Source organism: Perognathus longimembris, chromosome 6 (assembly GCF_023159225.1).
Source record: "Perognathus longimembris pacificus isolate PPM17 chromosome 6, ASM2315922v1, whole genome shotgun sequence".
In the NCBI taxonomy this organism is placed as follows: Eukaryota; Metazoa; Chordata; class Mammalia; order Rodentia; family Heteromyidae; genus Perognathus; species Perognathus longimembris.
The window spans coordinates 6,990,616-8,102,884 of record NC_063166.1 but is presented as its reverse complement, the minus strand read 5'-3'; the positions used below and the strand labels follow the sequence as shown (position 1 = coordinate 8,102,884).

The window sequence follows — 1,112,269 nt, the reverse complement described above, 5'->3', positions numbered from 1 at the left end:
GTTACCCCAGCCACACGGCAGCCTTTCCTGCCCAAGCCCCACCCCCTGAGGGAGTGCAGTGAAAGCCCTCCGCAGAGATTCTACTCAGAGGCCTTTTTTCCTCTGGTGGAAAAATTCAGCCACATTCCCTCCTGGAGCCCTGGCCTCCGCTGCCCCTTTCGGCTCATGCGCACTGGGGCTCTGTCGTTTTCTGTCTACAAGCAACCTCCACACACACACCGCCCCTCCCCACAACCACTGTTCCCACGACTCTGTCCAGGCTGCAAGGGGCCTCCTGGCGTAGGCGGGGCTGCAACCATACAAACCTCCGCTAACCCCACCGAAAAGGGTGGGGGGGGGGGGATAAAGGCCCAGGAGGAGATGGCAGGAAAAGTGGTCTATCCCGGATCACAGAGCCCTGAGTACCAACATTCCTTTAGAGGTCTTGGTTTGGGCTGGTCCTGGGACTTGAACTCAGAACCTGGGTGCTATCCCTTAGCTTTTGCACTCAAGGCCGGTGCTCTAACACATGAGCCACACCTCCACTTCTGGCTTTTTTTTGGTGGTGAACTGGAGATAGGAGTCTCACAGACTTGCCTTCAAATCTTCATCTCCAGGATCTCAGCCTCCTGAGTAGCTAAGATCGCAGGCCTGAGCCAGCAGCCGCTGGACTGTTGTACAAGAACCAAGCAGAGAGATGGACAGGGAGTAACTCTGTCCTCTCTCTCTCTTCCTCCCTCCCTCCCTCTCCACACCAGGGTGGTGGGCCCAACCCCCATAACCAGGAGTGATGGAATGAACAAGCTTCAAGATTTCCGATTCGCAGCAATTTAGACAGGCAGTCATCAGAGGGACGGTCCGGAAAGACACAAGAGAACAAACACCCCCTCCCGTCTCCCACTCTCAAGCCCCCCAAGGAGAAGAAGCTGTCCTCAGGGAAAAAAAAAGGGGGGGAGGAATGAAAAGACCAAGTGATTCTTAAATATTTTCCTTCTTTGTAGTCATTCTGTGAGGAGGGGGAGAGGGGCGAGGGAGGCTGGCAGGGGTGGGGTGGGGTGGGGGGGCAGAAGGGGTTTAATAGGCTCTGGTGACAGCACAGTGTCCACATTGGGAAAAGATTAATGACGAAAATTAATCGCCTGACCTTTCTTTCCAGGAGCTGGAGGTGAGGCGGGCCATTAAAGCCTCTTATGTTGTAATTAACGTTGGAGGGGAGAGGAGAGCTGCCTTCAGAATGGATGTGATCATTTAATTAGGCTTAGGCATGAGTGCCACAACAGGTCTGGAGAAGTCATAATTTAACTAGAGCTTTAAATTACACAGGCAGAGTGGCGGATGGCAGAGTTTGACAGCAGGACAGCCTACCGCGGGCTCGGGGAAAACAATTCAATAAACACCCCGAGTGAGCGAGCAAGCGGGCGAGCGGGGGCCCCGAGCGCGCCTGCGCCAGAGCGGGAGACACAGACACAACCGGCAGAGAGGTCAGAGTTGACATCCACGGGGGGGGGGGGGCGGAAAGGTAGCAAAATCAGGCACGAGAGGGAGACTCATGAGACACCCCGCCCCACCCCCATCGCCAGCCGCACGTGTGTTTTCTAGGGCGAGTGCCCTTGAACACCCCAGTCCGGGTGCAGGGAGGGCTCTGCAAACCCATTCCTCCAGAAAGCCCAGAAAGCAGGGGATCTAGGGGCTCGCGTGTCTTTGTAGTCTTGGGGGGGGGGCCACCGTCCCCCACCAGCTCCACGCGAGAGAGCTCAGTGGGGAGGAATCACCTTCCTCTCCTGCCCTGGAGAGTCTGGGGGTGCTCCCCGTGTCAAGTGTCACACCTGCGATTTAGGGGACGTGGCCCTGAGCCCTTGGGGCGTCTGGAGCCAAGCTCAGCAGCGCGGGTGGGCACGCTGGGGTCGGTGCCCGGCAGAGGAAGTTCAAGGCCAGAGCCCTGAGGTTCGCAGAAGGTGGGGGGGGGGGTTCGGCCGCCTTCTGGGCGCCAGAGCCCTGGTGTTGCTCAACCTGGGGGGATTAGTCACTTGGCGTGATCTTCAGGACCGTCGGAAAAATGAACCAAGCGTGTTGGTGTAGGGGGGAGGTCAGGGGAGGCTGCCACTGTGGGCACCCCCCACCCCCCCTGGGAGAGGGAAGGAGGGTGGAGATCGGAAGGAAATGCGAGCTGCGGGGATGAAAAACCAGGGGGCTTTTGATCAGGTGTCGCTGCCCAAGAGCAGAGCGGTCAGGGTGGAGCGTGGGACCCCCCGGGAGGGCCCCGGGTGCCTTCTCTGTGGACAGATGCTGGCCACTGTGGGGACTTCCTAGGCCCCAGGGGACGGTGATGGCCTTTCTGTCCCCTCCCCTCCCAGTCCACGAAGCTATGGGCTGGAGAGGATGTTTGGAGTAAGGAAAGAGGAGAGGTGGATGATGGGGTTGCAGCCCAAGAGAGGATGGACGGGGCCCCAACTGCCAGCTCTTCACGTCTAACAAGCAACAATCACCTCAAGGTCACCCCCACCTCAGGGTCGCCCCCGCCGTGTGGGTTGTCAGAAGAGAGTTAAGACTGGGGGAAGACAAATACCCTCCCACCCCTCTTCCTGCCATTCATGACCCCCTACCCAGATGGCAGAGCCACAAAACCTGACCCCTGCCCCTCCCCCACAGGAAACCGGGAGCCACCAAATGGCCACCCGAGGACACTTTTTAAACCCAGAGCAGGGCAGAGGTTTTCCATGTTAACTATACATCCACCATTTCTCCAAGTGAGTGAGTTTTCTTCTCCATTGGAGCTTCGTCCCAATCACCCGGGTCCGCTGATTGATTAATTGACTGACTGATTGCATAATGGGCCTCTTTGGTCTCTTCTTGCAGCTCAGGAGTCTGTCCTAAGAATGTCCAGCCCGCACTGGGGATTACGGAGGAGCCATGTCCTAGAGTTGGCAGAGGAGCATGGGGGAAGAGGTGCAGAGGGAGACAGGCTCCTTGCTTAGACCCAGGAGGCCTGAAGTCATGTCTTGGGTTTTCCTGGACTGGCTTTGCTGTGTGATGATGCATAAGGCTCAAAAGCCCAGATAAGAGCTGCTGAGGCCCTGAATTAAGTCACATGGTGCTGCCTGGCACTGAGAGCCACATGGAGAGGGAGGGAGGGAGAGAAGGAGGGAGGAAGTGGGAAGTAGGGGTGAACTGGGAGGCAAGAAGTAGAGAGAGCGGAATAGAGCAGAGTAGCAGGGGAAGGGAACTAGGCGCTTCTTGGCGGGACAGCACAACCCCTGCTCATAGCTCTCCCTGTATTTCATGTGTGTGTGTACGTGCCTGCCAGTACTGGGGCATGAACTCAGGGCCTGGGTGCTGTCTCTTAGCTTTTTTATTCAAGTTGGCCACACGTCCACTCTGGGTTTATTTATGCTGGTTAAGTGGAAACAATCAGTCTCTCAAAGCTTTCCTGCCCAGGTTGGACTTGAACTGTGATCCTAGAACTGTGATCTTCAGACCTCAGCCTCCTGAGTAGCTGGGATTACAGGCATGAGCCGCCAACACCTGCTATGGCTCCTTCTCTTTCCCCAGAAAGGTTACCTGGTATCCCAAGGTGTTGACTACCTATGGCTAAGCAGTGGATACCGAAGGAGCGGCCTTTGGGCTGCTGCCTCCTAGGAAAGGAACATTCTCCCTGGCCCTTTGGGTCTTCCCAGTCTGTCTGAATAAAATCTACTTTGGTAAAACTCAAGTGCCCTGAGTACTCTCCTCTCCCCTCCCCTGCCCTCCCTTCTCCTCCCCTCCCCTTCTCCCTTCCTCAACCACATCTTTGTTTCCAGGGCTGGGAAGGCAGGGCTGGCCTGTTAGGGTCCACCTGTTACCCTGGAGTGCCTCGGATGGTGGGGGTGGGGGGTGGGGGGTGAGGGGACCACCCAGTACAGATTTGTTGACTTAAGTCTTGCCTACTACATTGGCACACACAGAAGGCCTTCCCCTGTGTCTGGCTTTAGCTTTTCCTGCCACTGCTAATGAATGTTTCCTTCTCTGACCAGACTGGAGTTCAGTGTTTCTGGAATGTTCCCCCCACAATACCCTTTGGCAAAAGTCAAACCATCCTCTTGGAACCCCAATAGGAGAGCCAGGCTGGGAAGTACTGGGCCTCCCTGTGCTGGTGTCCTGTCCCCTTGTAGTCAGGCCACGACACCATGACCACAGACGGATGAATCCACCCAGAATGCCAGGAGGAACCCACAAAAGACCATCTTCCCTCGGGAAAAGGAATCGCAGTCAGGGGCCTGCCCGGTGGATCTGGGGGGAGGAGCCCGGGCAGGGAAAGGGAGAAGAGGGTCTGCCCTGCGTGAACAGCCCCTGTGCCACTGGCCTGTTGGTTTTGCTGTCTGTTTGTTGGAAGGGGGGAGCGAGAGAGAAGAACATGGAAACAACCTTAAAATAACCTCCGCCATGCCATTGTCTAGGCACGGTCTGAGTGGGCATTTGGGTCTAGTTTGTGGGGTTGGCAGATTTTTGTTGTTGCTAAGAGGCAGATTCTACCCTGTTTCTTTGTGTCTGTCTGTCTGTCTGTCTGTCTGTCCCCATGAACACTCAGGGCTCTTTTCCTGTCTTTGCTCCAGTTGGCTCCTCCATACGCTTTTGGGTAAGCTGGCTCTGCTTCCAGACACTACTAGGAATAAATAATCCCATGGCTTGACTTAGAATATAGGACCCTAAGGGGACATTGCTACTGTATAACTTCTTTTTAAGTTTTATTTTTTAAAAAATGTTGGTGCTGAGGTTTGAACTCAGAGCCTGGGTGCTGTCCCTTAGCTTTTTCACTCCAGGCTGATACTCTACCACTGGAGCCACAGTTCTACATCTGGTGTTTTGGTGGTTAATTAGATTAAGAGTTTCATAGGCTTTCCTGCCCAGGCTGGCCTCAAGCCGTGATCCTCAGATCCCAGCCTCCTGAGCCGCTGGAATTACAGAATTCTGGAGTCACTGACACCAGGCCAGATGTCTTCACTCTTGCTGGGCAGGTGCTCATTGCTCCTCGCTCCTGTCCAACTACAAACGTCTAGATTGGGCCTGCCTGAAACTCGATTTGCAAATTACACTTTCAAAAAAGTTAGATCTCCTGTAGCAAGGCACACAGGAGCTGTTACTGATTCCTTTTTGTTTATTCATTCATTCAGCAGGCATGAATCTGTAGAGGTAAAGGCCTAAGGACTGCTCGGTCTGGTGGAAGCCCCCCAAGGGTCAGCAAGTGCATGGAGCTGGGCAGAGGGAGCCTGTCCTGGGGCAGGGAACCAGAGGGCAGCCAAAGAATCTTCCAAGGAGAGGTGACACAGTCAGCTGGGGTTTTGTTCTCTTTTGTCCCTCCACAGCTAGCCCTTCCTATCCGCCCCCCCACCCCTACTTTTCACAGGCTGATGTAGATTGGAGAAGCCCGGAAGGCTCTGGCACTGAATAAGGCTGGAGGTAGCAAACTGTAGTGAAGGTTAGCAAGTCGGAGGGATGGAGGATGCTAGGCTTTGTGGCGCTGAGTGGACTGGTTTGTCTGGAACTCAGTTACTGCAAATGGAGCTGGAGAGATAGATGGATGAAAACCTGTTTGGCCATAACCTTGGAATGGCATTAGTCAGCCATCACCCAGGATTGGGGCCTACTAAACCACATGGAGCCTCCACAGTTTACAACAGGCCATTGTTTCCTCACTCGCAGTCTTTGGGTTGGGCTCAAGACTACTCCATTTTTCTCCTGGAGTCAGTAAAGTGACCACAGGAGCTTTAGAGACCAGGCCAAGAAACACAAGCAGCTTAATTCCATGCTTTGGTCATTGCCATGGACACGCATGCCCATTGGCCAAAGCAAGTCACCTGACCCACACCTCCCATCATGGCGGCAGAGATAGCTAAGGGTGTAGCTGTAGAATCCCATCCCTAGGAGAGAAGAATTGGTGCCAGGGACCCGCTCCATGTCTGCTGCTCTGCCGTGGCCTGCACTTGGGTCACATGAGCAGCTGTTATTCCCTGTTCTCAAAGCCTTCCACAGATGCCTCCCTTCCCAAGCTCTCAAGCCTCAGGGGATACTGCGGTCCCACTTTTCAGAGGAGGAAAGGAGACTTTAAAGAGCAATGTTGCAGCTGGCCACGGGTGACTCACTTCTGTAATCCTAGCAGCTCACTTTGGCCGGAAAGTGTGTGACTCTTATCTCCAATTACCCAGCAAGGAGGTGGAAGGGGCGCTGTGGCTCAAGTGGTAGAGCACTAGCTTTGAGCAAAGAAAGCTCAGGGACAGTGCCCAGGCCTTGAGTTCAAGCCCCAGTACCGGCACACACCACACACACACACACACACACACACACACACACACACACACACACACACACTAATAATAATAATAATAATGTGGCCCAACCAGGTAACACAGTTGCGGGGAGACTCAGCCAGCTTGCTTTCCTCCTCAGCTGGTTTAGCCAGATGAGTCTGCTGAGGTGCACTGGGTTGGGGGGAAGAGGGGTGCTGCTGATGGCTGACGGCAGGGAGATGAAACAGAGGCCCAAACTAGGCTGGTGGCAGAGAGAAAGGAGACAGAGATCCAAGCCTTGCTCTGTTTTTGCCTCTTCTTCTTTTATTGCGGTGTGGCGTGCGTGCGCATGCGTGCCAGACCTGGGGCTTGGACTCAGGACCTGGGTGTGGGCCTTTCCCTTTTTTGCTCCAGCCTGGCACTCTACCACTTGAGCCTTGACTACAGCCACCTATTCCTGTTCTAATTGCTATTTTTCCCTCCACATTAATGTGGGGGTTCATGAGGGGGGGATTTTTTGGTCAGTCTTGCCCATTGGTGCAATGTAAGAAACCAGTGCTTGCTTGCTTGCTTTTTTCTGTTTGTTTTTTGTTGTTGTTGGTGGTGGTGGTGGTCATGGAGTTTGAACTCAGGGCCTAGGCACCGTCCCTGTGCTCTTTTGCTCAAGGCTAGCACTCTACCATTTTGAGCCACAGCGCCACTTCTGGTGTTTCAATAGCTAATTAGAGGGCTGGGAATATGGCCTAGTGGGTAGAGTGCTTGCCTCATATACATGAAACCCTGGGTTCAATTCCTCAGCACCACATATATAGAAAAGGCCAGAAGAGGCGCTGTGGCTCAAGTGGCAGAGTGCTAGCCTTGAGCAAAAAGGAAGCCAGGGACAGTGCTCAGGCCCTGAGTCCAAGGCCCAGGACTAGCAAAAAAAAAAAAAAAAAAGACTCTCACAGGGACTTTTCTGCCTGGGCTGGCTTTGAACCACGATCCTCAGATCTCAGCCTCCACAGCATCTAGGCTTACAGCACCTGGCGGGACCAGCTCTGTAGAAAGCTACAGAGCGAGCAAGTCAAACATTGTATTGAGTGAATAAATGTGGGCTGAGTATGAAGACTTCGGAGTGACAGTCCCAACTGAAAGATGGGGACAGGGTTTCTCCCCTCCAACCTCACGTGACTGGAAGTCAGAGGCTAAGCACAGTTCAGGACCTCCCATGTTGAGAGGCTCCACCCCCCACCACCCCCATCCCGCCCCCCCCCAGAAAGCTGCTCCTGAACTCAGCTGTCAAAGGACGCTTTGGGACACAAAAAGCCCTTCTTGATTAAAGTAGTGCTTTCATTGGAGTGAATGGGGTCAGAGGTCAAGATGGAGCTAGCCTGGATTTTAAAAATGAATCTTGACCCCTACCTCACAGCATACACAGAAATCAACTCCAGATGGATTGTGGGTGCCCGAGTGAACAATCTGACAGTCAGGGCTTTCTAGAAGAAAAGAGAGAATACAAAGAGTACTTAAAACATGAGGGTGAAATCGCTAAGTTAGCCAACATTACAATTAAGAACTTCTAGGCGTGGCGCTGGTGGCTCACGCCTGTGAGCCTTGCTACTCAGGAGGTTGAGATCTGAGGTTTGCGACTCAAGGCCAGCCGGCACAGACAAATTTATGTAAGACTTTTATTTCTTTTTTTTAAATTTAATTTATTTATTAATTGAACACAAATTTTTTTTGACAAAGTGTTGTGCAAAAAGGGTACAGTTACATAGTAGGGCAGTGTGTACATTTCTTGTGATATCTTATGCCCTGTTTTTCTTTCCCTTCTCTAGGTCAGGTAGACATATATACAATACACAATGTATCAACAACATATACGGTAGCCACGTGGCCAAGCCCAAGAAAATTCGCCTAGGGCTTTAAGTGTAATGTCAATATTAGACAATATGTCGACAGTAAGACTTTTATTTCTAATTAACTACCAAGAAGCTGAAAGTAGAGGTATGACTCACAGGGCAGAACTAAGTTCAGGCCTCAGTCTTGGTGCACATCCCAACACACACACAAAGCTTTTTTAAAGGGAGTGAAAGACTGTCCATAGAACAGGAGAAGGCATTTGTAAGATCTGACTAGCAGCTGGGCGCCGGTGGTTTGCACCTGTAATCCTAGCAACTCAGAAGGCTGAGATCTGAGGATCAAGGTTCAAAGCCTGCCCAGGCAGGAAAGATTATGGGACTCTTCTCTCTAATCAACCATCAAAAAGCTGGAAGTAGAGCTGTGGCTTAAAGTGGTAAAACACCAGCCTTGGGCAAAAAAAAAGCTCAGAACACCACCCAGGCTCTGAGTTCAAATCTTAGTACTGGCAAAAAAAAAAAAAAGGAGGCGGGGATACTCAAATAATGCAATTCTCTAGAAAGGCAAAACCAAAGTCCAGCAAAATAACAGACAAGGAAGCAGGGATGAGATCATTTCAAGGAGAAAAGAGTGGACAAATGAAGCGAAGAGAGAGAGGATGCAGTCAAGAATCCAATGTCTAGCCTACAAAATTAAGCAGAGTGAGGGAAGGGGGGAGGTTCAGAGGGGTGGGTGAGAATATTGAAAGGGGTGACGTTGATCAAGATGTTATATTCATAAACTGCTTTGTTCAGTGGCAACTCCTTTGCACAACTACATAAGGATAATAAATATAAAAATGAAAAGAAGAACATATTGCACAATTTAAACCTGAGAGAGAGAGAAAGAGAGAGAGAGAGAGAGAGAGAGAGTATATCTAATGAACATAAGGTCAGGATCACAACCTGTTCAGAGGCTGAAGGCTGAAAGTAAATAGAAAAACATGTATGGAGTTGGATGTTAACAGCAAAACATCTGTGAAGGCTGGAGAAGGCCGGGGGTGTAGCCGCAGGCAGGCGTGCCTGTGTGTGGGCGGGTGTGTATGTGTGAACTCACACTAGTGTACCAGTGTCTGGCTGGGCCTGTGTGAAGGCCATGTGCGTGGCAGGGCTGGGGTGGGGGAGGGTTCTATTAGCAGAAAGTGATCAATGTGAAAGCACCTCACGGGGTGGGTGAGCGCACAGCAAATATTTGTCCAATTGAATTGAAATCCTGAGGAGGGTGCTCATGGGAGATGTCAAGGTCAAAGGGGAGGTGTCAAGGTCAACCCCCTGTGGACGGCACCCACTGAGTCCTGGGGCAGTCCTCTGGGTGACTGTCCCCCTCCACTGGCTGAACAACCCGGCGGTGTTTTCCCTGCCTGGGCTGAGGCAGCCAGTGAGGGCGCCGCGCTCATCCCCATGAGCAGAGACGAGAGAGGACCTGGCTGTTTCTTTTCTTTGGTTTTGTTTTGTTTTGCCAGTCCTGGGGCTTGAACTCAGGTCCTGAGCACTATCCCTGGCTTCCTTTTGCTCAAGGCTAGCACTCTACCACTTGAGCCACAGCGCCATTTCCTGCTTTTTCTATATATGTGGTGCTGGGGAATCGAACCCAGGGCTTCACGTATACGAGGCAAGCTCTCTACCGCTAGGCTGTTTCTTTTGTGACAACTCGAGGATGTCAATTGCATCCAAGTATCCCAAGCCTTGTTTATCCCAACCTGGACAGACAAGTTAATAGGGCTGAGCTCAGCCCCTTCCTCTCCCCATACCCCAGTTTGTTTCCTCGGCTGGCCAAGGGGAATAAACCATTGCCACCCAGAGGGTATGTCTGGGGAAGGGAGCTGCTACAGAGTGAATGCGCAGATAGTGTTGGCCATGGCTATAAACACGTTTTCACGTGAAGCGCCACCATGACCGATCCCAGCCCCTCAGGTAAGAAAAGCGAGGCCCAAGGTCGCAGGAAGGACAGGAGCTGAAAGAAGCACAGATGTTCTTGTTCCCAGCAGAGCCTCTCTGACTTCCGGATGACCTCTGACCTTGGCTGCTGCGTTCGTGAAGATGGTTTGGAGGCGCAGAGAGAGGGCCACCCTGAATCCCATCCTCCAGGAGTAGGGTGGTAATAACTATGGAGGGATAGCTACTGCCATGCCCAGAGAATGGAGACCTCGGGGTGGGGGGCGGGGGCAGGTACCAGCTGGGACTGTGGAGCAGATCTTGGTAGAGCCCCTCAGCCCCTCCGTCCTCATCTTCCGGAAAGGAGGCCCTTTCTCCTCCTCACACGCACATCTTCCCAAGAAGCCCGGACTTAGCATCTTCCAAAGCCTGAGAACCAGGCCAGGACACAAAGAGAATTTTTTCCTTTTTTTTTTTTTTTTTTGGGGGGGGGGGTGGATGTCAGTCGTGGGGCTTGAACTCAGGGCCTGGTCACTGTCCCTGAGCTTTTTTTGCTCAAGGCTTGTAAGCCACAGCGCCATGCCACTTCCGGTTTTCTGGTGGTTCGATGGAGATGAGAGCCGCACGAACTTTCCTGCCCAGGCTGGCTTCCAACCTCAGTCCTCAGATCTCAGCCTCCTGAGTAGCTAGGATGACAGGCGTGAGCCACCAGCGCCCGGCTACGAAGAGAAACCTTGGGCCTTGAACTGACCCCCAACCCTCTCCACTCCCCGCCATGGCCTTTCCAAGGCCTTCTCCATCCTCTTCCCCAGCCGGTCTGTCTCCTCGACTGTCACATAAACCAGGAGCCCACAAACACCCACGACACCACGCCTCCTCCCCGGAGGTCCAAGGCCTTAAAACTTAATAGTCTTTCAAACGCTGTAACGCTAGAGGGGACTTTTATGGACTCAGCAGGGTTAATATTATAAGGGGGCTCCAGCCCCCTCCAATAGGCTGCTCACAGCCAGAGGTCCCTGCACACACGTTTCAGGGGGCCCCACTCACAACGAAGACCACCAGCTCCCCACTCCCCGTAGCTGGGCCCAGTCCTCTGCGTCACACAGGGCAGTTGGAGAAGAGTTTGGGGCCCAGGGGCCTGGCTGGGCCCCCACTATCCAGGCCTGGCTCAGGAAAACAGGGGCTGGGGGAGGGGCCAGGGAAAATGTCTTGCTGACTAATGAGCGGGCAATTGAAAGCTCCACCGCGTGTGAATGGGGAACAGATGGGGAGGGAAGGGAATTCCTGTGGCCTGGCCTGGCCCCTGAGGTGTGGGCACTGGGAGGGAGAAAGTGAGAGAAGAAAGCGGAGGGAGGAAGGCGGGGGAGGGGTGTGCTTGTGGGGTGCAGGGGGGGACACCTGGCTCTCACCCACAGGTGGACAGAGTTCTGCAATCCAGGTACTGGGCCGCAGCTCAGCGGCAGGCTGGGAAAGGTCCTTACGACACCCTCATTTTCAATTCTCTTTTGTTTTGTTTTGTTTTGTTGTGTTGTGCTTGTGCTGGTCCCAGGGCTTGAACTCAGGGCCTGGGCTCTGTCCCTGAACTTTCTTTTGCTCAAAGCAGTCTACCACTTGAGCCACAGCTTTACTTCCTGCTTCTTCTGGTGCATAGCTGGAGAGAGGAGTCTCATGGTCTCTCCTGCCGGGGCTGGCTTCAAATGGTGATCCTCAGATCTCAGCCTCCTGAGTAGCTCGGATTATAGTATGGGTGAGAATCTCGGGTACTCGGCTTCAATTCTCTTATGGGATCCGGATTCTCTTTCTTCCTTCTTTCTTCCACTTTGGGTGTCTCCTTGCCTGTTCTGTTCCCTTCCCCTCCTCCCTGATCTCTTTTCTCAGCCCCCCCGCCTTCCCCGTCCTCAAGTTTGGCACAGTCTGGAAGACCAGAAATCGGCTTTTGCCCAGGTAGTGTATGAGCAGTCTGCAAACTAAAACACACAACACTAAATAAAGGTCGTGGTTGATTTGTCAACACACACACTTAGCCCAGATACACACACATGCACTCCAGACATGCCTGCAAACAAACTTATACTCACCCAGACATGTGTGTGCAAACACAGATACGCTCACCCCAGACACGCATGTCCTTGCACACCAGGCACGTGTGCACACACACACATTTTCTTCATTAGCTTCTCTAATACTGTCTCTTTTTTCTCCCTCGTCTTGAGTTCACTGTTGTTTTTTGTGTCTTTTCCATCCTCCCCCTCCACTTCCCCTCAATTTATTCCAGCTGTGAAAACCTTTTTCCCCTCTCCTCTGTCACCCTGGCAGATAGGTGAGTGGCAGGCGGGGGAATCCACTCGGCAGCCACTGTGGGTAATCGATGTCAGATGTGGAGCTGGCCTCCAGCCCAGCTCCAAGCGGGGCTCCCGCGCCCCTGAGTGTAAGAGCGGCCGAGGCCCAGGCCAGGGGCTGGTGGAATCAGGAGCTGGGCTCAGAGGATGACATGAGTAGGGAGGACAGGAAGTGGGGCTGGGGGAAAGAGGAGGCTAGGTGCAGAGGATAAGACCTCAGGGCCCCCGGTTTCAAGGCCTAAGCCTCTCTGACAGGTTAGCTTGGAAGTGAGACTGGGATAAGAAACCCAAGACCCAGAGCTGTCCTGGGAGTAGGGTCTTCCCTTGCCCCCTTGTGCCAGAACTGGGACTTGAACTCAGGGCCTCAGCGTTGTCGCTTACCACATAAGCCTCATCTCCACTTCCAGCTTTGGGGAGGTTAATTGAAGAGAAGACTCGTCTGGACTTGGATGCCCAAGCTGGCTTCAAGTTGAGATCCTCAGATCCCAGCCTCCTGAGAAGGTAGGATTATAAGTGTGAGCCACTGGGCGCCAGCTCTGTCAGCCATTTTATTCCTAGAAGAAAAGGGTTTAGGGGCTGGGAATATGGCCTAGTGGCAAGAGTGCTTGCCTCCCATACGTGAAGCCCTGTGTTCCATTCCCCAGCACCACATACATACAGAAGGCCAGAGTGGCGCTGTGGCTCAAGTGGCAGAGTGCTAGCCTTGAGCGGGAAGAAGCCAGGGACAGTGCTCAGGTCCTGAGTCCAAGGCCCAGGACTGGCAAAAAAAAAAAAAAAAAGACGTGCCAGCAGCATCTGAACTCAGGCCATGCGACTCCACCAACCCCATCAGGCTGCCAGAAGGGACTAAAATGTTAAAAAGGTTAGTTCTAGAAGGAAATGAGTCCACAACACTTCCTTTCGTTAAAAAAAAAAGGCGGGGGGGGGGGGGGAATCAAAGTCTCTAGAGCTGGGTGTGGTGGCTCCTGTCTGTAATCCTGCCTACTGAGGGATCACAGTTTGAAACCAGCCTGGGCAGGAAAGTCCACGAGACCCTTATCTCCCAGTGAATCAGGACAAAGCTGGAAGTGGAGGTGTGGTTCAAGTAGCAGAGTGCCAACATGCTCAAAACTCTAAATTCAGGCCCCAGTGCCAATGCTAGACAAACAGTCAGAGAGATGACAACAAACGTATCCTTTCTCTTCGTGACTGAGGTTGTAGTCACCCTGAAGGGCCCATCGGAAGTTCAGGCCTCGCCTGCAGCAGTCATCCATGTGAATGGGGGCGGGGGTGCGTGTGCTGAGGAGGAGGTCCGTGTGCGGGTGTGGCCAGTGGATCTAGAAGCAGCCGAGACTGTGGGAGCTCACTGGTACCCGGGGCCCCACCCCACCACCCTTGGATAGATGGCATCTGTCTTCCGCTTTATGAAACTCACACCACGCTTCAGCCCTGCACTTGCAAACAGCTTAATAAGCATTTGGAAGAGATGGGGGGGGATGCAGAGACTGGAATTTCAGGGGGTTACCAAGACACGGACAGGAAGGGGAGAAGGTCCCAGGAGGGAGTCAGGTGACCCGGTCAATGGGAGCAGGAGGATTGAGTTTCACAAAGTACTTGGGGCCCCAGAGCAAGGGACACCCCCCCCCCAGCCTTTGGTGTCAGCCCTTTGCCCCCACCACCAGTCATCTTCAAGGGGGCACTGTGAAGGCAAGGGCAAGGAGAAGAGACGGGCCAGGAAGGGGGGCGGAGGATCCATTTCCGTCACCAGGGTGTTCCCAATTGCCAAGGACAGAGAGAGACAGGGAAACCAGAGGCCAGCCTCCCTCCCAGTGGGAGAGGGCAGCCCCCAACCTGCTCTCCCCCTTCTGAACTTCTGCAAATCCTGGAGCCACTTGGCCTCCCTTAATGACATCTCCCCCCTTGCGTGGGCTGGCCCAGGCTTCTTTCACCAACTCCTAGGCTAGTGAAAGCCACACTGGTAGCTTGAACTTGATGGTGGAAGGAATATTGACAGCCCCGGTAGGTACATAAAAATAGATCCCCCACAAAGACTGGCGGGGGTGGGGGGTGGGGGGAGTCCTTCTGGATAGTGAAGATGAGATCATACGTCTCTGGGTTCCAATCACAGCTCCACCATTTATTGACTACTTTGTGAAGGGCTGGGTGTGTGGCACTTGACTGTAATTCCAGCTCCTCAGGAGACAGGGGTAGGAAGATCACAGTCCCACATCAACCTAGGCAAAAGCAGGAGACAAGGGGCTGGGAATGTGGCCTAGTGGTAGAGTGCTGCTTGCCTCCCATACATGAAGCCCTGGGTTCGATTCCTCAGCACCACATATATCGAAAAAGCCAGAAGTGACGCTGTGGCTCAAGAGGTAGAGTGCTAGCCTTGAGCAAAAAGAAGCCAGGGACAGTACTCAGGCCCTGAGTTCAAGCCCCAGGATGTATAAAAAGAAAGGATGCTTCACAGGTCTGCAAATGTAGCTCCTTCTCTGGTATCTGTTAGTGCTAAAAACAAAACAAAACAAAAAACCTTGTAATTGGGTAATTACCACCGCCTATTACCACAGGGTTATTCCCATTTTACATATGGGGAAATTGGGGTTCAGATAGATGTTAGGTCCTGAAGTCAAAGACAGTCAAGACACTGAAGACAGCGGTAGGATTTGAACCCAGCACCACCTAGCTTCCACAGCCCAGCTAGCTCTCTCACTGAGATGCCATTGGACTTCTTCAACTTGGGGTTTGGAGATCACGCTGGCAAGAGTGGTCCCTGCTTTTGTGCTCTCCGCACCGGCTCAGGAACAGAAGTTCAACCCCAAGATGGCTTCTCAGAGCTCAGCCCCCTGCCCATCACCACCCACCAGCCTGTGCCCTCGTGTGTCCCTTGCAGAGGCCGGGGGCCACCTTACCAAGTCAGACACCACTTCCACAGGCGCTTTCGGTCACCTCGTTCCCAAGATGCTCTCTTCCTGTGGGCCATTTTCCTGTCTCTGACAATGTCTCCCTGCCCAGCCACCCGCATCTCTACCCCAGACTCCCCCCCACCCCCCACCTTCTTGGGACTCTCCTTCCAGCCTCCTCTCCCCACCCCTGCTTCCTGCCACCTTCGCTTTCTCAGCTCTCCCCACCCCCTCTCCTCTGGCTTGTTTGCCTCTTGGTGTCTCAACCTTGGGCTTTCTGTGTCATGGTTCCATTTCCCTCCAGCTGCCTTTGTCTGTCCTGAGGTCCGTCTGTTTCTCTGTCTCTGTCATTAGCAGGGTGTCTGTGTGTCCTGTCTCTGTGTGTGTCTCTTGCCAACATCCTGAGCTGTAGAGTGTGTGTGTGTCTGGTATGTGTCATGTGCCTGTCTGTCTGTCCTTGGCTCTATGTATCTGTCTTCATGGATGTGTATGTGTGTCTGTCTGTCTGTCATTGGCTCTGTGTATCTGTCTTCATGGCTGTGTATGTGTGTGTGTGTGTCTGTCTGTCCTTTGCTCTGTGTATCTGTCTTCATGGCCGTGTGTCTGTCTGTCTGTCTGTCTGCACGGCCGTCTGTCTCTCCAGGTCTCTCCAGCAGCTCCGGGTTTGTCAGGGCTGCACTCTGGAGGCTCCCAGAGGAGACCCCCCACTTCCCCCTCCCAAAGTTCACCGCCTTGTCAAACGGAGCTAATCTCCTGCGGGCGGAGAAAGCCTGGCTCCCGCTGGGGGGTGGGGCAGGGGGAGCGGGCGGGCTCCGGGCTGCAGCCTGAAAACACCCCGGCCCATAATACCCCTTTTGTTCTAGGCTGGTGGGAGGGGGTGGGCGGTGGAATGAAAGAAGGGGGATATGAAAGGAGCAGGTGAAAGACATGTGTCTTCAGCCGCCACAGATAAGCGCTCACCCCCTTCTAATCTGACTGAGGCCTATTATCTTCCCGCCACAGTCATTACTATTAATATTAAACACCCCCCAGCCCAGCTTGAAAACAACTTGAAGACACTGACTCCCGGTTCCCGGGAAGACTCTGCCTGGACCGGCTTCCCGGTGCTCGCCAGCCCAGCGTCCCCAGACCCCGAGGCCCTTGAACTTCCCAGTGACCTCCCCACGCCTCCAGCCCCACTCAGCATCCTCTCTGGTCAGAGCCTTGTTCCCTCTCTCCTGGATCCCCATCTCAGCATTCTTTCTGGAGACTTCTCTGACCCTAGCCCTCTTCTCTCCCCTCCTCGGTATAACCTGGGATGGGAGACGGAGCTCATAGCTCGGCTGGAGGATGGCCATCCATTTCCAAATCCACTTGCAGCCTGTGTGGCCCTGGCTTGGACTTTAGTCCTCGGAGTCTCCCATTTTCCACCTTTAAAATGGAGCCGCTAGGACAGTGGAGGGTTGCTGAAGGGTTATACAGTGGCCAAATGAAGGGGATCTAGTATGAGCCTGACGCTTTCAGGGTTCCATAAACATACAGGTAACTGTCATCAGTAGGAACAAAAGCACCCGGCAGCACCCCTGTAATCCTACTACACCGAAGACTGAGATCTGAGGACCAGGGTTCAAAGCCAGCCTGAGCAAGAAAGTCAGTTAGACTTTTATCTCCAATTAACCACCAGAAAACTGGAAGTGGAGCTGTGGCTCAAAGTGGTAGAGCTCTAGCTTTGAGTGAAAGAGCTCAGGGACAGTGCCCAGGCCCTGAGTTCAAGCCCCATGACCAACAACAACCAGAAAAAAAAGGGGGGGGAAGGGGAGCTGGAAATAAAGGTTTGGCTCAAGTGGTAGAGTGCCAGGCTTGAGTGAGAAAGCTAAACAAGAGTGTGGGGCCCTGAGTTCAAGTCCCAGTACCAGCACAACACACACACACACACACACACACAGAGCTTTCCACTGGTGGTCTCTGAATTCTAAGCATTCACAAGGTACGGTAACTAGAGACATACAAATAGCTAAAGCAGCAAGAGAAGAGAAGCTGGTAAAAAGAGCTCTGGGAAAATGACACAATGAACTCTTTCTAGATGGATGGCATCACACCAACAAGGGATTAACTGGCAGTTAATTCAGTAGCTACGAGTTGGCAAAATGAGTTGTTGCCATGCCCATGATCATGCCCAAAGATCTGCAGGGCTTCTACCAAGATCAATAAAGCTTTTGCCTGGGCCTTTGTGGGCGCCTGTCCCAGCCCTGTGGCCCTAGATGGTCACTGCTGGGCTGGGGAATCTGCAGGCGGGGAGAGGAAGGACTGAGGGTTACAAAGTCCCGGCCTGCTGCAAGTCCAAAGCTTCTCTTCTGTTGTTCTGGTTCTGTTTGAGAGACAGAGTCTTGCCATGTAGCCTAGGCTGGCCGGCCTCGGTCTCGTAACCCTCCTGCCTCAGCCTCCTGAGTGCTGAGATTACAGGCGTGTACCGGCATACCTGGCTAAGTCTAAAGCTTTTTGACATCTTAGGTTTGGTTTTATGTTGCTGTTATTTTATGGGGTGTACTTTGTTTTGCTTTGTTCTTGCGGTGATGGGGATTGAACCTAGGTCCTCATACATATTAGGTAAGTGCTTTACCAACGGAGCCACATTTCCAACCCTGGTATCTTGTCTATTTATCTGAGAACTTTGGAATTTTTTTATAACATGCCTAGTTATGTTTTTTTAATAATATTTTTAAATGTTCTCTTTAAAACCTCCCTCCCCCCTCCAAAAAAAAAAATCTCCCATGAAAAGGTCTATTAGCTTATTCGATTGCTTCCCCTGCCTCTTTTGCTCGCTAGCTGCGGGTAGCTGTGTGACTGTGGGCAAGTTGCTTAGCTTCTCCAGGCTTCCGTGTCCTCCTTTTCCAAACAGGTATGAGGATGTGAACTCACGCACAGCAAGTGCTTAGAAGTCTTTCTGGCACATAGTGTGTAGTGTCTAGTGTTTGCCCGGTAGCCTTGTCTACTTTTGATGATTCCTTCATAGAATGGTGGCTTCCCCATTCTGTGGAATTCTATGGGGCTGCTGATCACAGTTCCTCACAGTTCCTCCTCTGACCTGAGCGGTGGTGAGGTAGGGCATGAGTCCAGTTAGCCAATCATCACACACCATTTTCCTAGCCACCTGATTTTCCCAAGAAATGAGCACAGGACCCAAACTAGGCCAATAGAAGTCTTCCCGTAGGGTTTTATAGACGGAGGGTGTTTTGGGGGTGGGAGGTGTGTCTCGGGTGGTAGAGTGCCAGCCACTGAGCAAAAGCAAGCTTCAGAAGGTGTTGGGCGTCGCAAGTGCTCTCTTTCCTCTACATATGAGGATGGCCTGCCCACTTCTCCCAACCCCGGACATCCGGACTTCCTCCTTCCCACTCCCCCACTGTGGATCAGGGGAGGCTCAGCCACAATAGGAAAACAACAACAACAAAATGGCACTGCCCACTGCCATGCACCAAAACACAGGGTCCAGACATGGCTACCGTCTAGGGGAGAAAATGCAAGAGGGAAACATGATAGTATCTTTTGAGAAAAGGCAGTCCTTAAACTTCACCTCACCCCTAAGCATACACACACAACACACACTCCCGTCCTTCCTGCTTGTGTCAGTCAACAAACCCCTTCCTTTTCCTTAAACTCATTGGCAGTAGAGTCCTGTCACTTGCCCCCTAGACATTGGCTCCTGGCCCACTCAGTTCTACTCCCAACCTATGACAGACAGAAGGCTCAAGGGCCACTGGTCTGTAGGATTGGGGAAGGCTCTCATTATCTATGGGACGGGGGCAGGTGTTCCCTCTCCTACCCGGAGCCTTCTGAATCCCCCCATCCCAGACCACCAGCAGAGGGAGATGGGGAACCAATCCCAGCAAGCTCTTTGCTATCTTCCAGGAAGCATAACTGTGCTACCTGCTTCGAGCACAGCGTAGAGGGGTCTTTCCTGAGATACTCTACATAGCAGCAACTCCAGGCTGATTCATTTTGTCCTGTGATAGAGAAAGCTGAGCCATTGGTCCTGCCTCTCTCCACACCTTCAGAGGCTCAACTCAACCTTCTCTTGGATGTCCCTCTCTCCCTTTGAATAGAAGCCTCCGGCTTGCCGTGTGGACCTTGAACTACAAGCTCCAAGTCTAGACAGACTGCCCAGAAACCAGTCCTGGCTGTTTGGATTTTTTTGTTTTGTTTTTTACTAGCTGTGTGACTCTGGGCAAATTGCTTATCGTCTCTGTACTTCTATTTCTTCTTTAAAATGACAATAAGAATGCATTCATAGAACATATACGAAGTGCTGGGCACTGGTAGCTCACACCTGTAATCCTAGCTATTCAGAAGGCTGAGATCTGAGGATAGCAGTTCAAAGCCAGGAAAGTCTGATATTTTTTTTTTCTAGTCCTGGGGCTTCAACTCAGGGCCTGAGCACTGTCCCTGGCTTCTTTGTTGCTCAAGGCTAGCACTCTGCCACTTGAGCCACAGCGCCACTTCTGGCCATTTTCTGTGTATGTGGTACTGGGGAATCGAACCCAGGGCTTCATGTATATAAGGCAAGCACTCTTGCCACAAGGCCATATCCCTAGCCCCCCGAGAGAGTCTTATCTTCAATTAAACACCACAAAACTGGAAGTGGTACTGTGGCTCAAGTGGTAGAGTGCTGTATAGAGAGTGTTCAATAAACATCGACCACTATTGTTATATGCCAATGCTCTGTGTGTGTGTGTACGTGTGTGTACGTGTGTGTACAGCCTCCTTCCACCATCTAAGTAGGAGTTCCTTGAAGACAGGAAATGTATCATGTTCATCTTTGAAAGGGGCTTCAAAATTCTTGGCAAAAGACAGCAAGCATAGCCAAGTGCCAGGGACTCATGCCTGTAACCCTAGGGCACAGGGAGGCTGAGCTCTGAGGATTATGGTTCAAAGCCAACCTGAGAAGCCAAGTTCCTCTAAGACTCTTATTTCTAATGAACCACCAAAAAGCCAGACATGAAGCTGTAGCTCGAGTGATAGAGTGCTAGTCGTCAGAGTTCAAGCCCTAGGATTGGCAAAAAACAAAAACAAAAACAGGATGCTCACATTACTATGTGTTGAATAAATGAATGAAGGGCCAGCTGAACACTGAGCCTTTTAATCCCCAATCCTGTCCTTTGGTCCCCCGGGCGCGCCTCCCGTGGGCATTAGCTCTCCCCTAACCCGGCGTGGGAGGGAGGCCTGTCGGGCGCTGCAGGGGTGTTGCTGAAGAGTAAGAGTTCAAGACCTCCATCCACCCAGCCCACTGTGACACAGACAGGGGCGTCACCCCCCCCCCCGTACCCCCATTGTACTGATGAACAAACTGAGACTTGGGCTGGTTCCTAAGTTCACACTCGGCTAGGTAAGCGGCCTGGCTACGGCTGAGGCTTCTCCACGGGCCACGGGGCAGAGGCTGCTCCTCGTCCTCTTTGGGCTGGGCCCCTCAGGGGAGCAGAAGGTGGAAGCAGAGGCTCGGGTCATCCCCCACGCCCGTCACGTCGCCTGCATTGAGGGCCGCACCTCCCATCTGTCTCGGTATTTGTGCAGCTCAGGTGAGGAAGAGGAAGGGAAAGCCAGGAGTCCAGAAGTGAAGGTGACTCCTCGGCACAATGGCCCATTGTGCCCCCCACTTCCCGCCCCCTCGCCGCCACGCCCAGCACACAGCGTCCTGTTTCCCTGCCCCCGGGACCTGGCCCCGGCTCAGGTGCCACTCCAGCGGGGCCCACGCACAGGCCTTGCCAATCCCTCTGCCCACGAGGCCTGGCAGCCATGCACCTCCTTGGGGACGCCCCCAGCCTTTGTCCTGCCCTTGCTCCCTCGCCCCCCAGTCCAATGCCTCCTCCAGCCTTGCAGCACAGTCCTAGGCACCCAGTCCCTGTTCTGGAAATGGCTCCTGATGACCAGTGGGTCTCTGATGACAATAATTACCCCACCCCGACCCCCAGTGGGGACGTGGTCCTCTGGAAAGAGATCTTCTAGCCTCAGACGCAGCGGGAGGGGCTTCCAGGAAGATGGCCAAGAGGAGCCAGAGGGGACACTATTGAGGAAAGTCACAGGCAGGTGGAGAGAGGGAAGCAGAAAGCCCCAGCTCCAGAGAAGCAGGCTTCAGCAGGGGAGGGGGGGGAGGGAAGGGGAGGGCCCAGTGGAAAGGACAAGCAGGACGCCACACAGGCTTCCGGAAGGAGTCTGGAGTCTGGCCAGTCCAATCATTTTACCTACAGAGAGTCCAAGGATGAGAGAAGGGACAGGTCTTGCCCAAAGACACACAGCAAGTCTAGGCTCAACCCAAATCAGAGTCATAGAATGTTGGCACTGAGCCAGAGGGTATTTCTGGGCTTCATCCTAAAGTGAAAAGAAAAGAAAAAAAAAAACATCAGGAGGGCTGAGAATGTGGCCTAGCGGTAGAGTGCTCACCTCCTATATATGAAGCCCTGGGTTCGATTCCTCAGCACCACATATATAGAAAAAGCCAGAAGTGGTTCTGTGGCTTAAGAACTAGAGTGCTATCCTGGAGCAAAAAGAAGCCAGGGACAGTGCTCAGGCCCTGAGTTCAAGCCCCAGGACTGGCAAAAAAAAAAAAAAAAGAAGAAGAAAAAAAAGGTAAAAAAACATGGGGAGTGGGCGCAGTAAGTCCTGCCTAGCCTTGCTTCCAGAGATGTGGAAATATTTTATTTTATTGCCAGAAGCTAGAGGCTCACGCCTATGATCCTAGCACTCAGGAGGCTGAGATCTAAGGACTGAGATTTGAAGCCAACTCAGGCAGAAAAATGTACAAGACAGCTTCTCCAAAGAACCAGCCAAAAAAAGAAGAAGCTAGACTGAAAGTGTGGCTCAAGTGCACTCAAATAGCATCAGCCACAAGTAGAAAGAGCCAACACACAGAACAAATATTTTATTGCTATCATATAATATTTATCATTTTATTTATAATATAATAATTTTATTTACTTGTTATATTTATAATATTAATACATTAACATTTTCAGTGTTAGGAATTGAACTCAGAGCCTTTTGCATGATGGGAAAGTACTCTAAACCTGAGCTACATTCTCAGACTTTTTTTGTGGGTTTTTGTTTTGAGACAGTCTTACTCTAAAGCTCAGGCTGTCCTCTCGCTCTCAATGCCTTTGGCTTTGCCTCCTGAGTTCTGGGATTCCAGATGAGCACCATCATGCCAGAGTTCCCAGGAGCTGCTCGAAGTGATTCCCTTGGGCCTTATTTTCTGCCTTGTCCTCGAATTAATTGTTGACAGCCATACACTTAGCCTATAATCTGAGCTACCTAGGGGGCTGAGGTTGGGAGGATTATCAAATGAGGCCAATAGCTGGGGACAGTGGTGATCATCTCCCATCCCAGCTACAGAGAGAAAACAAACAAACAACAACAACAAAAACAAAAACAATATTTTGATGCAGGCAGACAAAGAGTGAGGATTGCAAGTCAAAGCCAGCCCAGGCAGAAAAATTCACTAGACTCCATCTCCAAAATAACTAGGCAAGAAATCTGGGCTGCAGGAACGAGCAAACAGCAAGTTTGAGGCCCTGGGCTCAAACCTTGGTATTAGAACAGAAAAGTACAAAAAAAAGGGGGGGGGCTAGAGGGTTGGATCAGTAATACAGTACCTTCCTAGCAAGCAAGAAGCCCTGAACTCAAACCCCAGTAAAGTTAAAAAAAAAAAATTAAATAATTTTTGTAAAGAATTCGTGGTTGACATGTCTGTGTCCCTTCCAAGTCTCAAGAGTGGCTTTTCCACTCTCCTGAGGCCCCAGCCTAGTCCAGCGCCTGGCCCATGACAGGTGCTCAGTGACTTTTGAAGGAATGAGTTAGCCAAGGAACACAAACAGAAAATAAGGCCCAGTAGAGGCTTCTGCCCCGAGGGAGGGGCAGGAAAAGTGCTTCCCGCTTCCCTCTCCTGAGCCTAGCACACTGCCCAGCATATATAAGGGGCCTATAAATGTCTGTGAGAACAAAAGCAGGCCACACAGAAGGTTTTCCCTGGGGCTCTGAAAGGTGAGCTCAGGAGGTTTGGGACTGCACCGATCCCGTTCCCCCGAGAAGTCTGAAGCCTTTTGCAGGCCTTCAAGAGAGCCTGCAGGGGACTGGGCTCCAGGGGGCTGGAGGCCTGTGCGGTCTCGGCCCCACTGGCTCAGTGAACTCGCGTGAGCTGCTGGAAGCTCTTCTCCAGCCTCTTCTGCCAGCAGGTGCCTGAGGTCAACGCCAAACCCCTTCCCGGGTCCGGGGCAGGGCCTGCTAACCCCAGCAACAAGGGACCAGGACGATGCTTAGTCCCCGAAGTTGAGAGGAGCCTGGAGGCTGAGAGATGGACGGGGAGTTGAGGTGAGAGCCAGGAGGCCTCTGGAGAGGGGCAGAGGGAGGGGAAGAGTGCTGAGGAAGTCTGCACTTGAGGCCAAGCCCTGCCTCTGGCACCAGCCCCATTGGGCCAGGGTCCCAGGGATTTATTGACTAATCCTCCAATGATACACTGCCCCTGATTTATTCTTTCTCCTTTGGCCTTGCACTGTCTCTGGATGCAGCAGCGCCTCCACCTGGGGAGGAGGGGGGGGGGGAGGAGAATGGAGGCTCCGGCTGCTGTCCAGTTTCCAAGCCACCAGACAGTGCCAGGTAGGTGGCCAGCAGCCCCTGGTCAGCTGGAGTCAACAATCAAGGGCTCAAGAGCTGGTGTTTGGACCAGACACAAAGCTATTGCTCCCAGGAGTCTGGGGGAGGGGGCAGAAGGGGGGAGGAGGCCATGCAGTCAAGGAAGTGGGCCTCAGGGTGCTGGGGCAGGGGGCAGGACAAGGGGCGGAGGGGGGAAGGAGTCCCTGATCCCCACGTGGGCGAGGGGAAAGGGAGTTTGTAAAGTTCCTTTCTTCTTTGATGGTCTCTCCTCCGCCCCCCCCCACCCCCATCTGAGGGCTCAGGGGCCCGTGGGAGGAGCTGAAGACTGAAGAGTGGGGGGCAGGGGCAGCGCCCACCCTTGGCCAGTGACACTTAATTCCTGGGCTGGCCGGCGCGGGCGCTTGAAAGTGGCTAAATTAGCAAAACAGAAGTCAACTGTGGATTGCTTCATTGGTGGATTAAGTGTGATAAATGGAGGGTTTGTTCGCTCTCCGGTCCAGATGTTGTGTCTAAGTGAGGTGTGTGTTTTTTTGTAAAGTTTTTTTACATTCTTGGCTCAAGGCCCATATATATTTTGGATTCTGCTGGGAGTATATAATATCATTGGAAAATGATGCGGTCTGCTAACCTTTTAAATAACATTTCCTCCCTCCTCTATTTTCTAATAGTTTGTTTTTCTTTCCATGTTTGCCTTTTATTGGGGGAAATTTTTTTTGGAAATTAATGAGGCTCAAGTTTTGGAGACCAAAATAAAAAAAGTGGGGGGGGGAGGTGGAGGGGTGCGGGGTGTGGAACGAGGCTGGGCGGGGGGCAGGGCCGCGACTTCTAGAGTGGCCCGGGTTGGATTTTTTTTTTTTGCCTTTTTCGATTTGTCGGGTGGCGGCTGCCCGCGGCGTGGCGGCGGGGCTGCGGGGAGGCGCGCGTGGGCACCGCGCCCGGCGCCCGCCTCCGGGAAGAACCTGCCGCTCCCCCCCGCCGCGGGCCCGCCGGCGGGAGGGAGGGGGGGCGGTGGGGGGCGCCTCCTTCCTGAGCGAAACCTACGGAATCCGGCAGGAATTCGGGCCTCCCAGATTTAAGAAAACAAACAAAGGAAAGATTGTCAGAGAGGGGCCGCCAAGAGCTGCCCGCGCCCGCGGCCCCGCGCGCTCACCCCGGGCCGCCCCGGCCTCCTCCCGCGGGGGCGGGCCGCCAGGCTGGGGGGCTCCCCCGGGGTGGTCCCCGATGGGCTTCCCTGCCTGGGGCCTCGCCTAAGCGGTCATCCTGCAGTCCCGGGGCGCGGGGGGGGGGGGGACGGTGAAGAAGCCCCAGGGTGTATGGCAAAAGGGGGTGTCTCCGTGGGAGAGAGGTCACTTGGGGGGCCCCTTTGCCTGTGGGGGTATTCCCATGCAGAGCATCCCAGGGGAACCCCCACACTTCCAAGCTCTGGGGTGTGTGGGGGGTGGAGGGGGGGAGTCTCGACGCCTCGGGTTCGTTTGGGGACGGGGGTCCCCCACCCCCACCCCGCCAGGCTGGGCCTAGGTCACCGCGCGGGCGGACCTGGCGTCACCGGGAACACCTGGGGGCAGAGGCCCGGAACACCAGGGGCGGCGGCCGGGGGCGTCCCCGGGCCCCGGGGGGGGGTGGCCGGGAGCTCCGCTCGGGTGGGTGGGTGCGGATCTGGGTGTCGCTCTTGGTGCCTCTCTCCCTCGCTCCGGGTTCGGTGCCCTCCTCCATCTGACTTCGGCCAGCTCTTCCTCCCTTCCGGTATCCTTTTACGCGTCTGCTCTTACGTGGCCCGGGTCGTCCGTCCGTCTGCCCGCCCGTCTGTCTGTCTCTCTTCCCACCCGCCCCCATTCCCCCCAGTCTCCGCCCTCCGTGCGCTCCCGAGGCCGCCCCGCGGGCGGGCGCGGGGCCAAGGCCGCCCCGGGCAGGGCCTGGCTGGCGTTGACAGAGCCTCGCGCCCGCGGCCCAATTAGCGCGCGGCGCGCAGGACGCGGCATCTGGAATTGCGCGGCGCTCACGGCCAAGGCCGATTGTTTAGTCTGCGCGGCGGGGCGGGCGGCCCGCGCGGTGGCCCCACATCTGGAGCCGCGGCCAGACGGCCCTGCTGGCGGCCGGCCGGGGTGCGTGTGCATTTTTAACTCTGGGATTTGCTGACAAGTTAAGAAGTCAGAAAGTCAGCGGCGGCGGCGGCGGCGGCGGGAGGGGGGGGCGGGGTGGGGGGGGGAGGGCTGGCGAGGCGCGCGGGGCTGGGGAGGGGCCGGCGCGGCGGAGACTCGCTGCGGGGGGGGCGTGGGGGGGGGCAGGGGCACCCGATCTGAGCCCGCGGGGCTCGGCTGCCCAGCGCCCCGCGGGGAGGGGGGGCCCCTGGCCGGCCTTCCCGGATTGCTTCCCTCCCCCGCCTTGATCCTCCACTTCTTCCTCCTCTCCATTAATGAAGCGGCTGAATTATCCCGAAATCCCGCTCCCCCGACCCACGCGGGCCAGCGCTCCCTGGAGCCGGACCTCGAAGGAGGATGGATGCCTGGCAATCCCAGGACTCCCACGCTCGGCAGGAAGCACCCAGGGGGACGGGGGAGGGCCGCCGGCTTGGCTGAGCTGGGGGCCCCCGCAGTTAGGCTGCAGAGCTGGAACCCGCGGCCAGCTCTCTTGACCCTTCTTAAGCAGGCCCTTGGCATGGCGCCTGGTCCCTTTGGGGCTGGTCCAATGGTTCGCACATGGACACGGTTCCTTCCCATTCTTGCAAATGTGCCTTCGCCCTGGAAGCCATTCATGGAACCAGGATCTTGTGCAGGCCGCGGGTCAGGCCTGCAGAATACCGCTGGAAACAAGACAGGCTTGTGTGTGGCAGGCAGAGCTTACATTTGCATAGAGAAGATAGAGACCTGGGGGAGGAACAGACCGAGAGTCAACAAACCATCCCAAGTAACAAACTGTTGCTCACGGATTCACAAAGTTACAAAGTGTTGAAGCACAGAAACAAAATAGCTAATGCTTTTTGAGCCATTATTTCCCTGCCTCCTTTACTGATACTTTTTGTTTGTATTAGCTTATCGACTCCTCTATCTTAATGAGGCATTTGTGTGTTTCTATTTTGCAGGTCTGTGGTTAGATGCCTTGTTCAAGGTCTCACAGGTGCATGGGTAGTAGAGCTCCGGTGAAGAGTCAACCTTGCCTTCAAAATCAGGGCTTTTTCTTCCAACTTCTAGCTGTAAGGGCTTGGAGGAGAATGTCTCAGTTGTGCAAAACGGTGTAACTGGCATCCAAGTGGTAAAATCTCCTTCTAGCTCTCAAACCAGAACATCTGAGTTGGGGGTGGTGGTGGCAGGGCTTGAATTCAAGGCCTTGCACTTGCTTGGTTGGTACTCTACCACTTGAACCATATCTCTAGCCAGGCTTTTTTGGCTGGGTAACTGGAGACAGAGTCTAAAGGACTTTTCTGCCCACACTGACTTTGAACCTAGGTCCTCAGATCTCAGCCTCCTGAGTAGCTAGGATTATAGGTGTGAGCCACGGGTACCCAGCTATCAGTCCTTTCCTACCTTCGTTCCTTCCTTCCTTCCTTCCTTCCTTCCTTTCTCTTTTCCATCCTTCCTTCCTGCCTTTCTTCCTTCCTTTCTATATCTATTTTATGTGTTTAGCTCTTGTTAATCTTCAGTTTGGAGACATACATGATTTTTATTTCCACATCTAAAATGTACCAATATGTCCAAGGTTCACCCAGGTTGCAGTCTGCCCTACCTCAGCCTTCTGAGGGCTGAGATTATAGACATGTACCACCAAGCTGGGCTTCGTTTGCGTGTGCTGGTACAGAACTTGAACTCAGAGCCTGGGCACTGTGTCTCAGTCTTTTCACTCAAGACTACCACTTTACTACTTGCGCCAAAAAAAAATCACTTCCATTTTTTTGGCAGTTAATTAGAAATAAAGGCCTCATGGACTTTCTTACCCAAGTTGGCTTCAAATAGAGATCCTCAGATCTCAGATTCCTGAGTGCTGGGATCACGTGGGGGGGGGGGGGCAGTGCCCAGCTTTTAATTTGAAAGTTAAGCTCCTTGTCCCAGCACTGTTTCTCAGCTCGTCCTTTTCTCTCCAGAGCTGGGCAGGTTTGGGTTTCTTTGTTTCCTTCTGATGTCCATGGAATGAGACCTCATGGCCACCGTTCTCAGGGACTAGTGACCATGCCGGCCTTAGCAATGCTTCCCCAGACAACACCACGGGGCTGCGCATCCAGCGTCCTGTGAGCCAGCCTGCTTTTCTGGTTGTGCAACCAGACAGACCTAGTTTATTCACACACACACACACGCGTGCATACACACACACACACACACACACACACAGAGGGGCCTGATGTGTGAGCAACAGGTTGCTTCCGCTCTCTGGACTTCAAACTTCTCTCCTTGGAGATAGAAGAGTTGGACTACAGCAAATCTGCTTTTCTTGGGTCACAGATGCCTTTGACATTTTACTGGAAGCTTCTGGTCAGTTATTTCAAACAGGTCAAGCGTTCCACGTACTCGCCCACTCAGTGTTACATATATTTCCAAAAGATTTAGAAACTCCTAACGCTTACCCCTGGGGCCACTAAGGATTGTGGGTGTGTGTGTCTGTGTCTGTCTGTCTGTCTGTGTGTATGAGAAGGGGTGGTTGTAGGGCCTGAGCTCGGGGCCTCTCACTCTCATTTGGCTTTTTTTTTTGTGTGCAAGGCTTGGCACTCTAACCCACTTTGGGCTGGTTAATTGGAGGTAAGAGCTTTGTGAAATGCAGCCGTGGTTCTCACTGGACACTATGTAGAAAATAAACTCTACAACTTGTGTGTGGATATGGGAAGGAAAAAGTGGAAGAGAGCGAGGGGAAGGGTGACACTGTCCAAAACAAAATGTCCTCCTCACCTGACTAGGTAACTATAACCCTTCTGTACATCACCTTTATAATAACTTTTTTTTTTATGTAGAGAGTTTTGTGGACTTTGCTACCTGGGCTGGCTTTGAACCTCCATCCCCAGATCTTGGGTCTCCTGAGCAGCTAGGATTACAGGCGTGAGCCCCCAGCACCTGGCCACACTAGGGATTCTAAGACAGTCAACTTAGGGATTTCTGTACTAAATGACTGCTACACTCATTTGCTACTTCCCCCCTTCCCTCCCCCTTCCTTCCCCCAGCTTCTGGCCATGGTACCCAGGGAGGTTGGGGAAGGCTCCCTGGAGAAGGCGAGGTTGTGCTTGCGCTCCAAGGACAAGGGAGACTTCCATGGGATGAATGGGATGGATGGAAAGTTCTAGATAGAACTGAAGAACTTGGAATGCAACCGTGAAGACTTGGGTCTGGCTGGCCAGGAGTACGTGCGTGCGTGTCTTGGGGCACGTTGGGAGCACACTGGGGAGGTGTAGCTATCAGCTAGGGGGCGGGGCCTCGGCCTTGCCCTCTGGCCTATGTCAGAAAAGACACACCAGAGCAGAGACAGACAGACAGACAGCCTGGCCAGCAGAGTCCTGCTCAGGTGGGCAGGGGGAGGGGTAGAGTATTCCCACCTGGCCTGATCCGGGCCCCCCCCCCCATTTTATTCCTGGCCCAGGCTGGTCTCAATCATCCCCCATCTCCAAGTCGTAAACCCACGTAGAAAGCAACCATTTCCATTTAAAGCTCTGCTGAGGAGGGCGGGGAGGAGGGCGGGGAGGAGGGCCTGCGGGCCATCTGGGCCCTTGTTTGGCAATGTTTGTGCTCACAACAAACCTGATAGACAGAGATTTACCACCGTTTTCATTAGCTGGAGTTGGGTTGGGTCGCTGTGCATCTCTACCAGGGCCCCCTCCCCACCTCCACCCCCCCACACTGCAGAGTTAGAGTTATGGGGGGGGGGCTCAGAGAGCTGAGAGAGCGGGCAGAGCAAGAGCGGGGAGAGCGGGCAGAGCAAGGTATCAGCGTGGACAGGCTGGGGAAGGGAGCCAAATGTACGTGAGAGGGGAGGGGGCCCAGGCAGCTCTAGGGAAGAAGGGGGGGTGGGGAGAGCGGGCTTCTCTGTGCCTGCAGGTCTTGGGAAGCGATTGAAAGGTACCTTCAGCAACCCCCCTCAAAGACTCACCTCTGGTAGTCATCTAGCACATTCCACAATCATAGGCGCTCTCAGCACACCGTGGGCGGCACCACAGCACTGGGCCAAAGGTCAGGATCCATAGATGAAGAGTCTGAGGGGGGGACTTGAACTCGGAGCCTGGGCGCTGTCTCTGAGCTCTTTTGCTCAAGGCTAGTGCTCTACCACTTGGAGCCACAGCGCCACTTCCAGTTTGTTGTTGTTGTTTGGAGTCGTTGATTGGAGACAAGAATCTCATGGGGACAGTTCTGCTGGGGCTGGCTTCAAACCGTGATCCTGAGATCTCAGGTGGAGGCAGTCCCATTTAACAGACATTCATGTAGCATTCCTTGTGTGGTAGACACAGAGCTTTAGATGTCTGATTTCACCTTCAAGATGGCGTGTGTGTGTGTGTGTGTGTGTGTGTGTGTACATGCCTGCCTGCCAGTGCTAGAGCTTGAATCCAGGGCCTTATGCTCTTGCTTGGCTTTTTTATTCAAGTCTGGCTCTCTACCACTTGAGCTATACTTTTACCTCTGTTTTGGGTTTTTGTTTTAGGTTGGGGGGATTTTTTTGCTGGGAGGTAAGAGTCTCACTTTTGAAAAATTAAGGAGGAGGTAACAAGTTGGATAAGAAATGTACTCACTGCCTTACGTATGAAACTGTAACCCCTCTGTACATCACTTTGACAATAAATAAATAAATTTCTTAAAAAGTCTCACTTTCCTGTCCAAGCTGGCTTTGAACCATGATCCTTAGATCTCAGTCTCCTGAGTAGCTAGGATAACAGGCAGGATCCACAGGTGTCTAAATCCCTTCCTCCCTCCATCCCTCCCTCTCTCCCTCTCTCCCCTCCCTCCCTCCTTCCCTCCCTCCCTCTCTTTCTCTCCCTTCTTCCCTGTCTACCTGCTGGCCTGCCTACCTTCTTCATTTCTTCCTTCCTGTACTGGAGACTGAAACCTCAGAAATCTTTCTCTCTCTCTTTTTTTTTTTTTTTTTTTTGGTAAGTTGCAGGGCTTGAACTCATAGCCTGGACACTGTCCCTGAGCTTTTTTGCTCAAGACTAGTACTCCACCGCTTTGAGGCACTGGTGCCTGGCCCTTACAAGTCTTAGACAGGCAATCTATCACTGAGATCTCCCTTCTTCTTCTTCTTCTTCTTCTTCTTTTTTTTTTTTTTTTTTTTTTTTGTCAGTCATGGGGCTTGAATTCTCAGCCTGGGCCCTGTCCCTGAGCTCTTCAGCTCAAGGCTAGCACTCTACCACTTGATCCACAGTGCCACTTCTGGTTTTCTGGTGGTTAATTGGAGATAAGAGTCTCATGGTCTTTCCTGCCCAGGCTGGCTTTGAATCGCGATCCTCAGATCTCAGCCTCCTGAGTAGCTAGGATTATAGGCATAAGCCACGGCGCCCGACTCCTTCACTTTTTTTTTTGAGACAGGTGGTAGCTTAGGCTGGTCTTAAACTTGCTGTGTGTCCCAGGCTAGACCCAACCTCTTGCTCCTCCTGTGCCTTCCTTGTTAGTATGTGGATTACACCTGGCTGAGGTCTTGTCGTCCTTCTGTCTTATCAGGAGGTGTCAGATGCATAGAGGAACAGGCTGGCAGTTCATCCTCCAGAGCTCAGCTGGGCTGGGAACCCCCAGGGTCTGCAGGATCTGCACCCAGAGACACAGAGTGGGCTGATTGTCCCTAGCTCTGACCACACGGTGCAGAGACCTTTGCGCCCAGTCCAGCCTCCCCCCCTGGGGCCACAGAGAGTCCACAATTCTCTATCAGGCTGGGATCAGAATCTCTTTCCAGTTGGATGGAAATTACCAAAGCCCAGGGGCCCAGGGTAGGGGTGACACGGAGAGTGTACAGGCAAATAAGATATAATCCGGGCCCTTGGGAGTTTTCCATTCACCCCTCTTAGATCATGCTAAAGTACAAATGGAGTCCCACATTCCATATGTCTAAATATTTAAAAGTTATAAATCAAGCTCACAAACTGTTAAATAAAATCCATTCTATTCTCCTGGGGGCTGACAGATATCCCTTCTAAAGATCTGAGGAGCCAGGTTTGAATTTAGATGGCTCAGGCTCCTCCCCTCCAACAAAGGGACTCAATGCAAGAGAAACGTGTCTCTCAGCCCCTAGCCACCTCCCTTCCACTCTCTCTTCCCCAGCCAAAAACTACGGAGGGCTTCGGGGAGCCCCCACCACCTGCATATATATATATATTGAAGAAGGGGGGTGGGTGGGGAGGAAGCTCGCAGACAGCATCCAGGCCTTGAGTTCAAGATCCAGCACTGCTGTACGTGCACATGAGCGTGCATACACACACACAACCCCAGCCGAGGTCCTATCTGCCCCCAGAGGTCAGAGGTCGGAGGCCTACAGAGGGCTTGCACGGGGCCGGCTCGGGCTTTGGGTGTGGTTCTAGGCCATTTTGGATAGGGAATTCCAGCCTCAGCCTCGGTGGGTTCTGTGTGCTAGAAGGAGGCCAGAGGAGGCCCTAGGGCAGAGTCCCTTTTCTAAAGGCGTTGGAACTGTGTGTGGGTCACCCTTTGTCCTTGTGCCTCTTCTTCTTGGTGCCAATACTGGGGCTTGAACTCAGGGTCTGGCACTATCCCTTAGCATTTTACTCAAGGCCAGCACTCTACCACATGAACCACAGCTCTGCTTTGGGCTTTTTTTTTTTTTTTTTTTTTTTTTGCGTTTATTGGAGATAATTCTCTTACAGATTTCCCTCATCAGGTTGGCTTTGAGCCATGGTCCTCAGATGTTAACCTTCTGCAGAACTAAGGTTATAGGGTCTCTTTCTGCTTTCTAACTCCTTATCCCATCAACCAGGGGCCCAACTAGTTCTTGGGGGTCAGTGGGGCCCTCCCATACCACTTCCTGTATGCCGTATTCTGACCCTGCTACACTACCCTGCCCCCAGTCTTTTTTCCCCCCCTTGGTGGTACCAGGGTTTGAACTCATTTCCTAAGCAAGTATTCTACTCTGAGAGCTATATCTTCAGCCTTTGTGCTCAGTCCAAAGTAAAAGTTATGGTTTGGGTTTCATTTTTCTTTTTGTTTTTGAGATGGGGTCTCACTTTTTGCCCAGGCCAGCTTGGACTATGCCGTGTTCCCGTTTATTCTCATGCATACCTGGGGTGACCATTGCATGCCATCACACTGAGCTTTAAATTGCCTGAGATAGAGTCTCAAGAACTTTTGGGTTTGAGGCCCCTGCTGGCCTCAAACTACAATCTTTCCTGCCTCAGCCTCTCAAGGAGCTGGGGTTGCAAGTGTGAGCTACCACAGCTGGCAGGCTTGCTTTGCCAGTCCTAGGGCTTGGGACTCAGGGCCTGAGCACTGTCCCTGGCTTCTTTTTTGCTCAAGGCTAGCACTCTGCCACTTGAGCCACAGCGCCACTTCTGGCTTTTTCTGATCATGTGGTGCTGAGGAATCGAACCCCGGGGCCTCATGCATGCAAGGCCAGCACTCTACCTCGAAGCCACATTCCCAGCCCCTGGCAGGCTTTCTTTAACACTGTTTGCCTGTCAAACCTCTAGCCATGCTTCCTTCTAATAGCTCTCCCCAGGCCCATGAGAGGCTCATACACTCGATCTACACTGCTTCCACCTACAAGCCAGACACTGCTCAGACCACAAGCACCACTGTCTCCCACCTGGAGTGTTCTAGTTTCTTCCAACTAGTTCCCCAGATTCCACTTCTGTTCCTTCTTCCAGAAGCCAAAGTGAGTCTTTTAAAACATCTTTGCTCATGTTGTTCCCTGCTTGGCCTCACCAATGGCGCCCATCCTGCTCTGGAACCCCAAGATCTCCACCCCCCCCCCCAGGACTCCAGCACTGTTCATGAACTGCTCCCTCCCCCATCCTCTGACTCCTCCTCTCATTCTACTCTAGTCACACTGACCTTCTTGCTACTACTCCTTGAACACATAGGTACCCGCGCCTGCCTCAGGACCTTGGCACAAGCTGTTCTCTCTCATTATTCAGGTTTCTGGTCACAGGTCTAAATCATGAAAAGCATCCTTTGCTTGGTAGGGTGCACAGCTAGCTAGCTGCCCACGGATGCCTTTGTTTGGATAATGGAGGAGCAGAGGGCAGGAGGAAGGAACAGAGGTGCGTGCCAAGGGCACAGGGCAGATGGAGCTCCTGAGGCAAAGGCCAGAAGGAAAGTCTGATCCTATAGGTTATTGTGATTCCAAGTCCTACAGCCTGGCACTGATGGCTCACACCTGGAATCCTAGCTACTCCAGGAAGCTGAGACCTGAGCATTGTGGTCCAAAGCCAGCCAAGGCGGGAAAAGTTTGGGAATCTCTTATCTCCAAGGAAAGGCAGAAGTGGAGGTGTGGTTCAAGTGGTAGAGGGCCAGCCATGAATAATAAAAGCTAAGGGACAGCACCCAGGCTCTGGTTCAAGTCCCAGTACCAACACACAGACAGACAGACAGACAGACAGACAGACAGACGCGGGAGAGAGAGAGTCCTACAGCAGGGAGAGTTAGTGAATTAGGAAGACAGGAAGAGATGAAGACTTAGAGATGGTAAAGGCTCTTCTTCCCCAGTCAACGAGATCTCCAGAGGCAAAGCTTCACCTTCAAAGTTAGCCCAACACGCTGGTCTCAGGTCCTTGGCTTAGCCACTTACTGACCCTTGGTTTTGGACACATCAGTTCCTACCTCCCTGAGGATGCTGGGTTTGGGAAAAGAGTTAGAGAGAGAGGTGAGGGGTTCTCTGGGGATGGGCAGGGGAGGGGCAGGGATTACTGGGACCCCGCCCACCCACCAAGGCCCTGGTTTGGCAAAGCCTCTCACGGGGGCTTTGGTCCCCCAGGAAGGCCAGGGAAAGGCGGCAGAGTGTCTGGGGCCTCTCTCCCCTGCCCCCCACCCCAGGCTTTCCTCGGGGTCGGTTAGAACCTGAAGTGGCTTTTAAGCAATTAGACTGAGCATTGGACACTTGCAAATTTAATCGTTTCAACAGCCCTTGAAGGCTCGAAGACTGAGCTCTCAAAATGCCAGAGAAGAGGGAAAGCAGTGGGGGTGGGGAATGCCCAGGCCCCAGCCCCCCACCCCACCCCGCACTTCCTGCTGTCTTCTTGGCAGCCCTGGGGGGAGGGCCAGTTGGAGGCTGAGAGGCCCTCCCTCCTTGTGTCCCCATCCCCTTGCCTTCCTTCAGGTCACCCAGTACCTGTGTCACCCAGCACCCTCCTGGCAGGGTGGATGAAAGCCAGGGCTAACCAGGGTGCTGATGTCCACTGAGTCACAAAGCAGCTCCCTGTCACCCCCAGAAATCAGGATGTCAGTCTCTTACTAACAACTCACCCTCCTGGAAGCTGGGTGGGTCAGGGAGGAAAGACCTCAGCTGAGCAGAGGAGGGGGACAATGCTGAGAGGGGAGATCTGGGGACTGTACCACAGGCCAGGTGACACTGGAGCTGAGTCAGCATGGAGGGTGCCTGATGCATTCTGGGAATGACCATGCGCACTGACGTGCGAGGGTAGAGGACCCAGTCACACGCAGACTCCGTTTCGGGCACCTGGCCTTGCTCAGCGAGCTTCATTTGTGTTCTCCTAGCGTTGGTAATGCCCCTGAGATACTTGGGGACCCTTTAGGGGACAAGGAGAAGAGTGGAGTGGGCAGAGTCCAGGCCCCTGTCTTCAACGGGAGCTTCATTGCTTCCCTGTCTTCTATTGTGGATATCCTTGTTAATGAAGATTATTGCTGGATGCCAGTGGTTCACGCCCGTCATCCTAGCTACTCGGGAGGCTGAGATCTGAGGATCACAGTTTGAAACCAGCCTGAGCAGAAAAGACTGTGAGACTCTCACCTCCAATAAATGACTCTGAAAAAGCCGGAAGTGGAAGTGGTGCTGTGGCTCAAGTAGCAGAGTGCTAGCCTTGAACACAAAGAGGCTCGGGGACAGTGCCCAGGGTTCAAGCCCCAGGATGGGCAAAAAAACAAAAAACAAAAAACAAAAACCAGCTTGGGGCTGGGGATATGGCCTAGTGGCAAGAGTGCTTGCCTCGTATACATGAGGCCCTGGGTTCGATTCCCCAGCACCACATATACAGAAAATGGCCAGAAGTGGCGCTGTGGCTCAAGTGGCAGAGTGCTAGCCTTGAGCAAAAAGAAGCCAGGGACAGTGCTCAGGCCCTGAGTCCAAGGCCCAGGACTGGCCAAAAAAAAAAAAAAAAAAACAGCTAATCAAAAGCCAGGTGAGTGGCTCCCATCTGTAATCTGAGATGGGGAGGACACAGATTTGGGACTTGCCCCAGGAGAGTGAGTGAGACTCCCACCTCAATCCATATGCTCGGTTTGGTTATGCATGCCTGTCATCCCAGCTACATCAAGCCCAGCAAAAAAACACCAGCCCCCATGGGTTACACCATTTCTCCATCCCTTGATTCCTGTCTCGTCACAGCCTTTTCTCTGCTGAGAAGGACAGCACCCAGATGGCCAGTGGCCCCCTTTGGAAATTGCCCCCTGAGCTCCCATGTCCTGGGTGACCTCCTCACTAGCTTAGCTTCCCTGGGGAGTTCTCAGCCCCCAGTGACCAAACCAGAATAGATGGATGGGTGGCCACCCCTGGGGCTCCCACACTGAAGCATCTCCTTTGTTGATCTAGCAGCGTGGCCCGGAGCCCAGTGGAGATGTCCTAGAGAGGGCCAGGCCTCCCCACCATCAAAGAACGCCCGGACCATCAGGGGCCGATGCCCAAATGCACTTTTCCCTTGAATGGGTCATTCTGGAAGCTGTTATCGGTCTTGTTTACCTTGGTGGGAAGGAAATATCTTAAAACAAGGGCTGCTAAGGAGGAAGGAAAGGTTTGGGGAACCGGATGTCACTAGTTGAAGCACCTACATTATCCTAGCCTGTACTTCCTCCACCTCCCCTGATCCCTTCCCTCCTGCCCCCCCCCTCCCTGCCTCCAGTCCTCCCCAGTCCTGAGCTGGGGTGCTGGCAGGTGCTTTCAGGGGGAAGGAGAAGGCATTTGGCCTGCGGGAAGGGGGTGATGGGAGGGGGTGCCAGTCTGTGCCATCCCCAGGGGTGTGGCCCCCGAGAATGTACACAAGGAGCAGGGAGTGGCTTCCGGCCTGAGCTTTGAGCCCAGTGGGAGTAGAAATTCCTACCTGCCCTCCTTCCACCTGCCATCCTGCAAGTCACAAACAAACAAGGCCGACCAGTCCCTGACATCTGTCATGGGGGCCCCTGCCAGGGTCTCTGCTCCGGAAGTTCCCAAGAGAGGCCAGCTCCAGCCATTGGCCCCCAGGCCCCCAGGCCAGCCCACTTCCTGGCCCTCCCAGGGCTCTCTCAGGCTTGTAGGTGGAGAGGTCCCACCCCATTAACCTTATTCCAAGGTTTTCCTCAATGGGCACAGATGTAGAGAGAAGGAGGCGCTCTGATGCACACCAGCACTTGAGTGGCCAAGGCAGGAGAATCATGAGTTCCAGGCAAGAACAAATAAGCAGGCACGAGTGGCTCACACGCCAGCCATCCTAGCCACGGCGAGGGAGGGCGGGCTGAGACCTGAGGATTGGGCTTCCAAGCCAGCCTAGGTAGGAAAGTCTGGGAGACTCTTATCTCCAATAAGCTACCAAAATAGCCAGAAGTGGAGCCCTGGCCTCCCAACAGGCCCGGGGTCATTGCAGGGGTGTTGGGGCCTGCGTTTCGCCTCCGAGGTGCTCAGGACATGGCCTGGACACTTTGGAAGGTGAGCTACACAAGACAACACGTGCACTCATCTGGGACCCTCCACTCCCAGCACGAAGTCGGTGCTGACTAAGCCCAGGAGACCTGCAGACAAGTAGCCTTAGTCATGTGACCGTCCCTGCCCCTCCCCCCTGGCCCCACACCCCTGGGAGAGCCCCACTCCCGATGGGTGGGGTGTGGGGGGGGGGGTAGAGGTTCTGCAGCCCAAAGGCCTTTTGTCCAAAGTTCAAAGGAGCCCTACCTCCTCAGACTGGGCCCTAACTGCCCCCCTACCCCCCTGCCAGGCCCACAGGGTGGTGGTCCCTGCCACACCCCGCCTGCCACAGCCTCTAGGAGCCAGTGACAAGAACCAAACCTCCCCAGCCTCTCCTTCCTCCCCCTTTCCTGCTTTTATTATTTTCTTTTCCATAAAGATTAGTCTCTGCTGCTGCTCTATCAAGGCCCAGAGGATAAACATGTAGTCCAGAGGCAGAGAAACCCCAGGCCCCAAGGCCCCCGCCACCCCACTCCCCCCAACATAAACCCAGGGCTTTTAAGGCAGGAATGGTTTTCAGTAAATCTCTCCTATCAGCAGAAACCTTTGAAAGAGTTTGTTTAAAGGCCAGGGAGATAAACAGCCAGGAGAAGTGTTTGTTTAAGATGTATGTTCTGTGTGGCCACTCTGGGGCCCGGATTTACATCTGTGGGGTGGGGAGCCACTGAGAGGCCAGGGCAGGGGGCACTTCTGGGCATGGACTGGAAGCCGGGCAGGGGCCTGGTCCCCCAGGGAAGAAGGTAAGCTGTGCCCCCCCCCCCCCCCAGCTAGAAGGCACTACAGGAAAAGAAGGAATTCACACTCCCATACATACACACCTTGCATCTTGCATCCATAGGAAGGACTGGTGGGTGGGGTACATGCAGAAGCCCCCCAGGAACACCCCTTCTCCCTGCCTCAGTCACACACATGCTTGAGCCAGTGCCCAGTGGCTCACGCCTGCCATCTTAGCTCCTCGGGAGGCTGAGATGTGAGGATCGTGGTTTGAAGCCAGCAGGGGAAGGAAAGTCCACAAGACCCTTCTCTCCAAGTTAACTACCTAGAACTAGCTGGAAATGGAGCTTTGGCCCAAATGGCAGAGCACCAGCCTTGAGCAAAACAAAAAGAAAAGAACAAAGCTAGGGGACAGGCCCTGAGTTCAAGTTCCAGGAAAGGCATACACGTGTACACACACACACACACACACACACACACACACACACACACACTCCTTCCATTTGGCAAATAACTCCCGAGCACCCGCTTCATGCTGGGAGCTGCTGGAGGTGCCCTGGCCCCAGTAAGGAGCAGCACTAAGCCTCTCCCTGGACAGCCGGTCCTGCCGGGGGTGACCTGCAGCCAGTGAAGGAAACAGCAGGGCACAGGACCCGGTGCCATGGCGGGCCTGGAGAAGGAGATGCAGTCTATGAGGCAAGGAGGGGGGAAGGGGGCTTCAGGAAGAACCTCCAGGCAGGGCAAATGCCTGGAGCCCTGGGGCAAATGTGAAAGTGGGGTGCCAGCCCTGGGGTTGGCACCCATCCTGTGGTCAGTATAGAAACCTTGCTGTGTGGACCTGACCAGTGACTTAATGCTTCCTACGTCTGGGGGGGAAGGAGGAGGGGGGGCTTCCTTTCTAGTGTGGGGATGATAGATGCTCCTCCGTGCTGGCCAGACAGACAGTGGGTGTTTGAGGAGAAGGGGGATGGCAACCAGCAGATAAGTCAGGACCTCATCCCTGGACAAAGTCGAGATTTGTGCCTGAGGCTCTACCAGGAAGTCAGAAAAGTCAGAACAACAGATTTTCCCTCACACTCCGGAGGACTTTACAGGGGTCAGTACTGTTGAACACAGGAAGGGACTTTAGAGACGCTGAACTCCACGCTGGGTAGAAGGGGAACAGAGCCCAGAATTGGGGGGTGGGGGGCTCCTAGCCTCTGGTTTTCAGCAGCCCATCCAGATGTGAGATGTGAGCATTTACTTCCATTCCTTCCCAGGCTCCAAAGTCCAGCAGGATTTTCTCCAATACTTCATGAAAATGTGCCTGGCCTGTGTCCTGTCACGTGACAGGCCAGGCAGGCCTGGGAGATAAGTCTATGCTGAATTTGAGATTGCCCCATATTCTGTGAGTCCAGGTGAGGTTAACAGCATCCCAGACAGGTTCCTGAAAAAGAAGGAGGGGCTGGGAAGGTGGCTTAGTAGTAGACTGCTTGCCTAGCAAGCATGAAGCCCTGGGTTCGATTCCTCAACACCACATACACAGAAAAAGCCAGAAGTGGTGCTGTGGCTCAAATGGTAGAGCACTAGCCTTGAGAAAAAGGAAGCCAGGGACAGTGCTCAAGCCCTGAGTTCAAGCCCCAGGATGTATAAAAAGAAAGAAAAAAGGAAGGAAGGAAAGGAAGGGAGAAAGGGAGGAAGGGAGGGAGGGAGGGAGGGAGGGAGGGAGGGAGGGAGGGAGGGAAGGAAGGAAGGAAAAAGAGCTAGAGTGGCTCAGAGGTAGAGCCTAGCAAGTATGAAGCCCTAAATTCAAACACTAGTATTGCCCCATAAGAAAGAGATGGGCTTTAGCTCAGACCCTAGACCATGGCTGGGGGATTTAAAGAGATCCCCCTCTTCACGGAGCAGATGGAGAGCCCCGCATCTCTGAGCTTCTTCTCCCTGCCCCACGGAAGCCTTGCCAAGGAGAACACGCACGCCTGGCAGCTGTAAGCCGGCACTTTTCTTTTCAAAGCCTGTATCTCCTTTGCCGCCTCCTTTCTCCCCCCATTCCCCCCCCCCCCAAAAAAGGAGGATGCCCTTCTGTTGAGTACACAGCCTATAATTTTGCTGTCAAATCTCAGCCAGGAGGTCAGTGTTGTGACTGCTTGTGTAAGGATCGCTCCCTTAAGGGTAATTACACTAAATTCCTCTCTGAAGGACAGCTCTTGCTGGATGGAGTACAACAGCACCCCGCATCCCCAGTCATGGAAATGCAGGGCTTCTGAGCCTGGGGCTGGCCCTTTGGCACCCGAGACCCTTCAAGGCCACGCTCACTACTCAGAGGTGAGATGGCACACTGGCAGCTGTGACAAAACCCAGGCCACCGCACTCGGTGGCCAAGTAGCAAGGGAAAGGGGGTCACTCTGGGGAAACTGGGGCTCTGTGTGGTCCAGCAGGAACTGGTTACTGTCAGGAGACTCTACCTGGGCCAGCCACACCCTGAGCCAGGAAAACAAGTAACAGGCTTCTGCTAGTGTCCGCATTGGGTGTTCCAAGTCGCTCATTCCTTTGTTTAACCAATCGGCTTTGAATGTTCATCTCTCCTCCCCACCCCCCCAGCCCCGCCCCACTCTACCAGAGGGACTCAAGATAGGGCAGAGCAGGAAGGAGTTGTAAGGCTCGCCCAGGCACCGGTGGTCACATCTGCAATCCTAGCTACTCGGGAGGCTGGGATCTGACGATCAAAATCCAAAGCCAGGAAGGAAAGCCTGCGTGACTCCTACCTCCAATCAGTGAACAAACAACCAAAGAGCGGGAAGTGGAGCTTTGACTCAAGTGGTAAAGCAGCTCAGGGACAGTGGCCAGGCTCTGAGTTCAAGCCCTAGGACAGGCAGAAAACAAAACAAAACAAAACAGAGCATTCATATAAAAGGTGAAGTCCTACCCAAGGTTCTCTCATCTCCAGTTCCCATCAGGGAGCCATACCCCTCTCTCTCTCTTTTCTCTCTTTCCCTCCCCCCCTTTTCTCTCAGGTCCCCCGGATGGCAGAAATAGCCATGACCTTTCTAGGTCTAACACCTGTACCTCCACTCTTTCAATCCAGCAGACTTGGGGAGTCACTCACCCACAACAAACAGTTAAAAGGAAGAAAGCAGGTCTGGCGATATCAATGCACTCTTGATAACAATAAACTCTGCTTTTAATTTATGCTAATGTGTAGGGCTGTGGTGACAGTAAGAACTAAATTACAGAGTGGCTTTCGAGCCGGTAATTATCCCTCCATTTTTCACTGCTCGGGAAGATGGACACACAATTATGCTCTCTTGCTGTATATTAATACAGATTCTTGACATCTTCAGCAGACCTGGAGCTGTCATCGAGCTTTTTGTCTCCTTTAATTGAAAATTAATGGTTACTGGGTTGCCACGGAAACAGAGGCCACGGACGCCAATGGCGCTCACGTCTCACCGAGGGGCTGGCGGCATCGGGAGTCCGGAATGACCTTGAAAGTTAAAAGAAAAAAAAAAACTTAAAAAAGAAAGGGGAGGAGAGGACAGGAGGGTAGAGGAGTGTGGGTCAGAGCCGAGAGAGAGGCAGGGACAGTGGGGGAAAGGAAGAAGAGAAACGGGGGAAGAGGGAGAAGAAAAGAAGAGATAACAAAAAAAGAAATTCTCAGGAGACTGGAACATGGACGAGACACTTTGAGAAGAAAAAAATGAAGTTACTAAGTTTTGCTCCTCAATTTTTGCTCTCTCTCTCTCTCATACACACACACACACACACACACACACACACACACACACACGGAGCCAGGCATTGGTGGTTCACATCCGTAATCCTAGCTACTCAGGAGGCTAAGATCTGAGGATAAAGGTTCAAAGCCAGCCCAAGCAGGAAAATCCATGAGATTCTTATCTACAATTAGCCAAGAAAAGAAAAAAAAAATCCAAAAGTGGAGCTGTGACTCGAGTGGTAGAACATGAAGACTGGAGCAAAAAAAATAAACAAGTAAATAAAAGCTGAAAAAGAGTGTCCGGGTCCTGAATTCAAACCCCAATAGCAGCAGAAGAAAACATACAATCAAATAGAAGAGCCATGGGAAGCACGGGGGAGCTGGACCCCCAACTCCAGAATCCGCGCATCTTGGAATCCTGAGGCGATGAGTAAGAAATGAAAAATCTGCCTCCCACTAATTGGGGGACCCCACGAGGAAGACGAGACCACTCCTTGATCCCATGGGGTAGGGACAGGGATGAGGGGCACCGGGCACACTGCAGAGGGCCAAGGGGGCTGTGTCTCGGAGGTGGGGACCCCAGAAAGGGCTGTGCATGAGGATCTGGGGAGCTACCGCAAGGCTGCTCTTCCCCCCTCTTCCCCCCCTCCCCCCAACTGCACAAAAAGACTCAAGAGTCAGAGCCGCAGGACAAAGTCCGGGCAAGGGAGGCCTGGGTTGGTTTGCCCAGGAAGATAAGAGATGAAGGAGGCGGTGACCTAGGAATGGCTGATGGCGCTGGGCTTAGCAAGGTTGAAGGGCTCACTATGAGGGTGGGAGGGGCTCCCTGAGCATTCCAGAAGGAAAGATGAGCTCCTGTCTCATCATCCAGAACTTGCTGGATCCAACCATTCCTGAAAGCGTGCAGGGAATCAAGGCCAAGCTAGACTTGGGGATCACAAAGATGAATCAGAGGTGGACCCTGCATAGAAAAGGTCAAAAGTAGGGATGGGGAAAGATAGACAGACAGGAATAATTTCAGAGTTAGCTGTCTCCTCAAAGAAGTTTCTATAAAGATACCCACTGCAGGTGTTGCTTGTAACAACAACAACAACAATAAATCTAGAAACAGCCTGGACAGCCAACAACTAGAAATTGATTTAAAAAAAGAATGAGGGGCTGGGGATATAGCCTAGTGGCAAGAGTGCCTGCCTCGGATACACGAGGCCCTAGGTTCGATTCCCCAGCACCACATATACAGAAAACGGCCAGAAGCGGCGCTGTGGCTCAGGTGGCAGAGTGCTAGCCTTGAGCGGGAAGAAGCCAGGGACAGTGCTCAGGCCCTGAGTCCAAGGCCCAGGACTGGCCAAAAAAAAAAAAAAATAAAATAAAATAAAATAAAATAAAATAAAATAAAAAAAGAATGAAATGCCTTATAATAGATTTTAAAGATTAAAACTGCCCAGTCATTTAAAAATATATTGAAGAGTAATATTTAATGACTTCAGGAAGGTCTGTAATGGTCAGATTTTATTTTATTTTTTTCTTTTGTCAGTTCTAGGGCTTGAACTCAGGGCCTGGGAGCTGTCCCAGAGCTGCTTTTGCTCAAGGATAGCGCTCTACCATTTGAGCCACAGCTCCACTTCCAGCTCTTTTGGTAGTTTATTGGAGATAAGTGTCTCATGGACTTTTCTGCCCAAGTTGGCTTTGAACCGTGATCCTCGGATCTCTGCCTCCTGAGTAGCCAGGAATATATAAGCATGAGCAACTGGTGCCCAACTTGGTGGTCAGTTTTATAAAAAGAAAAAAATCTGGTTATAAGCTGGGGGTATATCTCAAGTGATAGAACACCAGCCTACCAAGCTTAACCCCTTGAGTTCAAAACTCCAGTATCAGCCAGACAGTAGACACTAATGGCTCACATCTGTGTGTGTGTTTGTGTGTGTGTGTGTGTGTGTGTGTGTGTGTGAACAACTGGAAATCTAGAAGATACACTAAAGTCTCATGGTAGTTTTTCTGGGTGGAAAGAGTAGGGCCAATCTTCATTTTCCCTTTTCTCTCTTTTCTATGTTTTCTATAACAAATGTGCCTTTGATTAATGAGAAAAGAGAAAAGGTGATTTTTACATTAACTTTTCTGGAAACCAGCCCTCTAAGAGATAAAAAAATTCCCAGTGATGATTCTCTTCATGTTTCTGGTTTTCCCCAGAAACCAAAACAAAACTTGGCCAGACTTTCCCTAATTGCCAAGACCCCTTCCCCCATTTCCAAACCTTTATCCCAAGACCCCACCCACCCCAGCCTCCCAGCTGGGGTATTCAGAGGGGGATGAGGGCTCCAGACCCCAGAAGGCCTTCCAGACAGCAGGTGAGCAGCTCAGGGGACCGGGAGATGGGAACCATGCTTTGCTCCTAGACCCATCTTTTGGTTGGTTTGCTTGATTGCTTGTGCTGGGGCTTAAACTCAGGGTCTTGCATTCTTGTTTGGCTTTTAAAATTTTTTTTCTCAAGGCTGGCTCTCTACCACTTGAGCCACAACTCTACTTCCAGCTTTCTGCTGGTTAATTAGAGATAAAAGTCACACACACACACACACACACACACACACACACACACACACGTCTTGCTTTGAACTTTGATCCTCAGATCTCAGCCTCCTGAGTAGCTAGGATTACAGGGTGAGCCCCCAGCACCTGGGCCCATCTTGAAGTCGGTGTGGCTGCTTTAGCCCGCATGTTTGCATTTGGCTGTGGACCGTCAGCTCCCTGAGGCCAGGTGTGGGGTTCATCCAGCAGGACACAGCACCTCTCTTCTGTGCTCAGAGAGGCTCTTGGGGGCAGCCCATCCTTTCTACCTCACTTCCCACCAATTTTTTTGGTAGAAGTACTAGGGTTTGAACTCAGGACTTCCCATCGACCAGACAGGTATTCTCATACTTGAGTCCATACCTCAAGTTCTTTGGGCTTTTTATTTTTTTCAGATACGGTCCTACTTCCAAGTCCCACCTAGGTGGGAGGACAGAAGCATACCAGCACGCCCAGCTTTTGATGGGCCCAAGTGGGGATTTAGATAGAGAGAGCTTGTCTCCCCAAGCTGGCCTTGAACCTCAATCTTCCCTATCTCCCTGTCTTCTGAATAGCTAGGACCATAAGCAGGAACCACCCTGTCTGATTTGTTTGGTTTAGAGACAGGGTCTCCCTCTGTAGTCCCGGCTGGCTGCAGACTTGAGATCTACCAGCCTCTGCCTCTGGGGTCCCGGGTTTGCAGGCGAACAGCGTTGTGCCTGGCTTCCCGAGTCATATTCACCAGCAACACACCAGTGATGACAGGAATGTGAAGCTCACCGGGGACCGGTGCTCTGGAGGACCCAGGAGTCAGGAGCTACTTGGCTGGGCTTCGGTGGCATTTTGGTGGTGAAAAGGGTTGGGTGATTGGTCTTGCTCACAGATGGGGAGAATGGGGTTCATTCTCTTTCTGAAGGTGTATCGCCTCTACTTCCTTGGCCTAGAGTCTCTCTCAGGGAGGCCTGGCCTCCTCTGCGCCCTCTTCCATGCCCCTCTTCCTCTCTTCTCCGGTTTTTGCCTCCTGCCTCACCCCTGCCCACTTCCCTCCCCACCCTCTTTCCCAGGGTGAGAACAAACAAGAAGACAAACCCAGCTGCAGGGATGGATGCGGAGAACCTGCCTTCACTCTCGGCTTCCCTGATCCCGACCTTAATCCCCGCTCAGCCTCCTGTCAGCTGCCGTTCTGAGCTGACATTGCTGCAGGCGTCTTCTCCGCAGCCCTTCCTCAGATCTCCCTCCTCTGGGGACTTCTAAAGAGGAGCCCGAGGTTTCTCTGTTACAGCCTGCTTCACTGGCTGCCCTCAAGCAAAGCCCGGGCTCCGGGGGGAACGCTAGGAGGAGGGATGGGGGGGGGGGGCACAGTGCCAGGCCTGCCTGACGTTTTGGAGGAAGAGAAGAACGGAGGTGGTTGGATTCCAGAGGCTTTCAGACCTGGGGCAGGGGTCTTCTCAAAGTAGCCGGGCCTTGCTGAGTTTAGAGGTCGGAGAGTCAGAGGAGAAACGGAGCCCAGGCTTGCTTGAGCGCTAGCCATGGGGAAAGGCTGGGGTCTGTGTGTTTCTGAATGTGCAGGAGATCAGAATTCAGCAGGGGCTGCTGAGGGCTGCACTGAGCTGTGTAGAAGAAAATGCACACCTGCCAGAGGCTGGGAAAGGGATCCCCAATACCAAACGCAGCTCATAGCTGTGTGGCGTCCGGCTGTTGGCTTTCCTGAGGCGGGAAGGGGCAGATGACAACTTGCCTTGCAGGATCAGTGAATGTGATGGTAGGATCACGCACGGTCATAGCAAGCCGCTGTCCCCAGGGACTCAGGGATTCAGTTTCAAGGATCCATCTGGGGTTGGAGCAGAACCCCACAAAGATGCTTACAGTCCCTATGTGAGACTCAAACTCAGCCTGTAGCCTGAGTGTGAATCCAGGTGTGCAGGTGCAGCTGGGCCCACACCCCCCCTGTAGCGAGCTCCACCTGAGTCTGGCTAAGGGGGTGTGGATGCAGAAGACTTCTGAAACCCACGGAGGGAAAGAGACAGAGAGAGAGAAAGAGATACAGAGAAAGGCAGGCAGGCAGAGACCTGCAAATCAGAGTCTGGAATTCCTTCCTTTGTCTTTCCAATAACATTCCTGCTTGAGAGGCTGGGAATGTGGCCCTGTGGTAGAGTGCTCGCTTTGTATACATGAGGCCCTGGGTTCGATTCCTCAGCACCACATACACAGAAAAAGCCAGAAGTGGCGCTGTGGCTCAAGTGGCAGAGTGCTAGCCTTGAGCACAAAGAAGCCAGGGACAGTGCTCAGGCCCTGAGTTCAAGCTCTGTGATAGACAAAATCAAAACACACTAGCTTCTCTCATTGCCAGGCTACAAAGCCTTAGACACCACGCTAGACCTCGATGATCCTCTGTGTCTGCACACTGGGAATATTACTGCCTGTCAGTGCGGGGAGTCCCTGAAACAGGATGCGCCGCCCAACAGATGACCCAAGGCCTGCAGAACATCCAGTTGACTAAGACGTGCTGACTCAGGGTGGAGCGGCTCTGTCTGTGTGAGCATTTCCAGACAATAAATAGAAAGTTGCAGTACTGTAGGCTCAAAAAATGGACATGGGGGGGGGGCTGGGAATATGGCCAAGTGGTAGAGTGCTTGCCCTGGGTTCGATTCCTCAGCACCACATATATAGAAAAAGCCAGAAGTGGCACTGTGACTCAAGTGGTAGAGTGCTAGCCTTGAGCAAAATCCAAGCAGCCAGGGACAGTGCTCAGGCCCTGAGTTCAAGGCCTAGCACTGGCAAAAAAAAAAAAAAAGGTATGGATGCAAATGGCAAAGCAGCAAGTCAAAATGTCATCATAGTCTCTTGGTATCGTAGAGATGTTGACAAATTCCCTCCTTCCTTCTTTCCTTTCTCCTCTCTTCTTTGTCACTCCCTTCTTCCCTCCTTTCCTTCCAAACCAATTCTACTTTCTTCTGACCAATTGATTTCTATTCTGGAGAAGTCATAGTCTCTCCAGACCTGACCACCATACTTCCCAATCAGCTGCATGGGTGATGGGGGACGAGAGGGGAGGGAAAGGGAGGGGAGGCCAGGCCTCCAGGGCCCACTTAGGGTCCTGTTGTCTTTGGGAAATCACTGCTTTTGAAATTCCCAGGCACGGAGTTCCCCAGCCTCATTCCTAATACCCTGGCCCCACTCTAGGAGAGGGAGCCTGGGACTCGGCCTCCACAAACTCTGTGGGAATGTAGCACCCATTCAATTTGAAAATGATCTTCTGCTTTATCTGTCTTGCACTGGGAGACGGTTGCATAGTCTCCTGTTCCTCAGCTAGTGTTCCAAGTTCCTTTTTCTTTTCTCGTGTGTGTGTGTGTGTGTGTGTGTGTGTGTGTGTGTGTGTGTGTGTTGATACTGAGGATTGAACTCAGGGGCCTGAGCACTGCCCCTTAGTTTCTTCACTCAAACTGGTACTCTACCACTTGAGCCACACTCCGCTGCCAGCTTTTTGCTGGTTAATTGGGGATAAGAATCTTATGGGCTTTTCCTGCCTGGGCTAGATTCAGTGATCCTTGGATCTCATCCTCCTGAGTAGCTAAGATTACAGCTGTGAACCACCAGCACCCACCTTTAGTTCTTTTATAGGAAAAAATATCCTTTGCCCCCCCCGCTTCAATGCCCCCCCAAACCCCTAGCACAACAGGTGCAGACTAACTAGGAAGCCCCTGGTTCAACTGCCTCCTCTCAGGGAGTCCTAGCCTCAGGCTGTCTGGCTCTTAAACCAAGCCCATCTGTTTGAGGAGTTTCAGAGGCAGCTGGGAGGGGCCCCCGCCTCAGTTTCTTCCACATTCGTAAGAGTGGGAGAACCCCATTTTGAGACATCCTTGAGCCATGCATCTGTCTGTCCTGGGAGGGGGGGAGGGTAGCCAGGCAGGGTTGGGGGGGTCAAGGAGGCAGAGAGGCAGGGAGACAAAGGTAGCCAAGGAAGAGACTGCTGGGAGCTAGATCCTGAAACTCCCATGGGTGTGAGATCAGAAACCCAAACCTGGGGGCCCCTTACCCCACCCCTCCAGCCACCGTCCGGAAAAAATAAACGATTTCCTGCAAGCAGCTCTGAAACAGTCTGTGAGTGTGCAGTGACACATGTTACATAAATAGAAGCCGCAGAGGGGAAAAGCCTGTTTTCTCTTTCATTATTTATCACTCTCTAACCATCTCCAGCTGGGCGAGTAAACAGGCGCTTTGGCCCTTAATGAGGAACAGACGTGGGGCCAGAGGGAGTGTGAGAGAGGCGTGTGTGTGTCAGTCAGTCTGTCTATCTGTCTGTCTGCCTGCCTGCCTGTCCCTGATAGGGAAGAGTGGGAATCTGAGAAAGAAGGAAAGCTTTGTGGAGGGGTCACCTGGTTGCAGAAGGCAAGCCGTGGCCACCACAGGTGAGCGGGTGGCCCTGCTAAGTGGGGGGTCCCGGGGAAAGGGGGGCCCCCCCGTGCAGCCAGGCTGAGCACTGGTTGGAGGTGGGGGGGGGATCGGCAAGCTGGAAGGGAGGAGTCAGCAAGGGAGACTGTGTGGGTGGGAGGGGATGTGTAAGGTTGCATATGTGTGGGGGCTCGGAGGGTGACCTTCCCAGGGTGGCCTCTGGGTGTGGCCGTGGGGGTGGGGCCCGGAGCCCATGCAAGGCTGAGTTCAGTAGGACGGGGAGGCTGCGGGCGGTGGGTCCGCCTCTCGAAGCATATCTGGGTGTGCACGACTTTGTCACTGTGAGCCGGGAGCCTGGCACCTGTGCATCGCTGTGGGATTAGGCTTTCGGCCTGTACACTGCGGTGGGCATGGGCGGCAGAAGTGCACTTGTGTTCGCTACCCCTACGAAAGGAAGTCCGAATGCCAGTACCTCAGAACACCATCTAACTTAGAAAAGGGATCATCGCAAATGTGATCAATTAAAAGTTGCTAGAAGTGGCACTGTGGCTCAAGTGGTAGAACACTAGCCTTGAGCACAGAGGCTCAGGGACAGCATCCAGGCCCTCAGTTCAAGTCCTGAGACTGAGAAAAAAAAAAAAAACAAACACAAAACCTCACATATGGACTGGGAATGTGGCTCAGTTGGTAGAGTGCTTGCCTAGCATGCATGAAGCCCTGGGTTCGATTCCTCAGCACCACATATATAGAAAAAGCCAGAAGTGGCGCTGTGGCTCACGCGGTAGAGTGCTAGCCTTGAGCAAAAAGAAGCCAGGGACAGTGCCCAGGCCCTGAGTTCAAGCCCCAGGACTGGCACACACACAAAAAAAAGGGAGATTTAGTACTGGAGTAGGACACCCCTGATGTAACGGCCCTATGGGGCTGACAGAATACATGTAAGGACATGGAAGTGGGTAGAGAAGGCCGGGGGAGGACGCTTCAGAGACAGAATTGAAGTTCAGCATCTCCAGGCCAGGGGGGCAGCCCCTGGGGCTACCCAGGCGCTGGGAGGGAAGACAGGACAGATCCTGCCCCACAGGCCTCGAGGAGGTCCCACTGTGTGGAACTTGGCTAGAGTGATCCCGTGTGTGTGTGTGTGTGTGTGTGTGAGTGAATATGTCATGGGGATGAACGTTATGAAAGCTTGGGTGTACAAATAAACAGGGGGGCGGGTAAAATTTGGGTGGTGTGTGGCTATGGAAGGCTGTGAATATGTATGTGTGCCAGTACTGAGGCTTGAACTCAGAGCCTGGGCTCTGTCCTTGTAGGTTTTTTTCTTCTTTGCTCAAGCCTGGCCCTCTACCAAGTTTTTTTTGTTTGTTTGTTTTTGTGCCAGTCCTGAAGCTTGAACTCAGAGCCTAGACACCGTTGCTGAATTCTACCACTTGAGCTACAGCCTTACTTCTGATTTTTTTTTGGGGGGGGGGAATGAATTGGAGGTAAGAATCTCCCAGATTTTCCTTCCCAGGCTAGCTTTGATCTGTGACCCTCAGATCTCATGAGTAGCGTGGATTACAGGCATGAGCCACCAGTGCCAGACCACTTCAGCTTTTTTGCAGGTTAATGAAAATAGAGGGGCTGGGGATATAGCCTAGTGGCAAGAGTGCCTGCCTCGGATACACGAGGCCCTAGGTTCGATTCCCCAGCACCACATATACAGAAAACGGCCAGAAGCGGTGCTGTGGCTCAAGTGGCAGAGTGCTAGCCTTGAGCGGGAAGAAGCCAGGGACAGTGCTCAGGCCCTGAGTCCAAGGCCCAGGACTGGCCAAAAAAAGAAAATAGAGTCTCACAGACTTTCCTGCCCAGATTGACGCTGAACCTCTACCCTCAGATCTCGGCCTCCTGGGTAGCTAGGATTACAAGCATGAGCTACCAGCACCCAGCAATACATATATGTTCTATGTACCAGCACGTACATACACATTCAGAATCTATGTATCATCATTCTGGAAAGAAAGCCAGCCTCCATCCTTCATGCATAGCTGCCTCTGCTCAGGCCTAAGGCCCTCCTTTGACCTGGGGCATGCTGCCTGAGGCCAGGTCAGCCTTGGAGGAGGGCTGCCCCCACCTGGCCCCCAGCCTAGCCAGTAGAAGGGCTCCAGAGACACAGATGAGGTCCAGCCTGAAGGCTGGAGGCACTGGGGTGAAGGGTCAATTTTTGTGGTGCTGGGTAGTCTTGCCTGAAGCCCTGATTTCTTTTTTAGCTTCAGGCTACTGTGCTGATTTCCTGTCCTGCGTGAGCACCTAGAAGGGAGCCGGGCCTGTGCTCAGAGATGGCCGAAGCCAGCTGCTCTGGGCTCCGGTGTGGATGAGCCCCGTTGCTCTCCACCGCTGGATGACACAGAAGACGCAGCCTCGCTCACATCAGCCTGGGCCCAGCCTCTGCCGTCCAACCAGGGAACACCACAATTATTCAATTAATCAAAAAAAAAAGTATACATTCCAAGTCTGAGACTCTGAACCAGCCACTTGGGAAGGACACGGCCATCTTTGCCCTGCCTGCTTCATAGGCTGTCAGTATTAAAGGGCCCAATGAACAGGAACTTGTCTTATAAAGCAATGTCTAATTAACTGTCTGCCACAGCCTCACTCTGACAATGGCACTCACAAGCGCAGCCCTGTGCTCTAAGACCCAGGGTGTCTGTGCCATCTCCATCATTAGAGTGCTTTTCCATTTGCTTTCCAGCTCTGCACAGCCTCTTGACTTCAGTCTGTGATGGCTGGATTTACGAGGGGTCTACACACTGTGGCTCTAAGCAAGTTCCTGCTTTCTTTCTGTGTCATCTATGCCCTGAGAATATGTTTTGGTTTTGTCTCTTTTATAATGTTGGGGATCGAACCCAAGGTCTCCCATATGTAGGCAAGTGCTTTAACCACTGAATTATATCCCCAGACCAAGAACAATTTAATTAAGTGTGTGTGCGTGCGCGCGCGCTGGCTCTGTGGCTTGATCTCAGGACTTGGGCGCTGTCTCTGAGGTGTTTTGCTCAAAGCTAGCACTCTACCATATGAGCCACAGCGCCACTCCCAGTTTTTAGACGGTTGCAGATTGCAGATCAGTTTCATGGACTTTCCTGCTTGAGCTGGCCTCCAACTGAGATCCTCAGATCTCAGCCTCCTGAGTAGCTAGGATTACAGGTGTGAGCCATGGGCAGCTGGCTTGTTTTTTGTTTTGTTTTGTTTTGTTTTTAATACAAGGCTGGCACTCTACCCTATTCGTGCCACAACCCTATTTCCAAGGATGGGTTTAATAGATGAAAATTTGCCATTAGTATGATGACAGTAAGCATTATCTTTGAATTCAATTAAACAACAGGTTACCCCTTGCCACATACTGCATTCTTCTCATCACTCTTACAAAAGAACAACTCAATTATTATTGTAATTTCATCAATAAAAGTCCCATGAAAATTTGTTTTCTCTTTTATTTCTATAAATCCTTACATAATACCCCAGATTTTGCCTTGGCCTACAAAACCTAAAATAATTATTATCTGTACCTATTTTTTTTTTTAAAAAAAAAAGAAAAAGCCAGGCACTGGTGGCTCATGTCTGTATTCCTAGCTACTTAGCAGGCTGAGATCTGAGGATTGAAGTTCAAAGCCAGCTGGGATAGACAAATCCAAGAGATTTTTTCCTGATTTTGGGGCTGGGTGCTGTCCCTGAGCTCGTCTTGCCCAAGGCTAGTACTCTACTACTTTGAGCTACAGCGTTACTTCCGGGTTTTCTGGTGGTTAATTGCAGTTAAGAAGCTCATGTATAAGGCATGTGTTCACTGCCTTATTATGTAACTGTACCCCCTTTGCACAAAATAAAACTTGGCAATAAAATTTAATAGTAATAATAATAATAAAAGAATCTCAGCAATTTCCCTGCCTAGGCTGCCTTTAAACCACTACCCTCAGATCTCAGCCTCCTGAGCAGCTAGGATTACAGGTGTGAGCCACCAGTGCCTGGCTCCAAGAGATTCTGAACTCTAAGTAGCCAGCAAAATGCTGGAAGTGGAGCTGTGGCTCAGATGGTAGAGCACCAGCTTGGAGCAAAATAAGCCAAGCATGAGCATAAGGACCTGAGTACAGGCCTCAGTACTGGTGCACATATGCGCACACACACACGTGCGCACACATACGCTGCTATTTTCTCTGCCTCTATTAACTAGTATGTGTGTGTGTGTGTGTGTGTGTGTGTTGCAGTTTGAAACTAGGGCCTCACAATCGCTAGGCAGGTGCTTTACCACTTGTAGCATACCCCCAGCCCTTCAACACTGCAACTTAGCACTAAAAATAGCCATAGTTGGGGTATAAACCAATGATATGGCTGTGTTCCACCCCAGCTTTACAGAAACAAGTGGTAGGCAGGATTTGGCCATAAGAGTGCCAACCTCTGAAGCAGAACACTGCAAGCCACTGGCCGCTTTGGAGAGAGGCAAGAAAATCCTCAGTGAAGTCCAGATAAACCAGTGTTTGCTTGAACAATTCACAGGACTGGATTGAGCAAGGTGCGAGTCTGAAACTGATGGGATGACTTACAAGGAAGCCCACCCAGAGAAAGGCAGAGGTAAGAAATAGAAAGGACCTAGGGGCAGCCTTGTTAGCGGCTGGACCACACATTATCTGCATCGAGCTCTACCCCTGGATTTTTCAGTTCCAGGAGCAAATCAATTTCCATTGTTATTTAAACCTGTTTGAAGTAAATCTTCTGATACTTGCACTGGTAGAAGAGTACAAAGGCGTGTTTAATTCAACGTTCAGGGAAGACTTGCGAAAGGAGGTGCTATCTCACCTGGCCCTTAGAGTCCACAATGAACACAAACGGGAGAAGACTTGTTACCGGAAAGGAAGCCCAGCAATGGAAAGGAGCACAGCTCATGCTCCTTTCCCAGGAGCCAGAGACAGAACTGGAGTTACAAGAAAGGGCTCCTTGCTGGGCGCCAGTGGCCCAGAGGCTGAGATCTGAGAATCGGTGGTTCAAAGCCAGCCCAGGCAGGAAAGTCCCTGAGATCCTTATCTCCAATGGATCACCAAAAATCTAGAAGTTGGAGCTGTGGCTCAAGTCATAGAGCGCCAGCCTTGAGTGAAAAAGCTAAGGGACACCATCGAGGCTCTAGGTTCAAGCACTGGTACTGGCACCAAAAACGAAAAAAGGACTCTATGCCCTGTGCACCATACCAAGGTACTTAAGTTCAGAATGGGTCTTGGGAAGGGCATGATATGTTCAGGTTAGTCCTTCATTTATGTTGTTGTCGTCCTGAAAATCAAGCCTGTGACCTTTGGTGTGCTAAGTACCAGGTTCTAGAGGTTGGCACTGTAGATCGAAAGTTGTTGGTTTGTTTTGAGACAAGGTCTTGTTAGGTGGCTTTAGCTGATCACAAACTCACAAGTGCTGGCATTACAGGCATGAGCCACTATGCCCAACCTGGAATCTTGTGGGATGGCAGTGGTTTCTAAAGTGGGTGGGTGGTATTGGAGAGTACAAAGGTGGGGCTTGCTTCACATGAAGATGATGACTTGGGTTGGAGATGCGTTGAGTATATGCTACCTCCAGAGGCCCACAGGCATGCATGTGAGTTCAAAGCCCAAGGCAAGATGGTACTAGCCACCACCAGCTCACAGATGGGCATTAAACCATGAGAGCCCAGGCACTGGTGGCGCACGCCTGTAATCTTAGCTACTCAAGAGGCTGAGATCTGGGCACCGTGATTTGAAGCCAGCCTGGGCAACAAATCCAAGAGTTTTGTTTTTTTTTTAAAATCTTTAATTGACCACTGAAGTGCAGGAAGTAGAGACATAGCTCAAGTGGCAGAATGCCAGCCTTGAGCAAAAAAAAAAAAGCGCCAAGCAAGAACACAAGGCCTTAAGTTTGCCAGAAGAATTTTGTTTGGGGTGGGGGGTGGGGGCGGGAGGTCTGGCCATAGAAATACTCTTGGCTCCAGCCAGGGCCACCTGGCAGTGCTGGTCAGTCCACTTGCATGCAGCTCCCCAGCAGGGCAGGGGGCTGGCAGAGCAGCACCCAGCTTCATGGCCTTGTACACAGCTGGGTTTTGTTTTTCCTTTTTGTGTCAAGTCCTGGGGCTTGAACTCAGGGCCTGAACACTGTCTCTTAGCTTTTTCTTTCTTTTGCTTTTGGGTTTTTTTTTGGCCTGTCCTGGGCCTTGGACTCCGGGCCTGAGCACTGTCCCTGGCTTCTTTTTGCTCAAGGCTAGCACTCTACCACTTGAGCCACAGCGCCACTTCTGGCCATTTTCTACATATGTGGTGCTGGGGAATCGAACCCAGGGCTTCATGTATACGAGGCGAACACTCTTGCCACTAGGCCATATTCCCAGCCTCTGTCCCTTAGCTTTTTTCACTCAAGGCTAGTGCTCTACCACTTAAGCCACAGCTCAACTTCCAGCTTTCTGGTGTTTCATTGGACATGGTGTGTCACAGAAGCCGGGCACTGGTGGCTCACGCCTATAATCCTAGCTACTTGGGAGGATGAGATCTGAGGATCACGGTTCAAAGCCAGTCTGGGCAGGAAAGTCCCTGAGACTCTTATCTCCAATTAACCACCAGGAAACCGGAAGTGGTGCTGTGGCAAGTGGCAGAACACTAGCCTTGAGCTGAAGAGCTTACGGACAGCACCCAGGCCCAGAGTTCAAGCCCCAAAACAGTCCAAAAAAAAAAAAAAAAAGTGTTACAGACTTTCCCACCCCGGGCTGTGGCTTGGAACTACGATGCTCAGATTTCAGCCTCCTGAATAGCGAGGGTTACAGGTGTGAGCCACCATGCACAGGTGTTTTGAGATACAGTGCACACAGCTTCCAGAATCACAGTGGGATCACATTCATTCCTATTGCCCCTCCGAGTGGAAACTTGGGTGTTTTCTCTGAATTGGCTGTCTACCCCTCCAGTTTCCCTGTCTCTACTGGCATTTCTGGGACTACTTCCTAAACGCACTACATATAATTGAATTCTTCTCCCTTCTTCTACTGCTGGGGGCATCTGACCTAAGACAAAGAAAACCTCATGATGTTCTCTCCAGGCCTAATGCTCATCTTTGTGAGTGGATCGGGCCAGCCTGCTTCCAGGGACCCATCTCTACGCAAGATCGTGAGATGTGAAGTCAAGCCCCTGCCTGTAACACCAACTACCTAAAGGAGAAAACGGGAGGACTGCTGTTCCAAGTCCCCCACGGGGGACGGGGAAGGAATTCAAGAGGCGCTTTTTCAGCCAGTAAAAATGTCCATCCACATGCTCTATGCAGGAATTGTACGTAGGATCACAGCCCACGTCAGCCCTGGCATAACTATAACACCTTTTTAAAAAAAATTTTTTTGGACAAAAAACTAAAACCAAAAGGGCTGGGGGGATAACTGAAGTGGTAGAGCATGCACTTAGCAAAGGCAAGGCCCTGGTGACTCACGCCTATAATCCTAGCTACTCAGGAAGCTAGATCTGAGGGTGGCAGTTCAAAGCCAGCCCAGGCAGAGAAATCTGAGAGGTTTTTTTTTTGGCCAGTCCTGGGGCTTGAACTCAGGGCCTGAGCATTGTCTCTGATCTCCTTTTTGCTCGAGGCTAGTGCTCTACCACTTGAGCCACAGCGCCACTTCTGGCTTTTTCTGTGTATGTCATGCTGAGGAATCGAACCCAGGGCTTCATGCATACTCTACCACTAAGCCACATTCCCAGCCCTGAAAGATTCTCATCTGCAAGTAACCAGCAAAAAGCGGAAACTGTGACTCAAGTGGCAGAGTGCTAGTGAATGGAAACCCCAAGTCAGGGCTGGGGGAGTCCTGAGCAAAAAGCTCCTGGACAGTGCTTAGGCTCTGAATCCAAGTTCCAGGACCAACACACACACACACACACACACACACACACACACATACGCAGACCAGCCAGTGCTGGTAGCTCACACCTAATAATCCCAGCTAATCAACTAATCAGGTAGTGATCTGAGGATTGCAGTTCAAAGCCAGCCTGGGCAGGAATGTCCATGAGACACCTATCTCTAATAAATTATCAAAAAAGCCAGATGTGAGCCAGGCTCCAGTGGCTTACCCCTATAATCCTAGCTACTCAGGAAGCTGAGATCTGAGGATCTTAGTTCAAAGCCAACCTGGGCAGGAAAGTCCGTGAGATTCTCATCTCCAATTAACCACCAGAAAACCACAAGTGGCGCTGTGGCTCAAGTGGTGTAGAGCGCTAGCCTTGAGCGGAAGAGCTCAGGAACAGCGCCCAGCCCCAGAGTCCAAGCCCCAGGATTGGCACACACCAAAAAAAGAAAAAGCAGACCAACTTCAACTTCTCTCCTAGGCCTCAGGTTCTCAGCAAGAGATATTCCACATTTGAACTCTTTCCTGGAATGGGGATGTCGCTTTGCCTACCGTGTATGAGACCCTGGCTTCAATCCCCAGCACCACAAGTAAACCTTTTTCTTTTCTCTCACCTCTACCCTTTAGAAGAGGCTGCTGTATAATGGAAAGGCTTCCAGCCCGCCAGCCAGTTTCATTTTCTCCTAGGTTGTTCTATCTCCTGCCTTGTAGCTTCTCACCCAGTCTTTCCATCCACAATCGGCTCCGGATCATTTCTTCCTGACTACTGGCCAGTGCCCCACTGGGAAGCACAGAGGGTTGAAGAGCCGAGAAATCCTCCCTGCTTCAAGCCAGCATCCACGTGAACCACGGGTTCCTCACTTCATGTGTGTGTGTGTATGCCAGTGCTGGGCTTGAACTCGGGGCCTCATGCTCTCACTTGGCTTTTCCCAGCTTTCTGCTGGTTAAGTGGAGATAAGAATCTCTTGGATTCTTGGAGTCACTGGCACCCAGCCAGCTTTTTTCTTGCAAGCAATAAAGACTTAGGTTATTGCATTTCTTCTAGCCATCCCAAGTTGTTACCCACAAGGCCCCAATGTCCCCAACAGTAAGGGGTTAGTTTTGTTTGTTTAACTGTGCTGTGGAATATCAAGTCATAATCAAATAACATGAAATCAGCAAACATTCACTGTACACCTACTATATGCCAAGGGCACTAAACTGGCACAATGGGAAATCCCAAACGACTAGAACCCAGGGCTGCTAACCTTAGGACTTTATTATCTAATTGGAGAAAAGTCACATAAAAAGCTAAGCAATTAACAATACAATGTGTTCAAAGTTACTAGGTGCTTCTGAAATAAAAGCTAGCCAACAATGCATTACAACATCAATGACCAGAATCCCAAAGAGGGGAGGGGAAAGAGGTGGGTGTGGCCAAGGCAATCAGGAAATAGCTCCAGGAGGTAGATCCCTTTAAAGCTGGTACTGAGAACCCCACCCATCTCCTCATTCCTCACCGCCCATCCCTGCCAGACCCTCACACAACCGAAGAAACAGGTCAAGCCTCTTGTTTGGAGATTCAGGCTAGAAAATGGCAGAATTTAAATCCAAGAGCCTTCACAAAGGAGGAAAATGTGGGATGGAGAAGTAAAATAGTACAGAGCTGAGTGCCTGTAGTCCCAGCACTCCCGAGACTGAGAAAATGGATCATTTGAACCCAGGCGTTCTTAGTCTGGCCAATGTAGTGAGACCCCCATGAAAAGGGAAGGAAGGAAGGATAAGGGAGCCAAAGGCTAGTGGCTCTTACCTGTAATTCTAGGTATTTGGGAGGCTAAGATCTGAAAATCAAGGTTCAAAGCCAGCCCAGGAGAGAGAGAGAGAGAGAGAGAGAGAGAGAGAGAGAGAGAGAGAGAGAGAGAGAGAGTGTAGTTTAGTGGAGGTAAGAGTCTCACAGACTTTCTTTCCAGGGCTGGCTTCGAACTATGATCCTCAGATCTCAGCCTCCAGAGTAGCTAGGATTACAGGCATGCACCACCCACACCCGGCTCAATTAACCACCAGAAAACTGGAAGTGTTGCTGTGGCTCAAAGTAGTAGAATGCTAGCCTTCAGCAAAAAAGCTTAGAGACAATGCCCAGGCCCTGAGTTCAAGCCCCACAAATGACCCAAAAAAAAAAAAAAAAAAAGGGTGTCACAGACTTTGCTGCCCAGGCTGGCTTCGAATTGCAATTTCAGCCTCCTGAGTAGCTAGGATTAGAGGGAGGAGATTCCACGTCTCTCCAAGAGTCCATTACTCAGAGACAGTCTAAAACAAAAAGATGGATTTATTGGGGAAGCAAAAAGCAACCTGACTGGCCAGGGACACAGTGCAGACTCGGGCGCTGACACTGTGACCCCAAGCAGTCCTTAAACTGGGGTTTATAAGGGTAAAAGTGTAGCACAGATGTAGGAGGTTGACACTGGGGGTAGAGCAAGCAACAAACAAGTTAAGCAAGCCATTTACAGAGGCAGAATTTTGGGGTCAGGTTGACCTAATAATCAATATGGAGTCAGCTCTACTCCCCCCAACATTTCCTATCTACAACAGCCTGAGCCACTGGCGCCCAACTCTGAAAGACTCCAATTAACCAGCAAAAAGCTGGAAGTGGAAGCGTGGCTCAAGTGGTAGATTCCCTAGCCTTCAGAAAAAAAAGCTAAGGGAGAGCATGAGGCCGAGCCCAAGCTCCAGAACCTGCAAAAGAAATAAAGAAAAAGAGGGGAGAAGAGAGAGGGAGGGAAGGAGGAAGGAAAAAGGAGAGGGTTCTTTGTTCCTTGGCCTTTCCTGCCCTGTGCACCCCCCCTCCCTTCCCCATCAATGACAGGGGAGGGTCAGGTGCCAGCCAGGCCTGCACTCCTGCTTATCCCTAGGAAGGGGCTACTCTCCCAGCACACAGAAATCCCAGCAGAGGGATCTTGTGTGACCCAATGCCTCTGTGTTCTAATCGATGGGAAATTGCACACTTACTGTTCATTTCTTCATCTTTCATTCTGATTTTTCCACCAGCCAACCCCCAAGTCCCCGTGTCCACAATGCTGAACAAAACCAAGTGATTTCAGAGGGGTCTGCGCACATCTTCCAGGGCCTAGGCACCTGGCCAGCCTGCTAGGCCAACTGCATCTTGTCCTGTCCAGAGACTCACTACATGGTCCTCTACTCAAGCCAATATGGTAAAACCCCCGGGGGGGGGAGCAGCCCCCCCTCTAACAAGGGAGGAGTCTAAAGAGTGCCTTGAAGGCTCTTGGCACAGTTCATTAAGATATCAGCCCTTAATGAAATATTTCTTTGTTTAAATCGTCATTTATCTTGGGGAACAGGGGCCTTTGTGGAAAAGGAAGAGCCTGTCCCTTCCAATCCCTCCCCCATCTCCACGGGAGCATCGACTCTGGGTCAGTCTGAGTTGGAGAAACTGAAAAGCAGGGGAGATGAGGAGGGAAGATTGCAGAGAGGAGCGATGGGGTGGAGAAAAGGGAAATTCTTATTTAAGCAGGAGGCGAATTGGTGTGTGGGGGAGGGCGGGGGGGCACAAGCTGGTCTATTGGAGTAAGATCACTGTCAAACATCAATGCACTTTTTTTTCCTTTCTGTTGTGGGGCTTGAACTCAGAGCCTGGGCACTGTCACTGAGCTCTTTGCCTCAGGGCTGGCATTCTGCCACTTTTGAGCCGCAGCTCCACTTCTGGCTTTTGAATGGTTAAATGGAGAAGAGGGCCTTTTCTGCCTGGGCTGGCTTTGAACAACCATGATTCTCAGGTCTCAGCCTCCGGAGTAGCTAGGATTACAGGTGTGAGCCACCAGTGTCTGGCTCAATGCACCCTTAACTGTTCATCAAGGAAGGAAGCCAGTGCTAGGGGCTCACGCCTGTAATCCTAGCTACTGAGGAGGCTGAGATCTGGGATTGATTATGGTTTGAAGCCATTCTATGCAGGGAAGTCCATGAGACTTATTTCCACTAAACTACTAAAAAAACCTGAAAGTGGAGCTGTGGCTAACACACACACACACACACACACACACACACACACACACACACACACATTACCTAGAGATACAGGTAACAAACCTGAATACATCTCAACAACACGAAGTGGAATAAAACACAAGTAAAGCCTAGCAGCTCACACCTATAATCCTAGCACCCCAGAGTCTAAGGCAGAAGGGTCACAAATTCAAGGTCAACTTCAGCTACACAGCAAAACAAAAACAAAAATAAACTACAGTGAAATCATAGCCTAAAGATATACTTTGTTTAATTTTATTTATCCCTTACCTGCCCCTCAGGCCTCATGGACGCAGGCAAGTTCTCTACCACTGAGCTACCTCTTGGCCATTTCTGAAACTTTTGTGAAGGATAAAGGGGCAGAAAGAGGCAGGGATAGAGAAGGGCCTCAACTTTATTAGTGAGGATTTTAAATTTGTTTATTTTAAGCAGAAAGGTACTCAAACCCTAAGTATACATTCAGTTCAGGCTGGGTGTTAGTGGCTGTAATCCTAGTTACTGAAGAGGCTGAGAATCATGGTTCAAAGCCAGCCCAGGCAGTAAAGTTACTGAAGGCTGGCATTTTATCACTTAAGCTTTACCTTCCAGCCTTTTAGTGGTTAATTGGAGATAAGAGCCTCTAGGAGTTGTTTCCTGGACAGACTTCAAACCTCCATCCTCAGATCTCGGCCTCCGGAGCAGCTAGGATTATAAGCATGAGTGCCTGGCAGAAGACCCGTCTATTTGTTTTATTTTATTTATGTGGTACCGAGGAACTGACCCCAGGGCGGCATGCATGCTAGGCAAGCATTCTACCACTAAGCCACATTCCCAGTCCCAAGACCCATCTATTGCTAGTGCCAATTTTAAATGGATGGTATAGGACTGGACAGCAAACAGCACAACATGGTAGTCTGTGCCTTGTGACGAACATACATAATGATTACCTTTCTGTTGGCCTTTACTTAGGAATGTGGTTATTTTGCTACATTCATTAATCAAGTGCTACTCCTTAAATAACTGGGGGAAAAAACTTTTTGAGAAGGGGGCAAAAATTCAAGATTCAAGCAGTCAGGTGAATGGAAACATAAAATATTGGGACATTGGGACTAGGAGACGTGTTCGGGTTCCCATGTACACATGAATCATCAGCACTTCTCCCTCTCCCAAGGTGTCTTGATTAGTCAACTTCAAGCCTTCAACAGGGAGTCAGAAGGCCCTGGGGAAGGGCATCTATCTATTCCTGAGCACAGAGACCTGAGCGTGAGCCCTTAAGTCCCTGCCTCTAGCTCTGCGGTTGGCAGCAAGTTACTTGACCTCCATGAGCCTCATCTATAAAATGAAAAGAGCCACCATAGGCAGAGCAATGACGCTTAGGATGTTAGTCAAGGGCCTGGGACAAAGGCAGGCATTTAGCAAGTAGTTAGAACTTCTTTCTTTTTTTTGGGGGGGGGGGGGAGCCAGTCCTGGGGCTTGGACTCAGGGCCTGAGCACTGTCCTTGGCTTCTTTTTGCTCAAGGCTAGCACTCTGCCACTTGAGCCACAGCGCCACTTCTGGCCATTTTCTGTATATGTGGTGCTGGGGAATTGAACCCAGGGCCTCATGAATACGAGGTAGGTACTCTAGCCACTAGGCCATATCCCCAGCCCCTAGAACTAACTTCTTACCTTCTCTTTTTCTTTCTCTCTCTCTTTCTTTCTTTCACTTAAACTTAGGATCTCACAATCTCACTTCTCTTCCCCCCCCTTTTTGAGTGCATGTGCTTTTTTTTGGTATGTATGTGTGTTTATGTGTGTGTATGTGTAGGTACTGGGGCTTGAACTCCCGTCCCTGAGCCCTTGTACTCAAGGCTAGCTCTCTACCACTTCAGTCACAGCACCATTTTTTATTTTTTTTTTTACTTTTTGTGGTTAATTGGAGATAAGAGACTCACAGATTTTTCCTACCCAGGCTGGAAAAGATTAAACCAAGATCCGGAGATCTCAGCCTCCCAAGTAGCTAGGATTATAGGTGTGAGTCACCTGGCTTAATTTCTGCTTGGCCTTTTTTAGCAGCAGGTTGGTGATCTGTCACTTGGGCCACATTTCTACTTCCAGCTGTAATTCTCAGATTTCAGCCTCCTAAGTAGCTGATTTGCAGCTTTTTTTTTTTTTGCCAGTCCTGGGGCTTGAACTCAGGGCCTGAGCACTGTCCCTGGCTTCTTTTTGCTCAAGGTTAGCACTCTACCATTTGAGCCACAGCACCACTTCCGGCTTTTTCTATATAATATGTGGTGGTGAGGAATTGAACCCAGGGCTTCATGTATAGGAGGCAAGCGCTCTACCACCAGACCACATTCCCAGCTCCTGATCTGCAGCTTTCTGAGGCCAATATTCTATGTTTTAAAGTGGGAAAATGGATTCACAAAAGAAAAATGAAACATTTATGTGAAACCCTAGAAGACCTGGCCCTTAAGCCTTTTCTGCTCTCCTTCCAAGCACTCAAGGATACGCATTCTCCAGATGCCGTGGGTGAGGAAACTGAGGCACAGACTAGGAAATGGCAGCAGGAGCTGAAGTTCAGCAGGAGGCTGTCTGTCTCACTCCCAGGCTCCTAACCTTGGCCTTTCTAGTAGTGCCAGGTGGCCGGCTTTGACTCCATTGTTTGAGCCTCTGCTGTACCTGGTTCTGCATTCTGAGATGGAACAAGGCCGGTTGCTCCCAGTCAGGGTCAAGGATTCCTCTCTGGAAGCTCCCAGATCTCTTGCAGGAGGTGGAAGTGCTCTGGATTGGCTTCTGGCCTCACCGGGTCTGCATTCTTCTTTGGAAGGAGCTTGGTTTTCCTCATTGAACACCCTTAGCGAGGACAGGACAAGTGTTTTGATCCCCTTGGGCTTTCCACTGTGACTCCAGCGCTCTAGGGGACTGAGCGGGACTGTCTCTGTGCAGACTGTCTGCACCCTGTCATGTCCACCAAGCTGGCTTTCTTCAGGGGTGGCTTCCGGGCCTCACCTAAGCCGATCTGGTTGGAATCCTGGGCGCAGATGAGAGCTGTCTCCTCTGTAAAATGGAGGTAATAGAACTACTAGCTTCCTAGGGTTCATGTGCAGGTGAAGAAAGCTAATGTGCCTGGCATGAGGTGCCACTTCACACTTCAGCTGTCACTTGATTCTCAGTGCTATGGCTACATGGAAAGGGGGCCACTGTGATATCCAAATGAATGGTATGGATCCGCAGATGTGATAGGATAAGTGTTCAGCACCCCTGAGGCCCTGGGTGCCATCCCCAGCAGCCCAAATTAACAACAGAACTAAAGAAGAGCCCACTCCCAACTCACAGTTACACGTCAGGAAAGCTACAGCAGGACCTAGGTGTGCCTGTCTCAAGAGCCGGGCTTGTGCAGGCCTCACATTTACAGCTACATGGCTCTCACAGAAAAAGGACAGACAGCAACCCCAGGGGAGGCTCCTCTCTGAGGCCCCTTTCTCCCACCCCACCCGGACATCCACCCTCCCAGGCAATTAGGCACAGACTTAGCCCAGCCCAGGGCAGGGGGGCATCACCTGCCTCAGGTGACTTGCAGCCCAGAAGGCCTTCAAAGCCAAGGCCTTCCGACCCCCCCCCCCAAATCTGGGTGTTCCCTTAGTGTTCACAGTGGGGCAGGAGGGTTGCTATGGACCCCTGAGGTGGCCCTATTCACTTATGAGGGGTAGGGAGGGAAGGAAAGAGGGAGAGGCAGGGAAGGGAAGAAGAGGGAGGGGAGGGGAGGGGAGGGAGACGGCGAGAACAGGATTCGCCCAGCGGTCCTCAGCAGCCAGCCCCATCTTGGTCTGCTACCGATCGCGGGCCTTTCCTCGCCGGACTTCCCCCCCCCCCCAACCCCAATCCGCGGCGTTGCCAGCACAATCCGCTCCCCACCCCGTCCCCCGCCCCAGACTCCCGGGGCAGGGGCGCTAGTCAGAGTCGGCGGCGGAGTTTCAGTTTACAATCGGTAACCCATCTGTAATTTGTCCCGGTAATCGCCAGATCACAACTTTTCCGTCACTTTACCCGCGTGGAGCGGACCGAGCTCTCACGGGTTTTCGGAGTTCTCTGCGGGGAAAGTCCCCATGGCAGGTGAAGGGGGGGCAGAGGGGGGTGTGACGGAGCACAAAGCCCAGGGGGAACCTCCCCGCCCCCACCGCCGCTGCGGGAAGCCCACCCACAGCCCCCACGCAGCGGGGGGTCGCGAGGAGGCCAGGCCGCCCCCCCCCCGCGCCCGGACGCCGGCTCCGGACTCCGGCTGGTGCGGGGGGGTGGGGGGGGAGAGGCCCTGGCCACTCCCCGCCCCGGGCGCAGCCCGCCGGGAAGCAGCGAACCGTGTGGGAGCAGGACTCCGCCATTCCTCCAGACTCCCGGGGATGCAAACCTCGCCAGGAGACTCGTCCCGGGTCCAGGGCGAGCGTCTGAGGTCTCCCCGCCGCCCCCCGCGCGCGGATCGGCGGCCCGGCGGCCGCCCCCCGCCCCCCCCCACCCCCGGCCCCAGCGCCGCCGGTTTCCCTCCGGTGAAGTTCGGTGCACGTGGTGTCCCCGGGCCGGCGGGGTGGAAGCGGCCGCGCCGGCTCTCGGCGAATTACGGTAGCCCGAGAAGTTGGTTCTGCCCTCCCTCGGCGGCTCGCTCGCTCCCTCCCTCCTCCCCTCCCCTCCCCTCCCCGGCGCTCCGCGCGCTCCCTCCCTCCCTCCCTCCTCCCCCGCCCGCCCGCCCGCCCGCCCCGCCCGCGCGCCGCGCGCTCGCAGCCACTCGCCGCCCGGGCTCAGTCGCAGCCCCTCGGAGTCCGGAGCCGGCCGCCGCAGCGGGCCGGACAGTGCGGCCGGTGGCCGGAACCGAGCCCCCAGCCCGCGGAGAGGGCGCGGCGCAGGCGGCGGCGGCGGCGGCGGCGGGTTGGGGAGGAGCCCGGGCCGGAACCAGGGCTGGGCCGGGGGCGGGGACGCCGGGGTCCCGGAGCCTGGGAGCCGTAGCGAGCGGAGGAACGTCGCGGGCGGACCGGGGGGAAGGAGGACCGGAGCCCCCGGGCGGCTCAGCCGAGCGACTCCCAAAGTGCGATGCCCCGGCGGGACTGAGGCGCGCGGCGGGCGGCGCGGCGCGGCGCGCGTGGAGGACGCCCGGGAGCGGCGCGGAGCGCAGCGGCAGCCCCGGCGGGCGGCGGCGGGCCCGGGCTGCGCCCCGAGCGCGCCCCATGCCCCGCGCGGGCTGACGGGCCGGAGCCCGCACGGAGCGGCCGGGCGGGACAGGTAGGTGGCGGGGCCGGGCCCGGGGACGCGACCCGGGGGGGGGGGGCTGGCCGGGCGGCGGACCCCCCCCCCCCCGGGCTCGCCCGCTCGTCCCCCCGCTCCCCGGCTTACTTTGTGTTTGCAAACTGCCCGCCGAGACGCGCCGGGCGCCGAGAGGAGCACTTTGTTCCACCCGGGCCGGCCGCGGTCCCCGGATCCCCGGGGCGCCGCGAGACCCCGCCCCCTGGCCCGGGCCCCCGCGGACCGGGGCTGCCTGGGGAACAGGTGGGGCCGCGGCGCGGCGGCGCGAGTGGGGCCCGCGGAAGGCGTCGGGGGGGGGGGGGCGGCGCGCGGAGACGCCACCGAGGCCCGGCCCGCCCCGGGAGCCCAGGCTCCGCCCCTCCGGGCCTCGCCCCCCGGAATGGGGTGTCTGGGGGGCGCGACCCCCTCTCCCCCCCCCCACCGCCCCGAGCCAGACAAAGAATACTTCCCGGACTTTCCCGAGCTGGGGAGGGAGGTGCCGCGCCGGGGGCCTCCGGCTCCGGTCCGCGTGGGCGCCCCCGACCCGCCCCGGGGGCGGCGGGGACCCGGGGCGCCCGGGGCCCGGCGGGCACGGCCTCGGCGAGGTCGCGCCTCGGAAGTGCCGGACCGCGGCACCCTCTCTCCGGAACCCGTCCCTCAGCCTGGAGACGGAGCGGAAAACTTCCTGGGAACTTGAGGAGAGCGTCTGGAAATGGCCCCCGTGATTGCTTTTTTTTTTCCCCTCTTTTCTCCCCCGATTCGTTTTCCGTGCGTGCGCCGGAGCCGTGGGGTGGTGGGGGGCTGACCCGGGCGACGCCTCGATGCGCCTCACTCGGGGACACCTCCCGCCGTGGTGGAAGTGGGGGCCCCGCGGGGTCAGAGGTCATCGGAGAAGAGGGTCCCGGCAGCACCCCGTCCGTCCGGGCCGGCCGCCCCGGGACAGCCCCGCCGCCCGCCCCCGGCCCCTCGGCCCCTCCCGCGCCGCGCCAGCCTCACGCTCCGCCTCAGCGCCACACAAACTTCCTTGGTGGTGCGGCCGCAGAGCCGGTGGCGCTCACAGGCGGGGTGCACTGAAGGGACTTGGGGGGTCGCGGCCGCCCGAGGGAGGGAGCCACCGCTCGTGTGATTTCGCGGGATGCGAATTCTTAGGCAGAGGCCCTGACGGCGGCGGATTGCTTCTCTCCCCTAACTGTGGCGGCCTTGGGGGCACCGGGCCCCCAGACTCTTCTAGGTTGTGAGGAGGAGGTTTGGGGGAGGGGGGTCCTGACCTCAGAGCTGCGCCCACTCCTCCCTTTGCACCCCGGACTCTCGGAGCCAGCTCTTGGGGGGGGGGGCGCCGGTTTTCTTGCGCATTCTGCGCCGTGCCTGGGATTTAAGGCACCTGGGGGCGTCGAGCACCACCGCACTTGGGGTCCCCTCGCTGGCTGACCAGAGCTGGAGATGAGGAGATGGGAGCCGGGGCCTGGAGGAGCACACCCGGGTCCCAAGCCACCGCTCAGCGGGGCGCATGAGAAAGCCCAGGAGCGTTTTGGCCCATGCGGGATTTTACATGAACTTCGCCCTGTTTCACAAATCAGTTTAGGTCTAGAATTGGGGGGGGGGGGGGTCCCAGGGAGTGTGGCGTGGGGGGGGGGCAACTGCTGTGGTTCCACGAAGGCCTTCTCCCTAAGCAAGAAGGGGCAGCAGGACGATGGATCTGGCGCTTTTTACCCCCATCTCTCAGAGAGCCAAGAGCAGGAAGGAGTTGTTGGCTCCTTGTCCCCCATGCCTTCGGGTCTCTAGAAGCTGTACTTGGCAGAGCGAGGAGGAGCTGCTCAAAAGGGAGCCGTGGAACTCAAGCAACCTCTGCCTACCCCTCTCGGAAAACACCTGTGGGGAAGTTGGCAGGCCTTTTTTTTTTTTTTTTTTTTTCTCTTTCTTTCTTGACTTGATTATGATTAGCTTGGTCTTGCTCGGAGGGTTTGGGGGCCTGTCACCTAGTGGGTGGAGGGAGGGCACCAGTGCCTAGAGTTTGCATGCTCCCATGTTACCTTTAGTTCCTAAAGGTTTTCTAAAGACTGTGTTGGAGCCTCTGCCTGCCTGGGGTCCGGTCTGTGTAGCCGCTTTGCTTCCCTCCTCCTCCCCTCTGCCGTTGGCTGGAAATGTCCCTTCTTGGCTGTGTGCAGGTAGGGCTCCCGGCTCTGGAATGTGCTGTCCTGCTGGGCCAGTCCTCCAAACACACCTCTTCCTTGGGTGGGGGAAGCAGAATGGCTTCCGTGGTGGTGGTGGTGGGGGGGGGTGCTTCAGTAATTGCCCAAAGGTTGGCTGAGTCTTTACTCTGTTGGGGCAGGTCCTGGGGTACCTGAAGGATACTGAAAGAACCTGAAGGTTGGGGTCTGCCCTCTGGACTTCAGTGTTGGGATACAAGAGGGGTTGGGGAGACAAGGCCTCTGTTTCACAGGGGGGCTTGTGGAGTTCCAGGGGAGGTGAAGGCTGTCTCCCCAGTTGCCCTAAGTCCCTACATCTTAACCCTTCCGTTGCCCACTGTCCTCCTGGCGGTTCCGGGGGGAGGGGGGGTTGCCGTCCCTCCAGCTGGCCACAGTGCATCCACGCAGCAGGCACACAGTCTTTTCCATTCGTGGGAACTGGTATTTCCTTCCTTCCACCCAGGGGCTCTCCTCAGCCCCCCCCCCCCCCCCCCCCGCATCTCACACCCTCCTGGCTTCCCTAGGCCTTCGGCAGCCAAAGGGACTATTTTGTCCAGATTCTGCTGCTTTTCTCCGTTGGCTGGAAATGGCTTTCTAAGACTTGGTTCCATAGCTCTGGACTCCAGGCGGAGGACTGGGACCTCCCCAGGGCAAGGCCGTGTGTCGGAGTGGAAAAGGCTTTGGAACTTGGCAATAGAGATGCGACTCGGGGGAACTTAATTAAGCTCCAGGAACCTCAATTTTCTTAGGATGGGAAAGTAGGCCAGTGATACCCAGGTGGAGAGTCAGCTTGGGAGTTGAATGAGAGGTAAAGTTCCTAGCATCCTGCCTGGCTAGGGGAGTGCCCATCCAGGGATTTTTCCCCCCCTTCTTTTAATTAGTTTACCAGCACTGCCAGGCCACTTATTGGGCTGGATACTAGAAATACTGGAGTATTAACCTTCATTTTATAGGGTGGAAAATGAAGTCAGAGAGAAGAGGTGACTGTGTCTGAGGTTACACAGCTCTTTGCAGCAGAGCTAGGACTAAATTGTGGGGTTCCTGACCCAGTATAACCAGTAGGGCTTGAATCTCTGCTATAGGCGAGGGAGAGCAGTAGGGTTAGAGGGGCTACTAGCCCCCTTTACCATGCCCCGTCCCCCAATTCTTTTTCCTGTCTCTCTTCCAGTTTGAGTGACCCCCTTCTCTGACACCTGGGCGACAGGTTACCTTCCTGTCTTGAGGAAGGATCTGGGTGTAGAACCTGGGTCTCTCATACACACCCTGGAGTGCCCCCTCTAGGGCAAAGCCGGAGCAGAAGAGGAAAAAATGACTGCTCCTCCCTTCTCTCCAAAAAAGTGTGTTTGAAAACCACCGCCCTCGCATCCTTTTGGAGACGAAAAGCAACTTCTTCCCTTGCGCCTGAAGTTGTTGGCAGCTCGGTGCCGCATTGCCTTCCAGATTCTCTGTGGACTGCACACCTTCGCTCACTGGGAGTTCTGGCTTCCTAGCCGCTGATCACCTAGCTGGGGGTCACAATGGAAGCTTGCGCCTCTGCCCTCCAGACATTGTGGCCTCTCCTCTCTGTTGCCAAGCCTTGACTCAAGGCCCACTGCTGAGTTGGAAAAAAAAAAAAAAAGAGTCCAGGCACAAAAGGTAGAGTCTGCATCGGACCAGACTGAGCCAGTGGCTCCCTTGCCTCAATCCCAGGACGACCCCTGCCCAGGGGGTCTTTTCTCCACAGACTCTGCCCCCCAGGTGAGGCCCTGCACTCACAGTACCTGGGCCTGTACCTGGAACCCCAGCTTTTCTCTCCACCCTCTGGGCCCTTCTGTACAACTGGCCCTCTTCCATGAGTGGAATCCATTGATCGTACAAGAGATGCTTCTGACACTTCAGGCCTGGCTGTCGTGTTAACGGCCGGGGAATGAATGGTGGGTTTCCCCAGACAGTAGCAGAGTATGAGAACAAAGATCTTCTGGCGTGGACCAACATTGACAAAAGTGGTAGGAGCAGAAGTGACCTAGATTGGTTTTAATTTTCCTTGTGCTACTGGCGGTTGAACTCAGAATCACATGCATGCCCCAGAATTTCTGAATGGCAGGACTGGGAGGGTGATGGCCACTGCAGGACAGGGGGACTTGGGGAATGGAGACCAGGGCTCCTAGAACTACAAAACTGTGGAGTGCTCATGGTGTAGAGAGACTCAGAGATGAGATGAAGTCAAAGTTGGTTTGCGGCTGGGAATGTGGCTTAATGGTACAGTACTTACCTAGTGTACATGAAGCCTTGGGCTCGATTCCTCAGTACTGCATAGACAGAAAAGGCTGGAAGTGGTGCTGTGACTCAAGTGGTAGAGCACTAGCCTTGAGCAAAAGAGCTCAGGGACAGCATCCAGGCCCTGAGTTCAAGCCCCATCACCAACAGAGAGATAGAGAAAGAAAGAGAAGATGGGTGCTTCCTCTGGCTTTTGGGGAGCAAAGCATGAGCTAGAGATGCTCAAGAATTGGGCTGAATTGAGGGCTCAGCATTAGTCCCGTGGGAGATTTCCCTTTCTGGAAGCCAATGGGATTTCCCCAAAGAGCCAGGCTTCCGGGCCCTCTCTTATCTCAGGGTACGCCCTTTGGGAGTTCTGGGTTGCTCCTGTTCTGCCGCCTCCAGCCCCCTGGTGTCAGAGACGGCCTGCAGCTCCTGGGTTTGTGGCCCTCTTCAGAGCACTGAGAAAACGATGACAGCTTGGGTCACTGTGACAGACCCTCGCCTAGGGGTGAAAGCTGTCAGCTCCTGAAGTAGGATGTCCCAGGCACACAGAGGGCTTGCCTGTCCCTGCGCCTAAGCTTTGCGTTCCGGAGTGATGAGATGGGCCTCCTGGGTTCTAAACAGGATCCAGACGAAGGGGCTGCTTAGTCCGCGGGCTTCCGGCTTTCCGCCGTACAGTTGGCCAGCACCTGCCGTTGCCTTGGCTCCTCACCCGAGCAGGCACATCTTCTTTGTTTCTACTGCTTCTGCAGGTCCTTCCTGAAAGGGGAGCTCTGGGGCTCAGGGCAGGGGACCCCGACACCCCAGCTAGTCTCCTTGCCAATTAAGCAGCCCAGCCTGATTAAAAGGGGGTGCTACCCGCCCCCTCCCGCCTGATCCCCATCGACGAGATTTCCCTTCATCAAAATCTCACATCCTCCAGAAATTAATTTGATGCCTCTTGTTATCAATTAATTGAATCTCGTTGGGAGAGAGCTCGGGTGAGGCGGGCTGCAGCTTGGCCCTTCTACGTCGCCATTCCCTCCCCCCCCCCCCGCCCCAGGACAGCCCCCCCCATTTCTCTTTTTCTGCCTTGCTTTCAATTTTCAGACATTTTCTAAAATAAAACCGCTGCTGTGGCTCTCTTTACCCAGTTTGGCTTGTCAGATGCCTTGGGCTGGGTTCCCTCTGGGTGCTAGGCAGGGAGGCTTCCTTTCCCCTGGGCTGTTTCATCTTTCCTTAAATAAACAAAATCTCACCCTTTGGGAATTTGGCCCTGACCCTGACACACGTGCTCTGGGGGCTATTGGTGAGAAACTCACCCGTGGGGGAGTGGGGGAGAGGAGTGGGGACGGCCCGAACCCTAGCTAGGGGAAGGGAGACACAGGAGGACCAAAGTAGGGACCTCTGGACATCGTACCCCATCCCTTCTAGGAGTCATTTGTGATCTGTTGCCCCTGCTAGAGCTGTCCGTTAAATGTAGGGCCAAGAACATAGCTGTGGGACCTCCTGGCTTCCCAGCCCCCATGAGGCATCTGCACGAACTAGCCGTTCACATGTTCAAGGACACTTGAGAGTCCTAGCTCTGGAAAGAAGGTTCTAGAAAACATCCATCCAATAGCCTAGAGAGACCGGTTGAGATGCTTATTACTCTCATAGGTGTGCATGTGTGTGCATCTGTGCACATGCTGTCAGTATTGGGGGTTGAACTCAGTGGAGCACGGTCCCTTAGCCTTTTCACACTTGAGCCACAGCTCTGCATTTGGCGTTTTGCTGGCTCATTGGAGATGAGTCTCATGCCCGTCCCTTCCAGAGCTGGCCTCAACCTGTGATCCTTAGTTAGATCTCGGCCTTCTGCACAGCTAGGATTATAGGTGTCAGTCACCAGTGCCCAACTGCAAAATAGTCTTTAGAAAAAAAATAAATCTAGGGGACGGCTGGGAATATGGCCTAGTGGTAGAGTGCTTGCCTTGTATACATGAAGCCCCAGGTTCGATTCCTTAGCACCACATATATACAGAAAAGGCCAGAAGTGGTGCTGTGGCTCAAGTGGTAGAGTTCTAGCCCTTGAGTGAAAAGAAGCCAGGGACAGTGCCCAGGCCCCGTGTGCAAGCTCTAGGACTGGGGGGGGAAAAAAAATCTAGGGGAGCTGGGACTATGGCTTACCGGTAGAGTGCTTGCCTAGCATGCATGAAGCCCAGAGTTCCATTCCTCAGCACCACACACACACACACACACACACACACACACACATATATATATATATATATATGTGGCTAGAAGTGGTGCTGTGTTTCAAGTTGGCAAAGTGCTAGCCTTGAGCAAAAATAAGCCAGGGTCAGTGCTCAGGCCCTGAGTTCAAGCCCCAGGACTGGCAAGGAAGGAAGGAAGGATAGAAGGAAAGGAGGACAGGCCTGTGTCTCTCTCCTTTGCCCACTGAGCCCTTGGATGAAAGGTTTTCCTGCTGTCTCCTCCAAAACGTACTCTTTGTGTACATTTTGTTGGGAAACAGTGTTTTCCCCCCTTAAAAATAGCATCACAAGTAGGTCCTGGCCCACTGGGCACCCTCCTGGACCTCACTGTCAGGAGAGAGGTGGACGGTTAGGAAGTCTGTGCATATCTGAGTTTGGCTGTGTTTTGGATGCTTCTGAATGGATGGATGCCCAAGATCTCTGGAAATGCCACACCTAGAAATCTGGAAGAACAAGGGGCATGTTAAGGCCCCACAGGAGACCCTGGTACCAAAGGTCCTACCAGAACCAGGCTCCAGATGGACACTCAGGCTCTGAATGCATTGCCCCTACCCTTCTAACCAGCAGGCCCCCCAGTAAGACGTCACTATTTAATTAGCCGGCTCTGATTAGCCAAACTTGGCGTTAGGCTCCCCTTGCCCTCATCTTTCCCAGCTCCAAATCAATGGCTTTGATATGCTAATTAGGGAGTAATTTAATTTCAAAAGGCCGCAATTAACAAGGGTGTTGTGGACATGCTGTAGTTAAGCGGGAGTAATCTAATTTGCATTAGTAACAAGCAGGGACTAATTAGAAGCTTAATTAGACACTTAGATGGCTCTTATGTTTACTTTCTTAATGAGATGGAGTGGGATCTTTGGTTTATGCTTGTTCTCTCTCTTTTTTTTCCCCTCTTTATTGTTAATTCTTCCTTTTGGTCGTGGGTAGTAGGGAGGTGTACTGAACCAGGCTTCCTAGCCAGGGCCTAGTGGAAGTATTTGGGGCTAAAGCCAGTAAAGGGGTGAACTGGAAAGAGGTAGTGAGGGGGGCTCAGATCCTCAGAAATTCCGGGGTGAAGCTGGTCCTACGTCCTTGCCACCTCTGAGGGAAGTTGCGCAGCGACTTAGCAGCCCCGTGACCTTGTCCAGTCACTTGGCACCCGTGGGCCGAAGTGGGTGCTGGAGTGTGGCGGAGAGCAGAGGGGCCAGGTATGGGAAAGAGGGATGTTTTTAAGAGTGAAATACTGAGCCAGGCACCAGTGGTCACACCTGTAACCCTAGCTACTCAGGAGGCTGAGAATCTCGGTCCAAAGCCAGAGAAGTCCATGAGACTCTTACCTCCAGTTAATCACTCAAAAACGGGAAGTGGAACTGTGGCTCAAAGTGGTAGAGGGCTAGTCTTGAGCAGAAGAGCTCAGGGACAGAGCCTAGACTCTTGAGTTCAAGCCCCAGGACCAACAATAAAAAGGAAATACTCTAAGCCTGGTGCTGGTGGTTCGTGCCTGTAATCATAGCTACTCGGGAAGCTGAGAACTGAGAATCTCAGTGTGAGGGGCGGGGGAACAAGAAAGAAAAGTCTGAGACTTTTATCTTCAGTTAGCCAGTGAAAGCCACAAGTGGAGTTGTGGTTCAAGTGGTGGAGTATCTACAAGTGCAAGGTCCTGAATTCAAATTCCTGTATCACTAAAAAATACAAGAATAAACCTGTTGCCTGGAAATGCTATGATTGTAAGCAGATAAATAGAAAAACTTAATGTACCGACCCTGACTCCAGTTTCACTGTGTGTGTGAATGGAACCCAGTGTTCCGTGAGCACGCTACCACTTTGCTTGGCCATTTTGCATTTTAGGTGTTTAGATGAAAAAAGGCAGCGAAAGTGGATTGACTGTTGACTAGAAGGGGTTATCCCAAAAGGCTAGGACTCTGGGATTAGGGGCACTTTGTTTTTCTTTCTTAATTTATCATTATTTTCGTGCTGTTTAGTTAGTTGGTGAAATGACTCTTCTGGGGCTTGAACTCATGGCCTCCTGCTCTTGCTTAGCTTTTTCTGCTCAAGGCTGATGTTCTGCCACTTGAGCCACAGCTCCACTTTTGGCTTTTTTGCTAGTTAATTGGAGATAAGAGTCTCTTCAGATTTGTCTTCCAGGCTAGCTTTGAACCAGGATCCTCAGTTCTTGGCCTCCTTAAGTATCTAGGATGATGGGCGCAAGCCACCAGTGCCTGACTTATTTATGTATTTTTTTTTTTGGTGGGGGAGGGGAGAAGGATAGAGTCCCCCTCTGGGGCCTACACTGGCCTTGACCTGTGTTCCTCCTGCCTCGATTCCTGAGTAGTAAGTTTGCAGGCATGTGCTACTACATCCAGTTTATACATCCCTTCCCCCACCCATCACATGTCTGTCATTTTAAGGATCCGAAAATGAAATTCCCTGGAACTGGGGAGGGAACTTGGCACAGATGACTGTGAACAGTGAAAGCTGTGTCACAACCTTTTAGGTGAGCGTGTCCTCGCTCTGTCACGCGTACCCACCTCCCATACAGAGGGCCCCCCTAGCCCTGAAGCTGGGTGCTGGGGCTTCCAGTGGTCCCTGGAGTTGGGGCAGGTGCCTCCTAGGGTGTCATTCATGGAGAACTGTGGCCCAGTCCCCAGGGAGAGGTAGAAGTGAGGAGAGAAAGAAGCTGGAATGCCAGCCTCTGGCCTGCCCAAGGAAGAGAGAGCCCCGGGGACTTGGAGGTCAAGGAGTGGTTGCTTTGTGCTGGAAGGGGCCTTGCACACAGGGGCAAGTGCTCTGTCCTGGGGCTGTGTCCCCGGCACCACGGTGGCATCTAACTCCTAGGTCTTGCCTTGTTTTTCCCCAGTCCTGAACCAAGGCCAGGAAGAAAGGGATAATAGGATGAGTTTTTCCAACGCAGCTTGTAGCAGGACGTCTGCACTCAAAAAGTAGGTATTCTCCTTGGGCCATCTTTTTCATGCCATGTGTGTCTTTTTTGGTATTAAGCATTCCCCCATGACACCCCACCCCCCACCGCCCGTTACAGATGAGGAAACCAAGGCCTAGACTGGTGACATCACTGGCCAATGTCCACGAGGTAAATCAGAGGGTAGGGAAGGGCATTAGCTGCTACACCCACCTGGTAGCCTGAGCCAGTGGGTGGGGGGGAGGTCAGAGCCGCAGGAAGTGGAGAAGGCAGCCCCTGGGCCTAGGCCTTGAGAGGAACCCCCAGTTACACATACACAAGCTAGGAGGACAAGATCGAATATCAGGGTGGCTAGGTAGTGAGGTATAGAAAGAGAAAGGGGGAAATAAGTAAGGTATGGTTCATGCTGTGTTCTGTGGCGTGCCCTGGGTGTTTATGTATAACCTAGGAAGTGTATCCATTTCAAAGACTTGTAGCATTGCTAAGTCTGAAAAGACAGTTTACAGAAAGACAGGGGAGCTCTGTATTTGTCACATGAGGGCCTTTGATCATGCTGAACCCCTGTACTCAGTATCCACTTTGCCTAAATTCCAGATAGCTTTTCCTCAAAGCCAAGTGTCCCCCTCACTTATTTCCTGTGTTGGCAGTGGATAGAATTGATTTTATTTGAGCTTCGCTGCTTCTGTTGCCTTCTTTTTTATTCTTTGCCTCGCCTGGACTTGAGCTCATAGAGGCCTGGCTGATGTCTTGTTTAGGTTTATAGACAGAGCCACACACCTTATGGTATATGATGAAGTTAGCTGGAGACCAACTTTCATATTCACATAGCAAAGAGGGAAGGGGCGGGACCTCCATCTCTTCCTTGCTCTGAGTCCCTCACACGTAGCTCTGAAGGACACAGACTTCTGAAGGACACAGTCTAGTTCTCCCATCAACTAGGGGCCACGTATTGCTAGATCCTTACTGCCTAGCTCCTTTGGCTCCAAGTGCCTGGTGGGTTGTTTGTTGGTGTTGTTGGCTTCATGTATGTATGTATGTATGTATGTATGTATGTATGTATGTATGTATGTATTTAGTGCTAGTACTGGGGCTTGAACTCTGGGCTCTGTCCCTGAGCTTTTTTTTGCTCAAGGCCAGTGCTCTACTGCTTGAGTCACAACTCCACTTCTGGCTCTTTTTGGAAGTTAATTGGAGATAAGAATGTCACGTTAACTTTCCCATCTGATCTGGCTTCAAACTAGCATCTTTAGATTTCAGCCTGCAGCTTAGCTAAGATTACAGGCTTTAGCAGTCTGTGTGAATTTTTTTTTTTTTTTTTTGCTTAAGGCTAGCCCTCTACCACTTGGCCACAGCTCCACTTCCAGCTTTGTGCTGGCTAAGAGATGAGAGTCCTATGGAATTTCCTGCCCAGGCTAGCTTTGAACCTCAGTCTTCTGAGTCGCTAGGATTACAGGTGTGAAGCAGCCCCCTCCTAAATGCAAGTTGAATGAATGAATGGCCTTTGGAAATCCTTCATCCTGTTTTGGCTGCCAGCAAACTTGTTCTGCTCATCATTGGAACCAAGTGCCTCTGAAAAGCAGTTCCACATCCTGTGGGAACTTGTTAGAAATGCAAATTTTGTCAAGCCCACTGCAGACCTATTGAATTAGAAGCTGGGAGTGGGGCCCCGGTTACTAGCTCTCCTAGGTGATAGTCACAGGCCTCAAGTTTGTGATCTCTTGCTGGGATTACAGGCGTGACCCTCCCCCGCCCCATAATCCCAGTCTTGGCCCTGAGTACAGATGACCTGTGGTCACGTCCCCATCACCCCCATCCCTGCGCTGTCTTGGGGTGCTGTCCCCTCTCCAGTTGCTTACGCAGCTCATGCCCCCCCCCACAGTGGGCACAGGAGCCGCCCCACCCCCTCCCCCCTTCCCTCTGGGATAGACTCCGGGCATCCATCAGCCTGTTAATTGCACTAATTAGAGATCGCGGAGGTGTTAATTGGAAAACCCTGGTATTGTGCCTGTTTGAGGAAGAAAACGTCAATAAAAATTAATTGATGAGTTGGCAGGGCAGGCGGCACGGGTTCGCAGCGAGGCGAAGGGTGTCTGGGCAAATGTTACGACTCAGATTAAGCGATTGTTAATTAAAAAGCTATGGTAATTAATACTCCCCACGCCATATGGGTCCGCGAAAAGGCACAAAAGGTTCCCCCACGTGTGGGGCTCCCAGACTTTTTTTCCCCTCCCTCCCCAAAGCACCCTAGGCCTTGGGTCACCCACTTCTGGACAGGGCCGGGACAGGAGGCACCACAGCTTTGGGGCCGTCTGCTGGGGGGGGGGGGATCCCCCTGGCAGAGTATCCCACCCCACCCCCCAGAGGCAACTGTGGCTTTGACCCGGCTTCCTTCCAGCTAGGCCCTGGCTTTGGGGAGTCCTGGAAAGACCTCTGGTGTCCTGTCCTTGTTCCGTGAAGGAAGACAAAGCAGCGCGGGGAGTTGGGAGAGGGGCAGTGACTTGCCCAAGGCCTTGTATAGCTGGGTTTTGAAAACAGGTGGTCTAATCTCAGAGCTTCTGCCCTGGGCTGCAGGTGTGCCCCGGAGCTCCTCCCTGGGAAAGGGGGGAGAGGGGGAGGAGCGAGGTTCAGAAGGGTAGGGAATGTGTGGGGAAGGTTGGAAGAGGGCAGGAAGGGACTGCCTTGGTGATGGCTCTGGTGGCTCCTTGCTGGACTAGGAAGTTTTGCTCCTGCAGCTCCCAAAGAGACCTTCAAACAACCTTTCTGAGTAGAGAAGGGAAACTGAGGCTCAGAGACTGGGAAAGCAGCGTTTCACGGTTGATTGTGGCTGAGCGTAGGCCCTGGCCTTTTCTCCTGACAGTCTGGCTCCCGACCCCCACGTGCACACTTCAGTTCCTATGGGGGGGGCAGGCACTAGCACCGGGTCTCACCCAGTGCTGTTGCCACACCCTGTGGGGCGGTGGGTGGGAGGCTGTGGTGGTAGGTGCGGTTGGTCCAGGGCCGAAGCGAGGATGCCCAGTGCCTGCCGTACAGGTTGGAGGGGGGGGGGGTGTTGGTGGGTGGGCAGGAGCATGAAAGGAAGTCTCTGGGTGTGTGTCAGCAGGGCGAAGGCCCCGCCCCAGGAAAGGGCAGAGCATGCCACACAGGAATTAATGCCATTCATACACCCTGCGGAAATGACTTTTCAAAATGCATATAATCTCAAGCATGCAAATGAGAGGCTTGCTTCACCCTGTTTAATATGAATGATCAGCCCTTGAATAGCTATTATTACACGCCACATTGCAGCAATTATGTTGTTCTCTGGGTGTCTCTCCGTGCCCCCTCCCCAGTGAAAAGACAGGGAAGAGAAAGACACCTCTATTTGCATCTTCCTGGCCTTTATTCTCCCTTTCTCAAACTTGCTGTCTGATCTAAACTTTCTGGTGTGTCCCTGTGAATGTTGGAAGGAACCAGTCGTCTCCTTCACCCCAGGGAAATCACTGCGGGATTCTCGGGGGTGGGGTAGGGGGGTGGGGGGGGGCTTTCTCCAGTGTGTGCTCACACCCCTGAGGCTCTGCTCTTTGTCCCCTGGGGCCCAGGACTTTCAGATCTCTGAGCTGCCACACTGGGCTTCAGTGCCGGCAGCTGCTCTGCTCTCCCACCCCCATCGGGGCCGGGATTGGGGGGAAAAGGGAGATCAGTGTGGGCCCCTGCTGCCTTCCCCTCCCCCCTCCCCTGCAGCCAGGGCCCAGGCCTGAGTGGGGAAGGCATTCCTCCAGGCTCCCGGGTGGGTGGGTGCAGCCAAGGGGGCTGGAGCCCTGTGCTGTCGGGGGTGGAGGATGGCGCCCGCCCCATCCATCATTTGGCAGCTACTAGCCCTGGGGCCGACGTGGCCATTAAGGCCTGAGACCAAGTGCTCAATCTCTTCCGAACCGTCACCCCCATCCTGGCCCAGCAGCCGAGGGAACGCGGGGGGGGGGGGAGCGCCGCGGGGCACTGGGACCCCCGGCAGGCCACACGGATCCACGGAGGGACTGGAGCCTCGGTGGGGCTCCCTAGGGATGCGTCCGTGCCCTCTTGCCCTCTGACCTCCCCTCTCACCCCAGGGCTGCTTCTCACCTCTCTGCTTTCAGCAGGGATAAAAACAGCAAGTGGCCCAGTGTAGTAAGGGAAAGGGGTGAATTTGTGGGTAAGGTGGGGGGCACTCTTGGGGGTGAGCTATCCTCCAGAGCGAGAAAGGGAATCAGTCCCCTGTCTTCCTGCTGTTCCCCAGATCTATTACCAGAGATCCTCATCCGCCTATTGGGTTGTTAGAGGGTCTTCCTGAACCAAGAAAGAACATGGACCACCTTTCCTGGGCCTTGCTGGATGCTTTTATCTAGGCCAAGTCATTAACCTCTCTGAACAGGGTCTCTGTTACGGGGCTCGAGGCGGGTGGGGGGGGAAATTCCACGTCCCTCTAAGAGTCCACCACTCAGAGACAGTCTCAAGCAAGAAGATGGGTTTATTGGGGAGCATTAAGCCACCGACCAGCCAGGAACTACGCCCCCTACCCGTCCTCGAGCTGGGGTTTATCAAGGCAAAAGCATGGCACTGATGTAGGAAGTAGAGCAAATAACAAACAAGTTAAGCCATTTGCAGAAGCAGAATTTTGGGGTTAGGTTGACCTGATAACCAAGATGGAGTCAGCTCTATTCCCCCCAACATTTCCTACCATGTTTCCCTAGTCAAGATGGAGTCAGCTCTGCAAGTCTCCACCCTTAATTATGATGAAGTTAGGTGGAAAAGGGGCTGATTGGGGCTTATTCTTCCAGGGACCTTGTATGCCCGTTCTACTTACTCCTCAAAGGACTAAGAGGTCCCGAATACATCATTCACACACAGTGGACGCCAACCTCCTCCTGTCGAATTGGAATCCACGTGCCCCTCAAGGGGTTACAGTTATCGCTCTGTGGACTCTGAGAATTTGGGGACAGTTTTTCTTCGGTGTCCTTAACCTTTTCCCCCATGCTGCCTCTAGGCTCGCTTTGTAGCTCAAGCTGGCCTCAGATTCAAAGTCCTCTCGCCAAACCCTCCCTCCCAAGTGCTAGAGTATTGGCATGACAGGTGTGAACTACTTGCTCCTCTTTATTTCGTCTGTGTGCACAAACCCGCGGGGTGGGATGGTGGGCTTCCATGACTGATGTAGGCCGGCCCATCCCAGTCGCACTCTTAGTGTAGAAGTGCCTAGGTGTGTGTGTGTGTGTGTGTGTGAGTGTGATCACCAAGCTATACCACCAACATCCGTTTTTCTATCTTTAAGGTAGGTGAGGTAGAACCTCTCTGCCTTCGTGCGTGGGAATGGTGGGCCAGCACTACTAAGTAGTAGTTTTGAGTGTCCGCTTGGGGCAGGATGCTGGCCTAAGGGTAGGGGAGAATAGGGGAAGCGGGCCTAGGGCCACTGCTGCCTCCAGTTGGGGACTGGGCGGGACCAATGGCAGCTGCCTTAACTATCACTTGTTGATTAGGGGTTGTCCTGAGTAAACAGGCCCTACCCTGTACCCTGAGGGGACTCTGGATCGAGTGTGGAGTCCACCCCGTGGGTGGGGGGGGAGGGCAGCCTTCTGGGGAAGATCCCAGCCATTAGACCTCCATTTCTCACCCTGACCTAGAGGGTGAGGCCAGAACTGGGTTAGGACCCCCACATAGGCTGGGACTAGAGCTCCTGTGGCTAGGAGACACCCCCCCCCGCCCGCCTCCCTCTAGGAAACGGAGGGGGTACCAGGTCTGGCGGTGGTGCTGGCTGTGCGGTGGGGCAGAGCCTGCTGGTCCCGTCCAGCCTGCAGCCTCAGCCCCTTCCTCTCCTCCCCCCTGTCTCCTCTCCAGGTCCCGCTAGAACGACATGATGGTGGAATCCGCCTCGGAGACAATCAGGTCTGCTCCGGCTGGTCAGAACGGCGTGGGCAGCCTCTCTGGGCAGGCCGACGGCGGGGCCGGGGCCGCGGGCACAGCCGCCGGCGGCGCGGGCAGGGATGGTGCGGGCCGGGACGCAGCCAGCAGCGCCGACAGCAACGGAGAGATGAGCCCCGCCGAGCTCCTGCACTTCCAGCAGCAACAGGTAGGAGATGGCGCCCTCCCCCCCCCATCCCTCCCGCGGCTCTCTCCTCCCTTCCCGGACTCCTCCCACCCCTCCCAACCTCCTAGGCTTCTCTACTCCCATCATTCCGGAGGATGCTCTCCCTCCAGAGCCTGGGGGTAGTGCTGTCAGTGTGAGAGAGGAACAGCACTTGGGGGGGGGGGTGTCTGAGTTCATGGAGCTTGGGAGAGCCCCAAAAGTACCCTAAGAAAAGGCGGGCACCTGGGCAGCAGGCTGAGAGTCTGATGGGGGGGGGGGCGAGGGCAGCGCATGTACATAGGATTTATCATTTTTTTTTCCCTTTTGAGTGTAGAAGTGGGGCTTGAACTCAGGGACTAGGACAGACCTGCAGCACTCTACCAATAGAGCCGCATCTCCCCTTCTTGCTGGTTAATTGAACAGTGTTAACTGGAGATAAGGCTTTTCCACCCTGACTGGCTTGGATCTCAGCCCACAGAGTAGCTAGGATTACAGGTGTGAGCCACTGGGCGCCCACAGGTATCTTTATTTGACTAGTAAAATAGTCTCTGCCTCCCAGTACTCCAGGATCCCTGATCTGAGCCCAGAAGATTATACTTGCTGGAGAGAGAAAAAGGGAGGGCAGAGCAGCTGAGACAGGACGGAGGAAGGGAAGGAGGCAAAGGCAGGCCTCATTTTAGGTTTACTGGAAGCTCCTCTGTGTTCCGTCAGCCTTATCCGGAAGCACAGGGTTCAGGAGTTCCAGACTGGCCTCTGGGAAAAGCACTAGTGCTAGGGTGGAGAGCCTGGTTGGGAGGTAACTGAAGGGGGGCCCCTGGGTCCCAGCCCCACCCAGAGTCGGGGTGGGGGGGACCGGGCTTGACAAGTTGAAGAGAACCGGCCCAGCCAGCTCTCTCTTGGTTGGGATGCTTGTCTTTGATTTTCTCCTCTGATCACAGCTTGGTAGCTGGGGGGCTCTTCTGGGAGGGTAGAAAAGCAGGATCTTGTATCCTCCTCCCTCCCCGTGTCTCCACTCCCGCCCAGCTGTGTACCCAGTGCCTTCTTCTCCCCCGACCCCAGAGGGCCGTGTCACCCCCAACGGGGGTGTGCTCGCTCTCTGCGGCTCAGTGGGCACTAAGACAGAGATGAAGAACCCCTAGACTGAATACCTGTTGGTCCCATACCAGCTGTGGCACCAAGCCCTGGGCCTCAGCCCTTGCCTAGCTGGTGCTGTAGGGAGTCCAGCTGACTCCATCTTGACTAGAGAGACATGGTAGGAAATGTTGGGGGGAGTAGAGCTGACTCTCATCTTGATTATTAGGTCAACTCGACCCCAAAATTCTGTCTCTGTAAATGGCTTGCTTAACTTGTTGGTTGCTTGCTCTACCCCCTGCGTCAACCCCCTACATCTGTGCTACGCTTTTATCCTTTTACCCTTATAAACCCAGGCTTGAGGACTGTTAGTGTCAGCTCCCGAGTCTGCACTGTGCCCCTGGCCGGTCAGCCCGCTTTTCACCGTCACAGTTTCAGCTCCCGAGTCTGCGCTGCGTCCCTGGCCGGTCAGTTCGCTTTTTGCTTCCCCAATAAATCCATCTTTTTGCTTGAGACTGTCTCTGAGTGGTGGACTCTTGCAGGGACGTGGAATCTCCTCCCTCGAACCCCGCAACAGCTAGCTAGGGGACTGAAGTGTACTGGGTTATTAGGATTCCATGTTGCGAGACTCTTTACTACTTTTTCCCCTTGCGCCAGTACTGTGGCTGGAACTCAGGGCCTCACCGTCTTTCTTGCTTGGCTTTTTCACTCAAGGCTGTTGTTTGACCACTGGAGCTATTTAGACTTCTTCCAGCTTTTTTTTGGTAGTTAATTGAAGATAAGGGTCTCGTGGGCTTTTCTGCCCAGGCTGCCTTTGAGCTGTGATCCTTATTAGATGGTAGCCTCCTGAGTAGCTAGAATTACAGAGCTGAGTCACCAGTGCCCAGTCTGACTTGTCGGATGTGTCTGTGAACAGAATCAAGAACTTTCACTGCATCTTGCTAACTGGGAGACTAGAGCCAGGGGCCTGGATCCTTTCCCTAGGGCCGAAGGAAGGTCCTTGGGAGTTGGTGGGTCATCTCTCAAGCTTCCAGAAGTGGAATCCCCAGGGAAAGAGGCCCACTGAATCGGTGTAGTCTCCTGGGGACACGAGTCCTACCTTTACCCAAGAACTATGAAAAGGTTCAGATGTGTCAGAGGGAAGGCAGGGAGGAGATAGCAAAACTGGAAAGTTGTTTCTTTTAACAATGACTAAAATGGAGCCTGACCACAGTTCTCTGGGTAAGTGAGGAGATGTTTTTGGGGTGAGGAGAGATGGAACTGTCTGTACTGATCGGGTTTCTTGGTTCTGCGTTTACATATGAACCATGTCTTCCCATCTGCAGCCCACGTTCCAGTTATTCCTGTTTGTTTTGGGGAATATCCCAAGGTCCTGGAAAATCCTGTATCAGTTTCACAAATAAACTGGGGTGGGGATTTAGAGGCAGGCAAGAGGGCTGTTTTATCCATTTGGGCTCACGATGGGCGTAGCGCCTGGAGCCAAGGAAAATATTTGAGACTTAAAAAAAAATTTTTTTTTGTTGTTGGCTTCAAACTATGAAAAAGAACTCCACAAAATTAAAATTACAAAAATTTCAAATAGTCTGTGGGCCATCCTTCTACCTCCCACCCCCTGGTATTTGAATGAAGTTTTTAAGGGAGCTTTAGAAGCACTTGCTAGTTAGTGCCCCAGTGATATTTGGACACTTACTTGTAGGGAAAAAAACATATGCAAAAGAGAGCCTGGTTCCTTTTTTATTTCAGCCCCAACCAGGAAGCCCTTAGAAGACCCCTTTCGTGTTCATTAAATAGCCTCGCCATCTCAGTGGAGGCCTGGTGAATATCGTTACGTCCAAGTTCAGCCAAGTTCAGCCATCGACACCGATTGGTTCAGGTGGTGTAAAGGCTAGACCCCGGGGCTTCACCCACAGGGCACTGTGCCCTACAGGACCTGGACTGACCCAGAGGTTCTCATATGGAGTTGGTGCTATATAGATGTGAGTTGGTGCTTGAAAGTTTTCTTCAAACAGAAAAGAAAGCAACCCTATGTCAAGCACCAGTCTTATCCTAGCTTCTCAGGAGGCTGAGATTTCAGCGCTGAGGTTTACAGCCAGTGTGGGCAAGAAAAGTCCATAGGAATCTTATCTCTAATTCCCTCCCCCAAAAGGCAGAAGTAGAGATATGGCTCATATGGTAAAGTGCCAGGCTTGAGCAAAAGGCTGAGGGACCAGGTTTAAGCCTCAGTATTAGCACAAACATGCGTGTGTGTGTGTGTGCATGTGCATGTGCCCATATACACCCACACATCCCCCCCCCCCCCCATTAAACCCTTTGGCCTGGGTGTGTAGCTCATTTAGTAGAGCACTTTCTTAGCAAACACCAGGCTCAGAATTCAATCCCAGGTACTGCAAAAATAAAATATAAAAGAGACTTCTTCCTCCAGCCTCTTCCTTTTACAAGTAAATATTTTTTTTAAAGCCGGGCGCCAGTGGCTCACGCCTGTAATCCTAGCTACTTGGGAGGCTGAGATCTGAGGATCACCATTCAAAGCCAGCCTGGGCAGGAAAGTCTGTGGGATTCTTATCTCCAATTAACCATGAAAAAGCCAGAAGTGGAGCTGTGGCGCAAAGTGGTAGTGTGCTGGCCTTGAGTGAAAATGCTCAGGGACAGACAGCACCCAAGTCCTGAGTTTAAGCCCCGTGACTGACAAAACAACAACAATCAAAAAATCAAAACCAGGCTGGCAATATGGCCTAGGGGCAAGAGCGCTTGCCTCGCACACATGAAGCCCTGGGTTCGATTCCCCAGCACCACATATATAGAAAACGGCCAGAAGTGGCGCTGTGGCTCAAGTGGCAGAGTGCTATCCTTGAGCAAAAAGAAGCCAGAGACAGTGCTCAGGCCCTGAGTCCAAGGCCCAGGACTGCCCCACCCCCCGCCCCAAATCAAAACCAAAAAGCCAGGTGCCATGGCAGAGTACCTGTCCTCCTAAGGTGATGGAGAGTTAGAAGCCGTGGACCCAGCACTTTGGTCCTATCCTTCTCAGGCCTCCCTGGGGGTCTCCAAGCCCTTTCTCCTTTCATTTCTGTTGGTCTGTTCCAGGTAAACAAACCCTGGAAAAAGCAGTCTTGGCCTTCACCAAGAGGATACAGGGACAGGGCAAGTCAAAAGTCAGGCTGGTGGATGACCAGGCTGGAGGTGACCCCAGCTCAGCAGCCCGGCCAGGTCTAGCTAGGCCCAGAGCGGGTCCCTGGCTGGCTGCTCTACTGCAGTGTTCCCAGCACCCTGACTGATAAGTGACCATTCACTGGGGAATGGAGCCCCCAGCCTGTTCCTGGGGCTTTCTCCAAGTGTGCAGTCTGATGCTGGGGGAGACCCTGCCATGCGATGAGAGGTTGGTGGGAGTTGTGGGCCTCAGAGGACTCGGTCCCTCAGCAGGTGGGTGCTGATTCTGGACTTGGCCACGCGCCGAGGGGGCCAGCTGGACTTGCAGCCCTCTGCTGCTGTCCCGGTGACACTGGGTGTCTCCATGTCCTCTCTCTCCAAGGCAACTGTCTCCTACCCAGCTGGCCCTCTTCTGCCCTCTTGCCCCACACCACTGCTGTTTTCTTAGAAAGTGGCGTGTGTGTGTGTGTGTGTGTGTGTGTGTGTGTGTGTGTGTGTGTGTGTGTACACACGGGTGCTAGGGCTTAAGCTCAGGTCCTGGACTCTGTCCCTTCGTTTTTTCTAAAGCTCAGGGCTAGCATTCTGCCACTTGAGCCTCAGCTCCACTTAGGGCTTTTTGGTGGTTCATTTGGAAATAAGAGTCTCACAGACTTTCCTGCCTGGGCTGGCTTCAAACCATGATCCTCAGATCTCAGCCTTCTGAGTAACAATCCTGAGTGCCAACGCACCGCTTTTGGTTTTATCTTCATCTGGTGTCACCTATGCGAAAATGTTCCCCACGTGTATGGAGTGCCCGAGGACCCTAGAAATACCCTTTGGGCTTGCTAATGGAGGACAAGGAGGGCGAGGAAAAGTGTCTGCCGGGTTTTTGGAAGTGGAGGGGTCTGGAAAGGTTTTAAAAGACCCAAGCTGGAGGAGGGGGAGCTGAGCCCAGGATGGGGGCCGGCAGAGCGGCTGGCGGCTACTGAAAGGCATCCTGGGCCTCTGGAGTTCCAATTCCCATTGTCGGTGGGTTGCAGGGGTGACAGGTCAGGGAGGGTCACCGCAGAGTTGCCTAGTGTCTGGAAACTCCCACTGAAGTTGCCATGGCAACCAGGCCAAATCCCACCCCGTCCACATCCTGTGAGGGGATTCAAAAGGGTTTTGGAAGGGAGGGGTTCTGCACATTAATGGGCTTTTAACTCACCCCCTCCAAAGAAATAGGGGGGGGTGTCAAGTGGGGGAGGGGAAAAGAAGAAAGACTTTTCTCCTTCACTTGGCCCTCCTCCGTCCAGACTAGGGGGATCCGGTGGTGGGAAGGAAGGTTCCAGAGGGAAATCCCCCGCCCCTCCATGGTCAACAGTTATCTGCCAGCTTCTGGACTCCCAGCTTCAGGACATGCCCAAGCTTTGCCCTTTTATCTCTGCTCCTACACTCCTGGCTCCTCCTGGTCCATCTGGACACCAGGCCCCTCCCTCCTGGGGTGGAGGGAGAGGTAGGGCCTTGATCACTTCACCTCCTTTCAAGTCCACACCAGCTGCTGGGACGTCTTAGAAGCCAGCACTTGTGCTTGGAAATGGGTGGAGGAGGGCAGGCCAGAGGGAGGGGGGGAGGGCTGTAGCCACTCCTTCTTTGTCCCCCTCATACATGACTACATTAAAAGCCGCTGGAAGAATTCCCTGGTCTTTAATCGTAGCTACTTAGGAGTCTGAGATCTGAGGGTCATGATATGAAGCCAGCCCAGGCAGGAAAGTCCCTGAGACTCCAAGTAACCAGTAAAAAGCTGGAAATGAAGCTGTGGCTCAAGTAGTGGAGTACTGACCTTAAGTGAGCAAATAAGCTTGGAGAAAACACGCAGCAGATCCCAAGTTCAAGACCAGGGAGAGAGGATAATCGGCCCAGGCCTAGGGAGTCGGGGGCACACATCTGTCTAGACCTCAGTTTCCTCAGTAGGGCTCCCGACAAGAAGCCTAGCATGGAAGGCTGATTCCCCTCTCCACCCCAGTCTCCTTTTCATGGTGAATTCTAGAACTTTGGGGCTTAAGGGAGAATCTGGAGAAGGCAGGTGGCCTTATCTTCTGAGAAGAAGGACTTGGGATGAGGGTTGAAGTGGGGAGGGCTGCACCCCAACTTTCTAGAGGGAGCTGCTTTTTCTTCTGGGGGTGGGGGCATGGGAAAGAACCTGCATGCACCCTACTAAAGACCACACCACTCACCAACACCCTGCAGAGGTGGCTGGGGTCGGGGAGGATTGGCTCCCAGGCCTGCTCTGGCAGAATTCAAGAGGGAGGACGGCCACTGTCACCCCTCAGATGATGCTATCCCTTCCAGGCACCGAACCCCAGCCCTGTCAAGCTGGCCGAGGTGCTGGCTGGGAGTCCCGAGGCGGTCACCGAGGTGTGAAGCCCATCCCCGGGGAGAGAGGAGGCCCAGCCAGTGGTCAGGCTCCTTGTCCCGGGACCTGCTTCCTGGGGACAGTGCTCAGGGATGGAGGAGGGTCCAGAGACCGCTCCTGTGTGCCCACGCGGACTGCCCGCGTCTGCGCCGTGCGTCGCCGGCTTTCATTTTAATAGCTCTAATTTGAGAATGTGCCCGTGTCATTTTTATGAGGTTGGTGTTAAAAAAAAAAAATTTTACTGCCTTTTCCAAAAAGCTTTTTCAAAAAAAAAAAAAAATCGAAGGTGGGGGGAATATAGAATCACTTCCGAGTTTCATGATCTCTCGCCTGTAGTCTCTTGTGTGATTTTCCTTTCTTTTTTCTTCATGTGCCTTAGCTAGAGGACAAAGTCTAGCTGGTCAAGAACTTGTGTTCCTCTAGGTCAGTGCCCGCCGTGGTCCTGGTCCCTGACCTCTGACCTCTGGTCCCATCTTCCTGTATTCCCTCCCCCCCCTCCCACCCTCTGCTCCCTGAGGAGTTCAGTTTTGAGGGACGGGTGTTTAGTTCAAGTAAAGGAATAGTTATTAGACACCTGCTGTTTTCTAGCAGGGAATTAGGTATCCACCTTTAAAGATTAATTAATCACTTTCTCTTCAAAGTCTTCCAGTGACTTCCCCCACCCCCACCCCGTGATATAGAATGCAATAAATCATTGTACTGCATATAATCCCAGGACTTAAGAGGCTGAGTCAGGATTGCAAGTTCAAGACCCGCCTGGTCTATGTAGTGAAACTCTATCTTTCTATGTTTTTTTTTTAATTTTTTATTATCAAACTGATGTACAGAGAGGTTACAGTTTCATATGTTAGGCATTGGATACATTTCTTGTACTGTTTGTTACCTCGTCCCTCATTCCCTCCTCCCCCTCCCCCTTCTTTCTATGTTCTTATTTGATGTAATACCTGCATACCTCTAGGGCTGCTCTCTTTTACTACACTGACCTTTATCATTTGTCCTTTTTGTGTGTGTGTGGTCAGTTCTGGGACTTGAACTCAGGACCTGGGTGCTGTCCCTGAGCTCTTTTTGCTCAGGGCTAGTGCTCTACCATTGTGAGCCACAATTCCACTTCAGGGTTTCTAGTAGTTAACTGGAGTTTCCTTTCCTGCCTGGGTTGGCTTCGAACTTCAGTCCTCAGATGGCAGACTCCTGAGTATCTAGGATTATAGGAGTAAGCATTAGTGTCTGTTTTATTTTGTTTTGTTTTTCTGATAGGTTCTTGCTATATAATCCAGGATGGCCTCAAACTCCCCATCTGCCTGTGTCCACTACTGAGGCCTAGGGTGACAGGCGTGTGTCACTTCAGTTGGCTGTCCTTTGAGTTTATGACGCACCTCTTCCTTTTTCCCACCTTGAGGCCTTTGTACCATCCGTTTCCCCCACTTTGAATTGTCCCCCTTGGGAAAAAGGCTCTTCTTGCCTCAGAGAGGCCTTTCCTGGCCCATACCCTCGGTGGCCCATCCTGTACATACGGCTTACACAGAATGTGGGTTTGCTGGGTCTTAGTGTTGTGCGTCTGCTGAGTAGAATGTAAGCCCTTCACCGCTGGGAAGGCAGGAAAAGTACCTGGTCCTCCCTGGCCACTCCTCGGATTATTGGCCCATGAATAGTAAGTGACCCTGGGCCCTGGAGTAAGGTGACAGGCTCTCCTGGGAATACTTCCCAGGTTTGAGATGGGTGAGGGAGCCAGTACCCCGTGACACCCCTAATCCTCCTGGTCAAACCCCAGTGCAAATTAATTCTCAGGACAGTGTAGATGAAACTGGATCCTGCTTCAGTCAAAATTCCCAAGAGAGACACCCACGTGCACACAAAAAAATTGGAATGTGGTTTGTTTTGGCTGATCCAAATGAAACAGCCTGGCAGCACACTTCGTTGGTTGATGCCCACAGCCCCTAATTCCTCCTCCAGCAGAAATGTGGGGTGTGGCCTCTCCCCCTACCCATCTCCCTCACTGCTGCAGCTCTGCGCCCCTCCGCCCCAGTGTCCTAGCTGGCTTGCTGGGTCCTGGATGCCATCCGTCATAAGCCATTTGTTCCTAATTGTGGAGATCCTGCTAATGACTTCTGAATGGGGTGGGGGAAGGGAGTTCAGCTCCATTAAGGAGACTGGGAGGCATGGGCTGGAAAAGGGTTGCGTTAGCAGGGTCTTCTGGCTCGAGACAGAGTGATAATAGTTAAAGTGGTGTCACGGGGCCAGGTCCTGCAGGTCGGTAGGTGCTGTGTGTGAAGGCTCTGTGTGGTACACGTTGTGCCTTGTAGGGATGCCCTCTGAAGGAAGGGTGGGCTTGCTCCAGCATTACAAAGGAAAAATCTGAAGCTCAAACCCAGCGCCAGTGGCTCTGAGAGGATTGTAGCTCAAAGCCAGGCCACTCTGACTAACCAGCAAAAAGCCGGAAGTAGAACCGTGGCTCACATGGTAGAGCACCATCCCTAAGCGATCAAGTGCTGAAGCCCTGAGTTCAAGCCTCAGTCCTAGCACACACACTCACACCTGAGGCTCAACAGGCTGAGATGACTTACCTGAGGCCACCCATGGTCAGGGAGCCACGATGACCTGGGCTCTGAAATCGACAGTACTGTACCCCCACCCCTAAAGGAAAACTCCGCCTTGTCCTCAAACCACAGCACAGGATATGGTTTTCAGTCCACAACATGGGAGAAAGAAAAGGAAGCGTAAGGGCCAGTGGCTTCCAGGTTTCCACGCTCTCCTCATCCTCCCTCCACTCCTCCCCTCCCCCGAGCGTTCCCTCTGTTTCTGCAAGCTTTCCCAGGCTGGGAATGGGTGGCAACACTGGAGGCAGGCGGAGAGTGGGGCGGGAAGCAGCATCTGTAGCCCTGGGCCATCTGAGCAGAGGCATTCAGACCCCAAGCTCCTGTGGGTTGGCACAGCAGGGTGGTCTTTAGGTGTTGGGTGGTTCTGGGTCTCACACTGGGTCCAGGCCAGGCTGTAAGTACATTACAGGTCAGGACGCTGATGTCCAAGGTCAGCTTCCCATCTCCCTCCAGACCAGGCCTTGAGGTGATGAGTTGGCCGTGAGTGAATGAAGGAAAGAAGGAGAGACGGAAGGGCCTTGGAGGTGAAGATTCCCCAATTTTCCAGGGGCCTCTGTAGGCTTTTCTAGCCTTTTCCTACTACAACCCAGTGCAGCTCAACTTTGTGCCTGCCCTGGCTGTCGTTTCAAATCCCACCGTCCACCCCCTCTCCCTTCAGCTCTGGCTTGCTGTCACTGCAAACGCACCCTTCTCCCGACTTCTCCACTTGGGTGATTGGGCTCTTCAGAACTCCCAGAGCCCCTTCCTTCCTCCAGGAGGCCGTTCAGACCTCACCGCCCCAGCAGAGGAAAGCGTTCCTGGGCCTGGCGTGGGGCTCCCCTGCCCACCACTGTCACGGTCTCCGTAGTCCTCTGCCCCAGCACCTGAGCCCCTGGGGCTCTCGTATCTGGTTTAAGGAGGGCGGGGGGGGGGGGGGACCCTGGGCAAGGTGGGAGGAGGGGGAAGGGACCTTCGGTGGGGGGTAGGTCTGGAGGGGAAGGCCTGTCACAGGGAGGAATGAGACTGCAAGGCCCTGTCATTTTTTTCCCCCTGTAAATCTTGTAATTTCATGCTCCAGGGGACCACAACGTAAAAGAGTCGGTGAGGGTGAATTTAGCTCCCCTGGCTACTTTCCTCTGCCCCAGAGATGGAGCTGGGCTCTCCCCCAATTTCCCCTCTAAGCACCCCCCCCCACCCTGCCGCCACCGCCGCTTCTCCACCCCACCAGGGATGGCCATCTTCCCATCCTGACCAGTGTCCCCTTTGAGTCAGCAGGGCTGGCCAGCTGTAAGGCTGTTGCCCCCTGATATCCGGCCCCTACACCTCTCCATGCTATATCCTGGGCACCTGCCCCTTGGCTTCTATCACCCCAAGGCTGGCGCTCTGCCACTTGAGCCATAGCTCCACTTCCGGCCTTTTGGTAGCTCGTTGGAGATAAACGAGTTTTAGGGACTTTGCCGCTTGGCCTTTACTGTTCAGGCACTGGTGTTGAACTGCCGTCTTCAGAGCTCAGCTTCCTGAGTAGCTGGGATTACAGGTGTGAGCCCCGGCTGCCCTAGATCTTGTTTGTTTGATCATCCACTTTGCACTCATTGCCCTCATTGAACCCTCGGGGTGAGTGAGTCCCCGGGGGCTGTGACTTCCACAGACCCGGCCCCTGGGCCTTCTGCTGCCCTCTGCTTTCCCCGGGTGCTGGGTCCCCCGCTGACGCAGCCCCTGTCTTGCAGGCTCTCCAGGTGGCCCGCCAGTTCCTGCTACAGCAGGCCTCCAGCCTGAGCTCCCCCGGGAACAATGACAGCAAGCAGCCAGCCTCTGCCCTGCAGGTGAGGAGGGTGTGCCTGCCGCCATGCTGGCTGAGGCTGGGGGGGGGGGGGCGCGGGCGGGCACAGAGTGGGCAACTTTGCCCAGGAAGAAGTCTTGTCACTGCAGGCGTGTGGGTGGAGACGCGTCCACTTCAGGCCTTGGTCACTGCTGCCTCCTTTGTCTTTGTAGTCACTGTCTCTGGACCTCCTTTGCTGGGCCTCTCCACCCGGCCTCTCCACCTGGGGGTCTGTCCCAGGGCGGGGGGGGGGGGGCACTCTGCCCTGTCACCGTGCGTCCGTCTGTCCCGGAGTCTCCGCCCCTCTCTTGGCAGCCTCCCCTTCCCCCCCCCATCTCTCAACCACCGACTCTCCCAGTCTCTCCTCGTTTCCCGTCTCTGCTGTCTCTCTCCATCTCTCTTGTTTTCCTTTGTACAATCTGCCCTTTTTTCCCCCTTCTCCCTTCCCCCCAGCCTGCTGGCCCATCTGGCCGGTGGGGGGGGGAGGAGGGAGGGAGGAGGGGAAGCCAGGCCTTCTGTTTACCTTTTGTGACACAAAGAACTTGGGAGAATTGAAGTCTGAGTCTGGTTGGGTCACTACTAGGGCAGCCATTCCCCTCCCCCTCTGCCCAGCAGAGGAGCCCCCTCCCCCCCCAGCAGCAGGGACGGCCGGGGACTGGGGAGAGGATTAAACCAGGCTTTGAAAGGAAGTTTATCTAAGGGAGGAAGAGAGAGCACTGTACTGAGCTGATCCTGAGCCTTCTGGGGGCTGAAGGGGGCCAGAGGAGAGCAGGGGATGTGAGGAAGGGAAGGCAAATATAGGATCTCCAACCCCCCCACCCCCAAAAAAGAGCCCACTCCTGGGGAAAATTCCAGGGCTTCGACCAAGTATCTGTTCAAATATCTGTTTCATTTTTTTAAATTGAATGTATATTCAGAAAGAGCTTGGGAAAGTTCGAGGTGTCCAAGGCACAGTATGTAAGCGATCTCCATGGCTGGGGAAGAGGGGTGCGGCTGGGCAGGGGTGCGGAGAGGAGGGGAGCCTGCACCGTGTCCTCACACACTCAGATGTCAGGACTGGGTTTGCTTGGAGGAGAGACACTCCCGCTTTCCCCACAGTCATCAGTTCATTCAGCAGACCTTGCCAAGCATTTCTTTTTATACCCACGGCTGACGTGTATGGACTGTTCTCCTAGAGATGGGCCCCGAGCTCTTAACGCACCGTGCCATTTGCCCTCCCCACCCGTGGGAGAGGTGCTATCATTCCGCCATCCTGCAGATGAAGACGGTGAGGCCCGGAGGTTATGCTGTCCAAAGTCAGTCACTCCCTTCAGTGAGGACAGACCCTAGAGTGAATCCAGACACCTTGCTCTAGAACTCACACTCAACAGCCCCACCACTTCTGCCTCTGTCTTGCACCCACAGCGACCCAGGTTCCCTGGAGCTGGGAGCCCTAGAAACAGAGCTTTCCCGTGGGCTTCGGGCAAGGAAGACAGGGCTGGGCTTCTCACCTGAGTAAAAGTGCTTGCTTTCTGTTAGGAGGTTGGTGGTGTCTTTCCTAGGGCTCCACCCGGGCCCCTCTGCTCCCTAACAGCATGGCCTGCCCCTCACTTCCCCAGCCTTCTCCACTCGTCAGGGGGTGGGGGGGGCAGCTTCAGGTGGCCTTCCAAACCATATTAAGGCTCCAGCTCCAGCGTGGGGAGATTGCCTGGTATGGTCAGGCCTGAACCCTAGGTAGAGAGAAAGCCAATCACAGAAAGGGGTACAGGTAGCTGGGAGTTCTGGGGAGGAGACCAGCTACATGGCATTTCTGGAAGCTTTTTGTTATTGTTGTTGCTTGTTTTTTAATGTCCTACTGCTTTCTTGCTATAACTACCCTGAATCAATCAGTCTGAGAACTGGTTCCCTCCCTCCTTCCCTGCTTTTCCTCCTTCCCTCCCTTCCTCCCTTCCACTTCCTTTCCATTTTCCCTTGAATTAAGGCCTGGGCAGTGTCCCAGAGATTTTTTTGCTCAAGGCTAGCCATAGCTCCACTTTAGCCCCGCCACCCCCACCCCCACCGCCCCGGGTCATGGGCCTCAGGGCTTGGGCGCTGTCCCTGAGCTCTTTTGCTCAAGGCTAGCCCTCTACCACTTTGTGGAAGAGCACAGCCTCCGATTTCCTGGTGGTTAATTGGAGATAAGAGTCTCACAGACTTTCCTGCCCTGCTTGGCTCTGAACCCTGATTCTCAGATCTCAACTTCCTGGTAGGTAGGACTATAGGCACGAGCCGCTGGCACCTGGCTCACTTCAGGCTTTTTTTGGTAGTTAGCGAGAGCCTCACCAACGCCCCTGCCTTGTCTGGCTTCAAACCTTGATCCTCAGATCTCAGCTTCCTGAGTGGCTAGGATGACAGGTGTGAGCCACTGGTGCCTGGCCAGTCTGAGATTTTCATTCTGGTCATTTGCAAGGGAGTCAACCCAAACCGTCCTCCATCCTGATCTTGCCATACTGCTCCCCACTTGCCCAGGGACCCCAGACTTACGAAGTTATGTTTGAGTCCTCCATTCTGGCACCAAATTGCTTCCACCCTGACCTGCACTCCCCAATGAACTTCCTCTGTCAGATACTGTCCCCGTCCCCTCTAGCACCCTGTGATTATGGTAGGTAGAGGAGCTGGGGCCTGAGCAGAGTTGCTAGGGGGCTGGATCAGCTGCCGGCTTTCAACCCAGTTCCCCCAGCCAGGGAAGCTCCTGGCTGCTCTCCAGATGGGGCCTCCTGGGGCCCCCGCTGAGCTTACCAGCTGGCAGGTGCCTGTGCTGACATGTCCCAGCCTGGTGAGTCCACAGGGACTTGGTTCTCAGAGCCCCAGGGGGCACAGTGGTGGGTGCCTGTACCCAGCCACGCCCTGACACTTCTCGGTCCCATCAGGCCCCCTGCAGGCCAGCACACCTGAGAAGCCCATCCGGCTCTCCTAGGGGCCTCTGCAGCCGGCCTAGCAGGAGCCCCTGAGCCAGGGAGGCCGTCTGAGGCCTTCTATTTCTGTGCCTCTCAGGTGGAAAGCCCCGGAGCAGGCCAGGCCTTGTGTGTGTGTGTGCCGCTGCCGGTGACTCACCGTCCCAGTGCCTGGGGAGCTGCCCTGGGCTGTCTGTCCATCCTGCCTGTCATTTCTACTTCAGTTCTCTCTGCCCTAGGAGCGAGTGGCCTGGCACTTTGGGCCTGAGCAACCCCGGCTGTGCGGCACCCTTCCCTCCCCCCCCCCCCCCCCCCCGCCGCTTCTGCCGTCCCTCTGGGCACAGAACGGGTTATTGAGCCAGCGGTCATTCATGAAGTGGTAGTGATCACGGCACCACCTCACAGGGTGAGCCGCGTGCCCCGCACCTGCTCGGTGCTCCGCATCCTCGTCTGCCACCAGAAGGTGGGCAAGGTGAGGCGTGGTGGCTTCAAGGAGCCTGACTCCGGAAGCCAGGGCTTGGCACTCGCCACCGCAGCCACCCTGAGCGGAGAAGGCAGGGAAGGACAGGCCTTGTGTTGGACGCTTCCTGCCTAGGGACAGGCAGCCCTTCCATCCAGTCGTCTCTGGACGGGAGAACTTCAGAATCGTTCGGGAATGACGGTACAAAGAAGGCAATTGCAACACCGCCACCCCCTTTCCTCTCCACTGGGCTGGTTTACCCATTTCCAGACTTGCCTTTTTGTCTGGGCTTGGTCCCATGGGAACCTAACTTGTCCCTACCCAGGACAAGCTCCTGCGAGCATAGTCATCCTCCCGTGAGCCTCCTGATCTCTGCCTCCCCAGCACCTGGGATTATAGGCATGAGCCACTGCACTAGCTCCATCTTACCTAACAAGGTGACACATTTCATTATCAAATGAACCAAACGCCGCGGCACAAGGAACTGTCCTTCTGATAACGTTCATATTCGAAGATAGGAAACACTTGGCAAGACACTGGAAGGTATTCTTAGCTGCTCGCTCTGAGAAAGGGGAAAATGAGTTTGTAAGTTAAGTTTGACACAGTGTATGGTTGCAACTTTTGAAAATCACCTCGATATGCTTTACCTCTGGGTCTGTGGTTGAGAAGTAGTGTAGACTGGAAATAACCTAGAGCCATAGGCTTCGCAGACCTGGACTTAAGTCCCAGCCCCGCCACTTCTAAGCACATGTGTGTCCTCTCTGGTTTGCTCCTGGGTAGAAAGGGGCTGTAAGGAACAAACCCGGAAGAGCTCTCCAACCTGACTCACCTCCCCTCCCTGCTTACGGGTCCCTGGCAGGAGCCTTCCTTTCTATCACATGGTATTCCTGTGGCTAAAAGCTAGTGGCCACACCTCTCAGAGACCTGGGGAAAAGCTCAGGAGAGGTGCCCGGCCACCGGTTCGGCAGGGGGGCCAGCAGTGGGACTTCCCCGGTGTGCCTGAGTCCCCTGTTTGCTCAGAGGCTGCCTGGAGATTTCCTCTGCTGTGGTTTACAGGATGCCCCTTCAGGGATTGGGAAGGGAGCCAACTCCTCCCCCAGCCGCCAGGTAGGGCTGGGGCTCTGGGAAGGGTCGAAGACAAGTTCCTGCAGGACTTCCTGACTGGGCTGTCCCCAGACCCCTCCTTCCCACCCCAGCACCTGCAGAGAAGCTGTGCTCCCATCCGGGAGGGGAAGGCCTTTCCGTTTAGGGAGCACATACTTAGTGAAGAGCACCCAGTGTGTGCCAGGTTTAGGGGTGAGAGGTTAGCGTCGTGGGCATGTAGAGTTCCTGCAGTGATGATGGGGTGGCAGGTAGCCCCCCCCCCCCGTCAGAACACCTGTTCTGTGCAACGAGGAGCGAGGACAGTGTGGCTGATTAGACCATTCTGGTGGTGACTGCGAGCCTGAGGGGCGCAGGGTGAAGCTCCTGCTTTCCCGGGAGCCTCTCGCCTGTGTTGGACCCCAGGCCAGGAGGTGTAAAGCTGGTCTCCCTTCCGTGTCCCCCGTGCGCCCTCTGGGAGCCAGCCTGTGCTCTGTGGCTGGATGAGGACACCTCCCTCTCCCCCGCCGCCGCTCACCCCTCCCTCTGTGAACGTTTCCTTGCACGCTTCGCCAAATGTTGGTACCAGGGCTTGAACACAGGGCCTTGTGGTCTAGCTTGGCTGCTTTTTTTTTTTTTCTTTCAACTCAAGGCTAGCATTCTACCACCTGAACCACACCTCTCCTTCCAGCATTTCACCTACTGAATGAAACAGAAAAGACCTGGCTGCCCCAGTTGGCTTTGAACTGTGATCCTCAGATCTCAGCCTGCCGAATAGCTAGGATTATAGGCGTGGGACACCGGCACCCCGGCACTAGCTGGGCCACTTGTAAAAAGCTTCCTGTGGTTTGCCCACCTTGCCTGGGGGTGTGTGTGTCTCAGGACAGACTGAGCAGAGCTGGGAATATCTGGTGTGCCCCTCCCTCACGCTGAATGAAAAACCCTCACCCTCAGAAGCATGGCTTCCACTAGCCGGATGTCACAAGGGTCTAATTTTCCTGCACAGAGGACGGCCTACCCCCCCTCTTCCCCCCACCAGCCCAGTCAGGTGTCCAGAGAGACTGTAGGTGGCTGTAGGTGTCAGGGCCAGTGTGCAAACCCAGACGATCTCACTGGAGCCGTCCCACCGCCCTGCGTGGGGCCCCAGGCTGCACCTGGCACTAACGGGGGAAATCCTGCAGGTGCCCGTGTCAGTGGCCATGATGTCGCAGCAGATGCTTACCCCCCAGCAGATGCAGCAGATCCTGTCGCCCCCACAGCTGCAGGCCCTGCTCCAGCAGCAACAGGCCCTCATGCTCCAGCAGGTGAGTTTGGCCACAGGATAGCGGGTTTCCCCCGGCTTGTCTGGCCTCTGGCCTCCCTCTCTACCGCCAGCTTGCTCGAGGGCTCAGGCTGTGATGGAAACCAGAGAGACTGCCCAGGCTGGATCGGTCCGCATTCCTTCACAGCAGCTGGGGGAGGCCAAAGGTCCCACCTGCCTCTCAGCAGCTCTCCCTGCCAGGTCCCCTCCCTGTGTGCTGGCCCCGTGTCCAGCTCTCGGGCTCAGGAAAGGCAAAGTACTGGAACATGGAAGCCCCTTGCCCCTGCCACCTGCTCAGGAGATCCACCGAGAAGTTGGAGGGGTCAGAGCGGAGGACTTACATCCCCCTCCCCCTCCTGGGGATCGCAGGCCCTAGCAGGCCAAGTTTTCTCTGGAACCCCTGAAACCTGCCCTGCCCACAGGACTCTGGGCAGAACCTTTGCAGCCAGCAGTCCCTATGGCTCACCGCCCCCTTGTTCCTCCAGCTGCAGGAATATTACAAGAAGCAGCAAGAGCAGCTCCACCTACAGCTCCTCACCCAGCAGCAGGCTGGGAAGCAGCAGCCCAAAGAGGTGAGCAGTTGTTAGCAGCCTCCAGGCCCGAGTCCTGGGTGACCCTCAAAGCTCCCCTCCCCGACACCTGTAGCCCAGGCCCCGCTTGGACACGCGCTGCCGTCGGAAGGGGTCAGCCCTGTGGGAATAGACAAGCCAGGAAAACGCTGGAGGGAAGGAGCTGAGGGGCTGACAGTGGAGGTTACTCGCACGCCACCTTTTTTTTCCCTTTCTCTCCTTGTCTGGAGCGGTCTCTGCACACGCGCACGCGTGTTACGCATCTGAGAGTGGCGTTCTATGCTCGTGTCCAGCTGCCTAGGGTCCTGCCATCCCGCGGCCCACCCCTGTTGGTGACCCAGCCCCTGGGCAGAAACCCAAGCTTCTTTCGTGTGTGTGTGTGTGTGTGTGTGTGTGTGTGTGTGTGTGTATACATACATACCGTATGCTTGAACTTAGCTTTTTCACTCGAGGCTAATGCTTCACCACTTGAACCACAGCTCCACGTCGGGTTTTTTGGTAGTTGAGAGTCTTACCGACTTTCCTGCCAGGGCTGGCTAGGAACTGTGACCCTTGAAGCTCAGTCTTCTGAGTAATTAGAATTGCAGGTATGAACTACGGCGCCCAGCCACCACCAACATCCACAGCCCCATCCCCTCAGCCACCCCTGGAGTCTTGCGAATGCTACGCATCTTCAGTCTCTGTTGGCTTAGCCTCCTGTTTCCTTCTTTAGTAGCCGGGCCCCCACCTCCAAGGGTGGGCGGGCAGGCGGGCAGGCAGCGAGCACCTTGGCTCTCAGGACTCCAGCACCCGCTGACAGCCTGCTTGTCAGCGTGTGTAAAGAACTGAAAGGGGGAGGGGGAGGGGCCCAGCCGAGCACAGCAGCAGAAGCCATGTGGTTCTTCCTCTCTCCCCCCCCCCCAAGCTGGCTGAGGCTGGCCAAGTCCCATTCACCTGAGTCTCTGTGTCCAAAAAGCAAGACAGGATGGGATCTGGGGTTTGGGGGAGCGTGGGGAGAGAACCTCTCCCCACCCCCCCGCCATGGAGGGGGCTCTGGGCCTGTGGGAAGGATGCCCTGCAGGCAGAAGTGATCCCCAGATCTGACAGGGCTCATCGATCATGGTGATAGGACGAGCTCCCCCCCCCCCCCAGATGCACAGCTGTAGCTCGGGAGCAGCGGAGGAGGGAGGGGGAGGAAGGAGGGCTTCGTGCTGCGCGTCTGGGTCTGGCTGTGTGTGTTTGTGCGCGCGCGCGTGCGTGCATGCGTGCATGCGTGTGTTTACTGTGAGGAGGCATGCAGCCCTATGGAAGCTGGGCTGGGAGCAGAGAAGCTGCAGCTGCCGACGCCACCACGGCAGCTCCGGGGGCTGACAGGCCCTGGGAGGGGGTGGCAGCAGCGTGGGGGCCAGATGGCACGGCCGAGGCCAACGGCGCCCCTCTCTGCCCACCCCCTCGGGGCCCCTCCCAGGCGCTGGGGAACAAGCAGCTGGCCTTCCAGCAGCAGCTCCTCCAGATACAACAGTTACAGCAGCAGCACTTGCTCAACCTGCAGCGGCAGGGGCTGGTCAGCCTGCAGCCCAGCCAAGCCTCGGGGCCCCTCCAGACTCTCCCGCAAGGTGAGCCCGCCCCGCCCCCAGCCCCCCAGCCCTCCCTGAGCCCCCTGAGCCCGGCGGGAGGCGGGAGGCGGGCCGTGCGCGGGCCTGGGCCCTGCCAGCCTCCCCGTCTCTCTCCCACCCACAGCAGCCGTGTGCCCGACGGATCTGCCCCAGCTGTGGAAGGGCGAGGGCGCCCCCGGGCAGCCCGCCGAGGACAGCGTCAGGCAGGAGGGGCTGGACCTCGCCGGCACGGCTGCCACCGCTACCTCGTTCGCCAGTCCCCCCAAGGTCTCCCCACCCCTCTCCCACCACCCCCTGCCCAACGGACAACCTACTGTGCTCACATCGCGGAGAGACAGGTAGAGTGGGTGGGGGTGGGGCGGGCCGGGGAGGCGGCCACCTGCCCCCCCTTCCCCCCCCCCAGCTGGACTCTTGGGGAAGAGCTGCCGCGCTGGGGTGGGGGGAGGGGGAGAGGCCCTGAAGTTGGCCCTGTCTCCCAGAGCATCAGAAAGCTCCACCGCAGAGCTAGGCCCAGGGCTACTGGGGACATGGGGGTCTCTAAGCCCAGCTCCCTCCTGCCCCCCCCAGCTCCTCCCACGAGGAGACCCCCGGCTCCCACCCCCTCTACGGACACGGAGAGTGCAAATGGCCAGGCTGCGAGACCCTGTGTGAAGACCTGGGCCAGTTCATCAAGTAAGTGTGGCCCGGCCCCTCCGCAGCCCGCCACCAAGCTCGCCCCTTCTGGGACCCTCGAAGGGACCCTCGGTCACCAGCTGGCCTGTGTCTTCCCTGCGGGGGGTCTGGTTCTTCTCTGGCCTCCATAAGCTCCCCGGCGCTCCCCTCCCTCTCTGTCCCTCCCCCCCTGCCCCCCGCCCCGGCTGGCAGCCTGCCATCCCTACCCAGACAAGGGGGAGTCTGGGGCGGCGGGGCGGGGGGGGGGTGAGCTCTTCTCCACCCAGCACCCTCCCCACAGCCGGGAGAAGGAGGGCTGTGGACAGGCAGGGCGGGAGGCCGACAGGCGGTGGCAGCAGGCGGCCAGCTGCCACCGCAGTGCCAGGCTGTCACTGACTGATTAACTCTGCTGTCTCCCGGACCCATGCAGCATCAGGGTCAAACAAATTGTTTTCACGCTTCGTCGGAGGTTTACTTAATTAGTTCATTTGCAATTAGATCTCTCTGTAGCTGAGTTTTAGCAAAGACATCAAAGGAGCCTGACTAGAAGGCTTCCTCCTTTGCCCTGTGTTTTTTTTTTTGTTGTTGTTGTTGTTGTTTTTTTCCCTCCCCCACCCCTCTCTTTGTATCTCTTGGTCTGTCTGCTTTGCAGGCCAAAGGCGAGTGGGATTGGAGGATGGGTTGGGAGGGGAAGCGGGAGAACCCAGACCCATTCTCTCCCCCCCCCCCCCCCGCCTCTTCCCCTCCCCTCCAAGACACCTCAACACCGAGCATGCGTTGGATGACCGGAGCACGGCCCAGTGCCGCGTGCAGATGCAGGTGGTCCAGCAGCTGGAGATCCAGGTGTGGCCCCAAGGGGCAGCCGGAGGGGCGGGGAGGTGCACAGTGGCGGGGCCTCCACAGTCTCGAGGGAGTGTCCTGTGCTAAGTCCTACCTAATTGCCTTGGCGAGAGGAGGGGTGAGGACAGCGGAATTCCGAGGGTGAACCAAGGTGGGGGCATATCTATACAAGCACAACTAGGACTGGCTCGCGCCCGCAGTCCTAGCTCTTAAGGGAGCGGAGGTCTGAGGATTGAGATTTGAAGCCAGCCCTGGCAGACAAAGCCGAAAGATTCCTTATTTCCAATTAACCAGCCAAAGGCCACAAGTGGAGCTATGGCTCGAGTGGTAGAGCATTATTAGTCTTGAGTGGAAAAGCCAAGCAACGTTATTGCTGAATTCAAGGCCCAGCACAAAAAAAAAGTAAGTTGAAAATGAACAGGAAGGCCAGGCAGCTGCTTAGTGCTGCACTATGTCACGTACCTGAATATCCCAAGGGATCCTCGAAGCAGCCTCGGGTGGCCACATCTTGATCGTGAATCCCACTTTATATACCGAGAGCAACAGAAGCCTTTCTGGTGGTTGCTGTGCTTGGAACCTAGGCCCCCTGGCTCACGTGTTGAAGCTGTAGGGCACAGAGTACTCAGGAGGTGACATGGGGACAGTCCAGCAAGCAGCCAGTCAGCTAGGCACAGCCAACCCTCCCAGGAGGGGGTCGCAGCGGATGCTCCATCGAATTAATTAATTACCTTGTTGGTCGATTTACTTTTATACTGGGGCTTAAACTCGGTCTGAGCACTGTCCCTCGGGTTTTGTTCTTGTTTTTGTTTTCCTCAAAACTTGTGCTCTATCACTTGAGCAACAACTCTGCTTCTCCGCTTTTGGATACTTCATTGGGGAGAAGGGTCTTGAGTTTCCTGCCCTGGGCTGGCCTCAAAGCACGATCCTCCGATCTCAGCCTCCTGGGCGGCTCCCATGACAGGCTTGAGCCTGAGCAAGTGACTCACTAAGTCTGCCAGGGTCCTCCCGTCCTCCTGCGCCGTGGGGCCCGGCACTCACCCTGGCCCCTCCGCCTCCCCGCAGCTCGCCAAGGAGAGTGAGCGGCTACAGGCCATGATGGCGCACCTGCACATGCGGCCCTCGGAGCCCAAGCCCTTCAGCCAGCCCGTGAGTGACTCTCCTGCCCTCCCCCCTCCGGAACCCCCCCACATCGTTCACAGCTGAACCCAGTCCCCGGCTCCTCCTCATTCCCCAAGGTGACCGTCTCTTCAGACCCATTCCCAGATGGCCTCGTGCACCCCCCAACCTCGGCTGCTGCCCCTGTCACCCCCCTGCGGCCCCCTGGCCTGGGCTCTGCCTCCCTGCACAGCGGGGGCCCGGCCCGCAGGAGAAGCAGTGACAAGTTCTGCTCTCCCATCTCCTCAGGTAAGGCTGAGCTCGGGGAGCGGGGAGGGGCGTCCCCCCACCCCACCCCACGCCGGGCCTCATCATCCCTGCCTGTCTCCCCCAGAGCTGGCCCAGAATCACGAGTTCTACAAGAACGCCGACGTCAGGCCCCCCTTCACCTACGCCTCCCTCATCCGCCAGGTAAGCTCGGAGGCCGCGCCCTGACCCCCGAACCCTGACCCCCGGGAGGGGCCAGAGGGCCCCGCCCTCTCCGCCTGGCCTCCTGCAGATCTGCTGCTCACACGCGCGTACGAACTAGATCTGTCAGGCATCTCTCGTGCCCGTGTGCACACTCCTGTGATGAGCACTCAGGCTGCCTGTCTTTCTCTCTGTCCTTGGGAAGTCAGGGCCCAAGCCGAAGGGAAGGAATGGATGCAGGGTCTCTGCTCTTTTCTCACCCACAGGCCATTCTGGAAACTCCGGACAGGCAGCTGACCCTGAATGAGATCTATAACTGGTTCACCAGGATGTTCGCCTACTTCCGCAGAAACACTGCCACCTGGAAGGTGAGGCTCGTGCCCTGGCACCCGAGGCCCACCAGGGGGCCGGGGTGTGGCTCAAGCCACTAGAGGGCTAGTGAGACGTTCTGAGTTCAAACTCTAGTACTACCCTCTCCCAGAGAAAGAAAATGCATAGCTCGTCTAGCAGCAGGACCAAGGCCTGGCTCCGATCTCAGCAGGAGCTGGGGAGTGGTCCACGGCTCTTTTTTCTTTCTTTCTTTCTTTCTTTTTTGAGGTAAGAACTCATGTTGCCCAAGCTGGCCTTGATCCCCTGGGTTCAAGAGAGGATCCTCAGAAGGATCCGGCCTCAGCCTCGCAAGTAGCTGGAATTACAGGCAGGAGAAGAGAATTGAGTGTGTGGTGTGGTGTGGTATGGTGTTATGAATTGAACCTAAGGCTTTATGCATGTGAAGCAGGCATTCTACAATGGAGTGAGCTACCTTCCCAGGCCCTACCTGTCTTTAATGGCCCTGGTACCCAGCTTTAGACTACTTTCCTCCTCCCCCCCCCACCCCTTTTTTTGGAGCTGGTTCTAAAGCTTGAACTCGGGGCCTGGGTGCTGTCCTGGGGTTGTTTTGGGTGTTTTTTTGTGTTTGTTTGTTTTTTGCTCAAGGTGAGCACTGTACCACTTAAACCACAGCTCTACTTCCAGCTTTTTGGTGGTTCATTAGCGATGAGTCTCACAGACTTTTCCTGGCCAGGCTGGCTTTGAACCATGATCCTCAGAGCTCAGCCTCCTGGTGATTAGCAAGGATTACAGACCTGAGCTACCAGCGCCCCATTCTGCTACCGCCTTGATGGAAACAAGTCCTTCTCTTTTCTAGGTGGCTCTGCTCTAGGCCACAGACTCCAGCCCCGGGAGAGAGAGAGGGCCTGGCTCTGAGTCCACGTGTCCATCCGGAGGGGGCTGGCAGGGCGTGCAGGCCTGCGTGGGGGCTGGTGCTGAAACACAAACACAGCCACTCACACATCCCACAGCTCTGCCACCGGTGGCAGGGAGATAATTGTTTCTATCCAATTAGCCATTTTAACACCTTCAGTCATTAAGAGTTTCCCTGAGAGACCAGAGGAATGCAAGAGGGGAACCCCGAAAAATGGGACACCAGAGATAGGAGCTGGGGTGCTAACCAAGATGGGTGTGTGTGTGTGTGTGTGTGTGTGTGTGTGTGTGTGTGTGTCAGTGTCACCTGAGGGCGTCCCCATCTCTAAACCTTTCTGGGAATCCCTGTCTTTCGAGTCCCCCTGCTGGCCAGTTTGGAAACTGCACTTAAGCTCAGTTCCCCTGCTTGGGGGGGAGCGCATTTCAACAAGTGTTACTGTAAGCCTCCGTCCCCACAGTGCCCAGGGCAAGGAGGGGTCCGCGTGGCCCCAGCCGCCTCTGCCCTGGAGTGTGCAACTGAAGGGCTCTGCTCCACAATCTTCCAGGTCCCTATGCCTAGCTCCAAAAGCCTGGGGAGAGAGACTAGGTCGCTGGGGCAGCTGCTCTGATTGGCTACGAGTGATGTCATTCCCTACCAACCACAGTCTGTCCCTCTTTCTGAGCCAGCCTGGCCTTCTTGGGGCCACCAGGGCGGATCTCCAGCCTTCAGGCGAGATCAGACACCAGGCTTTTAGGAATGGTAGTCCTGGGCTGGGAATGTGGCTTAGCGGTAGAGTGCTTGCCTTGCGTGCAAAAGCCCTGGGTTCGATTCCTCAGCTCCACATAAATAGAAAAAGCCAGAAGTGGCGCTGTGGCTCAAGTGGCAGAGTGCTAGCCTTGAGCAAAAAGAAGCCAGGGACAGTGCTCAGGCACTGAGTTCAAGCCCCAGGACTGGCAAAACAAAAAGAAAGAAAAGAAAAGACACGGTAGTCCTGTACAGACCAATGACTCCCGTAATGATCTAATGTTAATCCTTCCCCTCTTTGGGGGTGGCATGTAGAGCTGCATTTGCATCCAATAGCCCCCTTCTTTAGGAGGGGGTACCTTTCTGTCTTCTCTGTGTCTCCTCTTGCAATCAAGAGCTGATGTTGGTGACATCTTTAACCTCTGCTGGAGACAGGCCGCCCACATCTGCTCCTCTCTTGCCTTCATCTCCATCTCTTCCCCGGCTACTGGAGCCCCTGTGAGCAGCCAGCCAGGCTGGAGGGAGTCATTGCCCAGGGGCCTTCCAGTAAGCAGTGCTCTGCTGCCGAGGCCTTCCACGGCAGACTAGGCTTTGTCTATGCCTGGGGTCCACGTTGACTTTCAGGGGGAGTTGTGGATTGATGGATGATTGGTTTGAACTCAGGGCCTTGAGTTCATTTGGCCAGCTTTAGCCTCCTGAGGAGCTCCGATTCTAGAGGTGCGGCCCCAGCTCTGGGCTCAAGGGTTTTTGTTGTCTTTTTCAGTGTTTAAAGCCAGACTTCGCTTGGGTTCCTTGTGCCGTGTTCTCTGTCTGTCTGCAGTTTCCCTCTGGCCTCCCCGGTCCACCACTCCCCTGCCCTGTGTTTGTGGGCTTCCTCTCCCCCCACGCCAAGGTGCCATTTGCTTCAGAGTGGGCGGAAGGGACAGGAGTGGGCGTGGGCCTGGCCAGCTGCTGCCGGTCCGGGGACGGAGCTGCCATCTGCCCGGCCCGTGTCCCCTCCCGGGGCCCGTGTTGTGGGCCCGTCCTTTTGTTTACGCAGCCCCCGCCAGACCCCTTAAATTGCCGCTAATGTTTTAGCGTAACGAATTAGTCTCCCATCACGAATCAGGCTTCGAAATGAGGGAAAAAAGCCCCGGTGAGGCCATCCTCGGAAATTGGGGTCATTCTCATTTGCAAAGCGGAGGATCGGAGCCCCGTAATGCGGGCAAATTTATTCCGAGGCAGGAGCCCAGCGTGATTAGGCCCTTTGTAATTATCGCTCCGTGAGATTCCACTCCAGCCGCCGCCTCCCTCGTGGATTAGCAAGCGAGTCGGAAAAATACACAGGATTTAATTAGAGGCAAATTAAAATTGGTAATGAAATCGGGCCAGTTGCAAGTGGCAAGAGTTGGAAGGGAGCGAGGGAGAGGGGGTCTCCAGGGGCACCGGCTGCCCGCCCTGCCCGCTTTCTTCCCCGTTTAGAAATGTAAAGAGGAGATGAGGATTGGGGGGGGGCGGGGGTGGACAGACAGAGGACAGAGGACAGAGACGAAGGCAGGGATGGCGATGATGGTGACATCGGAGGCTGGGGTGGGGGACGGGAAATCTGAGGACAGAGTGCAGGGCAGGAGCAGGAGGGGGGTTAGGGCCCTAGTCTGAGCTGTCCGTGGGGAGCTGCGGCCAGCCAGCGTCCCCTCACCCAAGTGACCTGCAAGCCAGATGACCTCAATCCCCGAATTTACCTTGCCGGGAGGAGAGGAGAAGAACAAGGCGACAGATTCTCCCCGCCTTCCGTCTGGCTTCTCTCCCGTCTCTTCTCTTGCCTTCTCTTCTTTTTCTGTCCTCCCCCTCCCTCTCCCTCTCTCTCTCCGTCCTGCCTGTAGCTATTCACCCGCTCCTTCCCAGTTAGCAGGTGGTTTAGTTCTACAAGTGCGCGTCAGGCAGTAGCTCCCGTCCGTGGCTCTCTGACTCGCGGGGACGGTCGGAGATTGCCGTGAAGGTCACGAGCTCCTTCCAACCTGTCAGACTCGGAAGGCAGCGCCGCACGCGCCTGCGATCCGCGAGCTGTCCCGGGCTCTCTGAGATGCCAGCTCCCGGATACCATCTTAGCATCGGCGGCTCTGAGTCACAGCCACGCGTGTCTTTGATCCGCGATGACAGGGAAAGTAATCGCTGCCGCCTAGATGTCATTTAGTTGGCAAACAGCATCTTCTGAAGTGCGGCAGGGAAAGAGGGGGCCCCGTTAGTGAAGTGGGCTGCCAGGGAGAGAAAGTGGGGCCCCCTGGTGGCGGGGCGGGAGGGGAGGGGCCTGGGCAGGTGGGACTGCGCGAGGGCCCGGCGTGCACTGAGTGGAGAGCGGGCCCGGTGGCCGCTTCTGAGCTCCTGTCCGCTGCTCTCCCAGAATGCCGTGCGCCACAACCTCAGCCTGCACAAGTGCTTCGTCCGCGTGGAGAACGTCAAGGGTGCCGTGTGGACTGTGGATGAACGCGAGTATCAGAAGCGGAGACCCCCAAAGATGACTGGGTATGGCCCCCCCCATGTCTCCCCGCTTGTGTCTTCTGTCCCTGCTTTTTCGTGTGTGTGTGCACGTGCACGTGCGCGTGCGTGTGTGTGTGCGCGCACGCCCGTGCCCACACTGGGACTTGAACTGCGGACCCGAGTGCTCTCCCCTGGCATTGTCGCTGAAGGCTGGCACTCTACAGCTTGAGCCGCAGCTCCGCCTCCGGCTTTTTGCTTGTTATTCGGACATGAGAGCCTCACAGACTTTGCTGCCCAGCTGGTTTGGGAACACGGTGCTCGGATCTCGGCCTCCCGAGCAGCTAGGATGACAGGCGCGGGCCACCGGCACCTGGCTGCCCTGACCTCCTCTGATCAAGAGAAGGAGCTGAGGGGCTGGGGATATGGCCCAGTGGCAAGAGCGCTTGCCTCGAATACATGAAGCCCTGGGTTCGATTCCCCAGCACCACATATACAGAAAACGGCCAGAAGTGGCGCTGTGGCTCAAGTGGCCGAGTGCTAGCCTTGAGCAAAAAGAAGCCAGGGACAGTGCTCAGGCCCTGAGTCCAAGCCCCAGGACCCTGGAACCACAGAGGCAGAGCCGGGCCGTGGCTGAGGGCCTGCTGCCCACTAGGGCCCACACTTGCCTGCGTCCCCTGAGCCCACCTCTCATACCTGCCCTCCATTCTTCACGGGGGGGGGGGGGGGGCAACCAGTCCAGCAGGTGTGGGATGTGAACAGACTGGGAAGCCGAGGCGTGGGGCGGGCCGCAGAGCCAGCAGGTGCCACGGCCCCCCGCGAAGGGCCCGCGCTCCCCGAGGGACCTGGTCGGACCGAGGAGCGAGGACCCTGCTCTCGACTCCCAGGCTGACGGGCACGCAGCGCCCGCCCGACCCCGCCCGGAGTTGGGGAGCGCCCGAGCTGAAGCCCCCCCCCCTCTCCCCAGGAGCCCCACCCTGGTGAAGAACATGATCTCCGGGCTCAGTTATGGAGCACTTAACGCCAGCTACCAGGTGACTGCCCCCCTCTCTGGTGTGACCTGAAGCCCGCCTCCCTGCAGAGGGTTCTTGGAGGCCAGGCCCACGGGAAGCCCGGGCTGCGCCCCGAGGCTGCGGCCGGCCGGCGTAGCCGCGGTGTCTCCCGGGTGAGGGTGCCCGGGCCAGGCGCCCGGAAAGCAGGGAGGTCAGAGCTCCGGCCTCACACTAGGAGGGGCCAACACGCCAAAGGCCGAGATGGGTGCGCACGCCGGAGGGGCGGGGCACGTGCCTGCTTCCTCCAGCTGCTGATCCCCCCCCCCCCCCCTCGCCCCAGGCCGCCCTGGCCGAGAGCAGCTTCCCACTGCTCAGCAGCCCCGGCATGCTGAACCCCGGCTCGGCCAGCAGCCTCCTGCCCCTCAGCCAGGACGACGCCGGCGCCCCCGGGGAGCCTCTGCCCAGCAACGGCAGCAGCAGCCCTCCCCGCCTCTCCCCTCCACAGTACAGGTGAGCACCCGGCACCGAGCCCCCCTCCCGTCCTCCCCCTGCCTGCCTACCTCCCAGGGGTCAGAGGGGACGAGAGGACCCGCACCCACGCACGCACGCCGCCCCCTCCACCACCACCCCCCCGCGCAGCCACCAGGTGCAGGTGAAGGAGGAGCCCGCCGAGGCGGAGGAGGAGCAGCGGCGGCCCGGGGCGTCCTTGGTGCCCCCCACCCCCGGCATCGTGGGACCCCCCGAAGACAGGGACCTGGAGGAGGAGCTGCCGGGAGAGGAGCTGTCCTAAAGGGTCTGGAGAGGTGGGCAGGGCGGGGGTGAGACCCCCCAGCTGCCCAGCCCCCAGGCCCACCCACCCCCTCGACAGCCCCTCCGACCTCAAGGCACTTCCAGGACTCGGGCGGCGGTGGCCTGAGCCAGCAGCTCCCAAGACGACCCGACCGACAGACGCGGGGACACGGGACCCCTGGGCTGGGACCGGTAGAGGACACGGAGGGCCCGGCCCTCTCCAACTTTCCCCTACCCCTGGAAACCGCCTCCCCCAACCACCAGCAGCAGGGCCCTCCTCCCCACCAGCGCCCCCGACAGGCCCCTCGGGGCCATGGAGACCCGCAGGCGGGGCCGAGTCACCTCACTCCCCGCCCTCCCCCGGCCCAGAGGCCCCCACCCCTCCTCTGTGCTCCCCCAGCCCCGTCCCCCCCACCCCCCACCCCCCGTCTTTTCTGTACTGTGAAGATTTGCTCTGTAACCCTAACGACCCTGGGCCCCGGGGTGGGGCATGGACATTCAGACCAGCCCCTGGGCCGCGGGGGGGGGGGGGGGCGCCCCGTGCTCCCGGCAGGCTCCCTGCCCCTCACTGGCCGCCGGGGGGCTTGGCAGGTGGGGCCAGTTTCCCGTGCAGCCTGACTCTAGAAACGGTCACCGGTCACTGTGGCACAGGGGGCAGCCAGGCCGCACCCCAGCCTCGCCCCAGGACTGGCTGGGGGTCCCCCCACCGCAGTCCTTATGCCCCCCTCCAGCCCCCTTTCCCACCCCACACCCCCAGTTAAAATGGATGACCAAAGACCTTTCTTATGCCGGAAGCAAAAACCAAAACTTTTTGTTGGCTTTTTCCTTTGTCGCCTACTGAACCCCTCCTGCCCCTCCCCGGCCAGGTCCCCCCACTTAACTTATTGTTTTAAACCAAAGTTTACAGTGTCTGTTGGTGGCAAGACCCTCCCCCCACCCCTCCTCTGTCCCACCCCAGCACCCTGGGACTCGCCAGAGGCGGGGGGGGGGGCGCTCCCCCCTCCCTTCCCTCTGCCCTCGCCCTGCCTGGGAACCGAGGGAGGAGACAGAGCCCCAGCTCCTGACTCTGGGCTGCTTCTGGGGGCTCCCAGACCCCTCTCTTTAGGACCAAGTCCCCCATCCCGCTGGGAGCATGGATTCTAGCCAAAGCTGGAAATAGGAGACTCCACCGACCCCCTATGGGGGAACCCCAAACCAAAACCAAGGACTAGGTGTGGGGGGGGGCGCCCTGAGCCCCCTGCCAGGCCTTTGGCCGAGAAGACTTCTTGGATCTTTCCCGGGCAAACCCCGTACCCTGCACAAGACCCCCTCCTGCGAGGCAGGGGCCCCCATGTACTCCCACCCGTGTTCCATCCGACCTGCACAGAAATATTAAACGTCCTCTATTTACTGGGCCCTGTGTGTGTCGCCAAGCAGGGGGAGGGGGGCTGGGGACGCCCGTGGGAGGCCCGACCCCGTGGACAGCTCCCCGGCCGCCCCAGCTTCTGGCTTCCGTTCCTCCTGGTTTCCGCCCGAGTGTGGGCACCAGGGTGGCTGCGGGGATGTCACCGGGCCCGAGTGCCCTTCTGGGCCATCCTCCGTGTCTCCAGAGGGCACGGGGGGGGGGGACACGCTGGCACCGAGGCGGGGGCGCTGGTGCCCCGTGGCTCCGGCGACTGCGAGTTGGGACGGACACTGTCGACGTGTATGCCAGTACTGGGGCTTGAACTCCGGGCCTGGGCGCTGTTTCTCGGCTTTTTTGCTCAAGAGTGTGCTCTACCACTCGGGCTACAGCTCCACTTCCGGCTCCTTTGGTACTTCATTGGATTTTGCTGCCTGAGCTGGCCTCGAACCTTAGTCCTCAGGTCTCGGCCTCCTGAGTAGCCAGGGTTCCAGCTGTGAGCCTCGGGTACTTGGCTAGGAAAGGCGCTTCTCGAATGCACTCTGGACTCCGGGCCGTCAGGAGGAGGAGGTAGTCCTCGATGTGGATAGGGAAGGCCTCACCCTGCTTCCCCACCGGCTGCCGGGACCCTCCCCCCCTCCCCCAGGGTGCTCAGACCAATGGATCCCTTCCCACCCTCCGGCGGCCCCATCCCCAGCCTCCCTGCTCTTCCCACCCTCGTCCTCGGTGGTGACCTCCCTGTCCCGTCCTGGCACCCCAAGCAGGGCAGGGTCCCCTCCTCTTGGGGCCTCAGGGGTCTCCGCCCACTGGCAGTGATGCTCTACCCTCTGCCCCACCCCCCGAGCCCTGGAGAAGCAGGGGCTTTGGCTGCGGATGCTCCCCAGTGCAGGCGTTCTTGTGGGGGGGGGTTGGGGGGGGTGAGATCCGTCTGGAGGCTGCAGCTGGGCCACCTCTGCGTGTGTGGACTGCCACCATTTTCCTACTGATCTGCCAGGTGGTTGGAGCCCTGTTACCTTCCAAGGGAGAGGCGGCTCCTCCCCCCACCCCCTTCCTCCCGGAAGTCCTGCGCGCTGTCCGGCTGCACAGACACTGAGGCCACCACGTGTGACCATCACAGCGTTGGCTGCTGGGACGGGGAAGCTAACTCTAGAACCTGTTCCCAGGCTAGCAAGGGTGGGGGGGAATCCTCCCAGCTGGACGTTTTGAGGGCAGGATGCGTGGCCCCCTGGGCGCTGTGTGGGGCGGGGACCCACCTTGCCGTTCAGAAGGACCTAGAAGCCTTCCCCGGTTCTGTCACTACCTTGCTACCCTTGTCCAACACCACCACCTAGTGTCCAGCAGAGGGCGCTTCAGACAAAGCAGACCTGCGAACACCTGGACTGGAGACCAGACAGCTACCGGTGAGCAGGCCCAGCCCAGGCTGGAAAGGTCACCGTGTGCCCTTGGGGCCTTCCCAGACCCAGCTTGAGACCGGGAAGCACCCCAATAGAAAATGGAGAAGGCAAGGGGGCGGGAGGAAGCGCGTAGGGGGTTGGGGCAGAGAAGAGAGATCCGCCGCCGCGACTGGGGTCTTGTGTTGTCTTATCGGAGCCTGGAGCACGCTTCGTAGCCCACGCTGGTCTCCAGTGTGTCACGCTCCCGCCCTAGCCCCGCCGCCCAAGCTGGGATTACAGGTGTGCACCGCCACGCCTGGCTGCCACTATTTTTAACAGTAATTATCAGCAGCGAGTGAGCTTTTATTGTACGCCAGGCTGTCTTGGAGACGCTTTGCGCTTCATTGTGCCTCTGAGTTCGACGCTGTGATTATCCCCAGTTCTCACGTGTGGGAACACACGCGGGGTCAAAGGGCAGCAGCGCACCGGGCAGGTTTGCATGGGGAAGGGGGGAAGGGTGCTCAGTGCTTAGTCCTGCCTTCCCTCCTCCCCCACCCACTGTTTCTTTGGAGATGCCTGGTGGGGAAACTGAGGCACCCAGGACCTCAGAGCCAAGAATTAGGCCATGGCTCCCAAGTTCCTCAGCTACTGTTCATCCTTAGGTAGAATGAGGTGAGGGGAGTATGCGGGGGGGGGGGGGGGCTTGCAGAGGAGCGAGGGCCATGAGCACTGAGCACTAGGGAATTCTGGGAGTTCTCAGTAAAGAATACCAGGCCATGCCGGGCGCCAGTGGCTCACGCCTGCAATCCCAGCTACCCAGGAGGCTGAGACCTGAGGATCACGGTTCAAAACCAGCCAGGATAAGAACGTCCGTGAGAGTCACCAGGACGCTGGAAATAGAGCTGTGGCTCAAGGTGGTAGAGTGCTTGCCTTGAGTTAAAGAGCTCAGTGCCCAGATGCTGAGTTCGAGCCCCAGAACCAGCATCTGCGTGCGCGCACGCGCACACACACACACACACACACACACACACACACACACACACCAGCAAAACCAAATACGTAAAGAAATGAAATAATGAAGAGGAAGAAGTCCGGCGCCCGCTTTTAATCTAAGCAACCCTTGATACAGAAGCCACCTCGAATCCTTCGGAGCGCCTGAATTATTTAAAGCGCTCCTGATGAAAATTGTCATTAATATGGTGACAAGGAAGGCAGCGGCAGCGGGAGGCATAAAAATAGACAAATCCTGAAGTAGCACTGTGAGGCCGATCACGCACACGTTCACGCTGGAGTGAGGACACGTGGCAAGTGCGGGGCGGGGTGAGGAAGGGGAGCACGCGGTCCTCCGTCCTGTCCTCAGAGGACAGAAGGCGGGGAGGGGAACTGGGAAAAAAAAAAAAAAAAAAACGGTGGATTTTTCCAGGCGCCAGTGGCTCACGCCTGTCACCCTAGAAACTCGGGAGGCTGAGGTCTGAGGATGGAGGCTCAAAGCCAGCCCGGGCAGACAAATCCATCTGCAAGGAACCACCCAAAAGCCGGGAGGGAAGGTGTGGCTCAAGTGGTAGGGGAGCAGCCATGAGTGAAAATGCTAAAGGACAGGCCCTGGGTTCGAGCCCTGGGACAGGCACAAGGGGGGAGGGGGGCAGAAAAGCAGAAGGAGATGACCAGTTCCGGAGGCCCAACATCTGATGGAGCTATGGAAAGAGAAAGATCCAGGTGGAGGGGTAGGAGGATCTGGAGTCCAAGGTTGAGGCCAGTCTGGGGGACATAGCAAGAACCTGTGGGGAAAGAGGAAGAGGTGGAAGGAAGAAAGGGAGGGAGGAGAAGGGAAGAAGGGGGGAGAAGAGAGGGCAAGGACGAATTCAAGAGCCTACCCCACAATTGATAAACATGAGTTTCCAAAGGGAATAGGTCAAAGAAGCCAAAACGTTCTCTCGCCACAGAACGCCATCACAGAACTTCAGAACCTTACAGTCAGAGTGCAGACCTTAGAAACTTCCAGAGAAAAACCCAAGGCACGTACAAAGATGACGACGGAATAGCACGGGCTTGCTCAACCACGCTGTGGGAGACAATAAGGGAGCCTTGCCTTTAACTTGGACGTTCAAAGGGAAAATTAATTCCAGCCTAAAATTGTACCTGGGCAAGCTATTAATTACATGCTGGGGGGATGGGGGGCATGCGGAGACCGGCAAATTCTCAAACCCCAGCTGCCACTCATGGCTTTTCCCAGGGAGAGGGTGGAGGGTGTGTCCTGCACCCAGGAGCCGTGGGCAGCTGGGGGTCAAGGTAAGGAAGAGGTCAGGGGACCCCATTCTAGGAGCAGAGTCGCCAGGAAGTTCTTCCTAAGATGAAATGTCATGCAAAGCGCTGGAGCTTGCTGCAGTGACTGTGTTCCCCTGGGGCTGAGTCAGTCACTTGCATGAATACAACGAAGCCAGCTGCTGATGGCTCTCCCCGGTAATCCCAGCGACTCAGGAGGCTGAGGATCACGGTTCAAAGCCAGCCCAGGTAGGAAAGTCCGTGAGACAGTTATCTCAGGAAAAGCCAGAAGCGGGGCAGTGGCTCAAGTGGTAGGGCAAAAGAAGCTCAGAGACAGCGCCCAGGCCCTGAGTTCAAGCCCCAGATCTTACACACACACACACACACACACACACACACACACACACCTAAGAGAGGCCAGGTGCCGTAGCTGCGGTAGTAACTCCTCGGTTGCTGAGTCAGCGAGACCCCATCTCAATCAATCTGCTGGGTGTGGTGGTGTGCACCTGTGATCCCAGCGACACAGGGACTTGGTTGGTCTACTCCAGGCTGAGCAAAAATGAGAGCTTCTACATCATAAAAACGCAAAAAAACAGCTGGGAGTATGGCTCACGTGGTGGGGTGTCCGCCTAGGAAGCTTGAGGTGTTGAATGCAAATCCCTTGAGGTGTTGAACTCAAACCCAGTATAACCAAAGGAGGGGGAAAGAGGGAGAATTCACTCTAAAGAGAAAACTACTGAACGAAAAGCAATAATAACAACACCTAGTGCTGATCACATCTACGTGAGAGGGTGACTCAGGCCCCGCGGTGGAGGCTGGCAGGCAAGGACGAGGAGAAAGCCACACCAGAAGGGCGGAGGGCGGGGACCGAACCTGCGTGCCACAGGGTGACACCTTAACGGGCATCTAAATTGAAAAGCTTAGAAACAGCAACACAGCTGGGCACCAGGGCCTCACAACAACTCAGAAGGCTGTGATCCTGAGAATTGAGGTTCAAAGCCAGCCTGGGCGGGAGGAAAAAAAAGTATTCAAGACTCCGTCTACAAAACCACCTGCAAAAAACTGGCTTGGTGGCATGGTTCAAGTGGGAGAATGTCAGCCGAGCAAGCAAGACAAACAAGTGCCAGGTTCCAAGTTGACAGACCCTAGTAACCAACAAGGAAGGATGGGAGGGAGGGAGGGAGGGAGGGAGGGAGGGAGGGAGGGAGGGAGGGAGGGAGGGAATAAAGAAAATAGAGCAGAGAAAGCCATCTAGGAGAAGCAATCCATGACATCACTGTAATTGTGCAACACTGCCCAAGCTGAGAGACAGGAAGTGGCCACATGGCCACCAGGGACCTGCAGTGGGGTAGCCACCCCCACCCCCGAGGCCCCACAGGAGCAAGAGTTTAAGAACACACCACGGCTATGATCCTACGACCAAGAAGCTGCTCCTACTACCACCAAACCTTCCTCTATAGCCAGGGGGCTCTGGAATGGGCCATGGAATCTCCCTGGGGGGCTCCAGGAACATTTCTCACTTCCACCCCTTACCTGGGCGTGAAAGCAGCTTATCAAAAGAGCGAGGAAGCAGCACCTGCCTTGTTTCCACCTTCCAGACCCTGCTAAATACACTGCTGTCCAGTGGGAAGGGCTTTTCATTTGCATCCCTGTTGCAAAGGATTTTGGGAAGTGTCAGCTTTCTGACATCTCTCAACAGATGTAGCCTGGAAGTCCAGGTTGAGGCCTTCCAGATTCCACCATGTCATCCATTTCCTCTTTCCCTCCAATCCAGAAACTTCCTGTCCTCTTCCAGGCCCCCAAAGGAATATCACCTCATGCAAATGGGAGCCTGAAAGGATTTGTGGGAGTGGCGTGCTTTCTAATCGAGTGGGTACTGGGCAGCTGGCCACATGGGGCACCAGGCCTATTGGACCCTTTGGGATCTAGTGGAGTTTAGCCCAAAGGTGGGGGTAAGGGGGAGCAGGCTGCTATTCAGGTTGGCTTGCATCAAAGGAACCCCTGACCACAGGAATTTTCTTCTAGGAGCTCTTGGGATTTGCCTAGATGCAGGACCTATTGTCTATCCCAGCCACCAATTGTTCTCTGATACCTGCCCTTCTCCAGCTGTGACACGGACGGGCTTGGCCAAGGTGACGCTCAGAGCCTTGGTTTCCTCATCTGAAAGAGCCTTGGTTTCCTCATCTGAAAAACGGAGCTAAAAGCCACAGCCACAGGGCTGTCGTGAGGACCCTGTTGATGGCATGCGGACACCTCGTATATGTTTCAGTTGTTCTCGGCTATGTAAAAACACTCCAAAATTAGAGTTAGGTCAAGCAACAGCTACGGCCCGGCTGGGAAGTCCTTCTGCTCCCTATGCTATGGGCTAGGGCCGTTCATTTTAGCTGGAGTGGCGGAAATGAATGAGTGGGGGCTGTCTGGATCTCGCCAGCAGGATGTGTGCCGACTCCACACAGGGCCCAGAGAACCATGGCTTCCTAAAGCCTGGCCGGGAACTGCTCAGCCCAGAATGTCTGCTGCTGCTTGACGCAAATCAGAGGAGGCTGAGATCGGAAATGTGGACATCTTGAGATTTGAAGAGCTGAGATTTGAAGCCAGCCTGGGCAGAAAAGTCTGTAAGAATCCTTCTCCAATTAATGCCAGACTGGAGGTAGGGCTCAAGGGGCAGAGCCCCAGCTGTAAGCAAGAAAGATGAATGAGAGAGGGAGACCCTGAGGTTAAGCCCTGGTCCTGGCACGTGTGTGTGACACACACACACACACACACACACACACACACACACACGAGTTCCAATTCCAAAATCACCCCCAAAATTGAAAGGGAAAACAGCCCCCATCTTTCAGGAATGAGAGTTGCCAGGGGCCCCTTTGGCAATGTTGTACCCAGCATATAGAGTTAGAAAAATGGTAGGTAGGTGGGGATGATGGATGTTTCTCTCAGCCAATCAGATTAGTGCCCGCCTTCTTGGCATCTGAATCCCTCCCTGCAGTGTTTCCTGGACCACAGGGTCTGTGTTACTGAAGACCTGGAGGCTCTCTGGTGGGCTTTAGGCAGGGTGAGAATTAACTTTACCTTCACAGCATGAGTTCTTCTGATTCCATCAAAGAGAACTGTGTAACCCTTCTCCAACTGGTCTCCATGCCTGTCTCTGGCTCTGAACCAACAGCGCCCAGCAGGCAACAGTAACCTGGTTAGCCGGTTATCTTGCTTTGTCGCTACTGTGCTGAGTTATAGGATTGCTAGGTGACACTGGCTTCCATTCCAAGGGCGACAGGGAGGAGGCTGAAGAAAAGAACCGCCTTGACAGATGGCTCAGAACTACCAGCTTCACAGCTCCAGACTTCCAGCTCTTTCCCTGCCAACCTCCCCTTTATGCCTCCAGCATGTCACCATGGTTAGCCTGTCCTCTCCACTCCACTGAACTTTTCAACTCTCCATTCTACTCCCCACACAAGTCCTTTGACATCTTTATAGATTTCTTCCAGAAACGTCTCCTTAGCCCCTTCCCCAGTGTCTTCCTCCCAAGTAGTGGGATACAGGAGGAAGCAGCTAGGTCCTAGGGCCCGATCACCGGGGTGGGGTCCTGGCTCCATTACCTATTCCATGCACCCCACTTGTCACATTTGTAGCCCAGGGCAAGAGTGCAAAAGAGACCCTTTGAATCTGTATCTTCAGCGGTCAAAATTATAAATAGAAAGCTGGATTGGAGGCCTGGCTCAGGTAGTAGAGATCCAGCCAATGAGCAAAAAGCAAGCATCAGATAGTGAGCTTGAGTCCCAGTCTTGGAGAAATAAATAGATAAATAAATAAAATCTGGGTGCCAGTGGCTCACATCTGTCAACCTTGTTGTAGGGGAAGGCTGAGATAAGGAGAAACACAGTTCCAGACTAATCAAGGCAGAAAAGTCCAGGAGACTCCAACTCAACAGAAAAAGCTGAGCATGGGGTACACATCTATCACCCAGAAAAAACAGGAAGGAAAAAATAGGACAATCATGGGGCAGGGGCCGTGGTGCAGCCCTAGAGCACTTGCCCAGAAACCACAAAAGCCCAAGTTCAAACCCACATACCACCCAAACAAAAAACAAACAAAACACAAGAAGTGCCAGGCATGGCGGCTTATGCCTGCAATCATAGCTCTTCAAGAGGCAGTGAATGGGTAGATCACAGTTTGAGTAAAAAGTTAATGAGTCCCCTTCTCCTCTCAACCAATAAAAATCTAGGTGTGTTCATGCACATAAGCGATTCCAGCTATGTGGGAAGCAGAAATAGTATCACAGGCTGGCTTGGGCATAAATGTAAAGCCTTCTTCAAAAAGTAAGTAAAGGGCTTGAGAATGTGGCTTAGCGGTAGAGTGCTTGCCTAGCATGCATGAATCCCTGGGTTCGATTCCTCAGCACCACATACACAGAAAGAGCCAGAAGTGGCGCTGTGGATCAAGGGGTAGAACTCTAGCCTTGAGCACAGAGAGGCTCAGGGACAGAGCCCAGGCCCTGAGTTCAAGCCCCAGGACTGGGGGTGGGGGGAGGAAGTAAAACAAAAAGGGATGAGGGCATGGCTTAAGGGCTAAAGCATCTACCCAGCAAGCTGGAGGCTCTGAACACAAATCACACTCTCACCCAAAAGAAAGTGCCACACATTGAGCTTACAGCCAGGTACCAGTGGCGCACACCTGTAATCCTAGCCTCCTAGGAGGATGAAATCTGAGGATCATAGTTTGAAGCCAGCCTGGGTAGCCAACTCTAAGAGCCTCTTATCCCCGTTAACCAGCGACCAGCCAGAAGTGGCTTCAGTGGTAGTGCCACCAGCCTTACGCATAAAAGCTAAAGGGTAAGGCAAGGCTCTGAGTTCAAGCCCCAGTACACACACACACACACACACACACACACACACACACACACACACACACAGCTAACAACCCCTCTGTACAATGTATTCCAGTCTCCTTGTCTGACAAATCCACCCCTGCAGGAGAGGGAACTTGTGCTGGACATTGACCGCCTATGTCCATCAGAGCACATGAGCCCCTGTGGGCAGAAGCGGACGCTCTGTGTGCTCACCGGAGAGCTACGAGGCAGGTAGAGCAGGCACACGGTGGGGGGGGGAGGGGGGTACACCGCTGAGGAGGAGGAGTCCACAAGCTGTCCTTTTCCTTCTTGCAGAAGATGAGAAAGACGCTAAGATTTTCCTGCTGAAGAACTGCGCCGCCTCGAGTTGGCCGGCTCTCCTCTCTAAGTTAAATTATGCTGATTTTAAATGTGGAGGAGAATGACAAGCTAGACACTGGCGGCTCACACCTATTATCCTAGCTGCTCAGGAGGCTGAGATCGGAGGGTCGTGCTTGGAAACCAGGCCTGGGCAGGAAAGTCCGTGAGACTCTTATCTCCAATGAACCACCAGAAAACAAACTGGAAGTGGCGCTGTGGCTCAGGTGGTAGAGCACAAGCCTCGAGCTGAAGAGCTCAGGGACAGCGCCCAGACCCAGAGGTCAGGCCCCAGGACCAACAACAACAGTTTTTTTTAATTAAAAACATAAAAAATAAGTTATTAATTTTACATTTAAAGCTTAAATGCTTCATATTATAATCACCAAAATGAGAACAACAAATTATAATTGATAAGAACCAACTGATTATTTGTGCATGAATACCACACTATCATTTTATGAGTCTTAATATCAGTTAATATTAGTCCTCTTCCTATTTTGTACTTCTTTTCTGTTTATATGTTTTAAAAAAGTTTTCAACTACCTTAATTTTTGATAAGATATTTTCACTATGTATGAATTTTTTTTGTTTGTGAGAATTTACCTGTGAATCCCAGGCTAACCTCAAATCTCAGTGATCTCCAGATTACTGGAATTATAGGCTTACATTACCACACCCAGCCCTTTTGCAGCCCTTTTAGTAAATCGGCCTCCTCATTGTCTTATGACTTGCATACTTTCCCATGAAAAATATGCTGTCATTCTCTTCCTTTGTTACTCTGTGTGGTTTTTTGGTTCATTTGTCTGTTTTGTTATACTCACTGACTTTCAATAGTTTTTGTTGTGTCTTCATGTGATTTTTTTCTTGTTCCTTTTGCCTATATTCATTGAGTCCCTTGAATACTGCTAATTTAGTTTATGTTAAATTTGGAAAACATAAACTATTATTTCTTTTTTCTTTCTTTGTGCCAGTCCTAGGGCTTGAACTCAGGATCTGGGTGCTGTTCCTGAGCTTCTTTTGCTCAAGGCTAGTGCTCTACCACTTGAGCCACAGCGCCACTTCTAGCTTTTTTAAGTACTATAGTTTATTGGCGATGAGAGTCTCACAGACTTTTCTGCCCCGGCTGGCTCAGAACCTCGATCCTCAGATCTCAGCTTCCTGAGTAGCTAGGATAATAGGTGTGAGCCACCAGCACCCAGCTTAGTTATTTAAAAAACAACATCAACAACAAACCCTTTATTATTAAGGCGATATACAAGAGTACATTTCAGGCTGGGAATATGGCCTAGTGGCAAGAGTGTTTGCCTCGTATACATGAAGCCCTGGGTTCGATTCCCCAGCACCACATATATAGAAAACGGCCAGAAGTGGCACTGTGGCTCAAGTGGCAGAGTGCTAGCCTTGAGCAGAAAAGTCCAAGGCCCAGGACTGGCCAAATAAATAAATAAATAAATAAAAGAGTACATTTCTTTTTGGACAATGTCACCCCTTCCCTCGCTCTCTCCCCTCCCATCCCCCCACCCACCCATTTTATAGTTCATTTTCCACATCATGCTCAGTGGGTACCATTGCTGCATTTATTCACCATATCCCTCCATTTCTGTGCCTCCCTTTACCTTCCCAGAGACAGCTAAATGAACAAACAAGACAAAAAGAAAAGAAAGCAAAAGCAGCAACCAAGAGTTCGTTTTAGATATTGCATTTAAATTTTTTATTTTTGTTTGTGGGCTTGCTTGAGCAGGGTGCCGCGACGTAGCCAAGGCTAGTCTTGAACTTGAGTTACTCCTGCCTCAGCCCCTTTAGGGTTAGGATTAAAGGCGTAGGCTCTCTCATACCGGTCATAGTGGATTTTGTCAAGTGCGTTTTGGGGGCATCGATGAAAGTGGTTTTTATGATTTCTATTCTTTAGTTTGGTTGTGAAAGTTGGATGACTTTAAAACATGAAGTCAACACTTTGTATTTCTGAGATAAATCACTTGTTCATTATATGTTATCACATATACCCACCTGTCAATTTGCTAACATTTTGTTGAGAAGTTTTATGTCTATGACTGTAAAGGGTATAGCTATGCAGTTTGATTGGATGCTGAACACGTGACCCGTTCCATTGTTTGGTGCTTGGTTCTGTTGAATTTCTGTAAGTCATGTTGAGTTTGGGTCTGGTACCTATAGAAAAAGAAATATTTTGGTTTTTTTTGCCAGTCCTGGGCCTTGGACTCAGGGCCTGAGCACTGTCCCTGGCTTCCTTCTGCTCAAGGCTAGCACTCTACCACTTGAGCCACAGCGCCACTTCTGGTTGTGGGTTTTTTTTTTCTATATATGTGGTGCTGGGGAATCGAACCCAGGGCTTCATGTATACGAGGCAAGCACTCTTGCCACTAGGCCATATTCCCAGCCCAGAAAAAGAAATATTTTGGAATCACTTAACATTCTTGCCAGTGGATTTGTTAGGTTGGGTATGGAATGAGCTGTTAGTCTAGGGTTTATGTAGCCCTCAACTCAGGAGGGGGAGAGCCCTTCTGAGGACTGCACCAGCACGGATGATGAGGTCCTTCCGCCCTGCCTGCTGGGACCACGGGCCATTTCCTGTAAGCTCCTGGCATTTTTTTTTTTGCCCACTATGCTGCTTTTCCTGTCTTTCTGCTTTTGCAAATCAGCTCTCAGATGCCATTGCAGGACTTTCACGACAGGTTCAGCTCCCTCCTTTCTGGTTCTCTGCCCTGAAGAAAATTCTAGCTCCTTGGCCTCTTGAACTCTAAATCTGTCCTCTCCATCAGTTAGACGCCCAGGCTGTTTGGATGCCACACCCCTGTGCCAACTGGAAACCGCCTCGGGCGAGGGAGATAATGATGGGGCTCGGCGCCTTTGCTTCCCTTTCCTCGGAGATTGACGTCCTCAGTCGCCTCTGCCCAAAGTCCAAACAGCTTTCGTTTCTATCATTTCTCTGGAGTCCTAGGTTTGTTTTTTGTGGGTTGTTGTTTTTTTCTTTCTATCTAAGGGGTAGCCTGGGCACGACTCCTAACTCAAGGCTAGCCTTCGACCTCTACAGCCACAACTCCACTTGTGGCTTTTTAGGTGGTTAACTGGAGATCAGAGTGGCAGGGACTTTCCTGTCTGTGTCGCTTGGACTGGGCAGATCTCAGCCTCCTGGGCAGGGGATTACAGGTGTGGGCCACCAGCACGCCCAGATCTTCATTTCTTTTTCTTTTCTCTTTCTTTCTTCCTCCCTTTCTTCCTTTGCTTTTTTTCGGTTGGTCGTGGGGCTTGAACTCAGGGCCTGGGCGCTGTCCCTGAGCTCTGTCACTCTACCACTTGGAGCCACAGTGCCACTTCCAGTTTTCTGGTGGTTCATTGGAGATAAGAGTCTCAGGGACTTTCCTGCCCAGGCTGGCTTTGAACCCCGATCCTCAGATCTCAGCCTCCTGTGTAGCTAGGATGACAGGCGTGAGTCACCGGCACCCAGCTTCTCATTTTTCAATCTTCTTTTCCTCTCTCTCTCTCTCTCTCTCTCCATCTTTTTCCCCTTCAGAATAAATCACGCTCCTGTCTACTGCTCTGTAAACACAAAAACAGAACCCTCCCCCCTCCTCCCTCCTCTGGCTGCCAAAGGTCCTGAAAGAGGGCTCTGTGCGCGCCCGCCCTCCCTCCCTCCCCACGGCCCTCACTGCGCAGGCTCAGGCGTGGTCTCCGCTGAGGGGCCTCCAGACAGCCGAGCCCCCCCCCAGCCCCCCACTCCCCTGGAGAGCGCGAGGTTGCATCAATCCCCTTCTTAGGGCTCCCTGGCTTCCCCCCCCCCCCCATGGCCTTTCCTCCTGGACCCCCAGGGGGGCCTTGACAGCCGGGGACCCGACGCCATGCCGGGCGCCTTCGCTCCGTTCTCCTCATTTTCTTTTCTTTCTTCTTCCTTTTCTCTTTCTTGCTTTTCTGTTTTGTTTTTTCTTGTCCGGCAGTGCGAGGCTTGAACCCAGGCCTTGGCCTGGCCAGGCAGGCGCTTTTCCACGAGAGCCATCAAGCCCCTGCCTTTAAAAATGATTCCACCTGCCAGGGCTTGTGGCTCCGCCTGCAAGCCGAGCCAGTCGGGAGACTGAGGCGTGAGGATCACGGTTCAAAGCCAGTTTTGATAGACAAATCGGAGAGATGCTTATTTCCAATTAACCAGCCAAAAGCCAGCAGTGGAGGGAGGCGTGGTTCAAGAAGTAGAGCATCAGCCTTGAGCAAAAAAAAAAGAAAAGACAAAGAGCCGGCGCCGGTGGCTCACCCCTGCGATCCTAGCTACTCAGGAGGCTGAGATCTGAGGATCGGGGTTCAAAGCCAGCCCAGGCAGGAAAAGTCCCTGAGACTCTTATCTCCAATGAACCACCAGAAAACCGGAAGTGGCGCCTTGACTCAAGTGGTAGAGCGCTAGCCTTGAGCTGAAGAGCTCAGGGACAGCACCTAGGCCTGGAGTTCAAACAGGCAAGAGCTCAAGTTCAAGCCCAGTATGTGCCAAAACAATAATAATTGAATAATTTCAAGGTATAAATTAAACAACGATGTTAATTCCTTGAAGTTTATTACTTATCCACTTGTAGCACTCAGGATGAGGATGGTGCGCTCTCAGGATGAACCGGCACAAGGTTTCACAAAGCCCAGACAAAGGCCGGGCCGGGAGCTGGCAGGTTCCCAGCCATGCGGTTCTGGTTGGTGCTGGTGGCGTCAAGGCCTGAACTTGCAGGGAACCTGGGCTCGGGCTCCATTTCTGCCACCAGCCCGTGCTTGTCCATGCATGCCTTTGTTTCCCAACGCCGCTGTTAATTACCATGACGTCAGGGGCTTTGAACCACCAGCTTTGTTACAGTACGCCTCTTACGTCAGAGGTTCGACTCCGGCTGACACCAGGCTAGCCCCAGGTGTCGGCTGGGCTGTGTCTGGGGCCTGTTGGGAGGGAAGGTCAGGTCTTAACTCATGCTGCTGTGTGTCTGACCGTCTGTCATCCTCTGTGCTCTCTCTGATCACAGCCAGGAAGGTTTCCCTTTTCAGATTGTTTTTGGTCAGAACTAGAATTTGAACTCGGGACCTTGTGCTTACTCCATTTATTTGCATGGCTGGTGCTCTACCAGCTTCAGCCAGGCCTCCAGCCTGACTTACAGGTGGCTATTGTGGAGATGGAGTCTCCCAGACTTCTCTCCCTGGGCTGGCTTTGAACCACACTCTTCATTACTCTGCCTGCTCCAGAAGCTCAGCGAAACATGTTTTCCGTGTCTCGTCATCTTGATCACAGGAAAGGGATTTGTAGAGGCGACTGCAGGCCCGGAACTCCTCACAGTACTCCATATTTCTTTTATTTTTAAATAATTGTATTGTTGCTACTAAGGTATCATACAGAGGGGTTACCATCTCATCCGTCAGGTAATGAGGACATTTCTTTTTCTGGACAATGGGAGCCCTTCCTTGCCGTTCCCTCAGTTTCCCTGTGCCCTCCCTGCCTCCGAGTTACACAGGTCATCCCCACCCACGTCGCGCGTACTGAAAAGCGTGGCCGCATTTGCTTACTCTTCCTCCCTCCTTTCCACTCCCCACTTTCCTTCACCCAGAAGGAACAAAAATGTAAAAACAAATACCAACACCAGCAACAAAAACTGAAAGAAAAAGACCATGTTTCCATTCCCTGGAGTTTGTTTCAATAGATAGTAAGAACCTGGTATTTCCTAACTTACTCCACGTTCACCAAAGCCTCGTGAGGCTCTTTGCATGCAGCGACTTCCTTCTACGTGGTACAGTCGGGTACAGGAGTACAGGAAGGGCTCTCTGCATAGAACCAGACGCCATGGCCCCGCCAGTAGGCAAGGTCAGTGAAGGTCAGCAATAACCACAAATTCTGGCCATTAAGAATTCCACTTCACCTCTGGGTGCCTTCTCTTCAGAACTCATAATCCTTGTCCAAGCCTCAGACAGATTCCACAGAGGAGCGGCCTGGTGTCCCGTAATACACATGATCAGCGTCTCACAAATCTTTCAAGGTCATCACAAGCAAAAAGAAATCTAAGAAAATATCACTTTCAGGCTGGGAATATGGCCTGCGGTAGAGAGCTTGCCTGGCATACATGAAGCCCTGGGTTCGATTCCTCAGCTCCACATATATAGAAAAATCCAGAAGTGGCGCTGTGGCTCAAGTTCTAGCCTTTTTTGTTTGTTTGTTTGTTTGTTTGTTTGTTTTGCCAGTCCTGGGGCTTGAACTCAGGGCCTGAGCACTGTCCCTGGCTTCTTTTTGCTCAAGGATAGCACTCTGCCACTTGAGCCACAGCGCCACTTGGGGCTTTTTCTATGTATGTGGTGCTGAGGAATCGAACCCAGGGCTTCATGTATACAAAGTGAACACTTTTACCAGTAGGCCACATTCCTATCAAGTACTAGCCTTGAGCAAAAAGAAGGCAGGGACAGTGCTCAGGCTTTAAGTTCAAGCCCCACAACTGGCAAAAAAAAAAAAAAAAAGAAAGAAAGAGTGAGGAAAGAAGAAAGAAAGAAAGAGAAAAGAAAGAAAGAAAGAAAGAAAAGAAGAAAGGAAGGAAGGAAGGAAGGAAATATTACTTTCGAGAACAGTCTACGAACGCTGGGCACTGATGGCATACACCTGTCATCTTAGCTACTCAGAAGGCTGAGATCTGGAGGCAGAAAAGTCCACAAGATTCCATCTCCAAAACAACCAGCAAAAAAGTAGGCCTGGAGGACTGGGAATATGGCCTAGTGACAAGAGTGCTTGCCTCCTACACATGAAACTCTCGGTTCGATTCCCCAGCACCACATATATGGAAAACGGCCAGAAGGGGCGCTGTGGCTCAAGTGGCAGAGTGCTAGCCTTGAGCAAAAAAGAAGCCAGGGACAGTGCTCAGGCCCTGAGTCCAAGGCCCAGGACTGGAAAAAAAAAAAAAAAAAAGTAGGCCTGGAGGTATGGTTCTAGTGTACAACCTCAGTACAGCAAGTGAGCTGAACCCACTCGAGGTCCTGAGTTCAAACCCAGCACTGCTACCCACGGCCGCCTGCCCCCCAAAAAGAGGAGTCTAAGGGTACTTGATAATGAATTCTAAGGCACCCTGGGTGGGGTCCTGACACAGAAAGGCTATGAGGGTAGAAGTCAGGAGATCTGAATTATATTAGTAATAATGTATCCGTATTGGTTTACTAATTGTAACAAGTTGAAATCCTACAAGATAGCTACTACAGGCAGGGCTCAGTGGGAAGAGTACTTGAGGTCCTGAGTTCAAACCCCGGTATTGCCCCCTAGGAAAACAAACTGCGAAATAGAAGCTATTGCTATCTTTTTTTCTTTTTTTTTTTTTTCTTTTTTTGGCCAGTCCTGGGCCTTGGACTCAGGGCCTGAGCACTGTCCCTGGCTTCTTTTTGCTCAAGGCTAGCACCCTGCCACTTGAGCCACAGTGCCACTTCTGGCCGTTTTCTGTATATGTGGTGCTGGGGAATCGAACCCAGGGCCTCATGTATACGAGGCAAGCTCTCTTGCCACTAGGCCATATCCCCAGCCCCAAGCTATTGCTATCTTGACCAAAAACAAAACAAAAAGGACTGAGGCAGAAGGAGGTAGGTAGTTCATTCAATGGAACGGTGGGGCCAGGGCTCAAATCCAGACCTGCTGGCTACTAAGTCTGCCAGGGCTCTGAGCTGTGCTTTAAAGCTACACTGGACTCCTTCCTCACCACCAAGGTGTCTGCCTCCACCAGCCCGTGGGGCCTTCCGCACCGTCGGGGCATTTTCTGTTGTCACGTCATGGGTAGAGACAGGTGATGGCGTAAACATTCCAGTGTCCGCAGGACGGGACTGACCCCCCCCCGCGGCCCCCCCAACTGTCCTGCCCTGACACGCCACTGGTACAAAGGCTGAGAAAGCCTAAGACTTGACTTTTCTAGAACTTTCTCCCATTCTTCTCATAAACACAAGATCCCAGGCATGCAACCACATGTGTGAGGGTTTGGTTGGGGAAATCTGGTCACCATAAGTGTAGCAGGGACTGCGGTGGAGTGCTCCACCCGGGGAGCCAAGGCCTTGGCCATCCTCCCGGCCCCGCGAGTCTCCAGATGCCCTGACCTCCAGCCTGGTTCTCCTGGCAGACCTAGGCGATGCCCTATTTCCTAGGGCAGCAGGAAGCCGCCAGCCCCAAAGAGGTCGCGGCTGACTCAGCCCTGGTTGGCCTCAGCTCCCATCTGGAAACATGAAAGAGCTGTCCTTGTCACGGCGGGGAGGCGTGGCGGGGAACGGGCAGCTCCCTGCTTGAGGCTGGCCAGCCAGACAAGTCATGGCTGGGTTTGTCCAGGCAAGTCCCGGCTCTCTGGACCTGGGTTTCCTCCATGGGCGAAAGACAGAGATCATTCACCCCATTTGAGAGAGAATCGGGTTGTCAAGGACAACATAGCCATAAGCACTGACTCAGCACCAGGCTTGGGTACAGAAAGTGGAATGTGCCACACAGCACCCTGGCCTGGTGGAGAGACAGAAACACACTAGAAAACCATGCGTCTAAGCCGAGCGCCGGTGGCTCACACCTGTCATCCTAGCTACTCAGGAGGCTGAGATCTGACCATCAAGGTTCAAAGCCAGCCTGTGCTGGAAGGTCCCTGAGACTCTCATCTCCAGCGAACCACCAGAGAACTGGAAGTGGCTCTGCGGCTCAAAGTGGAAGAGCGCTAGGCTTGAGCAAGAGAGCTCAGGGACAGAGCCTAGGCCCCGAGTTCAAGCCCCACATGAAATAAAGAAAAGAAAATAAATACCTTCTCCCAGAACTAGAATGGTTTTCCATTTTCCCCACTGAACACTGATTGAGACCAGTGACAATGAATGATAAACAAGGAAACTTTTTGCTTATTATTATAGCAAAGATGAAAGTGGAAATGAGGCCCCAAGCCCAAAAGCCTGGCAGCTTTCCCTGGGAGAATCTGACATTGTCTCGGTCCCAACGGCTCCACTGCTTCAGGACAGATTTTCCCACCCACCCAGAGCCATGGGCATCTTCAGAGACCCCCATCTCTCCCCTGACTCCATCACTTTCCCCAGACTCCCATCCCCCAAACCCACTGTATTCTCTCCGCTCTAAGAGAGTGCTTGCCAAGTATGTTCTTGTCCTCTGATTCTACTTGTTCTCTACCCTTTCTATTTATTTTATTTTGCTTATTCTTGTCCATCCTGTCTGTTCTCAAGGGCTGCTAGGCCAGGAGCAGGACCACAGAGGGGCCTCCTTTCCGCCAGCGTCTCTCCCTAGAGCCAAATAGCATGTCCCTGCCTGGAGGGCCACCTTCCAGCAGCTCCGCAGATGGAGATCTAGAATCGCCTGTGGGGCTCTCAGGAGTCCCCAATCTCCCAATCTCAGACTGGAAATGTGTTTACTCAAGGGGCAAGATTTTGGAGAAGGCACCCACAGCTTTTGGTAAATGGCCAAAGAAAATAGGGGACACCGAAAAATGGATGGCCAGGAAGTTGGGCAAGGCTGCCCTTTAGGCAGAATGTTGCGTTATGATCTCCACAGTGGGGTTGGAGAAGAACTCTCTGTTAGAGTCACTTCTTCTGCCTATAGCTGCGCTCCTTTTGTGCCTACTTTTTGTCTGACTTAGTCGCTTTTCTACTCTAGTACACATTTATTGTACACGTTATTATTAGCACAATGGCACGTATAGATAGTTTATAAGTAAATCTTATTGATGATGCACATTAGTATTGATATTCAACGCGCGCGCGGTGTGTGTGTGTGTGTGTGTGTGTGTGTGTGTGTGTGTGTCAGTACTGGAGCTTGAACTCAAGGCCTGGGTACTGTCCTTTAGCTTCTTTACTCAAGGGTGGTGCTCTGCCACTTGAGCCAAAACTCTGCTTCCAGTTTTTTCGGTGGTTAATTGGAGATAAGAGTCTCATAGACATTTGGGCCAAGGCCACCTGTAAACCAGGATCTTCAGGGCTCTGACTCCTGAGTATCTAGGATTACAGGTGTGCCTTCACCAGCCCCTGGCCTGATATTCAATTTTTATTTTGTTTATTTGTTTTTTTTGTGTGTTTTTTTTTGGCCAGTCCTGGGCTTGGACTCTGGGCCTGAGCACTGTCCCTGGCTTCTTTTTGCTCAAGGCTAGCACTCTGCCACTTGAGCCACAGCACCACTTCTGGCCGTTTTCTGTATATGTGGTGCTAGGGAATCGAACCCAGGGCCTCATGTATATGAGGCAGGCACTCTTGCCACTAGGCCATATCCCCAGCCCTATTTGTTTTGTTTTTTGTTGCCAGTCCTGGGGTGTGGACTCAGGGCCTGAGCACTGTCCCTGGCTTCTTTTTGCTCAAGGCTAGTACTCTGCCACTTGAGCCACAGCACCACTTCTGGCCTTTTTTCTATATATGTGGTGCTGGGGAATCGAACCCAGGGCTTCATGTATACGAGGCAAGCACTCTTGCCACTAGGCCATATTCCCAGCCCCTGATATTCAATTTTTAAAAACTGATCTAGGCAGTCTGTCAAAATAGTTTGGAGGAAGATACCTGTATACCAACATTCACTACAGCCTCATTCACAAGAGCCCCAAAGGTGGACATAACCCGTGTCCATCAGCAGAGGAATGGGTAAACAAAGCATGTCATATCTACTCAATGAATGTTAGTCAACCCTAAAGGGAAAGGCATCGGACACCTGCTACCACATGAGCAAATGTTAAAAACTGAGAAACACAGGTATTTCAGTTCACAGATGGGAAATGTCTAGAATACGCCACTCATAGACACAAAAAGTATACTAGAGGCTGGAAGGAGAGGTGGATGGAGAATGTCATAGGTTGAATTATGTCAATCTCATCCCCCCATATACATATATATAATACATATACATACATACATATGTGTGTATGTGTATATACTTGTGTGTGTGTGTGTGTGCTCAAGCCCTAACTCCCAGTACTTCAGAATGTGACCTAATTTGGAAATAGAGTTTTCGCAGATCTGACCAGGCTAACATGAGATCCTTTAAGCTGAGCCCCAGATCTAGTGACTGGTGTGCCTTTATAAGAAGAGGCAATGTGAACACTGACTAGGCTCTGCCTAGAGGGGAGATAATGTGAAGACACAGAAGATGGGCCTGTGGCTGAAGAGACATGGCCACAAGCCAAGGACTGCTGGCAAACGTGAGAAGGTCCTGAAGCAAAGAGGGATTCTGGCCCAGAGCAGCTCTGGTCTGTCCCAGAACACTGTTCCATGGAGCTCCCAAACTCCAAGGCAACAAACGGCCTGTGCTTCTCTTCCTCACAGTCCTTGGTACTTCACCTTGGCAGTCCTGAGAGGATCAGGTGGGTAGCCATTGCTTCGTAGCACAAAATTTCTGTTGAGGAAAAGGTCTGGAACACAGTTGTGTTAGTTGACAACATTGAGAGTAGAATAATCTCCACTAGGGTGGACTCTTAGAAATTATTATTATTGCTGGGCGTTGGTGGCTTGTGCCTGTCATCCTAGCTACTCAGGAAGCTGAGATCTGAGGATCACAGTTTGAAGCCAGCTTGGGCAGAAAAGTCTGTAAAACTCTTATCTCCAACGAGCTAGCAAAAGGCCAGAAGTACACGTGTGGCTGGAGTGGTAGAGCACCAACCTTGAGTGGAAAAAGCCACACAAGGAGAAGCTCTGAATTCAAGCCCTAGTACTGTCGCACGCATACGTGTGTGCGTACACACACACATACACACACACACCATATGCTTTCTAAATGGGCCAGAAACCCAGACCACCATGTCACCAGGAAAGACACGTAGATGGCTGATGAGGATATGCAGAGATGTTCAACCTCATACATCATTATGAAAATAGAAATTAAAACAATGAGCCATAACTATTAGAAGAGTGGAAAATCCCGAACACCCACCCTAGGCATGTTGGCAAGGATTTGACTCGGTGGGTCACTCCCCGGTAGGTGAGGAAGCCGGATGGGGCGGGACATGGTTTGGTGCTACCTTATAAAACCAAAAATACTCTTACCGATGACCTAGCTATCATGCCCACTGGTATTTACCCAAGTGTCTGGAAACTTCTGTCCACACAAAATCCTGTACAACAATGTGGATAGCAGCCTCATTCATAATCGCCAAAATCTGGAAGCAACCAAGATGTCCTTCGGGAATGAAGGAGGACTGTGGTGCATTCAGACAGTGGAGTGAAGACATGGAAGGACATGGAAGAACTTGAAATACTCACGGGTAAGTGAGAGAAGCCAGCCTGGAAAAGGGTGTCAACTATATGGTATTCTGGGTGTGGAGGTGGGGGGGGGAACTATGGAGACATTAAAAGGCCAGTGGGTGTCAGAGGTCAGGGGTCAGAGGGAGGGAGGGATGAATAGGTGGAGTAAAGCAATGAAACTCTTCTGTAGGATGCTATAAAGGCGTGCATACTTAGCCCTGGTCAGAGTCGGCAGAACTCCAGACTGAATGGGGAGCTGGGCCCCAGTGCTTGGTACTCATTACCCTAGTTCCTCAGGAAGCCCACAGCTGCAGAGCAAAGCTTAAAACAAGCCTGGGCGAACAAAGTCAAGAGACCCCTAGCTCTAGCCAGCAAAAAGCCAGAAGTGGGGTGTGGCTCAAGTGGTAGAGAACTAGCTTTGGGGGGGGGGAGAAAGAAAAAGCTCAAGGACAGTGCCCAGGGCCTGAGTTCAAGTCCCAGGACTGCACACACACACACACACACACACACACGGGCTTCTATCTCCACCGTTGAGCTTGCCGAACCTTACAAACCCAGCATAGCTGTGTAGCCAGCCTGCAAGATTGAACCGAGCAGACTTTCATTTGGGGTCCGATTGGGGTGGGGGGGCTTCTCCCCGGTTGAACTGAGCCCGAGGAACTCGCGGCCCGCGGTGGTGGCCGCGGGGACCGGGAAGGACCGGCGGGCTGCCCGGGAGGGGGCGAGGCCCAGCCCACAGGCCCAGGTAAGCCAGGTCAGCCGGGAAGAATGCAGGAGCCGCCAAGCCCCGGTGCGGGCGCGTCCCGGTGACTCAGCCCGTGCCAGGAAGGGGAGTGCACCCCAGCTCTCCGTGGGGGCCCCCAGACAGCAGCCTCATCCTGGCCGCCTCCGGGGCACCCGGCCCAGCCCCCCCCCCCCGCCCCAGCAGCCAGGCCCCCGGGGCGGGACCCTCTCTGTGTCCCGCTCGCCAGGCCGCTCCCGGGGGAGTCAGAGCCACCCAGCCCCCGCGCGGGACGCAGCCGCGAGATGCCCGGGGCCCACGCGGGTCCCGCCCCCGACGGCGCCTAGAGGACGTGCGGGCGCGGTGAGTGGCGAGCCGAGGGCGGGACGGGCGGGACCCTCGCAGACCCCCGGCTCCTTCCCAGCCGGGCGAGGGCGGGGGGGGGGGGGGCGTCCCCGCAATTGGCTCTCCCGGGCCCTGGAGACCCGGCGCGGGGCTGCCTTGGAGCGGGGGGCGGGGGGGGGAGGGGGGCCGCGCGCCTCGCCCCTCCCCGGGCCCGCCCACCCCAGCGGGCTGGCCCTCCCGGGGTCCCCGCACCCCTCCGACGGCCTCCGCGGACGCTCGGACTCCCGACGCGCCGCGCCCGCCCGCCCCTTCCGCAGGCCCCGCGTCCCGCGGGGGGCTCGGGGTTCCAGGCGGCAGCCCGGCGGGGGTCCTGGCAGACGTCCCCACGTCCAGCCGGTGGGTGGCCGGGGGCGCGGGGCGCGGGGGGGGGGGATGGACGCCCGGGGCTGCGAGGAAGCCGGGGAGGCGCTGGTCAGACTCGCGGGGGGACCGAGTCTCGCGGGCGGGGCTCCAGATCGCCGAGCCCCGACCCCAGCACCCACCGCGCGCCCCCCGGGGGAGGCCGAGAGGAGGGGCGAAGGGCGCCCCAGGACCTGGGTCGCTCCCCAATTCGGGACAGCGAGGCGTGGGGGGGGGGAAGGGAAGGGGTGTGGTTGTTCAGCCAGCTGGTCCGAGGTAGTTGTTCTCTCTCTCTCCCTCCCTCCCTCCCTCCCTCCTTCCCTCCCCCCCCCCTCCTGCTTTTCTACAAACTTTGTACAAACTTTAGGACGGAATTCCGCACACAGCCCCTCGTGCAGCCCGCGGCGCTCTGGGGCTCGGGAGGCGGAGATTTGGGGGAGACCGGGGCCCCCAGCTCCGCGCGCAAGGAGGAAACGCGCCGAGCCGGCTTCCTGTGGGGGCTCCGGCGTCGGACGCCCCGAGGACAGACGTGTCCGGCCCCGGCAGCCCGGAGCCCCCGCGCGGGGGAGGGGACATGGGGGGCGGGGACGGGGTGGGCCAGGGCGGAGGGGAGGGGAGAAGCCGGCCGGGGAGGAGCGAGGGGCTGGAGCGGGAGAAGGAAGAAGAAGGAAGGGGCGACCGGTGGGTGCAAGCTGGCGCGGGGATGGAAGGAACGAGCGAGTGAGAGGGGAGGGGAGGGGCGCACGGAGTGGGGGGGGGGCACCCCGCGTGGTGTTGGCGGCCGGGGGCGCATGGCGAGGCCCCCCACGGTGATCGCGGCCCGGGGTGCACGGGAGAGGGGACCCCGCGCATTGATCGCGGCCGGGGCGCATGGCAAGGCCCACCCCCACGGTGATCGCGCCAGGGCGCATGGCGAGGGAGCCCCCCACGGTGATCGAGACCGGGGTGCACGGGAGGGGGGACCCCGCGCGGTGTTCGCAGCCCGGGCGCATGGCGAGGGCCACCCCCACGGATATCGGGGCCGGGATGCATGAAGAGGGGACCCCGCTCAGTGATCATGGCCGGAGCTCACGGCGAGGGGGCCCCCCACGGTGATCGCGGCCGGGGAGCCCGGGGCCCCCGGCTGGGCCGGGACAGTGCGCGGCTCTCCCGAGCGAGCTAGCGAGCGGTGTGCGGAGCGGCCGCGCTGGAGCACCCCCTCCCTGTCCCCCACTCCCCTACAGACCCGGGAGAGGTGGGGCCCCTCTGGCTGAGCCCTGTTTCCCATAGGTCCCGGGCCGATGTTCCAGGTGAGCAGTCCGCCCCCCTCTCTCTGCGACGCGCCCCATGGAGCCCCCAGCGCCGCTCCGGACCCAGGTAGGATGGGAATGGACACTGGAAGGGGGCGTCGAAGAGGAGCTGTGAGTGCTCCCCTCCCTCCCTCAGACGCCAGAGCTGGAGAGTTGGGGGGGGGGGGCGTGGGGGGAACGGCGCGCCAGGGTCTGGGGACTCGTCCAAGGAGAGTGGAGGGCCGGGGTGAGGAGGCCGAAACAGAGGCAGAGGCCGAGCCAAGTTGGCTGCAGCTTCCCCACCAGACACCACAAGCTCACACACACTGCAGTGTCTGTCCCGGCTTCTGCCCGGTGTGTAAATATTTATGGGGGCCTGAGGCAGGGCGAGGGGGGTCTGAGTCTCCTCCTCATCCCCCGCCCCCCCAGCCAGAGTCTAGCACTTCCCAAAACGCTTTACAGCTACAGGACCCAGCCCTTCCCCACCTCCTCCACATGTTCTCCTGTGGTGGTCTCACTTGTAGCATGCACACGTGTGCACGCGCACACACACACTACTGAGTGTCCATAACCTACTAAAAGCCCCCCCCCTTTCTAACCTACCCTGATTCGCTTAGTAGCCGCTGATTCTCTTAGTAGCCGCTGATTCTCTTAGTAGCCGGGAAATGTCCGCCACTTGAGGGGCCCAGAGCCAGCTGTGGCCCCCACACCCCCCTTCCCTCAGTGAACAGAACCTCAGGGGAGCTTCCTGAGGTCATCAGGGTCCCAGCTAAGTCAGGCGCATGAGGAACTTGTTCAAGGGTGGGGTAAGCCCCAGTCTCCTGACTGTAACCCCTTGTGTAGCTTGGTCTGGTGCTGTCTCCCCCCCACCCCCACCCAGCCTGCCTCTTCCCCTGCCTCCCCTCTGAATGAACAGGGAAAACCTCTTCTCCTCTCGCCTTCCCTTCCAGGCCTCAACCTCCCCCGGCCCCACCGTGGGCTTGTCTGTTAGAGGGTCTCAGGGACCTGTCCGCCTGGTGTGGGGGGCTGGAGGTCTCTGAACCCACAGTGGAGACAGAGTGAGCGGGCTGGGTAGTCTTTGTGTCTGGGAAGCTTCTCTGTCTCTCTTGGACTCTCTCCCACTTTTCCAAGCTTTCTTCCTCCCTTTATCCTTTTTTTCTCAGCTCCCTCCACTACCTCCTTCCAAGATCCCCTCCCTGGCTTGATCTGCCCGCCCTGCGTCAGTGGAGGGGGCAACGTGTACTCCTGGGCAGGGCCGGGGGTCCAGAGGGAGCCCCTGGGAAAGCCAAGGCCAGGGGCTGTAACCTGAGCCCCTCCCCTCCCCGCGTCCCGGGAAGCCCCCTCCCCAGCCCCGCCTGGGCCAGACAATGCGGCTTTCATCACACCAGGCCCCGCGCTGCCTAGGGAGAAAGAGCCTGCTGCCCAGGAAGCTCAAACCGCAGAGACCCAGCCAAAGCCCCACAGACGCCTGAATCGGAGACCACAATCCCCACGCGCCATGTGTGCGCACAGCGCGGCCAGGCTGTAACACGGCCCTCCCTTCCTGGGGTGGGGTGGGGGCAAGGGGTGGGGGCTGCTGGCAAGACAGCCTGGGAGCAGGTTGCCCTCTCCCTTAGCTACCCAAGGTGCACTAGGGCACAAGGGGACTCAAGGAAGATGGTCAAGCCCCCCCACCCCCAAACCCTTGGTTCCCCCCCCCCCCCGCAGCCTCCTCCCCACCCATCCCCAAGAGTCCTAAGAGCCTGGCTCCCCAAATCCACAAGCAGATTTCTGCCCTGGCACAGGGACACCACATTCCTGCGCATGCATGGTTCTAAATTGAATTTCCTGGGGAATTGGAGCCTCTGGACCTAAAATAAAACAAAGCAGGCCCAGCCTAACCCGCCGCTCAGGTCCTCTGCAGTCTTCAGCTGGTTGGCTAGTGAGTGGCCCTTCGATTCACAGTCACAGCATCTGCACCAAAGGAGTCCAGCTGCCCCGCCTTCCTAAAGTCCCTCTGCTCATTTCTTTTTCTTTTTGCCAGTCCTGCGGCTTGAACTCAGGGCCTGAGCACTGTCCCTGGCTTCTTTTTGCTCAAGGCTAGCACTCTACCACTTGAGCCACAGCGCCACTTCTGGCTTTTTCTGTGTATGTGGTGCTGAGGAATCGAACACAGGGCTTCATGCATGCTAGGCAAGCGCTCAACCGCTAGGCCACATTCTGGTCCTGCCCCTCCGCTCTGGATCCTCAGTCCTCTGGCCCAGGCTTTCTCAGCTCTAGCGCCCAGTGCTCACCCCACACCAGGCATATTTGATGTTCATCTCCACAGGGGTTCCGAATGAATTTTTTTTTTGCCAGTCCTGGGCCTTGAACTCAGGGCCTGAGCACTGTCCCTGGCTTCTTTTTGCTCAAGGCTAGCACTCTGCCATTTGAGCCACAGCGCCACTTCTGGCCATTTTCTGTATATGTGGTGCTGGGGAATTGAACCCAGGGCTTCATGTATACGAGGCGAGCACTCTTGCCACTAGGCCATATTCCCAGCCCTCCAAATGAATTCTTACTATGGAGAGGGGGGCTCAGTCATCACAGGAGCTAAGTCCTTTGTGGGTGCAGGTGTGCTGGTACTGGGGCTTGAACTCAGGGCCTGGGCACTGTCCTTTAGCTTTTTCACTCAAAGGCTGGAGCTCTACCACTTGAACCACCACTTGACTTCCATCTTTTTTATTTGTTTATTTATTTATGGTGGTTAATTAGAGATGAACGGCTCATAGACTTTTCTTCCCTCGCTGGCTTCAAACCGCGATCCTCCACTCTCAGCCTCCTGCACAGCTAGGATCGCAGGATGAGTCACTGGTGCCCGGATCACTACCAAGTTCTTTTTTTTTTTTTGGCCAGTCCTGGGGCTTGAACTCAGGGCCTGAGCACTGTCCCTGGCTTCTTTTTGCTCAAGGCTAGCACTCTGCCACTTGAGCCACAGCGCCCCTTCTGGCCATTTTCTGTATATGTGGTGCTGGGGAATCGAACCTAGGGCCTCATGTATACGAGGCAAGCACTCTTGCCACTAGGCCATATCCCCAGCCCCACTACCAAGTTCTAACGTGCACGTGGACGCTGAGTTCCTGGCGGCTGAGCCACTCAAAGGAGGCGCAGATGGCACCCGGGTCTAGGAAGGTGAAAGAGACGGGCTTCTGGGGGGGGGGGGACAGGAAGGCAGGGAAGAGGGTCAAGATGAATAGAATAACTTCAGGAAGAGGGTCAGAAGGCATGGCAATGGCCCAGGAGTATGGACAGGCCAGCCTGCCTGGACCACACGGTGTCTGTCCATTGGACATGTCCATGGAGAATCGTGCTCACCAGAAGACATCCTTATCTTTGCTCTCTAGATAGGGTGACAGTCAAGGGGGCGGATGAGGGGGCCACTCAGACCCATTGTCCACCACAGAGGAGGCTGGGCTTGAAGGCCCAGGCCCTGGAATCCCAGAACCTGAGCACTGGCCAGGCTTGGGGTGAGCCTTTCCCACCTGGAGGAGAGGCGCCTGTTTCTTCCTGGCCCGGGACCACCCCTCAAGCTGGTGGAGAGCAGGCCGGGAGCCTCAGCGGTTCTGCCTTTTCCTGCTGGGCTCATAGACTTACCCATGACCCTTCCACTCCCTTCTGGGGCTGGCTGGCTGGCTTTCCAGAAGTCAGGGCGTGGACTAGAACCTTCTCCCATGGAGTCTTTATGCACGACCCATCCACGCAGAAGCCCCTTTTAGCTTTTGCTGGCCCCCTGTTACCTTCAGGGGACCCCCCCAGAGCTGCCCTGCACCAGGCTGGTGCTCTGTCCTGCTCACAGAAGGAAGAATGGGAGTGGGCTACTGGTGGCTCACACCTGTCATCCTAACTACTCAGAAGGCCGAAACCTAAAGATTGTGGTTCGAAGCCAGCCCTGGCAGACTAATCTGAGGGACTCTTACCTCCAGGTCACCAGCAAAGCACTTGGAAGTGGAGGTGAGGCACAAGGGGTAGAGCACCAGGATGGAGGGAGAAAGCTAACGGACAGTTCCCAGGCCCCGAGTTCACGCCCTCGTTCTGGCACAGAGGGGGTGGTTGGGGCCTTTGGCCTCTCTGTCCACGGCTGGCCTGGCTTTTGTGCCCCCAGGAGGCTCTGTTTCTGCATCGGTGTCTCTTTTCCAGCCTTCCTGCTGCTCCTCCCTTCCCGCTCTACCACCTGGACTGGCTCGGGCCCCACTGCGGTCCCCTTTCCTGCCCTCGGCGTCCCGGGGCGACGCTGCTGCCCCTCAGAGTCCGCGTCAGGACTCCCCGGCTCAGCTTCCTTCCCTTCCAGCCCTCGGCATCACCCCCAGAAGGGCAGGTGTGCCGCAGCCCTGGCCTCCCGGGCCTTGGGGCCTTGGGGCGGGTGCGCTGTAGTTTTCCGTCTCCTCCGGGTTCAGCGGCGTGGGTGACCCGGGAGAGGAGGGTGAGGCGGGGTGAGGAGGATGGAGATGAGGACTTCGGGGGCCCAAAGCCTTCCTTCTCACCTTCCTTCCTCCAACCCTGGGCACCAAGGGAGCAGAGTCCTGGCTCTGTCTCTACAGCCCGGGGTACCCCACTGACCTGGGGTGGGGGACATGTCAGGGGACGCTTGGCGGGTGCCCATCAGGCCTGGGCCTTTCCATTCCACCCAATGGCGCCTGCTCTCCCCGTACCCCAGGGTCTTGGTTCTGGCTACTCGGGCCCAAATTCCTTTTGGGGGCTAGAGGCATGGCTCAGCAGTAGAGCGCCTGCCTAGCAAGCTTGAGGCCCTGGATTCAAACCCCAGGACCACCCAAAAGAGAGTCCCCTTCTTTCTTTACTGATTATTATCTGACTCAGGGAGGGGCTGCCTTCCCCTAGGCTGGGCTAGGTGCTGGGCTTTTGTACTTCCTCAGTTTCTCTCCCCTCACCCCCCCCCCACCGTGTGTGTGTGTGTGTGTGTGTGTGTGTGTGTGTGTGTGTAATTAATTGGAGATAACAGTCTCATAGACTTTTGTGGCTTCCAACCACAATCCTCAGCCTTTTTTCTTTCTTTTTGCCAGTCCTGGGGTTTGAACTCAGGGCCTGAGCACTGTCCTTGGCTTCCTTTTGCTCAAGGCTAGCACTCTACCACTGGAGCCACAGCGCCACTTCTGGCTTTTTCTATACATGTGGTGCTGAAGAATCGAACCCAGGGCTTCATGTATGCGCGGCGAGCACTCTACCGCAAGGCTGTATTCCCAGCCCTTCCTCAGCCTTCCGAGTAGCTGGAGTTACAGGTGTGAGCCACCAGCACCCGCCTGGCTATTTCAGGGTTTGTTTTTTTAATTTTTTTCTGTCAGTTGTGGGGCTTGAACTCGGGGCCTGGGCTCCGTCCCTGAGCTTTTCTTGCTCAAGGCTCGTCTCTACCACTTTGAGCCACAGCGCCATTTCTGTACTTCTTCAGTTTCAGCAGGTGCCCCTAACTGTAATGCTTTGGGTTTTATTTGTGTATTTTTTTTATTTTTCTGGAATAATTTTTTTCTTTTTTTAATAATTTATTTATTAATTAAACAAAGATTTTTGACAAGGTGTTGTGCACAAGGGGTACAGTTACATAATAGGGCAGTGTGTACATTTCTTGTGATATCTTACACCCTGTTTTTCTTTCCCTTCCCTAGGTCAGGTAGACATATATACAATACACAGTGTACCAAAATCATATACAGTAGCCACGTGGCCTACACCAAAGAAAATTCGCCTAGGGCTTTAAATGTAATGTGGACATTAGACAATATGTCAACAATAGTCTTATATGAACGTACATATATAGCTTTTGAGCTATTGTGATCCACTGAGCTGTCTATTTTTGACCTTTATATGTTGAGTAGTTGTTTGGTTTTAGTTACATAATGTAGGGTCGCTGACCCAAACCTGTGGGAAATACCATTTGACAAGAAGTTTTTGGTTTCCCAGACCTGGTCTCTACTGTCTCCCCGTCACCCCATCTTAACAGTCATATATCAGGGAGATCATGCCCCTTTGTTTTCTGTGTTCTAGGCTTGTCTCGCTCAACATTATTTGTTCAAGTTCTGACCATTTCCCTGCGAATAACAATATTTCACCATTCCTAATCGCTATGTAGTATTCCATTGTGTATAGGTACCACATTTTTTGGATCCATTCATCTGTGGAGGGGCATTTGGGTTGTTTCCATATTTTGGCTATTGTGAATTGTGCAGCGATAAACATGGAAGTGCAGATGTCTTTTTGATATCTTGGGACCTGTTGTTCAGGATAGATGCCTAGGAGTGGTATGGCTGGGTCATAGGGTAGGTCTATGCTGAGCTTTTTGAAAACCTCCATACTGTTCTCCAAAGTTGTTGTACTAATTTGCACTCCCACCAACAATGGAGAAGGGTTCCTCTTTCCCCGCATCCCCTCCAGCATTTGTTGTTGCCTGAGTTCAGAGTCTAGGCCATTCTAACTGGGGTGAGGTGGTATCTCAGGGTTGTTTTTATTTGCATTTCCTTTACTACCAGGGATGTTGAGCATTTCCTCATGTGTTTCTTTGCCATTTTTATATCTTCTCTTGTGAAGTCTCTCTTTAGCTCCTTTGTCCATTTCCTAATTGATTTACTGTTATTTGTGTATTTTGAGCCAGGTTCTTGCTATGTAGCCCAGGCTGCCTTTGAACTTGGCATCAGCCTCCTGAGTACTGGGATTCCAGGCAGACATGTTACACACACACACACACACACACACACACACACACACACACACACCCCTGGCAGCCTGCTGTCCCCTCAGTGGGTGTGACAGCCACACCCGGCCCCGCCTGACAGAGAGCCTGGCTTGTCTTTCTTGTTCCCATCCACCCTGGGCTCGTATAGATTAACAGGAGTTAATAAGTATTAAAACAAGTAGTGCGGGTCGGGAGGCCGGGCTCGCCCGCTCCTTGCTCGGGGCTTCCACTACACAGGAGAACCGCACGCCAGGTCCCTTCCACTACTCCACAGGAGAACCGCACGCCAGGTCCCTTCCACTACTCCACAGGAGAACCGCACGCCAGGTCCCTTCCACTACTCCACAGGAGAACCGCACGCCAGGTCAGAGCCGAGGGCCTGGAGCTGGACGGACCTTTGCTCGCTGGAAGCTCCACCAGCCCGAGCTCCAGCCCAGGCCACCAGCTCTGCTTGCCTCTCCCCCACATGCCAAGCCTGGGGCCGGCCCGGAGCCATCACCACCAGGGGGCCCTCAGGGCAGAGGGGGACCCCGAGTCCCACTGGGAAGGGCCCCTCCGCCCTGCCCAGCTCCGGTCTCCAGGCAGGGCCTGTGGTGTGCCTTGGGGGAGCCCAAGCTCGCTCACCCAGCGCGCTGGAGCACCCTCTCACCCGCGGGGGCCTCCTAGCCACGATGGAGCTGCCACACAACCCTCCTTAAGGTCTCACCCGGGGCGGGGGGGGGGGGCGGGGGGGGACCGGATCAGCCCCTAAGGCCGGCAAGACCCTCCTTTGCCTCCCTGTCTCTGTGTGAGTGGGTCTGCCCCCTGTGGGAGGCTCCGTCCCCACCCCCATGACCTTTGCTCTCTCCGTCTCCCCAAGTCTGTATCTCCCAGCCCAGGGGGGAGGGCCGCGCAGCACAGCCCCTCCCCCAGTGGCACGGGGCCCTGATGACCCCAGCGACCCCGGCGTCACCCTCCGGCTCCCCAAGCCCTGTGACTGGGGCTGCTGTGGGCGCCCTGACCTCTCCCATCTGCCTCCTTCCTCCACCTTCCATCCTCCATCCTCTCTTCTCCCAAGACCGGGGGCCCTGGTGTCGCCGCGTGGGGACTTGTGGTTGGAAGGTGGCTCCATTTCTGCCATCCGCCCACCCTGCCTGAGCCCCTGTAATTACTCGTGGCTGCGGTTGTGCAGGCCCCGGGCCGGGCCGTCTCCTGCCGTCCTTCCCGGCCGCCCCTCCCGGCTCCTCACCGCCGGCCATCGTCCCCTCTCTGACCCAGTTTCTTCACCCCGCGGTGTCCCTCTCCCTCTCTCTGCCTCTCCATCGCTGATGTACAGGCTAGTGTGGCGTGTGCCGGGCCGCCACCGTCCTGCCTGTCGCCGGGTCGTGTCTCATCTCCCATCTGCCTCTCTCTCTCTCGGCCTGGCTCTGTCTCCATCACTGACCCGCTGTCTGCTCTCTGCTTCCCTGTTTCTGCCCCCCCTCCCCACTTTATGCTGCTGTCTGTGTCCCCTGCTCCTGACACCACCGTGTGTACTCACACGTGCACACACGCACGCACACACGCACCCCTTGGCTCGGGCCTGGGTCGAGGTTGTGCTTTGCGTTTGGGGGCTTGGTACCAGGACCGGGAGGAGAGCTGCTGACGTCGTCTGCTTGGTCCCCAGTGCAGTCCGCGCCCCTCCTGCCCGGGCTGGAGGTAGTCACCGGATCGGAGGTGGAGGAGGAGGAGGAGGAGGAGGAGGCGACACCCCCCATGCCCCGAGGCCGTGGCCCCGGGGCTCCCCAGCCGCCGGACAGCACTGACCTCCTCCCCACGGAAGCTGTGACGAGTAAGTGGGGGGCCCCGGGGCTGGGCACGCAGGCATGGCCCCCGGGAAAGCAGCAGGCCGGACCGCCCGCTGGCCTGGCGCCCGAGGCGCACGCCCTTAATCTCGGTTCCTCTCCAGAGGCTGAGATCTGAGGATTACAGTTCAAAGCCAGACCGGGCAGGAAAGGCCCTGAGATTGCAATCCCCAAGGAGCCGTGAAAAAGCCAGAAGGGGAGCTGTGGCTCACGCGGCAGAGCTTCCGCCTTGGGTGGAAAAGCTCAGAGGCAATGGAAGGCCCTGAGTTCAAGCTCTAGGACCAGCGCACGCATGCGCACACACACGCACTGCAGCAAATACCTAATGGTTGCCCCATTTTGCCCAGAGCCTTGGGCGGTGGGGGTTTGGACAGTGGGATTGTGCGATTATTGGGCCCTAGGGAGGGGAGGGGTGGGGGTGTGGCTTAGCGTGAGCTCATGGGGGAGGGGAGGGGCACCCTTACCTCCTATGGAAAGCTGGGTTGCTGGGTGGGGCAGGAGATGGAGCCAGGTGCAGCCCCAATCCTCAGCGCACCCACGGTGAGCCGGAAGGAGAGAAGCCGGCTGCCCCTCCCCCTGACTCCGGAGGAGAAAGAGGAAAACTTCCCATTCATTCCCAAGCCTATCTGGAGATCTCCAGAGCCGTCCTGGGAGGGGAGACTTCTAGGGCCCGTTTTGTTGGTTGTTTTTTACTGTTTGTTTGTTGTGGTACTGGGGTTTTGCCTGTGGGCCTTGCCTTGCGAGGCAGGCACCCCACCACTGGAGTCACACCCCACATCTGGAAGAGGACTTTACCTGCCGACTCCCTGGCCTGGAGTGAGTTCCCATGATCTCCTGTCAGCCTGTAGTAAGCGATAGGGTGGCTATTGCCAGGGCTACTGGACTGATGAGGAAACTGAGTCACGGAAGGGCTGGGCCGGAGCTGGGCACTGAGGTCTCCGGCTCAGGGCTCTTTGCTCATGTCTCCCTGCAAGTCCGCTTCTGCATCCTGCTAGCCCTGGCCTCCCCACCCCCCCACCCACCACACCCCCCGCAGGAGGTCAGCGCCCGGGCCGGGAGGAGGGGGACAGACACTCTTGTGTCTGTGGCCCTGCGTGTTTGCTCTGTGACTCAGCCACCCCACAGCCAAGGCCACCGGCCAGCCCCGTCTGCACCCCCAGGGCCCGCAGGCTCCCGCCGCTGGCCGAGGTGCCCATGTCCAGGCAGCAGGGCAAGGGCTCTGCCCAGTCGCCTCGGCGGGGCCAGGATGATTCAGGCCTGGCCATTCCCCTGGCCTTGCCCCTGTTTACAGGGTACAAGCCGCAGCCACACCTCCCCCCAAGCACGGAGCCCCCCGCAGAGCCGCGTCTCCACACCCCCATCCCTCCCCGCTGCAGCCCCTCCTGCCTCTGCTTCCTAGCTGTGAGGCCTTTGGCGAGTCTGACCCGCGTGGACCTCAGTTCTCTCATCGGAGCCCAGGACAGCTCAGCCAAGGCCCTCGGAGGAGGGAGGAGCTCACGCACGCGTCTCAGTGCTCCACCCGGCCCCAAACCACTTCCGGCGTGGGGGCTGCTGGGGGGGGGGGGAGGAGTCCCTGGGTGCCCAGCCTCCTCCCCTCCCCGGCCTCTCTGCCCTCTACCCCCAGCTGGTAGTGTCTACCTCTTGGTAGAGCTTGGGCAACTTACTGTCCCTTCCAGGACTCAGTTTCCCCCATCAGGAAAAGAGCAGTACTGAGCTGCTGGGTGCTGGTGGCTCATCATACCTGTAAATCCTAGCAACTCAGGAGGCTGAGACCTGAGACTCAAAGTTCAAAGCCAGCCCGGACAGGAAAGTCTGGGAGACTCATAGCTCCAATGAACCACCAGAAAACCAGAAGTGGGGCTGTAGGTCAACGTGGTGGAGCGCTGGCCTTGAGCGAAAGAGTTCAGGAACAGCGCCCAGGCCCCGAGTTCAAGCCCTAGGACAGACGAAACGAAAGCTAAGGGACAGAGCCCAGGCCCCGAGTTCAAGCCCCAGGCCCTGCCCAGCATCTTCCCCTGGGCCCTGCACCTTCCCCTCCTTCAGAACTGAAGCCCACCAGGCCAGCCGGGATGGAGTCGGGGAGCCCTGCCCTGGGTGTGAGGGGGTCCCCAAGGCTCTCAGAATGGGGATTCACACCAGCCCCCCACTGCCAAGAAGGGGTGGGAAGTGTGGGGGAGCCCCAAGTTCAGCTCCCTTATACCCCACTGGCACAGCACAGCGCAGCAGGGTGGAGGCTGAGCGCTCACTCACGGGGGGAGGGGGGGAGTGGGAGGGGTGAGAGCAAGAGAGGGAAGGGCTGCTGCGAGGAGCCCCTGAAAGCACAGCCCGGGGAGCCGCTCCAAACAGATGTTTCCAATAAATCACCCTGCACCGAGGGCAAAAACAGCTGCGGGCCTGGCCCAGGCCGAGGCGCAGGTTAACTGCTTCACTGCATCCCTCCCTGCCTGGCCTTTGCCAGCCCAGCCCCACCCTGCCCCCCCTCCCCCCCCCCCCCCCCCGGCTCCGGGAGCCCGGAAGGTGGGCCCTGTGCGCTCCATATTCCTTTACTGCTTGCTCTCTAGAGCAAGCACGGAACCTGGGTTCCAGGCCCGCTGCTCTTTGACTAGCCACTTCTGCCCTCAGAGCCTCAGTTTCCCCCATCGGCAGGAGGCAAGTCTGGCCAGGTGACTCGTGATGCGTCTAAGAAGGAAGCAGGCAGGGTTAAAGCTGAGCTGGGGGGACCTCACGCTCCCCAGCCCTCCCTCCCATCAGTTTTTCTTCTCGCTTCTCCAGGCCAGCCTCAGGGGAACCCCTTGGGCTGCACCCCATTACTGCCCAACGGCTCCAGCCACCCCTCGGAACTGAGCGGCGCGGGGCAGGTGGGCAATGGGGCACTGGGTGGTGCCAAGGCCCACCGGAAGCTGCAGACGCACCCCTCGCTGGCCAGCCAGAGCAGCAAGAGAAGCAAACACAGCACCAAGTCGGCTGCCTCCCAGATCCCCCTCCAGGCGCAGGAAGGTAAGCCAGCACCCCCATTCCCCAACCCCGAAGGCTGACCCTCAGCCAGCAGCAGCAGGGGGCTGGGCAGACAGGGCTGAGCCTCCCTCTCCCCCCGGCCCCCCAGCCCTAGTGTATCCCCATCACTGCCCTGAGCCAGCAGCCTGGGTTCCATGAAGCGCTCTGTGAAATTGAGACACAGCTGTGTTCTCAAGGAGACTTTAGCCCTCCCCCCCCCCCCACTTACTTGGGTTTGAACTCAGGGCCTAACACTTGCTAGGCAAGTGTTCTACTGAGCCATTCCACTGAGGGGGCCCATGCGTGTGCAGGTTATTTTTGTTTTGTTTTTGCTTTTTTGCCAGTCCTGGGGCTTGAACTCAGGGCCTGAGCACTGTCCCTGGCTTCTTTTTGCTCAAGGCTAGCACTCTACCTCTTGAGCCACCAGCGCCACTTCTGTCTTTTTCTATATATGTGGTGCTGAGGAATCGAACCCAGGGCTTCATGTATACGAGGCAAGCACTCTACCACTAGGCCACCTTCCCACATTCCTTGATCCACCTGTTTTAAGCTTCCCCTTGTAGCTGAGGTGACAGCCACGTTCCACCGATCCCCAGCTTCTCCCATTGACAATGGAGTCTTCTGAACTTTTCTTCCTGAGCTGGCCTGGAACTTGGATCCTCCTCAACCTCAGCCTCCCTCTTAGCTTAGAATGACTAGAATGAGCCACTGTGCCCAGCTATGAGTTGAAAGAGAGGGTCTTAAAGATTTTATTGTTTGCCGAGCGTTGGCTTCAAACTACAACCTCCCATTCTCAGCCTCCCAAAATAGCGAAGTCTGCGGGCATGAGCTACCAGCACCCAGCTCCATACTGTGGTTTTTTTCCTTGTTGTTTTGTTCTTGTTTGTTTGTTTTTGATGCTTGTCCTGGGACTTGAACTCCGGGCCTGGGCACTGTCCCTGAGCTTCTTTTGCTTAAGGATAGCATTCCACCACTTGAGCCACAGCGCCACTTCCAGCTTTTTTTTAGTATTTTATTGGAGGTTAAGAGTCTCGCTGACTTTCCTGCCTGGGCTGGCTTTGAACCGTGATCCTCCTGATCTCAGCCTCTTGAGTAGCTAGGATTCCAGATGTGAGCCACCGGTGCCCGGCGGGGTGTTTGTTAAATAAATAACTGAAGGCAGGTCAGGAGCAGAGACTCCCCGTGTAGACTGTCTGGGCTCCCAAGCTCACCGTGATGCGGTTCCCTTGCTCGCAGCCTCCCGGCATTGCCTGACCGCAAACGGCTTTGTGGAGCTGTGGGGGCTGAATGCCGCAGGGGTGGCCGGCAGCGCGCGTGGGGCTCCGGTGCGGGGGGGGGGGGGGGGTCCCTGAGCCCGGCTGTCTGTCCCCTGCCCTGCGGGTGCGGTGTAGATTGCTGCGTCCACTGCATCCTGTCCTGCCTGTTCTGTGAGTTCCTGACGCTCTGCCACCTGGTGCTGGACTGCGCCACCTGCGGCTCGTGCAGCTCGGAGGACTCGTGCCTCTGCTGCTGCTGCTGCGGCTCGGGCGAGTGCGCCGACTGCGACCTGCCCTGCGACCTGGACTGCGGCATCCTGGACGCCTGCTGCGAGTCGGCCGACTGCCTGGAGATCTGCATGGAGTGCTGCGGCCTCTGCTTCTCCTCCTGACGCCCGCCCGGCCGGCCTGCCCTCCTCGCTGGGCCCGCTGGGCTGCGGAACACTGTGAAAGCCGGGGCACGGGGCGCGCCCCTACCTCGCGTTCCCCGGCCCTCTCCCTGCTGCCCCAGCTTGGAGGACAGAAAATGTGAAAAAAAGACAACTATCCCTGGTCGGGCCACGCCCCCGCGGCCACGCCCCCTGATGGCCACGCCCCCGCGGGCCACGCCCCCCGCAGCAGCTTTCCTAGGCTCTAGTGGGGGGGCCTTGAGAAAGAGAGGACAGGCCTGGGGGGGGGACAGCATGGTGAAGACTGGAAGGGAGTGCGGGTGGGGGGGGGGATAGAGGGAGGGCTTGGTGTTCTGTTTTTTTAATGCTGTAAATAAAGATATTTGTCCATCTCTGCTTTCCTTGCGATTCAAAGCACACATGTGGGGCAAAGGCCACCTTGCCCCCCGGGGTGGCCCCCTCTTCTGCCTTCTGTACCCCCAGAAGGCTGCTCTGCCCTTGATCCTCCCCCCACCCCCTCTGCCCATCCAGGGGAAGGGGGAGCCCCGAGGGGGAAGGGGGAGCTTGGCATGGCTTGGATGAACAGCAGATGTGTTCCGGCTTTGATCCGTTCATCTCCTGCTGTCTGTCTTGGGCTTCTCCACACCCTTTCCCCAACTCAGTGGCAGGGGGAGGAGAGGGCACGCAGCCCAACCCCCACCTGGGGGACAGTGATGGTCTGGGGGTGGGGGGTCATGCTCCCAGTCTCCCCTTGCCCGGGGTCTGGGGGAGAAGGAAGCAGGGCGGGACTGGGGCAGAGGGGGCTCCGAGTCCAGTGCTCTTTGTGTGTCAAGAGAAAGGCCAGATTGACTGGAAGAGTATTTCACTAGAGAACGGGGACCGGCAGGATGCCCCCCACACCCTGGATAGTGGAGACACCATGAGGTCCGGAGGGAGGAGGTCGATGCCCCATGGTAGGGAACTTGGGGTACACGTCATTATCAGTGGGGCTGCTCCGAGACACAGCGGCCCCCAGTGAGTGGTTCAGTGGGGAAGGAAAGAGGAGGGCAGGAGGGAGGGAGGACCGGCTGGAAATCCAAGCCCTCTTCAGGCCCTGGGGGCCTCCATCAACCCGAGCCACGGGCCTCACACTGTCCTCCTGGTTTTCCGACATCTGGAACCACAGGACACTTTGGAAGCAGACAGGAAGGGGTCCCTGGGGTCCCACAGTCGAGTCTGGAACTCAGGTATCCGTGTGTGTTCATGTGTTTCTAGTTTTATTCAGTTGTCCACCCGGGGAGGCCTCCATGCAGATGCCCCCCACACACACCGGATTAAGTCCTCCACCCAGTTACCTGGGTAACGGGCATACCTGGAGGCAGTGACCCCCCCTTCCCAGAGGTCACATCTGGTGGAGACTTAACCCGGTGGGGGGCATCTGCACGGATGGGCCTCCAGGGTGGGCCTCACAATTACATGTCCAAAGTCCAAGAAGGTTCAAAGTGCAAATGATGCATATCGAAGCATTTCCACATTTCCTTTGTCAGTCGTGGGGCTTGAACTCTGGGCCCGGGCACTGTTCAGCTCAAGCATGGCGCCCTACCACTGAGCCACAGCGCCACTTCCGGTTTCCTGGTGGTTAATTGGAGATCAGAGTTTCATGGGCTTTTCCTGCCCAGGCTGGCTTTGAAGCGCGGTCCTCCGATCTCAGCCTCCTGAGGAGCTAGGATCGGCTCCCTGCCTTTCCTTTCTCTTCTCTCAGCTCGGATGCCCAGGAGATGCCCGGAGCTCCCTGCCGGCGGGGCGCAGAGCCGGTGGAGTCTCCGTGGCCCCTGAGCGTCAGCTCTGCTCGCATCCCCTCCTAGCGATGGGACCACAAGCCTGCAGGGACCTATCTTTTTGCCTGAGCAAGGTATCCCGGTAGAATATTCTGGAACGTGGCCTTGCTGGTCCCATGCGTGCGTGCATCTGTGACCGGGACAGGGCCGTCCACGTGAGAATCTGCCCCCGCGGCACGTGGAGCCTGGGAATGCCCACCTCTCCCTCTGCCCGGGCCCCTCCTCCTCCGCAGGCTGGGGGCTGAGGGTTCTGGACGGGGCCAGGAGGGCCAGAGGGAGGGGCGCGGGGGGGGGCGCGGCTCCAGGGGGGCAGGAAGCCCCTCGCGGCCTCCCTCTCCGTGGCTAGCTGGCCCTGGCAGGAAGAGGCGCCTGCAATCCAAACACGGACTTCCTGCCTTCCGCCTCGGGCTGTTTTCTTTAGGACAGTGGCTGAAACCTGAGACCCTGGACACTCAGTGGGGGCAGGGCGCGGGAGGAAGTGAGCCAGCCCCTCCGCAAGCACGCACACACACACGCACGCACACGCACGTGCACACGCACACGCGCACCTCCCATACATTCACGTACACGCACACTTCTTCATGCATTCTCTCCATACCAGTACTCACATTCCAATCACATGGCCACCAGCTGTGCACGCGCGCGTGCACACACACACACCCCCCACATGTGCACACGCACATCTAGACACTCACACACTGTACATTTCAGAGCCGGAGCTGGGCTGCAGCACCCAGTGCCCAGTCCCCCTTCCTCCCGTGCTGTCCCCTGCTCCACGCTCCTCTCGCCTAGGTGGCCCTTGGCCCTGCTGGGAATCTGGTGCCCGTTTTCTAGATGCCACCCACCATCCAGCCCAGACGGCCGTCGAAGGAAAGGCCAGGGCAGGGCCGGCTGGGTTATGGCATCAGCAGGCAGTGCTCAGCCCGGTTGCCTGGCCCCAGGGACCAGGCCCTTCGCTCTCTGGGCGTCCGTTTCCCGTGTGCCCACCGGTGCCTAGGAGATTTCTTCAGCAGCCCTGAAGACTGAACCGAGGGCCTCACGTGGGCGAGGCACGGGCTCCACGGGCTGCGTCATGCCCGCAGGTCTTTTGGGTTGGATTTTGCTGTGTGCTGATTTGGGGGGACTTGGCCTCAGGGCCCGGGTGCCGTCCTTTAGCCTCTTCCCTGTGGCTAGCGCTCTACCGCTGGACACCCAGCTTCACGTCCTGCTTTTTGCTGGCTAATTGGAGATGAGATCGGAACCTCCATCCCCAGATCTCATCCTCCTGAGTAGCTAGGTTGGCAGTCACGAGCCACCCCGAGAGAGGCTGCCACAGAGGCAGGGCGTCCTCGGAGCCTCTCCTTGGCATTCCCGGTCCTCCTACCCGGAGCTGGGCACACTGAGCTTCGGGACACAGCCCCGACCCCGGCGCTGCCGGGATGGGGCAGCTCTGAGCACCGGCCTCCTGCTCCGTCCCGTTCCCAGGCCTGGCCAGCTCCCAAGGAGAAGAGTGGGCAGTGGGGGGTGCGGTGGGGGGGCAGGGGCGGCTCCCTGGGGGCTCCGAGCACTGCCACAGACCTGGGGGGGGGGCTGGGCAGAGACCAGGTGGTTTGCATTCTAACTGGGAATGCAGGGTGGTCCCCGTGCAGAGTGGGGACACAGGGGACAGAGCTGGCCCCCGGGGGGCGTCTGCGCTGCTGCTCTTTTCTGGGCTCTGGGGTTCCTGGGACAGGAGAGTGCTCTGCAATGGCCCCCGTGGTCACAGCCCAGGCAGTAGCTTCGTGGCTTTCTCCTGGCCCCATCGCCACCCCTCTATCCACATCTGGGTAATAACCAGGCGGGGAGAAGGGTGGGAAGAGGAAGTGTATCCAAACATTGCCCACCTGCCATCCACTCAGGGGCCCTATAGTAAAGGCCAGGGGAGGACTCTGATTGGCCCCGCCTGCCCTACGGCTCATTTCTGGGCCAATCACTGGACCAGGGGTGGGGGCTGTGATTGGCTAGGTCCAAGCCAGTGGCCAGGGAAGGTAGGTTGCTTGACTGTTCTCAGCAGAGCCGTGTAGCCGTGGGGGAAGAGCTCCTCAGAGAGGTTGGGGTGCTCGCGCTGTTACAAAAAAGGGGGCTGACAGATTAAAAGCACGGAAGTCACTGTAGGGCGCTGCTGTCACTGGGGAGTGCACTACAGGTGCCGGGTAGATGAGCCAGGCTGGAAATTTCCATGGGACACAGCTCCGGGTATGTGGCTAGGAAGCGTCAGGGAGGCTGGCCTCCACCTTGGAGGTTGGGATGGAGAGGGAGGCTCCTTCTCAGAGGCTCCAGACAGGTTGGAAATAAGAGTAAAAGGCAAATCCAGGTGCTTGTCACCCTCGCCACTTAGGAGGCTGAGATCTGAGGATCCCCGTTTGAGGCCAGTGCAGGCAGGAAAGTCTGAGAGGCTCTCATCTCCAATGAGCCACCAAAAAGCCAGAAGGATCCATGAGACTCAACGTGGTAGAGCGCTAGCCTTGAGCAAAAAGAAGCCAGAGAGAACAAACACGTCTAACTCAAGTGAGTTGACTCCCATCTCAGTGGGTGGGACTTCCCCATCTCAGTGGGTGGGACTTCCCCCAGGTGTTTGCCTTGCTAGTGCCAGGGTAGCAGGGATCCCCGAGGGTGGAGGGTTGTTACAGGAGGTCCCCACAATTCCTTCCAACCCAGACCTTCTAAGCCCCCCACCCTGACAAGGACAAGGGTGAACGTGGAGGGAAGGGAAGGGAGATGAAGACAAGGAGGCCAAGAGAAAGCCTGGCAGGCAGGCCTGTGGGCATTTGACCTTTGGTCCTTTCCAAGGTCACCGGGGCCCGGAGGCCCTCCCTCGGAGTCTCTGCCGAGCTGGGCAGCTCAGCCTTAATTAGGGGCCCGGCTAATGGCTCGGAAGATTGGCCAGTTCCAGGGACGCTGATAGATAGAGACCTAGGCGAGATTTATTTCTAATTATCTCATTTGTCTCCCCCCATTACTCTTTATGGCTGGGATTTATGGGACCATTAGGGGGGCCCGGCCAGGCCAGGGTGAGTGCCAGCCTTGAGACGCTTCATAATAATAACAATAATAACGCACACCCGGCCAGATTGATGGAGGATTTGCCTCCTTGCCCTCCTCATCCCTGTCCTTGGGTCCCCGGAGACCTGCTGCCCTTGCGTCTCTGTCCCAGGATCCTGGTCCTTGGCCACCTGTGGGGACTCGGCCACACCACCCTAGGCCTCTCTTATTAGCCCTTCTCTGGCGCCAGTAGCTGGGTAGCCACAAGTGGATCCAATTCAGCTCAAGAGGGGACAAAAGGGCTCCAGTGGCTCACCTTTGCCATCCCAGCTACTCAGAAGGCTCCCAGAGGCAAGTGTGAAACAAGAATACAAGTTCAAGTCCTATTGGAGCTGAACAACTGGTGACTCACGCTTGTAATCCCAGCTTCTCGTGAGGCTGAGATCTGAGGATCACAGTTCAAAGCCGGCCCCGGGAAGGAAAGCCTAGGAGACTCTTATCTCCAATCAACCACCAGAAAGCTAGAAGTTGCCCGGGGCTGGTAGCTCACGCCTGTAATCCTAGCTCCTTAGGAGGCCGAGATCTGAGGATCACAGTTCGAAGCCGGCCTGGGCAGAAAAGTCCCCATGAAACTCTTATCTCCAATGAACCATGCAAAAACTGGGAATGAAGCTGTGGATCGAGTGGTAGGGCACTAGCCTTGAGCACAAAGAGGCTCAGGCATGAGTTCAAACCCCACGACTGACCTTAAAAAAAGAAACCTAAGTAAAGCTGGGGCTCGGGACGGGAAGGAAAGGCAGCCCCAAAAGCAGGTGTGATCAGTGGGTCACCACGGAGCTCAGTCCAATGGGACGTGTCCCTCCCAGGGGCCTGTAGCAGTAAGTGACCTGGGGGGGGGGGGCGTTCCCAGGGGAGCCCATCCACTTCCTGGTCCTCAGCCTGCCTGGCTGCTGAGAAAGCTCTCAGCGACATCGGTGCTCCTCCCCCAGAGGACCGAGGGCCACCGGTCACCCGCAAGGAGGTGCTGAACCAGTCCCACCGCCACGCTGGCCCTGCGCAGGCACCAGGGCGCGCAGCAGTCACCATGGCCTCCTCTGCTTGCGTAACTCAGCGCCCTTCCAGAACCTTCCATGGCAACCCTCCCCGAAGGCTGCGGAGAAGCCCAGCTCGGGAGGGCTGCGGTTGCCCACGCTTCCGCTGCAGGCCACGTCCCGAGCCTCTCACGCCACCACGGGGGCTGGAAATCTGTGCGTCTCCTCCCGGGAAACCTGCTGGAGGGAGCCAGGTACCGAGCGACATGCCTGCCACCCAAGGGAGGAGGAGCTCAGGGGGTCACAGTTCAAGACCAAACCGCAAACAGAGGGGGGGAAAGAAAAACGGAGCAAGGGCTCATGCAGAGATTCCTTCAAGCAGCCTCCCGGAAGCTGCTGGAACGTCGGCTAACTTCCCACCGGTCACAGTCAGCTTCGAAGGAGGTGCGAATGGAGTCGTCCTTCCTCGTGACAGTATGCTCGGCCAACATTTCTATGTGGGTGTGGGTGGGGGGGATACTGGGGCTTGAACTCAGGAACTGGACACTGTCCTTAGCTTTGGCTGCTCAAGGCTGGGGCTCTACCACTCCAGCCATAACATCACTTGGGGCTTTCTGCAGGGCAACCGCAGAGGCACCATCATGTCAGATTTTCCTCCGGCAGCTGAGCTCACACAGATCCTCAGAGCTCAGCCTCCTGAGTAGCCAGGGTTACAGGCGTGAGCCACCGGCAAAGTTTCCACCATCATGGAGACGCGGAGAAGGCCGCGAGGAGAGGGCCATTCCCTCTCCCTCTTTCTAACTGACCCGGCCAGTTAGAACCGCAGACCCAGCTCCAGAGCAAGAACCATGATTGGTTTAAGCCAGCATGGTGGTCTTCCGCCCCTTGCCAGTGATTGGCCTTGGGACGGTCACGTGACACTATCCTGGCCAATGGCACACGAGGGACATTCTCATTCTGCTCTCAGTGTGGTCCACACATAAACTGGGACTATGAAGTGTACACATCTAAGAGGGTAAGACGACTCCCCAAATACTCCCGAGTAGGAAGAAAAACCGTGTCTGGATAGGGTGTGTTAACTCACACCTGTAATCCCAGCACATCTTAGAAGGTAAATAGCAGGAGGACCAAGGTTCAAGGCCAGGCCAGGCACAAAGTTCACAAGACCCTATGTCCACGCACAAGCCGGGCATGGCAGTGCACCTGCCATCCTTCCGCCTTACCAGAAGACAGGACGATGGTCCTCTAAGGCTGGCTGTGCAAAACAGCAAGACTGCCTGAAAAGTAACCTAGAGCAAAAGGGGCTGGAGGGGTGGCCTCAGTGACGGAGCACTGGCCTAGCCAGCACAGGAGCCTGAGTTCAAATCCCAGTACCCCCAAGAAGGAAGAAGGAAGAAGGCAATGTTTGTTTTTCGTCACATCTGTGCAACTGCCTTCAGCCAGCCTGGAACCTCCCTACCTCTGCACTTTCTGTTATCACACTGACTGCTTTAATTGGGTTTTCTGTTATTCGTAGCCAAAGCCAGCTGACTGGTCTGGGCATTGATTCTCCGGGAGAGGAAAGGACGGCTTGTCATCCAGTCTCCTCTGCCGCTGAGGAATCCACCGAGCTCCACACCTGCCAGGCTAGTGACAGAAATCCGCTGCAAACTAGCTTAAGCCCAAAAAGGAAGTGCTCGGCTCTCAGAGCTGGGAGCGGCACGCTGGTGTTGGGGGATGAGAGCTGGAGCTTCTGCCTCCCGAGATCAGGTGGGGAGTTGGGGGGTCAGGGCTGCCAGGACTTGCCCTCCTTCCCTCTGCCTCAGACACTCCATTGCGGGCTGACAGCGGAACCAGAGGCACCAATGACCTCCGGAGCAAAGTGGGCAGCGGGGCACTGGTGGCTCACGCCTGTCACCCTGGCTACTCTGGAGGCTGAGATCTGAGGATCACAGTTGCAAGGCAGCCCAGGCAGGAAAGGCTGGGAGACTCTTATCTCCACCAAACTACCAAAAAAAAAGCCAGGGGGCTGGGAAGGTGGCTTAGCAGTAGAGCGCTTGCCTAGCGTGCGTGAAGCCCTGGGTTCGATTCCTCAGCACCACATACACAGAAAAAGCTGGAAGTGGAGCTGTGGCTCAAGTGGCACTCTCTCTCTCTCTCTCTCTCTCTCTCTCTCTCTCTCTCTCTCTCTCTCTCTGAAGGTGTACTAGAGAAGCAAAATCACAATGTCCCTGTATCCTTACAGTGTTGGCCTGTGGTTTCTGGGTGCATGGAGCAGGGGGAGGTGGAGACACACTTGCTGGGGGCAGGGGGCTGGGGCGTGGGGTGGGGGAATGTGTGACTGTACCACCCGGATTACTTTCTGGGCAAAGCTCTCCCCCCCCCCCACCCCAGCAGAGCAAAACTTAAATGTTATGATCACATAATTCTTCCCCCAGTTTCTTGCTGGTGGAATTACTGGCCAATAATTATCTAGCAAATTAAAGAATCTACCAGGACCCCAATTAGGCACCTGAGGACATAATTGGTCCCTAATTAGAAAACGTTGTCAAACGGGAACAATTATCTCCGTTTCCTTCGCCCCTTCCTCCCGCCAAATCCCTTGGCTTCTCCTCCCCCACTGGCCTCTCGTGCTCCCCCTGCTGGGGGAGGGCAGAGTGGCACCTCCGTGCCCACCACCTAGACCAGACTTTGTCTTCTAGCTCTTTCTCTGGACCCAGGCCGGGCTCTGACATCCATGGTGTCAGAAATGACCGCCGAGCCACACCCAGGAGGATGCCCTTGAGAGATCCCATCCACACCCAGGGAGAGCTTCCACTGTCAAGAGCCCAGAATGGCCTTCCTGCCCACTCGAGCGGGGGGGGGGGGGGGGGCGGGGGGGAAACGCCAGAGGCATCGCCTCTATCTGCTTTGTTTTCCGGGTTTCTCTGAACTTGGGGGCGTTGCTTCTGAGCCAAGGGGTCAGGGAGCGGATGTTTGGATCTGCAAGTGTGGAGAAGTGGAAAGGCTCAGAAACGAGGGCGGGAGGTCCAAGGTGGCATCTTGCGTGGTGTGGCCCGTCATTGGGGTGGGTGGAGACCCTGATCCCTGACGCCCCACGAGGGCTGTGGCCTTCAGCTAGGACCGGGGGCTGAGGGCAGAGGGGGCAGGTGGGATCCGTGCTGAGCCGACCCTGACGGCGGCCAGGAGGTGGAGGCCGGAGCTCAGTCCCACCTGGAGCCTCGGCCCCCAGAGCTGACCAGATGCACTTCAAAGTCCACCGGCCGAGTAGCAGCCGTCCTTCATTTTCCAGAAATTTCCAGCAGGAGGGTCTTTCAGGCTTGTCTGAAGAGGGGACTAATTAAGCCTGAATTGACACAGCACTAATTAACTTCTTAATTACATGGAACCACATGATTAGCCACGCAGCAGACACTAATTGTTCATTAGGAAGCGGCGTCCCTTCCCCCTCCCCTTCCCCAGGCCCCAGCAGCCGAGGCACCTGTGGGGACCAAGGCCGCCAGCCAGCCACAGTGCCTGGCACTGCCCTGGCCTGGAGCCAGCTGCCCTTCCAGAAGGATCATGCCAGCGCAGACGCCACCAAGGAGCTCCAAAGGAATATGCGTCTGGTTTTCCTTTGGTCCATTGTGGGGCTTGAACTCAAGGCCTAGACGCTGTCCCGGCGCTCTTTTGCTCAAGGCGAGCGCCCTAGCACTTTGAGCCACAGCTCCGCTTCCGGTTCTCGGGTGGGTCACTGGAGAGGACAGTCTCTCGGGAACGTTTCTGTCCCGGCCGGCTTCTAAGTGCGATCCTCGAGTCGCAGCCTCCGGAGCAGCTGGGATGACAGGCGTGAGCTAAACTTGATTTGCCAGTGGCTGATAGTTTCTGCCTCGATGGTTTGTGCCCTCCCCATTGTAAGTGGGGGAGCAGCTGTACTAATGACTTCTACCACGGCGGGGGGGGGGGGGGCCCAGGCTGCCTCAATCTGCCTCCCTCAAGCCCCCTCCCCACCCAGCCAGGGCTGCAGACTCTACTCTACGGCCCTGGTGGGATTTGAGGGGCGACTCAGCTGGGCGTGGAAGAGGAGGCCCTAGCTTGGAAAGTTGGCATCCCCAGCCCCCTACACGGCCAGCTTTCCCTCTGGCCTGTCCTGGCCCCCTGAGGGAGGGGAGCCCCCCCCCCCCCCAGCAATGACCCGCTCCCCTTCCCAGAGGATCTTTCTCCCCAGCCACCCGGCCAGGCCCTGACTCGTTGAGCCCTCCCTGTGGAGATACACGGATGATCCCACGTGACAGAGGGGGAAACTGAGGCAGGGGTAAGCACCGCCAAGAAGCGACGGAGTTGGCCCAGAACTCAGGCAGCCAAATGCCCGCATCCGTGCTTTGGAGCCCTACCGCCATGCTTAGGATGGACCCATGCGGTGGGTGGGGCAGGATACGGGGCCACCTCGGGCCGGGGACCCCGCGAGGTGTCTGCCGCCACCCGTGCCGTGGCATAGGTGCCTCACGTGCGCCGCGTGTGCGGTCACGTGTGCAAGGGCTCGCAGGGCAGCGGTGCACAAGTGTGTGTGCAAACGTGTTGCCCTCCTTTGTGGGGCAGTGTCAGGTGTCCTGCTGCTTTAACAACAGTGAGGGCAGGGGGGGGGGGTTCTGTCCCCGCCAGAAAGAGAGCGAGAAGCAAACAAAAGAACGAGAGGCGAAGGCGCCGGGCAGGGGCCGCTCGGGGCTTCTCCACGACGCTCTGCACACGAGGGAGCCTCCCGTGATCTGAGAGCACGCGTGTGACCGTACACGTGTGTGTACACGTCAGTGTGCGTGTGCCCGGTACCCTAGGTGGACTTTTGCAGTTTATCTGTGTGTGGTGGGGGTGTGCACAGAGGATATCTGTGAGCAGTATGTGACAAACACCCGGGCGTGCACGCGCGCGCGTGTGTGTGTGTGTGCGCGCGCGCGCGCAGGACGGTGCAGGAGGCAAGGTAGGGGTGGAAAGAAAACAGACCTGAATTCCAGCCCTGCCTCTGTCCCTCCCCAGCAATGGGATCTGGGCCCCGATGCTGGATGTTTCTGCAACATCAAATGAAAAAAAAAAAAATGTTACCTGCGGGCGGGTGCTGGTGACTCAGAAAGACTCTGCGAGCTGAGGACTGCGGTTCAAAGCCAGCCTGGGCTCTGAAGGCCTGTGAGATGCTCGTGGCCAATTCACCGTCCCCAGGCTGGACGCGGAGCCGCGGGTCGGGGGGTGGAGGGCCCGCCTTGCAGCGCGGGGTCCTGAGTTCATGATCCCCTTCCCTGACCAAAGCAGAGGCGCCGAGGCCAGGGCTGCATGGGGCACTTGCGGCCGTGTGCGCAGTAGGTGTGCAAGCCACACAGGGCAAGCACGCAGAGCTGCCAGTGTGTCCACAGGAGGTTCTGGGGAGAGGGGGCGTGCCCAGGCTGTGGGGGTGAGAATGGGGGGGAGCTGGGGGGGGGTCCACAGCAGCTTCACGAGGCGTGTGAGCCTCTTACATGCGGTGTTTGGGGGGGGGGACTCATTCTAGGTGGGGCTGGAAGTGGAGATGCCTGGCTGGAAGGGGGGGGCGAGGGGGAGGGGGGAGGGCTATCTCTGGCTGTCAGTCCTGCTGCGGATGGAGGGGGCGCCCCCCTCTGATGGTGATTGAGCCCCTGCTCTCCCACCAGGCCTGCCAAAATACATGGAGACAGGGTGTAATTACCGGCACTTACCGTGGCCATTACCCCCCTCGCAGCCGCGCGTGACACACGACCCGTCAGAGCGGCGTGCGCGCCATTAAGGGGCCTCATTAGCATCCCGGCTCAGAAGCAAAATTACCCTCGCTGCTCATTTCAAGATGTCATCAATTTTAATTTAGGGCCCAAAGATAGTACAATGGGAAGGCCCTCCCCGGCCTTCGCTGGAGGAGAGGAGCGGGTGGGGGAGGGGTGGGGAGGGCGGGGGGGGCGGGGGAGGGGGCATCCAGGCCGGTGAGGGATGGAGGCAGGCAGTGGGGAAGGGCAGAATGCGCAGAGATGGGAGGAAAATAGCCATTGCCTCCCCCAAAATGGCCCCGAGGCAGGGTCTCCGCCCACACTCACTGGAGAAGGGGAGAATCACCAGGGACCCGAGGGGGGACCGGAGGCTCACCACCTCTTGAGTCATATGGAGGTTAGATGGTTCTAGAAAGGCTCCTCTGACTTGAGGAGGTACGTTTTGCCATCTCTATTACAGGTGAGGAAACTGAGGCCCAGGGAGGCCTCAGAGAGGCACAGCCCACTTTTATTATTTTATTTTACTTATTCAGTATTTGTGTGTGTGTGTGTGTGTGTGTGTGTGTGTGTGACACAATCTCACTATGTAGCCTGGGCTGGCCTCAAACCCTCCTACCTCAGCCTCCTGAGTGCTGGGTGACGGGCAGGCTCCCCAAGATGGGCACCGGAGCCCGTCTGTGTCCTTCAGCTGCTCCCAGCCTTCCTGGGTTCAACAAGGATGGCATGCCGGGCACCCGCAGGGCTCATCCCTGTGTCCTGGGCCTGGACCTCTCCCTGCTCCCCCTCACAGGCTGCTCCCCTCCGGCCAGCCTACTCTAGGGCCCCTCAGCTCAAGGTCACCTGTGCCTGTGTCCCCTGCCCGTCTCTGCTGGCGCCAGCCACGGTCACGGAGGTTTGTCCAGTGAATGCAGGGCTCGGGATGGGAACAAAGGAAGCAGCGGGTGAAAGCGCCTCTCCTGAGCCCCGGCCGGGTCCCTCCTGGGGCTCCGCTGGGCCTGCGACCAATAGCCTGGGGCGTTTGAATATTCTGGGGTGAACCAGGGTAGCTCACACCCTGAACTAGCTGTTTCCCCCAGCAGGATTTGGTGGGGGGGGGGGACCCCACCATCAGTCCTCTGGTCAGTGGGAGGGTTGTTGTCCCGGGCCTGGCTCGTGGGCAGGTGGGTGGGGCCCCTCTCTTCTAGATATTTCCAGTAGGCTATCGCGATCCCTGCGGGAGCCGTAGGGCCTCAGTTTCCCCGCTTGTAAAGGAGGCCACAGCCCACATCTTGGTTCTCTGGGCCCCTGTGGTGTGAGGCTTGGTGACAAGGCAGTGGGCGGTGGTGGAGGGGCCGGGCCTGGGGGGCTCAGGCCACGCAATCACCACGTCGGCCACAGCCCGCATGGCCGCGGGGGAGAGGGGAGCCGACGGCCGCACCCCGGCCCCTGACGGCGTCCGCACGGCGGCGGCACGCAGAAGACAGATCGCTCCTTTAATCACTCTGGAAAAGAACCCCAAGCCGATATAATATTATAATTAATTAATTCACTAAAAAGGTATTAAATTCCTCTCCCCCCTGTGGATATTATCTGAATTCATTGACCTTTAGAAAAATCACCCTCTAATTGTAACCAGGTCCGAAAGCATTTGCAGCCTGTCCCTTTTACATTAATAATATCTTCCCGGACCCGGCTCTGGCTGCTTAAATATTGTATAAATTCCACTGCCCCCTCAGAAAAAGAGAGAGCAAAGAAAAAAGATGAGCTGGAGGAGACGGGGAGGAGGATGGAAGCTGGGGGGGGTGGGGCTGGGGGCCGGGGAGCCGGGGGTGGACAGGAGCCTTCTCTCGAGCTGCTCTTCTGACCTGGTGGGGGAGGGGAGGGCAGGGCAGGAGGCACAGGTTGGAAGAACATCGGAGTGTGTGTGTGTGTGTGTGTGTGTGTGTGTGTGTGTCCATGTCTCAGACTCTCTTCTTAAATAGTATAGGAAGAATGGAAGAATCTGACTTAAAAGAGGAGGCTGTGAAGCTTGGCACCGGAGGCCCACGGCTGTAATCCTAGCTACTCAGGAGGCTGAGAGCTGAGGGGATCGCAGTTCAAAGCCAGCCCAGGCAGGAAAGTCTGTGAGACTCTTCAGTTAACCACCAGAAAGCCAGAGTGTGGCTCATGTGGTAGGACACCAGTCCTGAGCAAAAGAGCTCAGGGACAGCTCGCTGCAGGCCCAAGTCCAGCACACACCACACACACACACACACACACACACACACACACACACACACACACACACACACAGAGGAGGCAGCAATGTAGTGCCAAACATGTCTTCTCCTGCCTAACCAGGTTCCCTGTGCAAGACCCCATGCCATTTGTGCCCCCAGGACTCAGGGGCACCCCCATGAAGAGCCTGGACGGGCCACTCCTGCCTTAGTAAGCATTCTCCCATGGAGGTGCTGCCCACTGCACCGACTGCGGAGACGGAGAATTCGTTCTTATTTAACACGCGTCAGCCCTACCCAAGGCGATGATGCCACAGACCAGTCCCAGACAGCTCCCTTCCCAGTAGCCTGTTGGCGTGCAGGAGACGGCACTAGGGTGGGCCTTAGCCAAATGCTAGTTCCCCGGGCAGAGTGGCAGCCACCCAGGCAGACAGCCCGGAATGGGGAGCCCGCTTCCTCCCGGCCGGGGCCTGACCTCGGGCGCCCCCCTGTGGACAGAACCCCACTCACACCCGCACTCTGCACTGTCATCCAGACCCGCCGGGCAGACAGTTAGGGGAGGCAGGGGCAACCCTCCACCCCACTGAGCCTATCACCAAGGTGAAAGGGAGGCCAAGAAGGGCAGCAAGAATCCCTCGCTGCAGAGATCGGGGACACCCGACCCCTCCGCACTGCCCAGGCCGGGATGGGCAGGAATCCTGCCAGCCAGGGCTTGCCCTAGGCGGACTCAGGGGACGGGCTTCCCAGGCAGGGGGCTGGGACCAGGCTCAGGCTCTACAAGGTCATCCAGGACTCCATCTGACCTTGACATTAATCCCGCAGCCTCAGCCTAGCAGGCCAGCCCAGTACCATGGCACCCACGGCACGTCTAATTCCTCCAGCGGCGATTCCATCTTCCGCTCTGCGCAGACAATCGCCCTCTTCGCCATTTTCATCCCAAGAATCATTTTTTTAAATCATTAGACCTCTTTAGCCTCTCGAGGTCCGATAGAAGGGGGAGCCATTTTGGTCTCCCCTGGCAGAAACTTGAACGTCGGGAGGGACGTGGGCCAAGCTGAGAGATCTTCTCCCCTTCCTGCTAGTGAACTGGGGCTCAGCCGCCACCCGGCCCCTGCAGCCCCAAACCCATTTGCCCATCCTGAGAGGAATCCCAGCCTCCCGGAACCTTGGAGGCAGCGATCTGTTCCGTTCTCACTGCCCTGCCCTTGACTCCCACCATATCCTGTGCACCAATCTCCTTCAAACTAGAGGGGGGGCCTCCCCCAAACCCAAAGCCCAGCCCAGCCATCCGGGAAGCCTGTCCTGCCCCAGGCCCCCAGTGGGAGAGGCGGGCCACCACACCCAGCTCGGGTGGGTATCTCCAGAAGGGAAAGAAGTCACTGGAACCGGGCAGGGGGCCATCTGGCCACGGTGCCCCAGGGGAGCTGCTCAGGCGGCCCCCACCCCACATCAACCTCCCTCTCTCAGGCCCAGCGGCAGGCATGAACCAGTGTGACTACAGCGCCATCTTGTGGCTTCAAGGAGACACCACGCCCCCCCCAAGCCAACATCCTCCAACTAAGGCTGCTTCTCTAAGGACAGTGCTGGAGAATTGGGGTTCCTCCTCTGTACCCCCTCCCAATCCTCCTCAATGAACATCTGGAGCCCGAGCCCAGGAAGGGGCTCACGGGTGATCTACCCAGTGCCAGCCCACTGCAGACACAGGACAAGCAGGTACAAAGCACAGTGTTTACTAAAGGCACAAAGTGGGGGGTCAGAGGGGAGCTGCTCTTCTGCAGAGGTCCCGGTCCCGCACTCAACCCCAACCCAAATCCCTCACACCACCCAGGGGAGAGCTGTTAGCACCAAAGGGGGGCGGGGGGAGTACCAGGCGGGGGGCAGGCTTGGTGTCACCCTTGGAAGGCAAGCCTGGGCACCTCCAGACCAGCTGTCCGCGAGGGCGCTTCTGAAACCCCTTGTGGAAGGGGCTCAGGCGCCGAAGATGGGCTCTCCCAGCCTGCCCCAGCCCCCCACTTCCCTGTCATTTCACCTCCTGAAGTTGGGGCTGCAAGCCAGTTCCCAGCCAGCCCCACGGACAGGGTGACCCCCGAGGGGGCGCGGAGCCCGGGGCTGCCAGAAGGCAGGAAGAAGATGGCTACTTCACACACGGGTGCAGCCGGGAGGGAGGGAGGGAGGGAGGGGGTGCCCGGCCCTCCCGCCCCCCCCCAGGTCCACTGGGCCCCGGCGGAGGGGGGGGGGGGGGCCTGCGTCACAGCACGTCCCCCTCCTCCATGCTGAAGCTGCTCCGGCGGCTGCTGGCTTTGGAGGCCTCGGGCGACATGGTGGAGAAGAGGGGGTCGGAGGCCAGCGGGAGCAGCGAGTCGTCCAGGAGCATGAGGTCCAGATCTTTCTTGGACAGGCTGGGGAAGGGGGAGCTGCGCTCGGGCCCCAGGGGGTCGGGGTAGGCCGCGGGCCCCTCGTCGCCCCCACCCCCGAAGCCCAGGCTGTGGCTGAAGTCCAGGTGAGGAAATGGGGACTCGGGCTGGGCTGGCGGGGGCAGCGGGGCCTGCGGGGGCAGGGCCGGCGGCGGCTCGGGGACGTCGGCCCCCAGCATCGGCGTGTCCCCCGGGCCCTCTTCGCCGGGTAGCTCCTGCTTCACCACCTGCTGGGCCAGCTCGGCCATGTTCATCCCGGACGGGGAGGTGGTGGGAAGGCCGTGCACTCTGGCCTGCATCTCCAGCTCCTGCGGGGGGGCGGGGGGGGGGATGGACCACTAGGTCACCATGGCACCCGGCCACCCCACCGCCCCCTCCCCCAGCCGCTCCCCGCGTGAGCCCCCGACCACAGAAGTGTCGGCTGAAGAGGGCAGCGGTGTCTAGACCAGCACCACCCCACGCTGCTGCAAGTCTCGACTCATCGGAGGCCATGAAACCACCCAAGTGGCTGGCCCGAGCTCGCTCTCGGGGCTCTGACTGGAGCCAGACTTGCCTAGACTAGGTCGGGACAGGAACCACCAAAAGCACGGCCGCTAGGAAGGGCGACTTCTTGGCGAGGCTTCCGTCGTTCACCCTGAGCATGCCCGTGTGTGCTGGATTTTAATGTCCATTATATTCCCCACCACGAGAAACAGACGCTGAAAAGCCACGGTCCAACCGTCTGAACTCAGGGCCTGAAAGGTGTCCCCTAGCGTTTTTGCTCCACTAAGCGAGTGCTTCACCACTTGAGCCACAGGTGCACTGCTGGCTTTTTGGTAGTCAATTAAAGAGGCTCAGAGACTTTCCTGCTGGGGTTGGCTTTGAACCGTGATCCTCAGATCTTAGCGTTTTGAATAGTTAGAATTATAGGCCACAGGCCTCCCAATCTCCCTTTTGACCAAGGCTGGTACTTTACCCCTGGAGCCAACACACACCTCTATTTCCTACGTTTTGCTGACTAAATGTAAGTAAGGGTCTCTTGAATGTATCTGCCTGGGCTGACTCTGAAACTCGGTCCTCAGATTGCAGCCTCCTGAGTAGCAGGATTATAGGTGTGTGTCACAGGCCTGGCTCCAATCTTTTTTTTTTTGGCAGTCATGGGCTGTCTCTGGGCTTTTTCACTCCAGGCTAGGCTATAGCCTAGGCTATAGCTATACCACTTTGAGCCACAGCTACACTTCTGGTTTTCTGGTGATTAATTGGAGAAAAAAGACTTTTTCCTGCGGGGCTGCCTTTGAACCATGTATTTGAAAATACATGAGCTCAGCTTCCTGAGTAGCTAGGATTGCAGGCGTGAGCCACCAGCACCGGCTCTAATCATTCTTTCTTTCTTTCTTTCTTTTTTTTTGCCAGTCCTGGGGCTTGGACTCAGGGCCTGAGCACTGTCCCTGGCTTCTTTTTGCTCAAGGCTAGCACTCTGCCACTTGAGCCACAGCGCCACTTTTGGCTTTTTCTATATATGTGGTGCTGAGGAATCGAACCCAGGGCTTCATGTATGCAAGGTGAGCACTCTACCACTAGGTCACGCTTCCAGCCCCTCCAATCATTCTTGTACAGAAGACTAGCCAAGGGGATGGGAGTATGCAGACGCAGAGCCAGGGCCTGAACCTCCGGCCAGTGTGCTGGGCCTCCCAACCCCTGGCTCTTTACTTTGCCCCGTGGTAATTCCCCATTCCCACTGCCTCCCACAAAACCCATCCAGCTCTCTATGTCCAGGCACCTAGGAGCTTTGTGTCCTCCTGCCCCCCGAGGTCCAGGGCAACAGGGGCTTGGCACTGGCAAGAAGTGACACGTGACCTGGGGCGTCTGCTCTGAATGTGCCCGCCACATGAGCTCGGGCTGCAGAATGAGGCTCCAGAGCAGAATCCGCAGCCGGTAGGTGTCGCTTCAAGGGAGCCTAACGCCCTGACTGGGGCACCTCCCTTCCTCCTGGCCCAGGCCCAGGCCCAGAGCTCCCGGGAAGTTCAAGTTCAGGGCCAGACCTGGATGCGTAGCCAGAGCTGCTTGTTGGTCATCTCCAGGCGCCGAGAATGGTTCTCGAGCTCGCGGGACTTCTGCAGGTCCTTCTGCATCCTCCGGATGTAATCCACCGAGGCCTTCAGGATGGTGCCTTTGTTCCAGCGCACGTCCCTGCCATCGCGCCCACCCCAAGTCAGAGCTGGGTGTCCCCGGGGGTGGGGAGGGGGGCTGCTCCTCCAGCCTGGCCACCGCTCCTAGCCCTGGCCGAGGAGGCTGCTCCCAGACCACGGCCCACCTGAACCCTCAGAACCAAGCCAGCGAGGGCAACTCCTGGCCAAGGCCTCTCCTGCCTCTCGTCCCTCCTGCTCCACCTTCCTCGCCCTCCCTCCGGGCAGTGCCTCCCCCAGGAAGCCTCCCTACACCACAGCCTTGGCTTGCCCCGCTACGAAGCTCGCAGGTCCTGCCTGAGCTCCCCTGAGTTAGCCCAGGGAGAGCCCTCTCCTCTCCACCCGATGACAAGCTCCAGGAAGCAATGCTAGGGCTGGGAATGTGGCCTAGTGGTAGAGTGCTAGCCTCGCACACAAGAAGCCCTGGGTTCGATTCCTCAGCGCCACATATATAGAAAAAGCCGGAAGTGGCCCTGGTGGCTCAAGTGGCAGAGTGCTAGCCTTGAGCAAAAAGAAGCCAGGGACAGTGCTCAGGCCCTGAGTTCGAGCCCCAGGACTGGCAAAAACAAAAAAGCAACCAAAAGCAACCCTGGCAACCAAATGGGGCTGGGGGCCGATGCTCCCTTCCGGCCGCTCCCCCCCCCCCCCCCCCCCCACCAGGCCGCTCCCTGCCCCACGCAGATCTGCTCACAAGTCATTGGCCTTGGGGATCAGCATTCCCAACTCCTTGATGCGGTCATTGATGTTGAACCTCCGCCTCCTCTCAACTGCAGGCAATGGATTCCAGAGGGGGTGGTTAGAAGGGTGGGAACCGGCCCTGGAGAAACTTCACGGGGGGGGGGGGGGGGGGGCCGGTGGGGGATTGTCCCAGGGCTGTGGCTTAGACGAGGCCCTTCTGAGAGGTAAAGGGTGGGGAGTGAGGAAGCCGCAGTCAGCAGCAGGTGGTGATCACAGTCAATGAATCAATAAGCAGGGAATTTCAGAACCACCCCCACCCCCACGTAGAAAGAACCAGAGGGAAGAGAAAGGAGTCAAGGAGTCACCATCCTCCCCAGGGAGTCCCGCTGGGGCAGACCAGGGGGGGCCAATCTAGGAGTGGGGGTGGGGCGTTCCTAGCCAGCCCAGGTGAGCTGGGGCGGGGAATGGCAGGACTCACTCAAGTTGTGATTGTCTTTCTTCTGCCGCTCCTTGGCCAGGGCCCGGCTCTCAGCATCTAGGGGCCAGGGAAGAAGGTGAGAGGGGCAAGGTGGGGGGGGCGGGAGGGAAGGGCCGATGGAGCGGGGAGGGCCGCTGTACCTGTGAGCTCTCGCTTCTGGGTCAGGTCTGCGGGGCAGGAGCTGCTGGTGACGCCCACCAGGGAGGCTGTGACCTGGGGGTCGCTGCTGTACACGTTCAGGTGGCTGCTGGACAGGGGCAGCTGTGGGGGGAGTGGCGGGGGTGGGGCTCCATGAGAGGGGCTCCCCTTCCTGGGGGGAGCTCTCTCCCCGGCCCATCGTCCCAGGAGCAGGGATTCCAAGGGCTGAGGCAGCTCAGAGTGAGCCCCACGAGGCCCTACCCCTCGGAGAGAGCCAGCAGAAAGCCCCAGGGAGGGGCTTAATCTGTTCTGAAGTTTCTGGAAGGCTCCCTGCAGGGCAAGGAACTCCACTGAGTGGGAGAGGAGAGGTGAGGCTGGGCGAAGCTCTCAGAAGATAACACACACACACACACACACACACACACACACACACACACACACACACACACACACACACACACACACACACACACACACACACACACACACACACACACACACACACACACACACACACACACACACACACACACACACACACACACACACACACACACACAGGCCTATACACCCCCAATGCACTAGAGAAGAGCCAAAGGGACCAGAACCACGGCGTAGCCCCCGCCCCCTCCTCCCTTGGCTCCCATCCTAGCTGCAGGTTTGGACCGAGCTGGTCCAGGCCAGCTTCTGCTAAGTCACTTAGTCTGGACCAGCTCCCACCGAGCCGAGCGACTGGCAATGTCACCAGAGCTGAGGAGGCTGAGGACTGACAGTGAAGTTGCCTGGGGTGGCATGGTGGGGGACCAGGCTGGAGGCCCAGGAAGCAGGGAGAACCAAGTTAAAGGGCCTGGGAGGGGGGCAGGAATGGGGGCTCACACCGTGCGGGTCAATCCTGGCTGCTCTGGAGTCAGAGATCAGGAGGCGGGGGGGGGGGGGGGGGGGGGGGGGCGTGGTTTGGTTATCCCCAGCCAGCAGGAAGAAACCTGCTGATCTCAACCAATCAAAGAAGGTGGGCTGCAGCCGGAAGCGTAAATAGGGGGATCACAGTCCAGGCCAGCTGAGACCTAAACGTGAGACCTTTCTACAAAAACATCTAAAGGCAAAAAGGGCTGGAAGCAGGCACCAGTGTTACCGTCCGGCCTAGAAGCATGCAAAGTAACTGGGAAAAGAGCAAGCAAGCCCAGGGGCTTCTCAAGGTCATCCCTGAAACCACCATCACGTTCCCCAAACCTGGTCCTTCCCCCCTGCCAGGGGGGACCCTGGGGCCACCTGCCCTACACTGCTAAAGGGAGGAGTCCTACGGCTGGGACAAGGCCCACTGCTGGGCTTGGAGCAGGGGAGCCACACGTCCCCAGGGGGACTTCCTGTGGCCTCGCCATCCCTCCCCTAGGAGACGCTGGAAACAGCCCAGCCGCCCCTCTTCCCTGTGCCGGCTGCTCTGAAGCCCCATGAGGAAACACAGGTGGAAAACATCCTTAATTCATAACTTGCGTGTGCGTGTGTGTGTGCGTGCACGCGTGTATGAGTGTGCATGTGCACCCACAGCAATCCTGGGGCTTTATCTCAGAGCGGGGAGCTAAGCTTCTTGGTACCCAAGGATAGAGCTCCCCCACTTGCGCCTCAGCTCCACTTCCAGCTTTTTTGGGTGATTGGTGATTCTGAATGGGGGGTGGGGGGACGGCTGTCCCTGCCAAGACGCCAGTTCTCAGGTGAGCTCTTGGCAAGTCCAGCCGCCGCGGGGCCGCGGGGGGTCTGGGCGCTGGCGGGTCCCCTGGGTGCCCGGCTGGAGTACCGTATTGGGCATCTGCATCTCGGGGTTGATGTAGCCCAGCACGTTGTCCAGCCGCATGATGTTGTCGATGACGTCGTCGAACTGGAAAGAGAGGAGTCCATCTGCCCAGGGCCGCCCCCACCTGACGGGCCAGCTCCTCGCCGGGGAGGAGACAGGCGCTGTCCAGCTCCTCCGGCGGAGCCGGGGGGGGGGGGGGGCGGTCCAGGTCCTCCCCGGGGCCTCCCCAGCCGGAACCACGACACACCTTCCACTCCACCCGCGCCAGTGAGCCCGGCTTCCCCGTGGGAACACAGGCGAGGATGCCCCCTCAGCCCGGGCTCCCCACGTACGGGCCCCGAGGACGCACCCCGGCTTCTCTAGGCAGAGCCCCTGCCCCCCTGGGGCTGCGGGGGCGCCGGCCCGCTCACCTCCTTCTCGGGGTTGGAGCTGATGTGCAGCATGGCCATGGGGCTGTTGGGGGCGCTGTTGCCGGCGGAGGTGGACAGCACGTGTCCCGCCCGCACCCCGGGGGAGGCGGCGGGCGGGGGCTTCGGGGAGCCTTGCGCGGGGCTGATGGGGGCGGCGAACTTGTTCCCATAGGTGTCGGACAGGTACTCGCGCACCTTCTGGTGCTGGGACTGCTGCAGGTGGTAGGAGGTGGGGTTCTCCAGGTAGGACTGCACCTGAGGGGAGAGGCGGGAGGAGAGGTGGGCGGCTGAGGCCGGAGGGGGGGCGGGGGCGGGAAAGGGGGGGGGCCCTACCTTCAGCACCTCTCCCGGCACAGGGGGCGGCGACTGGAAGTGGACGGGGGTGTTGATGGCCGGCGTGGGCGGCCCTCCCAGCGGCTGCTGCTGCTGCTGCTGCTGCATGTAGTGCATGACCGCCTGCTGCTGCATGCGCTCCCGCTGCTCCTCCTGCTGCGCCTGCTCCCGCATGAGCTGCATGCGCAGCCCGATGCGCGACGCCATGGCCGCCCGGGGCGCCGGCTCCCTGGGGACGGGGAGAGGCGGGTCTGTGAGCGCCTGACCCGGGAGGGAGAGCCTCCGGCCCGGGCCGCCCAGCCAGGCCGGACCCAAAGATCCCGTCTTCATTCGCCGCGGCTGACCACCTGCCAAACCTGCAGTCCACCCGGCCTCGGAGTCACTCTGTCTGTCTGTCTGTCTGTCCGTCACACCCGCGTCATCACCCTACCAGATCCCGTTGCTGCTACATAGTCCAGTGGTCACCCCTGCTGTCCCTCCCCAGCCCAGCCTTAGCCACACCTCCCTCCCCAGACCTCTCCCACCCTCCCCAACACATTCTAGAAACACCCAGCCCAGTCCCTGACCTGCTCCCTGCCTAGAACTCTCTGTGGCTCCTACTTCCTTCAGAGTGAAACCTAAAGCCCATACCATAGCCCCAAAGGCCCGCTAAGGCCTGCTGCCACCTCCTCCCCCTCAGGTACCAGCCTCCCCCCACCCCCCACTTCTCCCAGTCTCCGCTCAGCTCTAGGCTGTGTTCTAGCCACACCTCCACCCTCTGCAATTCCTCAAGCACCCGGGGCATGCTCCCACCCCAGGGCCTTTGCACCGGCTGCTCCCTCCTGGAATGTGGTTTCTCAGATACCATCAAGGCTCACCCCTTCACCTCCAAGGCTCCAATGCCACCTTATAGTCAGGCTCTATGATCACTCCACTAGAACCATCAAAACTGCCGCCACCACCAAGCCCCTCTCCTCTATCCTCCCCCCACCCAATCACTTACTGCCCTCTAACAGACAGGGCATTTTCCCTCCCATTCATTGTAAGGGCTTCCCAAGCCAGGAATGCGATCTTCCCCGGGGCAGGCTTTTGTCTGTTGTTTACCTTCTGGCCTCTAGCAACTAGGACTTAGTACATGCTAAGGCACTGAGTAAAAAGAAGCAGCATTATTTGGGACTGGGAGTGTGGCTTAGCGGTAGAGCGCTCGCCTAGCATGCATGAAGCCCTGGGTTGATTCCTCAGTATCCCATAAACAGAAAAAACAGGAAGTGGCGCTGAGGCTCAAGTGGTAGAGTGCTAGCCTTGAGCAAAAAGCAGCTCAGGGACAGTGCTCAGGCCCTGAGTTCAAGCCCCACGACACTGTAGTCCCTAAGCTCCAGAAAGCATTCTACCAAGCCCAACATCACTGACCCCCGAGGGAAGGGCAGGTGTGGCCCTGGAGCTTAGATGGGGAGGGAGGAGGGGTGAGTCACTGGAAGGCCTGCAGCTGGGCTGCCCGTCCCCAGCAGCCCAGTGGCCCTGGGCCAGTCCCTTCTTCCATAGCCTGGGCCTCCATTGCACTATGCCCGGGGCCAGGCCGAGGCTCTGGGAGAGGTGCCTGGGGGTGGGGGGGGGGACTGCAGGGGTTTGGCAAGAGCAGCACAACCTTGATGAAGCGAGGCTGGCGGGGGGGGGGGGGCAGACGTGGGGACATGGGGACGTGAACAGAGGGACGCTGTAGAGCTGCGGCCCGGCTTTCCTCTGTGAGCCTGGGCGACTGTCTCCCAGAGCTTTCGTTTCCACACCCGGAAAGCCGGCGTGGGAAGGCTGGGGCAATGGCGTGTCTCGCACAGGGCGCACGCCGCTGGTGGCTGAGCACAGGATGGCAGCGTGGGCTCGGCCCGTGGAACCCAGAGGCCGGCGCTGAGCCCCGAGGCCCCGGAAGGCGCTCGGCGCTGCGGGAGGGACGCGGGAAGTGCGGGAAACCGAGGCGGGCACTGGAGCGCCGGTGGCCAGCATCTGTGTGGACAGGAAGTGCGGGTGGGACTCGGTGGCCCAGGAGGCAGCCGGTCACCAGCCCACACCGGGGTCGGCAGGGCTTCCACAGGGGACTGGGGGGGGGGCATGTTGATGGAGGCGCAACCGCAGGACCCCCATTCTGGCTCCTCTCACAATCCAGGTGACCTTCCTAGGCAGCAGGAAAGCCACAGCCTCTGAAGGTCATACAATGTTTTAAAATAAAAGAAAGGAAACGGTCCTGAGCCGGTGGAGGGGCCTCAGCCCCCAGCAGATGCCCCCCCCACCCCCCCCCAGGCGGCAGTGCCAGCTGCAGCTCCCGCAGCCCCCGGGACCCCCACGGCCCCGGCACACACTGGCCTACAGACGCGGGGCTGACCAGCTGCAGCCGGCCATGAACCCCGGCAGCCAGGCGGCCCCCGGGCCCCCTACCCCACCCCAGGACAAGAGAAGGGGGGAAGGGGCCTGGCCGTGCCAGCCCTCTCAGGGAGGGCTGGGGAGAAGGAGGCCCTTGTTTCCTGACAAAGGGTGGCCAGCTGTCCGGGAATGGTGCTGGGCCCTGCGTGGCGTGGGCCTGGCAGCGCCGCCTCGGCGGCCTGGTCTGTACAATGGACTCGGGAGTGCGGCCCTCCGGGGGTGGAGGGCACGGAACTGAATGTGCACAGCCAGGGAGGGACGCACGGCGGTGGCGGGCAGAGCGTGGGCTCAGTCTCCAAGCTCCTCACGTCTCACCAGGAGCAAAAGGGGGGGGGTCCTCCGTGCTCAGGCTGCCCCCCTCGCTGAAGGGACTTCATTAGCACCCTTGGGAACATGGGGCAGACCCACAACGAGTTTCTCCCTTACCCCCACCCCCAAGCCCTACTTGCAGAGAGTGGCCCCACCACTCATCGGCCCCGGGCCCACAGCGGCTCCCTGCCATCCATCGCTCACCAACCAGGCCCTCCCGGCCCAATGCCTCGCCAAAGCAGAGCTGAAGCTCAGCCACTGCCAACTGAGGCTCCCAGGCCCACGGGCCCAGCCTGCACGGGCCCCGCTGGGTGACCTGGGAAAGTCACTAGACCTCTCTGGGCTTCCCTTTGCTGCTCTTTACAATGGAGCCTTCCAGAGGCACAGGGAATGTGGGACTAACCTTGCAGGCCACCGGTCACTCAATAATGGGGGGCAGGGGTGGTCCTGGTCCTCTTTGGTTCCTGGTTCCCTAGAGGTCATTTATACCCAAGTATGAACAAACTGGCCAGACGCTTTGCTTTATAAAGGATGTGGGTGAGGAGGGGAAGTGAAGGACCAGGGAAAATCACTGGACTCCATGACCAAGGAAGGAAGAAAGAGCCGGGCACCAGTGGCTCACGCCTGTCATTTTATCTGCTCAGGAGGCTGAGACCTGAAGACCGCAGATCAAAGCCAGCCTTCCCTGGCAGGAAGGTCTCATGAGCCTCAATTACCCACCCGCAAGCCAGAGTGAACATGGGCTGAAGGGGTAGAGCAGCAGCCTTGAATGAAAAAGCTAAGGGACAGTGCCCAGGCACGCGCGCGTGCACGCGCGCACACACACACATACACACACACACATTGGGGAAGAAAACTGGAAACCCTCACAGGCCACTGTCAGGCTCCACTCCTGCTCACAGGCCCGGTGAGTGTCCATATGTTGGTTGAAGGTCATCCACGAGAATGTTCCCAGCAGGCCAGTGCACAGGAGCCCAAACTGGACACTACCCAAATGTCCACCGAAGAAGGACGGCTAAGGAAGGTATGGCACAGCCCCCAAGAAATGTCGCTGCACAGTGACAGGGCTGGGCACGCTTATCCACAGCAGAGGGCTCCCTCGTGTCTTCAGAGAAGCCAGACAGAAGAATGCCCAGAATATAATCTAATCTATGTATCGGATGCTCAGAAAAAGGCCAGGCCCAGCTACAGTGTTAGAAGCCAGAATCCAGGTCAGCCCCGGGGAGTAGCTGGGACTTAGGGCCTGGGGGCCAGGAATGTTCTATAATTTGTTGCAGGTGTTGCTGACACAGGAGTATCTTGTTTATGATCTTTTGTCCAGCTGCTACTTACAACTGTTTCACTTTTTAGAACTCAAGAACGAAGGCAGACATTAAACAGTTTAAAAGAAGAGGTAAGCAAATCGCCCAACCCCCGCACCCAATGTCCCCAGTCCAGCCACGATGTAGAATGCCGTGGGGTCCACCCAGGTGCCGGTGGCTCCCGTCGACACGCCCAGCTAGTCAAGAGGCTGAGAGATGCGGACCCAGATTTAAAGCCGGCTGGGGCAGACAAATCAGAGACTCTTATCTACCATTAACCAGCCAAAAGCTGGAACTGGAGACATGGTTCAAGTGGCAGAGGGCCAGCTCAAGAGGAAAAACACTCGCCAGAGTGCAAGGCCCTGAGTTCAAGCCCTAGTATCAGCACAAACGAAAGGCATCCATGTATGTAATGATATACTCCACATTATGTACTGACAGATTAAAAAACAGGCTCAATGTCTGGCAATCATGGAATGCCGGGTTCATGATAAACGCACAATGTCGCAAGACAGAAAAAGCAGGATGTAAATTTCTATATGAAAACTGCTCACCACCATGTAAAAATAGGATGAGTGGTGTGTGTGTGTTTGGATCTTACGGAACAGTGTTCCTGTTCACATGACCTGGCACTTGAGCCATGCTTCCAGCTCCGCTTTTTGCTGGTGATTCTGGCGATTAGGGTCTCGTGGGCTTTTTTTTGCCCTGGCTGGCTTCCAACTACGACCCTCTGGACCTCAGTCTCCCAAGCAGCTCGGATGACAACAGCGCGCACCGAGCGAAAGCGCCCGGCTTCGTTCTTCTATGATTTCCACTGAGAGCCGAAGCTTAGTCACTACCGAGTACCGAGCGCCAGGTACTGTTAACTTGTTTTCGCAGTTCCGTGACAGGAGCACCATTGCTGTCCTGGCCTCACAGATGAGGACACAGTCACAGAGGGGCTGTTTGTTACTCACTAAAAGTCACACAGCCTAACAACTGGAAGCTAAAGACGAGGTGCTGGCTGTCTGGTCCTAACCCGGGTGCTGGGAGTCTGGCTATATGTAATCCTGCACTTGGACCAACGGGTTAGGACATCTGATTTTAGGGAGTCCCTTGAAGAAGTCCCCAGCCATCACAGGGTCTCAGCAGCTGATCTCTTTCATCCAGCCCAGGGCCTGGAGGGGACGCAGGGCGATGGGACCGTCTGAAATCCCCGAATAAGAAAACACTGCCCTTCCTCAACGGGCAGATAATTTCCTGTATTCCCAGACAAGCGCATGGTCTGGCGGCTGGAACAACAAAGCTCGCGGGCGCCGCGCCGGGCCGCCTGTTTAAACCATTTGTGACGTCGGTGCCTCCGTGGTTGGAAGGTGCTGTCTTCTAATGGCGCTGCTTACAAACCTTCCATTGTGCGGCCTCCTGGGGAAATCAACGGACGCTAGCGGAAGGCCTGGAGGGGGGTGGGGACGGGGCGGAACCCGTGACCCCCTTGGCCTCCCAGCCTTTGAGTCCCAGGTTTGGGGGTTCTTCTGTCTTCTCTGAAGCTCTCTGACAGCAGAGGTGACATGACCTCATGACCTGGGAGACAGCAACGATGGTCCACTCAGTCCCTGTGCCGCAGGACAACGACACGGTGTCCCCCGGGCAGTCACAGCTCCCTCGTGGAGTGAGGAGTGCCACCCGAATCCCAGGGGCAGCAGTCCGGCCCGGTCCCCGTCTCCCCATCAGTAGTCAGCGGGGCCACGTCTCCCTCAGAGCTGTCGCGCCCTCAGTGTGGAGGCTGGGAGAGTGTGGGCATGGGGGGGGCCCCGTCCAGGCCCACCAGGGACACCCCACGCAGGCCCCTCTCAAGTTCCCTCTGGAAACAGAGCCCCATGTAGGCTCCCTGCAGCCTGAGGCAGGCAGCTCTTTCCTGGGCCAGGACGGGGCCCGATGCCGAGCCACCTTCCTTCCTCTGCGTCCAAGCGCCCCCCCCCCCCGGCTCTCCGTCTACTCACACGTCCAGCTCTGCCTGTGGCCACTCCTCCTTATCCTCACTTCCCCGACACCTACCAGGCTCCCCAGAGACAAGGAAGTTTCCAGAAAAGACACCTTTCTTCTCTGGACCCTCCAGACTTCCCAAGCCACCTGTGGTCGGAGGACAACCTGCCAACGCTCCAAGAACCCACCGTGCGCCCCCGCCGAATACACGTTAGGCCTCGTGCTTCCCTCCCGCATCCCGTGGCCACCCTAGGGGCCCCAGGGCAACCGTGGCAGGCGAGGAGACGCTAAGTGTCCTGTCTGAGGTCACGCCACAAGAACACAGTGAAGAGGGACTGGAGCCCAGGTCACTCCTGTGCCATGGTCAGAGAGAGCGAGACAGGGGACCACAGGGAAGATCTCCCCAGTGACACCCCCCCCTTGAGCCCTATGGAGGGTCCCCAGAAAGGCCGGAGTACCCTCCAACCTCCCAGATGCCTCCAGACAGAGGCTGACCACACCTACAGACACTTGAACAGCCAAGAAAACCCATGCCCAGGACCCACTGAGGCAGCTACGCAGGCCCTGGGAGAATTCTATCAAGCTGTCTCTCTCTCTCTCTCTCTCTCTCTCTCTCTCTCTCTCTCTCTCTCTCACACATACACACACACACACACATAGATCACAGATCTACTCAGGACCAGAGTGATAGGAAGGCAGAGGTGGGGTCCAGCCCAGAGGTAGCTCCTTGAAAGAGAAAGGGTCTTAAGGGCGAGGGACTCAAGTTCCACATTCATGAGAGAGAGTAGCTAAGTGGCCACAGGCCAGGCCAGCTGGCGACTAGCATCCCCTCCAGGAAGACAAGGCCCAAGATTCCCCCTTATTGGGCCACTTTGGGCTACTGTGGATTTGGAGTGACAGCTGGGACCTTCTGGAGTAAGTCAGCTTTGTAAGGACTCCCTCAGCCCCAAAGCCAGAGCAGGGTTGGACTAAGTGCCCTGAGCAAGACCCCTCTGCGCTGTGTGATCTCAGGGAAGTCCCGCCTCCTATGGGCCCTGGGTGTCTAGTAAGAAAAGCCCAAGGAAGGCTCTGAGGCCCGGTCAAGTATGACAAGGTTGAGCTGGGAGGAGACTTTTCCCCATCCCTTCTCAACGCTCTACAACTCCTCTCCAGAGCTATGGCCTTCAGGGACCAGCCTGCACCTCGGCCTCTCATCCCATCTGTGTGGGTCTGAGTGGAAGATGGGGTGTGGGGGGGAGGCATACAAAGAGCCAGGCCTGCCCCTTCCTCCAGCACCAGGCCCAAGCCTCCCCACACCTGCCCCGCTGAGCTAGCTCCCAGCAGCCCTCAGGAGCCCCACACCCAGGCCACCCTGCCCCAGGCTGAGGTTGGCAGGCTCCCACACACTCGGGCAGTGCCTGGCTCTGACCCTGCTCCCGAGAGCCGGCAGCCCCCATCCCTGGCCCAGCCGTTCCAGGCCCTCGGAGGCCGCCAAGCCTGGCTCTAAGAGCACTTCAGCAGCACCCAGACTCCATTAAATAAATCAACCCCTGGAGGAGAGAAGCAGACCGGAAAGAGGGAACACAAGAGCGAGCGGTGACCACGGTAGGAAGTCCCAAAGGCTGGCCGATGACTCCAGAGTGCAGAGCTAGGTGTTAATCATTCTGAGGACTAACCGGGCATCAGGCACTGTTCTGATGTGACATGGACTGCTGACTTGATCCTGCGGCCACGCCACTCACCTACGAAAGGTACAGACTTACCCTCCGCATTCCAGAGGGGGCAGGTGAGGTACCGACAGGGTGAAAATGTGCCCAGGGTCACACAGCTGCCAGGGGGTGCACCGAGCGCGCCTGGTCTCAGGATCTGCACATGCGCATCAGAATGCAGGCACCCCTGCCGGCAGTCTGGAAAGGCCCTGAGGAGGGCGTGACGGAGATTTTAAACTGAGCAGTTGGGGGCAGGATACCAGCCCAATGCAGCTGCCCGCTCCAGAACTGCTCTCCATCCAGTCCCTGGTGGAGGTACTGGGATTTGAACTCAGGACCTCTCAATCTCCATTTGGTCCCTTTTTTTCCCCCCACAAAAGCCTTGTCCTGCTGAAGGACGTCAACCCACCCCTACCGCCCCCCCCATTGTCCCCTCCGTACAGCTATGCGGACAGCTGCCTGCTCCACAGCTGGCTGAGGCGGCCTCTGAGTTCAGAGGAGCATGACTTAGCCTCTTACGCACTGTGACAGTGGGCAGGTACCTCAGTTTCCCCATCTGTACAACAGACGGCAGCTCTGCCACCCTCCTCCAAGCAGGGTAGGAGGTGGGATGTGATACGCCTGGCCCGGGGACACTCCACGGTGACCTGGCACCGCCCCAAGGAGGCCGAGGCAGCTTGCAGAGCTCGCCCCGGGACATCTGTAGGCACAGCAAAAGAGGCTTCACTCTCTGCCTTCTGGTTGCAAGAGTAACAAGAGGGAGGAGAGAGTGAGTCCCGGGCCTGGGAGAACAGGCAGGGCGCTGTAAGCCCCACAGTGAGCTCTGGCAATCAGCCCTGACTCTCAGACCCAGGGGTCAAGGTGGAGGCCAGGGGAGGGCCTAGAAGCCGAGATGTTACCAGTGCCAGACGGATAGCATGAGACACATCTCACACACACAACACATTCATCACACACACACATACGAGACACAACTCACACACACGAGACACATTCATCACACACACACACTCAAGACACTCATCCCCCCCCCCAAGACACATTCATCCCCCACACAACACGTTCATCACTCACGCACATAGACACACACAGAGGCTCACAGGCTCACTTCGTCACATACACACCCAGGCCCATGTCACACACAGGACTTGCCTCCTGAAGAACAGCTCCAGCAGGCAGCAGCGGGCCACATAGAGAACAGAGGGGGTCTGGGGTGGCTGGCTCCCTCCGGCAGACCGGGGAGCCCACCCTTTGCTCCCCACCCGCCTCCATGGCAGACCAACAAGAATTCCAAGTCACGCTCCCCTGAGATTTTAATTGGTCGCCCGCGCGCTGGCCCTGCTTCCCTAGGACACCGACAGACACCAGGGCAGGATGCAGCGCGGTGCTCTGCCTCGGGGTCCCCTGAGCAGCGGCCACACACTGGGGGCTGGGATGGTCTCCAGGCCCACACTTCCACTGAACGACGGCAATGCAGGGGTCTGGTCCACCCTGTCCATGGACAAGTGGCAGCCCTTACCTCCAATGTCCCCATCTCCAGCTCAGAAACTCACCTCCTTCACCACCGCGGGCTGCGGGGGGCCCCCAGCTCCCGTGGGAAACGGCACCCTAGCCTTACGCAAAGTACGAGGCAGAACCCCAAGCAGGCCGAGCAGGCCTGAGAAAGAGTTATTGGTCAGGGGAGTCCACTGGGGCTGTCAGAGAGTATGTGATTTCACAGATTCTGGAAAGGCCCTCAACCCCAAAATAACTCCTTCCGGATCCGGAAATCCCTCCCAGCCCTCTGAGATCCACAGCTCGGAGCAGCTCCCACCTGAAGCCCTTGTCAGCTCACTCCCTGGGAGAGACAGCTGGCAGCCAGCCTGTGAGTGGTGAAAGATGGGCAGGGGGAGTGGTGCCAGGGCCAGAAGCCTGTGCTGGGAGCCCGCCATGATGGCCAGGGCCACCCTGCTGCCAGCTCCCACCAGGAGGGGGCGCTCTGACCACCGGCACCTACCCAGGGCTGGCCCAGGAGAAGCCCGCGCGCCTCTCAGCCCGGCAGGAGGTCTGCAGGGGATTCTCAGCAATCCCCTCCACACACATGCCAGGGAAACCAAGTCTCATCCCAACCATCCTCTTGAGAAAGCCAGAGGAGCTCTGAGAGCCGGGGAGGTGGAGGGACAGGAGGGGGAATTAACCAGGTTCCAAAATAGCACAGTTGGTTCTGCCTCACTTCACCGGGCGCAATGTCTGGCAGCTTCTGCTTTCGATCTGACTCACGCCTGGTGGAGGCAGGACGGGGCGGCCAGTGGCCCAGAACTCCTCACCCGGAGGCCGTTTTCCTCTCACTCCATGCTCCTACCGGGCTGGACCTCCTCCCCTGCCCTGTCTAGAGCGGATCTGGAAAAAGTAGGGGCTTCCTTACCTTGCCTGGGGGGCAGGCTAGCCCATCGTGGGCCCCCCTGTGATATCAACTGAAAGACCCACAATCCAGCCGCGCTGCTGACCTGCCTGGGAGCCCTGTCAGCCATCAGCCAGGGGAGTCTAAAGCCCGCCACTGTTTCCCTCGCGAGGAGTGGCCCCACCAGCGGAGGGGCGCCCAGAACCCAGACACTGCCACCGTGCTCTGTCCTCGAGCCCCAGGGGAGCCCCGTGCCCTGACCAGGGCTGAGCGGGCAGCGTGGCTGTGCCTGTTGGGTGAGGGTAGGGCGGCCGTAGCTCAGCTCCCCTGTAATTATCTTTATCTCCTGTCTCTCTCCCGCCAGGCTGTGGGGCTCTAGCTGCTTCGCTTTCCCCCTCGGGGCTTAGAGGGCAGCCTGAGAAAGCCCCAGTGCTGGGCGCAGCACCGCCTTGCCCTCCTCTGTGGACGGAAGACGCTTCCAGTCAAAAGCAAGACAGGAACGGGAAGCCTTACCTTCCGACCCCGCGCTCACCCCTCCACCCGGGCCAGCCCTCCCTCCGGCACCCCGGCCAGGAGCGGACTACAGGCAGGCCTGCAAGTGGCCGCTGTGTATTCTGCCTACTGGATAGAGTGAGGCTGCCCAAGGAAGCAGGGGAGATGGGCAGAGGCCATGAGGCGGGCCAGTACCCCAAACCCACTCTGGACTGTTTCCTGGCTAGGCCCGCAGGTGGTTGGTAGAGAGCAGAGGCTGGGTGGCCTGTCCAGCGAGTCCAGGCCCAGTCCCGTCCCCACCCTGGCTCCTGTCCTTGCTGGGGGCTTCCCCCGAACACCCCTTTTCTAATAACTCTCAAGTGCTGGCAGGGACAGAGGGGTGACCTTGCAAAAAAAGCAATGCCCTAACACCCAGTGAATGCCACCTGTTCCAATGGACACGCGGGGGAGGGCACGAGAAAGCTCAGGTCCTGACTAATGGGCACATGCGTCCACAGGGAAGGGAGAGGCAGGGCAGCGGGAGGAAGAAAAGGAAGTCGGAAGGTCGCTGCAAGCAGCGTTAGGATGCTGTCCGGGGAGGGGGTGCAGGCTGCCACCCTGCGCCCGCCAGCGTGCCCGCACCCCCTCTCAGGAAAGGATGGGGCACGGGGGGTACCCGGTCTGCCGAGGCCTGCACAGGGCCAGCCAGAGTGTGGCAGGGGGCAAGCACCACGTTTCTACACAAAGGGGATCCTGACAGTGTCCTGTTTTGGATTCGAGACCTCTAGAAGACTGTGCTTGAGCATCTGCTGGATATGACAGCCCTGGGGGTGGTAAGTGGGGCAGCAAGCCCTGAGGCATAGACAGGAGGGGCTGTGGGGGGGCAAAACCTATGCTTGGGCTGACTGAGTCCAGAAGATGTTAGACCCCTGGCCACATCCCCTGGGTTGCCTGAGCCCTGCTCACCTGAGCACTTTCTACCTGCCAGCAACCACCTGTGCACCAATGGCGCTGCCTCCCATGTCCCGGCGAAGACCCGGATCCCTCCACTGGGAAACTAGACGATGCTCCGCAAGGCCCCCCGTGAGACGGGCGAGGCGCAGTCACAGGAGTCACCCGCTGCCAAAGAGGCGTTCGACAAACGTGCCAGTCCTGGGGCTTTACACTCAGGGCCTGGGTGCTGTCCCTTAGCTCTTTTGCTCAAGGCTGGCACTTTATCACTTGGACCACAGCTCCACTTCCGGCTTTTTGCGGGGTAGTAGGTGGATTTTCCCTGTTCAGGCTGGCTTAGAACCACGATCCTCAGATCTCAGCCTCCCGAGTGGCCGGGCACGCGAGCCACAGGTGTCCGGGTGTAAAGAGGCGTGTTAGCAGCCTTCCCCCCTCCCTGGTCCTCACAAGCCTGCCTCTTTCAGGTGCTCCCCAGGGCAACCTCCAGAATGAGCCATCTGCAGCCACACGCTCCGTCAGCCGACAAGCCCAAGGAAGCAGCTCTGACCTGAAATTGAGCAGCTAGCTCTGAACCTTAGACAGAAAGGCAGAGGACCAGGCGCCGGAAGCCCCGTGGAGAGGCCCAGAGGAAGAGCCAGTGGGTGCAGGAGACTGGTGGAGCTGGACGCACCATGAGTGTGCCTGGAACTCCGCCGCCCTGGGAAGGCAAGACTGCTCCCAGAAGCAGCGGCGGGAGGGCGGCGTTGTGAGCAGTGTGCAGGAACCTCCACGCTGTGTGTGGCTTGTGCCAACAGGATTGGAAGCCCACACGGCCTCTCCCCCCCCCCCCCCCGCCCCGCCTCGGGCAGCCTGCCGCTAGGGTAGAATTCAGGCTCCAGAACCTCGGCGTGCTCTCATTTGACAACACAGCTGTGGTTTCACTCTCAGAAGGAGCGGGCCGCTGAGAGAGGCCGTTTCAGTCAACATTAGAGCATATGTTCCGAAGCAAGTACCACTGAGTCTTGAACCTGTTACTTATTAACTATGTGACCTTCACTCATTTTCTGAGTTCACGGGGTCTCCGGTATCTTCACCTGCCAAGTGAGAATGAGGTTGGTCCTGGAGCGATCTTACAAAGCATCTCATCTAGTGCACGGCACAGGATAGGTGCTCAATAAGTACTTGAGGGCTGAGTAGGATGAATGGAGGCTGGATGAACGAATAGATAGATGATGGATGAATAACAGATGGATGGATGAATGGATGGGGGGTGGATGGATGGGTAGATGGATGAACGGATAGAGGATGGATGGATGTAACAGATGAATGGATGGACAGATGGATGAATATAACGGATGGGTGGGTGGGTGAGTGGATGAATACACAGATGGATGGATGAATGGACGGATGATGGATGGACAGATGGAAATAATGGGTGGGTACACGCACAGCGATATGGATGGCTGGCTGAAGGGAGAAGGAAGAGCCACGACAGTGGTCTGTATTCTGGTTCCTATCTGGCTCAGAAACCCATCCCTCTAAACATACAAGCAAGATCCTACCACTCCTTCATTTACTGATCTGTACTTTCACTCAGCAGGACGACACATGGGAAGTACGCGGGCTATGTTAGAACAGGGCAGGGTCCTCCAGGCCCTGGCACCGTGGCCCCAGTTCCCACGTGGTCACGCCATGACTGCCTGCTCGCCTCAAGAAGCCCTTGGGAGAGTGGGTCAGAAGCCAGGCAGAGGAAGCCAAGGATGGAGTGTGGGAACTTGAGGGGGATCTTTCTCATGCTCCATAACCCCCGGCTCCCCACTGTCCTCTTGAGAAGGCCTTTGAGATGTCCAAGACCCCGCTCCCCACACAAGCCCCAGATGCACCAGTGGGGCTCCTCACTCTCACCCCAACTCACTCTGGTCCGCTAGAGGCTCCCACTTCTCCCCCAGACTGTCCCGCCTCTTCATTTCTTGAAACCTTGCTCCAGGGCCTCCTCCTCCTCCTCCAGGCAGCCCACCTGGCCCTCACCCCTTCTCTGATTGCCACCTCAGGGTAATGACTTCGTCTCCAGGCTTCAAGCCAGGATCTGTGGCCAGTGTGCTCACCTCGCACGCATGCACGAGGCTCTAAATTCAATTTCCAACGCGACGGGAGGAAGAGGGCAGCCTCTGTCCTAGTCTGAAAAGTCCCATCACCGGTATCTTCCATTGGACCTGTGTGGCGTACCCAGAACGGCCCTGGCCACTAAACCCTTTGGGAGCTCATCACCATTTGTCCAGAAGGGATTCTAAGAGCTTTGCGTATTCGTTCACGGGACTTTCCACACCATGGGGATCTAGGATATTAATTAGTGTACTCATTTTGCAAATGAGAAACTGAGGCACTGAGAAGTTTCTCTGGTTTTCTAGCTAGCTTGTGAGGTCCCCACCACAGGGTTTGCTTTCTTGGTACCCCCCCCAGGCAGCGTCCAGGTAAGGGGGCACTCAGGGTGACCCCTTTGGGCTCTGGGCCTACTATGACCTCTTCGGTGGCCTCAGGCCAAGCTGTGTGGACTGGATGGAAGGAGAAGCATGAATGAGAAAGATGAGCTCGATTGGGCATGCCGGAGTGGAGCTCCAGAGCGGTACAGAGGAGCCAACTGGAACTGGTGTCGGTGGCTCCTAACTACTCAGGAGGCTGAGATCTGCAGTATCACAGTTCAAGGCCAGCTAACCCAGAAAAGTCTGACTCTATCTGCAAAATAACTAGCAAAAAGTAGGAGTGGAAGCATAGCTCAAACAGTAGAGCACCAGCTAAGCAAGCCAGCCAAGAAAGTGTAAGCCCTGAGCTGAAACCTTGGTATTGCCTGAAGGAGGAAGAGAAAGAAGAGAAGTAGGAAGTAGGAGGCAGAGGAGGAGGTGGACAGACTTGGTGTCCCCTTCCATCTTGCCACCTGTCCCCATGGCCCAGTCCTGGCATTTCACAATCCCGTGGCCACTGCAGAATGCCTTGTCCCTTTGCTAAGGGCTGGTGTGGTGCTGAAAGAGGGAGCCAGGCTTCATGCCCAAATGGGCAGGGAGCAAAGAGGGTGGGCAGGGGAAGTGAGGGGAGGGGACTTTAGCTCCACCCAGCCCCAAGGAATAGGGGTCCATGGAGTGAGTCCAGACGGGAAAGTGGGAAGTGGGTCAGACCCACAAGGGTCACGTCCGGGGACCCTCACCTTGTCTGTGGGCATGGACACAAGGCAGGGACAGAGGGCCCCCTCCCCAGCTTGGAGCTGTTCTGTGGCAGCCCCCCCTCGGCCCTCGGCCTCAGAGGCCCCTCCAGGCTGGAAACCTGAGTAGGTGGGGCAGCTCAGGCCAGACTCTCAGAATAGAAATGTCAAGAGCTGTACTCCCCCGCTTCTAGTGGGGCTCGGGCCAGTGAAGGGGGCTCTCCTGGCAGTTTGTGGTGCTCAGGAAGGGGTCCAGGCCAAGTCCTGGCGATACCTCACCTTATATCCCTATCTCTTCTCAGAAGGCACAGGGCCTATATGGTGCAGGTGGAGGGAAACTGAGGCAGGACCCCCCCCCAACCTTGGAGAACTGCTCTGGCTGCCTAGTCAGCAGCAGCATTCTTGAACACAAACCACCTCATTTTGCACAAGTATTCAGGGTTCCAGACCTACTGTTCCAGGGTCTCCTTCCACTCAGGACACACATACTTCCCAGAAGGAACCCAAGCAGGACGCCGGTGAGCAGCAGGGTAAGTGGTTCAGAGCACTGGCTCTGGGTTCAGGTGGCCTGGGTTCCAATGCCAGCAAGCTGTGGGGCCCTAGCGAAGCTCCTGCTGCCCCCTCCCCACGCCCGTGAGTGGCGGCCTCGCCGCTCTCCTCTCCCACAGCTCCCAAAATGGTCCTGGCCACTCCTCAGGCCTCTCCTCTAACTGCCAGTCCCTCCTCCCTCCCCCCTCCTCCCCCTCTGGGGGCTCAGGCTCACTGCTGTTGATAGAGCCGGTGCCAGCTCCGAGGTGGGCACAGGGCCCAGGCACACAATGGGGCTGTGTGTGCAGCCTGCGTTACCCTGGAGCGGAGTTGGGCAGGCTGGCATCTGGGCTCTGGCCAAGAATTCATGTCTCAGGAGAGGGCCTCCTCCCCCCCCGCCCCCCCCCCCGTCAGCACAGCGGGTCCAGGGTGGGCAAGCGCCACCCTGACCCTCCCATCCTGGGGACTCTGTCCACTGGCTGGGCTGCTCCCTCGGGAGGGATTTGGGGCCCATTGTGCAATCTGGGGTTGCAGCGTCCCTGGTGGCTGGGGGGGGGGGGGGGAAGCACCGGCCGCAGGCACAGAAGGGGTAAGAGTGGCTGCACGCGCACGCGCTCCCCATCGCTCTCCTCCGGCTGTAACTTGCAGACTCTGGGCTCTTCACGGGTTTTCCAGACCCCAGACTTCCCGGCCACCCTGGCCTGTGCCAGGGACCCTGGGGTGGCCGGGGCATTGCCGGGGACTCCGTGTGGGGAATGAGTCACCTGCTGGCTACCGCCGGATGCCAGGCGGGGCTGCCCCCCCCCCCATCCCTGGCACACCATCGCGGGCTGGAAGACCACTTAGCTGGTATCGGGTGCTGACCGCAGGCCCCACCGTGGGCCTCAGTGGCCACTTCCTCTGAGATGGGGGTGGCCTGGTCCCGGGATCTGGGGGGAGCTGACCTCCCTCGGGTCCCCACAGTGCCTCCTTTAATTACAGGCAGGGAAGCCCACCCCTCTGAAATGTCCCAAGAGGGGCATCGGGTGGCAGGGTCGGGGAGGAGCAGGGGTGAGCAGGGAGGAGGGAGGTGGCCAGGTGGAAGGGTCCACCTGCTACACTGGGGTTCCATTCTCTTCCTAGCCCAGGGAGCCCCCACCATGAAGCTCCCAGCCCTTGCCACCCCCCACGGGCCCTGGACACACACCTTCCCTCAGACCAGGCAGCGCCATGCCAAGTGCACCCATGGGCGGCTGCCCGCCCTCTCTGAAGGTCACACACAAAGTCTCAGGGGCGGCCCAGCCCCCGTGGACACAGCCCGATGGCCACCCGCCCTCCAGGGCCTCAGACCCCATCTCCCAGGTCCAGCAGCCGCACCGGGGCGGCCCCCTGGCTCGGAGCGCCGAGGACCCCACCGAGGTCTCCCGTGAGCGAGTCTGTCTGTGGGTGCATGCTTGTGGGGGGGCGTGTACCACACCCACCTCCCCACACCCCTGTGCCCTCCTCTTCAGGAAAAGCAAACAGACTGAGGCTGGGGAAGAACTGCTGACCCTGCGGCCTCCTGTGCTGGGACAGCCAGCCTCCAATCCCAAGGGGGCAGCCAGGGCCAAGCTCAAAGATGTACCCCAGAGCAACGCCCCCCCAAGCCCAACGCTGAGGGGCCTGGCACCGAGTCCAAGGAACTCAGTGCATGTCAGACCACAGTCGGTGCCTCCCCGAGTGGGTGGCAGGGAGAGCACAGAACGGATGAAGGGGCCCAGGAAGTCACCCACGAGAGAGGCCCCGGCAGACAAAACACACGTGGAACCCCAACAGGAGGATAAAGAGACTTTGTGGGGACAAAGACATGCCAGCCACCCGGCCCCCAGATTGTCACCACGGCACTTCCTGGAGTCCTCAGGTATTCTCTAGCTTGCGTGCATATACGTTTATATATGTATATGTGTACATGTGCATACACGTGCATATATGTAGATGTGCACATGCATACACCTAACACACACATTGTGCCAGTCCTGGGGCTTGAACTCAGGCTATTGTCCCTGAGCTTTTGTGCTCAAGGCTGGCTCTCTACCACTTGAGCCACCGCGCCAGATGTTTTGGTGGTTAATCAGAGATGAAGAGTCTCATGGACTTTCCTGTTCAGGCTGGCTTTGAACCCCGATCCTCAGATCTCAGCCTCCTGAAGAGCTGGGATTCTAGGAGTGAGCCACTGGTGCCTGACGGCTTGGCTTGCCTATAGCAACAGAAGTGCAGAGACAGCAGGTGAGGGGCGGCCACAGCCCAGTGGAAGGACGGCTACACCCTTATCCTTCAAACTCCAGGACAAACTGCTCGGCTGTGATGGGGGCTTTGCTGCTGTTGTTTCTGTGCCCATGTAGGGGCTTGAATTCAGAGCCTGGGCTCTCTCCTTCTGTCCCTTAGCTTTTTGCTCAAGGCTGGAGCTCAACTACTTGAGCCACAACTCCACTTCTGACTTTCAGTGTGTAAATAGAGATAAGAGACTCATGGACTTTCCTTTCCTGCCCGGGCTGTCGCTGAATTTCAATCTTCAGCTCTTGGCCGCTGGAGTAGCCAGGATTACAGGTGTGAGCTACTGGCATCTAATTTATTTTCCATTTTTTGAGACAAGGTCTCACTGGCTAGCTTAGGCCAGCCTCCATCTCGTGACTGCCTACCCCAGTCTCCCAAGTGCTGGGCTTACAGGTGTGTGCCATTACATTCAGCCCAAGCTGTTCTTAACAACTATCAAGGTATTGGGAAAGAAACACTGTAAGGGCCCATTCCCAAAATGCCCCATGGATTCAGATCCTACCATGCACCTGGCACTGGACAAAATGTTCCTGGTTCACATGGTTCCCTGTGGCCTGAGTATTACAATCCCTGTCTTGCACATCAAGACATGGATAAGCAGAAAGATTAAGTGACCCAACACCTGCAAGCGGCGCAGCCAGATTCCCACACACCTGTACCTGTGACCCCAAGAATGGTGCAGCAGGGACACCCTCAAGGTGCCAGGGTACCTCGCTTCCTCTGGGCCTCGCCCAGGACCACCACCCTCCCTGCTCATCCCAAGCCAGACGGGCCTCACACACAGCAACAATGCCTCCCTCCCCACGCAGAGCGCTTCCATCGAAACCGGCACCCCTGGTCTTAATCCTCACAGCACAGACCCGCAAACAGGCACAGAGAGGTGGATGGACTAACTGCCAAGGTCACACAGCTTAAAGGTGCCACCACCCCCCAAAAAAAACCTCGCAGCAAAACAGGACTGGATCTTAGACGGTCTAGTTACAGAGCCTGACTGTGTAACCTCTGGGTTATGCCACAATCTCTACCCCCTCTATACTCTCTGCTGGCTGTCACAAGTGTTCTAGCTCGGGGCTTACTTCCCCTCTCTGCAGAGGTCAGAGGCCCCCAGGACACTCGAGAGCTGTCAAGAGGCAGCCTGTCACCTGTGGCCCACTCTGTCCACCTGTAGAGTCACCCTGGTCCACCCACAGAGCTGGAGCTGGATTAGCCAGCGGGAGAGCAGGCAAGAGGCAAGCATGAACAGGACGCCTACTGCATGCCCCGCGTCCAGTCACGGCAGGTGCAGGAAGAAGACGGTCCCCGCTCTCCCTGCCCAAGGGGTCGCCCCTGCCAACCCCTCCCCCTCCGGCACGGGCAGTGCCAGATGCTCACAACCCTTAGAAACAGGGCTAAAAATAGACTCCATAATGAGTCAGTGCTAAGAATAACGAGGCCAAACAGCCCACTGCCAGGAGGCCCTGCCGCCTCCCACCTCCCCACCCAGCCTAGCCACCTCCTGGCCTTGCCTTGGAGCCCCTCACATGGGCTAGAGAGGTATAACAGACACCCCAACACCAGCCAGGAACCAAACCCTCTGTGCCCGTGCTAGACCCCCCATAGGAGTGCCGACACTGCAAGGACCAGCTGTTCAAGAAAGCTGACCAAGTATGGTAACACGGTCTTAGATCCTGAGCGGCTTGGGAGGCAGAGGTTGGAGGAGGAGGATTTGAGGCTATCCTGGCAAAGTTAACATGGGGCCTTATCGGAAAAATGAACTAAAAGCCAAAAGAACTAGGAGCATAGAGCAAGTGATAGAATGTTTGCCCCGCGAGTGTGACGTCCTGAGTTCAATCCCCAGCACTGCCAAAGACAGAAGGGGATAGAAAGAAAGAGAAGGGGGGAGAGGGAGAAAGGGAGGTAAACTGAGGCACCAAGACACAAGCTCCTCCCCCGCTGTAATGCCATCTCCCAGGCAGGGCAGGGGAGCCATGGCACCTTGTCAGGTAGAACGGCCCCTCCAGGGGTGAGGTGAGTGGAGACCGGAGAGGACACCACACGGGGCCAGCCCACCGCCAGGGCTCCCCAGGCCTGAGGGCCTGCGCATCTGGTGCCCAGGCACTTCCCACCAGCCCACAAAGACAGGACAGGGCTCCAGTAGGCCGGCAGCGGGGAGTCTGAGGCCCAGGAAGGCCTGGCTTCCTCTCCCAGCCATGCCCAGTGGGAGGGGCTCAGGGCAGAGCAGCACACACAGAGCTGGGGCTGCGGAGCCCAGGAAGGAGGAAGAGGAGGGCCCAGACCCCAGCCGCTCAGGGTGGAGGGGGATGAGTGCGGTCCGCTGGCCTGTGCCTGCGTATATGGAACTAGAGCGGTGAAGCCTGCTGAAATTGCTTTCAGGAAGGAGAGGGGGAGGGGAGAGAGATGGAGGGGGTGTTTTGTTGTTGGTTTTTTGATGGCGTGCATTGTATATATGTATGCGAATGTCACAGTGAAACCCTCCCTTTGTATCTCCAGTGTATGTGAATAGAAAGATCGTCATTAAGAAACAGAAAGATGGGGTTTTAAACAGCAGACTTCTGTGCCATGGTTCTATCCTGAGCATGTATTATAGAATATTAGCATAGCAGAGGCTCTGGTAAGTCTAGCAGCAAAGAAAGCCAATTTGTTCACACACACACACACACACACACACACACACGCCTAGGGCATGCTAGGTACATTGCTGTCTCACTGAGCTACACTTCAGCCTTCATTTCTTTTTAAGGTAGTTGTTGGCTCAAGCCTACCTATCCAGGAGGCTGAGATCTGGAAGACCAAAGTTTGAGGCCAGCCCAGGCAGGAGAGTCCACAAAATTTCATCTTTAAAATAACCAGAAAAAGGGGCTGGGAACATGGCCTAGTGGTAGACTGCTTGCCTTGCATACATGAAGCCCTGGGTTCGATTCCTCAGCACCACATATGTAGAAAAAGCCAGAAGTAGCACTGTGGCTGAAGTGGTAGAGTGCTAGTAGCCGTGAGCAAAAAGAAGCCAGGAACAGTGCTCAGGCCTGAGTTCAAGCCCTAGGACTGGCAAAAAAGCAAAAATCCAGGCTGGAGGCATGGTTTAAACAGTAGAAGGAAGGCTAGCCTAACAAACAAGCACGAAGCCCAGAGTTCAAGTCCCAATGCTGCTGAAAAGTTTTTTGCAAATATACAACAGTACTTAGTCCAGTGTCCCCTTACTACCCGTGACCTTCCGTTAGTGACCACATCCATTCAAGTGTGGAACTCACACCCCAGCATGCTCTGTGCTCAGCAGGCTAGGAGCCACCCACAGATTTCCTGGAAACTGGCCCCGGGCAATCAGTCCTAGGGCACGGTCCCTCCCCCTGGAGACACAGACCCCAGGAGCTCCTGGGGGGGTTCAGTACAGGGTGGGGGTCCAGAGGCTGCTAGTTCCCAGACCCACACAGACCTGTTCTCAGCTCTGGGACCCTAACCAGATCTCTTCCACATAAAGACAGGGGCACGGCCGGCTGGCAAGCCACAGCTACCAGCCACGGCCTCTCCCTAGGGCCTCCCAATACCCTAGGCTGTGGGGTGGGGGTGGGGGCTCTCCAAGCAGGCAGCCGACAGCCCCGTGATCTGCCCCAGCCCTCCCGTCTGGCATTGACGATCATAACCCACCTAGGGCTCCCATACTTCCTGCACCCGCTCTTTCTTTTAAATGATTTTCTTGCTGGTATGGAGGCTTGAATGTCGGGTCTTGCTCTCACTTGGCTTTTCTACTCAGGGCTGGTGTTTCCACCCACTTGAGCCATACCTCTACTTCTGGCATTTTGGCTGGTTAATTAGAGGATTTCACAAACTCTTCTGTCCAGGCTGGCTTTGAACTACAATCCTCCGGCCTCGGCCCCCTAAATGGCTGGGATAACAAGTGACGGTACCATCTCCTGCACTGGTTTACACGCATGGGTCGCCGATGGCACCACCAGCAAGTGGGCATCACCCACTGCTTGGGGCGTGGGTGCCCACATTACAGATGGACACCCTAAGGCCTGGACAGGGCCAAGCGCTGGCTTCTGGCTCTGCAGCAAGGCTCGAGAGCCGAGGGCCGGGCCACAGGCCAGGCCCACCGGAGTCAGCTGGGTCAGGGACTCCTCCAGGCCAGGGCAAGAGGAAGAGAGGGTTGCAACACAGATAGAGCCCAATGGCGAGGGCAGGTTTGTGAGCCTGAATCCTCCTCTCCCTGCCCACCCCCTCCCCCAGCCCTCCACAAATGCCCTGTGGACGTCACCACCCAAGCCTCTGCTCTAACGCACAGGGGCACCTCCTGCCGGCCCTGGCCCTGGTGCCCTCTACGAGCACCAACCATCCATGCCAGGCAATGCCTCCTCTCACCAGCCCCTCCCCCCCTCCCGCATCACCATCACCAGGAAACCCTCCCGGACCATCCCCGCCCTCTGCCTCCACTGAACCAGACCTGGCAACTACCAATAACACTATATGACCCACCTGGGTATTTTCTCTTCTATTCAATTTTTTAAAAAGGTTGCCCGGAGCTGGCAGAGCCGGTAGCTCACGCCTGTAATCCTAGCTACTCAGGAGGCTGAGATCTGAGGATCTCAAATTCAGGAAGTCTGTGAGACTCTTATCCCCAACTAACCACCAGAAAACCAGAAGTGGTGCTGTGGCTCAAAGTGGTAGAGCTCTAGCTTTGAGCTAAAGGGCTCAAGGACAGCGCCCAGGCCCAGAATTCAAGCCCCACGACTGACCAAAAAAAAAAAAAAAAGGTTGGAAGTCACGCATTGATGGCTCACATCTGTAATCCCAGCTCCCCAAGAGGCTGAGGTCTGAGAATCAAGGTTCAAAACCAGCCCAGGCGGGCTGGGGATATAGCCTAGTGGCAAGAGTGCCTGCCTCGGATACACGAGGCCCTAGGTTCGATTCCCCAGCACCACATATACAGAAAACGGCCAGAAGCGGCGCTGTGGCTCAAGTGGCAGAGTGCTAGCCTTGAGCGGGAAGAAGCCAGGGACAGTGCTCAGGCCCTGAGTCCAAGGCCCACGACTGGCCAAAAAAAAAAAAAAAAAAAAAAAAACCAGCCCAGGCAGTAAGACTCCTTTTCTCCAATTAACCAGCAAAGGCTGAAAGTAGAGATGTGACTCAAGTGGTAGAGCACCAGTATGGCAGGAAGGAGCCAAGCAAGAACTCAAGGCCCTGACTTCGAGCTCTAGTACCGGCACACACACATACAAATGTGGCTCATGAAGACCTGCTACGCTGATTTCATGACCAGATCAGGGTCCAGTGAGTCGGCCTGACCCTCAAGGACATCTGCCAAACTCAGGGCAGCCAAATCCCCTGCCCAGCCCATAATGCTCCCTGCGACAGGCACCTGTTAATGTCACCTGCTTGCCAAATACTCAGAGCCAGGCCTGTGGGAGGCGTCTGGCACGGTGGGTCAACCCATCCTCCCTCCCCGGCACTGGGGCACAGGAGCGGGGGAGGGGGGACGTCAGATACAGCTAACCTCATTTGTGGGCCATACAAGCTCCAACACGGGGCAGCCATGATGAGAAGCATCTGTGTGTCTCACTATGTAGCGTATGATTTCTCAGGTAGGAGACTGAGGCTGGGAGTCACTCAGAGAACTCAGAGCCAGGCCTGCCTGAACTTCAAGACAGCATGCTCACAACCCCGGCCCTGCGCTCTCCAGTCCGGCAACTGCTCCCACTGCGTGGCATCTGTGGTGACAAGTGCATACCACTGCATCAGCTTTTTGTTTGTTTGTTTAATTGGTTGAGATGGGGTATGAATAACTTGTTTTTTTTCCCTTTCTTTCTTGTGTGTTCCAGCACTGGGGCTTAATTGAGCTCAGGGACTTGGGCTCTTGGCTCGGTTGTTTTTCACCCACAGCTGGCACCCTACCACTTCAGCCATGCCTCCGATTGTGGCATTTTGCTGGTGGATGGGAGATAGGAGTTTTGGGGATCTGTCTGCCGGCTCTGGTTTCTAACCTCAGTTCTCGGATGTCGACCTCCTGAGGAGCTGGGGGTTAGAGGTGCGAGCCGTGGAAGCCCAGTTCGATGAGCGTGTTTGCCGAGGTGAACCTCCAACCTCGGTCCTTCACCTCAAGTAGCTGGGATGACAGGTGTGCTCCACCGCACCCCACTCATGTGAACACTACCGACGTCAACTCGCTTTACAGACGAGGATCCCGAGCCACACTATAGACAAGCTACACGGCCGAGTCCGGTAGTCTGGGCTCCACACGAAGCGTATCATCAGAACTTCAACGTGAGTCTGAGGAGAGGGGGAGGCTGAGGCATGAGCCTAGCCAGACTTCTGATTTCCCTGTGCTTCCCCCACCACCCCATGCTTCTCTCCGAGCCTGGGCCTGGCCTTGCCCCTGGGCCTCCTGCACCCAGCCCTGCTCTGCTTCAGTGGCTCCCTTCCCCACCTGACATCACTCGCCCCCACTCCCCCACGTCCCCCGCACCCCAAGCCGCTTCACCTGCACTTGCTCACACACGTGCACACACACGCACACACACAGGTATGCATGCACAGTGCCCAGCAAGAGGGCAGACCCTGAAAGGAGGCCCCTGTACCCAGCTCTGCCGGGGGGGAGGGAGCCCTGGGCCAGGCCTCCACCAACCCTGGCCATTTCCTCATTTTCCCCAGTGCTGTTTTTTTCACCCAGCCCCTGCACCTCGGCCGCAGAGGAAGTTGCACAATCTCCTGGGAGCTGCAAATGTGGCGGAGGATTACTCAGAGCACAGAGAGGGAGGGAGGGGGCCTCACAGACAGACAGACAGACACACACACACACACACACACACAGCCAACCTGCTCCGATCTCACCAGCCGGGAGCAGCTCCAGGCCCCAGGCCTCTCAGCTCCGCCTCAGCCCGACCTCCAGAGCCCCAGGCCCTGACGGGGAGAGTGGCAGAAATTGCCAAGGAGTCTGCATCTCACCGGGCCGGGGCAGGCCACCCCTCACCCAGGTCCTTCCCAGCACCCGCCGTCCCCACTGGCTCTGGCCTTGGGCCTCCGCACCCATCGCACAGTGTTTCTGTAATCTCCTTGAAACGAGAAACCCGTCTGCCCCTGCGGCTCACGCCTGTCATCCCGGCTGCTCGGGAGAAGGCTGAGATCTGAGGACTGAGGTTCTAAGCCAGCCCGGGCAGCAAAGTCCATGAGCCGCTTCACTCTAATTGACCATCAAAAAGTCAGAAGTGGGGCTGTGGCTCAAGTGGCAGAGCCTTGAACAAAAGAGCTAAGGGGCAGTGCTCGGGCCCCAGGACACGCAAGGAAAATGTCACGCAAGAGACCAAATGTCATCCCCGCGCCAAGCTCTGGAGAGAACCCCGCCCCCCACCATGCTCAGACACCCGTGGGAAAGCGTTCCGGCTACGCATGAGATCTCCATGAGTCCTTCACCATCCACAGCCTGATGGTCCCGTGGGGTAGGAGGACCCCCATCTTTGCAGGCAAATACTCCAGAGCAGGCGGGCTCCAAGTTGTGGGCACGTTGTTCAGTGCAGGAAGGAGGAGGGAGAGGGGGTTAGCCAGGCCTCACTCCTAGAGCTGAAGAAAGAGGCCAAGGGGAAGGAGGAATGAACAGGAGGTCAGAGAGGCCCAGCAAGGATGGGCCCAGGCTTGGCCTCCAGGAGCCGGGCGAGCGGAGAAGCCCCCACACTGCCCTCAGGCCCCGACCTGCCCCAGGGCCTCAGATAAGGACTGTGATAAGCACCTCTTATCACCCCCACAACCTTGGACTCCCATCCAGCTCAGGACAAAGTCAGCAGTGGCTTCCCCCAGGGCCCCCCGGGTTCCTGGAGAGCCCCTCAATTCTGTAGCCCTCGTCGAAAGTCTGAGGGCCTCAGGGCGACTCCCTACAGCTGTCAGAGGGGAGGACCCAGGCAGAGACCCGGCCAGCTCATCAGCTGATGCCACCAGCGCGGCGCAGACAGCTGTGGTCAGGGAGGAGGAAGCCCTGCTGCCCTGCTACACAGTGGCCATGCGCCCCCCCCACCCCCACTCCGTCCCCTGGACCCAGCCTCACCCTCGTGAAGGGGAGAGGCAGCAACCTTGCTAACCCATTTTGCAGACGAGGAGACTGAGGCTCAAAGCCTGCCTCTTGCCCTAAGTTAGTTTTCCACCTCCGTTGCACTGTCACCACGGCCTAGGGGTGTGTGGGGGGGTCCTGTGCGCTCTATGATATCGGCAGCTTCAGCCAACGCCATCAGAAGATGCCAAGTGTCCTGTGGGGTGGCCCTTCACTCCCAGGGGAGAGTTGCTGCTCTAACGGCCTGGCAGCTGGAGGCCAGCGCTCTATTACAGACGGCTACATCCAGACTCACTTGGCAGCTGCACATGCAGAAGGCTCCTCCCTCCCCTGTGCTGAGGTGGGGATGGGGGTTGGGGAGGGCCTTCTGGGGGCTCCACACCTCAGGGAAGAGGCTGCTCCCCTGGTAGGCACTGTCTGTCACCCTTCCACGCCCAAACCACACGCCAGTCCCTTGGCAGCATTCCAGTGGTCTCTTGATTCTCTTGATGGTAGATGCCCATCGGTAAGACGTTTTGGGGCACCCCTAATATAAGCCTCTTTCCTCCAGAATTGCTTATACAGCCACCCCTTGGCATTCCTCGGGGAATGGCTGCAAGACTCTCCCTGGGTACTAAAATCTATAGATGTGTGAATCCCTTCTAGAAAGTGTATGGTGTTTGCATAAAATCATAGACTTTAAATGACCTCCAGGTCCCCTAAGGCAAGGTTAGCATGGTGTGAACAGTAGTTACACTGTATTGTTGAGGGAATAATGAAATGAAAAGCCTGGCTGGTGCCAGTGCTGGTGGCTCGCGCCTGTCATCCTAGGCACTCAGAAGGCTGAGATCTGAGGATCATGGTTCAAAGCCAGCCCAGGCAGGAAGGCCCGTACGACTGGTATCTCCAATTAACCACCAAAAGCCAGAAGTGGAGCTGTGGCTCAAATGGTAGAGTCAAGAGAAAGATAGGAAGGAAGGAAGGAAGGAAGGAAGGAAGGAAGGAAGGAAGGAAGGAAGGTTGATTGGCCATTCATTTTCTTCCAAGTATTTTCAATAGATGCAGACAGAGTCAATGGCGTATGCCACCATTTGACTACATGATGCGTGTTAGTGAACATACAAAAATAGACCCTCACAGAAGAGGAGCCACATGTCTGTAATCTGAGCTACTCAAGAGCTGAGTTGGAGAATCACGTCCCATGCCTGCTGGAGCAGGAAGTTCTTGGAAGCTCATCTCAATCAAGAGCTGGGTGGTCATCCTAGCTACACAGAAAGCACAGGTCAAGGATTGCAATCCAGGCAAAAATCAAGACCCTATCTCAGATCTAAAAGGGCCAGAGGTATGACTCAAGGAGTAGAGCACCTGCCTAGCTACTGTGAAGTTCAAATCCCAGCACCGCCACAAGAAAAAGATGACAACGGCAATGTAAATTACACCCATGGGGAGACACAGCTACACACCGAAAGCATGGCAGAAATCAGTCTAACAACACCTAGGACTGACAGGATACCGGACAAGAGGATTCACGACAAGCCACCAGGGAGGACTGGTACAACCACTTAAAACACTGACGGACACCAGGGGCAGGCATCTACCACCCATATTCCTACCTACTCAAGAGGCTGAGATACGAAGGATCTCAGTTCAAAGCCAGCCTGGGCAGAAAAGTTAAGACTCTATCTCCAAATACCCAGCAGAATGCTGGAAGAGAGAGGCATGGCTCTGGTGGTAGAGTACCAGCCAAGAACAAGAAAGCTGTGTTCAAGCCCTGGTTGTTACACATACACGAATGGGAAGAGACACTGAAGAAATGTATGTATTAAAGTACCAGGAAGCTCATGCAAGGATCTTCTTGCAACAACATCGCCCCTACTAGTCATAAAAGAAGCTGGGTGCCAGTGGCTCATACTTGTAACCCTAGCTATTCAGGAGGGTAAGATCTGAGGATTACAGTTCAAAGCAACCCCATCAGGAAAAGTTTGTGAGACTCTTATCCCCAACTAACACCAAACAAACAAACCAACCCAAGGCTGGGGATATGGCCTAGTGGCAAGAGTGCCTGCCTCATATACATGAGGCCCTGGGTTCGATTCCCCAGCACCACATATACAGAAAATGGCCAGAAGGGGCGCAGTGGCTCAAGTGGCAGAGTGCTAGCCTTGAGCAAAAAGAAGCCAGGGACAGTGCTCAGGCCCTGAGTCCAAGCCCCAGGACTGGCAAAAAAAAAAAAACCAAAACCATAAGTAGAGCTATGGCTCAAGTGGTAGAGCCCTGGCCTTAAACACAAAAGCCAAGGGACAGTGCCTAGGCCCTGAGTTCAAGCCCAAGGACAGTCACAAGAGAAAGGAAGGGAGGAAGGGAGGGAGGGAAGAAGGGAGGGACTGGGTGCGCCCATGGCTATATAATCTAGATTATATAATATAATCCTAGCTACTCAGGAGGCTGAGATCTGAGGATTATGGTTCAAAGCCAGCCAGAGCAAGGAAGATCTTGACATTCTTATCTCCAGTTAGCAAGCAAAAAAGCCAGAAGTGGGGCTGTGGCTCAAGTGGTAGAGCGCCATCCTTGAGTGGGAAAAGCTAAGGGACAGTGCTCAGGTCCTGAGTTCAAGCCTTAGTGCTGACACAAAAGCAAGCAAGCAAGCAAGCAAGGACAGGCAGGATGGGCAGGATGGAGAGAAGGGGAGAAGGAGGGAGGAAGGAGAGAAGGAGGGAAGGAAAGAGGGAGGGAGAACAGAGCAGGAGAGGCAGGTGCTATGGAAACAACGGAGGGGGAGGCAGGGCTGGGGGAGAGTGCTGGAGGGGAGGGGCGTCCATAACTCCCACCAAGGCCCCAGGGCTTCCAAGCAGCGGGTGGACGGCTAGGGGCCTCCCCTTACCCTTATAAGCCTCTAGAACTTCTAGAAAGGCTCTAGAGCCAGCTGCAGTGGCTGAGAGCCCCCAAGGAACAATGCAGGCCCCCTTTCTGGGTCTGTGGGGGGCACACCCCACTAGTCAAGCTCTCCAGGCTGGCAAGAGGTGAACAGAAGCCGGCGCTGGTGGCTCACGCCCGTGATCCTAGCTACTCAGCTACTGAGATCCGAGGACCAAGGTTCGAAGCCAGCCAGGGCACAGAGGTCCCCATGAGACTCTTAATTCCAGTTAACCACTCAAAAACCAGAAGTGGCACTGTGGCTCAAGTGGTACCTTGAGCATAAAGAGGTACTGGGACAGCTCCCAGGCCCTGAGTTCAAGTCCTATAACGGACAGGAGGAGGGGGGGGAGGAGGAGGAGGAGGGGGGAGGAGGAGGAGGAAGAGGAGGAGGAGGAGGAGGAGGAGGAGGAGGTGGAGGAGGAGGAGAAGGAGGAGGAGGAAAAAAGAAGTGAACAGAAGGCATGCTCTTCAGGGCCATGGCTGTGTTCACTTAGTACCTGCTGCCCCCCCTTCTCTCTCTGAGGTCTGAATCCCTGTTGGGAGCCCTGTTCTACTTCCCACCTCCCTGAACCCTACAAGGGGCTGAGCAGGTGTTGTCCCCAAACCAATTATAAACAAGGCAGAGGACAGGCTGTCGCTTCCCATAGCAAACAAACAGGACCCCTGCCCCCACAGACCCGTGGGCAGCGCTGGGGGAGGGAGGGGGTGCAGGCTGAGCCCCAAGGCAGTGGAGGTGTGGCCGAGCTCAGGACGCTGGCAGCCGGGGGCGAGGCCCCAAGCATTAGATGAAGAAGCACCTGTAGGGTAGACACCATGGGTAAAGCATCCTTTATGTCCTCATAAATATGACTCCGACAGCAATCCAATACCTGCCTTCCTGGGCACGTCATAGGGACTTAGTTTGCCTACATGGATCCACTCCACCAAGACTTACTATGCGGCCTGTGTATTCACGGCTGTCTTCCAGATACTGGGGGTGGGGGTGGGGGTGGGGATCCCAGCCAGGGAACCTGGCAGCTGGAAGGCAAAGGCCTTACAGAAGAGGGGCCCAGAGAGGGCTGTGGCCTGTGAGTTTCTAGGCAGCGCATCGCCGGGAATTCCTGGGGTGTTCTTCCTATCCTCACACCCAGCTTTGGGACCTCCACTCTACAGGAACCAACAAGGTGGCTTGGCTTGTCCCCGACTGAGCTGGGCAAGGCACGGGTGTGGCCAGCCCTCCTTTTCCTCCTCCTTAGGCTCACACATAAGACAGGGGCTGGGACAGCTCAGTATACAGTGCTTGCCTAGCATGCACCTAACAGCACTAAGTGGGGAAAAAAAGAAGACAGACAGAAAGTGTCCAGATGACCAGCCTTAGCTTCTGCCTCTCAGCTGCCCTCTGATCTCAGCCGCAGTAAATCATTTCCTGTGGGCAAAGATAAGTCTCAGACCGCCCCCCCCCCCTTATCACTGGGATTTGATTTCCGCCCTCGGTGACGTCACAGCCCTGGGCGGGGCAGGGAGGCCAGCTCTAACCCAGTCTGCAGCCCTCTCCGGGAGCTCCCTCTGCCCGTTTCCGTTTCCTCACTGGAATAGGAGATGAGGAAATGAGTTACAAGAGTTAAACATGGGCTGGGAAAGTGGCCTAGTGGTAGAGTGCTTGCCTCAAATACAGGAAGCCCTGGGTTCCATTCCTCAGCACCATGTATATGGGAAAAGCCAGAAGCGGCGCTGTGGCTCAAGAGGTAGAGTGCTAGCCTTGAGCACAAAGAAGCCAGGGACAGTGCTCAGGCTGTGTCCAAGCCCCAGGAGTGGCAAAAAAAAAAAAAGAAAATTAAAGATGTGTTATTCCAAATGTGTTGTGCATCAATGAACTTGGACTTCACTCTTAGGAAGCTACTACTTTTATTTCTTTTTTGTGGTACTGGGATGTGAACTTAGGGCCTTGCACTTGCCAGACAGGTGCTCTACCACTTGAGCCACACTTCCAACCCCTTTTGCCTTTTTGTTTTGCCAATCCTGGGGACTGAATTCAGGGTCTGAGCACTGTCCCTGACCTTCTTTTTGCTCAAGGCTAGCACTCTACCACTTGAGCCACGGTGCCATTTCCAGCTTTTTCTGTTTCTGTGGTACGGAGGAATCGAACCCAGGGCTTCGTGCATGCTAGGCAAGCACTCTACCACGAGGCCACCTTCCCAGCCTCCCTTTTTGCTTTTGTTATTTCTCAAATAAGGTCTCCATGTTGCCTGGCCTGGACCATGACCTTCCTGTGTGCGCTTCCCACAGAGCTATCTAGCTGCATGCCGCTGTGCTTAGCTTCCAATTAGTTGAGACGGGATATCTGTGGTGAACTTTTTGCCTGGGCTGACCTAGAATCATGACCCACTCACCCCCATCTCCACCTCCAAGTAGCTAGGATTACAGGCATAAGCCACCGGCCCTGCCTCTACTCTGTACTTTTAAAGTGTAGAAACGGAGGCACGCTGGAGCTAAGCATGGTTATACCGTGTGGTAAGTGGCAGGGCTAGTCCCACAGCATCCACTCAACCTGACGGGGTGACTCCTGGCTCAGTGCTTGGTACAGAGAGGCTGTGGGTTTATCCCAAGAAACTGCCCACTCCGCTCTGTGGATCCCAGCTGTCCTCCTGCCCACGCCCTTCCCTTTCTGAGGGCTGCCAGCCCTCCTGGACCTCGGGCAGAGCACTGCAGGTTTGCTCTGGAGGGGACACCGAAGGTGGCTGGGCTCCGCGGGAACCTCAGGCCCAGCAGACAGTGTGGGGTCCCCACAGCCTTTCCCCCACGTCTGGTGAAGCGTGGGCCCACTGAGGGCGTCCCTGTCCCGAGGGCTAATGGGTGTGAAGTCCAGGGCACAAAACTGGGCTGGGAAGACATGGGGGGTGGGGGGGGTGGGAATGCCCCCTTCTCTTTGCTAAGCAGCTGGGGAGCTCCTCCAGAACGGAGCCCCCCCCCCCACCAGGCAGGCAGATGTCCCCAAGGAAGGGCCCTTTGTTCACCAAGGTCAGAGGCTCCACCAGGAGGCAGGAAACCCCACCTAAGCAAAAGAAAGGTGTCCTCCCCACCCCGACCTCCCACCTTTCCAAAGAGAATGCCTGGAGAATCATGAGGTGGATTCTTTAGGGATTAAGAACCTGGACTTTGGAGTTGGTTGGTTGGACCTGGGTTAAACCCCAATCCTGCCACTTGCAGGCTCTGTGATTTTCAGACACGCTCTTGGCTTCTCTGAGTCTGTATACTGGAAGCAGTAATTCCTACATCAAAGGGTTAACACACAATACATGTCTGTTTATTAGACGTGATACTGTTAAAAGGACGCTTGCACAGGGAAGCATCTACACAGAGGGTCCCCCATTCCCATAAACACCTGACCACCCCAACGAACCGCCCTGACCAGGCCTGGGCCCTGCTCCGCCCTCCCTCCTCACCGGAGCCCACAGGTGGAGGGGTGGGTCCCGGCCCCGCCCCCCCCCCCCCAGGCCCTGCACGCAGGCTCCCAGCAGAGGAGGGGGAGGCTTCTGGCAGCTCGGCCGACCTGAACTCTCTCCCTGCCCCCCATCACCGGAGGCCAACCCGATTTCCACTGTCATCTCCAGAGCAGCCCCAAGCCGGGCCCCAAGTGCTGACTGCCCTCCATCCCCAGGACAAAGGCCCAACCTGGCTTTCCTGCCAGCTGCGGTCAGGGGAAACCCCGGCAGCCTGCAGAAACCCCGCTGATTTGGAAAAGGAACAGCTTCCACCAGGGGGGTGGCTGGGCCACTCCCTGTGGGGGCAGGTGCTAAGTAACTCCATAAACCCCCAGCGCCTGGCAATTACAACCATTAACAGCACCCCCTCCCCTCCGCGGGGCGCGTGGCCCGAAGCCAGACCCTCAAAGGACGGCTCCGCGGGAGGGGTGGAGTCCCCCTCCCACCTACTTCCCACCCTGGAAACCGGCGGGGGGGCGGGGGGGCAAGATGCCGGGGGGCGTGGGCACTCCACCAGCGGCTGCGTGAGCTCCGGCCTGCCCAGGCCCACCCCTGGCTCTAAGTCACCAGGCCCAGCGGGGGGCTCCTCTGGGGGCCCCACGGGGTCGTTCCCTGCACCTGCTCCATGGGACCTGGAACCAACGGGGCTGGCTCCGCACCCCTCACATCTGAGTGACACCCCGCTGCCACAGGCAGTGTGCGCTCTAGAAGCCTCTCGGGTTCCCCCCTGGGAAGTCTTGTCATCCCAAACAGCCCGGCCCTTCCTTACCCCCCACTACCCCCATCCCCTCCCGGGAGGCCGGCAGAAGGAAGGCGAGGGGAGATGCGATCTTCCTCCAAGGCTGGGGAAACCGAGGCAGGCTAAACGCACAATCTCTGACTTTCCCTTCGGCTGCCTTTCCTGGCCTGCCAGTAAGTACTGCTGGCTCGGCGTCCCCGGACTGGGCGCCGTCGGCGGGCAGGGGCCGGGGGCTGGCTCCCGGCGGGCCTGGCAGCCTGTCTGGAGGGAACAGGCCCCGGAGCCCAGCGTCCGCGTTCCGATCTGACAGCCTCGGCACCTGGCTGCCCTAGAGGAAACCGGAGCCCGGCCTCCGCCGCACCCCCAATCGCCCCAAAGGGGTGCCAAGTCTGGGCCGGCGGAATCTGGGCCAGGGCGGGCGCAGGGGCCCGAGGCCACGTCCCAGCGGCCTGGTCCCCTTCCCGGCTCGCCTGAGCACCCCCGCTCGGGGCTGGGGCGGGAGGGAAAGGGCCGACGCTCCCCGCGGGGACCGCAGGGCCGGGCAGCGCCGGGCCGGGCCGGGCCGGGCCGAGGGGCGGGCGGGGGCCAGGGCTCGGCCGGCGCGGGCGCGGGCGCGGACGCAGACGAGCCCCGCCCGGCGCCCTCCCGCCCTCCGCCCTCCCGCCCTCCCTCCCGGGGCGCGAGGCCGGGCGCCCGGGCGGCTGCGGCGCGAACCTGCTCGCGCAGCCCGGAGCCGCTCGGGGCGGCCGTGCGTGAAGCCAGCCCCGGCTCCGGAAAGGGTCGAGGGGCGGGGACCCGGGTGGGTGGCACCGGCCGGGTCCCTCGGCGGAGGCGCCGAGCCGCCGACTGGGTGGGGGGGGGAGTGTCGGCGCCGGGTGCGGGGCGGGCAGCTCGGGGCTGGACGGCCGCGACGCGGGGACGGGGCGCGCGTCTTCCCGGGTTCGAGCCCCACACGGGCGGGGAGCGAGCGCGGGGTGCGGCGGGGCTGGGGTCTCCTGGGGTCACGGAGTCACGCAAGGCGGGAAAAGAATACCGAGGTGGCGGTGGTCGGCGCGGGGACGGCGGCTTCCCGGGGCGCGGGGGAGGGCGGGCGGGCAGGAAGGGAGGGCGGGCGCCCCCCCACCCCGCCGCCGCAGCCCGGCCCCCGGGGCGGGGCGCCGCCCGGCCCTCCCACTCCCCCGCCGCCGCCGCGGCCGGACCCCGCACACCTCCCCGGCCTCCGACCCCCGCCCCCGCCGCGCGGCGCCGCGCCCGGGCGCCCCACAAACTTTCCAAGTTCACCGCCCGCCCCGCCGGCTCGCGGGCCCGCCAGGCCCGAGCGCGCCCGGCGCCTCCCGCCCGGTTATATAAGGTCGCCGGGAAGCCGCCCCCGGCCCGGGCCGAGGGAGGGGCGAGGGGCTCCGGGCCGCGCCGCGCCCGCCCGCCCGCCCGCCCGCCACGCTCCGCGCGCCCGCCCCGCGCCCGCCCGCCCGCACCCCCCACCCGCCCACCTGTCCCGGGACCCGGGCGACGCAAGCCGAGGCGGCCTGGGGCGGGGGTCCCCGGCTCCCCGCCCCGCTCGCTCCCGGCCCCCCGGGCCCGCTCACCTCCGCCCTGAAGGTCAATCTGTCCGCCGCCGGCGCCTGCAGGTTCCGGCAACTTGTCCCAAGTTGGGGTGCCCGGACCCGCGAGCCGTGCTCACCGCCCGCTCCCGGGCTCCTCGGGCTGCGCGCCACCGGGGAGGCCCGCCCCCGTCCGCACTTCCCGCCGCCGTCCGCGTCGACGCCGCTCCCTGCGTCCCGCCCGTAGCAGCCGCCTCTGCTGTCACCGAGCCCCGCGCCCGGCACCCGGGCTCCGGCTGTCACTCAGCGCCCACTTCCCGCCGCGCCCGGCAGAGGGCAGCACCGGCCCCCACCCCCACCCGCGGCCGACTCCGCCCCGCGGTCCGCCCCGCCTCCGCCCGCCTGCCGCGGCGCCCGCTGGGAAGCGTAGTCCTTACTTGAAGTCCCGCTAGGCACGACGGGACTCGTAGTCCTGCGTCTTCTGACCGAGGTCCGCGGGAACTTGTCTTTGGGCTTGGAACTCTTGTTCACTTCTGTCTCTTTTTCAGATTTTCTTTCTCCTTTCCGCCACTATGTTACATCTTGTGACCTGCCTGACCCTCAAGAAGGAGCCTATAGATAGGCAGGCTGTTTTTCTAGGAATCTGGGAAAGGTGTCCCAGATGGTGGTGTGTGGTTGCCATAGAAATACTCTTGGGATGCAGGACTTGGTTCTAGCTCTTCTGCCTCTACTGCTAGGAGAGGCGAGACTGAGATCAGCCAGGAGCCTGCCCCTGCCCCTGGAGGTCGCCATTTTCATTCCCTCCTCAGCCAGAGCTGGCTGGTCAGGCTTTTTCTGATCTACTTTTGTGTCAGCTTCCCTGTTAGAGTGAAGGATGCTAAACCATCATTCTTTGCTTTCTCTCCTTTTCCCCCTTTCATCATCTCTTCCTCCTCCTTCTTTCCTCTTCTTTCTCTTCCTCCTTTTCTCCCTCTTTTTCTCCTTCTCCTTGTGACCTCCTCTTCCTTCTCCACCTCTCCTCTTTCTCCTCTTCCTCTCTATATTTCCTCCTCCTCCTCTTCCTTTTCCTTCTCACACCATGTTAGTTCATATTTCTGAAGGTTTTGCTGGGCGTCTCCTATAGGGACAGACTTCTAATGAAAGGGTTAGAGCAAGGGGACTTGATTTCCATGTAACTCAAGTAAATCCCCCTCTTGTCCATATTTGAGGTCATCCCTCCTTCACATACAAGTCCTGGAACACACGTAGGAATTTGGACAATATCCATCAATGTAAGCCTGACATCTGTAGCTCATGCCTGTAATTGTCCATACTCAGGAAGCTAAGATCCAGAGGTTTGATGCTTGAACCTAGCCAGGACAGAAAAATTTGAGAGACTCCATCTCCAAATTCAACAGCAAAAAGTCATGCTGGATACACTGATCAAGTGGTAGAGTGCCAGCCAAGCAAGCAAGCTAAAGAAGAGGGAGGGCCTAAGTCCAAACCACCAAAAAACAAAGAAAAGGAAAAAAGAAAGTCAGTATAACTCAGCCTTGGCTCTTGGAAGCCCTTCTAGAAATAGCTCTGGCAGCACCCACCTCCTGAAGGACCCATGTTGCAAATGCACATGGGCATCTGGCATCCTCCAGAAGATTCCAGCACACTTAGACAGCTGCAGACATGCTTCCAGCCCACCCCTCACACTGTGAGTGGTTATGTATGGGGTCTCTGTCAGGGGGTGGTTCCAGGGAAGTTTGCTGGTGTGGGTCAGCAGAGTATTTCTCCTTGTTAAGAGTTGAATCCTTGCCAGGTGCCGGTGGCTCACATCTGTAATTCTAACTACTCAGGAGACTGAGATCTGAGGATCACGGTTTGTAACCAGCCCAGGCAGGAAAGTCTGTGAGATTTATCTCCACAAAAAACTATACCCCCCCCCAAAAAAAAGCTGTAGCTCAAGTGATAGAGCACTAGCCTTAAGAAAAAAAAAAAGGCTCAGGAACAGCACCCAGGCCAAGAGTTCAAGCCCCAAGACCAGAATAAAGTTAGACTCTTTACAAAGAAATACACATAAGTCAATGATTCATGCCTGTAACCCTAGCTACTCAGGAAGTGGAGACCTGAGGATCGTGATTCAAAGCCAGACCAGGCAGGAAAGTCCATGAGACTCTTGTCTCCGATTTACCGCCAAGATACCAGAAGTGGGAGCTGTGGCCTAGTGGTAGAGCACCAGCCTTGAGGTGTAGGGGTCACCCCCAAACCCAGCCTCCGGCACTGATTCTCTTAGCATCTCAGTGACCCACCAGGAAACCTTGGGATCACTCCAGTGGGCCAGAGGCAGATCTGCCCTGACTGTTGCTTTCCCCTTCCCTGAGACCAGGAACACCCTCCAGGCCCACCCCCACCCCCAACGGTGTCACACAAGCGCACAACAAGCCGGCTGATGTGAAGGTCTATTTATTGTTAGAGAAAGCCTTGGATCCAGAGAGGAAGGGCAGAGGGAACGGTTCATGAGGTGGTGGGGGGAGCGGGGAGGAGGAAGGGCGCCCAGGTGTCCAGGCAGGAAGTCTAGACGGCGGTGGCAAAGCCCACCCTGTTGTTGGCCAGGTCGAAGATGGAATAGTAGGACCTGAGGAAGACATCTCCGAGGATCCAAAAGGGCTGGCCATCCGAGGAGGTGAGGTCGATGGTCTGGATGCCCACGGTGCAGAAGCCATCCTCCTGCTCCGCAAAGAAAGGAATTTCAGCCCTGGCTCAACCATTCCACTCCGGCCAGAGCAGGGCATGATGGGAAGAATTCTCCAGGCCATCACCCCGGCTCCAGCGGCTCTGTGTGGGGTTACCTCTCCACATCCCCCCCCACCCCACCCCACCGTGCTCCTGATTTGCAGCCTGGTCAGTCTATTCATTTAGCCTTGGAGCCAGACCAAATTGCATGCTAACTTCAGCTTCATCCTCCCTAGCTGTGTGGCCTTCGGTCAGTTATCCAACCTCTCTGATCCTCCACGTCTTCACTCACTCAGAGGCTACAAATGAGGGTCTCCCTCACATCAGAGGCTGTGACGTCGAAGCACGTTGCCCAGCCCTCATCTGCCCTCCATGAAGAGCTCGGTTTCCCTCCCCTCTAATAATAACAATAATCATTGGTAATGGACGATGCTCTGGTGCCAACACGTCAGTGCTGTGATGAATTGGCACAGCACAGGGCGAGAAGGCGGAGCCTCGCCCGGGGCTCCAGCCCTGGAGACTCCGCCCACCGGGGCCAGGACTTACTTCTATGATGTAGGCGGAGGGCTGCAGAGGAAACTCCACACCATTGATGAGGAACTTGAGGGTGGGCAGGCTCCCGACGTTGTTGCAGTTCACCAAATACTGCAGAGAAGAACAGGGCCTCCTGAGCCCGCCACCCCGGCACCCAGGCCACAGGCCGAAGCCCCTAGCTGGGCGCCTGTGCACTAGGGGGCTCAGCTTCCAGGGAAATCCTGTGCAGATTTCCCTAGCATTCTACAGTGGACGCCCATAAACCTCTAGCCATACCTAACAGGCAGCGTGCATTTGGGGGAGACCCAGAAATCTTCCCAACCCGGCTGGACTCACTGCCCTCTCGGCAAGTAGCTGTGTGTGTGTGTACACGCGTACACGCGCGTGCTAGGGGTTAAACCCAGGGCCTGCCTCACGCTGGGCGAGTGCTTAACCTCTATTTCTGAAAATGCACCCCATTCCCCCCAGCTTTTTTTTTTTCTTTTTGCTCGAGGCTGGTGCTCTACAGCCTTGAGCCACAGCTCCACTTGTGGCTTTTTTTTTTTTTTTTGCCATCAGAAGTCTCATGGACTGTTCTGCTCCAGCTGGCTTTGAACCACAATCCTTGTATCTCAGCCTCCTAAGTACCTAGGATTACAGGCGTGAGCCGCCATCTTTTGAAAGCACATCGATGTAGAGACAAAGTAGCCCTGTTGGTCCCCCAGAGTTCGCAGGAAGGGGTTCATCGGGCCAACCTTTCCTCTGGGCTCAGACGGAGGGCAGTCGGGGAGCAGGGCCCAGCATAGATAAAAGGGTGTCCCTTGTCACTCGCTTGCTTTGCTTCACTTTCCTTCCATCTCTCTGAGCAATGGTAGCTGGGAAGAAATTCCTGCCTGACCTCTCCGCCTCCGGGCCTCAGCCTGCCCGGGCCCCGGGCCTCTTCTTCCATTGCCTCGGGAAGCTAGAAGCCTGGAGACCCGGCGTTTAGATAGTGTCACCTTCCCAGGAAGAACTCACAGCCGCCCCTGGGCTGGCCTCCCCGGGGAAGGGGGACACCCACGCCGCACGCACCTCTCCGTACTCGCTCTCCTGGGCACCTATGGCTGCCATGAGCGTGCTCAGGTAATTCTTGGGGACGGTGAGCAGAGAGGTGCCTGTGTCCACGATGCCTTGGCAGCCCTGGGAGCACCAGCCAGACGCCTGGTCCCCAACAAAGAACCTGGGGGGGGGGCGGGGGGAATGGCAGCCTCAACCCTGTGAGTCCAGACTAGCCAAGGGTGGGCGTCCCGGCCCCAGAGACATAGCCACCGTGCAGAGGGTTTGTATCCTGAGCAAGGTAAGGACCAGGGACCCCCCCGCCCCGACCACCCCAAGACCTCCCCAAGCCCTCCAGGTGGCCATGGAACCCATTTCTAGGAAGTTCCAAGGAAGGTCACTGTGTCCGCGCGTGTGTGAGGCGGGGTGCCCATCCTAGGGAGGAGCACACCCCCCCACCCCCCTCCCTGCGACTCACTCCTCAAGGTCAATCTGCCAGTAGAGTTCCCGCGTGACGGGGGCCCAGTAGATGTCCCCCGTGTACAGGCTCTCGTCCACACCCCCAAAGATGACCGCTCCTCCGTCAGAGCCCTCCTTGCTGTGGAGACAACGGGGAGGGTAAGCCAGGACTCTCAGAAAGGGGAAGGGCTTCTGAAGCCTGGGCACGGGCCTGTGTCCCCTCCCACTGGGACTTCCTGTCTAGGCCTCCCAGAATTCCTAGCTCCCGGGGCTCCCCGATGCGGCCCACAGAGCCAGCCTCTGGGCGAGCTGCTAGCAGGGGTCCACTCCTCGAGCTCCGGGAGAACGGGCCACCAGGAGCCCCACTCCAACCCAACGTGTCACTGTTCTGCTGGAGGAGAGGGAAAGACTCCCCAGGTCTGTTCCAGAAGCTTCCCCTGCAGGGAGCTGGGATGCTGGGCTTGGGGAGGGGGGCGGATTCCAGGGGTTCCATGAAGAATGAGTGTCCACAGAGGCACAGGACGGTACTGAATGTCAGGTTGAGGCGGTAAAGCCGCACCGGTAGATGTAAGCCGTCCCTGGAAGGCGGCTAACGGAAGAGCCGCCTTCTAGATCTGCCTCCGGTGCTTTCTGGAAGGCTTACACTGGAGTCAGTAGTGAGCCTAGACCGGAAGACTCCAGGACCGGCCAGAACAATAGATCAAAGCCGATGAAGCAATAGATTATAATCCAAAGAGGTACACTCAGTAGACAATGGCATTTGGAGCTGTGAGCTCACTGGGGTCAAGGGTAGGAGTCACCCCGAGAAGTTTGGAGAATTCAAGCAGCCACACTCAAAGGGCAGCTGGAAGCAAAGAATGCAAAGCAAACTCAGGGTAGACTGGGGGCAGACACTGTGATGGGGTGGTGGTAGGATCCAGAAAGACCTGGAGCCACAACCCTGCTCAGGCTCCTCCAATCCTGAAAGCCTTGAACTCTCAGATGGGGGGTGGGGTGGGATGAAAGTCAGGGCTCACCTGCCCAGGTAGACGCTGAAGAGGGGGTTGGAAAGGGCGCCCTCCTGCAGCATGCCCTGCAAGGCGGTGGTGGCACCTCCAGCAGCCAGGCCAGGGTAGGCCAGACCCATGATGCCATCGAACTTTGCGTAGACAAAGGTGTAACCTGGCTCATTCTCACTCAGGCCGAACTCCTGGTTGGGGACCTGGATGTTCTGGACCTGGAGGGAGGACAAGAAAGAGGAGGTGACAAGTGTGTAACTGCAATGTCTCCCCAGACCTTGGTCCAAAGAGATTCCCCCCAGGCTCTGTCCTTCAGCCTCCTCCCTTAGACCCCTCCCCCTTTCCACAGGCCTTGCAAGTGCTTTCTAGGTGGCCTTCCCATTGGTCTTCCCTAACTGTCAATCACAGCCTCCCCACCCAATCCCCTCTCTTCTCCCAGGCTCTAAGCTCCTAAAGGGAAAAGGCCAGGTCCTACTGGTTCGTTATGGTGTCCCCAGTCCCCAGCCACAGAATGGGCCTCAGCAAGTGTCAGAGCCACGCGTGGATGAAACTCTACTGCGCCGACATCCTGTCCAGGATTCAGGGGCTGCCTCTCAGCCCCCCTCCGCCCTTCCCGCCCATCCTGGGGTGGGAAGGCTGTGCTCACGGTCATAGTGTCATAGCCGAAGAAGCCAGTGAGGCTGCCGGTGCCGTACTGCAGGGAGAAGGTCTGTCCGCTGGTGGTGTAGGTGGAGGACTGGCTGGGGTTGAAGCGGGGGTGGGTGGCTGCAGAGGGGGCACAAAGAGGTTAGGGTGTAGGCCCGGACCATCTGGCCCTTCGGCCTGCAGGGCTTCCTGCCTCGGTCTCTCCCTGAGCCCCTGCTCCCTGCCAGGGGGAAGGATGACAGAGCCGGTGGCCTGGACTGCCGGTCTGTGTCCCCAGAGGAGCCCTGGATGGCAGACGCGTCAGTGACGACTCAGACAGTGAGGATTAAACGGACCCTGAAGGGACACCTGTAATCCTAGCTGCTCAGGAGACTGAGATCTGAGCAGCCCTGTTCAAATGCAGCCCAGGCCAGAAAGTCAGGAAGACTCTTCTCTCTAATTAATCACTCCCCCCCCCCCCAAAAAAAAGTTGGAAATGGAGCTGTGACTCTGTGGTAGAGCACCAAAGCTCAAGGACAGTGTGTAGGCACTGAGTTCAAGCCCCAGGCAGGCCTGGTGCGCGCACACGCACGCACACATACACGCATGCCTCCAGACTTCCTCTCAAGTAGTGGAATGGGATAGAATGACACAGGGTTGAGGAGGGTGGGAACTCTTCACCAGAGAAGGAATGAAGTGATCAGAATAGGGTCGAGGGGCGTAAGATGGAGATGGACGACCTAGGCGGGCACACCTCCCATCTTCTTTCCTCTGGCTTGGTGAGCCCACGTGACCATACCTGTGCTTCATTCTCTCGCGAAGCGATTGTCCCCCAGGACCCTGGGCGACGCCAGTGCCCCGCTCTGCCCGCCAACCCTCCTCGCCCAACCCCGTACTCACTGCACGCCTCGCTCTGGCAGTAGATAGAGGGCACCCAGAGGTTAGAGGAGCCCGTGTCGAAAAGGACCAGGAAGTTCTGGGGTGGAGTGCCGATGCTGATCTCGCCAAAGTAAGCAGCCTGGGGGGTCACAGGGCAGGCTCTTAGCTCCGGAGGGAGCCAGGAGCCTATGGGAAGAATGGCAAAGAGGGCAGCACCTGCCCTCCAGCCCGTACCACAAACTGGAACCCAAGTCATCCTCCCATCCATAGCCCTTCGGTCTGGACCACCACAAAGCTCTCGTGGGCTCCCACTGGCCGCTGGTCAGGAGGAGAGGCCCCCCACCACCTGCGGGCGGGACTTGGAGCAGGCCTTAGCTCGGGACAGCAGAGCCAGGGGCTCTGGTAGCAGGAGCAGGGACACCCCGCGAGTGTCGGGACTCACGTTCATGTAGGACACCGGCTCAAAGAGCACGCTGAAGTCATCGAAGTTGTTGATGCGGTACTTGCGGGCAGGGTCGTACTTGTGAGTCTTCAGGAACTCGCCCAGTAAGCCCTTGTCCTTCAGGGTCTCTCGGATCGTCTTAAGCCTTTTCAGGGGGACTCTGCCGAGGGGTATGTGTGTGTCTTCCACGTGTCCTTTTCTAGGATTTCTCTGTCTCTGACTCATCTGTCTCTGTCCTTGTCTCTGTCTCTCCATCTTTCTTTTCCTTTCCTCATGCTGTTAAACCTTATCCCAATGCTTGCTCCAAAGTTTAAAAAAAAAAATTAGCCAAGCGCCTGTAGCTCACACACTTGGAATCCTAGCTACTCAGGAGGCTGAGATCTGAGGATCAAGGTTGAAGCCAGCTGGGGTAGAAAAACCTTCAAGATTTAATCTCCAATGAACTAGCAAAGAAGTTGGGCTAGAGGTATGGTTCAACTGGTAGAGTGTCAGCTGTAAGGAAAAAAGAGCTGAGGAAAAGTGCAAGTCCCTGAGTTCAAGGAACAGTACTGGCGCACACACACAACACACACATACACACACACACACACACACACACACACGGAAGAAGAGAAGGAGGGAGGGAGGAAACAGTGAACGTCTCTGGCACTTGCCATCTTCTCAGGCTACGGCCCTCCGCTTTCAAATAGCTCTGAAATTCCTTCCCAAGAAATGAGAGAGACTCCAGGCACCACTATTTACAGACATCCATGCATTTGTTAAAAAGATTTCACAGCGGGCTAGGGATATAGCCTAGTGGCAAGAGTGCCTGCCTCGGATACACGAGGCCCTAGGTTCGATTCCCCAGCACCACATATACAAAAAACGGCCAGAAGTGGCGCTGTGGCTCAAGTGGCAGAGTGCTAGCCTTGAGCGGGAAGAAGCCAGGGACAGTGCTCAGGCCCTGAGTCCAAGGCCCAGGACTGGCCAAAAAAAAAAAAAAAGATTTCACAGAAGGCAACGTTCACCCCAAAGAGAGGCCCCCCTGTGGTGGCCCTCGGCCTCCGGTATTACAGAGCATGGAGTGGTAAAGGGGACAGTAGGCATCTGGCTGTACAGTTAACCATATGGACCAGAGGCCACCACCGCGCTGCTTCTCGTGACGTCAGGCCCACAGGGAAGGCCGCCAGGGAGCAATGGAGTTGGAACTTATGAATCATGATTTCTGCCTATATCATCTCTTGGCCATCTTCCTCCCAGAACGGCTGGCCACCATTGTCCAGGCTTCGCCAAGGAGTCCACCCAGGCTTTGTTCTAGGATCTCAAATGCCTGCGTCTCTTACCTCTTTCCCTATCTTCATTCCCATTCATGAGGACCTTATGTTCTCCAGAAATTCTCTGCCAAACCCTTTCACGTGAGCTATGGAGCGAGAGATTTGCTTCATACCGACTCCCTGTACCAAGTTTGGATATTAGAAAACATTTCTGAGGGAAGCCAGCTCTTCCCCTAAGATATTCCCATCATACCCTGGGGTCTTGTTTCTAACATGGGCACCGATATCCGTGGATGCTCCCACCACAGCAGAGCACAAGCATTGCCTGTAACACATGCCCACCCAACCATGTACTTCGAAATCCTCTCTATAGTATGTGCAGTACCTAACACAGCCCCCATGCTTTGTAAAGAATCCTTCTACAGCATTGTATTTTGTCTAATGACAAGAAAAAAATCTGTAAAGGGGCAGTATATGTACAATTTCTTTCTGAGTGAGTCTAACCCACAGTTAGTTGAAATTGTGGATGTAGAATTGGACTTGCAAATGGCCGACTCTACTCTCACAATGCAGTGGCTGGTAGTGTGCCTGGCTGGTTTCCTCCTCGTGTCCTCTAAGCCAATGCCACGTGTACCAGCATGGGTTTTCTCCTGGTAACTCACGGTACAGAGAGACTGTACATTTACTGCCGTTTCCGCGAATGCAATTTTGGCATCTGCCAGTCCATTGGGGGAGAGGGGCCTTCAGGGAACTTTTAGAAAAGATTGCCTTCCTTTTGCTGGCATTCAACCCCCTGAGCCCCACTTCCAGACTTTTTGCTAGCTATTTGGAGATAAGAGTCTCACAGACTGTCCTGCCCAGGCTAACTTCGAACCACAGTCCTCAGCTCCCAGCCCCTTGAGTAGCTGGGATTACAGGCATGAGCCCCCGGTGCCTGGCAAGATTGTTCCTTTCTGTAGGAACTTGCCATTCTAGCCACCCAAACCCAACGCCATCTTCATCCCAGGAGGGGACCAGATGGTGCCAGACTGGAAGGCAGCGTTGGTTCTCTTCTGAGTCCTACCGAACACCCGTGGAGGAAACTTTCCTTTCGCCTAGCAGAAATTCCTACCTAGAGACCGACCGAGCAGCCTCCAACCCAGCCGTGCCCTGTTGGGCTCCAGCCGGACATCAGACTCACCTGAACACGGACGCCTCCAGGAGCGGGAGGCAGAGCAGAGCTACCACCATCCACTTCATGCTGCCGATTTCCTAGCTGCCCAGGGAGGAAAATCCACTCCGAGTTCACCAGTGCGGTGGAGTGAAGTCCTGAGTCCACCGCCTCCTTTTATAGGCCAGGATCAAGGCCGGCCCCTGCGTCCCGGCCCAGAGCAAGCATGACCCCAAGCCAGGGTGTCCTTTGGGCGCCATGTATCAATTGTTTCTGTATGTTTTTCCCTCTGGAGAATGGCCACACCGGACTTTTCATCTTATTGACTTTTCAATTTAAAGCAGCAGAGGCCAGGAGGGTACCGGCGATAAGAGAGAACAAACTTGCTTCAAGATGGAGCAACCGAGATTACCGCTGTCTGGTCCAGGAACCTGAGGCATGATGTGGGTATTTTGGGGTGAGAGCCAGGGGGAAAAAAAAAAAAAAAGGGTAGAGCCAGAGTAAGGGGTGTGGGACCTACAGGCAGGATTTCTCAACCTGGGTGTTAATGACATTGAGAACAAATACGTCTTTGTCCCGGGTACCGTAGGGCGCGTAACAGGATTCATAGCTGCTACCCGCTCACTGGTTGCCAGTAGCGGGCCCTCAGTTGGAACAGCTAAAAATGTCCCCCAGGAGGCACAAATTCCTTGAGGGCCTCTGGTCTGAAGGTGATGTGCTTTTGGAGGTTCAACTCGAGCCCTTGGGAGATGGAGTTTGCGGGTGTCTGGGGGACCCGTAACTTAGATTGGTGGTTATAATCAGGGTGGGTTTATTTTATGTTTGTTTTGTTAGTCCTGGGGCTTGAACTCAGAGCCATGACACGGATCTTAAGCCTTTTCAGCTCAAGTCTGGCTCTGCTACTTGAGCCATGGCTCCACTTCCAGCTTTCTTGGTACTTAGTTGGAGATAAGTATCTCATGGGCCTTCCTGCCCAGGCTGGCTTTGAACAGAGCGCCTCCGATCGCAGCCTCCTGGGAAGTTAGGGTTACAGGCGTGAGCCACAGGCACCGGGCACCACGGTGTCTGATGAGCAGTGATAATGGGAGCAAAATTGGTGGTGATAGCTAGATGCTGGTGGCTGAAGCCCATAGTCCTAGCACCCAGGAGGCTGAGATCCAAGGATCAAGGTTCAAATCCAGCCTGGGCTGGAAAGTCCGTGAGACACTTATCTCCAATTAAGCACCCCCCCCCCCCAAAAAAAAGCTGGAAGTGGCAGGGCTCTGGTGGCTCATGCCACTGTCTTTAATTCTAAAACGCCTCTGTCTCTGCCATCACCGTGGCCTAAGCTTTGCCTGCCTTGTTCCTGTCCCCCCGTCCCCCCCCCCCCAGGATGACCTATCCTGTCTCTCAGTCCCTCATCTGTACCCTCACCTCTATCCCCCCTCCCACTCCAGAGACCAGCTTCCTGTGGCCTGAAGTGGCGTGGACCTGGGCAGCCAACCAGGTCTGAGAAAGCTCTCCATTTGGGGGGGTGGGGTGGGGTGAATGGAAAAAGTGCCTCGCATTCACAGTCGGAGCCCCAAACAGATTTATCAGACCCTTGGGCCCCAGGCCGGAGGCCAGCGCCGGCTCTGCCAAAGCTGACCGCATCCAGCCAGGGGGGATTTTCCACTCCGGCCCTCACCGCCCACCGCTCAGCCCCCTCCCCCCTCCGCCCTCTATCCTGTGATGAGGGGCCCGACACAGGGCAATCCCTGCCGGAAGGTCTCACAGCTAGCGCAGACATATGGGAATCTGGGGGTGACAGTACATATTCCTCAGGGCTAGGGAACCCCCAGATTTAGAAGAGCAGGAGAAGGAAAGCTATAGAATCCTTGCATCGTGCTGAAATCTGTGACATCCCCAAAGCCTTCTGAAGTCCTCTGGACTTCCCAGCCTGGCCCTTCAAGGTTCAAGGGCTTTCCTGATCTGTCAGGGCCTGGCAGTCCCAGCCCTGCTAGGCCTCCCCCCTGCCCGGCTGCCCCACCCCACAATAGGGCATTTCCATTTGTGTGTGCCTATGCTAGGATTTGAACTCAGGGCCTCACACTCCCGGCTTGCCTTTCTTTTAAGGCAGGTGCTCTACCATTTGAGCCCTACTTCCACTTTCCCACTTCTGGCTTTTGGTTTTTTTGTTTTTTTGTTTTTTGTTTTTTTGGCCAGTCCTGGGCCTTGGACTCAGGGCCTGAGCACTGTCCCTGGCTTGTTTTTGCTCAAGGCTAGCACTCTGCCACCTGAGCCACAGCGCCACTTCTGGCCATTTTCTGTATATGTGGTGCTGGGGAATTGAACCTAGGACCTCCTGTATACGAGGCGAGCACTCTTGCCACTAGGCCATATCCCCAGCCCCACTTCTGGCTTTTGGATGGTTAATTGGAGATGAGTCTCAAGAACTTTGGTGCCTGGTTGGCCTTGAACTGTGATCCTCTAGATCCTGAGTAGCTGATTACCGGAGTGAGCCGCCAGCACCTCCATTAGAAAGCCCACTTCTCTATGTAAGGGATCTGCAGAGCCTGGGAACACTTTATTAGTCATCCAGGGCGATTCCCTACTGAATTCACGAGCTGCCCAAAGCTCACTGGCTTGGGTTCAAGTTCATCTTCTGGCCCTACACCCTGCCTGCCCAGCTGGTGCCCCTGATGCTGGGTCTCAAGTTGGCTAGGATGGGTTTCCAGTTTTCTGTGGGTGTATTTTTTCTTCTTCAAAGACTAGAAGCCCTCATCAACTCCCCTGTGGCTAATTAAATCAAATCTAAGCTTGCCACATCCAGTCTGGTCCTGACTAGAGCTCCTAAGCTCACCTCCCACTACCAACCTACTCACGTTCCTGGCTTCCTTCCCGCGGGGGGGGGGGGGGGGCGGGGGGAGGGGGAGGGAGGGGGTGCTATTCTGTTCTCCCACTTTCATGCCTGTCCCTTGTCATTCAAGACCCTGCACAAATGCCACAGACTCTCCCTCTCTGTGCTCACCCACCCTGAAAACAACCCGTATGGTGCAGAACTTTGAATTTCTTCCCCTTTACGCTATTTATTGCGTGTCATCTTATACCAAGGTCACTTGCCCCAAATCCTACAGCTGGTAATGCAAAAAAAAAAAAAAGAAGTCTCTCCCTGAATATGGCTCCCTCAACACCACGAAGACGCACAGGCTCCAGAGTCTCGGTGTCTTTAGAAGAATGACAGGGACATCACATAAATACTCTCACTGCTCCTCCTTCACCAGGGCAGACATCACTAATCGAGCATGTTGCTCTTTCCCACAGTCATCAGATAGGGCCTTAGCATCCTTCCAGTGTTCCAGACAGATTTTCCCCAATGTATAACGAAAATTCCCGTGTGTGTGTGTGTGTGTGCGTGCACATTGATACGAGGGTTTGAACTCAGAGCCCCACGCTCTCACTTGTTTGTGTGTTTGTTTTTTAAGTGGGCTCAAGGATTCTCACTTGGCTTGTGTGCTCGTGACTGGTGTTCTGCCACTTGAGCCACGCCTCTATTCCAGCATTCTTGCTGGTTATTTGGAGACGGAGTCTCCCAAGCTTTTCTACCCGGGCTAGCTTCAAACCATGATCCTCTGATGTCAACCTTCTGCAGGCATGAGCCACCTGTGCCCAGTTTTTAGTTCTAGAGGCTGAATTTTACTTAAAAATCACTTTTTTCTAAAAAATCAAGGGGGGCTTGGGGGATATTGCTTAACAGTAAGAGTGTTTGCAGCCCCGAGTTTGATCCCCAGCACTGAGAGAAAAACAGAGAAGTTTAAAAAAAAAAAAAACAATTGAGGCAACTTGAAACGACAACTGTTTACACCTTTCTAAATGATCTTCTGGCCCTTATTACACACTTCAGATTTCAGCGTGGCTGCAATCAGTGTGTGAACGTGGCTCTGTTCTTCTCTTATCACACCGGCTTAGGCACAGACACATTCACCCACGTACATTTCAATGCATTAAGATAGGCCTCCTGCTTATCGCCCGTGCTGGCCGTGTAGCGCTCTGTCATGGTGGCGGTGGGGACCCCGCGGGCCCGTCCATCTGGGCCCTTTCCAGTTTCCCACTGCTATCAAGAGTACCTCGGCTGACAAACTAAAACGCACCCAAAGCAGTGGGGCAGTGAGCTGTCCACAGCCACCTGCATTCAAGCCAAAGCGAAAGAGGCTTTGTGTGTGTGGGGGGGGGGGGGGAGTGGGGAGGGGGTCCTGGAGCTTGAACTCAGAGCCTGAGTGCTGTCCCTAAGCTTTGGGTCATTCTACCACTTAAAGCCACAGCTCCACTTGTGGTTGTTACGGTGTTTAATTTGAGATATGAGTCTCATACGCTTTCCTGCTCCGGCTGGTTTCAAATTTGGATCCCCCTCAGATCTCAGCCTCCTGAATAGCTAGGATTCTAGGCGTGAGCCCCAGCACGCAGCTAAAATGGATCGCTATTTCCTCTTGTCTCTGAGTTAACCTCCCCTTGTTCATAGGTGGTGCTTGCCTGGCTAGCTTTGGTGGGGAAGTAGATGCACAGAACAACCAGCTACAAGGAGCAGGGAGATGTCAAGTGGTAGAGCGCGAGCCTTGAGCACAGAGAGGCTCAGGGACAGAGCCCAGGCCCTGAGTTCAAGCCCCAGGACCGGCCAAAAAAAAAAAGAAAGAAAGAAAGGAAAGAAATACTCTTATGCTGAGTGTTGTGGTTCACGCCTGTAATCCTATACTCAGCAGGCTGAGATCTGAGGCTAGGGGTTCGATGCCAAGGGAGGCAGGAAAGTCCATGGCCTACAACTGACAAAGAGAAGAAAGAGAGAGAGAGAGAGAGAGAGAGAAGGAAGGAAGGAAAGGAAATCCTCCTATAATTCTTCCTTTGTATCATTCCTGTCCCCCTCCCCCATGCTCTCTCTCCCTCTCTCAGTCTCTCTCTTCCTCTCTCTGTCTGTCTGTGTCTCTGTCTCTCTCTGAGATAGCATCTCTCGGTATGGCACAATGCGGGCCTCAAATGTCAGAACTCCTTCCTCTGGCTCCCGGGTGCGGGGATTACAGGCGTTTCCCGCCACGCCCCGTTGCCTCTGGCTTTCTCTGTGTTCACTGATTGAAAGTCCACTGCTTGGACCCCCGTGGGTCAGGCAGCCACACCTGAGCGGGTCACCCGGGACCGGCCGGCTGCCCCAGCGAGGGGCATTGTGGGAAGTGGGGAGGGAGGACTCCGGAAGAAGTCAGGGCTGTTTGCGTGGACAACGTCAGAGACGTCCGCATCGCTTTAGCGGCCTAGCAGCCGCCTTCCCTCACCCCACTGCGTCCGCGGACGCATGCGCTGTGTGACCTGGCTCGAGGCGGTCAGTCTACACTGGGATTGCATCTTGGCCTCTCTGAGCCCCAGTGTGCTTGTCTCTGAACTGGGGTAACAACTTCGGCCCCGACGCATTGCTGATTCCATCAGGACACAGTGGGGACAACCGCGAGGATCTTGGCTTAGCGTGGCCTCGCCACCGGCCGGGTCTGACTCTCTCTACCTTGGGTGGAGGCCGAAGCCCGATGAGAAGACAAAAAGACCTCTGTGGCTCGCAGTATCCTTGCTCTGCGTTCTGCTGACAGCCGGCCGGGCTGCCCTGTGCTTCTTCCTCGATGCGTTTATGTGTCCAGACGTCACAGCTAGAGTTTTATTAAAGGCACATCTCTAAAAGAAGGGCTAAGCCGGGCCCCGGTGGCTCACAGCGGTCATCCTAGCTACTCAGGAGGCTGAGATTTGAGGATCGCAGTTCCAAGCCAGCCCAGACAGTGTGAGAGACTCTTCAGTGCATCACCAAAAAGCCAGACGTGAAGCTGTGGCTCAATGGTAGAGCTCTAGCCTAGAGTAAAAGAGGTCAGGGACATTGCACAGGCCCAGAGTTCAAGCTCCAGGACCAACAAGAACAACAACAAAAGATGGAGCCCCAAGGGCTGGGGATGTGGCCTAGTGGTAGAGTGCTTGCCTAGCACGCATGAAGCCCTGGGTTCGATTCCCCAGCACCACATACACAGAAAAATCCAGAAGTGGCGCTGTGGCTCAAGAGGTAGAGCGCTAGCCTTGAGCAAAAGAAGCCAGGGGCAGTGCTCAGGCCCTGAGTTCAAGCCCTAGGACTGGCAAAAAAAAAAAAAAGTTGGAGTCCAAGCAAGCAAGATTGCCCTTGGCCTGGACGAGCAGAAGAGAGCACTGGGGGAAGCGTGCAGGGATGGTGGGGTGGGCAAGGGAATCTTGGTGCCTTTGCCATTACATAGCCGGGTGCAGGTGCCCTGGCCTGGCAGAGGCCGTGCTCCAGAGGCCCGCCTGGGTCCCCGTCCCCGGCTCCCCAGTCGCACAGGTCCCCCGCCTTTTTGAACATGAACCTTCCCGCTCTGCTTGGGAGCTGCCGACAGGAACCAGGGCCTAGGAGGGCTTGGGCAGCTGCGGCCTGCCGGAGGGCAAAGCCCACAACGACAAGGGACCCCCCCCCCCCAGCAGCTTGGCCCCTTGAGCACCTTGAGCCAAAGGATGGAAGGGCCCACCCCCCTCCCCCCTCCCCCTCCCTTGCATTGATTTGATTTGTTGAGATGGGGGTCTCTCTAGATAGCCCAGGCTGGCCCCTGATTCTCCATCCTCCTATCTCTGCCTCCCCCCACCCCCAAGGCTCTAGACCTAACCAGAAGGTTCTGGAACCTGTGCCCTCAGGAGACCCTGCAGAGCTGGCACGGGGAGAGGGCGGGCTGGGCTGAGTGTGGGGGTTGGGTGGCAGGGAGGGGAGGGTCTTATGTCAAGTCGGCTTATCAAAGAAGCAGAGAGTCTAATCGCCAGAGGCTGGATAAGGAGCAGGATTCCAGCCTGTTCTCCAAGTCCCAAACCAAACACTGATAAGGAGGTCCTGGGCCTGGGCCCCGCCTCCTCGGGCTCTCCCGCCCCGGGGGGCGTGGTCACAGGCCGGCGCTGGGGAGCCCAGGTGGCTGTGCCTGGGCTGGGGTTCGGGGAGAGGTGCGGGTGTCTGTAACCAGCAGGGCACAGTCTGCCAAGGCCCGTCCTGCGTCCAAGGAAGCTCCCCTACGGCTGGCCGCACCTCCTCGGCTTTTCCTGGAACCCATGGGGGGGGCACATTCTGCCGCGGGGCCTTTGCACTTGCTTCGCACCTTGCTTAGCACGCCCTTCCCTCAGCTAGGGCTCAGCCCTGGCTTGCCTTCAAATCTCCGCTCCAGGGTCACCTCCCTAGAGAGGCTTTGTTGGGCAAGCACCCCCCCCCCCCCGCCCCCCCCCGCCCCTCCTCACAAGCAACCCCACGACCCCCTATGCCTTTTCTTCAAGGTTCTTTCCGGAACTTAATTTGTCAATCGGAGATGGGCTGCTTTATCTTTCTCCTCCTAGAAGGCCACACATCTGAGGGCGGGGCGTTATCTGTCCCCATCACCGCTGGGTGCCCAGTGTGAGTCACAGCTCTGTCCTTACTCGCCGGAGGAGCGGCCTGTGAGGCCCTGAGCCGCACATCTGGCCCCACATCTGGCCCCGGAGATCCCGCTCAGGTCCTCATCCCGCCCTTCCACCCACCCCCACAGAGGAGCCCCCTCCACCTGCCCGCCCGCCCCAATCTCTGCAGGTACCAACTACCCACAGGGCCCTTCGTGTGCATTTTTTCCCCTGGGACTGATCCCAGCAGTCTGATTACTTATCATCCGCGTTCCTAGGTTCAGAGAGGTGACTCGGCCTGCCCGAAGTCACACAGCGGTCAAACGGCACACCAGGCCCTCCCCCTGTTCTAGAACCTTGTTTTCTGCGGGTCTCTTTTCTCCCGTGAGCTGAGTAATAAGCCTTGGGGAGTTTGAGCCCCGCCACCCCGATTTGCTATCTGGGCCGCACTGCGTGGACTGTTTACTTGGGGAAATCAAGGCCCCTATCCTTGTGTGTGAACGTGGTGCCCCTTCGCCCGTGTATCAAGGCACTGATAGGGCGCTGGGTAAAGAGAGACAAGCGGCCTCCAAGAACACCTGGTACCTCCCCCGCCCGCCCCGTCCAGGCCCGGCCTCCGCGGCCGCCATTGGCACGTGCAGGCGAGATCTAATCACGTCGCAGCCCTGGCTTCTCCCCCACCTCACTCGGCCCAGATCCCTCGGGCCCAGAGGGGATCCACGCCCCGCTTGAGGGGGGCCGCAGGGAAGCGGGGCACGCAGGGAGGGCTGAGCCAGCAGCTCTGCTCCTGGCAGCGTTGGGGCCCAGAAACTGGGCACCGAGGGCCCCTCATAAGGTGGAGGAGCCCACCTTAGGATCAGGACCCGAGCTGACAGGATGCTGCCGTCCAGCGAGGACCCTTTGCCGAGGGAGGGGGGCACCTTAGCCCCTAAGTGACCAGCGAGGGAGCCGTAGGTGTCAAATAGCCACGCGGGGTCACCGAGGCTCCAGGTCCGCACACCAGCACGGGGACCGCGGCTTCTGAGCCGGTGGGCGCCGAGGGATTCGTGCAGACCAGGGAACCATCTTTGCAGTATGGGGGGGTTTTGAACTCAGGGCCTTGCGCTCGCTAGGCCAGCGCTCTGCCACTCGAGCCGAGCCTTTTCTGCCTCCACTATTTCTTCAGGTGGAATCCGGCCTCTTTGCTTTTGGCTTCTGGAGCCTGGGACTGCGGCCCTCCCACTTCCACCCCCTGAGGAGCCGGGGTGAACGGCGGGTAAGCGCTGCCAGGCCCGGGGGAGAAGGCAGATGGGCGCAGGCCCCTCTCACCACCCCAGCCAGCGCTGAGGACCAAGCCTGGGACCAAGCAGGTCCCCCTGGTCGGTCCCCAACTCCTCAACTCAGGCTTGGAGTGGGTGCCGGCTGGATCCCCACACGCAGGGGTGGGGCCCCCCCAGTCTGCAGCTCACCTGCGGGCAGGCTGGGGTGGGGGGGACACACGCCGGGCACCCAGCCTCCCCACAAGCCACTAATTAACTCCTGGCCCGAGGGAGGCGGTGGCTCCGCTCCCAGCCCACTTCCTCTTCTGCTGCGGGTGATAGCAGCCGGCCAGCCCAAAGGCCTGACAGATAAATGGGGGGGGGGGGGGCTGCGGAGGAAGCCGCCGGCTGTTTATACCCTGCTGCAGAGCTGTCATTACCCGGGGTGGGCTCGGGAGGGCCTCTCCTGGTCTGACCTGAAATGTCACTGGCAGACAGGATGCCAGAGCCCGGCCTTTCCGGAGGGAAGCCCCCGGGGCTGGGCAGGGCCCCCAGTTCTAAAGAAGACAGGGAGCACTTAGCACAGCCAGCTGATGCAGGTGATCCGGCCAGGCTCCACCCAGGTCGCCCCCTCCCCGCCCCCTGGGCGTCCTCCCTTCCCCCCAGGAAAGCTGTGCCTCACACGCTGCCCTCCTTTGCTGGAGGAAAATTCCTGCACGACGGCAGCGGGGGACCCGGTGGGGATGGACGGCCACACCGGGCAGGGAGGCAACTCCCTTGTGCTGCCTGCTCCACACACAGGACTGGGGATGCGGCCGAGCGGCAGAGCACTTGCCTTAGCATACAGGAAGCCCTGGGTTCGATTCCTCAGCACGACATACACAGAAAAAAGCCGGAAGTGGCGCTGTGGCCTTGAGCAAAAAGAAGCTCAGGGACAGTGCTCAGGACCCGAGTTCAAGCCCCGGGACTGGCACACACACACACACACACAAAGACATGCCCACTAAAGCAATAATTGCTCTGGGGTGCGTATGTGAGCACACACCTGCTAGCATACCCCTCATGGGTCTGTGGCCTGAGAGTGAGGAGAACTCTCCTCCCAGAGAGTTCACCAAGAGCAGCCAAGAGCCTGACGCGGGCGTGTGGGGAACAACGGTGCTTCTGTCTGATTGATTTATTTCCATAGAGTCTTATTCTATAGCCACGGCGGGTCTTGAACTTGGTGTGGAGCTCAGACTGGCCTCCAACTTGTGATCTTCTTGCCTTATAGCCTCCTGTGTGCTAGGCTCCGGGTACCGGCCGCCATGCCTGGTTAACTGGGCTCTTTCTCTCTCTTTCTCCCTCTCTGTGTCTTTGTGTGCTGTCAGTAGGGCTTGAGCTCAGAGCCTAGGAGCCACAGCTCCACTTCCAGCTTTTTATTTATTTATTTTTGGTCAGTCATGGGACTTGAACTCAGGGCATAGGCGCTGTCCTTAGGCTCTTTTTGCTGAAGGCTAGCACTCTACCACTTTGACCCACAGCGCCACCTCTAGTTTCCTGGTCACCGGTGATGTGGAAGGGCTGGCTTTGAACTGTGATCCTCAGATTTGAGTCTCCTGGATAGCTAGGATTACAGGTGCGAGCCACCAGTGCCTGGCTGGGACCATAGCTCTTTAGATGAGCCACGCAGGGACTTGCCTAAGAGAGGAGGGGGCTTCTAGTCAGAACTTAGGCTAGGCCCGAGCCCCTGTGGAAGCCCTGCGGGCCCCAGGGATGAGGCAGAGGCGGCGGCAGGCTCCTGGGGCAGATCTCTGAGCAAGTGTCACAGCGAGAGGAGGTAGGTCCTAGTTACACATTACGTTGTTTTCCTTCTGCTACTTTGGTCTCTCAGTAATGTCCAGTTTAAAGCTTCTGGCCTGGACTCTGCCCTGCTGAAGCTGCAGAGAGCTTACCATCCACCTCGGGGCCAAGGTATGAAAATAGAAACACGCCCCTCCCCCCTCCCTCCTCCTCCCCCACCCTCCCCACTCATAGGGGATCCAGCGAATGGAATGCTCCCCATGTCCCCTAGTTCACTGCCGGGCTCACAGTCCTGACTCCAGGACTCCAGCCACCCAGTCATTTCCCCCCTTCCCTCCCCGCTCCTCCCACCCCCATCCTTTTTCCTTTGCTTCTTGTGCAGTGCTGGGATTGTAAAGTCAGGCTTGCTAGGCAGGCCCTCGACGGCTTGGGCCACTTCCCTAGCCTCGTCATTTTACTCTCTGCATCCGTCTCGGAGAACTCTGAAGTTCTGGGCCACAACTTCTCGGGAGGGTTGATAAAGAAGTGATCACAGATCCGTGGACAGAGCCGCAATTGCCAGGTCCCGGTGGATCCGGCCGACAATCCGAGCGAGGCAACCGGAAGCCAGCCAGGCGGGGCATCGCCCCCTCCAAACCCCCTCCAACCACCGCCGGGATCCCGGGACCGGCTCCGCGGCGGCTCAGGCGGCAGAGCGCTAGCTTGGGGCACAAACGCTCAGGGGTGTTGCCCGGGTCCCGAGTTCAAGCCCGGGGACCAGTGTGCGCCCGCCCCGGCCGCCCGGGAGGCAGGGCCCGCGGGGATCGGGTCGAAAGCCCAGACCTCACGGGATTCCACCGGAAGATCGCAGCCCCGGAGCCTGAATTTAAAAATAATTTTATTAATAATAAATATGTTAAATTACATTTAAAACAATAAATAGAAAAATAAACTGATAAATAAAATCAACAGGTACAAAATGTCTCAAAATCCCAACCAAAACAAAAACAACAACAACACCACAACAGAAACACTCAGACGCGGCGGCGAGGCCACGGACAGCCCGGAGGCCCGGGGAGGCGGGCGGGGAGGGCGCGGGGCGCAGGTGGGGCCGGGCCTCCCCTCCCCTGCCCTCCCCCTCGAGCCCGGGCGGCATGGGGGGGCGGGGGGGGCTCGGGCGGCGTCGGGGCCGGGCCGGGGCTCACAGCGGCAGGTCGGTGCTGTTGTGGCGCGTCTTGCGGGCCGTGCCGTCGTCGCGGGGCAGCGCCCGCTGCAGGCTGGACATGGCGGCCGTCTTCTTGAGGTCGATCACGGCGTAGGAGTCGGAGCTGCGGGCCGGGTGCGGGGCGGCGGCGTCGGTGGTGGCGGACGCGGCGCCCCCCCAGCCCTTGAGCTCCACCTGGATGTAGTTGAGCTGGCGCGGGGGCTCGGGCCCCGGCCGTCGGAAGTCGAAGTTGAAGATGCGCGGGGAGGCGCGGAGGCGGCGGGCGGCGAGGGGCGCGGGGAGGCCGAGGCTGCGCGCGGCGCCGGCGCGCGGCCGCTGCAGGGGCGTCTGGTCCTCGTCGCCGGCGTCGCCGTCGGGGCCGCCGTTGGAGGAGGGCGTGAGGCCGTCCCCGCAGTCCGCGTCGTCGGGGCCGGGGCCGGGCGCCGGCCGCGCGCCCCCCTCCCACAGCGGCGGCAGGTTCTCGTAGTGCAGCGGGCGCCGGGGCGCCAGGCCCGCCAGGCCCGCCAGGCCCGCGCCCGGCCCGCGCCGCAGCGCCAGCGCCCCGCCCGCGCCCGCCCCGCCCACGTTCTCGTAGGCGCACGGGGGCCGCGCCGGGCACTCGGACGCGCCCTCGTTGTTGTTGTCGTGGACGGCCGGGTCCCGCGGGCCGGGGCGGAGGCCCTGGCACTTCCCGTGCTGCGCGGCCAGGCCGGGGCCCAGCACGAACTTCACGCGGCCCGGCTGCAGGAAGACCTGGGGGTCGCGGCGGTCGGGGCCCGGCGGCGGCGGGAGGAAGGGCGCGCGGGCGGCGGGCAGGGGCTGCAGGCAGCGGCTCCGGCCGGGGGCCTCCTCGCCGCCCGGCGTGTTCACGTAGGTGTGGGACTGCGGGGGGGGGGGGGGGGGGGAGGAGGGGTGAGCTGGCCTCCCGGGGCCGTCGGGGGACGCGGGGGGGGGGGGAGGAGGGGTGAGCTGGCCTCCCGGGGCCGTCGGGGGACGCGGGGGGGGGGGGTGAACCCCGCCGGGCCTCACCTGCTCGTCGGGGGCGATGAGCGCGTGCGTGGACTCCTCCCCGAGCGAGGGGTGCCGGGCGGCGGGGCAGCCGGGGAAGCCGTTGGAGAAGCTGGAGACGGAGTAGCCTAGGGCTGGGCGCGGGGAGGCGGGGGTGAGGGGCCTCCGCCCCGCGGCCAGGGGGCGCTCGCGGGCTCCCTCCCCCCCTCGAACCCGGGGCCCTGGACCTCCCTCTCCCCGCCCGAGGCCGCGTCCACCAGCTCCCCGCCCGCCTGTGCCCCCCCCCCACCCCCGCGGAGACGCAGGCACCGGGAAGGCGGCAAGGAGCTGCAGCCCGCGGTTTCCGTGGAAACGCACCGCCTCCCGACCGCGAGTGGACACTCGGGCCTACGACTCCACGCCCGGCCCGGGCCGCACGGGCCCTGCGCAGCGCGGCTACCCATGGGGAGCCCCCCCCCCCGCCCCAGGGCGCGCGCTCCCGGCCCTGGGGCCCAGGGGCGGGCACAGGGTGGGGGGCTCCTCACCACTGGGCTGCTGGGGGGTCCGTGGGAGGTCAAACCCAGGCGGGTGGCTGTTGCGCGTGATGATGACGGGCTCCTCCATCACGTTGATGCTGTTGCACTGCATCAGGTCCTGCAGCAGGTTGAAGATCTCCTCGGCCCGGGAGCACTTGAACGCGAAGATGCCTGGAGGAGGGCGGGGGGGGGGGGGGGAGGGGAGAGGCCCTCGGTGCCCGGCCCGAGGCCGCCTGCTCCCACCCCCGCCACACTCCGTCACCTCAAGACCTGCAGGGCAACCCAGCTCCCCCGAGGAGCCGCCATTTCCCTAAGCACGCGAGCCTAGTGGTGAAGAGGAACAGCTCTCACATTAGATGCCTCCGTCATCCTCTTCCCATCACCCCCAGGTCCCCCCAAAACAAGCTCAAGCCAGGCGGGGGCAGCAACGCAGGGCCTGCCCCCCGCCCCACGGCTCCGCTCCCGCGCAGGGTGGAGGACGAGATGGGCGGAGCGGTGGGTAGCTGTGGCCAGGCCGTCCCGGGGCTCCCGCAACGCCCCAGCGTTACCCCCCGGGGGGTGGGTAACACCCTCGGGGACCCCGGGCGGTGCTGCTGCCTCAGAGGTGGGGTGCGCTCCGCAGACCCGCGCGGGCGGAGCATCCTGATGGACGGGCCCACACCACCCAGCCCCTGACCTCGGGGGACCGAGAGGGAGGGAGACCTGGTGTCCTGCCTCCCCCGCGCCCTGTCCTCCATTAGGCACCAAGTCCAGGGAGCAAGACGGGGGGGTGGGGGGGCGAGGGGCTCAGCAAGAAAAAGCTTTGTTCCTACTGGGGGGCAAGCGGGTCCCTGAGACCGTTAGCTACAGAGGAAAGAGCCATTTCCTGTTGCGAGGCACGCGTGGCCGGGAAGTATGACCTCCTGCCCATGGCGACACAACCCGTGTCCCCCCACAGGGGCCCGGCTGGAGCCACGTGCCCGTGGCGGCTCGCGCCTGTCGTCCCAGCGACTCAGGAGGCTGAGATCTGAGGGTCGCGGGTTCAAAGCCAGCCAGGCAGGAAAGTTCCTGAGACTCCGCATCTCCCATGAAGCACCAGAAAACCGGGAGCGGCGCTGAGGCTCAAGCGGTGGAGCGCCAGCCTTGCGCTCCAGCGCCCAGGGGACCGCGCCGCGGCCCAGAGTTCAAGCCCCGCGAGAGACAGAAAACTGCAAGTACAGGCTTGGCTGCGGTGGCGGAGCTTGAGTGGAGAAGCTGAGCGGGAGCGCGGGGCTGTGAGGCTCAACCCCAGCAGCGCGCGCTCGGCCGCCCTGGGCCTGGGGCCCCACCGCGCGCGGCCGGGGCCCTCCCCTCGCTGGGTGGCGTCTGCTGGGGGGGGGGGGAGGGCCGGGTCCCCCCCCCCCCCGCGGGGCCTCACCTTGGCCTGTCTGACAGCGGCGGCCGCTCTCGAAGGAGAAGAGGTTGGCGTCGTAGCCGTAGCGCCGCAGGCACAGGTAGGGCCAGCGGATGTCGTCGCGCTGCGGCATGTGCAGCACCAGCTCGCTCTGCGTCAGCTCCATCACCCCCGCGCCCAGCTCCAGGCCCTCGTCGTCCACGTTCGTCACCTGTAGGGCAGGCGGTGAGCGGGAGGCCGCTCCCCCGGGGTTAGGGCAGGGAGGCTGGGCAGACCCCTCCCGCGTGGGCCTTCGTGGGCCGCCCTAGGGCAGGCGGTGACACGACCCGATGGCTCAGTGACCTCGCGGGGCCCACGGCTTCACAGCTAGCGGTCAGATGTCGGTGAGGAAGGGGTTCGGCCCTAAATTCAAATCCTGAAGCCCCCTAGGAAAGTCAGGCCCAAGGCAGGACAAAAAAAACACACGGCTTTCCTCTCCCTAGCCTTAGCGCGCCCTCTGCTGGACGGCGGGAGGAATGCCATAGGCCCCTGTGCCACGGCAAGGCAGGGAGGTGGTGTTGGGGGGGCTCACCGGTCCCGGGGGGCTCACCGGTCCCCGGGACCTGGGCCGGCCTTCAAGCCAGCAGGGAGGGACACCTCATACAGCGCTTGCCGAGCGCCAGGCACCTTGGAAAACACTGCATGCCGGGCGCCAGTGGCTCGGGCTCATATTTCTAGCTGCTCAGGGGGCTGAAATCTGGGAATCGCAGTTTGGAGCAAGTTTGGGCAGACAAATCTTTGAGACTCTATCTCCAGTTAGCCATCAAGAAGCTGGGAAGGTGGCTAAGCGGTAGAGTGCTCGCCTCGCATGCATGAAGCCCTGGGTTCGATTCCTCAGCACCACATACACAGAGAAAGCCAGAAGTGGCGCTGTGGCTCAAGAGGTAGAGTGCATATCAAAAGCAGCAAACACTGGGTGCTGGTGGCTCCCACGCTCAGGTTGGAGGCTCGAGGTCTAGAGGCAGCCCGGGCAGGAAAGCCTGGGAGCCTCTTCTCTCCCATCAACCAGCAAGAAGGCGGAAGTAGAACACGGCCCAGTGATGAGAGGCCAGCCTAGAGTGAAGAGGCTAAGGGACGGCATCTGGGCCCTGAGTTCAAGCCCAGTACCACCCAGGACCAATCCACTGATTCATCAGCTGACACGTAGAGGGATAGGTAAGAGACAGAAACGACAGCGGCCTAGGCCTGTTTCCCCCCGCCCTGTGGAGGCCGCGCGCCCGGGGGGCTTCCGTCCCCGGCAGGATTTCACGTCCCACAGGGGCTGAGGCAGCCTGGTGGTGCGGTGCCTGAGCCCAGGAGGCCACCGGGCACGGAAGGGAGGGTGGGGCTCGGGGTACCTTGAACTTGGTGGGGTGGTTGTCTGAGAGGCCGTCTCTGTTCAGGCAGCTACAGCAGCTCCCCATGGCGTCAGAGCAGCCAGGCGGCCCTGGGGGAACGGGCGGCAAGCAGGTCACTAGCACCCAGGGCACTACGCCCCGGGGACAAGCATCCCGCCAAGGGAGCGCGACACAGGGAGCTTCCAGGAGGAGGAGGTGACATTCCACCTGGACCTTGGAAGCAGTCGGGGTGTGACCCGTGGGAAGGAAGAAGGCTGGGCCGGGGGAAGCATGGGCCTCGGGCGTCGGCACCAGACCCTCTTCCAGAGTCGTCAGGGGCTGTCTTGGGGGAATCTCAGATACTCTGGCCCATACCTTTTTCCCTTGTCTTTTCTCTTTTTTTTTTTTTTTTGTCAGTTGTGGGGCTTGAACTCTGGGCCTGGGCACTGTCCCTGTGCTCTTCGGCTCAAGACTAGAGCTCTACCACTTGAGCCACAGCGCCACTTCTGGCTTTTTCTGTGTATGTGGTGCTGAGGAATCGAACCCAGGGCTTCACGCATGCTAGGCAAGCGCTCTACCGCTAAGCCACCTTCCCAGTCGCTGTTCTGGCTTTTTCTGAGTAGTTTCTATTGGAGATTAGAGTCTCACAGACAAGGACTGGGGATGTGGCTCAGTGGTAGAGCGCCTAGCATGCATGAAAGCCTGGGCTCAAATCCTCAGCACCACATACACAGAAGAAGCTGGAAGGGGCACTGTGGCTCAAGTGGTAAAGTGCTACTCTTGAGCAAAAGAAGCGCAGGCTCTGAGTTCAAGCCCCAGGACTGGTTAAAAAAAAAAGTCTCACAGACTTTCCTGCCTGGGCTGGCTTCGAACAATAATCCTCAGATCTCAGCCTGCTGAGTAGCCAGGATTACAGGCGTGAACCATCAGCACCCTGGACAAAATTTCTCTCTTTGATGTTCTCTTTGGATGAATTGTTCTATCGTGATCATAAAGACATGTTTAAAAGACCTAAAATCCAAAATAGTGTAATCTTGATTGGGCATTTCTTCACTTAGAAGCAAAGCTGGGGAAAGAGTTCAGCAGTACAATGTATGCTTTGCATGCATAGGGCTTCGGGGTTGAGTGTCAGTACTGCAACAAAAACAAAGACAGAATGCTGGGTGTCTCATTGGCCAAAAGAGAGACCAGAAAACAACCTGGCTTTTCCTCCCAGGGTTTTGGCATTTGTATTCTATATATTCGGCATCACAGCAGTCAGGGAACAAGAAACCCATGGCACAATCAGCAGGTTCTGTCACAGTGGAAATCCAACCCGGGCCTCACACTTGCCAGACAAGCATTCCACCACTGAACTACATCTCCCGCCTTCAAGTGGAGTTTGAAGGGGTTACAAGGTGCTTAAGAAATGAGGTGGTGAGGTTCCTTATCCTTCCAGACTTGAGCTACTTGTGCTAGGCCTGGAACAATCCCCTGACTGACTTGAACCCTCCACGGCTCCTGATTCCATAGCTCTTACCTCACCCAGGCCATTGGGGGGCTGCCCACGGGAGGGACATGGGGAAGGCCTCCCACTTCAGTCCCTCTGTTCTTGCCCGGGTGTCATGGCAGACCGTCTGCAGAGACGTCACCTGGATCCGTCTGGTGGGCACTTGGGGTTCACCTAGCATAGGAGAACAGAGACCACAGATTCACGAGACTGTCTCCCATCCTGTTAATAAGACTGACTTGCGGCCAGTACACCCCACCTGGATGTCTGTCCAGGTCCTAAAGAGTCCAGAACACCAGTGAAAAGAGCAAGAGACAGCCAGGCACCGTGATTCACGCCTGTAATCCTAGCTACTCAGGAGGCTGAGAGCTGAGGATTGCAGTTCAAAGCCAGCCAGGGAAGGAAAGTCCATGAGACTCTTACCTTCAATTAGCCACCAGAAAACAGAAAATGGTGTTGTGGATCAAAGTAATAAAGCACTAGCCTTGAGTGAAAGGGCTCAGGGACAGCACCTAGGCCCTGAGTTCAAGCCCCATGACCAACAAAAACAAAACAACAGTAGAAAGGGACCAAAAATCCCGAGCTCTAGAGGCTATGAAAGGGAAAAACTCCACTAGCACCACTGCGTTTCATGTCTGAGAGTCTGATTTCCCAAGTCATCTTCTGATCTCCCTCAGAATCGTTACAAGCAACACCCCAACAGCTCACATATGCAGAGAACGTCACTTCTACACAGAGCTTTCACAAAAGAGCACGAGTTAAAAAATAAAAAGCCAGGTGCTGGTGGTTCATGCCTCTGAGTATCTCTGTTCAAAGCCAGCCAGGGCAGCCTGAACTAATCTCCAATTCACCATCAAGAAGGCAGACGAAAGGTGTGCGCCAGCCCTAAGCGAAAAAGCTAAGCAAGAGTCCAGGCTCTAAACTCAAGCCCCAGTCCCAGCATAAAGATGCCCCAACTGGAGGCATAGCTCAGTTGCTACAGTGACAAGGGCAAGTAAGCAAGCTCCGAGTTCCAACCCTGGTATCAGCAAACAGGCAGGCCAGCAAACAAACAGAAAAGAAAGAACACTGTGATGTGTTGCAAACACTATGGGCATAAGGTTCAAGAAACTAGTATTCACGTCTGTTTTGCTGTTGCTGGAATATGACTCCATCAAATCCACTCCTCAGCCCGCCTCCCAATTCCTTCCCTCTCAAGGGAAACACCTGTAAACCACTGGGCCTCCTAGCTGAAGTACGTTCTGGGGATAAGTGTGCCAAAGCAACACCAGCACGGCAGTTCCTTTCCCAGGACAGCTCCTCGGTCTCACATTCGTTAGCTGGGCCCACTTTCTCTACCCCCAAGCTCCAAGGGGTGCCGTGGGTAACATGTCAGTAAAGTACAACAGGAGGGGCAGCTGAGCGCCAGCTCCCCAAGCCAAGCAGCCAGAATCCTGGAGACTCCCGAAACCCCAGCTTCTTGCTTTGGAAGAACCGGTGCCCCCGTCCTCCTCCCCGCCCCCCCCCCACCCCCCCAGCCTCTGGGTCTGGAAGGAAGGCGCAGACTGAAGACAGGCTGGGGAGGGAGGGGGTGCCACGCGGGGGAAGGGCTTGTGCTCTTCCTGTCCGCACCCCTTTTTCTTTACCATACTCAACCTGTCACTAGATAACTGGGGGGGGGGGGGCCGGGACATCCCCCCTCCCCCGGGCCGGACGTGGGCGGGGCGGGCAGGGCAGGGGCTGGATGGGGCTCTGGGGTTGGACATGTGGGGCAGCCTCGGGACGTGGGGACGACTCCTGGATCTGGAGGCTGGTGGGGGGGGAGGGGGTCCGGGGGCTCCGAGGACGGAGGCGGATCTGGGCGCGTCCGGGAGCGGGGGGGGGAGGGTCCGTGGGGGGAGGGGAGCGGTGGGCTCCGGGCGGCGGAGGCCGATCGGCTCGCGGGGCTGTCGGGGAATCTCCAAACCCTCCCCGTCCCCGCCCCGCGGCGCCCAGACTCACATCGCCCCGCGGCCCGGGCGGCGCCGGGCCCCCCGCTCCCGGGTCCCGCTGCAGCCGCCGCCGCCGCCGCCCGCCCGCCCGGAGCTCAGGCCTCCCCGTCCCGCCCTGCACCCGTGGGGTCGGAGGTCACCGGCAGCACCAACGAGACGCTGCGGGCGGGCGGCGGACCCGAGCGGGGGCGACCGGCGCGCAGCCTAGAAGGTCCCTTTGGAGGACTATGCGGGCGGGAGCGGCGAGCATGCGCAGACGCCAGAGGGCGCTCCGGGCCGGCGACCGGGAAGCCTGGGGGCGGGGCGTGGGCGTGTGGGCGTGGCCCCAGGTGGGCGGGGCCGCCAGGGGCGGGGCCTCGACGGAGTGGGCGTTTAGGGACCACGGCGAAGGCGTCCCTAGAGCGGGAAGGGACCCTGGAGACCCGGAGCCGGGCGGGGCTGGGGATGCCGGGGGAGGGCTACGGAGAGGGGGCGTGGTCGGGGAGTCCTCGGGGATCACGGCAAGGGGGCTGACGCGCGGCTGGGGGCCTGGGGACCCGGGACCCATCCTCTAGCCCGCGGCCCCGGGCGCCTGTCCGTCGGCTCCCGCTGGCCGGGCTGGGGCCGGGGGGTGGGGGGGAGGTGAGGGAGGTCGCGCCGTCGGGGCGGGGCTCCGCCGGTCGGTCGGTCCGGGGCTGCGGCGACGCGGGCGCGCGGTGACGGTGAGACCCAAGCCCAAATCCCCAACTAGCGGACTCCAGGACGACCCCGCGCAGACCCCGGGAAACTTTGGGGGGATCTGGCCAGAAGGCGCTTGGAGGGATGGGACACTCCCCCCACCCCTCGTGAAATTTCCTGGGAAACCTTCCCGCCCCCCGGCCCCCAGCGCCCCCCCGGGTGGGTGTGGGCTTGGCGAGGTCGCGCCCTCCAACTAGTGAGCACCCCCGCCGAGGGGAGGGGCGGAGGGGAGAGGGATCCTGGGGTTAGGGGAGGAAGGGGGATGGGCAGGGAGCTGACTTGTAATTGTTTCTTTGTCCCACAGTTGCCTGCGAGCTCGCGCTAACGTGGAGCAGGGTACAAACCCCTCTAGATAAGGCCTCCCATGCTCCCCTCTTCCTAATGTTGCCTGGAGCGAGGAGAAATGGCCACCCCGGGCCCTGAGTGTGGACAGCCCGCCCTGGCCACCTTCCACAGGAAATCTGACCTGAGAGACAGAACAGGAAGGAAACAGGTGCGCGTGGGGCCAGGAAGGAGGGCAAGGTGGCACCGGACATTTGAAAGGTGGGGCGTGCTGCTGAGTAGAGTTTAGGGCTGGAAAGTATGTCATGAGTCCAAACCTGAGCCCAACCGCAAAGCTAGGTCTTCCAGGGCCCAGGGCTTGGCCCCCCCTGTGCCTAACTGCCAGCCCATGTCCATCCCAGCCTACTTCCTCCTCTTAGTGTTCTGGTGTGATCGTGGGCATGCTAATTAAGCAAAAAAAAATTCACCTATAAAATGGAGTAAGGATTATTGTGAGGATGAGCTCCATGACCGACAATTCTAGAGCAATCTCTGGCACAGTAAACATAAAAGTTTACACTGGTTAGTTTTTCTCCCACGGTGTGTGTGTGTCTAACCAGAGCTGGGGAGGGGGAGTTCTGTCTGGTTTCATCTCTGTTCTCCCCCTCCCCAACTAGCCTGTGAGCTCGAGGCAGGGCCCATTCCCTCTCTACCTCAGTAGTCACTCCCCACCTCCAAGATGCCTTGCTTGTATCAGGACTGGTGCAGAGGAAGGCCAAGGGACTGAGCTTATCCAGTGAAACTGCTGCTCTAGAGCTGCTGAGAACAGTCAAAAGTGGAGGTGGCCTCGAGTGATGGCGAGCCAGCCTTGAGCAGAAAAGCTAAGCAAAGGCAGGAGGCCCTAAGTTCAAGCCCTAGTACTGGCACAAAAACACACCCCCCCAAAAAAAAAAGTGGCTGAGGATGAGACTCAGTGCTATGCTGCTTGCCTAGCTTGCTCTGCTCAAGGCCCTGTGTTCAACCAAGGAAGAAAAAAGGGAAAAAGGAGAGGGAGAGAGGGAGAGAGAGAGAGAGGGATAGAGGAATTGTTGGTATAGATAGCACAATGTTTTCTGACCATTGAGAAGCTCATTAGACTACAGGAGGAACTGGGCAGCAAAGGGAACCCTCAGGTGCAAAATCTCGGAGTGCTGTTTACTCTGTACCAGAAACTGTTCTAGAATTTCACCAAATATGGTCTGTCCTCCCAATAGTCCTTCTAGAGGTCCGAATGGAGAGCTAGAAAGTTTGAGAGAGTCCTGGTGAGGTGGCCCATTAACCAGGTCCAATAGTCTGTAGCTGGAAAACTGGGGGTGGGGGGGGCGGAGGGGGAATGGCGAGGAGGCTCCGGGGTGACGGGCACCCTGGGAGCTCAAGCTAGAAAGCCAAAACGCCACCTCCTCTCACTGTGGGCCTTGTCACGCACTCCCAGTCTAGGGGAGACCCCAGAGTCTGAACTTCAGAAACTCAGGAGCTGAGAGGCCTGGCTTGGCACTCTGCCACTCATTTGCGTGTGAGGGTTGGTGGATCACACACACACACACACACACACACACACACACACACACGTGCTTGCTGACCTGTGCTCCAGCCGCGTGCGAGTGAGGACCGTGTGGTACCTGAGCCTCATGGGCTGGCAGATCCGGCGCAGCTGTGTCTGGAAAGCGCTTAGCACTGCCTCGCTCACCTCCTTATTGTTTTGGGGGTAGACTTCGTCACCATCGTTCATGCTGAACCCTGAACTCTCAGCGCCCCATCAAGAGGATAGTCCCCTCGCCAGGGGGCAAGGACCACCGGCCAACTCCGGAGCCGAGTCAGGCGAGGTGCCAGAGGAGGACTCCAGGGATAGCTCTGCTCAGGTAGACACCTCTGCCTTCCTGAGAACCACACACTCGCTTTCCCTTTCTACCGAGGTCGTCTGCTTTATTTCCAGTACTGAACATTGAACGCACCGTCGTATACACGCTGGACAAGAGCCCTTTTTTGGGCTTTGTTTTTGAGACAAGGGTTTTGCTATCTAGCTCGGGCTGGCTTTGAACTTTCCATCCCTCTTCCTTGGCCCTCCTGAAGCCTGTAGGCACTGGATACCATGCCTGGCTATGGCTCAACTTCTTGGGGCCCTTTTCTGTCTTCAGGATTCCTGTCTCTACACTCTCCTCATGACATGGGGACTTGACTTTCAACTCCTTGACATAAATATACATTACCTTCCTAAAAGCTCTTTGTCGTCAAAACAAATCCAAAGAAGTAAGGGAGGCCGCCCCAAGTAGGAGGAAAGCCACGTGGGGGTTCCCCCAAGGCAACCCCCAGTCGCAGCAGGGGGTCTGCTGGCGTAGTGAAGAGCTGCAGGGGATATCCTCATCTGCACATGGCTGCCAGCTTTGCTCTAGATCTGGGAGGTGGTAACGAGGAGGCAGGAAAGGAAGGCAAGACTCTTCCTGTCTGTGTCTCTCCTCAGGCTCCTGCAGTCCTAAGCTTGGGCCCACCGCCCCTGGACACCAAGCAGACCTCCAGCTGGCCTGGACTCCAGCCCCTCCTACAGCAGCTCCCGCCACAGGACACTGACGTGGGTCTCCCCTCTTCCTCCGCCTTCTCCCTTGCTCTTTTCACCTCCCACCCTGTCCTTGCTTCACCGTTTACTGTAGGAAGACCCTTGGTCCAAATGCCAGGGGACATGGCGAAGGCCCAGCTCTGCCCACTAAGCTGGGAGCAGCCCTTCCTTTCAGCTTGAGTTTTCACATCTACATAATGGGCGCCGGAACATCCGCTCTGCCTACCACAATGCTTAGTTCGAGAGCAAATGAGAAAATGGACATGAACAGCTGTTGAAACCAGTAATGGAATGGACAAATGGAGAGAGCATGGTCCTTTAGTATTTATTGAGGCCCTACACGTGCCAGCCTAAAGGCTTACAATTCCATTGGGGAGGCTAGACAGGAGTATAGGAGGTAAGAAGAGAAAATACAAGAATAGGACATGATGCTGGCTCTCGTTCATTGGGGACCAGCACCTAGGTATATGTGACAATGCTTAGTGAGGCTTAGGGTTGTCCCATCCTGGATGGTGACAATTTTGTTGTTGTTGGTTGTGGGGCTTGAACTCAGGGCCTGAGCACTGTCCCTGAGCTGCTTTTGCTCAAGGCTAGCACTCTGCCACTGGAGACAGCACCACTTCGGGCTTCTTCTGTGTATGTGGTGCTGAGGAATTGAGCCCAGGGCTTCATGCATGCTAGGCAAGCGCTCTACCGCTAACCACATTCCCAGTCTCACCACTTCCAATTTTTGAGTGGTTAATTGGAGAAAAGTCTCATGGGGACTTTTTTTGAAGCCTGGGCTGGCTTCAAACCGTGATCCTCAGATCTCAGCCTCCTGAGTAGCTAGGATTACCAGTGCCCAGCTGGTGGTTATGACTTCTGAGGGCACTAAGGAAAACTAGGTGCTTGCTTGTCTTCTTTTTCCCTCTCCTCTTACTGCATACATACTGTTAGCTCTTGAAGTTGTACAACCTCTCTCAGTAGCTAAGCCTTCTAGAACCTTCCAGATCTATCTGTTCTAACTTTGAGTGCTGGCATGTCGTGTCTGCAGGAGCGTTATTGCCTGGCCCTTGGGGAAGAGGAGCTGGCTGAGCTGCGGCTTTTCTCTGCCCAGCGGAAGCAGAAGGCCTTGGGACAAGGGGTGGCCTGCCTGCTGTCTCCTGAACTTGAAGGACACACCTGTGAGAAGGTATGTTGAACTCCCCTCCCTAATTCTTCACTTTCTCCACCCCTTGTCATCTTATTTCTGACTCCTGGGACTCTAATGAAGAAATAGGCTTTCGGGATTGGTGATTTGGCCAGTGTTAGAGACAAAGGAAAACCCAGTCTGAGTTCTTGGTGGAGGCAGCAGTAGCAGTGTGCTTGTCAGGGCACGAGGTATCCGTTAGGCTGGGGTTGCTGGGCGAGAGCCAGAGGAGAACCTAGGAGGATGGTTGGGACTCTGACCAGCTCAGTGCTTCTGCCCGCCAGTGCAGGGAGCAGCTGAAGCCAGGAGAGTATGGAGTGTTTGCAGTCCGGGCAGGCAGGCAGCGCTGCTGGCATCCGCCTTGCTTTGCCTGCCAGACCTGCGGCCAGGCCTTGATAAACCTCATCTACTTCTACCACGATGGGCATGTCTACTGTGGGCGTCACCATGCTGAGCTGCTGCGGCCCCGCTGCCCAGCGTGTGACCAGGTAAACACTCAAGAGAGGGGTTGGGCGGAGGGTGTTCCTGTGCATGGTCCCCGCCCTCCTGAGATTCAACTCCTCTCAGTACTGCAGAGTGGAGAGCTAGAGCCCAGTTTCCCAACCTCTCCCCTCACATGTTTTTGGACTCGGACATTTCTCTTGGATAAATATTCATCTCAATATGCAAGTGGTCAACGCTGTGCCCGATGGTGCTAGAAAGACCCTTAATATCAACAATACTAAGCTCTGGATGGGGAGTCCGGGAGGCTGTGACACTTGCTAGCTGGTCCTAGCCTCCTAGCTAAGCCAATCCGCCTTCACCGTGTCCCAGAGCGACGGAGAGCGGATGGGAATGTGTGGGCATGCTTCAGTTAGCCGGCGTGAGGCGTGGTTATCGGATGAGTGAGTGAGTTAATAAACGAACGCGCCTTTCCCTCTCCCTGGCCCAGCTCATCTTCTCCCGGCACTGCACCGAGGCAGAGGGGCAGCGCTGGCACGAGAACCACTTCTGCTGCCAGGACTGCGCCGGGCCCCTGGGCGGGGGCCGCTATGCCCTCCCGGGGGGCAGCCCCTGCTGTCCCAGCTGCTTCGCCAGCCGCTACTCGGACGCAGCCCCGAGCCCGGCGGGGCCCCTGGAAGGGCGAGTGTCCCTAGGTGAGGGAAGAGAAGGTACAGACCAAACCGGGAGCTGAAGACACCTTAGGCTGGGCCAAGATGGGGCTTCTCCCGGGCAGCCCCCCCCCAGCCCCCGCCCCAATCCCACACGGTCTCCTCCCCGCGGCAGCTCCCCGTCCTCCCACCGCGCCCCCCCCCCCCCAACCCCAAGCAAGCATGAAGGCCCGCAGCTCTCACCGCGCGTTCCTGGCCGGAAGCGCTCCGAAGGCCTCCCGCACCCACCCCGCGCTGCGATCGGTCGGAGCTGCGGCGCCGGACTTGCTCCCGGGCGGGGCCCGGCTGCCACTGGCGAGCGAGGGCGGGGCGGGGCGGGGCGGGCGCGTGCGGGGCGGCGCGGGAGGCCGTGCCCGGCCCGGGCTGCCCTCAGCCGCACGCGCTGCCACGCTAGCGCGGGGCCCGGGCGCTGAGGGGGGCGTCTGACCCCGCCAGGACCTGCGGGGACGGGAACCCGCGGCCGCGCCTCGGAGGACGCCACCGGCTCCCGAGCGGCTGCAACGCAGGGCGTGCGGGAGCCCGACCCCGCGGCGGAGCCCCGCGACCCCGCCGAGGGCGCCCCCTGCCCCACCTGCTCCTCCTCCTCCTCCTCCTCCGACTCGGAACCCGAAGGCTTTTTCTTCGGCCAGCGTCTGCCCGGGCCGGGGCCGACCCCGGGCCGCCGGCGGGCGGAGGACGGCGACCCCTCTCGGAAGCGCTGCGCCGTGTGCTAGCGGCGGCGGCGGCCCCGGGGCGGGCGGCGGGCGGCGGGGCCGGGGAGTGCGCGCGGCGGAGCGGGCTGTGCGCCCCGGCGAGCCCCGCGGCCGGCCGGCCGCCCTCAGGGCGCTCAGCACCGCGCGCCCAGGGACTTCGTGGAGACTGTGTTGGGGAGCCCTGCTCCCCAGAGCTGCGCCTCCCCGCAGAGCGAGCCCCCGACCCCCTCCCCCCCGGACCTTGCTCCGGAACGAATGAACCAAGTGCTCCGCACCAGTGGCCGCGATCGGCCGCGGAACCGGAACCAGGTGGCGCGGGCCCTCCCCTCCCCAGGGCGCTGCCCCTAGCCGGACGCCGGAAGTGCCGGACCGGAAGTTGCGCCATCCCCGGCCCTGGAGGTGCCGGGCCAGCGCGGAGCTGTTGAGCGCTGCTGCTATGGCTTCCACCGGGGTGGCCGTCAGCGCTGCCGGTCCGGCTAACGAAGCCCCCGAGATTCCAGACAACGTGGGAGACTGGCTCCGGGGCGTCTACCGCTTCGCCACCGATAGGAATGACTTCCGGAGGTAACCGAGCCCGGGCCGGGCCCTACGGCCCCGTGAGCCCGGCCCGCGTTCGCCCGGCCCGGAGGGGCGGCCGCGTCCCTGGGGATTGGGACCTGTCACGTGGCCGTCTTCGTAGAATGTCGCGTTCACCGGGGACCGGGGGAAAGGGAGGCACGAACACGCAGACAGGCCTCTCGGTCCTAGGGGAATGGTTGGCTGGTCTTTGCCGTTGATCCCGCTCTCCTTAGGCGCAGAAGTGACCTCCACATTCCCCCGTGGGTGTTGAACCGCGTCCCCTGTAGCCACTTAGCAACGCCTCGGTGACTGTAGGTGGGGATACACGGGACCGCAGTTTTGACGAAATACGTTTGCTCTCTATCTAGGAACTTGATCCTCAATTTGGGACTCTTTGCTGCGGGAGTTTGGCTGGCCAGGAACTTGAGTGACATTGATCTGATGGCACCGCAGCCGGGAGTATAATAACCAAGTAGGTAAGCCCCCCACCACCGCTGTAAGTTAGGAGTTCTGGTGGCCGAAAGCAGCAGCAGTGATTTGTACCAACTACTCAGAATATGCAAGACAACACAAAATCCTTGGCAGTTGATAGTTGTGCATTTGTAGAAGTTCAAGGGTTTAAATGTGATTTCATTCCTAATTTTCCTATTCTTAACCCTTTCTAATGCCACCTGTTATTTGATTGCAGACAATCGGAATTCCTGTGCTGTACCCAAACTTTCCAAAACAGAGTATCATTTATGACCACTACAAGATAATGCTTGTTGGCCGCCGAAGTTCCTCCTGCCTTGTCTAATACTGAAGTGTTGTCTTGGTTCTGTGAAAGTTATGTACATAGTTGAGATGTTTCTGCAGGGAGATGATCTTTGCTCATGTCCTAAGGAATTAAGAATGGTGTTATAGCGAATATTTGAAATAAAGACTGTACACAGAGACAGCTCTTTTATTCTTTTATTAAGAAACTTCTGCTTACAAAAACAAGGTGTAAAAAGTCAAGATTTACAAAAATCATAAAAACATGATTTATATTTCATACTTGACAGGAACAAGCCCCCAAACATGGAATGTAAGAGGTGGTTTTCCTCATTGTGAAAGAAATGGAAACTGCAACCACCCACTACACATTGAGGCTCACATTACATGAAGCTTATTCTTAGGAATTTCCATTGTTGAGCCATTTGGTGTTGCATAGCATTTTAGTGCACCAGGTGGGTTTTCCAGGCACCTGGGAAGCATTGTTGTTGGAACATAGGAGGTTTGGTGGCAGAATGAGGGCAGGTGTGTCACGTGGAGGCAAGGGGTAGCAAGCCTTGGCAGTGGGCACAGTGACACCGCTGAGCAGCCACTTGCTCCCTTCACAGGGGACTTGATGGGTGTCCATCCTAAAATTCATGCTAGTGTCACTGTCAGGGGTTCTTTGGAAGTGGAAAATGTAAAGAACTGGCATGAAAAGACTAGGTGGCCATAGAGAGGTGGAGCTGGAGATAGGTCCTTCCGGTATTCTTTTCTAGTGGATGTACTCTCCTAGATATTTGTTGATGTGTCACGTCTCCCGTGAGCCTGGCATGGGATTAAGGGACCCGAGAGAAAGGCGGGTCAGTACTAGGCCACCTTGGTGTAAGTGTTAGAAATGCTGCCTCTAGCACTAAAGGCAAACGGTGTAACAGCCTACCTTGATCTTTCTGGCATAAATCTTTACTAAAGCTGTTTGAGGGCTGGAGGTATAGTTCAGTGGCGCAACATGTGCTTTGTATGCAGGAGGACCTGGGTTTGATCCCTAGCACCAAAAAAAAAAAGCTATATGAGAACTTTTTTCTACATTAAAAAAAAAAGTTCCTAGGCTCTTGTGAACATTCATCAGATATAGCCTACCTGATGGGAACGCACTGTAAGCATGTGTGGATAGAGGCCTGGAGGCAGACTTGATAATGAGGACAAGACCCTTTCCAGTTTATACTGGGACACAGATGCTCTGAGAAGTATATGTTGTACTGATGATTAAGATGGGAGAGATTCATGAACCTGAGAGGGAAGCTTGGGTTTGAACCCCCCCCCCCGCCCCCCGCACACACAGGGGTGACTAAGAGGAAAATCTTAAGCCATAGTAGCATAGATGCAGAGTCCCATCAGACCTATATCAAGACCTACTAAGGTTAAAAAAATATATACCAGTACCTCCTTTCTCTTCTTTGTAAGAACGCGCCCCTAGATCCTTAACGTTTACTAGTTGTGCTCACATTTGAGAACACTTCTCTGATCAAAATTTCCAAAGGTGAAAATCAAAACCCAGCAAAATTCTTGCAGCTTTCCAAAGCACAATTAATTCAGAATTTAATGTTTAGCTTCAAGTAACCGTGTTTACAACTTGATTGGCTTTCAAAACTATAATGCTGGTTGCAGGAATGTTCATTATTCACAGTGGTAAGAATTTAGTCAACAAAGCTACCAAGTCTACAAGTCGCAGATATTTTGAGGAACAATCATTAGAATGACAGGGCTGGCTTCTATCACTGGCAACCGCATATTTCCCAAGGGAAGTGAACTATAGATCTTGTCGTTATTCAGCACTAGTATTTACTGCTCCTCCAGTCTTTTAATTGGATCTTATTCTTCCTCAAGCACTCTAGGCAAGCACTCTGCCACTGGGCAGCACTAGATGGCCTGAGCATAAAAAGTATGTCTGAAAAAATGACTCCTTTTATCATAGCTACAGTTGCTCTGGTGTCACTAGAACATGTGGAGGTTGAACAAGTACACAGTAACTAAAAGTCTAGCCCTAGCCAAGAGAACGTCCTATACATAAGATATAAATTCAGTCCTATTTCCCAAGGCATGTTTCAGCTTTAGGCTGAGATCTGGGGGCCGAGGTTCAGAGCCAGCCTGCGCAGACAAATCTGAGAGACTCTTATCTACAGTTATACAGCAAAATGCTAGAAGTGGTGTGGCTGAAGTGGTAGAGCACCAGTCCTAAGTGCGAAATCTGAGAACATGAGTTCAGGACCCAGTACTGGCATGGGGGGAAAAATGAACCACTAGAAAGATGAATACTTAGCTGGTCAAAAACTAAGTGGACTGGGCTGGGAATGCGGCTTGCCTCGCATGCATGAAGCTCTGGGCTGGATTCCTCGGTATCACAATCAGAAAAAGCCCAAAGTGGTGCTGTGGCTCAAGTGGCAGAGTGCTAGCCTTGAGCAAAAGAAGCCCAGGGACAGTGCCCAGGCCCTGAGTTCAAACCCCAGGACTGGCAAACAAACAAAAACCTAAGTGGCCATGGGAAGTTTTAACCTCACAGATAGAACTCTTCACCTAATTAGTCCAATTAACTAGGCTGAGGGACCCAGTTATGGAGTGTGCTTTGAATGGTGAGCATTTAAACATTCTCCAGTGAAATCTCATGAACTCAGCAGAAACCGTAGGTTGGAGTAAAAGTAACAGGCTGGGAAGAGCCCAGCGTACTCAGCCCATGGTAGTCGGCCCGTCCCCTGTGCAGGTTAGTCCACAGGCTCACATGCAAGGGGTTGTTTTCTACACTGCTTCTGGGTGCTTTGTACAAAAGAATCTGAGCACCAGTGAGCGCACCATTTCGGGAGGAACCATTTTTGTTTCATCTCCACCAGTTTGCCCAGCATCAGTCATGGTTTTGATAAGGACTAGTAAAACCTTTTCTGACCATTGTGCTCTCCCAACCAACTGGAAAACCGACCCTTCCACTCACACGCTGTAACCAGAGAGGGACGCAGTACACATGTAGGAAGAGCCATTTGGACTTTCCCTGCCCAACAAGGCCAGAGTGAACATTAGTGGCATACATACAAGAAGTGGCAAACGACAATGGCAAATCTAGTCAGTCACCTGGTGAAACATCACGGATACAAGCAGTTCAGACGCTACAAGAAGATTTAGAACTTGCTGGTAAGAACAATCTGCATTCATACACAAGATATGAAATGCTTTTAAGAAACGTGACACCAAATGTCCTTTAAACACTACAGAGATCCACTTGCCATTTGAAACGGCAAGGGATCCTTTCCCTTAATCTTTTTCATGCAAACCATAATTGAGTACAAGGCACCAAATTTTATGAATTGTATAAAATTAGTTCACAAAGCTTTATCAGTAAGTAATACAAACTCCCTCTCCCTCCACCCCCTACCCCGCCCCTCCCATTCCCCAACCAACTTTTCACTGCACCTCCGAGGACCTCTCCCGGCTTACGGTTTGCGAGCCAGCCAGCCCGCCCCAGTGGTTCTCGCACCTGGATGGAGCTGTACGCCCAGCCAGAGTAGGGAGCTCATACAATCATTGACTCTAGAAGCCTTGCCATTAGGAACAAAAATAAACTCTGCTATTGAGTCCATAGGACACATTAACACTTCTACAGCTTTCAATTTTGTTCATGACATTTTTAAGAGACATTTGGAAATTCTTTCCAGCGTGGCACTGCCTCCCGTTCCCAATCTCAGCCCAAGAGGGGCTAGCTCAAAGCTGGCAAGAGGTGGGCCCACCATTTAGTAAGACCTTCCGTTCCTGGCCACCGAGGGCCTTCCTAAGTATTTCTGCACTAGTGTGGGTAGTCTGAGGCAAACACAGGTTTAAGGGTCAGGCTAGACTGAGGTAAGAAATCTTTGAGGGCCAGGGTGCATTCATCTCGGCTGCCTACAGAAGCAAGTAAACAGGCCAGCCAACTACGAAGGGTTCCTTGAAGACTCAACTACTTGCCTGGGAGAGAAGCAGCTGCACGAAGATGGCAGGAGATCGAGGGCATGACTAGGCAGCAGCAGCTCAACCTCCACCTGTCCTGATTCTCTGCTCTGCAGAACATTCCAGTCAGTGAGAAAATGTGTGAAAAATGAAAGGCAGAGGGACTGTCCTTCCTCACAACCCTTGACGTGGAGAGCTCTTTGTCATAAGACTGTCCCTAAACAGTGCCTTCCTGCGTGTCCAGTGCTGTCTCCAACTCATTTTAAGTAATTTTATTAATTTGATACATGGCTAGGTGAAATTAAGCGTTTCTTTTGATTTCACAAAATCCCTAATCTGCTTAATAATGATAGAATTTGGTACAAAAGTTTTGAAAATTAAAATTGAAGATCATTTCATTTTTGTGTTTTTAGTGGAAGTACTTCCCTCTGGACAGGAGAGATGAAGCAGATGCTGTATTAGTTCTTCTCTATCTTAAAGTTCTCTTTCTAGAGTAGTAAACATAGATTCCAGATGAGGTGCCATTCTATTTCCTTTTTGCTCTCCATTTTTTGTTTTAGTTCTCCCTTTTCAGATAAGGTCTCACTGTGTAACTCAGGCTGACCTTGAACTCACAATCTTTCTCCCAAGTGCTTGGATTACAAGTGTGTGCCCCCACTCCCAGGTTGTTTATTGTTAATGGCTTTCCAACTGCCTTAGAAAGTGAGCATCTGTTATGGCAGCCTAGAAATGTAGACCTCAGGGGCACAGCTTTGTCTCAGAGGCTCTGGCAGCGTGAGCTGCTGGGACACTTTAAAACAATGTCCAGGAGGGTACGCCCAGGCAAAGCTTACACAAGAAGCCTGCAGTAGACAATATAAATCTAACAGCATACAAATGCCATACGCTCTCGCTTCCAAATAAAAGCTAAATATAGAAACCTCACAGTGTTGGAAAAAGCAAGTTCAATTAAAAATAGAATCACTCCTTCCTGATCAGGGTGAGCCACTTTCTGTCTGGGTCTCTTCTTGTCTCAGTGCTTCCTGGCAGGTCCTAGGGGAGAGTTCATCGCAAATGAGAGCGACAGCAAATGCTACAGGTGTGCCTGGGAAATGCGGCTCATTCAAACTGCTAACGCTAGAGCCCTCCTCCTGCTGCCCTGCCCTTCCTGCGTCCACTCTACCCAGACTCTTCCACAGCCACTCCCTTCTACCTGTGTTCAAGACTGACCGTAAGTTCAGTGAGCCTGCACGGGGAGAGCATGGGGCCCACCGCGGTAGGCCAGGCTTTGCCCTCCCTGGCACTGTGGCACGGCGGGGCGGTGCCGATGGGAGGAAGGGCTTGTTCGGGCATCATTTCATTTCGAAATGGACCCAGTCAAGGACTGGAGTAAAGGGCAGGGCTCTCTTGCTAACTTTCGTGATGGACTGAGGACAGGTAGGTAAAGCCACAGTAGAGTGGCAGACTGGGAAGGGAACAGGCCAGGGCCTTCAGCAATAGTGGGGCACATAGGAGTGGAGTCCACGCGGGGCACAGGCCCGTGCGAGCACCAACGTTCTAGCTCTCTGGGTGCAGGAGAGAAGCTGCATGCCACAGCAAGGGGAGAACAGGCAGCAGACATTCAGAGACGCCCTCCACCCTCACTGCACCTTGAGAAAGCCTCAGACTAGCTGAAAGCAAAGCACAAGCTTGCCCTAGACCTGAACCAGCCAGGGCCTTTGGCTCAGCACACAGTGAAGAACACGTTCAAGTCTGCTTCCTCATACGAACTGTCCCTGTGCTGAAAGGAAGTGTGGAATGGTTAGATGACAGCACGGCTAGGGAGGGCACTCACTACCCATGGAACCTCCATGCCTCTCAGTCTACTCTCAGTCTACGACTGCCTTCTGAAAAGGAAGCAGGCAAGTCTTCACCCTCCCCTGTCACCTGGGGGCCATCCCATCCGCAAGCTGCCGGCCAGAGCCCCTCTTGGCAGGCTCTGTCCAGCACTTACATGGAGAGCATCTTCTGGTGCTGAGAGGTCCTGACTAGCAGGGGCCTCATGTAAGGGACAGAGGGCAGGGACACTCTCCTGGCTGCCTTCCACCCAGATCCTCATCATATCCAGAGCAAGGATGCATGTCTTCACAGAAGTTACTCCTTTTGGTGTTTTATGAAAGGAGGGAATTTCCAAATGCATTCAACACAAAGTGACTACAAATTTTCTGACAGGACAGGAATCACCTTCTACTCTAGACCCAGTGAGGCAAACCTAGTCATCTGCTCCTGCAGTAAGCCTTACTTTCTGTGAGAGGAAAGGTGTGTGGACATCAATAAGAGTCAAAGCAAGTCAGTCTTTGATACTCCTCCCAGTCAGGGGAATGTCTGTGGTCTGCCTCCATCCTTGTTGCTGGACTGCACCTGAGCTTGGAGTTGGGGTTCTGAGAGTCTTGCATTTCCCTGCACTGTTCTTTGAGTGTAAAAAAGAATGTAGGCCTGGGTTTTGCACACTTCCTCCACACTGCATACATTCAGCTTTGAGTCATTGCAGTGAACCCAAAAACCTAGGAAACCAAAGGAGAGAAAGAGAGAAAATAACTACCCAATTTATATTTCTAGTCAGCTGCAGAACCAGGAGATGAAGGGAAAGAGGAGAACAGGAGAGAGCTGCCCTGTGATCACTGGTGGAGGGAAGGGACAAGTGAAGAAAACCGGCTTCCTCCTAACCACTGGCTTTCACCCCACCAAACCTGACCACAAAGACTGCTTACAGTATCCATTCAGTGTGATTTCCACCCTTACGGTACTGGCCTTTTTATTATCCCTCAGAACTGCCACAAAGGCAGCCAGGACATGGGGGACGGTGACATGGGGAGAGGTGGAGAAAATAGGAACTGGGGAAGAGGAAACGGAAACTAGAGAGTAACAGGCAACTGTTGGCTGCCCCTGGGGCACTGCTGGAGGTTCACCCTGCTGCCCATCTACCTTAAGGAAGGAGCTGGGAGCTGCACCCTGGGCAAGGGCTGTACACTCCCCTGGCAGGACCCCGGTCAGGACACAGAAAGGGCTCTGTAATGTCCTCAGCTTTATGGCAAGCAAGGCTAGTGAGATTTGCAGCCTACCTTGGTGAGGTCATGCAAAACTGAGGAAGCTGAGGGTACAGAAGTACACAACCACGGGGGATGGGAAAATGATTAATAACCAGCACTGCTGGCAACACTACACTAACCTCTAACATTGAGGGGCACAGATCTAATAAGCATGGTACCTGGGCCAGTTCCTTGTAATTTTTAGAACCCCCTTATGTGGTTATATCCTAAACTGGAAAGCAACTTTCCTAATTCTTTCCACTGGATCTGAATGTATCTAACTTCCCTCTAAGTGACCCAGGGCATAGAAATAAAAGGAAAGCATAAAATGTGAATACGTCAACCCTTTTCCTGTCCCCCACCCCACAGAGCAAAGCGCACGCACCTCCCTCTGTGTTGTAGCAATAGGCTGTGTAGTGTCCTGAGCCAAACCCTTTCCCGTGATGCATGACCACCGCGGAGAGATCATAGGCAAAGGTCTCTTTGTCAAGAGAGGAGAGCATGTCCCTGCAGCAGTAAGGTTCCATGGTTAATACCTGGTCAAAGGCGACATGGACCCCAATCTTCTCTCGATGATTACGGCCAGACCACCTAGGACATGACAGAAACATCTTACTAGTGAAGACTGGTGAGCAAAGGGAGAGTTAGGTAAAATAGGCAACCAAGTAAATGCAACCTTTCTTTTTTTTTTTTTTTTTTGCCAGTCTTGGGCCTTGGACTCAGGGCCTGAGCACTGTCCCTGGCTTCTTTTTGCTCAAGGCTAGCACTCTGCCACTTGAGCCACTGCGCCACTTCTGGCCATTTTCTACATATGTGGTGCTGGGGAATTGAACCCAGACCTTCATGTATATGAGGCAAGCACTCTTGCCACTAGGCCATATTCCCAGCCCCTAAATGCAACCTTTCAACTCTGGTTTCCCCATCAATAAAATGGTAATAATCAATACCCAGTGTACTTTGCTGTGAATATTCTATAAAATATTTGAACCTAGAAATCTGTAAGCCAGCAATCCATTTATATTATTGCCTGCCACCTTCTCACAAATCAACTGGTGCTTCATCCTAAAGAAGAATCAACATAGCCAAAGCCCAGCTAGAAGAGCTTGAGGCGCAGACACCAGTACGGGCCAGATAGTGAGACAGGGCCACAGAGCCAAGACCAGTGCGCTGGCTCTAGGACCAGCTTGCCTGTTCATCCACGTGAACCATTCAGTCTCCACGGAAAGTTCCAGGTCTTACGGAACAGGTTTCTCCCCACACACAAGAGAAGACTTTGTTCCCGCCAAGCCTTGGCGGCAGCTACTCCCTCGGTGCACAGCCACCTGCAAGTCCCGCACGAGCTCACCTGAATCTCTTAAGGTGCAGCCGGAGGACCTGAGGTAGTCTGTAGATCATTAACTGCTTCCTAGCTTCACTCAGAACAAGGGGTTTGGGGTTGGATTTTCGTCGCTTGCCTGTATGGTTTGAGAAGGCATAAGACACACGTTGTGAGGAGTCTCATTTTTGACAGAAACAGTGACTTGCCACAATATACATTCTCTTCTTTTTCTTTCTTTTTTTTTTTTTTTTTTGGCAGTCGTGGGGCTTGAACTCTGGGCCTGGGCGCTGTCCCTGAGCTCTTTTCATCTCAAGGCTAGCGTTCTACCACTTGAGTCACAGCACAACTTCTGGTTTTCTGGTGGTTACTTGGAGATAAGAGACTCAAGGACTTTCCTACCCAGGCTGGCTTTGAACTGTGAGCCTCCTGAGTAGTTAGGATTACAGATATGAGCCACCACTGCCCAGCTATATTCTCTTTACTTCTCAACATTTATTTTTTTTTGTTGCAAAACCAGGAGTCAAACTCCGTACATGACACTGACTTCTCTATAAATGGAGCCATGCCTGCAACCCCATTTCTCAACATGTAAAACTCACTGGTGGGTGAGGAGCTGGGAATGTGGCTTAGTGGTGGAGCGCTTGCCTAACAGGAATGAAGCCCTTGGTTCGATTCCTCAGTACCACATAAATAAAAAAGCCAGAAGTGACACAAGTGGTAGAGCACTAGCTTTGGGCAAAAAGCAGTTCAGGGACAGTGCTCAGGCTTTGTGTTTAAGCCCCAGGACTGGGGGGTGGGAGTGGGAGAACATCCCTTTGCTTTTCTCACAGTTTCCTTGAATTTTTCCCGGACCATGAGGTAACCTCGAGTGAGAATAGAAGCCCTGCACTATGACAGGACAGTAAAACAGAAGGAGTCAGGGCCCCTGAAGAGCATGCAGTGACCCACCCATCCCTGAATGCCCTCCAGACTTCTACTTAACAGAAAAACACAAGTGTACCTCACTCACTCTAGCCCACTGAAACAAGCAACCAATCGAATCTTCATATATTTACTGCCAATTGTTTTCTATGAACAGGGGGTTGTTGGTATGGGATCAGGTTGGTGCACTCCAGATGTCTTGATTTACTGATGGGTGGGTAGTGGATGGTTACTGCAACAGTGAGCCTTTGGAGCAAACTGGGCCAGGGTTTTATGTCAGTATAGATTCCACTGAAATTGTGAGGTACTGTGCTATCATTTATAAACCTTTGTGGGTTTTTTTGTTTTTTGTGTTGTTGTCTTTTTTGCCAGTCCTGGGCCTTGGACTCAGGGCCTGAGCACTGTCCCTGGCTTCTTTTGCTCAAGTCTAGCACTCTACCACTTGAGCCACAGTGCCACTTCTGGCTTTTTCTGTGTATGTGGTGCTAAGGAATTGAACCCAGGGCTTCATGCATGCTAGGCGAGCACTCTACCCCTAAGCCTCATTCCCAGCCCCACTTTGTGTTTTCACTACATAGGACTAACTCTATTTCCTGTTCCCAGCCATGGCATGCTAAGTGATAAGTTATTCAAAAATCTGAACCTCAGTTCCTTTCACCAGTAAATGGGGAGTAATGCACATTTTCAGTACTCAGGACAAAAGGACAGTGAGAAGGGGCTGCACTAACAAGGAGATTGAAAGAATAGGAACAAAGTAGATCATTTCCATGTATGAAATTAGAACAGTGAAATATATTGAAATTGATTTAGGAGGTGGATAAAACAAGAAAGGGGGGGTGACACCGACTGGACTATATAGTATATGTGTATAGAAATATCACAGTTCCCCCTCCATAATTAATGTATGCTAATTAAAGGAACAAAATATATTAACAAATTTCAGCATGATTTGCATGTGGCATATACAAACGTTTAGAAAAGAGACCTTGCTGGTTCTGTTTTTATGCCATACTTGGTTACTACTTGGACATGCAGGGCAAGGCTGGTAGCCCAACCAAGGGCACTCAGTTCAGCACAGAACCCGTGTTTCTAGAGGAAAATGCAGCGAGCTGTCCATGGCTTGCGCCTGTCATCCTGGCTGCTCAGGAGGGTGAGATCTGAGGATCACAGTTTGGAGCCACCCAAGGCTGAAAGTCTGTGAGACTCTCATCTCCAATTAATCACCAAAAGGCTGGAAGTGGAGTCTTGAAGAAGAAAGCTCAGGGACAACACCCACACTATGTTCAAGTCACAGAACTGGAACAAAAAAGAAGGGGAGGGGGACTGAGTTTCTAATTTTTCAGCAACTAAACACCGCCATCACAAGCCTCTATAAGCACTTACTGACAATCAAAGAGGTAAATGGATAAGAATATAAAATTAGTGGTCCACTGAGATGCCTGCTCATTGAACCATTGCTATCATGATCACGATGTATGATGGATTTGGCCTCTGATTCTAAGTCTCTTCTGATGATTTGTCACAGCTTCTGTGACAACAGAAGGTAGAGGTGCCACTGCTCATAGCAGAGTGCATCGGGAGTGTGCAGCCAGCATGCAGTCCGAACCTGGGGCAAAAGGAACATTAGAGAGGTGTCTGGCTCTGTTTTCCATCCTCAGATTTCTGAAAATCACTTCAGCTGTTTGGGAACCTGGCAGTGACTGCCACACCCAGCAGAGGGAGTGTGCGAGCCAAGATGAAAACAATGTAGAATCTGGGCTTTGTTTCCCTTAAATGAAATTCACAAAGGAAACGAGATTACTGGTTCAATTGAGATTGATCAGTCCTGGCATGCTTTAATTAGGGTGGACACAGACGTAGAAGACAGACTTTCCAAAACATCACAAGCAATAGATCCGTGCAGCACCCCTCCGCCCCCGCCAGCTTTCCTTCTTTGCCATTATTTGCATCTGCTTAAAGAAATCCTGAGGAATTGGCACAAACCCAAAAAGAGTTATTTCTTGCCAATTTTGTCATATCAATGAATAGCAGAACGGTTAATATCTTTTTGTTCCTTGCAAGAGAAAAGCTTTATGAATTACTATTAAACAATAGACTTGGATTAAACAATAGACAGGTGGCTCACACCTGTAATCCTAGCTACTCAGGAAGCTGGGATCTGAAGATAGCTGTTTGAAGCCAGCCCAGGCAGGAAAGTCTGTGAGACTCCTATCTCCAATAAGTTACTTAGAAAAAGTTGGAAGTGGCACTGTGGCTCAAGTGGTGGAGTGCTAGTCTTGAGCACAAAGAGGCTCGGGAACAGTGCCTAAGCATTGAGATCAAGCTCCAGGCCAAATATATATATATATGCTCTAATAAAACAATTTTTAATTTGTTTTATTTTTGTTGCCAGTCCTGGGGCGTGGACTCAAGGCCTGAGCACTGTCCCTGGCTTCTTTTTGCTCAAGGCTAGCACTCTACCTCTTGAGCCACAATGCCACTTCCCACTTTTTTTTTTCTATATATGTGGTGCTGAGGACTCAAACCCAGGGCTTCAGGTATATGAGGCGAGCACTTTACCACTAGGCCATATTCCCAGCCCCTAATAAAACAAATTTTCTCTTTTTTCTTTTTGCTGGTTATTTTAGAAGATGTCTATTGAATCCCCCCCCCGCCCCTTACTGGCCTTTAACTGTAAGCCTCCAGCTCTTTCCTGAATAGCTAGGAATACAGATAAGAATTACCATCCCCAGAGTTACTCCAACTTAACTCATCTTGGTATCTCAAAATGGAATAGGACAGGTAAATTTATAGTTAGCCAAGTGTAACATTTTAATTTTGTGCATGCGTGTGTGTGTGTGTGTGTGTGCGCGCACGCGCCAGTAGTAGGGCCTCAAGAACAGCACTCTACCACTTGAGCCACAGCTCCACTTCCAGCTTTTTGGTATTTTAAGTCTCACGGACTTTCCTGAACCTTGATCCTCAGGTCTTATTCCTGAGTAGTTAGGATTACAGGTATGAGCCACTTGTACCTGGCCAATATTTCAATTTTTAAGATGGCAAAATGAGGGGCTGGGGATATGGCCTAGTGGCAAGAGAGCTTGCCTTGTATACATGAGGCCCTGGGTTCAATTCCCCAAAACCACATATACAGAAAACGGCCAGAAGTGGTGCTGTGGCTCAAGTGGCAGAGTGCTAGCCTTGAGCAAAAGGAAGCCAGGGACAGTGCTCAGGCCCTGAGTCCAAGGCCCAGGACTGGCCAAAAAAAAAAAAAAAAAAGATGGCAAAATGATATAAAGCATGACTATTGTCCTAATTCTTCAAAGAATAGGATGAGTGCAAAATATACTTTTTAATGTGCAAAATATACTTTAAAATGTTAATGTATTAAGATTTTTTTTTTTTTTTTGGCTGTGAGCCAGTGCATCACACCTGTATCTTAGCTACTCAGGAGGCTGAGATCTGAGGATAGCAGTTCAAAGCCAGCCTTGGCAGGAAAGTCCATGAGACTCTTATCTCCAACTAACCATAAGAAAACCGAAAGTGGCCCTGTGGCTCAAATAGTAGAGCACTAGCCTTGAGGTTGTGGGGCTTGAACTGTGGGCCTGGGTGCTGTCCCTGAGCTCTTTAGCTCAAGGCTAGCTAGCACTTTACCATTTGAGCCAAAGCACTACTTCTGTTTCTTTGCTTATGTGGTGTTGAGGAATCAAACCTAAGGCTTCATGCATGCTAGGCAAGCACTCTGCCACTAAGCCACATTCCCAGCCTAATTTTATGTCTTTAGTTTTCAAATGTTTGTATGCCATAAAAACTAAGTATGTGCTTTTACATTTTTTGCCCTGCATTTCTTCTGAGCAGACTGGGTTAGCAGAAGCACCAAGTGACTACATTGTAGCACAGTCCTTGTATACCTCATGTTGCCCTGTGAAGTTAAGCACTAATATTCGCAACCTTCCCAAAATAAAGAGTGACGTGGGTCAGGAGCGGACAAAGCAGCTCCAACTCCAACCCTCCTTTATTTTGTGATGGTGGGGTGGACTCGGACTTTAATGTAATAAGCATGGTGCCTAACAGCGTTCTACCACTGAGCTACAATCTGAGACCTAGATCTTTGTTTTTAAAACAGGGAGTCTATATTAATTATTTTCAGAAAATGGGAGACAAAGCCTTTAAATGAGTTTAGAGCACCTTCAAATGACATTCCAGTTGCCACCCGCCTCCTCTGCCCAGTTCTCCACCCAGCACTTACTGTTACACTGGTCACAAGCGTAGATTCTCCCTTCTAGCGCCTCTGTCTCCGTGAACTTGGCCAGCATCTCAGTGAGCAGGCACTCTGTCTGATTCAGCGGGACAAACCCTTTTTCTATACAGTGATAGCGTTCAGGGAATTCCAGGGACAGATCCCAAAAGGGCTCAATGGTATTGGATTTGTAATTGCATGATATACATGTAACCTAGAATGAAAAGTTTGTTTTGCACATTATCTATATTTTCCATATTTCACACATATAGTTTTGCTTACTTTATGTAAGACATAGAACTTTACCAAAATTAAGTGTATAATTAAAAAAAAACATAGTATTGCTAGGTTTCAGTGGTTCATACTTCTAATACTAGCCACTCAGGAGGCTGAGATCTGAGGATCTCAGTTAAAAGCCAGCCTGGGCAGGAAAACCTGTGAGACTCTTATCTCCAATTAACCACCAAAAAAAGCCAGAAATGGAGGTGTGGTTCAAGAGGTAGAGCACTAGCTTTGAACATAAAAGCTCAGAAACAGTGTGCTCAGTCAGACCCTGAGTTCAAGAAGGCTGAAATCTGGAAGATTATGGTTTGAAGCCAGCGTGGACAAGAAAGTCTTTGTGACTCCATCTCCAAAACAACTGACAGAACATGAGTTGGAGGCATAGTTCAAATGCCAGAGCTCCAGCTAAGTAAGCAAAGCTGAGTACCAGGTCCTGAGTTCAAAGCCTGGTATCAGAAAAAAAAATACTCTTTAAAGAACTAGAGCTGTATTAAAATGTGATACACATTCTAACCATGTGATATTAGAAAAACCACAGAGAAAACATTGCACCCATCACTTTCTCTCAAAGTATGCTCTCTACTGAAGGCTGCAGCAGTACAGACTGCAGGTGAGGGTGGCAGCGTGGTTGGGGGCAGTTTTGCTTCTCTCAACTACCCCATAACTCGGCCCTTCCATGCAGCCAACTTGCCTGTTTGCCCTTGCTTCTTGCAGCACCATACCTCACATTTACAACTCTCCCAGATGTACTTCCCATGCTTGAAAAAGAAATTAATAAAGCATCAATAAACTTTCTCTTCCCAACCTACCCATCAATCTTTCAAAACTATAAAAGCCAAGGCATGAAAATGCAAAATCTCAGTGTCTTCAAAGCTTCCTGCCCCTACTTTTGTGTGTGTGTGTGTGTGTGTGGCCTGAGCACTGTCCCCGGCTTCCATTTGCTCAAGGCTAGCACTCTACCACTTGAGCCACAGTGCCACTTCTGGCCTTTTCTGTATATGTGATGTTGAGGAATCGAACGCAGTGCTTCATGCATGCTAGGCAAGCCCTCTACCACGTAGCCACATTACCAGCTATGCCCCCACTTTTTAAATCTATATAAAAAAAATTCTTTCCTCCTGTTTTCACTGGCTCTGCCTAGGTCACTTTTGGTCACAGATCCAGGAAAGGGGGGGGGGCATAGGAAGGAGGCTTGCTTAGACCTCTGGCAGGCTAGACAGTCACTGGCTTCTCCTGTGGGTGATGGAAAAGAATGGTTGCTATCTACTATGGAGTCAAGGTTACGGGCAAATTCGGTTCAGTTTCCTAAAAGTGACTAAAGGATGGGGGATGGAACAGTGAGTATACAACCAGAATATTGGGTTATCCATTATTTCATTCGCTGAAAATACCATGTTATGGCCAGTGAAACAAAAAAATCTGTCAAGTTCATCAACAAGGCCATCGCAGTGTATGGTACAATGGTCATTCTCAAATATGCATAATCCTTTCCTCCTATACATGAAGCCCTGGGTTCAATTCCTCAGCACCACATATATAGAAAACGGCCAGAAGTGGCGCTGTGGCTCAAGTGGCAGAGTGCTAGCCTTGAGCAAAAGGAAGCCAGGGACAGTGCTCAGGCCCTGAGTCCAAGGCCCAGGACTGGCAAAAAAAAAAAACAAAACAAAAAAACATATGCATAATCCCAGAAAATGTTGGCCATACTCATTATCCCGGGATGTGGGGAGCCATTCACAGGAAGTCAGGCTTCCTCCAAGCCTCGCTGGTTGTGCTGGGCAGAGCCCGGGCTGGGGTGGGCGTACACTTACCTGACTGAGCAGCTGCCCATGAAATATGGTGTTCACCACCTTTAAGACCTGTTTGGTGAGCTTCCTCTGGGAGAAGGGGATGAGGATCCGGCGCGTGGAGCCCTCGGACTCGAGCTCCTGCTGTACTTTGTGAAGCAACTCGCAGAGGAATTCCTGCGCGTCCTGCTGGTCGTAGCCCCGGAAGGCGGGGATGAGGCTCCACACGGAGTGGAGCATGGCAAAGGGCGACACCAGGGCCCACTTCCCGGACCACATGACTCGGAAGAGGGTGTGCAGTTCGTGGCAGAGGGAAATGTGTTTGGAGCTGGGCTCCTTGTTCTGGATGAGCTCCAGGCTCCTGCTGAGGGAGGCGCCCCCGTGCCAGCCGAGGCCCTCGACGCGGTCGCTCCGGGCCGACAGCTGGGTGGCGGAGCCGGCGGGCCGGCCCGGGAGCGGGGCCTGGCCGTTGACGGCCTGGGGGAAGAGGTGCTCGGTGGTGGAGGGGTCGAGGTTCAGGAAGCACTCCCGGAACTTCTGGAGGTGGCTGAGCACCTGCAGGATGGAGTTCATGTAGCAGGTGTTGCCCAGGTTGCGCAGGCCGGTGACGCCGGGCGCCACGGTGGGCTGGCGGCGCGGCTTGAGCGGGCCGGGGGCGGCGCGGCGGGCGGCGGCCAGGGCGGCGGGCGCGGGGGCCGGCGGGCCCGCGGCGGGGCGGGGCGCCAGCAGCAGCAGGCGCGCGCTCTTGCGCGGGGGCGCGCTGGTCAGCTCCTCCAGCAGCCGCCGCCGCTTCACCTCCCGCCGCCGCTGCCGCGCCGCCTCCTTCTTGCGCTCCAGGGCCTCCTCCTGCCGCCGCCGCTCCAGCTGCGCCCGGCCCCGCGAGCTGCGGGCGAACCACAGCCGCAGCGTCTTGGCCAGCAGGCGCTGGCGCCGGTACCACAGCGCCGTGAGCATCTGCGGCTGCCCCCGGGGCGCGCTCGGCGGCGGCGGGGCCGCGTCCTCGCCCGCGGCCGCGGAGCGCAGCGTCCGCCCGCGCCCGGCCCGGTCCTGCTGGCCCCGCACGGCCAGGAGCGAGCTCCGGAGCAGCTTCAGGTCCCCCTCGGGGTTGTCATTGAGCACGTAGTCCTTGCACAGGTAGCAGAACACGTAGAGGTCCCGGACCTCCATGGCCAGCGGGTGCCCGGTGTCCTGGAAGTGCCGGAGCGCGTGGTCCTCCATGTAGCGGCCGCACGCCACGTGCGCGCACTTGAGGCACGCCCACACGGACTCGGTGGTGGCGCACGCCAGGCAGCGCCACTTCTGCGGGTTCAGGATGGAGTGGTCCTGGGCGAGCCGTAACCGCCCCGCATGTTTGCATCTATCCATGTCTCGAGCAGTCGCCGCGCTCTTAACCTGGCACAGCGCCCCCCCCCCAAAAGGAAAAGAATTCTTTAAGCAAGAGAGCTTCCCACCGAGGGGGTGGTTGCAGTGAGCATTCCAACTTAAGATCCATGCGTTTTCAATTCAAACTCGGTTCCTCTGAAAGTGGAAACTGTATCACAGTCCCCCTTGCGAGCTGAGAGGGCCACACACAAAAAGGCAAACTCAAGTTGGGTACAATGTATTTCAAAGCAGAAATGGAGCATCAGGTACAGATACAGAAAGCCGCCTATAAATCTCACTTCTGTTGAGCCTCACTTTAAGTAACATATGTGTCCCTCTGGGGGGAAAAATACATCTTGTGGAGTAGGTGGGGTAATTGTCACTTTCTTTAGTAAAAGGATAGGTCAGAAAAGAATGAAATCTGCCCCAGTGCAGTAGTGTGCCTATAATCCCAGCTATGCAAGAGGCAGAGATTGGGAGGATCCTGGTTTGAGACTAGTCTTGACAAAAAGTCGGCGACCCCACCACCAACTCAATAAGCCGACTGTAGTGGTTGTGCTCTTGTCATTCCAACTGCACAGGAAGCATAAATAGCACTACTCCCCAGTGTCAACTCAAGGCCCTATCCCTAAAGTAAACGAATGCAAAAACCTACATTTTCAACAGGGCATGGCTCAAATGGTAGAGCACTTGCCCAGAAAGGGCCTGGACTCAACCTACCAGAATGACTATATGGAAGCCAACCACAAAGGCAAAATGAAAAAAGGAATGAATCTGCTAGATGATGTACATGAAAATGTTTTGTAAACAGTGGTAACACTTTTTCCTTTCTAGCATTACTTTTTCAGTGTTGGTCCTAAGAAAAACCTAGTGGTCAACGCGTCCAGGGGAATGAAACTAGATGACTATTTTACAGTAAACCTTTTTATTCTGGATCCCCATAACCCAAATCCCCATACCAGAAATATAAACACACATACACACTCTCTCTCTCTCTCTCTTGCGCACACACACAGTAGGACCAAAGTAGAGATCTTTTCCTCTTTAATTTGCTCTGCAGATGGCTGAGGATAGGTCCCTAGATAAGAAACCCTCGAACCACACAAAGGAAAATCTGTAGACAGATTACCTTCAGTCAAATTAGATCATGACATTCATTTGGCTACTTTTATTTTGCCAGTCCTGGGGCTTGGGACTGAGGACACTGTCCCTGGCTTCTTTCTTTTTTTTTTTTTTCTCAAGGCTAGCACTCTACCCCTTGAGCCACAAAGCCACTTCCAGCTTTTTCTGTTTATGTGGTGCTGAGGCATCGAACCCAGGGCTTCATGTATGCTAGGCAAGTGCTCTACTACTAAGCCAAATTTCCATTTTGTTAAGGGCTTAATTTCTACTAAAGTTTTCTAATTATTATTATCCTAGTTACTGTAAATTCACACTAATTTTCCCTAAATATTCTTTAAAACATTTCTCAGGATATATCATTTACTCATTTTCTTTTCTTTTCTTTTTTTTTTTTGGCCAGTCCTGGGCCTTGGACTCAGGTCCTGAGCACTGTCCCTGGCTTCTTTTTGCTCAAGGCTAGCACTCCGCCACTTGAGCCACAGCGTCGCTTCTGGCCATTTTCTGTATATGTGGTGCTGGGGAATCGAACCTAGGGCCTCGTGTATCCGAGGCAGGCACTCTTGCCACTAGGCTATATCCCCAGCCCCCATTTACCCATTTTCTAACTAGAAATAATCTCTTTCATAGAGGAAATTGTGTTTTGTATTTGTTTTTTTTTCTCTTATAAGGCCAACACCCATAAACTCTCAGCTCTTAGTTATCAAAAAGTATTATCAGGGGCTGGGAATATGGCCTAGTGGCAAGAGAACTTGCCTTGTATACATGAAGCCCTGGGTTCGATTCCTCAGCACCACATATATAGAAAATGGCCAGAAGTGGCACTGTGGCTTAAGTGGCAGAGTGCTAGCCTTGAGCAAAAGGAAGCCAGGGACAGTGCTCAAGCCCTGAGTTCAAGGCCCAGGACTGGCAAAAAAAAAAAGTATCAGAATTATGCTCCTAGGAGCTAGGGATATAGCTTTAGTATAACACTTGAGCCAACCTTCAACAGACAAACAAGCAAACAAACATTACCCTCCCACACAATATGGTATATAACCTTCTTTGTTTATATTCTTAGGGCACAACCAAGTCACAATATATACATGAACAGGATGAAAGGAGCTAGCGATGATGGCTCACACCTGTAATCCTAGCTACTTGGGAGGCTAAGATCAGGAGGACCACAGCTCAAGACCAGTCTAAGCCCCACCCCCAAAAAATCTTGGACAATCCCCCTCTCAATAACTGGGCAATTCTTGTTTCTCAGTATTTTAAAATTAATGTAGTCATCAATCACTTAGAATAGTCTACTTCCTACTCCAGTCCTGATGAGAGGTCCAAAATCTCCGTTTCCAACAAACTCTACATGTGAGTCATCTTTTCCTCCTCCTCCTCTTTTTCCTCTTCCTCCTTCTTCATACTAGGGTTTGAACTCATGGCCTTGCATTTGCAAGGAAGGTGCTCCACCACTTGAGCTATTTTACCAGTTACTATTTGCATTGCTCATGTTCAAAGATAGGGTCTTGCTTCTGCCCAGGTGTACCTGGAATGCAAGCCTCCTATTTGTGCTTCCCTGCTTAATTGGGATGACAGGTGTGTACTTGTTACAATACCCAGCCATTGGTCAAGATGAAGTTTTGAGAACTTTCTTCCTCACTCCCCCTAGCTAACTTTGTTTTTGCTTTTGTTTTTTGCCAGTCCTGGGCCTTGGACTCAGGGCCTGAGCACTGTCCCTGGCTTCTTTTTGCTCAAGACTAGCACTCTACCACTTGAGCCACAGCGCCACTTCTGGCCGTTTTCTATATATGTGGTGCTGGGGAATCGAACCCAGGGCTTCATGTGTGTGAAGCAAGCACTCTTGCCACTAGGCCATATTCCCAGCCCCCCCTAGCTAACTTTGAACTGGGCTCCCCTATTCTCTGTCTCCCAAGTAGCTAGGATTACAGACTTGAGCCATCACGCCCAGCCTACCAGTGAGTCTTTTTCAATTAAACTCCTAAAACTATTGCCTTAATGCAGTAAATTAGACAAGGAAGAATTTTATTTCTCCAGTTCTTCTACTCAGTCCAACACTGTCCAATAGTACTTTCTACATTGATGGAATATTCCCTATCTGAGCTGTCTAGTACTGCAGGAACTACTTACATGTGGTTACCAATCAATTTGCAAGCAATTAAGTTTTCTCATTTTAATTAATTTAAATAGTGACATGTGACTAGCAGCTACAGTTTTTTTGTTTTGTTTTGTTTTGTTTTTGGGCCAGTCCTGGGGCTTGGACTCAGGGCCTGAGCACTGTCCCTGGCTTCTTCTTGCTCAAGGCTAGCACTCTGCCACTTGAGCCACAGCGCCACTTCTGGCCATTTTCTGTATATGTGGTGCTGGGGAATCGAACCTAGGGCCTCATGTATACGAGGCAAGCACTCTTGCCACTAGGCCATATCCCCAGCCCCGCAGCTACAGTTTTAAGATGGCACAGACTAAAACACATAAGAGCATACTATGTTTAGCTCACTCTGTTCTGAAATATCCTCTCCTTTGAAAGATTCAGTACTTGTTAAATCGTATCTGATTAGCCTTCTATTCTAACTCAAAACACAAAGCCTGGCAAATCCCCATTTTTGCCTTGATGTGTCTTCCAGAATTTAATCATAACCAAGATCTTATTCTATGAAATATAGCACAGCTTTAGATCCTGCAGAGAGGGAGTGGTTTGGTAGTCAGGAATACAGTGATGCAATCTCAAAACACTTCCTTACAAATCAACTATTACTAGGGGGGGGGGGGGAATCCAGAAAAACCAAAAGCCAAAATGAAAAATTAAAAAACCATTCCACACCCTTTCTGTAGAGACCTGTCAAATGGAAAGGGAACTATGGAACTTCTTTCCTCTGATTTCCTCTTCTGATCTATAAAGCTACTGATCATGCACATCCTTTCCTGGACAGCCCTTTTCCCATTGCAAAGCTGTCATGGTGACTCATCAGACATGCTGTCATGGTGCTCACCATATGGTGGAGCAAATCCATTCAGGAAAACACAGGGCTCCTTTGCACCTCCAATGAGCTAAGCTAGACAGAGCTAAACTAGACTAGCTTTCTAGAAGAAAACAATATCTGATCAGGAAATAGACACCCCCCCCCAAAAAAAAAGAAGTGACACATAGCCAGGTGCCAGTGGCTCATACCTGTAATCCTACTCAGGAGGCTGAGATCTGAGGATCACTGTTTGAAGCCAACCCCAGGCAGGAAAGTCCATGAGACTCTTATCTCCAATAAACTATCCAATAAGTTGGAAGTGGCACTGTGGCTCAAGTGGTAGAGTTCTAGCCTAGAGCTGAAGAGCTTAGAGACAGACAGCGCCCAAGCCCAGGGTTCAAGCCCCACAATTGACCAAAAAAAAAAAAAAAAGTCTTTTAGGGCTGGGAGTAGCTCAAGAGGAAGTAAGGAAAAGGCCCTGAGTTCAAACCCCATACCATGAGAAAAAAGAAAATCCAAAAAAAATAGAAAGAAAGATAAAGAAAATCAACTGTAACTACATTTCTATTTCCTCTAATATTTTTCTCAATTCTTAACTAAGCATTGTGGAATAATCCTACTTGGTCTTGGTCTTAGTCTTGGTGAGACTGATTTCTTTTGATGACCTTCTCCAGATTGTTGCACACAATTTACCTACAAAACTGCCTGCATATTTCTGTCTTTTGAGGCATGGAGCCACTTTAATCAGTCCATAGCAAAATTCGTGACCTCCATTTTTTCACACCTTGGCTCTGTCTTCATTAATCATGTAGATGGAAATAAATTCATCTTATACTTTTCTAAGTTGCTCTGCAGTCTCAGCAAACAGAATAACAATTACTTTTTTTTTTCAGGTCTGAGATGGTGACTTGTACTTATTAGTACCTAAACTTTCGTTCATTGGCTTACACTCTACCAACTAAGCCATGCTTCCAACCCCCAAAAATTACTTTTAGAAATCCAAAGTTGGGGGAGGGGGGAAGGAGGGAGGAGGTAACAAACAATACAGGAAATGTACCCAAGGCCTAACGTATTAAACTGTAACCTCTCTGTACATCACTTTGACAATAAACAAGAAAAAAATAATAATAAATTTAAAAAAAGAAGTGTGGAGAAAAAAATCCAAGTTTTGCTTTTTTGCCTCCAGTCAGATTGCAGGTACTCCTTGTCCATGCGATGTTTGATTTAGTAATCACATAATGTAATACTTTATTCATAAACACCAATCAACAGATTATTATTTCCCAGCTGGGACTTTGGAACTTTTCTCATAGAAATAATGGTATGAACAAAGTCCTCATGATGAGACTACTGGACAGGCATGTGTTCCTAATGTGTGAAGACCACCAGTACTACATGATGGGAGCCATCTAGCACATAGATTTCCTCTGAGAAGATGAATTCAGACTTGCAGCTAGAGATGCCAAGAGCTGTATTGCCAGCTGCAGTGCAAGCGGGGAGCAGGGAGCCTGCCTCCTCCCAGTCTCTCCATACGGTTGAAGCAGGCTTGCCACACATGGCCCTTTGTATGGAAGACACATCTATACATTAGAGACTGCCTGTGGAGAAAAAAGGGAACAATTTCTGTGACTAGAAAAGAAATCTGACTAGAATTTACAAATGGATCCTCAGGACCAGATGCCGATGTTGGTTATTTCAGCGGTTGTCCTAAGAAATGAGAGCCTGTCTCCAGATGTCCTGCTGCTCAAGGCCAGCCACACCTTCAGGCCCCTGTCTTCCCCATGGCAATGCAAACCTGCAGGACAGAGACGCCCCCATACTTTGAAGGAATGGAGCCAGGCCTCATTTAAATCAAAAGATTTTCCTTGATGGGCTCACACCTGTAATCCTAGGTGCTTGGGAGACTGAGATCTGAGGATCATAGTTCAAAGCCAGTTCTGGCAGAAAAGTCCATGAGATTCTTATCTCCAATTAACTACTCAAAAAATGGAGCTATGGCTCAAGTAGTAGAGCAGTAGCCTTCAGCAAAAGAGCTCAGGGAGAGTGGCCAGGCCCTGAGTTCAAGCCCAGGACTCACACACAAGAAAGAAAAGAACGAAGAAGGAAGAAAGGGAGGGAGGGAGGGAGGGAAGGAGGAAGGGAGGGAGGGAGGGAGGAAGGAAGGAAGTTGGGCACTGGTAGCTCATGACTGTAATCCTAGCTACTCAGGAGGCTAAGATCTGAGGATCGAGGTTCAAAGCCAGCCCAGCAGGAAAGTTCCCATGAGACTCTTAACTCCAATGAACCACCAGAAAACTGGAAGTGGTACTGTGGCTCTGTGGATGAGAACTAGTCTGGAGCTGAAAAGCTCAGGGACAGTGCCCAGGCCCAGAGTTCAAGCCCCACGACTGACCAAAAAAAGATCTTCCTTTCCTTTGTGGAACAGCTGCAAACATTATTTTAGTCTACTGATCAGTAAAACTTCTCAAGCTTGAGCCAACCCCTCTGAAGGAGTGGGTCTGTATGTGTTAGGAGATGGTACAAAGAATCAGCTAGATGGTGAGGAGGCTTACATCCATGTACTCCCTAATGCTCTGAAAGGAGCTGAATCTAACCAAAGTACTAGCTGAGAGTACAGGCCCCAGACCTGGTAAAACAAAAACAAAAACAAAAACAAAAACAAGATGTTAAAGGCAAATCCACTGCATCAGAAAATGTAGCCCAGTTAAAGAAGCAAAATCAGTCTCTGCTCGGGCTCTGGTGGGGCTGTGCCTATTGAATACTTATAGGTCCACCAGAATGTGCTGCGTGGCAAAAATATAAAAGGGGCCTTCTTTCAAATAAGGCCGAGGAGGCGTTTCAAAGACATGAACTGTGCATGAACCCTCATCTCTTGTATAAGGATAAAGCCGAAGTACTTCTGGGAGCTGAGCTGCGGTAAGCAGGCAGAAGAGGTGAGAGGACCGGGCCCTAATGATGCAAGACTAAAGCAAGCTCACAACAAAGAATGTCATTGCACACCCGGGCAATGTGTGTGCGCCTCATACCGTGTAAGTGCCACTAACCCTAGCAACCATACCAAAGCCAGCCCTGAGAGAGACGTGTGAGTGGCTGTCTGCAGGTCTGAGGACCTCCTCCCCAAAAAACGGATCCAAGTGACCCAGAACAACCTGGGAGAGCCAGAGAGAATAGGACTGTTAACCTACGTCTGACCACAGAGGATCCCCTGAAATAATTAGGCAGAGCTCTTTCCACACAGCTGAGGGAACAGGGCTCCAAAGTAGGAAAAAAACAAAACAAAACAGCGACTGCAGCCTGGTGATAGGACATAGAGCCCGGTACTACCAGTCACTGAAGCCACGCCCAGGCTCCTTCCTGTGCACATACTCCTGTGCAGCAAACCAAAATTGGTTTTCATGTAGCTTGCCTTTGGGGAGAGAATGCAATAACCACCAAACTGAAGTACCAGTCTGCTTAGCAGTTTTCCACTGTAAATGTATTTTCATTTTGATGATCTTGACCACACAAGTCAGCTCCCAAGAAAACCAGCTGTCATAGCTTGTTCTAAAAAAAAAAAGAAAAAAAATGAGGTTCTGAACCTTCAGAGTTAAGGTCCAGACCCTGGTTATAACTTTATCAGGGTAATGCCACATGGGAGGGCTTGGGGAGAAGCTAGCTCACTGCATCTCCAGGGATAGGTAGTTCCACATTTAAGATCCCTCAAGCAGGGGCTGGGAATATGGCCTCGTGGCAAGAGTGCTTGCCTCATATACATGAAGCCCTGGATTCGATTCCCCAGCACCACACATACAGAAAATGGCCAGAAGTGGCGCTGTGGCTCAAGAGGTTGAGTCCTAGCCTTGAGCACAAAAAAGCCAGGGACAGTGCTCAGGCCCTGAGTCAGGGCTGGCTTTGAACTTCGATCCTCAGATCTCAGCCTCCTGAGTAGCTAAGATTACAGGTGTGAACCACCAACACCCAGCTGGAGATGGGGTCTTGAAGATTTTTCTGCCTAGGCTGACTGTGAACTGTGCTCCTCTAGTTCTCAGCCCCTGAGTAGCTAAGATTACAGGTATAAACCACCTGAGCTCTGCCTTTCCTTTGGTTATACTATCCTTCCCTGTTTGGCTGTTACACTAACTTCCAAGATCTGGTATATGGAGCTTTCTCTATTTAGCTCTTTTTGAAGTTGCTCACTTGTTAAGAGTGTGCCTGTTCCACGATGGAGCTTACTTGTAACGCTCTCTTCCAAGCCTTCTGAAGGGTTGCTTCAGTGCCTGATTGCTATAAATAAGTTCACAGCAGGATGCAAGACTTCTCTCCGAAATCACAGGTGTCCACACCAGAGGAAGATGTATGGAGGTAATCCAGTGCTTACTCCAACCCCTTCAGAAATTTCATGATGGAGTACTCTGGTGCTCTCTGTTCAGGCTGACTGAATGAGAGAATGGCCGGCACCTCCCCCCCAGGACGACCTACACTATCACTGTAGAGGACTGCCATCACTTTTGAAGTAAATGAATCATTCCAACTCCTCTGGGCTTTGAACTCATAATTAACAGTAACCACTATTTCAAATAAAAACTTAATAGTCCACAACTACCATCTTCAATGGCTGTCCACATGAAGAAGTCCAAGTTTCGCTTTCTTTAAGAGTATGTCAAACAATCTGACCCCCAGCTAGTCTCTACTGCTATCTCCCATCCTTTCTTTGCACGCTTGCCATCCTGGTGCCAAGAAACTAAAGACCTTCCCTGGGCATCTTTTACTCATGTTAGCTACAGGTCTTGACATGTAATCCTCGGTGGAGCTCCTTCACTTTGATGGGAAACTGAACTGTTTTGCACTACACAAGAGACAATTATCTTCTGAAACTCCATGAATTGCTCATTAGTTAGAAAGAGTTGGCTTTCCTGACAGCTCCCACCAGTGGTGTGCTGCTTGCAAGGACAGATAACAGGAAAACTGAGGATGCTATTTTTAATGGCTCCCAAGGTGACACCTTTAAACAAAGTTAGTTTCTTCCAACTAGACACTCATGTTAGTATGAGGCTGTGTTGTTCAAAGACCCCAGATTCCAGAAAGGGGCCTTTTTGGCAGCAAGCATGTTAACCTTAGAAATCAATTTAGTCACTAAATGTTGTCTGAGAGCACACCTACGATGTACCAACCACCACACCTTAGCATAGAAATCAGTCCACCACAGGATTTCAACTAAGTAAAATCACTACAATAAATACAATTCAGTTATTCCTTTAATTCTTTTGTGATTGAAGATTTTGTGATACTTATAGCTACTTTTTCTGTCCCTTTTCATTGTTCTTTTGTGGGGGTGCCCATGACTTCAATTCTAGTCCATGATGAACTCTAGGACTCACATCCTCGCTACATAGGAGGCTAAGAAATGGAGGATCATGGTTTGAAGCCAGCCCAGAGAGAAAAGTCCTTGAGACTATATCCCAACTAACCAGCAAAAAGCTGGGCTTCCAGCATGGTTCAAATTGGTAAAGCACTAGCTGTAGCCAGCAGCCAGCAAGCCAAGTAAGAAAGAGCACAAGGCGCTAATTGAAGCCACAGTAATTCTAGTTCAGGAAAAATTCTTTGTAGAATTTCTGTTTTATAAAATCTTTATAGAAGTAAATTTGTTTTGGTATTCATTAAATAAATTTGTCCCTTAATTCTCATAAGTGAAATAAATGATGAATAATTTGAAGCAGTATTTATTAGTTTGGTTTTTTTCCCAGTTGAACTTGCTTACAGGACTGACACTCTACAAGTTAAGCAATGTGTCCCACCCTGCTTTTTACTGGTTACTCTGGAGATAGAGTTTAATGAACTTTTCTGCCCAGGCTAGCCTCTGGATACTAGCTTCCTTCCTGAGTAGCTAAGATTACAGGCAAGAGAAGAGCTATTTGAACCTGGCTAATAATGTAAGAGTTATAATACATGGTAAGACATTAAAACACTGACCTTTAATGTTGTTCCAATGATGTTTTCCATACTAACAATGTTTCAAAAGTGACTCCAGGGGGCTGGGAATATGGCCTAGTAAAAAATGTGCTCGCTTTGTATACATGAAGCCCTGGGTTCGATTCCTCAGCACCACATATATTGAAAAATGCCAGAAGTGGCGCTGTGGTTCAAGTGGCAGAGTGCTAGCCTTGAGCAAAAAAAAGCCAGGGACAGTACTCAGGCTCTGAGTTCAAGCCTCAGGACTGGAAAGAAAATCCAAAACCAAACAAAAGTGACTCCAGTTTCAAACTCCAAAAGAAGTGCAAAAAAAAAAAATCCATATGTAACATCTTTTCTCTCACTAGTTCTCCTTGGCAAAGGAATTTTCTTCTGGCTGCCACATGTCATAGATGAGAATCTGGACTCCAAAACGACAGAAGTGGACAGCTTTATCCTATATGAGTGTAAGGGAAATATAGGAAAACCGCCAGGTTTCCATACTCTAAATGGGTTCAAGTGATGAGGAGTGGGCTGACAGTCTACCTGGAAAACCCATTATTAGCCTCAGCCCAGACAATTACGTGTTTAATTTCAAATGCATTACACTTAGATTACCTATTGACTGAATATCCTAAGTTAGCAGCATGGTAGACTTTAGGTATGGATGCTTTGTTTATTTGTTTTGTTTTTGTTACTAGTCCTGAGGCATGGACTCAGGGCCTGAGCACTGTCCCTAGCTTCTTTTTTGCTCAAGGCTAGCACTCTACCTCTTGAGCCACAGCGCCCCTTCTGGCTTTTTTTTTCTATATATGTGGTGCTGAAGAATCGAACCCAGGGCTTCATGTATAGGAGGTGAGCACTCTACCACTAGGCTATATTCCCAGCCCCTAGGTATGGACTCTTTACACTCATCATCGTGTAACTGACTGGGAGCTACAGCTCAATGCCACTATCTAGCATGAGCACTGCCCTGCATAACACTAGACCAGAAAACATCACTATTCAAAGTTTAAGGTATGGTTTCTATTAATGTGTATTGTTTGGAATCACTATAAATTATAGTAAAAAAAACCCACAAGTTGAACCATATTGGAGAGTATCTGTACTTGGTTATGTGTAAGAAACAGAAAGGAAACAAATGTGATGGAAAAATGGGGAGATGGTAGCAAAGAAAGAAGGAAAGTATTGGTAATTCTTGGGAAGATGCATCATTCTAAGCCCAAACATGAATAAAGCCTTCTGTCTGGGACTCTACCTACCATCACATAAGTAGTGCTTATGTTAGGAAACAGTTCATTATGAGGCTTCTGTATCTTTTTTTTTTTTCTGGTCCTGGGGCTTGAACTCATCAGGGCCTGAGCTCTGTCCCTGGGTCTGTGTTCAAGGCTAGCACTCTACCACTTGAGCCACAGCATCACTTCCAGTAGTTTATGGGAGCTAAGAGTCTCACAGATTTTTCCTGCCCAGGCTGGCTTCAAATCATAATCCTCAGCTTTCAGCCTCCTGAGTAGCTAGGATTACAGGTGTAAGCCACCAGCACCCCATTAGAGGCTTCTCTGTATCTTACATTTTACAAAGTATTTCCTAGAATGGCAAAGGCTCAATAATGCCGTTTGGGTGGGTGGATAAGTAGCTGGGAAGATGACAGGGTACACATTAACATGCAAGGCAGCTTTAGCCAATTTAAAGGAATGTTCATACCATTAACATTCCCATTACAGAATTCTGAGATGCAGTCATGAAAGACAACTTGATTGCAATTTAGTTTTGCTAGGTTAGTCAAGAATGGAAAATGAAAGTCACTGGATGTGAACACAACTATTGTTTTAAGAACTAAAGAATGCAAGCTAAGGAAAGGTGGGTAAAGGAAGTTTGCCTAACAACAAAACCAAGTAGGTAAGAAGGAAGTTAACAGCAGAAGGGAAAGTAAACTGGGAGGCACTTGGGAAAAGAAGGTATTTCTTTTGGCTCATACATAACACTAGAAGTCTTACTTCATGAAACAGTACTCAAAAGCCTTGAAATAAGACACCTGACCAGTAAATATGAAGTCTGCCACATTAAAAATATGCAAAGAAGCCCTGGGTTCAATTCCTCAGCACCACATATATAGACAAAAACAGAAGTGGTGCTGTGATTCAGTGGTATAGTGCTAGCCTTGAGCAAAAAGAAGCCAGAGACAGTGCTCAGGCCCTGAGTTTAAGCCCCAGGACTGGCAAAAAAAAAAAAAAAAGAAAAAAATGTGCAAAGACACTCCATTCCTTGGTCTTCCCATTTCCATGAGTGGCTCCATTGCTCACTTGGAAATGGAAAGTTCTGCCTCATCCACTTTAAGTGGAAAAATAATTTCCACCCGATCTCACCCAAACTCCTTTCTCCCATAACTGCTTTTAAGAAGCTTATTACCATCAAGAGAAGCTTATTTTTCATTTGGTTCAGCTTATAACATCCTACTCTGAGCTCCTATTGCATAGTTACTAATTATTGGCACTTTTGTACCAATATCTTTGTAGTTTGTTATTTGGTACTTTCAATTTATAAATTTGTCTCCTCAGTCAGAAAAGAAGTTCTTTCAGGGAAGCTACTATTTCTTTATATCTCTAATGTCAAGGACAATGCTTCAAAATGAAAAGGCAATAGGAGTCACTTCAGAGGGTGGTGGTAGACTAGGGAGCTGTATACAGGCCCTTCCCGATAGAGACATAGAGAAGGCAGGGGCTATGCCTTCTTCTGCTCCATTACCAGGGCCAATGGAATTCCAACTGCTATTCAAATTATTTACTGAGCAAATAAATGAGTAGAAGAGGGTGTAGACGCTTTTCATAAAAGGGAACAGTATGAACAAAGATCAGAGGATAATAGGAAACTTAGTGTGTTGACAACAATGTATGGACCAGAATACAACTGTGAAAATTCTAAAGAACAGCTAAGAAACTATGGCACTGAGCCCATTATAAAACCAAAATGAGTACAGGAAAACTCACAGTATTTGGCAAGCCTGTTCATGTCACTACCCCTACACAACACAGTAGACAGCAACGGGAAGAAATATCTCCATCACTGGATTTCCTCCCTCTGGGCAAAAACAACTACATGGACTGATTCTGTAAAGTCTGGTGGCTGCCTGAGGGACTGGTTTCTATTCCACCTGTCTTGGAGAAATGAAAAGACATCAGAGTGTGGAAGCACTACAAACAGAAGAGAGCAGTGCCTTAGCATCAGAGTATTTTAGGCACCCATCCTGGGGGACAAGTGAACAGAAAGCGTTTGAGATGTCAAGTAATTTGAAAGTCAGAAGTAGAAGCAAGCCAGGCGCTGGTGGCTCACACCTGTAATCCTAGCTACTCAGGAGGCTGACATATCTAAAGCACTCAAACTCATAGAAACAGAAAGTAAAATGGGGGTTGCCAGGTGCTCAGTAGTGAGGGACGGGAGAGTTGATTAATGGATTTAGGGCCTAATGGGATTTAGATCTGCAAAATGAAAAAGTTCAGAGGAGCTATGTCACAACAACGCACAGATTCCCACTCACAGAGGATGCTGTCACTTGGAAGGTCATTGGGCTCCAAGGAAATTTATTCTGACCCCAAATGGAATCTAATCCCAGAGCCAAATGAAAGAGTTCCCTAACCACTAATCTTCAGAACAAGCTCACTAGCTTGGGTGAGAATCTTATGTTTTGTTCTCGGGAAAGGCAGACACTTTATTAAGAGATTATATCTCTCCAACATTCTTGGTATTAAAGTTCTTTCTCTTATGGTGAAGATAGCAGATTGTAGTAGGTGTGTGTATGAGGGAGACAGAAACAGAGACAGAAAGATAAAGAGAGAACGTGCACGTTTAAAAGGTCTCTGAAATCAAAGACATTTGGGAATCATTTCAGATCAAGTACTCTTTGAACAAAGCCTGGGGAACCTCTTTGTCTTACAGTTTTATGCTTCTTAGCATCATGGTTGAAAGGATAGGCCAAGCTTCCCAGGTTGGAATTCTAGCTCTCTCCTTATTAGCTGCACATGACTGGCAAGTGATTTCTCTGGATCACTCTCCTCATCTATAAAGTGCCAATACTATTTCCACTACATAGGGTTACTGTAAGAATTAAGTTAGTAGCTATGAAATATATATATATATATATATATATATATATATATATATATATTGCCAGTCCTGGAGCTTGAACTCAGGGCCTGAGCACTATCCCTGGCTTCTTTTTGCTCAAGGCTAGCACTCTACCACTTGAGCCACAGGGCCACTTCCGGCTTTTTCTATATATGTGGTGCTGCGGAATCGAACCCAGGGTTTCATGTATACGAGGCAAGCACTTTACCACTAGGCCATATTCCCAGCCCCGCTATGAAATATTTAATGCCTGGTATACAATTAAAGCTCAAGAAACGAGTTACTACACAGCGACCCTTCGACTTGTTCCAGATCCTAAGATGACAGGGCTGACACTGTGGCTAACTTGCTCCCTGCGGAGATCCTTGCAGCACACCCCCACACACTTCCTTTGCCATGGCCAAACATTACAAAGGGAATTTCTGGGCAAATTATTATTCTAAGCTCTTATGTGTTCTCTTCAAATAAAACCCAACTGCTTAGTTCCACACAAACTAATAGTGTTATTTAAATGCTATACTTTTAAGCTATCTTCTTCCCCAACTCGTTTTTGCTAACACAATTGGAAACTTGATACACTGAAGGCTTTAAGAACGTATATGAATAAGCCATGACACTTTAGCAGCCTCTCTCTGAAGCATGCTTTCTGGAGTTCTCTGCTTTGCATTCCCAAGTAGCTGCTGCGTGGTAAACTGAACAGAGATAAATCAAGCAGAATTTGCAAAAGAAACACTTTGAAGACACACTACAGTGCAACTTCAAATGGTACAGCACCACTGGGGACTCAGAGAATCACAGTGGCAGATAAACCTAGGGGGCCTTGGTGAGCACCTGGAGCCATTTCTCTCTGAAAAGAGGATGGCAGGTGTAAATGATGCCAGGTTTGGTACTTAGAATCTGCAGGCAGAAATCACAGCCAGGGTGTACAGCTGGTGGGGATCTGGGGCTCAACAGCAAATGCTGGTCAGTGACTGTCATCTTCAATACAATGGACCAGGTGTGGCTCTCTACATCTGCATTCTTCAACTGGTTATTTATCTTAGTGCTAAAGTGACAGGTGGCCTCAAGGCACACTTATCCATCTGCCTAAAAAATAAAAATGGAGAGAATCATACACAAAGGGAAAACATACAAAGGGCTTTATAAAATTTGTATTGAGCCATCTGATGTGTAATCTCCTTTCAACATTCCGTACATCTGTATAAAATGGCTCTTGAAACCTAAGAGTCCTAGTTAGAAAGGGAAATTCTTAAGAAGTTTGAAAGTTTTGTTTTTCACCCTGAGTAGCATGGGGACCGTGCAGTTTGGGAGAAGCTGACCTTGCACTTGATCAGGTAGGTCCTAGAAGTCTAAGTCAGCCTGTGAGGGCTTTTGATGGATGGTTGATCGGTTTTTGTATTGGTACTGGGGTACTCAAGGCCTTGGTGCTCTCAGCTTTCTACCTCAAGGCTGGTGCCCTACCACTTCCACTTAGCCACAGTTCACTTTTGGCTTTCGTGTGTGTGTGTGTGTGTGTGTGTGTGTGTGTGTGTGTGTGTTTAATTAGATCAGAGTCTCATGCATTTTCCTGCCGAGGCTGTCTTCGAACCACAATCCTCAGATCCTAGCCTTCTGAGTAGCTAGTATTACAGGCATGAGACATAGGTGCCTGGCTGCATGGTTCTGTCGGGCAGTGGTCAGTGGCCCAGCAGATGCCACATGGCTGACACATGTCAACCAAACAGGAGAGAAGGGCATGTGCAAGAGCTAGAGGTCATCTTGCATGTCTTTTCTACATGAGTTGAGATTACTCTGGAAATTGGCAGTCTGAATAATTTTGGATCTTAGGTATTTCCAATATTATGAAACTCTAAGTGGTCTTGTTTAAATCCTTCAAAGAATGTTGATGGTTGATTTTTTTCTTTTCTTCTTCTTCTTCTTCTTTTTTTTCCTTTCTGGGGCTTGAACTCTGGGCATAGGCTTTGTCCCTGAGCTTCTTTAGCTCAAGGTTGGCACTCTACCATTTGAGCTATGGTGACACTTCCAGCTTTTTCTGAGTAGTTTATTGGAATAAGTGTCTCACAGACTTTCCTACTTGGGCTGGGTTTGAACTGTGATCCTCAGATCTCAGCCTCCTGAGTAGCTAGGTTGACAGGTGTGGGCCATCAGTGCCCAGCAGCTGATTGCTTTTAAGTAGGCAATCAAGCTGGATGGATTCAAAGTTTCAACTAACCTTCAATGGGTATAATTTAAATAGGTTTCACATTAAAAGCTTTGTAGAGGAGCTGGGGATATGGCCTAGTGGCAAGAGTGCTTGCCTCGTGAGGCCCTGGGTTCGATTCCCCAGCACCACATATACACAAAATGGCCAGAAGGGGCGCTGTGGCTCAAGTGGCAGAGTGCTAGCCTTGAGCAAGAAGAAGCCAGGGACAGTGCTCAGGCCCTAGCCAGGGACAGTGCTCAGGCCCTGAGTCCAAGCCCCAGGACTGGCCAAAAAAAATAAATAAAAATAAAAGCTTTGTAGAGCTCTCTGGATCTGACTGGCATGAGCACTACCAAGTGGCCACTTTAGGACTTCAATAATTATCTGGCTCTTAGTTGAATTCTAGGTTTTCTGAGATTGCTGTTTAAGATCAAATCTATGTATATGCAAGGTTTATGGGTGGACCACTGAAGCCACACTTCCAGTTGTGGCTTTTTGCTAGTTAATTGGGAGATAGGAGTCTCTTGGATTTGTTTACCTGAACTGGCTTCAAACCTCTATCCTCAGATTTCAGGGTCATGAGTAGCTAGAATTACAGGTGCCAAGCTTAATTTTAATTATAAATTGGACATTAAAAAATAAATTCCGGGGCTGGGAATATGGCCTAGTGGCAAGAGTGTTTGCCTCATATACATGAAGCCCTGGGTTCGATTCCCCAGCACCACATATATAGAAAACAGCCAGAAGTGGTGCTGTGGCTCAAGGGGCAGAGTGCTAGCCTTGAGCAAAAAGAAGCCAGGGACAGTGCTCAGGCCCTGAGTCCAAGCCCAGGACTGGCCAATAAACAAACAAACAAATAAATAAATAAATTCCGGGGATGGGAATATGGTTTAGTGGTAGAGTGCGTGCCTAGCATGCACAAAGCCCTGGGTTCGATTCCTTAGTGCTACATATACATAAAAAGCTGGAAGTGGTGCTGTGGCCCAAGTGGTAGAGTGCTAGCCTTGAGCAAAAGAAGCCCAGGAACAGTGCCCATGCCCTAAGTTCAAGTCCCAGGACTGGCAAAAAAAAAAAAAAAAGTCGTATATGTTTAATCTATTTGCCTTCTGTTATATAGTTGTTTTCCCTTGGTTAGTACAGTCTAGAGGATACTGGGAAGGAATGGGGAGGGCATTCAGAGACCTATAAGCAAAGTTTTTCTCAGAAAGATGAGTCTGATGCACTTGGAAGGGCTGAAGCACAGCTCAGTAGTAGAACATGTGCTTAGCATTCACGAAGCCCTAGGTTCCATCCCCAGCATAGGAAGGAGGGAAAGGAGGCAAGAAGGAAGAGAGTGGGGGGGGAGAAGAAAGAAGGGAAGGAGGCAGGGAAGGTAGGGATAGAGGAAAGGAAGTATTATACACATCAGGCAGATGAAAAGAGCATAGATTTAGATTGTCTCCTCTTCTTGTGAAGTTGGCGCACCTTAGCCTACCCTTTGAGTTTTCCATGGTATCCTATAGCTTTCTTCAGACTCAATTATTATAGCATACCTAACTATAGTTCTTGTTTTTTTTAATCTATCTAAATTGACTTTAAAAAACAAACAAACAAACAGGGTCTCACTATGTTTGAGGTTTGCTTCAAACTCTGAGTGCTGGGATTACTGGGTGCCCCACCATACCAGGCTCTGATTCAGCTTTGAAGTTCTAGAGGCTTGGGGATAATGACCATGTCACTATTACCTGTGTGACCCAGGCACCACACAGAGACGTACATAGCTTGCCTGTAAGTGAAGATTCCGGGATGGATGAATCTCCCGAAACCACGTGGAGTACAGATGCAGAGTTATAATAGCCTCGCTCTCAGCAGAAGCAGCTGCTGTACTATTCAACTCCAGTAATACCAACCAGGAATTTAGCAGCCATCTTAAAGCTTGAGGAAAAGAACAAAATGGAAACCGTGCGTATGTAGTTGTGGCATGTGTCAGGGAGCAATTTCCAGTGTTCCCCGTGCTGTCCACATCCAGCCCCACAGGGCCATCCCATCCCTCAGGCATCCTCCTCGTGGCTCTCAACACTCAAATCTGCCCCTAATTAGAGGCAACCATACACAAGGAAACCCCACTTTGTGGTAAGAGGTTTCCCCTTCATAATGGATATAATCAATATTACCTCTTCCCCAAGGTTGTCATAAAAATATTTCCATGATAATAGGATCTAAGCCTACCTGCCCCAGCTGCTTTATTCTCTGAAAGGAAGTCTCAGAGTTCACATTCTCAGCTCACTGTATTCTCTCAGTGATCAAGACTTCTTCACTACCTTCCATTCTTAGTGATTCTTCCTTACAAGCATGGCTCCATTTCTCACTCTCACATTATTACAATGACTAGGGGGAGTGGCACTATGGTTCAAGTGGTAGAGTGTTAGCCTTGAACACAAAGAGGCTCAGGGAGAGTGTCCAGGCCCTGAGTTCAAGCCCCACAATCAACACCCCGCTCCCCCCCCGCCCCCCCCCCCCCGGCCCATGAAACTACAAGGATTAAGAAGTCCTTACATGCTCAGACCCTCTTGTCTCTCTGATCTCAGCTTCCAACACTGTCCCCCTTCCTGGATTCCTCTTCAATTACACTGGCTACCTGACTGCACCTCCAGCCCCCCGCCCCCCGCAGGAGTTCTCTCTTCTTAACACAGCCCAATTCTGCTTCATCTGCTCAGAATGGCCTGTTTCCTCACAGTGCATGCTCGGATGTGATGGATCCTGTGAAGCCTTCGCTGGCCACTCTGTAAAATTGTTCCCCACTGCCCACTCCTATAACCCACATCCCACTTTGACCTCCTCCCTGACAGTTACTGCCTGAACACAACACATATTTACTTATTCATATGCCATTGCTCCCCACAGACTAGGAAGGTGGGGACTTCTGTCTGGTTTAGTCACTGCTTTATCTCAAATGCCTACAGCAGGACTTAAGAGATAACAGGGAATCTGTGGCCATTTCCTGCCCCACCACCTGCACATCCTCGCATGCCCATGCACATGCACGCTCACGCGCACGCACAAACGCACAGTCTCTCATGGTCCCGTCTTGCACACTTCTCTAGTCTACACCTTTTTCCTTATGCCACGTCTGCGCTCCAGTTAGACATGGGTTATTTTGGGTTCCCCTGTGGAACTGCTCTCTCTTTCTCTGGGCTTCCTCCCATCTCCCTGGCCACCCACTCCTTTGTAGCTTTACTCTGCCTTATCCTTCACATTAACACACGGTTTTGCTCTCCGAAGCCTCAGTTATCCGCATGAATAACTGGCTCAGCGATCTTCCTTCACACCTGACTAGCATCACAAGGTCACTAACAGCTTCACCCTGCGTCGCAATGTCTGTGCCATTCACCGCACTTCCTCTCTTCACAGAGCACTGTATCGTCTTCCACTGTCATGAGGACAGCAGTATAGGACAATGAGACGCTCTGGGACAGAGAACCACAGTCACAAAATGTTTATTGAAGCAGATTCTTATAATTGTTTAAATTTATTATTAATTATGGATCTCTTATGTGCTTAGTTTATAAAACTTCATCGCAGTTATGTATACAGCAACAGGAAAAAATCAGAACACTTAGCCAGTAGAGACTGAGTCTCTATGTGGCTCAGACTGGTCTGTGATTTCTAGATTTAAGTGATTCTCCTACCTCAGTTTCTCTAGTAGCTGGGACTAAAGATACTTGCCACTGAACCCAGCTTGAAGGAATTAAAAAACAATTGCTGTTGTTCTAAAGGTGATGTACAGGCTGGGAGTGTGGCTTAGTGGTAGAGTGCTTGCCTAGCTTGCATGAAGCCCTAAGTTCGATTCCTCAGTACCACATACACAGAAAAAGCTGGAAGTGGAGCTGTGGCTCAAGTGGTAGAGTGCTAGCCTTGAGCAAAAGAAGTTCAGGGACAGTGCCAGGCCCTGAGTTCAAGCCCCGGGACTGGCAAAAAAAAAAAAAAAAAAAAAAAGGTGATGTACAAAGGGGTTACAGTTACCTAAGTCAGGTAAAGAATACATTTCTTTTTCTTTTTGGTCAGTCATGGGGCTTGAACTCAGGGCCTGGGAGCTGTCCCTGAGCTCTTTTGCTCAAGGCTCACAGACTTTCCTGCCTGGGCTGGCTTTGAACCGGGACATTCACATTGCAGTCTTCTGAGTAGCTAGGATTCCAGGCATAAGCCACCAGCACCCAGCCATTGTCTTTTAGACAATGTCACCTTTTCCTTACTCTCTCTCGGTTTCAGTTTTTCCCTCCCATCCCACCCCCAAGTTGTACAGCAGTGAGGACCACTGCTGCATTTGTTCACCCTTTGTCCCTCCATTTCTGTGGCCCCCTTGTCCTCCCAAAGACAGATAAATGAACAAACAAGACAAAAAGAAAACCAAACAGCAACAAAGAAAAAACAACCTCTTGTTTTCACTTTGCTTGAAGGGATTTAAAGACAATTCTTAGTATGTTGCAAAGCCCCAGAATATGTTAAAGCTTGTACTCTTCAGCAAAACAGGACAATGCATACATGTGTACCTTCTTTCCTTGAAACACTAGTAAAACCACAATAAAGGAGTGAAATGGAGGAATGGAAATCACAAGAAACAAATGCAGGCTAGATTGCAAATGCTGCCTACACCACAGTAAAATACACAAGAAACAAGCTTGCTAGAACTTCAAAATTCAAAAAGGCTCAGGAACTGGAGGGCTCACATTACAAACCTCTGGAGGCCTGAAGGTGAGTTAATGTGTGAGACCAAAAAGAAGAAGAGTTCGGATGTCTTCAATTCCCCCTCCTCAGCCATGAACAGGCAGAAGACCTAGGTAGGACACTCTGGTCTTAGGTACACCAGGTTCAGGTGAGACTGGAGCTCCTGCCAGGTAGCAATGCTGACTCGGCAATCGTCATTTGATTTTCTTTCCTCCCACACCTTCCATGAAAGAAAGGCTCAAAATTTTAAACCTGCTACTAAGAGGTCTTAAGATTAAAATGATCTGTATTCACTACCTTATGTTTGTAACTGTAACCCCTCTATATCATCAAGACAATAAAATTAAAAATTTTTTTAAGTAAAGAGGATCTTTATAGAAAATTTTTGGTAATTCACATTTTGAATGTTAGTTTTTTCATTAATATTCTAATGGTGTTCCCAACTGCCTGCACTTGGAAATGAGTGAAGTTAGTGAGTGGTAAGACAGGAGGCTGATGGCTGATTAGTTAACCTTCAAGTCATTATTAGGTGATTCGAACTAATGAGCCAAGTAATTCCCTTCCTTTATAAAAGTCTCTTTAAAGAAATCACAGGCAAAGAAAATCTCACACATAGAAGAACATTTGTTTTCAAATAGTAAAATAAAAACATTTAGAATAAAAACTATAATTAAAATTTAAAATCAGTTGGTAGTTAATTTTTACTTAAGTTAAATTTCTTTACAAAATCCTTTACAATTTTGAAAATAAGATTAAGCCAATCAAAACAAGAATAGAATGCCGAATAGCTGGGGACCAGTGACTCATGCCTGTAGTCTGAGCTACTCAGGAGGATAAAATCTGAGGATTGTAGTTTGAAGCTCGCCAGGGTAAGAAGTCCCTAAAGTCCTTCCTCCCTTCCTCCCTTCCTCCCTTCCTCCCTCCCTCCCTCCCTCCCTCCTTTCCTTCCTTCCTTCCTTCCTTCCTTCCTTTCCCAGTCCTGGGCCTTGGATTCAGAGCCGGAGCACTGTCCCTGGCTTCTTTTTGCTCAAGGCTAGCACTCTACCACTTGAGCCACAAACCACTTCTGGCTTTTTCTATATATGTGGTGATGAGGAATCAAACCCAGGGCTTCACGTATATAAGGCGAGCACTTTACCACTAGGCCATATTCCCAGCCCCAAGTCCCTAAGATTCTTATCTCCAATTAACCAGCATAAAGCTGGACGTGGAGGTATATAGCTCAAGTGGCAGAGCAACATCCTTGAGTGGATAAAAGCTAAGGTTCAGCTCCCAGGCCCTGAGGTCAAGTCTCAGTACCAACATACACACATACAAACACACACATACACACACACAATTATAAATAGACCCAGCTTCATTGCTATATTGACATTACATTTAAGACATGAAAAATGCTAAATCTTTTGGTACCTCCCTCTTAAAAATCAAAATTTGCTGGGCCCTCGTGGCTCTTGCCTATAATTCTAACCACACAGGCAGGCAAGCCCAAGGGCCAACGCGCCCGCGCGTGTGTACGGGCACGTACACATGTGCACACACACACACAGACACAGATAAAAAATGTCAAGCCATTCTTGGCACTCAGTAAGTGAGAGACACAGCAAAGGTTAAGCTCCACCATGGCTGTCAACCCACTTCCCCAGTAGAGGGCGCTGCATCCAGGGCAACAGGAGCAATGGCTGGAAGAATTTTTTTGCTTTGTTCACTGCTTTTTAAAAATCATTATTTTTGTTGCCAGTCCCAGGGCTTGAACTCAGGGCCTGAGCACTGTCCCTGGCTTCTTTTTGCTCAAGGCTAGCATTCTATCACTTGAGCCACAGCACCACTTTCGGCTTTTTCTATATATGTGGTGCTGAGGAATCGAACCCAGGGCTTCATGTATGCGAGGAAAGCACTCTACCACTAGGCCATATTCCCAGCCCTCCACTGCCTTGTTTTTTAACCCCTTGTACAACATGGCAGTTAACAATGTAAGGTAAAAGGCTATCTCAGGAGCTATGACTCAAGTGGTACCAGGCCTTCCTAGCAAGTACAAGGCCCTGAGTTCAAACCCTATCACTACCCTCCCTCCCCCCCACCAAAACAAACAAACAAACAAACCCAGCAACAACAACGGTCCAGGAAAGTGCTTTTCAAATTTGGAAGGAAACCACATAAAAACATTGGGCTTGGGGACTGGAAATATGTCCTAGTGGCAAGAGTGCTTGCCTCATATACATGAAGCCCTGGGTTCAATTCCCCAGCACCACATGTATAGAAAACAGCCAGAAGTGGCGCTGTGGCTCAAGTGGCAGAGTGCTAGCCTTGAGCAAAAATAAACCAGGGACAGTGCTCAGGCCCTGAGTCTAAGGCCCAGGACTGGCAAAAAACAAAAACAACCAACCATTGGGCTTGGATACCTATAAGCTGACTTTGTAGCTCACACTGGGGTGACAGGAATGTCCTGATGTAGAAAGAAACCACAGCATATCTAGTGAGATTGGCCATATTTTATTTTATTTTATTTTATTTTTTTTTGGCCAGTCCTGGGCCTTGGACTCAGGGCCTGAGCACCATCCCTGGCTTCTTCCCGCTCAAGGCTAGCACTCCGCCACTTGAGCCACAGCGCGGCTTCTGGCCGTTTTCCGTATATGTGGTGCTGGGGAATCGAACCTAGGGCCTCGTGTATCCGAGGCAGGCACTCTTGCCACTAGGCTATATCCCCAGCCCCTTAGATTGGCCATATTTTAAATACTCAAAACAAAATTGTTTTATGCCAGTCTCAGGGACTTGAACTCAGGACCTGGGCACTGTCCCTGAGCTCTTTTGCTCAAGGCTACTGCTCTACCACTTGAGCCACAGCTCCACTTAAGGCTTTTTGGTGGTCAACTGGAACTAAGAGTCTTACAGACCTTCCTGCTCAAGCTGGCTTTGAACTGTGATCCTCAGGTCTCAGCCTCCTGAGTAGCTATAGCTAGGATTACAGGTGTGAACCACTGCTGCCCAGCAAGAATCTTTTTAATGTCCAAAGTTAATTAAGAAGAAGTTGTATTCTCCTGCCTGCTTCTAGTCACTTCTACATTATGTAGCCCTAGGAAAAGTCACTGCCTATGCCAGAGCAAGCGAGAGTGGGAGAAGCAAGTAACATTTTAGTATTGTGATGAAAATAGTTTGGGCCTCATCAGCTCCTGAAAGTCTCCATGGTCCCTGATCAGCTCTCTAAGATAGGGCTTTCAATGACATGCTTGCTGAGAGCCATAACGGATAAGCATTCAGAAGGGATTCTCAAACAAGAGAAGGAAGGTGGGAGAAAAAAGGAGGAAAGATAGAGAAAACATGCCTGAAGGAAAGCCAAGACATTTTTATCAGTATGGTTGCTACTTTAAATATCACTCTCTTTGTCCTTTAATGTGTAGTTCAACAGAAAGCGAATTGCTATTTGAAGAAAAGCCAGGGTTTCTCTCTGACAAGACAGGCCCCAGAACAAAACCTACATACTAAGACTCCATCTAGTCCATGTGTAAGTGTCAGCTGTTAATGCACATTTACTTTTTAGACCATCACTTATAAGTGACATTCTAATTATAAGACCCATAAGTCACCTTTCTCCTGGCTTTTCTTCTCTTGTACAACTTTCTGCTGACTGTCATTCAATATTATTTAACAGGACAAAAGAGCTATTTCCCACTACCAATCAGTTCCTGCTGCCCCACTGCTGAGCCTTTCAGGCTACCTGTTTCTATGAATAGCAGCTAAAGGGTAATCTACACCTTAGCACACTCTAATCCCTTCTAAACAGATGTTGTTCTTGAGCTACTTCAGGTGATTCCTAACACTACAAACTGTTTGTAATGAAGCAAAACAGCTACATTCAAGCATGGTCAAGAAAAAAGAACTATTCATGAATAACCATCCCACATTAACACTTTCCCCATAGTTAAGAAGATATATGATTTCAAATATTCCGCCCAAAAGCAAGCAAAACAAATTGGTTATGGTGATTTGTCCAGGAAATATTACACATTTTTATTTCTTACTTAAATTCACACTCCTTAACAAGCCTTTTAGGTGATTAGTTCCCTGGTCAACAGCCCAAGCTTAAGTTTCAATCCTGAAGCTGTTACTTGGAATGCAACTTTGGGCACAATTGTTTGATCTGTACCTCACTTTTCACAGCTTTAAAATGAAGACAAAGTAGGAGCTGGTAGCTCACATTTATAATCTTAGCCACTCAGGATGCTGAGATATGAGAATCTGTGTTCAAAGCCAGCTCAGGTCGACAAATCCATGATACTTTTATCCTCAATCAACCAAAAAAACCTGGAAGTGGAGAGCAGAGCACTAAGCCTGAGCAGAAAAAGCTGAACAAGAGCACGAGAGCTGACATTCAAGGTCCAGTATTGGCAAAAGAAGAAGAAAGGGGGGAGGAAAAGAAGGGGGGGAGAAAGAAAGAAAGAGAGAAAGAAAGAAAGGAAGGAAGGAAGGAAGGAAGGAAGGAAGGAAGGAAGGAAGGAAGGTTGATAGTGATCTAGAAATAAGAACTATGGGTCCTGCTTTGACAGATACTGTTACCGGGGTGAATGAAACGATTGAAGATAGTTGCTTATTTATACATACACCTTAAGGTATGAAGTTAAGTATACAGACTCTATTCTCATGGTCTAGGAGCATATACAGAGAGAAATGAAGTTTGTAGCCAAAATGAAAACCATCCCAAGACATTCTTAGCCACCAGGGTTAACCTTACCCAGAGATAGTTTAACTCTTGGAGTGTGTGAGAGAAACATCTAACTGGGCTGGGAGCTAGTGGCTCATACCTGTAAGACCAGCTACTTAGGAGGCTGAGATCTGAGGATTGCCGTTTGAAGCCAGCCTGGGCAGAAAAGTCCATAAAGACTCTTTATCTCCAGTTAATTACCAAAAAAGCCAGAAGTGGAACTGTGGCTCAAGTGGTAGAATGCTAGCCTTGAGCAAAAAGCTCAGGGACAGTGCCCAAGACCTGAGGTCCAGCCCCAGGAATGGGGACAAAAAAAGAAAAGAAAAGAAAAGAAGGAAGGAAGGAAGGAAGGAAGGAAGGAAGGAAGGCAGGCTAATTGCTAACTGGTATACATATGAAAATCACAGTTAATACTTACTGAATATTTACTATGTTCCAGGGATTATTTCAAGTTTTTTTTTAATGTAGATTAATTCTCAACCACACTAAAATACTTTTTTTTTTTTTTTTGGCCAGTCCTGGGGCTTGGACTCAGTGCCTGAGCACTGTCCCTGGCTTCTTTTTGCTACCACTTGAGCCACAGCGCCACCTCTGGCCTTTTCTACATATGCGGTGCTGAGGAATTGAACCCAGGGCTTCATGTATATGAGGCAAGCACTCTTGCCACTAGGCCATATTCCCAGCCCCTAAAATAGAGATTTTATTTTCTCCATGCTAAAGCTGAGACATTGAGACACACACAGAGACTGATTTTCCCAAATCTCAAGTAGTGACTGGCCAAAAACAGTCTATCTCTAAAGCCCCTGTGTATCACCACAAGGCAAAGAAGGCTGCAGAAATGCATAGCATACACTTAAGAGACCCTGGGAAGGGACCAATATTTAGTTAGAGAACTTTGATATTTGATTTTCCTTTTTACAATAAGAATATGTGGACCTCTAAAATTCAAAGCTTTTTATTGGGTTTTTCCTGAAATTCTATTCAATATCCATCATACACACATCTGTACCTGCCCAAATGAGCAAGACCTCATGCTGAGCCTAATATCACAGCAGCTGATGGTATTTGGAGAAAGAGAAGGAGTAGACAATTACTCCTGCCAACTCAGGGGACAGGCCCAGCTGCTATTGAGCCCCCAGTAAACTTCTTTTAGTATGTGAGCTGCTCTCCAGATTTTATTTTAATTTCAAATATGGCGATTACCCATCCCCCACCCCTTAGTTATTTCATGGTATTGAAATTTTTACAAGGCTAATAGAATCAGGGAACAAAAATTCAAAAAAGGTATAGGATAAAGGTTGTGACTGACAGATCTCTTACTCTGATAGGATTCTAATTATAAAGATTGTCCATACATGATGCTATTGTGAACAATTTACATTAATGAAGCTTTATTATAGTTTCTCTCTTACCCACTAAGTTTTTTCCATCTTCTTCCATTTATTTCACAATCACTGGTTATGTTTCTTCTTATCTATTACCTAAAAAGGGAAAAAATCTGTAAGCACGTGCTGATATATGGTATGAAAAAGCAATTTAATGAATCTTATTCATAAATTCAATAAAGGATCAGTATATTACAATTCAGTGACCTCTCTATAAGTACTCAAAACTGACAGGAAAGAGTGGAGGGAAAAAAACCAAGTGTGACTTTTGTTCTTAGCTAAGAGCAATAAAAGATTTAGTTATTTATAAATAAGTCATAAGTGCAAGTATTAATGGTTTACTCACTAAAAAAATATGTCTGCATTTGTTTCAGGTTTTAAAGATCATATGTTATCTTTGCCTATAACCTAGAAATGTCAGAAGCAAAATCATTGTAACAAAAATATTGGAGTATGGAAAACTAAAATTGCTTTTGCATAAGTAAAAAACTGACCACTTTTAGAGGGGACTCTTCTGTGCTAATTGGGTTCATGACCTTTAGCAAGCAGCATGCTTCCTTAAAAGCAGTACATTTTCTATACACAAGGACATTACATTAGTTGAAGATAGCTAGAGTTTATGATCTGGATAATTTACACACACAATCAGTTTTTAGATTTGTGACACTATATTCCAGATTTAATAAAGCTTGAGATTGGTATGTGTGGCTGCCTTATAACATGGCGGCAAATTCACTATTTTGTCTTCCCAATGACAAACACAAGAATTCCTCTTTGAAGAGACTTTCTTTGTGAAGTCTGTTCCCTCAGTATGGGCCCCCCACCTCTCATGTCCAGTCCCCTTGGCGTGGGTGGTTCCCTGCAGAATGGCTGTCAAGATCCCAGAATGCTTGTCAAGAAAGGGAAATTGCTGTGCACTAGACAAGGGGAAGAATTTGTTGTTTTATCTCTGAAAAGAACCAGGAGAAGAATGACGAGGAGAGGGAAAGGGAGAGAAGAAAAGAAGACTTGGCATAATGGAGCGAAGCTGGGATTAGGTGGGGGTGAAGCGCTCAGGTCAACGCAGGGCTGGAAACATTTTAAGAATAGAGCTCCTTACTAGGAAAGTGGCCTGCATTCATCCAAAGCAAGCCTCACCCCACCTCCATTTTGCCCCCTCTCCTTGGATAGGTATATAGAATCTACAACTGCCCTGCATGAACAGGGCCTTTCTGAAAACCAGAGAAGCCAAGTTTCCACAGGTAGATGCACCAAGATAACACAAGAAAGCATAGGCCCAAGAGTCTGAGGAGATTGCAAGACCACAAAACTCAAGAAACACAGGTACTTTTCACCGATTTTAGGTTGAGCCGTTTAAGGTACACTTCTTCAGGAAAGCTGATACTCCATGATTAGGTAGTCTCACACCCATAAAATATCCCTCTTTCCTACCCAGAATGACTCACCTTTCAATGTAAGGACAAAAAAAAAAATAGCTTACTGTTAAAAACCAATCTATTTTGCATGTTCCCCAAAAGTTGAATCTGTTCTAAGTGCCAGTGGCTCATGCCTATAACTCTAGTTACTCAAGAGGCTGAAATCTGAAGATCCCAGTTCTGTGAGACATTTATCTCCAATTAAGCAGCACAAAGCCAGAGAGAGAGGTATGCTCACATGGTAGAGGGCCACCTTGAGCAAAAAAACTGAAAGGAGCTTTCTTGCTCTCAGGTGGTGCTCTACCAATTTGAGCCATGCCTTCAGTCTAGCTTTTTTGCTAACCAGCAATTAACCAATTGAGCTGTAGTATCATAAAATTTCTGTCCAGGCTAGCTTTCAACTGTGACCCTCCAGCTCTCAGGCTTCTGAGAAGCTAGTATTATAGGCATGAACTACCAGTGCCCAGCCAGTGGATTTTTGAGATGTTTCACTATGTAGTCAGGCTAGCCTTGAACTCCCATTTCTCCTCTCTCCACCTCCTGAGTCCTAGGATGAAAGCAAAGGTTTTAAATCTTTGTTGTGGTGGGAAGACATACTTGTATTGAAACATTCCAGGGATTCTGGGGCAAGCTAGGATAAAAGAGATCAACCAGGTAGAATTCAAAGAATTCTAAAATGTTTGGTAGTCCTTTTAGTTAAATGACATCTAGTCTTAACTGACAGCTTAACAAGGACTAAAAGGCATAAATCTTAGCTAATTGAGAATTCTTTCTTGTCAAAAAATAAAATGACCCAAGACCACTGGCTTAATATGGTTATATTCTCTCTAATCATCCAAGATAAGTGCAAACAAAAGCAATACCAAATCCTATTTAGTTTGAAAGGCAGCTGTGTCAGCCACAATCACCCTCCATACCACACACATCAGTTTCTTTTTCATTACTCTGCTTAAAGCTAATCCTACTTTTTACAGGCTCTGCATATAAACATTATTAATTGGTAGAGTTTTATTTGCCAGCATACATTCAAGCCATTTTTAAGAAATTCTGTCATCAAGCACTTCTTTTAAACACTTTATGATTTTGTCAGCATAGAGCAGCAACCTCAATAAAGAGAGGGCAATTATGGACATCTATTATACTTCTACTGCATACCACATGCCATGCTATTGGAGGTACACGGTTGCTCAGTGACTTGTCACTAAGGATGTATGTCAATGGTATTTTACAGATGAAGAATGAAGGGCTGCATTGGTTAGTAAATGACTAGCCCAGAATCACCAGGACACAGGAGCACCTAAGCCCAAGAAGTGTGCTTTGAGTTGGTGCTGTTTCAGTAACCCTACATCAATATTAAGCAACACTAACTTTATTCAAGCAGGTGCTATTTTGTGCTGGTGCTGGTGATTGAACTCAGGGCCTCATGGTCTTGCTTGGCTTTTTCTGCTCAAGGCTGATGCCCTAGTACTTGAGCCATACCTCTGCTTCCAGCTTTTTGCTGATTAACTGGAAATACAAGATTCTCAGATCTGTCTTCCTGGGATTGTTTGAGCCTCAATCATCAGACCTCAGCCTCCTAAGCAGCTAGGATGACAGGAGTAAGCCCATCAGTGCCCAGCTATTCAAGCAGTTCTTCCCCTGTGTAAAACTGAGTTGGCAGTCTTGTTTGTCAATTCTACAATTAGAGATGCGACGTTAAATATTCAAAGAAAATCAGCTCTAAAAAAGGATTTCTCCAAACAAGATTTCTTTAGAAACAAGGAAAAGAGATGTCTGAGCAGGGGGTGATACCTGCAATCTCAGTGCTGGGAGGTCCGAGGAAGGAGGACTGTGACTTAGACAAGCAAGGGTTAAAAAGTGAGCTATGAGGGCTGGGAATGTGGCTTGAGGACCGCTTGCCTAGCACACACAAGGCCCTGGGTTCAATTCCTCAGCACCGCATACACAGAAAAAGCTGGAAGTAGCGCTGTGGTTCAAGTGGTAGAGTGCCAGTCTTAAGCAAAAGAAGCTCAGGGACAGTGCCCAGATGCTGAGTTAAAGCCCAAGGACTGGAAAAAAAAGAAAAAGTGAGCTATGAAGCAGGGTGCCAATGGCTCATGCCTGTAATCTTACTGGGGAGGCTGAGATATGAGGTTCATGGTTCAAAGCCAGCTGGGGCAGGAAACTCTGAGAGACTCATCTCCAATTAGCCACCAGAAAAGCCAGAAATGGAGCTGTGGCTCAAATGGTAGAGTGCCAGCCATAATAAGCAAGCAAGCTGACTGCAAGTGTGACGTTAAATTCAAGTCTTAGTGTCATCATGCACAACACACACATAAACCCCTTACTGGTCATTGTAGCTTGAATATGCAGTGTTCCCCACAGGCTCATGCTCTAAAAGGTTGGCCCTTGGGTAGTAACGCTATTTTGTAAGGTCTGGAGACTTTAGGAGGCAGTGCCTAGCTAGAGGAAGTAAATCACGGGAGGCATAATCTCTGCAGGCTACACCTGATCTCCAGTCCCTTCCTGTCCACCATGAGGTGAGCCTCCTGCTCCATTCGCTCCCACTGCCACAGTGTTCAGCCTCATCATGGGCTTAGAGACGTCACAACCAAGAACTATAAGCTGTAATCTCTGAGATTACGAATCAAAAGTCCCCCCTTCCAGTTTTTATTCCCAGCTCCTATGCTCATAGTGCCACGAATGCAGTGAGAAGAATTAAGCCATAAAGCTAAAGAAAGGTGGGGGGGGGACTGGAAACAATCTAGGAGTACAAGAAGTAATATTAAGCAAATATGGCCAGGCACTGGTGACTCAAACCTGTAATCATAATTACTCAGGAGGCTGAAATTTGAAAATCATGGCTCAAAGCCAGTCTGGGCAAAGAAAAGTCTGCGAGACTCTTTATCTCCAATTAACCAGCAAAAAGTTGGAAGTGGAAGTGCAGCCCAAGTGGTAGAGTGCTAGCCTTGAGTGAAAAAGTTAAGTGAGAGTTTCGGGCCTTGGACACACACACACACACAGTAGCAAATGTTTATTAAAGCTAATAAAATATGATTTTTGACTACATAAAAATCAAGCAATTTGACCAGGATTTTGGCCTAGTTAGTAGTAGAGTGCCTCCTTAGCATACATGAAGCCCTGGGTTCCATTCCTTGGTACCACATACACAGACAAAGCTGGATGGCAGTGCCCAGGCCCTGAGTTCAAGCCCCAGGACTGACAAAAAAAATAAAAAAAAAATCAAGCACTTTGTATTCAATAAAGAACATTATAGCTGGGTATTGGTGGCTCACCTGTAACCCTAGCTACTCAGGAGGCTGAGATCTAAGGATCGTGGTTCGAAACCAGCCTAGGCTGGCTATATACACACATACATACATATATACACACACATATATATATAATTGTAATTATGCAGTTACACATATTATTTCTAGTTCATGTAGTTCAACAATATATGGGAAACAAAGAATATGAAGAGGCACCTCACAGAAGGGAAGGGCTAACTAAATTATGAAGAAAAACTCAGTTATATATGTAGATATATATGGTACATTAATGTGAACATGTACAAAGATGTTGCTGGCAGCATTGTTTATGGTAGCCTAGGTAGCCATCACTATGGGAATAAATGCACCATGGAATACTATGCTGCAGTTAGGACCAATTAGCTAAATCTACATTCAGCATAAACACATCTTAAAATGGTACTGAGTACAGAGTAAAAACTAGGATAAAGCCAGGTACCGGTGGCTCATGCCTATAATTCTAGCTACTCAGGAGGCTGAAATCTAGGTATGGTTCAAAGCAAGCCCGGGCAGGAAAGACCAAGAGACTTTTAAAAAACTTTTTTATTTTTTATTTTATTTTATTTTATTTTATTTTATTTTTTGCCAAGTCCTGTAGCTTGGACTCAGGGCCTGAGCACTGTCCCTGGCTTCTTTTTGCTCAGGGCTATCACTCTACCACTTGAGCCACTTCTGGCTTTTTCTATATGTGTAGTACCGAGGAATTAACCCAAGGCTTCATGTATGCCAGGCAAGCACTCTACCACTCTTGGGGAATCCCCAAGAGGCTCTTATCTCCAGTAACCACCAGAAAACCAGAAGTGGTGCTATTGTTCAAAGTGGTAGCGTGCTAGCTTTGAACAAAAGAGCTCAGAGACAGTGCCCAGGCCTTGAGTTCAAGTCCCACAAAAACAACAACCACCACAACAAACCACCAGAATAAGATCTACAGTGTTCTTTTGTTAGAAATCTAGTCAAATTCTGCAACAGTGTAGTATAATGAGCTATTTTGTTACTAAAGATATACATATACATTGCTAAATATTTTACAAAGATGTGAGTAGAATCACAAGGACAAACAGAAAACACTTTTGATTTGTACATACCTTAATTTATTCAATAAAGACTTGGTGAATGGGGCTGGGAATACGGCCTAGTGGTAGAGCGCTTGCCTTGCATACATGAAGCCCCGGGTTCAATTCCTCAGCACAACATATATAGAAAAAGCCAGAAATGGCGCTGGGGCTCAAGTGGTAGAGTGCTAGCCTTGAGCGGGAAGAAGCCAGGGACAGTGCTCAGGCCCTGAGTTCAAGACCCAGGACTGGACAAAAAAAATTGGATGGACACACAATATTAAGCCATCACATCCAGCTTTTTATTGGCTGAGAAGGGAAGGTCTCACTAACTGTTTTTACTTGGATTGTTCTAAAATTGCCATCCTCCTGACCTCAGCTTCCCAAGTAGCTAGGATTACAGATGTGATCTACTGTGCCTGGCTTATATGTGTGTATATGTGTATGTGTGTGTATACTAAATATTAAACCAGGGGTCTTGATGTATTCTAAAACAAGTACTCTACCACTGAGCTACATTCACAGTTCTACAATTTTTTTCTTCAAATAGAAATATACTTTAAGTTCTTAAAAAGACAAGTCTGGACACAAATGACCTCTAAAACTCTACATAAATGATACATCTCAATCCAGAGCTAAGACTCATGGCTTTAAATGGTGAAACCATTATGTTCTGAAGGAGATTTTTTTTCTCTATTTTCCCATTTAATCTCCATCCCCAAAGAAATTTCAACTGCTCAGGAACCTTCTCACCAGATTTCTGTTTTCTAGGCAATTCAAAAGCAGACTGCCAGCTGCCAATGTAGGTGTTGTAGCAACTATACTCATTATGCCATACTGCTAACAAAAACTGATTAACAATTTCAGTATAACGTGATCTATCTACCCCTCAACCTCTGAGCACAGAATATGACAAAATTTCAGATACATCCTTATCTCCCTTTCTTCTGTTTGTTGTTGTTGTTGTTATTGGGATAGGGTCTCACTATCAGGTTAGCCTTGAATTTACAATGCTCCTCCTTTCTTAACCTCTAGAGTGCTGGGATTGCAAGCATGTACATCACACTGGCATCCTTTTTGTTTTGTTTTTTTCCAGTCCTGGGGCTTGAACTCAGGGCCTGAGCACTGTCCCTGGCTTCTTTTTGCTCAAGGCTAGCACTCTACCACTTGAGCCACGGCACCACTTCCAGCTTTTTCTATATATGTGTTGCTGAGGAATCGAACCCACGGCTTCATGAATACGAGGCGAGCACTTTACCACTAGGCCACATTCCCAGTCCCCACACTGGCATCCTATCACATACACTTTTTAATGAAATTGCACAAATTCCAAACATTAACTAGTAAGCATGACTGAATTTAATCCTTACAACCACCCAATGGTCTAGGTACTAATATCATCTCATTTGACAGATGGCTTTTCAAGTCAAATGCGGATCTTTATCACTGCCTTTACAATCTCCACTGACTGACATCAGCTTCCACTATATATATGCCCACATTCTGAATTTCAGTCCCATTCTGGTCTGATTCCAAACTTTACCAATGTAGCTCAGAGGAATGGAACACCAAGCTTGTACCTCCCTTCATGAAAAACATTCAATTAACCCATTCTCATAAGCTTGTTAAAATTAAAAACCAGGCTGGAATGGTAGTGTGATAGAATAGTAGTGGCAGAGTGCTTGCCGAGCATGCATGAAGCCCTGGGTTTGACTTCTAAGTACCACATAAACAGAAAAAGCCAGAAGTGGTGCTGTGGCCCAAGTAGTAGAGTGCTAGCCTTGAGCCAAAAAAGAAGAAGAAGAAAAAAAAGCAGCTCAGGAACAGTGCCCAGGCCCTGAGTAAATAACTAATTAATTAATTAATTAAACATCAAGCCAGGCACCAGTAAGTATTTCATACCTATAAATTCAAGCTACTCAGGAGACTAATATTTAGAAGATTATGGCTCAAAGCCAGCTCATGTAGAAAAATCCAAGAGATTTCATCTCCAATATGACCATCAAAAACCTGGCTAGAGGTATGTTTCAAGTGGCTGAACAAGCAAGTTGAATAAGCAAGCTGATTAATTATGAGGACCTGAGCTCAAACCTAGATACTAGCAATAAACAAACACTAAGCAGAGTTATACAGAGTAAAAAGTGAACACCTCTCCTCAAAAAGGAAACACTTCAATCCTGGTCTTTACATTTCATAGAAATAGAAATATTTTTTATTGTCCTAAAGGAGCTCTTTCAAAAAAAAAAAAAAAGTAACTTAGCTAGGTGTTGGTGGCTCACGCCTGTAATCCTAACTAACTCAGGAAGCTGAGATCTGAGGATCTGAGGATCACAGTTTCCAGCAGTTTCCAGGCTGGGCAGGAAAGTCTGAGCGACTCATCTCCAATTAATTACCAAAACAGCTGGAAGTGAAGGTTTGGCTTAAGCGGTAGAGTACCAACCTTGAGCTAAAAGGCTCAAGGACAGTGCTCAGGCCCCTAGTTCAAGTCCCAGGACTGGTATACACAAAGGAAAGTAACTTAATAAGGGTTATCTTTCCACATGAGCTGAAAGAGAGCTACAGACTCTCAACTACTAATACATTGTTTATCTGACCTCTTCCTGACAAACATGGTATTTTTTGCCCCAAAAAACAATTCTATGAAGAGACCATTGTATTTACTATTGTTATTCAAGTATATAAATATATTTGTTAGATATATTTTGGTATGTGTTTGAAATGGATATACACCCTTAAATTCCAACAGGCATACCAAATTTACCTCCAAGAAAGTTTACATTCCTGCCACGGATACAGGAAATTTTTTATTTATTTTTATTTTTTGCCAGTCCTGGGCCTTGGACTCAGGGCCTTAGCCCTGTCCTTGGCTTCTTTTTGCTCAAGGCTAGCACTCTGCCACCTTGAGCCACAGCGCCACTTCTGGCCGTTTTCTATATATGTGGTACTGGGGAATAGAACCCAGGGCTTCATGTATACGAGGCAGGCACTCTTGCCACTAGGCCATATTCCCAGCCCACAATAGAAGAAATTTTAAACTGTTCCACATCATTACTGAGTATCATTAACTTTTTTCCCCCCAGTCCTGAGGCTTGAACTCAGAAGTTGAGAACTGTCCCTGAGCTATTTTGCTCAAGTATAGTACTCTACCACTTGAGTCACAGCTCTACTACCAGCTTTTTTGTAGTTTACTGGAGGTAAGAGTCTCACTGACTTCCCAGGCTGGCTTTGAACCATGATCCTCAGAATGCAGCCTCTGAATAGCTAGGAGTACGGGTGTGAGCCACTGGCATCCACCAATGTCATTAACTTTTTTTTCCTTTATTGCGTCATTAACTTTTAAGTCACTGTCAAGCTGATTGATTAAAAGGTGATAATTACAGGCTTAATTGTATATTTATTTAAAAAGGATTATTGAATTTACAGCTTAGGTAGATTTTCAATTTATTAGTAGTTGTAGGCTAAGTTGAACTTCCTATGTAGAAAAAAATCCAAGTATCACATTAATAGTGTACTGGGAAGATAGATAATATTTAACCAATCTTGGGATTTCAGCATGGATATCCAATGAAGCCCACCCCCCCCACACACAAATCTGTCTGCAAAATTACCTCTCACTTGAGATGCACTATTACAAGATATGCCATATGTTTTCAGAAATTTTAAGAATTTATTTAGGGGGCTGGGGATATGGCCTAGTGGCAAGAGTGCTTGCCTCGTATACATGAGGCCCTGGGTTCAATTCCCCACACCACATATACAGAAAAAAACGGCCAGAAGTGGCACTGTGGCTCAAGTGGCAGAGTGCTAGCCTTGAGCAAAAAGAAGCCAGGGACAGTGCTCAGGCCCTAAGTCCAAGCCCCAGGACTGGCCAAAAAAAAAGAATTTATTTAGGCCAGTGGCTCATGCCTATAACTCTAGCTACCCAGGAGGCTGAGATCTGAGAACTGCTGTTCAAAGCCAGCCCAGGCAGGAAAGTCCATGCAACTTACCTCCAATAAACCACCAAAAAAAAAAAAAAAAAGAAAAGAAAAAAAAGGCAGAAATGGAGCTGTGGTATATGGCATAGCAAAAAAGTTCAGGGATAGTACCCAGGCCCTGAGTTCAAGCCCTAGGATTGGCACCTAAATATATAAATAAGCAAAGTAAATAAATAATTCAGTACTATAGTATTATATGTACTTTCTCATTTTTATTTATAACATTCTATGTCAATTCACTTTGAAGATATTTTACTTTTCTATATGTAGTGTCATTAGCCTGACTGTTGACCTCCTCTAGATGTTATAAAGTCAAAGGTGCAATTAGTGTCTAGCCATGAGCACCCAATAAAATCAAGATATAGGGCTGGGGATATAGCCTAGTGGCAAGAGTGCCTGCCTCGGATACACGAGGCCCTAGGTTCGATTCCCCAGCACCACATATACAGAAAACGGCCAGAAGTGGCGCTGTGGCTCAAGTGGCAGAGTGCTAGTCTTGAGCGGGAAGAAGCCAGGGACAGTGCTCAGGCCCTGAGTCCAAGGCCCAGGACTGGCCAAAAAAAAAAAAAAAAAGATATAGATGACTGCACTAGAACATACAAAAGGGAGAGCAAGAGAATTTAGTGCCAGCAATGGCCATCCAGAGGGATGCTGTAGATATGTTTATTTATAAACACAAAGCACTAATATGCCCCACAGACTCTATGAATGCATATACAAATGAGATGGCCTCCATTCAAAAACATAGCTTTGCTGTCAAGAGCTCAATGCTTATGATTACAATGCTAATACTAATGGTGCTGAACTGAGCTATTCACACATTTTCTTTCCCCATTTTCTTTGTGGCTACCTTCAGGTAACTATTTTTATCAAGGAGACTCTAATTAAGCTCAAAGAAGGGCTTTGACCTTATTATCCTGATGAATAGTAGCCATAACTACAAAAATAAGTACTACAAATTGGCACTCTAGGAAGGCTTTCGCTCAAAACTAATCAATCAATAAGCCGCTATGTCTAGCCTTTGCTTAATTTTTAACAAAAATTTATATTCACAAAAGACACTGATCTTTATGATGATTTCAGAAGTCTTTGTGCTTTCATTAATGCCCATGTTCTCATGATAGACCCTGCATGCCTTCTGTCCCTACGGCAGAGACTAATGAAAGAGAAAGAAGTCACCCCGATGTGACAAAATGCTGAAATGAAGCTATACATTATTTCTGGTCTCTCTCTGCTGTCTTTTGAAATAGCTGCCGCCAAGGTAGGGCCAGTCCTTCCTTCTGGAAATAAGAGCCTAGAAGGAACGTATCCTCCCACTCACTAGCCACAGCACTGCCTCCCTCCCTCCCCACCCCCCCTCCAAACTACTAGCCCAGCCAGGGAAGCCCTCACTCACTGCAGAGTGGCTTCTAAAGACAATGCCTGGTATCTCCCCATTCTGATCAGGGGAGGAAGCTGTGAAGACCAGCTCCCTGGGCTCTAAGCTAGGCCACCAGACTGCCCTTCTAATCCTCCCCAAATCCAGCTACACTGGTGGGGTGGGGGTGGGGACAGAACAGAAAAAGCAAACTGAATGGAGTGTGGTTGCTTTGGGTTAGAGAAGGGCCAGCATTCCTATATTTGAAGAAGGGTAAAGATATACACACGAGTCTTTAAAAACACAACGCAGAAATGGATTTTATTCCTGATCCTTCTGATGTCTAACCAACATCTGCTCCTAATCACTCGCCAGCCCTAACTGCACGGAAGGCATGGAGTAGCAGTGAGGCTGGGAGAGATGCTACCAGAGTGTAAATTACTAATTAGCTCAAAGGAAGACAAAGAGAGAAAATACCTGTCACAGAATGTTGTTTACAACTTGACATATAATAAAAACAGCCCTGAACATTTCAGAAGAGTGCTTTACTTCCCAGACTTCTATTAACATGTGAATGGAAAAGGAACCGTATTATAGTCTTTAAAAACTGCCCATGTCTCAGTAGCAATAATACATGACTAGAAACAATGCCTTCCAAATAATTTGTAATTTTCCCATCCTTATGAAAGGGAAGTGTTTTTAATTATTACAATCAGCTTTACTAAGGAGCTATATTTCATAGCTCTGATAATGGTTTAAGGGGAGGGGGATGAAAAGCAGCCCACAAGCACCATATTTTACATTTGTCAGAATACAGCTTAATAGTCTTCTCACATAAATTGGACAGCCCTTTCTGCAGGTTACACCTTTACCAAATGGATGAGCCATCATTTTCATGAAGATTAGCAGTGACTGGAGGTGAGGAGGGACTCAGTTAATTTCCTTAAATGACAACAATTGAGAAGACTTAAAATTTAGGTTTATTTCAGGGTGAGGTAATAGAATGGCCTTTCTATTGATCCTCTCACCATAAAGCAAAGCTATTTGTATTAATCCCAACCAGTATCCTGAAGCTTTGTACTTTTATCATTTCCAGCTCCTAGACATGGACTTATCTTCAAAATCTGCATTTCACCTTCACATTTCTCTGTCATGGTGTCCAAAGGCCCTGTATAGCTCCTGTTTCTCATACAGCCATTACCAGAAGTCACCAATGGCTACCATACTGTGAAGACACACCATAGCTCATAACAGGAAGATTTCCTAGAGAGAGGAACTCCTTAGAGAGAGGTACTGGACAACACAAGTTTTGCTGATGAAAGGGGCTATAAGCGTGTCAGTCACGTGTGAAAGAATCTTTCTCAAATTATACTGCAGTAAACAAACCAAACAACCACAAAATCTGCTCTAAATCCAATCTTGACAATCCTTTAAATGCTATGACTAAAATCAAATATTCACCAAACTGCCTGATATACAGGACTCAAGACACTGTTAAAATGGAGGCCGTCATATGGATCTTGTTTTACTTGTTTTAAAAATACTCATATGAAGGGCTGGGAATGTGGCTTAGCAGTAGAGCGCTTGCTTAGCATGCATGAAGCCCTGGTTCGATTCCTCAGCACCACATATATAGAAAAGGCCAGAGTGGCGTTGTGGCTCAAGTTGGCAGACTGCTAGCCTTGAACAAAAAGAAACCAGGGACAGTGCTCAGGCCCTGAGTTCAAGCCGCGGGACTGGCAAAAAAAAAAAAAAATCTCATGAGAGAAAATGCTAAAGGAAATGAGGCAAAGTAAAAACAAATGGTGATTTTAGAGTAAGGGTAAACAAAAGTTTCTTTCTTTTCTTTATTTTTTAGTAGTGGGGTTTGAACTCAAAGCCTTGTGCTCAGGCTGGCACTCTCTACTTGAGCCATGCCTCCAGCCCTGCTTTTTGATGGTTATTTTGAAGATGGAATCTAACAAACTTTTCTGCCCTGGCTGGCCTCAAATAGTGATCCTCCAGATCTCAGCATAAACAAAATTTAAGCTGAGAATGAGCATATGCTCGTGGATATCTGTGCTAAAATCTAAATTTCATTTTTTTCCTCAAACAGTAATAATCTTTCAATTGCAGAACTGTTAGAATATACAAACACAGGGCCTTTTCCTACCTGAAAAAAAGTGGACAGGAAATGTGCAATTCAATAAGGCATTTTTAAATTTGGAGTTGTTTTGATTCATAAATACAATTTTGAAGGAAAAAAAATAGAAGCAGGTAATAATCAGAGAATTACACATACACATGATATTTTTCCCAGATTCCCCACTTACAAAGGACAGAAGGAAAGGTTAAGAACAGAGCCATGGTGACAATTTAAGGGTTGGCAAACAAGACCCATTAAGAAGTGAACTAAACCAGCAGCGATGAACCTGCGGAAGAGCATACCCAGGATGACCACAAGAGTCGAGTGGAGGGAACACACAGCCGAGGTGTTGCCAGCAAAAGGCCAAGGTCACAATCATATCCCCACCACTTGGGGGAACTGCAATGAAGGGGTTGTGGTAGAGCTCAGTTGCAGAGTATGTTTAGCGTGTACAGACCCTGAGTTCAGTCCTCAGTACCAAAAATAAAGATTAAATGTATCACTGGGTTAACATTTAACAACAACAACCAAAACAGTAGTTGTATGAAAAGAATATCAACTACCAAACAAGTCACTACAGAAATGTCCAAGTGTAATTGGGGAGAACACTCGATTTCATCCCATGTAATATGAGAACAGTAACAGCACCTACCTGAGAGGATTGCTGGGAGAATAAATGAGTTACAACTGGCAAAACACTCACCACAGGGACTGGCACTAAAGCAATGTATGCCAACTAGCTACTAGTATTAAATTTATGAAGAACTAAGATTATAAAAATTACAGTAAGCAGACTTTTTAAAACCAAAGCTTGAGAATAGGGCAAGAGAAAACACATACAAATATAGCATGAAATGTAGGCTACACAGAAGACAGACCCTCCTGAGAGAAATAAGTACATGCTGGAGGAGATTATCTCCAAAGGCTACCACTTAAGATTAATAAGAACAGGATAAATGTTGAGGTCCTTTCAAAGTCTCTTCCCATCCAAAGATTCTACAATTAACCAGAGCACATTTAATTATGTACAGCCTACTCATTCAAATTTCAAAATCTAAATTAAAAAAAAATTTTTGCTGAGTAATTAAGATTATAACCAAAATAAGCCTGCCATAGGTGGCTCATATCTGTAAACCTAGCTATTCAGGAGGCTAAGATCTGAGGATCACAGTTCAAAGCCAGCCTGGGCAGTTAAGTCCGTGAGACTCTTATCTCCAATTAACTACCAGAAAACCAGAAGCAAAGCTGTGGCTCAAAGTGGTAGAGTTGGGCTAGTGTTGGGCAGAAAAGCTCAAGGACAGTGCCTAGGCCCTGAATTCAAGCCCCATAACTGACAACAACAAAAAAGATAACCAAAATAAAGTTGAGTAAAATTCTACTTAACGGGCTGGGGATATGGCCTAGTGGCAAGAGTGCTTGCCCCGTATACATGAGGCCCTGGGTTCAATTCCCCAGCACCACATATATAGAAAATGGCCAGGGGGCTGGGGATATAGCCTAGTGGCAAGAGTGCCTGCCTCGGATACACGAGGCCCTAGGTTCGACTCCCCAGCACCACATATGCAGAAAACGGCCAGAAGCGGCGCTGTGGCTCAAGTGGCAGAGTGCTAGCCTTGAGCGGGAAGAAGCCAGGGACAGTGCTCAGGCCCTGAGTCCAAGGCCCAGGACTGGCCAAAAAAAAAAAAAAAAAAAAAAAAAAATTCTACTTAACAAGAGAAATTTTAAATTTTAGAATCTTTACTGATAAATAGTATTATCTGAACTAAAAGATCATCCATTGCCAGTTCGAGAAATATCAACTGAGGGCTGAGAATATGACCTAGCGGTAGAGTACTTGCCTCGCATACATAAAGCCTTGAGTTTAATTCCTCAGCACCACATATTCAGAAAAAGCCAGAAGTGGTGCTGTGGCTCAAGTGGTAGAGTGCTGGCCTTGAGCAAAAAATCCAGGGACAGTGCTCAGGCCCTGAGTCCAAGGCCCAGGACTGGCAAAAAAAAAAAAAAAAAAAAAAAAAGAAAGAAAGAAAGAAAGAAATATATCAACTGAGCCTGTGGCTCATGCCTGTAATCCTAGCTACTCAGGAGACTGAGATCAGAGGATCAAGGTTGGAAGCCATCTGGGGCAGCAAAGTCCATGAGACTCTTATCTCCATTTAACCAGCAGAAAATGGGGAAGTGGTGCTGTGGCTCAAGTGGCAGAGCTGTAGCCTTGAGCTGAAGAGCTGAGGGACAGCGCTCAGGCCCAGAGTTCAAACCCCACAAAATAAATAAATAAATAAATAAATAAATAAATAAACACCCCCCCCCCCAACACACAATTCAAAGGTAGCAAGGCTATGTCACAGAAACAAAATAAAAACAAAAGAGCCAAAGGCCTCACTTAATGGTAGAGCACTTGCCTAGAATATGTGAGGCCCAGGGTTCATTCCCCAGTACAAAAAAAAACTTCACATTTTTTGGTAAGCAAATATTACACAATTTTTGGCACCATCAAATGCAGAGTAAACATTCATAATCTTAGCTAAATGTAAATGCTTCAGCATAAAAATCATTAAGACAAAATACTAAGAAAAAATAACAAATGTTATTCCCAAATCCTTATATTGCAAATTCCTTTCTTCCTTTTAATTTCCAAGTGTCTTAGAAGTCAAAAGCTTCTAATGTTAATATGGTTTTCTTTATTTCCAATCATATACTATGGGAGACAGTGGAGCTGTCCAAGACAGCTTGCAAAATTATCTTGAAGAGAACTTTTTACATAAAAATTACTCATAAATTCACTCTCTAACCTAAAATAAGCTCACTAGTCTACAATCTTCCACAACTTTACAATTCTCCCCTTATTCCATTCTGTAAAACTGGTGAGCTACCTACTACAGTATGAAATGTCCCACACAATGCTAAAGGCAGCTGAAAACTCTGATTTAAATCTCTTTTCCTCAGTGAACTTCGCTGGTTGGTTATTTGCCTTTTTTTGGCATGAGTTCTCCATATTCTCCAGCCACTGAAAACAATTAAGCAAAACCCTAGAAGGTTCACAGACAGATTCCCGTCTGTATCCCAACCACAGTGTACCCTCCCCACCGAAAGTGAAAATGCCGGAGGATAGGGCTCCCGGGCCAGCACTTGTCAGGTACCACAGGGGTTCCAAGACCAAACCAGCACATTACACAGGCACACCGTAAATCATCGTCACAACACCAGAGACATCCAGGGGTTTGGTGCATCCAGACCGACACTGTATCCTTCACACAAGAACAAAATCAAACCAAAATGGGTTTCACCGTTTTGAAAGCGGACCTGAAAGTGGAATTCAAAGCAATGAAAGGTGTTAGTGGATTCAAGATTCCTCGAAGGCAGAAAGGGCTTTCTGGAATTTCCTACTTTTAGGGACAAAAGAACTCACAATTTCAACACACAATTCTCCCAACAAAGGATTCCTTTCCTACCCTCCCACCTCAGCCCTCACTTTCCCGTCCTCACCCCTTTCACTCACCACGGCTCCTCGGGCACCCGGGGCCCCTGCACTGGACCTCCGCTACCGCACCGGCGCCCTGACCCACGCAGACCCGAGCATCTCGTGGGCCGGACGCACGTTCGGCTACCCCCGTTCTGCGTCCATCCGGACAGCCCCAGCTCCCCTCCCCGTCCCCACTCCCCGTCCCACCCTTCAGATCCCGGGGTCCATCCCTTCCTGCCCGCAGCCCGGTCCTTTTCACCTCACTAGTTTCTACCCCAGTATCGGTGTGGAGCCCCTCCTACGAACACGAACGCCCCGTTTCCCGGCCCCGGATCGCCATCACTTCTCCAGCCCTCACTCCGTGGGCTCCTTTCAGCCTTTCTGGTCCCAGAACTGCCCCACGAACGCCCATGCCTCTCACCTCCCGCTCCCCGGGCCCTTCCTCCGAGCCATTTCCGACTCCCCCGGGCTCGGGTCCCGCGTCCCGGGCGCCCCTCCCAGCTCCCCGGGACCCACACCCATCCTCACCGCTCCCGGAGGCGCCGGTCTCCCACCCCGGCGGCGGTGCCGGCCCGCGCGCCCGCCCCGCACTAGTTCTCACCCTCGTCACGTCTGGCTCCCGGCCGCCCGCTCCCCGGCTCCCCACGACGACCCCGGCTCTGCCTCCCCGCCCCGCACCGCCAACTCTCACCCGACCCCCGCGAAGCCCCGCTTTCACCCCGACCCCCCGGACCCAGGATCCCAGCCCGCGTCCGTCCCGGACCCTCGCCGCCTCCCGTGCCCGGCTTCCTCGACGCCCGCCCGGCTGCGACCCCCTCACTCTCCGCTCCCCGGCTTCCAGCCCTTTCTCCTCGTGACGCCCCGCATCTCGCTCTCCGCCCGGGCCCTCGAGCCTCCCTTCCCCGGCTCCCCTCAGCGTTTCCCCTCCGAGCCCAGTCGTCGCCCACCCCGCCAAAACACGGCGCGGGCGCCGGGCCCCCGGGCCCCCGCCCCCGGCCCCCGGCCGCCGACCCCGCCCGCGCGCCCCCGGCCCGCCGGCGCCCGGCCCCGCCCCCTGCGCCGCGCCTCCCGCCCGCCCGCCAGGCGCGCGCCGCCTTTGTCGCCCCTCACCCGGTGCGAGGGGATTTTGCTTCTTTAAGGGGAGGGCCAGCGTGCCGGGGACTCCCGTCCCCGCCTCCGGCCGCGCAGGGCGCTCCCCGGCCGCCGCGGCCCCCGGCCCCCGGCCCGCCACCCTCGGAGCTGCCCCAGCGCTGCCCCCCCGCCCCAGCCCTCCGCCCCCTTCCCCGGCCCCCCTCTATTTACCGCCATCATCAGCACGCGCGAGCTGTCACCAGGGCGCGAGACAACCGGGCGCGGCCACGCCCCCTGCACGCCCATTGGTCCGCCTGCAGGAGCCCCGCCCCCGGGCCCGCCCCCTGGGCCCCGCATTGCGCCAACGTCGCGGCGCTGGGCCGCGACCGGGGCACCCGCGCCCTCTCCGCGGGTTCGCGCCGCCGCGGGCGCAAAGTTTAGGGTCCGCCGCGAACGCGCTGCCGACTCGAGCGGGGCGGTCAGGGGCGGCGGCGAACACCGGCGCTGAGGACCGAAGTTTGGTAGAAGCACCGGAGGGTAAACAGGGTTTACAGACAAAGAGGCTCTTAAGGTACCGAGGCCGGGCCGACCCCTCCTCACCCAAGGGCCCGGGACCCTCCCGGGGCCCCCTCCGCCCCCTTCTCCATCCCCGGAACCGCACGGGAATTGTACGTGAGTTCCCCGTGCTCTTCGGCTCGCCGCCAGCCTCTCCCTTCCCCACGGCCCGGGCTAGGGTTTTGTTCTGTGGGCTTCCCTGTCGCTCCGGACGGAGGCCGCCTCCCAGCCCCGGGGTTTCCGGACGCGGCGGCTCCCCGAGGAGCGCTCACGTGCTTCGCTTTTGCCACCCGAGACCCCGGCGGGATCCCGAGGTCCCAGTCCCGAAGTCCCCGGGAAGCAGAGCCGGGGAGGCGGCCCCGGGGACTTGCAGAGCACTGGACGGACACCATCCGGGAAGTGGCCAGCTTTACAAAAGGCTCCTTTCCTAAGCGGTCTCTCGGGCGACTGGCCCTGAATTAATTTATGAGCGGGTGGAGTGTGCTGTAGCACCCCAAGTAAGACAAATGCTGCTCCCATCTGGCTAAGGCAGGTAAAGACTTCACTTTAATAATAATAATACTAATAGTATTTAAAGAAACTGGTAAAACGAACTAAAAATGCATAATCAGCAACAGTGGTTCAAAGCTTCACATATGTAGACATAAAATAGGGGGGAAAGATGCCTAAGAACCAGAGAGAAAAGGGAAACAATACCTGATTGAAAAGATTTCCAAAGGCAGCTGGACGTGTACATTTTTAAGAGGTTACACAGAAAGCAGAGTGGTATGGTTTGGTCAGGATTGGTTCTTTGGTTCAAGAGTTGCCTTAGATTCCTCCATTGCAAGAATTTAGTCCTCCCTTTGCCATAACGTTTTAAAAATTCTAAGGGATTCCTGCATTGTAATAACTCCTTAGTCATCTTCCTTCTCCTTTGCTCCCTAGTCTCCCAAAAAGTCCAGAAAAACACAAAAATCCAGGCTGTCTTCCTCAATATTAGTCCCCTACAAAGTGCCTGAGAGGACTGACAGCAAAGCCATTCAGGGGAAAAGATTCTTGGTTTCGTAAGCACGTTATTAGATCTGTGGTTCTCAACAGCCTGCGTGGGAATCCCTAAGGACCCCTGAGACCCTCTAGGGGGTCCTGAGATCAAAGCTAATTTTCTAGCACTGAGAGTTATTTCCCTTTGTGGATGTCCTGACTTTTGCACTGATGACACAAAAGTACCAGTGGATAAAACTGCTGCTGTTTTGCACAAATCAAGGCAACCAGCCAGCCTCCCCAGCCACTGGGAAACTGTACCACTGTTTCACTTGGTTAAACAGTAAACATTATTTGCTCTAAATATGTTTTAAATGCTATTCCGAGAAAAGGATGGATGGATGCCCACGTGCATGCATAAAGCACTTCCAAGTACACCATTTGTCTTGGGGATAGATAAAGCATGTGGGCAGTTGTTTTGAGCGTGGAGCTAGATTAACAGCCTTCCCCATGGAAGACCATTTTTATTTGAAAGAATGGCTAACAGACAACGGTGATTACTGAGTATCTGGCAGACATTTTCTTCAAAATAAAATTGAGACTGAAGCTTTCAAGCAAAATAATGTTTAAAAACTTGCATTTGCCACATTGAGCATAATAGCTTCCTAATGTTTTCTTAATAAGACCAGTAGTGATATTAACAATTATGATTTTATATTGCTTAATGAGTGTGTCAACATTTAGATCTCTAGTATTATCTAAATGACTAAATGACATGATGCTAAGAAATCACATATCAACAAAACACAGTATGCATAACAAACCACTGAGTACTAGTATAAGAATATGGAGAACCAGATGCAGGTGGCTCACTCCTGTAATCCTAGCTACACTCAGGAGACTGAGATCTGAGGATCACAGTTCAAAGCCAGCCTGGGAAGAAAAGTCCCCTTGAGACTCTTATCTCCAATTAACCATTTAAAAACTGGAAGTGGAGCTGTGAAAAAGTAGTAGGTGGGGGGGGGGGGAGGGCTGGGAATATGGCCTAGTGGCAAGAGTGCTTGCCTCTCCTACACATGAAGCTCTCGGTTCAATTCCCCAGTACCACATATATGGAAAAGGGCCAGAAGGGGCGCTGTGGCTCAGGTGGCAGAGTGCTAGCCTTGAGCGGGAAGAAGCCAGGGACAGTGCTCAGGCCCTGAGTCCAAGGCCCAGGATTGGCCAAAAAAAAAAGTAGTAGAGGGGCTAGGAATATGGCCTAGTGGTAGAGTGCTCGCCTTGCATACATGAAGCCCTGGGTTCCATTCCTCAGCACCACATATATAGAAAAAGCCAAAAGTGGAGCTGTGGCTCAAGTGGTAGAGTGCTAGCCTTGAGCGGGAAGAAGCCAGGGACAGTGCTCAGGCCCTGAGTCCAAGGCCCAGGACTGGCAAAAAAAAAAAAAAAAAAAAAAAGAAACCCCAAAGTAGTAGAGTGCTAGCCTTGAGCAAAAGACCTCAGAGATAGTGCCCAGGCCTTGAGTTCAAGCCTCACAAGCAACCAAAAAAAAAAAAAAAAAAGAATATGGAAAGTTTGGGATTCCACAATGCAACTGACATTTATGAGCTATACTATAAAGGAAATCTGAAGCCAGGTGCCAGTGGCTCATGCCTGTAATCCAACCTATTTAGGAGATTGAGATCTGAGGATCCTGGTTTGAAGCCAGCTGGGCAAGGAAGCCCATGAGACTTCCAGTTAAACACCAAAAAAAAAAAAAAAAAAAAAAGGCCAAAAGTGGTATGAGCTGTGGTTCAAGTGATAAAGCACAAGCATTGAGCAAATGAAGTTGAGGGACACAACCCAGGCTTGAGTTCAAGCTCTAGGATGAACACACACACACAAAAGAGATGGGGGAAGAGACAGAAGAAAGTGAGGCTGATACATGTGAAGAAATGAAGTTGTTGGGGTTTTTTTTGTTCAATTTTTGCCAGTCCTGGGGCTTGAACTCAGGGCCTGAGCACTGTCCCTAACTTCTTTGTGTTCAAGGCTAGCACTCTACCACTTGAGCCACAGCGCCACTTCTGGCATTTTCTATATATGTGGTGCTGAGGAATCAAACCCATGGCTTCATGTATGTGAGGCAAGCACTCTATATTCCCAGCCCTCCCTAGAAAGTAAATTTTTAAAAATGTATTTCCATATTCGAGAGATGGTCCAAAGGACTCCTGTACAATAATTTCTCTGGATTCTATGATGACATTATTTATTAGTAAAAAGTACTCCTAGGTCTGGGAATGTGGCTTAGTGGTACAGTGCTTGCCTAGCATGCATGAAGCCCTGGGTTGGATTCCTCAGTATCACATAAATAGGAAAAGCGGCAAGTGGCACTGTGGCTCAAGTGGTAGAGTCTTAGCCTTTAGTAAAAGAAGCTGAGGGCTAGTTTCCCAGTCCCTGACTTCAAGCCCCAGGCTGGCAAAAAAAAGAAAAGGGGGGGGAACTCTGGCTGGGCACCTATGGCTTATGTCTGTCTTCCTAATTACTCAGGAGGCTAAGATCCCACTGCTCAAAGCCAGCCCAGGAAAGTCCATGAGCAAAGTCTCTCTTGTCTCCATTTAGCTAGCAAAATGACAGAAATACAGAAATAGAGGTATAGCTCAGGTGGTAGAGCCTTGAGAGAGAAAGCTAAGGGGCAGCTCCCAGGCCCTGCGTTCAAATACCAGTACCAGCACAAATCAATCAAATGTGGTAAGGTACACACACGGAGTCCCAGTTACTCTAGTCAGAGGTAGGTTTGTAGTCTGAGGCTGAGCAGTCTGGGCAAAAGCAAGAACCTACCTAAAAACCACCACAGTAAAAAAGGCTGACAGTGCGAGGCACCAGTGGTTCAATACTTATAATCTGTATTTAAGTCCCAGTACAGGTATTATGATGTGCATGCACCCACACCCCTGCAGTATAGTCACACCCCAGCATGAACTAACAAATTCCCTAAGCACAATGCAGTCTCCACAACCTGGGAGGGAAAGGACAGGTGAATTTTGTTGTGGTTTGTCTCAGAGATAGTAAGAAATATAAAGGAATTCCCTAGCCAAGGGCACAAAAAACTGCATGGCCTCCGGAAAGGATGGTGTAAGATCAGAGTGCTGTAAAGGCTGACTTGGGAATGCGCTACCCAAAGGCAGAAACTCATCTGGAGAGCGCACCTTCAAGAAGGCCTCATAGAGCATTAGACACCAAACCCCCCAGGAGAGGCTCCAACTTATAATTATACAGTGGGCTCAACCTTCCCACGTGCCCAGTGGGACCTGCATAACTGACAGCATGTATAGAGTAACTGATGAGGCAAGGCAGGGCGTGGCAAGGGAAAGGCACTGCAGGGAATCAAGGGTCATGCATCTGTATCTACTATGAAGGCCAAATGTCTAGATGACTAGCCTTTTGGTTTCCTACGTACTATACAATCCATCAGTCCATCCACATGTCTGTTACTGTGGTGCTGGGGATTGAACCTGGACAAGCTTATAGACAAGCACTCTACCGCTTGAGCTACATCCACAGCCCTAGCACCTGTATTTGTTTTTTTTTTCCACATATTTTGCTTCTGTATGTGTGTGTGTGTATAATAAAGGTGATGTTTAGAAGGGTTACATAACTCGGGTAAACTACTCTATTTCTTTTTGGACAATACATTCCTTCTCTCACTGTGCAAGCACTTATATTTTTTAAGTTTCAGTTTTTGAGATGTGGAATACATGCATAGGTAGAACCTTTATCTTCTTCCTTTTTTTTGGGGGGGGAGGGTGTTGCTGGTACTGGGGCTTGAACTCACGGTGTCATACTCTGTTTTCTTGCTCACAGCTGGTGCAACTTGAGCAACACCTCCAGCCCAACTTAGGTGGAAATTTTAACCATTCCCCTTGCTCTCCAGAAACTAGAGAGAAAATTTTCAGTAGCCACTTCAACCAGGGAGAAGGAAGGTGTCAGCTTCTAGGTATTTCTCCCGGCTATGCCTGGCATCCATAGATCAGGGAGAAAATGGGGTTGCTTGGCGTTCAATACCAGAGGGAAGCCAGCAGGAGGCAGCAAGGGGACAGGGATAGAGAATCAAGCATCCCAAGGAAAAGGGGAAAGCATGGCTACAACAGGAATAGGTAGGTCTGTGGGTGCAAGAAACAGACAAGATGAGAATAGTGGCCCCTCCTAGCCTTCACCTTCCACCTCAGATTATGCCATTTGCGTGTGTCATCCGGCCATAAACTAACAGAAATCCCCCCATCATCTCTGCATCCTGAGTAACTGAGATTACAGGAGTACACCACAATTAGAAGATGGGTGTTTTATTGTTTATAAGTGGTATCTAAAACATCTCAATTTTTAAAAAGCAAGCAACAACAAAAGCAGGAGGAACCAAGAATAAAAAACACAAATGTGGGCTGGGAATGTGGCCTAGTGGTAGAGTGCTTGCCTGGCATGCATGAAGCCCTGGGTTCGATTCCTCAGTACCAAAGAAATAGAAAAAGCAGAAGTGGTGCTGTGGCTCAAGTGGTAGAGTGCTAGCCTTGAGCAAAAGCAGCTCAAGAACAGTGCCCCAGGTCCTAAGTAAAAGCCTCACTGGCAAAAAAAAAGAAAAAGAAAAAAGAAAAAACCACACAAATGTCCTAAAGTTGGGAAGACAAACTGAGCTTCCTGTTAGCCAAAGCTACAGAGGAAACATGACCAGTACATAACTCCTGTTGCAGAAACTCATGTTGTCCTATACTATGATGGTTACAATGTTCCTAATGCCATCTCTGTATTTCAGATGTTAGCCTGGCTGAACATTATGCAGTAGGAATGGGGGCAGCCAGCAAGGCAGGCCCAACAAGTAGCTCCAAAACTATGAGCCCTGGTGAGCTAAGTGTGGGTCAGTGTTCTGACCCTACATTCTGAGTGCTTAGAGGCCTCAATGCTAAGATGTGGGCAAGGGGTACAGACCAGTCCTTACCAAGCTAATTCCTCAACAAATGCCTTTATAACAGGTAGTGACTCCAAAGAGCGTTATTCCTGGGCAAGTCCAGAGTTCCACATAGCCCACATGCTACTAATTGGAGCCAGCATTCACATCTTTCTTCATCTTTTAGCCGCGGAAGCATTTGCATTTTAACTGGGCCATAGACTACTCATATTAGAAGCTTCACATTCCAGCAACCTCTGCCTTCATTCTTCCTTTCTTCCCCGTGGAACATGGACATGGAGCCAGTGAGTCTGCTGGAATCCTGTGGGTAAGGACAATGTTGGGGGAGGGGGGATGAACAGTAAGACATGTGGACAGCTGGTTCTTGATGAACCTGTAAAATTAAACCTGCCCAGGAGCCACCTGATTCCCTCTGAACTATTAGGGAGAGCAGATGAATTTTACCTAGGAGCAGCTCCGGTCTTTGGTTCAGATTCAGCAGTTAGCCTGTGGCTTCATGTAAGTCACAATGGAAGCAGAAATGTCAGAAAGACAATTCAAAGGACCCAGGCAACATCTTAAGAGGGTCAGTTCACAAAGGACTTCAGCCAACAGTGGGAAGCCACCCCTGGACAAGTGGCAGACAGGTCCTTGAGCGGAGGAGGGGCTTCAGTAGAAAATAGCCCACAAAAATATCATAGAATGATCACTGGAAGCCGAGGCCAAGTCTTCAAGCTGAGGACATAGTTTTTTCGCTCCACTGCGAGGCCAGGACACCGCTGTCCTACCTTTTCCTCCGGCAGCAGGAAAGATCCACGTATCTCCATTCTTCATAATTACTACTCCTCAGAACAGGCCAAATCCAGGAAGGCATAAGGTAAAACATATGTTGGTGGAGGAACTGCATGTGGGAAATGGGAGGAGAGTCCGGGGTCCTGGAACAAACCCCATAGCTGGGAAGCAAAAGGAGAGCAGTCTCCATGTCTGCAAACCCTGGGTTTGCGGGGACCAAACCCAGTGGTGCAGCACCTGCTCCTCTTGGGCAGTACCCCTAGTAAGAGGTCAGTCACTGCTGCCGGTCACTAACGAACCCCAGCCACAGGCACCTGCTGCTGCTTGCGGATCTTGTTGAAGAGTTCCATGTACTGGACCATGGTATCCGCTGGGCCATAGACTCCATCATGTCTGTTCCCAAACACCGCAGGGGCTGCTGGTGTGTGGCTGCCTAGAAAACTCTGGAGGAACTCGAGCAGCAGGCTCCAGCAGTCGCTTGCCACCACACAGGGGCCATATTCCACCTGGGACCAAAAGCACAGAGAGCGAGAGGAAGAGTGTGGGAAAGGACAGCCAAAGACATACACCTCCTATAGAGTGCTGGTCTGCAGGAAATGCTCAAACACACACCAGGGACTGCATGTACCCAGCACCTTCCCACTGCAACTCCAATATTCTCATCCTGGAGCTGTGTGAACCCGCTGCCCTGCCCACAAGCTCCAGAGGCGGACAAAGGCTCCTTCAGATTATCCCCACTGTGCAGAGTGGCAACTCACAGAGCGCTCAAGAAAAGTCTGACAGCAAGGGGAAAATACGGAGGGTAGGAAATGGGTGAGGGGATAAGTACCAAGCAGAGTGAACACACACTTTTTTTTTTTTTGGTGCTGGTCCTGAGGCTTGAACTCTGGGCCTGGGCGCTGTCCTTGAGCTCTTCAGCTCGGGGCTAGCACTTCACCACTTGAGCCACAGTGCCACTTCATTTTCTGGTGGTTCATTGGAGAAAAAGAATCTCATGGGTTTACGGGCTTTCCAGCCTGGGCTGGCTTTGAACTGTCATTTTCAGATCTCAGCCTCCCGAGCAGCTAGGATTACAGGTGCGAGCCACTGCCACCTGGCTTCCCTGAGCTTTTTCACTCAAGGGTATTATTGCTCTACCACTTAAAGCCACAGAACCACTTCCCGTTTTCTGGTGGTTACTTGATGATAAGAGCCTGGGCTTGGGGAGGGGAGAAGGTGGGAGAAAAATGAGGGAGGAGGTAACAAGTTTGATAACAAATGTACACAATGCCTAACATATGAAACTGTAACTCCTCTGTGCATCACTTTGACAACAAATAAATTTAAAAATGTAATAATGAAAAAAAATTCTCCTGGACTTTCCTGACTGGCTTCAAATCACAAACCTCAGATCTCAGCCTCCTGAACAGCTAGGCATGAGTCACTGGCACCTGGCAGATACGCTTCTTCAAGACCAAACATCACTCCCAGTGTAGACCTAGACCTAGGCTCTGTGCTGACCCTAAGAAATTCCAGCCAGTGTGGCAAGAGCCATGGGCTGCGGTAGAGGTCAAAGGGCAGCTATCACAACTTTTCTCATAACCTTCGGGGAGGGGGACAATTTCTCTACAAGGAGAAATAAGAGAACACCTGTGTGTGTGTCTATACGTACACTAGAAGGTTGGAAATGTGAGGACTTGGTGGGTTCCCAAGAGGGGGTCGGGGTTCAGTAAGCCAAGGACTAACACAGGCTAACTAGGATTAGGAAATCTTAGCCCTGGAGGCTAGGCAGAAAGGCCCACTAGGACCCCTTTTCCACTTGGAATTCTTCCCAGACGCTCTTTCCCCAGTGTCTCTTTACAAAATAATGTATACATACATATATTCTGTTTATATTTGCTCTTTTAGATTTCTGTTTTTGAGACAAGGTCTCCTTAGGTAGCCCAGGCTGGCCTTGAACTTACAGTTCTCCAGCCTCCTCCCTCAGAGTGCTAAGATTACAGGTGTACACCATACACCTGGGCTCAGGCCTCTACTAAACACTGCTCCTCCAGGAAGCCTCACAGCACGAGTGATGCTCTCACCAGCTCCAATCCCCACAACCAACTGCCTCTTTTATGATGTTTCTTGGACTAACTTTAAAAATAGTTGTGTTGGCTGGGGATATGGCCTAGTGGCAAGAGAGCTTGCCTCCCATACATGAAGTCCTAGGTTCGATTCCCCAGCACCACATATACAGAAAACGGCCAGAAGGGGCGCTGTGGCTCAAGTGGCAGAGTGCTAGCCTTGAGCAAAAAGAAGCCAGGGACAGTGCTCAGGCCCTGAGTCCAAGGCCCAGGACTGGCAATCAATCAATCAATCAATCAATCAATCAATAAAGCTTTCTAAAAAAAAAAGTTGTGTTTGGGGTTGGGAATATGGCCTAATGGCAAGAGTGCTTGCCTTCCTACACATGAAGCTCTCGGTTCGATTCCCCAGCACCACATATATGGAAAACGGCCAGAAGGGGCGCTGTGGCTCTCAGGTGGCAGAGTGCTAGCCTTGAGTGGGAAGAAGCCAGGGACAGTGCTCAGGCCCTGAGTCCAAGGCCCAGGACTGGCCAAAAAAAAAAAAAAAAAAAAAAAAAAATAGTTGTGTTTATTTTCCTCTTATTAAATGGAAATTTTTAAAGAGCCCTTCAAGTGTGTGCGTGTGTGGTTTTAATCTCACATGGTGCTGCACATATGATAGGACTTTCACTGCTCCCAAGGCCAGCGATCACATTTCCTCTGTCATTTTTACTGTGTGCGTTGTTAGACGCAAAGATAAAGGTATGGCATATGCAAACCCTTGTCGGCCATGAACATGTGTGTGAAAAGGAGAGGTATGTGTTTGCCCCACAATTCTGGAGACTTTTTTAAAAAAACTAAGGAAAGCCATGTGACAGAGGATTGAGAGCCCATCTCCCAGACATTGGTCCCGTGTGTGCTAGTCCCTGGGGGAGCATGCAGGTCCATCTGCACCGGAACTTCTCTGCTCCCTTGACTCTCCCTTCCCTAAGCCATCATCCTAAGCTTTCTATTTGCTGTGAACCTACCTGCTTCCCTCTCCCTCCCTGGGAGATGATTCAGGGAATCCCAGATGCCCAGTGCTGGCAGCACGCCTTGCTCCCAACTCCCCCAGGGTCTTACCTCCACAGAGATGCCCCGGGCGCTGGGCCCCATTGCGACCGTGCCCACCTTCACCAGGAAGTCACAGTACTGGTACCGTGTGCCCCGGGTCTCAATCTTGCTGGCCTTGGCGCTCTGAAAGAAGCCCTTGAGCTTCACCATGAGCACATCAAAGTTGGTGTCGGCGACCAGGCAAGGGCCGTTCTCAAAGAGGGCAAAGCAGCTCAGGGGGCACTCGGAGTTGTGCATCACGTACATCAGCTTCCCAGCCTGACCTGCAAGGGACAGGCGTCCTACTCACCATCAGGACTTTTGTCAACGTAGGGTAGAAGCAAGTGCACAGAACAAGGCCAGAGGGCAATCTAGCATTGTCTTCTCAGTTTGGGAAGAGAGGTCCCCTAAAAAGGATAGCCTTTTCCAGAAAGGAAGAGAGAGAGGGGAGCAGCAGGCCAGGCTGCACTGGCTAAAAATCAACCCTACAGGAAAAGGGGGAGAGGGAAGAAGCTGAGAGTTGACAGATGCTTCATTGGGATGACACAGCTCACATAGACTCCGTACAGTCCTTGACATATTATGGTAATTATTCAATAAGTAAAAATAAGGGGTGGAAATGGAACTCAGGGACAGAGCACTTACTGCCCATGAGTAAGGTCCTGAGTCCCACCCCCAACATCTCGGGGGGAAAATAAAACAACAGCATTTTGGCATTTCCCTATCTACCCTGTCTAATTCCTTCATTTACACCTAGGAAACGTCTCACAGCTCGGGAAAGGGAGTCTGTGACCATGAGGCTGGAGCAGTGTATCACAGCCCAGTTGTGTTAAGTCTTGCCTGCCAGGTCTTAAAGAGGTTACCACCTCATTTTGAAGGCAAAAGTGAACTCCTAGAAAATTTTAAGAAGTCTGGCTGACCTGGGAAGCAAGCAATACACTACAGCAGAGAAAAATCAGGACCTAGGATCTAAAGCTGTGGTTTCAAGCATCAGCTGATTTTTTTTTTTTGGCTGCTGAGTTTTCCCATGCATTTGCTTTTATTATTTTTTCATTTAATGTGCAGTGCTGGGCAAGGAAACTAGAGTAGTGTATGCAAGCTATGGAGAAGGAAGGCTCTGCCACACAGAAGGAGGGTGACATTCTAGCAGAGTAAGACTAGAGCAATGGAAAGAGGAAGAGACGCAGAAGCAGGAACAGGGGGACTGCCCTATGCTAACACGGGGCCCTGGAAAACGGCAGGCTCTGCACAGAATCTCCAGCCTGCATCGTTCATGCCAGCTGCCGATACATACCTCCAAGCTTCATGCAGCAGAGAGCTTGCTTACCAAGCATGAAATCCTGAATTCAAACTCCAGTATTGCCAAAAAATAGTTCAAATCTTAGCTGGATGCCAGTGGCTCATGCCTGTAATCCTAACTACTCAGGAAACTGAGAGTCGAGGACCACAGTTCAAAGCCACCCAAGGTAGGAAAGTACGAGACTCTTATCTCCAATTAACCACAAAAACAGCTAGAAGTAGAGATAACATTGAGAGCACCAAAGTGCCAGTTTCTTTTTGCTCACTCTACCACTTGAGCCACAGTGCCACTTCTGGCTTTTTCTATATATGTGGTGCCAAGGAATTGAACCCAGGGCTTCATGTATATGAGGGTAAGCACTCTACCACTAGGCCATATTCCCAGACCCATGTGCTGGAGGTTTTTTGTAGGGCTTTTTTCTGTCTGTGTTTTTTGTTTGTTTTTTGGGGTGCTGGTCCTGAGCTTTTATGCTCAAGGCTAGTGCTCTACCAATTTGAGCCACAACACCATTTCTGGTTTTTTGTTAGTTAATTGGAGATAAGAGTCTCATGAAAATTCTCCTCCACAGGCTGGCTTTGAACCATGATCCTCAGACCACAGCATCCTGAGTAGCTAGGACTAGAGGCGTGAGCAACCAGTGCCTGGCAGAAATTTCTTTTAATCTTAACAGTTCATATTTGCATAATTGTGTAAAGCAACTAGAACCAGAATTTCTCTTATTTTTTTCCTCTGTCAGTACTAGTGTTTTGCACTTGCTAGCCATACCCCTAGCACTGCGTTTTGTTCTTTTTTGTCTTCTCTTTTAATCAGATCTCAGCCTCCTAAGTAGCTAGGATTACAGGCATGAGCCACTAGTACCTGGCACTTTCCAACCTTATTATAGAAGACTTACAGAGATGAATGAGAAAACTAATTTCTTGGTGACAAGGGCTTGAAGCTGGATCTTCAGATCCCAATGTACTTCCCCCCAAATAGCACCTTGCTATTATTATGTAACAAACTCATGCAGAAGTTCTAAATGTTTCCCATGTGTTGACTTATATGTAAGTACTATATGTCTTTTTTTCTTTTTGTTGCAGTCCTGGAGCTTGAACTCAGAGCCTGAGCACTGTCCATGAGCTCTCGTGCTTAAGGCTACTGCTCTACCACTTAAACCACAGCTCCATTTTGTTTTGTTTTTTTTTTTTGGCCAGTCCTGGGCCTTGGCCTCAGGGCCTGAGCACTGTCCCTGGCTTCTTTTTGCTCAAGGCTAGCCCTCTGCCACTTGAGCCACAGCGCCCCTTCTGGCCATTTTCTGTATATATGGTGCTGGGGAATCGAACCCAGGGCTTCATGTATACGAGGCAAGCACTCTTGCCACTAGGCCATATTCCCAGCCCCTTGGTTTTTTTTTTTGCTTGTTAAATGCAGATAAGAATCTCACGAGCTAGGGATGTGGCCTAGTGGCAAGAGTGTTTGCCTCGTATACATGAAGCCCTGGGTTCAATTCCCCAGCACCACATATACAGAAAACGGCCCTAAGTGGTGCTGTGGCTCAAGTGGCAGAGTGCTAGCCTTGAGCAAAAAGAAGCCAGGAACAATGCTCGGGCCCTGAGTCCAAGGCCCAGGACTGGCAAAAAAATAAAATAAAATAGGGCTGGAGATATAGCCTAGTGGCAAGAGTGCTTGCCTCGTATACATGAGGCCCTGGGTTCAATTCCCCAGCACCACATATACAGAAAACGGCCAGAAGTGGCACTGTGGCTCATGTGGCAGAGTGCTAGCCTTGAGCAAAACAGAAGCCAGGGACAGTGCTCAGGCCCTGAGTCCAAGGCCCAGGACTGGCAAAATAAAATAAAATAAAATAAAATAAAGAATCTCACGAACTTTCCTGGCCAGTCTGGCTTTGAACCTTGAGCCTCAGATCATAGCCTCCTGAGTAGCTAGGATTATAGGCATGAGCAACCGGTGCCAGCTATATGTCTATATTATAGGTGAGACGACAACACCAGGAAAAATCTAGAAATAGATATGTCAAACAGTTTCAAAAAGAATTTATACAGGGGTTGGAAGAATGGAAATCCCAAATAGAATAATGAAGCGAAACAAACAGTACTAACACGGGCCGGGCTCCTGTGGCTCAAGCCTGAAATTCTAGCTACTCAGGAGACTAAGATCTGAGGATCATAGTTCTAAGCCAGCCCAGACAGGAAAGTCCATGAGACTCTTATCTCCAAATAACCATCAGAAAACCTAAAGTGGCACTGTGACTTTAAGTGGGACAGTACCCAGGCCATGAGCTCAAGCCCAATAACAGACAAAAAACAAAAAATGGAACATAGGAATCCCTGCCACCCCTAGGGCTGGAAAGAGAAAGAAAAGGTGTACTGTTATCAGATCCAGGGATGAAGATGCCTAGCAAGAGTCAGAAACAGAGACTGGTCAAAGCTAGACACAGTCCAAAGCAGGGGAGGAATACTATGGTCTTCCTTTCTCCCATCCTCTAATCCCCCACCCACCCCAGTGCTTTCCAATAACCATAGGTAACCACAAGAGGGCTTGGAAAATGTAGTTTTCAGGGGAAGTGCAGAAAACGAAAACATAAGGATATTTCTGGATGTATGTAACATCTGGTTCTGGTGATGGTATCAGGAGGGAATGTCCAAACTGATTAACAACACGGAGACATTAAGTTCAGGAATGGTAGATCTTGCCTATAATCCTAGCTACCCAGTAGGTAGAAAACTCTACTGTTCCAGGGCACTCCAGGCAAAAGTGATTGAGATTCTATTTCAAAAACAAAAGCCAGGGGCTGGGAATATGGCCTAGTGGCAAGAGAGCTTGTCTCACATACATGAAGCCCTGGGTTCGATTCCCCAGCACCACATATACAGAAAACGGCCAGAAGTGGAGCTGTGGCTCAAGTGGCAGAGTGCTAGCCTTGAGCAAAAAGAAGCCAGGGACAGTGCTCAGGCCCTGAGTTCAAGCACCAGGACTGAATAAATAAAAAGGCTAGTGAGTGGCTTAAGGGGTAGAGCATTCACAAAGCATATCAGAAGTCCTCTGTTCAATCCCAGTACCACCACCATCTCCAAGAGAAAGAAAGGAGGAGGGAGAAAAGAGGTATCCATTAATTCATTAAATGTGTATGATTTACAGTTGTGTGTAATGGCACTCACTTTACACTCCAGTACTCAGGAAATGGAGATAGGAAGATCTAAAGTTAGAGGTTAACCAAGGCTATATAATGATGTTAAAGGCAGAGTGAGCTACGCAGTGAAATTCTGTCCCAAAACACCTCAAGTATAACAAGTGGCAGAAGTGTCTGTCTGGGGTTGGGAATATGGCCTAGTGGCAAGAGCACTTGCCTCCTACACATGAAGCTCTCGGTTCAATTCCCCAGCACCACACATATGGAAAACGGCCAGAGGGGGCGCTGTGGCATAGGTGGCAGAGTGCTAGCCTTGAGCGGGAAGAAGCCAGGGACAGTGCTCAGGCCCTGAGTCCAAGCCCCAAGACTGACAACAAAAACAAAACACAACAAAAATGCATGAATTCAGAAATGTCCTACCACGTATTTGAGAATACTAATACTGTCCTAAGCAGAAAAGCAGACATACAAATGGAACTCCAAGCCAGGTTCCAGTCAGCCCCCAGAGCCACCTACTGACCTTGACTGCCCAGAGTGGCAGCAGCTGTATGGTAAGTCTCACAATCCACACAAAATGTTCCTTGCTTTTCTGCCCCAAGCATCTCCAGTTTCCGGGTGAGGAGCTCCACTGTCTGCTGGACACTCTTGCCCTCAGCCACAGGCATCTGGGAAACACTGAAAAGAAGAGCACAAGGTTAACAGGTCCACCCATACACTGGCTAAGGTACTTGCTCTCCCACAAAATGACAGCTCAGCAGGTCCAGAAGTTACCTTAGGCAACACTGTGATCCCACCCCTTAAACCCAAAAAACAGAGGCTGAATATTTCCCACTGAGGCAATACACATCCTACCACACCAAGTGAGTATTGGCAGGTGGACCGACATTCATGTGAAGATGCTAAGTGGCCCACAGGCTGAGCTCCAAATGATGTGGGGTTAGTGAGAAAGGGATTCCTTTGTAATGCTTTCAATTCTACATTCAGATGTCAAGAAGGAGAAAGTTGGAAGTTTGAGGCTAGCTCTTATTCTTACTCACTCTTTGAACTTGAGCTGTACCTGTAATCCTACTCAGGAGGCTGCAATCTGAGGATCACAGTTCAAAGCCAGCCCAGGCAGGAAAGGCAGTGAGACTCATGTCCAATTAATCACCAGAAAACTGGAAGTGGCGCTGTGGCTCAAAGTGGTAGAGCTCTAGCCTTGAGCTAAAGAACTCAGGGACAGCGCCTAGGCCAGAGTTCAAGTCCCATGACTAACCAAAAAAAAAATAATAATAATAATAATTTTTAACAGAACAAAAAATTACTTCCATTGGGGCTAGGAATATGGCTTAGCGGTAAAGTGCTTACCTAGCATGCAGGAAGCCCTGGGTTCAATTCCTCAGCACCACACAAACAGAAAAAGCTGGAAGTGGCGCTGTGGCTCAAAGTGGTAGAGCTCTAGCCTTGAGCAAAAAGAAGCCAGGACAGTGCCCAGGTCCTGAGTCCAGGCCCCAGGACTGGCAAAACAACAACAACTTCCAGTCTTTCCACTTAGAGCGGCAGGTTAATGACTGCCAAGCACCGACTACGTGCTGCAAGGTGTCCTAATACGTTCAGATGAATTAAGTCTTCAAATCTTACGAGCAACCTCTCCCTTTATCCCTTCTCTCCACACACCCTTGTCTATCCCCTTCCCTTCAAATGAACAAATTAGAACCAGGCTGCTCTAAGTGCATGTACTGACCCCTAAGAAGGAACCAGCAAAAATGTAAAAAAATTAAAGAGAAAACAAAAAACACCCTGTATCCCCACGGTCTACCCCTCGCCCCCTCTACTCCGGTCTACAGGTGAGTCCTAGCCCGGAGGTCATCTTTCCAGCCACGTCCCCCTCACTATAAATACTAGGGACACAGGGGTAGAATGATGTACCAGGATAAACGGCCGGAGGTGCCGCGGCACTGAGGGGCTCCTGGGAGAAGACCCTCGCCCCGCCGCCTCCCGGGGGCGTGTCCCCAAGGAGCAGGGCCTGGAGAGGCCGCGGCCCGCTCAAGCTCCGCTCGCAGGCACCACGCGGAGCCGTCGGACCGCTCCGCTCCAGGGGGACGGCGGACCTTGGTCCACTCACGGGACACTCCGGGCTCCGACGCCCCTACACGACCTCCAGCGCCGCCCGACAGAAGCCCCGGCCGTCTTACCACGTGACTCCCATGGCGTCGGCTCGGGAAGAAGGCAGAACCACCCCGCGGGACGCAGAACTCGCCAACGACCCACAACTGGAGAGCGCGGGTAGAAACCGTGGTGCCCGGAGAACACACCGGAAATACGTAAACTCTAAGCGCCCGGGAGCGGCGCCCACAAGAACGGGGCGTGTCCGGTCGCTCCTGTGATGACGACTTCGTTACGTCACATCACGGGCTCCGCCCCCGTTCGACAGGGCACCTAGGTCCAGATTTGTGGAACTCGGAGGACGTGCCAGCCGCTGCCACCACTTAGAGAAGCCGACTTGACAAGTAATGCGCTTATTTGGGAGTTCCGGGAGGCCCGCTTCTCCACGCCCAGGAGCTTCGAAGGGCGGGGCGGCGCGTGCTGCGCTTCCGGCCTCCCGACGCTAGGCGGCGCTGTGGTCTCGACCGGGACCTCTTGAGCACGCGAGGTCACCGCGCAAGCGCACTGTGGGCTTTTTTTGCCATTTCCCACCCCCCCCCCCAACCCCGACCCCACGTGTGAACCATCTCCGCCGCTTTTTCGGGAGAAAAAAACAACAAATGCCCAAATCCAAAGCGGCCCGAGGGGCCGCGAATCCGGAGAAGCATGCGCCCTTGGCCGAGCAGATCCTGGCCGGGGAGGCGGTGCGGGCCGGGGCCCGGGAGAAGCGTCGAGGTCGCGGGGCCGAGGAGGAGGAAGAGTACGTGGGGCCCCGGCTGACCCGCCGGATTTTGCAGCAAGCCCGGCAGCAGCAGGAGGAGCTCGAGGCGGAGCATGGAGCCGGGGAGCGGCCGGCCGGGCCGCGGGAGCGCGCCACGCGGCTGGGTGAGTGCCGGGCCGGGCGCCCGGGGGCTCACGCCCGCCGTCCTAGCTACGCGGTTCGGAAGCCAGGCAGGGCAGGAAAGACCATGCGGCTCTGCCTCCAATTAACCACCCCAAAGCTGGGAATGGAGCTGTGGCCCCGGCGGTAGAGCGCCAGCCGTGAGGACGCAAGAGGAGTGTCTTGTGCTCTTTCCCTTACAATTCCAAAGGATCCCCCGGACGGAGCGCTTTGCACCCGGCTGGGAATTTGGATGGCCTGGGTACGTTAACAGACAGGTGTCTGACTGTATGCACAACCAGAGGTGTCGCCGAGAAGAGACACAAATAGAACAATACACTCTGAGATAAACCGCCATATTCCTGGCTATGATAGCCTTCGTCTCACAAACCAGGATCAGACTTCCGGATTTTTTTTTTCTTTTTGGTTGGTCGTGGAGCTTGAACTCGGGGCCCGGGCGCTGACCCTGAGCTCTTCAGCTCCACGCTATCGCTCTACCACTTTGAGCCACAGCACCACTTCCGGTTTTGTGGTGATTAATTGGAGGTAAGAGTCTCACTGACTTCCCTGGGTTGGCTTTGAACCCTGATCCTCAGATCTCAGCCTCCAGAGTAGCTAGGATTACAGGCCTGAGCCACCAGCACTCTAGCTAGATTCTTTGACCTTCAAGCTGAAACTCAGAAAGAGAATGTGAGTGGAGGGAAATGGAGAAGGGAAACTAAGCTGGAAAGGACACAGGACCAGATAGAGAAAAGTGAAGCCAGCCTAGAGAGCCTCAGAGGCTGAATGGTGGGGCTTGGATTCCAACTGGCCAAAATTGTAAATGAATGTTTAAAAAAAAAAAAAGCCTAATTTCCTTCTGTTAGTAGGGTTTGAACCCAGGACCTCACACTTGGTAGACAAGCACTTTGCCAGGAGAACTGTGTTCCAGCCCCTCTTTGTTTTATTTTTCAGAGAGGATCTTGAACTTTTTATCTGGGATCAGTCTCCTACCTTGAGCATCCTACCTACGCTTCCATTGGTGGCATATGCCACCACCTGTATTGAGATGGGGGTCTCACTGATTTTTTGCCCAGGCTGGCCTCAAACTGTGGTCCTCCCAATCTCCACCTTTCAAGTACCTTATGGGTGTGCCAGCCCCCCCCCCCCCCCCGCACATTTGGCCACTTCTGGCTTTTCATACCCAACAGATGCTCATAACCAGTCCAGAGCTGTTAACCTAGGTCTGGGACACACTCCTCTTGCACTCAGACTGCGCATTCATGGCCTAATTGGTTTCCACACATCTTCTTAGTGCCTGTGCTACTACTCTCTGGCTCCGGATCCAGACCATCGGGCTGTGGGCAGATCAGCATTTCTATGCATCGTTGTCCCCTCTGGAAGTTGGTATCATGATGGCTGCAGATAGTGAGTTATGGAGGTGGCACGTGCGATACAGCACAGTTCCCACTGCACAGCTGAGGGCGGTGTCATGGTCCCATTATTTGTTACCACTGCTGTCTCATGGTTTCATAGGCTCCATTTTGCTTCTCAAACAAGACTGCAAGCTCCTGGGGGCAGAAAGATACTATGTGGCCATCATTTTCTTTGTGCACATCTGTATCTATCATGCTGCATAGTCAAAAGTTAAATTAAATGTGGAAAATGTGCTATGCAACTTGTACGTAGGGGTGGGAAGGGGAAACGGGAAAATAAAGGAAAGTCAAGTCCACTTGTACTCATCTGATGGTAGCCCCTCCGTACACACCTTAATCCTATTTAAAAAATTGGGAGGGCTTGGAATGTGGCTTCATGGTAGAGTGCTTGCCTAGCATGCACTAAGTGCTAGGTTTTGATTCCTCAGTACCTCATAAACAGAAAAGGCCAGAAATGGCGCTGTGGCTCAAGTGGTATGGTGCTAGCCTTGAGTAAAGAAGCTCAGGGATAATACCCAGACCCTAAGTTCAAGCTCCACAACCAACAACAAAACAATTTAAATTGACCCATAAGCCTTTGTCTCGCTCCTAGCTGCGCTCACCTTTCATCTTCCCTCCTCCAGGGCCGGGATTGCCACAGGATGGATCAGACGATGAGGATGAGGAATGGCCCACCCTGGAAAAGGCAGCCAAAATGTCTGGGATGAGCCACCAAGCCGAGGTGGTTGTGGACCCTGAGGACGAACGTGCCATAGAAATGTTCATGAACAAGAACCCTCCAGTCAGGTAGGGCTGGGAATGCAGCCAGTGTCCTTGACCACCTCCCTCTCGTCACCTTCGCAGAGGGCCTGAGCATTGCTCCGAGTAGGGCACCACACGGGCCAGATTGGACCCTCCCGTCCTCCAGAGGAAGGACCCAAGCTTTCTAGAGAAACAGTTCTAGTTCAAGACTATCCTGGACAAAAAGTTATCGAGACTCCCTGTGGTCGGTATTGGAGTATACGCCTGTGACCCCAGCTACTCCGGAAGCATAAGTAGAAGAGCCAGAGTTTTGAGAGGGGCCTTCACGAAGGATTAGAAGCATAACTCGGATGGTAGTGTGCCTGCCTCTTGAGCACAGGGTCTTGAGTTCAAACCCTAGGAGCGCCAAGAAGAGCTTTACATCCCTTCCTCCCCCTACCCCCACCCTGAGCTCTTAGCTCTGTGAGCCTGTGTTCCCAAGTCCACGTAAGGGGAATAAAAACACCTCCTATGTGGTCACATACATGTCACACAATTACATAATGCAATGTCTGGGAGGTCCTGAACTGGGTGTCGCCCAGCACTTATATTTACTGTTCTTGAAATGCTGGGAATTGAACCTGGATCTCAGTAGTGCTGAGCAGATACTGAGCAGCCCCCCCAGCCTGGGGAAGGGGGGTGTGGTTCAGTGCATTTTAGTAGCCTCTGACCACAGCCCAAAGCGGTGGCGGTTCTTCACTGTATGGTGGGACTGTTGCGCATCCTGTTGAAAGAGCTGAGGAGACTGTAACTGCTCTTAGGAGTGCTGCGGCAGGTTTTAATGAAATCGGAACCCTGGCACCCTAGAGAGGGCAGAGTGGAGGCCTGGGATTGGCATGCCCCCCTCTGCACGCGGTGGGTCTATCTGTACTTGGCATCCCCTGCCTATTTGCTTTGGACTAGCAGTTCCAAGCAGTGCCTCTACGTCTACCTGTGCGATCCTTCGGTGAGCCACGGGAGGGGGCAACGCTCGAGGGAAACTGGACGTGTGCGCAGGGCCTGAGGTAGAACAGGGAGGGCGAAAGCCATGGTTCAGAGCTGAGCAAGCTGGCTTCCGGACCTCTTGCCCTCCGCAGCCATTTGTGGTGGGTGGGTGGACATGGCGGGCTGAGGCCCCACCTCTCGTGAGAGCTCCCAAGGGACAGTGACCACTGCCCTCCTTCCTGCTTCTCCCCCTCCCCCCCAGGCGAACCCTGGCTGACATCATCATGGAGAAACTGACGGAGAAGCAGACGGAGGTGGAGACGGTCATGTCGGAGGTGTCGGGCTTCCCCATGCCGCAGCTGGACCCCCGGGTCCTGGAGGTCTACAGAGGGGTCCGAGAGGTACATGCTGAGAGGGCAGCGAAGGCGACACACCCGTCCAGGGGTGGCGGGCTCGTGCCCAGGACATTGGTGCCCAGGACCCGTGTCAGATGGAGTGTGATGGCAGGGGAGGAAGGAGGCAGACTGTGGGTTCAGATGCGTGCTCTGCCTCCAGGGCCCTCGGGCAAGACACTGGGCTCTGACCCTCTAAAGAGAGAGGATCGTCACCCCCACGCTGCAGACCCAGGATGGTGGCTGGTGGGGGGGGTGGCCAGGGTGCCTGAGCCTGCCCCCCTCCCCGTGTGCAGGTGCTGTCTAAGTATCGCAGCGGGAAGCTGCCCAAGGCTTTCAAGATCATCCCTGCGCTCTCCAACTGGGAGCAAATCCTCTACGTCACGGAGCCCGAGGCCTGGACTGCGGCCGCCATGTACCAAGCCACCAGGTAGCAAAACTGGCGCCTAGACCCAGTTGGCAACACCCTCAGGGAGCCTCTAGGGCAGAGCGACAGCTGTTGGGACCTTCAGAGTGGCCTCAGAAGTGCATGGCTCTCCAGCAGGCTCAAGCCCCTCGTGACAGCAGAGTTGAGGGGAGCCATGATGGGGGGTGGGCAGGGGCAGCGGAGGAGTAATAAGACTTGGCCAGGGAGCACAGAACTTACCTAGCACACAAGACCCTGGGTCTTAGACTCTTTATTTGTTTGGTTTTTGTTGCCAGTCCTGGGCTTGAACTCAGGGCCTGAGCACTGTCCCTGGCTTCTTTTTGCTCAAGGCTAGCACTCTGCCACTTGAGCCACGGTGCCACTTCCAGCTTTTTCTATATATGTGGTGCTGGGGAATCGAACCCAGAGCTTCATGTATACCAGGCGAGCGCTTTACCACTGGGCCATATTCCCAGCCCCGGTCTTAGACTCTAACATTTGAAGTGTGTGTGCTTCGCAGAGAGCCATCACCCTATTTGGGGTACGTCTTGTTGCCTCTGCTCTACTTCTCTAAGCTGACCTGTGTGGCAGGCACTCCGCTCCCACAACTCCTCCCTCCCTGTCTTCGGGGAAACGCCTGCGCCCTCCCTCCGCAGTGAGAGTTGAGGTTCCAGGTGTGACTTGGGAACTCCCACCCCACCAGGATCTTTGCCTCTAACCTGAAGGAACGCATGGCGCAGCGCTTCTACAACCTCGTCCTGCTTCCTCGGGTGCGGGATGACATCGCCGAATACAAGCGCCTCAACTTCCACCTCTACATGGCCCTCAAGAAGGCCCTGTTCAAGCCGGGAGCCTGGTTCAAAGGTGAGAACCCAGAGGCAGGGCAGAGAGGAGGGCCTGGGCACAGCGGGTGAGCGAGGCACGTGTAACGTGGGAGGGGATGGCTGTCTCTTGGGCAGCGTTCCCAGGATGGTCTCTGGGGTGGCTGGGGTGCCTCCTGCTGGACCCCCTTGCCTCTCAGCCCAGACTAAGGGTGACTGCTCTGTGGCCCTGCCCAGGAATCCTGATCCCACTGTGCGAGTCGGGCACGTGCACCCTGCGGGAAGCCATCATCGTGGGAAGCGTCCTCACCAAGTGCTCCATCCCGGTCCTGCACTCCAGGTCAGCCACCTGGGGGTGGCGGTGAGGGCTTGGCTGCCAGGACTTGGGCAGGGGGGACAGAGGAGGGGGAAGGCGTGGATGCCCTGCGTTCGTGGTTTCGGTCAGTAGGGCGTTACCACACCGCAGAACACGATCCCACGGCCTAGCATGTGGTGCGTGCGAGTGAGTGGGTGGGGACCCGGGAGAAAGGCAGAGGTGTGGAGAGGGAGGCTGGCATTCAGGAGGATGGGAAGGTTGCCTGGCTGGGGAGACGGGGAACTCAACGCCTGTGCCCCTTCCTGCCAGCGCGGCCATGCTGAAGATCGCCGAGATGGAGTACAGCGGTGCCAACAGCATCTTCCTGCGGCTGCTGCTGGACAAGAAGTACGCACTGCCCTACCGCGTGCTGGACGCCCTGGTCTTCCACTTCCTGGGCTTCCGGACGGAGACGCGCCAGCTCCCAGTGCTCTGGCACCAGTGCCTCCTGACATTGGCCCAGCGCTACAAGGCGGACCTGGCCTCCGACCAGAAAGAGGCCCTCCTAGAACTGCTCCGGCTGCAGCCCCACCCACAGCTGTCGCCCGAGATCAGGCGCGAGCTTCAGGGCGCTGTCCCCCGAGATGTGGAGGACGCCCCCGTCACCATGGACTGAGAAGGGTCATTGTCCTGGTCCAGGTGGCACCGGGGAACACCAGGTGGCCAGGGATGACACTAGCTCTGGGGTTCATGACAAGGTCCTGGGGGCGTCTGTGGCTCTAGGCCTGGGCAGGGAGACCTGGGCCCGGCTGGCTCCCGTGCCCTCAGCCGCCTCTCTGCCATGTGGCTGGCCCCCTGTAGGCCTTGTCCCTGCTCACTTGTGGGACCGGACTCAGGCTCTGCACTTGCTGAGGCTCGAGCCTGGCCACTGGGATGCAGATTAAAGCAAAGGCAGGTATTTATTGAACCTCTGTGCCTTGGTGCAGTCCTGGAGCCTTTCTGCTTCCTCGGGCTGGAGTTGGGAGTTACCTTCCCATTCTTATCTCAGGAGCCACCCTCCCACCCACCCCACCCCTAGAGCTCTGTGTTTCTCCAGGCTACTTCCTAGCATTTGGGTGACCCCCCTCCCCCCCCAAGGCTACCTGGGCAGAGCGCCCGCCTGCCTGCAAAGGACACAAGTGGTTGGGATGGACGGAGGCTGCGGAACTGCTGTGGGAAAGGTCTGCCCCAGCTCCACGACAGACAGGAAGTAGGAGCGGGGATCTGGGTTCCCACCAAGCAGGTCTCTTCCTAGCTTTTTGCCCAGTGAGGGGCAGACTGGCCAGATGCTATTAGAAGGACAGTCACAACATCAGAAGTTCAGTGCCGTTCCCTACCTGCTGTTTCCTGTGGCTGTCTTGTCAATACCACACCACTATAGGCCTTGAGGATTTATTTCAACCCACTTGGGGATTAAAAAAGAAATTTGTCAGTCCTGGACCTTGAACTCAGGGCCTGAGCACCGTCCCTGGCTTCTTTTTTCTCAAGGCTAGCACTCTGCCACTTGAGCCACAGGGACACTTCTGGCCTTTTCTGTATATGTGATGCTGGGGAATTGAACCCAGGACTTCATGTACACAAGGCAAGCACTCTTGCCACTATGCCATATCACTTTTAATTGTTTTCACATCTGGTTAGATATAACAGGTACTGGCAAACTACCCAACCCGAACCAAGCCAAATACCCTCCACCCAAGCACTCAGCCCATTTCCTGTGGAGTGCAGCTCCACTTCCGCCCTGCAGGGGACCAGGCTGTCCTACCACGCCTGGCGGGCTGCATCTTGTGCTTCACACCCCTTTGCATAGCCTTATGAGCTCTGCCATGCAGTTTCCACAGCGCTCAGCACTAGTGATTTTTAGGAACACCTAAGTCAAGCACAAAGCCCAACCTACGAGGGCCGAGACCATCTGGCCCTCTCCATTAGGGGCTCAGATACGGGACTGCTGTCTCCTCACCCATGGCCTCTAGAAACAGACTAAAACCATGGAGTCGCAGAAGCCAGAGCCAGTTTTATTCCAGAATTTTTATTAAGGCAGCATGATGGTCCTGGGCCACCAGCTGGAACCTTGTGGCCTTAGGAAAGACCCGTGTTGATGGGGCTTGCCTGTCTCCAGATGGGAGCTCGGTCGCCTCCAGGGTACCCTGTGTCCTCCCACTAGAGGGTGGGGCAGAGGGCCAGAGGGAGAGGGCATGGCCCCACCCCAGGCTGTAGCAGCTCCTGGGCCACAAAGATCCTCTAGCTGGTAGCAGAAGGAAGGGAATCAGCAACCACCAGGGTTACTACCACATACGGGGTACAGGCCCCACTGTACCCTTACAGTTGTACTCAACGCAGTTAATAAATTAAAATGACCTCATCCTTCAGCACCAAACCCTCGATCACAAGCTGAGCGGAAAGCAAAGAGGGATCTGCTTGTTGGTTCTCACCCTTGGACCAAGGCCTAGGCCCTTCCCTCTAGGAGCAGCCAGGAGCACGGATTATCTACGGGGCCTCCAAATTGCTGAGGGAAGTCATCTCAACCAAGTTCCCCCTCAGATCAGGATGCTTGAAGGACCCCAATCCAAATGCAAGAACCCTAGGAGGGGCAACACCTTTGGAAGGCACTGGGGGGCATTTTGGCAGTTAAGAACATGAGAGCCCCATAAGGGGAGTGGGGTTCCAACGGGAATGCTGGTGCGTGGATTTTATCTGTTCGATTCTGTCTGACCAGCCAGGCCCAGGTGCATTCAGAGTCAAGGCGAGAGCTGAGCTGGCCGGGGTAGGTGGGAGAGAGGCTGGCTGGCCACGCGAGCAGCATGGCCACCCAGACCCCTTAGTGCACTGCGGGGGGGAGGCAGGACCTGGCCCCTCGGGCTTTGTGAGGGGGGAGGAAGAGCCCCCTCTAGCTTCGAATGTGGCGTGGACTGTTCTGGAAGCAGGGAGGGGATGGCAGCGGCCCCTCCTCTGCTTGTGGCCACTGGAGGGGGCCTGTCGTGGGCTACAGGTGGATGGCAGTGACATCTGTGGGTGTGCTGGTCTGGCTGGGCCCCTGGCTGCTGGAGCCGCGGGGGGCTTTGGGGGCCGGGCTGGGGGTGGGCTGGGCAGCTTCCCTGAGGCTCTCCCTCAGCGCAGCTTCAATCTGCTCCTGGCAGGCCCGCAGGCAGTCCTGGGAAAGAGAGGACAGTGACGAGTGGCAGCAAGTGCAGGGAACGGATGCCCGGCCACCGGGCACGCGGGAAGGCCACAGCCCACGATCTGTCTCCAGTTCTCAGAAACTAGCAAGAGGATGTGGCCAGAGGGTGCGCAGCCAGCCCTACATCTAACACCGAAGCCCCACCCTTAGCACGGCACACCCCTTGGCAAGAAGGGGGGCCTGCAACACCAAGGCAGGAGTTACAGATGGACAGAAAACAGGCCAGGGTGTGAAAAAGCAGGAGCTGGGCCGAGGTGAGTGGTGCCTCCCTCTAGTGGAGGCTCAGGGAATAGCAAAGGGCAGCCCCACAACTCACCACTTCAGTGCCTGTAATGCCGGCCAGCAGCTCCGTGAGCTCATCCCCAGACATGGAGCTGGCACCCAGGCCTTGCACGGCCGCCCCGATGCTGCCGGTCGCGATCATGGATGGCGGGTACATGGCGAAAGTGTAATCTTGGGAAGCAGAGGGAACCATGAGACAAGGAAACCTTAACGCTAGAGGGTGAAGGGGGTGGGGGAGTAGGGAATAGAAGAGCGCAGGGGCATTCTGGGAAACCCCAGCAAGGCAAAGGAGAAAAGCCAGAAAGGGCTTCTTTCCTAGAGACGATCAGGTTGTGTTGTGGTTTGTTTTCAGGGCTCTTGTGGCGCTGGTGGTCCGACGCAGGGCTTCATGTTTCTAGGCAAGGTCTCTACCACTAAGCTATATACCCCAAGCACAAGCTGGGGGTGAAGAGCGAAATGTCCATGCAGAGTGGACTAACCCAGGGACTAGAGGACGCGGGAGGCCAAACAGCTTGTGACCTTGGGCAAATCTCTCCTCACTGGGTAACCCTGACTGTTGAAAATCGAGACACAAAAAGGGCACTACTTTCACAAATGAGTTTTGGGAATACAGTGAATCTCCTAAATATTTCCATCCTTCTGAATCTTTGGATGCTTCCAATTTGAGGTGGGGGGGGGGGGGGGGGAAAGCATGTGCAGGGCTCTTACCTGTAGCGCATAGTGCCAAAAAAGTCTGCGCATGCTTTTTGACCAAGGCCTGCCGGTCCGTGGGCAGAGAGAGTCGGTGCAGAATCAGAGCCAGGAAATCATGTGCTATCACAGCAGCCAGGTCCCACTTGAGCTTCCCCAGGACCAGCACCTCCCACTCCTGGGGGTGGAGGAGGGAGGTAGAGTCAGTGCTGGTGAGTACAGTGCCCCCTGGGAAGGGAGCCCATGGTCAAACTCTGGGAGCTCAAGACCCCGGTTCAGGGACCAGCATGTGGAATCAGCTCAGGGCACAGAAGGGCTGAGGACATTTGCTTTGATGGCTTTACAATGTGCCCGGACCACATGAATTAGCTCCCCTTTCAATCCTTTCAGCAACCCAAGAACTTGAGAAAGGAGCTATCACTGCTAGCCTCCCTCCCCCCCACACCTCTTCAATTCTACAGAGGCTGCTCCAGTGACACAACCTCAGAGGTTCCTCAAAGGGGAGGTTGCCCAACCCAACCCACATCCCCTCAGTGGCACCTCGGGTGGATCCTGGGGTGGCGCACCCCACCCTACTCTAGCTAGAACCCATTGTGTCTGCTGCCCCTAGGCTCAGGAGAGGGAGACAGAGGGGTCACGTGACCCGCGAAGGCCAAAGCTGTGTCTCCATTTGTTTGCCCACCAAGCCTACATGTCAATACTGGGTCTGGGAGGTAGAACGGAACCCCACCCCTGGTCTATCCAGTCTGGGGTTCCCAGACCTGGCTCCATTTCCGAGTTGCACACATGAGGATTTCTACATTGTTTTATCTCAGGAAGGAACTCGGGGGGGTTGACTATTGAGGCAGGAATGGCAGCCCCACCCAAACTCTTCCAGCTCCTGCAGCCAGGGCTGTGCCCCTCAGCCCTTCCCTTCCACCTAGGTGTCAGCCCCAAGTTTGCAGGAACGGCCCGAGAGGGTGCTAGAAGTAAGGCAGACAAGGGAGGCCTCTGCTCCTAGAGTTGGGCAAGATACCCAGCCTGGAGGGAAGGCCATGAAGACATTTGCCTAAGGGCTCCGGCTGTGGGAGGCTGGGGTCCTGGTGTGTTCCGATGGCTCCCTTCCCCTGGATTCAGAGGACCCCTGGAAATGCCAGCCTTGCTGGGACACGCCGCACTAGCAGGCGTGGGCGCTGGCTAAGCGGCCTGCATCCTGGCTGAGTGCAGTGCTGAAGCAGAACCTTTCCCTCCTTCCCGGGGCCCCAACCTTCAGGGCTGCAGGAGGCTTTCCCCTGGCGTTCTCGCTCCGACTTCCCTCCCAAACGAGTCTGACCTTATAGGAAGTTGTCTGCACTCCACCCCCAGCTCAGGCAGGCAGGCAGGGAAGAGGAGCACTTTCTGACTCCTCTGACCTCCCCCCAATCCTTACACAAAGAAGTCCCTTTTTACCTCCACCCCCAGCCCCTCGAAAAACATCTTGCTCCCCGGCCTTGGAAACCAGCTCCACCTTCAGACTTGCCCCATCGTTCCCGAGAGCGGTGGGACCTCCCAGAATCCCAGCTCCGGCCTCCTGTTCCCATCCCTGAGAGCTACTTGGCAGGAAGAGGAATCCAGTTCCCCGACTCGCGGCAGTCAGGGGCCCCAGTACCCTCGCTTCCCCGCCAGCCAATCACAGCCGCCGTCTCGCTGCCCTCCTCCCGGGGACTTGGGGCCCAGAAACTCCTCGCAGGGTCAGGAGAAGTCTCGGCTGGCCTGGCAGCCCAGCAAGGTGAAGGGAGGTGCCAACTCACCCACTCTCTCCCTGAGGCCCCAAAGGAGGTGATGTTCAGGCCCCTAAATGCCTGCCCCCACTTCCCCAGGCAGGGTAAAGCCTGGAAGGAGCGGCCCAACCCAAGTTCCCAGCAAGAGGCCCCAGGAGCCACTTCCCAAACCACAGAGTGCCAGCAGCTCCCCACAGGGTTATGAAAGCCGGGACAGGAGGGGCGGGCCAGGGGAGGGGGCATCATTATCACGTCGGAAGCAGCTGCGGCTCAGGGCTCAGGGCCTCGCTCTCTCCCATCCAGCTTTTGGCGAGGAGGGAAAGGGACAGACTTCTCCTCCACAGGCCCAAAACAGCTGCCGCACTTTTTCAGAAGGAAGACGAGGGAGGGAGGATTAGGAAGACACCCTGTCTCTTGGGAATCGAAGGGGCGCAGGAAAGAAAGGCGGGCGGGCTGAGACACCTTAGCAAGCCTTCGATGAGGGCAATGAGGGCCTGGCTTTCATCCACTCGGGGAGGCTATTTTCTCTCACCAAGTCCACATGGGGGAAAAAGACTCAACCGAGGCAGCCCCTGCCCCCACGTGGAGCACATTCTACTCCCCCACTCCAGTGGGGGGGGGTGCGCAGGCATGCCCCAGGGCTGCCAATAAATAACTCCTAGTGCCTATGGAAGCCCAGAGGCAAAGCACTGGGGTAGAGACCAGTAGTTCCCTCGTTGGCCTTGTTGCTATCTGGGGGAAAGACCAGGAAAGCGGTGGCAGCTCCTGAGGTCAGACCAAGGTTTACTTAAGTTCAGGCCTGCAGCCGGAGCCCCAACCATTACACCACATTGTCCCATCTTTGTGGGACTCCAGTTCTTCCCTTCCCCCCCCTACAAAAAAGCCCCACCCATGACTGACCCACCCTTTGGGGGGGGGCAGGACACCTCTGAGGCCAGGGACAGATGTGTTGGGTTGGGGGGGGGGGGGGTTACACACGCACCCGCAACTGCCAAGCAGCCACAGCTTGGTCAGTGTAGAGGCACAGCTTCTCGATGGTCAGGGGCGCGGTCTCCCGCAGCTTGGAGGCCAGCAACAGGCAGACCGAGCCCAGGAGCTGCAACTGCGCCTTGCGGGTAGGGACGCAGGATAGGTACCGATCCAGGTAGTTCATGGCCAGGGGGAAGACTTCCTCCTCGCAGCGCTGCTCCTCGCACACCTGGGGTGGCACAAAAGTCACTGCCAGGGCTGGGGTCGGGCAACACAGCGCGGGATGGGGGGGGGTGAAGGAGGGGACGCAGGGGGAGGGGGGATGAAGCGCCTAAGTGGAAGTGCAGATGAGCTATTTGCAGTTTGAGAGGAGGCTGCGCCCCCGCCACTTCCTCTGTGTGCCCACCCTCCCCAACAGGGTGGGGGCCACAGCGCCCTTCCTCACCAAGATTCCAGGCCCCCTCCCCCACGGCGAGAAGGGGGGAGCTGGGGGGTCACCGCGGGAGCCTGGGACCTCTCCCCGATTCCCACCACCCGCGGTGCACACCCCGAAGGGGAGGGAGGGGACCCCTGCCCAGGGGTCCCCTCCCGGCTTCTTCCTGCCGGCGGGAGCCGTGCGTGGGCCACCCTAGCCGGCTTCCCGGCCAGAACCCCCATGAACGAACACACACACAGGAACCAGCTCGCACACACGCACACACAGGAACCACCACATGCGCGCGCACATGCGCACACAGGAACCAGCACACGCATACACACAGGAACGCGTGCACACGCAGGAACCAGCACACTCGCACGCTTAAGAACCAGCACAGGTGCACGCGCACGCACACACAGGAACCAGCACACGCGCATGCACACGCACCAGCACACCCACAGGAACCAGCACACGCGCACGCACACGCGCACCGGAACGAGCCCGGGCGGGGGCGGTCGAGCCCGGGTTTCCGCGCCGCGCCGCTCCGGGGCCGCGGTGGGGGAGGGCGCCGGGGCCGCGGGGGAGCCCGAGGGGAGCCGGTGGCCCTTGCCCCGCTTTCCCAGCCCGGAGAGCGGCGGAGTGCGGGCGCCCAGTGACCCGCCGTCACCGTCCGCGGGAGCCGGTCAGGACGGGGGCGGGCGGGGGGGGGAGGGAAGTGGGGGACACGGGGGCAGCTGGATGGCGCGCCCAAGGGCCAGGCCCGGAGGGTCTGAGCCGTCGGGTGACCCCGCAGCGTGGCGGGGCCCACGCTGTCCCCGCGGGGGGCCCCGGGGAGGGGAGGGCGGTCGGCGGGGGAGAAGCGGGTCGCGTCCCCGCGTACCTCCAGCATCCAATATGCCAGCATCTTCCGCATCTGCGGCTTGATCTCCTTCTGCACGCACTGGAAGTAGGAGGCCCGGGGCACGTAGCGCTCCTCCAGGCGGAGCAGGCTCTGCAGGACACGCTGGTCCCCGAGCAGCCGCGGGTCGGGCCCGGCCCGGGGCGCGTGCCGGGTGCCCTCGCAGCACAGCAACTCCATACTTGGGGCCGAGCGCGAATCAGGAGAGGAGATCGGGAAGGCGGGCGGGCGGGCGGGCGCGGGGCGCGGGGCGCGGGGCGGGAGAGCGCGCGGCGCGGGCCGGGAGAGCGCGGGGTGCGGGCGGGTCTGGCGCCGGCGCTGGCACTGTGCGGAGAAGCCCCGGCCCGCCCGCCACCCGCGCGCGCGCCGCTTCCCTGACAGGCGCCCCGCCCCTCGCGACGATGTAGCAACCGTGGAATGCTCGGACGTCGCGACGTCCCGGGGGCGGGGCCCGCGGCGCCGGCGGAAAGGCCTGGCGGGCGCCCGCCCCGCCCCCCGCGGGGCCCCATTGGTCCGCGGGGCCGGGGCCTGCGGGCTTCCGGGCCCTCCCGCCCGGGCTCTGGGCAGAGAACCTTCTGGGCGGGCGCCCCGCCCCGCCCCCCCCCCCGGGCCCTCCCATTTTGCTTCTGGGACTCCAGGCTCCCAGAAAGGAACTTTGCGCAAAGGTCATTCATTCATTCATTCATTCTTCCATTCATGTATTCCCGAGCCCACTTCACCCGCGGCGCACGGTGGGGAAGGGAGACACTGTGGGTTCATTGCTTTATTTTACAGATGAGGAACCCAAATATTGCCAAGGCTCCTGGAAAGCGGGCCCTTTTGTTCCCATCTTGTATTTCTTCATTTCTCCTTAAAGCGACTGCATGGCCTAGGGACTGCCTGCCAAAAAAAAAAAAAAAACCCAACAACAACAACAACAACAAAAAACACTTCTGAGGCTTGCGTGCACTTTAGCTAGATTCCTGTGTGCTTTTCAGTCTGAGCAGCCAGGGTCTAAATCAACATGTCAGCAACCAGATCACCAAGACCATGTTGATTGTGAGGCCTTAAGTTTCTGTTGGGGCAAAACCTGAGCGCTGTGGCTAGATACTTCCTGAAGGAAATTCTTGTGCAGACTCTGTAAGACCTACCAATTATCATGTCTCCCACCTCTCAAACTCTGGGTTACTTTGTAGTTCCCATTCAGCTCCACATTCCTGGACTACGCATGACCCAGAAGCAGACCACAAACATGTAGAAATGTTGCAAAGCAGAGGCGGCTCTCCTAACAGATTCCTGGTGCCCTCAAAGGTAGAGGCCACCAAGGAAGTAACTAGGAAAACACTGCATATAGAAGATGCAGGATCTGTACCAACCACGTGCAAGAAATTTTTTATAATAAGCGTTATGACATTATTCTGACAGTACAGAGGTTTAAATTCTGGGCCTTGTACTTGCTAGCCAACTGCTCTACCACTTGTTAGACACCACCACCTCAGCTGTATAATAAACTTTATTACAGTTTTCATATGCTGAAAATATCCTTTTGTACTGTAGAGGATGTAAAGGAAAACGTGAAAATTCACCATCTTGACGTGACTCATTAAGATGTGGATGGTTGGAGCCCGGTGCTGGTGGCTCCTACATAGCTTTCTTAGGAGAGGGTGGTGTATGACAACCGAAGTTTAAAGCCAGCCTGGGGAGGGAAGTCCACAAGACTCTTAACCGCGATTTAACAAGCAAAAAAGCTCAAAGTAGAGCTGTGGCTCAAGTGGTAAAGCACTAGCCTTAAGCAAAAAGAAGCTCAGGGACCGGACCCAGGCCGTGAGTTCAAGCCCCAGGAAGTGGCACAATAGAAAAAAAAAGTTGATGATTGGAAGTAGAGGTGTGGGTCAAGTGGTAGAGATCCAAATAAGGGCTTGATGTCTGCATATGCACTAGTGCAGGCACAGATGTACGTGTGTGCGTGTGCGCACACACACGGTGGTTATGTTTCTACTTCTTTTCTGTGAATAGCCAGGTTTTCATGGTATCACAAAACTAAAAAAAATACTGTGGACTTTTGTATGTCATTTAATACTCTATGACATTTTTTGTCAGTCCTGGAACTTGAACTCGGTGCCTGGGTACTGACCCTGAGCTCCATTTGCTCAAGGAGAGCACTGTACCATTTGAGCCACAGAGTCACTTTTGACTTTTTCTGTAATTAATTGGAGAGAAGACTCTCAAAAACTGTCCTGTCCATGTTGGCTTTGAAGAGCAATCCTCAGATCTCAGCCCCCTGAGTAGCTAGGATTCTATGATGTCTTTTTAATGGCTGTATAGTACATACCATTGGGTGAATGCATCATAATGTATTTTACCAAACTTGTATTCCAGTTCTTCCCTATTAGAAAAAAATAATTTAAAACATTTTTGTGGTAATAGTGCAATGCATACTCATGATTATTCTAGAAGTGAATTCATTTCTAGAAATGGAATTTCTCAATCTAAGGTTATGAAACACTCGTAGCCTTTTGATTCAGTACTTAAAAAAAAACAAAGATCTTTATAGTCAGCATATAGCTACGTACAGTGGAGGTTTCATTGAGGATTTTTCCATACATACAACGATAACTCTGTCGGCCTCACCCTCTGTGCCTGTTTTAATCCTCTGTGCCTTTTTAAAACAATTTCAAAGTTGATTCAAACAGTTATTACAGATTTTTCCTGCTGAAAGGCCTAACCAACCCATTTCACCAACACTAAATCTTTAATTTTAGTTTATTTGCAACATGGGGATTAAACCCAGGACCTCCTGAATGCTAGGCAAGCACTCTACTGCTTAGCTACACTCTCTAGAGCTAGAGAAAAACTTGGGGTGTTTGTTCTATGGCTTGAACTCAGGGCCTAGGCACTGTTCTGGCTCAAGGATACTGCTACCACTTGAACCACAGCTCCACTTATGGCTTTTTTTTTTTTTTTTTTGGTAGTTTATTGGAGATAAGACGAGTAGGACTTCCCTGTCTGAGCTGGCTATGAACTGCTACCCCAGATTTCAGCCTCCTGAGTAGGTAGGAGTAGCTAGGATTACAGGTGAAAGCTACCAGCACTGGCCAGCCCTAAATATGTTAAGTGTAAATCTCTACCTCTGTTTATTAAGGCGTACTCCAGCTCCACTGCTCCCAAATGATCAGAGGTTTCCCCTGCTCTTTACCTCTTGTGCTTCCGGCTATAATCACAGCTCTCTGCTCTGGAATTTTTTATTATGCCACCTCCTTTTGGACATTCTCAGCCACAGACTTTCCCGTGCTTTTACCTAACAAACCTCATCCATGAATCTGTGGTAGAACAACTGGCTAGCAGGTATCAGGCTGTGAGTTCAGTCCCCACCAACACACACACACACACACACACACACACACACACACACACACACACACACACACACACACCCCTCAATATTATTTCAATAGCCAGGTGCTAATGGCTCAGACATGTAATCCTGGCTACTCAGGAGGCTGAGATCTGAAGCACAAGGTTCAAAGCCAGCCTAGGAAGACTCTTATTATCTCCACTTAACCAGCGAAAAGCAGGAAGTAAACGTGTGGCTTAAGTGCGAAAGCACCCAACTTCAGTGAGCAAAAGCCAAGAGCATGAGACCCTGAGTTCAAGCCCCATCACTGGCACTGGTTGGTAAATACACACACACACACACACACACACACACACACACACACACACACACGGTAACCAAGAGTTTATATGGTGAGGAACTTCAGAGCAAGTGCATTCAATTGGAAAAAGTTACTGAATAAAATGGTAAATGAGAGGAAGGCTGGAATGGAATGTCTCCGGCCAGAGGGGCAGCCCCGAGCACCAAGGACGCCATGCTTCCTACCTCCTCCCACTGTGCCTTCGCTTTACCCCTGAAATGTTTCCCGTGTGAGAAATGGAAAGGGTGACAGGTGAGGCTCATCACGGTCCATTCTGTGACTCAGTTACCTTCAGGCCCAAGGAGATGACAGGTAGGTGACCAAAGGTGAGCGTAGCTCTGGATCTGGGTCCGGCTGCTTTCAGCTCAGACTCCCCTCCATTTATGACTTTGAGGAAATTACTGGAAGCTTTCCTGTCTGTGTTTCCTTTGTCCAGTCAGGACACTAACATCAGCTTTACCTTTCTCAGCCAGGCAGCATGGAGTATAGCTGTAATACCATCACTCCAGAGGTGGAGGCAAGAAGAAGGGAAAATGTATTTGTTTATTTGGTTTGTTTTTGTTGCCAGTCCTGGGGTGTGGACACAGGACCTGAGCACTGTCCCTGGCTTCTTTTTGCTCAAGGCTAGCGCTCTACCACTTGAGCCACAGTGCCACTTCTTCTGGCTTTTATCTATATATGTGGTACTGAGGAATTGAACCCAGGGCTTCATGTATACGAGGTGAGCACTCTACCACTAGGCCATATTCCCAGCTCCCAGAAGGGAAAGTTTAATTAAGGCCAGTCCCCTAGCAAAAAGTTAGTAAGCCCCTGCCTTAAAAATAAAATATCAAGCTGGTACCAGGGGCTCATACCTATAATCCTAACTACACTGGAGGCTGAGATCTGAAGATGATGATTCGAAGCCAGGGTAGACAGGAAGGTCAATGAGACTTTTAAGCTACTGAAAAACCAAAAATGGAGCTCAAGTGGTAAAGAGAGCCAGCCTGAGTAAAAAAGCACCCAGGTTCATGCCACAGTGCTGGCACTAAGTAAATAATCAATGGTAATATACTGTAATTCCATTACATTTAGGAAAATAAATTAGTATATTATTTTCTTTTTTAAAAAATCAGTATTTTTCATAACACTAACAGACTGGGGCAGGGCATCCTATGATTAACCTCAATAAGTGCCAGGAAAGCATCTGACCAAAGTCAATATCCATTCAGAATAAGTTTTAAAAAAAAATTCTTGGCAAAGCAGGGAAAGATGAGAAGTTCCTCCGTCATACATGAGGCCTCTAGTAAAACCCTACAGCAAACATCTTAATGATGACACATCAAAAGAAAAGCAGGCAAAGCACCAAACATGCCAAGCTAGTTGGCAGAACTTCCAGGGCCTTCCCAAAGTCTGGGAAAGACCATGCTGTGCTAGGTCCTCCCTCCAGGGCCAGCCCAACCAGTCCTTCCTGCAACTAGCAAGACCACCTCTTCCCAGTGTCCTAAAAGGAGGCCATGTCTTCCCCCCCCCCACCCCCAACTTGAAACCATTCCCTCCTCAGCATCCTCTGACTTTAAAGCCTGGTACCATCTTGCATTTCTTCCTTTCTTTGATTCTGTCTGCTACCTGCTGCAACAAAACCATTCCTTCCAAGTCCCAGCTATTCACCGAGCAAGCTTGAAAGCGAGTGCTCAAAACTTATCCAAGTAACCCTCTGAGAAATCTCAGAGCATGCCCTAAATTGGTCCTCTGGAAACCTAAAATGTAATTGAAGCCTTCAGCAGGGTGCTGGGTGGCTTATGCTTATAATCCTAGCTTACTCAAGAGGCTGAGATATGAGAATCGTGGTCCAAAGCCAGCCCTGGCAGGAAAGTTCCTGCAGTGGGGCTGTGGTTCAAGTGGTAGAGCTCTAGTCTTGAGCAAAAAAGTTCTGGAGCAGTGCCCAGGTCCTGAGTTCAAGCCCTAGGATTGGCACTAAAAAACAAAACAAAAACCTCAGGAGTGTTGCTCAGCCTTGAGCAAAGAGGCCAAAGGACAGGACAAGAACCTGAGTTGAAACCTGAGCAAAAATAAATCTAAAAAACAACAACTGAAGTCCTGTATAGTCCATCATTCATATATAATGTAGGAATATACAACACTTTTATATATGCTATAATATATAACATGTGACATACAATACATATCATATATAATATATATGATCCAAAGAAAGATACACACACATTTTGGATTCTGGTCTACAATATAACCCTAATTCTTACAATACACAAATAATCAATTCAATTATTTCTTATGACTAAATAAGAGTGAACTTGGGCTGGGAATGTGGCTTAGTGGTAGAGTGCTCGCCTAGCATGCATGAAGCCCTGGGTTCCATTCCTCAGTACCACATACACTGAAAAAGCTGGAAGTGGTGCTGTGGCTCAAGTGGTCATGTGGAAGCCTTGAGCACAGAGAGGCTCAGGGACAGAGCCCAGGCCCTGAGTTCAAGCCCCAGGACTGGCAAAAAAAAAAAAAAAAAAAAAAAAAAGTGAACTGCAGAGAAGGTATCTGTATCATTGGATTGGGTGGATATTTCAGCAAGCCTTTTCAGACCCTCCCTTAAAAGGCTGGGCCACACAGCTATTGCAAAAGGCTCTAGGTCTCAGCTATACCAGGCAGCTCCAGAAGCACAGCGTGGCCCAAGGCTATCTCGTTAATCTCTCACCCACTCTCCTTTCATCTCCAATCCAAGGACCCCGCTTATCAGGTGAAACTTAAAAGTCAACAAGCCTTGCTTTTAAAGTTCTTCCAGAAGCCTCAGCCATCTCAGCTCAGTTTATCTCATCCTCGCTCACCTCAGGGCCTTTTCACAGACAGCAGGCAATCAGCGCCTTTCCCAACATCCAGCCCCCACCTCAAAGCTGGGCCCACCGCTTCTACCTTGGCCCAGGATTGTAGCATTACAGGTTGAAGATCCTGGACCGGAAGTTTCCTGGTTGTGCCAAACTATCCTCATTGGGAAAAAATACATCAACTATCATCCTGGGTTCCGTACAGAAATCCTCTTTTCCTTGCCAGGTGGGAAAGCCCCGGAGGTAGTTTGAATAGCAAAGCTGGAAGTTCTTGGCATAAAGATTGTTCCCTATTTCCAGGGTCTCCCCCCCCCCCACCAACTTGATTTTCTGCCCTTCGTATTTCCAAAATCCAGTTGAAGACTCCTCCTAAATGGAGCTCAAGTTTTCATTTTCAAACTAGTCATTAATGTACTAAGCCACTAGTCATTAGTCCTTAAAAGCAAAAAAAAATAAAATGCATTTTAAGAAAAGATCCTGCCAAACACTAGTGGTTCACACTTGTAATCCTAGCTATCCAAGAGGCTGATCTGAGGACCTCGGTTCTAAGCCAGCCTGGGCAGGAAAGTCCTTGAGAGTCTTATCTCCAATTAACCTCCAGAAAACTGGAAGTGGTGCTGTGGCTCAGGTGGTCGAGCGCTGGCCTTGAGCTGAAGAGCTCAGGGACAGCGCCCAGGCCCAGAGTTCAAGCCCCAGGACCAGCACCTCCTCCCCCCGCCTCCCCCCAAAAGTATATATCCATCCTTTCCCCTTACTATCTAGCCTAGTCCAATGACTCACTTGGAAGAGACTGTATCATTCCCCTAGGCATTCTACAGCCCAGTCTTTACTGACACTATCAACTGGAGATGCTCCTGGAGCGAGGAATACCACAAGAAAGGCACACCTTGTATCTCTTTCTCCTTCCCTCCCTCCCTCTTTTTCTTTTTGATAAGGGGGTCTCATTAGGGGAGGCTTCACTACTGTTTCCAGGCTGGCCTTGAACTCCTAAACTCAAAAGATTCCCCCTGCTCAAGATCAAAGCACACAACACACCTGGCTCAGTTATATGTGTGTGTGTGTGTACACACTTGCGTGGCACTGGTTCTAGGAGTTGAAATCAGAGTCTCCTGCTATTGTTTGGCTCTTTCCACTCATGGCTAGTACTTTACCACTTGAACCTCATCTTCACTTCTGACTTTTTTTGCTGGCTAACTGGAGATGAGTCTCCCAGTTTTCTCTGTGTGGGCTGGCTTTGAACCTTGATCTTCAGGTCTCAGTCTCCTAAGTAGCTAGGATTATAGGTGTGAGCCACCAGCACCTGGCTCCAACTAGTTCTTTTATCTGAGGGAGAATGCATTGTCCTCCAGGAATTAAGATAGTCTCTGTTTTCCTTCTTAATAATTTACCCTCACAATTTATTTTTTTTTTTTGATGCAATCTCCGTTTGTAGCTCAAACTGTCCTCCCACATAAAGATCTAACTGCTTCTGCCTCCCTCAGTGCTGGGATTACGGGCCTGTGCCACCACACCCAGCTTCTACTTCATTCTTTAATTGAATAGTTTGTGGGTTTTGACTCATAATGTGCCCAGAAATTTCCCTGAAATCAGAAACTGAATTTTCTCCTTTTAGTATCCAGGTACATTTACAAGACATTTCAGTTACTATGTTATGTGCTGGCATAATTTTTTAAAGTATTTTTTATTAGCAAGCTGTACAAGAGGGATTTCATTGGGACATTTCCATACATGCATACAACATACCCCCATCGCTCTGTCACTATCCCTTATCCTCCCTGTTCTCAGGAAGCTGAAATCTGAGGATCCTGATTTGAAGCCAGTTTGGCAGGAAAGTCCCGAGGATCTTATCAGCAATTAACCATCAGGAAAAAAAAAAAAGAAAGAAAGAAAGAAAACAAAAGCCAGGGCTGGGAATGTGGCTTAGTGGTAGAGTATTTACCTAGCATGCATGAAGCCCTGGGTTCGATTCCTCAGCACCACATAAACAGAAAAAGCTGGAAACTGTGCTGTGGCTCAAGTGGTAGAATGCTAGCCTTGAGCAAATAAGCTTAGGGACAGTGCTCAGGCCCTGAGTTCAAGTCCTAGTAATTGCATGCATGCTCTCTCTCTCTTGCACGCGCGTGCACGCACACACACACAAATGACTGTAAAGGGGATGGATGGATGATGGATGGGCGTCTAGACAGATGGAGAGGTAGATGAATGGCAAGTGGGTGGGTAGATGGATATGTAGATGAATGGGTAGGTAAGTGGGTGAGTAGGTGGATTGGTGGGTAGATAGATGGGCCTGTGGATGGATGGATGGACGGAGAGCCTGTAGATGGACGGACAGTTGGATAAATGGATGGATGGAAATGTAGATAGATGGGTAGATGGATGGGTAGGTGGACTAACAGAAGAATCAAACAAAGGAGAAATCAGGAAGCAATTCAGGAGTCAGAGCAAATGATACTCATTCCTTAAAATATGCCCTGGCATATGGGTAAGGCAGGGGCCAACGTCACGTACCATCACTTGACTTGCTCATCCAGGCCTTTGCTAGAGTGATGAGCCCCCAAGTGTGTGCCCTTTGGGTCAAATTTCCTGGAGAATAATGGGGGCAAGTCAGAAGGCCCACCCTGAAAGCCTTTCCTTTCTGCAGCAGGAGGCTGGACACATGGCAGGGAAGGATGGCCATAAGGCCATGTAGGCAAGCCCGGGCTAACCAGACACACCTGATTTCTGGACAGATACCCCAGGCCAGTCAACACCCGCTTCTCCCAGACAGGGCCTATCAGGTGCTTCAGCAAAGCTTTGCGAAACACAATCTTCCTCCCTTCCTCCTCCCCACTCACCCTCCTCCCGGTGGACTCTTCCTCCAGTGCCTCTAGATTTAGCCAAAACTCAGTCTACTCTGCTACCCACCCCCACCCTCTCTTTGCTTCCGCAAGCCTCAACTGTCATTCTCCAACTCCAATCTTCATCCCAAACTCTCGGCCTACACTGCTCCCTTCCCAAATTGGAATGACTTCCATTGTAAAGGCCCATCTCTTCTTACCTAACTCTGAGCTGCTCAGTCACCCCAGCCCAAATCAGCAACCTCATTCTTCCTCAGTCCTCCCGAAGCCCACAGCCTCTACTTCAACCCGCAGGGAAGTCATGTCTCTAGCACTTTCCAAAACGTGTCTGGAATCTGCTGGTCTCCCCACTGGATGCAGAGGTGCTGCTACCTGATGCTGGTGCTCCACCCAACCCCCACTCTAACAACCTTGCAAATTTGCCAGGAATGTACGTAAGCCGTGCGTGCGTGTGCGCACGTGTGTGTGTGTGTGCGCGCACACACGTGTGCGCTGGTTCTGGGGTTTGAACTCAGGGCCTGGGTGCTAAGCTTTTCCCCTCAAAATTGACTATGTCTTGAACCACATCTCTACTTCCGGCTTTTCTTCTGGCTAATTGTAGATAAGAGCCTCCGGCACGTTCCTGCCTAGGCTCTCTTCAAACTCAATCCCTGGATCGCAGCCTCTGGAGTAGCTAGGATTACAGGTTACAGGCCTGAGCCACCAGCCCAGCTCCACCTCTCTAGAGGCTCCAGGGCCTCCAGGAACACAGCACTCAGACACCACCTGCAAAGAGCCTCTGCTCAGCTGACATCTGAAGGAAGGGGTGAGGTAAGGTCTGGGGGCTGCCCGAAGAGGCCATCCTGATGACTGGCCAATACCAGGAATGTGCCTTGGCCAGGTCACTCAGTCTCAGCCTGCTGTCTGCATCTGCCTAAAGACCCAACACAATGCCACGGTGTGGAATGAAAGCCACAGAAACACGCAGAAAGACAGAGCCACAAGTGAACCTGAACCCCGGGCTCCCAGAGGGGCTCTCCCTGAGAAGCCAAACTTCAATGCAAGGGAGAGGTGAAGGGCAGCCCAAGAGAGAGGAGTGAGAGGCCCAGGGGCTGGGCAGGAAGCTTGGGCCTAAGGGAGAATTCAACAAATCTTGAATTGAGGCTGGGTGTGGTTGGACAGTCAGCTCAACTGGGTTGAGCAAGGAAGGATGTTCACTAGCTTTAGACCAGCCTCAACTACATAGTGAGACCCTCTCTCCAAACAGTCTTAGGTCCAGGCTGGGATGTGAACTCCAACCTCCATTACTCCTCATTTTGTATGTGCGTTGGTCCTAGGACTCAACTCAGGGCCTGGATGTTGTTGTCTCTGAGCTTTTCTTGTTCAATATGAGCACTCTACCACTTGAGCCACAGCACCACTTCCGGCTTTTTTCGGGGCGATTAAGTGGAGACAAGTCTCTTGGACTAGATTGCCTTTGCTGGCTTTGAACCCCGATCCTCACATCTCAGCGTCTCGGAGTAGCTGGGAATACAGGCTTGACCACCAGTGCTTGCTCTTCCCCATCGTTCTGGGTAACTTGAAGAACAAGGACGTCCCGGGGCAGGATGGAAAGTGGAATGCAGGAAACAAGTACTTTTAAGTGTCAGGCGGAGAAAAAGGGCCTCGAAAGAGGGAGTTAACTTGGAGGTCACAAGGGAGGCTATTAGCTGAATGGATACCCCCTCCCGGGCCCCTCACAAGCAGGGAATTGGAAGTGCAGCTCAGGCCCACCCCAAGACACCACCTTCCCTTAGATATGCTAACTGAGGCCCAGGGGCCGAGGAAGGAGGCTTTCTCTGCCTCAGAGCTTTTGCATATCTTTGCACTGAAGCATTCTGGGTCCATTTTAGTTTACATACGACTATCTTAATTTCAATTTCTGGGAAGTTTCCCCCAGGCTGACTTTCTGCTGTGTGGGGTACACTAAAGGAGGCACAGTTAAGATTCTCAGTGTGATTCAAAAAGAGGCTTCTCTGTGGGACCTGGACAAGTGATTTACACTTTAGTGTTCTTTTATTAAAAAATTAGTCATGGAGCTTGAATTTGGGGCCTGGGTGCTGTCCTGGAGTTCTTTGGCTCAAGGCTAGCTCATTACCACTTTTGAGCCACAGGGCCACTTCCAGTTTTCCGCCCAGGTGATTGTCAGATCTCAGGCTCCTGAGTAGCTGGGATTACAGGGGTGAGCCACCTGAGGTGGGGAGGGTAAGACAGGCATCTTCAAGTTTGCAGTAAGTTTATTCTTATGACATTTACTGCTCCATCTCCTGTCCAGATCACCTAGTAAGCTTATGAAGAATTCTGTCAGAGCGGTGCACTGATGGCTCTCACCTGTAACCTTTAGCTACTCAGAAGGGTGACATTTGGACGACTGAAGTTTGAGGTCAGGTCAGTTCAAAGGTTCCATAAAATAAAATGGCAAAATACCAACTGGAAGTGTGGCTCAAGTGGTATAGCACCAGCTGTGAGCCAGTAAGCTGAAGGAGAGTTTTAGGCCTGGAGAGCTCAAGTACCAGTACCAGCACCACAAAAAGAAGGAAGGAAGGAAGAGAGGGAGGGAGAGAGGGCGGAGAGGAGGAGGAGGGGGAGAGTAAGGCAAGGAGGAGGAAGAAGAAGAAAGAAGAAAAACTTCTCCTACATTCTCAGGACCAGAAATCTGAATCTGTGGGCGTAAGCCCAGGTCCAATTTGTTCTGATTCTGAAACTCATGCAGAGTTGAAGGTCCTACAGGAATTGCACTTCTCTTCATGGTGAATTCCTCGCACTCATCAGCAAGCTCTCTCTTCTACCCCACAAGAGGCCTGCCCCCGCCCCCCCAATCCTAGACTGGATGTAATTATTCCCAAATCAACAATCTATTGAGTCAAACCTCTTCATCCATGACAATAATCTCATTTTCAGAGGGCAACCCAAGCTTTCTAATTTATTAATTTATTCACCCATTTTGCAGTTGCTCCCTAACCCCTCACAGCGTAAATAATCGAGAATTCAAAAAAAAAAAAAAAAAAAGTCTAGGGAAAAAGAAACTGGAGGAGATGAAATAAGTCCCGCAGAAGTCCACCCTAGTCTCCCCCGGGCATTAAAAACTGCTCCATAATTAATAATAACGACAGTTACATTGCACTATGTTGTGTTTGCATCCTTCTTTTTTAGTTCTGTTGGGTATCTTATATTTATTACTCTTAATTTATAAATATATATTTATTTTTTGTGTTGATACTGTGGGACTCAGGGACTGGGTGTTATCCCTTAGCTGTTGTCTCAAAGCTGGAGCTCTACCACTTGAGCCATAGCTCCACTTCTGGCTTTTTGGGCGGCTAATTGGAGGTAAGAGTCTTACAGACTTTCCTGCCTGGGCTGGCTTTGAACCTCGATCCTCAGATCTCAGCCTCCTGAGTAGCTATGGTTGCAGGAATGAGCCTTCAGGTACTTGGTACTCACTTGGGCCTTAAATCCTGACCCTGGACCCGAGTATATGGGTTTGAATTGTACCTTCCTCTACTACTAGCTGTGTGATCTTCACAAGTCACAGTCACTTTATCTCTCTGTTCCTGAGTTTCCTCATCTGTAAAGTGAGAACAGAAACAAAGTTGAAGATTTACATAATTCCTGGATATAAAGCACTTAGATCAGGTGCTCTTTTATCTCCAATTAGCCAGCCCCCAAAACAAACAAACAAAAAAAAGAGCTTGGTGCTGGTGTCTCACACCTGTAATCCTGGCTACTCAGGAGACTGAGATCTGAAGATCTCATCAAGGTTCAAAGCCAGCGTGTGTGTGTGTGTGTGTGTGTGTGTGTGTGTGTGTGTGTGTGTGTGTGTGTGTGTGTGTAGTGGGGGGGTCCAAATCCTTGAGATCCCCAATTAACCACCAGAAAACCAGAAATGGGACACGATTCTCGTGGTAGAGCACTAGCCTTGAGAAGAGCTCAGAGACAGTGCTCAAGCCCTGAGATCTTCAAGCCCTATGATTGAAAAAAAAGAAACAAAGAAAGAAAACAGAAGAGAGGTGTGGCTCAAGTAGTAGAGTACCAGCCTTGAGTGAAAAAGCTATGAGAGAAAGCAAGGCCCTGAGTTCAAGCCCTTGTACTGGCACAAAATAAAAATAAAAATAAAAAATTCCCAAGCAAAGGAGATGAGGGCTGGGCAGGCCACGAGCCTGGAGTCCAGCATTCTGGAGGAAGGAAGATGAAGCAGCCCAAGAACCAATGAGAAAGTAGGAAGAAGAGGAGGTCAGTCTCAGAGAAGCAGGACTGTGGGATTCAGCGGACCACTGGCCCGATCCACTTCCTGGATTTCCTGGCAGAGAACCGAATGACATGAAAGGGACATTCTTTCAGAAAGAGAACACATTTTTGAGGCTTTTTAATTTTTTGCCCCTCATCTCTGATTTCAGACCCATGATGTCTTCGCTGAGTCACAGAGACCAACTAGAAAGGGAGGAGAGGGGGAGGGGTGGGCGTCATCCCCAGTCCCAGGAAGCCCAGGCATCCAAGCTGGCCAGGTCCCCTGGCCTCTAGGCACGGTGGCTCCCTGCCCTGGTGGGTGAGCCATCATACTGCTCCCCCTGTGCCCTGTTAGGAAGAGATAGGGACAAAGCTGGGTACCAGTGGCTCACGCCTGTCATCCTGACTACTTAAGAGGCTGAGATCTGAGGATCGCAGTTCAAAGCCAGCCTAGGCAGGAATGTCTATAATAGGCTGCTAACTTCCAATGAAGCACCATAAAGTGGAGATGTGGCTCAAGTGGGAGAACATCAGCTTCACTTAGCTAAGTCAGAGTGCGTAGTAGCCCTGAGTTCAAGCTTGAGTACCAGCACACACACACACACACAGACCCTGCTGAGAAGGGGCTCACTCCATTTTAACAAATGCTTGAGTGAAACACCTCCAAGTCACTCACCAACACTGAGTGCTTGGGAATCTGAAATCCCTGGATTTGATTCCTCATGGAGGAGCCGGAGCAAGGGACTGGGTCTCAGTTTCTCCATCTGTACAATGGAGTTGTTCCCATGAGCCCAAAAGCCAGAGGCAAAAGCCAGGTGATTGAAGGCGGGCAAAGCACTTGGAGTGCACATTCCACAGATGGCAGCTCCTGTGTGCCTGGCACGGGGAGAGGCTGGCAACCTGCGAGCACGTGCTGTCCTCTGGGCGGGAAAACAGAGCTAATGAATCAACAGAATGCTGACCCCTTGGGAAGAGGCCAGACCTCAAGGCCACCGGCACAGAGAATGAGCTCCAGGCAGCCAGCTGGAGCAGAGTACAACCGGAAGTTCCTGCAGCAGTTCTGGTGGGGCTGGAGAGCCCTCACTTCTACCAGATAGGAAGATCATAAGGAGGTGACGTGAAGCTGCCCCCACACGAGAGTGTGTGTGTGTGTGTGTGTGTGTGTGTGTGTGTGTGTGTGTGTGTGTGTGTGTTGTATGCTGGTACCAGGGTTTGAAATCAGGGCTTTGTACTCCCTCTTTGGCTTTTTCCACTCAAGGCTGGTGCTCTACTACTTGAGCCACACCTCCACTTCCGGCTTTTTGCTGGTTAAATGGAATAAGTATTTTATACAGACTTTTCTGCCTGGGCTGGCTCCTAGCCATAATCTTCAGATCTCAAGCCTCCTGACTAACTAGGATTACAGATGTGAGCCAACATCTCTTGGAACCCATCCTTTTTTAAAATTTTTGGTCCTGGGGCTTGAACTCAGTGCCTGGGCACTGTGTCTGAGCTTCTTTTGCTCAAGGCTAGCACTCTACCACTTGAGCCACAGTGCCACTTCCGGCTTTTTCTGTGTATGTGGTACTGAGGAATTGAGCCCAGGACTTCATGCATGCTAGGCAAGCACTCTACCACTAAGCCACATTCCCAGCCTGCAGGAGATTTCTTTCTTTTTTTTTTTTTGGCCAGTCCTGGGCCTTGGGCTCAGAGCCTGAGCACCGTCCCTGGCTTCTTCCTGCTCAAGGCTAGCACTCTGCCACCTGAGCCACAGCGCCCCTTCTGGCCGTTTTCCATATATGTGGTGCTGGGGAATCGAACCGAGAGCTTCATGTGTAGGAGGCAAAAACTCTTGCCACTAGGCCATATTCCCAGCCCCCACCCGTTTTTCTAGTATTCCTTTTATCCATCTTAGGTCAGCCAGTGTTCCGGTGACTTACAGGACCAGTTAACTGTGCAACAACCCCAATGGCTTCCCAGCCCCCAGGGTCAAAGTCTCAGCCACGACCTACAGGTTCCCATACTCTTCTTGCTGGTCCCAAGCCTTTGCTTTGCCACACTGAATCCTTCGGAATTCTTTCAATGTTTTCTCATCTTGTATTTTGTAATGAATTCCCTGTGAATGGTGGGAGATAAGGAGAAAGGAGCTTAATTGTCCATCCTTCACTAATATAAACCAGCTTCCTAGAGTGTACACCAGCAGAATACAAGCTGTAGGCAACAAGATTAGGATTTCCTGCTGATTTGACACAAAATGCTGATATCAAGGAAGATAATATTTAGCTGACAGCACAAACAGGGTGTGAAGTGTCACCAAATCTAGGATTGTGGGGGGAGAAGCCACTGCACCAGAAAATAGAATGAAATGCCCCCAAATCTTATGGCACATATATATAAGAAATTTAGAGGGAGAGGTGTCCCTAAATCTGACAATCTCAAGTTTGCTGGTTGAGATAGGATCTCTGGAGCATTTTTTCTTGGCTGGCCTTGAGTTTTGACCTTTCAGATCTCAGCCTCTTGAGCAGCTACAATTACAGGCATGGATCACTACTCCAAGCTTTGTTTTATTGGCACAAGGTCTCCTTAATATAATCCAAGATGGCCTAAACTGAAGATCCTCCTGCCTCTGTCTCCCAGGTGCTGGGATTATAGGTAAACACTAACAAATCCAGCCTAAAATACACTTTTCCTACATAATCAATAATAATAGTCATTATATATATCTCAATTATATATATATATATAATTAATTATGCCAGAGAATTACTGTTGGCTTGTGTGTATGCTAGTCCTAGGGCTCGAACTCAGGGCCTGAGCACTGTCCCTGATTTCTTTTTGCTCAAAGCTAGCACTCTTAACACTTGAGTCACAGCACCACGTCTGGCTTTTTCTATATATGTGGTGCTGAGGAATTAAACCCAGGGCTTCATGTATCTGAGGCAAGCACTCTACCACTAGGCCATATTCCCAGCCCCTGTCCCTGAGCTTTTATGTTCAAGGCTAGCACTCTACTACTAGAGCCTCCACTCCACTTCCAGTTTTTGTTGTTGTTGTTGTTGTTTTTGCCAGTCCTGGGACTTAAACTCGGGGCCTGAGCACTGTCCCCGAACTCTTTTTTCTCAATGTTAGCACTCTACCACTTGAGCTACAGCACCATTTCCGGCTTTTTCTGTTTATGTGATGCTGAGGAACTGAATCCAAGGCTTCACAAATGCTAGGCTCTACCACTGAGCCACATTCCCAGCACTCCACTTCCAGTTTTTTGCTGTTGAGTCACCATCACCCAGCTTCCAGACTCTTATCACCAATTAACCAGCAAAAAGCAAGAAGCAGACATGTAGCTCAAGTGGCAGAGCGCCAGCCTTGAGCTGAAAAAGCTAATGAAGAGTGAGAGGCCCAGTACTGGCACACAATAGTTAGAAGGAGATACTTCTGGGGCTGAGCCAGTGCACATGTCATTTAGGTTACAGAAGTCATGGTCTCTGCTTAGGATCTACCATGAAGGCTGTTTCAAGGGGCTCATCTGACACAGATGTGGGATTTAGACAGCCTTGACTCTGAACTCCAATTCCTCAGGCTCTTGTTTATGCCCTTGCTTTTGCAAGTCCCGAGCCTCTGTAAGCCTTTTCCTCATCTTTAAAACATGTATTGCCAGGGCTGGGAATATGGCCTGGTGGTAAAGTGCTCGCCTCATATACATGAAGCCCTGGGTTCGATTCCTCAGCACCACATACATAGAGAAAGCCGGAAGTGGTGCTGTGGCTCAAGCGGTAGAGTGCTAGCCCTGAGCAAAAAGAAGCCAGGGACAGTGCTCAGGCCCTGAGTCCCAAGCCTCAGGACTGGCAAAAAACAAAACAAACAAACAAAACATGCATTGCCAGACACCAGTGGCTTATGCCTATAAACCCAGCTACTCAGGAGGCTGAGATCTGAAGATCATGGTTCAAAGACAGACAGGTCTGGGAACTCCATGCGACTCGTATTTCCAATTAGCCACCAAAAGCTGGAAGTGATGCTGTGGCTTAGGTGGTAGAGTGCTTATACCCTTGACAAAAGCTCAGGGACAGTGCCCAGGCCCTGAGTTCAAGCCCTAGGACTGAACAACAACAAACCCCACATACATTCCCATCACATGGAGTAGTGACACTAAGAGTGATGGGGCGTGGACCATGTTCCCTGGCAAGACCTCAGGAAGGTCACAGTGGTGACCAGCCTTCCAGTCTGTTTTGGATATGCAAAGCAAAATGCTCCAGGGGATCCTTCCAAAGGAGACTGAATTCTGAGACAAGGGACAGGGACCTGGGGTGGAGAGACGGTGGGACTCCAGATGGCTCTGCATGGCTGACGGTCTTCGGGTCCCTCCCTTCCCCTTGTATACCTGAGCAACAGCAGTGAGAACTCGGACCTGCAAAATGCTGGAGAAAATGCTACCATTTCCAAATTAGGAATTGTAGAGGGCTTACATAACCCCTGCAAATCTTCTCTCCCAGCAGGCAATGCCAAATTGCCCCTGGAAAGCCAAGGGTCTGCTCCCTGGCCTCCATCCAGGGCACCATCCCTAATCAGAATTTCATTCATTGAACTGGGTGCCTCCAATTCTTCTAGGCTCAGAGAGCTCAGCTCATCTACCCTAAAACCCTTAAAAAACCACATGCTAAACCTAACCAACTTCCTACCCCTTCCCTCACCATCTCTTCTTTTTAAAAAAGAAATTATAATCGTTAAAAAAATAGAAACAACCAAAGTGTATAACCATAGAAAACCTTTTTTTTTTTTTTTTTTTTTTTCCAGTCCTGGGCCTTGGACTCAGGGCCTGAGCACTGTCCCTGGCTTCTTTTTGCTCAAGGTTAGCACTCTACCACTTGAGCCACAGCGCCACTTCTGGTTGTTTTCTATATATGTGGTGCTGGGGAACCGAACCCAGGGCTTCATGTATACGAGGCAAGCACTCTTGCCACTAGGCCATATTCCCAGCCTAGGAAACCCATTTTTTAAAGTATTACTTCAAAATGGAATGCTTTCCTACTGGCACCCTGTACCGTCGAAGAAGATTGTTCTCTATTGTTTAGACTACTGTTGTATAATAGTATATATTATGATTTAATATTAGTAGGAAGCCACAGTGGCTTGTGCCTATAAATCTAGCTACTCTGGAGGCTGAGATATGAGAATCCTGGTTTGAAGCTAGTCAGGGCAGGAAAGTCCCTGAGAATCTTATATTCAATAAACCACCCAAAAAGACAAAAGTAGAGCTGTGGCTCAAGTGGTAGAGTGCCAGATTAAGCAAAAAAAACTAAGATAGCAGGTAGACCCTGAGGTCATGACCCAGTATAGGTGCCAACACATGTGCATGTGTGCACACACACACACATATGCACATGCACATACACGGAAACCACAGGGCTGAAAGAGCAGCTTAGTAGGAGAGTGCGGGAATAAAAGGTCTCAGCACCCAAACTCAATGAATGATTGAATGAATGAATGAAAATAACCATGAATACAGATTACAATCCTAGAGTTGGACTTGTCTGATTCTGAGATCCTCTGGACACTACCCATGTGACCTTGATGAATCTCTCTCTGCCTTAGCTGTTTATCAGGAAAATGAAAATAGTAATCAAAGAGCTCTGATCCCAGAGTCTGACTTCCTGTGGGGTGTGTGTGTTCGCTGGAGAACAAATCCAGGGCCTCCCACATGTTAGACAAGCACTCCACCACTTGGCTATATCCACACTCCAGACCTGGTTTAAATTCTGCTTCTGTCACATCCTAACTGTGGTCCAATCTTCCTTCCTTCCTTCCTTCCTTCCTTCCTCCTTCTGTCCTTCCCTCCCTCCCTCCCTTCATCCCTCCCTCCCTCCTTCCTTCTTTCACTTATTTTTGGTGCCAGTCCTGGAGCTTTAACTTAGAGCCTGGGTGCTGTCCCTGTCCCTGTTTTTTTTTTTTTTTTTTTTTTTTTTGCATAAGGCTAGCACTCTACCACTCGAGCCACAGCTCTACTTCTGGCTTTTTGTTTCTTTGTTTAATTGGAGAAAAGTCTCATGCATGTCTCTGCCGGATCCTCTGAGTAGCTAGGATTACAGGCGCCAGCCAACTGCACCTGGCTCACCTGTCCAATGGCATAGACAGTGAGTTTGGCCTTCTGTTTGTTTCTCTCTCTCTCTCTCTCTCTCTCTCTCTCTCTCTCTCTCTCTCTCTCTCTCTCTCTCTCTCTCTCTCTTTTGCCAGTCCTGGGGCTTGAACTCAGGGCCTGAGCACTGTCCCTGGCTTCTTTTTGCTCAAGGCTAGCACTCTGCCACTTGAGCCACAGCGCCACTTCTGGCTTTTTCTATATATGTGGTGCTGGGGAATCGAACCCAGGGCTCATGTATGCGAGGCAAGCACTCTTGCCACTAGGCCATATCCCCAGCCCCATTTCCCTGTTTTTGTTCCTGTAAACAGGATATACTACCCAAGGATTTGGGGGTAACAGTGGAAGGTAGAGCAATGCCCAGCATACTTCATATGACACTGTCACAAATGCACCCATACCCTATCTCTAACCACCCCCCATGCTTTCTAAATCTAGAAGCATGTGCAGGTCACCTCGCAAAGACACACCTGTTGTGCTGCAGATGGGCAAGCTGGTGAGGCAGCTAGCTCAGGTAGGCTCGGTGGCAGGCTATGCTTAAGCGGGCACTGGCAGGGGTCTTTGGGGCTGCTGGGGGCTCACTGTAGAGGAAAATCAACAAGCAGAGCTCAGCAGTTGAGCAAGCCATGCATCCATCAGCCACATGGGACACTCACTGATCTTCTGGGGTCCCGATGGGGGGCTCCCAAGTGCCCATGTTCCTATTCAACAACCGCTCAGCTGGGGCGGGGTCATGGGCAGGCAGCCACCTGGTGAACCACAGCATGGTTCAGCTCCCATCTCAGCTCTTCCTCTGGGTAACCTCAGGCACTATTATCAAATTAATGCTAAAAGGAGTATGGGCGGAGTGGGGAGCTGGTCAGACAGCGCTTGATATCTAAGCCTAATATCAATATCTGCTTACAATAGAATTAGGGTCATTCACATATTATTATATATTACTATTATTTGTTTATATATTATATTACTCTTTTTGGAGAGTTTATACAGCTGGGTGAATGTGACTCATAGCTAAAATCCCAGCTACTCAGGAAGCTGAGATCTGAGGATCATGGTTTGAAGCCAACGCAGGCGGTAAGGAGACTCTTATCTCCAATTCATCAACAAAAACACCAAAAGTGGAGCTGTGGCTCAAATGGTAGAGTGCTGGCCTTGAGCAAAACAGCTCAGAGACAGCACCCAGGCCTTGAGTTGAAGCCCCAATACTGGCAAAACAACAACAAAAAGTAAGATAAGAATAAATGGCTAAGCATTATATGGATGTACATTATATAATGATCATGTATATACAAATTCTTTCCTTTTTCTTTTGGTGCTAGTCTTGGGGCTTGAACTCAGGACCTGGGTGCTGCCCCTTAGCTTTATCCCAAGGCTGGCAATCTACCACTTGATCCACCACTCCCCTTCTGACTTTTTACTGGTTAACTGCAGATAAGAGTCTCAGGAATTTTCTTACTGGAGTTAGCTTTGAGCCATGATCTTCAGATCTCAGCTTCCTGAGTAGCTGGGATTACTGACGTGAGCCAAAAGCACCCAGCTGTATATAGGGAAACTGAGGCTCTGAGGAGTTGTAATCACAGAACTGTCTTTTGATCTGGGTGCCGGTGGCTCACACTGGTAATCCTAAGGAGGCTGAGATCCAAGGATTGTGGTTCAAAGACAGCCTGGGCAGGAATGTCTATGAGCCTCTTATTACCAATTAACCACCAGAACACCGGAAGTGGCACTGTGGCTCAAGTGGCAGAGTGCTAGCCTTGAGTGTACAAGCCCAAGGAGCGCCCAGACCCTGAGTTCAAGCCCCATGACTGACAAAATAAAACAAAACAAAACCAACCGTTTTATTGTTTATGAAGGAGCTCTGACTCCAGGCACCTAAGGATGGCAGACTCCCTCAGCTCCAGGCATGGCCCAGAGCGCTCATTAACACCCACTTGCTAATTTAAATGTGAGATGCTTGAGGGGGCAGCAGGCCCTGAAGCAACTGCCTTGCTGCCCGGAAGGAACCTGTGGAGACCTGTATCACAAGAGGTCTACACCTGTCCGTCATCTCTACTAAAGCTCATGTGAGCAGATGATGCCCTGGAAGGAGGGGCCCAGCCAGGGGCCCTGAAATGAGCCTCCCAGAACCCTCTTCAGCCTAACCCAATTCTTCGCTTTTCTCTTATCTACCACCCTCGTTCCCAGATATTTAGCTTTTCTCTATCTACCACCCTCGTTCCCAGAAATTTACATTTTATTTTGTTTTATTTATTTATTTATTTTTATTTTTTTTTTTTTTGCCAGTCCTGGGGCTTGGACTCAGGGCCTGAGCACTGTCCCTGGCTTCTTCTTGCTCAAGGCTAGCACTCGGCCACTTGAGCCACAGCGCCACTTCTGGCCGTTTTCTATATATGTGGTGCTGGGGAATCGAACCCAGGGCTTCATGTATACGAGGCAAGCACTCTTGCCACTAGGCCATATCCCCAGCCCAGAAATTTACATTTTAAAGACCAATAAAATTTCCCCTCAAATTTTTGACACCAAAAATGTAAAGTTGTTGCTAAGTAAGATGTTAGGGAAAGAACCTAAAGTGTCTCTCTTATACATACATATGTGTGTGTACGTGCTCATAAAATAAAATAAAAAAAAACTCTAAATACCAACTCTTACAAAGGGTAACACTTTAGGGGCTGGGGATTTAGCTCAGCGGAAGAGCGCCTTCCTCAGCTCCGGAAAAACAACAACAACTATGAAAGACAAAGGGTAACACTTTGTTTTTGTTGCTTGTGGGGCTTGAACTCAGAGCCTAGGTGCTGTCCCTGAGATTTGTGCTCAAGGCTAGTACTTTATCCCCTTCTTGTGCGTTTAGTGGAGATCAGACTCCCATGGACTTTCCTGCCTAGGTTGGCGTCAAACCCCAGTCCTCAGACCTCAGCCACCCAGCTGAGATTTGAAGTTGAACATTCAAAGCCAGCCTGGGCAGGAAAGTCCATGAGACTCTTACTTCCAGTTAACCACTAGCAAACCAGAAGTGCTGTGGCTCAACTAGCAGAGTGCTAGCTTTGAGTAAAAGAAGCTCTGGGATAGCACTTTGGCCCTGAGTTCAAGCCCCAGCACAGGCAACAATAACAATAACAAAAAAGAGAAAGAAAAAACTTGAATCTGTACTGTATCTAAAAAGTTTTCGCAGCAGTTTTCTCACAGTCACTTTTCCTGCTGCCATTACGTAGCGTGTGTCAGTGTAAAATTAAGCTCTGGTAGTATTAGTTATTGCTCAAAACTTTCTACTGGCCTTCCCCAGGCCTATCAAATAAATGTTCACTCCTGAGCGTGGTGTCCAAGGCCCTCTATCACCCGGGCCTGGTGTTTCCTTCTCCCTTCCACGCCACATTCCTACCTGATGCAGTCACCATTGCCTGAGCCTTTCCTGTCCTTTCCCACCCGCAACACGTGCCTGCAACACGTGTTCTTGATTTTGGAGGACACATGCAGTTTGGACTGGCCCAAGCTTGAAGGGAATTCTGATTTCCTCCCTCACCTTTTTCTGCCCACTTCCCAAAGGCCAAGTCCCCAAGATCATTCATCCTACAACAACAACAAAACCTAGCATCTTTTTAATTTTATTTTTTAAGGTACTGGTGATTGAACCCAACACCTCATGGGTTAAGTACCCCCCTACCACCAACCTTCCCCTCAGCCCTCGCCACAGGTGATTTAATGTCTTCCCAGGCTTGAGAATCAGAACAATGCTAGACTTCCCCAGGGCTCCTCACTCAGGTCTCTGCTCTTCATGTCTGAATAACCCAATGAAAATGGCCAGGTGCAAGTGTTCACATCTGTAATCCCAGCTACTCAGGAGGCTGAGATCTGAGGATTGCAGGTCAAAGCCAGTTCAGGCAGGAAAGTCCAAAGGACTCTTTTCTCCAATTAATCATCATAAGGCTGTGGTTCAAGTGGGAGAGTGCTAGCCTTGAGCAAAAGCAGCTCAGAGACAGTGCTCAGGCCTTGAGTTCAAACTCTAGGACTGGCACACACACACACACACACACACACACACACACACAAAAGAAATTACTGTGGCTTGTCATAGGTTTTGGGAAACTTTTATCAAAGGGTTTAAATAGTCTACGGCCATACCACCCCGATCTCGTCAAAGGGTGTAAATATATTCAAATCAGAGAAGGTGCTTGGAAAAGCCCCCAAGTGTGCAGTGCAGCAGTCATTTCTATAGAATGTGTCTGGGGAAAGCAAGCAGGGGAAACTTTCACTTCTTGGTATATATACTTCTGTACAATTAATTGAACAATGAGTATGTGCTCCTTTCAGAATCCACCCCACCTACAGTGCTCGCTCTCTCATCTCTCCCTCTCCCCTCTCCCCCATTCTGATTCTTTTGAGGACCAGGCCTTTTTTTTTTTTTGTCATGGGGCTTGAACTCAGGGCCTGGGCACTGTCCCTTAAGCTTCTTTTTGCTCAAGGCTAGCACTCCACCACTTGAGCCACAGCACCACTTCCAGCTTTTTCTGTTTATGCGGTAGTGAGGAATGAAACCCAGGGCTTTATGCATGCTAGGCAAGCACTCTACCACTAAGCCACCTTCCCAGCCCACCACTTCCGAGTTTTGAGTGGTTAATTGGAGAATAGAGTCTCACAGACTTTTCTGCCAGGGCTGGCTTTGAACCATGATCCTCAGATCTCAGCCTCTTGAGCAGCTAGGATTACAGGTGTGAGCCACTGGTGCCCGGCACACTCAATCTTTTGCCAAAGAATCCTGTATCTCCTAAAAACAAAATTAACCATTAAAAAAAACCCTTAAAAATAGAAAACACCAACTCCAGGTGGGCTCATTCACTGGTGAGTTCTACTAAATATTTTAAAAAGTACCTATCATCAATATTTTTTTTACAATCTTTTTTTAGAAAATAGCAGCAGGGGGAATACTTCCTCACTCACTCTGAGGTCAGCAGCCCCCTAACACCTGACAGAAAAGATTACAAGAAAACAAGCCCAGTAGCACCTATCACCACGGATGCAAAAATCCTAAACAAAACAGAAGCAAAACTATACGAGCCAAGTGGCGTTCATAGTGAATAAAACCATTCTCACGATACTAGCCCTGTGGTGCTTGTCCCAAGACCGGTTCAACATGTGAAAATCATGTGATACAGTCCACATCAAGGTGCTTAGGAAGAAAAGCCACACGATCTTATCACGCGATGCTGAAAAAGCATCTCACACCTATTCGTGATGCAAACTAGGAATGGAGGCCATCTTCCTCAACATGGCAAGAAGCACCTGCAAGCTGTGGCCACTGGCTCATGCCTGGAATCCCAACTACTAGGGAGGCTGAGGTCTGAGGATCAAGATGTGAATCCAGAACCTCAAAGTGGGCCTCTGGCTCAAGCGGTAGAGCTCCCAGGCCCTGTTTCTGGTTTTCGTTTTCTAGTTTTTATTACAAAGGTGATATACAGAGGGATTACCATTTCATAAGTCAGGGATGACCATGTCACCCCTTCCCTTGCTCTCTCCCAGTTTTCCCCCTCCTGTCCCCACCCACAAGCTGTGTAGTTCACTTTCAGCAGTGTCTAGTGAGTACCACTGCTGCATTCGTTCCCCCTTTCTCCTTTCATTTCTGTGCTCTTCTTACACTCCCAAAGGCAGGTAAAAGAATAAATAAGACAAAAAAGAAAAGGGAAAAAAAACTCATTTCCTGGAGCTCATTTCAATAAACATTATTTTATATGATCAGAGGTACATAGCCATTGCGTCTTTGTGTTCCTAAAAATATCATCCTTTGATCTTGGTTCTGTTTTTTTTTTTTTTTTTAACTTTCCTAAGGCCTATGCTTGATTTATCATTGGGATTTATTTATTTGTTTTTTATTCTAAGACTGGGGACTCAAACCCAGTACCTGACACTTTCACTCACTTGCTGGTCCTCTACCACCTGAGCCACATCTCTGACCATATTAATTTAGGATGTTTAATCTCTTTTAATATATGATAATATTTAAGTTACACATATATGTTGTTTTAGTGGCATCTTACGAACTTGTTTGCCTTTTCTTTTAGGTTGCTGGTACTGCAGCTTGAATTCAGGGACTGAGCATTGTCCCTTAGATTATAGATAAGCTCAAGGCTAGTGTTCTACCTTGAGCCACAGTCCCACTGCTGGCTTTTTGCTGGTCAACTGGAGATATGAGTCTCATAGTCTTTCCAGCCTGGGCTGGCTTTGAACTGCAACAGGCGTGAATCACTGTCGCCCAGGCATCAACTTGTTTTCTTCAGTGAAGCTTCAAATTTGAAAATGAACAGGTCTTAAAAAGTCTACAGTTCTATAAGTACTGACAATTCCAAAAGCCTTAGTTACCCATGTATCCTCCAAGAGATCCAAGTTCAGGACAATTCTGGAAAGTTCCATGGGGGCCCATTTTGGACCCATCTGCCCTTCACCTCCCGAGCTAACCACAGTAGAATGAGGGTGGAACTTCAAACAGAATCACTCAGAAGGCTCTCCCTCGTGTCTGGCCCCTCTCGCTCGCGGTGCGTGGCATCCGTGTGTTCACTGCGTGCTGTGGATGGTCTGACTGTCCGTCTGGCCCCGCTCCTGTGCATGGGCATCTGGACTCAGGCTTGGGCTGTTCGCATCTGGGAAGATTTCTGTACAAATCTGTGGTGTATGCAGATGTCATTTCTGTGAAGCCACCAGGAGTGCAATGGTTGAGACGTACATTGGAATCTCATGAGTCTTACTTTAAACCTAGAGGCAGGGTCTCTGTGTCTCCTTGCCATTCCCGTCCCAGCCTGGTACCACCCAAACTCAAGCCAAGTCTCCTGCCTCTCAGCCTACCGAACCACGGAGGCAAACACGTGTCCCCTGAGTCTAGACGTTCAAAGTGAACCTGAGCAACACCGCAAGACTCAGTCTCATTAAAAATGCCTCCCTCCAACAGAATCCCAAGAAAGTAAAAAGGAAGAAGAAAATAAAAGTAGAAATTAGGGTTAAGGGACTAGCTCAAAGGCAAAAGGCCGTGTCTGCGAAGCATTAGGTTCAAATCCTGGCACTGCCGCAAAAATCATCATCATCAAGCCAGGAGCTGTGGCTCACACCTGTAACTCTACCTGTTTAAAAGGCTGAGGGCTGGGAATGTGGCTTAGTGGTAGAGTGCCTAGCATGCATGAAATCCTGGGTTCAATTCCTCAGTACCACGTAAGCAGAAAAATTCAGAAGTGGTGCTGTTACTCAAGTGGTAAAGTGCTAGTCTTGAGCAAACGAAGCTCAGGGGGACTGCCCAGGCCCTGGGGTCAAAGTGCCAGGCCTGGGAAAATAAATAAATAAATAAATAAATGGATGGATGGATGGCTGAGACCTAGAGTATCTTGGTTTGAAACCAGTCTGAGCAGGAACGTCTGTGAGACTCCATTTTAAATTAACCAGCCAAAAGCTGGGCAGGTGGCATGGCTCAAGTGGTAGAGCACCAGTCATGAGTAAGAAAGTTGAACAAGCTCAAAGCCCCAAATTCAAGCCCTAGGACTGGAAAAAGTAATAATAAGAAGAACAACAACAATGAAAGGGAAAGGAAATTACCAAAACAACTCAAAAAGAGAAAAACTTACATTGTCCTATACACTGAATAACCATACATTTTGTTATTTGAATCAGGACATCTTTGAAACTGAATGGTGTGCTAGAAACAAATATCCCAGGAAAAAGTCACAACCTGGCTCTAGCCCAGGCCAATCAGTTTGGATAATTGCTTTACGTATGGCTAGAAACAGAAATTTAATCAGTGTTTTTTGTTTGTTTGTTTCGCCTGTTCTAGGGCTTGAACACAGGGCCTGGGCGCTGTCCCTGAGCCTTTCTGTGCTCAAGCTAGTGCTTACACTTGAGCCACAGTGCCACTTCAGCTTCTTCTGTTTATGTGGCACTGAGGAATGGAACCCAGGGCTTCATGCAAGCACTCTACCACTAAGTCACATTCTCAACCACAAGCAGTGATTTTTTTGTTGTTGTTTTTTTGTTTTATTGCCAGTCCTGAGGCTTGGACTCAGGGCCTGAGCACTGTCCCTGGCCTCTTTTTGCTCAAGGCTAGCACTCTGCCACTTGAGCCACAGTGCAACTTCTGGCTATTTTCTATATATGTGGTACTGAGGAATCGAACTCAGGGCTTCATGTATATGAGGCAAGCACTCTTGCCACTAGGCCATATTCCCAGCCCGCAAGAAACTCTTATCTCCAATAAACCAACAACAACAAAAAGCTGGAAAAGGATGTGTGGCTCAAATGGTAGAGCATCAGCCTTGAATGGAAAAAGCTAGATAAAGCAAAGGAAAGGAGGCTGGATGTCAGGATGGGCAGGGGGATACTGTCAGGGTGGTGAAGGCTGAGATCAAGGGAAGGCACGATCAGGGCCTTCAGTCAATCAAGGACTAGGGCTGAGGGAAGATCAATGAAGTGACCTTCCGGGGGACAGCTTTGACAGACTAGCAGGAGGCAGAGCTCAAATGCAGGGAGCTCAATGGTGAATGAATAAACAGCAAATAATTGGAAAACACCCAAAAGCCTAAGAATCAGGGTCTGGCTAAGCAACCACAGCCCCATTCATAGAAGGAATCATGCTGTGTCCATACATAGCCAGCATTACAAAATAAGGTGACGTAAAACATTTTCAGACACAAAATGGCATTTGTGCAGATTACAATTATGAAAGGCCAAGTGTGTGTTTCCAGAAGCAGACAGGGTTGGACAGGATCAAGGCTCATGGTTGCTGCTTTAACCTCTCTAGTTTTCTGTATTCGAAGGTTGGCCATAAACTGTCAACTCTATGAAAGGCAGGTGCTGATGGCTCACTCCTGTAATCCTAGCTATTCAGGCGGCAGGGATCCGGCGGATCACGATTCAAAGCCAGCCCAGACAGAAAAGTGTGCCGGACTCCATCTTCAAAATAACCAACCCAGTAAGAAGCAGGGATGGGGGGCATGACTCACGTGGTGGAGCACCAGCCTAGCAAGTTTTGAGTTTAAAAATATGCATGTCTCTTTAAATTAAAATGAGTCACTCTTGAAGAAATAAAGACCCCCCCCCCCCCAAGCCAGCCGCTGGTGGCTCACACCTGTAATCGCAGCTACTCAGGAGGCTGAGATCTGAGGATCGCAGTTGGAAGCCAGTCCAGGCAGAAAGTCCCTGTGAGACTCTTAGCTCCAATAAACTACTCAGAAAAGCCACAAGTGGCACTGTGGCTCGGGTGGTAGAGTGCTAGCTAGTCTTGAGCACAAAGAAGCTCAAGGACAGCACCTAAGCCCTGAGTTCAAATTCCAGGACTAGCAAAAAAAGAAAAAGAAAAAGAAAGAAATGGAGACTGCAAATGAAAGCTTCTCAGTGGAGAATCATGACAATGACAGAAAGGAATGAGGGAAGACAGCAGAGCAACTGGAGGGGCGTGAAATCTCAAGGCAGCAGGGCAGGCTGAGAAGGAAGGGGAAGAGAGACAGGCTGAGCCGTTTCCTCTCCTTTTTTTTTTTTTAGGTCTGAGATCAGAAGCTGACACCAGTACCTGGTGCTTTTGCTCACTGGCTAGTGCTCTACCAATGAGCTATTTCTCCAGCCCCAATGGTTTCTTATTTGTAGGGCTGAGTCTTGAACTGAGTCTATCACTGAGCTACATCCCCAGCCCATTTTCCTTTACTGACTACATTATTACCTCTTCTGTCTGTGTGAGTGCACGCTGGTTTGGAGGGAGGGGAGCTTGAACTCAGGGCCAAGGCCCTGTCCTTTAGCTTTTTTGTTTTTCCTCAAGGCTAGAGCACTACCATTTGAGCCAAAGCCCCACTTCCAGCTGGTTGGTGGTTAACTGGAGATAAGAATCTCCTTTCTGGGCTCAGGTGGCTTATGCCTAATCCTAGCTACTCAGGAGGCTGAGATCTGAGGTTCATGGTTCAATGCCAGCCCGGGCAGGAAACTTCCTGAGACTGATTTCCAATAAACTACTCCAAAACAAAAAACCAGAAGTGGTGCTGTGGCTCAAGGGGTAGAGTGCCGGTCTTGAACAAAAGCAGCTCAGGGACAGTGCCCGGGCCCAGAGTTAAAGCCCCCCGCTCCCCATCCCAAATCTCGTGGACTTTTCTGCCCAGCCTGGCTTTGAACCATAGTCCTCTGATCTTAGCCTCCTGAGTAGCTCACAGGTGTGAGCCAGATTACAGGCATAAATCAGGACTCCAGGAGTGAGCCACCACAGCCCAGCTCTCCTGTTTTGTTTTGTACAGTTCTGGGGATCAAACCTGGGCCTTGTAGATATTAGCCCAGTGCTGTGTCCCTGAGCTGTACTGAGCTCCATCAGTGATCAGCTGAATTCTCCCTACCTCACTTTGAGGAAGGCGGTCTGTAAAGGGCCCTCTGGTATTTTATCTACCTGCATATAAATTCTTATGTACACACTCCATTTCCATCTTAGCCATTTGTTTTCACAACAGCAGGAGCTCTACCTTCAGTTGAACAAGTTCTCTCTGCAGGGTAGCACAGAAGACTCCTCTCAAACTACCATGCCACACACCACACGACACCACACCATACTATACCACACCACGCCATGTCACACTACACCACACCATACTACACCATACCACGTCACACTATACCACACCACACCATACTACACCACACCACACCACACCATACTACACCACACCACACCACACCATACTACACCACACCACACTATACCACACCACACCATACTACACCACACCACACCATACCACACCACACCACACCATACTACACCACACCACACCACACCATACTACACCACACCACATCACACTATACCACACCACACCATACCACACCACACCACACCACACCATACTACACCACACCACATACTACACCACACCACATCACACTACCACATCACACTATACCACACCACACCATACCACACCACACCACACCATACTACACCACACCACACCACACCATACTACACCACACCACATCACACTATACCACATCACACTATACCACATCACACTATACCACACCACACCATACCACACCACACCACACCATACTACACCACACCACACCACACCATACTACACCACACCACACCACACCACACCACACCATACTACACCACACCACACCATACACCACACCACATCACACTATACCACACCACACCATACTACACCACACCACGCCATGTCACACTACACCACACCATACTACACCACACCACGTCACACTATACCACACCACACCATGTCACACCACACCATACTGCATCACATCACACCATGTCACACCATACTACACCACACCACACTACACTACACCACACCGTGTCACACTATACCACACCACACCATACTACACCATACCACACCACACCATGTCACAATATACCACGCCACACCATACTACACCACACCACACCATACTACATCACCACACTATACCACACCATACCACACCACACCACACCATGTCACACTATACCACACCATACCATACTGTATCACACCACACCATGACATACTACAACACTCCATACCACACCACAACATACCATATCATACCACAACACTCCACACCACACCATACCACCCCACCCCACAAAATGCCACACCACACATCATACCACACCACACCATGCCATACTACACCACACACCATACCACACCACACCACGCCACACCATGCCACGCCACACCACACCATACCACACCACAGCAGCTATAACCTCATCCCTGGTGTTCTACAGAATATAATAGAGAACAATCTTTCCCTCCTGTTGACTCTTGGGGAGCTGGGCCAGGGATGGGGTACACAGTGAGGGTCCGCCCAAGTGCCCTGATGCCTGGGTAAGAACCACAAGTGGCTTCTTTCTCATCCTCCAGTTGGCCCTAGGCCTAGAATCATGGCACCCCAGTACAGACCCCACCCCAGCAGCAGAGGCCTCCACGGGGAACAAACTAGAAATGGAAGTACAGGCTGCACCCCAGGCCCCAGGAATAGGCTCTCTGGGGGTGTAGACAGGCGCAACTCGAGCACCTTTGTTCTAGAATGTGGATCTCATCTGACTCCCAAGTTCATTCCCTCAGGAGACAGAGTGGACCCAGAAAGAATGCTTAGGCAACTTCAGGGTCGGCCTTTAGTGCACCCCAAGGCTGCAGGTGAAGTCGGGGGAGCTCACTCCCACCTCACCCATCCCCTCGGAAGGCAGCAGGAAAGGAGAGTGGCAGGGGTGGGGGGGTGGGAAGCTCAAGCAGTCCACCTTCCTGTCCCCATGTCCCCAGCCCTGGGCGCTGTCCTCTCAGGGTGGAGGACAGAGCCGGGGAGTTTTTGATTGGGGGGGGGGGAGAGGAAATGGGATGTGGCTTCATGTGGCTGAGGGAGGGCAACCATGTCCTCATTTCACCCAGCTGCTCGGCCTGCACCTGTTCTGCCTCACCGGCCCCGCCCCGCCCAGGCGGCCCCTTCCCCGCCGGCTAACCGACAGGAAAACGGAGTGATTTCAGGTGAGACAGCTGCCTCCATGGCGGGGGGGGGGGGGCAACTGCTGACTCCGTCGCCGAGGCTCTCAGGGCCTGCCACTTGAGCCACGGTGCCACGTCTGGCTTTTTCTCAGTCCTTTATTGGAGATGAGAGCCTCATGGACTTTTCTGCCCAGGCTAGTTTCCAATTGGGATCCTCAGATGTCCGGCTCCTGAGTAGCTAGGACCACAGGTAAGAGCCTCCAGCGCCGGGCTTCATGCTCGAAGCACTCAGAGATGGCTTTAAGTAGGAATTCACAATCTTTGAAGCATCATTGAGATGTATGGGCTGGGTGTTGTTTTATTCGAGGTGGGGTTTCCCAATGTATTCCCCAACTAGTCTCAACTCTTTGAGCGGAAGTGATCACCTTGGCTCAGCCTCTCAAGCAGCAAGAACCCCAGGTGCAGAGCTAGCATTTATGCATCAGATAGACCCGGGGTTTCTCCACCCAAAAGTTATGATTCATGAGGTTGGGCCCAAGCCTGTGTAAGAACTGACACTGCCTGGGAGGTACTGGCACCCTGGGGTCCTCCTGGAGAAATCAGGTTTGGTATAAGGTTCATCGTTTCACTAGTTGCTCTGGTGGGAAGGGAAGAAGCAGTGAGAACAAAGAGAAGCCTTCGCCACCCCAGAGCTGAGGACACAGTATGAACCCTAGGGGGACATCACCAAGCCCCAGGTGCCTCAGGGTAAACAGAGGCAGGGAGGGCCAAGACCAGGGAGGGGATTAAAGACCTAGAGAATCTTAAAGGACCCACTAGCCCATGTAGTATTTTTAATTTTTGGTGTCATTTCCTGGGGCTTGAACTCAGGGCCTGGACACTGTCCCAGAGCTTTTGTGCTCAAGGCTAACACTCTACCACTTGTGTTACAACTCTACTTCTGACTTTTTAGTGATTAATTGGAAAGAAGCTTCTCACAGACTTTCCTGCCTAGCTGGCCTCAAACCATGATCCTCAGATCTCAGCCTCCTGAGCAGCTAGGATTATAGGTGTGAGCCCCTGACACTTGGCCTCAGCAAATTTGTTTTTCATTTAAGATTTTGCTCAAGGGGCTGGGGATATGGCCTAGTGGCAAGAGTGCTTGCCTTGTATACATGAGGCCCTGGGTTCGATTCCCCAGCACCACATATACAGAAAACGGCCAGAAGTGGCGCTGTGGCTCAAGTGGCAGAGTGGAAGCCAGGGACAGTGCTCAGGCCCTAAGTTCAAGGCCCAGGACTGGCCAAAAAAAAAAAAAGATTTTGTTCAAAAGTACTTTGCTTATTCTTCAAAATGTGAATGTTTAGGGCTGGGGATATGGCCTAGTGGCAAGAGTGCCTGCCTCATATACATGAGGCCCTGGGTTCGATTCCCCAGCACCACATATACAGAAAATGGCCAGAAGTGGCGCTGTGGCTCAAGTGGCAGAGTGCTAGCCTTGAGCAAAAAAGAAGCCAGGGACAGTGCTCAGGCCCAGAGTCCAAGCCCCAGGACTGGCCAAAAAAAAATAAATAAATAAAAATAAAATGTGAATGTTTAGTTACTAAGGTTGCTGAGATCTGAGGATCTCAGTTCAATGCCAACAGGGTCAGACAAATCTGAGAGACTCTAATCTCCAATTAACCAGCAAAAAGCCAGAAGTGGAGGTTTGGGGAGCTGGGACTAGGGCCTAGTGGTAGAGTGCTTGCCTCACATATATGAAGCCCTGGGTTCAATTCCTCAGCACCACATATAAAGAAAAAGCTAGAAGTGGTGCTGTGGCTCAAGAGGTAGAGTGCTAGCCTTGAGCAAAAAGAAGCCAGGGACAGTGCTCAGGTCCTAAGTTCAAGCCCCAGGCCTGGCAAAAAAAAAAAAGTATAATATGAAATTTCATACACTGTACATTATTTGCAGCAAACACTTTTCTCTCATATATAAATAAATAGCATGAAAACTGGCTGTATCATTTTTAAAATTTTTATTTTGTCCGAGACAAGGACTGTAACTCCCTATCTGACTCTTGCTTTTGTTCACTGGCTGGCACTCTACCACCTGAACCACGCTTCCTACACTGTATGTATCATTTACTGTCCTGATAAAGGCCCTGGTCCAGCTGCTCAGTGGAAACGCGTGCATGTACAGGTTGATTTCGAGGAAGCATGCTCTATTATCTCCTGGTGGATCCGCACAGGGAGCCAGGATCGGAGCCAGTACGCACAGCTAGGGGAACCAGCCCTGCCCAGTGAGAGGGTGCACGGTGGGGCGGGGCCACAGCCGAGGGGCGGGGTCGCCATTTATGACCCGACTTTGCCCTAGGTGCTTGATACACATTATCTCATTAATTCCGGTAACCTCCCTGTTTTTATAAGGTGGGTATTTAATTGACAAATAAGATCATTATATATTTAGAATATACCTGTTTTAAGAATAGACACTGTGAAATGGTTAATTTAACTATTCATCGAGCTAATTAACACACCTTAGTTCACATGTTTATTTTTTGTGGTGAGAACATTTTAAATCGTATGTTGTTTTTTCAGTTAAGTTTTTTTTTTTAATGGTTCTGAGGTTTGAATTCAATGCTTTGGACTTTGCAGGCCAGGGTGGCTTTTTTTGAACTGCAATCCTCTAGATCTCAGCCTCCTAAGTAGCTAGGATTGCTACAGGCATGAGCCACTGCTGCCTGGCTTACTCCCAGCAATATCTGAATAAGCTATACACACGTTGCACACTTGGTCTCTAGGATTTATTCCTCCTATTTAGTTCAAATTCTCTATCATGCGACTCACATATAAGCATGTTTTCAAACCTATGTCACATGTGAGGAAACTGAGTCTGGGGGCGGGGTGGTTCAGTCTGTTGCAAGAGTTCAAGTGCACTTATCTCTCTTCCCCCTGGATCATGAGAATGAGGTCAGTTCCTACCCAGGGGCCGCTGGGAGCTACTCCACAAGAGAACGGATTGGAGCACGTACTCCATGCTTGGCCCGCGTCAGCTATGGCTACTATTCTTGGCTCCGGGGTTTGCATTTGTCCAACCTGCTGACTTAGTGAGAGAAGGAACGAGGCTGATCCTGCCTGATGCCTTCAGGAAGTGTCAGAGGAACCAAAGGGACACAAAGGACTGGCCACACGTGTGTCACCAGGCAGGGGAGCGCAGGAGCCGCCCTGGCAGCCCCAAGGGGCGAGGTCTGTTTCTCTTCCTCAGCCTGGCTCTCCCTGGCGGGGCACCTGCTCCTGTCCTGCACCTCTGTCCTTCCACCGCGCCTGGGGTCCCCTGCCTCAGCTGTCAGCCTAATCAGGGCCCCACAGCCTCTCCAGCAGGGAGTGGGCGCCCCTGGCACTGGGGGGGGGGGCCTGGGAGGGCCCCTGATAAACAGCTGCAGTCCTTGTTCGCAGGATCTGTCATCTTGGAAGGAAAGGCAGAAACACACTGGGCAAAGGCTGATAAGGAGCCACATTGTTGCTATCCTCCAGCCCCTGTATCAGGGAGCTCCCGCTTGTCCTCTGAGATCAGGGTGCAGGAGTCTAGCCCCCACAAAGCCTTCCTTCACTGCACCCCACCACCCAGTCCCTGAAGCTTCTGCTACACCCAGCTCAGGATCATTACATGAAGATAACTCTGGTCATGTGTTTGGGGTCCAGGGGGAGAGAGGCCTGGGAGCTCCAGGAGGCAGGCAGTTTGTCTCCTGGATCCAGCACAAAACTGAGAAACTACTGGTGGAAAAATTATGCACTGATTGGGCAACCTGCAGGTGGAATACTATACAAGCATTAAACCTATATGCCAAGCTGGGTGCTGGTGGCTCACGCCTGTAATCCCAGCTACCCAGGAGGCTGAGATCTGAGGATTGTGGTTTGAAGCCAGGCTGGGCAGAAAAGTCCCTGAGACTCTGATCTCCAACAAACTACTCAAAAAAAAAAAAAAAAAAAACTGGGGGTGGCGCTGTATCTCAAACACTAGAGCGCTAGCCTCGAGCGTGAAGAGGCTCAGGGACAGCGCCCAGCCCCTGAGTTCAAGCCTCAGAACAGGAAAAAAAAATCTTTATGCCACTGGGTGCTTGTGGCTCATGCCTGTAATCTTAGCTTACTCAGGAGGTTGAGAATCTGAGGATCACAGTTCGAAGCCAGCCAGGGCAGCAATGTCTGTGAGACTCTTTAATTAACCAGCAGAAAGCTGGAAGTGGAGCTGTGGCTCAAGTGTTAAGCGTACTAGCTTTGAGCCAAAAAAAAAAAAAAAAAAAAAGCTCAGGGACAGGGACAAAAAAGCTCAGGCTCTGAGTTAAAGCCCTTGAACCTGGATACTCGTTTCCTCTCCCCCCCCCAACACACACATTCACACAATCTATATAATGCTAGGTGCTAGTGGCTCACACCTAGGATCACAGTTTGAAGCCAACCTGGCAAAAAAGACTTTGAGGCTCCATCTCCAATCAAACAATAAAAATGCCAAAATGGAGGCATGGCTTCCATGGTAAGAGTGCCAGCTATGAGCAAGAATGCAAAGGGAGAGCAAGAGATCCTGAGTTTAAGGCCTGTTATTGGAACCAATCCCCTGCCAATATATTGACATATGGAGTAGAGCATAAAGATTTGGTATTTTAATTGTTGGTTTTGGTTTTTCCCCCGTTGGTGGTGGGGCTTGACCTCCGGGCCTGGGTGCTGTCCCTGAGCTCTGCAGCTCAAGACTCAACACTACCATTTGAGCTACAGCGCCACTTCTGGTTTTCTGGTGGTTATTTGAAGATAAGAGTCTCATGGACTTTCCAACTTGGGCTGACTTCAAACCAGGATCCTCAGATCTCAGCCTCCTGAGTAGCTAGGATTACAGATGTGAGCCACTGGCTTCCAGCCTTTGATGGGACTTTTAACTCCAATTAAACACCGAAAGGCTGGAAGCCCAGGCCCTGAGTTCAAGCTCCAGTACCAGCGCCATGCACGCACACAGATGCATGCATGAGTGCATGTGCAAACACACATACACACACACATTAATAATGAAAAGGGTGGAGATAGAAGAGCAAATGGAAAATGAAAAGCAATCGTTTGCTACCACTTCCTCTGGGGCTGGGTCACAGTTTTAACGGTGTGTGTAACATATACTGCCTGGCACACGCACACCCACCCAAACACACGAGTAGCTATTTATTTCCTCTATGAGAGGCAAATAAAGATCAGACCAAAACAGGCTCCCCCAAACCGCTGGGGGGGTCTTCCCCAGGTGTCGATGCTGCCCTTGGCCTAGAGAAGTCACAGGCGGTTGCCTGCTTCTGTCAGCCTCCGTCTCTTCATGCACGTGTGGGTTGGGCTCACCGGGGAGGCCCTGTGCACAGAAAGGAAGCAGGAGAGGGGGGCAGGGCAAGGCTTCCTCATCCTTCCTCCAGCACAGCCCGGGGCAGCACTGCACACCCGCCATCCCACTGGCGGCTGCGAGCAGTTCACAGGTAGCCCGCCACGGTGGCTCACGCCTGCAATCCTAGCGACTGAGGAGGCTCAGAGCTGACCGTCACACTCTGAAGTCAGCCAGGCTAAAAAGTCAATGAGAGTTTTGCTTCCAGTTAACCAGCAACAAGCTAGAAGTGGAGGTGTGACTCAAGTGGTAGAGCTCCAGGACCGAATGGAAAGAGAACAGGAGGCCCCGGGTTCAAGCTCAACACTAGCACACACAAAAACAAACAAACCCCAATAGGTTTGAAGACCTGAGACCACGAAACCCCTAGTCTCACCAGCCATGCACCCCTGAGCAAATTGCCTAGCTTCTCCCTGCCCTACTTTGCTCAGTGTGTGTGCACGCACATGCGTACCTAGGGCTTGAACTCAGGGCCTGGGTGCGGTCTCTGAGTTTTTGTGCTCAAGACTAACACTCCCACTTGAGCCACAACTCCACTTTTGTAGCTAATTGGAGATGAATCCCATGAACTTTCCTGCCGAGGCTAGCTTTGAACCACAATCCTCAGATCTCAGTCTCCTATGTAGCTAAGATTACAGGCATGCGACACGGGTGCCTGACTCCTAGGTCCTTTATGAAACCTAGGTAAGAGTCATCGTTAGCCTCGAGCACTAGCTGTACGACTGGCACACAGTAGGTGCTCACTTAATTAACCACAGCTATTGTTACCATGGAGGCGTTTTGGGACATAGCTAGAGAAAAGACCTCAACACCTTCAGCCTCCCCCGTGGACAGCAGCCAGGACAGGAAACTGTGGCAATACAGAGGAAGAGAGGTGACGCCAGGGAGGGGAGAGAAGAGCAGGCTCAGGGATGCCCGCACTGGGGTGGGAGGGTGGCGGACACAGCTGTGGCATCTATCAGCTGCCTGCAGCCGATAGTTCCTGTGTGCCCATCTCATGCCAGTCCCCACCCTGCCACGTTTCCCGCCACCACCACCGCCACAGCCCTGTTGTCACCCTGTCAGCTGCTGCTTCTTGCCCCATCTTCCTGCCCCTGAGGAGGCAGACAGGAGGCTGGGATCTAAAGAGTGGGGGACAGGGGTGCAGGCTCAGGAGACAGGGAGCCTGTGGGAGGTCTCCAGCAAGGGAGGGCTGTCACCTTGTTTCTCTGCTTGTGCGCACGCACAGTAGGGAGGAAAGGGCTGGCAGGGCCGGGGCCCGCATGGCTTCTGTCCTCGTCTGTTAGTTCTCACGCAGGCTCCCGTGTTCCGAGGGGCCGCCTGACTTCATGCGTGGTCACCGCCATCTTGAAATCCTTGATCTTATATATTGATTTGTTCCAGTACTGGGGCTTGAACTCAGGGCCTTGCGCTCTCACTTACTTCTTTTGCTCAAGGCTGGTGCTCTACCCATTAGAGCCACAGCTCCACTTCCGGCTTTTGGTTGATTGATGGGAGATAAGCCCATCCTGGATTTGTATGCCCTAGGCTGGCTTTGAATCCTGACGCTCAGACATCCTGCATAGCTAGGATGAGAGGTCACGGTGCCACCTGCCTCTCGGTGAAGCCTTAACTTTTACACACAGGGCCTTGCAAATTGACCACTCCAACCTTCTTTCCCCAGCAATCCCAGGCTCTGCCTCAACTTCCCCACATTCACCAGTGTCCCGTTCCCAGGCCTTCCTGGCTGGCCCAGGGGAAGAGTATGAGGGTGGCCCAGCCTAGCAGGTGGAGGCTAGCCCCAGAAGAGGCCCCTCTTCACCCACCTCCGGCCACCTGTCCTGAGTCCTCAGGCCTTCCAAACAGCTGGAGAGCCCCCAGCCTCTGGAGAAGGGGGGCTGGCGTGGGAAGGCGGCTCTGCGGTGGCCTGAGCCAAGGCTGGAGGGGAGCCCCATCACTGAGGGGGGACGCTGAGAGCGCGGTGAGGGCGGGGTGCTGGGAAGAAGGGAAATTGGGGGTGGGATGAGAGAAGGAATGTTGCTCTGTTCCTGGGGCGCAGCTGTTTATTCCAATCTCCCTGTCAGCTGCTGCAGCTCTTATCTTGGGATTCAACCCAGACTCCACCTCCTCCTCTGTTGCTGAGCTGGGGAGGCAGATCTGGGGAGGACTTCCTGTTCTCACTGTCTTAGTCTCCCCAACCTCTCCCTTTCCAGGCTGCTAAAAGAGACAAAGGGAACGTCTGCCCTCCTTGGTCCTTCACAGTGCCCCTCCACACATGATCAGGGCTTGCATGACAAGTGTTCTGTCACTTGCTCCCAGCCATAGCAACCGCAGGACAGTGAGGTGAGTATGTGTGTGTTGGTGCTAAGACTTGAACTCAGGACCAGAGCGCTGCCCCTTACTTAGTTTTTTCACTCAAGGCTGGTGCTCTACCACCTGAGCCACATCTCTACTCAGGCTTTTCTATGACCTCCAGATTCTGCTCTGGGATTTGCTGGACCCCTGATGGCCATCGAAGTGGCCACCAAAGTAGTGAGATTGGTTTTCTATAAACAAATTCATGGGAACGTAAGTCAAAACATGATTTTAGGCTGGGAATATGGCCTAGTGGCAAGAGTGCTTGCCTCACATACATGAAGCCCTGAGTTCGATTCCCCAGCACCACATATATAGAAAATGGCCAGGAGTAGCACTGTGGCTCAAGTGGCAGAGTGCTAGCCTTGAGCAAAAAGAAGCTAGGGACAGTGCTCAGGCCCTGAGTCCAAGCCCAGGACTGGCAAAACAAAACAAAACAAAACATGCTTTTATTTTTCTTTTTGTGCTGGTCCTGGAGCTTGAACTCAAGAGCCCTGAGCTTTTCTGCTCAAGGCTAGCACTCTACCATTTGAACCATAGCTCTTCCTCCAACTTTTTGCTGGTTAACTGGACATAAGCAACCCAAGCTGGCATCCAACTGTGATCCTCAGATCTCAGCTTCTTGAGTAGCTAGCTAGGATCATAAGTTCAAGGTCAGCTAGGGCTGGACAGCAAGTTCCAGGAAAACTGGGGCTATATAGAACCCTGTCTCAAAAATAACCCTAAATAACAATAAAAACTGCACTCACAATAACAAAAGGAAGCATTGTTTAGGGAACTACTTGTTTGGTTTACTTGTATTTATTCTTTTATTTAGTTATTTTTGGGGGGCCAGTCCTGGGGCTTGAACTCAGGGCCTGGGTGCTGTCCCTGAGCTTCTTCTGCTCTACCACTTGAGCTACAGAAAAACTTCCTGCTTTTTCTGCTTATGTGGTACTGAGGAATCGAACCCAGGGCTTCATGCATGCTAGGCAAGCACTCTACCACTAAGCCTCCTTCCCAGCCTGCCATTGGTTTGTTTTGAAGTACTGGGGAGTTCAAACTAGGGCCTAGCAAGCCCTCTACCACTTGAGCCATGCCCCCACAGCCCTTTTTGCTTTACATTTACAGTAAGTATGTATCTTATGTGCGTGGATTAAAATGGGTTAAAGTAAAAAAAGTTTTTTTCAAGTGTTGAAAACATGATTATAATTAAGCTCAAGTTACTTGACACTAAAAACTGAAAATGTAGCTCCTGGATTAAAAAAAAAATTATTCCCAAATCTTTAGTACCTAGAAAAATATCCTTTCTTGCCAAGAGAAAAGTAAATTTTAAGATCCACTTATGATTTCTTTCCCATCTCTCTCCATCCTTTACTTAATAATGCTTGGTGGTCCCTGAAAGCTTTTCCTCAATAGTTTGAGAGTGTCTCCAGTCACCACGCTGAAAAAGCTCCCTGGTTGTCCTGGATTCCCGTGGCTCACTAGTAAGTGAACCTCACTCACCAACTCAAGCACACAGCCAGAGGGGAGAGGCGGTGCAGGCAGCACACACAGCAGGCCGCATACTTCATTGAGGAAGTATGCATGGTGCCTCCCGGGGGAAGCAGAGAGCTCTTCCTGCCCGCCCCCCCCCCCCCCACCAGTGCCTTACGTTCCCTCGCTTCTACCTTCAAAACATTTTGCCATGTTATTCCTTATTTCCACTGGTGTCCCCCAAGTTCTAAGCCTTTTCATAATAATATTAGGTATTGCTTCTTCCTGGCCAGTTATTATTGTTACTTCCCTGGAGATCTTCTAATAGCTTGAGCCTGTCACTTCCTTGCTCGAGAGCCTTCAAGGGCACCCTGTTACCTACCAAATAAAAGTCCAAATTCCCCTACTCAGCTTCTTCACCCGGTCTCCATTCTTTCCACCTTTGTGTCTCACTAGAGACGTAAGTCCCTCCCTCCCCCTCTCTCACTTCGTTTTGGATCATGGGGCTTGAACTCTGGGCCTGGGCACTGTCCCTGAGCTCTTCAGCTGAAAGTTAGAGCTCTACTATTTTGAGCCACAGTACCACTTCCAGTTTTCTGGTGGTTAATTAGAGATAAGAGTCTCATGGACTTTCTTGCCCGGGCTGGCTTTGAACCCCGATCCTCAGATCTCAGCCTCCTGAGTAGCTAGGATTAGAGGTGGGAGCCACTGGTAGCTAGTGCATGAGTCTTATCTCCAATCAATCACCTCCCCAAATCCAGAAATGGAGCTGTGTCTCAAGCAGTATCACGCTATCCTTGAGTAAAAAGGTTCAGGGACAGTGCCTAGGCCCTGAGTTTAAGCCCCAGGATTGGCACAAAATAAATATAAATAATAAATAAATACCAAGGCTGAGACTGTAGCTTAGTAGTGGAGCATATACTTGTCTAAGATGCAGGCTCTGCCGTTCTAGAAACCATAGTGAGTATAGAAGCAGCCAGTAATCTCAGATGCAGAAAAATTGCAAGAAATTAGCCTAATATGGTATAGAAATAAGGATAGAAAATATCAGTTATTACTTGTGTTGGCTGTGGGGCACTGTCCTCTTTCACTGAAGGCCAGCGCTCCACCACCTTGAGCCACCGCGCCACGTGCGGTTTTATGGTGGTTAATGAGAGAGAAGAGCCTCACGGGCTTTCCCGCCCAGGCTGGCTTTGAACCCCGACGATCCTCAGATCTCGGCCTCCTGCGTGGCCAGGAGGACAGGCCGGAGCCACGGACGTCTCGGCTTCGGACGACTTCCTGGGAGGAAACTTCAGTTACTGCACAGGTCACTCCTTCCTTCCGCATCGCCACGGTGCTGTCCCTCAGACCTTTCCGGCGGCCCTTTAACCGCCAAGAGCGTGCCGACGCAATTCCTGAACGTGCGCACGCACGTGTGAACGCGCTCACGCGACGTGCTCACGTGACGCGCTCGGGCAACGCGCTCGCATGAGGCGCTCACGTCACAGGCTCATGCAACGTGCTCAAGTGGCGCGCTCCCGTAACGAACGTGCCCACGTAACGTGCTCCCGTAATGTGCTCCCGTAACATCACGGGCGGGGACGGCAGTCATCCACGGAACCTACACGGCTAGTCACACCAAGTGGTCCCTGGTCCCAGGCTCGGCGGCCGGCGGCCTTGGAGGAGGAAGGCTGCTCAACGCGTGCCCTGGGTTGTCTCAACAACGGCAGGGTACCTCAACTCCCCAGCTTAACCCGCGGCTCCAGAGTTGGACTTGGGGCTGTGGCACTGGTGCTACCCCCACCCAAGATTTCTTCAGGGGACAGCGAGGGAAAGAAGATGAGCACGGGAGGGGGAGCCCAAGGAAAATCTTGCTTGTATCATCACTGCAGTTGGCTGGCTGTGGTTGGGCTGATTCATTCAGGACTCCCCAGATCAGTCAGCACCCCTGCCCCACCTAGAAAAGCTCACCACCCACTCCTGCTTCCGAGGTCCCGGGTGACCCCTGACCTACCTGCTGGCTCTGGACTGAGCAGTCTTTGCTCCCCCTTTCCTTTCCCACCCATCTGGCTCGGTTTAATGGACAATCCTGATTGTCCTGAGGACTATAGGATGCTCCGGAATGCTGGGGGGACTTAGCTCCAAAAGAACCAGCAAAAAGCTAGGCTAGACGCCTGACTCACATGGTAGGGCACCCACCTAGCAAGCAAGCTGAGTGAATGCAAGGAATGTCTTGATTTCAATCCCAAGTACAGAGAGACACACAGAGAGAGAGAAAAACATGAGAACAGAGGAAGGGGGAAAAGAACCAAGTAAGCAAGCTCACAAGGTTCCTATGAGAAGAAACTGAGTTAATAGAGATTTCTTCTAAATGTACTTATTTCTAAGTGATGTGTAGCAAATGAATGCACTTACAAACCAGGGAAATGTTGGCAAAGACTTGCTATGCTATATCAGCAATGTATTTGCTGAGGCCTCAGAGGAAGCGCACCAAAGATGACTTGCAGCAGCTGTCAGGGGAAAGGAAGGAGCAGGAGAGAAGACAGACTGAGGACCACCCAGAGGCCAAGCCCAAGTCTCAAGTCCTTTGTTGTTTCTTTTCTTTTGTGTGTGTGTCAGTCATGGGGCTTGAACTCAGGGCCTCGGTACTGTACTTGACTTCTTTTGCCCAACACTAGCACTCTACTAATTTGAGCCACAGTGCCACATCTGGTTTTCTGGTGGCTAAAGAGTCTCACAGCCTTTCCTGTCTGGGCTGGCTTTGAACTGTGGTCCTCAGATCTCAGCCTCCTGAGTAGCTAGGATTACAAGCGTGAGCCACCAGCATTCAGCCTGTAGAGTTCTGACTCAGTTCTGAATCTGAGGCTGGGCCCCAGGCTGAAACTGTCTTGTTGGAAATCAGGAGATCTGGGAGAAGAAAACAGCTCATTTTGGAGGTAGAAGCCACATCAAGAAGCATCCCAGGTACCAGCCCACAGGGAGGAGGGAGGAAGTTAAGGAAGAGGAAGGAAGGAAGGAAGGCAGGCTGGTTTATTCTGGGAGAGAGAGGGGAGAGTGGAGGATGAGGAAGGGAGAGACCGAGAGGAAACTAGTATGGTCTGTCTCCTGGTCTGCACACTGCCTGTGGTGAGAACAGATCCCACATTTGAAGAGACTGCAAGTCTGTGGGCCTGTAGTAGCCTCTGCTTAGCAAGAGGCTGGAAGGAAGAAGGCAGCCATGAATCTGAGGAGGAGCCTGCCACCCTCTTCCTCCATCACCCCTCCCCTGGGTCTAAGTCACAGTAGATTCTAAGCTCCCAGGCTCAGTGAGCTTAGCAAACTGCAATCTTTGAGATTCTGTGAGTGATGCTCTTCGGGGCCAAGCAGACCCCAGAAAGGGGGCCCCAGGTGCCCCATCCTCCCTCCCCGCTGGCCAGTCCTCTTCCCCCTCCAGCTGCAGGCCAAGTTGGAGCTGAAGGTCTACAGCTGTCAGAGGCCCCTGCCCCGAATTCCTTTCCCAGAACTCAGGGAGCCCAGGGGAGGGGCCGGGAGGAGCTGCCTGGAGGGAGCGTGACTTGGAGCAGAAACACTGGGGCCAGAACTGGGAGTTCCTGCGACTGACTGCCCTGACTTTCAAGGATTCTATCCAACCGACTCACCACCAGCACTTGCGGGTCTATTTTTATTCTAGAAGAAACCGGGGAGAAATGGAGCCATAGGCGTCAGAGTAAGGACCAAAAGGAGAGCTCTTTCAACAGCACACACTCAGTACCCACCCAAAGCAGCACAGACTGGGAGACAATTAATTATGGCAGTGTGAGGAGAATGTTGGGGTGTCACTCTTTGTGTATGTGTGTGTACGCCAGCCCTGGGCCTTGAGCTCAGTTTTATTGTTTTTTGCCAGTCCTGGGGCTTGAACTCAGGGCCTGAGCACTGTTCCCTGGCTTCTTTTTGCTCAAGGCTAGCACTCTGCCACTTAAGCCACAGCGCCACTTCTGGCTTTTTTCTATATACGTGGTGCTGAGGAGTCGAACCCAGGGCTTCATGTATAAGAGACGAGCACTTTACCACTAGGCCATATTACCAGCCCACTTGAGCTCAGTTTTTAACTGTGGTCCCTGAGCTCTTTTTTTTCCCCCTCAAGGGTGGTGTGCTGTACTACTTGAACCACAGCTCCATTTCCAGCTTTTTGGTGGTTAATTGGAGAGAAAAGTCTCATGGACTCTCCTGACCTGGGCTAGTTTCAAAACATGATCCTCAGTCTCAGCCTCCTAAGTAGCTAGGATTACAGACATAAGCCACCAGCACCTGGCTTCTATATATTACTAAGTTCCTCAAACTACTAGTTACGGCCTCTTTCTCCAGGCCTACCCTCCATGCGAGCTACGACCACTGGACTTGAGACGAATTCTTAGTTTTTGCTTATTCTGCAGGCCACTGGCCCTGTTTTGTATTTTTATTTTTGGTGGGGGGGGGGGGCTTTGTCAGTTGTAGGACTTGAACTCAGGGCCTGGGTGCTATCCCTGAGCCTCTTTGTGCTCAAGGCTAACACTCTACCACCTGAGCCACAGTCACACTTCTGGTTTTTGAGTGGCTAATTGGAGAGAAGAGGGGACTTTTCTGCCTGGCCTGGCTTGGGCCCAGTTCTTTTCTAAGAGCCTGAGGGGCAAAATCAGATAAGGGTCAACGAAAGAGAAAGTAACATCACTTTCTTCTGGGGTCTTTCTAGAGACATCCTTGAGCTTCTTGGTCAAGCTGCTGTGGAACTTCTGAGTCGTGTACCCCCCCCCCATTTTGTTGGTCATGGGGCTTGAACTCCGGGCCTGGGCGCTGTCTCAACTTTCTCGCTCAAGGCTAGTGCTCTACCACTTTGAGCCCCAGTGCCATTTCCAGTTTTCTGGTCATTAATTGGACATAAAGAGTCTCACTGCCTTTCCTGCCTGGGCTGGCTTTGAACTGTGATCCTCCAGTCTCAGCTTCCTGAGTAGCTAGGATTACGGGTGTGAGCCACAGGCTCTGGGCCATGAGTCCCCTTTTGAAGGGCAGGAAAGATTGCTGCACACCAGGGAGCCCAAGGTGCCCACCACACTTTCCTTGCTTTCTGCTTCAGGATAAATGGGTCTTTCTATCCCAAGGGCAAAGGAAGGTCAACAAGGAAAGAGTGGGGGTGGGAGGGGTCCCTGCCTTCAGGAAATGAGTAGAGGCCTGTTTATTACTAAGAGCACATTTTACGGAGGCTCAATTGGCTCAAAAACTGCTCTCTGGGTCCTGGTGTGTACACAGCTGGGAATGGGGTGGGGATTGAGGTCCCAGGAAACCAGCTGGCGCATGAAGGACCAGGTGGCGTCCTTCACCCCCAAGTAGGGCCCCTGCCGCAGATGTCCTGGGCAACAGCGCCCCCTCGTGGACAGATTGGGACTACCACAGGATGACCAAGGACGGCAGCTGGATTGGGCGGCATCCAAGAGGAAGGGGCTCTGAGGTCTCCCTCTTAGCGCACACACTGCTGCAGACGGCCCTAGGTAGCACTCACCCCTCCAGGCTGATTAGACATTATTTGTTTTTTCTGGCCCTGGGATTTGAACTCAGGGCCTCTTGTTGGCTGCTAGTCTGTTGCTAGTCTGCCACTCTGCCACCTGAGCTACCCAGGCCTACACATTATTTGTTAGAAAGTGCTAATGCTTTTTAGAAACATGCTTTCAGATTTCTACTCTCTTCTTAAGTGTGTGTGTGTGTGCACTGGAACTAGGATCTGAACTCAGGGCTTCGATGGTGTCGCTTGGCTCTTTTTGCTCAAGGCTGGTGCTCTACCACCTGAGCCACAGTCCTACTTTGGCTTTCTGCTGGTTCATTGGAGATAACAGTCTCGTGGACTTTTCTGCTTGGGGCTGGCTGTGAACCGTGATCCTCAGATCTCAGCCTCCCACACAGCTACAACTACAGGGCTGAGCCACTGGTGCCCTAGTTTCTCCCAAATATTTGACTACAACTTCCCCCCATTCCCCTTCTGCATTCTTAAATGTGCAAAAGCTCTGAGGTGCAGGAGCGTTCGGTGAAAAGGAGACTTTCTGGAACTCGCTTCTTTCTGTGGGTGGGGTGGAGGGTATCTAGACCACCCAGCAGTACCTCAACTGGCCTCTACAGTCCTAATACACTGGGGGGTTTTAAAATTTAAATGTCTTTGTGGGCAAGATAAAAACACACCTACTGCTCACAGGGAAAAGGAAACTTGGCAGGGGCCCCAGAACTTTCCCCGCCCCCAGCTCTCTTTAAACTTCCTCTTGTGGTTTCTCAAGAGTACAACCTGTTCTTCCCAGAGAAGGAAGGAGATGGGGCACAGGGGCTACTGTGGGATGGGGGCACACCCCACCCCAGGAACAGGGGTGGATACATGGACAGTGCTGGATTTGCACACCGGGTGCCCTGCTCCCTCCCTCTAGCCTCCACTGCATGCACTCACACACACCTTGCTCAAGGATCGGTGCTGGAGGTGGGGTGTTTTATATGTGCGCCAGTGCTGAGGCTCAAATTCAGGGCCTGAGCACTGATCTTTCATTTTTTCACTGGTGCTCTACCACTTGAACCATAGCTCCACTTCAGATTTGTGTGGGGTTAACTGGAGATAAGAATCTCATGGACTTTCTTGCCTGGGCTGGCTTTGAACCATGATCCCCAGATCTCAGCCTCCTGAGTAGCTAGGGTTTCAGGCAGATTACCGGCCACTTGGCTGGTGAGCACCTTAAACTTGCTCGGACTAGTAGACCATCTTCCTGACCCAGCTCCCCAGCAGGAAGCCGCCTCTTAGAAGCCTAGAATGTGAGCTCTCTGCTAATCGTACAAGATGCAGGAAACTGGTATTTCCCACATCCTTGGATTCCAATGCCTCACTCACAGTTATGTTTGAGATGGCCTTTGTTGTGTCTAACCTTGGTTTGTTTTTCTTGGCTCATTTATATTCCCTTCTTCCTGGTGAGTCTTGCATGGACACACACACACACACACACACACACACACACACACACACACACCGCCCTCAAGAAAGGACACCAGCTCTGTGCAGTTCTCACAGCCTTGAGCAGACCTGCTATATCTCTCTGTACTCAAATTCCACCAACACTCCTGTATCCCCCAAAACACAGGGCTTGTAGACCATGGGCTCCCCTCAGGAAACTGCCTAAGCCCTTGGCTCAAGGGCACATTCTTCTTTTTTTGGCCAGTCCTGGGGCTTGGACTTAGGGCCTGGGCACTGTCCCTGGCTTCTTTTTGCTCAAGGCTAGCACTCACCATTTGAGCCACAGTGCTACTTTCAACTTTTTCTGTTTATGTGGTGCTGAGGAATTGAACCTAGGGCTTCATGCATGCTAGGCAAGCACTCTACCACTAGGCCACATCCTCAGTCCCTCAAGGGCACAGTCTATGTGATCAGAGAGGCAAGCTGTTCTGGAGGTTAAAAATAGGGCCAGTGGCTCACACCTATAATCCTAGCTACTCTAGAGGCTGAGACCTGAGGACTGTGGTTTGAAGCGAGCCTGGGAGGAAAGTCTGAGAGACTCATCTCCAATTAATCAGTATCCATCTCTCCTTCCTCTTTACCAGTCTACGCTGCTGTGGAAACAGTCTTACTGAGAAGCTCAACTGGGCATGAAAACTCTTTAATGGTCTCCCATAGGCCTTAGCCAGACAGCTAGCAGAGCCTCTCACATTGAATATGGTTTAGGTCCCAGCTCTGCCAATAATGTCCTATTCCCTCCTTAGGAAGTTACTTATCCTGTAGGGGGGGAGCTCTCTCCCCCACCCCCGCCATAAATGATGTGAGACCACAGGGTGCCCAGGAGGTGATACAGAGCATTCACTGAGCAGAACACCTGACTTGCCACAGATCTGTCACCCAGCATTCCCAGGAAGGGGAAGGTTTGGGACCATGGAGGCCATGGGCTCAAGAATCAAGAACTAAGCACATTCCCTTCTGGAATGATCTGGAATGCCTTCAGTTTCAAGTCACAGGGACAGAAGCTCTATTTGTGCCTGCCACAATGGCCCCAATCTAGCAAAGCATGGCTGCAGCAGTTACATGAACTCCCAAACTGTGACAAGGGATGGAAGCGCAGAAGAATCTGCTGCCAGAAGCAACAGTCATACATACCACTGGCACTAAAGGACTGGGATTGGGGGCTGGCAGAGGGAACAAGGCTTGTGGAAGGAAATAGCTCCAGAATCGAGGATGGGAGTGGGTGTCCATCACGGGCTTGGAGCGTGGACTGTCACTTTAACCCCAGCTGGCAGTTCCTAGGCGCTTGGGAATCAGTCCAGCAATTTGTCTTTCCCAGAATTCACCCTGTCCATTCCCATCTCTTCTTCACGATCAGACAGCCAATGGGAGAGATCAGAAGTAGTAGCGGAGTAGCCAGTGGATCCCACAGCTGGGGTTCAGCCCAGATGTAGGGAATAAACGCCCCCAAACACTTCCCACTAACGTCTCTACCCAGGGAACCACTGATACTCAAGAAGAATTCCGTGCGAATATCCTTTTCTGGCCGAAGCCTCTCCAGCCAGAGCCCTAGGCGCCTGTCTCTGTGGTGACCACAGGAGCACAGGTCGGTTTGGCAAAGTGCAAAGGAATGCTGCACCCTTAACCACAGCAGCCGACTTCAGCTACTCCTCCCGTCCACAGCAGACCAGACACACACACAGGAGGCTCAGACCAGGACCACCATCACGAGAGCACAACGGCCACCACGGATGACAACGCTGACTGAGCCCAGGGCTCTGGCCTCTCCCTCGGCCAGAGTCCCCCTGGCTCCCCAGACACTTGCGCACCAAGCCGCGCCGGCCCCTGGGGCCAAGGTGTAGAGCCAAACCCCCTAGGCTTCCTGGTCCGCTAGGGAGGAAGGCTGTGCACACAAACATTCAGAGCCTTGGGGGGCGTCTCGGCCCCTCAACTTGGAACAAAATAGCTCACTCTGAGAGCAAGTGAGGCGAGTGAGCTTCAGGGGTGATCAGGGATGTAAGGAGGGCGCGGCGGCCCTCTGAACCCACCCACTCCCGACTCCCCGTGTCCAGCCTAGGCTTGCAGTAAAATCGAGAAAGGGGGGGGCGATGCCGCCAGTCCCCAGGCCTACCTCCGGGCAGGTGAGTCCCCGAACACCGACGTGGTCTCCCACTGCCAGGACTGCGGTCTTAGGGTGGGAGGGTGGCGGTGACCAGCGGCCGCGGGGAGGGGCCTGAACCCCATCTCCAGGCTCCCAAGCGGGGGCCGCCCCCCCGCAGGCGCGGCGTGTTTACAAAGTCAGCGCCGCGGAGCCCGAGCCCCAGGCTGGGCAGGAAGTGGGGGGTGAGAGGGCGGGGGAGGCGCGGGGGGGGGGGAGACTGGGTGCTCCGCTGGGGTCCGGTGCCCGCCCCTCCCAAGTCCCCCCCCTAGTTCTCCACCCTCATCCGTCCCCCCCCCCGTGTGGTTCCCACCCCCTTCGGCCTGCAGCCCCCGCCCTCTTCCCCCCCCTCGTGCGGCTCCCACCCCTCCGCGGCCTGCAGCCCCCGCCCCCCCTCCCGAGCGCGGCTCCCACCCCTCGGCCTGCAGCCCCCGCCCCCGAGCGCGGCTCCCACCCCCTCCGCGGCCTGCAGCCCACCCCACCCCCGACCCCAGGTGAGGGCTGGGGGTCGCGGGCGTCAGGTGTGCGCTGCGGGCGGCCGCGGCCGGGGTCGGGCGCACCCGCCGCCCAGGAAGTAAACAACAACACGGGCGTGATAGAACTTACTACGCGTCAGGAGCCTCGGCTGTCTGTCATCAGGAGGGGAAACTGAGGCACGGCACGGCTGGGTACCGCGTCAAGAGTCCTACAGCTGGCGCGTCCCGGGAGCGAGGCGGGCCGGGGGCCAAGCCCCCTCCCCCGCCCCTGCAGGTGGAGGGCGGGACCCCTCGGAAGACGCGGACCGAGGGGTGGGCTAGGCTGCGCGTCCAGGGGGACACGGACGCGGGCCATCCGCGGTGGAGTGAGGAGAGTGGAGGCTCCGGGGCGCCCCCCAGTTATCCGCCCACAGGGCCAAGCCCCCGGCGCAGAGCGAGCTCGCCCGGACGCGGCTCCGCCAGGTGGGGCTCCGACCCCGACCCCGCCGGGCCTTCGGGAGCCTGCGCCGCCTCAAAAGAGGTTTACACCCGAGAAGCCCACGGCGCCTTTTCCAGGCTCGCAAGCCAAAAACCACTTGGCTGACAAAAGGTCACGTGAGCGGAGGGACTTCGGAGGTCCAGTCATCCACGCCCCTGGGCTTCGGAAACGCTGTGGGGACCGTGCGCCCCGCCCACCGCCACGGCCCCGCCCTCCCCCGGCAAACCACGCCCCCGAGCGCCCCGCTCGCCTTGGCCGTGGCTCCGCCCCTCGACTACAAGTCCCATCTGCCCCCGTGCTCGCTCACATCACGCCAGGGGAAGATGGCCGACACGGCGGCCGGGGCCAGTGGCTCCGGAACGGTAAGGGCTGGAGGCACGAGACCAAAAGGGAGGGAGCTTGGGCATGGCCTAGACAACAAGCTCGTACCCACAAATCGAGGCCCGCCGTGAGCCCCGAGTGCAGACGGGCCCTTCCGGCCCCACGCCTGCCCCTCCCCATTCCCCAGGGACTTGGAGGCGGCCTCCTAAGTTGAGAGACCCGTGACTTGATTGGCTCGTTTCCGGTAGAAGGTGGGAACCCGGAACACCTTCTGATTGGTTGAGACGGAACGTTTTTGCCCTCTCATTGGCCACCCAGAGTTGGGAGGGATTCCTGTTTCAAAACACTTGGCTTCGCCGTATTTCCGTGCTGCTTACCTTTGCCTGAGTCTCTCCGAAATCGTGTGGTGTAAACTGCTTTAATTTCCCTTGTTAATGAAATGATACAGAGATAGGAGGTAAAGGAGATCTTGCGGGCTGGTGTTTTTTTTCCTGGAAAATAAATATATTAGGTCAGTTTCATCACGCATGTTGTGTATTCTGATAATCTGCTAACCTAGAAAGTGAAAAAACAAAATACCCTCCCATTTATCCCGTTGGAACGCTTTGCATCCGCAGATGGGTTGTCTACTTAGAGCATTCTGGGTGCTCAGTGATTACTCAGATGGCCAGGTTCTCCAACTCTATACCATTAAACAGGGACTACAAAGAGAATTTAGTCAAAAAGCTTTTTGCTTGCCATTGATGATGTGTGAATTACTTGATCACATCCTGCCCTATGGTTGAAAGTCTTCTCTTTTTATGGGCTGCTGATTCGCAGAGATCAGGAAGTAAACAGTCCACCAACCCTGCAGATAACTACCACCTGGCTCGGAGAAGAACCTTGCAAGTGGTTGTGAGCTCCCTGCTGACAGAGGCTGGGTTTGAAAGTGCAGAGAAAGCATCTGTGGAAACCTTGACAGAAATGCTGCAGAGCTGTGAGTAACAAGACACATTAGGCCTTCTTGTCACTGCCAGCAGCTGTGCCCTAGGTTGCCATGCTGTTAGAGATGACTGAAAGGTGGACAGGGGGCAAGCATGGTGCAGTTTCTTACAGGCTTAGAATAAAATAAGATCTGGAGGTAAATCATCGCTCTGCTGTTTGATAACTTCTGAATTTCACATTCCTTGTTTGTGAAATAGAATAATTGTTGGGGGGTGTGTGTGTGTCCATATTGGGGCATGAAAGTTCCTTGAGTTCTTGCTTACCTTTTTCACTCAAGGCTGGCATTCTACCACTTGAGCCACAATTCCATTTCCAACTTTTTGAGGGTTAATTGTAGATAAGAATCTCTTAAACTTTCTTACCTAGGCTGACTTCAAACGTTGACCCTCAGATTTCAGCCTACTGAATAGCTAAGATTATAGGCATGAATCACCTGAGCCCAACTCCCTAGCTAGCCTTGAACCACGATCCTCCTGATCTCTGCCTCTCAAGTGGCTAGGATGACAGGCATGAGCCAGCAAAGCCCAGGCTCCACCTCTGGACTGTTTGGGTAGTCCTACTGCCAACAGAGGTAAATTTGCTTGAGTCCTTGCTTTCAGTTTATTTGGGTGTCGACTCTGAATGGAATTGCTGGCCATTGTATGGTTAACTTTTGAGAACTATGAGTTAAGACCCTGGGGCTGGGGATATGGCCTAGTGGCAAGAATGCTTGCCTCGTATAAATGAGGCCCTGGGTTCGAATCCCCAGCACCACATATACAGAAAATGGCCAGAAGTAGCGCTGTGGCTCAGGTGGCAGAGTGCTAGCTTTGAGCAAGAAGAAGCCAGGGACAGTGCTCAGACCCTGAGTCCAAGGCCCAGGACTGGCAAAAAAAAAAAAAGACCCTATGCCTTTGATCCCTCCACAGATATCTCAGAAATTGGGAGGAGCGCCAAGTCTTACTGTGAACACACTGCCAGGACCCAGCCTACACTGTCAGATATCGTGGTCACACTGGTTGAGATGGGTAAGTTCACCTCCAGGGTCTACTTCTTCCATTCAGCCAAGAAAGGGAGGAGTTCTGGGTCAGTCTTGCCTGCTCATTGTTCTTGGGACTCTCACAGTTCTTTTGATCTGCTTTTAGTACGAGAGATCCCAGGAAACAGTTCCTCTGAACCCCTTTGAGAGACTTCCCAACTCTGTTAGGATGTGGTAGGGATTAACCTTCCAGGGGTTCATCTGTTTCTCTCCCTTTCCACATTTCAATATCCAGTGGTCTTGGCAGTGATTTGCTGTCTTGTTTCTTAGGCTTCAATGTAGACACCCTCCCTGCTTATGCAAAGCGCTCTCAGAGGATGGTCATCACTGCCCGTAAGTGTCCCCTCACCCAGTGGCCTTTAAAAAGAGTATGAGCAGGGGCTGGGAAGGTGGCTTAGTGGTAGAGTGTTTGCCTAGCATGCAGGAAGCCCTGGGTCCGATTCCTCAGTGCCACTTACACATAAAAAGCCAGAAGTGGTAGAGTGCTAGCCTTCAGCAAAAAGAAACTCAGGGACACAGGCTGGGAATGTGGCTTAGTGGTAAAGTGCTTGCCTAGCATGCATGAAGTCCTGGATTCGATTCTTCATCACCACAAAAACAGAAAAAGCCGGAAGTGGCGCTGTGGCTCAAGTGATAGAGTGCTAGCCTTGAGCAGAAGGAAGCCAGGGACAGTGCTCAGGCCTTGAGTCTAAGCCCCAGGAATGGCAAAAAAGAATATTAGCCGCCATCCAACCTCTTGTTTGTCAGCATGCTCTTTTCAGCCCTGACCAGAAGCCACCCTCCTATCCGCCTAAGAGCCTAGATTATTGTAGATGGGGATATTAATCAAGGTCTCACAAGGTCACAGGCAGGGTTCCTCAGCAGAGCTGGGACTTGTGGGGAGTGACCACCTCAGATCCTTGTGTCACTGAAGGGCTTTTATTGATGGAAGCATAAAGTTCCTACTTTTTAGAAAATTGTGGTCCAGAGAGAAAAGGAGCATTTGGTAATCTGTAGAAACCAGGACCTTGGTGGAGTAACCAGCTATGATTCCGTTGCAGCTCCAGTGACTAATCAGCCGGTGACTCCCAAAGCCCTCACAGCAGGGCAGAACCGCCCCCACCCACCGCACATCCCAAGCCACTTTCCTGAGTTTCCTGACCCCCATACCTACATCAAAACCCCGGTGAGTGATGGAGCTGCCCTGGGGACAGCCTATTGCTCACACTCGTGTCCTGAAAAGTCTTTTTTTGTCGGTCATGGGGTTAGAACTTGGGGCCTGGGTACTGTCTGTGAACTCTGGTGCTCAAGGCTAGCACTCTACCTATTTGAGCCACAGCGCTACTTCTGGTTTTCTCGTGGTTAATTGGAGATAAAAGTCTCAACAAACTTTCCTGCCCAGGCTGGCTTTGAACCTCGAACCTCAGGTCTCAGCCTCCTGATCTCATCCTCCTGAGTAGCTAGGATTATAGGTATGAGCCACCAGCACCCAAGCTAATAATGTAATGTTTCAAGTAGCTCCTTTAAAACCCATCTGGGCAAGCCTATAGGCTCAGGCCTATAATCCTAGCTACTTAGGAGCTGGAGCTCTGGAAATCATGGTTCAAAGCCAGCCCTGGCAGACAAATCAAGACTCTGTATGGCTCAAAGGGTAGGGCACCAACTATGAGCCAAACAGCTGAGTGAGAGCTGGAGGTCCTGCGTTGGAGCCCCAGTACAGGCACATACACTCTGCAGCCCTTCAGAGGTCCTGGCTGTACATAACGGGGGCAGCCATGTCAGTGGGTGGAAGGCTCTAGCAACAGCAAGGCAAGAGCCCCAAGGGGATCAGGGTGCCTCGGCTCACTAGGCTCACCTTAGTGTCTTCACTCCTCTCTCTAGACCTACCGTGAGCCTGTGTCCGACTACCAGGTCCTGCGGGAGAAGGCTGCGTCTCAGAGGCGAGATGTGGAGCGGGCGCTCACCCGCTTCATGGCCAAGACAGGCGAGACCCAGAGCCTTTTCAGGGATGACGTCAGCACCTTCCCGTGTAAGCACGCCCTGCCTTCACACCATCTTCCCTTTCTCTTGGCTGCATAGGGAGAGATGGCTAAGCCTCTGGCTTTCTCTTGGATGCACTTAGTCTTCAGTTTCCTGCCTCCTTTGCCCAGGTCTTAAGTCCTTTCTCCTGTCCCCGAGTGATGGTTGTAAAACAGAAATCACCAGCTGAGATGGGGTGCTGCAGGCACTTGGAGTTTAGGTTGCCTGGAGAGTAGCTGAGCCCTCCTCGGATAGGATGGCTCGGGTGAGAGGCATGCTGGGATCTGGGGCCGGTTGCCCATCGCAATGACCTTGCACACACAGGTCATCTTTTATTTAACTGCATCGCAGCAGAATTTGGTGGTGCTGACCAAATTGTTTGTTTCTATAAGCGGCCACGGGTTCTGAGCTTAGAGGGCACCCAGGGAGATTGGTTTGGGGTTGGTTCATTTAGCAACCTCTTACAAAATGTCTGTTGGGCGCCCAGTGCTGGGAGAATAGTGGGTAGGAGTCACCAAGGGCCAGATCCTTGTGCACCATTTTCCTTAGGTCCTTGTATTTGATCCTCCAGAGCCCTGGGAGTTAGAACCTGCCTGCAACCTTTGCAGGGAAATGAAATAACTAGCTAGAGGTCAGCTGTTAATAGGTAGCATTCACACCTGCTTTTGGTTGTCCGGCCACATTAAAAATAATATTTAAATGCTTATTTATTTAGAAATTGGGGCCTGAGCCTGGCACTGGCGGCTCATGCCTGTAATCCTAGCTACTCAGGAGGCTGAGGTCTGAAAGGATTCTGGTTCAAAGCCAGCTGGGTAGAAAAGTTCATGAGACTCTTAACTCCAACTAATCAATAAAAAGCCAAAAGTGGAGGTGTGCCTCAAATGGTAGAGCACCATCACTGAGTGAAAAAGCTAAAGGAGAGCACAGACCCTGAGTTCAAGCCTGAGAATCTGCAGAGAGAAAGAGAGAGAGAGAGAGAAAGATTAGAATATTACTATGTTCTGATTTGGCCTCAAACAACTTTGGGCCCATGTGATCTCCCGCCTCGGCCCACTGAGCAGCTGGGACTGTGAGTGGGTTTCTTCTCATTCTCACTGAACGGAAGCTTCCATTTGCCCTCTCTTAATCCTTAGGGAATGTACTTACACACAGTTGTTTGTTGGTTTTTGTTTTTTTTTTTCGGTTATGGGGCTTGAACTCAGGGCCTGGGCTTTATCCCTGGGCCTCTCTGTGCTCAAGGCTAGCATATTACCACTTGAGCCACAGTGCCACTTCCAGCTTGTTCTGTGTATGTGGTGTTGAGGAATCAAATCCAAGGCTTCATGCATGCTAGGCAAGCACTCTACCACTAAACCATGTTCCCAGCCTACATGTACCATTCTTTTTTTTTTTTAAGTTTAGTTTTTTTATTTAAAGTCCCGGTAATGTAGAATTAACATCAATATGCTGCTTGGTCCTTTATTAAAAATTCCCATGGGATAACCAACACAGATGTTCAATACGACATCATATATTTGCTGCATTTTACAACTCTATTAATTGGCCATATGGAAAGGTGTTTCTTGGGTATGATTTTTTTTTTTTGCTTACATTTCACATTTTAATTTTGGAGAAAAACTGCTAGCATTAGTTTTTAAATTTTCAACATAATCAGGGGGGCTGGGAATATGGCCTAGTGGCAAGAGTGCTTGCCTCCTATACATAAGGCCCTAGGTTCAATTCCCCAGCACCACATATACAGAAAACGGCCAGAAGTGGCGCTGTGGCTCAAGTGGCAGAGTGCTAGCCTTGAGCAAAAAGAAGCCAGGGACAGTGCTCAAGCCCTGAGTCCAAGCCCCAGGACTGGCCAAAAAAAAAAAAAAAAAATCAACATAATCAGGGACTGAGAAATGTTGATCTCACGCTAGGGTGCCTGAGAAGACGACTTGGGGCATACTGACTTGTTTCACGCTTTGTAGGATCTTGGCCACAGCAAGCAACTGTGGTACATGCACCGTTCTTAAGTTTGGCTTTTGGACCTAAATCCTTTCAGTTGGAGAAATGAGGCTTGACGCAGAAGATCCCCAAACCAGTGCCCCGTTGGGCTTCTGTAGCCCCCATTTCCTCTGAGTTCCGTTGTCCTGGCTAGAAGGGGGCACTGATGTCTGCTTGCCTGAGTTCGAGTCTCTCTCTGCTATTCCCCTGTGCCCTCTGGGCCTCCGCTTCCTGCTGTTGCATGTGATGGGAGGAGCGAGGATGACAGGGCAGGGGGCAGAGCCACAGGCGGGTCTGAGCCATGGTGAAAGGGGGCCCGTGTGGCCTCTGGGTGCTGCTGGCGGGTGGTCCCGAGGCTCCAGGCAGCGGCGAGGACTGTGACGTGGAGCCGCGCCTCTCTCCCACCCAGTGATCGCAGCCAGGCCTTTCACCATCCCCTACCTGACGGCCCTCCTCCCCTCTGAGCTGGAGATGCAGCAGATGGAAGAGACCGACTCCTCCGAGCAGGATGAGCAGACGGACACGGAGAACCTGGCTCTTCACGTCAACACGGTGGGTTCCCCCTCTGCCTGCCCTGGAGTACACCAAAGCTCAGCCCCTCTGCCCCTCCCTCTAGGAATTGGACATTTTCTGCCCCGGGCCCCTGGCGGGATGTTAGATGCTTCCATGATGGGCCCAGGAAGACCCGTCACCTGGCAGCCCAGGGCATGGCATGAGGTAAGTCCGCTGGACATGACCTGGCCGCCTGAGGACCCCTGAGTTCTGAGAGCACAGCAAAGAGAAGAAGGCCTTGCCCCTTGGAGCCAGACTGGCCTGGCTTCCAATCCAAGCTGTGCCTGGATTAGTAGATGATTGAGTCACAAACCACTGAGCCTGCATCAGCACAAGTAGGAATAAAATAGAGTGCCAGCCTGCAGGGGAGAGGGGCCCTTCAAAGCGAAGAGCCTAACGATAGCCACAGCCTCTCCATCTTATTAGCGCTGTCAGGACGGGGCTGGAAATACAATTGCATGTTTCAGAATTGGGGATGTGCTGAGAGAGACACGGTGGCAGCTCCTCCTGTGCTGGGCCCTGCCCACCCCGCCCGCCACGGAGCCGCCACTCAGGCTCTCGGGGACCCCTCGGGACTCGCTGCCCTTTCCCCTGTGGCTGTACACATCTTGGGCCATGGCTCCACTCCACATGACGAGCACCTCCCCTCCTTCCTCGCAGCTTCATAGCACTCCACTGGGCGGATGTCATAATTAGTCCCCTGTGGACATGTAGGTGGTTTCCTGTCTGCAATGACAGATAGCATTATGGTGGATTAAGTGATGCTTTAAATTATTCTTTCCGTGGTGATAACCATGCCTCTCAAGGACTGTTCTAAGCTGTACTTTTTTTTTCCCCCTGCCAGTCCTGGAGCTTGAACTCAGGGCCTGAGCACTGTCCCTGAGCTTCTTTTGCTCAAGGCTGGCACTCTACCACTTGAGCCACAGTGCCACTTCCAGCTTTTTTTTTTGTTTATGTGGTACTGAGGAATCAAACCCAGGGCTTCATGCATGCTAGGCAAGCATCTAAGCCACATTCCAGCTCTAGGCTGTACTTCTTTTGAACCTAATTCTAGTTTTTCCATGTACTTAAACATGAAGGAATGGTTCATGTTAAATTAGTGTACAATCAAATTTTACTCTTGTACATCTGAACTGTCTGCCTGGTGCAGACAGTATATATACATACATATACACACACATATATATGTACATACATACATACTTTGACTCTTTTAGGAAAAATGCACAAATTATTCCACAAGCATTTATTCAGCACCCAAAAAATAGGTGTTGTGGCTGCATGGGATAAAATTGTGATGAACACACAGCAAACCTCTGCCTTTTAGGAACCTGTGTTTGGCAGTGGGAGAAAGAAATTAAGCATAACGTGTGCCATCATTATGCAAAGAACCCGAGGTTGGGCCCAGGGTGAGGATGCAGATTTGGTTTAAAGCCAGGGCCCAGGGCTGAATCTGAGCAGAAATTGAAGGAAGCAGGCGGGGAGGGACGCATGCGCAGATCTGGGGAGGTGTCTGTGCAAGGCTGTGACCGAGGAAGGAGAGGCTGCTGGGGCCTTGTCGGCCGCTTTCTGAGCTGGATGAGCTTAGGCGTTTCTGAGCTTGTGAAAGCATCGCTGAGAGGGAGACTGGTGAGGGAATCTAGGCAAGAAATGGCGGTGGAAGTGGCTAGATGTCCTGCTGGTGTCCTGCCAGACGAGTGGCGGTCAGAAGGAAAAGCAGGCAGGACCGCCGAGTTTGTTGGCATCGGAACAGTGGTGTTGCCATCACCCGAGATCAATGCCAGGGACCGAGAGAGGAGCTGGTCAGGTCCCAGGGGACACTGAGGCATGTTAGGAATACCTAGTGAAGCCAGGAGAGGCGAGGAGGAGATAGATGGGGAGCCAGGAGACGGGATAGGTTTGTTGGCCCTGGTGGATGCTGTGTAAGTCCCGCCTCTGCATGCCAAGGAACCCCTCCCAGGCCCTCGGCCGCCAAAGTCCTTCATCAGCTGGGTGTTTCACTTTTTTTTCTTTTTTTTTTTTTTTTCCCATCCAAGACCAGGACTCAAACTTGCTATCTGATGCTTTAATGCTCATTGGCAGGCGCCCTGCCTTCAGCCTTGGATGCTTGACTTCTGTCTGTTCCCTTCCCTGTCTCAGGGCTGCAGGTCCTTGGGGTGGGGGGGGGGAGGGGCTTTCCTCAAGTGCTGCATGGGGGAGAAGCCGAGCTGTTTACTTCTGTGGGACCCCAGGGTTTGGTTTGATGTTCCTCCAGCTGGGTGCCGCTTGCTGCTGCTATGCTGTCGTTGTTTCGTGTGTCTGTGTGTATGTTGGCTAACTAGAGATGAGAGTCTTACAGATTTTCCTGCCCACGCTGGCTTCGAATCTTGATCTTTAGATCTGTCTTCTGAGTAGCTAGGATTATAGGCATGAGCCACTGGTGCCCAGCTTGCTGCTATCTCAAAGAACATGAAAACAGAAGAATATAAAAGTAAGAATAGAAGAACCAAACACTCAGACTCCTGGGACAATTTTCAGATTTTCAACCCATTACCTTTTCTTACATGTCCATATAGAGTGGTGACTTAAAAAAAAAATGATTGGGGTGGGGGGGACTGAGAATGTGGCTTAGTGGTAGAGTGCTTGCCTAGCATGCATGAAGCCCTGAGTTCGATTCCTCAACACTACATAAACAGAAAAAGCTGAAAGTGGCACTGTGGCTCAAGTGGTAGAGTGCTATCCTGGAGCAAAAGAAGCCAGGGACAGTGCTCAGGCCCTGAGTTCAAGCCCCAGAACTGGCAAAAAAAAAAAAAAAATTGGGACCCTACACCAATTATATATAAATATTTCTCCAAAATCACATTTTCCTAAAAATAGAAACAATAACAACAACGAAAACCCCACCAGTTGCTGGTTCACGGATCACACGTCGGTATCTGCAGACTGTTCTGCCCTGCTGGATTTCCCAGGGATATATTGTTGGTACCTTGTTGCAAGTACTTGAAATTAGCGACCCACTGTGGCTTTTGTTAGTTTGGGTCTAAGCAATGCCTTCTGCATGTGATTTGTCTCCCTGGTCCTCCCTTCTTTTTCTCTCCACTGGGCTGGAATCCATTCATCTCTGTCCCTCCCTGGTCTGTATCTTTTGAAGGCTGCATATCTCGCCTGCCCAAGAGCCTGAGCACTCCGCCACGTGCTTCCCTTTGTCAAAGCGGATAGTCCCAGCTTCCCAGCTACTCCTTGTAGTCCTTGCCTGGGCCTCGTGGCATCTGGGGTGGAGAAAAGAACACTGGAAAGAAGGTGGCTTTCGATGTCAATGAATGAGCACGAAGGGCAGTTCCTAGGAGCATGATCTCTTGCCTTATGCTCCCGGTGTTTTGCTTTATTTCGGCTTTTGCTCAAAGGATGATTCCGGAGCTGAGAAGGAGAACACTTCTGTCCTGCAGCAGAACTCCTCCCTGTCAGGCGGCCGGAACGGGGAGGAGAGCATCATTGATAACCCCTATCTGCGGCCCGTGAAGAAGCCCAAGATCCGCCGGAAGAAGTGAGTTGGAGGCCAGGGCCCAGCGCCTGCCCCCGGCCAGCCTGTGTGCTCTGGGGAGCGCATGCTCCCTGTGCCTCTCCATACCCAGCTCGCAGGGGCGCCTCGTCCTGCTGGGCGTTGTGCGGCCCAGGGGCGGGCCTCGCCCAGCCCTGGGGCCAGCCCATCACACCCCCTCCATGCTTCTCTTCTTTCTAGGTCCCTGTCCTGAGCTGCAAAAGAAGCTGGCCTGTGAGGGCAGCGGACGCCACCCTGGTGGGAGAGGGGAGAAGAGAGGGAGACCTCCGCATGTGGAGCCGGGGCCGCAGGGTGCGCTCCAGCGGGATTTTATAGCAAGCCTCCTGTCGCCATGAACTGTTGGGGGAGTGGAGCTGAGGCGCTAGAGCGCCAGCCTGGAGTGAAAAAGCCAAGGGACAGCACCCAGGCCTTGAGTTCGAGCCTTAGTACCAGAACCCTCCCCCCCCCCCCCAAAAGAAGTATATTTCCTGGATCTTTGGGCCAAGGAGGAAATGACGTTTTCTTAACCAGGCCACGCTGCTGCATGCCAGGGTACAGGGCTGCTGGGGACTCCATTTTTATCACAGGACTTGATTTCTTTGTAGCCCCGAGGACCAGGGGAGGCGGCAAGGAGAGGAAGCATTCTTTGCCGCTTTGCTTGTTTTCACGTGTCTTTGCCCAGTGCATTTTGGGCTCATGGATCCTTTGTTAGCTCACGAATCATTGATCAACCCAGAACCTCCTGATTTCTCCTCTGGATCATGTGGGATGCTCAGCGGGCACCTGGCAGACGTCAGCAGGTGCCATGAGCAGATGCACTAACGTGTAGGACAGTGCTATGGCAGGGCCACGCTGATTGCCTGACCAGCATTGGATAAGAGCTGCTCCAAGCGGGGCCACCATGAGATTTATCATCTGTTGCCCCCTGGGCCCAGTGACCTGCCCCACCTAGGCAAGGAGCCAGGCTGGGGGATTGATCACTTGACACTGTGACTTGACGGAGGAGCCCTGGATTTGAAGCAACAGGGAAAGGACATGGAATGGGGGTGGGGGGAGTGGGGTGTTGGGAGCTGGACGCGGCCTTGATTGGGAAAGTGGAGGAACCCCACTGGTGTGCTGGAGGCCAGGGTGGATGGAAGCCACAGTCCCCATCTGCTGGCGGAAGAGGACTCGAGCCTGTAGCCCAAGCCCAGGAGTTCCCCTCAGAAGCAGAGCTGAGTCTCTTTAACCTCCTCACCTCCTGGGAGAGGCGACTACTTCCTCCAGGACCCCAGCATACCAGGAAGCACATTTCTAAGGAAGGACTGGCAAGCTGCTCTTTTGCTGGGATGAGAAGGAAGGAATTCATTGAGTAGCACCGAGGGAGGAAAGTCCAGTGACCCCTGCAAGCTGACAGAAGGCAGATTGCTTCCTGAATTGGATTTTTTTTTTTAAATCAGTTGTAGGGGTGAGCTCAGGGCCTGGGTGCTGTTCCTGAGCTCTTTTTGCTCTAGGTCAGGGCTCTAGCCACAGCACTGCTTTCAGCTTTCTGGTGGTTCCTTGGAGGTAAGAGTCTCTCAGACCTTCCTGCCCAAGCTGATTTTGAACCACGATCCTCAGATGTCAGCCTCCTGAGTAGCTGGGATTAGAGGCGTGAGCCACTAGCGCCCAGCTTTTTTTTTTTTTAAATAGGATATGAACTCGGGACCTGGAGCTTGGTAGGCAGGTTCTCTACCGCTGAGTCAGGCTTTAAGCCTCCTGGGCAGGAATTTGAAGGTCCATAAACTTTACTTGAACCCCCCTCCTCCGGAAGCCATCTCCTACTCTTCTACTCCCATGGTGGCTTTGGATCATGGAGAAACTTGGTGTCTTGGTAGGCGCCTGGCTCCTGTGGTCCCTCAGAGCTGCTCATCAGGAACTGAAGAGCAGATGATCGTGACAAAACTGGATTTCCCAACTTTGGACCAAACAGGAGCTTGTCGTGGCCTGAAAGTCAGGCTTGAAAGCCGCTAGACTGGCCTTTTGTCCAGGGTCGTGATTGCTCTTGGGGTTCTGTGGTCTGGTCAGATGGAATACAGTCCCAGCCCCAGCCTTGACCCATCTGGGCCTGCTGTCCCTCTACAGCCGGGAGAAGTCCCAGTCAAGGCCAGCACCCTTCAAGTGTGGTGCTGGGATGAGGGACCTGGAAAGCGGGGCTGCACTCTGATTGTGTTCCAGATGAGAGGCACCGGGACACACACACACACACACACACACACACACACACACACACACACACACACACGACGTGAAAGACACGCCACTGCTGCTGTTGCAATGAAAACTTCTGAGTCTCCAAATATAGGTAGAAATGTCTATTTTTTTACACTGAGGGAATTCTTGCAGGTAAGAAGTAATCAGCAGAACTAGATTAAAAGTGTGATGTATGAGAGACCCATCATAAAAATTCATAATAAAAAAAAACTTGGTAAATGAACAACTACAAGCTTTGGACTGATTTGTCTTCAAAATGATCGCCATGTGTAAAGCTGCCTGTCGGGGCTGGGGATATAGCCTAGTGGCAAGAGTGCCTGCCTCGGATACACGAGGCCCTAGGTTCGATTCCCCAGCACCACATATACAGAAAACGGCCAGAAGCGGCGCTGTGGCTCAAGTGGCAGAGTGCTAGCCTTGAGCGGGAAGAAGCCAGGGACAGTGCTCAGGCCCTGAGTCCAAGGCCCAGGACTGGCCAAAAAAAAAAAAAAAAAGCTGCCTGTCGATGAAGTCCATTTAGCCCTTCGGTTGAACTGAGTCCTCCGGGAGCTTGATCAAACACAGGAGATGATCAAACACAAAAGCGGCAAGTATGCGAAGCCATTGTACAGCCCTCAGCGGCAGCGCCTGGCAGCTTGCAGTCGGGTTTCATGATTTCCCTCCTTCCCTTTTCTGCATCCTGGACTAGTTTTCTTCTTTTCCTTCCTGTGCTGAGGAACCAGGGCTGCAGGCTTTGTGCATATTGAGTTTGTGAGCAGGTGTGAACAGTTGCTCTCTACCACTTAGCTACATCTTACACCTTGCAGGTTTTGGGGGTTCATTTTGTTTTTAGCAAATCCCACTTTTGCATTGCTTAATCAACAAATGTGGCAGTATGCCTCTCTCATCTTTAAATTTTACTTTTGAGAACATTACAGATTCACGGATGTTGTAGAAGGTTGTACAGGGAGGGGCCTGTGTGTCTCATCCAACATCCGACCTCCCCGTGACAGTCTTTTTTTTTTTTTTTTCCAGTCCTGGGGCTTGAACTCAGGGCTTGGGCACTGTCCCCGAGCTTTAGCTCAAGGCTAGCACTCAACCACTTGAGCCACAGCGCCACTCCTGGCTTTTCCTGTGTATGTGGTGCTGAGCTTGATGCATGCTGGGCAAGCACTCTACCACTAAGCCACACTCCCAGCCCCCGGTGACAGTCTTCATTCATGGTGGAATACCAAAGCAAGCACTTGGCACAATCCCCTGAGCTCACTCACTGTGTGTGTGTGTGTACACAGATTCCTGTAACTACCATCAGACATAACAGTTGTGTATCACCACAACTTTCCCTCAAGCTGCTCCCCCCCCACACCCCGCTCCGGCTTTCTAGTAGTCAGCCACATGTCCGGCCCTGAGAGACTTTCTCCCCCCCCCCCCCCCACCTGCTCTTGGGGCATGAACTCAGAGCCTGGGTACTGTCTCTGAGCTTTTGTGCTCAACTAGTGCCCTGCCACTTGATCCACAGCACCACTTCCGGTTCTCTGGTGGAGAGTCTCACAGACCTTCCTGCCAGGATTGGCTTCAAACTGTGATCCTCAAACCACAGCTTCCTGATAGAATTACAGGTCTGAGACAGTGGTGCCGGCTGGGCTTTCTCTTGTGACTCACATCCAAGTCTCTCTCCTTTCTCATCCCTAACTTCTACCAGTTGCTGCCTTGCTCTCCAGCTCTGGACTCTTATTTAAAGAACATCATATAAGGCTGGGAATGTGGCTTAGTGGTAGAGTACTTGCCTAGCATGCATGAAGCCCTGGGTTTGATTCCTCAGTACCACATACACAGAAAAGGCAGGAAGAGGTAGAGTACTAGTGTTGAGCAAAAGAAACTCAGGGACAGTGCTCAGGACCTGAGCTCAAGCCCCAGGACTGGCCAAAAAAAAAAAAAAATCATAAGCAAAATTGTAAGGTACATAAATGTTTTCAGAGGTTTTTTTCCCCCTCCACACAATTAACTTGAACTGCAGAGGTCCTTATGTCAATAGTTCATTTTTTTTTTTTTAATCTAAAGGTGATGTACAAGAGTTTTTGTTTTATTTTGTTGGTCGTGGGGCTTAAATTCTGGGCCTGGGCACCATCTCTGAGCTCTTCACCTCAAGGCCGGTGCTCTACCACTTTGATGCACAGTGCCACTTCCGGTTTTCTGATGGCTAATTGGAGAGAAGAGTCTCACGGACTTCCCTGCTTAGGCTGGCTTTGAACCTCAATCCTCAGATCTCAGCCTCCTGAGTAGCTAGGTTGACAGGCGTGAGCCATGGATGCATGGCAAGTTCCTATGGCTCCAGGCGGTGGGTGCGCCGCAGCCGTCCACACCGCTGGCATTGGCTGCTCCCAGCTTGGGGCTGTGATGACGGACCAGCTGCGGACACGCGTGTCTAGGTTTTCATCTCTGCACTTGTGTCCCGTGCTAGCTGCATTAGCAGGGAAAGGAGCCCTTTTGTCCTCAGCCCCCGCAGGACTGGAGGTTAGCTGCATGGTTTATTTTAGCCAAGCTGCAAGGAAAGCTGAGCGGCTCAGAATGTAGGTAGCATTTGGGTGCTTTTTCACTGAGGGAAGAACGGCTTGATCTGTGGGACAACTGGTAATCTGCTATGCCTGCCTGAGTTGGCATCATCAGCTCCCACAGCGAGACCCGGTGTTCCTTGAGAGTCGGGGCCTAGGGGGGGTCTAGCCCAGCTTCCGCCTCTGACATGTGACCCAGCTGGCCATCCCTGCCTCCTTCAAGGTGGTTCTGTTGGCTTCCATGACTCTTAGTGCTGTCTGATCTTGCTGTGCTAGACGCATGGCTGGCTCGTTCCTCGCCGGCTCTGACCTCTACCTCAGCAGGCATGGAGGGGCTGAGTGCTCGCTCCATCTCACCCAAGACGGCTCCTGCGCTACTGTTCCCTTTCAGCCATCACCTCCCAGGACTTGCCATCCGCACCTCGAATACCATTACAGGCTGTGGAGGGGTGGCAGGCAGGATATAAGCAAGGACTTCCTGCCTTAAGAGCACAAGGCTTCGTACAGATCTGGGGATCTGCACTTGACACCCTGCCTGGCCTTCAGCCCCGAGGCCTCTCCCCAGACCACATCCCTGCCTCCTCCAGTGACGGCTTCCGCACTCATTGAGCTTCTGCTCCTGGGGTGCTGATGCGGAAGCTGGGTCACGGGGGACGAGGCCTTAGCGTCTGAGTGGAGCCAGACAGCTCTCAGTAGACACAGAATGTCTGATGGTGAGGTTAGGGCCCCGGAAGCAACGAGGTAGTGCACGTGGGGTATGTGGGAACCTCAGGAAGGTTTCATAAGGAGATCCCCTCCACAGATGAGGATGAAATACAGGAGAACCACAAGGTCAGGGTCGAACCCGTGCTAGTAGCAGATATTTCCAGAACCCTCTGGGAGAAGAGGCAGTGTGAGAGCAAGGGCTACATTGTGACAGGGGCTGTTGCAGAAATGCATGCTGGGAGAAGGAACAGGTAGTGTTTTTCTCCAAGGTAGAAATGTACCTATGGGGCTGGGGATATAGCCTAGTGGCAAGAGTGCCTGCCTCGGATACACGAGGCCCTAGGTTCGATTCCCCAGCACCACATATACAGAAAACGGCCAGAAGCGGCGCTGTGGCTCAAGTGGCAGAGTGCTAGCCATGAGCGCGAAGAAGCCAGGGACAGTGCTCAGGCCCTGAGTCCAAGGCCCAGGACTGGCCAAAAAAAAAAAAAAAAAAAAAAAAATGTACCTATGCCTGGATCCCAAGAGGAGGCTGGTAGATGAGATCTGGGGGCTCAGGGGCCACCACTATACTCAGAGCCTCTTGGCTTGATGGGCTCAAAGGGAGATGGGTACCCAGGGAGGGGCGATGGTGAACTTGAGTGTGAACTTGACGTGGAGGGGGCTACGGGAGCCATGACTTCTCAAACAGTTCACACACACACACACAGGTTGGCATTTGCCAATCCCAATCATGACTCGTCAGTGGGATTGCCCTGAAACTGGGGAGCTTGGGCCCCAGGGAGCTACCTGCCGGGTGTAGCCTGAGCCCCATACCAAGGCAGAGGGAGGAAACCCAAGCCCAGAACACCTGGAGGCCGCCCTTCCCCTGGGAGGCAGCTGCGGTCGTCAGGGAGACAGAGGAACACACAGGAACCCAACCACGAGAAAGGGAGGTGGCTGGCTGTCAATAGAGGGGAGCCCCGTGTGGGTGGGGTTACCCAGGGGCTGGAAGAGGTGAGTAAGCGGGAGGAAGGAAGGAGGACAGGAGGGTGGGGCACAATCCCCACCAGTCACTGGGCGGCCTGCTCCCTCCTGGAGGATGGCTCTCCAGGCCTGCCTGGTGTCGCCCGAGCCAGGCTGGAGAGCTGCTCTCCATGCCTCTGGTCCTCAGCTTGGACCCAGCTAGGTAGGAGCTGGGGTGTTTCTGCCAGCTCTGAGTCAGGGTTGTCCCAGGAAAGGGGGGCTGGAGATAGTGGTCATGGCCAGGATTTTCTCTGGCCAGTCTTTCCGGTGGGGGTCTCCCCATTCTTTGCCAGGCAGGCTGGGCAATGCTGGGCTCCAGAGGCCTTTGCTTGGTTGGTTTGTTGACATGAGGGCTACGTGATTCAGGCTAGCCCCCAACTCCTGATGCTCTGCCTCGGCTGCCCATGTGCTGGGATTACGGGTGTGCGTCACCACACGGGCTTCCAGTCGCCTTTCTGTGGTGCTAAGAATGGGATGTAAGGCTTGGCCTGTGTGAAGCAAATGCCACCATTGAACTTGTGAACCGGTCAAGAGCCTAGAGACTGTTAGCAGTAGCTTTGGGGGTACAAGAGGAACTGTCTGAGCCTTGTGATTAGCCACAGTGGACCCCAAAATTCTGATCTGTTGCTTTAAGTCTTTTTATTTTTTTGCCAGTCCTGGGGCTTGAGCACTGTCCCTGAGCTTCTTTTTGCTCAAGGCTAGCACTCTACCACTTGAGCCACAGCGCCACTTCTAGCTTTTGTTGTTTTTGTGGTGCTGAGGAATCAAACCCAGGGCTTCGTGCATGCCAGACAAGCCCTCTACCACTAAGCCACATTCCCAGCCCCTCCTGGGGTCTTTATTATCCATTCACTCATGAATTCTCTTTAGCCGCTGATAGCAGGCTTGCCAATCTTCTGTTTTACCCAGGCTCCTACTGAAACAAGTGCCTAATTCTCTGAGCGCCAACCAACATTGCCCAGCTGCAGTGAGGAGCAGCTGGCCAGAGGGAAAAGACTTTACATGGACCACCTCACCCCTGGAAACAAAATTAAGGTATCACCCCCTGCCCACACCCCACTCTTGGTGCTTACCATTGACCTCATCTCTACTTTATGACTTTTTATTCACTTGTTTGTCAAAGAAGTATTTATTTATTTAATTTTGAGTAATCTATGTACACAGTGTAAAAATCTAAAAGACAGAGAGATCTAGAGAACTCAGTATGTCCCCCCTCCTCCTGGTCTCAAGTTCTGGGAGAGGTTGGACGCTGTTAATGTGTTTCCATCTGTAGAATCCTTGTTGTTCAGCATCCAATTACAAACACTTGTATTTATTTATGCTGTGTGTATGTGTCTGTGTGTGTGCCTATCTTGGGCCTTGAACTCAAGGCCTGGGTGCTGTCCCTGAGCTTTTGTGCTCAAGGCTAATGCTATACCACTTTGAGCCACAGCTCCACTTCCAGCCTCCCCGCCCCCCCCCCCACCCCACCGGTAGTTAATTGGAGACATGAGTTGCATAGACTTTCCTGCCCAGGCTGGCTTCAAACTGTGATTCTCAGATCTCGGCCACCTGAGTAGCTAGGATTACAGGTGTGAGCCACTGGCACCTGGCTGTGCTTGTATTTTTTTAAAAATTAATTTTCCTTTCTATAGGGTTTTTGTGCTTGTATTTTTATGCCATGGTCGTGTATAAAGGTGCTATGCTTGCTAGGAAGCTGGTCAGGAAGTGCTGGTCAGCAATAAAGAGCTTCTCTGTGTCTCACGGCTGTTGCATGCGGGTGCTGCCCTCTTATTTACCCGCCCCCGGGGACGGACACCGAGCTGTTCTCAGCCTTCACTTCTTTCCTGCACGGATGCCATGCACAGCGCGTTCAGGAGTCCTCAGCTAGATAGGGAGCCGGTTCTCCATGTAAGCACCAGCTCACAGCACGCCCAGTGCCCCTTCCTCGTGTCCTGGGATCTGTTGAGCTTTGCCAGTCTGATAGATAGAAAAAGGAATCTTATTGTGGTTTCTCTTTGAGTGTGCACGTGTGCATTTGCACGCCAGTACTGGGGCTTGCTCAAGGCTATCGCTCTACGCTTGTATAGAGCTCTACATCTTGCTGTTTTTGTCGTTTATTGGAAATGAGTCCCACGGACTTTCCTGTTGGGCTGGCTTTGAACCACGGTCCTTAGATTTCAGCCTTCTAAGTAGCTAGGAATACAGACACGGACCACTGGCACCTGATTCATTGAGCGCCTTGCTTTTCCTTTATGGCAACAGACAGTTGTGTGTGCAAGTGTTGAATGGGGACCCAGTCGCCGTGTGGCGTGTGTGATAGTGCCAGGGATGTTCTTGGGGCTTCTGGCACCCCAGAGGAGGGTGTACAGATGATTTCTGGGTGGGACTTGAGGAAGAGCGTTCCAGGGCTGGTGAACACTGAGCTGGACCCAGATTCGAACTGACCAAGTCAGATGAGTGAATGAGTAAGGCTAAGCAAGAGCTCAGTGCCCTGAGTTCAAGTCCAGGGCATACTCTCTCTGTGTGTGTCTCTCTCACTGGCCAGTCTGGGTTACATATATGCCAGAGCATAGCCAGCCAGAAAGCAACCCCGCAGACACTGAGTTCGTCTTGGTCTTGCTGGAGAAATCCATTTCTGCTGTCTCTGAGCAACCCAGTGTATAACCCTTTGCTCTAGACACCTGGATGGATGGAGGCTGCAGCTACTGCCATTTGCAGTTGCCCTCTGCAGGGAGTACATCGATGTAGCCTTCCTTGTTCCAGAAGGGGGGAAAAAAAAAAGCCTGTTTTCCCACACTGCAGCCAACACCATGTGTATTCATCACTTGCCAATCTGATAAGTGAGAACTGGCATTTCGGAGCTATGATGGCGGAGGCGCGCTTTCCCATGGTGTGGTTCTGAAGTGCAAGGGCCCAGTCCTCAGCCCTGTGAAGGACAGCTGGGCGCCAGTCAGTGTAGGGCTGGCTGTAAGCCCATCCTGCCATCTAGCGGTTGTTACAGGCGTGCAGGGCTGTCTCTAATCTTGGGGGCAGCTTTAAGTGGGAGGTGTTGCTATCATGTCCAGAGGAAACTAAGAGTCAGTGAGCATTGCTTAAAGACAGTTTGTTATGCCCAGCCTTCGGCCCCGTTCCCTCCTCTCGAGGGGTTTGGAGAGAGAACCCTATGGGTCAGGAGAGAAGTCTGGGCCAGGCTTAGAAGGGCTCAGCAGCTCCCATAGCACCCAGTGCTTGGCTCCCAGAACGGAGCCCAACCAGTGCCCTGTTCCAACCCGGGAGCACCAGTCATCAGTCCACAGCCTCAGAGCTGGGGGCCAGTCCAAACTGGCTTGTTTATTTCCCAAGCCAAGGGAGACCCTGCCCCCCACCCACCCCAGATCACTCTCTGGCTAGGCATCCCGCACCCCGCTCCTCAAGCCTGGACATAGTGGATAAATGAGTCAGCAGTGCACAGGGGAAATGCATCTACACTTACAGAGCCAGTGCTAGCATGTGGGTGGAGCGTGTGGTTTCTAGACACAGGTCACAGGTAAGCAGACCCTGCCCCATCGGGGTGTCCGGCCTTGACCACCTGGGCCACCTACTCCCGTACTTCCTTCTTCTGAACTGCCTTACCTACTGCCCCAATGGCCCAGCACCGGAGTGGTGCCATGAAGCATGAAGGGCCAACATCTTGCTCCCAAAGGGAGATACCTCTTGGCTGCCCCCTACTGGCTTGAGGTGTGCCAATCCCCTGCCTTTCATTTTTTCCTTTCCTTTTCTTTCTCTGTGTGTCTTGTCCTAGGGCTCCAACTCGGGGCCTGGGGCACATTCTCTGAGCTTTTTTGGCCAAGGCTAGTGCTCTACCACTCGAGCCACAGCTTCACTGCCCTGCCCTTCCTTCTTATCCAGGGAGCCCTCCTCCTTCACAGAAATGTGACGGTCACTGACTGCAGGTGGCCAGGCCAGGCCAAGGGACTGGGTCCGCTATGTTTGTTTCTGGCAACCACATTCGTGCAAACCAAGGTACGGCGTGCACACCCTCACACACAGTCTAATTCACTAGGAAGCAGACATGACCTTAGTGGGCTGGGACAAAGCACACACGGTCCAGGGTCTTCCAGGGTCTTCCAGCGTCTTGGCTACATGCTTTAAGGCCTCAATAAAAGTGATGTGTGGTACTGGAGTCAGGAGTAAGAGCTCCCCAAATCATACAGGCCAGGTAAAAGCTGGAAGTGGAGCTATGACTCAAATGGTAGAGCGTCAACCTTGCATAAAAAGCCAAGGGAGAGCTTGAAGCCCTGAGTTCAAGTCCCAGAACCAGAAAATAAATATCACAGGGAGCCGGGCGCCAGTGGCTAACACCTGTAATCCTAGCTACTCAGGAGGATGAGATCTAAGGATTGCAGTTCAAAGCCGGCCCAGCAGGCACCAGAAAACCAGAAGTGGCACTGTGGGTCAAGTGGTAGAGCACTAACCTTAAGCTGAAACCTCAGGAACAGTGTGTAGGCCCAGAGTTCAAGCCCCACAACCGACACCCCCCCCAACCCCCTCCCCTACACACATGGAAAACTGGCAATTACAGGGCCTCTGGTGTCAGGGCCCAGATCACATGGCTTTCGGGCCTGAAAAGAAAAACAGCTCTCAAGTCTATCTCCATCCCAGACACTCTCTAGGCTCTAGACGGGAAGTCACCCCTGGCACATTGGCATCCAGGGCCCACCTCATTCCCAGGCATCGCCTCTTAGTGGCATCTGGGGGCGCCTCGAGAGACCAGCCTATAGTGCGGGCACCCGCCGGAACGCAAGCACAGCTGCCCATCACCCCTGACTTACTGCTCGGTAGGCCCTGCTTGTAAAACTGCTTCCAGTGAATCCTGCTAAAGCCCACAGTACTGGAGGACAGAGAATAAGGTTCCTCCTCTCCCTCCTCTCCCCACCCCCCCAACTTCCCACAATGCACAGCAGCACTGGTGCTTTGGGAAACAGAAGCCTGCTCCGTCCTCCCTAGGTGACTACCTTCCATCTGTCTGTCTGTCTTGGGGGAACAAAGAATCCTCCGTGTCTAACGCCTGCCGTGAACCTCCCACCCCCCATGAAACAAGGGCCCGGCAGATCCACCGGCAGATCCCTCGGAGCGGGGCGGAGAGCCGGGGCTCAGGAGGTGGCTTTCCGGCGGGCCCCGGTGTAGGCGTAGGAGATGGGGTGGCGGGTCCCAGGCCGCACGGTGAACGTGTTCACGGGGCTTCCGTAGTGGCCGCTGCCATGGGGTGACCTGGAAGGGGCAAGCAGTGAGGTCGGCTGCGGTGACCCCGAACCCTGCCCATCTCCGCCCTGGGGTCTCCAGCCCCCCACCCAGGGGCGCCTGAGCCCCTTCCGCCCAGCCCTCTGCAAGCCTGGGCCTGGAAGCCCCTCTTGGTGGGTGGGCATCCCTCCACCCGAGGACCCCCCCAGGGGGGAGGGCAGGGGGGGGAGGGCGGGCAGCAGGGGGGGCCCTCCCCGCTCACCTGCCCGCCGGAGGGGCGAGGCTGCAGTCCCCGCCGCCGCCGCCGGGGGGCGCCGCGGCCCTGGGCTCCGCCGCCGCCCGGCCGCCGCCCTCCAGGGAGGCGCGGCGCGCGTGGAGGCCGCCGGGGCGCGCGCGGCCCGCGGAGTTGACGCGCCGCATCTCGGGGCCTCCGGGCTGGGGCCCGAAGCAGTTGGGGGAGCTGAGGCTGCGCCCCGTGGCGCCGCGGGGCGTCCCGGGGTGCCGCTGGGGCTCCCCGACGTACAGGCGCTTCTTGATGAGGGAGCGCCCGGCGCCCGGGAAGCGCTCCAGGCCCCCGGGCGCGGGGAAGCGGGAGAAGCCGGGCGCCGGCGGCGGGGCCAGGTCCAGGGGCCGCCCCGCCTCCGGGAAGCTGCTGCTGGGGGGCGATCGCCGGCGGCCCAGGGGCTGGGGGGCCGGGGCGGGGGGCTCGGGGTCGTTGCTGAACTCGGGGGGCGGGGGGATGAGCTCGAAGCCGAGCTCCTCCGGCTCCTCCCGCTTGTAGGCAGGGGAAGGGGGCGACGAGAAGGACTTGGGGAGGCCGCCGGCGGCGGGGGCGGATCTGGCCCAGGCCGCGGGCTCCCCGTTCGTCCACCTGGGCCGGTGGCTCGGCTCGGTGCCCCCCGGGTCTCTTCCTGGCCGGGACGCCCACGGCCTGGGGGCCGCCGGCAGCTTGGAGTCCTTCTCAGCCTCGAGGGGTGACTTGGGGACCACCGTGAAGGAGTTGGGGCGCCCGGCGTTGTAAATGATGCTGTCGGAGCCGGCGGCCTCCGGCGGGCTGCTGTGGCCCCGGAGACTCCCGGGCAGCGACCGTCCCAGGGCGGAGGCCCCAGGCCGCCCCTTCTGAGCCCTCTGCCTGGCTGCCAGGAGCAGGGCCATGGGCGAGCCCCGCTCCACCACCTCGCCCGTCACGGGGTGTCTGAGGAGCGGGTCCGCAGGCTGGGCCGGGGGCCGGGGTTTGGCTGGCAGACCCCGAGCTTCCTTCCCCTCCACGGGCCCCTCTGCTGCCGCTTCTCCGCGGGCCAGCGTGGGCATCACCACGGCCACCTCTCTGCTGGGGCTGTGGTGGCTGCGGTGGGGCTTGTAGAGGAACGGGACTTCTCGGCTGGCGGACAGCCTTGATGGGAGGGCCAGGCCTGCTCCCGGGGCGGGCAGGTTCCCAGCCTCGGATCCAGGCTCTTCCACCTGCGTCTGGGAGGGCACTACTCCTTTTTGAGATGCCAGCTTCTCCTGCTGCTCACTCGGGGTGAAATCCTCTCCTGGGGATGATGTGATGGGCAGAGCTGTAGCTGTGGATGATGCAGTAGGCCCAGGTGTGGTCTCGGGTGGTGTGGAAGACCCAGGTGTGGTCTCGGGTAGTATGGAGGGTCCAGGTGTGGTCTTGGGTGGTGTGGAGGGCCCAGGTGTGGTCTCGGGTAGTATGGAGGGTCCAGGTGTGGTCTCGGGTGGTGTTGAAGGCCCAGGTGTGGTCTTGGGTGATGTGGAAGGCCCAGGTGTGGTCTCAGATGGTGTGGAAGGCCCAGGTGTGGTCTCGGGTGGTGTTGAAGGCCCAGGTGTGGTCTTGGGTGGTGTTGAAGGCCCAGGTGTGGTCTCAGGTGATGTGGAAGACCCAGGTGTGGTCTCGGGTGGTGTGGCTGGCCCAAGTGTGGTCTTGGGTGGTGTGGAGGGCCCAGGTGTGGTCTCAGGTGGTGTGGCTGGCCCAGGTGTGGTCTTGGGTGGTGTGGAGGGCCCAGGTGTGGTCTCAGGTGGTGTGGCTGGCCCAGGTGTGGTCTTGGGTGGTGTGGCTGGCCCAGGTGTGGTCTTGGGTGGTGTGGCTGGCCCAGGTGTGCTCTTGAGTTGTGTGGAGGGCCCAGGTGTGGTCTCAGGTGGTGTGGAGGGCCCAGGTGTGGTCTTGGGTGGTGTGGAGGGCCCAGGTGTGGTCTTGGGTGGTGTGGCTGGCCCAGGTGTGGTCTCAGGTGATGTGGCTGGTACAAGAGTGGTCTTGGTCCCGGGTGGTGTAGTAGGCCCAGGTGAGGTCTTACATGGTGTAGAAGGCCCAGATGTGGTCTTGGATGGTGTGCCTGGCACAGCTGTGGCTTTGGGCAGAAGGGTAATAGGCAGAGGTGGTGAGTTCTTGGCCGCGGGCTTGGTCCCATTTTCAAAGGTTCTTGCCCCATCTGGCCGAGGTTTGGGAGGCAGAGGGCCTCCCTTGGGTTTGGCTTCTTTCTCGGAGGCGAGCCGGGCCTCCAGCTCATCCCTGATCTGCCGCACGCTGGGGGCCGGCGGGTCCTGGGGCGCGTAGTCCACAGGGGGCAGGGCCGGGCTGCTGGCGGCCCCCGTCTTCCGGGGCAGGCCGGGGGAAGCCGGCTCCTCGGGGGGCCTGTGGCCCTTCCTGCCGCCCTTGTCCTGAGACGGCACGTTGGGGCCTGGCCGGGGAGCGAGGGGCCTGTCCTCTCTCCTGGAGCCGCAGAGGTAGGCGGCCAGCTCGCTGCGCAGCTTTGCCATCTGGCTGGGGTCGCGCCAGTCCACGGGCTCGGGCGAGGCCCGGTCCTCCGGGCCGGGGGGCTTGGGTTTGGGGATGGGTTTGAGCGCAGGTGAGCTGGATTTGGAGCTTTTCACGAGCCCAAGAGACGGAGGGGCCGCCTGCCCGGCAGAGGGCAATGGAGGAGCAGCAGGGGGAAGAGGGGGTGCGGGAGGAGGAAGTGGGGGTGCGGGAGGGGGCAGGGGAGGGGCTGGAGGGGGGGTTGCAGCTCCCTCATTTGCCTTGCTGAGCCCTGGGCTCTGGGGGGCCTGGGCCCCGGGCTCCTTGGGGAGGTGGGGCTCAGGGACCCTGTCTGGGTACACCTGGGACGCAGGGCGGACGTGGAAGCTGGGGGGCAGGGGGAGGCGGCTGGGGGGCTTCCTGAGGGCCCCCTCTTCCTCCGGGGAGGCTCCCTGGGTGGGGATGGAGGAGGTCCGGACTGGAGTGGGGGGCGGCACTTTGAACGAGCGGGGGAAGGTGCGGTGGGGGTCCCCGCCTGCGGCCAGGGGGCTCCTGGGCGGGCTGGCTCTGGGGGCCTCGGGCTGCCCGCCGCTCAGCGCCACCTCCGATTTCCACTTGGGGACCCCCTCAGGGGGAAAGAGCCGGATCCCCAAGGTGTGGGGAGACGCTGGGGCTGGCGACGAGGGCGGAGAGGGATCTAGGAAAGCCAGTGGCGGGGCCGGGGGGATGAAGTCGGGCGGGGTGGGCGTGGATGGGGGGGACAGGGCGTCCAGGACCGGGGGCGGGGGCGGGGCCGTGCTGGGCGGCGTGGGGGGCTCCAGCAGCAGGGGGGGAGGCGGGGGAGCCGCGAAAGGGGGAGGTGGGGGTGGGGACTCCCCTGGGGAGGGTGAAGGGTCCTGGGGTGGCCCCGGGGCAGGGCCCGGAGGGGGTGGGGGGATGGGAGGGTCGGGGCCATACTGCCCAGGCCTCAGGTCACCCACGGAGCTGTAGAGCCGAAGGTTGCCGTTCACCAGCGAACTGGGCCCTGCAAGGAGAGAGAGGCAGGCATTGACCAGGGATGGGGGGGGATGGGGGAGGAGTGGGGGTGGGGGGGAGGCCCCTCCCCATGGAGGCCTCTACTGAGTGAATATCACAGGGCCGGGCGGTGGGGGGGGGCAGACGGGCACCACATTGACTCAGTAGGCCCCAGTAGGCCCACCAGGGAACCGGGGCGGGGAGTGGGGAATCCCCTGGAGCAGAGCAGGGAGTGGCTCCCCACAAACAGCTTCCCCCCCACTCTCTCAGTTCAAAGCCAGGCGGGATAGAAAAGTCCCTAAGACTCTTATCTCCAATTAACCACCAGAAAGCCAGAAGTGGAAGTGTGGCAGAGTGCCAGCCTTGAACACAAAAGCCAAGTGAGAGCATGAGGCCCTGAGTTCAAGCCCCAGTACCAGGCTTTGAAAAAGAGAGAGAGGCACCCACACCCCAGTCCTCGGGGGCCTGGCAGAGCCTGGAAACCGGGAAGGTGTGCCACCCAAGCTCCGCCCTGGGACACCTGACTGCGAGCCCCCGCAGAGGTCGGGCTCCAGACTGGGAGTGGGGGTAGCTGAGCAAAGGAAACCAAAAAACCCAGACAGTGATCCAGGTGGACCTCGGCAAACTCAGCCTTGAAGAGGACCGTAAGGCTCACAAGGGACATAATGCGTTAGTAAATGATTGCAGCAATAGGTCATAAATAAGAAGGCCTAGTCCCAAAGGCGACCTTGGAGGAGAGGGAAGGGGGGGGGGGGCAGGGGCATTCCAGGCAGGAGGGGGAGGGGGAAGGGAAGACAGGGGAAGTCACTGGCCAGGTTGGTTTGTTTGCTAGTCCTGTGGCTTGAACTCAGAGACTGGATGCTGTCTCTGAGCTTTTGTGCTCAATGCTAGAACTCTACCACTTGAGTCACAGCTCCGCTTCCGATTATTTGCTGGTTAATTGGAGATCAAATAAAAAGTCTCATGGACTTTCCTGTGTTCTGCCCAGGCTGGCTTTGAACTGCAGCCCTCAGATCTCCGCCTCCTCAGTAGCTAGGATTACAGGCGTGAGGCACCAGCGTTGGCCGGCTCACCGTGGTGTGACACAGAACGAGCTCCGCCCCATCCAGCACCACAGTTTCCAAGGTCACTAGAGGGTGCAGCGGTGTGGGCGCGTGGTGGGGCAGAGCCAGTGTAGAGCGAGCTGGGAGTTGAAGCCAGATGTGTCTGACTGCAGAGTCCCTGGATGCTCAGGCCTGGTCCCTTCACCATCCTCCCCCGCCTCCTTCCTTCCGGCCCTCCTTCGTGTCCACGCCACTGCTGCCACCTGCCACAACCAGTGGCCAAACAGCCCCAGGTCTCCGGCTTCACACCAGCTGGGAGCTGGAGCCGGTGCTTGGCTTTTGAATCCAGGGCCCGAGGAAGAAGGAAAGACAAGACATACCAGCCCCGAGCCCCAGTCCCCTTACCTGTCACGTCTTTGTCTGCAAAGGCTTCTGGGACAGAGGGGGTGGGCACAGCAAGCCCATGATTCTCCTGGGCATTCTGAAAGGAACCAGAGAGCCATCAGGCGACAGGGAAAGGTGGACAGGTCACTCACTCTGCGGTGACAGGGTGGTGGTGCGACCTTGTGAAAGGGTCACATTTTTAAAGGTAAATATTTTATGGTCTGCGCTTTGGGGACGAGGGTCGAACTCAGGGTCTTGCACTCTGTTTTTCTCATGGCTGACGCTCTACCACTTGAGCCACAGCTCCACTTGTGGCTTTTCACTGGTTTACTGGAGATTAGAGTCTCATGGACTTTTCCGCCTCAAACTGGCTTGGAGTTGTGATCCTCAGATCTCAGCCTCGTGAGTAGCTAGGATTACAGGCGTGAGCCACTGGCACCTAGTTATCTTCTCCATTCTTGCTACTTAGTCAACTCTATTTTAGCAAATACAGAATCACTGTTCCCAGGGGATACCAGGTTAACGTCCTGTAAATGTCCACTCACATTTTTGTCAAGTAATCAATACGTGCTCTCGCGTGTTTCTATCTAAAGACAAAGAATACAGGGATGAGGAGGAGAGCACTAGCTAGAAAAGAGCGCAGTGACAGCTGAAACAAGAAGGTTTATGAGCCAGACTGTAAGGGTGGTGGGCTCCTATGATGGGAGCATTTGGGAGACGGAGGCAGGAAGATTGGCAGTTTGAGTGCAGCTTGGGATACAAAGCGAAACCCTGTCTCAAAAGGAAAACAAAACCCAACCAGACTCAGTGGCTCATGCCTGTAATCTCAGCTACTCATGAGGCAGAGGTAGGAGGATCAAAAGACTAAGGTAGGGCAGGGAGTGTGGCTTAGTGGTAGAGTACTTGCCTGGCATGCACGAAACCCTGGGTTCAATTCTTCAGCACCACATACACAGAAAAAGCCAGAAGGGGCGCTGTGGCTCAAGTGGTAGAGTGCTAGCCTTGAGCAAAAAGAAGCCAGGGACAGTGCTCAGGCCCTGAGTTCAAGCCTCAGGACTGGCAAAAAAAAAAAAAGACTAAAGCAAGCTTGGGCAATATTATCTTTATTAAAAAGTGGTAAGTGCTTGCACCTTGGTTCTGTGTTTAATCCCAAATAAACAAAGGGGGGGGGGAGTATGTGTGAGGGTGAGGGGAAGATGCCCTATTTTGTTTTTTTACCTCAGCTGGAAATGTATGCTTTAGGCCATTCAACGTTTCTACGCATGTCTGAGAATGAACAAGAAACGGTCAAGAGTCCCTGGCGTTACCAACAAATTTGAGCCACTAAGCAAATATAGAATCTGCAAATACAGAGGATCAACTGTGTCTGAATTCCGTCTCAATCCCAAACCAAACCAAACCCAAAGGAAGCCCCTGCCCCTCCCCGGGGCATCCCCAGGCTAGAGCTCAGCCCCCTCCCTCCCCACCAGACCTCACCTAACTTTTAGTTTTCATCAGGAATTTGTAGACAAACAGGTAAGAATGTGAGAAGGGGAAAAGTGTGGGCCCTTCTGACCTCTGAACAAACCAGGGCGTATTGACACAGCTGTGGATTTGTACTCACTATTTTACATTCGCTGTTTTTTTTTTTCCAAACACATATTTCCATAAGTCAACAGAGTGCGTGCACCTGTTGTTGTATGAGTGGCAGGCATTTTAGGGCTGCCCTTTATTGCCCTCTGTCATTCTAGCATGACCACCTGCCCCTCTGCCCCCCTCCAGGAGGCCCCCATTCACCCCCGAGGCTGCGCTGGGTCCCTCCTCCTACCATTTATAATAGCAGCAATGCTTTCTGTGCTGTGTTCTCAGGAACATTACTTCCATCACTGCTCTATGAAAAACAGCCATGCTGGGCTCTAATCCTAACTACTTAGGAGGCGGGGATTGGGAGGATTTCGGTTTGAGGCCAGCTTGGGTAGAAAAACTCCTGAGACCCCTCCCCTCTTCCACCCCTAGCGGGGTGTGGTGGCACACGGCTGCCATCCCAGCATGGAGGGATCGCTGCTCAGCGGTGACCTGGGCAGAAGGGAGACCCTGTCCTCAGATGACCAGCCCAAGGCAGATCTGGAGGCGTGGCTCAGCAGCGAGCACCTGCCTCCCCCACACGGCGAGACTCAGAGCTCAAACTTCAGTGCCACCAAAGGGCTACCTGTACTTACTCATTAACCAAGTGGGGAAACAGAGAGTTGCAGGAACGTTTGGAAGGTTATCGAAAGTCACACAGTCCAGCACTACCTACCAAAGTCTACGAAGCTCTCACTCCTGGGTACTTTGTCCCCCCTAAAACCTCTCATCCACTGACTTAGGTCTGTGATCCTAGCGACTAAGAAGGCTGAGATCTGAGGATTGCGGTTTGAGGCCAGCCTCGGCAGGAAAGAGTGTGAGACTCATCCCCAATGAACCACCAAAAAGTTGGGAGTAGAGCTATGAATCAAGGGGCAGAGCACCAGCCTTGAGAAAAAAACAGAAAGCTCAGGGTCAGAGCCCAGGCCCTGAGGTCCGCCGCAGGACCACAACGCGCACACACAAAACCACCTTCTCGCCCTTCCCGAGGACTAGCTCGCGCCTCCGGGGTGGAGAACACAGGGTGAAGGCTGAGGAGATTGGCCTGTTAGCTTCCAGCTGCAGGACTGACTTAACCTTCCTGTGCCTCCGCTGCCTTCCCTGTGAACTGATAATTACAGGGTGCACACTGTGTGTGTCTACAGAAATATCACAATGGAAGCCCCTCATGTGGCACATGTATGTTAACTCAAAAAGCAACAACAAAAACGTATCGAGGGCCAAGGGTATGACTCAAGTGGTCGAGCACCCCCCTGGCAAGGGAGAGGCCCTGAGTGAAAACCAATGTTCCCCATCTTGGGAAGACGCAAGGACTAAATTATGTAACACACAGAAAGCACCTCGCTCCCAGCATGCTGTGAATGCCCAGTAAATGTCAGCCGCTGTTGTTCTAGGGGTGTCCCTGCTGTCTGACCCAGCCACCCACAGCCCAGCCCCACACCGGGGGCTCCATACCCAGGGTGCCACCTTGGCTCTCTTCTTGAAGCCCCGGGATCTAGCAGGTGCTACGGAACCCCACAGCTAGACAGAGCACAGCCAGGACATGTCGGGGGCAGGTGGCATTAACCCACTGGGTTCGAGGACAAGAGAGATTCAAGGTAGATCTTACAAAACTATTTATGTGACTCTGGGCTATGAACAGTTATCTTCTCCGAATTCCTTTGGAAATCTCTTCTTCCCTTTCATAAACAGTTTGGGAGCTGGAATGTTTGGTTTTTGTGCTGCTCCAGGGGCTTGAACTTAAGGCCTGGAGCTTTCCAAGGCCGGCACTCCACTACTTGAGCCACACCCCCAACTCGTGACTTTTCACTAGTTCCTTGGGGGTAAGAGTCTCTCAGAGTTGTCTGCCTGGTCTGGCTAGGCATTGTCACGTTCAGCTCTCAGCCTCGTGATGGCTGGGATTACAGGCGTGAGCCACTAGCGTGGAGCTATCATCTAGGTTTTCTTCTGTCATCTTGGTTTCTTTTCCTACCACGGAATCGTTGAAGTGGCCAAAAATACACTCGTTCTTCACATTTCCCAAACACAGTGATTCGGGTCCAGAGGCCAGAATGGGACCCTGGTCCCTCAGTTTTGCCATAGTGCACCCCTACTGTGTGCCTGCGCTGTGTGGGGGCATCCCCTTGGTCACCCCAACCCCAGGGCAAGCCGGGGCGAATCACTGAAACCCATTCCCCCCCCCCCCCCCCCCGCAGGTGAACCGGAGAAGCCATCCCTCAGGTACTAGGCAGCAGAGCTGTCTTGAGGAGAGCTTATCTGTGGTGTGAGCTGAGATAACACCTCAGGAAATCCGCGCTGCTAAAGAGCTTATCTCTGGCTCTCTCCCTCCGTGTGTGAAAACAACCTGTGACCCACTTGTGGAAGCCCAACCCTTTGCCACCCTACAAGTGCCTCCCATTCCCGCACCCCCTTCTGATGTTCCCTGTGTGCTGGAAGTGGCACTTGAACCCAGGGCCTCATGCTCTCGCCCAGCCTTTTCACTTAGGGCGGGTGCTCTCCCATTTGACCCATGCCTCCCTTCTGGCTTTCTGCTGATTAACTGGAGATAAGATGGATTTGTCTGCCCAGGCTGGCTTCACGCTACAACTCTCAAACCTCAGCCTGCTGAGAAGCCAGGAGGACAGGCGTGAGCCACGGGCCTCCCGACGTTGTCAGTTTGGAGACAGGGTCTGTCTTGCAGCCCAGGCTAGGCTCAAACTCAAGACCGTCCCCAGTGATCTAAAAGTGCTCTGTACACACCCCGCTACAGCATGGAGGTCCAGCTCGTGAGCCGACTGTGACGGCTCAGGCAGCGCGCTGGCTCTTGCGTCCCTCCTTCCGCACAAAGGGTCCTGGGTGGCCCCAGCACCCGCGGCAATGCTGTGGTGCTAGCCTCCAGTGTTGATAGCTCAAGAACAGTGCCTCGGCCTGGAGTTCAAGCCCCAGTACCCGCATACACACAGAAAAAAGAGGCCAGGGCTGGGTGCTGGTGGCCACGCCGGTAATCCTAGTGACTCAAGAGGCTGAGATCTGAAGACCTTGGTTCAAAGCCAGCCAAGGCTAGAAAGTCTGTGAGACTTTTCTCCAGTTAACCCCCAGAAAACCACAAGTAGAACTGTGGCTCAGTGATGGAGTGCTAACCTTGAGCTAAAGAGCTCAGGGACAGCATCCATGCCCTGAGTTCAAGCCCCGCAACTGACTAAAAAAAAAAAAGAGGTCAGGGAGACTTTGAATGTGTACACACGTTAGATGTCAGCGCCTACACGGAGTTCATTTCTCTGTGTGTTCCACAGCCCCTACGGCATTACCATTAATTGCAGTTGGCAATGGTAGGTTCCTAACAAATACAAGACACCATTCCGAGTCCCTCACTGTGGCAACCCCGCGAGTCTTCATAGTAATCCTAGGGAGAGGTCAGATTATTTTACAGAGGACACAGAGAGGGGACCCACATTGCCCAAGGTCACCCAGCTAGCAAGTGGCAGGACAGACACTGGGCGGCCAGGGCCTGCCCCCTGCGGCGACAGTGGTCGCCCTTCCTTTCCCCAGGGTAGAAGTCACTCCCGTGCAGTGCGTGACCTCGTCTGCTGCCCAGCCTGGCCTGCGAGGGTCGGCATGCTCTCAGCCTGGGTTTGTTCCTGGCATAGAGTGGACAGTTCGGTGTTTGCTGAATGAATCAATTCCTGGGTGAGAATGAATGGTAAGAGGGAAGACAGACAGACAGACAGACAGACAGAAAACCTGTGCTCCGGGGCCAGCTCAGCCGGCGATGAATGTGGAACAGTTACTTCTGGCCTCAGTTTCCTGCTCCTTCTGTAAACTTGGAGTTCTCTGAATCCAGGTCTTAGGGTCATCTATGCTGACCCTCCTGTGACTTGCTCATCTGCCCACCTGGGTGGTGACCGGGATGTACCTGGACCCTCTGGGGCCACCGCTTGGTGACAGGGCATTGGGACGGCTTGCTGTCATGGCTTCTAGGTCACTGTCTAACTCCAAGGAGGCAAAAGGGGACGTGAGACAGGAGGAGGAGGAAGCGTGGGAAGGGAGAGATCTAGAAACTGCTTTCCTAGGAGCAGAAGGCCAGGCAGGTGGAATTGGGCTGGAGGTCACGGCTGGCCTCCCACGTGGGCAGTCCCTGAGGAGCTGGCCACGCTCACCCTGGGAAATGACAAACCTAGGTGCCGGGGCGCTGCCTGCGGGCTGGCGTGGGCCTGTCAGCACAGGGCAGAGGGTGTGGCCCTGGGAGGGCAAACCAACCAATGAACGGTGAAGTCAAGGGGCATGCAAATGAGCCTCCAGCCCGTGCTGGCCCGGCCAGCCACACCCTGCACTAGTACCCAGGTGCCCTTGCTCAATGCCTGGGGCAGAGTCCAGTCCTGGCCCTACCAGTTGGGAAACCACGAAACTGGGCTCAGCACTTCCTTGTCCCCACGCCCAGCACCACCCAGAAGCTCAGGGGTGCCCAGGCCAGCAGCCCAGCTCAGCACACCATGTGGCCCAGTTACACCGAAAAGCTCCCGGCACCGATGAGCCAATCACGAGGAAGCAGAGGCAGAGAGAGGCACCATCCCGAAACCGTGTTTATTTCCCTCTTGTACTCATCTCTGGTTCCTAGATCCGAACCATCAACTTCTCTTCATTCATCATTTGAAGGAAAAACAAACAAACAACCCATATAATTAGAGAGCCCCTGGCCCTGAGTTCAAGCCCCAGTACTGGCAGATGCCCATGCACGAGGCCAGGGTGGGCACTCGGGAGCTCCCTGGCCTCTGGATTACCAGCGTTTCGAGGCGGAAGAGAAGGGAGAGGAGGAGGAGGAAGGGGAAGGATGCTTTCGGATAATGACTCTCCTTGGTTGTTTTGGGGGGTGGGGTGGGTGGAGCTGATCCAGGTGCTCGCCCCTGCTGCCCTCCTGGTGCCCTGGGCCACGCATCCTCATGCCTGGGATTCCTCAGAGCCCAGCCCCCGGGGCGGGCCACCAGGGGCTGGGCCGCTGGGCATTTGCCAGCAAGGAGTCTTAGTCACCCTTCATGCCATGGGCGCCTCCTCACTAGGCTCCTTCTAGAGCCTGCCAGGGGGCAGCCCCGGGGGCGGGGGCGGAGCCCCTGGGAGCTCCTCCAGGTGCCCACTCCCCATCCCCGGCTGAGGAGGGGGGCTGCTGGGGAGGGAGAGTGGATGGGGAATCAGAGGAACCACGTTGGACTTCATCACCAAGGCCTCCAAGGTGCTGGGTCCTGCGCTACGGAAGGCCCAGCTCTGGCTCTTCCTGCAGGGCGAGTCAGCGGGTCCCAGGCCCCCCGAGCCCAGGCCTCACTCGAAAGTTCCATGCCTCGATCCCGAGTCCACTTCCCGGGCCTCTGACAGGGCGGGAGCTCACCCACGGGGGCAGGGGGTGGGGGGGCAGATGGGACGTGTGGGTAAGGACAAAGTTCAGGCCCTCACCGTGAGTGAGGGGCTGGGTGGGTAAGGATGGGAAATGGATGGCTACATGGGGGCGGGGCTCGGAATTCTCACTAAAGGTCTTTTATTTTTGCCAGTCCTGGGACTTGAACTCTGGGCCTGCACACTGTCCCTGAGCTTCTTTTTGCTCCAGGCTAGCACTCTACCACTTGAGCCACAGCACCACTTTCAGCTTTTTCTGTTTATGTGGTGATGAGGAATTGAATCCAGGGCTTCATGTATACGAGGCAAGCACTCTACCACTAGGCCATATTCCCAGCCCACTGAAAGTATTATGTTTTGGTCTGTTGTAGAGCTTGAACCCTGGGCCTGGGTGCTGTCCCTGAGCTCTTCAGCTCAAGGCTAGCACTCTATCACTTTGAGCCACAGCGCCACTTCCAGTTTTCTGGTAGTTCGTTGGAGATGAGAGTCTCATGGACTTTTCCTGCCCAAGCTGGCTTTGAACCTCGATCCTCAGATTTCAGCCGCCTGAGTAGCTAGGATGATAGGTGCGAGGCCTGCACCTGGCCTCACTGAAGGTCTTTAGCACCCACCGGTCCCCCAGTCTGCACACAGTCAAAGCCACCGAGGCCTGCTTTGACCCCACCCCTAAAGGAGCATGGGCCTCAATTAGGAGCTGGGCTCCCATGGTGGGTGGGCTAGGGCTGCAGCCAGCCCAGCTGTTTCTTGAGCTCCTGGGTAGCAGAGAGCTGGAGGGCGGGCCTCCCTGAAGCCCGGGGCTCCCTTCCCTGGCAAAGCCAGGCTTGTCTGACTAACAGGGTGTGGGGTGCGGTGATCAGCCCCGGGCACCCCAGGGGACCTGTCCAGCCAGTTTCCCCATGCTTTCCACATGGGCATTTAAGTTTTAATTCTGCACATGCATCACCCGGTGGAGGGTGGATGCAGATGGGGGGGATGGGGGTAGCCTGAGAAAAGTCCAACGTTTCACGGAAGGACGGAAGGATGGGCTCAGCTCTGGGAAGCAGAGGGCGGGCTGTGGCTTGAGCCTTGGAAGGAAGGTAAAAAGGTGGTTCCTCCCTCAGCCGGGGCCGGGGGCCCGGGGACAGGACTGGCCTGCTCCGGCCTCTGCTGTGTGGCCTGAGCAGCCAGGCTGTCTTGGGTCATGCTGATGACCCTGAGTTCCACGCACGTGTGGAGTTCCTCAGTAAGGTCTCAGTGCTCCCCTGGCCTCCCCCGCAGGAAGGTGGGGTGAATTTCAGAGAATTGCCCAACATCCCATTTTGTGTGTGTTGGGGAGGGGGAGGGTGTTGAGGCAGGAATTCGGGGCCTTGCACTGTCATTTGGCTTTCTCACTCGAGGTTTGCGGTCTACCACTTGAGCTGTGCCTCCAGGGCGGCATTTTGCTGGTTCCTCGGAGATGAGGGGCTTTCAGATTGGCTTCAGGCCTCAATCCTGAGATTCTAGCCTTCTGAGTAGCTGAGCTTACAGAGGTGTGAGTCACTGCAGCCGGGCCAGGGAGTCCGTCACTTTACCACAGAAACTCCACTGGGGCCACCCGAGGAGCTCAGAATAACCTCTAGAGGAGAAGGGCCCGCCCTCACCATCTCCAAACCCAGAGCCGGAGCACCCGGCAAGGCGAGGATCACGCCCAGGTCCCTGGTCCCCGGTCCCCGGTCCCACCCCAGGCACCGAGGTCCCAACACCCCGCCCTTCCCAACACTGGCTTTTGTCTGTAGAGACCTGGGACAGACCTAACATTTCTTAGCTCTCCACATCTGCTCAGAGAGAGGAAGCTCCAGTCCAGGGCGGGGTGGAAGCACCATACATCTTGCTCCTCCTCTCAACCCCACCCTCCGTTGGCCGGTAGAGGGCACTGACTGTGAGGGTCTATTCACAGCTCTCAGACCCCGCCTAGGCCGGTTACCGGCCTCCCCTGCCCCGGGACAGCCTCGCCTCTGAATGTGGGAGGAGGAGGACAGGGAGGGGGGGAGGCCTGGCTGGCTAGGAAGGGCTGGGACATGGGCCCAAACTCACATGGGGCAGGGGGACAGAGTGCGCATGTGCAAGCGCAGAAGAAGGGCTCCGCCCCACCACACGTGCGCACACACACACACGTATGCGCACACACAGAGACGCAGTCCAGTCCTCCCACTTTGCCCCCGTCTCCCACCCCTGCTGGAAGCAAGTGCGTGTGAAGCCAGGCCCAGAACCCAAGGCAAAGCCCAGGGTCAAAGCTGATCGAGTCTCCCCATCCGAGAGCAGGTGGTAGAAGATGCTGGAGTTACTAGCACCCCGTAACCTAAAGCGGAAACAGAACTGTCTTTGGGAGGGGCCCCTGGGCCAAGGATTCCTAATTTCAAGGCACTGTGAGGGACTTCCAGAAGAGTCTTTTGTTGAAACTCTAAACAGAACTGTAAGTGTGGCCTGTCATCTCTCTGTGGCATCAAAGAATGCGTTCAAAAGAAGCAAGATGGTGGCTCACGCTTGCTACTCAGGAGGCAGAGCAGGTTCAAAGCCAGCCAGAGCGGGGAATTCCATGAGACTCTTCTCTCCAGTTAACCGGCAACATGTCCAAAGTGAAGCCGGGTGCTGGTGGCTCACGCCTGCGATCCTAGCTCCTCAGGAGGCTGAGATCCGAGCATCCGGGTTGCATCTCCAATTAAGCGCCCAAAAAAGCCAGAAGTAGAGCAGTGGTTCAAGTGGTAGAGCACTAGCCTTGAGCAGAAAAGCTCAGAGACAGCGCACAGACCCTGAGTTCAAGCCCTGTACTAACATGGCGGGGGGGGGGGGGGGGGCTGGCTGGTGGACGGAGACTCCAATGAGAGGGAAGCCTGAATACACTCAGACCCTGAAGGCTGGCTGGGGGCTCAAGTCCCACCTCTGCCGGGAGTCATTTCCCTCCCTTCATGTCATTGCCTCCAGGTACAAAACTGGAATTACTGAGAGTGGCAGCGTTGTTGTGGTACTCAACCCAACCACATGCTGGCCCTGGTCACATGACCATGCCACTGGATGGGAGGGGCTGGGCAAGCGGTTCCACCAGTCTTTCCTAGATCAGTCAGAAGGAATGGGACTGTCCCCTTTCCCAGCACCGTCCCTGCCTCTATAGAGCGAGGCTCCTGGGACTCCTTGGGGCCTTGGCTCTCCTTTTACACTGCGTTCATCCTCTCAGGAGGATAGAGGTAAGCTAGAGGAGGGAGAAGCCTCCATCTCGGACTAGCCCTGGGGCTCACCCAGAAGGGCTGTTCCCAGGCCTGCCTGTGGTTTACTCAGACCTGGCCTAAAGCAAAGGGGACCAAGCCAGCAGAAGGGACCTAAAGTAGGTGGATAGGTAGGGGAAGATTCAGGAGGGTGCAGATCAGAGAGCACCTCACTAACCCTTTAGAGACTGGTTCTTAAGAGTGGTCCAGATCAGGGAGGGAACAAGTCAGCAAGAGCCAGCCAAAGGGCAGCCGCCATCTCTACCCCTGGAGAACATTCCTACTTTAACAAGCAGAACAGATGTAGGTGAGCTGGCTCAGGCGCACACCACCGTGTGTGTGTGTGTGCGTGCGTGCGTGCGTGCGTGTGTGTGTGTGTGTGTGTGTGTGTGTAGGAGTGGTGAGGGGAGAGGATGGAATTCACTTCCAGAAACACAGCAAGTCAAAAGGATTTCATCAGCTGGGCACCAGTGGCTCACGCCTATAAATCTAGCTACTTTACTCGGCAGGCTGAGATCTGGAAGATAGTGGTTCAAAGCCAGCCTGAGCAGAAAAGTATTTGAGACTCCATCTCCAGAATAACCACCGAAAGGCAAGGCTGGAGGTATGGCTAAATTGGTAGATGGAGTAAGTAGGCAGAGCCTGTCATGTGGGGCTTTGAGTTCAAGTCGTGGTACCAGAAGAAAAAGAAAAAAAAGATTCTTATCTGCACTATGAACATAATGTCTCCTATCGGTGCTTTATGCATCTCTGGAAACAAAGGCAAAGGCTGACTGCACACCTTTACAGTGGTGGTGGTGCTTTCTGTATAATGTCCGTGAGTTGCTCTTCTAAAGTGAATGACTTGGAGTCATGTGCCCCGAGGTCTGTGCGCTGGCCTCGGAATGAACGCAACTGGTGAGGTCAGACCCCGTCTCGGCTGGAATCTTGGAGTCTGGCTAGTAGATTTGGACAAACCAGGGAAATACTGGCGATAGACAACTGGTTGTACCGGGCAGTACCGGGAGAGAATGTACGAGTACCTGGGGCCAGGACGTGACAGGCTACGGAACCTTACCAAGCCCCTGAGAGCCCAGACCCGAGACATGGGGACACGGGGCCTCTGGTGACAGACCTGCCTCCAACAGGCCCCTCATCTGAGAGACAGGAATGGAACGGACAAAGCCAGCCACCGGCCCAAAGCAGCCATTGAACACTCGAGACGTCACTGGCTGGAGGCAGGGTGTACCGTAGATCTAATGTGTCATTAATTTTTTTGGCGGCACTAGCGTTAGAACAGAGAGCCTCACGGCTGCAAGGCAGGTGCTGTACTGTTGAGCCATGCCTCCAGCTGCTGACATATTTTTTTGCAGTGCTTGCTAGGCAGCATCTCTACCCTGAGCGTCCCAGGGGGAAGCATCTAAACCTTCTAACACAGCATGGATGGGGGTGGGGGGAGTTTGCTAATGGGGCCACTGACAACACGGGGGGGTGGGCGGGGGGAGGCCCTGAGGGGTAAACTGTTTCCTGAGGTCTCCCTCCAAGACTCCTGGGATTCTCAGGCGCCCAGCAGCCACGTCTTACCTGCTACTCACCATTTACCTATTTCTTCTGACTTCTGATGACTCATCTAGAACATTCTAAAGTACGCATGACCTTTGCATTCTGCTTCTATGAGACAGCACTCTTGTGTGGATTGTCTCAGAAAAAAAACACAGGAAACTCTCCACGTAGTAGGCAGAGAAGTCACAGAGGCAGGAGTTTTGGAGTCTCTTTCCACTCACCAAAGAACACAAGCCCAACCATGGACTCTCCAAGAGCTACTGGTGTCCTGTCACTTCGGACTCATATCTCAAGTGCTCTTAAGAGTCACTGCCATATATATATATATGTCCCACGAGACAGCGCAGGTGTCACCTCCTCCAAGAAGCCCTCCTTGACCACCACTTGCAGGCCAGGCCTGGCCTGTCTACTCACCAGAGGAAGGAAGGTCAGCAGGGGCCGGACTCTGGGCCGAGCTTTCAGGGTGGCTGTTCCCGACTCACTCACCGTGTCAAAGCGATGATCTCCCAAATAGATGCCGTCTGGAGGACACAAGTTTGGAGACACCGTGATCAGAGGCAGAGCCTGGGCCCCAGGAGCTCGGTGTGCCCTAAGGCCCAAGTCGGGGAACCCGGCCCCGAGGCTGCCGGTCACGGGCTGAGGCCCTCAAACACAACACCAGCCCGTAGGTGCTGTGGGGGGACTCAGGGGAATGGTTCCTTCCAGTATTCCGGGGACTCTCAGCCCCCCAGCAGCCCTCTCCCCGCTCCCCCCACCCTCACTGATCTGAGGATTCCTCCCCTAGGGGCCTCAGAGGCCGGGCCAAGGCCCCGGGCAAGGCTTATCTCAGACAGGAAAGAGAACAAGCAGCCTTTCCTCTTCTCTCTGGAGGGTTGGAATTTCAAATCGGGAGCGAGCGACAGCCAAAACCACCTGCTTGTCCCTCACAGCCCAGGCCCCGTCTCCTGGATCCCTCCAGCTGACCCGCTCCCCAACCCCGAACCGCTCCTGGGGCGTGCCTGCCTTGCTCTGATCCCTGAGGGACCGAGCCGAAGGGACAGGACAGCGGCTCCGAGCCAGGCGCGGGCGGCTCAGGAGGTTGAGACCTGAAGATCGTGATTTGAAGCCAGATGGGGCAGACCAATCTGAGAGACTCATCTCCAATTAACCAGTTAAAAAAAAAAATCCAGAAGTGAAGGTGTGGCTCAAGTGGCAAAGCGAAGCAAGAGTTCCAGGCTCTTAGTTTAATCCCGGCACAAAAGCCCAGCTCCGCCACTGGCTGGCTATGTTGCTCCACCTCTGGCAGTGATGATGGCTAAGAAGATAGCTGTGACTAGCATGTACCAGTGCTGGACAAACGTGTTTCCTTCATCTGGGAAAATGGGCCCCCAAGCACGCTGTGGTCTGGGCTTTCTTCAGGAGGGAGGAGGGAGGAGCCAGGCCCATTTTCTCAAGTCTCCCTCCTGACCCCCGACACTCCCCTCCCAGGCCGGTACTGCCACCTTAGCGCCAGGGTTCTCCGGGGCCCCAGCTATGTAGGTCAGCAGCAAAGAGGACTTTTGTCCATTTACCAGGTGTGTGGTGGCACTTTGCTCCTGCTCCGTAGCCAAAGAGGAAAGAGAAAAGTCAGAATCGCAACTAACCAGAAAGCGGTTACCTGGAACACTGAACAGACAGGAATTTCTCTTCTCCTGTGCCCGACTTCAGGAGGAAATTACGAGAAGGCCAGACAAGTAACTCACAAGAGCCTGGGCTGGTTGGGAGGTCAGAATGTGTCCAGTTCCAGTTCTACCTACTGAGAGCCACTGCCGCCCGTGACGGCGGAGGATTTGGATGTAACTGGCAGGAAGTTGGCAGGAACCATCAACACCAGCCATCTCTCTAAAGGAACCCAAACGCCAGGCGATGCCCGCTCCCGGAAGCCCCGGCTCCCAGCACCGCCCTGCCCTGTGCACTCAGAGCAAACACCATTCCCCAGCTGGCACTGCCAGGTTCTGGGCCCGGGCCGAGACTGGCCGGGCCATCCATGGGGGAGGGGGGGAAAGATACGGATGTGGCCCAAGCAGAAACCACAGAGCAAAGAGGACCAACCAAAAGCCCGCCGGCCCCTCTGCGCTTCCGAGAGCCCCAGGGGGTGCGGTGAGCCGGAGCCGTGTGACTGGGGAGCCTGGCACCCGGGCGCGCGCTCTGATCATCTCGTTTCATCTCTGCACTGGCGCCGAGCTCCTTCCTGCCCTGACGTCATCCAAACACGCGTGGCCGCGAGGATGGTATGGCCTGCGACCAAGTAAGCTGAGACTCGAACAGAAATAAGAAGAGGTAAAACCCCACTGAGCGCTTTTACGAGGCTGCCCGCTGCTCTGATTACCCTACGTAGTATTAATTCATTTAATTTGCAAAATGGCTCCGTGCAAATTGTTTCGTAGATGAGGAAACTGAGGCCCGAGGAGGTCCGGTAACTTTCCTGCCGGGAGTGCTGAAGCTAGGGGTCTTCCTGAAGGGTCTGACCTCTGAACCATGCCCCCAGCAGAGGGAGGCCTCAGAATCCCTCCATGTACCTGACCTGACCTGGCAGGGATGGGAAGGGCCGGGGCGCTGTCTGGGGGTGAGGGAGGCTTGGCTGCGGCCCAGGGGTGGTGCTAGGGAGCGGCAGGAAGATGAAGCAGCTTGCCCAAAGCCACACCGCGGTCAGGACGGGGGTCAGGACAGAGCCGCAGCTCTGGGCCGTGACCATCTGATCCCCAAACGGGCCAAGTGGGCGCTCTAGTCTGTTCTAACCACCTCCCCAAGATTCCATGACTCGGGCCCCAACTCCAGGCACTGTTGTGTTGGTTGCTCTGTGGTTACTGGCAGTGGAGGATACAATCGTGCTCTGGAGTGATGGAGACAGACAGGAGGCCGGGTAGCGCCTCTCCCCCATGGAAAATGCAGTTTGCTTTCCCTGGGCTCAGGTGTGGCTGGAGTCCAGTGTGAGTGACCAGACAACGTGATCAGGACTCAGTGCCTTTGTCGGCTTAGGTGGTAGGAGGGGGCTGCCACCCAGGGAATGGTGGCTGCCTCTGGGAGCTGGAAAATGGAGAAGATATGCCCTCCCCTGGGGCCTCCAGAAAGGAACAGAAGGCGCACCTTCAGTTTAGCCCTGTGTACGGCTTCTAGCCTATAGAATTCTACAACAATGAAAGTCGGTGCTGGTGGCTCACACCTATAGCGCTGTGGCTCAAGTGGTAGAGTGCTAGCCTTGAGCAAAAAGAAGCCAGGGACAGTGCTCAGGCCTGAGTTCAAGCCCCACGATTGGCAAACAAAAAACAAAGAGCTCAGGCTCAGAGTTCAAGCCCCATGACTGACAAAAAAAAATATTATACAATGAAAAAATATACATTAAATTATGCAGCTATTTTTAAGCAAAATAAAAAGGAAAGGAAAAAAAAAAAAAGAACTATGGTTAGGCCAGAAAGTTTGTGCCAGGCCCTTGGCTCAGGTCCCGCTGGGTCGAGGTGCACCATCCGGCAGACATGTGTGGCCTCCACCACGAACCTGGTCCTTCAAGGGCTCAAGGTCATGCTGGGGCTTTCCCAGCCTCAAGGTCAAGGACCAAAACTAAACTGAAAGTCAGCAGAGTCCAAGCTTGGGGAGTTTCCTCGGAACCCTTGCTGGGTGGCGGCTGCTGGAAATGGGCAGTCCCGGGAGAGAGCCAGTGCCCGCCGCAGGCCAGGCATCGGGAGGGCCGGCAACTTCCGGTGCCTCAAGCGAGGCAGGGGGGAGAGGAGGTGGAGTGGGTGGCAGGATAGGGGCTGGAAAGTCCCCTCAGCCCTGGGTTCCAGGAGGACCGGGCCCTGCCATGGCCTGAGGGGGGTGGGGGCTGACCCTGCCTGGAGCTAGGAGGAGGTCCAGGCGGAGGCTTTTCCCCCAGTCGGAAACCAGGGACGGCGAGGTGAGGTGAGGCAAGGCAGGCAGGCTCCCGCCGGGTCAGGGCTACAGATTTACAACGGAACTCAGGTTCCTGTCCCCGCTGCTCACTCAGCCGTGGGGTCCCGGGAGCATTTCTAGATCTCTCTGAGCCTGTGTCTTCCTCTCTATAAGTGTGAACTGATGGTCCCTACTGGATGGACTGGCATGCGGCTGAATGAGGGCACGGCTGATGTGTGCACAGTGCCTAGAAGATAGTGTGTTCTCAGTGATTGAGTGGGGTGGTTGGTAGTTGTCGTCATCATCATCGTCATCATCATCATCATCATCATCACCACCTCTAACTACCACCACCATCATCTCTCTGCCCCGCCTTCCTTCCCTCCACCAAGAACTGGGTTGGAGGTGGCTCAAGCTTACAATCCGAGTGACTCGGGAGGCAGCTAGAATAGACAAATCTAAGAGTCTTCTCTCCAATTAACCAGCAAAAACCCCTCCAAGTGGAGGCATGGCACAAGCTGTAGAGCCCCAGCTGAGTGAGAGCCCCAGGCCCTGAGTTCAGGGGCCAGGACCAGCACAAGCCTTGAGCTGGAGTCAGGTCCTGTGGCTTGTTCCCACGAGGTCAGGGCCACCGGGGCTGCAACACTGCCCTTTGCAAGTAGGGGGCCTCTGGAGTGGGGACCCAAGTCCTAACGCACGGGGGGAGGGCTCTGGGGGCCGCTCCTTTGACGTGCATACGAGGTTCTAGCACAAGCTTGCAGTGCCTTAGCCCCGGCCAGCAGCGCTCGCGGCTGTCCTCAGAGCCCGCGGGGCTGCACCTCCGGCCTGGGGCGGGTGGGATGTGTGTGTGTTACGCAGGAGTTGCTCTGGAAAAGCTGAAGATGAGCTGGGCTCCTGCCTGTAACCCCACAGGGGGTCACAGCGAGAAGCCAGCCAGGCCAAGACTCTTATCTCCTATTAAGCAGCAAAAAGACGAGAGTGAAGTGGTGAAGTGTTAGGACGCCAGCCTTGAGTGAATAAGCTAGGCAAGGGTGCAGAGCACTGAGCTCCAGCCCTGCCCCCCCCCCCTGAATCAAGTCAAGCTACCTGACTCTAGATCCGCCCTCCCTCTGGTCCCAGCATGGCTTTCCGTGGTGTTGGGATGGAGTAATGGCTTGGGTCCCCACGTTTCTAGGAGCCCCCAAATGACCTCAGGAGTCCTGGCCACAGCAGTGGGTTCCAGGGGCTTAAGAGGGGAGGGGCCTCGGTTGAGGTGTTCATTGCCTTGATCCAGGGTGACTCAGAACCTTGAACAGACTCCTTCCTTGGGCTTTTCACTCAAGGCCAGCACTCCACCACTTGAGCCATAGTTCCACTTAGGGCTTTTTGCTGCTTCATTGGAGATAAGAGGCTCATAGTCTTTCCACCCTGGGCTGGCTCTGAACCGCCATCCTAAGATCTTCCTCTCCTGAGTAGCTGGGATTATTGGCACGAGCCACCTACTGGGGTACTGTAAGAGGAGGCCCAGTCTCCAGGAAGGGAGCCACCTCCTGCTTTGGGAAGCAGCAGGGGAGACCCATGTGAATGCAACCCACAAATGACATTAATGAGGCCCTTTCCTTGCTAATTAGCAGGTTCACATGACAAACCTGAAAAGACTAGTTTGTCCCAGCAAGCCCCAGCAGGCCTGGCCGGAGTGAGGACTATGGAGGCCTTTGTCCCAGGGCAGAGGGGAAGCTGGAGGCTGGGCTGGGGTGCAGGGGCAGCAGGGACACAGCAGAGGAGAAGGGGACAAAGGGACAGAGCCCTGGGGTGGCAGCTCTGTGGACCCCATAGGGGGACTGAGGGCTCAGCCCAGCAAACAGGGCCTCCAACCTCAATGTCCAGCCCAGTGGGATGACTATACCTGGAATTTGCTAGAAACACAACTGCCCTTGTTCCGAGTCTACCGAATCAGGATGGGCGTCTCACAAGACCCCAGATGACTGGCTTTTTCCAGTCTCAGTGGCCCTCCAGCACACGGACAGAGCCATTCAAGGACTCTGGGCCCTTCATGCATTCACTCACTGTAGATGGTAAGGGCCGGTTTCTAGCCAAGGGCCCGGTTCAGAAAATGGTTAACAATAAAGGGCTGGTGGGGAAGGCTCATGGTGGAGCACTTGCCTAGCCTGACTGAGATCTGGGTTCCATTCCCACTATCGACCCTACCCCCCCCCAAAAAAAAAGATATTGGTATTGATTAGCCAGAGAGAAAGGACATACCTATTGGCTGGGAATGTGGCCTAGCAGTAGAGCGCTTGCCTCGTATACATGAGGCCCTGGGTTCAATTCCCCAGCACCACATATATAGAAAATGGCCAGAAGTGGCGCTGTGGCTCAAGTGGCAGAGTGCTAGCCTTGAGCAAAGAGAAGCCAGGGACAGTGCTCAGGCCCTGAGTTCAAGCCCCAGGACTGGCAAAAAAAAAAAAAAAAAAAAAAAAGCCTATGGATGTCTTCAGGGGGAAGGAGGGCTGCTTTGCAGAGTTGAGCTACGAGAGAGAGGTGCTCACATAATGGGGCCCTGGATAGAAGCACGTGGGTGCACACAGACCTTCCAGGGGGCCTTTCTTCCAAGCCAGGCGCTGGTGGCTCACGCCTGTAATCCTAGCTCCTCAGGAGGCTGAGATCTCAGGACTGGGGATCAAAGCCAGCTGGACAGGGAAGTCTGCGAGACTCTTACCTCCAATGAACCCCCAGAAAACCAGAAGTGGTGCTGGGGATCAAAGTGGAGAATCTCAGGGACAGTACCTAGGTCCTGAGTTCAAGCGCCAGGACTACCACCAAAAAAAAAAAAAAAAAAAGTCTCCTTCCCACCCCACCCCTGCAAACCACAAGGCTGCTTTCACCAAAGCTGGAACTAGCTAGGCTCTGGCTGGAGAAAGGGGTTCCCCTAGGGCAGGGGGTAGGGTGGTACATGGCTCCCTACCCTTTAGGGGGTCCTGAAGCACAAAGTCTGGACCCCCCCCCCCCCCAGGGAATGTGGTGCTTTCTAGATAAGGCCACATTCCAGGGCCTTTCCTACCTGTGGCTGGCCCTGCAAGGATTGGGAGGGCAGAGCCAGCAGTGCCCCGCCCAGCAGAAGGAAATCACTCCCGAGGGGTTTCAAACCCTCTGCTAGGGAGAACTGCCTGGGAACGGGATTCAACAACACACAAAAAGCCGGCGCCCGGGCCAGCAAATGTGACTTGGGTGTCTGAGATGAGACGGAGATTTGAAAAAATTTCCCAAGTGAAGCAGAGACGGCAGAGAATGGAGTCCCCAGACAAGGCATCCAGTGGCTGGGTAAGGGAAGGGGGGTTCGGGGGGGAGATAAAGAACCTCCCTCATTTAATCGGAGGCAAGGGAGGAGTCCAAGGCAAGGCCAGCTTTGTCTCTTATCGGAGATTTGCAGAAGAAAAAAAAAAAATCCACAGCTCAGCTTTCTCAAACACCCAAAGAAAATTGCCAGGCCCTTGAAGAAAAGACCCCTGTGCGGGCTGGGGGCGGGCAGAGGCTCCGTGAGGATTGCAGCGGCATTCAAAGACCGGAGAGCCAAGAAAAATCCCCCCCACCGCTACCTGCACACGACGGGCTGCGCTTACTCTTCTGCACGCCCCGCCACCCTCGTGCTCACAGATTGTGTTCCTGGCAGGCAGTTACTCCTCAGGTCCCTTCCACACTCCCAGCCCGATTTCCCCCTGCCTCTACAGCGTGTTCTCCAAGAGCTGGGGACCACTGCAGCCCTACCCCATACCAGAGAATGTCACAGACTCGGGCATGGAACCCGAAACCCTGAGGTGGCCTCCTCATTCCTGCTTCCTCTGGTGCACACAACTTGCAAAAGGAAAGGCCACTGGAGCAGTCAGGGACAGAAAGAGCTCAAAGTTGGGAGTGAGCTGGGCGAGGTGACGCATGCCTGTAGTCCCTGCTACTCAGGAGGCCGAGCTGGGATGATCGCTCCAGCCCAGGCAGTGATACTTTAGGCAGTCCCTCAGGAAGTCTGGACAGTACTCACATTGAAGAAAACTGAGGCCCAGAGAGTAACCGTATAATCGACAGAAACAGAACCCCAAGTTAATGTGGGCATAGTCATACCATCTCAGAAAGCCCAATGCCGGTCACGTCCCCCTTTAACTTAAGCATAGCAAGGAGGAAGGCCCCCGCTACACAGACACCCTGAGGAACACCCCAGAACACGGGTGAGCCAACTTGCTGGGTGTGTGCAGGTTCCCACCCCCTCCATGTGCGGACCCAGCCAGGCTGAGTCAGCTGGAGGCCAGGCCCTGCCCTGGGGCCCCGGAGGAGCTGTGTCCAGGGCAGCCCCACCCAGACTGGTGACAGGGCACCCCAAGGTCTGCTACCTACCAACACCTTCTCAGTCAGGGCAAAATGGCCAGAGAGGCAGACTGAGGAAGGAAGCACCCCACCTCCACCCCAGATTCTTCCAAAGTGAATTCAGCAAGCTGGCTAAAAGCAGGGTCCCTCCTGGGTTCAGACACTGGCTGTACCTCACAAACATACTGGCTTAACAGAAGTATTCTCAAATTAGCTCATGATAGCTAGACAACTCTAAAAGTCTACTGTACACCCAGGAAGATCCTACTTCCACCAGTAAATCTGTGATCTCTAGCCTGCTATAACCTCTCTGTGCCTCAGTCTCCTATCTGTCAAACAAGAATGCTAACAATAGTGCCTGCAGCTGAAGTCGCGGCTGACGCCTGTAATCCTAGCTACTCAAAAGGGTGAGATCTGAGGAGATCCTGGTGTGGAGCCAGCCTGGGCAGAAAATTCCTTGAGACTCTATATACAATTAACCAGCAAAAAAAAGAAACAAAAACCACAGCTGGAGGCGTGGCTCAAGTGATGGAGCCTCAGGAGAGAGGAAGCAAATCCAGTGAGAACTTGAGGCCTTGAGTCTAAGCCCTACAACCAGCACCACCATCATCCCTGAATTTATACGAAGAGCCAACAAATTAACCCAAAGCTTTTATAGGAAGCCATCTGTAAACACTGCGATGCAATGTCTTCCTCATTCAGGCCAGGGAGTGTGTGCCCCTCTCACAAGTGAGGCCTACTGGTACTTGGTATCTGTAAGCTCCAATGCCAAGCCTCCACCTTGCCCTACTCTTCCGTGCCTTTGCGTCTCCCATTGCTCTGCCAGGAGTGCCCTCTCCTCTCACTCAGATGCTAATTTCTGTGGGGCCTGTCACCCTAGCTACTCAAGAGGCTGAGATCTAAGGATTGCAGTTTGAAGCCAGCCCCATGAGGAAAGTACATGAAACTCATACCTCCAATAAACTACCAAAAAAAAAAAAAAAAAGTGGAGCTGTTGCTCAAGTGGTAGGAAGCCAGGCTTGAGTGAAAAAAAAAACTAAAGGACAGCACCCAGGCCCTGAGTTCAACCCCAGTACTGGCACCAAGCAATCAATCAATACTAGTATACCCCCTCAAGCCATCTCTTTTTCCCCTCACATATTTAAAAATTGTTACAACAAAGGCTCAGAAAGACCCAAATGAGCCAGTGTTGGTGGCTCATGCCAGTATTCCCTAGCTACTCAGGAGGCTGAGGTCTGAGGATCGTGGTTCAAAGCCACCAGAAAACCAGAAGCCGTACTGTGACTCAAGTGGTAGAGTACTAGCCTTGAGGAAAAACAGCTCCTGAGTTCAAGCCCCATGACTGACCCTGCCCCCCCCAAAAAAATAAGCCATTGGTTAGCCCTAGTCACCCACTGATCCAGGGACAGATGATATTTCATGTACCTTGCTCTTAACTGGGGCCCTGGGGGCTGAGGCAGAGTCCACAGCAGAGACTGACCATCCTTTGTGGTCAGCATGGTGACTAGAAAGGCCAATCAGGACAGATGAGGGTGAAGGCAGTGACCCTTCTCATCTCTACCCCCTGGGTGTCCCCTAGTTATTGGGGTACAAACTGCAGGGCCATGTGGGATGAGAGGCCGGCCTGGGTTGGTTGCTGCAGAGAGGCCTCCTTGGCCTCCACCAGTCCACTCCCGGCTTCTCCCTGAGCCCACGACCTAGCCGACCCGGCAAGGCCCGTGTCCCCGGGAAACGGCGGGATCAAGCAGGCTTGGTAACCAGCGGGCAGTGGCGGCTCCCGGTGACTTTTCTCACCTATGCACAGCCAAAGGCACGGGCAGGCAGGACAGCAGCGCCTGTCGGCGCAGCTTGGGGAATGGAGGAAGAGGAAAAGCCCAGGGGTGACCCCCGCCCCCATCCCTACATCTGACTCAGAGAAAATGCCGACCTGGGGCGGGGTGGGGGAGACACTGCCAACCTCGGGAAGCCCTTTCTGGCCACAGGAACAAACAGGCTCCACCAGGGAGAGAGAATGAGGCTCTGGGGCCCGCAGGTGGGGACCGCAGAGCCCGCCCATCGCGGGGGTTGGGGGGTAGAGGAGGGGACCCCTGCATCTCTGCCTCTCTTGGCCATGGGGGTCCCTCCCTGCTCCTCGGCTCTCCCGGGCCCCCCCGCCGGCTGCGGGCCTGTCCCCTCTCCCCTCCGTGGGTGCGCAGGTCCCGGCTAGTCCCGTCCCCTGGCCGGCGCCCGCCTTCCCCGCACCCCGGACCCCCGAGGGCGGCGGCACCCCGCGGCACACTCACCCAAGCGCCGGGCCCCCTCCTCCGGAGCCTCCTGGGTGAAGATCCAGGGCGGGTTGGTGGCGTAGAGGGACGCGGCGGCGGGGTGGCCATGCTTCTTCCCGAAGAGTTTGCTGAAGGTGCCCTGCACCGTCGTCTGGTTCTTCTTCATGTCGCAGGCCGCGCGGGCACCGGGGAAGGAGCGTCCCGCCCTCGCCCTGCCCGGCCCGGGACGCAGCCCTGCACCACCGTCCCCGGGGGCCCTACCGCGCCATGCTCCCCGCGCGCCCCGCACGCGCGCCGGGACGCCGCAGCCGCGAGCGCCGCTCGCCGGGAAGTGCGAGCTACCTGCCCAGGTGAGAGCCCAGGTGAGAGCCCAAGCCCCGCCGCCCCGCCCCGCCCCGCCCCGCCGCGCCGCCCAACTCCCCGGGCCGCATTCCTTCCCGCGCCTCTACAACAGGCCATTGTTGGCCGCGCAGGTAGGCTGGGGACTTCGCCCGGCCCGCCGCCCGCGCCCCGCCCCGGGACGGAGGCCCCGCCCCCAGGTGTCCGGCCGGCCCCGCCCACGGCGCCTCTGGCCCCTCGAGCCCCGCCCCCAGGCGGCCGGCCGGCCCCGCCCCCTGCTCCTCTGTGCCCCCTCCCACCGAGCCCCGCCCCCAGGTGCCCGCCCGCCCCTGGCCCCGCCCCCTGCGCCCGGGACAACTCCAGCTCCCGAAGGTGCTCCACCAGCAGGCCAGTGAGGACCTTCCAGAAGCAACTCTGGGACAGGCAAAGCATCTCGTGGCCCCCAAAATGCGGGGCACAAGGTGTCCACGAACACAAGAACACATGGCAAGGTAATAAAAGAGCAACTGGACTGGGCACCCGTGGCTCACGCCTGTAATCCTAGTGACTCAGGAGGCTGAGATCTGAGAATCACGGTTCAAAGCCAGCCTGGGCCGGAAAATCTATGAGACTCAGTATCCCTGATAAACTGCTCAGAAAAAGCTAGCTTTGAGGGGAAAGGCTGAGGTAGACGCCCTGAGTTCAAGTCATAGCACTACCAAAAATAAAAAGACACCAGAGCCCAGATATACCATGACACCTAGATATCATCACAACCTATCCAAGTGTTCTGCACACGCAGGACCAGGACAGGAAGGACAGGATGCTCCCATCCCAGAAAACTCCAAGCCTCTTAGACCCAGCATCTGACACAGCAAAATCAAGCAACTCCATTCATGTGCAACTTTCACTACAGAGCTAGTAGTTTTTTCTTCTTCTAAATAATACTAAGATTTGAACAGAGGGCCTCTACTTTACCAGGCAAGTATTCTGACACTTCAGCTACACTCCCAGATCTGTTCTTGTTTGTTTTTCAAATTGGGTCTTGACAGAGACCAACCACCAACCTCGATCCTACGTACACCTCCCTCTAAGCAAAGATACAGATTTGCTCTATCACTCAGTTTATTGGTTGAAATGAGGTCTTGCTTTTCCCCCTCCAGGTGGGCCTCAAACCTAGATCTTCCTAATCTCTGCTTCCTGGGATTATAGTTCTGAGCCACCTACTTGGCCCCCTCATAGCTAATATTCTTGAGAAACACAGTGCGCTCAGCTCTGGGCTGCGAGGGAGCCAGAGGAATCGAAGACCTGGTCCTTCTGTGCCAGGTGATGCAGCCTATTTGGAGATAAAAGAGCAGGAACAAGGCAGAGGCTATGTGCAGGAATTAGGATGGTGAAGCCGGGAACTAATAGTAGGGAGGGAGGTCACCAAGAGATAATTGGTCAAAACAAAACAGTGGTTCATACCTGTAATCCTAGCTACTCAAGTAGCTGAGATTAGAAGACTGAGGGTCAAAGCCACTCCTGACAGGGAAATCTGTAAGACTTAACCAATTAAGCATTACAAATCTCAAGTGGAGTGTGGCTCAAGTGGTAGGGCACCCGCCTCGAGTGAAAAAGCTGAGACAGTGCCTAGGTCCTGAGTTCAAATACTAGTATGGGTGTGCACGCACATGCACACACACACATACACACAGCTGTACAAATGAATCAGCTGACTATCCAATTTTCTGTTAGATGAAGTGATTAACTGCTAAGCAAGCTGTGTGTGAAGGGCCGGAGGAGAGACTGGGTGTGTACTGTCTTATTGGCTTATGTTTGGCACAGAGCAACTTTGGGAAGATATATTAAAAAAAAAAAAACCTAGGAGGTTTTTTGTTTGTGTCCTTGCTTTTTAAATTAAGATTTGACATAAGAGATTTGCACTTGCTTTGGCTTGCTTGCTCAGCTGGACTGCTTAGTGGGTGCTGTTATCACTTGAGCCATGCCTCTGGCCCAGCTTTTTGCTAGTTATTTTTTTTATATAATCTCACTTATACAAAATTTATAAACAATAAGGCAAAACTAGCCAGTATTGCTGGTTATTGGAGCTGGAATCTCAGACTTTTCTGCCTGAGCTGGTCTCAAACCACTATCCTTCAGATCTCAGCCTCTTCCGGTAGCTAGGATTACAAGTGTAATCCACTAGGGACCAACTCTAGTAGAAGTGTGGCTTAGTGGTAGAGTGCTTGCCTAGCATGCATGAAGCCTTGGATTCAATTCCTCAGTACCACAGACACAGAAAAAGCTGGAAGTGGCGCTGTGGCTCAAGTGACAGAGCAAACGAAGCTCAGGGACAGTGCCCAGACCCTGAATTTAAGCCCCAGGATCGGGGGGGGGGGGAGGAATGTTGGGGGGAGTTTGGCAATCGGAAGGAACAGGATGAGATAGACATATTTCACTGGCTTTTACAATTTTTTTTCAAATCAAATGTGTGTCCTATTCAAAAGTGAGGCCAGGTGCAGCAGCTCATACTTATAATCCCTTCTACTCGGGAAGTGGAGGTCAGGAGGATTGTGGTTTGAGGACAGGCCACACAAAAAGTTCAGTAGACACTATCCGGTGAATAATAGACGGGCCTGGTAGCAGGCACCTGTCATCCCAGCTACTTGGGAAGCGTAAATAGGAAGATCCCAGTCTAAGGAGGCCTAGACATAAATTCAAGACCCTATTCAAAGACAAACTGAAGAAAAAGGGAGTTGGGGGTGTGACTCGAGTAGCCGAGTAACAGCCTAGCAAGCACAAGGCCTAAAGACAAGTACTCAGAAGGTTTTCATCTGGAACGGCTCAGGTGGTAAAGGGCCAGCTGTTGTGGTGTATGTACACTAACACCTGAGAGTCTCTAGCCTTGAGCCAGTGCCTCCCAGAATGCTCCAGGGATTCCTGAGCAGACAGAGGCTGGACAGGAAACAACTGTGTTTGTGTTGAGGATGGAGCCCAGGGTCTCTGCTTGCTAGGCAGTGACCCACTGAGCCACAGCCTCTAGCTGCTGCGTTTGAAGGATGTTCATCTAACAGCTGCACGAAGGCTGAGGGGCTTGGGGATACCACCTGATTGATTTGAGAGGGAATGCGAGCTAGGACTGGAGCACGGCCATTGGCCTGGAGGGTGGCATCTTAGGAAGAAAGGACAGGCTGGGTAACGGCTGGCCTATAGGAGAATTGCACCGTGTCCCTTTCTCCCAGTGTAGCAGGGAAGGAATAGCAATAGCTGCTTCTGAGGTTGTTTGGAAGACCAAATTATAAAGTGCCCAGCCCTGGACTGGCACTCAGGGGACACCTCTAAGTATTGACTTATTTTCTGGTACTTGGGTTTGAACACAGGGCTCATAGTTGCTTGGCTGGTGCTCTACCACTTAAGCCATGCCTCCAGCCCGTATTTTTTTCTCTTGCTGGTTGGTTTGGAGATGGGAGTCTTGAAGACGTTCCTGTCCAGGTTGCCCTCCACAGTGATCCTCAAGTGTGAGCCACAAGCGCCTGCCTGGTCCCCTAGCATTTGGGGTGTCTTAGTTGGGCATGGAGTGTGTTAGGGACCAGGGGGACTCCGGGGCACCGGAGGACTTTGGGGCTGCCGTCTGGGTGTTGGGGCATCGCTCACTTGACCCCCCATTTCATTGCCTTTTGACCTGGTAGGCTGGGAGGTGAGCTGCCCCCCACCCCACCCCCATGCCCAGGTGGTGGCTTGCCAGCATGAGGCCGAGTGCCCAGGGCAGAGTCGCGGTTGATTTTGTCCAGCTCAGCACGGTGTGTTGTCACTGCTCAGCCCAAAGGCCAGTCATCTAATCCCGCCACGAAGGAAGCCGACAAATGACAGGCTCCCCGCCCGCGCGCAGCAGACAGAGCCGAGGGCTATGGTCGCATCAGCGGGGTGCTCACTCTGGGCCCTGCCCGGCGGTGAGGACTCCTGCCAGGCTCTGCCACCGGCCGGAAGTGGAGGTCGCAGCCTCCACCAGGCCTTTCAGTTTGGGGATCTCTCCTCCACCAAAGCCAGGAGAGTTGATTTGACTTAGAGAGGGGACAGGACGGGAATGGAAAGGGGTGGGGAGACATCATCAGAGAACCTGACCCCCAGGGGGTCTCTACTGCCACCTGCCTGCCTCTTGGGGGAAGGTCAGAATTCAAGTCATTCCAGCACCCCAAGCCAGGTGCTCCCAAGCCAGCTCCTTCTTCCTTTCCTTTCCTTCCTGACTTGTGCATGCTCTCTCTTGCACGCTCTCTCTCTCTCTCTCTCCCTCCCTCTCCCCCCTCCCACCCCACCTCCTCTTCTAGCATTTTTTTGCTGTTGTTGGTGGTGGTGGGGCTTGAACTCAGAGAAGGGGGGAGGTAACGGCCTCCAGGTGTGCCAGTTACCCAGGTAATGTAGGTACTGGGCGCAGACGTAAACAGGTGGGGGGGCATCTGCATGGAGCCCTCCTGGGGGTGGACCTTATACTGCGTAGCTAAAATGACTACCACCTGGTCATGCACATTTTACTCAATAGATTATGAGAAAAAAAAATTGTCTAACAAGTTTAGTGAGACCCTGAGCTAAATCCCCAGCAACAGCAAACATGTCCCTGGGCTTGGCCACAGTTCCTTACGGCCCCAGACCCCAGAGCTGAGGCCGGAGGGTTACGTGAGCCCTGGAGTTCCAGACCAGCCTGGTCAACACGGAGGACGCAGGTCCCACCTCAAAATGAAATGCAGGCAGCCCCCGAGGCTCACGCCTACAATCCTAGCCACGCAGGAGGCTGAGAGTTGAGAATCACGGTTCGGAGCCAGCCTGTGCGGGGAAGTCCATGAGACTCATTTGCAATTACCAGCAAAAAGCTGAAAGTAAACGTTCAGGCGGTTCAGGCGGTGCCAGTCGTGAGCGAAAAAGCTGAGGGACAGTGTCCAAGCCCCAAGTTCAAGCCCCAGTCCCGGAGCCTGCATGTAGTATTGTTGCAAAGCTGGTTTTCAGGGGCAGGGAGTTGGGGGCACCTGGGGGGGGGGTCCCCCAGGGAGCTGAGAGGTCAGATGTGGGTGGTCCATGCGGACCCTGAGGAGTCCGAAGCAAGGAAGGAGACGCTTCCCCAGCCACACAGACAGCTCTTCAGAAGCAGCTGGGCAGGATAAAATCTCCAGAACAGCTCCGAGTAACGAAAGTCAACAAGAGAACAAGATCTAAAATATACAATACCACTTATGTAAATGAAAACTACCTGCGCACAAAACAACAGTATCTATGTAGCAAGAACACAAGAGCGAGCAGATACTCATTAAGTCCACAGGGACGGCTGCCTCTGGCTACGAAGGTGTTGAGTGGAGTTGGAGACTGGAGATAAAGGAGAAAATAAATGAATAGATGTGAGCGGAAGCCGTCGCGGAACCATGATAATCACACACCACAAAGCAGGAGAAAGAACAGCTCAGCCTTCTGCGCTTGAGCTACAACAAAGGACAAATAAAGATCAGAGAGTTGAGGCAGAATGTCCAGGTCACTCAAGTAAAGAGGGTTAGCGAGAACATCCACCGAAGCGGGCCTACTTAGAGCCCAGCAAGAGCCAGGTGCTTGCAACCGTCTGCCTAACATTGTTGGAGCTCAGAGGGCCAGCGGGGCGGAGGGGGGTAGGGAGTCCTCCCCGGGCTTCCCAAACGCTCCCTGTGAGGTGTGGACGTGAAATGAGTCACGCTTGAGGAGGCGCGGGGAGGTCAGAAGTGAGGCCTCCCCCAGGCCTGAAGCAGCCAAGTCTACAGTGCAGAGTAGTGTCAGCGTAACTCAACCCTGGCACCCACCCAGCCGCGGCTACTGCTCACCATAAGCCATCGGGGAGAGAACAAGTGTCTTGTGCCACTCACACAGCTGACAAGTGGCAGAGGTGGGATCTGAACCCAGGCAGAGAAGGTCCAGAGGTCAGAATGTGTGTGTGTGTGTGTGCGCACGTGCGCGCGTGCATGTGTGTGTACTGAGACTTACGCTCAGGACTTGTCAAGCTTGGCTTTGTCACTCAAGGCTAGCACTCTACCACTTGAGCCACATCTCCACTTCAAGCTGTTTGCTGGTTAATTGGAGATGAGTTTCACTGACTTATTTTAATCAGTCATAGGGCTTGAACTCAAGGCCTGGGCACTGTCCTTGAGCTTTTTGTTGTTGTTCAAGTCTAGCATTCTACCACTTTGAGCCACAGCACCACTTCCAGTTTTCGAGGCGAGCACTTTACCACTAGGCCATATTCCCAGCCCCACACTTCCAGTTTTCTTGTGGTTAATTGGAGATAAGAGTCTCATCAGGGGCTGGGGATATGGCCTAGTGGCAAGAGAGCTTGCCTCGTATACATGAGGCCCTGGGTTCGATTCCCCAGCACCACATATACAGAAAACGGCCAGAAGTGGCGCTGTGGCTCAAGTGGCAGAGTGCTAGCCTTGAGCAAAAAGAAGCCAGAGACAGTGCTCAGGCCCTGAGTCCAAGGCCCAGGACTGGCCAAAAAAAAAAAAAAAAAAAAAAGGAGTCTCATCAACTGGGGCTGGGAATATGGCCTAGTGGCAAGAGTGCTTGCTTCATATACTTGAAGCTCTAGGTTTCGATTCCTCAGCACCACATATATAGAAAACGGCCAGAAGTGGCACTGTGGCTCAAGTGGCAGAGCAAAAAGAAGCCAGAGCAAAAAGAAGCCAGGGACAGTACTCAGGCCCTGAGTTCAAGCCCCAGGACTGCCAAAAAGAAGAAAAAAAAAAGAGTCTCACCAACTTCCATGCCTGGGCTGGCTTTGAACCATGACCCTCAGATTTCAGTCTCCTGAGTAGCTAAGATTGCAGGTGTGAACCACTGGCACCTGGCTCTCACTGACTTTTCTGCCCCAGCTGGCTCCAATCTCAGCTTCTTCAGTAGCATGAGCCACGAGCACCTGGCCTTTCCTTTTTCTTTTTTTCTTTTTTTCTTTTTTTTTCTGTGCTGGGATCAAACTTAGGGCCTTGAACCCCAGTCCTATCTCAGCCTTTAAGCTATTTACATATGAAATAGGATAGCTGTGGCCATTCTAGCCAGGCCTTGCTAAGATTTTCCCAGTCACTGCCTCCTGGAGTTCTACGGCTCAGAAGGCAGGGCCCGGCTCGGAATGCAGCTCCCAGGCCTCGGGACATAACAGGAACCCTGCACCTCCGAGCTGCCCCTTCCCAGCTGGAGGAAGCCAACATCTTCAAGTATGGATTAGGAGTCTGGGGCCCAGAGCGGGCGGCAGGGTTGCAGGTCACAGGGGTTGTGCTGGCTGCCAGCCCAGCACCTTTCCCCTGAGACAAAGTCTGACATGTGTTGAATTGGGGCTCCTGTCCCCCAAACCCTTGCCAGCCTCCTGGACTCTTGCCAGAAGCCCGGAGTGGAGGCAGGAGAGAGACCTCATTGCCCCCCCCCCCCCAGCTGGAGGCCAACCTCTTCCTTCCAGCCTCCTCAGAAATTGCCATAGAGATGTGACATCTAGGCCCGCCTGGCCGCATAAGCCACAAACACCTCATCCTCCAATCCACCCGCCCCCCCCATGTCTACCCTGTCACCAACAGTCAGTGCTGATGAGTGCCAGGAAGGAAATGAATGAGGCCAGGCCCAGCCGAGCCAGTGAGACAGGGCAGAGGGCTCCGGCTGGCTCTGCCTCTGCATTCCTGGCCCGGCCTCACCACCCTTGGTAACCCCAGGAAGAATCCAGCCTCCATCACTCCCACCTGTGGGGTTTCTGACCTTGTGGCAAGTGCCACCCGTGTAGGTGTGGAGTTGGGAAGTCAGGGCCCAAGGGCAGTGCTGGCCTAGGTTTTGAAGATGAGGACAGGGCGCCCATTCAGCCATCTACCTACAAAACTTACCCCCCTGACACACACACACACACACACATAACAGCAGCTAACACTTACAGCACTTACTCTGTGCTGGGTGCTGTCTTTGTTGTTGTTGGTGGTGGTGGTCATGGGGCTTGAACTCCGGGCCTGGGCGCTGTCCCTGAGCTCTTTCACTGAAGGCTAGCGCTCTACCACTTTAAGCCACAGAGCCACTTCTGGTTTTCTGGTGATTCACTGGAGATCAGAATCTCAAGGACTTTCCTGGCTGGACTGGCTTTGAACTATGATCCTCAGATCTCAGCCTCTTGAGTAGCTAGGATGACAGACGGAAGCCACCAGCGCCCAGCTGGACAGGGCCTTAAATGCTTTTCCCAGCCCTGTTAGGTAGAGGGACCCACTTCACAGATGAAGGAACAAGCAGAGAGAGCCAATCAATTTGCCCACAGTCACAGTCTAGTAAAAGGCTAGAGCGGGAGTGCCCTTTCAAGCAGCCTCGCTCCTGGAACTGCCCCCTGCCCTCCATACAATGATCATCAACCACCACCCACCACCCATCCTCTTACTAGCCAGATGGCTGTCCATCTACCCATCCCTCCCTCCATCCATTTCCTCACTCCTGTTCCATACAGTTCAGGAGAGGGATGAGCATGTGCCATGACTGAGATCTGAGGATCATGGTTCAAAGCCAGCCTGGGTTCCTTTAACCAGAACAAAGCTGGAAGTGGAGGCATAACTCAACTGGTAGAGCTGCTAGCCTTGAGGACAAAGGGTCAGGGACAGCACCCAGGCCCCCAGTTCAAGTCCTAAGATCGGCATACACATACAAAAAAAAAAAATGGCTCAGAAAGCTAGCTATTGCATAAAGGAAAGCTCACAGGAGGGAGATGGAGCGGTAGAGGTGAGTGGGGCGAGCTCAGGAGAGCCAGTCCTCCCTCCATCTGCCCACCCTCAGGGCCTGCCACAGCCCATGTTCATCCACCCAGTGGGTGGCCAGGCCCATGGGATGGGAGCAGGGAGGAGCTGGCTAGGCCTGGCGCTGCTCTCTGCCAGGGCCTTTTTGTTTCTTTTTGCCAGTCCTGGGGCTTGAACTCAGGGCCTGAGCACTGTCCCTGGCTTCTTTTTTACTCAAGGCTCACACTCTACTTGAGCCACAGCGCCACTTTCAGCTTTTTCTGTATATGTGGTACTGAGGAATCGAACCCAGGGCTTCATGTATGCTAGGCAAGCGCTCTAACCACTAAGCCACATTCCCAGCCCTGCCAGTGCCTTGTTTGGTGTGCCAGGCTTGAACTCAGGGCCTCGTGCTTTCGCTTGGCTGTTTTAGCTCAAAGCTGGCTCTCTAAGCTGCATCTCCACTCCTGGCCTGGTTAATTGGAGATAGTCGCACAGACTTTCCTGCCTGGGCTGGCTTCCAACCCTGGTCCTTAGATCTCAGCCTCCAGAGTAGCTAGGAAGATAGGTGTAATCCACCAGCGCCTGGTTCCGCCAGTGACTTCTTATGATATGTTGGGAGCCCGAAGAGACATTAGAATTTCTGGAGGTACCTGGCTAGTTTGGATGATTTTTTTCCCCAATTGTCCTATAGTGTGCACACTCTAAGTAAATGCCGCGTGAGCCAATGTCAAGGCTTCTAGGCCCTTCCAGGCCTGGAAGTGTCGTCATTTCCCAACCTGGCCCCCAAGTCTGTTTAGGAAGATAGAGGGGGTTGTGTTGTAAAGAGACATCACAATGCCCTCCCCCAACCCTGGCCTTAACACGCCCAGAACCCACCCCTGAGCCCCATACCACCAGAACTTCCACCTTACCATCCAGGGAGGCCCAGGCCAAGTATGTTCAAGGTAAGGTGGCGTCGCAGGGCTGGAGCCAGGCAGCCAGGGCCCTACGACGTGGAACTGGGCAGGAAGGAGGACGAAGGCCCCAGCCAGCCTCACTGAGGCCTCTTACAAAGGCTGCGGTGCTGGGCCCTTGCCTGACACATTCTCTTGCTGGCCACCGTCACTGCCTGTGTCCTTGAGGCGAGGAGGGGGGCTACCGTCCAGCGCTGTCTGGCCCCTCCGTGCTCGCCTCGGGCAGCGTGCCTCCTGCTCTGCCCTGCAGAGCACTGGCCCACATCCGGGCACTCACCTGGAATAGCGCAGGAGGCCCTCTGGGTAACTCTATGGGGGGGGGGGTCGGGGGGGGGGGGGAAACGGAGGCACAGAGGGTTATCATTTACCCAGAGATCCAGCAGCTAGCCAGGGGAAGTTGGCATTTTGATCCGGAGCTGAATCCAGACCCCAAGTTAGCCAGCCTCACCAGGAAGCGGAGTGCGTGGCCGCTACCATCCCCACAGCCCACCCGCAGGCGGCCTCCTCATCCCCACTTCCCACAGGAAGCTTAGGGGTGCAGCCTGGCCTGGAAGGGCGGGGCGGCCGGATCGATGGCAGGGTGGGGCTCATTCTACTGCCCCAGGTGCTAGGGGCCCAGTCGCCCCGCCCAGGGGCTGCTAACACAAGGCTTCCCACTAGAGAGAAGTCACTTGTTTTGTTTCCTTTTGTGCCAGTCCTGGGGCTTGAACACAGGGCCTGGACGCTATCCTGAGGACTAGCACTCTACCACTTGAGCCACAGCTTCATTGCAGCTCTTTGGTGGTTCACCGGAGATAGTCTCCTGGACGTTTCTGCCCAGCCTGGGGTCCTCAGAGGGTGATCCTCAGATCCCGGCCTCCTGAGTAGCTGGGCTGGCAGGCGCGAGTCACCAGCGCCTGGCTGTGCCCTTCTTGTTTTCTTCTTCCTCGTGCTTCTCTTCCACCCCCCTCAGTGGACGCCCCGCAGCTCCATGTCCCGGGAGGGGCCGAGGGGCCCATGTGTGGCAGTCACAGCAGCAAGTGACAGAGGTCCCAGGGCAGGGGACCCCGGCCAGGAGCTGGGCTGCGGTGCAGCGGGTAGGCCAGTGCTGGAATCAGCCTCCTGCCTGAATCCTGGGGCTTGACAGCCATGTCACAAACAGTGTGATCTCAGACGGATGCTTTGATTTCTTTGCGCCTCAGGGTCTTCTCTGAAATCATCTGCAGCCCTCAGGAGGTGTTGCATTACTGAGTGGCTGGGGCCTGGAAATTAGTGTGTGTGTGTGATCATTGTCTTTCCCTTGTTGGGGCATCTGGGCAGTTTCCCCAACCATTCTGCAGCTTCTGCCTCTTTTCACTCTTATCACTGGGCTCCTAGGCTAGGACAAAGGATGGAGGTGGTCGGATCCCAGGCTATGCCTTGGGACTGGGGAAAGACAAACATTAGGACCCAGGGTGTCAAACCAAAGGGGAGGCTAGGCACAGAACACACACTTGTAACCCCAGCTAGTTGGGAGGCAGAGGTAGGGCGATCTTGATTCAAGTGTAGATAGGGAAAGTTAACAAGATTTTATCTAACAGCAAAAGGGAAAGGACGAAGGGCTTGGCTCAAGTGGAAGAGCTCGCCGAGCAAGTGTGAGGCCCTGAGTTCTAGCCTCAGTAACTGCCAAACAAAAACAAGAAGCAGCGGGAAGTCACAACATACCTGCGTGACTCTCAGTGTGACAACCTTGTTTCTCCCAGCAAGGCTGCTCAGTGCGTGACAGGCCAGTTAACTCCTGAGATGAGGTATGGAGGAGGAAAGTTTTTCTTGTCTTTTCTTCCTTTTGGTGCCAGTCATGAGGCTTGAAGTCAGGGCCTGGGTGCTGTCCCTGAGCTTTTCTGCTCAAGGCTGTGCTTTGCCCTTGAGCCACAGCTCCACTTCTGGCTTTTTGGTGTTTAATTGGAGATAAGGGTCTCATGGACTTCCCTGCCCAGACCTGGCCTCGAACCAGGGCCCTCAAATCTCAACCTCCTGAATAGCTAGGAAGACAGGGATGAGCCACCAGCACCAGGCAAGGAAGGCATCTTTATCCCAAATGCTAGCTCACCAAAGAGGCAGAGGACTCTTGTCCCACGCCCACCTCGTTGGAAGGCTCATTATGGAATGGATTATGTGGGAGGTTGGTTGGTAGATGTCCCCGGGGGGGGGGAGGGGTTGGTAATCAAACTGGCTAGGACTTTCCCGCAGCAGGTGGCTCAGAGGATGGATGCATGGGACCTTCATCACCTCAGTGGCTTTCTAGATCTGCAACTGTTTTTTTTGTATGTGTATATATATCAGTACTGGAGCTCGAACTCAGGGCTTCATGATCTTGCTTGGCTTTTTCACTCATGGCTGGCACTCTACCACTTGAGCTATGCCTTCACTCCCGCATTTGGCTAGTTGATCGGAGATAGGGTTTGTGGATTTTCTGTCTGGGCTAGCTTTGAACCATTATCCTCTAGGTCTCAGCCTTCTGAGTAGCTAAGATTACAGGAATGAGCCACAGGCATCCCAGAATCCTAAAACAAATCTTTTCTTTTTTTCCAGTCCTGGGGCTTGAACTCAGGGCCTGGGAACTATCCCTGAGCTTCTTTTTGCTCAATGCTAGCCCCCTACCACTTGAGCTACAGCACCACTTCCAGCCTTTTCTGTGTATGTGGTGCTGAGGAATCGAACCCAGGGCTTCATGCATGCAAGGCAAGCACTCTACCGTTAAAACGCCCGGGGACAGGGCCCAGGCCCTGAGTTCAAGCTTCCAGACTAGCACAAAAAGAGAAGTAAATGAAGAAGAGGAAGAGGAATAATGGTGGAGTCAGTAGATGTCAGTACCGTGGGGTCATTGTGGGGATGGGGTCTCTAGAAGTGGGCAGACCCAGTGCACAATCTTGCAGGGAAGGTGGGGGGGGAGATGGGGAGTGGTGGGCAGGGGGTGGGTTTGGTAACAATGTGGATGTTCTGAAATGGAATGGGGCTGGCTGGTCAGCAGATGAGCTGTCCTCTCCGGAATCCAGAGGAGTTGAACTGGATTCTATCTATTGAACACTCCTGAAATGTCTTGGGTTGAAGTAAAAGGTGGAGAATTTGAGAGGCTGGTAAAATCAAGGGTAAGAAAATGGATGAAGAGGCCTGGGGATGTGGCTTAGTGGTAGAGCACTTGCCTAGCATGCATGAGGCCCTGGATTTGATTCCTCAGCACCACATAGAAAAAGCTGGAAGTGGCGCTGGGACTCAAGTGGTAGAGTGCTAGTCTTGAGCCAAAGAAGCTCAGGGACAGTGCCCAGGCCCTGAGTTCAGTTCCCAGGACTGGATTAAAACATATATATATATGAAGAGCTGGGTGCTGGTGGCTCACACGTGTAATCCTAGCTACTCAGAAAGCTGAGATCTGTGGATTCAGGTTGAAAGCCAGCCTGGGTAGGAAACACTGTGAGACTCTTAGCTCTAGTCAGCAAGAAGCTAGAAGTGGAGCAGTGGCTCAAGTGGTAGAGCACTAGCCTTGGGTGAAAAAACCAGGCAAGAGCACATGGACCTGAGTGCAGGCTCCAGTACTGGCACAAAAAAGTCGGGCACCTGTGACTCACACCTGTAATCTTAGCCTCTCAGGAGGTTGAAAGCTGAGGATCATGGTTCCAAGCCAGCCCAGGCATGAAAGACCATGAGACTCTTACCTCCAATGAACCACCAGAAAACCAGAAGTGGGGTTGTGACTCAAAGTGGCAGAGCACTAGCCTTGAGCAAAAAGAGCTCGGGAACAGTGCCCAGCCCCTGAATTCAAGCCCCTTGACTGACCAAAAAAAAGGGGGGGCTGGCACCAAACCAGTGTGGCCAGAACACAGGATGAGTAGGGAGCTGGAGAGCATCCTATATTCTAGCTGGGGGACTTTGGCTTTTACTTTCTAAGTAGTGAACAAAAGAGGCTTTAAGAACAATCCAGCAACGTGGCCTATAAATACCGAAGCATGAGTCTGGGGCAGTAGGAGCTCAGACTAGGTGGGTACAAAACTGGGGAGCAGAGGGACTGGCTAGGAAGCTAAGCTAAGGGGGCAGGGGAGAGGCCAGACCGGTGGCCTGGGGAAGAGGGGGGTCCCTGTGGGGGCCAGTTCCGGCCTCTGTGAGCTGGCAGGTGCATCTGGCCAGTAGGTGAGGGTCTGCAGCAGGGTCAGGCCAGGGGCTATGAAGGCCCCACCCTGTCCAACTCTACCCTCCTCTTTCCCTCCCTCCTCAGGACTCCCAGAAACCCTCAGGCCGGGACCAATGTCCAAAGGCAGCATCATCGGGCCGGAAGCTGAAGCCCATGCCCTCCCCGCTGCCGCGCGCATGGATGCAGGACCGCCAGCAGTGCCTGGCCGCGGCCTACGTGCCGGTCGTGGTGGACCCTCGGGGGCAGAACCCGGACAAGCTCAGGTTCCATTTCTACACCTCCCAGTACTCCAACTCCCTGAACCCCTTCTACACACTGCAGAAGCCCACCTGCGGCTACCTGTACCGCAGGGACACTGACCACACCCGCAAGCGCTTCGACGTACCGCCTGCCAACCTGGTCTTGTGGCGCACCTAGGCCCAGACCAGCAGGAAGCCTCTGACCCTCACCCTCACCCCATGACCTCGGCCCTAGCGGGGCCCTCTGTCACAAGGGCCTCCTGGAATAGCAGCATCTCTCTTGGCTAGCCAGCTGTGCCAGGCCTCCCTGCCAACCACCGCAACAGGTGTCTCCCCAGAAGCAATTAAACTTTCTTCTTTGTTTTCTTGGCATCTGAATGGCGGGGGCCGCAGGTGGGTACGCTGAAGCCAGGAGATGCGGCTCAGCGTGTTTGTGCCCAGAGGAGCTTGCAGCCTTCTGGCTTTTTAAGAGTGGCCCCCACCTCCTCCCCCCAAGATCACGCAGCCTGGTTCTCAGCCCATGCTGAGGACTTCATTCCCGCTACTCAGGCCTGGGAACCCCTCCGAAGATTCATCAACGGACCAGGACCCCGGGCTCTGGGGGTCCGCATATCCCAGGGTGGAGTAGTCACCGTAAAATGGGGAGCTTTGGGGAGCAATTGCCATCTTCTAAAGAGGGTCCCCAGTTCTTTGTGACATGGCCTCCCTGTCTGTGGTTGGCACTGAGGGGCTCTCTGGCTCAAAAGAGCCCACTCCAGGACTCACGGGTCAAGCGTTATGGAGGAAAGCAGAACGCCAGTGGCTCCATGTCTGTCATCCTAGCTACTCAGGAGGCTGAGATCTGAGGATCACAGTTCAAAGCCAGCCCAGGCTGGGAAGACTCTGAGACTCTCATCCCCAACAAACCACCAGAAACTGCAAGTGGCACTATGGCTCCAGGTGGTAGAGCGCTAGCCTTGAGCAGAAAGAGCTCAGAACAGCACTCCTGCCCCAAGGTCAAGTCCCATGACCAGGGAAAAAAGAGTCAGAGAGGAAGGGGTGTGGAGGCAGAGGCTGATAGGCCTGAGGGAGCCCCGATCGCGGGGTGACTCCATGCAGTTCTGGAGTCAGTGCAGAGTAAAACTTGACTGTGCCAGTGTCTTCCCAACTCCAACGGCTTTAGCAATTTCATGAAACTGGAAGTGATGAGAAAATTGACACCACAGAAATGGCATGTACCTCCAAATGGTTCACATCTGGCCAGAGAGCCAGTCAATGTCACCGGCCCCCTTGAGCACACGTGGCCCCTCTCATTCTTGGAATCACAATTCATACTGGGACTAGCCACAGCATTGCTGGCTCATGATTTTACCTGCACAGGAAGCTGAGATCAGAGGATCACAGTTTGGAATCAGCCTGGGTAGAAAAGTCCTTGAGAGGCTGGGAATGTGGCTTAGTGGTACAGTGCTTGCCTAGCAGGCATGAAGCCCTGGATTCGATTCCTCAGCACCACATAAGCAGAAAAAGCTGGAAGTGGCGCTGTGGCTCAAATGGTGGAGCGCTAGCCTTGGGCAAAAGCAGCTCAGGGGCAGAGCCTAGGCCCTGAGTTCAAGCCCCAGGACTGGCAGATCTCAGCCTCTTGAGTAGCTAGGATTATAGGCGTGAGCCACCAGCGCCCAGCAACATTGTGAATACTGATCTCTTCCCTCTGGTAACGTGGCTACCGCTTTTCTCGCTGCTGCCCAGCATTTTAGTAACTTCTTGTCTGTTGTCCTCTTTACCTCTGTGGACTCTTAGCTTTCTTGAAGAGGAAATGCATTTACTGCCATTTTAGTGGGATTTTGAGAAGTGGAGATAAAGACACATTACCTGTCTCTGTCTAATCAGAGTTTATTCATTCGTTAAGTCAGTCTCCCTCCAGTGCTGTTAACCTAGTACTTAAGATACAAAGATGCAGACAGGAAACATCTCCATCTCCCAAGGGCCTGTATGTGGGGTGCAGCCAGGGCCCACCGCCAGTTCTCAACTCCCCCAGCAGAGCCACCACCCCAACCTTGGGGAGCATGTGCACCCCCTCAGGCCAACCTTGGTGGTGCAGTCAAAGGATTCTGTTCAAAGAAGCTGGTGATGGATGATTGCTCTGCTCAGTCCATTGCTACCTTCAAAAAGATCACCAAGGGCTGGGAATGTGGCCTAAGGGTAGAGCGCTTGCCTAGCATGCAGGAAGCCCTGGGTTCGATTCCTCAGCACCACATAGATAGAAAAAAGCCAGAAGTGGTGCTGTGGCTCAAGTGGTAGAGTGCTAGCCTTGAGCAAAAAGAAGGCAGGGACAGTGCTCAGGCCCCGAGTCCAAGCCCCAGGACTGCAAAAGTTAGAATAATAATTGGGGGGGGGGCGGAGATCACTGAGGAGCATTTGATGAGAGGACTAGAAAGTGGGAAATGGGAATAGTTGGGGAAACAGCCATGTACCCCCAAACCTGAAACAAGAGGGATACGGTTGTCATTCTTGCTGGGTTCAGTGAAGGAGCTGGCAAAGTGAAGCCGCGAGGGCTGGGGCTGAAGGCAGGGTAAACCACCCCCCACTTCAACTCCAGACTCGGGGGGGGGGGCGGGCAGCACTGAACAGGTGAGGACAAGGCATAGCCACGCTTCTCTGCTGCTGTCTCCAGCCTTCCTGTCATGCCGAGTATTAGATGAGCTTGGCTGGGAGCCAGAAGGCAAGGTGAGCCAATCCATGGGGACCGGTTTCAGGAGCGGGGAGGGGGGCGGGGGGTGTCTCTTGGAGGCCTGCCTCCTGAGGCTCAGCTGGCTGCATGAGAAATGTATGGAACAGAATCACCAGCTCCTGGCTATGTATGATATGAGGTGTTGGGGTACTACAGAAATGAATAGAACAATGGCCGGCTGGCAAGACAGCTGCTTGAAATTTTGAAAGGGATTGTCATGTCTCGTTACCCCACCCTCACAACCTAAGGTGACCCCAGTGATTCCACCTCCTGTCATCCATCCCCTTCTGGTTCCGCCCCTCCCTTGGAGTGTGGGTAAGGCCTGTGGCTGGCAGTGAACCCACAGAACGTGGTGGGGGCTATGGGTCACCACATCCTTGAGTAAGCCGGGTTCTATAACCCGGTAGGATGGAGGAGACTCGTGGACGGCTTGAGGAAATGCTCAGGCAGGCTGCGGACACCCAGGCCGCCACAAGTTGTGGTGGCCTCTAGAGATCACAAGCTCGCTGACTTTCCAGTGTCCTCCAGACATCAGCAAAGAGTGGGGGGCCTCGGCCCCACAGCTGTGAGGAAGGAAATGCTGCCCGCAGCTCAAATGGGTGGAGGTGGGCTCTTCCCCAGTGGAGCTTCCAGATGAAAACACAGCTCCGTGGTGCAGAGAGCAGCGTGGGAGACTGCGAGGAATGTGCGTGGCCTCAACTGCTGACCTCCTGGCGATTTGTGACGCTGCAAAGGAAACGAACACAACACCCTGGCGCACTGTCAGTGTTGTTGAATGGGGAGATGAGAATCAGGAAGCCTCCGCCCCCCATGGTCTAGAGAGCCTGACCAAAGCCGGGAGGCCCCAATCCTTGTTCACCCCAGGTCCACCCTTCAGGCAGAATAGAAGCAATACAGCCCTGTTTGGTTTCTTTATTCAACATAACTATCCTCTGTGAATGCCTGTGTTCATTCTGAATCACCAAAAAGTTCAGAAGTTAGCCAGGCACCAGTGGCTCACGCCTGTCATCCTGGCTACTCAGGAGGCTGAGATCGGAGGATTGCGGGTTCGAAGCCAACCTGAGCAGGAGAGTCCGTGAGACTCTAATCTCCAATTAACCACCAGAAAACTAGAAATAGAGCTGTGGGTCAAAGTGGTAGAGTGCTAGCCTTGAGCTCAAAAGCTCAGGGACAGCACCCAAGCCCTGAGTTGGAGCCCTACAACCAATCAAAAAAAAAAAAAAAAAGTTCTCCCCTTGAGTCAATTGCAGTGGCTCAGGATTGTAATCCCAGCAACTCGGGAGTCTGAGATCTGAGGATTATGGTTCAAAGCCAGCCCAGACAGAAAAGTCCCTGAGATTCTTCTAATCCAGTTAACCAACAGAACACGAACTGGAGCTGTGGCTCAAGCGGTAGAACACCAGTCGAGTGGAAAAAACCAAGCGAGAGCATGAGGCCCTGACTTCAAACCTCAGTACCCCACCAAGAAGAAGAAAAAAAAAGGCAGCAGAGGGAATACTTGTTCCGGGAGCTTTTCAGGAACGACTGGGAGTACCTGTGCTTGCATTCTTACACCCTTACACACCCAGGACACCGGGAACACCACCAGTGCCCCCCACCCCCTGCCCTGCAGAAGGTGTCAGATTCACAGTCAGATGAGGCCTCTCCATCCCTCTGGTCAGAAAGGAAGGAAGATGTGTGTGTGTGTGTGTGTGTGTGTGTGTGTGTGTGTGTGTGTGTGTGTGTGTGTAAGATTCCAGAACATCATGAACCTATCCCAAATAGGATAAGAAGGTCACAGAGGTCACAGAATTGGAGGGGCTCCTGCCCCCACACCCCAAGCCCCACCCCGGGGCTGGATAAGAAGGGATTAGGAGGCTGCCAGCTGGGGAAGGAAATCCTCTGGCCTCCCGCTCTGCGCTGGGCTGTAATCGGGGCTCTGCCACCCTGAACTTACTCCATTTCTGCTCCTCCTGGCGCAGTCTCTGCTGGCTGCAAGGATTCGGGGGGTGACATTTACCACCGGGCCCCTGGCTCGTGTGGGGACCGCCCCCATCCTCTCTCTGCCCACCCTCTCGTGACAGTACATCGGATTCTGTGAGAGAGAGAGAGAGAGAGAGGCAGGCCCGTTTTCAGGCCTAGTCTCCATCGGGGAAGAAAGGTAGCAGGAAGAGGGACGGGGCAGACTGGACCATGGGCAACGTGATGGAGGGGAAGTCGGTGGAGGAGCTGAGCAGCACCGAGTGCCACCAGTGGTACAAGAAGTTCATGGTGGAGTGCCCCTCGGGCCAGCTCACCCTCTACGAGTTCCGCCAGTTCTTCGGCCTCAAGAACCTCAGCCCCTCGGCCAGCCAGTACGTGGAGCAGATGTTCGAGACTTTTGACTTCAACAAGGTGGGCCGGGCCTAGGAGGCTGGGGATGGGATGTGGGGGGGCCCCCCAGGAGATGCTTCTGGAAGCTTGAGCAGCCTGGGGAGAGAGACCTGAAGTGTCCGGAGACAGCCACTCGGTTCATACGCTGGTTCCTCCATTGGACACGAAGAATGTGATCCAGGCAGAGTTTGATTTCTCTGAGCGCAGACGCCCTTGCTCGTTCCGTGGGAGGAGACGGCGAGGGCGTCAGGTTGGCAGGGTGATGGGCCGAGTCCATAGCGTCCTCCGCCTGGCTACGTGCCGTGGGGCACTACTGCGAGCCAGGGCCTCCATCCTTGCTGGCGCTGGGTGCGGCGCTGACGCAAGGACCACAGGCCCCACAGGGCCCCCCGAGTGGGCGCACGGCCTTGTGGGCCTGGCTCACCTGGGGCTGTCCCCAAACACCCAGTGACCTCACTCAGCCCACCTCTTCTCCAGGGAGTCTGATGGTCCCTGTGGAGGTCAAGTTGAAGGTCAACTTGCATGCATCCCTGAGTAACTGCCCTGGGCAAGGGCAGCTGGCGGAAGTGGCCATTGTGGCCTTATGACGTTATCAGTACAGGGCTGGGAAGGTGGCTTAGCGGTAGAGTGCTTGCCTAGCATACAGGAAGCCCTGGGTTCGATTCCTCTGCACCACGTAAACTGAAAAAAAAAAGAAAAAAAAGCTGGTAGGGATGCTGTGGTTCAAGTGATAGAGTGCTGGCCTTGAGCATGAAGGAGTCAGGGACAGAGCTCAGGCCCCAGGACTGGCAAAAAAAAAAGAAAAAAAGAAAGAAATGATCAGTACAAGTGGACAGGCCACAGCGGACAGGCGGAGGGCAGGCTGTCCTGTCATCTACCAAACGATTTGGAGACCTCATGGAGTTCAAGGGCCAGATGTTTCCCAGCTCTGTATGGACAGGCCAAGGGAGTTTCGGACCCCAGTTTTCTCCCTCTGTCCCCTCTTGGGCCTCAACTTCTCTGGGTGGATTGGTCAAGGAGATTGGTTCGTGTTTGTTGCAATCTTCCCTTTATTTGGGATAAATCATCCAGTGAGGTGATGGTAGCTCGTAACGTGGTCGAGAGGATGCCTGGCACGTGCCCACTGCAGGCACAGTGAGGTCCCCCCAGTGCCGTCCAGGGGTCCAGACACCAACGTGGGGGCAGGGTGAGGGACACTGCTCCCTGGCTATTTAAAACCCCTGAGCACGGGGTTATGGGGCCAAAGCGGATTAAGGGCTTTGAGCGACAGCCCAAAGGGCAATGGCCTGGTGGCGGAGGGCTCTCTGCAGGGGCCCGGACAGCAGCAGGCTCCTCACTTCTAGTTTCCTTGCGCGCCAAGAGAGCCTGTGGGTCCCCACACGCCCACAGAAAGCCCTCTGGCATTCACAGAGGCGCCACAGGAAGGGCAGCCATGTGCCCTGTAGTTTGGTCACCTGAATCTCGGGCCATCTCTTCCAGGTTTGTCACATGCAGACCCGATCTTTTCCTTTCCACCGGAAGTAAATCAAGCTCCCCACCTCTCCCCGCCCCCCCCCCCCCGGCCTCCTCCACACTCTGCCCACTTCCCCAGAACCGCCACGCTCCCACTTTTCCTGACTGGGAGTCTCAGCTCGCGTTCTCTTCACTACCATCTGCCCTGAGGTCCTGGTTTCAACCCCATTTTGAGCAGGGCCTGACCCCACATTCCACATTTCTGAGCCTCTATTCTTCTTCTCCTATTTGTGCCTGCACTGGGCTTGAACTCATGTCTTGGGCACTGTCTCTTGGCTTTTTTCTGTTAAGGCTGGCACTCTAACCATGTGAGTCATGCCTTTGGTTTGATGTTTTGCTGGTTAATTGGACATTACAATCTCACAGACCTACTGCCTTGAGCTTGGAACCATGATCCTCAGACCTCAGCCTTCTGAGTAGCTAGGATTACAATGGCACCCAGCAAGGTCAAAAGCTCCAAAAGTTGGGCTGGGGATATGGCCTAGTGGGTAGAGTGCTTGCCTTGTATAGATGAAGCCCTGGGTTCGAGTCCTCAACACCAAATATACAGAAAACGGCCAGAAGTGGTGCTGTGGCTCAAGTGGCAGAGTGCTAGCCTTGAGCAAAGAGAAGCCAGGGACAGTGCTCAGGTCCTGAGTCCAAGGCCCAGGACTGGCCAAAAAGAAAAACAAAAACTTCAAAAGTAGACCCAGTTAGCGCCCATCTCCAATCATCTGTGGATCTGTGGATCTGCTGATCTGCCCTTCCTCCTTCTCCCTCTTCACACCCCCCTCTCCCTCCAGCCCTCCCCCCCCACCCCCCCCACAGGAAGGGCTCCAACTGAAACACAGGAGAGCAGTGAGTGACAGCTAAAAACAAAGAGAAAGCCCGTGGCCATTCACACCCAGCGCATGTTGGGAGAGGTGGGCCAGGCAGGGCTCCCAGGAAGAGGGGGGACCCAGCTGGCCTCCCCCACCCCTCACCCGGGAGTGCCTGCCTCCCTCCCTCAGCACCTGGAGTTCTTTTGTCAGGAGTGTGGGGGGGGGGCGGGGAGGGTCCCGGGTGGACTGCGGGGCGGGACTTGGGTGGCAGTGGGCGGGGCCACGGGGCTCGCGCTGCGGTGGGCGGGGCCGACGAGGGCGGGGCCTGGGCGGTCTGGGCACCGCCCCCTCACGTGGCCACGCCCCTTGCCCAGGACGGCTACATCGACTTCATGGAGTACGTGGCGGCGCTCAGCCTGGTCCTCAAAGGGAAGGTGGAACAGAAGCTGCGCTGGTATTTCAAGCTCTACGACGTGGACGGCAACGGCTGCATCGACCGAGATGAGCTACTCACCATCATCCAGGTAACTCCAGGAGCGGAGGGCGGGCCCGGGACCTGGGACAATGCCCCGAGCTGCTGTCCAGATGGGACTTGGGATGAGGGAGCTGGTGACAGGCCCGACTCCCCACAACATCATGATCGGAACCCTGTCACCGGCCCTCTGTGCCTTGGGTTTGCTCATTGGCACCAGGAGACCCGAGAAGCCCCACTTGTGTGGGGGGCTTAAACTCAGAGCCTCGAGCTCGACCACCCCTGGAGCCACATCTCCACTCCCAACACGACTTTCCTGTCCAGGCTGCCTTTGAACTTGGATCCTCTGATCCCAGCTTCCCGAGTAGCTAGGATGCTGGGCCCGAGCTCCTGGTGCCCAGGGAAGCCCCGAGTCCTACAAGCGGCCGTTGCCTGCTGCCAGGACTCCATGACCTCCGCTTTGCCCTCCTCGCTGCCCTTAGGAGGCAGACAAACTGTCACTCCCCTCGCTTCCCCCACCAAGGCAGAGTTCGGATGGTCCCACTTCCTCGCTCTTCTTCCCCCCAGGCCATTCGAACCATTAACCCCTGGAGCGACCTGAGCATGAGCGCCGAGGAGTTCACAGACACTGTGTTTGCCAAGATAGACATCAATGGGGATGGTGAGGGGGCAAGGAGGGGCTCAGGGGGGCCGGGGGGCTCAGGGGGCTCTGGGGGGGGGCTCAGCCAGTGAGAAGTCAGGGGGGAGAAGGCCAGGAGGAGAGCGGAGGGGAGGGAAGGGGAGAGAAGAGGAAGGAAGAGGAGAGGAGAGGCATGAAGACCCAGGCCCTGCTCAACCCCTCTACCCACCTCTGCCCCAGCTGCAGAATTGGCTTCTAGAGGTTTCTGGATTGGACTTTGGGCTCAGGATCCTCTGCCTACCAGCCTAGGCCTTTTGTCTAACTCTGGGCTCCGCACCAGTGAACAGGGTCCTCCTCCCAGTGAAAAGCGTCCTCCCTCCAGTGAACAGAGTCCTCCCTCCAGTGAACAGAGTCCTCCCTCCCAGTGAGCAGGGTCCTCCCTCCAGCGAGCAGGGTCCCAGTGACGCCTTCCTGTGCTGCAGGGGAGCTGTCTCTCGAGGAGTTCATGGAGGGCGTCCAGAAGGACCAGATGCTGCTGGACACGCTCACTCGGAGCCTGGACCTCACGCGGATCGTGCGCCGGCTCCAGAACGGGGAGCAGGACGAGGCGGGGGCCGGCGCGGGCGCCGGGGCGGGGCAGGCGGCCGGCTGAGCGGGGCGGCTCCGGGTTGGGAGATGGGGCCTCGGGGTGCCTGGCGCCCTGCTCGTCTTCATGTATAGAATCTGCGAATCCCAGTCCCTGCTGGCCTTGGTGGGTGCGGGTGGCCGCTGAGAAGCAGACGAGGGTTGGGGAGCGGAGACGGGCCGCGCGTGGGCTCCGCTGCCTGGGGGACACCACTCAGCACCCCTCTTCCCTCAGGCGCCTCCTTTGCCCCCCCCCTGGCACCCGGCCCAGCGTTTCCCAGCTTCCTCCTGGACTTTGCCAGCCCCTGCCCTGCTAGGCATGGAAACCCCGAGGGCCTTCCTGGGCCCCCAAGGGGATCCCACAAATCACTGGCCGCCCCTTCAGCCCTGGCACTGCCGTCAGTCCTCTCAGGACCCCAGCTGTCCTTGTGTGGTGTGCGAAACTCATTCCTCCAACAAGCATTTCCTGAGCACCTGTTGTGTACTAAGACTAGACATTAGCTGTAGAGAAGGCGGTTTCCGTCCTCAAGGACTCCCACGCCAGTGGGAGACACACAGACCAGCGTCATTCGGATCAAATGTGCTGAGAAGAATGTCGGGCTCCTGAGAAGCAGCAGCACAATTTGAAAGAGGGGGGCACATGGAGATGAGGGGGCGCTGGCTGGCTTCTCTGGGATACACACACACACACACACACACACACACACACACACACGCATGTGGACCATGAGGTAAGCAGGAACACTTTTATTAATAAGTGATCGGTGGCCCATACGTTCATACTTTACCAAATTTAAAACAGTAAAGGCCACTGTGTCCATTTTAGGGGGTACCTCTTAGGGTTCATTAGGAGAAAAACCCACAGATCCTCCAAGATGTATAGAGTTAGGTGCTGGTGGCTCACCCCTGTAACCTCAGCTACCCGGGAGGCTGAGATCGGAGGATCTCTGTTTGAAGCCAGTGCAGGCAGAAAAGTCCCTTATCTCCATTTAATCAGCAAAATGCCAGAAGTAGAGGTATGGTTCAAGTGGGAGAGCGCCAGCTTTGAGCGGAAAAAAACCCAAGCAAGAACAAGAGGCCCTGAGTTCAAGTCCCAGTACACACCACACACACACACACACACACACACACACACACACACACACACGCAGAGTAGAATCATAGCAAGGGGACAAGATGGGACATTTGAATAACTGCGTGACTCTGAATCACGAGTAAGGACTGGTTGTGGGGGGTGTGCACGCATGCGCGGCTTCAGACATTCTGTCAGGCTTTGCTCGAGCTCGGCCTGGGCCAGATAGTGAAAGAAAAGAGGGAGGCAAGGCAGAGGTCTCGTTTACCCACAGAAACTCGGATTCTTTCTAGAAGAGACTGCACAAGTCCTTCACACCTCCCATCCTTCGTGGCCCCAGCTCGCTGCACAAGACCTGACCACCCCTGGACTGACCGAAACCCCCCCTGCTGCAGTGACCCCCGGCAGCGGTTGAGATGTTGCCCGCCTGGACTTCAGGCCTCGCCCACTCAGACAGCCACCCCTCCGCGGGGGACTGAGCAGCTCTGCAGGGAACCCCTTCCCCGAGGGGAGGCCCAGGCTGAGCAGCTGTGGCCTGGTTCCTCCAGAGGGGAGAGACACTGGGGCCACCCTGGACGGGGAGGTCAGCTGGGGCCTGAGCGGCGGAGATGGGAGAGGGGCGGGTGGCGCTGTGGGCAGCCTGGGAGAGAAAGGCGCTGAGGTTCCTGCTTCCTCTCCCTGGGTGCCTCGTGGGGACTCCGGAGGGTGGATGGGAGAATCTGGAGCGCGTTCCTCCTCCTCCTCACCTTCACCGTGTGGGCCAGGTCTGTGTCCCAGGCGAGACAGTATTAATAGGCTTTGGGGGGTAGGAGCAGTCCTAGGGCTTGAACTCAGGGCCTAGGCTCTGTCCCTGAGTTTCTTTGCTCAAAGCTAGCAGTGCTTTACCACTTGAACCACAGCCCCACTTCTGGATTTGGGGGGTAGTTTCAGTGGAGATAAGAGTCTCATGGGATTGTAACTCCATTGGCCACCTGCATGAGACCTGGCATCCTCTGTCAGTGTTGTAACCTCATTGGCTACCTGCGTGTGGCAAGCTTGGACCATGTAGTGTTTGCCTGAGCGTGGCCCGGGGTGCGGGGTCCCAGCTCCCGGGTCTGGGCCGTGACCCTGGCCGGTCAGTATACTTTTTACTTCCCCAATAAATCCATCTTTTTACTTGAAAAAAAAAAAAAAAGACTCTCATGGATTTTTCTGCCTCAGCTGGCTTTGAACTGAGAGCAGCTAGGATTCCAGGCGTGCACCGCCAGCGCCCAGCCGAACACCGATTTCTTTGTTTTCTTTTCCTCCGGTACTAGGGTCTGAACCCAGGGCCTCACAGCTCTCATTTGCCTTGTCCTGCTTAAGGTTGGCCCCCACTACCCACGGAGTCACCGCTCCGCTTCTAGCTTTGTGGTGACTCATGGAAGCCAAGAGTCTCACGGACGTTCTGGAGAGCCGACTCCGAACCACGATGCTCGCATCCCAGCCTCCTGAGCCCGGTGCCACCGCCAGCACGCGGCTCTACAGGGCGTCTGGAAGTTCTTCCAGGAGCCTCACATGGGCAACCACACTTAGAAAGCCTTGGGCTTCTTGGCTTTATTCTTTTTAGTATGGTAACATAAAAAAAAATACCTAATTCAAGCTAAAGCAGTGTCCCCATCCTGTAGAGCTGTGAGCTTGTGGCAGGCACGGGAGCCGCGCTCTCAGCCCTGAGCTCACGGCTGGGGAGGGTGGAAGGTCACGGAAGGGTGGCGGATGAAGAAGAGTGGGGCCGGGGGGGGGGGTCCAGTAGAGTGACAGCAGGGGGTGGGGGCCAGCACTGGGCATTGAGATCACGGCCTGTTCATGTAGTCCTGCCCCCCCCCCCCCCCCGGAGCCAAGAGCCTAGAGCCTCTTCATACCCAGAAGTCATTGCGGGTCCCTCCCTGGCGGACCGGAGGGGGCCGCGCCGGGCTGGGAGAACCCGGGCAGTCTGGAGCAGCCCTGGGAGGGGCACGGACGTCCGCCAGGCGCCAGACTGCTCAAAACATGGCACTTCTCCTCCTCTGCTGGGTGATCCAGCCGCCGGGGTTCACGTCCATCTGCAGCATCTTCATCACCCACTTGTCACGCCGGGCGCCTTCAATGAACTCGTTCAGAGAGAGCTGGCCTGGGCAGGGTGGGAGAGAGGGCCACGGTGGAGCGGGCAGGGGTGGGGTGGAGGGTGCGTCCCCTCCCGGGGGAATCGGCTGCCACCTTAGGTCCTAAGCTCTCAGGTTCTCCAGGAGCCTCCTGGAATCTATGACCATTATTTACTATTATTGTTTTCCCGGCGGTGCTGGGGTTTGAACTCAGGTTCTCTCTGCTCCGGCCCCACGTGCTTGGTCATTTTTCAGGTAAGGTCTCTCATATTTGCCCAGGGTCGGCCTCAGACCAGGGTCCCCCCCCCCCCCCCCCCGCCCCGATGCCTTAGTACTCTGGATTCCAGGTGTGAGCCACCGCTCCCGGCGGGGGAGGGGCTTTGTCCCCCTGGGCCCAGGGCAGCTATGAAAGGCAGGGTGGCCGGGCGGTCCTGGGGGCTCTTCTTCCGTTCCAGGACGGGGCTCCCTGGAGGAGAGCCACCCCTCCGACGCCGGTTCTCACACGCGACCCCCCTGCTCCTCTCAGTCCCTCTGTGACTCCTGCTTCCCAGACCTGGAAACCCAGCAGGCTGAGAGGCTGAGCACGGAAGCCAGGCCGGCCAGGCTCCTGTTCTTTGTCCCTGCTTGCCCGACCTCCATCCGCCATCTCCTGGGGCTCAAACGCGAGGCCTTGAGCTCTCGCTTAGCCTTTTGCTTAAGGCTGGTGCTCTACCTCTTGAGCCGCGCCTCCTCTGTCTGATTTTTTTTTTTTCTGGTTCATTGGAGATAAGAGTCTCAGGAACTTTCCTGCCCGGGCTGGCTTTGAACCGCCATCCTCAGATCACAGCCTCCTGAGGGGCTAGGATCTCGGGCATGAGGTAAAGCTCCCAGAGGGGTCTTAATCCCCTCCACAGGCTCCTGTGGCCAGTCCCCGGGTGGGAGTCTCCCTGGGGCCCCCCCCCCCCTCACCGTCTCCATTCTCATCCACCAGCAGGAAGATCCTGTCCACCACCTCCTCGGGCGTGAGCAGCTGGCCCTGCTGCCCCAGCTCCGGCTCCACCCGGCAGGCTTTCTTCAGCTTGTAAATGGCCTGCGGGAGAAGACCGGGCTGTGGGGACCAGACCCTGCGTGCTGCACCTCCGCCCCAGGGACCCAGACCCCCCAGTGCCACCCCCCGCCACGGGCCCCCCACACTCAGATCCCAGTGCAAAGCCACCCGTCCTCACTCAGTGGCCCGTTCCACCCTGGGGACTTCCCGCCTCCCCCCACCCGGTGCCATTGCCCTTGGGTGCAGCCGTGGTCCCCAGGGAGAGGGCAGATGCGGGGGAGGGAGAACGAGTCTGTGCCCCGTGTCAGGTGGATGTGGGGAGGGCGGGGTGTGGACTGGAGCGGGAAAGCTGGCCTCCCCTGCCCTGTGTCCGCACCAGCAAGAGGATACGAAGGCGTCGAGGTGTTGCAGAAGTGCAGGAAAGCCCGCCTGAATGCTCCCTCAACACAGAGACGCCATCTTTTTCATCTCCCTCCCTTCTTGTTTCTGCCAGTCCTGGGGCTTGAACTCTGGGCCTGGGCGCTGTCCCTGAGCTCTTGAGCTCAAGTCTAGAGCTCTACCACTTGAGTCATGGTGCTACTTTCAGTTTTCGGGTGGTTAATTAGAGATAAGAGCCTCTTGGACTTTCCTGCCTGGGCTGGCTTTGAACCGTGATCCTCAGATCTCAGCCTCTTGAGTAGCTAGGATGACAGGCGTGAGCCACCGGTGCCAGGCAAATCATTTCCTTTCTTATCTTTCCCTTGGGTTTTGCCTTATTTGTTAGACAGCATCTCTTGTTTTGGGGATTGTGTTTCTCCTTTTCACCCTTCATACATAGCTGGCCTGGTAGGAACACACTACCAGCTATTGGATAATATGGGGGTCTAATTAAATTTTTATTAGGCTGGACTTGAGCCTTGATCCTATAATCTCTACCTCCCGTGTAAGTTACAGGTGTGCCTGGCCTTATTTTCTAGTATTTCTCTGCAAGCTCAGATTTAGGATATCCCCCATGCCTTGCTATGTGTCATGTAATCATAATTTTTCAATGCAAGATATACTGTGTATATCTGTGTATATGCATGTGTGATTATTCTTATTATTATTACTGCCAGTTCTAGGGCTTGAACTCTGGGCCTGGGCACCGTCTCTGAGCCTCTTTTGCTCAAGGCCAGCACTCTACCACTTGAGCCCCAATGCCCCTTCTGGCCAGTCTCTATATATGTGGTGCTGGGGAATCGAACCCAAGGCTTCATGTATAGGAGGCGAGCACTCTGCCACTAGGCCATATTCCCAGCCCCGCGATGACTATTGCTTTGTGTCAGGGACTATTGTGTTGCCTAGCTTTTCACTTATCTTCCTGTCCTTGAGGCCCAGCTTTGCTCCAGTAGGGTCCATTTTCTCTTCCCCTCACCCCCCCCTCCTGGGGTTCCCGGCTGGCTCTGAGTCATGGCCGCCCTCTGAGCTCCGCTCAGGGGCCGCCTAGACGCTGACCTCCACGATGTCCAGGAGCTCCAGACGGTCGATGCAGCCATTGCGGTCCTTGTCGTAGATCTTGAAGGTCCACTTCAGCTTGTGCTCCAGGGTGCCCCTCAGCACCAGGTTCAGGGCCGCCACGTACTCCAGGAAGTCGATGGTGTTGTCCTGCATTGGCCGTGGGCGCCGCTGAGAATCCCCCTTCTCCCGGGGCCTCAGGTCCCCCGGCCTCCGTGAACTCCCTGCGCATGCTCTTCCCCACCCGGCCTCTCATCCTCCTCCAGACTCAGCTCCAGGGCCTCCTCCCCCGGGAAGCCCGCCTTCCGGGACCGCTCAGGCCAGTCTGGTTCTCTCTTCCCTGCTCTAACACCGGGCACGGCTGCGGCACAGCACACAGCCCTGGGAATGCATGGCGGCCCAGGAGGGCTCCGCACGCTTGCGTTTCTTCTCCACAGTGCTGCTTACCCACACTTGCACAAAGACGGAATCTCGTCCTACTGCCCTGATGCGGATTTGCTTACTTTCCTTGGGATGTCTTTATTTGGGGGGCGGGGGTTGGGTTGGGCATGGTGGCAAATGTCTATAACCCCTGCAGGTGGCCCGCTGACACGGGAGGATGACGAGTGAAAGGCCAGCCTCGGCTATTCAGTGAGCTTTTTCTCTCAAAATGAACATATTTTACCTAACCACCGTTCACCCCGGCCCCATGGCAAGCCAGAAGGGCTTGCACATCTGTAACTAGCATGCAGAGGGTACAGCAGGAAGATCTTGAGTTCAAGGCCAGCGGGGGCTACATCTCAAGACCCTGCGTCAAAACAAACGAATACATGAAACCCTTCTCAGGTAGGCGCGCTTGCTTGGCTTGGAGTCAAGATCCCTGGGGATGTGCCCCTGGGGCAAATCCGTTTTCCGTCTGTGCCCTGGGTTTTGATGCCGTTCCATTTAGAATGCGAGAAGCTGGCTGCTGCCTTCCAGGGCGGCGGGGGGCCTCGGCCAGGGCAGGGGCTGGCTCTGAGCCCAGGGCAGCTCTCGCCTGACACTGCTGAGGGCAACGTCCTGGCTGGGCCTGGCCGGCATTCCCACGGACTCTCGTGGAGGGCGAGGCTGTGCGGGCCGAGGCAGGGGTGTGAGGCCAGCCTCCATGGCGGGATGGGTGCGCTCCCCACCCAGAGCTGGCTAGCTGAATAACCGGGGAGGTTTCACCGCGTGAAATGTTCAATCGCATGTGCTCACCGCATCGAATCTCCTTAGCCACGCGTGCTAGTGGAGGGCTCAAGGGTTTGAGCGATTTCATGCAATCCTCCATGACATGAAGAGTTGCAAAAGACTTTCACAGCCTCAGGTTGGACCCCCCTCTCGCCCCCAGCACAGGGGGGGACCTGACCAGAACCCCAGCAAGGGCGGGGGGGGGGAGAGGAGAGCTGAACTGCAGGGAGGGAAGGGAGGGAGAAGAGGGCAGAGAGGGGAGGGACAGGGTGATGGGGGAGGAGGGAGATAGGAAGGGCCGCGTGGACTGGCCACCGCCCCCCTCCCCGGTCCTCACCCCGTTCTTGTCGAAGGCTCGGAACATGCCCTCCACATACTGGGTGGCCTCCTCGTTGCCCGTGACCTTGAAGAAGCGCTTGAACTCGTGCATGAAGAGCGTGCCGCTGGGGCACTCCACCACGAACTTCTTGTACCACTCCTGCAGCTCGGCCACGTCCATCTCTCCAGCCGCCTCCGTCTCCTCCCAGCTGAACTGCTGCCCCATCGCGGCCCACGGCGTCGGGGAGCAGGGCTCTTCCTCCCTCGTCTGTCCTTGCTGTGAGCAGGATCCTGTCATCTCCTGGGCTTGTGAATGGGATTGGCAGGGAAGAGGCTGGGGTGGGGGCCGGGGGGCAGGGAGGCGGATGTGCTAAGCCACTGTAAAACCATTAGAAGATTCCCCGCCCCGGCTGACCTCGGTCTGCTAAGCTGCCCTGGCTCTTCGGATGGAGACCACGCTCCGGAGAGACCCATCTAGGAGACCCAGAGACACAAGTCACAAAGGAAAGGAGACCAAGTGCCCGCCCCTAGGACAGAACGTGCTGGAACCCAGTCTCGGCCAGCCTGCTTCGTTCCCAGCGCTGTGGGCCGCCTCCTTACAAACACACCTGATTTTCATTTTCCAGGTTAAAATGAAAATGCCTCGCCCCAACCCTCCACCCGAGGGCGAGACCTGCCTTTCTCCCATCTCCTCCAGCCTAAAACAGACTTGAAGGCGGTTACACTAAAGATCACGCAAAGCCACGTGCCAGTGGCTCACACCTGCAATCCTAGATACGCAGGAGGCTCAGAGCTGAGGATCACGTTTTGAAGCCAGTCTGGGGAGGAAAATGCATGAGACTCTTATCTCCAATGAACCCCCTAAAAACCAGAAGCAGGGCTGTGGCTCAAGTGGCAGAGTGCTGCTAGCCTTGAGCAAAGAAAAATAAGCTTAGGGACAGTTGCCCAGGTCTGAGTTCAAGCCCCAGTACTGCTGGGGTGAGCACAGACACGCGCACACACACACACACACACACACACACACACACACTCTCTCTCTCTCTCTCTCTTTTACTTGGAATCAATTATACATTTTCATGCATATTTTAATGTAATATTAAGACGAGCCCTTCAGGTAGTCGGAAGACCTAGAGCAGTAATTTTTCTGGAAGGATTGAGGGGCAGCAGTTAGGCTGGAGGTGGCACCGCCCCTCCCCCCTCCCACCGCATGTGCATGGCGGCTTGTTCTGGGCATTTCCAGACCTGACCTCATCATCTCTCAACACTCCCTGCTTTCCACCCCGCCCCACAGTCTCTCCAAGCTCTTCTCATCTTGCTCTTCATTTCTGAGTAACCATCTCCTCTGTCACTCGAGGATGACAGCCTTTCTCCCACATCCCTTAAGGTCCAGAGAAGGGAATGGCCAGTGTGCAGGTTGTATAGGAGCTGCCATGTCATTTAGTACCTGATGGGACAGACCCAGCTGCTTCTTCTACCGTTCTTGTCAGTCACCCATATTGATCGTTCTATATAACCTTTTCCTCTTCTGTCAAAAAAACAGTCCTAAGCCGGCCCCAGTGGCTGACGCCTATAATCCTAACCGCTCAGGAGGCTGAGATCTGACGATCACAGTTTGAAGCCAGCCAGTGCAGGTAAGTCTGTGGGAGTCTTATCTCTATTAAGCATCACAAAAGCCTGAAGTGGAGCTATGGTTCAAGCGGTAGAGCGCTAGCCTTGAGCAAAAAAGCTCAGGAAAAGTGTGCAGGTCCTGAGTTCAAACCTCAGGGCCAGCACACATGCACGTGCACGTGCACGCACACAGGAGCGTGCACTCACACACACACACACACACACACACACACATGCAAATGCCAGTCCTTGACCAGGCACCTGTGCTGATGCCTGGAACCCTAGCTACCCAGGAGTCCGGATCTGAGTGTTGCGGTACAGAGGTGTGCCCCCCTGCACCCAGCCCCTGGTTGACATGAACTCTTGAGAACTTTCACGCCTCATCTCCACATCCCAAGTAGGTAGGATTATAGGCTTGAGCCACCGTACGTGTCTTCCCTCTTTTTTTGTGCTAGTGCAGGGGTTTGAACTCAGGACGGCACACTCACTGAGCTTTCTTGCTCACAAGTGGACAGTCGGCACTGCACCATTTGGCCACACCTCTAGTCCCTGTCCTGCCCCCAATGATGGAGCTGGTCTTGTTATGTTGCCCAGGCTGTCCTCAAACTCCCAGGCTCAGGATTCTCCCAGCTTGGCCTCCTGGGTGCTTGGGACCATGGGATTAGAACTGTGGACACTCCCCCCCCGCGATGGCCTTGGTGCTCCCTGCGCCCTGTGGTGGGGTGTGAGCTCTCCATCCCCGCCCAGCTCTTACTGCTAGCTGAAAGGAGGCAACACTGGGCAGTGATGAAGACAGCCCGTGCTCCAGTTCTATGAATGAAATACAACTTGATTCGGCCTGGCTGAGGAATCTAGAATGTGATTGGTTTTTCAAGTGGGTCAGTCGCCCATGACCTGCCCTATAGATGCTGCTGAGCTAGGAGGAAGTTAAATATATATCGCTTTAGAGGATTACAAATCCGTGGACAGAAGTGATCGTCTGGAGTAACAATAGCAAGGACTTAGGAGGGAGGGTGAGGCACTGAGCTGGGATTTGCAGAGCCCCGGGGAGTGGGCAGTCGCCTCCTCCTGGGGCCTGGCTCTGTAAACTGAGACAGGCCGCCGGTTCACTGAGCTCATCGGGCCTGGCGTGAAGCCCTGCTGTCTGCTGTGTCCATGTCAGAGCCCTTGGCGCCCAGCGGGACACACTTGGCTGGGCCCGGCTGTCCATGCTACTATCTGGCCCAGCACAACGGCACTGTTACCCCTTCGGTAGTCCCCCCAGTCAGTGGCTCTGTTCCCAGGGGTTACAGGAGGTTTTGCTAAAGTGAAAAGGAAGCACTCAGACTTCAGGTGTACGTGTTCTACATTTGAGCTCCTCAGATCTTTGTTAAGAAGGCTGTCCCTGTCACGAACCCGAACTCGGGGCCTCATGCTTGCTAGGCAGGCACTCTACAACTTGAGCCACACTCCAGCCTTTTTGGCTTTATTTTTATTTCTTTATTGCCAGTGTGGGACTTAGACTCAGAGCCTGGACACTGTCCCTGGCTTCTTTGAGCCATAGCGCCACTTCTGGCCTTTTCTGTGTGATACTGAGGAATCGAACCCAGGGCTTCATGCATGCTAGGCAAGCACTCGACAGCTAAGCCACATTCCCAGCCCCTGTTGCTTTAGTTTTTAAATTTTACTTATTTGGTGCGCCCCACATTTGCCAGTCCTAGGGCTTGAACTCAGGATCTGAGCAGTGTCCCTGGCTTCTTTTTGCTCAAGGCTAGCACTCTGCCACTTGAGCCACAGTACCACTTCTGGCCATTTTCTATATATGTGGTGCTGGGGAATCGAACCCAGGGCTTCATGTATACGAGGCAAGCTCTCCTGCCACTAGGCCATATTCCCAGTCCTCTATTCCCTTTTTGAAGCACAGACTTCTGTACGGAGGCTTGCTGTCATCACTCCGATGTAGCCTGTGGTGGTCCAAAGGTTTCTTTGAGAAATTTCAAAATCTAAAAAAACGCCCACAGAAAATACTTCAAATACCCACTTTTCCAATGTACATTAAAATCAGGAGAAACTAACAATTGCACAGGAGCAAAAAATAAAAACATCATATATATACACATACACATTTGACTACTGGCTCAGAGTATTCAAAATAGTTTCTTAAAATCAAGACTGAAAGAAATGACATGTATGCAAGAATAGATACAACGTTTTGTTCGCTGCAGTCAGACTGCCTTTAAAGTTCCAAGCGGCCCCGGGGCCCGGGCGGGGGATGGGCGGTGCAGTGGCTGTGGCCGGCTCCGCTGAGAGGCACAGGGGCCCAGTGCGTGGCAGAGCCGGGCTGGGAGTCTTGCGCATTACGGCTTGCTTTCTTCTGTCTCCTCTGGCACTGTTTCCCAGATTGGCTTTTTGATGTGTTCTGGTAACTGTTCTAACCGTGTCTAAAAAGAGAAACACAGAGAAGCTATAACATGCTACGGACGTAAATGAACTTGGGCTGTGAATTGTAATTTCTGATTTGTTAAGTCCTCCAGACTTGGTCTATTTCCTCCCATTCACACTTGCCATTTGGTTATTTATTTTTTTGCATGTTGTCGCTAGGGCTTAAACTCAGGGCTTGGGTACTGTTCCCGAGGTTCTCTTGTTCAAGGCTAGTGCTCTACCACTTCTGGCTTTTGGGGTAATTTATTGGAGGTAAGAATCTCATGAACTTTCCTGCCCTGGCCAATTTCAGACCTTGATCCTCAGACATCAGCCTTCTGAGAGCTAGGATTACAGGCGTGAGCCACCAGTGCCTGGCTCTTTTACGGTTTTGAAATGGGGAGAAGAATCTTGATGGTATGTGTACATGCACACACACACACACACACACACACACACACACACACACACACACACACACTAAGGGGGTCAGCAAGGATTCAGGCTGCAGGATCAGGACTCTGTGGCACAGGGAGGGGAGGGGAGCCCCCCCCCCCGCCCCCCGCAAGGGGTGGTAGAGGCCAGGAGCAGGCAGCAAAACCCAGACAGTCGGGACAGCCTCCAAAGAGGGGCGCTCAAGCATACCTTTGTTACTTCCATGGCCACCCCTTCAGGTAAGTTTCGCTGAATGTATTCCAGGTAGACATCGGCTGTGCATCCAGTGAGACGTTCTAACTAAAAGACCAACAAGAAAATAGTCATACCACGCCGATAAAGCAGAAATCTTGCTGCCCTCCCCTCCTTTGGCCAGTTCTGGGGCTTGAACCTCTGGGCCAGGGTGCTGTACTTGAACTCCTTTTGCTCAAGGCCAGTGCTCTACCACTTGAGCCATAGGCAGCACTTCCAGCCTTTTCTGTGATTTATTGGAGGAAAGAGTCTTATGGACTTTTCTGCCCGGGCTGGTTTAGAACCTTGATCCTCAGATCTCAGCTTCCCGAGTAGCTAGGGTTACAGGCGTGAGCCATTGGTGCCTAGCAGAAATCTTTTAAAAAAAAATAGATTTAAAATTTTTGGTAAAAAGTGGCAGAGCCTGTTCTAAGAAACCTTACCCAGAATCTCAACTACAAAAAGCCTTGGTTCTCCAGCTGACCTGGAGGAGAAACCATGCAGAAGCCGCTCCCTCCCAGATGTGCCTACATCAGAGCCAGCGTGCCACAAACACAGCTGGCTAGCTGGACACCAAAGCACACTGGTAAAGTTTTCACAGAACAGCTCACACGAAAGGAAACAACAAGATTTGATTACTAGACAAAATTAATGATTGTTTATATGTTCCCTGGTAAGATGGTTGTCAGATATGGGGAGATAAAATTCTGAATGTTTCTTTTTCTTTTAAGACTATGTCTGAGCTGTGTGGTGGCACAATGCCTGTAATCTCAGAACTTGGGAGGCTGAGGCAGAAAAATTGTTCAAGGACAGCCTAGGCGATATAGCGATCCTCTAGCTCAAAAATAAAAAATCCATATTAGGTTTTTATTTCAAGAATGCCTGAACAAGCAGGGCGCTGGTGGCTCACAGAATGCTGAGATCGGAGGATTGTGGTTCAAAGTCAGCCCGGGCAGCAAAGGTGTGAGACTTATCTCCAGTTAACTACCAGAAAACTTGAAGTGGTGCTGTGGCTCAAGGTGGTAGAGCATTAGCCTTGAACTTAAGAGCTCAGGGACCACGCCCAGGCCCAGAGTTCAAGCCTCATGACTGATTCCCCTGCTCCCGCAAAAAAGGTCTGAACAAGTTGGGCAGTGACACAAGCCCCCACAACTGACAAAAAAAACCTAAAAGCTGGAACAATGGAAATAAACATACCTCCAAACATCTATAAAGTGTTCGCATCTCATACTGAACTCTGTGCTTCTTGAAAATATGCACTGACTTGAGAACAGTAAATCGCTCTATTTTCCTTGGAGGCTCATGTCTGAAATCAATGTTAAATGATGCTAAAAATCTGAGTCAGTGATAGCAAAGCGCGATCCCACAATCTTCTAGGTTAGACTCACATTCAATTACAGGCATTAAGTGCCATTTGCTGACTCCCGCTCGTCGGGACTGTCATTTGTAACCACTGCTGTCACAAAACGCAGGCCAAAACAAACACTGCCGTCAGCCAATATGAACCCTCCCCAGAGCCCAAACTGAGCACTGGCATGCAATTGTGCATGGGCTCGGCGTTTTTCCACCCTCACTAACCAAACGTGCCGCCTGTGAGGAGTGGCCGCATGTGATGAGACGCCTGTGATGTCTGCCGTGTGTGTTGTTGGAAGAAAATTTGGATACAACGATCATTACAAAACTATAGTCTGTCTTGGCAAAGGGTGTAGCCTTGTGGTTTTGTTAGGAAGCCAGACACAGCCCCAGTAGGCCCGCTCGGGCAGGAGCAGGTGACAACGGAGGAGCGGCGGGGCTTTTCCCTGGAGGACTGCAAAGCCTGGCGGAGCTCGCCTCAGATCTGCGCAGACTCAACAGTGCTGCACGGGCCAAAGCTCATCAAATGGCAAGGGTCAAAAAAAGAGTGTGCATTCTGGAAGTGGCACTGTGGCTCAAAGTGGTAGAGCACCAGCTTTGAGCTGAAGAGCTCAGGGACAGTGCCCAGGCCCAGAGCTCAAGCCCCACGACTGACCAAAATAAGTGTGTGTGTTCACCTGCCTACTTCCCTGAGGCGTAGAGACCCCAGATACAGAGGCTGCTTGGGTCTTGTGGTGCGAATCCAATTTCTAGAAAGGATCTCTTGCATTTTCCTTGTTTATCACTAATATTTAAAGATTCTAATCCAGTGGAAGGGATGAGACATCTTAGGAAAACATGGTGAACTCCACATCAACCCATCACAACTGATCTCATTCTGTGAGCTCTGATCTTCCCAGAAAGCTACCCGTTTCCCACTTCGTCATAATACAGCAATTAGAAAAGGTTACACTTACACTTTAATAGAAATACCAAGTTCTTTAGCAGCAAGCACAGCGAAATATTCATAACTGTCCAATACAGCCTTATCATGGCCTTTTACTAAAATTGACAGGCGTTTATATAAGGTGTCTGGTTCATCAGAAACAGTGATCTAAAAATCAAAGAGAAATTTTGGCAATGATTCCTCTAATAGTTATAAGTAACTATTTTAACACATTGTTGTTGCCTAGACAACTTAAGACTTCAGTAGAAATGCTGCAAAATGTCTTCTTTTTAACCCACACAGCCATGCACACATCAGGGCAATCTACAAAATCACTAGTAGAGTGCTCCAGCTGAATAATTATGGACTCCAGCTTCATAGTGAGAAAGGTCTATTAACACAAGCACTGTGGTCAGAAGACCTCCACTGAGAATTAAGGACGATGGGTGAGTCTTTATCATTCCATCGCCCTCTCGTTCCCACATACACGAAAGAGTAACCCTATGCTACAGCTCATAGCTTTCTGTACAGAAACAAGTCGGGAGGGATGAATTAAAGTGCTTATAAACTGGTAAACATCATCATTCTCACACAAAGTTGAGTTCTTTCATTCATCTTTTTTTATGAGGCTTTATTCATGTCTTCTACCTGTCTTAGCATATAAATTACATCTAATTAAAATGTTATGACTCCTGATTGTACCTATAACTTCTACCTCTTCCACCCTAACACCTAAAGACCTTAGAAATAATGGGGTTGACATATCTGACTTTCTTCCAAGAGGTGAATTATCTTCATTCCATTCACCAATTAAGCCCAGTAAATTATATTACTAATCCAATGATTCAGGGCTAAACTACTTTGTCCGTGAAGAGATCTACTTAGTAACCAGGAAGTCAGTCATTTACTCTCAATTACTCCAAACAGGGGTGCTGGAAAGACAGAATATACTGAGATCCTATGTTAAAATTTGGGGGATAGTGAACAGGAGTTCAAAGACGATGTGTTCTAGTCAATTCCTGTAGTTTAGGGTGTTTTGTTTCGTGTGTGTGCTGGACTTTGTGCCTGCCAGGAAGTGCTCTAGACTCCCGGGCTCCTCACTGAGTTTTAAAGACACTGTGAATTTGTTCTAAATATTAAGAATCTGGAGGTTTCCCATAAAAATCTTCGTATCAGTTTAACTTGAAGGACTGAAGTACTCTAGCACCCCTAGGTCTGATTTCTCCTAAGGGTGACAAGTAGCTAAAGGGCAGTGTGGCACGGTAACCATCCTGCCCACTCTTCTTCTTTTTTTTTTTTGGCCAGTCCTGGGCCTTGGACTCAGGGCCTGAGCACTGTCCCTGGCTTCTTCCCGCTCAAGGCTAGCACTCTGCCACTTGAGCCACAGCGCCGCTTCTGGCCGTTTTCTGTATATGTGGTGCTGGGGAATTGAACCTAGGGCCTCGTGTATCCGAGGCAGGCACTCTTGCCACTAGGCTATATCCCCAGCCCCCTGCCCACTCTTCTTACAAGCTTGCCCTAACTGGTATCTGAGTTGGAGACCAGCAGTCGTAAGTACTATCATGGAAAAGAAAGAGACACAGAGGCACATGTATATAACACACCATTCTGGTATCCTTGCACGAGAGTAAAATGATTACATATAGATGAATGTCCAGGACTCATACAAGGCTGTAAAAGAGGGTTTCTTCTGCAGACGGAATGAAGAATTTGGAATTTGTAAGGATTTTTAAAATTACAAGCCAGGACTGGGCTAATAGGATCCGTGCTGCTGTAAGGTCCCACATCGAGGTCTAGAGTCCCATAATTTGTGCTAATATTCCTTCTCTCTGTGAGCAACAAAGCACTGTCGAGCCCAGACTTAATACGTGAATATACTTGAAAGCTATAAGGTATTTTTTCTACAATGTAACGCCAAGAATTCTGCATCATTAATTAATGATCACAAAGCTGCCATTATGCTAAGCTAAAAGCAAGAGACCGCTCATTCCCACAGTTGTTTGTGGCAAAATATTTATTCTCTTAAAACTTACTTTGAGTACCTGAAGCGCCCAGGACATATGGAAGATGCACACTGTGCATCTGCTGGTATTTCTGAACAACATTTCAAAAAAGCGTTTGGGAAACAAGCCCAAAGGAAATATTTAGAAGTCGTGGCTAATGTATCTCCCTAAGAGACAGGGAATACATACCGCAGGCTTGGTCAACTCCTTTGGAACATCAATGTGTAGGTTTGAATACTGCACCCACTTCACATTGCTACTGCCATTATATGTGGACGGGAACAGAGAGGGAAAAAAGAAAAACTACTAAGTAACGCAGCAAAAACCCACTTTCTACTTCAGTGAACACAGACAGCTGTATACTTACAGAGGAAAGCCACAGTTTCTGGTTGTACTGCTTGTAAAACTGTTTGCAGAAAAACTCCCTCCTAAGCCCTTAAAAAAAGCAGAGGACATGTATTAGAACAAAAATTGATTACTAAACCACTCATAGTTTCCACTGAAAGAAAAAAAATAAGGATAAACGATGCTTCAAGTAAAAATAAAAATTCATTATTTCAGATGAACACGGTAAGTTAACTAAATTTAAGAATAAGTTGAGAATGAAAAAGCACTGTCAAATACCAGATTCTCAATCCTTACATTAAAAAAATCTATTAATTAAACATGCAGTTATTTAGAAAAATCATGTGTGCCTTTTATTTTCCCATTTTTTTTCAGGAGAATTGTACTTTAATACTTACTTTGCCCGAACACTTTTAAGTAATAAAAATATCATGTGGCTGCATAATTTAAACTATTAATGGAGTAAGTACCTTTTTGGCTGGGATAATTAGCTTAAATAAAGAACAGTACGTGATGGAATGTATATCCATCTTACTACTATGCCACATACTACACTCTAGCACAGCCAAATCCTTTCTTGTGTGCGCCCCCTGGTGGGACTGGACTTTTTAAAGGAATTGCAAATGGCACTACAGATAGGTAGTTTTGGCATTTACCTACTTTTCCTTTAAGCTTTTTGAGATTTATAAGTGTAACATAACAAGTGTACACACAAGAGAATCCTTAAAAATGATCCTTTCTGTGAAAGAATCAGGTTTGGTGTTCAGTTACCTCAGACAAGTTGGGAGACCTTCCATCTTTAAAGAAAGAAAACTCCAGTTCCCCAGCTTTAGGATTTGCTCTTTGCCACTGCAAACCCACTGCTCTTGACTACAAAATGTGTCCATTATTGTATTTGATATATTCAAGCAAAAAACACCCGGTTCACCATTTCTCTATGAAATAATGTTGGAGAATACCCAAAAGCAATTGCATCTAATGGACTTTACACTGAACTTTATACTGAAGACTCATTCATTATATTGAATAATTTGGTGGATTAGTGGTTTTCTATTTGTAAAGGGCTATAAGTTGTGCAACATGCATATTCTTAAAACTGTAAAAACAATACAATGAAGATTAAAACGGATTAGCACAAGTCAAGCTTAATTGAAAGACCTGAAGGTCGCTAACACACACACGTACATATATATTTTTTGCCAGTCCTGGGGCTTGAGCTCAGGGCTTGGGCACTGTCCCTGGCTTCTTTTTGCTCCAGGCTAGCACTCTGCCACTTGAGCCACAGCGCCACTTCTGTCTTTTCTGTGTATGTGGTGCTGAGGAATCGAACCCAGGGCTTCATATATGTGAGGCAAGCCCGAGTATTATTTTTAAACGAGTATTTTTTTTTAAAAGATTCTGTTTTAGGACTGGGTATGTAGCTTAGTGGTAGAGAGCTTCTGCCTGGTATGCCCAAGGTCTTGGGTTCAATCCTACCACCAGGGCCAAAAAAAAAAAAAAGATCCTGTTTTAATTTTCTAAAAATTAAACACAAGATAGATGAAATTCAGACTCAGACACACACACACTAAAATATTTTGAATTCCTCATCCTCCAAAGGGAAGCCAATCTGGAACGCTACGCTTCCTGGAGGAGGAGGACTTCCGCCGCCACTCAGTCCTCCGTCCGCAGCGATGTCCCGGATGTGGGGAAAGCTTTGCTTCCTGGAGGAGGAGGACTTCCGCCCCTCGCGCCTTTGGCTGCCGCGAAGGTCGGGAGGAAATCTCCACCTAGTTCCGTCTCGTGCGGGCTCAGCCCCGAGCTGCTGGTCTTTGGGAGAGGGGATCTGGAACATTCCAGTCCCAACACGCCACCCATTCTCCCGGCCCTAGCGCTTTGTCCTGCCTGCCTTTATGTTTAGCGCCCCCCCCCCGCCCCCGTGAGGGCCGGCCCCCTTCCTCCATCCCCCAGCCGGCCCCAGGTGAGTAGTCAATGCCGGGTGCCGACGAGACGCAGCACCGAGCTTGCCCTTCGCCTCCCCCAAGCGGCCCCTCACCTGCCACAGGTGCCGGGACGCAGCCCCCAGGGCTGCGCGCGCCGCCATCTTGCCGCCCCGCCCTCCCGCAACCGCTTCCGGGGGCGCGGCGACGTCACCGGAAGGCGGAGTTGGCGGAGAGAGCGTCGCCTCGGGTTCCGGCACGGGAACGGCCATAGAGACGTGAGTCCTCCTCCTGCGGAGTGAACGGCCCGGCCCGGCGGGAACCAAGCCGCCTGGGCCCCGTCGGTGTCTTCTCCGGCATATTGTGGCTCTCATTTGCTGGAGACGGACATAGCGAGGCGGGCTTGTGGGGGCGGCGGTGGGGGGGGAGGGAAATGCCCCTCACCCACCTTGACCTCACGGAGACAGGCCGTGTTCTCCTTCCCTTCCCTTTCTTTTCCACTCGGGTTGGAGTCGTCGTGCCCCGGCTCCCTCGTGTGTCTGTGCCCTTCTGACCTTCCTCGGGCATGTACTCGAGCAGGCGAGGAGGATTTACCACAGCCGCCTTTACGAGCCAGAGGTCCTGTTGCCTGGGTGTGAATGGCCATCATAACTGAATCCCAAGTTCAGTGGCTTATAACTGCACCTGTCGAGGCAAACCTGCTCTCCCTTCGTGCCAAGTTTTATTTCCCTGAAGTGCTTTCGCAATTTAATACAATGGAAACCTTTTTTTTTTTAACCTTCCTAGAATACATTCATAGACCGAGGGTCCGTGGGATTCAGAATTGACTTTAGGTAATCCTAAAACTTGAGGTCTCTGTCTCTTTTCTCAGACACACACACACACACAGTGGGGGAACTGGATCAGCTTCCATACTCTCGCCCTCCATTTGTTCTTTCTAGATATTGATTTCCTCAGAGGGAGGGAATCATGTAGAGGCATCTTTGCCCTCTGCCCCATGGAGAGTGTTGATTAGTGCCTAGTACAAGGTGGTTCACAAGGAGTGACTGAGAATGAATCCGTAATAGGAAAAAGTCTTCACATTATGCAACTAGAAGCAGACTTTAAATTTACAACACTGCACAAATATAGTTTCCAGAATAGCTATCTTACTTGATAGAGGATTGTCTAAAATAATGACTAAACTTAAAAGTTAATAAACAAAACGAAACAAAAACCAGGGCTGGGAATATGGCCTAGTGGCAAGAGTGCTTGCCTCATATACATGAAGCCCTGGGTTCGATTCCCCAGCACCACATATATAGAAAATGGCCAGAAGTGGTACTGTGGCTCAAGTGGCAGAGTGCTAACCTTGAGCAAAAAGAAGCTAAGGACAGTGCTCAGCCCCTGAGTACAAGCCCCAGGACTGGCAAAAAAACAAAAAACAAACCCCCAAAGCACCTCAAAGATGAAAGCTTTCACCAAAAATAGCTGCTCAGGAAGCTGAGATCTGAGGATTATAGTGCAAAGCCAGCCCAGGAAAGAAAGGCCCTTATCTCCAATTAACCACCAGAAAACTGGAAGTGGAGCTGTTACTCAAGTGGTTAAGGCACTAGCCTTGAGCTGAAGAGTTGAGTCAGCTGCCAGCCCTTGAGTTCAAGGCCCATGACTGACAAAACAAAACAAAAAAATCCAGAATTTTAGATTTCTTCTCGAGTTTGCTACTGGCTGCTAAAAGGACAATGCACATTAAAATTTGGAAACCTAAGACTTGAGATGCAAGTATATCAGGGAGGATGGGGATATTGCAGAGGATTTATGATAAGGCTCCTTGGTAATACAGAGCCGCAACGATACATTGGGGCACTACTGCTTCAGGAGGCTCATCCACTGCATGAGAATGCTCAAAGTCTAAGGTGAGCAAGACCTCACCTCTCAACCAATGAAAAGCTGGTGCGGTGGTGCATAGGTGTCATCCCAGTTACATGAGAAGCACGGGCATAAGTGTGAGACCTTATTAAGAAATTAATGTGGCTTAGCGGTAGGGTGCTTGCCTAGCATGCACAAAAGCCTGGCTTCGAAAACTCAGCACCATATAAACAGAAAAAGCCAGAAGTGGCTCAAGAGATAAGAGTTCTAGCCTTGAGCAAAAAGAAGCCAGGGACAGTGCTCAGACCCTGAGTTCAAGCCCCAGGACTGGCAAAAAATAAAAATAATGAGAATTGGAAGTGTGGCTCAAGTGGTAGAGCCCTTGCCTGGCAAGTGCAAGACTAAGTTCAAATCCCAGAACTGTTACAAACAAAAGCAAACAAGAACAGCAACAAAAAACCCTCTGTCCTAGCTTCTTACCATGAGGACCCTTCACTGAGAAAGATTATCAGCTGGCCTTTATTCCCCTGGCCTACAAAATCCACCCTCAGGCAAAAATGAGCATCCATCCAGCATTGAAGTCATTCCGGTGGCTAGAAATAAGGAATATCTAAGCCAAATAAAACTCAAAAGGATATTTTATTTTCAGAGCAGCTGATGCAATATTGAATCAGGTTTTTCACAAATAAATATGACAGTGCACATTTGGTTACATGAATGCCCGCCCATGTGTAGGAACTGTAATGACTTGGGAGAGGCTAATGAGTGGAATCTAATATTCACCTGGTTCTCCTCCTGACAAAACACTGTGGTCACTTCAAACAACCTTCCTAACATTCAGGACAGGAAACAACCTAGAATGCCCCAGTTTTGGTGTTTTTTTTTTTTTTTTTTATTTAAGGAATGCCCCCACAAACCTATAAAACATCTTTATTTGTTACATAGGATGTTTAAATAGAACTTTGCTTCCAGGCTTCCAACTTTTTTTTTTAACCCCCCCCCCCCCCCCGTAAAATAAGACTTTTGGTTCATCTTAACAAAAACTGACCTAGGAAGAAACATTTTTAGCAAAATGTTATTATAAAATTCACTAGAAAATACTGTCCTCTTTTTTTTTTTGCCAAAATGTTACATAAAATCCTTATTAAAAATACACACCTTACAAAAGAAAAATTAAGAATATGTTATACATAGTGCTTTGATATGGACCAAGGAACCTCCATTCCGTTAAAATACAGTTAAGCACAATTAGATATTGTGATGTCAACTTATAATAGTGCAAACCTGAATAAATTACATCCTGATACGGAAGGCATGCAAATCACTGGCTAATAGAACATAACAAAGCCAGAACAGGAAGCAAATCACAACCACTATTTAAAAATGTTTGCTTTTTTTTTATTAATTACATTTTTTTCAAAAATACTTTTTTCTTTACAATAGAACTCCTAGAAAATATTTACAACCTTCCTCTAATAAAATATAACAGCAGTTAAATATATTTGAAAATAAGATGGGCTTTTCCATAAAATATATGTTAACTTTTTTTTATATACAAGCTTTCTCAGAGAGGTCTAAATTCACTCATGAAAACCATTGGATAGTAAACAGTAACCGTGTTGAAGACATTAACCTTTAGAAAGAAAACTTCTGTGGGGTGGGGTAGGGGCAGTGTTAAACACAACATGGACATGCAGGCCGAGTCCTTTCAGAAAAAAATAAAAGTGCAAAGTTTGACTACGAAGTCAACGCTTTGAGTTGATAGTAAAGAAACATGAGTGCAGGTATTTGAACTGTCTCACAAAGGAGGAGTTCTTTGGTTATTTCAAGTCAGAAACGAATGCTATACTGCATGGAAAATTAAGATTCAATTGTGCATATATATTTTTTTATCTTATTTTTTTTGCTGTGGCAATTCCGTTTATTTCTAATGTGTAAAGCTGGAACAGCCGGGCAAACGGTCTGCAAACAGGAGGGATACATTTGCTCCCCAGAGATGACAGAGCCAGGGTGGCTCGTGGAAGGAAGCAGTGACAGCCGGGATGTGGCTGGGGAGTGCGTCTGTGGCCACTCCGCTCCGAAGCCAGTGTGCAGCTCCCTCACAACTTCTTAGAGACAACCCAGGAGAGGGCAGATGAAGGGCACCTCCACGACACCGCGAAAGACATGATGGAAATGAAGCGTCATGCTTTCCTACTGTTGAAGGCTTTCCTGAGATTCAGAAAGCTCTGGCTGTGCGGGGCCACCGCTGGTTGTCCCAGCGGCATGCTACGTGCGTGCTGATAGCACGGACTGGAGAGGACGCTCACCTCCCCCTCACCTCTGCTTAGATTCTTTCATTATAAGGTCTAGCTGTTCATGTGCCAGCATGAGAGCCACACTTACCTGGAGCTGGGGTCTAATGAGGGAGCGGGAGGCCTGCACACCTGCCCCGGAGGTCACGCAGCCGCACTAGCACTGAGGGGGAGTTAAGAGGATCAGGGTCTTCTGGCAGAGGCTGGATCCTGCTCTGACAGTGGGATGGCTTAGTCTGACTCAGCCTGGGCCAGGACAGATTTATTGCCTTCAAGTCCCAACAACAACCTTGCTCAGAGGGGCAGGAGGAGGCAGAGCAGAGCCTCGGGAAGCCGTCTGCAGTGTGGAAACGCTTGGAATGCACACACTGAAACTAAAGCGCATCCGAAACCAGTTGTGTTGGCTGTCCACGCCCGCTTTCCCTTGGATTTGCTTTCGCTTATGGGTCAGAGAATCCTATAGCTCAGGGCCGGCCTCTAGATAACCGTTAGTCCAGTGGATGCGTCAGCCACATCCCAGCAAGAGGCTTCACAGTGCGTGAGAGCGGCACCAAGGAAGCCGGGAACACCACTGACCACGAGCCACGTCGCGGGAAACGTGGGCTCTTAGGACAGATACTAGGAAAACCAAACCAAACCAAAAGAACACTTCCTGGCAGGTTAGGGCAGGATAAAAATAATTCTTGGTGGCAAACATGGCCCAAGGGCCCAACATGAATAGAGTAGCCTGCTTCACACAAACACATGCACACACACACACACACACGCGCACACACACACAGCAAACGTCGGGACAGAATGTGATGAGGGTGGTTGACATGCGAAAGCCATGGAGCGTGAAGGTCAGGTTCATTTCCTTCCTAGAAATGAGAACGTAGCCCGGATGAAACACCTCTTAAAGATAGTTGTGCCAATTATTTATTCCCCCCTAGCCCCCCCCGTAAAAACAATTTAAAAAGATAAAAGGAAAAGGAACTGGATTTAGTTTTCTTCTTCTCTAAACCTGAATAAAATGACCACTTTTTAAACAGGTAGTTTAAAAGGGTTACAAAATCAAGCAGGCAGTCCAGGTTTCCTGATTGACGAAGATGGCGGCCGTGGAGTCTCAGTGTCTGTCGGTGACCTTCAGGCTCTATAGTTCGGCGTCACCCTGAAGTAGAACCGAGTCTTGGTCATCCAAGAGCAGGTCGGTGTCCACGACCTCAGCCTCTTCCATGACACCGCCTAACTGCTGGACAACGTCATCGTCCAGGACATCCACGTCCTTGATGGGTTTCATGAGACCCAGCTGGTCCAGGGGCAGCAGCCCCGGCGCCCCCACTGGGCCCGTAGTCCTCTCAATCGTGGCTGCCATTTCGGCGGCAAAAGCTGCCTTTTGAGCTTTCTGCCTCTGCTGCTCCTCCTGCTGCCTGTGCGTTTTCATGTGTGCATTTCGGCTTTTGATCTTGAAGAAGACCCTAAAACCAAAAAAAAAAACAAAAAACAAAAGGAGACCTGAGTTTTTGGAAATCCCACTGCTCTAAAGGGAATGAGGGTGCTTTGGGGACAGTCTGATGACTTGGTCAAAGATCCTTACAAGAGGGAGTGAGGACAGGCAGATACTGCCTGTGTCAGGCTTCCTTCACAGAGCAATGGAGGAGGCCTTCCTGCATCTGATGCCATAGCCCCTTCTTTCCCATCAGCCTTTGCTTCTTCCCTTCACTGATCTCCCCTCTCCATGGAGAATCCTCACTTCTGCCACCCAGCCATTGTCCAACACCTATTATCCACCCCTGTTGTGCAGTCCGAGTTCTCAAAGCATCTGCCCTCCACCCACTTGGTGCATCTCCTCTCCGTCACCCCTTCCAGTGTGACTCGCGTGCCCTCTACATCCTTCCCAAGGGCACAAGTCACCGCCGGGGGGCGGGGGAGCAACCCAGAAACCTCTGTCTTCTGTGCTTATTGTGCCTGCCTGCTGAGCCACATCCACTGGTCCTTGTCACTGGGGACCGTGGTATTAGCATCGTTTTCTACTGATGGCCACAGAGCTGCCTCCAGAAAACATCTGGCAATGTGTGGAGACATTCCAGTGGCCATAATAGAGGACGCATCCTAGCCTCAAAGGAGAGCCAAGGATGCTGCTAAATAAATCTGCCTGGCAGCACAGCCCCCTTCCCCAAATGAGAGATTAGAGGCAAAATGTCTACCCTGTTAAGGAACCTGAGATAGAAAGAGACTGTATTTTTTATGCCAGGGAATCTGCCAGCTATGGGCAGTTTCAGCCCCAGCCTGGTCTCTCTCTAAGTTAAGTTTCACTGGAAGGCAGCCACATCTTGGTTGGCAGCTTTTGTGAGATAGTGGGTTGGTTGAATGGTTGAGACAACAATATTGGCAAAACCTAACTATGAAGAGAGGGGTGGCATAAATATAATATTCACTCCCAATCATAAATGAAAATAACACAGCTGATTTCTAAGACTTGAGTCAAACAAAGTTGATGGAACCAATATGGATATATTGAAAACTGCCTGATGGAGTCAGTATGAGTTCAGCAGCTAAAAGCAGCAACCTGGGAACCTTGGTCCAAGGTTTATTTATTTTTGCCATGCTGAGGATGGAACCCAGGTCCTTGTGCATGTAGGCAAGTACGTGACCACCGAGCCGCACCCCACACCCTGTATGTACCTACATATTCCTCCTCTGTGAAACACCAAGAAATAGTCCTATTTCCCATATATATATATATATATATTTTTTATTTATTTTTTTTTTTTTTGGCCAGTCCTGGGCCTTGGACTCAGGGCCTGAGCACTGTCCCTGGCTTCTTCCCGCTCAAGGCTAGCACTCTGCCACTTGACCCACAGCGCCGCTTCTGGCCATTTTCTGTATATGTGGTGCTGGGGAATCGAACCTAGGGCCTCGTGTATCCGAGGCAGGCACTCTTGCCACTAGGCTATATCCCCAGCCCCTTTCCCATATATTTTAACGGGACTTCTGGTAGAAAAAAATAAAGATCCCAAGTAACATCAAAACAGTCCAAGGAAACTAACCCTTGTCACTGGAAGAAAACCTAACGGAGGTTGAGCTTCCTTTACTATTTGACACCAGAATGCTTTCAGACTTTGGAATATCTGCATATGCATAATAACGCTTCTTGGGGATGGGGCCTGTCAAAACATGGACTTCATTTATGTTTCATCTATATCTTTTCTACATGGTCTGAGGGTAACTTTATACAGTAATTTAAAATCACTGTGTGCGGGAAGCGAGGTTTCATCCCTTGTCACTTTCCTCTTGTGGACAGGGGCCTGGCGGTGGATCTTGGGGAATTCTGCATTTTCAGGTGAGGTGGCTCAGTCTGCGGGGAGTTTGCTTCAAGGCGTGCTTTGTCTCCCTCTGGTGGAGCCTTGAGTTGCAGCCTGGTTGAGGGGCCAGCTCTGGCTCCTTTCAAAGGAAACTGCCAAGACCCTGAAAACCTCCAAACTCCCTCTCCGGGAGGGCAGCTGAGCTCAGGGCAGTTCCAATAGGACTCGGGCCTAGTGATCAGCAGGGGGCTCTCTTCTTCCAGGGAGACAGTGATGGGGGACCACTGGGAGGTGATGTCACCACGTCCAGGCACTGCAGGGATGCGGAGCAAAGGTAGACACCACCACCCAAACCCCTGTTCTGGCAGAGAAAAGAACACTCTGGTGGGGTGAGTGTCCCCCAGATGGAGGCAGATTTACTTGGAGGTAGCAGGGCCTGGCAGCTAAGAGAACAAGGATGGAAGAGTGTTCGTATACTGAGTCTCACTCGACCTAATCTTTGCATGCTTCCGTTTCTGCTTAAAGAGAAGCTACTGACAGTACTTGCCACGCAAGGTGCTGTGGCTCACACCTACAATCCTAGCACTTAGGAGGCCGAGGTGTGAGGGTCAAAGTTCAAAGCCAGCCAGGACAGGAAAGTCTTTGAGACTTTTATTTGCAATTAACCAGCAAAAAGCTAGAAGTGAAAGTCTGACTCAAGTGATAGATTGCCAGTCTTGAGTGAAAAAGCTAATGGAGAGTCAGAGGCCCTAAGTTCAAGCCCCAGGACTGATGTGTGTATATGTGTGCAAGCATACACACACACGTGCAAAGCACTTGTTGAAGAGGGCTATTCTGGAGTAAATGCATCAGTATGTGTAAAAGAGCTGCAAGTGAGCAGCACGGATCTGCTCAACGCAGCTAAGACTGACATGGTCTCTGAGGCTGTGAGGCCCGCTGGCCTCGCTCATGGAACTAGGGACTTCCACGGGCAGCCATGGCTGGCGTCCCTCCAGTAACACCTGCGGTACATGTGAGGAGCGCAGGTTGTGCGAGAGGAGCGCATGGAGACGTCTTGCAGGTGCCATGCATGAGCAGGTGACAATCTCAAGTCAGGGAATTCTGTGGAAGGGAAGCACGCATCTTCCCAGTTCGGTTTTTCTTCCTTAAGTGCTCAGTTAATAATGTGAGCTGTTCTCACTGCTAAATCTTGTCAGAGTGCCCCCTTCCATGTTGTTTAAAACTATATCTAAAAGGACAGTGATGACAGATGGGTTTCATCTCATGAATCAACTCTAAGCAATTGGAGGTGCCAGGCTTGCAGAGTTATGATAAAAAGGAGTTGCAGCTTCATCTTGATGTGCTAGCAAAGAGCGGTCATCGATTAGTGATGTCTGCCCTGGGCACTAGTGTGAGCAGTAGTAGTAGTAGGGGTGCCATATTTGGGGGGCAGTTCTGCTGCAGAGAGCTTCTGCTTAGGTACTTTATGGCCACTCTCAAATTCTCGGTATGCGGAGTGGCAGTTATGAATATGGGAATTGGACGTTTTTATTTAAAGCTGCTTTTTGGCAAAGAGTGGGATTTTGGTAGTAGACAGTCACTCTCTGAAGACGCCCGTCCCTCCGGGTTCTAGAACCTCAGAATGGCCGTGTTCTGCCTCAGGGGGAAAGTCCTGTTTACAGCCTCAGGAGGGGTCTGAGAACCTAGATTCTCTGGCTGAAGAACCCCCTGAGCGGTCACCCGGGGATCCCGTCGTCAGACCCTGGCTCACGTCTACCTACTTGCCACACTCCTTGCAGGGGAAGATGGTGGTGGGGTCCGTCTCGCCGCTGGTGGTGCTGTGGGAGGGCGAGCTCTTCACGGAGCAGTACCCGCTCTGGGCCCCACCAGGCTTCTGCTTCCCAGCGGGGCCAGCGCTTCGAGCCTTGGTCACCTGGTTGGTGCCACCGTGGATGCGGGCGTGGCCGTTGAGAGCCTGGCGAGAGCTGAAGACCTGAGGAAGAAAGGGAGTGACATGACATCTACAGTCCTGAAAAGGAAATTAGGGCTGTTAGTGACTCATGGTGAACACAGGCGATACACGCAACAACGTCTAATTCAGGCGCACGGCTGTTTATATACCGCAGGGGCCTAGCCACAGACAGGAACGCGCAGATGCCACAACCACAAATGCTATGAACGTTCTCATTGCTACTTGAGGACACGCAGTTACCAGGCACTGTCTCGGGGACAAAATGAGCGTCCCTGAGTCCAGGGACTCTGCGTCTGGCTCCTGCTGTCGTAACTAACAGAGGGGCTGAGGGGCCATTTGCCTTCTGCACATTTTTTCTTTCCTGCCTGCAAAATCAGGGGGTTACACCAGCTTTCCAACTCTTTTTGTTTGTTTTAAAGCTGAAAACGAATTTCTTCCTTCCCTCCTTATTAAGCAAATTTAGTCTTACTCCAACTTCAAGTTAAAAAAGAGACGGTCTGACTGAAACATAAACAGTAGCCAGAATTCAGCCAGTTTGATGGCTCCACCTCTCTCCCAGGAAGCCCTGGGGCCCCAGGAACACGTGTTGAAGACACGAGTTAGGTGCCTTGACTTATCTAGCCCCTTGGCATGGATAGCCCGAATCAGTAGGTTTTAATTTAATCAGTCACCAGTCAATCAATAAATTTGGTACTGGGGCCATGCCTCTACTTGCTACTGTTTGCTGGCTAAATGGAGATAAAGGTCTCATGGACTTTTCTGCCCGGGCTGTCTTCAAAATGGATTCCTCACACCTTCGCCTCCTGAGGAGCTAGGATTACAGGCGTGACCTGGTGCAGGGGGTTTCTACAGGACTGGCCTCGCATGCCAGGGAGCGCTGCGCCTGAGCTGCTAGGCGGGCCAGCGGGCAACCACGGAGTCACATGGGAAAGATCCTCAAACCTTCACACAAAAGAGAAGGAGCTCGGCAGTGTTTCAAACACCGCCGCAAAGCAAGGTTGCTTAGGCAGCCTTCGCATGGCGGACGTTTACGTCTGCATGAGTCTTTCCCTATTTATTTATTGACTTTTGGTGACTCCACTTTTGAATGACAGATTTTGGAAGCACATGGGCTCCTGTGTCCACTTTGCATGTAAATATAAATTAGCAGGTACACAGTGAAGTGCAGTGGTGAAAAATAGCAGATGGAGTAGTTATTGGTAGCCAAGATTCGAAATTTATAAATAGATCAGGTTGCCAAACGCTCTTAGTGACATACATATGTTGTTAATGAGACAACGTGCTTGATCATCTAAACACTATATAAAATCAACCACAGTGAGGATATCTCAGGAATAAAAGTTGTTCCCATGTTCACATCTCCTGCTGGAATTTCAGAGGTGGGCCACAGCTAGGACCATGACTCTCGGCTGTGGGCTGCCCTGTGCTCTACAGTACGTCAAAAAGTGTCTGATTCATCAGATACCAGGGGAATCTTCTCAGCCTGACCGGGCATCTCCACACACGGGGCCAGCATTCTTGGTGGGAGAGAACAGATTACCCCAGTGCAGAACTGCTGTGCTAAGGAATATAATGCAATGCACACCCCTGAATTCCAAGAGCCCCTGTTTGATAAGTTTAGGGGCTGCTTTGTATTCAGTTTGTGAGCTTTGTTTATAAGTCACACGGGGGGGGGGGAACCCAATCTATCATGGATTTAGCAATTTCTAGTCTTCATTGTTAGGCAAGGAATAAAAGCAGTATGCTTTTCTCCCTCTGAATTTGCAAAGTGATTGAGACTATTTATCTTGCTCAGCATTTCTGATTGGGCAAAGTCAAAGATTGACTTTCCACTCAGTTAAAAAAAAAAGTACTGCACATTACAACTATGAATGGAGGAAACATCCAATTTCTAAACAAATTCACCCAGAAATGCTGTCATTTAAATTCACATCTTAATCATTCCTCCGCTGAAGCTCCTACGGCACATGGCACAGGAACGCGGACCGGGCCAGGCCATTAAACACCCGAGACAGAAACACGCTACCAATTTCTATGGCCTCTTGAAGGTGAATGCAAAATGTATACATCTTGTTTCTTTTATTTTAAAGCTTTCTCATTTTTTTCCCTCCAATGTAAAACAAATGAATTTCTGCTTTAGGATATAAATATTTTAAAGCTTGTTGCTTTCTTCATCTAAATGACCCATTCAATGAGATTCAATAAATAGCATTCAGTACAGTCCTATATTAGACAAGCAGATAAGAACGCTAATTTGAAACAATGGGATTCTTATGTAGGAGGCAGCATTCTTTTTAGTGCTAGGGATTGAACCCAGGACTATATGCCTGCTAGACAGGAACAATAGCACCAAGCTCTAGCTCCAGCTCCCAGGAACAGCATTTTTCTGTGGGGGTAATACCTCTAGTACCCATCTACACCTGGTTTTAAGAGACATAATTTGGGACAAGTTGGGGACAGGCAGACTACTGAGAGACCACAGTTTTGTTTTGTTTTTGGCCAGTCCTGGGGCGTGACCACTTGAGCCACAGCACCACTTCTGGCTTTTTCTGTTTATGTGGTGCTGAGGAATTGAACCCAGGCCTTTGTGCATGCTAGGCAAGCACTCTGCCACTAAGCCACCTTCCCAGCCAGAGACCACAGTTCTTTACAAGGCACACAGAGCCTTGGACTAGGCCGTGCAGACTCTGGAAGGCCTTCTTCAGTCCTGAAGCTATGGTTGCACAGCTTTCAGGCTTGTTTACATGATTAGTTTGCTTAGTAAATCTGTCCGCCTCCACAGAGTACAGAGACAAACAGTTAGCTAAATGTTTGTAACAAAGTTCTCAAATGTCAAATTAGTGACATTTGAATTAGTAACACTTTCTAGAATAGGATATGCAAAGCCTTGTCGACAGCAAGGCTGCCAGCTGTGGTAATTATGTTGTAAAGGGAGGTCTGGCTCACAGGGCCTCACCTCCCAACAGCTGGAATTACAGGTGTGCGGCCACACCCGACTCTGGGGATCTTGCCTACGCGTTAGCACGCGGCATCAGGCTTGGGCTGTACGTACACTATTGGCCCAATGACTAAGGAAACGATGGCTAGGGAGCGACCTCTGGCAACCACCCACTGTTGCAGGTGCTCCCTTAGGCGCATGCGCCATCCCAGCCGCGGGGCCCTCAGTAGCCCCAGAGACCCAGACAAGAGACACTTACAGCCCCACAGTTGGGCATCTCACAGATGAAGGAGCCCGAGGGCTGGCCGAGGGCCTGCAGGGCCGGCCCCTCCGTGGCAGGCGGGACAGGCGCTGGTGGGGGCTCCGGGGACTTGGGCACTTCACTCTCCTCCTCTTTGGGTGATTTCCTATCTTCTTCCAGGTCCTCCTCCTCCTCCTCCACCTCTTCTTCCTCTTCACTCGTCTAGTGGTAAGAAAAGCAAGGACAGCTTTAGGCGAACAGAAGCCACAGGCTAGAGCTCGGGGAAGGTTGGCTCTGGGAAACTGAGGGAACCTGTGGGTCCAGGCCCTGAAAGGACAGTCCCTGGAGGCCTGGATGATGATGATGATGATGACGACGATGGTGGTGGTGGTGGTGGTGATGATGGTGATGTGTGTGTGCGTGTGTGCCAGTACTGGGGCTTGAACTCAGGGCTCGTACTCTCAGCTTTTTTTTTTTTTTTCTCAAATTTTTATTATCAAACTGACGTACAGAGAGGTTACAGTATCATACGTTGGGCATTGGATACATTTCTTGTACTGTTTGTTGCCTTGTCCCTCATGCCCCCCTCCCTCCCCCCTCTCAGCTTTTTAAATTCAAGGATGGTACTTTGCCACTTGAGCCACAGCTCCACTTCTGGCTTTTGGCTGGTTAATTGGAGGCAAGTCTTCTAGACTTTGCTGCCCTGGCTGGCTTCAAACCAAGATCCTCAGATCTCTGCCTCCTGTGTAGCTAGGATTACAGGCATGTGCCACCGCACTTGGTGCCTAGAATTCGGCATTCAAGGAAGTCTCCCTGTTTGTACCCTCATTCCTTATACAGAGATATGCGAAGCCAGAGAGGAGATATTTCTGTGTATGAAAATTCTTCACCATTTTTTGATAGTACTGGATGTGACAAGTGATTACAACCTGAAGACTGCCCTGTTCCCAAGCAGAGTTTGAGCTGGATAGGGCAGCTAGAGGAGCTTCAAAGACTGCAAACACTGTGGCCACCTCCTGATCGTCCCCAGGCTAGGGACCCAGAATGATTAGATTTTCAGGTCTTTTATTTTAATTTTTTGTTCTGGTTCTGGGGCTTGAACTCAGGGCCTGGGCGCTGTCCCTGAGCTTTCGTGCTAAAGGCCAGCGCTCTACCACATGAACGACAGCACCACTTCAGGCTTTTTGCGTTTAGTCGGAGGTGAGACTCTCATGATCTTTCCTGCCTGGGCTGGCTTTGAACCAGGATCCTCAGGAGTAGTTAGGATTACAGGCGTGAGCCACAGGCTCCCGCTGGCTTACAGGCATGTATAGTATACTTCTATGCAAGATTCTTGACTTGCCCTTCTGCGGAACCCATGTGTAGTTGAGCACTCGGCTCTGCCGTCAGCAACAGAATAGAAAGGAGAGAAGATGGAGGAGAAATGGTGCTTTATTTTATTTTATTTTTTTAATGTATGATGGTCTTTATTTACAATTTTACTGGCAAAATTATTATTATTATTATTATTTTTGCCAGTCCTGGGGCTTGGACTCATGGCCTGAGCACTGTCCCTGGCTTGTTTTTGCTCAAGGCTAGCACTCTGCCACTTGAGCCACAGCGCCACTTCGGGCCTTTTCTATATATGTGGTGCTAGGGAATCGAACCCAGGGCTTCATGTATACAAGGCAAGCACTCTTACCACTAGGCCATATTCCCAGCCCCCCTTTTATTTTAGTCGGAGTTTTTTTTTCTGACCACAGGCTCAGAGAAAGCTATGTATTCTGTGGTTCAGTTTTTTTCTCTTTCCAAAGGCTTATAGAAAAAGGATCCTGAGCTGGGAACTAGTGGTTCACACCCATAATCCTAACTATATAGGAGGCTGAGATTGGAGAATCACAGTTCAAAGCCAGCCTGGGCAGAAAAGTGTAGGAGACTCATCTCCAATTAATCAGCAAAAAAAGCTGGAAGTGGAGGTGTTGGCTTAGGTGGCACAGCACCAGCCTTAAGCAAAAAAGCCAAATGAGAATAGAAGGCCCTAAGTTCAAGACCCAGTACTGGCACAAAACAAAACACCATGAATAATTACCTTCTCAGCTAGTCTGTGGCAAATTAAGTATGAAGTCTCTGCCCTTCTCAAGGTTCATAAAATGGCAGTGTGATTAATCGTGATTATTAATTAATCATGATTATTGTACTGGAAGACTTCAGTAGGTGCCCTGGCTGGGCTGGAATACAGGGTTGAGAAGGCCTTTGTCCTACCTCTTGTGTAACAACCACTTAATTCTGTCTGTCCATCCTTATGGCGCGGGGTGAGGGCTGCCCGGGTTGAGAAGCAAGGAAAGGCGATTCTATCTTACAGTCTCTTCAGCTTCTATTTTACAGTCTACAGAGCACTATCACGTTTCCATTGTCATGGAATAGGCTGTCAACCAGCCTTCTGTTCCACAAGCGAGACGTGGAAGGAAATGTCCACGGCCTCGGCTCCTGACAGCCCATTTGTCTCTGCCAGCCTCTCTTTGCACACAGGCGGGCTTCGGTGTGCATTTCTCCGGGGCCAGGCCACTCTGGGTCAGCCAATGATTCTTAGAGCCCAGGGCAAGAATTTTCCAAGGGGGGAAATTGTGGGGGTTTTTCTGAGAGTAGTGGAACTTTCTTTGGGATCTAGAAACCACAAGCTTTCTCTCTCTAGTTTGGATTTGGGGGAGGTAGGGGAAGGTGGGGGAGAGAGAGGCATTTAACATTATCAGTACTGTTTATAGGTAGTGCCCCATATATGCATATTTGAGATGCTGTATTAATAAGATGTATTTAAGACATAGACTTCAGTTCTAGTAGATTAATTAAGAATTCTAGGCTGGGGATATAGCCTAGTGGCAAGAGTGCCTGCCTCGGATACACGAGGCCCTAGGTTCGATTCCCCAGCACCACATATACAGAAAACGGCCAGAAGCGGCGCTGTGGCTCAAGTGGCAGAGTGCTAGCCTTGAGCAAAAAGAAGCCAGGGACAGTGCTCAGGCCCTGAGTCCAAGGCCCAGGACTGGCCAAAAAAAAAAAAAAATTATCTACAAAATGTATCTACAAGAATTCTAATCATGATTATGATACTGGAAGACTTCAATGAACTCTGATGTAGGCTACTACCCTCCCTCCCTCCCTCCCTCCCTCCCTCCCTCCCTCCCTGTTTTGCTGGTGCTGGGACTTGAAATCTGGGCCTGGGCATTGTTCCTGAGGATCTTTCCTAGCACTCTACTCAAGCCACTTCTGGGCTTTTTCTGTGATTAACTGGCAATAAGACTCTCAAGAACTTTCCTGCCCCGACTGGCTTTGAACCGCGATCCTCAGATCTCAGCCTCCTGAGTAGCTAGGATTACAGGCGTGAGCCACCAATGACCTGGTTCAAGAATATTTTCTTTCTTGCTCATATTCACCTCTGGGGACAGGTGACACTCCCCCCACCCCTAAAGCTTGTGGTGTGTAATGGGGAGACGGCGCTGAGGAAGGGGGGAGATGCACTTGGAAGAAGACACAGGTGAGGCCCTGTGTTGATCACTAGCTGCTGGCCTAGGCAGCCATATTGCTACTAGGACGACTGAGCGTCACCACTGGAAGGAACTCGCTCAGCCTCCTGCTTAGTTAGCATCCTGAGTAGCGTCTGTCCGTGCGATCTGCCCTCCTCCCCCTGTGCCACCAGTGCCCAGTTCCCAAAACTTTTTTTCTTTTTTGCCAGCCTTAGGGTCTGAACGCAGGGCCTAGATTCTGTCCCTGACCTTCTCTTGCTCAAAGCTAGCAGTCTACCATTTGAGGGACAGCGCCACTTCTGGCCTTTTCTATTTATGTGACTCTGAGGAATCGAACGCAGGACTTCATGCATGCTAGGCCAGCACTCTACCCCCCAGCCTTCCCCAATACTCTTTTTTTTGGTCAGTTATAGGGCTTGAACTCTGGGCCTGGTGCTGTCCCTGTCCAGCTCAAAGCTAGTGCTTTACCACTTGAGCCACAGCACCACTTCTGGTTTGCTGGTGGTTAATTCGTGATAAGAGTCTCATGGACTTTCCTGCCAGAGCTGGCTTTGAACCGTGATCCTCAGATCTCAGCCTCCTGAGTAGCTAGGATTATAGGTACGAGCCACTGGCGCCCAGCCCCAATACATTTTTTTTTTTTGCCAGTCCTGGGCCTTGAACTCAGGGCCTGAGCACTGTCCCTGGCTTCTTTTTGCTCAAAGCTAGCACTCTGCCACTTGAGTCACAGCGCCACTTCTGGCCATTTTCTGTATATGTGGTGCTGGGGAATCGAACCTAGGGCCTCATGTATACGAGGCAAGCACTCTTGCCACTAGGCCATATCCCCAGCCCCGGTGCTGGGGAATCGAACCCAGAGCTTCAAGTATACGAGGCAAGTGCTCTTGCCACTAGGCCATATCCCCAGCCCCAATAGATCGTTTTTTTTTTTTTTTTTTTTGCCAGTTCTGGGCCTTGGACTCAGGGCCTGAACACTGTCCCTGGCTTCTTCTTGCTCAAGGCTAGCACTCTGCCACTTGAGCCACAGTGCCACTTCTGGCCATTTTCTGTATATGTGGTGCTTGGGGAATCGAACCCAGGGCCTCGTGTATACAAGCACTCTTGCCACTAGGCCATATTCCCAGCCCCCCCAATACATTTTTATAGAATCGTTTATGACATAAGCCCAGGCCTCTTGCTAAAATAGAACATAAATAGGTTGTTTTCGCTTAGATGGTCTCATCCAGTACAAATCCATCATCTTCCAAAATCAGGTTCAGGGAAAACCACTTTACATCAAAAGCTGAGGGTTTTCCACCTTTCTTTGTACAAGTGAGACTTTATAAGCTTACGTATTAAATGTAGTTCATTTAAGATGAACTACACAGTTGGGCGCCAGTGGCTCACACCTGTAATCCTAGCTACTCAGAAGGCTGAGATCTGAGGACTGTGGGTCAATGCCAGCCTGGCTAGGAAAGTCCATGAGACTTTTATCTCCAGTTAACCTGCAAAAAGGCCAGAAGTGGATGTAGGTTCACATGGTAGAGAGCCAGCTTTGAGTGAAAAAGCTCAAGGGACCGCACCCCAGCCCTGAGCTCAAGCCTCAGTACCTGCACAAAAATTCATTAAGTAGTAATAATAAAAAATTAGCTACAGAGTGACTTTTAATGACAATGGCATTCGTTTCATGGTCCTTATTATAATCACAGCTTTCTTACAATGCCATTCTTTGGCTGAAAAAAATTCAAAAGCCATTTCTGTAGCCATAAAATTAGACTGGTTTCCACTGTCCTGTGATTATGTAAGCCTCAGGAATTTAGACGTGTTTTATTTCAACTGGCAAATCTAGATGAGTTGACAAAATGATTTATCATCCAACCATATGGCTCACCAAAGTGACTAAGAGATACAAAGATAGAGGACCAAAATCTTAACGTGCAGAACTCTGTAGCAACAAGTTAGCCATTTTATGATATATTGTGAAATACATTTACTAAGATTCCGAGATGCGTGGAAAGTGGGTAGAGGCTGTAGGTGCCCAAACCTTGAATGGTATCTTGAGGAGGATATTTTTATTGCTCAGAAAAGAAAGTACAGTTCACACCCAGACAAACTGTGGCATTAAATACATTCAACAACCCCAAACTGACTCCAAAGATACAAACTTAAGTGTTCCAGTCACAATGGTAACAACAATTTATTGAATACATGGTATGAATCATACATAGTTCTAGTTCTCATCACTATATGTTAATTTCCTTCCTTTCTTTTTATTCTTTTGGTATCAGTACTGTTGTTTTTTTTAAGTTTTTAAATCAGTACTGGGTTTTGAACTCAGGGCCCTGATCCCTGTCCCTGTCGTTTCCACCCCCCCCCCCCCATCCCTTGCTCAAGACTGGCTCCACCACTCAACCCATACAGATTTCCATTTCCAGCATTTTGCCAGTTAACTGGAGATTGGGGTCTTACAGATTTTCTTTTCCTTTTCTTTTTTTGGCGGTCCTGGAGCTTGAACTCAGGGCCTGAGCTCTGTCCCTGAGCCTCTCTGTGCTCACGGCTAGCACTCTACCACTTGAGCCAACAGTGCCACTTCTGGCCTTTTCTGGTACTAAGGAATCGAACCCAGGGCTTCATGCATGCTAGGCAAGTAGTCTACCACTAAGCCACATTCCCACCCTCTTGCAGATTTTCCTACCCCACGTGGCTTTGAATTGTATTTGCATCACAGGGTGAGCCACCTGTGTTCAGTCATAAATTTCTTTTAAAAATAAATGGGAGATTGGCCAGAGAAGCAGCATTCTTTTTTTTTTTTTTTTTTTTTTGGCCAGTCCTGGGGCTTGGACTCAGGGCCTGAGCACTGTCCCTGGCTTCCTTTTTGCTCAAGGCTAGCACTCTACCACTTGAGCCACAGCACCACTTCTGGCAGTTTTCTGTATATGTGGTGCTGGGGAACTGAACCCAGGGCTTCATGTATATGAGGCAAGCACTCTTGCCACTAGGCCATATCCCCAGCCCGCCCCCCCTTTCTTTTTGGCCAGTCCTGGGCCTTGGACTCAGGGCCTGAGCACTGTCCCTGGCTTCTTCCCGCTCAAGGCTAGCACTCTGCCACTTGAGCCACAGCGCCACTTCTGGCCATTTTCCATATATGTGGTGCTGGGGAATGGAACCGAGAGCTAAATGTGTAGGAGGCAAGCACTCTTGCCACTAGGCCATATTCCCAGCCCTAGAAGCAGCATTCTTAAAGTGACATTGCGGATAAAGAAGCTGAGATATGAAACTTGGCCTTTCTGAATTTGAAATCTCAGTCTCCTTCCCTCCTGGTGCTGCAGCAATGTCGGCAGTGAACTCTGGTCATCTCTCGGCCCCGGCCATGGGAACGAGTGGCTTGTGTGTGGCATGGACCGCTTCCACAGACTGCGCCTCACTACTGCGCCCCACTCGGGGGGAAGGGGGAGCCCTATCTCTTCCATGACACACACTTGGGCCACACATGATGAGGAACGCTGCTCTAGCATCCTGGGCAGCCCAGAGGGCAACGCGCAGGACCACATCCTAGCACTGTGCTTTCTGTGCCGTCCTCTGACCCCCCATTTCTGCCAGTCTTCCCGCGCCCAGAAGACCGTGGCCACAGTGCCCAGGGGAGCTGGGAGCCACCGTGGGGGCCTTGAGTCAAGATGTTCCTGTTTTTGTGGGTCTGAGTCATCTCTCACATATGAGCTCGTGAATGACAGCGTGCGGCCGCTCCGGCCTTAGGAAAGTGTTAAGTGTTCTCTTGCTCTCTCCGCCATCTTGGAGCCTGGAGGCCTGCTGGGAACAGGACTTGGAAAAGGCGGGACGTCCGGAAGGCCGTGGCGCAAGGCCGGCTCTGCTGGCTCTAAGTGCGGGAACCAAAGGGAGCGCACGGCTCTCCTTAAAACTGAAGGGGTTTACGCCCGAGTGATGCCGCTTTCCTAGGGCAGGGGATGTGATTATGCAGACAAAGCAAAAAACTACACAGTGGCTCCTGGTGGTGAACCCGACAAAACCAGAGAAATCTGGGGAGAGGTAACTCCTGCTCACAGAAACAGTGGCATGGTCTGTGCCAAACTCCAAAGCAACCTTCCCGCTAAGGCCATCGGACACAGAGTCTGCGTGATGCTGTCCCCCGCCAGAACTGAATCTAGTGAAAGTTAAATAAAGGAAACCTGTGCTCTTGTTTAAAAAAAAAAAAGTGTTCACTCATTTCCATGAGCATATATTGAGTACAGTGTGGTACTGCTCTAGTCACTGCCTTTGGCCCTTGGTAACACCCAAGAGACAGCACGTGACCTCTGATTTTACCTCCTTTCGAAAACACAGAATGGACATAGCCCAGAACATTCCAGAATTCAAAGGATTTTCCTTATTTTTTCTAGTACTGAGGCTTGAACTCAGGGCCTCCTGCTCTTGCTCAGCCTTTCCCTGTCAAGGTCGGCACTCTGTTTACTGATAAAGCAAGGAGTGAGGTCCTAGGTCTCCCAAGACCAACATGATTTCTTTTACTTTGTGTGGACATGTGCTGGTACTGCGACTTGAATTTAGGCCGCGGATATTTTTCCTGAACTTTTTCTACTCTAGGTGCTTTACCACTTGAACCACACCTCCATTTTTGACTTTTTGCTGATTAATTGGAGATACAAGTCTTTCGATTGCCTGGACTGGCTACAAATTGGGATCCTCAGATCTCAGTATTCTGAGTAACTAGGATTACAGGCGTGAGCCACCATTCCTGGCCTGGCCTTCATCTTAATATGCAAATGACTATAGCCTGTCTGTAAGCAAGCTGCGATACCACGGCTGGACTCACCCACACATGGTTCCCCAGTTCCTCAATACCTAAGTATTCCCGGGGCTCTTATTTTTTTGTTTGCTTGTTTTTGTTTGGCCAGTCCTGGGCCTTGGACTCAGGGCCTGAGCACTGTCCCTGGCTTCTTTTTGCTCAAGGCTAGCACTCTGCCACTTGAGCCACAGCGCCACTTCTGGCCATTTTCTACGTATGTGGTGCTGGGGAATCGAACCCAGGGCTTCATGTATACGAGGCGAACACTCTTGCCACTAGGCCATATCCCCAGCCCTCCCGGGGCTCTTTATCTTTCGGAGGCATGTTCTGTCCTAAGGCCAGTAGTATCTGTGACATGGAGGGAACAGGAAGGAAGATTCCAGTAGGCCAGGACAATGGTCACCTTGTTTCTCTACACAAGCCACCCACCCTGCAACCTGTAACCACACTGGGAGAGGCCTTCCTTCTCCCTATACTGTACCACGACTGTGGCGCAGGGCCTCCGTCCAGCTCTGTGCTGCCTCGAGCAAAGTGAAAACCATACCAGTCACTTCCTAGCCTGCGGTGCCGGGGGCCAGCACAAGCGCTGACTTAGTAGCTGGACTCACCATGCAGTCCTCGATGACCTCCACCAGCCGTGTCCTGTGCTTCCTCCCTAGCCGCATTATCTTCTTCCAGGTATAGTAGTATTCCACGCACTGAGCCACCGTCTTGGACTTCACCTGCCAGAAGAGCACACTCACCATCAGCTTTGTGGAATACTTAATTATAGGTGGTAATCAACAGATTTCTACAGCTAGTTTCTAAAAAAAAATAAAAAGGTGATTTGTATGCATATATGGAAATACTACAATAAAATCCTCTAATAAATATTGGTGGGGGAAAAAATCCACTTGGAGTACAATGAAAATCCTCCTCTTCCCAAATCTATTCCTATGTCCACTCCCGCCACACAAGAAGCCCCTTCTATGAATTAATTACATCCTTGGGTATCGTTCCAGAAATCTGTGTGTGCCTGAACCAGGACAGAGACTCAGGGCTTCACGGGGCCTTGCTCTCTGGGTTGGCTTACTTGCTCATGGCTGCTGCTCTACTACTTAATTCATGCTTTTACTATAGCGTTTTGCTGGTTAATTAGCCATAAGAGCCTCACAAATTAAGCCCAATGCCAGTGGCTCACGATTGTAATCCCAGCTGCTCGGCAGAAAGCCCCTGAGTCTCTTCTAGACTCACAATCAGCTACAACAGTTGCAGTAAGCAAGCTTTATGGAGTATTTAATTATAGGTTATCAAATACTAAAAAAAGCAAAAAAAAAAATGGAGCCGTGGCTCAAGTGGTAGAATGCTAGCCCTGAGCACAAAAGCTCAGTGGCAGCATCCAAGCCTCGAGTTCAAGCCAGAGGACTGGCACATACACAAGTCTTTGAGCCACAGTGCCGCTTCCAGTTTTCTGGTAGTTAGTTGGACTAAGAGTCTCACGGGCTTTCCTGCCCAGGCTGGTTTTGAACCAACTGCGATCCTCCAATCTCAGCCTCTCGAGTAGCTCGGATTACAGGTGTTTGCCACCGGCGCCCAGCTCCGTACTCACTTTTTTAAGCCCACAAACAAGGCGCATAAAAGTAATGAATGTGCTTGAGTGGACCCGGTTCGCCTATTTGTTGACTTGTAAAGTCAACTTATGAACACATTTCTTATAATAGATTAGGAATACAAGACGTAAGTTAGGATGGCAAAACCAAGCCTTCCCGTTTACCCTCGAAAGGGAAAGGTACCTTATTTGAGCTGCTTGGGCCCAGATGCTCTCCTAGTTGGATATCCCTAATCTAAACGTTTGTAACGTGAAATGCTCGCAGATCCATGGAGGAGTTCGCATGTTAGCTTACAGGATTAGAGATGCTCAGTCTGTGTACATACTACAAAGTCAAAACACTTCTTTATTTAACCCTTGCCTCTCCATGCCCAAGGAGAGACACCGTGGGTCTTCTGGGGGGAAGTGGGCCACCTGTGTGGTGAGAGCAGAGCCTTCCGGAAGTCCTGCCCTCGTCTATCACCTGCCCCCCAGTCACCCCAGTCCTGCAACAACTGCCAGCAGTTACCACAAGGGGGAAAAACAGCCTTTCTGCTTTGGTGCCAGGCCTGGGATTTACTGAGGATCTGGGCGCTGTCTCTGAGCTTTTGTGCCCTAGGCTAGCCCACTGGAGTTCCACTTCCAGCTTTTCGGTAGTTAGGTGGAGATAAGAGTCTTATGGGTAAGCCTGTGCCAGAGGCTCAAGCCTGTAATCCTAGCTACTCAGGAGTCTGAGATCTGAGGGTCGTGGTTCAAAGCCAGCCTGAGACTCTTATCTTATGTCCCTGAGATTCTTATCTCCAATTAACCACCAGAAAACAGGAAGTAGCACTGTGGTTCAAGTGGTAGAGTGTTAGCCTTGAGCTGAAGAGCTCAGGGACAGCTCCCAGGCTGAGAGTTCAAGCCCTAGGACAGACAAAAAAAGTCTCCTGGGCTTTCTTGCCCAGGCTGGCTCAGATCTCACGATTGCCTGTAATCCTCAGATCTCAGCCTCCTGAGTAGCTAAGGATCACAGGCATAAGCTACTGGTGCCAGGTGAGGAAGACAGACATTTTGTAAGGATGGTTAAAAACCAGAAATCAGCAATTTCAAAGAACATATTTATGTGTACAATCTCAAATGACTAAGAGGGAAAAGCTTGCTTACCATTTTCTGTACAAAAATAAAGTCTTTGCTGTAAGTGGCTAGTGCTTTATTGAACATTTTTCTTTCTAGGGAGGTCCACTTGTCCGATCCTACAACAAAACACAAACTTCATAAGAATAGCCCATGGTTATTTTCATGTTTAGTTGCTGGTTTGTTTAGTTAAGGTAAAAATACAGGGCTGGGAATATGGCCTAGTGGCAAGAGTGCTTGCCTCCTACACATGAAGCTCTCGGTTCGATTCCCCAGCACCACATATATGGAAAACGGCCAGAAGGGGCACTGTGGCTCAGGTGGCAGAGCGCTAGCCTTGAGCGGGAAGAAGCCAGGGACGGTGCTCAGGCCCTGAGTCCAAGGCCCAGGACTGGCCAAAAAAAAAAGGTAAAAATACAAGCTTCTGGCAAGCAATGCAAGACATATCAAACACCTGTTGGAAAAAAAAAAAGCCAGGTATGGTGGTTCACACCTGTAATCCCCGCACTCAAGAGGGAGAGGAGGGCCAGGCACCGGTGTTCATACCTGTAAGCTTAGCTACTCAGGAGGCTCAGATCTGAGGATTCCAGTTCAAAACCAGCCTGGGCAAGAGTGTCTCGGTGAGACTCTTATCTTCAACTAACTACCAGAAAACTGGGAAGTAGAGCTGTGGCTCAAAGTGGTAGAGCTCTAGCCTTGGGCAAGAGAGCTCAGAGACAGTGCCCAGACCCTGAGTTCAAGTCCCAGAACCAACAACAGTAACAAAAAAGTGGGGGGGGGGGAGGGTAGGTTGAGGTCAGCCTCAGCTACATCATGAGACTCTGTTTGAAAAAACAAAACGCCAATTTAATGTTAGCCATGGACTAAAATCTCAACTATGTCCTAAATCTTGGGGCCAGTTACTCAACCTAAGACTGATTTTTGTTACCTATGGGCAGTAATAGTTCTATAGTCATCTCTACTTCTTCCATCTCAGTTAAAAAAGAAAACCCTTGGGCGTGGCCACGTGGCTACTGTATATGTTTTTTTTTCTTTTTTTCTTTCTTTGCCAGTCCTGGGGCTTGGACTCAGGGCCTGAGCACTGTCCCTGGCTTCTCTTTGCTCAAGGCCAGCACTCTACCACTTGAGCCACAGCGCTCCTTCTGGCCATTTTCTGTATATGTGGTGCTGGGGAATTGAACCCAGGGCCTCATGTATAGGAGGCAAGCACTCTTGCCACTAGGCCATATCCCCAGCCTGTAAAGGTTCTTGATACATTGTATATTGTATATATGTCTACCTGACCTAGAGAAGGGATGGAAAAACAGGGCGTAAGATATCACAAGAAATGTACACACTGCCCTACTATGTAACTGTACCCTTTTTGCACAACACCTTGTCAAAAAAATTTGTGTTCAATTAATAAATAAATTAAATTAAAAAAAAGAAAACAACCCTCGATCACTAGGCAATATCAAGTGTACGGTGAGTCATATTCCAGTTTCTAGGTGACATGATCATATTCATATTGTTATACTCCTATAGCATGCTCTCCTCAGCTCCCTCGCCCTCATAGGGGGAAAGATGAGTCCAAACGGGGCCCAAAGGAGGAACACCACACTCAGGGTAGAGTTGTAAAGGACCCATGGGAGGAGACCAAAGGGAATTCTAGGAGAGGAAGTAGCAGGCACAAAGTCCCACACACGTGAGATAATGTCCTTCATTCATTCATTCATTCAACGGATGCTGGTGAGACATCTACTACAAGGAAGACGACAGGCAGGAGCGATTGCCTACCCCTGGGCTGAATTCTTAAGCCTGAAACAGATGACACCCGAGAGCCCTCTTGTTAAAGGTCACCCCGGGGGGTCATTTAGCCCTTAGGTGTCTGCTAGTGAAGCCAGGTGGAATGGCCTTCTGCATGACTCCAGGCAAATCCAGGTGACTTCCGGGGCTGCTCCCTCGGCTGGGGCGGGAGGACGACGGCTAGCATCCCAGGGCCTGACAGCATTTGGTCCTAAGCAGGTGCTCGGTGGATGCTCTGTATCCCGGCCGTCCCCTTGGACCGGGACCTTCACCAGCCCCGAGCTGCGTGCGGGACTCCCAGCGGCCGGGGGGGCCTTGTCAAGGCCGCCTCCTCCTTGGCTGTTTCCTCAGTGCCACCCCACACTCCTCCGGCATCCAGTGGGATCCCTGAGCCCCAGGCTCGGCCCTTACACTCTGCGTCTTGGACTGAGTCCAGGAGGAAAGGCAAACCCACGGCCTGGCCCGGCGGCAGTCCCTGTGTGGAAAGGATCCCGCTGCCCACTCAGCAGGCACGCAGGGCTGGGGGCTGACATTCCCCCCCAGACCTATTTGTTCTACCTGGGGATTCCTGCCCATTGGGCTATTATCAGCGGGGGTCCCTAACAAGCTGATTAAGACTAATGACAAAGAGCCTAATTAACTGGATGAAGCGGCTCCTGGAACAGTAGCCAGAGGAAAACCCCCGCCCCAGCGCTGGTTGCCAGGTAACAGGCTCTGGACTGTGGCTAATCTGGGGGCAATCTACAGTGAGCGGGGGCAATTAAAAAGAGATGAGGAGCCGGCAGTGAGTTTGGGCACAGTACCCTTGAGAGGGCCTTTCTGTTTCTCTTTCAGGACTTGAAAAACATGTACTGATGTTATTTTCATAGTAATTACAGAAAGATAGGGTCATGAGAGAAAAAGGAGTTTTTCCTTTATGTAAGATTTTTCATTTCCACCATAGGTGATGGCGGAATAATTGTTTTTAGGAGCACAGGGGAAGTCAGGCTACCAGTTCTGCCAGCAAGCAAAAGAAAGGGAAACTTGATCTGAATCCATACTTTGAATCTATAAACTAAACATTTTCTTTCACATATGCCAAATTAGGCCAAGGAACAGCCTGACTTATTCAAGGATTTATTATTACATGTGGTTTGAACCAGCATGGCTTAAAAAAAAAAAGAATTTTTTTTAAATCAAAAGAAATTTAAAAACCATTTTAAATTTCCATGCACTCAGTGTTTCCCTGTTCTTTCCACACCCCCAATACTGAGACTTGAACTCATAGCCTCTTGCTGTTCCTTAGCTTTTATGGTCAAGGCTGATTCCCTACCACTTGAACCACACCTCCACTTCCAGCTTTCTTGCGCTGGGTAGAGATAAGAGTTTCATGGTCCCCTCCCCCCCCAGACTGACTTCAAACCTTGGTCCTTACATCTCAGCCTCTTGAGTGGCTAGGAGTACAGGTTTGAACAACCAGTGTCCAGCCTTCCTTATTTTTCATTTTGTAAAACTCTGCATATCCCCACTAGGGAAGGGAGAAGTTCCAACAAACTGACATTCACTATGCTACACATTTATGGAGTGAAGACTGTTAGAAAGGGTTTAGTTGACACACCTGAGGGACAGCGGGAGGAATGACATTGATTGAGAGACACTGTATCCCTAAGTTATATTTTGTGTTTTGTTTTGTTTTTGTTGCCAGTCCTGGGGCTTGAACTCAGGGCCTGAGCACTGTCCCTGGCTTCTTTCTGCTCAAGGCTAGCACTCTACCACTAGAGCCACAGTACCACTTCCGGCTTTTTTCTATATATGTGGTGCTGAGGAATTGAACCCAGGGCTTCATGTATACAAGGCAAGCACTTTACCACTAGGCCATATTCCCAGCCCCCCTAAGTTATATTTTGAATTGAAACTCCTTTGTACTACTTAAAGATAATAATGATTATAAATTCTCTAAAAAAAAAAATCTGTTTCCCTTCAAAGCAAATGGTACCCCAAAAGTCAGATCAAGATGAATGTGCTTAACGGAAGGGTAAGTGAGAAGATTAGATCTGTTGAAAGGTGGCATCTTTAGTGGAAGCTGGCTGCAGTGATGGGAAAATAAATCGAGCAGCCACAGAACAGTCTGGAGGCTTTTCCTCCTCAGGACTGGACCTGTGGACCCCAACGGTCTATCGCCTGTTTCCTCTAACATTCCTCCATTCTACGCCATCTTGAGAAGGGCTGATGCAAGCTGTCTAACCGCAGCCAGGGGCCGCCCTGCCCTGCCCAACTCCCCCCTTCACAATGCAGGTGGGAGCCCCACATGGGCGGCGGGGTCACCGTGCACCCCGGTGGGAGCGGAGAGCTGGGAGCCCGGCGGAAGATCCGGACCGGGCCTCGTGTGGCGCGAGCAGCCCCGAGTCCGGGCCAGTGGTCTCTCCTGCTAGCCCCTCCTCCGCCCAGGCACGTCACTTCCGGGCCGTTTTCCCCCCTTTGCATCAGAATTACACAGGATGAAAGGAAAGGCCATGAGTAAAAGTAAGGGACTGCTTTTCATAGATAATCTTTGTGTCCTCCAAGCGTCTAGCCTCTTTTCCTGAGCCTCATCTTGCTGCCTCTTCCTCTCCGCATGCACGGCACAGAGAGCCCTAGATCTTAATTCCTTGTCTAGAAAACTAGCACAGCTCCGAGGCAAGGAGTTGATAATGGGTGATGCCAGCCACAGCCTCAGAGCTGGAAAACAAAGACGTTCCAGGAGATTGTTCTGGTAAGGCTGGAAATGAGGCAGCAGCCTTGCCGAGGAGAAGTACACGGGCCATGGCGCCGAGATCAAGCAGGAGACCAGCCGCACTGACACCCGGGGAAGGGAGGTGGTGGCTGGTGGCGGAGCCATGACCGGTGGACTGGGTTGCCTCTCCAGTGGCTTGGAAAGGAGCTGTTCATGACAAGGGGTTGGGTGAGACCTCCACAGAGACCAGTGACGGCCTGTTCATAATTCTAGAAGATTCTATGGGGCCTGGTTTGCAATCACTTCCTAGAGAAGGCTGGTGACTAGTAGACAGGGGATGCTACCCCTTCATGTCTCCAGGGCTGAAATGATTCCACAAAGTAAGAACCCTTCTTGGTGTGCCTGTAGGGGAACAGCAGGGGAAAGACAGGGGATCTGCTAGGAACTCCACAACCCCAACTGCCGGAGTTGAGAACATTCTAGCTTCAAAGTTCTTGGTAGTATTTTGGTGGCTTTGTTTGGTATTGCTTAGGGGTTCCTAGCCTATAGCTTTCTAGGCTTTTTATTTTTTTAAAGGCATGACACACATAAAGAAGTCATGGACGTTAGATCTAAACTGACAACACATATTAAAACATATGTGGGGGCATATGCATATATAACCAAACATATGAACGAAAGCATGCTATTCACTGGCGGATTCCCATGGCGTAAGTCCTCTGAACAACTAACTTACAGTTTAACAAGATGAATACCAGGAAGCTGGAATGTCTGTTTTGGGGGAGGTGGGGGGGGGGCAGAGGAATGGAGAGAGGAAGGGCAGGTGAGTGCTGTCGTAACTTTCCATGTCCACGTGTGGAACTGGAGCCAAGTTACCTGAAGGGATGGGGGGAGACTGATGGGAGGGGTAGCGTTTAAAAAGATAATTAAGAAAGATTAGCTTGCCACGCGGGGCAGAGGGCAGCAGCCCCTCACCGCTAGGCTGGGGAAGCTCCAGTGAGCCCCGCCCCCAGCCCCGCCCCCAGCCCACCCACAGCGCAAAGCATCTCGGGACCCGGCTCCAGGAGGTTGGACAGCCTGTCAAGGTTTAATGGGTGGCAGATGACGCTGGGAATTAAAAGAAGTCAGAATGGTTTCCATGGCAGATTAGCAAGAACTCCCACATCGTTCTACCCACACAAGCAGGAAACGATGGAGATATTATTAAGAAACTGGCTCTATTAGGCCACCGGCTACAAGAAAGATGTATTTTTCTTTTCTTTTCTTTTTTTTGGTGTCAGTCCTGGGGCTCGAACTCAGGGCCAAGGCGCTGTTCCTGACCTTTTAAGCTTGAGGACATCGCTCTTTCGCTTGACCCACAGCTCCACGTTCGTAGGATGGCTTCTCATCCCATGTGTTCTTGTTGGGCTCGCCTCTTCCCAGTGGCCGCTGGAAGTAGCCCACAGGAAGGACGCCCTGGACTTACTGGGCTTCCAGAGTAGCTCGGAGGCCTTTCTAAACGTGATGGTGGGTGGTAAGTCGGCTCGCGAGAGGGGAGGAGGGTGCTGTGTTAGGCCAAAGGCGGCACTTGGGTACCCATGAAGACGCCCTCACCGGAGGCTGTGTCTGACTGCCAGGGCCAAGGACTGGAAGGAGTGTCACTAGATCCACACACCCAGTACCCATCAAAGCAGGCTCGGCACCAAAGGTACCTTCACCTGACTAGCATTGAGGGGCCACGGAGAACTCCGCGCCTCTCAAATAGAGAGCCGGGGCAGGGTTGTGGAAAGCACAGAATGCACAAGTTTCCCCAGTTGGAAGTGGACTCTGACTTCATGTTGCCTTTTTTAAGGCTCCCCAATCTGTTTCCTTCTCTCTTCATACTTCCTGCTCCATTCAGATCACAAAGGTGCCTTGGTGCCTTGCACTTCCCTCTTATGGGTGGTGCTATCATTAATCCACACACTCACCAGACCCTGCACGTATGAAGCCTTTCTCCTACCAGTATAGTGGCCCATTGTTTAGTGACTGCTTCCTCCTCAGCTTCTAGGCTGCACGCGGTAGAGCTACGTTTGTCATAGCCACTGTTACACCTGAGGATTTTACACAATCCCTTGTACACAGTAAGCGCTTAAATAATTGTCCAATAAATAACAATAGCTAGCAGACGTGTCAGGCACTGGGTTACGTGTGTGACCGCTCACGTTCACAAACGCTACAGGGGGGTAGAATGGGAGCCCTATCTTAGGGCGAAAAGCATCAAGCTTTCAGAAAGCCAAGGGACTTGCCAAGGAGTGGGGCAAGACCGGAAGCCAGGTCACCTCTACCGGTTCCAAAGCCACTGCCACTACAACTCTGGCACGCCCACTCGGGACAGGGGCACGCACTGCGCGTGCTGGGCCAGCAGACGCAAGGCCGCTGCCACCCCCAGCTGTGCCCCACGCCTGGCAATGCCAAGGAGTGATCCAGACAGAACAGGTGTTCTCTGTTAGTAAAAAGACGGCCAAACATGAGAACTGGGCAGAGGCAAAGGGGCAGAGGGCGCCCGGCAACCTACCGGCATAGTGGTAATTTGCTAAAGGATGGCATTTTAACCTGACTGGTTTCTGCAGCAGCAGCATTTCCAGAGTAGCCTGTGGATGCAGAGGAGAGAAAAGGTGAGAGTCAGTCATCGGTGCGCATGTCCTTGGGAGACTAGCTACAGTCAGGGGTTAAAGGGTTAGTCTACAGAGCCCAGGCCCGGGGGTACCGGGAAGGAAACCAGTGGGAGATAACCTTCACTGGGGTTTCCTTCCTGTTCAGTACCAACAAGACTTGTCATTCTGACACCTGCTCCAGCCCAGGCCCGAAGCCCCTTGGCCCTGATGTAGAAGGCACTGGTGTCAGAAATGGGCGGGACTTCCTGAGTGGAGGGCGACTCCTCTGGGTCTCAGGAAGGAGCAGAGACTGGTACAGTTTTACAGGAAAGCCCGTGTCTCATTAGCCTTGGGAATGAATGGCATATTTGTGGGAAGTAAACTACAGGGTGGGTGTCCTTCCAGGAAGCCTCAGCCAGGTAAACCTCTCCCAATCTGCCTCCTTGGTTGTCTCAGCTTGTTGTTTTGGTGCCAATCCTGGGTCTTGAGCTCAGGGCCTAGCTGCTGTCCCTGAGCTTTGTGCTCAAGGCCAACACGCTCACACTTAAGCCCTAGCTCTACTTTCAGCTTTTTTGATAGTTAATTGGAGATAAGAGTCTGCTTGGGTTGGCTTCAAATTTCATTCCTCAAATGAGGAAGGTTTAGTAGGTTAGTAGTTTGATTCCTCAGCACCACTTAAACAGAAAAGGCTGGAAGTGGCGCTATGGCTCAAGTGGCAGAGTGCTAGCCTTGAGCAAAAAGAAGCCAGGGACAGTGCTCAGGCCCTGAGTCCAAGCCCCAGGACTGGCAAAAAAACAAAGAAATGGTGTAGGCAGAGTGGAGCAGTGGGTGGTTTACAGAAGAGGAAGATTGACAAGCAAACAACTCTTGTTTATATGTATGTATAATATATAATATATACACACATAGATACATATACCTTTATTGATTGATTGATTGATTGTCCTGGGAACTGCCCCTGAACTCTTCAGCTCAAGGCTAGCGCTCTATCACTTGGAGCCACAGAACCACTTCTGGTTTTCTGGTGGTTCACTGGAGATAAGTCTCACAGGCTTTCCTGTCTGGGCCGGCTTTGAACCGCAATCTTCAGATCTCAGCCTCCTGAGTAGCTAAGATTACAGGTACTTGGATTTTTTCTTTGCAGAAGACTAGCTTTCTACCACTTAAACCACACCTTCACTCGCTCTTTGATAGTTGATTGGAGATAAGAGTCTCATGGACTTTTCTACCGTAGCTGGCATTGAACTGCGATCCTCAGATCTCAGCCTCTTAAGAAGGTAGCATGACAGGCACAAGCCATGGGCCAAGCTCAAGGCTTCCTTTTCTAGATTTCTTACCATCACATCACCTTTGGCCTCGAAGAGAGAGTGCAAAGCAAGTTCAGAATTGGTCCCGCCACCCGGCACTGCACTTGAACAGCACAAATTCAGAAGACTCTCCACTGTGGACAAGAGATTGTATCAGAGAGAGCTTTGTGTCACCACGAAACACACCAGGAAACCGGACCCCGCAGTCCCTGGGGACAGCCAGCATGGCTGCCTAGCTCCTCCCCTGTGCCAGTACCTCATTGGTGGAGGTCCTGGTTTCCCATGGTTCCCAGGGGCAGCCAGCATGGCCGCCTAGCTCCTCCCCTGTGCCAGTACCTCGTTGGTGGAGGTCCTGGTTTTCCAGCTCTGGCCAAGGCTTCCACACCAGCGTGGCCTTGTGTGTGTCCTGGGCGAGGGAAGAGGTGTCCCGCAGTTCAGGGATCTCAGCTTGGAATCTCAAGCCAATGTTGATCCGTCTTGAAGGATAAGAAACAAAGAAGTGTGGTCATTAATTTGATGGGTTCGGCTGAAGGGATCTATCAAGAACTTTTGCCTGGGGCTGGGAATGTGGCCTAGTGGTAGAGTGCTTGCCTAGCATGCATGAGGCCCTGGGATCCATTCCTCAGTACCACATACACAGAAAAAGCCAGAAGTGGTGCTGTGGCTCAAGTGGTGGAGCGCTAGCCTTGAGCAAAAAGAAGGAGAGGGCTCACGCCCTGAGCAAAAAGGAAAGAAAAGCAAGAGAGAAAAGGAAAGAGAGCAGGGACTCGTGTTGAGCCAGATTATATGGGCAAAAGAAGGAGGTATGGCCAGGTGGATTGTAGGTGACCCCAGAGGAGGAGGTAACAGCCTCCAGGTGTGCCAGTGACCTAGGTAACTCAGATACTGGGCATAGACTTAAACAGGTGGGGCATCTGCATGGAGCCCTCCCGGGGGTGGATCTTACAGAAAGGCTAACTTGATACAAATCACCAAGCAACAAAATGGCATAAGAAATCAGTTACACCAGCTATCCATCCGTTCATCCATCTGGCACTATGTTAGCCTCTTCTTTGTGCTTATCTAGAAAAGAACCACTTTTCTCTTCCATAATGCATAACATGCTCTTAGCTGTAACCTGCAACGGTTTCATTGCCTGTCCTCAACTGAGATGCAAAATATTAAATGGGGAATTCTAGAATTAAAATGACTCAGAAACGTGAAATTGCCTTCCATTCTGAGTAGTACGATGAACTCTTGGGCTACGGGGCAGTGGCCTGCTTGGGCTGGAAGGTTCCTTTGTTCCAGTGTCCACACTGTACGCGCCACCCACCTCGGGGCACTCCATAGCTACGCCATCAGACAGACCATGCAGGAACTGCAGGCTAGCCTACTGGGCATGTCAGGCCTCTGTGGGAGGTCTTGGAGCACAGGTAAGGTGGGGCTCTATTGTACACCCACCGCTCACACGAAGTTCAAGCACATGACTAGCCTGTCTGGATGAAAGGACAAGAATTGGCCAGAAGAGGGCTGGGGGAAGCAAGGACATTCAGAAAGCCTCAGTGTCACTGGAGATGAAAAGCAGGTGGGTCCAGCAGGCTGGCCTGCGGGGCCAAGACAGGGAGGCTTGGTGCCCAGAATTCAGGCTTTCACCCTTGTACTATGAATTTAGTCTTTGGCAAAGACCTTGAAATAGTGGCAACAGCACTCAAGAAATAACCAAGAGTCTAAGTTTCTCCAGCTTCTTTCTCTTTGTGCTGGTCCTGGGGCTTGAGTCCGGGGCCTGGGCGCAGTCCCTGAGCGTTTTTGATCAAGGCTAGCCTCTCTTTCACTAGAGCCACAGCTTCACTTCCCACTTTCTGGTGGTTCATCAGACATAAGAGCCTCAGGGAATTTCCTGCCCTCGCTGGCTCCAAACCACGATCCTTAGATCTCAGCCTCTTGAAGAGTCAGGATTACAGGTGTGTGCTACTGGCACTTGGCAGTTTCTCCGAATGCTCTGTGGCTACCGACTACTTGAATACTGACTTCTCAAAGCTCCTGATCTCTTTTCTCAGCTGAGCTTCTATTCTAAAGAACAATCGACTTTTGCTTACGGTTCCACATCCACAGTCTGCTCTCCAGGGCCTGGGGTGATGGTCACACCACTGCCATCAATGCTGTCTGAAACACAAAGAACAGAGGTCAGTAGCCAATAGGGTCAGCTAAACCCACATGAGCCACTCACAAGGCCACTGGCAGCCCCCACAGAGCGGGTGGAGGGGGGGCTAAGTGGCTGAGCACTACCCATTTATTTCACACAGGTTGAGGAGCACCTCTATCGGGCTTACGTATTCAAAGGCAATTATTCTTGCTCCATGAAAGTATTCTGGTTGTATCTTATGATTTGATCTTTTCTTTCTCTTTCTACCTTTTTTTTTGGGGGGGGGGGTCGGGGGTTGAACTTGGGGCCTGGGTGCTGTCCCTGAGCTCTTTTTGCTCAAGGCTCTACCACTTTGAGCCACAGCGTTTTCTGGTGGCTAACTGGAGAGAGGAGTCTCACAGACTTTCCTGGCCAGGCTGGCTTTGAACTGTGATCCTCAGAGCTCAGCCTTATGAGTAGCTAGGATGACAGGCGTGAGTCACGAGCACGCGGTATCCATCTTCCTTTCTTTCTCTCCTTTTCTCTTTCTTTCCTTCTTTCTCCCTCTCTTTCTTCTACTTTGAGATAGGGGTTTTGCTACATCCCCTGGCTGGTCTCAAACTCTAGATCCTCCCATCCTTAGTCTCCCAAGTCGCCAGGACGACGGCATGGTGCTACCTCATGGGCCTTTTTGCATGCTTTTAAAAAAATACAGCGTGCTATTTAAAAACCAAACCAGGTGTGAGTGCGCTCGCATGTAATACATGATCCACGGCCACGGCCACGGCCCGGACCCCCTTCCCAGCCACTCCCTGGGAGGCGAAGGCCGCGCACTGACCGCAGGGCCTATCCTCACTGTTGTGGGGGGGGGGTGGGGTCACCGGGAGCCCCCCCCCCCGGCCCTGCACCCGGGGCTCGGACTCACTGGAGCGGCAGAGCAGCACGCGCGGGGTGGGCGTGAGCGGCGTGAGCGGCAGCGGCGGGTGGGCGCCCGCGTGGCCGGCGAGGCCGGCGTGGCCCGCGGCCAGCACGCTGCTGAAGAGCCCGGAGCCCTGGCGCGCGGGGCTGAGCATGGGCGGCGGCGTGTAGGGCGGCGGCTCGCGGCCCGGCTCGGCCGGCAGGGCGTCCCCCGGCGCCCGCGGGGAGCGCAGCTGGCTCTGGAACAGCGTGGCGCCCGACGGCGCGGGCGGCGGCGGGATGAACAGCGGCTCGGGGCGGTGGCGGAACCGCTTCTTGTCCGGGGGCGGCGCGCGGGGGCTCCTCGGCCTTGACGGCGCCGGGCGGGGGCTTCCGGGCGGGGTCCTGCGGGAGGGGGGCGGGGGTCACTGGGGGGGGGCCCTCCGGACGCCCCACTTCCGGGGCCGACCGCGGGCCACGGCAGGGGGGGGCCCAAACCGGGGACTCCAGGAGGACCCGGGGAAGGAAGAGCTGGACGCCACATCCAGGGCCCTGTCCACGGGCCCAGCCCCACACGGGCCTCCCTCCTCCTGCTGGCCTGGCCTGCTGCTGAGTGCTCCTCCCCCCCCCCTCCTCCTCCCCCCCCCCCCCCCTGCCCGGGCCTCTATCTGCTATGGCCACCTGGCCCAGCAGAGGAAGCTCGGGCTGACGGGAAACTCTGCCCACACGGACACAGACACAAGTCGGTGAACAGATGCCGTGGATCGACACGCTGGGCACACACCACAGCCACACAGAACCAGCGTCAGTCCAGAGAAGAGGGGGCCTGGCACGGGGTGGGGGAGGCGCCGGAGGCCAGGGCGGCTCCCACCCAGGGCGGCTCCCACGGCGGGCGGCAAGGCTGGCGATGGTCCCGGGACACAGGGCCTGCCACCGTGGGACCCTCAGCTTTGAGCGGCACCTCCACGGAGCATGGCAAGCTCGACCTGAGCCACCTGCTTTTTGTCTTTTTTTGTTGGTCATGGGGCTTGAACTCTGGGCCTGGGTGCTGTCTCTGAGCTCTTCAGCCTCAAAGCTAGCGCTCTACCCATTGAGCCACAGCGCTACTTCTGGTTTTCTGAGTGGTTTATTGGAGATAAGAGCCACATGGACTTTTCTGCCCCAGCTGGCTTTGAACCTTGATCCTCAGATCTCAGCCTCCTGAGTAGCTAGGATGACAGGAGTGAGCCCCCGCTGCCCGGCTCCAAACTGCTTTTTTTTTTGGCCAGTCCTGGGCCTTGGACTCAGGGCCTGAGCACTGTCCCTGGCTTCTTCCCGCTCAAGGCTAGCACTCTGCCACTTGAGCCACAGCGCCGCTTCTGGCCATTTTCTGTATATGTGGTGCTGGGGAATCGAACCTAGGGCCTCGTGTATCCGAGGCAGGCACTCTTGCCACTAGGCTATATCCCCAGCCCCTCCAAACTGCTTTTGATTCACTGGAGATCAGAGTCTCATGGACTTTCCTGGCCTCAGATGACAATCCTCAGGTCACAGCCTCCTGAGAAGCTATAATGATGAGTTACTGGTGCCCAGCTGGGCTGTCCTTCTCCCCTTCTGTCTTGTTACTCCAGCTCCATACCAGGAACTCTAAATCAGAGCCTTCAGGAAAGGCTCTGAATGACCTGGGCCAGAGAAACCACTCAGAATGGGGCTTGGAACCGCCAGTGCCCGGCTCTAGATTTCTTCCTTATCTTCCTTACATCCATCCTGCACGACTGAACCCTCAAGCCTCTCGCGTTCCCAGTAGTCATCTATTCTCTTAGGGACAAAGAGGACCTCACGCACTATTCTGAGGACAAGAACAGGTCTGACAGAGCTAGCCTCCAGTCACAAATTCCCCAGGGCGGGAAGAGGGAGAGAGGAGAGAAGGGATTTGAGAAACAGAAGGAGAATGGACCAGTGACAAGCACCAATCACTTTGCCTTCCTGAGATTGGGGATGGCGTGCTGTCATTGGAATGATTAGCAACGTTGAACGGATTACCTTCTCCATACTTGAATAACTGCTAGGACTGTAGCGCTGACAGTCCGCTCACTTAGCATCTCTCTTTAAACCTGGCGACATTCCGAGAATGGAGCCCATGGCTCGGGTGAATGGGCAAATGGCAGATGGCCACAGGGGCTCATCTCCAAGAGGGAGGCCCAGCCACGTCCTAACCGTCCCCATCTCCACGGAAAGCAAAGCGATGTCCCCAGCCCGGGTGGGGGGTGGGGTGGGGGGGGCAGAGCAGCAACTCACAGCGGGAGCGCAGGGGGCAGCCCCCGGGGGGGAGCGGGGCGGCGACAGTGCCATCCTCACGAGCACGGGCATCTGGTCGTCGGCCGTCGAGCTGGCTGGCTTGTCTCTGGCAGAGGGGGTGGCAGCGCCGCCGGTGGTGAAGCCCTGCGGGCTGGGCTTGGGTGGGAGAAGCTTGACAGGGACAGACACGGGCATGACGATGGGCGTGAGGCTTTCGGCCTCGGGAGCGAGCGGCGGCGGTGGCGGAGGCGGAGGCGGCTGGACCTTCTCTCCTTCCTCCTACGCAGACAATAGAGGCTTTGATCCCGGCCTGGAGCTGACAGCAGCTCTCCCTCAACAGTGCTAGGACCCAGGGCACGGGTGACACACAAGCAAGGCTGGGCGCCATCCGCCCGCGGCTCCAGGAGGAGCAAGGCCTTGCTGGCCCCCAAGGTCAGGTTCTCTCTCACAACACGTTGATATGCCATCACTGCATACTAACATAGCAAAAAATTGGAGACGGGTTTTGCACTGCTTATCAAGAACATGGCTCGGACTTGCCTGCAGTCAGAATAAAAATGTGTGCTCTTATACAAGCGTCTTGAAACCCTCTTGGCCTGAGTTGATTATGACTGAGGCTAAGGAGACCATGCTGAACATTAGAATCTGCTATGGGTGTTGTTTTGGGTGATCGAGTCTTGCTGTGTAGCCCAGAATGGCCTCAGACAGGCAATCCTCCAGCCTTAGCCGCCGGAGTGCTGGGATTTATGGGCACCACCACCATCCCTGCCATACAACGTGCTAATTAAGAAAAAAAATGAAAGTCATAGTTCTTTTAGCTGGTATGGTCAGGACATAGAGAGATCTAGGTGGCCCAAAACTTTAATAGAGAATGAATCCCATGAAATCAACATTAGTCAAAGGATTCTGGGGGCTGGGAATGTAGCCTAGTGGTAGAGTGCTCGCCTCGTATACATGAGGCCCTGGGTTGGATTCTTCAGCACCCCACAGGTAGAAAAGGCCAGAGGTGGCGCTGTGGATCAAGTGGTAGAGTGCTAGCCTTGAGCAAAAAGAAGCCAGGGACAGCAGCCAGGGACAGTGCCCAGGTCCTGAGTTCAAGCCCAGGACTGGCAAAAAAAAGCACCCCAAAACAAAACAAAGGATTCTGGGAAAATGCTTTGCTCAAACTGAGAAATGTATAGATTATTTGTCACCCAGAAAATCCAGAAGGTATTTTAGGATCTTTGGATGTTAGAGCTAAACACCACTGCACTGAAGCTGAAAATGCTGACTGGGGGCCTGATGGCTAGCAGTGAGCACTGATATTGAGAGTGTGTGTGTGTGTGTGTGTGTGTGTGTGTGTGTGTGTGGTGTGTGGTGTGCACGTTGGTACTGGGGCTTGAACTCAGGGCCTGGGCACTGTCTCTGAGAGTTTTTGCTCAAGTCAGGCCATTCTACCACTTTAAGCCACATCTGTACTTCCAGTTTTCTGATGGTTCAGTAGAGATAAAGAATGTCATGGACTTCCCTGCCCAGGCTGGCTTCGAACCATGATCCTCCGATCTCAGCCTCCTGAGCAGCTAGGGATTACAGGCGTGAGCCACTAGCACCCAGCTCTGGCTGCTAGTTTTTGGAGGCCCAAGTGGCCATACTGTTGGGTGCTTCAAAGCAGCACAAATTCAAAGTCACACTGCACACTTTCGTGTTTTCTTTTGTTGCCTTCTCCGGCAGGCGGAGGCTGGAGTTCCCTAGAAGGATCTCTAGCAGTGTCCTTTCCGGAAACGCCAGGGAGATGGGAGCTGAGGGACCCAGCCGGCTGCTGGCGTCCAAACTCAGGCCCTGTGACGTGGGGCCACGGGGGGGGGGGAGGGGGCTCCCATCCCTCTGTCTGACACAGTGTGTGGGGGCAGCGAAGCAAAGCAAGCACACGGACTGGAAGAGCGGGGCCTGGCTTCGGCTCACCTGTTTGAGGCTCGGGGAGGCCCGCATTCCTCCGTGGGAGCGCATGTGGCCGTTGAGGGCGGGGAGGCTCTTGAACTCCTTCAGGCAGATGGAGCAGGTCAGCTTGGTCTTGGCATCAAACGCCTCTCCAAACACTCCTTTGGGCTGGCCACTGCCCAGGGGGAGGGCCACAGGGAGGGAGGGAGAGCACACACAGGTGAGGGAAGGGGCAACGGCCACGGACCACCCCACCCCACGCTCGTCCTCCCTCCTCCAGTGCTTCTCTGGCTATGTCCCTTCACACCTTCTAGAAAACGAAGCCCAATGTGCAGGTGGAAGTGAGACCCCGGGAGGGGGGGACGGGGACATGGTCCCAGCACTAGAATGCCAGCCTACCGTGTACAAAGCCCCGCGTTCAAATCGAAATACTTTCAGTGACACCACAGTAGCAAACGCCAGGCTCAGAGGGGAGGAAGGGCTTTTGTTTGGTGCTGGTACTGGGCTTGGACTCAGAGCATCCGGCTTCCCTTGGGCTTTTCTGTCTTGCTCAAGGATGGGGCTCTACTCACTTATTTGAGCCACAGCTCCACTCCCAGCTTTTGGATGATTAATTGGAGATAAGAGTCTCCTGGACTTTTCTACCTGGACCTGCTTGGAACCGAGGCATTCCGACCTGAGCCTTTTGAGGAGCAAGGATCACAGGTACAAACCAGCAGGGCCTCGCTGGGAAGGGCGTTCTTAAAGCCAGACAACAGCCAGCAGACATCTTTCTTCCCCCCACAGTTGCAGGCTCCGGGTTCAGTCCCGAAGCCGAGCTCTGTGCCTGGCACACAGTAAGTGCTCAATCAATGCTCACTGACTGACCACGGGAAGAACATGGCCTTTGGAGTCCATTTCCCGACGACACCCCACTTGACGTATAAACTGAAGATCCCGAGCCTCCCGCTTGTTGTTTCTAAAATGAGGGCCGTCATGCGGCCTCTCTGACTTATTTTACTACACACGGTCACAGAGTGTGGTAGACGTTCCCCAACACAACTGCAGCTCTGACCCAGGAAAGCCCTCCTACCTGGACTCCGGGGACCCCGCCTGGGCTCTCCCATCAGGCAGGTGCATCTAACGGGGACACGGAAGGAAACAAGAAAGGAAACACACGTGTGAAGAGGGAGAACCAATCTCCAGTGGCAAGAACCCTGGGGTTGACCCTTCTAGAACGTTCCTGCTCATAATGATCTTGCTCATGTCTGTTCGTCTAGGCCTCATTTCTTTTTTCTTTTTTGCCAGTCCTGGGCTTGGACTCAGGGCCTGAGCACTGTCCCTGGCTTCTTCGCTTTGCTCAAGGCTAGCATTCTGCCACTTGAGCCACAGCGCCACTTCTGGCCATTTTCTGTATATGTGGTGCTGGGGAATTGAACCCAGGGCCTCATGTATACGAGGCAAGCACTCTTGCCACTAGGCCATATCCCCAGCCCACTTTCAGCCTTTTCTGTTTATGTGGTGCTGAGGAATCAAACCCAGGGCTTCATGTATACAAGGCAAGCACTCTACCACTAGGCCATATTCCCAGCCCACTGGGCTCAAACTCTTTTGGTCAGTTGTGGCATTTGAACTCAGGGCCTAGCTGCTGTCTCCGAGCTTTTCAGCTCAAGGCTAGCACTCACTCTACTACTTGAGCCACAGTGTCACTTCTGGCCTTTTTTGTGTATGTGGTGCTGAGGAATCGAACCTAGGGCTTCATGCATGGTAGGCAAGCGCTCTTCCGCTGAGCCACCTTCCCAAAACATGGGTTTTGATACTCACACCAGGCTCTGCCTTATTTCTGGGTGGGAGCCCAGGCAAAAACAAAGTGGAGGAGCAAGTTCACCCTTGACCTTCAACAACCTCCATTGGAGATTTCTCTCCACTCAATTAGTTCCTCCCTTCTAAAGTCCTTGTCATCAAATAAATGCAGCAGTGGGAATATGCCAAGGCAGGAACAGTTCCCCCCCACCACACACACAGTAGGCTCTTTTATGGTCAAAATACTTTGGAAGAACTAATCAATGATTAATAACTATAGTGGGCACTAGTGGCTCAAGAGGCTGAGACCTGAGGGTCCCAGTTTGAAGCCAACCTGGACAGGAAGGTCTGGAATTCTTATCTCCAGGAAACTACCAGAAAAGCTGGGAGTGAAGCTGTGGCTGAATGGTCAAGCTCTACCCTTGAGCAAAAAAAAGCTCAGAGGCAGAGCCCAGGCCCTGAGTTCAAGCCCCAGAACTGGCATTATAAAAAAGGGGGGTGGGGGCCTGGGAATGTGGCTTAGTGGTGGAGTGCTTGCCTAGCATGCATGAAGCCCTGGGTTTGATTCCTCAGTACCCCATAAACAGAAAAAGCCAGAAGTGGCGCTGTGGTTCAAGTGGTAGGATGCTAGCCTTGAGCAAAAGGAAGACAGGAACAGTGCTCAGGCCCTGAGTTCAAGCCCCAGGACTGGCAAAGAAAGAAAGAAAAAGATTAATAACCACAGCCCCCGAGGCTCAATCTGGCCTGTAGACATATTTAATTTGATAGACCTAAAAAAGTCTGCTTTCATCTGAGAACCCGAGCTCTGTACCTGATGATTTTGTTCACTGGCTAGCCCTCCACCAACTGCACACTTCCCCCTACCCCTTGCTAGAGTGTTTTTCTACAACTCTGAATGACACAGGGTGCTTGCTTTCCAATCTTACTTAGCCTCTACCACTCCTTATCGTCTCCTATCCTGCCAGACCATTTTATTTTTGCCAGGTTTTCATGTCCACAACTGGACGCAGCACCCTGTTTGGAAGAGTCACGCTGCACACTGCTGGATCATAGGAGATCCTGCAGTGGGAAAACACTGTTTGCTTTTTTTTTTTTGGCCAGTCCTGGGGCTTGGACTCAGGGCCTGAGCACTGTCCCTGGCTTCTTCTTGCTCAGGGCTAGCACTCTGCCACTTGAGCCACAGCGCCACTTCTGGCCGTTTTCTGTATATGTGGTGCTGGGGAATCGAACCTAGGGCCTCATGTATACGAGGCAAGCTCTCTACCCACTAGGCCATATCCCCAGCCCTGTCTGCTTTTTTTTTTTTTTTTTTTTTTTTTTAATCATCGTTGGTGCCTATACTGGTGCTTGAACTAAAAGCTCAAGGCTAGGGTTCTACCACTTGAGCTACAGCTCCACTTCCAACTTTAGGGGTGCTTCATAGGAGTCTCACAGGTTTTCCTGTCTGGGCTGGCTTCAAATTATGCTCTCAGCTAGGACGACAGGCGCCGAGTGCCTGTGCCTGTCTCCAAATATACGTAGAGAAGCCCTCGCTTCTCCAGTGGCGTCTGCTCATGCCCTGCACACCATGCTTTGGGAGATTCTGTCCTAAGAATGCTACAGGAGGATCGACTCCACATCGCACAGCATTTTGGCCCCCTCTCCTTCGTGAGATCGCGAGCGCTGCGGATAAAGGCCGCCATCACAAGCAAAGGCCTGCCGCAGGGCCGGGCCCACCTGTCCTACCCACGCTGGACGAGGGGCCTGTCGGGTACCTGGGGCCACAGGGCGCTGGGCGACGGCTGCTGAGGCGCAGGCCCCATGTTGTTGAGGTGGACCCCCCCGGGGGACAGCAGGGGCCGATGGGGGAGCGCGCTGCTGACCCGACTCAGGTCCGAGCTCGCCGGGTCTCCCATTCCTGTCTCCGGGGGCCCCAGGTCCCCGTGGGAACTCAGCAGGGCTGGGGTCTGCCGATCGATGCAATAGGCCTTCAGCTGCCCGTCCTCCCGCGGCGGCGGCGGCGGCGGCGGCTGGGGCTGGGGCGGGTGGCTGTGCTGGTAGAGCGGGTGGCTGTAGGGCTGCTGGGGCTCCTGGTAGTAGTACTGAGGCACGGAGCCCAGCTGGATCAGCTGGACCGCATGCGCCTGCTCGGGGCTGTACTGATGAGGGTCTCTGTGGTAGGACGGGGGCTGCAGGTGCACCGGCGGCGGCGGCTGCTCCTGCAAGTGCTGCTGCATCCGGGCTGGGGTTGGTAATACTGAGGTATCTGCATGGGGCCCTGCCGCGGGGGCAGGGGCAGCGGCGTCTGCTGCGGAGGCGGAGGCTGGGGAGGGCGGGTCTGGGGCGGCTGCTGGGGCGGCTGCTGCATTTCCTGCATGGAGACCCGCTGCTGCGCGGCGTGCTGCTGGGGGAAGTACTGGGGCTGCTGCACCGGGGGCAGGTGCTGGGCCAGCACCTGCGGGGCCTGCAGCGGCGCGGCGGGCACCGGCTGCTGGTAGTCGTAGTACAGGTGCCCTTGGGCGGCGTGCTGCCCCACCTGCAGAGCCGGCTTGGACAGCCCGGCGGGGAAGCCGGGGTGGGGCTGCTGGCCCGCCTGCGGGTAGCGGGAGGGGAGGGCGGAGGTGGGGGGCTCCAGGGGCTTCTGGGACAGCAGCTGGCGGAGGGCACTGTCGGGCGCCCCGTCCATCACCGCCGACTGCGTGTGCAGCACCTGCGCCATGTTGTTGACCTGAATCCGCAGGTTCTGGTTGGCAAACACCTGGGTGAAGGAATCCAGCTTGTGTAAGACGCCGCTGGTGAGCTTCTGGGTCCGGATCTCACTGGCCTGGGAGTAGGTGTATTGGTAGGCGTCGGTGGGCTCCACCTGGGCCGGTGCCCCCACATCATATTGGAGTTGGTCAGGTTGCCGCGGAGTTGGACGTGGTTTCCAGGCCCCGCGTGGCCTCCCCAGCCGCCCTGCCTCGAGGTATCCATTTGGCCAAGGTTTTTGGAGCCGATGGGCAAGCTCAGCCCATCCCGAGTGTCTTGAGGGAAGTGGGGGGAGAGGGGGGAGGCCTGGGGGGGCTCCAGGCCACCCCCGGCCGCCGCGTTCCCATAGCCGTGGTTCAGCCCGCCGTGGACGCCCAGCGGCGGCTGTTGGTAGAAAAGGTTCTCACCGCCGTGGGCCACGTGGTTGGTCTTGTACAGCTGCTGGTCCCCCATCGCGGTGTCGGCCTTGCTCGTGACTGTCCAGCCACAAAAGCATAAAACACAAAGGTCACTGAAGCAACCCCCCCCCCCGAAAGATGGAGACCCTGAGAAGCTGAGTCCAAGAGTTCACACTACTCCATGGTGGACGTGTCTGCAAGGGGGGCTGGAGGCAGGGGCTTCTGTCGGCCTGGGCCACTCATGTGCAGAGCAGGGGGGACATCCTCACCCGAGACGAGCAACCCCCCAAACACCACCGCGGGGAGGAGACGCTGTTCACACCTGCGAGACAAGATGCAAAGGAAAGGACGCGTTCACTCGGAGAGTGGAAGACGAGAGGTTTCAACAGGGCGGTGGGGGCGGGGGTTGGGGGCCCGGGGCTCACGCTTGGAACCCCGGCTACTCGAGAGGCTGAGAGCTGAAAGATCACAGTTCAAGATTCCAACTCCAAGACAAGCAGCAAAAAGCAGGGCTGGAGGCATGGCCCAAGGGGTAGAGCACTAGCGTGAGCAAGCAAACTGAACAGGAGGCCCTGAGTGCAAACCCCAATACTGGCTCAAAAAAAAAGAAAACAAGTCATCGAGGACCACCCTCCTCACAGTAGGACTCATTAGGATTTCCTTTCTATGTGTACCAATCATTTCTCCAAATTAAAAAAAGATCTATATTGTTGACCAATTGCATGCTATTAATAATTGTACTGATAACCCAAACCTAGAGAAAATTTTAATGCTTTTTTTTTATGATTTCAGGAAATTAAAAAGTTTCCACTATATATATATACATACACACATCTATAAAGTTGTTATAGTGTAGGGACACAAATGAAAGCATTTTAAGCATAAACATATATCACGCATATTACATGAAGGCAAAATTCCCTGGGGAAATGAGACAGAAATAAAACTTCAAGGAGAAGGGACAGGGAGTATTGCAGAAGAGAGCGTTCGTGTGTTTTTAAGATGCTGGGGACGGAGTGGCCACGGTGTTTAGATTCCACTGGGTAAACTTGAAACAGTGATGTCATCGTTTTACTTAAAAATAGCAATGTTTACAATACACTGGAAGTCACATCTGCAAAGAGATAATAATATTAATAATAAAAAGTAAACTTAAACGTGGGCGAAGGGGTAGAGAGTTTTACTCCATCATCTCTTAGGGTGGATTTTTCAGTAGAACCTAAAGTGCAGCTGGGCACTGGAGGCTTCTGTGCAAAAGCAGGGGTGGGGGGGTGGGAGAGTAGAGGGTGGGGGGCTTGGGGGGTGGGTGCTGAGCTGCGGAAGCAGGGAGACCGATTCCTCCCACTCCTCAGAAGGTGGTCCCGCTGGGCCTGTTATGCCAGCTACTTGGGAGGCTGAGCTTGGAGGATTGCGATTTGAGGCCAGCTTGTGCAAAGCGTTTGTGAGGCTCTGTCAGTGGAAGAAGCTTGGCTTGGTGGTGCAGGGTTGTTACATTAGCTATGGCAGGAGCATCTCAATCCTGGGCAAAAACTGAGGCCCTGTTAGAAAAAGAACGAAAGTAAAAAGGGCTAGAGTCATAACTTAAGTGGTAGAGCACCTGTCTAGCAAATGACAAGTACTGAGTTCTAACCCTAGCACCACCAAAAATGAAAAGGTAGTCTGGAATGCGGAAGCCAGATGGGCAGGAACGTCCTCTGAGACGCTTATCTCCAAGAATTGGTGAAAAGCCACAAGCAGAGGCGTGGCTCAAGTGGCAAAGCACCAGCCTTGAGCAGAAAGAGCTAAAAGACTGTGCCCAGGCTCTGAGTTCAAGTCCCAGTGTATACACACACACACACACACACACACACACACACACACACACACACACAGCCTGCAAGAGGGACGACGGTCCTAAGGCCATCCTTTGAAAGAGACATTGGGAGAGGAAGTTGATGTTGGCTGGGGTCTTGGCCAGGCTTGTTTGCTTACAATTCAGAAGGGGTGACACCCCGATCCTGCCAGACCACTGCTGGTTTGAGGAACAAATATCAAAGACTGTTAGATGCTTAGCTATCCAACTTCCCAAATGCCTTTCTTGGCTCCTAGTCTAGACCTGCCTTCCTCTGGGGTTTCAGGGGGGTCTGCCAAGAAGCTTCAACTCCATCCCGCTGGGGCTTTTCCTCCCAGCTCTTCTCCACCAGGAAGCAGAGGCCAAGGGCATTTCTCCAAGATGGGGGCTCATGGCACGTGGTTCCCTTTGAAGCCATGTTGTCATGCTAAATGCTTTCTGGTTAGTCTCCTCCATAAAGCAGGCGGGGGGGTCTTCCAAGCCAGTAAACTGATGACCACACAGCCCTGTTCAGCCAAAGACGGCAGTGGGCGCCCCCCTGCCTGTCCCCTAGCCCAGTGTCTGGTGGGTCTTCTCTTCTTCCTTTCCTTCCCCTTCCTTTCCTCCCCTCCCTCCCTCCCTCCCTCCCTCCCTCCCTCCGTGGGAGGAACCTCCAGGCCCCCTTTGAGTCTCCAGGGCCCTGAGCTTCTCCACCCTCCTGGTCCCATTGCTCTGCAAGTCCTAGGAAGCAGAGTAAGGACCCGGCTCCCAGCCCAGGAGTCGGCAGAGAGGGCGCCGGGGAGTCTGCCTTCCCAGCTCTCCACTGGGAACTTATGGGTATGGAGGCCCCTGGGCCTCACTGCCACCTCCCTCTTGCCCCTGGACTGCAGTCCCTCAGGAGAGACGGACGTCCTCGCTGTCTCCCACGGGGACTGCCCTGTGCCACGTCTTCCCTGTCTCCTGGGTGGCACAGCACACACGGACAGGGCAGTCAGGGCGGCTGCAATCCAGGGCCGCTTCCTGGGGGAGGCGATCAGGATCTGAACAGGTCCACATGACAGATTCTCAGGCCCGTTTTCCAAACTTCCCTCCCTGGTGGGTCACAAGGACCAGAGTGAGATTAGTGACACCGGCACCGACTATGAACAGGGGGTGCTTTAAGGGGTCGTGGAGCAGAAGACAGACTCTCTGGGCTTTGGTTCTGCTCACTCTGTGTGACCCTGGCTCTGGACCTCCGCCATGCTTTTTATATAACCTCAATAACTGAAGTACGGCTTTCCTAGAAGAAACCAGAGTCAAAGCCATACACTTGGTGCCTCGTCTTTTATTGACCTGCATAAACTGGAATTTGGGGTCTTGCAGGCAATTGGTATTTGCAGTGCAGACCTGAGAATTACTCAAGGGACAAATGCACGCGTCTCAGAGACCATCCTGAGTGGTCCCTACTCTCTTCCGGGAACACAGTGGCAGGGAACCAAGAAACAAAGCAAAGCAGGGAGGCAGCTGAGTGCGGTGGGTCACGTCTATCGTGCCAGCTATGTAGGAGGTACAGATCGAGGATGGATGTTGGAGGCCAGCCCAGGTATAAAACCTCAACAATGGCATGCCAGTCACCCTAGAGATACTGGGAAGTTCACGTAGGAAGATCTTAGACAGGCCAGACTGGGCATGGAGACACTACCTTGGAAATAGCCAATGGAAAAAGGGGCAGGGAGTGGAGCATGGCTCAAGTGGTTAATCACCTGCCTCGCAAGCATGAAGCCCTGAGTTCATTCCCGGGAACGGGCTGCTAAGCACTTCCAGTATGAAGAGCAGCTCTGTGAGAGCAACACAGGGCATGTTCCAACAGCCACGGGGATTACTGCCCTCTCCATCAGCACTGTTCCAAGCAGTGACCACTCACAGACACCAGAGGAAACTCACAACCCGTCCTCTGGCATCTTTGAACACCAGGCTGGGGTGGGGGGGTGGCGCATGGCATGGATGAGGACCTCGGCAGCCTGCCTGGTCCCTCCCTCAATCACCTGGCGACAGAGTGATTGACAGGGATTCAGCCCACAGGTCTACAGAAAGAAGACAGGACTGGTAGGGGCCATGAGCTCTGAGGTGAGTCTGAAACAGCCCAGGGCAGTCAATTCTCAACTGCAAGGAGACCGGCAAGCTCAGGCAATAACCACTCTGTGCGCTGACAAGCAGCAGGTAGGGATTCTTGTCCTTATGAATCGACGGGGCCCCCGTGGCTCCGAGACAAACATCTGTGCTCAGCCTGCCCTCTGTAGTCTTCCTTTTCTTTGGTAGGTAGTGGGGCTTGAACTCAGGGCCTGGACATTGTCCTTGAGCTCATTCACTCAAGGCTAGTGCTCTACCACTTTGAGCCACAGCTCCACTTCCTGTCTTCTAGGGGTTAATTGGAGGTAAGAGTCTATCATAGACTTTCCTGCTGGGATTGGCTTTGAACCTCAACCCTCAGATCTCAGCCTCCTGAGTACCTAGGATGACAAGGGCGAGCCACCAGTTCCCAGCCCTCTGTATTCTTTCACACGGACTCACCCCAACGGCTTGCTGTGCTAGGACTTTGCCGTGGAAGATGAAAACCCACCACCCCCCTCGGGGGTGCTGAGCTTCCATCTGCAGGAGAGGGGCTTCCCGGGAGCCAGAGCGGGGCCACCGGCTACTCCCGGCTCTGCAGGGTGGGCGTCGGAGCATGGGGCGCGCCTGCGGGGAGGCGGAGCTCTCTGGTGGAGCGGAGCGTTCTAGGACCCACAGGAAGGATCTCCTGCCCCTGAGGACTTGGGGAGGGAGAACTTCTGAATCAGCACTGGGACTGAAGCCAAAGACAGGATCTCCATCATGAAGCTGGCCTGGGTAGAGCCGGGCAGGGCAGGGCAGGGCAGGGCCGGGCAGGGCAGGGCAAATGGGAGATTTCCCTCAGGCTGTACCCTGAAAGCCCCAGGGGGTATGGGAGATTAAGGACTCTGGCAGGGTGATTTGGGTTCCCTAAGCCCCACCTGTAGCCTCAGAGTGAATTATTAATGTAAGAAAACACAAACCAAGCCCTCCAGGGCTCCACTGCTATTACTTAAAAACCACACCCAACATCCTGGGAGCCCAGCTGCCAAGACAGCTGTCTTAGGCCGAGCCGCCAAGGCCTCCTCCTTCCGGAGGCTACAGTGGAGAAGGGCACAGTGGACATCCACACCCTGTGCAGCCCACGTGCTGGGATAAGCATGGGGCCCCCTCCCCCCCAGACCTCAGCATCCCAGGATTGCTGCTGGGGTAAGGGCTCGGTTAAAAACGGACCAGCAGGCTTTCTTCAAAGACCTCCCCATTATATTATAGTCACGGTCACGCAGGGCCCCAGAGTCGAGAGCGGTGTCTCCCATCTTTCTGGAAGGCAGCTCAGCCGTGCCTTTCAGCCAGGAAGCAGTTCACAGACGGCCCAGGGGACCACAGCCCATGACGTCAGGGCCACACCGGGACACTGCGTAAACAGCGGCAGCCAGTGACACAGAGCCACATCCTGGGCAATGCCACAGCCCCAGGGCTCCGAAGCCCCTTTTGGCTCAGAGTTGGGGCATGTGGGCTGGAGCCCTTCCCAGGGACACTTCCCAAGGAGTCGGGGGGTGGCGAGCGCCCGCCTCGTGCCGCTCCAGCCTCAGCCTAGCGGCTGCCCCCATCAGCTCTGGACATCGGCCGCTCCAGGCTCAGCCTAGCGGCTGCCCCCATCAGCTCTGGACATCTGGCTGTCCTAGGCAAAGTCTCCTCTCCCCTCAGTGCGCCATGGAGGCTGGCCTTCCCCAGCAGTGGGCAAGTCACTGGCGGGGCCACAGCCAGCTGGCTCTTGGTGGCTACTTAGGCTCCCAGGACCCTTGCAGGCCAAGGGAACAGTGGGGTGGGGTACCCTAGAAGGGCCAATTGTGAGGGCTGCTGAGGGCAGCGAGTCTTAATGTACACTGGATCCAAGATGAGGACTAACCAGCCGGGCGCCCGTGGATCCCGCCCGCGATCTAGCTACTTCGGAAGCCGAGGGAGGAGGAGTGAGGTTCCAGGCGAGTCCGGAGTCTCTTCTCTCCAGCTAGCCACCCAAACGCCACAAGTGGAGGCATGGCTGCAGCGGTGGACCTCCAGTCTTAAGCCAAAACGCTAAGCAAGCGCTTGAGCCAACTGTAGATCACTCCTCACGGGCAACCAAAACCAAAGCAAACCAGCACCACCACCAAAAGAGCGCGGAGAAGCCCTCCATGTTGTCACTGACTGAAGTATCTAGGAATTGAGGTCACCAGAAGCAGGACTCCCCTTCTTCCTCCTCTGAGGTTCCTGCCAGGCGGGCAGTGATGGGGATCGAGGTGGGCTTGTGGCCAGGGAGAGGCCTGGGGGACTCGGTGTGTGTGTGTGTGTGTGTGTGTGTGTGTGTGTGTGTGTGTGTGTGTGTGTGTGTGTGTGTCTCAGTTCCCTCCCCACCCCACCCCTGAAGAGGCCTGGGACTCGGGGTGTGTGTGTGTGTGTGTGTGTGTGTGTGTGTGTGTGTGTGTGTGTCAGTACCCTCCCCACCCCTGAAAAGCCCGAGTCTGAGATGACTTGCTCAAGGCTGCTATCCTGTGGGTCACTGCCCCCCATTATCTCATGCACCCAGTTTCTTGCCAAAACAACTTCCTTCTGCCGCTGAAGTAATGGTGCCCCAGGGCCCCCTGCGGCTCCGATGGGACTGGACACGGGGCCTGGAGCCTGGCAGAGGCCAGGAGAGACCCAGGCCCGCGCGCGCAGTGAGGCAGCTCAGGGATGGAGCGTCACTTCCCCCAGGGAACACGGAGTTTGCTCGACACCAGTGGAGCGCAGAGGAAACCAGTCTCCCCGGCGCGCAGCCCCAAATCCTCCCACCCTGTGTGTGCTTGGCTTCCGGCGGGACATTGAGGCAGTGGAGGGGCAGGCGGATCCTTCAAGATCAGCAGTAACGTTCTAGAACACACCGGCATTCTAGACAGCACGGGCATCGGCCATGTTAACGGTCTGCTTGTGTTTCAAAGATGAGGAAATGAAGATTGGGGGAGTGAACTTCTATGACAGAGGGCAGGTCCCCAAGCCTCAGATGCCCGAGGAGGAGGCACCCTGATAGCTGATGCGCCCCGTTCACTGGGTGTAGATCTGATGGGACTGCACTGCGTCCTTTCGCCTCTCACCTTGACCTCAACAGCCGGACCAACAACAGCAGCTCATGACTGCACCTGTGACATTTAGTCATGAACTTGGAGTTGGGAGAATATGAGATACTCTACAAACAAGAGGGAGGGAGGGAGGGAGGGAGGGAAGGAGGGAGGGAGGGAGGGAGGGAGGGAGGGAGGGAGGGAGGGAGGGGAGAAGGGAGGGAAGAAGGGAAGGAGGGAGGAAAGGAAGGAAGGAAGGAAGAAAGGAAGGAAGGAAGGAAGGAAGGAAGGAAGGAAGGAAGGAAGGAAGGAAGGAGAAACCAAGGGGATAGGGAAGGGGAAAGTTCAGGAAAGTTCTAGACTGATAAGGCTAAGCTCTAGTTATCTCAGTACTTTTTCTCCTTGTCAGAACATCTCACTAGAAAGAAATGGCTCACATGGAAGCCCCAGAGCACGCAAAGGGCAGGGTTCAAACCTCATCTTGCTCTGGCCAGGTGAGGAGCCCTTGAGGCCCACCACGCACGCGCAAAAGGTGCCTGGTGCGGGCGGGGCAGCCTGGCTCTGGGTGGGGTTTCTATTGTTTGGCTTTGAGTGAAACAGTTCCACTTAGACCCAATGACTCAGTCCTGATGGGTTTGGTTTGATTACTTGTTTCCTAGGCAACCTTCAGCCCTCCCTCTGTTTCAATAAACAGAATGGAGTGGACATGTGGGGGGTGGGGGCACCCCAGCAGCCCGGGAGCCTCTAGTAGGGATCTACCGCCACCGTGCTCTTCCAGCCCCTCTGAAAGCCCCAGGCCCCAGGGCATCATGGGAAGGCCCAATGGCACCACCAGGCAGAAGACAATCTCACTAGTGGCTCACGTTCTGCGGGTAACTTCTGGGGTGTGTGAGCCTCCACGAATCAGTGCAATGCAGGGAATATACAAGAGGGAACCCGAATGAGGTCAAGGGGTTCTCTGGGGTCCAGCTCTCAAGTCCCCAGGAGAGGAAAAGGGCATGTCTCAAGTGGTAGAGTGATGGGCCCTGGGTTCAATCCCCAGTAAGGCAAAGAGGAGGCAGGGAAGGAAAGAAGGGAGGGATGGAAGGAAGGGAGGAAAGAAGGAAGGGAAAGAGGGATGGAAGACAGGGAGTAAGAGAAGGGAAGGAAAGAAACGGGGAGGGAAGGAAGGAGAGAGGGAAGGAAAGGGGGAGGGAGTAAGGGAAAGAAGGGAAGAAAAGGAAAGGGAAATAAGGAGGGTGGAATGGAGAGAGGGAGGGAAGGAAGAGGGGAAGAGGAGAAGGGAGGAAAAGGAAGGAAGGAAGAGGGAGGGAGGGAGGGAGGCTGTGCTGTCAAGCTCCGGGGAGGAAGGGCGGTCTGGGGGTCTAACATGCTGGCAAGACTCAACCAAGGGAGGCAGAGCCTGGGTGCCCAGCCCAGGTCATGGGGCCTCCAAGGAGCCTGCACATGCGCACCAGAACAAGGCCAGAGCCAGAGCACACAAGAAGGCATCACTGAGGAGCAAAGAAACAAAGTATCTGTTTGAGTTCCATAGATAAAAATGTCCCTGCTGCCCCTGACTAGCTAGCTCCCCCAGTCTTCTGGCAGCGCTGGGTTTTCCGCCTTAATCCAGGTCTCCCACTCTGCTCTTGGTCTAAGACCTCACGGCTATCTATCTCCACCTACGGGGAGCGCCAACACTCTCAGCCAACACTTTCAGCTGGGTTCTTTTTGGTTTTTTGGGTGTTTTGTGTGTTTTTTTTTTTGCCAGTCCTGGGGCTTGAACTCAGGGCCTGAGCACTGTCCCTGGCTTCTTTTTGCTCAAGGCTAGCACTCTGCCACTTGAGCCACAGCGCCACTTCCGGCTTTTCCTGTGTATGTGGTGCTGAGGAATCGAACCCAGGGCTTCATGCATGCAAGGCAAGCACTCTGCCACTAGGCCATATTCCCGGCCCCCTCCGCCAGGTTCTTCTAAGCCCACTTCCCCTGCCAGCCTCCCAGCCCCCACTCATAGCTGTGAATTCAGGAAATGTCACACCCCCCCCCCCCACCGCCAAGATAACTGACAACAAACAAGCAAGGAGGAGGTGGCCCTGTGACCTTGCTGGGCAAATGACTTCCCTCTGCACCTCGGACTCCACTTCAGCAGAAGGAGCAGAGGCGCCCACAGAGCTCCAAAGGCTCCTGGCACCTGGGACCTCACGCAACCAGCCAAGGTGTCCAGAGGGAGGGCTTCCTACGTGATAACTGAGGGGGCCTCGACGGGAGGAGGAAGCTACATGCAACACACCTGTGCCTTATTCTGACTTTGTCCCACCACTATCTGGGAGAGGACGGAGCTGGAGCTGGAGCTGGAAGATGGTTTGGGTTGACTTAAGCCCTAGGTAGAATGTTGTAATTAGTAGGTCAGGTACGTTGGCCAAGGCCTGTAATCCTACCTACGGGGGAAGTGGAGATAGGAGATCCTGGTCCAAGATCAGCCTGGGCAAAAGCACGAGACCCTGCCTAAATAGCAAACAAAAAGCAAGAGGCCCAGGGGTGCGGCTGGCTCAAGGCCTGGAAATGTATATATTTACACATGCATATTCATCGCACACCTTTGTAAAATCAAGTATATGGCGACAATAAGGGTTACTATCATAGCTTTCAAAGGGAGACCACTGAACAGTGCGGAACTGCTGGCCCGTCTCCACAGCGGCGTTTAGTGACTCAGCTGGCAACGTGTTCTCATGGGTTTGGTATGATCGTAAGAACACTGGAGCCTTTGCCTGAGGCACCCCGGTCTCTCCACCCACCACCACCCCGGCACCCCAGACTCTTGAGGTGATCCCAGGCGGGATGCGCCCCGGTTCCTGGTTCTAACAACGACCTCCACGTATGCACCTAGGCCAGGCTTGTACATGATGAGAACTGGCCATGGAAGACATCAGCCCACCTGGGGGCTTCCCCTTACAAGCCAGTGGGGGTGCTAGGCAATCCGTGCAGGGCACCCAGCTCAGAGCAGCGAGGGCGAAGGTGGGGCAGGAAGAGTGACTCACGGCCGGTGAGCGGCTGTTGGTAGACTTTGAGGTTTGCTGCTGGGGTTGGGCCTTGGAGCCCAGAGCACGCAGTGCACGGCCACAGGGCTGGCTCGAGAAGTCCCGCCCTATTCCATCGCCTCCTCCCCTAGCCGCTTCAGCCCCACAAAATATCCAAGCGCCATGTGCAAGACAAGTGCTGGGGGGGGGGTGGGGGGCAGGGGAGGGCTCCAAGGCCTTTTTTGGTACTCACAGATGACACGTCTAGAGAAAAGTGTCCATCAATTCCTGGTCTACACAGGTGAGGTGGTGGTCCAGACACCACAAGTAGGAGAGAGAGACCAGCTGGACACTCACGCAGGCTCAGGAATCTGGAGACGCCCGGCCAAGCCTAAGCGCAGGCCTCTCAGACTCTGTGTGTGCATGGGCATGCACAGGGATGTGTATGGATGTGCATGGATGGGCAGGTTCTAGGACTCGAACTCGGGGCCTCTTGCTCTTACTTGGCTTTTTCACTGGTCTACTGACATGAGCTTTACCTCCAGTTCTGCATTTTTGCTGGCTAACTGGAGATAAGAGTTTCTAGGGGTTTTCTGCCGGGGCCAGCTTCAAACCACAATCCTTAGATCTCAGCTTCCTGAGCAGCTAGGAATACAGGCGCGAGCCACGGCTGCGGGGCTTTTGCGGGGCTTTGGATATGGCTCTTCCGAGAGGGCTGAAGGAGGCCATCTGGGGCTCGAATACTCGCTCTCCTCGAACCTCGGACTCCATCATGATGAGCATGGCCACAATTCACGAAGCTCCTTTCCAGCCGCCTCACTGACCTGCCCCACTGAGCCGGCACGAGCTCCCCTCCTCTCCCGCCTCCTCCAGGGAGCCTGCCCGGACCCGGCCACTCTGCAAGGCCAGCTTCCTTAGGAAGACGCTCTGGCTTTTATGTGGGTAGGAGATCTTTCTTTTGAAAAAATAATAAATAGACTAACATTTAGAGAACTTGGAGGTTCATTAGAATTTGGTACTTAAAACCAAACCAAGCCAAACCACCACTGGCCTCCGGTGTGGAATCACTATCAGCGGCAGTGCTGAGAGAAGAGCCGTTGCCTGATAGCTATCAGATCAGGATGTGACCCTGATACAAATCTGGGGGTAGGGGGTGAGGGAAACACTGTTCCACGCCAGCGACGCGAATCGAAGCCAATGGGCACTGACGAGCCTGCGTCCCTGCCTGGTCACGGAGGGACCTGTGTCCCTGGGCAGCTGGGCCCTGTGCACCAGGGACAACCCAAGGGAGACCGCCACCGTGAGTAGCACCTGCAGCCTCTTTGTGGCCGTGCGCAGGGTCCAGATGCAGGGGGTGGGGGGAGGGGAGGGAAGAGGAACATCTGTCCCAACAGAACCTCTGGTTTCTATCCTCTGCAAGCAGCGGCCAACTGTGCTCTGTTTGTAACCAATTCTTAAAAATGAATTAATTTCGTTGTCGGTTGTGGGGCTTGAACTCTGGGCCTGGGTGCTGTCCCTGAGCTCTTCAGCTCAAGGCTCTACTACTTTGAGCCTCAGCTCCACTTCCCATTTTCTGGTGGTTCGTTGGAGATAAAGCGTCTCATGGCCTTTCTTTCCTGCCCAGGCTGGCTTTGAACTGTGATTCCCAGATCTGAGCCTCCTGAGTAGCTAGGATTACAAGTGTGAGCCACCAGCCCAGCTGCAATCAGATATTTTTACCTCGCTTGTTCTTTTCTTTAAATTAAATTTTATTGACAAGATGATGCACAGAGGGGGTATAGTTGCATAATAAGGTAGTGAGTACATTTCTTGTCTTATTTGTTATACCCTCCCTCATTTTTCTTTCCCTTCCCTAGTTCAGATAAGTATATATACAATATCCAGTGTACCAAAATCATATACAGTGACCACAGTCGTTTGTTCTTGAGAAGCCTCTCATTTAGTAGCCCAGGCTAGCCTTGAACCTCTAAGCTCTAGGGATCCTCCTGCCTCAGCTGCTAGAGTAGCTGGGACTACAGGTGTGTGCCACGGTACCCAGCTCCTCGTTGAGAGCATGTAGCAGGAAGGCTGGGTGTCTCATGCTCACTAGACTCCCGCCTCCATTTTCACCAGGTTTCACACAACAGCGGTGTCATGCGGGGCTCTGGCCTCCGAGAGATGGGTTCCCAGCCACAGGAACACGGTGACAAGGGCTTATGACCATGCCCATCATCTCTGTCCTCACCTCAGCTATGTCTACCCTCCCTGGGTGACAGTGGGGGAAACTGAGACTCAGGGGAAAGTGCCAGAGCTGCGGTAGAGCTCAGCTCTTTCTCTTTCGGCAGAACCTGTGTGTGTGCGCCCGCGAGCTCTCCTCCATGAAAGGCCCAGGGCAGGAAGGGCAGGGTGGGCAGCGACGAAGGGGCGCAGGGCAGGGGAGAGTGGGAGGAGGGGGAGGGGAGGCCGGGAGGAGACGCACGCAGGAGCTGGCTTGGGCCCGGAGCCCTCGGCAGAGTGAGAACAAAGCGAGCGGCTGCGGGGACCACCGGTGAAGCAACGGGCCGGGCCACCACAGAGGAGAAGCCATTTCCTCCCTCAAGGAAGATAAACACAGACCCACAAACAAGTCTGACAAAGCGGGCCGGCTATTTAAAGCATGCTGCTAGAAACCGAGATCCTTTGTGACCATCAAGCTATGTCCAAAATAGTCCAAGGCTGCCCGGGGAGAGGGAAGGTGAGAAAGGGGGCCGGAGAGGTAACTACTCGGTTCCAGTGTTCTCTCTGCTGAACCTATGACAGTGGCCAGTTACACACCTTCTCCTGGGACTTGGGGTACAATCTTCTGGGAAAGATTAATGAGAGGAAATAGGATGTACTTTCTTGCAATATGGCAGAACAGATAGCTTCTCAGTCTTTCTAGTGAAAACAACCGATGTGCTGGGTAAAACGTGTAAATCTTAAGATGATGGCTGGGTGTGGTAGCCCAAGTCTGTAATCCCAGCTATTTGGGAGGCAGAGATAGAAGGACTACAGTCCAAAGCCAACAGGGCCAAGTTAGTGAGATCCTACTGAAATAAATTAACTAAAAGCAAAAAAAGCGCCGAGGGAGTGGTTATCAAGCCCCAATACCTGCTCCCCCCCAAAACAACAAAAATGCTATCTCTATATTGCAATGGTACACATAGATTTTTCAAAGACCAAAGTCAAATGAAGAGCAGGGACCTGGGAGGTTGGCTTTTGCTCTGGGGATCCCTGCAGAATCTGAGGTTCTGAATTTTTCAGTGGGAGCTGTCCAAGCTTTAAAGCCAAGGAGGCCCCAGAAATGGGGCTCCCAAGGGCTCCACCACTGAGAATGAGCAGCATCTGTAGAAGGAACACTTCCCCTTGGCCTAAGGCAGGAGTGGAGGAAGCGAGGAGGGAAGAGAAAATCTCTTCTGAAAATTTGTAACTATAAGCTTGGCTTTAGTCTGAATTGTGTTACTTGTATGACCAGAAAAGCCATAAATAAAGAATTAATTCAAAGCCCAGGGCTGCTGGCTCACACCTATAATCCCAGATACTCAGGAGGCTGAGATCTGAGGATTGTGGTTCAAAGCTAGCCTGGACAGCAAAGTCTTTGAGACTCTTATCTCTAACTAACCACCAAAAGCAGGAAGTAGAACTGTGGCTTAAAGTGGTAGTGCATTAATCTTGAAAAAGAAGCTCAGGGGCCATGCCCAGGCCCTGAGTTCAACCCCTGATCCAGCACCAAAAAGAAAAAAAGAGAGAGAGAGAGAGAATTAATTCAAATTGATTTTCAGTTACTAGTCTCCTTACAGCTACCAGAAGCAAATGCAAATGAAGTCGGAAAATCCAACTTCAGCCTACACCTCAACTAATTCTTGAAAAATTTCTAAGGAGAGCTGGTGGCTCACGCCTATAATCTCAGCTCAGGAGGTTGAGACCTGAGGATCAGGGTTGGAAGCCAGCCCAGGCAGGAAAGTCCATGAGACTCTGATCTCCAATAAACTACTGGGGGGAAAAAAAGCCAAAAGTGGAGCCGTGGCTCAAGTGGTAGAGTGCAGGCCCCATGAAAAAGAACACCAGGAATAGCACCCAGACCCTGAGTTCAAGCTTTAAGACAGACAGACAGATAGATACACACACACACACACGTGTGTGCGTGTGCACATGCGCATGCTACAAGGAGAAGCAGCAGCTGACGAGGTGCACTACACAGCAGTCAGCAGAAACAACAGAAGACAGAACCAGACCCTCATAGACGCCCAACACTGGAACCCAGACAAGAGAAGACACAATTGCCAATAAGCTAATCCACTATTAAAAAAACAAAATTCTTCAAATATGAGCAAGAAACCAGAGAACCAGAGAAATATCACCAAGGAGATTTGAAAAATAAGATACCAGTACTTCTAGAAATGACCAAGAAAGGAAGTTCACTTCCTCCAAAGGAGGAGGGGGCTCAATGGCTGGATCACACAGCATTGAAGACACAGAACCAATTAGCTACCCAGAAGACAGACTTGAGGGAATTCTCCACATCTCAGCCCAGAGAGACAAAGATGGAAAATATAAAACAAGGGTCACAAGACACAACAGTCTATAGATCTCACTTAAGTCAACTGAGGTTCCAGAAGGAGAGAGAGAATGGGGAAGTGGTAACACCCAGAGAAATCAAGGGTGAGAACTTCCCAGAACAGTTGAAAGATACGAATCTCTAGTTCTAGGAATCCCAATAAACCTAAGCAGAACAAAGACAGAAATTTACATTTAGACACATAAATTATTATATGTCTATGTGTCTATTATTATGATATTGCAGGTTAACATATATATCACATACAGTATTATATATTATGTGTGTTTGCACTTATATATGCATATCATATGTATTGCATATTATACACACACACACACACACACACACATTTAGGGAGATGCTGGGGATTGAACTCAGGGCCTTGCATTTGTTAGGCAGGTGCTCTCTTACTTAAACCACATCTCCAGCTCTGCAAACAATAGTTTTAAATGTAGCTAGAGAGAGATTTAGCCCCAGGACAAGCAACTGGATTGAAAACCACCACCTTTACTGCGTGACTCCCCATCAGAAGCCATGGTACAATGACACCAGGACAAAATACCCAGGAAAGGCACGGTCTAAAGCCAAGAGCAGCCGGGCACTGGTGCCACACACCTGTAATCTCAGCTACTCAGGAGGCTGAGATCTGAGGATCTAGGTTGGAAGCCAGCCTGGGTAAAGAAGTCTAGGAGACTCCTATCTCCAATTAACCACCTAAAATCCAGAAATGGAGCTGTGGCTCAAAATGGTAGAGTGTTAACCTTGAGCAAAAAAAGCCCCAGTACTGGCACCAACCAACCATCAATACTAGTTCCCTCTCAATCCATCTCTTTTTTGTTCTTCATACATTTCAGAATTCTTAGAGCAAAGGTTCAGAAAGAGTCGAATGGGCTGGGGGCTGGAGGCTCACCCCTGTAAACCTAGCTACTCAGGAGGCTGAGATCTGAAGATTGAGGTTTGAAGCCAACCCTGGAAGGAGAGTCTGTGAGACTCTTATCTCCAATTAACCACCAGAAAACCAGAAAGAGAGCTGTGGCTCAAAGTGGTAGAGTGCTAGCCTTGAGCAAAAAAGCACAAGAACAGTGCCCAAGCTTTGAGTTCAAGTACCAGGACTGGCACACACGCACACAACACCAGCAAAAAATAAAACACCAAGGCAGAAAAATCCAGATAGCTTGCCGCCACTGACAGGCCTTGACTGAAGGATATATGGCTGGAGGAAAATGACCCCAGGTTCATGAAAGAAAGGGAGAAAAAGTCTTGATAAGTGTGCATGTCAATCTAAATAAACACTGCAGAGATCTATAAGGCAGAGAAAAGTAGGATCCAATGAAAACACACTGGAGAAGGACAGGAGGTGAGTCGGGAGAGGTCGAGCTTAGAACTGATCCAGTCTATGCTTCAGGATTGTTTGGAAGGAGGGGAAAGACACTGGTTAATTTTAGACTTTAAGTAGGCCTGTTAAAATAGCTGGGGTACATAACTGGGAGAACACAGCCAACACGTGCACATTCTAAATGGGAGGCTGAAGAGCAGAGAGCACGAGCTCACTTTAATGTGAAAGAAAGCCCTTGAAAGACCCATCATACAAATAAAGCTCACCCCTCAATCAAAAATGCAATCATTTCATTCTCTCTTTTCTTCTTTCTCCTCTCCTCTATTTCCCTCAACTCCCTTCTATCTCCTCTTCCTTCTCTCCTGTTCCTCCTCTCCTCCTCCTCCTCCTCTTCCTCCTCCTCCTCCCTCTCCTCCTCCTCCTCCTCCCCCCCCCCCCCCCTCTCTCTCTCTCGATAACAGACAATCAGGAACGGCTGTAGTATGGATGTTTTCCACAGCATAAGAAACGAAGCCAAGGTCCACGGTCAGCTATGAAAACCAGCCTCCAGTCACTACCGAATACACACGTAAGCGCGCGTGCAGGAAAACCAAAGTTGAAAAGAGAAAGAAACCCCGGAGGCCTGGTGTGCCTGGTGGAGGGAAGCGGAGCTCACCGTGGCCGGGGCGGCGGGCGGCGGGCCGGGGGCCGGGCGCGGGGCTCCTGGGCCGGCTGGTCATGCTCTCATGCTGCGCGGCAGGCGGGAAGAGAAGACCCGGCTCTGAAGGAAAAAGGAGAAGGAAAGGTCACTTCCTCATCGCCTCTCCTAGCGCAGTAGCACGAAGCGCACAGGGCCAGGGGGGGTTCCCCAGGATGCCGTCACCCCCCCTTTTTTTTTTGGATTGGGGGTACCAGCATATGCATTTGATAGGCAGTCCCAAAACGCTATGGTATGTCCCGGAGGGCCTGACGAACGAGAGCGCCAAGATGAGTTGGATGCAACCTCTGCCTTCCAAATGAACTGAGAGAGGCAGAAGGGGAGTCAGAGAGCGTGAGAGAGAAACAATGAGAGACACAGAGACAGAGACAGAGATAGAAAGACAGACAGACAGAGAGACAGTGAGACAGAGATAAGAGACAAGGAGTGAGAGACACAGAGACAGAGAGATAGAAAAAGGGAGAGAGAAGGGGAGACGGAGAGAGAATTTGGTTTCAGGACAACAGAGTTTGGTAGGTGCTTTGCTTGCCCCAAACGTACCCAGCATTCTGTGCCTGCCCCCAGGAGCTGCCCCCTCACAAGTGGCACGGGCCCCCACTTCTCAGATGATTTCTGATGAAGGACCAAGTGTTGTTTTGGCTTTCTGATTTCTAAATCATCACAGAACAAACCTTTCCCTGACTTAGGTAGTCGTCTCTATTTGCAAATGGGGAGAAGCCCGGGGTTCCTCCCCATAGGTTAATACTGCGAAAATGATTTTTGTTTTAAATATTCCGAAATCGTTTGTCTGCAAAAACCAGTTTTAAAAAAGGAAAAAAGTCTGGGCTGGGAATATGGCCTAGTGACAAGAGTGCTTGCCTTATATGCATGAAGCCCTGGGTTCGATTCCTCAGCACCACATATATAGAAAAAGCCAGAAGTGGTACTGTGGCTCAAGTGGCAGAGTGCTAGCCTTGAGCAAAAAGAAGCCAGGGTCAGTGCTCAGGCCCTGAGTCCAAGCCTCAGGATTGGCAAAAAAAGCGGGGGGGGGGGGGGGGGGAGTCATCCTCTACAAACTGCCTGAAGGCCCGGGGGACCTTCTAGTCATCCATCTGAATGTTCAGAGAAAGTGCTCCTTGCTTTCATGTCTCAGCTTCTAAGTAGTTCTTATTTATTTCTTTTTGTGCCCTGACTGGGGCTTGAACTCATGGCTTGGACACTGCCTCTGAGTTCTTTCACCCAAGGCTAGCGCTCTACCACTTTGGGCCACAGCCCTCCAAATTTTTCTTTCCATTGTGCAAACAGTGGGAAAAGACTGGTTTTTCAAGCTTTTTATATATGGGGACAACCCCCCTCCTATGCGCTCCCCTTCTTTTGATACTGTACCCCACTCCACCCCATCGAGACTGAGAAAGAGTACTCTGTGCAGTGGAGGAGGAGGTCCCACTCAGTCCACTGACCCGTGTGCACCAGCTCGGCCCAGACCTTCTGCGGCAGGACACGTGGACTCATGGGGGCCTGTAGTGCTCTCTCTCTCTCTCTCTCTCTCTCTCTCGCTCTCTCTGCCTCCCAGCTCCAGCGAGCTTCTCTCTGAGGCTCCTGAACAAGGCCCTTTTCTTCCTTGGGGCCTTTGCACATGCCAGTCTCTTTCCCCCCCGAGACTGTTTCCCCAGCTCTCCCCTCCTTCATATCTGATCCTTGTTCAGGTTCTAACTTCCAGGAAGCCGCTGTAACTCAGGAGCTGGTCTCCCTGCTTCAGCCTGAAAGCCATAATGAGGACATGGGTGCTGTCTGGTTCCCCCCCACCCCCCATGGTCTGGCATAGCAAGCACTTCTCTGTCCCTGTTACAGATCAGAGTTGTTCAAGGCCCTTTCAAACACAGGCTGGGGGCACTGGCGGCTCACGCCTGACATCCTGGCTACTTTGAAGGCTGAGATCTGAGGATCCAGGTTCAAAGCCAGCCAGGGCCAACAAATCTGAGAGACTTTTTTTTTTTTTTAATTTACCAGTCCTGGGGCTTGGGATGCAGGACCTGAGCACTTTGCCCAAGGCTAGCTCTACCTCTTGAGCCACAGCGCTGCTTAAGGCGTTTTCGGTTTATGTGGTGCCGAGGAATCGAACCCAGGGCTTCATGCAAAGCATGCTAGGCTGAGATCGCCTTTGCCCCAAGCTCAAGCCCCAGTACTGGCACAAAACAAATAACAAAACCAACACTGGACTCCACCGCAGTGCTGCTGAAAAGCATCTAAAGCTGCCTGGCTAAGGAAGAGGTGGGGTTTCATCCTGAGCATGCGCACCAGGGCTCCAGGGAGACTTGTCCAGGGAGACTGGGAGGCTCGCTGCCTTGGGCCTGTGCATACAATGTATCACTGAAAACCTTCTTTTCCATCCTGGAGATTAAAGTGGAAGAAACTCCGGGAGAGGGAAACAAAATGCTCATTGTTACACAGGAATCCTAATCCTTTCTTCCCAAGTCCTCCAGAAGGCCACCAGCCCCGACATCCCCTTCCCCTCCATCCGCTCGCCCTCACCACGCTCATCTCCATCACGCTGGGTCCGGAGACGATGTATCCCTGAAATACAATTAAATACCGGAAGTAAAAACGTCTATCATTTATGAAATCAAAGCAAGCCCAGCTCTAGTATACGGTAGGACGGAAACCTTCCCATTAAACGTTATGCCAACAGGAGGGTTCGAGACCAGCTGATGACAGGACAAGTCTCCCAGGCCAGCCCTGACTGGACAGGCCAAGGCCCTTCACACAACGGGCCATGCGGCAAAGGGGTGACCATCTGTGCTGAGCTGGCCTTCCCAAGACCAGCCAAGAGCAGGTGTGCGCTCCTACTCTGCCCGCCTCCCTGAAGGGGGGACAGGGGGCTCTGCTTCTAAGTATACAGCCCCAAGGAACTGAAGACAGGAACTTGAACACCCACTGGGTCGTAAGTGTTCCTAGAAGCATTAGTTACCACAGGTGGAAAGGACTCGGTGTCTACTGATTGGTAGAGGTATAACAAATATGGTATATACACACCAGAATATTATCCAGCCACAAAAAGGGATTTAATAATGGTATGCTGTAAACATGGAGGAGGAACCTCAAACACATTGAATCAAGGGAAAGATGGCAAAACATAGGAAACTTCTAGAACAGGCAAGTCCACGAAAGGAGATAAGCGAACATCTGGGGTTGGGGAAGGGAGCATGGAACTGTTTAATGGGTCTGGGGATGGTTTCTCAAGTAATGAAAAGACTTGGAACCCAAAGGCCATTGGGGTATCTATAGGATCATTTGAGGCCCCTATACAATGATCAACACAGGAAGATGAGCTGTGGGCAGCTGACAAGCACGCAGGACTGTCCCATCTGATCCCACGATGGTTTCTAGGGGTTGATACTGTCCAAGAGCCAGGCATTCTCCACTCCTGAGCAAGAGGACCACAGCTTCATTTTATTTCATCTCAACTTTAGAAAAACAAAGGAGGCCTCTAGGGCCCCACCGGCAGAGCTGGTCCAGCGTGGACACTGGTATCTTAAAAAGAAGATCCTGGGGCATCTGGGATGAGTGGACCCAGACACGGGGCGGATTTGCACCCAAGATGCCTTTCCTTCAGACGAGCCAGTAACCCTCTCTCTAAGGTCCGTCGGGAAGGAAACCCGCCACATAGTTCAAACAGAGAAGAGTTTACTGGGGGAAGAGCAAATTGCCAGCCCACACAAGATGGAGGCGCAGGGAGACAGAGGGGAAGGGAAGAGAAAAAGAGAAGAAAGAGAGAAAGGGAGCAAGAGAGAGTAAGAGAGATAAGGAGAGAGAGTGGGGACCGTGTGGAGCCAGATTATATAGGGAAAGGCAGGAGATCTGGCCAGGTGGATTGGAGGTGACCTCAGAGAAGGGGGAGGTCACGGCCTCCAGGTGTGCCAGTGACCCAGGTAACACAGGTACTGCGTGCAGACTTGGACTTGTCAGCCGTCCTGAGATTGAGAGACCCTGCCTGAGAGGGATCCAGAAAACACACAGAGCCAGGCGCGGCGCTCCGGCCTGTAATCCCAGCTGCTCGGGAGGCTGAGATCTGAAGGTTGCAGTTTGAAGCCAGGCCGGGCAGGAAAGCCCCACCATTTGGAGGCTGGAACGCAGACCTGGGTGCTGTCCCTGAACTTCTTCTGCTCAAGGCCACAGCCCCACAGCCCGCTTCTTGGGTGATTAATGGGAGGCGAGGGCCTCACGGACGTACCCGCCAGGGGAATTTGGAATGCGACACGATCCGCCCGAGACCTTGTGGGGGAGCACCAGGGCGTACCCCCAATTACATGCCTTGCCCCCCTCCCTCCGGGCGCAGGGCCTTCTCGGGGCTCTTCCAGGGTGGGTGGGCCCCGATGTTCATCCGGGGAAGGGCGCTGTCCCAGCCCAGGAGAGCCGGGGAGTGTCTGGAGGAGCCGCGGAGCCTTCCCTTCTGTGTGTGTGTTGGGGGGGTGGCACGGGTCACAAGGATGGAGACTGTCACCTGCTGTCCCCGGTCCTGGGTATTCTCCCTAGGGAAAGGGGAGCAGGAGCCCCTGGCTCACCTGAGACCATGGCCGAGCGGATGTGGGGTGTCCCTGCCCTCCACACCCGGGGAGCGGGCATGGTGCCCACGGTCACCCTCGCGCAGGGCGGCTGCGCCCTCTCTCCTAGCCCCCCCTCTGGGGAGCAGCCACTACGAGGCGCCGTGAAGGAACGGGAGTCTGGGGAGAGGCCCCGGCCCGCCCCCCTCCCCCCCACGCCTGGGGGTGGGGCGGGGAAGGGAAGCAGCAGGGCCTTCTTCCAGCGTTTACACCAACACAGAAGCCCGAAAGAGGACTGGAGTGGACCCCCAACTCCTGCCCCCCGAGATCACCTGGGGCTCCCCAATACCTCTTCTGGGCCTCCCAAGCAATGTCTCCCGGAGCGGGCCCCAGCTCTGAGTCATCTCGACAGAGAGGAGAGCTTGCAAAAATAACTCGGGAAGGAGGCTCTCCTATTCTTCCCGTTCACGACGCAGGGAGGAGAGAGGCAGGGCAGGAAGCAGGGGAGGAAAGCGCTTCCAGAAGGGGGCTCACCCTTCTCTCTCAATTACGTAAGCAGAGAGAGGGTCTCCACGGTGCCGGCCGCGCCCCTCCTCCCCCCTGTGCCGCTCACCGCCACCACCATGGGGACACATCGCTAAGGTGCTCTCCTGGGATGTCTGCCCCAGAACAGAGTTAGGTCCAAGAGCCCCTGCAGAGCCCCGGGTGGCATCTGGGGCGGGCAGCATTGGCTAGCTCCCTCCTCCACGGCACATGTGGTAGGGCTTGCTTAAAAGATCTAGGCCTAAAAGACAACCTAAAGCAAGAAGGGCTGGAGGCATGGCTCGGTGGGAGAGCCCCTGACTGTCAAATACAAGGTCCTGCGTTCAAACCCCAGTACTGCCCCCAAAACGAAACAAAACCCCCCAAACCCAGAACAACAACAAAACAGTTGTGGTCCTATTCAAGGTTCTGCAGGCTTTCTAAGAGAAGTGCTCTAACTCCCTTCCTCTCTGGTTTCTAGAGGGTGATCTTCAGCTTTGGAGGCTGAGAGCTAGAGGATCGGGGTTCGAAGCCAGACTAGGCAGGGAAGCAAATCCACGAGACTCTGATCTCCAATTAACCACTAAAAAGCTGGAAGCAGAGCTGTGGCTCAAGTAGCAGAGCACCAGCCTTGAGCAGCAAAGATAAGGGAGAGCAACCAGGCCCGGAGTTCATGTCCCGGGTACCGGCCCACGTGCGTGTGTGTACACACACACTCACACACACACACACGTAAAAGCTGAGATGCAAAGTGGGAGATCAGATGGAGGACTGTGGTTAGAGAACAAGAAACATGACAGCAAGCATCTTACAGATACAGGAAATGAACCAGGGGCGCTCTAAGTGATGACGTAGCTGTACTGTGCGTATTATGATGACAGGGCAGGGGCGGCACCAGGGGGATGCGTGAGCTACGATGGCATCCATCCCACAGGAAGCCAGCTGATAATCCCTAACACAGGAGTCAAATGAAATGCGGTACTTAAGACACGGAGGGAAATGACAGAAGCAGCACTGAATAAACCTCTTCTGAACCTCCCCAATATGCTGTGCAAGAAAGGGAACAGACCAATTTGCATTCATCTGTTTCAACGCAAAAACAGACGCCCAGGCTGGGAAGGTGGCTCAGTGGCAGGGTGTTCGGTTCGCGTGCATGAAGCCCTGGGTTCCATTCCTCAGCACCACATACACAGAAATCGAAATGGCCAGAAGGGGCACTGTGGCTCAAGTGGTAGAGCGCTAGCCTTGAGCAGAGAGAGGCTCAGAGACAGTGCCCAGGCCCTGAGTTCAAGTCCTAGTACTGGCAAAAAGAAGAAAAAGAAAACACAGCATGGGAGCAGGGCTATTATGGCCCAGAATCTGGAGGGCTGGGGCGGGCGACGGCAAGGCTCACTCCTTGCTCCTCTGGGCACCTCCTGCCCAGCATGCTCAGGAGATAAAGCAGCCCAGTGAGTCTCAGTCCCAGGGGGTCAGCCCCCACCCCCTCCCACCCCCCCCAAGGCCACACAACATAAAGGAGGGCAAGCGGGGGGGGGGGGGGGAGAAGGAGGGAATAATGGAGAATTAGCAGGAATAGTCTCACTTTTCATGGATGAGACCAAACATACATCTGCCCAAGAGATAGAATTCTGACCTTCTCAAGTTTAATAGCAGAATTAAGAAACATCTAGACTATCACTGGCGGGAATAAATGGGTGACTGGCAGACATAGGCCCTGTCATAGAAGAAAAGAAAGACAAACGAGAACCCCAGTCCAGGATAGCTCACGCCCATAATCCTAGCTGCTCAGCCTGAGATCTCAGGATCGAGGTTGAAAGCCAGCCCAGGAAGGAAAGTACAGGACACCCTTTCACTAGTCAGCAAAAAACCGGAAGTAGAGGTGTGGCTCAAGTGGTAGAGTACCAAAAAAGTGAAGATAACACCCAGGTCAGAAGAAGAAAAAGAAGGTAGAAAGAAGGGTGTGGAGGAGGGGGGGGGGGGAGGAGGAGGTGGAAGGAGGTGGGGGAGGTGGAAGAGGAGGAGGTGGAAGGAGGTGGTGGTGGTGTAGGAGGGGGAGGAGGAAGAGGAGGAGGAGGAGGAGGAGGAGGAGGAGGAGGAGGAGGAGGAGGAGGAGGAGGAGGAAACCACCATATAGCAGTAGCAAGAATCCCATCAACTTGACAATGGGGGAAGTGAGACTAAGCCCCAGGGAGAAGAGCATGCCCTAGTGTGGTTAGCCTCCCACGAATGTGCTATCAGTCCCCAAGCCCAAGCCGGGGGAGCACTCTCTGAGGGGCAGAGGGGTTGTGCCAGGAGGACGGAGGTGCAGGCTGCTGGCCAGGCCGGGGCAGCACAAGGCAGAGCTCACCAGGCTCAGGGTACCGTCAAGCTCTGCTGATCACCAGACGCGTCTGAGGCAACAGGGAAAGGACAGGGGTGGGATGCGCTTAGCATCTGTGGAGCCAAAGTCAGAGAGAGAAGGTGGGAAATGGGTGCGAGATTCACTCCTAGTAGGTGCTTTATATCAGCAAAGGAAGAAGGGGACGGCGAGAAAGGACGTAAGGTAAGCCTCTAACTCATCTTTATTTCCTGTGTGCCGATACTAGGTCCTGAAGTCGGGGCCTTGAGCTCTGACTTGGCTCTTTCTGTTCACAGCTGCAACTCTGTTCAAGGCTGCTGTCCCAGGGCTCAACTACCTGAGCCAAGCGTCCACTTCTGGCTTTTCTGCTGGTTAAGAAATCTCCTGCAGGCTGGGAATGTGGCTTAGTGGTACAGTACTCACCTAGCATGCATGAAGCCCTGGGTTCAATTCCTCAGCACCACATAAACAGAAAAAGCCAGAAGCGGTGCTGTGGCTCAAGTGGTAGAGTGCTAGCCTTGAAGCTCAGGGACAGTGCCTAGGTCCTGAGTTCAAGCCCCAGGACAAAGGAAGGAAGGAAGGAAAGAAGGAAGGAAGGAAGGAAAGGAGGAAGGAAGGAAGGAAGGAAGGAAGGAAGGAAGGAAGGAAGGAAGGAAGGAAGGAAGGAAGGAAGGAAGGAAGGAAGGAAGGAAGGAAATCTCCAGGGCTGGGTGCCGGTAGCTGGCTCACGTCTATTATTCTGGCTACTCAGGAGACTGAGATCTGAGGATCATGGTTTGAAGCCAGCCTGGGCAGAAAAGTACGGGAGATCCTTTATTTATTTTTTTAATTTTCAAGGGCAGATCAGACATTATTTGTCCATTTTTTGTTGTTGTTTTTTCCAGTCCGGGGCTTGAGAGTCAGGGCCTGAGCACTGTCCCTGGCTTCTTTTTATCAAGGCTTGGACTCTACCTCTTGAGCCACAGCGCCACTTCTGGCCTTTTCTATTTATGTCATACTGAGGAATCGAACCCAGGGCTTCATGCATGCTAGGTACCATTAAGCCACATTCCCAGCCCTGGGAGACTTATCTCCAATAAACTACTCAGAAAAAACTAAAAGTGGTATTGGGGCTAAAGTGGTAGAGTGCTAGTCTTAAGTACAGAGGGGCTCAGGGACAGTGCCCAGGTCCCGAGTTCAAGCCCCAGGACTAGCAAAAAAACAAAACAAGAAAAAAAAAAAAAAAGAAAACCCCCAGACTTGTCTGCCTGGGCTGGCTTTGAACAGAGATTGTCATATCTCAGCCTGCTAAGGAGCTGGGACTATAGGTGTGAACCACCAGCACCCAGCCCTCTCCTCTTTAAGACTCAGCCCCAAGGTCATATCTAGGAAGTTGTTCCTGTCTAAAGCTCGCCTTCCCTTGCCAGTGAAATAATAAGCAAGCCTGGAACGCTCCACCCATCTCCTGCTTCCTCCCTGGAATGAGGGAATGCCTTGCATGCAAGAAAGCAGTTACCACCATACCCCCAATGCCAGCACAACACTGAGCCCACAATCAGCACTCAAAACTAAGTACTATGCTGGCTGGATGGCAGGGACCACCGGGGTCTGTCACAGGAGGGTAGGCAGCGATGGCAATTGATTGAAAGAAATCAAACCAATAGACTCTGAAGCCCAGATGCTTCCCAGAGCGAGCAGACCTCCTGTCTGCCTTTCTTGGAAAGTGAGAGTAGAGACCATAATTGCTTGAGCACTCTGTAAATACTCCCAGCTTGTGAGGGCATGTTTGGTTACTAACAGATCATGCGACAAATGAGACACAGGAAACAAACGATGAATGATAGAGAAGGGGTGGAGCCCCGGGCAAGCGCCAGAGACTGATGGAGGGAGACGCCATCAGACACGTGGGCTTGCCCTAACAGCTCCAGGACCTCCTTTTTCGTACTTCATTAGAGGAGGACACCAAGTGAGAATCTTTTTTCCCACCCCAGCCCCAACATAGCATCTATTTCCATGGCCTTGTTTCTAGCTAATAATCTTGGCAAAAAAAAATAAAAAAAAAGAAAGAAAGAAAAGGAAAGAAAACCAAACAGAACTGTTGCAAGGATTCCAGAATAACAGCAGCTGTTGGAAGGAGACGGCCAGGCGGAGAGCCCAATAATGAATAAGAGCTACTTCCTTCCAAAGGTATCAGTAGCAGATGGGAGATTTTGAATGGTCACCTGCCCAAACAACACACGTCACCACTTCCAATCAGATGAGGCTGCTGTCTTGGATACCGTAATCTGATTGGCCAGTGAGACAAGGCTTATATCCATACATTTAGCTAGATTTCCTAAAACGCATAAGAATCCCTTGAAGCTAGACAATGACTGTAAGTAAGAAGAGGAGGTGGAGTCGCATCAACTTAGGATGGCGGGAAGAGGGGGGCAGTGGTTCATTCTCCACCTTTCCATCCTCCAGGCAGGGACACGGCACCTGCAGCACCCTGCATCCACACCTGCTTTGCGTGTCCCAAAGGGATGGCACACACATATCCCACAAGAACGGACCGAGCTGGCTGGCTGGGGCAGGTCCCTCTGTCTACCCTTGACAGATGAGAAGAAAGCATGGCTGCCAGGGTAAGCGCCCAGCTTGGGGGCCACAGGGAGAGAGGTCATTGCCAAAGGCCAGTCTTCAACGTGGGAAGGCCAAGTACTTAGAGCATGTGAAATGCAGAGATGGGTCTCGGGGCCATGCACCACATTGCCCGGCTCCCAGGATGGGTTTCTCTCTCAGAGTTATTACCGTGAAGATCATTTGCATCCAGTCAGACGCATCAAGGTCTATAGCACTGCTGGATACAGAGTTGGCTCTCTGTGTAACAGTACTGAGTACTAATAAGTACTGTGGTTGTAAGCGACATGAACAACACAGAATGAGATAAAATGACAGAGAATGGATGTGGGAAAGACCTTGCTGAGAATGCAACAGTGGAGCAAGACCTAAGACACACACACACACACACACACACACACACACACACACACACACACGTGTCTATTCAGCCATGCGCCATGCTGAGTCTGGGGAAGAGCAGGGCAGTTAGGGCCCAATGTAAACCAACAGCAAAGGCTTGTGAGGGACCTGAACTTGGCGCGTCTGAGGTCCAAGAGGATGTAGCACCTTTGTGATTTGCTACAATCTACCTTATTACCGTTTGGGGATCCAATTGCCATCTCTAAGTGTGAGGGGGGGGAAATGTAGCTTACCTAGCTGAACAGTGACTCTGGTGCTATCAGAATCTTTTTTTTTTTTTTTTTTTTTGCCAGTCCTGGGCCTTGGACTCAGGTCCTGAGCACTGTCCCTGGCTTCTTTTTTGCTCAAGGCTAGCACTCTGCCACTTGAGCCACAGCGCCACTTCTAGCCATTTTCTGTATATGTGGTGCTGAGGAATCGAACCCAGGGCCTCATGTATACGAGGCAAGCACTCTTGCCACTAGGCCATATTACCAGCCCTATCAGAATCTTAAGTTTATCTCAAAAAAGCATAGACTCTGCTTTCTGAATGTTTAAAAAGAAAAAAGTTACAGCATTATTCATATATTTCAAAAAGTGAACCAGACACTGGTGGCTCAAGCCTGTAAGCCTAGCTACTCCAGAGGCTGAGGTCTGAGGATCATGGTTTGAAGCCAAACCCAGGCAGAAAAGTCTACTCGAGCCTTATCTCCAGTTAAGCATTAAAAAACAAAAAACAGGGCTGGGAATATGGCCTAGTGGCAAGAGTGCTTGCCTCCCATACATGAAGTCCTGGGTTCAATTCCCCAGCACCACATACATAGAAAATGGCCAGAAGTGGTGCTGTGGCTCAAGTGGCAGAGTGCTAGCCTTGAGCAAAAAGAAGCCAGGGACAGTGCTCAGGCCCTGAGTCCAAGCCCAGGACTGGAAAACAAAAACAAAAACAAAAACAAAACCCAAAAACAGAAGTGCAACTGTGGCCTAAGTGAAAGAGCGCTAACCTCAAGCATAAAAGCTCAGGGACAGCAACAGCAAGCACCCAGGCGTTCCAGTCCCAGAACACACACACACACACACACACACACACACACACACACACACACACACACACACACACACACACAGAGTGATCTGACTTTCTAGGCCCTGGGTCACTGGAGAGAAGGAGGCTCGAAGTCACATGAACTGGAGATCCCAGCTCACCCTGAGCAATAGCAACTGGAAACCATTTACCAACGCCGCCTCCCCCGCCCCCGCCCGCCCCGTGGGCCTCCACCCACCGTGGACATCCTTCCTGGCAAACCTGAACAGAAAGCATATCTGGAAGAGCTGGGAGGAAAGTCCTGAAGGGGAGGAGTTGGAGGAGGAGGCCACTGCACAGAGCGGCGCGGACTTGGGTCATCCGAGGCCACTGTCACCAGACAATGTCATTGAAGCCATCATCACAGGCGTCAGACCTAACCCAGGTCCCCTGGTCCTCGAGGCTGTGGGTCCCTGTGTACCCCTCCTCCTCACGCCATCTTGGGCTCAGGCTGTCAGGTGGCCAGGAGTGGACCCACTCCTCTTCACCAGCGGCGTGGCTCCTGTGGTCTCAACGGCCAACATGGGCCACCAGGGCCACTCAGCGTGTGCGGGGGCAGACAGCCCCCACGGGCCCAGCGAGAACTCCAGGAAATGGAGAGATCCCACGATTTAGGTACTTCCAGAAGCGCACCACGAAAGCAAACGGGATGAATACATCTGGCTGTTTGAAATAGATTCAGCCTATGTGTAAATAAATTAAAAAGGCATATGTAAAATTGTCAATAAATGGAGAATGTAATTTTCCATGTGTATATGTATATCTTTCATATACAAACAGGGTGTCTTACGCCTGCTTTATGGGATTTCATACCCATAGGAGAATGTGTGTTTTGGGGAGCTTAAATTGACATCAGGGCAAGAGCTTACTTATTTATTTATTTATTTATTTATTTATTTATTTATTTATTTATTTATTTATGCCAGTCCTGGGGCTTGAACTCGGGGCCTGGGCACTGAGCACTGTCCCTGAACTTCTTTTGCTCAAGGCTAGCACTCTGCCACTTGAGCCACCGCGCCACTTCTGGCTTTTTCTGTGTATGTGGTGCTGAGGAATCGAACCCAGGGCTTCATGCATGCTAGGCAAGCGCTGTACCGCTGAGCCACCTTCCCAGCTCCACAATCCTCTTCTTGAGAAGTGAACTGGACATCTAAGCAGAAGCCGCCGCCCTCCCGGGCCCTGGTTTGCAGAATCCCTGTGTGGTAGCTGGGTCGCTCCACCAGGTCCCAGGCCCCTTCCCTGCACAGACCTGCAGCAGCCAAGGCGGTGCCAGCAGCGGCCTGAGAGAAACAAGCCTTCAGGTTCTGAACGGAATGCAGGGCCCAGGGGGCCCTCGCCATGACAAATGGGACGAGGGACGGAGAGAAAGCACAAAGGCCCAAGGCGGAGGCCCTGACTCCAGCCTCCGTGGGAGCCTCCGAGGACCACGTGGGCCCCTCTGGTGCTTACTTATTACTTAACTCACAGAGGAAATTGCTCCACCGACACCCATCAACGGATACCAAGACGCTAAGAGCAAAAGCAGTGACCAGCCCCAACCGCCACCACCCAGGCCCCGGCCAGAAGAAAGGGAAAACGGCAAGGATGAAAGAGAAAATAAAAGTACACACACACACACACACACACACACACACACAGACTGTTCAAGGTGAGCTGTCAAAACCACTGAGAACCTCTGCACACACATGTATAAATATACATTTGTGTTTGTATAATAGATATGTATGTACACCTACATATTTTTATGCATATTCACATGTGTATATTTTTTCTCTTAAGACCAGGTGAGCTGTCAGCTAGGATCATGGAAAACCTCTGCATATACATGCATGTGTTTGTATAATATATATGGTATGCACGTCTATAGATACTTTATGCATATTCACATGTGCATGTGTGTAGGTATATGTTCATATATACATGCATATGATTCTATTTCTGTGGAACTCCTGGTGGGATAAAAATGGAAATCTAAGGGCTGGGGATATGGCCTTGTGGCAAGAGTGCTTGCCTCGCATACGTGAAGCCCTGGGTTCAATTCCCCAGCACCACATATACAGAAAATGGCCAGAAGTGGCGCTGTGGATCAAGTGGTAGAGTGCTAGCCTTGAGCAAAAAGGAGCTAGGGACAGTGCTCAGGCCCTGAGTTCAAGGCCCAGGACTGCCCCCCCCCCCAAAAAGGAAATCTTTGGGGCTGGGAATATGGCCTAGTGACAAGAGTGCTCGCCTCAGATACATGAAGCCCTGGGTTTGATTCCCCAGCACCACATATATAGAAAATGGCCAGGAGGGGCGCTGTGGTTAAAGTGGTAGAGTGGTAGCCTTGAGCAAAAAGAAGCCAGAGACAGTGCTCAGGCCCTGAGTCCAAGGCCCAGGACTGGCAAAAAAAATAAAATAAAAATAAATAAAATAAAACCAAGTAAAGCGAGGTGCCAGTGGCTCACACCTGCAAACCGAGCTACTCAGGAGGCAGAGGTTGAACCAGTGCCACTCCCAACACCAACTCATGACCCAAAAGCCAAAAGTGAAGCTCTGGCTCAAGTGGTAGAATGCTCACAAAAGCTCAGGGACAACACCCAGGCCCTGATTTCAAGCTCCAGGACCAGCACCAAAGCAAAAAAAAAAAAACCCCACAAGAAATAAAATAAAAACAACTCTGGGATGGCAGGTGGAAGCCACCATCTTGAGGTCTGTGAGTGGCGGGGTTGTGGCTAAAGGGAGGAAGCCCACGCGAGTCACCGCGGAATCCTGCCGAAAGCCTGCCGCCTCAGACCCCCGACTTCTTGCGCCATTCGCTACCCCTTTCCAAAGTGCAAAAGCCGCTGCCGTCCCCCGTCTGTATTGTCGATAATGATAGCACCTAACCCTATGAGACGGGCCCATCTCGCTCGTCAAATCCCACCAGGAGAAAGAGCTGCCTGGACGGGCGAGGCGTGGCGACGTCTCCATCCGTTAGTGACCGATCTTTCTGGAGTCCCAGAGGAGGAACCCACATCTGGGCCTGTGCGTGATGGGGGCCACTGTCTGGGATGGAAAGCTGGGAGCTGGGGCTGACCCCACTTAATGGGAACGAGGACGTGAGCTCAGAGACCCCACCCAGGCAAGGGCCACCATCTGCCTCAGGCCCAGAGGTGCCGGAGTCCCACGCGAGGCGGATGTGAGAGCCCCACCAGGCCCCGTCCGCTCGCCATCCCCACCAGTGAGGTGACGGGGCTTGCGTGGCCAGGTCTCTTCTACCTTTGGGGGTCCTCACATCCACCATGGCCTGAGGGTGACACATGAGGTCAGGACTGACTGCTGGCGTGTTAACCGGCTGGAAGACGTGCAGGCCAGACACGCGGCTGACACCTCTGTGACTTCTGCATGGCCCAAGTATTTGTGGGGTTGGCTGTGGGGATTCAAGTGGAGAAAAGCAGGAGGGGAGCACCAGACATCACTTGGGAAAGGCGCAAAGGTGGCCCACGTGATGCTGCTTTGCCCCCTCCCATTTCCCCTTTTCTCGCCTTCCCTCTCTCCCTCTTCTCTCTTCTCTTTCTTTGTTGCCTTTTTTGGCCAGCCTTGGGGTTTGAATTCCGGCCCTCATGCTTGTTCAGCTGGTGCGTCACCGCTTGAGCCATGCTTCCAGCCTGTGTGATTTTTTTTTGCTAGTGAACTGGAGATGGACTTTTCTGCCCAGGCTGGCCTTGAACTGCAGTCCTCTAGTTCTCAGCCTCCTGCGTGGTTAGGATGGCGAGTGGGAGCTTCCCACACCCAGTCGCCCCTGCCCTGTTGTTCGCGCTCCCCGTGGCAGCCTACCCGGACCTCTTCCAGCGTCCCTGCCACCGTGTAGCCAGCCCTTGGCACTAACCCACCGTGACACAGGAACAGAGCCCACACGAGACTCTAGCACACCCGAAGAGCAGGGACTCCGTGCACGGCCCACACTCTGGAACTTCCCAGGAGCATCTGCTCTGGGTGGTGATGAGTCAACATGTGTTTATTTTTTATTTATACTTTTTCACAACAGGTCTGTGGCAGACAGTTGGTTGGAGAACCCACGGCCATTCCCAGGCCTGCCGCTGCGCTCTGCTGGAAAAGCTAAGCTCCCTCGCCTGGCCCTTCTTGCAACCAACGGTGACCATAAGCCCACGCCAGGACTGAGGAGACAAGGAGCACCAAGACAAAAAGGCAAAACACTACGGCGGGCACAGCACACGGAGAAGCTGGGCGCCAGTGGCTCATGCCTATAATTCCAGCTACTCAGGAGGCTGAGAGCTAAGGATCTCAATTTGAAGCCAGCCCAGGCAGGAAAGTCTCCAATGAACCACCAAAAAAGCCAGACGCGGAGCTGTGGCTGAAGTGGTAAAATGCTAGCAGACAAGCTCAGGGACAGCACCCAGGCCCTGAAAACACACACACACACACACACACACACACACACACACACACACACACAGTACACTGAGAAGACTTACACATTCTTGAGGTCAGTGTTGAACTGCAGATCAATTACCAGAAAACCACTGCCGGCACCCAAACTTCCTGCAACCATTTCTCAGGTGGCATTTGGCCCATTTTCTGTTACTTCTGGCCCTCCATCATCTCCACCAAGTTTCTGCACCACCCCTGAAGCTCGACTTTGCCTTCTTTCCCTATTCCTCTCCTCCAACCCCATTCACAACAGAGGCCCGGGCCAGGGGACCAGCCCCTACTTGTAGCAATGCTTGGTCCTCAGGTAGTAAGTACCTAAACCCACACTTCTCAGGCAGTTGCAAAAGGTGGAGGAACCAATCCCACTGCAAGGTTTCTCTACTTCTTGGATGACCGTTAGAATCTAATAAAAGCACACAAGGCTATTTCTATTTCTTCAAATGTATTTATGTTCCACAATTCCTGAATTTCCTAGCAGGTATGGAAGCTCAGCCAAACCCATTGAGACTGACTCATCACCACAGGCAGAAGGCCTGGAACAAGTAGCGAGTTCTTAGAACAGTTGTGTAAACAGAATCCACTCGTGAATCAGCCCAGGGCTCTTCCCAGCGAAGACTAATGGAACGCAAACCCCACCTGGCTGAGCCCTGCAACCGGCAGTAGCTCATCACGTGCACGATGGAGGAGAGATGTATATTTTAGTCTTCAAGAAGATTAAACCACGTAACCAACTCTCAAAGGCACTCGTGTTCCCCAGGAGCTGGCGGCTCACGCCTGTAATCCTAGCTTCTCAGGAAGCTGAGATCTGAGGATGGTGATTTGAAATCGACCCAAGCAGACAAATTCTCAAGACACCTCCAATTCACAAGGACAAAAGCTGGGAGTGAAAGGGTGGCTCAAGTGGTAGAGCACCAATGTTGCGCAAAACACCTGAGCAAGAGCACCAGGCCCTGAGCTCAAGCCTCAGTAACACACACACACACACACACACACACACACACACACACACACACACCCCAACACATTTTTCTGCAACAATCCACGTTTTGTCCTCTTTAATAGTGCCAAGTGCCACAGCCAAGGACTGTGTCCCTCTGACCCCGTACCCACCTCACAACTAAGTCTGACACCATCTCTAAAACAAGAGCAACCAAGTGAAAATTCGAAATCACGTGCTAAATGACATTCACAAACCACCCCCCCCCCTTTACCTGAACAAGCTATAGAAGTGAGTCATAGTTTCAGGGCTCCTTCATTTCAAGAATGGTTTGTAATTCTTTTGTGACTCAGATACAACATCCCATTCCTGTTCTAGTCACGAAGAGTGTGGAGTGACAGCTTCGTGGCGTGGATAAGCACCCCAAGATGAGCCTTGCGGGTGGCACAGGGGGAGGAGGGCAGACCGCACGGACAGACGCTCCTCAGGATGCTAACTAAGCAGGCGGGCGAGCGAGTTCCTTCCAGTGGTGACGCTCAGTCGTCCTAGTAGCAATATGGCTGCCTAGGCCAGCAGCTAGTGATCAACACAGGGCCTCACCTGTGTCTTCTTCCAAGTGCATCTCCCTGCTTCCTCAGTGCCGTCTCCCCATTACACACCACAAGCTTTAGGGGTGGGGGGAGTGTCACCTGTCCCCAGAGGTGAATATGAGCAGGAAAGAAAATATTCTTGAGCCAGGTCATTGGTGGCTCATGCCTGTCATCCTAGCTACTCAGGAGGCTGAGATCTGAGGATCGCGGTTCAAAGCCAGCCCAGGTAGGAAAGTCCATGAGACGCTTGTTTCCAATTAACCACCAAAAGGCCAGAAGTGGAACTGTGGTTCAAGTAGTAGAGCACCAACCTTGAATGATTAAGCAAATGAGGGCTTAAGACCCAGTTCAAGTGCCAGGAACAGTACAGAAAAAAAAAAAAAAAGTTCCTATCAGACCTGATTTAAATGAACAATCTCACAGGATTTTCCTGATTGCTATTTTTCTAGAACTTTCTCTGACCAGTTCACCTTACTTATTCATAGCACTCCAGTTGATGGGGTTTTAAGGAGTCATCTTTGTGTACCCAATGCTCACCCCTGGTTTGACAATTCTCTAGAGCCCTGTCAGTTACAGGGAGCCCCTCAGTTCTAAGGGTTCCCAACCTGTCCCTCCCTCCCCCCGAGGAGTTCAGAGTCTAGTCTCAGCCTTCCCTCACTTCCTTCCGGATTGAGGTGTGCTGGTTTTCACAGCCTCAGTTACCAGCAGAGCACAGAGTGGGAAACAACAACAACAGCAACATAACCGTAAACCCAAAGCTCTGGGCTGGAGCCTTGCTTGGTCTGACCTCAAGCTTGTTGCTTCACTTCTCTGAGGCTCTGGTTTTCTCACCTATAAATTAACACTTGCCTGTGAAAGGCCAGGGGCCTTTCAAGAATTACAAACAGTACAGGATGTTTTTGTGCCCACAAAAAATTCTCTGAACTGGCCCATTATAAATAAAGAGCTTTCCCATTCCCTTAGTGAAAATACTCTAAAAACATGTTGCACTCTGAGACCGTGTGAGTTTGTAACCAACTACAAATAGCGGGCAGAATGCGTGTGTGTATTTGCTCAGTTTTCATCTGTCCTTTTGTTTGTTTGTTTGTTTGTTTCAGTTTTATTTGGCTTTTTGTGATCGTAAAACAAATCTGGCCTTGTACATGTCTCCCATATGATTACAAAACTTAACATTTTTATTGATCTATTTATTTTGGCGTTACTGGGGCTTGAACTGGGGGCTTCGTGCTGTCTTTGGCAGGCATTCTACCAACGGAGTCAAATCTCCAGTCCAGCTTGTGGCTGGTTATTTGAAGTCAGAATCTTGGAGACTTTTGCTCAGGCTGGCTTTGAAGCACGAGCCTGCAGATCTCGGTCTAATGAGTAGCCAGGATTACAGGCACGAGCTGCCTTGAACGGTCTGAACCACGGTAAGGCCCCAGGTCTAACCCTAAGCCGAGTCTCGCACGTGACTCCATCTAAAGTCACGGGCCCCACACTGTGACTAGTGGAAATAGGAACAATGACTGGTCCTGAAGGGCTAAGTTCCTACAATCCACTTATGTGACGAGAGGAAAACAAGAGATGGCCCCATCTTGGACGCGATGGGGGTGGGAGCCAGAACTTTCTGTTGTAAGAAGGACTGTTCAGGAGTGTGCAACAGCAAGTCACACTCAGACACTCTCCTCCCACAACCCCAGGCTTCGGGAATCATTAGTACAGCTATCGGCTCGGCCTAACGAAATGTGCAATCTCCTGAACACATCATTAGTGAAGTCACTTTAATTAATTAAACAAATTAATTAAGTGCAAGGATACGTAAGGCGACCGTATTCCAGGAATTGTATCCAATTCTTGTATTCTGCGTGGGTCTGCTGGGCTCCTACGGAGAGTTGCCCGCCTCAGCGGAATAGGGCAACAAAGCTCAGGGCGCTGGGCTCCGGGGCTCACGCCTGTCATCCTAACTACTCAGGAGGCTGAGATCTGAGGATCAGGGTTCAACACCGACCCAGACAGCGGAGAGGGGAGGGGAAAAGGGGGAAGAGGACAATGCTTACATCCGAACGACCACTGAACCAGTACATACGGGGTAAAGAGCCAAGTGTGCAAAGCAGATCTTCAGCAGAAGGAACATCAGAACTGGAACAAGTAGGGCTTCCCAGGCAGGATGGAGATAAACTCCAGAAGAAAATATTCATGGGGGATGGTTTTCTAGGGTAGGGAGAACCAAGCTACTAGTGAACGGAACAGGTTTCTAGACGGCATGCCTCATGAACTTGAGGCAGTCTAGGCCTTGCTAATAGTGACCTTCACAAACGTAAGTTACATTCCAGGGCAATGATGGGCAGCGAATGAAGAGTACAAGTCCATGTGTGTGTTCTCTCGTGTGTTCTCTCTCTCTCTCCTTGACTCCTCTTTTCTCAACCAATACAAAGTCCAAGCTGATCCAAACTCAAGTTGCCTAATTCAGAGGAAGAGAAACTGAATGACCTGTAACAATCTCCAAATTAACAACTGGAAATTGCCTACAACAGTTTTACTATAATAATATTCATGAAGTATAGGCAGAAAGGCCACCTTTGGTCTGATGATACACTGGTTGGTCAATAACAAGTTAACAACTACTGACTGTTTCCTGAAGAACACAAAGCATTGAAGGAATGAAAAGGAGAGAGCATTGGGAAGGACCAGTGGTAGGAAGGCAGAATACGGCAATAGGAAATGCACAGGTCACAGAGTTCCACCATGGAAAAGGGTTGGGTGAGCTGATTCCACAGAAAGCTTCACTTCCCTATCCATGAACACGGGCTACCTCCCTCGCCGGTCCCTTCAGATCATGCAAGATTACACAGACCTAAATATCAGGGATCCAGATGGCTCTGTAGAGTGCAGGGCAACTTCCCTCTCCAGCTTCATTAAACGACTCTGCCTTCTTCTCTAGCAGTCCCTCAATCGCTCACTAAGTTTGTCCCATTCCTCCTGCACAGGAGAGCACTGGATCCAAGTCCAGACTTAATCCTGGACCCTTTGGCTGACCCAAAGAAGCCCCATTCCACCTCCTCTCTCTCACTGGATGAGATCACCAAAACATGCAGCCCCAGAAAGTGAAGGTCTGCCATCTTGGGGGCAAAGGAAGAGATCACACTTCTGAGAAAGAAACCAACATCTGAGGCCCCGATGAATTCCCACCGCATGCCACATTCTCTCCCTAGATTGCTCATAAGCCAATACATTTTCTTCTGCTGCTTAAGAACAAACAGAATGGTTTCAGGGGCTGGGGATATGGCCTAGTGGCAAGAGGGCTTGCCTCATATACATGAAGCCCTGGGTTCAATTCCTCAGCACTACATATATAGAAAATGGCCAGAAGTGGTGCTGTGGCTCAAGTGGTAGAGTGCTAGCCTTGAGCAAAAAGAAGCCAGGGACAGTGCTCAGGTCCTGAGTTCAAGCCCCAGGGCAGGCAAAAAAAAAAAATGGTTTCTATCACCTAGAGAGACTAAGAGGGGGAAAAAAAAACCCACAGTTCAAGAACTGCCTTGAGGGCTAGGGATATGGCCTAGTGGCAAGAGTGCTTGCCTCTTATACATGAGGCCCTGGGTTCAATTCCCCAGCACCACATATACAGAAAATGGCCTGAAGTGGCGCTGTGGCTCAAGTGGCAGAGTGCTAGCCTTGAGCAAAAAGAAGCCAGGGACAGTGCTCAGGCCCTGAGTCCAAGCCCCAGGACTGGCCACAAAAAAAAAAAAAAAAAAAAAGAACTGCCATGACCTTGTATAGCTCCTCATCAAAGTCCCCATCAGTCCCTACGGAGACTTACTGAAGGAGGTAGAGATGGTAAGAAGCTTGCCAAGGGACAAAAAGAAGAAAAGCAATTATACGCAATCAAATAAGTGACTTCTGGGTCTGCCTTGATTTACTTCCTGTCTCGTAGGACAGTGAGGGTCATGGGGACGGAAGAAGCAGGAAAAGACACAACAAGGAATTGGAAAATGAGGGTTTCTCTCTGAGCCTTACTTCAACATGAACTCTCCAAATATTAACTGATTCCCTTTTATGGTAACCCCTGAAGAACTCACAGCAGCCACCCCAGTATCCCACTGGTTTATTTTATATCGTCAAAAATTACTCAAGGCTTGCAGTCCCCAGCTCATGTTCAAATTAGGTTTGCTGGAAATCTAATTTGGGAGGAATAATTTAATTTGGGGACTACAATTAAAAGTGGTGTAGTATTTGTGTTTTAAAGGAAAACCACATTAGATTCATCTAATCTTATTAGGTGAATATCATATTTAGATCACATTATATCTGGGACAGATAGAGACTGGAGTGATTTCTTACCTAAATCACTCAAGAGACCAATGGGGGGGGAGGGAGTCACCTTCCTTCCCCTGCTCCCTGCCCACCCACTCAGCATAAACTGAGGTAGCAGTGAATGCCCAAAAGAATTCTCAGTCACGTAGAAGGATCCTTCACCATTTGCAGCTCTGGTAAACTGAGGTCTTCAATGGACAAGTGACTTATTCTGAGTCATAGTCAATGGCAGAGCTGAGACTACACCCCAATCCCCGTTTCCCAGTGTCTGGTAGGGACCCTATGTATCCTCCAATCCCCCCGCCTCTCCTCAGCTTCCAGGCAAGGAAGAGTGAAGAGCAGGACTCGCCATGGAAAGCTTAGCCGCGTGCCCCAAATCCCTCTGTCAAGTCCATTTTCTTGATGACTGCTTTAAACCAACCCCCTCACTCAGATCCTGACAATTCACGTGAAGACCATTCAAAACAGATGAGGTGGGTCCGAAAGCCCAGTTCGCTTTGCTGTGGAAAATGCTAGGAGTCCCAGGAGAAGTGTGATCGGGGACGAGTTGTGGCTCTGATGTCACATCAGGGTTCCCACAACAGACTTTCATCCAAGAAAATTAGGTTAAGAAGTGAAATCAGGGAAAGAAGAAGCTGGATAACAATATTTGCTACATATGACAAGTTAATTCACACTGCAGACGCGCCCTGATAAGTGGTTGGGAGAGGGAAGACAGAACATTGAGGAATAAAAATGAGAAAAGACCCAAAGAAATAAATTTACACACACACACACACACACACAAAGAGATTACTGATAACCTCATAAAGAAAAAAAAAGCTCAAACTCATTAGTAAGCAAAGCTTGCAAATTCAAACAATACAGTTTTTTCAACAATCAAATTGGCAAAGCCTAAACAGCCATTAATGCCCAAGATAGTAAAGAGTGCTCTGAAATTAGAATCCCTACACTACACATGAGAGTTTAAATTGGCCCACAGATCTGAAGGGCCATCTGTTGATATGTATCAGTTGCCTTAATACTGAGTAAGAGAGAGGCACAAAGATTTATGCACATGGACATGTAGAGCAGTGATATCCATAGTAATAACAATCTAGACAAATCTAATGTACTAGAATAGAAAAAATGTTTAAATAAACATTACATCAACATAAAGAATAAAACATACATTAAAATTCAGTTTTGAAAAAAAGACTTAAGAGACGGAAAAGGGTTTACAAAATGACGCTAAATTTCAAAATACTAGCTAAATAATTCCACTTCATATATATGTATATGTATGTGATTATATATATATAATCACAGACATTACAAATGCAGAATCTGTTATCAGATTCAGCTAATGGTCCCGCAAATATCATGTTTCTCTTTCCTGAGCGTAGGCTGCTCAATGAGAAGCAGCTGCTCAGCCATGAACTACATTTCCCAGAATCCCTCGTATCTAGTTGGTACCACGTGGCTACGCAGACCAGGGAATTATGGGCCGAAATGAGGCTAGGATAGCTGGGAAGTGGGTGTCTCTTTATGTGCTCCCTTCCCCCTTCGGCTAAGTATATTCAGAGGTGGCCAAGGTCCTAGGAAATGGGAGGACCATCAATGGAAGGAGTCTGTAGCACTGAATCACTCAGTGAGAGCGCCAATGCGAATACCTACACTGGACTGCAAAAGAGACAGAACATTGTTATGTCATGTCATGTTATGTTATGTTATGTTATGTTATGTTATGTTATGTTATGTTATGACCTAGAGTTTCTGCAGCTAGTTCTTTTTTTATTTTCTTTTTTGGTCTGTTGTGGGGCTTGTTGAACTTGAGGCGGGAGCGCTGTCCCTCAGCTTTTTCCTTCAAGGCTAGCACTCTCCTGCTTTGAGTCACAGCTCCATTTCTGGTTTTCTAATGGTTAAGTGGAGGTAAGAGTCTCATGGACTTTCCTGCCTGAGCTGGTTTCAAATCACAATCCTGAGATCTCAGCCTCCTGAGTAGTTAGTTAGGATTACAGGTGTGAGGACCAGGGCCCCGCTTCTCCGCAGCTAGTTTTACCTGCACAAATACACACAGAAAAAGCATTGGAAGGAAGACTACCAAACTTTAAGGGATGTTTTCTATATCACAGTCACTGTACAGGTAAAATAAAAATTTTAGTTATATTTTGATTATCTCTTAAGTATTTGTACAAAGGAGTTAGAATTCAACATGTCAGCTGTGAATTCAATGCATCTTGATTCATAACCTCCCCTTTCATCATTCCCCCATCTCTCCTAACACCAACCATCCGCTCAAGTACCGGTAACATTTAACAACAGTATTCTTTTTCTAGCACAACATGTCTTATTAGATACCTAAAAAACTTACTGAAAATGGAAAAGCAGATGGTTTAACTGGAGCATATAGTGCAATCTGTTAGTAAGGATTAAAATTCACAGGAAAAAAAAACAATCTGGATTTGTAACTTTTAGAATGACCTACTGAAATTCTACAGGCTAAGGACATGGTGCATTGGCACAGAGCTTACCTGGTATAAATAAGGCCCTCGGTTTGAACCCGAGCATCATCATCATAATAGAAGAAGAAGAAGAAGAAGAAGAAGAAATGAAACAATTGTAGTTAAGTGCTTGTTCAAAAAAGTGGCTCACAGTTGCACAAAACAATGAATGAAGCTGGTGGCTCACACCTGTAGTCCTAATTACTCAGGAGGCTGAGATCTAAGGATTGCTGTTTTAATGTCCATGAGATCTAGTTCTCTGCCCCCAAACAGTGTCAGACTTCACATTGATGTTTTCATCTGCTAATTTTTCTAAAGAAACCTAAAGCCATCCCAAGGAGTTTAAAAAAAAAATTCTAAATTTTCATATCTTTTTTTCTTTTTGCCAGTCCTGAGCTTGAAGTCAGGGCCTGGGCTTCTTTTTGCTCAAGGCTAGCACTCTACTACTTGAGCCACTACTGGCCTTTTCTGTTTATGTGGTGCTAAGGAGTTGAACCCAGGATTTCCTGCATGCTAGGCAAGCACTCCTCAGACACTGAATGAATTGGGTACACTTTGGGAATGAATAAGATCTACTGCCTACTTTTACTTAATCAATTGGTCTGAGGCTTCTGAACATGGCGGTCCCCTGGGCCGGTCCTGCCTCTTGGGGACACGGTCGTCCTGCTGATGGTGGACACCCACATACCTTATTGTCGAAATCTACACTAGAATCTTATCTGTGATTTCCACATTGCTTAAGTGACACTGGTGTAGAGACTCTCTTAGGGGACTGGCCAGCTTTGATAATGGGGTCATGTTTGCTTGAGCAAACAATCTGGAAGCTTTCCACCTTTTTTTTTTTCCAAAGCTCGGAACAGTTTATATAGCACAGAAATGATCTGTTCCTTGGAATTTTAAAGGAATCTTCAAAAAAATTCTTCATTTGGTAAAATATTCTGCCTGGCATGGGATGGTAGGGGGTTGTGTGGATGTGTGCATGTGAACATTATCATGTTTGTACTTGCTTTAAGTGATATGTAAGATACTGCTCACTCATTTACTGCCTTTCTTTCCCCCATGAAAGGGGATCCAAGATGATCAAGTGTTAAATGCCAGCCAGGCGCCGGTGGCCTGAGCCTGTAATCCTAGCTACCCAAGAGGCTGAGATCTGAGGATCTGAGGCTGCAAAGTCCATGAGATTATCTCCCATTTCCACGCCAGAGCTGGAAGTAGACCTGTGGCTCAGGTGTTAAGGGTGTTAACCTTTAGCAAAACAGCTCAGAGACAGTGCCAAGGCCCAGAGTTCAAGCCTCAAGACAAGCGTGCATGTACACACACACACACACACACACACACACACACACACACACACACCCCATATCCCAAGCACTGGGTTCAAGAGTCTCCCTCTCCAAGTCACATAAAGGAGGCTGTGGCAGGTGGTCAGGAGGTGTACCCCTGGATGTTGTACCCCTTCATCAAAGCTCGCCAATCCAAGCACAGCTGGGAGAGCACAGCCCCCATCCCAACAGCTTTAGAACTGAGCACAGAGCTCAACCACAGACCAGTGCCTCAGACCGGCCTCTAACTATGGAAACAGTTCATCCAGCCACTCAGGAAAGCACGACGAGATGCGCTTGGTTTAGAAAACCCAAGTCAACTGGGAAGGCTGAGGCGAAGAGGACTGCGAGTTGGAGGCTAGCCTGGGCGACATTAGTGAATCTTTTTCTCCAAAAGCATACACAAAAAGGAAATCAGCGCCACGAGGGGCGCTGGTCCATATGCGGGTACCGAACTGAGAACAAAGAAAAATCCAGGAGCAGTATTCAGTCATGACAGACAATGGATTTTTCAACTGAGAATACAGTAACAAATATTGTTATATAATTTTTTTTCTAGGAGTGTACTGATTTGGAACTATGTGCTATTTCAATGTTTCCTTATGTTTAAATTCTAATAACAAAAAAAAAACTCCAGTAAAAAAAAAAATCCATAAGCTCTAAAATTTTTAGTACATTTATTTACCTAATCAGTGACCGCTAATATATTTGTTGCACCAAGTTAATTTCTGAGATTAAACATGGACATAAACACATAAAGGTGACAATGTTTTGAGATATATGACGCTAATAAAGGTAACATTTATTGGACCAGCCACTGGGCTAAAACATTTTATTGGATTACTTCAGTTAATCCTTAAAGCAGACTTACAAAGTAGGCGCCATTCTTATTCCTACTTTATAGATAATGGTTATAAATGAGGGACCTCATTACTGTAATTTAATAAATTCTGACCCAGAATTTGAGTTCAGTGTTTACTCTGGCTATAAAAAGGTTGAATAAACAAATTAGAAATTGCAGAGGATTGTGGAAGGCACGGTCAACCCATGAGATCGCTTGTTCTATGACATTCTGGAAGGCAGAGGCCAGCACGAGCTGCTCAGGGGAGGTTCTGCCTCAAACGACCAGGTAGATTTCAGTACTTTAAAGCTGGGTGTGCCAGGCAGCTCATGTCTGTAATCCTAACCACTCAGGGGCCAGCCTGGGCAGGAAAGGCTGTGAGACTCTTATCTCCAATTAACTACCAGAAAACCAGAAGTGGCAGTGAAGTTCGAGCGCAAGAGCGCTAGCCTTGAACAAAAGAGTTCAGGGACCACACCCAGGCCTCGAGTTCAAGCCCCACAACTGACAAAAACTTTAAAAAAAAAAACACACAAACCAATAAATAAAGCCAGGTGCTGGTTGTGCTAGCCGCTCAGGAGGCTGAGGTCTGAGGATCAGAGTTGATAGCCAACCCCAACAGCCACACCAGAGACTCTTATTGCCAAATAACCAGCCAAAAGGTGCAAGCAGAAGTGTGGTTCAAGTGGTAGAGCACCAACTCTGAGAGTAAAAGGCTCAGTGACAATATGAGACCACAGTTTAAGCCACAGTTTAAGCGTGTGTGCCAGCACGCACACACACACACACACACATTCATATACACAACCACTTTAAAATGTACACTTTTATTAAGTGTCATCTCTACTCATGCGGTCCCCAAGTTGTCCACATGAAGAAAATTCAACCCAGTTTGTACAAACGATACAGCACGGTAGATGTCAACTGGTATTCAGAGAAGCCATTCCTCTCACACCCCCAAAATGCTTAGCACTTTATGGACCCCCTTCTTCCCCAGAGCCTGGCGCAGAAGCGAGACCCAAGGACGGACGGACCCCGAAACCGGTAAGCAAAGAGAGATGAACCCGGATGGCTTAGGACACCTGGCCTGCGGTCCATCCCATCCCTGCCCCTTACAAACGCCTGAGTTCGTTCACCCCTTGTGCTGCTGGAGACTCTCTGGGTGCCGCTTTCTGGAATGCATGTCCCCGGACAGGCCCAATGGACAAAGGAGAAGAGGAGCGTCTCCGGTCTGAATGCCTGTGTTCTCTCACCATGCACCTGTTGAAATGCTTCCCCCTGCCCTCCCCCCCCCACCTCAGGGCGACTTCTCTGGGCATCTGTGTATGTCAGGCCCAGAGCCGCTCTCCTGCCGTTCCTGGGCTTTTCCCCCACACCACAGAGATGACCACGTGACTCCTTGGTCATAAACTATGGTGACAACAAGAATTCCAAACGGGGGGTGGGGGGGGAAGAGGGGACTGGTGCCCAGAGGGCAGAACAATAGCACTAAAGCCTTGAGTTCAAGTCCTGGCCCTGCGGGGGGGGGGGGGGAGGCACCATGAGAACTACCTGTTTAGGTTATGATGGTCCTGCTTGAGTGTCTTCCTCCTTCAGAATCTTCCAGAACCAGGGCCTGTCAGAGTGATCCAAACAACACATTCAGGGTAGGAGGTAGCAATCAGGGAGAAGTCAGAGCTCTGCGGAACGCCACAGCTGAGGGGCCCTGGGGGGAGGGGGTGGGGAGAGACCCCCACCCCAGCTGATATCAAAGAAAGCTCCTGGAGGCCGGAGAGGGGTGAGTGGAAAAAGATATAAACTCCTCTTTCTCTAGAAATTCAAGCCTTAAACGCAAGCCTTCATGGCTCCCTTCTTCTCCCATCCGCATTGAATCCCCTAGCAAATGGCGCCCAAGACCTAACCCCGCTCTCTCAGAACAGAAGCTACTGGAACACAGCGTGGACGCACACAGCTTTACTTACGATGAAGCCCCTCATCTAACATGGCCGGTGCCCCCTGCCCCCGGGAGGGGCAGAGCCAGACACCTGCCCGCGTATGAGGGCAGGAGAAGGGGATCTTCATGTGAGGCCCACAGGAAGTTGAGGGCCCCAGGCACAGGGAGGGGGGGTCTCTAGACAGGAAGGGGCGTGTCCTCGCTGAGCCTGGCTGCAGATGGAGGCCCGGGATGGGAGGCCGGGGATGGGAGGCCCGTGGGGAGCAGCTCCCTGTGTAAAGGAAGCCAGCAGCCAGGGCCCAGAAGAAAGGTGTTCCCCAAACTGAAACCGAGGACCCCCCCCAATAGCCTTGAGTTTGCCATCCGGCAGCTGTTCAACCTGGGGCTGCTCACTGAACCTCTCTGAGTGCAACTGTGCATGCACTGAGGTGAGTGGTAAACAAAACAAGCCGTGTATAAAGACACCCCGTGCAGGGCCCGGTGCGTTACATAAGGGGCCTACTTAATGCTACTCCCTCCCTCCCTCCCTCTCTCCCTCCCTCCTCCCAGCCTCAGGCCTCAGGCTCCCTCCGCTCTCACTAATAGAAACAAGCCCAGAAGCTCCAGAACCTTCCCCAGCCAGAAGGTTTGCAAAGCAGGGTAACAAGAGCCCCCCCCCCCCCGACGCCGCCCCCCCCCCCCGGCTGCTGATGACAATGCGCTTGGGGATTGTACAGCTTTCCAAATACACACACTCGCTGGGCCTCGGAGCACCCCCAAATGGGGAGCTGGTGACCAATTTAGAAAAGAATGCACACGCATTGCAAAAAGATGGGAGTCCAGCCCTTCCGGGGGGCCTCCGGGTGGAGGCCGGGGGTGTGGCCAGCCCACATGCCAATGCACCTCTTTCCCTCCCTCTCCCAGGATGCTCCCTGGCCCGTGCTCCGCCCAGGCAGGGGAGGGATCTGTGCCAGGCGGTATGGAGATGCTCTGGGTGCCCAAAGCCAGCCCAGGCAAGCATCATCGGGGCTCTGGGTGGTTTTGGGGTGTGGCATCACTTGGGGGGGGGGGAGGGGACCTTTAGCACAGAAAGGGGAAGTGACCTGTGGAGGTCCCAGCAAACTCCGGCCTCCTCCCTCAGCTTGTTGCCTGGCCAGTATGTTTCCCTGGGCGCCTGTGGCTCAGTGGAGGAGTCCTTTGACTGCAAGCTGCCATGTTCTTCTCAGAAATGCCATCGGGCTGTGTGTGCGCTCATTCCTACCGGTCCTGCCAGTGCAGGCTCTGGAAATTCAGCACATTCTTTTCTTTTTTCTTTTTCTTTGTGTTCTCTCTCTCTCTCTCTCTCTCTCTCTCTCTCTCTCTCTTCTCTCTCTCTCTCTCTCTCTCTCTGGTGCTGGTCCTGGGCCTTGAACTCAAGAGCCTGAGCACTGTCCCTGACTTCTTTTGCTCAAGGCCAGCACTCTACCACTTGGGTCACAGAGCCCCTTCTAGCTTGCTGAGGAATTGAACCCAAGGCTTCATGCATGCTAGGCAAACGCTCTAGCGCTGAGCCACATTTCCAGCCTGCTTTTGGTTTTTGACCAAGGCTAGCACTCTACCACTTGCGCCAGTCCCACTTATGACATTTTTTGATGGTTAATTAGAGATAAGAGTCTCCATGGGGCTGGGAATACAGCCTAGTGGCAAAGTGCTTGCCTCGTATACGTGAAGCCCTGGGTTTGATTCCCCAGCACCACATGTATAGAAAACGGCCAGAAGGGGCGCTGTGGCTCAAGTGGCAGAGTGCTAGCCTTGAGCAAAAAGAAGCCAGGGACAGTGCTCAGGCCCTGAGTCCAAGGCCCAGGACTGGCAGGAAAAAAAAAAAAAAAGAGTCTCCTAGACTTTTCCTGCCCAGACTGGCTTTGAACCCTGATCCTCAGATCTCATTCTCCTCACTAGCTAGGTGACGTGAGCCCCCAGTGCCTAACTTAGCTGATTTATTTTCTTTTCCTTCTTTTTGTTGTTCCAAGACTGGGACTTGAACCTGACCCTCTCACTCGTTTGTTAGCGCCCTACCAGTGGTAGCCGACTTACTTCTAAGTGCAAGTGAGTGGGACCGAGGACCAGGCCGCACGGATGACTCCGCCCTCAGAACTCAGTCTCCCCCCATCTGTGGATGGGCCTGTTTCGGGATAATGTGCGTGAAGGAAATGTGTCCATGAAGACTTGGTAATAACGACCAACGCCCTTCACACACACTATTACCCCTCCCCACCCACCGTTATCTTAGATTCCCCCCCCCCCCCCCGCCCGCCCCCGCAGCAGAGTCAGAACCCTGATTCCAACCCTCCTGGGAGGTCAGGCCTACAGTAAACCGGGTTTCACCAGTCACCCCATTTGATACCTCTCACAGTGGCTCCCCACCCCCTGCCCAAATGAGGCTCTTAAAAAAAAAAAAAAAAAAAAAAAAAAGACTCATTTAGGAAGAGCCCAAACCCCGAACTTCAATGGTAAAGATAAAACAGCACCAAGGCGCTTTAAAACCCCTCCCACTCCATGAAGAATGGAGATGGGATAAACCTCCCCAGGCTGGACCTCCTAATTTGGATCTTGGGGTATACATAGTTCTTGGAGAAAAAGCAAACACTTGCAGGAAGATCTTCGAGTTCAGGGTTTCAGTGTCCGCTGTACAGAAATGGCCTGGGGCCTCCACTCCGCGTTTCACAGAACCAAGAGACAAAAAAAGATTCAAACACATGCTTTCAACTGGGTCAACAACTTAGTTGAGGTTTTAGGACATTTATGACCCTGATTTATGGATGGAAGACCCTGGTAGTGGATCATGGGCCAATGGAATGAGGGAGAGATTCTCAGTAAGGCCAGAAGGGAGGGAGAAGACTTGAAGGTATGTAAGATGTTGACAAGGCTCATGCATGGTATGTGAAAGAAGTAAATTATATAACACAATCCATGGGACTACATGTGCTACTATAAGCTGAAATAAAGCTGGGGAGATGGCCCAAACTATGGCTTTGCTGGAAGAAATGTCCTAGGCTACACACAAGTGCACACACACACACACACACACACACACGTACAATCTGACGCATGCAGTCAGTGGGGTTCTGGTTTTTCAGGGTAGTTTCGTTTGATTTTTTTTTTTAAGTGGCTTGGTGACTTTAATGGGCATCTAAGATTGTGAGCCTGAAAACAGAGATCTTAAAAAAAAAAAAAAAAAAAGAAGGAAAGCTAAGGGTGTAACTCAGTGGCAGAGCACTTGGCTGGAATGCACAAAGCTCTGGGTTTGCACCACAGTAACATAAAAATAGAAAGATGATAGATGAAGCTGGGTACCAGTGGCTCACATCTGTAATTCTAGCTACTCAGGAAGATGAGATCTGAGGACCACGGTTCAAAGCCAGACGAGGCAGGAAAAGAGTCTCATGGATTTTTCTGCCCAGGCTGGTTTTTTGTTTTTTTTTTTGCCAGTCCTGGGCCTTGGACTCAGGGCCTGAGCACCGTCCCTGGCTTCTTCCCGCTCAAGGCTAGCACTCTGCCACTTGAGCCACAGCGCCACTTCTGGCCATTTTCTGTATATGTGGTGCTGGGGAATCGAACCTAGGGCCTCGTGTATCCGAGGCAGGCACTCTTGCCACTAGGCTATATCCCCAGCCCCGCCCAGGCTGGTTTTGAACTCCGATCTTCAGATCTCAGTCCCTGAGTAGTTAGGATTACAGGCGTGAGCCACTACTGCCCAGGCTTAAGGGAAATTTGAAAGAACTTTGAAACTTGAAATTTACCCAAACACATCCTTTCGTCATGCTTTTGTAGACCGTGTGTGTGTGTGTTTGTGGCACTGGGGATCGAACCGAGGACCTCCTGAGTGCCGGGCAGGGTCTCCATCGCTGATCTATAACCGCAGCCCACTGGAGACGTCAGAGGGCCGCAGCTCCTCTCAGAAGAAAGCCCGGGACAATGTTGGCTCTTCAAGTAGGTTCTGCGGTCTGGCCTGAGGCATGTCCATCTACTCAGAGGCCCTCCTGCTGGATTGGGATTTGGGCTGAGGTACAGCCCAGCCTCCCTCCCCTGGACACTTGAGCAGACTGTGTTCCTGTCTTCCTCTCTTCCGCCACTGAATTATTCTGTACTTTGCAAAAACTCATCACAGCTGGCCTTCGTGCGGGAATGGCTTCCCTCTGGCTGGCCCCTGGGTCTTGTACCGTCCCAGGCATCTGCTTCCAACTCCTTAAGTAACTCGACTCAAGGCTCTTCACTGAATCCTTCTGGGGGAGCCAAGAGTTCTGAGAAAACACAGGACCCCAGGTCTGAGTTAGGAAAGTCGGAGTCGTGGCAGGGTGCCAATGACTCACAGGTTACACTAGCAACTGGGGAGGCTGAGATCAGCAGGACCACAGTTCCAGGCCAGGCCTGGCCAAAGAGGCCCAAGAGACTCCATTCTCGTGGAAGAAGCTGGGCGTGGTGGTATGCACCTGTCTTCAGAACTGTGACGAGATGCCCAAATGCGTGGATCATGCCCCAGGCAGGAAGTGAGGCCCTATCCCCAAAACAGCCAACACAAAAAAAGGGCTGCAGGCATGTCTTAGTGGTGTACCTCAAAAGCATAAGACCCTGAGGGAGGGAGGGAGGGAGGGAGGGAGGGAGGGAGGGAGGGAGGGAGGGAGGGAGGGAAGGAAGGAAGGAAGGAAGGAAGGAAGGAAGGAAGGAAGGAAGGAAGGAAGGAAGGAAGGAAGGAAGGACTACCAGCCATTCTGGAGACACAACCGCTTACAGCAGCTGGGCGGCACCCGAGGCGGGGTGAAAAGTCACCTGCACTGTCTGGCAAAGAAGAGCCAGGGAGGCGGGAGTGGCCAGGCAAGGCCTCCTGGAGGAAGTGAGATCTGAGTGGGGTCTCCAAAGTCAGGTTCAACTGGGTCAAGTGGGGAGGAAGTGAGAAGGCTATCCCAGGTGGGGGGGTGGGCCCCTGCACGGGGGGGGGGGGTGGCTGAGCCCCTGACAAAGTGAGAGGGTGAAAAGGCTCGTTCAGGAGTCAGACTGGATTGCTCCGAGCACCCATGCTTCTTCCTTAGCTGTGGGACTGGGCAAATGACAACCCCATCTGGGCAAGCAGCGTGACAATGGCTCCCGCCACAGGGTCTGCTGTAGAGCCCTAAAGAGAACACGGGTTCAGGCTGGAGGACAAGGCTCCTGCACCCCTGAGCTGTACGCCATCCCTGCTCCTGTCAAAACTACCCAGTGCCCGCCTGCCAACATGCAGGCCGTGCTCCTCTTCTATTTTCATTTATTTTTTAAAATTTAATTTTGTCAAGTGACGTACAGAGGGGTTAGAGTTACAGACGTAAGGTAGTGAGGACATTTCCTGTCAAACTTGTTACCCTTCTCTCATCTTTCTCCCACTTTCCTTCCTCCCCGATCCCTGCCTCCATGTTGTATAGTTAATTCCCAACATATTGTCTTCTCAATTTTTTTTTTTTTTGGTCTGTCATGGGCTTGAACTCAGGGCCTGGGCGCTGTCCCCTGAGCTCTTTCACTCAAGGCTAGCCCTCTACTACTTTGAGCCACAGTGCCACTTCCGGTTTTTGAGAGATTAATTGGTGATAAGAGTCTCACAGGGACTTTCTTGCTTGGGCTGGCTTTGTTTTTTTTTTTTTTTTTTTTTTTTGGCCAGTCCTGGGCCTTGGACCCGTCAGGGCCTGATCACTGTCCCTGGCTTCTTCCCGTTCAAGGCTAGCACTCTGCCACTTGAGCCACAGCGCCGCTTCTGGCCGTTTTCTGTATATGTGGTGCTGGGGAATCGAACCTAGGGCCTCGTGTATCCGAGGCAGGCACTCTTGCCACTAGGCTATATCCCCAGCCCCGCTTGGGCTGGCTTTGAACCATGACCCTCAGACCTCAGCTTCCTGAGGAGCTAGGATGACAGGCGTGAGCCATCAGTGCCCAGCTTGTTGGGCTTGTTTTTGTTTTCTGAGACAATGTCTCGCTATATCACCCAACCTGGCCTTGAACTCTCACTGGCAGCATCCCAAGTCTTGGGCTACCATACCTGGCTCACACTTGCTTTTCTCTAACAACTGCAAAAGCACTTGCTGGGCTAAGTGCTCAATGGAAGAGCACTTGCTTAGCATGCAAGGGGCCTGGCTTTGATCCCCAGCATCTAAAAATGTTAAAAAGCATTTATTAAGCGCAGACTGTGACCAGATAGTAGACAGCCAAAGATACTTCAGATGAAGCTCTTAGAGGTTGCACCAAAGGGCGTGAGAGAAGGCTAAACCCGGCCAATCTAGACTACCAAAGAATGGTAAAGCCGGGCTGGGGATATGGCCTAGTGGCAAGAGTGCTTGCCTCGTATACATGAAGCCCTGGGTTCGATTCCCCAGCACCACGTATACAGAAAACGGCCAGAAGTGGCGCTGTGTCTCAAGTGGCAGAGTGCTAGCCTTGAGCAAAAGGAAGCCAGGGACAGTGCTCAGGCCCTGAGTTCAAGGCCCAGGACTGGCCAAAAAAAAAAAAAAGAATGGTAAAGCCGGTGCCAGTGGCTCACACCTGAAATCCTAGCTACTCAGGAGGCTGAGATCTCAGAATCGTGGTTTGAAGCCAGCCTGGGCAGAAAAGTCCCCACGAGACTCATATCTCCAATGAACCACCAGAAAACTGGTGACTCCAAGTTGGTAGAATGCTAGCTTTGAGCAAAAAAGAAAAAATTAAAAAAAAAAAAAGCTCAGGGACAGTGTCCAGGCCTGAGTTCAAGCCCCAGGATGGGCAAAAAATAAGAATGGGAAGTTTGAACTACACACTGGATCGTGTTTGTTGTTGTTGTTGTTCCAAGACCAGGACTCAAACTCAATACCTGACACTTTGGCTGGCTGGCTAGCGCTCTAAACACAGCTCCACGGGGCCCGGCGAGGGGCGGCTCTACAGGGGAGCCCCACACACTCACCAAGAAAGAGGAGCCTGACAGGGGCTTCCTCCAGCCCCCCAAAGTCAATGTGCCTCGCCTCCCCAAAACATTAAAGGTCCAGGAGCAAGAGGCCACTCGGGCTGCCCTGAAGGGGCCGGCTCAGCCGTCTCTTGGGCGTGGCCCCTGCAGAGTTCCTGCCGCGCTGAGAGCAGGAGGAAACCCTCCCCGCTCGCCTGCCCTCACTTAGAATTCTGGATCCGCGAGTTTCTAAGCTGATCCGCTGCAAATGCGGAGAGAGGCTAAGTCTTAGCAGCCAAGGAGCCACTTAGTATGCGGGTTCCACTGAGATCCAGAAAACAGGCTTTGTGTGCGGGATGCTGGGGGCAGAACTGGGACTGGAAGGGACTTGGGGGGGGGGGGAGGAAAGGGGAAGGGGGGGAGTAGAAGCAATCCTGCACTGATTCACCTTTACCACCTCGCCCAGGGATGAAGGACAGTGGGCTTCATGGGGGGCAGGGGTGTCAATCATGGGGCCTGAACTTATTAGGGCCTGGGCGCTGTCCCTAAGCTCTTTTTCTCAAGGCTGGCGCTCTACCACTTTGAGCCACAGCGCCACTTCCGGTTTTCTGGTGGTTCATTGTAGACTTTCCTTCCTGGGGCTGGCTTTGAACCGTGATTGTTAGATCTCAGCCTCCTGAATAGCTAGGATTACAGGCGTGAATCACCTGTGCCGGGCTATGGCCAGCCCTTTGAAGACTCCGACCCCCCCACCCCAACTCATTTTTAAGAAGTGGAGGAATAATTTAATCTCTTCAATCGCAGAAGCCTTTTAGTAATAGTCTCAAGGTGACACCGCGATCAACATTACCTGTTTTCATCATTCCAAAGAAAACCCAGGAGCCACGAGAAGTCGCTTTCCATTCCTGCCTTCCCTGACAACCGCTTTCTCTCTTGACAGATCCGCTCGTCCCGGCCATCTCCAAGAAACGGAATCATACACATGGCTTCTGTTTTCCGCTCACCATTTGCAGGATGGACTGGAACCAAGCTCATTTTCATGGCAGGATAATTCCATCACATAGCTATATCACGTTTTGTTTATGTATCAGAGATTTCTTGTGTATGTGCCAGTCCTGAGACTTGCACTCAAGACTTGGGCGCTGTCCCTGAACTTTTTTGCTCAGGACTAGCACTCTACCACTGGAGCCACAATTCTACTTCTGGCTTTCTGCTGTTCATTGGAGTTTAGAGCCTTATGGGCTTTCCAGTTCAGGCTGGCTTCAAAGCATGATCCTCAGATCTCGGCCTCCTGAGTAGCTAGGATGACAGGCGTGAGCCACTGGCTCCCAGCTCATCAGTGATCTCTTAAGAGGAAAAGCAAATGATGCTCTCAAAGAAAAGTTCCTCTAGTAACCTTTGGGCAACTGCGATAGCAGACACATCCTCCCTCATCCTTTCTTCCTACAGCCATGGACACGGAACACCCCCCTGCCCCCCTCCCCACCCCTGGTGACTTTCCAAATACAGGAGCCAGGACCAGCAGCCCTGAATCACACAGGGTATGTCAGAACAACTCAATGCCTTTGTGGGGAACTAGGAATGAGCCTGAAAATGTGTCTTACACATCTCCAGGCCCTGGAAGCATGACAAGGAAGCAGCTTGGCAGAGCTGGCTTCATACACACGCGACCTGCGGAGCCTCTCAGGGCTCCCGGTTTGACTGCATGTGTCACTGTTTTCATCATCATGTTCTAACAAGGGGCCCCACAAATCATGAAGCTGGCCGAAGCAAAAGGCCAGAGTGGGCCAAGCAGGAGTGGACTGACAGGCCCACAGTTCCCTGGGGGTGGGGAGGGGGGGAATGACGGACAGCAATGGGGGAGGGGCCTCAGGTCTACAGCGATACAGAAAACCCAGCTTCCAAATCACCTGAGCCCACACCTTCCTACCAGGGCCACCATGCACGGATAAGGAGTCCCAGAAGCAGGCGAACGCGCTACAGCTCACGTGATCACTGGAGGTGACGAAGCTCAGACAAACAGACTCAGACTGAAACTCCTTTCATCTTGTGATCACTTACAGGCTAAGCCAAGAAGTAACGGGGGAGAAAAACCCACATGAACTAAGGCAACCAGCACTGAGAAAACTCTGCAAACCTTTAACGGTCAACCTTTATTTACAACGAATCCAGGAAGTCAAATATGCATCAAAGAGCCAGGCTCACGGTTATAATTCTAGTCATTCAGGAGGCTGCGCTCTCGGGATCCAGGTTCAAAGCCAGCCCAGGCAGAGAAATCTATGAGACATTCTTACCACCAAAAAGCTGGAAGTAGAGGTGTGGCTTAAGTGGTAGCGGGCCAGCCTTGAGCAAGGGAAAAAAAGCAAATCTAGAGCACAGGCCCTAAATTTAAACCTCAGTATTCACGTGTGTGCACATGTGCATAATAAACACACACACACACACACACACACACACACACACGTGTTACACCCAAATCCTGGTGACTGATCCAAAGAAAGCCATGGATCTACAATGCAGACATCACAGGCTGTCAGTACCAGAAGGGACCCCCAAAACAACCCAGCTCAGTGGTCCTTGTCCTTTGAGGCCAAGCCTCTCAGAACCTATTTGCCCCCCCTCCCCCAGCCAAGGGATAGGACCAGAACCTGGGGTCTACATTCACAAAGCAGAAGACACGGCCTGCTTCCTCCACGCGTCCGTCATTTGCCAAAGGGCCAGCGGCTCCAGCGTAGGGCTCGGCGCTTTGCTAGGTCCTTTTGACTTTCATGCCAGGCACCCAGGAGCTGCCCTCAATCCGCCACCCCACGGAGATCCACGCAAACGTCCACTGCAAAGCCATGCAGCTCCTGACCCCAGGGCCTCCTGTCCTGCAGTGCACACTGGACAGACCCAACTGGGCAAACACCAGAGCCCGAATTCCTGGGAACTCCGTTTCGGTGTCTCCTTCCTCCCTTTCTGTTCTTTGAACAAAGAAGACACCTGGCACTTAAGAATGTACGAGGCACGGATACACGAGGCCCTAGGTTCAATTCCCCAGCACCACATATACAGAAAAACGGCCAGAAGCGGCGCTGTGGCTCAAGTGGCAGAGTGCTAGCCTTGAGCGGAAGAAGCCAGGGACAGTGCTCAGGCCCTGAGTCCAAGGCCCAGGACTGGCCAAAAAAAAAAAAAGAAAGAATGTACGAGGCACGCTGTAACTACTGAGGTACCAGAGAACCGTTTCGGTGTTTACATTCTAAAGGGAGAAGACAAAGAAAGAGTTAAATATATGATATACACCATGTTGGGAGATGATAAATGCTCTGGAGAAAAATAAAGCAGGATAAGAGAGATGGAGAAGGGATGGGAAGGATGGCCAGGTTAGGGGGGCTCTGAAGGAGGTAGAGGAGTGAGCTACCCAGATATGTGGGGGAGGTATTTCAGGCAAAAGGATCGGCAAGTGCAAAGGCCCTGAGGTAAGAATGTCAAGCACGGGTCAACAGCATAGGAGTGGCGTGAGGATTGAGGAGGAGAGCGGCAGGCTGGAGCTGGAGGGAGTGGGTGGGGGGAAGGGGAGTCTACAGCAAGCCCTTGGGCACCCTTAGGAGAGGACCAGATTCAGGAGCCGGGCCTTCAGCTCAGCTTGGGTGCTAGCTAATGCCCTCTGTATTGATTGCTCTCCTCTTGTGACTCAGCAGAAGGCAGGGAACAGTGGTCCTGTTTCTGAAGCTCCCAAACAAATGCCTCACACCCCCCCACCAAACAAATTCTCTCACTCACCCAAAGGTACAGCTCCCTTGGGAGAGAGAGCCAACCGAAGAAACAGGGACGTCAATCCTGCCACCCCAGGGGACCGGAACTCCCTGGGGACAGGCTTGATGTATACACTCCCCACCAGGGTAACTACCTCGGGTGGCAGGGATGGGGACGGAGGCCACCCCAGCCGCCAGGAGGGGCATCCGAAAGGGTCCCGCTGCCCTCCCCCGGACCCTGGGCGCTGGCACAGCTCAGCAAATGGTTCCCACGGAACTGCAAAGGAGGGGCACGAAGGCTTCCATGGCTGGTGCCGCTGACATTATCGTCATCACCACTATCATCATCACCGCCGTCACCATCACCACCACCACCACCATCGCCACCAAACAGCATCGATATCACCACAACGATCACCGCCGCTGCCACCACCATCAGTTATCATCATCCACATCATCCACATTATCACAATCACCTCCATCATCGTCACCATGGGTATCACGATGCTGCAACACTGTCTTCCCTACCGCTTAGCCATGCTAATGCCACTGCCTCTTGAAAACCAGGCACGGAGACTGCCCACAGCCTGTCTAGGAAGAGAGCAGACAGTGCATCCAGGAATGGCCCTTGGCCACGCCCCTCCTGGCCACGCCCCCTCCTGGCCACGCCCCCTCCTGGCCATCCCTCCTTCTTGTCAGCCATGGGGAAATCCTTGGGTATTTCTGTGGATTCCTCTGAAGCTCCTCTGGTTGAATGTGGAAGGCCGGCGAATGATAGCACTCTGATCACCACTGGGGAACTGGGGTGCTAAGACTCAGGTGGGGCCCCTTAAGGCCCCACGCTCCCAGCAGCGAGAAGGGCATTCTTTCAGGAGCCTCAGATTAGACAGCTCCTGCCCACGGGTGTCTAGAGTATCCTTAGCAAAATGCTGACCAGAGACACGATATGCAATGAGTTAATTAATTAGAAATGATCAACATAAATACGCCGAAAAGGAGGAAGGTAGGAGGAGTAGGCTAGAAAAGCCAGAACACACGGTGTAGACTTCTTTTTCCGTACAAGTGGCCATTCAGCTCCAATTCTCCTTGTGACTTCCCTCAGCCTCCAACACCTTTCAGGTTGGCTCATCTCCCCGGAAGCCGCCACGTCTCACTGTGACACACGAGTGTCCCCAATGCCCAGAACCCAAAGCTGTCAGTGACGGGCTGAAGCTGACTTTTTTCAGGTTAACACCTACTTCCTGTTTTACCTTGGGGGTATTCTGTGTAGGACTCAGTGGGCATTTTCGGGGTGACGCGGGAGTCTCTGCACTGCGGGGTACCATCTGACCTCCACCACCCCCCTTCCTGCCAGCAGCCTTCTTTCTCCTCTCTCCCTACCCCCCAATGTGACAACCCAGGAGATCTCCACTGCTTGAAGTTTACATTAAAAACAACAACAACAACAAATCTATGTGAAGCATGGAATGGAAAACATAACTGACAGACCGTTGAAGACCGAGTGTACCTACTTTTCCTGATGTTTCAGACCACGTGAATTTGAAAAGTGCCAGTGTAACTGTCATGTTTGGTTCCAGTGAGTCCACGTGAACCTGATGTTCAGTGGCCTGGAGCCCCGCGCACCCTTCCTCTCCCTGCCCACCTGCCTCCTGGTTGGCGGGGTCTGAAAGCCAGAAAGTTCCAGAATTGAGGGCGCTAGCAAGTCTCTGAGGAAGCAGCGGCCACACCCATAGAACGCAGCGGCTTCCACAGCTGGGTGGGGGGGCGAGGGGGAGGACCCTCAGCCGTGGCACTCCGCAGTCCCTGATCGAAGCCTGCCTCCGAGAGCACAGTGCCAAGCGCAGAAACCAGCCAGACGCCGAGTGGGAAAGACTCCCCGACAGAAACACGGGCAGAGGACGACTAGCAAAGAAAATGAATGTCGAGCTTGTGAAGAAAAAGATGCTCCACCACACTCATGAAAGAAATGCAAAGGGAAACAAGCCTAGACACCCACTGCCACCCATGAGTTTGGCGATGGTGGAAACCTAGGGTAACTCACTGGTGCTCGGGGTGAGGACATGTCATTACGGACGGGACACCTTGGGAGGAAAATCCCTTCGCGTGTCCATCAATGCCACACACGTGTGCGCTCTGCTTTCACCAGTCACTCTGCCTCTAGTGTCTTCTACAGCGCTACTGCGACATATGCAAAATGGCATGCGTACCGGGCTATTCTCAGCACTGAGCAAACACTGGAACGAACCTCAGTATCTTCCATTGGGGGTTGCTTTAATCACATTTCTCTAGCTTTGGAACAAATTTCATGGTATACAGAAGGGTAAAACAAGCAAGCCACAGATGACATAAACTGAGCCAACTGTGTTACAATATCATGAACCTGGGTGCTGGTGACTCATGCCTGGAATCTCAGCTACTCAGGAGGATCAGTTCTGAGGATCCCGGTTCAAAGCCAGCTTGGGCAGCACAGTCCATAAGACTCCTCTCTCCAATTAGCCACATAAAGCTGGAAGTGGAGCTGCAGCTCAAGTGGTAGAGCTCCAGCCTTGAAAAAGCTAAAGCACAATGTCTAGCCTTCAGTTCAAGCCCCAGTACCAGCACACACACATGTGCACACACATAAACAAAAGCATACGTTCATATATGCAATTATATGCACAGGTAATCTTTGCAGATACCCTTACAAGATAATAGTAGTAGTTACCTCCAGAGAGGAGAGTTGGACAGGGCATGAAGCAGGAAGATTATTTGCCCCACTTCAGAGACTAGGTAACATGCAAATATTATACCCTGTGTAGTTACTAACTATTCAACTGATCAGCCAAACGCAAGCAAGCAAATAGGAAATTAAATCATTACTCCTGTTCTTTTGTCATCTGTGTGCAGACATGCAACAGAGGCCAATTTTCACATTAAGCTCTGTTTTCACAAGTATCTACACTTTAGCAGTTCAAATGTCCCAGAATTCTTCATTCAAAAGTAGGAACATCACTACAGCCAAAAGAAACTCACCCATTTCCTTCCTCAAGAAGTTCTTTTTCAAAGCAGGGTGTCAGTGGCTCAGGCCTAGAACCCTAGCTACTCAGGAGGCTAAGATCTGAGGGCCAAGGTTTGAAGCCCCACCAAGCAGAAAGTATCTCTAATTAACCATCAAAAATCCAGATGTGGACAAATGGTAGAACACCAACCTTGAGCAAAAAAGCTAAGGGACAGTGCCCAGGCCCTGCGTTCAAGCCCCAATACTGGCACTTAAAAAAAAAAAAAAAAAAAGGATAGCTGGGAATATGGCCTAGTGGTTGAGTGCTTGCCTCGTATACGTGAAGCCCTGGGTTTGATTCCCCAGCACCACATACATAGAAAACGGCCAGAAGGGGCGCTGTGGCTCAAGTGGCAGAGTGCTAGCCTTGAGCAAAAAGAAGCCAGGGACAGTGCTCAGGCCCTGAGTTCAAGCCCCAGGACTGGTAATACATACATACATACATACATACATACATACATACATACATAAAAATAAAAGGTGCACTGCCACTGGACACCAGCAGCTCACACCTATAATCCTAGCTACTCAGGAGGCTGAGATCTGCGGATCATGGTTCAAAGCTAGTCAGGCAGGAAGGTCCATGAGACTCATAGTGCTAATAAATTAATCAGAAAAGGCCAGATGTGGCGCTGTGGCTCAAGGGGTCAAGTGCCAGCCTTGAGCACAAGGAGGCTTAGTCAGGGACAGCATCCAGAGTTCAAACACCAAGACTGGCAAAAGAAAAAAAGCACTGTCAATCATCAGCAGGGGCGGGGGACACCCCCAATACTCTTAGTAACTCCCCGAAGCACTGTCACCAGGGATTCAGCCTCACTACAGGACCCAGACCCGAAACCTCCAAGGAGTGGCAGGAACTCATGGTGCCCAACCCAGGGTCCCCCTGGAAGCTCTGCCCGCGGCTCCGTTTTAATGGCTTATTCCTCAAAGGTGCTGCCAACGTCACTGTTAAACCTACCCCCCCCCCCACTGCCGCTTCACCATAAAATAACTCTTCCAGCTGAAGCTGTAAATCAGCATTTGTCAAGTTCTAAATTGGGCTACAGCAATATTTATTCATCAAAGGATAAATCTTCCCCTCACCGTCATAAAACTGCCTAATAATTTAATATGCTATCATTCTTACCTGAAACGTGTCAAATAGTGCCCTGAACGAGGTTATGTGGGTTAGAGTTGGCTGCGGTTAAGTCTATGGTTTATTAAACAGTTCATATTTTTTAATTCTCTCTGGGAGGGGAGATGGTATCCAAAACATAGCCTATACAGAACAGTAGCTTTGAAGACTCCCAAGCATCTGGTTTGGGGTAGATAAAGAAAAGCAGATTCGCTACAGAATGACTCCTTCAATGCCTCATAGAGATGATTTTAAAAAAAGAAAAAAGCTCAAGCACCAGTAGCAGCTCATACCTGTAATCCTAGCTACTCAGGAGGCTGAGATCTGAGGATTGTGGTTCAAAGCCAGCCCAAGCAGTAAAGTCTGTGAGACTTTTGTCTCCAATTAGACGATCTCCACACACACCCCCCCCCCCGAAAAAAAAGCCCGAAGTGGAGCTGTAGCTGAAGTGGTAGAGCGCTAGCCTTGAGCAAGAGAAGCGTAAGGACAGTGCTTAGGCTCTAAGTTCAAGCCCCAGCATCGGCACAGAAAGAAAGGAAAAGAAAAAAGGAGCAACAGAACAAGACAGCGAAGTGATGGAAGGAAAGGCCGAAGGTGCACGGAACTGAAATGATTCCACCTCGAGGAAGAAGCCATCTTCTAGAACCTTCACAAGTGCCTGGAGGAGTAAGCTCTCCAGACTTCGCGGGCACATGGGAGCAGGTGTTCACACTTCCCACAGTGAGGAACAGATGTGCAACATCTTAGATCAACATTTCCAGTCTTGGCAGTGACACGTGGGGCGGACAGCACTTGACGGCGGGTCATTTTCCAATGTAGAGAAAGCTGTTTTCCAATGGCCCTGGTATCTGGCCACTTGTACACACATCATGCCCAGCAAAGATCTACCCCCAGCCCAAATCACGCTCATGCAGGAATCTCAGTGGTTGTTTTTTTAAGTCAGTCATGAGGCTTAAACTCAGGGTCTGGGCGCTGTCCCTGAGCTCTTCTGCTCAAGGCTAGCGCCCTACCACTTTGAGCCACAGCGCCACTTCCAGCTTTTGAGTGCTTAACTGGAGATAAGAGACACTTTCCTGCCTGGGCTGGCATTGAACCTCAATCCACAGATCTCAGCCTCCTGAGCAGCCAGGATGCCAGGCGTGAGCCACTGGGAACCTTTAGCTCTGAAGCAGGTAAGGTGGGAGCCATGCCCCGGCATCAATCAGATCAAAGGCAAGGCGGAAGGGAGACGCCAGGTTTGGTGCGCACCTGACCAACCTGCCCCGCTAGAGTCTAGAGTCTGCCTGAGGGCCCAGGAGATCCGGCAGCCTTGGCCTACTCTCCTCCAGCCTCCAAGCTGCAGCTCCTTCTCTCCCTTCCCACCCTCCCCTCCTCCCCCACCTACTTCATCTTTCACTGTGAAGTTACCACCACCTCCAGTTCCTTCACCTTGTCCGCAACCTTGTGGTTTATTCTGACACAAGAACATGCTGGCACACGGGTGGTTAATGGCAAGGTGGGTTTCTGAGCCACAGACACTATTAATTTCATGTTCAAAAATGCACTCTGTGTGTGGGTGGCAGGGAGGGAGGGAAGGAGGGAGGGAGGACCAAGCCCTCCCCACTGACCTTCTTACAGTACTTAAGTAATCAGAGACAGAGAATTGCTTTTTAATTCACGTTCACGTCCAGGGCTGTATTTCCACCAGGACACACCAAGCTGCTACTAGGCATTACCGGCTCCACCCAGGAGCTAGCTGCCCAGCCTTCCAGGCCTCAAACACAATCGAGAGAACCCTGGCTGGATGTGAATAAATAAATGTCTGTTGTAAGTATCACCTTTGATTTGATTGGAGAGTTTGAAAAAGGAAAAGAAAACCCTAACTTTATGAAGGCAGCAGCAGGCGCTGCTTTAGAATTCTTTTTCATCGATGTATAGGAGTTCATCAAGAAGGTCGGTAGTGTCCAACTCTCTCCCCCGCCCCCCGAAGCGGGCAGTAGAATCTGTGTGTGGCCACCTCGGTGTCAAGTCCACACGCTGACCACACTGACCACAGCTCCGTCACGAACACCAATTTCCTCTGTCTTTTTCCCTCCAGGTTGGTGCTCATCACTCCTCTGAATTCTCGAAGCGTTAAAATCAAATCTGAAATGCAGCCACGCACCGCAGTGTCTGCGTGTAGTCCCAGCTCCTAGGAGGAGGATCTTAGTCTAAGACCAGCCTGGGCAAAAGCATGAGATCCTATTTGACAAACCAACTAAAAGTAAAGAGGGCTTGAGGGTATGGCCTACATGGTAGAGCACCTGCTTAGGTAGTGTGAGGGCCTGAGTTCAAATCCCAGTACCAACCAACACAGTGATCCCTACACAGTGGACTGAACTACAGCTAAGCACAAGAGCCAAAGCAGGACTCTGTATGAGGTACTTCCTTCTCTGGGACCAGGCTGCTCTTTAAATGAGAAGCTAGCTAGCTACCTCAACTAGTGATCCTTCTCCTGCTAGGCTATGACTCGGGCCTGGCTGGGGGTAATGGCATTCTTAGCAGAAGGTCCTTTCCACAGAACCTCCACAACGGAGATGAGCTCTGTGTGTGTGTGTGTGTGTGTGTGTGTGTGTGGTTTTTGTGCCCATGGCTGGTACTCTACCACTTGAGCCACAGCTCTACTTCTGGCTTTTTTGGGGGAAGAATTGGAGCCTTTCCTGCCCTGGCTGGCTTTAAACTTCCACCCTCAGACCTCAGCCTCCAGAGAAGCTAGGATTCCAGGTGTGAGCCACCGATGCCTAGTTTCTCTTGTTTCTTTAACTTATCAGCAGGAAAATCAAGAAACTGAGGCCGAGGGGCCAGAGCTCCACTTTCCCTCTTGTACTGGTATCTAAGGCAGATTCTTACAGAACTTTCCCTGGTCCTTACGTAAGAAGAGCAGGAGGAAGTGAGCCACAGGGACTAGTGACATTTACATGGGGGACTTTTGCCCAGGTGGGGGCGGGGGTACGTTTCCACATTCTCCCGCTCTCTCCACCAGGCGTCTGACTGAGGAGGAGAACCGTCTAGAACTACAAAAGCCTTTACCTGCACAACGGAAGAGAGCAACATGATTCTAAAAAGGAAAAAAATGTAAAAGGTCATGCGTGCTCTGAGCGCAGCCTGTGAGCGTCCTCACTTCCTCTGTGTGTGTGTGTGTGTGTGTGTGTGTGAGAGAGAGAGAGAGAGAGAGAGAGAGAGAGAGAGAGTTGGGCCTTAGGGCCTGGGTGCTGTCCCTGTGCTTTTTAGCTCAGGACTTAGTGCTCTACCACTTGAGCCACAGCTCCAATTCCAGCTTTTGGCTGGGTAATCGTAGAGAAGAGTCTCAAGGTCTTTCCTGTCCAGGCTGGCTTCGAACCCTGATCCTCGGATCTCAGCCTCCTAAGTAGCTAGGACTTCAGGCGCACGCCTCGGCCGCCAGCTCAGTTGGTATTTGCTGAAGCCTTGCAGCACGCTGGTGGCACGATGTGGTTTGGGCGGGGGAGGGGGGCCTCACGGGAAGCCAGGATGAGACTTGGTACTGTTCTGAGCCACGGGACTGTACGAAAGCCAGAAATCACAACCACCTGACTGCCAGGAAAGTACACCCCAAGTTCACTGCCTCCTGTCCGCAGTGGGGGTGCTGGGAAAACCTTTCTAGGTAAGACTTTGTAGGGAGCATCCTGTGTGGGCAAGAGCCCCTTCACCACCAGCTAAGAGCGGGTGGCTTTGAACCGGGAGCCAAGGACAAGAACGACACGGCACCCACAGACTGAGGCACACCTGGTGAGGAGTCGCAGTCCAGATCTGGTTCCTCAGAGGGCTCCAGCTCATCCCCCAGCCCAGCCCGGCCCGGCCACCGCCACGCTCTGCGAACGGGACCCAGCGAATCTCCAGCTTAGAATAAGGGTGTGAGCGAGAAGGGACACGATTTGGCCACTGACCTCCAGTTACACAGAGGTCCCCTGAGAATGAGGCCTGGGGCTTCTTAACATCTTCCCAAATAAGCCTAAGGTAGATGCTCAATAAATGCTACTCAGCCACCCTGGGCACAGAGCACGAGAGGAGGGGAGGGTGGTCCGAAAATACTGTTAGATACCAGAAGCTTCCATCGTCTACCAAGTCTGTTTGGGGGGGGGGGGGGCAGTTCAAGCAGCCTGTCTTCTCAGTCCCTCTGGTTGCTGACTGCCTCAGGTTAGGGCTGTCTTTCACCTAGGCTGTGCCTGACCCTAGCTTTCAGCACATCGGCCCCGACTCTCTAGTCAAGAGATAAAGAAATCAAACCCGGGAGTCAGGATGGTGTTGCTCAAGGTGCAGGCCTGAGAGCGGAAGGCGGGGCTGTCCACGCTCCTATAAACGTGGTCTGGGTGGCTTGGGGAGCCACCCAGCCTGCGACTGCGTGGGTCATGAGACACTGAACTCCAAGAAGCCACTGGCCCTGACGTCTCCTGGTTCTAGAGCAGCATGTTGCTCTTACCACCATAAGACAACCAAGTGGCCAGGCCCCAGAGGCTCACGCCTGTAATCTTAGCACTCAGGAAGCTGAGATCTAAGGATCCCAGTTCAAAGCCAGCCCAGGCGGGAAAACCCATTATCTCCAATTAACCACCAAAAAGCCTGAAGAGGAGCCGTGACTCAAGTGATAGCGTGCTAGCCTGGAACATACCAGGATGGGCACCAAAACAATAAATTAATTGGATTTTCATAGTTGAAACGACTGTGCAGACTATGGAAAACAAACTGTTGGGAAGACACTGTTCTGAGTGAGAGTAAGGGGTTCAAGCCTCCTCTACCACTGCGGTAACCCCAAAGAGCTGAGCAGAGTCTCCCAAAACTCCATCTCCCCTACACACATGTGCATAGGCAGACACAGCCCAGCAGAATCCGCCTGCCCCCGGCTCCAGCCGGCCAACCCCAACCTCAGGCCTGACAGGGACAAGGGGCAGGGGGCTCAGCAGAGAACACCAGAATGACATGGGTATCCCGTGGGGTCACACAGCTTCCCAGGGGTCCCCTAAACCTGACTGTGGGCATCCGCCAATTCTAAAACATCAATATTGTAGCCAAGAAGGAAACAAGTTCAGAAACGATGTGTAGGGTCCCCGAGCCAGCACGTGTTTGGGGTTCAGATAGTCAAACCAAAAGAACTGTGGATGGCGGACGCTGGTGGCTCACGCCTGTCATCCTAGCTACTCAGGAGGCTGAGATCTACGGATCACAGCTCAAAGCCAGCCTGGGCAGAGAGGTCTCCACGAGACTCTTATCTCCAACTAACTACCGAAAGAGCCAGAAATGGCTCAAGTGGTAGAACACTGGTCTTGAGCACGAAAGCTCAGAGCCAATATGTAGGCCCAGAGTTCAAGCTGGCACATATACATACAAATACAAACTGTCTATGGAGGATTAGGAGGGGCTGCCCAGTCTCTGGCCTTGCCCATTACAAATGCAAATGCTAATGATACTAATAATACAACTAATTACAATCCAATGCAACTTATCTCCATGTACACTCAGGCTGAAAGTGGAACACACCACTGGTCCCGATTTGCAAATAGAAAAAAAAAATCTAAATATTTAATCATTTAAAAAAATTATTTTTGAAAAAGAGAAAAGAAACAAAAAATCCTTTGCTCTGTGTTCAACCCTCATTCAGTGAGAAGTAAAAATAAAAAAGCAAACCTTCCCCCAACACATTGTGCTTTAATGAAAGCACCAAGCCGATCTTCACTCCCACCCACCCGGCCCACTTCGTTTAAATTTAGGCAGCCACCAGGCGAACTGTACCCGACCACGTGCTCTGAAAATAAAAATCTTCATCTGGAACCCCAGCACCTGGCCCAGAGAGCACAGGCCAGGCCGGGCCAGCAAGGCCGGGCAGACAGCGACCCCGGGGAGCCTTGCGGGTCAGCGCTACGGCCAGGCTCAGGCCTCCGTGGGGCCTTGTGGGTAGCCAGCAGGGCCTGTCAGGCTCAGGCCTCCGTGGGGCCTTGTGGGTAGCCAGCAGGGCCTGTCAGGCTCAGGCCTCCGTGGGGCCTTGTGGGTAGCCAGCAGGGCCTGTCAGGCTCAGGCCTCCGTGGGGCCTTGTGGGTAGCCAGCAGGGCCTGTCAGGCTCAGGCCTCCGTGGGGCCTTGTGGGTAGCCAGCAGGGCCTGTCTGGGTCTCTGCCACCCCAGAGCAGCCAACTGAAGGGCCCATCAAGGGCCGATACAAATGGGGCTCCTGGGGACCTGGCGTTTAGAGGGGCAGAGTGACAGGCAAAGCCCCGCCCCCCCCAACCCAGACAGAGAATGAATGGCAACCAAGCTACAAGCTGGTGTCCGTGCGGCGGAGACCAGGAGGTGCCCAAGGCTCTCACTCTGGAGAATTTGGCTTCGTATTTGGCAAAGGCAGGGGAATAAGGTTGAGCCTACACCGGAGCTTTAGAGAAGAGAGGTTTTATCCGCATGATGTGGCTACAGGACTCAGCTAATCCTGAGTCCCTACTTCATTCTTTGTCCCCCAACAACTGACTTTGCTATGTGGGATCTGGCCAGAGAAGAGGGATGTTCCTGCCTAGTAGAACTCTCCCCAGTTTTCTAGAGACCCGTGTGAGAGAATGGCGGCCTGCACACTAGGCCATTTCTCTCCCAGCAGCCTCCTTTGAGGCGTCTCAGGGGCCCGCCACTGTCTTGCTCACACACAAGGAGGTCAGCACTCACCTTTTCATGCCCAAGCCACGGGATGCAGGCAGGCTGGGACTATGGCCTAGTGGTAAAGTGCTCGCCTCGTATCCACAAAGCCCTGGGTTCGATTCCTCAGCACCACATATATAGAAAAAGCCAGAAGTGGCGCTGTGGCTCAAGTGGCAGAGTGCTAGCCTTGAGCAAAAAGAAGCCAGGGACAGTGCTCAGGCCCTGAGTTCAAGCCTCAAGACCAGCACACACACACACACACACACACACACACACACACACACACACAAAAGAGTGAGATAAGCCTATCACAACACTTTACAAAACTATCCAGCCTAGATCCCCAAGGTGGGGGCATTATTGCGAATAATTGCTGAGCCCCCTGGTCTGCAAAGTGAATGGCAGAGGATGGAATTTATTCAATAGTTCCCACAAGGAGACCTGTGAACACTTTCTCTCTGGAGCCTGGAGTGACAGGAGGAGAAATCTAAGTTCCCCAAGAGCTAGAAGGTCCCAGTTGTTGGAAACACAGGATGAGCACAGGGCCTTCGGGGGGCCTCCTTCTGTTCCTCAGGCCCCCCACAGCGGGAGTTGTGGCCCTTACCCACAAGTCCCTTGGGCCATCCCTATAGATACTGTAGACCACAGAAGTACCCTAGGAAGAGGATTCTCGTGTGTGTGTGTGTGTGTGTGTGTGTGTGTGTGTGTGTGTCTTTCTCTCTCAGTGGTATTTGAGTGTACACATGGGGCTTTGTAGGTACTCTGCCACTTTAACCATGCCTGCCCTTTTCCCTTAGTTATTTTGAGAACAGGGCCTCACATTCCTGCCCGACCCCCGCCCCCCCACACCTCCGGAGTAGCTGGGATGACAGGCGCACACGGCACTGAACCAGGCTCAATTTTTTTTATTTTACTTTGTTTAAGCACCAGAATCACAGACCCCAATATAGCGAACACAGATTTTAAAAAAAGACAAGATGCTGTTGGATTCTAAGATTAACTGATCTGCAGTCCTGGAATGATCTTGCAAACTAAAATTATACTGCACTGGCGGGGAGGAGAAGGGGCGAGGAGGAAGGAGGGGAATGGTGACAAGAAGTGAGCGTCTAACAGGAGCAGGACCTCCTGGAACTGCACTCATGGGGTATCAAAACTATGTTTACTCGAAACACTGTCAGGAGCTGGGAATGTGGCTCAGTGGTAGAGTGCTTGCCTAGCATGCATGAAGCCCTGGGTTCAATTCCTTAGTACCACATAAACTGAAAAAGCCAGAAGTGGCGCTGTGGGCCAAGTGGTAAAGCAAAAAGAAGCTCAGAGACAGTGCTTAAGGCCCTGAGTCCAGGCCCCAGGACTGGCAAAGAAACAAACAACAACAACAATAAAAAAAAAAATCCAGAGGCTCAAATAACAGGACAGAGGCACCGTAGAGCTGGACTCTAGTACTGCACTAGTAGAGCAGGCACTTAGTACCTGCAGGTGCATGGTTCCAAGGAGACCGCAACATGCAACAGAGGAAAAACCACACATACCTGGGATGCAGAGTTCACTACCGTTCTGAGCGTATTTTGTTGTTTTTTTTTTGTTTTGTTTTTTTTGTTTTTTTTTTTTTTTTTGGCCAGTCCTGGGCCTTGGACTCAGGGCCTGAGTACTGTCCCTGGCTTCTTCCCGCTCAAGGCTAGCACTCTGCCACTTGAGCCACAGCGCCGCTTCTGGCCATTTTCTGTATATGTGGTGCTGGGGAATCGAACCTAGGGCCTCCTGTATCCGAGGCAGGCACTCTTGCCACTAGGCTATATCCCCAGCCCCTCTGAGCGTATTTTGATTCCTTTTTTTTTTCATGCCGCCACCCAACTTCCACCAAAGACAAGGCCACCTTTCAACAAATGGGATGTTTCACTTGATCACTTCAGTGGAGCACGTTTACTCTGACCTTGTTTTGGGGACGTGCCTTGTTTGGGGGGAGGCATGTTACAGAAACCTCAGCAGATCACGACCACACGATGACACGAACAGAGCCCATTCGCTGGGCTGTGTAATGCACGGCAGGAATCTCAATGTCTGTTTTTGAAATTTGTTATTTTCAACCATACTTGAAATTTACAAACAAGGCGCACTTTGTGTATTTCCAAGTATCCAATAGGATTCAAACACCCCACCTACATCCTGAACGGTATTCACCTCCCTGACTGAGCTCTCAGTTTTGTTTCGGTTGTTGTTGTTTTGTTTTTCTTGCCAGTCCTGGGATTTGAACTCAGGGCCTGGGCAATGTCCCCAAGCTTTTTTGCTCAAGGCTGGAACTCTACCACTTGAGCCGCAACTCAACTTTTTGGAAGTATATTTGAGATAAGAATCTTGCAGACTTTTTTTTGTTTTGTTTTTGGCCAGTCCTGGGCCTTGGACTCAAGGCCTGAGCACTGTCCCTGGCTTCTTTTTGCTCAAAGCTAGTACTGCGCCACTTCTGGCCATTTTCTATATATGTGGTGCTGGGGTATCGAACCCAGGGCTTCATGTATTCGAGGCAAGCACTCTACCGCTAAGCCATATTCCCAGCCCCTCTTGCAGACTTTTCTATGTGGGGTGGCGTCTTTCTATTCTCAAATCCTCACATCTCGGCCTCCTGAATCACTAGGATTACAGACGTGAGCCAGCATGCCCAGTTTCAGCTCTAAGTTTTAAAAATATCTCCTAGCATATTGGGTCCAAACTTCCCAAAGTTCAATCGATTGCCTTAATAAAAAAAAAAGAAAAAAGAGGTGTCACCCTCTAATTGAGACTTGGCTCCCCACTTTACTAACTCGAATTGTTCCTCCTTTCAGATTTCACAGGACGGCATTGCTTTATCTGACAACAAGTCTGTTCCATCAAACAGAAGGAAATTCAGCCGATTCCGCCAGCCCAAAAGCTTGTCTCCACTACATTCACTAACCACATGCTCAAGCAAGGCACGTTACTGACCAGTTTGGGAAGGTCATAGGTCAAATACACCTGCTCCTTGGGGAAATAACATATACCATGGTGTGACACACCAGCCTAACAGCAGAATGGCAGAGAAGGGAGGGCTAGAGGGCCCCCCAGAAAACATGACCAAAATGCCTCTAGTCCATCTACCCAGCGGCTCTCTGAAGAGAGAGGGTCCATCTGCCTCACCCCTACCTTTTGTTTGCCAGTCCTGGGTCTTGAACTCTGGGCCTTGGCTCTGTCCCTGAACTGCTTCTGCTCAACGTGAAAGCGCTCTACCATTTGACCACAGCGCCAATTCTGGCTTTTGTGGGTGGTTTATTGCAGATAAGAGTCTCGTGGGGTTTCCTGCCCAGGCTGGCTTTGAACGACGATCCTCAGATCTCAGCCTCCTGAGTAGCCGGGATGGACAGAAGTGAGCCACGGGTGCCCAGCTTTTTCCCTCCATTTTCAATAGCATCAATTAGTTGTGCAAAGTGATTTCATGGACACAATATACCCCTCCCTCCCCCCGTCCCTCCCGAAATCTCAACAAACCTTACTATTCCATTTTCACACATGCACACATGTGCGTGTAGTATTTCAGCCAGAGTCACACACCTCTATTTGTCCTCTCCCTCCCACTAACACCCTCACCCCAAACAAGGCACATTTTCACATTCCTGATCTCCGTATTTTTTGTGTACGCTCATCTTCACCATGGTAGTTCACACACGCATGCTCAGTAGGGTTTGATTGAGGTTAAAACGAAGAAACCGTTTCACCAGCACTTCCACCGGTCAGAAGGCAGCTGGACAGAACCACCTGAATCCTCTTTGAGAGTGGGAGTGACAAGTTAGCATCCACTACCCACCCCCCCTCCCAGGAGAGAATGATAAAGTGGTAGTTCTGGAAGAAAAGGAGCCCTGTAGTTAGGGTCCTGAGTTCAAATTCCAGCTCTAGCACTCGCTAGCTGTATGCCCTTGACTAGACAACACAAGCTAGTTGCGTAAGTGGGGGTAAGACACTGGAAGTATCGCCTCCCCCCCTCTGGTTGTGAGGCTTGAACTCCGGGCCTGGGCACTGTCCCAGAGCTTTTTTCACTCGAGGCTAGAGCTCTACCGCGTTAAGCCACAGCACCACTTCCAGTTTCCTGGTGGTTAATTGGAGGTAGGAGTCTCACAGACTATTTTCCGCCTGGACTGGCCTTGAACCTCCATCCTCAGAGCTCAGCCTCCTGTGTAGCTAGGATGGCAGGTATGAACCACCAGTGCCCAGCCATCCCTCTCTTAACACCACCCTTCCATCTCCAACACCAACCCTAAAGTGAGGCAGGTCATAGCATTTTGCACTATCACCCACGGGGGTGCAGGTTGGAGCCCACTGTGGTTTTGACACTTTGGACCAGAGTGTTTTAGCCGTCAGAGTCCTTCAGATTTTGAATATTTGCATAGACATCATCAGTTGAACATTCCTGATCTGAAAACCTAATATCTAAAATCAATATTTTTTTAAAAAATTTTCTTGTAGTACTGGGATTAGAACTCAGGGCCTTCCAGCTGCTGGGCAGGCACTCTGCCACAGAAGTGCTTTTCAGATAGGATCATGTCCTCCCATCTCTATCCTGCCTATCCAGGAAGGCAGGCATGCACCATGACACCTGGTCATAACAATTATTATTATTAATTATCATTATTATTCAGCTTTAAAAGGTAGGAAATTCTATCCCTTGTGGCAACCTAGATGAGCCTAGAGGACATTATGCTAAATACAGGAAGCCAAGCACACAAAGACAAATGGCCCGGGGCCTCACTTATATGAAGCAGTCCTGACTTAGCGGAGCTGCATGTGCACAAGAACCAGCCTCAGCCCCTGGCGGGGGGGCCTCGATTTCCCCTGCACTGCCCCCCCCCCCCACATCAGACCTCAGACTCGGCCCAATGAAGGGAAGAAGGAGTTCACAAAGAAAATGTTCTGTGTGCGCCAGGGTCCACTTTTATTTTTCTAGATGGTTTGTTTTTTGTGTAGTAGGTTATTTGGAGACCTTAAAAAAAAAAAAAAAGTCCAGAGAAAGAGAAATGAAACAGAAGGTAGAATTTTTTTTTTAAACTAAAACAAGAATGAGAAGGAAATAGATACTGGTATAGGCTTCTCATTACACCAAGAGTCAAATCTTAGTAATCAGCCCGTGCTATGATTTCCACTGGGGACCCAGGAAGGAACTACAGGTCTGGCTACAACGAAACTCTACCGCCCAGCAGGCCCGGCCCCCCTTACCGAATGGAGGTGTGGCCCGGCTCAGGTAGCCAACTGCATGGAAGGAGGGAAAGGGACACTTCTGAAATGGGGCACCCAAGACCCGAAGCCCATCCACAACTGTAAAGGAACCCAGTTATTCCGAGTGGCTTCAACACTGGGTTCCTGGCAAATGCAAGCTCAATATAGCTGTCTTAAAAACAGCACCGGTGGCTCATGCCTGTCATCCTAGCTACTCAGGAGGATGAGACCTGAGGATCCCAGTTCAAGGTCAGCCCAGTCAGGAAAGTCCGTGAGATTCTGATCTCCAATGAAACACCAAAAAGCCAGAAGTAGAGGTAAGGCTCACGTGGTAGAGAGCCAGCACCAGCTTTGAGTGGTAAAGTTGAGGGACAGAATCTTAGCCTAGTTCAAGCCCCAGGACCAGCGCGCACACACACACACACACACACACACACACGAAAGACAAATCGACAAGTCTGTGGCTTTGAAGCACTGTTTTTAGTGTCCTAAAATCAGGAAACAAAAAATGAGTCCCTTTTACAAAATGAACGAATTGATTAATTGCTTACATGCATACACATACACACACACACACACACACACACCCCACAAGGGATCCTCACCCAGGACCTCAGAACCACAGGGGACACAGAAGTGTTGCACGCCACTCCTGCAGAGGCCCGAGTCTGCCGGGCACACGAAAGCTTTACAGTAAACGCTGACGCATCCGGGGCCGCCGCCGTGGGTCCCGCGGTGTGAGGAGCCCAAGTTTGCTCCATCCACATGAAAGACGGGCGGGGAGCCTGACTCAAACCGAGACCCCCGTGCCCCCTGCTCGGCAGCCGGCCCAGACTCAAACTGTAACCGCCCGGCTCCTGGGGCCTGGGGGGGGAGGGGGGTGATGGGTGTAACACACACACACACACACACACACACACACACACACACACACACACACACACACACACGGTCAGCCATCAGCCTGTCTCCCCGGGCCGCCCCTTCTTCAACATGTCCCATGCCTGAGAGGGAAGGAGGGAGGGAGGGACACACAACGCTGGGCACATGGCTAGTGTTCTGCCGGGCTCCGCTGTCCACCTGCTTCTTCCTGCCCTCCCCGCCCCCCCCCCCCCATCTTCTCCCGGCCCATCCACATCCGGGGCTCCACAGAACATCTGTGTGCAGATGGCGCCTGCCTCCAGCCAGGCCGTTCTCCTGACCCACGCGGGAAACTTCCGCCTGCAGCTGCGGCCCAAGTCCCAGAGTCAGCTCCACTCCCCCCCACCCCCATCTTGACTGCCTTTGTCGGCGGCACCCGAATCACGGCACAATAAGTTTGGGGGTCACTGGCCACACACCCGGGGCACTGCCCAATCACCCCAGCCCACAGGAACCAGCGCCCTCCTGGACGGCTGCGATAGCCCACCCTGGGGTGTCCATTCCCCTACAAGGGGTTCCTCCTTCCTCCCCTGTGTACCCCCAAACCCAGCCATGAGCAGAAAGGTGCCTCCAGTCCCACGGTGACCCCATACACTGCCCCCACCCCGAGGCCTCCGGTGAGTCACAGCCTTTGCTAGGGCAGGAGGCCCCACCCAGCCTCTCTCCCCGTCCTCCCTCCTCCCTGCTGGGAACACTCCCTCCGCCTCCCCTTTGCCTCTCTGGGCTGGATAAACTCCACCGAGCCGGACAGAATAACTCGGATAGCTCTGCGACCCCCCGGGGGACCCCGGGTTGTATCTGGAATGCACAAATTCAGGGAAACGTCGGCAAAAAGCATCCGAAAGAATTATTAAGTCATCCACACAACAGAGAGGTGATCCGATTTGACCTTGAGGAAACCGGGGGCTTGAGTTCAAGGTCACCAGAAGAGGAGGTCAACTCTTGAATTGATTAGGCCTTCACATATCCCAGGGCCCCAAGCATTGGGTGGGGGGGGGGGGGTCCTTCTCTTCGCCTTCTCCCTTGTCTACAAACCAGACTTCTCGAAAGGTCCGAATCATGGTAAGTCTGGATCTGCTCAACAGGATGTTCTTTTCAAGTCTCTGGCTTTCCCTCTGGGATCCTCTCACTTAAGTCTGAAGGGCACAAACTTCTTTGCTTAAACTTTGCGGGCAGGGCTACAGGCCCTTCTCAAGGCCACCGGCCATGGTTCTGTGGGTTACCTATTTCGGGGGCGGGGGGGGGAGATCTGTTTCTCCCTCGGTTGCATGTGGAAGAGAACCTGTCCAAACCCCAGAGCAGCATTCTGCAGACCAGGCTTCCGGAAGCCAAGAACTCCTCTCATCTAATTTGTGGGTGTCACCATCACCTCCACTTGGGCTGGAGAACCACAAGGCCACGCAATGACTCAGATCCAGCCTTGTGTGGACGCGCGCCCCACCCCCCAGGACAGTCTCTCTGCCGCAACATGGTGCCCTGGCATCCATTTCTTACTATCAGAATTCTGCAGTACCTAGCGTAGGAATTTGTGTGTGTGTGTTATTGGGGGGAGAAGGAAATAATCAAAAGCATGGGGCACCAGCGAGGGCTCACACCTGTCATCCTAGCTACTCAGGAAGCTGAGCTCTGAGGACTGCAGTTTGAAGCCAGCCTAGGCAAAAAATAAAAAAGTTATGACCCTCTTATCTCCAATTAACCAGCAAAAAGACAGAAGCAGCGGTGTGGCTCAAGTGGCAGAACATAGCCGTGAGAAGAAAAAGTTAACCATAAGCACAAGACCTAAGTTCAAGCCCCAGTACTAACATAAAAGAAACTTTTTAACACATCTAGAACTTACGTATGATGCGAGACCTAAAGCTAAGTTCACTTTATGTCCATGGTTAGTTTTTACCAAGAGCCAATGACTGTAATATCATTTCTTTCCCTATTACTGCCAACTGTGCCATCTGCTTTATCTTAACACTACCATTTTAATAACTCCTGCTTACTTGCCTAGTCTGCTGATATTAAAGGGCTTTCAAAGTTGCCTGTCTCACACCTGTAATCTTATCTACTCAGGAGGCTGAGCTCCAAGGATCACGGTTCAAAGCCAGCCTGAGCAGAAAAGTCCATGAGATGCTTATCTCCAACTAACCAGCAAAAAAGCCAAAAGTGGAGCTGTGGCTCAAATGGTAGAGCACAAGCCTTAAGTGAAAAAGCTTAGAAACAGCCCTCGAACCCTAGGATTCACATACACACACACATACACACACACACAACTTTCAAAGTGTGCTTGTGGCTCACACCTGTAATTCCAGCTACTTGAGAGGCTAAAGAGAGGATCATGATTTTGACGCCAGCCTAGGTAGGAAAGTTTGAGAGACCCCATCTCGATCCGTGGCGGGACACAGTGGCATACGCCTGTCATCCCAAGCTACACGGGAGGCTAAGATTGGTGAGATCACAGTACCAGACCATGCTGGCAGAAAAGTCCAAAACGCTCCCTCCAAGGAGGGAAGCTAGGCAGGGTGGTGTGCACCTGCATGGACTCTCTCTCCGTTCAGATGTGAGTCAGGCAGGCAGTGAGACTCTATGCTAAAAAAAAAAAAAAATAAGGAGTGAAAACAGGACTGGAGGTATGGCTCCCCAATACTGTGCCAGCCAAACACGCAGGGGGCTCTGGGTTCAAAACTCAAGTACTACCAAAAAGGCACTCTCAAAGCGTCCTGCCCTTGGATTGCACATCGTGTTTTCCTGATTATTCCCACTATGATTTTTTTCTTTTTTGGGGGGTCAATCGTGAGTCTTGAACTCTGGGCCTGGGCGCTGTCTCTGAGCACTCTACCACCTGACCGCAGTGCCACTTTTTTTTTTTCTTGTCATGCTTTATGAAGGATTTTGCTGGCATCTTCACTTCCAGGGCATAAAAATCGGGACACAAAAACTCGGTACAGCAGTGAGCTATTCATACGTCAGCTTCTGTGTGAAGTAGCCAGAGAGGACTTGGTAACTTTCAATAGAAATTGTGTCATTTGTACATGGTGGTATTTTTATTGCTTCCTTCCCTATACCAATCCTTCTGGTTTCTTTTGGTTCCTATATTGTTATGACATGCGTCTGTTAAACTTTGTGAAATAAAAGTTAGACAAGGGACATTTTGGTTTAGTTCCTATTTTCCAAAGCATGCTGCTACTATTTCTGCAGTTCATTATCTACCCGCTCCCAATAAAGCTTGCCACAAGCTCAGACAAGCAGGACTATGTCATGTTCAAGACTAAATCCCCTGACTCACTAATTTTTAATTTTAGGACGCTTCATAGGTAATTATTTCTCAGGGTTTTTTTCCCCCTCATCACCAGAGACAAAGTACATTCATCATCAAACACTTTGCACTAAATGCTGGCATCCCAACCTTTTCAGGTCTTTATCTATTAATATGAGTCTCTTGTGTCCAACAAACTTTCATTTCTGGGATAAGCCTTGTCTGGTAGTTTTTCTTTTTTGTTTTGTTTTTTTGCCAGTCCTGGGGCTTGCACTCAGGGCCTGAGCACTGTCCCTGGCTTCTTCCCGCTCAAGGCTAGCACTCTGCCACTTGAGCCACAGCGCCACTTCTGGCCGTTTTCTATATATGTGGTGCTGGGGAATCGAACCCAGGGCTTCATGTATACGAGGCAAGCTCTCTTGCCACTAGGCCATATCCCCAACCCCTTGTCTAGTAGTTTTTCAAAACCTCCTTTTACTTAGCCAAAGGGTCAAGAGGCAATTCAATACCCACTTGTGCATACTGGAGCTTGAACTCAGGGCCTGGGCATTCACTGTCCCTCAGTTTTTGTTTGTTTTTTCCCACTCAAAGCTGGTACTTTACCACTTGAGCCACAGCTCCATTTATAGCTTTTGACTGGTTCATTGGGAGACAAGAGTTTCTCATATTTGTCCATCTGGGATGGCTTTGAACCTCCATCCTCAACTCTCAGCCTCCTGAGTAGCTAAAATTACAGGCATGAGTCAATGGCGTCTGACTTTAAAGACTTTGTTTTCTGTGGTTGCTTCATTTCAAAGCATATAGAAAAACTGTAGAAAGATTCATTTTTCAGGCGCTTCTTAGGCAAAATTCATCGGGAACATGACGAACCTTCAAGCCTCTCCCATGACGCCTGCCTAACCTCCAACCCCTTCTGAGGTACAAGCGTTTGGGGCTCCCTCCTCAGGCCACCTAGGACACCCCTCCTTTCCATCATCAGCACCCGTCTCAGGACAGTTCCCTGGGGACAGAGGCCTGGGGACATCACCCCGAGCCCCACAGCGTGTGGCTGACTGGTTCTTGCTCACTGAGCATTTCCGGAGCCGTCCGGTCGTTCGTGTGTTATCTATCCCATTGATGGTTTGGGAGGGTGGGGGGTTTTGTGTGAAATTGCCCTGTCGTTTTTCTTCCGGGATCAGCAGGGCACGGGGGATGGACAATCGGCCCAGATGCAAGCACACACAAAGCTGGCGGTGGCACGGAGATCAGACCTCGGGCCCCGGGGGACACCGGCAGACCCCAGCTGCGGCTTGGACTCACAGAGACTTCTGGGAAGGGGGGCATCCCTGATGCCATGAATGACCCCCACAAGTGGCCAAAACCCTGTGACGGGGGAAGCCAGGGCAGGTGACTCTCCGCCACACAGGCCGCCTTCACCAGGCAAGGCTCGAAGCCCCGGGAAGAGCGCTGGTGATGCTGGCTGCTGATCCGCCGCACGTACTGGACACCAGCTAGGCGCCTCCAGCCTCCCTCCAAAGACACCTGCTGTTCCCATGTGCCAAGGAACCAAGGCCCAGAGAGGTTAAGTAATATGCCCAGTCACTCAGCCAGCAAGGGGCTGAGCTGGGATCCGCACACGCTGCTATCCCTGACAGAGGGCCAAGCAGGTTAGCAGAACAGGAACCAACCCAGAGCCTCTTAGGAGAACTGAGACTTCAAGAAGGAAACTAGACACAGGAACGAGGTAGGAGCCCTGAATCCTGGCCAGAAAGGATGAGTCTCTGCTTCCTCAGACCAGACAGGGCTGGGGGCGTGGCCTAGGGCAGGGGGGAGGGGCTGTGGTGGGGGCCGCGCCTGGGGCGGGGGCAGGGCTGAGCTGGAGGAAGTCATCATCACGAAGCTGCAAGCTTGGCCTTGCCTGGCGGGCCCCTCTCCAAGGTCCCACTGCAAGGTCCACCCCCAGGAGGGCTCCGTGCAGATGCCCCCACCTGTTTAAGTCTGCGCACAGTACCTGAGTTACCTAGGTCACTGGCACACCTGGAGGCCATGACCTCCCCCTTCTCTGAGCTCACCTCCAATCCACCTGGCCAGTTCTCCCACCCTTCCCTATGTCATCCGGCTACACACGGTCCCCACTCTCTCTCCTTTTCTCTCTTACTCTCTCTGGCTCTTTTCTCTTTTTCCCTTCTTCCTTCCCCCGTCTCCCTATGCCTCAGTCTTGGGTGGGCTGGCAGTTTGCTTTCCCCCCAATCAACTCCTGAACCACGTGGTGGGTTTCCTTTCTGGCAAACCTAACACCCACTACCATGGGAAACACCAGCTGAGCTTAGAAACAGATGCTGGCACATGGAGAATCTTGGCCTCGGGCTTCCTTACCTGTCGGCGACCAGGCGTGGACCAGATGGCTTCTGTGGGTACTGTGGATACTCATTTATCAAGTCTTGCTTTTCATTTTGCGGGGAGAGGGAATCTTGGGTTTTGAATTTGGAACCTTGTGACAAACACTCTATCACTTGAACCATCCCTCCAGCCTTTCTTGCTTTAGTTTGTGTCTCAGACATGGTTTTGCCCTTTTTTGTGGCTGACCTTGAGCCATGATCTTCCCATCTCTACTTCCTGCACAACTGGGATTACAGGGGTATGCTACCATGCTTTACCCAACAGCACCATTTAAGTAGGGTGTCCTGTGGGCTACAGACACACAACCACACAGGCCAAGGAAAAATGAATCAGGGCACATCCTATTTGAGGAAAGAGAACATCTTCTCCCCTTGAGGAAACCATGAGCTTAAGGTTAAGCCAGCTAAATACTCAGCTAGACCAGGAGATGCTGAACAGCAATGAGTCCATGGTGGTCACTCACCTAACCAGATACGCCTGAAGAAATCCTACAGACATACATCTTCTTCTCCCGCAGACCTTCTGCAAAGGATGTGGTCCCCAGTGAAGCTGAAACAGATGATGAGGAGACTCGAGCACTGCTCTTCCACTACCTTAAAGGAAACTGGTATGCCTTTTTTCTTCTGGAATGTTCTAGAGCTAGAACCCAGGGCCTTGCACACATATAGCAAGTGCTCTAATACTGAGCCACACCCCTGGCCCCCCTGGTATGTCTTTTATTGTTGCAGTATTTGGAGGGATAGGTTCCCTAAGATGGGTGCTGGGCCCGTGGTCCTCTGTCAGAGAAGCAAAGGAAGGGCAAGATTCATTTCCTCCGTTTTATCACTCCCTCATCTGCAGCTGGCAAAACATAGCATCCGAGGCCTCCCTCCTATGCGGTGGGCTGAGGAGCAACGCTGCACTTGTATTGGTGTGAATCCATGAAGAAAAAAAAGAAAAGAAAAAGTAAAGAAGATGCCAGGTGCTGGTGGCGCAAGCCTGTCATCCTAGCTACTCAGAAGGCTGAGATCTGAGAAGTCAGCCTGGGCAGCCAAGTCGGAAGGGCTCTCATCTCCAGTGAGCCCCCCAAAAGCCAGACGTGGAGCTGTGGCTCAAGTGGTAGAGTGCTAACCTTGTGCAAAAAAAAGTAAGAAGCAGCATCCATGTCCTGAGTTCAAGCCCCAGTACGTACACACACACACACACACACACACACACACACACACATCCACACACTATATTTTATATCATGACCCAACTCACATTCACAAATCTGCACAACTAAAACCAGATACTGCACTGTGTTTGACATTGTCACAATCCACTAGGTTGACTTATGGAGCCCTTTATGATCCTAACAAACGAGGATTTATTTAACCCTTTTGTTACTGAGGGATATTTATGTTGATGATTTCACCCTATCACAACTGTGTCCCATAAACATGTGCTAAGAGTGTGTCTTGTTTTGTTTTATTTATTTTTTGCCAGTCCTGGGCCTTGGATTCAGGGCCTGAGCACTGTCCCTGGCTTCTTTTTAACTCAAGGCGCTATAGCACCCTGCCACTTGAGCCACAGCGCCAGTTCTGGCCGTTTTCTATATATGTGGTGCTGGGGAATCGAACCCAGGTCTTCATGTATACAAGTCAAGCACTCTTGCCACTAGGCCATATTCCCAGCAGCCTCGAAGGGTGTTTTTGCTAAGAGTGGAACTGTTGGCTCTAAGGAATGGGGATTTATCATTCAGATGAACACCACAGATCACCTTTCAACCCAGTGACATCTGCCACCGCTTACCAACAGCTGAGCAAATTTGTTTTCCTGTACATGTGCACCAAATCAGTATATTAACAAATGCTTCCATCTTTTCCGATCTGATCGGTTATATAGCACCCTGTTACTACACAGTCTCATCTGCATTTTTTTAAATTATAAGATAGCTTGTTCTTCTCCTCCGTTCAAGAACCATTTACCATTTGCCCTTTTCCCCTGTGAATTCAGGTGCATGGTCTTTGCTCAATTTTCAATTAAGTTAATGACCCTTTTTTCTTGATTTCTAAGAGCTCTTTGCTTGTTAAGAAAATTAATTTCTTTTATCTTATGGGTTGCAAATACTTTTTCCTCTCAGATTATCAAGTACCTTTTGATTTCTGTTTATGGCGTTTAGCTCTCACAGTAATTCTCATTTTCATGTTGTCAAATTTCTCAATCTTTTTGCTTTTTTAAAGGCTTTTAGACACACCAGACTTAGGTCTCTATATTGAGATAATGGAAATTTTCTAGTATTTTAATACTTTCATTTAAAAAAATTTAAATCTTTAGTCTATCTTTGATAGAGTTATTTTGGTCTAAACCACAGATTAGTGACCTTGCTCATTTTTTTTTTCCTACTAGTTAGCTACCTGGTTGTGAAGACCCTGCATTTCCTCAGGTATCTGGATATTGCCTATCCTAAAAATCACACACACACACACACACACACACACACACACACACACACACATTTCAGAGCTCTCCTTTTCTATTACTTGTCCAGCCAATCAGTATCTCAATTATTCTAGACTATAAAATGCCTACCATCCTTTAGAGCTGAACCCCTCCTCCCATTTCCCCCCCATACTTTTAATGCATGCGAATTTTTCCACATGAACCTAGAATTGGCTTTCTCCTCTCAAAATAATCCTACTGCTGATTTTATTGTCATCGCATTTTAAATGTATAGGAAAAGAGACATTTTTATAACCTACATTAGCCAAACCTACATTACCTTTCTGAGTCTTTTATGTCCTAGGCTTGCATAGATGTTCCATATAATTGTATTGTTAACTTATAACTAGATATTTTATCCCTTTTGTTACTTATAGAATTGAGATTTCTTTTTTCTCCCGTTGTGTTGTCTGGCTGGGTATTTATGTGAGAGAATTATTAACTTTTGTGCATTAATACACACCTAACAACCTTACTTCTGATTTGTCTTTTAATTTAGCCTCCTACCTCTATTTTTTTTTTTTTTTGCCAGTCCTGGGGCTTGAACTGGGCACTGTCCCTGAGCTTCTTTTGCTCAAGGCTAGCACTCTACCCCTTGAGTTAACAGCTCCACTTCTGGCTTTTTTGGCACTCTACTGGAGATAAGAATTTCAAGGACTTTCCTGCCCAAGTTGGCTTCGAACTGTGATCCCCAGATCTCAGCCCCCTGAGGAGTTAGAATCGCTGGCAGGAGCCACCCGTGCCCGGTTTCCTCCTACTATTTTTCTTTTATTCTTCCTACCCTTTTTTCTACTATCTAATTATACCAATGGATCCCTGTAAAACAGGTTAATTATGGTGCTTAATTGTGCTTTTAATGAGCATGCAATCCACTGTTCACCATGTAAATATTAAGAAAAACTTTGGCCACTGGCTTGACCAAAATGTACTTTCGCAAGTAGAAAAAGTACCTAATGATTCCTATAAAAGTTCTCATTAGGGGCTGGGAATATGGCCTAGCGATAAAGTGCTCGCCTCATATACATGAAGCCCTGGGTTGAATTCCTCAGCACCACATATATAGAAAAAGCCAGAAGTGGTGCTTGGCTCATGTGGTGGAGCGCTAGCCCCTTGAACACAAAAGCAAAGGGACAGAGCTCAGGCTCTGAGTTCAAGCCCCACGACCAGCACACACACACAAAGTTGTCATTAGAAACAGATTCTTTATCTTTAACAGACCATTTCAACATCTTATTCTTCTCTTTAGATCCTTTAATACGGTGACTATTTATTCATAGAAATCCTAAAATTACCCCCATTCTGAAACCAGTGACCACAGGGTTCCTTCAGTGGGCTGCTGGGCCCTGTTGGCTAATTAGATGATTAGAATTTTCATCTCAGTATTCAAAACGGAGGCCATTCTATAGTTTCTGGTGCCCACGCTGTGCTTTTATCACCTTTTGTTACAATTGCTTCATAAAAAGAATCTTAAGTACTCTTTCTCTGATGCAGGACAATTTCAATAGCATCGGAATCACCTGTATCTTAATAGTTGGAATAAAAAAAAAATTTCCCTGTGAAGCCATCTGGTCCTAGGACCGTCGGAAGGCACGGGGCTGTCGTAACGGCCTGGTAGCTTCCGTCCATGGTAATTGGTCCCTCTGCTCTGCATTCTATTCTGGTGTCTTTTTTTTTTTAATTATTATTTTACTTTTATCTTAAAAAGAAAAACACAATTACTTTTATGTGACATGAATGATTTCCAAACAGATAAGAGCCTTCCAGCTTCCCTTGAAGAAGCCAACCTAACCTGCACCCCGAATCCTCCTAGCAGGATGCTCGGCTGAGGCCTGAGCCCTGCAGCCTGGCTCCTCCTGCCTCACCCATCCTACCGCCTGATTCGCATACACACGGAGGACCTGGATTGCAACAAAGCAGAGCCTGGCCCAGCTCTCTGCCCTGACGCAACCAGCTCACCCTTCTGTAGCCAAACGCCCAAGTCCCTCCACCACCCCGGAGCCGGTACCCAGGCTTCTTTACTTGGGAGCCCTCCTCAGCCCCTCTCCATCTCTAAAGCATCTCCCAGCATGCACCCTGCTCCCCTCCCAAGACTCTGTCTTCTGACAGTCGGGACGGAAGAATGCACAGGCGCCATCTGAATGAAGGAACTATCAGGACCTGCCCACGACAACCACAAGCCTCCAGTGTGAAGGCCAGGCTGCCCAGGCTCTCGAGAGTGCAGAGGAGAGCGCTCCAATATGGAGAGAAGCACGTCCGGGGGGCTGAAGGGGCCTGACCGGGGAAGGGCGGAGGGAACCGATGAGCCTGCGGTCCACAGGCCTTAGAGCCTCACTGACAGGTGTGGACCAACCCTGGACAGGAGGGAAAGGGAGCCACGGGGGCCGACAGGAAGGCAGGGGTGTCTGGGCCACGCCCCCCATGTTCTAGGATGCCAGACTTGCATTCAAAGAAATGACTGGCCTTGCCAAGAACTCGGGTGAGCTGGGGGGCGCCTAAACCACAACCCTGTGCTGATGCCACAAGTGAGGTGGAGAAACACACACACACACACACACACACACACACACACACAGGCTCTAATGACAGCCCAGCAACTGGCATCCTCCTGCTGTATTTTTCGTGACACAATAAAAACCACCCGGCCACCCTTTCCTAACCCCAGGGGACTCAGTGCTGGCCCCCTCGCCTCTCCACACCCAAGGGCCTCAGACTACGTGAAGGTCAGGGCAGAAAGGCAGATTTCCACTCCCCAGCCCCAGATTCTGCGTTTCTTCCTAGACAGCTCCCAGTGAGGCCCGACGCAGCTCATCTGACGCAGCTCATCCACTGGAACCTGCTGGTCTCAGGACCACATTTTGGGCAGCCAAGGGCTCGACAATTTGGAGGCTCCGAGAAAACTGTGCGGGGAATCTACTCCTATAGCCTGGTCTGGTGGAGGCAGGTCAGTGCCAGCCATTAGTAAGTGGAGAGTACCCCCCAGTAGTTCACAAGTACTCCCTAATTGCTTTGCTGTCCCCTCTCACAGCAACCCTCTGCCAGATCTTTCAAGTGCTGATGCCACTAATCAAGTCATAAAGCCTTAAAGCATCATATAATTAGCCTTGATAACTGAGCATAAAACAAACCTGGAATGAGCATTCATTCACTTTGCCTCCTGGCACAGGCCCGTAGCCAAGCTCCCCTGTAGGTCATAGGTCAAGGGAGAACTCATTTACCCAGTGTGAGTTCCACATGTGGATGCCCCACCCCACCCCCACCAAGGGCGTTTACCACCCCTTCTGGAAATGGAGGTGACCAGTCACAGCCCCCGGCAGCTACGTTCCTGTCCCCATCTCTTAGAAAGCTATCTTCTCCCCTTAGGGTCAAGGAAACCATGGCTCAATTCCACAGTCAGATGGTGTGTGTTTGGAGCTGCACGCCTCTGCCTATGGGGATAAGACAGATGGTTCGTGGACAGCGCAACCACCACAAAGCATGTTCAAGCCACTCACTGGTGCTCTTGCCTGTAATCCTAGCTGCTCAGGAAACTGAGATCTGAGGATTGTGCTTGGAGACCAGCCTGTGCAAAAAAAGGTCCATGAGACATTCTTATCTCCAGCGAGCCAGCAAAAAGCTAGACGTGGGGGTATAGCTCAAGTGGTGGAGTGACATTGGGCGGGGGGGGAGCCAATGAGAGCCCAAGGCCCGGAATTCAAAGCCCAGTACCAACACACACACATACACACACTCACACTCACACTCACACACATACACAGCATGTTCAAAAGCAGAACCAGCGCACATCTTTACGTGACCCACAAAATTAAACCACACATGCCAACTCATCAGGAAATCAAATGGCTAATGCATTCGCAAACTCAGCAACCTCCCCGAACTTGAGGGGTGGGGGCGGAGGAGACATGTCAACCCATGTTCCACGTGGTCACCACGTGGCAGATCACAAGCGGCCTGGAAAACTCCTATACCTATGGCCTAACCACGTTATAAAGCCTCAAGTATTCCATTAGCATAGCTAGGATACACGACTACAACTAGTGACACAACCCAGAATAGGCCATGGGTGGACACATGGGTAAGCACACGATCTGCTGGGGTAAGCACTCGGGCAGAGGGACTGACAAAGCACCCTGTGAGGACAAAGAATCAACACACCTTCCAGAGGCTATTGGTAAGTCACTCAATCCACACTGCAAATTGTGTGTGTGTGTGTGTGTACACACCAGTACTGGGTCTTGACCTCTAGGCCTGGGCACCATTCCTGAACTTTTGCGCTCAAGGCTGGCACTCTACCATTTGATCCACAGCTCCACTTCCAGCTTTTTTGGTGGCTAACTGGAAGTGAGCGTCTCACAGTTTATTCGTCCAGGGCTGGCCCTGAATCCCCATCCTCAGATCTCAGGCTACTAAGTGGCCAGGAATAGAGGTATGAACCACAGACACTGGGCCACACACTTTGATTTTTAATGCTAGCGCCAGCATGCAGGTCCCCCAATTACCAAACGGAGGTGCTTTCAACTAAGCCACACTCCCCTCACCTGTTACTTCTTCACACGCAGCACCTTCTTTCTCTAGGGCAAGCCACGTGTTTGAACCTATCTGAGAAGGCAAAGCCACGTGCTGGTGGCTCGCGCCTGTCATCCTAGCTACTCAAGAGGCTGAGATCTGAGGATTTCGATTCAAAGCCAGCCTGGGCAGGAAAGCTCATGAGCTTCTTGTCTCAATTAACCACCAGAAAACCAGAAGTGTCTCTGTGGCTCAAATGGTAGAGCGCTAGCCTTGAACTACAAAGAGCTCAGGGACAGCAACCAGGCCCTGAGTTCAAGCCCTACAACCAACAACAAAAAGAAGGTAAGGCAAAAACAAGTCTCATCTCCTCGGCAGGATTCTTGCCTAAAAGGAAGGGGTCCCGTGGGTAGCTTGCTAAGATCCTTTCGAGTTTTAAACAGTACTGGTGGAAAGTTCTTCTTACAGTTGGAGGGAAGACAGCCCCTGCCCCTCCTACCACAGCCTGCCTCGTCTTGTTCTGCCCAGGGAGGGAGGATGGGCTTGTCCAGGAAACAGATAAGAAGCCGCAGTCAGAGAGGAACCTGCCCACCAATGGTCTCCCCCAGGCCGCCCGGAGCTTCCTGGGCCCACACAAGAGGAGGAACAGCCAGCCCCAGCTGCCTCTCCAAAGCCTGCCAGGAAGAATTCTTCATCAAAGTTGGGGGGGGGGGGTTGGTTGTTGTTGTTGTATTGCAGTATTATGTGGTTTAAAAAGCAAGAATGATACAGAAAATGAATCCATGTCCATCAGAGAAAAAAAAATCAAAAGCACATTTTAATCTTTAATCGCTTGGGTAAGTCATAAAATGGATGTAGATTTCTTACCAAAAAAAAAAAAAGTATCATCAAGAGCTTCTTTTTTTTTTTTTTTTTTGGCCAGTCCTGGGCCTTGGACTCAGGGCCTGAGCACTGTCCCTGGCTTCTTCCCGCTCAAGGCTAGCACTCTGCCACTTGAGCCACAGCGAAGAGCTTCTTAAAAGACCCCTGGTAAACAGACCTAAACCTATGGATGACGAAAACAGCATTTCAATGGAAGAGTAAAGAAACCCAAGAGGTTGAAGAAAACTTCCGGCAACTGCCCTGGGCTCTGTCACCTGCGAACCGGACCAGTCTCCCACGGGACGTGGCTCCGTGTCCCTGGCCGGTGGCCACCCAGTGTCCACTAAAACACTCCCCGCTTCTTCAGCCCTTTTCAAGATATCCAGGACCATGCAGCTTGTGTGTGTGTGTGTGTGTGTGTGTGTGTGTGTGTGTGTGTGTGAAAGAGAGAGAGAGCAGTTCTTCCTGTCTGTGATAGTTTGGGGGGGTTTGTGTTATTTTTTGTTTCTACTGCGTATGTGTGTGTGTGTTTGAACTCAGAGCCTAGGCACTGTCCCTGAGCTCTTTTGCTCAAGGCTAGCACTCTACCCATTTTGAACCACAGCACCACTTCCAGCTTTTTCTGAGTAGTTCACTGGAGATAAGAGTCTCACAGACTTTCCTGCTCGGGTTGGCTTTGAACCATAATCCTCAGATCTTAAGGCTTCTGAGTAGTCAAGATTATAGGTGTGAGCCACCAGCAACTGGTTCTTAGATTCTTTTGCTCAAGGCTAGTGCTCTACCACTGGAGCCCGGAGCTCTAATTCTGGCGGCTTTTTTTTTTCTTCATTTTTTGGGTGTTTTTTTTTTGGGGGTGGGCAATTATAGAAGCTAAGAGTTTCATGGACTTTCCTGCCCAGGCTGGTTTTGAAATTTGATCCTCAGACCTCAGCTCCTCGAATACCTAGGATTATAGCACCACCAGCACAGGCCTGGGTCATTTTTACATGTGCAAGCTTGCATACCGTCTACCTAGGTTCAATTCCAGCATCCATTTCTCACATACTCCCTGACCCTAGAAAAGTCACTTCCCCTCTTTGAACTTGAACTTGCTTCAGAGGGTTGTTGTGAGGTTTTTTGGTCTGTTTTTTTAACATAGAGCACTGATGGCTCACACCACTGGTGCCTGAGATCTGAGGACGGCGGTTCAAAATCAGCCTGGGCAGAAACGTCCACGAGGCTCGTATCTCCAATGAACTACCAAAAAAGCCCGAAGTGGAGCTGTAGGTAGTTCAAGCACAAACACTAAGGGACAGTGCGCAAGGCCCTGAGTTCAAGCCCCAGTTCCAGCACCAAAAAAAAAAAAAAGAGGGAAAGTGAGTCTCAGTATGCAAATGTGAGCTGAAATCTACAAGGAAAGAGCTCCCCTCCCCTCTTAGTCATCTCAGAACCCGGCTGCCTGCCCACATGGGGGCCACAGGCAGGAGGCCTCCTAGCCCCGCCCTCTCCGAGCAGCCTTCACTGGGAGGGAGGACGGGAGGGAGGACGAGGGGGAATCGCACACCTGGGCAGCCACCCGGCGCTCCGGAGCTGAGATCTGCTAGCACCACTCACTCCGCCGGGCAGGAAGCATGGTTTCCCATATCCTATCTGTTCTTGTGGTTGTTACAAATGCATTTGTGGTAATTAAAAAAAAAAAAAAAAAGCGCACACACATACACCCAGTGTCAGTACTCTGATGGGTAACATTCTGTAATCTGGGTTAAAAAAAAAAAAAAAGTTTCCAAAGCAATGGCCAAAAGAAAAGTCTCCTCTCCCTTCTGACTCTTGCCTCCGGCCTCACGAGAGGCCTCATCGCCGATTCCATCGCCGATTTATTCCAGAGGCGCGCGCAGGGGTGGCCTCACCACCTCACTAGAAAACCTGGGCCCCCGAGTGAGGTACCTTGGAGTTCTGGTTGGCTTTGATGAACTTAAAATGTGTTTAAAGAAAAAAAAAAAAAAAGAGCCAAGTGTAACAGCTCACATCTGTAAGTGTGACAGCTCACATCTGTAATCCCTGCCACTAGCAGGGCTGAGATTGGAAGAACGGGGGTTCGAGACCACTGGGCAAAAAGTTCTCGCAGCTCCCATCTCAACCAACAGCTGGATCCGGTGATATATACTCGTGATCCCAGCCATACGGGAACTATAACTATGAAGATCATGACCTGACTTATGTACCTGTCACACCTCTGTACATCACCTTTGTCATAACAATAAAAACGTTAAGAAATAAAAAGAGGACCATGGTCCAGACCAGCCTGTGCAAAAAGCAAGACTCTACTACTCAAAACAATAATGAGGATGATCATAATCATCATCATCATGATAATGAAAACAAAATACAAAAACAAAAACAAAACAGGCTGGAGTGGTAGAATACAAATATAAGGCCCGATTTCCAGAACTCCAGCACCAAAGGATTCAAAGAAAAAGCAAGTCAGGGTCCTGCTTGCTTGGGGCTTGCATCCACACTGCAGGCGGAGCCCGCCCTGGCAGAAGTCACTGGTTGCATGTTGCAGCCAGACACAAACCCAGCTGACCTCCATGCATTCGCCCACTCTCCACCCCAGGGGCATCGGGGTGCCTCGTGTCTTGGGCTACGAATGCTACTACCCAGCATGCTTAGCACGCACCTCCTGGAGCCGACACAAACAAGTGTCCCTTGGTCGTTATGTACACGAGAGTGGAAAGGCCAGGACACCCGGCACCCTACCCCGCCCCGGAAGCCCAGGGAGCCCAGAGGACTCTCTCCAGGGCCTGCAAGAGCTACAGGGGCCTGTCCCCCAGAAAGGAAGACAACAGAAGCCCCTCCCTCCCCCCAGGATCTGTAGTTCTCCAATTCCTAATGAAATCAGAGAGAGAGAGAGAGAGAGAGAGAGAGAGAGAGAGAGATCCTCTCCCCCACAGAATTCCTTCATGTCCCTCCGGGAACACATCATGGGCTTACACTCAGCCTGTCTTTGACACCATAGATAGCAAGCTGGGTGACGGAACCAGGGGTGTCGCTGGGTAATGACCCCCAATGGTGTTGGGGAGCCCTGGCCTGATTTTAGTAGAAGCTTGGACTCGTGGGTCAGGGTGGGTCAGGGTTTGGCCTCTGCGGCTGAGGAATCCTGGGGGCAGAAGCCACGAAGTAATGAGGTAGAACCTCCATGTTGGCCCGAAGAAAGGGCCAGCCAGGTGCCTATCGCTCACGCCTGAAAATCCTAGCCACTGGCTTGCAAAACATTGTTGTCACTCCGCAGGTGTCAAGGAGACAACCCTGGTGCTTTGCCCAAATTGGCAACGGAGGGGTGGAGGCTCTGCAGAAAAACCAGGGCTCTCCAACCCTGAAACGGTTTGTTTTGCTCCCCACCCACACGCTTTTTACTGCAATTAGAAAGAAACATCCAACTCTCCAAGAGGCTTGACCTCCAACCTCCCCTTGACACCCACAAGAAATACTATGTAGCCATGAACATTATGCAGGCCAGGCCCAGTGGAAAGAGACAAGTGGAATTACTTGAGTGGGCGATAAAAAGAAACAAAAAGTGATACTTGCATACCAAATTGTAAGTGCACACCCACCCCTGCCCACACAAATGGGCAATAGAAATAGAATGAAGTGCTCGAAAGAACTTTCTTCCAAAAAGTTACTTCACATCTTCAGTGCAGCCCCTCCCCACCCCCCCAAAAAAAATAAAGCTAAAGGTTAACTACTTTAAACAAATAGTGCTTTAAAGCATAGCAAGAATTAAGGTTCTATGAAGGTCTCAATCATGTAGCTCCCCCTCAATGGAGGGGCCTGGCAATTGGGACCCACCACTGGCCTTCCCGTGCAAATGAAGTTGGTAGCTGGGTCCCAGTGGCTCAAGCCTGGAATCCTAGCTACTCCAGAGGCTGAGAGCTGAGGAAAGACTAACTTATTGTTGGTCATCGAGCTTAAACTCTGGGCCTGGGCACTGTCTCTGTGATCTTCAACTCAAGGCTAGCACTCAACCCTTGAGCCACAGTGCCACTTGCCGTTTTCTGATGGTTACTTGGGGATAAGAGTCTCATAGACTTTCTTGTCTGGGCTGGCTCTGGGCTGGCTTTGAACTGCAATCCTCAGATCTCAGACTCCTGAGTAGCTGGGATTACAGATGTGAGCCACCAAAAAGCCAGAAGTAGATCTGTGACTCCAGTGGTAGAGTGCCAGTCTTTTGAGCAAAAAAGCTAAGGGACAGCATCCAGGCCCTGAGTTCAAATTCCGTGATAGGCACAAAGAAAACAGCTTGCCCGGAGTGCTCAGCCAGGCACAGAGACAACAACTGCTCTTCCGCTTGAAGGAAAGCGTAGGAAAGCGTTGGGACTTTAGAACAACGCATAGCCCACAAAGCTAGAAATATCTGAGTGAGCCCTTCTCAGAAAGTTTGCCAATTCTTCCCGCTTAGCCTGACATACTGCACATGATAAATAACACAAATCGGATTCATAAATTCAGTGGATAGACTCCTTGTATATCTTGAACAGCTAGGTACATTATTAGGTTTATTTGTTTTAAAGAAATTTAAACCGAGGTAATCTAGCGGAACCTTAATTATGCCTAAGCAGATGAGGGATGCATTCGCTTTCCTCCCTGGTGGAGACAAATTACACGCAAGTCGCCTGTTCTCTGAAGCCACACGACTGTGTTCTGTAGCCAGTGGCTAGGCGACTGAGAAGGCCCGGCGCACCGAGAAGGCGCGGAGTCTGCGCGCAGCCTCATCTTCTTCACAACTAACGCTATAGGCCCAGAGCCAACCAGCGAGCCTTCAGCTCGTTTTAATTCCTGTGTCATTTCTGGTGCGGTGTGTGCCCCCAGTAAACCATGGCAGGAGCCATTATTCTCCTCTTCACTTATCAGGGCATCTGCAGCTTTAATGGAACTCGTGGTTTTCCTTCTGCACATTTGCCTTCCCCAGGTTGGGCAATGGTGGGGGGGGGAGGGGGGCGTAGCTGTCTGCAGCCTGCTAAGCCCCCACCACAGAAGACAGAGGAGAGAGGAAATGAAAGGAGGCGAAACTCAAAAATCAGTTGGCATTGATACCCAGCGGATGAGATGCAAAGATTGGGGCTCAAGATGGATAGAGGGGGAAACCCCAGCTCTTTAGGGTGGAGGCTCTCTCGTGGGGTACCCCTCTATCAGGATCCCACATCACCCACCATTACACGTTGAAAGTGCACCACTAGCCAGGCGCGGGCTCTAATCTCGGCTACTCGGGAGGCTGAGATCTAAGGATTGAGCTCAAAGCCAGCTGGGGCCAGAAGAAAGTCCATGACACGCTTAGCTCCAATTCAACACCAAAGTGCTCGAAGCGACACTGTGGCCCAAGTGGTAGAGTGCTAGCCTTGAGCAAAACAGCTCAGGGACAGTGCCCAGACCATGAGGCGCTGCCCAGAGCTCACACCTGTTTTTCCTAGCTGCTCAGGAGGCTGAAATCCCGGGATCACAGCAGACACATGCAAGAGACTCTTAGCTCCAATTAACCGGCAGCAAAAAGCTGGAAGTGGAGGCGCAGCTCAGGGAATAGAGCCAGCATGAGCAAGGAATTAAAAAACAATGAAGAGTGTGAGGCCTGAGTTCAAGTCCCAGGACCAGCACATCAAAGGGGGAAGGCTGAGCCCTTTCCTCAGCAGCTCCCTCCTTCCCTCCCCCACCCCCACCCCAGTGCTCCCACAGAGAGGGAAGTACAGCCCAGTGAGACTGCGGGCCTGCTGGGGCCCCGCCCTGCTCTTCTGAAAGTGTCCCCAGTTCTCCAAGCCCTAAAAAGCTCACGGTACACAGCAGTCACTGCATACTGACCGGACCACCTTCCCGATTCCCCCTACAACCCCAGCCCCCCCCCCCCCGCCCCCGTGGAGCTGTTCACTGCTTGTCTCTCCCCCGGGGCTGCTCTGCTCAGTGAGCAGGGGGCAGGGCCTCCTCCCTCCTGGCTGACTCCGGCCACCCCTGCCCAGCAAGGCCTGGAACCACCGCCCACCGCTCCCTCACCAGACACATGACAGCCAGGGAGAAAGGGGCGGGCTGCGGGGCCCAGGGGAGGCAGCCCCCCCCCCCCCCGCCATGGCCGCCTCCTCTTGCTCTCTTTCCCCGGGGCCTTAGCTCTGTCAGATTTTGAAGTCTAATGAGTTTTGTTTCATAACAGTCTTAAATGAACTGGAAGAGGGAAGGGGATGACAATGATAAAAATCTTAATTAAAAAAGAAATTCCTACAGGCAAAAGAGATTTTTCCCGATCCTAAGGCGTGATGCAAAGTGTCTAGAGCTGGGGGCCCTGCCCAGCCGCCTCCACACGCATCCACAAAGCCCCTACTGCGCGCTGGCAGGCTTCAGACCACAGCGGATGCGCCTAGCACCCTGGTGCACAGACTAGCAGTAAAGATAAGAATACAAGGGCGGGGAACGTGGCTTAGTGGTAGAGTGCTGCTTCGCATTCATGAATCCCTGGGTACCACGTTAAAAAAAATAATTGAAAAAGAAGACAAGTTCGCAGGTTAAAGTGTTGGGGGGGGGGGGGGGGATTTAGAATAGAGAGAAGGCAAAGACTCAAGTAGAAGACCGGCTGTAGCCAGGGCCTGGTGGCTCATGCCTGTAATCCCAGCTACTTAGGAGGCTGAGATCTGAGGATCACAGTCTGAAGCCAGCGGGGGTAGGAAAGTCTGTGAGACTCTCCAATCAACCAGCCCCAAAGCGGGAAAGTTTAAATGTGGTTCAAGAGCACCAGCCTTGAGCAAAAGAAGCTAGGGACAGGCCCAGGCATTGAGTTCAAGGTCCAATACCAGCAAAAGGGGGCAGGGGGGTGGGGGGAGACAACAGCAATGACGAGGCACAGTAGTAAGTAGAGACTAGGTGGTAAGTAGAGACTAAAAGCCCTGTGGAGACAGAAGGCGTGAGTAGAGACTTGCAAGAGGAGACAGATCAGCAACGCAGGTGAGTATTGAGGCTCTGGAAGAGCTATGCAAACAGAGAAGGCTGACTGTGCAAAGGCCCTGAGGTAGGAACAATCCAGGAACATCAAGGAGGCAGGAGTGGCTCTAGAGATGGAAGTAAAGCTACAGCAGACAGTGCCACAAGGCAAAGTGAGGGCGAGGTTCCCAGACTTCAAGGTTGCCTGGACTTCTACTTTCACCGCCTCTGTGAGCTTGGGGGAGGGGGGGGGGTCCCTTCTGTTCTCTGTCACCTCATCATTCCTTCTGGAAACCTCTCAAAGCCATCTACCACAAAGCATTCTTGGAGTTACCATCACCATTCAAGAAACTCAAACAGCCCAAAGAAAGCCAGCAGCTGCCACACCGAAGGCACAAATCAAGGGGACCCTCCTGTGTCTCCTTCCAAGACGAAAGGAACAGAATCTCCGTCTATTATGAGCCATGAAGGCGTAGCAAATATTCAGAAATAACCAAAGATAAAGGAGAGTCCTTTTATTCAGCAATTTTTTTTTTCCTTGAGACAGTCAAAAAACTGAAAGCCTGTTTTCAGAAAACAAAGTTGATTTGATCAAGAGACAGTGCATCTTAAAATGCAGGCTAGCTAAGAGCTACATAATTAGCAGTCAATAGGAGAAAGGAAAGGGGGCGTGGGGAGGGCAAGGAGGTGGGTAGGAAGGGGGATGACAGGAATGGGAACCAGGAAAGGGTAGAAAAAACTGAGAGCAGCAGGTGGAGGAGAACAAGCCTTCTTCTACACCCCGCAGATTCAAGACCCAAAGCATCAGCCCTTAATCATTTCAACCCAGTGCCCTACGACGGCCCTGATTCCCTGATTAGGAGGGAAGCTCTCTATTTACATGCCTGTAGTATTTTTTTTCTTTTGAGATAGGAATCTTACTACCTCACCCAGGCTGGCCTTGAACTCACGATCCTTCTGGCCTCCAGTTCCCAAGCACTGAATACAGCTCTGTGTCCTTAAGTGACAAAACCAGAGGAAGTGTGGAAAGACAAGGTTGAAATGATTCCTACGCTCTCTACCATAAAGGCCTGGCCCGGCCAGTGCCGGCCAGCCCCGCCAGGGGTGAAAGCAGAAATTCCTTGCCATGACCCCATACCAAGTGCAGCACGAGCTCCCGGATAACCTTACATGGGCAAGGTGTAATGTGAGCCTCCTCATCGAAGCCCCAGTGCTAACAGCGATGCCTGTCTACGACACCTACTTCCCTAAGTTGTCCCCACGTCCATCCCTCAGAGGATAAAGCAACAGCAAAAACAAGTCCGGTGCTGCTGGCTCACATCTGTAATCCTAGCTAATCAGGAGATCTGAGGATCATGGTTCGAAGCCAGCCCGGGCAGAAAAAAAGTCTGTGAGACTCTTATCACTAATGAATCATCAGAACACCAAAGTGGATGGCCAGGCACCAGTGGCTCACGCCTGTCATCCTAGCTACTCAGGAGGCTGAGATCTGAGGATTTTGGTTCAAAGCCAGCCTGAGCAGCAAAGTCCATGAGACTCTTATCTCCAATGAACCACCAGAAAACTGGAAGTGGCGCTGTGGCTCAAGTGGTAGAGCACTAGCCTTGAGCAAAAGAGCTCAGAGACAGTGCCCAGGCCCTGAGTTCAAGCCCCACAATTGGGGAGGGGGGTGGAGTCCAACCAAGAGGTTAGTAGAGAAACCCTACAAGAAGTAAAAAGGAAACCATGATAAATTAGAACAAGTATCTTAAAATGATAGCACTTAAAAGCACAGGGTCCAAATCCAGAGTCAGCTCCGTTCTGAGACTGCAGGCTGTGTGAGGGGGACGGGCTCACCCCCCAACCCCATGCCTCAGATTCCTCTTCCTCATCATTGTATGCCCACGAGGTCTCAGGAGAACGGAAACCAACATCACTCAGCAGGTAGAAGAATATCTGGGGTACTGCACACATGTGAATGTTTCTGAGAGACACAGATAAAGGGCTTGCTCAGGAAGCTCCAAGGCCCTGAGTTCAAGCCCCAGTACTGCTATAAACAAATAACCATATTTAAAATAAACAAAGACAAATACAACAACGGTGCTCACGAGATACCATGTAGAAAGTGAACTATACAACTTACAGGTGGGGACAGGAGGGAATTACTGGGAGAGAGCAGGGGAAGGGATGTCATTGTCCAAAATGAAACGTACTCAATTCACATAACCTATGCTACTGTGTCCTCCGCACATCACCTTTATGATAACAATCTTTAAAATTACAATTAAAAAGGGCTGGGAATATGGCCTAGTGACAAGAGTGCTTGCCTCGTATACATGAAACCCTGGGTTCAATTTCCTGGCACCACATATACAGAAAACGGCCAGAAGTGGCGCTGTGGCTCAAGTGGCCGAGTGCTAGCCTTGAGCAAAAAGAAGCCAGGGACAGTGCTCAGGCCCTGAGTCCAAGGCCCAGGACTGGCAAATAAATAAATAATAAAAAAATAAATTTAAAAATTTACAATAAGCGGGCTGGGGATATAGCCTAGTGGCAAGAGTGCCTGCCTCGGATACACGAGGCCCTAGGTTCGATTCCCCAGCACCACATATACAGAAAACGGCCAGAAGCGGCGCTGTGGCTCAAGTGGCAGAGTGCTAGCCTTGAGCGGGAAGAAGCCAGGGACAGTGCTCAGGCCCTGAGTCCAAGGCCCAGGACTGGCCAAAAAAAAAAAAAAAAAAAATTACAATAAGGGCTGGGAATATGGCCTAGTGGCAAGAGTGCTTGCCTCGTATACATGAGGCCATGGGTTCAATTCCCCAGCACCACATATACAGAAAACGGCCAGAAGTGGTGCTGTGGCTCAAGTGGCCAAGTGCTAGCCTTGAGCAAAAAGAAGCCAGGGACAGTGCTCAGGCCCTGAGTCCAAGGCCCAAGACTAGCCCCCCCGCAAAAAAAAAAAAAATTTACAATAAAAAAACTTTCTGAGCCATGCGAGAGAGAAATGGTAAGTAGTTTGGGGGGGGGGGGGTTGGACAGTACACAGAAACAATCATTACTGACTGAAATTTTCATTTCTGAATCTTTTCTGTCCTATACCTAGAAATTTATGAATAAAGCAAGAGTATTTCCTGCTGAATTATTGCTAATAGCAAATGATGGGAAATGATCTCAGTATCTACCAAGAGGAAAATGGCTGAGTAGATGAGAAACATCATCAAAGGGGGTTTGGGCTGGGCACAATAGCTCAGGTATGTAATCCCAGCTACCTGAGAGGCAGAGATTGAGGGGTCAGACTGGACAAAAAGGTTAGCAAGACTCTATCTCAACCGATGACTGGACATGGTGGCGCTTCTCATCATCTCCAGCAACCCTTGGCCAGCCCTTGAAAACAACCAAAAAGTGGGCTGAAGGTATGGTTCCCACGTAGAGAGCTTGCTCAGCAAGCTTGAGGCCCTGAGTACAAACCCTGGTACTGCCAAAAAAGGGAGAGGCTACAAATACTTGAAAGTTAAATTAAGTAATACAAGTGCACACACAAATTTCACTTTCAGTTATTATGACCCCGCTGATAGGAAACTAACTGGCTCTGTACAGAACAGCTACAACATGGAGATAAAATATACTAGTAAGCTGGGCACCAGAAACTCATGTCTGCAATCCTAGCTACTCAGGAAGCTGAGATCTAAGGATCATGGTTCAAAACCAGCCTGGGCAGGAAAGTCCATGAGACTCTCATCTCCAATTAAACCACCAAAAAGCTGAAAGTAGAAGAGAACTAACCTTGAGCACAAAAGCTCATGCCCTGAGTTCAAGACCCAGGATTGGCACTAAATAAACGCGCACATAGGCACATACACACAGGTGTGTGTGTGCGTGTGTGTGTGTGTGATTGCAGGGTGGAAGGACAAGGCAGGTAAGACCTCAGGACAAGTCCTTCGGGAAGGGTGAGCACTGTGAAGTGAGCAGTCGGCACCTCAGGCCACTTGCCACGTTGGCGTAGAGATCCACAGGGACACAGAACAGCAAGCCGAAGCTGACGGAGCTTCCTCCTCGGACTGAAGATGAGAGAGCAGCGTTCAGAGCTCTGCTGACACCCACGATCTGAGAGCCCCAAGATCGCACTGAAAAGGAGCCACCCGGATGTGAGCCTGGACGTGGACAAACTGTCTTCCTTGAAGACACCTGCTGGCAAGGAGGCCACGAGGAGGCAGGGCCGAACCCACGGCTCCAAGGGGAGAGAAGCAGCTTCTACACGACGGTGATTGGGCACTTCCACCACAGCACACAAATGAAACAGAAATGTGGGCTACTAGGGAAGAGGGACCCTAATAAAACCCCTACAAAATAAACGTGGGTCTGGCGCCCGTGGCTCATGCCTGTCATCCAGCTACTCAGAAGGCTGAGATCTGAGGATCGTAGTTCAAAGCCAGCCCAGACAGTCAAGTCCGTGAGACTCTTATGTCTAATTAACCACCAGAAAAACTCGAAGTGGTACTGTGGCTCAAAGTGGTAGAGCTCTAACCTTGAGCTGAAAACCTTGGGGACAGCACCCAGGCCTAGAGTTTAAGCCCCATGACCCCCCCCACACACACACACAAATTAAAATATTAAAATTAAAAAAATAAAGATGGATCAGAAACAGATCAGCCTTAACGGCTTCAAAGTCATCCAACATCCTAAACCTCTTGGCATTTTCTAGCATGCAAGCAAACTTCTGTGACATGACAGGACTGAATCAAGAGAAAAAGAAATTACATTAATAAAGCAAACCTCAAAGTAGATCTAAATACTGGGGTTACCAGACAGAACATTAAAACAACCACAGTTTTTATGCTCAAGATAACACAGGACATTTTAAGAGAATTTCAATGCAAATAACTGGAATCTTTAATTATTTTAAACAATTCCTTTGAGTGAAATAAAATAACTGAAATTAAGAATTGAAGATGAATTTGACAACAGGAAGGAACTGAAAAAAAATGACTGGCTCCTATGAGGAGAGAGGCCAATAGAAAAAGATATTCATACTGAAACACAGACAGGAGCTTCCGAGATTGATGAGCTCCAGAAAAGGTCTAATGAATTCATAACAGTCTGAGAAGGAAAAGACAGAGATAAAGGGGGCAAAGCAATATGTGACCAAAAAGTCCCCAAAAGGCTCTAAAACCAACCCCCAAACTCTAAGCTATGGTTTCTAAAACCTCTCCAAATTCTAGGAGGGCTACATAGATGGGGGGAAGGGAGGGAGGGAGGGAGGGAGGGAGGGAGGGAGGAAGGAGAGAGGAGGGGAGGGGAAGGAGAGAAGAGAAGAGAAGAGAAGAGAAGAGAAGAGAAGAGAAGAGAAGAGAAGAGAAGAGAAGAGAAGAGAAGAGAGAGAAGGCCAGGCAAGGAAGAAAAAGATCAATTTTCACCATTACACCGACAGATAACAGAAATGAAGAAAGCAGAAGAAACAGAATGACATCAGGAAGGACTGAGAAGGGGTGAGCTGTGAAATGTTCTGCATGGGTTTCACTCACCTCCTCCAGGCCCCAAGCGGGTGGACCTGACCCTCTCAAGAAAAGTGAAAGTTTGGCAAGAGAAAAGTGACTTTCCCAAGGTCACTGAGCTCTAGGGGAGAACCTCCACTACCAGCCCTACCCCAAAGATCCTCACACCCCCCTAAGCACCCCCCCCAACCAGAGGAGACCCACCCGCACGGTGCCCAGGTCTTAGCCCACATCCTGCCAGGGCCTTCAAATCTCCCCGGCCACAGAGAGCACGTCACTAGCCAATGCTTGAAAGACAACACAGCCCCATGCTCATCGCCCTCGATCAACAGAGCGGGTGATCATGTGCAGAGTTAGTCCTCGGTTTGTACACAAGCTCCGCAACTTAGCCCCTGAGCCTCAGTTTCCCCAAACATCAAGTAGGCAGCCGCCCCCACCCACCTGCTCCTTACAATGTAAGAAGAGAAAGTGGTTAAGTTATCTGCACAAGGCTGGACACCCAACAAGCTCTCTAAAATAGTAGCTACCTCTATTAACCGGATCTGAACCCCTAATTCTGACACCCCAGGGATATGCAAATTCACGAGCCCCTAGCCAGGCTATTCTCTGGGATGCAAGAGATAAAAATCCAATCCCTGACTCGCGGTGTATTGCCAAAATTCTCCTTTGAGTTCCCAAGAGAAGAATTTATTTTAATTTTCTCTAACTTGAAAAATTACACAGTTCTTCCTGCATTTTTTGGTGGGGGGGGGAGGTGGGGTGAAATCACAAAATCCAACCAGCAGCTTTAAAAAAAGAAAAAAAAAGGTAACCTGAATTGGAGAAAGGCAGGCAATGGCAGCTTGGGGGGAGTGAAGGCAATTCCCCTGAGTTTCTGCTATTATTGAATACCCCAACTCTCAATGCAGCCTGGCCACCCCCTCCTCTGCCCCCTCCTCCGCCCCCTCCTCCACCCCCTCCTCCACCCCCTCCTCCACCCCCTCCTCCACCCCCTCCTCCACGTGGGCTGAGCTCTGTTAATGAGAACCCGTGCAAGCTCTGCCTACATTACCACAACAATGATGTCCCTGTTGTATTTTTACATGCCTGCTGCTTTATCGTAGCAGAAGTAGACATATATTTTCAATAAATCCCTTCTCCTCTGGCCCCTCCCAGCTCTCCCCGGAAATGTTGTTCCTCGGCCCTCCCCTACCCCCACCCCCACCCCCCACAATCCCAACCCTGTAGCACAATGAGTTCCACTAATCAAAACAGAAAGAAAAAGAAAAATGGAAAAATCACAGCTGCTGCAAAACAGCATCGGCTACAAGTCAAAGCCCTTCACGTTTTACTGCAAGCAGCATCGCTGCCCTCCCCCCCCCCAGCACCCCCTCTCTTCTCAGAAATCTTACGCAGAGTTGCTCCGAGGGGAAGAAGGAGGGTAGGTGGGTGAAGAAATCTAATATTCCCTCTCTTTCCTATTTTGACTAAGCCAGCACAGACAGAAATATAGATAAGGCCTTGAATAACTGATTTAACAAAATGTCACTTATTAAAAGGGATGGGGGATGGGACGTCATTTGCATTGGAGAGCTCAGCTAAAGCGCCCGGGCTTAAGGCTGCAAAGATGAGGGAAATATGGGGGAAAGGAAATATTTCTCTGGGCTGGGCTGCCTCGGCAGCTGCAAGGTCTGGGCCCGGTAGAGAGAGGCCTAGATTTCTCCCTCCAACAAAACTAAAGGGGAGAAACGGAGAGACAAGGGGAAAAAAAAATTAAACCAGCTGATTCTTACATAAGGAAGCATTTTTTTTTTAACCAGCAGCAAGGCTCTGTCTGGCTAAATGCTCGGGCTCCAAAAATGAAAGGAGCCCCAATTGTGCCTTCTTCCCGGTCAGCCCACAAGATGCTCATGGTAGCCTGACAAGGATAGTTCCAGAAGCCAAGGGCAGCAGAGACCCAAGGCCCTCCATCGCCAGACACCCTACAACCTTGAACCCCCAGGGTAGGCCCAGGCCCAGGAAGGCACCAGAAGCATCCAGAATGTCTGCTGGCTCCCCAAGATGCTCAGATCCTTCAAAAAGCTCACCCACTCAGGCTCCCCTTGAAAAGCCCTAGCTTACACACATCACCCAATTAAGAAAGCAAAAAGGCACAGCCAACCCCAAGAGCGAAGAAGCCATCTCATTATTCTATCCTTGGGTTGAATATGAAGGGAGTTCGTTAGCTCCCAAGGTAAAATGACAAACAGAAGAACTCCGATTACTTCCCGATGAACCCTCCTTGGGTAGCAACGCTGTCTTGTTCTTTTCCTTTTTCTTTATATAAAACCTTGCAAAGGAGTTAGATTGCACATCGAACGAGGGGGCCTCACAGCGGTCTCCGTGATGACACGGGGTTTCTTCGGAGAAAGCCTCCTGTGCCTTGGCCCCTTGAGTCTCCAATGCTTGAGCCAATCCTAGCCAGCCATTTCTGGTGCCAGCCTTCCAACCCTCACAGGCGGTTCACTACCGGGATGGCACAGCATTTAACCCCGAGCAGAAGGTGGAGAAAAGGAGACGACAAACAGTAGGAAGAGGACCCGGTAAACTGTGAAGAGAGGCAGAGGAAGTGGATGGCCAGATTTTCTACGGGCAAAGGAGATGGGCTGGAGATGGAGTCCCCTCCCCATGTCTGTTCCATGCCTCTTGCAGTTTGCAAAGCACTTTCCATACGTGGCGTGACTCGAAGGGGGAGGCGACAGATGACGGCACCCTCCTGGTACAGATGTGAGACCTGCTCACGGGCTGACTTACCCGGAGCCTCTGCCCCATCCTCGATGCCCTCCTCGCCCACCCGCTCCCCAAGAAGACCCCATGGCTGAAGGCTGCTCAAGTCTAGCCCAGCCTAGGAGACACTTTCATGAAAGGCAGCCTGTACAACACGCAGCTCTTTGCCTTTATTGTATTGCTTTCTAAGATTCTTGCTCAAGACACGTGACACAGTGTGTCCACCAACTTCTGAATAGGACCAAAAAAAAAAAATCTTAAAAACTCACAGGTGTCTTTTTCCAATCATAGTTAGCAGATAAATCTAATGTGAGGCCCAAATTACATCAGGTGAAGACACTTCTTTCCATCATGTGGCTGAAGGCAGTCCTAACATTGAGAAAATGATAGTACTATATCTTTCTTTTCCTTTTTTTTTTTTTTTTTTTTTTGGCCAGTCCTGGGCCTGAGCACTGTCCCTGGCTTCTTTTTTGCTCAAGGCTAACACTCTACCACTTGAGCCACAGCACCACTGTTTATGCAGAGCTGATGAACCGAACCCAGGGCTTTGTACATACTAGGCAAGCACTCTACCACTAAGCCACATTCCCAGCTTGATAGTACAATTTCTAATGTAGTCTGTTTGCGTGCCAATCCTAGGGCTTGAACTCGGGGGCCTGGGCATTCTCCAAGCTTTTTAGCTCCAGGCTTGTGCTCTCCCGCTCGAACACAGACTCCTCTTAAGGCTCTTGTGATGGTTAATTGGAGATAAGAGTCTCCTAGAGTTTCCTGTCTGGGCTGGCTTCAAGCCACCATCTTCAGATCTCAGCCTCCTGAGTAGATAGGATTACAGGCCTGAGCAACTGGAACCGGCTCTAATGCGGTCTTAATCCTTGAAGTCTCTTGGCTGGCATCAAGCCCTGAGTCTAAATCCCTTCCCAAGGCTGGTGCAGCCTCCACCTGGGGGCTGGAGGTAGCGAGGGCTCCCTTGCCTGCCCAATCCTGGCATGCACTCTTGTAAGCTGGTCCCTCTAGGCAGACTTTACCCACAGCTCTCTCATCTGACTCCGCCTACTCTGGATCAATCACCCTCTCTCCACCGGCCCTCCCCCCCAAATCACAAACATGCTACCCCTTCCCAAAACAAGTTTCTTTTTGCACATGTTCTTCTGGGTCCCAATTTCCCTGCCACTCCATCATGATCACATTCTACCAAGAAGTTGGCTGCACATGCTGCTCCTCATCTCACAATCCCTCATCCAAGCCTTCTCCAATCTTGCTGCTACTCCATCCCCCATCGTTCTCTCATTCACTCTGCCTCCCAAAGGTACCAATGGAGTCCACTTTGCCAAACTCAATGGTATAAAGTATGTGTGTGTGTGTGTGTGTGTGCGCGCGCTCACAGGTACAGGGGTGTGAACTCGGGACCTCATGGTCTTGCTTAGCATTTTGGTTCAAAGATGGTGCTCTACCACTTGAGCCACACCCTCACTTCTACCTTTTTGCTGGTTAGTTGGAGATCAAGAGTCTCTCAATTCCCTTTGTCTGCCTGGGCTGCTTTCAAACCGTGATCCTCAGATCTTAGCCTCCTGAGCAGCTAGGATTACAGGCATGGACCACCAAATAAGGCTCCAAAGGTGTCTTTTCTATCTTGCCAACTTAGGAAACATGGAACACACACCATCCTCCATACGAGTTTCTCCCTTCTTCTCTACCCCTCCCCCCTCCAGATTATCTCATCCACACCTTGATAACATCTCGCTGATGGCACCAATATTTTTACCTCTTGCCTGGCTGCTTCCTTTGGCCCTGGGCACGCCATCCTGAGTCTCACAGACATCCCATGGTGGTAGTACTCACACAGAACCACCTTGACTGTGTCCCTCCCTCCCTGGTGCTCCCGCATCTCAGGAGGTGGTACCAACACCTGCCCAAGTGCCCAAGCCAGGAACTTCAGTTTCCCTGTGTCCCTCCTCCCCATCCTCACCCCAACCAAAGCCAGCTGCAACCCTGCAGCCCCCTTCCCCGGCCCTTCTCCAGACGCCTCTGCCACCTCGCCTGCTCCAAATCCCCTGCCCATACCGAGCCTCCAACTCAGCCTCACACCAAGAGCTCCAGCACTCCACTCAAGCCCCCAGGCCTTTTGCCTTTAGCTTGCTTTCCACATAGAAGCTTGTAAGTTTTTGCCCACACCAGCCTGGGATAGAGATCTTCCTATCTCTGCCTCCTAAGTATATGAGATTAAAGGAGGGTACCACCACCCCTGGCCTTCCAAATGCTGTTTCTTTCTTTTGAATTTTCTTTCTCTTTTTTTTTTTCTATTTATCCATGCTTCTTTAGTAGCAAACAAATTCTACCAAGGAGTTCCATAGTGATGTACTTTGATCCACTTAAACCCTTTACTCTTCGATAAATCCCTTCTCTCCTTTAATAGTTTCCAGTGGAGTTGTCTTGGGTTTTGTGCTGCTCTTGCACTCTCCCTTATCTTTTTCCCTCAAGGACGGTGCTGTACCATTTGAGCCACAGCTTCACTTCCAGTTTTTTGGTGGTTCCTAAGAAGGAAGAGAGTCATGGGCTTTCCTGCCAAGCTGGCTTCCAACTGTGATCCTCAGATTCCAGAGTAAGCGGGCGGCGAGAACCAGGCTTTAGTGGGTTTTGTTATGCTAGCTTCATTCCAACGGCTTCTTTACCAGGCCCTCCACACTACACCTGCCCGGTGCACCCTCTCCTCTATGGAAGCAATCTGCTTTAAGGGTGAGTCAGGCTGTTGCCCTTATTTCCAGCTCCAACCTTCCAGTAGCCTCCCATTACAATAGAAAAGAAATCCAAACCTTCCTGAGGCCACTGAGTTCTCAGCCCACTGGGTTCCTGGGGCTGCCCTGGGCCCCTCCCCCTCACTCCCCAGCCCAGGTGCCTCCTTTAGCTCCTCCCCCACCTGACCCACTGTCTCCTCCCACCCTTAATCCTCATGGAAGGGGGTGTTGTTCCTTTTGTGATTTCATCAGGACATTTATCACTGTTTACAGGGGAGCGATTTCTTTCTGCCCCTAGACTGTACGTTGGGGAGGGCATATGGATAGAAAGGGATGTTTATGAGTCTTGTAACACAGTGCCTGGCAGTAAGTAGTTGCTCAATGCATGAATGAATACATCAGACCCCCTTTTAGAGGACTAAATACTAGGGATTGAATTTAAGGCCTCAGACTTGCTAGGCAGGCACTCTACCACTTGAGTCATGCATCCAGCCCTTCTTGCTTTAGGTATTTGTTCAGTCAGGCTATTAAGTTTTTGCCCAAGTAGACGTAGATCCCAATCCTTGTACTTATGCTTCCCTATGAGGGGCACAGGTGAGCGACCACATCCGGCTTTCTCATGTTGTAATTGAGATGGGGGTCTAGCTCCTTGCTAGGATCACAGACATGAGCCAGGATTATAGATATGAACTACTGCACCTGACCAAAGGCTGCTCATGAAGGAACATACCGTGATCTCATTGTGACCCCAGAGGTAGCACAGCCACTTAGGCAAAGAGATTTCTCTCCACTACCAAAAAAAAAAATTATGTAACTAAACCAATAGTCCAAGAGCTCAACATAGTCCATGCCATTCCGTTTATTGTCTTCTATGAGGAAAAAACCCAAACCATCCATTTCCTCGTCCGAATTACTAAATGCAAATTACTGCACGTAGCTACTCTAACAAGCTGAAATCCATGGAAAGTATCATAGGCTTTTTTTGTTGTGACTATTCTTTAACTCAAAAGAAAAGATTTACTAAGAGAGCCACAGGGCAATTCATTTTATGAAGACTATAAAAGAGATCTGAGGATCACAGTTCGAGGCCAGCCCAGGCAGGAAACTCTGTGAGACTCTTATCTCCAATTAACCACCAAAAAGACAGAAACAGAAATAATAGGTCAAATGGTAGAACTTGGGCTGGGAATATGGCCTAGTGGTAGAGTGCGTGCCTCAAATGATAGAACTCTAGCCACGGGCCAAAAAACTAAATAAAGGATAGCACCCAGGCTCCAAGTTCAAGCCCCAGGACCAGCACAAATCCTGTAGAAGCATCAATCAAAATGTACTTATTCCGGGAGTGGTGACTGACTCCTTTATTTCATTGGTTGTCTTCAACATCCAAATCCAGAACTAGTCTTAATCCACAAGATCCCAGCAGATTCCAGCCCTCTGCCCTCGCCCAGATCACATAGCTGTTTAATTTTTATCAGTACCAGGATCTGAACTCAGGGCCTTGAGCTTGCTCACCTTGCTTGGTTGGCTCCCTCCCACCTGAGCCATGTCTCCAGCCTAGCTCTTTGCTATTTAATTGGAGATGGACTCTCCTGGAGTTTTCTCCCAGATTGGTTTTCAATTGCAATCCTCCAGATTCTAGCCTTCTGAGTAGCTAGAAGTATACACGTTAGCCACCGGTGCACAGCTAGTCATACAGTTTTATGAGGTCAGGGAATAAAATGAACTGAATTCCATTACCCTTGGAGCAGGACAGTCAACGACTGCTTACACGGCCTGGGGGGGGGGGGGGGTCTAAGCCACTTCCGTGGATCCTTTTCATGTCAATGTTGAAAATCAACAAAACATCCCAAAATGCCCACAGTGAAACATACTGTACCCTGGAAGTGCCAACTACGGTATCATGATTAAGAACCTCAGGACTCCTATTCAGACAAACACCCAACGGTCCACCTGTGAATTCTCCACAGTAAGTGGACAAGGCCACACAGGGCTTTTGGGGTCCCCTTTCTCTTCCCCCCAAAGTTACCTGCTACCTGGAGATAAGAGGTCCATTGACCAAGGATGTCAGCAGTGTATCTGCTGGCTGCAGAGCAACTTCTAAGAGGAGCTGAAATTATTTTTTTATGCCTGGGATTGTTTTCTCCCCCTCTCTACTTTCCTATTGTAATTGGCCAATTTTTGTCAAAGTCAGTAGGAGACGTTCCTTAGTAAGTCCTTGTATCTGATGATCAAGAGACTTTTCTGGAATGTCAAAGGACAAATCCACTTTCTCCACAAGAAGGACAAAAGCAGAAGTTCATCCACTCCCCCGAGTCCATGAAGCAATTGGGCCGTTGGGCCAGGAAGATACTAACTCTCAAGATCTCTGGGGCCTCACCACACATCATTTCCGAGCCAGAAGGGAATTCAGGGATCCAACCATGCATTTTTAAATTTTAAGGGAAAAAAAAAAACAGTCCAAAGCCAGGGATACTGGTGGCTCACGTCCGTAAATCCCAGCTACTCAGGAGGCTGAGATCTGAGGATTGCAGTTTGCAGCCAGCCCAGGCAGGAAAGTCTGAGAGAGTCTACAAAACAATCCAAAAAGCCAGAAGTGAATCTGTGGCTCAAGTGGTAGAGTACCTAGCTTTGAGCAAAAGAAGACCAGAGAGACAGGGCCCAGGCCCCGAGTTCAAGCCCCAAGACCTGCACACCCTCCCCCGCCCCCCCAAAAAAAGCCTTTTTATGTCTACAAATTGGTACCCTCCCTGATTTTTCTAACTGGGACAGTTTCCATCTGTCTTTAGTTACCAAACCACCTTTAAAAAAAAAATTCCTCATTAAGCCTGTACTGGCAGCTCAAGCCTGTGCTCCTAGCTATTTAGGAGGCCGAGATCTTAGGATCATGGTTTGAAGCCAGTCCTGGCAGGCAAGTGCGTGAGACTCTTAGTTCCAATTAACCACCAAACAAGCCAGAAGTAGTGTGGCTCAAGAGGTAGAGTAGCTATCCTTGGGCAAAAGAGCCCTGGCCTGAGTTCAAGTCCCACCATAGGGGGGAAAAAAAGCTCATTACTTTACAAATACTGTAAATTTGAGCCAGTGACTAAACCCAAGGCAATTTTATCACTTCCTGATTAACCAACTTTACGTAGGATCCTTATGCCTTCCCAAAACAAAACCAAGACTTTTTGATATTATGATCCATTTACCCATCAATGTAGAAGGCGAGGAAAAGTATAAATATGCTTTGCCTTTGTGCCCACATATTTTATTATATAAGCAGCAAAGAACATCAATCTGTCCCTTTCTCCTACAACCTAAGCTCCAAACTCAACAAAACCAAAAGCCCACATGGATAAGAGGAGGCAAAATTGAGTACTTGCTACCCAGTTCACAGAGCTGTTTTCACAGCAAGCTCATAAATTCTACATAGTACTATCACACGTCCGAAGCCTGCTTACCAAGCAGTGAAAGACCCATGTTCACTATGAACCTGCAAAATTAATCATTGCAATGCTTAGAGATGAGAAGGGAAAGGTTCTTTTTTTTTTTTTTTATGTCAAGCTGACTTCTAAACAATCCCTTGGCAAAAATGGACATGCCTACCAGGGCAGGGCCCAAAGAGGCGTGTCACTCCCAGTATCAATTCCTATAAATCAAATCACCACATATTTTTTTAAAAGAATGAATAATGATTCATGGGCTTTCAAATTTTTATTACCTCAAGAGCATTCTCAGTAGAAAAGGGAAAAAAAAGCAACTGTAACTTGATTAATGGCCAAAGCAAGACAATAAAATAAATCTCATAAATATAAGAGGAAGGAAAAAAAAAAAAAACCTGAGGGGGGAAAAAAAAACCTGAATGACTGCTCTTGGCTTTGAGATTAAGAATATAAATAATTCCACCATGGGGTCAACAAATACAAAGATTTTTCTTTACCTTCCCTTTGTACATACCAACCAAAATTTCCAATGGGTCCAAATAATAACAAATTTATTTAGCGGACACTTTACTTTGGACTATTTAATAAATGGCACTAATATTTAATTCCCATCGACTCAGCCCTCAAACTGCCGAATATCAAACCCTCAAATCTTGAAATCTGATGGCAGGAAAGAAAAGAAAAAAAAAAGTACTGTCCATAAATATCATAGAGAGTTTTGTTTTTCTTTTCTTTAATCCATTTTCCCCCTGCTAGAACTAAGGGGAGGGGTGCAGAATTGGAGGAGGCTTACTCAACTTCCATTAACCACCCTGGCGGCCAGTTCTACCCACCATCCCTGGACTGGACTCTCTGGTGCTCAAATTACCCTGGTAAAGTGAAACTCCCAGAACCATCAAGGTGCCTGACAGCCAAGACCTGCAGCTCTCTCCTGCAAAACCCCAGAAGGCAGAGAGCCAAGAAAGCAGAAGCAAGGAGAGGCTAACACTGCTGGTTAACTACTTAAGTGCTGAGTTCTCTGGCTTGTTCCCTTTGGGCATGAAAAATCCAAGTGTGTCACACAGCTCCTCTGCAAGAAGGCTGGAGCTGTCTGGGACAGCTTGACTCCTTCTCTCCCGGCTCCTGCCTCGTTGGCACCACCTCTCCGGAGACCTCCTGGGCCAGGCCCGGCCCGCCCATTGCTACTCCTGACTTGCATGCCCTGCACACACCGACAGCCCAGGCCACGCTGGTAGCAAGCCCTTCAACGCATTCACTTGCCATAGCAGCGTTGTGTCTGGCTAAGAGTTTCCGCGAAGCTGGTGCTGGCAGCCGGGTGGAGGGCACCCCCAGGAGCCCAAGGGGGTTTGCTTTCTAACCGAGGATGGCAGGCGCACATGCTGGGGCCCGGGGACTGTCGGTCGGCCAGGTGTCCTTGGGCTTCCACACCTCGGAAGAGTGCTTGGGTTGGGTTGTAATATCTCATTCTTTAAGACCACCAAGCAGCAACTTCCCACTCTTTCAAAGAGAAGTTGGAAGAGCCAAGGGTGGGTGGGGGGGAGGGAGGGAGGGAGGCGAGTTCACCTCCTTCCACGCATGCTTCTCTCACCTGGGTGGCCACTGTAACTTCAGGGGGGCACCCAGCCCCCACAGAGCCCGCAGACGCAAACACATAACACATATGCATCATGTCAAGAAAAGATTTTTTTAAAAAATGCACATCCCCAGGGTCCTGCGGTTTCTTGGCTGGAAGAATGAACGCTTTGTAACATCACCACCTTCCCCAGCGAACGCACCCGCACCATCACCATCATCACCCCCGGAGGGCCGGGGTGGCCCATGGCGGCGCCCCCCCTCCCCCCTCCCCCTCCCCCTAGGCGGGGATGCTGGGCCGACCTGGGGGGAACCCGGGGAAGCAGGGCAGCAGGGCCAAGGCCCGGCTTCCGAAGAGGAAAGTAGAAGGGGCGGCCGGGGGGGTGGGGGGGACTTGTCCTCTGCCCCCCTCCTCCCCGCCCCACCCCCACCCTCCCCACCGAGCAACCCCCAGAGCCAACTCATTGCTTTGCTTTTTTTTTTTTTTTAAATGAAACTTAATAAGCCTTCTGCCTACCTTGGCTGTTTCTGCAACAAGTGCATGGGCAATCCGAGCAGACCAGCCTCCGCTTGGGGGGTGTCGGTGTCGTCGCGGGGGGCGAGCAGCGCTGATGGAGTAATTTCAACATTAATTTATGTCAGCCGCCTTCTCAGCAGCGCTACTCACTTACAGTACTGTCCTCAGCCTGTAAACAAATATCGCTCCGCCAGGAAACATACTCCCCAGATACGAGCCCCTCTCCCCAGCAGGGAGCCTGGGCCCTCGACGCCCTCACACCCCCCCCTACACACCCACACCCCAAAGATACCGTGCGCCCCCCCCCCCGCACAGGCGCACTCCCAGAGGCAAGCTCAGGATCCCCCCAAAGCACCCACCTTGCCACCTCCACCACCACCACCCCAGCAAGAAACTTACTCGGTCGGTCGACGCCTCCACCCGCCCTCCAGGAAATCTACTCTCCATATGCATTCAGCCTCCCCGCAGGAAATCTGGTCCCCCCTCCCCCTTCGACATACATGCACCCCCCCTCCCTCCCTCTCCCCCTCCCCACGCGCCCTCCCCGGCCTGAAACTTACTCGCCAGCCAGCCGGCGTGCAGGCTCCTCAACCCAATCCTGGAAACTTAGTCCTGGCTGGCTACGGCGCCCCTCCGCCCTGCAGCCCGCCAGCCCCCTTCCCCGGCCCGGCTCCCCGGCCTGCCGCCCTCCGCCGCCGCCGCCGCCGCCGCCGCCGCCGGCAACTCCAAACTCTCCGCATCCAGCCGCTCGCCCTCCCCGGTGGAAATTCGCAGGGCCGGGCTGCGCGCGTGCACCCACCCTCCCCGCCAGGAAACTTACTCCCGTCTGCACGCACCGCCTCCCGGCCATCGCTCCGAGGGAAGGGGTGTGCGCGCAGGGGGGACGGGAACACGGATGGGCCGCTCGCCCCTCCCCTGGCCGCAGCCCACTCGGGCCCGCGCCGCGCCAACCTGGCCTTACCTTGTGCGCGGCTCCCCCACGCTCGCCCCCGCCCCCCCCAGCCCCCCGATCCGCTCCCCGGCACCCCCCCCTCCCTCACCCTTTACCCACCCCTAGCAACCGTTCCCAAGCTCCTCTCGGCCTTTAAAAAAAAAAAAAAACCAGGATGCAAATTCCTCCCCTGTCAGCAAATCGACTGTCAAATTATTTTCTTGCAAAAGGAGAAAGGCGGGGTGTTGGGGTGGGGGGGGGGGGATGAACAGGAGGAGAGGGGGGGAAAAAAAGAGGGGGAGGCGGGGGAGGGGCGCGGGGCGGGGAGGGGAGGGGCGGGAGGGGAGCCGTATCCCTCCGCAGAGCCCGGGCGGCCGCGGGCGGGGAAGCAGGAAGTAAGGTGTCGGGCGCCCGGGCGGCCCCGCCGGCTGGGGTCCCGCCGGGGGCCCCCCGCCCGCGCCCCCCGACCCCGGGGCGCCGCGCTCCGCCGGGCGGCCGGGGCCTCGGCGCATTGTTCGCTGCGGGCCCGGCGGGGGCACGGCCGGCGGGCTTGGCGCGCTCGGCGAGGGCGGGCGGCCGCACCTTTTGTCGGCGGGAGGAGGCTGGGGCCGCCGGCCGAGCTGCGGCCCCGCGCGCGCGGGGGGACCTGGCAGCCCCGGGGTGCTGCGGGCTCTGCGGCGTGGCCGGGAACTCGAGCCCCGGGCCGGGCCGGGCCGGGCTGGCTTCCTGCGTGGCCGTCCCGGCTCTCGCAGCGCTCGGGACCCGGGGGTCTGGTTTATGTACAGATGTGCGGAGCTGCCGCGGTCCCGGCGGGGAGCGGGGCCGGGCCGGGGGGCCTGGGGCTCGGGGGAAGGGGCCGGGGGGCGGGGAGGGGGCTCCATCTGCGCGGCGCCGCGGGCCGGGGAGGGAGGGCGGGCGCCCTGGAGAGGGGCCGGCGGCGGAGGGCGGGTGGGCGCCGGGGGAGGGGGCGCGGGCGCGGGTGCGGGTGCGGCGCCCGCCCCTCCTCGCGCGCCATGACTGTGGAACGTGGTGCCGGGAGGAGGCCGGCCGCCGGGGGCCGCCCGCCCCGGGGCTGCTCGGCCTCGGTGCGGAAACCCGAGCTCGCGGCGCTCGCTCCGCGCGCTGTCCCCGCCTCCTCCTCTGCGGGGGAAACCGCGGCACCCAGATCGCGACCCGCGGCGCTGGGGCGGGGGGGGGGGGGCAGGGCGCGGGCTGCCAGGCGCCGGGCCCCGGGTTCAAACCCGGGCAGCCCGGCCCAGGGGGGCGGGGCGGCGCGGGAAACCGGGCCGGTGCGGGGGGGGGGGGCGCAGCCTGACGATCGGTCCAGGTGTGGGGAACCTAACCAGTGACCCCCAACATTTCGCGGGTCTTCTGGCCCGGGGAAATGTAAAGCAAATGTGGTTCCGCTAAACAGACCGCCCCCTCCCCTCGCGCTGGGTTCGAGGCCTTGGTCGCGGGAAGGGCTCGTGGTGGTTCTGTGTGTTGTTGCGTGCGGGGGGGGGGGCGCTGCGCCCCGTTTTCCAGTGCGCCCCCCCACCCATCAGTGCGCCCTGCGGACCCCCGCCGCTGCCCCCTCACCCCCACTCGGGCTCTGGGTGTGGACGGGGCGGGGAAGGCTGTATGGGCGCTTAAAGCATGAGGTCATGGGCGGAGGAGGCGGCGGCCCAAAGCGGCCGAGGTTTTCGTGTTTTGGAGGGGTAACGGTTCTCCATCGTTCCGTAATGAGAAATGCTCCCGCCTAGTTCTGCAAATCCCGGGGCATCTGGACCACAGAGCTCTCTTCTTCGCCCCCCCCCCCCACAAAAAAGAGGGGGGAGGACTCTGGGCAATTTCGCTCATTGGGCGTATGGCGGGCGTCCATCCCCCTGCCTAGCCCAGGGCCTGGGTGGTGGTGGCGGCGGCGGCCGGCCGGGGACGCTTCGGAGGCTCAGCCCCACCTCAATCCTCGGTCATCTGATTGCTCCCCGCGAAGGCCTCCTGGTCCGTCCCCACTCCTACCCCCACCCTACTTCTTCCCAGGCCAGAGGGGTCTTAGCAATCTGCAGCCCTCGCCCTCTCCTTCCAACCAACCTGGAGGCCCGTCACCAGGGCCCTTAGAATAAAGCCTGGGTCCTCGGTGCCTTCTTTGTTTAGAGAGTGGGGATCCTGGACCCCTTTCCCTGCCCACCATCTCTTACCAACTCCAGCTACGAACTCCGAGAGGCCCCGGGAATGACACCCTCGTCTCTCACTCACGGAGGGTGGGGGGCAGAAGGGGGAAAACCTGACCTGGGAGCCGGGCTGCGGTGCAGTAGAAGAGCAACAGCCCAGGCTTGAGTGCCACTACGGGGGGCCTCGGCGGGGGGCGCGCATTTGAGACCCGGGGAAAGCACATATTCCAGAAACCTCTACCCTTCCACCCAGCCCCACACCCAGACCAGCTAAGGCAGGTGAAACCTTTGGCTCCACAGCTCCTCCCTGGGGCCGTTAGAGAACCAGAGCAGATAAGGAAAGTAAGTAAAGTGCTCCAGGGTAAATGCAGAAATTGACCTCCCAGGCCTTAGAGCTCCTGAACCGGAAATGGGGCAGAAGATTTGAGATCTGGTTCTGGACCTATTGTTACCACCCAGCCCAGGGCAGCCAGTCTCCTCCCTCTCGGTGCATCCCTACATAGCCATCTAGCTAAATGGTTAGTGATGCGGGAGGGATCTGAGCTCCAGCAAGTGACTTAAGAAAGCTCACTTGGTTCAGTTTCTTTGTCTGAAAATGGAACTGGATTGGTGGCCCACGGCTGAGTGTCCTGCTAATGTGAAGTTTACATGAGTTAATATTATAAAACCTGAGAAGAGCTAGCCAGGCAAGATCTTGATTATCTGAATGGAGTTGCATGCTATATCCTCCCCCACTTCCCAAGTCCCCAGAGCCTTAACTGATTCAAGCAAAAAGTATCTACAAACCCAAAAGCATGTGTAAATGCAAATCAAGACTACATTTGGCCAATGAGATCAACCCTTACTTAATGGGTGAGTAATTGAACTCTCCCAGTCTGGCTTGGGGAATTTTAGAATAAGAGTCAGAGGGAAGATGGATGATATTAAAGTATTACCTCACACCTTTGAAATCTGAGTTGGACTGAGAAAGTCCCAACCCCGGTGCAAAGTCTGCCCTCGGTAACGGTGAAGGAAGACCCCTTAGGTCCTGATAGGGGAGCTTGAATTCAGGGCCTCACACTCAGCTTTCTGACGCCGAGCTGGTGCTCTATCACTTGAACTCTGCCTCTTATCCAGCTTTTTGCTATTTTATTGTGAAGATGGAGGCTTACAGTCTTTTTCTGCCCAGGCTGGCTTCTAACATATCCTCCAAGTCTCTGCCTCCAGAGTAGCTAGGCGTATAGGCGTGAGCCACGACCACCTGACCTAAAACACTTTTTTTTTTTTTTGGCCAGTCCTGCGGCTTGGACTCAGGGCCTGAGCACTGTCCCTGGCTTCTTTTTGCTCAAGGCTAGCACTCTGCCACTTGAGCCACAGCGCCACTTCTGGCCGTTTTCTGTATATGTGGTACTGGGGAATCGAACCCAGGGCCTCACGTATATGACGCAGGCACTCTTGCCACTAGGCCATATCCCCAGCCCCTTAAAACACTTTTTAAAAGATAATTTTAAATAAGCTTAATACTGTCACGTGGTTCCAAAGTCACGTGGCCAGCAAAGCATTTCTCTCCCTGCCCCGTCATTTCCCTCTCTGCCTGCTGTCTTGTTAACGATTGGAGCCATGTTAACTGCTTTCCAGCTGAAGCTCTCAAGGTCTCCTTGGACACTTTCATGCTTCATATCCAAAGCTCCTGTGTGCACTCCAGGCAGAGCCACAACCCTACTCCCTACTCTTCCCACCCCTTCCTACTCCGCCCCAAACAGGCTGTAGTAACTGTGATGGACCAGGGCGGAGCATGGTACTTTACTCTTGTAATCCTAGCTATTCAAGAGGTAGAGGGACGTAGGAAGATCACAGTCGAGGCCTCAAGACTCTAAAAAACAACAAAACACCACTAAAGCAGGCATCTAGCTACTCAGGAAGCTGAGGTCTAAGGATCCAGGTTCAAAGCCAACCAGGGCAGGAAAGTCCCTGAGCCTCTTATCTCCAATTAATCCCCGCCCCCCCCCCAAAAAAAAGCCAAAAGTAGAGCTGTAGCTCAAGTAGTAGAGCACTAGAAGCTAAAGAAGCTCAGGGACAGAACCCAGGACCTGAGTTCAGACTGCAGGACCAGCACACACACACACACAGCTCAAGGCTCAAGGCACAGTTAAGGCTCAAGTGGTTGTATATCCATTTGAGGCCCTGAGTTCAAAGCTTGCTACTGAGAAAAAAAAAAATGAGCCAGCTGAGTTAGTGACACAAATGATCAAAACTTTATCTGCAGTAAAATTCAGCATCTATTGAACACTTTGTAGGTGCCTGACTGTGCTACACATTAAAAATGCATTTTTATTTGAATTTAATCAGCTCCCATATCATCATCATTATCCTCATTTTACAGATGCAGACAGGAATGGAGGCTCCAAGAAATTATATAACTCACATCAATTTGCAACCAGGCCAACCTGAACCCAAATCCACTCCCTTCAATACCTTCCTGGCCCCTTTCAACCATCCACACTGTCCAGAATGCCGTTAGATTTCCCAAGAGAGAGACCACTTCTTATGCTACATGGGTTATTTACCTATCTCAGGAACAAATAAGTACTGAATGGAAATGGAAATGTGACCAATTCATAGCCAGAAGAAATGTTTTCGGGCCAGTGGGCATTCTTTCTGTAGTGTGCTAAGGGTAATTTTTCTGGATCGAAACAGCTGGGATTATTTTTAATCTATGACCCATTTGGAAAGGAAAGTATGTCCTCAGAGAGAAAATTCACATTTTGGAAAAAATATAAGACAATATGTTTTGTAATTCTTAAAAGATGTGACATCTTCCAGATAATTCTTTTTATTTTATTTTTTTTTTTGGGGGGGGAGCTGGAGGGAGTGCTGGGCTTGAACTCAGGGCCTGCACTGTCCCTGAGCTTCTTTTGTTCAAGGCTAGCACTCTGTCACTTAAGCCACAGCGCCACTTTTGGCTTTTCTTGTTTATGTGGTACTGAGGAATCGAACCTAGGGCTTCATGTGTGCTAGGCAAGTACTCTACCACTAAGCCACAGTCCCACCTTAATTTTTTCGTCTTATGTATATGAAAGGTAGAGCATTTTAAGTGCTAGGGACATTGATGGATAGAGTGAAAGAGCATGGTTGAAGATACCACACCTGCATCTGCTTGCCCAGTGATGCAGGCGGAAGCCTGAAAAGGCGACAGGACCAAAGGAAGGGGCGTAGATCTGGGTGTGACCAGAGCCTCTTGCTACGGGAGAAGGCACAGGCGTTGGTGGCAAGGAAAAGCCTGGAAACACAGGGCTGTAGGATCTTAAACCCTCACTTCTTGGCTGTCCTTGAGTCTGTAACAACCAAAGCAATGAAAATAAATGTTTATGGAACTGTTGTTTTAAAACCAATAAAGCAGGATAATATAGTGTCACTCCCATCAACTCCAGCTCTGCAGAATGGTGTTGAGAGAGTTGGCTTTACTCAAGACTGGAGGCCCAACTGGGCTGTGTTTAGTAATATGAAGAGATTGCTATCTGCATCTCAGGCAAGTTTCTAGCCAGGGAGAAAATGGGTTCCAAGTTATGAAGAGGTTTTCAGTTTAAGTCATAGTTTTTGTAAATGCAGGTTATTTAGTAGATTCTCTCTATGCACTACAGGAAAAAAAAACACCATCAACTAGTTTAAATCACTACTAAAAAAAAATGCTTATATGCCAAAGGTAAAACTAGCAGTTTGGGGCTGGGAAGGTAGCCTCGTGGTAGAGTGCTTGCCTAGCATGCCTGAAGTCCTGGGTTTGATTCCTCAGCACCACATACACAGAAAAAGCCGGAAGTGGCGATGTGGCTCAAGTGGTAGAGCGCACGCATATTGAATTTAGGACCTTGCACCCTGGTTTGGCTCTTTCATTCATGATTGGTGCTCTACTACTTGAGCCACTGCTCTACTTCCTTTATTTTTTTGCTGATTAGCTGGAGATAAGAATCTTAAGGTCTTTCCTGCTCAGACTGACTTTGGTCCCTGGTGCTTGGATCTCAGCCCCCTGAGTAGTTATCTGCCAGCACCTTGATCTTGGACTTCTAGGTTCCAGATTGTAAGAAATAAATTTCTGTTCTCTTGTTTTCTTTTTGTCAGTCATGGGGCTTAAAACTCGGGGCCTGGGCGCTATCCCTGAGTTTTTGTGCTCAAGACTAGTGTTCTACCACTTTGAGTCACAGCTCTACTTCTGGTTTTCTGGTGGTTCATTGGAGGAAATAAGAGTCTCACAGACTTTCCAGTTTGGGTTGGCCTCAAATAGTGATCCTCAGATCTCAGCCTCGTGGGTAGCTAGGATTACAGGTGTGAGCTGCAAGTGTACAGCTAAATTTCTATTCTTTATAAATTATCTCCAGCTGGGGCTGGGAATATGGCCTAGTGGCAAGAGTGCTTGCCTTCTATACATGAGGCCCTGGGTTCGATTCCCCAGCACCACATATACAGAAAACGGCCAGAAGTGGCGCTGTGGCTCAAGTGGTAGAGTGCTAGCCTTGAGCAAAAAGAAGCCAGGGACAGTGCTCAGGCCCTGAGTTCAAGGCCCAGGACTGGCCAAAAAAATAAATAAGTAAATAATCTCCAGCTTTACTGGGAGGTTCTGTACACACCATGGGCTTTAAAAAAAAAAAAAAAAAAGCTGCCTCCAGTAAGACCCAAATCATAGTGGAACCAAAAGGAAAATGAATCCTACAAAGGCAATTTACAAATGAAACAAACAAAGTCTTATAAGCTAGGCTCTGGTGACTCATGCATGTAATTCTAACTACTCAGGAAACCCAAGAATCATGGTTTGAAGCTAGCCAGGACAGAAAAGTTTATGAGATTCCATCTCCAAAAATACCCAGCAAAAAGCTGGTGGTAGGACTAGGAATGTGGCTTAGTGGTAGAGTGCTTGCTTAGCGAGCATGAAGCCCTGGGTTCAATTCCTCAGTACCACATAAATAGAAAAAGCCAGAAGTGATGCTGTGGCTCTAGTGGTAGAGTGCTAGCCTTGAGCAAAAGAAGCTCAGGGACAGTGTGTAGGCCCTGAGTTCAAGCCCTAGGACTGGCGAAAAAAAGGCTGGTTGTAGAGCCACAAGCAAACCAAGCCAGCTTGTGATCCTGAGCTCAAAACTGATACTAGGAAAAAAAGGAATCTTCTGAAACCTGCAAAAGGTTTGTAGTTCGTGCTTTTCTGAAGGGAAAAGCAAATTGCACACCCAGGTGAAGAGTCTGGGGCTTTTTGTTGTTGTTCGTTGTGTTTTTGTTTTGTTTTTTTGTTAGTCATGGGGCTTGAACTCTGGGCCTACTCAAGGCTGGTGCTCTACCCCACTGCCACATCCGGTTTTCTAGTGACTAACTGGAGCTAAGAGTCTCATGGACTTTTTTTTACCAGGCTTTGAACCAATATCCTTATATCTCAGCCTCCTGAGTAGCTAGGATTACAGGCATACGCCATCAGCTGGAGTCTGTTTTTAAACTTGGCATAGAAGAGGTTATTCACACATAACCTTATGGTAACTACCCTCTCTCTGATGGTTCTTCCTTTAAAAAATATCAGATAGATTTTGTCTTCAGATCCAAAATATCATTGCTAGCAATATATTCTTTATAAGTGATCTTGAACAAAAGCCATTTGAAAGCCCTGGGCTGTTTGTTGTAATGGAATTTTCCTCATGTGAAAAAATAAGCACTGCTGTTATATTATTAATGGTGTTTCATCCCTTTTTCCACCTCGTTGACAGTTTTAGTATCATGTTGGTACGATTTATTCTACTCAGTGATTAGAATACTTCTGTGTCACATTTCCATCTTCTTTCTCTAAATTGCAAGTGTTTGTAGTCTTGCTGTGTTAGTCTAACATTTAATGAGATTTGAACTAGTTAGCTTTGTATTTGATGAGATGAAGCCCAGACTTTCCAGGGTCTCTGTCCCCAGTCTCTATGTTGGGGAGGTCCTGGTTATTTGGGCAAATGGATGGTTCTTCTCAGCAGTAAAAATGAGCAAATTATGTGAAGCCACCCATACCTCAAAAAAAAAAAAAAAAGCAAAGAGTGACCTCTATTTGACCTTGAAGAGGAAAGTTCCCTAACAGACAAAACAAGCTGGGAGCCAGAGAGAAGGAAAAGAAGATTGCTTACTTTCTGGTTGCTTTGTTTAAACCATCCTCCTCTCTGGTTTATAATCCTTTATGAGAACATAGTAGGAAGGAGCAATTTAAGGTCTGTTTAGATCAGGGATGAGAGGTGAACTAAACAATTAATATTTAGGAAAGGGAATCTATAGGCCTCTTTTCTCCCAAATTTGTGACTAATCGCCTTGGACTGTGGACTTAAAAGCGTCCCCTGTACTTATTTCTCTTACTGTTGTTGTATACACATTGGTCACAATAAAATTAAGGCAAGTCATTGGAGTGAATCTTGCAATCATTTCTACCATGTAAATCGAGGACAGAATGTGGAAGCCTCAGTTCCCAGAACTGGAAGGTGAATTCAGAACTCACATTGTATCCCAGCAAAGAATCACTTGTGCCTTGGATGATTTATAAAACTCAATCAGTATAGGCCAGACCCAGCGGCTCACATCTGTTAGAAGTGGGAAGTTAGAGATCAGGAGGACTGTGGTTCTAGGTCAGCCCAGGCATAAAGTTAGTGAGACCTCATCTCAACAAACATGCTCAGAGTGGTGGCTCACAGAAACTGTAGAGAAGAAGATTGATTTCAGACCAGCACTGGCCCGAGAGACATAAGACCCTTTCTCTGGAAAAATAAACCAATGCAAAAAAAGAGCTAGGAGAGCCTGGTGGTGGTAGCTCACGCCTGTAATCCCAGCTACTCAGGAGGCTGGGTTCTGAGGATGAAGGTTCCAAGCCAGCCCAGGCAGCAAAGTCCGTGAGACTCTTATCTCCAATTAACTACTCAAAAAACCAGAAGTGGAGCTGTGGCTCAGAGTGCTAGCTTTGAGCAAAAGAGCTCAGGGACAGTGCCCAGGCCTTGAGTTCAATCCCCACGACCAACAGAAGAAGAAGAAAAAAAGTACTAGGATCTGAATTCAAACCCCAGTACTGCTGCCTCTCAAAAAAAAAAAATCAGGCACTATTCCTCCTTTCTAGGCTATGATTCCATTACATCCCGGTTCAATGACAGGTTGAACTGCTAATCCTTCGCAAGGCTGGACTGCACAGTTCAGCTGCTGGGTTTCCATGCAAGTTGCTTCCTTTTCTGAGATGTTCTCCCCATTTCCATGATTATGAATCCTATCTGCCTCAAAGGGAGTTCAAATCCTGGCTCTTTCTGTCCTTCCCACGTTGCACTGGCCCCTTCTTCTTCTCCTCCAAACTGCCTTGCTTGGCCCTCCCCCAAATACTATTGTCTTTCCAAGCCTTCGTGTTGTTTCCCAGGTTCATTTTAACTTCCTATTGCAGACATACAAGCTGTCAACACCCAACAATTCGGGCTGGGGATATGGCCTAGTGGTAGAGTGCTGGTCTCATATACATGAAGCCCTAGGTTCAATTCCCCAGCACCACATATACAGAAAATGGCCAGAAGTGGCACTGTGGCTCAAGTGGCAGAGTGCTAGCCTTGAGCAAAAAGAAGGCAGGGACAGTGCTCAGGCCCTGAATCCAAGCCCCAGGACTGGCCAAAAAAAAAAGTAAGAAGACTAATCGCATCTTAAAGTAATTCACCCTTCATGCCATTTCCTTAAGTCTTTTCCCTTTATTCTGTCATTTATTCCTGACTTGCCAACAGTACCTAGGTTTTTTTTTTTTTTTTTTTTTGCCAGTCCTGGGCCTTGGACTCAGGGCCTGAGCACTGTCCCTGGCTTCTTCCCGCTCAAGGCTAGCACTCTGCCACTTGAGCCACAGCGCCGCTTCTGGCCGTTTTCTGTATATGTGGTGCTGGGGAATCGAACCTAGGGCCTCGTGTATCCGAGGCAGGCGCTCTTGCCACTAGGCTATATCCCCAGCCCATGTACCTAGGTTTTTTATTTTCCATACTGTTTAATGTAATTTACAAGCTATTCTGACTCTCAGAGGAGAAAAAAATCTGAAGTCAGAAATCAACCACATAAAAATTACATTTCCACCCCCCCAAAAAAATTACATTTCCTGGAGTTGGAGGCATGGCAAGGTTGGTAGAGCGCTAGCCAGTGAGCAAAAGCCAGAGGTACTAAGTTTGAGTCCCAGTCTCACAATAAATAAATAAATACATTTCCTAACTTCTCTTGCTGAATATGTTAACGCAACCAGACGCTGATCCAGAACAGTGAGAGAAATGTTTTCTGGTACTTCCAAGAAGATTACTGATGTGTGTGTGTGTGTGTGTGTGTGTGTGTGTATGTGTGTGTGTGTGTGTGTGTGTGTGTGTGTAGATTCAGGGGAAGGTAAACCCCTTTTGGCATCCCTCTTCCTGCTGTCTGAGGTGAAGATGGGACAGTGAGAGCTAAGAGAGCTGTCTTGGACCACAAAAAAACCTTCAAGATGGAAGCCCCTGGCTAAGGATAATGGAGACGAAAATCAAAGGAAGGCACAATTCAGGACTTTGTGAAGCTGTTATTCCATCCCTGGACCATCTCCTATAGACTTCTTTTCTGTAAAGGAATAAACCCTTTATGTTTAAATCACTGCAGTTTCATGCACACAATGTTAAGGTCAGATCAGCTTTTTAAATCATTGTATCTCCAGCAGTGCCCAGCACAGGACGTGATAAATTCTCCAAGAGCTCATTGAGTAAAACTTGAAATATTTTCCTTCTGACCCATACCAGTTCTCATGGTGGTAAATAATAGAATTGCTCTCTTTAAAAAAAATCAGGGGGCTGGGGATATAGCCTAGTGGCAAGAGTGCCTGCCTCGGATACACGAGGCCCTAGGTTCGATTCCCCAGCACCACATATACAGAAAACGGCCAGAAGCGGCGCTGTGGCTCAAGTGGCAGAGTGCTAGCTAGCCTTGAGCGGGAAGAAGCCAGGGACAGTGCTCAGGCCCTGAGTCCAAGGCCCAGGACTGGCAAAAAAAAAAAAAAAAAAAAAAAAATCAGGGCTGGGAATATGGCCTAGTGGCAAGAGAGCTTGCCTTGTATATATGAAGCCCTGGGTTCCATTCCTTAGCACCACATATGTAGAAAATGGCCAGAGGTGGCGCTGTGGCTCAAGTGGTAGAGTGCTAGCCTTGGCAAAAAAGAAGCCAGGGACAGTGCTCAGGCCCTGAGTCCAAGGCCCAGGACTGGCAAAAACAAAACAAAACAAAAAAACAACTAAAGCCATGAGAACCTATTGAACAAAATAATGACAGAAAACTTCTCCAACCTTGAGAGTGTCATCTGTATGACAGAGGCTTCTAGAACTTGAAGCAGGAAGCATGAGAAAAGAAATATCCCTAGCACATTAGAATGAAAACACTAAATAGACAGGAAAAGAAAGAATATCAAAAGCTATAAAAGAGAGGAGACAAGTAACTTACAATGGGAAGCCCAATATAATAACAGCAGAGTTCCCAACACAGGCATTAAATACAAGGTAAGGAAAAAATGCAATTCAAGGTCTCAAAGACATCAGACCACCTAGGCTACTTTATTCAGTGAAGCTATCCATCAGAATTGACAGAGAAATAAAAACCTATCCAATCTTCTCCCTGCCCCTGGGGCTTGAACTCAGGGCTTGGACACTGTCCCTAAGATTATTTTGCTCAAGGCTAGCACTCTACCACTGGAGCCACAGCACCACTTCTGGCTTTTTCTCACCGACTTTTCTGCCCAGGCTGACTCAAACCCTGGTCCTCAGATCCCAGCCTCTTGAGTAACTAGGATTACAGGTGTAAGCCACCGGTGCAGGGTGACATTTACTCTTTCAATTCTTCATCATGTCATCCATGAAGTCAGTCAGAGGAGAAAATTCAGATGAACATTCTCTTTTATGCTAGTTTCTTGGGACTGACATTTTTATAAGCATTAAACTAATAAATGACGAAAGCCTTGGAAAATTTTAGACACTTAAATCTTCTGAGCATTTTTCAGGAAATAGGCTTTAAATGGGGGAAGAAAAAATGTAAATCTGCTGCAAGATGGGGAACCGTCTTAAATGAACATAACTGTTTTATTTTTAAATTAAAAAAATCTCCTTAAAAAGTACATAGTTAGGGGGTTCCCCCCATTTTGATCCCACAGTCCACTGGAAAATGTGACTTGTGGCGCAGACCAGGCAAAGAGGATGGTCAGAACAAGTGGCTTTTCCAACCACTTTCTTGTTTATGTGGTTTTCCTGATGGTCACATCCTGTGGGATGAAAGGGGGGGGTGGCAAGCTGGCCACCAGTTTCAGCCTCTAGTTCTCCTCAGTGGAGAGTCTGTCACCGCCACCAGTAGACTGGTGGCTCACACCTGTAATCTTCGCTACTCAGGAGGCTGAGATCTGAGCACTGGGAGTTGAAGCCAGTGTGGGCAGATGAATTTGAGAGACTTTTATGTTCAGTTAAACAGAAAACAAGCGGGAGGTGGAGCTGTTGACCAAGTAGTAGAGAGTGAGCCTTGAGCTAAATAGTTAAGAAAGAAAACCCAGACCCATGGGCTGGGAATATGTCCTAGTGGCAAGAGCGCTTGCCTCGTATACTTGAAGCCCTGGGTTCGATTCCCCAGCACCACATATACAGAAAATGGCCAGACGTGGCCCTGTGACTCAAGTGGCAGAGTGCTAGCCTTGAGCAAAAAGAAGCCAGGGACAGTGCTCAGGCCCTGAGTCCAAGGCCCAGGACTGGCAAAAAAAAAAGAAAACCCAGACCCAGAGTTCAAGCCCCAGTACAGGCACCAGGAAAAAAAAAAAAAAAAAAGATTAATTCTTGGGCAGGGCAGGGCAGTGGGAGTAAAAAGACTCCAGCAGCACCGACCCGATTTTACGAATGTGGGTTCCACTCACTTGCATGCACTTTCTCGTTCCTCTGCCTTTGGGGATCTACATTCTGAAAGATGACCCAGTCATCGTTGGGCTCCTTCCCTTCACGATTTAAACCCTTAATGTAAAAGAGAATTAAGCAAGAGGATTAAGAATGCTCAAACAGGATTCATTACTGAATTATTAAAAATTAAGCTCTAGCTTAAAATAACATAGGAGGAGATGAGAAGAACTAGGAAGGGAACACAAAACCTCCTCCAGGGGATCAAAGTGCAGCGAGAAGTCACTGGCGGACTGAACACCAAGCCAAATCTCTGTATTCAGACACAATGCACGTCATCTTTTTTGTTTATTTTATTGCCAGTCCTGGGGCTTGAACTCAGGGCCTGAGCACTGTCCCCGGCTTCTTTTTGCTCAAGGCTAGCACTCTACCACTTGAGTCACAGCGCCACTTCTGGCTTTTTCTATGTATGTGGTGCTGAGGAATCGAACCCAGGGCTTCATGTATGCTAGGCAAGCACTCTACCACAAGGCCAAGTTCCCAGCCCTCTTTGTATCTTTCTTTATATTTTATTTTATTTTAGTGTGTGTGTGTGTGTGATTTCCTGATGCTGAACCGTTAGGGCTAACACGGGGAAAGCCTAGGTCAAATCAGAACATGGTAGTCATGTCAGTTGTCAGGCTTCATCTTCACGCTCTACGATGCTAATTCCAGGGTTCTATGTGGGAGAGAACAAGTTCATGTTCAGGGAATACTTCTAGTCTCCTGGTGGAGCCGTAGTGGACGCCATTCATTCATGGGATGACGGGCAATTTGCCTATGTGGAACTGCTCTAAGAGGCCTCGGGGTGCAGTGGGGGTCACATGAGAGGGGTTGGTTGGAGACGAACGTGGGTGCTTGAAGGAGACTTAAAAACTGGGCAGGTTTGTATGGGATGGGGTTCCCCATGGGGCATGAGCAAGTGCAGAGAAGCAGAAAGCTCTGACGGGAAGAGGGGAGTTGAACCTGCCCCTCAGGTCCAATGAATAATGAGGGGCCCTAGGCTGTGCATGAGGGAAGGCCCAGGGGATGGACAGCGCCACACCCGGACGTGCGTGGGACATCTACCAGAGCCCCATGTGACGTTCACATGCGTGACCCATGCAGGATGGAGAAAGCGACCTAAGAGGCTCCTCCCCACCCCACCCCCCAGCACGCCCAGACCCTGGGAACATCGCACAACCCGGCTTTCTCTTTCTCTGTAGGCTGCCAGAATCTCAGAGCTACATTTAGTGCCCAATCTCAAAGACCAGTTCCTATTTATCCATTCTACTTCCCTTAATTAGGCATTGTTCTTTCATATCCTGAAAGATCTTAGTTTGCATTTCTTTAACAAAATCTTGCCAGAATAGTAGAAGACAGGGAGCTGTGGCTCGAAGTGCCAGCCTTGAGCGGAAAAGCTAAGAAAGAGCACCGCACACGGGGTCTGAGTGAAGTCCCATGACCAGCAGACACAAGAAGAAGTAGTACTGCCTCTGGTCTTTGTGTGGATGGCAGTCCCCGCTACCTCCATGCTGAGCATTTTCTCAGCACCAAGGCCTCTTCTTCCCCAAGCCTTTCATTCAGTCCCCCTAGTGGCCAGAGGTGTTTCTGCAGCCTTTATTAGCTGTTTTGGGCTCTTGATATCAAGGTCTAGTCCTATTTTAGTTAATTTACCAACAGACTGAGGAGCTGAGGATTCCAGTTTGAAGCCAACGCAAGCAGGAAAATCTATGAGACTCTTATGTCCAATTAACCAGCAAAAATCTGGAAGTAGAGATGCGGCTCAAACGGTAGAACACCAGCTTTGAGTGAAAAAGTTAAGGGACAGGGCCAAAGTCTTGAGTTCAAGTCCCAGTACTGTCTCACACACACACACACACACACACACACACACACTTCAAAACCTCCCCTGTGCTATAGACTTGGATAATTGTCACAGTCACCTAGTCACCTAGTTCTTCCTATCTGGTGATGAAGTTAAATTTCCAAAGACAGCAATTTCCATTTGCAGACATAGCCAGAAGTTTTTCACTCATAATATATTGGACTCTTTCTAGGACCTTCCATGCAATGTTTTCTCAGGCAGTAAATAAGCTGAGACACACCATTAGGTCTTGAACTAAACCAATATATACCATCTTCACCGTTAACCCGAGCCAGTGACTGCTGTTGATGAGCTCATGGTCCCTCTGACTCAAAGAGAGCTCCACATTTCTCCTGTGGAAAAGCTGCTCTCCAACCCCAGCAGAGACCACAGAAAGAAGTCTGGGGACAAGTCGGAGGGCTTTGACTACAGGACGAGTAGACCTACCTTTCATTTTGCACTATTTTCTCTTGCTTGTCTTGTGTTTGGTTGAAGGAAAACATAGCCTGGTGAACTAAATTCTTGTCCAAACAACACAATTAACTTCCTCCTCCTCCTTTTCCTTTTCCTTCTCCTCCTTTTTCCGGCTCCCTGAAGCTTCTAGAAAGTAAATTTTATACATCTTCATTCCATAGTACTTTTGTGCCTGCTGAGACCACAACTTCACAAAGCTGGCAACAGGTGAGTTTGTGCGGAGGTATCCTCATTGCAAGCTTGGACTTGATTTGGAGAAGATGCACGGCCATTCAGGGCCAAGCACTGGACAATATAATTTTTTTTAATTCCTGGCCAGAGAATTCCAATACTGTTAAGCTTTTCAAAAGCGCAAGAGACAAGTTGGGTGCCAGTGGTTCATACCTGTAATCCTAGCTATTCAAGAGGCTGAGATCTGAGGATTGTGGTTCAAAGTCAGCCCGGGCAGGAGAAAGTCTATGACTCTTATCTCCAATAAACTACTCAGAAAACCCAAAGTGGTGCTGTGGCTCAAGTGGTAGACTGCTAGCCTTGAGCAAATGAAGCTCAGGAACAGTGCCCAGGCCTAGCGCTCAAGCCCCAGGACCAGAAAAAAAAAAAAAGTACAAGAGTCAAAGCAAGCTTGCAGACACATTTTTATAAAACTAGTATTACATTGATACCAGAATCTGAAAAATGCCACATTAGAAAGAAAATCACAGGGGCTGGGAATATGGCCTAGTGGCAAGAATGCTTGCCTCCTATACATGAAGCTCTGTGTTCGATTCCCCAGCACCACATATATGGAAAACGGCCAGAAGTGGCGCTGTGGCTCAAATGGCAGAGTGCTAGCCTTGAGCAAAAAAAGAAGCCAGGGACAGTGCTCAGGCCCTGAGTCCAAGGCCCAGGCCTGGCAAAAAAGAAAAAAGAAAGAAAGAATGAAAAGAAAATCACAGACAAATGTGACTCATGAATGTAGACTTTTTTTTTAGTCTATCGGGTATTAATGGCACCTGCCTGTCACCTGAGCTATGTGAAAGGCTGGGATTGAGAGGATCATGGCTCCAGGTTAGCCCATCATATACTTTTTTCAACCAAGAGCTGGGTGAGGTGGCACGTGGATATCATCATTACTACACGGGGGGCTGAGATTAGGAGGATCATAGTTCTACATCATGTGGTCTGGGAATCCAGCTGCCAGCACTGGGGTGAGGGAGTCATCGGCTTTGCCAGTGAGCTCATTGCTACCCTGCACACTAGGAGGGGTAGGAAAGGGAAGCTCTGAATCCTAGCTGGCTCACTGGCAAACACGCCCTAGGAAGAAGTACTTTCAGACACTCATGGCACCACTACATGTTCACTGTAGTAATAATCACATTGAAAAAGTATTCAAGGCAACCTAGTACATTTATTAACGACCACTCGTAAAGTTTTTAAAAAATGTGCTAGTCCCGGGGCTTGAACTCAGGGCCTGAGTGCTGTCCCTGAGCTTTTGTGCTCAAGGCTAACATTCTACCAATTGAACCACAGCTCCACTTCCAGTTTTTTTGGTGTTTAATTGGAGCTAAGGTTCTCATGAACTTCCCTGCCTGGGGCTGGCTTCAAAGGATGATCCTCAGATCTCAGCCTCCTGAGTAGCTAGGATTATAGTTGTGAGCTACCAGCGCCTGGCATGCTCAATTTTCTTACTCACAGTTGGTACTCTGTCAATTGAGACATGCCTCCAGTTCAGCATTTTGCTGGTTAACTGAAGGAGTCTCTCAGACCTTTCTGTCTATGCTGGCTTGGAACCAGGATTTCAGCATCCCAAGATATATCTGGACATGCAAACATGAACACACAGACTTGTATATATTCTTTATAGAAAGACTTTCCCACAGCTAAGAATGTGGCCTAGTGGTAGAGTGCTTGCCTAGCATGCATGAAGCCTTGCGTTAAATTCCTCAGCACCACATAAACAGAAAATGGCCAGAAGTGGCGCTGTGGTTCAAGTGGTAGAGCTCTAGTCTTGAGCAAAAGAAGCTCAGGGACAGTGTCCAGGCCCTGAGTTCAAGCTCAGGATGGCAAAAAGAAAAAACAGACATTTCTCAAGCCCTACATTTAATGATTAGGAAATGATGCTGATGGGTAGAGCGATTTTAGATTGCCTTAGGGTCGCCAATAAAATAAATGACCATTCACTTAAATTTGAATTTCAGAGAGGAGAGAACAAGACAATTTTCACTACGTTCCATGTAATAGTTGAGACACACAATGAAAAAGTATTCAAGCCATCTGGCAGTGGCTCAAGCCTGTAATCCTATCTACTCAGGAGGCTGGATATGATTGTTGTTCAAATCTAGCACAGGCAGGAAAGTCCGTAAGACACATCTCCAATTAACTACCAGAAATACAGTGGAGATGTGGCTCAAGTGATAGAACACCAACCTTAAATGGAAAAGCCTAAAAGATAGCTCCCAGGCCCTGGGTGCAAGACAGCGCGCGCGCGCACACACACACACACACACACACACACACACAGAGCATTCATTATTTCTTTTCTTTTTTTTTTTGGCCAGTCCTGGGCCTTGGACTCAGGGCCTGAGCACTGTCCCTGGCTTCTTCCCGCTCAAGGCTAGCACTCCGCCACTTGAGCCACAGCGCCGCTTCTGGCCGTTTTCTGTATATGTGGTGCTGGGGAATCGAACCTAGGGCCTTGTGTATCCGAGGCAGGCACTCTTGCCACTAGGCTATATCCTCAGCCCCTCATTATTTCTGAAATTCAGATTTAACTGAGTATCCTTATTTGTACTTCCTAAATCTGACAACCCTATTTTTAGTTAGTTTGCTTTCATTTAGCCAGCAATTACCCTGCAATCCTTCATATTTAATAAAGCATAGTTTCAATAAGTGGCTTAATTCAGTACTGAAGTTATTTCTTGTAACAGTGACATATTAATTAGAGGTAATTCAACTGTGCCTGAAGCCCTGTTTTCCACTAATTTTTAAAAAAATTCAGTAGGAAGTCTATCAATTATGAGGAAAATTTAGGGACACTCCAAGGTACAGTCTGACTGTACTTTGAATCCCAGAGGAATTCACTAAGGACTAAGCTTTAGTTCCTCAAGTCCCCTTGCACTAAAAAAGCAGGCTTGGATATGGACAGCCACATTGCTGACTGGAGTTGGCAGCCCTACATCCAGGTATTAGATGACTGGAAAGACATTAGAATTTGTATAGGGTCTGAGCCATCTGTAGCTTGGAAGTCTGTGAGGGTGTGTGGGACTTGAACTCAGGGCCTGGGTGCAGCCCTTGAACTCTTTGTGCCCAAGGCTAGTGCCTAGTGCTCTACCACTTTGAGCCATAGATCCTCCTCAGGTTCTTGAGTGGCTAATTGAAGATAAGACTCTCACTGAGCTGCCCGGGCTGGCTTTGAACCTTGATCCTCAGATCTCAGCCTCCTGAGTAGTTAGGATAACAGGCCTGGGCCACCAGCACTGGCTTCATGTGTTTCTGATCCTCAGGCTGAGATGGGCTTAAAGCACATGCAAACTCCATTGTTTGTTTTTTACGATGGTCTTAGAGCGTGAACTCAGGTCCTGAGGCACTGTTCCAGAGCTTTTGTACTAAAGACTACTTACTGATCTACCACTGGAGCTACAGCTCCACTTCTGGGTTTTTGGTGGCTAATTGGAGATGAATTTCACAGACTTTCCTGCGCACACTGACTCTGAGTCGTGATCCTCAAATCTCAGTCTCCTGAGTGGCTAAGATTAGGTGTTGTGAAAGAAAACCATCCCTGCACTGTGGAAGTCAGCCCTGCACCGGAGCGCCCCCTGCAGACACCTTACGTCATTGCAGAAAAGGTGTGTTTGACCACCTCTGCCCAGTTGGTTGCTCTACATCTCTGCCAGTCATTTCTGAAAAGGCCCCGGGGTTGAAGACTTCTTACACCCTACCTGGAGGAGTCTATCTGGAGAGGAGAATGCGAGCCTGATCCTAGTGAACTGGAGAAGAGGTAGTATTGGAGATATAACCGGACACTCATGTATTACAATTCTTGGGCAGTGGTTAATGTTTAGACCACTGGGCCAGGCTGCAGGCTTTTTGCCTGCTTGGGGAAAATGCTGTAGATCCAACTGACCGGCAGTTCTGATAGAATCAAGCTCCAGCTTCCTCGTATGAATGCTTTAGTTTCGGGGTAAGAATTCCACGGAACAGACCCATATATGCTCTACGAAGATGAGGGAGGCAGGCATGTGGACCATGAACACACTGATCTGAAGGGACAAACACTGCCTGGTCACAGGCATGGGTCCAAGATATTTATTTGACAGCTCACATACTATGTTGTGAGGTTTGCCTTTCTCTGCCCTAACCATGCTGGAACAAGAATGATTATATTTCACTGTTGCTCATTTTATCAGGGCCCTAAGTATGTTCTCAGGACAATTCATGCTTAATTCAATAAGAGCATCCATTTAGGAATCAAATCTTAGGAGACTCTGCAGAATATAGCATTCCTGATTCCTTAGCATCAGCTTCGGAAATGAATTTCACAGCCAGTGTGACTCAAGAGTGGGTTATAAGACTGTGTTATGCCTAAGTCCTGAGAAGACCACCAAGAAGACCAGTGAGAGCCAGACATTCCGAAATGCAAAAGCAAGGCTTTATGCAGGCGAGCTGCAACTCAGGCCTCGTCCTACACTCCAACACAGTGGAGGTTAGGAGGAAGCCCCGAGCTGCGATTGCACAGAGCTTATAAAGGCAAAAAAACAAAGTTACAGCAATCAGGTGTTCAAGCAAGATTAGGACACGGGTACAAATCTGATTGGCTCAGGGCTCTTTGAGGCATTCCAGGGGCAGTTAAGAGTTTTTGACCAGCTGGGCCCTAATAAGCTTGTCCTGGGTTTGCTCACAGGGCCTGCTTATCTCAGGTTCTAGTGGTAAAGTGGGGCCTGAATTCAAAATGGCTTTAGTCTGGCTCTTCAGCTGGGTGCCAGTGGCTCACGCCTGTAATCCTAGCTACTCAGGAGACTGACATCTGAGGATGGCGGTTCAAAGTCAGCCTGGGCAGGAAAGTCTGTGAGACTCTTTATCTCCATTCAACCACCAGAAAACTGGAAGTGGAGCTGTGGTTCAAGTGGTACTGTGCAAGCCTTGAGCTGAAGAGCTCAGTACAGTGCCCAGGCCCAGAGGTTCAAGCCCCACGACCCCCTCCTCATCCTAACCCCCCCCCCCCACAAGCCAAGAAGAGGGAATCTGGATGTTGTTTACCTTTCCCTTGGTTAGTAGTAAACGGTGAGGGTATGATGGTTCATGCACCATTCGGATGACAGGAATAGAACAGCATTCATTCATTCTTTTGATATGTACTTCAAGGTCTACCGTGAGTGTTGGGGCACTGTTTTTTGATCTTGGGGAGCAAAAACGAACAATAAGGGTTGTAAGACAAAAAACAAACAACAACAAACCCCTTCATTTCCCTCATGATCTTGCTCTTTCCTAGCTTGCGAGAGCAGGCGGACTACAACTCCCGTGATGCTCTCCCGGCTCACCCTACTAGGGCGCCACCACTCGGCCGGCCGAGGACTACAACACCCAGACTGCTCTGCTCCCGCTCCAGGGTGTTGGTGCCCCTCTCCCGGCGTGGGACGCGGTAGTGGCCAGCGAGAGTGCCAGGCCTGGGCGGCTCCGTGTCCTTCGCCGGGTCAGGGACGAGGCAGTGACTGGACTTCTGGGCACCGAGCCCGAGCGCGCGCGCACCGGCGTCCGGCGTCCCAGCTGCCGGTTCGCGGCCCTCTGCGCTCCTTCTCGAGCTCCTCCCGCGGCCGCCCGGACGGCCCCGGGGACTTGACGGGCCGGGGGGCTGAGGTGACGGCGCGGCCTCGGGGGCCGGAGCCAGGCTGCGGCCCTCGGACGGCGCCCGCGGCGGTGGCGCCGGGGCCGGAGGAGGGGGAGGAGGGGGAGGAGGAGGAGGAGGAGGAGGAGGAGGGAAGATGGCGTCGGAGCTGGAGCCCGAGGTGCAGGCCATCGACCACAGTTTGCTGGAATGTTCCGCTGAGGAGACCGCGGGGGTGAGTGAGTGCCGGCGCGGGGCCGGCGCCGGGGCCGGGGCCGGGGGGTGTCCGGTCCTCCGAGGCCGCGCCCCGAGGGAGGAACCGACTCCTGGAAAGCCCAGAGCGGCCGGGCCCTGACTGGCACGCACAGCGGCGGAGGCCGCCGCGCCGGCCCGTCGCTCCCGGAGCCGCGCGGGGTTGCAGCCGCCTCTAGTCCCCGTCCCCCCGACCGCCGAGCGAACCCTCCGCGCTCCCATTATCCCGCTTTCCCCCGCGCGCTCCGGGCGTCCCCGCACATGCGCCCTTGACCTCTGGAGCCGGCGGTGCGGGAGCCGGGGGAGCGGACGATGCCTGGGGCACGGCTCCCCGCGCTGCTACCTCCCGGATCCCGCGTCCAGGGACCGTTGGAGCGGCGTCTCCGCTGGCTAGCAAAGCATGTCACCGCAAGCGAGCCTCAACTTTGTTGGTGGGACCACCCCCAAAAGCACCGAGGAGTCCGACAGCGCGTCCCCTCATTTCCCCATCCGTCTAGGGCGTGCTTTTGCTGTTGTGTTTGTTCGTTTTTTGCGCCGATTTCGTTAGTGGACCACGTTGATACATGTCTAGAAAGAAGTGTCTCGGCGCGCTTACTGAGCCTGAAAATGTAAGAGTGCAACCTGGGATAGTGAAAAAGAATTATAATCTTTCTAGGAGTCGGGCTAAGTTGGAAGGAAAACAGACGTTATGTAACTTTGAGCGAGCAGCTTTGGTTCAAAGCCGTAGCAGAAGCCATTGAGCCCCAGACTTAAGCCGTGGAAACTTCCTAAGTGTCCTGGGAATCTTCTAGTGTCAGTGGCAGAGAGCCTCCTCACTTTAACAGACGTGAAGGCAGCTTTCCCCAGTAAGGACAGGGACCTCAGTAGGGCATTGTACACCGTGATTATGAATGGACCCGAACAGCCCGAGCCCTACCGCTAAGGCCTTCAGTTTATAAAGTCTGCGCCCTCTCAAACACATCTGGAACGAGAGACCAAATGTGCAACGAAAGAGACCAACTTGCTTTTTTTAAAATCTTAAATCTTTTTTTTATTTTTCCATGTATGTTCTTAGTATTGCACAACTCGGGGATTCTCAGCCCCAGTCTGCCTTCCATTTGTCAAATAAATTTGAAAAAGAAAATGAAAGTGGTATTGAGCAAGAAACAGGAAAATAGTAACAGCTGTTTTTAAATTTGTTTTTTTTTGTTTTTTGTTTGCTATCCATGTGTCTTCTAATTTGATATCTGTTTGCCTCAAAGTAATGTTTTTATTCTCCAATGTTGTGTCTGTCCTGGGGTTGCATCTTGCATTACCCTCATTTGCACAGTGCAAGTAATCAAGTGAGTAGAGCATCTTCAGGTTATTGAAGTTTCAGTGGTAAACCAGTTATAAATAGATTCAGTGGCTTCTGTGCTGGAGGACATTGCTTTTGGTTCTTGTACACTGAAATTTTCCAGCAGATGTAGTGGGGGGAAACTAAGGGAAAGGGAACACAACATTATCCATTCGAACTTACTTAAGATCGCAATCTGAGCTACTTTTTGCTCAACTTTTTTTTCCTTCCCCATATTAGGTCTCAAACTCACTTGGCCATTTTGCTCATGGCTAGCAGTCCACCACTTGAGCTACAACTCTGCTTTCAGCTTTTTGCTGGTTAACTGGAGATAAGAGTGTCTTGGGTTTGTCTGCCCAGGCCGGCTTGGAATCTTGATCTTCAGATCTCAGCCTCCTGAATAATTAGCATTAGAGGCATGAGCCATTGGTACTTGCTCTGTTTACTTTTAAATGGATTTCTCAACAAATATAAAAGCATAAACTGAAGGTCAACTTCTCTTCCAAATAAAAGATACAAATCACTCCAATATTCTTCCAGCTATATAATCTAACCTGACATTACCCATGTATATCTATCTGATTTCCAAAACTGTTTCACTTTGGGCTCTAGCATAGTCCTTTATTATAAGTGAAAGTTTTAGAGGTAAATAAGAAAAAAACCATTATTGCAGTTTACTTATTTTATTTTTCATTTTTTGCTACTCCTGGGGCATACAGCACCACTTTTGAGTGGCTTTTTTTTTTTTTTTTTTTTTGAGATAGACTCATGGGGGACTTTTCTGCCCTGGCTGACTTCAAACCACAATCCTCAGATCTCAGCCTCCTGAGTAGCTAAGATTACAGGTGTGAGCCACTGGCACGCAATTTATTGCAGGATTTAGACCTCTGTAATTGGACTGTTTTAGGACCACTTCCATGCAAAAAATACAGTGAGCATTGCTGTTAGCACACTTTACACACTTTTTTTTTTTTTTTTTTTGCCAGTCCTGGGCTTGAATTCAGGGCTTGAGCACTGTCCCTGGCTTCTTTTTGCTCAAGGATAGCACTCTACCACTTGAGCCACAGCGCCACTTCTGGCTTTTTCCATATATATGGTGCTGAGGAATCGAACCCAGGGCTTGCTTCATGTATAAGAGGCTAGCACTCTACCACTAGGCCATATTCCCAACCCACTTTATACACTTTTATCAGGAGGAAAATCACTTTATTGTCTTAATCATTCTGACTAAAATGCCTTTCATAGAAAAGCATCAAAGCCCAAGACTTGTTATTAATTGGGAGTTTAGGGTATTACTCTAGCCCTCAGTCCTCTTTTTCATGGTAGATTGATTAAAGTTAGATTTTCTCAATGCTTCTTGATTGGTCATATTTTTTGCCACATGTTGCTTATATTACATTCCAATGGGTGGTTATCATTCAGGAAGCATATATATTGGCTTTCCACAAGTATAAAAGAAATGCTTTTGCATACTTGTAAACCTAGAGGATTGTGTTGTAGAAGCTTGTCCTACATATCAAGACATTATTTCAGAAAAAGAAAAAAAAAGAAATGTTTTAGGTAGTTTTAGATCTATATTGGCTTTAAAATTTTTGAGTTTAATAAACTCAACTTAGTGTTTTTTAGTATTTTCATAGTGTTGTATAACTGTTACCACAATCAATTTTAGAGAATTTCTTTTATCATCTAAAAGGAATGGTACATCTAATCATAATCCCTGTCCATGTTCTCTTAAACTCCCCAATTCAAAGCAACTGCTAGTTTTATTTTCTGTCTCTATAGACTTGTCTGTTGTGAACATTTCATATAAGTGGAATCATGCAATATGTAGTCTTTTGTGACTGGTTTATTTAGCTGCTTTCAATGTTCATCCACTCATCCATATTGTAGGATGTATCAATACTTCATTATTTTTCTTTTTTGCTAAATGTTAATTCCGCTGTGTGGGTATACTAAGTTTTACCCATTCATTAATTGATAAATACTTGAGTTGTGTCCATGTCTTGGATATATGAACATTTGTGTACAAATCTTTTTGCTTGGACACTTGATTCTCTTGACTGTAAACCTAGGAATGGAATTGCTGGGTCATATGTTAATGACTCTTTTGAGGAACTGCCAGACTGTTTTCCAAAGTGGCTGCATCATTTTATATTCCTAAGCAGTGTATGAGGTTCTAATTTCTCCATATCCTTGCCAGCACTTGTCCGTGCTTTTGATTAGAGGCATTCTGTAGGGTGTAAAGTGCTTTCTCATGATTTCGATTTGCATTTCCCTCATGACTCATGATGTTACATCTTTTGCTGTGCTTATTGCCCACTTGTGTGTCCTCTTTGCTCATTTTTCAATTGAGCTTTTGTTTTTTATTGCTGAGTTTCCTTAGTAATTATTTTTGTTGTAAACACTCTATGCAACTCTTAATATAATTTGCCAAACATTTTCTTAATATAGTTCTCTAAACTCCATTGAACACTAGTGAGTGCTATTTTCTGATTAGGTTGCATCTTGCTTAGCCTTATTTTAAATCAGAACAAGTGTTAAATAATTTTACTTGGCTACAGAATATTAATTAGATGCAGTGATAAAAAGACTAACCCCTAGTATTCTTTCATTTTTGTGTTTATGGCACTTCTTTTTGTCCCAAAGCTTAAATTCAGCACTTGATGAACAGAAAGCTCCTGGAGACATTGTCATAACATGTTTACCTCAGTAGAATGAGTTGACAGTTTCTTTACTTCCCTTTTGGAGGCTAAAAGATAGTAACTACACTTTACTCATGCACTCAGATGAGACTGGTATGTGAAATAAGGACAAATTAACATGGAGCCAAATTAGAATCTCAGTAATTTTTCATGTTGAAAAATTTCACACTCAGCATATGTTAGAACTAATGTGAACAGTTTGATAATAAAAATTTGAAGAAAAAAAAAAACTAATGTGAAAAGCTATATACTTCTTTTGAGAAGTATGTGAGTCTTATCCTGAAAGGTAGTCATACATTTTTCTGGCCTTTTATTTGAAATAGGTAAGCTTAATCAGGCTTGAGTGCCTGTAATGGGGCCTAAGTCTATGAGATGGAGTTTAAGTTTTTTTTGTTTTTGTTTTTGTTTTTGTTTTTGCCAGTCCTGGGCCTTGGACTCACTGTCCCTGGCTTCCTTTTTGCTCAAGGCTAGCACTCTGCCACTTGAGCCACAGCGCCACTTCTGGCCGTTTTCTGTATATGTGGTGCTGGGGAATCGAACCCAGGGCCTCATGTATACGAGGCAAGCTCTCTTGCCACTAGGCCATATCCCCAGACCCTGGAGTTTAAATTTTTATGTAATAGTATTAAACTTTTTTTTTTTTGCATCAGCACTTGTGTATGCAAAGCAAGCACTCTACTACTAAACTACAGCTCCAGTAGTAAACTTCTTACATCTTTCTTACTAGATTTTTAAATTTTGCTAATAATTTATAATAATATAGTGAAATGATAATTCGTGTAATAATACATTTTATGTAAGGTGATTGATTTCTTTTACTTAACTAGAAGTTGGCTCTGCTTCCAAATAATTTTAATGGAGAAGGCTTATGAACAAACTTGGCCTGTATATTATAGAAGCCACCTAAGTACACAATTTATTTTAGAAGGCACTTTATTCTCTCTGGACTAAAATTCTGCAAAGTGTGGTTTGAGGAGAAATGAGAACATGAAATTTAAGGAAGACAATACTTTTTAAGTAAAACCTTTTATTGTGTTGTAAGTTAAAATTGTCTGACTTTGTTCAGACATACTGATGAATTTTTCATTGATACGGAATAAATTATGTCAGGCACTAGTGGCTCAAGCTTGTAATCCCAGTTTTCAAGAGGCTGAGATCTGGAGGATCATGGGTCAAAGCTAGACCAGACAGAAACGTTGAAAAGACTCTCCAAAGTAATCAGCAAAAAGCAGGGGTGAAGACGTGACTTAAGTGGTAGAGTGCCAGCCAAGTGAACAAGCCAAGTTAGCTCGAGGCACTGAGGTCAAACACGTTTAACTGTGTTAAAAGGCTTTAAATTTGCTTCTTGATGACTCTTTGCCTTCTATTGTTTTTCTTTAAAAAAAAACAACAAACAAAAAACCCTTGTCCTTTTTATAATTACTGAACTTTTAAAGTATATATGTCCATATGTGTTTGCTCCTATGTGCATAAAATTCTGATTTGCAGAAACTTTGTGAAGGGAGAGCATACATAAAATCTTTTGTTTCCTAGGAAATGATGCTGTTTTAAACAGTATTATCTAGCTTCCTACTTAAAGCAGACACAGAAGTAATTGTTTAGAAGATAGTTTCACCTCAACTATAAAAGTGTATTGTTCTCATTTACAAGCTTCTGTCCAGTTCCTGAACTTAAATAAAAAAAATTTAGTCATTTAGAGAGTTCTTAAACATGAAACTGATTGGGAAGTTTATGCCACCTCATGAATATTTAAATTGAAGATCTAGAAGGAACATCTTTAGTTTTAGAAGGAACATCTTTGGCTGAAGATTGCAGTAACAGGATGAAATGCTCAGTGCTCACTTTGACTTCTGATACTGAACATCATTTGAACATAGGTTTTTATTTAGCAAGAATGTGCTTGGAATTTAGATAACTAAATAGTAGATGTATGAATTGTGTTAATAGTTCAGTTAACTGCATTTCAGACGCGATCGGGCATGGTCAGGGTGGTATGGCTGTAGACTAGTTAACTGCATTTCAGAGGTAAGTCATTTATTTTACATTTTCTGACATCAGATTTTTTTCTCCTCAGAGTCAAAATAGCTTGTAAATTCCACTAAACAGTATGGAAAATAAAAACCTAGGTACTGTTGGCAAGTCAGGAATTAATGACAAAATAAAGGGAAAAGACGTAAGGAAATGGTATGAAGGGTGAATTACCTTAAGATGTAGTTAGTTTTCTTTCTTTCTTTTTTTTTTGGCCAGTCCTGGGCCTTGGACTCAGGGCCTGAGCACTGTCCCTGGCTTCTTTTTGCTCAAGGCTAGCACTCTGCCACTTGAGCCACAGCGCCACTTCTGGCCGTTTTCTGTATATGTGGTGCTGGGGAATTGATTGAACCCAGGGTTTCACGTATATGAGGCAAGCACTCTTGCCACTAGGCCATATCCCCAGCCCAAGTTTTCTTTTCTTTCTTGCAAGTCCTGGAGTTTGAACTCAGGGCCTGGGCACTGTCCCTGGCTTCTTTTTGTTCAAGTCTAGCACTCTGCCACTTGAGCCACAGCACCCACTTCTGGCTTTTTCTGTGTATGTGGTGCTGAGGAATCGAACCCAGGGCTTCATGCATGCTTGGTGAGCACTCTACCACTAAGCCACATTCATAGCCAATATGGTTAGTTTTTAGAGATTAATTAATATGGGAACCATGCTACAGGCCTGGGTTTCCCTTTTTCTGCTCTTATTTAAGTCATATGGTAAAGCTTTTTGGGAAGTCAGTATTATGTGACTGTAAGTATTCACTTACCAGTTTTACTAAATGCTCATGAGGCCATGGTCTGTTTTAAAACTAGGGGAATGGAGCAGGGCTGAGTAAACATTTTATAGGAAATGAAACAAATTGAGATCTGAAGAATAATTAGAAAAATAGCTTTGTAAAGCAGAGAGAAATGGTCAGACAGGGCTGATGAAGATTGAAGATAGGATGCAGACGGGGGACTTTGTAAGCCATGACAGTGGACTTGACTTGCTTAAGTACAATGGAAAGCAGATTGACATAATCAAAATAGTATTTTACAAAAATTACTCTGGTGGGCTGGGAATATGGCCTAGTGGTGGAGTGCTTGTCTCGCATACCTGAAGCCCTGGGTTCGATTCCTTAGCACCACATATATAGAAAAAGCCAGAAGTGGTGCTGTGGCTCAGTGGTAGAGTGCTAACCTTGGGCAAAAGGAAGCCAGGGACAGTGCTCAGGCCCTGAGTTCAAGCCCCAGAACTGGAAAAAAAAATTTACTCTGGTGAGGGCTGAGAATATGGCTTAGCGATAGAGTGCTCACCTTGCATGCATGAAGCCCTGGGTTCGATTCCTCAGCACCACATAAACAGAAAAAGCTGGAAGTGGCGCTGTGGCTCAAGAGGTAGAGTGCTAGCTTTGAGCAAAAAGGAAGCCAGGGTCAGTGCTCAGACCCTGAGTCCAAGCCCAGGACTGGCAAAAAATAAAATAAAACAAAAATTACTCTGGTGAGGTTAGAAAACAAAGTGCAAGCCGGACGAGGTGGCTTATACTTACATTACTAGCTACTAGGGAGGCAGAGTTTGGGAGGATTGAACATTAAGGCCAATTCGGGCAAAAAGTATCCTTAATAAAAGTCTGGACACCGTGTTTGCTTGTTATTCCTATCTATGTGGAAGCATAACTAGGAGCATTTCAGTTCAGGCCTGGTAAGTATAATTTGAGACCCTGTTGGAAAAAGCAAAAGGCTGGGACATCGTTCAAGTGTGTCAAGCACTTGCCTTGCTTATCAAGTGGTGTAAGGCGGGCTGGGGATATAGCCTAGTGGCAAGAGTGCCTGCCTCGGATACACGAGGCCCTAGGTTCGATTCCCCAGCACCACATATACAGAAAACGGCCAGAAGCGGTTCTGTGGCTCAAGTGGCGGAGCGGGAAGAAGCCAGGGACAGTGCTCAGGCCCTGAGTCCAAGGCCCAGGACTGGCCAAAAAAAAAGTGGTGTAAGGCCCTGAGTTCAGTCCCCAGTACTGAAAAAACAAAAACAACAAACCAGATTGCAGAGAGGCAAGCTAGTGGGGATCCCAGTTAGGATTTTATTGGACTACTAGTGATGAGGGTGAGATTTGAACCAGGTTAGTGGTGGTGGCAGCTTCAGAGAAAAAAATTGGGGGCTTCAGGAATTATTTAGAAGTCTTAATGAGACATGATGGATTGGATATAGAGTGAGGAAGAAGGAAGATTTCCAGGGCTTTCTGGTTGGATCCCAAGATAGATGCTAAAATAGGGAAATAGGAAGAATAACAACCGATTTTGGTGGGGGAGGGGAGACCATGACTTGAATTTTGGGTATATTGATTGGTGCCTGTGTGATATCTTAAATATACAGGTAATTAAATGCCAGAGTTTTAGGGAACAGAAATGTGGCTTTTTGTTTGCTCTTAGTGGGGAGAAGAAAGGTGAAAGGGCATATTAGTCAGGAGATAAAAAAGGTATAACTCATCGGAAAGACTTTTGGGCCAGCTGTCTGTGTATAATCACTGAGAAATACTGCTAGTATATTGGCTAATAATGTTCACTTTATACTCTTATAGGCAAAGTTGCATGAGAATCCCTATCACGAGCAGAATAACACTGGACCATAGCATTAGAAGGAAGTTAGATGAGCTTACAGCTCATTAGTCCTCCCTCCCTCCCTCCCTTCCTTCCCCTCCCTTCCTCCCTCCCTCCCTTCCTTCCCTCCTTCCTTCTTTCCTTTTCTTCTTCTTTTTTTTGTTTTGTTGCTGATTTATGTGTGTGTGTGTGTGTGTGTGTATGTACATGAGCGCGCACACACACCAGTTCTGAGGTTAAACTCAGGGCCTAGGTACTGTCCTTGAGGTTTTCTGTTTGTTTTTTGCTCACAGCCAGCACTCTGCCACTTGAGCTACAACTCCACTTCCAGATTTTTGGTGTTTAATTGGAGCTAAGAGTCTCACAAACCTTGGATGCTGGTGGCTCACTCCTGTGATCCTAGCTACTCAGGAGGCTGAGATCTGAGGATTGCAGTTTGAAGCCAGCCTAGGCAGGAAAGTTTGTGAGACTCTTATCTCCAGTTAAACATTCAAAAGACTTGGAAGTAAAGTTATGGTATGGCTCAAGTGGTAGAGTGTTATACTTGACTGAAAAAGCTTAGGGACAGCACCTAAGCACTGAGTTCTGGCCCCAGTACCAGCACCAAAAAAAAAAAAGGAATCTCACAGAATTTAACCAGAATTTGAGGCTTTTAACCTCAATCCTCAGATCTCAGCCTCCCGAGTAGCTAGGTGTACAGGTATACATTACCATTTTATCCATGCTTTAAAGTAGAATTGAAAATTTTTACTTTAGTACTTACATACCAAATACTTGGCATTTGAATAGATTCTGATATACAATGATATTATAAAAAATGTTTCTTGTTTATCATTATATTTAGACCTAAGAGAAAGTTGAGCATAATTTTTCAAATTAAGTTTATTGACATTACTTTAAACTGTCTTTTCTTTCTCTCTATTTTTTTTTTTTTAAAGAAATGGCTGCAAGCAAGTGACCTCACCAAAGCAGTATATCAACATTTAGCACACTATGTACCCAAAATCTACTGCAGGGGTCCCAACCCATTTCCCCAGAAAGAAGACATGCTGGCACAACATGTTTTGTTGGGACCAGTGGAATGGTACCTTTGTGGCGAAGATCCTGCCTTTGCATTTCCAAAATTTGAACAAGCAAACAAACCTTCTCATCTCTGTGGTCGTGTGTTTAAAGTAGGAGAGCCTACATACTCTTGCAGGTATGCCATTTTTTTCTAGAGATTCCTTTTTTGACCTCTTATTTTTTTTCCCTGAAAGCTTAATTTTATTTATGAAATAGAAAATAAACATTTGAAAGTCTTCACCACAGATAACATACTGTTTAACAAATAATTGTAAAGTGAGCAATTGTGGAATGATTTTCCAGATGAAGAATTGGATTGTCATCAGCATTTCAGAGCCTGCGGTATGCTTTCTTCCTCTCTTATAATGAACTGCCACCTTGAACTCACAGTGCTCACCTTCTTGCCGTCCTTAATTGTCCTCAAATGATGCTTTTTGATCAAATGGCCCACATTTGGCTAGTGGGGGTCCATCATAATAGCTTCTTTGTGCTTTTCATTAGCTTTGAAGGCTTCTTCCCTTGCTGGTATAGTGCAATATCTACAGCTCTCTTTGTATTATACTTGCTCTGGCCCGTATGTACAGTCATCATTTCTCCAAGGAGTTTTCTCTTCATTGGGAATGATAGAAATTAAGGTCTGAAAAAAAAAAAAAAGAAATTAAGGTCTGTACCTATTACTACTAGGAAGACTTTGTTTTGAAAAAAAAATCTTCCTACGTGATAATTGCATAAAGAGAAAAGGAAAGTTAAATGCATTATCCCCCCCCTTTTTTTATATCCCCTTTTTGACTCTCCATTATTATTTCCCAGAACTAATCATTGTTAACATTTTTTTATGTGTCCTTCCAGAGGTTTTCTGTGTGCATATTATATAGGTCCATACACAGGACTACCGGAAGGGGCTGGGAATATAGCCTAGTGGTAAAGTGCTTGCCTTTTATACATGAAGCCCTGGATTCGATTCCTCAGCACCACATATGTAGAAAAAGCCAGAAATGGTGCTGTGGCTCAAGTGGTAGAGTGAGCCTTGAGCAAAAATTAAGCCAGGGACAGTGCTCAGACCCTGAGTTCAAGCCCCAGGACTGGCAAAAAAAAAAAAAAAGGATAAAAAAAATACAGGACTACCTTAAACATGCATACATACAAAGGAGAATATATTACATATACAGAGCTAAATTTTATTCTCCATTTAGCAGAAGTTTGTCATCTTTCCATTCCTTTAGCTAGCTAATAACCCATTGTGTGAATCAACTATTGATACAAAACATTGTTTGTTTGTTTGTGCTTGTCCTGGGGCTTAAAAAGGCCTGGGCACTGTGTCTAAAGTTTTTTGCTTAAAGCTAGCACTCTACCACTTGAACCACAGCTTGTTGCCACTTTTTTTTTTTTTTTTTTTTTTTTACTTCTTTTTTTTTTTGGCCAGTCCTGGGCCTTGGACTCAGGGGGCCTGAGCACTGTCCCTGGCTTTTCCTGCTCAAGGCTACCACTCCGCCACTTGAGCCACAGCGCCGCTTCTGGCCATTTTCTGTATATGTGGTGCTGGGGAATTGAACCTAGGGCCTCGTGTATCGGAGGCAGGCACTTTTGCCACTAGGCTATATCCCCAGCCCCACTTTTTTTTTTGTAGTTAATTGGAAATAAGAGTTTAACAAACTTTCCTGCCAGAGCTGACTTATGAACCACTTTTCTCAGATCTCAGCCTCCTGAGTAGCTAAAGTTACAGGCATGAGCTCTTGGTACCCGGCTGCATTGTTTAATTTTTTTAAATTGTGTTCACGCCTGGAACCCAGTAAACCAGCAAAAATCTGAAAGTAGAGCTGTATGTGGTTCTAGTGACAGAGCACCAAAAACTAGAGCAAAAAAACTAAGGGAAAGCACTTAGGCCTTGAGTTCCAGCCCCAGTACTGGTACCAAAACAAACAAAAGAACATTATTATGTAAAATTTAGGGAATTTGGTTAAGGCCTCTGGGTATACCTGGTAGTCTTTTATTTTTAAAGCTAGATCTAGGCTGTTTTTAAGTGCTATTATCAGAATTCCTTTTGTCTATTACTGATGTTTAGAGCTATAGTAGATCTAATTGAGCTTCATAATTTACAGATAAGAAGCTGAAGCCCGGGGCTGGGGATATGGCCTAGTGGCAAGAGAGCTTGCCTCGTATACATGAGGCCCTGGGTTCAATTCCCCAGCACCACATACACAGAAAATGGCCAGAAGTGGCGCTGTGGCTCAAGTGGCAGAGTGCTAGCCTTGAGCAAAAGGAAGCCAGGAACAACAGTGCTCAGGCCCTGAGTTCAAGGCCCAGGACTGGCCAAAAAAAAAAAAAAAAGAAGCTGAAGCCCAATTTTTCTACAATGTCCTTTTATTTTCTTCTTTAATAATACCACTATTCCACCACTTCTAAGATGGGTTTCACATTAAAATATTCTGTTGTGAAATAATAGTTATCTTACAACACTGACTTTTTTTTCTTTTACTTCACAGAGACTGTGCAGTTGATCCAACTTGTGTTTTATGTATGGAGTGCTTTTTGGGAAGTATCCACAGAGATCATCGGTACAGGGTTAGTAGCATCCAAATAACAGCCATTATTGAATTTTATGCTAGAGATTTTTCTTTTTAAAAAAAAACCTCAAAGATTGAACACTAAAATAGAGAAAGAATGGTTATAGAAGAAATGTGTTATTTGCAAAATATAGCACAGTGGTAGGATGCTCTCTAGCATTCCTTGGGTTCTATTGTCAGTACCACAACAGAGGCATACAGTACAATTAAGAGAGGGCCCAGCTCTAGCATATAAGACTCCCATCTAAAACACTGTCCTGTTTCTCTACTGGAACTTGAAGGTAGAATATGAAAATTTAGAGGTTAGGGAACAATTGTTTGGTGGAACTCTCTACAATGATTACAAAATGGTACAGGATTATTGCTATGTTGCTTATAATTCAGGAGTCCTACTGGATCAGAGCATTTCTTCCCATTTGTTTTTTTTCTATCCTACCCAAGTACTGATGACAATGAAGTAAAACACACAGTTGGGCCTCTTATATTCTTGCAGGTGTCTTTATTTTCATATATTGCTAAGGGAATCTCAGTTTCTTTCTTTTTTGCCAGTCCTGGGGCTTGGACTCAGGGCCTGAGCACTATCCCTGGCTTCTCTTTGCTCAAGGGTAGCACTCTACCACTTTGAGCTACAGCTCTACTTCTGGTTTTCTGGTAGTTAGTTGGAGATAAAAATCTCATGGACTTTCTTATGCAGGCTGGCTTCAAACAGCAGTCCTCGGCCTCCTTAGTAGCTAGGATTACAGGAATGAGCCACTAGTGTCTGGAGGTGAAGATTTTTCAATGACCAGGCCTTCTGCTTTTATATTTCCTGAACCCCTAGTACTTATTCTTTCAAAGAGTAGATTTTTAGCACGTGATAAGAAAAATGAAGCATTTCCTTGAATCTGTTATTTTCTATTATAGCATCACTACCTGCTAACATACACAGCAACATTATGTCAATTTTGCAAAAAATCCACCAGGAAAACCCTGTGGTCCTTATGACTTTTCTGATTAAGAAAACCAGTAGATGGACATGGCTTTTTTAAAAAATAGCTGTAGTTTACTTCAAAGTAATTCATTTTGAAATTACTTAGATTTCAAAATGTAAACAGCCTACAGGCTTATTTTAAATAAGCTTTAAAGCACTTTGAGGTTTGACATTTTCTTTTTGTCCCTCCAGAGAAGTGAAATACGTAAGCAGTGTTACTTCCTTGAGCCTGATAACTCTTGTTTATTTATTATCTAATAGACTTCAGTAAGCCACTATTGACAAGGTGCTTTATAATTTTTTTTCTCAAGATGACAACATCAGGAGGTGGAGGCTTCTGTGACTGTGGTGATACTGAAGCATGGAAAGAGGGTCCATTCTGTCAAAAGCATGAAACGCACACTTCTGAAATTGAGGAGGAAGAGGTAAGAAAGTTTTCACAAAGTGTTTTTGTTTTTTTTGGCAGTCCTGGGGCTTGAACTTAGGGCATGGGCACTGTCTCTGGCTTCTTTTTGCTCAAGGCTAGCACTCACCATTTGAGCCACAGTGCTACTTTCAACTTTTTCTGTTAAGTGGTACTGAGTGTACAACTGCTTAAAGATAATAAAACTGGCCAGGTGCAGGTGTCTTATACCTGTAATCCTAGCTACTCAGGAGACTGATATCTGAAGATAACAATTCAAAGCCAGCCTGGGCAAGAAAGTCTGTGAGACCCTTATCTCCAATTAACCACAAGAAAACAAAGTGGCAATGTGGCTCGATTTGTAGAGCACTAGCCTTGAGCTGAAAAGCTGCCCAGGCCCAGAGCTCAAGCCCCATGACTAACAAAAGAAAAATAAATAAATAAAAAATTTAAGAACTTTAATGGAAGTATTGACCACTGTTCCCATAATGTTGGCCCATAACTGCTTTCCTAGTTTGAGAAATAAAACTAGTTAGCTAAGTAAATATAGTGTATAGGCTTAAGATAAAGCATTAAGATTAAAAGCTATATAAAATGGTTTTCCAGCTTTGACTGAAAGATAAAGTGGTAAACATACATTTACATTAATACCATTTTTGCATTTAGGGCTTTGTTTACTATTTCACTCTTGTAAAAGCTCCCCATTAACATACATGAGCATTTTACTCCGGCTGAGTGACAGTAAATGCATGAGTGGGTCTTATAATGTGACTTCTCTTTGAAGTGGTCAAAATCACATAATCTCATAAAATTAAATATTGCTTGTCCACACTTAGAAAATATTTCTTGTTTATTCTACAAATGTAGGATTAGGATATAAAGCTAGAAAGATGGTTTAGTGATATATTTTATAGATCCTAGAATACTATTCAAAAATGTTTTGATTTATTCATCAGACATCAGGGTGCCATCAAATATTTTAGTTCAGTTGATTCAAAATTGAGGTTCCTCTGAACAAAACATTTTAGTAAGTTTAATTTAGGAGGTTGTTATATAGTGGATTAAATTGAGAATTGAAGCTGATAGACTCTTCTCTACGGTGCTTTCAGAGGACTGGGTAGAATGGGTAAATAAAAAATTAATGTGTACTTAAGGTTTCATTCTTATTTTTCTATTGTTTAGGATCCTCTTGTGCATTTATCAGAAGATGTGATAGCAAGAACTTACAACATCTTTGCTATTGTGTTTCGGTATGCAGTAGACATATTAACCTGGGAAAAAGAAAGTGAATTGCCTGCCGATTTAGAGATGGTGTAAGTATAGCTCATGTATTCTTTGGGTATATGGAACTCTTAACTTTCATAAAGCTAGAAATTGGACATTTGTTTATTGTTTTTAGGTGAGCAGTAACTTTAAAGTTGCTCTTAATTGGATGGTTTGTAGCTCTACTTTGGGCTTTTTGGTGGTTATTTGTAGGTAAAAAATGTCTCACAGGGCTGGGAATATGGCCTAGTGGCAAGAGTGCTTGCCTCTTATATATGAAGCTCTGAGTTTGATTCCTCAGCACCACATATATAGAAAAGGCCAGAAGTGGCGTTGTGGCTCAAGTGGCAGAGTACTATCCCTGAGCAAAGAAGAAGCCAGGGACAGTACTCAGGCCCTGAGTCCAAGCCCTAAGACTGGCCAGAAAAAAAAAAGTCTCACAGACTTTGCTGCTTGGGCTGGCTTCAAACCATGATCCTCAGATGTTAGTCTCCTGAGTGGTTAGGATTACAAGTGTGAGCCACTGGTGTCCAGCTGCAGCCATATTTTATACTATGTTATGACTATACTTGCATTTATACAGAGATAAGCAGTTTCTTCTGATATGGTAAACTGATAAGTAACTATGATTCTGCTTTTATGTGTGTGATACTAGATACGAACTCATTAAGACCTTGCACTTAGTATGCAAGCACTATACCTCCCACTTGAATATCCCCAGAATTGTGTTTATTCTTTGTTTCCTTTATCCTATATTAGGGAATAAGTTCTTTGATATAAGTAAGTATGAGGCTTGATTAAATTCTCAACCTTTTTTTTTTTTGTCATTCATGAGGCTTAAACTCAGGGCCTGGATGTTATACCTGAGTTTTTTCTGTTCAAGGCTACCATTCTACCTACCACTTTGAGCCATAGCTCCACTTCCAGTTTTCTAATGGTTATTTGGAGATAAGAGTTTCATGGTCTTTCCTGCTTGGGCTGACTTCAAACCACAATCCTCAGGTCTCAGCCTCCTGAGTAACTAGGATTGCAGATTTGAGCCATAGCACCTTGCACAAACAACAGTTTTACCATTTTGATTTTCATTGTAGAATTCATTTAGCACTGTGCCACAATGCTCATTTCCAGTGACAGCTAGTCCTGACTTTAGGTCCTACATTATTTCTCCAGCACTTCTCTGAACTCCAAGACTCATGAAACCGTGATCTGTATTCTGCTGTTGTTAATAAAAGCCTGTTCACATAGAGTTGTTTCAGTATCTGCTTTCTCCACTAGACTATAGCTGTAATATAGGTTCCCACTATAGGTAGCACATTCTGTGAAACAAAGTATGCTATTGAAAATTTTTGGTTGGTGGTTGGGAATGTATCTTAGTGGTAGAGCGCTTGCCAAGTATGCATGAAGCCCTGGGTTTGATTCCTTAGTACCACATACACAGAAAAGGCAGGAAGTGGTGCTGTGGCTCAAGTGGTAGAGTGCTAGCCTTGAGCAAAAGAAGTTCAAGGACAGTGTTTAGGCCCTGAGTTCAAGCCCCGACACTGGCAAAAAAAAACCCAAAACCCAAAAACCCCAAACAAAAATGTTTTGGTGGGGGTCAGTATGAGATTCGAACTGACAAAGTGAATTCATATTAACCTGGAAAAAAGTGCATAGATAACTGAATACATGTTTAATGTTTTGTCCCCCAGAGAACAGAGTGACACCTACTATTGCATGTTGTTTAATGATGAAGTTCACACTTATGAGCAAGTTATTTATACTCTTCAGAAAGCTGTGAACTGTACACAGAAGGAAGCCATTGGCTTCGCAACTACAGTAGATCGAGACGTAAGTGATTTTGTAGTATCACATAACACATTGAATGTGTTTGCTTTTTTTGTTATTTGTTTTGTTGGTCATGGGGCCTGGGCACTGGACCTGAGCTCTTTTACTCAAGGCCACCACTCTACCACTTTGAGCTAGAGCTCCATTTCTGTTTTTTGTTTGTTTTTTTCCAGTGTTTTTTTGGGGCCAAGAGTCTCTTAGACTTTTCTGCCTGAGCTGGCTTTGAACTGTGATCCTTGGTTCTCAGTCTCCTGAGTAGCTAGGATTATAGGTGTAAGCCTTACACATTGAATGTTCATTACAATCAATTTTCCCAGAAAATCAACTTAAAGGTTTATATGTTTAGGTAATTAGCTTTAATTTCATTTAAATATTAGCCCAAATACATATTGGTATAGCTATAAGGTACAGCTAGATAAAAAGCGTAAAAAAATACATAGTTATCTGTTTCCTACACAGTGATAAAGTTACTGAAAAAAAATTACTGACGCCTACTGAAATAAACATCATCTTGTTCAAAGAATAGTACTTACTAATGGCTTGAAAAAGTTCGGATGACTTGAAAAGAAAACTTTATTCTTCATTGATGTGGTAAATAGTAAAAATTGATTAGAGCTCAGTGTGGTGGCCCATTCTTTTAATCCCAGACTTGGGAGGCTAAGGCAGGAGGTTCCTAGGTTCAAGGCCAGCCTGAGTCATGTTAGTGAAGTGCTGTTGCAAGATAGAAGATAAAATTGACTGAAGTTTTGTTTTCAAATTTCAAAATTCTGATATAAATGTTTATCAATATTAAATAGAATATTTGAATATCTTTTCAGGGGCGTAGGTCTGTTCGATATGGAGATTTTCAGTATTGTGAACAAGCAAAATCAGTAATTGTGGTAAGTTAAGTCATGTGTATATTATCTTAAAACTCGTTCCATGTTTTACCATTTGTGGAGCATTTTTATGTCTGCATGAATATAGAACTGATATCAACTAAAACCATGTTGAAAGATGTTATATATATTGCCTTATTTTAATTTCTTAAGATGGATGATAGAAAAATGAATATTTAACATTATCTATTCTGTCTTCTTATTTTGCCATCAGAAAAGTCTGAAAGATCTTTTGCCTTTTGTTTTGTTAATAAGATTTCACACTACCGGGGCTGGGAATATGGCCTAGTGGCAAGAGTGCTTGCCTCCAACACATGAAGCTCTCGGTTCGAATCCCCAGCACCACATATATGGAAAACGGCCAGAAGGGGCGCTGTGGCTCAGGTGGCAGAGTGCTAGCCTTGAGCGGGAAGAAGCCAAGGAACAGTGCTCAGGCCCTGAGTCCAAGGCCCAGGATTGACCAAAAAAAAAAAAATGTTATAAAGATTTCACACTACCTCTTAGGAATTAAATTGGCCTCCAGTGTCAATGTTAGAACTAAAGGCAAGATGTTTCTTGTTATATTATGGCAAAACACACTGCATTATAGTATTTTCTTCTCATTTTTCTTTTTTTGTCGGTCATGTGGCTTGACATCAGGGCCTGAGCTTCAACCCTGAGCTTCTTTTGCCCAAGGCTACCTCTACTATGAATATAGTTCAATATATTGGCAAATATATTTAAGTATACAGATGTGCTTACACTGTACCTTATTTTGTTATTTTATTTTTTATTTTATTTATTTATTTATTTTTGCCAGTCCTGGGGCTTGGACTCAGGGCCTGAGCACTGTCCCTGGCTTCTTCTTGCTCAAGGCTAGCACTCTGCCACTTGAGCCACAGCGCCACTTCTGGCCATTTTCTGTATATGTGGTGCTGGGGAATCGAACCTAGGGCCTCGTGTATCCGAGGCAGGCACTCTTGCCACTAGGCCATATCCCCAGCCCCTTATTTTGTTATTTTAAATTAATAGTACAGACGTCCCTGGCTTGTTTTTTTCTTAATTCCTTAGAGATAACTATTTAAACTAGCTCACTTATTTTATTTTTTTGCATGCTACATAATAAATATCTGTTAACATTGTATGCGTTGGTGAAAGACATTAAAATCATATAAAAAGATCATACTGAATGTATTAATTATACCCAGACTTGCCTTTTCAGTGTTTGTCGGTTTTTCTATATTGATAGTTGTTGCTGTGGTAATTCATTTTTCTTAACCATTGTAAAAAAATTATTTCATAGGTAATTACACCAAAAATTTCCCATTCTCCTATTGATAGATAGTGGGATATTTGCAGTTGTTTGCTGTAACAGATATTTCTGCTATAGAGTAATTTTTTGTCAAGTTTTAAAATTTCTGACAATTTGATGTGTATAAAGTTGTTAAATTTTCATTAAACATCTGCTAAATTTTGATTTCCTTAATTTTCTTTCTTTCTTTCTTTTTTTTTTGGTGTGTTTTTGAGATAGAATCTCGGTATACAGACAATACTGACATCCTCTTGCGTCGGCCTAGCAGTGCTGGAATTACAGGCCTGTACCATCATGCCTGATTCTGAGTATCTTCCTGAATATACTCAGTAACACAACAGTAACTGTTCTGTGGTCATGTAAAAGGAGCCCTGGGTTCGATTCCTCCTTACCACATAAACAGAAAAAGCCAGAAGCAATGCAGTGACTCAAGTGGTTGCCTTAAGCAAAAGAGGCTCAGGGACAGTGCCCCGAGTTCAGCCCCAGGATTGGCACAAAAAAAAGAAAAAGATATGCCCATTTGCTGGAAATAAATACTGAAGTATTTAGGAGTAAAAGGCCATGGTGCATATATAATGATGCTTGCTTTGTTTAAAGAGAGAGAGTATGTATGTATGTACAGATGTATAGATAATGTGCAAATACTAAAGCAATTGGGATAACAGCGGATGGACTTAGACAAATAATGAGAGTACATGAATACCTCCCTCTCTTTCTCTCTCTCTCTCTCTCTCTCTTTTGTTTCTAGGGCTTGAACTCAGGACCTAGGTGCTGCCCCTGACCTTTTTTTTTTTTTTTTTTTTTTTTTTTTGCTCAAGGCTTATATTCTAACATTTGAGCCATAGCTCTATTTACAGATTTTTGGTAGTTAGAGATAACAGTCTGATAGATGTTTCTACATAGACTGGCTTCAAACTTTAATCCTCAGATCTCAGCCTCCTGAGTAGCTAGTACAGGTACAAGCCACCAGCACCTGGCTTGGATATATGTTCTCTTAAGTTGGAATTCTTTCCAGATTAAAAAAATTAAGTATTCATAAAAGTGCAAACTGGTGGCTAACATCTGTAATCCCAGTTCCTCAAGAGGCTGATATCGAAAGGATGGCAGTCTGAAGTCAGCTTGGGTAAAAAGTTTGTGAAACCTTTTTTCATCCAATAGCTGAGTGCAGTGGTACATGCCTGTCATCCCAGCTATGGCAAGAAGCATAAAATAGAAGAAAAGCTAGAGTATTAAAAATTACCAGTGCAAAAAAAGTCTGGAGGTCCTAGTAGTAGAGGACTTGCCTAACAAAGCAAAAGGCCTTTAGTCCAAACCCCAGTATAGCTACCCAAAAAAGAAAGTTTTCCTAAGATACTGAGCTTTGAATTAAGCTCTGATGTTCAAAGGTACCCCTGAATGGGACTGGTAATAATTCAAGACTGTTATTTTCAGAAAAATGAGAATGTAAGGTTTAAGGGCAATACTGTTTTAATGATTTTGTTATGTTTTTTATTTTGCGCTTGTTATTTCATATCCTTATGTTCAGTAATATCTTCTATTTTAAAAATACCCTTGTATTTATAATGCTTGGTGGTGTTGGTATAGGAATGAATAGACGTGTTAGTGATAATAGAATAGACTCCAGAGAAAGTTCCTCCTGTACAGAAAATGTAGATGGCTTCAAAAGAGAGTACTTCTTAGCCATGACAAGAGCCCCAGGTAGTAAAAAAATAAATATGAATGTAAATACAATATACATTTATACATATATTTATATAAATATACTGCGTAGTACATAGCATATTACAATATATTAATTTATATTATGTTAATATGTGTTATGTAATATGTAGTATGTTTAACTATATAGTTGTTTATATAAATATAAAATGATATTAGCAATTATAGGAAACAATATGGCAATTCCTCAAAATTTTAACCATAGTTACCGTATAAAAGGTTTTCAAATGAGTTGAAAAGCAGAACCTCAGAGAAATTTGTATAATCCAAGTGTCTGTTGACAGATGTGTATAGAGGCAAAATGCAATATATATGTAGAATATTTTTCAGCATTGAAGTTGAGAGCAGTGCTACAAGTAAGTGCATTACCCTTAGATGTAGACTAAGAGCTATAAGCAAGTAATAATGACAGTAATGATAACAAATACACCTATGCAATGAAATTAGTTACTTAAATGTATACCTATGTTAAAACAGTAGCTGATATGAAATGGTAACCCTTCTGTACAACACCTTGATAATAACAATAAAATTATATTTTAGCCCGGCGCCAGTGGCTCACACCCATTGTCCTAACTACTTAGGAGGCTGAGATCTGAGTATCACAATTTGAAGCCAGCCTGGGCAGAAAAGTTCCCATGAGATTCTTTTACCTCCAATTAACGACTTAAAAACCAGAAGTGGTACTGTGGCTCAAGAGTTAGAGCGCCAGCCTTGAGCACAAAGAGGCTGAGGGAAGCCCCATAATCACCAAAAAAAGTAATAATAAGATAGAAAGCAAGCCTGAGCATCTAAACCATTTATGAGTTGGTATGAGGGGCTAATAATACATGAGCAAAGTTTCAGATGACTCAGAAGTGGTGCGTTACCACTTTATATGAGTCCTAAGATTCCTTCTAGAAAATAAGGATTAAGTCAAGTAAGGCAAACCTTTAGAGTGGTACTTTTATTAAACATATACTCGAAAATCCCCCTATGGTGACGGCGTGTTTATAGTAAGTAAAACATTAACTTGTTTCTGCAATAAAATAGCCTTTTTAAGTTAGTTTTTTCTTCTTGCCATTTCTTTTTAAGAGAAATACCAGTAGACAAACAAAGCCACTCAAGGTCCAAGTTATGCATTCGTCTCTTGTTGCACATCAGAATTTTGGTTTGAAAGTTCTGTCTTGGCTTGGAAATATTATTGGATATTCAGGTAGGTTTATAATAGCTTGTGGTTTTTGATTATCAAAAAATGATCTATCATACAAACTTGCAAAACCGTTTTTGGAAAAATATAAAATAAGATTATCTCTTTCATTTCATATTTTAATATTAAAACTATTTTAGAATATTTTTATGCATATAAGAATGGAACACCTGTGTTTATCTGATTTTGTTCCACAGGGTTTTTGAAATATGTACACAAGAATTCTCTGTTCATATAATGCAGGAAACATTTGATTAAACTTATAAACAACTTTATATGTTAATGCAGTATAAATCTCAATTATTGACCCAAGAACCTTTTATTCCTGATGGAGCATTCTGTGGAATTCTTTAACCATTAACTTCATTATCTAGATAATGCTCTTGAATTAAAACCTAATGTTGAGCAATTTAAATTATAGTACACTAATGTTGCTACTTTGGGGTGGCTTAGTGGGTTTTTTGTTTTGTTTTGGTTGTTGTTGTTGTTTGTGGGGTTTTTACCAGTCTTGGGCCTTGGACTCAGGGCCTGAGCACTGTCCCTGGCTTCTTTTTGCTCACTCTGCCACTTGAGCCACAAAGCCACTTCCGGCTTTTTCTATATATGTGGTGCTGAGGAATCGAACCCAGGGCTTCATGTATACAAGGCAAGCACTTTACCACTAGGCCACATTCCCAGCCCCTTAGTGTTTTGTTCCCCCCGGCCCTGAACACTGAAGCTGGGCACTATTTTTGAGCTCCTTCTGCTCAAGGCTTGCACTTTCCTACTTGAGCCACAGCGCCACTTCCAGCTTTTTTATGATTAATTGGAGATAAAAGTGTCACAAACTTTCCTGCTTAGGCTGGCTGTGATCCTCAGATCTCAGCCTCCTGAGAAGCTAGGATTATAGGCGTGAGCCACCAGCACCTGGCAGTACTTTTGTTTTTAACCATTACAACTTTTGGTTACCAATGCCTTCCAACTCTGGAAATGTGTATATTGGAAGTGACTGATTTGTGTGGGTGTGTGCATATGTGTATGTGTTGCACTTGTACAATCTACAAATTAGATAATTTAAAATAACTAGCAATATAATTATGAACTCAAAAGTTAAAACTACAAATTGGATATGTAACACTGGAGGGTAAATTAAGGATAGACTTTCCATCGTGTTATTTTTTAAGAACATTTTAATACTATGTAAGGATTAGTCTTTAGCCCTTTATATGGTAGATTTTTATTAAAGTTCCATTTTTACTATATTTTACATGCTTGAAGTAGACTAAAGCCAGTTATTTAAATTATAAAGTATAGGATAAAGCAATGTTAGAAGTTTTGGCTATTGTTTATTCTCATGTTTGAAGAGCCTTTTGAAAGTTTAGACGGTGAAAGAAGTTGTCTTAGAGTCTCTCATGTGGCAGATCCACACTGAATTTTCATTTGATGAATAAAAAACATTCTCTTTAGCATTAATAAAATATTCTGGCATATATTATAGAGGTCATGCACCTTTAAAATATTAGCATAATTTTGTATTTTACCTTCCTTAAAATATGGTGTATACAACAATTTTGCTCTAGTGTGCTTCAATTAGCACAAGTACTATAAGAACAATATTGTTTTGGTAGATTTTTCCCTTGAATTAAATTTATTAAAACATAAAAAGTCATTGCTTTTCTAGTAGACATTTTACAAATAGGAGTTGTCAAAAGGTTGGAATAAGAGTTTCATGTATTGTTGAAATGGGAATTTTTGTCCTTTTTGTGAAAACAATACATCCACTTCCTGTAAATAAATTTTACCATCATTAAAACATGTAAAATTCCAAGGGGTCCAGTTGAATATGTAATAAAATGTAATTTTGTTTTACTATTTGAAATTTCTCTCATGATTACTGAATATCCTGCTTAAAGATGGCCTCCGCCGGATTTTATGTCAAGTTGGATTACAAGAAGGGCATGATGGTGAAAACTCCTCTCTGGTGGATAGACTGATGCTTAGCGACTCCAAATTATGGAAAGGTGAATCTCATAACTACTCTTTTTTTTTTTTTGCCAGTCCTGGGCCTTGGACTCAGGGCCCGAGCACTGTCCCTGGCTTCTCTTTGCTCAAGGCTAGCATTCTGCCACTTGAGCCACAGTGCCCCTTCTGGCCATTTTCTATATATGTGGTGCTGGGGAATTGAACCCAGGGCCTTAGGTATATGAGGCAAGCACTCTTGCCACTAGGCCATATTCCCAGCCCTCATAACTACTCTTAAAGTACAGGGTTGGGATATAAAATTGTTTCTCACTTGGGAAGGTATTTAATATATTTGCTCCTTTTCAAATTAGCATTGCAGGCTGAGGAGTAGGTTCAGAAAAATTGTAACAAAGAAAAAGAAAGAACCATCCCTTTAAAGGGTTGGAGGCATGGCTTAGGTAGCAGAGTGCCAGCCAATGATCTAAAATTCTGATCTTTTCCTAAAGGTGCCAGGAGTGTGTATCATCAGTTGTTCATGAGCAGCCTCCTTATGGATTTGAAATACAAGAAACTATTTGCTGTTCGATTTGCAAAAGTAAGTGTTTTCTCAGTTTTCAAGATTAACAATAGAAGTACATATGAATTACCTATAACCTGTGATTGTATCTAGGCTTCACACTGTTAGCTTCTAATATGTCAGTGCATTGATTTTAAATTCCTAGAAATTTCATAAATAATCTTTGTATCTTTACTGTTAGAATAAAGTTATAGAAGTGAAATTTTATCATTTCCCATAAGGATATACATATCTATCTGTGCAGGCTTTATTATAGGACTTGATAAATAGTTAAATCTGTGCCATTATGAATCAAAACCATTGATTCTGTTAAATAAAGTTCATGTGAGGAAATGGCAGTCTTAGTTGAAACGACATGTTCATTGGATATGATTAGGAATCAAGGACTCCAGGTGATTGACTTAAGTTCTTCTAACAGCATACAATTAAGCTAATCACTTATTCTTTGTATTCTGTGAATTAGGCATTCTTAACCAAAGAAGCATGTAAGAATCATTGGGAGAGCTTTATCAAAATACCTGTTGTGTTCTATTCTCAAATGTGCTGAAGCTTCACCCAGTGGGGCCCAAACCTACATGCTTTGCAGGAGTCAGCACACGATCCTGATGTGCATCTAGAAGTGAGGAGAGTTTGGCTTCCTGATGGACAGCGTGATGCTGCTAGGGGTTGCCCCCTAGTGTACAATGACACCCTAGCATTTTAGTAGCTGTTTATTCCTTATTCACGCTTCTAAGCCGCCGTTGTGCCCGCATTCAATTCAATATTTGCACAGGATTTCACAAATCCCACTGTGAATGAAGATTTGTACAAGATTTAATTAGTAGAGATCATGCTCAGAGCTGTGTTTCCCTGTTACATTCTGCAGCACTTTCTTTTCATAGTACTCCTTAAGCATTTGGTTGATGTGGATTAGAGGTGAATTTACCCCTTGTTGTTTAGAATTACCAGCATTTGCAGAGGGATTTTATGGAGGATGATCACGAGCGAGCAGTGTCGGTGACTGCTCTGTCTGTCCAGTTCTTCACCGCACCTACTCTGGTGAGTAGTGCTTGCCTTTCCTTTGTAACTGATAGCTGGCACTCCTTGCCTTGTTTTTGCCTTCTTAATAGAACTATGAGCGTTTGCAGAGTGATTATGTGACAGATGACCACGACAGAGAGTTTTCAGTCGCAGATCTCTCGGTTCAGATATTCACAGTTCCTTCTCTTGTAAGTACTGAAAGACTGGAACTTTGTCTTCCATTCACAGAAGTAAAGCTTTAAAGTAATAGAGAAGAGCTGTATCTTCCTGAGAAAGGTAATAATTTACTAATAGCTCATCAAACATCACACATCTTCAACCACACTAGAACATATCCTTGAATATTGAAGAAATTATGGGGAGAACTCCTGTACATTTTGTTTAACTTTTTCTTATTTTCTCATAATACTCTTTGAAACTTTTTTTTTTATTAGCATACATTAGTTGTACAAGTGGGGTTTCATTGTGCCATTTCCACACGTGTCTCAGTCAGCCTCACCCCTCTGTCACTCTCACGCCTCTCCTCTCTTAAGACAATTTCAGTGCATTTCATTGTTTTGTTTTCATATTTCCAGTAAACTAAGTGGACCATATTCATCCTCCTTTACCTCTTGACCCTCTTGGACCCCCACTTCTGCCAACTTGTTTTACTTTACTGTCCTTTAAAAAATGTGTATTAATTTTACTAAGGGGTTTTACTATGTAATTCAGGTATGCAAGAATTGTATTTTGTTCAGAACAACCCTTTTTTTTATTACTTTCTCTTCCCTTATTGATCAACAGCTTTTGTTGAGGTTCTTTTTACTGTCTTCATACATAGTTGCACTATATTTTGAGGTTATTCATCCTCAGTCTTTTTCCATCTCTCCTTCCCCTCATTAATCTTACAGTTATAATCCTGTTCTATGTATGTGTATATATTTGTATATAGGTGTGTGTATGTATGTATATATATATATATCCATGAATATGTATCTTTTAGGTCTAGCTTCCACCTGTGAGCAAAAATACATAATATTTGGCATTTTTATCTTGGCTTATCTCACTCAATGTGATGCTCTCGAATTCCATCCATTAACCTATAAATCACATGATTTTATATTTGTATTTTCTTTATGGCTCTTAATATTTCACCATATACATGTACTATATCTTCTTTATCCATTTACCTGTTGTTGGTCACCTTGGTCCCTAAAAGTTTTTAACTGATGAGGTAATATTTAGCTGCTTTATTTTATTTATTTATTAATTTTTGCCAGTCCTGGGGCTTGGACTCAGGGCCTGAGCACTGTCCCTGGCTTTTTGAGCCACAGTGCAACTTCTGGCTGTTTTCTATGTATGTGGTAGCTGGGGAATTGAACCCAGGGCTTCATGTATACGAGGTAGGCACTCTGCCACTAGGCCATATCCCCAGCCCCTAGCTGGTTTATTTTTTATTTTATTTTATTTTTTTGGCCAGTCCTGGGCCTTGAACTCAGGGCCTGAGCACTGTCCCTGGCTTCTTCCCGCTCAAGGCTAGCACTCTGCCACTTGAGCCACAGCGCCGCTTCTGGCCATTTTCTGTATATGTGGTGCTGGGGAATCGAACCTAGGGCCTCGTGTATCCGAGGCAGGCACTCTTGCCACTAGGCTATATCCCCAGCCCCTAGCTGGTTTATTTTTAACTGTATCCTTGATATTATACAAGGAGTAAAGCCAGGCGCTGGTGGCTCATACCTGTAATCCTACTTATTCAGGAGACTAAGATCTGAGGATCATGGTTGAAAGCCAGCAGGAAAATCTGTGAGACTCTTATCTTCAGTTAACCACCAGAAAGCCAGAAGTGACACTGTGGTTCAAGTGGTAGAATGCTAGCCTTGAGCTGAAGCGCTCAGGGACAGCACCCAGGCCTAGAACTCAAGTCCCATGACTGACCAAAAAAAACCCCAAGGGAGCTAAAGTGAATGAATCACAATGGCTGGTCTTCCACTAAACTTCAATAGCTGCTTCCTGAAGTCATCATTATGTTTTACCATAAAAGTAAAATTATACTTCATTTAACAAATTTATTAAGCACCTATTAGGCATACTTTCTTTTTTTCCTGTCCTGGGGCTTGAACTCAGGGCCTGAGCACTGTCCCTGGCTTCTTTTTGCTCAAGGCTAGCATTCTACCACTTGAGCCATAGCGCTACTTCCAGCCTCTTCTGTTTATGTGGCGCTGAGGAATCGAACCCAGGGCTTCATGTATCTACTGCTAAGCCACATTCCCAGCACCTATTAGGCATAGTTTTAGGCTTTAAAAATAAAGTGGTGTCCTAGGTGCTGTAATCTAGATCTGAAGATCTGAGTTCAAGCCAACCCAGACAAAATCCAAGGGACTTAAATAACTAGCATAACTGTGGAAGTGGAGATATGCCTGAGGTGGTCGAATGCTAGCCTTGAACAAAAAAGCTCAGGGACATCATCCAGGGCTGGAATCTTCCCCCACCTCCCCAAAAATGGTGAACAAAAACATGTAATTCTTGTCGAGCCAACCACAGTGAGATGGAGTCATATAAACAGTGGAAATGTGTTACAGATATCATATGACCATTGTCTTTTTCTTTTTTTTTTTGCCAGTCCTGGGCCTTGGACTCAGGGCCTGAGCACTGTCCCTGGCTTCTTTTTGCTCAAGGCTAGCACTCTGCCACTTGAGCCACAGCGCCACTTCTGGCCATTTTCTGTATATGTGGTGCTGGGGAATTGAACCCAGGGCTTCATGTATATGAGGCAAGCACTCTACCACTAGGCCATATTCCCAGCCCATCTACTTTTTTCTTGGTGCTGGACCTGGGACATGAAACCAGATGCTGTCCTTGAGCTTTTTTATTCAAGTCTAACACAAACACTTGAGCCACAACTCTACTTCAGTCTTATTTCTGGTGGTTAATCTGAGGTAAGAGTTTCATGGACTTTCCTACCCAGGCTGAATTCAAATTGGCCCTTGAGCACTGTCCCTGAGCTTCTTTTTCTCAAGGCTAGCACTCTACCACTCAAGCCATAGCAACACTTCCAGCCTTTTCTGTTTATGTGGTACTGAGGAATCGAACCCAGGGTTCCATGCATGCTAGGCAAGCACTCTACCATTAAGCTACATTCCCAACCCCATCCTTTTGGTTTTTCATCATTTGAAATGAAGCATTTTCTAACTTTTCATTGATAATTGTCTGATGTTTCAGAACTTTTGCTATAATCTGGACTTAGGGGAGTATGTCTCAAATGGTATAGTACTTGCCTAGCAAGCAAGGCCCCGGAATTCAATCTCCTAATCTTTAAAAACAAAACAAACAAAAAACCAGGTATGGCTATCTTTATAATTGTCCTTGAAGTTCATGGGTATTAAGTATCTAGGATGATATCTGGAAATTCTGGAACATTTCTAGAATGGTTTCTTTACCTCTCTCAGTGCTGCGTGTGTGTGTGTGTGTGTCTTGCACTCAGAGCCCTCCCCCCCTTTTTTTTCCTGTTTGCTGTGGGGCTTGAGCTCAGGGCCTGGACGCTGTCCCTGAGCCTACCATAGTGCTCTACCACTTGAGCCACGGCACCACTTATGGTTTTGTTTTGTTTTTTGTTTTTTTTTTTGCCTGTCCTGGGCCTTGGACTCGGGGCCTGAGCACTGTCCCTGGCCTCTTCCCGCTCAAGGCCAGCACTCTGCCACCTGAGCCACAGCGCCCCTTGTGGCCGTTTTCCATATATGTGGTGCTGGGGAATCGAACCTAGAGCTTCATGTGTAGGAGGCAAGCACTCTTGCCACTAGGCTATATTCCCAGCCCCACTTATGGTTTTTGAGTGGTTAATTGGAGATAAGTATTTCACAGGGACTTTTCTGCCCAGGCTGGCTTCAAACCGTGATGATCCTCAGGTCTCAGCCTCCTGAGTAGCTAGGATTACAGATGTGAGCCCTGGGTGCCCGGCAAGCCTTGTAGTTTTTTGCTCAAGTTTGAGACTCTACCACTTGAGCCCTCACCTTCAGTCTGTTTACTGGCTAATTAGAGTTGGAGTCTCTTTGACTTTCTGCCTGAGCTGGCTAAAATACATCTAATAAGTGTCTTACCAATAGGACCTAGCTAAATACAGCATGATATAAGTAAGTATACTAGTGTAAGGCTCGCCAGAAAGGAAACCTGCCACATGGTTCACCTAGAAAGGAGTTTACTGGGGGAAGAGCAAACTGCCAGCCCACACAAGATGGAGGCATGGGGAGATGGAGGGAAGAATAGAAAAAGAGAGGAGAGATAAAGAGCAAGAGAGAAAAGGAAAGAGAGCAAGGGCTTGAGTTGAGCTAGATTATATAGGGAAAGGCAGGAGATATGACCAGGTGGATTAGATGTGATCTTAGAGAAGGGGAAGTAACTGCCTCCAGGTGTGCCAGTTACCTAGGTAATGGACCTATTTGGCGCAGACTTAAACAGGTGGGGGGCATCTGCATGGAGCCCTCCCAGGGTTAAACCTTACATTCCCGCCTTTTGATAATTATTTTTAATTTATTTTCTTTTTTGCCAGTTCTTGGCTTGGACTCAGGGCCTGAGCACTGTCCCTGGCTTCTTTTTGCTCAAGGCTAGCACTTTACCACTTGAGCCACAGCGCCACTTCTGGCCGTTTTCTGTATATGTGGTGCTGGGGAATTGAACCTAGGGCTTCATGTATAGAAGGCAAGCACACTTGCCACTAGGCCATATCCCAGCCCCCAGGCCTTTTGATAATTATGAAAAAGAACATAGACTCTCTCTGGTTACTTCCTGCTGGCAAGGGGTGTCGACATTAGAGGTAAAAGGCAGAAATGTGTCTTCTCTAGAAGGTAAGCAGCAGCTGTCCCTTGGTGGTAGATGCCACTCTTGGAATGAAGCCTGGAAGAAGTCTCATGAGGCAGGGGCTGTAACTTATTAAGAATTGACCACCGATACTTGTCAGAGTTATTTCTCTACAACTGCCCGCTTTTTCCTTTAGCTTGTGGAGTAGATCAAACCCAGAATGGCTTGCCTTTGAGAGGGAACCTGGGGGGAGGAGCGTCCCTAGAACCCAGCCTGCATCGTACTCTTGAGGGCACAAGCCAAAAGGTTGGGCCCTGAGACTGATTTTCTAGTCTATGAGGCATTTTGACTTTATGGGATAGTCTGGTAAGGAAAAGGAGTCCAATACAGACGTAGATGGGACTTAGACAGGGGGTCTGCAAGGACATAGATGTAGAGATGTAGAGATGTATGGATGTAGAGTCAAATCTCGATTCAAGCATCCCTGAAATGAGAACAGACTGGCCAAAAAGGCAGGCATAAGGGATCCCTTTGGCGTGGCCAGACAAACAGAGGACCTGTAGATGGGAGTCAATCACCAGACGTAGAGAGGAGATGGTGTGGTGGAATGGATATCCAGCAATGGTAAAAGTGATTAGTCCAAGATGAATAGTAGTTAACAAAGAATGAAGGAAAGTTTATATGAACTGCCATGTGACAATCTTTAAAATATATCTAATAAAAAAAAAGTACAGTATTATTAGCCGGGTGCCAGTGGCTCATGCCTGTAATCCTAGCTACTCAAGAGGCTGAGATATGAGCATCGTAGTTCAAAGCCAGCTGAGCAGGAAAGTCTGTGAGACTCTTAACTCCAATTAACCACCAGAAAACCAGAAGTGGTGCTGTGGCTGAAATGGCACAGCGCTAGCCTTGAGCTGAACAGCTCATGTACAGAGCCCTGTCCCAGAGCTCAAGCCCCACAACTGACCAAAAATAAAAAGTACAGTATTTATAATACACTATCTTTGTTTTGTTTTGTTTTTTGCCAGTCCTGGGGCTTGAACTCAGGACCTGAGCACTGTCTCTGGCTTCTTTTGGCTCAAGGCTAGCACTCTGCCACTTGAGCCACAGTGCACTTCCGGCTTTTTCTGTGGATGTGGTGCTGAGGAATTGAACCCAGGGCTTCATGTATAGGTGGCAAGCACTTTACTACTAGGCCATATTCCCAGCCCCATTCAATACACTATCTTTGGAGGGAAATAGATACAATTATTTGTCCATTCTTACAAATTTAGTATTTAATCTGTATTATATGGTGCTTGTTGTACATACACTACCCCTGGCAAACATGTATAAGAAACTGCTAAAAGAGTTTATATTTGGATGGTAGACCTCAGAGCTAACAGGCTTTTTTACATGTTACATTTGTCATCACTTACATATATTTATTCAAAAATACATAGGTATATACATGGGGGGGGAAGCGAAAATACAAACAAAGGCAAAAAATAAATCTGAACTAGGGAGCTTAAGAGGAAATACAATTTCCCACTGGATTTTAGAGACTCTGTGACTAACTTTTGTATATTCTAGAATAACTCTCATACCTTTATAGGCATCTAAATGTCTTGGTTAAGGAAATGTTGCTACCTGGTTTAGATCCCATACCCTGAATTATCTTTTAATAATGAGCCTCGGATATGTTTCTTATTTTGTGGCATCTTTTTCATATCTGATATCACTGTTGCTCCATACATAGGGTAATTGAAGTAATTGTTATTTAAAAATACCAGTTGTGCATCTGTGATTTTTGTGCTAAGTAGTGTTTCTGGGGCTGGGAGTGTATTTTAGTGGGAGAGTGCTTACCTAGCATGCATGAAGCCCTGGGTTCAATTCCTTAGCCACATAAACAGAAAAAGCCAGAAGTGGCACTGTGGCTCAAGTGGTAGAGTGCTAGCCTTGAGCAAAAAGGAGCCAAAGACAGTGCTGAAGCCCGGAGTTCAAGCCCAAGGACTGGCAAAAAGAAAAAGAAAAAAGTGTTTCTGGCTTTCTTTTTTAACTTCGTAGGAAATAGTTTATTACCATGTACTCTGATACACTTTGTTTTAGGCTCGAATGCTTATCACAGAAGAAAACCTGATGGCCATTATCATTAAGACTTTCATGGATCATTTGAAACAACGAGATGCCCAGGGCAGATTTCAGTTTGAACGATATACTGCTTTACAAGCCTTCAAGTTTAGGAGAGTGCAGAGCCTTATTCTAGACCTCAAGTAAGTTTTTGTTTAATTATCAAACTTAGAATTTGTCACACACAAATAAAGCCAACGTTCATATGTTCATTGTTCCTGCTCTCTTTATACTCAGGTATGTGTTGATTAGCAAACCAACTGAATGGTCTGATGATTTGAGGCAGAAGTTCCTAGAAGGATTTGATGCCTTTTTGGAATTACTAAAATGCATGCAGGTAAGTATAGATTGATATGTTTTTCCTCTTCTATTTTTTGCCATTTATGACACTGAGTATATGCTTTTGCCTTTGTTTTTCTTTTTAAAAATTTATTATTATATTTTCTTTATGTGGTACTGAAAAATTAAACCCAGGGCATCATGCATGGTAGACAAATACTCTACTATTAGGCCATACTCCCAGCCCCTTGTTTTACATTTAAACACATTTCTAAAGGATAAAATAGAGTGGATAGAATTTGGATCAAAAAAAACCTCTGTAATTGAAAGTCCTTAGAGTTAGAACAATTAAGATTTCAGCCTCCAGCCATGCTTTGCTTATCCCTGTTCAGTGATTCTTTTTGTTACCATTAATGTTGCTTCTTTAGAAGTTGCAAGGTTTTTCTTTGTGTTGGGGATTTGTGGAAGTTTTTAAATGTTCTTACTTGGAAGTATAAAGTTAGTTATGGTTAGCATTTTCTCCATATAGTAGGCCAGCATTCTACCACTGAACCACTCCCCGGCCTCTGATTTTGTTGTTTTTTAATGTTTCCAATGTGATACTTGTGAAATAGAAAGGAGGCCTTCTTCTGTTTAATTCTCTTTTTCTGAAATGTACCTATTGGGGTTGGAGGCTTGGCTCAGTTGGTAGTGCACCAACCAGCCAATGAGCCAAGTGTCAGGTACGAAGTTTGAGTCCTGGTCTCACAACAGCAACAACAACAAAAAAAGAAATATCCTGGTGTACAAAACAGGATCTACAAATAAAATGAATGTATATTTGGCCAATTTTAGCTGTAATAAGATAGGAGACATCTAAAAATCTGAGTAAGTGCTATGATGAACCATCTGTCTTGCTTAAGAAGAGGAATAACCAGCATTGGCCAATCCTCTCTAGAAAACATTCTAGTTCCGGAGTTAGGTGGTAGTTCATGGGTGTTTTATTATACTACTGTGTTTTTTCAGTGTTTTGAATATTTAAGGTATTCTGTAATCTCTTTTGTTTAATAGTTCTGATACACCAGACTAGTTAAGCTAGTTCTAAAAAAGTGGTACTCCTTTTATATTAATAGCTATTTATCTTTTTCTTGTTTGTTTTTTGTTGGTCTTGGGGCTTGAACTCAAGGCCTGGACACTGTCCCTGAGCTTCTTTTGCTCAAGGCTTAGCACTCTACCACTTAAGCCACAATGCCACTTCTGGCTTTTTCTGTTTATGTGGTACTGAGGAATTGAACCCAGGGCTTCATGCATGATAGGCAAACTCTACCACTAAGCCACATTCCCAGGCCTTGTTTTTTGTTTTTTCATTCAAACATTGTGGAAACTTTTAATTAATTACATATTAGGGGCTAGATATAAAAACTGTACTATAAAGTTAGGTACTGGTGGTTCATGCCTATAATTGTAGCTACTCAGGAGGCTAAGATCTGAGGATCATAGTTCAAAGCCAGCCTGGGCAAGTAAGTCCGTGAGACTCATCTCCAATTAACCACCAGAAAACTGGAAGTGGTGCTGTGACTCAAGTGGTAGAGCACTAGCCTTGATCTGAAGTGCTCAGAGACAGTGTCCAGGCCCAGAGTTCAAGCCCCACGACTGACAAAATAATAATAATAGTTTGAAGGATTACTGAAATATTGAAGTATTTAGTCTGTGAGACCCACAGGAGAGTTCTTCTAAAATAATCCATTCTGCATTTACTTGGGGTTTTTTTTGTTTTGTTTTGTGGGTTTTTTGTTTGTTTGTTTTGTTTTTTGCCAGTCCTGGGCCATGATCTCAGGGCCTGAGCACTGTCCCTGGCTTCTTTTTGCTCAAGGCTAGCACTCTACCACTAGAGCCACAGCGCCACTTCTGGCCATTTTCTATATATGTGGTGCTGGAGTATCGAACCTAGGGCTTCATGTATAAGAGGCAAGCACTCTTGCCACTAGGCAATATTCCCAGCCCATTGTTTTTTGTTTTGTTTTGTTTTGTTTTGTGTTTTTGTATTTTAGAACATGATACATAAACACATTAAAAGCTATGACTTCTCATATTGCTTGACGTTTTCCCCTAAAACTTACCTTATTCATATGTTTTTATAACTTATATATGTTTCTTCCACATTATTTCTCAGGTTCTATATAAGAGATATCTATAGTTTTTATTCATGTATAACTTTTCACTTCCTTTAAGGGAATGGATCCAATCACCCGTCAAGTAGGACAACATATTGAAATGGAGCCAGAATGGGAAGCTGCCTTTACACTGCAGATGAAACTAACACATGTCATATCAATGATGCAGGACTGGTGTGCTTTAGATGTGAGTTCGTTCTAGGGGCAGGGGACATGAGGTCAACAGAGGAACAGACAGAATCCTAAGTACAGTGTGAAGAGATCTAGGGCAAGGTTTCTTGCTTAGGTCATTGAGCAGCATTGTCTTCCCACCTATAAATTCAGTAAAAATGCAAACATTCAATAATTTTAAAACCTTAGGGCAAAACCTCGAAAAATAGAGAAGGAAATAATATACATTCTCTTTTTAATGTAAGTATATTCCATTTTCTGTAAATATTTCTAGAATTTGAGCATATAAATACAGTGGTTTATAAACTTATCCAAAGCCAGGTACCAGTAGCTCACACTGGTAATCCTAGCTATGCTGGGCTGAAGTCTGAAGATCAAGATTTGAAGCCAGGGGCTGGGGATATAGCCTAGTGGCAAGAGTGCCTGCCTCGGATACACGAGGCCCTAGGTTCGATTCCCCAGCACCACATATACAGAAAACGGCCAGAAGCGGCGCTGTGGCTCAAGTGGCAGAGTGCTAGCCTTGAGCGGGAAGAAGCCAGGGACAGTGCTCAGGCCCTGAGTCCAAGGCCCAGGACTGGCCAAAAAAAAAAAAAAAAAGATTTGAAGCCAGCCTGGGCAGAAAAAGTCTCCAATTAACCACTAAAAAAAAAAAGAAAGAAAAAGCCAAAAGTAGAGCTGTGGCTCAAGTGGTATAGTGCTAGCTTTGAGCAAAAGACAAGAAGCACAAGTATAGCACCCAAGTCACTGAATTCAAGCCCCAGGACTGGCATGAAAAAATAAAAATAAATAAATAAATAGCTGATTCGGAGGGCAAGTACCTCATTCCTTAAGATGAGAAGGCCTGTGGTTGTTCTGTGAATTGAGAAGTCTTGGAACAGAGTGAAGGCAGAGAGGAGAGGAATGCCTGGCTTCGCAGGGCCTTCATGGCCTGGAAAGAAGTTGGGATTGTATTCTAATTAAGCCGGGACACCATTGGACTCTGCCTATCAGGAGAGTGATATACCCTATGTGTCTTATTTGTTTTTGCCAGTCTTGGGGCTTGAACTCAGGGCCTGAGCACTGGGCTTCATGCTTGTTAGGCAAGCACTCTACCACCAAGCCATATTCCCAGCCCCTACTGTGTGTTTTTTTTTTGTTGTTGTTGTTTTGTTTTGTTTTTTGGCCAGTCCTGGGCCTTGGACTGAGAGCCTGAGCACTGTCCCTGGCTTCTTTTTGCTCAAGGCTAGCACTCTGCCACTTGAGCCATAGTGCCACTTCTGGCCATTTTCTGTATATGTGGTGCTGGGGAATCCAACCAAGGGCTTCATATATACAAGGCAAGCACTCTTGCCACTAGGCCATATCCCCAGCCCTATGTATGTTTTTTAACAGGGAATTTAGTAAAGAGATGTTGGCATTACAGTGCAGTTACTGAAGAGAGAAGAAAGTGGCTAACTTTGAGGGAAATTTTGAAAAGTAGTTGTCAGCTTGGTAATATTCAACATTGTGGAATGCAATAAAGGAGTATTGAATAACTTAGATTTCCACAGCTTTATTGTTAAGAAGTGACATTCACTAGCGGGAGATACTTAATAGGAGAAGGACCAGATTTGGGAGGGGAGGATTACCTTTGCTTTTGCCCTGGTAATTGAAGGTTCTTATCAAGTTGGAGGTGCTTATTAAATGTTGTAGTAACACAATCATGAGTAACTTACACAAAACGTTCTTTTTTTCTTTTTAAAGGAAAAAGTATTAATTGAAGCTTACAAGAAATGCCTTGCTGTATTGATGCAGTGTCATGGTGGTTTCACTGATGGTGAACAGCCAATCACACTGAATATTTGTGGACATTCAGTAGAAACTATCAGATACTGTGTTTCCCAAGAAAAAGTTAGCATTCACCTCCCAGTTTCTCGCTTACTTGCAGGTAAAACATTTCCCCTAAATTTATCTTAGAGATCGTTTTTTATGGTGGCTAATATTTGTGAATAGTTACTACATGCCAGCCATTCTTGGGTTGGCTCTACCAGGCTGGAGGACTGAGGTGTAGAGAGTACTTAGTGTCACATGGCAAGAAAAAAATCAGTTGAAGCTGGGCACTGGTGGCTCATGCCTATAATCCTATTTGTTCAGGAGGCTGAGATCTGAATATCATGGTTCAAAGTCAGCCTGGACAGGAAAGGCTCAGAATATTAACTCCAATTAACTACCAAAAAACCATAAGTGGAAAAATGCTTGCTGACAGAACCTAGACCCTGAGTTCAAGCCTCATGACTGACCAAAGGAAAAAGAAAAATGCAAACATTTGGAGGCCACATGACAACAGCTGCCTTATTTATAACCATTTTATTTTATTTGCCATTCTGGAGCTTGAACTCTGGGTCTGGCACTGTCCTTTGGCTCCTTTTGCTCATGTCTAGCACTCTACCACTTTGAGCCACAGTTGCACTTGCAGTTTTTTCTGTGATTAATTGGAAATAAAAATCTCACGGACTTCCCTGCTCGGGGTGGCTTCAAACTGCGAATCTCAGATCTCACCCTCTTGAGTAGCTAGTATTACAGGCGTGAGCTATTGGCGCCTGGCATTAACAATTTTAATATTATGCCTCTTCTCACTTAACTACAGGTACCATGCTTTATTGTTAAATTCATTTCAAAGTCTGGTTTATTACAAGTCAAACTAACCTAACAGTATTGTACTCTTAACTTGACTTACAGGATTGTAACATCTTTATAGTGTTAGTGATAATCTGTCGCTTAAGTGATCACAAATAAATTGGAGCCACCCAAGTTTTCCCTCCTTCTAAGCTGTCTTACTGGTTTGTTAGTTACCTTTTAAGTAGAAAGTTAATTCTGAGATCAAGATCGGAGCAGACCATGAATCTAGGGCTAGTGTCTGGGTACAGTGCCCAGGAAGGTCTCTTACCTCCACATGTTAAATGGAAACAGACTCAAAACTGTTTTGATTGCTACAGAGCTACATTGCCATGTTTATGTGGCTTCCATTTTTACTCCTGAATGTGTCACCACTATGTGTTAGGATTTGTGATTAAGACCTATTTAAAATGTCCCTTCCATACCGACTCATTAGAATAACCACTGAAAATCTTTATTGGTAGATATAGTTTATTTGATATCTATTTGTCACCTCAAAGGTCTCAAAGATAAAAATAAAGTTGAGCCACATGCTGGAGGCTCACGCCTATATAATCCTAGCTACGCAGGAGGCTGAGATCTGAGGGTCATGGTTCAAAGCCATCCTGGGCAAAAAAAGTCTGTGAGGCTCTTACCTCCAATTAACCACCAGAATACCAGAATTAGAACTGTGGCTCAAAGTGGTAGAGCAGTAGCCTTGAGCACAAAAGCTTAGGGACAGAGCCTAGGCCCTGAGTTCAAGTTCTATAACCAACAAAAAAATAGTTGAGTATTTGAGTGAAAATTAATTTATACTGTTTGTTCTTCTATCAGGTTTGCATGTATTATTAAGCAAGAGTGAAGTGGCATATAAATTTCCAGAGCTGCTACCTCTAGTAAGTATTTCTGGCTATTAAAAGTTAATACCTGGGGCTGGGGATTTGGCCTAGTGGCAAGAGTGCTTGCCTCGTATACATGAGGCCCTAGGTTCGATTCCCCAGCACCACATATACAGAAAATGGCCAGAAGTGGCGCTGTGGCTCAAGTGGCAGAGTGCTAGCCTTGAGCAAGAAGAAGCCAGGGACAGTGCTCGGACCCTGAGTCCAAGCCCCAGGACTGGCCCCCCCCCCCAAAAAAAAAAGTTAATACCTGCCAGGTGTCAGTGCCTCACACCTGTAATCCTAGCTACTCAGGAGATCCTACTGAGATCTGAGTATCATGGTTCAGAGCCAGCTGGGACAGGAACGTCTGTGAGAATCTTACCTCTAACTACCTACCAAAAAGCCAGAAATGGTGCTCAAGTGGCAGTGTTGGCCTTGAGCAAAATAAGCCCAGAAACAGCACCAAGAGCCCTGAGTTCAAGCCCCAGGACCAAAAAAAATAAAAATTAAAATTAAAACCTATTTATTATGCTCCTTGTATGTATGAACTTGGCCTCATACTTAAAAGTTGGTTTTTTTTAGTTAAATTTCAGATAGGGTCTTAATTTTGCCTTAGCAGGCCTTCACTGGGATCTTTTGATTCAGTTCTACTGAATAGCTGGGATTACAGTAACACATCACCATGCCCAGCTTTCTTTTGTTGATATGTGTCTCCCTATCTTTTTTCCTACCCTCAAATTACCATCCTCCCAACTTCCACCTCAGGAGTAGCCGAAATTATAAGCTGGAGCCACCATGTCTGGCTGTTACAAAAATCAGATTGAAACAAATTTTAGTCTGGGTTCTCCACAAATACAGAACCAGACTTCATGTGGCTGTTACAGTGCACAGGCAGTGATGGAGGCCAAACTCCTCCTTCACCAGGAAATTGTTTCAGGGCTTCTAGCTGTTCTCTTTATGGAGGAGAAATCATCTTACTTAGATATTTCTCACATGTAAGAAACACCTTCACAGCAATATTAAATGGGTGCCATAGCTGGACCAAGTTAACATAGCATTAACTGTCATCCAAGTAGATCTATAAATAATCTTAACCTGTATTTTATAGAAGCTTTTCTCTGTGAACAAACTTTCCTAAGGGGTTGATTTGTGTGTGTGTGTGGTTTTTTTTTAATGTGCAGAGTGAACTGAGTCCGCCCATGTTGATAGAACACCCTCTTAGATGTCTTGTTTTATGTGCTCAAGTACATGCTGGAATGTGGAGAAGAAATGGCTTCTCTCTAGTAAATCAGGTATGTTTTTAAGTCTTATAGATGGTATCCAATCTACCCACTAGCTTCCATGTAGGTTGTAGTAGACTCAGTCAATGAAAGTAGAGCATCTGTATTAAAATCACTCATAAAGACAGATATAAAGATAAACAAAAAGGTTTCTTAGGACTTTCATGGTTTATTAAGAAATATTCAAAAGTATATATATGAGTGTATTATATATCAATATCTATATTTAATAAATATGATAGAACATGAATCAAACTAAAGGACTACTTAGGAAAAGGAAAGGAAAGAGGAGAAGAAAAAAAGAAAAGGATGAATAACTTTGTAATACATTGCAAGTATATATGAGGGGCACCATAGAGAAACTCAGGAGACTGAGATCTGAGGATCAAAGCCAGCCCAGCAGGAGAATCTGTGAGACTTTTATCTCCAATAAACTAATCAGAAAAGGTTGGAAGTGGTATTGTGGCTAAAGTGGTAGTGTGTTAGCCTTGAGCAAAAGAAGCTCAAGGACAATGCTCAGGCCCTGAGTTAAGATTGGGGAACAAAAAAAAAAAAAAGGTAAAAATTCCTTTTAGTATAACTCTAAATTGAGGTTCTAATTTTTAAACCTTATCAAAGTTTAATATGGATTTTTCCCCCATTCTTGGAAGCTCTAAGTTTCCCTAAAGTAACAGACCAAGGGGCTGCAAAATGTGAACCCTGGTGACCACTGACGGGATGCCTAGTTAGTGTGTACTGAGGTGATATTGGCAGTTCAGGAGACGACATATGTATGCACACTTCTTCCTGTGCAAACCCATGGAGAGGAGAGAACTGCAGCTATAACAGCCTATTGACCAGTGTCATTCTTTTTTTTTCCTCCCCTTCTAGATTTATTATTACCATAATGTGAAATGCAGACGTGAGATGTTTGACAAAGATATAGTAATGCTTCAGGTAATGAATTAAAAGCATTAACTTAATGCTACACCAATGGCTCTTGCCTGTAATTCTGGCTACTCAGGAGACTGAGATGTGAGGATTAAGGTTTGAAGCCAGTCTGGGCAGGAAAGGGCAGGAAAGTCCATGAGACTCTTATTTCCAATAAAGCTGTTCAGCAAAAGCCAGAAGTGGTGCTGTAGCTCAAGTGGTAGAGCGCTAGCCTTGAGCACTAAGAGGCTCAGGGGCAGCACTCAGGCCCAGAGTTCAAGCCCCAAATGGCAAAAAAAAAAAAAAAAAAAAAAAGACAAATCATTAACTTAGATTGTGGTGAGTCGTGTTTTTTTCTACCTGCGCTAACTACTAAAGCTTCCATACATACATGGCTGAGTGTCTCTGAAACACTAGATTTCCTCACATGTCACAGGTTAAACATGTTGAAAATAATTAGTCTTCTTCTATACCTTCTTCCTGTCCTAGGTTCCCTACCTGCTTTAATGAATTGTTCTACACGTGACCCACTTGCTAAAGTAAAAAACCGAGAGCTACCCTCTTATCATTGATTCTCCACTGGTTATTTAATTTTAAATCTCTTAAGTTAATTTTAAGGTCTATGATGCTTAACTATGTTGAAGTTTCCTGTTTGCCAGCCCCCTTTTAAGACTGAAACTATACATTTATTTCTTTTGTTCCCTAGATTCCCCCCTTGCCCCTATTCTATTCACCTAGCTATATTACTTCCCATTGTCTCTTAGTATTTAGTTTGATATTGTTTTATTCACAGATCCTTCTGTGACATGTTAGAACTTGGCCTCGTAACCCTTTTGTGAGGCACTGTTGGAGCCCTGGGTGTTCTCCCATGGCACCTACAACCTTGAATTATTTACTTTTCATCCCTGGAACTGTGATGATTGTGCCTTGTTCCTTTATTTTGTCACTTGGCTGATGTAAATACTTTTTAAAATAAAAAATGCAAATTATATATAAATATAATTTTTTAAATCTTAGTTTCTTAGTTCAAGACCAAACCAGGAATAAAAGTTCATGATACTCTATCTCCAAAATAGCGAGCAAAATCTGGGCTAGAGGTATGGCCCAAGTGGTAGAATCCTAGTTGAGCTAGCAAGCCAAGCAAACACTAGGCCAAATTCAACCCTGGTACCAGCAGAAAAAACTATAGTGCTTACTGCAAAATAAAAGAGGTCTTAATAGTGATTTAATATGATACATATTTTTAAAATACTAAAGGTTTAAATCGACATCTCTCTTGGTCTGTACAGTGATCACCAGGCAGTTGAGTCCTGACAATAAAACTTTGGAACCAAATTCACAAGAGTAAATTATTTCAAAGTATTAAAAGGAAAGGTTTGGAGAAAGTCTCTTGTTATTCTCATGTGTGGATTTGGGTTTTGGAAAGTTTTTTGCCTTCTGTTTTGTTTTACCAGCCTCAACTTTTGTCAACTACAAGTAGGGATTGGACTAAATATGTTTCCATCTTAGCGGGGGTGGGAGGAGTGTGACCAAAGAAACGTTTCATTTGTGTAGAATAATTGTTCAGTGTCCCCTTTGACCTTCCTCTTTTTCTTTATCTGAAACAAACAAAAAAAGACAGGTGTCTCCATGATGGATCCCAACCATTTCTTGATGGTTGTGCTCAGCCGCTTTGAACTTTACCACATCTTCAGTACTCCAGAGCGTGGGAAAAGGTTCAGTGCTGAGGTCGCCCATAAGGTAAGCACCTGTGTCCTGAGACTGCAGCCCATCACCAAAGAAGCACCAGGCATTCTGGGTGTGCATTTGAGTCATCTGGAAGGAGGGGGCATGTATATTCTCATTGCTAACATTGTCTCTCCCCACTTGCAGGATGTTACTCAGCAGAACAATACTCTAATAGAGGAAATGCTCTACCTCATTATAATACTTGTTGGTAAGTTGAGATTACATTGCATTTGGGGGTAGCAAATATTTAGAATTTTTGAAACACATTTCTTGTGAGAGGAACACTCAGTTTTAGGAGAAGGAAAATGGAACATATTTTCTTCTCCTTGGGTTTGTGTAATGTTGAGAATGACAACACTGGTGCTTTGGAAAGAGCAATGGGCACAGCTGCCGAAGCAGAACAATTACCTGGAAGACTGGGAAAAGGGAAGAGGGGGAACAGAATTATGCAAGCAAGGGGATAGTGGATAACACATGTAGGAGCAATTTTCTGCCCCTTTAGATCTTAACTTTCTCTCCAAGGTTTTGTGATGCCAAAGTAGCTTCTTGGCTCCAGATGTGATCTGAGTTAATGGAGACCTAAGCCAGAGTCCTGGGTTTCATTTCTTGCCACTTGTATTTTCAGCCATTCCTTTGTCTCCTTGCTTCCCATTCTTTTATCCCTCACCCTCTGTTCCTCTTTCCCTGCTGTTTCAGCCCCTCTGTAGTGCATAGAACAGAGATTCCTAGTTACTGAGAGGAGGTGACATGAATGAGGCTCTCAGAAGGTGATAGCTTGTTTATTGCTAGATAGAAGGGGATGGAGTGGAAGCAGTCTGGACTATATTTTTGTTCCCACCATTCCAAAAGTTCCAGCAGAGTTGCCACTAAGCACTTTACACTTGCCAAGGAGCCTGCCCCCCTGAGACTTAGAAATACTCTAGAAATTGCTCTCTTCCTGGTTTGTTGCCAAGCCAGTTTTTTTTTTCTTATGGCAGATATGTAAACAGAGGAATATATTGTATTGCTTGAACTAGAGGTATATGCCACACAGCTATACTGATTATGTACAGTGTCCTGTTCTTTATTTTCTTTTTTGGGGGGACAGAGGTTACGAGGGTTTGAACCCAGGGCCTTGCACTTGGTATACAGGGCTCTACCACTTGAGACACACCCCTAACCTATACTTTAATTTTTGACAGGAGAAAGATTTAGTCCTGGGGTTGGACAAGTAAATGCTACAGATGAAATTAAGAGGGAAATTATTCATCAGTTGAGCATCAAGCCAATGGCTCATAGTGAATTGGTGAAATCTTTACCTGAAGATGTAAGTACCTACATGATTTTTAAAGAAAATTATAGTAAGGGTTCCTTATTAGTGTACTGTGTAAAGATATAATTTTTTATGCTGTTCCACAGTTGTAAAATCTATAGTTCTAAGATGGCTATAACCTCATTTGTTCCTATAAAAAATAATTAGAAAAAGAGAAACCTAAAGGAATAAAAGTGGAAAGCAGGTAGGAGTAGAATCTTCTACAGTAAAGCCTTGAAAGAGATGAGGACACTGGGAACAAAGGAAACCTGGACCTTAGAACTGAATATCTGTGTCCACTAGAGAGACTAACGGGATTTTAGTTCCAAGATACATTGCCTACAGAAGCTTCAGACCCTAACATCGGGGAAGGAATGAGAACTCCCCTCAACCTGCTCTGACTGGCCTGAATCATGTTTTCTAAAGCTTTTCCTAGCTAGGTATCCAAAAATCTCCTTAAAAATGAACACTGACTGTGGCACCAGTGGCTCATGCCTATAATCCTAACTACTCAGGAGGCTGAAATCTGAGGATCACAGTTCAAAGCCAGCCCAGGCAGGAAAGTCTGTGAGACTCTTATCTTCAATTAACCACCAGAAAACCAGAGGTAGCACTCTGGCTCAAGAGATAGAGTGCTAGCCTTGAGCAAAAAGAAGCTAGGGATAATGCCCAGGCCCTGAGTCCCAAGCCCCAGTCCTTGCAAAAAAATAAATAAAAAAGAAGCTCTTACTGACATTCCATGTGGTAGTGACTTTTTTTAAAGTATTGATTGGGATGAATGTTGGCTTACCAAATCAGTCTCCAGCTGGGTACTAATGATTATGCTTACTGTGGAGCCCTCATCCTAGGAAGTGGATAGTAACCAATGTGTCTGCAGAGTGGCTATTAGCGTTGTCAGGGTGGTATACCATGTGCCAGCTAGCACTTCCTGTTGTTAACTCGAGCTCATTTCTACTCTAGGAGAACAAGGAAACTGGTATGGAGAGTGTAATTGAAGCAGTTGCCCATTTCAGGTGAGTTGGCTTCCTGTTACTTGTAGTTTTGTGGTATTTTAATAGTTGTTTTTTCTGAGAGTGCTTTTTTTTCACTTGTTTTTATTTCTTTTGATGAGGTGAGAACAAATATGGTGCTTTCACTGGCATTTTCAACTTAGAATTCTAAACTAGGCTTCTCATTGACATGTTTAGTCTTATGATCTAGCCCTTCATTTTGCCACATAAAGTTGCATTATGAGGGGTATCATAGCATTCACAGTAGGTGTTCATACTTCATGGTTTCAAATTAAAGTAATTTAAAGCAGTGCTTTAAGTAAATATATTAAAGTTGCTTTGTTTGGGACCAGGCATGGTGGCACACATCTATAATCTAAGCTAGATATAGGAGGACCAGGGTTTGAGGCCAGCTCGGGCAAAATTAGCAAGACCCTTTTTCAACAAGTGATCCAGATGTGATGGTATATGTCTGTAATCCTGGGGTTCACAGAAAGCTTTGTGGGAGGTAGAGGTAGGAGGATCACAGTCTGAGGCCAGCCCCAAGTAAAAATCATAAGAGCCTATTTGAAAAGTGAACTAAAGCAAAAAGGGCTAGAGGCATGGTGAAAGAGCACCTGCCCCGCAGTGGCAAAGCCAAATTCAAACCCCCGTACCACCAGAAAAACAATTGTGTCCACTTGAATGAGACAACCTAAGTGTGAGATGGCCTCTGACTGCTGCCTTCATATTCTGTTTCCCCCAACCAGTAAGCTAGTTTATCCCCTTAAAGTTGTTAAAGCAGTTTCTTAATCCTGCTTTTTGCTTGCTCCCATCCAACTACAGTGTCTTTACTTTTATTGATTATAAAGATAGTACATGCAAAATAACTAATAAAGAAATAAGGAAGGAAGGAAGGAAGGAAAGAAAGATGGTACATGCTTTTAGAGAAAAAGCAGAAAGGTAGGAAGAAAAAAGTCTCACCATAACCCAACCACTCAGGTGAGTTCTACTACATTTAGATAATTATTATTCTAAATTATTTCTGTAGCATATTTATACATGTATAAGTGGGTAGGAAGTTACATACTTTTAACAAAAAATGGGGTTATTTATATTTATTTTCCCTCTCTGGATTTTTATCCCCATTTTTGTGGGGCTAGAGATAAAAACCCAGGTCCTTGTGTACACTAAGCAAGCACTTTACCAGTGAGCTCCACCCAGTATTTGTGGCCTTGGGGGTGCTGAGTTTGTTGGACTTGTCTATCTGCATGGTTTGACTTCACTCTCTTTATAGTCATGTACTTTAATAGATTTAACCTCTTCACTGTTGATGGCTACTGCACTTTCAAATTTTCCCCATAATCAACAACAATTGAATACCACTGTGCTTATGTTGGTATGAAAATGCTTACATTGGTATGAAATTGCTTCTTTGGGAACTTGCTAGGTCAAAAAGAAAGCATATGTTAGGATTGATTTGTATATTGAAACTGACGTCCATTTACCCTTCTAAAAAATATAAGGACCTCTGCTACTTTGCCAGCGCTTTAATATGGATACTTCTTTTATTTTTTTTTTGATGGGGAGATGATTGGTGTGGTAATTAAACTCAGTGCCTTATTATGAGCTCTACCACTGAGCTATTCCTATCCAGCTTTGTATGCTGAGTGGCAAGAAAATGTTATATTAGTCTATTTGAATGAGTCTACCTACCATTGGGGTTGAACATCTTGTTATATGCTTGTGGACATTGGTCAGTACAGCTGTTTGTACTGTCTTATGCTTCATAGCTCTGTGTGTGTGCACACTGATCCTGGGGCTTGAACTCAGGGCCTGGGTGCTGTTCCTGAGCTTTTTTGCTCAAGGCTAGCACCCTACTACTTGAGCCACAACTCCACTTCTGACTTTTTTGATGGCTAATCAGAGTTACAGAGTCTCATAGACTCTGCTGCCTGGGCTAGCTTTGAACTGTGATCCTGAGAGCTCAGCTTCCTGAGAAGCTAGGATTACAGGCGTGAGCCACTGGCACCCAGCTCTCCATAGCACTTTTATGTGTTAGACATCTCTGGTCCTTCCTGCTAAGCTGAAGAAACACACTTGCTGCTTGACTTTGTGGTGTTTTTTGAATAACTGACAAAATGTTTCAAAGTATCTAGAATGTTTTAGAATATTTTTCTATATTATTCAGTTTGTGTATACTGTATACAGTTTTGTTTCTGCCTTTTCTACATAATAAAACTTACTACAAACATCTTTGAGTCTCAAAATAGAGAAATGAACATCATTTGTAATGGGGGTTTTGATGTTTGGAGATGTAATTTATGTAGCCTATTAGGCTTTTAATTGTTATCCATTCCATTCATTTAGGTAGAATAAACTCAAACTGGACATGCAAAATAAGAAAGGTTCACAGAAATTTTTAGATTTGTAATGCCAAATTATCCACAGAAAATAGTTTCAGTGGTTGGTGGCATGGCACTAGCCAGTGAGTGAAAGAGACATGAACTGAGTTCAAGTCCTGGTCTTGGACCTAAAGAAAAGAAAAGGAAGAGAAAATAGTTTCAACTTAACATCTACCAGTAGTATATGAGAGCAACTTTTGCTGTTCTAACATCTAAGATTCTCATGAATTAGTGTATGACTTTAATCATAAAGGCCTTTTTTTTCTTAGAAAACCTGGATTAACAGGACGAGGCATGTATGAGCTGAAACCAGAGTGTGCCAGAGAGTTCAACTTGTATTTCTATCACTTTTCAAGGGCAGAGCAATCTAAGGTAATTGGGAAAATTAAATGCAGTGGGAGATGATTGGATTTGATTTTCCCTGAAAACTTTTACTACATTTTAGAGATTGAAAAATATTTTAGAAACATATAATACAAAAGAAAGTACAAATTATTTAGAAAACCACTGTTTAGATCCCCACACAGTTTTGTATGTACAGACATTTATGATCTATGTAATTATATATTCATTTATCTATATGCAATATATATACAATGTCTTTTAATGACAAATTTTTGACCTGTATTATAATAAGTTTTCTGTTTTTTATACATTTCAGAATTGATACTGTTTAACATACTTTTTCACAAGGATTTATGCTCTTTTGCTAATCGTTATTAGGTAGTTAAATTTTGTCTTATTGGTTTTTAAAATATATTTTCAATAAATGGTGTTAAAACTTAAACATAGAACTTTAAATTTATTTAGTTTTTGATGCATGTCATATAATCCAAACTTGATTTTTTGGCTTTAGTTTGTATATATTTTCCTTAATTTTTTGGTTTTAGTTGGTACATATTTTCCTTGTATTTTGTTTGTTTTGTTTTTTTGCCAGTCCTAGAGCTTGAACTCAGGGCCTGGGCACTGTTCCTGAGCTTCTTTTGCTCAAGGCTAGCACTCTACCAGTTGAGCCACAGCGCCCACTTCTGGCTTTTTCTTTCTTTTTTTTTGGCCAGTCCTGGGCCTTGAACTCAGGGCCTGAGCACTGTCCCTGGCTTCTTTTTTTGCTAAAGGCTAGCACTCTACCTCTTGAGCCATAGTACCACTTTTGGCTTTTCTGTTTATGTGGTACTGAGGAATCAAACCCAGGGTTTCATGCATGCTAGGCAAGTACTCTACCACTAAGCCACATTCCCAGCCCTTCGTTGAATTTTATTTTATTTTATTTATTTTACTTATTTATTTTTTTGCCAGTCCTGGGGCTTGGACTCAGGGCCTGAGCACTGTCCCTGGCTTCTCTTTGCTCAAGGCTAGCACTCTGCCACTTGAGCCACAGCGCCACTTCTGGCCATTTTCTATATATGTGGTGCTGGGGAATTGAACCCAGGGCTTCATGTATACGAGGCAAGCACTCTTGCCACTAGGCCATACCCCCAACCCCCTTCATTGAATTTTAAAGCAACAAAGAACTTACCTGATAATCTAATGGGGAAAAAAATTTTAAGATGACATATGGTTTTAGGGAGAGTACAACACTAAAGGTAAATTTTTTCTAAAATCAAAAAGCAATAGAGCAGAAATTGATATGTTACTGCTTTGAGATATTATTTTTTTGTATTATAATTTTTGTTTAAATCATTTCCTTTTTTTAATAGGCAGAAGAAGCTCAACGGAAATTGAAAAAGCAAAATAGGGAAGATACAGGTACTTCTGATCCTGATCTTTCTAAAAATCTCATTTAAATTTCTTTGACCCTGCCAAGCATTGTTTTCTATCCGCCACAATGATTGTCTATAGTGAGATAAAAGATTTAAATATAAGCTTTCTAGGTGAACATTTTTCTAATTATTATAAAGACCAGTTTCTAGGACTCACCCAGGGATTAGTGGTTTTATCTCAGATCTTGAGGCATTTCTGGGAACAAAGGTTTTCCTCTGTACTGCTTCTGTACTGTGCAGCTGTTTATACAGGGGAGTTTGTTCAAAGGTGTTCTGTAAAAAAACAAAATAACTCTCTTTCCAGCACTTCCACCTCCAATCCTGCCCCCGTTCTGCCCTCTGTTTGCAAGTCTGGTTAACATTTTGCAGTCGGATGTTATGTTGTACATCATGGGCACCATTCTACAGTGGGCTGTAGAACATAATGGCTGTGCCTGGTCTGAATCTATGTTGCAAAGGGTGAGTTGGGTGAAATTTCCTATTTATGTTTCACTGTTTTGCATTAAAAAAGCAAAATACTCTTATACATAAAAGACAATACTTGTATACCTAGAAACATTAGGACTCCAATCTACTTTATTACCTCAATTCCTGATCTACTGTGTTGTTATTCCTTTAGTCTGCCAGTAAAAGTGTGTGCCTGGCAGGTTTTTATTTTTTTGGCTGACAGATTTTTTATACCATGTTATGATTACCTTTGTCTCATTGGCCAGTGTATCTCCCCATCATTGGTCTTGGCCTTTGCATAGGCAGTACTCTGAAATTGGCATAATATGTTAGCCAATATATTTACTTGTGTTTCTCCTTTAATGTCTCAAAAAGAATCTTGAGTTCATCAATATCCATATCTTAAAATCAAACAAATGAGCTAGGTGCTGGTGGCTTATGCCGGTAATTCTAGCTTCAGGAGGCTGAGATGTGAGGATCATGGTTTGAAGCCAGCCCAGGCAGTAAAGCCTGTGAGACTCTTATTTCCAGTTAACTATCAAAAAAAGCCAGAAATGTAGTTGTGGCTCAAGTGGTAGAATGCCAGCCTTGAGCACAAAAGCTCAGGGACCGTGCCCAGGTCCAGAGGTCAAGCTCCAAGACACACACACCCCAAAAATAAATGAACAAATGCAACTTGGATTATTATGTTTCTGTGACTAAAAAGTAGTAAATTTTGAAACTCATTTAAAACATTACTTGCAGCTGTAATGTAAGTATTCCTTACATCATCTCATTGAATTGACACAATACTCCATGGATAGATACTATAACTCTTCCATTGTAGGGGTGAGGCTGCCAAGTTTCAGTGAGGTTCATGTAACTTTCCTGTTACTCAGCAGGAAAGTTGACATGACAACAACTATGCAACTTATAGAATGCCTATTCTTTGCCTTACTGACTGCCAGGCACACTCTCTCTCTCTATATATATATATTTTTTTTCTTTTTTTTTGCCATTCCTGGGCCTTGGACTCAGGGCCTGAGCACTGTCCCTGGCTTCTTTTTGCTCAAGGCTGCTTAATACTCTACCACTTGAGCCACAGCGCCACTTCTGGCCATTTTCTATATATGTGGCACTGGGGAATCGAACCCAAGGCTTCATGTTTACAAGGCAGGCGCTCGTGCCACTAGGCCATATTCCAAGTCCCAGGCACAATATTTTTAACCCTCAGAACTCTAGAGGGAAGTGGTTTATTTCTAGGTTAAAGATGATGACATCATCTCAGAGATGATGCTTCAGCAGCAAAGCCAAGGATTCAAATGAAGGCAAGAGGGCTGGGATGTAGCTCAGTGGCAAAGCGCTTGCCTAGCAAGTACAACGTCCTGGGTTCGATCCCCAGTACCAAAAAAGAAAACACACACACAAAAAAAATACAATCAAATGAAGGCAAGCCTTCCTCCACAGCTTCCATTTTGGATTGTCTCAGCAGGTTTAAATATCTCACTGGGTAAGCTGTGTGTATATACCCCCCTCCCATTTGTAAATGTATTTAAGTTGTACAATTAGGGTGCTGTGGTACCCTGGAGACTCAGTGCTGTGTGAGATAACACTTGTGGGCAGTGATGTTCTGAGGGAAAGTGAACAGTATTTACCTTGTGCATATGTTTTATGTTCTGGCTAACCTAGTTCTTCTAGTCTCTGACAGCTAACTAGTTACCATATGTGGAAGGAAAGAATCAGAGATAACACTCACCTGTCACCTTGAAAAATTGGAAACAGTATAAAAGCAATAAAAATGCTAATAGCTCAGTGTAGTTACATGTTTTCTAAGAGGTTTCTAGGAACTTTTTGTGAGATATATTTTAAAACTACAAGCAAGCTGGCATTAGAGGAAATATATTTCTATATCAGATGATTAAGGCTTAGTTTAGTACTGAGAGATGCCTTAAGTGGCTATAATTTGGCCATTGATTATTAGATGATTTTTTTCGAGGCTGCAGTGTAGGGATGAAACAAAGCTGAGAATTATGAATTGTAGGAATTGCCTAGCTCTCACACCTGGTGATTACTAACTTTTCCTAAGTGTTTGCACCTGACATTTCATAAGAGAGAGAGAGAGAGAGAGTCCGTGTGTCCCGTAGGTCCCGTGTGTGTGTCCGTCCGTGTGTCCCGTCCTAGGGCTTGGACTTAGGGTCTAGGTGCTGTTCCTGAGTGTCTTTTTGCTCAAGGCTTGCTCTACCACTTGAGCCATAGCTCCCTTCTTTTGGAAGATTATTGGAGATAAGAGTCTCTTTGATTTTCCTGCCCAGGCTGGCTTTGAATCTTGATCTGCAAATCTCAGTCTCCTGAGTAGCTAGGATTACAGGCGTGAGCCACTAGCACCCTGACTACCAACGCTTCTTTATTAGAATATGAACCTCAGTCTTTTAGTGTAGTAAGAGTTAAGACTTAGGAAAGTTTTTATTACATTTAAACTTTTGTGTTTTTATGATCATTCTTTTGTTACTTGTAAGATATGTACTTGATGGGGCTGGGGATATAGCCTAGTGGCAAGAGTGCCTGCCTTGGATACACGAGGCCCTAGGTTCGATTCCCCAGCACCACATATACAGAAAACGGCCAGAAGCGGCGCTGTGGCTCAAGTGGCAGAGTGCTAGCCTTGAGCGGGAAGAAGCCAGGGACGGTGCTCAGGCCCTGAGTCCAAGGCCCAGGACTGGCCAAAAAAAAAAAAAAAAAAGATATGTACTTGATTTATTAGTTTTTTACAAAAAAAAGTTAAAGAAAATATATTTTATTTGAGGTATTACACTTGATTGGGATGGCCCTGCAAGAAGAAAAGCAGCATTTAGAGAATGTCATAGAAGAGCACGTGGTAACATTTACCTTCACTCAGAAGATTGCAAGTATGTATGGTACACTTTTTACTAAACTAACAATACCTACAATACTCTATCACCTCTTTTATTGGAGAAGTTCTAAATGAGTACTCTAGAATGCTAACATTTGTGGCTATATTTATTCATCCGTGTATTAAAGGTGCTTTACTAGGTCCTGATAGAAAAGTAGTTAGGTCCTATGCTTACTTAAGATGATCACATTGTTATTTCAGAATATGATGCCATTGTCTTAGCTACAGTGGTGGTAATATTGAAAAAAAATTTTTTTTTGGTGCCAGTCCTAGGGCTTGAACTCACCACTTTGGCAGTATCCCTGAGCTTTTTTTTTCTTCTTCTTCTCTCAAGGTTAATGCTCTACCACTTGAGCCACAGCTCCACTTCCAGCTTTTTGGTGGTCAATTGCAGATAGAGTCTCATGGACTTTCCTGCCGCTATCTTCAAACTATGATCCTCAGATCTCAGCCTCTTGAGTAGCTAGGATTACAGGCATTAGCCACAAGTGCTCAGCCTGACCTTTTTTGATTTGTTGTTCTTGTTGTTGCTATTGTATTTTTGGCTACTGGCAGAGTTTGAACTCAAGGCCTCTTGCTTACTTGGCTAGAACTCTACCACTTGAGCTTCACCTCCAGCCCTACTCTTTGCTGGTTGTTTTGGAGATGGAGTCAAGTGAACTTTTCTGTCTGTGCTAATCATTTTTTTTTTTTTTTTTTTTTTTTTTGGCCAGTCCTGGGCCTTGGACTCAGGGCCTGAGCACTGTCCCTGGCTTCTTCCCGCTCAAGGCTAGCACTCTGCCTCTTGAGCCACAGCGCTGCTTCTGGCCGTTTTCTGTATATGTGGTGCTGGGGAATCGAACCTAGGGCCTCGTGTATCCGAGGCAGGCACTCTCCCCAGCCCGTGTCTGTGCTAATCTTGAACCTCAGTCTTCCACATCACAGGGCATTGAGATGAATCCTGAGCTACTCAGGAGCTAGGATTACAGGAGGGGATGGGGGTTTAGTTTTGTTTTTTTCAAATATAACTCATGGATTTCTTGAGCCAAGACCTCACCTTCAAATAGATGTGTGCTACCAGCTTGTATAGTTACAGAATTATGCTAATTTTTACTCAAGTTGGCCTTGAACTATAGTCCTCCTACTTATATCTCTTAAATGCCTGGAATTAGGCATATGCTACCACAACCTGCCTCTTGTATTTGATTCATAGCTCCTATTGTACCCCTTTTGGTCACAGGCAGTCCAGTCAGTTTCCATGTCCCTTCACAAAGCCACCTTTTTCTAGCCCCAAAGATGGCCTGGTATTTTCCCAGCCAGATTGGCAACCTGCCATTTTTTCATATTATTTATAAATTAATATATTATGTTATGGTGGGACCATATGAATTTGGGTTAATAGGATTGTTTTGATCACTTTGTTCGGAGCTATTTCTTTGTAACTGACTATACAGTGAGATGCCATTTTCTCCAATGGGAACAAGGACTGGGATATGCGAGCTACTGTTCTTTTTCTTCTTTAGAGCCTGGGGTAGCACCAAACAATTCACCCAGCATACTAGCAATGCTAGAGACACTGCAGAATGCTCCCTACCTGGAGGTTCACAAAGACATGATTAGGTGGATACTAAAGGTAACACTTTCCACATTGTTCTATTTATTTACTGTTTATTGAAATAAATAGTATGTTGTGATAAAGTTGCATACCTTGGGGATAACAGATATTTTTTTCTTGTAGATGTACAATACTATTAAGAAGATAAGAGAGAATTCATCCACCAGTCCTATGGCAGATACAGAAGGAACCATAATGGAAGAGGTATAAGAAGTAAAATATAATAATACTGAAAAAAAAGGCCAGGCTCTGGTGTATCAGGTGTACCTGTAATCCTAGCTACTCAGGAGGCTGAAATCTAAAAATCGCAGTTCAAAGCCAGCCTGGGCAAGAAAGTCTCTAAGACTCTTTTTTTTTTTTTTTTTGCCAGTCCTGGGGCTTGAACTCAGAGCCTGGGCACTGTCCCTGAGCTGCTTTTTTGCTCAAGGCTAGCATTCTACCACTTGAGCCACAGTGCCACTTCTGGCCTTTTCTATATATGTGGTGCTGAGCAATCGAACCCAGGGCTTCATGCATGCAAGGTAAACCCTTTATCACTAAGTTATATTCCTAACCCCCCCATGAGACTTATCGCCAGTAAACCACCCGAAAACTGGAAATGGTGCTGTGGCTCAAAGTGATAGAGTTCTAGCCTCAGGGACAGCACCCAGGCCCTGAGTTCAAGCCCCAGGACCACCACCAACAAATACTGAAATAACTCAGCAAGTTCAGTACAAATTCATTTATTTGTAATAAGGTATTGATGGATATTCTCATACATTTGAAATTCCAAATATTTTTTAAAAATATCCCACTCTTTATTTCATGGCAGTTTTTCTGGCTTGCTTTTTTTTCTTTAACAAGTAGGGTAAGATTCTTAAATTTTAATATGGTAGAATAGTTTTCAGTTAATATTTATAATTAAATTGTTATTATTTTGGAAAAAAATATGCATGTAGTATATAATTGAATGAAGCATAATTTCAGAGTTCCAGAGACAAAGACAAAGCTGAGCGGAAAAGAAAGGCTGAGATTGCGAGGCTTCGTAGAGAAAAGGTTATGGCCCAGATGTCTGAGATGCAGCGACACTTCATTGATGAAAACAAAGAGCTCTTCCAGCAGACACTAGAACTTGATGCCTCTACCTCTGCTGTTCTGGATCATAGGTAAACATAGTAATAATAATTGAATCTCAATTAGGAACAAAGTTTCTTTTCCTTACAGTTTTGTTTTGTTTTATTTTGTGTACTAATCCTGGGGCTTGATCTCAAGGCCTGGGCTCTGTCCCTAAGCTTTTGTGCCCTAGGCTAACAATCAGCCACATGAGCTACAACTCTACTTTTTGGTGATTTTTTTTTTGGGGGGGGGAGGGGCAGTCCTGGGCTTGGACTCGGCCTGAGTACTGTCCCTGGCTTCTTTTTGCTCAAGGCTAGCACTCTGCCACTTGAGCGACAGCGCCACTTCTGGTCGTTTTCTATATATGTGGTGCTGGGGAATTGAACCCAGGGCTTCATGTATACGAGGCAAGCGCTCTTGCCACTAGGCCATATTCCCAGCCCCTTTTTGGCGATTAATTAAAGAGATCAAGAGTCTTGGGGCTGGGGATATGGCCTAGTGGCAAGAGCGCTTGCCTCATATACATGAAGCCCTGGGTTCGATTCCCCAGCACCACATATACAGAAAATGGCCAGAAGTGGCGCTGTGGCTCAAGTGGCAGAGTGCTAGCCTTGAGCAAAAAAGAAGCCAGGGACAGTGCTCAGGCCCTGAGTCCAAGGCCCAGGACTGGAAACAAACAAACAAACAAACAAAAAAAGAATAGATGCTCTAAGCTCAGCGTCTGGCATTGGTTGCATATGGGTGATGAGAAGTAAGAAAATGGTTCTAACACATAAGAAAGTCTTCAGCCAATTCAAGTCATCAAAAAAAAATGTGTTCAGTATGTACATACCTGATTCTATTGTGTTATGATTATGTAGAAAGTTCTTAGGTTTATTGATTATATCTATAACCTCTTATATTACAGTCCTATGGTTTCAGATATGACATTTACAGCATTGGGCCCAGCACAAACTCAGGTCCCTGAACAAAGACAAGTTGTTACCTGTATATTGTGTCAAGAGGAACAAGAAGTTAATGTGGAAAATAGGGCAATGGTTTTGGCAGCCTTTGTTCAAAGATCAACTGTACTATCAAAAAACAGAAAAAAAATCATTGAGGATCCAGGTGAGTCATAGCTAAGTCCATATCCCCCTATTTAATGCCAGCCATTCAGTGTGGTTGGTGACTTAGGGAGAGTTTTACTTATATGATAATTACTCCATGGGGTTGGTATTGTATTTAGCCAGAACATAAATAGGAATTGCCAACTTAGTAGATTGAGAACCACCTCCCAGGTGTTAAGGCTGTTAAGTCTGAGTTGTATGCCTCCTCTCTTCAGCTTGTTTGCTATTTGCATGTGTCCATGGTGGCCCCTGTGGAATTTCCTGAGAGGAAGACCCTTGTCTGAGGAATTCCCAAAGCACCTCTTTAGTCAGAATCTTTCACTTGGAGGATATAAATTTTCCCTCAAAGGGAAGTCTTCATGGTATGACTGAACACCCTAGTTATGAAATATAACTACATTTTTCATCTTAAAAATTGTTATTTAAACTAGGTAGTCTATGAACATTTCAAATCAAATATTGTTTCTGATTCATTACTTCCTGAAGAAAAAAGTTTTGGCTAGCAATGAGTGAATTTTTTACTGTAAATATTAGCACCAGAATGGAGAATTCTAACCAGCCCTCAGTCTGATCTAGTGTGAGCTTAGATATTTTATTGTCACTTTGCCTGTTGTATGGTGGCTATGGTTATTTCTACACAAGTCGTTCAATAGATATTTGAGAGAGCATACCCACTACTGCCAAACATACATACATATACATATACATATATATACATATATATATACACACACACATTGCATTGAAACCCAGCTTTGAATGTATTCAAGTCAGTCTCAGGAAAATTATCTTTTTTATCTTGAGCTCAGCGCTGAAGGAGAGAAGTGGAATATTTCATTGACCAGGATGGATTGGTAGTTATCCTTGGTATTCCTGAGGACTGACTTTAGGAACCCCTAGTGGACACTAAAGTACACAGATACTCAATATATATAGTAGCAAGTTTAAAAGTCCTTATTAATGATTTCACAAATTCAAAGTTGTACATTTACTAAAAGAAAATTAAATGCTTGGGCTTTTTTGTTTTGTTTTGTTTTATAATGCAGAAAAATATGATCCATTATTCATGCATCCCGACCTGTCTTGTGGAACACACACAGGTAGCTGTGGACACATTATGCACGCCCATTGTTGGCAAAGGTAATATGTATTCTTCATAGTAGTCAAGAGAAGCTTATCTGAAAGCTCAACATTAAATTTCTAAGGAAATTCCATTCTAGAAGAAAGGAAAAGAACTAAAGATATTGACCAAAAAAATACGTATTTTTACCAAATTACGAAAACAGATTATTTTGTCATATATGTCATCAAATCATTGGAAACCTTAGGCTATGTCAAATTAGTATAGCTTTATAGTAGTGTTTTTGGTTCCCTCAAACAATTAAGTAAATCTGTAACAAACTGGAAGAATTTTTGTTGTTGTTGTTTTGTTTTGTTTTTTTGTAAACAAGAGTTTTTTGGTTTTTTTTCTTTGTTGCTGCTTTTGTTTTCATTTTCTTTTGTCTTCTTGGTTGGTTAATCTGCTTTGGGAAGGGTAAAGGGTCCACAGAAATGGAGGGACAAATGTAGCTGTGGTCCTCACTAGACCCTATGTGGAAATGAATGCTACAATTTGTGGGTTTGGATGGGATGAATGGTGTGTTTTTTTGTTTGTTTTTTTTTCTTGTCTTAGGGTTTGAACACAGGACCTGGGTGCTGTCCTGAGCTTTTGTGCTTATGGTTACCACTCTACCACTTGAGCTACAGCTATACTTCCAGCTTTTTGGTGGCTAATTGATTATAAAAAGAGTCTCACAGCCAGGTGTCAGTGGCTCACGCCTGGGGATCTCGGTTCAAAGCCTGCCCAGGCAGGAAAGTCCATGAGACTCTTATCTCCAATTAACCACCAGGAAACCAGAAATGGCACTGTGGCTCAAGTGGTAGAGCCCTACCGTTGAGTTGAAGGGCTCAGAGACAGCACCCAGGCCCAGAGTTCAAGCTCCACGACTGAAAAAAAGGAGTCTCACAGACTTTCCTGCCTGGGATAACTTTGAACCATGATCCTGAAATCTCAACCTCCTGAGTAGCTAAGATTACAGATGTTATTCACCAGTGCCCAGCTAAGAATTTTTTTATGAGTGACATAAATCATAAATAAATGAGCAATGCCTTTTTCTAGACCCAAGGTGAACTGCTCTTGATTACAAAGGTGTTGGTACTTTGTTACTTCCAAGATTATCTTGACTCCCTGTGCTAAAGTGAGAAAACCTTGAACATGTTCAACTTTGATACTTTCTGTGCTTCTGCAAAAAGAAATAATACCTGCTTTAGAACCCTTAATATAGTTTGATTGTTAAAACAACTCAAAAAGTCACAGTGCCACTGTTAAAAATACTTCAGGCTGTTTTTAAGGTTTTCATTTTTAAGTATTTGTGAAAACCAGTGATTTAAAATATTGACGTTTGACTCTTGTTGCAATAAATGACCACTGACTGATTTTGACACCTCATGTTCTCTACTTGTGAAGGTATTTTGATTCTGTTCAAGCTAAAGAACAGAGAAGGCAACAGAGGCTACGCTTGCACACAAGCTATGATGTAGAGAATGGAGAGTTCCTCTGTCCCCTTTGTGAATGCTTGAGTAATACTGTTATTCCTCTACTGCCTCCTCCAAGGAATATTTTTAACAGGTAAATCTTCATGACACCTATTTTTAATAGTTGTTATTCACCCATCAATAATCTAGAAGATAATAAAATTCTGATATTCATGAAAACAAGTATCTTCATTTGTAGTAACAGTTCAAACTTTGAGGGCTGCAAATGTGACTTAGTGGTGAAGGGGGGAATGAAGAGTTAAAGTAAACCCCATTTTCAGGCAGCCCCCATTTTGTTGTCTGTTTAAACTATGAGCAAACCCAGGGCAAGCTTATTAGGGCCCAGCCGGTCAAGAACTCTAACCGCCTGGGAATGCTTAACTCTAACCGTCCCCAGAATGCCTCGAGCCCTGAGCCAATCAGATTTGTACCCGTGTCCTAATCTTGCTTGCTTGAACACCTGATTGCTGTAACTTTTTTTGCCTTTATAAGCCCTGTGCAATCGCAGCTCGGGGCTTCCTCCTAACCTCTGCTGTGTCAGTGGGTAGGACGAGGCCCGAGTTGCAGCTCGCCTGAATAAAGCCTTGCTTTTGCATTTCGGAACGTCTGAGTCTAGGTGGCCTTCTTGATGGTCTTCTCACGACTTGGCATAACAAGTGGTAGAGTGCTTGCCTAGCATGCATGAAGCCCTGGGTGCTATCCCCCAGTACCACTACATAAACAGAAAAAGCTGGAAGTGGCACTGTTGCTCAGGTGGTAGAGTGCTAGTCTTGAGCAAAAGAAACTCAGGGACAGCACCAGGTCCTGAGTTCAAGCCCCACCCAGCATTGGCAAAAGCAAAAACAAAAAAATCATACTTTGAATAATAATTATTTGCAACTTGGCCAAGAATACCCTTAGGAATCAGTGTTGTTTTGTTTTGTTATTACAGTTCCAGGGCCCGAACTCAGGGCCTGAGCACTGTCCCTGGCTTCTTTTTTGCTTAAGGCTAGCACTCTACCACTTGAGCACCCACACTCTACCACACAGCTCCCACTTCTGGCTTTTTCTCTATATGTGGTGCTGAGGATTGAACCGGGGCTTCATGCATGCTAGGCAAGCACTCTACCACTAAGCCACATTCCCAGCCCAAGAATCAGTGTTGTTTAAAAAAAAAAAATGTAGCCAGGCACTGGTGGCTCACCCTTTATTTAATACAGGAGACTGAGATCTAAGGATCGTGGTTAGAAGCCATCCCAGGGAGGAAGGTCCATGAGAATTTAGCTCCAATTAACCAGCAAAAAAGCTGGAAGTGGAGGTATGGCTCAAGTGACAGAGCTCTAGCTTTGAGCAGAAAAAGCTCTGGGACAGTGCCTAAGCCCTGAGTTCATGCCCCAGGATGGGGGGAGAGGGAGGATGAATAGATTGTGATGTAAATTTGTGCTCCTAATCCTACTTATAAAATGAATTTGAACTAAAAAAGCTATCATTGTTAGAATAAGGATTAAGCAATAAGGAGAAATGATTTTGGGTTGGATTTCACCTGTGACTTGGTGGTTTAAGTATTTTTTGTCTTTAAGAGGCATTATTGCATAGTCATAACTGAATACAGTTACAAAAATAACAGTCTTTGAAATGTGACAGAACTTGGTTTGAATGCCAAATTTGCCTTTTATGACCTTAGTCAAGCCCTAAATCTCAGTTTCCCCATCTGCTAAATAGGGGTGATAATACATAGGAGGATTATACTAAACATTTACAGTAAAACATTGCTAAGAGCTTATCAAATAAGCAGTTAATAAGTTTTTGTTGTGATGATATTTAAGAAATTGTAGTAGATTCCAGTACTGAAAGAAATGCCATTTGCCCTATCTATTCTGAATTGCCCTTACCCCAGTGATGAGAGAATTGAAACTTCAGTCTCATGCATTTCAGTCAAGTGTTCTACCCCAGTCTACATCTCTAGCACATGTTGTGTTTGAATTGTTGTTTGTTTGGTTTGGTCTTTTGGCTTTTTTTCCCCAATAACTTTCCCTCTGACCTGTTCTCAAGTCTTTGAAGTGTGTCTAAAATATTATACTCATGATAATCTAAGAACTCTTTTCTATCTTAAACTATACAACAATAGTAAAGTGTACTAAGTATTCTCTGTAATGTTTTCTAGGAGGTTAAATTTTTCACATCAACCAAATCTGACTCAGTGGATTAAAACAGTATCTCAGCAGATAAAAGCGTTACAGGCTCTTAGGAAAGAAGAACATGCACCTAGTAAGTTATGATAACCTGCTTTCTTTTTTGCCCCTTAAAGCCTGAGATCTTTGGAAAATAAGAGCCAGAAGATATTATTGTAAAGTCTTTTATTTATGCCAGGAATATTCCTATAATCTTAGCACTCAGGAGATTAAGGCAGGAGGATCTTAAATTTGCATTGAGCCTGGGGTATATAGAGTATATAGTAAGATCCTGCGCCACCCCCCCCCCCAATTTTTTTTTGATTCATTGTAATTTTCTTTGTGTGTGTGTGTGGTTTTTTTTTTTTTTTTGAAGCAGTACTAGAGCTTGAACTCAAGGTGTAGGTACTGTCCCTTAGCTTTTTCGCTCAAGACTGGTGCTCTATTACTTGAGCCAAAGTTCCACTTCTGAGGGGTTTTTTTTTGTTTTGTTTTGTTTTTGCCAGTCCTGGGGCTTGGGACTCAGGGCCTGAACACTGTCCCTGGCTTCTTTTTGCTCAAGGCTAGTACTCTACCACTTGAGCCACAGTGCCGTTCGGTCTTTACTGTTTATATGGTGCTGAGGAATCGAACCCAGGGCTACATGCATGCTAGGCAAGCACTCTACCACTAAGCCACATTCCCAGCCCCACTTCTGAGTTTTTGCTGCTTAATTGCACGTAGTAGTTTCAAAGACTTTACTGCTGAGGGCTAGCTTTGAAACACAATCCTCAGATCTCAGCTTCCTGAGTAGCGATGATAGTTGGTCTTTTTAAAATAAATTTGACTCTAATGTATTAATTTCTTTTTTTTTTTTTTTTTTTGGTTGTGGGTCTTGAACTCGGGGTCTGGGTGCTATCCTGAGCCTCTTTGTACTCAAGGCTAGTGCTCTACCACTTTGAGCCACAGCGCCATTTTCAGTTTTTTAGTGGCTAATTGGAGATAAGAGTCTCATGGTCTTTTCTGCCTGGGCTGCCTTCAAACCACAATCCTCAGATCTTAGCCTCCTGAGTAGCTAGGATTACAGGTGTGAGCTACCAGCACCCAGCTATATTAATCTTTATTCTTAGATAACATATAAGCTCAAGTAAAGTTTATAATAAATACTTCTCCATTTTGCTGAAGTGCTGGGGAAAGGGAAATGTAAATGTGACTGAGTGTTGAGCACGCTTTAGTTTTCAGTGCATGTGTGGATTGACTTCATTGTAGGCAGCACCAAAAGTTCCCCAAGTTTCATAGACCACACACTGCCCTGATGACCTGTGGGAAAGCAGTATGAGCAAAAACTAAATAGCATGCTCTTGGTCTAGTGGGCAAACTGTGAGAAGGTACTTCTATCAGACAGCCACCAGTATTTGTTATGCTTTATGTGGAATGTATATTATGCCTGTTGCTATAACTGGGAATTTTTCCCAGGTATATTTATTGCATACATTAAATATATATATAGAAATGTGATCTTTAGAAAAATTATATAAAATGCTTGTTTCTGTAGATACTGCCTCTTCAGATAATTCAGAAAACATAAATGAATTACAGCTTCCAGAAGGATTTAGGCCCAGTTTTCATCCTAAGTGAGTATTTCATTCCATTTCTTTTAAATATGGCCCATTCAAAATGAAAAATTAAGTCAGCAATTAATAGGAAAATGATTTGACAAGCTAGAAACCACGATGCAACAAAATACTGATGTTGAATTTTGAAGCTTAAGTATTACATGATAAAAGAACCATGTGACTGTTTGAGTGTCCACTTCTGCCTGGGTGACCAGCTGATCTGCTTCCTGGCCACCTCATCAAGACATCTAGAGAAGTCAGACTCTGGCTTCCCCCACTAAGTCCTATATTTCCTTATGACTTACACCTTTCCACTTATGGACCAACCAGTCTTAGTCACTAACACCCAAGCAGCGTATTTTCAACTCTGTTTAGTGACGACCAATTATAAAGGATGGCTTAGATAGATTCCTTGGTTAGGTTCCCAACACCACTGCTTATTAGCTGTGTGACTTTGAGTAAATTGCTTCACCCCTGTGTACTTCGTTTCCCTCATCTGCAGTGTGAGAATAGCCCACAGTGATAATGGTGAGAGGACGTAATGCACACAAACTACCTGCAATCTGTGCCTACCTAGTGTGTACTACCATTAAATATAGAATTGCAAGGCCTAAGTGAAGAAACATCATACTCTGCCTCTTGTGACCCTTTTCCACTGCCAGTCTTGTCTTTTTGTTTGTCTCTCTGTCATGACTAATGTATCTTTTTTGCCCCTAATGTTGGCTATTCAACCCAGGACCCTATAACTTACTAGGCAAGCACTATACCACTGAGCTATACCCACAACCCTATGTCCATATTTCTAATTCAACATTGTCTTTCATGTTGATTAGACATCATTTCAGAACTTTTAGCTAAATCATCAGTTTTTTACTATAATTGTATTTCTTCCAGTTGTATTTCCTTTCTTGTACACGTTTGACTTTTCCACAGTTAATAATTACTTTTTTTTTGGTATTTTGTTTTCCTGTAGGTGTATTTTTAAATTTGTTCTTCCCCTGAATAGTGTTGTAGGCCTGTTGGATGCCTAACTCAAGTGCTTGTACCAGTTAAATTGTCTTCTCTCCTGGAGTCCTCCCTCCCATACAAAGCCTCTGCCCTCCTGTACCAGCAAGGACAGGACATAGCTGTCACCTTGAAGCTTTCTTCAGTCATATTCCCTCTTTTGCTCACATACATCTTTCAACAGGCTCCTAAGAAAGGATACCTGGTTATTACATTTTTGTGGGGTTTATGGTGATGTTGGTGGTCAGGTGTTTTGTGTTCATGTCCAAGGCCTTGCTAAACCCACTGAGCTGAACACTTAGTCCCAAGTTTTTCTTTCTTCTTGTTTTTTTCAGTTTCTTCCTTTGATGCGTTCTCTAAATGTTTATTGGTCCTTGGGTAGCTATTTTTTTTTTTTTACTTCTTTTTTTTTTTTTTTTTTGGCCAGTCCTGGGCCTTGGACTCAGGGCCTGAGCACTGTCCCTGGCTTGTTCCCGCTCAAGGCTAGCACTCTGCCACTTGAGCCACAGCGCCGCTTCTGGCCGTTTTCTGTATATGTGGTGCTGGGGAATCGAACCTAGGGCCTCGTGTATCCGAGGCAGGCACTCTTGCCACTAGGCTATATCCCCAGCCCCTTGGGTAGCTATTTAAAAATAGCTCATTTAACAGCAAAAAGCTCATTGGATACGTATAGGCAGGTATTGCTGACTTGTAAGTCTCAAAGTAGGTGATGAAGTGACTGTGAGTCTTTTATTAGTGGTGTCAGTGTATGGCTCAGCTTTTCTCTGAGGACTCTTTACTATCCATGGCAGTGAGTATGCACTGCTGATACTCTCAGAATGGGAAGAGAGAGTGTCAGGGTTCCTATAGTTCTCTCTGTAGACTTTCCTAATGTCCCATTCTTACTTCTATGCTTCTTTGCTAACCCAGAGAGCATCTAACTCTTAACAGCTTTGATTCTCCCCTTCCCCTTTTCCTGTAGTTGTCTCTGAATACAGTTAAGTGGTTCCGTTTCAACATAGGAAATAGCTGTTAAGAAAAAAGCCATTTACACCAGGCTCTAGAGTCTCAAATATTAATAAACTTGTAAAATACAAAAAAAGAAAAACAGTGCCAGGTGACGGTGGCTCACACCTGTAATCCTAGCTACTCAGGAGACTGAGATTTGAGTATTGTGAGTCTCTTTATCTCCAGTAGCTACTCAGAAAAAGCCTAAAGTGGTGCCGTGGCTCAAATGGTAGTGTTAACCATGAACACAAAGAGGCTCAGGGACAGTGCCCAAAGCCCTATGTTGAAGCCCCAGGTCCAGAAAAAAAGCCATTTTATTACACATTATTTGGAACTAATCCTATACATGTTTGTTGCAGGAACCCTTATTCTGAGAGCATAAAAGAAATGCTAACAACATTTGGAACTGCTACTTACAAGGTGGGACTGAAGGTTCATCCCAATGAGAGTGACCCCCGTGTGCCCATTACATGTTGGGGTAGTTGTGCCTACACTATCCAGAGCATAGGTGAGAGATTGTACTGCTTCACATCATGAACATAAGTTGATTAGAGTTAGCTTTAGAATCCTGGGGTTTGGTGGGATTTTGTTTTTTTGGGTATTTTTGTTGTTGTTGTGTTTTTTTCCTGTCAGTGGTGGCGCTTGAACTCAGGACCTGGGTGCTGTCCCTGAGCTCTTTTTGCTCAAGGTTAGTGCTCTACCACTTTGAGCCATGGGGCCACTATGGGTTTTTGAGTTGTTGATTGGCGATGAGAGTCTCACAGAGTTTCCTGGCTTCAAGCGTCGATCCTCAGATTTCAGCCTCCTAAGTAGCTAGGATTACAGCTGTGAGCCACCAGTGCCCAGCTAGATTTCTGTTTTAACTGAAATATAAAGAAATAATAAAGGGCTTAAAGCAGAAAATGTCATATATAGAAAGAATTTTAGTCTGGCAGCTTATAAACTATAGCAATAAACTCACAGAGGTGGTGGCTACACCATTTTATTAGTTGAGGGAATCTTTTTGTTCTTATCATTCAAAATTAATTCTTATGAAATGATTTAAAGGATTATCAAACCTGACAATATTTCACTTTATACAGATTGTTTTACCTTGTTAGAAGATAAAGTAGTAAAATAAACACAACATGAAGTTGACTGTATTAATCATTTTTAATCCACAGAAAGAATTTTGAGTGATGAAGATAAGCCATTATTTGGTCCTTTGCCTTGCAGACTGGTAGGTTCTATATGGCTTCTGATAGGTTTTGCTTCTTTTAAACATACAGACCTGAAGTCATTTTTGTAACAGTTCATTCTTTTCAAAGTAAAACATATTTTCTGTAAAGATATTGAAGAAGTAATGTTTGTAGTTCAGCTTTTCTTGATTTTTCTTTATTATGGATTTCTAGGAGATACTATATCTCTTATTTAGAGCTCTTTGTTAAGCACTTGAAAAGATGAGAAAAACTCAAAACTGTTTTCTTAAAATTTGTGTGTGTGCCTGTACTGAACTTGGAGTCTGGATTATTTTTCACTCAAATCTGATGCTCTACCATTTGAGCTACAGCTCCACTTCTGGCTTTTTGCTGTTTTGTTGCAGATAAGAATCTCATGGACTTCTCTGTCTGGACTGACTTCAAATTGTGATCCTTCAGGCCTTTTTTTTTGGGGGGGGGGGGTCAGTTGTGGGGCTTGAATTCAGGGCCTGGGCATTCTCCCTGAGCTTTTTTACTCAAGGCTAATGCTCTACCACTTTGAGCCACAGCGCAGGTTCACTTCCAGTTTTCTGGTGGTTAATTGGAGTCAAGAGTCTCACAGACTTTCCTACACAGGCTGGCTTCATACCGCAATCCTCAGATCTCATTCAACCACCTGGGTAGCTCGGGTTACAGGCCTGAGCCACCAGTGCTTAGCAAGAGAGATGTGTTCTTTTTCAGAGAGCTCCAGTGGGCATAGTGGCAAGGAGATGGCTCTTGTGTATTTAGCATTATTTGTATTTGTATTTGTGTTTGTGTATTTAGCATTATTCCATGATAGAGGCAGTCATTGCAGACGTCGCAGATTCAGTTCTATGTCCCTGAGAGACATTCTATTGTGCGTTCACCTGTGCTTTGAACTGGCTCCCTGAAAGAAGAGAACTACTTTATGTGTTGGCTTCTTTGATAAATATATCAATTTCTTTATTGCAGGATGACTGTCTTAGGTCAATAACAAGATTTGCAGCAGCACATTGGACCGTGGCATCACTTCCAGTGGTTCAGGGACACTTTTGTAAACTTTTTGCCTGTAAGTATCCATATAGTTACAGTACATGTTATGATTATTTCTCATCTTTGACAATTTTTATTAACAGTATAATTTCTTCTCAATTATGAAGAAGTATTTATAGGACTTTTTCTTACATGATCTCTAACTAAAAGAAAGTCATACGCATCCTCAAAAGGCTAAAACTAGACTTTATGGATTTCAGTTTATATTGCCATGTGAACTATACTCACATGTTTTTCCTTCAATCTTTAGCACTGGTGCCTAATGACAGCTATGAAGACCTTCCTTCCATATTAGACATCGACATGTTTCACATGCTGGTGAGTGTTGTACCATTTGTTTGATGGTCCACATACTCCATAACTCTCCTTGTGTTTGGTGAGATATCCTCCCTAATCACTTCTGCATTTAATTCTTTTATGAGGAGCCTCAGAAAGAAAATAGTAGTTGGGTGCTGGTGACTCAGACCTGTAATCCTAGCTACTCAGGAAGCTGAGACCTGAGGATAACCAGGCTAACCAGTAAAGTCTGTGAAACTCTTATCTCCATTTAACCACCTCAAAACCTGAATTGGAGCTGTGACTCAAGTGGTAGAATGCTAGCCTTGAGCACAAAACCTCAGGGACAGCACCCATGCCCTGAGTTCAAACCCCAGGACCAGCACCCACAAAAAAAAGTTAAGGAAGCTAGTTGACAGACTTGATCTGAGTGTTTAGACATCCTTCTTCTCAGGAAGAAAATGGAAATAGGCTTATCTGTGAGATGAAATGACTGTACTCTCCTAATGTTCTGGGTTTGATGTTTAGGTGGGCTTGGTGCTTGCTTTTCCTGCACTGCAATGTCAAGATTTTTCAGGGACCAGCCTCAGCACGGGAGACCTTCACATTTTACATCTGGTTATTATGGCACACATCGTTCAGATCTTACTTACCTCGTGTACAGGTAACTCCTGCCTTCTTTTGTCAGCATCTTGAAGGAAGCGTTTGTGTTTTCTCCATTTCAAAAAAGTATGAAGAGGGAGAAGATGTTTCAATGAGAATAATAGATAAACTAAACAACTTGGTTTCTCTGTTTATCTTCATATAGAAAGTTTTAAGTTAAATTTCTGCTGTTAAAAGCCCCTGTCCAGGGGCTGGGGATATGGCCTAGTGGCAAGAGAGCTTGCCTCGTATACATGAGGCCCGGGGTTCGATTCCCCAGCACCACATATACAGAAAACGGCCAGAAGTGGCACTGTGGCTCAAGTGGCAGAGTGCTAGCCTTGAGCAAAAGGAAGCCAGGGACAGTGCTCAGGCCCTGAGTCCAAGGCCCAGGACTGGCCAAAAAAAAAAAAAAAAAAAAAGCCCCTGTCCACTGGGCACTACTGGCTAAGGCCATAAGCTACTAAGGAAGCTGAATTCTAGAGGATTGTGGTTTTTTGTTGTTGTTGTTGTTTTTGTTTTTTTTTTGGCCAGTCCTGGGCCTTGGACTCAGGGCCTGAGCACTGTCCCTGGCTTCTTCCCGCTCAAGGCTAGCACTCTGCCACTTGAGCCACAGCGCCGCTTCTGGCCGTTTTCTGTATATGTGGTGCTGGGGAATCGAACCTAGGGCCTTGTGTATCCGAGGCAGGCACTCTTGCCACTAGGCTATATCCCCGAGGATTGTGGTTTTAGCCTGGGATAAAAGTCTGTGAGACTTCATGTCCAAAATAACCAGCAAAGGGGCTGAGAATATGGCCTAGTGGTAAAGTGCTCGCCTCGTATACCTAAAACCCTGGGTTCGATTCCTCAGCACCACATATATAGAAAAAAGCCAGAAGTGGCACTGTGGCTTAAGAGGTAGAGTGCTAACCTAGAGCAAAAAGAAGCCAGGGACAGTGCTCAGGCCATGATCCAAGCCCCAGGACTGGCAACAAAACAAAACAAATAGACTTTGCCCCTATTCCGACTTAAAAAAATAATAATAATAACCAGCAAAGGCTCAGAATGTGGCTTAGCGATAGAGTATTTGCCTAGCATGCATAAAGCCCTAGGTTGGATTCCTCAGCACCACATACACAGAAAAAGCCAGAAGTGGCGCTGTGGCTCTGTCGGGACACTCGGCTCTGTGTGCTTCTCCCACCAGCAGGAGGAGCAGGAAGCGTTGGTGGGGGGGGGGGCCGAGATGAGGTAGAGCCACAAAACCGCCCGCCAAGTCCCCCTTAAGTTTAAAGCAGGACTCAGGATACAGGCGATTTCGGGGAACCGTCTGGCGAGCTTTCCGTTTAATAAAGGGGAGGGCAATTACATTTATAGCAGTGATGACAGGGGAGGGACTTGGATTGCCTAACTAGGTATTAGCGATTGGCTGATGAGCTGTCCGTCCAAGGCGGCACCCTAGGATCTCCTCCAAGGCTAATGTCACGTCCCATAAGACTGTCCCTCCTGGGCTCAGCTGGCGCCATTTTGGCACATGTGCTTAGAGACGGAAGGCAGGGCTGGTTCAGCCCCCTCTTCCGGTTCTGGACCCGGAAGGGGGTAGGAGTGGCTAACAGCCACGCAGCCCCAGGGTGGGAGAAAGGGGGTGGTCTCTCAGGACCACTCCCCTCAATGCCAAGCCGATGCCCCAACATGGCTCAAGTGGTAGAGTGTTTAAGCAAAGCTTTGAGCCAAGAGGCTTGAGGGGAAAAAAGCTCAGGGACATTGCCCAGGCTTTTGAGTTCAGGCCCCAGGACTGGCAAACAAACAAACAAAATAACCAGCAAAAAGCTAGGCTGGAGGCATGGCTCGGTAGAATGCCAGCCAAGTAAGCAAACCAAGCAAGTACTAGGCCTCAAGTTCATATTCTAGTAATCACCTTTCCCCCCAAAATGTTTTTCTTTTCTTTTCCTCTTCTTTTTCCCCCCTACCCACCACTTTTGTTTTGCCAATCCTGGGTACCATCCTTGAGCAGCTTTCGCCCAAGGCTACTGCTATACCACTTGAGCCATAGTACCACTTCTAGCTTTTTTTTTTCTCTGATTATTAGAAATGAGGCTCTCGGACTTTCCTGCCCAGGCTGACTTTGAACTGCAATCCTCAGATCTCAGCCTGCTGAGTAGCTAGGATCACAGGCATGAGCCACCAGCACCTGGCTTCTTTTTCTTTTAAACAAATTCGTTAATATTTGAGTAGCATAGTTTAACTTTACTTTGTGTCTATGTGTATGTGCGTCTGTGCACCAGTCCTGAGATTTGATCTCAGGTCTCTGACACTGTCCCTGGCTTTATTGCTCAAGGCTAGCATTCTACCATTTGGGCCATAGCTCCACTTCTGGCTTTTTTTTTCAGTGTTTAATTAAGGATGAGTCTCAGAGACTTTGCTGCACGAGCTTGCTTTGAATAGTAATCTTCAGATCTCAGCCTCTGTGTTTTGAAATGTCATTTAGGCATTCAGTAATTCCCTGTGCGTTCATCATTATTATGTTCTCATTGGAACTTCCTGTTTATCAAACATGTTTAAAATACATAATTAGTTTATTTTACCCACCTCATGCTGGTTGGCTCCTTGGTCTGATATACATCAGATCTGTGCTCACAGTTGAAGAATTAAAATTCTGTATCATTTGTGAATACTATTTCATGTTACATATGAGTATATGGATATAGCTGAGAATTGACTGATTGGTTCTTTTGACATCAAACACACTAGGAAAACGGTGTGTTAGTATTTGCTTATCTTTCAGAGGAGAATGGCATGGATCAAGAAAGTACCTCTACAGAAGAAGAACTGGCAGTTCTGGCTATATATAGCACCCTTCATCGGTTCACAGGAAGGTGAGGCTACCTCTTCCCAAAGCATCCTCCATTAGTAGTCAGGCTAGCGAAGGGAGTATCACTATTTAAACCTGACATTTTCTAATAACCAAGGCAACTACTAGCCAATTCACCTGTTTCTACATGTACTATCAATTTCCAATCTTGGTCACACTGTGCTTTATCTAGTAAGATCTTTTCTTTCTAGATACCCTAATGATTTTCTCTTTTCCAGTGCCTTGAAAGAAATATCCTCTGGTTGGCATCTGTGGAGGAGTGTTAAAGCTGGAATCATGCCATTCCTCAAGTGTTCTGCCTTGTTTTTCCATTATCTTAATGGAGTTCCACCTCCACCCGAAATGCAAGGTAACTTCTTATTTCTTTGGAATGCAGAAAATGACTGTAGCTGTACTCTAGCAGTTGAGAATAAAGGTGATTAGCAGAAACAAAAGCTGAAGCCAGGCATTGGTGTCTCACACCTATAATACTAGCAACTCAGGAGGCTAAGAACAGACAATGCCAGTTCAGAGCCAGCCTGTGCAGGAAAGTGCGTGAGACCCTTATCTCTAATTAACTACTTAGGAAAAAATTAAAACCCAAAAGTCGAGCTGTGGCTCAAGCTAGAGAACTAGCCTTGAGGGAAAAAAGTTCAAGGACAGCACAGAAGCCCTGAGTTCAAGCCCTAGGATTAGGACACAAAAAAGTTAAAGTATAGCTTATTGACTGGTCAAGTCTAATTATAGAATGAAAACACATATTTGGGAAGGATTGGGTATGTATGTGCCTGTATCTGTGTCTGTGTTTGCTTCTTTATTTGAATCTCTAAAATGAACATGAACAGTTGAAAGTATTTCTTAAGTTAATGGCATTAAAATTCACAATTGTACATAAATCTGATTTTAAATTGAAAATTGCTTTGCTACTCCACATTTGTTTCTCCATGTTCTCCTTGGATTCATTTAATTAAAGTATCGTAAACCTTAATAATGTCTGATCTTAGAGTGCCTGCTCTGGTTGTAGGATGCATGCATATAATGTTGCTCTTAAAAGTTTGTTGTCGGGGCTGGGGATATAGCCTAGTGGCAAGAGTGCCTGCCTCGGATACACGAGGCCCTAGGTTCGATTCCCCAGCACCACATATACAGAAAACGGCCAGAAGCGGCACTGTGGCTCAAGTGGTAGAGTGCTAGCCTTGAGCGGGAACAAGCCAGGGACAGTGCTCAGGCCCTGAGTCCAAGGCCCAGGACGGCCAAAAAAAAAAAAAAAAAAAAAGTTTGTTGTCGCTGGGAATATGGCCTAGTGGCAAGAGTGCTTGCCTCCTACACATGAAGCTCTCGGTTCGATTCCCCAGCACCACATATATGGAAAACGGCCAGAAGGGGCACTGTGGCTCAGCTGGCAGAGTGCTATCCTTGAGCGGGAAGAAGCCAGGGACGGTGCTCAGGCCCTGAGTCCAAGGCCCAGGACTGGCCAAAATCAAAACAAAACAACAACAAAAAAAAGTTTGTTGTCTGCCATTCCATGCTATTACTTTTCCTGGCACCATATATAATAATAGCAGTTAGGGGCTGGGAATATGGCCTAGTGGTAAAGTGCTCGCCTCATATAAATGAAGCCCTGGGTTCGATTCCTCAGCACCACATATATCGAAAAAAGCCGGAAGTGGCACTGTGGCTTAAGAGGTAGAGTGCTAGGCTTGAGCAAAAAGAAGCCAGGGACAGTGCTCAGGACCGGAGTCCATGCCCCAGGATTGGCAACAAAAACAAAACAAATAAATAATAATAGCAGTTATGCTAAGTCCACCTGTCATGATAAACCATCTCATATTCTTGAGCTGATATGTTGCCAACATGTCATTTGTGTTTTTTGATGGTCACAGTGAGGTAAATGATCAGGTTTTCCATCTTCAGATGGTCAAGCTGAAACACCAGGAAATTATGGCCTAACTCCATTCTGCCCATTGTCATGTGTGCTTTGAATGAACTTCTGTCATTTTTTTAAAGCTCTCCTATTGCTTTCCCCCAGGGAGAATGTACTTAGCTCTTTCATATATTTTCTTTCTCTGCTTGCAGTTTCTGGAACAAGACACTTTGAACAGTTGTGTAACTATCTTAACCTCCCAACCAACCTCATATGCCTTTTTCAAGAAAATAGTGAGATAATGAATTCACTGATTGAAAGGTAATGATTATATACCCTATTGCATTGTAATGACAAGGTAACAAACTTTTGGGGGAGGATTTTATTTATTTATTTATTTATTGCCAGTCCTGGCCCTTGAACTCAGGGCACTGTCCTTGGCTTCCTTTTGCTCAAGGCTAGCACTCTGCCACTTGAGCCACAGCGCCACTTCTGGCCATTTTCTGTGTAGGTGGTGCTGGAGAATTGAACCCAGGGCTTCATGTATAGGAGGCAAGCACTCTTGCCACTAGGCCATATTCCCAGCCCCACAAACCTTTTTTTTTTGTTTGATCATGGGGCCTGAACTCGGGACCTGGGCACTATCCCTGAATTCTTTTTGCTGAAGGCTAGCGCTCTACCACTTTGAGTCAAAGCTGCCACTTCTGGTTTTCTGGTGGTTAATTGGAGATAAGAATCTCATGGGCTTTCCTGCCCAAGCTGGCTTTGAACCCTGATCCTCAGATCTCAGCCTCCCAAGTAGTTAGGATTACAGGTATGAGCCACCACTTTTGTTTTTTCATACATGACAGAAGTTTCAAATAGCGAGAGCTTGGTCTATTTCAATATATAATTTCTGTTATAAGAATTAAGACTTGGGGGGCTGGGGGTATAGCCTAGCGGCAAGAGTGCCTGCCTCAGATACACGAAGCCCTAGGTTCGATTCCCCAGCACCACATATACAGAAAACGGCCAGAAGCGGCGCTGTGGCTCAAGTGGCAGAGTGCTAGCCTTGAGCGGGAAGAAGCCAGGGACCAGTGCTCAGGCCCTGAGTCCAAGGCCCAGGACTGGCAAAAAAAAAAAAAAAAAGAATTAAGACTTGGGGGTTGGGAATATGACCTAGTGGCAACAGTGCTCGCCTCATATACATGAAGCCCTGGGTTCGATTCCTCAGCACCACATATATAGAAAAAGCAAGAAGTGGCGCTGTGGCTCAAGAGGTAGAGTGCTAGCCTTGAGCAAAAAGAAGCCAGGGACAGTGCTCAGGCCCTGAGTTCAAGCCCCAGGACTGGCAAAAAAAAAAAAAAATACTTGGGGCTGGGAATATGGCCTAGTGGTAGAGTGCTTGCTTCGTATACATGAAGCCCTGGGTTCGATTCCCCAGCACCACATATATAGAAAACGGCCAGAAGTGGCGCTGTGGCTCAAGTGGCAGAGTGCTAGCATTAAGCAAAAAGAAGCCAGGGACAGTGCTCAGGCCCTGAGTTCAGGCCCCCAGAACTGGCAAAAAACAAAACAAAAAAACTATATATATATATGTGGCTAAAATAGACAAAGGACTTAGACATTCCTCCAAAGAAATTCCTCCAAAGAAGATACACAAAGTACCAGTAATAAGCACATGAAAAAAATGTTGAAGCTGTCATGATGGAGCGTGCCTGTAATTCTAGCACTCAGGAGAAAGAGGCAGGAGAATGGTGAGTTCCAGGCCACTCCAGACCATATAGTGAGATACTGCCTCAACAAGCCAGGGCAATAGGGGTATATGGTTAAAATGGCAAAAAAAAAAAAAAGGGGGGGGGGGATGGGGGTTCCTGGGAATGTGGCTTAGCGGTTAGAGTGTTTGCCTAGCATACTGGAAGCCCTGGGTTCGATTCCTCAGCACCACATATACAGAAAAAGCCAGAAGTAACGCTGTGGCTCAAGTGTAGAGTGCTAGCCTTGAGCAAAAAAAGAAGCCAAGGACAGTGCTCAGGCCCTGAATTCAAGACCCAGGACTGGCAAAAAAAAAAAAAAAAGTTGCAAGGAAAATATGGCATTTCTCTACGCTTTTGATGAGGGAAATATTTTAAGTCAAGAAGGTTATTTTAAGCTGGGTACCAGTGGCTCATGCTTGTAATCCTAGCTACTCAGGAGGCTGAGATCTGAGGATCGAAATTCAAAGCCAGCCCAGGCAGGAAAGTCTGTGAGACTCTTATCTCCAGTTAACCAGCAGAAAACCAGAAGTGGCGCTGTTGCTCACAGCTCTTCAGCCTTGAGTTGAAGAGCTCAGGGATAGCACCCAGGCCCAGAGTTCAAGCCTGACAACTGAAAAAAAAGGAAGGTTATTTTTCTTTTATTAGCTATAGAGAGGGAGGATAATCTTGCTCTAGCTCTTTAAAAAATAATGTTTTTTCCCCATTTATATTAAAGTTGGTGTCATAACAGTGAAGTTAAAAGATACCTAGAAGGTGAAAGAGATGCAATAAGGTAAGTTAAAAGTAATCAAAGACTTAACTTGGGGTGGGTGGCAGGGTCAGGGAAGATGTACAAGATGTCAATGCTGGATTTCCTTGATTCTGACTTCCTCACACTTGTCTGTCAAAAAAAAAAAAAAAAAAAATCGTGTTTTGCCAGGTGCTGATGGCTCCTGCCTATAATCCTAGCTATTCACAAGACTGAGATCTGAGGATTGCCTTTCGAAGCCAGCCCAGGCAGGAAAGCCAATGAAACTCCAGTTAGTCACCAAAAAGCCAGATGTGGTAGCTTAAGTGTTAGAGTGCTAGCCTTAAGCAAAGAAGCTTAGGGACAGCACTCTAGGACTGGCAACAAATAAAAGAACTATGTGTACGTGCGCGTGCATACGCGCACTGACTCAAAGCCTCATGCTCTCACATGGCTTTTTCACTCAAATTTGATATTTCTACCACTTGGGCCAAACCTCTACTTTTTTTTTTTTTTTTTTGGCCAGTCCTGGGGTGTGGACTCAGGGCCTGAGCACTGTCCCTGGCTTCTTTTTGCTCAAGGTTAGCACTCTGCCACTTGAGCCACAGCGCCACTTCTGGCCATTTTCTGTATATGTGGTGCTGGGGAATCGAACCCAGGGCCTCATGTATATGAGGCAGGCACTCTTGCCACTAGGCCATATCCCCAGCCCAAACCTCCACTTTTTTGGGCTCTCTCGACTTCCCCTCACTTGCGGGGGGGAAGGGGCTTGTCCGCCCCTTCCCGGGTTGGCCCTTTATCGCTCTCACGTGGGAGCGATGGCCACAGGTAGCCTCGTCTCTCTCTCGACTTCCCCTCGCTTGCGGGGGGGAAGGGGCTTGTCCGCCCCTTCCCAGGTGGTCCATGATCGCTCACGCGGGAGCGATGGCCACGGGTAGCCTCGGTGGCGTGTGGTCGCAGGGTGCCCCAAAGCCGCCAAGAACGACACGGACGCATGGGCCCCTGGAGAAAGCCATTAGGGCTTCTGGTTATTCAAATGAGGAGCCCCCCAGATATACCCTAAAGGCGGGCACAAGAGAGGGGCCCCTGATTGGTCCCAAGGAGCTGTCCCTTAAGTGATGTCAGACTTCCTTCTCTTCCGGTTAAAGACAGGAAGGGGAGGGACAGGCTGAGGTCAGCTGTGGCCCCTTAAAGGTGCAGCTGACCCCAACACACTTTTATACTTAATCTACTGATGAACGTTTATAAACATCAGATTTAAGAACATGAGTATATTATTCTTTGTTCATTTTTGTTTTTGTCAGTCATGGGGCTTGAACTCTCAACCTGAACTCTTGCTCAAGGATAGTGCTCTACCACTTTGAGCCACAGCTCCACTTCAGGGTTTGAGTGGTTAATTGAAGATAAGAGTCTCACTGAGACTTTTAAACCCAGGCTGGCTTCAAATCACGATCTTCAGATCTCAGCCTTCTGAGTAGCTAGGATTTATTATAGGTTTGAGCCACCAGCATTCAGCTTATTTTTTTTTAATTTATCATTAACATTCATTGACAGGATGGATAAGTACAGATTGAGAAACATACTTGACAGCAAAGTATCAAACTGATAGCCAGCCTAAAAATGTATACAATATCCATTTTTTTTTTACAAAGAGCCCTCATGATAATGGTCACTTACATCCTATCATTCACATAACAGCAGTACAGATCCCAAGGATAGCATCCAAAACTGAGTGCCCCAAAGAGGACAAGAGGCAACAGCAGAATACTAGCTGAGAATGGACTATTATCCTTAGAGAAAGCAAATTTTATTATATATTTGGAATCCTTGCTTAATTTTTTTTCTTTCCTCAACAGGAATACTTGCTTTAAATAATATAGTTCCTCATATAGCTTTTTTTTTTTTTGCCAGTCCTGGGGCTTGAACTCAGGGCCTGAGCACTGTCCCTGGCTGCTTTTTGCTCAAGCTTAGCACTCTACCATTGAGCCACAGCACCACTTCTGCCTTTTTCTATATATGTGATGCTAAGGAATCGAACCCAGGGCTTCATGTATAAGAGACAAGCGCTTTACCACTAGGCCATATTCCCAGCCCCCACCATCTAGGTTTTTCTTAGCTCTATTTTTTTTTATTTGTCTCGTGGGAATGAGACAGTAACCACCTTTAAACACTATCAAATTATGGTCAGTTATTTTCTTCATTTCTTGTGTTCTACCCTGATTCTGTAATAAAAGGTATTCCAGGGTCTAACACAATGAATACAAACTTCTTCAGAAGACTTGAGGATAAGTCAGGTGCAGTGGTTGACACCTGCAATCCTAGCTACTCGAGGGATTGAGACCTGCAAGATTGCAGTTTGAAGCCAGCCTGGGCAAAAAATTCTGAGAAATTCCCATTTCCAATTAACCATCAAAATGCTGGGCTAGAGACATACATGCCTTCAAAGATGATTGAGCACCATACATGCGCAAACAAAGCCAAGCAAGCCTGAGGCCATGAGTTCAAACCTCAATACCAACAAAGAAAGGCTACAGAGATTATGTGTTCGGTTTGCTTTTGTACACCCTGAAATTACAACACTGGTTTTATTAGTTTGAAACATGAAATTTTCAGTTTGTTTTTTGTTTTGTTTTGTTTTTTTGTTTTGTTTTGCTCAAGGCTAGCACTCTGCCACGTGAGCCACAGCGCCACTTCTGGCCATTTTCTATATATGTGGTGCTGGGGAATCGAACTCAGGGCTTCATGTATATGAGGCAAGCACTCTTACCACTAGGCCATATTCCCAGCCCGAAATTTTCAGTTTTTATACAGCAGTTAAGTATTATCTATTTGAATCTTGTAGTCAGAAAAATCTTGAATAGTACTTCTCAACTTGAGAATGCAATACTGAAGCCACCACCTCCCAAACAGGCTTTGTCTACAGTGGGGGACCTCATATGCACATGCTCCCTGCACTGTCTTCGTTGACTCTGCTATGGTTAGGAGCCGCTGTCTACTGGCCCTCAGCAGCAGTCTGTGTCAGGCAGGCAGGTCTATGCCAGATGCCTCTCACACTGACAGTGGACCTCAAACCTTGGACTTGGACCTAACTTTTTTCTGAATTAACTAGTCAACAGGGCTGGCTAACCCTAATTTAAAAGAAAATGTGTCTATTCTACTGCCTTCTGTTTCGGCTCATCTCACCTTTAGATTACCTCTAGTAAGCATATCCTCTGTCTAAGATTCCTCAAATTCTGTGGTCCAGGTGATAGCCAAGAATGAATGTCCTCCTCTGCCCCTCCTCTTCCTGTGGCTACTGAATTTGTTTAAGTGGGTCAGGGGTCTGCACTATTGCTGCTGTCTTGATCACTTATTGTGAGTGGAGTGTTTGGTATTTATTCTAGCTTGTACCACATGGCAGCATGTGATCTGAGAGTCAGCCTTTTGTTTTGACTAAGGGTAACTGTTCTTACAATATGATTTCATATAATGGAGCTCTTTGAATTATTACTTTTTGCTTTTAGCTATCCAAGAGAATCTAACAAATTGATAGACCTTCCGGAGGATTATAGCAGCCTCATTAACCAAGCATCCAATTTCTCGTAAGTTGAGGGATTTGGTGATGGTTCTTTGTTTTGTTTGGGTCAGGAAATGTCTAACATAGCAGTACTTTCTATTACCTGCCTCATGAAAGCAACAATCTCCACCATGTTTCAGAGCAAGGTACAGGAAGAGCAGTCATAAGGGGCAAGTTTGATGAATGAGTGAAGGTTTCTCTCAGTAACAATTGCACTTTTTTTTTTTTGGTCAGTCATGGGACTTGAACTCAGCCTGGGTGCTGGCTTCAAACTGTGATCCTCAGATCTCAGACTCCTGAATAGGTTACAGGCATGAGCCCCTGACAGCTAGCAGTAATTGCACTTTTAAAGTAATAAGAGTAACTTTTTTTTTTGCCAGTCCTGGGGCTTGAATTCGGGGCCTGAGCACTGCCGCTGAGCTTCTTTTGCTCAAAACTAGAACTCTACCACTGAGCCACAGCACCACTTATGGCTTTTTCTGTGTATGTGTTACTGACAAATTGAATCCAGGGCTTTGTGTATGCTAGGTAAGCACTCTACCACTAAGCCACATTCCCAGCCCTGAGTAACTTTTAATATATGTCTAACTGCACAAGTAGCATAAGGAATAATACAACAGTGTAAGAAATTCAACATTACCTAGACATTTGATGTCCTCTGGGCATTTTCTCTCTGTTGCAGACAGCCACTACTCTCGGTGGTATGATGAGTATTCCTGTTTTCTGTATGTTAACTTCCTATGCAGTATGTTACTGTTTTATTTAAGTGGCTTTGACACATACATACTTTATGTCTGTGTTTTACTGCAGTATTCCTAACATCCGAATGACATAGAAACTTTAAGTTGTTGCTCTCGTTGCTGTCTGGTGTTTCACTACATGCCACTGTTTTTATTTTCACTCGTTGTTGATTTCTTGGATGCTCACATCTGTGGTTTACATGTATACGTATGAGATGATCTCCAGATCCTATTATAGGACCACACAGTACATGAATTTGGCTCTACTTTAATAATGTGGTTATTTTCAGGCTCGTTTTCCACCAATGAGCTCTCCAGCCCTTCTTTGGATCAATGACTTGTTATCTTGGTCCATGTAGGTGTCCAAAATCAGGTGGCGATAAGAGCAGAGCCCCAACTCTGTGCCTTGTGTGTGGAAGTCTTCTGTGTTCACAGAGCTACTGCTGCCAGACGGAGCTGGAAGGGGAGGATGTAGGTGCCTGCACAGCTCACACCTACTCCTGTGGTTCTGGGGCTGGCATCTTCCTGAGGTAAGGACCTTCAGGGGCTTCTTAGCTATGGCTCTGCCCAGTTTGCTCCTCTTGAACAACTGGCACAAGAAATGACAGCACTGGGAAGACTTGGAGACTGCCATTCTTACTCCTTGCTTGTAGGACTGATAATCCTGTTCTGTTTCCTTCATGTCTCCCTCTAATTTGAGACTTCCAGCTGGACTCATTTCCTCCCTTCTGTCATGTCCTGGCTTTTGGATTTTTGCCTCTGTCCATACACCACAAACTGGCATGCGTTTGCTGTCTCAGCAGTGTACAACAGAGATTCAGGAGCTGCTGTGTAACAGGCATGGAGAATAGGGCATTTGCCAAGAACACCAGGCTCCCTGCCCTGGGGCTGGAGCTATAGCTCTGTGGTAACTGAATATTTACTATTCACCTGGTCTTGGATTTCATCCTCTGCCCTTAGGGAGCTCATTTTCAAGTGAGAGACACATGTAAGAAACACCGAAAAGGATTTAGACAGGGATGTGTGTTGGGAGGGAGGGGTCAGGCAGAGAGGAACTTATGAAATGGGAGCCAAGAAGTGGGACTTTAGGTCTGGGGTTAACTCCCTAAGAATGCGACAGTCCAGAGAAGAGCTAAAGAAAGGAGGGCAGCACTAGGGAGGGCCACTGGGACCCAGTTGCTGGTGTGGAGTGCCTGCCCTGTTCCTGTTCGAGACAGGCTGGGGGTCGCTGGGGTGGTGTACCCAAGGGAGAATTGGGCATGGTGTGACCTAGTGACATCTGTGGTTGAGATGGAAGCCTGGTTAGAGTTTGAAACAGAAGTGACCTGAGACTGAGCTCCTCGGGCTCTCGATCCTCACAGGGTCCCTCTGGGCCCTGACCATTTCCAATACTTGAAGTTCTTACTGAATGTATAAGACTTTATCCCATTTGGAGTGTCCAGATCTTAGTTCCCAATGTATAATTTTATGACTCTCTCTACAGAGTTCGCGAATGTCAGGTGCTATTTTTAGCCGGCAAAACCAAAGGCTGTTTTTATTCTCCTCCATACCTTGACGACTACGGGGAGACAGACCAGGGACTCAGGTAAAGGCCCATCCTGGCTCGGCCTCACGGCCTCCCACACTGTCGAGCATGGTGAGCCGAGCAGGCCTGAAGTCAGCCGGGTTCTGGTGGAAGTGCCTGGGTTACCTGTGCACCTTTTTCTAAGAAGGGGACCTGGCTGCCTGCCTTGGTGTTCTTCTAGCCTTGAAATTTCATGAGATTCCATTTGTCCTCTAAAGATTGGTTTGAATTGCCACACAGCCTCCCCAGCACCAGGGCAGGACGGAGTGGGCCAGCTTGTCTGACTCAGGTGCTTTGTCCAAAGAATATCAGGGTTCTTGGTGTTCATGATGCTCAGTGCCCGTCTTCCTGCATAGGTATTGGGATCACAGGGAAGGGCGCTGGGGCTCAAAATGGTAGAGTGCTAGCCTTAAGCAAAAAAGCTCAGGGACGGTGCCTAGGGGAGTTCAAGCCTCACAACCAACAACAACAACAACAAAAGTAAAATTTAAGCTGGGTGCTGGTGGCTCACACCTGCCATCCTAACTACTCAGGAGCCTGAGATCTGAGGATTGTGGTTCATAGCCAGCCTGGGCAGGAAAGTCCGTGAGACAAGTGGCACTATGGTCCAAAGTGGTAGAGCTGTAGCCTAGAGCGACAGAGCTCAGGGACAGCACCCAGACCCTAAGTTCAATCCCCACAGCCAATGGGAGGGGAAAAAAAAAAAAAAGAATTGGGGCCACAGATTCAGCATGCACAGAACAAGATTTCATGGCCTCTGAGGCTCAGGCACTTCTACTCTGGAAGCTTCGAATAATAGTAATCACAAGAAAAATGTTAGGAATTCCCTGAGACTGTTAAAGAACTTATTTTAGACCTTTCCTGTTGTGCAGAAAAAATAAGAACCTATAATGCTATAATGTTTATAAAAAAAAAAAAAAAAGAATCTATAATGTAATAGGTCTGCCCAGGCTTGAGTAGCCAAAGCTGGGAGTCTAGAAAGCCAGGCAGAGAATTGGAGGATCTGCTGCCATGTACTTGAGTGATGGTCATGTCATCATGCCACCCAGGCTGCCTCTTCCTGCTGCTCAGAGGAGGGGCCGCACGTACCAGGGACAGAATAGAGCCGTCTGAGCAGCTCAGGAACCGCATAGAAGCTGCCTTTGGGGTTAAATGAGACGCAGCACTGACGTTTGGCTGCTGCTGAGACTTGTGGCTGGAAGACAGCAGTAATTCCCCTTTCTCTCTCCTGCCCCCTGTCCTGTTTATATGTTACCCCAACCCAAGCCTCCCGAACCCTCAGCTCGCCTCACGTTGCATAGACATGGAGTTTAGGTACCTTCTCTTCTCAGCACATGCCAGCTGTTCATCAGCTCCTCATAGCAAACCTTTGCAGTGTGCGTGCGTGCGTGTGTGTGTGTGTGTGTGTGTGTGTGTGTGTGTGTGTGTATAAACAGCCACCTACAGCAGAGGCTCTAAAACCAGTTAAGTTACACTTTTCCTCAACCAGGAAGAATTGGGGATGCTAGGTGAATATAAACCATGCATCCTGAGTGACATGTGTCTTCTTTCTAGACGAGGAAATCCCCTACATTTGTGCAAAGAGCGATTTAAGAAGATTCAGAAGCTTTGGCACCAACACAGCATCACAGAAGAAATCGGCCATGCACAAGAAGCAAATCAGACACTGGTTGGCATTGACTGGCAGCATTTATAATCCCTCTCTACCCAAAACATTGGCGTTTTGTAACCTAGATGGCTTTTCAAGAAAAAAAAAGTAGAAATATGTACTGCTGAAGTCTAAAATAAATTATTTAAACTTCCCCTCCCAGTTTTATTGTTAGAGTTTGTGGCTCCAGGGACTGAGGAAAGCATTGCGTTGGGCAGATGTCCTTGCACTGTTCTGTCCCTCAGATGTCACTGCCTGCTTCCTGAATTCCACAGAAGAAAGAGTTTCCCTTCCTGGACGGGGCTTTGTCCACCTGGGAGTCTGACCACCGTGACCTGCCAGTCTTCCACACATTTCCCATCATTGGTCCTGGTGAACTTGGGCTAAGTGGTGCTGCTTCGAGCAGAGGCAGGCAGCAAGGCTCTGTGGCCCCTCAGGATCGGACTGCCTGGCTCCCTCAGCACTGGGCTCGCCGCCGCCGCCAGGACCTACCTCCAAAGCAACGCCGTTGATTTGAACACGGAATTCTCTGCTCTGCGTGGCTCCGGAGAGCTCAGGCCCCTGTGCAGAGGAGCACCTGAGGAGATTGCTTTCCACCTGTGGAAGGTTGGCTTTTTTGGTGGTTAGTTTTTCTATTTTTCCCAAGACTGACTTTGAGAGAGAAATTCACATAAAGGGCTTTTTGGAAACAAAAGGAGTCTCCCAATTTTCAGTCAGTTTTTTTCTGTTCTTGAATCAGACACTAGCACAAACATATGAAGGTAGTTTTTGAGATTCCCCCACCACTACTGCTTACCTCTGGCTCCCTCCTATCCTCCTGGGACAGTCTGCATGCCCAGGCATTTTATTCTTCTTAGAGACGTCATTCTTACTGAGAGGTGCCTTTCTAGAACGTCAGCTGCTTAGTCACATTACTCCCAATCTGATCACACAGATACTCTTGTGTGATACGCGTGTCCTGGGAGCTTGAATACATAACACAGTGACGTCAGACTTAGCACAAGAATTTTGAGCCTCCCCCAACACCCCCATCCTAGTGCTTGAGCTCGCAGCCCGGGCGCTATCCCTGGCCTTTTTTTTGCTCAGCTAGAGCACTACCACTTGAGCCACAGCTCCACTTTCCAATGTTTTGGTAGTTGATTGGAGATAAGAGTCTCTCAGACTTAACTTCCTAGGCTGGCTTTGAACCATGATCCTCAGATCTCAGACCCTGAGCAGCTAGGATTACAGGCCTAAGCCATCAGTGCCCAGCCCATTTTGAGCTCTTCACGTTGGCAGAGTCCCAGCTGAATGATAAATGGCTCTTGGGTTTTTTAACCAATTCAAGGTACCTTTTAACTCAGCCTTTTTGAATCACATCTCCAAGTTCTGATCCTCTCAAGTTCTGCACCATCAGACCAGAGACAGCGTGGGGATGAAAGATCTCCAAGGCCGCGTGTGAGAAGCCCGGTCTAGAGGCTGGATCCAGTGACGCTTTGGCTTGGCACTGCTAGACTGCTGCGCGCAGCTCAGAGGAGGTCCAACAGGATAAAAGTGTGGATTCGAACCCACAGCTCTCCCTGTTCCTGGCCCTTCTTTCATTTATCCAATCCAGTCATTAGGACAGTGGATAGCATAATGTCTCGTTTCACCTTGGACACATGCAGTTTTTTTAACTTGTAAGTTCAGCTTCTTGAGGCTTTCTTCTGTATGTTCACCCTGCTTAAACTAAAACCTTAAGACCAGGTTTCTCCTCCGAGGGGACGTTAGCATTTTCACAAATCATGAAAATACTCTAGCATTAGGGCCTGACTCCCTTGAAGCCTGGAGTTAGCGGGGGTCTCCCGGGATCCTCTCAGGCTGTCGGAGGGCCGGGGGCGGGGGTTACCTGAAACAACACACCCTTGGATTTTCTGATGTGAAGCTGGTCATCTTCCCCACCCGCTGAAGCATCCTCATCATTTCTTCCGCATGTCTTACGTTTATTGTAGAAATGTTTATATAACAAAACTTACCTTCCATATCAGGGAAAATCCTATCTGTTTAATAAATTGGCTATAACTTTTAATATCTGTGGACAACTTGTAAAATTGGGAATGTACCATATGTAAAAAGTTTAAAGATACCCAAATAAATGCTGTAGGCGTTGACGTTACTGTGGACTGGCCCGCGTCTTGCTGTTTCGTCTCCCGCACTTCACCCCACAGCTGTGCCCCTCGCGTCACCTTACTCAAGAAAGTGGGACATCGGTATTAGTGTGAAACATAGGAGGCTTATCTTATTAGTGTCAACTACAGCCACTTAGCCAAGCCATCCTGGCCTTCCCGGAGACAGCTGAGTCATTACTTCTGCCGATTAAGTTCCATATTCTTCATCTGTGACAGCTTGTGACTTGTCTGAACCATTTCTGACCCCAGCCCACAAGGCAGCCAGACATTCTGAGACCTGCCTCAGATTTGAGTTCTGCCCTCCTTACCTAGCGCCCTTGATCTTACACACTGGGACTTTGAGACTTGTGGGGGAGAAGCTGTGTGCTGTTCGTAAGGAAGTCATTGCTTGTGGGACTATGCTTTTCAGAATCCCATGGAGATGGGGTTTCCTTCCTGCTCTGTCCCGCCGCCTCGCCCCTAAGGCCGGCCCAGCTGACTCCCCGCCCTTCCCACTGGCTCCCTGCCCATTCCCTGCTCCAGTTTGTTAAGCAGGTTTATTGAGGTGCAGAGCACTTCTGTACCTGCTGACAAAGGCATACAGGTGTTTTGACAGCCAGCACAATTGAGAGGCTTTACAGTCCCATCATCCCAGAACGTTCCACACTGCTCCTCGTACTCAGCTTTTGTTCCTGTCCACACCTGTGACTCCCACAGGGCTGGGCTGCGGTTCCTCAGATCCTCCGGCGTGGTCTGTCCATCAGTGGACTCGCCGGAGCCTTCCGAGTCTGCCCCCATTGCTGCTCCCCAAGCGGGCCCTGGGTGAAGGACTTTGATGATGAGTCTGTGGTTACTGCTACAAACGTGTGTACAGGTTTTTGTGTGAGCCTACGTGAGGAAATGGCTGCAGTGTGTTGTGCACACGGCATCCTTCTGCTCCTGACACTGCCACCCAGCACTGTCTTCACCCACGAGTGGGTGAGAGGCCCTAATTATGGTGCACCATGCCCCAGCTAAGCTGCAAACCTGCTGGCCTAGCATGACAGGTGCCCAGGCCCGGAGGAACCAGGGAGGGAGCGTGCCAAGCAAGCAGCTGAGCTCGCTAATCTGTATCGAGGTCACCTGGGATTTATCCGCCAGTGGCCCAGCCTTGGGCATGAAGCATATTGCAAGAAGTTGTCAATTCTTGAGCTGAGGCTACAAATTCCAGAATGTAGAGCTTTTTAATGTAATCAACAAAAGGGATCACCACTGAATTTTGGGGTGGGGCGGGGAGTGGGCAGTGCTACCATTTGAAAGGCCTCCTATTTGCTTGACTAGCACTCTGCCCCTTGAGCCACGCCTCCAGCCTTGCCTTTGGCTTTTTATTTCAGAAAGGCAGTATAGCAACCTTTTCTGCCTCGTGTGCCTTCAAACGACAAGTCCTACAGATATTAGCCTCCTGAGTAATGAGGACTGCGGGTGGGAACTACAAGGGTTTGGAAAGATAAAAGTCTTGTAGGCAGAGGCAGGAGGCTCTGATTCCAAGCCAGGCTAGCAAGACACCCGATCTAAAAGTAAACTAAGAGCAAGAGGACTAGAGATGCGATTGGGGTGGTATAGCAGGTAACTAAGTATGAGGCTCTGAGTTTGATTCCCCCATACCACAGTCAACCAATCCCTGAGCTAGGGACATAGCTAAGTAATACAGCACCTACCTGCCCTACTTAAGGCCCAGGACTAAAGAAAAGAGCACCCTGGAGCTGTCTAAGTACTTACCTCATCCCAAAGCTGGGCTCAGTTTGACAAAACTAAGACTTAACCAAGTCTCTTGGGAGAAATGAAAACCCACTAGCCCTAAGAAAGACCAAAGTCAGACACAAGGAAGAACCTGTTTCTGGGGTACCAATGACTCACCTGTAAGCTACTCAAGAGGATCATGGCTTGAGGCTAGTCCAGGCAGAAAGTTCATGAGACCCCCTATCTCAACAGAAAAGGCGTGGGCATGCCTGCCATCCTAACTACAGTGGGAAGGGTCAAAACATGAGATTTTTGCCTCAAAAGATGAGAAGAGCTGGGGCATGGTTCAAATGGTACAGTGCCTTCCTAGCAAGTGTGATCAAATGGTACAGTGTCTTCCTAGCAAGTGTGATCAAATGGTACAGTGCCTTCCTAGCAAGTGTGATCAAATGGTACAGTGCCTTCCTAGCAAGTGTGAATCCCTAGGTTCAAACTCCAATATCCTCCAATGAAGGGAATAGGTAAATTTCCCTAGTGCCTGGCTGCCTGAGACCAGGCACACGGCCCCAGCTGGTGGGCCTTATCCGAGGCTGGGCTCGGCCTCTGCTAGGATCTGCCCCATGGGTATCCAGATCCAGGCTTGGGGGATGTTTTGGCCAAGACAGAAGGAAAAATGGCTCGCGGCACCAGGAAGGGAACTCAGGGCCTCACACATTTTTGGCAAGCACTTTACCCCACCCAGCCTTAGTTTGGATTTTTAATTACTCCATTAAAATGCTACATTATGGGGCTGGGAATGTGGCCTAATGGTAGAGTGCTTGCCTCATATACATGAAGCCCTGGGTTCGATTCCTCAGCACCACATATACAGAAAATGGCCAGAGGTGGCGCTGTGGCTCAAGTGGCAGAGTGCTAGCCTTGAGCAGAAAGAAGCCAGGGACAGTGCTCAGGCCCTGAGTCCAAGCTCCACAAGTGGCCAAAATAAATAAATAAAAATGCTACATTAAAGTTTCCATTCTGACTCCAATTCTACTAAATGTGAGCGTTTTGGATGACCCAGCAGTCAGCTTCTTGCAGAGGTGGTGTCTAGGCCATGGTGACAACACTGGTAACAGTTACAATCCTCTGGGACAGGTGCGTGTGTGTGTGTGTGTGTGTGTGTGTGTGTGTGATGGTACTCGGGCTTCAATGCAAAGCCCGGGTGCTGTCCCTTAGTGATTTTCAAGGCTGGCATTCTACCACGTGAACTGCAGCTCTACTTGGGCTTCTTCATGGCTATTTGGAGATAAAGACTCTCATGGCCTCCTGCCCAGGCTGGCTTCAAACCATGCTCCTCAGGTCTCAGCCCCCTGAGTGCTGAGGTGACAGGCGTGAGCCCCCAGTGCCTGGTGAATGGATTTGAACAAATCCTAACTAGAGTTCAGTACCCCGTGCCACCTGCTGTCGAATGGACTAAGCTGGTCATTTTGCATGCAATATAACTTTTAATATGTTACACAACTGTTGACAGCACAGTCTCACATCCAGGCCTTGGGGAGCCCTTTCCCGGCGCTTCTCGGCACCCCTGAGAGATGGCGGGGGGGAGGGGTGGGGGGGAGCTGAGGGGCCTCCCCAGAGGGAGCTGGCTCAGCATTTGCAGGGGGGGGGGGTCATTCCTTGATCTCAGAGACTCGGACATCTGAATAAGTGTGGGACCACAGTCTGACGGGATGTCCAAATCGCTTCACTCCGATCTGCCCGGGAGGACGCCGCCAGGACCGCGAAAAGACTGCAGGGCCTGAGCCCCCCGAGCCCCCGGCCTGGCCGGCGCAGAGCCCAGTGGCAGCGGCTCCTCTCTCTCCCACCGCCTGCCTGCCTTTGACCTCTAAGCCCGGCAGGGCTCACTCAGGGATGTTCCAGGGGTGGAATGCTGCGCCCTGCCCTCCCGTCCTGGGGTCTGGCTGCTGCAGGAACCCCACTCTCCTGGCCCTGCACACTTGCCTGTCTCCCCAAGAAACAAAGCTCCCACGGGTGCGAGGTCAGGACGACAGGCCGTCCTACAGGTTCTTCCCTCATCCAGAAGCATCTAGAAATAGTGTGTTGGGGAGGGGAGGAGGGAGGAACTCCTTGAGGAGTCGGGGTCACCTCAATTGGCGTCCCCAGGCCCACCGGGAGATGAGGCCTGGTCTCCAGGGCGGACTCTTATCCGACTGCTACTCTTGGGCAGTAGTTTAACCCAAGGCTTCCTAAGAGAAGCCACAATTGATCACTCACGGGGGGAGGGTTGCTAGAACATTCCAACAGCCCATAGTTTACTCTGGGGTAAGTGACTGAGGCCCTGAGAGTAGAGCGCAGAAGCAGACCCTACTGTGTTTTGGGTAGGTGAAAGTATCTTGCCCCATGCTGGAAAATGTTCCCATAGCACTGCCTCCCCGCTGCTGGCATTGACCAAACAAAATGACCAGGCTGTCAGGATTGGCATTAAAAATCATAATCATAAAAATATTGCTCTCAGTGGCGGCTTATACCTATCATTCTAGTGACTTGGGAGGCTAAGATCTGGAGGATTGTGGTTTGAGGCCAACCTGGGCGAAAGAGAAAAGTTCACTACGACTCCCTCTCCAAAATAAAATAATCAGCAAGAAGCAGGGCTGGCGCCGTGGCTCAGGTGGTAGAGCATCAGCCTAGCAAGCACAAGGCCCTGAATCCAAACCCGAGTACTATCAAGGAAACAAAGACAGCATGGCCGTTACACGTTCGTTTCAGTCTTCCTCGTGTTCCTGCGTCCGGCGATGCTTGGAATGAAGCGTGAAGCGCTGCGGAGCTCAAAACAGGCAAACTCTACACGTGGTCGGTCACCTAAGCGTGGATCGGGCTCTGCGTGCTAAGAGATAGGTCCGCCCTGGGCTGGTCACCCCCGTTCCCGTGTCACCGTGTCCCCAGGGACTCACTAGCTTTGGGGAGCTGGGACTTGAAATCCCACCACCCAGAGACAGGGCCTGTCGGACGGCCAGCCTTCCTGGGAGATGCGGGCGCGGAGTTGGACGAGGGGGGTTCCACGTTTCCTGGAGTCCGCTACTCAGTGTTCAGGAGGGGAGGGGACCCCAGGGGGGGGCCGTCACCCAGCCTCGGGGGCCTGGCCTGCGTCGGCACCTTCCGCTTCCACCTGGTTGCCTTTGCCCAGCTTTTTCAAGCTCTCCAGAAAGGCCTTCCAGGTCTCGGGCACGCTCTTCTCCAGCAGCCAGCCCTCGCTGTCGCTCTCGGGGTCCTCGGGGTTGGACAGGCTCTCCAGGGCGGTGTGCAGGTACCGCAGCCCCGCCGTGATGCTCCCCTGGGGGCGGAGGAAGGAGCAGGCTGAGATGCACCCGGGGACCCCAAACGCCTGTGACGTCCTGACCCCCCTCCCCCCACCTGTGCCCAGTGCCCAGGGTACCGACCTCTCCAGCCTCCCCGGGGAAGCCGCCTCCTCCCACTCCACCCGGCCGCGCCTCTGTGCCAGCCACGGCCCGCCTTTCTCCACCACTCCTCGCTACTCAGCAGGCTGAGATCTGAGGATCGCGGTGCGAAGCCAGCCAGGGCAGGAAAGTCCGCGCGACTCTAATGTCCAACGCACCACCGGGAAACTGCAAGTGGCGCTGTGGCTCAAGATCTCCGAGGGCTTAGCTTTGAGCAAACGCTCCGAGACAGCGCCCAGAACCTGAGCTCGCACCCCAGGACTGGCACCCAAAACAAAGTCACCTCTTTTCCTGCAAGCCACGGGTGGGGGTGGGGGTTCTTTCACGCGCTGTGGCTCTGGTGGGTGTGGGATGCCGGGAATGGATCATTGGGATCCCTTCTCCAGCATTCACGGTGGCAGCAGGTGCCCGCAGGCCTGGCTTGGGGCCCAGCCTGGCACGCAGCTGGCCGTGCCCGTATTCTCTGGTTTGCACGCTTGCGGATGACACAGCACCTCGCCTCCCGTGCCCGCCCGTAGCGCAGGGCACCCGGCACAGCTGTTTCCGCACAAGGCCCAGGTGGCACGCTCCTGCTGCCTGCGCGGAGGGACCGGGCTGCTCCCGGGAGCAACCGGCAGCCCTCTGAGCAGCTTAGTCGCTCAGTACCCCAGCTGCTGGAGCACACCCCGGGGGGCAGCACCTCAGTACAGCTTAGAGACGAGTCTCATGGACTTTCCTGCCTTGGTGGGCTTTGAACCTTGATCCTCAGATCTCAGCCTCCTGAGTGGCTAGGATGGCAGGTGTGAGCCTCCAGCCCCTGGCTTAGGAAACTATTTCACCAATGGTAAAAGTCGCCTTGTCCACAGAGGTCCTCGCAGTGAGCGCGGTTCCTCGGCTCTCCTGAAGGAGACGCCCTGCAGTGTGGACTTCGCAATTCCTAGGTCCTCCCTTCCGTTCCTAGGGATTTTTTTTTTTTTTGCCAGTCCTGGGGCTTGAACTCAGGGCCTGGGCACTGTCCCTGAGCTTCATTTGCTCAAGGCTAGCACTCTACCACATGAGCCACAGCGCCCCTTCCAGACTTTCCTGTTTATGTGCTACTGAGGAATCGAACCCAGAGCTTCATGCACGCTAGGCAAGCACTCTACTGCTAAGCCACATTCCCAGCCCTGTTTTGTTTTGGGGTGTGTGTGTGTGTGTGTGTGTGTGTGTGTGTGTGTGTGATTAGGACTTGACACAGGGCCTTACACTCTTGCCCAGATGTTTTGCTCATGGCTGGCACTGCACCACCTGAGCCACGCGTGCAGTCCTGGCTCATAAGCGGGATGTTATCTCCTGACTGACTCCAGGCTGAGAATCCGGCCACAGCCCTGCCACCCCAGGGCATCGCTCTGCCCACTGAGGGCCCTGGGGACCCACAGGGGCGTTCACGCTGCTCCCGGAGCCGTACCGCTGAGCCAGGCTCCTTCCTAGGTGGTGAGCTGAGACCCAGCCAGTGACGCTCCACTGCCCACCCACTTCCGCTCCCCTGTGGGTGTGGAGACCTAAGCTAGCAGTTCCCGGCTCCATTCAACTTCCTCCTCCCCTAGACTCCGCCCTCAGGAGTGAACAACCAGTAGAGGGTCGGGAAGGTGCTCTGCTGATCACTGAGTGGACAGAGCCTTCCCGGTGGCCAGGGGTCCTGAGGCCCCCCGTGAGATCTCACAGCACGGAAAGCTCAAAGCTTCAGGGACTCTTCTCCCATGGGAAAAGTTTCTCTGCCTAATGTTTCTGGCCTTGTGCAATTGGATTCGAGAATCAGGATTTTTTTTTTTTTTTGGTCAAGAATACTTTAACGCCGGGCACCAGTGGCTCCCACCTGTCATCCTAGCTGCTCAAGAGACTGACATCTGAGGAGCATGGTTCAAAGCCAGCCTGGGCAGGAACGTCTGTGAGACGCTTATGTCCAACAAAGCACCAGAAAACTGGAAGTGGCGCTGTAGCTCACAGTGGCAGAGTGCTAGCCTTGAGTGAAAGAGTTCCAGGACAGTGCCCAGGCCCTGAGTTCAAGCCCCACACCCAACTAAAACACCTAAATGCCAGGCACCAGTGGTTCCCACCTATAATCCTAGTCACTCAGGACTCTGAGGGTTGAGGTTCAGAGCCAGCCGGAAGGGCTGTTACATCTAATCTTATCTCCAAGAAATGGAGCTGTGGCTCGAGTGTCAAAGTGCCAGCCTTGAGTGGAGGGGGGGGGGGAGCTAAGTGACAGAGCCCAGGCCCTAAGTTCAAGCCCCAATACTGGCACAAAAAGTCGTTTGAAGCCAGGACTCTGAGGCCCCCAGCCCCTTCTCTCATGGGCTGGTGCGCTGTCATTCAGCACCTAGAACAGCGCCTGGCACGGGACTGGCGGTTGAGCATTCGCCCTTCCATGAGTGAGTGAATTCAGTGCATTCACCGGGAGCTCCGCGTCACGTTCCCCAGCTGCAGAGAGAGGAACGAAGCTTCCAGACGGCACGAGGAACTTAGATTCATGCCAGTCAGACTCTCAGGCAGCACAAACCACAGAGCGCCCCCATACTGGAGACCCCAGAGTACACACTGCTGGATGTATTGCCACCCAGTACCCCCAAAGCTGAGTGAGGTCACCCTCATGGGCCAGAGAGGCTAAACGCCTGGCCAATGCCTCCTCAAAAACAGGAAGCGCGGAACAAAGCCACAGTTGAAGCCAAACATGAGATCTTACCAAGCGTGGGGGTCCATTTCTGTGAAGGGTCCAGAATGGACGAATCCTGGGGGGTAGGGAGAGCTGGTGGGGACGGCGGGGAGGTTTGAGGGTGTCCTGGGGTTCTGGAACTGCCTGTACTAGCTTGAGATGGTAGCGGTGCGGTACTGCGAATGTGCCTCACGGCACTGAATCGAATGCTTTAAGGGGAAGCTTTCGATGACTTGAAATGAGCTGGGCATCGAGGTCGTACCCCGCGGCCCTAGCTCCTCAGGAGGCTGAAACCTGGACGCTCAAGGTTTGCGGGTAGAAAACCCTGCGAGACTCCCTCTGGGCTGGAGGCCCACGTAGCAAAGCACCGGTTAGGAGCAGGAGAGCTGAACGAGGGCGCAAGGCTCCGGGTTCAATCCCCGGTTCGGACACAAAACTCACGTGACGGAGCCGGGCTCTGTGGCGTGTACCCGTAACCCCAGCTGAGTGGGGAGCCGAGGCAGGGGAATCGTGAGTGGGGAGCGTGAGGTTCCGGTGCTGGGACCTACCTACAGCAAGGCCAGAGTCCCGAGGGCCCCTCCCCCGCCCGCCCCCCTCCCCCGCCTACCTCCAGGAGCCCCACGAGGAGCGTGGCAGCGCCCATGGCGTTCATGAGGCTGCCGTAGTAGCTCAGCAGGGCCTCCCTGCAGCCGCGCAGCCACAGGTTCAGCTCCTCGGTCTGGTGGTCGTAGCTGTAGTGGGCTGAGTTGTTGGTGAGCTGGTACTGGATGCAGGGCCGGGGCGAGCTGGGGTTACAGCAGCTGAAAGGGACGCCGTCCACCAGGTACCGCCCGTCCACGTTGCTCTTGATGCGGCTGCGGGGCAGACACGCAGCCTGACTCAGCGGTCCCAGCCTCCCCTCCAGGCACCGGGCCTCCCTGAGCCCCCCCAAACCCGCATCTCCAAGCACGCACGTGCCCGCGCATACCCGGCGGGGGTCGGCACGTTCTTGGTGCTGCAGCGACAGCAGGAAGCCCACGGCCATGTCCCTGAGGGTACGTGGCTCGGGCGGGTAACCCTAGGTACTGTGAGGATCGCAGTGGGAGGTCAGCTCAGGCAGAAAAGTCTGGAAGACTCAGCTGAGGGAATCTGAACGTTCCGGGGGTCACCCGTCGTCCTAGCAAGGGTGGGAAGCTTAAGTAGGTAGATCGCGGCCCAGGACGATGCTAGGCAAAAACGAGAACGAAAAACAGGCCTGGAGATGTGATTCGGAGGCACAGCACCTGCTTCGCAAATGGAAGGTTCCGCGTTCCGTGCTGCCATTTTAAAAAGGATCTTTGCAGCCGGGCGCCGGTGGCCCACGCTTGTCATCCTAGCTACTCAGAAGGCTGAGATCTGAGGATTGCGGTTCGAAGCCAGCCTGGGCAGACGAGTCCATGAAACTCATCTCTAATAAACCACTCCAAAAAGCCAGAAGTGTGGTAGAGCGCTAGCCTTGAGCTAAAGAAGTTCGGGGACAGCACCCAGGCCCCGAGTTCAAGCCCCAGGAGTGGCACACACACACACAGAAAAAGGATCACTGCATCTGTGACACTGTGGTATGGCTCGTGTTCGTTTGTTCATTGTGGTGCGGGCACTGGGGCGTGAACTTCGGGCCTGGTTGCCGAGCCTCAGGTATTTCACTGGAGGCCCGGTGCCCTCCCTCTCAGCACAGCTCTACTCTGGCTTTGTGGTGGTAACTGAAGATAAGCGTTCCCTAGACGCTCCTGACTGGGTTGGCTTCAACTGCCATCCTCCAATCCCAGCCTCCTGAGTAGCTGATCCTGTGCGGAACCCACAGGTGCTGCCCCAGGCCTGCGCAGGCGCCCGGGGTCTAGACGACAAGACTCACCCAGCTGCACGCCTAAGACCTGTGCAAGCGACCTGTGCCTGCTGGAACGGTGGACTAGGCAAGAGCATCGGCTGTGCATGACCCAGGCCTAGGAAACACGCCACCGTGAATACATTGTTCAGCGGCCACTGGCGTGGCAATTGCACTCTTTACACTGCTGTCCACATGCCGGGGGCGCGGCCTGAGTGATAGACAGCCTGCCCTGAATTCGAACCCTAAACAAAAGCTGGGAGCGGAACTGTGACTCAAGTGGGAGAGCCCCCAGCCTTGAGGGGAAAAGGTGAGGGACAGCACCCAGACCCTGAGTTCAAGCCCCAGGACCTGCACACTCACACACACACACGCACACTCACACACACACACACACACAGAGGCACCTTTTGACTACAAAGCAAGCCTCCCGCGCTGGCCCTCCGCTTCCGGGTCGTGCTACGGTGGCATCGCGCGTGGAAAGGCGTGCTCAGGTTCTGCAAAGGTTAAGTTTCCCCGCCGGGCCCGTGGCATTGCTTCTGGGTTGTAGCCGTTCCCGGGCTGATCTCCCGGGGGATGGGGGGGAGCATCGGTCCTCGCAGCCCCGCCCACACGGCTCCCCCTGGAACACCGCCCGGATGAGCAGGTGCCGCGCAGTCAGACCCATCATCTTAGTGTCCAGGCCAGGCCGGGCGGACACGGGAGAGTCCACATTGATGCAAATAAACGGAGCATGGCGGTCGACGCAACGGGAAGCCTGAACTCAGGCTGCAGTATAAGCATGTGCCTGAATAAAGGGCTGGAAGTGTGGCTCAGCGGGAAAGCACCTGACTCGAGTGTGAGGCCCTCAGTCCAAACTCCGGGACCACCAAGAACAATGAACAAGGTGCCTAGCGCGGTACTGCTTTCACCCGCACCTTTTACCTTATGAGCCCAGGGGCGCATCTTTTTGTTTCTGTCAGGTGCAGGGCTTGCTGTGTCTGAGCTTTTTTTGTGCTCAAGGCTAGTGCTCTAGCTCTGAGCCACGGCGCCCCTGCAGGGTTTCCAGTGGTTCATTGGAGATAAAAGTCTCACGGGGACTTTCCTGCCCCGGCTGGCTTTGAACCGCGATCCTCAGATCTCAGCCTCCTGAGTAGCTGGGATGGCAGGCGGGCGCCCCGCCATGGAGGCTGGGATGAGCGCGGGGTGGCCCAGGGTCGACTCCTGCCCCGCCCTCTCCCTGGAAGGCCAGGGACACGGCAGGGCCACCGTCCCCGGGAGTGGGTGGCCGCGGGTCCCCACCTGTAGCTTGCTGTGTCTCCCTGGCGGCGCCGTGGGAACAGGGCGAGCGGAACCCGGCCCGGCAAAGCGCCTGGCTGGCCGGGGCCCTGGTCAGCCCCGTGGCTCCCACTCCGCGTGGCCAGCCGCCCTGGGCAGACGGAGCAGAGCTGAGGCTCAGAACGACCCCCGCGCCGGCCCCGGGGGCTCACGCCCGTAATCCCTCCTACCCAGCACGCCGGGATCTGAGGACCACCCGCCTCCTGAGCGCGGAGCCTGCCCGGGCAGCAAAGTCCATGAGACTCTTATCTCCAATAAAAACTACGCAGAAAGAGCCGGCAGTAGGGGCTGGGAACATGGCCGAGTGGTAGAGTGCTTGCCTCCTATACATGAAGCCCTGGGTTCGATTCCCCAGCACCACATATACAGAAAACGGCCAGAAGTGGCGCTGTGGCTCAAGTGGCAGAGTGCTAGCCTTGAGCAAGAAGAAGCCAGGGACAGTGCTCAGGCCCTGAGTTCAAGCCCCAGGACTGGCAAAAATAAATAAAAATAAATAAAGTGCCTTCAGGCATCAAAACCTTTAAAAAAAATTTTTTTAAAAAGCCGGCAGTAGCACTGTGGTTCAAGTGGTAGACCACTAGCCTTGAGCACAAAGAGGCTCAGAGAAAGCACCCAGGCCCCAAGTTCAAGCCCCAGGACCAGCCAAAGAATGATTCCCTCCCCGCCGTTCCCAGGACCCGCCGCGCCGGCCTTCAGGGCCAGGCCTCCAGCTCCCAGTGCTCTCCGGCCTCTTTCTCACCTGCCAGCTGCCCCTGGACTCCCCTCCTCCAGTCCCTGCCATGAGTCCCAAAGTCACCTCTGTGGGCCATGGGGCTCAGCTTCTGCGTGAGGTGGACATGCTGGCCTCGGTCTCCACTCAGAGTCCCCTGGCCAGGTCCTTGAAAACCACTAGAAGGTTCCACACTAGAGGAAGCAGGACTCAGGGCCAGCCAGGGCCTTGCCCCAAGCCATAGAGGAAGTGATCGAGCCGCCCACAGCAGGTGGCCGTGCCCCCAGCAAGCGGAGCCCAGTGGCCCGCCCCCCCCCCCCCCCCGTACGTCAAGTGAGGGCCAGGCCTGTGTGGCCAGCGGTTTCTTGTGTTCTCCTTTGGCCCAGGAGGCTCAGAGGTCCCGGGAACCGCCGCTCCAGGCTCTCACTCACCTGTCCTAGGCGGGGCCCAGCTTGGGGAGTCATCCTCCCCTCCTACTCTTTCCCAGAACTCTTTCCTTGTTTATTTATTTATTGTCTGTCGTGGGGTGGTGGGGCTTGAACTCTGGGACTGTCTCTGAGCTCTTCAGCTCAAGGCTGGCGCTCTACCACTTGAGCCACAGGGCCACGTCCAGTTTTCTGGTGGTTCAGTGGAGGTAAGAGTCTCATGGACTTCCCTGGCCTGGGTTGGCTTTGAACTGTGATCCTCAGATCTCAGCCTCCTGAGTAGCTGGGATTACAGGCGTGAGCCGCTGGCACCCGGCTTCCTGACTGATTTATTGATTCACCTGCTAAACTACCTTTGCTTCGCCAGGAGGAAATCGGATGGAATGATTTGTGCAGGACCTGTGCCCAGAGCACAGCACTCAGCTTCCTGTTGTTTGGTGTGTGGAGTGTTGCTAATGTAGCCCAGGCTGGCCTCAAACTCCAAATCTCCTTGCCTCCGCCTCTCAAGTGCTGGGATGATGGGCTGTATCACCCGGCCACAGGTAGGCTTCCCCTTGCTCTCAAGACCCTGCCAGTCCTAATGACCCCTCTCAAGAGAGCAAGTTTGAAGGCTGGGAAAAAGCCTCTGCTATAAATAGCTCACCCCCTAAGGCGTTCTGCTTGGATGGCTTTGTCTTAAGAGTCCAGAGAGGCCCTAATCTGTGCTGGAAAGAGGGCAGACCCAGAGTAAACAAGGTGACAGCCCTGGGGGCGGGGGAGGGGGGGCGGTCCAGAGGCTGAGACCCTGAGAACCCAGGCTGGGGGCAGGAGAGGGGAGCCCCACCTCTAAAATAAGCCCAAAGGCAGGCTTGGGAGCCCCGGTCCTGCCTCCCAGATGCCCAGCTCTCAAAGGGGAGATGAAGGAACTTCCTGTTTCTCAGGGGAGCACTTTGGGAGCCAGCTTTGTCACATACACTTATTAGGGTTTCTAAAGGAGCCGGCTGCGGTGACTCACGCCTTTAATCCCAGCTCTTTAGGAGGTAGAGATCTGGAGGGTCATGGTTGAAGGCCAGCCAGGGCAGCAAAGTTGGGGAGACCCCTTTATCTGTCCAGTAGTGAGTACCCGCCATCTCAGATGCTCCACTGGAAGCATAAATGGGAAGATTGAGGTCTAAGCTGGCTCAACCAAAAGGACCCTATTTAAAAACTAACACAAGCGCCAGCACCAGTGGCTCACGCCTGTAACCCTAGCCACTCGGGAGGCTGAGATCTGAGTGTGACATCCAGGCTGGGGTGACCTCCCTCCTCCCACAGGAAGCCCCGGTGGAGAGAGAAATTCCAGAAACAGAGACTTAAAGTAGGTTGAGGAGTTAACCACCAGCCACTGGGATTCAGTAAATGGCAGTAAAACTCCAGAGGAGCCCAGGAGCCTGGACCGTGGCCTGGTCTTCGATCGGATAAGGAAAACCTGGAAGGCACTGCCTTGTTTGCTGGAGTTGCGGCCATCTGTAATCACTAACTGCTTCTCCACACCTGCTAACCCAGCCCTGCTGCCGCTCAGCGCTTCTTCCATCCCCACGGTGGGAAACAGATGCCGTGCCACCAAATAAACACTCCCAGCCCTGTTGACTGAGCGCTGGTGACCTCACTGTCGTGGGTTCGAGTCCCACTGGGGTGTCCAGTACACTGAGGATCGTGGTTCAAAGCTGGTTCTTAGGACCCCCCCCCCCCCACCGATGGCTGGGAGCTGCAGTCCTCTAAACTTAGCCTCCTACAAGGACGGGTTATAAGCCTGAGCCACCCACTCCTGAAGGCGGTAGTTTTGATTAAGGTAAATATTTGCTTAGAAACATGCTTGGCTCCCCGGCCACTGGGAGCGTAAGGGCCTGGGTGATTTCCTCACAAGGAACAGGGGGTTGCATGATTTTGAAAAGCATTGGTAGGGGCTGGGAATATGGCCTTGTGGTAGAGTGCTTGCCTCGCATGCATGAAGCCCTGGGTTTGATTCCTCAATACCACATAAACAGAAAAAGCCGGAAGTGGCGCTGTGGCTCAAGTGGTAGAGCGCTAGCCTTGAGCAAAAGACACTAAGGGACAGTGCTCAGGCCCTGAGTTCAAGCCCCAGGACTGGGGGAAAAAAAAAGTACTGGTAGCCCAGGTACTGGTAGCTCAAACCTATAAAAAGGATGAGCTGGGCGTCAGTGGCTCACGCCTGTAATCCCAGCTACTCAGGAGGCTGAGATCTGAGAGGACTGTGGTTTACCCTTTTTTTCTTTTTCCTGGGAACTTCATAAATCCTGCCAGCAGCGCCTGTCACCTGGCAAGGGCAGAGCCCTCCGCCCTCCCCTCTGGGGATTTGTGGCCCTAATCTCCATCCTCAGACAATAAAACCTGAGCGGTGACCTTCACTCCGACTTCCTTTCCACCCCAGCCAGCTCAGTCGGCTATTTGGGGCTCAGTCACCTCTGGGCTTCAAGCCATCCCCTGCTGCTCATGTACCCCTCGAGTTCAAGTCCCTCTGCTGTTCACCACACTTCCTCAGAGGGAGAAATCAACGGCGCTGTGGGCCTAGGCTGCGTAGAGCCGGACAGGAAGAAGAGGGGGCAGAGGCGCCTGAGACGCAGGGCAAACTGCCTTGCCCTGAAAAAAAGAAATCCCTCCTGATGCGAGATGATATTTCTGGGAGAATCTCTACCCAGAGCCCCCCCCCCCCCACGGGGTTTCATTCGCCATAAGCCCACCAGGCTTTAGGCCTACTTTCTCCTGTTTCAAATGTAGACACCAACAGGCGTTAAATGAGCACCTACTTCACACTGGGCTCTGGGTCAGAGCTAGGCTCAACCTGTTCCGGAAGGATGACTTGAGAGATGGACAAGGGGAGACCTGAAGCAGCCAGGGGACCTGCTGGCTTAATGCACCCAGAACTCCAGACCCTGGGGGGCTGGCCCTATGCAGGGGGGCCATGGCATGGACCGGATTGCCCCAGATCCAGGAGAACACACACACACACACACACACACACACACACACACACACACACACACACACACCTCTCCTTGGGGAGAAGGGGTTCCGGGTTGAAAGGTTGGAAACCCAGGGAACACACCGGGAATGGATGGCCAAGCTCTCCTCGCCTCTCGGCCATGGCTATGGGAGCTGGGCCTTGGAAGAGCCCCGCGTGTGTGTGTGTGTGTGTGTGTGTGTGTGTGCAAAGGCACGGAGTCCCACCAGCGCACACACAACCCGGTCCCCACGCCCCGTCCTCCCAGCCCGCCCAGGTGCGGAACGGCCGGCACTCACTCTTTGACCTCCTTGGAGGAGAAATCCAGGTAGCGGTTGCTGATCCACTGGACCTCGAACCAGTCCCGGAAGCCGGCGTTGCCGCAGCACTGGAACTCGATCTGCAGCAGGTCGACGGTGCGCTTCACGAAGCAGCGGCCCGGCGTGTCGGTGTCGCGGTAGAAGCGCAGCGCGCTGCGCAGCCCCGCGGCCAGCGCGCCCTCTAGCGGCCCGCGCAGCGCCCAGCAGCCCAGCGCGGCCAGCGCCAGCAGCGCGGCCAAGCCCAGGCCCAGCGCCAGCAGCGGCCGCAGCCAGGGCCGCCAGCGGGCGAAGCGCGCCGGGTCCAGCGCGTCGTAGCACAGCTTGCCGGCCAGCGCGTTGAAGGCGCAGCTCAGCAGCCCCGCGGCGATCAGGGAGTTGGGGACGAAGTGGCTCTCGGCGTGGTTCATCAGGTCGCTCCGCTTGCGCAGCTCGATCTTCAGGAAGAGCCCCAGGCTGAAGAGCACGACGCCCGCCAGCACCGACAGCCAGTTGAGGAGCCACAGCCCCTGCGCCAGCTTCACCCGCTTCTTCTGATCGAACTTGACCTTCAGCACAGCCATCGCGGCCGGGGGGCCCGGGGGGCCCGGGGGGGCGCAGGCGGACGCTGTCGGCTCTCGGCCCGGCCTCTCAGGGCCTCGGGAAGGCGGCCCACGCCCCGAGCTGCAGCGGGCTGGCCCGGGGGCTGCCCATGCTGGCCGCGCCCCCCCCCCACCTAGGACCCCCGTGTACCCAGTGGGGACGGCAGGAGCCGGTCCGGGGTGTTTCTTCAGCTCGCTTCCAGCGCCGCAGGGACTGCCCGACGACTGCAGATTACCAGCCGGATCCTCAGGGCTTCCCGCTAATCTCTTGAGCCGGCTTCACCCCAGGAGATAAAGCTGGGCCGGGCTCAAAACCCGGCGGCCGGCAGCCTCGGTGGACACGCGGGACCCGAGGGCTCCCGGCTCCAGCCCCCCCCCCCTCACAGAAAGAAAAAGGAAAAGGGAGGGGGGGCGGGAATGTCAGCACCCGGTAGAGAATTGCTATGCTTAAAGTTTGCAATCTGCTAAGCTGCCGGTGGCTCCGCTGCAGAATCCCAGTGTCTCAGGAGGCTTCGATCTGAGGTCTGTGGTTTGAAGCCAGCCCAGGCAGAAAACTCTGATACACCATTTCCTATTCACCAGAAAAATGCCAGGCTATAGGTATGTCTCAAGTGACAGAGCACAAGCCAGGAGTAAGAAACATCAAGAAGACCCTGAAATCCTGATATATTCTCATTCTCTCTCTCTTTCTCTCTCTCCCTCTCTCCCCCTCCCTCTCTCTGTCTTCAATCCCACAATCCACAGTCAGAAGATAAAAAAATCAGCAGGGCACTTGGGAACGTGGCCTAGTGGTGGAGTGCTTGCCCAGCATGCATGAAGCCCTGGGTTCAATTCCTCAGCACCACATATATAGAAAAAAATGGCCGGAAGTGGAGCTGTGGCTCAGGTGTTAGAGTGCTAGCCTTGAGCAAAAAAAGAAGACAGGCACAGTGCTCAGGCCCTGAGTTCAAACCCCAGGACTGGCAAAAAAAAAAAAATCAGCATGCATATATGTAGCTTAGTGCAAAAGTTAACATATGCAAGGCCCTGGGTTTGATCTTCCTCACCACAGAGAGAAAGAGAGAAGGGGGTGGGGAGGAGAGGGAGGAAGGGAGGGAGACAGAGAGGCAGGAGAAAGAGAAGGAAGGAAAGAAAGAAGGATGTATCCAATGCCTCACGTATGAAACTGTAACCTCTCTGTACATCAGTTTGATAATAAAAATTTGAAAAAAATAAAATAAAAAAAGAAAGAAAGAAGGAAAAACAGAAGGAAGGATGAAAAAAGATAAGAAAAAAGGGCCAGGCGCCAGTGGCTCCTGCCTGTAGTCCCAGCTACTGAGAGGGCTGAGATCTGCGGATCATGGTTTGAAGCCAGCCCAGGCAGGGAAGTCAGTGAGATTCTGATCTCCAATTAGCCACCAGATACCAGAAATGGTGCTGTGTCTCACAAAAGATCAGGGACAGCTCCCAGGCCCTCAGTTCAAGCCCTACAACTGACCAAAAAGAAAAGTCTCATGGGCTTTCCTGCCCAGGCTGGCTTTGAAACAGGATCCGTAGATGTCAGCCTCCCGAGTAGCTAGGATTACAGGCGTGAGCCACCGGCGCCTGGTGCCTAGCTGACGGTGCCTATGGATGAGAGAACATCAGAAAAGGAAGACACACTGGATGAAGAAACCAGAAAGAAAAATGTTTGCTTTTTTGCCAGTCCTGGGGCCTGAACTCAGGGCCTGAGCACTGTCCCTGGCTTCTTTTTGCTCAAGGCTAGCACTCTGCCACTTGAGCCACAGCGCCGCTTCTGGCCGTTTTCTGTATATGTGGTGCTGGGGAATCGAACCTAGGGCCTCGTGTATCCGAGGCAGGCACTCTTGCCACTAGGCCATATCCCCAGCCCAGAAAGAAAAATTTTTTAAACTAGTTCTACTAGGATAACTGGATTAGACACCTGTCTTCAAGCCCAAATTGAGCAGCAGCTAATTCAAGCCTGTGTGGAGCCCATGGACGCCCCCTGGTGGCCAGATACAGAATGGCTTCCACGGATGGGAGATGGTTTCCTGCTGTCCTGGCCTGCCGCCCGGAGGATGCCAAGTGATCAATCAACAAAGGCAAGAGAAAACAAACTCCTCGGAAGTGCTAGCTCCTGGCCAAATTCCCAAGCGTGAATCAGGGCAGAAAGAAAGAGCAAGAAGCAAGAAGGCCGGGCGCCAGAGGCTCACGCCTGTGCTCCTAGCCACTCACCAGGCTGAGACCTGAGGATCGCAGTTCAAAGCCAGCCCAGGCAGGAAAGTCTGTGAGGCTCTTACCTCCAATGAACCACCAGAAAACTGGAAGTAGCACTGTGGCTCAAAGGGGTAGAGCGCTAGCCTTGAGCTGAAGAGCTCAGGGACAGTGCCCAGGCCCTGAGTTCAAGCTCCATGACTGACAAGAACAATTCCAAATGTATATTTTTTAAGATTTTTTACTAGTGTGTTATGTGTGTGTGCTGGGGCTTAAACTCAAGGCCCGGGCCTGTCCCTTACTTAGCCTTTCAATGCTGGTGGTATACTGCACCTTCACTCCCAGTTTTTTGGTGGTTAATTGGAGATAAGACTCTCCCGGGGCTGGGAATATGGCCTAGTGACAGGAGTTTGCCTTGTATACATGAAGCCCTGGGTTCAATTCCCCAGCACCACATATATAGAAACAGCCAGAAGTGGTGCTGTGGCTCAAGTGGCAGAGTACTAGCCTTGAGCAAAAAGAAGCCAGGGACAGTGCTCAGGCCTTGAGTTCAAGGCCCAGGACTGGCAAAAAAAAAAAAAAAAGACTCTCCTGGACTTTGTAGCTCAGGCTGGCCTTGAACCATGATCCTCAGCTCTCAGCCTCTTGAATAGCTGGAATACAGGTGTGAGCCACCTGTACCTGGCAGCATCTCTCTTTTATTTCTCACTGTATGCTAAATATAGAGACATGGTGAAAGGCAAAGGAAGGAGGTTTGAATTTGGCCGTATAGCCATGAGAAGACAGCACTGCAGCCCATCTTCAGGGTATAGACATGGGCTGTAGGTTTAAATAGACAAAGAACTGAGGGCAAGGGTGAGAGCTATGCATAATAATTAAACAATCCTCAAAGTGTGTCCTAGTTGGTCATCATTTCAGTTTGGGAGGTTCAGAGAATCTTTCAGATTCCAACGTGACTGTAATGAATGGTTCCTGGTAGAGGTAGACACTGTCCCTATCGGGCCTTAGGGTCACCTAAGGCCACTGAGGTCATAGGTCCCTGGCAGGACCGATGCATGTGCTTTTCATAACCTACTTGCCAGCTGCCCCGCCTGTCTTCCTGTATTGACATTTTTGTATGGTCCTTGAATGATGCTATAAATATCCAAATGGGCCTTGGTTGAGTAAAAGCTTTCTCAGCCCTTCCATAAATACGCAATGGAGGTGGGGATGCCAAGCTTCTTTGCTGCTATTTAGTGAATTTGTGGGCCCAAGTCAGGAGTCAGTGCTTTTCAGAAAAGCGGCTTTGAAGCTTCCAGTGACAGCGAGATAGACAGGAATGCCCCTTCCATAAGCTTTCAGTACCGAATGGGGCAAAGGCCCTGGCTCGCCTCCTTCTCCGCTCAGATGATCGCTTTGAATCCTTTGGGTCTGTTATATTGCCGGAGGTTGTGTCAGTCGTTTGTCTCTTCACCGTTCTTGTCCTGTATCTCCTCTTGAACTTTGGCTTTGCTGCAATTGAAGGATTGATTCCTGCCTTATTCCCAAGGTCAAGCAAGACAACAGGCTCCACCACAAGCCTGGCCACAGGCAGGTTATTCCAATCTGGGCCTGCTCCCCTGGGATGATAGCCCCTCACCCCAGGTAGAACATTCCACTGTGGGCCTGGTCAAGGACATCGCCCGGGGTCCCCAAGAAACCATATTCTGCTGCCCTGTGAAGCCCTCTCTAAGCCCACCCCCCAACCCAGTTCCCGGCACAGCCTCCAACCCCACTGGAAGGTGGCCCTCGCTGTTCAGTAGAGTCCTTGCTTGCCGACGATCCAGTCCAGCCTCATCCTTTCCCGTTCTCCTCCATGTTCCTGACAGCAATGCAGCGCGATCACCGCAGGCGGGAGTATCCTGGCGCTGTCCCAGCAGGGCGAAGGCTGGGGGCTCCTACTTTCCCGTCTTCAAATCATTGCCCTGCTCTCAAAAAGTGTGCTTTCACCTCACGAGCAAGCCCATTCCATTTCTTCCTTTCCCATATGATCTGAAAATACGCCTCATTTTCAGAAACTGCAGGAAGCCCTGGAAGACTTCCCAGATGAAGGGACTGGCACCTGCTGGGTACAAAATGTTGGCTCTGTACTGGACCCACACTGTGTGGAGAGTGAATTGAGAAAGCGGGATACCAGCAGCTGACACTTGTAATCCTGGCTACTCAGGCAACTGAGGATCAAGGTTCAAAGCTTGCCAGGGCAGGAATGTCCATGAGACTCTCACCTCTAAGCAGCACAAAGCTAAAAGTGGAGCTATGGTTCAAATGGCAGAGCACCAGCTTCGACTGAAAAAGCTAAGGGCTAGCCTAGACAAAACAAAATCTAGCTGGGTTCAGCCAGTGGAAAGCTACAGGCATTTTTCAATTTCTATGGCTCTCCACCAATCACAGAGCCCGGCTGCAATCTTCCTCTCCTCCATAGTCTCTGCCCCCTCCCTCCCTCCATCTCTTCCCTCCTTCTAGGTTCAACTAATAGTTTTGCCCCTTAGGGATGAGGCCGGTATTGCACCTCCTCTTACTGCTCTTCCTAAACTCTGCCCGCAGCTTTGTAAATACTTCCTGTATTAAGCTCTTTACAAATTACCCACTTGGAGTGTGACATCTGTTTCCCGCGGGGCCCTGCCGGCTGCGCAGTGTTTGATGAATGGGTATTAGTTCCGACCGGCTGGAGCAGGACCTGAAATAAAGCCAGGGAGGATCACGTAAGGAAGGAGGGGCGCCCCCTGAGTGTGGAAGGGTGCTCTCCCCCCTGCCAAGGCGGCCCAGGGAAAATGGGACTCTGGGGGAGGCTTTAGATTAAGGCGCACTTTAAGAAGATGGATTTGGGCCAGGTGCCCTGTGACTCTCACTTGTAATCCTTGCTACTCAGGTGGCTGAGATCTCCAGGTCTGGGTTCAAAGCCAGCCTGAGCAGGAAAAGCCCTAGAGACTCTTATCTCCAATTAACCACCCCCCAAAAAGCCCTCAGTGGAGTTGTAGCTCACTCAAGTGGGACAGCACTAGCCTTGAGCACAAAGTACAGGGAGCTGTCCCAGCCCTGAGTTCAAGCCCCTGGATCAGGCCTCCCCCCCTCCCCAGAAAATAAATAAGGGAGATAAAATTGGTAGTTGCACACAGAATGCTTTAGAAAGTTAGGACATGATTGCAATTACTACTAAAGGAGTAGTATCAGATTGGCAAAGATCCAAAAAATGTGATAGTACACTATACATAGTTTTGGTAAGAAACAGCCCCAGACACTGCTAGTGGGTAGAAACTGATAAGCCTCTTGGGAATGCAATTGGATACTACCTATCAGTATTACAAATGTTTATGAGCTTGGCACTGGTGTTCATGCTTGTAACCCTCACTAATCGGGTGACTGGCTCAAAATTGGCCCAAGCAAACCAATCTTGTTGACTCAACTCTAACCAGAAGGAAGTTGTAAGAGGAGGTGTGGTTCAAGTTATAAGGGTCACCTTTGTGTGAAATAAGCTAATCAAGACTTCAGTTCGAGGGCTGGGAATATGGCCTAGTGGCAAGAGTGCTTGCCTCCTGTATGTGAAGCCCTGGATTCCATTCCTCAGCACCCCATATATAGAAAAGGCCAGAAGTGGTGCTGTGGCTCAAGTGGCAGAGTGCTAGCCTTGAGCAAAAAGAAGCCAGGGACAGTGCTCAGGCCCTGAGTCCAAGGCCCAGGACTGGCAAAAAAAGAGTTCAGTTCAAGGGCCAGAGTTCAAGCTCTTGTACTGCACAGAAAAAGGGAAGGGGGGGGGAAAAGACCAGATTCAAGTTTAAACCAGGGGGGCTGGGGATATGGCCTAGTGGCAAGAGTGCTTGCCTCGTATACATGAGGCCCTGGGTTCAATTCCCCAGCACCACATATACAGAAAAAAACGGTCAGAAGTGGCGCTGTGGCTCAAGTGGCAAAGTGCTAGCCTTGAGCAAAAAGAAGCCAGGGACAGTGCTCAGGCCCTGAGTCCAAGCCCCAGGACTGGCCAAAAAACAAACAAACAGGAAGCAAACTAAAAATGTAGGTAAGCCCAAATATACCTCCTTTTAAAAATAAAAAGCACAAGATTGGAAGACTCTGAGGCCATCTAAATCTGACCTCTCCTATCTGGGAACTCTACAGGAATAGATAGAATTAAAAAGCCCAAGTGGCACAAGGCAGTCCTGAAGGTTAGCTGGGTTTTGGGTAGGCCTCACCTATCTTTCCCACTCAAACCATTGCCTAAGGATTAGCAGTTGCTAGACTGATAGGACAGGACCTCTAGTATTTTCCTAGTTCAAAAACATAAACACTACCAATAGTCCTGGGGCTTGAACTCAGGGCCTGGACTCTGTCCCTGGCTTCTTTTTGCTCAAGGCTAGCACTCCACCACTTGAGCCCAGCACCACTTCCGGCTTTTTGTTTATGTGGTGCTGGGGAATTGAACCCAAGGCTTCATGCATGCTAGGCAAGCACTCTTGCCATTAGGCCATATTCCCAGCCCCAGTCCTGAGGTTTGAACTCAGGGTCTCCTACTAGCCCAAGCTAGCACTCTACCACTTGAGCCACACCTTGTAGCCCTGCAGTTTGCTGAATATTCTGCAGATGGAATCTAGCAAACTGTGTATACTAGCCTGGAACTGCGATCCTTCAAATGTCAGCCGTCTGAATAGCTAGGCTAACATGTCTGAGGGCCACAAACCATTCCAAATCCACAAAACCACTCTTTTCCTTTATTGCTTCAGATTACCATAATGAGCTCACCAAGTGTTAGAATTAGCATGAGTTTAATCGGAAATCACAAATCAGGGGCCTCTTGCAATCTCGAGCCTGAAAGCCTTGTTAAGTGTACACAATCTATCAACAATATGTAAACTGTTAGCAGCAGCCATTCCGAGGAGAGGTGTATTTGCGAAGAGTAGAGATCAGGGGCGCTAGTCACACGGGATCTTCCACTCCTCTTCGGGAAGAATACTCCAATTCGGGGAGGCCACACCCCGGACCAGCCAGTTAAAATCAGCAACGTCGTTCCAGTTATTTCTGCTGCGATCTAAACCGGAGCTCTGGAAGTCCTGCTCGATCCCGGGGTAGCTCCAGGTATACGGGGCGAACTGGATCCGGCTGCAGTCCTCCACGATGGCCTTGCTGGTGACCTGCAGGAAGATGCGAGTGTTCGCGGTCGTGTGCACTCGGAGCTGTTGGCAGGCCACGGCCAGCACGCAGTCCGTGCAGTTCTCCAGGAACACGGAAGTGGACACGGGCCCGCACAGCACCCGGCACCCGCGGGCCTGGGCCAGTCGCAAGGTGTTGGGGTTGCCCCACAGCCTGACCGTGCAGTCCGTCAGTCCGCTCAACAGGACGTCCTGCTGGTGCAGCTCGGCGGCCCTCTTCTCCAAGATCTGGCCCGCCAGGTCGGAGAAACCACAAGCCCAGCCGGTTTCGGGGGTCGCCTCGTTCTCATCCTTGGGAACCCGGGCGCTCGCGGACGCCGGGGCCTCCGCAGCCGGGGCCGCATCCACCCCCGCGGCCCCAGCGGCCTGGTTCCGCCGGGCCCTGAACGCGAACCGCTTCCCGGGCTGCAGCTCCTGGCGCCGCTGGGCCAGGGCGGCCTGCAGCTGGGCCAGCGCCTCCTGGCCCTGCCGCAGGTTGTAGTTGGACAGGAAGCGCACCGAGTCGTTGAGGAGCTTCCGTAGGCCCTGCAGCCGCTCGGCCGCTTCCTCCAGCCGCCCGGCCGCGTCCTCGCCCCGCAGAAGCGCCTCCACCGCCTCCCGCTCGCGGGCTAAGGCGGCGGCCAAGAAGCTGCTCTTCTCCTCTTCCACCTCTAGGTCCTGCCGACTCTGCTTCCGCCTCTCCGCCTCCAGCTGCCGCTCCTGCTCGCGCCTCTGAAGCCGCTCGGGCAGCATGCCGCGCTCCCGCGGCGCCGCCGGGTCGCCGTTGCCCAAGGCGGCAGCCGAGCAGCCCGCCGCCTCCATCTTGGGCTCGAGCTCCAGCCCACCGGCCTCTCCCTCTCTCACTCTCTCTTCCTCCGGGCGCGCCCTCCGCTCGGCCTCCCACCAACGTGCGCTGCGATTGGCCAGCCCCGATGACGTAAGGCCGCCGGGCCGGCTCCCTCTGCCGATTGGCTGCGGCGCGCCCGAGGGGCGTGGTCGCGGAGGCGGGGCTGACTGACAAGCGGGGGTGGGGAGACAAAGGTCCTTGTGGATGGGTGGGGTGGGAGGCGGGCGGGGGAAGCTTTTTTTTTTTTTTTTTCCCTCTTAAAGGGGCAGGACTTATATCCGGGATTGTGGGGTGAGTTGCAGCAGCGGCAGCTGCACATGTGGGTTTGTTTATAAGAACAAGGTTAGAAACTCGCAGGCCTCCCCCTCCCCCCCAGCTCCCCCTTACTACGCCCCTCCAGGCCGCAGATCCGCCGCGGGGAGGTTGGGAGGAATGTGTGCGTGTGGCCGGTGGGGGGACAGGTAGTGGTGAGAAAGATGGGGGGGGGGGGAAATGGCACCTCCCGGCCCGCGCCAGGGAAGCGGCGGCTGGAACAGCTGGCTGGGGAGCCGCTTGCATGCCTCGGGTTTTTTTTTTTTTTCCTTTTCCTTCCCATCACCCCTTCCCCCAATCCATTCTCGCCGCCCTCCCACCCCCGTCCTTCCCGCCCGCCCTCCCCCTTCCGCGGCAGTGCGGCGCGGCCTGGGGCTCCCGGGCCCCCGCGGGCCGCTGGCGAGGCGGGCGCGGGCGGGGGGCTCCGCGGGGGAGAGGCCGGCCGCCGCACCGCAGCAGCCTTCGGGGCGCCCGGGGAGCCTAAAATCACGATAATATATAGATATTGTGGGGGGGGGGAATTGCTGCAGTCGGAGGGGGGGGCGGGGAGGGGGAGCCGCCTGCCCGCCCCGTCCACGCCCTGCGCCGCCGGCCTCGCGGGGCCGAGACCCCGGCCCCCCGGCTGCGCGTCCCTCGGCGGGGCCGCGGGTCTCGGGGCGCGGGGGAGCCGGCGCGCGCGGCGTGGGCGGCGGTGGGAGGGGTCTGCGCCGGAAGTGCGCGGGCTCCGCCGAGCCAGGCCCGCGCTGCGAACCGGCCGCGGCCGCCGCGCAGTCCGCCGCTGGCAGCGGCCCAAGGCGGCGGCCGCCCGGGGAGGCCTGCGACGCCGCCCGGCCACGCCGCCCGCGCCCGCCCCCGCGAGGGGGGGGGGAACCCCCGTGACCCGCGCCCGCCCGGCAGCCCCCGGGGTCACCTTGTCCATCCCCACCCCTCCACGGTCGGCGAAGCGCCCGGGACGGACGTGGCCCCCGGCGGGCCCGCGTCCGGATGCGGGAGGAGGTGCGGGGAGCCGGGGCGCCTGCAGGAAATGGGAGCGAACCGGGGCTCGCCTCCTCTCCTCACCGTTAACGCGATAATAACAGTAATAATAGTAATCACCCTCAACACAAGCTCCCGGTGGGAGAGGGCCGTCCTCCGCGGGGCGGCCGGGCCCGCCCGGGGGCGGGGGGGGGGAGGGGTGGCGGGGACCCGGGGGAGCCGCGCCCGGAAGCCGCGCTGTCGAGGTAGGCGAGGCTTCGTGTCTGCCGTTCTTCCATGAAGCGGCTTGATTTCGCAAAAGTCATAATCTGTATCTGGTGAGAGAAATAGCAGCCGGCGACCTCGGCCGGGCCGCCGGGCGGAATGCAATGGCCGTCGGAGGAGAGGCGGACGCCGTGTTGTTGTGGTTGTTGTTCTGGGACTGGGACTTGAACTCAGAGCCTTGCGCTCCGGCGAGCCCCGGCCCCACTGGCCGCCTCTTTGCTGGTTAAGTGGAGCTGAGAGTCCCTTGGAGTTGGCTGATCCTCATCTCTCAGCCTCCTGGGTAGGATTACAAGGCTGAGCCCCAGATGACAGGCTGGATGGACTTAATCCAAACCTTTTGATAAAAACCTGAAAGGTTCAGAAGAGGTTTCTTCATCCGACTGGCTCATTTCTGCTCATCAACAGATTTTTGCATAGGTCTGTAGACCGTAAGATTCTAGTTTGATAGTTGGCGTCTTGCCCCCCCCCCTTTTTGTATGCTGATTCTGGGAACTCAGAGCCTAGCATTCTCGCTTGGCTTTTTCATCTCTAAACTGGCACCCCACTTGAGCCACACCTCCACTTCTGGTATTTTGCTGGTTAACTGGGCATTAAAAAATCTTGTGGACTGTTCTGCTTGGGCTGGTTTAGAACCAGGATCCTCACATCGCAGCTTTCTTAGTAGCTAGGATCATAGGCATGAGCTACCTACACCTAGCACTAGTTTAAACTTTTTTTTTTTTTCTTTTTTGCCAGTCCTGGGCCTTGGACTCAGGGCCTGAGCACTGTCCCTGGCTTCTTTTTGCTCAAGGCTAGCACTTGGCCAACTTGAGCCACAGCGCCATTTCTGGCCGTTTTCTATATATTTGTGGTGCTGGGGAATCGAACCCAGGGCTTCATGTACCCAAGGCAAGCACTCTTGCCACTAGGCCATATTCCCAACCCCTAGTTTAAACTTTTAAGTGAAAAGAAGCAAAGATTAACGGGTCACCCAGTTTTAAGAAGACTGGATGGCTGGGCCAGAGGTTGGGGGAGAGGCTGTCTGGAAACACTGGAGTGGAGCGTTTGCAGGCACCGGCAGAGCTCCAGGCAATGTAGGTGGATGAGAGTTGAGTAGAGAGCTACTTGGCTGCGTTCTCCGCGGTGGGAAGGCTGAGGACGCCCTCTTTCTGATATTTGAGGGCTGAGGTTGCAGCCTGTGCTCCCAGCTCATGAAAGGTGAATGCAAGCTGTGGTGGAGGGAGAGAGACCCAGAGCATCCATTGCACAGGAAGCTGGTGATTGAGGGCAGGCTGAGTTCCGCCGCCGCCACCCGCAAAGGGCTTGTTGAAGAGTGCTCTTCTCCAATAGACATCTTGAGAGATGAAATAATTGACAGGTGCTCTGAATGTTCATTATTATTATTGTATGTGTGTGCTTCAGTCCTGGGACTACTTGAACTTAGGCCCTTGCTTTTTCATCCCTGGCTGGTGCTTTGCCGCTTGAATCACATCTCCACTGGTTAATTGGAGATAGGAGTCTCTTGGACTTGTCTCTCTAGGTTGGTTTTGAATTACGATCCTCACATTTCAGCCTTCTGAGCCTCTAGGATTACACGCGTGAGCCACTGGTGTCCAACTCCTCCCATTCTCCAGTCCCTGCACTTTTCTGATCGGTAGTCAGACGCGTTATCCATTGCGCAACTGGTCCACCCTCCTGCACTTTTCTGTTCCAAACTTCTCCCAGGAGTTGTTTGTGCTCCTCCTTCATCCCCACCCCACCCTCCTTCCTCAGCCTGGCAGTCAGCCTTGTCCATGGCACCCCTCCAGCTGCCTCTCACAGAATCTACCAGCCTTGCGTCTAGAGGACGCTACTCCATGCCTGCTGGACTTCTCCCTCATGAGGTCCTCCTCCTTCCTCCGTCGTCTGCTTTCTAGCAGCCTCTGAAATCTTCCCCAACACACAGTAGACACCCTGTACCTCCTTCTTTGATAACAGTTGCGAGTGGCCCCTTGTTACAGTTTCACATGTTGTGTGATTCTTTGTCCAGCTTCATCCCCCTTCAGGGGGGTGGGAACCACACGTGTCTTGTCTTTACCACTGTGGCGGCCTGAGGCGGCCTGGCAGGGTGCCCGGCAGGGAGTGCTTGATAAGCAGATGTTAAGGGAACAGGTAAGGGGTGCTGACAGGGAGAAGAGAGCCAGGTGCAAAAGTGCTACTTTTCAGGAGCGTTTGGAGTCTGTCACAGCAGGCCGCGCGCGCCTTTCACTGTGCTGGGGCCAGGCTGGCCAGCAGTCAGTTCAGGGTTGGCCACCGTCTTGATAAGTGATAGAGCCATCCAGGCCTGCCCTCCGCACATGTGCACGCACTCACTGCTGAAAGATGAATGGCAACGCCTCCTTTGAAGCCAGCAGGGCAGGAAAGTCTGAGAGACTCTGATCTCCAAGGAACCACCAGAAAACCGGAAGTGATGCTGTGGCTCAAGTGGTAGAGGGCTAGCCTTGAGTGCAGAAAGCTCAGGGTCAGGGCTTAGGCCATGAGTTCAGGCCCAGGACACACACACACACACACACACACACACACACACACACACACACGTTTGGTGTGGTCTAGTGTGTAGCTCAGTGATAGAGCACTTGCCTGGCTTGCATAAGGTCCATGGTTCTGTTCCTAGCATCACAAAACTAAACAACAAATTCTGGAGCTCTAGCTCAGGTACTTGCTGATACCCATATTCTTTTTTTTTTTTTTTTAATCCGTCTTGGGGCTTGAACTTGGGGCCTGAGCACTGTCCCTGAGCTTCTTTTGCTCAAGGCTAGCACTCTACCACTTGAACCACAGCGCCATTTCTGTCTTTTTCAGTTTATGTGGTGCTGAGGAATTGAACCCTGGGCTTGCTAGGCCAGCACTCTACCGCTAAGCCACATTCTCAGCCCAGTGTGTTGAGCTTGGGCAGACTTTTGGGTTTGAGCCCTCGCGTTGAAGATCAGCCTGCAAAGCAGTTCTGTGAGGGAGGTATTGGGGTGTATAGGTGTTGACACAGTGGATAAAGGGATGGGACTTTCTTTGTGTCGTCGTAAGGACATCAGGCTCTCCACCAGCTGTGCCTGCCCATCGTCTTGTCAAATGGCGTGGCCAAGGCTTTTCCCTCCTTTGGTTTTGTAGCAGTGATGAAAGTTTGCTGACAAAAAGGGATAGGCGGGTGGCTCAAGTGATAAAATGCCAGCCTTGAGTGAAAACGTGAAGCAAGAGCATGCGGCCCTGAGTTCAAGCCCCAGAATAGGCACGGGAAGCAGCTGGGAGAAGGGAGCACTGCTGTGGGGGGAGGGAGGAGTGGTGGGGACGTGCTCCCGCGTGGCAGAGGCACGCTTAGCTCTGGCACCGCCGTGAGGTCTCTGGGGAGCAGGGTTTGGGAGTTGGTTGCGGGCCACACTCGTGGGCCGGGCGGCCTGTGGAAGGACGTGGACCGGCGAGCTAGCGCGTGAGGCCACCTCGCCCTGCGTCTGCATTGTATCCTGGCAGGCTGGGATTTTTTTTTTTTCTGTTTGTCTTAAGAGCTTAACTCCTTTAAAGTAACCAAAACTTCAGCTCTGTCTGGAGAGGACGAGTGTGCAAGTGAAAGGGAAGCTTGAGTGGGATGCAAAGAGGGGCGAAAGCATCCTTTCTGGAAGGCTGGAGCCGCTTCCCCAGCCTCCGCTGGGCCGCTGGCTCTGTCTCCCGGGCCGCGCAGCTCTGCCATGTGCTTTCTGTTTTGTGCTGGTAGTAGGGCTTGAACTCAGGGCCCTTCAACTCACACACCTTTTTCCCTCAAGGCTGGCTAAGTTTTGTAGAAGAGACTCATTGCTTGCCCCCTGTGGACATCTCCGTGAGCCTCCTGCTGCCTGCGGTGAGGGGAGCATTTCACCCCCAAGATCCAAGGAACATTTGTTATTTCCTGGGGGTGGTCCTGGGGTTTGACCTCCAGGCTTTACACCAGCTATGCAAGCATTCTACCATTGGAGCCTCCCCCATTCCCTCTTGCTTTTCAGATCACATTTCTGTGCTGGGACAGCATCAGATCATAGATCCTCCCACCTCTGCCTCCTGAGTAGCTGTGATTACAGGCAGGAGCTGTTGTGCTCGCCTTCCGGCCTTCAGGGGCCATTCCTTAGTGCCATCCCTGCTGGCTGGACCGAGGCCGCAGCAGCTCCTGCTGTTGGCTGCTCCACTGTAGCAGGTGCCTCCAGATAAGTTAGAGCTAGTAAATGCTCACTTAACGTGTTGGTGCAAGATGCTGTAGTTAGCCCTGTGGAGGAAGTGGGAGCAGAAGCGTACAGATACAGTATGGGCCTTGTCTCTGAGAGGCTCAAAACGCAGGGAGAGTCGTGGAGACATGGCTCAGTGGTTCGTGAGCACAGGCAGCAGGCATTGTGTTATCAGGGAGGAAGGAGGATCAGTGGGAGTCCAGCGAGGGGAATGAAGGAGGGAGAGGAGCAGGCAGGGGAGAGGACAGAGCAAGGGTGCCGGTGTGTGAGGAGTAGGAGCGGAGCTGGGCAGGCGTGGGTGGCATGTGGTCAACTTGGCAGAATGCCCAAGGCAAGAGCCGGCGTGGCCCGGAGGGGCTGGGGTCTGCAGGTATCCTAGAGGCCCTGGGAATCTATCGTGTGTGTGTGTGTGTGTGTGTGTGTGTGTGTGTGTGTGTGTGTGTGTGTGTGTGTACGTACGTACGTACGTACATGCCAGAACTGGGAGTTTAGAGCCTCAGGCTGGCTTCAAACTGAAACCCTCAGATCTCAGCCTCCTGAGTAGCCAAGATTACAGGCGTGAGCCCCTGACTCCCGGCTCATCAGGTTTTGAGCTGGAAGGAGGCATCTGATTTGTGTTCAGGACAAGAAGGTGGAGAGAATTGATTGGAGTGGGGGCAGAGCCCTTGAGAGATGATTGCTATGGTTCATTGGGTAAATGACAGGGCTGTCGACCCAGGGCGGTGAAAATGAAATGGAGGTTATTCTAGAATGATTTGTATTCTCAGGCCAATCTGTGAATTTATAATGGGCACGAACTTTACCCAGCCACTAAACGAGCTGGCTAGAACACAACTTTTTAAAACTCAAGTGCATTAATAATCAAAGGATTACTGCCTTGAAAGTACAGTGAAGGCCCAGAGAATTAGATGGTCTGCATCTACAGCAGACTCTAGGAAAATAAAGGTGGTTTCCTGTGTGTGAGCTGCGACTCCTGGCAGCCTGGGCCTTGGCCACCGGGGACCTGCTCCCCTGGGCAGCTCTGGGTGAACGTTGGCTGGCATGTTCCGGTTATAGGAAAAGGCTCACTTGAAGCGGAGCCAGTGAAATAAGGACTGTTGAGAAGGAGAGGGAGTCATTTACAAGCCTGGAATCCCAGCACGGAGAGGCTGAGGCAGGAAGGAGGGTCTTGAGTTCAAGGCCAGCTTGGGATGGATGGCTAGATAGACAGATATAGTAAGATCCCATCTTTGTTTCTTTAAAAAAGAAAATGAGAGGAGGGAGGAAGATCTTTCAATCTCAGAGACGGGACCAGGCTTCAGAGGAAGTAGATTTTCACACACACACACACAGGAGGAGAAGGGAGGAATATAGCTGGGTATATGTAGTACACAGGCTGCCTAGCGTGACTGACGCCCTGAATTCCAAACTAAGTACTATAAGAAAATACAACAAAACCCCAAAATCGTATTGTGACCAGCTCTGTGGCGGTAGTGGCCCATAAAGCCCCTCATCACCTACCTGATCAAAGTCCCCTACCTAAGACATCTGGGTCTAGAGACCCACATCCCCAGAAAGGGTCACCACCCCCACTGAGCCTGGGTTCATTGCTGTTCTTCATGTTGGTCCCTCTGGCTTCCTTGACTTTTTCTTCCTTTTTCTTTTGGTTCCAGTACAGGGACTTGAACTTAGTGTACCTCATGCTCTTACCTGGCTATTTTGCACAAGGCTGGCATTCTACCACTTAAGCCACAGCTTCACTTCTGACTTAATTAGACAGAGTCTCACTGGCTTTTCTGCCCCAGCCAGCTTAGAACCGTGATCCTCAGCTCTCAGCCTCCTGAGTAGCTAGGATTATGGGTGTGAGCCTCCGGCGCTGGGCTCTTTTCCTGCCTAGTGAGAAGTGAAACTTTAGGCTCTGGAGTAGAAGCTTCTGTGTTCCCCTGCCCAGTGAGAACGAGGTGGAGGTGGCCCTTTCTGAAGTGGTAAGGAAGCAGGGTGTGTGTGAGTTAAAAAAAAATAAAAAGTAATAGTTGCTTCTGAGTAAGGGAGAGACATGGCCACATTTGCTCTGTTTGGCAAGTTAGCACCCTGATGAAATATTTTCTGGTTGGTTTTACCTGTCTATAGTTCTTATTTTGAAGGGATGGAAGAATTTGTGCCTTGGTGAAACTACTGCACTACAGTGACTTTTTCAAATTGATGCTAACTTCAGGGTTGAAATAATTGCCAGGCCTAGCCCTGGGGATTTGCCAATAGATTATGCCATGAACATGAGCCAAAGCAATGAAAGTATTCCTTCTTTGATAGTCTCACTTCTGCATTTGTCAACAGCTGTGCAAACAGCCAGAAGATGCGCTGACTTGGCAGCGGTGTACGCAGACCTCGGGGAGGGGGGCAAGGTATACACAGACATGAACAGATAGATCCCTTACTATAGAGTGCAAGAGATGGGGAGAAACCAGGAGCCATTGGTTCACACTTGTAATCCTAAGTACACAGGAGGCTGAAATCACTGTTAGAGTCTAGCCCAAGTAGGAAAGTCTATACAATAGTTATCTCCAATTAAACAGTGCCAAACTGGAAGTGGAAGTATAGCTTAAGTGGCAGAGGATCAGCCTTGAATAGTTAAAGCCAAGGGAAAACTCAAGGCCCTGAGCTTAATTAAGCCCAGTACCTGTGTGTGTGTGTTTGTCGGTCGGTCATGAGGCTTGAACTTGGGGCCTGGACGCTGTCCCTGAGCTCTATTGTTCAAGGCTAGCACACTACCACTTTGAGCCACGTCACCACTTCCAGTTTTCTGGTAGTTAATTGGAGATAAGAGTGTCATGGACTTTCTGGTCCAGGCTGGCTTTGAACCTCCATCCTCAGATCTCAGCCTCCTGAGTAGCTAGGATTACAGGCGTGAGCCACTAGGGCCCAGCTTATTTCCTTGCTTTATTTGCAACCTCATGCTCTGCCACTGACCTCCATTCTAGCCAGGGAATCTGTATTTGTGTATGTGGCTATTGTGGCTTAGACTCAAGGCTAGCACTCTACCACTTGAACCACTTCTTGCTTTTTTGGTGTTTAACTGGAGATAAGAGTCTCATAGACTTTCCTGCCTGGGCTGGCTTCAGACCACAATCCTCCGATCTCAGCCTCCTGACTAGCTAGGGTGACAGGCGTGAGGTGGACATCTGGGTTTTTACTAAGTTTCCCATGCTGGGAGGTCCTAATGAGAGCATCATGCTTTGGGATTTAGAGAGGGGATTTCTGTAGTTGCTTAGGTAGAAGATTGATGGGAGGCTGAGCAAGCGTGGAGGGAACCGCAGGTAGGTAGAGAAAGGGACTGGCATCTAGGGAGAATTTTTGAGGTAGGTTCTATGATTTGAGGCAGAGAAAACATTGAGGAATAGTAGCCAATCCTGAAATACCCAGTGGGGCCGGTGGTTGAGGGTAAAGGTATGTGTTACAAATATAGAGACTAGAGAAAAAGAGCAAATCAGAGATCATAACTTGAGTTTTGGGACCTTCCTGCGGATAGACAGGAAAACTCATCAGTCTTTCACTAGGCTTATGTGAAGGATTCCTCTACAACACCCCTGTCTTTTGCTCTGTTACTCTCTGAACAAGCTTGACTGTCTTGGACCTGACTCAGGTAGTTTAACTCACAAGGGACTGACTGATAAATCCACCTAACCAGTAGGTGCTTGATATGAATCAGAGTGGGGGATGCATATTAACATTTTGAAATATAAGAGTGTTTGTACCTTTGCAATGTTTGATGCCTAGGAACTGCAAATAGGGATGTGAACATCTAGCAGACAAAGTATTGATCATCTACAGAGGCATTTCATGTGGGCCTCCTGGTTGGGTTTTTTCCCCCATTCGAATAAGAATGTGGCTTTTTCTGGGGATCAGTACCTCGTGATAATAATTCTGGCTACTCAGGCTAGAATCCACGGGATCGCACTTCAGAAACAGTCTGACCAGAAAAGTCCACAAGACTCCATCTCTGTTAATCAGCAGAAAACAGGGCTGAAGAACTGGAGGCTTGGCTCAAATGATAGAGCCCCAGCTGTGAGGGAAAAAGCATGAGGCTCTTGAGTTCAAGCCTTACTACTGGCACACAGAAAAAGAACGTGGCTTTCTAATGATCAGAGTACTCATGGCAGTTACATAGAGTGTCCCACCGTCTCTGGATTTTTTTTATTTTTCAGTGCAGTGAATGTATCTTGGAGCCTGCTTAATACCTTGGTATTTCCTTGCCTTTGTCTTGCATATATAAGTCATCACTTAGAGTGGTTCCTTCTTCAGATATTAGCTCTTAATTGTTTTGTTTACAGAAAGGACACCCACATTTATTAAGCAAGCCCTTTTCATGGGTATCCTGTTTTTGAGATAGAGAGAGAGAGTGTGTGTGTGTTTGTTTGTATTCAAGGCGAGGGCACTGTCCCGTAGCTTTTTTATTCAGGTCTGGCACTCTTTTACTTGTGTCACAACTCCACTTCTGGCTTTTTGTTTGTTAACTGGAGATAAGAATCTCACAAGTGTTGCCTACATGGGCTGGCTTTGAACTGTGATCCTCAGAGCCACCAGCACCTATAGGTGATGGACTTTCTTTTTTATTTTTATTTTTGTTGGGCCTGGACCCTGTCCCTGAGCTTTTTTCTTTTTTCTTTCCCCCCCCCCCCCCCAAGGCTAACACTCTACCACTTGGAGCCACAAGCTCTAATTCTGGTTTTCTGGGGGTTAATTGGAGATAAGACTCTCATCGACTTTCCTGCCCAGGCTGGCTTTGAACCTAGATCTTCAGATCTCAGCCTCCTGGGTAGGATTACAGGCGTGAGGCACCGGTGCCCTTCAGAGGTGGACTTTCTTATGAGGTCTACTGATGTGACCGACCCCATTCTGCTCCCTCTGCGGAAGGAGTGCCCTGGCTAAGGAGGTAAGGTAACTGGGACCCAGGAGCTGGAGACAAAGCAGCCCGGCCACCCTGGCCCCCCCCCTCACCTGCCTGCCACTCCCCCTCCCCCTCTCCTCCCTGCGAGACTGGCTGGGTGTGTAAGACAGGAAGCCAGTGGGAGTTGGAAGGTTTTTTTTAATGGCTCCGCTGTGTTGTATTACCTCCTTATCCATGTAGTGGAAGCTTGTAGGAGTTGAGATTAAAAAAAAAAAAAATCTGTCAAGGAAAATAGCCAGCTTGAAATATGTCAAGACTAGAATAGCCTTAGTCTTACAATGATGAGTTAAGGCATTTATAGTCAGATGTCAAACAGAATAATAATGTAGGCATGATATTGAAACATTTGTAATCCAGTACATTATTTATCAGTGCTTTGAAAACAATTGCTTTTTTTTCGGGGAAGGATGCTGGTGAGTGAGCCCAGAGTTCAAGCTCTCTACATCGTGTGTGTGTGTGTGTCTGTCTGTCCGGCTGTCCTGGGGCTTGAACTCAGGGTTTGGGCACGGTCTCTGAGCATTTTTGTTCAAGGCTACCACTGTGTCACTTGAGCCACAGCTCTACTCTGGGCTTTGGAAGTTTAATTAGAGATAAAGAGTCTCACTGCTTTTTTCCTTGCCCAGGCTGGCTTCGAATTGCAATTCTCAGGTCTGGGTTACAGGCATGCCCCACTGGTACTAGCTCCATATTACTTTCTTTTTTCTCCCAGTCGTGGGGCTTGAACTCCGGGCCTGAGCACTGTCCCTGGCTTCTTTTTGCTCAAGGCTAGCACTCTACTATTTGAGCCACAGCGCCACTTCCGGCTTTTTTTGTGTATGTGGTGCTGAGGAATCGAACCCAGGGCTTCATGCATGCTCAGCAAGCACGCTACAGTTAAGCCACATTCCCAGACCCCACATTACTTTTAATAACAATATTACAACAGTAACACAACTAGGTTTTTAATATCTGCCGTATGCCAGCACTAACAGCAAGGTTTTGTATATTACTATGCCATCTCCATTTTACAGTTACAGAAACTGAGGTAAGAGAAAGTTAAAAAGTAGGACAAAGGCTGGGAATGTGGCTTAACGGGAGAGTGCTTGCCTAGCAGGCATGAAGCCCTGGGTTCGATTCCTCAGCACCACATATACAGAAAAAACCAGAAGTGGCGCTGTGGCTCAAGTGGCAGAGTGCTAGCCTTGACTAAAAAGAAGCCAGGGACAGTGCCCAGGCCCCGAGTTCAAGCCCCAGGACTGGCCAAAAAAAAAAAAAAAGTAGCACAAGCTGCGCACCCATGGTTCACACCTGCCATCCCAGCTTCTCAAGAGACTGCAGTGAGGACCAAGGTTTGAAGCCAGCCCAGGCAGAAAAGTCCATGAGAATGTTCTCTCCCATTAACCAGCAAAGAGCCTAAAGTGGCTCCGTGGTACAATGCCAGCCCTGAGTGAAAAAGCCAAGCAAGAGCCTGAGGCCCTGAGTTCAAGCCACACTGTCCGCACAAGAAGGAAGGAAGGGGGGCCAGAGGGAACGAAAAAGGCCAAGATTACATGACCAGTATACTAGGACCCAGCAGAGCTTGGGACGCCCCCAAGGAGAAGAGGAGCGAGTGAGTGGAGCATCTGAGAGCACATGTTGGGGCTCGGTGGTACCTCAGAGGTAGCCATGAGAAAACAAACGGGGGGGGGTGCTGTGGATGGGATCACGAGGCTGTGGGTCCCTGTGGCCTGGGGAGAATTACTCTAGACGGGGCTGCTTGCAGTTCTGTATCCTGAAAGCATCGATTGTGGACTAACTCCATGGGGAGGGCGCTGCTTAGAGCCTCTCCAGCGTGGAGACATTGATGGGTGTCCCCGGAGGAGCTTCCTGTCCCTGGGGAGGAGGAGAGCACTCTCAGGGGGCTCACAGGATGTGAGGTGGATCGCCCGCCTAGGCTGCCGGCTCCACGCTCAGCTCATTATGTAGCAGGGACCCTGCTAAGCGTCTCACACACACAACTTCCTGTATTCTTAAAATAAGGCTTCGAGGTGGCTCCCAGGTGTCTCTGTGTGTTACTGAATGAGGAAGTTGAGGCAGTGAAGGGTGACAGGACCTGCCCCAAACCTGCTGAGTGACAAGGTGTGATGAGAAGCCCCTCACATGGATGGTAGAGCCAGGACTCAGAAGCCCCAGATCCTCGGTGCCTCTAGAGGTGCGGTGAAGGTATGCTTTGATGTGGCCTGTGCAGTCTTCAGGTTGTTATTTCACCAACACTCTGCAAAACATGCACTGGCGCATCTGCTGTGCTGTGGACAGCGGTGGTGTGCAGTGCGCATACGACGGCCTCATTACCAGGACTTGCCTCTCTCTCCCCCTTTCTCATGTATTTGTTTATTCATTCATGTCAGTCACGGGGCTTGGATTCAGGGTCTGTACACCGTTGCTTAGCTTTTTTGCTCAAGGCTGGCGTTCTACACTTGTGCCACAGTTCCGCTTCTGGTTTTCTGGTGGTTAATTGGGAGATGAGAGTCGCAGGGACTTTCCTGCTTGGCGTGGCTTTGAACTTCGATTCTCAGATCTCAGTCTGCTGAGTAGCCAGGATTGTAGGTGTGAGCCTCGGCTGTCCAGCATCGCTTTGCGTTCTCTCCTGAGAGGGGCCAACCAAACAAGAGGACTATTTGAAGGGCTAGGAATTTTTTTTAATTCTTTTTTTTTTTTTTTTTTTTTTTTTTGGCCAGTCCTGGTCCTTGGACTCAGGGCCTGAGCACTGTCCCTGGCTTCTTTTTGCTCAAGGCTAGCACTCTGCCACTTGAGCCATAGCGCCACTTCTGGCCGTTTTCTACGTATGTGGTGCTGGGGAATTGAACCCAGGGCTTCATGTATTCAAGGCAAGTGCTTGCCACTGGTCATATTCCCAGCCCCAGTGCTAGGAATTTAATCTAGTCCTAGACCCTAACACCTGCTAGCCTAATGCTCCACTATTGAACTAACTCCTCCAACCCAAATGCATTTTTGTTGTTGTTGCCAGTCCTGGGGCTTGGACTCAGGGCCTGAGCACTGTCCCTGGCTTCTTTTTGCTCAAGGCTAGCACTCTACCACTTTAGCCACAGTGCCACTGAGGAATTGAACCCAAGGCTTCATGTATATGAGGCACGCATTCTACCTACTAGGCCATATTCCCAGCCCTGCATTTTTGTCTTACAGATATTAATTAGGCCTGTTTATTTGTAGCTAGACACATGCTAGAGCATTTTGATTATGCTGACATTCTCATTCTCCTTTTTTTGATGACTTTCTTGATCACATACATTGGAGTGTATTGTATATATAAAATAACAATGTATATTATACATACACTATATATACAGTATTGAATATTATGTATAAGTTGTATACAACTACAATTAACATCATTTGCATACAGTGAAGCTATTTTAAGAACTTTCCTCTTAAGTAAGTTTCCTAATCATATTCTGCTTCCCAACCCCTATTTATTTATTTTTGCCAGTCCTGGGGCTTGAACTCAGGGCCTGGGCATTGTCCCTGAGCTTCTTTTGCTCAAGGCTAGCACTCTACCACCTGAGCCACAGCGCCACTTCCAACTTTTTCTGTCTATATGGTAATGTGGTAATGAAGAATCGAACCCAGCACTTCATGCATGCTAGGCAAGCACTCTACCACTAAACCATATTCCCAGCCCCCAAACCCTATTTAAAAGTTTTAAATTTCCCACACACAAAAGCATCTGCTTTTTTTTTTTTAATATGAAGTGTTATCATCATTCAGGGAAAATGTAAAATGCTGGTCTTCTTTTGCCATGTTGTGAAATGATTACAGTTTCGGAGGTGTCTTGGGAATCATGTCTTCCTATGGCTGCTGTCCCAGCGCTTTGCAAACCCCTCCCTCAGATTTAAAATTAGATTTGATAACTGGCATTCTCAAAGTGCGTCTTGACCAGCTGGTCAGAGGCTATCCCCTCTCCCCGTGCGATGCCCCACTGCTGGACTTTGATGTTTACTTTGAGGCTGAAGGACTGCTTGTTCGCAAGATCCTTTTCAGGCCGGACTAAGGGTGAGTTTGGGAATCAACCAGACTTGAATTCTCACAGTTAACGCTAATAATGCAACCTTTTTCTTGAGGTTGAACGAAGGCTCCTGTGGTAATACAAATAGGTAGCATAAGCCATGTGGCACTTAGTAGGCTCTCAGTAAGAGCACCAGGTAGGGAGCTCTTCATTTGGGCATTCTTTAGGAAGATCACCGTGTCTTGGGACTCTATAAGTTCAGATTTGTTAAGTTATTGCTTTTAAAAAATTAATTTATTTTTGAATGGTAGATCATAATTGTATATGTTATAAGGTATGAAGTAGCTTCTATATACTCATGTATATATATTTAGATCTCTATCTATCTGTGTGTCTACCTATCCACACAGTTGTGTGATAGTGGCAGTGATAAAATTGGTATGCGGTAGGTCATCTTTAAAGTCAGGATTCTGGTTTCCTTGGGTTTTTGGCCAGCCTGGGAAGATAGCTTTCTGAAATCCATTAATATTTCACTGGCTATGTGGTGTAACAGCTGTATTACTTGCTTGGTGGGCCTTAATTGCAATGAATAATCCATGGCCTCTTTTGAAATGCAGTTCTTCAAAATGGGTGTTATAATTAAATTCTAGCCAATCCAGAGCCACTTTAAACCATGTTTAAAAGTTTTCCCAAGCCAATTAGAATACTGGTTGGTCTACCCATCCAGTGTGGAGAAATATGCTAATTTATGCAGAGATGGCTGTGGTAGGAAGGCCTGGGCTGAACTGGAAGCCTTCTGATGACTGAGTGGATTTGGAAGCCATTTAAAAAAAAAATACAAAGCATACTTTAGAAATAAGGATGGAGTAGCAGTTACCAAAACAAGATACATTATTGTTGTTGCTTTTTTAGAATATGTCTTCTGTTGAATAGGAGAACATTGTATGCCAGTCTTGACTTTTTTTTTGCCATACAGTTTAAAGTAAGCAAGATGATTCATAAGTATTTTTTGGTACTGGGGATTGAACCTAGGGAGTCACAGGCCATCTACACACTGAGCTACACCTCCAGCTCCACCAAAAAATATTTTTACTGCCTTATAAGGGGATATAGAAAAGAGACTAATTTAACTTTAAGTGCTAGATCTAGGAATTATTTTATTTAGGATGGACCAGATATCTGGGACTGGATTTCATAGTAATCGACATTACACCTGCAGCATAACATAATTTTAGAACATTATGGAGGCTTACATTTGTATTTCTTACACCTGAATTACATTGTTGTACAACTAACCTCTTACCCATATTTTATGTTTATTTGAACAAAAAGACAAACAAAACTCCCACTGTATTTTGTGGGCATTTGTAGCTACCAGACTGGAAAGAACCTCTCCTCCACTTGGGGCTATGATAATTAACATTTCTTTAAATGCTTAGGGTACTGGATGGTTTCTGGGGAAGTCTCAACAATTGGACATGTAAAGCAGGGGGTAATTATACTTGGGCCTAAGAGTGCTGGAAGGTTCTGTAGCTTTTTTCTTCCTTTCTTTTAGGTGGTGGTTATTTAATGCAAATTCCACAAATAAAAGCTACCTAAGCCCTAGTAGGTGGGGTTTGGGTGTTGTGAATGTGATTTATGAGTCTCCTCACCTTTATTTAGCATAGTGTTGTGTTTTTTTTTCTTTTCACATTGACATACCCTTTTCACAGATAAGGCTTATCTGCATTTAGGGAACCGGAAGGGGCATTTCAAAGCAAAGTTTGCTACCTTGCAAAGTTTGTCTACACCATCCATTTGTTAAATAACAGTTAAAAGCGGAAGACTTCATTTCTTTTAAAATATATGCAAAACAAAGCCTTTACTGCGGTTTGCTCCAACTATAATTCTAAACAAATATTATGTTTGTAACTCCCCCCCCTTCAAGTTAAAGCTGGTGTGTTTGTGTGTGCGCACGTGTGTGCCGGGAGAAATCAGCATGCATCTTGTAGATCTGAAAAAGGGGGGGGGGGGAGCCAAATAGACCCTGTTTGTTTGTTTGTTTTAAATCCGAATCCATTTCAAACTCACCAAGGACCCCAGAGGAAATAGGAATCCACGACCTTGGAGGTTGATCTATCTATCTATCTATATTTTTTTAATTTCTAATTAAAAAAATCCTAATGCCCCCCCTTCTTCTCCTTTTTTTTTTTTTTTTTTTTTTCTCCTCTCTTTTTCTGCCAGGCGAGAAGCGAAGTTTGGAGGTAGACGAGCAGGCGAGCGGTGCGCCCGGGCGCGGAGCATGCAGGCCGGGCGGGCGCGGGGAGCGGGCGCCCGCCGCCCGGCGCGGGGGTGAGCGAGAGAGAGAGAGAGCGGAGCGCGTGTGGCCGGCGCCGCTCGGCCGGGAGCGCCCGCGCCCGCGCCCCGCGCCCCGCGCCCCGCGCCCGCCGCCGCCGCCGCCGCCGCCGCCGCCCCTGGTGCGATGGCGCAGAAACCCCGTTGACAAGGCACTGCTTTTTCATGACGGTGAGTTTCCCTTTGAGTGTATTATAATTTTGTGATAAAAATTTCAAGGAGAAAAACACACACACGCGCGCACACACACAGGCACACACGCACACACGCACACACACAGACACGGCAGCCTCCTTCCTCTGCCTCCTTCCTTCGGGGAGGGGAGAGGCGGGGGGGGGGGGCGGCAGGAGATCCATCTCCAGACAGACAGAACCCGAAAAGAGGAGCAAATTAAACCTCGAGTTGCCAAAACCAGGATATTAGGTTTCAGCCCAGAGAGCTATTGGCTACGGCTGTGTTTTTTTTTTTGGGGGGGGGTGGGTTTGTGGGTGGGTGATGGTGGGGTGGGTGGATGTTTAATGGACACGGAGAATCGGGTGTTGATGCCTTCCCCCCCGCGCCGCCCGCCCGCCCGCCCGCCCGCCGGGGCCCGGGGAAGCCCAAGTTCAGGGTCGCGGGCGGGCGGGCGCGGGGCCGCCGGGGGCCGGGGCCCGGCGGGGTGGGGTGGGGACCCCGGCGGGGTGGGGACCCCGCCGCCGCCGCCGCCGCCTTCTTTCTTTTCCTGGTTTATTTTTTTTCTTCCCACCCCCCCCTTCCCTCCTCGCGGATGCAAATTGGTGGAGCGGGGAGAGGGCGAGCGCGGGGCCGGCGGGGTGGGGGCGGCGGGAGGGCGGGCGGGAGGGGAGGGCAGCGTTTTAATGACTCATTGATTGAGCCGGGGGAGCGGGGGAGCCGGGCGGGCGCCTTCCGCCCCCCGGAGCCGCCGGGGCTCGGCGAGGGGAGGCCGGGCGGCGAGGCGAGCCGGGGGCAGGGAGGGCCGGGAGTGACGGCGGGCGGGCGGGCGGGCGAGGAAAATCAGCTTTCCCAATCTCCTCCCCTTCTCGCGCCGGCTCCCCCCGCGCCCTCCGCGGTCGCGGGCGCTCCCGGGTGGGAATCGCATTCGCCTTCTTCCTCTCCACAAAATGGACACCGCGGCGGGGAGGGGAGGGCAGGGCGGCGGCCCGGGGCGCCGGCTCCCGCCCCGGCCCGCCTTCCCTCCGGCCGGCCCGCCGCCTCTGCCGGCCGCCGCGAGCCCCCCCCTCCCCGGGCCCCCGGCCCCGGCTCCTCCGCCGCCGGGGCACCGCGCCCGCCCTGCCCGGCCGCTGGGCCCGGGACCCCGACGAGGACCCGCGGCCTGCACGGCCGGCCGGCGACGCGGCGGGCCCGGGGACGACGCTCCGGCTTGGGTTTTTTTTTAAATATTTAACTTTGGGGGGCCGGTAGTCCTCTCGCCCGACGCGGCTCGCGCCCCCCGAGTCGCCCCGAGGCCCGGGGAGGCGGCGGCGGGGTGTCTGGAAGGCGCTAAGATGGCGCTGGGCCTGGCCCGCGGCCAGGGCTGGTGGCGCAGTTGCTCGGCGGGCGCCATCTTCCCTCGTGGCGCGGGCGGCGCCCTCGCCGGAGCCTCGCCGGCCCGGGTGCCGGGGAGCGCGGGGCGGCCGGGCGGCCGGCTCCGGCGCTCGCCGGGTCCCCACGACCCCGGGCCCCGGAGACCAGGCCGAGGACGCCAGCGGGCCGGGAGCCGGGGCCCCTCGGACCCCGCGCGCCGGGGCTCGGAACGGGGGGCGAGGGGCCCTGTGACCCGAGGCTGGACGGCCGTGGCTTTTCCCCGGCTGCTCCGGCGTCCTCGTCCCAGTTTCTAGGGTCTTCCCGGCTACAGAATCGCAGAACAAAGACTCGAGGACGAGGGTCCTGGCCGCCCGGGTTTCGTGTTTATTTTTTGGTCGGTTGTGTTGTTAGAAGAACCCTGTTGAGATTTATTCCGTGGTCAGATGGGGGGGGGGGTTCAAATGATTGGAAACCTGGTTGGTCTTCATCACCACTTCAGATGAGGGTAAAGTAACAGTTTCTTCTTTGAATTGAAGTGCTTAAAAACAAGATTTCTTTTCCCTTTCATAAGAACAAGGCTTTCCTTAAAAGCCTTGATACAAGTATGTGTGGGATGCCAAGTCCGCATGGGAAAGGTGCATGGGGCCTTGGTTGTAAATTGTTACAGAAGAAAAAGTCTACTAAAGTCCTCATCTCCTTAGGAGTCTACCGAGATGAGCTTCTTGAGGTTAGAAGTGCTATGGTGGCTGGCGAGTAGCTGTGTCCTGGTGTTTAAAAATTAACAGTAGTCGATGGTAGAGACCCCTCCGGTGAAACCTGCCATACGGTGAACTTTCTTCATGCCAGAAACTGTTTGGTGCCTTATATAACTCCTGTTTATTATGTCATCCCTGCAGTGTTGATTTTATTATCTACTTCCTAGGGGATGAATTGGTGTCCATAGAGGTTTAGTAGTATTCAAGGTCTTGCTGTTTGACTTGGTAAAATTACCATTGGATCCCTTTGCTGTACAAGTATGATTTCCAAATCTGAGTATCAAAATCAACTGGGAGATGTTTTTGAGTATAGATCTGTAACCTCCCTTTTGCTAGGGCCAGTTGTGTCCTTTAATAATATGTTAGGCAACCTCAGATTGTGTCCAGGCCGCTACTGGGGCTTGAACTCAGTGCCTGGGTGCTGCCCCTGAGCATTTTTGCTCAAGGCTAGTGAGTACTCTGCCACTTGGGCCAAAACTCCACTTTCTGCTTTTTGGTGGGTGTGTAGTTAGAGAGGTAAGAGTTTCTCAGACCTTCCTGCCTGGTCTTCTGGCTTTTTTCTGAGTAATTTGTTGGAGATAAGTCTTTCAAGCTGGCTTTGAACCACAGTCCTTAGATTTCAGCCTCCTGAGTAGCTATGGTTACAGGCTTGAGCCACCAGGCCCCTCCCCTCTCCTCCCCCCCTGCAACCTTAGTTTTAACCTTGAACTTGCAGCTTTGAACTTCTTGATTTTCCTGGCCCCTTCCAACATTGAAATTCTGGCCTGCTGAAGGTCTAGTAGGAGTCCTGTCACTCCTGCCCCAGGGTGCTGTAGGGCCCCATTTGCAATTTCCTACAACTAAGCTATGCACTGCACTTTTTTTTTCCCTTCTAATTGAAATATGAGAGTTGAGACCTGTATAGTATACAGTTTCCAAGATCTGGTTTTCCCCTTCTGGCTGCCATTCATCAGATTAAAATTTTCTTTAGGTATTTTGTGTCTAAAAATCTCAGTACAGGACTGGGAATATGGCCTAGTGATAGAGTGCTTGCCTAAAATACATGAAGCCCTGGGTTCGATTCCTCAGCACCACATATATAGAAAAAGCCAAATGTAGCACTATGGCTCATGTAGTAGAGTGCTAGCCTTGAGCAAAAAACAGCCAGGGACAGTGCTCAGGCCCTGAGTCCACGCCCCAGTACTGGCAAAAAATAAAAATCTCAGTCCAGAGCTGGACTTGGTATTGTACATCTTGGTGATGTACATCTGTAATCCTAGTGCATATCTAAGAGACTGAAGCAAAAGGATTCTTAAGATCAGGCCAGCCTGGACTATCTGTGAGATCTTGAGTCTTAAAAAGAATTGGGGGAGATGGGTAAGAATGTTGAAAGCAGTGATAAACTGCTTTGTTGAAAGGGAACTCCTTTGTACAACTAGAGATAAGCTTATTAAAAATATGTAAAAATGTAAAACTAGAGTAAATAAAACACTGGTACATTTCATGCTTGTAGTATAGTCTCATTTTTGTAAGAAGTTATCTTACATAGTTTCTATGTTAAGCCAGACTAGTGTAGTCAAGACTGTACAACATAAATAGAATTGAATCCAGGATTTATACAGGGATTATAGGGTAGAAAGGGCCTTGGAATAAAGACCTAGAGATAAATCCTTGTAAGAGAGTATCCTTTACTAAATTTTTTTCATGGCTGGTGGGGCTTGAACTCGGCCTGGGTGCTGTCTCTGGGCTGTACAGCTCAAGGCTAGAGCTCTACCCTTGAGCCACAGCAGCACTTCTGGTTTTCTGGTGGTTTATGTTTTTGAATGTGTGTGTATGTGTGCGCGTGCACGCATGTGTGCACACATGCCTGAGTGCCAGTCCTGGGGCTTAATCAGGGTCTAGGTCCCTGAGCTCTTTTGCTCAAGGCTAGTACTCTGTGACTTAAGCCATAGCTCCACTTCCAGCTTTTTTTGTGTGTGTGTGGTTAACGAAGTGAGTATCACAGGACCTTCCTTCCCAGACTGGCTTCCAACTGTGATCCTCAGATCACAGTCTCCTGGGTAGCTTAGTGTGAGTTTCAGGTGTGAGCTACTGGCCTTTCCTAAATTTTGAATTGTGGATATATCTTTTGGGTTTGGAGGAGGAGAAAAGGCAAGTTATTCTAAACATTAAGGATAGAATGTGGATAAAAATTCAGGTCAGAAACATCTAGAACAGGTTCGGGTGTGACGAGAATCAGCTCAGATCATGCATTTTATAAAAGAGGGAATTTAAAGTAAATCTGGGAAAGGTTGCTTTATTTTGAAGCAGCTGTTACTGAAACTTAAACAAGGAACTAGCAGCACATGGAGAAGGTAGAACATAGATGAGATTAAGATTTTTGTTGTTGTTTTTTTTTGCCAGTCCTGTGGCTTGTACTCTTCAAGGCCTGGGTATTGTCCCAGAGCTGTTTTTGTTTTTGTTTTTTGCCTGTCCTGGGCCTTGAACTCAGGGCCTGAGCACTGTCCCTGGCTTCTTTTTGCTCAAGGCTAGCACTCTGTCACTTGAGCCACAGTGCCATTTCTGGCCATTTTCTATATATGTGGTGCTGGGGAATCGAACCCAGGGCTTCATGTGTATGAAGCAAGCACTCTTGCCACTAGGCCATATTCCCAGCCCCAGCTTTTCCTCTAGGCTAGCACTCTACCACTCGGGCCATAGCACCTCTTCGGCCTTTTTCTGTTCGTGTGGTACTAAGTAATCGGACCTAGGGCTTCATACATACTAGGCAGGCACTCCACCCCTAAGCCACATTCCCAGCCCCTCAAGGTGTTTTTTTTGAAGCGGTGCCGTGTGAGGTGAGACTGAGCTTGTGCGTCTTGGGAAAAGCTGGTGAGGTGTTCCAGAGCATCATCCTGGGAGCTAGGGCTGGGCGTGGAGGTCTGGTAAGGAGTGGAGGAAAGGCCCCGGAACAGGGGAGGAACAGGGGAGCACCCGATAGCCTGGAGTTGGGGGACTCTTTCAGCAGTGGCCGCTTGTGTAGGCCACAAGAGGGTTTTTAGGCTCTAGTCCAGTGGCATGGAGCAGCTCTTTTTTTTTTTTTTGGCCAGTCCTGGGCCTTGGACTCAGGGCCTGAGCACTGTCCCTGGCTTCTTCCCGCTCAAGGCTAGCACTCTGCCACTTGAGCCACAGCGCCGCTTCTGGCCGTTTTCTGTATATGTGGTGCTGGGGAATCGAACCTAGGGCCTCGTGTATCCGAGGCAGGCACTCTTGCCACTAGGCTATATCCCCAGCCCCCTTTTTTTTTTTTTTTAATTTTTCTTTTTGGCCAGTCCTGGGCCTTGGACTGAGGGCCTGAGCTCTGTCCCTGGCTTCTTTTTTGCTCAAGGCTAGCACTCTGCCGAGCCACAGCGCCACTTCTGGCCGTTTTCTGTATATGTGGTGCTGGGGAATTGAACCCAGGGCCTCATGTATACAAGGCAAGCTCTCTTGCCACTAGGCCATATCCCCAGCCCCATGGAGCAGCTCTTGAAAGGTTTTACTTGTGGTTGTGGTATGTGTTCTTTTGGGGTGCTAGAGAGCCTCAGGCAGCACGCTACTGAAGAGATCCTCTCCCAGCCTGTTTCCTTTCTTCTGCCTCTCCTGCCCTGTCTCTCCTGCACTCCTGCTCTAGCTGCTCTCCAACTCCTGAGCCCAAGTGAATGCTGGGACTTCACCTATATGCACTTCCTGCTTCTGTTCTTAGAGGTCTCTGGCTGTTGAAGGGAGGTTTCACATGGCTTTTTTGGAGGATTTTGAAACTTTTTTCTTTGTAGTGCTAGGGAAGGAACACAGGGCCTTATACACATGCTAGCCAAACACCCCAACCCAAACCTGTTGGCTTTTTATTTTTTTTGTGTGCCAGTTCTGGGGCTTGAACTCAGGGCTTGAGTGCTATCCCTGATCTCTTTTACTACTTGAGCCACACCTGTACTTCATGCATTTTAAGGTTAATTAGAAAGTTTCATGGACTCTTCCTGTCTGGCCTGGCTTCAAACCATCACCTTGGATCTCAGTCTCCTGAGTAGCTAGAATTACAGGGTGTGAGCCACCAGCACCTGACTTGCCTTTGAAATATTTAGAATCTAAGTGGAAAGTCAGTGAGTGAAGAGGGACAGTCTGGACATTATTGGGAGTCAGTAGCATGCAGATAGTATGTCATGGGCCTGGAACTCAAGTCCTAAATGCTTTCTACTAGCTAATATCGGGTGGTAGAGCCTGAAAAGGTTCAGCCATTGAGGTGGGAGAATATTTAATCCTGGCTTCCTTGGTCCGGTGCTGCTGAGATCCATCTACAGGGCTTGGGCACCTTGAGCGTGCTGGGTTTTTTTTTGTTGATGTCATTGGTTGTGGGGCTTGAACTCAGGGCCCTGGGCCCTGTCCCTGAGCCTCTTAGTGCTCAAGGCTAAGGCTAGCACTCAGCCACTTGAGCCATGGTGCCACTCTGGTTTTTGAGTGGTTGATTGGAGGTAAGAGTCTCATGGGGACTTTTCTGCCCGGGCTGGTTTAGTTTCAAACCGTGATCCTTTGATCTCAGCCTCTTGAGTAGTTAGGATTCTAGGCGTGAGCCATCAGTGCCATGCAAGTGGGCTGGGCTTTTTTTTTTTTTGCCAGTCCTGGGGCTTGAACTCAGGGCCTGAGCACTGTCCCTGGCTTCCTTTTTGCTCAAGGCTAGCACTCTACCACTTGAGCCACAGCGCCACTTCCGGCCTTTTCTGTTTATGTGGTGCTGGGGAGTTGAACCCAGGGCTTCGTGCATGCAAGGCGAGCACTCTTATCACTAAGCCATATTCCCAGCCCCAAGTGGGCCGTTTTGATAGGTGGTTTCAGATGCCAGCCCAACAAGGGGAGGTCCCGGAGGTGGCTGCAGCACAGTAGTGGCTGGGGCAGAGAGGAGCAGACATACACTTTCACATAGGCTCTGGGTATCCAGTGGACAGGGAGAGACTAAGCAGAGAGACATGGACTACCACCCAAGGAGCAGACCTTGAGCATGCGAGGAGCTCACTGCATACCAAGTCAGCTTAGCCTACCCAGTGTGCAGCCCAGCCAGAGGCAGAGTGGGCAGGGATGGGAGGCAGGAAGAAAGGAAGTGTGTCCCCTCTCATTGTCACACCAGACTTGAGTGTGTGTCACTGTCAGTGACCCGTCGCCATTTCCCAGTGAACCAGGACATCCTCCCTGTGGCCCCGTGTGCCGATTCCTCCTCCACCCCTAGGCACAGCCCTTAGCACAAGGTGGGCACCCAGGAAGCCTAGGCAGAGAGGGGTCGATATGACCCGCCGAAGGACAGCAGCCTTTCAAGACGGCAGAGGCCGGTGATGCCCTGTTCTGTTCCAGGGATCTGGAGAAAAAGCAGCAAGGCCCCTGACTTCTCAGGGCCTGGGCACTGTTGCTCAAAGCTTGCACTCTGGTCAAATGAGCCACAGCGCCACTTGGGCTTTTTGCTGAGTAATTGCAGATAACCGTCTCATGGCCTTTCCGGTGCCCTCCAGCTGTGACTTGCAGTCCTTAGATCTTAGCCTCCCAAGTAGCAAGGCTTGCTAGCGTGAGCCACCAGTGCCTGAGGAGAAAGTCACTTCTTCAAGCTTCAAGCAATGCCAAGTTAATGTAGTGCTTTCCTTTGTGCTTTGTCTTTCCTCTTGGTACCCAGACTGACTACAGAATAAGGAAGAGCAGAGAGGAATTAGCAAAGGGAGAATGCGAGAATGCATCCCTGGCTTCTCACTGAGGATCTGGAGTCATTTGCCAGGGACCAAGGCGAAGGCGTTGGGCTGAAGGGGAGAGGAGCGGATTGTGGGAGGTGGGGGGGGGCATGGCTCCCTCGCCCCCTGGATAGAGTTCTCTGGTGGACGCGGAGGCAGGCCTGAGGGGAGGGCCGCTGGTCAGGAAGCCTTGCAGTACTACACCGCGGGCCCACCTCTAGTGCATTTCCCAAGAAGAGCCGGGGGTGGGGGAGCAGGCGGGGAGCGGGAGGGAAGGAGCCAGGCCGGGCTTTAGTCCACGTGGGCCTCCATTCGAGACTTTCCTACCCAGGTCCTCCTCTGGGCTAACCAGCTGTAACTTAAGAGGTTGTGATTGGTTTCATTACAGATATCTTTTTAATAAAGTTGTGAAATGGACCGTTTTCTGGTTTTGTGGGTTCTTTGCTTGGCTTCAGTCCCCAGGGGAGTGGGTGTGACAGGGGCCCTGCTAGGCGCCTCGCTCAGCCCAGCCAGTCATCAGAACCCCCCCACTGCAGCCTCCCTTCATTTGAAACATTTTCACACATTAGGAGAATAAATATTTGATTACATTTTGCATTATTTGACTTTGGTCTGTGCAGAGTACACTGTGAACTTTTCAAAGAAGGGTAAAGGGAGGGCTGGGAATGTGGCCTAGTGGTAGAGTGCTTGCTTCACAGACATGAAGCCCGGAGTTCGATTCCTCAGCACCACATATATTTAGAAAAAGCCAGAAGTGGCTACTAGGGTGGGCAGTGCCAAAGAGGTTAGCAGCACGGTGAGATCCCCTCGCAAGAAAAGTACAGTCCAATCCATTGAATGACCTTGGTTTCAATAGGAGGAATAGGAGAAAGTGTTAGCATTTCCCTAGCCTCAGGTCCTCAGCTCCTCCCACTTCGGCACCAATGAAAGCATAGGTCTCTGCCATCCCAGAGGACCATGCAGATAGTCACTGGCAGGAGAAGAAGGTTCATAAGGAGGTTTATTAGTGGGGCCATAGTTCCCACGGGAGAGGGAGCTACATGGCGTCTGCACCTTATCCAGGTGGCAGCTTCTCTCTGGGGGTAAAGGGGAAGTAGGTAGGTAGTGAGTAGGAGTGGCTCATTAGGTATGGGTGGATCTGGGGGCTAGTGGGAGGAGCTGAGGACCTGAGGCTAGGGAAATGCTAACATTAAGCACTTTCATTGATAAAACTGTGACAAAAAAACAACACAGAATCTCTTAATAGCCGAAACAAGTTTTAGGATAATGCAATCCATTTGCTCTTTTTCAGCTAATTTGCACAATGTAGCTAGTCAAACATGGATGCCATTTTAGCTCTGTACAATCAGATTGAGTCATCTCTCTTCCCAAGTTAAGAAATCTTCACTTGAAAAGCTGCGGGCAGTAGCTCACCTGTAGTCTTATCTACTTAGGAGGTAGAAGTCAGGAGGATTGTGGTTTGAGGCCAGTCCCAGTGAAAGTTCACCAAAGCCCCTATCAGCAAGTGAAAAGCTGAGTGCAGCGGTGAGCTGGCCTGTCACCGCAGATGTGTGGGAAAGGATGATAGTCCAGGCTGGAGATAGAGATATAGCCCTATTCCAAAATAACTAAAACAAGCTGGCGCCGGTGGCTCACGCCTGTAATCTTAACTACTCAGGAGGCTGAGCTCTGAGGATCAGAGTGCGAAGCCAGCCCTAGTAGGATAGTCTGTGAGACTCTTATCTCCATTTAACCACAAAAGGCCTGGAGTGGAGCTTTGGCTCAAGTGGTAGAGTGCTAGCCTTTAGCAAAATACTCAGGGACAGTACCCAGGCTCAGAGTTCAAGCACCAGGACTGGCAAAAGAAAAAAAAGGACTAGGATTATCATTTAAATGGTAAGTGTAGAGCACTTGTTTGGCAGGTTGAAAGACCTCGGGTTTAACTCCCACTATTGCCAAAAAAAAAAGACCAGATACTTAAGATCTTACAATGGTGTAGCTCAGGGTGTACCTGTTTGGGGGGTGTTAATAACAGAGCACAGTAATAATTTAGATTTTTGGGAGAAATGCGTTACAATGTTGAAGCATGATTTGCCCCCATAGAGCCATTATTTAAACGATTATGGAAAGCAAGCCTAGCCCTAACAGGCAACAGCAATTAGAACAAACAAACAAAAGACCCCATTGTCACTGAGGATTCTGAGTGCTCTGTGCGGGGTGGAACTCCCAGCGTGGCTCAGCTCTCAGGACGGGGCACAGAGGTGAGGTGGAGGGAGAACCAGCCCCCCCCCCCCCCGCCCTCCTCCCTCCGCTTTACTAGTAAGCCCCCTTTGCGAAGATGAGGAATTATAAAGTCTGCTGCTCTTAGCACCAGATGTGAGAGGGTTTCAGAACGTGTATTCATGTCAGTTACCATAAGAACTTCCTTGCAGTGCATTTCAGATCTGACCCCTTTTGTAGATCTGTCTACTTTGGCGCCAGGGCCTTTCTTGAACACAGGCTTCGCACTTGCTTACCCCACCCCCTCGGTGGGTGCTCTGCCGCTTGAGCCGCGCCTTTTGCTGGTTATTCTGGAGATGGCGTCTCATGGACATTTTCTTCTTCCCAGGCTGGCTTGGAGCCTCAGTCTTTCCGGATCTTAGCCTCCCTGAGTAGCTAGGATTACACGTGTCAGCCCCCAGCTCTGGCACATCTGCAGTTTAATAGGCAACGTCTTCCATGTGTAGAGACAGTTATCCACCCACAAAACAAAACAAAACAAAACTTTTCTTGATTTTGAGATTTTTCAGTATATATTTTTCTTGGTTTTCAAGTTTAGCTAAATTTAGATTTTTTTAAAACAATTTCTATTTCCTAGAGATGCAAATAAACTGAGAAATAGGCTGATGCCTTTTTATTTTGTGTTTATAATCTAATTCTTCAGAAGTTTAGGAATTGTGAAAACCTACCTCTAGGTGTGATCACACTTAGGATTTACAACTGGAATGTGTTTGGACCAGCTTCTTTTTTCTTTTGGTTGGTCATGGGGCATGAACTCAGGGCCTGGGCATTGGCCCTGAGCTGTTTTGCTCAAGGTTAGTGCTCTGTCACTTTGAGCCATAGTTCCACTTCCAGTTTTCTGGTGGTTCATTGGAGTTAAGAGTCTCGTGGACTTTCCTGTCTAGGCTGGCTTTGAACCGCAATCCTCAGATCTCCAGAGTAACTAGGATTGCAGGTGTGAGCCACCAGTGCCTGTTTCTTTCTTTTCATTTCATATTTGTACCAATCCTGGGGCTTGAACTCAGGTCCTGGGTGTTGTCCCAGCTGTTTTTTGCTCAAGGCTAGTGCTCTACCATTTAAGCCCCAGCTCTACTTCAGGCATTTTGGTGGTTAATTGGAGAAAGTTTCACAGATTTTGCTGCTCAGGCTAGCTTCAAACTGCAATCTTCAGATCTCAGCCTCCTAATCCTTTTAGGATTAAAGGCTTGAGCCACCTGTCAGGAGAAAACATTTTAAGATTCTCAGTTACTGTCTTTTGGCATGGGAAATGTGTGGTAAAATTATGTTGTCATCTACAGAGATAAAAAGTGGGATTCAGAGGTTTCAGCTCAGACCTATGTTGGTGCCTGGCAGAAATGTGTGGGAGGGAGGATGAATGTTGGAAGGGCTTGGTTGAGGGAGGTTCTCAGTAACTGTTAGCCATTACAGTTCTCATCACCTGTGTGCCGTGATATATCAATTAATATTTCAGGCAGTGCCCATGTTGTATAATTTATATTCATTCATAATGTGTTCTGCAGTTTGGGAAATAGTTTCATATGCATTGTCTTACCTTTACATTAAAATTACCATCTACTTGAGAGTGAGAGTATATGTGTACATTTTTGTGCTTATTTAATCCCTTCTACTGCTCTAATAAATGCAGTCATTGGATTCGATTCTCATCATTGTATGAAAAAGTAAAATTATATTGCTTATCATGCTATTTTAGTGTACTTTTTTTCAGTCCTGTGGATCAAACCCACAGTCTTGCACACATTAGGCCAGTGTTCTACTACTGAACTCTACTTCTGTGTGTGTGTGTGTGTGTTTGTGTGTGTACATATATATTTGTGCTGGTACGAGGGCATGAACTCAGAGCCTGTCCACTGTCTCTTATCTTTTTCTCTCAAGGCTGGTGCTCTGCTACTGAACCACAACTTTACTTATGTCTTTTTTTGGTGGTTAATTGGAGAGGAGTCTCAGGGAGTTTTCTGCACGGGCTGTCTTTGAACCGTGATCCTCAGATCTCAGCCTCCTGAATAGCTAGAATTACAATGTGAGCCACATTCTGGGTCTTGAACTCAGGGCCTGGGCTCTGTCCCTGAGCCTCTCTGTTGCTCAAGGCTAGGACTCTAGCACTTGAGCCACAGTGCCACTTTCAGCTTTTTCTGAGTAGTTTACTGGAGAAGAGAGTCTCACAGACTTTCCAGCGTGGGCTGGCTTCAAAGCATGATCCTCAGATCTTAGTCTTCTGAGTACTTAGGATTATAGACCTGAGCCACTGTGCTAAGCCATTTAATGTTTTAATTTTAATTATTGAGGTAAAATCGTAAAAACTTGACTCGTTAGAGAATGAAATATTCCTAAGGCAATACTATGAAGACTTAATGAAATGGGGAAACGATCCAAATTTGTCCAAAAAGATAGGGTGGAATAAGAGCAATAATAGAACTACAAATCTGTTCTACCTTAAGTGACCAAGAAGTGATGGGAGTCAAACGAGGTGAAAAGGCTTTCTCCTGTAGGAGCGTGTTGGGTATAGATACCCTGCCAACATGGCAGGCGATTAGACTGTGTTCTGTATTGCGAGTACAGTCTCCCCCCAGTACAGCTCAGTTTTTGGTTTTTGCCAGTCCTGGGCCTTGGACTCAGGGCCTGAGCACTGTCCCTGGCTTCTTTTTGCTCAAGGCTAGCACTCTGCCACGTGAGCCACTGCGCCACTTCTGGCCTTTTCTATATATGTGGTGCTGAGGAATCGAACCCAGGGCTTCAGGTATACAAGGCAAGCACCCTTGCCACTAGGCCATGTTCCCAGCCCTGCAGCTCAGTTCTGTGCTGCTCCAGACAGCTGTTCCCCTCAGAATCATATTGTTTTAAACGAGGTGGCCTTAAAAAGGAAATGTAGTTAGGTGGAGTGACGAACACTTGCAATCCTCGCTACTTGGTAGGCACAGATCAGGAAAACAGTTTAAAGGCAGCTTGGAAAAAAGTTTATGAGACTCTATCTCAACTAATAAAAGCTTCAGGAATCATAAATGCTGGGCTACTATTGGGAATAAATTCAAGCCCCTGTTCAAAAAATAACAAAAGTAAAAAGGGCTAGGGGTATGGCTCAAGGGATAGATAGAACACCTGCCTAGCAAGTGTAAAGCCGTGAGCTCAAACTCCAGTACCATCAGAAAAAAATAGCCCCAAAATTAGTATTGAAAGATCTTTAATATCTATCTATTCATTCCAAACATTTGTATAGAAACTGGAAAATTATGTGACTTAGGTAATTATTTTCTACCTAGAATGCTCAAAGAATGAAGATAAGAAATTTGTCTATCTAAGGTTTTAAAAAAATGGCATGTTTCTCCAGTGAGATTTGTCCTAGGGTAGGGCCCAGCTCAAGAACTGAACATTTAAACAGGCCTTGCTAATGCGGCATCAGGCTTTTCGTAAAATGAACTTCCCCTTCTCTCTGCTTGGCTGACAGGAAAAGGGCCTGGCTTGGCCTGGCCCAGGGAGCATGGGTTTTGGTTTGTTTTTGTTTTTTTCATCCTGTCTGCACTACTGAGGTTGGCAGGCTACTGCTGCCATCCTGTGCTCTGGCATCATCCTCAGTACAGGTGCTGAAGAAGATGCTTGTGGGGAGGGGGACTTCCTTCCCGTGGGTTCCATCCGCAGACCCTTTAGGGGCAGTCCGTGCCGTCTCTGTTACTGCGCCCAGGACTCTTGTTCAGTATCTGAAGTGAATCAACCCAATCCAGCAATCAGCACATGGAATGCCTCACATCAGAAGATAGTGCATAAAGTGGCCATTTATCCACATTGCTTCAGTGGAGATAAGAGTCTCATGGACTTGCCTGCCCCGGCTGGCTTCACGCCGCCATCGCAGTTGGCCTCCTGAGTAGCGAGGATTACCGGCATAAACCACCTGTGCTCAACTAGAAATGTTCTTAGGTCAGACTATTTTGTCAGGCAGAAACATCTTATATCATAAGATACTTTGAAAAATTACTTTTTTTTCATTTGTATTTCAATTTATTTTTTTGTGTTTTGTTTTGTTTTTTTGGCCAGTCCTGGGGCTTGGACTCAGGGCCTGAGCACTGTCCCTGGCTTCTTATTTTGCTCAAGGCTAGCACTCTGCCACTTGAGCCACAGCGCCCCCTCTGGCCATTTTCTGTATATGTGGTGCTGGGGAATCGAACCCAGGGCCTCATGTATATGAGGCAGGCACTCTTGCCACTAGGCCATATCCCCAGCCCTCAATTTATTTTTTTATTTTTATTTTTTTGGCCAGTCCTGGGCCTTGGACTCAGGACCTGAGCACTGTCCCTGGCTTCTTTTTGCTCAAGGCTAGCACTCTGCCACTTGAGCCACAGCGCCACCTCTGGCCATTTTCTGCATACGTGGTGCTGGGGAATTGAACCCAGGGCTTCATGTATAGGAGAGGCAAGCACTCTTGCCACTAGGCCATATCCCTAGCCCGAAAAATTACTTTCTTCTAAGTAGTTCCCTGAGTTACCAGTCAATCTTGTTCTGTTTTGTTTTTTTTACTATAATCCCGAACTCAAAAGGTAGAGGCAGAAATAATGATGAGTTCAAGCCGGGCTACATTGAAGCAAGCCAAGATCCTGCCCCTCCCCCCCAAACGATGAACTATCACATCTGTAACTAAATTATAATAGCCCTTAGTAACTATTACAGTAAACCTCAATATATATTACATTGTACGCTTTGATTCTGACAAGGCAGCGCTGGGTTTCACCGGACTCTTAGAGGACAGAGTTACAAGCCTGCCTCCTCCCTCAGAGTGACAGCTGACCCCGATGGCATGAGGTTGTAGGTGGCCTGTGTAGCCGCCGACATTGCTTGCTGGGGTGGGGTTTTAACTGAGGCTCCCCGAGCCCCTCATCTTTCCTGAGTGGGCATCTCTATCTTGAGGCCCAAGAATAGATTATTTTCTCAAAGATGGGTGACTACTTACGTTCAAACACGGACGGACTTTTTAATAAGAATATTCATGCATTTGTTTTAGTCATGTTCAAGTGGCTCTCTAGCCCCAAGTACATTGTGGCCATCACCACCATCCTCCCCCAAAGCATTTCATCTTCTCCCCCTGTCCTAAGAACTACAAGTATATGTTCTAGTGCCATATCTACCTGAGGAGTCACAAAAGATTTGCACACTAGATGCTTTGTTTCTTAGAACTTAAACATAAGATTATAATTCAGCATCTTTCAAGTCTATGAAAACTCACTGTGACATTTTGCATGGAATAATCTGCTACATTTGTATGTGTCCATATTTTTTCTCCAATCATTGCTAAAACTTTGGTTGTGGTTCAGTTTTTGTTTTTGTGTGCCAGTCCTAGGGCTTGAACTCAGGGCCTAGGCTTTTTCAGTGAGCTTTTTTGCCCAAGACTAGTGTTCTACCACTTGAGCCACAGCATCAGTTCTGGCTTTTTGGTGGTTCATTGGAGATAAGTGTCTCACAGACTTTGCTGTCTAAGCTAGGTTTGAACTTGATCCTCAGATCTAAGTCTCCTGAGCCATCAGCACTTAATCTTTTAAAAAGGTCTTTCTTTAAATGGATTTTGTGGGGCTCGGAATATGGCTTAGTGATAGACTGCTCGCCTAGCATACATGAAGCCCTGGATTCGATTCCTCACCACCACATAAACAGAAAAAGCTGGAAGTGGCACCGTGGCTCAAGAGGTAGGGTGCTAGCCTTGAGCAAAAGAAGCTCAGGGACAGTGCTCAGGCCCTGAGTTCAAGCCCCAGGACTGGGGAAAACAAAAGGATTTTGTGACACACCATCTTACTGGACATTTGTCTCTGACTTCATGCAATGGAATTTTGTTTGTTAGTACTGTTGCATGTTTTCATACAGCTTGTTTTTGTTGGAACATGCTATAAAACAAAAATATTTTGGATGTTACTCATGGAAGAGAGCAAAGCAAGTCAAGAGTTCGCATAATAATTTCAACCAGATCCCTAATACTAATGCTTCCTGAAAGAAAAAGGCTTCATTAGTAATGATGACCATTTCCAAACATTTTTAAAGCAATTCCATATGCGCGGGTAATAATTTGTGCCATGTACACTTACACTGCCAAGTTATAGAGAAAGATTAATGATGTTATTTTTAATAGCTTTTTTAGTGTTGATACCAGGGATGAAACTCAGAGTCTCACACTCTTGCTTGGCTTTGTTGCTTTGGGCTGGCACTCTACCACTTGAGTCATGCCTCCTAGTTTGGCATTTTGCTGGTTAGAGATGGAATCTTGCAGACATTTTCTACCTAGGCTAGCTTCAGCCTCCTGAGTAGCTAGGATTACAGGCTTGAGCCATCAGTGCCTGGCTTAACAATAATAATTTTTTTTTTGCCAGTCCTGGGGCTTGAACTCAGGGCCTGAGCATTGTCCCTGAGTTTCTTTTGCTCAAGACTAGCACTCTACCACTTGAGGCACCGCCCCACTTCTGGCTTTTTCTGTTTATGTGGTGCTGCAGAATCGAACCCAGGGCCTCATGCATGCTAAGCAAGCACTCTACCACTAAGCTACATTTCCAGCCCTGGCCTGAAAATTTCTCAGGGGCAACTGATAGTCCCAAATTCCACACTCATGCACCAGTACTGGGGCTTGAACTCAGGGCCTGGGCACTGAGTTTGAGCTTTTGTGCTCAAGGCTAGTGCTCTAGCATTTGAGCCACAGCGCCACTTCTGGCTTTTGGTGGTTAATTTGAGATAAAAGTCTCACGGAATTTTGCCCACACTTGCTTTGGACCAAGATCCTCAGATATCAGTTTCTTGAGTAGCTAGGATTATAGACATGAGCTGCCAGGACCTGGCTTTGAGGAATATTTTAAATATCTAATTTTTTCTCCAAATAACTTTTCTTAGTCTTTTTTTCTTCCTCTCTCTGTTAAGAGAATGAATTAAGTCCTTGGTTGAGTAATAATGGAAAATCTCAGAGGCAATCATATTGAAGTGGACACCTGCTTTTTATTACAAACAAATGTAATTGTGAAAACATGAACATGTTTTCTTGTAGCACACTCATTATTTCATACAAGCCCAAGCAGCCCGGAGCCCAGCACTTCACACACACCGCCTTTGTCACGAGTCCTCCTCCAAAAGCAGAGTTCTCAAAAGTAGGAATCCTGCCGAAAGCTTGCACTTACTAATTGAACAGCCCCCAAACCATTATATCATCATCAGAGGGAATGATGGCAGTACTTTATATCCTACATGACTTAAAAAGACCTGTCCTGAATAAACGACATTCCTGGGGCTTGAACTCAGGGTCTGTGTGCTGTCCCTGAGCTTCTCTTGCTCAAGATTAGCACTCTTAAGATATACGAATGAATATACTGTATATAATGTAAAGAAGACAGAGTTATCAGAAAAGAAAAGAAAAAAAGATTAGCATTCTACCTCTTGAGCCACAGCTCCACTTCTGGCTTTTTTGGTAATGTAGGGGAGACAAGAGTTTCATGGACTTTCCTGCCTGGACTGGCTTCAAACCACAATCCTCAGATCTCAGTCTCCTGAGTAGCTGGGATTACAGACATGAGCAACCAGATACAAAGGTAAATAAAAAGTAACATTCACTGGAAGATTGATTAAACACATAGTCAGCTTTGCTTCCCCTTCCTACCAGAGTTTCGTAGCATTTGCTTTGTTGTTGTTGTTGTTTGTGGACCTTTGGAGTCTAGGCCTGGGCGCCATCCCTGAGCTTTTTCACTCAAGGCTAGCGCTCTACCACTTTGAGCCACAGCACCACTTCTGGTTTTCTGCCCAAGTTGGCTTTGAACCTTGATCCTTGAATCTCCACCTCCTGAGTAGCTGGGATTACAGACCTGAGCTGCCAGCTTCTGGCCAGAATTTGCATGTTTCCACATCACATTATGTCATTGTCATTCAATGTTCACTGCCTGTAACAAGAGTACTCAGCACCCAGGAGATGGCAAATGCTTGTTAAGTGAATAGTGAATCTCTTTACATTCACTGAACGACTTGATTAAAGATAGGAATTAAAGCAGCAGGGTTTTCATTCCTGAAGGTTTTCTTCTGGAGAGAAAACCAAAGGAGACAGGGAACACTGCAATTTAGATGTCTGCCCCCACCTCCTGTAGGAGGCGCTCCTGCCGCAATTCATGCTGAAGATGGTGCTAACCGGTTCTTACTTCCTGACGTGACTTCCTCAAAGCCTTGACGGATGACTGGACTAGCTTTGCCTTCCTACCTAAGAAAGTTACAAACTGGGCAGGAAGTAGGGCTTTCTAGTGGAGAGAACCTGAGTTCAAACCTCAGGAAAGAGGAGGCGGCGGCGGCACTTAGTTGAACTGGTCACTGGTGGCTCTCGTCTGGAAGTTTAGGAGGTTGACATCTGAGTCTCAGACTCCAACAAAGACAAAAAGCTGAAGCTGGGTGCCGGTGGCTCACACCTGTAATCCTAGCTACGCAAGAAGGTAAGATCTCTGAGGATCACGGTTCAAAGCCAGCCCAGCCAGAAAAGCCCAACACGCTCATCTCCCTAGAAGTGCCCCGCTTTCCTGTCAGGCTCCAACATAGGAAGGGGCCAGATGGGCTCTGGTCATCTTCCTGAGGGCGACCTGGTATAGCTAAGGGGGGGAAACAGAGAAGGATACCAGGGAGAAGAGATCTCCATAGAGAGAACCCTGGAAATCTGTAGTCTCTTCCTTTAGGTCTTCATTTTGTGCTTTTTCTTTTTTTCTTATGGTCTGTGCCTGGGTGCTGTCCCTGAGCTCTTCCACTCAAGACCAGTAGCCCTGCAACTTTGAGCCACAACGTCACTTCCGGTTTCTGGTGCTTAATTGAGGATAAGAGTCTCAGCGATTTTCCTGCCCAGGCTGGCTTTGAACCTCTGATCCTTACAGCTCTGCATCCTCAGTAGCTAGGATTACTACAGGCGTGAGCCACCAGCGCCCAGCCATTTTGTACTTACTTTTTTTTTTTTTGGCAATTCTGGGATTGAACCCAAGGCTTCCTCCATACCACAGAGCCACATCCCAGTCCTTCGCTGTGGATGTTTGAGGAAACTCCCCAGGCTCTGGGAAAGAGGAGACAATACTGGGAACTCAGACAGGCAAAGAACAGTGTATGTTCTCATCTACAAGAGTACAAAACTCTTTGTATGTCATAGGGTATCAGCTGAAGTTTCCAAAAGGGTTCTGCCTCAGTAGAGGGCAAAATTATCCCTCTACTAAAGATGGAGAAAGCTTACAAGCTTCTAACAAATCAAACTGTTCACAAGTAACCTAATTATGCCCTATACAAAGCATAGAAATAGCTATATGCATTTAAAACTATCTAGTACCTGTTGTTATAAAATTAACATTTAAGGGGAGGGGACTGAGGAAAGGGAAGAAAGCAGTGACATTGCCCTAAAAAAATGTACTCATTACCTAACGTAAAATGGTAACCCCTTTGTACAATACCTTAATAATTAACAATGAAATTATATTTTAAGAAGTACAAGCTGGGCACCAGTGGCTCACGCCTGTCATCCTAGCTACTCAGGAGGCTGAGATCTGAGGATCTCTGTTCAAAGCCAACCCAGGCAGAAAAGTCCATGAGACTCTCATCTCCAATAAACCACTCAGAAAACCCAAAGTGGTGCTGTGGCTCAAGTAGTAGAGTGCTATTCTTGAGCTGAAGAGCTTAGGGACAACGCCCAGGCCCAGGGTTCAAGCCCTACAACTGACCAAAAAAAAAAAAAAAACACCAAAAAACAAAAACCCAACCAAACATAAACTAACATTTAGCTAGTATCCAGGTAGGCATAGTGGTGCGTGCCCATAATCTCAGCTACTAAGGAGGTTGAGGTTGAGGCAGGAGGCTCACTCGAGCCCATTAGTATGAGGATAGCCTGGGCAATATAATGAGTACTCATACAAGGAAAAAGTGGCCAGGCACCTGTGGCCTATACCTATAATCCAAGCTACTCAGGATGCCGAGATCAGACTATCTTAGAGTATCTCAGTTTGAAGCCAGCATGGCCAGAAAAGCCCTGAGACTCTTATCTCCAATTCGCCAATATAATGACAGAATCAAATTAGGTAGGTTTTTTGTTGTTGTTGTTTTTTTGGGGGGGTACTGGGGTTGGAACTCAGGCTAAGCAGGCATTCTCTAACTTGAGCCACACCCCAACACTCCAGAATCTAAAACGTATATGGCATGGAATTTTTCTGCCTTAATGACTTCTGTACCTTGTGACATCAGACTTACTGCATTCTGATCATTTTTATTCATTTAGTCAGTGGTGGGGCTTGAACTCAGGGCCTGAGCACTGTCCCTACAGTGTGAGGTGTGGCTCTCCCTCTCCCCCTCTACTCCCCCACCCCTAGTTTTTGTCACTCTATAGTGTTCTTGACTAAAAGCTATTATTCAGGGGCTGGGAATGTGTTCTAGCCGTAGAGTGCTTGCCCTCACATGCATAAAGCCCTGGGTTCCACTCCTCAGCACCACATATATAGAAAAAGCCAGAAGTGGCGCTGTGGCTCAAGTTGACCGAGTGCTAGCCTTGAGCAAAAAGAAGCCAGGGACAGTGCTCAGGCCCTGAGTTCAACTCCCAGGACTGGCAAAAATAAAAATAAAAGCTGTTATTCATTAAAAGCTATTACTCAGCTATTATTGAATCCAAGAAGAGCAATTTAAGCTGGGTGCTGGTAGCTCACTCCTGTGATCTTAGCTATTCAGGAGTCTGATATCTGAGGATTGCAATTCATAATCCAGTCCAGGCAGAGAAGTCTATGTGACTTTTATCTCTAATTGGCCTTTGAGCAAAAAACTGGTAGAAGTGGAGTTATGACTCAAGTAGTAGAGCACCAGCCTTGAATGAAAAAGTCAAGCAAGAGCACAAGGCCCTGAGTTCAAGGCCAGAACTGGAACACACACACAATTTAAAATATTACTTTTAGTTTTCTAAGTGGCTTGTTGGCCACTGTGCGCCTTGGATCATCCTTCGCGTTAGGGTGTGTTTTTTTTTTTTTATCATCTTAAATGGGTAAATTTACTTCAGTGGACCACATAACATCCTAGTAAGAGAATTATACTACATTTTTGGCACAGTTTCATTATGAATACGGATCATTTGAGACGAAGGTGAGAGAAGGGGCCGGCAGGGAAGCCTGTGGAGAAGGTCTCCGTTGACAGCCTCCAGAAAACTGTTTGAAATCAAGTGTTTGCCCAGCCTCTCTCTGGGAGAGGATTCATCCAGTTAGAAAATGGTTGGGTCGAGTACACACGCACCTAAGCGTGTGAGAGAAGCATTGCCTTCCATCCCCAGCCCTTTAAAATAATTTCATTAATTCTTTTCTTTTTTCTTTTTGCCAGTCCTTGGGCTTGAACCCAGGGCCTGGGCTCTGTCCCTAAGCTTCTTTTGCTCAAGGCTGGCACTTGACCACTTGAGCCCGAGCACCACTTCCAGACTTTTCTGAGTTGTTTGTTGGAAATCAAAGGCTCACGGGCCTTTCTGCCTAGGCTGGCTTTGAACCTCGATCCTCAGATCTCAGCCTCCTGAGTAGCCAGGAATACAGGCGTGTGCCACCATCGTCCAGCTGTTAATTCCTTAAGGAGTAGCTTGTTACATTCAACCTGGGGATAGCAAATGTCCTCAGATGGCAGGGACACGTGGATGGCGGTACCAGTGCTGAGGCCGCCTTCCTCTGACCATGTCTAACCCGTAGGGCCGCCGCTGTCAGGTCCTGGACCTGGGGAGCAGTCTAGCAGGGGAACCCGTGCCACTGTGAACAGGGTTTTGGTGTAGGCTCTTTCTCACATTTTAAATTAATCTTTTTTTTCCAGTCATACAGCCCAAACTCTGGGCCTGGGCTCTGTGCTGTTCCTGAGCTCTTCAGCTTAAGGCTAGTGCTCTACCACTTGAGCCATAGCACCACTTCTGGTTTCCTGGTGGTTAATTGGAGATGAGTTTTGGATTTTCCTGCCCTGGCTGGCTTTGAACCACCATCTTCAGAGCTCAGCCTCCTGAATAGCTAGGATTACAGGTGTGAGCCACTGGCACCAAGCTTAAATTAACTCTTGATAATAAGTTTAGCAAATTCTTTATGTATCGATTGATGCTTTGTGGTGCTGCGGATCAAATGCAGGGCTTCACCACCTGTGAGGATGCTGTACTGCTGAGCCACACTCCCAGAGGCTACAGAAGCCCACCTTACGGGCTGGGGAGGTGGCCGAGTGGTAGAGTGCTTGTCTAGCATGCATGAAGCCCTGGGTTCGGTTCCTCAGCATCACATACACAGAAAAGGCTGGAAGTGGTGCTCTGGCTCAAGTGGTAGAGTGCTAGGCTTGAGGGGGAAATAAAAAAAGAAGCCAGGGACAGTGCTCAGGCTCTGAGTCCAAGCCCCAGGACTGGCCAAAAAGAAAACCTTACAAAATGGACCTCCATTGATGTTATCTTGCCAGAAAGAAGTAAGACCTGAGCCGGGTCCCGTGGCTACTCAGGAGGCTGAGATCTGAGAAAGGTTTGAAGCCAGCTCAGGCAGACACATCTGAGATCACCTTTTCTCTAGTTAACCAGCCAAAGGCCGGAAGTGGAGCTGTGGCTCACGTGGTAGTGCTAGCCCCGTGCCTGGAAGAGCCAAGCTCAGTACCAGCACCAAAAGAAAGAAAGAAAAGAAAAGAACAAAAGAAAAAGATCCACTTTCTAGGCTTACCTGGGAATCACAGTTTGGTAATTTATCCCAAGTACTTGCACTGTCTGGGCAGTAGCCCAGCGTGGGATGATAATGAACTAGAGCCAGTGGTACTACCTTCAATATGGGGGCCCAGGAAAGACCTTCCCTCGGGCACATCCGCCCAAGAGTCGCCCCCTTTCCCTCTGGCTCCCTTCCCACTGCTCAGAAGTCTTAGGAGCTAGACTTCACGTGTGGCTGGCTCTTTTCATGGTCTCAGCCATCGGTGCCCCCTTTGAGCAAACTTCTCCCACCCTCCCTTCCTTCCTCCCCCAGCATCTCTCCTCCCCCTGGTTCTCTCAATGGATTGCAGTCCCCAAATCACCTAGCACCGGAACAAACCTAACAGTAATGGGAAGACCCCGCTCGAGAAGTACTTACCCCACTCGTCCTGGGGAAAGGAAGTCCCCTCAACCAGCGGGGGTGGGGTCTGTGTGTGTTTGGCCTTGGGACCGACAAAATGACACATGTGGGGAAATGGAGAGGAGATGGCGGATTCAAAAAAGAGAGAGAGAGGAAAAAAAAAACAACCCATTTCGTAGAGCCTGTTCCTCTGCCTCCTCCGGGTGTGGCCCTATTCTGGGCATCTCTTCAGGACTTCATTCCTCCGTCCAACTGCCGTCCACAACTGCCTTTCCAACTGCTTCAGAACTCTTGGCCTTGGCATTCTGTGATGTAAATTCATTCCACGCATGGCTTGAAATGGGGGCGCAGCAGTGTTGCCAGGTGTCGGATCACTAGTGTAAGTTGCCTGGATCTCGGGGGAGAACCACGCTTGGAATTCGTACGGTTGTGATTGTTTCAGCCAAAGCCCAGTCACGGTGCTGGCCGTGCTGGGGACCGTGGCCGGCCCGCCGGGCAGGAAGGTGGCCCAGGGCCCGAGCGGGGCAAACTTCCGCCTGACATTTTCTTCCGTGTGGCATTTTCGGGCTAGCTATGGCTGGGTTGGCATTGAGCAGGGATCGCGCTTCTGCACTGGGGAGCGGCAGGGCTTGGGGGGCTGCAGCCTGGGGGCTGCACTGCCCATGGCAAGGCAGTGAGATTGCTTCTGGCTCCTGATGCAGAAAGGAACCCCCTTTCCTGGCTTCCTACAGAAAGCCAAAAATATGGCAAGAAGTCTGGATTGTCCTCCAGCTCCCAAACGCAAAGACCTCTGAATGCAGGAGATGTGTTCTAGACGGAAGTGTGATTGCTCCCCTTGTTTGCTCCCCCTCGAGGAAGTTGCTGTTGGCTGTTTTCAGGCCCTTGGGGGAGTGTGCATGACGAGGCCTCTGCCAGCTAGCTTTGATTTGTTTAGAATCTTCCTCTTGAAGTTGAGGGGTTTTTGTTGTTGTTTTTGAAATAATAAAAGCAATTTAAATTCAGTTCTTTCCTTGTGTTTGCGGGTACTAAGGTTTGGACTCTGGGCCTCATACTTGCTCAGCTTGCTTCCTCTCCACCATTTGAGTCATGCCTCTCTTCTGGGTTTTGGCTGGTTAATTAGAAATGGAGTCTCACAGTTGTTTTCTGCCCCGGTTGGCATCAAACATCTGTCTCCCAATCTCAGCTGCCTGAGTAACTAGGATAATACATATGAGCCACCAGCAGCAGTAGAAATTCAACATCTTCTTTTTATTTTTTGGCCAGTCCTAAGGCTTAAACTCAGGGCGTGGGCATTGTCCCTGAGCTTCTTTCGCTCAAGGCTAGCACTCTACCTCTTGAGCCACAGTGCTACTTCCAGCCTTTTCTGCTTATGTGGTGCTGAGGAATTGAACCCAGGGCTTCATGTATACAAGGCAAGCACTCTACCCCTAAGCCACATTCCCAGCCCTTCAGTCCTGGGCCTTGTACTCAGGGTCTGAGCACTGTCCCTGGCTTCCTTTTTGCTCAAGGCTAGCACTCTGCCACTTGAGCCACAGCGCCACTTCTGGCCATTTTCTGTATATGTGGTGCTGGGGAATTGAACCCAGGGCTAGGGCTTCATGTATACCAGGCAAGCACTCTTACCACTAGGCCATATTCCCAGCCCCTTGAGTGAGATTTTTTTTTTTTATTGGTAGTTCTATTTATTTATTTATTTTTTGAGATGGGGACCCAGGCTCAAGCCATCCTTCCTCAACCTTTTGAGGTGCAGGGCACACCCCACCATGCCCCAGCAACCATAGAAACTTCAGTATTACAGCCATCACCAGGAACTGGAGAAAAACACACAGGAGTGACACTGCTATTGCTACCGAGTTTAGGTGTGCTTCAAGGTGCCCATGGCTGCAGTTCTTTACTGAAACTTGCTTCCCTCTTGTCTTCACAGTTGTCATGGATGATGATGACGACTCGTGTCTCCTTGATCTTATTGGGTAAGGCGCTCATTCCAGACTCAGGACCAGTGGGCCGGGGGGGGGGGGGGGGGGAGGGACGGGACTGTTGAACCAAAGCAGGCTAAGAAGTATAGAAGGAACTAATCACAACTATAGCAGCAGGGAGATAAAGAGAGATTGCCATAGGGGTCATAACTTCATAATCCTTCACTAAATGTTTTTCTAATAATCCCCAGAAGGCAGGACTAGGGGTGTAGCTTGGAAGTAAAGAAGGCTCTGGGTCTGGAACCCCAACACTGAAATCTAGAAAAAAAAATCTCAGGAAGCAGAAATGAGTGATAATAAGAAATAGAACAACAAAAAGAAAAAAATAACAAATGAAATGAAAGACCACTAAGAAAATCATTTTTAAAATAAGGAGAAGATTTTACTCAGGCTAGTCCACTTTCTTGTTTAGTTGCTGCTTTTTTCTTTTTTCCGTTGATTGTGAGTCTTGCACTCAGGGCCTAGGCACTGTCCCTGAGCTCTTTGACTCAAGACTAGCACTCTACTACTTTAAGTTTTTTGGTGGTTAATTGGAGAAAAGAGTCTCACGGAGTTTCCTGCTCGGGCTGGCTTTAAACTACAATCCTCAGGTCTCAGCCTCCTGAGTAGGATTACAAGCACAAGCCACTGGTACCTGGCTTAGCCAATGTGTGTGCATGTGTGTGCGTGTGTGTGTGTGTGTGTGTGTGTGTGTGTGTGTGTGTGTCCTGAGCTTCATTTATTCAAAGCTAGCACTCTACCACTTGAACCACAGCTCTGCTTCTGGCTTTTTTTATCTTTAAGAGTCTCACAGACTACCTGGCTTAGCTTTGAACCATGATCCTCAGATCACAGCCTTCTGAGTAGGCAGGATTACAGACATGAGCCACCAGTGCCCAGCCATTTTCTTGTTTAGTGAAAATAGAGCTAATATAGTAATTGGTTGCCCTCTTTTTTTTTTCTTTTCTAGAGACCCACAAGCGTTGAACTATTTTCTACACGGACCTAGTAATAAATCTGTAAGTACCACTCAGAACAGGGCAGAGACACAAATTTGGTTTCTTCTTGCTGTCAAAGTAACCACCGTATTGAATTTGCCCTCTTGCAGAGCAGCGATGACTTGACTAATGCAGGATATTCTGCAGCCAATTCAAACTCAATTTTCGCCAACTCTACCGTGAGTATTGGAAATAAAGCGTAATAATGTTCGAGGGTTTCTGTCTCAAGGGTACTTTGGGAATTTTTATCTGTCTGTCTGTCTGTGTGTATATGTGTGCGTGCTGGTGATGGTGGTCCTGGGGCTTGAACATTGGGCCTTCTCCTGTTAGCTTTTTCACCCAAGGATGGTACTTTGCCACTTGAGCCATACCTCCAGTTTTGGCTTTCTTCTGGTTAATTGGAGATACAGTTCTCATGGATTTGTCTGTCTGGTTGGCTTTGAGCTTTGAACTTTTAATTCTCAGATCTCAGTGTGAGCTACAGGTGCTCAGTGGAATTGAGGCTTGGCCTTATGTCATGATTTGAATCCTTTATCTCTCATAGCTTATATAAGAAGGAAATGGACGGAATTACATTGGTGTTGCCTACTATAGTCACCTATAGTAGGTCACCTAACACAGGCTGAACCTCCTGAGTAACTAGGATTATAAGCATGAGCCACCAGCTCCTGGCCTTACAATACTTTTATGAAATGGCTTTACTATTATTCATATGTTACAGATAAGGAAACAAAAGCACAGAGCATTGAAGTTACTTGGCCCAACATTATACAGCCGTGACTTGCAGAGCTAGGGTACTGTCCTAGACCCCTCACCCCCCAGGGTCTGGAGCCCGTGATGTTAAGCTCTAGGAACATCCTGATAAGGTGGGGACGTGGGGAGCCTGCTTGAAGACTCTGTCAAGATCACTGTGTTGAAGCTGCTACAGTGGCTCACGCCTGTCACCCTAGCCATTCAGGAGACAGAAGATTGGGGTTTGCGCACAGCTGGGGTATAAATAGTTCATGAGACCCCTTCTCATCCAATGGGTGGGTCGGTGATGTGCCCAGAAGGATCGCAGTGGCCAGCTCAGGCAAAAAGTGTGCAAGATTCCATGTCAGTGAAGAAGCCAGGTGTGGTGGCCTGTGAGATACTTATCCAATTAACCACAGACACCAGAAGTGGCGTTGTGGCCCTCGTGGTAGAGCGCTAGCCTTGAGCGCAATGAGGCTCAGGGACTGTGCCCAGGCCCTGAGTTTAAGCCTCAGGACTGGCGAAAATATACAAATCAACAAACAAATAAATAATAGTCAGTGCAAAAATGGGCTGGAGGCATGGCTCAATCGTAGAGTGCCTTCCAGCAAACTCAAGGCTCCAAAAGTTCAACCCCTTTAGCTCCCCCAAAAGATTGCTGTGTTTTAAGCTTTATGTTTCCTTAATCTTTTCAGTTTCATCACTCTGCTCTGTATTGTTGTCTCCAAATTTGAGCCCCTACTTCACCGCTGTATAGCTGTGATGTTCAGTTTCCTCACTATGCAACTGGGAAATAATAGAACTGCTTCGTAGTGTGCTTAAGATTAGTTTTCAGATCCGTGGAAATCACCAATCAGTGCTGTCAACAAATGTTGACCCATCATCATCATCTGCTTCATCTGTGGAATGCAGTGAGATTCGGCCCAGTTCTCTCACGTACTCCGATGTGTGTGTTGTCAGATCCCATCACCTTGGCCTCCTCTGCCTAGCATGCAGGAGGGCCCACACGTGCACGTGTACCCACATACGCACACATGCGCACGCGCACTCACACGCAACCGCACCTCTACCTGCTAGAGTGGCTTCAGTCACTGTGCTGAACATTCCTCCCATTGTTGGTTATTTGCCTTTCCGTCCATCTGTGCCTCCCTCCGTCCGGTGGTGCTGGTGAGCCTCATATGCTGTCCTCCACCGATCCCAGCCCACGATGATGCATTTCTGATCCTCATCTTGAATGAATAATGATGGCAGGTGATGCTATGAAGTGTAGAAACTCAATAGTTAACCTGCCCCTCAGCACTAATGATGCTCATTTCCCAACTTTCCTCCTTCACTCTAGCTCTCCAATATGGATGTCGTTTAATCACTTATTTCATCATGCCAAGTATAGAAGAATATTTCAGAAGATGTAAAAATCATGAATAGTAACAGTGTCTAAATGATACGTGCTTATAATGCCAATGCTCAGGTGGCTGAGGAAGGAAGATTTTTGAGTTCAAGATTAACCAGGGCTACATAATAAGTTCTAGGCTGGCCTGGGATAGATAGTGAGACCCTGTCTCAAAAATTATAAAATAGGGGCTGGGAGTATGGCCTAGTGGTAGAGTGCTTGCCTCGTATACATGAAGCCTTGGGTTCGATTTCTTAGCACCACATATATAGAAAAGAGCCAGAAGTGGCACTGTGGCTCAAGTGGCAGATTGCTAGCCTTTTATTTATATATGTATTTACTTTGGGTGGGGGGCATTCCTGGGCCTTGGACTCAGGGCCTGAGCACTGTCCTTGGCTTCTTTTTGCTCAAGGCACAGACACAGACACACACAGACACACACAGACACACACACACGCGCGCGGCACCAGTGGCTCATTCCTAATATCCTAGCTGAGATTTGAGTCATAGTTCAAAGCCAGCCTGGGCGTAAAAGTCTGTAAAACTCTTAATCTCTGATAAACACCAAAAAGCCAGAAATGGAGTTGTAGCTCAAGTGATACAATGCTAGCCTTAAGCTGAAAAAGGTCAATGGCAGTGCCTAGACCCTGAGTTCAAACCCCAGGACCAGCACCTAAATAATGAACTAAAGTAAATAAATTGTGGGTGCCCAGCTCTACTTTTAACATTTTTACATTTATTTATTTAGTCTCTCTGTGCTGGTACTGGGGCTTGAACTTAAGGCCTAGGCTCCAACCCTTAGCTTTTTCACTCAAAGCTTGTGCTCTATCACCTGAGTCACAGCTCTACTTCCAGCTTTTTGGTGGATAATTGGAGATAAGAGCCTCACAGATTTTCCTGCCTGGCTGGCTTCAGGCTACAATTCTCAGATCTCAGGCTCCTCCTGAATAGCTAGGATTTCAGGTGTGAGCCACCAGTGCCCAGCTGTAAAGTATTTTTGTTTGTTTGTTCTGTTGTTACTCAAGTGTTTTTTGTTTTGTCTTGCCAGTCCTTGGGCCTTGAACTCGGCCTGGGCACCGTCCCTGTGCTTCTTTTGCTCAAGGCTAGCCCTCTGCCACTTGAGCCACAGCGCCCCTTCTGTGTATAGTCTCTTTGAAGGGGTGGATCTGCCTTGTTAACACTCTGCTTCCTTTTCTAGAATGCTGATCCTAAGGCAGCCCTCAAGGGTGTAAGCACCCAGCTTGGAGAAGGGCCCAGTGATGGACTTCCACTTTCCAGTAGCCTTCAGTTTCTTGAAGATGAACTTGAGTCTTCTCCTCTTCCTGATCTCAGTGAGGACCAACCTTTCGACATTCTTCAGAAATCCTTGCAGGAGGCTAATATCACTGAGCAGACGCTGGCAGAAGAGGCCTATCTGGATGCCAGTATAGGCTCAAGCCAGCAGTTTGCACAAGCTCAGCTTCATCCTTCTTCATCAGCATCCTTCACTCAGGCTTCTAACGTTTCTAATTACTCAGGTCAGACGCTGCAGCCCATCGGGGTGACTCACGTGCCTGTCGGAGCATCGTTCGCAAGCAATACAGTGGGTGTGCAACATGGCTTCATGCAGCACGTGGGAATCAGTGTTCCCAGCCAGCATTTGCCTAACAGCAGTCAGATTAGTGGTTCTGGTCAAATACAGTTAATCGGGTCATTTGCTAATCAGCCTTCCATGATGACTATTAACAACCTCGATGGGTCGCAGATCATCCTGAAGGGCAGCGGGCAGCAGGGCCCGTCGAATGTGAGCGGAGGGCTTCTGGTTCATAGACAGACTCCCAACGGCAGCTCACTGTTCGGGAACTCCAATTCCAGCCCGGTAGCACAGCCTGTCACTGTTCCCTTTAACAGCACAAATTTCCAGACATCCTTACCTGTGCATAACATCATCATCCAGAGGGGACTCGCACCAAATTCAAATAAAGTCCCAATTAATATCCAGCCAAAGCCGATCCAGATGGGTCAGCAAAACACGTACAATGTGAACAATTTGGGAATTCAGCAGCACCACGTCCAACAAGGGATCTCTTTTGCCTCCGCCAGCTCACCCCAGGGCTCCGTTGTCGGTCCACACATGTCCGTGAACATCGTAAACCAACAGAACCCGAGGAAGCCCGCCACCTCCCAGGCTGTGAGCAACACGGGGGGCAGCATCGTCATCCACTCCCCCATGGGCCAGCCCCACACGCCCCAAAGCCAGTTCCTCATACCCACCAGCCTTTCCGTCAGCTCCAACTCGGTACACCACGTGCAGACCATCAACGGGCAGCTGCTGCAGACTCAGCCATCCCAGCTCATTTCCGGCCAGGCGGCCTCGGAGCATGTCATGTTGAACAGGAACTCTTCCAACATGCTCAGGACCAACCAACCATATTCTGGACAGATGCTTAACAACCAGAACACCGCCGTCCAGTTAGTGTCGGGGCAGACGTTCACCACCTCCGGAAGTCCCGTGATCGTCAATCACGCCTCTCCACAGATGGGACAGATGCCCTTGCAGCAGGCGTCACCCACCGTACTGCACCTGTCACCAGGGCAGAGCAGTGTCTCCCAAGGGAGGCCTGGCTTCTCCACCATGCCCTCGGTGACAAACATGTCTGGACCTCCTCGGTTTCCTGCTGTCAGCTCAGCCAGCACCGCCCATCCCAGCCTTGGGTCTGCAGTGCCATCTGGGACGTCAGGATCAAATTTCACAGGAGAGCAGGTCACCCAGCCCAACAGGACTCCGGTGCCCGTCAGTGCGGCTCATCGTCTTCCAGCCTCTGCTTCCAAGTCTCCCAGCACGTTCAGCCCGGCGCCCGCCGCGGGGACGCAGCCGCAGTTCTTCTGCCAGGTAACGCCACGCGCAGAGACGCGTCCTCCCGGGGTAGACGATGGAGACACACCTGAATAGCCGCGTTAACCTCAGGCTCCCACTGTGTTAACTTCCAAATTTCCTACCTAGGACTTTTTTCTTCTTCTCCTTCCCAATTCAAAGGGCTTCCCCAGCAGCACGCTGCGGCTTAGAGACTTTGGAACCAAACCGTTGCTGTGACTCCAAGCTTTATGGCATGGGGCTGCTAACTTCTGTCTGGAGGGTAGGCCTCACCAGTGAAGTGGGGCTACTGGGGGGGTTAAACAAGTTAAACACTCCCCCCGCCCCAAACCACTGAGTATAGTCTCTAGAAACTACCAAAGACCCAATAGGAGTATCCACGCATACGTGCACATTTGAATACTTAGATGTATTTTGGACATTTAAGGTGGGAGATTATACTATTAGTTACTACTATTATCATTACTATTATTATTATTGTTGTGACAAAACCTGAATCATTTAAAAGAAAAGATTTATTTTGGCTCAGCTTCCCCATTTTCAGTGCATAGCGGAGCGCAGTGCGTGGGGCCGGCGGGGAGCGAGGCGAGGCGGACTCCACATCAGGAGACCCCAAGGCCTCGGTGTGCCCCGGGGCGAGGGTTCCTCACGAGGAAGTGCAGGACACACTCGGGACTCTCGCCCTCGAGTGGGATCCTCAGAGCCAACCGTGTGGGTTTGCCCCTTCCTGCCAGTGGCCCGCCTTGAATGCTGCCCTGTCCCCGGTGCTCTCTTCCGGGTCTCCGCTATTTTCCCCAGCTTTGGTTGTTACTGTGAATCTTCTGGAAAATACTTGGAGATTTCACGTCCAGCCGTTTGACGCACGCACGCACGCCTGCACACACGCACGCACGCGTTTGCCCTTCCACAGTAGTTAGTGGGTCAGTGGTCACTGAAGTAACCGCAGGCCTTCTCCTCTGAAGAGCCTTTTCCCTCGCGGCCCTCTGCAGACTTGCTTCCATTAGCACCCATTCTTCACGGTCACCTGCCTCGCCTCCAGTCAGCCCACGTGGGGCCGGCAGGCGCCTCACCAGTTGGTCACTGGGCCTTTGCTGTTGTTGTTCCAGCTCGGAGCCTCAGGCTCTTGCTCCGATTTCTTGCTCACAGCGGGTACTCTACCATTTGTGCCACGTCTCCGCTCTGGCTTTTTGCTTACTAATCAGAGATGGAATTTTGAACACTTCTGCCATTGTCCCCCAGGTCACACCTTTCTAAGTAGCTGTGAGCACTAGTGCCAGGCAGTTGCTGACGCGTCTGCTGGGTGTTGTGATCTGAGCACACCCTGATTTATTTATGTACTTGTCATGGGGCTAGAACTCAGGGCCTGTGTGCTGTCCCTGAGCTCTTTTGCTCAAGGCTAGCGCTGTAGCATTTTTGAGCTACGGTTCCACTTCTAGTTTTCTAGTGATTAGTTGGAGAGAAGAGTTTTACAGACTTTCCTGCCCAGACCTGCTTTGAACTGTGATCCCCAGATCTCAGCCTTCTGAGCAGCTAAGCTTACAGGTGTGAGGCATCAGCTCTTGGTACTCGCTTTAATTTCTGACAAAGTAAGATAGTCTGTGTTTATCTTTTAATTTCTCTGCCCTTGCTCTGGAATCAATTTTCTCTTTTTTAAAAAGAAGACAGGGGGCTGGGAATTGTGGCCTAGTGGCAAGAGTGCTCGCCTCGTATACATGAAGCCCTAGGTTCAATTCCCCAGCACCACATATATAGAAAAAACGGCCAGAAGTGGCGCTGTGGCTCAAGTGGCAGAGTGCTAGCCTTGAGAAAAAAAGAAGCCAGAGACAATGCTCAGGCCTGAGTCCAAGCCCCAGGACTGGCCAAAAAAAAAGAAGAAGAAGACATTCTTGGGGCTGGGAATGTGGCTTAGTGATAGAGTGCTTGTCTAGCATGTCCAGAGTCCTGGGTTCAATTCCTCAGTATCACATACACAGAAAAAGCCAGAAGTGGCGCTGTGACTCAAGTGGTAGAGTGCTAGCCTTGAGCAAAAGAAGTTCAGGGACAGTGCCCAGGCCCTGAGTTCAAGCCCCAGGACTGCCCCCCTCCCCCCCCCCAAAAAAAACAGGGAGAAACTCTTTCTAGATGAGAAGAGTATTTAGCAACCAAGATAAGGTGCTGGTGGTATAGCTCTGTGGTAGGTGGTAGGGGGTCCTGAGTTCAATCCTTAGCAAAACACAGATGCAATATATCTATCTATATATATATGTGTGTGTAAACATACCTGTGCCAAGAACTGAGCTCATTACTGCTGAGGTCTTGTTAGGAAATATATGTATTTGTATATAACATATCTGTAGATATTTATATGCTTAACAATGTTACAAGCTATGAGTTCTTAAGCCCTGACCAGTAGATTGACCCAAGCCTTGCTTATTTCTCTGCTTGATTTTTTTTCTTCTTTTTCTTTCATGCTGGTACTAGAATTTGAACTCAAGGTCTCATGCTCTTGCTATAGCGTCCTCTACTCCAGGCTGGCAGTCTAACACTTGAGCCACGCCTCCACTACTGGGTTTTTGCTAGCTAATTAGAGACAAATGTCTCATGGGCTTTTCTGCCTGAGCTGGCTTCCAACCATGATCCTAACATTTCAGCTTCCTGAGTAGGATTCCAGGTGTGAGCCACCAGTGCTGGCAGAAAGTGGTTTTAGAACTGCTAATCCATGGTTTTCACCTCTGTGGACTTACTCGTTGTTGGTTTAAAGTATGTTGTCTTTACAGAAGGGTTTATGGTGAAAATACTGTGTTCAGAAGTTGTTTGGGTTCTATTTCCTCCTTGGGCATGGTTATGCTATTATTCATTTCAAGTATAGTTCTGTTTGCTTCTGCTTGTGTCTCATTTTAGAATTCCTTCGCAGAATCCTTGCCAATTTTGTTTCCAAGTTCTTTCGACCTAGTGAGCCATTACTGTTGTAGATTTCCCACAGCTCGATCGCAAGTGTCTAATAATAGAGGGATGATTCACTAAGATGAGTTATTATAGAGTCATTTAAGAGGTTTTCAAAATAATTTTAAGTTTAAGGAAACGCCTACAAGATAATTTTCAATGAAAGGCATGTGTAAAGTGAAATGTTTACTAAACCGATGGCTTACACCTTTTGAAAAATGACTGCGAGGCCAGGTGCCGGCGGCTCGCGCCTGTCATCCCAGCTGCTCTGGAGGCTGAGAGCTGAGGAGCCTGGTTCAGAGCCAGCCAGCTCAGGCTGGAAAGGCTGTAAGATTTTTATCTACTAGTGAACACCTAAAAACAGGAATTGGAGCTGTGGCTCAAAATGGTAGAGTACTTACTAGCTTTGAGCAAAAAAGGTAAGGGACAGCACCCAGGCCCTGAGTCCAGGCCCCACGATCCACAGAAAAAGAAGAAAAGAAAAATGATGGTGAGCACAGTGAATAAGAGAATGTTTGGCAGAAGATGGCCTCTGTTAGCCATAGTCATTGTATACCATTCAGTTCTGCTCTACAGCTTCAAAAAAGAATTTCTGGCCTGGGAATGTAGTTTAGCAGTAGAATGCTTGCCTAGTATACATGAAGCCCTGGGTTCGATTCCTCAGCACCATATATATATATAGAAAAAAGCCAGAAGTGGCGCTGTGGCTCAAGTGGCAGAGTGCTAGCCTTGAGCAAAAAGAAGCCAGGGACAGTGCTCAGGCCCTGAGTTCAAGCCCCAGGACTGGAAAAAACAAGTCCTGGAGCCATATATATTCCCTCTTTTTGTTTTCTTTTTCTGTCAGTCATGGGGCTTGAACTCTGGGCCTGGGAGCTATCCCTAAGCTCTTCAGCTCAAGGTTGGAGCTCTGCCACTTGAGCCATAGTACCACTTCCGGTTTTCTGGTGGTTAATTAGACATAAGAGTCTTTCGGACTTTCCTGCCCAGGCTGGCTTTAAACTAAGATCCTCAGCTCTCAGCCTCCTGAGTAGCTAGGATTACAGGTGTGAGCCACCAGCTCGGGCTATGGCATTTATATTTTAAATGCACTTAGATTTAATGACCTCTTTCTTTAGTTTCTTCTTCTTTAAAGTAGGTCTCATTAATCAGCTTTTTGCTGGGCCAGTCCCTGCTAAAAAGTCCATAAAACTTATCTCCAATTAACCAGCAAAAAGGCACAAATAAAGCTGCAGCTCAAGTGGTATAGCACTAGCCTTGAGTGATAAAGCTAAGGAACAGCACAAAAAGAGTCCCAGACTGTTTCTGCCTTAGCTGGCTTCAAACCATGATCCTCAGCTCTCAGCCTCCTGAGTAGCTGGGATTATAAGCGTGAGCCATCGGAGCCCACCTTGCTTCCTGCTTTTTTTTTTTTTTTTTTTTTTTTAGTAACATTATGAGCCTTTGTGGTTGTTTTTGTTATTGTTTTAGGCTCTTTTCATGTGTTTTTTTGTTTGCTTGTTTTTTGGGGTGGCGCTTGACCTCAGGACCTGGGCACTGTCCCTGAGCTCTTTTGCTCAAGACTAGAGCTCTCCCACTTTGAGCCACAGTGCCACTTCTGGTCAGACTTTCCTGCCTGGGCTGGCTTTGAACCATGATCCTCAGATCTCAGCCGCCCGAGTAGCTAGGATTACAAGCATGAGTCACCAGCGTCTGGCTTTTTCATGTTTTTTGTTTTTGTTTTGTTTTCTGGTCCTAGGGTTTGAATTTAGGACCTGGGCTCTGTCCCTGAGCCTCTGTGTTCGAGGCTAGTGCTCTACCACTTAAGCCGCAGCGCCACTTCCTGCTTTTTCTATTAAACAACTTTTTATTACAGTCCTTAAGCATAAAGGGAGAGGAAAAGACAGTGGTAATGATCTCCTGGCCTTAGCAACTACTGTACTTCACCAGCTCTGACTCTCATCCATTCCCACCCCCCTCCCCTGTGCGCATGTAAAGTGAATCAGACATGTCAGTTCATGTCATGTTTCGGTGTGAGAGCAGGTTGCCCCAAGTTGGGTGGCGGAGGCCTGTGGGAGCTGGCTCCTGTACTCCTGACATACCTCCTTCGCCAGCTACGTCCTTGCTGGATGACCCAAGAGAGCACATTGAAGCAACCCAAAAGCACGCTTTCTCTAAGCAGCCTGGGAACTGAGAATAACGTACAAGGTTGACATTTTGCTATAGATGGATCAAAATTCAAAAGTCAGTGTTTAAACAAGGTTCAGCAGCATTTAGCCTATCAAACAAAAGCAAAAAGTTGTTATAGATCATCTCCTTAAGTCTCTAAAAGACTTGGTAAATTTGTAGTTTCTTTTTTCTTTTTTGCCAGTCTTGGGGCTTGAACTCAGAGCCTGAGCACTGTCCCTGGCTTCTTTTTGCTCAAGGCTAGCACTCTACCACTTGAGCCACGGCGCCCTTCCTGGCTTTTTCTTATATGCAGTGCTGAGGAATTGAACCCCGGGCTTCATGTGTACAGGGCGAGCACTCTACCCCTAGGCCATATCCCTGGCCCCAGTTTGTAGTTTCTTGAGAACAGATGAGCCCCTCTGGTGGAAAGGTGCTTTGGGTGTCAGAGCGCAGCAGGATGGAGTGGAGTTCTCCAGCCCCGCCCACCCTCCCCAAGCCCCACCTCTCCCAGGCCAGCTCGCCTGCCCTTATTATATTTTCGGGTATCTAGATTTGCTTCAACATCTGCCAGTCAGGGTGGCTCACCTGTGTAATCCCAGCTCCTTGGGAAGCAAAGGCGAGAGGATTGTGAGTTAGGGAAAGTCTATCAAAACCAAAATAGAAACAAAAGGTCTGGGGCTATGGCTTAAACATGCTTGCCTACAAGGCACAAGCCTTCCTGGGCTCCATCCCCTGTCCTGCATTGGGAAAAAGCTACATGTTGTTGATTTATTTCTTCCTTCCTGATTCTTTAATACATTACCAGAGCCTGTAAATTCTTCCTGGAAAACGTCATATCCATTTTTTCCAATGATGAATCTCTTAGTGCCGGGCAGTGCCGGGCTGTGCACATTGCCTCTGCTTCGTGGGGCCGTGAGCGCCACTACCGGTTCCGTGTCACAGTCGAGGAGGTGGAGGTCCAGAGTGTGTAGAGTGCTCGCCTCGTATACATGAGGCCCTGGGTTCCATTCCTCAGCACCACATATACAGGAAAGGCCAGAAGTGGCGCTGTGGCTCAAGTGGCAGAGTGCTAGCCTTGAGCAAAAAGAAGCCAGGGCCAGTGCTCAGGCCCTGAGTCCAAGGCCCAGGGCTGGCAGAAAAATAAAGAAGAGGCGGAGGCGACTCATTGGTCCAGCCCAGCAGCACAGGGTTGTGTGGCCTCAGCCCTGCCTTAGGCTCTGCGCCCAGTTTGTTTCCTCTTCTCTAACACGAGGAGCTTGGCTGTTGTGGAATAATCCAGGGAGCTTTTCAGAAATATAGATGCTTGAAGCTCACTCCCATCAATTCTCGCTTAAACAGCCTAGAGAAAGGGTGTCAGCGCCCAGCCCTTCCCCAAAGCTCCCTGAGTGCTTCTAAAGTGCAGCGGGGTGGAGAGCCAGCAGGCCGTTCCAGCCTCACGGCGCCTCCCGAGACACTGGGACCGCCGGCCAGCCATTCCTCCGCCTCCAGTCTCTACCCAAATGCGGACTCCCACCACATCCATCCTCCTGAAACGTTTACAGGGCACCCGGAGTACCCCAACATGTAGAGACGGACACCAAAGGCACGGGGCAAGGGAGGGGAAGACCTAGGGAGAATGGCAACAGGCAAGGCGCCACTGCAAAGCCTGTGAGCGAAGGCCGGGCACACGCGCTTCCACCAAGAGATGCCATGCTGTGGCGACTGAGGAGAGAAGGGGAGCAGGAGGAGAAGCAGCGGTGCCTGACAGCGTGGTAGCTACAAGGATGTACGAGGATCATGGTTCGAAGCCAGCCTAGGCAGACAAATCCAAGAGACTCTTATTTCTAGTTAGCTAACAAAAAGCTGAAAGTGGAGGCACGGCTCAATGGGTACTACACCAGCCAGCCAGCCACTGAGTTAAAACCCAGTGCCCCGGCACAAGAAGGAAAGAATCAAAACATGAAATTCTAGTAAGCGGGGAGGCAAACACAAGATTGTGAGTTCTAGGCCAGCTTGGGTTATAGAATAGCAAGACCCTGTCAAAAACAAATCAAGGGGGCTGGGGATATATGGCCTAGTGGCAAGAGAGCTTGCCTCGCATACATGAAGCCCTGGGTTCAATTCCCCAGCACCACATATACAGAAAACGGCCAGAAGTGGCGCTGTGGCTCTAGTGGCAGAGTGCTAGCCTTGAGCAAAAAGAAGCCAGGGACAGTGCTCAGGCCCTGAGTTCAAGCCCCAAGACTGGCCGAAAAAAAGAAAAATCAAACAAGCTGGGTACCAGTGGCTTACACCTGTAATTCTAGCTACTCAGTTAGCTAAGATCTGAAGATGGCACTTCAAAGCCAGGCCAGGCAGGAAAGTCCATGGGACTCTCTCTCTTTTTTTTTTTTTTTTTTTTTTTTTTGCCAGTTATGGTGCTTGAACTCTGGGCCTGAGTACTGTCTCTGAACTCTTTTTTTTTTTTTTTTGGCCAGTCCTGGGCCTTGGACTCAGGGCCTGAGCACTGTCCCTGGCTTCTTCCCGCTCAAGGCTAGCACTCTGCCACGTGAGCCACAGCGCCGCTTCTGGCCATTTTTTCTGTATATGTGGTGCTGGGGAATCGAACCTAGGGCCTCGTGTATCCGAGGCAGGCACTCTTGCCACTAGGCTATATCCCCAGCCCTCTGAACTCTTTTTTGATCCAGGTTAGCTCTCTACCATTTTGAACCATAGCTTCACTTCTGGTTGTTTGTTTGTTTTTGAGTAGTTAATTGGAGATAAGAGTTTCTCAAGGACTTTTCTGCCTGGGCTGACTTCAAACCACAATCCTCAGATCTCAGCCTCCTGAGCAGCTAGGATTATAGGCTTGAGCTTGGATTATGGCCTGTGAGAATGTTATCTCCAAATTACCAGCTGGGGATATGGCCTAGTGGCAAGAGTGCTTGCCTCATATACGTGAGGCCCTGGGTTCAATTCCCCAGCACCACATATACAGAAAATGGCCAGAAGTGGCCCTGTGGCTCAAGTAGCAGAGTGCTAGCCTTGAGCAAAAAGAAGCCAGGGACAGTGCTCAGGCCCTGAGTCCAAGGCCCAGGACTGGCCAAAAAAAAAAAAAAAAAAAATCCAAGTCCAAATTACCACCAGAAAACCAGAAGAGGCAATGTGGTTCAAAAGGGTAGAGCACTAGCCCTAAGCAAAAAGAGCTCAGGGTCAGCTCTCAGGCCCTGAGTTCAAGTCCCATGACCAACAAAAATAAAAAAGCAAGATGCAACTCGAACAAATCATGTTAAGTGAGCTAGTCCATACTCAGAGATACAAGTATGTGCCATTCTCTAAAATCTAAAATGCGTTGGGATGTGACAAATTATATAGGATTCAAGGAGAGAAGCACAAAGGTGCAATGCCTAAGTTCCTCTTCATATTTATATGAAATACTTAAACTTGAAGATATGGAAACAAAAGACCTTTTTTTTTTTTTAGTTTTTAGTGTCTGATGATTCTGTCTTCTCTACCTTATGTAGGGTGTAGTCATATGTATATCTTTGGGAGAGTGAGGAGAGCACAGAAATGGAGGGAAAGGATGAGAAAGTGGAGCTCAATGGACATGAAGGGAAGTGAACTCTACCACTCATGCATGGAGATGGGAGGGAGGGGCAGAGAGAGAGGGAACAAGACACTGTACACAAGGAAACTGATTCATTTCCTGACTCGTGTAATTGTTATCGCTCTGCATATTACCTTTATCATAACAATAAAGTAAATTAAATTTTAAAAAGGATTTTCAGGTAATAAAGCAAGCAAGCACTGTAGGACTGATGCTATAGCTCAGTAATAGAGTATTTACTAACTAGCCTGCCAGATCCTTGAATTTGATCCCCATCACAACACAGGTAGGTAGGACAAATGGTTTTTAAAGGCAAGAAAAACTTTGTTCTTAAACATCATCCAGTTGATGTTTATAGAAAAGAAGCATACAGGCTGAGCACTGGTGGCTCATGCCTATAATCCTAGCGACTCAGGAGGCTGAGATCTCAAGACCATGGTTCAAAGCCAGCCCAGGCAGGAAAGTCCCTGAGACTCTTATCTCCAATTAACTACCGGAAAACCAGAAATGGCACTGTGGCTCAACTGGTAGAGTGCTAGCCTTGAGCTGAAGAAGAGCTCAGGGACAGTGCCCAGGCCCAGAGTCCAAGCCCCACGATTCAGAGAGAGAGAGAGAGAGAGAGGAAGCATACAACAACTATACAATTGGATTAATTTTCCTTATTATCATTTTGTCCGGCTAATATTAAATTGAATTTACATTTCCTGATTATTTGCCAGTTGAAGTTGGTGTGGCACAAAGTAGAGCCACACCAGGAAACAGGAATTAAATGTACTTAAAACCTTCTGCAGAGCAAAGCAGTGGTCTGGACAGTGAGCCTCCTGAGCAGTCCTGAGACCGTGCAGGCCCCATGTGGGGACTGGCAGTCAGACTCATGAGTGGACCGGGACACAGGCTAAATTCCAGCGTACCACAAACCAGTTCCAGGGGCGAGAAAACAGTGTGCTCACCGCATGTCTACTGAAGGATGCTGAGAGGTTCTGTGCGCTTGTAGATTTTAGGAGATGTGCTTTGCCAAATTCTCTCAATGCATCCAAAGAGTCATGCTTTGAACATTTTCGTTTGTTCTGTAATCTAACCAGGAAAAAAAAAGTCATATAGGCTCTGAGAGGCTTGGCTGGCATTTAAAGTAATTAATTCCGATTTCTAATGATGCAATTGATGGTTTCCCGTCTTGATTATATGTTCCACAGGCTCAGAAAAAAAGCTTGAACCAGACCTCCCCCATTTCCACTTCCAAGACGGCCGACAGCCTGCGGCCCACGCAGATCCCCGGGCTCTTGAACACACTGCCAGGTCAGGCCTCCCTGCAGGGGCCCCCACACCTGCCCGCCCCCCCACACCCGGCCACACTGGGGAGCCCGCTGACACAGTCCCCCCCACCCTCCAGGCACGCCTTCCTCTACCTGCCCCCCGAAATGCTGCACCACGCTCATGTAATAGACTATGAGTGACGGTGACAGGCACCGCCACCTTGTGTCACTTGTAATGCCGTCATGACGCAGCAAATTGTGTGGACGCATGTCTGGGGGTGGGGGGGCACCTGTGGCTCTGCACTGCGTCCACATGGTGCTCACAGTGCTCTCTGCACACAAGGGAACCCGCTCCTGACGCTGAAAACGCCACGAGTTATAGCTACCCACCACGAGGCTCAGACCCCAGGGAATTCAAAGACGCTGTGGCTTCTGGGTATTACCACTCATTCGATTTGGTTATTCTTATTACCTAAGCAAACCCTTACCTCTGCCTCTGGAGCTTGTAAACCAATGTCCTTCTCTGCTACCTTCCTCAGAGCAAGCCTCCACGAGAAAGAGACCCCCTTCAAGAGCTGGTGGCATGGTCTAAAAAGTAATGCTTCTGCCTAGCAAGCAAGAGATTCTGAATTCAAATCCTCCCAGTACTGCCAAAAGAAAAAAAAACCCTCTCAAAATATTTGGTTCTTTTCACACGTTGGGCTGTAGGGGACTTGATTTTCCATTCCCATGGCACACTGTCTTCTGTTCTCACAGGGCAGGATTCTGCAAGCAAAGTTCTGCCGGTGTCCTTAGGGAACTCCCAGGCACAACAGGAGAAAGCAGTTGGATCATCTCCTGGCCAGCCAGCTGTGCAGGTAGAAGGCGATTTGCATAGCCCGCCCTTCATTAGCATAGCTAGTGGAAGTGTGGTCCTGTTGGCTGCTCTGTGCTTGCTCGCCTGCGGGAGCTGGGGAGGGTGGGGAGCTCAGTGGACAGCACTGCCCAGTACAGGCAAGGACCTGGAGTCGATTGCCAGTTTACATATACATGTATATGTAAACACACATGTAGTGGTGTGTGTGTGTGTGTGTATGTGTGTATACCAGTAGCCAACACACAAGAAAGGCCCTCATAGCATCTGATCATAGAATTGTTATCAAAATAAACTCCAAGAAATGGAAACAAGAGGTTTTTTTCTTTGTAGCTGTTTTTGTTTTCTTTTTTGTGTCTTTTTGTTCCTTTATCTGTCTGGGGGGGGGCACAGAAATGGAGGGACGAAGTGTGAACAAATGCAGTAGTGGTACTTGCTAGACACTATGTTGAAATGAACTATACAGCCAGATGCTGGTGGGTCACGCCTGTAATCCCAGCTACTCAGGAGCCTGCGATTTAAGGATCATGGTTCAAAGCTGGTCCAAGCAGTTCATGAAACTCTTATATCCAGTTAAGCACCAGAAAACCAGAAGTGGACCTGTGGCTCAAAGTGGTAGAATGCTATCCCTGAACAGAAAAGCTTAGGGACAATGCCCAGGCCCTAAGTTCAAGCCCCATGACCAACAAAAAAATAAAAATGAACTATACAACTTCTGGGTAGGGTGGGAGAGAAAATCTGAGAAAGCAAGTCAAGAGGTGACGTCGTTCAAAAAGAAATGTACTCTTACCAGGTGCTGGTGGCTCAGGCCTGTAATCCTAGCTACTCAGAAGGTTGAGATCTGAGGATCGTGGTTCAAAGCCAGCTCAAGCAGCAGAATACTTGAGACCTTATCTCCAATTAACCAGCAAAAAGCCAGAAGTGAGCTGTAGCTCAAGTGGTAAAACAACAGCCTTGAATGGAAAAGCTAAAAGAGAGTGCCCTGGCACTGAGGTTAAGTCCCAGTACCAACGTACATACAAAAAATTCACACATAGGACCCAGGTGTCTAGGGCTCATGCCAGTAATCCTGGCTATTCAGGAGGCTGAGATCTAAAGATTACAGTTTGAAGTTAGCCTAGGCAGAAATATCTGAGACTATCTCCAATTAAGCAGAAAAGGCAAGACTGTCGGTGTGGCTCAAGTGGTAGAACAACAGCTATGAGCCGAAGAAGCAGAAGAGTATGAAGTCCTGAATTCAAGCTCCCATATCCAGCATGAAAAAAAAAAAAACCATAGTGATGCTTTTGTAGCGGTAGTTGAGGACTCAGGTTTTTAAGTACAAACTGGGCTAGGTACGGTGGTACGCATCTGTAGTCTCAGCTACTTGGCCATAGGATCATGTGAGCCTAGGAGGTGCAGACTAACATGGACAACACAGTGAGACCCCATGTCTAACAAAAAATAACCAGCTTGGTCCTCCTGAGGACCTGATAGTCTGGCTTCCTGTAATCTTAACTTGACAACTCCGCTACTTGGAGTCCGCCATGCTTGCTTATTTCGTTTGCATTGAGTCACATTCTAGAATGTGCTGTGGATGGCACAGACACGCGGGAGACAGTGAGTTTTACTTGGAACTGTGTTCTGCTGTTTCTTCTACAGAAGGAACTAACAGGAGCTGTGCTTTGTTTCTAGGTGGACAGTCATTCAGGAGGACAAAAGCGGCCGGCTGCGAAACAGCTAACTAAAGGAGCTTTGTGAGTTACCTTTGGCAATGTGAATTAATTTTTCATTTTGCTGTGGGTCCCCAAGCCTTAGTAAACATTCTACAGAAACAAGGTTGTAACAGTGAATTTACTCACCTTTTTTTTTTTTTTTTTTTGCCAGTCCTGGGCCTTGGACTCAGGGCCTGAGCACTGTCCCTGGCTTCTTCCCGCTCAAGGCTAGCACTCTGCCACCTGAGCCACAGTGCCCCTTCTGGCCGTTTTCCATATATGTGGTGCTGGGGAATGGAACCGTGAGCTTCCTGTATAGGAGGCAAGCACTCTTGCCACTAGGCCATATTCCCAGCCCTTACTCACCTTTTAAAAATGGACTTTGAGCTGGGTGCCGGTGACTTACACCTCTAATCCTAGCTACTCAGGAGGCTGAGCTCTGAGGATTGCAGTTCAAAGTCAGCTGCAGCAGGAAAGCCCGTTTAACTACCAAAAAGCCGGTAGTAAGTAGAGCTGTAACTCAAATGGTAGCATGCCAGCCGTGGGCACAAAAGCCCAGGGACAGTGCTCAGGCCCCGAGTTCAAGTCCTAGGACCTGCACCAACATAAAAGCACTTAAGCACGTTGAAAATGTTTTCCTAAGGTTTGTTTTCTGTAGAACCTGCACAGGTGCAGTAGGTTGAGCCTGCTGTATACTCCGTCGCTCTTTGGAGTTCTTTGTCTTTCTCTCTGAGACGGGGCTGGCCGAGCTCCTGTGCTTGGCGCAGCAGTGTGCATGTGGGCTCGCTGGCCAGTGCTCCGCCTGCGCCCACACACCAGGGCTCCCCAAGCCAGGGTCATGGTGACAGTAGACCCAATGGAACAGGAGCAGACAAGACTGCTATGAAGTGACACTCCCGTAGCCCTGATTTCCTTTGCATGCTAATAAACATCAAGGTTAGATTTGATATCCTAACGTGACTCTCCACTGAGCCCGGCCATTTCTCCTCTGAAGCATCCTGCAGCAGCTTCAGAGGGACCAAGCCCACGCCGTGACGCCCGACAAAAGCCAGTTCCGCTCGCTGAGCGACGCCGTGCAGAGACTGCTCTCCTACCACGTGTGCCAGGGTTCCACGCCCACTGAGGAAGACCTGAAGAAAGGTAACCAGGCAGAAAAGCAAGGGCAGGGCCGCTCCCAGCTGGTGGATGCAGGGCGCCCATTTCGGGCCTAGCCTGTCCCCGACTCACATGCTTGCTGGCGCCTTGCGCTTCTCACGATTCCGTGAGGAATCCTCACCTGCCTTTGCGACTCCCGGACAGCTCGGGACCTCAGGAAGGGTGAACAGAAGCATGGCCGGGCTGCCTCTGCCGATGGCACGGCCAGGCCCGGCTGCATCTGAGCCTAGGCGGTGCCCCTGGCTGCTCAGTGCTAGTAACTAAGTACCCCTGTCCCCCAAAACATCACCCGAGTGATCTAGGGGTTGGCTAGATTTCAGGATACTGACATAAACATTAGGGATCACCAGAGTCTTTCTCCCACTCTACAACTCCACCCATCCCGCTGCGCCTCTTGGGTAAGCCCAGAGACCATCAGTGCCCTCCACTCTTGTCCAGCGTTTGACCCCAGTGGGACGGTGCTGAGAAGGGTAAATTAGAAACTGTGAAGTCTTTGAGCCTAGAGGACAAAGGACAGAGCCACAGGCAGTGACCGCTGAGGTGTCGGGCAGGTTGTGTCTTTGCGTGAAACTCTTCCACCTCACCCAGACCGTTAGACTTCATTGCCCAACCTTTTCAGCTTTTCATACTGTTGGAAAGAAGTGAGGTCTGCGGTCCTCTATTATTAATATCTGCCCCTGACAGCGCCAGAGGCTCACACCTGTAATCCTTGCTACTCTGGAGGCTGAGATCTGAGGGTCATGATTCAAAGCCAGCCCAGGCAGAAAAGTCCACGAGACTCTTATCTCCAATTAACCAGAAAAAAAGCTGGAAGTGGAGCTGAGGCTCAAGCTGTAGAGACTTGAGTGAAAAAGCTAAGGAAGAGCACAATACACTTGAGTTTAAGTCCTACCACTGGCACCAAACAAAAACAAAAAACAAGAGAGAGAAAAGACCTAAGCTGGGAATGTGGCTTAGCGGTAGAGCGCTTGCCTAGCATGCATGAAGCCCCAGGTTTGATTCCTCAGAACCATATAAGAAGAAAACGCTGGAAATGGTGCTGTGGTTTAAGTGGTAGAGTGCTAGCCCTGAGCAAAAGAAGCTTAGGGACAGTGCCCAGGCCCTGAGTTCAAGCCCGCACTGGCAAAAAAAAAAAAAAAAAAAAAAAAGGAAAAGACCTTGGATCATTTATTCACTGACTATTTTTTCTTCCTCTCTTTTTAAAGTGGACAATGAATTTGAAACAGTTGCCACTCAGCTCCTAAAAAGGACCCAAGCTATGCTGAACAAATACAGATGCCTGCTTCTAGAAGATGCCATGGTAAAGTTGTGATTCTAAGTCTGTTTGCCTTTGCATCTGCATGTCCAGAGCTACCTGGAAGAGAGAAAATGCTCAGGGAATTGCATTCCTAGCATCTAGTTTTAAAAAGCACTGATATTTAACACTGTAGCAAAATGTACACTTAGATGTTCCTATAAATGATGACAGCTTACATTTGCTGTCACAACCAATTCTGTTTTCTTGTTTAACAAATAAGGAATCACTAAGTGAAATAAGCCAAACGTAGAAGGACAGCAGCGCGTGGTGTCGTTCCTGTGTGGAACGTGAAAAGTGGGTCCCGTGCCTCAGAGGTTGAGCCATCCCTTGAGCGGTGGAGGTCCTGGGTATGGGACTGAGCGTTCCCAGAGGCTGGGGCCGAGAGAGGGGAGGGGAAGCAGGGACGGGGAAGGCTGGCCAGGGTGTGCTGAGCTGCGGTGGGATCCGAGCCAGCCACTGTAGTCGTGCGTTTCCCAGCGAGGTGAGTGTGGGTGACATTGTAGGCGGTATCTCACGAGCCCGGAAGGACTTGGAGGGCTCTCAGAGAACAGAGAAGTGCTTGAAGGAGATACGTTTAAACTGCTGGCACAGTATCTGCACATACTGAAAAATCGTAGGTGCTTCATTCAAATATATAGCTTTTTAGTACTTTTAGGTATCAGTTAAAAATTAATTTAAAAAAAATGACACCAGGCACCGGTGGCTCACACCTGTAAGAAATGCTAGCTATTCAGGATGCTGAGATCTGAGGATCATGGTTTGAAGCCACCCTGGGCAAGAAAGTCCGTGAGACTCTTATCTCTAATAAAGTATTCACTGGAAGTGGCGCTGTGGCACGAGTGGTAGAGGGCTAGCTAGCCTTGGACACAACCAGGCTCGGGGACAGAGCCCAGGCCCTGAGTTCAAGCCTCAAGACCAGCCAAAAAACATTATTTTTCTTCTTAAAGGCTGGGTGTGCTGGCATCTCAGCACTCAACAGGACTAAGTTCAAGATCAGCCCAGGCAAAGTTAGTGAGCCCAGCATTCAAAGCCAGCCCAGATGAAAGAGTACATGAGACTTTTATCTCCAGTTAACCAGCAAAAAGCAAGAAGGGTAGCTGTGGCTCAAGTTATAGAGAACCAGCCTTGAGCATGAGGGCCAAGTGAGAGCCCCAGTATAGACACACACACACACACACACACACACACACACACACACACACGATATTGTGAATATATGTAATTGGTTTTATATATTTCCTTGACAGTTTTTTCTGAAACAGACTTAGAGACAATCACAAATGGCCAACTCTGCCATTTGTGAAGCAGGAATACTGATTTTGTCAAATAAGCTTAGATCTTCCATGAAGCCAACGAGACCCAGAAATTTAAGATTTGACTATTAAGCAAAGCCCTGCTAAAAGCGAAACTGCAACTAAAACATAGCTGACTGTAAAGTAAAAGGGCATTCTTAAATACATTAAGTAGAGGAGGACAAGAAAGGTATGTTCAAAAAAATAAAGGAAGAAATACCTATATGATGTATGTGCAGTGTGTTCCTAGAACATCTCTGGGAGAGGACTGTGTGTGTGCCAGTACTGGGGCAAAACTCAGGGCCTCACGTTCTCACTCAGTTTTCTTGCTCACGTGGTGCTCTACCACTTCAGCCATGCTTCCAGTTCTAGCATTTTGCAGGGAAACTGGAGACAGCCTTGAGGATTTCTTCGCCAGGGCTGGCCTCGAGCGCCAGGCATTGGATTTCCTCCGCCTGGGTAGCCACCAGCATGAGGCTGGGTGGGGCTGTCTCCAGGGAGAGGCGCCCGGTGACAGCCCGTGCGCTGGGACGTAGAAAGGAAAGCTCTTCGCCGCCCTGCTTTGGAATTTGTACCAATATGTACATTTCTTTAAAAAACAACAACTGTTGACCAAGAAGCATTGTACTGAAAACTTGACTTATGGAACTGTAACCCCTTTGTACAGCTACTTCATAACATTTTTTAAAACATTAAAATGCATCTTATGTGACTAGATGGGACCCGACCGGAACCTTGATAGCAAATTGTCCTGATTGTGTGCGCGGATTTAAAGGCCTCGGAAATGACTCGCTTCTCCTTTGCAGCGGATCACTCCCTCTGCCGAGATGGTGATGATCGACAGGATGTTCACCCAGGAGGAGAGAGCGTCGCTCTCCCGAGACAGGCGTCTGGCACTCGTAGACCCTGGTAGGAAATGGCGGTGTGGAGTAGCAAGGCCCCAGGGCCCTTTGGGACATCTGTATAAACTGACCCTGGGGTGAGACCAGAAGGCAGAGCATGACTTCTGAGAAGAAAATTTAAAAACCTAGATAGAACCAGGCTCAGGGGGCCCAATCCTATAATTCTAGCTGCTCAGGAGGCTGAGATCTGAGGGTCAGGGTTCAAAGCCAGCCCAGGGTGTACAGTCCATGAGATTCTATCTCCAATAAACTACTCCCCCAAAAAGGCAAAAGAGGAGCTGTGTTTTAGTAGTAGAGTACTAGCCTTGAGCAAAAAGAAGCTCAGCATCCAGGCCCTGAGTTCAAGCCCCAGGACTGGCACCACAAAAACCAACCAACAAACAAACAAAACGCTAGAGTTGAGAGCAGTGTATGAGTACTCTGGAACATCTCTGGTCTAAAATCCAACCTGGCTGGGCACTGGTGTCTCATGCCTGTAATCTCAGCTACTCAGAAGGCTGAGACCTGAGGATCCTGGTTCAAAGCCAGCCCAGGCAGGAAAGTCCATGAGACTCCCCTCTCCCATTAACCACCAGAAAACCAGAAGGGGAGCTGTGACTCAAGTGGTAGAGCGCTAGTCTTGAGCTGAAGAGTTCAGAGACAGCATGCAGGCCCAGAGTTCAAGCCCCACCACCAACAACAATAAAAAAGTCCAAACTGGAATATGACATTCAACTACATAATTTTTTTTCTCATTGTAAACTTCAAATGTTCAGCCTCTCCCTGGTCATTGAAAACTAACTTGAAAAGGCTTCAAACAGCAGTTAAACCTTAGCATGTTATTGAAGGTCGTTGTTAGAATGAATGGTCATTGCTATCTTCAGTTTACCATAAGGAGTGAAACAGCCCCAACTACAATCTATGAGTTGTGATGATCAACTGAAATACATTCCTCTAATCACATCAGTTTCCTGTCAGCTGAATGCATTTTAAGTCTGTTAAGTGCTCTACATTTAAAAATGACTTGTAGGGCTGGGAATGTGGCTTAGCACTAGAGTGCTTGCCTAGCATGCATGAAGCCCTGGGTTCAATTCCTCAGCATGACATATAGTCAGAAAAAGCCAGAAATGGCACTGTGGCTCAAGTGGCAGAGTGCTAGCCTTGAGCCAAAAGAAGCCAGGGACAGTGCTCAGGCCCTTATTAGTTCAAGCCCCAGGACTGGCAAAAAAGAAAAGTTAAAAGCCTTGTAAGGCCACTCCTTTAATTCTAGCTACTCAGGAGGCTGAGATCTGAGGATCACAGTTCAAAGTCAGCCTGGGCAGAAAAATCTGTGAGACCCCAATCTCCAATAAACTACTCAGAAAAAGCAAGAAGTGGTATGCTAATGGCTCGAGTGGTAGAGTGCTAGCTTTGAGCCCAGAGAAGTTCATGGGCCTGAGTTCAAGCCCCAGGACCAGCAAAAAAAAAAAAAAAACCCAAAACTTCTGTGTCCATGAAATAGATATAATCATAGCCTGTAATCCTAACTACCCAGGAGACTAGGATTCAGGGATCAAGGTTCGAAGCCTACAGTGAGATTCTTTAGCTCATATTAATCAGCACAGAGTTGGGAAGTAAAGGTGTGGCTCACATGGTATAGTACCAGCTAGAATGAAAAAGCTAAAGGAGAGTTCAAGCCCCTAGTACCATCACACACACTCCAAGTCTTGCACCACATCACGATGTAATGGTGTTCACCTGTAATCCCAGCCCTCAGAAGACTGAGGCAGAAAGATCATGAGTACACGTCTCTTTTTATGTTGTTGGTCCTGGGGCTTAAACTTGGGGCTTGGGCGCTGTCTCTGAGCTCTTCAGCTCAAGGCTGGCGCTCTACCACTTGAGACACAGCACCACTTCCTATACTTCTCTTTTAAAATTCTTTTTTTTTTTTTTGTGAGCCTCCAAATTTTTGTTTCTTTTGAGAGGAAGTCTCCCTTTGATTCCCAGGCTGGTCACAAATAGATACACTGAATTGATTGCCATGCCCCAGCCCCATGGATAATAGGACTATGGTGGGGTTTTTGTTGTTGTTCTTGTTTTGGTGCCCGTCCTGGGGCTTGAACTCAGGGCCCTGGGCATTGTCCCTGAGTTGGTGTTTTTTTTGTTTTTATTTTTTTCCTGCTCAAGGCTACCACTCTACCACTTGAGCTACAGCTCTACTTCTACTTTGGGAAATAACAAGGGGTCTCATGGACTTTCCTTCCTGGGCTGGCTTTGAACTGTGGTCCTCCGATCTCAGCCTCCTGAGTAGCTAGGATGACAGGTATGAGCCACCAGCACCCAGCAAGGACTACAGTTTATATTTTGATACTATCTACAAAAGCTTTTTTGGCAATACCCAAGTTTGACTCAGAACCGCCTTGCTTATTAGCAAGTACGCTACCGGTTTGAACTACACCTCCAGCCCTTTTTGCCTCTGTTATTTCTGAGATAATGTTTCAAGCTTCCCAGGCTAGTGGGGACCTACATCCTCCTATTTATGCCTCCACTGTAATTGACAGGCGCAATCCGCCCCACGCAGCCTTTTCTGTTGAGATGGGTTCTGACAGACTTCTTGCTTGGGCTGGCTTCCAGCTGCCCTTCTCCCGAGTAGGATTACTCATTCGTGTATTTTCCCTTTCCATTTTCAGAGGGCTTTCATGCCGACTTCTGTTGTTCCTTCAAGCTTGATAAAGCGGCTCACGAGACCCAGTGTGGCCGGAGTGACCAGCCTGGTGGGAAATCAAGCAGCTCTTCACACCCGGGGGCCAAGGCCCAAAGCAGAGACCGAGCCAAACCAGGCGTGGCCGAGCCACCGAACCACGACCAATCTCATGCAGTGCCTAATCACATGGTGGTCTCCGCGGATGGCAGCGTTTCTAAAAACACAGAGTGCCGAGTGCCCGCTCGTGACAAAGCAGGCTCAGTTCAGTACCGGAGTGCGAACGAGGACAGGGGTGGCCGGAGAGACCCCATGAGGGCGGGTGAGGGCTCTCCGGGCGCCGAGGGACCCCGCAAAACCTCCTCCAGACCGGATCACGGTACTGACAGCAAGCTGTCCAGCGTCCTGGTGGACTCTCACCTGGACATGACGTGCAACAGCTCCTTCCAGGACCGGGCGCCGAGGAGCTCTCCAAAGAATGAAGTTCTGCGCACGGACATCCTGAGGGGCTCCGGCGAGCCCCAGGCTGACCTCCAGCTCACCAAGAGTCTAGAAACAACTTTTAAGAACATCTTGGAACTCAAAAAGGCTGGGCGGCAGTCTCAGAGCGACCCCACGGTCAGTGGCTCTGTGGAGTTAGACTTCCCCAACTTCTCTCCCATGGCTTCACAGGAAAACTGCCTGGAAAAGTTCATCCCGGACCACAGTGAAGGCGTCGTGGAAACGGACTCCATATTAGAAGCAGCTGTAAATAGTATCCTAGAGTGTTAATAGCAGCCGTCCCTCCCCACCCGACACCCGCCCCGACACGCTCCATTCTCTCCCGGCAAAGCAAATGGAAACGTCTCCTGTCTCCAGCCTGCTAGACCTCCGCACAGGTTCCTCCCCCCGCCCCCCGCCCCCCCTCAGTCCCGGTCTTTGTTTAAGAGCAATACCGCCATGGTTCCAGGGAGATCCTCGTGCCGTTCTCCGTGTTAGAAAGCAGTCTGCTAGGCCCCTCTCCTTCCCAGTGTTACCAAAGTGCTTACGGTCTTTCGTTGTTCTTGTTGATTTGTTTTCTTTTTTCATTTTTTTAAAACCCTGTCACTCAATGAGATCACAATACACTTGGCCCTTGGGTAAAATTTTGACAATCAGTAAGTCATTTGAAAAGAACAGACTTATTAAAAACAAAAATCAAACAGGACTGATAGAAGCGACTTTGTAGAGGCTATCTCCTGCAGCTCTAGACTTAGTGGGCGTTTTGGTTTGTGTTGTGGTGGGCTGGGGGGCTCTCCCGGCTCAGCCCACTTACTCGGAGGTAAGTTGCGGGGCGCCTGCGCCGTCCGGGTCACCCAGCGAATGTTGGAACTCAGCTCCGCAGGGTCAATCCAGGGAAAAGGGCAAGTTGAGAGTACGGAGGAGGCCGGGGAAGAGCCGTGAGGACCATACCCTGTATAGATGTACAAGCATAGATATGTTAACTACTGAGAAAAACAAGAGCTCTGCATTTTCTAATCGGGCATAGTCAATGTACCGTGTATGTTCTTGTGTGTTGCTGGGTTCCGTTTTGTTTAAACTCTCCAGTAGCCGAGCATCAAACAGCACTTTTGTGTGAAAACTAGGTTCTAAGTTTTTTTCACTTTCAACTTGAAGGGGACTCTGGCCCTGTCCATTCTTGTCTGGCAGCAGTAATCAGTCACCCCTGGAGCATTCATTACCAAAACACAGACAAACCAAAGGTAACCAGCCGGCCCATCACTGAAGGAAAGAGCCGAGACCCATCTCCATGAGAGGCAAAGGGAACGCCTGCTGTGGATTGTGTTTGGCTCGTGTTCACCTTGGTGAACATGGCTTACTGCTTTATTTCTATTTCTGTTCAGGGAGCTTTCCCTGCCTGCCTGCCTTCTGCCCCTGCCCCAGCCCCAGCTCACACCCCCCCCCCCCGCCCCCGGTTGCTGCTTCCAGCACCACAGTGACGGTCGCTGAGAAAGCCGCTCAGTGGTGCGGGCGCACCTTGTCCCGTGGCACCCGTGCACAGGTTTGAGCTATTGAGACCCACAGCCCATCCTGTTAGCATGTCCCCAGAATGGGGGTGACCCCAAGTGTCTTCAGGTTGGGCAGTTCCTTTCCACACTGGCCTGCACAGAAAGGAAGGCATCTGATTTTTTTCAAAACCAGAGCACTAAGCCAGGCATGGTAGCATAATCCCAGCACCTCCCCCTGGGAAGGCTGGGGCAGGAGCACTTCAAGGCCAGCCCGAGCTCCTGGTGAGACCCTGTCTCAAAAAAACCCATGGCAACAGAAGCCCTGTGCCCTCCCTCGGAACAGGCCAGGCAGGGCAGGCAGTCCACGCAAGGCTCGCCCGGGCCTACAGAAATAGGAGAATCTCAGCCAGTTTAGGGCTATCATTTTTCCCCTTACTAGTGCCAATCCAAGTTGCAGATTTCCCCTTCTTCCTGTGCTATGACACATTCGAAAGCTAAGTTGGGATTGCCAGTTAGAACTTTGTTTGGGCAGTGCTGGTTAGCAGCCTGCCTTGAACCCCACTTCGCAGGCTCTTCTCCTCGGCCTTACTCCCCTCACGATGCCCCGGAAGCCTTCACCTAGGCTGCTCACGAATTAATTACTGAAAATCAGGAATTTTTAAGACAAGCTTCATGTACATTGTCACCTCTCCCCTCTCCTGCCCTGCTACCCCAATCCTAGCTTTTTTATAGGCCATCATACAGGTTTCTCAACCCCTCAAACTTACCCAGCTAATGGAGAGCCTAAATCACCCAAATGAACACTTGTAAATTTTTGTGTACTTGTATGTAAGTTTACTTTTTATGGAGGGAAGATTCTAGATAACGACAAATGAAGACTATGAAATGTATTTTACTCCTGTGATTAGGTTCTGCACACATGGGTCATAGCTCGAACGTTGCCCCCCGCCCCCCTGGCTGGCAAACGGGGGGAGGAGGGCACTCAGCCTTTGATGGCCAACGTTCAGTTGTTTGGGTTCATTAGTCAAAGTTAAGGAATAACTTGTGCTTTGTATCAAAAAAGAAAATCATTTTCCTTTTTAAAAAATTCTTTTTCCTGTTTGTTGTTGTGGAAAAGTGTGAATTTGTTATTACGCATTTGATTTTCTGTGTCCTTCAGTACTGCCTAAAGATAAAGCAAATTTTAAACTGGCAATTACGAAAAACATATTTTAGCTCTGAAGAATTTAGTAGACTCTATGTTAGATTAGGGAGGCCTTACAGACTGACTTGACTTCAGAAGACGTGTCATTCGCTGTCAGTGTGGGGTGGGCTTTTATTTGCTTAAATACCTTCATTTGTATAGTATGTCTCACTTGAAATTGCTTTGTATACATTTTGTAAAAATATTTATAAAATGTTTTGTAAAAAAAAAAGTATAACAAATTGCAGTTTATTTTGTTATGTTGGATAAATACTGTTAAAAAAAAAAAAAGAAACCAGTCAGTAACTATATTGTTAATCCATGGTTAGGAAATGTTTAGTTGGAGATTACAAAATGAAACAACCATTGCAATACAGCCAAAGATTTGGGAAAATGTGTAACTGTGATTGTCTTGATTTTGCAAACAGGAGTGGCTATTCACCCCAGAAGAAAAGGGAAATGGTCAGTGGGAATTCTGTGTGAAGGCCGTCAGCATTTCCCAAAAGGAGCCTTACCACTGAGCAAAAAGACTTCCAAACAGGGACAAACGAAACACAGGTGGTCAGTTAGGAAATCTCATCTTGTGCCTACTGGACATCTGTCCCTGTTCCTGTCACATGGGTCCTTAGCGAAGGAAGGGGACATGGGACTTGGGAAGTGCCACACAATCACCATGCAGCAAGTTTGCTCAAATGTGAGAAGGCTAAGAGCTAATTCAAGGAGAGATTTTACCTAATACGTATTCCAGAATGACATAGTCTCTTTGGGTTCCCATATTTGACCAAATCAAAAGGAAAAACTCCCATGCCCAGCTCTGTAAAACCAGCCCCAGGGGGCCCTTCTGAGTTCCCACTCTCACAAGCATGACTCCACCCAGATGGCTAGGGAGCAGATGTCTCTTTGGGGCCTAGAATTTATACTTGTCTTCCTTTATCGTTTATTCGATGGGAAGTAGTTCTCAGAGGAGGACTGTCAAATTCTGATGTCAGGAGAAATGTGTATGCAGCCTCACACTGGGGGGGACGCAAGAATGGAGCCTATCTCTGCCTTCCCTGGGGCATGCCCAGAGGAGAACGCAGGCCTCGTGTGAGCTCAGTGAAAACCCTCAGCCTTGAGTATTTAAGGCCACGGGCACAGGGAGTTGACACCAAGAACTGTTAGCACAGCTAAGAGGACTGTTGGAGGGGAAAAGCAAAGGAAAAGAGAAACCTTTGCAGCACTGCTCAGGCAGGGCCTGGCTCTGGCTTGGCCTCGCATTTTCTGAGACATTTTGGGCCCTTAAACATCCAGCTGAAGATGGACAATTCATTGATTAGCCACCAAACATGTCAGAAACAGTTGAGCATGGCAGGGCTGTTAGACTTTAGGACATATGGCTAATTCAGTCAGGATTCCTCCTTTCTAGGAGCCCACAGTCTATAGAAAGTAGGGCGCAGACATTTTTCTAGACTCTGCCAGTTGCTAGGGAGCTGTAATCTATTTCTGCATAGTTTCTTGAGTAATGTCTGAAAAGAAAATCTATGATACTTTAAGAATGAAGATAAAGGGGACTGGGGATATAGCCTAGTGGCAAGAGTGCCTGCCTCGGATACACGAGACCCTAGGTTCGATTCCCCAGCACCACATATACAGAAAACGGCCAGAAGCGGCGCTGTGGCTCAAGTGGCAGAGTGCTAGCCTTGAGCGGGAAGAAGCCAGGGACAGTGTTCAGGCCCTGAGTCCAAGGCCCAGGACTGGCCAAAAAAAAAAAAAGAATGAAGATAAAGGAGTTTTGTAATTGTAATGTTAAATATGTGGTGAGATCCGATTCCATATACATTTGTAGTATACAGTGGATGGATCCTGTGGGCAAAGGTAGGACTCAGTGTGGTTCACCTGCCTAGCCTATGTGAGAGTCTGGATTAAATCTCAAGCACTGGCTGGGAATGTGGCTTAGTGGTAGCGTGCTTGCCTAACGTGCATGAAGTCCTGGGTTCAATTCCTCAGTACAGTCCACATAAAAAGTGAGAAGTGGTACAGTGTCTCAAGCGCTAGTAGAGTGTTAGCCTTGAGCAAAATAATAATTATTATTTAAAAGACCCATGCCCCCTTCCTCTGGGAAGGTAAGAAGAGCTGAAAAGATCTTTCACAGTCCCCCAACAATTAAATATTGGGAAGGCAAATATTTAGATCTGCTATCTCCCACCCCACCCCCAAATTCAATATGCATGAGATACCAAGAGAAATGGAAAGGACAGACTAGGAGGTCAGGCTAAAACCAGGAACTTTTATAAGGGTGTGCGCAGATATGGTACATTCTTTCAGTAACCTCCTATTGGAATAAATTCAAATCTTATTTTCCTCAGGGTACACATGGTCAATGCTCAATAAACATGAGTTCAAGCTAGGTGACAGTACCTCAACACCTGTAGTCTAGCTACTTTAGGAGGCTAAGATCTGAGGATTGAGGTTTGAAGCCAGACTGGGCAGGAAAGTCTGCGAGACTCCAATCTCCAGTTGATCACCAGAAAACCAGAAATGGTGCTGTGACTCTAGGTGGGAGAGTAGGAGCCTTGGGTGAAAAATCTCAGGGGCAGTGTTCAGGCCCTGCGTTCAAGCCCGTGACCACCCAAAAAGAAAGTAGAGATCAGAGTCCTTTCAGCCATTCACTAATTGAATATGTGAGGGGGGGGGGGGGGGTGCTCCCTTGCTAGCCCTGGGGCCAGATCTTCTCTGGGTTAGTCTAATAGAGTAGTTTTGCATTAAGTATTCTCTTAGCACCACCTGCTGGTAACAGTGGAAAATCATTTCCTCAATCTAGAACTGGAAACGTGATTACAACACTGAACATCATCTTCCCTTTAATACTGTAGCTACTGAAGAACTTTACTTTTTTATTTATAGACACAGGAAAACACAAAGCCTTAATTTGCTTTTGTCTCCTGTTTACTACGTGATGGGTGTTTCACATTTAGGTGAGCCTTGTTTTACTTCTTTACAAAGATGCTGAGAGCTGACGACCACAGTTCAAAGCCGGCCAGGGCAGGATCTCCAATTAACCAACAAAAACTCAGAAGTAGATCTGTGGTTTAAGTGGTTGAGTGCTAGCCTTGAGCGAAAAACCCAGGGGACAGCATGCTTAGGCCCCAAATTCAAGCCCTCAACTTGAAACCACACTCGTCAGTGACTGATTATGTTGTCCCTAGACACCTACTCATCAAGTAGTGAGCAGCTCGGTCCGTAGCCTTACCATTCTGGATGGACTGGCTACTCGTCACTGAATCGATGCCCACGGTGGCCGCTTCACACCTCGGATACCGACGCCCCTGTGGTACCCAGGGTAACAGGTGCAGTAGAAAGGGAGGCGGTACGAAGTAAGTCCCCAGTGTCAAGGAAGCATTTCTGGTAATGACTACCAAGCGCAGAGTGGACAGCTTCCAGCTCACTCGGCCCTCGGGGCGCCCAGCAGGAAGGTCTTCCCCCCCCCACCCCCCACCCGCGCCCCTTGGCCGGTCCTGGGCTTGAATGAACTCCGGGCCTGAGCACTGTCCCGGAACGTCTTTCTGCTCAAGGCAAACCACTTGAGCCACAGCACCACTGGCGGCTTTTCCCTGTGTATGTGGTGCTGAGGAATCGAACCCAGGGCTTCGTGCCTGCCAGGCGAGCGCTCCACGACTAAGGCACACGCACAGCCCGAAGGTTTTACGCACGCAGCAAGGGGGAGGAGAATCCCGAACGGCGGCGCTGTGGTCCTTGCTCGAGGGCTGACAGACCGAGCAGACGGAATCCGAGCTGCCTTCCCTCCCGCTCCCATCACCCGCCACCTCCAACCCTCCGTGAGGGCGCCAGCAAGGCCCACGCCTCCCGCCGGGCGGACACAGCACCGGCGCCGCCGGTCCCCACTGGGCCGAGCGCGGGCCGGAAGTGACGCGCCGCCGCTACCCCGGAAGCCGCGGTGCACGGTGGGAAGTGCGCGGCGGCTCGCTGCCCCAGCGGCCCGGGATGGTGTAATGACGGCTCTTAAAAAAGGCTTGATTTCTTCCTAATACCGGCTCTGACAAGCTTGGGAGGGGCGAGGAGGAAGCTTTTTGCGACTTGTTTCAGGAATCCGGGTTAACAGGACCTTCCTGGCCCTTAGGAGGGCGAGAGCCCCCCGGGTCCTCCAACGCGAGCTAGAGCAGACGTCTCGATGGTCGCGGAGCCGTAGAGCGACTGTTGTCCTGGCACGGTGGTGGTGCGCATGCTCAGCAGTCGCACGGCAAAGATGGCCGACGAAGGGTGAGCGTTTCTGGTTTCTTGTTTGGGGCGTTGAGTATCCGATGCCATCCGTGCCGCGTGCGCCTTGATGGCAGGAACGGAGGCTCCCTGCAGACTGCAGGAAGAGAAGAGGCTCCGATTAGACGGGGTGGGGGCTGAGGGAACGGCGTGGGGCCCGTTTGGGTTCCCTCGAGCTGGAGGGTAACGGAGGGCAGAATGGCTGAACAGTGTAGGACTTGGGTTCCCCTAGTCTGACTTCAGGGTACGGTGTATCCACGGATCGCCCCAACTCCACGGGTAGAATCTCCCCGGTTTGGGGTGTGTGGAACGCCGTGGCCGCAAAAGCCCCGTTGACGTGCGTGAGCCCAGGGACCCAGGCCTTGGTGCGTTTTTTAAGGCTTTAAGGACCAGCGAATACAAAGCGTCAGTTTTGAAAGTGGGACCTTAGTAACCATAAGTTTCAGGTGGATCTCGATTTGAAGATGGCAGGGTTACCCCCAAAGTCGAAGATACTGGATTAGTTTGGAAAATACCCTGAATGGCCATTTCCTAAGTGTTGTTTGCTGATCTAAATTTCCTATATCAGGGAAAGAAAAAGGATCCCTTTGGTTCCAGAAAATCTGCTGAAAAAGAGGAAAGCCTATCAAGCCCTCAAAGCCACTCAAGCAAAGCAAGCGCTCTTGGCAAAAAAGGAGGTAATGTCTGGGAGCCAAGAAAGAAGCCCTAGAATTTGTATTGTGTGAATTTTATACAGCGTGTGTTGAACTTGGTCCGGTATCATCGAGGCCCACGTCTCCTATGGGTCTTCCAACCCCGCCCCCGTTTTTTTGCCAGTCTTGGGGCTTGAACTCAGAGCCTTGAGCACTGTCCCTGGCTCAAGGCTAGCAATCTGCCACTTGAGCCACAGCACCACTTCTGGCCATTTTCTATATATGTGGTGCTGGGGAATCGAACCCAGGGCTTGGTGAATAGGAGGCAAGCACTCTTGCCACTAGGCCATATTCTCAGCCCTTCCTGTGGGTCTTTATGTAGCAAAGAACCAAACACATACTGTGAATAAAATGCTGAAATAGAATGTAAGGGAAAGGTGAAGTTCTGGATTCATATTAAAACCTGGCAAGAACAAAGCAGCCAGGCATTGTGGTGTGTGCCTGTAATTCTACATTCTGGCTGAGGCAGGAAGGTAGAGGACATTTGTGGTGGGGGTGGGGGTTGGTCTTGGGGCTTGAACTGGGCCTGGACATTGTCTCTGAGCTCTTCAGCTCAATGCTAAGGCCCTGCCACTTGAGCCACAGGGCCACTTCCAGTTTTCTGGTGGTTAATTGGAAACAAGAGTCTAACTTTACTGCCTCCATCCTTAGATTTCAGCCCCGAGTAGATAGGACTACAGGCTTGAGCCATGGCGCCCTGCTGGAGGACAATTTTTGCTATTTCCCAGTCTGGAGAAAACATGAAACTATTTTTGGGACAGGAAAAGCTTGTGTTTTATGATGCCTAACACAGTGTTAAATCATAACCACAAAGACTGGTTAACAGCGCATTAAGTGATTTTTTTTGAAATCAAACTTTTCCCCATAGTTCCCCAAATTTTCTCAACTCAGTACAGCTTTTTTCTTTTTGACAGACCTGGGGCTTGCCCTCAGAGACTGGACACTGTCCCTTAGCATTCTCTCCCACAGCCGGTGCTCTACTACTTAAGCCACAGCTCTCCTTTGGCATTTTGGTAGTTAATTGGCGATAAAAGTTTCCTAGACTTAGTACTTGGGCTGGCTTGGAGCCTCAGTCACATGTCTCAGCCTCCTGAGTAGCTAGAATTACAAGTGTGAGCCCCCAGCTCAGTCTTTTTGTTGTTGTTCTTTTGTTTTTTGTTTTTACCAGTTCTGGGGCTTGAACTCAGGGCCTGGGCACTGTCCCTCAAATTCTTTTTGCTCAAGGCTAGCACTATACCCCTTGAGCCACAGCACCACTTCTAGCCGAGGGCTTCATGCATGCTAGGCAAGCACTCTACCACTAAGCTACATTCCCATCCTTGTCATTTTTTAAAATTTGTTTTGCTTTTCCCCTTCATAAGACTAAGGTAAAATATGCTTATTTGTTCCCCTTTGCAGTGAGTCATTAGTACTGCAGTCATTTGCAGTACTGTCATTAGCGACTCAGTTGTAGAAGCAAAGGTGAGTATGAACACAAAGTGATAATGGTGCTCTTTCTTTACCCCAGAGGAAAGGAAAAGCATTCAAATTTAAGCGACTGGAGGCATTTCTAAATGAATCGTGGCGACAGCAGCGTGACATGGTGCGTGTCAGACGTCTGGACATGAAACCTCGTGCTTTGGAAGTTCCCGATAAACATACCTTGGCCTTTGTTATACGCATCGAAAGGTAGAATACGTGCGTCCTTTCAGATTCTTGAGACCAGGGCAACTGTTGGTTCAATTTTCTAGGGTGTTTAGGAGATAGGCCTAAACCTCCTTTCTCAGCAAGTTGCGGTAGGAATTCAGGGTTGAGCACAACAGACACATAAGTACTATCAGGAAAAGCGCAGGACGGGATAGGCAGTGTGTGAACTTGAACTGAGACTTGAAAGACACTGGTATTGGCCAAAACTTTAAAACATGGATGCAGAGTCCTGAAGGGGGGACCTGCTATGTCTTTCTAAGAACTAAAAGCTGGTGGTGGCGTTGGGTAGAAATCCCTGCACTTAGTGTTGATTTTCTTATCTGTCCCCACCATTACATATAACTGTGTCCCTCTTGATAAGAAGCCTATGATTTTAAATATTTATGAATTGTGCATTCTCCAGAGTCTTTTTCTCCTTAACTATTTTGTTAGCTTCCTAACTGGGCTTCCTTGCCTCTAGTGTCACAAACTCATCTTTCTAGCAGACTGCCTTACTGATAGGAAGCTGTCTATCTCCTCGCCATCCTATTTATTCAATAGCCAGCACCCCTGGCCTTGCTCCTCATTACGGGAAAATTATCTGCTTGCTGCCTCATCTCAACTGAAGATACATTCGGTGTCATTCTCCTGAGTACCTCGCATACCTAGAGATGCACTGCTAAGTGCTTGCTAGACTGACATAGACTAGAAAGCCCCTGACTGCTGTTGCTGTTCATTTCAGAATTGTTGGAGTGAGCTTATTGGTGCAGAAGACCATTGCAAGTCTTCGTCTGAAGAAATTGTTTAGTGGTGTCTTTGTCAAAGTCACTCCCGATAACATAAGAATGTTGCGGATAGTGGAACCTTACGTGGCCTGGGGGTGAGTACATGTTTTGTGTGAATTAGCTTGTGTTGTGTGAGGGTACGCAGGGGATTGGTCTCATAGTTCCTGTGGCTTTGTTGGCTACTGTGCTGTGTCCACAGTTCCTAGGAACTAAGAACAGTAGGGTTGTGGAGTGGGCAGAGTAGAAGAAAGAATGGTGCTGGTGATAGTTGGAACAGAGTCAGAGCCTCAGTTGTAGGCAAAGTATGATGGCTGAGAGATTGATCATTGGGGGTGGGAAGTTGAGCTGCTAGCCATGCCTGTGTAGAACATTACCCCCACAAAAGGGTCAGTCTGGCTCAGTCGTGCCTGCCTGTCGTCCCAGTTGCTTGGCAGGCTGAGATCTTGACAGTTGCTCTTCTAACCAGCCAGGGAGAAAAAGGCCACGAGACCTCATCTCATAGGAAGAGGCTGGGCCTGGTAGTTTATACCTATCATCCCAGCTATGAAACATTTGTCAAAAATGTGGCTGAAGGCATGGCTTAGGGATAGAGCAGCTGCCTGGCAAGTAGGAGACCCTGAGTTGAAATCCTAGTACTGTTTTTTTTGTTTTGTTTTGTTTCTCCAGTCTTGGGGTGTGAACGCAGGGCCTGAGCACTATCCCTGAGCTTCTTTTGCTCAAGGCTAGCACACTACCACTTGAGCCACAGCCACTTCCCACTTTTTCTGTGTATGTGGTACTGAGGAATCAAACCAAGCGTTCTACCACTGAACCACATTTTCAGCCTGTAGTGCTGCTGTTGTTGTCTTCAAATTGCAGTGACTCATGTGTAATCCTAACTAGTCAGGAGGCAGAAACCATAAGGATTGCCATTTGAGGCCAGTCCAGGCAAAATGTTCGTTTAACCCCATTTAGCCTATAAGCCAGTCTTTTTGTTTTTTGCCAGTCCTGGGGCTTGAACTCAGGGCCTGAGCACTGTCCCTGGCTGGCTGCTTTTGCTCAAAGCTAGCACTCTGCCACTTGAGCCATAGCGCCACTTCTGGCTTGTTTTCTGCATACGTGGTACTGAGGAATCCAACCCAGAGCTTCCTGTATGCGAGGCGAGCACTCTACCACTAGGCCACATTCCCAGCCCCTATAAGCCAGTCTTGATGGTACGTGCCTGTGATACCAGCAAAAGCTGTATTACTTAACTAAGGATATCAAGGTTCCTGGAAAAAGTGAAAATACTGCTTGAAAAATAATAAAAGCAGAGGCTGAGAATGTGGCTTAGTGGTAGAGTGCTTGCCTAGCATGCACAAAGCCCTGGGTTTGATTCCTAAGCACCACAGAAATGGGGGTGGGGGGGCAAAAGTGGCCCTGTGCTAGCCTTGAGCAAAAAGAAGCCAGGGACAGTGCTCAGGCCCTGAGTTCAAGCCCCTGGACTGGTAAAACAACAAAGGCTCAATTAGTAGAGCACCTGCCTGCCTAACTAGCAAGCACAAGTCTCTGAATTCCAAACCCTAGCACCATCTTTTTATTTTATTTAGTTATTTTGGTTATAGGCCTTGAACTCTGAGCCTGAGCACTCACTGTCCCTAAAGTTCAGTTTGCTCAAGACTAGCATTCTACCATTTGAGCTATATAGTACCACTTCCAGCTTTTGCTGTGATTAATTGGAGATAAAGAGTCTCACAGACTTTCCTGCCCAGGCTGCCTTCCAGCCGCCGTCCCCAGATCTCAGCCTGCTGGGTAGCTAGGATTTGAGGCAGGAGCCACCATGAGTCAGCTTTTTGTCTTTGGGGAAGGGTTTTTTTGTTGTTTTGGTACCAGAGTTTGAACTCTAGACCTCATGGTTGCTTAGCTCACGCTTGCTGTACTTGAGCCCCCGACAACCTGCCTAGTGCCGGTGGTCACTTCAGTTATTCAGCCTGCCCACTCTGTGTTCCCAGGCATCCAATGGCACGTGATTGCAGCTCACTCCCTGGTTGGGCTAGAGGTGAGGGAAGAGCTCCTCCACCCCTCCTCAGCCGCCCGCAGGAGTGACCACCATAATGCAGTGGGCTCTATTCTACCTCACATAGATTTCCCAATCTGAAGTCTGTCCGAGAACTCATCCTGAAACGTGGACAAGCGAAGGTTCAGAATAAGATCATCCCTCTGACGGACAATACCATGATTGAGAAGCACCTGGGTGAGTTCCTGCAGCTTTGGGGGACAATGAGCAGAAAGCAAGAGTCTGTGGCTGCCATGCTACCATCCAGGGTGTGTTCTTGGGATTCCAAGAACATGGCAGGCTCAGCTCTAGCATCTGAGTATGCATTGTTTCAGTGCACACTGGACAGGTAGTGAATCTGCGGCCTTTATCTCCTAGGGAAATTTGACGTCATTTGCCTGGAAGACCTCATTCATGAAATCGCCTTCCCGGGGAAGTACTTCCAGCAGATCTCCAGGTTTTTGTGTCCTTTCCAACTCTCCGTTGCCCGTCATGCAACCAAAAATAGAGTGGGCTTCCTCAAGGAGATGGGCTCACCTGGCTATCGGGGCGAAAGCATCAATCAGCTCATCCGCCAGCTGAACTAGACTCAGGTGAGCCTGGGCTGGAAACCCTTTTGGCCTGACTTTCCCCAGGCCATCCCTGTCACTTCAAAGTGTTTTTACAGGCTTGGGTTAGTCAGTAGTTAGCGACTTGATAAGGATATTCAAGGTTGTGGTTCAATTCTCAACATTACTCTCCAACAACACCACCCCCCCAAAAAAAAAATATTTTGGGGAGGAGTAGGTCAGGATTTACAAGTCAAATAGAAACCTTGTAAGGGACAACTAATTCAGACCTGGAGCTGTGACTCGAGTTAGAGACTGGGAAATTTAGCTTGAGTTGGAGGAGTTTCAGAAAGAATTGGAGTCATTTTTGTTGAGCAGTTTTATTTTTGTGCCAGTTTTGGGGCTTCAACTCCAGGCCTGGGTGCTGTCCCTGGGCCCTTTTGCTTAATGCTAACACTCTACCACTTGAGCCACAGCTCCATTTCCGGGTTTTTCCTCCTGAGTAGTTTGGATTACAGGTGTGTAACTTGGGCACCCAGCTAAGAATTTTAACCTTTGAAATTGCTTTTTTTTTTTTTTTTTGCTAGTCCTGGGGCTTGAACTCTTGTCAGGGTGCTATCCCCGAGCTTTTGCTCGAGGCTAGTGTTCTACCATTGGGCCACAGCACCACTTCTGGCTTTTTCTGAATAGTTCATTGGAAATAAGAGTCTCACGGACTTTCCTGTCCTGCTGACTTCAAACTGCAGTCTTCAGATCTTAGCCTCCTGATAAGCTGTGATTACAGGTGTGAGCCACTGGTGCCTGACTAAAATTGCTTTTTCTTGCTGTTGTGCTAGGTGCCAAATCTTGACAGATTTGAACTGTTAGTGCGAATCTTTGGAGATCATTTCCTGCCTACAGAAGTTGGGAAATAAGGGGAAAGACCGTTATGATCTACGGAGGTGCTGCGATCTACGGAGGTACCTTGTCACGGCCCAGTTTGGTTTTCTTCATTGGCCACTATCTCAAATCAACACAGCATGAAGGAAGGAGTCAACTTGACATTGTTGTGTCTCCTGTCTGGGGTTTGGTATTGTGGACGAAGAACCTTAGCATGTGTACAAGATTTGCACCATAAGACCAAGCTCATTTTGAAAAGACTTAAAAACAAGTGCTCAGAGCCTGGTACCTAGCATCACTTTTGACCCTGGCAAGTATGCTTTGGTAGACTGCTGACACCCCAAGCTATCACAGAGAGTTGAGGAAACTCCATGTTCAATTTGGAAGACTCCTTGAGAGGCCTTGTGTGGAGGGAGCATACGTTCCTTGTTTCTGGAGGTTGCTGACAAACAGTGCTCAAAACAGACCATTTCCTCCTCAACCTTCATCGGTCTGTGGGGGAAGGGGAATCTTTATTGTGCCGCTATCCTCTGTTAGGATATATGTAAGCATACCGCTTGCCCTGTAAGCCAGAAAAGTGATCCAGTGATAATACCATCCGCCATATCAGTTCTAGCACTTTGGTATGAGACATGATAAATGAGACAAAACTGAATCAGATGGCATTGCTTTGTGGCCCTGTGCACTGATCCAGTTGCATTTGCCTCCGGCCAGCAGCGCCACCTCTAATGGTGGACCTCAACTCAAGTGCCATTGAAGCAATTGGTAAGCATGTGCTTTACCAATATTTTCCTGAATCCTTCTAGATGAGCTTTGCTGAAATTTTGATTCGCGGTCCCCTCAAAAACATAGGTGTGAAACAGGGTTGTTAGATGTGTAGCAATGCCTTCAAAATGTTCCAGTTATGAGGTAATTCATTAGGCCGCTTTGGTTTGCATTAACTTGCCAGGAATTCTTGTTATAGATCTTACATTGTCCAGCATGCTGTAATCAGATTGCTTAGCAATGATGTGTTGCAAAGTCCTGTGTATGGCAGGCCTGGGGTTTATATTCAGGGAGCTAGGATTGGGCTTGAAGCTCAGGGGTAGAGTGCTTACCTAGTACGGAAGGCCCTGGGCTCAATTTCCAGGATCCCCCAAACTAAGGAAACACTTTCCATTCTTGGGTCTGTCTTATATGGTGGTTAAAACAAGATGTATTAAATATTTTATATAAATAAAATGTTATTTAAAAAAAAAGTGTGCTTCTCTGCACTAAAAGAGGGACGCCAAACCAGTTACACAGTGTAGGGTACACCTATGTGAAGACACCAGGTTTTGTGGAGAAAACAGGTGTAGGAAGCAAGACTGTACATTGAACTACTTAGCCTATTTAGATGGACCAGAATGTAGCTATCGGAGCATTTTTTTTTTTCTGGAGGCTTTACTCCCTTACCTGATCAATAACCTTCTGGTTCCATTACTGGTTGGCTTGGGAGTACTGATGAATGTTTGCTTCCTAATCAGGGTCTCTAAAAGACCTGAGTCTTAGTGTGCTCATGCCAGGGCTTACACTCAGGAATGCCTTGTATTCTCACTCAGCATGCGTGCTCACAGTTGAAGCTCTTCTACTTCAGCCTTGCCTCCAGTTAGTTGGAGATGGGAGTCTCAAGCCTCCTGAGTAGGTAGGATTAGAGGCATTAGCCACAGGCACCCAGGTTTGAAACTTGAACTCAGGCCTGGGTGCTGTCCCTGAGCCTTTCTGCCTCAGATCTCAGCCTCCTGATTAGCTAAGACAGCAGGCATGAGCCACCCTTTCCTTATTTTTGATTTGTTTTTGTTACCAGTCCTGGGGTGTGGACTTGGGGCCTGAGCACTGTCCCTGGCTTCTTTTTGCTCAAGGCTAGCACTCTACCACTTGAGCCACAGTGCCACTTCTGGCTTTTTCTATACATATGTGGTGCTGAGAAGTCGAACCCAGGACTTCGTGTACACGAGGCTAGCACTCTACCACTAGGCCATATTCCCAGCCCCTCCTTTTATACCTTGGCATTAGGCAGGCCTAGAGTGCAATCTAGGCCTTCCTACCTGGCTGGGATGACATGCTGTCACGGTGCTTCCATCAGTAGATAAGGTGATCTCACTACATGGAAGGGCAATGCCAAACAATACATTTTTTGTTTGGTTGAGACTAGGTCTCTTTATGTAGCCCACGCTAGACTCAGAGATTTTGTTTTTGCCAGTCCAGGGACTTGAACACAGGCCTGGGCACTGCCCCTGAACTTCTTTTGCTCAAGGGGCCACTTCCGGCCTTTTCTGTTTTTGTGGTCATTGAAGAATCGAACCCTCTACCACTAAGCCACGTGGGCCTGAGCTCTTTTGCTCAGGGCTTAGTGCTCTACCACTTGGAGTCACAGCTCCACTTCAGGTTTCCTGATGGTTTAACTGAAGATGAGTCTCATGAACTTCCCTGCAAGGACTGGCTATGAACTTTGATCCTGGAATCTCAACTTTGGCTTTAAGGCCGTGGGATTAATTATCCACTTTTAAAGGCATTCTGGCCCAAAGTTTTACCCTCAAACTTTTTAAGTGCCTGTCTGGAATTAGCTCTGAAATTAAAATACCATTTGCATCCTAAGGTCAGTTTAACATAATCAAAATGGGGGCTGGGGATATGGCCTAGCGGCAAGAGAGCTTGCCTTGTATACATGAAGCCCTGAGTTCGATTCCTCAGCACCACATATATAGAAAAGGCCGGAAGTTCAGAAACCCCGCCCCCCCATGGCTCTTAGAAAATGAAAACGGACGCGTCGCAGGTGGTCAAACAAATACTTTTAACTAAGACTCCAGATCCAGAGAGTGTGGGAGTAGGGAGCCGTGCGGATGAGCCTCGCGAAGGTCACTCCGCGTCCCGCGCTGCTGCGCTCGCGGGGCCGGGCCGGGCCGGAGCCGCGGCCTCCCAGGGCTTGGGCCTCGGCGGGAGCCGGGACGCCGTGGGACGCCGTGGGGCGGCCTTGGGTCGCCGTGATGGTGCGTCTCTCCAGGCCCGCGAGCTCCTGGCCCCGCTGGAGCAGCCGCATCTGCTGCGCCAGGGTCGCCGAGGCCGGGGCCGACTCCCGCGGGGCGGCCGGCGCAGCGGCCCCGCCCGGCACCCCCGGCTGCGCCATGTCGGGCCGCGAGGGCTGCCGGGAGCGCGGGGAAGCACTTCCGGGCGTGTGGACGCAAATGCAGGGGGGTCGCGGGCCAGGCCGAGGGGCGGGGCTGCTCTCCACGCCGGGTGCCCCGCGAGGATCGCGGCGGGCCGATCGCGGCGGGCCGTGCCGGGGCTGCGGGTTCCCGGGCCGGCCGCGGAGCCGGCCGCGGAGCCGGCCGAGGCCCACGCCCGCCGCGCCGTCGGGGGGCGGGGGGGGCGGGGTGAAGGATGAGCACCCCCCGCGTGGAAGCCAGTGCCCACCGACACCTTCCCGTAGTGAGCACAAACCAGCCTTTAAGGGTTTTGTTTTTGTAGTTGTGGGGACTAGGAGTCACTCACCCCCCCCCAAGCTGGACTCGAACTCGCGATCCTCCTCTACACCGGTGTCACCACCCGCCACTTCGGAGGTGTGCGTGGGTGTGGGTGGGCGCTGGTGGGGCCTGGAACTCTCCCAACCCTTGCTTGGCTTTTTTTCTTTCTTTCTTTCTTTTGCCAGTCCTGGGGCTTGAACTCAGGGCCTGAGCACTGTTCCTGGCTTCTTTTTGCTCAAGGCTAGCACTCTGCCACTTGAGCCACAGCGCCACTTCCTGCTTTTTTCTGTTTTTGTGGCACTGAGGAATCGAACCCAGGGCTTCATACACTACCACTAAGCCACATCCCCAGCCCAAGCTCTAGTTATTTTTGAGATAAGGTGCTAGCCTGGACCATCATCTTTTTCTTTTTCTTTGGGGGGGTGGGGGGGGCCTGGGTCTGAGCTCTGTCCCTGAGCTCTTTTGCTTGAGGCTACTGCTCAACTTGAACCTTAGCTCCACTTCCAGTTTTCTGGTGGTTAATTGGAGATAAGAATTTCAGGGACTTGACTTGCAGAGGCTGGCAATCCTCAGATCTCAGCCTCCTGAGTAGCTAGGACCACGGGCATGAGCCACCAGCTCTTTTATTTGTTTGTTTTAGGTCCAAGACCAGACTTGATCTTGGTACCTGATGCCTCTCTCCCACCTGAGCCACACCTCCAAGCCCCACAATCCTCTTCTGTGTGCGAACTTCTCTCTGTGGTTGAGGTGGCACGTGTTCACCAGTGAGCCCAGTTGACATGGAGGCTTGGGAAGTCTTTTTGCCCGGGCTGGCCCCAAACCACAATCCCACCCCCCACCCCCATCGCTTTTTCCCAAGTAGCTAGTGTTACAGGCTTGAGCCTCTGCACTCGGCCAAGGTTGAGGGCTGAAACCCCACGTCTTCTTATCTGTGGAGATAACTCTCTCTCCTTGCACTCCCCTTCCCAGGACATTGATCCCCGTCCTTGGTCCCCGGCCCTTCCGGAGCTGGGCCTCAGCAGAGTCTGATGAAGAAGCACAAGCATATAGTGAGATAGCTCAGGCCCTGCCCGGCTGTCTCGGGAGGCCAGCACAGGAGTGAGCGCTAGGGAACGCAAGATTCGTTTGGGCCAAACTCCTGGTCATGGACGCACATCCAAGGCTTAGAATTTAATATGTTAGCTCAGTCACCTGGGAGGGGCATTAATAGTTGGTTAATTAAAGACTGGAATTAATGGTCCTACAGTTAATAAGCTTGAAATGCCAGAACTTTCTTGGCAGCCTATAGAGGAAATCAGCAATCTCCAGAAGATGAAAATGCTGGATTGGACTTATAATATGCAACCTTCCTAGCCACCCCCAGGCACATATTTTAAAGGGAGGGGGTCCAGAACACACACTTAAGTGTTGACTAAGCCATTAAAAATGTGTTGGGACTGGCACACACACACACACACACACACACACAAAGGAGATGGGGCTGGGAATGTGGCTTACTGGTAGAGTGCTTGAATGAAGCCCTAGGTTCAATTCCTTAGCCCCACATAGACAAAAAAGCCACAAGTGGCGCTGTGTTTCAACTGGTAGAGCTCTAGCCTTAGGCAGAAAGCTCAGGGACAACTCCCTGGCCCGGAATTCAAGATCCAGGCCTGGCACCAAAAAAAAAAAAAAAAAAAAAAAAGGAGGGAAGGAAGAAAGGAAAAGAGAGAGAAAAAAAAAGCAAGAAAGGAAAGAAAGAAGGAAGGAAGGAAAGAAAGAAAAGAGAAAGAAAGAAAGAGGGCTGGGAATGTGGCTTAGCAGTAGGGTGTTTGCCTAGCACACATGAAGCCCTGGGTTCAATTCCTCAGTGCCACATACACAGAAAAAGCCAGAAGTGGCGCTGTGGCTCAAGTGGCAGAGTGCTAGTCTTGAGCAAAAAGAAGCTCAGGCCCAGGACTGGCACCAAAAAAAAAAAAAAAAGAAAGAAATGTGTTGGTGAGAGCCAATATTCTTCCTTTACTCTGATGACTAGAAACGAACTGGATGGATGAATCGGAGCTGGATCCCTTGGTCTCAGTGGCATGCTGGTGATGCCTATGGTAGAGATCAACTGATTCTTCCCAGCCAAAAGTGAGGCCGGGCTCCTCCCATGCACACACCTGGGCTAATGGCCAGCCCTGTGAGATAACTTAACAGGAATAACCTTCACAGGGACAAGGGGCAAGGGCATAGAGCACTTGCCTAATAAGCTCAAGCCCTGAGTTCAAACCCCAGTTTTTAAAAATCTCTTTTTTATTTTTATTTTTTGTCACTTGTGGGGCTTGAACTCAGGGCCTGGGCGCTGTCCCTGAGTCTCTTTTTGCTCAAGGCTAGCGCTCTACTACTTGAGCCACAGCGCCACTTCCAGTTTTTGAGTGGTTACTTAGAGATAAGAGTCTCATGGGGACTTTTCTGACCAGGCTGACTTTGAACCACCATCCTCAGATCTCAGCCTCCTGCGTAGCTAGGATTACAGGTGTGAGCCACAGGCTCCAGACTTTCTATCTTTAGCAACATAACTTGGTCTGTTTTTTCCTTTGCCCTTTCTGAGGCTTGAACTCTAGGACCGCTCACTCTCGTGAGACCTGCTTGCTGAAGGCCGGTGCTCTCGCATTTAAGCTGTACCTTCAGTCTGGAATTTTACCGGTTCTTTGGAGACAATCTCACAGATTGTTCTTTTCTTTTTTGTTTTTGTTTTTTGCCAGTCCTGGGGCTTGAACTCAGGGCCTGAGCACTGTCCCTGAGCTTCTTTTTGCTCAAGGCTAGCACTCTGCCGCTTGAGCCACAGCGCCACTTCTGGCTTTTTCCATTTATGTGGTGCTGAGGAATCGAACCTAGGGCTTCATGCACACTAGGCAGGTACTCTACCACTAAGCCACCTTCCCAACCCATTTCACAGAATTTTCTGCCAGAGTTGGCCTTGAACCTCAGTCCTCCCGCGCTCAGCCTCCTGAATAGCTAGGATGCACAGGTGTGAACTGCTAGCACTTGGCTGTCATTTGGTTTTCCTGGGATGGGGTGGGGGCGGGGCTCCTCAACTGAACAACAGATGATATTATCCTCTACTAGGATTTAATGAGATATTGTGAGGGCAGGGCTGCTAGTGGGGGGGGGAGCACCCTCACCTGTCTTGGGCAAGCAGAATGGGGTTAGAGGAGCCCCTGGGACTCTTGGACTTCAGGACTGCATGAGTGGCTTGCAGAGCAGCGGGGGAGGAAAGCTTCGGGGCCGGGGGGGGGGCGGGGGCTGGCTGTGGGGGGACCCCTGAACCCAGGCAGGAGCTGCGAGTGGGAAGGAAAGGCAGCCAAGAGAGCACTGCGGCCGGCACTGGGGAGCCTGGCCCCGGGGAAGGCCCTGACACCTAAAGGAGACCACACGGTGGCACCTCCCAGGCCGCAGGACAGAGTCGTTAGGGACACCTGCCTCCCTCCTCCTCCTCCTCCCGCCCCTCCTCCCCTCCCCCTCCAAGCAGGAACCACCACCGCCGCACCTGGGCTGGCCTGGCCTGGGAACTCGTGGAGCCCCGGGCCTCCAGGGGTGCGGGGGAGGGGGGGCTGGCAGCCCACTCCACCCCAGGGGCTTCCTGGACCCCAGGAGCCAACGCTTAATGTGGTTATTAAAACAATCATCCCGACGCAACCAGAAGGCTGGCACCAGAAAAAAGAGGCCGAGGAGCCAGGAAGAGCGAAATCCGTCTCTGTCAAAGACGTTAATGTGCGAGGAAGAAAGTTTTGAAAGTAATGGAGCCAAGAAAGCTTATTCAGGAAGTCATCGTGGGGTAACTGATTAGCTCTTTGAGGGAAAGTGGTGTGTGTGTGTGTGTGTGTGTGTGTGTGTGTGTGTGTGTGTGTGCACGCGCTCACATGTGCCTTCTACCAGGCACCACGAATAAGTCCCAGTTGGTTTCACACAGGGATGGGTAAGAGGAAACCAAACTGCACAGAAAGACCAGGGACGAGGCTCCGTCCGATTTTAGACCAGTGAGCAGGGCTGGTTGTGGCTCAAGAGCTAGAAAGGCCCCTCAGCTTAAAAGAGGGTAGAGCGTGAGGAGAAGATCCCAAAATGGGTTGTCACTTTGGTTCATACAACACAACCCAGCCAGCCCTGTGCTGGTGGCTCACGCCCGTAGTCCTAGCCACTCAGGAGGCTGAGATCTGAGGACTGTGGTTCAAATCCAGCCCAAGCAGGAAAGTCTGTGAGACTCTTATCTCTGATTAACCACCAGGAAACTGGAAGTGGTGCTGTGACTCAAAAAGCTAGAGCACTGGGCTGGGGATATGGCCTAGTGGCAAGAGTGCTTGCCTCGTATACATGAGGCCCTGGGTTCGATTCCTCAGCACCACATATACAGAAAATGGCCAGAAGTGGCGCTGTGGCTCAAGTGGTAGAGTGCTAGCCTTGAGCAAAAAAGAAGCCAGGGACAGTGCTCAGGCCCTGAGTTCACAGCCTAGGACTGGCCAAAAAAAAAAAGCTAGAGCACTAGGCCTTGAGCAAAAGTGCTCAGGGTCAGTGCCCAGGCCCTGAGTTCAAGCCCCACAACCAACAACAACAAAAATTTTTTTTAGGGGCTGGGGATATAGCCTAGTGGCAAGAGTGCCTGCCTCGGATACACGAGGCCCTAGGTTCGATTCCTCAGCACCACATATACAGAAAACGGCCAGAAGCGGCGCTGTGGCTCAAGTGGCAGAGTGCTAGCCTTGAGCGGGAAGAAGCCAGGGACAGTGCTTAGGCCCTGAGTCCAAGGCCCAGGACTGGCCAAAAAAAAAAAAAATTTTTTTTAAAAAAGGGAAGAAACAGCAGTAAATATGGATAAATCAAGAGCCTTGCAGAGCTGGGAGTTTCATAGCATTTTGTATTCAGATATGCATGCCAGGACTTGGGGTGTAGCTCTTTCCCACATGCCCAAGGCCTGGGTGCAGCCCGCAGTGTGAAGACTGGATGTCACTGTGACAGTGCACAGGCCGGGAGACCCGAGAGCTCGGCACTGAGCTTTTCCCTTGGTAGAAGGAACTGCGTTAATGCCTCTCAGGAACTCCTGGGGTAAACATCAAAGAGTTCCCACCATCTCCATTACAGGCGAGGAAATTGAGGGCTAGGGAAGTCATTGGCTGAAAATAACTTGTAAATGATCTTGTCGGGATTGTGAGGCTCTGAACTAAATTAAATCTATATTCCATGTCCCTGACCATCCTTTGAAAGGTGCTGCCTAAAGTCTACTAATGTAAATATGCAATGCACAATCTTTAACCTTTACCTCTGTGGCTCAAGTGGCAGAGTGCTAGCCGTGAGCAAAAAGAAGGCAGGGACGGTGCTCAGGCCCTGAGTTCAAGCCCCAGGACTGGAAAAAGGAAAAAATAAAAAGATGCTGGAACTGGAGTTGTGGCTTAAGTGACAGAGCACCAGGCTCATGTGAAAAGGCTAAGTGAGAGCACCTTATCCCTGAGTTCAAGCCCCAGTACACACACACACACACACACTTTTCTGGATGTGTTTTTACTTATGAGGCCAGCCATCTGGAAACAACCCACACGCAGGCCCGTCACCTGCCAGCTGTGTGTCCTTGGGCGGCTCACTCAGTCTCTCTGAGGCTTGGTTCCCTCCGCCGTGACTAGGAATGCCAGTGGCTGGGGATCCCACAAAGTCCTGTGGGTGAGGAGCCCTGTCCACCAGCGTGGCACTGGTCCTGTGGGCGGCAGTTGCCCTCTAGTTGGGGCCAGGGGAGGGGTGGGGGGGCGCGGGCTGGGCTGGGGAGGGGTGGGGGGGCGCGGGCTGGGCTGGGGAGGGCTCTCCACCCTGGGGAGGGCCCGTGGGGTGGGAGTGGCACCTGGGTTTCCCGGCTCCTGGGACAGGATCGGCCTTGTGGAGAAACGGCTGGGGTGCAGCTGGGCCCGTGGCCTGGAGGCGGTCCTGTGGGCGCCTCTTCCCCAAGCCCACACCTTCTGTCTGCCGCTGGCTCCTGCCCTGCTCCAGGGCGCCATGGCTCAGCCCTGGCTGCTGCTCCTCCTGCCCCTCGGGTGTCCAGCCCTGCCCACAGGTGAGCGTCCTCCTCTGCCCCCGGCCTCCCTAAGCCTGGATGGGATGCAGGGATCTGGTTCCCCCCTCTCGGGGTCTGAGAGGGCTCTCAGCAGGGGCCCTGCGTGCCTCTGGACCCCAAGTCCTGCCCTGGCACTGAGGAGGCGGGAAGAAATAAGAGTCAAGTGGATGGGACCCCGGACGCGGAGATTGCAGGATGAAGTGTGGGGCTGGGTGAAGAGGGACAATCCTGGAGGCTTCATGGAGGAGGTGGAAGTCGAACTCAACTTTCGGAATTGTGTGTGTGTGTGCGCACGCACACGTGCCCACCCTGGGGCTTGAACTCAGGACCTGGGCTCTGTCTCTGAGCTTTTGTGCTCAAGGCTGGCACTCTACCACGTGAGCCACAGCGCCACTTCCAGCTTTTTCATAGTTGATTAGAGATAAGAGTCTCCCAGGCTTTCTTGCCTGGACTGGCTTTACACTGCAATCTTCGGGCCTCAGCCTTCCAAGTCGCTGGGACTACAGGCCACCAGCGTTTGGCATTGTTTTATTATTTTATCTGCACAATTGGGATTGAAGGTCAGGGGCTCACCCCATGTTTTCCATTCCTTTTGTTTGTGATGCCTTAGTAATATTAGTGTCAATTATAATAAAACTTCTCCACAGAGCACTTAAACTTTATGATCGAAACTCTGCCCATCAACTTTATTGAGCTGGCAGTATTAACTCTGGTATATTGGTAGAGGAAGGAGACTTGGTAAATTAAGGGAGTGAATCAGAGGTGAACCCCAATTCTGTCTTAGGCCATCACGTGTCAAAACCATAGACATTCTTCAAGGCAAGGACGCCTATGGGATTTGGAGTCCCTGAGTCTCGAGTTCAAATCCTGACTAGATGACTAGTCCAGATCTAGTCACACCATCCGTGTGTCCCTAAGTCAGTTACTTGGCCTCCATGAATTCTAAAGTGCCTCGCAACCCAGCCCTCCTCAACATTCTCTTAAATGTTTCTTTGGCTTGGCTACACTTAAACCATGTGAATTTGTTTGTAGGTTAGCATGTACGGTTTTATTTATATGGGGAAAAAAACCAGCTATTCAAAAAATATCTTGGCATATATATTAAATAAACCATGATTACTAAAGAGATTGGAGATCAGGACCATGTGTAGAGTATTTGTATGGCTTTCTTTTTGCCAGTCCTGGGGCTTGAACTCAGGGCCTGAGCACTGTCCCTGAGCTTCTTTTACTCAAGGCTAGCATTCTCCACTTGAGCCACAGCGCCACTTCTGGCTTTTTCTGAGTAGTTCATTGGAGATAAGAATCTCACAGTGAGCCAGTGCTGGTGGCTCTTGCCTGTCATCCTAGCTACTTAGGAGGCTGAGATCTGAAGATTACAGTTCAAAGCCAGCCCAGGCAGGAAAGTCCATGAGACTCTTATCTTCAGTTAACCACCAGAAAACTGGAAGTGGCGCTGTGGCTCAAGTGATAGAGTGCTAGCCTAGAGCACAGAAAGGCTCAGGGCAGTGCCCAGGCCCTGAGTTCATGCCCCAGGACTGGCAAAAAAAAAAAAAAAAGGAAAAGGAAAAAAAGAGTCTCACAGACTTATTGCCCAGGTTGGTTTCAACCCATGATCCTCAGATCTCAGCCTCCAGAGTAGCTAGGATTATAGGTGTGTGCCACCAGCACCCAGCTGATAATGTGTCTTATACTTACAGAAAGCTGTTTAAAAACAAAGCTATAGGGCTGGGGATATAGCCTAGTGGCAAGAGCGCTTGCCTCCTACACATGAAGCTCTCAGTTCGATTCCCCAGCACCACATATATGGAAAACGGCCAGAAGGGGCGCTGTGGCTCAGGTGGCAGAGTGCTAGCCTTGAGCGGGAAGAAGCCAGGGACAGTGCTCAGGCCTTGAGTCCAAGGCCCAGGACTGGCCAAACAAAAAAAAAAAAAAGTTTCACACGCTGGAGTGTTCTCCCAAGGCTGGCTTTGAACATTCCCCAGTTTGTAGCCTCCTGAGTAGCTAGGATTACAGGCACCGCACAAGTCACCAAGCCCAGAAAATATTTCACCAGATTTCAACCAGATTTTTTTTTCCAAAGAAACAAAAGTTACAGGTATATTTGAAGCCCTCTTTGATTTCAATCCAGATCCTGTTTTCTTTCCTTCCTCCTCAGAGATAACCAGCCTCCTTAGGCTGGCACAACTTGGTATTATAAGTATTGGTTCATGTTTCTGCTATCTTTCCCATGGGGCTGAGTTCCTTGAGGGTAGGGACAATGTCTTACTGGATCCCGTGTTCCCCGTACATAGCATAGAAAGTTGCTTAGGTATGATAGATGGGTAGACAGAGTGACAGATGGACGGACGGATGGGTGGGTGGGTGGGTGGGTGGATGGATGGACAGAGCTGGACGGAAGGTTGAACAGATGGAGGCTGGGTAATCCCAGCTACTCAGGAGGCTGCGATCTGAGGATGGTGGTTAGGATCCAACCAGGGCAGGAAGGTCTGTTTGACTCTTTAATTAACCAGCCACACCGCTTAGGTCACGGAGCTTCGGGCTTGGGTGGAAAGGTCAGGGGATGGAACTGGTGAAGGACCGGGTGGTGGGGGGTGGGGGGGTGGGGGGGGGTGGGGGAGTGGGGGGGTGGGGGGTTGGGGGGTGGGGGGGTGGGGGGTGGGGGGGTGGGGGGTGGGGGGGGGTGGGGGTGGTCGTGGGTGGTGGTGGGGGTGGGGGTGGGGGTGGTGGTGGGTGGGGGTGGTGGTGGTGGTGGTGGTGGGACATTGACTCTGCCCCCCCGCCCCCACGGGGACCCCCCCCACAGGCGTGGGCGCCCCGCCCCTCCCCCCGCCGGCCCCGCCCCGGGCGCTGCAGGTGAGCGGGGCGCCGCGGACGCTGGTGATCTGCCTGGTCCTGGACGCCGCCCCCCCCGGCCGCCACAGCCCCATCTGGTTCTCCACGGGCAACGGCAGCGCGCTGGACGCCTTCACCTACGGCCCCGCGCCCGCCGCCGACGGCACCTGGAGCAGCTGGGCCCGGCTCTCCCTGTCCTCCGAGGAGCTGGCGGCCTGGGAGCCCCTGGCCTGCCACGCGGGCGCCCTGCGGACGCTGCCCCGGCCGCTGCCCGGTGAGGATGGAGCCCCGGGCGCACCCCGCTCCGCGCGCCCCTGAACCCACCGCGACGGGCGGGGAGGGGGGACAGGGTCACGGGGATCCCCAGCTCTGCCGTCCCCTCCCTCCCGCCCTCCGGCTGTCTCACACCTGCGCGTCCTGGCTCCTGAGGAGGCCGGGATCCGAGGGTCGCCAGCCTGGGCTGACAAACCCCGGAGCCTCATCTCCAGTTTACCAGCAAAATGGCAGACGTGGAGGTGAGGCTCAAGAGGTAGAGCGCCGGCCCTTGAGCAGAACGTCAGGCAAGAGTGCAAGGCCCTGAGTTCAAGTTCCAGTACTAGTACTAACAAAAAGGAAAGGAAGGGAGGAAGAACGAAAGAAAGAGGGCTGGGGATATGGCCTAGTGGCAAGAGTGCTTGCATTGTATACATGAGGCCCTGGGTTCAATTCCCCAGCACCACACATACAGAAAATGGCCAGAAGTGGCGCTGTGGCTCAAGTGGCAGAGTGCTGGCCTTGAGCAAAAAGAAGCCAGGGACAGTGCTCAGGCCCTGAGTCCAAGGCCCAGGACCGGCTAAAAAGAAAAAAAGAAAATCCAGGCTCTTCTTCATGACTGCCAGAGGTGATGATACTTCCTCTCTCCTAGGACTGGTTATTTGCATTATGTTTTTATCCATATCCATATACAATGTACACATATAATCTATAAACACACCCTGTACGGGCCCAACAAGAATTAAATAAGCACCTATTCCTTACTGGGTGCCAGGCATTGTCCTAAACGCTTTAGATTTCTGAAATAGCCATCTGGCGGGCTGCTAGAGGCTAAGTCACATGGTCACACTCCCAGAATTCCTTCCGTCACCTCCCGGAGGAGGATATAATTGAATAGTCACCCTGCCTTCCAAGGAAAGCTACCAGAGAATTGGTTCCTGCAGGATGGGGCCAACTGTGGCACATTGTCTCCCTGAGCTAAGTCCAAGAGAGGAGAAGGGAGGGGCCGCACCCTCAGGATTGGCGGCTTGGGGCTCAGGGTTTCCGCTGCTGGCATGTGTCTATCCACCCTGAAAGCTGCCCCATGTTAGGGCGGGGATAGGCTGGGGGGGGGGGAGAGGTGTAGCACCTGACCCTGCACCCAAGGGCACACACCAATCCTCAAGAACTCACACTCTTCTCCTTGGCTTGCAGGAGAAGCTTCCCCAGCCAGGACTTGCTTCCAGGATGATCTCAGGGGTGAGTGCCTGGGGCATGCTGGGAAAAAGAGGCTGGGGACCAGGACCTGGGGCATTTAGCTCAGATCCTCTGAGTCCCACCAGGGCAGGGTTGGGGGTGCTAGTAGTGAGGAAAGGCTGCCTTGCTAGCCTGGGATAAGATGAGGGCGGATATTCTGACCCCAGTGTGATTCTGGACGTCAGCTGAGAAGCACAGGTGAGAGCTGGCGGAAGGACCAGGAGGCCCCTGGGGCAGGGCAGGTGAGCCAGGCCTGCAGAAAAGGGAGGCCCTCAGGGGTGTTGGAAACAGCCTTGGTTTGCTTGATTGATTGACTGTGGGTCATAGGGCTTGAACTCAGAGTTGGGGAGCTGTCCCCAGCTCAAGGCTGGCACCCTACCATTTTGAGCCAGAGTGTTACTTCCAGTTTTCTAGTGGTTAGTTGGCGGGCTGGCTTTGAACTGTGCTCGCGATCCTCAGATCTCAGCCTCCTGAGCAGCTAGGATGACAGGCGTGAGCCACCAGTGCCTGGCTTGGATTTCCTTCTTGAACACTGAAAGACTTTTGTAGTCAGGCAGTGTGCCACACACCTTTAATCCTAGCACTGAAAAGGCTGAGGTAGGAGGATGGAGTGTTTGAGGCCAGCCAGCAGCACAGCCAGACTCTGTCTCTAAAAATAAAAATAAAACATATTATTTTGAGCTGGCTTCCCGCATCCATTGGCAATTTCTGCCAGCACCGTCCCCCGCTCTCCCCCCCCCCCCCACCCCAGATCTTGTGGTGAAAGACAACAAAATGAGGATTATGAAGTAAGAGCAAGGTTCAGGGCCAGGGAGGGCTTTTCCCGAGGACAGTCCCCTCTCGGCCCTGTGGGGGGCTGAGGGCTGCGCTGGAGGTTTCTGGGGCTCCTCACTGGCTCCTCTCTGGGCAGGGACACAAAGCCACGCCCTGCACCTGGGGGCCGTGAGGCTGCTGCTTTGCAAGCTGCTGCTCACAGATGTGCTGCTGACCTGCCACATCCTGCTCCTGCCCCGCCGCCCGCACTCATGCCCCGCCAAGACCACTCATCTCCCCTGGCCTCAGGGACCGAAGGACCCAGCGCCCTGAGCTCCCCCCAGGCCCACGCTGAGCCCCAGGGGTGGCCCGGAGCCCGGGGAGTGGGGAGGAGATGTTCTCTGCTCTCCCAGCTGGCCAAGTACTCTCCATCCATCCATCCATCCATCCATCCCCAACTTCAGTGTTCCTCTCTCAGAGCTGGGTGTGTTCTTTGCATCTTCCTCTTCCCGGGCTGGGCTCTGCCTCCCTCCTCAGACTGAGAGGCTTCGAGGGGAGCAGGAGGGAGGGGAGGGACACTGGGACCTTCAGATCCTTCAGGGACATTTTAGCTGCAGGTATCTGAGTCCAATTAAAGAAGAGTTTTTATGATGAAAGCAAATGAAAAATGTCTCTTTTTTTTGGGAGGGGGGGTGTCGGTCGTGGGGCAAGTCTGAGCGCTGTCCCTGGGCTCTTCAGCTCAAGTCTAGCTCTCTACCACTTTGAGCCACAGTGCTTCCGGTTTTCTGGTGGTTCATTGGAGATAAGAGTCTCACGGCCTTTCGGGCCAGGGCTGGCTTTTGAACCAAGATCCTCGGATTTCAGCCTCCTAAGTAGCTAGGATTATAGGCGTGAGCCACTGGTGCCAGCTGAAAAAATATCTTAATTTCCTTCTTCACCAAGTAGGGGTAGGGTTGGCCAGTTTATTTTTTTACATTTTATTGACAAGGTGATGTACAGAGGGGGTACAGTTACATAATAAGGTAGTGAGTATATTTCTTGTTATATTTGTTATACCCTCCCTCATTTTTCTTTCCCTTCTCTAGTTCAGGTAGGCATATATACAATATCCAGTGTACCAAAATCATATACAGTAACCACATGGGGGTACAAGGGTTGGCCAGTTTAGTTAGTTAGACAAAGCAGAAATCTGGGCGGGCTCCGTTGAAGAAGAGGCTTCCTAAGAATGAGAACCTGGCACTTGCAGCATGGGGCTGGGGTTTTGGGAAGGAAACTCGCTCTCTGTCTCCCTTCCCTATATTCATAAACCAGGAAAAGTCCCTGTGTTTTCTTCCCCTGGCCCAAGCTCTGTGAGATGACAGGGAAAGGAGCCCAGGGCCCGAGGGAGTCTTGTACAGACTCGACTGAAATGAACAGGGCCAGGATTCCCAGGGAACAAGATCATGTCCAGTGCTGAGCCTGAGAAGGTAGTTCCAAATGTACATGTTATTAGTCAATTAGGGGTCATTATTCATTTCACAGATATTCAGCATCAACTAGAAGCCAGGTATGAAAGAAGTTTGGCCTTTTGGGTTTTCCTTTGTTTCCTAAAGAAGATTCTTGCCCCAATACAACATGAGATTCCCACCTTGGTTGGTTGGTTGGTTTTGTTTTGCTTTTTGCCGATCCCAGCACTTGAACTCCAGGCCTGAGTGCTGTCCCTGAGCTTTTGTGTTCAAAGCTAGCACTCCACCGTTTGAACCACAGTGCTACTTCTGGCTTTTTCTGAGTAACTTATTGGAGATAGTCTTATGGACTTTTCTGCAGGGGCTGGCTTCAAACCATGATCCTCAGATCTCAGCCTCCTGAGTTAGCTAGGATTATGGGTGCGAGCCACCGGCAGAGCCTTGCTGAGGTTCCACACTGGCACACTGAAATAGGACCCATATGTCCCCAGTGATAGCAGGAACGCTAGCTTTCCCTGGGGTGGCGGGGAGGGGGTCCCTCTCCAGCATTTACCCTGAGGATCTGTCATGTGAATCCAGATGTCCCCAGGGCACCCCGACACTTGACTGAATCTCTTCCTCTCCCCAAGGTGGGGGTGGAGAATCTGCCTTAGAGATGCTGTCAGTGACACCCAGCCTTGGGCGCCCTTAGATTCTGTCCCGTGAAGACCCTCGGCGTCTCCTCTACTCCTTGTCTATCAGCAGCCAACAAGGTCCCTGCCTCCTTGGAGGATTTTTCGAGGAGCAAGGTGTAAAAAAGACCACAACTTCTGGGGGTGAAGCCACCCACCATCCTCCGGACACACAGTCTGAGGAGAGGGCTTCAGCTGTCACCCCATTGTCCCTTCCCAGCTCTCAGCCCAGATGTTGAGCCCGTGTATCACTCGAAACTAATCTCCACAAGTGTCCTCTCAGTGGCTCCTTAGCCATTCCAAAGCAAAACTTCTCTCAGTTTCAAACCCCTCTCTTCTTTCTTCCCCAAACCTGCCCTGCCCCAACCTCTCTAACCTTACTGTGTCTGGCTTAATATCATCTCCCAGGAGGACTTCTAGCCCTAGATAAATCAAGGGCCATGGCCAGGCTCCAAACTTCTCTAAGTTTTATGGAGCCAAGAGAGAGCAAAGCATCTTAGAAGTCCCGATCCCGTGTGCTGTGTGATTCCAATGCCACGGCCTTGCAAAACTGTCTTGTTATCAACACAACTGTTTTCGGCTAATGTCAGAAAATGCCCTCACACCTTTGAAGTCTTCATAAAGCAGCAAAAATACCCAACCACACTCAGGTTCCGGTGGCTCACACCTGTAATCCTAGCTACTCAGGAGGCTGAGATCTGAGGGCAGCCCAGGCAGACCAATCTGTGAGGCTCTTATCTCCAATTAACCACCAAAAATTTGAAAGGGGAGGGGTAGCTCAAGTGGTAGATTAACCAGCCTTGGGCAAAAAAGCTCAGGGGCAGTGCCCAGGCATTGAGTTCAAACCACACACACACACACACTCACGCACACTTAAAGCAGGCGTTCAGTAAGGGTTTGCAGCTTTAAGACCGCAGGACAGAACGTGGGAGGAGGCAGCAGAAGGGCTCCCTCTCTTTCAGAGCCAGCGTTCCTTAGGGCGCTGGGTTCCATCCTCAGATCCTGACCGCCAGCTTTTCTCAGAGCCTCCGTTAGAAGGTGGGAGGAGAGAGACAGCGCCATAGGTCGCTGAAGACACCATCTGTTCTCTTATTGGTCGAGGCCAAGAACAGCTCATCTTCCCATTCGCTGGAAGGCAAGCCCGGTGAAAGCTCATTGGCTGCCTCTGGGGGGCGGAGGGGGCGGGCCAGGGGCTCGCTGTTGCCGTGGTTACGCCGAGGCACGTGCGCATTCCCGGAAGCGGCTAGGGGAAGCTGCTGCCTGCGCGCCGCTGCAGGAAGCGCCTCCCGGTCCGTCGGGTTCGGGTCCGGCTGGCCATGGAGTCGTGGCCGAAGCCCTCGCCCCGCCGTCTCCTGCTTCTCCCCGTGCTGCTGCTGTCACTGCCAGCCTCAGAGCTGGGCCCGAGCCAGGCCCGCGCCGAGGAGACCGACTGGGTACGGCTGCCCAGCAAGTGCGAAGGTGAGGGGGCGGGGCCGCGCGCCTCCCGCCCGGGGGCGGGGCCTGGGCGGCGCGGCGGCGGGGAGCCCGGGCCGGCGCTGGGGTCCGGCGGGCCTACTGCGCGCTCGGCGGCGCCCTGCGGGGCCCGGGACTCGCGGGTGGGGAGGACTTCGGGGGCCCGGCTGAGGATCGCCCGATCTAGCCTGGAGGCCGGGCAGAGGGCCGTCAGGGAAGGCTTCTTTGAGAAGCCTGCAGAGCCTTTAGGATTTAGGTGGAGGGAAGTGGAAAGAGGCCCCCATGTTGGAAGCCACAGAGGTTGAGGCCGAGGCCTGCAGGCCAAGCAGCAGAAGACAAATTTGAGGAACTGAAAAGATCCATATGACTGGTCTGGGGTGTGTGGGGGGGGGAGGGGGGAGGGTAGAACCTGAGATGTGCCTTCTCCCTTGTGCTCCCTCTGTTTAATCTGTGATCTCATCTCATATTCAGAGTGTCCCCCCATACTGGAGCCCAATAAATGCTCTTGAAATACATATGATTAAATTGGCGGGGGGGTGCAATTAAGTGGGGTGGGTGTTGGAGGAGGTTCTGAGACCTCCCAGGAAAGACACTTTGGGGGAAGTGTAGAGCCTGGGAGGAACTTGGTGAGGAAAGGAGATTTCAGGAACATGGAGAAAGGAGTGGGGCACCGCGGCTTACATCTGTAATCCTAGCTCCATAGGAGGCTGAAATGGGGGGATCAGAGTTTGAAGCCAGCTTAGGCATACAAATCCACAAGACTCTTATCTCCAATTAACCGGCAAGAGTCTGTAAGTAGGGATGTGAGGCTCTGAGTTCAAGCTCTAGTGCAAACATAAAAGAAAATAAATAAAAAGAAATGTGGAGAAAGAGTGAGCCCCCAGGAAACTTCATAGGAAGAGAGTAGCCAAGGATTCTAGCTTAGGAAGAGCTGTGTGTGTGTGTGTGTGTGTGTGTGTACACGTGTACGTGTGTGTTCATGTACATGCATGCCCATGTCACTCCTGGGGCTTGAACTCAGGGCCTGAGCACTGTCTCTGAGCTTCTTTTGCTCAAGGCTAGCACTCTACCTCTCAGACCACAGCGCCACTTCCGGCTTTTTCTGTTTATGTGGTGTTGAAGAATCAAACCCAGGGCTTCATGCATGCAAGGCAAGCGCTCTACCGCTAAGCCACATCCCTAGCCCTGCCACATCCCTGCCATTTCTTAATGGCATCTGGGCCTACTTTCTTCCTGCCCTCCATGTCTGTTTTCTTTTCAGATCTTTACCGGCACCCCTTTCTTCCCATGCCCCAACTGCTGGCCTCCAGGCAAGTTTGGTTGTAAAGCTGTTTTCATCAGAAACTTGCACCAGGCCAGATGTTCCCTGAGCCCTGCAAGTGGGGTCAGATGGCTTACGATGCGTAATCCTCCCATTTGAGAGATTTAAAGCAAGGAGAGGCCCAGAGATAGCTTAGCTCACTGGTAGGACATCCAGTTTGAGCTCTCACTGTAGCAGCATGCTTTTCTTCCATTCTCCCTTTCTTTTTTCTGTTTTCTATTCTCTCTTGATACCAAAGAGTCCCTTACTGTTTCTCTTCTACTCTCAACCGAAGAAGCTTACATTTTCCTAGGGGACATTCACATACTCACAAGCTTAGAGCTGGCAAGATCATTCTAGCCTCACCTAGAAGAACTTGGCAAACTCCAACCGTTAGGTTCCTCTCACTATTGTACTTCTTCTTATTTATTATTACGACACCTTTGTTATGAGATGCTGACTCTATCTGGCCCACCGAGTCTGCCTTCAGGCCTGAGTGGGACAGGCCTTGGCACAGAGGGAGGAGAACCTGCCCGGGAAGAGAGTGGGTGGATGTCTGTGAGTCTGGGGTCTGTGCCATGACTTTTCTCCAAGGGTGCTCATGGGAAGAACGTCTCCCTGCCCCCCCACCCCCCAGGGTGGTGGTCTGGAGTAGAGAATTCTGGGAAGCAAGGCTTCCCAGATGGGTATAGAGTAAGAGGATGTTTCCCCTCTCCCTTACGGCATGGAATACTGCGTGGGAGCAAGGGGCAAAGGAGCCAGAAAGGAGCGATGAGCTTGCGTGGTACAGGACAGGAGAGGGGAGGGAAGCCAGCGGGGCTGGATGGAGAGCCAGGGGCTGAGATGACTGCAGAGCATGGCAGACTCTGAGATCACCAGCTAACTCATTTGGACGTTTTATGCGTTCCAAGCTCTCCGAGCCATCCGTGAGTGTACTTGCTATAAAATTTCACCAAGCAAGCCCTCGGGGGATATATTTGTTTTTGTGGTAAATTGGTTCTCGACCAAACTCTGCTGTCAACGCTCTTACAGTGCAGATGGCGCAGAGTCTGCAGAAAGGATTCCGTTGAGAGGCAGCAGAGACAGCCTAGCCACCAGCATTGCCTCTGTCAGCACTCAAGTAGGGCACTGCGGAAGAACCCCAATGCATAATGCACACTTGGGGGACCCTTGTATTCTCGGTGGACAAGTAGATGAGTAAGTCCCTTAGGAGGAAATAGACTGCAGAGGCTCTCGGTGAAATCAAGAGAAGATGGAGTTGGTTTAGAAGGGCTTCCTGGGAGAGGTTTCAATACAATGTCTGGAGACTGCCCAAGAAGCCTCTAGAAGGTGTTAACCACTTTCCCAGGGCCTTGTGCACTTCAATTGTTCGCTCTTAGGAGGAGGTTTTTACACCCTGTTTCCCCAGGCAGTGCCTGACACCAAATCGCTTAATAACAGTTTGAGGAAGAGTAGGAGGAAATGAGAAAATTATAGTTCTGAAACAGGAAGAACTCTGTAGAGTGAGTGGAGCAAATTAACTCAACAACAGTGTAGCACTGGTGTTGGAACACATGCATTCAAGTCATACTACAGCCATAAAAGAGATTTGGAAATGATTAGAGAAGTTTTCATATGGACCATTCAATGATATTGGAATTACTGTTAATTTTCCAAGTGTCATCACTATGTAAAAGGTCCTTGTTCTTGGGAGATGGGATGATGTATTATGGGTGAAAGGTCATATTTGCAACTTTGCACATGGTTTGCAAAAACATTTACATACTGTGGAGCTGTTCTGTTCCGTGTTCCACGTGGGAGATTGGTGCAGACTGTTGACTGTTGAGTGCAAGCAGAGGGTTTAGTTACTCATCGTCCCCGTTCAGCTTTAAAAGATGTGTGATGGTAATTGTGTGTGTGTGTGTGGTGTATTGTGATTGTGTGTGTGGTGCTGGGGATGCAGTCTAGGGCCTCAGCTGTGCTACATATGGTTGGTTGTTTTGCAGTACTGGGGATTGAACCCAGAACTGGTGCATGCTAGGCAGTCATGCAAGGCCGGAGCCTTGGGCTGACGCCTCAGCCCTTTTGTTTTATTCTGGCTGTTGATTGGTCTTTATGACTCTGCCTGGGCTCACCTCAACCTTGGAATCCTCCTGCCCGAGAGTCCTGAGGAGCTCATGTTATAGATGTGAGCCACTGCTCTCGGCTTTTTCTTTTTCTTTTTTTTTCCTTTTTAAAATAAAACAATGAGTGGGAGGGATGTGGTGGAAATGCCGTCAGCAGGAAAGAGGAAAGGGTGGGCCAGAACCAGTGGACCTTGCAGCCAGCTTCCCATCGTGAGCGCCATTCCCGGCTTGAGGATGGGCTTGGCCGGGCCAGGAAGGCCCACTGCGTGTGGTTAGCGCCTCCCGTCCGGAGCCCTGTGCGCTCATCGGTGCTGCGCCTCGTCTCCTTCTGCCAGTGTGTAAATATGTCGCTGTGGAGCTCAAGTCCGCCTTCGAGGAAACGGGCAGGACGAAGGAGGTGATCGACACGGGCTATGGCATTCTGGACCGCAAGGCCTCCGGAGTCAAGTACACCAAGTCGTAAGTGCACCGGGGCGGCCCAGCCAGCCTGGCCCGTGGGGGAGTGGGGAGCTTGGCATTTCTCTTTCTCTTCCATCCAGCCAAACCCACCCTCGGGAGCCAACCCCACGGAGACCCAAGTGTACACACAGCTCATAAGGAGACCTTCGTGAATTCTCTCCAGGCTTAAGATTCCTCATCCGGAAAAGCAAGACTGATGAGATGCTAGGGTTTTTTGGACCAGTGTCATTTATTGTTTAAAAAAAAAAAAAATATATATATATATATATATATTGCTGAAGGCATGGCTGAGTCATGCTGAGAGAAGGAAGGACTCAGAAGAGAACCTTCCTAGCAAGCAGGAGGCCCTGAGTTCAAACCCCAATACTAGCCAGAAAGAAAGTCAGGATTCCTTTTTATTTTGCTCCCTATAAATATAACTCCAACTACCAGCTATGATCAACCTTTCAAAATGAACTTATATTTTCTCATCAAAATTTAACCTATTTTGGCTGCATGTAGTGGCATACACCTATAATCCTAGCGCTTAATAGACTAGGCTAGGAGAATCATGTCCAGGCCGGCCTGCACTACCCAGTGAGACTTTATCTTAAAAACAAACCAAAACACCGCAAAGCCAGGCCCTGGTGGCCCTTGCCTATAATCCTAGCTACTCAGGAGGCTGAGATCTGAGGATAGGGATTCAAAGCCAGCCTGTGAAAGAAAGTCCGTGAGACTCTTATCTCCAATTAATCACTAGCCTTGAGCAAAAAAAGCTCATGACTGTTCCCAGGCCCAGAGTTCAAGCTCCTGACCAACCACAAAACAAAACAAATGAATACACAGTTTGCTTTATCAGAAGAGGGAAGGCTGGCACCTGAGGCTCCTGCCTGTAATCCTAGCTACTCAGGCAGCTGAGGATTAGGATTCGAAGCCAGGAACACATGAAACTCTTCTAATTGCCAAAAAGTCAGAAGTGGAGCTTGTTTCAAGCGATAAGAGTGCCAGCCTTGAATGAAAAAGCTGACGGTGCCCATGCTCTGAGCTCTTTTCTGGCATGCGCACAGCCCTGGGTTTAGTCCCCAGCACCACCAAAAAATAAGGCTTTAAAAATCCTTCCCATCGAGCTGTTAAAATGTTGTCTCTCATCTGTATTCCAGCATTTCAGAGCCCCTACCAGATGACCTAGCTTCCTTCCAGCTCTGACTTGCGTTGGTGAGATGTGCAGGCGTTGGGCAGCAGGGCTGGAGGGGCGGCCGCTGACCGCGGGGGCTGGGACGAGGACTTCAGGTCCTCCCTGTTGTTGTCTTGGCAGGGACTTACGGTTAATCGAAGTCACTGAGACCATTTGCAAGAGGCTCCTGGACTACAGCCTGCACAAGGAGAGGACTGGCAGCAATCGCTTTGCCAAGGTTGGCCTTGTGCTTGTGTCTCCTCCCCCTGGGGCCAGGCCTGTGTGCATCAGCGTGCTTGCTGGTGTGAGTGCGGTTGGCAGGTCCAGCCCTTGGGGGCCCTCGTCCTTGCCTCGTCCGCACTTGCGCTGTTGTGGGGTCGTGAAGCACCTTCGTGTTCATCCTGGCCTGGGCCTGCCCATCAGGGTGTGTCCCAGTCTCTGCTGGCGGTTCCCAGGAGAGCCTGGAACGCTCTGGAACACTCAGGGCACCGAAAGGCCCAGCAGGTGCAGAGCTGGGGCGGGGGTGACTAGGGCAGGAACCAGGAAGCTAGGCTTCCCCTAGTTGCCGTCCAAGCTCTGCTCTAGCAAAGGGGACCATCCGCCAGTTCCTGGGTTGAGATCCCCAAGGGGATGCTTTCCAGTAGCACACGTCTTTAAAATGTATTTAAATCTGCCTAATGAATCCATGTTTGCACCAGTAAAAAGTGTTTAAAATTATTTTCCTCAGCTGGGCACTGGTAGTTCACACTTGTAATCTCAGCAAGGGTCAGACTAAAGGCATGGCTCAAGTGGTAGAGCACCAGCCACGAAAGCTAAGTGAAAGCTTAAGAATCTTAAGTTCAAGACCTGGTGCTGGCACAAAAGAAATTATTTTCTTTCGGCCAGGGGTGATGCTTCATGCGTGTAATCCCAACATTGGGGAGAGTGAGGCAGGAAGCCGGCCTAGGCTACATACTGGAAGCCTGTCTCACAAAAAGCCAGATGCTGGTGGCTCACACCTGTAATCCTAGCGACTCAGAAGACTGTGATCTGAGGATCGCGGTTCGAAGCCAGCCCATGCAGTAAAGTCTGAGACTCTTACCTCCAGTAAACCAGACAAACAGCCAGAAGTGGCACTATGGCTCAAGTGGTAGAGCTCTAGTCTTGAGCAAAAGAAGCTCAGGGAAAGTGTCCAGACCCTGAGTTCAACCCCCAAAACCCCAGAAACACACACACACACACACACACACACACACACAATCTTTTTGAAAGGTTCCAGAGTGGAAAGGCAGGAGATCAGCATGTGTGCAGAGATGATAAAAAAAAATCCCAAAAGAAGGGAGAGGGGGTCTGGGAATGTGGCCTAGTGGTAGAGAGCTTGCCAAGCATGCATGAAGCCCTGGGTTCAATTCCTCAGCACCACATACACAGAAAAAGCCAAAAGTGGTGCTGTGGCTCAAGTGGCAGAGTGCTAGCCTTGAGCAAAAAGAAGCCAGGGACAGTGCTCAGGCCCTGAGTTCAAGGCCCAGGACTGGCACAAAAAAAGGGTGGGGGGAGGAAGGTCAGGTGAAGGTCACAGCAAAGGGAGAGGAAGGTCAGGTGAAGGTCACAGCTGGGCCCTCAGACCCCTGTGGTGGAAGTAGCCCCCCATCCCACCTCGGGCCACTTCTTCCAGGGCATGTCAGAGACTTTTGAGACGCTGCACAACCTGGTCCACAAAGGGGTCAAGGTGGTGATGGACATCCCCTACGAGCTGTGGAACGAGACCTCCGCCGAGGTGGCCGACCTCAAGAAGCAGGTACGGTCCCGCGGGGGCGAGGGGGCATCGGGTCTGCACCAACGCGCATCAGGCCGGTCACGGCTGCCGGGCGGGTCACGGGGGTCACGGGGGTCACGGGGCCGAGCCCAGCCCCCTGGGCAGGGGAGGTGCTGGGCTTTGCCAATCCCAGTGTGGGCTCCACAGTGTGACGTGCTGGTGGAGGAGTTTGAGGAGGTCATCGAGGACTGGTACCGGCACCACCAGGAGAAGGACCTGACCGAGTTCCTCTGTGCCAACCATGTGCTGAAGGGCAAGGACACCAGTGAGTGAGGGCCGAGCGGCGCCCCCTGGCGGCCGGGAGGACCGGGCGGGGCGTGCGGGGTGGGCGGGAGCCACGCCCACAGGGCTGCTGGGCGGGGCCGTCCTCAGGCCGCCCCTCCTCCCCCAGGCTGCCTGGCAGAGCGGTGGTCTGGCAAGAAAGGGGACACGGCCTCCCTGGGAGGGAAGAAATCCAAAAAGAAGAGCGGCAGGGCCAAGGCGGCCGGCGGCCAGAGCAGCAGCAGCAAGCAGAGGAAGGAACTGGGGGGCCTGGAGGGAGACCCCGGCCCTGAAGAGGAGGAGGAAGGCATCCAGAAGGCGTCGCCGCTGCCACACAGCCCCCCAGATGAGCTCTGAGCCCGAGTCCCCCCGGCTGAGACTCAGGGACTGGAAGCTGACTAGCAGGGGACCCGGCTCCTGAAGGCAGAGTGCTCCTCATCCAGCCTCAGCTGCCCCCCTCCTCGCCCAGGACCCACGCCGCCCCGCCGTCCTCAGGGGCTCCAGCCGGCCACGGCGTGGGGACCTCCGGAGCCGGCAAGCCAGACTGCAGCCCCCCAGCCCCCTCCCCGCGCCCCTCTGTGGACACCCGCTCTGCCGCCCTCCCCCAGGGCTCACGGAGGAAAAACCTCCTGGCCTCCTCAGCCTCCCGAGGTGCCCCGGACGCCCTATTACTCTCCCACCACCACCCTCCAGCCTTAGGGGCTGGGAAAGGCAAGGCTCGCTGCCCCTCCTTAGAGGCCGATTTGGCAAGGGAAGCTGGGCACGGGGTTCGAGGCATGTTTGGGATTGCAGGGTAGGCGGGGGAGGTGCCCAGGGCTGACCCTGGCCCTCAGCTGACCCTCACGGCGCCCCTGGCTCTGCTCCCTGCCTCTTTCCTATGTCCTGGGCACCTGGCTGCCCTCCTCTGTCCCGTCCCCCAGACCTTGCCATCCGTTGTGTAAAGTGTTTGCCGGCCCCAGCCCCTCCTCTTGCCAGCACCCTGCCTTTCTTGAACCTTGTTCTCTGATGACCACACGTGCTCCCTCAGCGCTTCCTGCTGTAGCTGGAGCCCAGAGGCGAGGACGCGCTGTCTCCCGGCGGCCTCCCGTTACACGATGTCCTCTGGGCAGGGACGACCCAGAGGCTGGCCTCTAGGGAGCAGGGGTGAGGTGCCCACACCTCCCAGCCAGCCCGAGGGGCAGGGGTCAAGGACAGCCGGCCAAGGCAGTGATGAGAATCACGAAGTGATTGAACCTTTGGGACCTGCTGCGCCTTGGCTCCCCGTTGTGCTGTTTCTTAGGGATGGAGCCGAGGGCTTCCGAACCCAGCACAGAAAGGGGAAATCTCATCAACTGCTTTGGCTTCTTGGCCTTGACCTACCACCACTTAGACTTTTTATTTTTTTAACCTGTACGTTTACTTTTTAAAAAATAATAATACACCATGATTGAGCTGAGTTTGTTCCCACAGTAGTTCAAAGATGGCCTAGCAGCTGAAACTCTGCTTATGTGTTTCATATCAAAAAGTTCCTTCTGGGCGCCCATTCCTCAGGCCTGTAATCCTACCTACTCAGGTGGTGAGATCTGAGGATCACACTTTGAAGCCAGCCAAAGGCAGGAAAGTCTGTGAGACTCATCTCCAGGTAACCACCAAAAAGCCGGAAGTGGAGCTGTGGCTCTAGTGGTAGAGTCTGAGCCTTGAGCAAAAGAAAAGCCCAGGAACAGTGCCCAAGCCCTGAGTTCAAGCCCCAGGAGAGGTACAAAACAAAAACAAAGAGGTTCCAAGGGAGAATGGGGCTGAGGCTGTTGCTCGTGGTAGGGGGCTTGAGGAGAATCAAGTTTCCGTGTCTCCATTTGGTGGAGGAGTGTGTTGCACACCAATCACTGCACCTGCAAAACTGAGATAATGGAATTCTCATGCCTTCACTTACTGGGTTTCCCAACTAAGGGGTTTCCTAGCAAGAGGAACTTTTCCTCCTAGTTGTCCAGGGGTGCACTCTAGATAGGAGTGCAGGAAAAGGCTCAGTTCTTCCCCTTTGTGGGGCAGTTCTCATACTGCATTTGTTCCCCAGTGCTCTCCTACAGTGACCTAGTTTTTTTCTTTCTTTTTTCTTTTTTTTTTTTTTTGCCAGTCCTGGGGCTTGGACTCAGGGCCTGAGCACTGTCCCTGGCTTCTTTTTGCTCAAGGCTAGCACTCTGCCACTTGAGCCACAGCGCCACTTCTGGCCATTTTCTGTATATGTGGTGCTGGGGAATCGAACCCAGGGCCTCATGTATATGAGGCAGACACTCTTGCCACTAGGCCATATTTTGTGAACTTGTGCCACTGAGACCTGAAAGCTACAGAGTCCAGCATGGTGGTACATGGCTGTAATCCTGGCGTTTAAGAGTAACAGGCAGGAAGTGCAAGGGTTTGAGGCCAGCTTGGGCTAAATAAGGAGAGCCTTGAAAGAAGAAAAAAAATAGAATGGGTGCATAGCTCACTGGTAAAACATTGCTTAATGTACGGAAAGCCCTGGGTTCAAACTCAAGCATCACCAAAAAGGAAGACAGATCAGCTGTTGCTCCTTTCAGGGAGAGAAGGGAAAAGGTTCCACCGGTGATGTGCCCTCCCAACTGGCCACTCCCATGAAGGGCCGTGCTTTCAGGGGGCCTAGAATCTGTTGGCAGCTCCCTGGACTGTCTAGGTTTTGGCGTCCAGTCCCTTATTCCCTTATTACTGTCACTAACCCACATGGCCTGTCTGCCCCCAGAGCACCATTGATTCTTAAAGTTGGATGAAATATCAGCTTCCTGGGGTGTTGGCGCAGAGACCCAATCCCAGCCCAGGCTTGGTCCTGAGGACACAAGCGCTGTGACCGTCCTGCTCTTTGACCCGTGGCTGCTGCGGGGGCCCAGGAGCTCCCTGCCTCACCCAGCGCACCCCAGTAGAAAGGGTAAAGAAAGGCAGGATCTCTCCCCATGACACATCCCCAAGTCCTGGATTGGGAATCTCCTTTCTCACAGCCCTCGCTACCCCTGCAGAGTTCACTTGAGCTCAAGTTAACCTAATTTAGTCCACCTATCAGAAACCCAATTAGAACAGAAAGGGGAGTGCGTGTGTGTCCGTGCGTGCGAGGGACCGAGCTTACCGCCCGTGTTTGCCGGGCGGGCACTCGTCACTTGAGCCATACCCCCCAGCCCAATTTGCTTTAGTGATTTTTGCATATCGTTTCTTCTGTTTGCTCCCCGTGTCGCCGCAACAACAGGTACACACCACTCTGCCCATCTCCAGAACAGAACTTTCTAATAAAGACGACCTCAGTGTGTAACAGCAAAACAGCATGTTCTGAATTTAGGCAGGAGAATCATCGGAAATGCGTGTTTGGGAGGAGGCAGCTGCTGGGTGGGGAGCTGGCAGCAGCCGGGCACCCAGAGCCAGGGGGAACCCGGGCCCCCGGGGAGGCAGGACGGCGGGGAAGCCAGGGCGGGCACGTGTGCGCACAGCCGGGCCGCGGTGGCTCCTGGCGGGGGGCCGTGTCCGCCGGGGGGCCGGTGGGGCCTCGGGGGCGGGGCCCGGAGGGGCGGGGCCCGGAGGGGCGTGTCCCCGCGCGCGCGCCGGCCATTGGCCAGGTGGGCGGCCCCGGTGCTATAAGAGCGGAGCGGGCGGCGCGCGGGCCGGCGCGGGCAGGATGGTGGACAGCGTGTACCGCACGCGCTCGCTGGGGGTGGCGGCCGAGGGGCTCCCGGACCAGTACGCGGACGGCGAGGCGGCGCGCGTGTGGCAGCTGTACATCGGGGACACGCGCGACCGCACCGCCGAGTACAAGTCCTGGCTGCTCGGGCTGCTGCGCCAGCACGGCTGCCGGCGCGTGCTCGACGTGGCCTGCGGCACCGGGTGAGCCCCGCGCGGGCCGGCGGGCGGCGGAGGGGCGGGGGGTGCGCGGGGCCCGGGCTCCGCCTCGCCCCGCCCGCCCTGGCCTCGGCGTGCGCACCGCGCTCAGGCGCTTCCCCTGCTCCGCCCTCCGCGCCGTGGCGAGGGGATGCAGACCCGGGGCCCCCGCTTGGCGTGCGGCATCGACTCCACAGCAGCAGCAGCTCGTGCACTCAGCTGGGGGGGGGGGTGTAGCCTCTGTTTCCCAGGATTGCCTGGAGGACTAAGGCATGTCCACAGGCAGCCTGGCTCCTTGGAGTGCTCACCTAGCAGGCGTGAAGCCCTGGGTTCGATTCCTCAGCACCACCTACGCAGGAAAGGCCAGAGGTGGCGCTGTGGCTCAAGTGGCAGAGTGCTAGCCTTGAGCAAAAAAGAAGCCAGGGACAGTGCTCAGGCCCTGAGTTCAAGTCCCAGCACTGGCAAAAAAACGTTGTTACCCTATGACAAGAACAGACTGGTCGGGTCATCTGAGGTCTGTGGAGAGGGAAGGGGAGGAGGCAGGTGGATGGCGCACACAGAGCCGCCTCCTTGGCTTCCGTCTCTCCTGACCTGCCCTCTCGGCCTCTCCTCGCCTGGCCTCCCGCAGGGTGGACTCCATTATGCTGGTGGAGGAGGGCTTCACTGTGACCAGTGTGGATGCCAGTGACAAGATGCTGAAGTACGCCCTGAAGGAGCGCTGGAACCGGCGGCAGGAGCCGGCCTTCGACAAGTGGGGTGCGGAGGTCCAGCCAAGTGCTCTGGCCAGACAATCACAGTTGCACCACCAGGCTAGCCCCTCCCTCCGCCCTGGGCTCCTGCATATGGGTGGGGTGTCCTTCTGTGTCCTCAGAGTAAAGCAAAATTACTGTCATCGTCCTGAACAGGGAGGGCAAGGCCTCCAAATAAGGTGCAGGGTGCTAAGACGGAAGGTGTTTTGGTTGTTATTGTTGGTGTGCATGCGTGTGGTGCACTAGGGATGGAAGCCAGGCCCTAGGGTATCACTTAGGTTATCCCTTCAGCAATTTTTTTTTTTTGCCAGTCCTGGTGCTTGAACTCAGGGCCTGAGCACTGTCCTTGGCTTCCTTTTGCTCAAGGCTAGCACTCTGCCACTTGAGCCACAGCACCACTTCCGGCTTTTTCTATATATGTGGTGCTGAGGAATCAAACCCAGGGCTTCATGTATGCGAGGCAAGCACTCTACCACTAGGCCACATTCCCAGCCCCTTCAGCATTTTGTTGGTTTGAGGGGACTCCTGCTGCCCAGGCCAGTCTGAAACTTGCATTCAAGTAATCCTCTTGCCCCTGCTTCCTGACTAAGTGGGGCTAGAGAGGCACTGTTTACAGCGTCCTGGCCTGCCTCCTAAGCCCTGTACACAGAGAGCCCTCCTTCCCAACCTAGGCTCTTTCCTCCATTCTCTGTCCAGTACTTCATGGTCCCCTTCCTCTAGCAGGGTGGGGAGGCCCTGGGTATTTTGAAGACCGGGTGAGGATGCAGAAGAGGGGGCTGCTACTGGCGTCTTGATGGACTGGTTCCTCTTTCCCTCCCACCCTCCAGTCATCGAAGAAGCCAACTGGATGACGCTAGACAAAGATGTGCCCCAGCCAGCAGGAGGGGGCTTCGACGCAGTGATCTGCCTGGGGAACAGTTTCGCTCATCTGCCCGACTGCAAAGGTAGGAGGTGTGGCCGGGGTTGGCCCTGGCACCCGGGGCGGGGAGAAGTGGGAGAGAAGGGGTGCTGTGGGCTCCCAGCCAATGGGGCCTCATCACCCCTGCCTGGGGCCCAGGTGACCAGAGCGAGCACCGCCAGGCGCTGAGGAACATCGCGAGCATGGTGCGGCCGGGGGGCCTGCTGGTCATCGACCACCGCAACTACGACCACATCCTCAGCACGGGCAGCGCGCCCCCCGGCAAGAACATTTACTACAAGGTGGGGGCAGCGGGGAGGGCAGGCTCAGGCGGGAGGTGAGGACCTGGCGAGCCGGGGCTGACGCGGCCTGCACCGCCGCCCGCAGAGCGACCTGACCAAGGACATCACGACCTCAGTGCTGACGGTGAACAACAAGCCCCGCATGGTGACCCTGGACTACACGGTGCAGGTGCCTGCTGCCGACCCGGACGGCTCTCCTGGCTTTAGGTAGCACTTGGCCCGGCGGGGGTGAGGAAGCGGTGGGGAGAGCCGGGCCGCGGGCTCATGGCTTCCGGGGCTCTGTTGCAGTAACTTCCGCCTCTCTTACTACCCGCACTGCCTGGAGTCCTTCACGGAGCTGCTCCGGGCAGCCTTTGGCGACAAGTGCCAGCACAGCGTCCTGGGCGACTTCAAGCCTTACAAGCCAGGCCAGTCCTACGTCCCCTGCTACTTCATCCACGTGCTCAAGCGGACGGCCTGAGCGCCCACACCCCTGCCCGGGGGCTGCAAGGCTGGGGGGGGGGCAGAGGGTTGTGGCTCTACCCCAAGTCCCGGGGCTAGTGCAGCTGGGGTACCAGGACATGGGTCAACAATATAATCGGCCTTTTTCAGTCCCCTCGGACTTGTGATTCTGTCTGAAGGTGCAGATTCCACGGGTGCCCCCCCCCCCCTCCACTCTCGTCTCGCACACCAGCGCAGGGGGGCACGTACTTTATTTGGTTCACAGCACTGAGCACTCCTCCCCAGCGGGCCCGGCCCTGACCTGCCTGTCCTGGGGCCCTGGGGGGGGGGGTGTCTTCAGCTGGGTCCTCTCGGGTCCGTGGGGGGCCGTCGTGGCCAGTCCCCGGTGGCAGGCGGCTCCTAGCAGGCGGCGAACTTGCGCTGGATGCGCTTGTAGCGCAGCAGCTCTTGCTCGCTCACCGAGGGCTGCAGGCGGGCAGCGGCCTGCAGCAAGTCCTCCATGGTGAGCAGCAGCGCCGAGCCCCCGGCCTCCAGTCCTGAGGAGGGACGGGGGAGTAAGGCTGGGCCCCCATCCCAGCAGGGGAACAGAGGCAGGGGAGAGCCCCAGGCGAGGCACCTCCTCCTCAGCTCCAGATCCCGGGCTGCGGGGGGGGGGGGGGGCCCACCTTCCTCCAGGTCGTGGACCCTGCGCTTGAGGGCAGCCATCATGGCATCCGAGCAGAGCGAGTAGAGGTCCGCGCCGGTCATGTGGGGAGGGCAGCAATCCAGCACGCCCGCCAGGCTCACCGAGGGCTCCAGCTTGAATCTGTTGCGGCCATAGCAGAACCATTCCAGCTAGCTGCAGCTCCTCCCTCCAAAGCCACCCGGGGCGGCTCACCCAGAGGGCCGCCTCCCCTCCCCGCCACCCCGAGCTCCAGCCCGAGCCTCCCTCCCGCGGGCATACTTGCGCGTGATGGTGCTTAAGACGCGCAGCTGGGAGGCCCGGTCCTCATTGGCCCCTACGAACACCAGCTTGTCAAACCTTTAGAGATCAGCGCAGCCATGAGGGAGGAAGGGGGCGCGAGTCGGGGAGGAAGGATGAGGGCAGCGGGGCCTGGTGGAGGCCCAGAGCCCTACCTGCCAGGCCGCAGAAGGGCAGGGTCCAGGAGGTCGGGTCTGTTGGTGGCTCCGATCACAAACACATCCGGAGTGCTGTGAAGCCCATCCAACTCGGCCAGGAGCTGAGATACCACCCTGCGGGGAGGAAGCCGGGGCGTCCCTGCCTCACCCCAGCGGCCTCTTCCTCCAGGGCCCTCTTTCTGCCCCGCTCCACGCGGTGCCCCCCACCCCCAGGCCCTGTCTCCTCGGTGTGCCGCACCCAAATCCCTTTAGCTTCCGGGACCACATCCCAGAACCAGAGGAGCAGAGACTCGCATCTTGGGGCCCCGATCTGAAGCGTGCTATGAGCAGTCCCTCCAACCCCGGGGACCCCGTTCCCAGCCACACCCTCACCTGTCCATCACGCCGCCAGAGTCTCCACTCCGACCCCGGCTGGGGGCCAAGGAGTCCAGTTCATCAAAGAAAATGATGCACGGGGCAGCGGCCCTGGCCCTGGAAAACACTGGAGACGGGGGTGTCAGGAGAGGGGGGAACCAGGGCGCTGCCTGGGGGGGGGGGGCGCCGGGCTGCAGCACGTGGAAAGGAGGACGAGGACGCGGATGAACAGCCTGGGGGAGGGGGCGGCGGGAGGGCGGGCGGCCATGGGGGAGTCCACAAGGCCTGCCTCACCCTGCTCACTCACCTTCTCGCACGTTCTCCTCGCTCTGGCCCACGTACATGTTGATGAGCTCCGGCCCCTTCACGCTGGGCGACAAGGAGGGGGACGTCCACCACAAGGCCTCTCCGCAGCCCCGCCCGCCCCGTCCCGTCCCCCTCCATCCTCGCCCGCCCACCTGAGGAAGGTGAGGCTGCACTCGGTGGCCACGGCCTTGGCCAGCAGGGTCTTGCCCGTGCCGGGGGGCCCGTGGAGCAGGAGGCCTGAGCGCCTCAGGCCCAGGCTCAGCAGCTCGGGGTGCTCCAGAGGGAGCTGGATGGTCTCCAGAATCTCCTTCTTCACCTCCTGCAGCCCGCCCACGTCGCCCCAGGAGACCGAGGGGATCTGGGAGGGGGACAGCGGGCAGGTGGGAGATGCGGGTGGAGGAGGAGCTCCTGCCCACCCCCCCACCCCCACCCCCACCCCCCCCGGCCGGAAGCCCCACCTTGGGCGCGCCCACGGCCTGGGAGTGAGCCGTCTGCAGTCGCTCCAGCGCCTGCCCGAAGTCCTCGGCCAGGAGGGGGAAGCCAGCCAGACACCAGTCCCGCTCCTCCTCCTCGCTCAGGTCGCCTGCCAGACTGCAGGGGAGAGAGGGAGAGCACGGGAGGGTGCGTCAGGCCCTCCCCCCCTCATCAGCGCCCACCTCCCCCTGCGTGCCACCTTCCGTACCCCGAGTTCTTGATCCTGGTGCAGGCTGCCCGGCTGCTGTGGGTCACGAGGGCGCGGAGATCCCCCACCACAAAGCCCTAGGGGACCGATGGCAGGGAAAGTCGCGGAAGCGGACACGGTGGGGGGGGGAGGGTCTCCCCGCTGGGTTCCCCGCGGCGCCCAGGCCCGGTGTCCGGCGGGGCCGGCACTCACCGCACAGCGGCGCGCCAGCTGCGCCAGGTTCACCTCTTGGCCCAGGGGGAGGCGGGCGGTGAGGGCCCGCAGGACGCGGAGCCGCTGCCCCTCCGACAGCACGGGCACCTCCAGCTCGTGCGGGAACGCCGTCTGCACGTCCGCGGGCAGGTCCTGCGCCCGGCTCGTGGTGGCCACCACCATCAGCGGAGGGCAGCTGCCCACGGGGAACCGGGGGGAGGGGGGCGGAGGGCAGAACCACCGCCATGTTCAGAAGGGGGGGGTGCAGGGCCGCGACAGGGAGAGGGGCAGCCTCGTGTTCTTGGATGGGGTCGTGGGAATGCTGGGTGTGTGTGGGGGGGTGGGGGGCACCTTAGCCCTGGGCTGTCAGAGGCAGATGGGCCACTGGGGGCCGGAGGGGGGGCTGGGGGGGAGCCTGGTGCTGTACATACCTGCTGAGCGGGTCCTCATCCAGGAGGAGGCGGCGCAGCGTGGCCACGACGCGTGCGTCCTCGCCCAGCCCGTCGCGGTCGCGGCCCAGAAGGTCCAGCGCCGTGAGCAGGAGGACCGCAGGCCTGCAGCGGCGGGCGCGGGCGAAGGCCGCCTGCAGCTTCGTCTCGGTGGCCCCACTGCTGTCGGCACAGAGGCTGGAGCAGGGCACCTGGACGAGAAGCCGGGGGGGTCCGTGAGCAGGGGCGGCGAGGCTGGGAAGGGGCCGGAGGGAGAGGGGTCAGACCCACCCCCATCCCAGCCCCAGAAGCAGCTCCTGGAGGCTGAGCGTGGGGCTCTGGGCTGCGGTGTGGGGTTGCGGGTGGGCAGGGGAGGAAGGGAGGGGAGAAGGAGAAAGGCAAAACCTCTTCCCGGAGGAGTGGCGGCCGGGGCTCTCTCCAGAGCTGCTCACCTTGAGTAAGTGGAGCCCAAGGCGACTGCAGGCAGCAGCCACCGCCGTGGCCTTCCCGCTGCCGGGGGACCCGCGAAGAAGGACGCAGCTAGCTCCTGCCAGCAAGGCCCCCCTGCAGGCAGAGAACACGTGGTCTCGTCCATTTTGCACTGATGTTGAGTCCCCAGGAACTTTGATCTTGGGAGCAGATACCTTCTCTCTCCTGAGCCTGCTAGCCCAGGGGGGTCACCCCAGAGAGGCCGGACCTCCCAGACCATCTCTGCTGCATATTCCACAGCCACGATCCAACTCTTTACTACTTGTAGCTTGAGTAAAGCTTGGCTTGCTAGGTCTGAACTGTGCCAAGAGGAACTAGGGGGTTCACACATGGGCCGGGGTATGAGGAGCTGTGGGTTGTGAAGGTCAGGATGACCTGTGGGCTTGCTGAGGAGAGGGGCGGGCTCAGAGATAGGGTTCTTGGTGGAGATTCTTCCACCTTGGAGGATATCCTAGGAAAAGAGCCCAGGGACCAGCTAACAGAGAGGGGCATGCTGTTGCCCTGGACCAGGTGTCCGGGTTTGAAGACTCCCGCTCTGAGCAGCGCAATGGGAAGGCTGCCCCCTGGAGGCGGCCTCACTCACCCAGGCTGGAGGCGCGGCTGCAGCACCGCACACAGCTCAGTCACCAAGGCCTCCAGGCCTGGCGGGGACAAGCCGCTCCAGACAGATCGTTCTAAAGACAGCGCTGGAACAGGGCTCAAGGTAGAGCCCCCCTAGGAGAGGACAGAGGGAGCGAGCTGTGGCTCCCGCGGCTGTTTCTAGCCCCTTTGCTGATCTCCGCCCACCCAAGGCCTCACCGTGTATAAGGAGGTATGGGTGGTGTCGGCCAGGTACGTGCTGGTCGGCCCACCTGCGGCTTCCCCAACTGTTTTCTTCACTTTAAAAAATATTTCCCGCCACCTGTAGGGAAAAGGTGCAATAAACCCACGATCCAGAAGACTCACACCCTCTTTCCCAAGGACAGGTGGCTTTCCCAGTCACAGAGGACAAACTTTAGAGTAGCACACATTGAGTGCCCTGAGACATAGCAAGGGATGTGGAGATAAAGGGACAGGAAGGCAGTCAGTCTTCCTTTCTTCATTCATTCGTGTGTGTGTGTATCCTGGGACTTGAACTCAGGGCCTGTGCATTGTCCCTAAGTTTTTGTGATCAAGGCTAGTGCTCCACCACTTGAGCCACAGCTCCAGTTCTGGCCTTGTTGGTACTTAATTAGAGGTAATAATTGGAGATAAGAGTCTCATAGATTGTCCTGCCAGGGTCGGCTTCAAACCAAGATCCTCAGATTGCAGCCTCCCGAGTAGCTAGGATAACAGGCATGAGCCATCAACACCTAGCTCTTTTCATTTCTTTACTGCCAGTCCTGGGGCTTGAACTCAGGGTCTGGGTGCTGTCCCTAAGCTTTCTTGCTCAAGGCTAGCACTCTCCCACTTGAGCCACAGCTCTACTTCAGGTGTTTTGGTGGTTCATTGGAGATAAGAGTCTCATGGAAGAAGTGGCGCTGTGGCTCAAGTGGCAGAGTGCTAGCCTTGAGCAAAAAGAAGCCAGGGCCAGTGCTCAGGCCCTGAGTTCAAGCCCCAGGACTGGAAAAAAAGGAAGTTGCAAACTTTAGGGGTGGGGGATATGGCCTAGTGGCAAGAGAGCTTGCCTCGTATACATGAGGCCCTGGGTTCAATTCCCCAGCACCACATATACAGAAAACGGCCAGAAGTGGCGCTGTGGCTCAAGTGGCAGAGTGCTAGCCTTGAGCAAAAAGAAGCCAGGGATGGTGCTCAGGCCCTGAGTTCAAGCCCCAGGACTGGCCAAAAAAAAAAGAGTCTCATGGACTTTCTTGCCACGGCTGGCTTTGAACCATGATCCTCAGATCAGTCTCTTGGTCCCTGAGATTTTCCCTTAAGGCTGGCAGTCTACTACTTGAGCCACAGCTCCATTTCTTGCTTTTTGGTGGCTAATTTAGAGACATACACTTTCCTGTCCTGGCTGGACTTAGATTTCAGCCTCCTGAGTAGTTAAGATGACCAGCACCCAGCTGAATTTTTTGTTTTGCTAAGGATCAAACCTAAGGCCTCTAGGCAAGTGGTGGGTAAACACTCTAACACTGACCTACACCGCCAGCACCAGGCGGTGGTTTTTAACCTTTCTTCATAACTGGGATTTATTTTTTCTTTTTTTTTTTTTTTTTTGGCCAGTCCTGGGCCTTGGACTCAGGGCCTGAGCACTGTCCCTGGCTTCTTCCCGCTCAAGGCTAGCTAGCACTCTGCCACTTGAGCCACAGCGCCGCTTCTGGCCGTTTTCTGTATATGTGGTGCTGGGGAATCGAACCTAGGGCCTCGTGTATCCGAGGCAGGCACTCTTGCCACTAGGCTATATCCCCAGCCCCCTGGGATTTATTTTTTATCTTCAGAAAAATATCTACAGCAATAACAAAATATCCTTAGACATAAAATGATTACAATTTTTTTTGTCGGTCATGGGGCTTGAACTCAGGGCCTGGGAGCTGCCCCTGAGCTCTTTTGTTCAAGGTTACTACTCTACCACTTTGAGTCACAGCATCACTTCTGGTTTTTGAGTGGTTAATTGGAGGTAACAGTCGAACAGGGACTTTTCTGCATGGGCTGGCTTCGAACGGTGATCCTCAGATCTCAACCTGAGTAAGTAGGAAGGCATGAGCCAGCAGCCCTGGCTTGATTACAATCTTTTGGTGGAGAGATTATTGAACTGAACCTAAGTTTTCTGAATCCCAGCTGTAGGAGCCAAGGCAACCACATACCTGGGCAGTTTCTCCGGACTTCCTTCCAGGATCTCTACTTGCCCAACAGTTGGCACACATAGAACATCCCCTTCCTGGACCACCCTGCAACACAGCAGAGGCCTTGGTCAGCTCACAATAGGGTCCTGAGCGTGTGCCTGATAAACGTCCCTTTGCCCACCCCACCGCTTAGGGACCTGATGAGTGTGTAGACTCCCAAGCAATTTTCTAAGGAACAAGTGAGTCTTTTCTACCACACATGAGCCACAGCACCACTTCTGGTTTTTTCTACATATGTGGTGCTGAGAAATCGAATCCAGGACTTCATGTATACAAGGCAAGCATTTTACCACTAGGCCATATTCCCAGCCCCACAAGTGAGTCTTAATCTGAGCTGGGGGAACAAGAAGGATTAGAAAAGGATACTGGTTCTTAAAGTCCTTTATTTATTTATTTTAATGTTTTTAGTGTAGGTCTTGGGGCTTGAATTCAGGACCTGGGTACTGTCCCCTTGCTTTTTCACTCAAGGCTAGTGCTCTACCATTTGAGCTACAGCTCCATTTCTGGCTTCTTTTGGCAGTTTATTGGAGATAAGAGTCTCATGGACTTTCTTGCCTAGGCTGGCTTTGAACTACAATCCTCACATCTATCTCCTGAGTAGCTGGGATTACAGGTGTGAGCCACTGGCACCCTTAAAGGCTGCATGCTAGGCAAGCACTCTACCACTAAGCCACATTCCCAGCCCCTTAAAGTCCTCTTTGAACAATAGGTTTTTATGTTTTTTAAAATTCTTCTATTTCTTCTTCTTTTTGAGACAGGAGCTCATTATGTACCCCAGGTTGGACTTGAACTCTCAATCTTCCTGTCTCAGTTTCCTCAGTGCTGGGATTATAATAATTATAAATCACAAAGTCCAGCCTCAAATAAATATCTTTTCTCAGCTTGGCACTTCCAAATTCATCTCATGGTTCAGATTTCTCTTCTGTGGTTTGTGTGATACATCAAGAAGTTCTTTGCCACAATACTGCCTAAAATGTGGCCTTTCAAAACAAAGGCCCTGGATACACAGTTGTAAGGCATGGGGTAGAAGGAGGTAACAAGGGTGAGATGCTGGCTTCTTTAAAGGGGTAGGCAGCTGACCTGGGTGTCTGAAAGTGCTGGTAAAGAACACGGTCATAGTTCCCACTAATGCTGTAGTAGGGCGAGGACACAATTTCAATGTGTAACTCGCTGGCAAATGGAGGCCCGGGCAACAGTGAGCAGCTTCCTTTGTCTTCGGGGGTGACGGAGCCTTCCAAGTACCTCTATGAGAGAAACAATGACCACCTTACAGCTTCTCCCCAAGGGCGAGGCTCTGCCTCCTCTCTATCCTTTTCATAATGGGCTTGCAAGAGATGGGGCTAAGGTAGTAGAACTGAATCATTGTACTTTCCCTAGAAAACCAAAACCTCTCCCTCTAATGGGTATCACGAAGCAGTGTCATTTCTCTTCTTGACTCTGGCTGCAAAAAGTTCCCCAGTGGCTGGGGATATAGCCTAGTGGCAAGAGTGCCTGCCTCGGATACATGAGGCCCTAGGTTCGATTCCCCAGCACCACATATACAGAAAACGGCCAGAAGCGGCGCTGTGGCTCAAGTGGCAGAGTGCTAGCCTTGAGCAAAAGGAAGCCAGGGACAGTGCTCAGGCCCTGAGTCCAAGGCCCAGGACTGGCCAAAAAAAAAAAATGGCATTACAAAAAGTTCCCCAGTAAAGATAACCTTTCTGGGATACCTTTAATGTGGTCTAGCCAGTGAAATGGCAAAGACATTCACTCCCAGAAGTCCTGTGACATGAGGCAGCTACTGTGACTGATGCTAAGTGGACATTACTTCAGCTGTGTGAGCTCCATTCCAAGTATGCCAATTTTTTCTCCATTCAGAGTGAAGCCCACATCGACTTCTTTTCATGATCATCTCATTCACCTTCCAGATTTCTCCATTTTTGTTTGTGGTGTTGGAGATTGAACCCAGGGCTTCTTGCTTTGTGGGCCAAGTGCTCTATCACTGGGTCAAAGCCTCCACCCCATTTCATGGTGCTAACTGGCCACTGTCACTGCCCAACAGAACTTTTCTACAGTGAAGAAGTGTGGTATAGCTACATCTGGCTATTGGGCACTTGAAATGTGGTTAAAGCAACCGAAGAACTGAATTTTTTACTTTAGTATCAATTGAAGAGCCACCAACACCAGCTTAAATCATACATCCAGATGCCTAATTACACATTACCCCACATTTTTTCTTCCAAACAAACAAAAAAAAATGTCAAGGGGGCTGGGGATATGGCCTAGTGGCAAGAGTGCTTGCCTCGTATACATGAGGCCCTGGGTTCAATTCCCCAGCACCACATATACAGAAAACGGCCAGAAGTGGCACTGTGGCTCAAGTGGCAGAGTGCTAGCCTTGAGCAAAAAGAAGCCAGGGACAGTGCCCAGGCCCAGGCCCTGAGTCCAAGCCCAGGACTGGCCAAAAAATAAAAATTAAAAATTATAAAAATGTCAAAAACTTATCTTGGATGTACTTAATAAAATGTTAAAAGTAAACACCAGGTGCCTAAGATAACAGAGTTCCTTTAAGGAATTAACAATATATAATTGGGAGTTAGGCAGGTAATGTAATTAAAAAAGAAGGAAGAATGTCCTAAAAAGAGATACAAAATATTAGAGGAAGAAATAGTGCTCAATTTGTGACAGTGAGATGTGGAAGGTTTCATAAAACAGGGTGATGTTTTTAGAGTGTTTTTGAAGGAAAGGATGGTAAGGTGTGAGGAGACCAAGCTTGAAGTATAGGAAAAAATCTGGAGTCGGGGATAAGCATGAGTAAAAACACCAAGACACCATCCTCTAAACCCACCCACCCACCCCAACACTGAATACACTGTAGCAATCCGACAACTGATTAGAGTAATTTAATAATACATGGTGATTTCACTGTGAACCTCACCTTTCACCTGAATAGAAGACTTCCTTCCCATGTACTACCACACGATAGAGGCTTATCATATTCTGACTTAGAAAGTGATTAAATAAGTGAAAAAGCCCAAGATCGCAAGGTGCAGGGGTTCCTGGTTGACACACCTCTTGTCTGCCAGTTAAGACAGAAAAGAGGGCGTAAGGAAAAGGAAGCATTTCTGACCTGAATTCTGAGCTCTCCCACTTCCAAGGGGTCACAGCCGAGATTAAAAGCCAGAGTGGCAGGCACGTGTACCAGTCCGTCAGCGGTCGGCTCTGCCAGCTGCCCAGAGCCAGGTCCCAGTCTCTCACAGAGGTCCCAGCGAGGCTCTAGGACCTGCACCTTGGCCAGATGCGGCTGGGAAGTGTTCGACGGTAACTCTCCGGCCCGGGCCACCCACACCCATTCGCCCTGGAAGAGGCCGAGACTACGGAGGCAGCTCCGGCTCACCCCTAGTGAATCTCCAGCCCCCCCTAGAACTCCTCGGAGTTGCCGGACGGTGTCGGAAACAGCAAAGGAGGATGCTATAGGCGGGGGTGGGGGCCGGCTGCCGTCCCCACTCTCCAGTCCCAATCTGGCCCTACCGCGGAGCTCGGTGACGGCCAGTCGCGTCCCGGGACCCAGCAGCCCTTGCAGCGCCGGCCGCGTCTCCAAAATGCGCGGCCCGGGCACCGGCAGGGTCTCCCCACGCCGCACCAGCAGCGGCCCGACGCGAGGCCCGAGCCCGGGCCCCGGGCAGGCGCCCAGCAGCGCCCAGCCGAGCGCCGGGGGCCGCCGCACGGGCCGCGCCCGCACCCGCGCCCCGGAGCCCAGCGCCAGGAGCCGCAGCAACGCGCGGCTCACGAGGAGCTGCGGGGGCCCGGGCCCCTGCTCCCCGGGCCCCGCGCCCGGGCCCTCCTGAGCCGCCACCAGCAGCGCCGGGCCCGCAGGGCTCTCGTCTGCCGGCCGCAGGGCCAGCACCAAGCCCAGCCCCGCCGCAGGCCACGGGCCCCCGGGAGGCAGCAGCACTGACAACGGCGGCGTCTCGGTCGGGAAGGGATCCAGGACGCGCAAGACGGCCAGCGCCATTATGACAGGAGGCCAACCCCCAGCTCGCCCCGCCCCTTCCGCCGCCCTGGGAGCAGCGCGGCTTCCGGAACCGGCGAGCCGGAAGGCGAGGCGGTGCCAGCGCCGCGGCCGCTTCCGCTTCCGTCAGGGCGGGGGGCGGGGCCTCGCGTCGCGTCGCTCGCGTGCCCGCGCGCTGCGGCGGGAGTTTTCGCCGTGCCCCGGCCGGGCGGGCCCGAGCCCCGGCGGCCGAAGCTTAGGCCCTGCGGTTGCCGAGTCTGCATGCGGGTGCCTTGGCACCCGTGTCCACGCGGATTTGCCTTTGCCTTCTAGAGGAAGTAACGTCCATCCACCCGCCCCCTCGCAGTGCTTAGCCCAGTTGGCCGAGCCCCCAGCCGTCCGAGTGCGGGGCGGGCGGGCGGGGCGGGGCGCGGCGGGCAGGGCTTGGGAAGGAGTCCTCTCCTGCGTGGACTCTGGGCACTGAGGTGTGAGAGTCTCAGGGAACCGTGCAGGAGGGAGTGGTGGGACTAGAAAACGGTCTCAGGAGCCGGGGGCGCCAGTGGCTCACGCCTGTGGTCCCAGCGATTGCGGAGGCTGAGTTCTGAGGATCTCGGTTCGAAGCCTGCCCGGGCAGTATAAAGTCGAGAGACTCTTCAACTTACCGCTGGGAAACCGGGAGTGGTGCCGTGGCTCAAGTGGTAGAGCCCTAGCTTTGAGCAAATGAGCTCCGGGACAGTGCTCAGGCCTTGAGTTCAAATCCCATCATCAAAAACAAACAAACGGCCTCAGACGAGCTTATGTGTGTGTGAGGTCTGGCCAGTTGAATTACTGCTTGTGATTCGTGTGTCCACACCTGCCCCAACAGGTCCTACACGTATTCCAGTACTTCCTGTCCTGACAGTTCTTTGTCCCAGTCGGATCCCTTCAAATTTAGAGACCAAGCACCTCTCTTTCCAAAAGTGGACTTGCTCTTCATCACCAACCCATAAGGACCCACTCTTGTTATTAAAATCCTACAAAACACAGGCAGAAGGCAGGTGGGCAGTGTTTGTCCTGAGTGAGCCTGCTTCCTACCAGTGCTGTTACTACTTATGTTCCATCTTATGTTCCCCCCCCCCCCCATAACTGGGGCTTGAACTCAGGGCCTAAGTGCTGTCCCTTAGCACTTTTTTGCTCAAGCCTAACCTTTTGCCACTTGAGCCACAGCTCTTCTTCCACTTTTTGGTGGTTAATTGGAGATAAGAGTCTCTTGAATTTATCTTCCCAGGCTGGTTTTGAGCCTTGAACTTCAGATCTTAGGCTTTCGAGTAGCTAGAATTACAGTTGTGAGCCTCAGGTATCTGGCTTTAGATTGCAACCTTGTCTTCATTCCATGGCTACACTACACTCAGGGATAGGTCATATTTCCGTTTCTTCACAATTACTGTTTTTCATTTTAATTAGTGGACTATGGTATTAATTTCCTTTTTCTGGACTTTTCCTTATCTTCCAACCATTATTCAGCTTTTTCTTCTTTTTCTTTTGTTTTCTCACAATATCTTGAAGCAGTCTTTTATTTTCTTTTTTTGCTTTGTCGGTTGGTTGTGGGCTTGAACTCAGGATCTGTGCACTATCCCTGAGCAAAACTATCCCTGAGCTCTTTTGCTCAGGGCTAGTGCTCTACCACTTTGAGCCACAGCACCACTTCTGATTTTCTGATAGTTAATTGGAGATAAGATTCTTAGGAACTTTCCTGCCCGGGCTGGCTTCAAACCATGATCCTCAGAGCTCAGCCTCCTGAGTAGCTAGGATTACAGGCATGAGCCACCAGCACCCCTTAGTACCAGTCTTCTTATTTCCTATACAATACATCTCTAAGAATCTGAAAGTTCTCCCCACTGAAAGTTAAATATTAGATTTAATGTTAGAAGTTATTTCTATTTCCAGAGAGAAAATATTTCGATTTCTGATTACAAGTTCTGGAAGTACCTCAGGTTATATACCTAAAATTGTACATTCTGGGGCTGGGGATTTAGCTCTGCCTGGCGAGTGCAAGGCCCTGAGTTCGGTCCTCAGCTCTGGGGAAAAAAGAAAAAATCTAAAATTGTACTACTCAGTTTTCTTTCTTGTCTTTTTGTGTGTGTTCTGGCCCTGAGGCTTAATCTCAGGACTTGGGCACTGTCCCAGAGCTTTTGTGCTCAAAGTTGGCTCTCTTATCACTTGAGCCACAGCTCCACCTCTGGCTTTTTGATGTTAATAGAGATAAGAGTCTCATGGACTTTTCTGCCCAGGTTGCTTTCTTACGTTGATCCTCAGCTCTCAGCCTCCTGAGTAGCTAGGATTACAAGTACAAGCCACTGACACCCAGACCATACCCACATTTTTAAAATAGTATGCACAAAGGTACCAAGGGGCCTGGATTCACTTGGACAAAAGTCTCCATTTGTTAGTCCTACTTTTTGTGGCTTTGTCCTTTGCATCTTAGAGAAGCCAAGGGCTGGGTAGTTGGAGCAGGCATAAGGAGGATACAATGGCAAGCAAGCTCCAAGCCTCCAGACCCGGTGTTCTCTGATACCTTTGGGATGGGTAAATACTTCCAGTATCCAAATACTCATCTACAAATAGACTTTTTTTTAGGAGAAGTATTGTAATGCGAACTCAGGGTTTCATGATTGCCAAGCAGGCACTCCACCACTGAGCCACTTGCTTTGGTTGTTTTCCAAACAACCTTTGTGTATGGGTCTTATTGTGTATGCCTGGACTGCTTCCTTTTGTTACTGGCATGACAGGCATGCCAGCTACTGCACCACTGTGCTTTCCTTGTGTCTTAGGATGACAGGAGTGTTCCAACTATGCCCAGCCATTGATTAGATGGCAGTTTTGAACTTTTATGCGCAGGCCGGCCTGAAACTGTGATTTTCCTGGATCTCTGCCGCCCTGGTAGCTAGGATTACAACTTGAACCCCATCCCCAGCTCACAAATAAACATTTTCTCCCAGCAAATAATGGTGGGTGAGCAGACCACTTAGTTTTAAATGTTTTCATTTGCCGTGAATGCCAAATATTATTTTTTTTATTTTTATTTTTTTATTTTTTGGCCAGTCCTGGGCCTTGGACTCAGGGCCTGAGCACTGTCCCTGGCTTCTTTTTGCTCAAGGCTAGCACTCTGCCACTTGAGCCACAGCGCCACTTCTGGCCATTTTCTGTATATGTGGTGCTGGGGAATCGAACCCAGGGCCTCATGTATATGAGGCAGGCACTCTTGCCACTAGGCCATATCCCCAGCCCCCCAAATATTATTTTTGTTGTTGGTGGTTGTGGGGCTTGAACTCTGGGCCTGGGCTCTGTCCTTGAGCTCTGCAGCTGGAGGATAGGACTCTACCACTTGAGCCACAGCGCCACTTCTAGTTTTCTGGTGGTTAATTAGAGATAAGAATCCCATGAACTTTCCTGCTTCTCCTGGCTTTAAACTGAGATCCTCAGATCTCAGCCTCTTTTTTTTTTTTTTTTTTTGCCAGTCCTGGGCCTTGGACTCAGGGCCTGAGCACTGTCACTGGCTTCTTTTTGCTCAAGGCTAGCACTCTGCCACTTGAGCCACAGCGCCCCTTCTTTCCGTTTTCGGTATATGTGGTGCTGGGGAATTGAACCCAGGGCTTCATGTATACAAGGCAAGCACTCTTGCCACTAGGCCATATCCCCAGCCCCCAGTAATATTTCTGTAAAACAGCCAGGATTCTACATTTTCTGTCTTGTCTTCCTTACCTCTTGCTTATTCTTCAACCCCCTATAAACTTCCTTCTACTCCTCTGAAACTTCCCTGGTAAAGATTATTCCTCACTTAATTGCAGAATCAAGGTTCTGCTATTCAGCCTTTATCTTAGTCTTCCTCTGGGCAAACCTCTTATATACCTTTGCTGTTATGACACCAGTTTTTCTCCTACATCTTTGACCACTTGTAGAAGTTATCCTCAACTCCTCCTTTTCCCCCATCATCTCCCTACAATCCAATGAATCACCAAATCCGGTTGATCCTATAAATTCTCAATTATCTATCTTTCCCATCCCCATACCAACTGTTTTTAAACAGTGCTCTCCTTGAGCAAGAATTACAGAAGTATTTATTTTGTGGTGCTGGGGTGTGTGTGTAGGGAACCGGTTCCCTTATGCTGGGCAAGTAGCTATCACTGAGCTATAAGCCTCCACAGTTTTTTAAGTTTATCTTTGCAATACTGGGAGGGGTTAGGGGTGGGGGTGGGGTTGAACTCTGGGCAATTGTGATTGATTGCTAGCAGGCACTCTACTGCTTGAGTTATGCCCGGAACCTTTAGCTTGATTTCAGATGGGGATCAATGATCTGAATCTTCCTATCTCTGCATCCCTTATACCAGCGATGATGGAGATGTACTACCACACTCAGCCCTCCACAGGCTTATTCTTTCTTTCTCTTTTTTCCTTTTTTGTTGGTGCAGTATAGTGACTTGAACTCAGGAGCTGGATGCTCTTCCTTAACTTTTTTCTGCTTGAGGCTGGTAACTCTACCACTTGAGCCACAGCTCTATTTCCAGCTTTTTACTCATTGGTTGGAGATAAGAGTCTCATAGACGTTCCTACCCAGGCTGGCTTCAAACCAAGATCCTGAGATCTCAGCTTCCTGAGTAGCTAGGATTACAGACGTGAGCCACTGGCACTAGGCCAGTGGTGGTAAGTTTTCTGAAGTGCTCAACTGTGAGATTGTGCTTCCACTTAGTTCTCAACTGCTCAAATCCAGCTAATCCCCCAATCCCAGAACACTTGCAGTAGATAGAGATCCACTTCCTAAAGTTGCAACCACCCAGGGATTCTCATCTCACCCTGTTCGGGGTGAGCTCTAGAGGGATGCCCAGGAGGGCCCTAGGGAGTGTACTCCACTCATTTTGCATCTGCAATTAGTGCTACGGTACCCCCACCTGAAGAGAAGTGCTCTTCGCTTTAGGGTTTCTTTCCTCCAGTTCGGACCAGGCGGGACAGCAGAATGGTGAGGTGTGAGAGTCACGTCAGAAGGGCAGGAGCAGAGTACGGAAAGGTATCAAGAATGGCTGAGCCGGGGTGCAGCACCCTTCGGCCAGGCTCGGGCTTCCCTTGGCCCCGCCCCCTCGCTAGGCCCGACCCACTTTGGGGCGGGACCTCCCGCTCCAACCAATTCTAGGAGCCGAACCCTGGCGGTTTGTACTCTTTCTTTCCAATGAGAAAAAAAGGAAGCAGCTCGGCCCCAATGGCCAATGGGAGGAGGCGGCCCCCGGTTGTCAGGCAGGTTTGTGAGAGTTCGGGCCAATTGCAGACGCAGCCACCGCTCGACCCGGGCGCAGCGCGCAGGCGGTGGCGGAGAGACGCCGAGCGGGCCGAGTGCGGCCGTGCAAAACCGGAGCCGGAGCCGGAGCCGGAGGGAGCGGGGCCGCAGGAGCGGGGCCGGGGCCGGACGGGCCGAGATGCCCTACAAACTGAAGAAGGAGAAGGTGAGCGGGGCCTTTCTCCCCCTCCGCGCCTCCGCCGTGGGGCCTGCGTGTAGCTCTGGGAGGGGCCCGAACCAGGCCCGGGACAGCCCCGGACTGACCCTCCCGTCCGGCCCCCTGCGGGACTCCCGGGGCCGGCCCTCCTCCCCCTCGCGGCCGGCGGGACCCCGTAGCCCGCGCCACGGCCGGGACAGCTGCCCCTCCTTGTCCCCACGTCCACCTTTCTCCCTTCCTGCTCCTCCGGCCCCCGGCCCCGATCACCCCCCTCCTCCCTCCAGATCAGCCCCCCTCAGGTCACTCCCCTCCTTTTCCTCCCCGCCTCCCTCCTTCTGTCCCCGACCCCGCTCCCCCCCGCCGATTCGGGACAGCCCTCATCCCAGACTGCACCTCCTTCCCCACCCCCGCCCTGCGCAGCCCCCTTCCCTCCTTTTCTAACCCGCCAAGGATGGCCTTCCCGGCTCCCTCCAGCCCCTTCTCAACGCCAAACCCCCTGGATCTAGAACAGCGCCGCTTTCTCTCCTCCACCCAAATCTGGCCTAGGCCCCTCCCTCTAGTTCTTCCTCCACACACAAACTTGTAAGCCAGGACTGAGCCCTTCCTTCTGCGGATGGAACCCCAGAAGGATCGTCAGTGCTGGAAAGGAGAGTCCCTCGTGGTACAGATGAGGAGACTGAGGCTCACACCGGGGGAAGGGAGTTGTCCAAGGTCACATAGCCTGCTGGAGGCCCAGCTGCAATATCAGGTCTCCTGACTTTAGGGCTCTCCTGTGCCAGTGCTCTCCTAACTGGTATCAGCTGGCCCCCCACAGGTTCATCCTAGACCCGACCCCCTTTTTCTAATCTGAACAAGCTCTTCCCCTTAAGCTCTCTCTTCGCTTAACCTTTGCAAATTTTTTCCTTTGCACCAGTGTTGGATTTCTCCCTTTCCTGGGCCAGCACTAACCTCAGAAGGGGCTATCCGTCCTGTCTGAATAGTTTTCTCCCTACTCACAGATCAGCCAACCTTGGACATCTATGCTTCTGACCCAGGCCATTTCTGGATTATTGTCCTTTGCAGTGCAAGGGATCGCATCCAGAGCCTTGCATGGGCTAAGCATGTGCTCTACCACTGAGCCATCCTTCCAGCTTTCCATCACCTTCCTCTTCTACCTCCATACCGCCTTCACCTGTTCCTCATCCTTGCCTTTTTCTACCCTTTTGTTTCCTGCTGTTGCTGAGGTCTGACTCAGAGGTGTGGTTCCTTTGAGGTACAGACTTACACAGAGGATGCTAGGATACCAGCTCCAGCCTCCCCCAGCTTCTCCTTTCCTAGGGATGGCCTCTTGTGGTTGGGGCTGGCTCTGGCCTAATATTTGGCCACCTTCTTGAGGACTCCAAGGGTGCACTGCTTGCATTTGCCCTCTGTTTGATTGAGTCGCTGGGTTGCCATCTCTGACCTTCTCAGGCAAATGATCCTGGGGCTGTTGGGTATTTATCAGGCAGCTCTGATTCTAGGTTGTTCCTTAACCTCTCAGGGCCTGAGATGCTAAGCATAGAATTGGTGATGGTGTGCTTCAGCACTGGTAGTGAGCTGCACAGGGTTGTATGCCCCAGCTAGGCCCTGTCCCGGGGTGGGCAGGTTAGCTGTAGGCAGTATACACACAAGACAGCTATATTGAGAGCTGGGTAGCTTGGGATTTCAGGGAAGTGATGGGGCTTACCCCCCCCCATCTGTAGTTTGTATTTCATCTGATGGACCAGAGACTGTCCCATCTGTAGAAAGCTTTTGCCTCCCAGATGAATGTGAAGAAGAGAAATTCTTAGACTTGCTAGGATTGCAGCGTATTCAGTTGAGAAAGGGTTTTGGAAGGATTGGGGTGCAAAGGGACAGGCATAACTGTGATTCCCCTCTATGAGGTTAGCTTCTTACATTTGATTTTTGGCCGCACATGGCCTCCTTCAATGGTTGGCAAGTTGTGAGGGGGAGAGAGATGACAGTGTGACTGAGGTTTGCCTGAATGGGACGGAGGCACCGAGCAGGGTAGGTGGGTGGAGGCTCCTTATTGCTCATCCATCACGTCTCCCTCTTTCTCCTTTATCTCTGCTGGTCCTTGTCTTTACTCTCCCTCCCTGCCTCTCCCTGAAGCCTTCCCTAAGCTCTCAGTCAGGACTGAGCTGTCCCTCGTCCCCTGGCTTTGCAGAAAATACTTGCTAGGCCACCTAGGGCATTTTTCTGCTGAGCCTCAGATGAGAAATGATTGTGGACAAGTCTTCCCCCTTTGAGATAATAATTGAGCTCTCCCTTGCACACAGTGGGTGCTTCATGAATCAAACTTTTGGGAGAGGGAGGATTTGCATCTCTTCCCTTCTCTTCTGTTCTTCTCATTTGGACTTATGTCCCTTATGCTCCTGGGTGACACACCCCTGCTCTTTGCCTCTTTCTTCTTATTTATAATAATAGTAGGATATTAGGATTTGCATGTGCCCGGCTACCGGGAGTGGGTGCTGTGATTGTTAGTGTTTAATAGATGGGGAAATGGAGGCTTAAGCCAGTTAAGCCGGGTACCAGAGGCTTATGCCTGTGAATCCTAGCTACTCAGGAGGCTGAGACCTGAGGATCACCATTCAAAGCCAGCTTGGGCAGGGAAGTCCCTGAGTCTCTTACTTTCAATTTGCCACCCAAAAGCCAGAAGTAGAGCTATGGCTTAAGTAGTAGAGTACCAGCCTTGAGCAAAAAAGTTCAGGCCTAGCGCCCAGGACCTGAGTTCAAGCCCCAGGCATAGCATGCGCGCACAAAAGAGCCAGTCAACATGCCCACTGTTATATAGCTACTAAGCGTTGGGCACCCAGACTAGGAGCTGGTGGCCCACTCATGTGAACTTAGCTACCAGGAGGCTGAGAGCTGAGGATCTCTGTTTGAAGCCATCCCAGGCTACGAGACTATTTTTTTTTTTGGCCAGTCCTGGGCCTTGGACTCAGGGCCTGAGCACTGTCCCTGGCTTCCTTTTTGCTCAAGGCTAGCACTCTGCCACTTGAGCCACAGCGCCACTTCTGGCCGTTTTCTGTATATGTGGTGCTGGGGAGTTGAACCCAGGGCCTCATGTATACGAGGCAAGCTCTCTTGCCACTAGGCCATATCCCCACTTGCTACGAGGCTCTTATCTCTAATTAACGAGCAAAAAGACAGAAGTGGAGGTGTGACTCAAGCGGTAGAGTGCTAGCTTTGAATGACAAAGCTTGGAAACGGCGCCCAGGCCCTGAGTTCAAGCCCCAGGAGCAGCGCGCACGCACACACACACACACACACACACACACACACACACACAAATAGAAGAGCTGAGCCCCACACTGCTGGCCCCCAACCCGCTCCTAGCCACCTCAACAGCTGGGTTGGGCACTTCACCTGTTCTGCAGGAGCTGGGGAGCAAGGCGTGGGCCCCCTTTCCCCACACCCCCTCACACCCCCATATCAAGGCAGCTGAGTCTGTCAGGCATTCCTTGGGGAGCATGTCTCAGGCATCGTGCTGAGCACCACGGGGGGGGGGGTTACAAGGAGAATAAGTAGCTTCTGATCCAGTGGGGAGACCAGACCAAGATGGGTCCTGTCTCCGCTGCATCCCCGTCTCGCCCCTGTCCTATTTTTCTTCGTCCTGTGATCTGCTGACGGGGGTGGGGGGGGGGTGGGGGGTGGGGGGTGGGGGGTGGGGGGGGTGTGGCCAGCCTGGTCAGAAGGCAGAGGGACGGTGCTCAGCCAAAGAAGGAACTCCTCCTTGTGCCGCTGCGGGAGGCGCTTTCCCTCCCCACCCCCAAGAAGCTTTCCCCTATTCCAGCCCACACAACTCTCTTCTCCCTGAAATCCTTTTGCCCCCACAGTCACAATCACTTGATTTAACGCTTCTCGCTGAAGGGGCTTGGCTGCTATTGAATTGCTGACTCTTGGAGCTGGAAGTGATTTCCAAGATCAGCCAATCCAGTTCTCATTTGGGGTTGAATCCTTTTGCACCATGCCTTAGAGGACGTCCGTCACCCAGCCTTCGCTTGAATGCTCAGGGCTGGGAGCTTTCAGCTTTGCTAGGCAGCCAGTTTCCGTGCAACTGGTCCGTGAGAAAATTCGTCCTTGTTTGGAGCCTGTCCTCTCTCAAACTTCAGCCCGCTGCTCTTGTGCCCCTGATTCTGCATGGACAAGTTGCATCTTTAGTCCACGTGACAGCCCAGCACTTGCTGGTTGAGATCCATCTCCTTCCCTACACCCCCCAGGCTCCTCCCCTCCATTGTTAACTATCCCAGTTCCTGCAGCTGTTGCGCTTTTCAATGCACTGCTGGCATGGGTTGCATTTCCCCTTGAGAAAAGCTCAGATTTCTCAGCTCAGCATGGTGGAGCATGCCTATAATCCCAGCCAGCATGTAGCTAAGCAGGACTGTAAGTTTAAGAGTAGTCAAGCCTGGTGTTGGTGGCTCAAAGCTGTAATTCTAGCTACTCAGGAGACTGAGGTCTGAGGATTGAGGTTCAAAGTCAGCCCATGCAGGAAAGTCCATAGACTCGTATTTCCAACTAACAATAACAACAACGGTAAGCCAGAAGTGAAACTGTGTTTTGAGTGGTAGAGTGCTAGCTAGCCTTGAACAAAAAAGCTCAGGGACAGCATGCAGGCCCAGAGTTCAAGCCCCAGGACCGGCATGAAAAAAGTAGGGTGATTACCTATAGTGAGTCCCAGGCCTGTCTGGGCCACATAGTGGAGGCAGGGGGTGGGGGGGGTGGGGAGGTAGGAAGGAAAACGGGGATTTCTCATGGCCCCTCCCACAGCCCACTGCTCAGAACTGAGCCAGCTTCTCTAGGCGGGCCCTCTTAGTACCACTGAGTCCACACAGGCTGTGAAGTGCAGGTGAGCTGTGTTGAGCTTGCAGTCAGACCTACATCCCTAAAGTCATTTTTACATTTTACATTTTCCTCGCCCTGTCCCTGTGGCCCAAAGCATAGGAAGAGATGCTGGGCAGGCCAGGGCGCTCAGCCAGCTGCCAGGTTCCCAAGGGACATTTCAGACTAGTGTTCACACTCCCCTAACAGTTCAGGGCTTTACCTCCCTCCTTGTCCCAGTGCTGGGTGACTGAGCTGCTCTCGGCACTTGAGCTGGGACTCTTAGATCCATTAGTATCCCCTCCTAATGCTTGTCTTGATTTTCTTTTTTCCCTGTTTGGTCTCTTTCCATGGTTGGCAAGCTTTGAGGGGTGGACAGCTGACAGTGTGACCAAGGTTTGCATCTCCTTGCCTGGGTACCACTTGTGACATCCCCAAATCCTTCCTGGTCTTTCTAGGCGGTCAGCAGGCGAGAGCAGGAGAGGGTTTCTTTATCCTAAAGCCTGTCGTTTGTCTCCCAGCGTATTTCTCCTTAAGCTTCCTCTCCTTGGGTCTTTCCTGACCAAGAGCTCTCCCGGGCCTGACGCAGGCACCAGCCTGGTGAGGTGACAGAGGAAAGAACATCGTCACGTGTTAGGGATGACTTGCCTGAATCTCCCTCTGAGAGCCCCCGTCCATACATACCCGCGGTAGACACAAGGTAGATCGATACAATTGGTTGACTCAGTTGGACAGAACATAGTCGCAACAAAAACCTGAGGCGTCTAGACAAGTCTCCACTAACCCTAATTCCATCTTTTCCCAGCAGGAGCCCCCCAAGCTTGCCAAAGGCACCGTCAAGCCCAGCAGCTCAGGCAAGGATGGTGGAGGCGAGAACACTGAGGAGGTAACAAAACATGGGCGGCTCTGCTTGTGTTACGGGTGTGTCAGCTCCCGCTCCTTGATGTCTGGGTGGTGCAGGCTTCTGGGGGCCGGAGTTCCCCACGCAGAAGGAAAGGAGACTTCCACAGCCAGGGAGGACCCGGGAGGACACCTGTGGATTGACTGCCTTTGGGCAGGGCTTCCCTTTGGCTGGTACAGGCCAAATAAGCTGATTTTTTTCCAACTCTTAGATGCCTGGGAAAATTAGTTTTCTGTCTGTCAAGCTCAAGTGGTAGAGTGAGAGTTCCGGTCCATGGGTTTAAAAATTATCCAAAAGAAAGTCCCCTTTTTTAGTGGTTGAGGGTGTAGCTCATTGGTAGAGCACCTGCTTAGCCTGCTTAAGGCCTTGGGTTCAACTCAAAGCACATATAATAAAGGAATTCCTTCTTTTTTTTTCGCCAAAACCATCTGGGAGGTGTCTGTTGTGAAGTACACACCTGACTGCTACCTAAGAGGCTGAGGAAGGATCTCGAGTTTGAGGCCAGGCTAGACTACATACACCCTGACTCAAAAAAGCAAACCATAGCTGGGCACTGGTGGCTCACGCCTGTAATCCTAGCTGAGATCTGAGGATCATGGTTTGAAGCCAGCCTGGGCAGAAAACTCCGTAAGACTCTTATCGCCAAAAAATTACTCAGAAAAAGCCAAACGTGGGACTGTGGCTCAAATGGTAAAGCAACTAGCTTTGGGCAAAAGAAGCTCAGGGACAGCAACCAGGCCCTGAGTTCAGCCCCAGGACCAGCACAAACAAAACCAACCAACAGAAGGCTGGGTGGTCCTGGGTCCTGGGAAGAGGGAAAAGTCCGCAAGTGCTGGATGGCGTGATGAGTAGCCCCGTGCCACTGTGGGTGGGGTGGGGTTGGGGAGCGCCCCGTGGCCCTGAACGTGGGGTGGGGTTGGGGAGCGCCCAGTGGCCCTGAACGGGACAGGGCTGGGCCCACAGCTCTTGGTCTCAGCTGAAAGGGAGCATGACTGAAGTACAGTTATGGCCAGAAGTCAGCGCAGCTCAGCAGTCTTAGGTCTATAAAGCAATAAATGACAAGTGAGAGAGCCCCAGAGGTGGAAGGATGGAAGGAAGTCTGGGTGTATCCGTGAATGTTGAGGTGGGCTCGGGGCGATCATGGGGGCCCTGCCGCTGTCCCACGTGCTAATGGTGCTTTCCCTGTTTTTGTCCAGCGTAATGGGGGGCGGGGGGGACAGGAAACAGGCCTTCATTAGCTATGGGAGGTCTGTGTTTTCTTGAGAGGAGACTGACCGTGGATCTAGAGGTTTCTGACTTCTTTTGGTGCCTATCACTTTTCACTCTGGTTTAGTCCTCGGAAGAGCTGGGGACCACAGAAATCGCTCTTCCCTGTGCCTTCCCCGGTAATCTGAACTTGTGTCTGGACTGTCCTTACCCCTCCCCGCTGTAACTATTTGTCCCCATCTAGGCCTCTCCCTCTAGGCTGCTGGGCAAGATCTGGGTGTTACCCCTCAGGCTTCACAGTGAATGCTTCTAGGACACACTTTCAGGGCTCAGTCTCCCCTTCAGGATTGACGGCCTTGGGCCTCACAGGAAAGGCAGTTGGGAACAGGTGACTGATATTTAAATCAGCAAGAGAGACTTAGAGGCAGTATGTAAAGGCAGAGAAAGGAATATTTAGGGGGCTGTTCTCACCTTTACCTGACTAGCTCCTCCTCTGGTGATTGAGTACACTGGATGTCATTCCTAGACAGCCTTCTTTGCCCATCCACCTCTATACTAAAGACATGGTCAGGAATTGTTCGCTGCTCTTATTTTTATTTTAGTAGTGTAAGACTTGAACTTAAACCAGGCACCAGTGGCTTATACCTGTAATCCTAGCTACTTAGGAGGCTGAAATCTGAGGGCTGTGGTTCAAAGACAGCCTAGGCAGGAAAGGCTGTGAGAGTCTTATCTCCAATTAACCACCAAAAAGTCCAGAAATGGAGCTTAAGAGGAAGAGCGCTAGCCTTAAGTGAAAAAGCTCAAGGACAGCACCCAGGCCCTGAGTTCAAGGCTCAGGACCACCACCAAACAAACAAACACAAATAAATATAAGCTGAGACCAGTAGATTTCTCCACTGCCTTTTGGGCAGTTTGGTCTTCTCAGTGGTCTTTTTTAGGCTTTCTAGAAGAAGAAGGCTTCAGTCCATCTTGATCTGTGCTTTGTGAAAAGCTTCCCAGAGCACACCTGTACGGGGCAGCTGCCAGAATTCTCCATGATTTTCCAGAAAAGATATCTCCATACAGGGATGCTGTCAAAGTTGGGGACCAGATGTGGGGCTGTGTTCTTTGAGTGGTGTTTGATAGTCCTTCCCTGTCTTGTGTTTTTTTTTTTTTAGTCAGAATCTCAAGCTCTTCTGGCCAAATTCACTGTGTCAAGCATTTCCCAGAGCCTTTCCAATTGATCCTAGTCATGTGAACAGCTAATGTATCTTTTTTATTGAACAATCATTTTGTGTAAGTTTTCTGGGGCAGCCATCATAAGGTACCATAAACTAGATGGCTTAAACCAAAAGAAGCTGGGCACTGGCTGTGGCTAGCGCCTGTAATTCTAGCTACATAGGCTGAGATCTGAGGATCATGGTTTGAAGACAGCCAGGGCAGGAAAATCTGTGAGATTCTTATCGCCAATAAACTACTCAGAAAAAGCTGGAATTGGCACTGTGGCTCAAGTGGTACAGCATTAGCCTTGAGCACCAAGACACTAAGGGACAGCGCCCAGGCCCTGAGTTCAAGCCCCGGAACTGGCAAAACAAACAAACAAAAAAACACAACAGAAATTAAAAGCTCAAAATTTATGTTTAAAGTAAGGAGTGTGAAGTTCAGGTGCATAGCCATGTCCTCCTGGAGCTCTAGAGAACTTGCTCCACACCTCTGCTGAAGCTTCCGGTGGCTTTCGGGAATCCTTGGCACTCCTTGGCTTACAGAAGCGTTTCTTCAGTGTCTGCCTCCATCTTCATACCACATTCTCCCCTGTGTATGTCTCTCTCTGTCCAAATTTCCCTCTTAATAGGACATCAGTGATTAAGGACACCCTAATCCAGTCTGACCTCATTTCCACTTGATTACATCAGCAAAGACCCCGTTTCCAAGTAAGGTCACATTTACAGATTCTAGGTGGTCATGAATCTGGGGGAACACTGTTGAACCCAGTATACCGCGCACTAGGCACTGCGTGTATTAAGTAATTTGCCCCGCCCAAGGCTCTGATATTATCACCTCCACTTGACAGGTGAAGCTAAGGGCTAGCGATGTTAGATAGCTTCTACTCAGGGAATGAATGGCAGAGCTGGGATTCAACCAGGGCTGTGGCCCAGCAGCCAAGTCTCTGTGCGCTTGATCAGTGAGATGCTGGCTCCAAAATTCTAGAAGAGAATCCTAGAATGGAAAAGAGTCCCAGGAGATCTGGCAGGCCTCACTGTGACCTTCTAGGGTCTTTCCTGGTCTGAGTTTAGAGAGAAACACAAACCAGTGGCCTGGCACCGTGTGCAGGCTGCGCTCTCCTGGGTTCTGGGGACCGAGACGGGGGAGGAGGAAACGATCTCCCACGTCCCCACTCACCTCTCTCGGGACATCTTCCCGAATTCTTCCAGGCCGAAACTGTAGCTCAGCCCTCTGTGTTCCCGTAGCCTTTGTGGCTCTTTCTGTTCTTCTGTTTCCCTTGTACTATTAGCCGCCTTTGTGGCTATCCCACCTAGCCTGTGAACTTTTTGAAGGCAGGGGCCATGTCCTAGTGACCTTTTCATCTTTGATGCTTGGCATGGTGTTTAGTGAATAGGGAAGGAAGAAAAGAATTAGTTGGGGGTCTAGCTCAGAGGAATAGTGCATGTCTCACATATATGCAAGGCCCTGCATTCCAGCCCTAGCACTGAAAGAAGAAAGGAATTAAACATGGCCAGGTAGAGCTGTAGGTGTCACCTGGGAGAGAATGCCTCTGTGGTTTTGGAGGTATTAAACTAAAATTATCTTCCTTTGTTAGGCCAGTTCATTTACTGTGTAAAAGACCTAACAGTTAATTTATGTATTTTGAATTTTTATTTATTTTGAGATGCGAGTTTCATTATGTAGTCCAAGCTGGCCTCAAACTCATGATCCTCCTGTCTTAGCCTTCCAACTGGCTGAGATTACAGGCATGTACCACTGTGCTCAGCTTCTATTTCTGAATTTTGTGTTTCATTTTTCTCTTATAATACTTCAGTGCTTGAATTACATTCCAGTTTTTTTTATATTTAATTATCTGGGTTTAGTTTATTAATGGTGGCTGTGTCAGGATTAGGTTAGAGGAGAATTTGTTCAGGGAAAGGAGGTTGGTTGGAATCATCTGTGTACAAACATGGTGTATAAATTCAGGGCACCACTCAGTTGCTGGAGGCTGGAATTTAAGAAGGTTTCTTGGGGTTCAGTTCCTGTTGAGAATTTGGAAACGGAGAAAGTAGTTTGGGCCTCTGTAGAGTCTCAGAAGGATTACACATGTCCAAGCAGAGAGTGGAAGTCAGACTTGGCTTTGGCCATTGGTCAGTCACCCCTCCTTGTGTTGGTTGCCAAAGGCTCTCGAGGAGACTGGCCTCCACTCCCAGCCGGCACAGCAGAGAGGAAGCAAGAGGCTGGAGATTGTAGGAGAAATGCTTGAAGAAGAAGTGGGGCAGACAGAACCCCATGCTTCCCTGACAGGCATGCTTCCCAGTGAAGGGTGAGCACCCAGTGAAGGGGGACACCTCACTGGGCCTCAGCAGCCAGGGCCTTTGCCAGCCGGGCTAACATGTGCTTCCTGTGTTGGGGGCCCCCTGAGAGCCAAGGTCCCTGCCATACTTGGTGGCTCATTTGTGAAGTTTGGAAAGACTCTGCTCAGAGGCTTTCCAGCCTCACCAGCCTTCAAGAACAATCCTCCTCTAGGAGGAACTTTAGGCACTAGCTCATTGCTTTTGTTGTTGTTGTTGTTGTTGTTGTGGGGCTTGAACTCTGGGCCTGCACGCTGTCTCTGAGCTCTTCTGCTCAAGGCTAGCACTTTACCACTTGATCCCTAGTGCCACTTCCGGTTTTCTGGTGGTTAATCACAGATAAGAGTTTCACGGACTTTCCTGCCAGGGCTGGCTTTGAATCACAATCCTCAGATCTCAGCCTCCTAAGTAGCTAGGATTATAGGCATGAGCCACTGGTGCCTAGCTTCATTGGCTTTTTGGACATGGTATTTTTTGTTTTGTTTTGTTTTGCCAGTTTGGGGCTTGGACTCAGGGCCTGAGCACTGTCCCTGGCTTCTTTTTGCTCAAGGCTAGCACTCTGCCACTTGAGCCACAGCGCCACTTCTGGCCATTTTCTGTATATGTGGTGCTGGGGAATCAAACCCAGGGCCTCATGTATATGAGGCAGACACTCTTGCCACTAGGCCATATTTTGTGAACTTGTGCCACTGAGACCTGAAAGCTACAGAGTCCAGCATGGTGGTACATGGCTGTAATCCTGGCGTTTAAGAGTAACAGGCAGGAAGTGCAAGGGTTTGAGGCCAGCTTGGGCTAAATAAAGAGAGCCTTGAAAGAAGAAAAAAAAAGGGGGCTGGGGATATGGCCTAGTGGCAAGAGTGCCTGCCTCATATACATGAGGCCCTGGGTTCGATTCCCCAGCACCACATATACAGAAAATGGCCAGAAGTGGCGCTGTGGCTCAAGTGGCAGAGTGCTAGCCTTGAGCAAAAAAGAAGCCAGGGACAGTGCTCAGGCCCTGAGTCCAAGGCCCAGGACTGGCAAAAAAAAAAAAAAAAAAAAAAAGAAGAAAAAAAAATAGAATGGGTGCATAGCTCACTGGTAAAACATTGCTTAATTTACGGAAAGCCCTGGGTTCAAACTCAAGCATCACCAAAAAGGAAGACAGATCAGCTGTTGCTCCTTTCAGGGAGAGAAGGGAAAAGGTTCCACCGGTGATGTGCCCTCCCAACTGGCCACTCCCATGAAGGGCCGTGCTTTCAGGGGGCCTAGAATCTGTTGGCAGCTCCCTGGACTGTCTAGGTTTTGGTGTCCAGTCCCTTATTCCCTTATTACTGTCACTAACCCACATGGCCTGTCTGCCCCCAGAGCACCATTGATTCTTAAAGTTGGATGAAATATCAGCTTCCTGGGGTGTTGGCGCAGAGACCCAATCCCAGCCCAGGCTTGGGCCTGAGGGCACAAGCGCTGTGACCGTGGGCCACCAGTACCCAGACATATTCTCTCTCTCTCTCTCTCTCTCTCTCTCTCTCTCTCTCTCTGTCGGCCAGTCCTGGGCCTTGGACTCAGGGCCTGAGCACTGTCCCTGGCTTCCTTTTGCTCAAGGCTAGCACTCTGCCACTTGAGCCACAGCGCCATTTCTGGCCATTTTCTGCATATGTGGTGCTGGGGAATTGAACTCAGGGCTTCATGTATACGAGGCAAGGACTCTTGCCACTAAGCCATATTCCTAGCCAGTATTTTGCTTTTTTTTAATCCATGAAAGCCTCTGTTTTCTTGAAACCTTACTAGGAGAGTTGCTGGGAAATGACTGATCTAGTCAAACATTCTCCTTTTTTTTTTTTTTTTTTTTCTTTTTTTTAGGGCCTGGGCTCTGTCCTTGAGCCTCTCTGTGCTCAAGGCCAGCACTCTACCACTTGAGCCACAGAGCCACTTCTGGCCTTTTCTGTGTATGTGGTGCTGAGGAATCGAACCCAGGGCTTCACGCATGCTCGGCAAGCGCTCCACCACTATGCCACCTTCCCAGCCCCATCTCCTTTGTATGTGTGTGTGCGTGCACACGTGCCAGCCAGTCCTGGGCACTGTCTCTGAGCTTTTGTGCTCATGGCTACTATGTGAGCCATGGCTCAGTTGGAGAGAAGAGTCTCCTGGATTTTCCTGCTTGGGCTGGCTTCTCACTGTGGTCCTCAGATCTTAGTCTCCTGAGTCGTTAGGATTACAGGCGTGAGCCACTGGCATCCAACAAATATATTCCTCCTTGTTACTAGAGCAAAGCAAGGCCCTGCTTCTCTGAGAAGATGCCTCCTTTCTCTCCACATTCCCAGTATGAGTTTCGTGGAGGTGGGGTGTCGCAGTCTTGTCCCGTAGGCTGACGCTGAGTCCCTGCCCCTCGAATCCTTCCTGTGTCTCCTCCGCCCTCTGCTGCTGGAGCTGCACGGCCAGTGCCCTCTCCGGGAAGGGATTGCAGAGAGGAGCTTAGGCAGGAACAACCTTGGCCCTCAGTCAGCCTCCCATTCATGGGTGCCAATGCTGGAGGGCCAAACCAGGCTCTTTGTTTTCAAGGAACGTGTCTAGTTGAGGGGATGACACGTACAAACTGAGCTAGAGCTATCAGTAGCGGGGATGATCAGATCAGCAGAACAGACGCAGTCACAGGAGGTTGAGGGTGGCATCCAAGGGTCAGAATGAACTAAGAAAGCCTCTGGGGGGAAGGCAGGACCTGGGTCCTGAAAGATGCAGTGATTTCCAGGGTATCCCTATTTTCAAATAGTGGGGATAATGGACTCACAGGACCCTTTGAAGTGTGCTAGCACCGGAGGGAATTTCCAGGCTGCATGCGCTCCTGAAGTCCAGGTATGACGATGAAGATGGTATCAGGAGTAGCTGCAGCAGCAGACTGCTAGCCCTACTACTTGTTATGTTGTCCTGTGTGCCATGTACATTGGTCTCAGTTCCTCTCACAGCCCTAAAAGGTGGGAACTGTTGTCATCCCTGCTTTACAGATGAGGAGATGAGGAGAACTCGAGGTTGCTCAGTAATTTGCAGAGCCCAGAGTTGAAGTAGTCTGGCCTGAGTGTATCCTTGAGCACCAAGTTCCATGATGGGATTCGGTTGTTCCTAAGGCAGGGAAACGGAGGCCCGAGGCAGGGGAATTTCTAGGTGTATGTCAAGGTCCTCCTACCTTCCTCCCACCTTTCCCCCCACTGTTCCTGAGGTTTGACCATTGATACAAAGGAGGAGCCGCAGGGGACCTCATATTGTCTAAGTAAAATGACACTGGCTGAGTACTGGCCACAGGAGACGCGTGCCAGGCCTGCTCCTGGAGGAAGCCTCGCTTGTGTGCCCACAGTGTCTGGGGCTGGCTTTTCAGGTGGAGGAGAGGAGGGGGCAGAGGGGTAATGAGCCCTGCCGGGCCCTTGCGCCTCCCCGGGCCTGGCCCATCGTTCTTCCACTCCTCCATTCTCCAGAGACTCCCCACGCCCCACGGAATTTTACAAAACATACGAGTAGGCAAAGTTAACTTTTTTTTTTTAACTCCTCTCTTAATCTAGAGGATTCCTAATTCTCCCATGATTTTATTTTTCAGTATTGAGGGTTGAACTCTGGCGCTCTACCAGTAAGCTACATTCCCAGGCCTGATGACCAGTTTTCTGATTTCTGTCACCGTCCGTCAGTGCGTTGTGTCTACTCATGAACTGGAATAAAAGTGTGGAAGGCTGCTGACACACAGGCGGAGGGCCCCATTTAGGAGATGGGACTTCTCCACCACCGCCTTCCAGGCTACAGCCCCAGGTTCTGTCCTTGGCCGTCTTCCTCCCGGGCAAGGACAGCAGCTTGCAGGCAGAAGCAGACTGGGGAGGGCGTGGAAGGGATCTCTTGGGGAGCTGACCTCAATCGATTGCTTGTTTGACTAGGCCCAGGCTCAGCCCCAGGCTCAGCCCCAACCCCAACCTCAGTCTCAGCCACCGGCATCCAACAAGCGTCCCAGCAATAGCACGCCACCCCCTACACAGCTCAGCAAGATCAAGTACTCAGGGGGGCCCCAGATTGTCAAGAAGGAGCGAAGGCAAAGCTCCTCCCGCTTCAACCTCAGCAAGAACCGGGAGCTACAGAAGCTTCCTGCCCTCAAAGGTATTTGCTGACATCCGGGGACCTGGGTGCTGGGCCGGAGAGGTGCTGAGTATTGGGTAAAATGATGGTTTGGGGTGGGGGGGTATCTCGGAAAGAAGGAAGTTCTAGAGAACGTGAGAGGAGTTCTGCAAGGTAGGGGTGCCCGGTAGGGGGGCAGTGGCAGGGTGGGAGAGGCCTGTCAGGCCAGTGGCTTCTCCCCTGGAAGGTGGGAGGAGACCCTGACGCCCGGGGCCCCCACAGATTCACCAACCCAGGAGCGGGAGGAGCTGTTCATTCAGAAGCTGCGCCAGTGCTGCGTCCTTTTTGACTTCGTGTCAGATCCACTCAGTGACCTCAAATTCAAAGAAGTGAAGCGGGCAGGGCTCAACGAGATGGTGGAGTACATCACCCACAGCCGGGACGTCGTCACCGAGGCCATCTACCCCGAGGCCGTCACCATGGTGGGCACGGCGGAGGCATGCGGGGGACAAGGGTTGGAGGCCTGGAGAAACCGGGATGGTGTTCTAAGCTGGGCCCACCCCTCAGTTTTCAGTGAACCTCTTCCGGACGCTGCCACCTTCGTCAAACCCCACAGGGGCCGAGTTCGATCCAGAGGAAGATGAGCCCACCTTGGAGGCTGCTTGGCCACATCTCCAGGTACCAGGAGGGGCGGGCGGGCCGCGGCTGCGGGGAGCGGGCCTTCCCGGGCCCTGGGCTCCGCCTCAGCGGGTGCTTCCCTCCCTCCACAGCTGGTGTACGAGTTTTTCTTACGATTCCTGGAGTCTCCTGATTTCCAGCCAAACATTGCCAAGAAATACATTGACCAGAAGTTTGTCCTTGCTGTGAGTCTTTGAAGGTCCTGCCCTTCCCCGCTCTCGCCCGCCGCCTCTCGCCCACACCCCTCACCCGTGTCTTGCCTGCACTGGTCTCTGTCCGGAACGAGGACACCATGGGAGCAAAGAGGGTCCAAAGCCTACTGCAAGCCCGCGCTAGTGCCTCACGCCTGTCACCCTGGCTACTCTGGAGGCTAAGATCTGAGGATCCCAGTTCAAAGCCAGCCCAGGCAGGAAAGTCTGTGAGACTCATCCTCATTGAAACACAAAAAGCTGAACACACACACACACACACACACACACACACACACACACACACACACGGAGCCTACTGCACCCTTCCCAAGTTTCCAGCATAATGGGGAATAAGCAACCCAGTGCTGCCCCCACTTGGGGTATGTAACGTACCCCCATGTGTCACTTGAGGTAGAGCAGTACAGTAGAAGTCGGCTCTCAGCTTTCCACACTGCCCTCCTCCCACCCCAGAGGACCTGACCCCGGGGCCCAGCCCCCCTGACTGCTGCCCGTCTGCTCTCCTCCCCCGCCCCCAGCTCCTGGACCTATTTGACAGTGAGGATCCTCGAGAGCGAGACTTTCTCAAAACCATTTTACATCGCATTTATGGCAAGTTTTTGGGGCTCCGGGCATATATACGTAGGCAGATCAACCACATCTTCTACAGGTAAGGCCAGGGGTCCAGGCTTGGGAGCAAAGTGGGGGGAGGTGGGCGACTGTAGAATGCTGGAGGGACATAAGGGACCAGGTGGGCATTGCTCGTCCCTGCTCTCAGGTTCATCTATGAGACGGAACATCACAATGGGATTGCCGAGCTTCTGGAGATCCTGGGCAGGTAAGGGGGAGGGGAGAGTGCACTGAGCTTGGATCTGGCCCTTTGGTCCTAAAAACAAGTAAATAAATTCTCCCTTTCCTCCTAGTATCATCAATGGCTTTGCCCTGCCTCTTAAGGAAGAGCACAAGATGTTTCTGATCCGAGTCCTGCTCCCGCTTCACAAAGTCAAGTCCCTGAGTGTCTATCACCCTCAGGTGAGCTGCCTTCCTCCTCATGGCCCCCTGGCAGCCGAGATGGGGCAGCGAGGGGGAGGGGCCAAGTCCTTCCCTATACCCTCCTCTTCCGTGCTGGGCACTTGTCTCTGACTCCGAGACTCCCCGGGCCCTGTGCTTCATCCTTCTTCCCCACCCTTGGCAGCTGGCGTACTGTGTGGTACAGTTCTTGGAGAAGGAGAGCAGTCTGACTGAGCCGGTAAGTCGCCTTCTGCGCCCGTTAGCCGACCTCTCACTGCCCTGGGCGCTGCTTGCTCACTGTACCCAGTGGAAAGTACCCTCAGTGGGTGCTTATGGCCTGACAGGTGATGTGGTTTCCTCTTTGGAGAAGTAAAACCTACAGACACCTAGGAAATGATCCAAGCCAGAGAAACCTGAGCCGTTAGCTGTCCCCAAATGGTACTCCACCAGGGGAGGGGTGGGCGAGGGCCCCAGGAGGGCTCTGTGGGGAACTGGCAGTGCTGAGACCCTCTCCTCATGTCCTCTTTCAGGTGATTGTGGGACTTCTCAAGTTTTGGCCCAAGACCCACAGCCCCAAGGAAGTGATGTTCTTGAACGAGCTAGAGGAGATTCTGGATGTCATCGAACCCTCGGAGTTCAGTAAAGTGATGGAACCACTCTTCCGCCAGCTTGCCAAATGTGTCTCCAGCCCCCATTTCCAGGTAAGACGCAGCGCCAGCACGCCCCAGCCCCCATCTCCCGGCGGAGAGAAGCAGGCCTGGAGACAGGTCCCTCCTCTCCCCACCAGGTGGCAGAGCGCGCCCTCTATTACTGGAACAACGAATACATAATGAGCCTCATCAGCGACAATGCCGCCCGCGTCCTCCCCATCATGTTCCCCGCACTCTACAGGAACTCCAAGAGCCACTGGAACAAGTAGGGCACCAGGCAGGGGCCGGGCCGGGGCTGGGCGGTGGGAATGCGGAAGAACTCAAGAGCCGGGGATGTCACCCGGTCACTCAGCAAGTAGAGCTGGCACCCACTGCATACTGACAGGAGGGACTGAGAAAAGACGCCCCTGTGAGATGTCCGCACTCCCTAAGTGTCGCTGCTCCTCGGCCTCAGCGACCCTGCAGGTCATCACGGCTCTGGAGACTCGCAGCGAGGAGCTGTGTGAGCTGCCTAGAGCACCTGTGGAAAGCAAGGCTTTCCTGCTAAGGCAGCCTCGAGTGGGTTGGAGCCTTGGAACACGGGGTGGGGGGAAGGGCAGACGACTCACACGCTCCGGCCTTAGTTGAGCGCTGAAGCGTGTGAACTAAGAGCCGAACGAGAAAGCCTTAGCCTTAGTAAGCTGGGGTTCCGGCGGCCCCTGCTCACCGTTCCTCTCGTGGCAGGACAATCCACGGACTGATCTACAATGCCCTGAAGCTGTTCATGGAAATGAATCAGAAGCTGTTTGATGACTGCACACAACAGTACAAGGCAGAGAAGCAGAAGTGAGTCTGTCTCTCCCCGAGACGCTTCTCTGCCCCTCTGCCCCTCGCTCGTTTCCTTCTCTCAAGCCCAGCCCAATCCTATGTTTGCTCCCTCAGGGGCCGCTTCCGAATGAAGGAAAGAGAAGAGATGTGGCAAAAAATCGAGGAGCTCGCCCGGCTCAACCCCCAGGTGAGGCTGTTCCGCCACTGTCCTCAGGTCCTGCGGGAGGAGTTTTGGAGGGGGAGGATGCCACAAACCCACTAGCCCCGTTCCTTTCAGTACCCCATGTTCCGAGCGCCGCCGCCACTGCCCCCCGTGTACTCCATGGAGACGGAGACCCCCACGGCCGAGGACATCCAGCTGCTCAAGAGGACAGTGGAGACTGAGGCAGTGCAGGTGGGGAGCGTGCTGGGGACACGAGGGCGAGGGGCTGCGTGACAGACACGTCTGGGAGGGAGAAGCCGCAGGGTGAGTCTGAGAAGGAAGCACCCCTGTTCCTTGTCTTCCTCGTGTCCATGCGTAGATGCTAAAAGACATCAAGAAGGAGAAAGTGCTGCTTCGGAGGAAGTCGGAGCTGCCTCAGGACGTGTACACCATCAAGGCGCTGGAGGCGCACAAGCGGGCGGAAGAGTTCCTAACTGCCAGCCAGGAGGCGCTCTGACCCCCTCACCTTCCCACGGGGTCACAGCCCACTCAGCCCTGGGACGCTGCCCTGGCCCTCTACCCTCTGCTCCCTACTGGTTGACTCGGGGCAAGGTAGCACCTCTCTGGCTACTCTAGAGGATGCAGGCACTTGAAGGGGGGGACACCCAGCGTGGTCTCTCTTCGCCCCAAAATGTGTTCGTGCCTCCCTGTGGCTACAGTACAGGCTGAGCTCTGAAATGCTCAGTGCTCAGACTACCTGGGGATGTCTGTCCCCCTCCTGCTCCTACCCCCAACAGCTACTTGAGGCTGCTCTGAGAAATACACACGGAATCGTACTCTCCTCTCCATCCTCCTCTCAACTCTAGGTGTCTCCTTCCCTCCTGCCGCACAGGCATTAGGGAGCAGCAGGGGGTGGTTCTCACCAAAGTTTTGTGTCCATCCAGCTCTACTGGCCCCGGAGCGAGTAGCTGGGGAGGAGCCAATCCCCAGCAGCACAGATAGGCCCCTAGACCCAGCAGTGTGCGGGCGGATGGGGCTGTCTTATGTCCTCTGACCCCCCTGCCTGACCAGGACAACACAGAGGTCAGAGAAGCAAACGTCTAGGCCGTGGACACTACATGATGAATGTAGGACCCAGTGGACCAATGGGGGCGGGGCACAAACAACCTATCCCCATGCCCCTCTTTGGTGAGCAGCAGCCCTGGGATCGAGAACACGGAAGGGACCACCCCGTGGCTGACTGCTTTCCTGAGCTATTGGTTCCAAAGTTAGAAGGAAGCGGGGAGCAGTGCCCCGAGCATGGCTCCCCCAACACCTATTTATTTCCTCGTGTGTGCTGATGCTGGGCAGGCCCTCAGTCATCCCCCTTGAGCACCTTGGAGAGGCAAGGGGCTGAGGAGGGCTGGACCCAGATTCCAGGGGCACAGGCAGTGCGGCTTTTGGCTGTGTACATAGGGTGCTTTATTCTCCACAGAGTGATACATGCTACGGTAGGTTGGGCTTGGGCCGACGTCCCCATATGTACAGAACTGAATAAAGTGGGTCTCTGAGAAGTCTGATTTGCCTTGATGTGGAAAGGAGATGGGGAGGGTGGAGATGGACATTACAACCAGAGATGTGTTCAGTCCTGTGCTGGTTCTGGCCTGGAATGTAGGGAGATAAGGCAGCTCTCGAGACGGTCACTTCCAGGCAGGAGACGCCTGCCGGGCTTGGAGGGCTTTCTGTACCACATCCTCCCACTGGGCATCCGATATCTCCCGAGCCCAGGCAGGAACTCCTGGTGCAGGCAGGCTTACTCCAGCCATCGTCCTTTTCACCAGCTCTACGTGTTCTGAAATCACAGCCAGAGGCTGGTTAGGGGACAGAATCAATAGGACCAGCTCCTCACCCCATTCCTTCAGTCAACCCAGAGCCTCTACCGACTGGATCATCTCCTAGCTCAGTGGAACAGGATCACTGAAGTCTACAACCTCCACAAATGACGTTCTTAGGAACGGGGTATTCCTCACTAACTTCCTTCTAGTAGCCCGGCCTGGCCATTTCCCCAATGAACGAAGGCTCTTTCTTACCTGGGTCCATGGGAATGGAGCTGTGGCTGCTCAGTGCTGTCGCTCCCTCCTCATCTTCATCCTCACTCTCTAATGGTGGATCTGGCAAGTGCAGCCCCAGGGCCTGCAGAGCCACCGAGAGACAGTCTGGGTCTGGCCTTTCAGCAAGTTGGGCTCCCCCCCCCCCCCCCGCTCCCGTCGGGAACACTCCCTCCTACCTGGATCCGATCCTGGATGTCGGCCACTACGTCTTCTCCATCACCCACGGGAGCCAACTCCACCTCTTGCTCAGGGTCTTGGTTTAGGGGCTGGTAGGAGTAGCCGGCAGGACCTGCCCCGGTCTCCTCCGGTTCTTCCTCGGGTTCTTCCCCGCTCCAGTCCCCGGTGCCTTCCGTAGGGCCCTGATGTGGCCCCAGGTCCTCTGTCTGATTGGGGAAGATACGCTCAGGGCCCATGGTGTCTCCCCCAAGAACTACTGCTGCCATCCGGGCAGGGGCTGCAACGACAGGGAGGGGGAGGAGAGGGAGGGGGCGCAGCCGGGTTCACGGTCACCCCGTTATCCGGCTCCCCGTCGGCCCCCAGCCCGGCCCCACCCGCCTCACTCTCCCCGTCCCCGCAGACCGCCCGATCCGGGGCCCGGCCCCTCGCCACGCCCCTCCCCGACTCGGGCGCCCCCGAGTCCACCGACGCCCGGGGCAGGGCGTACCCGCCCTCTCCTCCCCGCTCCTGAGGGCTCCCATCCGTACGGCCCGGGGCCCGGAGCGCCCCTCACCCGCCCCCACCGACTCTCAGCGCCGGCGACCCCGCGCGCCTCACCCGCGCAGAGCCCACGGCCGGACCCGCACCTCCACTTCCGGCGGGACGGGACGTGCTGGGGCGCCGCGGCCTCCGGCCCCGCCCCGCGCCCCAGGCGGACGCGGGGGAGGCCGAGGACCCCGCCCCTGGCCCCGCCCCCGCCCTCCCCGGCCCGGACGACCGGGGACTACATTACCCAGTGGCCCCCAGGAGCTCGGACGGATACCTGCACATGCGCACAAGCCGCGCTGGCGGCGAGGGGCCCCCCCGCTCCCCGGCTCACGGTCTTTGGGAAACCTGTGGACTACAAATCCCGGAAGGCGTCGGGCCGGCAGCTCCGGTCGCACGTGCGCTCCCTGCCGCTCGCCGGAAGGACGGAGCCCGGCTGTGTTTATCTCGTTGGGCACTGCGGAGTCGGTTGGCGCGCAACGGGTTCTAGGCTGCAGGCAGCGCGAGGATCCGCGGCCCCGCCCCGCCCCGCCCCGGCCCGGCCTGGCAGGTAGACTCGGCGGGGTGGCACGGCCCGGAGGAATTGGGAGGGCCGGCGACGCCCATGCGGGGAGCCGAGGTGGTGGGGGAGGGGCCGGGCGGGCAGGTGGGGGTGGGGAGGCGCTAGGGGGATGCCGGGAAGGGCTGCTGCGGAGGGGCCGGCGGGGGCTGCGGGGGCTGCGGGAGCATGGTGAGGGGGCCCGGCGGGCGCGCCCGGGCCGCTGCGGGGCGGGGGTGGGGGCGGGGGGGAAGCGGGGGGGTGGGGTGGGAGGGCGTCTGCGCTCCCGAGACGACGACGACCGGGGAGCTGGCTTCGCGGAGGGACGGGGGTGTGGCGATGCGGGGAAGGGTGGGAGCAGAGCAGGAGTGGTCGTTGCGGGGACCACCGGTGCCCCGGACGCCCAGGGAACAATGAGCCTTACCGGGTGTGCGTGTGTTCTTCGTGGAAGCGGAAAGATGGAGGGCTGTCGACCTTGACGGGGTGGGAGAAGGAAAGGAGGAGGAGAGAACCTGAGAGCTCTCGGGAGATCCAGAAGGGCCACCAGTGACGGGTGGAAATCGCAGGCGCTCGGGGACGGGGTGGGCCGGGCCGAGACGTGACACAGGGGCTTAGCGATGGAGATGGGGGCCGCCCGGGGACGGGGCCGCCAGCCGGGGGCTCGTTCTCCGTGAGTGTCAGCCCTGATGAAAGAAGCACAGGCTCCTTTCCCACCTTGAGCTGGAATTGCTTCTCCTCGGCCGTGTGCGCATTTAAAATGTTTAATTTTACCGGAGCACAGGAGAACAGAAGAAAGAAAGCCTTCCGTTCATACGGTCTTCATCCTCCTGTCCCCATAAGCCCAGATCTAAGACATTTTGGCTAGAGAGGTGGAGAGTAGCTTCCGGCTGGAGCTATTTCAGGTTAGGCATGGTGGCTGTTTAGGACACCAGGTGTGGCTTTGGGGGCCGCTTGAGTGGATGGGGCTGGCTATGCAGTCGAGAGCCATGTCTCTCGCTTGCAGGGGAGCCTCCCTTACTTCAGTGGGTTTGAAAAAAAAAAAAGATTAATCCTGGTTTCTGGTTCTGCCTGCCCAGCCTTTTTGAACAGGGCGCACATGATCTGCCCCAACTCAGCAGGTGTCTTGCCGGCAGAGGCATTGCCAGTTCCAAGACAGTTTGCCTGAAAGAGACCACAAATGTACCATTATGACTAGGTTGGCAGGTTGTCTTTGAGACTCATACTTGGGTCCTTCTCTTGTCCTGCTCAATGGAATTTTTATTTTTTCTTGCCAGCTTGAACTCAGGGCCTGAGCACTGTCCCTGGCTTCTTTTTGCTCAAGGCTTGCACCCTACCACTTGAGCCACAGCACCACCTCCAGCTCTTTCTGTGTATGTGGTGCTGAGGAATCAAACCCAGGGCTTCATGCATGCAAGGCAAGCACTCTACCACTGGGCCACATTCCCAGCCCCTGGAATTTTTACTTTTATTCCCCCTTCTAAAGCACCCACCCCCACCCTGTCCCCCTTGAGGGACTCGTGTAGGGAATTGCTGCTGGACAGGAGCTCTCTCTACAACAGCAGCAGGACTAGGGAAGTGGCAGGAGAAACCCCTCTTCCCTACCCCTAATCCTAAGCATACCCCATAATCCCAAGCAACTGGCTTAAGTTTCTAGTCTTGGCAGTGTATGGGGCACAGCTGTCAAAGGAACTCCTCGTGCCTGTGGGAGCCCTGGGTGACCCAGGGACAAGAACTCAGCTTGACAAGAACTCCCTGTGAGGGACCAATCAACTGTGGTCACATAGAGTTCCCTGTCCTGGGTAAGGGCACTCTTCGACTCTCAAATCATCTTTGCTTTAAAGTACCTATGCCAGTTTTCAATGGACTGGCTGGGCTATTAATAGCCGAGTATTTTGAGATCCCTTTCTCCACCTTTAAGAGCATGGGGATTCTTAGAGAGGTGGCAATAAGCAGAGGCAGGCTAGAGACAGAAGCACACACCCAGCCTGGGAAGGGGCTTGGAAGCTTGTGAGCCTGTGTGGTGAGTAGGGGGCCACCGTGATCACCAGATTCTGAGCTGGCCATCAAGTTGAGGTGGCCCCGCCCTTCACTGTGGGAAAGCCCAGGGCTGGGGCTATCTCATGACCTCCGCAGCTCCCCCGGGGCAGGGCCAGCCACCTGAGTTGTGACTGGTAAAGCTGCGGAAGGGTGTGTGGGAGGGCCAGCAGGGTGACTTGCGGAGGCAAGGGCTGGTCCTGGGGCAGTCACCGCTGGGCAGAAGACCGGCCTAAGGAGCCCGTGGTGCTGACTTGTGTGCAGGTAGCAGAGGCAGCAGGCCGTGCCGGGGGGGCATGTTGCTGTAACCTGTGGCCCAGGGGATGTTACGGTGGACAGTGCATCTGGAGGGCGGGCCACGCAGGGTGAACCATGCTGCGGTGGCCGTTGGGCACCGAGTGTACTCCTTCGGGGGCTACTGCTCCGGTGAAGACTACGAGACGCTGCGGCAGATAGATGTGCACATTTTCAACGCAGGTGAGTCTCTGCCGCCACTGCCCCTGTGTGCCTGTATCAGGGCGAGAGCAGGTACCCGAGTGACGTTCACTGGTGCTTCCTGCGGCTTGGGGGACCGGGGAGGAATATCTGATTGGGCAGAAGGTGGGCAGCCCGGAGCCAGGTTCCCAGGTCTGAGCAGAGCTGTGTCCACAGTGTCCTTGCGTTGGACAAAGCTGCCCCCAGTGAGGCCCGCTGTCCGTGGGCAGGCACCTGTGGTGCCCTACATGCGATATGGACACTCAACCGTCCTCATCGACGACACAGTCTTCCTCTGGGGTGGGCGGAACGACACGGAAGGGGCCTGCAATGTACTCTATGCCTTTGACGTCAGTGAGTATGGGTCTCTAAGAGACCGTGTTCCTCCAAATGGTGCCTTTGGGACCTAGGAACGGGGTGGGGGTGGTGGGGAGTTGGGTGCCCTGGGGTTGAAGAGGAGGTGACCTAGGTTGCTGATCTAGGTCATGGCCTCTCTCCCTCAGATACTCACAAGTGGTCCACTCCGCGAGTGTCGGGAACCGTCCCTGGGGCCAGGGATGGGCATTCAGCTTGTGTCCTGGGCAAGATCATGTACATTTTCGGGGGCTATGAGCAGCTGGTATGTCTGGGCAGAAATGGGAGGTTCCACGTGGGAACGAGAAAGGAGAATTGAGCATGGTGGGACGGACGGGTTAGAGAGTCAAAGTGACCATCGGCACTGTCTTCTTCTCCTCTTTTCCCACTCAGGCGGACTGCTTTTCCAATGACATCCACAAGCTGGACACGGGAACCATGACGTGGACCCTTGTGTGTACAAAGGTATGCCCTCGCTGCCTTCCCCGGCTCCCTGGCCTTCGCGGAAGGAGCTGTGGGCAGCCCAGTGAGAGCATATCCCTCCTGGCCGTGCTCAGCCCGCCTTTCCTCGGTCTCCGCTCTCGCCCAGGGCAACCCTGCACGCTGGAGGGACTTCCACTCCGCCACGATGCTGGACAATCGCATGTATGTCTTTGGGGGACGTGCAGACCGCTTCGGGCCATTCCATTCCAACAATGAGATTTACTGCAACCGTATTCGCGTCTTTGACACCAGAACCGAGGCGTGGCTGGACTGCCCCCACACTCCAGTGCTGCCCGAGGGCCGCCGGAGCCACTCTGCCTGTGAGTGTCTGCCCTCTTCCCGTGGCGTCCCTGGGGCCCCTTCACGCTCTTCACATTTCTCTGTCCTTCCAGTTGGCTACAACGGGAGCTGTACATCTTCGGTGGTTATAACGCACGGCTGAACCGGCACTTCCATGACCTCTGGAAGTTTAACCCTGGTAAAGAGCACTGCCTGTAGAAGAACAAGAACGGTTGAGATGGGAGAGAAAGAATAAGTCCTGAGTGGGTGAGGGGGGGCTGAGGGGTGAAGCTCTGTGGACTGGGAAGGATTTGAACTGCTGTATAAACTTCTGCCCAGTGTCCTTTACCTGGAAAAAGATTGAACCGAAGGGGAAGGGGCCATGTTCCCGCCGGCGCCAATGCTGTTGTATTGTTGGTGACAAGATTGTCCTCTTTGGGGGTACCAGGTAAGGAGCAGAGAGGCTCGCCACATCTGGGATTTACACGAGAGTGTGAATGATTTGAGCAAGAGGGCCTCATAGGCAGCTTTTTCTCCAACCTTGCTCTCTTTTGGTCCCTACAGCCCATCTCCTGAGGAAGGCCTCGGAGATGAATTTGACCTCATAGATCATTCTGACTTACACATTTTGGACTTTAGTAAGTATGGTTATTTCTGAGGTGCCCCAGCTACTGGGGTCCCTGATTTTTGGGTGGTGACAGCCAGGGCTGGGCCTTTCCTGGTCTTTGACTGTCTCCCTCCCCTCACCCCTCCTTTAAAGGCCCTAGTCTGAAGACTCTGTGCAAACTGGCCGTAATTCAGTATAACCTGGATCAGTCTTGTTTGCCTCATGACATCAGGTAAGGCGAGTGGTTGCAGGGGAGGGACCGCTGGGGGTGAGTAAGAAGCACAAGAATGACCTGATTAGGTCTAGCCCAGTATGGAGGAGAGTTGTTTTTGTTTTGATAGAGAGTAGTAGTTCTTGTGAGGAAAGAGAGGAAGAGGTGAGAGCATAACACCTGTATCATCATAGAACAAAACTGTCAGCTGCATAGATTGTATGGAATAAATTTTAAAACTTAAGTTTTTTGAATCCAGCTCAGAAACATCACTTCCTGAGACCTGAATCTCTAGATTGTTTTTGAGAATATTGTGAGAACAGCTGACTCAATTTTAGGACCTAGCCACAAAGAAGAGAAAAGGTTGCTTTTGTTCTTGGTTTGTTTTTGTTTTTTTTTTGTTACCAGTACTGGGGCTTGAACTGAGGGCCTGGCACTGTCCCTGAGCTTTGTTGTTCAAGGCTAGTGCTCTACCACTTGAGCCACAGCCCCACTTCCAGCTTTTTTTGGTAGTTAATTGAAGAGAAAGAGTCTCAACAGACTTTCCTGCCTGAGCTGGCTTTGAACCACAATCCTCAGATTTCAGCCTCCTGAGTAGCTAGGGTGACAGGCGTGAGCCACCAGTGCCTGTCAGGTTTAGGAGCCTCTAGATCGCTGTAGTTTCAGAGTTAAGGGAGGCACTAGTTGTTTGCTTTCAGTTCTTTGGTTCAGATCAAGCACCAAATACTTTTTGTGTCATTTTGCCCTTTGTGTTATTCTGACACATTCCCGCTCCTTACCAGTTCACTTAACCTCATAGTGAGTCTGAGTAAACTATTTATTGATACAAAGTATGCAGGCTGAATTGATGAAAGTCAGGCTGGCCAAAGATTGACACATGGTCTAGGCCTAAGGAGGTATTTACTGAACCTTTATAGGACGATTGTTAAAAAAAAAAAAAAAAAGTACTTTTTAATGTTCAGGATGAATGGAAAGGGCCTTGAATGGATGGAAATTGACAACAGAAATGGAGTGTTTGGTGGGGTTGAGGTAGAGAGGGCTTCACCTGGTTCAACCTGGGCTGAGCAGGAAAGGTGGATTGAGACATGTACTGAGATGGGCACACAGATCCCATGGACTTGGATTCAGGAGGGGGAAAAATACACACAAGGCACACACACAGTCCACATGAGCTTGGGGGGAAGACACACAGGCACACACAGAGCACATGAACATGGAGGTGGAGGACTAGGTGATAATTTGATAGTGGAAGAGGGCTGACTGATAAGCTCTAAAGACTAAGGAAGAAGTAGCTGTGGGTTGTTGGGCTTTAGACTGGTGTCCTCACAACTTCCTGCAAGGAATCCTAGGCTTATCGGCCTTCTGTTTTTTCTGCCGGCCATGCTTTTTTTTTTTTTGCCAGTCCTGGAGCTTGGGACTCAGGGCCTGAGCACTGTCCCTGGCTTCTTTTTGCTCATGGCTAGCACTCTACCACTTGAGCCACAGCACCATTTCTGGCTTTTTCTATATATGTGGTGCTGAGGAATCGAACCCAGGGCTTCATGCATATGAGGCGAGCACTCTTGCCACTAGGCCATATTCCCAGCCCCTGCCATGCATTTTTTGCTTTCCAGGTGGGAGCTGAATGCCATGACCACCAATAGCAATATCAGTCGCCCCATCGTCTCCTCCCATGGGTAGGAGGAAGTCCCGCCGCCTCCCTTCCTGAGCCTGCCATTGTCTTCACTGCCCCCGCCCATCTCTCACCTGCCTGCCCCTTGGGACCCTGGACTCAGTATACCTCCACGTGGAGTTGTTGGACTAGAAGATGTTTTCTGTGCTGTGAATTCAGTGGGGAGCTGTGGGGGGAGGGCCAGGTCCCTCCTCCCTTGGGCGTAGGGCCCCCTCCCCTTGGTGCTCTGTTCCCATCCACCTTCCTCCGACTGCTCCTGGGCCTCTTGCTCTGCCCCAGGCCAGCCAAGTAGCCAGGCTCTGCTGGGAAGGGAAGGGAATGGGGAGAAGGGAGAAGCCGGCAGTGTCGGAGCCTCGGGAGCTTCCCTCTCCCCAGCCCGCCGCCCCCCTCCCCCGCCCTGCTTGAGATGCAGCTGTTGGCGCGAGACCTCCTTCTCCCTGACCTGGGAGGCGGGACCAGCAGATACCCCATCCTCCGCGGAGCTGCCGCTGGCACCCCGAAGCTCAGCCAGCTCAGATTTTATAAAATAAACTAAAACCTCCCTACATGTGCCGTGTTTTTCTGGAGTGCCGTGGAGGTGGCAGGAGTTGGCAGTGGGGTGGGGTGCGGCGAGGGGCGCCCCGAGGCCCGGGCTCCGCAGCCCGGCGCCCCTCGACCTCCAGCAGCCTCAGGGTCAGGCGCCGGCGCCTGCGGCGCGGGCTGCGGCCGGCTCAGCGCCGGGCGGGCTCCGCGCCGCCCGCCCGCCGGAAGGGGCGGGCCCAAGGCCGCCGGAAGCGGAAGTGGTTGCCACGGGTCTCCGGAGCGCCGCGGGAGCTGATGCCGCGGGCCGCTTCTCGTGCGGGGCCCCGGGCCCGTGGGGCCCGGGAGGATGGGGACGAAGTCAGGAGCCCGGAGCTCGGGGCTGGGTCCCGCGACCTGCCGAGGGCTGAGGACACGGTTGGAGGTGCGCCTCGCGGGGTGGCGGAGAGCGGGAGAAGGGGTGCCGGGACGAGTCCAGGCAGAGGCCCCGCCCCCCGGGGGGGGAACGCGGGGGTGGGGACAGCACCGCACCCAGCCCAGTGTAGGCAGGCCAGCCCTGCCCGCCGCGGGGGCAGTGAGCCAGCGGCCAAGCACGCCTGCCCTGCGACGCCCACCCCTCAGAAAGGGCAGTGAAAGAGGTCAAGTATTGTATTAAAAAGACAAAGCCGTGGGCCCGTGGACCGTGCCATTAGTAATCCCAGCCGCTCAGGGCTCAGATCTGCGGGCGGGAAGTTTCAAGCCAGCCTGAGCGGGAAAATGTGACACTCATTTTTTTTTTTTTTTGGCAGTCCTGGGCCTTGAACTCAGGGCCTGAGCACTGTCCCTGGCTTTTTGCTCAAGGCTAACACTCTGCCACTGGAGCCACAGCATCACTTCCAGCCTTTTCTGTTTATGTTGTGCTGAGGAACCGAACCCAGAGCTCTACCGCGAAGCCACATTCCCAGTCACACACACACACACACACAGCCTTGACCCAAGTGGTAGAGCACTAGTTTTGGGTGAAAAAGCCCAGCAAACGTGTCAAGCCCGAGGGCAGGCACCCATGCTCACACCTGTAAATCCTAGCTACTCAGGAGCCTAAGACCTAAGGTCGGGATCGGAAACCAGCTTGGGCAACAAAGCCTGAGAAACACCATATCCAGTTAACCAGCAAAAAAGCTGGACTGAAGGTGTAGAGCAGGACTCTTGAGTGGAACAAGCCAAGTAGAATGGGAAGCTCAGGGTTTAAGTTGGAGGCGGGGGGGGGGGGGGGGGGCAAGGAGGAAGGTCGGAGCCAGGTGGCCAGTTCTCTGGAGAGGAGTCAGTTTTGTAAGATAGTGACACTACTCGGGGCTAGGTGTATGAGGGTTTTCAGGCCTTTCTGAGATGCATGACTTTTGGCTTAAGGAAAATGGAGGCTATTGAGGGGCTTTGAGTTTGGGGGTGACATGATAGTTCATGTGAGGGAGTGATGTCTTCTCCCTTTCATCTCTCAGGCTAAAGTGGGGAGCATAGGTCTGACAAGAGTGAGATTGGAGGTTGGTAGTCTAGTTACCCCTTGAGGACGCTGATAGAATGAGGGAGATGCTGAAAGTGTCAACCAGGTCCTTGGCAGTGGTAACGGGTGCGAGGGAGACAGAGGCCCTCATGGGGGAACCTGTTAAGGAGTAATTGAAAAGAGGGTGAAAACAAAGGAAAGAGTTTGGCCTATGGTCCTACATGTTTCTGAGGCCCCAGCTGAAATATATCAGAAACACTGTGCTGCTTGGCCCTTGTAATAATGATTGTGCTGGTGGGGGTGTTGAAGAGGATCAGCCCGTGAGGAAGGGGTATCTCTTGGGCAGAGGGAGATGCTGGACTGAGCTGTATGACTCTCCTCCCTACTTCTGCAGGCACATCGGACTTGTCATTTGAGGAGCTGTTGGAATTGCAGAACCAAGTGGGAACCAAGGCATACAAACAATCGGTAGCTAGGAAGAGCACTGCGAAGCAAGGTTCTAGACAATCTTCATGTGTTGCAGATAAGCACAAGTAAGGAGCAAATTCTGCCTTCAGATTTCTAGGGTACCTAGGACCTTAAGTAAAGGTGTGTGTTCTCTTGGGTGGCAGATTAAAGCCTTTGTTGAAGACCTGAGTAGCTTTGACCCATCCTTTAATTTCTCTATAGGCCTCTGGAAATGTCAGCCAAGGTCCGAGTGCCATACTTACGCCAGGTTGTCCCCATCAGTAAGAAGGTGAGGAAGAGGAAGGAAGCATCTTCCTGTGGAAAGGAGACTAAATAGTTATGTTTTATATTCTCTCTACTTTCTCCAAAGGTGGCCCGAGACCCTCGCTTTGATGATCTGTCAGGGGAATATAATGCTGAGGTGTTTGATCAAAACATATCAATTCTTGGATGAAATTCGAGCCAAGGAGAAACAGGTGTGCAGCATAAGACTCGTTCTTGGCTGGTTTTTGAGGAGAAGCCAGGAACAGGAAGCATACTGTGGCTACGTGTTACTCTGTAGTCTGGTTTCTTCTGTTCAAATCCTTCATTTCTTAGTTGTGTAACTATCAGGTTACTTAATGTCCCTTGGCTTTAGTTTTTATTGGTTTTCTGATACACTTCTTAATTGACACATAGTAATTGTACATACTCAGATGATACAGGGCATTTCAGTATACTCATTCCGATAATCAGGTCAGGGTATCTGTCATATCTATCACCTCAAACATTTCCTAATTGGCTATTTGGGGAGATTTTCAATTAAGCGAGGCATGGTGGTACACCTCTAATCCTAGTTACTGGGTTGAGACAGGAGAATTTTGAGTTTGAGGTCACCTTGGGGCAACACAGACCTTACCCCCTTAGAACACCACCACCACCAAAAACTATAAATAAAAATATTCAGCCAGAGTCTGGGAATATGGCCTAGTGGTAAAGTGCTCGCCTCGTATACATGAAGCCCTGGGTTCAATTCCTCAGCATCACTATATAGAGAAAAAGCTGGAAGTGGTGCTGTGGCTCAAGTGCTAGCCTTGAGTAATAAAGAAGCCAGGGACAGTGCTCAGGCTGAGTCCAAGCCCCACGACTGGCAAAAACAAACCAAAAAACCAAAAATATTCAGCCAGGCACTGGTGGCTCACACCTATCATCCTAGCTACTTGGGAGGCTGAGATCTGAGGATTGCAGTTCAAAGCCAGTCCAAGCAGGAAAGTCTGTGAAATTTATGTCCTATTACACCAGAAAATTGGAAGTAGCACTGTGGCTCAAAGTGGTAGACAGAGCACTAGCTTTGAACAAAATTGCTCAGGGACAGCGCCCAGGCCCTGAGTTCAAACCCATGACCAAGAAAAAATTCAGATACTTGTTAACCATAGTTGCCCCCTTTGAATAGAACCTTGGAAGTCATCCTTCCTATTAACTATACTGTACCTACTGTTCCCTTTCCATCCTCCTCACCTCTGGTTTTTTTTGTTTGTTTGTTTTGGTTTTCCCCTGTCTTTTCTTTTTTGGTACTGGGGATCGAACCCAGGACGTTGCACTTGCTAGGCAAGTGCTTTGCCACTGAGCTCCATCCCAGCCCGCCCTCCTCACCTCTGATAGCCACTATTCTCTACTTCATATGGATCAGGTATAGTTTCCACATTGAAGAATATGTGGTATGTGTCTAATTTTCTAATCTTTCAAAGGATAAGAGGGCTGGGGGCGCAGCTTAGGGTACCAGCTGGTGGTAGAGCTTATGCTTAGTTTGTGCCAGGTCCTAGGTTCAATGTCCAGCCCCCCCCCACCCCCATGAATTCCTCTCATTTTGTTATTTCATTAATTTCCATGAACCTGTTAGAAGTAATGCTTGGCACAGGATCTCAGCTAACGTGTACACACACTAACCAGTCTTCATTTTCTGCTGCGGAGCTGGTGAAAAAGCAGTTGAAGAGGCACCGTTCCGGGGAGCAGCATGAGAAACTGCAGCAGCTGCTTCAGCGGATGGTAAGTGGGTGAAGGTGGAGGGCAGGCCGGGAGAGCAGTTCAAGGCAGGCAGTGATTCGGGGTCCCTCCTGCTCACCCATCTCTTCGCTTCTCAGGAGCAACAAGAAATGGCACAGCAGGAACGCAGGCGGGCGGCAGGCTTTCCACTTAGCCCAGAAGCAGAGGAGCGGCGCGCTCTGGCCCAGCAGGGCCATCGGCCATACTTCATGAAGAAATGTGAGGGGGACCCAACTCTTTTTTTTTTTTTACCAGTCCTTGGGCTTTGTCCTCAGGGCCTGAGCACTGTCCCTGGCTTCTTTTTGCTCGAGGCTAGCACTCTGCCACTTGAGCCACAGCGCCACTTCTGGCTTTTTCTATATATGTGGTGCTGAGGAATCAAATCCAGGGCTTCATGTATACAAGGCGAGTGCTCTACCACTAGGCCAAGTTCCCAGCCCCAGAAATAGTTTTTATATACACATCTCTGTCTCAACCTCATCTCCACCTCTGCCCACCCCACCCTACACAGACATGCTCGGCCAGGTACATAGGAAAAGCTCATAGTTGGTTCATTTGAGTAAGGACGAGTCTTGGAAAGAGTTAGCCTAGACTGGGGCTGTAACTCAGTGGTGGAGTGTTTGTTTCACATTCATAAGACCTAAGTTGAATCCTCTCTCTCTCTCTCTCTCACGCACGCGCGCACCACACACACACAGCTTGATCACATACATACACCAGTGAGCTCCATACAACTCTGTGTCCCAGTGTAGCCTGAGTGCAGAAAGGTGGTCTTTTTCCTTCGCTCACCCACTTGCTTTCTCTCCTGTCGTCTAGCTGAGCAGCGCCAATTGGCCCTGGCTGAGAAGTTCAAGGAGCTGAAACGCAGCAAGAAGTTGGAGAGTTTCTTGAGTCGAAAGAGGCGTCGAAACGCAGGCAAAGACAAGAGATATCTCCCTTTGAGCAAAGAGTAAAAAGGAACTGTCCTCAGTTTGCACTGCCTATGGGGACTGGGCTTCCTCTGTGGCTTTCTTCCTGTTTAAAGCCCCTGAACTAGCTTCGCTCAAAAGAGAGCTCTTGGCCGACTCCTAGGGCTGGAAGACAAGGGGGACAGCCTTCTGCCGCGCTCTGCTGCCAGTTTGGGTGTTGTTCATGTCCTTGTGTCTGCCCATTCTTGCCTCAAGTCAGTGAGGCTAGTACAAAAAGGAAAGGTCCCAGGGCTGGGCCTGTAGGAGCCATTTCATAAACTGTCTTTATTATTCATCTTTTTACTGTTTGTTTTCTTTTTTTTTTTTTTTTGCGCCAGTCCTGGGGCTTGGACTCAGGGCCTGAGCACTGTCCCTGGCTTCTTCCCGCTCAAGGCTAGCACTCTGCCACTTGAGCCACAGCGCCGCTTCTGGCTGTTTTCCGTATATGTGGTGCTGGGGAATCGAACCTAGGGCCTCGTGTATCCGAGGCAGGCACTCTTGCCACTAGGCCATATCCCCAGCCCCTGTTTGTTTTCTTATGAAAGACCTAACATCACTGTTTGAGTGGACCTCCAGGGAGGCCCTACTACTTCTGCTACTTCCTGATCATACCATCAGATTATGAATCTTGCAGCGGATTTGATACGGTCAGAGCCTTTATTCGGTAACAGCACCTGCGTGGACCAGGCCTTCAGCACATGAGCCTTGAGGGACACCTCATACTTAACTGGATAAAAAAAACTTCCTTGCTAAATAATACGTGAGTATAGTTGGCCCTCTGTGTGGGACTAGAATTCCATACAACCTACATGGCCTGGAAAGCCTTGTGCTGATAATTTAGTTGAAAGTAGTCTCAGATTGGTGGTGTCCTCAGGAACCTGCTAGGAGCAAATGCAGCCTTTTAAGGTGTTTTGTCCTGGGGCTTGAACTCTGGGCCTGGGCACTGTGTCTGAGCATCTTTTGCTCACAGCTAGCACTACCCCTTGGGCTAAAGTCTTCGGGCTTTTTCTGTGGTACTGAGGACTCGAACCCAGGGTTTCATGCATGCTAGGCAAGCACTCTACCACTAAGCCACATTCCCAGTCCAGGATTGTTCTTTTAATCCAAGCTTTAACAAGAAATTGTGGCCTGCAACTGGTGTCCCAGCTACTCATATAGTGAGGCAGGAGAGTCACTTGAAACCAAGGGTATGAGACCCTTTCTCAAGAAGAAAAAGAACTGGTGCTGATAGTGCATGACTGTAATCCTAGCTACTCAGGAGGCTAAGCTCTGATGATTGTGGTTTGAAGCCAGATAAGAGAGTGAAGTCCACGCGACTCACACCTCCAGGTAACCACAAGAAAGCTGGAAGGGCAGCTGTGCCTCAAGCGGTAAGAGTGTGAGCCTTGAGTGAAAAAACTAAGGGAGAGCATCCAGGCCCCGAGTTCAAGCCCCAGTACTGCACATAGAAAAAATTCACCTATAAGGAAAGAAAGGGGCTGGGTTGTAGCTCAGTGGCAGTGCAGTTACTGAGCAAGTGCAAAGTCCTGGACTCAAACCCCAGTACCAAGAAAGAAAAGAAAGGCTAGGTGCCAGTGGCTCATGCCTGTAATCCTAGCTACTCTACAATTGATCATGGAAAAAGCTGAAGCAGAGCTGTGCCTCAAGTGATTGAGTGGTAGCCTTGAGCAAAAGGAGCTCAGGGACAGTGCCAAAGTTGAGTTCAAGCCCCAGGACGGGGGGGAAAAAAGCTAGGCACAGTGTCTGATTATCTATAATCCTAGCTGATCAGGAAAATTGAGGTTCAAAGTCCAGGCAAAAACTCAGGAGGCCCTCATCTCAGCCAATAAAAATGTAGGTTTAGTGGTACATTCCTGTAACATCCACAGCTGGCTTGCCTGCCGCGGGCTTGTCGACAAAGCCCAGAGAAGTGCAGGAGACAGGTATCTGAGCACTAGCCCATGAATAAGCCTAGCTTGAACCCACGAAAGACAAGCATCTCTGCTTCCAAGGAGAGGGACCTAAGTGACAAGCTGCAGCAGCAAACCCACAGTGCCTGAGCCCTCAGGGTGGCTAGGGACCAACAGACTAGCACTGTGTGAGCCCCCCACCCCCAACAGCAGCTGGGGTGCCCACTCCTTAATGGCCTCTGCCCTCCTGTGCCCTGTAAACCCCCCCCCCCCCACACTTTTGAAGCTTTCTCCCTGTCATTACTGGACTATGAAGGAATTTCAGGTCTTCCCTCTCTCCTAGCCCTGCCAGGACAGGGCTCCACCCCTGGCCGAGGCACCTCTCCTGTGCCTGCCCAGCTGTGCCTCGGGGAAGGGCTGCCCACCCTAGTGGCCTGCAAATCCTGCTTGGAGGCTAGACAATTTAAGGGTAGTGTGTGCAGCCTACTTAAGCGGAGGGGCCTATGGGAGGAGGAGTGGGCTGAGCTGGTGTCATTCCAGCCTGTGTGCACACGGTTCCTGGGTACCCGCAGTGGCTGTAAAGGTCTCATCAGCACCTGCACTCAGTGCCCAGAATGAAGTCACTGGCAGCCTCCGCTGGGTCAGGTGCTTCCACATCTGCTCCTCAATCGCGGGTCCAACTCCAAAAGGAAAAGGAAGCCCAGCTGGATAACCCGCCCAATCACACAGCATCCGGCAGTGTTGGGGTAGGCTTGGGATTCCAGCCCCCCCCCGGGGGAAAGCCTTTCTAACTGCACGCCCTCTTGGATGCGGCTGAGATCACCCAGGGTCACCTAATCCCCTGCTAGGAAAGGGGTGCCGAGACAGGGTTCCCTCCCGCCCCTCAGGCCTCGCCTTGACGGCTCCAGGCACATCAGGCCTCAGTGCCTGTTGGCTCCTTCCCCTAGCCAAGGGAAAGCCCCCTCCTCCTCCCCCTCCCCCCCCCCCCCCCCCCCCCCCCCCCCCCCCCGTCACCACACAGCTCGCATAGCAAACTCCCGCCTTTTATTTCTGTCGAAAGCCCTGGCTGCATCTACCCAGCCCCGCTCCGGGGCTATCGGAAGGTGGAGAAGCTCTGGGTGCAGGAGGCGTAGGGCACGCCCCGCGAGCGGATCTGCAGGGTGTGGAAGGTGAGGGGCGGGTTGGGGCCGGAGACGCCCGGGTTCAGGGACTCGGTGTGAGGCTCCATCACGGTCACGGGCACGGCGTAGGACAGCAGCTGGGGCCGGTCGTCATGGCGTCTCAGTGTGCCCTTGCCCAGGAGGTGCAGGACGCAGGAGAGGACGTCAGTGCTGCTGCATGCAGCCCCCATGCCAAGGCTGCTGACCAGACCCCGGGGAGGACACGGGCCCTTCTGCCAAGCCTCCAGCACCTGGTACCGGAGACCAAAGGGCGACAGGTCAGAGGCCCCAGCTCGGCCCCAGTTGGCTTGGATTCCCATGAGACATTGCTGGGACGTGTTAGGCAAACCTGGCTTCACCTCTCACCCACTGACAGCCGCACCACAAGTGCCTGAAACACCCACCACCCACCGCAGGCTGCCCCCCTCCCACACCAGTGCCTCCCCCTGCCTACCAGGCAGACGAGCCGGTCAACGTGCAGGCCCTCCTCCCCGTGGGCCTTGACGATGCGCACAATAAGGCAGTTCAGGAGGTTCCGTCTCTTCTCCAAGTTCCGGCCCTCTTCCCCGTCGGCGCTCAGGTGCATCTGAGGTGGGACGAGCCACACGTTGCCCCTCCGTGGTCTAGGCTCCTCACCGCCATCTCGTATCTTGAGCACCCCTGAAAGAAACGCGGGCTGCTCGGTGGGGGGGGCTCACAAGGGGCCTGATGCTGGCGTAGGCCAGATGGGCCTCTGGCCCTAACTGCGTACCTCCTGGCACATCCTTCTGCTCCTGGAGGTCCAGGGGGCCCCTTGAAGAGGTGAGGGGCCCGATCGCCTGGTTCAGCATGTCCGCAGGGAGCCCCGAAAGTGCTAACAGGCTCGCAACAGATACCACCTTAAGAGGAGAAGTAAGAAGCTCTCAGGGACTCCCCAGAGGTGGAGAGAAGCTGGAGGAGATTCGCAAGTGAGGGACGACACGAGTAAGAGTGGGGAGGAGAGGGGCCGGCCACCTTCAGGTCATTGAGACTCAGCAGCAGCCACATCTGCACGGTGGACACGTGCAGCGTCTGCTCCCCAAACTGCAACTCGGCCCGGCCCAGCCACGTCCACTGCAGACGCCTCTGTGGACCTCGCTCTGGGGCAGGGGTGGCTCCGACCTGGAGAGGCGGCAGGGGAGGGGTGGACAGGGGACAGAAAGCACCGACTGTGTGCCACCGGCCAAGCTGCGCCCTCTGACCCCAGCAAAATGCATGGTCCCGCGTGTATGGACACGGTGGCTCTACATGTGGGATTCTAGATCGTCTCCCCGGTGAACCTGACAGTCATGGGTCAGGCAGGCGCCCATCTGTGTCTCTAAACAGTGCCCGTGTTTGAGCATTTGGGGGCTTCGGGGGACACTGTCCTTGAGCTTTCTCACTCAAGGCTGGTGCTCGGCCACGAGTTACAGCTCTGCTTCAAGCTTTTAGCTGGGTTCAAGCTGGTTTGGAACTTCAGCCCTCAGCCTTTTGAGGAGCTAGGGTTCCAGGCATGAATCACCAGTGCCAAACTCATGTGCTCATGTCTTTAGGCCGACAAACCATGCAGTGAGGAAGGACCGAGGCGCTCCTCCACCTGCAGTAGCTTTAAAGGGAGGGGAAACGCCAGCTCCCACTAATCTGGGAGCTCCCGAGGGGAGCTGCCCGGTCTCCCATCGCTGCCCGGCTTGGGGATCAGCCCCTCGTGGGGAATCTGGAAGCACAGAGCCACTGCAATTGCAAACCCTTTCTAGCAGCCTCACTCAGGCAGCCTCCTGCCTCTACTTCCTGCCCCCCCCCCCCCCATTCCTGGGATCTGGCTTCTGGACACACCTCCACCCCAGTCAGATCCCAAGCTCCTCCTCTGCTCCTCATATCCCCCTCTATTCCTTCATCGTCTAAGGGAACCTTGCTCCCTAAATACCCTGCTTTTACCCATCTGGACTCCCAGCCCCAGGTCCCCATCTAGCCCCTCCACCTGGCTACTCACTTGTGTTGTAGAAGTTGGAGTATCGATTCAAAGTACCCCTTAGGTAGGAGGGCAGGCAGGTTTGGGGGTCCAGAGTGTGGCAGATGGAGTCAACAGGCCAATAGCGTGGGGACAGGACGAGTACAGACACTTCTGGCATGGCCCCTTCAGAGTAGAGGTCTTCCTCCTCCTGCCCTTCCTCCTCCTCCTCCCCTTCCTCCTCCTCCTCTTCTTCCTCCTCTCTCCGTGTCATGGCTATGGCTGCCGCCGCCCCAGCATCCTCTTCCTCTTGGCTCCCATGTTCCTGTCCATTGGCCTCATTGCCCACCTGGAGAGGCACAGAGTCCCCAAATGCCCAGGGCCACCCTGGGCCCACGCTACACATGCGTCTCCCCTTCCCTGCTTCCCTGGTACCCACCTGGCTCCTCTTCTCCGTATCCTCCAGCTTCAGGAGCTCCTGATCGAGCTGCTGGAGCTGGAAGAGGTGGAACTGGCGCTGCAGCTCCTCCGAGGTGCTCAGGCTCTGCAGCATCAGCTGGGGGAGGCGGCTGGGGAAGCAGAGGCCGATCTGCTCCAGCACGGCCCCCTCCAGCCAGCTGGAGCCCAGGCTCAGGAGCCGGTCCGCCATGTAGTGCCTGCAGCGCGCAGAGCCCAGGGCCAGGTCTCAGGGTGAGCGCAAGCACAGCACAGCCCGTCCTCTCACCCTAGAGCTCCCTAGAGCACCTTACCTGTAACCCAGACTCTCTCGTGTCCCCCCCCCAGCCCCCCTTACTCTCTGGGGTCACACTCACTGGTAATAATGCTCAAAGGTGGTGGCTATCTCTAGACCGGAGAAAATGAGGACGCTTTCCAGGCATCGTTGCAACTGTGCCAGCATCTCCATTCCCCGGGCTCCACCAGTCCGGCTGCCTTGGATCCGCTGGTCGATGCTCCGAGCAAACTGCTCGCTCACCTGGAGAGCAGAGCCGTGAGCCGGCACGTGGCGCGTGCCTCGCGAGAGCCGGCCATCGCAGAGGCGGAGGCGGGGGGACTGCAAACTCAAGAACACCGGCAACTAGAACCACTACAAGCGAACGAGCCGGCAGGAACCGTGAGAAAGCTGTAGCTATCTGGTCAGTCCTTTCTTTGGTACTAGGTATACTGCAAGCATTGGTCAGGCAGGTTACAGCTCAGTGGTGGAGCGTGAACTTAGCATGCCCAGGCTCTGCACTGGATCCTCAACAACAAAAAAAGAGAGATTGACCACAGGCTGGGGCGTAGTTCTGGTGGTAAATCACCTGCTTGGCAAACACTAAACCTGAGTTCAAATCCTAGTACCAAAAGAAAGGTTTAGTGTTTGCCGACAGTGCAGGCTAAGCACACACTCCTCCACTGAGCTGTAACCCAGCCTGACCAATACTTGCAGTATACTATTTTATAAAAGCATAAAAATTGCTTGGTACCGGTCACTTACACCTGTACTCCTAGCTACTGAGGAGGCTGAGCTCTGAGGATTACAGTTCAAAGCCAGCCTGGGCAAGAAAATCTGTGAAACGCTTATCTCCAATTAACCTCTGAAAAAGAATTGTGGTTCAAGTGGCAGAGCAATAACCTGGAGCAAAAAGAAGTTCAGGGACAGTGCCCAGGCCCTGAGTTCAAGCCCCAGGACGGGCACAAAACAAATAAACCAAAGGGAAAAGACCAGAGCAGGATAGTTGTTCGTGAAGGAACTGATAAAGTCATGCATAGTAACAGAACATATAGTAGAAAGGTATCATATGATGGTATTCTGCAGGCTACAATGTTTTCCTAATATTCAGTAACGTGCTTCTAGACGATGACTATGTCACTGACTGGAAATGGAGATGGGCCATTTGGGAGAGGCAAGCAGGGGCGAGGCCTGGGTTTGAGGGCTGGCACTTACATGGGCAGCTCTGAGGAAAGGGAGCCTTAGCAAAGCACCCGCACAGCCGTTCTTCAGAGCCAGCAAAAAGGCCGCTCGCGGTCCAAACAGCTCCGAGCTGGACTTCTGCAGGTTATAAAAGCGCTCGCAGTAGCGTGGCACAAAGTCATCGTCCTGCCAGTGGGAGCCGAGGAAGCTGTTCACCTGGAAGGGACGGGCGTGCGGACGGGCACGCGCGTGAAGAGGCGCTCCAGCCACCATGGCCGCCCCCAGCCGCCCCGCTCACCCCCACCTTCTCCTCCACCACAGCCTGCCAACAGCGGGTCAGGTTTCTCATGATGCTGCTCGGCAGGCCCCGGGTAGCCAAGGAGCTCCAGTCGTGGCTTCTGTTTCTGCCCTCTGTGGAGGCAGAGAAAAGAGAGGCAGGGAAAGTATGGCGGCCTTAAGTCAGGTGCCAGCTCGTCCCTGCAATCCCCCGCTGCTCAGGAGGCTGAGCTCTTCAGCTTGTGGTTTGGAAGTAGCCAGGGCAGGAAAGTCTGAGACTCTCATCTCCCGCTGACCATCACAAAGCCCCAGTGGAACTGTGACTCCGAAGGTAACATGCCAGCTTCGAGCGACCGCAGGCCAGGGACAGGGCTCGGGCCCTAAGTTCAAAAGGTGCGTCCGCTCCTCCTGACCCCGGGCTCCTCCGTCCTCCGCGGGAGGAGGAGGTGGACTGAAGTGCGGGAACGCCTGCGTGAGCGCGAGCCCAGGGAGAAGGCGAGGACCCGCCCGCACTTACTGGGCCGCGGCGTGGCCGCCACGGGGGGCGCCGTCTCGCAGGGCTCCACGTGCACCAGCAGGTGGGTGAGGCGGCGCACCTTGGCGGAGAAGGCGGCCGCGCGGCTCTGCGGGTTGTGGGCGGTCTCCCGACACTCCACGTACTGGTCGAGGAGCCAGCCCAGCGGGCTGACGCCATCCTCATCTGCAGGGTGAGGAAAACAAGCCGGGGGGGGACCTGAGACGAGTGAAGGGGTTGATTCGTCTCTTTCAGAGAAGAGCTAGACTTAGTGGCATGGGGGGAGCCCTGCGCTGAGGAGAGAGGGGAACTGGGGCGAGCCCAGGGCCAGGAGCAGGGTTCGGATGTTTCTGGAGAAGCCCAGTAGCGGGGCCAGGTGGCGGTGGTTACCAGGAGAGGTGACGTTCTGCACCAGGGGGCTGACCAGGGCCTCCCAGCAGGTCTTGCCCAGTGCTTGCGCGGCTTCTTCGTCAGGGAGGAAGAGATCGGCAAAGTTCTGCTCCTGGCGCAGAGCCCCATTGAGTCTGAGCCAAAAGAACGGAGGAGGAGCAAGGTGTCCAGACTCACGGGTTGAGGTGCTCAGTGCCCGCCTCGCCGATCCCCGCACCCGTACCCAGCGTGTCGGAAGAGCCCTGGGCGGGCTGCTTTACCTCACTCCCAGCTTGTGGGGAGGTTCATCCTCCCCACCCCGGAGCCCGTCAAAGCCCCGCCGTCGCACTTCCTGCCCCGGCCACCTGGGGTAACAGCCTTCCACGCAGCCTGGCACGCGGGTCCCACCCACCTGGTGCTCAGGTGCAGGAGGCTCCTGCGGTCCTCGGCTATGTCCTGGCTCCAGGCCTGCGAGCGCACCATGTAGAAGAGGCGCGTGTGGCGGCACAGCTGCTCCCGGAACACCGGCCAGAAAGTGGACTTAGGGCCCAGGACCTCCAAACCCCGAATGCGCGTGTCGATGCCGCCCTGTAGCACACACACAGGCCTGTTTTCAGTTGCCCACACCCTCCGCAGGATGGGCTGGGGCCGCCTCTGCTTTTGAGCTTCATCCCTGGAGCTGCCTAAGACAAGATACGTAACAGGGTCGGGGCTCAGAGCTGAGACAAGGCTTAGTGACAGAGCGCCAGCCTAGACCGCATGAGGCCCGGGGGGGGGGGGGTGATCCACAGCAAAAAAAACACAAAAATCACACACACACACACACACACACACACACACACACACGCGCGCCGCGCTGGGCGCTGGTGGCTCATGCTTATAATCCTAGTCAGGAGGATTATGGGTTTGAAGCCAGCCCGGACAGGAAAGTCTATGAGACTCTTTACCTCTAATCACCAAAAAGCAAGAAGTGGTAGGATGCTAGCCTTGGGGACGAAAGCTCAGGGACAGTACCCGGGCCCCGAGTTCAACACCGAGGACCGAGGCACAAGAAAATGGAGGCCCCATACCCAGCAGCCAAAGCGCCCCCTCCGGCCCCACCTGCTGGCAGCGCTTTATGCGGATCTGGATGACGGGCCAGAAGCGAGCGAGGTTCTCCAGGAGGACCACGCGGCTGGCACCGGGCAGCACGTTCACCTGGGAAGGGACGGAAGAGGACGGGAGGGTCAGCCTCAGCCCCCGAGGTCCTCCCTCCTCCACTCCTAGGACGTAAGGCTCCTGACGAGGGGCCCCTCCTTCGGCCGCTCAGGCTGTCCCACCCGTGGGAGGCGGTCCTGAGGGGGGTGGGCTCCTTACCGAGTTGAGCTCCGTGTGGAGCGTGCTGGCGCTGTCCCCGCCATACACCACCACCCGGGCTGGCATGTAGCTCGCGTCCTCACGGGCCACCAGCAGAGTCAGCTTCCTGCGAGTGGGGGAGGAGAAGCCACGGGAGCTGGCACCTGTCATATCCACGCAGACAGAGCCCAGGGGACTCGGGCCAAAGACGGAGGGGTGACGCTGCACAGGGAAGTCACGAGCGCAGGCACGGAAGCGGTTTACCTGACTGGGACGCCGCGGCGCATGTGCAAGGTGATGTGGTGAGACCCCGCGCCGCCCTTGGACTCCCAGTAAGTCCTGGGGTTGCGGTCTGTCAGCTTGCAGGCACGGTGCGGGTTGGAAGACACCTCCACTTTCTCCCAGCACTTGTCTTTCAACTCCATATTGGAGCCTAGAGGTGAGCAGGAAGGAGCAGAGGTCGTAAGGGTATAAAGGAAACGGCACCAGAGGCTCAACCTTTAATTCTACTCAGGAGGCAGAGATGTGAGGATCTTGGTTGGAAGCCAATCCGGGCTGATAAGTCCAACAGACTATTTGTGGGTGTGTGAGATGGTACTGGTGCTTGAACTCAAGACCTTGCGGGTGTCCCTTAGATTTTTCACTCAAGGCTGGTGCTCTACCACTTGAGCCACACCTCCACTTTCAACTTTCTGGTGGTTAACTGGAGATAAGAGTCTCTTGGGGGGCTGGGGATATGGCCTAGTGGCAAGAGTACTTGCCTTGTATACATGAGGCCCTGGGTTTGATTCTCCAGCACCACATATACAGAAAACGGCCAGAAGGGGCGCTGTGGCTTAAGTGGCAGAGTGCTAGCTTTGAGCAAAAAGAAGCCAGGGACAGCACTCAGGCCCTGAGTCCAAGCCCCAGGACTGGCCAAAAAAAAAAAAAAAGTCTCTTTGACTTTCCTGTCTAGGCTGGTTTTGAACTGCTATCCTCAGATCTCAACCTCCTGAGTAACTTGGGTTACAGGTGTGAGACTCCCAAGACTTCCATGATTCATCACCCAAAAGCCCCAATACTGATACACACACACACACACACACAAAAAAAAAAAAGCCAGTAAAAAGGAGATGGCGCAGGTGTGGGGTGCTGGGCGGCTGGGCAGGTCGAACCTTGGCATAGGTATCTGAGGAACACATCAAAAAGAGGGATCTTGATGGGCCGGTGGGTTCGTCTGTGGTCTTGGATCTGCCCCAGCACCGTCTGCAGTGGCAACATCCGAGGAAGTACGGGGCTGAGAGAGGAACATGGAGACGGAGGAAAGGCCCAGCAGCAGGGGGAGGCGGAGGGGGCGGGACTGTCCCCAGGCTCCCCGGAGTCAGTGGACACACCCCTCCCCCACCACTGTTCCGGCCCGAGTGCTTCCTTGCCATTGCCCTCCCCCCCTGACCTGGATGCAGCCACCCAGGATGTTGGTGGTGAGCTTCCGGTAGAGGTGGGCATGCTTCTCACACTTGAACACCATGTCCCGGAGCTCCTGAGCCATCTCCAGCTTCCCCAGGTGCTTTTCCAGGGCCTTGGAGATGGCATCTCGGGCCCCGAGCTGGTTCAGCACCACCGCGTAGTCCCTGCTCACGGAGGTCAGGTGGTGGAGGAAGAGGATCAGTTCCTGAAGCACCTGGGAAGGGCGTGGGGGGGGGGGTAGTGACTAAGGGGCGGGCATGGGCTAAAGGACAGGGAGAGTAGTACATACCGACGACGGTGGGCTGAGTGCTAGGGTGCTGCAGTGAGCAAGACAGTGAGGAAGCAAAAGGTCGGGGGTGGGCACACACGAGAGCCAGGTGCGGTTAGAAAGCCCCAAGGGAAGAACCAAGGGACCCTCTGCCACTGCGGGATTCTTGGCTACTGGATATATTGAGAAGACGCGCAAAGAATCACGTGAGTCGTCCCGTTCGGGCTGACCTGTCCCAAGGGTGTTCCGAGGGGACTCAGAGGGACCGGATTTTTGGGTGGACCCCAAACTACCGACCAAAGGTGTGGAGGCCCACTGGCCTCCTGGAGAGTCACCTGTGCCCAGGCCCTTCTGTCCCGCTCACAGGGGATTCTGGCCCGTGATGGTCCCCTCCCCTCTCCCCCTCCCCCACTTCATTCCCCATCCTCCAAAAGGCAAAAAAAAAGCCCTGGGGCTCTAATTCATAGTTGCACAAGAAAACATAAGACACAATAACTACTAATACAGTGGTAACTACTAAAAGGTGGAGGTTATTGAGAAACCAGAAATCAGGTGGAGTACAAATTCCCCATGGATACCTTGTTAAGAGTGTTTCGATTTGTGAACCATGTATTACCTATTTAAAAAGATAAAATTTTGATTTAAAAGCAAACCCTTCAACCAAGAGCCCAGAGGCTCTGTCGAGCCCTCTAAGCCACGCTCACGAGCTGCGCCTCATGGGAGGCGGGCCTTGTGTCTCCCCCCCTCCCAGGATCTCCCTGAAACAGGGCCAGGGTACCTCTCGGTCAGTGTTGGGGGACCGCAGGCAGACCATGCAGGCCTCCATGGCTTCGTGCCACGGAAGGAGCAGCGCCTCGGGGAAGTCCACCAGCTGCGTTAGGATTCTGGAGGGCGAGAGGGGGGAAAGGGGAGCTGTGCAGCCGGCCCGGGGTCCTCTGGGCCCGGGCCTTAGCCCTCCCCGGGGCCGGTGCCCGTACCTCAGCGCGGCCAGGTGCAGGGGCTTGTGGGTGCTGGCGGGAGTGTCCAGGCTCTGCATGAGGGCGAGGAAAGGCTGGGGCTGCCGCTGGAGCTGCAGCAAGCACGGCTTGACCTCGCTCTCCCGGCAGCCCTCGGCGCTGAGGGCCCGCTCCAGAGCCACCAGGACATTCCCAGCGGGACCCAGACTCTCCACCAGAGGCTGCAGGGCAGGGCTGGGCCTCCCAGGGGCTTCTTTCTCTACAGGAAGACGGGCATTGAAAGATTAGCCATTAGTAGTGATGCCAAGGTTCAAAAAGGATAAACTGATACTTTTTTCTAATTTCTCCTAAAAATAATTTTAATTTTATTTATTTGTTTATTAGTTGAACACAAATTTTTTGACAAGGTGTTGTGCAAAAAGGAATTTTAATTTTTTTTCTTTGGATGCTAGCATAAATTTTCCAAAAACATCAACAACAACAAAAAAACCTCTTTTGGAGGCTGAGCACTGGTGGCTCATACCTGTAATCCTAGCTACTCAGGAGGTAAAGATCTGAGGATTAAGGTTCAAAACCAGGCAGAAAAGTCCTTAAGACACTTATCTCTAGTTTGAGCAGCAAAAAGTTGGAAGTAGAGGCATGGCTGGGTCGAGGGCCAGCTTTGAGCAAAAATTGTAAGCAAGAGCATGAGGCCCTGAGTTCAAGCCTCAGTACCAGCACACAAATTTCTGCTGGGCAGGGTACTGAGGGCTCATGCCTGTAATCCTAGGTACTCAGGAGGCTGAGCTCTGAGGATCAAAGTTCAAACCTGGCCAAGGAAGAAACTCTGTAAGGCTCTTATCTCCAGTTAACCACTAGGAAATTGGAAGCAGCACTGAGGTTCAAAGTGGCAGAGTACTAGCCTTAAGCAAAAAGCTCAGGGACAATGCCTAGGCCTGAGTTCAAGCCCCAGGACCACCACATAAAACAAAAATCTATCGGAATGTTCTGACTTTTATACCCATTATTATTATTATTTTTTTTTTTGCTAGTCCTGGGGCTTGAACTCAGGGCCTGAGCACTGTCCCTGGCTTCTTTTTGCTCAAGGCTAGCAGTCTACCACTTGAGCCACAGCGCCACTTCTGGCTTTTTCTATATATGTGGTGCTGAGGAATCGAACTCAAGACCTCATGTGTATGAGGGCAAGCACTCTACCCCTAGGCCACATTCCTAGCCCCTATACCCATTATTCTTTCATTTTATTTTGACCCGAGCCTCACTATGTTGCCCAGGCTGGTCTAGAATTCCTGGGCTCAAGTAGTCTCCTACTTCATTCAGTCTCCCAAGTAGCTGGAACTACAAACACACAGCTTTCCTCCTTTACACTCCAAGTGCTGGATCTTTGCTAAAGCATCATCTCTCCTGGTCAGCAGGGTTTCCCCTGCTTCTTAAACACCTGCAGAGAGGCAGGCCTGCTCAGCACCTACCTTCCACTTTGTCAGTGTCTTCAGATTTCGGAGGCGGGGCTTGGGCTCCCAGGAGGGTTGGGTAGGCAGGTGGCCTTGCCAGGGCCTCAGGCCCATACCTCCTGTATATCCGGCAGTTGAACAGGTCCCTGAGGGCACTGTCGTCAAGCCGCCGTGGCAGAGCTACCAGCAGCTCCTGAGCCAACTCAATGGGCACAGCCAGTTCAGGCAGGATCTCTTCATTCAGGACGTGCTATCAGGAAGAAGGCCTGGTCACAGGTAGGATTGGGGGAAACCTCTCTTCATGCCCATCCTCCACTCCGAACCGCTCATGGCTGGCCCCTCCCACACTGACACTTGCACCTCTGAACATGCTAGACCCCTCTTCAGCAGCTCCGCCCTCAGAGTCTCATCAGCGCCTTGCAAGTGCCCGTGGTAACCCAGCCCTGGTGGTGCCCGGGGCTTGGGAGTCTACCTCCCCGTCCATGTTGTCCTGCAGGAGCTGGACAACCTCCTGGCGCCCAGAGCTCTCCAGCTTCCGGATGAAAAAGAGGAGCTCCCACCACTCGGCCTGGGTCAGGTGTTCGCTCTCCTCCGCGTCCTCTTCCTCAGGCTGCACATAGGGCACCGCGTAGAGCTCCAGCATGGGCTTCCAGTGCCAGGAAGGCAGGGCTGTAGAAAGCATCGCCAGGCCTGTCGCTGCCCACCTGGCGGGATGACTGCCCCTCCCCATCCCGGCGGCCCCCCGCTTCCTCCCGGCAATCACCTCCACCCAGAGCTCCGCTGACCACCGCCCCGTGGTACTCGTCAGACTCGATCCTCTGCTCCACGTCCTCCTCAAAGCCCAGGATTTCCAGCATGTGCCAGTGCACCCAGTAGGTGCGGCCCGTCGACTCCCAGAACACCTAAAGGACAGGGGGAACACGGGAGGGAAGGGGAAGACTGGCTATGCCCCCGTGCCAAGGACAGCCCGTGGGGTGACCTCCCTGGGCAGGTTTGAAAGACGTCCAAAAAGCCTATGGAAAACACGTACCCACGCTCAAAGGATCCCTGGCTCCTCCGGGATGTGCTGGGCTCTGCCTCTCCTTACAGCCTACCCTCCAGGGCCCACGCTTCCATCTGGCCTCAAGCACCCAAGGCCCCAATCCTGACCTCGCAGGACACTTCTTTTGCTGTTAGTTGGTTGGTTGGGGGGGGGTGGTGTTGAACCTGGCACTGTCCCTGAGCTCCTTTGCTCAAGACTAGCGCTCTACCAACTTTGAGCCACAGCGACACTTCCAGTTTTTGAGCAGTTTGTTGGAAATAAGAGTCTCACGGGGTCTTTTCTGCCTGGGCTGGCTTTGAACCATAATCCTCCTATCTCAGCCTTCTGAGTAGCTAGAATTACAGGCGTGAGCCTCCAGCACCCAGCCTTTGTGGGACTCTTAACTATACTACTTTCTTCCTGGGTCTGAGCCTCCTACACCCTGATATTCTGCACTTTCCAAATGGTGACCTTGCTGGGAATTTGCCCCTGGGGTGACCCCCAGGTTCCCACTGTATAGAAGGCTCGGGCGACGCCTCCCCAAAGCCCCAGCGCTGTTCCCTCACCTGCACTGGGGGCACGCCATTGTTGCTCTGCCGGAATTCACCCTCGTCTCCAGCACTGATTTCCTCAAAGTTCTCCAGCATCCGCACTCTCATCCCCGGCTGCAGCGTGTCGCGCACATACAAAGCGTAGGTATTGCTGCTTGCAAACTCGGTGGGAGGACGAAACCGCCTAGACCGCCTGAAGTAGCGCTGGGCCTGGGAGGGTGGGGCCCCTGGGCTGGCACCTTCCGCCCGAGGCTGGAAGATGGAATAGGGGGCCTTTGTTGGGCTTCCTGCTCGGCTGGAGGCCCAGTCCCAGCGCATGGCCTGGACCAGCTCTGAGATCAGGGTGCCCATGGCCATGCTGAAGTCCAGCTCCAGTCGACCCCTCTCCGCACTCAGTTCTTCGGGAGCAGAGTTGTTCTGGGCTCCTGGCTCCCCGGTATTGCCATTCAGCTGATCCAGGAGGGAGGTGACATACAAGAAGTGTTTCACCAGGGAGAAGAGCAGCCTTCCCGGGAGCTGTGGAAGTCAAGGCATCTCAGCGTCAGCCCCTTTCCTTACTGCTCTGGTGGGTGTAAAGCCCGGCCCTTAGCTCTGGGTCAGTTCCCCTACCCCATTCCCACACACGATACCTGTGGCAGCTGGACGCCCTCGAAAGACATGGGATGCTCGGAGAGAGTGGCCTGTGCAAACAGGGCGAGCAGGGCACAGCGGCTGTCAAAATCCAGGTGTTTCTCAATGGCCTCTTGCTGACTCAGGGACAGAAGGATCTGGGTCCGGGTCCCTGTAACCCACACCCCAGTCAGTCCCTGCTCTCTGCCCTCGTTCTTTCAAGACATCTCTCCTAGACTCTGTGCCATTCTTTCACCATCACTCAGTGGGAATAACATATTTGTTGATCTGCTTCAAAAGCCAAAATTTACTAACTTATTCATACACACACATGCATACGCGCACACACACAATCTGCAATAAACTCTACACTTCCTTTGCACAGAAAGCCAGCTCGTTAATAGAAGGTTCTTGAAGATCCCGACTGTCCTTTCTGCAGACAGGCTCCCACCTCGTAACCCCCCGCCCACCTCTTACACACTCTACAAGAAAGGCAATAGAATCATTTACGTACTGATGAGGTCAGAGGCTCCCGCCACCGTGTCCTGTGTGTCCCTGAGCTGACCCAGCCCCTCTCTGGCTCTCCCTTCCTCCCCAAGCGGGCCCTCACCGGCATCATGGGAGGACAGGGCTTGTATCATCCGGCCTGCGCTCCAGCGAACCTGGTAATCCGGACTGCTCAGCATGTGCATGAGCAAGTCCAAGACCCTCGGGTCTTTGAAGACCCAGGTGAGGGGCTCGATGCTGGCATAGGCGCTGAGCACATGGACAGTGTGAAGCAGAGGAGCCGGAGGCATGGTGCCTACATACTCCTCCAGCTGCCGCAGGGCCCTCTGAATCAGGGACTTCACGTCTGTTTCCATCTCCCCCAGCACAGCTTTGTCCAGGGCCCCGGCCTCTGCTGCGTTGTCCTGGGAAGGCCCGATGACCTGGCCATCTTCACCTAGCATCTTGTGGCAGTTGGCATAGATCTCGTCATCAGACATCCACAGCAGGATGTGCTCGGCCTTGCAGTCCACCTGACTGGGGTCCCCATCGTCTCCACGCCTGAGGATGAGCCAGCGGATCTGGTATTCCGGGTGTCCATCATGGCCCACCCGCTGTCGGATCAGCTCATCAGGATAGGCATGCAAGCCGGGCCCCAGGGGCACCCTGAATTCCCTGTAGCGGAGTTCCCCTACCATCCTGGCACCTGGGGCAACAACAAGGGTAAGAGAATAGGCAAGCTAGAGTGAGAGAGGAGGTCGGGAAATCAAGGAGACCCAGGAGTTGGGGAAGCAAATGTGGCAACAGCTGTTGAGCTGGGTGGGGAGAAGCTGGGCCCCAAGTCACATACTACTACAACTACTACTAACAGGGCCAGGCAGAGGAACTTCATAGTGGTTGTTCTCATATTAAAATTTGGGGGCCAAAAGGAGGGTCTCCAAGGTCTGCAGCTCGGAATGGGTTGATCTGGAGCGCTAGGGGGCCCAGGTAGTTAGCCTTGGCTGTTGGGAGGTGACTCTCAAAGCCTCGAGGCGCGCAGCAGGGGCAGCAGCTCTGGGCAGAGATGTGTGCGAAGGGAAGGGAAGGGAAGGCCGAGGCGATGTTTCGGGGTTGGGGAGGAAGATCCAGTGTGTGGGGAAGGGTGCTCTGTCTCAAAACTGAAGTCCTGGGGCTTCCGAGTGGCAGGACAAGCGAGCCAGAGAACTCATGGTGGAGTGGGAATGCCAGGCGCGTCGGAGCGGGAGGAGGGGGTGGGGAGCCGCTGGAGCTGGGGGGCGCGGGGTGACTCCGCAAGGCCGGGGAGAGGGTGCACAGGAGACCCAGTGGGTGCAGGGCGCGCGGCCGGGGGAGCCCGGGAAGCCCTGGGCGGGCGCCGCGGGCTAGGATGGGGGTGGGGGGCTAGGCCCGACGAGGGAGAACCCCGAGGCGGGCGCGGCGGGAAAGGGGATGCGAGGCCCGGGAGCGCGGGGTAGGGGCAGGGGGCCGCGGCGGGGCTCTGGCCACCTCAGAAGTCGGCCGGGGTCCGGGCGCGGGGCCTGTCCTCCGCACAGCGAGGGCCGCGCTGCGACTCGGGCGATGGCGGCGAGCGGGCGCAGGCTCGGGCCCCGCCAGGGCCCCCGAGGGTCGAGGCCGGGGCGGGCGGGGGCGGGCCTCGCGGGGCGGGCGGGGGCGTGGCCCGGGCCCCGGCCCGAGCGCCCCAGCGTCCCCGGGTGCCCCAGCGCGGCGGGCGGGGCGGGGTCTGGCCCCGGTGCCCGCCCCCCCCCCCAGGCGCCCGCGCGCATGCGGGGCGGGGCCGCGAGTGCCACGGCGGCGGGGCCGGCGCGGGGCCGCCCCTTCCTCTTCCCCTTCCTCCCGCCCCTGCCTCCGGAAGTGCCTGGGTTTTCCCGGAGCCAGGCCGGCTCGGCGCCCCCCTTCCCCGGGCGCGCGTCTGCTTCGGCCGAGTCTGTCTGCCCGCTCCACAGAACAGGCAGAGCCAGTAACGGGCGCGGATGGGCGCACTTTATTAAGAGTCCGCGGGCACTAGCCCTGGGCTGCAGCAGAGGGCAGTTTCACGTAACTCTTCATGGGGGGCAGCGGCCGAATCTTTCGGCCCGCCCAGCCGCCCTTCCGGTGCCACAGCCCGCTGTTAGGCCGCTTGCCCAGCCAGCGGTTCCGACCCGCTTTGCCAATCACGCGCTTGTCATGATCCACGTTGGATACGCGGCCTACCGTTGCTATGCACGTATCGAGCACCTAAAGGAGAAAGGGGACGAGGATGCACTGGGGGGCGGGGCAGGGAGAAGGGGTTCCTATGTTGACAATACAACGCTGGGAGCCTTCTCATCCTCAGTGAGCCGAGGGAGAGGAGAGGGAGAGCCGGATGTACTGATATTGAACCCAAGCGTGGGGTTCCTTGGTAGAAACTGGGTCGAAAAGAGGTGTTTCTGCTTTAAGCAGCTTGGTCACCGGTGACACAGGACAAGTGCAGCAGGACCCCCCTCTCCCCCTCCAAGCTACATTCCAAGATTCTCATACCTGCATCTGCCTCTTGGAGGGCAGCTGGATAATGGCTGTCCCATTCACCTTCCGGAGCAGCACACCACAAGTCCCTGGGGAAGGGAGAAGCAGCTTTGCCACGCTCCACAGGGGGGCACACCCCACTGTCCTTGCTCTGCCCCTTAGGAGCAGACACCACTGAGAAGGCTGTGTATACAATACCTTAGGTCAAACCCCCCGGCATTATTCATCCTTGTACTTACTCCTTTTTTGACCCCAGTACTGATGGGGTATTTTGTTCTTTGTGCCAGTTCTGGGGCTTTAACTCTGGGCCTGAGTGACATCCCTGAGCTTTTGTGCTCAAGGCTAGCACTCTACCACTTGAGCTACAGCTCCACTTCCAGCTTTTTGGTGGTTAGTTGGAGAAGAGAGTCTCACAGACTTTCTTGCCTGAGCTGGCTTCAAACTATGATCTCAACCTACTGAGTAGGGATTACAGGTGTGAGCCACCAGTGCCCAGCAGTTCTAAGGTTTGAACACAGGGTTTTGCATTTGCTTAGTTTGCTCTGCCACTTGAGCTATGCATATCTCCAGTTTAGCTTTTTTCAAGTTATTTTGGAGTCTCTAGAGTTTTTCTGCCCAGACTGGCTTGGAACCTTGATCCTCCAAGACTCAGCCTCCCGAGTGGCTAGGGTTATACATATGAGCCACTGTCCCCTGGCCCATATTCCTGTTTTACCCTTTTTTACTCTACTAGTGGACTAGATGTAGACCTATGGGTCCAAAGAGTTGTGACTTCAGTACTCCTTAGTGTTCCAGATGATGGGACCTGGGTAGTAGACCCTTTTCCCATACCTGCAGCTCGGATATACTGCGCCCCTCGGCCTGGCTCACTTTCCACATTGTTGATGAGAGTACCCACGGGCAGAGCCCCCAGAGGATGTGCATCGCCTTCCTGAGCAGCAACTGAAAGACAGAATTTCATCAGCACTAGAACCTCTGAACCCCCCAGCCCACGCATCTGGTAACCATCTCTTACCTGCCATTCGGCCTATGTGGTTTGAATTCAGGATTGTATCCCCCACCTTCATGTTTTCTGTGGCAATGATCCAGCGTTTCCGGCTACCCCCAGCAACCAGAGCTATGTCTGCTGACCTGTTCAGGATGGTGGATAAGGAAGTAGACCCTCAAGAAAGTACCTTGTTTGGGAATTTACACAAGCAATCTCATACCACACCATCATCATCCCCGGTTCAAAACTTGCCTACAGGGATCATAGCGGACTACAATAACCTTCTCCTCAAAGGGTTCTGGCTTGGTCTCCTTCTGTGGCCGGAAACGCAGAAAGTCAATCATGCGATAACACTGCTTGTGGCCTCCACCAATACCATGTACTCGGATGCGGCCTACAATCAAGACAGAGACAAGGTTCAGGTCAGACCATTCAAATTCCCAGCACTGGGAAGAGACTTGTTCAGGGAGTAGTGTTTCCCAACATTATGGCACATAGAGAAAATGATAAAGGGCTGGGTATGTCTCCGTGCTGAGGCTTGGGGTCTGATCCCCAGTAGTGGGGAAGAAAAAGAAAATGAAAAAAAAAATTTCATAAGCTGGGCATTGGTAGCTCACACCTGTAATCCTAGCTACTCATGAGGCTGAGATCTGAGGGTTGCGGTTCAAAGCCAGCACAGGCAGGAAACTCTGTGAGCCTCATATCTCCAATTAACCACCAGAAAATCAGAAGTGGCATGGTGACTCAAGTGATAGAGCACTAGTCTTGAGCTGAAGAGCTCAGGGACAGTGCCCAGGCCCAGAGTTCAAGCCCCACAACCGACCAAAAATAAAAAAAAAATCATGATTGGGAAAGATGGTGGGGCAACACATATATGGATCTTGATTAAAAAAAAAAAAAAAAAACAGAACCCTTCCAGCACTCAGGAGGTGGAGATGGGAGGATTATGAGTTTTGAGGCCAGCTTGGGTTCCACAGTAAGACTCTGACTCAAAATAAATAAATAAATAAATAAATAAACAAATACCAGGTGCCAGTGGCTTACACCTGCAATTCTAGCTGCTCAGGAAGCTGAGATCTGAGAATTGAGATTTGAAGCAAGCCTGGGCAGAAAAGTCCAGTTGATTCTATATGTAATTAGCTGTCCAAAAAAGCTGAACTGAAAGTATGGCCTAAGCGGTAGAGTGCCAGCTGCGAAGGAAAAGCAGAGTGAGATTGCAAGGCCCTGGGGCCAGCACACAAAACAAAACACAAGGTCTCCGATGTTGTGCAGAGGAATTGTCTTTGTAGCAAGGGCCGAAATCTAATGTTCAGAATCACAAGAAAAAAATCAGTAAATTCTTTTTTTTTTTTTTGCCGGTCCTGGGGCTTGGACTCAGGGCCTGAGCACTGTCCCTGGCTTCTTTTTGCTCAAGGCTAGCACTCTACCACTTGAGCCACAGCGCCACCTCTGGCCATTTTCTATATATGTGGTGCTGAGGAATCGAACCTAGGGCTTCATGTATGGGAGGCAAGCACTCTTGACACTAGGCCATATTCCCAGCCCTGGTAAATTCTTTTCAAATTGCTGAATTCAGTAAGTTTTCAAAGAGCCTAAATTATACTCAAGTAATTTCAACAGTTATAGATTTTTGGACAGGTATGAAGGTTGTGTGTTACTTTTTATTTCACTCTAGTTTTAATGGTGTCCTAAACACACACAAAGAATTCCTTAATATGTTTTTTAATTATATGCCTGTCACTTTTCAAAGTATGTTATTATCCACATCTATGGTCCTAGCATGTTCTTTTCCTTTACTACTTAAGACCTGGGGCTCTTTCTCTCACCTGTGTGGTCTCGACCTCCAGACTTCCTCATCTTCACTGGTTTAGTGGTGTAAGTAGTACGACTCTTCCAGGACACAAACTTGGCACTAAGCCTTGCAGAAGTAAGCACTGGACGGCAAGGGAGCAACATCGAGGCAGATGGCAGTTGGAGGAAGGCATTACTCATCACCTAAGAATAAAAAGAAATCTCTCAGGCTGCCAGGGACTCAGGCTTATAATCCTAACTCTTCAGGAGGCTGAGATCGTAGGATCTTGGTTCAAAGCCAGCCCAGGGAGTTAAGTCAATAAGACTTTTATTTCCAATTAATCAGCAAAAATCCAGAAATAGAGGTGTGGTTCAAGTGGTGGAGTGAAAAAGCTAAAGGATAGTGCCAGGCCCTGAATTCAAGTACCAGTACCAAAATAAAATAAAAAAAAAAAAACCCAAACAAACAAAAACTCTCTCACTTGAAAGCTAACTGAAAGGGAAGCATCAGAGAACCAAAAGAGGGCACAGACCACCGTTAGCTTGTAATCTACCTTCTTCTGGAAGTGTTCTGGACCAGCTGCCCAAAACCTCCACCCTTCCCAGCTTGCCCAAATAAATACAAGTGTTGAATGTTTATCCAGGTGTATGCGTGTTGATTACCTCTCTTGATTCGATCCTCTCACCTTTGAGGCATGTTTGCAATGTCTCCCCTTGGTCATCCCCCAAATGTGACTTATGCTCTCCTTCTCCAAAAGGCATCTCTTTCCCTAATAATTCCCATTTCCAGAGTTGGTAACTTCCACACATCCACATATCACGATTAGCACTAACGCCTTTTGCCCTCTACAGTATGGTTCCAGGAGTTTCCCATACAGGAATGGAGGGGTGTGATTTTTGTCTTGCTCTTTGTATTGCCAGGATTTCATAGAGTAGGTTGGCCTGCCAAACTGCCATCCTCAGCTTGAGAAATCTAAAGAAGCAAGACTGAGTTTGCGGTGACTCAACAGTTGCACACATTGGACCTGAGGATATCTTCTCCTGAGATCTTTACCTCCTGGCATCTGGCCCTGCCTGCATTCTCTAATTTCAGGAGTAACTCATACTTGTAGGGGTCATAATGGCTAAGAAGCATGGGCTCTGGGGAAGACGCTCTAGCTTAGTGGTTCATGACGCAGGCCCTGAGTTGAATCCCCAGCATACACACGCACACATACACCCACAGGTTCTGAAGCCAAACTGACATTAGATTACCAGTCAGTTTATTCACCTGTGAAACGGATATAACCACCTACTAGTGTTTGAAAGGAGCTCATTTGAAACGCCTATTAATAATACCTTGCATTGCAATCGTAATCGCGGACAATGCTGATACTGCCACTTGAACACCTTGTGGTCTGCAAATGCATTTGTACACCAATATCTCGTGCGAGGACTCTCGCCCGGCCAGAGATCTACACCAGGAGGGACGGACTGCTGGCTTGCTCCACTCCCCACCCCTGACCGCCCTCGCTTCAGGAATCAGGCTCCTTTCTGGGAAAGGCGGATTACCTGGGCTGCAGGGAGCACATTCGGGACGGGGGCGGAAGGAGCGGAGGGCGCCAGGCTCAGAGAGCCCAGGGCGCGGGTCAGAGCCCGCAGGGCCATGGGGTGTACCGGCTGCTCGCGCTTCGGCGCGCCTTCTCCTTTCCCTTTCCCCGGGCGGCCTGGCGCTCCGAGAGGACGTCATCGCTCCGGTCGCCGTCGCGGTCCAAAGCCGTAGAAGGAGGCCGCCCCCTTCCTTCCCTAGCGTAGCCACAGCCAATCCTCGGGAGCTGCGGGGGTCACGTGACCGGGGAGCCGGTCCCGCCCCTCGGAGCCGTCAAAACAATTGCCTCGAGCGGCAGCCATGATGCTCTTAAAGGGGCAGTACCGGCAAAGACGACAGCCAGACCGACGGACTGCAGGTGAGTCTTTGAGGGCGCCGCCGGGACTGAGGTCTGAGGTCTCCGCCGCCTCTTATCCTGCACTTTTGGACGGATAAACAAACTCTTCCGATAAACCTCACGAAAAGTCCGGTCTCAGAAACTCCGCCCCTCGCCATTCATCCCCGCCCCGCAACGTTCAGACAGACCGACGGACGGACGGCCCGCCCCGCCCCGCCCCCTGCGCTATGGACGGCCTCGGTGACCTCGGGTTGTCCGCTGCGGGGTCCTCGCGGGCCGCGGCCCTCCGCCCCCACCTTCCCCGCCCGCGCCCCGCTCTCCCGCCCTTGGTCTCCACCCTGGGCCCCAGGGCAGGTTAGCAACCCCGGCGTTCCTGTGCGGCAGCCCCAGATGCCTGAGACCATTTCGGGCTCCACCTTGGCCTGTGGCCCCGCAGAAGCTCTGCAGACTTCCCAGTCGCCGTTAGGGGATTCTTCTCAGAGCCTCTTAGTAGGTGATTGTCACCAAGCCTTGAACGTAACCGGCCTAGGAGTGACCAGGTCTTCCTCCTCACCCTTCCCGGAACACGCCCCCTGCCTCAGGTCTCTGATTACATCGCTCTCTCACTCTCTTCTGGAGAGAAAGTAGCTCTCCCGGCCTTGGGTGGGAAGTTGGGTTAAGGAAGAAGAAGGGATATTGGTCGTCTCTGAAAACCTGTAGGCACTGGGAGGGTGTTTGTCCTGCGTTGGGCTCGGTGCCAGGTCCTCACGGTGGCTGTGAAGTGGTAGAGAAGGGTGGGACCGGACTTCTGGACTTTGGGCAGGGCAGATCTTACTGAATTCCTCGCTCCTTCTGCAGAGCTTCTTCCGGGCTTGGGCCTAACAACTTAGCCGAGGGCTCTGCTCTGTACACTGGTAAGGGGACTTCAGAGAGGAGAAACCAGGCAGGCACCTTTGAAGAAGGAGGAAGGCAGCCTGAGTCGTTGGAGGTGGGAAGCATGGGCTTGAGGGGTAGTGGGAAAGGAACAGAGCAGATCATGTTTGGAGCTAGTGGGCTTAGTTCACAGGTGACAAAGCTTGAAGACCTCAAACCTTCTGGAACCCTCTCATCCGATTCCTGTGATGAAGATTCCAGTTTTCTTCTTCTTTTCCCTCCTGATCTATTCCCCCCCCCTTTTGTTTCCTTGAAATTTCTGCACAATTCCTGAAATTCCTGTCTGCCTGTTCCCTTTTGAAGCTCCCCCCACCCCTTGATCCTTATAGTGCTGTCTCTAGGCCTCCACTTCCTTTTCCTAGAACAAGCTCTCTTTCAAACTATTGGATTTTTTTTTGTTTTTGTTTGTTGCTTTTGGTGCTAGTACTAGGGCTTGAACTCAGGTCTGGGTGCTGTCTCTTAGCTCTTATGCTCAAGGCTGGTACTCTGCCACTTGAACCACAGCTCCACATCTAGCTTTTTGGTGGTTAATTAGAGATAGGAGTGTTGTGGACTTTCCTGCATGGACTAGCTTTGAACTATGATCCTCAAATCTCAGTCCTGACTACCTAGGATTACAGACCAGAGCCATTACACTTGGCTGTTCTGTTTCTTTCTCTTTTCTTCTCTCTCTTGTTTATTTGCAGTGCTGAGGGTTAATATCAAGTCCTTGAGCTTGCTAGGCAGGCATTCTATCATTTGTCATTTGAGCCACACTTTAGTCCTCTGTTTTGTTCTTAAGTCCTAAGTTCCTCTGCTAGCTCCAAGCAACTTTGTTTACAGAATTCTTTCATTCAAGTCAGTTCTTCTTCCTCCCCTTGTTTTGTGGTGCAGGCTTTTTCTCTACTTGGTCACACCCTCTCTCCAACTGAGCCACAAGGTCCCCCGTATTCCTGTTCCTTCCCTTGGATTTCCACCATCCTCTGCTCAAGGTGCTCAGCTTCTCTCTCATCTTTACCCCCGCTGACTGCTGTTGTTTCTCCCTAGCCCAGGAGAAGTCCCCCTGGCCAGGATGTCTGGCCTGGTGTTGGGGCAGCGGGATGAGCCCACAGGGCACCGGCTCAGCCAAGAGGAGATCCTGGGGAGCACTCGGCTGGTGAGCCAAGGGCTGGAGGCCCTCCACAGCGAGCACCAGGCTGTGCTGCAAAGCTTGTCCCACACCATTGAGTGCCTGCAGCAGGGAGGCCATGAAGAAGGGCTGGTGCATGAGAAGGCTCGGCAGCTGCGCCGCTCCATGGAAAACATCGAATTGGGGCTGAGTGAGGCGCAGGTGAGAGAGCAGGGCTAGTGCCCAGGGGGCCAGTGTGCAGTGTGACAGGAGGATTGGTCTCACTGGAGTTTTGAGGGATCATTTTTGTCTGGGATGCTGGCATTCATTCATTCGCTCATTCAATGTGTATGTGGCGAAACTCTTTAGAGGCCCTAGAAATACATCACTGAACACAACAATAAAAAATCTTTGCCAACTTGGAACTGACATTCTAGCTAGGAGAAACAGATAGCATGCAAATAAGTAAATGGTTCAGTATGCTAGTGACAATTGCTAAGGATAAGATATATATCATAGAAGGGAAGGGGACTAGGAAGGAGAGAGGGTACAAAATTAGTTGGGCTAGCCAAAAAAGGTATCATCAAAAGGATAACATTTGAGCAAAGAATTGAGGGAGAGGGAATGAACCATGTGATAAGTAGGGGACAAAGGTCCTAAGCAGGGAGTAGAGCATGAACAAGGCCCTGAATTGGATCCTGCCTAGGGCTTGGACTCAGGGCCTGAGCACTGTCCCTAAGCTTCTTTTTGCTCAAAGCTAGCACTCTACCACTTGAGCCACAGCACCACTTCCAGCTTTTTCTGTGTATGTGGTGCTAAGGAATCGAACCCAGCTCTTTATGCATGCTAGTTGAGCACTCTACCACTAAGCCACATTCCCAACCCAATAAGGTGATCTTTTGAAGATATAGTCATTGCTGCTCTTCCTACTTGCTGGCTTCTCTGTGCTGAGCACTCTTACTCCGAGGACCAGAGCTCATAGTGTATCTTCCCATCTAGGTGATGCTGGCCCTAGCCAGCCACCTGAGCACAGTGGAGTCAGAGAAACAGAAGCTGCGGGCTCAAGTGCGACGGCTCTGCCAGGAGAACCAATGGCTCAGGGATGAGCTAGCGGGCACTCAGCAGAGGCTCCAACGCAGTGAACAGGCCGTGGCTCAGCTGGAGGAGGAAAAGAAGCACCTGGAATTCCTGGGACAGTTGCGGCAGTATGATGAGGACGGACACACTACGGTGAGCATCCCGAGGTGGAGTGGGTGAGGGTCAGCAATGCCCAACCTGTCTTCACCTGGCAGAATTCCTTTTCTCGGTCCTGGCACCAATGCCAGGTAACAGTCGGGGGAGGTGGTGGTGACAGTCACGAGTCATTCAATCAATTAAGTGTCTCCTGTGTTCCAGGCACTGTGTAAGTTCCTGGTGAATGGGGCAGATGGTTATAGGTTTGAGAAGAGAGAGACAAGTGATTGGGCCATTCTGATAGGAATGCAAGACCCTCCTATTATATGAAACTCAGCCCTTAGTGACTAGGCATATATGTATCTCTGTGCCTTATATAGTGCAGGAAAGTGTGTAAAGGAAATAGCTAGAGCAGTGAGAGAGTTCTTGCCCTCTCACGTTGACAAAGTATCTTTAGGGAACTAGGTTTACACACGAGAGCAAGTAGGTGACCAAAGTAGCAAGTGCTCATTCTGGATGAGCGGTTCAGTCAATATCAGAAGAATGCCAAAGCCATAAGATACCTGGGAGCTGAGAAGCATCCACAAGGTTGGACAGTATTTTTATTTCTTGGTGCCAGTCCTGGGGCTAGAACTCAGGGCCTGGGCTTTTGAGCTCAAGGCTTGTGCTCTACCATTTGAGTCACAGCTCTCCTTCTGGCTTTTTGCTAGTTAATTGGAGAGCTTCTCTGACTTTCCCACCCAGCCTGGATTCCACGTGTGATCCTCAGATCTCAGCCACCTGAGTAGCTAGGCTGACAGGTGTGAGCTGCTACATCTGGCTTGGGTAGTATTTTTGCTTGGGCTGCTCATTTGAATGAGCTAGAACTTGGGATGGTTTTGAAGGATGATCGGGGGAGAGGAGCTTTCTAGATGAGAGAAAGGTTATCACAAGTGAGGCTCTGGGGCTGGAGAGATGATGGTCTGTCTCAGGAAATGTGATCATTTGCATAGGGCAAACTGGTGAGGCTTGTAGAAGGGGTTTTGTATTAGGCTACAGTTCCTGATGGGTACAGCACATTTTTCCAGTGTGAAAACGGGTGAGACAGTAAGGGTTGGGCACTAAGCCTCGAATAAGCAGTGGCAGGTGATGGGCTTGAGGTCGGGCTAGACACTTCAGTGATGTGTCAGTGAGATCAGACACACTCCCTCCCATCAGGAGAGACAGAACAGACATGTAATCAATGTAAACACATGGGGACGAGCATGGGGCTATAATTATGAGTTCAGTGGGAAAGGGGGAGACTGGAGAATGATGGTGGTTAGGAAGGTCAATTCCTGGATGCAGAGGAAGAGGAAGTCAGGAGATTTTGTTCAAAACATCTCTGGTGTGGCAAACCAGAGAGGCCTGAGCTTGATTGGGCCCGATGCTATCCTTTTCTGTGTGCAGAGGCAGAAACAAAGGTCTCGTCCTAGACCCCACATGCCAGTGATTTTATGACTTAGACCCCTAGAAAACCACTGGGGCCTGACATTTTGCTTCTTCCCTCCAAGGAGGAGAAGGAAGGCGAAACCACCAAGGATTCCTTGGATGACCTCTTCCCCAACGAGGAGGAAGAGGACGCCAGCAACGGCTGTGAGTCTGCCTCTGGAGTTGGAGGGTGATGAGGGAGGCAGGAGGCTGGCCCCGGCTGTGGATCACATTGTGCATAGATGCTCAGCATCCAGAGAGAGGCTCTCCACTTCCTATGGAGATGGCGGGGGGGGGGGGGGTCGGGGGGGGAACAACAGGCTAGTGCTTTGATTTCTTCAGCCTTCCCCTTACTCATCCATAGTTATGGAACACACACTTAGTACGCACCAGGCAGGCACTAGGAATAGTGACAGGAAAATGTCATGGGTCTCATCAATAAATGCATTCAAAGTCCAATGAGAATGAGCTGGGACTGGAAAAAGCACACCTTCTCTGGGAAAGAACTCTGTGTGTGTGTGTATCTATTGTACTGGGGCTTGAACTCAGGGCCTTGTGCTCTTGCTTAGCTTTTTTGCTCAAGGCAGGTACTTACTCTACAACTTGAACCACACCTCTTCTAGCTTTTTGCTGGTTAATTGAAGATAAACATCTCAAGGATTTTTCTGCCTATGCTGTGTTGGAACTGTGAGCCTCAGATTTCAGCTTCCTGAGGAGCTAGGATTACAGGCATGAGTCACTGGTGCCTGGTTCTTTCTTACCTTTCATAGTAGGGACAGCCCCCCCCCTCATGCTTATTGAGTAGATGTGTGAAGTGAATGAATTACTGGGGTGAATGAGACACATCGGAATGGGTGCTAGAACAGTGGCGGAGGCCAGTTGTCTTAGAGAGCCAGTTGGAGGGTGGCATACAGAACAAGGAGTGGGAAGCAGGAGGGCAGAGGGCAGGTGACAAAGGGAGCCAAAGGGGAAAGAGCCCTCCGAGGACGTGTCTGTTCACGTGTGGGGATGGGTCAGTGTCCCGCGGGCAGGGCGCTGCAGCAGCCCAGCAGGGTGGCTATGAGATCCCAGCGAGGCTCCGGACCCTGCACAACCTGGTGATCCAGTACGCAGCTCAAGGCCGCTATGAAGTGGCTGTGCCTCTCTGCAAGCAAGCCCTGGAAGACCTGGAGCGCACGTCCGGCCGTGGCCACCCGGATGTTGCTACTATGCTCAACATCCTCGCCTTGGTGTATAGGTGAGCGCTTCCTTCCTCCTTTACGCGGAACCTCCTCCACTTCCCTATCCCGCTCCCACGTTCCTCTGTTCCACTGGGGACCTCCCCTGCCCAGATGTATCGCACAGGACTGCTCCCTCCAGGACCAGAGCTCTTACATTTTATACCCAAGCTTTAAACCCCAAACCCATCTCTCAGGCTCTTTGCTTCTCTAATTTCCCTCTGGAGAGGTTTCCAACCTCCTTCCTTTCTTTCCTTTCTTTCCCTTCCTTCCTTCCTTCCTTCCTTCCTTCCTCCCTCCCTCCCTCCCTCCCTCCCTCCCTCCCTCCCTCCACTGTGCTTATCCTGGGCTTGAACTCAAGGCCTAGATGCTGTTCCTGAGCTTCTTTTGCTCAAAGCTAGTGCTCTGCCACTTAAGCCACAGCTCCACTTCCAGATTTTTTGGTAGTATATTGGAGATGAGAATCTCACAGACTTTCCTGCCCAGGCTGGCTTCCAACCATGATCCTCATATCTCAGCCTCCTGAGTAGCTAGGATTATAGGCGTGAGCCACCAGCCTGCTATGTTTCTATCTTTTGCTTTTTTTTTTTGCCAGTCCTGGGCCTTGCACTCAGGGCCTGAGCACTGTCCCTGGCTTCTTTTTTGCTCAAGGCTAGCACTCTGCCACTTGAGTCACAGTGCCACTTCTGGCCATTTTCTGTATATGTGGTGCTGGGGAATCAAACCCAGGGCTTCAAGTATATGAGGCAAGCGCTCTTGCCACTAGGCCATATCCCCAGCCCCTATCTTTTGCTTTTTAAGACTTGTCACTTCCCCTTGAAATAGCACGTTGTAGTCTGGTGTGAACGTGCCAGCGAAGCCCTGTAATGGCCATACCAGGCTGTGTGTCTCCGGTTTCTAAGTGTACTTCAGTCCTTTTTAATTTTAATTTTTTGCTGGTCCTGGAGCTTGAACTCTGGGCCCAGGCACTATTCCTTAGCTTGTTTTGCTTAAGGCTAGTGCTGTATCCTTTGAGCCACAATACTACTTCCGGCTTTTTCTGTAGTCTACTGGAGATAAGAATCTCATGGACTTTCCTGCCCAGGCTGGCTTTGAATCATGATCCTCAGATCCCAGCCTCCTGAGTAGCTAGGATTACAGGTGTGAGCCACCGGCACCCGGCTGTACTTAAGTCTTTCCAGGGGGAAGGAAGGACAGAGATGCCACGCAGGAGGAGGCTGAGTTCTGGGTAACTCAGAGTAACGTCTGTTACTTTATCCTCTTCCAGGGACCAGAATAAGTATAAGGAAGCTGCCCATCTGCTGAATGATGCCCTCAACATCCGGGAGAGTACGCTGGGCCGGGACCACCCAGCGGTCAGTATCCCCCGTCCTTCTCCTGTCCAGTAGTGCTCATTGGTGCTCTCTTAGCTTCTCCATCTGGTGTCCTCAGGCCACTCACTAGGGCTACTTAGGAAGGAGACACGATCACTCTTTCCTTCCAGGCTCTGATTAGTGAGCCTGGTGATTCTCAGTTTTGAGCCTCAATAACTCCTTTTTGTGTATGTGTGGCATTGGGGTTTGAACACAGGGACTCCTGCTTACTGGGCAGGTGCTCTACTGCTGAGCCACATCTCCATCTTTTGCAGTGGTTATTTTAATTTGTTTTTTGTCAGTTCTGGGATTTGAACTCAGAGCCTCATACTTAATGAGCTTTCTTGCTCTACTGGTGTTTTACCATTTGAGCAATGCCTTCACTCTGGCTTTTTGCTAGTTATTTGGGAGGTAGAGTCTCGCGGGCTTTTCTTAACAGGCTGTTCAAACTTTGAGCCTCTGGATCTCAGCCTCCTGAGTAGCTAAGATTCTAGGCACAAGCTATCAATGCCCATCAAGAAGAGTAATTTATAATCATATACACACCTATAAATCCTAGCTACTCAGGAGGCTGAGATCTGAGGATTGCAATTCGAAGCCAGCCCAGGCAGCAAAGTCCGTGAGATTCTTTTTGTTGTTGGTTGTGATGCTTGAACTTGGGGCCTGGACACTGTCCCTGAGCTTTTTTTTTGCTAGCACTCTACCACTTGAGCCACAGTGCCACTTCTGGCTTTTTCTGTGTATGTGGTCCTGAGAAATTGACTCCAGGGCTATCGCTTTGAGCCACAGAGCCATTTCATGAGATTCTTATCTCTAATTGTGCACCAAAAAAGCTAGAACAAGAACTGTGGTTCAAGTGGTAGAGTCTAGCTTTGAGCAAAAATGCTCAGGGACAGCGTCCAGACTCTGATTTTGGAAATGAGTCCTATTTTGATATGCTACCAATGTGTCAAGGGTTCTACTTGAGGTTTGGTTGTCTGGCAGACATTCAAAAGTTGGCAGAGCTGTCCCACACATGCGGAACATCTGTAGCTTTCTTGCCTTTCCGTTGGTAATACAAAAAAGAACAACTTGAAAAAATTCTTAAAATCCCCCTAGAGGAAAATGAGGAACAGCAAAGGAAGGGATGACATTTTCCAAGAAGCACTGTGCTCATTACCTAATTTATGGAATAGTAATCCCTTTGGGATTTTTTGTTTGTTTGTTTGTTTGCTTTCCTCCAGTCCTGGGACTTGGGACTCACAGCCTGGGCTCTGTCCCTGAGCTTCTTTTTGCTCAAGTCTAGCACTCTACTACTTGAGCCACAGTGCCATTTCTGGCCTTTTTATGTGGTACTGAAGAATCGAACCCAGGGCTTTGTGCATGCTAGACAAGCACTCTACCACTAAGCCACATTCTCAGCCTTTGTAATCCCTCTGTACAACTCCTTAATGATAATAAGTTTAAAAAATCTCCTAAGCTAGGCCTTGGAGGCTCACACCTGTCATCCTAGCAGCTCAGGAGGCTGAAATCTAAGGATTGCAGTTCAAAGCCAGCCCAGGGCAAGAATGTCTGTGAGATTCTAATCTCCAGTTAACCACCCAAAAGCCAGAAAAGGAACTGTGGTTCAAATGGTAAAGTGCTAGTTTTGAGCACAAAGGCTCAGGGACAGTGCCCAGGTCCTGAGTTTGAGCCCCAAGAGCAGCACCAAATAAATATAAAAATAAGCCAGGTGCCAGTGGCTCACGCCTGTAATCCTAGCTACTCAGGGGTCTGAGATTTGGGGATCATGGTTTGAAGCCAGCCCAGACAGAAAAGTCCTAGTGAGACTCTTATCTCCAATTAACCACTCAAAAACCAGAAGTAGTGCTGTGGCTCACATGGTAGAGTGTTAACCTTGAGCACAAAGAGGCTCAGGGACAGCGTCCAGGTTCTAAGTTCAAGCCCCACAACTGATAAAAAAATTAAAAAATAAAAATATCCCCCTAGAGGGCGCCATCATCAGTTGATGGGATCCATCAGCAGTTTCCCTTCCCAATCTCTGGCCAGGCTCTTGATGTCTTGGGCCCTGCTCTCCATGGAAGCGTCTAGATTCCCCTGGCTTTTGAAGCACCAGTGTCTGATGGGGTCAGGCCTTGCTTTGCAGGTAGCAGCCACACTCAACAATCTGGCTGTCCTGTATGGAAAAAGGGGCAAATACAAGGAGGCGGAGCCACTGTGTCAGCGAGCACTGGAGATTCGGGAAAAGGTATCCAGATCCTCCCTTTTAACCCTTCTCCAATTTTTTCCTGTTAATACCCTTCTTCCTTGCTATTTTTTTCTAACCCCCTTACCTCTGTTTTGTACCCCTTTCTTCCTCCTCTCCCTCCTTTTTTTGTGGTACCGGGGATGGAACTAAGGACCTTTGAGTTTGCTAGGCAGGCTCTCTACCATTTGAGCCACTTGAGCTTCTAGTCCTTGTTCTGTGTTTCCTTCTTTCAGCTACCCACACTTGTGTGCTAGTGCACTCCCCCACCCCACCCCTGCAATCATAGCTATTTATCTGCCCCCTTGTTCCTTGTCAGGTCCTAGGCACTGACCACCCAGATGTGGCAAAGCAGCTGAACAACTTGGCCCTGTTATGCCAAAACCAGGGCAAGTATGAGGCTGTGGAACGCTACTACCAGCGGGCACTGGCCATCTATGAGGGGCAGCTTGGGCCAGACAACCCTAACGTAGCTCGGACCAAGAACAACCTGGTAAGGGAAGAAGGGATAAAGTGGCGAGAAGGAAAAGAAGGAACTTGGGAAGCATCGCAGGGGTGGGTACACTGTGCGTATCTCTGGGGCTGCCTTTGCCCTTGAAGGAGCTGCTGTGCCATCCCCAGTCTAGAAGTTCAAGAGCGTCCTGAGAGGAGTGTGGGGAGGATTTCTGGGGAACCAAGAAGTAGAATTACTCAAGACTGATGAAGACCTTGTCTCCTTCCATTTCTTGCTCCTGTGTTTTGGCCTTTCACCTGCCAGGCTTCCTGTTACCTGAAACAAGGCAAATATGCAGAGGCAGAGACCCTGTATAAAGAGATCCTGACCCGTGCCCACGTGCAGGAGTTTGGGTCTGTGGATGGTGAGTAGGAAGGCCAGGGCAGGAAAAGAAATGCCCACCAAAGGTGGGTTCCTAGGGAGAAACAGACCTCTTTAGCCCAGTCCTGTTGACCTCTGGGTCCAGTTTTTGGTTTTTGGTTTTTTTAGCAGAAGAGAAGTTTATTGGGAAGAGAAAGGTAAAAGGGCCTGTGGAAACAGGGAACTGAGCTGGTGATTCCGGTTTTTTGTTTGTTTTATGCTGGTATTGGGGCTTGAACTCAGGGCTTGGGCACTGTGTTTTAGCTTTTCTGCTCAAGGCTAGGGATCTACCACTTGAGCCACAGCTTTACTCCCGGCTTTTTTGGTAGCTAATTGGAGATAAAGAGTTTCACAGGCTTTCCTTCCCAGGCTGGCTTTGAACTGAGATACTTACATCTCAGCTTCCTAAGTAGCTAGGATTACAGGCATGAGCTACTGTGCCCAGTTCCTTTAGCTTTTTTGCGGAAGGCTGACACTCTACCACTTGAGCCACAGCTCCTCTTACAACTTTTTGGTGGTGAGCTGGAGATGAGTCTCATGGACTTTTTTTTTTTTTTGCCTGGGTTGGCTTCAGACTGTGATCTCAGAGCTCAGCTTCCTGAGTAGCTAAGATTATAGGCATGAGACACTAGGTCCCTGGTTGTTTCTTTAGGAAAGGGCAGTACTAATAGTCTGGAACTTAGCTTGGGCACTGTCCCTTAGCTTTTTTGCTCAAGGCCAGTGCTCTACTACTTGGGTGACAGCTCTACTTCCAACTTTTTGGTTGTAATTGGAGGTAAAGAGTCTCAGGGATTTTGTTGCCCATGCTGGCTTCAAACCACAATCTTCAGATCTCAGCCTTCAAAGATCTGAGGCTTTTTTTTTTTTAAATGTTATGTTTTCTCGCAGTTTTGGAAGCTAGGGGTAAACTAAACCAAACCCAATAAAGCCACCAATCCATTAAATAGAGAGGTAGAATGGAAAGGAAAAAGGAGAGGGGAGGGCAAGATACAGTAACAGAGGTGGTCAATATGACTGAAGTATATTGCATGCATGTATGGAAATGCTATGGCATTGTCCAACAGCTTTTTCTCTAACCTCCCACCCCATATATCACCCCCAGATGACCACAAGCCCATCTGGATGCATGCAGAAGAGCGGGAGGAAATGAGCAAAGTGAGTGGGGGGGTGCCCAGTCTGGGGAGCTTGAGGCTCCCAGCGCCTCTGCCTTGCTCCTTTCCCTAGCCCAGCTCCTGTACTCACTTCCCACCCAGCCCCAGCTGCACCCCCGCCCGGCATCTGTGAACTCTCATCTCTGGCTCTCCTTCTGCTGCAGAGCCGGCACCATGAGGGCGGCGCACCCTATGCCGAGTATGGAGGCTGGTACAAGGCCTGCAAAGTGAGCAGGTGAGCTGCCCGGCAGAAGCGGTTTGGCCTCCGATGATGCCTTCTTCCGTCCAAGCCCTCATCCCAGGACCTTTTTTCTCCTTTTACCCTCTGCCCTAAGCTCTGCTTCCCCCCACCTGGTTTTCCCTGCTTTCTTCTCTGAACGATTCTTCCTGCCTTCCCTGACCTCACTCCCACAGCCCCACCGTGAACACGACTCTGAGAAACCTGGGAGCTCTGTATAGACGGCAGGGAAAGCTGGAAGCAGCCGAGACCTTGGAGGAATGTGCCCTGCGGTCCCGGAAACAGGTGAGCGGTCCACGCAGGACCTGGGGACAAAGGACGGCCGAGGCTTCTTGCGAATGTCTAAGTATAAGAGGAAAGGCTTATGTTGAGGACACAAGGGAAAGGAAGGCGAGACAGTCTTTGTGCTGTGGTGGTTCTAAGCGTGTTTTTACTCTAAACCTGCCCTTCAATACATGGGGCCATGAAGGGGAAACCCTTCCCTTTCACACTGGTGGTGTAGGTGCAGCCCTAAGTCAGAAATTTTCAAATTGTGGGTCTCTACTGATTAGTAGGTTGCAAGAGTTCAATGTGGGCCCCGGCTCAAATTACATGTATGTGCACCTAGGGATGCGCTGTAAATAGAAAAGGTGAGTGTTGCTGGGAGTTGTGTGTCGAACACCATAAGCCAGGAAAAATGTTGCCCTTGTGGGAGCTGCTGGGAAAAAAAGAGTGGAAGCCATCCCAAGGAGTGAAGGAGGAGGAAGTCCCAGCTCCTTCCCTTTCCTTCCAGGGCACCGATCCTATCAGTCAAACCAAGGTGGCAGAGCTGCTTGGGGAGGGCGACGGCAGGAGGACCTCCCAGGAGGGCTCAGGGGACAGTGTGAAATTCGAGGGAGGTGAAGATGCTTCTGTGGCTGTGGAGTGGTCAGGGGTAAGTGTGATCCATTGCTCTTTGGTCTCTGCCCCCCGTCCTGCGGCTGCTGCTGCTGCTGGTGGCAGGCTTTAAGTCTGCCATTCTCCAGGTTCACGCAAGTTATGGGGGGTTTGTACCCGCTTTCCAGTTATCCCATCGTTCCAGGCATGCTGGCTTTTGATAGGGTTCTGTTCTCCGTTACGACTTTGGGGGCATGGACAGGTACAGAGTAAATGGAGTGGACTCAGGTGGTGATCCGCCCAGGGTCCCTGTAGCTTCTGCCCCCCACCCCTCTCTGCCAGGATGGCAGTGGGACCCTGCAGAGGAGTGGCTCTCTAGGCAAGATCCGCGATGTCCTTCGTAGAAGCAGCGAACTTCTGGTGAGGAAGCTTCAGGGCACTGAGCCTCGGCCCTCCAGGTACGCAGTGACGCTGAGCTATGGCAGAGCAGGCAAGCAAGCCCGTCTGTGACTCCTCCTGGCTGCCCGTCTCTGGAGGGGGGTCCTGGGGGGCACGGGGAGGAGGTCAGTGGGATGGCCAGGGTGAGTCTGGGCAGAACCGGCCGCCTGGGGTGCAGGTACCTAAGCTGGTGACGGTGGGTGTCATAGAGAAGAAAAATAGGAGACAGTGGGAAGGCACTGATGTGATTTTCTGTGACCATGCTTACAAAGCTCCTCTTTAGGACTACTCAGAAGAGGGGAGATCTCAGTTCTTTCTTTCTCCATTGTAGCAGCAACATGAAGCGAGCAGCCTCCTTGAACTATCTGAACCAACCTAGTGCGGCCCCCCTTCAGGTGAGCAGGGCAGCTGTGAGGGGGGGGGAGGCAGGGAGGGACAGACAGAGGACTGCCAGCACCTGGACAAGCCCAGGGGGAGTCCGGGAAGCAGGATGGTGGGCCAGGAAACTGGAGTCCTCGAGGAAGCAGGCCAATGGTGTGGTGTTGGCGTGGCAAGTACCAGACATAGCAGCAGGCCTCTCAAGAGAGGAGCGGGGACGGATGGCCTCTAAATTGGTTCTTGGCGGCTATGGATAACTCCAGAATGCTTTGGAGACACTAGCTGTTCTTTCTCCTGCAGCCACCTTACTCCTCCTCACTTTGGGAACTGAGTAGGTGAGGAAAAGGGGAAAAAAATGACATAGTCTCTCTTTGAGAAATTTTCTTCAATGGCACATGACCATGTGTGTCAGCTTACTCAGAGTGTGTGCCAAGATTCCTTTTTTGTGTGTGTGTCAGTACTGGAGCTGGAACTCAGGGCCTGGGTACTCTCCCTTAGCTTTTCCCCTCCAAGGCTGGTGTTCTACCACTTGAGCCACAGCACCACTTCTGGTTTTCTGGTGGTTCATTGGAGATAAGAGTCTCATGGACTTTGCTGCCCAGGCTGGCTTTGAACTCCAATCTTCAGATCTCAGTTGCCTGAAAAGTCAGATTTACAGGCCTCAATCTCTGGTGCCTGGTAATACTATTTTTCTTTTTTTTTTTTTTTGCCAGTCCTGGGCCTTGGACTCAGGGCCTGAGCACTGTCCCTGGCTTCTTTTTGCTCAAGGCTAGCACTGTGCCACTTGAGCCACAGCGCCACTTCTGGCCGTTTTCTATATATGTGGTGCTGAGGAATCGAACCCAGGGCTTCATGTACATGAGGAGGCCAGCACTCTTGCCACTAGGCTATATTCCCAGCCCCCAATACTATTATTCTTATGGCTCCTCCTGGTCTTCTGGAAAAATCCTAGCAGAGGCTGACTAAAGCCCCAGAGTTTGAGGTTAGAGGCTCAGTCCTGGGTTGGGCAGAGCGCAGCTGTGGGATGGGAGGACTCCGGGATAATCTTCAGGAGGCTGGAAGGCCTCGGGTGACCAGGTGGTGGTGTTCTGTCTCAGGTCTCCCGGGGCCTCAGTGCCAGCACCATGGACCTCTCTTCAAGTAGCTGACGTTCAACTCATCCTCCTGAAGGCCTCTTGAGCCCCACCGGCCGCACAGCATTCCCCGCTGCTCCTGACTCCTCACCCCAAGCTGTGAAGGGGGAGCAGTGCAGCCAGCAGGTTGCGGCTGCCTGAAGGGTCTCGGCTCCCACCTCAGGAATCTCCCTTAGGAAAGACCCTCAGGACACGCGGTCCCCACCCTGGAGTCCTCTAAGAGCAGCTGGCTCTCAGGTCCCCAAGGTGTGCATCTCAGAGATGCTTCGGGCTATTCCACCCGAGGACTGGGCCTGGCCAGCCCAGCCGCCTTGCCCTGGCCTCTGGTCCCGTCCCCTCTGCTGCCTCACTTCAGGTCCACTTATTTCACATTTCTTAAATAAAAGAATCAGGTAACCTTCCTGCTGCTCATCCTGACTGAAGAGGGCAGGACACGTGGGTTGTGTTGGGGCCTTCACAGGAGGGAGAGGCCATGATGGAGGGGGCAAGGGGAGCTGTTGATTCTGGGACCTCTCCTCTCTTCCTCCCCCTCGTTCGTAGCCACTCCAGCAGGGCCAGGAGGAAGGCATCTGGGGGATGGGAAGGAGGCCCACAAACCAAGGAGAAGGTGCTGTGGACTGTTGTCAGGGACATGTGGTGGCCATGTGGCAGGACCCTGGAGTCCTGGCGCCACTTCTCCTGCCTGTGAGGCCCTCTGTGGCTTCCCCTCCTCCTCCCAGCTGCTTGGGGGAGGGAGGTCTAAGCAGGCCTGGGGGGCCCTCCAGAGCCAGAGGGGGACAAGGCACTATCCATCCCCTCTCACATATCCTGGAGGCCTGTCAGCAGCTGGGGCCCATCTTCTAAAGCTTGACTCCTCCTGACCCGCCTCCTACACCCCTTGCTGCTTTCACAACAAAGAAAGAATGTGGGGGTGGTGGCCCTGGGGGTGGGGGTGCCTGAAACAAGGGCTGTGCGGGCCTCCCCTTAGCTGGAGACTTGGCCATGCCCTGACACAACCCAGACTGCCTGGAGATGGGCTTGGGATGAATTTGTTTAACAGCCTTTAGCCTGGCTTTCCAGACCCACTAAGTTTCTACCTTTGGGTTTCCGGTGCTCAAGAGCCAAGCCAACCAGACCCCAGTCACATACTCTCCTCCTCTGCTCTCTCCGTCCATGGTCCACATAGCTCCAGGGCACCCAACTTGGCGATATCAAGGACACCCTGTTAGCCTAGCTCATCCCAGGATTTGGAGTTGCTTTTGTCCCATTCTGGGGAAACGTGATCAGACCCTCCGGGAGACCTCCTCAGGGAACAGGGACTGACCGGGGCCACTTCGGTTCTCCAGATCCCTGCGGGTAGACCAGGTGGTAGTCACCGGAAAAGCTTCCTTACCTTGACCAGGTCTCTGGCCCTCCTCAGAGCCTGGCTCCTCTGTCCCCCATCCCTGTCCTAGAGTCCTCCCCTCAACCTCGAGCTCCTCCCAGCCGCGGCGGGGAGGGGGTGTCGAGGGGCGGGGCCTGGCAGCGTCGGGGAGGGGGCGCCGGGGGGCGGGGCCTGGCGTCGCGGGGAGGGGGCGCCGAGGGGCGGGGCCTGGCGTCGCGGGGAGGGGGCGTCGGGGGGCGGGGCCTGGCGTCGCGGGGAGGGGGCGTCAGGGGGCGGGGCCTGGCGTCGGCGGCCGACGAAGAGGGGCGCCGAGGGGCGGGGCCTGGCGGCGGCGGCGGCAGCGGCGGCGCGCGAGGACTCGGAGTGCCGGACGCGCGCGGCTGCAGCTCGGGACGCCTGGGGCTCGGGCTGTGCCTGCTGCGGCGGTGCCCGCGTTCCGGCGCCCGCGCTCCGGTGCGTCGGCCTCCCGGGCCCGCCACGGAGCGCCGTCCGCGCGCCCGCCGTGCGCCCTCCACCCACCTTTCCCGGCCCCGGCGGCGCGATGGGATCCGCGGCCGGTGCCCGCCGGCTGCCTCTGCTGGGCGTCCTGCTGCTGCCGCTGCTGGGCGGTGAGTCCCGGCTGGCCGGGGGTCGGGGGGGGGGGGCGAGGGGAGCCGCGGAGGTGGGTGGGGCGGCGGGAACGGGGCGGGCGGGACCCCCGTGATGGGGCTGGGACTCGGGGGGGGGTGAGACCCCGGTGGAAGGACGCGGGGAGACGAGGGTCGGGAGCCCTCGGGGTCCCTCTCCCTTCCCGCCGGGCGGATGTGCTCAGTCTCCAGAGAGTTTCTCCCGGGTTTCCCGGCCCGGGAGTTTGCTGGGCAGTTGCCGGCTCCCGGGCCCCGGCGGGGAGTTTCTGCTCGGGGGTCGCCCTTCCCCCCTCCCCCGTGAGCGGTGCGGGGTGCGGGCTGCCTGGAGGGGGCGGGGAGGCGCGGCGACCCCCGCAGCTCAGCCCAGGTGAGCGCGGCCGGCCCGGGCCCGGAGCCCGGCCGACCTGCGGCGCGCAGCGCTCCCAGCTTTGTTACCTCCGCCGCTCCGCCCGCAAGGTCCCGGGGGCGCCGGGACCCCAGATGGCCCTGCCCGAGAGGGCGGAAGAAGGGGAGAATAAAGGGCCGCCCCATCTCCCCAGCTCCGGGGCCGGAGCCCACTCCGTGCCGGGGTGGGTTCCCGGGAGCCGAGGGTCCCAGGCTGTCTCGGTGACGGATGTGTGAAGGCCTCTGCCCAAATCGGGCATGGCCGGCCTGCCAAGGTGTGGACAGGGTTTGTTCTGTTCCTTCCTGGATTTCCCTTCTGTCTGTCCTCTCGGAGGAAAGAGAATTCTCTCTAAGGACCGAAAGGCAAAAAGAGAGCTAGCTCCCTGGCTGAGACTTTTCTTAGTGGGCCTCAGCATTTAACGAGGGTGTGCCCCCCCCACCCCCAGCTCTAAGGCAAACTGGACAGCCCCCCCTCCCCTCCCTCCTGCAGCTTGTATTTCCTGGCTCGATCACACCTGAGTGTCACCATTGAGGTGTTGGAAGTGCTTTACAGGAAATCACTTTGCTACCCACAAGTGGATCCCCCAAACAGATTGGTCTGGAAATGACACCCCTCACCCCCCCCAACTTTCCAAACACAAAATCTTGAGTGGTGGTCCTCAAAGTAGCTGTTTCGGGATACTCTTCCCAGGGGATCTGCCTGATGTATGTATCACTTTACCCTTCCCTTGAAGAGCAGCAGTGGGGAGGGCAGTTGCCTTTCCTGTCCCGTCTTCCTGACCTGCCAGCTGTGGGGAGGTTTACCGGCTAGTAGCACTAACATCTCTCCTGTCCTACCCCACCCCACCCCACCGCACCCCCTCAATTGTAAAAGGAAAGCTAAATGTAACCCAGGAAAAGAACCAGTCCTGGGCATTATTCCTAAAAGTTGTCTCTGGAACTGCCCTTGTGTTCCTTGTGATGTGCGTGGTGGTTATTGCCCATGGCAGAATCCACATCTGCTCCCAGAGGAAGTATGGAAGTTTCTTTCTTTCTTTCTTTCTTTTTTTTTTTTTTGCACAGCTAGGATAGGGGCCCAGCCATATGGGCAAGCAGCCTGAGCTCACAGGCCTCCTGGGTCCACTGGTTGGGTTTTGGTGTGTGGTTCTGCCTGATGTGGCTGCCTTCCCCCCTGCTGTGGGTTAGGGTTCTGAAGTCAAGGGGAGATTCTAGTGGGGGCTCTTGTTCAGTGATGCTAAATTCCTAAATTCCTTCCATGGAAGATGTCTCTGATGTTCATTGAAGTTAATCTAGAGTTGGGAAGTAGTGGGGGGGGGGGTTAGGGCAGGCCGGGGGCTTGGGACAGGAGGTCTGGAATCTCCTGGGGGATAAGGAGGATGTCTCCGTTCAACAAAGGGACATTTTAATGAGCGCCTTAAATCAGTTCCACCAAATGTGCCTTGGTGTGGAACCTGTCCATGCGCTGTAAACTATTTCAGACAAGGCTGAGACGACTGTTGTCTTGTAGTGAAATCCCAAGACTACCCGCCCAGATGCATAACTTCAGGGGGCAGAGATTTTTTTGTTTGTTTGTTTTGTTGCTATAAAGGTGATGCTCAGAGGGATTACAGTTACCTAAGTCAGGTAAAGAGTACATTTCTTTTTGGACAGTGTCACCCCTTCCATTGCTCTCAGCTTTTCCCTCCTATCCCCACCCTCACGTTGTAGAGTTTGTGTTCCACGTAGTGTCTGGTGAGCACCACTGCTGCACTCGTTCACCCTCTGTCCCTCCGTTTCTGTGCCTCCCCTTACTCTCTGATTTCTTTTTTTTTTTTAAATAGATCACAGTGCATTTTTTTTTCCCATCTCATTGCTTAGCTGTGTCACTAACTGAAGTTGTAGTAAGACCTCACAATTAATAAGTCTGGAATTAGGGACCTAGGCTGGTGAGCTTTGTGGATTAGACCATTTTGAAGTTTGGGTAATTATGCTGTAAATGTCTCAGTTACTTTCCAAACTTAGAGATCCCTGTTGTGATAAATGTGGCCAGAGGGAGGAGGATGGGGGGAGAGAGGAAGAGAAAGAGGAAGAGGAGGAGGAGGAGGAGGAGGAGGAGGAGGAGGAGGAGGAGGAGGAGGAGGAGGAGGAGGAGGAGGAGAAGGAGAGACCATGGCTTGACTTCTGAAATCTGGGATTTGTAACACTCTGTTGTGGCTACTATTCTATTCATCCCTGTTCCTATAACCCCCCTCCCTGGATTCTTTCCTCCAAGTTCTAGTTTCTTTGGGGGAAATTAAGTCGTCATATTCTGGGATATGCTGTCCTGCAAATTCCTCAAGCAAATTCCTTTGTAGCCTGTAATTCAGGCCTGGGATTTGCTTTTTATCAGTTGTGCCTTTTCTTTGCTGGTGGGAAGGCAAGCAAATGTGATCTTCACTTCATTTCTAGAGGATATGGTTGGACTCCTGGCCTTCAGATGAGCAGCAAGTGGCTAACAGAGCTCAGGCTATGGAGTATTTGACAGAGCTGACTCAAACACAGATTTCTTGTCCCCTCAAGTTTGCCTCCTTTGTAAAGATGCTTCCTTCTTGGAGGCTGTGCCCAGGATAGAATGGAGTAAAGGTTGTAAAGGCCCCTTTCTTGGTCTTCCCTCTACTGTGGTGTGCTCCCAACAGCCCTCTTCTAGCCTTACAATCATCCTGACAGTCAACATTTCCCAAGGCCACTCGCCAACTGGCCAGTGTGCCATCTCCTAAGACATAGCCTGTTTTTCTCTGCCCTGGACTAATTCCCCCATCTCTCTTTGGCTCAGCACACCGCTACTTCCTCCCACTTCCTCTCCTGCTAGTGAATGGCCACCTATAGAACCTCTCTGGTTACTGTCCTGTTAGGATACCTTCCATATTTTCTTCCTGGTTGGGCTTCATCTTACTGAAGACCTTCTCCTGTGGAATTCAGTACAGTACCTTATTTATAGTGGATCATTATCTGGGTTCGTTAAACATGGGAGTGAACCTTTTGGTATGAGGTAATTAAGGGCAAGTTAAACTTCCCTTTTGGATTTTAGGCATGGGGGTCTTTTGTGTCCTGAGGTTGCCTGATGTTCTTCCTGATAACCCGTGGTGGAAGGAAGGAATCAGACCCTCTGTCCTTGTTTTCTGAATGGCTGTCCTTTGTGGTAACTTGTGAATTTTGATGTGGTAGGGTTCCAGCCTTCTGCAGTTCTGGGCATGAGCAGCCACCTTTGCATATGAAGCTGGCTTACCTTGAAAGGCTGGACTTGAGAAACTGCTTCCTTTTGCAGTGAACTGTATAGGGGTCTAGATTTTCCTTAGCTTTATTACTCAAAATAAGGTTCAAAGTCAAGTGACATCAGCATTCTCTGAGAGTGTGAATCAGAATTACAACCCACCTCCCTTCCTCCTTCCCTCTCTCACTCTCTCCCTCCCTTCCTCCTTCCTTCCTTCCCTCCTCTCCCCCCCCCCCCCCCCAGCTTTCTTTCTCCACCTCCAGATCTTCCTGCCTTAGGCTTCTGAGCCCTGGAATCACAGGGGTGCATGACCATGCCTGACTACAGTCTGTATTTTAATAAGACTTCAAAGGTCCTCAGGTCCTGGGCTAGGGCATCCCTGCTTGGAAATGGAAATTCAAGGTACTGGGCTTTTCTGTTGCAACTGGGTAAACTAGGGCTGGAGACCTTGCACAGTATTTGGAGATTTACTTTAAATAACTGAGTTCCTGTGAACGCTCTTTGGTGTGATACCACTTGGGGTTTAATTTGAATTAGATTTTACCAAGAAACTTGCCTACTGAGTGCATGACTGTAGGAGCTTTGCAGCATTAAATGTGATAGTAGCTCCTCTTGGAGCCTCCCTCAGCTTTTCATGCATCTCTCTTATTTACGGATGCATTATTTAGGTGCCAGTGTTGGGGTTGAACTTAAGGCCTGAGCGCTGTCCCTAGGCAAGCTTAAGGTTAGTGCTCTACCACTTTGAGCTACAGCTCTTCTTTTTTTTTGCCGGTCCTGGGCCTTGGACTCAGGGCCTGAGCACTGTCCCTGGCTTCTTGTTGCTCAAGGCTAGCACTCTGCCACTTGAGCACAGCACCACTTCCGGCCGTTTTCTCTATATGTGGTGCTGGGGAATCGAACCCAGGGCTTCATGTATACGAGACAAGCATTCTTGCCACTAGGCCATATTCCCAGCCCCTACAGCTCTTCTTGTGGCTTTGTTTTGGTTAATTCTTGTGAAAAGAGTCTCATGGGCTTATTACCTGGGCTGGTTTCAAACCATGATCCTCAGATCTCAGCCTCCTGAGCAGCTAGGATGACGGCAGGAGCCACCAGTGCCCAGCCTCTCTTTTTTTAACAGAAGAGAAGCCATTGGAGACATTGGGTTTATTAGGCAGGAGTTTGGTTGAAGAGTGACTTTAAAGGAATACACTTGGGAGGTCTGTCTTTGCTGGGCTGTTGCTAGTGTCTGGAGCATTTCATACTGGGAGTTAGGGGTTTGGGTGCGCTTTTGTGTTTAAGCCAGCACAGCTTCTGGAAGTTTCATCTGAGATGGAGGTTGGCTAGTTTAGACCTCTAATATTTGAACTGAGAGCAGTTTGACCCATGGTTTCAGTCTTTAGTGTTTTCTGATGGAAGAAAGGGTCATTAAGCAGGGTTGGGTATCCTTGGCCAATGTCCCTCCACCTCTCTCTGGTCTCCCTAACCTCAGTCGCCTGCCTGCAGCTGTGCCTGGGCACTGCCCCTGGCCAGAGCCACGTGGTGGGGCCACGGTTGCTGGCGCAGGCCCTTGCTTGCCCTGGAGTTGCCGCCTGCCCCTCTCCATTCCTGCGCTTGGCCTTTTTTTCTGAGGGTGTAGAGGTTCTGCTTTGTGACTGAGTAGCTGTTCTGTCCTGGGGTTCCCTAAGTTCACTGCTGAGTGCACAGGCCCCGACGAGCCCCCCTGGCGCTTTGGTGGAGCTGGCAGGGGGTGGGGGCGGGGTGGGGAGCTCGCCGTGGCTAATCAGCGGTTTGAGGAAGCCCTCTGTAGTATGTCACTTTTTCCATCCTCTGTCCTTCTCTGCACTTGGGCTATTTCCCTCCCAGCGCTGCTGCACAAATAGCATTGGGGAAGGGAGAACGCTTTGTTGGAAGGGCTGACACACACACACACACACACACACACACACACACACACACACACACACACACACACACACACACAGAGAGACGTGCGCCCTCCCTACTGTTTGCCTTTGGATTGCCAAGCTCCTGTCACCCTGTGCAGTTAGGTGAGGTGTACCTGGAGTGAATGCATGCACGCGGGAGGGGGGCGTTGCCTCCCAAGTGCCCCCTCCCCCCACAGCCCACGCTCCCGTCAGAAGCCTAGGCCCTCACAAGCAGGCCTGGGGCCCTCACTGGTTTAAGTGTGCGCGTAATCTTGTGAAGACCAGGACCCAAGTCACTGTGTAGGAATTCTGAGTCACACGTTAGGAAGGTGTAGCCAGGTCTAGATGGAGGGGCGCACGAGGCCCCGGGTTCATAACCGAGTGCCACCGAAGAATGGGTGGTGAGGAGAGTCCCTTGGGAGGGAGGGAGCACGGGGGACTGGTTCAAACGGTAGTTCCCCGGGCCTTACTGCAGACAGTAAGAGCCTTCCTTTTCATCAGGCTGGTTGGGGGCAGGGTCTGGAAAGTGTGTTTTATTTTCTTATTCTTTATTAGATTATATTGTATATTTTGAAGAACTAATCCAGTCGCATAGTTCAGGTTTCAAAAGGAAATTGCATTTATGAAGAGCTTCCTAGGAGATTCTTATTTAATGCTCAAGTTTGTGAGCCATCAAAGGAAAGGAAGAGGATTTGCCGGTCTGAAGTGAGGGTTCAGTGCTGAGAAAGAGAGCACTGAAGATCGAGGGGCTTAGAGGAGTCCGTTCAAAGCATTCTAGAGCTTTCCAGAAGGCTTCTCGTGAAGGCTTCTTGAGGAGCTGTGGCAGCTAGGAGGGAGACAAAAAGGAGAAATGTGAAGCAGATGAAATGGAATGAAAGACAGCATTTGGTTAGAGGCAAAGTAGAATAGGAGAACATTCCAGAATATATAGGACAGTAAGTCTGAGATTCATAGCAGGAGCAAATGGGGAGTGAGAGGGAGTCAGAGAGGAGAAGGGAGCCGACACTAAGGTGGAGACCATGGCCACTTGTCTGAGTGTTCTTCACGCCAGGATGGTGGAATCTGGAAACCTGAGTAGCTTTCACTATGGTCACACCACATCCATGCAGGGTGAAGTAAGGCAAGAGGCGTCTGTGGCCCTACGTGTTTTGCCATTTTCTAGTCCCTGGTCTGTGCAGCCACATGGGTGGTGAATTGAACCTTTCAGAGCCTGTTTCATCTGCTCAATGCAATGATCAGATCCTTGCCTGCGGTCTACCGGGGAGAGTGTGACAGAGGGGCTCCCCGTCTTTGGATAAGGTTGACCCCACCTGGGAAGTAGCCTTTCCTCTTCCTGGACTGTCTCTATCTATCTCCTCTTTTCCCTCGGGGCTGGGTGTTTCTCTTCAGTCCTAGCCTCGGGGATGGTTTGCCAGGGTTCTGCAGAGTAGCTGCCTCTCTTGGTTTCCCCCTTCACATGCGCAGGTCTTCTCTGGGGGTGCTGGGGACCAAACCCAGGGCCTCTCTTTGTGCACAGTGCCACGCAAGGCCTATACCACCATGCTCTACCTGTACCCCACCCCCACCCCCAAAGCACAGATTTGCTAAATCGGGCTTTTCCAGCTGCAGCTTGGAAATGTGGGCCCAGCTACTTTGCACTTCTGGGTGGGGACTCTCGTCTCCCTCCAGTCCAGTAGCAGATTGTACAGAGGGGTTCAGTGTGGGCTCAGGACCACCATCTCTTACTCCATGCTGGGCTTCTTCCAGGGAGGGTACGATTGCTTTCTGCAGTCCAGAGATGCTTCCAGGACCCACTGGAAGGGTCTCTCGTCACCCTTGGCTCTGTGTGACTGTGGGTACTTCAGTCACACCCTGTGGTCAGGGCTGGAGGCCATCACAAGACAGAGACTGGCATGTGCTGTCTCTCCTCCAGGAGACATGCTAGCTCTTTGTGGCCCCTTCCTTGGGTGTTGGGGTGGTGGTGTAAAAGGAGGCTACTGTTCTGCTTTGGGACTGCTGGGGTGTCCTTACCGCTTACACAGTAGTGGGGGGTACTTGTACCCCCAACACTGCAAAGCAAAAAGAGAGCAAAAAAGAAAAATAGATTTCACTGCCTCTACTAGCTGCAACCCTGTACCACTGGCTACTGGGGACAGCTAGTATTTCAGATGTTTTGGCCAGGCTTTTATCTTTTTGTGCCAGTCCTAGGGCTTGAACACAGGGCTTGGGCATTGTCTTCAAGCTATTTTGCTCACTTCCAGCATTTTGTGTGTGTGTGTGTGTGTCTGTCTGTCTGTCTTTAATTGGAGATAGGAATCTCACAGACTTGGAGCTGGGATTGTGGCTTATTGGTAGCTTGCTTACCTAGCAAGCATGAAGCCCTGGGTTCGATTTCTCAGCACCACATAAACAGAAAAAGCCGGAAGTTGCGCTGTGGCTCCAGTGGTAAGAGTGCTAACCTTGAGCAAAAAGAAGCCAGGGACAGTGCTCAGGCCCTGAGTTCAAGACCCAAGACTGGCAAAAAAAAAAAAAAAAAAAGAATCTCATAGACTTTCCTGTCTCAACTGGCTTTGAATCACAGTCCTCAGATCTCAGCCTCCCAAGTAGCTAGGATTACAGGCGTGAGCCACCAGCATGGGGCAGTGTACATACATAGATATTAGAGCCTTGCTGGTGGCCATTTGTTTCTCAGCCTTAGAGGATTCCGGTGATCTGTGTTCTGTGTCAAATGAACCCTCTTCACTGTATTTTGCAGTACCCTAGCCGTTTCTCATGGTTAAGGTCTTGCCCTAATTTTGGGCTCCTCTCCTTGCCCCAGAATATTTTTCAGCCTGGTAGAAGCTTCCAGCCTCCGGTGGTGACGGTAAAGAAGGCCCACGAAGGCCTCAGGGAAGAGGACATGTTTCACTGTGACTCTTCACACTTGTCCATCTTCACTGTCTTCCCTCCCTGGGGGGACAGCACAGCTCCCAGGAACTCCTGAGCCTGGGAAGTCCTGGAGCACCAGGGTCCGACCTGGGAGACTGGAACCTGCTTCTACAAGTCTAAACTGCTAGGTGCCCCGAGCTAGGCCTGTCTTCCCTCTCCGGACCTCAGCTGGAGGATGGAAGGCCCTGGAAAGCGTGACCCCGGTGGTACCTCTGACCTGTTTCTGCCAAACCTCACAGGCTGCCCTCTTTGCCCTCAGCTGTGGTGAGAGGCTTCCATCTGAGGGCTGCATGTTCTTCTGGGGGCACCCACGCCTTTGGACCCATCCAACGGGCAGGGCAGTGTGGGTGTTGGGGGTGTAACTTCCAGATGCAAAGGGAAGTGGACAGGTTGCAGTAGATTCTAGAAAAGCTCGGGAAAGAGTTTTTCACTAGGGGGAAAACAAGAGCTTTTCTCTAAGTGAGAGATCCCTAGTGGGTACCTGGTCAGCCCCATTTTTCTTTTGCACAGAAGGAAAACACTTCAAGAGAGGCTTGAAGCTGGGTGTCGGTGGCTCACATGTATAATACTAGCTATTCAGGATCATGATTTGAAGCCAACCTGGGCAGGGTAGTTCATGAGACTCTTATCTCCAGTTAACCACCAAAAAGCCAGAAGTGAAGCTGTGGCTTCAGTGATAGCATACCAGCTTTTTGAATGAAAAAGCTAAAGGCCCTGAATTCAAGCCCTAGTATTGGCAACCATGCACACACACAGACACACGTGTGCATGTGCGCGCACACACAACACAAAGAAAATCAAGAGGATTGAAGCTGGGAAAAGGGGCTTGATGCGCCTTGGAGAAGAGCCTCCCCTATAATAACCCACAGCAACACCCTGCTTTGTAATTTACCAAATATTTCCACCCATGCTGACATTGGGCTGTATCAACAAAGTTCAGAGAGGCAGGAGAGAGGGTGGATTTTTTATTTTGTTTTGGGGAAGGAGGGGTGCATTTGGTTAGGTAAACTGAGGCACACAAGTATGGGGTACCCAGCACTGTAGAACTCGTGACAGGGCTGAGATCAGAGTGTCTGTCTCGCTGGGTCCTCCATTTATAGCCTGTTCTAGTCTCCCTGCTTTGGGAGGAGGGCACAACCTGTGAGAGACTATTTTGAGGGCCAGACCACTCTCTGGGTGGGTTCAGGAGCAGTAGGATCAGGGAGTAGGGTGATCTTTATTTCCTAGGCCAGGAGTGTGTCTGTTTACACATTGAACTCTCTTTTCAACTCTGCATTTCAAATTGCCACCCACCTTCCTTTCTGGTCACAAAGCTGCAGTTATGTTTTTCAGAGGCTCATTTAGAGATTTATACATGTCTTTTTTTTTTGCTGCTGTTGGTCATAGGGTTTGAACTCTGGGCCTGGCCCAGAGCCTCTTTGTGTTCAAGGCTAGCACTCTACCACTTTAGCCACAGTCCCACTTCTAGCCTTTTCTGATTAGCTAATTGGAGACAAAGAGTCTCATAGACTTTCCTTCCCTGCTGGCCTTGAACCTCAGTCCTCAGATCTCAGCCTCCTGAGTTGCTAGGATTATTGGCGTGAGCCAGCAGTGCCTTGTTTTATACACGTCTTACAAGTTTTGAAGAGTTATTTATGATCAGGCTACATGGGCATGGTGGTGCAGGGCTCTAATCCCAGCCTTGGGAGGTAGAGACAGGAGGATGAAGTTTGAGGTCAGACGGTAGGAGTTAACAGATCAGCCTGGACTATGTCATAAGTCTGCCATCTTGAAAAACAAAACCAACCATCAATTAAAAAAAAAAAAAAAACAAGTTAAGGTTAGACTGTATGTAGTATAGAGGTCTGGAACACGGAGTCCCCATGGTTTGAACTTCTCTCCTCAGCTCATTCTCCTGGGCCTAGTGCTTCTAGAAGGTTGGACTACAGGCCCTGGCTTGTAGACAGCACTGCCACATTCCAGACCTGTGCTACCTGTTACAGGAGGGTACGCCGGACTGCGCTCTGCAGGGGAACCACGTGGGTGGTAACCCAGTCATTCTTTAAGCAATGCTCTAGGGCTGGCACCCAGAGCAGAGATGATGACCTAAGAGTCCAGTTCCCAAATGAGTCTTCTGAAGAGATCCCGGACCAAGACTTCTGTCATTCCGGAGGATACACGTTTTATTGTGCTAGGTCTATCTCCCCTGGGCTGGGCGCTTGACCTTTGAGGATCCTGCTGAGTTCTTCTTCCTCTGAAGTCCTCAGGTTCTAGCAGAATGTGACTGAGTGACCAAGCCTCTCTAGGAACCAAAGGGTCCTTTATGTCTCGTTCTTGCAGGATGCAGAGCTCTGGCGATCTGGTTCCATAGTAGCTCTTCTAGTGTCAAAAACAAAGCAGAGCTGTTTCCCAGAACGGGAGGAGGGAGAAGGAGAGGAGGAGGGGAGGAGGCTTCTTCAGACCAATAGGTCCCAAACGAAGGGCATGGACTTGGATGGCATTTGGAAGCCAGGGTTCATTCTCAGACACCTGGAAAACAACGCGTGGTACACACAAAGAGAACTTTGTCTTGCTGGGGTGGGGGGGTGGGGGGTGCGGATTGGACTATGTGCAATGCAATGGTGCCGGTCTTGTAATCCCAGCTAAGAAGACCAACTGATTTTTCCCAGTTTGGTTTATTTGGGAGATTACACCAATCGTTAAGCCAATCAGGTTTTGGGGTCTGTGTTCTGAGCTCCTCCCCCACGCCAGGGGGCAGCAGGGGGAGGGTGTTGTATGGGAGTGGGGGGGGTGTTGGGAGAGGATGATCCCTCTTTCTCCCTCTGGCTGCCTGTTTGTCTCTGACCTCCCCCACTTGAAAATCCCTTCTTAAAGCAATGCTTTTATTTAGGAAACCCTCGTACCTGCTTCCAGGAAAGCTGGATTGCTGTCCCGTGCTGGGGAATTTGCCCCTTTGTTGCTGCTTGTGGGCCTGGGTGCTGGCAACTGCTTCCGCGCCCCGGAGCCTGCCTTTCCCTGGCCTTCTTTACCTTTGTCTCCACGGCCGCCAAGCTGCCTGGCTCCGGCTCCGGCGGCAGTTTTAAGCGAGTCTCTACTTGGGCCTTCCCACGAAACTCCCTTTTCCCAGCTGCGGCTAGTGACCCAGAAGGGGTAAGAGAGTGTGGGCGCAAGGGGCACGTCTCTCCACCCTTCCCAGATCAAAGGAGCTTTCTCGGGGAGCTGGGAACTACCTCTCCCAAATAGCCCCACCAGTGAGTAAACAGCCCAGGCCCCTGAGAGCTTTTGAAGCCCGGTGCTTCAGGCCGGGAGGAATGCAGAACATTTTATTTTAGGGGTGGACTTAGGTTTCCACTGCCTTCGGTATTTGCAAATTTGAAACAAATGCCCTCATTTAGCAGCCAGCAGGCTGGGCAGTAAACGGGGGCTGTTTCAGGGCGTTTATGGCTGTCACAGGTATTTGTGGAGAGAGACCCCAGCAGGTTTGGGGCAAGATAGGGAGGGTTTATGGTTAGGTGGGGTGTACAAAGGTTCCAGCCAGGTCTCCGGTGGAGGGTTGCTGTTAGGTGGGCTTTGTCATAAAAAGCCTTGTAGTCCCCTGCCCACCCCCCCCCCCCCAGGAAGTACGGCCTCCGCAGACAAAGGAGTTTGGGAGGGTGTTTATCCCCCTCCCCTGGGGGGGGGGGTGCTAAGGGCCGGGTCCCTCCCAGCCAGGCTGCCAAAGGATCGGGTTTCCAATGAACCTTTCCTTCTCCCACTCTGAGGACTTGAAAGGCTTGTTAAATGTGCTTTAAATGTAACAAGTTGGTGGAGAGGTCCCCTCCCCTCACCCTGTGTGCCAGTTTTACTGGAGAGGACCCAGGGAAACCTGTTTTCCTTTTGTTGTTTCTGGAAGGACGACCTGTGAAGTGCAGCCCAAGAAAAGACCCTGGTTTGGTGCTGTTTGCCTTTAGAGGGGCAGCGGAACCGAGGCGGAACGCTGTCCAATCCACCCCCCCCCACCTTGCTCCAAGAAAAATTCAGAAGTCTGTTGAGGAACCCACTTCTGGGGCTACCACATAGTTGACAGTTCCTCTTTTTTAAAAAAAAAAAAATGTCAGGCCTGGGACTTGAACTCAGGACCTAGGGTGCTGTCCTTGAGTTTTTGGGCTCAAGGCTAGTGTTCTACCACTTGAGCTGCTGTTCCATTCTAGCTTTTTGCTGGCTAATTGGAGATAAGAATCAAAGGCTTTCCTGCTTTTGAACTTCTATCCTTTAGATCTCAGCCTCTTGAGTAGCTAGGATTACAGCTGTGAGCCACTGGCTTATAATGGCACAAACCTAAAAAAAATCACTGGTTTCTTTGAAATCTGGTGTCTACAAAGGACTTAAGAGTGTGAGATAGAGGATGCTCTACAAAAGATGGTTGTAAAGGGTGAGGTAGGTGATTAATTTACCAGTCTTGTTTTGCTTCCTATCCTCCAGTAACTTTTTTTTTTTTGTCAGTCCCGGGGCTTGAATTCAGGGCCTGGGCACTGTTCCTGAGCTCTTTTGCTCAAGGCTAGTGCTCTACCACTTTGAGCCACAGCTCCACTTCCTGTTAATTGTTTCTAGTGGTTAATTGGAGTCTTGTGGTGTTTCCTGCTTTGAACCATGATCCTCAAATCCCAGCCTCCTGAGTATCTAGGATTACAGGTGTGAGTCACCCATGAAGGCCTGGGCCTCCAGTAACTTCCAGTAGAAGTCGCTCTCCATGTAGTCTGGCATGTGAATTGACAGGATGCTTCAGGTATAAGGCATCATAGTAAGTACTGGTGTGTGTGCGCGTGCGCGTGCGTGCGTGTGTGGTGCGTGTGGTGGAGGTACTTTTTAGTCCCCAGAAATTAAGAACTATCCAGCAGAGGAGCTAGAGGTCCCTAAGGTAGCCAACTGTCTTGTGGAAAGAGGGAAAAATGACTGGTTACGGAGTCTGAAGGCTGGGCTGTTCCGAGGAAGACTGGAGACACTCACTCCAGCAATTGAGGTTTGCTGTCTGAATCGGGACTGAGCAAGATGAGAGTAAGTCTGCAATGCTGAGAACTCGTACGGGGCCCGCGGTAAATGTCAGGAGCTCAGGGGGATGGAGACGAGACCCGAGCGGGGCAAACGGGAGATTCACGGGAGACAGGCACACTGTGTGGGGTTGATACTAATGAGACAGCCAGGGCCAGTCATTCTGGTCTGTGCTACCCCAGCGTCACTGAATGCCATCTTTACCTCTTTAGGATTCCAGTAGTGCAAAGTCTCATGAATTAAGTAATGGTGTGTGTGTGTGTGTGTGTGTGTGTGTGTGTGTGTGTGATGTCATGTCACTGGGATAAAATCCAAGTCTTGGTACGTGTGAGGTGGCAAACACTCCACCATCGAGCCATACCCCCAGAGCTATGGAGAATTTTCACTTATTTTGTGCTAGTACTGTGGCTTGAATTCAGAGCCTTGTGTTCCCATTCAGCTTTTTCACTCAAGGGTGGTGCTCTATCAGTTGAACCACACCACCACATCTGCTTTTTTTGTTGGTTACTTGGAGATAAGCGTCTCTCCTATTTGTTTGCCGGGGCTAGATTTGGACTGTATTCCTCATATCTCAGTCTCCTAGGCCCGGTGATGCTGGCTCACACCTGTCATCCTAGCTACCCGGGAGGCTGAGATCTGAGGATTCTGGTTCAAAGCCAGCCCAGACAGGAAAGTCTGTCTCTTATCTCCAATTAACCGCCAGCAAACGGGAAGTGACGCTGTGGCTCCGAGTGGTAAATCACTAGCCTTGAGCCAGAAGAACTCAGAGAGAGCACCCAAACCAAACCCTAAATGTATATGACTCACAATTTTTTTTTCCAGCTTTCTGAGTTGCTAGGATTATAGTTTTGAGCTACCAGCTCATGAGCTACCCAGCTGTAGTCACGATCTAAAAACAAAAGCAAACATTTCCCACTTGAAATTGGTTGAGACTGCGATGAGGAACCTTATAGGTCAAATCCTGTTTATAGCTAAGGACACCAGGCACATAGCTGCGGGTGTTCAGTTGTCCCGAATTTTGGTCTCGTGCCACCTGATTCCGCATTCATGTCTTTTATCCACGGGCAGGAAAACCTGGGAGAACTTGTAGGGACCTCTGTGGGTTTCCTGCCAGTGACTGGCATCGTGGGTGAAGACAGTTGGCAGCTGAATTAACAGCAGCCTGTTCTGGGCCCCGGCTGCCCCTAAGCCCCAGAGAAAGAGGTGTTGATCAGCCTGACAGGGCAACATGTCCCCCCTGAGCCCCCAGGTTGGAAATAAATTAGTTAAAAGTTGCTCTTAGAGTAGCCTGACAAATTGCTTTCAGTTTTTGTTGCCAAAAGAGGACTTTGAAAACGGGGTGTAAATTGGGTTATTTACACTGTGATGTTGGTCCTTCCATGAAGCTGGTGAAGGAGGGCCAGCGTCCAAGTGAGCTTTTCAGGTTCTCTGCTGCCGCGCTGGCTCCCAGGATACCTGGCGGCAGGTGATGAGGCGTGGAGCCGCTGGGCCTGTCTCCAGAAGTGCCCTTGGATGCAGGATGTGTGGTGGCCTTTGAGGTGCCTGGGACCAGCCCCTTTTCTTAGATCAAAGAAATACCTTTTGTTTTCCTGCTCACACTTTCTCTCTGCCCTGGAGCCAGAGTCATAAAGGGGGTTGAGCTGTGAAGGGTCTGCAGCTGGTCGCAGGGAGTGGGGGTGGAGTGGGGACAACAGGGGGCCTGTGGGGGTCTTCCTCATGTTGGGCACTTCCTGTCTTCTCCCCCTCCTGCCCTGGATGTCCTGGGGGTTGCCTGGGCTAGCCTGGGCACCTGAGGTTGTAATGGACTGCCCACCTACTCTGTAGGGTCTTGTCTGAACCAGGCTATAAGCTGGTAAAACTAGCCCCACAAAGGCGGATTTCACTCCAGGCTAAGTGTTTTGTTGCTGAATCATTTGCATTCATTAAAAGTAGGGGAGGGTGAGTGATATTTAAGGAAACCAGACTGGTGTGCCGGAGCCCCTGCCTTGGAACCTCATCCCGAGTTCTTGGGGGCAGGGGAGGGGAGAGGATGGGCGCCTCTCACTCAAGCTTACTTAACTTCTGACTGCCTTGGGCATAGGCCAGCTACTAAAATATGAAAAAATGTTTGTCCAGCAGCCCCCGGAGCTTGGCCAGACTGCCCTAGCCAAAGAAAATACATACTTACAATTCATTATTTAGCCTCCTCCTGGGCTTGCTTGGGACCTCGTGGGGAGGGGCAGGGAGGGAGGGAGGGGGCAGAAGAGGTAGGTGGGGGGAGGCTTCTGCACCTTTTCAGGGGAAGTAAAGCCCTAGAGCAAGTATCTTCAACACTGCTCCCTCTAGTTTATTCTTTTGGTTCCCTGCTGGGTGGACATTAGATTGTATTAGAGGCTTTCCCATTTTCAACATGGCCTCCAAAGGCACATATCCTGGGTCCTTGTGCTCCTGTGTCTCTAGGATCATTCTTGCCATAGGATATAAACTTGTGAGAACTGTGTGCATGATATGTCTAATTTTTGTGGGAAAGGAGTTGTTCACTTTCACTAGATTCTTTTTGTGTCTTCCTTTTTTGTGGGTGATGGGGCTTGAACTTAGGGCTGGGCGCTGTCCCTGAGCTCTTTTGCTCAAGGCTGTTGCTCTACCACTTTGAGCCACAGCACCACATCGTTTTCTGGTGGTTAACTGGAGATAAGAGTCTTAGTGAATCTTCAGATCCCATCCTCCTAAGTTGCTAGGATTACAGGCTTGAGCCACTGGTGCCCAGCTCCCTAGATTCTTAAGTTCCTATTACACTAGGGCCTGTGTAAAAACCACACTTGTTATGGGGGAGCTGGTGGGTGTGGCTTAGATGTGTGATATGGTCGGTCATTTAGCATTCACACATCTCCACCTAATAGCCATTATCAATAATCATGCCAAGACAGCAGCTTGATCCAGTGTTGTCACCCCAACTTTGATAGGGTGGAGTCTGTCGGTCTGGTCTCTTTCTCCACAGGCCCAGCCCTGTCCCAGAAGTGGGTGGTAGTTGCTCAAGAAGTTCGTGGTTTCTGTAGACCAGATCCCCATCCTGGAAGTGATTTAACCTTGCTGAACTCATTTCCTCATCTGTGGGATAAAAATGATAAAAACCTGCCCCCAAACACCTTGCAGTGAGGGCAACCACTGGTAGGTGCTTTCCCAAGGGGCAGCCGGGTGTTGCTGGTGTAAGAGGTGGGCCCCTCCCTCCAGGCTGCCCTGGCCTGTCCCCAGCCCCTCCCGGCACACAGATTTGGAAGCCCTGTGGCATGGCTAGCTGTTTCAATTTATTTCACCTCTCTGTTCATTGCTGTCCCTTGAACTGCCCTCAAGTCTGTTTTCTCCCATCCGTTTCTGTGGTCCTGGGCTTGCCTCAGATTTTGTCATTTCTCCTTTGTGATACTGCTGGAAAAACAAAGTGAATTTTTTTAAGCATCCCCCACTCCCCCCCCCCGCCCATATCAAGGGTATGTACTTTGTGAATTCTTCCCCCAAAAAAGTCAAGTAGTAAGAAGTCAACAAAAGAAAAGGAGGAGGACTGGGAGGGCTGCAGACACATACAGGGCTGGAGGAGATAAGCGGAGTATAGGATATTAGAGGATGTAGTGGCAGAATCACTTCAATTACTGTCCCCCCCCCCCCCCCGCCCCAACCTCCACCCCCTTACTGAACTTTGAATTCTGGCCCTTGAGCTGGCTAGACAGGAACTCTTATCGCTTGGACCGGACCATACTCCCAGCCCTTTCTGCTTTCATTGTTTTTCAGATATAATCCAATGTTTTCACCCAGGACAGCTTTAGACTTTGATTCTCCTAACTATGGCCTCAACTGTAGCTGGGAAGACAGATACATACCACTGTGTTGGCTTATTGATGGAGATGTGGTCTGCTTGCCTGGGACTGGCCTCAAACCTCCAGTCTCTGTCTGCCCAGTAGCTGACATTACAACCCTGACCCACTGTGAGCAGTCAAGTCTTTTTTTTTCGGGCCAGTCCTGGGCCTGGGCCTTGAACTCAGGGCCTGAGCACTGTCCCTGGCTTCTTTTTGCTCAAGGCTAGCACTCCACCACTTGAGCCACAGCGCCACTTCTGGCCTTTTCTATATATGTGGTGCTGAGGAATCGAACCCAGGGCTTCATGTATATGAGGCAAGCACTCTTGCCACTAGGCCATATTCTCAGCCTAGAAGTCTTCTTTGTAGTGGTAAAAACACTGAAAACCTGATTACTAGGGTATTGGATAAATAGATTATGAATAGTCAATGAAGTCACACACAGTGATTGAGATGACTGAATTACAACTATGTGAACAGATGTATCTGTGATTGGTTACACTAGTACAACAGATTTTTTTTTCCCCAGAAAGCAAATTATCAAGCACTAGGTGTTCTAGATTGAATTGTGGTCCCCCAAATGATTTTCTTTTTTTCTTTTGGCAGTGCTTGAGATCAAACCCTGGGCCCTGCTCATGCTAGCCTAAGAAAATATTTTGAAATCCTACGTCCTGGTACCTGTGAATGTGACTTTGTTTGGAGTCAGTCGTTGCAAATGTAATTGAGTTACAGTAAGGACATTAAGTCGGATGACTGATGTGTGTGACTTGCGGTGCCCATTAAGGAGAGATGGGGTACAGAGGGGCACATGTGGAAGGAGGGAAGGCAGAAATTGGAATGAGGGAGCCAGCCGTGAGCCGCTGCTTGCAGCAGCCACGAGGAGACAGGAGAGAATCTGAAATACCCTTCCGTACCTGGAGGAGCCCTGTCAGAGCCTGGGTTTTGCACTTCTGGCCCCTGAGTCCTGGATAAATCTCTATTGTTTCAAGCTGCTCAGTTGGTAATTTGTTAGGATAGCCCTAGGAGACTCATAGAGCAGGTGTGGCATTATGGCGTTATCCAGGAATCATAGCTGCACCTGCATTCTCCCATGACAAAGAGCTTCTTTAGTCTGTTTTCTGCCCTCGCAGCTGCCTTGGAGACAAGGATTCAGTGTGCTAGTGACTTCTCGTCAGGGGACAGCGTGTGCAAGGTAAATTGTCATTATACCTCCGTTGCCTCCCTGGGCCAAACCAGGGTCCTAGATCGTCCTGTGGAGTCCTCTGATCAAGCCTGTCTCTGGCTTCTCACTTGTTTGGTTTTCCACCCTTCCTTTCTGTTTTCCAACCTTCCTCTCTATTCCTTCTCCTCCTCCTTCCTCTGCCTCCTACCTTCCTTCCTTTCTTCCCCTCCCTCCCTTTCTTTTGTTTGTGCCAGTACTGAGGCTTAAACTTGTATGCTCTCTTTGGGTACTTCCTTTCTCCCTAGGCTTTTTCACACAAGGCTGGTACTCTACCACTTGAGCCCTAACTCCACTTCTGGCTTTTTGCTGGGCTCTCCTGTCTGGGCTGGCTTTGGGGTAGTTTTCCTCAGCTCTCAGACTCAGGAATAGCTAGGATTAGAGGCGTATGAGCTGCAGGACCCTGGCCAAGTCCCATTCTTCAAGGCTTGTGTTGAAGGCCCCTTCTTGCAGCATTCTTCTCTGACTCCCCCTCCTCACTGTGTCTTAGAAACCTTCCTTGTGCTATGTATCCAACCATCACACCACATGACTGAGCAGCAGAGGCTAGTGGATCACAATAGGCCTTTCCCTCCATCTGAGACTTGACTGTGTTTGTTGTCCCTTTCTAACTTTGTGACCTTGAGCAAGTTGCTTTACCTCTCTGCCTCAATTTGCTCATCTGCATAATGGGTCTTAGTGCCTATCTTAGTGGGTGTGTGTGAGTGTTAATAAGATAGTTGGGTTAAAGTGCTTGGACCAGTGCCTGGTACATAGAAAGGGTCAGTAAGTGTTAGCTATTACAGTAATTATATGTTTACTTTTCTCACTCCCCCACTAAATAGAGATACTTACAGACAGTAATTGTGAGTTTCTCTCTTTCCATCCCCAGTGTCTTACAGGGGTACTTGGCACATGGTAGACTCTAAATAAATGTTTGTTGAATTAATAATGATAATTAATGTAATTGCCTACCAGGAACCCATACTGGGCTTTGACCCTTTGTTGGTTCCACATCATGTAGGGATGATGTGGCCAGATGATCTGGCTCAGTTAAACACAAACCAGCAGGAACCCATGTCCCACTGACTAAGACCTACAGAAAAATGTGGTCAGCAATTTTTTTTTTGGGGGGGGGTCAGTCATGGGGCTTGAACTCAGGGCTTGGCACTGTTGAGCTCTTTCACTCAAGGCTAGTGCTCTTCCACTTTGAGCCACAGCTCCACTTCCTATTTTCTGGTGGTTAACTGGAGATAAGAGTCTCATGGGGGCTGGGATGTAGCTCAGCGGCAAAGCATTTGCCTAGCAAGTGCAATGTCCTGGGTCGGGTCTCTGCCACTGTCCAGCTGCAGCACGAGCAGGGGCTTTGAGGGGCAAGGGGAAGATGAAGGAGATGGAGAGAAGGCTGATGGCACAGCTGTGTTTATCCCAGCAAAAGCCTCAGGTATCCACACTTTCTATACTTGTCAAATGCTTGCATAATATTGTTCTAGGACCCACTGCACTGAAAGTGCGGCTAGCACGCATCCTTCTATTTTAATCAATCTTTGCCCACCAGTTAAAGGACATAAGCCCCCAGTCCCAGAAGCTGAAAGGAACACTTCCTCAAACCAGAAAGGGGCGAGACTTTTAGCCCTGAGGGTTGGAGTCAATGAATGGCCCCGGTACAGCTCCGGGCACCCCAGGGTCTGCAACAGATCTCCAGTACCAAAAAAGAAAAGACAAAACAAAAACAAACCAAGGAAGAGTTTCATGCACTTTCCTGCCCCGAGTAGCTTTGAACCTCAATCCTCAGATCTCAGCCTCCTGAGTACCTAGGATTACAGGCGTGAGCCCCCAGTGTCCAGCTTTATCCCTTAGCTTTTTCCAGTCAAGGCTGGCACTCTGTCACGTGAGCCACGCCTCCACTTCTGGCTTTTTTGCCAGTTAAGTGGAGATAAGAGTCTCATGGGCTTTCCTGCCCAAGAGTGGTCTTCCTGAGTAGCTAGGGTTACAGGCATAAGTACCAGCGCCCTACATGTGGTCAGTTCTTATCCTCTGGGGACTTAAGATCCTATCAGGAAGGCAGATTGGGAGCACCGGAAAGGCTGGACAGCTCTATCTAGTAGGTGTAATATCCAATTAGAACAGTGCAGAAGATGAAACTGTGCATTCACATGGGGATTTCTGATGCTGGAACCTTGTTACATTGTGTTGCCTGGCGTTTTCCAGATGCATCCTTGGGAGCTACTTAAACTTTCAGTAATGAAAGATCTAGAGGCTTCATCAGATTTTTGGATTTGCTTATTTTCTTTCTTTTCTTTTCTTTTTTTTTTTTTGGCCAGTCCTAGGCCGTGAACTCAGGGCCTGAGCACTGTCCCTGGCTTCTTTCTTGCTCAAGGCTAGCACTCTGCCACTTGAGCCACAGCGCCACTTCTGGCCATTTTCTGTATATGTGGTGCTGAAGAATCGAACCCAGGGCCTCATGTGTACGAGGCAAGCACTCTTGCCACTAGGCTACATTCCCAGCCCCATGATTTGCTTATTTTCTCCCTGTATTCTTCTTCCAATAGGCACCTAACATCTCTAGAATTAACAGCCACCGATAATCATTGCCAGAGCCATTATTTCATTAGAGGATTGTAAAAGGGTGATAGTCTATTTATTAGCTGGAGATTTGTATAAAGACAAGTCTGTCATTAGCTGCATTACCCTGAAATTCAGTCATTATTTCACCCAAGAAGGGAAAAATAAGTGCTTGATTATTGACCAGTTTTCAAAGTAATAAGGTAGTTTTCTCTCATTCTTCAAAGAGGGACCAGTGAGAGGCTTTAGGAATTTATTTTTCCCCAGTCCTGGGGCTTGGACTCAGGGCCTGAGCACTGTCCCTGGCTTCTTTTTCTCTAGACTAGCACTCTACCACAGTGCCACTTCTGGCCTTTTCTGTTGACGTGGAATTGAACCCAGGGCTTCCTGCATGCAAGACAAACACTACCGCTAATCCACATTCCCAGCCCCAGGCTTTAGGATTTTTAAGAAACAACATTATGAACTCATGATTTGTATTTCTTTATGTGTGTGCTGGGCCTAGCTACTCAGGGGGCTGAGATCTTGGTTCAAAGCTAGCCTGGGCAGGAAGGTCTGTGAGACATTTATCTCCAATTATCCAGCAAAAAAATGAAGCTGTGGCTCAAGTGGCAGAACACTAACTTTGAGTGAAAACGCTAAGGGGGACAGCCTAGTGCACATGCGCACACGCGCGCACATACACACACACACACACACACACACACACACAGTACCTATAGTCCCTTAGGAGGCTAAGATAAGATGATTGAGAATTCAGGGCTCACCTAGGATACGGAGATCCTGACCCCCAAAAAACAAAAACTCTTGAGTCTGGTAACATAGTAACAGCAACAACAAAGCAGGTTAAACTCCCAGACTCACATTGTACTGTGTGTCAGGCACCATGCCAGCCACACTGCCTGTATTAACATGTGAGTTTGCTCTTCCTAACTAACCAATGAGGCTGATGCCTTAATGAGCACCATTTTATAGACACAAAACCAGATGCTGAAAGGCTGAATGGTTTGCCCCAGGTCATCCTGGGGTGTAAGTGCAGGTGGTCTGACTCTAGCCCCTGAGCTCCTCACCTCCATCTCTACCCCCCACCCCCACCCCCACACAAGGCCAGGGCCTTGGGGCTGTGTAAAATTCTTTAAACTTCCCAGAGGCCTTTGTCTTGGCAATAGCCCTGCAAGATAGAAAGCAAGTGGTACTAGCCTGTCCTTTAGCTTTTGGTGTTTTTTTTGCAAGCTTCACACTTGCCTGAGCCATACCTCCAGCTCTTTCTGCTCTAGTTTATTTCATTTTTGTTCTTTTTATCTTTTGCACCATTACTGGAGCTTAAACTCAGATGCTGTCCCTGAGCTTTTTTTTTTGCTCAAGCCTAGCACTCCACCATTTGAGCCACAGCTCTACCTCCAACTAACTTGCTGATTAATTGGAGACAAGAATCTCACAGATTTTCCTGCCTGTGATAGTTTTGAACCTTGATCCTTTGATCTCAGCCTCCTGAGTAGCTAGGATTATAAGCATAAGCAACCAGTTCCTGGCTGTTATTACTATTATTATTATTATTATTATTATTTTTGCCAATCCTGGGGCTTGAACTCAGGACCTGGGCACTGTCCCTGAGCTTCTTTTGCTCTACCACTTGAGCCACAGCTCCACTTCCGGCTTTTTCTGTTTATGTGGTACTGAGGAATTGAACTCAGGGCTTCATGCATACTAGTGCAGCACTTTACCACTAAGCCACCCTCCCAGCTCTCTGTAATTATTTTTGAGGTAAGGTCTTTTCTCTTTGCCCAGGTTGGCCTGGACATAATCCTCCTGTTGATTTACACTTCCCACTGTGGCTATGGTGTATACCACCATACCCAGCGGTTTTTTGTCAAAATGAGATCTTAAGAACTTGGGCCTTCTAAGTAGCTGAGATGACAAGTAGGTACCCTTGTGCCAGCTTTTGGTTAAGATAGGGTCTTGCAGAAACATTTTTGTCCGGGCTAGCCAGGAACCACAATTCTCCTTTGCCTCCTGAGTAGCTAAGATCATAAGCGTGAGCTACTGCGTCTGGCGGTCTTACATGTTTTTACATGTGTTATATATGGGTACTGATGCATGAAGAGCAACATGACTTATGCAGAGCCAGGCCTACGATGTAGGACCTTTTGTGTTTGGTACCTGACTCTTTGTTTGGCATCCAAGTAGAACCTTTTTAGGAGCTGTATTACCCTTAGACAGATGCAAACATGGTAGTTTCCGTCTCCTTGAGATTACCAAAAGCTTTGGGGGCTGGTGAGCACAGGGGAATTTACTTCTGGTTCTAGGTTGGGGACCATGCCTGGGATAGCTCACAGTGGAGTCCTGGCATGGCTGCGTACATTACCCTGTCACGAGGAGCAGCAGGACTGAGAGTTGGTGGAAATCCTCTTACTGCCTTGCTCCCAGCCTAATGGCTTCGACCATTTTTAGATGTCAGGAAGTGTTACAATATGGCAAATTTATCTTGGTGAATAATGGATGAGCCCAAGGAAGGTCCTGTACTCTTCCTGGTGAATTATTTACCAGGAGTCTCTAATTTGAGGGCTGTCCATTATCAGTGGTCCAAATCTGGAAAGACAGAACCCTTTTCCACTCCTGTCACTCCTCTATCTCCTACCTACAGACAAGCTGTAACCTTCATGTCTGCTGTTACCCTGGGCAGCCCCCCAGGACCAGTGGCCAAGCACTGTCTTTTGAGTTTGAAGGCCCTCTCAGTTGCTAGAAGGGGTTCCCCTCCTGGCCAGGGCTCCCCCTGGAGACAGGACAGACCTGCCAGCGGCAGCCGGCGCCATGTGGGGTCTGGGGCCTGCGCTATGGGGCTGGACACGGTGTGTGCTTATATGGATGTGCACACACATGTGTTCTCCGTGTTTTTGTCTTGTTTCTGTCTCTTTCTCCGAGACTCTGTTATTTGATCTTCGCCTCTATCTTTCTCCGTCTGTGGTCTCTTCTCTTAGTGTCTCTCTCTCTCTCCCTCTCTCTCTCTCTTCCCCCTCTTCCTCCTTCTTCTCTCCTTTTTCTCTCTGGCAGTCTCTCCTCATCTTCTCAGCACCATGCCTCTCTCTGTCTGTCTGGGACAGTCTCCGTCTGTCTGCCTGTGCAGGTCTGTAGCAGGCACTTCCTGGAATGGAGGGAGGAACTACTTCCAGACTCAAGTGAAGCCAGATCGCGGTGCCTTCCATGCCCTGGCTTACAGATCAGCAGTGGAGGCGTGAAAGATACTTGGGGTCTTTGTCATTTTTTTGGCTGCTCTAAGCAGTCATTGCATCAGTCACCCTGGGAGCTCTTTCTTCTTGGGCTCTGCGTGTGCTCTGCGTGTGCTGTGCGTTCAGGACGTTTGCCCCCAGGGTCGGTCGTCTCTGCACTCTAAGCATCTGCTGATGAGTTGCAAGTTTTTGCTGCTTTTAAAAATAACTTAAAAGGGGTTGTTTCTGTTCTTTATTCATCAGTTTATGCTTTTCTTCATCTGTTGTTATTGATTGAGAGTACTTATTTTGCTATCTTTAGCTGGAATACATTTTCTAAATGGCTAAAAGTGGCTTTTTTTTGGTTTGCTTGTGAGCGTGCGTGCGTGCGTGTGTGTGTGTGTATGTATGTGTGTACATACTGCGGCTTGAACTTAGAGCCTGGGCACTCTTCTTTAGTTTCTTTAAAGCTCAAGGTTGGCCCTCTACCACTTAAGCCACAGCTCTCCTTCTGGCTTTTTGCTGGTTAATTGGAGATAAGAGTCTCACAGACTTTCCTGCCTTGGCTGGCTTTGAGCCACGATCCTCAGATCTGGGGATTATTGGTGTGAACCACCAGCGCCCCACCGGCTGCGATGAGAACTTTTGATGGCAGGAGCAGATCTGCTGCTGGGAGAGGCAGTGTGCCCAATTCCCTCTCTCCCCCCCAAGAGCCTAGCAGCTAGGTGTGAATCTTTGTCTCCTTAAACCAGTGGCTCTTCCAGGCACCTTCCTGCCTACTCCTTTGGTCAGATTCCTTTGGTTCCCCCCCCCCCCCCCCCCCGGCGAAGTCTGTCCTTTCAGACCTAGGAGCAGCCATTCTTAAGACTGTGACACCCCCCCCCACACACACACACTGGTTTCCAGAGCAGCTGTTGAGCAGGCAGGTGGGGCAAGCTCCGCCCCTTGGGAAAGGAGGCCGGGTTGTGTTGGGCTCTGACTCCGGGGGGGGGGGGGGCCCACCTCCGGAGCAACAACCCTGGCCTCCTGCACATGTGTTAGACACGGCCACGTGTCCCCAAGGTGTGTGGCGAATGCAGGCCACTGCCACAAAGCCCCGAGTGGCTCGTGCCTTCCACATCACCACATAGCACGGTGGTTTGCTCACATTCCCCACTCTTGGCTGCTGGGAACGCGGTTTGCAGATCACTTCTAAATATAAAAGTATGAGGCGGTCTCTCTTGTCCCTTTGAAACTAGCTGTGAGCCAGCTTCTCAAGTGACTTTTGGAGCTTGAAGAGAGGAGGAAGGAAACAGAAGAAGCTGAGATGTATGTATTTGTGTGTGTGTGTGTGTGTGTGTGTGCGCGCGCGCTCTGGAGATGCCCAGATACGTGGGGCTAACAGGGTTCGCATGCACAGATGTGTGTCATTTTTTCATGAGTGTGTTGGGGTTTGAACTCAGAGCCTCACTGGCCTTTTTTTTTTTTTTTTTTTTTTTTTTTTTTTGCTTAAAGCTGATATTCTACCACTTGAGCCACAGCCCTACTTCCAGCTTTTGCCAGTGAGTTAGAGGTGAGAATCTCACAGACTTTTTCTGACCAGGCAGGCTTTGATCAGATCTCAGCCTCCTGAGTAGTTAGGATTACAAGTATGAGCTTCCAGTGCCTGGCAAGAGAAGAGGTGTAGATTTAAAGACTGACTTTCACTGGGTGCTGGCGGCTCACACCTGTAATCCTAGCTACTCGGGAGGCTGAGATCTGAGGATCAAGGTCAGAAGCCAGCCCATACAGGAAGTCTTTGAGACCTTTTTTTTTTTTTTTTTTTTTTTTTTTTGCCAGTCTTGGGGCTTGAACTCAGTGTTTTATTATTATTATTATTTATTTTTTATTTTTTATTTTTGGCCAGTCCTGGGGCTTGGACTCAGGGCCTGAACACTGTCCCTGGCTTCTTTTTGCTCAAGGCTAGCACTCTGCCACTTGAGTCACAGCGCCACTTCTGGCCATTTTCTATATATGTGGTGCTGGGGAATTGAACCCAGGGCCTCATGTATACGGGGCAAGCACTCTTGCCACTAGGCCATATCCCCTGCCCCTAGGGGCTTGAACTCAGGGCCTGAGCGCTGTCCCTGGCTTCTTTTGCTCAAGACTAGCACTCTGCCACTTAAGCCACAGCGCCACTTCTGGCTTTTCTGTGTATGTGGTACTAAGGAATCAAACCCAAGGCTTCATGCATGCTAGGCAAGCACTCTGCTGCTAAGCCACATTCCCAGCCCTTCCAGCCCCTTTCTGTTTATGTGGTACAGAGGAATCAAACCGAGGGCTTCATGAATGCTAGGCAGGCGCTCTACCACTAAGCCATCCTCCCAGCCCTCTTCCAGACTTTTATTTCCAGTTGACCACCAAAAGCCAGAAATGGAGCTGTGGCTTAAATGGGTAGAGTGCTAGCTAAAGCTCAAGGACAGTGCCCAGGATCTGAGTTCAAGGTAGGAAAAAAAAAAAAAAAGACTGACTTTGAAACTGGACAGCTCCATTCAGACATCTGTTTGTTTAAAAAGGATTGATGTGCTTCCTCCGCCCCCAAACCCAGCAGTACATTGATCTACTAGTGAAAACAGCTGGTGGAGGTGAAGAATCCACAGAACAGCGCTAAATGAAAAGCAGAGGAACAGGGAAGATACCATGCAAGAGCCTTTCTGTAGGTTCAGAACTCTAGCTCACAACTCCACAATCCCCGCTGGAAGAACACATACACACAAAAGGATTTGCATTAAATAGGGCAGCATGGTTCAGGGGGGGGGGGGGTGTGTGTGTGTTAGTGAATGGAATGGAAGGCAGCCTGCTTGGGTGGCATCCTGGAAGGAATGCAGACTCAGGAGCCAGGCAGGTCCCAACCCTGCCATTTCCGAGGCTCCCAGCAGTTCCTCCCGTGGCCCCATACAAGATGGCACGCTAACTGGTGTTGGGAGGAGCGCTTAGATCAGAAATACATGTCCTCGCACTGGGCCTGGCAAGAGGCGGGACAGCTGGAGGAGCTAAGGCACTGCCGCCTAATGAAACTCCTGTGCTGCCAGTGTATGGCCACCTCGTGGCCCCTGAATTGTGGCTAGTGGGATGGAACCAGAGGAAATGGAGTCTGAGGAAATGAATTTTCAGTGTCCCTCCTTCCTTCCCGTGCCTTCTCCCCCTTTCGTCCTCCTTTCCTCTCTCCCGACTGAAGCTTGAATTCTGATCCTTGTGCTCTTGCTTGGATTTTTCCGCTAAGGCTGACACTACCACTTGAGTCACACCTCTGCTTCTGGCTTTTTGTTGGTTTAATTGGAGATTAAGAGTCTCACAGACTTTTTTTTCCCCCCTGCCTAAGCTAGCTTTGAATCCTCGGATCTCAGCCTCCTGAGTAGCTAGGATTACAGGCGTGAGCCACCAGTGCTGGCTAGCCTTTCCATCTACTGAGTTTGTTTCTGCGGCCCAGATGCACAGGCGGAGCACCACTGAGGGTCTTCCTGGGGCGGAGCTCAAGGCTCATTCTTGTCTCAGGTCCAACAGCCCAGTCACCTTTCCTGGGGTGAATGTTGCTCCCACAGACCTCTCCCTGGCATCTTCAGGAGACAGCTGGCTGCTGACTCCCTCGCTCCCCTTGGGGCTGAGAATGGATCTGTCCTAGGCATGAAGTACGCAGAGCATTCTTGATTGCCCAAAGATCTTCCCCCATTCACCTCTGGGAGGGAAGTCCTTAGGCCAAGGCCATTTTGATGTGATGAGTACACAGGTTCCTAGGACTCCCTACTTTTTAAATTTCTCTGAAATATAGACCCATGTGGGTCTCTTCCTCACATCTGTTTTATCTGAATACTATAGAGCCCTGAAGGCTGGAAAAGAATCTCTCGATCTGTTTTGAGCTAGGCTTGATGGCTACTTTAGTCCTAGCTGCTTAGGAAGCTGAGGCAGGAGAATTGCTTGAGCTCAGAAGTTTGGGGTTGATCCAGGCAATGACATAGCAAGACTCCATCTCAAAACCAAATTATTTCAAAGCTGCTATCTTTCAGATGAGAACACTGAGGCCCAACAAGGAAAATGAAGTTGGCAGGTGAAGGATAACATTTCAGGTCAAATGGAACTTACTTGAGTCCATTTCCTCACACATGCGCTCTGGTGGCTTCAGGATTATGAGAAGCCCAGAAGAATGGGCACCATGCTTGTTCTGTCCCCGAGCTTACAGTCTAGCAGTCAGCATGTCCAAAGCCCACACCGGCCCGGTACTGGTGACCAGGCACTGGTGGCTACTCAAGAGACTGAGATCTGAGGATCATGGTTTGAAGCCAGCCTGGGCCTGAGCAAGAAGTAGAGCTGTGGCTCAAGCACTAAAGCTCAGGGCCAGCGCCCAGGCCCTGAGTTCAAGCCCTGTGACTAGCGCGTGCACGCACACAAACACCCACAGCGTGAACTGTCAGTGCAGACATGTGGCCTGCAGGGGCATTGGGAGACAGAGGCAGATCTCCTGGGAAGGCTGCGCTGAGCTTTAAGATCCCCAGCTGCCGTGGACCCCTCCACCCCGGCACCTGCCTTAGAGCTTCACTCATCATTCTGTGTAGGCCTGGTCCTACATTTGCCAAGTGAGGGCTGGCTATGTTGCCAGAGTCTGGGGTGGGGGCAGCTCTGGGGAGTGGCCCTTCTGGGTCAGCAGCTCTCTCCCTATGTCACTGTAGCGGATGCAGTGTTAGGTCTTAGGCCTACCTTTTTCTAATCTTACAAATAATCAGATTGCCTGAGAGGGGCTGGTGATCAGCCAGGGTCACCTTCCTAGCTAGCAGGACTGGAGCCCAGGTCTCAATACCCTGCCCGTCTACCTGACCACATACTTCCTCTAGCTGGTTTTTTTGTTTGGTTGGTTGGTTTTTTTCCAGTCATGGGGCTTGAACTTAGGGCCTGGGCACTGTCCCTGAGCATTTTTGCTCAAGGGCTAGCGCTCTACCACTTTGAGCCACAGCTCCACTTTTGGTTTTTGAGTAGTTAATTGAAGAATCTTTTGGAGACTTTTCTGCCCAGGCTGGCTTTGAACCACGATCCTCAGATAGCCTCCTGAGTAGCTAGGATTATAGGCATGGGCCACCAGTGCCGGGCTCTGCCTGTGTTTTTGTCCATTGCTAGTTGCTTAGAAACTCCACGGCCATTTGAGCATCGCTAAGGGTGAGGCCCGTGTACCAAGTCCAACCCTCCCCCTGGGTGGGAGGCAGGCTGGTTCCAGGGAGTGGTGGGAGGCCCCTGGCTGTGGGCCACGTCTGTGGGTGCTTTGCCTGCGAAACTTGGATCCACATGACACAGGACACGGGCTCTCCTGCGATGTCCCCACTTCAGGCCCCCCATCCTCCCCCAGGTGTGGGCCAGGCAGGTCTGAGTTGCGGTTTGGCCCTAAAGTGGGAGAACTGGCCTGCTAGGTTATTTCTGCCCAATCTCCCTTTTCTTCTTTAATCCGGATGTGGGAACTTCTCCAGGTATGGATGGTGAAGTACTAGAACTGGAAAACTTGGCAGGATCCTGACTCTGCTCACTCCTGTTCTGCTCAACTCACGGTTGGGGAAGGGAAGGGCAGCGCGGCCCCTATTGGTGAACCTGAGGCCATTGTAGACCCTGGGAAGAGAGGGGATGGCACATTGTGCCCTGCCATTCATGGAGGCTGAGGCAACCGGGGCCATCTTCAGTCACCCCCAAAGCCACACTTTCTGGGTATATCATCAGCTATTCGGGGTTGCTGGTGTTAAAACCCACTTATAGTATCTTGATGATAGGAAAGAAGTGTCAGTTGGCAGAGTTACAAACATCCTTGCAGTGTGTTCCTGACACCCTGGCTGAACTGGGTCTCTGTAACTTGCCTGTGTCAAGCCGGATAGGGCAGGCAGTGTACACTTGCAATCCCGGTACTCTGGAGATTACGGTAGGAGGTCCACAAATGTGAGCCCAGCCTGGGAGTTAGAGAATTCCGGGCCAGCATGAGCTACGACAAAACTGAAGAATTAGAGGTGTAGCTCAGTGGTAGAGAGCTTGCCTGGCACATGCAAGACTTGGTGTTTGATCCTCAGGACCACAGACATAAACAAGTCTTAAGAACAGTTGCCAGTGTCCGTGGGCTTTCTTGAGGCCTAGGCAGTTAGGTGTCTGGCCAGAGGGCCCCAGGATGGAGCCCGGTGGCTGGTGAGCGGGCCGCGTAGTGTCTGGGAGGCACCGTGGGCTTGGGGGCCCTTCCTGGCCTCCTTGCTTGGGTTTCCATGTGGTGGGTCTGTGAGCACTGTGGGACTGGAGTCTGGGACTGTCTCTGGCCTGGACTACTTGTGCTTCTTGAGGTGAAAGCTGCGTGTTCCAGCCTGCGCCCTGGTGCTTATCCCGTGGGCGGGGCACCGGAAGTTACACATCTCTCCCTTGCATCTGTGTCTCAGCCACTTTGGCCTGGGCCCCTGGGACTGGTGGAGACTGAGTCTTCGCTAGGCCTGTGTGTGGCTGGCCGGCCTTGGGCATGGAGTCCCTCAGCTACTCACGTGGCCACTCGCCGCCATGTGAAATGCTCATGGCTTTTGGAGCACACCCGTGGCAGGCTTGGGGGGTGGGGGGTGGCGGTGAAAAGTTCCTCACCAACTAGGATCTTGGCATCTCGGTCTGGTGCAAAAGCTAACAGACAGCACCCAAGCCCTGGCACACACACACAAAAAAGACAAAGAAAAAAGAAAGGGAAGAGAAAAAGAAAGGAGAAGGTAAGAATCACCTGGTCGTGTGATGGTAGGTTCAGGGCCTGTAAGGTCCCTGGGGTATTTTCCTAGGGACTGGGTAGCTGAGGTGGGTACTTAGAGCTAGAAAACTTAGGAGTCACTTCCGGCTGCTCTCGGCTCCCCACAGCACATGGGTTAACTGGGCCTGGAGCCAGAGAACAACTAAGAGGATGGGTACCAGACAAGCCACTTGCCGGGGGTGAGGAGGAGCATGTGTGGAAGTTGGGCTGTTGCCCACTGGCCCTATCTTGGGGGGTTGGGGCTCGGGCAGGGCAGGTGTGTGCATAATACATAGCTGCTAAGGAGCCAGGGAAGTGGCTTGGAAAATGTCCTTGCTGGGTACTCACAGCCCAGGCCTTGCTTGTGTCTGGCCTGGCGTCGGCTGATGTCTCTGCCTGCCTGTTTTGCCCAGGGGCTTCGTGGGCTACCGTGGACAGGACACCCCCCAGGACGCAGCCCCCTTCGGTGTGCACCGAGCGTGTGGGCTTTAATGAATCCACCGAGTCCTTAGGCAGCCTGGGTGGTGGGGTCTGGTGACCCCCTCTCCCCGCAGGAAGCCATGCTGAGGCCACGTCACTGTGCACAGCGAGTAGCCTCGGCGCAGCCTCTTGAGGCCACGTGTAGTCGAGGCTCAGTGTGATGAGGCTCCCTGGTGAGAAAGAGTGATGCCTTGGGAGGCCCAGGAATGGGAGGCCCAGGACCAGTGTCCCGCCAGACAGTCTACCCCAGACCCCAGGGGTGAGGAAAGGGGCAGGAGCGCGCCACCTTGAGGAAGGTACCTGTCATAGCCTCCCTCTTGCCATTGCTTCCTCACCCGCAAAGCTCCAAAAGCCCCCTCCTCTCGTCCCTGCCCTCCTTTCTCCGTGCTACCTGTGTGACCCTTCTGTGAGATTCCCAGTAAATAGCATGGTGGACTGGGGCATCGCCTCCTGCAAGCTGTGCAGATGGCCAGGCTGGATACATGCTTGCTGTCTGCTGAGCAAACACAGGGGCACCGGTCAGCCTCCAGAGTAAGGAACCTCGTGGTCCAGTTGCTCAGAGCAGGGGCTGGGAGAAGTCTGTAGTCACCCTTCCTCCCTTGTGAAACATCTAACGTCTACCCCAGCCAAGCACTAACCAGGACCTGCTGTGAGCTGACGTCAGGACAGAGGCCCCCGCGGGGCTGGCTTTGATGTTTCCCAGGCCCTGGCGTGGGGGTGCAGGGGGCTCTGAGTGGCAGTCTGGGAATGCAGCATCTCTTGCCACAGCTGAGCAGCGCAACCCTGGCCCCAGGAGGAGATGCTGGAGGGGCCGAGCTGGGGTCCATATGAGCTAGGCCAGCTCCTCTGCAGCTCTGTTTCTGTGTAACCCCAGGGCCTGGTCCATCCACCCTACCCACCCCGGTTGCTCCCTTTAGACCTCTCCTCTGTTCTTCTGCTGTGACAGACCCTCCCCTGTCCCGGTCTGGGCCGGATCTGAGGCCTTGCTTGGCCAGTGGGGAACTTTCTATTAGAATGGCATACTCTGGTTGGTTTCTCTTCATATTGCACAAGCCTTTGTCTTTTAGAATGTGAGGCCTTGGCAAGCAGGGTGAGTACATGTGATCATTTAACAGTAACTACTTTTCCTGAAAGGCCAACTCTGGCCAGGGCATTTCACACATTACAGCATTTTGGCTCATGCTTCCTTGTGTTCAAGACAGGGAATTGAGGCGCAGACAGTTTGTCACTCGCCCGAGGTCAGACTCAACCGAGTGTGGTAGGCTTTGAGTCTGACCCATTGTAGGTGAACCCTTAACCATTCCCGTGCATGGGCAACGCTCCTGGCATCTTACCGTGTCTGTGGAGTAGGGAGGTAGGGCTTACCTATGGAGTTAGCCTTCATTTCGCTTTTATAGAGTTTGAACTCAGGGCTTTATGCTTACTAGGCTAGACACTGAGCCACACCTCCAGCCCTTTGCGTTGCTTTTTGATGTGCATCCTGGAGTTCTAGGTCAAGGGGTTACAAGATTTGGGTGAGTCACATTTGCAGGGGTTAGGGGTTGACTCTCCGGGACCCATCTGCGAGTCTTCGTCATGAGAGGTGTTTGGGCCCATACCTCCTTGGTTAGTTTAGCTCAGCTTGGGTGCCTTTGTGAGCCTGGCATTGTCTGCAAGAGGTGTGTCTACCTGGCTGGGGGAGGTGGCGCCCGTGTGGGGGGACCAGATACTTCCAGGGCGGGGCTGGGAAGAGTGTGGGGCTAGGAGTTGGCTTCTTTGGGCTGTGGCTCCGGCTCTGCCACACACACATGAGCGATAAGATCCTTCTTGTTTCCCAGCCTTTGGTGCCTTTACCCATCTGTACTCTGCGGGGGCTGTACTCGCAGGGGCCAGAGCCGTACCCCAGTGCAGCGTGTGCAAGTGTGTAGGGGAGTGTTTGTGTTGGCATAGCAGCGCCTGGAGGCAGGTTCCTTAACTGGCGGGCTGGGTGGGATGACGCGGCATCGGGGAGAACCAGCAGGGCCCCGAGAGAAGGGGTGCTCTGGGCTCTATCCCTGTCTTGTATCAGGAGATGGGGGCTGGCATCTCTGAGGAGGTTGGGAGAGGGACAAAGAGAGGGCTCCTCACCTAGACCCAGCCTTTGGGGATCCTGGATTTAAGACTGACTTTATGAGCAAACGGATTCTCACTTTTAAGAACCAGCCCCCTCTCCGGGAACTTTGGAGAATAAGACCAGGCCTGGGCCTTCATAGCCCGGGATGGGGAAGGGCACCATGAGCCATTTCCTGTGCTGCTGAAGGCAGAGCCGGCTTCTTCTGGATGATGGCTACATCCTCTCCCATGATCAAGACCCAGCAGCTCTCTGCCTCTGCAAAGCAGCCACGTGGGCCAGGAACAAAGCCCAGCGTGTTGCTCCTGGTGCCACTCAACGAAACCACCCACCTGCCCGGCCCTGCCTTGCGCCTCCCTAGCCATCTGTTGCTAAGTGCAGGCCTTAGCCCTTCCCTTTGTTCCCACTGGCTCCTGGCTCCCTTTGTGGCTGGGCTCAGTGTGGCGCGGGAGGGTGAATGGCTCCAGTGAAAGTTGGCAACAACTTGACTCACCTCTCCCTGGTAGCATGGGAAAGCTGGTGTTGGGCACGGCTAGATGTTGTGTCTTTGGCGATGGCCGTGGTATTAGAGAACATGGAGACCCAAAGAAGCTCCTAGGGAAGGCTGGGCTGGCAGGCCCCGGGGGTGGGCTCAGAGATCATTTCTGTCGTTTGCACCCTCAGGTGTGTGAGTGCAGTCTTTGCAGGGCACTCTTGGGGCTAGGTTTGAACGTTGTTCAGTGTCCTGATTGGGGAGAGTGGTGAAAGTTGCCTGGTTCTCAGCCTGGCATGAAGATGTCTGAGCATCTGTGCGTGCCGGTGTGAAATTAACTGTTCCTCACGAGGCCTTGTGCAACCATCCCTCAGGGCCCCTTCCTCTTCTCCACTCCGCAGGCACGGACAGTCCGTGCCCACCACTGGGTATTGTCATGGTGACACCAGACCCGGTGCGGTTGTCCTGTGTCCCCTCCAGACTCGAGGCTCCTTGCCTCAAGGGGAGGGTACTACGTTTGTATCCTATAGAGCACCCGGCACTATTCTAGTCCCTCAGTGGACTCAGCAGTTGTACCACTGCCCTTCACACCTGTATCTCGGATACTTCCCGAGTACACAGCCCCTTGCTTCCTCTCGTGCAGCAGGTGCCCCCTGTTTGGCTTGGCTGCGGCCCCTCCTGACTCTGCCTCTGCTGTGTTCCCAATGCAGGTGCCCAGGCCGCCATCATCTTCATCAAGGAGCCATCCTCCCAGGATGCACTGCAGGGGCGCCGGGCACTGCTGCGCTGTGAGGTGGAGGCCCCCGGCCCAGTGTACGTGTACTGGCTGCTCAACGGGGCCCCTGTCCAGGACACCGAACGGCGTTTCGCCGAGGGCAGCAGCCTGAGCTTCGCAGCGGTGGACCGGCTGCAGGACTCCGGCGCCTTCCAGTGCGTGGCTCGGGATAACAGCACCGGAGAGGAAGTGCGAAGTGCCAACGCCTCCTTCAACATCAAATGTGAGAGTCCGGGCTCTGTGCCTGGTGCCCCTGCCAGAACCCTCACTCTGAGTCTCGGGGAGCCCTGCTTTGCCCCCCGTCTCTCCCACTGCCAGTTACGCGGGGCTGGTAGAGAACAGTTATGGTCAGCTCTTTTTGCTCGTGGGGATAAGAAATTAGAGGTTTCCTAATCTCCCTCTCTCTCCTTTGGTGCTGCACATACTAAACACACGTGCTGTAACCGAGGCCTCTCATTTCTTCTAGAAGTTATTTGTGTGCGTGTGTGCGTGCGTGTGCGCGCGCGTGTGTGCGTGTGTGTGTGTGTGTGTGCGAGCGCACGCGCGCATCCACCAGGGCTTAAATTCATGGACTAGGTGCTGTCTCAGCCTTTTCTGCTCAAGGCTGGCACTCTACCACTTGAGCCACAGCGCTCTACTTCTGGCATTTTGGTGGTTAATTGGAGATAAGTGTCTTATGGACTTTGCTGCCCTGGCAGGCTTCAAATCAGGATCCTCAGATCTCAGCCTCCCGAGTAGCTAGGATTTCAGATGTGAGCCATGGGTGACCTGAAAGTTGTTTTTTTTTTGTCCCTCGAATGTGGAGCCCATTTTATAGCTGGGAGCTTTCACAAATGGGAAGCGCGGTGAAGTTCCTGGGCCAGTGTCAGGCTTCATTCAGTGACAGGGCGGGTACTGGATGTGGGGCCTACATCTCCCGCCAAAGCCTGGCCGAGATCCCCTGTGAGTGGGGCTCTGGCGGTTCAAGGTTCCATGGCTGGCTGCTGGTTCTCTTTGCCCTCGGCCTCCCCATTGTTGAGCTGCTTTGTCCTCGACGTCTCTGCTACAGGGATAGAGGCCGGCCCTGTGGTCCTGAAGCATCCAGCCTCGGAAGCTGAGATCCAGCCACATACCCAGGTCACCCTCCGTTGCCACATTGACGGACACCCTCGGTAAGGAGCAAAGGAGGGTGGAGTGGAGGCAGGTAGGGGTGTCTCCCAGTTCCTGGATTCTGTGTCCCTGTGCCTCACTTCATCCTGTAACTACTTCTCCACCCTCGTGTTCTTGGCCTCTCCCCATATGTTCTCTGGTAACCCCTGTGACCCAAGAAGGGCCAGGGTTGTGTGGGCCCTGATCCTGGATTCTGTCCCTGAATTAACATGTGTTCGTAAGCAAGTCGCCTTCCCTCCTCAGCCCTCCATTTCTCTACTTGTGAACAGAGGTGTGTAGTTTTGACTCTCTAGTCTTCAATTTTTTTTTTTTTTTGGATGATACTGGGGCTTGAACTCGGGGCCTGGGCGCTGTCCCTGAGCTTTTTCACTCAAGGCCGGTACTTGAACTCTACTTCTAGCTTTTTGGTGGCTCATTGGAGATAAGAGTCTGATGGATTTGTCTGCCTGGGCTGGCTTTGAACCTGGATCCTCAGCTCTCAGCATTCTGAGTAGCTAGTGTTACAGGTGTAAGCTACCAGCATCCCTCTGATTCTGCGTGCCCCTCTGCTGGCCATTGACTGCTCCAAGCTCCTGCTGCTGACCCCCCTCTCCCCCACAGGCCCACCTACCAGTGGTTCCGAGATGGGACGCCTCTGTCTGATGGTCAGGGTAACCACACCGTTAGCAGCAAGGAGCGGAACCTGACTCTCCGGCCAGCCAGTCCCGAGCATAGTGGCCTCTACTCCTGCTGTGCCCACCATGCTTTTGGCCAGGCCTGTAGTAGCCAGAACTTCACCTTGAGCATCGCTGGTGAGCCTGGCATGGGATGGGGGGGGGGGGAAGCTCACCACCCTGCCTGCTCACCCCTCCATGCTTTTTCCTGCCATAGACGAAAGTTTTGCCAGGGTGGTACTGGCACCCCAGGATGTCATTGTAGCAAAGGGCGGGGAGGCCATGTTCCATTGCCAGTTCTCAGCCCAGCCACCCCCAAGCCTGCAGTGGGTCTTTGAGGATGAGACTCCCATCAGTAACCGCACTCGGTAAGAACCTGTCTGGGAGCCTTCCAGTACTGTGGTATGTGTTGTGTGCTGCACATGCGCACTCTCCAGAAGGGGGGATGCCATTCAATTCCAGTCACACATGGATTTGTACGCATACTGCTCCAGATCTCCAGCAGATGGCAGTAGAATGTTTCATAGTTGCAGAATGAGTCCAAGGAAAGGGAAGAGCCTCCAGGAAGGGCTCCCTCCAATTCCTACAAAGATGCTGAGCTAGAGATGGCTCTACTTCCCCTCCCTTTCCCCTTCCCCTTTCCCACATAGTTCTTCTGGGGTAGGGAGGGTAGAAACCCAGGGATGGGGGGGATAAACAGGAATTTATGTGGTCACAGACTAGATAGAAAGGTCTAGGGTTACACACACACTCTTTTTGGAAGAAGTAAATGCCTCCAGGCGTTGGGAGATTCCAGCCCTACTTGTAGGGACTTCTGTCCTTGCCCAAGCTCAAGAAAAGCAAAGAGCACCCTTGTAGTGCCAGGCATGTCCATGGCCCTTGGGCATAGGATGCTCTGTGCTAGGGACTTGGGCCCTGAAGACATCCTCGGTAATTGATCTATTTTGGCTGAGGGTCTCTTGTCCCTGGAGCTGGGCTGGGCTCCTTATCTGCTTGGCCCTGCAGAAAGATGGCGCCCCTCTGTCCTGCTAGTTGTACACTGTTAGTTATGCTTTCTCGCACGCGCACGTGTATGTGAGCAAGAGCACACACACCTATGCTTGCACAGACAGGAGCATACAGCCGTCTGGAGTATGGGCTTGGCGGGATGGGGCTCCATTCCCTTCCAGGAGGAGGCTCGTGGCCACTTCCTCCCAACAGTGCTCTCTCCCCTCCACAGTCCCCCCCACCTCCGCAAGGCCATGGTGTTCGCCAATGGGTCTCTGCTGCTGACCCAGGTCCGGTCACGCAATGCAGGGGTGTACCGCTGCATCGGCCAGGGGCAGAGGGGACCACCGGCTGTCCTGGAGGCCACGCTTCGCCTGGCAGGTGGGTCCTTGGCGCTGAGGTGTGCGGGGGAGAGCAGTCTACGTTGGCACACGGAGACTTGAGGCACCGTTGAGGTCAGGGGAGGAGAGGGATGAGAGGCAGAGGTTACAGGGGGTGACTGGTGGCGGGACGTTGCCTAGGCTTGATGTGGAGAGCCTCAGGTACCCCGGGACCCACAGTCATCGCGCCGTCCACCTCCCACCTGTATCCTCGCAGAGATTGAGGACATGGTGCCGTTTGAGCCGCGCGTGTTCACAGCGGGGAGCGAGGAGCGCGTGGCCTGCCTGGCCCCTCAGGGTCTGCCAGAGCCCAGTGTGTGGTGGGAGCATGCCGGAGTCCGGCTGCCTGCCCATGGCAGGGTCCACCAGAGAGGCCGCGAGCTGGTGTTTACCATTACTGCCGAGACCGACGCCGGCCTCTACACCTGCCACGCAGCCAACCTGGCTGGCCAGAAGCGGCAGGATGTCAACATCACCGTGGCCAGTGAGTACTTGTTCCCTGGAGGTCAAGGTGATGTAGAGGGGGGAATCCCAGGGCCCTGGCGGTCTGGGACTCTGGCCCTGATAGAGCCGTCCCTGGTGAGCACCCCAGGTCTCTCAGCTACCCATACCTGGCTAAGACCAGCATTTTAAGTCCTGTCTGTGGTGTGTATTAGCAAATCATCCCTACTCCTAGTTTGTTTTGGGGTTTTTTTTTATTTTTCTTGGTCTCTTTTGCTCAAGGCTAGCACTCCCACCACTTTGAGCCACAGCTCTTTGGTGGTTAATTGGAGATGTGAGTCTCGCCGATTTTCCTGCCTAGGCTGGCTTCAAACCATGATCCTCAGATCATGAGTAACTAGGATTATAGGTATGAGCTACCAGCGTCACTCCTCCCTCGAACCTCTGTTCACTGTAAAATGGGTAGAGGAGTACGTTGCTTGGAAGTTCACTGTAGCAGTCATGGGAAGGTGTTGGCATCTAGGTCTTCACTTAGGGCTACAGTGTCACCTGAGCCTCGGGGGGTCAGTGTGGTATTAGAACTTTCTGGAGATGGGACCTTGGGTGTCAGGGCTTGTTCGTCAGCCGTCACTGTTCCCCCTTGTCTCCCTAGCTGTACCCACCTGGCTACAGATGCCCCAAGAGAGCCAGCTGGAGGAAGGCAAACCAGGCTATTTGCATTGCCTGACCCAGGCCACCCCCAAACCCACAGTGATCTGGTATAGGAACCAGATGCTCATCTCGGAGGTGAGAACGGATGGCTGCGTGTCAGTGTGGTGCTGTCACTCCTCTGCGCTCACCCCAGAGCCCTCCTGTCCCTCAGGCTGCTTCCAGGGAGGTGGGGAGTGGGGAGCAGCAGGCACTAAACCGGTCCTGCTCACCCCCGTGTCCTGCAGGACTCACGATTCGAAGTTTTCAAGAACGGGACCTTGCGCATCAACAGCGTGGAGGTGTACGATGGGACGGTGTACCGCTGCGTGAGCAGCACCGCCGCCGGCAGCATCGAAGCCCAGGCCCGGGTCCACGTGTTGGGTGAGTTGGGCCGGAAGGAGGAAGGGGAAGGAGCAGCGGGCCTGGCCTTGCCCTCTCACTGCCTCCATTCCTCCTCTTCACCCCCATAGAGAAGCTCAAGTTCACGCCACCACCTCAGCCACAGCAGTGCATGGAGTTTGATAAGGAAGCCACAGTGCCCTGCTCAGCCACCGGCCGAGAGAAGCCCACTATTAAGTGGGTACGAGCAGGTGGGTACTGTGGGCACTGGAAGGGGCCAGCAGGCCAGTCGACTAATCAGGTACATGCGTGTCTAAGGGCCAGTAGAGTGTTGGGCGCCACATTGCAGAACTGTGGGGACACATCAGAAACAGGGATGATTTATGGTCCAGTGACAAAGGAAAAAGTCAGGTCCCAAAGGGGTCACGTGATCACACGGAGTAGCCAAGATGAGCACTCAGGACAGGGTGTTGCTTTGGTCCGCACCTTTCCAACACCAACGTACCATGGTCGTGCTAGAAAATCTTGGGGGGAAAAGAGTGCATGAACCCACTGGGCATCATCTTTGAGGGTGCGTGTCCTGTTCTTTTTCTATGAATCTTTTTTTTTTTATTGTAGTAGAACTTTCATTTCTTAAATTTTGAATAAAACACACTGTGACTGTGTGTGTGTGTGTGTGTGTAAGCTGGTATTGGAACTTTTTCACTCAAGATTGGTGCTCTGCCACTTGAGGCAAAGTTCCACATCTGGCTTTTTAGTAGTTAATTGGAGATAAGAGTCTCATGGACTTTGCTGCTTGGGCTGGCTTCAAACCACCATCCTCAGATCTCACCCTCCTAAGGAAGGAGCTAGGGTTACAGCATGAGCTATCCAATGCCCAGAATTATATTGTTTTAAAAATAGTTCTGTGCATCAAACCTGACTTTGTGCATGCTTAGCAAATGCTCTCCCACTGTGTTATTATATATCAATTCATGTTTTTCTGATTTGTTTATTTCTTTGGTGACAGGGTCTCAGCTATGTAGGTCATTTGGTCATTTGGCCTACAGGTATGAGCCACCAGCACCTAACTTATAAATAGTTTTTGATTATTGCAATGCTGTCCAGTGGTTGGATTCACTGTAATTTAAATATTCCCCAAGTGTTAAGAGATTTAGATTATAAATCACTCCCCCCCCCACTTTCTCTGTCCCACTTTCTCTGTCTTTGTCTGTCTCTCTGCCCACTTCCCCTCTTTTGCTGGTCCTGGGGCTTGAATTCAGGGCCTGGGCATTGTCCCTGAGCTTCTTTTGCTCAAGGCTAGTGCTCTACCACTTGAGCCACAGCGCCACTCACTTCTGACTTTTTCTGAGTGGATTATCAGAGGTAAGAATCTCCTGGACTCTCCTGCCCGGCCTGGCTTCCCCAAACCATAGTCCTCAGATCTCAGCCTCCTGAGTAGCCAGGATTACAAGCGTGGGCCACCAGTACCCAGACATATTCTCTCTCTCTCTCTCTCTCTCTCTCTCTCTCTCTCTCTCTTGGCCAGTCCTGGGCCTTGGACTCAGGGCCTGAGCACTGTCCCTGGCTTCTTTTTGCTCAAGGCTAGCACTCTGCCACTTGAGCCACAGCGCCCCTTCTGGCCGTTTTCTGTATATGTGGTGCTGGGGAATTGAACCCAGGGCTTCATGTATACGAGGCAAGCTCTCTCGCCACTAGGCCATATCCCCAGCCCTCTCTCTTTCTCTTTTTAAAATTGCTCCAATGAATATCTTTAAGCCTAATTTTGTGGGTATTTCCCCCCCCCCGGGATTTAAGTTTATTTTCTTGGAGAAAGAGTCCCAAAAGTGGAACAATTATGGACACAGTGTGAACATTCCATGACCCTTACAGATTTGCACAGTGGGAGTGAAAGTCACGTCATAGATTCTGCAGGGGACATGGGCCTCCTCTGCCCAGGTCTGTAAGCCCTTTCTGGGTGAAGGGTATCAGGCGGATCCGAAGGCTGAGGTGGAGGCAGGGAGAGGAATAAGGTGCTTCTACAAGTGAGGAATAACAGGAAATCCGTGGTTCAAAACCAGAAGTCCAGTTAGGCAGAAACAGAATGTGGCATGGACAGCACAAGGAGGTGAGATTACCGCAGTAGAAAAGAAGTCAGTAGTGGGGTGCCACCTGGCTCAGGAGTTCAGCCTTTACCTGTGGGAAGTCAGAAGTGCCCACTTGTTTTTGAGTAGAGCCTGCCGGCCGCGGATCGAACTCTGGTTCGTCTCTCAATTCCTTCCTGTTGCCCCTGCAGATGGGAGCAGCCTCCCCGAATGGGTGACGGACAATGGCGGAACGCTCCACTTTGCCCGAGTGACCAGGGATGATGCCGGCAACTACACTTGCATCGCCTCCAATGGGCCACAGGGCCAGATCCGGGCGCACGTGCAGCTCACCGTGGCAGGTGAGGCCAGCACTGGCGGGCCGGGGGTGGGGGGGCGGGGAGCCGCAGCTGGCCCCCGTTCTCCCCACGGCTCACCGTTCCCTGCCCCTTGGTCTTTCCCATCCAGTGTTCATCACCTTCAAAGTGGAGCCAGAGCGCACCACTGTGTACCAGGGCCACACGGCCCTGCTGCGGTGTGAGGCTCAGGGGGACCCCAAGCCCCTTATTCAGTGGAAGGGCAAAGATCGCATCCTGGACCCCACCAAGCTGGGACCCAGGTAGGGCACCTTCCCCTCCGTCCCCACCTCGGCGCTCCTGCAGTCCTGGCTCCCTGGGAGCTGGCCCTCGGGCAGCACTGTGGCTTTTCTCCTGGTAGGATGCACATCTTCCAGAACGGCTCCCTGGTGATCCATGACGTGGCCCCCGAGGACTCTGGACGCTACACCTGCATCGCAGGCAACAGCTGCAACATCAAGCACACGGAGGCCCCCCTCTATGTTGTGGGTACGGGCTAGGAAGAGCGGGGGGGGGTCCCCACACAGGAAGTAATAGGCCAGACTTAGACTTCTTTATCTCACCTTGCACCATCTCTCTCTGTACACAGAAGACACTGAGAGGGTTTTCATAGTGCTGGAGTGTCACCATCCTACCGCACAGTCTTAGGTTCCTTGCTCGGGGCTGGGCAGTCACTTCTTTAACATTCTATGTCTGGGATATGCAAGTTAGGTGTATGGAGCGGGTATTCTCTTCCTAAAATGTCTTCTCCTGGGCCTCCTGCAATGATGAGAGGGAAAGTTGTATCTTAGCCCATGGCTTCAGTCTGTGGTTGTTTAGTCCTGATGCGTCGGGCCTGTGGTATAGTACATTATGGAAGGAACATGTAGTAAAGGTCCGTTCACCTCATGGCTGGGAAGTAAGAGCGGGAGATGGTTGGGATCCCGGTTCCTTCTGGGCATGCTCAGGGTGACCTAACTTCTCCCACTAGGCCCCACCCCAAATGGCCTCACTTTTCCCTGCTAGGCTCTACCTCCTAAAGGTCCTACTGCTTACCATTAGAATCACAGGCTGAGACCAAGTCTTCAACATGTGGACTTTCGGTGAAAGGTGGGGTGGAGAACATTCTAGATCCGTACTATAGCAGGTGGGAAAGGATTAATCCTGATGCAGGAGGGCAAGGTGCCTTTGAGCTGGAGGGTCACAATGATGTATAACAGGCCTTGGCTAGGCCTTTCCTACTAACCAGCTCTGTGTCCTTAGAGAAGTCATCCTGTCTGCAGCTGTAAGGTGATACAGCAGAATTGTTCTCCTAACAATATACTATGTAGACATGAGGTAGTCAGGTCCCTTTACCGAAACCAAGGGTGAAAATAGGAGTTGGGAGGGACCTGTGTAGTTTCTCCCCGTGTCGGGTGAGCTGTGGGACCAGTAGACTAGCTGGTCCCTTCTGCAGATGGGCTTATTGTACTGGACAATGACTGGGATTCTAAACTGGAAGTTCCTAAATGTTCCTCTTCAGAGCTAGCTTGCAATGATCAAGTCCCTTGGGAATCTTGCTACATCATGTGGAGTTTGTGGTGGCTTGGTGACCGATGTCTTTTTACATTTGTCCCTTGTCTTGGGAATCGTTTGTCTCACCTCCTCTAGAACCTGCCTTTGGCCTCAGGGGGGGATGAAGGTGTCCATAGTGAAGGCAGTGGCCCTCCCTAGGTCTCCTGACTTCATTAGTCACTGAGTGTCTAGTGATTGTCACGTTTGTGCTGAGCGATTTGGTAAAGAGATAGAGCAACCCCTGCTCAGACCTATTTGTGTGTGTTCCTCAGACAAGCCAGTGCTGGAGGACTCAGAGGGCCCAGGCAGCCCTCCTCCCTATAAGATGATCCAGACCATTGGGCTGTCAGTGGGAGCTGCTGTAGCCTACATCATCGCCGTGCTGGGCCTCATGTTCTACTGCAAGAAGCGTTGTAAAGCCAAGCGACTGCAGAAGCAACCGGAGGGCGAGGAGCCAGAGATGGAGTGTCTCAACGGTGAGGCCCCCCTCTAGGGGGAAGTGGGGCCTTGTAGGTAAAGAGCAACCCCCCACCCCCAAAGCAGCTATTGAACTTTTTAAAAGCAGCACTATTCTAAGACTTATCTCAACCCCTCCTCCACAGCCCCCCCTTTTTTAAAAAAATGTGGGGTTTGAACTTAGGGCCTGGGTGCTGTCCCTAAGATTGTTTTACTCAAGGCTAGCTAGTGCTCTACCACTTGAACCATTGCTCCTCTTCCAGCTTTTTGAGGTGCTTCATTGGAGGTAAGAATCTCACAGAGTTTCCCACTGGGCAGGCTTCAAACTGCGATCCTCAGCTCTCAGCCACCGAGTAGCTAGGATGACCGGAGTGAGCCACCGGCGCCCAGCTCAGACCCCATCCACTTAACAGTGGGATGAGCACTTTCGTGGAGCACTGATGCAACCAAGTTGGCAGGCGTGGGAGAATAGGGGCTAGAACTGAGGTCCCAGTGGTGAGCAGAGTGGCGTCTCACTGGGATATTCCTGTCTCTGCTTTCAGGTGGGCCTTTGCAGAATGGACAGCCCTCGGCGGAGATCCAAGAGGAGGTGGCCTTGACCAGCCTGGCCTCGGGCACCACCGCCTCCAGCAAGCGCCACAGCACCAGTGACAAGATGCACTTCCCTCGGGCCAGCTTGCAGCCCATCACCACACTGGGTATGTTGCCATGGCTACAGGTGCCCTCGCTTCCCTGCAGGAGAGCTCTGCCTTGAGGCCGGCGGGGGGGGGGGGGGGGAGTGCTGGTGGGGGTTCTGAAGTCCTCGCCTGTTAGAGATGGCGGAACACGGGGTGGAGGGCTGTGCCAGGTATTCCCGAGGCGTCCATCCCCCTCCACAGGTGGTGTCATTCCTGTATCCCGTCTCTACTGTATTATTCACTTCATGTGTTTATTACTTTTGACTCCTTTTTGGAAAAAAAAAAAAGAAAAAGAAAAAACACAGGGTTGGCTTTGTTCTAGGAAAGAATGTGACAAATTATAGGTTTATGACAGTTAAATTTTTTCCTATTGTACAGGAACACTTGTAACTTTTTTTAAATTTTATTGTCAAGATGTTCAGAGAAGTTAGTTACATACCTAATGTAATGAGTACATTTCTTGTTCAACATTGTTACCCCCTCTCTCATTTTTCTCCCACTCCCCCCCCCCCGGCAATTCCTCTTCCCCAAACTTGTAACTACTAATAGGTTTATCATGAGCCACCAGATTCTCATATAAACCATCCCTTTGGAAAATAGTTTTACACTAATTTTTTTTGTGTGTGTGTGTGCTGGTCCTGGGGCTTGAACTCAGGACCAGGGTTCTGTCCTTTAACTTTTTTTTGTTCAAGCCTGGTGGTCTACCACTTAAGCCATCCCTCCCCTTCCAGCTTTGGTGGTTAATTGGAAATGAGTCTCATGGACCTTCCTTCCCAGGTTGGTTTGGAATCATGATTCTCAGATCTCAGCTTCCTACGTGGCTAGGATTACAGGCGTGAATACCAACACCCAGCTTACTGTTGGAGCCACTGAAGCACAGGGAGGAAATGGGTCTCACAACAGAACCAAGCCTAGAGCTGGCCTGGGTGGATATGAGGAGGAGGAGGGCCAGGCCCCTTTGTTGTATCATTGGCCATAGGCTTTGCCCTTGATCAGCAACTTCCCTGCTTGGGTAAAGGCCGCTGGCTGATGGAGACCTTTCCCCGCAGGGAAAAGTGAGTTTGGGGAGGTGTTTCTGGCGAAGGCACAGGGCCTGGAGGAGGGCGTCGCAGAGAGCCTGGTGCTTGTGAAGAGCCTGCAGAGCAAGGATGAGCAGCAGCAACTGGACTTCCGGAGGGAGTTCGAGATGTTTGGGAAGCTGAATCACGCCAATGTGGTGCGGCTGCTGGGTCTGTGCCGGGAGGCCGAGCCCCACTACATGGTGCTGGAATATGTGGATCTGGTACGCTGGGCACTAGCAACCTGTGGGTGCTCAGCGGGGCACTGTGCTGACAAGGAAGGGGGGGGTCAGAGGCTGTGACACTGGGAGGTCTGTGGGGGGGGGGTGGGCACGTTCCAGTCTCAGGGCTTGCTCAGGGCCTGGGCACTGTCCCCTGAGCTTTTTGCCCAAGGCTAGCACTCTACCACGTAGCCAACTGGAGATGAGAGTTTCATGGACTTTTCCTGCCCTGGCTGGCTTCAAACCAGGATCCTCAGATCTCAGCCTCCGGAGTAGCTAGAATCATGGACGTGAGCTATTGGCTCCCGCCTTTCATTTGCCTGTAGTTCATCTCGTGTGTCTGTGTCTGGGAGTTGTTCCTAAGTTCTTCCCTGGCTTCTCCCTCTTCACGCCATGGATAGCTTCAGGTTCTCCTCCAGACTGGTTTTCTTTTTTGTTTTTTGCCAGTCCTGGGCCTTGGACTCAGAGCCTGAGCACCGTCCCTGGCTTATTTTTGCTCAAGGCTAGCACTCTGCCACTTGAGCCACAGCGCCACTTCTGGCCATTTTCTTTTTTTTTTTTTTTTTTTTGCCAGTCCTGGGCCTTGGACTCAGGGCCTGAGCACTGTCCCTGGCTTCTTCCCGCTCAAGGCTAGCACTCTGCCACTTGAGCCACAGCGCCGCTTCTGGCCGTTTTCTGTATATGTGGTGCTGGGGAATCGAACCTAGGGCCTCGTGTATCCGAGGCAGGCACTCTTGCCACTAGGCTATATCCCCAGCCCCTCTGGCCATTTTCTATGTATGTGGTACTGGGGAATCGAACCCAAGACTTCATGTATATAAGGCAAGCACTCTTGCCACTAGGCCATATTCCCAGCCCCAGACTGGTTTTCTTTGGTGTGTTGATTTTTCTTCCCAGGGCTTGTTAGCACTTGAGCATACGCTTGTCAGAACCCCGCTAGGCTGCCTTCCCCCTCCTCTTCCTCTCCTCATCCTTCTCCACTCCTTTCCTCCCTCTGCCTAGTCTTTTCCTGGCCCAAGTGTTAGCCTCTGCTACCAGCCTTTTCTTCTCCACCAGCCTGTCATTGCCAGGGCCCTTCCTCTTCATTTCCTAGCTGCCCGAGGCCCTGACTCCCTTGGTTCTTGCTTGTCAAGTCTCCCTGCCTGGGAGCGAGCTGGGTGGGCTTCGGGTCAAGGCTTTTCCCTGCCTTCTGGGGGTCGGGGGGGGGGGCTCCTCAAGTGTCTGCTTGGTCTGATGCTTTAGGGCCCATGGATGGGCTCTGCCCTGACAGACATGCTTGGCTCTTCCCTTAGGGAGACCTCAAACAGTTCCTGAGGATTTCTAAGAACAAGGATGAAAAATTGAAGTCACAGCCCCTCAGCACCAAGCAGAAGGTGAGGACGAGCTGGAGGTGGGGAGGAAGGTCCCCGAGGGTAGGTCAGCCGAGGACACCCTAAGGGCCAGGCCCTCACCTAAGTACTTCACACTCTCCGAGATGGACTTGACCCATCCCCGTTTTCTGTGCAAAGTAACTGAGGCTTAGAGAAATGACTTGCCCCAGTTGTGGAGCCTAAAAGTAGCTTTTGCTGTTGTGTATTGTCCTGCTTCTGGGCAGGCGCTTCCTGTCAGAGGACACCTGCTTGCCTGAAGTGAGTGCTAGGCAGGGAAGCAGCAAGCACCGGAGTCTGGGGCCAGCTGGGCCAGCTTTTCTCCAGCCTCAGTGGGCATTGTGGGGAATTGAGGGAAATGAGGGGGGTGGCATTACAGGCTTAGGGGTTGAGGCCCAGCACGGGAAGTGAGTGGGAAGCATAAGAGACATGGAAGTCATCTAGGTAGGTAGACGGCTGTAGTTTCCTGGTCGAGAAAGCCATTTGAGTTCAGTTCCCAAGGACCGGAAGTAGTTGAATGGCAGGAAGGGGAGGGCTTCTAGAAGAGGAGACTCATACCTTGATTTCTGTGGCTGGGACAGGGGCATAGGCTGATAGCCTGGTGTGGCGGTACATGCCTTTCTCTATTCCCAGTCCTCCAGAGCCACAGGCAGTGGGATCCTGAGTTGGAAGCCAGCCTGGGCTGCATAGGTGAGGGAGGCCGCCCCAGAAAATGAATGAGAAACACAAGACAAACGGACAGGAAGGAAGTCAGTTACCTCTGTCGTGTGACCTCAGACACTCTGCTTGAAAGTCGTCACCACTCCCCTTTGCTAAATGTCTCTTCCATGTTTGTTTGTTTTTCTATTTATAGTCCTGGCTACTCAGGAGGCTAATCAGAATCCATGTTTCAGGTCAGCCTATGCAAAAAAAGAAAAAAAAACTTTGTTAGACTTCCATCTTAACAGAAGAAGCTGGGTATGGTAGCTTGCACCTGTCATCCCAGCTGGACAAGAATCATAACCAGAAAGATTAAGGGTCGAGTCTGGGCAAAAAATGAGACCCTATCTCAGGAATAACCAGAGCAAAAAGGTCTAGAGGCTTGGCTCAGGGAAGGAACGTGCCTACCTAGCAAGCATGAAACCCTGAGTTCAAATCCCAGTACTAACTGCCAACAACAACAGAAAAAGAAATGAAAGACAGGTCCTGAGAACTGGCGTACCTATAGTGATGCCCGTTAGCGAAGAAGCTGGTAAGATGATGTCAGAAGACGGAGGCAGGCGGAATGGTGATCTGTCCCTGCTTTGTGGCTCGTCTGCACGACGAGGGGCAGGGACAGCTTTCCACATCTGGAGGGCCGTGCTTCATGCAGTCTGAGGCCATGGGAGAAACAGAAAGTCCATTGTGAGACCAGCTCAGCAGTGTCACAACGGGTGAGCAGGTCTTGAGCCAGCCCTTGGGTGTCAAGCTGGGAAGGGGAGTAGGGGTAGCCTTTCCCAAGATCAGGCCTTTATCACAGCATTTGAGAATGGACCCTGTGACTACCTGACGGCGTCTTGCCCAGCATCAAGGTCTACCAGAATTCTCCTTTCACTTAGCCCACATCTCCAGAAGCACTGCCTTGCTGGAAAGAAAGCAAGTTAGTCACCGCGACAAGTCCACCCTCTTCTGTTTCCTTTGAGTAGCAGCAGATTGTTCACAGGGAGCAAGCCTGATGAGGGCGTGTGGCATGTGGCCAAAGCCTTGGTCTGCCAGGTACAGATAGGACAGTGTGCTGGGCTTCAGACCCTGAGGCAGAGTTGTCCTCAGCAGACCCTTCTACCACCAGAGGTACTTGGAGCTTTGTGAGAGGGAACTCCCAGGGTCCTGTGCTGGGAGTGGCCTTTCCTTTCCCCTGGAGACCATGTGTAACACAGTACCTAGGAGGGGCAACAATTCTGGTGGTCTCATTTATCTGAACCCCTTCTTCAGCTCCCTTCCTAGTTGCTTTTACTTTGAAAAGTAATGCACCAAGAGGGTCAGTTTTTCCCTCCTTTTTGAGATGGGGTGTTAGTACTGTGGCTTGAACGTGTGGTCTGGACACTGCCCCATATCTCTTTCACTCAAGGCTAGCACTAGAGCCACAGTACCACTTCCAGCTTTTTCTGAGTAGTTTATTGGAGCTAAGAGTCCCACAGATTCTCCTGCCTGGGTTGGCTTCAAACTGCAATCCTTAGATCTCAGCCTACTGAGTAGCTAGGATTAGAGACATGAGCCACCAACGCCTTCTCTGCTATGTCTGCAAGCATATTATTAATTTCTTTTTTCTGAATCAGTTAAAGGCAGACTTGAACTTTTGTGGTGGGATGCGTGTAAAGCAATGTGGCATTGGGTCTTGGTTTGTATTTGATCATCAGTGATCCTGGCCACTGCATGTTCTTATCGTCACTCTCCATGAGTGAGATTGACTGAGATGAGTCCTGAGATTGACTCTCCATGCCAGTAATTTAGCCAGTAATTTCCACAGGTCCCAGAGACCCCTTCACTTTCCTGTTTGCCTCAATTGCCTGTGTGCTGGTATTGGGGCTTGAACTCAGGGCCTTGAGGTCTCACTTGGTTTTCTTTCTTTCAAGGCTGACATTCTACCACTTGAGCCACACCTTGACTTGTGGCGATGAGTCTTTCCAATTTTCCTGCCCAAGCAGGCCTTGCACTGCAATCCTCAGATCTGAGCCTCCTGGGTAGCTGCCTGGATTAGGAAACGGTGTCAGGAGCGGTGACCCTAGCCCCAGCCATGGGCTGTTGTGACAGTCCCCTTGCTCTCTCCAGGTGGCCCTGTGCACCCAGGTGGCCCTGGGCATGGAGCACCTATCCAACAACCGATTCGTGCACAAGGACTTAGCTGCTCGCAACTGCCTAGTCAGCGCCCAGAGACAGGTGAAGGTGTCGGCCCTGGGACTCAGCAAGGATGTGTACAACAGGTAGAAGAGCCTAGGTGTGGGCCCCCACTCCTTCCCTGAGGGCGAGGGGCGGAGGGAGGGCACGTGTGCTGCGTGAGAGTGCAACAAAGGAGGGAGGGGCAGTGCCTGTCCATCCTCTGACCCCGGGTGCTGCAGGCTTCCACTAGGAGGCCCGAGTCTCTGATGCCTAAATTTTCTCTAGTGATGACGAAGGATTACAGGGCCCTGGTGTCACTGCTATAACCCTAGCTGCTCAAGAGACCGAGGTCTGAGGATCCCAGGCACAGCCAGCACGGGCAGACAGATCTCCATGGGGACCCAGCACCGAGGAGACCCGGGAATGGAATAAGTCTGGCCTTCAGGCCACGGTCCCATGCACTTCCCTCTCTATTGCAGTGAGTACTACCACTTCCGCCAGGCCTGGGTGCCCCTGCGCTGGATGTCCCCCGAGGCCGTCCTGGAGGGCGACTTCTCTACCAAGTCTGATGTCTGGGCCTTTGGTGTGCTGATGTGGGAAGTGTTCACCCATGGAGAGATGCCCCATGGTGGACAGGCAGACGATGAGGTGCTGGCAGGTACGCAGGTGTTCCTAGGGGAGGACTCTAGAACATTCTCTCTCTCTCTCGCTAGTATTTAGGAGATACATAGATATGTATCCAATTCTCAGAACACTGAAATTTGGCCTGGGATATATAGCTCAGAACTGCGGGGGGAGGGGGCGGGGGGGGGGGGCAAAGGAGTAGTACTCACTAGATACTATGTTGAAAATGAACTATACACCTTGTGGGTGGGGACAAGAGGGAAAAACTGGGGGAGAGGCAAGGGAAGGGGTTACATTGTCTAAAAAGACTTGTACTCATTGCCTGACGTATGCAACTGTAGCCCCTCTCTATGGCCACTTTTACAATAACATTTATTTTTAAAGATACAGAAATACTTTGATGCTGGTTGGCCAATAGTCCTGTCCCTGCTGTTCCAATGTCTGGTCTCAGCTCCTAGGAGAACCTGGCCTATGAGCAAGGAGGAGCTGGGGGGGGAGGAAAGTCACCCCCCACCCTCACCCCCCCGGTTACGAGGTCCTTTCTCTGTACTCTGAGTCAGTGCTCACCGGCCGCTGGCCAGTGCTCCCCAGATGGCCCCTCACATGGCTGCTTCTGGGATCTTTAGGCTTCACCAGGTATCAGTCAGGTCATGAAGTGTTTGGTCTGACTCTCTGTCTTCCCTGCAGATTTGCAGGCTGGGAAGGCTCGGCTCCAGCAGCCCGAGGGATGTCCTTCGAAGCTCTACCGGCTGATGCAGCGTTGCTGGGCCCTCAGCCCCAAGGACCGGCCCTCCTTCAGTGAGATCACCAACGCCCTGGGAGACAGCGGCCCAGCGGACAGCAAGCTGTGAGGAGGGAGCCCAGGAGGCCGCGCCTCGGGACGCCTGCGGGGAGCCTGTAGCATGACGGGCAAGATCCCGGTCCTCCTCCTTGGCCCCGGGGTTCCTGCCTGAGCACAGCCCTCGGTGCTGAGGTCTGGGCAGTGCCTGGGCTTTTCTCTTCCTCCCCTTCAGCCCTTGGCCAGGCCATTTCTGACACAGACTGGGTGACTAGGCTAGCCTTGGGCTGGGCATCTTTCTCTGCCACCCCTTCCCTCATCAGGGACAATACGGGAGCCTCAGGTAACCCCATCTTCTGGCCAGGCCGGAACTGCTTGACCACCTACCTTTTGGCCAGGTCCAGCTCTGCCACTCATCTGCCAACTTTGCCTAGGAAGGCTAGGCTGGGGATGAGCTGGGTTTGGGGAGTTCCTTACTGTACGCAAGTACTAGGCTAGCTCTGGATGTACAGGGCGAGCCTGGGGGTCTAGACCAGGCGTGTGGAGGCCACAGCGAGTGAGTCCTCCCCGTCGTGGTTTGTGCACACTAATCCGGACCTGGGCCTTCCTGTACCCTTCCCTCCTTTCCTCATCCTAAGTGCCTGGCAGATGAAGGAGTTTTCAGGAGCTTTTGACACTATATGACCCGCCCTTTTTGTATCGTATGCACCGTGGGCGGCTTTTATATATAATTGCAGCGTGGGGTGGGTGGGCGTGGGTGGTAGGGGTGGGCTCCAGGGAGATGGGGAGAATGGGCCACCTCTGCCTCTCACTTTTGTTGTTGTTTGTTTGTGGGGGGGGGGGTTGTTTTATTTTGTTTTTGTTTTTTTTACACTCGCTGCTCTCAATAAAGAAGCCTTTTTTTTTTTTTTTTTTACAGTCTGTTTTTGAGATTCATTCTCTTGTTTTTGTTCACATATGTTGTTCCGTATTTCTCCTCTCTGGTTGGAAAGGGTCCTCTGCCCTCATGGAGCCTGGTAGTCCCAGGAGACTACCTAGTAGACCGATACTGGTCCTTCCCTTCCGTTCAGAGATGGTTGAGGATATGATCCTATCTGTGCAACTTAGTGGGAGCTGCCAGCTGCGGGCTGCTGGCTGGCCTGGTCCTCGTGCTCAGGGAAGGACTTGTGAGACTAGGATTGGAGAAGGGGTTAATGACAGACTCAGGCTTTCAGTCCCTTTAAAAGTCTAATAAGGGCTGGGAATGTGGCTTAGCGGTAGAGTGCTTGCCTAGCATGTGCGAAGCCCTGGGTTCAATTCCTCAGCACCACATAAACAGAAAAGCCGGAAGTGGCTCAAATGGTAGTGTACTAGCCTTAAGCAAAAGGCTCAGAGACAGTGCCCAGGCCCTGAGTTCAGGCCTCAGGACTGACAAGTAAATAAGTACACAAGGAGCACAAACTCTGGGAATGGGTTGAGAATATGGCTCAATGGTAGAGTACTTGCTTATCACTCTCAAGGCTGTGAGTTCAATTATCACACCAAGAAAAAAGACTAGGAACGAGATGAACTATGTAGGTGGACCTAAGTAGAAAGATGTGTGCTTGATGTCATTGCTCCAGGACTTACAGCCCCTTACCTGCCCACATTGGACATGCTCATGCACAGGCAGAAGCAGGAGATCAAGCCATACCATGAAAGCCTGTTAAGAGTTTATTAGCCAAAATAAGTCACATGGTGAAACCAAATGTTGTCACCAATAGGAGATACTGCAGTCACATATTAAAAAGGGTATATACACACCATCCCAGGGGTATTGGTTCCAGAACACATAACCTCCCACCTGTAGATAGGTACCAAAATATGCTAGGGCAGACGTGGGCCTCAGTGCCAGACTGTTTGCTTAGCATGCAAGTAAGGTCCTGGGTTCAAACTCTAGCGCCACCAGAAAAGGAAAAAAAATTTTTTTCTCAAGTCCCTGAGGTAAGATGATGTATTTGTATATAACCTACGTACATCTTCCAGTATGTAGTTGCTCTTTGCCACTCAAGGTGGAAATAGAGAGGATGGATGGTGCCTTAGATGCTAGCCTCAGCCAAGTTTGGAAAAAAATTAGCAAGCCCCTATCTCAAACACAACTCTCAAACCCCACAAGCAAGGGCACTTTCCTAGTACACCTTAGGTCCTGGGTTCAGCTTTTTAGTACTGCAAAACTATTATGCAACAATATTTAACTTTGCTTTTTGTAATACCCATTAATGTATTAGTTTAAATGCTAAATTGGTGTCAGTGTCAGTACCCATGAATAAGTCACAGCCAAGTGCTGTATTTAATCTCAACAACAGTTAAGACAGGAAATATCCTCTCCACACATTATCCCCAAACACATCCAGTGTGTTTAAGGGGAAGGGAGATGAAGTAACTTCATCTCTGAAGTAATCTCTGGAATGAAGTAATTTGTAGCTCGTACTAACTACTCATTGACCTCTTAACTGTATGCTTCACTCTTTACCTTAGGAAATCTGAGTTGAATCTGGAGGGATAGGTACCAAATGGAGACTCGGAATGGTGATTTGGGACCAAATCATTTGTTACCAGGCACATGATTTAACAAGCGACAGATCCCAGATCTGAGTAATTTCGGTAACACCAAAGTCCAAAGTCTTTTCACTGCCCAGAAAAAAAGCCTAGGCCCTGACCCTGAACCTAGTACCTTAAATGTAACTTTTTTTCTTTCTTTTTAAAACTTTTCCTGTCTTACATGGGCTCCTTGGCAGGGCGCATGCTCGAGAGCTTAGGCAGCTTCCTCGAACTCTTCTGTCCTGCTACACTTTCAGGCCTTTCGCTGGCTGTGGGGTGTGCTTTATCCTCGGGGACCACCCCCTCTCCCAGCCCAGCCAGCAGCTGGAAGTCTTCACCGATCTCCATCTCTCCTCCCAGCCCCCACCAGGGACCCGAGAACGACAGTCTGGTCTCTCTCTCCCGGGGCCTTTTCCAGATGTAAGTCTGCCAAAGACCCCCCCCTCCCTCCCTCCCTCGAGTAAAGGATGATGAATGAGGACCCGGGAGCCAGACTGGTGGGAAACTGTTGATCTCTTAAAAAGACAGGAGGGAAAGGAAGAGGGGGTGGGGAGGGAAGGGCAGAAACGGAGTCACTGGATGGCACTCAGACCCCCTTCGCTCCTGAGGAAGGGGTGGGGAAGCGCTCCAGTCAATCCCTGAACACCTTCACGGAATTGAATTGTCTCATCTTCTTTTTTATTGCACCCCCCCCCCTAATAAACTCAGGGGCTTGCCAAGTGTTTTTCTAAACTTAGCTCCCTCCCTTCCGCAGTCGCAGACCCCTCAGTAAACTCAGGACTGTATTCCAGTCCTCCCAGACTTCCTCTTTGCTGGGCCCTCCCAATTCTTCACCATTTTCGGGTTCAGGGGGCGGAGCGACGCCGGCTCCCTCCGGCTCCTTTAAGGGGACTCGGCTCCTCCCACTTCGGAATCGCGTTCTGACGCGGGATGACAGCAGCAAGTTCGGTATGCCCATGCAAATGAGCTCTCCCTTCGGGCCAATAGGGAGCGGAGGTGCCGGAACCGCGGACCAATGGGGCGGGGGCGCTGGGGCTCACCATATAAGGAGCGGCCTCGCCATAAAAGGAAACATTGTATCTCTTTATATGGGGGGAAGGGTCGGGGGATCCCTCCGCCGCCAGCGCGTGGTCCCGGCCCCCTCCACCCGCCGTCTCGGCCGCGGCCAGCAGCCCCTGCCCCCCGGGGGACGCTGACGGCCGCCGGGCGCGCCGCCCGAGCAGACGGACAGGGGGCGCTGCGCCCGGCCTGGGGCAACCCGGGCCACAGGGGCAGGAAAGTGAGGGCCCAGGTCGGCCCGGGCGTGCAGGGGCCCCGGGTTCGCAGCGGCGGCCGCGGCCGCGGTAACCACACCGGCAGCAGCCGCAGCAGCAGCGCGAGGGCCGGGTTGAGCCGAGGAGCCGATGGCGGCGGCGGCGGCGGCGGCGGCTCCGGTTCCTCGCTGACTGTCCGTCCGCCCTCCTGCATTGAGCGCCATGTTACCGAGCCAAGCTGGGGCCGCGGCGGCTCTGGGCCGGGGCTCGGCCCTCGGGGGCAGCCTGAACCGGACCCCGACGGGGCGGCCGGGCGGTGGCGGCGGCGGGACTCGCGGAGCTAACGGGGGCCGGGTCCCCGGGAACGGCGCCGGGCTTGCACCGGGCCGTCTGGAGCGAGAGGCGGCGGCGGCGGCGGCGCCCACCCCGGCGCCCACCGCGGGGATCCTGTACAGCGGCAGCGAGGGCGACTCCGAGTCGGGCGAGGAGGAGGAGCTGGGCGCCGAGCGGCGCGGCCTGAAGCGGAGCCTGAGCGAGATGGAGCTCGGCGTGGTGGTCGGCGGGCCCGAGGCGTCGGCGGCCGCCGCGGGGGGCTTCGGGCCGGTGAGCGGCGCGGTGAGCGGGGCCAAGCCCGGGAAGAAGACCCGGGGCCGCGTGAAGATCAAGATGGAGTTCATCGACAACAAGCTGCGGCGCTACACGACCTTCAGCAAGAGGAAGACGGGCATCATGAAGAAGGTACGGAACCGGAGGCCGGCCGGCCGGCCACCGGGGACCGGGCGGGCGGGTCCGCGCAGGGGGAGCCCGGAGCCCGGCGGAGGCGAGGCGGAGGTGAGAGGCGGCGTGTCCGCGGGAGCCGTGTGGGAGGGGGGCGCCCGTGCCCGGGGACTGGAGGAAGGGGAGGGGCCGTCAGGGAAAAAGTGGGGAGTGGGGGACCCGTCCGGGGCGTCGGGAGGGAAAAGGCGCCGAGGTGGGAGTGACCGGCTCAGCAGAGGAAGAAGAGGGTGGGTGGCCCCGCCGGGGTGGCGAGCCGCAGCCTTGCCCGCGGACGGACGTCGGGGCTAGCCCCTGCAGGGATCCCCGGTGTTCCGGGGAGGGGGGGAGCAGGGGGGGCGTCGGGAAAGCTGGAGGCAGCAGAGGTGGCTGCGCAGGTGAGGAGGCTGTTATGTCAACAGCGAGCGAGCATGTGTAGGCTGGAAGGTGGGCACCACCTGGAGGGGCGGGCAGGGTGAGGGCCCAGGTGAGGGTGCAGAGCCCCGAGAGCCGGGGCCGCTCGGAGGAGCCAGCCGGGACCGAGGCCCGCCCTGGCCATGTGTCTCGCTGCTCGCCTTGGCTTTCTCTGGTAACCTCGTGCTCCTGGCAAGACGGGTTTACCGAAGTGCCTGCCTTTGGAATGAGCGGGGTTTCCAGCCCTAGAGCAAAATCAGTGCGTGGAGTTTGGAGCGAAGTCAGAGAGATTGATAGTGGTACCCCCAAATTCCTCCCGCCTATTGTCCGGTGAAAAGTGGTAAGGAAAAGAATTGGCTTGAGGTATAAGGAAAGGGAGGCAGAGAAACTAGGAAGCAAACGAGGGGAACATCCGTTGGTTGATGTTTTTATTGGTCCCAGGGAGAAATTGGAGCTACTTCCAGAAGGGTTGTGGAACTTTGTTGAGAGTATGGGATGGCATCTCTGGGGTCCCCTTTCTGGGGCTCATCAGAATATTTGGTGCTAATCGGATTCCTATCTCTAGACACTTCAGACAGTGTCCCTTGTTACTTGTCCTTGGAGAAGATGTGGGAGAACGTGGTTCATTCCTTCCTTATCCCTCCTTCAGAGGAGGAGGAGTTAGGGTATGGCAACAGGTTAGCGTCTGTGATGTTTCTGGGAGGAAGGGTGGGACAAGGTGGGCTCAGGGGGTCCCCTATGGCAAAAGCGATGTGTGGGAGGGGTCTAGCCTGTCCCTGTGACTGTGGAGGGAGTAGGCTTCTCTGTGTGAGTCTCCAGGACCGGAGCACTGTTGAAGAACAGTTAGCTGGATCCCTCCTCCTCCCCTGAGGTTATTATATGCTCCATGGGGGGGGAGGGGGCGGGGACAGTGACTGTGCTTGGGGTTTCTACAGGTCGGTGAGACCACCCCCACAAGGAGGAGCATGGGTAGTTTTTCTACTCGCAGCTCATCTTCAGATATCCCAAGAGGACCCCCCTCTGGAGTCCTTGGAGGAAAGTCACATGGGAGTGGGGGCTGGAGATCACTGGGTAATTAATCCCTTTCCTACTTCCCAAGGAAGGTCAAGATACAATGTTTTGCTGACCTGCCCATCTCCTTCCCCACCCCCAGGCCTATGAACTGTCCACGCTGACAGGGACACAGGTGCTGTTGCTGGTGGCCAGTGAGACAGGCCATGTGTATACCTTTGCCACCCGCAAACTGCAGCCCATGATCACCAGTGAGACCGGCAAGGCCCTGATTCAGACCTGCCTCAACTCGCCAGACTCTCCACCCCGCTCAGACCCCACCACAGACCAGAGAATGAGTGCCACTGGTTTTGAAGAGACAGATCTCACCTACCAGGTGTCGGAGTCTGACAGCAGTGGGGAGACCAAGGTGTGTGTGTGTGTGTGACCTCTGTGAGGGAAGGGAAGGAAAGGGGCCCCTCTCCCTCCCGAGCCCAGTGCGGGTCAGTAGGCGCCCAGGGATGTGGAGTGGAGCTGGGCGAGTGCCCCTTTTCCCAGAGCGCAGGTGTCCATCCTCTATTCCTGACAGGAGGCCGGCCCCCTAGATAAGCGGGCGGCCTCCGTGCCCATATAAGGCCGGCTCGGGCTCCACGCCGGCCTCCCGCCTGCAGCCCGCCTGCCTGGCAGGGCCTTTGCATTCCTCCCGCCAGCTGTCTCCCCGCTGGGGGCGGGGGTGTAGCTTAGCCCTGCCCAGCTGGCAGGCTGGGGCGCCTCTGAGTAGGAAGGGAGCAGCTTGCACGGTCCTGGGAACCCGGCACGGTTGGCACCTAGGCTGACTGACCTGGCTAGGGGCTGACTCTCTTCCTAGCTCGCCGCTTACCCCTTCAGGGTGTTGGGCCTAAGCAATAAGCTAGTGCATATGCCGGCTGCTAGGGCTTGCGGGCCTTAGTTACGCCAACCCCCTTCCTTTACCCGGTAAGGGGAGGGGGCGGGGCTTCCTTCTTGCTGTCTGGGGAGCTCCACCTTCCGGGTGGCCCTTAGTTAACTGGCCAATGGGAGGGAGCGGCACTGTTTGCCTTAGCAACGCCTCCGCCAATCAGGGACCTTGAGCCCTGCTGCTTAGCAAACATCCCGTGCTGACCTCACACCAGCTTTTTGAGCCTTTGAGCGGTTGAGTCTAGGTTTGGTGGCTTGGCTTGGCGGTTTGGTTCTCAGCTCCTGGTTTCCTTCTTCCCTTTCTAAGAACAGAGGCTCCCTGGGGAAAGAGTCAGTGTTCCAGGTTCCCCCTCTATTAGTAGGATTCATTTATTCGAAGGATATTCTGGTGGATGAGTAAGTTCCTTGGTAGTTTAAGTCTTAAGTATTTGGCATAAAGTAACTTCACTGCCAAACCTCCAAGATCCAAGATCTTTCCCAAACCCTAAATTTCCTGAAAGTCTCTCAATCCCTGTCTCAGGGCCTGGCAGATCAGAACTAGAGGAGCCCTTTCGAAGAGAATGTAGTAGCTCAGCCCTTGTATTTCCAGGAGAAGGCAACTGAGGAAGAGATGATCTCAGGTTCACACAGATGGTTATTGCCAGTGCTGAGAACAGGCCCTGGGACAGAGAACTCAGGGAGTCGGGGAGTTATTATGCTGATGGTTACCGTAATTACCAAAGCCGCAAGTTTTTGAGTCTTCCTAGGCTTCAAGTGCTTCTCCTGCCTTCCCCCCTCCCGCTCACCCCGGTCCTGGGGCTTGAACACAGGACCTGAGCACTGTCCTTGAGCTTTTTTGCTCAAGTCTAGTGCTCTACCACTTTTTCTTTTCTTTCTTCTTTCTTTCTCCTTCCTTCCTTCCTTCTTTCTTTTTTTGCTGGTCTTGAGGCTTGAACTCTGGGCCTGGGCATTGTCCCTGAGCTCCTTTTGCTCAAGGCTAGATGCTACCACTTGAGCCACAGCGCTACTGCTGGCTTTTTCTGTAATTTAATTGTAGATGAGTCTCACTGACTTCCCTTCCCGGGCTGGCTTCAAACTGCCACCCTTAAATCTCAGCCTCCTGGGTAGCTAGGATTATAGGTGTGAGCCACCAACACCCAGTTTTTTTGGTGATTAATTGGAGATGAGAGTCTCATGGACTTTCCTGCCCCTGCTGGCTCTGAACCTCTAGGATTACAGTTGTGAGCCACCAGCATCCAGCTGGAGTAGGTTTATCCCTCTTTTAGTAGGGATAGAAAGCTAAAGCTCGGTGGCACCATAACTTGTTCAAGTATCAGATGGCAGATATATGGTGGAGATTGGATTTGAACCCAGGAGCATTGATGTCAATCTGGATTCTCAATTCGTGCAGTGCTACTGCAGGGTGGACGCTCACCGTTGCATCTTTCCTCCGCCTCTAGGACACACTGAAGCCCGCGTTCACAGTCACCAACCTGCCGGGTACCACCTCTACCATCCAAACGGCCCCTAGCACCTCCACCACCATGCAAGTCAGCAGTGGTCCCTCTTTCCCCATCACCAACTACCTGGCACCAGTGTCTGCTAGTGTCAGCCCCAGCGCTGTCAGTAGTGCCAACGGAACTGTGCTGAAGAGTACAGGCAGTGGTCCTGTCTCCTCCGGGGGCCTTATGCAGCTGCCTACCAGTTTCACCCTCATGCCTGGTGAGTCACAAGGGGGAGGGAGAGATTTGTCTTCCCTGGGACCGATTGAGTGTGCCGAGTGGTTTTAGGGATGGCACCAGGACAACCTCTTTCTCTGTGGAGAAGGAGGCTGAGGGGTGGTCAGAGCCTGAGAGAAGCCTCTTAGGTCCCATTTCTTACTGAAACCCCTGCTGTCTGTAAAACTTAAAGTTACAACCACACATTCCGGCCTTGTCTAGCCTAGTCCTATTCCTCTCTTGCCATGGGGACAATAGACATTCTACTTCCCTGTCTTGTCTCTTGTCTGGAGGGAGATCATGTCCTTGATGGGTCAATGCCAACTTCTGGGTCAATTGAAGAAGGTGGAAGCCAGGCGTGGGGCAAGAGGAAGAAGGAAGAACCTGGAGAGGTGATTCAGGGCATGATTTCTTGGCTCCAGGAAAGCTAGGGATGGGAGTTGGGAACCAGTGTGTGCCAGGCCCAGTCATGGAGTTTTCAAGTATGTTTGGTATAGGTGACCACCGGGGCCCGATGGAGCCCAAGTAAGACACCGTGTCTCGTAGGTGGGGCGGTGGCCCAGCAGGTCCCCGTGCAGGCCATTCAGGTGCACCAGGCGCCACAGCAAGCGTCTCCCTCTCGAGACAGCAGCACAGACCTCACGCAGACCTCCTCCAGCGGGACAGGTATGACTGGCTTCCTTCTCTCCCTCCCCGCTTTTCCTCCCTACGTGAGGTCCGGCGGAAGGTAGACAGCCAGCAAGACCCCTCACGTACCTAAGTGCCTCTGGTCAGGATCGACTGAAGAAGACACGGAGGCTCCTCGCTTCGTGCTCATGGGAGAGTCGGGGGAGGACGGTTGGGTTTGGAAGCCTGCCTTGTGGGGGGCATGACGGACCTCTGAAGCCGCCCCCCTCCCAATTTAGTAAAGGAGAAACCATTTACTGAAGGACCAGGAAGGACTTGTGGAGCACTGGTCTCCTTGCGAGATAAGCGATATGGTAGGTTTCCAGTAGCTGTGATTCCCCTCCGGTTATCTTTGGTCACTCTCAAAATTGCTTTACCTGAGAGCTTGTGGAAATGCAGAATGTGAAGTGTCATCTTAAATCTCTTGAATGAAAATCTGCAGCATCAATGACTTCTGCATTCCCAGGTAATTGCACTCAGTTTAATCCTGGAGAAGTGCTTACTTACAAGGCAAGCACTCTACCACTAGGCCATATTCCCAGCCCCGAGAAGTGCTTTTTTAAAAGGTGTACTGGGAGCCAGGCACGGTGTAGCATATCTGTCATCCCAGTTTTTGAGGGTTAGAGGCAGGAGAGTTCTGAGTTCAAAGCCATCATGGGCTACATGGTGTTTGAATGAAGCCAACCTGAGCTACACTGTCTCTAAAGGGTGTACAGTATGAATTTGTTAGGGTGAGATTAGGAAGAGGGAGGAGAAGGAATAAGAACAAACAAAAAAATGAAAGAAACCAGACACCAGTGGCTCACACCTGTAATCTTAGCTACTCAAGACATTGAGATCTGAGGATCACCGTTCAAAGTGAGCCTGGGCAGGAAACTCGGAAACTCTTATCTCCAGTAAACTCCCTAAATAAAGCTGGAAGTGGAGTTGTGGCTCAAGTGGTAAAGCGCTGGCCTTGAGAACAAAAGCAGCTCAGGGACAGCACCCACGCCCTGAATCCAAGCCCCAGGACCAGCAAGAACAACAACAGTTTCATCACTGCTAGTCATCGTAGTGTCAGAGTCTGGAAACAGTTCGATGGATGGACAATCCTATTCGATTGTACAAAGGACAAACAACAGTTTTTAAAGGTTGGGGATTTTGTGTTCAGAGAAAAATGGGGTGAGGCTTTTCTTAATGATAGGATGCCAAGGAACAGTCCAGTCAACTTCTGCCCTGGGACTGGGCACAGAGAACCCCAAAGTGTTGAGTCTTAGGGTGAGATTGATCCGAAGGGACCAGTTCACACCGATGTGTGTCTGTGTTTTCTAGTGACGTTGCCTGCCACCATCATGACGTCATCCGTGCCCACGACGGTGGGCGGTCACATGATGTACCCTAGCCCCCACGCGGTGATGTACGCCCCCACGTCGGGCCTGGCAGATGGCAGCCTCACCGTGCTCAACGCCTTCTCTCAGGCACCCTCCACCATGCAGGTGTCCCACGGCCAGGTCCAGGAGCAAGGTGAGGGGAGGGGCAGAGCCCAGGAGGGACTGCCACCCGCTCATGTGCCCTCCCCCGTGGGGTGAGAACGCCCCGGGCCACTCTCCCTCCGTCAGCACTTCCTCTGTGTCCCGGGGCTCCTCTCGGGCAGGTGAGTGAGCATCTGGTTTCCCCGCGCAGGTGGCGTCCCCCAGGTGTTCCTGACCGCCCCGTCTGGCACAGTACAGATTCCTGTCTCTGCAGTCCAGCTCCACCAGGTGCGTCGCAGGGTCGCGGGCGTATCTCGCTCCGCCCACACCGCCCCGGCACCCCGAGCCAGGCGGAGCCCTTTGCCGCGTGCTCCCTTGGCTGGGAGTGGGGCATGGCTTTCTGCTGGTGTGTGGGAGTAGGTAGGAAGTAGAAGCCCCAGCTGGCTGCTGGTCCTGCCTGCCTTCCTCACCCTCCCTTCCCCCCCTCCCCCAGATGGCCGTGATAGGGCAGCAGAGCGGCAGCAGCAGCAACCTCACCGAGCTACAGGTGGTGAACCTGGACGCCGCCCACAGCACCAAGAGTGAATGATCCGTCCGCCACCCTGGACCGATGACCCAAGGGATGGCACCACTTATTTATTGTTGCCTTTTCACGTTTTCTTTACACACATGTTGACGGGCCACAGGAGGGAGGCGGGGAGAAGGAGTGGGCAGCCACAGGACTATGCCCGCTCACTCCAGCCAAAGAAATGGGCCTGCCTGCCCTCCCTCCCCGCCCTCCCTCCCTCTCCCCTCCTTCCTGCTCTGCCTCCCATTTCTCTTGATGGTGGGCCTCTCCTCCCACTCCCCCCCCCCCCTTCAGACTCCCTATGCCAGCTCGGCTCGATGTTTGCCATGAGTATTAACTTATCCAACAGGACGGTGCCCGCTTCCCACTCGCAGACCTTCTGTGGGACTGGGCATGGAGTCCTCCCCTGAGGGAGTAGTTAGGGCCCTCTGTCCAGCCTCCTTGCTGATCCTCGGTCAGTACTGTCTGCCACGGGCTTGGTCAAAAGAGCTCGGCCCTTGCCCCTCAGGGAGCCAGCTGGGGAGATGGGGGGGGTCTCTTCCCTCATGCCACCTCCCTCTGCCCCTTCAGCTCCTGAGAAGCTGGGCCTGCGCGCTGGGCAGGTTCCTGGGGCCGCCTGCCCTGCTCTGCCACTTCCCCGGACCTCCAGGGGCTCTGGGGCCGGAGGGAACCACCAGCGTTCCCTTCCCCCCCTCGTCTTCCCCCCCCCCCCAGCTGCTTTAAAGTTGATTTTGAACTTTTTATTTGAGGAGACGAAGTGAAAACAAATCTATAAATATATATTTTTAAAATATTTAACTTTTTTTTAATGGCGTTTTTCTCATCCCCCTCCCTGCCCAAGCTCCCCCTTCCCTGGGGAGCCTGGGCTCCCCAGAACTGGCTGGGCCCCTGGGGACAGCTACCCCCATGAGCAAGGGTCCACCAGTGTGGTGGCGGAGATTCTGGGATCGCCGGTCCTGGGTTGTTGCCAGGAGTAAACCCGGCGGAGGGGCCCTCAGGCCATGCCCCCAAGTTTGGGCTGTTGCTAGGGAGAGGGAAGAGGGAGACCAAATGTGGGGTTCAGGGGAGGGTGGGAGGGTGTCAGGCAGAAGCAACTGACTTCATTTGTGCCACATGCATGGACACTGCAGCCTTGTGCCCCCCCAGGCCTGCAGCTGCCTGGGGCTCAAGTTGCAGTGAGCAGGGTGGGGTCTGGGAGGTAGGGGGGAGAGCAGGAATGGGGGGGGTCAGAAGTAGGAGCAGCTCTAGGGCTGAGTGCCGCAATGGGGAGCCAGAAAGGGGCAGCTCTCCCAGGGAGTGAGCAGCTACTGTAACTTTTTTAAATTAAGACAAAAAGCCTTGAAGAAAATGACTTTATTTTTCTAAGTGTAACCTCAGTATTTATGTAATTTGTACAGGGGCCATGCCCCACCCCCTCTGCCCATTTGGGGCAGTCCTTGAGGGGGGGCCAGCCTAGGGGGAGGGGTCTTTCACCCTGTGTCACAGCCGACCTTTACCACCTGTCTATCCAGAAAGGAAGCTTTTCCAGCCTGGGGTAGCAGGTGGGGTGGCATTTTATGAACCCCTCTTTGCTGCCTTCCATAGGAACAAGCCTGTTTCTGTGGTTAGGTGAGGGGTGGGGAAGGTCTTTACTCACAGCCTAGGTATCACCAGGATGAGAACTCCTTAGCCTCTAATCCCCATTGTTCTCTTGCCGCCCCCCCCCCCCCAAGATGGAAGTCCCCTCTCTTGGCTTTCTTCTGAAGATGGCCAGGGCTTCTGGGTGGCTTTCCAGGCTGGGGCATGACAAATCAGAGGCCAGAGGCGGGGAGCTTGGGACTCAGGTCTGTAACTGCCCGGCCCCTTTCTCTGCTCTTGTTTCTCTCCACAACCACTCACCCCACCCCCACCCCCACTCTCCCACCCATGGAAGGAGATGTTGGATTCCTTTTCTCCTTCTCACAAAAGACAGACCCAGTGAGAGCATCAGGCAAAGTGCTTACAATGTGTGTTGTGTGAGCGTGGCCTTGGGAAGAGCGGGTGTTGGGAACGAGGTGGCATTTACGTGTGCAGCGACCCTTGGTGTTTCCCTTCCTCAGTGGCTCTGGGTGTGTGTGTGTGTGTGCCTGAGTGTGTGTGTGTGAATGTGGGGTGTGTGTATCAGTGGTTTCTACTTTCCCTGGGATGCGGTCCCAGGAATAGTGGACATAGTCACAGTCCTATGTACAGAGCTTTCTTTTGTATTAAAAAAAATACTCTTTCAATAAATGTATCATTTTTGTGCACAGACTGGGGTCTTTGGCTCTGTCTTTGGGGTCTTTTCAGCACAAGAGGGGTGAACAGGAAACAACCCCCACAACTGCTGCAAGAAGTCAGTCCGGCTACTTGCAGAGAACAGTGTTTTATAAAAAAAGAATGGCAGTCCTGCTGGGGGCTTGAACTCGGGGTGCGAGTACCCTCTCCATCGGAGCCACGCCGCCTCGTCTGGTTGTTTGGGGGTTCACTGGAGGTGAGCGTCCCCTGGCCTTGCCGGCCTGGGCTGGCTTGGAGCTGCCATCCTCCCGCCCGCCTCCCTCCCGAGGGGCCTGGATTACAGGCGGGGGCCGCCGGTGACCGTTAAGGGGTGCTCTGAGGCTGCTGAATTCTTTCGGACATTGGAGGGGGGGGAGGGCTCACTCCACCCCCGGCCCCCTCCCCCGGCCCCGTGCGTGGTTTTGCTCGCTGCGGAGGCCAGCCCCGAGCGGAGCGGTCTCAATGAATAGGCCAAGCGGCACCGCTAGCCCAAATACGTGGGCAACTTAGGAGCGAGAACACGGAACTTAACTGAAAAGTCCGGGCAGCCCCGGGGACGGTGGAAGATGGAGGAAGGCGCCGCGAGGAGGAGCCGGGGCTTCGGGCCCGGGGGGCGCCGCGCCCCGCCCCCCCGCGGGCACCACGCATGCGCCGCGCGCGCACGCCCGGCGCCGCGCTCGCTCGGCGTGGTCCGCGGTGGGACCCGTAGCCGCCGGGCCGGCCGGCCGTGCGTGCAGTCGCCGCGTGACCCGGAAGGGGGCTGCTGAGGAGGCGGGAGCGGGACGGCGGCAGAGCGGTCGCTGGGTGTCAGCGAGGGCCCAGCCGGGCGGTGGGAGGTGAGAGGAGAGCCCGGCGCTGCACCGCGGGTCTTCCCCCCACCCCGCCCCTCTCCGCGGCGCTGACGGAGGGAGGCTCGCCGGCCCCCGGGGCCCTGCCCCGCGGCCCGCGTGGGGGGCGGGGGAGCCGCCTCCGCCGCCCCACCCCGCCCCGCCCCGCCCCGCCCGCAGGTCCCCGGCGTGGGCCGGACTCTGTACCTGTGTGCGTGCGTGCGTGCGTGAGTGCGTGCGTGCCTCAGCGCGTGCGGACCTCACCTCCAGCCCCCTCGTCCGGCGCTGCGGGGCTGCCCCCCCGGAGCCCGGGCCCCCGTCCCCACCTCCAGGCCCCCCCCCCCAGGCCCCGGCCTGGTTAGTTGCGCATCACCGGCTCCCTGGTAACCTCCCAGCCTTCCCACGCGGTGCACTCCTACCCCGTGGGGAGAGGGGGGCACGTTTAGTGTGTCTTCCCTTCTGCTTGTCTTCGTTTCCTGTACCCTGACATCACCCCGGTCCTGGTCACCCACCTATCTTACCCCACGGCCTTACCTCACTGATCACAGGGCTGCACGTCCACGCACCCCTTCCCGATCGTTCTCTCCACCATTCATCATCTCCCGGCTTCATGACTTTTGGTTTGCCTGATGACAATCCCTACCTTTTCCCATGGAGAGCAATATTAGATCACACTTAGTGATGTGCTAAATGCTGTCGCAAGTGCAGTACATTACATGATACTAAGTTTTTACAACGACTAGATAAGGGTGGTTGTTAATATCATTATCATTTGGCCGAGGAGGAAACAGGCTCAAACGTTAAGCGTCGTTAACTGTTCAAAACTATGTAGATAGTAAGTGAAAAGGGATTTTAGAGTCACATTTATCTGGCCCAGAAATCTGTGCTAAATTACTTCCCTCCTTATTTCATTCCCTTCCCTCCACCCCCACGAGTACCATACCCATCTATGTCTTACCTGATCTAGACCTTTACCATACACCTAGCCTAAATGCGGAGTAACCTGGTCTTTTTCTCCTACAATGCTATCTGGTCCCTAGGTTCCTCCCTTTTCCACAAGACATATCCTTTTCCTGTCCAGCCATCTGCACACCCACACACACACACACCATCACTGCCTCCATTTCATTTCTTTTCTCTTTATCTTCATGGTCCACCTCTTTAGATCCATATTCCAAGATTCAGTCCTGGTTTTTGTACTCCTTGTCCTGCCCCTCCTCCACCCCCCTTTTTCACATTCTGGCCCCTCTGTCTCCTGTCCTTCCTGCGGAACCATGCCATCCTTCTAAGACTTGATCCGTATCCCACTCTCTCAAACCCACCCTACTAGTCTACCCAGATGGTCCCATCACACTGCTACTCTTGGTACTGTAACCTTCTGATTACTCATTCTTTGTAACTGTTGCCACTTCTTTATGAGTGGATGTGAGTGTGTGGTGCTAGGGATTTGATCCAGGACCTTACAGATGCTAGGTACGTGCTCCTTCTGAGTTATGCGCCTCACCCTCTTCTTCCATTTCTTCAACCTCTTCATTTCACCTGTTCAGTGTTTTCACCCCATTCATCTCTTATAAATCCCCAAGTGTGTTCAGCTATTTATTCCATTGTGTTATTTGCCTTTTTTATTTGGCTTGTAAACTCTGCAGCCTACCAATCACCGCCACAGTACCTATGTTCCGAGGTTCTATCCCAGTCTGTGGAATCCTTCCCCCCCCCCCCCCATACAGCTTTATTTTCTCCTGTATACTCCAGGAGGTCAGAATGGTAGTGGAGCGGCGTACAGGAGACCTTATGGTGCCCTTGGGGCCCCAGCTGCAGGCCTATCCTGAAGAGCTCATTCGACAGAGGCCGGGACATGATGGGCATCCTGAGTACCTGATCCGATGGAGTGTCCTGAAGTGTGGGGAAATGGGCGGAGCGAGTGTGGAGGAAGGCAGGGCAGAGCACCTCCTCCTGTGGCTGTCAGCCCCAGAGGTCTATGCCAACTGCCCCATGCTGTTGGGTGAACGGACACTGTCGAAGGGACCTCAGTATGAACCAGCTGGGGCTTCAGGAAGCTTTCCCCGAGACCCAGGAAGCCTGGATGAAGTGGCAATGGGAGAGATGGAGACTGATGTGCGGGCCCTGGTGCGCAGGGCTGCCAGGCAGCTGGCAGAAGGCGGGACCTCCAGCCTCACAGCGGCTGTGCTCCACACCATTCACGTGCTCAGCGCCTACGCCAGCATTGGGCCCCTCACAGGGGTTTTCAGGGAGACGGGCGCCCTCGACCTTCTCATGCACATGTTGTGTAACCCCGAGCCTCAGATCCGTCGGAGTGCAGGCAAGATGTTGCAGGCTCTGGCGGCCCACGATGCTGGTAAGAGACAGAGAGGGAAAGAAGGAAATCTTTGGAGAGGAGGGGGCCACGAGGGGTTAAGGACAGAGAGAGGAGAGATTTCCCAACTAGTATCTTAAAAATAGCAATCTAGGGCAAAGGAAACAGATTAATAGGTGATTAATTAACAACTGCATAAGCAGTATAAATGATAGCACCTGGTTTATTTGGCCATTACTCAGAGAGTGTGGGGGTAAATTGTATTTCCTAAACTGTAGATTAAGACTAGTTGATTGTGAAATCAGTTTAGTGGGATGTAATCAACTTTTTTTTTACCAGTCCTGTGGCTTGAACTCTGTGCTCCTGGGCATTATCCCTGAGCTTTTGTGCCCAAGACTAGTACTCTACTTCTTTTTGTTTGTTTGTTTTGTTTTGTTTTCCAGTCCTGGGACTTGGACTCAGGGCCTGAGCACTGTCCCTGGCTTCTGTTTGCTCAAGGCTAGCACTCTGCCCCTTGAGCCACAGCGCCACTTCTGGCCGTTTTCTATATATGTGATGCTGGGGAATCAAACCCAGGGCTTCATGTATACGAGACAAGCACTCTTGCCACTAGGCTATATTTCCAGCCCCAAGACTAGTACTCTACTTCTTGAGCCACAGCTCCACTTTCTGCCTTTTCTGGTTAATTGGAGATAAGAGTCTCACAGACTCTTCTGCCCCAGCTGGCTTCAAACCATAATCCTCAGATCTCAGCCTCCTGAGTAGCTAGGATTATAGGCATAAGCCATCAGCACCTGGCTGTAACAAGCACTGTGTGTGTGCGTGCGTGCATGCACACATGCAGACACAGTACAGGGCTTAGACTCAGGGTCTTGCAGTCTCACTTGGCTTTTTTGCATAAGTCTAGTGCTCTCCACTTCTGGCATTTTGCTAGTTAATTGGAGGTGTCTCCTGGACTTTTCTGCCTGGACTGGCTTCAGATGTCTTATTTTCACATCACAGCCTCCTGAGTATTTAGCAGGTGTAAGCCACCAGTGCCTGGCACAATCAATATTTTTTAAGGCTTTCAAATATCAGTAACTGTACATTTTGTAGTAGGGCACATAGTTCAGTTGTATGGATGTATATTTGTCCCAGATCATATGTGACATGTATTTCTTGCTGTGGATCTCAGTCACAAAGGTGTTTGAAAGGCTCTCGGGAAGGAGGGGGCCTCGGGCCGGCCGGGAGAATTGGGGATTGGGAGAAGCTATGGATTGGGTGTGGCTTTCAGGGAGTCGGGCTCACGTCCTTCTGTCACTGAGCCAGCAAGATGGCATCGAGCAGCACATGGATTTTGACAGCCGGTACACTCTGCTGGAGTTGTTTGCAGAGACCACATCCTCCGAAGAACACTGCATGGCCTTTGAGGGCATGCATCTGCCTCAGGTACTCTGCCAGGGTTGCGTTGCAGGAATGCTGGGTACAAAGCTGTGTGTACGTGTGTGTGTGCGTGCACACATGCATATGTATGTGTATACAGACAGACATAATAACATCTATACAGCATATCTGTATACATGTATCTGTCTATCCATCTGTCTCATGGACTTTTCTTCTGGGCTGCTGGTTTGGGACTTCAGTTTTCAGATCTCAGCCTCCTAAGTAGCTAGTTACAGGCACGAGCCACCAGCATCTGGCATAAGGCAATATTTCTGGAATGGTGATTCAGGACTGGGTCAGAATTAAAGTCTGCCACTTGAGCCATACCTCCACTTCCAGCTTTTTGCTGGTTAATTGGAGATAAAAGTATCATGGACTTTCCTACCTGGGTTGGTTTGAACCTTGATCCTCAGATCTTAATCTCCTAAGTAGCTAGAATTACAGGCCACTAGTGCCAGTAGCACCCAGCTGGCATCATTGTTTACTATCTTGCTTGTGTGCGTGTTTCTCATACACATGAAAGTCTTGGTAACTGCAGAGGAGGGACCCTTTGCATATGTCCATACGGGAGGACATTGAGGGGAAGGGGTGAGGCCGAGGCGGACATAAGGAGAAGATGGACTTAAGGCACGAATTGTATCCTGTAGATCCCAGGAAAGCTGCTCTTCTCCCTGGTGAAGCGCTACCTGTGTGTCACTTCCCTGCTGGATCAGCTGAATAATAGTCCAGAAGCAGGAGCTGGAGACCAAAGCTCTTCATGCTCCACGAAGGAGAAAAGCCGGGCGCAGCGGGAGCTGGAGTTCAGTATGGCGGTGGGCAACCTCATTTCAGAGCTGGTGCGGAGCATGGGCTGGGCTCGGAACCTTAGCGACCAAGGCACATTACCGCCCCGGCCACCCCGGTCCATCTTTCAGCCCTGCATTTCAGGGCCCCCCCTTTTACTGCCCACCATTGTCACTACCCCCAGAAGGCAAGGGCGAGCCTTCCGCCAGCGCTCTGAGTTTTCTAGCCGGAGCGGCTATGGTGAGTATGTGCAGCAGACCTTGCAGCCGGGGATGCGAGTGCGGATCCTAGATGATTACGAGGAGATCAATGCCGGGGACGAGGGCGAGTTCCGGCAGAGCAACAACGGCGTGCCCCCCGTGCAGGTGAGGGGCTCGCGCGGTGGCCACAGCTGAGGGTTCCACGTCAGAGGCTCTGGCAGGCCGCCTCAAGAGAAAACCCCTAGGGATGTTGGAGTGGTGAAGGAGAGTCAGCAAATGAGGGGGTGCCATTTGCGAGGCCAAGAGGCTTCCGGAGAAGTCGATGAGCTGTGAGGTCAAGGAGAGACTCTTGCCCCGGAAGCAGAAGCTACATGTTGATATACCCCCATCACTCCCATTAGTGAAGGAGGCTAGGAACGAGGGTAGAAGCCGAACTAAAGGACTAAGAGTATGGGGGGCCTACTTGAGAAGGCACGCTGTGAGGGTCTAGGACGTAGAAGGTAGGGTGACATGGCAGGGGGTAGCCATCAAGGTTGGGAGAAGATGGCCCACTCCTGCGAAGGGAAGGAAGCCTTTTGCTTACACCAGGCCACGTCCTGGGTCTGGGCCCGGGCATGTCCTACCAGGCCTTCACCGCCCAGAGCCCAGAGGCCTGAGCCCTCTCCCTCCCCTTCCTCCAGGTCTTCTGGCAGTCCACAGGCCGCACATACTGGGTGCACTGGCACATGCTGGAGATCCTGGGCCCCGAGGAAGCCGCTGGGGATTCCGCTTCCGTGGAGAAGGGGGCAGGGGCTACTGCATTAGGTGCAGGTGAGCAGTAAAGAGGACCTGGATAGCATGTCTCTGGCCAGAGGAATGGTGTCTGACACGAAACTACTTGTGACGGAGCTGTCCAGGAGATTCAGAAATGGATCCTACCCCTGCTAGGTGCCGATGCCCCCGTGCCGACGTCCTCCACATTTCCCCCCTGGGACTGGAAGCCTGCGGACGGCCTCTACTCTCTGCCATACCTCCAGCCTGAGCCTCAGAAGAATGAGGAGTCAGGTTTCTTGACTCAGGCTGAGTGGTGGGAGCTGCTTTTCTTCATCAAGAAGTTGGATTTGTGTGAACAACAGCCAATATTCCAGAATCTTCGGGAGAAACTGGATAAGGTATGGCAGATGGGAGATATCTGGGATGGGGAGGGTTACAGTTATGTATGGGGTACCATACAGGGCGAGGCTGGAACTTAAGGCTCAAGAGTATGGGGGCCCCACGTGAGGAGAAGACGCACTGTGAGGGTCTAGTAGAAGGTAGGGTGGCGTGGCAGGGGGGGCCACCCTTCCCATTGCTATCTCGAGGACCTGTGTGAGCTTGTCCATGACATCCATATTCTTTGTGTTGACAGGCCCTGAGTGAAAAGGCCCTAGGTGAGCTCTCGGTGCCCATAGAGACGGCTGAGGGTCTGCTGCAGGTGCTCAGTAATCGCTTTGAGGGCAGCACCCTCTGTGACCTGCTCAACTCTCACATCTACACCAAGTACGGGCTGCTCCCCGATGAACTAAGTAACTTGTCTTCACGAAGCCACTCCTGTACCCCAGATGCAGAAGAGGAGTGCAAGTCAGCAGCCAAATCCTTGGAGGAAGAGACTGAGTCCCCCAAGGCCAACACTGAGCCCCCTAAGGCAGAGGCAGAGCCTGCCAAGGCAAAGTCTGAGTCCCCCGTGGCACAGAGTGACTCGCATCTATTTAACCAGCTTCTGGTGACTGAGGGGATGGCGCTGTCCCCCGAAACCAAGGAGGAAGCCAGTGGTGAGTGGGGCTTCTGGGAGGCACAGGTGAGGGCAGAGACAAGTTCTTTGTTGGCCCAGGAAAAGGAGTCGGGGAGAGAAAGCCGTGGAGGACGGTCGCTTTGCGGGAATCTTTCTAGCCAGGTCTCTGTCTGCTTTTTGATCTTGATTATATCCGGCACCACAACTCCTCTTCAGTGTCCTGGAGAAGGAGGGTCTGTTGTGTAGGTATTTCCCTCTTCTCTGCTTGACAGAGCTGGAAAAGTTCCAGTCACAGTCATAAACCATGCATTCGATTGTGGGGAGGATAACTGGGCTTGACTTTTAATGACGTCCAGTTTGGAGGGGCCACAATCCTCCTAGCCACTGCTTCTCCCCCTCCAATCTCAGAAATGGCTAGAGCCTTGCGGAGCCCTGGTCCACGCAGCTCCCTGGATCAGCGCGTGGCAGCAGTCGTGGCCACGGTGCACATATCCAGCCTGGACACAAACCTGCAGCTCTCGGGGCTCTCTGCCCTCTCTCAGGCTGTGGAGGAGCTCACCGAGCAGGATCACCCGCTGGTCCGTCCTGACAGGTGGCTGAGGTTAGCACGGCGCCTCGGGAAGAGGTTTGGGTTGGAGCTGTGGACGGTCAGGACAGTGGTGGAGGAGTGAAAGAACAAAGACATCAAGAGCTAGAAAGGCTAAGGGGTGATGAAGGAAGGCCTCAAGAGCAGCAGCAGGGGTGGGGGGTGTTAGGATTCTTAGAGCACTTCTTAGTGTTTTATGTTCATTCTCTCATTAAATCTGCATTGATAGCGTTGTCCTTTTTTATTACTATCCAGTATGATTATTCGAATTTTTGGTACTTGAGATAAAAGTCTCATGGACTTTCTTGTCCACACTGGCTTTGAACTGTAATCCTCAGATCCCAGCCTCCTGAGTAAGTAGGATTACAGGCGTGAGCCACCAGTGGCCGGCTCTTGTCATCTGTTAATCTCTTTGGCTGCCCTGTATTAATTCCAGAATTTTGATTATTGTATGTTTATAATTATATTTAGATGGCTGTAGGAAAAGCTACCATTATTTTTTTCCCAAACATCTCCTGATTATTCCTGCCTATTTTTTCTTCACCTACTTGATTCTGCCTTTTTTTTTTTTTTTTCTTGGTAGTACTGGGGATTGAACTCTGGGCCTCATACTTGCTAGGCAGGCGCCTACAATTACATCTCCAGCCTGTTTTTACATTGGTTGTTTCCAAGTCAGGTTCCCTGTATGCCTGGAGCAAGCCTCCTATGTCCCTGGGGATGACCGTCACATGCCACTGTTCCCACCCATTGTGCCTCCTCTATAGCTGAGATCATAAAAACACACCACTGGGGCTGGGAATATGGCCTAGTGGCAAGAGCACTTGTCTCGTATACATGAAGCCCTGGGTTCGATTCCCCAGCACCACATATATAGAAAATGGCCAGAAGTGGTGCTGTGGCTCAAGTGGCAGAGTGCTAGCCTTGAGCAAAAAGAAGCCAGGGACAGTGCTCAGGCCCTGAGTCCAAGGTCCAGGACTGGCAAAAAAAAACAAAACAAAAACAAAAACACACCACTGTACCCAGCCATTGGTTGAAGTGGAGTCTTGTGAAGTTTTTTTTTTTTCTTTTTTTTCAGTTGTGGGGCTTGAACTCAGTGCCTGGGCACTGTCCCTGAGCTCAAGGCTAATGCTCTATAACTTGAGCTGCAGCACCACTTCCAGTTTCTGAGTGGTTAGTTGGAGATAAGTCTCACAGGGACTTTTCTGCCTTGTCTGTCTTTGAACCGAGATCCTCAGATATCAGCCTCCTGCATGCTAGGATTACAGACATGAGCCACTGGTGCCCCACTTGTGAACTTCTTTTTGCCCAGGCTGGCCTTAGACCAGGATCCCCCAAGTAGCTAGCATTATAGGTTTTAGGCACCACAACCAAGAATTGCATTTAATCTGAGGATCTTTTTTTTTTGACCAGTCCTGGGGCTTGAACTCAGGGCCTGAGCACTGTCCCTGGCTTCTTTTTGCTCAAGGCTAGCACTCTACCACTTGAGCCACAGCTCCACTTCTGGATTTTTCTATATATATGGTGCTGAGGAATGGAACCCAGGGCTTCATGAATGCTAGGCAAGCACTCCACTGCTAATCCACATTCCCAGCCCCTGTAGTTTCATTTTGAAAAGATAAGCCAAGAGATTGTAATCACTTTGCTCTTTTGCCTCCTTTAGGAGGTCCTAAGGGGACAGGGGCAGTTGGACTGCAGAGGGGAGAAGATTGGTAGGGAGACTGACAAGGAAGAAAAGAGGAGGGAAAGAGGGAGCACTAGTTCTTGATGGGATGGGGTGGGCAGGCATCAGATGGTGTCAAGGCTGGGAAATCAGTACAGACTCCTTGGAATGAGGAGCCCCAGGGTCTCTTCTTTTCTCAGAGAGAAGCTAGTGAAGACACTGGTGGAGTTGCTGACCAATCAGGTGGGAGAGAAGATGGTCGTGGTCCTAGCTCTGCGCCTCCTTTACCTGCTCATGACCAAGCATGAGTGGCGTCCGCTCTTTGCCAGAGAGGGTGGCATCTACGCTGTGCTGGTTTGCATGCAAGAATATAAGACTTCCATCTTGGTGCAGCAGGCAGGGCTGGCGGTGAGTGCGCTAAGCTCGTTGGGCGTGAGCAGTGGATGAGAGGGAGGTTTGGGGGCTACTGACCATTGACAGTACCCGGAGCAGGCACTGTGGGGAGTGAGGGTACAGTAGATGCTGGCATGGAAAGACAAAGGTGGATTTAAAAATGCAATCTGGACAGTCTTGGAGATGGAGTGAATGTATGCAGAAAGGTAGGAGTTTTTAATAGAGACCTTCAGGTTTAAAATTGAAAAGCAGGGTACATGAGGTGGCCATTGAAAGAATGTTCCAGAAAGAGGAGGTACAGGGAAATTAACAAGCAAGTTTGTAAGTATGTTGAGTTTTAGCTCATGCCTTTTTAGTTATAATTGTGCATGTGATTAAAGACTAAGGTTCAAGATTGGACAAACTAAAGGATTTTTTCCCCCCTTTTATCTGAGTGGAACCTTTACACAGTAAATACTCCCCCATGTGATTTGGATAAAACAAAGGCAGCATTCCTATTGCCTTGCCACTCTGAGCAGAGACTAGGGAAGGGAGGCGCTGGTCCAGAAGCCTGACTCCCTAACTACCCTAGACAGCAGCACAGGCTGCCGGCCTGGTGCGGGCAGCGGCGGCTCTGGCTCTGTACGGCCTGATGGCTCCTGGGGAGCACAGGTGGGCCCCAGCCTGAGCAGTTCTGAGCGGATTCCAGCAGTGTCGTGGAGCAAGTGGACAGGAGCCCGTGAGCGTGTCTCTGCTCGGAGTAGGCTCTTGTGGAGCGGCCAGGAGGCACGTCCTTTATGGAGTCAACTAGGTCCTGCTCCAGGAGCAGCCAGGCATCCAGTGCCGACTTCTCAGATCCTCTCAAACGGCACAAGCAGACCACAGCATTTACCCCTAAGATCAAACTCTTGCCCAAAATAGAATCACATCATCTTGTTTATAACTCGAGGGCAGAGGGTGTGGTAACCGAAGGGAGAAGGCCTCACTACCTGATAGCACTTTTTTGGAAGGCTTGGCTCACACAAGGAACCATCCTAAGGATTGGTTCTAGACCAGTCCATCCCTAGTGGGTGTCTTTTAGCCCTTTTACCAAGAGAGACCTTCTCCACTCTAAGATACATTGTTCATTTTAACTTATTTTTTTCTCTGTAATACAATAAGTCTCAAGTACTTTTCCTATGATTCCAACAATTCTTCTTGTGAGACAACTGAGTATCCTTGGTTGAAATAGGCTGGATACTGATCCATTGGATAAGGGCAATGGACATGGGGTTGAAAGCGTTAGTATGCAGGTGGTAATGGAAGCTCTGAAAGTGGATGAGGTTTGCCTATGGAGCAAGCACAGAGTAAAAGAGAGGGGACAAGGAACTCCAGTGTCTGAAGGCAAAGGAACCACAGAGCGGTAATAGGAAAGCAGGAAGCTATGAAGGCATGGGACTCAGGGAAGAAAGGTTTACCAAAGAGAGTGGCCAGCTGAACTGGGAGGCAACTTCCCGGAAAGCCTTTGACAGTGACTGGAGGCTCTGAAAGGGCCGTGTCCTGAGGGGAATATTGAGCAGGGGAAGCCTGCCCACTAGGGTAGCCTAGAGGCAGAGAGGAGTGGCTGTCACATTTTACCATCTATTCTTAGGTTGCTGTTTGCTTTCTTTCCTCACCTCCTTCCCTTTCTCCTTTCTTCTCTTCTCGTTTTCTCTTCCTTTCCTCTTCCGGATCTGATAACCTATGCATTTCTACCTCTTGTGCAAACCCATCTGCAAGCAGTTCCACTGCCCAACCTTTGAGATGTGGAATGCGGACCCTGGTGCCCTCCTTCCATGGTGGCTTAGTCCACCTCTAACTCTGCTTCCACATCCCCCTTGCAGGCGCTAAAGATGCTGGCCATCGCCAGCTCCTCCGAGGGCCCCACTTTCACCACTGGCCGAGATTCCACCCAACCTTTGTTTGATGCCCAGATGACCAGAGAGATCTTCGCCAGCATTGACTCAGCCACACGCCCGGGCTCTGAGAGCTTACTCCTCAGTGTCCCTGCAGCCGTGATCCTCATGCTGAACACAGAGGGGTCAGGACATTACCCTCTAGACTCCTTCTACGCCACGTCCCACTAGTCTCTGCCTCAGGCTCATGGGCTCCATGGAAATCCCCTTTGTGACCAGGTGCCTGTGGCTCATGCCTATGATCCTAGCTACTCAGGAGGCTGAGATCTGAGGATCAAGATTCTAAGCCAGCCTGAGCAAAAAAGGCCCCTGAGACTCTCATCTCCAATTAACCACCAGAAAGCCAGAAGTGGAGCTGTGGCTCATGTGATAGAGCACCAGCCTGGAACAGAAAAAGCTAAGGGACAGCACCTGGGCCCTGAGTTCAAGCCCCAGTAGCAGAAAAAAAAAAAAGTAAAAAGAGAATTTCCCCTTTATTGTCACCTCTGAGTTAAACCCTGGTGGGCCCTTCTTCAAGTCACCGGAAGAGAAGCCGTGTGGTGGCAGATAGATTTCCAGAAAAGTCAAGAGACCTGTGTCTCCTTTCAGGGTGTTGGGAGGAGTGGCCTGAGGTTAATGTTGGGAAGTCCCACCTCTGAGGGAACACTGGAGCCCCTGAAACTGTAGAGCTCTCTGTATTTGTTTCCCCGCGTGCTTACATCTAGAGATCAATTTCTGCCTATTTCTTCCCAGGTGCTCTTCTGCGGTAAGAAATGGCCTGCTCCTGCTCAACCTGCTTTTGTGCAACCACCACACTCTAGGAGACCAGATTCTAACGCAGGAGCTGAGAGACACCTTGCTTAGACACTCAGGGATAGCACCGGGGACAGAGCCCATGCCTACCACCCGCACCATCCTCACGATGCTTCTCAGTCGCTATTCAGAGTCGCCGAGCAGGCCTGAACATTCAGGTACCACCGTGGAGGGGGTGGTCTGCTGAGAAATCATGCAGTACCAGCCTATAGTCAGGAAAGCTAAATTTATATAATAGCCACTTACAAGGAATCTTCAGGAAACGAGCAAGATGTTTATTGCTCAAGGTAGATCTTAAGTAGAACTTGAGCAAGATGGGGAGACTTGAGTAGCTGCAAGGAACTTGCCTTCTCTGAATGGCTCTAAACATATGTGGAATCCTCTCAGTCTTGGCTAGGTTTAGTCCAGTCTTACTGGACAGTAGAAAGCTGATTGAAATTATATACAGGGAGGCCTTCTGCAAAAGAATTGTAATTTAGCCAGGCGCCGGTGGCCCACACCTGTAATCCTAGCTACTCAGGAGGCTGAGATCTGAGAATCACGGTTCAAAGCCAGCCTACGCAGGAAAGTCCATGAGAGTCTCATCTCCAATTAGCTACCAGAAAACTGGATGTGATGCTGTGGCTCAACTAGTAGATTGCTAGCCTTGAGCTGAAGAGTTCAGGGAGAGCACCCAGGCCCTAAATTCAAGCCCCATGAATGACAGAAAAACCAAAAATCTTATTTCCAGTTAACTACAAGAAATCTGGAAATGGCATTGTGGTAGTAGAACACTAGCCTTGAACACAAAAGGGCCCTGAGTTCAAGCTCTAGGACTTTTAGCTTCAATTAACCAGGTTCAAGTTGTAGAGTACCTGGCTGGGAATATGGCCTAGTGGCAAGAGTGCTTGCCTCGTATACATGAGGCCCTGGGTTCGATTCCTCAGTACCACATATACAGAAAATGGCCAGAAGTGGCGCTGTGGCTCAAGTGGCAGAGTGCTAGCCTTGAGCAAAAAGAAGCCAGGGATAGTGCTCAGGCCCTGAGTCCAAGCCCCAGGACTGGCAAAAAAGAAAAAAAAAAAAAAAAAAGTTGTAGAGTACCTGCCTTGAGCAAAAAGCTAAGCAAGAGCACAAGGCCCTACATTCAAGTCCCAGTGGACACACACACACACACACACACACACACACACACACACACTCTCTCTCTCTCTCTCTCTCTCTATATATATATATATAAGTTAACAATGTTTTATTATAGTAGATGTTTTTCCTCCAGTGTAGTTAGGTCTGTATTTGGGACCAGAAAAGAAAATCTCTCATAGCCATCCTAACTACTTGGGAGTCAGATTGGGGAATCTAGCTTGAGGCAGCTCAGGCATAAAAATTCTCAAGACTCTGTCTCAACCAATGGCTGGGCCCAGTAGCGTATGCCTTTTATTCCAACAACAAAGGGAAACAAAAACAGGAAGATTGAAGTCCAAGCTAGCTAGCCTGGGCGTAAAATAAGACCCTCTCCTAAAAATAACCAGCTCACCAAGGAGCTGGTGGGGTGACTCAGTGGTAGAATGAGGCATTGATTGCAATCCCTAGTGCTGCCCCAAACAAACAAACAAAAGAACTGTAAACAACTTTAACATGGGAAGAAAATGTCTGGCCCTTCCCTTTTCTCAGTGTGACTGACTTGTAAGTTTCCTCCTCATGCACATTTTTTCCTCTGGTGTGTCCGGCCTGCAGCACTGGAGACCACAAGCACCCAGGGTCAGGATGGGTCCCCCGAACGACTGATTAGATCCCTGGTGGGGGGCCCATCTGCAGAACTCCTTCTGGACTTGGAACGCGTGCTGTGCCGGGAAGGCAGCCCGGGAGGGGCTGTGAAGCCCCTCCTCAAGCGCCTCCAGCAGGAGACTCAGCCCTTCCTCCTGTTGCTGCGGACTCTCGACGCCCCTGGGCCCAACAAAATCCTGCTGCTGACTGTGCTCAGGTGAGGGGCCTGCTCGGGCACCCTGTGCTCGGAGCGAGGGGCCGAGGGGACATCACTTGTTTCTGCCCCCTCACAGGGTCATGATCCGACTGCTGGATTACCCTGAGACCATGGTTCTCCCCTGGCATGAGGTCCTGGAGCCTTGCCTCAACTGCCTGAGTGGCCCCAGCAGCGACCCTGAGGTACCAGCGCCCTAGGAAGGCAGTGGCTGGGGCACCACCTGCCCGACCAGGCTCTGGCTGCACAGCAGAGCCTTTCTGATCGGGTGTGGGGGCCCTGGGACGGAGGGTAAGGAGAGAAAGGTTAGCGTCACCATAGAAGCTCTGGACACAGTTCATGATCTGTGATCGTGGAGTGAAGCTCAGGCAGAGCTGGCTCTGGGGATTTCATGGCTGTGGCAGGAAGAAAGCTAGGAAGCTGCCCACTCCCACCCGAGTCCCCGCACTCCAGGGGTCTGTCCCACTCTGTCCTTGGTGGTCTCCTTCCCCCGGACTTCCAGATCTCTTCAAAATCCCCACCTGCCCTTCCCTAGACCCTGCCGTCACCCTTTGCTTCCCACAAGCTAATCCATGTGGCTCTGGGCCCAGATTGTTCAGGAGCTGACGCGCTTCCTGCACCGCCTGGCTTCCATGCATAAGGACTACGCAGTGGTGCTCTGCTGCTTGGGAGCCAAAGAAGCCCTCTCCAAAGTCCTGGACAAGCACTCCCCTCAGCTGCGGCTGGCCTCTGAGCTTCGGGACCTGGTGACCGAGTGTGAGAAATACGCCCAGCTCTATAGCAACCTCACCTCCAGCATCCTGGCTGGCTGCATCCAGGTGAGGCCTTATGGGAAGAGGTGAGAATGTAAGCCAGAGACAGAAGAGACGCATACTTCATGTGTCCCTTTCTGGGGTCCCTGTTTGGCAGAAGTGGCAGCAAATCTGGACACTTGTTCCCTAATCTTCACGGGGTCCTAGCAAAACAAGTTGAATGGAGCCGGGAATTGGTGGCTTATGCCTGTAATCCTAGCTACTCAGGAGACTGAGATCTGAGGATCTCAGTTCAAATCCAGCCCAGGTGAGAAAGTCTGTGAGACTCTTATCTCCAGTTAACCACTAAAAAGCCAGAAGTGGAGCTGTGGCTCAAGTGGTAGAGTTCTAGCCTTGAGCAAAAAGAAGCTCAGGGACAGCACCCAGACCCTCAATTCAAGCCCCAGGACTGGCAAAAGAAATTTGAAAAATCAAGTTTAGTGCTCTGCTGCCTCCTGACCATCTTTTCTCTATACACGTTTCTATGTGTTTCACTCTATTCCTTCCTCTTCCTCTCTCCCTGCCCCACACTGTATGCTCCGGCTGCAGATGGTGCTAGGCCAGATCGAAGACCACAGACGAACCCACCAGCCCATCAACATTCCCTTCTTTGACGTGTTCCTCAGGCACCTTTGCCAGGGTTAGCACCATCCTCTACTTTCTCCTGGATCCCCAGAGCCCAGCATCTTCCCTCCCTTTCCCCACCCCCACCCTGGCATCTTCCCTCCCCTTCCCTTCCCAGTCCCCAGCCACTTCTACTTCGGCTAACCAGGCTGTAACCTTCCCCCCTTTCCACTTGCTCCCAGGCTCCAGTGTGGAAGTGAAGGAGGACAAGTGCTGGGAGAAGGTGGAGGTGTCTTCCAACCCGCACCGGGCCAGCAAGCTGATGGACCGCAACCCCAAGACATACTGGGAGTCCAATGGCAGCACTGGCTCCCACTACATCACCCTGCACATGCACCGCGGTGTCCTCATTAGGTGTGCATGCATGCACACGCGGCCATTCTGCTGTATCTTGACTTACGTCCCTAAAGCACTCTCCCACATAACTCCATATCTCAACCCAATTCCTGATGCACATGGTTAACCCAGATTAAACACATGTACCTGCGTTTGCTGAGCTCACATAGACATGTCCTCCATGAGCCCGGCAACCGGTACTCCACAGCTGCAGATGTCACCGCCCCGTGCTTAGAGATCCCACGAGTATCTGTTTAATGCTAGTCATTTGTGCCTGGCACTGTGTAAGGCTCTGGAAATACAAGAGCAGCAAAGTACAGTTTTGGTGGTGAGGGAACTGACACATCAGGCTAGAAAATTAGAAAGCTGGGCGTGGTGTTGCACCTGTGATCTCGGCACTCAGGAGACTGAAGCAGAAGCATTAAGTGTTTGAAGCCAGCCTGGACTGCATGGTGCTGGGGCTCAAGTGGCAGAGACGGATCACAAAGAGAATCGTCAGCTAAGAAGAGTCAGCTTTTTTTCTGAAATGGGGAACTATTGAAGGATTTTTGGGGGGATAGTATTGGGTTTAAACTCAGGACCTCATGTTGACTAGGCTCTACCACTTGACCCATGCTTCCAGCCCTTTTATCTGTGGTGGTTTGTAGATAAGAGTCTGGCTTTTTCACCGGGGCCAAGCTGGATTTCTCTCCACCTATTTGTACTTCCTGTGGAAGCTGGGATGCTGGATACGCAACATGGCACTCAGCCTTCTCTGTGAGAAAGGGTCTCTTAAACTTTTTGCAGACAGAGTAGTGTTGACCTGTGATCCTCCCAATATCAGCCTGAAGTAGCCAGGGTTACAGGTGTGAGCCACTGTGTCTGGCTTCATTGAGGGATTTTAAGAAGGGAAGAGACATTAGATTTGTTGTTGTTGTTGTTAGTCCTGGTGCTTGAACTCAGGGCCTGGGCCAAGCTACTTTCTGCTCAAGGCTGGTGCTCTACCACTTGAGCCACAATGCCACTTCTAGCCTTTTCTTTCTATGTAGTACTGAGGGATTGAACCCAGGGCTTCATGCATGCTAGGCAAATACTCTACCACTAAGCCACATTCCCAGCCATTAGATTTTTTTTTTAATTTAGAAAAACAGTAATTATGGAAGTTTGAGCTAGAGGCCAAGAAAAAGAAGCTGGCAAGTTGATATGATGGTCTAGAGTTGAGAAGTAGCCCAGTGTTAAGTTAGGTAGAGGGGCTGGTGAGCCACGAGAGTGATGGCAGGAGATGCTAAGGGGTAGTCCACTTGCCACTGATGTGGAATGAAGGACTTGGGGGGATGAAGTGCTTTTGAACTAAGACTGGAGTCCTAGCTGGTTTGTTTGGTTTCTTTGCCAGTCCTGGGGCTTGATGAACTCAAGAGTCTGGTGCTGTCCCTGAGCTTCTTTTTGCTCAAGGCTAGCACCCTGCCTCTTGAGCCACAGCGCCACGTCCTGCTTTTTCTGTGTATGTGGTGCTGAGGAATCGAACCCAGGGCTTCACGCATGCTGAGCAAGCACTCTACTACTGAGCCACCTTCCCAGCCTTGGAGTCCTAGCTTTTGATTTGACACCTGTGTCCTCTCTCAGGCAGCTGACTCTCCTGGTGGCCAGCGAGGATTCCAGTTACATGCCAGCCAGAGTAGTGGTGTTTGGGGGTGACAGTGCCAGCTGTATCAGCACGGAGCTCAACACGGTGGGGACCCTTGCATTCCATGTGTCCATCCTCCCCAGCCTCCCATTTGTTCTAGGCTCGTGAGAAGGGCCTGTCAACGGGGAATGGCCGCTCCCTTCCTTCTGTGGAGGCCTGCTTGCCGGCAGTGGGAGTGGAATTGTGATTTGGGAAGCGCGTAGGTCCCCGGGCTTGGTGCAGGAGTGAAGGCACACAGCGTGCCCCTCTGTGGGTGCCAGCTCTTCCTGCCTCCTCTCTCCTGCCCTGCCAGGTGAATGTGATGCCTTCTGCCAGCCGAGTGACCCTCCTGGAGAACCTGAACCGCTTCTGGCCCATCATCCAGATCCGCATAAAGCGCTGCCAGCAGGTGGGGCCGGGGAGAGGCCCGGAGCTGAGGACGGGGACTGACACCCACCTCTGGAGTGACCTCAGCCAGGGCTCCTCCCCCTGGGGCGTCTGCAGCTCCAGGCGCAGGGGCCTGGCTCTGGTAGCCCGCGGTGGCTCAGATGACAAATGAATCTGTATTACAGGGCGGCATTGACACTCGAGTTCGGGGTTTGGAGGTCCTGGGCCCTAAGCCCACTTTCTGGCCACTGTTCCGGGAGCAGCTGTGCCGCCGTACATGTCTCTTCTACACAATTCGGGCGCAGGCCTGGAGCCGGGACATAGCCGAGGACCGCAAACGCCTCCTTCAGCTCTGCCCCAGGTGGGTGGGGCACCAGGAGGGCAGACAGCTGGGGGAACAGGGCACCGTGAGAAGTGGGGAGCCAGAGAGGGGCTACGGCGGGAATGTGCGGCTAGGACGTCGGAGTTGAACACGGTGAGTAGGCTGTGGGCGGGGAAAGCTCGGGGAAGGTTCAAGCGCGGGGGCGACTGGGAAGGGAACTGGAGTTGCCTTGCACTCGAGGGCTGCCTTAAGGAAATCTGTCTCTAATCTCTCATCTTCTTTGTTTCCAGACTGAACAGGGTTTTGCGTCATGAACAGAACTTTGCCGATCGCTTCCTCCCTGACGATGAGGCCGCCCAAGCACTGGGCAAGACCTGCTGGGAGGCCCTGGTCAGCCCCCTGGTGCAGAACGTCACCTCTCCTGGTAACCACCCGCCACCTGGCCCCGCTAACCAGTGCCTTGTCCTTATTCCCAGGGGTCACCTGACTTGATGCACTTGGTTCTCTTGGTTCCTGAGGCCTGTCACCTCAGTGCTCCTCTCTCCTTCCCACCCCCGGGACTGCTCCCTGAGACTCTGGTATTTGTCCCCCCCACGCTACCCCTGCCCAGTTACCACGTCCCCAGGCTCCAGGTGAAGCAAACCTTGGTGAGGGGAGGACTAGGGCCCTCGGACCCCACAACCTTGTTGTATAATTTCTCTTCCTCTCTCCTCCCTTAGCTATCTGTTCCTGATTTTCTGTGGACATCTGCTCCTGACCTGTCTTCTTTCAGATGTAGAAGGTGTGAGCTCGCTGGGATGGTTGCTGGACCAGTACCTGGAGCAGAGGGACAGCTCACGGAACCCCCGGAGTCGAGCAGCATCCTTTGCTTCTCGGGTTCGCCGCCTTTGCCACTTGCTGGTTCATGTGGAGCTCCCTCCCGGGCCTTCTCCTGAGCCTTCTCCTCGGCCCTGTGAGTCTCGCGTGGCCCCTGAGCTGCGAATCTGCCCGTGGGGATATCCGGCTCCTTTTCCCTCTGCCTTTCTCAGCTCCTGAGACCTCCTGGACTTCTCAGGGGATAAGCACTCACGACCCCGGGTTCCCCTGGAGGCGGAGATGACACTCCTTCTTCCTCTGTGTCTCCACAGTTGGCAAGAATAACAAGGGTCGGGATCGGAGCCCTGTGCCTTCACCAGTCCTTCCAAGCAGCAGCCTGAGGAACATCACCCAGTGCTGGCGCAGCGTGGTGCAAGAGCAGGTGGGCAGGGCGGATGCAAGCTGAAACCGGGCAGGGTGGGGGTTAGGACTTGCCGGTGTTGTACCGCTGAACTGTACTTCCAGCTCTTTTGGTCTTGAGCACAGGGCCTAGGCGCTGTGCCTTAGCTTTCTGTGCTCAAGGCTGGTACTCGACCACTTGAACCACAGCTCCTCTTCCAGCGTTTTGCTGGTTAATTAGAGATAAGGGTTTCCTGCTCCAGCTGGCTTTGAACCTCGATCCTCAGATCTCAGCCTCCTGAATAGCTAGGATTACAGGGATGAGCCATGCACGCTGATAATGTTTTAGATGGAGTCTCGCTTTCTGCCCGGGCAGGCCACCTGGACTGGCATTCACTTACTTTAGGCTTCCTGTTGCTGTTAGGGTAACAGGCATGTCCCACCGTGCCCAGCTGTGGGTTGAGAAGGGGGTCTCAGGAACTTTCCTGCCCAGGTTGGCTTCAATCTGTGATCCTTTGGTTCTCAGCATGGTCCCCAGTGCCCAGCTTCCTTTGGCCATTTCTTGGTCTTTCTTCTCAGGTCAGCAGATTCCTGGCTGCAGCCTGGAGGGCCCCCGACTTTGTGACACGTTACTGTAAACTCTATGAACACCTGCAGAGGGCAGGCTTGGAGCTGTTCGGGGCCCGGGCGGCCTTCACGCTGGCTCTGCGCAGCGGCTTCTCGGGGGCCCTGCTTCAGCAGTCTTTCCTCACAGCTGCTCACGTGAGCCTGCCACCTCCTCCTGCCTGCCCTTCCCTCCTCGCTCTTCTCCACTCCCTCATCCACGGGTGTCAGCGCCCTTTCCATTTCCCCAGATGAGCGAGCAGTTTGCCAGACACATTGACCAGCAGATCCAGGGTGGCCTGCTCGGCGGCGCCCCTGGAGTGGAAACACTGGGCCAGCTTCAGCGGCACCTGGAGCCCATCATGGTCCTTTCTGGCCTGGAGCTGGCCACCACTTTCGAGCACTTCTATCAGTGAGTGCAGGTCTGGCTGGCGAGGCCTGGAATCCAGAGGGGGAAAGAGTTGAGCCTTAGATGGGAGGCCAGGGAGAGGTGGGTGGAGGAGAATGAAGTATGGAGCTGCGTGAAGGGCTGAGGTGGGGCCTGTGACTCCGGCAGGCTGCCCCGCAGGGGCCTACCTTCTGGGGGGATGGGCCTAGGCTGGGCTGACAGTCCCACTGAGACCTGGCCCTGGGCTCTGCGCGCTGCAGGCACTACATGGCGGACCGGCTCCTGAGCCTGGGCTCCAGCTGGCTGGAGGGGGCCGTGCTGGAGCAGATCGGCCTCTGCTTCCCCAACCGCCTCCCCCAGCTGATGCTGCAGAGCCTGAGCACCTCGGAGGAGCTGCAGCGCCAGTTCCACCTCTTCCAGCTCCAGCAGCTCGACAGGTTACTCCTGGAGCAGGAAGACAAGGAGGAACAGGGACTGCTGGTAGAGGAGGTAAGAGCAGGGGAAGAGGGAGCCAGAGAGCGAGACCCGCCCCAGGAAGAGAGCTCGCGAGTCCTTGACGTCCTTCTCAGGAGGAAGAGGAGGAAGAGGAGGCTGAAGAGAAAGAACTATTTAGGGAAGATCGGGATCCAGTCGTTTCTATACTGGTCCTGTCACCGCGCTGCTGGCCCGTCTCTCCACTCTGCTACTTGTACCATCCCAGAAAATGCCTTCCTCCAGAATTCTGTGATGCCCTCGACCGCTTCTCCAGTTTCTACAGCCAGAGTAAGGAGTTGGGGAGAGGAAATAAGATTGGGGTGATGTTTAGGGTGGAAAGGGAGGGAAGGGAGAGGACCGTTGGGCAGAATGTGCAGACGTGAATGAAGACGGGGTTTCTGGGTTCTGTCGTGCCTTAGGGAAGGGTCCGAGGTGTGGTATGCCCTCGTCATTTCCGCCCTCCTCAACTCCTTCAACTTCCTATACATATGACTTCATTTTGCTACCTCAGTTGTATGCATACTTAATTTCAGTCTTTTGGAACTTCTTTCCACATAAAAAGTATTTAAGACTATTTCTCTTCCACTCAGTACTATTTTAGCTTCATCCTTTAGTGTTTTTTTTTTCTCCCTTAAGATTTAAAAAAAAATTGGGCATAACTAGTATTCAGTAAAATGCACAAATCTCAATAACAAGGTTTAATGGCTTATTACATCCACAATCATCCACACGTACTGCTCTCCCCATCAAGATGTAGAGCATTCTTAGAACCCCAGAAAGTTTCCTTCTTCCAAAAGACACCACTATTCTTCCCTTTATCAGCATAGCTATTTGTCTATATTTGTGCATAATACAGAGTTTGAATTGTACATCTGATTTCTGGCATGTGGCACAATGTCTGTGGGAATTTTTGATGTATATCATGTTGTTAGTTTATTCTTTTGTGTTGCTGTCTTATTTTATTGTATGAATATGCTTATTTACCTTTTCTGTTGGTGAGGGAAATTTAGAGTCTTTTATAAGTTTTTATTATTATGTTTTTTGTGCCCATCCTGGGGCTTGAACTTAGGGTCTGGAAATGACCCTTGAGTGTGTGTGTGTGTGTGTGTGTGTGTGTGTGTGTGTTCTCAAGGTTGGTATTCTACTACACGAACCATACCTCCACTTCCGGCTTTTGGGTGGTTAATTGAAAACAAGAGTCTCACAGACTTTCTTGATGGAGCTGGCTTCTAACTGTGATCCTCAGATTTCAGCCTCCTGAGTAGCTAAGATTAAATGTGTGAGCCACTAGAGCCCAGCTTATGTTGTAGTTTTATTATTGCTCAATTCTAAGAATTTCCTAGTTTCCATTATTATTTCTCCTCTGACTCATCATTTTTTTTCTTTTTTGCCAGTCCTGGGGCTTGGACTCAGGGCCTGAGCACTGTTTCTGGCTTCTTTTTGCTCAAGGCTAGCACTCTGCCACTTGAGCCACAGCGCCACTTCTGGCCATTTTCTGTATATGTGGTGCTGGGGAATCGAACCCAGGGCCTCATGTATACGAGGCAAGCACTCTTGACACTAGGCCATATCCCCAGCCCTGACTCATCATTTTTTAAGAAGCATATTTTAAATTCACCAGCCATTTTTTTTTGTTTAGTTTTTTTTTTTTTTTTTTTTTTTTTTGGTTTTAGATTTCCACCTTCCCTCCATTGTGACCAAAGAACACAGTTTCTGTTTTCTGGATCTTTGCATTTATTGTTTTGTAAACTAGCAGATGGCTAAATTTTATAAGCTTTCCAGGTGTGAGTAAGTAAAATATGGCCAGTATGGTGACACACATCCCAGCTACACAGGAAGTGGAGGCAGGAGGGTCCAGAGGTCAAAACCAGCCCACACAAAGTTAGCACCACCCTATCTCAGGCATAAAATACCATCCCAAGCGCTGGAGGTGTGGCTCAAGTACCAAAGCACTTATCTGGCATATTAAAGGCTGGAGTAGAGTCTGGCAGTCTACTCTGTGTGTGTGTGTGTGTGCGCGTGTGCGCGCGCGTGCGCATGCACATGCACGTGCACAGGCCCTTGGACTTAAACTCAGGGTCTTGGTGTTGTCCCTGAATTTTTTTGCTCAAGGCTAGTGTTTTACCATTTCTCTTGAGCTATAGTTCCACTTCCAGCTTTTTGATAGTTAATTGGAGGCAAGAGTCTAATGAACTTTTGGGCTCAGGCTGGCTTCGAACTTCAGTCCTCAGATCTCAGCCTCCTAACTAGCTAGGATTACAGTTGTGAGTCACCAGCAACTGGCTAGTTTACTTCTTTCTCTCTCTTTCTCTCTGTCTCTCTCTGTCTCTATCTCTGTCTCTCTGTCTCTCTCTCTCTCTGTCTGTCTCTTTTTGCCAGACCTGAGCACTGTCCTTGGCTTCTTTTTTGCTCAAGGCTAACACTCTACTGCTTGAGCCACAGCACCACTTGTGGACTTTTCTGTTTATGTAGTGCTAAGGAATCGAACCCAGGGCTTCATGCATGCAAGGCAAGCACTCTACTGCTAAGCCATAGTCCCAGCCCCTGCTTTTTCCTAAAGTACATTTGTTATATTTTTCTTCTTTGAGGGAATATTGCTGGAAAACAACTCTGTGTGTGTGTGTGTGTGTGTGTGTGTTATTTTATTTATTTATTTATTTATTTATTTATTTATTTATTTATTTATTTATTTATTTTTGGCCAGTCCTGGGCCTTGGACTCAGGGCCTGAGCACTGTCCCTGGCTTCTTCTTGCTCAAGGCTAGCACTCTGCCACTTGAGCCACAGTGCCACTTCTGGCCGTTTTCTGTATATGTGGTGCTGGGGAATCGAACCCAGGGCCTCATGGATACGAGGCAAGCACTCTTGCCACTAGGCCATATCCCCAGCCCCATGTTATTTTTATCTTCATTAAAAAAAACTTTGGCAGGCATTAGTGGTTCACAACTGTAATCCTAGCTACTGAGAGGCTGAGATCTGAGGTTCATGATTTGATCCAGCCAGGGCAGGAAAGTCCATGGGACTCTTTATCTCCAATTGACCACCCAAAAAAAGCTATAAAAGCCAGAAGTGGAACTACAACTCAAGTGGGAGAGCACTAGCCTTGGACACAAAAGTTCAGACAGTGCCCAGGCACTGAGTTCAGGTCCTAGTACCAACACAAATTTTTGTTGTTGCTGTTCTTTGAGAAAGGATCTTGCTATATAGTCGAAGATGGCCTCAATTTACCATCCTTCTACCTCAGTACCCCCTCCCCCAGTAATAGGATTATAAGCATGAGCTAATACAACTGGCTGGGGAAAAAAAAGTTGTGTTTTTTTTAAATAGTCACAGGGCTTGAATTCAGGGCTTGGTTGCTGTCCCTGAGCTCTCTTTTTGCTCAAGGCTACTGCTCTACCTCTTTGAGCCACAGTGCTACTTCCAGTTTTCTGGTGGTTCATTGGAGGTAATAGTCTCATGGTCCTGCGTAGGCTGACTTTGAACCATGATCCTTAGATCTCAGCCTCCTGAGTCCATAGAATTACAGGTGTGAGCCCCCAGCTGCACAATTTTATTTTCTTCTTTAGTGGTAGTACTACTGGTCCTTACACTTCAGGGTTTTGTGCTTCTTAGGCAGGTGCTCTGCTGCTGGAGTCCACTTCCACTTCTGACCTTTTGTTGTTAATTGGAGATAAGAGCTTCATGGACTTTTCTGCCCAGGCTGGCTTTGAACCTCAATCTTCAACTGTTAGCCTCTGAGAGTGTGAGGCACCAAGCCTGGATAGCTGTCTCTCTTCATGATGTTAAGATGGACCCGTGGCGTTTTGTTTTCTTAGTCTCATCTATAGATTACCCATACTTTCCCATTTCATTAGAGGTTACAAAGTACTTACTATTGGGCTGGAAATGTGGCTTAGTGGTGGAGTGCTTGCCTAGCATGCATGAAGGCCTGGGTTCGGTTCCTCAGTACTATATACATACACAGAAAAAGCTGGGAGTGGGTCTGTGGCTCAAGTGGTAGAGTGCTAGCCTTGAGCAAAAAGAAGCCAGGGACAGTGCTCAGGCCCTGAGTTCAAGGCCCAGGACTGGCAAAAAAGTACTGATATCCTGTAGTTGTGTTACTGCTTCTTCATGAGTTGGCTGAAATGTTTTTTCTATAAAGAGATACTTTGTGTCATCAAGGATTTGGTTTTTCCCTGAAGTACAGTTTATATGAAAAGGCTGCAATTTTCCCATTTGTTTTTCTTTAAATAATATGTTCTTCAGTTTCCTTCAAAGATGACTAATGAGGTTTTTTTTTTTTTTTGGCCAGTCCTGGGGCTTGGACTCAGGGCCTGAGCACTGTCCCTGGCTTCTTTTTGCTCAAGACTAGCACTCTGCCACTTGAGCCACAGCGCCGCTTCTGGCCGTTTTCTGTATATGTGGTGCTGGGGAATCGAACCTAGGGCCTCGTGTATCCGAGGCAGGCACTCTTGCCACTAGGCTATATCCCCAGCCCGGATTTTAACTTTTTGTGTGTTGTTATCACCTTGACTCCTGCCCCCCTCCTCTGCTCCTCTCTGTTGCCCCCCTTCTCCTTGGTACTTTCCTAGGTCAGAACCACCCCGTTCTGGACATGGGGCCTCATCGGCGTCTGCAGTGGACGTGGCTGGGCCGGGCCGAGCTGCAGTTTGGGGAGCAGACGCTGCACGTGTCCACCGTGCAGATGTGGCTGCTGCTGAGTCTCAATCAGACCGAGGTACCCCCGCCCTCAGCCACCTCACTCGGCTCTCCTCACCTCTGCTCTCCCTTCCTCTCCCTCCCTCCTGACTGGCCCTGCTCCTCCTTACCAGGAGGTGTCAGTAGAGACCTTGCTGAAGGACTCGGACCTCTCCCCGGAGCTGCTGCACCAAGCGCTCCTGCCCCTCACCTCTGAGTCCGGCCCTTTGACCTTGCTGGAGGCTCAGAACTTTCCACATGGGGGTAGGTCAATGGAGGCTGGCCGGGGCCTCTGCTGCAGGGCGGGGGGGCCTCTGAGGGTTGGGGAGACTGTACTAAAGATCAGAATGTCTTGGGTTCTCTTAGTCCTCACTCAGATATCCTCCCTTGCCCTTGGGTCTCTGACTTGGGACTGGATTCCAGGGGTACTGAGACTTCGTGAGCCTGGGGCCCAGTCCGATGAGAAGACCCTGTGGCTGATCCCACCCCCGACGTACCTGAATGTCGAGAAGGATGAAGGCCGCACCCTGGAACAGAAGAGGAACCTCTTAAGCTGCCTTCTCGTCCGTATTCTCAAAGCCCATGGGGAGAAAGGCCTCCACATTGACCAGCTGGTTTGTCTGGTAGGCACTGCGGGGACTGTGTTGTGTGTGGAGGGGGGGGGGTGGTGTCATGCATGGGGTTGGGATAGAGCCAGAGGTCCTCACAAGGGAAGGACACTCCCAGGAGACCTCTGCTAGCTGACACTCGCATCTGGATTTGCTATTCCTGACAGGGCAGTAGGCAGAAAGTAAAGATAAAACGTAAGAGTTGACCACATGCACAATTAAATCTTTTAGTCCTCATAATAACCCGACAAAATGGGTGTCATTATTTTATCCCATTTGAAGATAAGGAGACTGAGGCAGAAGAAAGTTAATCACTTACCCAGAATCTCATGGCCAGCAAATGGCGAGCTAGCCATTGACGCCGGGTCTGGGTAAGAGTGGCCTCCCTCGTTTCTCCCCTCCGTCCAGGTGCTGGAGGCCTGGCAGAAGGGTCCAAACCCTCCGGGGAGCCTGGGTCGAGCTGTGGCTGGGGGTGTAGCCTGCACCAGCACCGACGTCCTCTCCTGCATTCTGCACCTCCTGGGCCAGGGCTACGTGGAACGCCGCGATGACCGGCCCCAGATCCTGATGTATGCCACCCCAGAGCCCATGGGGCCCGGCCGGGGTCAGGCAGATGTCCCCTTCTGTGGCAACAAGAGCTCCAGGACCGTGAAGCCTAGGTAGCCATCTGCACCTCTGTCCCCTTCCATCCAGCCAAACCTTCCGAAGCTCACTTGTGGAAAAACACTTCTTATTTTTTTTTTTGTCTTTTTTTTTCCTTCCTGATCATGGGGCTTGAACTCAGGGCCTGGACGCTGTCCCTGAGCTCTTTTACTCAAGGCTAGTACTCTACCACTTTGAGTCACAGCACCACTTCCGGTTTTCTGGTGGTTCATTGGAGATAAGAATCTCATAAACGTTCTTGCCTGGGCTGGCTTTTAACTGTGATCCTCAGATCTCAGCCTCCTGAGTAGCTGGGATGACAGGCGTGAGCCACCAGCATTCGGCTGTTTTATTTATTTTTTCTATCTCTATTATTTCTCCTATTTTTTTTTTTTATTTTTTTTTGGCCAGTCCTGGGCCTTGGACTCAGGGCCTGAGCACTGTTCCTGGCTTCTTCCCGCTCAAGGCTAGCACTCTGCCACTTGAGCCACAGCGCCGCTTCTGGCCGTTTTCTGTATATGTGGTGCTGGGGAATCGAACCTAGGGCCTCGTGTATATGAGGCAGGCACTCTTGCCACTAGGCTATATCCCCAGCCCTATTTCTCCTATTTTGCAATTCTTCATTTTCCCAGCACCACAACCTGCCTCCTTGCCAATCAGGGCCCTTGCTTTCCCCATCCTAGAGCCAGCCCTGGGGTAAAGAACCCAAACACTCATGCTAAGGAGTTACTCTGTTAATATGTAGGGAGTGTTAACTTAGCATTCTGCTCCTTGAAATAACTTTCGTGAAGCACCCCTAAAGCTTCCAGCATTGGGTCCAATTCACCAGAAGCGGTTATGGCACTGCTTTTCGTGCCTGCGGTTTGCCTGGTGTACAAAGTGAGCTTTCTGGAATACTCTTTCTCAGAGGTGCTACATGTAGACCTACCGCCTGGAAGGGTTAACTGTAGATTCTGGTTCGTCGGTGCACTCTGCGGTACCTGTGTCGTGGCATGTCACAGGGCTGGACACTCCTGTGTGACCCTGGAGGCACTGCTGCTGCATGTGGGGGGGGGCCTGCAGTGGACTGTCCCATCCACTGTCCTTCCCATTGCACCCCGATGCCCGCAGTGGCCCCGTCATTGCTACTGCTGGCCACAGTGCTCCATAGAGGGCTCTGCCCTGACGGTTGGGGCTGGTATTTGAACACGGCTGAGGCACGTGGGGAGTTGGGGGCCTGGTGGGGGTCAGTCAGTAGGTTGATGGGCACCGTCTCTTCTCTCCCTCCAAGCCCAGAAGCGGTGGTGGCGCTCGCCTCTCTGCAGCTGCCTGCAGGCCGCACCATGAGCCCCCACGAGGTAGAAGGGTTGATGGAGCAGACCGTGCGGCAAGTCCAAGAGACGCTGAATATAGAACCAGACGTGGCCCAGCACCTTCTGGCTCATTCCCACTGGGGTGCTGAACAGCTGCTGCAGAGCTACAGCGATGACCCGGAGCCGCTCCTGCTGGCGGCCGGGCTGTGTGTGCCCCAGGCCCCGGCCGCACCCACGCGCCCGGACCACTGCCCGGTCTGCGTCAGCCCCCTGGGCGCCGAGGACCACCTGCCCTCCCTCTGCTGCATGCACTACTGCTGCAAGGTGAGGCCTCCCCGCCGCCCGCCTGCCTCGCGCCTGGCCGTGCACCGGAAGGCAGGGTCCTCGAAGTCGCTCGCTTCTGGCTCAGCGCTGCCATTTTCTAACCTGGGCCATGTTGGGTGCATCTCTCTATTTTTCTCATATGTGCATGACGTACCAGAGCTACATGCAAGCGCAGGCCCTCCTCTCCCTCCCCCTCTCCCTCGCCCTCGCCCTCTTCCTTTCCCTCCCCTCCCCCTCTTCCTTTTCCTCCCCTCCCCCTCTTCCTTTCTCTCCCTCCCTCTCCCCTCTCCTCTTTCTCTCTCCCTCTCCTTTCTCCCATTCTTTCTCTCTCTTTTCTTTTTCTTCATTTTTTTTTCTTGCTCAAGGCTAATGTTCTATTGCTTAAGCCATAGCTTCACTTCTGCCATTTTAGCAGTTAATTGGAGACAAGAACCTCAGGGGCTTTTCAGCCCCAGCTGGCTTCAAATCACAGCCCTTAGATCGAGCCTGCTGAGTATTGAGGATTACAGGTGTGAGCCATTGGTGCCCAGCTTGGGCATTTCTTAATGCCCCTTCGGTTAGTTTCTCATCTGTGACTGGTGCATGCCTTGACACTTTCCAGTGGGTCTGTGAGGATCTAGTGATACAATATGGTTTTCTAACTCCACTGCGTATTACAACTGCTTGCTGCTTGTTAAGGCCCTCGGCCTTAGAATGTACCTCAGACCAATTAAGTCACAACCTTTGAGAGGAAACGCAGGCATCTAGAGTTTGAAAAATCTCTCAAGTGATCCCAATTACCAGCCAAGTCGGAGAATGTGTGTGCAAATGTGTGTGTATATACATGTATGTTTAGACATGCATATATAATGCAAACTGTGTTAAGGCAGTTTGTAAATGAGGAACTGTTACTAGTGACTAGACTTCAAATATTTCCTTATCACCACTCAACACCTCATCTCAGAACACCACTGTATCCTGTATTCTCATTTACTTCACAAATAGGCGAGGCGGGGTGGGGAGGGGATAGCACTGAGAGAGGAGGGAGGGCACTGGGAAGTCAGGCCCGCTGCTTGAAAGGAACACAGAATACACAGTAGATTGAAATGACCCACTTCAGGGGCAGAGGGCAGGGGCCCAGAGTGCCGAGTCTGAAATCCCTGAATCGAACCCAGGGCTTCATGTACACGATGCAAGCACGCTTGCCACTAGGCCATATTCCCAGCCCGGGGTCTGTCTTCTTCCCAGAAGGACACCTGAACCCTGATCATCTCATTTTGTGCTCCCCACTGTGGCTGCGATGATAGGTGTATTTCACAGGCCCAGCTTCTTCCCAGGTAGTCCAGGGCAGGGTTTGTTTTTCTAAGAGGTCAAATTGGGAGTCTTTATTAAAAAAGCCAGCGAATGCAGGCAGACGCCTGTCGCAGACCTGCAGCCCCTCGAATACACTTACCCCTGTCAGAAAGCTGAGCCATGAGAGCAGGAGAGGAAAGAAAAAGCAGAAAAACACCACCACCAACGCAGATCAGCTCCAGTGGAGAGCTGAAGTGGGACGCCAAGGTGACTGCACAGGGGACAGGACACCAACTAGAAGACCTGCGGCTTGGCGTCATGAGGCCTGAGCTGGGCCAGGCCTACATAGGGGTCAGGTCAGGGGGCAGGGTCGCAGGGGGCATGACAGGTCATGACCCAAGACTGGCAGGTCCCCTAACCTGTTGGGCAAGTCCCCCCTGCAGGGCAGGGTTTTTTTGTCTGTTGTGGCTGTGTGAGGTTTGAGCTGCTTGCTGGACACAGGCAGGTAGCCAGTAGATTTTTGGACTTGGAATGAAATGGAAGAGGCCTAGCCGACATCACCCAGGAAGAAATCAGCAGGCTAAGCCTGGAGCATCTGCTGCCCGGGAAGCCTGAAAAGGCGACAGGCTGATGGAAAAGTCCCCAAGTCCCTGCTGAATGGCACAAAGAGCAAGGCCTGGGAAGTCAGAGGGGGGCAGGGCAGTGTCTGGGGCGGGGTGGGGGCAGGGGGAGGCCTCCAGTGTGAGCTCCGCCCACGAGTGGAGTGGGATATAGAGAGGATTGGGGAGGCACTGGGTTTCCACTTGGGTGGAGAGGCAACAGCCAAATCCAGAAGCCGAGAGCAGAGAGGCCCCTTGGGGGGTGGGAGACTGCCAGACTGAGACCCGCGATTCTGTTCCACGGGACTGTGGGGACTGTGGGGGAGCCCGAGGCACGGTGCACCTGGAAGTGCAGGGTGTGAGTTTTTTTAATCTTAAAACATGCAAGAATTTTGCACTATGTTCTCCAATTGTATCCCTCTACCCCTGCCTTCCCTCCCCCCAAAAATAAGGTTTAGTTTGGTGATTTTCTTGGCATGAAAATGGTCTAGTGACACGCCTAAGTGTGCACTGCAGCCCCAGTGCCACGGCTGGTCGTTTTGGAAAGCTCAGCATGGGCGGAGGCAGAGACGGGTTAATGGAGTATTTCAGGAGCTCGGATTCCCAGCCATGCACACAGGGACCGCAGGGGCAGAGGTCAGGGAGGAAGGCCATCCATCAGGAGGCTGTTGCAGTCGGCTGGGCTGGGGCAGTGGTGTGTGAGAGAAGAGACAGGAAGGATCTGACGCTGGTGGTGCACTGGCCAGACCCCGGGGGGCGTGTCTGTGGGAGGCGGGAGCCCCGGGCCAGAGGTGTGGAGCTGAGATCAGAGCCCTGCTGCCCAGGCAGGGGTCCAAACTCAGTGGGAAGAAGCCAGCCACTCGCCCAGGCCTCCTTAACGTCCCACCTTCGTCAGACCTTTCGCTGCTGTGATGGACGCCTGAGAGAAACAACTCAGAGGAGGAAGACTTCAGATAGTTAAGAGTCCGCCGGCCCCATCGCATTTGCCTGTGGCCGCGCAGAAGGACAGGGCAGAACAGAGCTGCTCCTCTCTGAGTGGACAGGAAGCACGGACAGGAAGGGGCCTGGGACAGGGTGCCCTTCAAAAGCAAGCCCTCTGCGACGGGCTTTCTCCAACCAGACCCCACCTTCCATGGTTCCCTACCGCCTCCCAGTATTCCGTTCTGTTTGGCAGTGGAGACTGAACCCAAGGCCTCGTGCCTGCTAACGTCTGTTCAGATTTTGAAGGCGTCCACTCACCTCTCAGAAGAGCCACCTGTGAGCACTGTGCCTCTTCAAACACACGCCAGAACACAGCACTGACCTCTCAGTAGTTTCCTTTCTTGATTCTTTTTTCACCCGCTTCCTCCATGGCCATCCAACAGTGATTGTGATTACACCAAGACCCAACCCCTCACATCGTGAGCGCCCAGGAAACCCCGTGGAGCAGACCTCGGGGCAGGCTGGCTCCGACCTTCTCGGTGGCCAGGGGCTGGGAGGAGAGTGCAGGGTGAGATGCAGCACCCCCTTCTCTGAGCAGCCCCTCCTTGTGCCCCCCCAGTCCTGCTGGAATGAGTACCTGACCACTCGGATCGAGCAGAACCTTGTGCTGAATTGTACCTGCCCCATCGCCGACTGCCCCGCCCAGCCCACCGGCGCGTTCATCCGCGCCATCGTCTCCTCTCCGGAGGTCATCTCCAAGGTATGCCCTCCCCCCGAGCCCGAGGGGAAGCCCCGGGGGACGGCCGGCCACGTCCTCACGGGGCACGTGTGGCCCACAGTACGAGAAGGCCCTCCTGCGAGGCTACGTGGAAAGCTGCTCCAACTTGACGTGGTGCACCAACCCCCAGGGCTGCGACCGCGTCCTGTGCCGCCAGGGCCTGGGCAGCGGGACCACCTGCTCCAAGTGCGGCTGGGCATCCTGCTTCAACTGCAGCTTCCCTGAGGTGGGTGCCCCCTCCGGCCCCCCCGGGAGCCTTCCACTCCCGCCCCCGCCGCGGCTCAGCTGTGCCCGCCTCCCTCCCGCTCCAGGCACACTACCCCGCCAGCTGTGGCCACATGTCTCAGTGGGTGGACGATGGCGGCTACTATGACGGCATGAGCGTGGAGGCCCAGAGCAAGCACCTGGCCAAGCTCATCTCCAAACGCTGCCCCAGCTGTCAGGCTCCCATCGAGAAGAACGAGGGGTGTCTGCAGTAAGAAGGGGGTGCTGGGGGCATCAGAGGACAAAGGAGAAGGGGGGGGCTGCCAGTAAGAGACAGTGTGAGGTGTAATGAAGCTCATGCAACCAATCACCCCTCAGTGACCTCCTGCTCCATGGCTTCTTCCTTTATCTTGGTGTTCCTTCCCCTACCGTGTGTGTGTGCGCGTGCGTGCGTGTGTGCACATCCATGCCAGCCACGGTACTAGGGATTGAACTCAGGACTCTGAGATCTAGCTTGCTTGGCGATTTACCACTTAGGCCATGCCTCCACTTACATCTTCTGCTGCTTAGTTAGAGATAAAGGTCTCTCAGGTTTGTCTTCCTGTGTTGGCTTCAAACCACAGTCCTCAGTCTCGGGTAGCTAGGGCTGCAGACCTGAGCCCTGCCCCGGCTTTCCTTCCCCCCTCTAAGCCCGTCCCCTGCGGGGAAGCGCGGACGCAGGGTGCCCGCGGCACGGGGTCGAGGCCCGAGGCCTTGCGTGTCCTGCTCCGGCGTGCCCACGGCTCGGCGCCCTCTGACCCGCGTGCTTCCCTCCCAGCATGACTTGTGCCAAGTGTAACCACGGATTCTGCTGGCGCTGCCTCAAGTCCTGGAAGCCGAATCACAAGGACTACTACAACTGCTCGGCCATGGTGAGGGGCGGGGCGCCCGGGGAGGCCGAGGGGCGTCAGGACAAGCCCCCGCCGCCGGCAGCCCCGGGCATAGGGGTGGCGTGCGCTGAGGGGGCACACCCTCCCTGCCTTCCCGGGGTCTCCCTCTTCCGAATCACAGCGCTCCCATGGAGGCGGCCATGGAGAGGCAGGGGAGGGCGGGGATGGGCGGGCGCCGGGCAGAGCAGGGAGTCTGGAGCAAGCCTCAGCACCTCCACCCGCGAAGGGGTTCGTAGGACGCGGGCTGCACAGGCAGGAGGACCAAATGGGAATCATCTGGGTGGACAGAGCCTTGTGAGCAGTGGCTGTTCTAGTTCTTAACCGCACCCTGTGCAAACAAGCCATGTAGCCAGCCACCCCCCCCCCCCCCACAGGTGAGCAAAGCGGCTCGCCAGGAGAAGCGGTTCCAGGACTATAATGAGCGGTGCACTTTCCATCACCAGGCCCGGGTGAGCGGTAGCCCCGTGGGGGAGGCCGGGGGGCTGGAATGGCGGGGCTGCGCCGAGCGCCTTCTTTCCTTGCACAGGACTTTGCGGTCAACCTGCGGAACCAGGCCTCGGCCATCCACGAAGTGCCCCCGCCCAGGTCCTTCACCTTCCTCAACGACGCCTGCCGCGGCCTTGAACAGGCTCGAAAGGTGGGGGGGCAGGGACGGGCGGGGCGCGGGGGCCGGCCTCAGGCGGGGATTGCTGACGGGGGCTCCCCTAGGTGCTGGCCTACGCCTGCGTCTACAGCTTCTACAGCCAGGACACGGAGTACATGGATGTGGTGGAGCAGCAGACAGAGAACCTGGAGCTGCACACCAACGCCCTGCAGATCCTCCTGGGTGAGCGCGGCCCGCCGCGGTCCTGCGCCCGCCGCCCGGCCAGCCTCCCCCACCCGAGGCCCCAGTGCGTGCTGCCCGGGTCCCAGGCCACGGATGTGCAGGGCGTCTGGTGGCGGGCCGCCCCTGGCGGGAGGAGGGCCCGGATCGGGGCGGGAGAAGGGAGCCAGCCCCGCGCCTGCTCGCCCTCCCCGCAGAGGAGACCCTGCTGCGCTGCGGAGACCTGGCCTCCTCCCTGCGCCTCCTGCGGCCCGCGTGCCTCAGCACCGGCATGGAGCTGCTCCGGCGGATCCAGGAGCGGCTGCTGGCCATCCTGCAGCACTCCACCCAGGTGCGCCCGCGCTCCCGGGGCCCCGCCCCCCGCGCTCCCGGGGCCCCGCCCCCGCCCCTCCACCCAGGTGCGCCCGGCGCTCCCGGCCCCGCCCCCGGCACTCCACCCAGGTGCGCCCGCGCTCCCGGCCCCGCCCCCGGCACTCCACCCAGGTGCGCCCGCGCTCCCGGCCCCGCCCCCGGCCCTCCACCCAGGTGCGCCCGCGCTCCCGGGGCCCCGCCCCCTGCGCTCCCGGGGCCCCGCCCCCGCCCCCGCCCCTCCACCCAGGTGCGCCCGGCGCTCCCGGCCCCGCCCCCGGCACTCCACCCAGGTGCGCCCGCGCTCCCGGCCCCGCCCCCGGCACTCCACCCAGGTGCGCCCGCGCTCCCGGGGCCCCGCCCCCTGCGCTCCCGGGGCCCCGCCCCCGCCCCTCCACCCAGGTGCGCCCGGCGCTCCCGGCCCCGCCCCCGGCACTCCACCCAGGTGCGCCCGGCACTCCCGGCCCCGCCCCCTACCCTCCCGGCCCCGCCCCCGGGGAGGCCACCCGGCTGCGCTCAGGTCCCCAGCCCGCAGGGAGGGACACGCAGTCCCAGGGCCGGGGTGGGGGAGGCCCGGGCGCCTTTCCCGCTCCCCAGCAGCCTGCGAGACAAAGGGCTTGGTTTTCCCACACGGAAGATCTCGGAACTACTCAGAGGCTGTTTCTAACGAACTCTCCAGATGTGGACTCGGAATCCCTGGGGGATGGATCCCTGGAGTGGGGGTCTCCCGGGTTCCGCCCCCCCCCCCCCCCGCTCTGTCACAGGTGCTGAGCACCCTGTGCCCTCGGTGGCACTGACTGCAGAAAAGGCACAAACACGTGCCAAGTGCCTTTAGCACGCGGTGCCCACGGGGAGCCTCGGGGCGTGAAAGCGCAGGCAGGCAGCTTGGGGAGGGCCCCGCGTCTGTCCGCGGGCGCCCGCTCCACGCCCCCTCTCCTCGCAGGACTTCCGGGTGGGTCTCCAGAGCCCGTCCGCAGACGCCCGGGAACTGAAGGGATCCAACGTGCCCAACAGCCAGTGAGTAGCACTGGGCAGACCCGGGGGGGGGGCGGGGGGGGGCGGCCTTCTCTGATCACCGCGGCCCTTCCCAGACCCCAGGGCTCCTCAGGGCTGGAAGCAGAGGAGGAGGAAGAGGAGGAGGAGGAGGAGGAGGAGGACGAGGACGATGTGCCCGAGTGGCAGCAGGAGTTTGATGAGGAGCTGGACAACGACAGCTTCTCCTACGACGAGGAGTCGGAGAACCTGGACAGAGAGACGTTCTTCTTTGGCGACGAGGACGAAGACGACGACGAGGCCTATGACTGAGGGGGGCGAGCGCGGGGAGCACCGGAGGGCAGGGGGGTGGGGAGTTGAGCGTTTCACGGGCAGGGGAGAGGGGGTCCCCAGAGCCCACACACCTTCTTCTGTTTACTGAATAAAGGTCCTTTTTTTTTCACACATTTTTCTGGAAGCTGCCTCAGGGGCAGCCGCTGGAGCTCCCCTGGACCCCTCCTTCCCAGCCAACTCCCCTCATTTTCTGTTCTCTTTTTGCCAGTCCTGGGGCTTGAACTCTAGTCCTGGGCACTGTCCTTGGCTCCTTTTTGCTCAAGGCTAGCACTCTGCCACTTGAGCCACGGCGCCCCTTCCGGCTTTTTCTGGTGGTTAATTGGAGATGAGTCTCGTGGTCTTTGCTGCCCGAGCTGGCTTCGAACAGTGATCCTCAGATCTCAGCCTCCTGAGTAGCTAGGATGACAGCGGGAGCCACTGGTGCCCAGCTGATTTGCTGTTTTCTTTAGCCTTCCAGATTTTTCTCCCAGACGGCCCACAGCAGACCCACCTGACCTAAGCTGACACGAGGCCAAGGTGTGTGTGGTCCAGGCCGGGTTCACATCCAGCCTGGCTCCTGAGGTGCCGGAGGAGTGCCCAGCCCACACCTGCCCCCTCCAGCTCCGCAGTGCGCCTGAGCAGCTGACAGGTAGCTGTTTAGAGTCTGCGGCACCCGAAAATGAGCCCGTGGCTAATGCCTGTAATACTAGCTAACCAGGAGGCTGAGATCGGAAGGGTCTTGGGTTGAAGCCAGCCTGGGCAGAGGAGTCTGAGAGACTCCATCTACAACATAAGCAACAAAAAGTACAGTTGGGGGGCGTGGCTCAAGTGGTAGAGCACCAAACAAGCAAACCAAGTAAGTCTGAGGCCCAAACACTGCAAATAACACAACAAACAACGGAGCTGGGCGGGAAAGGCTACGACCGAGTTCCGCTGCTCCACTCTTGCTCCACCCCAGACCAATTAAACCAAGCGGGGCCGGAGGATACAAGAGCCACACGGGAGGTCAGAAGGTTTAATGGGGGGGGGGGGTCAGTCCAGCCGCCGGGTCACTGGATGGCCACCGGCACAGGAGGGTCAGCCTCAAAGTATCGGTCCAGCGTGGCCTCCACCTCCTCCTCCTCATAGTCCCACACCTGGAACCTCGAGCCGTCCGCAGCTCCCCGGATCATGGCCGAAAGCACTGGTAGGGAGCAGGGGTGGGGAAGGGGGTGAAGCCACCTCCCTTTCACAGCCCCCCACTTCACAGCCGCCCCAGCCACCAAGGAAGGAGCAGCAGGGTTCACAAAAGCCCTGGAGGAAGATTGGGGCGCTCACCTCGGCCAGATCGGGGGCGGAACAGGCACAGGATTTTCTTCTGCAGGGCCACGGCGCGGCCCAGCTCGTAGCCGACCCCCAAGGAGGGCTGCGTCACCTCCGCCACGACCACTGGGGAGGAGGAGGAGGGCTCCGCTCGCTGTGGGGAGGGAATTCTAGGGCGCCCCGTCTAGGTGTGGAGTCCGGGCCCCAGGAGTCCACCCTCCCGGGGGGAGGCGCTCACCGTCGGCCTGCTGCAGCCACGCCATGTCCCGCGCGTGGATGTGCCCGTCGCCCCCAGCATCCTCCTCTCCTGTGGGTGAAGGAGGCCGGTCCAGGACGCCTGCCCCGGCTCGGCAGCCCCTAGGTCCTCGTCCCCCCCCCCCCTCCTCAGGGAGGGGCCAGCTCAACGCCTGGACCCTCCAAAAGGGACGGCGAATGGGAAGCACAAGGAAACACTCTACCCTGTGCAAGGGGGCGGGTTGGGGCCGCAGGAGTCGCCCTAGGGGTGCAAGCGACTGGGGAGGGGTGCATGGACATTGGCCAGAAGGGAAGGAGGGGGCTCAGGCCTGTAATCCAAGCGACTCAGGACGCTGAGGTCTAAAGATGGCAGTTCAAAGCCAGCCTGGGCAGGGAAGTCTGTGAGACTCTAACCTCCAATTACACACACACACACACACATACACACACACACACACACACACACACAGCCGGACGTGGAGCTGTGGCTCCGGTAGTACAGCACTAACCTCCTGCTGAAGCTCAGGGACAGTGGCCCGGCACTGAGTTCAACCCCAGGACCTGGGGGGGGGGGGGAGCTCTCACACAGAGGCTGGGGAGGGAGAGGGGGGGAGCTCTCACACAGAGGCTGGGGAGGGAGAGGGGGGGAGCTCTCACACAGAGGCTGGGGAGGGAGGAGGGGGGGAGCTCTTACAGAGGCTGGGGAGGGAGGGGAGGGGGGAGCTCTCACACAGAGGCTGGGGAGGGAGGGGGGGAGCTCTCACACAGAGGCTGGGGAGGGAGGTGGGGGGGAGCTCTCACACAGAGGCTGGGGAGGGAGGGGGGGAGCTCTCACACAGAGGCTGGGGAGGGAGGGGGGGAGCTCTCACACAGGCTGGGGGGGGAGCTCTCACACAGAGGCTGGGGAGGGAGGCGGGGGGGGGGAGCTCTCACAGAGGCTGGGGAGGGGGGAAGGGGGGAGCTCTCACACAGAGGCTGGGGAGGGAGGGGGGGAGCTCTCACACAGAGGCTGGGGAGGGAGGGGGGGAGCTCTCACAGAGGCTGGGGAGGGGGGAAGGGGGGAGCTCTCACACAGAGGCTGGGGAGGGAGGGGGGGAGCTCTCACAGAGGCTGGGGAGGGAGGTGGGGGGGGGAGCTCTCACACAGAGGCTGGGGAGGGAGGCGGGGGGGGGGGGAGCTCTCACAGAGGCTGGGGAGGGAGGAAGGGGGGGAGCTCTCACACAGAGGCTGGGGAGGGGGGAAGGGGGGGAGCTCTCACAGAGGCTGGGGAGGGAGGAAGGGGGGGAGCTCTCACACAGAGGCTGGGGAGGGGGGAAGGGGGGGAGCTGTCACACAGAGGCTGGGGAGGGGGGAAGGGGGGAGCTCACACAGAGGCTGGGGAGGGGGGAAGGGGGGAGCTCACACAGAGGCTGGGGAGGGGGGAAGGGGGGAGCTCACACAGAGGCTGGGGAGGGGGGAAGGGGGGAGCTCACACAGAGGCTGGGGAGGGGGGAGGGAGGGAGCTCACACAGAGGCTGGGGAGGGAGGTCGGAGGTTGCCTTGAGTTCAGAGGCTTGCCATCAGCCTGGGCCCCCGCCCGAACCCCAGCTCCACGCGGGGCTTTGGGGGGCTTCGTCCGGGGACAGCCGGAGGGTGGGGTCCGCCCGGGGTCCCCTCCACCCCCCCCCCGGCCCCGCACCGTGCTCGCCCAGCCCCGCGGCCGCCACGTGCTCGGTGAGCACCGCCCCGAAGCGCCGCAGCCGCCGCACGATGCGCCCGTACAGCGCCCGGTCGGCGCGCCCGCCGCGGATGCTCCCGCAGAAGTACAGGCGGGGGCCCCGCGGCGCCCCGGCCGCCGCCGCCGCCGCCATCGCCGCCCACGTGACCGCCCGGTGCCCGCTCCGCAGTGCGGCCGGGCCCGGCGGGGGCGGAGCCCGGGAGGACGCGGCGGATCCGCCCCCGGGGGCCGCCCGGACCACCCCGCGCTGCCCGCTGCCCAGGCCCGGGGCGCCCGCCAGCCCCGCCGGCCCCAGCGCCTGGGAACGGGGGGGGGGACCCGGAAAGGAGAGGTGCGGGTGACTGCACATGCACACGCGTGCACACACTCACACGTGCTCACACTCACACGTGCACACTCGCACGTGCACACACCCACACGTGCACGTGCACGCGTGCACACACTCAAATGCGTGCACACTCACACGCACGCTCACGCGCGCACACTCACACGCGCACGCTGACACGTGCACACTCACACGCACAATGATTCTCTGGGAGAGAGTGAAGGAAGGTGTGATGTTGCCCAAAAAGAAACGTGCTCACTACCTGACTTCTATCACCTTTATAACAAAAGCTATGTGAGAACCCAAAACACCCGGCACTGACGGTGTGCACACTCATTTTATTATGAAAATAGCATGAATACACGAGAAACAATTCAAACGAAACCAGGGCACGCGCGGCACAGAGCCCTGTGACACTCAGCCTCCCGTCCCTGTCCCCAGCACAGGGCCATCATCATCTTCTTGACAAAAATAGTGACAAAAGGGCTGGGAAGGTGGCTCAGCGGTAGAGTGTTCACCTAGCATGCATGAAGCCCTGGGTTCGATTCCTCAGCACCACATACACAGAAAACAGCCAGAAGTGGCGCTGTGGTTCAAGGGGCAGAGTGCTAGCCTTGAGCAAAAAGAAGCCAGGGACAGTGCTCAGGCCCTGAGTTCAAGGCCCAGGACTGGCAAAAAAAAAAGTGACAGAAATACCAAAGTATGAGATCATAGACAAAAGACATGGTAATAATTTATTTCCTGTACCAGAGTTTGAATCTAAACACAGCTGATGCTTTACCATTTGAGCCATGCCTTCAACTCTATTTTTTAGTTAATTGGAAATGCAATTTCTTTTTTTTTTTTTTTTGGCCAGTCCTGGGCCTTGGACTCAGGGCCTGAGCACTGTCCCTGGCTTCTTCCAGCTCAAGGCCAGCACTTTGCCACCTGAGCCACAGCGCCCCTTCTGGCTGTTTTTTCTGTATATGTGGTGCTGGGGAATCAAACCTAGGGCTTCATGTATGGGAGGCAAGCTCTCTTGCCACTAGGCCATATCCCCAGCCCCTGGAAATGCAATTTCTTGAACTTTTCTGTCTTATGCTGGCTTCAAACCTCAATCCTCTAGATCTTAGCCTCCTGAATAGGTATAAAGATCACAGGAATAAGCCACTCGTACCCAACCACAGTAATAATGTGTGTGTATGTGTGTGTGTGTGTGTGTGTGTGTGTGTGTGTGTGTGTGCTGGTCCTAGGGCCTTGAACTGTCCCCAAGCTTTTGAGTCTCAACAGAGTTTCCTGCCTGGATGGCTTCAAACCTCAGTTCTAAGATCTCAGCCTCCTGAGTAGTTAGGATTATAGGTGTGAGCCACCAGTGCCTGTCTTTACAGTAATAACTTAGGTGCTAAATAGAAAGGAAGGCAGAAAGATTTCAGTGTATTTCTACTCACCACTGCTGTTTTTAGAGAGCTTTATTGAGGTATAAGTACACATAAAGACCTGTACATATTTAATGTGCATGACCTGATGAATTTGTATACATGCAAAACCCTGCAACTACATGACAATAATGATGCTAATAACATATCCAACACCTCCCAAAGTTTTGATTTCCATGGTAAGAACACTTAAGATGTAATCATACACACACCCTTGTTTTTTCTTAGTGCCAGTGCTAGTTCTGGGGCTTTAGCTCAAGGTCTTGAGCTTTTACTTAGTTGTTTTTTTTTTTTTTTTTAATTCAAGGCTGGTGTTCTACCACTTGATCCAGACCCCCACTTCCAGCGTTTTGCTGGTTAATTGAATATAAGAGTCTTGAGAATTTTTCTGCCTGGTCTGGCTTCAAATCATGATCCTCAGCTCTCAGCCTCCTGATTAGCTGGGGTTACAGATGTGAGCCACCTCCGTCCAGCACTTAACACATGTTGAGGTGCATCGTACCTTATTGTTGGGTATAGACAGTGCACTGGACAGTGGGTTTGTAGAATTGATTCATGTAACCTAAGTAATATGTTACATTCATTCAACAACTCCTAGTCCCCCCATGCCCTAGCCTTAGAAAATCACTACCGTCTGCGCCTGTGAGTCTGACTACCACAGATAAGGCCTATAGCTTGAGTTTATACAATATCTCTCCTCCTGTGGCTAACTTATCTCGCTTAACACAATGTCCTTCGGGACCATCTATATTGTGCACTTCCAGATTCAAAACATATTATAGAACTCTGGTACTATAGTATAGAACTCAGCATGATACTAGAGTAAATATAGATAGATAGAGAGCCCAAAGGAGCAGAATGGAAAGCTGAAAAAAATAAGGCCAACTGATCTTTTATTTTTATTTGTTGTGGGTTGTGGGGCTTTAACTCTGGGCCTGGGCACTGTCCTTGAACTCTCTTGCTCAAGGCTATTGCTCTACTACTTTGACCCATAGCACCACTTCTGGTTTTCTGGTGGTTCATTGGAGATAAGAGTCTCATGAACTTTCCTGCTCAGGCTGGCTTAGACCAGCAATCTTCAGATCTTAGCCTCCTGGGTCGCAAGGATTACAGGTGTGAGCCATTGGCACCTGGCCAAACTTATCATTGACAAGAGGAATAAACCATGGGGCAAGGGTAGTCCTTTTAACAAGTGGTGGTGGGGATTTGCCTCTGTGTAAACTGTAGACTAAATTAGATTCCTTCCTTACACAAATATCCAGGCAAAATGCACCAAAGACTTAAATGTAAGGCCTAAAACTGTAAAACGCATGGAAAAAAAATATTTGCAAACCATATATAAGGGGTTATTTCCAAAATATCTAAGAAACTCCTATCAATGAGAAGCACAAACATTCCAGCTGGACGTGAGAGGCTCACTCCTGTAATCCTCACTGCTCAGGAAGCTGAGAGCTCAGGATCTCAGTTCAGAGCCAGCCAGGGCAGGAAAGTCCGTGAGATTCTAATTTCGAGTAAACCACCAGAAAACCAGAAGTAGCGCTGTGGCTCAAACTGTAGCCTTGAGCAAAAGAGCTCAGGGACAGAGTGTTAGCATTTCCCTAGCCTCAGGTCCTCAGCTCCTCCCACTAGCCCCCAGATCCACCCATACCTAATGAGCCACTCCTACTCACTACCTACCTACTTCCCCTTTACCCCCAGAGAAAGAAGCTGCCACCTGGATAAGGTGCAGTCGCCATGTAGCTCCCTCTCCCGTGGGAACTATGGCCCCACTAATAAACCTCCTTATGAACCTTCTTCTCCTGCCTGTGATTATCTCCGCATGGTCCTCTGGGATGGTCGAGACCTGTCATTTCACAGTGCCCAGGCCCTGAGTTCAAACCCCATGACTGACAATAAATAAATAAATAAATAAATAAATAAATAAATAAATAAATAAAATTGCAATTAATAAATGGACGAAAGACTTAAATGGATATTTCTTCTCCAATGAAGACAGACAAATAGCCAACAGGTCTATGGAAAAAAAAATGTTCCATATGAGTATTGATGATATATAAGTAAAGACTACAGTGTCCGTGACACTGGGCCCTGGGGGCTCACGGCTGTCATCCTATCTACTCAGGAGGCTGAGATCTGAGGATCACAGTTCAATGCCAACTTGGGCAGGAAAGTCCATGAGACTGTTATCTCCAGTTAGCCACCAAAAAAGCTGGAAGTGGCGCTGTGGCTCAAGTGGTAGAGCGCTAGCCTTGAGCAAAAGAAGGCTGGGAACAGCGCCCTGGCATAAATTCAAGCCCAGGACTTGCAAAACAAAACAAAACAAAACCAAAACCAAAAAAGTGTCAGTGAGATTGTGGAAGAATTTGAACCGTTAAGCACTATTGGTAGGAATTTAAATGGTGCAACAACTATGATCCAGCAATCCTGCTTCTGAGTCGTGATCCAAAACAATTGAACAATCTCTAAATGACACGGGCAGCCACTTGTACACCACAGCATTCAAGATATGGAAATCAAGTGCTATCCAAAAGCTCCCAGAGGCCACACACACACAAAAGAAAAAGCACTCTACCAGAACCTTTAGAATATAGCAAAGGCAATGCTAAGAGGAAAGCTTATAGCTATGAACACTTATCCTACATCAGAAACTAAACAAAACAAGAGAGATAGCCTGGTTTTGAACCTCAGTCCTCAAATCTCAGCTTCCTGAGTAGCTAAGAGCATAGATGTGAGCCACCAATGCCTGGTCAATAACTTACACTCTTGCTTAGCCTTTCTGCTCAAGGTTGGCACACTCTACCTCCATTTCTTACTTTTTGCTCATTAGTTAGAGATAAGAGTCTCACAAACTTTCAGCCTACATAGCTTTAAACTTTGATTCGCAGGGCTCAGCCTCTTGAGTAGCAGAGTACAGACATGAGCCACAAGTTCCTGGCTGCTTTAGTTATTTTGCAGATAAAGTCTTGAGTTTTTACCTGGAGCTGGCCTGGGTCCTTTTTTTCTGTCAGTCATGGGGTGCTGTCCCTGAACATTTCTGCTCAAGGCTAGTACTCTAACACTTTGAGCCACAGCTCCACTTCCAGTTTTCTGATAGCTAATTGGAGATCTGTCTCATGCACTTTCCTGCCCAGACTGGCTTTGAACTGGGAGCCTGAGGTCTGTCTCTTGAGTAGCTAGGATTACAATGTGAGCCACCAGCACTTAGCTGGTTCTCCTACTTTTACTTTCTGTACAGCTGGGATTACAGGCTTGGACCAGCGCCCCCTCCCTTACCCCCCGCCCCCTTGTTCTTACTAACTTCTTCCTGGGGCAGATTTCAAACTCTGATTTTCCTTGCTATCATAGTTTTTCAGAGCTGTCCCAAGTTGGGGTGAAGTGGGCCGGGCCTTTCTATGTACACAGAATGGCCCTAGACATGGGATGCCCCAAGAAACTGAGCAAAGCCACTGCTAGGTTGTTCATCCTCCAGGCCTCCCGCAGTTGGGGCAAGAATACCTAGACTTCATGCAGTCCTGGGGACTGAACACGCTTAGCAAGGGCTCTCCATTGAACTTAGTCTCCCACCTAGATTTTGAAGGGGGATCTGAGTAACTCACTGAAGTATCTACTCTGAAACAAAGGAGTAAAAATCCAATTCTGTCACAACACACAAGGCACTTCATGATGGTAGCCCCATCTCCCCAGCTTCATGGTTCCTTCTTCTCCTGGACGTTTCTCCCTTCTTTAGGCCTGGCTGCACTGGTCTGTTGGCAAATCACCACCAATCTATCAAACTGCTTTGAAAATGCCTCCTCTGAGAAGTCTCCTTTGACTACTCCTCACAGACTTAAGGATCCTTGCTCCGGTGGGGTGGAGGTGGGGGGGGGTAGTCAGGTTTATGGACTTTGGAGTCAGAGTTTGGATCTAAGCGCTACCATTTGCCAACTGTGTAATCTAATGCAAACCATTTAACCGCTCTGTAGCTTGATTTCCGGGTCTACTAACAGATAACAATAGTATTCTTATTGGACTGGGATGGAGCTCAGTGGCAAAGCGCTTGCCTAGCAAGTGCAGCGTCCTGGGTTCCGTCCCCAGTACCAAAAAAGAAAAGACAAAAGACAAACCAACAAACAACAACAACAACAGCATTCTTACCTTGTGGGGCAGTTATAAAGATTAAACTAATACACATAAAGTTAAAAGTGGCAGAAGTAAATAGTGGTTATTAAAGAGGGGTGTGTGTGTGTGTCTGTGTGTCTCTGTGTGTGTGTGTGTGTGTGTGTGTGTTCCAGTCCTGGGGCCAGAGCTCAGGGTCTGGGGGAGCTTTTTTCTTTTTTGCTCAAGCCTAGCACCCCACCACTGGAGCCCAAGCTCCCCTTCCGGCATTCTGGAGGTTAATTGGAGAAAAGGGTGTCATGGGCGGTTGGTCCTGGGCCGGCTGGCTTTGACCCCCAGTCCTCAGGTGGAGTAGTGAGGGTCACCGGCCTGAGCCCCCCGCGCTCCTCTGCGCTGGCTGAAGGGCTGAAGGGCGGGAGGAAGGAGGGGCGCAGGGGGGACGCGGGGCGCAGGGGGGACGCGGGGAGCAGGGGTGCAGGCCCACCCCGGAGCGACGACGGCGGGGCCTTCCTCAGACACCCCGAGATGAGTACCGGGAAGGGAGGTCGGGGAGGCGGCGGGCGTTCGCGGCCAGGACGGCGGGGGGGGGGGGGGGCTGCGGAGCCCGCGGGCCCCGGGGTCCCGGGCGGCGCGTGATGTCAGCGGCGGCCGTGATGTCAGGGCGGGCGGCGGGGCGGTGATGTCAGGGCTGGTGCTGATGCTGGCGGCGCGGTGCATTGTGGGCAGCTCCCCGCGCCGCCGCCGCCGCCGCCGCCGCCGCCGCGGCCGTCGCCCGAGGAGGATCCGGGCCGGGCCGGGCCGGGATGGTCCGGGTCGGGAGGCCGCCGCCGCCCTCGCCGCCCTCGCCGCCGCCGCCGCCGCCGCCGGAGGGAGCGGGCCGCCCCGCGCCGCGCTGAGCCGCCCCCGCCCCGCCCGGGGCCCGGGGGATGCGCCGCCCCGGGCCGCCGCCGCCGCCGCCGCCGCCGCGGGCCCTGAGCAGGTGAGGCGGGGCGGGGCGGGGCCCGGCGGGCGGGCGGGCGGGGGCCGGGGCCGGGCCGGGCCGGGGCGGGCCGGGGGGCTCCTTCCCGGGGGGCTCGCGGGGTCCCCGGCTGGGCTCCGCTCCCGGCGGGCCGGCCCGGCTCAGGGCCCGCCGGACCGGGGACGCCGGCCTACCCGCCGGGGCCGCGGCCGAGGCCTGGGGCGGCCCGGGGCCCGCACGGAGGCCCACCCTCGCCGGCCCGCCTCCGGGGCGCCGCGGGGCGCCTCTCCGCCCGCCCCGGCCGCGGCCCCCGCGGCCTCACCCGGCTCGGTCGCCCCAGACCAGTCATCTCTCCCCAGCCCCGCTCCCCGGGGCTCCCCGCGCCCCCCCGGAGCCCCCCCGGGCCTCCGCCTCCCTCCCCTGGCCGGGCCCCGGGGCGCCCCGCAGCCCTTACCGGCCCCGGGCCGGCCCAACCCCCTCCTCCCATCCCGTTACTCGCCGTCCCTGCCCTTCCGCGGCGCCGCTCCCGCCCCGCCCCGGGCTGCCTCGCCTTTCCCTACCTGCGCTCCCGGACTCACACACACACACACACACACACGTGGCTCACACCTGAACAGGTGCTGGGCACCGAGGGCACACGGGCACACACGCCGCTGCACGCCCAGCTCCGGGCTTCTGCCTGCCGGGCCACCTCCGGTCCCCAAGTCTCACACAGCTGAAGTCCTTTCTTTTTCCTTTCCTTTCCCCTTCCTTCCTTCCTTCCTTCCTTCCTTCCTTCCTTCCTTCCTTCCTTCCTTCCTTCCCTTTCTTCTCTCTTTTTTTTTTTTTTTGCCAATACTAGGGCTTGAACTCAGTTCCGAGCACTATCCCTTAGCTTTTCTTGCTCAAGGCTGATGCTCTACCACTTTAGCCATAGTTCTAGTTCTTTGGTGGGTAACTGGAAATAAGAGGCTCACAGATTTTTTTTTCCCCCTGCCTGGGCTGGTTTTGAACCACAGTCCTCAGATCTCAGCCTCCTGAGCTCCTAGGATTACAGGCGGGCTTCATACATGTGGTCTTTAAGGGACATTCACAGAACCCTCTGCAGACCCTTTGTCTCTGCACATCCAAGGGACCTGAGATGGCAGGTAGGACAAGGTTTCCTTTGTGTTTTCAAACCCAGCCTGGCATAGTCCTCTGAGACACATGTGGACAGAGGTAGGCAAGTCTTCCTTTCCCCACCTCGCCTGTTAGATTTGCCTAGGTATGGAGCAGGACACAGACTTTCTTCATCAGTCCAGCTTCCGGAAGGCTCAGCCCGGGTCACCCAGCTCAGCTTCTTCTTATGTTGTGCTTAACAGACGGCTTTTGTGGTTCTGTGGGGCTGAACCCAGGGTCTTGAGCACATTGCCCTCACTGCCCCCCCAAATTTCTAGTGCCCCATATCCCATTTGGGCAAGAGGGGAGAATGGAGTGGAGGGAACAGCGCGATTTAGTCATGTCAAGAAAGAGTTATTTCTTCTCCACATGTCCAACTCTGACCTGTTTAAGGATGTCTCCAAACCTTCACATCCATTCTGCCCTTACCAAGATTTCTAGGCATGGAGCCCGGGAAATTATTCCACCTCAAAGGAAGTCAGGTTTGTACAGTGCCCACCACATCCACAGGCAGCTTTAGGTACTTCCCTCCTCTTCCATCTCCAACCTATTCCCCGTCCCCATCCTAAGGGACTTCTTGTTTCTCTTCTGTGGGACTCTTCAGGGTCACAGTGACAGAACAGCAGCATGCATGCAAAAAAGTATAGGGGGAAGAGAAGATGCAAAGATCCTGTTATAAACCCTGGGCTTGGGCTAGGTTGATGGAGATCTCAGAAAGCCCTTTGCTTCCATGTGTGCAACAGCGCAGACAGACACAAAGCACACAGAAAAACACACAAAGGGTGACAATGTCCAAAAAGCAATGTACTCATTACCTGACTTATTTAACTCTAACCCACCTGCAAATCACCTTTATGATAACAATAACACAAACACACAGAGAGACAAATCTCAGACACACCGTGCATATACAGACACATAGGCATGGAAAACACACAGACACCCTGATAGACACCAGACAAAGACACAGGGGGATCCTTGCACAGGGACACACATGGATGTGTACACATGCACACCTGTGTCACGTGTGCCTAGCTTTCCTACCTCTCACAATTGAGATACTTTCTCGGATATCCAACTGCTATTACCCGAATGTAGCAGAAACTGGGTTCCTTCTAGCTGATTCTTAAACAGCCCCAGAAAGGTGTGATTAGAGGTTCACCCACTGCTCACCCAGACTTGCTCCCTGCCGTTTCCCCATTCTTTCTGTTAGATTGCTCCCACTGTCCCGCGCTCACCAATTCGCTCCCCTCCGTGTCTCTGGAGTGGCCACAGGGCTGCCACTCTTCTGAGATCCTCACCCCTGACTCACACCCCAGCTCCCCAGCCCTGCGGCGCTCAGTGGGGTCAGCTCCCAGTGGGATAATGGCCTGAGCCACTCAGCGGCTGCAAACCCCTCCGCCCCAGCACCATCCTTAAGAGGCCGACATGCATGTCATCTCATGATGATCACATCTCCATGGCTGATTAGCAGGTCACTGTCACCAGCCTCTCCATGGACCACCCCTTGGGTAGCAGGTCTTCCCTTTTCCCCAGGGCCCCAAGGCTCAGCTCCACGGGTATTGTGTGGCTCAGGAAACACGTGGGTGCTAGGACCTCGGAGTCCCTCACACCGGTCCTTGTGAGCAGGTCTCCTCTGCACAGTCTAGTAATTCCCCTGGGTAAGTGAGTCTTGCCCACATTCCTTCGCACATGTCTCCTTGGGTAAGTTCTTCGCCCTGTGGTTTGTTCAGAGGTCAGTGTCCTCTCCTTTTGTACTTTACTTTTATCTCTTGCTGATGTTCACATCTCCAGTCACTGACCTCCACTCGGAGGTCCCCAGTAACCGGGGGCATCTGCCGCCCCCCCCCCCGGGGGGGTCCTAGGAAGGGAGCTCCCCCCCCCCCCCCGTCGGCCTGGTGGACGGCCCGCGGCCCCGCCGCTCACCGCCGCGCCTCCCTCCTCTCGCAGGTAGATGGCCCCCCCAGGCCGGGCCCTGCGGACACCCCTCCCTCCGGCGGGCGGATGCAGTGCCTAGCGGCCGCTCTGAAGGACGAAACCAACATGAGTGGGGGAGGGGAGCAGGCCGACATTCTGCCGGCCAACTACGTGGTCAAGGACCGCTGGAAGGTGGTGAGTGGCCGGCCGGGGGGCCGCGCGGGGGGCGGGCGGGAGGCCTGCGTCCGTGGCACCCCCGTCCCACGAGCGAGGTGTCCCTCGCACGGCTCATCCGCAGGCCGCTGGCGGGCCATTATTTTTGCCCGCACGTGTGCACGGCCGCTTTCCCTCGGACTCCGCCCTCCCACCCCCCGCCGGGCCGGGTCACGTTGGTGGGGCCGGGACCGCTCCCGGTTGGAGCCGCAGAGCCGGGGGTGGGGGGGGGCGGGGGGCTCCTGCGCCGCACCTGGGGAAGGGCAGCGGCGAGCATGCGTTCCTTCGCTTCCGCAGCGGACGGAAAAGCCGGGGTCCCGGGAGGGAGGCTCCGCGGGCTGCGCCCACCGTCCGCGCACCGGCTTCTCCCTCCGCCCCTCCCCTCTTCGGGTCCTGCGGCAGGTGCAGCGCGCCGAGACTACACCTCCCAGCGTGCTTTGCCCCTCCGGCCCCAGGCTCGAGGCCGCTAGGCCTGTTGGGAGTTGTAGTCCGAGCCTCCCCGGGGACCCAGGGAGCTTGTGAGGAGCGAGATCCAGTGCCAGTCATTCCCTATCCACCCCCCCCCCCCGCCCTCCCGCTGCCGCTCCCCCCTTCCTTCCGGTCGCTCCCGGGCTCTCCCGAGTCTTCTGCACTGAGGGGGCGGGAGGGAGCGCGGTGGAGGGAAATCAGTGCCGAGCCGGGAGGGAGGAGGGGGGACGCACCGAGGTCAGGTCGGACCCGTGTGCTGTGCTGGGCGTGCGCGCGCCCGCCCGTGCGCGCCCCCGCGTGCGTTGGTGAGGGGAGGCTCTGCGCACCGGGGTGCGGGGTGCGGGGTGCGGGGTGCGGGGTGCGGGCTCCGAGAGGAGGGTGGGGTGGGGCCCGGGCGCAGGCGGGTCTCCATGGCAACAGCCGCCCGGCCACGCAGGTCCCCCGGAGGTCCGGGGAGGGAGGCGGGAGTGACCGTGTGCCCGGGGCCCGGGGCGCCGGCCGCCGGGGGGCCACGGCCCGCAGCGCAGGGGTCTTCCCGGGAGGGGGAGGCACCGCCCAGGCTGGGGGTGCAGCCAGGGCAGTCCGACCCGGAGTGAGGGCGAGAAGCCGCCCCAGTGAGACCCCCCGCCAGGGTCCCTGGCACAACGGCTGAGTTTCTGGCAGATGGGAGGCAGAATGACATTCGCACTGAAAGGCAAGAAAAACAGTATTCACACACACACAGAGTTGAGGCTAGACCTCCTTGTGCTTTGTCAGGGGAGAATGGGGGATGGATAGAGAGAGGACCGCCAAGGGGAAGTTGGAAGAAGGCGAGGGAGCATCTTTGCCCCATGCCGTACCCCCTGCCCCCACCTCCTGTCTCTGCCCCGTGGAGTACGGAGAGAGGCCCGGTGCCAGATGGCCTCTCGCTTCCTGTGAGGGGATCGAGCTGAGAGACAGTCTGGAACCAAGAGCAGACTGCCCAGAAATGGGCTGAGCCAGGGAAAAAAAAATAATAAATGAGGGTCAGTGGAACAAGAATAACATCCTTGAAGGGCGCTTCAGAGAATCAGAATAGCAAGCAGTCACAGCAAAAACTCAGTGCTTGTTTTGTACCCTTACTGTGTCCAGGTGCTTTGCCTAACGCCACCCCCCCCAGGGGGGTCCCTCAGCAATTTGTGGACAAGATACTGTGATTACCACACACACACACACCCATGTCACAGGTGTGAAAAACAGACAACACAGTTCTTTTTAAATCTTCTGACTTTGAAGCAAATGAAAACATTTTCATGGGCCTTCCAAAGCCACCACACCCAGTAGAAGAGTGAGGCCAGAGGGAGGGATGTGTGCAGACACCCCGTTCCCTGTCTTCGGGGGGGGGGGGGGGGCGGCAGGAAGCAATGGAGGGAGGAGAAATGGGTTCCCAAATGAAGGCAGCACCTGGGAGCAGGGGAGTGGGTGCCAGAAATGTCTAAACGGGCCTGCGCCTTCCGTCTTTTCCTGCAGCAAGCTGGCACATCAGTGCTTGGATCGCAACATTCTGTCTGTCTGTCTAGATATTTATTTCTGTGGTGATAATGGGACTTGAATTCAGGCTCTACCACATGAGCCATGCCCCATGCTGCCAGTACTTTTTGCTACAGTTACTTTTTCTGTTTTTCCAGAACTGGGATGTATACTCAAGGCCTAGCACTCTCACTTGGCTTTTTCCACGTGAGCCACACCTCCGCTTCTCGCCTTTTGCTAGCTAATTGGAAATACACATGTCTCTTGGATTTGCCTACCCAGGCTGGCTTCAAGATCCAGACCTTACTTGGCTTACTGAGGAACTAGAATTACAGGCCTGTACATCACCGGCATCAGCAACAGCTGCTTCTCAAAATAGGCTTGCACTTTTTGCCCAAGCCATGAGTAGCTGTGACAGCAGGCTTGTGCTGCCATGCCCAGGTTTTTTGATTGAGATGGGGGCACTGAAGAGGTTTCAGGGCAGGCTCCCTGCAGAGCGGAGGGGCCCTTCTCTGCACATCTTTCTTTTTTTTTTTTTTTTGGCCAGTCCTGGGCCTTGGACTCAGGGCCTGAGCACTGTCCCTGGCTTCTTCCCGCTCAAGGCTAGCACTCTGCCACTTGAGCCACAGCGCCGCTTCTGGCCGTTTTCTGTATATGTGGTGCTGGGGAATCGAACCTAGGGCCTCGTGTATACGAGGCAGGCACTCTTGCCACTAGGCTATATCCCCAGCCTCTGCACATCTTTCTTAAGCTATAAACTACCACACATCACTTTCTCCTTGCTCCCCGTCACCACAATGGCGTCCTCGCCCTCTCAGACCCTGGGTCCTCTGAGTTGGAGCGATTTGTAGGCCTCTTCATTTCCATCCCAGCTCCTCTGCCCGCCTCTCAGGAGGAGGGAGGGGTCAGCACACTGGTCTGTTCTTTTCCAAGCTCCTTCCCACCTTGTGCCAACAGCACAGGGAGGAGCTGGGGAGGAGCTCATCCTGGTTTGGAGTATCAGACCAGGGCCTTCTGCAATGGGCATGGGCAGTGCACGTCCTTTGCTGGATCCTGCCCCCCCCCCCCGGAAATACTCTCTCTTCCCAGTGACATCTTTCAGGAGACCACAGGCCCCAGGAAACCCCAGCTCCCGCCGCTGGCTGAGTGGTTCCGGAACAGGTTTTCCTTCTGGATGGGGTTTGCTCAGTCTAGGCAGGGGCTCAGGGAGCTTGATGTTCACTGTTCTGGAAACAAAAGATTCAGGATGGCTCGTGATCTCTTCGTCCTCCACAGGCAGGCCTGCTCCGCGTCTGCATGGAGTCACAGATCTCTTCTTACCTTCTACCGCTCAGATATCTGGTCTTGGGGGTGTGTGTGTGTGTGTGTGTGTGTGTGTGTGTGTGTGTGTGTGTGTGTGTGTGATGGGCTGAGCCGTCTGTCTTACTCAGGGTGCAGGAAAGAAGGTGGAAATATGGCCTTCCCCCTTTGAGACTGCTGCCTACCCCCCTCTATGGAGGTTGTACTCAGCAAGGGAGTGTGTGTGTGTGAGGTGCTGTTCATACTGATCCTAAGTACTCCATTCCCTGTTCCATCTCCACAGCTGAAGAAGATCGGGGGTGGGGGCTTTGGTGAGATCTACGAGGCCATGGACCTGCTGACCAAGGAGAACGTGGCCCTCAAGGTGGAGTCTGCGCAGCAGCCCAAGCAGGTCCTCAAGATGGAGGTGGCGGTGCTCAAAAAGCTTCAAGGTGAGGCCCGGGGGTGGGGGCATAGAGCACAAGGGAGGGGATTAGAAACTGGGGCACAGTGGCTTGCGCATTCGTCCTGGCTGCTCCGAGAGGCATAGACGGGAGGATCTCAGAAGGGTTGGAGAGATTCTGTCTCTGTCGGTGGTGGGGTGTGGTGCTGTCCCTGCATGGTAACTGGGCACAATGGGGGGGGGCAATTGTCCCCAGCAACATCAGTGAGTACAAGTAGGAGAATCACAGCCCAGCCTGGCCCTGGCATAAAGTGAGATGTTACCTTGAAAATAACGGAGGAGCCAGGAGCCGATGGCTCACACCTGTAATCCTAGCACTCAGGAGGCTGACTTCTGAGGATCACGGTTCAAAGCCAGCTGGGGCAGGAAAGTCCATGAGACTCTTATCTCCAATGAACCACCAGAAAACCAGAAGTGTTGCTGTGGCTCAAGTGGTAGAACGCTAGCCTTGAGCTGAAGAGAGCTCAGGGACAGCACCCAGGCCCAGAGTTCAGGCCTCATGACTGACAGAGAGAGAGAGAGAGAGAGAGAGGAAAAGGAAAAGAATGGAGGCAAGAAAGGGGCAGGAAATGTGGTTCAAGTGGCAGAGCATCTGCCTAGCAAGCATGAGGCCCTGAGTTCAGTTCTCAGTACTGCCAAAAATAAAATATAAGTAAAGTTTACCAAAAAAAAGGAGGACTGGGAATGTGGCTTAGCTGTAGAGAGCTTGCCTAGCATGCATGAAGCCCTGGGTTCTATTCCTCACTACCACATAAACAGAAAATGCCAGAAGTAGAGCTGTGGCTCAAGTGGTAGAGTGCTAGCCTTGAGCAAAAGAAGCTCAGGGATGGTACCTAGGCCCTGAGTTCAAGAGGAGGGGGAGGAGGAGGGGGAGGAGGAGGAGGGGGAATGGAGGCAGAGGCGGGGAGGAGGAGCAGGAGCTGGGGGAAGCTGGGTGCCAATGGTACCCTGTACTTACACGCCTGTCATCCTAGCTACTCAGGAGGCTAAGATTTGAGGATTGCTGTTCCAAGCCAGCCTGGGCAGGAAAGTCTGTGAGATTCTTATCCCCAATTGCCCACCCCAAATCCGGAAGTGGCGCTGTGGCACAGGGTAGAGTGCCAGCCTTGAGCAGAAAAGCTGAGAACAGTGCCCAGGCCCGGAGTTTAACCAAACCCACCAACCGGGGGCCCAAGTGCAGAGTGGGAGAGGAGAGCGGTGCCGCGGGGCCGAGGCGCTGGGGCGGAGCAGGGACAGGGGTCTGAGTGGGCGCCAGCGGGGCCTGCGGGAGCTGGAGAGGGCGGGCGGGCGGGATGGGGGGCCGAGGCACCCGGGGGACCGGCCAGGAGCGGGGTCGGGACTGGAAGGCCCCTGTCTGCCCCCAGGGAAGGACCACGTGTGCAGGTTCATTGGCTGCGGCCGGAACGAGAAATTTAACTACGTGGTGATGCAGCTGCAGGTGGGTGCGCGGGGCGGGGCGGGGCGGGAGGGGCGGGGCCGCAGACCCGGGCGGGGCTTGGGGATGCAGCTGCAGGTGGGTGCGTGGGGCGGGGCGGGGGCGGGAGGGGCCGCAGACCCGGGCGGGGCGTGGGGATGCAGCTGCAGGCGTGGGGGCGGGGCGGGCCGGGAGGGGCGGGGCCGCAGGCCCGGGCGGGGCGTGGGGATGCAGCTGCAGGTGGGTGCGCGGGGCGGGGCGGGGCGGGGCGGGGCGGGGCCGCAGACCCGGGCGGGGCGTGGGGATGCAGCTGCAGGTGGGTGCGCGGGGCGGGGCGGGCCGGGAGGGGCGGGGCCGCAGGCCCGGGCGGGGCGTGGGGATGCAGCTGCAGGTGGGTGCGCGGGGCGGGGCGGGGCGGGGCGGGGCGGGGCGGGGCCGCAGACCCGGGCGGGGCGTGGGGATGCAGCTGCAGGTGGGTGCGCGGGGCGGGGCGGGGCGGGAGGGGCGGGGCCGCAGACCCGGGCGGGGCGTGGGGATGCAGCTGCAGGTGGGTGCGCGGGGCGGGGCGGGGCGGGAGGGGCGGGGCCGCAGACCCGGGCGGGGCGTGGGGATGCAGCTGCAGGTGGGTGCGCGGGGCGGGGCGGGGCGGGAGGGGCGGGGCCGCAGGCCCGGGCGGGGCGTGGGGATGCAGCTGCAGGTGGGTGCGCGGGGCGGGGCGGGGCGGGGCGGGGCGGGGCCGCAGACCCGGGCGGGGCGTGGGGATGCAGCTGCAGGTGGGTGCGCGGGGCGGGGCGGGGCGGGAGGGGCGGGGCCGCAGACCCGGGCGGGGCGTGGGGATGCAGCTGCAGGTGGGTGCGCGGGGCGGGGCGGGGCGGGAGGGGCGGGGCCGCAGGCCCGGGCGGGGCGTGGGCAGCCGGGGCGGGCCCCTGAGGAGCGCCTTGTCCCCACCCCCAGGGCCGGAACCTGGCGGACCTGCGCCGCAGCCAGCCGCGCGGCACCTTCACGCTGAGCACCACGCTGCGGCTGGGCAAGCAGATCCTCGAGTCCATCGAGGCCATCCATTCGGTGGGCTTCCTGCACCGCGACATCAAGCCGGTGAGCAGCGCCCGGCCTCCCTGCCTCCGCCTCCCCGCCTGGGCCTCCCTGCCCCGGCCTCCCCGCCTCAGGCCTCCCCGCTCTGGCCTCCCTGCCTCAGGCCTCCCCGCCCTGGCCTCCCTGCCTCGGGCCTCCCCGCCTCAGGCCTCCCCGCCTCAGGCCTCCCCGCTCTGGCCTCCCTGCCTCGGGCCTCCCCGCCTCAGGCCTCCCCGCCTTGGCCTCCCTGCCTCCGCCTCCCCGCCTCAGGCCTCCCTGCTCCTGCCTCCCTGCCTCAGGCCTCCCCGCCTCAGGCCTCCCCGCCTGGGCCTCCCTGCCCCGGCCTCCCCGCCTGGGCCTCCCTGCCCCGGCCTCCCCGCCTCAGGCCTCCCTGCTCCTGCCTCCCCGCCTCAGGCCTCCCCGCCTCAGGCCTCCCCGCCTTGGCCTCCCTGCCTCGGGCCTCCCCGCCTCAGGCCTCCCTGCTCCTGCCTCCCTGCCTCCGCCTCCCCGCCTGGTCCTCCCTGCCCTGGCCTCCCCGCCTGGGCCTCCCTGCCCCGGCCTCCCCGCCTCAGGCCTCCCTGCTCCTGCCTCCCTGCCTCAGGCCTCCCCGCCTCAGGCCTCCCCGCCTTGGCCTCCCTGCCTCGGGCCTCCCCGCCTCAGGCCTCCCCGCTCTGGCCTCCCTGCCTCGGGCCTCCCCGCCTCAGGCCTCCCCGCCTTGGCCTCCCTGCCTCCGCCTCCCCGCCTCAGGCCTCCCTGCTCCTGCCTCCCTGCCTCAGGCCTCCCCGCCTCAGGCCTCCCCGCCTGGGCCTCCCTGCCCCGGCCTCCCCGCCTGGGCCTCCCTGCCCCGGCCTCCCCGCCTCAGGCCTCCCTGCTCCTGCCTCCCTGCCTCAGGCCTCCCCGCCTCAGGCCTCCCCGCCTTGGCCTCCCTGCCTCGGGCCTCCCCGCCTCAGGCCTCCCTGCTCCTGCCTCCCTGCCTCAGGCCTCCTTGCCTCAGGCCTCCCCACCTCAGGCCTCCCCACCCTGGCCTCCCCACCTCAGGCCTCCCCCTGGCCTCCCTGCCTCAGGCCTCCCCACCCTGGCCTCCCCACCCTGGCCTCTCTGCCTCGGGCCTCCCCGCCTCAGGCCTCCCCGCCCTGGCCTCCCTGCCTCAGGCCTCCCCACCCTGGCCTCCCCACCCTGGCCTCTCTGCCTCGGGCCTCCCCGCCTCAGGCCTCCCCGCCCTGGCCTCCCGCCTTGGGCCTCCACCCTCCTCGGCTCAGGCCACCCCGCCCTGGCCTCCCCACCCTGGCCTCCCTGCCTCAGGCCTCCCCGCCTCAGGCCTCCCCGTCTCAGGCTTCCCCACCCTGGCCTCCCCGCCTCAGGCCTCCCTGTCTCAGGCCTCCCCACCCTGGCCTCCCCGCCTCGGGCCTCTCCAGCTCCAGCCTCCCCGCCCTGGCCTCCCGCCTTGGGCCTCCACCCTCCTCGGCTCAGGCCACCCCGCCCTGGCCTCCCCACCCTGGCCTCCCTGCCTCAGGCCTCCCCACCTCAGGCCTCCCCACCCTGGCCTCCCCGCCTCAGGCCTCCCCGCCTCAGGCCTCCCTGTCTCAGGCCTCCCCACCCTGGCCTCCCCGCCTCGGGCCTCTCCAGCTCCAGCCTCCCCGCCCTGGCCTCCCGCCTTGGGCCTCCACCCTCCTCGGCTCAGGCCACCCCGCCTCAGGCCTCCCCGCCTCGGGCCTCCCCGCCTCAGGGCTCCCTGCTGGGGACATCCTGGGTGCTCCTGGGAGCCAGAAAGCCCAGGAGGTTGAGGAAGGGCGGGGAGCGGAGCTGGAATTCCCCGCACCTCCCACCTGGGGTGTTATTTTGGACCTTGGTGTTACCAAAAAAGAAAGAAACCGAAAAACCTTCCCGAGTAAAGGGAGGAAAGGGTTAGAAGCTGGGCTGGGTGTGTGGCTCAAGAGACAGAGCGCTGGCCTCCCCTGCACCAGGCCCCGGTGCAAAAAAAGTTAAATAACAAATTAATTATATTGAAAAATAAAAAAAATTACAATAATATTTTGTGCCACTTCTGGAGCCTGAACTCAGGGCTTGAGCTTCGTCTGCTCAAGGCTAGCACGCTACCATTTGAGCCACTTCTGGCTTTTTGGTAGGTAATAAATAGAGTCTCATGGACTTTCCTACCATGGCTGGCTTTGAGCCACAATTTTCAGATCTCAGCCTCTTGAGTAGCTAGGATTACAGGCGTGAGCCACCAGCCACCAGAACAATAGTAATTAAAGCCCAATACCTGTGTCTTACTATCTCTAATCCTAGTTACTCAGGAAGCTGAGATCTGAGGATTTCGGTTCAAAGCCTGCCTGGGCAGGAAAGTCCATGAGCTCTTATCTCCAGTTAACCAGGAAAAAATCCAAAAGTAGAATTGTGGCCAAAGTGGTAGAGAGCCAGCCTTTAGTGAAACACCTCAGCTCCCAGGCCCTGAGTTCAAGCCCCCCAGTAGCAGCACAAAAGTCAATAAATAAATGAAAACTGAGGGCTAGAAACGTTCACTGAATGGTCCATGAGACACAGCTCAGGTCTGCCTGAGGGCAGGCAGGCACACCTGGACAGGGCCGTGTTCCAAGCCGGTTACCACGTGCTCTTCCGTCTCAGAGAAGCCCTTCATGCCTTTGCCCTTCCCTCTTCTCATATCAAAAATAAGCTTTGCTGGACGCGGGTGGCTCATGAGTATAATCCTAGCTACTCAGGAGGCTGAGATGTGAGGATTGTGGTTCAAAGCCAGCCTGGAGATGCTCATCTCCAATTAATCACAGAAAAAAAATACAGAAGTGAAGCAGGAAAGTCTGTGAGACTCTTTATCTCCAATTAACCATCAGAAAACGAAGTGGTGCCTTTCCTGCCTGGGCTGGCTTCAAACCACCATCCTCAGATCTCAGCCTCCTGAGTCGCTAGGGGGACAGGCGTGAGCCACCAGCACCTGCCCCTCTCTCCTTTTGCCAGTACCTTGTGCTCACTCATGGCCGGCGCTCTTCCACTTGAACCAGGCTTCCAGTCCTGCTTTTTTGGTAGTTATTTTTGGAGATTGGGGCTGGCTTTGTGCCACAGCCCTCTGGATCTCCGGCTCCTTGGTAGCTAGGATTGCAGGCGTGGTCCCCGGGCACCTGGCTCAGGGCTGGTCCTTGGGGGCTCCTGGGTGCAACCCGAACTCACGGCTGCCATCTTCTTCCAGTCAAACTTTGCCATGGGCCGGCTGCCCTCCACCTACCGGAAGTGCTATATGCTGGACTTTGGGCTGGCCCGGCAGTACACCAACACCACGGGGGACGTGAGACCCGTGAGTACCCCCTCCCCCCAGCCCTGGGTCTGCCCCCAGCTGTTAGAACAGCACAGGGCCCCCTAGCACCCTCCGGAGGCCTTTCGCCCACTTCCCACTGGCTGCCGAAACGGGCTCGGCCTGGTCTTCAACATCAGCCTGTGCTCCTGGACGTTGACTTTCCTGTCCACTCCGGGTGGACAGCAGGGTCAGGATGCAGGTGTGAGCCCGGGAGCTGGGGTCAGGGCGGAAGCAGGCAGACAGGCGGGCGGGGGTCAGAGGACACAAGCGAGCCTCCTACTGTGGTCTCTGCTCCCACAGCCTCGGAATGTGGCCGGGTTTCGAGGGACTGTGCGCTACGCCTCGGTCAATGCCCACAAGAACCGGGTGAGTGGCCAAGGCCTGAGAGATGGGGCAGAAAGGCAAGGTCGTGAGTGGAGAGGGATGCTGGGGAAAGGGAGGGGGACTCCTGTCCAGGTGGTGGGGGAAGAGCGGGGTGCAGTCTGCCCCTGAAGAAGCGCTGGACTGAAGGAGGCTCTGTTACTGCTTCCTCTCTGTTCACCACACAGCGGTGGGACCACAAAGCACCGACGTGTGTGTGTGTGTGTGTGTGTGTGTGTGTGTTTGTGTTGGTATTAGCATGGGGGCTTGAATTCAGGGTTTCAAGCCCTCACTTTCTTTGTTTTTATTTTTGTGTTCATGATTGCTATTCTACCACTTGAGTCTGTTTTTTTTTTCCGTTTGTTTATTTCGTTTTGTTTGTTTGGCTAACTGGAGATCAGAGTCACAGATTTCTCTTCCTGGGCTGGCTTTGAACCATGATCTTCCGATGTCAGCCTCCTGAGTAGCTAGGATCATCGGCGTGAGCCATCAGTGCCCAGCTCAGACCAGAGTTTTGACTGAGAATCTGAGTGGTGTCTGAGGGTCGGCGGATGGCGCTGTGGCCTCGGGATCTGTGCCCCTGGGGAAAGGGGAGCTGTATGTTCTCAGGGAAGAACTGAGGTGACCCCTTCCCTCCCCAGGAGATGGGCCGCCACGATGACCTGTGGTCCCTCTTCTACATGCTGGTGGAGTTTGCAGTGGGCCAGCTGCCCTGGAGGAAGATCAAAGACAAGGTGAGGTCCCCACTGCTGGGGGCGGGGGGGGGGCGGGAGGTGAGGGGGGGCGGGGGCAGTGAGGCAGTGGGGCAGCTTCATCCCCATGCCCTCTGGCTTCCAGGAGCAAGTGGGGATGATCAAGGAGAAGTACGAGCACCGGATGCTGCTGAAACACATGCCCTCAGAGTTCCACCTCTTCCTGGACCACATCGCCGGTCTGGATTACTTCACCAAGCCCGATTACCAGGTGGGCACTGGCCGCTCACTCACAGAATCTTTATTTATTTTTGCTTTTTTTGTTTTTTGCCAGTCCTGGGGCATGAACTCGAGCCCTGAGCACTGTCCCTGGCTTCTTTTGGCTCCAGGCTAGCACTCTGCCACTTGAGCCACAGCGCCACTTCTGGCTTTTTCTAGATATGTGGTGCTGTGGAACCGAACCCAGGGCTTTATGTACACGAGGCAAGCTCTCTACCACTAGGCCACATCCCCAGCCCGTCTCACAGAATATATAGTAATTTTTTTTCTCCTTGCAGTTACTGGGGTTTGAATTCAGGGCCTCAACTTGTGAGGGAGGTGCTCTGTCATTTGAGCCATGCCCCTAACTCTTATTCTGCTTTAGTCTCCCCCTCCCCCCCAGAGTCTCCCTTTTCCCCCTAGAGTCAGCCTTGGACCTACAATCTTCCAACCTGTGGCTATGGCCCCCTGCAATAGCTGGGACTGCAGACACTACACCATGCTCAGCTTCGTGGTTGGGATCGGGGCTCACTGACTATCTGCTCAGCCTTGAGCCACAGCCCTTCCCATCTTTACCTCTGAGCAGCTGAGGCGACAGGCAGGAGCCGCCATAGTCACCCTAGAGTCATTGTGTCCTTTCTCTGCGCGACGGAGTGCCAGGTTTGCGCGCACCAGCCTCAGCACAAGCCACCACTAGGATGGCTGTGACATGACCAGTTGATAGGAATTTTCCAGCCCCACTATGACTGTGTGGATCCAGGTTCAAGCTGGTCACGCTCTGGTGTCCAAAGCCCGGATGACTGAGACCTCTGCGCGGTGCAGGACTCTGTGCACCTGACTCCACTTCCAGTCGCGTCACCATCTCCACCCATTGTGGGACCCACTGACCTGACCGGGGAGTGGGGGGGGGGGGGTGGCGCATGTGTGATCTAGACACAATGCCGCACATCAGGGGAGACACAGACCACGTCAGACACACAGCAGGCCCATGGGCGAGTCCTGCCGGCAGAGAGCAAGCTGAGAGAGTGATCAGGGCATCTCAGAGATTCTGTAGCTGCCAGCTACCTCCTGACCCCTGACCCCAGAGCCCCAGGGGCCTGCACAGGGGGGCCTGGCCATCCTGGCTCAGCCTCGTGGGCCACCCCACCCCCCACAGCCGTGAGCACTGGCCCACGGTGGTCCCGGGTTGTGGGCTTGGGAGGAGACTGTGCGAGCAGGGCACACGAGGACAGCCAGCAGTCACGGGCCATGCAGAAAGCCCAGCAGCCCAGGGCCCGGGGGGTGCAAATGGCAGAGGATCTGAGGGATGACCCTCAGATCCCAGAGGACCAGGGGGCAATTGATGAGGCTTAATCCAAGATGGCAATTTGCATGCTGATTTGCATACCTTGTGCATGTTTTTATTTCAAATCAATGTGCCCTTCTCCTCCCCCTCTAGACCCCTCCCTGCCCTGGACTGTTCCTCTCCACCCCCCCTCCCGCCCTCTGAGCGACTCCCCCTTGCACCTGGCTTGCCCCGGGGTCACCTTTCTGTCCTCCCACCCCCCCCACCCCTGCAGTTGATCATGTCAGTGTTTGAGAACAGCATGAAGGAGCGGGGCATTGCCGAGAATGAGGCCTTTGACTGGGAGAAGGCGGGCACCGACGCCCTCCTGTCCACCAGCACCTCCACCCCACCCCAGCAGAACACCCGGCAGACGGCAGCCATGTTTGGGTGAGTCTGAGCAGGGCCCATGGAGCCGGGGAGGGGGGGGGTGGTGGGAATGGAGCAGTGACCCCAGCCTGGAGCTGTCACACCCCGCCCCCCAGGCCCCTCTCCTCCTGCCTGCACACACTTGGCTGTCCCTCCTGCTTTTGATAGTTGGCAGAGGAATTCTGGAACTTGGGGAGATCCTGTCACAGTGCACACTGGGCCTCCTCCGCAGGATCCACCATAATGGATCTCCTGGAGGGCCAGGAACCCTAAGAGAAACGGAAGAGCCCCCCGGTTTCCGTTATAAGGCTTCCCTTATTTTAAGAAAAGGGAAGGTGGGTCCTGGCAGCCCACACCTGTCATCCTAGCTACGCAGGAGGCTGAGATCTGAGGATCAAGGTTCAAAGCCAGCCTGCACAAAAAAACGTCTGTGAGACTTACCTACAATTAGCCAGCAAAAGAGCTGGAAGTGGCGCTGTGGCTCACGTGGTAGAGTGCCAGCCTTGAGACAAAAGCTCAGGGACAGCACTCAGGCCCGGGTTCAAGCCCTAGGACTGGCACAAGACTTCCCAAGTGGTTCTTTTCTGACCTATCTGCGGGTTAAAGGAAGCCAGGCACTGACAGCGGGTGAGCACTGAGCAGGACCTTGAAAGCCTCCAGGATCCCCGAGTGAACGGGAGCATGGCCGCATCTCTTCGCAGTCCCCGCCAGCTCCAGGGTGGGCTGGCCTCGACGGCCTTGCGGGCGGGGGCCTCCTGTGCCACCCCAGGGGAGGCCTCCGGGCCCGGGCTGGCCAGGGGGAGCTCTGGGAGGCGAGCACCCCTGCAGGGTTCATCCGGGCCCCCCCCACCCCTCCAGAGTGGTCAATGTGACGCCCGTGCCCGGGGACCTGCTCCGAGAGAACACTGAGGACGTGCTCCAGGGCGAGCACCTGAGTGACCAGGAGAACGCGCCCCCAATCCTGTCGGGGAGGCCCACGGAGGGGCTGGGCTCTGGGCCCCACCTCGTCCCCCATCCTGGGGGTCCCGAGGCTGAGGTCTGGGAGGAGACCGATGTCAACCGCAACAAACTCCGGATCAACATCGGCAAAGTAACCGCGGCCCGGGAAAGGGCGTGGGTGGCCTTTCCCCATCGGGGTCCCCATCCCTGCCCCCCTCCCCCCACCTGTCCTGTCCCCTCTACCACCCTGCCTTCACCCCAACTCCACAGCACCCCTCTGTGCCCATCACCCCAGAAAGCCCTACTCATCAGCCCCCCTCCTTTCCTGCAGACCCCCTGTGTGGAGGAGGAACAGAACCGAGGTGTGGGCATCCCCAGCTCCCCAGTGCGAGCTCCCCCGGATTCCCCAACCACCCCAGTGCGTTCTCTGCGCTACCGCAGAGTCAACAGCCCCGAGTCGGACCGGCTTTCCACGGCGGCAGATGGCCGGGCCGAGCTGCCCGAGAGGAGGTGGGTCTGTAGGCGGGGCCCCCGCAGCTCCCCACTGCGGGAGACAGGGAGGAGGACAGCCTGGGAGAGGGGGCCTGCGGGGCTTCCAGGGAAGGGCGGGGCTTCAGGGAAGGGCGGGGCTGCGCGGCCAGGCCACGCCCCCAGCCCGGGGGGGGGGCGGGGAGTTGATGGGTGGGTGTGTTTCCAGAATTTTTTTTTTTAATTTGTTTTGTTTTTGTTGCCAGTCCTGGGCCTTGGACTCAGGGCCTGAGCACTGTCCCTGGTTTCTTTTTGCTCAAGGCTAGCACTCTACCACTAGAGCCACAGCGCCACTTCCGGCTTTTTTCTATATATGTGGTGCTGAGGAATTGAACCCAGGGCTTCATGTATACGAGGCAAGCACTCTTCCACTAGGCCATATCCCCAGCCCCTCCAGAATACGAGGCAAGCACTCTTCCACTAGGCCATATCCCCAGCCCCTCCAGAATTCTTTTCCTGGAGACTGGAGACAGACACCTGAAGAGCGTGAGGCCTGTCTTGGGGAGACAGGAGTTCTGGCTGAAGGGCATGGGGGACAGGTTGGGGAGAGGACAGGCCACACAGAAGGACCTGAAGTCGGAGAGGGAGGGGCCCCGTGGGAACCTGGCTGGTGACAGGACAGGTTGAAGATTGTGGGGCCTAAGTAGGCTTTTGGGAGGGAGGGAGGGAGGGAGGGAGGGAGGAAGGTGGGGTTGGTCTTGGGGGCCAGGGCAGACAAGCTATGGGGGATGCAGTGTGCTTAAGCCATGGAAATTGGAATGGGAGCAGTTTGAGAAAAGTGGGTGAGTCGGTGGTGGGGGCCTGGCCTGGAAAGTGGGGAAACCGAGGCTTCATCAGATGAGGCGAGGTCTGAGAGCCAGACTAAGGACTGCACCCTTGGTTCTTGGGTCTGGAGCATGTGTGCAGCTGGGGGTGACGCAAGCAGTCCTCGCGGGGTGGGGGAGACCAGCCAGGCAACCCTGGAGGATGGCTGTCAGGAGCCGGAAAGCCATCTGTAAGCTCAGGAGGGCAGCCCCAGCAGGTGTGTGTGCCAGAGGGCCCAGAATGCGTGCTGAGGGCTTTAGGAGATTACGTCTTCTGGGGTGGCCTGGAGGAGGGAGGATGATTTATTTTCTACAGGTTTACAGTCCTGGAATGAGGTAAGCATTCAGAACATTCATTGAGTGTATGGATAGAGGGATGGATGGATGGTTGGGTGGATGGGTGGATGGGTGGGTGGGTGGATGGATGGATGGTGGATGGGTGGATGGATGGATGGGTGGATGGGTGGATGGATGGATGAATGGATGGATGGATGGGTGGATGGGTGGGTGGATGGATGGGTGGATGGGTGGATGGGTGGGTGGATAGGTGGATGGGTGGATGGGTGGATGGGTGGATGGATGGATGGGTGGATGGGTGGATGGATGGATGAATGGATGGGTGGATGGGTGGATGGGTGGATCGATGAGTGGATGGGTGGGTGGATGGATGGGTGGGTGGATGGGTGGATGGATGGGTGGGTGGATGGATGGTTGGGTGGATGGGTGGATGGATGGGTGGATGGATGGGTGGGTAGATGGGTGGATGGATGAGTGGATGGGTGGGTGGATGGATGGGTGGATGGGTGGATGGATAGATGAATGGATGATGGATGGATGGGTGGATGGGTGGATGGGTGGATGGATGGCTGCATGGATGGACTAGGGCATGCATTTTTTCTAAGCAATGACGTTGAAAGGTGACACTGCAGGAGACCCTGAGGCCTGGCTCAGGGTGGAAGGGGTGCTGTGGTCAGAAGCTCAGACGCCATACTCCGCTCTGTCCCCTCTGGGAATCCGTAGGGCTCCATAGAGGCGGGGCACTGAGTCCCACGTGGGTGGCTTTGCAGGTCGCGGATGGATCTTCCCGGCTCCCCCTCACGCCAGGCCTGCTCCTCACAGCCCGCCCAGATGCTGTCGGTGGACACGGGCCACGTGGACCGGCAGGCCAGCGGCCGGATGGACGTGTCCGCCTCTGTGGAGCAGGAGGCCCTTAGCAACGCCTTCCGCTCGGTGCCGCTGGCGGAGGAGGAGGACTTCGACAGCAAGGAGTGGGTCATCATCGACAAGGAGACGGAGCTCAAGGACTTCCCCCCGGGGGCCGAGCCCAGCACGTCAGGCACCACGGACGAGGAGCCCGAGGAGCTGCGGCCGCTGCCCGAGGAGGGCGAGGAGCGGCGGCGGCCGGGGGCAGAGCCCAGCGTGCGGCCCCGAGGCCGAGGCATGCAGACGCTGGCCGAGGAGGACCTGCGGCTGGGGGCCCAGCCCCTGCCACCCCCGCTGAGCCAGGCCGACGGCCGCTCGGACGCGTCACAGCCCCCCACGCCTGGCAGCCCTTCCCACTCACCCCTGCACTCGGGACCTCGCCCTCGGCGGAGAGAGTCGGACCCCACGGGCCCTCAGAGACAGGTAAGACGGGGCCCCCGGGCCCAGGGGTCCCGAGTCCTGCGCGGGCTGCGTTGGAGGCAGACAGAGTGCAAGGGTGGAGACCATCCTTGGGGGGCCGGGGGGCTTTCTACATTCTGAGTTGAATCTTGCGTTGTGAGCAGGGCAGCCAGGTGACAAAGCGTGACAAAAACCTCCGGGCCCAGGGCACAGCGTGTGCAAAAGCCCAGAGGCGGGACAGGGCGCCAGGTCTGTCCCTGGGACCATTCTGGGGGACAGGCTTGCTTCTTTGAAACAGGAACCTGCCATGATGGCTTTGGCACTTGCGAACGAGCCCTTAGGCTGCTGTGTACGAGAAGGACTGAAGGGGAACGGGAAGGCGGTCGTGTGGGGAGACCTGGCCGGGGGCAGGGGCTGCGGGCGCTAGGCCAGGGGAGCATAGCCAAGAGAAGCTGGGGAGCGGGCTGGCACGGATGGCAGATGGGGGAAGGGTGTCTCAGCTGTGTCTCAGGGTTCTGGGCCTGCGTGACATCACCACCCAGCCAGTGACGTCGTCACTGAGTGGCTCGGAGGGGAATGGGGCTTTGGAGGTGGGCATGGGAGGCCCCAAGGCCTGTGTTCCTCCATGTGGAAGCCACTGAGGCACAGGAGAGACTTCTTGGACTGTGAGCAGGAGACCCGAGGGTGAGGGAGAACGGCGGGAAATGCCATGAGAGGAAAGGGAGGCCTTAACGGTGACGGACAGGAGGAGTCCCATGGGAGAGGCCTGAAATCCGGGAAGAGAGGCCTTCTGGGTAATACAGGGGCAGAGTGCTTGGGGAAGAGCCCTGAGGAGCGGAGGGGGCGGTGGGAAGGGCGTGCCCCGGCAGCAGGACTCTCGGGCACAGAGAAGGGCACGTGGGGACCTGAATCTGGCTCTGGTGGCTCCTTCTTCCTTTTGAGACAAGGTCTTACTATAGCCCAGGCTGACCGCAGACTCGTGGTCCTCCTGCCTCCCCCGTAGCTAGAATCACAGGTGTGCTCACCGTACATGGTTTACTGGCCCTTTTCCTTTTTTTGTGCTGGTCCTGGGCTTGAACTCCAGGCCTACGCACTGTCCCTTAGCGTTATCACTCAAGACTAGCCTTCCACCTCTTGAGCCACAGCTCCGCTTCTGGTTTTTTGCTGGTTGAATGAAGATAAGACTCTCACAGACTTTCCTGCCTGGGCTGGCTTTGAGCCATGAACCTAAGATCTCAGCCTCCTGGGTAGCTAGGATGACAGGTGTGAGCACTGCTTAATGGCACTTCCTTCTATGAGAGGACTGAGGAGCAGGACTGCAAGGCCAGGGGTGTGTCAGATGGTGTCTGAATCGCAGATGCTGAGCTGAAGGTCTGAAGTCCCTCTCGGTAGTCGTGACGGTGTGCTGCCCTCAAGGCCGGGTGGGGGACGGCCTCTGGCCTAGCCAGTCTTCCGTGTACGGGGCAGAGGCTGAGCCCTGACCTGGGAAGTGGGCGCTAACTCTTGTACTTCGTGCCACATGGAGCCTCCTGTGGTCCCTCGGGGGGTGGGGCTGAAAGGAGCTCAGCCTGTGTCCCCCCACCCCACCCCCCCGCGACCGGGTGTGTGCCCAGAACAGAGCTGGGGGTCACTAGTGCCCCTTGCTTCAATTGGGAGGCTGGCCGGAGGCCGCATGCCCGTCGTGGGAAGGGCGGCTCTGAGCAGGAGCCCACTGCCCATCCTCTGGAGAAGTCCTTTCTAGAGGAGACCCTCTGAGCCAGGATCTTAGGGTACACACTCTGACCTTGCCCTGAACATTGGAAACGGGGGGGTCCAGGCAGTGGGCCCCGTGTGTCTCCACTCAGGACGGTCTTAGCAGGCTGGCATTGGAGCTTGCTTCTGGCAGGACGTGGTGGGGCGGCTGGGTGACCCGTCATGGTCCCGCTCACGGCTGACACGGGGACAGCAGAGGGCGCCAGGTGTGCTGGGTCCCCGCTCCGTCTCACCCAGTCCCCGCGAGCCAGAAGCAGAGGCATCGCGCCCCGCAGGCCACGCGGTCCAGAGCACCCCCCAGTGCCAGCGGACGTCAGGGCCCAGGGTCTGGACCCGGTTCTGCTGCTCCCGCCCGGGCCACGTGGCCGGTCACTGTCCCCTTCCGAGTCCCAGGGAGCAGGTGCCTCTGAGGTTGTCCTGTGTCTCTGATTTCTACTGTCCTGGGGGCCTCACCCAGGGAATTGTGGCCAAGAGGGAAAGGAGCGGCTTGGGGAGCGGACACGGGCCTGCATGCATGCCACGGGCAGGGAAATGAGCCGTGTGTGTCTGTGAGGTGATGTGTTTGTGGGACTCAGTTTCCCCCATAGTGTGTTGGTGCCTTCTGAAGGTGTATGTGCATTTCTGTGTCGGCTGAGCCTTGGTGTGTGGGTGCATCAGCGTGTGTGCGTGTGTGTGTGTGTGTACGTGAGTGCACACCGTGCGTGAGTGTATGTGGGTGGGTCTGCAAGTGTGTTGTGCGGAGGGCAGCGCTGATTCCACTGGCCGGAGTACTGGACGTGGTGTGTGTTCCTCACTCTCAACGCGAACAATGGAGATTCAGAAACGCTACGTCTCTAGCTCGTGGTGCTCAGCTGGTACCTGGCAGAGCCGGGGCGTGAGTCAGGCAGCCGGGCCCGGGGTCTGGACTCGGGGCCTCTCAGGCTGAGGCCTGGGAGTTGAGCAAGCAGAGGAGCAAACACGGGTCAGAGAAGCAGATAGAAGTACATAGGGTCAGAGAGCACCTGCAGAGAGAGAGACAGGGATAGCCAGAGAGACAGAGAGAGAAAGTTACAGAGAGGCAGAGACAGAAAAAGATGACCAGAGAGATCATGAAGAGAGACAGAGTCACTGAGAGACCGACAGATGCACGCACCTGTGCCCGCCAGCGGGCGGCCCGTGCTGGCAGGCGTGCTCGCGGGCGCGTCGGTGTGTGTGGTGTGCGTGCGGTGCCTGTGGGTGGGCAGATAGGGCAGGACACAGAGTCAGGCAAGGCCTTTGTTCTCCAAGGGCAGAGTCGGCCCGGGACTTGAACTGGCACATTTTCTCCATCTCCGCTTGGGCTGGCGTGAGGCGAGGCGGGGGCTCTGCGCCTCACTCGCGCCTCGACCTGTCCGTGACTCTCCACCCCGGGGGGGCTCCAAGTCTCTAGGGATACAACTGCCATCTTGCCACCTGTCCTTGGGGAGCCCCTCCAAGACCTGGCGTGGTCTCCGTGTCTGGTGGGTGATGAGGGCAGCTGTGTCCGCAGTCGTGGGTACCTAGAGGACGATGCCAGCCAGGCAGGGGTGCACACCTGGAGTGCATGCGTGCGTGGACACGCTGGGCTCTGCTCCAGGGCGGGGCCAGCCGGGAAGAGGGCGGGGCCAGCCTGTATGTGATGGCTGTGTGTGACTACCAGGCCCTGAGTACACAGACATTGCTGGAAAACGGCCAAAGCATTCCCTGTCACGAGCTGGGCAGGCTGCGGGGGGCTGGGGGCAAAGGACCAGAGGCCTCATTCACATCCTTTGCTCTCAGGGTTCACAGTCCGGCGGAGGGGTGAGAGGTCTCGGAAGGGACAACTGCAATCAGGCCCCGCAGGAGAAGGGGAATGCCTGTCTGATAGGATTGCAGACTTGCAGGAGGCTGCTAGGATTGTGGGGTTGTAGGAAGCTGGGGTGCTTTCAGAGAGGTGACTTTCCAGCTGCACCTTGAGGACAGGGGGGTGGTCCCAGGTGGCCAGCCGACCATCTCCTGATCAGATGCTACACTCATGCACCCACGCGTGCTGAGAGCGGGGACTTGGGGTACCGTCGGCACCTCGTCCCTGGGCCTCCCCCATCCTCACTGCAGACAGGATTAGCCTGGGAGGATTCTAGACTTGGCCCAAAAGAAGCAGGCAGAGGATTCTGTTGGAATGTTCTCCCCACTCTGCAGGAGGCTCATGCCAAGTCCCCCGTGTTCCCATTCCGTGCGTCGCGGGAGCTGAGTGTGATCACTGGCACATCACAGCTAGTCCCAGGAAGAGCTCGGGGTGGGAAGGGGTCCCGCGCGCCCAGGGTGGTTACCTGTGGGCCAGGCCCGCCCCACCAGCCAGGCTGCCTCCGAGGGCAGGGATGGGCACGTGCAAGCTGCCGATTGCCCCTCCCGTGGGACCCGCCCGTAGGTCCTCATTCTGAGGAGTGACAGACACAAGACACAGCACCACCCTGGCCAGGCGGGCCGGGACTCCTGTCCCACACCTGGCCAAGTGGAAGCCGCTCTGGTCCCATGTTAAAGAGGAAGCCCAGGCCTGTCATCTTAGCTAGTCACAAGGCTGAGATCTGAGCACTGAAGTTCGAAGCCAGCCCGGGAGGGAAAGGCCATGAGACTTTTATCTCCACTGCACTACAAACAAGTGGGAAGTGGAGGCGAGGCTGTAAGAGAACGCTGCTCCCAGATGTGGCCAACAGCACGGAGCCTGGCCGGGGCGGGGCCGCGTCCCTCCGCCAGCTCCACGCGGAACAGGGGCGACGGGGAGGCTCAGCCGGGGCCGGGCCCAGGCCGGGAGGGCACCCCGGAGGCGGCGGCCCCGCTGCAGGGCGAGCCGGGGCCGGGCCCAGGCCGGGAGGGCTCCCCGGAGGCGGCGGCCCCGCTGCAGGGCGAGCCGGGGCCGGGCCCAGGCCGGGAGGGCTCCCCGGAGGCGGCGGCGGTCTCGGGGCGGCCTGGCTGCGCGCGGCGGCGGCGGGGCCCGGAGGAGCCGCCGGGGCCCCGGGGCCGGCTCGGAGGCGGCGCGGCGCGGCGCGGGGGGCTGTGAGCGGCGGGGGCCCCGAGACGAGCTGTCCAGTCTGTGCCTGACGCCTCTCTTCCCTCCACTCTCTTGGTCTCTTTCAGTTGGAGGAGGACAGACTCTCGGGGCACTCCCTCCCGCGGTACAGCCCCCTGCGACGACTGGCGTCCTCCGTGTTCTCCTCCTCCACGCTGGAGACCGAGCATTACCCGCACCCCGGCGGCGGCGGCTCCTCCGGGTCCCTCATTCAGCGCAGCCGCTCGGCCGAGAGCAGCCCCGTGCGCGCGCCGCACCGGCGCCACGCGCCCCTGGCCGCCGGCAACCACAGACTCGTGCCCTCGGTGCTCCGCATCTCGCGGTCCCAGCTGCAGCAGGTGTGGGCCCGGTTCACCCACAAGACCTAGGCCGGGCCCCCCCGGGGGCCGGCGGGGGGGCCGGCGGAGACGGGGCCCTTCCCGGGGACGCAATAACCACGGCACCGACCCGCCGCCCTCCCGCCCCTCGCAGTACCCCCCAGCGGCGGCCCCCCTCCCTCCGGGCGGTGGCCCCGCCCCCGAGGCTCGGCCCCGCCCCCGAGGCTCGGCCCCGCCCCCTGGTGCCGGGCGGGCGGGCGGGCCGGGCGCCGGGCCGGGACCCCAGTGGACGTGGAGTCGGTGTCGGGGAGGGGAGGGGAGGCGGAGGTGTGCCGCCGCGCTGGCACCGGGTGGTGGTGGATCTAGGGTCTCTGGGCGCGGCTGGGTCTGAACCCCCGCCCCAGGCTGGTGGGGGGAGCCGCGCCCTGCCAGCGGGCCTGTGTCTTGGCGCCCATCCGTCTGGTGGCCAGCCAGCCTCGCCTGGGTAGGTGGGGTGGGACGACGTCTCTGTGCTCTGTAGCGGGGAGTGGGCCGCCCCCAGTGCCCCGGCGAGTCTTCCCTATGCCATGGGCACAGAGCTTCGAGTCCTTCCCTCCCACGTCCAACCCCAAAGGACCAGGGCTCAGTCCACTGCGCACGGGTGCACACACACGTACACACGTACACACACATACACATACACGCACTCCCTGAACTCCCCGGTCTGACTCGGCTCAGGCGCCGGGGATCGATGGGAGGGGTTCCGGATCTGCCACTGAAGGCAAGCTAGACCCCAGCAGCGAGGGATCCAGACTAAACGCACGTGTGAATGGGGACTCCACCCCCCCCCCGCCCAGGGGGGGCGTGAGCTTGGGGCAGCACAGCATCTCAGGACAAGTTTAGACAGGAGCAGCTCGCCTCTGCACCCCCGGGGGTCCCTGGTCCCTGGGTGGTGCCCAGGGTGGTGATAAAGTCAGGTGGGAGGAGGTCAAGATGTCTGTCCCCGGCTCTTTCTCTGCCCATTTCTCCACCCCTGGCCAGTTACTGCAGGGATGCCAAATTTCCCTTTCCCGTGCCAGCCAGCACCTCCGTTCCCCCTGGTGGTGTCAGAGGGGGCGTGGGAGGAGAGGAGACCCGGCGTGCAAAATGGTGGGTACTGTGCGACTGTGCTGAGTGTGCATGTGTGTGTGTGCTCAAGTATGTTCACACACAAGTGTTTGTGCGTGTGCCAGGGAGGGACGCTAGGCTGCGCCCCGCATCGTTTGGGAGTGTCCTTTATGTAAGTCTCCAGGTGACTGGTACTCATGAAGGTTGCATAGTGCTGCGGCCTTGTGTGTGTGAGGATGCACACGTGTGTTGCTAGGGAGCCAGAAGGATGTCTGTGCAGTCCTTGGTAGTGTCCTGTGTTCTGCTCTCGCCCAGCGCCTCTCCCCTCCCCTCCCCCCTTTGATGTCAGCTTCCTTCTCTGCTCCCACACACCTGTGGGTTGCTCCTGTGGTGGGGCCTTTGGCCAGCTTGCAGGGGGGGAGGCCGTGGCCAGGTGGCAGGCAGTGCCGTGGCCCAGCTGTCTTGCAGGAGGCCAGCACGGTAACATGGTTTGATGCATCATCTGCACAAGCCACCCCCATAAGCCAGTTACTTTTCCAACCCTCCACCTCCCCACCTTTCCCCACCTTTTCTAATGAGAGCATCTTGGACCAGAGCTGCTTCTCCATCCATCACAGGGGTGTGTGTGTGCGTGTGCGTGTGCGCACGTGTGTTGGTTGGTACTGGGGCTTGAACTCAGGACCTTGGCACTGTCTCTTAGCTTTTTTCCCCTCAAGGCTGGCCCTCCTCTGCCACTTGAGCCACAGCTCCACATACAGCTTTTTGGTAGTTTAGCGGCGATGAGAGTCTCACAGACTTTCCTCCCCGGGCTGGCTTCCAACCTCAATCCTCAGATCTCAGCCTCCTGAGCAGCTAGGATCACAGGCATGAGCCGCCAATGTCCAGCCATCGCAGGTTCGAATCCCTGTGTCCCACTTCCCACCCAAGCTTATGGTTTGGGAGGGGCTGGGAGACCCTCTGGGCAAGAACAGCAAACAAGCACAACACGAGGGCTGGGGTGTACAGAGGCCCCACTCCCCGCTTCTGGCATGGCCCCCCTGTCCTCCGGCCTCGCCCCACCCTCCAGGGGTAGCAGGGGTGCGTGAGGACGTCGTGCTCACCATCCACTCCGTAGCCTAGCCGCCCTGGGGTCCCACAAAACAAAGCACTCTGCGATCTGGCATCCTTTCTGGAGAGTTCCATTAACCACCCGTGAGCAGAACTCCATCTCTGTGACCAGAACCCCCTCGAGGTACTCTAAGACCCCAAAGTGCCTTACGACTTGCCAAAAGCAACGGCACTGGCTTGGGCCTCGTTTTAAAAGCGTTACGACGATGACTGATTCCGGAGCCTTCCCCGTGATTCGGGGGAGCGGGGCGCCCAGAGTCTCCTTTAGAGCATAAAGCAAGGTTCAACACGTTTGTCCTTCCGAGGACATCCTTTTGCATAGTCTCTGGAGTGGAAAGGTGCTTTGTAAGCCATAAAGCTCAGAGTGAGCAAGAAGGGACCTCCGAACGGACTGTCTCTTCAGGGTGGCTTTGACTTTGGGGAACTGCTAAGGTCATCTGAGCCACCAGTGTTGGATGGAGAGCCAGGCAGGGTTTGGGGCTACACGGCCTGGCTCCTAGGTAAGGTAGACTCTTTTTCGCTGTAAGATTTTTCCAGAGCGCAGGCCAGAACGTGTAGAGAAATGGTGCTGTACCTGGGGAAGGCGCCCTCCCCTCCCCAAAGTCAGCTTTGGAAACAGCACTCTGTTGTGCTTTAAAGGTGGTGTTTTGTACTTTGTACCCACACCCTGCACGGAGTGGTGTCCTCCAGTTATTTATTTTCTATTTAATTTAAGTCACTGGCACACAGGGCTTTGTCGTGTCAGGCCAGGATGTGAGCACTTTACAATATTAACTCATTCAAAACCTCAGACTACCCTATAAGGTAGATCCTAGCGTTACTGCACTTAACAGATTAATCAAAGACATGTAGGAAAGCCGCCCATGCTGAATAACAACAGGTCTGGCTCCACGGGCGTCCGTACCCATTTGGTCTGTGTTGTTTTTCTCATGGGCCTTTCTGTGGGCCACCTCCCATGTGATCTAGAAAGAGGGGGCTTGTCTCTGAGCCATTCTTTCCCTCCGAACCTCACATTGCCACGGATCAGCTGAAACGGCTGGACCCCATCCCCCAAGCCCCTCCCCCAGCCCAGCACTGGCCCCAAGCATCTCCTAGCAGCACTAGGGATAAGGTGGGCAGACTTAAGTGAGAATGCAGGTGCTTGAACCCCTGACCTCAGCAGGCTCACAGGGCAGATACTGGCTTCCCCTGAGCGTTGGCCAGGAGACTTTGAATAAGTATCAACTCACACAGAAACCCGGCCGTGTCAGGGAACTGGCCGTCTGTGGACCGTGGTAAATCCAAGAAGTCAGCCCATCACTCCCCACAGCTCAAACGGTGGCCGCCACCGTCTTACTATTTTAATGTGAGATCTCCCCGTTTTTAATGCTTGGCACTAAAAAATTTAGATGGCTGGCGTCTGGTTGGAAGAAACACAAACCCAGAGCAGGATTTTTAAAGGAAAGATGCGTGTGTGAGCCAAACAAAGCCAGTCTCTGGGAGGAGGGGACCCCGAAGCACCCTGTGAGCCTGAGCAGAGCTTAGGGGTGGCATGCTGTGGGGTGTGTGTGTGTGTGTGTGTGTGTGTGTGTGTGTGTGTGGCGCGGGCACACGTGCCCGGGTGTGTGGCAGATTTGTTCATGGCAAGTGGAGTAGGACTGGTTTGGTGTTTTTTCCCTCAGTGGGTTCTATGAAATTCTCAATAACAAAGGCACAGCCTCACAAAGCTTGAGCCACAGCAATAAGCACTCAGCCATCCACAGACACCCTGAGCCCAACCACGTCCCTCTGCAGTTCCAGTCTGGGGGTGCACACACACCCAGCCCTGCCCCGTGGGTGGCACCTCTGAGCCAGGCTGGTCCCAGCCCCGTCCTCTGCCCTGGCAGGCCCCTTTTCCTGGGGAGGGTTGGTGCTGTCTGCGCAGGCAGGGGTGGGTGCGGGAGCTGGCGTCCCTTAGCTCCACTGCGTGGGTCAGGGAGGGGACCCCGTTTCAGGACGGAGTGTGGGCGGGGTGCTTCGGCTGTGGGCACACCGCTCATGGTGTATTCTACTTGCTGCTGTTCTGGGGATGACAGCGTAGATCTCTAAGGAGGGCCTGGACGCCACCCACCCCACTGCACCCCGAATTCCGTTTAGATCTGGGGCCCTCCCAGCCTGAGGGGCAGGACTCCACTGGGCCTCTGAGATGTAAGGAGGGGGGCCCTCCCCATTTCCCAGCCCGGGAGCCCGTGGGGGGGGTGGACTCTTCCGTTCCCCTCCCGCCCGGCTCCGCCGTCTGTCCGTCCGTCCGTCGGTCGCTCCATGGCGCAGGGAGGGGCGCGGCGCGGCTCGCCCGGCCGCCGGCGTCTCGAGCGCGCACTTGGTCCACGAAGTCCCCGTCCAGGCAACTCCAGGTTTCCTAACTGTAATCGACCCCGCCCCGCCCCGCACGACGAATGTAGTCGTCAGTAACCAGCTGCTAGGGCGCCGGGCCGGCCCGGGAGCCCGCGGGGCCCGCCCGGCCCGCGCCGCCCGCCCGCCCGCCTCGGCGCCCACGTTCCTCGGCTTCGCCTCCCCCGGGCTCGCGGCGGGGGGCGGGCCTGGCGGGGCTCGCCCCCCCCACCCCGACCCTCCTCCCCCCCTCCCGCCTCCTGGGCCGGGGCGGGCGCCCCGCACCCCGCCCGGCAGTGGGATGCCAAAGAGCCCAGAGTGGGGGAGCCCCGCGCCCGCCTCCGCCCGCGCCCCCGCCTCACACGAGGGGCCCTGGGGGTCCCCACGCGTCCTGCCCCCCCCTCCGGCTCTCCCCCGCCCCACCCCCGAAAATAAAACTCAGGGACCAACATCCGCTTCCTTTGCACTTGCTCCGTCGACGCCTCGGGGCCTCGGTGGGGAGGGCGGGCCCGGCCCGGGCGGACGGCTGGGGGCCGGGGGGCGGGGCCTGGCCAGGGCCCCCCCTCGAGCCCCCTCCCCTCCGCCCCGCCACCGAGCGAGCTCGGCCCCGGGGCCCCCTGAGCGCCCCTCCTCCCGCCCCGGTCCCCTCCCGGCCGGGCGGCTGGGGGGGGCTCGGCTGGCGCGGGGACCCCCCCCCCCCCGGCTCCCCCCAGCTCCCCCACCGGCCCGCCCTGCGCCCCGCACTGCAATAACTGTATCATACGCTTGCACCGCCCGCCCGCAGCATGCACGGGACCCCGCCGCGCCGGCGGGCGCCGCCTCCTCCCCCTCTCCGGGTGCGTCCTCCTCCGGGGCCGCGGCGGGGCCCCCGGCGGGCAGCCGAGCATGCACGGAGCCCCCGCCCCAGACTGCGAGTACTGTACACAACCAACACTTGAAACCGACGCGCGCGGGCGCCCCGGGCGGGCGGGCGGGCGGGCGGGCGGGACGGCACACGCGCCCCGCACGCGGCCCCGGCACGCGCGCGCGGGGCCCCGCCGACCCGCGGCTGTGCGAGGGATCTTGTGCCTTTTTCAGTCCCTGTATGTTCATGCAGACAATCCGGAGAGCTTCTGTACTACCAAATCCTGATTAAAGACGCCTTCCAGGAACCCGCGCCTCGGCCTGCTTTCTTTCACCCCGCGGCCCCGCGGCAGGCCAGGGGCGGGGGGGGGGGGCAGGGGAGCGGGGGGGGGGGCGGCCAGGGGCTGGGGGGCAGGGGCAGGGGCCGGCCAGCCGCAGAAGGCTGTGGATGGGGAGAGGCGCGTGCCAGGCAGGGAAGAAGAGGGTCAGACCCGCCCAGCTCTCGGTGGGGTGAGGCGCTGGAGATGTAGGGTGGGATGCGAAGCTGATGGGGGACACCGCAGACGCCCCACCGCTCCCCTTTGGGCCTCAGCCGAGGTGTGGTGGTGGTGGTGGTGTCCGAAGGCTGGGTCCCCTCCCCCCCACACCTAGGATACTCCGCACCCCAGTCGGAGTCAGGGGGACCCGGAGGGGTCAAGTGTGTGAGGTCTGTGGAGCCGGAAACCTGCTCCCTGGTCAGAGCCCCCACCCAGCTAGGGGAGGGGGAGGGTTCCTGGCTGTGCTGGGGGGGGGGGGGCAGACTGAGCCGCCTCTGGGAAAGGTGGCTGTGTGGCTGTCTCTAGAGTTTGTCTCGGGGCACTGGAGGTGGTGAGGCAGTTAGTTCCCTGAGGGAAGGAGAGTGGACAAAGCCCTCCTCCAGGCCAACAGGGCCCGGAGGCAGCTGCTCCCCCTCCTGCTTTTGTCCCTGGGCGCCTCCCAGCCCCCTGTCCCCTGCACCTTGGGACTTTGAGCTGATGTGCCGCTGCAGGTCTCTCTCTGGGCTTGGCCAGGGTCCTAGCCTGTCCCCAGTATCAATGGCACAGAGAGCCCAGCATGGTTGGTGGCCAGGGGGAATTGGGATCTGTCCATCCCCTCCTCTCGCTTTTGCTATTGACTAGGATACACATGGGCCGGGGCTGCGCCCTGAAGCCGGGAGCCCAGCCCTCCCCCATCCGGACAGAGTTGGAACCCGTGGAAGGGCTCACTGAGGATTTCATTCTCTCATCTTACCCGGGCCCTCCCCCCCCGCCCCCCCAGGATCCAGCTCTTACCACCTCTGTCTTTGCTACCATGGAGGCCTGAGGAAAGTGTGAGCTTGACCTGCTCTACTGTGTTGGCGCCTGGCACAGCTGCTTCCCTGCCCGCTGGGGTCGAGCGATATCCTGGCTGCCTGCCCCCACTGCCCGGCGCCCACGGGCCTCGAGGGGACAAAGTGCAAAGGTGTCATGAGATATCTGTGACTGGGGACCCAGCCAAGTGGGCCTACTTAGCCACCAGGGGCGGCAGGAAGTGAGCCCAGGCTCTGCCCCTGAGGAGCGTGAAGCCAGACCCGAGGGGGGCCGGGGACTTTGAGAGGCAAGGGCAGCATGCTACCTGGGGCAGCCTGCAGCCAGAACTGTCCCCACTCACACGCCCGGCCCTTCCTCCCAAGTTCCCCGGTGTGGGATCCCGGGCTGGCCTGCTCAAGCCGGGCCGCTGCCCGCACCAATGCCACCTCAGGCCTTGGTGGCCCAGTGGTCCCTTGGTGAGCGTTGATTTCGACTGTCATCCCTCCACTTTCCTGGGTCAGAGCAGGCAAGGGTGGAGGGAGACAGAGAGAGTCCCGGCTGTGGGCACCGCCACCTCTACCTCTGGATGGGAATGGTGCAAAAGGGGTATCCCAAAAGGAATGTCCAAGATGTCGGAAACGGGGCAGGGGACATATGCAAAGTTCTGCAGTGGTGGGGGGGCCTGGGGGGGACCTGGGCATCCTCGCTGGCACAGACTGGGGCTGGGCGGGGGAGGGCATCCAGGCAAGAGAGAAGCGTGTTCAGAGCTGTGTTGGGGGCTGCCTGGCCCTGGCCCTCAGTGCCATCACCGAAAGCTTCAAAGAGCCTCCTACCTCTTACCGTCTACCAGGGACGGCACACTGCACTCTAGCCGGCACTTAGTATGTGAGTGCGTGAATGAAGGAATGGGAGAATGAGAATGAATGGATGGTATGGAAAAGAAGGAAGCGTTTGTCCAGGGCTTCCTTCCAGGGTCTCGGCCTTTCCCGTCTGCATCACTCACCTCCCAGGTGGCAGATTACCGGAAGATGGTGGCGGGAGGGAAGGGGAAGTCCCAGCCTTGGCAGGTGCCAGGCCGCAGACTCCTGCCCCCACCTGGCCTCTGCCAGTGGTGTTTTATACTGAAGCCCCAGCCAGCCGCCTGGCTCCCTTGCTGCTGCTACAGTTTTGGGGTGCAGGCCCTACTCAGGCTGGGGAAGGACACGGCAGCCTCTAGACCAGGAGAAGAGGAGTGGGAAGGAGGAAGCTAACACTGGTTGAGCCGTCTGCAAGCGTATTGCTTCCATGACATACATTAGTTTATTTGTTTGTTGCTGGTACTGGGGCTGGAATTCAAGGCCTCATGCTCTCCTTTAGCTTTTTTGCTCCTGGCTGACACTTTACCACTTGAACCCCACTTCTACCTCTAGCTTTTGGGTGGTTAACTGGAAATAAGGATCTCTTGGATTTGTCAGCCTGGGCTGGCTTCAGACCAGTATCATCCAATCTCTACTTCCTGAGGAGCTGGGATTGCAGGGGTGAGCCTCCAGAGTGTGCCGTGTTAATCTGCAATACAGCTTGGGTATCTCGTTTAACACTTGACCCACAGATTCCTAGCCTGCAACGCAGCGACAGGGATAGGAGAGGTCCAAGAGGACTTCTGGAATGAGTGAGCGAAAGAATGAGCGAGATCCCCTTCAGACGAAATGCACACACAGAGCATAGAAGGGTGCAGGCAAACACGTAGAAGACCGGGATTGGTGGCGTCTGCTTGGTGGCGGGCAGGATCTGTGGAAAGCATCCGTTGCAGGCGGGGGGGGGCATTCCTCATGAGAATAGAGGGGGGAGAGGGATCCTCTGGCAAAGCGGACGATGCATGCTGCACCCTGGGAAGTACTGGTAGCCCCAGAAAGACTGGGACACTGGGTAGGGGACCTGAGGCAGGACCGAGAGCCAGGTGTGGGGGGACGCAGAACTTGTCCTGTACCAAGCCAAGAAAGTGTCACCTGGGGGCTGCGGGGCCAGAGAGAGATGAAAGGACAATCCCCCGGGCAGCTGTGAGGATGGACGGCCGTGGAGGACGGGGAGGAACAGCTCAGTGGCTGGTGGAACCGTCCGGCAGGCTGAGGCAGACGTGGGGAGGAGGGCGGGCGAGCAGGTGTTGGAGGTGTCGGAGCAGCGCGGGCCTCCAGGATGGGGTGGGCGATGCTGTTGGTTCAGGGACACAGAGGCCCAGTGTGTTGTGAAAGGCTAACGGAGTGCCGGGCACTGTCGGTACCGTCGCGAGCGAGGCCGTGCCAGCCCTCCCAGCCCGGGGCATGGTGGGGGCCTAGGGATGCTTGTGGGGGGAAGGAGAGCACAGAGCCAGACAAGGCACCACCGAGGTGGAGGGGGGGGGGGCGCAGTCCCGAAGTGCCTTTCCTGTCCAAAAGGAAAGGGGCAAATGGAGGGTGAGGTCCACACGCTTTCCGCCCTCATTGCATGGTCAGAGGTTGCGCACAGGTTCCCCCGAGGGAAAGTGCATTGAGTTCAAGTCCGCACGCAGGCTGTGGATTGCACGGCGCTGGCTGGCAGGCCACGCCGCGACGGGCCGGGGCATGGCCTCTCTTTGGTGAGACAGGACGGCCCTGTCGGCTCCTGGGCTGCTGCAGAGCAACCGCACCCCGCTCAGCCCCGCTCAGCAAGTGATGCAGACCCCTGGCTCGGGTGTCTTGCCTTTGCTTCTGGTCCTGGGGCTTGAACTGTGTGCCCGGACGTCCCTAAGCTCTGGTCCTCCCCCTGGAGCCATGGCTCCACTTGCAGCTTTCTGGGGTTAATTCGAGCTAAGAGTCTCACAGACTTTTGGAGCTGGGATGCCTTCAGACCTCCCCCCCACGTCTCAGCCCCCGGCATGGCTAGGATGGCAGCGTGAACCGGGGGCCCAGCGGGGGAAGGCTGAGCTTAACGGCAGCCATTTTCTGTCAGTGAAGTCAGGTTGTGGGGTCAGGATGCGCACGGTGAAGAGAGGGGCAAGTTGGGTAGCGAGGGGTCAGGATCAAGGCCCTGGGCCTGGGGGACTCGCTGGGCACTTAACCCCTAAGGTGCCAGACAGCAGTGCAGGCCGGGAGGCGGCTGGAGCGGAGACCTCAGGGTCCCGTCTGTGGGGCTGAGGTCCTGGCTCGCGGTGACCCGAGGGTCTGTGCGCCCCCTCGCAGGTGTTCGCGGCGGCGCCCCCCTCTGAGATGAACGGGCTTCCTCGGGCTCTGCCCCTCAGCCTGCCCTACCAGCACTTCAAGAGAGATCTCTCCGACTACCGCGAGCGGGCGCGGCTGCTCCACAGGGTCCGGAGAGTGGGGTTCTCCCACGTGCTGCTCCCCGGCCCCCAGGCCCCTCCGGCCGCGGCTCCTCCCCAGGCCAATGGAAGGAGGAGGAGGAGGAGGAGGAAGAGGAGGAGGAGGACGAGGAGGAGGAAGAGGAGGAGGAGGAAGAAGAGGAAGAAGAGGAGGACGAGGAGGAGGAGGAAGAGGAGGAGGAAGAGGAGGAGGAGGAAGAGGAGGAGGAGGAGGAAGCCGGGGTTCTGGGGGAGGTGCTGGGGCCGCGCAGCGGCTCGAGCAGCGCGGGGAGCGAGGGGAGCACGGACCGGAGCCAGGAGGGCGCGCCGTCCACGCTGCTGGCCGAGGACCACAGGGAGGGCCGCGGCCGCGCCTCGGCGGCCGACGGGGACCTGGAGCCCGAGGAGGGCTCCAAAACGCTGGTGCTGGTGTCCCCGGGCGACATGAAGAGGTCGCCCGTCACGGCCGAGCTGGCCCCGGACCCCGACCTGGGCACGCTGGCCGCGCTGACCCCGCAGCACGAGCGGCCGCAGCCCGCGGGCAGCCAGCTGGACGTGTCCGAGCCCGGCACGCTCTCCTCCGTGCTCAAGTCCGAGCCGCAGCCGCCCGGGCCGGGGCCGGGGGCCGGGGGGGCGGCGACCGCGGCCTCGTCCCCCTTCACCAAAGTCGAGCGGACCTTCGTCCACATTGCCGAGAAAAGCCACCTGAACGTCATGTCCTCGGGGGGCCCGGCCTCGAGGCCCGAGGGCGGCGCGGACGGGGCGGGCGGGCCGGGCGCCGGCGAGGAGGGGGCCCCGGCGCCCCCGGAGAGGGAGGGCGCGGGCGGCGCGGGGCCGGGGACCCCCCCGCCCCCCGCCGGCCCCGCCCCGCCCGCCCCGGCCCCGCCGCCCGGCCCCGGCGCGCCCCCCGCGGGCCGCGGCCCCCGGCCCCGGAGCCGGATCCCCGTGCTGCTGTCGGAGGACGACACGGGCTCCGAGCCCTCGCGCTCGCTGTCGGCCGCCGAGTGGCGGAGCCGGCGGGCGGCGCGGCCGCAGGACCTGGCGCGGCTGCTGATGGAGAAGCGGCAGGGGCGGCTGCGGCTGCGGCTGGCGTCGGGGGCGTCGGGGGCGTCGGGCGCCTCGTCCTCCTCCAGCGAGGGCCCCCGGCGCGCCTCCGAGACGCTGTCGGGCACGGGCTCCGAGGACGACGCGCCCGCCTCCGAGCCCCCCGCCGCCGCCGCCGCCGCGCCCCGGAAGGCCGGGCCCCCGAGCCGCATCCCCCGCCCCGTCGGCCTCCGCACGCCCTCGCCCGCCCCCGCCCCGCCGCCCCCGGGCCGGCTCCGCGGCGGGGCCCCCGCGCCCGCGCCCGACGCCGCCGTCACCAGCAGGTGAGACGCCCGAGGGGAGCCCGGGGTGGGGGGCGAGGGGGGCCCCGGGGGAGGGGGGGCCGGGCCGGGCAAGGCGGGGACCCCCACGTGGCCTCCGGGACACTGGCCCCGGGCCGCGTCCCGGCGGGGCGGGGCGGGGCGGGCGGGGGCGCCCTCGGGGCTCTGGAAACATCTCCCCCCCCTTTCCTCCTTGCCCTCTGCCCCTCCGCAGGCTCCAGCTGCAGAAGCCCCCGGGCTCCGCCCCGGCCGCCGCCCCGCGCCCCGCCCCGCCGCCCGGCCGAGCCCCCCCGGGCGCCCGGCCCCCGGCGCCCCGCAGCCCCGGCCTCCCCCGCGCGCCCCCGCGCCCCGCGGGCCCCCGAAGCCGGTCCCTGCCCCGCCGGGAGAGCCCCTCCCCCCTCGCACCCAGCCCGGCCCGCGGGGCCCCCGGCCCGGGGCCCCCCGCCGGCCCGAGCCCCGCCTGACGGCACCCCCGCCCCCGCGGGCCCCAAGAAAGGCCCCCGGGGGAAACCCCAGACTCAGCGCACCGCAACCAAAGGCCGGGCCGGGGCCGCGGAGCCCCGGGCGGGGACCAGGTAATGGGGCCCGGGGCCCTCGGCAGCCCCCCGGCCCCCGCCCGGGCCCCCCCACCGCCCGCCGCCGCCGGCCACTCCGGAGTCGCTCCCCGCACAGCCTTACGCCATCGCGGCCCCAGCCTCCCCGCCAGCACCCGGCCCGAGCCCCGCCGCCTGGGGTGGGGTGGGGGCTCCCCCCTCCGCCCGCCCCGCCCTCCGCTGGGCCAGGCTCCGCCGCTTCCACCCAGGACTCCCCTTCTGGAGACTCCCAGCCCCCCCCCCCCCGCCGCGCCCGGCCCCCCTCCACCCCCCCCCTCCAACCGCCAGTCCCCACCCTCGGGGTTCCGCCTCCCCGCCGCTGCCCGGCTGGGAAGGTGGGGTTCAGAGGCCACGGGTCTACTCAGGTGGGGGGGGCGCAGCTCCAGCCTGGACACAGTGGGGGGCGCAGCGGGCAGGCCAGGCTTGAGGGGCGGGCAGGGCGCGCGCCCTCGGCCCTCCCTCCCGGGGGGGGGGGCTGGAAGTGCCTGGAAGGCGTCGAGAAGGTTCCGCGGAGCCCAGGGCCCCCCTCGCCGGGGGCCATTCCTCCTGCCTCCCGACCTCAGCCCGGCCGACCGCGGTTCGGTTCCAGCCAGCGCGCTTCCCTCCCGAGTTGTCACCGAGGAGAGTGGTGGCCGTCGGGGCCTCGGCCCCGCGCCTCTCCCTGTGGGGGGGGGGCACCCGAGCCCGCAGCGTGTCCCCCCCACCCCCGCCCAGCCCGCGGAGCAGCGGCCCTCCTCCCTTCGGGATTGTGTGCCGAGCCCCTGCCATAGCCTCCAGCCCCCCCCCAGCCCCGTGCCGCCCCCCAGCCGCCCCCCCCGCCCCCGTGCCGCCCACCAGCCGCCCCCCCCGCCCCCGTGCCGCCCACCAGCCGCCCCCCCCGCCCCCGTGCCGCCCACCAGCCGCCCCCCCCGCCCCCGTGCCGCCCACCAGCCGCCCCCCCCGCCCCCGTGCCGCCCACCAGCCGCCCCCCCAGCCCCCGTGCCGCCCACCAGCCGCCCCCCCAGCCCCCGTGCCGCCCACCAGCCGCCCCCCCCAGCCCCCGTGCCGCCCACCAGCCGCCCCCCCCGCCCCCGTGCCGCCCACCAGCCGCCCCCCCAGCCCCGTGCCGCCCACCAGCCGCCCCCCCCAGCCCCCGTGCCGCCCACCAGCCGCCCCCCCCAGCCCCCGTGCCGCCCACCAGCCGCCCCCCCCAGCCCCGTGCCGCCCACCAGCCGCCCCCCCCCAGCCCCGTGCCGCCCACCAGCCGCCCCCCCCCGCCCCCGTGCCGCCCACCAGCCGCCCCCCCCCCGCCCGCATCTGGAGCAACAGAGGGACAGCCAGCCCCCCCCCATCCGTCCATCCCCAGCTCCCCGCAGCCCGCCTCCCGGCCACAGAGCGGACGTCCGGCGCGGGGGGAGGCGGCGGCCCGGCCTCGCCCGCCCCGAGGACGCCCCGGAGCCCGCAGGCCCCGGCCGCCGCCTCCACGCTCGAGGGCGGCCCGGGGAAGGAAGGACGCCAGGGCGGACGGCCCCCCGGCCCCCCCACGCCGCCGCGGAAGCTCCCAGAACACTCAGGAAACCTCTCCACACGCAGCCCTCCCCGCCCGCCGAGCCTCGAGGCCCCGACGGCCGCCCCGCCGCCAGCTTCTCCCGACGACAATCGGCTCGCGCGGGGCGGGGCCGGGCGCGGCCCCTGGTGCCCAGGTCCTCGCCACCCACCACCCCGAGAATGTAGGGGCCCCCGGCCTCGGGGAGGGGACTGTCCCCTGCTTCCTTCAGCGCCAAGCCCCACCCCATCCTCGGGGCGCCTCTCCACCCACCTCAGGCCTCTGAGTCACCAGGGGAGTGGGGAGGAGGGGGGCCTGGGAGGG

The 1,112,269-nt window shown here is 52.4% G+C and overlaps 40 protein-coding genes, 3 long non-coding RNA genes and 1 pseudogene across 73 annotated transcripts; 24 read left to right on the top strand and 20 right to left on the bottom strand.

The window, feature by feature from the left end:
* Window positions 1-65,774: 65,774 nt before the first annotated feature.
* Window positions 65,775-110,125, top strand: Foxp4 (forkhead box P4). 3 transcript variants are annotated; one of them, XM_048347794.1, is made up of 18 exons: window positions 65,982-66,052; window positions 75,544-75,625; window positions 81,448-81,679; window positions 92,566-92,661; window positions 98,291-98,413; window positions 98,895-98,981; window positions 100,426-100,573; window positions 100,698-100,911; window positions 101,141-101,245; window positions 101,980-102,067; window positions 103,127-103,210; window positions 103,300-103,468; window positions 103,554-103,630; window positions 103,894-103,995; window positions 107,974-108,095; window positions 109,015-109,081; window positions 109,380-109,549; window positions 109,679-110,125. In XM_048347794.1, the coding sequence occupies exons 3-18, from the start codon at window positions 81,464-81,466 to the stop codon at window positions 109,827-109,829; spliced, it is 2,019 nt and encodes a 672-aa protein (XP_048203751.1). In that variant the 5' UTR covers window positions 65,982-66,052; window positions 75,544-75,625; window positions 81,448-81,463; the 3' UTR covers window positions 109,830-110,125. The 3 variants fall into 3 exon arrangements, with proteins under 3 accessions (XP_048203748.1, XP_048203751.1, XP_048203752.1); XM_048347791.1 differs by lacking the exon at window positions 75,544-75,625 and having other exon boundaries at window positions 65,775-66,052; XM_048347795.1 differs by lacking the exon at window positions 65,982-66,052 and having other exon boundaries at window positions 75,416-75,625.
* A 24,196-nt stretch (window positions 110,126-134,321) lies between these two features.
* Mdfi (MyoD family inhibitor) lies at window positions 134,322-148,119 on the top strand. The gene is made up of 5 exons (XM_048347788.1): window positions 134,322-134,370; window positions 134,959-135,045; window positions 143,300-143,464; window positions 146,250-146,474; window positions 147,863-148,119. Exons 2-5 carry the CDS (start codon window positions 134,970-134,972, stop codon window positions 148,117-148,119), a joined length of 723 nt encoding a protein of 240 aa, XP_048203745.1. The 5' UTR covers window positions 134,322-134,370; window positions 134,959-134,969.
* A 15,474-nt stretch (window positions 148,120-163,593) lies between these two features.
* Window positions 163,594-204,691, bottom strand: Tfeb (transcription factor EB). Of its 2 annotated transcripts, none has more exons than XM_048347782.1 (9): window positions 204,434-204,691; window positions 170,285-170,494; window positions 169,952-170,206; window positions 169,545-169,625; window positions 167,755-167,875; window positions 167,615-167,671; window positions 167,150-167,225; window positions 166,315-166,462; window positions 163,594-164,601 (listed from the first exon to the last, which is right to left on the bottom strand). In XM_048347782.1, the coding sequence occupies exons 2-9, from the start codon at window positions 170,489-170,491 to the stop codon at window positions 164,128-164,130; spliced, it is 1,419 nt and encodes a 472-aa protein (XP_048203739.1). In that variant the 5' UTR covers window positions 170,492-170,494; window positions 204,434-204,691; the 3' UTR covers window positions 163,594-164,127. The 2 variants fall into 2 exon arrangements, with proteins under 2 accessions (XP_048203739.1, XP_048203738.1); XM_048347781.1 differs by having other exon boundaries at window positions 170,285-170,513; window positions 204,440-204,548.
* Window positions 204,692-206,881: 2,190 nt separating this feature from the next.
* Pgc (progastricsin) lies at window positions 206,882-214,619 on the bottom strand. The gene is made up of 9 exons (XM_048347787.1): window positions 214,481-214,619; window positions 212,048-212,207; window positions 211,627-211,744; window positions 210,749-210,867; window positions 210,121-210,320; window positions 209,124-209,243; window positions 208,682-208,829; window positions 207,644-207,742; window positions 206,882-207,091 (listed from the first exon to the last, which is right to left on the bottom strand). Exons 1-9 carry the CDS (start codon window positions 214,537-214,539, stop codon window positions 206,939-206,941), a joined length of 1,176 nt encoding a protein of 391 aa, XP_048203744.1. The 5' UTR covers window positions 214,540-214,619; the 3' UTR covers window positions 206,882-206,938.
* An 11,385-nt stretch (window positions 214,620-226,004) lies between these two features.
* Window positions 226,005-239,880, bottom strand: Frs3 (fibroblast growth factor receptor substrate 3). 4 transcript variants are annotated; one of them, XM_048347785.1, is made up of 7 exons: window positions 239,825-239,880; window positions 231,815-231,958; window positions 230,317-230,405; window positions 228,965-229,151; window positions 227,578-227,739; window positions 227,075-227,187; window positions 226,005-226,927 (listed from the first exon to the last, which is right to left on the bottom strand). In XM_048347785.1, exons 3-7 carry the CDS (start codon window positions 230,380-230,382, stop codon window positions 226,043-226,045), a joined length of 1,413 nt encoding a protein of 470 aa, XP_048203742.1. In that variant the 5' UTR covers window positions 230,383-230,405; window positions 231,815-231,958; window positions 239,825-239,880; the 3' UTR covers window positions 226,005-226,042. The 4 variants fall into 4 exon arrangements, with proteins under 4 accessions (XP_048203742.1, XP_048203741.1, XP_048203743.1 ...); XM_048347784.1 differs by lacking the exon at window positions 239,825-239,880 and adding an exon at window positions 233,765-233,811; XM_048347786.1 differs by lacking the exon at window positions 239,825-239,880 and adding an exon at window positions 232,081-232,123.
* Prickle4 (prickle planar cell polarity protein 4) lies at window positions 236,499-240,357 on the top strand. The gene is made up of 6 exons (XM_048349197.1): window positions 236,499-236,630; window positions 237,230-237,337; window positions 238,356-238,493; window positions 238,775-238,978; window positions 239,422-239,659; window positions 240,056-240,357. Exons 1-6 carry the CDS (start codon window positions 236,499-236,501, stop codon window positions 240,352-240,354), a joined length of 1,119 nt encoding a protein of 372 aa, XP_048205154.1. The 3' UTR covers window positions 240,355-240,357.
* Window positions 240,358-240,689: 332 nt separating this feature from the next.
* On the top strand, window positions 240,690-241,826 carry Tomm6 (translocase of outer mitochondrial membrane 6). 2 transcript variants are annotated; one of them, XM_048347790.1, is made up of 3 exons: window positions 240,690-240,897; window positions 241,260-241,363; window positions 241,580-241,826. In XM_048347790.1, the coding sequence occupies exons 1-2, from the start codon at window positions 240,770-240,772 to the stop codon at window positions 241,354-241,356; spliced, it is 225 nt and encodes a 74-aa protein (XP_048203747.1). In that variant the 5' UTR covers window positions 240,690-240,769; the 3' UTR covers window positions 241,357-241,363; window positions 241,580-241,826. The 2 variants fall into 2 exon arrangements, with proteins under 2 accessions (XP_048203747.1, XP_048203746.1); XM_048347789.1 differs by having other exon boundaries at window positions 240,691-240,897; window positions 241,260-241,367.
* Window positions 241,827-246,846: 5,020 nt separating this feature from the next.
* Usp49 (ubiquitin specific peptidase 49) lies at window positions 246,847-302,375 on the bottom strand. 3 transcript variants are annotated; one of them, XM_048347780.1, is made up of 7 exons: window positions 302,334-302,375; window positions 285,649-285,717; window positions 257,188-258,555; window positions 255,107-255,311; window positions 249,985-250,093; window positions 249,025-249,230; window positions 246,847-248,114 (listed from the first exon to the last, which is right to left on the bottom strand). In XM_048347780.1, exons 3-7 carry the CDS (start codon window positions 258,526-258,528, stop codon window positions 247,924-247,926), a joined length of 2,052 nt encoding a protein of 683 aa, XP_048203737.1. In that variant the 5' UTR covers window positions 258,529-258,555; window positions 285,649-285,717; window positions 302,334-302,375; the 3' UTR covers window positions 246,847-247,923. The 3 variants fall into 3 exon arrangements, with proteins under 3 accessions (XP_048203737.1, XP_048203734.1, XP_048203735.1); XM_048347777.1 differs by lacking the exon at window positions 302,334-302,375 and having other exon boundaries at window positions 257,188-258,718; window positions 285,649-286,218; XM_048347778.1 differs by lacking the exon at window positions 302,334-302,375 and having other exon boundaries at window positions 285,649-286,218.
* Window positions 302,376-309,509: 7,134 nt separating this feature from the next.
* Med20 (mediator complex subunit 20) lies at window positions 309,510-320,477 on the bottom strand. 2 transcript variants are annotated; one of them, XM_048347775.1, is made up of 4 exons: window positions 320,311-320,477; window positions 318,657-318,811; window positions 313,737-314,008; window positions 309,510-311,093 (listed from the first exon to the last, which is right to left on the bottom strand). In XM_048347775.1, the coding sequence occupies exons 1-4, from the start codon at window positions 320,322-320,324 to the stop codon at window positions 310,878-310,880; spliced, it is 657 nt and encodes a 218-aa protein (XP_048203732.1). In that variant the 5' UTR covers window positions 320,325-320,477; the 3' UTR covers window positions 309,510-310,877. The 2 variants fall into 2 exon arrangements, with proteins under 2 accessions (XP_048203732.1, XP_048203733.1); XM_048347776.1 differs by having other exon boundaries at window positions 313,737-313,990; window positions 320,311-320,458.
* Window positions 320,478-320,836: 359 nt separating this feature from the next.
* Bysl (bystin like) lies at window positions 320,837-327,140 on the top strand. The gene is made up of 7 exons (XM_048347774.1): window positions 320,837-321,145; window positions 323,179-323,341; window positions 324,522-324,660; window positions 324,948-325,081; window positions 325,761-325,921; window positions 326,116-326,218; window positions 326,504-327,140. Exons 1-7 carry the CDS (start codon window positions 320,881-320,883, stop codon window positions 326,847-326,849), a joined length of 1,311 nt encoding a protein of 436 aa, XP_048203731.1. The 5' UTR covers window positions 320,837-320,880; the 3' UTR covers window positions 326,850-327,140.
* Window positions 327,141-328,205: 1,065 nt separating this feature from the next.
* Ccnd3 (cyclin D3) lies at window positions 328,206-384,886 on the bottom strand. 2 transcript variants are annotated; one of them, XM_048347772.1, is made up of 5 exons: window positions 384,759-384,886; window positions 333,081-333,296; window positions 330,378-330,537; window positions 329,704-329,840; window positions 328,206-329,360 (listed from the first exon to the last, which is right to left on the bottom strand). In XM_048347772.1, the coding sequence occupies exons 2-5, from the start codon at window positions 333,249-333,251 to the stop codon at window positions 329,193-329,195; spliced, it is 636 nt and encodes a 211-aa protein (XP_048203729.1). In that variant the 5' UTR covers window positions 333,252-333,296; window positions 384,759-384,886; the 3' UTR covers window positions 328,206-329,192. The 2 variants fall into 2 exon arrangements, with proteins under 2 accessions (XP_048203729.1, XP_048203728.1); XM_048347771.1 differs by lacking the exon at window positions 384,759-384,886 and adding an exon at window positions 334,366-334,684.
* An 865-nt stretch (window positions 384,887-385,751) lies between these two features.
* Window positions 385,752-403,787, top strand: Taf8 (TATA-box binding protein associated factor 8). 3 transcript variants are annotated; one of them, XM_048347769.1, is made up of 9 exons: window positions 385,753-386,101; window positions 386,880-387,036; window positions 387,953-388,051; window positions 388,333-388,395; window positions 389,103-389,227; window positions 389,923-390,070; window positions 392,444-392,586; window positions 395,970-396,109; window positions 396,305-397,596. In XM_048347769.1, the coding sequence occupies exons 1-9, from the start codon at window positions 386,063-386,065 to the stop codon at window positions 396,315-396,317; spliced, it is 927 nt and encodes a 308-aa protein (XP_048203726.1). In that variant the 5' UTR covers window positions 385,753-386,062; the 3' UTR covers window positions 396,318-397,596. The 3 variants fall into 3 exon arrangements, 2 of the variants coding, with proteins under 2 accessions (XP_048203726.1, XP_048203727.1); XR_007211189.1 differs by lacking the exons at window positions 395,970-396,109; window positions 396,305-397,596 and adding an exon at window positions 392,888-393,521 and having other exon boundaries at window positions 385,752-386,101; window positions 392,444-392,852; XM_048347770.1 differs by lacking the exons at window positions 395,970-396,109; window positions 396,305-397,596 and adding an exon at window positions 403,486-403,787.
* Window positions 403,788-407,266: 3,479 nt separating this feature from the next.
* On the bottom strand, window positions 407,267-435,547 carry C6H6orf132 (chromosome 6 C6orf132 homolog). The gene is made up of 7 exons (XM_048347773.1): window positions 435,179-435,547; window positions 425,094-425,200; window positions 412,978-413,053; window positions 410,131-411,539; window positions 409,750-409,914; window positions 408,041-409,404; window positions 407,267-407,808 (listed from the first exon to the last, which is right to left on the bottom strand). The coding sequence occupies exons 1-7, from the start codon at window positions 435,324-435,326 to the stop codon at window positions 407,691-407,693; spliced, it is 3,387 nt and encodes a 1,128-aa protein (XP_048203730.1). The 5' UTR covers window positions 435,327-435,547; the 3' UTR covers window positions 407,267-407,690.
* On the top strand, window positions 409,357-410,011 carry LOC125352592. Of its 2 annotated transcripts, XR_007211190.1 has the most exons (4): window positions 409,357-409,397; window positions 409,488-409,637; window positions 409,728-409,877; window positions 409,908-410,011. It is a non-coding gene; the product is annotated as an uncharacterized LOC125352592 (long non-coding RNA). The 2 variants fall into 2 exon arrangements; XR_007211191.1 differs by lacking the exon at window positions 409,357-409,397 and having other exon boundaries at window positions 409,496-409,517; window positions 409,668-409,877.
* Guca1anb (GUCA1A neighbor) lies at window positions 435,428-449,891 on the top strand. Its single transcript, XM_048349196.1, has 3 exons — window positions 435,428-435,510; window positions 435,815-435,890; window positions 449,377-449,891. The coding sequence occupies exons 1-3, from the start codon at window positions 435,428-435,430 to the stop codon at window positions 449,707-449,709; spliced, it is 492 nt and encodes a 163-aa protein (XP_048205153.1). The 3' UTR covers window positions 449,710-449,891.
* A 4,515-nt stretch (window positions 449,892-454,406) lies between these two features.
* Window positions 454,407-458,647, top strand: Guca1a (guanylate cyclase activator 1A). The gene is made up of 4 exons (XM_048347304.1): window positions 454,407-454,611; window positions 457,277-457,426; window positions 457,942-458,035; window positions 458,476-458,647. The coding sequence occupies exons 1-4, from the start codon at window positions 454,411-454,413 to the stop codon at window positions 458,643-458,645; spliced, it is 615 nt and encodes a 204-aa protein (XP_048203261.1). The 5' UTR covers window positions 454,407-454,410; the 3' UTR covers window positions 458,646-458,647.
* Window positions 458,648-461,653: 3,006 nt separating this feature from the next.
* On the bottom strand, window positions 461,654-466,020 carry Guca1b (guanylate cyclase activator 1B). The gene is made up of 4 exons (XM_048347303.1): window positions 465,814-466,020; window positions 464,289-464,438; window positions 462,737-462,857; window positions 461,654-461,817 (listed from the first exon to the last, which is right to left on the bottom strand). Exons 1-4 carry the CDS (start codon window positions 466,018-466,020, stop codon window positions 461,690-461,692), a joined length of 606 nt encoding a protein of 201 aa, XP_048203260.1. The 3' UTR covers window positions 461,654-461,689.
* Window positions 466,021-469,406: 3,386 nt separating this feature from the next.
* Window positions 469,407-477,209, bottom strand: Mrps10 (mitochondrial ribosomal protein S10). 3 transcript variants are annotated; one of them, XM_048347765.1, is made up of 7 exons: window positions 477,130-477,209; window positions 475,117-475,184; window positions 474,939-475,011; window positions 472,778-472,914; window positions 471,666-471,774; window positions 470,448-470,537; window positions 469,407-469,822 (listed from the first exon to the last, which is right to left on the bottom strand). In XM_048347765.1, the coding sequence occupies exons 1-7, from the start codon at window positions 477,175-477,177 to the stop codon at window positions 469,739-469,741; spliced, it is 609 nt and encodes a 202-aa protein (XP_048203722.1). In that variant the 5' UTR covers window positions 477,178-477,209; the 3' UTR covers window positions 469,407-469,738. The 3 variants fall into 3 exon arrangements, with proteins under 3 accessions (XP_048203722.1, XP_048203723.1, XP_048203724.1); XM_048347766.1 differs by having other exon boundaries at window positions 474,939-475,008; XM_048347767.1 differs by having other exon boundaries at window positions 474,939-475,005.
* Window positions 477,210-482,055: 4,846 nt separating this feature from the next.
* On the bottom strand, window positions 482,056-630,393 carry Trerf1 (transcriptional regulating factor 1). The gene is given in 21 exon segments (XM_048347764.1): window positions 482,056-482,612; window positions 486,200-486,411; window positions 489,588-489,791; window positions 498,455-498,568; window positions 500,560-500,648; window positions 507,543-507,618; window positions 508,959-509,062; window positions 509,265-509,404; window positions 511,004-511,070; window positions 511,955-512,270; window positions 512,272-512,331; window positions 514,204-514,482; window positions 516,145-516,295; window positions 517,193-517,239; window positions 519,657-520,118; window positions 520,121-520,755; window positions 520,758-521,349; window positions 537,524-537,628; window positions 551,905-552,026; window positions 565,427-565,490; window positions 630,203-630,393. Coding segments are annotated over 17 exon segments (3,606 nt in total). The 5' UTR covers window positions 521,083-521,349; window positions 537,524-537,628; window positions 551,905-552,026; window positions 565,427-565,490; window positions 630,203-630,393; the 3' UTR covers window positions 482,056-482,287.
* On the top strand, window positions 495,055-497,221 carry LOC125352372 (annotated as a pseudogene).
* Window positions 630,394-642,319: 11,926 nt separating the features above from the next.
* Window positions 642,320-662,088, bottom strand: LOC125352585. Its single transcript, XR_007211187.1, has 3 exons — window positions 661,878-662,088; window positions 657,503-657,510; window positions 642,320-642,331 (listed from the first exon to the last, which is right to left on the bottom strand). It is a non-coding gene; the product is annotated as an uncharacterized LOC125352585 (long non-coding RNA).
* On the top strand, window positions 652,116-734,617 carry Ubr2 (ubiquitin protein ligase E3 component n-recognin 2). 3 transcript variants are annotated; one of them, XM_048347763.1, is made up of 47 exons: window positions 652,267-652,536; window positions 662,105-662,364; window positions 664,712-664,790; window positions 666,074-666,187; window positions 667,348-667,478; window positions 669,117-669,255; window positions 670,071-670,133; window positions 674,215-674,335; window positions 676,222-676,329; window positions 676,777-676,865; window positions 677,787-677,885; window positions 684,726-684,889; window positions 684,984-685,083; window positions 687,237-687,365; window positions 689,075-689,258; window positions 690,800-690,861; window positions 692,028-692,138; window positions 692,997-693,062; window positions 694,653-694,775; window positions 694,908-694,971; window positions 695,945-696,069; window positions 697,015-697,067; window positions 699,697-699,799; window positions 701,125-701,173; window positions 701,492-701,646; window positions 704,417-704,519; window positions 706,027-706,136; window positions 706,242-706,322; window positions 707,085-707,263; window positions 708,121-708,320; window positions 709,366-709,459; window positions 710,826-710,987; window positions 713,037-713,140; window positions 714,578-714,656; window positions 716,990-717,138; window positions 717,794-717,849; window positions 718,802-718,898; window positions 719,133-719,200; window positions 719,687-719,822; window positions 722,562-722,652; window positions 722,867-722,997; window positions 724,704-724,812; window positions 726,943-726,999; window positions 730,458-730,535; window positions 731,610-731,780; window positions 732,734-732,835; window positions 734,369-734,617. In XM_048347763.1, exons 1-47 carry the CDS (start codon window positions 652,459-652,461, stop codon window positions 734,508-734,510), a joined length of 5,268 nt encoding a protein of 1,755 aa, XP_048203720.1. In that variant the 5' UTR covers window positions 652,267-652,458; the 3' UTR covers window positions 734,511-734,617. The 3 variants fall into 3 exon arrangements, 2 of the variants coding, with proteins under 2 accessions (XP_048203720.1, XP_048203719.1); XM_048347762.1 differs by lacking the exon at window positions 677,787-677,885 and adding an exon at window positions 677,957-678,055 and having other exon boundaries at window positions 652,270-652,536; XR_007211186.1 differs by lacking the exons at window positions 677,787-677,885; window positions 695,945-696,069; window positions 697,015-697,067; ... (23 more) ...; window positions 732,734-732,835; window positions 734,369-734,617 and adding an exon at window positions 677,957-678,055 and having other exon boundaries at window positions 652,116-652,536; window positions 694,657-694,775.
* Window positions 707,624-722,620, bottom strand: LOC125352587. The gene is made up of 3 exons (XR_007211188.1): window positions 722,497-722,620; window positions 721,833-721,834; window positions 707,624-707,656 (listed from the first exon to the last, which is right to left on the bottom strand). It is a non-coding gene; the product is annotated as an uncharacterized LOC125352587 (long non-coding RNA).
* A 6,775-nt stretch (window positions 734,618-741,392) lies between the features above and the next one.
* Prph2 (peripherin 2) lies at window positions 741,393-752,563 on the bottom strand. The gene is made up of 3 exons (XM_048347302.1): window positions 751,983-752,563; window positions 745,020-745,266; window positions 741,393-741,617 (listed from the first exon to the last, which is right to left on the bottom strand). Exons 1-3 carry the CDS (start codon window positions 752,561-752,563, stop codon window positions 741,405-741,407), a joined length of 1,041 nt encoding a protein of 346 aa, XP_048203259.1. The 3' UTR covers window positions 741,393-741,404.
* Window positions 752,564-759,532: 6,969 nt separating this feature from the next.
* Tbcc (tubulin folding cofactor C) lies at window positions 759,533-760,789 on the bottom strand. The gene has a single exon (XM_048347760.1). It carries the CDS (start codon window positions 760,732-760,734, stop codon window positions 759,697-759,699), a length of 1,038 nt encoding a protein of 345 aa, XP_048203717.1. The 5' UTR covers window positions 760,735-760,789; the 3' UTR covers window positions 759,533-759,696.
* A 220-nt stretch (window positions 760,790-761,009) lies between these two features.
* On the top strand, window positions 761,010-831,858 carry Bicral (BICRA like chromatin remodeling complex associated protein). 3 transcript variants are annotated; one of them, XM_048347758.1, is made up of 13 exons: window positions 761,010-761,050; window positions 777,642-777,923; window positions 802,945-802,990; window positions 803,946-803,994; window positions 804,084-804,152; window positions 807,294-808,967; window positions 818,775-818,877; window positions 819,591-819,691; window positions 821,362-821,423; window positions 822,376-822,521; window positions 823,742-823,836; window positions 825,932-826,034; window positions 828,676-831,858. In XM_048347758.1, the coding sequence occupies exons 3-13, from the start codon at window positions 802,950-802,952 to the stop codon at window positions 829,455-829,457; spliced, it is 3,225 nt and encodes a 1,074-aa protein (XP_048203715.1). In that variant the 5' UTR covers window positions 761,010-761,050; window positions 777,642-777,923; window positions 802,945-802,949; the 3' UTR covers window positions 829,458-831,858. The 3 variants fall into 3 exon arrangements, with proteins under 3 accessions (XP_048203715.1, XP_048203716.1, XP_048203713.1); XM_048347759.1 differs by lacking the exons at window positions 761,010-761,050; window positions 777,642-777,923 and adding an exon at window positions 779,509-779,781; XM_048347756.1 differs by lacking the exons at window positions 761,010-761,050; window positions 777,642-777,923 and adding an exon at window positions 800,922-801,399.
* A 3,946-nt stretch (window positions 831,859-835,804) lies between these two features.
* Rpl7l1 (ribosomal protein L7 like 1) lies at window positions 835,805-843,317 on the top strand. Its single transcript, XM_048347761.1, has 7 exons — window positions 835,805-836,093; window positions 836,659-836,767; window positions 838,290-838,450; window positions 839,190-839,327; window positions 841,335-841,444; window positions 841,625-841,839; window positions 842,631-843,317. The coding sequence occupies exons 1-6, from the start codon at window positions 836,056-836,058 to the stop codon at window positions 841,831-841,833; spliced, it is 765 nt and encodes a 254-aa protein (XP_048203718.1). The 5' UTR covers window positions 835,805-836,055; the 3' UTR covers window positions 841,834-841,839; window positions 842,631-843,317.
* Window positions 843,318-845,550: 2,233 nt separating this feature from the next.
* Window positions 845,551-845,818, bottom strand: C6H6orf226 (chromosome 6 C6orf226 homolog). The gene is given in 2 exon segments (XM_048349195.1): window positions 845,551-845,661; window positions 845,663-845,818. Coding segments are annotated over 2 exon segments (267 nt in total).
* Window positions 845,819-852,149: 6,331 nt separating this feature from the next.
* On the top strand, window positions 852,150-857,613 carry Ptcra (pre T cell antigen receptor alpha). Its single transcript, XM_048349194.1, has 5 exons — window positions 852,150-852,207; window positions 854,363-854,395; window positions 855,011-855,313; window positions 856,438-856,530; window positions 857,438-857,613. Exons 1-5 carry the CDS (start codon window positions 852,150-852,152, stop codon window positions 857,611-857,613), a joined length of 663 nt encoding a protein of 220 aa, XP_048205151.1.
* Window positions 857,614-860,628: 3,015 nt separating this feature from the next.
* On the top strand, window positions 860,629-869,520 carry Cnpy3 (canopy FGF signaling regulator 3). The gene is made up of 6 exons (XM_048347752.1): window positions 860,629-860,854; window positions 864,589-864,712; window positions 866,007-866,103; window positions 867,520-867,642; window positions 867,808-867,925; window positions 868,052-869,520. The coding sequence occupies exons 1-6, from the start codon at window positions 860,713-860,715 to the stop codon at window positions 868,276-868,278; spliced, it is 831 nt and encodes a 276-aa protein (XP_048203709.1). The 5' UTR covers window positions 860,629-860,712; the 3' UTR covers window positions 868,279-869,520.
* Window positions 869,521-871,535: 2,015 nt separating this feature from the next.
* On the top strand, window positions 871,536-874,284 carry Gnmt (glycine N-methyltransferase). The gene is made up of 6 exons (XM_048347751.1): window positions 871,536-871,776; window positions 872,399-872,526; window positions 873,347-873,463; window positions 873,577-873,719; window positions 873,805-873,926; window positions 874,008-874,284. Exons 1-6 carry the CDS (start codon window positions 871,571-871,573, stop codon window positions 874,177-874,179), a joined length of 888 nt encoding a protein of 295 aa, XP_048203708.1. The 5' UTR covers window positions 871,536-871,570; the 3' UTR covers window positions 874,180-874,284.
* A 134-nt stretch (window positions 874,285-874,418) lies between these two features.
* Pex6 (peroxisomal biogenesis factor 6) lies at window positions 874,419-884,556 on the bottom strand. 3 transcript variants are annotated; one of them, XM_048347746.1, is made up of 17 exons: window positions 883,647-884,556; window positions 881,618-881,781; window positions 880,499-880,582; window positions 878,529-878,631; window positions 878,314-878,444; window positions 877,694-877,805; window positions 877,245-877,453; window positions 876,814-877,009; window positions 876,622-876,698; window positions 876,398-876,530; window positions 876,092-876,297; window positions 875,941-876,002; window positions 875,652-875,760; window positions 875,277-875,393; window positions 875,104-875,181; window positions 874,826-874,965; window positions 874,419-874,696 (listed from the first exon to the last, which is right to left on the bottom strand). In XM_048347746.1, the coding sequence occupies exons 1-17, from the start codon at window positions 884,529-884,531 to the stop codon at window positions 874,560-874,562; spliced, it is 2,943 nt and encodes a 980-aa protein (XP_048203703.1). In that variant the 5' UTR covers window positions 884,532-884,556; the 3' UTR covers window positions 874,419-874,559. The 3 variants fall into 3 exon arrangements, 2 of the variants coding, with proteins under 2 accessions (XP_048203703.1, XP_048203704.1); XM_048347747.1 differs by having other exon boundaries at window positions 883,914-884,556; XR_007211185.1 differs by lacking the exons at window positions 874,419-874,696; window positions 874,826-874,965; window positions 875,104-875,181 and having other exon boundaries at window positions 875,279-875,393; window positions 876,814-877,015; window positions 877,244-877,453.
* Window positions 884,557-889,139: 4,583 nt separating this feature from the next.
* Window positions 889,140-909,544, top strand: Ppp2r5d (protein phosphatase 2 regulatory subunit B'delta). 2 transcript variants are annotated; one of them, XM_048347748.1, is made up of 16 exons: window positions 889,140-889,978; window positions 895,614-895,694; window positions 904,345-904,561; window positions 904,802-905,001; window positions 905,087-905,197; window positions 905,290-905,382; window positions 905,925-906,055; window positions 906,164-906,223; window positions 906,309-906,417; window positions 906,581-906,634; window positions 906,927-907,097; window positions 907,184-907,311; window positions 907,770-907,871; window positions 907,968-908,040; window positions 908,131-908,247; window positions 908,375-909,544. In XM_048347748.1, the coding sequence occupies exons 1-16, from the start codon at window positions 889,745-889,747 to the stop codon at window positions 908,510-908,512; spliced, it is 2,019 nt and encodes a 672-aa protein (XP_048203705.1). In that variant the 5' UTR covers window positions 889,140-889,744; the 3' UTR covers window positions 908,513-909,544. The 2 variants fall into 2 exon arrangements, with proteins under 2 accessions (XP_048203705.1, XP_048203706.1); XM_048347749.1 differs by having other exon boundaries at window positions 889,141-889,978; window positions 895,617-895,694.
* Window positions 909,430-910,960, bottom strand: Mea1 (male-enhanced antigen 1). Of its 2 annotated transcripts, none has more exons than XM_048347755.1 (4): window positions 910,860-910,960; window positions 910,262-910,539; window positions 910,065-910,167; window positions 909,430-909,826 (listed from the first exon to the last, which is right to left on the bottom strand). In XM_048347755.1, the coding sequence occupies exons 2-4, from the start codon at window positions 910,526-910,528 to the stop codon at window positions 909,675-909,677; spliced, it is 522 nt and encodes a 173-aa protein (XP_048203712.1). In that variant the 5' UTR covers window positions 910,529-910,539; window positions 910,860-910,960; the 3' UTR covers window positions 909,430-909,674. The 2 variants fall into 2 exon arrangements, with proteins under 2 accessions (XP_048203712.1, XP_048203711.1); XM_048347754.1 differs by having other exon boundaries at window positions 910,816-910,886.
* Window positions 910,961-911,184: 224 nt separating this feature from the next.
* On the top strand, window positions 911,185-918,004 carry Klhdc3 (kelch domain containing 3). Its single transcript, XM_048347750.1, is given in 12 exon segments — window positions 911,185-911,337; window positions 913,624-913,836; window positions 914,011-914,187; window positions 914,337-914,452; window positions 914,581-914,652; window positions 914,777-914,990; window positions 915,063-915,074; window positions 915,077-915,148; window positions 915,289-915,397; window positions 915,514-915,587; window positions 915,710-915,788; window positions 917,381-918,004. Coding segments are annotated over 11 exon segments (1,146 nt in total). The 5' UTR covers window positions 911,185-911,337; window positions 913,624-913,682; the 3' UTR covers window positions 917,448-918,004.
* Window positions 918,005-918,216: 212 nt separating this feature from the next.
* Rrp36 (ribosomal RNA processing 36) lies at window positions 918,217-923,146 on the top strand. Its single transcript, XM_048347753.1, is given in 8 exon segments — window positions 918,217-918,382; window positions 919,830-919,968; window positions 920,105-920,171; window positions 920,253-920,312; window positions 920,314-920,358; window positions 921,833-921,907; window positions 922,003-922,123; window positions 922,721-923,146. Coding segments are annotated over 8 exon segments (771 nt in total). The 5' UTR covers window positions 918,217-918,255; the 3' UTR covers window positions 922,858-923,146.
* Window positions 923,147-926,660: 3,514 nt separating this feature from the next.
* Cul7 (cullin 7) lies at window positions 926,661-940,666 on the bottom strand. 2 transcript variants are annotated; one of them, XM_048347743.1, is made up of 24 exons: window positions 940,519-940,666; window positions 939,044-939,721; window positions 938,550-938,701; window positions 937,936-938,436; window positions 937,112-937,250; window positions 936,821-937,017; window positions 936,367-936,598; window positions 934,922-935,159; window positions 934,723-934,828; window positions 933,663-933,890; window positions 933,385-933,475; window positions 932,495-932,663; window positions 932,252-932,357; window positions 931,997-932,092; window positions 931,308-931,483; window positions 930,917-931,050; window positions 930,530-930,712; window positions 930,041-930,147; window positions 929,770-929,952; window positions 928,658-928,818; window positions 928,285-928,501; window positions 927,888-928,194; window positions 926,894-927,040; window positions 926,661-926,778 (listed from the first exon to the last, which is right to left on the bottom strand). In XM_048347743.1, exons 2-23 carry the CDS (start codon window positions 939,711-939,713, stop codon window positions 926,901-926,903), a joined length of 4,533 nt encoding a protein of 1,510 aa, XP_048203700.1. In that variant the 5' UTR covers window positions 939,714-939,721; window positions 940,519-940,666; the 3' UTR covers window positions 926,661-926,778; window positions 926,894-926,900. The 2 variants fall into 2 exon arrangements, with proteins under 2 accessions (XP_048203700.1, XP_048203701.1); XM_048347744.1 differs by having other exon boundaries at window positions 939,140-939,721.
* A 331-nt stretch (window positions 940,667-940,997) lies between these two features.
* On the bottom strand, window positions 940,998-946,029 carry Mrpl2 (mitochondrial ribosomal protein L2). Its single transcript, XM_048347742.1, has 7 exons — window positions 945,845-946,029; window positions 944,329-944,497; window positions 942,755-942,896; window positions 942,530-942,645; window positions 942,346-942,456; window positions 941,530-941,603; window positions 940,998-941,247 (listed from the first exon to the last, which is right to left on the bottom strand). The coding sequence occupies exons 1-7, from the start codon at window positions 945,938-945,940 to the stop codon at window positions 941,035-941,037; spliced, it is 921 nt and encodes a 306-aa protein (XP_048203699.1). The 5' UTR covers window positions 945,941-946,029; the 3' UTR covers window positions 940,998-941,034.
* Window positions 946,030-946,108: 79 nt separating this feature from the next.
* Klc4 (kinesin light chain 4) lies at window positions 946,109-961,078 on the top strand. 6 transcript variants are annotated; one of them, XM_048347736.1, is made up of 17 exons: window positions 946,293-946,799; window positions 948,157-948,265; window positions 948,347-948,439; window positions 949,217-949,447; window positions 950,923-951,004; window positions 951,857-952,076; window positions 953,324-953,411; window positions 955,534-955,635; window positions 955,952-956,125; window positions 956,390-956,489; window positions 957,588-957,640; window positions 957,801-957,871; window positions 958,051-958,159; window positions 958,647-958,787; window positions 959,072-959,187; window positions 959,499-959,562; window positions 960,643-961,078. In XM_048347736.1, exons 1-17 carry the CDS (start codon window positions 946,609-946,611, stop codon window positions 960,691-960,693), a joined length of 1,995 nt encoding a protein of 664 aa, XP_048203693.1. In that variant the 5' UTR covers window positions 946,293-946,608; the 3' UTR covers window positions 960,694-961,078. The 6 variants fall into 6 exon arrangements, with proteins under 6 accessions (XP_048203696.1, XP_048203693.1, XP_048203692.1 ...); XM_048347738.1 differs by adding an exon at window positions 947,056-947,140 and having other exon boundaries at window positions 946,676-946,799; window positions 948,157-948,439; XM_048347740.1 differs by lacking the exon at window positions 946,293-946,799 and adding an exon at window positions 946,812-947,140.
* Window positions 961,079-962,404: 1,326 nt separating this feature from the next.
* Ptk7 (protein tyrosine kinase 7 (inactive)) lies at window positions 962,405-1,014,823 on the top strand. Its single transcript, XM_048347734.1, has 20 exons — window positions 962,405-962,649; window positions 997,382-997,669; window positions 998,495-998,597; window positions 999,196-999,386; window positions 999,466-999,616; window positions 1,000,468-1,000,616; window positions 1,000,833-1,001,099; window positions 1,001,709-1,001,842; window positions 1,001,992-1,002,127; window positions 1,002,217-1,002,336; window positions 1,004,361-1,004,510; window positions 1,004,617-1,004,767; window positions 1,004,866-1,004,993; window positions 1,006,310-1,006,513; window positions 1,007,036-1,007,191; window positions 1,008,220-1,008,452; window positions 1,009,742-1,009,822; window positions 1,012,604-1,012,755; window positions 1,013,131-1,013,309; window positions 1,013,963-1,014,823. Exons 1-20 carry the CDS (start codon window positions 962,583-962,585, stop codon window positions 1,014,124-1,014,126), a joined length of 3,204 nt encoding a protein of 1,067 aa, XP_048203691.1. The 5' UTR covers window positions 962,405-962,582; the 3' UTR covers window positions 1,014,127-1,014,823.
* A 2,865-nt stretch (window positions 1,014,824-1,017,688) lies between these two features.
* Window positions 1,017,689-1,026,133, top strand: Srf (serum response factor). Its single transcript, XM_048347741.1, has 7 exons — window positions 1,017,689-1,018,603; window positions 1,020,186-1,020,452; window positions 1,022,398-1,022,659; window positions 1,023,202-1,023,321; window positions 1,024,633-1,024,824; window positions 1,024,984-1,025,060; window positions 1,025,266-1,026,133. The coding sequence occupies exons 1-7, from the start codon at window positions 1,018,088-1,018,090 to the stop codon at window positions 1,025,359-1,025,361; spliced, it is 1,530 nt and encodes a 509-aa protein (XP_048203698.1). The 5' UTR covers window positions 1,017,689-1,018,087; the 3' UTR covers window positions 1,025,362-1,026,133.
* A 2,218-nt stretch (window positions 1,026,134-1,028,351) lies between these two features.
* On the top strand, window positions 1,028,352-1,063,899 carry Cul9 (cullin 9). The gene is made up of 41 exons (XM_048347733.1): window positions 1,028,352-1,028,447; window positions 1,030,191-1,030,794; window positions 1,032,026-1,032,180; window positions 1,032,822-1,033,322; window positions 1,033,838-1,033,967; window positions 1,034,085-1,034,308; window positions 1,034,545-1,034,947; window positions 1,035,316-1,035,508; window positions 1,037,354-1,037,561; window positions 1,039,388-1,039,584; window positions 1,040,192-1,040,409; window positions 1,041,968-1,042,214; window positions 1,042,291-1,042,396; window positions 1,042,802-1,043,029; window positions 1,043,552-1,043,642; window positions 1,043,809-1,043,980; window positions 1,045,565-1,045,670; window positions 1,045,918-1,046,013; window positions 1,046,177-1,046,352; window positions 1,046,604-1,046,737; window positions 1,047,086-1,047,265; window positions 1,047,441-1,047,550; window positions 1,048,087-1,048,269; window positions 1,048,362-1,048,522; window positions 1,048,759-1,048,987; window positions 1,049,068-1,049,260; window positions 1,053,543-1,053,688; window positions 1,053,783-1,053,912; window positions 1,054,072-1,054,271; window positions 1,054,665-1,054,915; window positions 1,056,169-1,056,514; window positions 1,059,926-1,060,066; window positions 1,060,146-1,060,310; window positions 1,060,396-1,060,559; window positions 1,061,106-1,061,199; window positions 1,061,592-1,061,666; window positions 1,061,744-1,061,854; window positions 1,061,926-1,062,043; window positions 1,062,238-1,062,371; window positions 1,063,332-1,063,405; window positions 1,063,480-1,063,899. The coding sequence occupies exons 2-41, from the start codon at window positions 1,030,200-1,030,202 to the stop codon at window positions 1,063,691-1,063,693; spliced, it is 7,599 nt and encodes a 2,532-aa protein (XP_048203690.1). The 5' UTR covers window positions 1,028,352-1,028,447; window positions 1,030,191-1,030,199; the 3' UTR covers window positions 1,063,694-1,063,899.
* A 795-nt stretch (window positions 1,063,900-1,064,694) lies between these two features.
* On the bottom strand, window positions 1,064,695-1,076,711 carry Dnph1 (2'-deoxynucleoside 5'-phosphate N-hydrolase 1). Its single transcript, XM_048349193.1, has 5 exons — window positions 1,076,679-1,076,711; window positions 1,066,908-1,067,244; window positions 1,065,234-1,065,302; window positions 1,065,011-1,065,121; window positions 1,064,695-1,064,876 (listed from the first exon to the last, which is right to left on the bottom strand). The coding sequence occupies exons 1-5, from the start codon at window positions 1,076,709-1,076,711 to the stop codon at window positions 1,064,743-1,064,745; spliced, it is 684 nt and encodes a 227-aa protein (XP_048205150.1). The 3' UTR covers window positions 1,064,695-1,064,742.
* Window positions 1,073,752-1,110,406, top strand: Ttbk1 (tau tubulin kinase 1). The gene is given in 17 exon segments (XM_048347732.1): window positions 1,073,752-1,073,760; window positions 1,076,827-1,076,988; window positions 1,080,545-1,080,692; window positions 1,082,068-1,082,141; window positions 1,083,072-1,083,212; window positions 1,086,391-1,086,495; window positions 1,086,796-1,086,861; window positions 1,087,497-1,087,589; window positions 1,087,693-1,087,818; window positions 1,089,365-1,089,519; window positions 1,090,357-1,090,588; window positions 1,090,769-1,090,947; window positions 1,092,836-1,093,394; window positions 1,108,348-1,108,572; window positions 1,108,575-1,109,830; window positions 1,110,042-1,110,222; window positions 1,110,224-1,110,406. Coding segments are annotated over 16 exon segments (3,831 nt in total). The 5' UTR covers window positions 1,073,752-1,073,760; window positions 1,076,827-1,076,880.
* The last annotated feature ends 1,863 nt before the right edge of the window (window positions 1,110,407-1,112,269 follow it).

What these genes read in the sequence shown, in the direction of transcription:
- Taf8 (XM_048347769.1), top strand. Translation starts at nt 386,063, where the DNA reads ATGGCCGACACGGCGGCCGGGGCCAGTGGCTCCGGAACG. An exon ending in ATACCTACATCAAAACCCCG is followed by an intron (nt 389,228 to 389,922) that starts GTGAGTGATGGA and finishes TCCTCTCTCTAG; the next exon opens with ACCTACCGTGAGCCTGTGTC. An exon ending in TGACGTCAGCACCTTCCCGT is followed by an intron (nt 390,071 to 392,443) that starts GTAAGCACGCCC and finishes TCTCCCACCCAG; the next exon opens with TGATCGCAGCCAGGCCTTTC.
- Cnpy3 (XM_048347752.1), top strand. Translation starts at nt 860,713, where the DNA reads ATGGAGTCGTGGCCGAAGCCCTCGCCCCGCCGTCTCCTGCTTCTCCCC. An exon ending in GCAGCAATCGCTTTGCCAAG is followed by an intron (nt 866,104 to 867,519) that starts GTTGGCCTTGTG and finishes CACTTCTTCCAG; the next exon opens with GGCATGTCAGAGACTTTTGA. An exon ending in GCTGAAGGGCAAGGACACCA is followed by an intron (nt 867,926 to 868,051) that starts GTGAGTGAGGGC and finishes CTCCTCCCCCAG; the next exon opens with GCTGCCTGGCAGAGCGGTGG.
- Tomm6 (XM_048347790.1), top strand. Translation starts at nt 240,770, where the DNA reads ATGGCTTCCACCGGGGTGGCCGTCAGCGCTGCCGGTCCGGCTAACGAA. An exon ending in GATAGGAATGACTTCCGGAG is followed by an intron (nt 240,898 to 241,259) that starts GTAACCGAGCCC and finishes CTCTCTATCTAG; the next exon opens with GAACTTGATCCTCAATTTGG.
- Prph2 (XM_048347302.1), bottom strand. Translation starts at nt 752,563, where the DNA reads ATGGCTGTGCTGAAGGTCAAGTTCGATCAGAAGAAGCGGGTGAAGCTG. An exon ending in TCCTCCAAGGAGGTCAAAGA is followed by an intron (nt 745,267 to 751,982) that starts GTGAGTGCCGGC and finishes TCTGCCCCGCAG; the next exon opens with CCGCATCAAGAGCAACGTGG. An exon ending in TCCTCGTGGGGCTCCTGGAG is followed by an intron (nt 741,618 to 745,019) that starts GTAGGCGGGGGA and finishes CTCCGCCCCCAG; the next exon opens with GGGAGCATCACGGCGGGGCT.
- Dnph1 (XM_048349193.1), bottom strand. Translation starts at nt 1,076,711, where the DNA reads ATGCCCCCGGTTACTGGGGACCTCCGAGTGGAG. An exon ending in CTGGGGACCTCCGAGTGGAG is followed by an intron (nt 1,067,245 to 1,076,678) that starts GTCAGTGACTGG and finishes CCCCGTTCCCAG; the next exon opens with GCGCTGGGGCCGGCGGGGCT. An exon ending in CCGCCCCCGATCTGGCCGAG is followed by an intron (nt 1,064,877 to 1,065,010) that starts GTGAGCGCCCCA and finishes GCTCCCTACCAG; the next exon opens with TGCTTTCGGCCATGATCCGG.
- Med20 (XM_048347775.1), bottom strand. An exon ending in TGCCACTCTGGGCAGTCAAG is followed by an intron (nt 314,009 to 318,656) that starts GTCAGTAGGTGG and finishes GATGGTGAGTAG; the next exon opens with GACGCCTGTCCCTTGCAGGT. An exon ending in CCCGGGGCATCTCTGTGGAG is followed by an intron (nt 311,094 to 313,736) that starts GTAAGACCCTGG and finishes TTTTGGTCCCAG; the next exon opens with GTGGAATATGGCCCCTGTGT.
- Guca1a (XM_048347304.1), top strand. Translation starts at nt 454,411, where the DNA reads ATGGGCAACGTGATGGAGGGGAAGTCGGTGGAGGAGCTGAGCAGCACC. An exon ending in AGACTTTTGACTTCAACAAG is followed by an intron (nt 454,612 to 457,276) that starts GTGGGCCGGGCC and finishes CCCCTTGCCCAG; the next exon opens with GACGGCTACATCGACTTCAT. An exon ending in AGCTACTCACCATCATCCAG is followed by an intron (nt 457,427 to 457,941) that starts GTAACTCCAGGA and finishes TCTTCCCCCCAG; the next exon opens with GCCATTCGAACCATTAACCC.
- Mdfi (XM_048347788.1), top strand. Translation starts at nt 134,970, where the DNA reads ATGTTCCAGGTGAGCAGTCCGCCCCCCTCTCTCTGCGACGCGCCCCAT. An exon ending in CAGCGCCGCTCCGGACCCAG is followed by an intron (nt 135,046 to 143,299) that starts GTAGGATGGGAA and finishes CTTGGTCCCCAG; the next exon opens with TGCAGTCCGCGCCCCTCCTG. An exon ending in CCCCACGGAAGCTGTGACGA is followed by an intron (nt 143,465 to 146,249) that starts GTAAGTGGGGGG and finishes TCGCTTCTCCAG; the next exon opens with GCCAGCCTCAGGGGAACCCC.
- Tbcc (XM_048347760.1), bottom strand. Translation starts at nt 760,734, where the DNA reads ATGGAGGCGGCGGGCTGCTCGGCTGCCGCCTTGGGCAACGGCGACCCG.
- Mrps10 (XM_048347765.1), bottom strand. Translation starts at nt 477,177, where the DNA reads ATGGCGGCGCGCGCAGCCCTGGGGGCTGCGTCCCGGCACCTGTGGCAG. An exon ending in AGGAGTTGACCAAGCCTGCG is followed by an intron (nt 472,915 to 474,938) that starts GTATGTATTCCC and finishes TTTGATTTTTAG; the next exon opens with ATCACTGTTTCTGATGAACC. An exon ending in CACTTTATAGATGTTTGGAG is followed by an intron (nt 470,538 to 471,665) that starts GTATGTTTATTT and finishes TTGGTCTTTTAG; the next exon opens with TTAGAACGTCTCACTGGATG.
- Klc4 (XM_048347735.1), top strand. Translation starts at nt 946,609, where the DNA reads ATGCCTGAGACCATTTCGGGCTCCACCTTGGCCTGTGGCCCCGCAGAA. An exon ending in TGGGGCTGAGTGAGGCGCAG is followed by an intron (nt 948,440 to 949,216) that starts GTGAGAGAGCAG and finishes CTTCCCATCTAG; the next exon opens with GTGATGCTGGCCCTAGCCAG. An exon ending in GGAGTTTGGGTCTGTGGATG is followed by an intron (nt 956,490 to 957,587) that starts GTGAGTAGGAAG and finishes TATCACCCCCAG; the next exon opens with ATGACCACAAGCCCATCTGG.
- Cul7 (XM_048347743.1), bottom strand. Translation starts at nt 939,713, where the DNA reads ATGGTAGGGGAACTCCGCTACAGGGAATTCAGGGTGCCCCTGGGGCCC. An exon ending in CCCCCAACACTGACCGAGAG is followed by an intron (nt 933,891 to 934,722) that starts GTACCCTGGCCC and finishes CGCCCTTCCCAG; the next exon opens with GTGCTTCAGGAACTGATCCT. An exon ending in TCCTGGGTGGCTGCATCCAG is followed by an intron (nt 933,476 to 933,662) that starts GTCAGGGGGGGA and finishes TTGCCACTGCAG; the next exon opens with ACGGTGCTGGGGCAGATCCA.
- Ptk7 (XM_048347734.1), top strand. Translation starts at nt 962,583, where the DNA reads ATGGGATCCGCGGCCGGTGCCCGCCGGCTGCCTCTGCTGGGCGTCCTG. An exon ending in CGCCTCCTTCAACATCAAAT is followed by an intron (nt 997,670 to 998,494) that starts GTGAGAGTCCGG and finishes TCTCTGCTACAG; the next exon opens with GGATAGAGGCCGGCCCTGTG. An exon ending in GCAGCCCATCACCACACTGG is followed by an intron (nt 1,007,192 to 1,008,219) that starts GTATGTTGCCAT and finishes CTTTCCCCGCAG; the next exon opens with GGAAAAGTGAGTTTGGGGAG.
- Gnmt (XM_048347751.1), top strand. Translation starts at nt 871,571, where the DNA reads ATGGTGGACAGCGTGTACCGCACGCGCTCGCTGGGGGTGGCGGCCGAG. An exon ending in TCATCTGCCCGACTGCAAAG is followed by an intron (nt 873,464 to 873,576) that starts GTAGGAGGTGTG and finishes CCTGGGGCCCAG; the next exon opens with GTGACCAGAGCGAGCACCGC. An exon ending in GACGGCTCTCCTGGCTTTAG is followed by an intron (nt 873,927 to 874,007) that starts GTAGCACTTGGC and finishes GCTCTGTTGCAG; the next exon opens with TAACTTCCGCCTCTCTTACT.
- Ccnd3 (XM_048347771.1), bottom strand. Translation starts at nt 334,563, where the DNA reads ATGGAGTTGCTGTGCTGCGAGGGCACCCGGCACGCGCCCCGGGCCGGG. An exon ending in TGGCATATTGGATGCTGGAG is followed by an intron (nt 333,297 to 334,365) that starts GTACGCGGGGAC and finishes GTGCCACCCCAG; the next exon opens with GTGTGCGAGGAGCAGCGCTG. An exon ending in GCATTACAGGCACTGAAGTG is followed by an intron (nt 329,361 to 329,703) that starts GTGAGTTGTGGG and finishes TCTCTTTCCCAG; the next exon opens with GACTGCCTGCGGGCCTGCCA.
- Ptcra (XM_048349194.1), top strand. Translation starts at nt 852,150, where the DNA reads ATGGCTCAGCCCTGGCTGCTGCTCCTCCTGCCCCTCGGGTGTCCAGCC. An exon ending in CCTTAGGCTGGCACAACTTG is followed by an intron (nt 854,396 to 855,010) that starts GTATTATAAGTA and finishes CCCCCCCCACAG; the next exon opens with GCGTGGGCGCCCCGCCCCTC. An exon ending in GCTGCCCCGGCCGCTGCCCG is followed by an intron (nt 855,314 to 856,437) that starts GTGAGGATGGAG and finishes CCTGCACCCAAG; the next exon opens with GGCACACACCAATCCTCAAG.
- Usp49 (XM_048347780.1), bottom strand. Translation starts at nt 258,528, where the DNA reads ATGGATAGATGCAAACATGCGGGGCGGTTACGGCTCGCCCAGGACCAC. An exon ending in CGCTTGTGACCAGTGTAACA is followed by an intron (nt 250,094 to 255,106) that starts GTAAGTGCTGGG and finishes CAAACCATACAG; the next exon opens with GCAAGCGACGAAAATCCAAC. An exon ending in TTGCTACAACACAGAGGGAG is followed by an intron (nt 248,115 to 249,024) that starts GTGCGTGCGCTT and finishes TTGGTTTCCTAG; the next exon opens with GTTTTTGGGTTCACTGCAAT.
- C6H6orf132 (XM_048347773.1), bottom strand. Translation starts at nt 435,326, where the DNA reads ATGAAGAAGAACCAGACGACGGTGCAGGGCACCTTCAGCAAACTCTTC. An exon ending in TGCTGACCTTCCTTCCTCTG is followed by an intron (nt 413,054 to 425,093) that starts GTGAGTAGACAG and finishes GGTTCCTTTCAG; the next exon opens with AATGCCCAGGAGAATCATGG. An exon ending in CCAAGACCACACCTGGGCCA is followed by an intron (nt 409,405 to 409,749) that starts GCCACACCACCT and finishes ATACTACCCGAG; the next exon opens with ACCACACCTGGGTCTTCCAC.
- Rpl7l1 (XM_048347761.1), top strand. Translation starts at nt 836,056, where the DNA reads ATGCTCAGCAGTCGCACGGCAAAGATGGCCGACGAAGG. An exon ending in TTTGTTATACGCATCGAAAG is followed by an intron (nt 838,451 to 839,189) that starts GTAGAATACGTG and finishes TGTTCATTTCAG; the next exon opens with AATTGTTGGAGTGAGCTTAT. An exon ending in CATGATTGAGAAGCACCTGG is followed by an intron (nt 841,445 to 841,624) that starts GTGAGTTCCTGC and finishes TTTATCTCCTAG; the next exon opens with GGAAATTTGACGTCATTTGC.
- Ubr2 (XM_048347763.1), top strand. Translation starts at nt 652,459, where the DNA reads ATGGCGTCGGAGCTGGAGCCCGAGGTGCAGGCCATCGACCACAGTTTG. An exon ending in GAAGCAGTTGCCCATTTCAG is followed by an intron (nt 697,068 to 699,696) that starts GTGAGTTGGCTT and finishes TTTTTTTCTTAG; the next exon opens with AAAACCTGGATTAACAGGAC. An exon ending in CAAGGGCAGAGCAATCTAAG is followed by an intron (nt 699,800 to 701,124) that starts GTAATTGGGAAA and finishes TTTTTTTAATAG; the next exon opens with GCAGAAGAAGCTCAACGGAA.
- Pgc (XM_048347787.1), bottom strand. Translation starts at nt 214,539, where the DNA reads ATGAAGTGGATGGTGGTAGCTCTGCTCTGCCTCCCGCTCCTGGAGGCG. An exon ending in TGGCAGATTGACCTTGAGGA is followed by an intron (nt 208,830 to 209,123) that starts GTGAGTCGCAGG and finishes CCCCCCCCCCAG; the next exon opens with GTTCTTTGTTGGGGACCAGG. An exon ending in CCTCCGCCTACATCATAGAA is followed by an intron (nt 207,092 to 207,643) that starts GTAAGTCCTGGC and finishes TTTGCGGAGCAG; the next exon opens with GAGGATGGCTTCTGCACCGT.
- Pex6 (XM_048347746.1), bottom strand. Translation starts at nt 884,531, where the DNA reads ATGGCGCTGGCCGTCTTGCGCGTCCTGGATCCCTTCCCGACCGAGACG. An exon ending in TTGGGCTCCACTTACTCAAG is followed by an intron (nt 877,454 to 877,693) that starts GTGAGCAGCTCT and finishes CTTCTCGTCCAG; the next exon opens with GTGCCCTGCTCCAGCCTCTG. An exon ending in GGTCCACGACCTGGAGGAAG is followed by an intron (nt 874,697 to 874,825) that starts GTGGGCCCCCCC and finishes GTCCCTCCTCAG; the next exon opens with GACTGGAGGCCGGGGGCTCG.
- Guca1anb (XM_048349196.1), top strand. Translation starts at nt 435,428, where the DNA reads ATGCTCCCCGCGCGCCCCGCACGCGCGCCGGGACGCCGCAGCCGCGAG. An exon ending in AGTGCGAGCTACCTGCCCAG is followed by an intron (nt 435,511 to 435,814) that starts GTGAGAGCCCAG and finishes CCCCGCCCCCAG; the next exon opens with GTGCCCGCCCGCCCCTGGCC. An exon ending in GGTGCTCCACCAGCAGGCCA is followed by an intron (nt 435,891 to 449,376) that starts GTGAGGACCTTC and finishes CTCCCTCCTCAG; the next exon opens with GACTCCCAGAAACCCTCAGG.
- Tfeb (XM_048347782.1), bottom strand. Translation starts at nt 170,491, where the DNA reads ATGGCGTCGCGCATCGGGCTGCGCATGCAGCTCATGCGGGAGCAGGCG. An exon ending in TGCCGGGAGAGGTGCTGAAG is followed by an intron (nt 170,207 to 170,284) that starts GTAGGGCCCCCC and finishes CTCTCCCCTCAG; the next exon opens with GTGCAGTCCTACCTGGAGAA. An exon ending in GAAAGACAATCACAACTTGA is followed by an intron (nt 167,226 to 167,614) that starts GTGAGTCCTGCC and finishes CATTGCCTGCAG; the next exon opens with TTGAGAGGAGGCGGAGGTTC.
- Mrpl2 (XM_048347742.1), bottom strand. Translation starts at nt 945,940, where the DNA reads ATGGCCCTGCGGGCTCTGACCCGCGCCCTGGGCTCTCTGAGCCTGGCG. An exon ending in ATGTGCTCCCTGCAGCCCAG is followed by an intron (nt 944,498 to 945,844) that starts GTAATCCGCCTT and finishes TTTTATTCTTAG; the next exon opens with GTGATGAGTAATGCCTTCCT. An exon ending in CCTCCAAGAGGCAGATGCAG is followed by an intron (nt 941,248 to 941,529) that starts GTATGAGAATCT and finishes TTTCTCCTTTAG; the next exon opens with GTGCTCGATACGTGCATAGC.
- Prickle4 (XM_048349197.1), top strand. Translation starts at nt 236,499, where the DNA reads ATGCTGAACCCTGAACTCTCAGCGCCCCATCAAGAGGATAGTCCCCTC. An exon ending in CCAGGGATAGCTCTGCTCAG is followed by an intron (nt 236,631 to 237,229) that starts GTAGACACCTCT and finishes GTCTCTCCTCAG; the next exon opens with GCTCCTGCAGTCCTAAGCTT. An exon ending in AGGTACAGACCAAACCGGGA is followed by an intron (nt 239,660 to 240,055) that starts GCTGAAGACACC and finishes CCGGGCGCTGAG; the next exon opens with GGGGGCGTCTGACCCCGCCA.
- Guca1b (XM_048347303.1), bottom strand. Translation starts at nt 466,020, where the DNA reads ATGGGGCAGCAGTTCAGCTGGGAGGAGACGGAGGCGGCTGGAGAGATG. An exon ending in GAGCCTTCGACAAGAACGGG is followed by an intron (nt 464,439 to 465,813) that starts GTGAGGACCGGG and finishes CGGCCAATGCAG; the next exon opens with GACAACACCATCGACTTCCT. An exon ending in AGCTCCTGGACATCGTGGAG is followed by an intron (nt 462,858 to 464,288) that starts GTCAGCGTCTAG and finishes CTTCTCCCGCAG; the next exon opens with GCCATTTACAAGCTGAAGAA.
- Mea1 (XM_048347755.1), bottom strand. Translation starts at nt 910,528, where the DNA reads ATGGCAGCAGTAGTTCTTGGGGGAGACACCATGGGCCCTGAGCGTATC. An exon ending in ACATCCAGGATCGGATCCAG is followed by an intron (nt 910,168 to 910,261) that starts GTAGGAGGGAGT and finishes GTGGCTCTGCAG; the next exon opens with GCCCTGGGGCTGCACTTGCC. An exon ending in CTCCATTCCCATGGACCCAG is followed by an intron (nt 909,827 to 910,064) that starts GTAAGAAAGAGC and finishes CTGTGATTTCAG; the next exon opens with AACACGTAGAGCTGGTGAAA.
- Bicral (XM_048347758.1), top strand. Translation starts at nt 802,950, where the DNA reads ATGGATGATGATGACGACTCGTGTCTCCTTGATCTTATTGG. An exon ending in GCTCTTGAACACACTGCCAG is followed by an intron (nt 818,878 to 819,590) that starts GTCAGGCCTCCC and finishes CTGTTCTCACAG; the next exon opens with GGCAGGATTCTGCAAGCAAA. An exon ending in TGCTTCTAGAAGATGCCATG is followed by an intron (nt 823,837 to 825,931) that starts GTAAAGTTGTGA and finishes TCTCCTTTGCAG; the next exon opens with CGGATCACTCCCTCTGCCGA.
- Cul9 (XM_048347733.1), top strand. Translation starts at nt 1,030,200, where the DNA reads ATGGTAGTGGAGCGGCGTACAGGAGACCTTATGGTGCCCTTGGGGCCC. An exon ending in AAGAACGAGGGGTGTCTGCA is followed by an intron (nt 1,060,560 to 1,061,105) that starts GTAAGAAGGGGG and finishes CTTCCCTCCCAG; the next exon opens with CATGACTTGTGCCAAGTGTA. An exon ending in CTTTCCATCACCAGGCCCGG is followed by an intron (nt 1,061,667 to 1,061,743) that starts GTGAGCGGTAGC and finishes TTCCTTGCACAG; the next exon opens with GACTTTGCGGTCAACCTGCG.
- Frs3 (XM_048347785.1), bottom strand. Translation starts at nt 230,382, where the DNA reads ATGGGGAGCTGCTGTAGCTGCCTGAACAGAGACGGCCTCTCAGACAAC. An exon ending in ACCACCCCACCAAGTTCAAG is followed by an intron (nt 229,152 to 230,316) that starts GTACCCCGAGCC and finishes CCTGCCCTACAG; the next exon opens with GTGACGAACGTGGACGACGA. An exon ending in CCGCTGTCAGACAGGCCAAG is followed by an intron (nt 227,740 to 228,964) that starts GTGAGGCCCCGC and finishes GCCCTCCTCCAG; the next exon opens with GCATCTTCGCGTTCAAGTGC.
- Bysl (XM_048347774.1), top strand. Translation starts at nt 320,881, where the DNA reads ATGCCCAAATCCAAAGCGGCCCGAGGGGCCGCGAATCCGGAGAAGCAT. An exon ending in AACAAGAACCCTCCAGTCAG is followed by an intron (nt 323,342 to 324,521) that starts GTAGGGCTGGGA and finishes CCTCCCCCCCAG; the next exon opens with GCGAACCCTGGCTGACATCA. An exon ending in TCTACAGAGGGGTCCGAGAG is followed by an intron (nt 324,661 to 324,947) that starts GTACATGCTGAG and finishes CCCCGTGTGCAG; the next exon opens with GTGCTGTCTAAGTATCGCAG.
- Srf (XM_048347741.1), top strand. Translation starts at nt 1,018,088, where the DNA reads ATGTTACCGAGCCAAGCTGGGGCCGCGGCGGCTCTGGGCCGGGGCTCG. An exon ending in ACAGCAGTGGGGAGACCAAG is followed by an intron (nt 1,020,453 to 1,022,397) that starts GTGTGTGTGTGT and finishes CTCCGCCTCTAG; the next exon opens with GACACACTGAAGCCCGCGTT. An exon ending in CAGTTTCACCCTCATGCCTG is followed by an intron (nt 1,022,660 to 1,023,201) that starts GTGAGTCACAAG and finishes CGTGTCTCGTAG; the next exon opens with GTGGGGCGGTGGCCCAGCAG.
- Ppp2r5d (XM_048347748.1), top strand. Translation starts at nt 889,745, where the DNA reads ATGGGAGGAGGCGGCCCCCGGTTGTCAGGCAGGTTTGTGAGAGTTCGG. An exon ending in TCGCCCGGCTCAACCCCCAG is followed by an intron (nt 908,041 to 908,130) that starts GTGAGGCTGTTC and finishes CGTTCCTTTCAG; the next exon opens with TACCCCATGTTCCGAGCGCC. An exon ending in TGGAGACTGAGGCAGTGCAG is followed by an intron (nt 908,248 to 908,374) that starts GTGGGGAGCGTG and finishes GTCCATGCGTAG; the next exon opens with ATGCTAAAAGACATCAAGAA.
- Foxp4 (XM_048347791.1), top strand. Translation starts at nt 81,464, where the DNA reads ATGATGGTGGAATCCGCCTCGGAGACAATCAGGTCTGCTCCGGCTGGT. An exon ending in AGCCAGCCTCTGCCCTGCAG is followed by an intron (nt 92,662 to 98,290) that starts GTGAGGAGGGTG and finishes GAAATCCTGCAG; the next exon opens with GTGCCCGTGTCAGTGGCCAT. An exon ending in GACCTGGGCCAGTTCATCAA is followed by an intron (nt 101,246 to 101,979) that starts GTAAGTGTGGCC and finishes CTCCCCTCCAAG; the next exon opens with ACACCTCAACACCGAGCATG.